The sequence below is a fragment of the Aotus nancymaae genome, unplaced genomic scaffold, assembly GCF_030222135.1.
Source record: "Aotus nancymaae isolate 86718 unplaced genomic scaffold, 86718_ANA_hifiasm-v0.15.2.pri h1tg000008l, whole genome shotgun sequence".
Lineage (NCBI taxonomy): Eukaryota > Metazoa > Chordata > Mammalia > Primates > Aotidae > Aotus > Aotus nancymaae.
The window spans coordinates 25,557,250-26,614,962 of NW_026988419.1; the positions used below are offsets into that span (position 1 = coordinate 25,557,250).

At 39.9% G+C, this 1,057,713-nt stretch overlaps 8 protein-coding genes, 2 long non-coding RNA genes, 1 other non-coding gene and 2 pseudogenes across 39 annotated transcripts; 6 read left to right on the forward strand and 7 right to left on the reverse strand.

Annotated features, from left to right (window-relative positions):
• Positions 1-3,876: 3,876 nt before the first annotated feature.
• Positions 3,877-21,635, forward strand: LOC135273647 (uncharacterized). The gene is made up of 3 exons (XR_010341418.1): positions 3,877-4,166; positions 7,735-7,823; positions 21,048-21,635. It is a non-coding gene; the product is annotated as an uncharacterized LOC135273647 (long non-coding RNA).
• Positions 5,637-7,242, reverse strand: LOC105717537 (Y-box-binding protein 2-like). Its single transcript, XM_064372823.1, has one exon. The coding sequence runs from the start codon at positions 7,131-7,133 to the stop codon at positions 6,045-6,047; it is 1,089 nt and encodes a 362-aa protein (XP_064228893.1). The 5' UTR covers positions 7,134-7,242; the 3' UTR covers positions 5,637-6,044.
• On the forward strand, positions 21,276-21,379 carry LOC135273699 (U6 spliceosomal RNA). Its single transcript, XR_010341515.1, has one exon. It is a non-coding gene; the product is annotated as a U6 spliceosomal RNA (small nuclear RNA).
• Positions 21,636-45,363: 23,728 nt separating the features above from the next.
• Positions 45,364-46,161, reverse strand: LOC110567505 (small ribosomal subunit protein uS14-like; annotated as a pseudogene).
• A 44,728-nt stretch (positions 46,162-90,889) lies between these two features.
• LOC105712806 (POTE ankyrin domain family member A) lies at positions 90,890-131,885 on the reverse strand. 3 transcript variants are annotated; one of them, XM_021667164.2, is made up of 6 exons: positions 131,801-131,885; positions 131,731-131,756; positions 118,095-118,125; positions 117,373-117,514; positions 108,491-108,704; positions 90,890-91,271 (listed from the first exon to the last, which is right to left on the reverse strand). In XM_021667164.2, exons 2-6 carry the CDS (start codon positions 131,745-131,747, stop codon positions 91,265-91,267), a joined length of 411 nt encoding a protein of 136 aa, XP_021522839.1. In that variant the 5' UTR covers positions 131,748-131,756; positions 131,801-131,885; the 3' UTR covers positions 90,890-91,264. The 3 variants fall into 3 exon arrangements, with proteins under 3 accessions (XP_021522839.1, XP_021522828.1, XP_021522837.1); XM_021667153.2 differs by lacking the exon at positions 90,890-91,271 and adding an exon at positions 103,548-103,807; XM_021667162.2 differs by lacking the exon at positions 90,890-91,271 and adding an exon at positions 103,814-105,579.
• Positions 131,439-182,608, forward strand: METTL21A (methyltransferase 21A, HSPA lysine). Of its 8 annotated transcripts, none has more exons than XM_021667151.2 (4): positions 131,439-131,670; positions 132,955-133,130; positions 135,730-135,841; positions 180,795-182,608. In XM_021667151.2, exons 2-4 carry the CDS (start codon positions 132,984-132,986, stop codon positions 180,806-180,808), a joined length of 273 nt encoding a protein of 90 aa, XP_021522826.2. In that variant the 5' UTR covers positions 131,439-131,670; positions 132,955-132,983; the 3' UTR covers positions 180,809-182,608. The 8 variants fall into 8 exon arrangements, with proteins under 8 accessions (XP_021522826.2, XP_064229172.1, XP_012301476.2 ...); XM_064373102.1 differs by having other exon boundaries at positions 135,730-135,891; positions 180,795-180,814; XM_012446053.3 differs by lacking the exon at positions 180,795-182,608 and adding an exon at positions 150,150-152,882.
• Positions 157,061-234,414, reverse strand: CREB1 (cAMP responsive element binding protein 1). 4 transcript variants are annotated; one of them, XR_001106407.3, is made up of 10 exons: positions 234,241-234,413; positions 207,931-208,052; positions 203,839-203,985; positions 203,041-203,082; positions 196,518-196,618; positions 193,656-193,798; positions 188,539-188,721; positions 186,348-186,498; positions 162,986-163,554; positions 157,061-161,396 (listed from the first exon to the last, which is right to left on the reverse strand). XR_001106407.3 is itself a non-coding variant. In XM_012446049.2 (9 exons), the coding sequence occupies exons 2-9, from the start codon at positions 208,042-208,044 to the stop codon at positions 163,410-163,412; spliced, it is 1,026 nt and encodes a 341-aa protein (XP_012301472.1). In that variant the 5' UTR covers positions 208,045-208,052; positions 234,241-234,413; the 3' UTR covers positions 157,061-163,409. The 4 variants fall into 4 exon arrangements, 3 of the variants coding, with proteins under 3 accessions (XP_012301472.1, XP_012301473.1, XP_012301474.1); XM_012446049.2 differs by having other exon boundaries at positions 157,061-163,554; XM_012446050.2 differs by lacking the exon at positions 203,041-203,082 and having other exon boundaries at positions 157,061-163,554; positions 234,241-234,414.
• Positions 234,415-234,593: 179 nt separating this feature from the next.
• Positions 234,594-717,420, forward strand: KLF7 (KLF transcription factor 7). 9 transcript variants are annotated; one of them, XM_064373105.1, is made up of 12 exons: positions 234,594-234,781; positions 243,729-243,931; positions 245,503-245,555; positions 248,065-248,143; positions 307,752-307,793; positions 459,931-459,985; positions 511,625-511,762; positions 624,879-624,949; positions 626,391-626,630; positions 667,875-668,508; positions 703,912-704,035; positions 711,228-717,420. In XM_064373105.1, exons 9-12 carry the CDS (start codon positions 626,529-626,531, stop codon positions 711,277-711,279), a joined length of 912 nt encoding a protein of 303 aa, XP_064229175.1. In that variant the 5' UTR covers positions 234,594-234,781; positions 243,729-243,931; positions 245,503-245,555; positions 248,065-248,143; positions 307,752-307,793; positions 459,931-459,985; positions 511,625-511,762; positions 624,879-624,949; positions 626,391-626,528; the 3' UTR covers positions 711,280-717,420. The 9 variants fall into 9 exon arrangements, with proteins under 9 accessions (XP_064229175.1, XP_012301465.1, XP_012301466.1 ...); XM_012446042.2 differs by lacking the exon at positions 307,752-307,793; XM_012446043.2 differs by lacking the exon at positions 307,752-307,793 and having other exon boundaries at positions 234,594-234,699.
• On the reverse strand, positions 370,823-371,695 carry LOC105712801 (glyceraldehyde-3-phosphate dehydrogenase-like; annotated as a pseudogene).
• Positions 717,421-811,295: 93,875 nt separating the features above from the next.
• CPO (carboxypeptidase O) lies at positions 811,296-838,445 on the reverse strand. The gene is made up of 9 exons (XM_021667668.2): positions 838,369-838,445; positions 828,660-828,756; positions 824,227-824,328; positions 821,721-821,825; positions 820,708-820,818; positions 819,515-819,605; positions 818,166-818,368; positions 812,467-812,551; positions 811,296-811,629 (listed from the first exon to the last, which is right to left on the reverse strand). Exons 1-9 carry the CDS (start codon positions 838,434-838,436, stop codon positions 811,367-811,369), a joined length of 1,125 nt encoding a protein of 374 aa, XP_021523343.1. The 5' UTR covers positions 838,437-838,445; the 3' UTR covers positions 811,296-811,366.
• A 17,040-nt stretch (positions 838,446-855,485) lies between these two features.
• LOC135273648 (uncharacterized) lies at positions 855,486-939,043 on the forward strand. The gene is made up of 3 exons (XR_010341419.1): positions 855,486-855,554; positions 926,067-926,202; positions 938,966-939,043. It is a non-coding gene; the product is annotated as an uncharacterized LOC135273648 (long non-coding RNA).
• A 37,637-nt stretch (positions 939,044-976,680) lies between these two features.
• FASTKD2 (FAST kinase domains 2) lies at positions 976,681-1,007,365 on the reverse strand. 2 transcript variants are annotated; one of them, XM_012446252.3, is made up of 13 exons: positions 1,007,258-1,007,365; positions 1,005,757-1,006,583; positions 1,002,998-1,003,101; positions 1,002,196-1,002,304; positions 1,001,507-1,001,630; positions 1,001,196-1,001,335; positions 999,445-999,617; positions 998,299-998,340; positions 981,927-982,093; positions 980,389-980,607; positions 979,655-979,739; positions 977,868-977,982; positions 976,681-976,879 (listed from the first exon to the last, which is right to left on the reverse strand). In XM_012446252.3, exons 2-13 carry the CDS (start codon positions 1,006,483-1,006,485, stop codon positions 976,763-976,765), a joined length of 2,124 nt encoding a protein of 707 aa, XP_012301675.2. In that variant the 5' UTR covers positions 1,006,486-1,006,583; positions 1,007,258-1,007,365; the 3' UTR covers positions 976,681-976,762. The 2 variants fall into 2 exon arrangements, with proteins under 2 accessions (XP_012301675.2, XP_012301677.2); XM_012446254.3 differs by lacking the exon at positions 998,299-998,340.
• Positions 1,007,366-1,007,537: 172 nt separating this feature from the next.
• Positions 1,007,538-1,040,104, forward strand: MDH1B (malate dehydrogenase 1B). 8 transcript variants are annotated; one of them, XM_012446255.3, is made up of 12 exons: positions 1,007,538-1,007,661; positions 1,011,860-1,011,972; positions 1,014,323-1,014,457; positions 1,014,659-1,014,801; positions 1,016,112-1,016,608; positions 1,020,467-1,020,608; positions 1,022,261-1,022,424; positions 1,024,712-1,024,851; positions 1,025,152-1,025,203; positions 1,031,082-1,031,159; positions 1,036,617-1,036,667; positions 1,039,843-1,040,104. In XM_012446255.3, the coding sequence occupies exons 1-12, from the start codon at positions 1,007,640-1,007,642 to the stop codon at positions 1,039,869-1,039,871; spliced, it is 1,566 nt and encodes a 521-aa protein (XP_012301678.2). In that variant the 5' UTR covers positions 1,007,538-1,007,639; the 3' UTR covers positions 1,039,872-1,040,104. The 8 variants fall into 8 exon arrangements, with proteins under 8 accessions (XP_012301678.2, XP_012301679.2, XP_012301680.2 ...); XM_012446256.3 differs by lacking the exon at positions 1,036,617-1,036,667; XM_012446257.3 differs by lacking the exon at positions 1,031,082-1,031,159 and having other exon boundaries at positions 1,007,539-1,007,661.
• The last annotated feature ends 17,609 nt before the right edge of the window (positions 1,040,105-1,057,713 follow it).

A 1,057,713-nucleotide genomic window follows, 5' to 3' on the forward strand; every position in this document is an offset into this window, starting at 1 on the left:
CGGCACTGGGCCTGCCTATCACTGCTACTTTTAAATAGCAATTATCATATGAATGTGTGCTGGGTATTGCTTTACATGCATAAACTAATACCCATAAAAATTGCAGGATAGGGACGGGCGCGGTGGCTCACACCTGTAATCCCAGTGACTCAGGAGGCTGAGGCAGGAGAATTGCTTGAACCAGGGAGTCAGAGATTACAGTGGGCTGAGATCAGGCCACTGTACTCCAGCCTGGGCAACAAAGTGAGACTCTGTTTCAAAAAAAAAAATAATAATAATCCCAAGATATGGTAATATGAAAGTCCCTCAGGAAACCCTCCACCAAGACTAAAGACCTGCCTAGCTACATCACATAAGAATTTCCTTCTCCCAGGAAGTGGAATGGAATGAGCAGACTGTTTGCTATGGCCTGCTTTCGAAGCAAGGTATGCCCAGGTCTGGGTGCCCGTCCCCATTGGTATTGGGGAGGAGTCTGCAACATCTGTAAACTCTGCTTAGTGCTCTTTTGGGTAGAAATCATGTGTTGCTGGCATTTTATGTTTCTATAAAAGCATAGGGAGAAACCTGCCCTCTGAGTTCTCAGTGAGGTACGAGAGCCACAGTTAGGTAGCAATTGTGATTAGGTATCTATACAGAAGAAAGGAATAAACAGGGTCTGAAAAATAAATATTCCCTGCTGATATCCTAACAGGGCCTTGACTGAAAGCAAAACAAAACAGAGTGAGCAATGCAGCTTCTGAGGCTCAAGACAATTTGGATAATTAATTATAATTAAGAAGTCATTAATAATGATTTGGATAATTGATGGTCTGCTCCCATCAGGCTGTGGGCTGGAAGCAGTGCTTAACTCATCCAGAACGGAGCCTGAGGCAAAGGAAAAATTAGTAATACTTAACCGTGTCTTTATCGAAATTACTGCTATCTTGTTTATTATAGTTTTCATATAATTTTATGTTTTAAAATATTGCATTAACATATTATTTATGATGATTACCAAGTGGTTTTGGTGCCCTTAGGTTTGGTGCCTGTCGCAAACACTTTACTACCTCACCCTAGTTCAGGTCCTGTGCCCAGAAACCATGTGAGCAGTATCTGGATATTGCCTGGCTTGCCCTTGAAGGGGAATAAAAGGAGAACCAAACCCTTGGACTAGTTTCTGATCCTTGGTGTCCCGATATTTCCAAATTGCTGAGATCAAAAGAATAAAATTCTATCCTGGGCCAGAGACTAGAGGTAGCTCTATTCCTGTAAGTACAGTATTACCCCATTTTACAGATGAAGAACCAGGACAGTGTGAGTGACAGACAAGCCTGAGATGACAGATCTAGAAAGTGGCAAGTGAGGACCTGAAACCAGATGGGATGGATTGCACATGCTATGTCCCCAGCTTCTGGGCTCTGAGACATCACTCACTTGCTGTGCTTCCCACCATTCCCCACTGAAAAGAAAAACAGCATCTTTTTTCTTTCTTTTATTTTTATTTTTATTTTTAGACGGAGTTTCACTCTTGTTGCCCAGGCTGAAGTGCAATAGTGTGATCTCAGCTCACCACAACCTCCATCTCCCAGGTTCAAGCGATTCTCCTGCCTCAGCCTCCCGAGTAGCAGGGATTACAGGCACAAACTACCATACCTGGCTAAGTTTGTATTTTTAGTAGAGACAGCGTTTCTCCTGTTGGTCAGGCTGGTCTCGAACTTCCAACCTCAGGTGATCCACCAGCCTCAACCTCCCAAAGTGCTAGGATTACAGGTGTGAGCCACCGCATCCGGCTCTTTTTTCTTTCTTAACCGCACAGCCAGTTAAAAGCATGACAACATATCTTCTGTTAACCATTCATAACTTCTATTGTTTTTCCATCTTGCAGAATTTATATTCACTACAGAGAAATTAGAAGACACACATAAATGGGTCGGGCGTGGTGGATCATGCCTGTAAGCCCAGCACTTTGGAAGGCCAAGGCAGGTGGATCACCTGAGGTCGGGATTTCGAGGCCAGCCTGGTCAACATGAAGAAACCCCATCTCTACTAAAAATACAAAGATTAGCCAGGCGTGGTGGCATATGCCTATGATCCCAGCTACTCAGGAGGCTGAGGCAGGAGAAACACTTGATCCCAGGAGGTGAAGGTTGTGGTGAGCTGAGATCATGCCATTGTGCTCCAGCCTGGGCCACAAGAGCAAAACTCTGTCTCAAAAAAAAAAAAAAAAAGAAAGAAAGAAAAAGAAAATACACATAAATTAGAGAAAAATAAATCAAAATCTAAAGAGCCAGCCAGGCAATGTGGTTCACACCTGTCATCCCAGCACTTTGGGAGGCCGAGGTGGACAGATCACCTGAAGTCAGGAGTTCGAGACCAGCCTGGCCAATGTGATGAAACCCGGTCTCTACTAAAAATACAAAAATTAACCGGGCATGGCAGTGAGTACTTGTAATCCCAGCTACTTGGAAGGCTGAGGCAGAAGAACTGCTTGAACCCAGGAGGCAGAGGTTGCAATGAGCTGAGATTGTGCTACTGCACTCCAGCCTGGGTGACAGAGCAGGACTCTGTGTCAAAAAAAAAAAATGCCATCTGCTATTAGTAATTTGTTGCATATTGATATATGTAGTCTGGGCTTCATGCAGAAGCGAAGGAGCCCCTATAAATACGTCAGTTTCAGTGGCTCTCCAATAGCTTCCCATTTCCCCCAGAATATACTTTAAAGTAACCCTCATATTATTTAGTAGCGCAGCTTGAAGGTCTGGAGCAAGAGACAGAATGAGGCACTTCTAAGGCACTGACCCCAAGTCCAAATCCTTCTTTGTACCCCTGCCACTCCACTTGGCCGTCCTACTCCTCAATCTGATAAAGTGGATAATCCGTCATCTTAAACCAGCCTGATTTTTTCATGCGTCCTCTCTGCAGGGTCATTCAGTGGGACCTCTCTCCCTCCTCTTTAAGGCCAACCGGTTGCTCTGCCTTTTCCCCCCTACATCTGTTCCCTGTCCTGTGTTGCACACCCAGACTCCTCATCCTCAGGCCTTTCTGGCTCATTGGTAGCAACTGCCATCTGCCAGGATTCCAGCCCTTATTCACTCTCCCGACCCCGACCCCTAATCTTACATTCCGGGCTTCCCCTTAGGGAATGCAGAAATGTAACCCTCCTCTGAAATCTGCAAACAAAACTTCAGGGAAGTGAACTGTCTTTGCCACTCAGGTTTTAGAGAAAAGTCATGGTGCACTGCCCAGTTTGGAAACTGCCATCAAGTCAGCAGTAATGGCTTTGTGGGAAATAACACAGCTCTGAGTTGGACCAAACTTTGACAGGCAGGATCCTCTTGGGAGACTTTTTTTTTTTTTTTTTTAAGATGGAGTTTCGCTCTTGTTGCCCAGGCTGGAGTGCAATAATGTGATCTCGGCTCTCCACAACCTGCGCCTCCCAGGTTCAAGTGATTCTCCTGCCTCAGCCTTCCGAGTAGCTGGGATTACAGGCATGAGCCACCACGCCTGGCTAATTTTGTATTTTTAGTAGAAATGAGGTTTCTCCATGTTGGTCAGGGTAGTCTCGAACTCCCGACCTCAGGTGATCCGCCCACCTCGGCCTACCGGAGTGCTGGGACTACAGGCGTGTGCCACAGTGTCCAGCCTGGGAGACTTTGAGATAAGTCTCAAGATCCCTTTTATGCTACTCAGTGGTCTACTTTTATGGAAAGAGCCTGCATCTATAGCTACCTTTAAGGATGTGTGATGGTTAATATCGAGTGTCAACTTGATTGGATTGAAGGATGCAGAGTATTGTTCCTAGGTGTGTCTGTGAGGGTGCTGCCAAAGGAGATTAACATTTGAGTCAGCGGACTGGGAGAGGCAGACACACCCTCAGTTTGGGTGGACACCATCTAATCAGCTGCCAGCATAAAAGCAGGCATGGAAAGAGCAGACTGGCTGAGTCTTCCAGCTTCCATCTTTCTCCCATGCTAGATGCTTCTTGCCTTTCAACATCAGACTCCGAGTCCTTCGGCTTTTGAACTCTTGGACTTACACCAGTGATTTGCCAGGGGCTCTTAGGCTTTTCGTCACAGACTGAAGGCTTTATCATCAGCTTCCCTACTTCTGAGGTTTTGGGACTCGGACTGACCTCTCAGCTCCTCAGCTTGCAGATGGCCTATTATGGGACTTCGCCTTGTGATCATGTGAGTCAATTCTCCTAATAAACTACCCTTCATATATTCATTTATCCTATTAGTTGTGACGCTTTAGAGAACCCTGACTAATACAGGGTGTACATACTTGTTTTTGCTTCCTTCTGGTCAAAGTCTCCCCACATTCTCCCCTAAACTGCTCACCACAAGGCCAATCGACTTGTCCTTCCACTCTAGGCTGCTTTTGACAGTTATTCAACAAAAACAAGGGATCAAACTCAGGGCATGTGAATTAGAAAAAGATAATATAAAACAAAGAATGCCGTGAGTAAGAGCCCCAGTTCTTGGGCCCGTCTGCTCACTTGACCACAGAAGAAAGTTGACATTAAAAAGATAGGTAGGGCTGGGCATAGTGGCCCACACCTGTAATGCCAGCACTTGGAGAGGCTGAGGTGGGAGGATCGTTTGAGCCCTGGAGGTCGAAGCTGCAGTAAGTGATGATCGTGCCATTGCACTCTAGCCTGGGCAATGGAGTAAGATCCTGCCTTAAAAAAGAAAAGATAAAAGGCCAGGCACGGTGGCTCACACCTGTAATCCCAGCACTTTGGGAGGCCGAGGAGGGCGGATCGAGGTCAGGAGATTGAGACCAGCCTGGCCAACATGGTGAAACCCCGTTTCTACTAAAAATACAAAAAAAAAAAAAAAAAAATTAGCTGGGAGTGGTGGCTCATGCCTGTAATCCCAGCTACTTGGGAGGCTGAGGCAGGAGAATCCCCTGAACCAGGGAGTGGGAGGTTACAGTGAGCCGAGATTATACCACTGCACTCCAGCCTGGCAACAGAGCGAGACTCTGTCTCAAAAAAAAAAAAAAAAAAGAAAAGAAAAGAGAGATCAGCCTGGCAACAGAGTGAGACTCTGTCTCAAAAAAAAAAAAGAAAAGAAAAGAGAGATCAGCCTGGCCAACATCATGAAACCCTGTCTCTACTAAAAATACAAAAATTAGCCAGATGTGGTGGCACACATCTGTAGTCCCAGCTACTTGGGAGGCTGAGGTGGAAGAATTGCTTGAACCTGGGAGGTGGAGGTTGCAGTGAGCCAAGACCAGGCCATTGTACTCCAGCCTGGGTGACAGAGTGAGACTCCATCAAAAAAAAAAAAAAAAAAAAAAAAGAAGAAGAAAGAGAGAAAGGAAGGAAGGAAATGGAAAGGAAAGATAGGCAGAGGTGCCTATCTATATAAGCTGAACATTTTCAAGAGCAAACCCCCTGAAGACTGAAAAGGGGACATTGGGAGGCCACTAGCCCCGGGCCTCACTACTACCAAGGGCTTCAGGGCCACCAGGTCACACCCATAGTCACAGAGAAGCACTGGCAGGTTTGAAGAAAGAAGGCAGCATCAACCAACTTTAGCTCTCGGTCTCCTTACTGAGCAGCTTTAGCTGTCTCATTACTGTCTCACCACTCGTGTGAACCATAAACCAGTATTTTATTTATTTTTTTAATTTAATTTTTTTTTTTTTTTGCCTGTTTTTGTTTTTACTGGAGACTCAGGTGGCACATGACAGATCATAAAATGGCTTCATAGGTAGGGAGCCTCGGGAAAAACAAAAATAAACTGGTGGGGGGAAGAAAACCAGGAGGAGGTAAGAGCTGGCTGGTTCCTTCTCAGCCCGAGTTAGGGGAGGGAGTTGGTATCTCTGAATAGTAAAGATGGATCCCTTCCTTCGACCCTTGATAAGGGGAGGGAAGAGAAAAAAAAGCAAAAGGCTGTTGCTTTGGCCCTCCTGAGACTCAAGGAAAGGGTGAAAAGCTGGTGTTTTGATGCCATGAATCATGGGAAGGGGGGAAGTGGGGTACTGGGTAGGGTACAGGTCAGTTGGAAAAACTGGCAGATACCAGATGGCAGCTCTGGTTGTCCTTTGAGTTGGAATCACTCCAGGATGGTAGTGGTGGGGTCCCCACTGTTGATAGGGCCTGAGGTCTCAGGGGCTGCGGGCTGCCGGGGGCCAGGAGGCTGCTGCCGTCTCCGCTGGAAATACGGGCGGTTTCGTGGGCGCTGAGGCTCAGGTCGGGAACCATCCGCGGAACCTTGACTGGGCTTGGTCTCACCATCCCCACCTTCCGTGGTAGGCTGCTGGGGTGGTCTGGGGCGGAAAGGCCTTCGGTACCTGGGCCGGAACCGGGGCGGGGGGACACGCTCATCTCCCTGGTGTTGGTGCCCCTCCAATGGGGCTGTCTCTTTGGGTTCTACCCCATCAGTGCCCTCTATAGGCTGCTGCTGGTTGAGGGGCCGAGGGCCTCGCACGAACCGCCTTCGGTAGAAGAAGGGTGGCGGGCGCCGTCGTCTGGGCCGCTGCCCCGAGTCTTCAGCCCGCTCCCCTTCGCTGCCAGGTTCTGTCCCCGCCGAAGGAACCTCTGCAACCATGGGTCGTGGGGCAGCTGGGTGAGGCCGGGGGATGAATCGGCGGAACCTACGTCGGTTGGGGGCATAACGGCTGCCCTTCACGGGCACTCCCCCAGGCCCAGTTACATTCGCGGCTTCTGCACCCTTCTCTCCTTCCACGACATCAAATTCCACAGTCTCCCCATCTCCAACGCTGCGCAGAAACTTCCTGGGGTTGTTTCTTTTAATAGCTGTCTGGTGAACAAAGACATCTTCCTTGGTGTCATTCCTGTTGATGAATCCGTAACCATTCCAGACGTTGAACCATTTGACAGTGCCCAGGACTCGGATTGCCAGCACCGGCTTGTCCGCCTCACTCCAGGCCGGGGGCGCGGGGGTTCCCGAGGCCGCCGTCGCCTGGTTGCCAGGGGTGTGGGGGCCCGGCGCCGAGGGGGTCCCAGCAGCGGGGCCCGAGGCGGCTCCGCCCCCGCCGCCGCCGCCGCCCGCCCCGCCGCCTGCTTTCTGTGGCTCCCCCGAGGGCACCGGTACCACCACCGCTACCACCCCTGCCGCCGTCGCGGGCACCGTCGCCGCGGGGGCCGCTGTCGCCACCGCTGCCGCCTCCACTTCGCTCATCCCGCCGGGTCCAGTACCGGTCCCTGCCGCCACCGCCCCAGCCCCTCCCCGCGGCTCGCGAACCCGTCGCCCCGCTCGGTCCTCGCGCCCCGAGCCTCGCCCGCACACCCCATAAACCACTATTTTAATAAATCCCCTAATAACTCTCCAATCACTCTGGGAATAGAATAATTATATTGAATTGAACATATGTGTGTATGTGGGTGTTGGAATTGCTTACTTGTTAAATATTGATGTTTAAAATATACCACAAATCTTGTAACCCTATTTTGGCATATCTTTTTCTTCTTTTTGGTTTTTGTTTAACATGGAAGTGACCAATGCCTCTCTTGACCTCTGAAAGGCCCTATGAAAACCTGAAACCAAGGCAAGGTGACAAAGTCTGGTCATTCAGCACTGAGGGCCTCCTCAGATTACTTCTTTACTTAGAAAAACAAAACGTTCTTGCGGAAGATTCAGAGCCACAGATATTCTTTCTGGGCCTGTCAGTTTCCAAATTCTTAGATTTTTTTGTTTAATTTAGCCATCAGGGAATTTCCCAGACTAGAAATATCTAAGCAGAACCCAAACAAAATATCCAGCATGAGCTCTTATCTTCCAGGCTGGTGAGAATGGGATGTGCCTCTGCTCTGAAGTGAGCAAGGGAACTGGTTTTCACCCCATGCAGTCAACCTCAGGATCAGAGAGAAGGTGAGTGAAGGGTTGCACGTGTCTCGCTGTGTATCTTGCCAGATTCCCATGCTTACTTTCTTGAGCAATCCTAATATACCTTGTGAAGAATGTTTGCAAAACTATAGTTTAGCCTTTCTAACTGCCACTGCTAACCAAAAACTAGAATGCCCATATGATCAGTATAGACATGACAACATAAAGCTTTTTAGAACACTTGTCCTCTGTAATAGTACTGTCACCTTAAGTTTGAAGGATCATGACGCTGTCTGTATGTAGTTTTAAATTCCCCAGTGATGCCAAATATATTTGTGTCAACAGATACTGTTCCAAAATGCCGGAGTTCAATTTAGCTGAATACCAAGGGACTGACTCAACTTACTTTGAAGGAAATAAATGTATCTTTAACGAACTTATGACAAAATGCAGAAAACTCAGAAAATACATATTATAAAGAGAAAGTAGTAAAGAAGGAAAAAGGCTAATAAATTTTGTGCTTTCTTTAATTATATTAGCATAGCTCTTTTCAATTCACATTTTTTTATCAGCCATATGTGAAAATGCTGACTTTATAACCAGTGATAGTATCTAATTAATTACTAATACAATATAATTATTGTTAGAAATAGAGAAACCTGTCTTATACTACAGAACTTTTCAATATAGTGAAAAACTAATAATCATAGAATAATAATCAACAAGTTAATACCTAATTTTGAGGACTTAATATGAGCTGAGAGCTCTGCTAAGCACTTTTAAAACTTTTTTTAATGTTTATTTTTTGTGGAGATAGGGTCTCACTTTGTTGGCCAGGCTGGCCTCAAATTCCTGGATTCAAGCAATCTGCCCCCTCTTCATCTCCCAGGGTTCTGGAATTACAGGCGTGAGCCACCCAGCTTGGCCGTAAGTACTTTTATAGGTTGTCTCATACAAACCTCCCAACAAGCTTATGAGACAGGGGAAATAATTTTTTCCTTCATAGCCTAGGGATCATAATAGCTAAGATTTTTATTGAGAATTTACCATGTGCCAGGCACTGTTCTTGGTGCTGTTTGTGTATTATCTCATTCATTCCTCACAACTCCCCACAAAGCAGTGCTCTCATTATTCTCATCTTAGGGAATAAGGAAACAGAGTCGAAGTGACCCACCCAAGGTCACATAGCTGTAAGTGACAGAGCCAACATACTCAAGCTCTGGCAGTCTGGCTCCAAGTCTGGCTCCTCTCTAAATGGCTATTCAACACTAATTACATTTGCTTTGAGACTTTCGCATGCCAAGCACTGTCTCAAAGGATCTTTAGCTGTTAAATTATTTCTCCATAAGGAGCTCATGGTTTTCCCCATTTCTCAGATGAAGAAAGTAAGGTAAGGGTCACTTGCCCAGAGTTTAGAGCCAGGATTTAAAATCTGGTTTTGCCTGATTCCCAGGCTCTTACTGTTCCCACCTTACTGAACAGGAAAAGTTGGTATGGCTTCTAAAGATGCACTGTGACTCCAAAGGAAAAGCATATACACAGTGAGAATTTAATTAATCAGGTCATGAAACAGAAGAAATGCCCGCAAACACAGTGTGCCACACGTTAGACACAGACACGGGAGTGGAGAGCTGGATGATCCTCTTCCTTTGTCTCTTGGAATCTTCCAGGGTTCTGGCCCTAGAAAAAGATTAAAGATGAGTAGGGGAAGCTGCCATCTTCAGCAAAGCAGCCTTGGAAGATATCCATCAGTCCTGGTCGAATCCGACCCAACTCTTTATTGGGCTTGCCCAGGCTGGAAGACACAGGGTCAGGATCTATCCTCATGGTTTCTCATATTTTTTAATTATTTCCTGGGAGCAGTGGCCCACACCTACAGGGCCAGCTGCTTAGGAGGCTGAGGCAGAAGGATCCCTGGAGTCCAGGAGTTAGGAGTTAGAATCCAGCCTAAGCAACATAACAAAACCTTGTCTCTAAATAACAAATTAGAAACATTGTTTTAGTTATATATTTAGGCCAATGGTGTGAAAAGGCTTGAGTGGTAGCCGAGGAGTGGAAGCACAAGAGAAACTATTCTTGCAAAGTGAAGACCAGCTTGTAGTTTTTCCTGTTATTCATTTTGTGTTTCCTCTTCCTCACCATTGAACATTGTTTAAGGGATTATTTAGACACTAAGTTGCAGTAATTTCTATTTTCTTAAATTTCGTAGATTTCTATTTCCCCAAGTTACTTTTTGACGGACACTCACAGCCTCAGCTTTTTGCAGTGTACTTTCAAAAATTTGGAGATGGTGCCAGCCTAGCCTGGTGCACAAGGCAAAAGACACTTCCCCTGCAAAAAAGATGTTTCATTTTTATGAACTGTCTACACAGTTGTCACTTTTCTTTGTTTCTTCAGAAATCTATCTCTTCACACAATAAACTATTGTCATTTCTTCTTTCTGAAGTCATCTCAGCCTGTTGCATCACTGAATTGCAATGCTTGAGTCCTCCTCCAGGCCTTGCTGTGAATGGCGCCCCCTGGGATTATTCAGCGAACAAACAACTATAAACAGTGGCCCTGTGGTCAGAGCTGTATGCTAGGAGAACTGAGCACTGGAGCAGAGAATTTAATAACAGGAACTATTGTCCTTTGATTTATCATCCCTGCTCTATTTATAACCTTCTGCCTTATTTCTAGGTTTTAGCATTATGACATTTATTTATTTATTTATTATTTTTGGTTTTGAGATGAAGTTTGCTCTCGTTGCCCAGGATGGAGTGCAATGGCGCGATCTTGGCTCACTGCAATCTCCGCCTCCCGGATTCAAGTGATTCCTGCCTCGGCCTCCCGAGTAGCTAGGATTACAGGCATGCACCACCATGCCTGGCTAATTTTGTATTTTTAGTAGAGATGGGGTTTCACCATGTTGGCTGGGCTGGTCTCGAACTCCTGACCTCAGGTGATCCACCCATCTCGGCCTCGGCCTCCCAAAGTGCTGGGATTACAGGCATGAGCTGCCACGCCCAGCCAGCACTATGACTTTTAAATCATTTTCTCTGCGATGGCAGAATCTGAACAGACATAAAATAGTCTACCTACCTCTGTGTTTAAGAATAGAAATCAATTGACCTATTTGAAATAAGTTCAACTTAATTGTTTTTAAATTTAGGTTTTAAATTTGCTGTGAGTAAATTTGGTTTGTATGAGCAGAGTTAGTGTTGTTTCTTTTAGTTGAAGTAAGTAACAAAGAGTTGGAGTTTGTAAACACAGCTCTGAAATGTGTATGTTTTGGTTATTAGACATTTTGGTAAACCAACATAGTTTTTGAATGTTGTTACAAAAATTGCCACCAAATGTAGAATTATAACAGGAAACAAGTCTGGGAAGGTGGTAATTTGACTCACCTTACCGATTTGGAACAGATACATTCTAAAGATCAAGTGAAATAAACCAACACTCCCTCACCTTTGTCCCATCCAGCAAACTTGCTTTGCAAATTATTACTTCTACTTTTTTTTTTTTTTTTTGAGATGGAGTTTTGTTCTTGTTGCCCAGGCTGGAGTGCAATGGCATGATCTTAGCTCACCGCAACCTCCGACTGCTGGGTTCAAGCAATTCTTCTGCCTCAGCCTCCCAAATAGCTGAGATTATAGGTGCCCACCACCACACCCAGCTAATTTGTTGTATTTTTAGTAGAGACAAGGTTTCACTATGTTGGCCAGGATGGTCTTGAACTCCCAACCTCGGGTGATCCACCCAACTCCGCCTCCCGAAGTTCTGGGATTACAGAAATGAGTCACTGTGCCAGGCCTACTTTTTAAAATTTTGTAATTTATTTGTTTTTCTGAGACAGAGTCAGTCTCATTCTGTTACCCATGCTGGAGTGCAATGGTGCAATCTCAGCTTACTGCAACCTCTGCCTCCTTGGTTCAAGCGATTCTCATGCCTCAGCCTCCAGACAGGCACGTGCCACCACGCTCAGCTAGCTAATTTTTGTATTTTTAGTAGAGACAGGATTTCATCCTGTTTGCCAGGCTGGTCTCAAACTCCTGATCTCAAGTGATACGCCTGCCGTGGCCTCTCAATGTGCTGGGATTATAGGTGTGAGCCACCATGGTCAGCATGGTGCAAATTTGTGTGTGTGTGTGTGTGTGTGTGTGACTTTCCTTGCATAGTGTCTCTTGCCTAAGCAAGGTCCAAATTGTTAAATGCCCAGCAAAAGTTCTTCGATTTGGAGTTTTCTTTTTCTGGCTTAGATCCTACAAACTGAACATAGAAAATAGCTGAATTCACTGATGCTTCATTTTTACTGCCTTTTCCCTTTTGAAACACACACATATATATTCCAAATTTTCTATGTGATGACTTTAACAATCAGAAAAACAAAACAAAGACAAATAATAAGTGTCTAGAGAAAAGGTACGTGGTACTTAGTGAATACTCAGTGAATTTTATTGAATTGAAATAACAGGCGTTTGAAAACATGAATTGTAAAGATCAAGGCTTGTCCCTTGATTTAAAAAATTGTGATTATAGCCTAAGGACGTAGTTAAACCCATAAACAAAGATTAATGCACAATTATTTATTGAAAAGTTACAACAATGACAAAATGGAAGCAATTTAAATATGCAATAATGAGAATTATTAAATAAATGGCGTGTCCATGAAGAAATACTATACAACCATTTAAACTATATTTACAGCAGATTTTAAAGACGTGGGAAAATGCGTATGATGTATGTTAAATTTATAAAATAAAGGGTATACTAAAAAGTATTTCAGTGTAAGTTCATCTTCATAAGAAAACATTGTACAGAAAAAGAACCAGAAGAGACTGTGCTAGAATATCAATAGTGTTTCTGGGAAGTGAGACTATTGGGTTTTTTGTTTTTTGGGTTTATTAGTTTTTTTTGGGGGGTCTCTTCTATATTTTAGAATTTATCTCAAATAAAAAGGTTGTGCTATTTTGATAATTTAAAGAAGTTCAAAATTAGAAAACTATTCCTATGAAAAAAATTTACTTGTATAGCCACTCAAAATCAATAAAAAAAGTATGCATTTGTAATCTAAGCTAAACCTGTCAATGAAAAATGTATGCATTTATCATCTAAGCTAAACCTGTCACATGGCTTTTAATATAATCCAACGAGAGTGACATAATCCAATGAGATTTATCCAATGAGGTAATAAAATCCAGTGAGTCACATAATTCATAAATCTTGCAGGTAATTTATTCTAAAGTATAACCAAACACTTTAAAGCTTACTTTCAATTCTCTGGTTTCAATTTGAATCCATTATGAATCAGTGAGTTTGTAGGAATACATACACTTAAGTCATATTCTAACATCTCTTTCTTTTACTAAATAGTATATTACTTTTCATCTTTTCCTTTTTGTGTTTTTTATTTGATGGTCTCTTTGCTCTTGTTGTTTCTTATCATTTACTATCTCAGTTTCTTGGAGTGCTAATTCTCCCATTTACTGGTTCCTGACTCCCCTGGTAGATCGCCTCCTCACATGCTCTGTAATTTTTCATTGTGAACACATTTTTAACAAAATGCAATTGTTTGTTAGACATTCCATGTGCCTTGAATTATAAAAGTGTCTCTAAAGAGAGATTTTGTGTTTGCTTCTGTCAGGGCTTTCTCGGATATCATCCTATTCACCGGCCTCTCTTATACAAATTTCTGGGGTTGGGCCGGGTGCGATGGCTCACGCTTGTAATCCCAGCACTTTGGGAGGCCGAGGCAGGTGGATCACCTGAGGTCAGGAGTTCCAGACCAGCCTAGTCAACATGATGAAACTTGTCTCTACTAAAAATACAAAAACTTAGGCAGGCGTGGTGGCAGGCACCTGTAATCCCAGCTACTTGAGAGGCTGAGGCAGGAGAATTGCTTGAACCTGGGAGGCAGAAGTTGCAGTGAGCCAAGATCACGCCATTGCACTCCATCTTGGGCGACAAGAGCAAGATGCCATCTCAAGAAAAAAAAATTCTGGGTTTGGAATTTTCATACCATGTGGGCAGTATAAATTCAGATCTTACACTTTTGCATAGAGTTTTATTTTTTTTCTTCTATTTTTAATCCCACTTCAGTGGGACACTTTTGCATAGAGTTTTAATTTCTCAAAGGTGATTCCTTTTTACCCACAAAGTACCCAGGGCTCAGGCTTCCTTTAGGCCATGGGTGTGATGTGTCTAGTGCTCTCTCTCAAATCAGCCGTCTCTCAAATCAGTCCTCTCGGGCTTCCGCTCTTAAGCAGAGCTTTGCTTCCAGTCTCCCTCCTCAGTAGTGTGCTCTCAGCCCTGGCTTTTATCATTTTATGGATACTAAGATGCCAGTCCAGGCTGGGCTTGGTATCTCACACCTGTAATCCCAGCACTTTGGGAGGCCAAGGTGGGCAGATCACTTGAGGTCAGAAGCTCAGGACAAGCCTGACCAACTGGGTGAAACCCCGTCTCTACTAAAAATACAAAGAAGTTAGCTGGGCATGGTGGTGGGTGCCTGTAGTCCTAGCTACTCAGGAGGTTGAGGCACAAGAATCGCTCGAGTCCGGGAGGCAGAGGTTACAGTGAGCTGAGATCGGGCCACTGCACTCCAGCCTGGGCAACAGAGCAAGACTCTTTCTCAAAAAAAAAAAAATAAAATGCCAGTCCATGGCCATTAGAACTTGTATCTGGGTACAGTGCCCCTACAGGCTTCTTCGACTTCATGTCATACTCTAATTTTGAGTTCTATCTGTTGTTCTGGTGCCTAGGTGTTTCCGTTGGAAGGATTAGGCCAGTCAAGTGAAGCAGTGGGAGCGAAGAAGGAACAAAGAAATCTGTAACTCATGATCTTAGTTGTAAACACCAGGGCACACAGACCAGCCTGTACTGTATTGTGTTGTATTGTATTGATTTATTTTGAGATGGAGTCTCGCTCTATGGCCAGGCTGGAGTGCAGTGGCCTGATCTTGGCTCACTGCAACCTCTGCCTCCTGGGTTCAAGAGATTCTCTTGCCTCAGCCTCCCAAGTAACTGGGATTACAGGCACCCGCCACCATGCCCAGCTAATTTTTTGTATTTTTGGTAGAGGTGGGGTTTCACCATGTTGGCCTGGCAGGTATTGAACTCCTGACCTCGTGATCTATCTGCCTTGGCCTCCCAAAGTGCTGGGATTACAGGTGTGAGCCACCACGCCCAGCCCAACCAGCCTATATTTTAAAATGTTATTGCATTTGATACAGGAATTTTATTATTTGGAGTGGGAGGAGTTCTGTGGAACTCTCGTAAGTTTGGAGAAGAAAGAGTTACCTCAGCTGTATTTCAAGTCCTCAAGAAGGTTTCTAGCTAAAAGCGTCTCCGGGCAGCAGCACACCTGTGTGTGATAGCAACCTGGGTGCTGCTATCCATCTGAGGAGAGCCACAAGAATTAACAATAGTTAGAACATCTAAATTCTCCAATTTTTCACCTTTTAAAATAAATTCAAGGCTCTTCCTGTATGATAACGTGATCCTCATTTCCTTGAATTAATTTCTTTCTGTCTCTTTCTTTCTTTCTTTCTCTTTCTCTCTCTCTTTCTTGCACCTGATCATAGCTCCCTACTGCCTTGAATTCCTGGGCTCGAGGGATCCTCCTGCCTCAGCCTTTCTAAGTAGCTATGACTATAGGCCCACGCCACCACACTCACCTTGTTTTTAAAAGTTTTGTAGAGACAGAATCTTGCTGTGTTGCCTAGGCTGATCTCAAACTCCTAAGCTCAAGCGATTCTCCCACCTCAGTCTCCCCAAGTGCTGGGATTACAGATGTGACCCACCCAGCCCAGCCTGCCTGCCTGACTGCCTTTCTTCCTTCCTCCCTCCTTCCTTCCTTTTTTTCTCGCTCTCCCCCTTTCTCTCTCTCTCTCTCCCCCTTTCTCTCTCGCTCTCCGCTCTCTTTCCCTTTCTCTATCTCTATTTGTCCCTTTCTTTCTTCCTCCTTTCCCTTCCCTCCCCTCCCCTCTCCTCCCTTCCCTTCCCCTCCCCCTTCTCCCCTCCCCTCCCCTTCCCTCCCCTCTTTTTCTTTTCTTTTCTTTTTTTGAGACACAGTCTCACTCTGTTACCGAGGCTGCAGTGTGGTGGCTCAATTTTGGCTTACTGTAAGCTTTCCCTTCTGAGGCTCAAGTGATCCTCCCACCTTTGCCTCCCAAAGTGCTGGGATTATAGGCTTGAGCCACCACACCTGGCTCTTGAATTCTTTATTGGGTAGACATTACCTAAGAATGTTATCTTTCATGTTGAGGTGGACAAGAAAGCTAAGAGGTTACTCTGGACTGTATTCATGACCCCGGTAATGCCATCTGAAGACACTGTCAATCCCAAACCATTATGAAATTAATTCTTAAAAAGTAAACACCATGCTTCATAATGACAAGCAGAAAAATAGATTTACTTTCTGCCTCTTTCTCAAGAGTCTTACGACTAATTCCAAAGTGCATTTTCACCAAAATGAAATATAATTTGTAAAGTGTGTGCTGTAATTGGCCAGTTACCATTTTAGGAAAATGAACTGAACTTCTTTGTTCACCGTGTCCTATCCCAAGCCTATAAAAAATCAAACCTACCTTGACGGGACATCCCTTGTGCCTCTACTCCATGCCAGGGGCCACTCTTGCTACTGAGATCTCTGGCATTTATAGCCGTTTTGTCCTTACTGGTGGTGAAAAAATTTAAGAAGGGGCTGGATGCAAATAAGAACAACTCAGGAGCAGTTGTTTGATAGGTTCTGATGTTTATGTACATCACTAAAATAAGTTTTCTTCAATTACATGACACCTCAAAGAGAGTAATGGGGCCGGGTGCAGTGGCTCATGCCTGAAATTCTAGCACTTTGAGAGGCCAAAGAGAATGGATCACCTGAGGTCAGGAGTTCGAGACCAGCTTGGCCAGCATGGCGAAACCTATGTCTACTAAAAATACAAAAATTAGCTTGGTGTGGTGGTGCATGCCTATAATCCCAGCTACTAGAGAGACTGAGGCAGGAGAATTGCTTGAACCCAGGAGGCAGAGATTGCAGTGAGCTAAGATCTTGCCACTACACTCCAGCCTGGGTGACAGAGCGAGAATCTGTCTCAAAAAAAAAAGTCATGGTAAGAATTTTTACCATTCTTACTAACAATAATTGTATTTTTTAAAAAAACATGAAATATGTTCTTCACTGTGTAGGACACCATCAAGATTTTTATAAACTCTTGTTGTCACCTGTCACCTCACTGACTTTAAGAGAGTCCTCTAAGGAAACGAGATAAAATTACAACTCCACTCATTTAACAGCAGAGCTGCCCAGTGCTGAAACCAGGACCAGGGACCCTCATGTGCCGTAGAACCCACAGCATGTCCACTGGGTGACTCTGGGGATCTAGGTTAGCATCAATCTGAAACCTTTTTTGACTCCATAACTTTTTTCCTTAACTTTTTTTTTAACTATTACTTTTAGAGATGGGGTCTTTCTGTGTTACCCAGGGTAATCACAAACTCCTGGCTTCAAGAAATCCTCATGCCTCAGCTTCCCAAGATCCTGGAATTACAGGTGCGAGCCACTGCACCTGGCTTGCCACCATGAGCTTGACTCAGTTCTCTCTCAACTTGATGGGTCTAACCTCTCATTCCAATTCCTCCATGTCTCAGCTCCACCACTATGGAAATTCTCACACATGCCACTGCTTTGCCACCATAAATCTTCCTCCCGTTGTTCCAGAAATGGTCTACATGGGCTTTCGCATGAGCTAACTGCACATTTATCACTTTGGCTTGTGTTGACCATTGGCCGTAATCTTCTAAGTCACAGCAGATGAACCAGTGTGATTCATGCAAGAATGGTAGGAATGACTGTGACAAATGTTTGCCTTCGGAAAGACAAACATTATTTGTAGCTCACTTGTGGTGGGAAAGTAATCTAACATGCAAAAGCATCTGAATTTATTAGGTTGGTAGAGCTAAAACATAACTACTAATATATGGGATTTTTCTCACAGACTGATAACAGCTTTATTGAGTGTAGTCCTTATCATTTATTGCTTCCTCGCACTATAAAAACTGAAAAGAGCATATTATTCCTTGACCAGCTGACATGAGTTTGTGATTCATTTGACATGTGCCCTCTAACGACGGCACTTCAGTTTACGGTCATAGTTGCTTTGACATAAATTTAAAAACATAATTAGAAAGCACTTAGGAAACTGGGCTACTTACCTAGATTAGCATTTCTAATGTGGTTATTTATTGTGGGCCAAAACTCTACTTAAGTTTTGTAACTTTACAAAAGTTGTACAGATAAGTCAAAAGATCTAACTAGGTAATTAAAAGGCCATGAAGTCTCTTCATATTGCTTCAGCTCTGAACAGAAAGAGCTGCCCAGGGTCACACTCATATGTGTAGCCTTAGGAGGCAGCAGGCACACGAGAGGAAAAACACTGTGAGCAATTAGCCTGTGGCACAAAGATGGAAATAACCATGTTGGCAACAGATGATGGACAGCAAAGAGGGATGACTGTTCCTTAGCTCGGCCCCTGTGCCTATGCACAGAAACAGTGGTCCAGAGCCCTCCAAAGAGACCACAAGAGAAATAGATCTTCCTATTTTGAAGCCAGGAGTTTGAGACCAGGGCAACATAGCAAGACCCCATCTCTAAAATAAGTTCTTTTTTTTTTTTTAAAGAAAGATTATGACTGTAAAAGGAAAACTTGAGTCAAGGAAGGTTGGCATATAATGTTGGTAGGGATGGTCTGGGTTAGACTAAAGAGGAGAGCAAATGAACTTGGGAGAAAAAATAACTGAGTGGGATTATTGACTTAGTACCTAGTAGTACTGTACCTCCTAGCAGTGCTTTTAATACCTAGCAGATGGATTATAACTGGTTTTAAATCCTGACACTGTTGTTTGATTTTTGGCTTTTTTAAAAAAGAAATCAAAAGGATTGGGGGAGGCTAGGACAACTGCTGTTGTGAGAAAAGGGGAAAATTTTGGAGTTTGGCACTTATAGGTTCTTATTTAAGAATCCCATAAAAAAAATCCTGAGTATACATAATGTTCAGAGATGAGAGGCATCAACAAAAACGAAAGCTGAAAACTGATGAAGAGATCAAAACATAAAACACTGAACACCCCTCAAACTTCCCTTAGCATTTGAACCCCTTAAAATCTCACTATCCCCAAAAAAATAAATAAATAAAAATAAAATACAAAGACAAACAAAAAATAAATAAATAAAATCTCACTATCCCAAGGCAATCCTCAAAAAAACATTTATTGGCTGGGCACAGTGGCTCATGCCTATAATCTCATCACTTTGTGAGGCCGAGGTGGGTGAATTACTTGAGGTCAGGAGTTTGAGACAAGCCTGGCCAACATGATGAAATCCTGTCTCCTTTTTTTGTTCTTATATTTTTATACTTGTGTCCCATGTGAGAAACCCTGTCTCTACTAAAAATACAAAAATTAGCCGGGTGTGGTGGCACATGCCTGTAGTTCCAGTTACTCCAGAGGCTGAGGCAAGAGAATCAGTTGAACCTGGAAGGCAGAGGTTGCAGTGAGCCGAGATCATACCACTGCACTACAGCTTGGGTGACAGAGCCAGACTCTGTCTCAAAAAAAAAAAAACAAAACCAAAAACATAGTTTATTTTCCTTTTAATGACTAATAGCCATCAGGCCGGGTGTGGTGGCTCTTGCCTGTAATCCCAGCACTTTGGGAGTCATAGGCAGGTGGATCACAAGGTCAGGAGTTCAAGACTAGCCTGGCCGACATAGTGAAACCCCATCTCTACTAAAAAATACAAAAAAAATTAGCTGGGCATGGTGGCACATTCTGTAGTCCCAATTACTCAGGAGGCTGAGGCAGGAGAATCACCTGAACCCAGGAAGTGGAGGTTGCAGTGAGCCGCGATTGTGCCGCTGCACTGCAGCTTAGGCAACAGAGACTTTGTCTCAAAAAAAAAAAAGCTATCGGTTTCCAACATAGACCATTTCTTCACATTAAAACCATTCTATAGGCTGGACACGATGGCTCAGGTCTGTAATCCTAGCACTTTGGGAGGCCAAGGCAGGAGGATCACCTGAGGTCGGGAGTTCAAAACTAGCCTGACCAACATGGTGAAACCCCATTTCTATGAAAAATACAAAATCAGCCTGGTGTGGTGGTGCATGCCTGTAATCCCAGCTACTCTGGAGGCTGAGGCAGGAGAATTGCTTGAACCCAGGAGGCAGAGCTTGCAGTGAGCTGAGATGGAGCCATTGCACTTCAGCCTGGGTGACGAGAATGAAACTTCATCTCAAAAAAAAAAAAAAAAACAAATGTACAGTCAGGCTGGCATGTGGCTCATGCCTGTAGTCCCAGCACTTTGGGACTTTGGGAGGCTGAGGTGGGAGAATCGCTTTAGCCCAGGGATGTCAAGGCTGCAGTGAGTTGCGCCATTGTATTCCAGCCTGAGGGACAGACTGAGATCCCATCACTAACAAACAAACAAACATTTTAAAACATGGAAAAGTACAGAGGGCTAAGATTTATGTTCATATGTGCCCATTGCAACATTATTTACAGTATCAGAAAACTAAAAACAATAAAAATGTGTAACCATTTGTATGGCTAAATATCTTCACTTGATGAAAGGTATGGTTTTTAAAAAGGTGAAGCAAGATACTATTAAATTGTATGTACAGAATGATCTCAACTGTGTTTAAAAATAAAGAAAAAAGATTAAAAAAATAAAAATATTAAGATTCTACTTGGAGAAGACTATGTTTTTTCAGGAGAATGTATTACATATAGAAAGAATGTTAAGGTTCACTAGGACTAGATAGGATAACTTAATCATAAGATAAATACAAGTGAGGAAAGGGATTAGATAAAATCATATGAAGTAAATAGAATTTAAGAATTCAAGGCCGGGTGCAGTGGCTCACGCCGGTAATCCCAGCACTTTGGGAGGCTGAAGCGGGTGGATCATTTGAGGTCAGGAGTTTGAGACCAGCCTGATTAACATGGTGAAACCCCGTCTCTCTAAAAATACAAAAAAAATTAGCCAGGTGTAGTGGTGCATGCCTGTAGTCCCAGCTCCTTGGGAGACTGAGGCAGGCAGGAGAGTCTCTTGAACCAGGAGGTGGAGGTTGCAATGAGCTGACATGGTGCCACTGCATTCCAGCCTGGGCAACAGAGCAAGACTCAGTCTCAGAAAAAAAAAAATTATAATTCAGGGAAATTGCATAATCTAAGTCTTTAATTTCTGATAAGTCAACTATGTTCACACGACCTGTATTTTTCATACAATAGAGGCCTGAAATGGAAACCAATGACTTCGTTTGTTGCTGATCCACAGCAACGGTGATGGATTCCAACACTGGAGGAAAATCTGGCTGCACTGGACTTACGAAGAGATGGTAAAGAATGTATTAATCCTGACTACTACTATACACCAGACAACTCAAGGGATTTTTCCAGAGTAATATTCATAGATCAGATGCAATTTTCATTTGACATAACTGTAAAATATAACTTTTGATGCTAGTTTCAGCAGTACATACACTAAAATTGGGATGAGACAGAGATTAGCATGTCCCCTGCATAAGGATGACATGCAGATTCATGAAGCATTTCATATTTTAAAATACCTATCAGGTACTATGCTTAGTACCTGGATAATGAAATATTCTGTACACCAAATTCTCATGACACAAGTTTACCTATATAACAAAACTGCACATATGCTCCTGAACCTAAAATAAAAGTTAAAAAAGAAAAAAAAAGGAATATAATCTTTGGTTAAAAAATGACTCCTACCTTCATTTTAAGAAAATTTTAATCATTTACTTTAATTCCATTCAGGGATCATAATTAAATAATAATTAAATCTTTCTCAATTTTTTTTAAAAATTAGATTTTTTTAAAAAAATTGAGAAAATTCACATAGCAGCACTCACCCTTTTAAAGTATAAATTTGCTTTGTTGTTGTTGTCTATTTGTTTGTATGTTTGTTTGTTTGTTTGTTTGATGCAGATTTTGCTCTGTCACCCTGGTGTGTAGTGGCATGATCTTGGCTCACTGCAACCGCCACCTCCCCAGTTCAAGTGATTCTCCTGCCTCAGCCTCCTGAGTAGCTGGGATTACAGGCACCTGCCACCATGCCCAGCTAAGTTTTGTATTTTTAGTAGAGACAGTTTTTCACCGTGTTGGCCAGGTGGTCTCGAACTCCTGACCTCAAGTGATTTGCCCACCTCAGCTTCCCAAAGTGCTGGGATTATAGGCGTGAGCCACTGTGCCCAGCCCGGAACCTCCCTTTCCAGTTTGAATTCCCTCAGGTCCTCTACTCATACCTCTGCTCTTCCAGCATTACCTTCTCCTTCTCCTCCAGTCTAAATCCCACCCATTTTACAAGTCCCACTTCAAATCATGAGTTCTTTGATAAAGCCTTCCCAGGCTCTCCGACCCGCAGAGACAGCTTCCCAAATCTCATTGCATACAGTAGCTGCACCATTTATTTGGCAAATATTCTGCCTTTCTGGCATATATTCATGGCACATTGTAGATGTTGCATGTATGTTGAATGAATGAATGAATCTCTACACCAGATTATAAGAAAATTGAAAGTCGTGTCTTATGCTATGTTCTAATCCAGGGCTGTAGAGTTGTTGAGGAGAGATATATGGCAATGATGAAAAGATTTTAAAAGTCTAGGAGCCCCAGGAAGGGAGGAGCATTTCCCAGAGTCCTCTCTGCTCCCTTAGTTTAGAGCAACACCAATTTACCTTCTGGCTATGATGGAAATGTTTGTGTTCCCCAAAATTCATATATTAAAAACCAAATCTTCAAGGTGATGGATGGTATTAGCAGGTGGATCCACCGGAGGTGATTAGGTCATGAGAGGAAGCCCTCATGAATGGAATTAGTGCCCTTAAGAAAGAGGTCTCAGAGGGCTGCCTCTCCCCTTCCACCACGTGTGGACAAGGAGAGAAGGTGCTGCTCACCAAACAGAAGGCAGGCCCTCCGCAGACACCACATCGGCTGGCATCTTGATCAAAGACTTCCCAGCCTCCAGAACCATGAAGAAACACATCGTTGTTGTTTGTTTATTTATTTATTTATTTTTGAGACAGAGTTTCACTCTTGTCACCCAGGCTGGAGTGCAATGTCGCGATCTCCGCTCACTGCAACCTCTGCTTTCTAGGTTCAAGCGATTCTCCTGCCTCAGCCTCTGGAACAGCTGGCACTACAGGCATGCACCACCACGCCCAACTAATTTTTGTATTTTTAGTAGAGACGGGATTTCACTGGTCACGGGCCAGGCTGGTTTTGAACTCCTGACCTCAAAAGATCCACCTGCCTCAGCCTCCCAAAGTGTTGGGATTATAGGCGTGAACCACTGCACCTGGCCGATCATTGTTGTTTATAAGCCACTCAGTCAATGTTATAGCAGCCCGAACAGACTGAGACACTCCTGCAAAAGCATGTCAAGAGCAAAGGGTCTTTTCTTCTTTTGGGGTCAGGGTCAGTGATGGCCTTTAGTAACCATTTTGCCTTGGACCTTTCCTGTCCAACTTCTTATGCTGTCTTGATTTGATACTCAGGTATATGGCCAACAGCCTCCGACAGGGCCACCAACAGCACGTCTGGAAAGTGCTCTGGTAGCACAGAGGTGTCTGCCCTTTCTCTCAGCCACCACTGTCTATGGAGAGAGGGACAGAAGTAATAAGTGCGAAGACCCCTCATACCTCTCTCGCTCTACCTCATGATGATATTCTTCAAAATCTCTGGGCTCCTTTGTTTGAGCACCATTAGTATATTACAATATGGTATGTTATAATACAGTATAATATAATGTAGTGTAGTATAATATATTATATTAGCCAATCTATTTTTTGTTCATTTTTTCAGGTTTCTGGAGGGGTCTAGTTTCTGTTACTCTGTTGTCCCATAAGTTGGATACCACTATTTTATGTGTAATTCAATTTTTCTTTTTCTTTTGTTTTCTTTTCCACTGCAACCTCTGCCTCCCAGGTTCAAGTGATTCTCCCGCCTCAGCCTCCTGAGTAGCTGGGACTACAGGTACACGCTACCACGCCTGGCTAATTTTTGTACTTTTAGTAGAGACGCGATTTCACCATGTTGGCCAGGCTGGTCTTGAACTCCTGATCTTATGATCCACGCATCTTGGCCTCCCAAAGTGCTGAGATTACAGGTGTGAGCCACCGCACCAGCCTTGTAATTCAATTTTTCTAGCTAATGACAATCACTTTCTGAAAATAAATGCTTTTACTTTTATCTTAATATTTTGAAAAAATATCTTTAGCAGAACTTTTTCCTCATCAGTGAATAGCGTTCATTGGACAATTCTTCCTGGTCAAGGAAAAGGGAAAAGGAAACTTTGGGTTACTTTTGGCCTTACGATTCTAACTACCCATCAGCAGACACATCACAAAACGCTATTTGTTGTCTCACATATTTGACAGATGAGTTGAAATCCTTATATATAATTCAGCAAACCTTTAACATGGGAACAGTGTGCTAGGCTTTTGTGAAATATGTAGATGAATGAGAAAGTCTTGGCCATCCGTGGATGATAAGACACGAACATAGATAACTTCACAAGAACTATTTCAGGCATCCCTTCTGACTCACCACTGGCAATAGATTGGGCCTTAGACCAAGAAAAACGAAACGCAAGATTAAAAAAAAAACAATCCTTTCAGTTTACTGGGCAACCAACCAAAACTACAGACTTTTCAGATTTTAGATAACATTACAAAGAATCTTTCTTGATTATACGTTTGTTCTTGTAGCAATACAAAACGTTTTCTGTGTTTATAGTTAAAAGTACTGGTTCTGGGACTGTTTTACCGTTGGGGATATATGTGAATTTTTACTTGTGCTTAATTTCAGAGAATGAATACGTAATTCCGGTCCTCCCCAGCCCCCGCCTACCTTCGGGCAGTGGCGGGGCGGGGGGGGGGGGAATCAGGAAGGAACTAAAATACAAGGCTTTTCCTCCCATTTTACATTCCAACTTGTCTCACAGGAAATGAACAAAATAGTGATTCTCAAATGTAACATTGTACTTTTCTGTGCTGTGCTACAAAAAGATCTTTACAGGAATTTTTTTGTGTGTTCCGGAAGTTGAATTTTTAAAGGACAAATGTGGAATTTGGATTTTCTTTTCTTTTTTTTTTTTTTCCGAGACAGAGTCTCACTCTGTCCCTGAGGCTGGAGTGTAGTGAAGGGGTCTCAGCTCACTGCAACCTGCACCTCCAGGGTTCCTGCAATTCTCCTGTCTCAGCCTTCCAAGTAGCTGGTATTACAGGCACCAGCCACTACACCCGGCTTGTTTTTGTATTTTTCGTAGAGATAGGGTTTCACCGTCTATCTTGAACCATCTATAAGCTGGTCTTGAACTCCTGGCCACAGGTGATCCACACACTTCGGCCTCCCAAAGTGTTGGAATTATAGGTGTGAACCACCGAGCCTGGCCAAGAACTTGGATTTTCATTTCCTGAAGAATAAATGCCAAACTCTTTTACACTGAAGCTCTGCAAAATCTCATCCCAAATCATTTCCAGCTTTATCTATATATCCATCCTTACTCCATGTACCCAGCAATATCCTGTGAAGCATGTCTAATATTTTTATTTCTGAAACTGGATTCCACCCCCCGCTTTAAAATACCCTTTTCTTTCCTCTCAATCCTACTGCTAAAATCCTCATCTTTCAAGGCACATCTTCAAAGAGGAGGCATCCATAAAGCATCCCACTCACCATTCTCCAAACTAGTATTTCTCCTTTCCTGAATTTTAATAATTTTTCTATAATTAAGAGTTATTATGGTGGGGCACAGTGGCTCACAGTCAATCCCAGCACTTTGGGAGGTTGAGGTGGGTGGAAAACAAGGTCAGGAGTTCGAGACCAGCTTGGCCAATATGGTGAAGCCCTGTCTCTACTAAAAATACAACAATTAGCCAGGCATGGTGATGCGCCTGTAGTCCCAGCTACACAGGAGGCTGAGGCAGGAGAATTGCTTAAGCCCAGAAGTCACAGATTGCAGTGACCTGATGAGATCGGCCACTGTACTCCAGTCTGGGCGACAGAGCAAGACGCCGTCTCAATAAAAAAAGACAAACAACAAAAAAAGTTATTGCTTTTCTAATTAGAAATAAAAACTAAATGGCTTGCCTTTGCTTTATTGGTAAATAAATTAAAAAAAAAACAAACTAAAAAGTATGAACTAGCTTGTCAAATAAAACATGCACATAACTTTTTTTTTTTTTTTTGAGACTGAATCAATCTTGGCTCACTGCAACCTCCATCTCCCAGGTTCAAGTGATTCTCTTGCCTCAGCCTCCCTAGCAGCTGGAGTTACAGGTGCACGCCACCATGCCTGGCTAATTTTTGTATTCTTAGTAGAGACAAGTTTTACCATCTCTGGATGGCCAGACGGGTTTTGGCCAGGCTGGTCTTGAACTCCTGACTTAAGGTGATTCACTGACCTTGGCCTCCAAAAGTGCTGGGATTACAGGCGTGAACCACTGCACCCAGCCTAAACTTTTACACCTTGAATATGAGCAGGACGTAACTGATATCCGCCCAAAGGTGCATCAGCCTCATTCTCTGATCAATCTCTTCCCCCTCTCCCACTTTCAGCCCCTACCCTCATTCCAAATATGTAGCAATAAAAAGTTTATAAAAAGGGGAAATAAAAATGATGTAGTTGGTTCCGAATGCAAAAACTTAAATACCTCCATGGCACAGAAACAAACAAAAATTACACAGTGAAGAGCTGAATCGGAGCTATATACCCACTTGCCTTCTATTCTCAGGTCCAGGGCTTTAGCTCCCACAGAGTAGTCAAGACTAACAGCAGACAACATCACGCAGAGAGCTTTAAGGATGGGGACTAGGGATGGGGCTCCCTCTTGTGATGGAGCCTGAAAAAAAGTTGGATACCCTATGCCTTAAAGCTACGGAAGCACAGAAGTTGGGAAAAGAGGAATTCAAGGACAGAGCCTGATGTAGTGAATGCATCAGAAGAAAAAAATAACAACATTTTAATGGAAGATTTTTTTAATGACAAATTAATGCATGTCATAGTCCTATACATTTTTCTCAAATTGACATGTGGGTTTAAGTTTTTGGTATTCCTGCCTTACTTTGATATTGTCAATACTGTGATAAATATTGTGGAAATATTGTGATATTTACAATATCAACGTAAGGAAATAAGGCAGGAATACCAAAAAGACTTCTGTGTTTCTGCTTCTGAACTGAGGTCCCAGCTGCTTTGTGGAGGTAAAGGCAATACTGTCAGGTAGGAAAAAGTGAGCATGGAGGAAACAGGAAAGATACAATAAATAAAAGACTACAGCTCTTTCCGCTCAGAATAGCCTCGTGCAAAGTAAAATTCAAAACCACATTAAAATATTTTACATAAGAAAGAGTATGAATTCCACCTCCCCAGTTAAGAGTATGAATTCACTCTAGATAAAATTAGGCTTGGCCACCTGTAATCCCAGTACTTTAGGAGGCCGAAGCAGGTGAATCACCTGAGGTCAGCAGTTCGAGACCAGCCTGGCCAACATGGTGAAACCCTGTCTCTACTAAAAATACCAAAAAGTAGTCAGGCGGGCACCTGTAATCCCAGCTACTCAGGAGTCTGAGACAAGAGAATCGCTTGAACCCAGGAGGCTGAGGTTGCGGTGAGTCAAGATCGTGCCATTACACTCTTGCCTGGGTGACAAGAGCAAAACTCCGTCTCAAAAAAAGAAAAAGAAAGTAGGCCTGGCATGGTGGCTCTTCCCTGTAATTTCAGCATTTTGGGAAGTCATGGGTTTGAGACCAGCCTGGGCAACATAGCATGACCTTGACTTTAACCTAAAAATAAAAAAAAATTAGCTAGTGTGGTGGCTCACTTCTGCAGTCCCAGCTACTCAGGAGGCTGAAGTGGGAGGATGGTTTGAGCCCAGGAGATTGAGGCTGCAGTAAGCTATGATCACGCCACTGCACTCCAGCCTGGGCTGCAAAACAAGACTCTGTATCAGAAAAATAAAATTAAATAAATAATTAATTTCATAGAACTGCTTGATAAGGAATTGAAAATAAATGTGCTTATGATACTTAAAAAGATAAAGATATTCCCTTTTTAAAAAAAGAACAAGAAAGTAGGAAGCAAAAAAATCTATTATAGAACAAGAAATAGGTAGCTCTGAAAGAGAAATAGAAATTTAAAATTTGACATTAAAATTAAAAAATCAGTTGAAAAAATGAACTCTAGACTGGATAACTTCTCCAAAAGGAGAAAGAAGTCGAGGAGAAATATATGGTTTTGAAGTTCTGTGATAAATGGAAGATTAGTAATTGCAGTTTTCTCCATTAAACGTAATGGCAGGTGGGGCACAGTGGCTCACATCTGTAATCCCAGCACTTTGGGAGGCTGAGGCAGGTGGATCACAAGATCAGGAGTTCAAGACCAGCCTGGACAACATGGTAAAACCCAGTATCTACTAAAAAAACAAAAAAAAAAACAACAAAACAGCCGGGTGTGATGGTTCGCACCTGTAATCCCAGCTACTTGGGAGGCGGAGACAGGAGAATTGCTTGAACCTGGGAGATGGAGGTTGCAGTGAGTTGAGATCAGGCCACTGCACTCCAGCTTGGGTAACAGAAAAGAAAAAAAAAAAGTAATAATATAAAATTGATTTAATGACCAAAATTTCTTATTGAATCTCTGATTGTCATTTTTGGCAGGTTAGCTCCACGTGTCAGAAGGTAGTGCGCTATGCTGTCAGAAACTCTCCTGTCTCCTCAGAGCTATGCCAAATGCAGTGAGAACCCTGACTGAAAGTTAGGGAAGTTGATGCTAGCAACTTTGAGTGCTGCATACACCTTCCCCATAGAGGCTAAATCCTTATGCTTATATGTATCCCTGAAAGATTTAAAGGCTTGTCACCCTTTCATACCAAAAAATATCTTCTCCATGCTTTAAAAGGGTTCCTTACTTTGCAGAGGGAGACAACCACATATATCATATACCGAAATTTATCACGATAAGGTTCCAAATCCTATTTTATATTTTAAACTACACCATCGTAATATTTAAACCATCCCATTCCAGACAATATTCCATGCTAGAAGAGTAGATATCTTAAAAAAAAAAAAAAATACTGGTCCAGAACAGTGGCTCATGCCTGTAATCCCAGCACTTTGGGAGGCTGAGGTGGGCAGATCATGAGGTCAGGAGTTCCAAACCAGCTTGGCCAACATGGTGAAACCCCATCTCTACTAAAAATACAAAAATTAGCTGAGCATGGTGGTGCATGCCTGTAGTCCCAGCTATTCAGGAGGCTGAGGCAAGAGAATTGCTTGAATTCTACCCCCTACAGGAAGAGAGCATGCTGATTGGTCAGCTCAGTTTGATTATAGGGTCCTGATTGTTATATATTTTGAATAATACTTTGTAGCAGGTCTTCTTGAAAGTGGCAAGAGGAAAAGTGACTCAGACACATTTGTACACAGAAAACAGATTTTAGCACACAAATTGATAAATTATGTCAGAAAATGTATTTAACGATTGTGAAAACAATTATGGGGTGAGAGTGCTTAAAAGCATGTTAAAGTAAACCTCCTGAGAACACTGTTATGATGGGGTGGGGGGTAAAGTTATACAACAAATTATTCAACATACTTTAATATGTCACCATGTGTTTAAGAAAAGATAAAAACACTAAAAAGCTTTCTATTTTGTTAGAAAAAAAGTATTTTATCTATGTAATAGATAAAAGTAGTTTATCTATCTACGGTGGCTCATGCATGTAATCCCAGCACCTTGGGAGGCCAAGGCAGGCAGATCACCTCAGGTCAGGAATTCGAGACCAGCCTGGCCAACATGGTGAAACCCCATCTCTACTAAAACACAAAAAATTGCCAGGCGTGTGGCGTGCCCCTGTAATCCCAGCTACTTGGGAGGTTGAGGCATGAGAACCCCTTGAACCCAGGAGGCAGAGGTCGCAGTGAGCCAAGATCATACCACTGCACTCCAGCCTGGGTGACAGAGAGACACTGTTTCCAGGAAAAAAAAAAAAGAAAAAAGAAAAAAGTAGTTTATTAAATAATATACATATAAAAAATTTTAAAGTCTATTGTAAAAGAATCAAATTGTATAGCCTCCAGTAGGATAAAGAAAGAAAATATAGGAAACTTTATCAAACCAATTGGTGAGTCCAGGCAAACAAGACAGGTTGGGTTAAAGCAATGATGGAGAAGAAAAAAGGAAAGCAAAAGGGTAATGAACAGAAAGCCTCTACTGAACGAGCTTTTAAAAATACCCATGCTCTTTGGAACACTTGTGCACAGTTCGTGGGAATGTAAAATGGTGCAGCTGCTATGGAAAACAGAATGGAGGTTCCTCAAAAAATTAAAAATATACTTACCATATGATCCAGCAATTCCACTTCTAGCTACATATCCAAAAGAATTGAAAGCAGGATTTCAAAGAGATACAGTATTTGCATACCCGTGTTCACAGCGGCATTATTCACAATAGCCAAGACGTGGAGACAACCTAAATGCCCATCGATAGATAAATGGAGAAAGAAAATGTGTTATGTATATACCATGAGATATTATTCAGCCTTAAAAAGAAGGAAATGCTCACACAAGCTACAACATAGATGAGCCTTGAGGACATTACGCTAGACATAAGCCACAAAAGACAAATACTGTATGATTCTACTTATATGAGGCATCTAAAGTAGTCAAACTCATAGAAACAAAAAGTAGAATGGTGGTTACTGGGAGCTGATGAGAAGGAGAAGTGAGTTTTTTAATGGATGTAGAGTTTCAGCTTTGCATTATGAAAAAGTTCTGGAAATCTGTTGCACCACAATGAACACTTACTTAACACTACTGAGCTGTACACTTAAAAATGGTTAAGATGGTAAAGTTTACGTTGTGGGGTTTTCTTTTGTTGTTGTTGTTCGTTTGTTTTACCACAGTTAAAAAAAATGCCCATTCTGGCCGGGCGTGGTGGCTCATGCCTGTAATTTTGAGGGACTATGTAACTTCTCTTCTCAGGTCCATAAGGGACGTGGTTTCAAAGGCAAGAACTTCCCAGCGCCATACCTCCATCCACCTCCCCATCGGGGAGCCTAGAGAGTTATTTGTCTAACTTTCCCGTGCGTGCGGGAAGGGTAGACAGCCCAGGTGAGCTTCCTTTGTTTAGAAAACCTACCAAACGCCTTGGAAGGAGGGGCTCTATTGCGAGCCAGGCAGCCAATCCAGCATCAGAGTGAAAGATCAATCACTCCAGAGGAAGTTTGGAAACGCTCCCCTCCCTGGACGAAAACTTGAATGGGGTGGGAGTAACTCCGGGGTTAAATTCCCTCTACTCCCTTACCTCTTTACCTATACGGATTTCTCTCTCTGGGATCCCCTCCCACGGCAGCGTGGGAGCCTTGTCACTGTCTCTCTCTTTACCTGTGTGGACTCCATCTCTGGGTTCCCTCGAACGACAGCGTGGGAGCTTGCACTCTCTCTCTCTCTCTCTCTCTCTCTCTCCTCTCTTCTCTCTTCTCTCTTCTCTCTTCTCTCTTCTCTCTTCTTCTCTCTTCTCTCTTCTCTCTTCTTCTCTCTTCTCTCTTCTCTCTTCTCTCTTCTCTCTCTCTCTCTCTCTCTCTCTCTCTCTCTCTCTCTCCCCTAATAAATCGCTTTTCTACAAAGCTCTTTGGGCCCGATATTTACTTGAACGAGCTCACCACGCTGCCAGGGTCCTCCTCCCCATTCTTGGGTGAGTGAGGCCCAAGGACTTGGGAAAATACATCCAATTGGGGAACAGTGAGCGATTCTGAAACACCCCCGCAGCCCTGCTCCTGTCACCCGGTTACAATCCCAGTAGTTTGGGAGGCCATGGCGGGTGGATCATCCGAGATCAGGAGTTCCAGACCAGTCTGGCCAACATGGTAAAACCCCGTCTCTACTAAAAATACAAAAATTAGCCAGGTATGATGGTGCAAGTCTGAAATCCCAGCTACTCGGGAGGCTGAGGCAGGAGAATTGCTTGAACCTAGGAGATGGAGGTTGCAGTGAGCCAAGATAGCACCATTGCACTCCAGCCTGGGCAACAGAGTGAGACTCCGTTTCAAAAAAAAAATTATACAGCAGGTAGAGGCCCAGAGTTTGAAGGAAGCTCAGCTTCTTCGCTCACTGTATGTGGCAGCTGGGGCCTCACCTCTCAACTTACAATGGACAGAGCGCAGTGGAGTTTCTTAAACCGGATGGGAGAAGCAAATAGAGAAATAAAGGAACTACTCAAAGAAAGGCCGATGTAGCAGTTATTGACACTAGACAAAACGGAATGTGAAGCAAAAAAGTTTAGCTAACAAAGGATGCTACATAATTATCAAGGAAGAAAAATCATGTATGACCATGAATTTGCATGTATCTAACAACATGGTTAGAAGACATATAACACAAAAAGTACAGACGGACAAGGAGATACAAATCATGATGGAGATTTTTTCTTTTTCTTTTTTTTTTTTTTGAGATAAAGTCTCGCTCTGTCGCCAGGCACCAGGGGGGGAGTGCAGTGGCATGATCTCGGCTCACTGCAACCTCCACCTCCCAGGTTCAAGCAGTTCTCCTGCCTCAGCCTCCCAAGTAGCTGGGACTACAGACACACACCACCATGTCCAGCTAATTTTTATATTTTAGTAGAGACGGGGTTTCACTGTGTTGGCCAGGATGGTCTCCATCTCTTGATCTCGTGATCTGCCCCCCTTGGCCTCCCAAAGTGCTGATATTACAGGCATGAGCCACCCCACCCAGCCTTTTTTTTTTTTTTTTTTTGAATGGAGTCTCAGTCTATCTCCCAGGCTGGAGTGCAGTAGTTCGATCTCAGTTCACTGCAACCTCTGCCTCCCAGGTTTAAGTGATTCTTCTGCCTCAGCCTCCCAAGTACCTGGGATTACAGGCATGCATCACCACATCTAGCTAATTTTTGTATTTTTAGAAGAGATGGGGTTTTGCTGTGTTGGCCAGGCTCGTCTCAAACTCCTGACTCATGATCTGCCCACTTCGGCCTCCCAAAGTGCTGGGATTACAAGCATGAGCCACTGAGCCCGGCTGATGGGGAATTTTTAACACCAGTATCAGAAGCTATGGAACCCAAAGGACATAAAAACCTTAGGAAAGGCTGGACATAAAAGGAAACGAGAACCTTCTGAGAGACAAGAAGTGGAAGCTGCGTCTATCAAGGCCTAGGCACGAAAACTATCACGGTCACAATCTTTTCCATTGTATTCTATGGATCAGGGCAGTTACAGAACCTGGCTAAATTGAAGGGGATGAGCATGGACTTTGCTTCTTGATGGGAGAGACAAAGAATGAATAGCCATCCTTAATCTGCAAAAGGATGGCAGACCAAATGAATGATCTCCAACCCAGTGAATAGGCTACCACTGGAATGAGTCACTAGCAATGTCTGCTCTTGTGCCTGAGTTCCATCTCCATGAAGTATGATTACTTAGGCCGGGGAGGGCAGGACACCCTGATGACAGTCCTACCAAGGACATGTAATAAGGAGATGGTGGTTTCCCAAAAGAAAATCAAGGCATTTTCACAACGAAAAGGGTAAATGTGTGCTGCAGAGATAAAAACAATGACATTTATTGTTTGTTTGAAATCTACTTTTGGTCAGGTGCAGTGGCTCATGCCTGTAATCCCAGCACTTTGGGAGGTGGAAGTGAGAGGATCACTTGAGCCCAAAAGTTCGAGACCAGTCTGGGCAACATGGCAAAGACCCTGTCTCTACAAAAAACACAAATATTACACAAGCATACTGGCATGCCTTGTAGTCCCAGCTACTTGGGAATCTGAGGTGGGAGGGTTTCTTGAGCCCAGGAAGTTAAGGCTGCAGTGAGTTGCCCTCTGCAGTCCAGCCTGGGCAACAGAGAGACCTCATCTCTTACAATACACACACACGCACCCCCCCACACACACACCCACACACAGAGGCTGGGCTCGGTGGCTTAGGCCTGTAATCCTAGGACTTTGGGAGGCCAAGATGGGTGGATTGCTTGAGCTCAGGGGTTTGAGACCAGCCTGGACAACATGGTGAGACTTCATCTCTATAAAAAATACACACACACACACACACACACACACACAAAATTAGCTGGTCATGATGGTGTGTCCCAGCTACTTGGGAGAGGCTGGGCGACAGAGTGAGACCCTATTTAAAAAAAAAAAAATTTAGTTTTGTCCAAAGTAAGAATCTTCACAGCAAGCAACACCCTTCCCCTCATCCTCTTCACACCCAAAACTTATCCCCTATGTCCCCTCATTTTATTGAAATAAATATTTTCCGGCAGCAGTGCTAGGCAGGCGTAGGCTAGGCTAGGTAATCAAGGACAAATCAGACATGGAATTGCCCTGGAGTAGTTCACTGTCATCGGGAGAAAAAGGTAAGAAATAACAGTAGCAATAGAGAGAAAGAGGAAAGTGTTACAAGGGGCACAGCTAAAGCATCCTGGAAATTTAGAGGAGAGAGATTACTTCCAGCTGCACCCTAATCACATACTGCCTCACAGCTCTTGTATGATTGTCTTGTCTGGTTATTAACTCCTGTATTGTTAAACAACAGCAAGCCAGTCACACTGAATAATTCAGGATGTTGCTTCTTCCTCCACATCCAGACCATCAGCTCCCCTATATCAGGACTGGAGACTCTGAAGGGGCTAATATCTATATCCCTTTTTTTTGAGATGGAGTTTTGCTCTTGTCGCCCAGGCTGGAGTGCAATGGCACAGTCTTGGCTCACTGCAACCTCTGCCTCCCGGGTTCAAGCGATTCTCCTGCCTCAGCCTCCCAAGTATCTGGGATTATAAACGTGCACCACCACGCCCGACTAATTTTGTATTTTCAGTAGAGATGGGGGTTTCACCATGTTGGTCAGGCTGGTCTCGAACTCTCGATCTCAGGTGATCCACCTGCCGCATTCTCCCAAAATGCTGGGATTACAGGCATGAGCCACCGAGCCCAGTCTTTTTTTTTTTTTTTTTTGAGATGGAGTCTTTCTCTGTCGCCCAGGCTGGAATGCAGTGGTGTTATCTCGGCTCACTGCAACCTCCATCTGCTGGGTTCAAGGGATTCTCCTGCCTCAGCCTCCCAAGTAGCTGGGATTACAGGCATGCACCACCACACCCAGTTAATTTTTTATTTTTAGTAGCGATGAGGTGTCACCATGTTGGCCAGGCTGGTCTTGAACTCCTGACCTCAAGTGATTCACCTGCCTATGTCTAGAGCCTATCTAAGGTCTATCTATAGTCTTAAGAATACCTGCTTTAGCAGGAGAGATCACCAATAAAATTTTGTGGGAATAAAGTCTTTAATAATATAGTCCTTTATTAGCTTACTAATATTCCTTCCATGCATTCAACAAAATAGTAAATTCAAAGTGATAAACAGAAGACTACTTTTCAGCCAGGCACAGTGGCTCACGCCTAGAATCCCAGCACTTTGGGTAGTCAAGATGGGCAGAGCACTTGAGGTGGGGAGTTTGAGACCAGCCTCTAATAAAATACAAAATTAGCTGGGTGTGGTGGCACATACTGTAATCCCAGCTACTGGGGTGGCTGAGGCAGGAGAATCACTTAAACCCAGGAGGCGGAGGTTGCGGTTAGCCAAGATCACACCATTGCACTCCAGCCTGGGCAACAAGAGCGAAACTCTGTCTCAAAAAAAAAAAAAAGAAGACTGCTTTTCCCTATAGTCACCTTCTTTTTCTTCTAGCGGGAGAAAATGTCTTCCTATTGGTGTTTACTGTTTCCAGTGATGGACATCTCAGTTGGGTTTGTCTTCTCCTCTTGGCAACGTAGAAATGTCAAAATAAAGGTAACTAGCTGTAATAGTAAATACATTGTGGGTGCTAGACTGTTTCTATATAGTAATCTCAGACTCTTCTGAAAGCTCTTTTGTGTGTGTGCCACCAGAGTATTGCCTTTTGGCATCACTTCCAAGTCTTTGTGAAAAACATGCCATGTTTTCTTTTTTTGTTTCTGATTTTTAAATGACAGATGGTTAGGAAATGGCTTCTTTACTCTTATAATTTTCCCCAGCTTTTCTTCATTAAACAGCAATTACTGTCATGCATAATCTTCCTAAGTAGTTATTTTCTAGCTCCTGAAGAGCATAATCACCGTGAATGCATTCATCTTATGCACTTCATGGTTTTTCTCAGCGTGAACCTTCTACTGAATATAATTTGTACCACAGTAACTAACATAGGCACTTAAACATGTGTGGTAGTTAACTTTTTATAAGCAGACCAAATTTTTAGATGAAACATTCATCTGTTTTACAAAGGGTCATTTTCCTGGAATCTATCCAAAAGCACCTTCAAAGGGAAATTAGAAATATGACTACCCTATTTTAAATATTTTCCAAGGGAGTGGTGGAGTGAGAAAAATCTTTTTCTTCTGGCTTAAATTATCTCATATTTATACCATGCTAAGCAGTTTACAAAACATGCAAATTATTTGCTTTGTGGAGAAGTAAAATCCCTTGTAAATTTATTTCTTCATGCTAGCAATACAAAAAACAATTTAACTTACATTATGCCAAACAAACTCAATTTATTTATTTATTTATTTATTTATTTATTTATTTATTTATTTGAGGCAGAGTTTTGCTCTGTTGCCCAGGCTGGAGCGCAGTGGCTGGATCTTGGCTCACTGCAAACTCTGCCTTCTGGATTCAAGTGATTCTCCTCCCTCAGCCTCCCAAGTAGGTGGGATTACAGGCATTCGCCACCACACCTAGCTAATCTTTGTATTTTTAATAGAGATAGGGTTTCACCATGTTGGCCAGGCTGGTCTCAAACTCCTGACCTCAGGTGATCCAACTGCCTTCCCTCCCAAAGTGTTGGGATTACCGGCATAAGCCACCGCACCCAGCCCAAAAAAACTTTAGATTTAACAGGTAAACGTATAAATCAAGTCATAACAAAGTAGTGAAAATAGAAGCAGTTATGATATCTTCAGAAGAATTATAACTTATCTAAAAGTTTGAAGCAGTAAATGAAATATTAAAAGACAAAAACAAGAGATTTGATCACTTGTGAATTGTAATATTAGAGGTGATTTTGACAGGCCATAATCTTTTACCAGAAGCCACTCATGATGAATTTAGAAGAAATTTTATTCTTGACATTTGGCATTCAGTAATGTCTAAATTTTACAAATAATCTCAAAAGCCAATGACACACAGAAGTTTTTGCTTTTGTTGTTGAGTCAAAGTTTGAATTCTATGGAAGGCATAGTATCCCTGAAGGAGTCCCTCACTAAAAAGTAGGCCGAGTGAGGTGACTCATGCCTGTAATCCCAGCACTTTGGGAGGCCGAGTCGGATAGATCACCTGAGGTCAGGAGTTTGAGACCAGCCTGGCCAAGATGATGAAACCCCAACTCTACTAAAAATACAAAAATTAGCAGGACGTGGTTGTCTACATCTGTAATCTCAGTCACACGGGAGGCTGAGGCAGGAGAATCGCTTGAACCCGGGAGGTGGAAGTTGCAGTGACAAGACTCCATCTCAAAAAAAAGAAAAAGTATCCTATCTGACCCCCGTCTTTGTTTGTGCTGCTGTAACAAAATACCACAGACTGAATAATTTATTTAAAAAAAGAAAAACCCAGAAATCTATTTCCTACAGTTCTGAAGGCTGGGAAGTGCACGATGTTGCCTGGTGAGGGCCCAGTCTGCTTTCATGAACGCTGCATCCTCAGGAGGGAGGTACGCTGTGACCTCACACAGCAGAGGGGAGAAGGGCAAAAGCGCTGAACGCAGCTGGTCAAGCTCTTTTGTCAGTCAGTCAAGCCTAATGCCACTCACGAGGGTTCCACTCTCATGACTTAATCACCTCTGGAAAGCCCCACTTCTTTTTTTTTTTTTTTTTTTTTTCAGTTTGCAGACAGTCTTCATGAACTTGCCCCAGTTTAAAAATTGAGTTATACTTGATGGAAAAATGCACAGATCTAAGTTGTTTCTTTGATGAAGATGTAACCCCACCCAAAGCAGCATACAGAACATTTCCATCACCTGCAGTTTCTTCATGCACCTTTATAGTCAATCAGCCCCCATCCCCCCGTCCCCCCCAAACAACCACTTGTATCATTCTTACCACCTTTGCACAGTAGACTTAAGTTTTGAACGTAATGCCTAAAGGGGCATCCCCACAGGCCCCATCATTCCCTATTGTCTGACCTGCCTGGCCCCTATCTGCAGGCATTTGGATGTGTGATGCCCACTAGATGTTCCCCAAGGCCATCCTAGATCTCCCATTTTATGACTAGCTCATCACCACCCTGGCACCCTTCCCTTAACCTCCTCTGGGGTTCCCAAGCCCAGGCAGCACCCTGTTGTTGCTCACTGTCCAGAGATGCCCATCTGAATTCCGTGCACTTCTCTCATGGCTCAGGACCTCCTGCAGAACATCTCAGGCCAAGCCTTAGCAGAGGGCCCTAGATCTGGGTCCATCAGTGGGAGGAGCTGGGACTGAGAGCCCAAGGCCAGAGTATGAAGTGGACATTTTATATATATATATATTTGTCTATTTCTGATACATGTTCTAATGCTTGGAAATTTTTCCACTTTTGGAACCCTGTTTTCTTTTTTCTTTTTCCTTTCCTTTCTTTTTCTCTCTTTCTCTCTTCCTCTTTCTTTCCTTCTTCCCCTTCCTTCCCTCCTTCCTTCCTCTTTCTTTCTTTTCTTTCTTTCTCTCTTTGTTTCTTTCTTTCCTTTCTTTCTTTCGATGGGGTCTTGCTATGTTGCCCAGGCTGATCTTGAACTCCTAGCCACAAGTGATCCTCCCATCTTGGCCTCCCAAAGTATTGGGATTACAGGTATCCTGCTTTTCTAAGATGGAAGCTAGAAAACTTGTGTTAGGAGCCTGTGGTCTGGAGTTCACCAGTCGGGGAAAGCCCCACTTCTTAACACTGTGACATCAGTGATTACATTTCAAAACATGAGATTTGGAGGGAACACAGACCTTCAAACCATAGCAGACTCCCAGCACCTGAATTTCAGTGTGGCCTGCTCACTGTGACACACTCCCTCTCCAGAAGTCACACGTTAGTGTATTTGTATAAAGGAGAGCATTTATTACTGTGTTTTTTCTGGAATGTGGAGACTAAAAAAGGTCTCACTGAGGCTTGGCGTGGTGGCTTAAGCCTGTAATCCCAGCACTTTGGTATGCCGAGGTGGGTGGCTCGTAGGAGGCCAGGAGTTCGAGACCAGAGATATGGCAAAACCCTGTTTCTACTAAAAATACAAAAATTAGCCCCACTGCACTCCAGCCTGGGTGACAGAGCGAGACTCCGTCTCAAAAAAAAAAAAAAGGGGGTCTCACCTTGAATGCATTTTGGGAGAATAGTATTATTCCTGGAAAATTCCATAGAATAGAGATAAAAGAAAGATCAATGGGAAGTTAGTGAAGTTCTGGAGATAGTCTCCAAATCAGGACTCTCTCTAATTGGTTCGGGAGAATTGCAACTTTGAATACAAATGGCAGTATTGGAGGAATAGAAGGAAGGAAGAAAGAAAGAGGCATAAGACCCTTTTCCAGAGTCACACAAAACAATGACCAACAAGCTAGTGACCGTGAATTCCTGACAGTGAGTCCTTTCTATCAAATGATCTCTCCAGGCAGTATCAGCAACAGACTAAGCTAAATAATGCCCAGAGTTACTCAGCCAGGCAATGTCCACGGCTACACATCTCAGGAATGGCGACAGCAGCTCCGGACCTCCCCTGCGTTTCTGCATGTGGTTGCTTCTCCTTCCTGCTTCTCCCTGAGCCTGACCCACCTCATCAACCCATGCTGAGCTCCCTGGCCCTGCAGCTGGCCTCCCAGGCTCCAGTCTGCCCGACTGCCAAACTGTGAAGCGCCTTCCTCGGAGTTTGCTCCGTAAAATACAGGTGTGGTTGTGTCCCTCCAAACTTTAAACTACTTCAGGGAATGGACCATTGCTTTCACGAGACTGTTCCCACTTCATAATCGTGGTTCACACCCTTGTTGATCTGGTCTTAAGCCCCCTTTCATCACACTCTTCTCTCTGGTGAGAGAAGTTCCCCGAGGTTCCATCATGGAGGAGGCGGACTACTCACATCTCCACTGGGAGTTCCTGTTGGGGTGTTCCCCTCCCTACCCCAAGCACATCTTGATCGCTGGGGCAAACCCACTTCTGTCAGAAAGAAAAATGACCTCGAGGGAAATTGCCTTTGGGAAGCTTTCTCTTACCACATCCTGTAGCCCACCAGCCCCTCCAACAGAACTGAATCCTCTTTCCTCTGGACCTCACTGGTATGCAGGGCTGATCAGGTGGGTGGGTTTATGATATTTATTTATTTATTTTAATTAAAAAAAATTTTTTGAGACAGAGTTTCACTCTTGTTGCCCAGGCTAGAGTGCAATGTCGTGATCTCAGCTCGTTGCACCTTCTGCCTCTCGGGTTCAAGCAATTCTCTGCCTTAGGCTCCTGAGTAGCTGGGATTACAGGCGCTCACCACCGTGCCCAACTAACTTTTTTTTGTATTTTTAGTAGAGATGGGGTTTCACCATTTTGGCCAGGCTGATCTTGAACTCCTGACAGGTGATCCGCCCACCTCGGCCTCCAGAAGTGCTGGGATTACAGGCGTGAGCCACCACACCAGGTGTGATGTTTATTTATTATCTGCCTCCCCTAGAAGACCAGAGATCCTTAAGGGCAAAGCCAAAATTTTTTTTTTTTTTTTAGGCTGGAATGCAGTGAGGTTCCCTTCAGCCTTGACCTCTTAGGCTCAGGTGATCCTCCCATCTCAGCTTTCTAAGTAGCTGGGATCACAGGCGTCCTCCACCACACCCAGCTAATCACTTTGATTTTTTTAGTAGAAAGGAGTTCTTGATATGTTGCCCAGGTTGGTCTTGAACTCCTGAGCTCAAGCGATCCTCCTGACTCAGCCTCCCAAAGTGCTGGAATTACAGATATGTGCCACCATGCCCCACCCAGAGCCAATATCATATTCAGTTTTCAAACTCTGATACCTAGCACAGGGACTGCCTAGGTAATATGCATCTTTGATGTCTTCTGAAGGAAGGGAGGGGAGGAGGAAGAAATTTGGTGGGTGGGTAGACAAGCAGGGGTGAAGGAAGACACAGGACGAAGCTTCTCCTCTGCCCCTATGCTGGCTTTCCCTGCTGCTTGGTTCTCTGGGCTCGGGACCAGAAGGCTTGCCCTAGCTGCTCCGGCTGCTGCACGCACGTCTCTCTGGAACCCCTGTCTCAACTTCCCAAAGCTAAACATCACTTAGTCCCCACAAATGGGACCCTTCCACTTCCCGTTGTGGAGGCCCAAAAAGGGAGCTTAGATTCAAGGATTGCAAACTGATTGTCCAGAACAATCTGGCAAATCAAGCCTTGGATTATTGAGGAGAAAACTATCATATATGAAGCATCTACTCCATGCAAGCCAACACACATGGCCTTCAATTGATCACATTTCAGTTCCTTTTCAGTCTTTTAAGAGAGGTGTTATTATCCCCACTGTTCAAATGAGGACAGTGAGACCCAGCCAGGATTCCAGACATTTCTTTCTTTTTTTTTTTTTTTTTTGAGATGGAGTCTCACTCTCACTCAGGCTGGAGTGCAATGGCATGATCTGGGCTCACTGCAACCTCTGCCTGCTGGTTTCAAGCGATTCTCCTGCTTTGGCCTCCCGAGTAGCTGGGATTACAGGACCCCACCACTACTCCCAGCTAATTTTTGTATTTTTAGTAGAGACAGGGTTTCACTATATTGATCAGGCTGGTCTCAAACTCCCAACCTTAAGTGATCCGCCCGCTGCGGCCTCCGAAAGTGCAGGGATTGTAAGCATGAGCCACCACACCTGGCCCCAGCTGTTTCTTTAATGGCAAGGCCATCCTCTGATCAACACACCATGACACCTCAAGGTTGGAGTCTTTTGAGACTTACAATAGAACGGTCCTTTTTTTTTTGAGATGGAGTTTCGCTCTTGTTGCCTAGCCTGGAGAGCAATGGTGCCATCTCAGCTCACTGCGACCTTTGCCTCCTGGGTTCAAATGATTCTCCTGTCTCAGTCTCCCAAGTAGCTCTGATTACAGGCATGCACCACCATGCCCAGCTACTTTGTATTTTTAGTAGAGACGAAGTTTCACCATATTGGTCAGGCTAGTTTCAAACTCCTGACCTCAAGTGATCCACCTGTCTTGGCCTCCCAAAATGCTGGGATTACAGGTGTGAGCCACCACACCCAATGGCCTGGTCCATTGTTTTATTTTATTTTATTTTATTTTATTTTGAGACCGAGTTTTGCTCTTGTTACCCAGGCTGGAGTGCAATGGCACGATCTCGGCTCACCGCAACCTCTGCCTCCTGGGTTCAGGCAATTCTCCTGCCTCAGCCTCCTGAGTAGCTGGGATTACAGGCAGGCGCCACCATGCCCAGCTAATTTTTTGTATTTTTAGTAGAGATGGGGTTTCACCATGTTGACCATGATGGTCTCGATCTCTTGACCTCGTGATCCACCCGCCTTGGCCTCCCAAAGTGCTGGGATTACAGGCGTGAGCCACCGTGCCCGGCCCATTGTTTTAATAACTATTTACTAGATGTCTGCTGTATGGTTCATGGACTTAGAGGATTTTAGAGCTAGAAGATGTCTTAGCATAATCCTCTTATTATATAATATATTAATTTTTAAATTTTGTATGAGACAGAGTCTCATAAAGTCTCACTCTGTCTCCCAGGCTGGAGTACAATGACACGATCTCTGCTCACTGCAACCTCTGCCTCCTGGTTCAAGTGATTCTCATGCCTCAGCCTCCTGAGTAGCAGAGACTAGACAGAGTATCATTCTTGTCGCCCAGGCTGGAGTGCAACGATGCGATCTCGGCTCACTGCAACCTCCGCCTCTGGGGTTCAAGCAATTCTCCTGCCTCAGCCTTCTGAGTAGCTGGTATTACAGGCACCTGCCACTACACCAAGCTAATTTTTGTACTTTTAGTAGAGACGGGGTGATGGGCGGGGGCAGGGTTCCCTATTTTGGCCAGGCTAGTCTCGAACTCCTGACCTCAGGTGATCCACCTGCCTCAGGCTCCCAAAGTGTTGAGATTACAGGCGTGAGCCACTGCATCTGGCCCAATCCCCTTACTTTATAATGAGGAAGCTGACAACTTGATAGGATCCATAACTGTGCAGTGAACACATGCGTGATATAATTTCTCCTGGCAGAGATTTTTTTCTAATTAATTTTTAATAGTTTTTTAAAAAATTAAAGCAATAGAAGTTCAATGTTGAAAAAATTAAAAAACTAAATAAAACTAGAAATTAAAAATAATCCATAATACGTATTCCAAAAGTGCTAACATAGTTTTAGATTTGATTTGCTTGTTCCTTGTTTTAGGCCCTGCTAAGCAGATGTATTTATTAGGTGAAGGGCTATATATTTATACATGTACACACTTATATACATACAGAATTAGTTGCTGTTATATTTGCTATAAAATATAGTGTCTTGTCATTAAATATTGTGAATATTTTGTTTTATTAAAATTCTCTGTACATATTCCTTTTTTTTTTTTTTTTTTTGAGATGGAGCCTTACTCTGTTGCCCAGGCTGGAATGCAGTGGTGCAATCTCGGCTCACTACAACCGCAGCCTCCTGGGTTCAAGCGATTGTCCTGCCTCAGCCTCCTGAGTAGCTGGGATACAGGCACCTGCCATCACACCTGACTAAGTTTTGTATTTTTAGTAGTGATGGGGTTTCGCCATATTGGCTAGGTTCGTCTCGAACTCCTGACCTCAAGTGATTCCGCCACCTTGGCTTCCCAAAGTGTTGGGATTACGGGCATGAGCCACTGCACCCGACCTCTATAAATATTCTTCAGTAATGAAAATAACCATGATCAGTGAGTAATATTTTCTCACTGGGTACAAAAAAAATTTTTTTTTTTTTTGAGACAGTGTTTCACTCTTGTTACCCAGGCTGGAGTGCAATGGCGCGATCTCGGCTCACCACAACCTCCGTCTCCTGGGTTCAAGCAATTCTGCCTCAGCCTCCCGAGTAGCTGGGACTACAGGGGTGCACCACCATGCCCAGCTAATTTTTGTATTTTTAGTAGAGATGGGGTTTCACCATGTTGACCAGGATGGTCTCGATCTCTTGACCTTGTGATCCACCCGTCTTGGCCTCCCAAAGTGCTGGGATTATAGGCGTGAGCCACGGTGCCCGGCCCAAAAAATTTTTAATATAATTCCAAAATAAAAACTACCTATTATCCCATCACCAAGAAATAACTATCATTAGCACCTTGACTTGGCAAGGGGTGGGGCTTTTCTTTTAGCTCTCTTGTGTGTATGTATATATTGAGACAGATGGAATAGATGTTTTAAATTCTTGATACATTTTTGCCAAATCACTTTTGAGAAAGTCTGTTCTGATTTAAATTCCCCACATCAGTGAAAGAAAATGTTTATCTCATGATATTCTCACCAACAATGTTTTTAAATTTTTGCTAATTCGATAGTGGGAAAATGGTTGTGAATGTGAACTTTAAAGAAATAACTATTGGTTATTAAGAAAATTATTGCTTCCTTATAGTTATTTTATGGAGCAAATAAAATTAAGTATATAATATTAAGAGATCTAGATATCTAAGTTCTAGTTTATATCATTCATGGCTTAAAAACAGTTTTGTAAAACTGAATTATATTAAATGGAATCAAAAGAATAAGAAAATACCTGGTAAGGCAGGTCGTAGAGCCTTAAGTAAGACTTCTGTGGAAGATATGAAGGCAGCATCTCTTTTGTAAGCTATTTGGTAATTTGAGATGGAGTCTTGCTTTGTTGCACAGGCTAGAGTGCAGTGGCACAATCTCGGCTCACTGCAACCTCTGCCTCCCAGGTTCGAGCAATTCTCCTGCCTCAGCCTCCCGAATAGCTGGGACTACAGGCGCCCGCCACCATGCCCAGCTAATTTTTTGTATTTTTAGTAGAGATAGGGTTTCACTGTTTTGGTCAGCATGGTCTCGATCTCCTGACCTCATGATCCACCCGCCTCCACCTCCCAAAGTGCTAGGGTTACAGGCGTGAGCCACTCCGCCCGGCCTGGAATTTTTGAAATACTCTACTTGAGTATATTTTGAAACCACAGCTGATTTGGAGGGATACACATGAAAGACGTAATTCCCAGAACACTAGAATTACAGAGCTAAGCAACTTCAGAAAAAGTTTAATTACTACCTTCCTAAGGCTCCCCAGTGCTGCTGTATGTACTCCTCCTGTTACTTTGCACCTAAAATTTAAAAAATAAACATTTATGCCTGTAAAAGTTCTAGTGTGGATTATACACCACTGTTGAACTTAATACTGTGACAGCACTGTCTGCTGAAGGAAAGGGAAATCATATTTGTGGAATACACAGTGTTTGGAGTTGGTGTTTAGAGCTCTCAGCCCTGATAAGATTCCTTTTCCCTACCTGAGAGGAGGCACGGCTGGTTTGTGAAGCCAGTGTGTAAGGCTACCGCTGAGACCTCTAGATAAATAGATGAGACAGTCTGGGGAGAAGCCTAGAGCAAGAGGGTAGTGGAAATGCTTGGACTGGATTTTGTAAACATCAGGATGCATGGGAACAAATGCAAAGTTCTGGACTCTATTGCAGCCCATGAATGCAATTTGATGCTGTCATTATTATTGCCCTCCACAAAATGAAGTCTTTTCTCAATGAATGTATTTTCTGGTCTGGGGCCATTACTTGTCAACAATTAATGCTATCATTGTTCTTGGGCCTTTGTGTTAAAAATGTAGATAACCATGATAATGGAGAAATGAAATTCAAACTCTTTCTCCTGACATTCAAGGCCTTAGATAGCAGGGCCCTAATCCATGTTTAATCTCTCCCCTATGCAAAAGTTCGTTGAGGAAAACTAGTTACTCAACATTCTCTCCCCACTATTACTTTATTAGTGCTGATCCCTCTTTCTGGCATGCTGCTCTTACTAAGGCTGTCTGGCAGTTCTATCAAGGAGCGTTTCAAATGCTACTTCTTCCATGATATACCTCTTCTATGAACTCTTTTCTACTCTGATGAAGTTTCTTTCCTCTCTTTTTTTTTTTTAAATTAAATTTTTTTTATGTTTACTTTATGTACAAAGAACTATCATGGTTTTTCATTGAGTAGATGCCTTGGCAATCCTTTGAAGAAAGACCATTTAGTCCAATTTAATGAAACCGATGTCATTCGCATACTGACAGAAACACTAGCGACACATATTGAAGCCATATTTCCGAGTCAGATGAGACAAGAGCAAGAACCTTGGCCGAATTTTTGCACATGGCTCCAGTACAGCTACTGGTGACCCATCTTGCTCTTTGCTCTCAGGAGTATAACAAGGTAAAAATAAAGTTGGTTTTCTTTTTTTTCAGATCAGTTTCAGGTTCGCAGCAACATTGAGAGGAAGATAGAAAGATATCTCATATACTTGTCCCCACAGATGCATAACCTTTCTCATTATCAACATTCTGCACCAGAGGGGTAAATTCATTACCACTGATGAAGCCATACTGACACATCATAATCCCCCAAAGCCCTTAATTTACATTTGTGCTCTCAGTGTTGTTTATCCTATGGGTTTGCACAAATGTATAGTGAAATGTATCCCCCATGAGAGTATCACACAGACTATTTTCACTGCACTAACCCCTGCCTTCAACCCTTAGCGACCACTGGTATTTTTACTGTCTCCGTAGTTTTGCCTTTTCCAAAATGTCAGATAGTTGGAGTCATACAGTATGCAGCCTTTTTTTGGATTGGATTCTTTCACTTAGTCATATGCATTTAAGTTTTCTGCATAACTTTTGTTTTTTGAGACAGTCTCGCTTTGTAACCCAGGCTGCAGTGCCATGATATGATCTCGGCTCACTGTAACCTCTCCCATCCATTTTCCAGTGATTCTTTGCCTCAGCCTCCCAAGTAGCTCGGATTGCAGACATTTGCCATCAACCTGGTCAATTTTTGTATTTTTAGTAGAGATAGAGTTTCACCATGTTGCCCAGGCTGGTCTCCAATTCCTGGCCTCAAGTGATCCACCAGTCGCAGCCTCCCAAAGTGTTGAGATTACAGGCATGAGCCACTGTGCCTGGCCTCTTCATAACTTTTTTTTTTCCCACTGTCTCCAGTAATGGCTATAAGCAAACTCTTCATAACTTTTTATGGCTTGAGAGCTCTTTTTTTTCCCTTCCTTCCTCTCCCTTCCCCTCCCCTCTGTGCCTCCCCTCCTCTCTTCCCTCCTTCCCCTCCCCACCTCTTTCATTCCTCCCCTCCTCTCCTCTCCCCTCCCTCCCTCTCTCCTTCCCTCCTTCCTTCCTTCCTTCCTTCCTTCCTTCCTTCCTTCGTTTTCTTGAGACAGGGTCTTGCCTGTCACCCAGGCTGGAGGGTAGTGGTGTGATCATGGCTCACCACAGCCTCAACTTCCTGCAGTCAAGTGATCCTCCCAACTCAGCCTCCCAAGTAGCTGAGACTCCAGGTGTGCAACACCATGCCTGTCTAATTTTTTAATTTTTTGTAGAGATGCGGTGTCACTATGTTGCCCAGGCTAGTCTGAAACTCCTGAGCTCAAGTGATTCTCCCACCTTGGCCTCCCAAAGTGCCGGGATTACAGGTGTGAACCACCATGTTCCACCCTGGACATAAGTTTTTAACGTCTTTGGGTAGACACCAAGGAGCATGATTGCTGGATCATATAATAAAAGTATGTTTAGTTTTGTAAGAAACTCCCAAACGGTCTTCCAAACTAGTCGCACCATTTTGCATTCCCACCAGCAAGAGTTCCTGTTGCTCTGTGTCCTCACCAGCATTTGGTGTTGTCAGTGTTCTGGATTCTGGCCACTCTAATATGTGTGAGGTGGTATCTCACTGTTTTAATTTGCTTTCCCTTGATGACATATGATGTGGAGTATTTCTTCATATGCTTATTTGCCATCTATATCCTGTTTGGTGAGGTGTCTGTTAAGGTGTTTGGCCCATTTTTTAATCAAGTTGTTTGTTTTCTTATTGTTAAGTTTTAAGAATTCTTTGGGTCTGGGTGCAGTGGCTCTTGCCTGTAATCCTAGCACTTTGGGAGGCCGAGGTGGGTGGATCACCTGACATCAAGAGTTCAAGACCAGCCTGGCCAATGTGGTGAAAACCCGTCTCTACTAAAAATACAAAAATTAGCCGGGCGCGGTGGCTCACGCCTGTAATCCCAGCACTTTGGGAGGCCGAGATGGGTGGATCACAAGGTCAAGAGATTGAGACCATCCTGGTCAACATGGTGAAACCCCGTCTCTACTAAAAATACAAAAAATTAGCTGGGCAGGGTGGCGCGTGCCTGTAATCCCAGCTACTCGGGAGGGTGAGGCAGGAGAATTGCCTGAACCCAGGAGGCGGAGGTTGCAGTGAGCCGAGATCGCGCCATTGCACTCCAGCCTGGGTAACAAGAGTGAAACTCCGTCTCAAAAAAAAAAAAAAATACAAAAATACAAAAATTAGCCAGGTGTGGCGGCGTGTATCTGTAATCCCAGTTACTTGGGAGGCTGAAGCAGGAGAATTGTTTGAACCCGGGAGGCAGAGGTTGCAGTGAGCCAAGTTCCTGCCACTACACTCCAACCTGGGCGACAGACCAAGACTCCATCTCAAAACAACAACAACAAAAAATATTTGTATTTTAGGTAGTAATTTTTTTTTTTTGAGATGGAGTCTCTCTCTGTTGCCCAAGCTGGAGTGCAGTGGCATGATCTTGGCCTCTGCATTCTGGGTTTAAGCAATTCTCCTGCCTCACCTCCTGAGTAGCTGGGACTACAGGCCTGCACCACCATGCTTGGCTAATTTTTTTTATTTTTAGTAGAGATGGGGTTTCACCTTGCTGGCCAGGTTGGTCTTGAACTCCTGACCTTGTGATCCACCCGCCTCGGCCTCCCAAAGTGCTGGAATTACAGGCGTGCACCACCATGCTGTGCTAAATTTGTTTGTATTTTTAGTAGAGACAAGGTTTCACCATGTTTGCCAGGCTGGTCTCCAACTTCTGACCTCAGGTGATCCACCTGCCTCGGCCTCCCAAAGTGTAGGGATGACAGATATGAGTCACCTTGCCCAGTCTAGGAGTTTTATAGTTTGTGTTTTACATTGAAGTATATAATCCATTTCGAGTTAATTTTTGTGAAGGGTGTAAGGGCTGCATCTAGATTCATTGTTTTGTATGTGGATGTCCAGTTGTTCCAGCCACCATTTGTTGAAGAGTCTGCCTTCGCTCCAAGGTATTGTCTTTGCTCCTTTGCCAAAGATCAGTTGACTATATTTATATGGGTCTATTTCTGGGTTCTTTATTCAATTTATCTATTCATCTGTCCTTTTGCCAATGCCACATTGTCTTGATTACTGTAGCTTTATAGTAAGTCTTGAAGTCACAGAGACAGTCCTCCAATTTTCTTTTTTCTCTTTTTTGAGACAGAGTCTCGCTCTGTCACCGAGGCTGGAGTGCCATAGCTTGATTTCAGCTCACTGCAACCTCTACCTCCTGGGTTCAAGCGATTCACTTGCCTCAGCCCCCTGAGTAGCTGAGATTACAGGCATGTGCCACCATGCCCAGCTAATTTTTGTATTTTTAGTAGAGATGGGATTTTGCCATGTTGGCCAGGCTGGTCTTGAATTCCTGACCTCAAGTGATCCACTCACCTCGGCCTCCCAAATCACTGGGATTACAGGTGTGAGCCACCATGGCTGATCTTTTTTTTTTCTTTTTTGAAGACAGAGTCTCTCTCTGTTGCCAAGGCTGGAGTGCAGTGGTGCAATCTTGGCTCACTGCAGCCTCCGTCTCTTGGGCTCAAGGATTTCACCTGACTCAACCTCCTAAGTAACTGAGACTACAGGTACAAGGCACCACATATGGCTAATTTTTGTATTTTCTTTTGAGATGGGGTTTAGCCATGTTGCCCAGGTTGGTCTTGGACTCCTGAGCTCAAGCAATCTGCCCACCCTGGCCTCACAAAATGCTGGGATTACGGGCGTGAGCCACTGTACCTGGCCAGTCTTCCAACTTTGTTCTTCAACACTATGTTAGCTATTCTGGGTCTTTTGTCTCTTCACGTCCTTTAGAATCATTTTGTTGATAGCCACAAAATAACTTCCTGGGACTTTGGGAATGCATTAAATCTGTAGACCAAGTTTGGAAGAACTGACATCATGACAATATTAAGTCTTCCTACCCAGGAAATTGAAATGTCTCTCCGTTTATTTACTTCTTCTGATGAAAGTTTTTTGAAGGTAGAAGCTACGTCTTACACAACATAAATGAAGAGGTCTCCAGCTTGTTCCCAGCCTTCCCTACTGTGTCACAGGGATGTGATTACCCAGCCAGGGACTACATTGGCCAATACCTTGCAGCCAGGTGTGGCCACATGACTGTTCTTACCAGTAGAATGAAAGTGGAAGTGATGGATGTTGCTTCTGGGCAGGGTGTTTTTAGGTGTGTGAGCCTTCTCTACTCTTTCATCTCTTCACCAGCTTGAAGCAGAAGATTCTGATGCCCTAGGGTCTGGCAGGAACTCAAGGTAGAAGGGAAAAGGGACTGAGTCCCTGGATCACTACATGGAAGAAATTTGTCCTGTGATCTAGAATAGCATCATTGAGCTGTTGAGTGTAAAATAAACTTTCACTGGGTTAAGCTGCTGAAATCTGATGTTTTATTTCTACAGAGCTAGAGCCATTTCCCTGATTTACTGCTACTTGGTATCCTTTTAATGCTTGGCTCATTTCATTTCATATGGCAGGTGCTTAAAAAGTTATTTATTAACATGAACTGAAAATTCAGAGACAAACACAGAGAAAATATAAATTAGGTTATACTGTTAGAACTTAGTTTGAGATATCTGATAACATGAAAATACTCTCAACCGTATTTTCAATCCTATTTTTCATTGAGAAAATGCTTCTTCCCCAAGTCATTCGTTTTACAGGTTAAGTGCTGACACTTTGAGATCGGTTGTCACTTGGTTCTTGGCAAAGAGAAAATAAGATGTTTTAAGAATTGGCGGTCATTCTGGTTGACTATGGATGCCAAGTTTTCTTCTGGGTATAAGAGCCAGATGGCATAACTGTGAACCGATAATGGCAGGATGAAAGCTATCCCTGTCTGATTGTCAGATACTTGGGTCAGATTTTCAGATGATACATAATTAGTGGACAGGGGTCGTTGGCCAATAGCATACCCATTCACATTTCAATTAGACGTGCATGGTAAAGTGATGATATTATTATTGCTGGTATTATTTCTGTAGTTGAGCTAAGTATCAAAAAAAGGGAGATAGCCCCAAGCCCAAAATGTCATCAGGCCAAAATGAGACTGGCTCACCAGCCCTCAAAATCAAACTTCAGGCTAATTCAATATGATTGGATGTGGTATTAGAAAGTCAGAATCTAAAGCTTGAAGCATAAGAGAGGGGAGCTAAGCAGAAGTGTGGAATACAGCTTTTGTTTTATGTATTAAAGTTACACTTCAGTTTCTTCTCAGAGTGCTTCTTTTTTTTTTTTTTAACCTCTTTCACCCACTTTATTTCTCCTGCATCCCAATAAGCAAGTCTCCTGTGGAGCCGTGTTCCTCTCCGCATTCAGAGACATGCTCCCATGATTTCTTTCTGCTTGGATTGTATGATTTACCTGGTTGGCCTCCTGTTCCATCAGATTGTTTTCCATAAAAATGCTGATGAACATTTATTTTTCAGAATTTTTTCCAATTTTTTTTTGTTTTTTTCCTTAAACAAAAAGCCAAACCTGTTCTTTCTCATAGCGAGTAGACTGTGACTTAGACCTGTTTTGGGGGACTCATTAGTAGTCTTAAAAACCAATTTACTGAGGTCGGGTGTGGTGGCTCATGCCTGTAATCCCAGTACTTTGGGAGGCTGAGGAGGGTGGATCACTTGAGGTCAGGAGTTTAAGACCAGCCTGCCCAACACAGTGAAATCCTGTCTCTACTAAAAACACAAGATTAACCGGGCATGGTGGTGCATGCCTATAATCCCAGCTACTTGGGAGGCTGAGGCAGGAGAATTATTTGAACCCAGGAGGCAGAGGTTGCAGTGAGACAAGATGGCGCCACTGCACTCCAGCCTGGGTGACAAGAGTAAAACTCTGTCTCCAAGAAAAAAGAAAATAAAATATCAAAATATGTTATAGTAATAGGTAAGTATCAATTCATGAAACACCTATTCATGTTACTTATATGTCGTTACACACTGTGAGGCAAAATATATATTTTTTGAGACCAATATGGTGAAACTCTGTCTCTACTAAAAATACAAAAATTAGCAGGGCATAATGGCTGGTGCCTGTAATCCCAGCTACTAGGAAGGCTGTGGCAGGAGACTCTGAGAACTGCTTGAGCCTGGAAGGTGGAGTTTGCAGTGAGCCGAGATGGTACCACTGCATTCCGGCCTGGGTGACAGGGCCAGACTCCATCTCAAAAATAAACAAACAAATAAACCAAAAACAGCTTTAAAGAGATATAATTCACATATTGTAGCATTCACCAAGTTAAAGTGTCCAAAAGAGTAGTTATAGTATGCTTACAATTGTGCAACATTGTCATCCAAGAAAGAAATCCTGTAAGCATTAGCAATGAATCCCTTCTTCACCCCCACAACTCTAATCAACCACTATTATTTTTTCTGTCTCTATAGATTTGCTTCTTCTCAATATTTCACATAAATAGCATCATACCATACGTGTAGCCACACATACACGCATACACACACATGATCTTTTGTGACTGACTTCTTTCACTGAGAATAATGTTTTCAAGGTTTATCCATGTTGCAACATATACAGTACTTCATTACTTTTTATGGCTGAATAATATTTCATTATATGGATATACCATATTTTGTTTCTCCATTCATCATTTGATGGACATTTGGGTTGTTTCCACCTTTTACTAGTATGGATAAAGGTTCTACAAAATTTGTGTATGTGGTTTTGTGTGGACATACATTTTCATTTCTCTTGGTACTATATCTAGGCATAGAATAGTGGGTCATATAGTAACTCTATGTATAAAATTTTGAGGAATTGCCAAACTGTTTTCCAAAGTGGCTGCACCATTTTATAATCCCACTGGCAACTTACTAGGATTCCAGTTTCTCTACATCCTCTCCAACACTTATTATTATCTGTCTTTTTGATTATAGCCATCCTAACAGGTATGAAGTGACATCATATTATGTGTTTGATTTGCAATCTCTGTGAACCAATAATATTGAGCAGTGTTTCATGTGCTTATTGGTTATTTGTATATCCTTGGAGAAATGTCTATTTAAATCCTTGTCCCATTTTTTTAAATTGTTGAGCTGTAAGTGTTCTTTATGTGTTCTGGGTGCAATTCCCTTATTAGACAAATGACTTGTAAATATTTTTTCTGCTGATTGTCTTTTAACTTGCTTGATACTATTCTTTGACACATAAATATTTTAATTTTGATGATGTCCAATTTTCCAATTTTTTTTTTTGTTACTTGTGCTTTGGGTGTTGTATCTTAAAAGATATTGCCTAATTCAAGGCCACAAAGATTTACTCCTCTGTTTTCTTTTAAGAATTTTATAATTTAACACCAAAAGCATTGGCAACAAAAGCCAAAATAGACAAATGGGACCTAATCAAACTCCACAGCTTCTGCACGGCAAAAGAAACAGTCATTAGAGTGAATCAGCAACCAACAGAATGGGAAAAATTTTTGCAGCTTACCCATCTGACAAAGGGCTGATATCCAGAATTTACAATGAGCTAAAAAAGATTTACAAGAAAAAAACAAACAAGCCCATTCAAAAGTGGGCGAAGGATATGAACAGATACTTTACAAAAGAAGATATACATGAGGCCAACAAACATATGAAAAAATGCTCATCATCACTGGTCATTAGAGAAATGTAAATCAAAACTACATTGAGATACCACCTCACGCCAGTTAGAACGGTGATCATTAAAAAATCGGGAGACAACAGATGCTGGAGAGGATGTGGAGAAATAGGAACACTTTTACACTTTGGTGGGAGTGTAAATTAGTTCAACCATTGTGGAAGACAGTGTGGTGATTCCTCAAGGACCTAGAAATAGAAATTCCATTTGACCCAGTAATCCCATTACTGGGTATATATCCAAAGGATTATAAATCATTCTACTATAAGGACACATGCACACAAATGTTCATTGCAGCACTGTTTACAATAGCAAAGACCTGGAACCAACCCAAATGCCCATCAATGATAGACTGGACAGGGAAAATGTGGCACATATACACCATGGAATATTATGCAGCCATCAAAAATGATGAGTTTGCGTCCTTTGTAGGGACATGGATGAACCTGGAAACCATCATTCTCAGCAAACTGACACAAGAACACAAAATCAAACACTGCATGTTCTCACTCATAGGCAGGTGTTGTACAATGAGAACACATGGACTCAGGGAGGGGAGCACTACACACTGGGGTCTGTTGTGGGGAAATAGGGGAGGGACAGGGGGTGGGGAGTTGGGGAGAGATAGCATGGGGAGAAATGCCACATATAGGTGAAGGGGAGGAAGGCAGCAAATCACACTGCCACATATGCACCTATGCAACAATCTTGCATGTTCTTCACATGTACCCCAAAACCTAAAATGCAATAATAAAAAAAACAACAAAAAAAAAGAATTTTATAATTTTAACTCTTATGTTTTGGTCTTTATCCATTTTGATTCAATCTTTGTGTATGGTGTGAGGTAAGGGTCTGACTTCATTCTTCTGCATGTGGATATCTAGTTGTCCCATCCGCATTTTCTAAAGACTGTTATTTCCCCCACTGAATTGTCTTGGCACCTGTGTTAGGCCCTTTCTGAGTTGCTATAAAGAAATGCTTGAGACGAGGTAATTTGTAAAGAAAAGAGTTTCGTTGGCACACAGTTCTGCAGGCTGTACAAGCAGGGCACCAGACCAGCATTGCTCAACTTCTGGCGAGAGTTTCAGGAACCTTACAATTATGGCAAGGTGAAGGGGGAGCAGGCACATCACATGGTGAGGGCAGGAGCAAGAGAGAGAATGGGAAATGCCACACTTTTAAACAACAGGATCTCACAGGAACTCATTCATCACCAAGGGAATGGCACTAAACCATTCATGAAAAATCTGCTCCCAGGATCCTATCATCTCCCACCAGGCCCCACTTCCAACACTGGGGATTCCAGTTCAACATGAGATTCGGTGGGGACACAGATAGAAACTGTATCAGCACCCTTGCTGGTGCTCAGTTTATCATAAATGTAAAGGTTTATTTCTGGATTTCCAATTCTATTCTGTTGGTCATGTCTCTCTTTATGTCAGTTCCACACAGCTTCGATTACTACAGCTTTGTAGTAAGTTTTGACATTGAGAAGTGTGAATCCTCCAACTTTCTTTTTCAAGATTGGTTTGGATATTCTAGGTCTCTTCCATTTTCTTCTGAATTTTAGAATTAACTTGCCAATTTATCCAAAAAGTCTAGCTGTAATTTTTCATAGGTATTATACTGAATCTGTAGATCAGTTTGAGGAGTGTTACCATCTTAATATTAGTGTATTGTGATACACAAAAATGGGATAGCTTTTGATTTATTTTTTTCTTTTTTTTTGAGACAGAGTCTCTCTCTGTTGCACAGGTTGGAGTGCAGTGGTGCAATCTCAGCTCACTGCAACCTTCACCTCCTGGGTTCAAGTGATTCTCCTGCCTCAGCCTCCTGAGTAGCTGGGACTACAAATGCGTGCCACCATGCCTGGCTAATTTTTTTGTATTTTTATTAGAGATGGGGTTTCACTGTGTTAGCCAGGATGGTCTCGATCTCCTGACCTGGGGATCCTCCCACCTTGGCCTCCCCAAGTGCTGGAATTACAAGTGAGGGCCATTGCACCTGCCCCATTTATTAAGTTTTTAATCTCTTTCAACAATATTTGGTAGTTGCAAATTTTGCACTTTTTTTTTTCTTTTTTTGAGTTGGAGTCTCACTCAGTCACCCAGGCTGCAGTGCAGTGGCATGATCTTGGCTCACTGCAATCTCCACTTCTTAGGTTCAAGTGATTCTCCTGCCTCAGCCTCCCAAGTAGCTGGGACTACTGGTGCGCACCACCATGCCTGGCTAATTTTTTTTGTATTTTTCATAGAGATGGAGTTTCACCATGTTGGCCAGACTGGTCTTGAACTCCTGACCTCAAGTGATCCACCTGCCTCAGCCTCCCAAAGGGCTGGGATTACAGGTGTGAGTCACCATGCCTGGCCCAAAGTTTGCCTCTTTTTTCTTTCAGCATTGATAATGTAGAACATTTCTCCTAGCGTTACTTTAGTTAAAAAAAAATCTTAAACCTGAAACTTCTATTAGAAAAATCTATGCTCTATTTGATCATCTCCATGCCTGTAATTCAACCAACAGGCTTACTGCTGATGAAAGTTGGTGGATAGCAGCTGGACACAGTGGCTCATGTCTATAATCCTAACACTTTGAGACACCAAGGTGGGCGGATTACCTGAGCTCAGGAGTTCGAGACCAGCCTGGACAACACGGTGAAACCCCGTCTCTACTAAAATACAAAAAATTAGCCAGGTGTGGCAGTGGGTGCCTGTAGTCCCAGCTACTTGGGAGGCTAGAGCAGGAGAATCATTTGAACCTGGGAGGCTGAAGTTGCAGTGAGATGAGATCCCACCACTGTGCCAGCCTGGGTGACAGGGCAAGACTCCATCACCAAAAAAAAAAAAAAAAAGAGGCAGGGCACGGTGGCTCACGCCTGTAATCCCAGCAGTTTGGGAGGCTGACGTGGGTGGATCATGAGGTCAGGAGTTTGAGACCAGCCTGACCAGTATGGTGAAACCTCATCTCTACTAAAAATACAAAAAATTAGGTGGGCATGGTGGTGCACACCTGTAATCCCAATTACTCAGGAGGCTGAGTCAGGAGAATCACTTGAACCCAGGAGGTGGAAGTTGCAGTAAGCCAAGATTGTGTCACTGCACTCCAGCCTGGGCGATAGAGCAAGACTCTGTCTCAAAAAAAAGAAAGTTAGTGGATAGAGCCTTGGGTACTTCTGTAATGTGACTGGCATTAAAATTATTTTTGGCATCAGATTTTTTCTTTTCTTTTTTTAACTGTAGGTAACACTGGTGCTCTAGAAATTCACATACACTGAACCACCCCCCACCCCCGACACACACACACGGAAAACCTGTCTTGAAAGAAAACTTATCCATCCAGCTCTTTCTGTTCAAATTTTCTTTGCTCCTGATTCAGTTCTGTAAATATAGATTTATATTTAGCCACTTTTTTGACTCTCCATATGTTCCTTCTAAAAACATTTCCTATTAAGGAAATTTACACAGTTGTTCTCTTAGAGAATTGCTGAGTGAACGTGACCCTATACAGGTATGTGTTAGATTTGTCTGCTGGTGGCATCGTGACTGATCCAGGAGTCAAGGGAGTCCCTGGAAGAAAGTTCTCCTGCCACATAGCTCCCCAGCTCTTCTGAAAACCTTGTTCATGATGACTGGAGGGGTCAAAAGCGGTGTCTGCGGAGGCAGATTCCATATCCCTGGGTGTTCAGCCTTTTCCCACCTTCCTTCTTTGGTTAGGTGTTGCTCTGTGGTGTGGAGTGGGGACTGGACTGCCAGGGGAGGGGTCGGTCAGGTCACAGCACCACAGGGAAGAGGAGGAGCAGGAAGACAAAAATGAGCGCTTGTTAGCAGAGAGACGCGCCAATGGTTGGGTTCTGTGGGGCAGGGCGAGCCTTGAGTTTCCAGCCCCAGCTGAGGGCCTTGGCTCCAGACCTACCCTTCTTCTTATTTAATTTAATTTAATTTAATTAATTTTTTTGAAACAAGGTCTTGCTCTGTTGCCCAGGCTGAAATGCAGTGGCATGATCATAGCTCACTGCAGCCTTGACTTCCCAGGCTCAAGTGATCCTCCTACCTCACCTCCTGAGTAGCTGGAACTACAGGCATGTTTCACAATGCCTGGCCAATTTTGTTTATATTTTGTAGAGACAATGTCTTGCTGTGTTGCCCAGGCTGGTCTCAAACTCCTGAGCTCAAACAATCCTCCCACCTCTGCCTACCAAAGTGCTGGGATTACAGGCATGAGCCACTGCACCAGCCTTGCCCTTCTTTAAAGGAGCCCATTCTGGCCACCTCAGAGGCCTCAGGCTGCTCCTGCTCTCTGAGGCCCCATTTATTTGGCTGAAACAGTAGGCAAGGAAGGGGAAAGGTTCCTTTCCAAGTCAGTGGGGCTGCCTGTGGAATCTCTCCACTGGCCTTTTGGAATCACCCTCTGTCTCAATTTCCTCATCTCTAAAGTAGGTTTCATATTACCTACCAATATGCATGTCACAAATGTGCATGGAACCAGCTAGTGCTCAGTGAATGTGGTGATTATACCTCAGTCGCTGGCTCCTGGACCCACTTGGCCACTTGTCTGTGCCTGGGCCCTTTTCTTGTTTTCTTCAATTTAGCATCTATCTTAACAGCACATCTTGGATTCTCTTTTGATTCATCTTCCTTTTATTCTCTTGCCTTTGTTTTTTATTCTAGTTGATTTGCCCCAGTAGATGGTGAGTTCTGCTTCTTTATTCCTAGAAACTTTGTGTTTCCATGGTAGCTGAATGTTACCATATTTACTTGAGCTAAAAACCCTTTGAAAAAAAATATCAGCATGACCATGGGGAGGGCATCAGGTATCCTTTGCTTCAGATGTTAAAGAAATCTTCCTGTAGCCTTCATCAGCTCCAGACCTGTGAGGCCCCAGTGAGTTGAGGAGGGCTACTTCCCCTCACTGGGAGCTCTGTGAATGCCACCCCAGGCCTCTCTGCCCTGCAGCATGCATTGGCAATACATTTCCTACGTGTGGCTCAGTCCAGATCTTTCTCCCTCTAGGATCAGGCCTGTGGGCAGAACCTGCACACTCCTCTGCTCCTCCATGCTATAAGAATGACACGGAGGCCTGCCCCGATCCAGTGCTGGGTGAGTCACCTTAGCGTTTGTAGGTCCATCTGCCTGCAGATATAAGCCTCACCCTCCAACCTCTTCTCTCTTGGTAAATAGAGGGGATGTGTTTGCCTTTAGCTTTAGTTGTTGTCTTATTTCTCAGCTTGTTTAGAACCCAGAGAAGAAAAAGTGAGAGGCTGGTTGTTGGTGATCCGTTATAGATCCTGACAGTACCGTAAACGAATGAAGCTTGCGGGGACAAGACAACAAGGAGTGGAGGGGACCTCAGGACACGGAGGGGAGAGCAGAATGTCCAAAGCGGGAGGAGCCAACCTGGCTCTAGCTTGTTGCCATCCTGTGGGCATTTGGACCCATGTTTGTCAGATATTTCAAAAATTTCGAAGAAAGCCATTTCAAAGAAACGATTTCAAATAGTGATCTCAATTTTATTATCCTGATCTTTATCTGACATCTTGCTAGAGTTTGAATGTCTCCCACCAAAAGGCATGTATTGGAAACTTAAACAGTGTTGAGAGGTGGGGCCCAATGGAGGTGTTTAGGTCATGAGGCTCCACCCTCATGAATGGATTAATAATGATTATAAAAGGGCTTGAAGCCAGGCGTGGTAGCTCACGCCTGTAATCCCAGCACTTTGGGAGGCTGAGGTGGGTGGATCCCTGAGGTCAAGAGTTTGAGACCAGGCTGGCCAACACGGTGAGACCCCGTCTCTACTAAAAATACCAAAAATTAGCCAGCATGGTGGCACACACCTGTAATCCCAGCTACTTGGTAGGCTGAGGCAGGAGAATTGCTTGAACCCAGGAGGTGGAGGTTGTGGTGAGCCGAGATCATGCCATTGCACTCCAGCCTGGGCAATAGAGTGAGAATCTGTGTAAAGAAAAAAAAAGAAAAAAAGAGCAGGGAGGGGGGCTTGAGGGTGCAAGTTTGAACTCTTGCTCTCTTGCTCTCTCACTCTTTGTCTTTGCACCATGGAATGACGAGCAAGGAGGCTCTCCCCAGATTCCAGTCCCTCGATCTTGGACATTCCAGTGTCCAGAACTAGAAGTCAGTAAGTTTCTGCTCATTTTAAGTTACTCAGTCTTAATTCTGCTTTTATAGGAGCACAAAATGGACTAAAATACATGTCCCTACTTTCTAATGTTGACACTAAACTAGAAAACACCACCATGAGAGCAAGTCTGCATGGGACACATAAAGCACACCTGTGGGTCAAGGCTTTCTGGAGGCTGCTAGTTCCTGCCCTGGATCCTCAGCACTGCATCCTCCCTGGTCACATTAGCATGTAACTCCACTCCCACTCCTGTACATCCCATCAGGAAAACGAACTCCAAATGCCCTGTGTCACCTGGAAAGAGGCACTGCTATAAATATATGAGCTTTTGGAATTACAAACTCGCATTTTCATTGATTATTTACTATTCTCCCCTTGCTGTTGTCTTTTGGTTTGACTTACTTAAAATGTACCCACTTTTCTAATTACACACAAATTAACCTATAAAGTATGGAAAGGCAAATGGCTCCATACCTTTTCTTGGAATCATCAAAAGATAAGTCAATAGCTTCTTGCCCAAAAGTGTACTATACCTGTGAATGTTGTCGAACTCTAGGTTAATGAAACACAAATAATGAAAGTAACTACAAATTCTTCAGCATCATTAACTCAAAGGTATCTAACAAGTAGAATTTGCATTGAAACACTCTTGGAGTGAGGTGGCAATAATCTGATGTGATGTATTGTAACATTCATTAATTCATTCAACAAATGTGGTTGTCCGGCCGTTTCCAGCTGAAAGTCACAGATGTGACTCTAAAACCCAACAGAACACAAGTTTGGAAACTTCTCCCCTAGCTGCTCCTTCTATTGTGTTGTAGAACGAGAACATTGGGCATGACTGCTGTTGTCCAGGAGCTGTGAACAAAAATGTTATTTCATCAGCAAAATGAAAAATCCAAGTGTAGCTATTTATGCCGCATGTTCCCTCAAGGTGGTGCTGAGCAGTTGTCTTGTTTTTTCTCTCTGCAGTCAGGTCTTATGGAAACACTGAGAAGCTAGAGAAGAACTTAAAAAAGATGGTGGTGAACACAGTTATACCAAGACTCTGTCTATGGTTGTCTTTCTTTGGCACCCACTGGAGTTTTATTCCTTAAGGCTTTTTGAATATCCTTAAGCCAACTCCTTAGCTGCATGGTAGTGTCATCAGGGAGCCAGCCTCACCCTTGAGGGCACCCAGGGTCTGTGACTCACACAGATGAGTTGAGTAGTGATGAAGCAGAAATGCCTCTCCTGCAGGGTGTGACCCATTAGTGGAGTTGGGGTAGTTCAAAGCTTTCAGTCTTCTGTTTGACTGAATCTTAAGAGTTATCTTGTGCCACTTCCCCCTTGCTCCTGGCTGGTCAGTTGACAGTTTCTTCTGTCAGGGGTGTTTGGCAGTTTCTGTTCCCTTGCTTGAAATGCCTTTTTCTTGGCTCTTTAAGTGGCTGTTTTCTTCTACTCTTTTAAATTTCCATTTAAATGTCACCTTTTCAGAGCCCTCCCCTTTCCCCAACTCAAATGGCTGCCCTTGTGTATTAACGGAGATAGGCTATATGCTGTAATAGTGAATCAACTCCAAATCTCAGTGGCTTAACACAACCAAGATTGATTTCTTGCTCATGTCACAATCTAGTGTGAGTTGAGTAACTCTCCTCTAAGCAATGACTCAGGGATAGAGCTCCTCCAGTTTGCCCACCCCTGAAGGTATGCAGATGGGGAAGAAAGGGCTTTAAGGCAGGGGCATTACAGCCCACATCCTACTGGTCAGAATCCAGGCATATGGGCAAATGGCCTCAAGCTATTTTGAAGGAGAGGTGGAAAACTAGTTTCTTTTTACAACTATTTATTTATTTATAGATAGGGCCTGGCTCTGTCACCCAGGCTAGAGTACAGTGGTGTGATCATAGCTCACTGCAGCCTCAAATTCCTGGGCTCAAGTGATCTGGCTACCTTGGCCTTCCAAATTGCTGGGATTAAAGGCATGAACCACTGTGTCCAGCCAGTTTTAGGTTTTTTTCCTAATAAAATTTTTACTTTATTTTCTTTTTTCTTTCTCCACTTTTGAAGAAGAGATTAATTCACTTAATTTTCACAGCAAAGATAAATAATAATATAATGATCATTTACAGATAGGACATAGAGACTCAGAAAGGCTAGGTGACTCACCCATGGTCACCTAGCTAAGAACTGGGACTAGAACCCAGGATGCCAGCCTCCAAAGTCCACTGTCAACATACTGTCTATATTGCTTTCATGTTAAAGATAATAAGAAAATTGATAACATATTAATTGTATACTTACAGTGTTTGGAAGTCAGTATTATAAGTATTCTTAGCTGGGCATGGTGGCTCATGCCGGTAATCCCAGCATTTTGGGAGGCTGAGGTGGGCGGATCACCTGAGGCCAGGAGTTTGAGATCAGCCTGGCCAACATGATGAAACCCCATCTCTACTAAAAATATAAAAATTAGTCGGGCGTGGTGGCAGGCACCTGTAATCCCAGATACTTGGGAGATTGAGACAGGAGAATTGCTTGAACCCAGGAGGCAGAGGTGGCAGTGAGCTGAGATGGCACCACTGCGCTCCAGCCTGGGCAACAAATTGGGAAAGTCTGTCTCAAAAAAATTAAAAAAAAAGGTATTATTTAGTCCCTGAACAACAGTATCTTAGACAAAAGATAGTTTTGCTAAGAAGGCAAAGAAGCAGTGTAGACCAGTGGTTCTCAAAATATGGTCTGAGGCTTCTGGGGAACCCCAAAACCTTTCTAGAGCATCTATGAGATTGCAACTATTTTCATAATAATACTAAGATATTATTTGCCCTTTTCATTCTGGTTCTCCTATGAGTATACTGTGGGGTTTCCCAGGGGCTCCCTAATATGTGATGATGTCACTGCGGTGATGTGAATCCATAATGGAGGTATGGTTGCTGCCTTTAAATAAAATAACAAATAGTTTATTATTTTATGTTTTAACTTCTTAAAACTTAACATTTCTAACGCAATAAATATGAATGTTTCTTAGGAGTCCTTAATCATTTTAAGGAGTGTAATAGAGCCTAAGACCAAAAAATGTGAGAACTGCTGCTAGGTTGGCCAATGCAAGAAAATGTGTTTTCTGATGTCAGCTTAATCTCTAGTGTATAGCAATTAAGGGTCACCATTAACAAAAAATATTTTAGGCCAGGCACGGTGGCTCATTCTTGTGTTTTGGGAGGCTGAGGAGGGTGGATCTCTTGAGTACAGGCATTCAAGACCAGCCTGGGCAACAAAGTGAGACCCCATCTCTAAAAAGAAAGAAAAATCTTTAAAAATGTCTTTGTCTCAATTTTTTTTTCTTTTTTTTTGAGATGGAGTCTTGCTCTGTTGCCCAGGCTGGAATGCAAGGGCATGATCTCAGCTCACTGCATTCTCCGCCTCCTGGGTTCAAGCAATTCTCCCATTTCAGCATCCAGAGTAGCTAGGATATAGGGGTGCGCCACCATGCCCAGCTATTTTTTTGTATTTTTAGTAGAGATGGGGTTTCACTGTGTTCACCAGGCTGGTCTCAAATTCCTGACCTCAAGTGATCCACCCGCCTTGGCCTCCCAAAATGTTGGGATTACAGGCATGAGCCACTGTGCCTGGCCTTCAATTTCTTTAAAGTGAGATTATAGCACACTTTTAATACTACCTATATTATAACATTGAAGAAAAGATTAATTTAAAATATCTTGTAGAAATCTGGATAAGAATCAAGAACTCTAAAAAGCCAGCAGAGGAACATGAATAATAAATTCACAGAAATTTCCTCAATTTTCTGTCTCTTTTCCCTAATTGTATTCTTTCTCAAGAGTACTATGAAAATGGGCCAGGTGTGGTGACTCACACCTATAATCCCAGCACTTTGGGAGGCCGTGGCAGGTGGATCACGAGGTCAGGAGTTCGAGACCAGCCTGACCAACATGGTGAAACCCCATCTAGAGTACTAGGAAAATGGGTCCAATTTGTTATCAGCACAACATTCTATCACTGAAGTCTTCTGTTTATTGGAGATTAGTAGTCTAATCAATTTACCGCCATGGATTTACTCAATTAATGAAAACTGAGTATAGGTAAAATTCCATGGCAATGAAACTAATTTTAACTGCATACTGTGTAAATAAAAAGTTCTCAAACTTGGCTGCTGGTTGGATGTGTTGTCCTATGCTGTTGTCATTATGGTAAACTTCAGTTTAAATAAAATCAAGTGGCCACTTTTTTCCAGTTCATTGCAATAGCTATATGTCATAATAACTTGATATTAATTCATGTTACCTTACATAAAAAATTGCTGTGTGGCACAAAGTAGGTCATTATCATGCATAGTTAAAGGCTTGATAACAATGAATTCATGTAAATTATTCCAGCTTTTTGAAAACTTAAGATTCTAGATCCAAGATGGCTGATTACTAGCAGCTCGGGATTGCAGCTCTCAGAGAAAGCGCATAGAACGAGAGGACGCCACACTTTCAGACGAATTTTTGTTACCCACGTACCAGAAGAGTCCCAGCGGAGGAGCCCCACAGGTCGCCAGGGTGACTCTTGTGGCCGGCATGGCAGTTTTGCCAGCGCCCCAGCGTGGCAGTTCTTGGTGCAGAGTAAACGGGACTGGGTCCCCTTTTGGTCGACGTTTGGAGCTCCGGGAAGGCAGAGTCGCCCGTTTACCTGATTGAAAGAGGGACTCAAGAGGGAAGCCAGACCAGAGATTCCCAGGCAGAAAAGCACCACGAATCTTAATGCCACTGTTTTGGCCGGCACAGTGGGTTGCTCAGATTTCGGCACTGGGAATCAACAAGTTGGATGTCCACTCAGAGACCTAATTTGAAAGTAGGCAATTACAAAGACGACAGGTGGACGAACTCACAATGATGGGAAGAAACCAGCATAAAAAAGCTGAGAATAGCCAAGATCAGCATGCCTCTCCTTCTACAGGGGATCACAGTTCCTCATCAACAAGAGAACAAAGCCTGATGGAGAATGAGTGTGTTCCATTAACAGATTTAGGCTTCAGAAAGTGAATAATAAGGAACTTTAGTGAGCTAAAAGAACATGTTCTAGCCCAATGTAAAGAAACTAAGAACCTTGAAAAAAGGTTTGACGAAATGCTAACGAGAATAGACAACTTAGAGAGGAATATAAGTGAATTAATGGAACTGAAGAACACAATACGAGAACTTTGCAAAGTATGCACAGGTTTTAACAGTCGAATTGATCAAGCAGAAGAAAGGCTATCAGAGGTCGAAGACCAACTTAATGAAATGAAACGAGAAGATAAGATTGGAGAAGAAAGAGTAAAAAGGAATGAGCAAAGTCTCCAAGAAATATGGGACTATGTGAAAAGACCTAATTTACGATTGATAGGTATACCTGAATGTCATGAAGAGAATGAATCCAAGTTGGAAAATATTCTTCAGGATATTATTCAGGAAAACTTTCCTAATCTAGTAAGGCAAGACAATACTCAACTCCAGCTAATCCAGAGAACACCACAAAGATATTCCTCAAGTAGAGCAACTCCAAGACACATAATCGCTAGATTCACTAGGGTTGAAATAAAGGAGAAAATTCTAAGGGCAGCTAGAGAGAAAGGTCACGTTATCCATAAAGGGAAGCCTATCAGACTCACAGCAGACCTCTCACCAGAAACCCTACAAACTAGAAGAGAGTGGGGGTCAATATTCAATATCCTCAAAGAAAAGAATTTTCAACCCAGAATCTCATATCCCGCCAAACTAAGCTTCATAAGCAAAGGAAAAATAAAATTTTTTGCGAACAAGCAAGCACTCAGAGATTTCATCACCACCAGGCCTGCTTTACAAGAGCTTCTGAAAGAAGCACTATACATAGAAAGGAACAACCAGTATCAGTCATCTCAAAAACTTACCAAAACACAGAGTATCTCAATAATGAAGAATCTACATCAACTAATGGGCAAAATAGCCAGCTAGCATTAAATGACAATATTAAACTCACAAATATTAATATTAATTCTAAATTTAAATGAATTAAATGCCTCAATCAAAGACACAGACAGGTAAATTGAATAAAAAGTCAAAACCCATCGGTACGCTGTATCCAGATCTATTTCACAAGCAACGACATACAAAGACTCAAAACAAAGGGATGGAGGAAGATTCACCAATTAAATGGAGAGCAAAAAAACAAAAAAAACAGGAGTTGTAACTTTCGTCTCTCACAAAATAGACTTTAACAGTAACAAAGACTAAAAGAAACAAAGAAGGACATTACATAATGGTAAAAGGATCAATGCAACAACAGGAGTTAATGATTATAAATATACATGCACCCAATACAGGAGCACCCAGATACATAAGACAAGTTCTTAATGACTTACAAAGAAACCTGGACTCCCTCACAATAATAGCGGGAGATTTTGACACCACATTGTTAATATTCGACGGATCAACGACATAGAAAATTAATAGGGACATCAATGATTTGAACTTAGACCTGGAATAAGTAAACTTACTGAATATATATAGAATTCTCCACCCCAGGTCCACAGAACATACATTTTTCTCAGTATCACATTACACCTATTTTGAAAGTGACCACATAATTGGAAATAAATCACTCTTCAGCATTTGCATAGCATTTCACAGACTTAAATGAAATATTGGTTGGCTGTTTGTCATTTTCTTCCCTTATTCCTTCCTGTCCCCGTTGTTATGCACAATTATTGGCATAAAAGAGGTTTTTAATACCTATTTTTAGATTGCATTCCAGCCCGGGCAATAGAGCAAGAATCCTGTTCTCTCTCCCCAATTTTCTCATTTAAAAAAAAAAAAAAAAAAGGCAGGAATGATTCCTAATATAAAAGGAGACTTAAAATATACTTAAATATGATGAATTCAAAAATTAAATACAGATGCTTCCTGACTTACATGGCTTAAAGTGTGATTTTGCCTTTATAATGGTGTGAAAGCATACACGTTTGGTAGAAACTGTAGCCTCATTGTAAGTAGAGGAGTATCTGTACAGAATCTAAGATGGCATCAAAAAATAGAATAAAATCTACGCATATGTGGTCCACAATGAAAACAGATAGGTTGGAAATAAATATATGGGCAAATATACACCAGGTAAATATAAATAAAAATAGAACTAGAGTTTTAATTTTAATATATATTATTGTGTTCTTAGACAGGAAAATAGAAGCCTTTCCAGATTTTCAAAGGAAAAATAATAAGGCTGGAAAATGTTGGTAGGGTTAGAGGAGAAACAATAATAAAAAAAAAAGAAAAAAAGAGATTCTAAATAGTAAATTAAAAAAACAGAGCAGGCACAGTGGCTCATGCTTGTAAACCCAGCACTTTGGGAGACCAAGGCAGGCAGATCACTTGAGGTCAGGAGTTCAAGACCAGCCTGACCAAGATAGAGAAACCCTGTCTCTACTAAAAATACAAAATTGGCTGCGCGTGGTGGCCCATGCCTGTAATCCCAGCTACTTGTGAGGCTAAGTCAGGAGAATTGCTTGAATCCAGGAGGCAGAGGTTGCAGTGAGCCTAGATTGCACCATTGCACTCCAGCCTGGGCAACAAGAGCAAAACTCTGTCTCAAAAAAAAATAATAATAAAAAAAAATAAAAACCGTAAACCAGATGAAATTATCCCATACTCCATGGATTAATAATGGCTAAGTGCTATTGAGTAGGTAATAACTCTTTGCAGGTGTTATACATGGTGATTGGTATGTTTCAGTGAATTCACCACCACTTCCCAATACTCCAAAGATGTAGGCATTATTATGATTCAATTTTTTACAAAAGTGAAGAAATCGATATTTGCAGGATTTAAACTCAAACAGTATGAGTCAATAACCCAAGCTCTCAACCACTATCCTATGCTTTTTTTTAAGACCGTGTCTCACTTTGTCACCCAGGCTGGAGATCTCGGCTCATTGAAGCCTCCTCGACCTCCCAAGTTCAAGCGATCCTCCTGCCTCAGCCCCTCAAATAGCTGGGACTACAGGTGCATGCCATCACACCCGGCTCATTTTTGTACTTTTCTGTAGAGACAGGGTTTTGCCATGTTGCCCAGGTTGGTCTCAAACTCCTGGGCTCAAGCAATCCACTCCTCTTGGCCTCCCAAAGTGCTAGGATTATAGGCAAGAGCAACTGTGCCCAACTCATCCTATGCTTTTAAAACGAATCCCTAACAGTTTTTTGTTTGTTTGTTTGTTTTAAGAGATGGGGCCTTGCTATGTTGCCAGGCTGGACTCAAACTCTTTAGGCTCAAATGATCCTCCCACCACAGCCTCCTGAGTAGCTGGGACTACAAGTGTTGCCATCACATCAGGATCAAATTCAAAGTTTTGAAAGAAATGTTTTCACTCCAATTTTATCCTCATTTGCTTGTCTTCGCTGTTTTGGTTTCTGACTATTGTGGATTGAATTATTCCTCCCTCTGCCCTGCTCCCCAAAAAGATACATTGAAGTCCCTTGAGGCTGCAATGAGCTCTGATCACAACACTGCACTCTAACCTGGGTGACAGAGCAAGACCCTGTCTCTAAAAAAAAAAAAGTTCGGACATAACTTGAAAGATGGCAAATGATGCAAGTCCTTCACTGGGTCCTCAGATCTGGGGCAGACCCCACAGCTTGGTGGAGGAAGAGAGGGAAACCCTGGGCTTCTTCCCAGGGCACATGCCCCAGGGCCACTCTGAAGATTCCCATGAGGACAGAGGCACTTTGGTCACCTGGGATTACATAAGCATCAACAACCCAGATGAAAAATATGGGCACTGGGCCGGGTGTGGTAGCTCATGCCTGTAATCCCAGCACTTTAGGAGGCTGAGGTGGGTGGATCACCTGAGGTCAGGAGTTTGAGACCAGCCTGGCCAACATGGTGAAACCCCATCTCTACTAAAAATACAAAAAATTAGCTGGGCGTGGAGGTGGACGCCTGTAATCCCAGCTACTTGAGAGGCTGAGGCAGGAGAATTGCTTGAACCTGGGAGGTGGAGGTTGCAGTGAGCTGAGATCATGCCACTGCACTCCAGCCTGAGCAACAAGAGTGAAACTCCGTCCCCACTCCAAAAAAAAAAAAAAAAAAGACAACTATGGCACCGAACGAGAGGATGGAGCTATGTATGTGTGGTTCTCAGCTTACAAATCCTGTTTACTAGGAAAAAGCTAGTGCAACACATAAGAATGAAGAAGTAACAGCAAGTATTTGGAAAATGCTTAGAGCCCACTAGGCACTGCTCTAAGCACTGAGTATGTGTTAACTACCTTTCTCGCTTACAAGAAGCCTGGGGGGCATGGTAATATTTCCATTTTGCAGATGAGGAAGTTAAGGCACAGAAATGCTAATTCATTGGTCAAGATGGTACAGCTAGGAAAAGACACGGCCAGGAGTTACATCCAGCCCTTTGACTCCAGGCTGGTTTTCTTCATTCTTGTGCTATACTGCGTTACTCAGTGGTATGTGGTGCAATGTTCAAGGAGTGTTTGCATGCATCATGAGTTTGGTATAATTACCAATTGCATTTTACAGATGAGGAAATGGAGGCTCAAGGAGTTTTAGTGCCTTGCCCAAGGTTGAATGGTTAGAGAATAGCAAACGTGGGACTCAAGTTCAAGTCCTGCAATCTCAACTTCCTGGCTCCTTCCACTACACTGCTGTGGCTGCTGAGCAGAGGACTGGGCTCGTGTGGAGGTGGTACTCTTGAACGTGTTGAATCTGAAATCACAGTGAAATGGCTAAGTAGGCAAAAGTGCAGGAAAAGAAGAAAAGTGAGCTTTCTGAGATGCATTAGCCTAGGAAAAACCTAGAGGTTGAGTGGAAGTGGTAGGAGAGGGGGAGGAGGATGAGACTGGAAACTCGTGGCTCATTGTCATGGGAAGGAACCCCGAAGACAGAAGGGCCTCTTGGGTCCAGTGCCAGAGAAGTCTGGGAGGTCCAAGGTAGTGGCAAGACCTGGTGTTGGCCAGGAGTAGCTCATCTCAGTAGGAGGCAGAGAACAGAGACAGATTCCAGGCAGCAGATGGAGCAGTGCCAACTCAGAGGCAGTAAGCTTGGATCACTCCTCAAATCCTGATCGTGGCCTGGTGTGGTGGCTTACACCAGTAATCCCAGCACTTTGGACGGCCAAGGCGGGTGGATCACGAGGTGAGGAGTTTGAGACCAGCTTGGCCAAAATGGTGAAACCCCATCTCTATTAAAATACAAAAATTACTGGTGGGCACCTGTAGTCCCAGCTTCTCGGGAGGCTGAGGCAGAAGAATCACTTGAACCCGGGAGGTGGAGGTTGCAGTGAGCCGAGATCACACCACTGCACTCCAGCCTGGGTGACAGGGCAAGACTCCATTTAAAAAAAAAAAAAAAATCCTGATTGTGATGGAAGGAACAAGACAGTATGGTGGAGAGAACCAAAAGAGTTCGAGCCTTCAGATAACAGGGGATTCCTGTGCATGTGTGAAGGCAAAAAGAAGATGCTGGTGGGAACAAGTTGAGGGGCAAACCTCCTCAGGCCTGGGGAGGAGACAGAACACCCAGGGCCATTGGTGGTGGTGGTGGTGATGGCGGCAGGAGCGGGCAGGGTCTGCCTCTTCATCCTGGAATGGACAGCAAGATGGTGCCAGAGATCATGCTTCCATTTCACAAACATATATCAATGTTTGTGGTAACTCAAGTTACTTGCAGAGAGCAAGTGTGGTGAGGGGACTGACGTCTTTCAAATACAAGCCATCTGTTAGGATCAGGTTGTTTGGCAAATATGATAGAAGTTAGCCATTATCAAATCAGGTCTGAGGAGCTTACAGAATGTTTATATTCTGTTTACTTCCTAAAAATAAAAATCATCCTTCTCACTGGGACTCTGGTTGTACATTACAGGCACTTGAGCCAGCTTAAGCAGGAACAAAAAATGTCTTACTGGGTTACGCTGGGATCCCATGGGACCTAAGAGCCCAGGTGCAGCCAGGAAGGGCTCAGGACAAGAGAGGAATCAGTAAGCCTGGCAACTGGCAGCTCAGCCCCAAGCTTCTGCTGGTGTCTGCTCTCTGTAGAATGATTTCTCCACCTACATTGCACAGTGAAGATGGCCCCATAAAGGCATGGCTTGATTATCTCCTTTGTTCAAGGGACCAGCCCAGACTGAATGTATTAGGATTGTTTTTCTTTTTTTTGAGATAGAGTATTGCTCTGTCATAGACTGGAATGCAGTGGCACAATCTCGGCTTACTGTATTCTCCACCTTGCGGGTTTGAGCGATTCTCCTGCCTCAGCCTCCTGAGTAGCTGGGATTACAGGCACCTGCCACCATGCCTGGCTCATTTTTGTATTATTAGTAGAGATGGGGATTTACCATGTTGGTCAGGCTGGTCTTGAACTCCTGACCTCATGGTCTGCCTGCTTCGGCCTCCCAAAGTGCTCAGATTAAGGGCATGAGCCACTGCGCCCAGCCAGGATTGTTTTTCTTCTTCAGGAGACTAAAAAAAAAAAAAAAAAAGCTGCTCAAATGACAGCTTAAGCTAATTAGGGAATTTAATGCCTCAAACAACAGAAAATTCCAGGCCAGCTGGCTCCAGGTGGCCAAACATCATCAGGAGGCAGACTCTCTCCACCAGCGCTTTTGCTGGCCACATTTTCTGCCAGTTTTGTTCTCTTGGGACCAGATGACCAATAGGACCTCTAAATTTCTATCTTTCCCCAACAGACTGGTTCTCTGAGAGTCCCAAGTCTCAGAATGGGCTCTGGTTAAGCCCAGCTTTGGTTACATGTTCACGTTTCACCTACGTGTGGCCAGGTGGAAGGAATGTGTTCATATTGGCCGGGCTTGGGACATGTGCCTGATCATGTAGTGAGGGCTAAGGAGAGACCTAGTCCAACACATAACCGTATAAGCAAATGCTCTACAAAATGTGTTTGTTGGGCGCAGTTCTAAGTAGATAAGTAAACTCATTTTAATCTCGGGTTACCTTTGTTGTGTACTAATAAAAGCATCACATGATCCCTATTTTATAGATGGGGACGTTGAGAAATAGGTTGATGCATTTCACCCAAGCCCTCACAGCTAATAAATGGCACAGCTGAGAGCTGACGCAGAACTTACACTCCAGAAGCTGGGCTCCTGACCATCAGCAGAAGAGAACTGCTGCTACCAGGAAAATGAGAAACAGATGCTGGGCAGGCAGTAACAAGAGATGTCTGACAGCCACTCTGCATTCTCCTTCTGCACAGAGAATTATGTACCCATCGCGGGATTGGGTGTCCACTCTGGCCTAAAAAGAGAACATGCCTGGGGGGGCACAGGGATCAGACTGTGCCAAGGTAGTAGCAAGGTGGCTGCTTCTACTGTGACCTTAGACATGGACTAGTTCCCGAAGATAGCAACGACAAAGGCCTAAGTGTCCTTCTACCATTATTTTGCAATCAGGAGTCATAGGATTGGGGAAAGGTCATTTTAGTAATTCAGATAAAAGTAAAAGCTGTCAAGAAAAAGAGAAAAAAAGAAGAGAGAAAGAAAAAAAGATTAATGAAGAAAAAATGAAACAAAAAAAGTAAAAGCTGTCAACCAGAAGCCTCTGGGGTACTCATTTATACTCTACTCCGCCCTAAATTCTGTGCCCCAGAGAAGTCGAGTGGGGATGAGAGTCCAGCAGTGTCAGGCAGCACAGGGAGCCTGCTGAGCTGCAGGAGGTGCCCAGGCATGCTCCCTTTTTAGTAGTAAGGGTCCAGGAGAGGGCTGGAGAAAGAGCCTAGTCCACCTTTTTATAAGAAAATATTATATACTGTTTTGTTATGATACATTTTATACACTGTTATGTTACAATTAAACTACACTTCGGAATTACAAATAATGCAGAAAGTAAATATATCTTTCTGCATATTCCCAACAAGACTGTCAGGAGAGGCCAGGCTCAGTGGCTCATGCCTGTAATCCCAGCACTTTGGGAGACGGAGGCGGGGGATGAGGGGATTGCTTGAGGCTAGGAATTCAAGACCAGCCTGGGGATAATGTCATAACCCTCTCTACACAAAAAAATAAAATTAGCCAGGTGTGGTGGTGTGTGCCTATAATTCCAGCTACTTAGGAGGCTGAGGTGGGAGGATCGCCTGAACCCAGGAGGTCCAGGCTGCAGTGAGCTTGTACCACTGCACTCCAGCCTGGGTGACAGAGTGAGAAGATCCTGTGTCAAAAAAAAAGAAAAAAAGAAAAAAAAGGCCTGCAATCCCGGCACTTTGGGAGGCTGAGGCAGACAGGAGTTCGAGACCAGCCTGGTCAACATGGTGAAACCCCATCTTTACTAAAAATACAAAAAAAAAAAAAAAATTAGCCAGGCATGGTGGCGGGTGCACCTGTAATCCCAGCTACTCGAGAGGCTGAGGCAGGAGAATCACTTGAACCCACGAGGTGGAGATTGCAGTGAGCCGAAATCACACTATTACCCTCCAGCCTGAGTGACAAGTGCCAAGACTCTGCTTTAACAACAACAACAAAAAGACTGTCAGTAGTTCTTTGAGATAGGGTCTTGCTGCGTCACCCAGGATAGAGTGCCATGGTATGACTTCAGGACTCACTGAAGGCTCCACCTCTGGGCTCACATGATCCTCCCACCTCAACCTTCCATGTAGTTGGGACTACAGGCATTCACCCCCAACCTCAGCTATTTTATTTTATAGATATGGGGTCTCACTATGTTGGCCAGGCTGATCTTGAACTCCTGGGCTCAAGTGATCCTCCCACCCTAGCCTCCCAAAGTGTTAGGATTACAGGCGTGAGCTACCACACTGGCCCAACTATTCTAAACAATACACAATCTGCCACACACCAACATATTTTTAGGATTAAAAATTTATTTTCAAATATTCACAGTGGACCACTGGCTTATTTTTATTTACTTATTTTTTTTGAGACAGAGTTTTGCTCTGTCACCCAGGCTGGAGGGAAATGGTACCATCTTGGCTTACTGCAACCTCCCCCTCCTGGGTTCAAATGATTGTCCTGCCTCAGCCTCCTGAGTAGCTGAGATTACAGGCACCTGCCACCATGCTCGGCTAATTTTTGTATATTTAGTAGAGACAGGGTTTCACCATGTTGACCAGGCTGGTCTTGAACTCCTGACCTTAGGTGATCCACCTGCCTTGGCCTCCCAAAGTGTTGGGATTACAGGCGTGAGCCACTGCACCCCGCTACTGGCTTATTTTGATAAAAACAGAGCTCTGTTTAACGGCTACGCTACAATGAAAGTTGCACATGTTCCTATTCCTCAATATTCCTTTCGGTGCTTCCTGAGCCATCTACCTGATACAACTTAGAACACTGGGAGGACAAGATGGTTGAGAAAAAGTAAGTGACATCTTCCTAGATAACCTGTAGGTAAATATAATGAGGCACATGTTCTATGTTAAGAGTGCTGGACCTGTTAAATGTTGCCATAGGCTTACCTGTGATACTCTTCATTCTCTGTGCTAGAAAATTGCTGATTTTCAGGTTTCCTGCTCCTTCTTCATTGAATTAAGCCATAATCACCATAGCCAGGAGCAACACCATGAGTCAGGTTTTCTGATAATCCCACATTTTTGCTTCCATGCTTTTGTATTTCTTCTTCAGCCTTGAGTGGAAGTTTGATATTAAAAATGGTTATTGCTTTATTGAATAAAAAGAACCTTTTTGTATTAATTATTTTATCACTTGACTCAGTTTGTCATTATTTTAATCATTAAAAATATTTCACACTTAAAGTTGATCATATATACACAACTGTTACCATATAATTTTAAGATGTAATTATTATATCATTAGTATATCATCGAAATTTTTGTAAAATTTGCTATATTTCTGTTTGAATGAATAAAACAATTTTCTGAAATTTCAAAAAGGGTCCTCCTTCATTTTGTGCTTTTATTCCCAACCACTCTTCAGAATCTAATATAAACATTCACCCCATTTGACTTGTGGAAACACAAATAAAAAGACAAAAATGCAAAATGTGTCTTCTTCTGTCTTTACCATCTGGATTTTCCATTAAACAGTCAGATTTAGAGGATGAGACATTGACCTCAGGGTCAGGAATAGAAAAGATTTCCTTTTTCTGCACTATTCCTGTGGGGCTTCAGGAATATAAACGATTTCCCTTTTCTGCACGAAGCTATACTTCTCCCCGACTGCCTTTGATCATTCTTTTTTCATTTGGTTCCTGGGATATCAAAAACATGAAGGTGCTCACTGAAACATGGGAACCAAAGTTTGCCACAACACAAGGATCAGAGTGAAACTGCTGAGGTGCTAGCGAGGAATTCCAGAAAATGAGATGCTTCCTAAATTTCCCATTCAATAGCCATAAAATTTTCTAGCTGTAGGATATACAGAATAAGAAATTATCTCTTTTAGCCACATTATCTATTGATAATCAGACTAAAACCAAGAAAGATAACATGACTGAGCCCAAGCTCCTCAGGTGGCATTACCTAGCATTTTACAGCACCATTCAGGATTATTCCACAATGATGAAGAAGATCTCTAGGGTTTGTCTCTCTTTAAAACTCAATGTACAGAACTCAGCTTTCTGAGTTAAATACTAAATTTTTCCCTGATGATTTATGCTGCTACATGAGAGAATCATACATGCCTAAACTTACTACACTTTGTTAAACAATATAATGTAAAAATCTAATTCAACAGAAACATTTAAATATAAAGCTGTACCTCTCTATCACAATCCTTATTTATATCTAGTTCTTGAGACATTTTCTGCAGATGCAAAAATAGAAGATTAATTTGCTTGTTGTATTTCTCAGACATCTGCTCTTTTGGAGTGCATGTTTTTAAAATAATTTTATTCTTAAGTAATCAAGTATGGACAATGAAAAATTAGAAAATAATTAAAATTTACCTATTAGAATAATTAAATAAAAATTAAATAATTAAAATTAAAAATTAACTTTTTAATCTATGTTTAGCTACTGCCACATCACTGGCTTCTGACTAACTCATGAAAAATAACACACCTTAGCCAAAGGGAGAAGAAAAACATGAACGAGCAAACTTAACTTTGTCACCGTTTGTTTGATTAAACTTAATTCTTTATGTGTTATATCTCCCAAACATGAATTAGCAAATGATTTGTAGTGTTACAAAGGCTTCCTCACTTGAAAAGATTTTACTTCACCATACTCTAACTAGTGAGCCCCTACTGTGCATTTAAGTGCTTTTTTAAAAGATTACAAACTGGAGTGTAGGCACATTTTAAATTATTAGGAGCTGAAATTAACACCAAACAGAAAGAAATGAAAATTTTTCAATTTTAATTGAAATTATACACTGTAATATGATAGTGTTATGTATCTAGACTGCCTGCTTAAATCCAGTTCTAATATATTCTGACGGGTACTAATGAGAGTGGATACAAATGTTTAAATAATATGTACTGATTTTCTGAAACTTAAGTAAGTTAGAATGTTATTCTGTTTGTACATTAACACAAAAGGTCCCATTCTGCAAGATATAATCCTTGGTTTTTTTTTTTTTTTTTTTTGAGACAGAGTTTCACTCGTTACCCAGGCTGGAGTGCAATGGCATGATCTCGGCTCACCGCAACCTCCGTCTCCTGGGTTCAGGCAATTCTCCTGCCTCAGCCTCCTGAGTAGCTGGGACTACAGGTGTGCACCACCATGCCCAGCTAATTTTTGTATTTTTAGTAGAGACGGGGTTTCACCATGTTGACCAGGATGGTCTCGATCTCTTGACCTTGTGATCCACTCATCTTGGCCTCCCAAAGTGCTGGGATTCTAGGCATGAGCCACCGTGCCTGGCCCAATATAATCCTTGTTAATAGGCAGTTGGGTTGCTTTTATGACCTGGTTCTCTCTTTGAACAGACACCCTGAGGTGTCTGTTCAATATAAAACTGCAGATTTTCAATCACTGGCCATGATTACTCCTTTACCATGAATCCAGCTCAGGGACCATCACCGTTACACTGTTCATAATTTCAATTGCTTAATAATATTATCCAATAATTGATGATACTTTCTATATCATGTTAGAGTGTTGTAAAAATAAAATAAAAGGCTGGGCGCGGTGGCTCACGCCTGTAATTCCAGCACTTTGGGAGGCCGAGGCGGGTGGATCACAAGGTCAAGAGATCGAGACCATCCTGGACAACATGGTGAAACCCCGTCTCTACTAAAAATACAAAAATTAGCTGGGCATGGTGGCACATGCCTGTAGTCCCAGCTACTCAGAAGGCTGAGGCAGGAGAATTGCCTAAACCCAGGAGGCGGAGCTGGCGGTGAGCCGAGATCGCGCCATTGCACTCCAGCCTGGGTAACAAGAGTGCAACTCCGTCTCAAAAAAAAAAATAAATAAATAAAATAACAAAGTTCTGGATTTTTTTGGTCTCTATTCCAAAGAGAAAGATTAACTATATACTAATCAAGAAGGCAAATATGAATTTATTTATTTATTTTTTTGAGATGGAGTTTCACTCTTGTTGCCCGGGCTGGAGTGCAATGGTGCAATCTTGGCTCACCGCAACCTCTGCCTCCCAGGCTCAAGCCATTCTCCTGCCTCAGCCTCCCGAGTAGCTGGGATTACAGGTGCCCACCACCACACCTGGCTAATTTTTGTAGTTTTAGTAAAGATGGGGTTTCACCATGTTAGTCAGGCTGGTCTCAAACTCCTGACCTCGTGATCCGCCCACCTCGGCCTTCCAAAGTGCTGGGATTACAGAGGTGAGCCACCGCACCCAGCCCAAGAATATCTTAAATAAGAATATTCTAAATTTTATAGTGGGTTATAATGTTTAAGTTAAATATCAAATATTAGAATATGTTGATTCTTCTGTTAATAAGGTTGCTAAATTTATTAAAATAAATTTTAAGAATATACTAAAAGATTCTTTAAAAAAAGAATCTATTGATTCTCGAAGCCTAGTCTGAAAGGTAATTTCATTTGGACTATCTAATATTATTAAAGCAAAGAAAACAATATTAAACGCAAAATTTAAATTGAAAATTTGACATGCCTCTGGCTGGCTATTTTCACTTCCTTTAAGCCTTTGAGGCTCTTCCTCTGATGTCATATTTAAGTCTTGTTCTGAAGAGAAATCCATATATTGTTAAAATGAACTGCTTAGAACAGTGAAAAATTACTGCCTTTATAAAAACAGATTTAAGACATTTCATTTTGTTTCATAAATTGAGCATTTAAATGAAACTTAATCTTTCATGAAGTAGTTACTTAAGAAATAATTCTCCAAAACTCCAACAAACCACTTGGGGAGATATCAGATGTCACTAGATTGAAGACATACAAATATGTCAAACATTCACTCACAAATTCATCCACCCAACATAAATGAACAAAACCACCAGAAACACAACTTTAAAATACAGAACATAAAAGGTAACACAGTATATTGTTCTCCACTTCCTAATAGTACCTTATAAATGATTTCTAAAATCACTGACACATTTATTAGTGTAGAATATCTTCCTAATACCTAAAATGTTTCCCTCCACTATTCTGACAAGTTTTTTTCATCTTTTAAAACAATGCTATGTGAAGTCTTCCTTGATTCTGCATGTCTTTCCCCTGATAAACAGGTACCTCCTTCCTTGAGTCTGCCTTAGTACTTTACTGATTTTTCTACTGCATTTTTACCACCTGAACTGTACATTATTGTTCCATGTCTGTCCCCTCTCCTCCAAGACTGAAGGGGACAATCTTGCAAGTCACCTTTGTATAAACAGTCTTTCTTTTACTCAGCAATTTTTTATTGAGTCCTGCTATACATACATACGAGGTGTTAGGGTTGAAAAAGAATGAAAATAAAGCATGTCAGGGATGGCTTCTGTAGAAATCATGCACAAGCAGAGGCTTAAGCATTGAGGCTAGCCAGATTAAAAGGGGTAGAGGGCAGGAAAGGATGACAGCATGCCAGGAGGCAGCAAGATAGGGAGTAAGGCCTAAAAGAGTCAATGTATTTGCCTAGAATAGAAAGATGAGTGAGTAGGGTATTACCAGCCATTCAGTAATGCCAGAGAAAGGGCACACAGGGAAAATGGCTAAAGATGGAGAGTAGGGCAGAAGTCAGATTATGAAAGCCTTATTGTAATTTTAAGATGCCTGGACATTAATGTTTAAGAGTGGCCCCTGGTCCTATCTGCATTAAATATTGATCACTATAAATGCAAAATACAAATATTCCTAGTGAACCATTATTCATTAACACAAAGTGATGGATAGCTCATGTGGACATGGCTGAGATTATACTATGTAGAAAATTCTCAATAATTCTTATAAAGACTTGGAAAGTCAATTCTATAATAAAGTCATAGAAATTATAAGAAATCACTTAATATTTGGTTTGGAAAGGTGCTTTTTAAAGCTATAGTGTATATGTATATATACATGTGTGTATATGTATATATACATATGTGTGTATATATGTATGTTTTATATATATACATATAAAAAAACTAATAGTTGTGAATTCAGAGCAGTGAAAATAAAGCAAAGAAACCACACTGTGTTTGAGTTCACAGTCTTTAAATTCCTATCTAGTTTTCCCATCTAGTTCCCAATTTCTAAATATAATCCTGGTACTCACTCTCAAGTTGATATTAAATACTAGCCTATACAAATACCATTCAGGACATAGGCATAGGCAAGGACTTCATGAGTAAAACACCAAAAGCAATAGTAACAAAAGCCAAAATAGACAAATGAGGTCTAATTAAATTTAAGAGCTTCTGCACAGCAAAATAAACTATCATTAGAGTAAACCAGCAACCAACAGAATGGGAAAAAAATTCTGCAATCTACCCAACTGACAAAAGGCTAATATCCAGAATCTACAAAGAACTTAAACAAATTTGCAAGAAAAAATCAAACAATCCCATCAAAAACTGGGCAAAGGATATGAACAGACACTTTTCAAAAGAAGACATTTATGCAGTCAATAAATATATGAAAAAGAGCTCATCATCAGTGGTCATTACAGAAATGCAAATCAAAACCACATTGAGATACCATCTCATGCCAGTTAGAATGGGAATCATTAAAAAATCTGGAGACAACAGATGCTGGAGAGGATGTGGAGAAATAGGAATGCTTTTACACTGTTGGTGGGAGTGTAAATTATTTCCACCATTGTGGTAGACAGTGTGGAGATTCCTCAAGGATCTAGAACTAGAAATACCATTTGACCCAGCAATCCCATTATGGAGTATATACCCAAAGGATTATAAAACATTCAGTTATAAATACACATGCACATGTATGTTTTTTGTGGCACTGTTTACAATAGCAAAGACTTGGAACCAACCCAAATGCCTGTCAATGATAGACCGGAAAAAGAAAATGTGGCACATATACACCATGGAATACTATGCAGCCATGAAAAAGGATGAGTTCATATCCTCTGCAGTGGCATGGATGAAGCTGGAAACCATCATTCTCAGCAAACTGACACAGGAACAGAAAACCAAACACTGCATGTTCTCACTCATAAGTGGGTGTTGAACAGTGAGAACACATGGACACAGGGAGAGGAACATCACACACCGGGGCCTTTCAGTGGTGGAGGGCAAGGGGTGGGATAGCAGGGAGTGGGGGGCTTGAGGAGGGCTAACATTAAGAGAAATACCTAATGTATATGACAGGGGGGATGGATGCAGCAAACCACCATGGCATGTATATACCTATGTAACAAACCTGCACATTCTGCACATTACCCCAGAAATTGAAGTATGTATATCTATATCTATATCTATATCTATATCTATAACTAGCCTATACAAAAAATGCTCTTTCTCTTCCTTCGTTTTGTGATTTATATGTCACTTTGGTTAAAGAAGAACACAAAAATCCTCTGCTAAAATGGGTTCTGTTTGGTTGCAGGCTGCAAGAGGGGAAGAAACACAGAGCATGTTTTGCAAAAATAATTTTTTAGAAGTCAGAACTATGACATGAAGCCAAGCAGGGCACTCCAGGACTGAATTTGCTGTACTTCTTTAATATGTTTCTTGCTCTCTTTGTTTTGTGGCAGCTGTGACTCACACAGGTCATGGAAAGTATCATTCCCTATGAGAAATACATCTCCAATATTCGTCTTTATCTGTTAAGATGATCTGTCCCAATTCTATGGATGCTGATTGACTTTCAGTCATTGATGGTGATACACATGGACATTTATCATCAACTTTCAGATGATTGGATCTTAGACAAGTCTTATTACTGAGAGTCAAACTAGTAGGATACCAGCTATAAATGCTGATTATCCAATTGCCTACTCAAAATTTCCCATATAAATATCCCATTAAACATGCACAGAAAAAATAAATCAGTCATTCCTGCTGATCTGCTGCTCTTTGCTCTTCTGTATTCACCAGAAAATTTCCTACTCCTTCCTCGTGTCCAGGTTAAATGCTAGTATACAACCTGGAAACCTGTGAATCATCTGAGATTTCTCTCTGTCCCCCAAATTTGTCTCATTCAGGCATCACCAAATCATGTTGACTATACTTCTCTTCTGCCTCTGCTTTATATTCCCACTGCTACTGGGAACATAAACATTTACAAAATGGCTTTTATTTAAAAAAAAAAAACAAAACCCCGCCAACTATCAATGTTATTTCTTACATGACAAAAAAATTTAAGCAAAACAAATGAAAAAGGCAAAACACCAAAAAAGGCCAACATTTCAAAATGAATAACTGAGATTCCTAACTTTATTTTTTTCACTATGGATGGGTGAAAATCTTATAATAGATTGATGCCAGTCCAAGGATGTGTAACAAGAAAACATTAGCTGATTATTGCAAAAGCTTCCTTTGTCTCCTGCTTTCTTTACCTGGTTACCTTCCATCAATCCTCTATGAGGGGTCAACAAACTATAGGCCACAGGCCAAATCCAGTCTGTCTTATGGCTTTGTAAATAAAGTTTTATTGGCACTCAGTCATGCCTATTTGCTTACGTATTATTCACGGTGACTTTCACACTGCAACAGCAGTGTTACATAGATTTGACAGAGACCCCATAGTCTAAAATATTTCTGCATGTTCCTTTACAGAAAAAGCTCGCCAACCCCTGTTTTACAGCATAACCTGAATGGCTTACTGCTCCAATTTAATCTTGTGACTCTCCTGCTCAAATTTCTCCCATGAGTCCCTGTAGCAAACACTGCTGGCTCCCTACCAATACCCATTCCTTATTCTTTCTTGCAGAAGAAACACAAGTCTATTGGGATATTTATTATCCCAATATCCCTCCCCAGCTTCAGAAAGAGAAATGATTGTTCTAAGCTAATCACATAATTACATTTGCTTTCCCAGTGCCTGGTTTGGGATGAGCATGCGGTGTGATCCAGCCAATGAAATGTTACAGGAAGTCCACTGCATGCTTCTGAGTTTTCTCCCTATTTAAAAGATACATTTAAAGAAAAGCAGCCCTGGTGAGGTTGTGTTGTGAGAACAAGATGTTTGAAGTTGTTGCGAATTAGCCAACCATGAAAGGAGATATGAACAAGACACTGCCAACAGCACAGATGAAAGAGGGACGAAGGGATCCTAAAATATCACTGAACAACCAAAACAACTTTGGTTCCTACTGTTTTAGCCACTGCTCATTAGTCTTTGCAGCCCAAAGCATTCTACCTGGTAAATTTCCCATGGCCCACAGGATGAGAGCTACTCATTTCTTCAGTATTAAAAAGTCTACCGTAAACTTACCTTAGCTAAGTATTCACCTCATTCCCAACCTCTCATATCTCACACTTTTCGAACTAGCAAAGTGAACTGCTCAAAAACCCTCCAAAGTTCAGTCAAGCATCTTGTCTTTTGCACTTGCTGCTCTTCCTCCCAAATGGGCAGTCTCATTAGATGTTTCTTCTGCCAAACCTGCAATCTTGTTACATGTTCCTTCTGCCAAACATCATTCTTCTGCTTCTTTAACCTAGAAAAATTCTACTCACTCTGTATCCTTATCTTAAATCCTACCTACTATTTTTTAAAGCTTTCATTTCTCATCACATATGTTTGGCACATAATCAGTATAATGTATAATAAATCATAATTATAAGCTTCCAATGGGCATCTAACACACAGTGAGCACTGAATAAAGTAGCAAAATAATAAAAATGACAATGATAATAACTTGGACACCTTCCACTGCTAACACTATGGCTTTGTTATTGCATTTATTGGGAAGTTAAGTATGGTTTAAGATGTGTATGGGTGCCAAGTTGACAAAGGGTGGACTTGTGATGGTTAATTCTATATGTCAACTTGTCTGGGCCACTGGATGCACACATATCTGATTACACATTATTTCTGGGTGTGTCAGTGAGGGTGTTTTCAGAAGAAATTAGCATTTAAACTGGTGTTGCAAGCAGCCATGCATGCATTTCTCGAGTAGCTTCCCTATAGCTTGCCAGAACCAGAGTGGGCAATTAAGAGCCTTTCCTCCAAATACTGGGGACCTGTTCTCTGATCCTTGATGGCTGCTTCTGATTGTGAAGTGCAGACAAAGAGGCAGGCAGCCACCACTGCGATCTCCACTGCCATGTTTGCAACCTTGCTCCTCAGCCCTCACCCCCTCCCTGGGGACACACCTTCCAGGAGGTTTTTATGGATCAGCACCTCCTTCTGCCTTCATTTCTCTCTATTCTTGGGAGCCAGATATTTAGGACTAGGAAATTCAAAAGCAACCATATGCCAGGCACAAAGCTCATATCTATAATTTCAACACTTTGGGAGGCTGAGGCAGAAGGATTGCTTGAGCCCAGGAGTTTGAGACTAGCCTGGGCAACATAGCAAGACAAAAAAAAAAAAAAAAAAATTAGCCAGGCATGGTGGTGTGTGCCTGCAATCCCAGTTACTAGGGAAGCTGGGGCAGGAAGATGGCTTGAGCCCAACAGTTCCAGGCTGCAAGTGAGCTATAATCTTGCCACTGCACTCCAGCCTGGGTGACTCTCTCTACTCTTAGGAGATCCTCCCTCTCTGCAATAACATTGCTGCTGTTCATTCCAGCTAACAATCTGTCATCTGTTAAAAGTAAGAACAATACAAGATTATATTTTATCTTAATTTATTCCTTCTCTAATGCACTTCCCTTTTTTTAGATCGAAATTTCCTAATCATTTTCCTTGTTTTTTTTTTGAGACAGGGTCTCTCTCTGTTACCCAGGCTGGAGTGCAGTGGTACAATCAAGGCTCACTGCAGTCTCAGCCTCCTGAGTAACTACAAGTGTGCACCACCATGCTGGCAACTTTAGTTTTTTGTAGAGACAGGGTCTCCCTATATTGCCCAGGCTGGTCTCCAACTCTTGAGCTCAAGCAGTCCTCCTGCTTTGGCCTCTCAAAGTGCTGGGATTACAGGTATGAGCCATGCATCTGACTTTTCATTTCGGTTGTGTTTTTGACTTCTTACATTTTCTTTTTACTTAGTTTTTTTCTTTTTTTTTTTGAGATGGAGTCTCACTCTGTTGCTCGAGATGGAGTGCAGTGGTAAGATCTCAGCTCACTGCAACCATCACCTCCTGGGTTGAAATGATTCTTCAGCCTCAGCCCCCTGAGTAGCTGGGATTACAAGCATCCACCACCACACCTGGCTAAGTTTTGTATTTTTAGTAGAGATGGGTTTTTACCATGTTACCTAGGCTGGTCTCGAACTCCTGACCTCAAGTGATTTGCCCACCTTGGCCTCCTAAAGTGTTGGGATTAGAGGTGTGAGCCACTGTGCCCAGGCAACTTCTCACATTTTCTTTTTCTTTTCTTTCTTTTTAAGATGGAGTCTTGCTCTGTCACCCCGGCTTGAGGGCAGTGGTATGATCTTGGTTCACTGCAACCTCCGCCTCCTGGGTTCAAGAGATCCTCCCACCTCAGCCTCCCAAGTAACTGGAATTACATGTACGTGCCACTACACTAGCGAATTTTTGTATTTTTTAGTAGAGATGGGGTTTCACCATGTTGGCCAGGCTGGTCTCCAGCTCCTGACCTCAAGTGATCCTCCCACCTCAGCCACCCGAGTAGTTGGGACTACTACAGGCGCTAGCCACCCATGTCTGGCTTTTCTTTTAATTTTTATAGAGACGGGGTCTCACCATGTTGCCTCGGCTGGAGAGGATGCCTGGATGCCTTTTATTATTACTATTATTTTTAGTCTCGCTCTGTCGTCCAGGCTGGAGTGCAGCAGTGCGATCTCGGCTCCCTGCAACCTCTGCCTCCCAGTTCAAGCTATTCTTCTGCCTCAGCCTCCCGAGTAGCTGAGATCACAGGCACGTGCCAACACACCCGGCTAACTTTTGTATTTTTAGTAGAGACAGCGTTTTGCCAAGTTGGTCAGGCTGGTCACGAACTCCTGACCTCAAGTGATCCCCGCTTCGGCCTCCCAAAGTTCTGGGATGACAGGCCTGAGCCACCGCTCCGGGCCCTGGATGCCTTTAAATCACTACTCACTCCGGAAGAGCCAGCCACAGGCCCCGCTCCCGCCGCCCACCCCGCCCCCTCAGTGGCGCTGGTTTCCATGGTGACGGGGCGCCAGGCCTGGCAGTTGAGCCCGGGGTGCAGTGGCAGCGGCAGGGTACTTGGGGATGGCAATATGACCAGTGCGGGGGTGGCGGCCGGGTCGCGGCCCCCCAGCTCGCAGACCCCAGGCTCCCAATGTGATGGTGCATGCTAAGGGGACAGTAAGTAGTTAAAGGACAGAAGGCTGGCTGTGAGCACCTGTGCCTCTCCAGGCCAGCTGAGCACCTGTAGAAGCTCAAGTGTGGTGTAGATGGCAGCCCAGGAAGGGCTGGGGCAGTGGCTGGAATTGCATTAAGTTGGCAGGCTCCATTTAGGAAGAATTGGACATTCCTACAGATCTTCCCTTTCAGAACGTGTCTGTCTCTGCAGAATCCATCCTCTCATAAAACAGTACACAGAAATGAACTCAATGCAAGTTACAGACCTGAATGTAAGAGCTAAAATTATAAAACATCTGGAAGAGGCTGGGTACGGTGGCTCATGCCTGTAATCTCAGCACCTTAGGAGGACAAGATGGGCGGATCACAAAGTCAGGAGATCAAGACCATCCTGACTAACATTGTGAAACCCCATCTCTACTAAAATTACAAAAAATAGCTGGGCATGGTGGAACGCACCTCTAATCCCAGCTACATGGGAGGCTGATGCAGGAGAATCACTTGAACCCCAGAGATGGAGATTGCAGTGAGCCAAGATCGTGCCATTGCACTCTGGCCTGGGCAACAAGAGTGAAATGCCTTAAAAAATGTCTGGAAGAAAATATTAGAGAAAAATCTTTCTGACCTTGGGTTAGGCAAAGCTTTCTCAGATAGGACGGAAAATGTAACCAACACTTACACAAAATAATGGGAATTGGGCCGCTTGAAAATGTTTAATTTGTGACTGGACATGGTGGCTCATGCCTGTAATTCCAGCACTTTGGGAGGCCAAGACAGGTGGATCATGAGGTCAGAAGATCAAAACCATCCTGGCCAACATGGTGAAACCCAGTCTCTACTAAAAATATAAACAATTAGCTGGGCATGGTCGAGTATGACTCTAGTCCCAGCTACTCAGGAGGCTGAGGCAGGAACATTGCTTGAACTCAGGATGCAGAAGTTGCAGTGAGCCAAGATCATCCCACTGCACTCCATTCTGGTGACAGAGCCAGACTTTGTCACACACATACACATATACACACACACACAAGTTTAATTTGCTTTCTAAAAGCAAATGTGCAGGAAACAAGAAGTTAAGCAGCAACACAGAGAAAATATTTGTGAAATGTATATATGCAGTTGTCCCTCAATACCTACAGGAGATTGCAAGATCCCTGCAGATATCAAAGTCAGGGGATGCTCAAGTCCCTGATGTAAAATGGTGCAGTAACTGGGCATGGTGGCTCACGCCTAGAGTCCCAGTTCTTCGGGAGGCTGAGGGTGGGAGAATTGCTTGAGCTCAGGAGTTTGAGGCTAGCTTGGCCAACATAGTGAGACCTCATCTCTACAAAAAATACAAATATTAACTGGGTGTGGTGGCTGGGGCTTGTGGTCCCAGCTACTCAGGAGGCTGAGATGAGAGGATCACTTAAGCCCAGGAGGCTGAGGCTGCAGTGAGCTGAGAGCACACCATTGCCTCTTACTCTGGGCAACAGAGTGAGATCCTGTCTCAAAAAAATAAAATAAATAAAATGGCACAGTATTTGTATATAACATCCACACACCCTCCCAGAGGCTGTCCATGAGCTCTAGGTCACTGAGAATAACTAACGCAACATCAGCGCTATGTAAATAGCTATTACACTGACTTTTAAACTTTGCATTCTTTTTCTCGTTGTAGTGTTATTTTTATTGCTTTTAAAAAATGCTTTTTCTCCCCTTTTTAAAATTTTTATTTATTTATTTATTGAGACAGAGTCTCACTCTGTTACTAGGCTGGAGTGTAGGTGTGAACTGGGCTCACAGCTATCTCCACGGCCCCGGTTCAAGCGATTCTCTTCTCCCAGCTTGCCGAGTAGCTGGGATTACAGGTGCATGCCACCACACCCAGCTAATTTTTGTATTTTTAGTAGAGATGGGGTTTCACCATATTGGCCTCAATCTCCTGACCTCATGATCTGCCTGCCTCGGCCTCCAAAAGTGCTGGGATTACAGGCATGAGCCACCACGTTGGGCCCTAAATTGTTTTTTGAGACAAGGTCTTGCCCTGTCATCCAGACTGGAGTGCAGTGGTAGGATTGTAGTTCACTGCAGCCTCAACCTCCTAGGCTCAAGCAGTCCTCCTGCCTCAGCCTCCCACATATCTGAGACCACAGGTGCAGCCACCACACTGGTTTCAGATATATATATATATATGCATTTGAGATGAAGTCTCGCTCTGTTGCCAGGCTGGAGTGTAGTGGTGCAATCTCAGCTCACTGCAACTTCTGTCTCCTAGATTCAAGCAATCCTCCTGCCTCAGCCTCCCCAGTACCTGGGACTACAGGCACATGCCACTATGCCCAGCTAATTTTTTTGTATTTTTAGTAGAGACTGGGTTTCTCCACGTTGGTCAGTCTGGTCTTGAACTCCTGACCTCAGATTCTCCTGCCATGGCCTCCCAAGATGCTGGGATTACAGGCATGAGACACTGTGCCCGGCCCAAATATTTTCAATTCTGTGGAATCCACTGGTATGGAGCCAGTAAATACAGAACCTGAATGAAACTGCAGATTCTGAAAAATAATTATACTAATTGTATCCAGAATAGTTAATTACTTCAACGGAAAAATAGCATGATCACTAGAGGGTGCCCTTTTACTCCCGAAATATCCCACTGTGCTGTTCTTTGGAAATATTCACAGAAAGCAAAGAATGATATTTGCTCTGAGAGGATCATAATAATTATTTTATTTTGCTATTCAATAAAAGGCAAACATAATATCAGATAAATCTTATGAGCTAGGAGTGAGAATCAAGTAAAAACATCAGAGTGAATCACAAAGAAGTAAAAGAAATACAGCCTCTAACAGGAAATGATTCAATTTAATCTTAAAAATGTATTCTATGCTTTCTTCTTAATTAGAAAATCAGAAACAAAAAGTCAATACTGTTCATTAACTACCCACCTAATAATAGAAGATAATTTTCAAGATCAAATAGATATCAGGATAAATACTATTAAAAACTTGATAATATGTAATGTTATGGATACGTGATTCATCCCTTTGATGAAAACTTAGAATGACCATCAAATAAGTATGATAACACATGATAAAACAATGGTAAGAAGAAAATGGCACAGCACTTATGCACAATATGAGCTGTAATATACTCTTAAAATGAATTGTGTACATTTTAAATTATTGTGAATAGACTTGAAGCATGACAGAATGTAATTAACTCCATATGGTATGTCAAGTGCACTTTTCTTTTCTTTTCTTTTCTTTTTTGAGACAGAGTTTCGCTCTTGTTACCCAGGCTGGAGTGCAATGGCACGATCTCGGCTCACCGCAACCTCCCCATCCTGGGTTCAGGCAATTCTCCTGCCTCAGCCTCCCGAGTAGCTGGGATTACAGGCACGCGCCACCATGCCCAGCTAATTTTTTTTGTATTAGTAGAGACGGGGTTTCACCGTGTTGACCAGGATGGTCTCGATCTCTTGACCTCGTGATCCACCCGCCTCAGCCTCCCAAAGTGCTGGGATTACAGGCGTGAGCCACCGCGCCCGGCCCGAGTGCACTTTTCTTAATAGCTAGTTTCATAAAATTTTATGAGATGTGTGAATTGACCTTACTATATCCATTAGTCATGTCCAATATTATTGTCACTTGATCATACATGTTCACATATACACATATATGTCTTAATATTGCTGTCATATTAGTGCATTTCTTTTTTGTGTTCATCATTGATTTGCATTTACTAAGTATATTAAGAAAAATATTTGACAATTTTAGACCAGACTTTGATTTAAACATACAAATTATTGTATGTCCAATATGATTGAAAACATTCCAGTTTTTAAAAATAGTATAGATTCTGGCAAATCTTGTAATAACTCTTTTTCTTCTGAAAAGCAGGAGACAATACTCCATTACAGATATCATTGTGAAGTTTTTTCAAACTCTAAAATTGTGTAATCTTTTCTTAATATATTAGTAAATGCAAATCAATGATAATCATGAAAAATGAAATTCACTAATATGACAGCAACATTGAGATATACATGTAAATGGAGTATTCTCAGGACATATTTATTTGATTCACCAGCAAGATGGTGAAATAGGCATTTGTATTTTTATCCCTTCTCACTCAACAGATCTTATTAATATGAAAATAAAGTGATACGAAAGGAAACAAACCCACCAAAGCTGAGATTATAAAAAAAGAGATGTCAGAAGATGAAAGAGTTTAGCATTGATCCAATACAGGTTCAGTATCAGACTGAGTTGATAGTGGGAGTCAATTTTTCAGCCAGATTGCTGGGGTTTTTCCAAGCATGGTGTCAGCATGAAAAGCCTGTGAAATTCAGGCTGAAAACAAACTCATTAATTAAAGGGATAGTTGAGAAAGCACTCTACCATTCAGTGCTTGAATTCTTTCCTCTCAATACAGGGAGTATTATAAAGATTAACCCCGGTAAAAATCTGAGGGCTAACTGACAGAGAATCTGAATGCATTGCCTGGACTCAATCAGGTATTCAGCCATGAATCCTGGTGTTCCAGGGTTGGGTTGTTCTTGTTTATTTCCAAAAATAAATTTTTCCTTAGCATTAAGCAAAGACAGACTAATGGCAATATTTACACAATTCATTTTTTTTTCTTTTTAGAGAAATACCTATGAGTGAAAGAGATTGTCAAATAGATATGTAAACACACACACAATCTATGTGATTATACACACACACACACACACCCCTCAAGAGAGGAATACCATAACTTCTTTCTAGAAAATCAATCTATTATAAATTTTAATAGGAATAATAACCAAGGATACCAGCATATAAAAAAATTAGCATAAATGAGAATAACAGTTCACCAATGGAGGAACAGTTAGCAGAAAATGTATAAAAATATATAATCGTTAGTGTCATCACTATGCATTCCTAAAGAAGAACATAAAGAATATGCCCCAAACAAAATACACAACTTCAAAATAAATGTATAAATATAGGCAGCAACCTTTTCAGTCATTAATAAAATCAATTATTTTAATCACAATATTGATCAAAAAATGGGTCTCCTGATTAAGCAATCAACAAATGACATTTAATCTTTTGGAGACTTAGATCAACTATAACACTTCAGTTATGGTGAATTGCAAATAGATAAAAGTGTATCAATCCAAACGGTTCAATATTTGATATTCTGAGGGAAGAGAGAAAATGTAGAACATAAAATGTCCAGACTTATCATATATTAAAAGTATTCATAGTGTCACAGGTTCCTTCAGGTGTTGCTTCACCAGCCAGAAACCTTTGTTGCCAGCGGCACCTCCGCTTGAGTTTTGCTAGTGCCCGCTGGGCTCATTCGGCTCACTTGGCCCGGCAGGCTGCATCCTCCCACCCTACCAGCCTGGATCCCATGCCCGCCAAGGGCGAGCCAAGTGTGGAGCAGTGAAAGATGTGTGAGCAAGCAAGCGCGGGGTCCAGCCACTGCGCACAGCCAGGTGTGCTGGCTGCTGTGGTGGGGTGGGCATGTGTTTCCAGATTTTGACACAGGCACTGGTTCCTTGCAAAGCTGTGGCTGGACCAGGTGTACTTCACTAGGCTTCTGCTGCATGCACCAGCATCTGGACAGGGGGATGTGGTGGTGGCTGAAAGCTTGGAGACACCAGGAGCTGCAGAGCCCCGAAGAGAGTGTTACCGCATGTCGCAGCCCTGGCTCAGGAAACCTTGAGGTCTGGGATTCCAGAAGGGCCACAGCTCTTCTCCTCTTCTCACTGCCTGCATCACAGTGGGCAGGGTGGGGGAGAGAAAGGATGTGGGGCATATTTGAGGGGGCTGTGTTTCAGCCCATTTGTGTCATAGCTCTTTCAGCCATGACACTCTGCTCTGGTCCAGGTTAATGGATGATATTACATAATATTTACAAAATATAGAAGAGTTCCTTTTTTTGTTGTTTTATTATTTTGGAGACGGGGTCTTACATCTCACTCTGTCACCAGGCCATAGTCTAGTGGCATGATCCTGGCTTACTGCAGCCTGTATCTCCCAGAATCAAGCAATACTCCCACCTCAGCCTCCAGAGTAGCTGGGAGCATGGGTGTGCACCACCACACCTGGCTAATTTTTCTATATTTGTAGAGATGAGGTTTCACCATGTCACTTAGGCTGGTCTCGACCTTCTAGCCTCAAGTGATCACTTTCCTTGGCCTGCAAAAGTGCTTGGATTACAGGCATGAGCTGCCGCACCCAACCGAAAGGTAATGAGCTCTAAATTTTAGCAAGCAGTCCTTTTGGATGGTCAATCACTGAAATTCAAGATATCTATTTGATGTTGTACTAATATACTAATATAGCTAATAAACTAATAACCAATATACTAATCAGGGGATAAGATAAAGTTAAAATTCAAAAGAGAGAGTAGTTTATTTGCAGAGGTATTTTAATGTCACACTGTTTTAATTTCAAGCATATCATATTTCATGTAACTGAACTGTGCTGATTATAAATGTATTGAATTAGAACTCCACATTCATATTTCATTGCTTGTAGTGCAATAATATAGCTTGGCTCTCTAAACATTTTTTCCTGTGATACCTCACACAACCTTAAAATTTACAGGTAGAAGGTTATTGGGGGTTCCTTGAAGGAGAAAGTGGCTTCTCTCCTTGATTCCATTATACTTGTGTTTTCTTTTCTCATTTGCCATGACTTCCATGTGGAGAATGTCCATAATCACTCACCTCCATCAGATTTCAACATCTTCTCGGAAATGGCTTCCCAGTGAGTTTCCCAGAGTTCATGGCAAGTTGCACTGGTACATCAGAAGGCAGAATTGCAAGAATGTCCTTTAGCTTTCCTAAGCATCTCTGCACAAGGTTTTCAGTTCATTTAATCAGCACAATAGAGGATTCTTCATTGCTTGGCTTTCATAACTTAAGGTACCTCAACAGACTTCCCTATCCAGTAACTCAGGGCCATAAACTCTTCAACAAATTCTTCAACCTGAAATTCAGGATCTGATTGGAACTGAAGAAGCTTTTTCATTTGTTTTTCTTTGCTTCTTCTGTTTCAGCCCTCAAGGGAATGATTCTTCCCTATATTTGATATTTGTTTGTTCATTAGTGTTCTTTTAACTAATTCACATTTAATTTGTAGTTATTTTTAATTATTTACATGTTAACTTTTCTCTGTTCAAGTTGTCATATGGCTTTTATCTCTTGACTTTCCCTGAATGATACATGTATTAGCACAGAAAAACAATTAAATTTGACACTAAACTCTTTTCAAAGACAGACAATAATCAGATCATTAAGGGTAGTCAAAACTATTCTTTTACACTATTTTCTTTTTGCTATCTGCTTTATGCAATATCAGCATCATTCAAAGCAATTTTTAAGGCACAAATATGGAATGAGAAGGAAAAACCTTCAAATAAACATATTTTTTTAAACACTGGGATCAAATATAGGATTAGGGATCAGAGTACTTTGTAGCTCTGAGGATGTGGCTGTCCTGTTTTTAAATGTTGGCCAACTCATTTCTCAATGTATTTCTTGAATTCATAGGTTTAAAAATACATCTGCATCTATTTTTAAATGTATACATATATTTTATTAACTTTTAACAAAAGTAATTAGTCTCAATAAACTGATCATTTCAATCATATTGATTTTTTCCATTGCTTTATCAGTTCTGGTCTTTTAACTTTTTTTATTGCAGTTTAGGTTTTGGGGTACATGTGAAGAACATGCAAGATTGTTGCATAGGTACACACATGGCAGTGTGATTTGCTGCCTTCCTCCCCATCACCTATATCTGGCATTTCTTCCCATGCTATCTCTCCCCAACTCCCCACCCCCCACTGTCCATCCCCTATTTCCCCCCAACAGACCCCAGTGTGTGATACTCCCCTCCCTGTGTCCATGTGTTCTCATTGTTCAACATCCACCTATGAGTGAGAACATGTGGTGTTTGATTTTCTGTTCTTGTGTCAGTTTGCTGAGAATGATAGTTTCCAGGTTCATCCATGTCCCTACAAAGGACTCAAATTCATCGTTTTTTATACCTTTTAAACACTGAGCCTTTCTCACTTTTTTTCCCTGAAAGCTGATTCAAAGAGGAAGAGTCTTTAAGAAACAAGTAATACTTTAAGAGACTAATTTGGGAAATTGGATATGGCATTGATGCTTTTAAATGCAGTAATCAGACTTTTTTTGAAAGCTTAATGATGGATTCAATAAATGCTATGCAAACTGTGTTATAATACATACAAAACCACAAGAATATACAATAATATATGTTTGATGAAAGTTGTAAATTTGGGAAGAGTAGTTAAACTTTTGATTAGAAAATGAGGTTTCATATCCCATAAATTTTTACCAATCAAGAATGTTGAGAATGGTATGACATTGAAATAGTTACAACTACAACTTTTTTGTATGAAGTATATATGTATATAAAAGGTCTCTATATTGGATCTAGCTCAATAGTCACAGCAATACCTTAAGGGAAGGTAACTATCTTACTACTTTTACAGGTAAAGAAACGTAGATTTAGAGTTTATGCAGTATGCCAAAAGTCACACAATTGACACGTGACAGAGATATGGTTTAAAATCAAGTTATTTGAAATTACAGTTTATATTATTTATATTTAATTTAAATTGGTTTAAAAATCAAGTTAATCCATCTTTCTAAATTTTATTAAAAACTATTCACAATATATTTGCTTCATGTTTATAAAAATGATAAATATGATTCCAGGTAAAGAAAAATTAAGTCCTTTAAATTACTCAGGTTTATTAGAAAATTAGATATATTAAAATTACTATCAATATTCCATTAGGTATTCAATGGACAGCAGTATAAGAACAGATATAGAGATATAAGAATGGGAATTTTCACTGAACATTTCCAATATCCACCCCGAACCCTACATTATGTAAGCGGGAAACGTTAATCTTTGAAATACTTTAAAACAATCCATTAAATGATTATTAACTTTTTCAGATGAGGTTTTCTTGTGACTAATATAACTTTATAATAAAAGATGTAAGCAAGATACATTTTATCTTTCTTCCAGGACTGCTACAACATTTTTACCACATAAAGTTCTTAGGAACTTAGGTGCCATTTTTTGAGCTTGGTGTGTGACATCATTCTGACAGTTAACCTCTTGCCAGTTGGGTTTTCCCAGAATCAACTTAGAGATAAAGATTGGTGTGAAAAAAATGTATTAGCAATTACTCTTAGGATATACATCTTAGTAGGAAGGAGAAGAAGCAGCATGGAACAGAGGATAAATTTGACTGCAATGCTGTTACAACAAGGTCTCTTCTCACAGTACAGACAGCTCTGTAGCTATAATAGCTTTTCAGAGTTGTCCGGTGTTGGATCAAGAGGCTGGGGCTTTATATCCACATTAGTCACTCACTAAATGTAGAGTGCTATGAAAACATGGTGGGATCTTGGTCAAGGTGACTTAAGTCCTCCCAACAGAGCAATACTATAAGGTAGAAGGATAGCGCCTTCTTCCTTGACAACTGGCTCTGAAAGCACAACTCTGAATCTACTATAGACCCTGTGGTCTAGTTTCAAATTTCAGATAAAAGTAAGGAAAAAGTATGAATGAGAAAATGTGTGTACCAAAATTTTTATAAAGTTTAAACTGCAACAAAATACCTCTACTTATATATTATTGGCCTGAATATACTATTATAATGACCTCTCCTAAAATGAGAGGGTATAAATACGTATTTATTTATAATACATTAAATTTGTCCAGCTGAAAATTGAAGATGGAGGCTATTAAAATAGATGAAAGGTATGTACATAATAATATCTAGCTTTATTTGGTACATCATAGAAAGAAGAATGCTGAATCAGAGTTGACATAACTTGCCAGGGTCAAATGTCCATGTATTAACCTCATAAACACACTAGCCTATGTTTATTTTCTTTCCACTACACACAGTTACCTTTCTATGGCGAGTAAGATGAATGTATGAACAACCCAGTTTATCATCAATTACCATAAATTACATATTCAAAGTGAAGTTACTGGGAATACCAAATAAATGCTTTCAAAATCATGCAGTTATATCATACTTCTCTTATTTAATTTACTGGCAACATCAATATTTTGGTATAAGTAGGGAATTTCATTTCCACCAACCTGGGGCTACACAGCCAAACCCCGGGGTGCGTGCCTGTAGTCTCGGCTACTTGAAGGCACTTCACCCTGGGCGACAGAAAGAGACCCTGTCACAAACAGACAGATGGACGGACGGACAGACAGACAACAAGTATATTATGTCCTTCTCAGGGTAGAAAGCAAAACTAACAGAATACAGCATTTAATTTTTTTATGTTAAATTTTAATCTTTTTTTTTATTATTATTAATTTGGAGCCCAGGTTATGAAACCAGCTAATGTTTGTATTTTTGTGGAGACAAGGTTTCCCCATGTTGCCAAGGCTGGTCTCAATCACCTGGGATCAAGGGACCCACCCGCCCTTGGCCTCCCAAAGTGCGGGGATGACAGACACCAATTATTACTATTATTGTTTGTTCCTTGTTTTTAATCGCGTGTCTTCCCGAGAGTTTCACAGCAGAGTGTTTGACTGGCTTGTTTAAATTCATTCTAGCCTGGGCGGGGGCGGTGGCTCATGCATGTAATCAATTCCAGCACTTTGGGAGATGGGCGGATCACGAGGTCAGGAGATAGAGACCATTCTGGCTAACACAGTGAAACCCCGTCTCTACTAAAAATACAAAAATCATCTGGGCATGGTGGCACATGCCTCTATTCCCAGCTACTCGGGAGGCTGAGGCAAAAAGAATCGCTTGAACCCGGGACGGAAAGGTTGCAGTGAGCCTAGATCATGCCATTGCCCTCCACCCTAGGCAACAGAGCGAGACTCCGTCTCAAAATAAATAAATAAATTCATTCATTCGTTCATTCATTCATTTGTTCTAAATAGATATGCAGGATGTCAGCTTCTGGCCTCATGGACTCTGAGCTGAGGAGTCTCGTGGTCTGTCTATTGCAGGACTGTACACGTAAGGAGTTAAAAAAAATTAAATCGTCATGTTTAAAACAACTACTTTTGTTATACGGAAATACACAGATGTACCCAAAACACAAAAACAGCTCTTCTATTTTGAAACAACTCTTTTAAAAATTGCGTTAGGCCTGGTGGGTGTGCCAGTGATCCTTTTAGGTTTCCACCTTGACCAACAGAATTTCCAGTTGGTCTCTCCTCTCTGGAAGGAAGTTTCAGATAATCTGACGGTTGGGGATTTAGACTGTGTCTCCCTGGGGCCCTGGTCGATTGCTTGTGGGAAATGCCTGGGAAGGCCCGGTGGCCCCACTGTGCTGTGGTGGAGGGAGGGCTCCATTCTTCCCCTACCCCACTCCCGCTCTGGGTGATCCCAATTCATTCCGGGTTGACACTCTCTGTTGGTAAACTTAGGGCATCACCTAGCGGCCACTGTTACTCTGAAAACCGAGGCCTCATGGAGGAAGAACGCTCAGGCCGCCTGCGCACAGCCCGGGGCAACTGTGTCTTGTCCACTGCCCGCCCCCGCCCCTCACCCCCATCTCCACCTTCCTCCCTCCCTTGCGGCCTAGGGAATCACCATTCTGACCACTGGATCTCATTGTTCTTTGATCAGATAAAAAGAATAAATAGGCCTGGTGCGGTGGCTCATGCCTGCCTGGGAGGTCGTGGCGGGTGGATCAGATGTCAGGAGTTCAAGACCAGCCTGGTCAACATAGTGAAACCCCTGCCTCTACTGAAAATACAAAAAAGTTAGCGGACCGTGGTGGCGCATGCCTGTAGTGTAGTCCCAGCTGTTCACTCACTCAGGAGGCTGAGGTAAGAGAATCACTTGAACCCAGGGGGCGGAGGTTGCACTGAGCCTGGGAGACAGAGCAAGACTGCTTCTCAAAAACATTAGAATAAGGCCGGGCGCGGTGGCTCACGCCTGTAATCCTAGCACTTTGGGAGGCCGAGGTGGGTGGATCACCTGAGGTCAGGAGTTCGAGACCAGCCTGGCCATTATGGAGAAACCCCATCTTAAAAAAAAAAACTCGCCTTTCGAGGCAGCAATGACGCTACAAATTATGTGTAATTTCTTGTTTTTCTACATTAAATTTAACGTTATTATTATTGTTGTTGTTGCTATTGTTATTATTTGAGACGGAGTCTTCCTCTGTCGCCCAGGCTGCAGTGCAGTGGCGCGATAGCGGCTCCCTCTCCTGTGATACTTTTCTTCCAAGTCCGCGCGCCCGCGATCGGTGGCTCCGGTGTCGACCAGACGTCGGAAGTGGCTGCGGGACTTCCGCCGGCTGTATCTGAGATCGACCAGCAGTCCCTCTCATCCTGGCCAACTGAGATTGCACCACACTGCACTCCAGCCTGGGCTCACTGCAACCTCCGCCTCCCAGGTTCAAGTGATTCTCCTGCCTCAGCCTCCTGAGTTGCTGGGATTATAGGTGTTCTCCAGAAAAGAAAAGAAAACAGGATGCATTTACCAAATCCTACACACCTACGCATGTGTTTTTGTTTTTTTTCCTTGTTTGGGTTTGTGTACTTTTAGTCATCAAACAAATACGCCTCCCCACACCTGTTCTCTCTCTCTCTCTCTCTTTTTTTTTTCACCTGGCCTAAAGAGACACCCATTGAAAGTAAGAAAGAGAGAGCTCCTTCCAATGATTTTAGATTTAGAGACAACATCTCACTCTGTCACCCTGGCTGGAGTACAGTGGTGCCATTATAGCTCGCTCACTGCAGTCCAGACACTCCTTGGCTCAAGAGATTCTTCTGCCTCAGCCTCCAGAGTACCTGGGACCACAGGCATGTGCCACTGTGTCCAGATCATTTATTCATTCATGCATTCATTTATCTGAGACAGGGTTTCACTAAGTTGGTCAGGCTGGTCTTGAACTCCTGACCTCAGGTGATCCGTCCACCTCAGCCTCCCAAAGTGCTGGGATGACAGGCATAAGCCACCAGACCCGGCCCCTCAGATCAGTTTTTAAATGTTTTCCACAGACAGGGTCTCATCACTTTGTTGCAATCCTCCTGACCCGGCATCTCAAAGTTTTGGGATGATGGATGGGCTCGAGCCACACTGTGCCTGGCCTCCGGGGACTGATTCGCCACCACAACTGACGTGCTAATATTTTTTTCTTTTTTTCATTCTTCTCTTTTTGAGATGGGGTCTCGCTCTGTGCCAGGCGAAGTGAGGTGCATCCCTTTGGAAGCAGCAGCAGCACCACCTTCTAGAGTCCCATTCTAATGCAGAAAGCCCTGTTTCCCTTCTAGAGTCAGAGGTGATGGCTCCCATAGCCTCAGGCTCCTCTCCATTCATTCGGAAGCATTTGCAGGCACTGCCCCATGAGAAGGCTGGCTGTGGCTGGGTGTTGGAGGATGCAGTGGGGCTGGAAGAGTCTCCTTTTCTCCTGCTTCAGCCTTCAGTAGCTGGAATGACAGGCGCGCACCACCACGCCTGGCTACTTTTCCTATTTTCAGTAGGGATGGGGTTTCACCATGTTGGTCAGGCTGGCCTCGAACTTCTGACCTCAAGTGATCCACCCTCCTGGGTCTCCCAAAGTGCTGGGATGATGGGCATGAGCCGCCAGGATTTCACCCTTGAAGAGCAAGCGCGGGGGCCAGGCACGGTGGGGTGGGTCATGCTCGTCATCCTAGCACTTTGGGAGGCCCAGGAGGGAGGGTCATGAGGTCAGAAGTTCGAGACCAGCCTGGCCAACGTGATGAAACCCCGTCTCTACTGAACATACAAACAATTTGCCGGGCATGGTGACGGACACCTGTGATCCCAGCAACTCGGGAGGCTGAGGCACGCAGGAGAATCACTTGAACCTGGGAGGTGGAGGTTGCACTGAGCTGAGATCACGCCGTTGCACTCCAGCCTGGGCGACAGGAGTGAGACTCTGTCTCAGGGGAGAGAAAGAAAAAAGAGCAAGCTCGCACCCTGCCACCTTTCACTGTGGCCAGCCCTTCCTTAGGCTCTGAATGACATGTCATTTCTGCCATAGGTTGATTCCATCGATCCCCTCTCCTCATTAGTGACTCAGTTAAGTAACTTGGACTTTGTGTCACCCCATCCTAAAGACAGATGTGTGGAATTCCACTGGGAGGGAGGGGAGAAACAGATCGGGGTATCTGGTGACCTGGGCCTGGGGGGACTGTCGTCCTTTGCTGCTTACAAAAAGGTCACGTCAGGGCAGAAGGAGAGCTTTGCCTTTGGCCCTTCGAAGGTTCGCCTGAAACGTCAACTCATCAGAGACAGATGAATCAGAAAATAGGCCAGACACGTTTCATTTCTGGGACCCGTCTTCACAGGAGTCTGCAGAATGAAGGTCCCCGGGATGATTTGGGTTCCACAGGGTGTGTCTTCTCTGACTGTAGGTCCTGAGACCTTCAGTTCTGGGGAGGGCGAGGGCCCTGCCTCTTCCATGAAAGGAAAGAGCCTGTGCTTAGAGAGGCCAAGAGAAATCTAGACAGACAGACGGGCCGTGCTGGGCTTCCCCACTTAGTGTATGATTTGGGGAGGTCGAGGCCAGGAACCCACTCGGATGGAAGGGGCATGTTTCAGACTTTTCTCTCTGTCACTTGTGGCATCTAGACTTCTTGTATTTCCCTGATAAACTCCTCAACTTAAAAATAAATGGTTAAGGAAAATCTTACCTAGCAAAACCAATCGTGGAGGTGCTAAGGAAGAAAGCTCATTACCGTGGCATACATTTCTAGACATAGGACCTATCATAGTGTGTTCGTGTGAGTGATTTCTAAGACATGGCCACTGTATCGCTACTGGACTGGGATGGCAGTGATGTTCTCGTGGTGAGACGCTGCGTGGAGCGATGTGTAGCATGCGGACTCCGATCTTAGAGGTCAGATGTGGGTGCTCTGGGATTCACCGAACTAGACTCCTGGCTGATTCACCAGAGGGTGGACTCTGGGGAACATGATTCAGAAATGCATACTAGGCCACCGGGCGTGGTGGCTCACGCCCATCATCCCAGCACTTTGGGAGACCGAGGCAGGCAGATCATCTGAAGTCGGGAGTTTGAGACCAGCTGGGGCAACATGGAGAAACCCCATCTCTACTAAAAATACAAAATTAACCGGACACGGTAGTACATGCCTGTCATCTCAAGCTACTAGGGAGGCTGAGACAGGAGAATCGCTGGAACCCAGGAGGCAGAGGTTTTGGTGAGCCAGGATCGTGCCACTGCACTCCAGCCTGGGAAACAAGAGCAGAACTTTGTGGGGGTGGGGGGAAGAAATGTGAAGTTTGGGAGTGAAAACTTGACCCCGGGACAGGAGGGAACATGCTGCAAGCTGTCTTCTCCCTGTGAAATCCACGCTGTCTCCGGGAGCATGGATTTCATGGACCTTCATTTCCCTGTAACAGGTATTGCCAGGGGCCATGATCACACCTAAGCCCAGGGGGGAAGGCAGGACACCAAGGTGGACAGCCGGTGGTGGAAACTGTGGGGCGGTGGCGTTGGGGGTGATTCCTCATGACCACCCCTGGTGGCATCCAGGGAGGCACTGCAGCCACGGGGCATCACCCACCCACCATGGATCTCTCTCCTCCAGGGCCTGAGAACATGTGGCATGATGCCCACTTCTTCCAAGGTCATAGGATGGATCCGATGTGAGGGAGAGGGAGCTTGGGCACAGGTGTGAGCTACAAATTCACAGAATGTCCACAGCCTGCCCATGTACTGACCTCTGCTGAGTCTATGCCCTGAGTCTCCCCTGCCCAGGGTCTCAAGGGCAACATGTTTGATTGGAGTGAGCAGTCACCTTTCCTAGACCCCACCTGTCTGCCTCCAAGGAGCTGATGGAATACAGAGTGCAACCACAGTTTGTCTTGACCAAAAAAAAAAAAAAAAAAAGAAACAAAGAATCAAAGCAGCAAGGTGGGTCTCCGGCTGTTCTGGAGACAGATTAGAGCTTGCAAGTCCCTCTCTGCTGCTCCCAAAGGTGTGCCAATAAAGAAGGAACAAGAAAACTGGCTGAAGCAGGCTAGTCCTTCCTTGCAGCATCCTCCTTTCCTGGGTCCCCAGTTTTTTGTCCCCTCTTGGTGGCAGAAAGACCTGAGAACACCTGAGTCAGGTCCCAGCAGAAGAGTACGCAAAATTGCTGCCTGTAACAATATGACCAATGGTGGGTTGGGCTTGGTGGCTCATTCCTTGAATTCCAGCTCTTTGAGAGGCCAATGTGAGCAGATCACTTGAGTTCAGGAGTTTGACTAGCCTGGGCAACATGGCAAAACCATGTCTCTACTAACATTACAAAACCTTACCTGGGCTTGGTGGCAGGTGCTAATAATCTCAGCTACTCAGGAGGCTGAGGCAGGAGAATCACTTGAACCCAGGAGACCAGGGTTGCAGTGAGCCAGGATCACACCACTGCACTCCAGCATGGGTGACAGAGTGAGATTCCATTTCAAACAACAACAGCAAATATGACCAATGGTAAGGATGCCTAATCACCTTATGGATCTGAGTAGGGCGATTTCCGAGTGGGAAATAGAAAAGGCCAGCTGGATTTTTCAAGATGCCTATCAGCAAAGATAAGCAGAGAGAGATTAATTAAAGAAGAAGCTATTTCAGTTTTTTAGTAGAATTGAGGTGGAATAGCAAGGAACCAGAATTTGCTGGGTGAGAAAGGACTACTGTTTCTCACTGTGGTGTCTCCAGGGAAAACCTTTCAATTCTAGGGCAGTAAAATCTGGTCTCTGGGAAAGATGAACTCAAGAATGGGGCCGTACAATCCTTTGTTAATGCCTCAGACATATTTAAGGACATACCCAAGGGAACTTCTATATATCTTATTTTTTTGAGATGAAGTTTCACTCTTTTTGCCCAAGATGGACTGCAGTTGCACGATCTTGGCTCACTGCAACCTCCGCCTCCCAGGTTCAAGGGATTCTCCTGTCTCAGCCTCCCAAGTAGCTGGGATTACTGGTATTTGCCACCATACCTGGCTAAATTTTTGTACTTTTAGTAGGAATGGGGTTTCACCATGTTAGCCACGCTGGTCTCAAATTCCTGACCTCAGGTGATCTGCCTGCCTTGGCCTCCCAAAGTTCTGGGATTACAGGTGTGAGCCACCATGCCTGGCCAGCTTCTACATATTTAAAGACACTGTGCCTCACTGAGCAGCTTCTCAGGAGCCTAAAGATAAAGAAATATCTATTCTTAAAATGTTAAAATTTCATTTATTTAGAGAAAGAGTCCCACACTATTGTCCAGGATGGAGTGCAGTGGTGTGATTTCAAAGAGAAAAAGAGAGACAGGAAGAGAAAGATAGGCTTTGAGGGACCTGTCCACAGCTATTCCAGCTCCTGCTGTGAGAGTCTTCCCAGAGGAGGCCACAGATTCTGTGGGGCAGACCAGCCACCCACACCATGCACTATCTGAATTCCCAGTCCACAGAACTACAAGAGGCAGTCATCAATTATTGTGTTAACTAACTTCATTTTGGGATGAACTTTTGTTATGCAGCAATAAATATCCAGAAAAATTTAATTTACTGACTTAGAAAATATCAAAAAATATGTTGTAAAGTGCAAAAATTTAGTGGCGAAATAACATGTATGGTGCCGGTTTTGAGAAAGAAACCTTTGTATATGGAATGCATGTACACATAGCATGTTTACACAGACTATAATTTCAATGCTTTCTGTTAACTAACTCTGGAGAATCAGTATTGAGGTGATAAATATATATATATGTATATATATTTCTTTAACTATATATTGTATTTATATATAAATGTATATTTTATATTTATGTATTTTATGAATAAGTATATATTATATATAAATGTATATACTTATATATTTATATTTTACGAATATTTTCATATAAATATTGTATATAAACTTACATACTTAAGTATTTATATTTTGTATAAATACTTATATATTTTTATTTATATATATAAATATGTATGGTTTAATTTATGTATATAAACATTTATATATTTTTATTTATGTATGCAAATATTTATATAAATGTCTTTTTATAAATGGCTTTCATAAATGAAGTATAAATGGCTTTTTATTTATTTTTTATTTTTTTTATTGCATTTTAGGTTTTGGGGTGCATGTGTTTTCCATGGCTCGTGTTTGCAGAGTCTGTTTGTGTTGTTGGTTCATTTCAACTTCTTTTCCATATTCCTTTTGTTTTCTTTTTAACTCCTCTCTACCTTTTTTGTACAACATATCTGCATTCCTTCTCTTCTCTTCTTCTTGTTTTAAGATCAATCTACAGTTAAATACAATTATATTAAAAGTTGTTTTCCTAGAAAATAAAAAAGTTTATTTTGTGATCTAGCTATTCCTGTATAGGTTTATTATTCAAATAAAATTTCTGTGTTTTTGACTGCTTTTTCTTTCTAGTTTTCATGCTTTTAATTTATTCCTTCAATCTCTCCCAAGGGATAAATACTTGAAAGGTAGAGAGGAAAGAACATCTTGCTAATTGGTGAGTTTTTGTTACTAGTAACTCCGATAAACGTTATGGAAAAGGATATTAGAAATTATTCAGTAAAGTTACAAGTTGAAAATTACCTCTTTTTCACACAGTCATAGGAACTTCTTAATTAGGACAGAATATTTCAAATTAACCAATTAGAAAGAACATACTATTTGCAAATAAACAAGTTTGTAAATTCACTAGAAGAAATTTTAATTTTCATGAAATACTGCAAGTATACCTAAAATGATTTACAGGGCAAGATGTCACCATCAGATGTCTTTAACACAATGTATATCTGCAGATTAATCCAAGACAAAGCAAAAGGGTCTCACATCTGTTAACCTAGCTGTCCCCAACCATGTTGGCACCAGGCATTGGTTCTGTGGAGGATAATTTTTCCATGGATCTGAGGTGAGGGGATGTTTCCAAAATGATTCAAGAACATTGCATTTATTGTGTACTTTACTTCTATTATTATTAATTATAATATACAATGAAATAATTATATAATTCACCATAATGTAGAATCAGTGGGAGCCATGAGCTTGTTCTCCTGCAACTACATGGTCCCATCTAGGGGTGATGGGAGACAGTGACAGATCTTCAGGCATTAGATTCTCATAAGGACTGCACAACCTAGATCCCCTGCATGAGCAGCTTACAACAGGGTAGGGTGACACTCCTAGGACAATCTAATGCCACCACTGATCTGACAGGAGGAAGAGCTCAGGCAGTAATGCAAGTGAAGGGAAGTGGCTGTAAACACTTGAACCTTTATTTCTCACCTGCCACTAATCTTCTGCTGTGTGGTCCAGTTCCTAACAGGCCAGGGATTGGTACTGGTCCGTGGCCTGGGGATTGGGAGCCCCTGTGTTAACCCATACTTTTTATATTTATTTTCTGGAAACACTTTCCACTTATATTCTTGATACCTATCTATTTTATAAACAACTCAGAAATTCCTTTTGGAACAAGACATGCTCTAATATTTAAACAATGAAGAACAACATGTATTTTAATGTAGAACAGAATTAATGTTAACTGGTATGAGAGATGTAAAATATACTAATCATTAATCACTTTCCATTTTACTTTTTATTTCATGAATACTAAGAATAAAACTGGGAATTCCTAGGCAAAGCAACTGCACAAGAGAAATGAAGAGCATCCAAACTGGAAAAGAGGAAGTAAAACTATCTCTTCCCCAGTGATGTTGTCTTATACCTAGAAAACCATAAAAACTCCTACTAAACACTCCTAGATATTTTTTTTTAGACGGAGTTTCCCTGTTGTTGCCCAGCCTAGATTGTGATGGTGTGATCTCGGCTCACTGCAACCTCCTCCTCCTGGGTTCAAGCAATTCTCCTGCCTCAGCCTCACTAGTAGCTGGAATTACAGGGACACACCACCACACGCAGCTAATTTTGTATTTTTAGTAGAGATGAGGTTTCCATGTTGGTCAGGATGGTCTTGAACTCCTGACATCAGGTGATCCGCCTGCCTCAGCCTCCCAAAGTTCTGGGATTACAGGCATGTGCCATCATGCCTGGCAGACACTCCTAGGTGTGATAAATGAATTCAGTAAAGTCTCAGAGGTTACAAAATAAATGAATACCAATCAGTGTCACCATTATACACCAACTACAACACAGCTGAGAGTAATTTCAAGAACCCAATCCCTTTTACAATGACTGCAAAAGGGTAAAATGCCTAGGAATATACTTAATGAGGGAGGTGAGTGATCTACATAAGGATAACTGGAAAACACCACTGAAGAAATAATAGATGACACAAATGAAAATACATCCTATTCATGGACTGAAAGAACTGATATTGTAAAAATGACTAGAGTGCCCAAAGCAGTCTACAGATTCCGTACAATTCCTATCAAAATACCAATGTTATTCTTCATAGAATCATTTAAATATGCTGACATTTATGTAGAGCCACCAAAAGAGCCTGAATAAAAACAGACATACCAAGCAAGAGGAACAAATATGTTGGCATCACATTACCTGACTTCAAATCATACTCTAAGCCTACAGTAACAAAAACGGCATGATACTGGTATAATAGTAGTACACAGATCAATGGAATAGAATAGACAAGTCAGAAATAAAGCCACTTACAGGCAAATGGTCTTTGAGAAAGGATACACAAAAATATGCTAGAGAAAGTACATGTTATTCAATAAATGGTGCTGGAAAAAAAAGATAGCCACATGTAAAAGAATGAAACTGGATCTCTATCTCTAACCATATACAAAAATCAATTCAAGACAGATTAAAGGCCTAAACCTAAGACCTGAAAACACTGGCCTAGGCAAAGAATTTAGCGGGAAGACCCTAAAGGCAAATGCAACAAAAATGAAAGTAAATAAATAAATAAGACCTAATTAAACTGAAAAGCTTCAGCACAGCAAAAGAAATGATCATCAGAGTAAACCAACAACCTATGGAATGAGAAAACATATTTGCAAACTATGAATCTAACAGAGGACTAATATCCATAATCTACAAGAAACTCAAACCAATCAGCAGGAAAAATACAAATAATTCCATTAAAAAGTGGGCACATGACATGAATAGACATTTCTCGAAAGAAGATGTACGAATGGTGAACGAGTATATAAAGACATGCTAAACATTTACGAGGGAAATGTAAAATGAAACAACAGTGACACATCACCTCATTGTAGCCAAACTGGCCATTATTAAAAATCAAAAAACAATAGATATTGGTGTGGATGTGGCAAAAAGAGAACAGTTATACACTGCTGGTAGGAATCCAAATTAGTACAAAATCTATGGAAAACAGTGCAGAGATTTCTCAAAGAACTAATAAAGGTACATCCTAGCATTCTCATTTCTGGGTATCTACCCAAAATAAAATAAATTATTATATCAAAAAAACACCTGCATACATATGTTTACTGCAGCACAATTCATAATATACAAAGACATGTAATCAACCAGTATCCATCAACTGGTGTCTAGAATAAAGAAAATGTGATATCTATACATATATGTATTTGTGTGTGTGTATACACACCAATACCACAGAATATTACTCAGCCATAAAGAATAATAATATAATGTTTTTTGCAGACACCTGGATAGTTAGAGGCCATTATTCTAAGTAAAGTAATCCTGGAATGAAACAACAAATACCACATGCTCTCTTTTATAAGTGGGAGCTGTGATATGGGAATGTAAAGGCAAACAGAGTGGTGCAATAACATCAGAAGCTCAGAAGAAGGAAGAATAGAAGAAAGATAAGCAATAAAAACTACCTATTGGGTGATGGGTACACTAAAATCCCAGACTTCACCACTATACAATTCATCCACATAAACATCCAGATTTCACCACTATACAATTCACCCATGTAACTTGTACCCCTAAAGCTGCTGAAATAAAAATAAATAAATTTAAACACTGAGTAAAACGAAGAACAAAATTGTATAAAGTTTTTTAAAAGTATTCTGAATTGAGACAAGTGGCCATTTCATGCTCTGTTGATTGAAGTGTAAATTAATACAAATAATATTTTTTAATTTTAATTTTTAATTTCCAGAGTACATGTGCAGAATGTGCAGGTTTGTTTCATAGGTAAACGTGTGCCATGGTGCTTTGCTGCATCTATCAATCCATCACCTAGATATTAACCCCAGCATGCATTAAATACAAATATTCCTGAGGACAATTTAGAAATATTGATCCAAGGCCTTTTTTAAAAAGTTTCCATATTTTAACTAAAAAATTCTATATTGAAGTCTTTATTTAAAGTAAGTAATTCAAAATGTAGAAAATAATTTATAGAAAAGATGTTCTGGCTGGGTGCAATGGCTCATGCCTTTAATCCCAATGCTTTGGAAGGCTCAGGCAGGAGGATTGTTGGAGGTCATCCTGGGCAACATAGTGAGACCTTGTCTTGATGAAAAGTTAAAAAAATTAGCCAGGCCTGTAAGTGTGTACCTATAGTTCTAGCTACTTAAAAAACTGAGGCGAGAGCATCCCTTGAGCCCAAAAGTTCAAAGCTGTAGTGAGCTATGATTGCACCACTGCACTCTAGCCTCAGTGAGGAGCAAAACCCTGTCTAATAATAATGTCTAATAATAGTGTCTAATAATGATAATGGTAATAATGATAATAATAATAAAAGATGTTCCTTGCAGCATTAATTCTAACACAAAACAATTTAAAACTCCACATTCAATTTGTTAAATTATGAGATTTCTGTATGGCGGACTTCTATATAGCCATTAAAATCATAATACAAAAGAATATGCAATTATTAGAAGAATCACAATGAAGAATTTGTTATATTATTCCAAGATTTTCATACTCCATGAGACCAAGACATTTTCTCCCATTAAGCCCCAGAAAGTCACGAATCACAACAATTCTCACATATATCTTTAGTATAAAATAAAAAGTTAAAATATTTTTTTAAACGAGAACATCATACCTCAAAGTGGAGTGTTCTTGCTCAAATTCACCTTTTTGATGCTGTAACTGTAATGTTGTTTCCTTTGTTTCAGATAGCTCCTTCTCTAGTACATGAATCATATTTTCTATTTGTTCAATTTCTACTGTAAGTTGTTCCTGGTGATTATTTTGAAGTTCTAGTAAGTATTCATCGGAAAGAACTGCATCCTGGATTTTTGACAGGCTAGCAGAATCTGCATCGGGGAAAACAAGGTAGAAATAAAATATATGAGTACTTTTTGGATATAAAGTCCTGTGCATTTTAACATTCACCCATCCATACACCAAACAAATATGCACTATTTCCTACCATGTGGAAGACGTTCTACTGAGCTCTGCAGATAAAACAAATGATTACTCTGCTCTTGTTTAATTTTAAGTGTACTGAAGAACAAGGACAATAAAAGTGAAATTACAAATTCAGATAGATGCTGCAAGAAAACAGTTCTACTGTCACATTGAATTTGATATATACTGGGCTCAGGAAGATCTCCCTGGAAAAGAGATGGCTACACTGAGTAATGAAGGACGAGAAGGAAGCAGGTAAGTAAAAGATGCAGAAAAACATTCCAGCCAGTCTATGGAATGTGCTGAAGCTCTGCTGCAGTCTGCTTCTGGCCACAATGGAGCAGCAGATACTGATTTACCTTCTTGTCTGAAACAGAGACAAAAAAGACAAAATACATACTACAATGATTTTCAAGAACATGGACTTTAGGTAATGAAGACAATGATCCCTGTAAGACAGGAAACAAATGAAGTAAGCCTTACAAACACCTCAGCTCCCTAACTTGACAAAGTTTCCAGGCCATGATACCAGGAGAAAAAAAACTGAGGTAGAGTCCACCAGATTCCTTTAGTTGGCACAATGAAGCCGAGAGTCTCAAAAAACCAAGGTAGACAGAAATCACAAAACAGAACACTGGAAAGATGACAGCAGTACTGGAAAAGAACATTGAAGACCTGCAAAAATACCCCCTTGGGTATTTATTTAACAGAGTAATGCACACTACATGTGTGCTAGGAAACTACTTGAGACCAGAGGAATATTTCCTTAAAAAATTAGAAGAAATAGTGCCTGTTGCTCACAATATACCAGGAAGAGTGTTCATTCCTATGACTGATACTGGAAAAATTTCACAAAGCAAAGAGTAGTGTTATCAGAAACACCTTACCTCAGAAGAGGAAAGTTAGACCAAATCATAATGCAAGACCAGAAAGATCAGGTTGTTTATAAGTAAGTCAACTGTGTCCACAAATAAATATCAAGTAGAGGCATGGAAGGTATTTTTTGAAAGCAAATTGCACTAGTAGGAATTCGATTTAAAATGTTAGGACTAGGTCAGTTACGGTGGTTCATACCTGTAATCCCAGCACTTTGGAAGGCTGAGGCAGGCAAATCACTTGAGGTCAGGAGTCCAAGACCAGCCTGACCAACACGATGAAACCCCCCCTCTAATAAAAATACAAATAAATTAGCTGGGCATCGTGGCAGACGCCTGTAACCCCAGCTTTTCAGGAGGCTGAGACAGGAGCATTGCTTGAATCCGGGAGGCAGAGGTTGTAGTGAGTGATGATCGATCTACTGCACTCCAACCTCGGCAACAGAGTGAAACTGGTCTCAAAAAAAAAAGTCAGGACTGAAAACAACACTGAGTGGAAGTAAATACAGACTAGATATCATAAAAAAGAAGATGCAAAAATTTGAGACACCAGAGAACTATGAGAAAACTTTAAGCAATAATATATATGAGAAATAATAATAATAACTATGAGAAAAGCAATAATAACTATGAGAAAACTTTAAGCAATAATGAATCCCCAAAGAGAAAGGTAGAAAGACAAAACATAAAGACAAAATGGCCAGAAACTTTCTAAACTTAATGAAAACTATAATCCCACGAATCTGGCTGGGAGAGAGGAAATGAAAGTATACTACTCTAATTTTCTTACGCCATATATGATATGATATAATATTGCCTGAACATGAGCTGTGATAAGTTAAAATCATACAGTACAAATTGTAATGCAACCACTAAGATAGCAAAAGAAGAGTTATAGCCAATAAGCCAATAAAAGAGAGATAAAATGAAATCATAAAAGTTGTATAACTAATTGAAAAGAAAGAAAAAGAAGGGAACAAAGAACAGCTGGAACTAATGAAAATCAAACAGCATGATGACAGATAAACTTAACTATTAATATATCAATAATCACATTATAAATAAAACTGGCCTTAAAACCTAAATTAAAAGACAGATTACCAAACTCTATAAAAAGCAAGATCCTACTTCATGCTACCTATAAGAAACATATTTTACATGTAAAAGTGCAAATTGGTTAAAAGAATGAAAAATATACACCACAAAAACAATTGACAAAAGAAAGCTAAGCAGGAATGGTTATGGTAATACCAGTGTAGATTTCACAGAAAACAATATTACTAGCTATAAACAACATCATTTCATAATGAAAAAATGTTCAATTAATCAAGAACACATAATCCTAAATGTTTATGTACCTAGTAACATAACAGCATCAAAAACATAGACAAAAAAAAAAACTGATAAAAGAAATAGAAAAATTCACAGGTAGAGTCTGATATTTCAATATTGCTTCCTCAATACATGATAGAAAAAAGAGGCGGAAAATCAGCAAGATGACAGTATACCTGAAGAACACTATGTTTCTCAAGTACCCTTTGAACACTTAGTAAAACAGACCATATTCTAGGCCTTTATGAAGATAAAATATATCTTCATAAGGAATTAAGTCAATGGATTTAAGTCATACAAAGTATGACCTCTGACCACAAATGAATCAAATTAGAAATCAACAACAAGATATCTCATGAAAATACTCAAAAATTTGGAAGCAAAGTAAAACACATCTAAATAACCCTAGGTCAAAGAGGTGATGCAAAGAGAAATTAGAAACTATTTTGAACTGAATAAAAATGAAAATACTGGCTGGGTGCAGTGGCTCATGCCCATAATCCCAGCACTTGGGAGGCCGAGTCAGGTGGATCATGAGGTCAGGAGTTTGAGACCAGCCTGACCAACATGCTGAAACCCCATCTAAAAATACAAAAATTAGCTGGGCATGGTGGCACACACCTGTAATCCTAGCTACTCAGGAGGCTGAGGCAGGAGAATTGCTTGAACCCAGGAGGTAGAGGTTGCAGTGAGCCAAGATTGTGCCACTGCACTCCAGCCTGGGTAACAGAGCAAGACTCTGTCTCAAAAAAAAAAAAAGAAAGAAAATACTACATGTCAGTATTTGTAGAATATAGCTACAACAGTACTTAAATAAAAAGTTAGCACTGAATGTCTATACTGGAAGACCCTCAAATCAATGGCCTTCACTTCTATCTTAAGAAAGTATAAAAGAACACATTTCAAAAGAGAGAGAGAGAGTAAATTAAACCCAAAAGAAGCAGAGGAAATGATGTAACAAACATCTGCTATGGTCTGAACATTTGTGTCCTCCCAAAACTCCTATGTTGAAACATAATCACAGAGGTGATGTTATTAGAAACTGCAGCTTTGTGGAGGCAATTACCTCACAGAACCCAAGCCCTTATGAATGGGATTAGTGCCCTTATCTAAGAGACCCCAGAGAGCTCATTCACCCCTTTTGCCATATGTAGCACACAGGGGAAAAAAGGAAACCTAGAAACCAAGAATTGGTCCCTCACCAGACACTAAATATCCCGGCACCTGGATCTTGGACTTTTCAGCCTCCAAGAATGTAAGAAATCAGTTTCTGTTGTTTGTAAGCTACCCAGTTTATGGCGTTTTGTGATAGCAGGCCAAATAGATGATGATATCAAAGATGAAACCAGTAAAACAGAGAAACAATAGGGAAAATCAGTAAAACCAAACATTTTGAGGAGGTCAATGAAAGTGACAAACCTCAATCTAACCAGGCTGATCATACCAAAAAAAAAAAAAAAAAAAAAAGAACAAATTACTAATTTCAGAAATATGTGGTTTTTTTTTTTTTTTGAAACAGAGTCTCACTCTGTTGCCCAGGTTGGAGTGCAATGGTACCATCTCCGCTCACTGCAACCTCTACCTCCCGGGTTCAAGCAATTCTCCTGCTTCAGCCTCCTCAGTAGCTGGGATTACAGGTGCCCACCACCATGCCCAGCTAATTTTTGCATTTCTACAAGAGATGGGGTCTCACCATGTTGGCCAGGCTGGTCTCAAAGTCCTCACCTCAGGTGATCCACCCGCCTTGGCCTCCTTACAGGCATGAACCACCGTGCCCGGCCCAATGTGACATTTTTCTAAATTCTACAGATATTAAAATAATAGCAAGATGATAGTTTGAGCTTTATGTAACTAACCATGACAACTTAGGTTAACTGACATATTCCTTGAAAAATAAAAATCACCAAAGCTCAATTAAGAAGAAATAGATAACCCAAATTGCCCTGTATCTACAAAAGAAAATATAGTTGAGAAAACTCCAAGCCCAGACAGCTATGCTGGTGAATTCTATCAAACATTTTAGGAAGACATAATATAATTTTACACAAACTCTCCTCACAAATATAAAGAGGAAAAATACAACACAACTTATTCTACAATGCTAGTATTACCCTGAGCCAAACGATATTACAAAAAAGAAAACTCCCTCATGAACGTTGACAAAAAATTTAACCAGTTGTTGAAGCAACCAAGATATCCTGCAATAGGTGAATGAACAACCTCTGGTACAGTCAAACAATGAACTACTATTCAATGTGAAACAGAAATGAGGTATCAGGTCATGAGAAGATGTGATGGAAACATAAATGCATATTACTAAGTGAAAGATGCCAATCTGAAAGCGATGCATTGTATGATTTCAACTATATGACATTCTCAAAAATGCAACACTGTGGATACTGTAAAAAGATCAGTGGTTGCCTGGGGTTAAGGAGGGCAGGAAAGGGCAGATAGGTGAAACACAAAGGAGTTTTAGAGCCATACAAATACTTTGTACAATACTATAATGATGAATATATGTTCTTTCCAAACCTACAGAATGTACAACACCAAGAGTGCACGCTAATATAAACTATGAACTTTGGATGATTATGACATGCCATTTTCGTTCATCAATCATATACTGTACCATCCTAGTGAGTGATACTGATAATGGGGGAGGCTATCCATTTCTGGGGACAGAAAGTACATCGACAGTCTCTGTTCCTTACTCTCAATGCTGCTGTGAACCTACAACTACATTAAAATAGTCTTTGAAAAATATCTAAACAAAATTTTGGCAAACTGAATACAAATAAATATAGGGTCATTGTTGCCCAGGTTGGTCTCAAACTCCGGCTTCAAGCAATCCTCCTGCCTTGACCTCCCAAAGTGCTGAAACTACCAGCATGAGCCACCATGTCTGGCCCCAATGATATACTTTTTAAAAGCCTACATCCTAAGTGAATGGGATTAATTCTAAAATGCAAGATTTGTTTAACATTAAAATATCAGTTATTCCCCTCATTAAAAAACTAAAAGAGAAGAGCCATATGATTATCTCAGTAGATAAAGGGCATTTGATAAAATTCAACTTCATTCTTGATCTAAAAAAAAAAAAAAACTCTCAGCAATCTAAGAATACAAACGAACTTCATCAGTGTGACACAATGCATCTATGATAAACCTACAACTAACATCTATCACCATGACAAACTGAATGCTTTCCCCATATCAGCAACAACATAGGAATGTCTGCAATTCAAACTTTAGAAAGCATTGTGCTAAAGATTCTAGCCAGTGCTGTCAGAGAAGAAAAAGAAATTAAAGTTATCCAGGTTGGAAAGAAGAGGTAAAACTGTCTTTGTTCACAACCATGATCACATAATAGGGGCAGATAAACTACAATCTGTGGGCCAGCTTCTTTCTGTAAATAATGTTTTATTGGAACACAACTGTGTTCATTAATCTATGTATCCTCCCTGGCTGCTCTCAGACTACAATGGCAGAGTTAACTAACTGCAACAGACACTATTTTGTCACAAGTCTAAAGATTTCCTATCTTTAGTAAAACAGTAGTTTGAGAATAAAAAGGTTTGATAATCTTTCTTGTGTGTATAAAATCTGATCAAATCTTCCAAAGAAGGTACTAGAACTAATAAGTAAGTTTGGCAAGGCTAGAGGATACAAAAGTCAACATACAAAAATCAGCTGTATTTTTATATACTAGCTACAAACAACCTGAAATATTTAAAAATATCATTTATAACTTCATTAAAAAATGAGATACTGATGAATCAGATAAAATATGGAAACATCAAGGCTGGGAGCAGTGGCTTACTCCTGTAATCCCAGCACCTTGAGAATCCAAGCTGGGAGGGTCACTTGAGGTCAGGAGTTCAAGACCAGTCCGGCCAACACGGTGAAACCCCAACTCTGCTAAAAATACAAAAATTAGCTGGGTACAGTGGCTCATGACTATAATCCCAGCTACTCAGGAGGTTGAGGTAGGAGAATCACTTGAACCCCAGGAGCAGAGGTTGCAGTGAGCCGAGATCACATCACTGTACTCCAGCCTGGGTGACAGAGTGAGACTTTGTCTCAAAAAAAAAAAAAAGAAAGAAAGAAAGAAAGAAAACACATATTTTTAAAACTACAAAATATTACTGAGAAAATTAAATTTGACCTATATAAATAGACAGAAACAATTTCACAGGAGTGGAAAAATGCATTATCATTAGAATGTCAATCCTCTCCCAATTAATGTACACATTCAACACAAACTCAGTCTAATTCCCAGAAGGACAGCAGGCTTTTACAAATACTAACAATCTGATTCTAAAACTCATATGGAAATACGAAAGATTTGGCATAGTCAAAATAACCCTTAAAAAAGAAGAAAGCTGAAGGGCTGATGTCAAAATTTAGTATAAATTTGCAGTAATCAAAACAGTGTGATACTGTTACAGGGAAGTATCTCTCAAAGTGTATGGTATCAAAAGTGTTTTTGGTTTTGGAATATTTGCACATATATGATGAGATATCTCAAGGATGGAACCCAAGTCTAAACCAAAATAACTTATGTTATGTACACCTTATATGCAGAGCTTACAGGTAAATTTGTGGAATACTTTTAGTAAATTTGCAAATAAAAATTTGTGTACCTGAGGTTTAGTGTAAAATTTTCTACTTGTGGTATCATGTTGGCACACAAAAAGTTTTGGATTTTGGAGAATTTCTGATTTTGGATTAGTGATGCTAGACCTACATGAAGAAAGCCAGGTAGAGGCAGTCCCCAATTTAAGATGATTCTATGTAGAATGTTTCAAATGTATGATGGCTTTATTGGGGTATTAAGTGGATTTTCAACTTATTGGTTTATCAGCTAAACTCTGGAAGAATATGTAGATCGATGGAACACACAAACAGTCCAGAAATAGACCCACAAACATAAGCCAACTTATTTTTCATAAAGGCGCAATGGCAGTGTCATGGAGAAAGGACAGCCTTTTCAATATATGCTGCTGGAACGATTAGATATCCACATCCAGAAAATGAACTTGCATCCACACCTCACTCCACATGCAAAAGTGTACACAAAGTGGATTGCAGATCTAAATGTAAAACCTAAAACTATAACAATTCTTCAAGAAAGCAGAGAAGAAAGTCTTTGAAGCCTTGTGCTGGACAAAGATTTTTTAGATACGAGACACAAAGCAAAATCCATAATTAAACAAACAGATGTATCAGACTTCATCAAAATGAAAAAACTAATATATTATTAACAAAAAGTCAAGCCACAAACTGGGAAAAATCATTCCAAAGAGCATATTTAATAAAGAAATAATATCCCAAATCTATTTTTAAAAACCTCTTAAAACTCAACAAATAAGAATAAAATCTAATTTTAAAATCTTTATAAGCTATCCAGATTAGAAAAGATGAGTCACTGAAGAAGATATACAGGAGGCAAATAAGCACATGCGAAGATGTTCAGCAGTCTTAGTCCTTAGGGTAATGCATATTCACACCATAATGACACACACAATACATACCCATTAGAATGGCTAAACCCAAAAACTAACAGCAGTATGAACAGCTCATGGTGATATGGAACAATGAGAACTGCCAAATACTGCTGATAGGAATGGAAAATAGTACAAATACTGAAACATTTAGTGGTTTCTTAGTAAGCAAATACAAAGGGACAGGAAGAAACTTTTATGGATGATGGGTTTGTTACTGCTCTTGATTATGGTAATGGTTTCACATGTGCATACATATGCCAAAACTTAAATTGTACATTTTACATACATGCAGTCTATCACATACCAGTTATACCTCACTAAAGCTATCAATTGCAAGAATAAACATTTAAGACAATGGCTAGGACATAGAGAAAAAAAGGTATCACAAGATGCAGGAGAGAGCTAGAGGATTCAAATCTTAACCTTATAGCAATGGGATGTGGTAAGCTGAGTTATGAGCAAGAGACAACATCAGATCTGAATTTTTAAAAATGAATAATTATAGTTTCAGAGTAGACCATGGTCTCCAGAAGTAGGGTAGCAGGAAAAACAGTTCTAAGGTTATTGCAGTATTCCGAGTGGGAGAGAATGGTAACCTGATCCGAAAGGAAGGCATAGGAGAGAAGCAGAGTCAACAAAAAGGCTGAGACTGCCCTTCACACTGAGAAAGGTACAAGAGAGTTATCGTAGCTCTTTGGTAGACAATATACATTATTTCTCAGTCTATTTTAACATTAAACATATATTCTGAGATGATCAACATTATCACACATCAGTGCTCTACTATGCAATGCTAAGCAATGTGTGTGAATATTACTGTAGCATACATACAAGGCCTTCTACTTATGTAATACTCATACCATTAAAATACATGTCGAGTTGTTTATTGAGCAACATATATGCCTCATAATTAGAGTAAAGAAAATCATAATCCTCTGAGGCTACTTCCGATAGCCAACTTATGTCATCAAGATCATCCACTGAATATATTTGGCTTTTGACCTGTAAGATAAATAATACTGCTTCAAATGTCCTTGAAATATTTATAGAATATACTAGATGTAAGGAAGTGGTATTTATTCATCTTTTTATATGAGCAAAACCACAGGCATTTCTTTTTGTTTTTTTCTTTAAGACACAGTCTCACTCTGTCGCCAGGCTGGAGTCCAGTGGTGCAGTCTCAGCTCACTGCAACATCCGCCTCCTGGATTCAAGTGATTCTCCTGCCTCAGCCTCCTGAGTAGCTGGGATTATGGACATGCACCACGACACCCAGCTAATTCTTGTATTTTTAGTAAAGACGGGGGTTCACCATGTTGGCCAGGATGGTCTCAATCTCCTGACCTTGTGCCCCACCTGCCTCGGACTCCCAAAGTGCTGGGTTACAGGTGTGAGCCACTGCACCAAGCCCAAGGCACTTTTAAAACAACAGATTTTTCTTAAAAGGCCATTATCAATGGCCACTGTTCCTTAAGCCCTTTTTCTTCTAACTAAATGTCTTTATAACAAAAGATTCTCACTTTACCTTTTGTAATGTGTTTTTTTGACAATAATGTTTTAGATAATTTACTTTTAACAGTACCTTGTTGTTTTCATTAGATTTCTTTGCAGGCCTGAAAAAAGAAACAATTCCTTTTAGACAAATAGCAAATACATAAAATAAAAAGAATGTCCAAAACTAGTGTTACTATATAAAATCTCTGCATTTATAAGTTATTCCTTCTATTCAATAAGTTTTCAGGTCATTTTTTAAAAGGTAATGTAAATATAATTATTTTCACAAGGAGAAATAAACTACAAACAGAAAGAGTAACATTAAGTGAGAAAGAAAATATGGTAATAATAATATCATTACAAAGAATTAAATTTAGATCAAGCTTTCTGACAGTAAAGGCAAAAGAAAAATTATGTTACTTGTATTATGTGATAGAAAGAAATATACCAGGACTTCTCATTGTTGTCCTTTTCAATAAAAACAAGCTTTTACTGGCACTAAATTCTATCTGGAAAGCATTACTTTTGTTCTTACATGAGGGGAACCCTTTTTTAATGATAATATTATCTTTCTCAGGACTTATGCAGGCACTATGTGTCATTCTAAGTACTGTGCATGTGTCAAGCACATTTAAGTCATCATAACAACTCTGTGAGGTAGGTAATATGTTAGGGATTCTATAAAAGGAGAAACTAGGCACGGAAAGACCATATAAATGTCCCCAGCCCATTGAGCTAGTCAGTAGTTGACAGAGCATTGAAATCCAAGAATTCTGCCTCCAAAACTTGTGTTTTCCAATATCTGTGAAAGTAATATTTATTTTTAAGTGTTTTTAAGAGATATGATAGCAGATTGAATCCATATTATCATTCCATTTTTGGCTATAATTATAACTAATAATTTCTGAATCTTGCATTTTGTTAAAAAAAGACTTTATACAGAGGCAAGTTTGGAAACCTACTACTTTCAAAAAATTAAAAACTTATTTTTTAAAAGAAATTCGTCAATGGTATTCATTCATCTCTTCAACTGTTTATTCTTGCATTCAACAAATACTCATTGAGCATACAATACATGCTGATGACACTACTGGCACAGGGAAACATGGTTTTAATAGTTTAGAACTTTATAATCTGGGAGTAATAACCTGTGATAGTGTCAATAGTTTGCTTTTCTCAAATTCATGAACAAAATTCTTCCCTACTCCCCAGAATCTAAACAACTATAAAGTTCATACTCCTGGCCAGGCATTTGTGTTGCTTCCAAGTCTTTGCTATTGCAAATAGCACTTTAGGAGGCCGCAGTAGATAGACTGCCTAAGCTCAGGAGTTCACAACCAGCCTGGGAAACATGGTGAAACCTCCACTCTACTAAAATACAAAAAGTAGTCAGGTGCGTGCTGGTAGTCTTGGCTACTTGGGAGGCTAAGGTGGGAAAATTTCTTGAACCCGGAAGGCAGAGGTTGCAGTGAGCCAAGATCATGCTATTGCACTCCAGACTGGGTGACAGAGTGAGATTTCATCTCCAACAACAACAAAAAGTTCATACACCTGATATTTTGGAGTAAGTACCTCAGCAAATCACAGCTATTCATGATGCTACTCTCAAAGGTACTGCAATATGTACAATTATGAGGGAACAATTAAATTCTATTCAACATGGCCTAAGTACGTGGATGTGTATTAGAATTATTTAAAAAATCCGTGTGTGATAGTTTAGTTTTAGGTCATCATCTGCATATTCAATTACACTAATATGTTACATTTCTGAAGCAATTCCGAAAAAACAACTCTAACCATAAAACTATACATGAATAGAAGTTCTAAGGACAATTAGTTTGCTAAACATCCATAAAAGATAATAAATCAAGCTGTCTAATGCTTAAACATGCAACCAAGCAAACAAAATTACATTTCATAAACATTTTCTTCTTGTACAGATCATTCCTCACAGTAAAGAAACATACTCTAAAATTTGTTTTGAAATACAAAAAGAGAGAAAACGCCCTAAAATCCCACATTCTTCTTCAATTATTGCCCATTTCTCTATTGTTTTTCCCAGTAAAGTTTCTCTCAAGAGTTGTCTATGTTCACCCACTACAGAGTTCCATAGCTACCATTTACTGAAACTGCTCCTAGTCAAAGTCATTAATCCTTACTCTAAGCAGTCTTTCAACAGCATTGATATAGTTGAGTATTTCCAGCTTTAGGAGACTACATCATTCTATTTCCAGGAAAAGTAATCAGTGTTAACATTCCTTCCTGGAGGTTTCTTTTCTTTTCTAACTTCGGGGACACATGTGCAGAACATGCAGGTTTGTTACATAGGTATACATGTGCCATGGTGGTTTGCTGCACCTATCAACCCATCATCTAGGTTTTAAGTCTTGCATGCTGAATGCATTATGTATTTGGCCTAATGCTCTCCCTCTCTGTACCCCCCGACCCCCAACAGGCCCCAGTGTGTGATTGGCATGTGCTACATCCCACACTGCACAAGGGTTCAAAGACCTAAGAGGGAGCAGCAGGAGATAAAGAAAGACATACAGACAGACATATATAAAGCTGGGCCAGGTGGTCCAAAAAGCTGATGATGTCAGTCTCTTTGGCCCCGACCTGCCTCAGAGTACTTTATTTTATATATTCACAAAGCACATAGCAGAGGGATGGTGCAGTTACTTAGAACAGACTGTGGTTATAATTCATACTTTAGTTAACATACTTTAGCTAACAACTACTTTGCAGCAAGGTCAGTGAGAGCTGGTTATCTTTTTCTAGGCCTCTCTGCTCTTCTCCGAGACATACAAATTCCTCTATTCTGGTTTCACTTCTCTGGAGTTCACTGAAAGTTTATAGCAGCCTTGCACACGTTTATTGCAGAGAGGGTGGGCTACTCTGGCTGTCTACATGTGATGTTCCCCTCCCTGTGTCCACGTGTTCTTATTGTTCAACTCCCACTTATGAGTTAGAACATGCAATGTTTGGTTTTCTGTTCCTGTGTTAGTTTGCCAAGAATGATGGTTTCCAGCCTCATCCATGTCCCTGCAAAGGACATGAACTCATTCTTTTTTATGGCTGCACAGTATTCCATGGTGCATATGTGCCACATTTTCTTTACCCAGTCTATCATTGATGGGTATTTGGGTTGGTTCCAAGTCTTTGCTATTGTAAATAGTGCTGCAATAAACATATGTGTGCGTGTCTTTATAGTATAATGATTTATAATCCTTTGGGTATATACCCAGTAATGGGATTGCTGGGTCAAATGATATTTCTGGTTTTAGATCCTTGAGGAATCACCACACTGTCTTCCACAATGGTTGAACTAATTCACAATCCCAACAACAGTATAAAAGCATTCCTATTTCTCCACAGTCTTGAGCCAGCATCTGTTGTTTCCTGACTTTTTAATGATTGCTATTTTAACTGACATGAGATGGTATCTCATTTTGGCTTTGATTTGCATTTCTCTAATGATCAGTGATGATGAGCTTTTTTAATAGGTTTTTTGGCCATGTAAATGCCTTCATTTGAGATGTGCCTGTTCTTATCCTTTGCCCACTTTTGATGGGGTATTGCCAGAGATTCTTATAAAGGACTTACGTATTTTACCTTCTTTGATCCTCATCTATTTCACTTAAACTGCTGTCATCATTTACTTGAGCAGACCACGAGTTAGTAAACTGGCCTTCTCAAACATGGGTGTAATCACAGATTATTTTGAGGTCCATTTTTTTTATTTTGATGTTTCTTTACTTTCTTCATATGCAAGGCAAAGCCACTACTTTAAAAACTATAGAAAGCCAATGTTTTCTAATAACTCTATTGACAATGAACAGAAAAACCCACAATTTTTGTAAACCTCCAACTCTTTCCCATCTCAATTCACTGATTAATTTTAAAAATGTTTATGAAGTACAAACAACATAAAAAGAAATATGCATTCCCTGACTCAAAAAAAAGGTAATTCACAATAATGATACAATGTGTTATCTAAGACTTCATACATAAAAAGTTGTATTTTAGCACACAGGCTAAAGCCTTCCTTTAAAGGAGGCAAAATATAAGAGAAGCCCACTAGTAAAAACAGTCAGAGAAAACCATTGCAGTTAGAGAGCAGAATGAGAGCACAGAAATTAAGCACATGAAGTCTAGAAGTGTACTAGGAACTTGAAAAAAAAAGTATAAAATACTTGAAAGATAAGAGAAGAAGGTGAATGCTACATGACACTTGAATGCTATATTAAAAAGCTGGAGTCCACCAAATACAAGCAATGACTGTTAAACATGAAAGTCATGATTAGATTGGGGCTATATTTCTGTTTCTATTACTCAATATAATAAAGTTTACCTCTAAATGAAGTTTTGAAAATAGCTGTGGCACACATAACATGAAAGCTGAAATCAGGAAAATGTATTGAGGGAGAGTGTATTAGTCCATTTTCACACTACTATTAAGAAATACTGAAGACTGGGTAATTCATAAAGGCTAAGCTGTACTTTGGCCCCTTTTAGCCACAGCTGGACCTGTAGCAGCCAAACAGAGGGCACCAAGTCCCGATGCTACACACAGTAGCAAGGACCTTGTCCTGGCCCATGAAACCATTCTTTCCTTCCAGGCCTCCAGGCCTGTGATGGGAGTGGCTGCCAAAAACTCTGACATGCCCTGGAGACACTTTTCTCATTGCCATGGTGATTAACATTCCACCACTCATTACTTATGCAAATTTCTATAGCCAGCCTGCATTCCTTCCCAGAAAATGAACTATTTTTCTGTTCCACCCCAAAGTCAGGCTATAAATTTTCCAAATTTATGCTCTGCTTCCTTTTTAAAAGTAAGTTCCAACTTAAAACCATCTCTTTGTGAATTCACAAAACCGAATGCTTTCAGAATCAACCAGTTCATCTCTTGGAATGCTTTGCTGCTTAGAAATTTCCACCAAATACCCTGAATCATCTCTGTCAAGTTCAAAATTTAACAGATTTCTAGGGCAGGGGCAAAATGCTGGGAGTCTCTTTGCTAAAACATGCAAGAGTCACCTTTGTTCCAGTTCCCAAAAAGTTCCTAATCTCCCTCTAAGACCACCTCAGCCTGGACTTCATTTTCCATGTCACTATCAGCATTTTGGTAAAAAACCATTCAGCAAGTCCGTAGGAAGTTCCAAACTTTCCCACATCTTCCTGTCTTCCTTTGAGTCCTCCAAACTGTTACAACCTCTGTCTGTTACTTGGTTCCAAAGTTGCTTCCACATTTTTCAGGTTATCTTTATAGCAGTACCCCACTATCCCTGGTACCAATTCTCTGTATTAGTCCATTTTCACACTGCTATAAAAACATACCTGAGACTGGGTAATTCACATAGGAAAGAGGCTTAATTGATTCACAGTTACACCTGGCTAGGGAGGCCTCAGGAAACATAATCATGATGGAAGGGGAAGGGGAAGCAAGCACCTTCTTCAAAAGGTGGCAGGAGAGAGAGAGAACGTGAAGGGGAAAGAGTCCCTTATGAAACTATCAGCTCTTGTGAGCACTCACTATCATGAGAACAGCATGGGGGAAATTGACACCATGACCCAATCACCTCCCGCCAGGTCTTTCTCTCAACACCTGGGAATTACAATTTTACATGAGATTTGGGTGGGGATACAAAGCCAAACTACATCAGGGAGTCTCCTTACTTTTAAAATATCTGAATGTCATTATTTATATTTTAAAAATAGAATTTTTTGATTACTTATGATTTTGTTGGAAAATAAAATGATCTGGTAAATTTTTTTCAATTTTAGCCTAGTACTTAGTCAAAATATAAAAAGTTGCATTTGGCCAGGAGCGGTGGCTCACGCCTGTAATCCTAGCACTTTGGAAGGCCAAGGCAGGTGGATCACAAGGTCAGGAGTTCAAGACCAGCCTGGCCAATATGGTGAAACCCCGTATCTATTAAATATATAAAAATCAGCTGGGCATGGTGGCATGCACCTGTAGTCCGAGCTACTCAGAGGCTGAGGAAAGAGAACTGCTTGAACCTGGGAGCTAGAGGTTGCAGAGAGCAAAGATCACACCACTGCACTACAGCCTGGGCAACAGAGCAAAACTCTCTCTAAAATAAAAACAAAAAAGCTGGATTTGCCAGTAGAAAATTGTAATTACTTTTTAATGAGGTAAACGTGCATAAGAATGTTATTACTATTGTACAGAGAAGAAAGTGAACAAGAAAAGGAATTTAAAAAGAGAGAATATCACTACCATATACATACATGAACTGACAAAGAGACTAAAATTTCCCACTGGATATTATGTTAGGACTTGAGCAAAAGCTTCTAAAAATACCAAAAATAGAAACAAAACAATTATTTTTAAGAGATAAATTATACAGAGAACTCCTCTGGTTAAGATTATATATATTTATATAATATATATATATATATATATATAAAAGATCTTCCTGAGACCTATTATTAACCAGTTCATCCTGATCAAAAAAAATAAGTCTACAATTCTACGATATAAAATAGTTTCATTTTGAACATAGTTAATGGAAGGCAACTTTTAAATACAAAATTTCCAGTTAAAGTTGACTCAAACTTTGGAAAGAACTGACCTGTAGCCATGATAACAAGAAGACACCCAGAGCCAGTTCTAAATCTAATCAATTGATCAATGACCACTGGCCTTGCTCACCAACCAATATCAATGTAAGCAGCTTCCTTCTGAAAGACAGTTAAGCAGCAGCTGCTGCTCCATCAGAATAGACAGTGCCTGACCAGTATATGTCTTCCTATAGGAAGCAAAAAATTCCAACTCTGTTCTTTTTATTTCAAATACTGAAGGTTCATAATCCCTTGGAAAGAATTGGTAAGTGCATTAAATTTACCACCCTAATTTTTTTTGATAAAATATCAGTCAAGTTTGCAATTCTTCTGAATCATTTTACCATAGTTACAATGATCATAATCGCCAGTAAAAGTATAGTGAATAACCACAAAGTTGGGCTTTTCTCCCTAAATAAAAAAAAAATTAATATGAAGAATGTAGCTTATTATAAAGAGCTAAAAGAATTTAAAAATGCACATAACTACCAGGCAAAATTGTTACAATGAACCATGTCAAACATTTTTTAAGTAATAATCAATCAGTCAATCAATATACCCAGGATAAACTCTGTTCACTCATTTAATAAGTATTTATTAGGTAGCTACATCTGATATGCTAGACCTTTTTCTCTTTTTCTGAGACAGAGCCTCACTGTGTTGCCCAGGCTGGAGTGCAGTAGTACGATCTCGGCTCACTGCAACCTCCGCCACCCAGGTTCGAGTGATTCTCCTGCCTCAGCCTCCCGAGTAGCTGAGACTACAAGTGCTTGTCACCACGCCCAGCTAATTTTTTGTATTTTTAGTAGAGAGGGTTTCACCGTGTTAGCCAGGATGGTCTCGACCTCCTGACCTCACGATCCACCTAACTCAGCCTCCTAAAGTGCTGGGATTATAGGCGTGAGCCACCATATCTGGCCACTAGGCCTTTTTCTAGGCAGTGAGGATATGGTAGTGAACAATAAAGATCCTATTCATGAGAATGTGATAAACACACAATAACAATAGACAGATAAGGCAAAATATACAGAACGTCAGAGGAGAAAAACCAAAGCAGAAAAATAAAATGTTTATGTGTTTGAGGGGAAGGGTGGTGGGAAAGTTGGGGTGGCCAGAAAAGTCCCTGCTGAGAAACGAGATTTTAAGTAAAGGACTGAAAGAATGGAAAGAATAAGCTGGGAGGATAGCTGAATAAAAAAGCCTTCCAGACACAGGTAACAGCCAAATGCAGAGGTGTGCCTGGAGTCTTTAAGCAATAGAGATGGATAAGAAATAGCAAGAAGTTCAGTGTGGCTGAAGCAGAGCAAAGCAAGTAAGAAATAGAAGTTTAAGCAGGAGAGATAATGTGCCAGATGGTGTACCACCTTTTAGTTATTAGGAGGAGTTTTGACACATACTCCGAGTGAAATGGGAGATAATCAGAAGGGTTGGGGCAGAGAAATGGCACAATTTGACTTATGTATTAAATACGTCCACTGAATTAAGAATTGATTTAAAGGAAATTTTTTTTTTAAACCAGGACAATCAATTACCAGTCTATGGCACTCATCTAGACTACAGACGATGGTAGCTCAGATGTACAAGATATGACCAGCTTCTGGACATAATCTTCAGGGAGACCTGACATGATTTACTGAAAGATTAGATGAGAGGTGTCAGAGACAGAGAAAGATGAGTCAAAAATGACACCGAGGTTTTTGGCAGAGCAACCAGAAGAGTTGCCATTAACCAACGTGGGAAAGACTACATGAGGTGTAGATTTCAGGAAGGACATCAGCAGCCCAATTTGGATCTGACAAGTGTGTGATACCCAATAACTAACTAAAGAGAGATCTGGAATGAAGGAGAGAGATCTGAGCTGAAGACATACATTTGGAAATCACTAGCATATATACAGTAGAAAAAGTCATGAGGGGCTGTGGGTGGTGGCCCACACCTGTAATCCCAACACTGGGAGGCTGAGGCAGGCAGATTACCAGAGATCAGAAGATTGAGACCAACATGGGGAAACCCTGTCCCTACTAAAAATACAAAAATTAGCCAGGTGTGGTGGCAACCATCAGTAATTCTAGCTACTCAGGAGGCTAAAGCAGGAGAATTGCTTGAACCCAGGAGGCAAAGGTTGCAGTGAGCCGAGATCACACCACTGGACTGAAGCCTGGATGACAGAATGAGACTCCATCTCAAAGGAAAAAAAGAAAAGAAAAACAAAAACATCATGAGAAAGAAGATTGAGAACTGAGCCCTGGGAAACAACAATGTGCAAAAGGTGAAAGATGAGGAGGAGTAAGCAAAACAGACCATGATGAATGGACCAGAACAGCAGGAGGAAACACCTGAGGGAGTGAGGTCCTGAAAGCCAAGTGAAGATGCTGTTATGGAGGAGATGTCCTCCAATGGGTCAAATATTGCTGACAGATTAAATAAAATGAGGTGTAAGAAAAAAATCCCTAGATTTATTACAAAAAAAAAAAGTGGTGATAACCGTGAGAAAAACAATTTTGGAGGAGTGCTGAAACTGAAGACTTCTGGCATGAAACCAAGAGTGAATGGAAAGAAAACTTGAGTTTGTGAGTTTAGACAGTTCTTTTAAGGACATCATACTTAGGAGACATGACTATGAATGATGTAATTTTCTTCTACAGTCATGGAATAGTAATAGATAAGAAATAGAAGTTTTCAAATTTTACATAAATGGTGTTGTTTTCAAATTTTATATAACAATTATGTATTTTAAAGGTTTTAAAAATTATATAATATGGCATTTTAAAATGCCAGACCAAGGTATTAAATTCTTAAAATTATAAAACTAAAAGACTCCTTGAACATTTCTAGATTACATAAGCTGATTATCATTTTGCTCATCCTTATAAAGACTAAGGAATACTAAAAGTTACAAGGGGATTATTTCTTGCTTGATAAAAATCAGCCAATTCTAAGATGGTTGATATTCATCAAATATACAAAGTAACTGATCACAGTAAAATACTGAGTTCTATTAACAGAGGTAAAATAGAAAACATGCAGAAAATAATCTTATTTTATAAGTGAAATTTTAAAAATTATATGAGGCATAATTATATGAATTATATAAATGAAAAAATTATATGAAGTCACTGTTGAAAAATATGCAACAATCCTGCAAGATCTGCACATGTACCCCAGAACTTTATGTACAATTTAAAAATAAAACATAAATAAAAGTTAAAATATATATATGGTGAGAATACTGTAATATATTTTTTTTCAAAGGAAGGATAATGTCACACATCTAGGGCACTTTTATAAATAAGAATCACTGCATTAGCAGCAGCTTCCTTTTAGCACAGGGGTCAGCAAATTAGCACTTGTGAGCCAAATCCAGCCCACTGCTTATTTTTGTAAGTAAAGAATCTTGAAACAAAGCCATGCTTATTCACTTGATAATCCATAGAGTCAATTAGCTGGGTGTGATGTTACACACCTGTGGTCCCAGCTAGTAGAGAGGCTGAGGTGGGAGGATCACTAGAGCCCAGGAAGTCAAGGCTGCAATGAGTCATGATCATGCAACTGCATTCCAGCCTGGGTAAGAGTGAGACCCCATCTCCAGAAAATAAATACATACAGTCCACAAAGCCTAAAATATTTACTAACTGGCTATTTGCAGAAAGAGCTGACCAACTCCTCATTTAGTAGATCAAAGATCCTTTTATGTATTTTAACAAGTTTTATCCAATATATTAAAGTGTTTCTATGAAATATAGATCCCCATGTGCAATCCCTTGGCAATATTCAAATTGAGGGTCCACTATTTCAGCACTCAGGCACTGACAGCAAAAATTTAATAACTAGCAATATTGTGGCTAACAAGGTACAGTGTCAATGTGGCATGTAGCTTCCACTTGCAACACAGCAGATATTACAAGAATTCTAACAAAATTATCTTAAGATGTGTCATCAAACTAAATGCTTTAATTACATGTTAATTGTGAAATAATCCATACACTCTAGATCTAACCACAGTTTTAAAAAAATGGTTGCATACTATATTCTTTTCTCAGTATGAAAATTGAGGTATTTCCTATTGTTAAGGATTTAAACTAGCTCCAAGTTTTTGATATAATAATGCTACAATAAATGTTCTTATACATATGTAACATATCTATACAAATATCCTTAACATACATATATATCCTTACTATATATGTGTGTGTAAATATGCTACTAAATTAACATTCAAAATGTATTTACCAACAGTGTAAGAAAATGCTTTTCAATGAGACCATTTCCTTTGCAGCAACACAGATGGAGCTGGAGGCCATTATCCTAAGCAAACTAAGGCAGGAACACAAAATCAAATGCCACATGTTCTTACTCACTAGTGGGAGCTAAACAATGAGAACTCATGGATGCAAAGAGAACAACAGACACTGGGGCCTATTTGAGAGTGGAGGGTGGCAGGAGGGAGAGAACCAAAAAACTACCTATTAAGTATTTTGCTTATTACATGGCTGATAAAATAATCTGTAGCCCAAATCTCCATAAGACATATTACCTATGTAACAAACCTGCACATGTACCTATGAAGCTAAAATAAAAGTTCACTAAAAGGAAAGAAAATGACTTTTCCCTCACATTTGCCAATGCTGGTTATTTTTCAAATAAATTAATGAGTGGAAAAAAATGATAACTCATTGTTTGCTGACTTTCATTCTTCTGATTACCAGACAAATCTTAATATCCTAGTAAAAGTATAAAATTTGTTCATCATGAATATTATCCCAAATTAGGATTAGTTTGATAGCACATAGTTAAGGTTGGGAAGGTTTTGCTTTATTTTTTTGAGGTCACATGCATGATTTCAGCAGAAAGGATAGAGAACAGGGAGAAGCAACAGAAGGGGCCCAAGGCTCCAGGCTAGGCTTCAGGGATGAGCAGCCTGGGATCTAGGGAGGTTTAGTAATTTCCCAAGGTCATCCCACTTAAAAGAGTCAGAGGAAGAATGTAAATTTTCCGTATTTGTCTGGTATCAAAGCCCATACATATTCTTTCTTGTGCCCAATGCTGGTTCCCTCCGCAAAAAGGGACAGAGAGGGCCGGGCGCGGTGGCTCAAGCCTGTAATCCCAGCACTTTGGGAGGCCGAGGCGGGTGGATCACGAGGTTAAGAGATCGAGACCATCCTGGTCAACATGGTGAAACACCGTCTCTACTAATACAAAAAAATTAGCTGGGCATGGTGGCGCGTGCCTGTAATCCCAGCTACTCAGGAGGCTGAGGCAGGAGAATTGCCTGAACCCAGGAGGCGGAGGTTGCGGTGAGCCGAGATCGCGCCATTGCACTCCAGCCTGGGTAACAAGAGCGAAACTCCGTCTCAAAAAAAAAAAAAAAAAAAGGGACAGAGAGAAAATAAGGACAAGAAAGGGAGGTCTTAAAAAAGATAAAGGGTGGCCAGGTGTGGTGGCTCATGCCTGTAATCCTACCACTTTGGGAGGCCAAGGTGGGCAGACCACGAGGTCAGGAGCTGGAGATCAGCCTGGGCAACACAGTGAAACCCTGCCTATACTAAAAATACAAAAATTAGCTGGGCGTGGTGGTGCGCGTGCCTGTAGTCCCAGCTACTCAGGAGGCTGAGGTAGGAGAATGGCTTGAACCCAGGAGGCGGAGGTTGTAGTGAGCCGAGATTGCACCACTGCACTCCAGCCTGGGCAACAAGAGCAAAACTCCATTTAAAAAAAGAAAGAAAGAAAAAGAAAAGAAAAAAAAATAAAAAAGATAAAGGGAAAGCTGAGAGGCAGAAACATCAAGTGCAGGAGGTAAGAGAGAAAGGAAATATTGAGAGGGAAAGGTAGAGGACCAAAAAAGAAAACAGAAAAGGAGGTAAAAGACCCTCACTGGTGGTCTTCCAAGTTCACTTGGGTTATCCTCGGAGCCACAGGCCCCAGCCTTCCGATGGAAGATTAATCTGGAGATCGGGGACGCCGCCTACCGGACGGGAGAGGCCAGGAAAGGGAGGTTCAGGCTCCTGCCAAGTTCCCACCAAGGGCAGCAGGCGCGGCCCCCCGGGTAGCTCTTAGAAATAGCAGAGCTCGGAGTTGGGGGCGGTGGCAGTGGCTCACGCCTGTAATCCCAGCACTGTGGGAGGCCGAGGTGGCGGATATCAGAGGTCAAGAGTTTGAGACCAACCTGGCCAACATGGTGAAACTACGTCTCTACTAAAAATACAAAACTTAGCCGGCGTGGTGGCACATGCCTGTAGTCCCAGCAACTCGGGATCTGAAGCAGGAGAATCGCTTGAACCCGGAAGGCGGAGAATACAGTGAGCCGAGATGGCGCCCTTACAATCCGGCCTGGGCGACAGAGCGAGACTCCGTCTCAAAAACAAAAATCAGCTCTCGGGCCCCCTCCCACAGCCGGCTCTTGGGCCCGCGTGCAGGTGAGGGAGTTTACCCCAGCTTGTTCTAACGTGCAACCGCGCTGAGTTACCTGAGAGCGCGGTGGCGTGGGGCGAGGGCCCCGGGAAGAGGATGCCGGCCCCTGCGCGGTCCCACTCAAGGGGATCCACTCCAGCCTCGCGCACTTCCAGGGCCTGCGGCCAGGATGCCACGCCCTCGGCACCTTCCACGCCCAGCGTGGGCCCCCACGGGCAGGTGGGCGTCGGCATCCGGAGGAAGGAAACTGGGGAACTGGGGTCTGCAGCGCGGCTCAGGGCCGGGGCTGGGACCAAGCGCGCGCCCGGAGCTCCGCGCTCCCGACTGCAGCCGAGCCCGCTGCGTCCCCGACCCCATTTTAAAAACTTAGGTCCGGGAGCCACGTGCTCACTTCCCCACCGCGCCTTAGTTGATTAGGGCTTTCTGACTTTGACTTTTCCACTCGATTGCCGCTAAGCGGGCTATTACTCCGCTTCGGACCCCACCGTGGAGACGCGGGAGGAGAGTGACCACGCATTCTTCGGAGCGAGCTGTCTCCATCACCCGCTAGCCCGCCACCTTTAAAACTAAGAAACAGGCACAACGCGCAAGTGAGAAAGTCCGAGGCTGAGAGCGGCCGAGCACAGGACAGAAAAGTGGAGCCGGCCCAGGAGCACATTCAGCGCCAGGTGTGTGGCTTTTTCCTACCGCCCGGAGAGCCCGGGGCACCCCATGCCCTCCCTGCGCACCCGCGGCTGCTCGGCATCCGGGTCTGGCTCTCGCTCCCGCCCCACAGCGCTTCCCTCGGCGGGCGGAGAAACGGATTTGGTAGTCCGTGTGCCTTGGGAACGCACGCAGGAAAGCCCCTGTCCCGGCTCCCCGCAACGTCCCTCCTCCGCGCCACAGCCCAGCCCCGCTGTGGGCTCCGCGGGCACCTGCAGAGGGTGGGGTGCCAGGAGACCGGAAACGCGTGGCTGGGGCCGTCCGCCTGCGCCTCGCGGGCTCTTTAAGGCTGGCCAGCCCGGGGCGGGGAAAGCGGAGCGCATGCCCCACGCGGGGCAGCCTCCCGAGCCGTAAGTACCGGCGTGGCGGCGCCTAGGCCGGGGCTGGGCGAGCCCTGGGTGCTCCGCCGGGCAGCTCACGGCGCCCCGCATGGCCTAGGGGTCCTGAGAGGCCCTGTGGCCCCCCTTGTCCGGTCTCTCTCTCGCCCCTGGAGGGTCGCCGCAGCTTCCGGGCCCGGGGGCAGGAAGGGCGCGCCGGTCGGCCCGAGAGGGGTGGGTGGGGGGCATCTCTAGGGGGACTTCGGGGAGGCCTCCGAGCCCCCGCTGTCCCCGCGAGCGACTCGGAGGCCCCCAGTGCCGCTTGCTTCCAGTCCCGGGGGAGACGGAACTGCGGCGACCGTGTATTTCTGTCTTATCAAACCGCTAACACCCAGTCTAAGGTTAGATTCGGTCCCATTGTTGTCACCATTGAAGCAGCCGATGGAGGAGGGGAGGTGGGTGGCGAAACCGCAACAGAAGAACCCGGCTTGCCCGGCGGGCTGCAGCTGCATTCCGGGCGCCCGGGCTGGGTAGGAAGCGCTGCTTTCCCCGCTGCCCTGGGTCCCTGGGCGGTCGTGCAGCTCTGAATTCACGGAGTGATAGCAGTGCAGTGTATAAGGCATTCTGCAGAAGTTGGAATGTTCTGGGCTTTTTTTTTTTTTTTTTTTCCCTCTCCCAAAGACATCCGTTGACACAAATTCCGAGCGAAATCTCACTCAGATTAGGAAGAGCTATGCAAAAAAAAATTGGACAAAGTCTTCTTCCACCTGTTTCTTTTTTTCTTTTGAACTTGTAAAACAGCCGTAAAAATGCATTTGGAGTTACTTAAGAAATGTATCTTCCAATGCAAGACACACACACCCCTCCAAAAAAAAAAAAAAAGATAATGTGCCTTCCAGCCGGAGCGTCACCCAGGGTTCTTTTGCACGACAGGTGTGAGCAGAGGGCGGGTTGCAGGCGGAATGGCCCTGGTGCCCTATGAGGAGACCACGGAATTGGGGTTGCAGAAATTCCACAAGCCTCTTGCAACCTTTTCCTTTGCAAACCACACGATCCAGATCCGGCAGGACTGGAGACACCTGGGAGTCGCAGCGGTGGTTTGGGATGCGGTAAGTAAGCCCTGGGGGACCTCTGAAAATGGCCACACTTGCTTGTAAGACTGGTTTTTATTTTTTAAACAACTTTATTGAGATATAATTCACATACCATACACTTCACCTATTTAAAGTGGACAATTCAGTGCGGTTTTAAACATACAGTATATTCACAGAGTAGTTCAACTATCACCACTTCAATTTTTTTTCTTTTTTTCCCTTTCTCCACCTAACCAACATTTTTGCTGTTACTGCCACTCCCAACCCGTATTCCTTACGTCATTTCTCTACTCCCTCTACATAGATTACATTTTAAAGGTGAGTAAATGAAAGCTGAGGAAAGTTAATGACTTGCCAGTAATTACACACTGGGTAAGAGAGGACCAGAAGGAAAGCCACCAACTGCTTTGGACATGAGTTAGTTTCTCTCTCTCTTTTTTTTTCTTTGAGAAGGAGTCTCACTCTGTTGCACCAGTGCAGTGGTAGGATCTCAGCTTACTGCAACCTCTGCAGCCCAGGTTCAAGTGATTCTCCTGCCTTAGCCTCCCAGGTAGCTGGGACTACAGGTGCATACCATCAGACCTTGGCCAGGCTAGTCTCAAACTCCTGACCTCAAGTGATCCACCCATCTGGGCCTCCCAAAGTGCTGGGATTATAGGTGTGACTTTTTTTTTTTTTTTTTTTTTTTTTGAGACATAGTCTCGTTCTGTTGCCCAGTCTGGAGTGCCGTGGTATGATCCTGGCTCACTGCAACCTCCGCTTTCGGGGTTCAAGTGATTCTCTCACGTCAGCCTCTGGAGTAGCTGGGACTACAGATGTGCACCACCACACCCAACTAATTTTGTATTTTTTGGTAGAGATGGGGTTTCGTGATGTTGGCCAGGCTAGTCTGGAACTCCTGACCTCAAGTGATCTGCCCACTTCAGCCTCCCAAAGTGCTGGGATTACAGGCGTGAGCCACCGCGTCCTGCTAAATTAGTCTCTTTATTGCATAGAGAATTGTAAAGTGCCAGTCCAAAATGAAGATTATGTGTTTGAAGTTTTCCATAGTTGTAATCATTAAAAAAGTTGCAACTGCTGTTTCATTTCTTCCTCTCCCAGCACTGTTCTGTCTGACTTGTGCTGCCAGCATCTAGCACCACACCTAGGACTCAGTGGGAGCTCAATGTTGAATGCATACTTGGCATAAATGCAGTTTGACAGTTTTAACATTGTTAGGGATGTTAAACATGTAGAAATAAAAATCTCAATATATTCTAACCTAGTAATACCACTTCTAGGAACCCAGTCCAGGTAACCTCATGAAAATTACTCTAGTAATAATAAAGCTATAGACCCGTGAGGTGGCTCACACCTGTAATCCCAGCACTTTGAGAGGCTGAGGTGGGCGGATCATTTGAGGTCAGGAGTTCGAAACCAGCCTAGCCAACATGGTGAAAGCCTGTTGCTACTAAAAATACAAAAATTAGCTGAGCGAGTTGGTGCACACCTGTAGTCCTAGCTACTGGGGAGGCTGAGGCAGGAGAATCACTTGAACCGGGAAACGGAGGTTACAGGGAGCTGGGATTGCGTCAGTGCACTCCATCCTGGGTAACAGAATGAGACTCCAACTCAAAAAAAAAAAAAAAAAGATATAATGAGGAATGGGAAGCCTCCTAAATGCTCACCAAGAAGAGGAATTGCCAGTTATACTCAGAGTATATGGCTGTGAGAAATATAGTAAAAATTATGTTAACATGATACACTTCTTTCTGTAGGATCATAAGCAAATGCTAAACCACACATCAGGTATCTAAACCTTTGGCCAAAACTTACCTTCTGATGCCCAGAATGTACGATGAGGGCCCCTGTGGGGTGATGACCGTCAGTGATGCAGCTCAGAGAGCCTTGGGCAATGTGTTGCTTTTTCCCTATGGGTGAAGTTGTGGCTTTGCTGACCTGAGTTTGGTTTAAGAACTTAAACGAAATCATAGAAATTGTTCATGTCAGTTCTTGCAGAATAGTTGTGTAAACTTCAAGTGTAAAAGTGCCGTGACACAGTAAAAAATTAAGCTTTCCAGGCTGGTTGCAGTAACTCATGTCTGTAATCCTAGCACTTTGGGAGGCCAAGGCAGGCGGATCAGTTGAGCTGAGGAGTTCAAGACCAGCCTGGCCAACATGGCGAAACCCCTCCTCTACCATAGGAAAAAAAAATACAAAAATTAGCTGGATGTGGTGGTGCACACCTGTGGTCCCAGCTACTGGGGGCTGAGGTGGGAGAATTGCTTGAGCTTGGGAGGCAGAAGTTGGTTGCAGTGAGCCGAGATTGTACCACTGCACTCCAGCCTGGGTGACAGATGGACTGAGACTCCATCTCAGAAAAAAAAAAAATTAAGCTTTCCAGACCCAGCAGGACCCCATTTTGTGTGGGCAGTGTCTCTGGGCACTGCTGTGGAGCCCTGTGCTTGCTCTAAGGGGGAGGTTACCTTGTTGTACCAGCTAAGTTCCTATGTGTGTTGTTAAGCTGGGAATTGAACCTCGAAGTGGGAGAGGGTTGTGTGTAGCTGACCTGAAACCCTGCAGCTCCTAAAGCGCATGTTGACCTTAATCATCATCACACTGTGTTTTCACTCAGGCCATCGTTCTTTCCACGTATCTGGAGATGGGAGCTGTGGAGCTCAGGGGCCGCTCTGCCGTGGAGCTGGGTGCTGGCACGGGGCTGGTGGGCATAGTGGCTGCCCTGCTGGGTGAGTGTCATGCATTGACCCACTCCTTAGTGAGCAGAACTCATTGAGAGGTGTGTTTGCTGTTTTCTTAGCACAAAACTCATTGTGGGTTTCCCCTTACTGGGTTATGATCTTCTGCATATACTTATGAGTTGTGGGCCAACTGTTGGGGCTCTTAACTCCAGTTTGGCTTGGCTAACAGGCTAATTTCTCTCTCTCTCTCTCTCTCTGTCTCTCTCTCACACACACACACACACACACACCTATATACACGCACACACCCTGTTATTTATACTTCTCATGGGAAATTGCTCTGCTCCCTTCAATTCTGTGATGCCAGTAATATGTTCTTAAAGTGACTTGATTCAAGGAGAATAATCCTACCCATGTATAGAGTTTTTTTCACCTAAAGGGGCTTTCTTTCCCATACACTATCAGATTTAACCCTGTAAGGGATAGAGAGCAGATAGTCTTTCCTTCATTGCTCAGGAAACTTGGCCGGTTTTTCTCCTCTAGGGAGGGTTAGCCCCCATTGTAGTTTTTACTGACTTCTTATTTTTAAAATTGTATGAACAGTATACAGTTCTGACTTGATATCAAGGTTTGTCATTTTAAAATTTGGTATACAGACATTAATTGAGGCTTGGAGCTGGAGCATCTTTAGGCTTCATTGTTATTTTTCTCATTTCTATCACTTCTGACATGTACAGTTCAAGCTATCCAATCATAAGGATAGACCAGCTTTCAAGATACCATGTATAATAGTTATCACTTCCATATTGTCAGCTGGTGCTCTTGTTAGAATGCAGATTCTGATTGGCAGGGCTGGACTGGGGCCTGGGAACCTGCATTTCTAACAAGCAATAGAAATGTCAGTAGTGATGCCGACACTGCTGGTTCTCAGACCAGACTTGGGTAGGAAGGATCCAGGATTCCAGAGTCTTCTAAATCCATCACATTGTCTACAGAAATTTGACGACCAGCTAAAGCCTCTCTTTTGTTCTGCCTGTTTTCCAGAAACCCAATTCTTTATTTACTATTCCTTTATCTGCTTTCCAAAATTCGATAGGGAGCATGGGCAGGGGTGGTGGTGAAGAGTCTGTATAAATTGATGGAGGTTTCCATCCATCTACAATCACAGCACTTAAGTCATTGATGAAGCCCTTGCTGGTACACTGCTTTCTCTTCTCTTCAGGTGAGCCTTATAACATCCCCATGTATGTTAGGTATTACCTTTAATTTTCATTTTTCAAATGAAGCTGGAATTCTGGGAGATGAAGCTATGAAGTTCTGATCAGTGGAGATCTGGGACTCAAAACCAGGCTTGTTAGACACAGCAGCCCAAGTTAGTGATTTTATTTTTTTTTCTGTAATACCAACTTCCCTCTCTGCTGATATGTGAAGAGTTAACTAGAAGGGGAGATGAGGTTTCTTCTGTTTCTTCCTGAGAACCAGGGCTTCATGCAAAACTTTATTGACTGGTGTATAGACATAGTGTAGCTAAGTGCATAGGCTTAGTTATACTGGTTTTGACATCTCTTAATTCTTACTAGTTGTGTGACCTTGGGCAAGTTGCTTAACCTCTAAACATTGATTATCCCATCTGTACAATAGGCATAATAATATTTACTCCACAGTGAGAATCCGATGAGAGACTCTGTATAACATCTATTAGCTCATTGAGCGACACAAAGGACATGCTCCATAAGTGTTGATTACTCTCTGAGTGCTTCTTTTTCTGATCTAGAAATCTGGAGCTCTGGAGTTGGGCAAGTCAGAGTAAGGTATTTCAGATACCAGCACAGAGCAAAGCCTGCTTCGTGGCCAGGCCACACTGTGGCCTTGTAGAGTCCTTTTCTGCCCCATAGCACTTGGAATACTCCCACCTCTGTCCCAGCTTTGTCACATTTCACTGTAGGCAGGTATTTCATGTGTCTGTCTATCCTGGCAGGCCCAGGCTCCTGAGGAAAGGGACCAGGTTTCATTGTGTGGCCTTGGCCCTTGGACAGCACCTACCACTCAGTATACACTCAAGTAATTCTGGAATAAGAGATGAACAGTCTAGATTGAAGGCTCTTTGAAAATCATAGAAATTTATTCTGATTCAAGCAGCAGAGACAAAGAATTTTTAAAATTATGAAAATTAATATTTTTGTTATAAAACTGATATAACTATTACAAAAACAAGCATAAACAAGAGGAACAAAACCCCACCAATTATTATAATTATTCATGACTCTGCCTCATAATTACCGTTAGCATTTTGGTGTGTTTTGTTTCATTGTTTTCTCTCCATCTGTATTTTTTTTTTTTTTTGAGATGGAGTCTCCCTTTGTTACCAGGCTGGAGTGCAGTGGTGTGATCTCAGCACACTGCAACCTCCGACTTCCTGGTTCAAGCGATTCTCCTACTTCAGTCTCTCAAGTAGCTGGGATTACAGGTACACGCCACCACACCTAGCTAATTTTTGTATTTTTAGTAGAGATGGGATTTCACCATGTTGGCCAGGATGGTCTCGATCTCATGACCTCATGATCCGCCTGCCTCAGCCTCCCAAAGTGTTGGGATTCTGGGTATGAGCCACCATGCCCGACCTCCAACTGTATTTTTTTTTTTTTTTTGAGACAGAGTTTCATTCTGTCGCCAGGTGCCAGGCTGGAGTGCAGTGGCGCGATCTCGGTTCACTGCAACCTCTGCCTCCTGGGTTCAGTTTTCCTGCCTCAGCCTCCCGAATAGCTGGGACTACCTGTGCACGCCACCACGCCCAGCTAATTTATGTATTTTTAGTAGAGACAGGGTTTCACCATGTTGGCCAGGATGATCTCGATCTATTGACCTCGTGATCCGCCCGCCTTGGCCTCCCAAAGTGCTGAGATTATAGGCGTGAGCCACCGCGCCGGCCTCCAGCTGTATTTTTAATCATAGTTGTAATTATGGTTTTATATATATATGTGAATATATATGTCTGTGTGTGTGTTTTGTGTATCTGTATACAGTATACATACACCCATACAAATGATGTTTTTCTTTTTTTTTTTTTTTTGAGATGGAGTCTTACTCTGTTGCCAGGCTGGAGTGCAGTAGTGCATTTTTGGCTCACTGCAACCTCTGCTTCCAAGGTTCAAGCGATTTTCCTGCCTCAGCCTTCTGAGTAGCTGGGACTGCAGGTGTGCACCACCACACCTAGCTAATTTTTGTATTTTTTAGTAGAGACAGGATTTCACCATGTTGGCCAGAATGGTCTCGATCTCTTGATCTTGTGATCCGTCCACCTTGGTCTCCCAAAGTGCTGGGATTACAGGTGTGAGCCACTGGGCCCGGCCTCAAATGATGTTTTAACATTATGTCATAAGCATTTCTCTGCTACTCTATGATTTTCATACTCACTATTTGTAGTTGCTCACTATTCGTAGTATTGATCTAGAGAAGTTTTGCTGTTGGAGCCTGAAGGTAAGAAAATGTTAATCTCTTCAAAATAGAATGAGTGAGTCCTAAAACAGGTAGTGATTTTGAAATGTCAGGAAGAGATTAAACATTACCCTTTTTAAAAGTATTTTCTCTTTTTGTAACCTTAGTCATTTATTCCTGAATTTGGGGAGAACCTACCACAAGCCTGGTGGTTCACTGCGGATAGAGCAATGAACAGGCTGGCAGGTGTCTCAGGAAGCTTCCATTCTGAGTTTAATGGGTAGGGGTAAAGAAAGAAGACGGAAAAAAAAGTGGTGCTATGTAGATATTAATATAGCGTGATGAGACTTTCTTGTTAAAAGAGGAAGCAGCTGCTAATTCCTGAGCAGTTCCTGTGTTCTGAGGACGGTGCATTACAGCCTTTCCTTCTCACAGTGAGCCTGTGTGGTAAGTAGGCCTTACCTACTTATAGCGCCCTTCCAGTGGTGAAAGGAAGGCTTCTTGGAGGATAGGTACTTGCCTGAGGTCACAGAGCTAATGGATTGTGGTTAGAATTTGAATCCAATCTGACTCTCAAACCTGGTTCTTGGTTTGAAAATCTCCCTGGCCTTTATGCTGCTTGGAACTACGGTAGTCCCTCCTCATCTGTGATCACTTTCCCCGGCTTCAGTTACCCACTGTCAGCCTTGGTCTGAAAACAGGTCAGTAGAGTACGATAAGATATTTGAGAGGGAGAGAAAGAGAGAGACCACATTCGTATAACTTTTATTATGGTATATTGTTATAATTATCCTGTTTTATTATTTATTGTTTATCTCTTACTGTGCCTAATATAGAAATTAAACTTTACCATAGGTACATACATATTGGAAAAAGCATCGTATATACAGGGTTTGGTACTGTCTGTGGTTTCAGGCATCCACTGGGGGTCTTGGAACGAATCCCTTGCAGATAAGAGGGAACTGCTGTATCCATAGAATAAAAACATCCAGTCTTGAAGATAGGAGGATTCTGTAAATTGGGATAGGGTCAGGGAATCTGAATTTTAAAAGCTTCCCATGTGATTTGATGCCCAGCCAAGCCTGGAACCACTGTCTTGAAATATAATGCTCAGGAAGATACTATCTGACTTTTCTATAATTTGAGTGCAAGTCTCAGCTGAACTTTTGGCTTGTATGTTTAGCTGAAAGCTGGGTATCTGTACCTGTCTGTTTCCCAGCACCTCAAATAGTATCTGTTTGAACCCAAACTCTTCTCTTTCTAAACTCGTTCTTCCTCCTTTATTCTGAGTTGGCGTCACCTTCCAAATAGTCACCACACCCTCCTTGACTCCCCTCTACCTTCCCCACCTGCTGGAGTCCTGATTCTATTTCCTGAATCTGTCTGTCTACTCCCACTGCCTGGCTTGAGTTCTCATCATCTGTCACCTGCCTGCATGATCACATCACTCTTCCACTTGGCCTATCTGCCTCTGTTCCGTCTTTTTAAACCTATTTTCTCAATAGCTATGAGAGTGGCCCATCTAAAATGCAAAGTTGACGGCATGACCTGTGCTTGAACACTTCTTTGCTGTCCCATTGCCTGCCTGCAGGTTAAATCCCAGGCATCTTAGCAAGGTTTTGTTATCTCATTCTGCCTGACTGTTCAGCCTCATTCTTTTTCAGCAAGATTGCACTGCGTGTTCCTGGGACACACATACTGCTCTGACCTGTCCCGTCTGCCTTGGATGCCCTTTCACACCTTTCCCTTGGTTTGTGCCTCTTTGTTATTTATTTATTTATTTTTGAGATGGAGTTTCACTCTTGTTGCCCAGGATCAAGGATTGGAGTGTAATGGCACAATCTCGGCTCACTGCAACCTCCACCTCCTGGGTTCAAGCTATTCTCCTGCCTCAGCCTCCCAAGTAGCTGGGATTATAGGCATGAACCACCATGCCCAGCTAATATTGTATTTTTAGTAGAGACGGGGTTTCTCCACATTGGTCAGGCTGGTCTTGAACTCTCAACCTCAGTTGATCCTCCCACCTCGGCCTCCCAGAGTGCTGGGATTACAGGCATGAGCCACCATGCCCGACCACTCCTGCCACATCTTTTAAGTGTAAGCTCAGATTTCTCTTCCTTTGGGAATTTTTCTTTGACCTCTGCTCTTCTTGAAGAATTTCTCCTTTGTGACCACGTGATTTCCTGTGCACACCCATGTTTCTATTATTTTCCTTCCCACACTGCATCACGACTATGTTTATGTGTCCCTCCCCCATGAGACTTTGAGATCTGGGTAAGGACTTTCTTGCTCATCTTTGTATCTCTAGCACATAGTATGTGCTCGAATGTTTGCATAAATAAGGTGTTATAAAACAAAAATGAAAAGTGATGACACATGGTTATATATTCTCTTTTCATGACTCATTGACAGCATGCAATATTGTCTTATTGGGTCAGTTTCCATTAGTCTTATAGTATTATCTTAACCTCCCTCCTTACCCAGCATAAATGTCATGGGCAGTCATTTTATCACCATCTTCATGTACGGTTGACACTGACACCCTGCCTTTCCTTGCTTCAAAACAACCAGGTTAAGTGCAGCCTTCCACTGTCCCAGGTCTGTGCCTCTGTGGCTGAGTGGGGCTCAAGGAAATGCTGCTGCTGGGTTTCACTGTATTTTTTTTTTTTTTTTTTTTTGAGACGGAATTTTGCTCTTGTCCTCCAGGCTGGAGTGCTGTGGGGTTATCTCAGCTCATTGCAACCTCTGCCTCCCAGGTTCAAGCGATTCTCCTGTCTCAGCCTCCCGAGTAGCTGGGATTACAGGCATGCGCCACCACACCCGGCTAATTTTTTGTATTTTTAATACAGAAAGGGTTTCATCATGTTGGTCAGTCAGGCTGGTCTTGAACTCCTGACCTGAGGTGATCCACCCGGCTCAGCCTCCCAAAGTGTTGGGATTACAGGTATGAGCCACTGTGTCTGGCCTTTTTTTTTTTTTTTTTAAAGACAGAGTCTTCCTCTGTCACCCAGGCTGGAGTGCAGGGGTGCAGTCTCAACTCACTGTAACTGCTGCCTCCCAGGTTCAAGTGATTCTCCTGCCTCAGCTTCCTGAGTAGCTAGGATTACAGGTATGCACCACCACGACCAGCTGGTGTATTTTTGTATTTTGTATTTTTATTTTTAAAAACAAATTTTCAATTATTTTTGCGAGACAAAGTCTCACTCTGTCACCCAGGTTGGAGTGCAGTGGCACAATCTTGGCTCACTGCCACCTCTGCCTCCTGGGTTCAAGCAATTCTGCCTCAGCCTCCCAAGTAGCTGGTATTACAGGCACAGGCCACCACTCTCGACTAATTTTTTTCTTTTCTTTTTCTTTTTTAAAAATGCATAGAGCAAAGCAGCCAACTAATTTTTGTATTTTTTTTGAGACGGAGTTTTCCCTCTGTCACCCAGGATGGAGTGCAATGGTATGATCTTGGCTCACTGCATTCTCTGCCTCCTGGGTTCAAGTGATTCTCCTGCCTCAGCCTCCCAGGTAGCTGGGATTACAGGCACTTGCCACTATGCCCGACTACTTTTTGTATTTTTAGTAGAGATGGCGTTTCACCATGTTGGTCAGGCTGGTCTCGAACTCCTGACCTCAGGTGATCCACTCACCTCGGCCTCCCAAAGTGCTAGGATTACAGGCATGAGCCACCACTCCCGGCCTGATTTTTGTATTTTTAGTAGAGGCGGTGTTTCACCATATTGGCCAGGCTGGTCTCAAACTCCTGACCTCATCTGATCTGCCTGCCTCGGTCTCTCAAAGTGTTGGAATTACAGGTGTGAGCTACCGTGCCCACCCTGGTTTCACTGTAATTTCATGATCAGAAACCTCAAGAGGGCTGTTGATGTTGCCGTGCAGTCCCACTCTACTTCCTCTCTTACTTGGCTAAGTGACTTTCATATGTTTGCTCTCAAACCTCCAATCTTTCTCCATTTTCATTGTCAGCCAATGACATTTCTTACTGCACTGAGAAGGCTGAATCAATCCAAAGAGAGCTTCCACAACCTCCTACCACTACCTTTACCTCCATCTGAATCTAGACCTATAGACTTTGCCTTTGCACCTGGTGCTAGACATGGAATGTCTGGCCTTTCCAGGGCCACCCCTCATCTCTTAAATCTGTCCCCTCTCACTATTCAAGGGCATTGCCTGTGCCTTGCCACTTTCCCCCTTTCTACTTGATCATTTCCATTGGCATACAAACTTGCTCTTTCTTTTCCCATCTTAAAAAAATAAAAGCCTCAGCAGGATGGTGGCCATGGAAGTCAGAATCCGCTAAGGAGTGTGTAACAACTCACCTGCCGAATAAAAAAATAAAATAAAATAGATTAAAAGCCTCTTAAGTGGCTGTTTCCAGGTTTGTGGCAGGAAATATGTAAGATGACCCTGGAATATCTTGTTTTGAAAACTCTTTGGCTTTTACTGAGATACTTTTTTTTGTTGTTGTTGAGATAGAGTCTTGCTCTGTTGCCCAGGCTGGAGTGCAGTGGCGCAGTCTTGGCTCACTGCAATGTTCGCCTCCCAGGTTCAAACGATTCTCCTGCCTCAGCCTCCCAAGTAGCTGGGACTATAGGCACCTGCCACCATGCCTGACTAAGTTTTTTGTATTTTTAGGAGAGACAGGGTTTCGCCATGTTAGCCAGGATGGTTTTGATCTACTGACCTCGTGATCTGCCCACCTCAGCCTCCCAAAGTGATGGCATTACAAGTGTGAGCCACCTCTCCCAACCACTTTTTTTTTTTTGAGACAGGGTCTTGCTCTGTCACCCAGGATGGAGTGTAGTGGCACAGTCTCACCTCACTTCACCCTCTGCTTCCTGGGATTCAAGCAGTTCTGCCTCAGCCTCCCGGGTAGCTGGGAAATTACAGGTGCATACTACCATACGTGACTAATTTTTTTATTTTTAGTAGAGAGTGGTTTTTACCATGTTGGCCAGGCTGTGGCCAGGCTGGTCACGAACTCCTGGCCTCAGGTGATCTGCCCACCTTGGCTTCCCTAAGTACCAAAAAATAATAACATCATGCCTAGCAGGTAAAAATAATAAATTATTTCCTTGGACTTTATATCAGGCAATATCATGATTTGTGAAATCTGGCTGTGAGTTACTAGATAAGCTGAAATCATACAAACAATAGATCAAAACTGTTATGGAAAACTCTGCAATAAAAGTCAGTCAATTTCAGCAGAGCACGGACTCTTTAAAAAAAAGTCAACCAAGGCCAGGTGAGGTGGCTCACACCTGTAATTCCAGCAATTTGGGACGCCAAGGCAGGTGAATCATGAGGTCAGGAATTTGAGACCAGCCTGACCAACATAGTGAAACCCAGTCTCTACTAAAAATACAAAAATTAGCCAGGCATGGTGGCATGTGCCTCTAATCCCAGCTACTTGGGAGGCTGAGGCAGGAGAATCGCTTGAACCTGGGAGATGGAGGTTGTAGTGAGCCGAGATCATGCCACTGCCCTCCAGCCTGGGGAACAGAGGGCCCTTACAGAGTTACTTTTTAAATCCAGATAGCAAGGAAGCTATCAAAGATGACTGGGTTATGTCAGAGGCCACTGGCAAAACATTGGACAATCTGAACATAGATAATGATAACTACAATGGATCAAAGTACATCAGTAACAGTAACCTAATTAGTTATCTTTGGAGGACGCTGGGAAGCCAACTCTTTAAAATTTGTCCTACCTTTCTTATTCACATAATTACTATACAAAATGAGTAACCAAACGGTAATTGAGAGAAGCTTTTCTTTATAGAAGTTTCTCAGCAAATGCAAAAGGAATAGAGTGAACTGAGGATCTGGACATTGAGTAGTAGTGAATGCTCATGTCACAAAAATAGAGCCTACCAGACATTATGTACCTCTTGATGAAGAACACACCACTGCCTCTGAAATAGTCCCATTCAAAAAATCAAGTTCAAATCAAACAGATTTATAGGAGATACAGAAGGCAGAGGCACATGCTAAATGGGGCAGTCAGCAAAATCTAGACTGGGAAACCACAGGACACATGTTCTGCTTCTTTCCTAAATTGCAAGGAGAAAAGGATGGAAAGGAAACTGACAGAATAAAAGATAGACTTAAGGAATCCTGTATAGCCCCCATCCCAAACAAGCAAAACAAAAACAAAACCTTAGGTAAAACTACAGTGTTCAGGGATGGACGTTTGGGTGATAAAACTGGAGTGATTCCTGTGAAGGCCAGGAGAGGGGTTATTTGTGGGCAGGCTATTTGGGAGCTGGTTGGTGGAGGGTGTCTGGGGATGTGGCAGCAAGGTGCAAGCCACTAGCAACCTTCACCTGGATCATTGTGGTGCCTTCTCACTGCTTTCCCTGCCTCTGCCCTTGTCCCACAAGTCAGCCCATTTGTACTTCTGCTCAGACTTTGCAGTGGCTTCCCATCTCACTCAGCAAAAGCCAGAGCATTTTCAAAATGTGACCCGCATGACCTGTGAGGCCCTAGATGATCTGCCTTTCTTTCCACAACTTCTCTGACCTCATCTTCTATGACTTGATTCCTCGTTCACACTGTCCAGCCACTCCAGCTTCCTTGCATGGCTTCTCTAGGCCTTTGCACTTGTTCTTCTCCCTACCTGGAAAGTTCCCCCCACTGGTATGTTATTCCCTTACTCCCTTCCTGCCTTTACCCAAGTTACCTTCTCATTGAGGCCTTCCCTGTCTACCTAATCTAATATTTCATACCCACCTCCCTTCTTGACATCTCATGTCTCTCCTGCTTTTCTGTTTTTTTCCTTAGCATCATCATCATCATCATCATCCATATCAATGAACACACTGGATATTCTATTTTTTTTTTTTCTTTTTTTTGAGACAAAGTCTTACTCGTGTTACCCAGGCTGGAGTGCAGTGGTGCGATCTCGACTCATTGCAGTCTCTGCCTCTTGGATTCCCATGTTTCTCTTGCCTCAGCCTACGGAGTAGCTGGGATTACAGGTGCCAACGATCACACTTGACTAATTTTTGTATTTTTAGTAGAGACAGGGTTTCACCATGTTGGCCAGGCTGGTCTCAAACTCCTGACCTCAGGTGATCCACCTGCCTTAGCCTCCCAAAGTGCTGGGATTACAGGTGTGAGCCACCACGACCAGCCGGATATTCTGTTTTTTAAAAAGACATCTTACTGCCTGTCTCTCACTTGAATGTAAGCTGTATGAGGGGAGAGGTTTCTGTCCCATGGCTGACGGTAGTCATTCAGATATATGGAATTACAGGGAGTGGTCAGCTGACATTAAGACCCTATTCAGAATTCTGGAATACCTACCAGATTAGAAGTAGCCTTTGAAATGCCTGGGACAGGCATTAGAGAAGGCCTTTATGAGCTGGTAAAATGAATACTGAGGTGAGGTGCAAATGACTCAGTCACTCCAATATTGCCTGCAGAGTGCTCTGTGTACTGTTAAGAAATTCAGAGAGATACAGTTCTAGCTCAACCCCTGGAAAAGGCTATCTGCAGTGTTTTTTTAAAGAGATAGGGTCTCACTCTGTTGCACAGGCTGGAGTGCAGTGGCATGACCATGGCTCACTGCTCACATGACAAAATGCCAAAAATAGGGAAAGGCTGTTTTGTGAGGTTAAAATTTTAGAAAGAATGATAGGGCTGCCTACAGTGGCTCATACCTGTAATTTTGGCACTTAAGGAGGCCAAGGTGGATGGATTGCTTGAGCCCAGGGGTTGGAGGCCAGCCTGGACAACATGGCAAAACCCTCTCTGTACATTAAAAAAAAACCAAAAAACTGGGTTCATTGGCTCACACCTGTAATCCCAGCACTTTGGGAGGCTGAGGTGGGCGGATTGCCTGAGATCAGGAGTTCAAGACCAGCCTAACCAACATGGAGAAACCCCGTCTCTACTAAAATATACAAAATTAGCCAGGCGTGGTGCATGCCTGTAATCCCAGGTACCTGGTAGGCTGAGGCAGGAGACTCGCTTGAACTCAGGAGGCAGAGGTTGCAGTGAGCCAAGATCGCGCCATTGCACTCCAGCCTGGGCAACAAGAGCAAAACCCTGTCTTTAAAAAAAAAATCATAGAAGAGAGAAATTGGCTAAGAAATTCCAGTCCACCTCTCCTTAGGCTGTTATGAAACAGCCAATCTATATGTGTTTAGGCAATACATATGTAATCACTGGAAAATTAAAAGCTTAACAATTACTGAATTGTATGACAGGAATGTAGGTGAAAATACTTGTTCTTTAAGTGCTGAGTAAGTTGTTCTTTAAGTTCAGCCTTGACCTCCTGGGCTCTAGCAATCCTCCCAACTCAGCCTCCTGAATAGTGCCACCACACCTGGCTAATTTTAAAATTTTTTTGTGGAGATGGGATCTCTCTATGTTGTCAGGGCAGGTCTTGAACTCCTGGGCTTAAATGATGCTCCTGCCTTGGCCTTCCAAAGTGCTGGGATTACAGGTGTGAGCCACTTGGCCTGGCTGTCTGCAATTTTTACTGTTAGAAGACATGAAAACTATCATTGAAATCTGCCCATTGGGTAACACACTGTCTAGCAACGAATGGTCAAAGTGGTAGGTCCAGGCTTGTAAAATCTAACAATTTGAGCATTTTCTTTTTCTTTTTCTTTTCTTTTTTCTCTTTCTTTTTATTTTTTTTTTTTGAGACAAAGTCTCATTCTGTTGCCCAGGCTGGAGTGCAGTGGCATGATCTTGGCTCACTGTAACCTCCACCTCCCGGGTTCAAGCGATTCTCCTGCTGCAGCCTCCTGAGTAGCTGGGACTTCAGGCATGCGCCACCATGCCTGGCTAATTTTTGTATTTTTGTATTTTTTTTTTTAAGTAGAAATGGGATTTCACTATATTGGACAGGCTGGCCTCGAACTCCTGACCTTGTGATCCACCCGCCTTGGCCTCCCAAAGTGTGGGAATTACAAGCATGAGTCACTGCACTTGGCCAACTTGAACATTTTCATCAGTATCTCATACTAGGACTGTAAATTTCAAATTGAATTACTGCCTAATTTATGTGTCAAGAAACACTGAATATAAGCTGCCACTGAAATAGTGCTTACTGCAATTAGTCTGGAATCCTGTGGGGGATTACCTATGAAGATTACAAACTGAAGGAGGATGGAAATGAGAAAGAATTTTACGAAAGATGGAAACATAATTTTAAATATCAGAATTTCTGGGACCAGAAAGAAAGAGGATTACACATATTATATCTTTCCTACGACGTAGATGAAGCGGATCAGACCTGACCTTATGTGTTTGCTTCACCTTAAGGGTTTGATCTTCTTTTACGTTGGTTCAAAAAAATCGATCTTTTTGTCAACAATCCGTAAGAAACAGTTTAATTTTCTACACTGTGTATAGAGACTTAGCATTAAGAACAAGCATTTTAACCTATATGACTGTAATACAGTTAAGTAATTTTTAAGCTTATAATTTTTTAGTAATTATAAACGAAAAACACATATGTTGGCTGCTTCATAACAACCTGAGAAGTGGACTGGGATTTCTTAGTAGCCAGTTTATCTCTTCCATGATTCTTTTTTAAACTTTAACCTCACAAAACAGCCTTTACCTGTTTTTGGTATCTTGCCATCTTTGCAATAATAGTCTGCTCCCAGATTTTTTTTTTTTTTTTTTTTTGAGACCAGGTCTTGCTCTGTTGCCCAGGCTGGAGTGTATTGGCGCAGTAACAGTTCACTGCAGCCTCGACCTCCCAGGCTCACATGATCTCCCACCTCTGCCTCCTGAGTAGCTAGGACCACAGGTGTGCACTGTGCTTAATTAAAAAAAAAATTATTTGTAGAGATGGAGTCTCCCTGTGTTGCCCAGGCTGGTCTTGAACTCCTGGGCTCAAGGACTTCCCACTTCACCCTCCCTCAGTGCTGGGATTATAGGCATGAGTCACCACACCTGGCCTGCTCCCAGATTTTCCATTCTTGGATTCCATTTTACCCTGTGGCCAACTGGCTTAAAGATAGTGACCTAATGAATACAGTATGGGCCAGCTTTGTTGGCAGAATTCAGAAGCATCAGCCTGTGTCACTGGTTAATTCTGCAATTTTTTTTTTTGAGGTGAATTATTGCTCTTGTCGCCTAGACTGGAGTGTGGTGGCAAGATCTCCGCTCACTGCAGCCTCTGCCTCCCAGGTTCAAGCTATTCTCCTGCCTCAGCCTCCGAGTAGCTGGGATTATAGGCACATGCCACCACGTCCGGCTAATTTTGTATTTTTAATTGGACACATTGGCCAGGCTGGTCTTCCAACTCCTGACCTCAGGTGATCCACCCACCTTGGCCTCCCAAAGTGCTGGGATTATAGGCATGAGCCAACGTGCCCAGCCAATTCTGCAATTTTTTTTTTTTTGAGATGGAGTTTCACTCTTTTTGCCCAGCCTGGAGTGCAATGGTGTGATCTTGGCTCACTGCAACCTCTGCCTCCCAGGTTCAAGCGAGTCTTCTGCCTCAGCCTCCCGAGTAGCTGGCTGGGATTACAGGCATGCACCACCACGCCTGGCTAATTTTGTATTTTTAGTAGTGATGGGGTTTCTCCATATTTGTCCAGCTGGTCTCGAACTCCCGACCTCAGGTGATCTGCCTGCCTTGGCCTCCCAGAGTGCTGGGATTACAGGTGTGAGCCACCTCGCCTGGCCCCAGTTCTGCAATTTATAGGCACAATTTTAGCAAATAGCAGGTATGTCATAGAGCCAAATCAAGATTCATTTTTACCAGTAGTTAGTGCAAAAGGAGCTATGAGTCATTGTTTTATTGCAGCTGTCCATGAAAGGCATGATTGATACTCTGCATATCAGATGCAATATTTAGAGACACTCTTACATTTAAATTCACCCCCTCTCTACCTAACAGAGTTGTACTGATGTGCACATCACTTTTTCTTTGTCCTGCATTTTAGGTGCTCATATGACTATCACAGATCGAAAAGTAGCATTAGAATTTCTTAAATCAAACGTTCAAGCCAACTTACCTCCTCATATCCAGTCCAAAACTGTTGTTAAGGAGCTGACTTGGGGACAGAATCTGGAGAGTTTTTCTCCTGGAGAATTTGACCTGATACTTGGAGCTGATATCATATATTTAGAAGAAACATTCACAGATCTTCTTCAAACACTGGAACATCTCTGTAGCAATCACTCTGTGATTCTTTTAGCATGCCGAATTCGCTATGAACGGGATAACAACTTCTTAGCAATGCTGGAGAGGCAATTTACTGTGAGAAAGGTTCATTATGATCCTGAAAAAGATGTACATATTTACGAAGCACAGAAGAGAAACCAGAAGGAGGACTTATAATTGGCTGTAATTTATAAGAATATTGTCATTGAGTGTGTCACTTAAGGTCTTAGACTATGAATCTAACCATATTTAATGAAATGGCTTACTGTACAAAAAGTCTGACCCCAAGGTTCTCAGGCAACAAAGCACATGTGCGGTTTTAAAACAAAGCAGTGCCTCCTCCCACTGCGGTGATTTTTAGTCATACTTTACTTACTCTGAAATCCAATTAACATTAAAGGATTAAGTGTGAGATTTTGGTTTATGCTGTTTCTGTATTCCATACTACTCTTAAACAGTTTCCACTGATGATATGAAAGTCTGGTATAAAGATGTCTTTAAATGAGTAAGTTTTCTTTAGTAAGATTAAATCATACAAATTGTTTTTAAAACCTTCTGATATATACAGTGTTTAGCCGAGTTTTCTAATTTTCTGGATGTAAAATAAAAGGTTTAACATACATTCCTTGAGCTGCTAGTGCTGTTGAAATGTTTTGCCCCATTTAGGTCCTAAAAACTTTTAGTTGGTTGAGTAGGATATGAGTTTTTGGGGTCTCATTTCATGCATTTTGCCTTAATTTCAGGTTTTTATATATAAATAAAGGAATTGAGTACAAATAAGATTTCAGTTACTTTTTGAAAGCACTTGAAATCTTGGACTTGAATAGGTTGTCTATTTCAAGTCAAAAGCTATAGTTTTCCTTTTCTGCTTTTCCTTCCTCAAATGTTGTTTCAATGTAATTCTTTCCTGAGCTTTCCCTGTTTCTTAGTAATGCATAGGATGTCATTAAAGTACTTTAAAATCTCATCCCTCCATGAGAGGTAAGCTCCTTTTGTATCGTATTTGTAGCTGCTCATTCAATGTTGGTATTTCCCCATAGACTGTAAGCTGCTTGAGGGCCAAGAATGCTTCTGCCTCTTCGAGTTTTGCTTCCCCTATACCTTCTGTATATTTCATAACCAAATAATGAAAAAGATATATTCCATTTAAAGGGCATTGACTTTGGGTTAAATTATATATTGTTTTAGGATTATCTCTGATACACTTTGACGTCTCACATACACATGGACTTTTCTTTTTACAATGCAAAAATTGAAACAATAGCTTAAACAAATTTAGACTGCAAGAATATTATAATCTCAACACAGTATTTGGTAACTAATAGATTTCTTTTAAAAAATCTTAAAAACAGGACCTTTTCTTCCTTTTGAACCTTTATCTCAGAGGTGAAAACACCCAGTATGTTGTTTTCTACATATATTGAAATAGCAATTTTACTTTAATAAAGATGGATTAAATGTTGTGAGCATTCTGTGATATACCAGTTCAACACAACTCTAATACACATGGAATGGAAATATCCATAGCTTACTGAATCCATAAAATGTCAGTACTGTACCATGAACATGGAAGATTGTTTAAAACAAAATAAAGCCTGGCAGTATCACCAACACCATAATGGCAAGCCAGTCCCACTTAGGTATGTTATTAGAAATGCATATATGAATTAGAGTTTAGTTTCTTTAAGATCCCTAACTTTAAAGATAGGTATTAAAATGGATGGGGCAGGGTGGGATAGAGGTGGGGAGCTTCAACAATATGCCTGGATGTTCTACCAAATGAGGTAAGCTGTTCTTGGGTTATGTTTTCCGTTTTCATAAAACATTAAGAATTAGAATAGGTCGAAGGTAGTTTTTTCCCTTGCCCTATAGAATAGGTCGAAGGTAGTTTTTTCCCTTGCCCTAATTAGAAGCACAAGAAAAAAACAATCAGCAGAAATAGTTGGGTTGTCCAAGTAATTTTCCTGGCTTTGGGTTTAGAATGTTGTTGCAGGTCTGGTTCCTTGGGGAAGTAGACTTAGGAGATTGAGATTATGGTGTGAAAGGTTTAAATGGGAAAACTTTTTCCAAGATTAATATTCTGATCTTGGAAAGCAGAGAGACTGGGAAAGAGGAAGAAATTGGGCTAGGATGTAGCTGGGGAAAGTCCTCAGCTAATGCTTTAGAGTCGAGATGGTCCTGCGCTTAGGCCATATTGAGGTAGGGTGATGGGCCTTTATGACCTTGTGTGGACTAGTGGATACAAGGGTCTAAGGCTGAAGACAATATTAAGAGGGACTCAACTGGGAGCATCAGCCACCAACATTCCCAGAAGCTGGAGAAATGAGTGTTTCAGGTGTGTGGGGTGTGTGTGTGTGTGTGTGTGTGTGTGTGTGTGTGTGCGAGAGAGAGAGAGAGGAGAAAGAGCACCTGCATATCTGGGCAGTACACCACAGTGTCCACTACCATTGTCAGTGAAGTTGGGCCGTATTTTTTTACTTATTTTATTCCATAAATGTACATTTTAAGTGTCCTTGTTTTGTCCTCAAGTTAATAGAAACCTAATCCAAACCTATTTTACTAAGTCTTGATTCTCACTCACATTGCCCAATTTCTTTAAACAGTTATGCAGTTAAGAAATCCCATGGGTATCCCTAACTTTTCCCCCAATTAATATCAAATACTGCTGCCAAGATGCTATGTTAAAATATGTGTATGACACCAGGTTCTTGGAATTCCACTATAAATGCTGTTTCCAAGTAGATTATCACTTAAGTGTAGCTTGCTTTAGTTCACAGTAGATGGCCTGGATACCATCTTCAAATAGTAGTTGATCAAAATGCTTTTATCTGTTAACTGAACACTAGATTGCAAACTCAGGGCAGAATAACAACATTATTTGGAATGTTTTAGCAAATACAATTATGCTCCTAAAAGGCAAGGATGATAGCTTATATTCTTTCTCGCTCTCTCCCTCTGTGTGTATATATACATATATATTTTTTTAAAGATGGAGTTTTGCTCTTGTTGCCCAGGCTAGAGTGGAGTGCAGTGGCGTGATTTCGGCTCACTACAATCTCCACCTCCTGGGTTCAAGTGATCCTCCTGCCTCAGCCTCCTGAGTAGCTGGGATTACAGGTGCCCACCACCATGCCCGGCTAATTTTCTATATTTTTAGTAGAGATGGGGTTTTATCATGTTGGCCAGGCTGGTCTCGAACTCCTGACCTGAAGTGATCCACCTGCCTCGGCCTTACATTCTATATTTCAAGTGGTAACATGGTGCCCTGTTCATAAAGGGAGCTCACACTGACTTATGAAAAATACATATTTCTTTACAGATGAGTTACCATATACCTAATTTATGTGCTTCATTTCTCCTTGCCCAAAGTATGGGAGAAATAAATTCTCAGGGATATTAAAGTATCCAGACATACTCTGAATAACAAAATTACCATAAATTAATGTAAAAGATTCACCTCCAATAATCAATACCATTTAATTGCTGTTTATGGGAAGCATTTACTGCCAATTCTTTAACACAAATAAAATTTTAAAGTACTTAAAAAAATCACGGTATAATGTACCCAGTACCGTTAAGTGGCCCTACATATAGGGCTTCACTTAATAGTTGGTAAAACAGACTTACAATTTTTTTTAGTGTTAGAGGAACAGTCATAACCTCCCTGCTCCCCAGAAGCTCTACCTAGAGAAAAGCAGCCTTCTCAAGGTCTTTAACACAAACGTGGTCAGTAAGTGTAGTTTGTGTCGAGAACCCTGCTCTGGGAAGCTGGAGACTTGTGTTGTCTTAGCACTGACATGAACAGCACAACACCGGACAGTCCTTAGCTCTGTTTTACCTTAAAACTTAAGGATTTTTTTGTTGTTGTTTTTTGAGCTGGAGTCTTGCTTTGTTGCCTAGGCTCTGGAGTGCAATGGGGCAATCTCGGCTCACTGCAACCTCCGCCTCTTGGGTTCAAGCGATTCTCCTGCCTCAGCCTTGATGGGGTTTCACCAGGTTGGTCAGGCTGGTCTCAAACTCGACCTCAGGTGATCCAACTGCCTCGGCCTCCCAAAATGCTCGCCCGGCCCAACTTGAGGATTTGTTAGCTCTTTCTGCTTTAAAAGCATGTTACACCTTTACTTCTACAACCAGAGAAGGGTTAAAAATTTAATAATGCTAGACAAGATGGCATATTGAAAACTTGTTTCGTTGCTGAGAACAGTTGCTTCTGAGGATGAGATTAGAAGAGAAAACAGTGTTAACAGATGATAAAAGAAAAACCTACCTACTTCACAACCTTATGTAAGTCTGTTTGTGCCACTTCTAATTTTCCTTCCCGAAAAAATTGCATAGACTGTAAAGTTTGACATAAAAATACTAATCAACATTAAGTTGATAAAAATTGTTTAGCAGATACCTAATAATAATTAGGAAACAATCTCTAAATATGAAGAAAACCATAATTCAGAAACAACTTTTACTTCTCAGTATCCTGGAGATACAAGGTGTGCAGACCTAGTTACCAACCTGTTTATATCTGTAACAGTCAAAAGTTTCAAACAACCAAAATATCCCCCAACAAGGGTACTGGTTAAACTGTATCTGTACAATGGCAGCAGTTTATAAACCACTGTTTGTAGCTAAAAAAGAGAGAGGGAGAACATACATTATATTTGTATATATATGCACAGATTGTCACTAAAAACACAGAAAACTGATTTTTAACAGTTTGCCCTTTTGCATGATTTTTGTTTTTACAAGTGTACATATTACATAAAGTAAGTTTGAAAATGAGGACGTTATCAAGAAAACAAAAACTTATAGGAGAAAATATATAAGGACCTAGTAGCCAGAATTTACAAGGAACTCAGAATCCAACAACAAAAATTCAGTGAGTAAAGGACTTGAACAGACATTTCTCCAAAGATATGCAGGTGACCAAACACAAGAAAAGATGCTCCATATCAGTAATCAGGGAAATGCAAATGAAAACCTCAAAGAGAGGCCACACCCATGAGGATGGCTGTAATTTTTTAAATGGCAAAATAAGTGTTGGTGAAGGTGTGGGGAAACTAGAACCCTCATATATCAATGGTGGAAGGCAAAATGGTACAGCTGCTGAGGGAAAGTTGGACAGTCCTCAAAAAGTTAAATGTAAAATTTCAGTATGACCCAGCAACTCCACTCTCAGGCTTATAACCCAAATATCAAAACAGGGACTCAAATACTTGTACAGGAATGTTCATAACAGCACTATGAACATTAGCCAAACTAGAAACAACTCAACTGGATGAATGGATAAACTTGAGGTATATACTTACAAGGGAGTATTATTACTTAGCTATAAAAAGGAATGAAGTACTGATAACAAGCTACAATGGATGAACCTCAACAAGATGTTAAAGAAGCTAGACCAAAAAAGTAATACACATATTGTATGATTCTCACAGAAATATCCAGATGTCAATCCACAGAAACAGGAAGCAGATTGATGGTTGCCAGGGGACACGGGGGAGGAGAAAATGGAGAGTAACTGCCTAATGAGTATGGGGCTTTATGTTGGAGTGATGAGAATGTTTTGGAACTAGGTAGAAGTGGTGGTTGTTCACCATTGTGGATGTACTGCTACTTAACTGTTCACTTAAAAAGTTAATTTTTTAATGTGAATTGCATCTTAATTAAGGTACTGCTTTTCTGGGTTTGCCCTAAACAATTTAACGGATGGATAGCGGCACCACTTATGAGATGCAAAAACTAGCTGAAGGAAGAGTTTTGTCTTGGGCCTGTGTTTTGCAACCTGAGTGTAAATGACGTATGTATGTCTAGAATTCACTGGAGAAGTGAGCACTAAAACTAAAAATGCGTCAGAATTTTATCTTTGGATGTGACTTCTCGAGGATGGTCTTGTCACTTCAGTGTCTGGTCAAGTGACAAGAGAAGATGGGCAATCTTTACCGGAAGGTCCAAGCATGTGAATGTGACAGGGTGACTTCAGATTCTTATTTGCTCAGAACAATCCTACTGACACCCCCCCCCCGGCTTGTAATTAATGTCACTCTCAAAAATGTCTCATTTTGTACAGTGAATTATGTAATCATCTTTGTAGAAATGAAATTCATTATTCTAATACAATGGTACGGGCATAGCAGGCTTGAACATATCTTGGCAGTAAAGAAAAAACATACAAATAATGCAGCTGCTTATTTTCAGATGTCTCAGAACTTATTTCAGAAGTTAATAGTAATTTTTATTCTTCTATCTTAAGCAAAGATTCACCACATCCCCTCCCCATTCCTTCCAATTTTTATGATCATAGAGTTTTAGAACTGCAAGGGGACCTGAGAAGGTATACATATTCTTATTGTCCTTTCAGTGAACATGTGTGTTTTATGACATCAGAGACAGCTGGTCATATGATGTCTCCATTTGTCATCTGGACAGTAACATCTACAAATCCACAAACAGGCACTCGTTCAATCTTACTGAAAAATAGGTCTTGTCCTGAAAATTAGGGACGCAGTAACTGAAGATATGTTCTTTTTGTCTGAATTACAGTTTTTTGACTTCAAACACAAGCTTGTGATATATTTTAACTTTCGCTTATTTAACAAAATTAATAAACCCAAGTCCAATAAAACATGGCTTGACACTACTAGCAAGAAACCCCAACAAAATAGAGATCCCATCCCCAAAAAAGAGACTTGCAGAGTTTTGAAAAGCATGTTTATGTGGCTGCACATAAATGTTTGTGTAAAAAGAGCATTATGACAGTTGATACCACAAAGATTACAGTAAGAAAAAGCACTTTATGACAATATTTCACAAATTCACAAGGATCACTTTAATATACAAAGCAACTGCTACCATTCTGAACACAAAGCAGCTATTATGTACATAGTGTTAATAAAATGAATTGTAACTCAGTACATTTTTTTCTTTACACATAAAGCACAAAAAGATTTAGGTAAAAAAATTAAAACAGGGATGTTTCTAGAATGTAGAGAATTTTATTAGAAATGTATTTCCCTCATTATAGTTATTTATTTAGTATTCAACTCCAATAGAAACATCAGAGTTAAAAATCAATACCCTGTTTTGTGCTGACGGTTTTGGGGGAAATATTCTTTACCCCAATCCTTAAGGAAAAACCAAAAAGCCAAACACCTTTCTCTCTAGGAACTTCCCTGATTATTTTGTTTCCAAAAAGTTTTAAGTGATACATCTGGGTTAGAAATAATTCCTTTTTCGGGGAGTGGGGGAGTTAACAACTGACAAGTGGACAAATCAGTCTAGGACAATTTTACATGGAAAACTGCTAACTAGCACTCTTCTTTGCCACCCCTAATAAATCTATACTCAAACAAAGTTGACAAATTATTTCCCACTTTTAATATAAATAATTTTATTACATACACAAATTGGAGTGGCACTTGGATAAAAATACATCTATAAAGCATTTACCAATTCAATTTAAAAAACATAAGAAAATAAAACCTCCCAAACACAATGATAGACCATTTCACTTGGCCAACAAACATAAGATCATTATTTGCAGGGATTTTCTTCCTTCCCTACTAATTTTTAAACTATCTCAGAATTGCTCTCATATCTCCGAGATGCTCCTCAGACAAAAGCTTGGAAATGCCATACCTCTATAGGCAAGTAATGTTAGGTCAAATGTGAATATCCTACTCTTTGATCCTTTTCACAGACATTTCCAGAAGATTGTTCATTTTTTCTTTTACTTGCTGGTGAGAATAATTAAAAATGTATTATGTCATACCCAGCTGGGACCTGTACCCACCGTACCAGAATGCAGACAGGTCAGTATTTTCTTTATGTGCTAAAACTGCCCGTTTATAATATCAACTTGCATCACCGGCTTTGTTCTATTTTATTTATATATTTTTAAAGTTTTTCTTTTTTTAAAAAATAAATTTCAAGCTAAAACACCTGAAATATAATCCCTCCATTCAAACGTTATCTGGTCCCTCTTAAAGTCAGTCTGCCCCCTGAGGACACATACAAAGGCTTAAGCTACATTCACTAATCAGTAAGAACTTATCATAAGCAGATGAGACAGATGGAACTTCAGCACCCTGTTTATATGACAATTTTCCATACTGACTCAGCTTCATGATATGTTCAGCCCCTCAAAGATTAATGCCTCTCCTAGCCATTGATTCTAGAATGTCAAGGAAACCAGTTCCTAGTATATATAGTGACTGTGTAGTCAACTTTAAAGTCAACATTATTACATTTAAAATATTCAAGATGTGTGTAAGCCACCCAACAAAAAGTTCTAGTTGTGCTTTGTACAACTGAGTGAACAAATTTATCTCACAACTCTTCACCTACAGGCTTAATTTATCCACACATTCTCCTTCCTCATCTGAAATCAGTCAAATTTAGGCATTTCCTTGATGTTAACAAAGCCATTAAAAATGAAAATAATTTATGGTTATTACATGTGGTCTCTGAAGACAATGGCTTTAAAGTATTTTACTATTCTAGACAAATTAATGGATATTTTGGCATACTCTATACAGTATTAATGTTGTGATGAGGATAAAGTTTCATTAAAAATTGAAAATAAGTATTATTCACTTATTTTTCCTTCAATCTTTATCCAAGATGAAAAAGAATAAAACAAGGTTTGAGCCTGTCTTTTAATTAACTGGGCTAGTCATATCTAATTTCCTTATGTTTTTCTTTTACAGCTGTTTTTAAGGCTAGCTTTTAGGTGCTAAAATATTTTAATCAATAAAAAACTTCCATTTAAAAAGTCACATGATTTGAAGACAGGAGAAGACTAAAAAGTTGAGAATTACTTGATGAGGGAATTTCTTAAGTTGCTAATACCCAAACTGGGTCATTTTTAAAAGTGCAAGTTACGCCAAACATTTACAAAGGACAGAATGTAAATATAATCCAAATAAATATACAACTTTTCTATCAGGTCCATGGGGGGAAAATATACCAACAGCTTTCAGTGCTACAAAGGCAACAAAAAGCCTCTCGAAAATAACTAAAAAGGTATATAACACTATTTCTAAAACCCACTTTAATTCAAGATCTTAACTTTAAGATATATTAGCCCTATTTAATCCTGCAAAATGAAGCAGCCGTGATCTTCAAAATAAACAGAGACCAATTTATGCTAATAGCTGACTGTCGCTGATCCTAGAATTAAAAACTTGTTAAATATGAAGAGAAATCCAGATTGAAGTCACTTCAAGTAAGTAAAAGCATCCTGGCTTAAACAAACTTGTTTCTTCCTAAGCCTTTGTATGATTCCACTTGTCATCCCAAAAGGTCAAAAAGGTATTAGGGATTTGTCCTGAGAGACAGAGATAAACTTCAGCCAGATGACATCTGATGGGATGGGTGCCTGACTGGTATTGTGCTTTCAGACACTAGCACTGCTGCTGACCTACCGTCAAAACACATTTTCTGACAAAATCCCTGCTCAAATGAAATGCCAAAATTCCTCCCCCAGGATGATTTTTGAAAAAATCAGTGGTTCCTTTAAAAAGCTATCTTCAAAATGTTCTTACCACTGTTATAGCTGCCACAGACAAAGCATAAAAACCAAATACTTTTTGGGGGAGAAGCTTTCAAGTGACTAGTAACATTTAAAAGTATCAAGCCAAAGAAAACTAATTAAAATAAAATACTTGGAAGAAAATTAGAAGATAAAATCAATCGTGAGTGCTGAAGTAATGCAGTCATAGAAACTACCAGAAGGGATGCAACAGAACACACAAAAATGTAAAATTTCATCTGACCTCAATATACTATAATACTCAGCATTCCTGACTTAAGAGCTCTCAGAGCTTTAGATTATATACTGTATGTATATATATATATATGTACACACATATTATACAAATGCTACCCCCCCGCCAAGAATATCTAAACAAAGAGAGCACCTATGACAATATTATGGTTGCCAATATGGTACTTGAGTTTGAAAAACAATGAACTTAAAATTGTATCTGATAGCAATTGTTTAATAATGAACACATTGGATCTAGCCCTTTCTAAGCCACTTTTCAGTTAAACACTATCAAAGCTTGAAAACTCATAAGAGTAATATATCAAAAATAAACCCCTCCCCACTTCATTTTTATTAGAGTTAATCTGTTCTATAGATAAAAGTGCCACATGGCCCTATATTTGCAAAGTGAGCAATACCAAACTTGCTATTTTCTAGGCAAATCAGTAGCATATGTACAAATTCCTATGATGACATTTTTATTCCCTTTTGGCCAATATGAAGAGAAAAACATTTATTACTGCTAATGTGGCCACATATGTTCTTGGCCTCAAGATTTTTAAAAATTATGTCATTTTCTTAATAAAGATTCTCAAAATTTCATGCTTACAAACACCTCCCCACCATTCTTGCATTAAAAAAAGAAAAAAACTTGCACAAAAGATGCTTGATTTTTATCTTTATAAACTGAAATCTTCAAGTCTCACCAAGTGTCTAAAACAGATGTAGCAATGGATACAATTCTCACCTCACCTTAATTACTCATAATTAAGTAACTGACTTCAAACCAGTGCAATCATCCTCAAGGTATGAAAGACAAGGTCTTTATAACTTATAAATCCATCCAGCTCATATGAATGTGATTGCCTTCATTGATCAGGGACTAAGAGGACCACCAACTTCCCAATAAGTAGAAAGCCTCAACTTTTGAAAAACAGCTTTAGAGAATACAAACTGCTAAACACCAGGCAATTTTTCATTTATGACACTTACAACATTCAAAATGTTCAATCAGACATTTTGACTCAATAAGAAATAATTCCAATTTGTGAACATAATTGTGACTTTGATTTCTGTTAAATCAGTTTTAAAAAATGACATATCTATGCTGTTACACAAACAATTTTTATGAAATTTTTAGCTCAGCAGGACAAACATCAAACTTTATAGTTGTTTGAAAGCCTTCTTGAGAATTTGGTGAATTGTCCAAACATAAGACTACATCACTCAATTCTTAGAATGATGCTCCTTCATAAACTGTTCATCCTTGAAAAAAGACAATGCTTTGTTACAAACAAAAATATACCATTTACAAATATTAAAATTTTTCTTTTTAAAATGGACCCAGCAATTAACACTTAAATCTTCGTATTTTGTTGTTAAACAAGCTTAACTTTTTAAAATAACCCATGACTAAATATAAAACATTAGCTCTCTAAGTGTCTTCACTCTTTTTCAAAAGTAAGAATTTCCTTCCCAAATGAGAACTTTTTAAAAAAAAAATTTTATTTTTCTGGTGACTCTCGTCATCCAGGCAGGAGTGCAGTGGCGCTATCTCTACTGACTGCAACCTCCGCCTCCCGGGTTAAAGCAATTCTCCTGCCTCAGCCTCCCAAGTAGCTGGGATTACAGGTGCCCGCCACCACACCCAGCTATTTTCCTTATTTTTAGTAGAGACGGGGTTTCACCATGTTGGTAAGGCTGGTCTTGAACTCCTGACCTCAGGAGATCCGCCCACCTTGGTCTCCCAAAGTGCTGGGATTACAGGGGTAAGTCACTGCGCCCGGCCCCAAATGACAAATTATAATCTAACATTATGTCAGTATCCAATTTTAAAAATCCACCTTAGTCTTATTTTTCTTTTAAAGAGTGTTAGATTTATCAAGCTTAGTGAATAAAATTAGCAATAATTAAAAGTGGTATTGAAAACAATGTATGATATACACAAAAACAGACTGTTTTAATCAAGAATTAAAATGACAAAGGCTATACAGCATATTGGAAAGCTAAAGCAGAATTAATAACTCCTCTTTTTACAAGAGAACAAAAAAATGTTTTGTAAGAATGACAATCCAAATATTGCAGTACAGCAGTCATTCAAATGTCTGAAAATAACTTTCCTTGTGCACATCTAATACTGTACTTTTTATATCCTTACAACTTTTCATTTAAAAAATTCACTAGAGATTCTGTTAAATTATGTTAATATGGAAAAGATTTAAAATCAGTATTTTTCTACAACATGTAACACTTCATAAACAAATATATATCACTTTGCTTTATTTGACATCTTGAAGGCTTTCTTGGTGGTGGTATAATGTAAGTGCAAAGGGCAACAGTAAATTAGAAATACCTTTTTATGTAAATGAGTGACAATATAAATATTTTTGAAGTTGAGGACAAAAACATTTATTTAAACATCTTGTATAACTCAAGGGATTGGTTTACTGATCAGCATTTTACTAAGAATTTAGTACTAACTAAAATATGCTTTGTACTTTTATTTATTTTGATTTAATTTAAAATTCAAATACCATGATTTTTCATTCAGTTGGTTACTTCTTTTAATGTATTCAAAAATGTTGAACACATACAAAACTGAATTAAGAAGCAACAACTGCCCTATGGAAGAGCTGTATTAGTACAGAATGCTTTTAAGAACCAAGGACAAATTTTCAGTATTGAAGAAGAGAACATACATAGAAAGCACTCCGAATTCATTTCTAATTCCTTCAATACCCTACTGAAGTTCTTTTCTAGAGGGTATGACTCTTAACAATTTTACATAATTCACAATGAGAATGTGAAAACATGTCAATTTGGCAATCAATAATTCTTCATTGCACCTTACTTACTTTCTGCATGTGGCCCACACATTACTTCAGCTCAAGAGGCTGGGGTAATTCTGTCCCTAAGGCAATCAAGGAGCTCAGCGCAAGCCTTGAAATCATTTTTAGAAAGATTTTCTTTTCCTCATTTCTCCCATCAATTTACAAGTAAACACATTATTACTTCTTGAGGAGGGTAGGGGTTGAAAAGCAGAAGTCTCTTCATGATTCCTGGTGCTGAAAATTTCTTGAGGGGAGAAGTGGAGGCAGGTGTTGAACATTCACAGTTTAATGCAAAAGCACAAATGAATGAAATTCTGTAGTTGCTTTCAGGCAGTTTTGCGCATAGAAAAAAAGAAATGTTTAGAAAATAAAATGTTTATTTTGTCTTTCAGGTTGTGGCCCAGCCAGTCCATTTTCCACCTAAACAGGTGAAAATTTAAATCCCAAATTAATCTGATTTGTGGCAGTAAAGGTCCTTAAGTGCTTTTAGCTCCTCAATCAATGTCTTGTTTTGATTTTCAAGCACTGCCACTCTGTTTTCTAAACATTTCACGTATTCTTTCTTCTTTCTACGACACTCTCGAGCTGCTTCCCTACAAGCAAAAGAAGGGAAAAATTATGCACATGATTTCCACATATTTGTTTTGGATTAGAGTACTTTTTTTTTTTCTTAAAGAAAAAGAAATAGCTCATAGCAACAAACATTTTAGTATACATTAGGCTTTGGAAAAGATACACAGAATGACTTGGAAATTACCTTATATTAAATTTTAATCTGACCAGGAGCGGTGGCTCACGCCTGTAATCCCAGCACTTTCAGAGGCCGAGGAGGGAGGATCACCTGAGGTCAGGACTTTGAGACCAGCCTGGCCAACTTGGTGAAACCCTGTCTCTACTAAGACACAAAAATTAGCTGGTTGTGGTGGTGCACGCCTGTAGTCCCAGCTACTCAGAAGGCTGAGCCATGGGAATCGCTTGAACCTGAGAGGCAGAGGCTGCAGCGAGCTGAGATTGCGCCACTGCACTCCAGCCTGAGTGACAAGAGTGAGACTCCATCTCAAAAAAACAAAACAATAGCCGGGTTTGGTGGCTCACGCCTGTAATCCCAGCACTTTGGGAGTCTGAGGCGGGCAGATCACAAGGTCAAGATAACAAGACCATCCTGGCCAACATAGTGAAACCCTGTCTTTACTGAAAAATACAAAAATTAGCTGGGCGTTGTGGTGTGAACCTGTAGTCCCAGCTACTTGGGAGGCTGAGGCAGGAGAATTGCTTGAACCCAGGAGGTGGAGGTTGCAGTAAGCTAAGATTGTGCCACTGCACTCCAGCCTGGCACCTGGTGACAGAACGAGACTGTCTCAAAAACAACAACAACAACAACAACAACAAGAAAACTAAACAAAAATAAAAAACCCCAAACAACTTAACATATCATAGGTTGATTTGAGAAAAAAAAAAAAAAAAAAAAAAACTCCATAAAGACCTAACTGACCACTTAAAAATTACCTCTCGCTGTTAAAATATTCTGCATAATTCCGGCAAAACTTGAAATTCTATCCATATCAATAAGAAAATATTAAAGCTAAATTTCAATGTGTAACAATCCTTTAAATAGAAAATCTCACAAACTAATCATTTTAGGGCATTTAAAAACATCTAACACAACAGTCTCCTCAACAAATGGTGCTGGGAAACCTGGATATCTACCATGCAAAAGAATGAGGTTGGACCTCACCTTATACCATACACAAATATTAACTCAAAGTAGATCAAAGACCTAAATGTAAGACTTAAAACTATAAAACTTCTAGAAGAAAACACTTTCTGATATTGGGTTTGGTAGTGATGTCTTAAATACACCACCAAAAGCAAAGGTAACAAAAGCAAAATAGACAAGCAGGACTATATCAAACTAAAAAACTTCTGCACATCAAAAGACACAATAAATAGTGAAAACACAACCTACAGAACGTGAGGAAATATTTGCAAATCATATATCTGCTATATGGGGTTAAGATCTAGAATAGGCAAGGTGTATGGCTCACGCCTATAATCCCCGCACTTTGGAAGGCTGAGGAGGGAGGATCTCTTGAACCCGTGTGTTCAAGACCAGCCTGGGAAATATAGTGAGACCCTGTCTCTACCAAAAATATTTTGAAATTTAGCCAGGTGTGGTGGCACATGCCTGTCGTCTCAGCTACTCAGGAAGCTGAGGCGGGAGGACTGCTTGAGCCCAGGAGGTCAAAGTTGCAGTAAGCCATGATCCTGCTACCTGCATTCCAGCCTGGGTGACAAACCAAGACCCTGTCTCAATTAAAAATTAGTTGCGTAGTGCATGACTGTAGTCTCAGCTACTCAGGAAGCTGAGGCTGGAGACCAGGAGGTCGAGGCTGAAGTGAGCCATGATCATGCCATTACCCTACAGCCTGGGAGACAGCAAGATGCTGTCTCAAAAGAAAGGGTAAAAAAAAAAAAAAAAGAAAAAAAAAAGACCTAGAATATATAAAGAACTTTTGAACTCAACAACAAAATAACCCAATTTAAAAAATGGGCATAGGGACTTGAACAGACATTTCTCCAGAGATACATAAATGGCCTATAAAAAGATACTCAACATGATTCATCATTAATCATTACGGAAATGCAAATCAAAACCATAGATAACACCTCATAATCATTAGGATGGCCACTATCAAAAACCACCACAACCACCAGAAAACGCTAGTTGTTGATGAGGATGTGAGGAAACGAACTCTTGTATACTGTTGGTGGGAATGTAAAATGGTGCAGCTGCCATGGAAATGGGATGGAGGTTTCTCAAAAAATTAAAAACAAAATTTACCATATGATTCAGCAATCCCACTTTTTGCTACAACAAAAGAATTGAAAACAGGGTCTCAAAGAGATACCTGTACACCCATGTTCATTGCAGCATTATTCACAATAGCCAAGAGGTGGAAGCAGCCCAAATGTCCATCAGCAGATGAATGGATAAGCAAAATGTGGTATATATACATACAATGCAACATTAGTATTATTCAGCCTTAGGAAGGCCCACTGCATGCTCAAACAGAGATGAACCTTGAGGGCATGATGCTGACACAAGCTAGTCCCAAAAAGACAAATACTGTGTAATTTCTCTTAAGAGGCATCTAAAGTCAATCAAATTCATAGAAATAGGACTTGGATTGGTCACTGCCAGGGACTCGGGGAATGAGGAAATGGGGAGTTGTTGTTAAATGGGTATAGAGTTTCAGTTTTGCAAGATAAACAAGTTCTGGAAATCTGCTGTACCACAATGTGAATATACTTAACACTACTGAACTGTATATTTAAAACTGATTAAGATGGTAAATTTTAATTTTTACAATTAAAAGGATAAAAAAAGACATTACATAATAAAGAGGTCTATCGTCTAAAAAGACATAATTCTAAATGGAAAACATAATTCTCAATGTGTCTATCTTCTAAGACATAATTCTAAATAGAAAACTTAATTCTCATGTATGAGGCAAAAGCTAATAGAACTGAAAGGAGAAATGGACAAAGAGCTTAATATCTTAACACAATCTCCTATCAGTGATGATAGACTGAGTGGACTCTCAGACATGATAGATTAAGTAGAATATAAAAAATAATATAGTACACCTGAATGACATAATCAAGTATACCTATTTGACATTGATATGATATTTGCTAATTTAACAGAGAGAGAAAAGACAGCAATGGTCAATATTAAGAATGAAAGAGGGGACATCCCCACTGACATCCCATAGAGTAAAATTTAGTAAAATAAAAATAATATAAAGTATGTTCTTGGGCCATAAAACACCTGGGAAGATCCTCAATTATTTGGAAATTCAATATTAAACATTTCTAAATCTGTAGGTCAAAAAGGAAGTCTCAAAGGAAATAAAAAATATTTTAAACTGAATGCAAATAAAAATATGACAAACCAAAATTTGTGGGACACAACTAAACCAATGCTAAAATGGAAATCTACAGCCTTAAATACTTACGTTAGAAAAAAAAGTTCTTAAATCAATTATCCCTGCTTGTTTTGTAAATAAAGTTTTACTGGAACACAGCCATGCTCATTTGTTTATGTATCATCCATGGCTGTTTTGGTACTACAATGGCAGAGTTAAGTTGTGACAGAGATCATTTGGTCTGCAAAACCTAAAATAATTACTATTTGGCCCTTTACAGAAGGTTTGCAAAACTCTCATCCAACTATCGTCTTAAGAAACTAGATATGTGCTATCGTCTTAAGAAACTAGATATGTGCAGATGTTGTTTTAGAACATGAAATAAGACAAAGGTACATTTTAATAGTAAAAAATTGGCCGGGCGCGGTGGCTCACGCCTGTAATCCCAGCACTTTGGAAGGCCGAGGCGGGTGGATCATGAGGTCAAGAGATCGAGACCATCCTGGTCAAAATGGTGAAACCCCGTCTCTACTAAAGATACAAAAAAATTAGCTGGGCATGGTGGCGTGTGCCTGTAATCCCAGCTACTCAGGAGGCTGAGGCAGGAGAATTGCCTGAACCCAGGAGGTGGAGGTTGCGGTGAACCGAGATCGCGCCATTGCACTCCAGCCTGGGTAACAAGAGCGAAACTCCATCTCAAAGAAAAAAAAAATAGTAAAAAATTTACAGTTAATAAAAAAAGAAAGTAGAAAAAAATAATTAAAAACCAAAGCAAGCAGAAGAAAATAATAAAGATCAGAGTAGAAATCAATATAATCGTAAGGAGAAAACCAATAAAACTTAAGAATTTTGGTTGCTCAAAAACAATCAACAAAGTTGATAAGCCTTTAGTCAGACTAAAAAGGAGGGTGGGTGGTCGTGGTGAATAGACAGAGAAAAAAGACAACAATTGTCAATATTAGGAATGAAGGAGAGGACATCCCTAATGACATCCCATACAGTAAAATAATAATAAACTAACACTACAAATAACTCTATGGCCATGAATTTGATAACTTCGAAGAAATGGACCAATTTTTTTTTTTTTTTGAGACGGAGTTTCGCTCTTGTTACCCAGGCTGGAGTGCAATGGCGCGATCTCGGCTCACCGCAACCTCCGCCTCCTGGGTTCAGGCAATTCTCCTGTCTCAGCCTCCTGAGTAGCTGGGATTACAGGCACGCGCCACCATGCCCAGCTAATTTTTTGTATTAGTAGAGACGGGGTGAATTTCACCATGTTGACCAGGATGGTCTTGATCTCTTGACCTCGTGATCCACCCGCCTCAGCCTCCCAAAGTGCTGGGATTACAGGCTTGAGCCACTGCGCCCAGCCGGACCAATGCCTTAAAAACACAAACTTCCAAAACTCACTGAAAAAAAAAATAAGTCTGAATGATCCCATAGCCATTAAAAAAACTTCCCAAAATAGAAAACTCCAGGCCTATGTGGTTTCACTGGCAAATTCTACCAACCATGTAAGGCTTAAGTAATATAAATATTACCATCTCTTCCAGAAAAAGAGAAGGGAACAGTTCCACCTCATTTATGAGGTCAGCATTACCCTAATAACAAACTCATGACAAAGAAACTAAAATCCCGGCCGGGCGCGGTGGCTCACGCCTGTAATCCCAGCACTTTGGGAGGCTGAGGCCGGTGGATCACGAGGTCAAGAGATCGAGACCATCCTGGTCAACATGGTGAAACCCCGTCTCTACTAAAAATACAAAAAATTAGCTGGGCATGGTGGCGCGTGCCTGTAATCCCAGCTACTCAGGAGGCTGAGACAGGAGAATTGCCTGAACCCAGGAGGCGGAGGTTGCGGTGAGCTGAGATCGCACCATTGCCCTCCAGCCTGGGTAACAAGAGCGAAACTCCGTCTCAAAAAAAAAAAAAAACCACAAAAAAAACCTAAAATCCCATATTAGCCAGAAATGTAGATGTGAAAATCCTCAAGAAAATATTAACAAATTGAATCCAGCAATGTAGGATGTATAAATGATACTTCATGACCAGTTAGGGGCAACCCAGGAATACATGCATATCTCAAAATTGGAGTATGAATGTAATTCACTCTAATAACAGACTAAATAATAGAAATGACATAATCACCTCAGTAGATTCTGGAAAAGCATTTAACAAGATTAAACAACAATTTATGGTGAAAACTCTTAGATAGTAGAAATCAAAGAGAGCTCTTTTTAAAATGTAATAAAGAGCTGTTGCAGAGACCCTACAGAAATTACATTATTTAAGGTCCCCCAAAGGTGTCCATGTACTAATCTCTGCAGTCTGAATATGTTACCTTATAAGGCAAAGGGGAATTAGGTTGTAGATGGAATTAAGGTTGTTAATCAGCTGACTTTAAAATAGGAAAATTATCCTGGGTTACCTGGGTGGGCCTATTAAACCACAAGCATTCTTAAAAGTAGAAGAGGAAAGCAGAAGAACATGTGACTACAGAAGGAAGACAGAAAGAGATACACTATGTTGAAGATGGAGAAAGGAGGCCATGAGGCAAAAAATGTGGGTGGCCTCTAGAGGCCAGAATCGGCAAAGAAACACATTTTCCAGGAAGGGATACAGTCCTGCTGACACCTTCATTTTAGCCCAGTGAGACCCAATGAAGGCCTTTGATCTTAGAGAAATGGAAGATAATAAATTTGTGGTGTTTAAGTTAAAGTCTGTGGTAATTTATGACATGCAGCAATAGAAAACTAATACACTCTCTAAGATCAACTATGTCCTCTCTCACCACTCCTATTCAACATCATAGCACAAGTCCTAGACATTACAATAAGGAAAAAAAAAATTAAGGCACGCAGATTAGAAAGAAATAATTAAAACTGTCCATATTTGTAGGTGACATGTTATTCATGCAGAGAATCCCAAAGAATCTACCCCCTAACAAAGCTCCTAGAACTAATAAGTAAATTTAGAATAGTCATAAGATAAAGGTAAATATACAGAAGCCAATTTTATTTTCATATACCAGCAATGAACTACTGAATATACCATTTCAAATAGCACATGTCCCAAAACAAAAACAAAAAACAATTTATACTTGAGTATAAATCCAGTATGTACAGGATCTATATGCTGAAAAATGCATTAAGATTATATTGTGTTCATGGAATCAAAAACTAAGTATTGTTAAGATGTGACTTCTTCACAATTTGATCTATAGACACAACACAATCCTAACCAAAATTCTAGCAAGCTTTCTGTAAACATCAACAGGTTATAAAATATATATTAAAATGCAAAGGAACCAGAATAGCTAAAACAATACTAAGAAGAACAAAGTTGGAGGACTCACACTATCAAATTCAAAACTTATTATAAAATTATAGAACTCAAGGCAACATGGTATTGGCTAAAGGACAGACAAAGATTAATGGAAGTTAGATATCCCAGAAACAGATGCACACAAATATGGTCAATTAATTTTTGAAAAGAAGAGCAAGGGCAATTCGATAGAGAAAGAAGTCTTTTAAACAAATTTTCTGAAACAAATAGATGTTCATATATAAAAAAATGGATCTTGGCTGGGTTCGGTGGCTCACACCTGTAATCCCAGCACTTTGGGAGGCCAAGGCAGGCAAATCACAAGGTCAGGAGATGGAGACTACTATCCTGGCCAACATGGTGAAACTCCATCTCTACTAAAAATACAAAAATTAGCTGGGCATGGTGGTGTGTGCTTGTAATCCCAGCTGTTTGGGAGGCTGAGGTAGGAGAATCACTTGAACCTGGGAGGTGAAGGTTGTACTGAAATCATGCCACTACACTCCAGCCTGGGCGACAAAGCAAGACTATCTCAAAAAAAAAAGGATCTTGACATATCCTTACACCTTATACAAAGGTAAACTATGGAGGGATTAATTATAGACCTAAATATAAAACTGTAATATAAAACATAACACTTTTGGAGGAAAATGAGTAAGTCAGTGTAAGTCTTAAAACGAGTAAGTCTTGATTTAAGCAAAGAATTTTTTTCCCCTTTTAGTTGATGTAAAATAATTGTACATATTTATGAAATACAATGATATTTTGATATGAGTATACAGTATGTAATGATCAAATTGTGGTAACTAGCATATCCATCACCTCAAACTTATCCTTTTCTTGGGTTGTGAACATTCAAAATCTTTACTTCTAGCTTTTTGAAAACACACAAGTTGTATTTAACCATATTCACCCTATGGTGCTACAGAACACCAGAACTCATTCTACCAACCTAGATGTAAGTTTGTATCCATTAACCAACCTCTCCTGATGCTCTCTATTTCACCTTCCCTTCCCAGGGGAGGGGATTTTACTCTGTACTTTCATGAGCTCAAAAAATTTTTAGCTCCCACATGAGTGAGAACATGTGGTATTTATTTATTTATCTTTTCCATGTTTGACTTATTTTGCATAACCCATAATGTCCCCCAAGTTCATCCATATGGCTACAAATGATGGACTTTCCTTCTTTTTAGTGGCTTGATAGTATGCCACTGTGTAAATATACTGCATTTTCTTTATCCATTCATATGTTGATGGATATTTAGGTTGATTCCCTATATTAGCTATTGTGAAGTGATGCAATAAACATAGTATAGGTATTCATTTGAATATACTGGTTTCCTTTCTTTTGAATAAATACCCAGTAGTAGAATTGCTGGATCATATGGTAGTTCTTTTAGTTTTTTTGAGAAACCTATGCACTGTTTTCCATAATGGCTACATTAATGTACATTCTCACCAATAGTGAGAAAATGCTAATATGAAGAGTTAGGAAGAGTTCACCTTTCCCTGCATCTTCATCAATGTTTGTTACTTTTTGATAATAGCCATTCTAATTAATGACACTTCATTGCGGTTTTAATCTGACAATCAGCAATGTTAAGGTTTTCTCATGTATTTCTTGGTCATTTGTATGTCTTCTCTTGAGAAACGTCTAATTCAGACCTTTTGCCCACTTTTTAATGGGACTGTTTTTGTTTTCCTGTTCCGTTGAGTTCCTTGTATATCCTGGTTATAAGTCCTTTGTCAGATGAACAGTTTGCAGATATTCCTCACATTCTGCAGGTTGTCTCTTCATTCTGTTGTTTCCTTTGCTGTTCAGAAGCTTTTTAGTTCAATATTTCCAGTTACCTATTTTTCTTTTTGTTGCTTGTGCTTTTGGAGTCTTAGCCGTGAAGTTTTTGCCTAGTCTAATGTCAGGAAGCATTTCCCTCATGTTCTTTTCTAGTAGTCTTTAGAGTTTAGGGTCTTATGTTTAAGTCTTTAATCCACTTGAGTGGATTTTTGTGTATGGCGATAGATAAGGATCTAGTTTCATTCTTCTGCACACAGATACCCAGGTTCCCCAATACCACTGATTGAAGAGAGTGTCCTTTCCCCAGTGTATGTTCTTGGCACATTTGCTGTAAATAAGTAGATTTATTCTGGGTTCTTTATTCTGTTTCACTGGTCTATGTGTCTGTTTTTAAATCAATACTGTGTTTTGTTTACTACAGCTTTGTAGTATATTTTGAAGTTAGGTAGTGTGATGTGATGCCTCCCATCTTGTTCTTTTAGTTCAGGAATGCTTTGGCTATTTGGGCTCTTTTTGGTTCCCTAAGAATTTTAGGATTGTTTTTTCTATTTCTGTTACAAATGTCATTTTATTTTGATATGAACTGCATTGAATCTGTAGATTGTTTTCAGTGGTATGGTCATCCTAACTATAGTAATTCTCCCAATCCACGAGCATGGGATGTCTTTCCATTTCCTTATGGCTTCCTTGATTTCTTTCATCAATGTTTTGCAGTTTTCAATGTAGAGATCTTTCACCCAGTAGTTAAATTTATTCATGGGGTTTTTTTTTTTTGGCCATTGCAAATGGAATTGCTTTCTTGATTTGTTTTTCATTTGTTTTACATTATTGTAGAACAATTCGATACAAGGGTGTATAGAATTGCTACTGACTTTTATATGTTGATTTTGTATTCTGCAACTTCACTGAGTTTATCAGTTCTAATAGTTTTTTTGTGTGGAATCTTTAGTTTTTTTTCCATATATAAGATCATTTCATCTGCAAACAGGGACAATTTGATTTCTCTTTTTCCAATTGAGATGCCCTTTATTTCTTCCTCTTGACTAACTGCTTTGGCTAGGAGGACATGCAGTGCTATACTGAGTAAGAATGGTAGAAGTGGGCATCTTTCTCTCATTCCAGTTCTCAGAGGAAAGCCTTTCAGCTTTTCTGAATTCAATATGATGTTGGCTGTGGGTTTATCATAAATAGCCTGTGTTGAGGCACTGAGATGCCCTTTATTTTTTTTCTCTTGACTGCTTTGGCTAGGACATCTAGCACTATACTGAATAAGTATGGTAGAAGTGGGCATCTTTCTCTCATTCCAGTTCTCAGAGGAAAGCCTTTCAGCTTTTCTCCATTCAATATGATGTAAGCTGTGGGTTTATCAATGGCCTTTACTGTGTTGAGGTATGTTCCTTTTTATGCTCATTTGTTGAGAATTTTTATCAAGAAAGGCTGAATTTAATCAAACACTTTTCCTGTGTCTACAGATGTGATCATATGGCTTTTGCCCTTCATGCTGTTGATGTGATGTATCATGTATCATGTGATAACACACTATGATCATATCCAAGTATGGTCTAACAACCATACTTGCATCCCTGAGATAAATCCCATATGATCATGGTGTGTTATCTTTCTGATGTGTTGTTGGATTAGGTTTGCTGGTATTTTGTTGAGAATTTTTGTATCTATGTTCAACAAGTACAGTGGTTTGTAGTTTTCTTTTGTTGTGTCCTTGTCTGGTTTCGGTATTAGACCAAGGATTGCTTTGTAGAATGAATTAGGAAAAATTCCCTCATCTTTAATTTTTTGGAATAGTTTGAGGAAAACTGGTGTTCTTTATAAGTTTGGTAGAATTAGGCAGGAAAGCCATCTGGTCCTGGACATTTCTTTACTGGTAGACTATTACTAATTCAGTATCATTACTCATTATCAGTCTGTTTAGGTTTTCTATTTCCTGATTCAATTTTGGTAGGTTCTATATGTCAAGAAATGTATCTATTTCCTCTAGGTTTTCAAATTAGTTGGCATATCATTGGTCATAATGGTCTCTAATGATCCCCTATACTTCTGTGGTATTAACTGTAGTGTCTTCTTTTAGTTGTAATTTCATTTATTTGGACCTTCTCCCTCATTTTTTACTTGGCTTATCAATTTTGTTTACCTCTTCTAAGACCAACTTTTCATTGATTCTCTTTTTCTGAGAAAGGGTCTTACTCTGTTGACCAGGCTAGAGTGCAGTGGCACAATCATGGCTCACTACAGTCTCAGCCTCCTAGGGCTCAAGCAATCTTCCACCTCACCCTCCTGAGTAGCTGGGTCTACAGGCTTGCACCCACCACGCCATACTAATTTGTGTGTGTGCGTGTGTGTATATGTGCGGGTATGTGTGTTTTAAGAAATGAGGTTTTGCCACGTTGGCCAGGCAGGTCTTGAAATCCTGAGCTCAAGGAATCCACCCATCTTGGCCTCCCAAAGTGCTGAGATTACAGGTGTGCACCACCATGCCCAGTTCTGTATTGATTCTTTTAGACTTGCTTTCATTTAGTTCTCCTCTGATTTTTACTATTCTTTCTTTCTACTAATTTTGGGTTTGGTTTCTTCTTTTCTAGTTCCTTGAGGTGTATTGTTATGTTCTTTATTTGAAATATTGCTATACGTTCCTGATATAGGCATTTATTGCTACAAACTTCCCTCTCAGCACTGCTTTTGCTGTATCCCATAAGTTTTCATGTTTTGTTTCCATTTTCATTTGTTTCAAGAAATTTATTTCTCTCTTAATTTTTTCATTGAACCAGTAGTGATTCAGGAGCATGCTGAATTTCCATCTATTTGTACAGTTTCTGAAGTTCCTCTTATTATTGATACTGTTTTATTCCATTGTGGTCTGGGAAGATACTTGATATAATTTTGATTTTAAAATCTTTGTCAAGACTTGTTTTGTGGCCTAACATATGGTCTATACTGGAGAAAGTTCTATGTGCTGATGAGAAGAATGGTATTCTGCAGCTTTTGGATGAAATGTTCTGAAACTGTTAGGTTCAGTTGGTCTAGTTCATCTTAAGTCCAATATTTGTTGATTTTCTCTCTAGATGATCTGTCAAATGCTGGAAGTGGAGTTTTGAAGTCACCAACTATTATTATATTGAGGTCTATCTCTCCCTTTGGCTCTAATGTTTTCTTTATATATCTCATGCTCTGGCATTGGATGTTATATATTTATCATTTTATGTCCTCTAGCTGCATTGATCCCTTTATCATATAATGACCTTCTTGCTCTTTTTATGTTTTTCAACTTAAAGCCTATTTTCTCTGGTATTAAGTATAGCTATTCCTGCATACTTCTGGTTCCCACTTGTGTGGAATTTCCCACCCCCATTCTTTTATGTTCAGGCTACATATGTCTTTACAGGCGATGTGAGTTTTTTGGAGGAAGCATACAGGTGGGCTTTGTTTTTTTAATCCACTCATCCAGTTTATATCTTAATTGGGGAATTTAAACTGTTTATATTCAAAACTTTTTTAGTGATATGTGAAGGCTTATTCCTGTCTTTTTTGTTTGCTATTTTGTATATTCTTTGTTCTTTTCTTCCTTTATCTTTATAATTTCATTTTCTGTAGTGACAATATTTGATTCCTTAATTTTTTCCCCAATTGCATATTTGCTTTACCAGTGAGATTTATAATTTACATGTTTTAATGACAGTAGATATCATCCTGTCACTTCAAGATAAAGGATCTTCTTACACATTTCTTCTAAGGCTGGTGTAGTGGTAATGGATTTCCTCACTTTTTGATTGTTTGAGAATGACTTTATTTTTCTTTCATTTCTGAAGGATATTGCTGGGTACCGTATTCTTGGCAGGCAGGTTTCTTTTTTTTTTTTTTCTCTCTGTTGCCCAGGCTGGAGTGCAGTGGCACAATCTCAGCTGACTGCAACCTCTGCTTCCGGGTTCAAGAGATTCTCCTGCCTCAGCCTCCCGAGTAGAGGGGATTACAGGTGTGCACTACCATGCCTGGGTAATTTTTGTATTTTGTAGTGAAAGGGTTTCACCGTTCTGGCCAGGCTGGTCTGGAACTCCTGACCTTAGGTGATTCACCGGCCTCAGCCTCCCAAAGTGCTGGGATTACAGGTGTGAACCACCGTACCTGGCCTTCTCCCTGCCCGCCCCTGCTTTTTACACTCTGAATATATTATCCAACTCTCTCCTGAACTGTAAAATTTCTGCTGAGAAATCTGCCTTTAGCCTGATGTACATTCCCTCATGTGACTTGGTATTTTCCTTTTGCTGTTTTTAGAATTATTCTTCCTTTGTCTTTGACTTTTGAGTTTGAGTATAATGTAGCTTGGAGAAGGCCTTTTTGGATAGAACTGTTTTAGTACATATGAGCTTCCTGTATCTGGATGTATATCTCTCATAAGACATGGGAGGTCTTCAGTGATTATTCTGTTAAATAGGATTTCTATGCCTTTTCCCATCTTTTCTCCTGTGGCACTCCCAAAATAGAAATATTTTTTTGCTTTGTGATGTCTATGTAGGCTTTCTTCATCCTTTTTAGTGTGTGTTTGACTGGGTTATTTTAAAAGCCCTGTCTTAAAGTTCAGAAGTTCTTTCTTCTGCTTAATCTAGTCTATAGCTGAAGCTCTTGCCTGTTTATTTATTAAATTCTTCAGTTCCAGAATTTGTTTTTTCTTAAAATATTTACCTCTTTAATTTCTCATTCAAATCATGAATTGTTTTCCTGATTTATTTGTATTATCTATCTGTGTTCTATTGTTTCTTGCTGAGTTTTCTTAAGATCATTATTCTGAATTCCTTTTCAGGCATTTTACTGATTTTCTGTTCTTTGAGCTCTGTTAGTGGATAATTGTTGTGTTCCTTCGGATGTATCATGTTTCATTAGTATTTTGCATTTCTTCTATCCTTATCTTGATGTCTGTGCAACTGGTGTAACTGCTGCTTTATCCAATTTTATGGACTGGCTTTTGTAGGGAAAGACTTTTACTGTAGATATAGCTATAGTGTTAGCAGGTAGGGTGTTCTGGATTTGATTTTAGGTATGTTCAGATGTTTTGTCTCTGTATGATTTCTTTTACTGTGATCAATGGTGGTATATGTAATTTCTTCAGTGGCATCTATGATTTCTTCAGTGGCTTAGGCTTTGGTTGTCACTAGAGGCTGTGATAAAGCTTTGCTGAGGATGGGGACATCAGGTGGGCTGGTATGTGGACACAAAGGTGTTGATGGTGGCAGCAGATTGGGAAAACCTGTCTGCAGGCCCCTGGGTGGCAGATGTGGTAATGAAAGCAGGCTGGTCCTCATGACTCCAGACAGTGGCTGCTGGTGGGCAGGACCAGACAATCCTCAGGCATCCCAGATAATACATGTGGGCACCAATGGGCCTGTCTACAGGCTCCTAGACGTGTGCACATGGGCTGGGCCTATCCAGGCAGAAAATTCATAGATACAGTAGCACAAGCATGATGTATGAAAGGACAAAACTAATAAAATGGGCCTCATCAAAATTGCAACCTTTTGCTCTGCAAAAGATAGTGTTAAGAGAATTAAAGAAAACTGGCAGACTGAAAGAAAATACTTGCTCTGACAAAGGATTTGGAAAAAAGGTCTCTGAAAACAAAAGAAAACAAACAATAAAAATGGGCAAAGGATCTGAATAGATGCTTCATCAAAGAAAACATAGATAGCAAATCACATAAAAGCCATTAGTTAGGTGCAGGTTGAAACCACAAGATACCTGTCATACAACTTCTAGAGCTGGGGGACAAATGATAAACCTAACAATGTCGAGTTCTGGCAAGAATACAGAGCAACTGAACTCTCATACATTCCTCGTAGGAATACAAAATGGTACAGCCATTTTGGAAAACAACCGGACAGTTTATTAAAAAGTTAAATATACAGTTACATTCCACGCAACCAGCCTACTCCTCAATATTTACTCACATTAATGGAAAGTGCACATAAAAACCTTTATGTGTTTATAGTAATTTTATTTCTCTAAAACTGGAAATAGCTGGGATGAAATTCAAAGTGAATAAACAAAGCACAGTACATCTATAAAATGGAATTATCTGGGATAAGACCCAACCAGTGATTCATGCAACAATATTAATAAATCTTAAATGCATTTTTCTAGATGAAGGAACCAGATCGAAAAGGCTACATATTGTAAGATTCCATTTATAAGAGATTATGGAACAGGCAAAACTATAAGGGTAGAAAACAGTTCAATGGTTTTCAGCGTGTGGGGGAAGCTGACTACAAAGGGATATAAGAGAATATTTAGTATTACAGAACGGTTAGTTAACTAGTATAATTGTTCCATATGGCATTATGGCGACAGATATATGACACTGCATCTATCAAAACCCATAAAACTATACAGCACAAAGAGTGAACTTATGTATATGCAAATTTAAGGATAAAAACGTAGGGATGGGCCGGGCGCGGTGGCTCATGCCTGTAATCCCAGCTACTCAGGAGCCTGAGGCAGGAGAATTGCCTAAACCCAGGAGGCGGAGGTTGCGGTGAGCCGAGATCGCGCCATTGCACTCCAGTCTGGGTAACAAGAGCGAAACTCCGTCTCAAAAAAAGAAAAAAAAAAAAAAAAAAAACTTAGGGATGTCAGAGAATCCCAGAACTGAATCAAGATGGTGACGAATCTAAATGTACTACAATCGTATGATATAACCTCATTGAAGGGGTGGAGGAAAAAGGAGCAGAGTGAAGTAACTCTAGAAAACTGCGCTTTCGCTAAATACTATTAGGATAAAAACAAAAAAGAGTATATAAATACTGCACTGTAATTGGTAAACTTGTTTCTCACAAGGGTACATATTATCAATTCTTAAAGTTTTCTGTATGTATAGATTTAAACAAACATGTAAGCCAAGTTTCTCTCAGAGAAAGAAGTTACAAATAGGCAAAGAGGAGAAGTCTAAAATGAGCCATGTGTTTAAAGCTTAGAGTCAGATATGTTAATGTGTATTCATATTTATTTTAAGTGTATAGTTGTCCTTCAGTATCTGTGGGGGATTGGTCCCAGGAACTCTCATGAATACCAAAATCCACAGATACTCAAATCCCTTATATAAGATGTCATTACTCTTTCCCTAAGCGGCCTGAGGTAATCTGTGAAAATGGCTCTATTCACTTGACCTGGAGAACCCCACAAAAATCATGAAAATTAAGAGGTTCCAATCTTCGTGTTCACGTTAAGAACATTCGTGAAACTGCCAGGCCATCAAGGGTATGCATATATGAAATGCCATGAAGTATCTGAAAGATGTTACTTTATAGAAAGAGTGCGTACCATTCTGATGTTACAATGGTGGAGTTGGCAGGTGTGCACAGGCCAAGCAGTGGGGCTGGACACAAGGTTGGTGGCCCAAAAAGAGTGCTGAATTTTTGCTGCACATGCTTAAAAATGCAGACAGTAATGCTGAACTTAACGGTTTAGATGTAGATTCTCTGGCCATTGAGCACATCCAAGTGAACAAAGCACCTACCATGAGCTGCTGGACCTACAGAGCTCATGGTCAGATTAACCCATACATGAGCTCTCCTGCCACATTTCTTATTAAAAAGGAACATACTTGTTCCTAAACCAGAAGAAGAGGTTGCCCAGAAGAAAAAGATATTCCAGAAGAAACTGAAGAAACAAAAACCTAGGGCACAGGAGCAAGTTCAACATTAAAATAAATGCAATTAAAAGGAAAAGAAAATGGCCTAATATTTGCATATAACCTATATGCATCCTCCTGTATACTTAAAATCATCTCTAGATTACTTAAAATATCTAATACAATATCTAAATTACTTTTTTATTTATATTATTTTTTTAATTGTTATATTGTTACTTTTTTTCTTGAATGTTTTAAATCTATGGGTGGTTGAATCCACAGATATGGAACCTATGGAAAACAGAGCCAACTATATATAAAGATACAGAAATAAGAATGTGTGCATATATGAAGGTTGGTCGGTTGGCCTGTCTGTCCATCTATCCATCCATCCATCTATCTATTTTTTTGAGACAGAGTTTCACTCATTTCCCAGGCTGGAGTGCAGTGGCGCCATCTTAGCTCACTGTAACCTCCACCTCCCAGGTTCAAGCAATCCTCCTGCCTCAGGCTCCTACGTAGCTGGAATTATAGATGCACACAACCACACCCGGCTAAATTTTCCATTTTTAGTAGAGATGTGGTTTCACCATATTGGCCACCAATTTCTAATAAAGGAACTAGGGAATCATTGAAAAATGGCTGATTCTAAGACTAGGGAAGGGAAAACACAAGATGAGAATTTGAACCTGGACAATTTTGTAGTGTCAGCAAGTAAAGACATGCTTAAAAAAAAAATGGGGCATGTCAAAAGGACACAGAAGACAACTTATAAAAGATTCCAGTGGCCAAAGCGAGAATAAAATGAACAACATAATAAATAATAATGGTATTGGGTTACAACTCCCAAAATAAAATATTTATGTGTCTGTATTGATATAAATAAATAATGTGGAGAAGAAACAAATCTTATTTATAGAATTCAGTTGTTAAATGCAGAAGGGACAGGGATACAGAACATTCCCATTAGAAAAGCAAATACTAGTAATTACTGTAGACAGGATTCACTGATGAATTCTAAAATTGGTGGGCAAAACTTTAAAAAGAAAAAAATATATCTGCATAGCCTCCAAGTATCTCTTCTAAAATACACCTAATTACTGTGGTAGTTTTAATATATGACCACAAACTCTTTCATATTCTCCCTTTCAGGAGGTGAAATTTAATTCTCTTCCCCTTGAATATGGGCTGGACAAAGAGAAAATGGTAGCTCAACAGTGGAGACACCTGGATAGCACTTTAACCAAGCGATTAAAGTTAACATCGCCAGTTATGTCTGTGCTCCCTTTATGATACTAGAGGGGCACATTATACCTCTGTGGAATTCTTCCCCCAAACTCACTAACCGTAAGAAAACACTGTATAAATGCAAATTGAGGGATATTCTAAAAGAAAACAGATCACTACTCTTCAAAAGTGACAAGGCCATCAAAGACAAGGAAACAGAAACTTTCACAGACTGAAGGAGATGATAAATGCAATATGGCACCCAAATTGGATTATATAAGTAAAAAAACTGGGGAAAGAAAATGTATAATTCAGTTAACGGTATTATACCAATGTACTTCTTACTTTTGATAAATGTACCCTGGTTATGTAATATATTAAGATTAGAGGAAGCTGGATGAAGGGTATCTGGAACTCTGTAGTACTATTTTTACAACTCTTTTGTAAGTTTATAATTACTTAAAAATGTATTAAAAATATATATTTACCTTTCTTTGTACTGGTTTGAGTAAAAAACTTGACTCTACAATGTTAACATTTTAGATGGTGAAATTAGAAGTAATTAAATTTTTAGATGTTTCCTAATTTACTTATAATGAACGTGTTTTACTTGCTAATTTTAAAAATTGATTGTAATGTACATACTCTTTAGTAACTTGCTTTTTGTCCACTGAGAACATCTTCCTATCTTAATAAAAATACATCTTTCTTTTTCTTTTTTTTTTTTGAAACAGTCTCGCACTGTCACACAGCCTGGAGTGCAGTGGCGTGATCTCGGCTCACTGTAATCTCTGCCTCCTGAGTTTGAGCAATTCTCCTACCTCAGCCTCCCAAGCAGCTGGGACCACAGGCATGTGCCACCATGTCCAGCTAATTTTTTTGTATTTTTAGTAGAGATGGGGTTTCACAGTTGGCCAGGATGGTCTCCATCTCCTGACCTTGTGAGCCGCCCGCCTCGGCCTCCCAAAGTGTTGGGATTACAGGCATAAGCCACCATGCCTAGCCTCTTTTTTTATTCTTAATGGCTAGTTGTATATAGTTGAATGGATATATTTTAATTCATATCAAATACATTTTAATTTTTTTTTTAGAATTTCTCAAATTTTTTACCCTATCAATTTTCTAGGAATCTATTTATCCCTCGACTCTTTAGTTTTCTAATATTATTTGTTAAAATGTTTGCTACTTTATCTTTTACTTTGCTAAATAGGTGTTTTATAGTTTTATATGGTCAAATCCATTTAACTTTTCCTTTGTTACTTCTGCCTTTAGGGAATCTACTATTAAAATCCTCCTACAGTGTAAAGTTACATAAAGGCAAAGGTGATAGATTGTATTACTTTCATAATTTTTCACTGCCTACTTCCTGTAGGAAGAGTTCATTCCCACTCCACTGACTTTGGGCTAGTCCTTGACTGTGCTGTGGCCAAGAAGGCACAAGAAGATGTAATGTTCACCACAATCAAGTGAATGCTTTCAAAAGCATTGCCCTCTTCTCAAAGAGGTGCTGCTCTAGGCCAGGATCCTAGAACCAGATGGGTATGTGTAGGAGAGCAACAGCAACTGACCTGCAGCTGCCAACATGTAACATAAGTGAGGAAGAAATTTTGTTTTAAGACACTGAGATTTGTGGTTATTATTGTAGTAACACAAATTAATAAAACAACTGTCTACATTTTCTTTTAGAATGTTTACCACATCTTCATCTTAAAATAAATGGAAATTTGGATAGTGATGAATTTTTTGGATCACAATCTTTTCTTATCAAAGTTTAGTTTAAGATAGGCTGTGTTTGATATGCCTAATGAATATTCATCCTAGTGAGCATGCTCAGGAGGAGGGTGCTTCTCTTAACTTTTCCACTGAAATAGCCACAATAGAAGAGGAAACCGCTGGGTGCAGTGGCTCAAGCCTGTAATCCCAGCACTTTGGGAGGCCGAGGTGGGCAGATCACAAGGTCAAGAGATCGAGACCATCCTGGCCAACATGGTGAAACCCCGTCTCTACTAAAAATACAAAAATTAGCTGGGCGTGGTGGTGTGCGCCTGTAGTCCCAACTACTCAGGAGGCTGAGGCAGGAGAATTGCTTGAACCCAGGAGGTGGAGGTTGCAGTGAGCCGAGATTGTGCCACTGCACTACAGCCTGGCGCCTGGCAACAGAGTGAGACTCTGTCTCAAAAAAATAAATAAATAAAAAAAGAAGAGGAAACCAAATATGGAGATTCTGGGGGTGCAGCAAAAACCAACCACTACTGGTATAAATTTCTTTTAAATCTCTTATTTTGCCTTAAAAATAAAGTATATTTCTCTCAAATATTTTAGCAAAATGAACATTCAAGGAAAGCATTCCACATTCACCTCCTAATGCTAAATATTCCCTAGCACACTGCCATGTGCTCTGGTTTGAGAGGCAGAGCAGAAGATGGCTGCATACTGGAATCAGTGAAGTAGCATGTTTATAGGCCTTGGTGCCAGATATGGGTTCAAATTTCAGTTCTCCTAATCTCATAAGTGTGTGACTTTTGGCAAAAATATTTAAATTTTCTCTGTTATTTACCTTCTCCTCCTCTAGAGTGGGTATAAGCTTCTACCTCACTGTAGGAAGAATTAATAAAATAATATATACTGGGGCTTAATAAATAGTACTCAGCAGAAAGGTCAAAGCCAGAAAGAATACATAGAATTAAGAGGTATCAGCATATAAAGTAATGCCTGAAATACATGGCTATGGATGAAGGTTCAAGGGAGAAATCCGAAAGGCAGTCAGAAAACCAGGTGAAGTAAGCCAAGGAAGAGTTTACGGTAATGATAAGTCAAAAGTGTCAAATACTTCCTAGAGTTAAATTATTATTATTATTTTTTAGATGAAGTTTTGCTCGTTGCCCAGGCTGCAGTGCAGTGGTGGTAATCTAGGCTTACTGCAACCTCCACCTTCCAGTTTCAAGTGATTCTCCTGCCTCAGCTTCCCGAGTAGCTGTGATTACAGGTGCCTGCCACCATGCTTGGCTAATTTTTCTATTTTTAGTAGAGACGGGGTTTCACCATGTTGGCCAGGCTGGTCTTGAACTCCTAACCTCCTGATCCACCCGCCTCGACCTCCCAAAGTGCTGGGATTACAAGCGTGAGCCACTGCGCCCAGCCTGCACCCAGCCTGAGTTAAATGAAAGAAAATACTAGATTTGCCAAGTAGGAGGGAATTTGTACCTATTTATAGACATATGAGTGGTATGATAGTCAAAGACACCAGATTCCAGTGAATGGAGGCTGAAAAGGTAGAAGCAGTAGTAATCTGGTAATGAAGAGGAAAAGGAACTATAGCAAAATCAATGGGAAGTTTCCTTTTTAAAGAATAAGTTAACTAAATCCAAGCAAAGTAATGTTATAAAAGAGTCCATGGTAGGTCGGGTGTGGTGGCTCACGCCTGTAATCCCAGCACTTTGGGAGGCCGAGGTGGGCGGATCACCAGAGGTCAAGAGATCAAGACCATCCTGGCCAATGTGGTGAAACCCCATCTCTACTAAAAATACAAAAAAATTAGCCAGGCATCGTGGTACGCGCTTGTAGTCCCAGCTACTCAAGAGGCTGAAGCGGAAGAATCACTTGAACCGGGAGGCGGAGGTTGCAGTGAGCTGAGACTGCACTCCAGCCTGGTGACAGAGAGAGACTTCACCTCAAAAAAAAAAAAAAAAGTCCATGGTAAGTCAGGCAGCTTCCCTGAAGATCTCAGGCAAGCAAAGGTTGGTAGTAACTGTAGTTATGTGTGCCCTGTTCCTAACTTGGTGGTGGCAGTGGTCATAAATCTGAAGGAAAAATGAATAGAGGAAAAAGGAAATTTGGTCTGCCAGTCAACAGGGGGGAAACATTTTGTTCCACAGAGCCAAACTACACAGACATAAACAGAAGTCCTTCTGTTGATTTTTTATAATCAAAAAGATTTATTTTCTGATTCCTTTCCTATGTTTGCTTAGAACTGTTTTCTTTAATAAGCAGTGTTGTCTTAAATATTACTACTCAGCCTTTGCTTGAGACTTCTTAATCAGACTTGCTTCTAATTTTAAGGGTTTCCTTATAAACATTTTTAAAAACTAAAAATATTTTAATTTATATTTAAAAATATATTTAAATTATGAATGCAGCTTTCATCCTTCTGTTTAGTAAAACTTAAATACTCAAAATCACAGATGGATGGAGCACAAATAAGTCACTTGGGGGCCAGGTGCGGTGGCTCACACCTGTAATCCCAGCACTTTGGGAGGCTGAGGAGGGCAGATCACGAGATCAAGAGTTCAAGACCAGCCTGGCCAACATGGTGAAACCCTGTGTCTACTAAGAATACAAAAAATTAGCTGGGCGTGGTGGCAGGTGCCTGTAATCCCAGCTACTAGGGAGGCTGAGGCAGGAGAATTGCTTGAACCTGGGAGGCAGAGGTTGCAGTGATGCAGTGAGCTGAGATCTGCCATTGCACTCCAGCCTGGGCGACAGAGCAAGACTCTGTCTCGGGAGCGGGGAGCAAAAAGTCACTTGGCTTGTTTCCAATTCTTTTTCTAATATCCTGGGAAAATCTCGCCATTTCTCACAGCTTAGACATAATTTACTAACATTGTGACAGCTAAGAATATTTTAGGAACAAAGAAGTTGATCTGAGCTGTAAGTGAAATTGCACATTTAAAAAACTCATTTCAACAGAGCACTACAGTTACAAAGTGCTTTCAAAGGAATTATCTTACTTGACTCTTAAAACAATACTCAAACTTTTAAAATCTTTACATACCCTTATTTTCATTTTCTTCTGTCTCAGTCACTTCTGTATGAAAATTCTAAACTAAATATTTAGTAACATTTTTATTGTTTTTGATGGCAAAATCATTTATAGCAATGAAGTTACTTTCTGAGAATTGCTTTACCAACATTTCATAGATTTTGAATGTAGTATTTTTTGAAGACTATAGTTTAAGATTTTTGTCTGTAATGTGGTATTCTTAGAATTAATGTATTTTTGAAGAATCTTTAGATATTAAAATGTTATTATTTTGAGTAAAGATAATATTCATTAAAGCAGGAACTGGCCACCATACATTTACTTTATATCAAGTAAATTTAATATAGATAAAACTTAACACACAGTTAATACACATATATGAAACTCTTGATCTTCTTGAACAATACTACATATGAAATGAAACCATTTTAAAGTAACCTGGCTAGCTGGTTGGAGGGCAAACATAAGAAAGTTGTGCATTAAATCTCCTGTGGGGAAACTGCATGAAAGAAAACTACTCCATAATCAAAGATTGACCCATAATCCTATAGCCATATAAGTGCAGCTTATTAAATAAGGAAAATTTAGCAAGATCCATTACTTCTGCCAGGAAAAAAAAATGCAAAGATCCTATTACCAGTACATGTAAAGACACACATCCAGCAGAATGTGAAGACATACATGACCCACAACAGTCTAAGTCAATGCAGTCTATGTACCTGTTCTTCATTAGACGGACCTCTCTCTTTCGTGCTGCTTCTTCAGCAGGCTGTGTAGGAAGTGCTGGGGAGGATGCCATAACAACTCCAGGAGCAATAGTGCTAGTGGGTGCTGTGCGAATCTGGTATGTTTGTACATCTCCAGAGGCAGCTGAAAAAAATAGTGAGCATGGTGTAAGACAGAAACATTGCAACTTGATTCAATTATATATATCAATCATCAATCTAAGCATGTATTTTGAACTAAAAGGGAAACAAAAAAGAAAAGATGATTCTGGCTAAAGTATGGAAAGAATCAGCACTCTTTGCACCACTACTAACAAATAATTCCCAATGTAATGTATTTATTACAGTAACCTATATCTGCTGGATCTTATGCTGTATTTTTCATTTGAATGCAGTTCTATTCTGTCGTTAACATGCTTACCAACCTTAAGTCTAAAAGGTAAGTGGGGCACAGCTTGGATGATCTTCCTAGATAGAGTATAGTCCTCAATGTCTTCCTTTGATATTGGTAAATTCATATTAAAAAATTTCAAGTAGACTCTTGCCACGACATAAAAACCACCATGATTTTTCATAAAATAGCAAAATGAAAAAGAAAATAAAGCATTATGGTCAACTATTATAAATTTCTAATTAAAACAAAACTGAAAGTATGAAAAAGTGTATCACTTGATACCAATTATATTATTTGAAAACATATTGTTTTAATGTAAATGATAATGACTAAATAAACTGAAGTTTTATTTTTCTAACTGATGCACCATTTGTAAAAACAAACAGAATCACTATTTGTCAAACTGCTTCTAAAAACAGCATAATAATATGTTCTCCTAAGAATAAGCAACCTAATGTTACTTAAAAGAATTTGAAGGTCTTCATAAAATTATTCATATTAATTTTAATATCAATTAAAATGTATGGTTTGAGTGGAAAAGATTTATATACTAAACATGTTACCATCTTCAAACTGACGTTCAGAATTCAAATTCACTGACATCCTGCTTTACAATTTTTGAGTACCTGCATGTAAAGTGAAAAGGTGTTTTACTCTCATCAATAAGCAAAATATTATCTTTTTCAAATACTCGTTTAATAACAGAATATATTCTGTAAACATTAGGGTTCTTTAAATAAGTTATGACTCTCTCCAGTTGGTGTTTCAGGATTATTCAATTATCCATGGTAAAAGAATACAACTATCATTACCTAACACAGGCAAAATGCATTATTATTTATAAAAATATTTTCAGAAACAAATTTATTATTATTTCCTCAGTCAGCAATTTCTAAGCTGGCATTAACTATGTTCTTCAAATATTCAAACAAATCCAAAGAAAAATGGTTAACTGCTATCCATAAAGAGTCCTGAAATACACAGGAAAAAAAAAAAAAAGCAAAAACAAACAAACCACCACCAAAAAAGCAACTTCTATAATTTGTCAAAAATTTAACGACTACTTTTTCTCTAAAGAGCAGCAGATTTGCATACTGGTCTAAGTTCTTGTGGAATATACTGTTTTCATATGAAATAAAAACTGGGTCAAGTGGAGAGGCATCTCAGCACTTTGGGAGGCCAAGAAAGGAGGATTCCTTGAGGCCAGGAGTTCAAGACTAACCTAGGCAACATGGCGAGACCCTGTCTCTAGAAAAAGAATAAAAATAATAATAAAAACTGATGATTTTAGCAAAGAAGATTTAAATTTCTCTTGAATAAAAGGCAGAGAAACAGAATCCTGAACTTCTGAAGATTCTTTTCAGAGATTTAGTGCAACTCTTATTTGACACATGAAACAAACAAACAAAATACTTTTCTGAGGCCCAGAGAAGCTGGGTTTTACTCAAGGTGTCATAGCAGATCCATGCAGTTAGTTATAGAAGCCATCTTTCTTAACTCCGGATTTCCTGGTCTTTCCTTCTAACCTACCCTGTTTCTTCTACTCCAAATAATAAAGATGTTAAATGCAGATGTAATATTTTTAAAACTGAAAATAGTTGTTTTTATGCCATGACATTTTGGTCCAATTGGAATAATGGAAAAGTTCATCGAAAAATACTATCTATATTGAAGAAATGTTAACTACATTTGAACAGTGCTTTGCAAATGATACTTACTTTTTCTGTGAGTTTATAAAATTTTAGTTATTTTGAAGAATTTACCACACCTGTGAATTCTGAATTCCCTTACCTTGAACAACAACTTGGTTGCTGGGCACTAAGATCTGCTGTCCATCAGTGGTCTGTGCATACTGTAGAATGGTAGTACCCGGCTGAGTGGCGGCTGCATTGGTCATGGTTAATGTTTGCAGGCCCTGTACCCCATCGGTACCATTGTTAGCCAGCTGTATTGCTCCTCCCTGGGTAATGGCAACTAAAATCCAATGGATTTTATAGTTACAAGTTTAATAATACCATATAAGACTTTTAAAACACTAAATCCAATGTAGAATAATTTGTAAAATATCTAGGAGAAATTATAGCAAATAACATCACCAAGAAAGGTCTGATATATTCAAGTAACCTGCTTCTCAGGAAACCCATATTCAATTTCTATAATAGAAATGCACTCTATGAACTGCATCATTTATAATAATAATAGCTGTTAATAATTTTTTAAAAAACAGGTAAGTGGGAAAATATTAAATTCCTTCTAAAGTTATTTGGTTCTGAGGAGGTTCTGACAAGTATTAATACATTGAGCATTAACTACACAATGTATTAATACTTGTCCCATTAGTAAATAATTTCTGGAAAGTAGGATTTTTCTTATCCACTTTAATGCACTTAGCACAGTGGCAGGCATGAAACAGGCTCCCAATAAATGGTTGTTTTAACATATAATTAATAAAGCAGTTCATCAGTGCATCCTATTCCCTGTTGTAGAAATTCATTAACAATATCGAATCCACTGAATGAAACAACTGAAATATCCTATCGAACTTAATTATTAACAGTCTCCTATGAAATTTTAAAATCAGCTCAAGATCATCATTTAGAAAAAAATGTTTTACTGTCATTTCTAATTTAATACATATCCAAGCATTCTCATATAGAATCCTTTGTTGTTTATACCCTAATTAACCACACATGCCATTCATTTGTTAAACAATAAATCAGTCAACGTTTGCTCATACTAGTAGATATTTCACTTTATGAAAAACTAAATCACCTTTATGCTACAGTACATAGAAAAATTTAATTTAAGAATTAGATTATTTATTTGGAAGAAGCATTCTTTAGATAGGTGGTAATATCCTCCCTAGATAATTCTCCCTGTAGGGGTTGAGCTTTTCAGAAAGAGAAGGACCAGAAATCACAGTATCACATATAAAACTGCATAACTGATTTTACCTGAGTAAGAAAAAAGTAAACAATGCAGGAAAGTCAACATGTCTGACTTAAGCATGTTACTGTCCACTAGAAGGGAATTAGTTTGGTATCAGTTGTCCACCAGCTATGGGAAATGGTAACAGCCTGAGTCATCTGTACATGGAAAATGGATTATATACTGCCCGATTAAGAAATAAGAAGGGTTAATAGCTACAGTGTGGTTAGTTTAGCAAAATGATACTTGTGAAAATTAAGACATTGGCATATGCACTGATCTAGTTTAGCTAATCCCAGAAGTTTTACTTATCTTAGGCAAGGGGAAAAAAAAGAATAAGAACTAAGATTAATTTTGCATGATTACTTGTAAGAATCAGAAGGTTAACAGAATCAAACCACAATTTCTCATTTAGAGTTAATGAGTAAATTCTACCGTATTTAACATACCAATTTCTTCTTGACTACAGAGCAGTGAGTGACCTCAAGGTGGGAAGAAAGAAGCAGAAACAGTAAACTCATGTATGACAAGACTGGGTTGTAGTGTGAGTTCCATCACTATCAGTTTTTTGTTTTAATTTTTTTCTTTTGAGACAGGGTCTTGTCCTGTCTTCCAGGCTGGAGTGCATTGGCAAGACCATAGCTCACTGTAGCCTCCAACTGCTGGACTCATGTGATTCTCCTGCCTCAGTCACCCAAGTAGCTAGCACAGGCTATCAGGCCCCACTAATTTTCTAAAAACATTTTTTTTTTTTGTAGAGATAGGGTTTTGCTATGTTGCCCGGGCTGATCTTGAACTCCTGGCCTTAAGCAGTCCTCCCGCCTTGGCCTCCCCAAGTGTTGGGATCTCAGGTCTGAGCCACTGTGCCCTGCCATCACAAAACTGTTATTTGATTCTGTTATCTCTTCTATAAAAATAAAAGCATCTGGGTTCTAGCCACTAAGTACAATTAATGCAAGTATCAAATGAGGTCACGTATATGAAAATACTTTGGAAACTGAAGTCTGATCCTATTGAACATGGTTCTTCTCTATAGTATTTATGTATACACTTCATATTTCAAAAGGATTTGAGATACCTTTCAGTAAAACACAACTCATTAAAACAATAAAAAGAAGTTAAGTAATGGATGTATCCTTAGTTATATAAAACAATTCTAGAAGAAAATCTAGACTAAGAAAAGAATACAATTAAAAGTTAGCTAAGAATCTGAGTAGCTGGAATAAAGAGGGAAACATCATGAGTCATAGTTTTATTTAGTGAAACAAAAAAATTCAAGTTCAAAATGACAGACATATGTTTTCTACCTAAGAGCAGAATCACTAACAAGACTTTACTATCTGGGACACTGAACAGATAAATCTAGAAACAGCATGAATTTAGAAAAATAACCAAATTTAAGGAAGGAGTGGAAATTCATGCATCCACCTGGAAGGGGACTTGGGGAAGGATATGCTCTAATTTGATAATTCCACTCTTAGGATATTTAAATAGCATTGTTTGAAACAGTAGAAATGTCCTAAATGTTCATCAGCCAGAGAATGTTTAAATAAATGCTATATTTACACAGTGAAACACAATGCAACTATTAAAGAAACAATATACATAACTATGTGTTTATATATCTATGGTGAATTCTGACAAACATGTTGACTGTATAAGTTAAGAAATATATAAATGTTGCTGTATATGTATTTATTACATTGCTCTTAATGAAAAGAAGAACACGTTAAATCAGTTCCATCAAAGCCATGTGTGTATACACAGAGAGGACATAGGATAAAAATAATGAACAAAGCTTTAAAAATTTCAATGTATTAATCTCTCTCTCTCTCTTTTTTTTTTGAGATGGAGTCTTGTTCTGTCACTCAGGCTGGATGCAGTGGTGCGATCTCAGCTCACTGCAACCTTCCCTTCCCAGGATTCAAGCAATTCTCCTGTATCAGCCTCCTGAGTAGCTGGGATTACAGGTGCCCAACACTGTTTTTAGTAGAGACAGGTTTCACCACGTTGGCCAGGCTGGTCTTGAACTCTTGACCTCGTGATCCATGGCCTGGGCCTCCCAAAGTGCTAGGATTACAGGTGAGAGCCACCATGCCTGGCTTAATCTCTTAAAACTAGCAATTTCAGCTACTGGAGGAGAGGAATGTACCAAATTAAACATCTATGGGGGCAGTGATACTTCTCTACCCTTCCCTTCTCCTTTTTAGATTCTGATAGGCCTCTTAAGAGCATGTTTCCTAATTCAAGTGAGAATCTCTGTAATAGTTAATCTGCTACTGACAGGAGTATGTTGTATCCCTCAGATATGCTGAAGTAGGGGAAAAATAAAGATCATGTATCAATGTCTTACAATACATATCTTGAATAACTAAAGTATCTGGTATAAGGCTTCAACTAAAAATACACACATGCACAGAGTTGTAGGTATAGAGTTGTACTTTATATCTGCCACAAAGATCTTAAGAAGAAAAAAGGTGACTAAGCTAATTGAGCATACTCAATATAAAAAGCTTAGTCAAAAATGCCTTCCTTCAACTTCCTTCAAACTTCCTTAGTCTCAAAAGTTTCAGTGTTGGCAGAGTTAAAAAGTTTGCTACTTGAGAACTTGTCTTTAATACAATTGGGAATGCAAATTAGTTATGCAAACCAAGGTTGAACTGGAACTGAAAAATAACATGGGGGTCAAACTTTTATGCATATTTCTTAATTGTTAAATTATTTTTATAAATAGAGATGGAGTCTTGAATTCCTGGAGGGCTAAGTGATCCTTCCACTTTGGCTTCCCAAAGTGCTGGGAATACAAGCGTGAGCCACTGTGCTGGGTCTCAGACTTTTATGCATATTTCTGATACAGATTTCCTCAGGGCATTAGGAAACTAACTCAATAAAGAAGTTTCAATGTGTGCATTTAATTTGTAACTAAGGTGGGTGGGGGAAAGGATATAAATGGGCTGCACTGGTTTTAATGAACAGATACAAGTGAAAACATCACTGAGTGAATAAAGCACTTTCAGAGGCAATTAAAAAAAAAAAATAAAAAGTACCACTCACACAAATGCTTTTTGATCAAACAAAATAAAATTCAAGGCCAGGTGCAGTGGCTTATTTTGTTATCCCAGCACTTTGGGAGGCTGAGGTATGCAGACCACAAGGTTAACAGATAGAGACCATCCTGGCCAACAGGGTGAAACTCTGTCTCTACTAAAAATACAAAAATTAGCTGGGCAGGGTGGCGCATGCCTGTAGTCCCAGCTACTCAGGAGGCTGAGGCAGGAGAATTGCTTGAATCTAGGAAGTGGAGGTTGCAGTGAGCTGATGTCGCACCACTGCACTCCAGAAAAAGAAAATTCAACAGTGCCTTGTAACAGATTTTGGTTAAAGAAAAGAAGACAGACCTAAGTTTCAGACATTATAGAAATGAAAACATTTTAATAATTTTGTAAGAGAAATATTTGCTTTTTGTGGGCCAAAAAGTAAAGTATCTTACTATCTTTCATATGAAAAGGAATAACTGAATGTGCTGACTAAAACCAAGCCACCCTTATCGCCACCTGAAACATTAAATACTAAGGTATTAAAATGCTACTTTCAGAAGGCAAGACAAACTATTAAAATGAATACCGAGATATATTCAAGGAATGTTTTTTGTTTTTTTTTTAATCTAAAAAACTCATGTTCTCTCAACACATGAGGAATAAAACCTAGGGTCTCAATTAGTGGTTCAAAAACTTCAGGCTTTTCATGCATCTGTAAAAAAAACAAAAGGACATCTAAAAGGCTTATATACTTGACTAATCCTAAGATTCTCTGAAGAAAAGAAAATACTACCATTAAAGACCTCTGCATATTGAAGAGTAAAAGAAATATAATGGCAGCAAAATTGAGAAAAGACTTGGCACTTATATGGTTTCTTGGAAGAGAATGCAACCATTAGCTTTTCTCCTCACTTTTTCAAACAGATATTATCTATTACTCACTGTACTGTCCACTGCTAGTCTGGTAAATTGGAGTTGGCACCGTTACAGTGGTGATGGCAGGTGCTGAAGTCTCCTCTTCAGATTTCTCTTCTTCAATCCTTGGCACTCCTGGTGCATCAGAAGATAAGTCATTCAAAATTTTCCTAGAAAATTAGAAAACTAGAATAATTAAAAATATAAGTAAAATTTATTGGCTAAATACAAATAATAAAGATGAGAAAACTGACAGAAAGCTGCTAGTGATTAGGACAGAAGTTTATTTTTTCTGAGATGGAGTCTTGCTCTGTCACCCAGGCTGGAGTACAGTGGGGTGATCTTGGCTTACTGTAACCTCCGCCTCCTGTGTTCAAGCAATTCTCCTGCATCAGCCTTCTGAGTAGCTGGGATTACAGGCACCCACCACCATGCCCAGCTAAGTTTTTTTTGTATTTTTAGTAGAGATGGGGTTTCACTATGTTGTCCAGGCTGGTCTCGAACTCCTGACCTCAAGTGATCTGCCCACCTCAGCCTCCCAGAATGCTGGGATTACAGGCGTGAGCCACCGTGCCTGGCCAGCAGAAGTTTAAAATATATAAATTACAAGAATAAACTCTTAATGGGTCAGAGATTGATCTAGATGTCAAAATGAACCCAAATAAGTACTAAAAAAAAAAGGCTGAATTACCTTTAACCTGAATGTAACAAAGGGTGCAATTAAGGGGAGTAAAAAGACTGACTATATGAAAAACATCTTTTACATTTCAAAGAACACACACACACACACACACACACACACACACACACACACAAAGTTGGAAAGTAAACAAGTCAACAATTAACAAAGGGGAAAAAGATCAAAACCTGATTTTTAAATTCTCAGTTCTCAGATTGGGAAACATAAAAAAGTGTAACAATACCTGTTAGCGAAGCTACAAAAAAAAACATACTCTCATACATTGCTACTGGGAGTATAAAATTGGCACAACCCTGATGTAAGGAATTTGGTGACATTTAAGGAAACCTAAGTGTTCATGCCTCAATCCCACTTCCAGGAATTCACCCCACTTCCAACAATATGAAAATAAACTCGCTTAAGATTATTACCATTAGCACTGTTTGTAACTGCAAAATATTGGAAACATATATCCAAGGTCTAAAATACAAAAAAAAAAAAAAAAAAGGAAAAAATATACCAGAAACAATCTATATGCCCATATGTAGGCGAGTGGTACAATAAACTACGGTACATCCAAATAATGGATACAGCATATCTTTTGTGTCAGGAAAAAAGAGAAATAAGAAAATATACATGTATCTGCTCATTTGTTCAAGACAAAAAATCAGAATGGATAAACCAGAGCTTAATGATTTAGCTATTTACTGGGGATGGGTGGGAAAGAAATGAAAACAACAACAACAAAAAAAATGGGCGGCACTACTGAGCATACTTTTTTTGTGCAATTCTGACTTTTAGTACAGTGTTAAATGTTTCCCTTACTAGAAAAAAAAATAAAGATCAACAAGGATAGGGGGAGAAACTCTAAAATGGAACACAAAAAACAAAGGAACCATACCATATTTCAAAGGAATAACATAATCACACTGAAAGGGGGGGGGGAAACTCTAAAAACCCTATGCCAAGTAATTTTTGGTATCTTAAATTTGTAATAAACTAGTTATAAACTCTGCTCCTTTATGCTGTTATCAAAAATGACATCTTCATATATGTGCTTCTTCACAGAAAAAGCTTATTCACAGAAATTTATAGTTATTGTTTTATGTGTTTTATGTTTTATGTGCTTATTCACAGAAATTTATAGTTATTGTTTTATGTGTTTTATATGTTTTATGTGCTTATTCAGAGAAATTTATAGTTATTGTTTTATATCTTTGTCTTTTAAATCACACAGAAAAAAAGAGGAGTTACGAACCAAAAGTATAATAATCCTGGCTTTCATATTTACCTATGTAATTACTAGTAGTATTTGGTTGGATTTGCTTCAGGATCAAATGTGTTATATACTAACATGAGATATACTTCAAAGTTAAAATCTAACATTAGCTATATTTAAAATAAATTATAAATATAAATACATATAACATATACTGGTAATAGAAGATTTCGTAAGACCTCAAAATCAATTTATTGTTAGTCACTTAGGATTCTTAATTGTGAGGACAGAGAAAAGGGTTAGTTTAGTAGCCAACTGGGGGGAAAAAGACCACCGCTTTGAAAAATAGGAATATATAAAAATAAAAATAATTTATACTAACAAGAAAGATAATTATGAGTCTGAAGTTTATTAAAGCTGAAGTAAACTTGCCCTTCCTGAAGATATTTAATGTGGAGTTAATTTTTACACATTATATAATGGTTTTGGTTCACCTTGGAGGCAAGGCATGGACTAGGTAACATCTATAGCTGAACATAAAAATTACAGTAAACTACCCCTAAAATTAGGGGATGTTGGTAAAGCATCACCCCAAGACAATTATTAAATTAATAAATAGCTATCTGTTAAGTACCATGGCACAAAAAATGGTTTGAAATGTGCTACTAAGTAGATAAATAACAGAGCCTCAGAGTTGGCTTATAACTTTTAAATGTTATAACCTTATCAAATGTATTCCAAACTTTTTAAACAGAAAGGCAGCCAGCACAGTCTACAGAACCAGAAACAGAAAGAGAATATCAGGACTGGTGAGAGTAACAAGTGCTCTTATTATGTAGCATAAGCTTCACTTTATTTGAGACAAGTAACTCAAGATGAAGAGAAGTAATCTATAAGGAACTGACTTCAGCAACTAATGGTCTTCTGATATCTCTTTATCTGCAACTACCTAAGACTTCCTCCACATCTTTGATTCTATTAAACTCCATACCTGTAGGAAGGCCTCCTTGAAAGAATTTCCCTTCGCTTTTGGGAATCAGTTACACTATCCACTGATTCTTGTGAATCTTCACTTTCTGCAATAGTTGAAATCTGAAAATAAAGAAAAACTTTATCTTGATAATCAAATTTAGTTCCCATAAAATTTTCATTTAGAAGTCAAACAGAAAAAGTCATATATAAACCATATATATGCTTTAGTAGAAAAAAAAGTCAGTTCTTATGGCAGATAACCACATCAATCACTCTCCCCTTCCCTTTACTTACCCTATAAACTAAGATGAAGTTAGAGAACCTAAAATAGCTGCAGTTTAATTTTTTGTTCAGGACTCCATGTAATAAATCCTGAATGCATCAGTATTACTTATCAGTTTTTTCTTACATCTATTGGAAAAAACTACCAACTAAAATAAGGTTTCTGATACAAGGCATAAAATGGATGGCTAAATATTTGGCCCTAAGTCTATATATTGACTATACATATATTCTTTAACCGTATAAACACTTATGAATATATTTACAGCTGTACAGTAAGACCGGCGATCCATTATCACATCCCTGACAGTTGTTCCTAACAAGTTAGGAAAAACTCCTAACATGTTTCAAAGTTAGCATTCTACAATCACTCTTAAGTAAAAATTCAAGGTAAAGAACTATGCATTTCTGTTAAGAATCCCTGGACTGAAAAGTAATGAAGATAAGTGAATAAAGATTTTACATGGGATATTAATGACAGAAACTGGAATTTACAGATAACTATGTGCCAGGTGTTATGCTAATGCACTTACATATACTACATTACTTAATACTCACAGTAATGTAGGTGCCAAATGGGTACTATACTATTATATCCATTCTACAGATGGAAGAACTAAGGCACAAAGAGTAACTCACCCAAGTCACAAAGCTAGGAAGTAGTGGAGCCACTGTCAATATTTAGTACCTGCATTTTAGACATCCTTACCAGCATCAAAATCCTCGTGGTTCCAGTCTCAAACCAGACCACTCTAGTCTCAAACCAGCTTTGTTAGAAGCAGCAACCAGTGGCATTTTCACACCTTTTTAGACTAGAAGAGTTCACTTACCTAAGTATGCTTGATTGTCAAATTTACACTGTCAAAGTTTCTCTAATCAGCAGAAACCTTTCCTGAACTAGGTGCACATTATGCTGTCAGAGTAAGAATTATACTTAACCAAGACAAAAGGGTCTATGTAGGTTAGCTCCACATCAAAATATATGGCAATGGCAGTAAGAAAACATATTCAGAAGTACTTGAGAAATTCTAAGCATAGTCTATGTATGGTCTGAGCCTAATGGTTCTGCAAAGTGGGCATTCATTTTGACAGGGCTTTGTGATATGCATGCTCATTTAAAAATGAAACCAGGTAAATCTAGTAACTTTTAGTTAAATATAATGAAGTAATTTGCCCCATCCAAACACTTTAAAGTCTAAGTACAGTCTGAAAGACCTAAAAATCAACAGGCAACATACAATAAATTCACAAATGACAGATAAAAAGATGGGTAATGCTGAATTTAGTCTGTGATTTTCAGCAGAGTAATAATGCTATAATTACTGCCAAAGGAGCACACACAAAGTTTTACATTAATCAGTAGCTGCTGTAAGTAGCCCATACAAAAGAGTTTCTGCACAAACTTTCTCATATACAGAAGATCAGGAACTATGAAAAAGCCTGAGCAAAGGATCAGAAATTCAAAGAATAACAAGACTGAACTCAAAGCCAACAGTACTGTGACAACTGTTATTTCCCTTCATTAATAATCCACTCAGAATCCACTTAGTTCCTCTGTGGCTCTTTCTGTGCCCACTGCTTGACTCTCATATGCCCCAACCTTCTCTTAAGAACATACAGTGATTAAGGAACACCCCTGCCTCCAAGTTGGAACTCATTGAAACAATGTTAAAACATGCCATGTCAACTACCCACATGATAGTTTTGAAATGAAACAAATGTTTTTTTTTTTGAGGCTGAATCACACTGTCACGCAGGCTTATGTGCAGTGCAGTGGCATGATCTCCGCTCACTGCAACCTCCAACTCCTGGGTTCAAGCGATTCTCCTGCCTCTGCTTCCTAAGTAGCTGAGACTGCAGTTGCGCATCACCATGCCCGGCTAAATTTTTGTATTTTTAGTAAAGACGGGGTTTCACCATGTTAGCCAGGATGGTCTTGATCTCCTGACCTCGTGATCTGCCCACCTCGGCCTCCCAAAGTGCTAAGATTACAGGCATGAGCCACCGTGCTAGGCATTAATGTTGTTTTTTAATCTGTGTCCTTTGATTTTCTTTTTCCTAACTCTGGATCTATGGCCCTTAGTGAAAAAATAAAAGGTTGCCCTTTTCCGACCTATAAGATTTTGTCAATTCACACAGAAGGAATTAACTTATTACTATTTACTGCTTACAACTTTTTAAATGTAAAGAGAATTCAAAGCATTGAAATGAATGTAACACTTCCTCTTTGGGAATACTATCTGAAGAGAAGTAAGCCATGAAGCCAATTCCTATGGAGTCCCTAATCTATCAATTAATCAATAATAAAAATATTGCCACAGAATATACCATTCCAAGAATGAAGCCTAATGTAAACTATGGATTTGGGTGATTATGATATGTTAATGTAGGTTCATCAAATTGTAACACAAATGTACCAGTCTTGGGGGGATGTTAAGAATAGTGGAAGCTATCCACGGAGCTGGGGAGGAAGTATATAGGCCATCTCTGTACCTTCCTCTCATCTCCTGTTCTTTGTTCTCATCTCCTGTTACTTATTAACTTCTTTCTGAATTCCTTAAATAGGTCTTTAATTTTGGCTACTTGTACATAAACAAATTTTCAAAAGGCTAAACTACCACTTGTAGATATAAAGTTTTAGATCTGTATTTCTCAACTTTGGTTTGTTTAAAACCCATATTACCTGTTTATATTGAAAAGGTGGAGGACTCCCTGTTTTGATTATTGGAAATTTTAAAATAAACTGTAATGTAACTAGAATCAATCACAGCAATGGTAATATTCGAGGTTTCCTAAAACTATACATGGTCCCCTGGAAACTTAAGTACTCTCCCTCAGTAGGGTTGAGATTTATGGTTTGGATACAGTTTTTTTTTTAATTAAGAAACTTTTTTTTAAGAGACAGGATCTCAGTCACCCAGATGAAATGCAGTGGTGTGACCACAACTCACTGCAGCCTCAAACTCCTGGGCTCAAGTGATCCTCCAGACTCGACCTCCTGAGTAGCTAGGATTGCAGGCATGCACTACCACTCCTAGATAATTTTTAATTTTTTTTGTAGAGACAGGGTCTTTCTATGTTGCCCAAGCTGGTCTTGAACTCCTGGGTTCAAGATTATAGACCACTGGCCATTGCTCCTGGTCTTACAGTGTTTTACTCATTGGATCAAGAAGCTTACTGAAAGTCTAGATCAATGATCTTCAAACTCTTTTGTATCTTTTATAAATAAGAAAAATTTACGTAGGCATACATTTTCTTGTTTCTAAATTTTATGTATTCATATTATAAAACAAGAGTTCTTAAAGAGATAGGATAAACATCAATATTAAAAATTTCTACATTTCTTAAAGAGAAATCATGTAATTTTTCAGGACAGTGAGAATTATATGATTTAATATGCTTCATTAAAAAATCATTTAACAGTTTTCCTTTTTTTTTTTTTTTTTTGAGACAGAGTCTCACTCTGTCACTCAGGCTGGAGTACAGTGGTGTGATCTTGGTTTACTGGAACCTCCATCCCCCAGGTTCTAGCGATTCTTGTGCCTCAGCCTCCTGAGTAGCTGGGACTACAGGTGCCCACCACCATGACTGGTTAAATTTTTGCATTTTTAGTAGAGATAGGGTTTTGCCATATTGGCCAGGCTAGTCTCGAACTCCTGAGCTCAAGTGATCCACCCGCCTCGGCCTCCCAAAGTGCCGGGATTACAGGCATGAGCCACGGGAGCCTGGCCACATTTAATACGTTATAACAGTCATTTAGAAATCAGATTCTAAGCTTAGGTTTTCTGAAATGTGATTTAACAACTGCTGGCACTGAAAAAGAAAACTCATGATATGTAAATAACAAAACTAGGCGCATTTTAGGTGTGCTTACTAAATGATCATTTTTATTTTCATCTACCAATTATGCAGGCGTTCGATGAGATTTATCTAGTTTATTTTCATCTGCCTGGCTCTAAGTCAGTTTATTGCATGTTAATAGGAAGGTGTTACAATTTTGTATTTTTAACAAATAAGTCCAACACCTGCTGAAACTCCAGAAGACTTCTGAACAGTTTAGAAAGTTCTACTTAAAGGGTTTTTAAAGTATACAGATTTGAGATTTTGAAGGAGACAAACTTACATTGTAAATTGCATCTCCAATCACTTCCCTCCTCACTTACTCTATTCCAGCCATACCTTTCTGTTATTCCTTGATATCGCAAGTATACCCTCACTTCCAAACCTTCGGATCTGCATGCCTTAGCCTCCTTCATTGCCTTCTGGTCTCTGCTGTGTTCCCTGACCACATTACATAAAGTAGAACACCCTTTCCTCCACATCATTCTCCATCCTGTTCCCCTGGCTTTATTCATCTCTCTCGCACTTCTTCTCACCTGACACACTTTATTTCTTCATAGTCAGTCTCTTTTCATTAAAATATGATCTTCTTGAGAATAGAGAAGTATTATTTGCTCACTGCTGTCTTTTATAGCAACTAGAACAGTGACTGGCACATAGCATGTGACCAATAAACATTTGTTGCAGGAATGAATGACAACCTAACATAATAATCTATTCTCACATCAAGAGAAATGTACCTTGTATATTTTGGAAACTTTATTCTGGAATACTGAGATCTTCCATCTAGAAGTTTGACAGACCATTCCTCTCCTTGTTTGATCATCTCTTCTGATATAAACTACTTTCTAGTTATTAACACCAATCACTATTAACTGGCTAAGATAACCATTAAAATAGACACCCACAGTTTAGGCCCTTTAAATAAAAAAAAAATTTGTATCTCTATTTGTAGAATCCAGGATTCAAAAAGTCCAACATTTCTTTTATAAATACACACTCTTTAAATTAGAAGTGCAGCTCACGTTAACAGACCTTAAAGGAAAAGTGTGTTCCTTAAAGATGAATACAAACAAATAAAAAAAAATACGTAATTCTATAGTTAATGGCCATAAAATCTCCATGTCCAAATTATGTTGTCCCAGATTAAAATCAAGAACACAATCAACAATATCACATATTATAATTAAAAACAGTAATCTTAGCAAATTTTGTAGCTGTAACTTAATTTTTGTGTTCTTTATAGAAAGATCTTCTACAAGTGAAAGACAGAAAGGTAGATGTGCCCAAGGTCAAAAAGAGAAAGGTAGATGTGTCCAAGGTCATTTGACTTACTAATGTCCAAACTGAGTCTGGAATCTAGGTCTCCTCACTAGCAGATCAACTTTTTAAACTATTATCAAGAGGAGAATATGGGTAGGGAATTAGTAGTGGCACAGTATGAAGAATGGTAAGGTAGCACTCAATGGAATAAAAACTAAGGCAAAGGACTATTGCTCAGTCATTGTGATTTCATAGAAATACCAAGTTCTTAGATCTTTACATGCACAACACTATCTTTCACTTGTTAACAAATTCCATTCCCAGTGTCTTATGGAAACTCATACAACTTGATGATTTCACACAAAAACATTACTTCTCCTCCCCCACACTCCCACTTAAGTGTCAAAGCGAACCAAAAGCACAAAGACAGAATGAAGTAGAGGTGGGTAATAGCAGTTTGATGACTCAATAGTATAAAATGGCTGACAAAATCTACTGAGGACATTAATAGAATGTTTCCAGGACAAAGAGCACTTCTCCCCTCTACAAATATTAATAAGTTCTAGTTACCATATGTAAAGAAAACATAACAGCTCTCACCCAGAAGAAAACAACCAGGATGGTGAAGAGGAATCAAAGTTATACCATCTAATCAATGGCAAAAGAAAAATAGTTTGTTTAGTCTGGAAATTTTCTTAAAAATAGGAAGGGTGCGGGGGATGGGGAAGAGGAAGCAGTCCAATAGAACAGGAATTAGACTTGCTAATCTAGTTTCCGAGAATAGAACCTGTGTTTACCCGGGATCACTAGGTAAAGTTTCAGAAAGATATATTTTGGATCACTACAGAGAAGAATATTTTAGCAATCACTCCTAATTGTAAATAGGTTACCTCAGGAGATGGAGCTTCCTTTCTCTGAAAGTGTTCAAGTAATGCTGGATTACCATTAGGAAGAGGGGAGAAATGTTATACAGAATTAAGCAACAGACTAAGGGCTGGGTAGGTAACAAGTATGGCCTAGACCCAGAAGATCTCTGAAGTTTTTGTTCAAGTCTTGAAATTCCATGTTTATAGAGGTAAAGGACAAAGACATAAAGAATATTTTCTCACCTTCCTTTCTAATAATAGTTCTCTCCAAATCTAGGACCTAGGACTCACCTGTGTTCCGGAGAAAAGTCTTTTTAAGTCCTTACAGGAAGACTGTGAAGCAAAAAATATGAAATGGGAGGCTGGGGTTATGGCCTACTTGAATGAACGTTCAAGTCTTTTTTTTTTTCAATAAGCTCAATTGCAAATATCTATACTGTTCTTGTTTCCCTACAGTTAAATAGAGTAGTCACCTTCAAAGGTCTACAGTGCCTTTATTACCTGTGGATCAAACCCAAAGGAAAGATCTCTTCTCTCCAAGTAATAAGATAACATGCATAGAATAATTCCTGACCCTTAAGATGTACCCTCAGAATATATTATTATTTCAAAGTACATACTGTAACTGAAAACCCTAAGCACAGCTGATTTTACAAATGCTTTATGTAATTTCTAAGTTCAAATAATATCTTAGGTAAAGTTATTAAATTTTTATCAAGGGTTTATTTTTCTCCAGTTGTAGATTTAGAAAATTAGTTGTTATTTTTGCATCTCAATTTTCCTTAACTGAGGTACTTCAGTCCTACAGTTTCTCCCAAACACTTCCATGTTATCTCATGTACTTCATTATTTTTCTCAATCAATTATTTTTCTTCTGCAGCTTAAGAAATCAGTCATTTTCTTATGTTTGCTCTTTTGTACATATGTTCCTACATATAAGGTGACTATATAGATGCAGCATATTCCTTTACTGTGAATAAAATAAACTCTGAACTAGATGTGTCCTTATTTCCATAACTAGTGAAAGGAGAGAGATATAGCTATAAACAATAGTTATTAAAATAGATGCAGAACTTTTTATACACATACCTGAACTGTCTGGACTTGTGGAGACTGAATAACTGATGGCTGGGCCGTCTGAATAACTCCATGGACTTGAACTGTCTGCCCATTAGGCAGCTGTACTAGAGTTACGGTAGGAGCAGATGATGTTGCATGAGCTGCTGGCATAGATACCTATGGTGTTGAACATAGAAAAGAATTATCATCACAGATACTCTTTGGCAGTACTCGTGCTCAATATGAAATAACTGATTAGAAGCAAAAATGTGACCTTTTTGCTAGATATGTATTTCACCTATATGAAAGTAATGACTAAATTTAATATTCTTTAAGGAAAACACTATTAAAAAGGCCAAAAACTGTACCCCTACAGTTTTCAGCTCTTCCCAAGTGACAAAATACAAAAACTATTTCAATGTTATATCAAATATGTAATATAGACTCTCTGAACACAAATTATCACTTTATTTGTATGGTGCTTTACATTTTCCCACCTGCTTTCATTTCCAATTTCTGATTTTGCTCTTTGAAGAAACTGAAGACTGGGTGATAAGGATATCCATTTTAAAAACAGAAATAACTGCTTAAAGAGATTAAGTGTTCACCCAAGGTCAAGATATACTATCCTTGAAGAAACATAAAATTCTTCAGAATATCATGTTAAATAAGTCATGTTCTAAAATCTAACTGCTCTCAAGCATGAGCAAACATGACCTACTAACTCTAGAACTAAGGCAGTTTTAATGAGTCAGTATCCAGGTTAAAAGGGTCCTTAAATCATACATGTCTATCACATGGTATTTATTGCTTCTATGCTTGAACACATTCAGGGATAGGAATTTTATTTACTCATTCAGGAAACAGTTATTGGGAACCTATGATCCAAGAATAATGTTAGAACTGAAACTACAAAACTGAGAAAGATAGGGGCCTCTTGATTTCAAATAAATTATTGGGGGTATGTATGTGAAGGGGGAAGAGACACAAGTAAACACAATTCAGTGCAGTAAATGAGGTTTGCAGTAAATGGGGAAGAGAGACACAAGTAAACACAATTCAGTGCAGTATAAGAAAAACAGACACACTGAGAATTACTCTACCGGACCTAAGAGAAGGGGAGGCTACCAGGGAAGAATGTGAATTTAAAACAAAAGAAAAAAAGTTAAAACTTGCTATTACTTACAGGAAAGAGGCATAGAATTTTAAGTAGAGAGTGGAGCAGTGGCAAAAACAAAAAGAAATAGCATACGTGGCAGAGAGAGATAACCAGCAGCTCAGCACCACTAGAGCACATAAGTGTGTTACTGTATGATGTATGAAGTTGGGAGAAGGAAAATAACAGAGGCAGGTGGGGCTAGATGTGCTAGTCATAAAAAGCCTGTATTATGTCACATCAAAGAAATTGCATTTTATCTTGAAGGTATTGGAGAAGCCACTGAAAGGATTTTGAACTCTTGAATACCAATCATGATGTTTCCATTTAGATACATCACTTTAGTGGCAGTGTGAAAGATATATATTTCAGGGGGAAAAACTGGTGGTGGGGAGACCAAGAAAGAAAGTCTATGCAGTAGTTAAGATGATGAAGGCCAAAAGTAGGGCAGTTAGTAGTAGAAGAAATGAGAATGAAGAAAGTGATTTTATAAAAATTTGGAAGCAGTCCAGAAAGGGCTTTATGAATGGTTAAATGGTGAGAGAGGAATTGCAGATGACCCACATTTCATGTCTGAGAGAGAACTGGTAGACTATGTCCTTAATTGAAAAAGAGAATGCAAGAAGGTAAGGACAAGCTTTTGGGTGACTGGGGTTGTAATGGAAGATGATGAAACTAATCTGACATCTGAATTTATAGAGATGTTTATTTTAGCAGGGAGTGAAATATTTGACTGTGAAGCCTAGGGGAAAGATCTCTATAAAGACAGAGTTTTTGGCATATAGGTTACAACTAGGAGCTTCCAACTTTGGATAGTAAGACAGTCCCTCCTTATTAATCACTTTCTCTCTGGCCACTATGAGTCTTGCTTAGTTTTATTTGATTCTCAAAATGTAGTCCAGGGAATAGCTTCATTAGAGTCACAAAGGATACTCTATAAAGTCAAATCGAACAGGAACCCAATGATACTTTCCCCTACACTAAAGTTTGAGAACCATAACCTTATTCAAAGTATCTCATCTCAATTCCATATAAATGCTCTTTTAATATTTGAAGCAATTACTATGTTCTCTATTTTGAGTCTTCTCTACAGAAAATATACCATGCTAACTCGATGAATAATCCCTTTTCTACACTAATAATTGTATATAATGCCTCTTCTCATTATAAATTTATAAAATACAGATATAGAAAAATAAAACAAAACCCTTTATATCACTAGCAGCCATAGCTAATCACTTTTAATATTTCTGTTATAGATCTTCTAGATATTTTTTAAGGCACATATGTACATTCAATTTTTATAACATGCTGTCTTTACTTAGCCAGCCCTTCTTTCTCATGAAACCATTGAAAAATATGCTTTACCATATTAAGAACCCAAACTGTGGGAAAAAGGAAGTAGGATGAAAGGAATTCCCAGGTTAAGACAATACAACCGACTCTGGGGACAATCAGACCGGACAAAATACTGTGACTCCAGAGATAGATATATTAAGGACTATTATCATAAAGACGCCTGCTGGCATTGTATCATCATCTTTTTTTTTTTTTTTTTTTGAGATGGAGTCTTGCTTTGTCACCCAGGCTGGAATGCAGTGGCACACTATTGGCTCACTGCAACCTCTGCCTCTCAGGCTCAAGTGATTCTCCTGCCTCGGACTCCCAAGGTAGCTGGATTTACAGGTGTATGCTTCCACGCCTGGTTAATTTTTGTATTTTTAGTAGAGATGGGGTTTCACTATGTTGGCCAGGCTGGTCTTGAACTCCTGACCTAAAGTGATCCACCTGTATCAGCCTCCCAAAGTGTTGGGATTACAGGCGTGAGCCATGCCATGGTGCCCGGCCTAGCATTGTATCTTCTTCTTACTAGAGGGCAAAATGCACAGATGAGCCCAGATTCTTATCTGTGCTCTCTTACCTTGACCCTGTATTGACGGAAGTTCTGGCTCTCTCCCCTTCATTCCTGCAGCCTGCCTCATATGAGTACATTAAATGTATTTGGCTTTGTCTTATTCCTGAGGGCTGAAGGTAAACCCTAGTGGCCTTAGGAGAAAACACAGAGTAGCCCACTCCTTCTGACTATATTCTTGCTGGAAATCCAGTATCTGGCTCACACTTTATCTCAGCCAGACACTCCAAGTGTGGTGAGCCCTCTATTTCCCATGATTCATTTTTGCTAGGTGACTTCTCTAGGAACTTTTAAACTCTTGGAGAAACTGAAGCTACATATATCAGAGCTTCTGCAAGGATTATATTCTCTTGGGAACATTCATCTGAAAGAGGTGGTATCACACAATTACCTGGCAGGTTTGTATTTGCAATTTGTTTTTTGTAATTAATCACTTTCTCATTCATATCTATGTAAACAGCTGTTAATAAAATATTTGATGAAAATACATGCGAACAAAATCATAAGAATGAGAGAAAATATTCTTAAAGATAGGATGTTAAGAACAAAGATGAAATGAAAGAATCAGGAATTATATTTAAAATATACAGGAAACCAAAAACTACTCTCATCCTTAAAATTTCCTTACATGTCAACTTATTTGCTTATCCTAATTTTTAGTTTAGGCATATAAACTTAGGCTTTCATATTATCTGCATCTACATTGCTGAAAAATAAATGTGTCATTTAAAAAAAAAAGCAGTTGTCATACATAGCCAAGGTTTTCTTCCCTTATTTGAAAGCGTCAACTAATTTACCCATAAGTTTAAAATGTAACTATTTTTGGATCATTTCACTAAAAGTACTGTATTATTTTTTAACAATACATTTTACTGTTGTTATTGAATTCATATTATCATTTCTAAACATATGCTAATAAGTAAATAGGAATTTTGATATTGTACGAATATTTCTGCTTGTTCTATGTACATCTCTGTAATAACAACTAAATTCTCTTGGAAACATTTTCCTCTAGGAAGAGACACAACCTGGTTTCCCTCCATGTATTTTATACCTGGGCTAATGTGGCAATCTGTGGCTGGGCTTGAACTGTCATTTGTTGGTTTTCAGCTTCTGTTACAGCTGCATCTCCACTCTGCTGGTTCTCGGCTCCAGATTCCATGGTCATTTAGTTACCTATAATAATATGGAAGAGTGTTACAAGCACCACAGTGCTTTGTGCTTTTGTGACTTTAAAGGCAAATTTCAAGTTATAAATAGGTGTATGTGGTGGTTAGATTAGCAAACGTACTCAGAATCCTAGTTAAAATATAATGTAGCTGAATTAGTGTCAAACTTGTTCAAATTTGCTGAGCTATAAAAGTTCTAGTCCCTTCAAAAAAGAAAAAAACCTTTTTTCTCCTTGGTTGTTTCTTCCCAATGGGATATTACCTTGTCTAGAAATAAGAAGGATTCTTCTCTTACGTGAATCTTCCCTACTAAGAAGGAGAGGTGGAGTGGTAGCAAAATTATAATTTTTCCAAACTATACTGAGGTACAGAGAGATGGCAGTGTGTAGAAGTCAGCTAATGATGACAGAGTCTATTAGATACTGGCCTCATGGTACCTCCTATAAGGGTATTTCCTACCATAAGAGGGAAGAAACTGAGGAATTGCAAGCTACTTTCAAAAGCAATTACTTGTGGTAGGGCAAAATCAGCCTGTTTCAAGCCCAAGAATTTTTAGAAATGAGGTTTTGCTCTGTCGTCCAGACTGGAGTGCAGCAGTGTGGTCACAGTTCATCTCAATCTCAAACTCCTGGGCTCAAGCAATCCTCCCACCTCAGCCTCTGGAGCAGCTGAGAATACAGGTGCATGGCATCATGCCAGGTAATTTCAAGGGCCCAATTTGTGGAATTTCAAGGTAGAAAGGTGGAATAAATGGTCACAGAGCCAAATCAGAGGTGCCAAACACTGAAAAAGTTAAGGCACTCTGATGCCTCATCCCATGTACGGCATGCAACACTATACTGTACACATACATACATACATACATACACAGAGAAATAATTAAAAAAATTTTAATTGTAAAATTCTGGGTAAGATAAAAACTGCTCTTACTTTTTGGACTCTGCTTTGCTAAACACTTAGTATATCTGTTGGGTAATCTAACCGTGGATGGCAGCAAAAGTAGAGTGGAGAGCAATTCCTACCAGCAGTAGCTATTGTAAATAGAGGGTAGAGAAATCTCTGATAACTGGGGAAGCAATCCTGTCTAAAGGATTAAGGAAAATAGGCAATGTTTCTAATGCCTGTTATAATTCAGGGCCTTACATATTATCTGTCAAAACAAATTTGTTAATAGTGAGGGACTACCTTTAGTGATTCCACAAATAACACAAAAAGCCCACAACTTTTCCAGAATATATTTCATTTATTTTATAACTGCAATTGATCATTAAAACTGTCACTGATCCTTGTGATCATTACACTCCATCACAATGTATTACATACTTACACATCTTGCTTTCTCTCATAAGGTTCTATAAAAAGAAAGTGTTTTACAAGTGACAGTTTAAAAAATGGAAACAAAAATATCTCTGTAGAAATGAATATAAATCGTTTGAAAACAATTATCCATCATTAACAGAACTATTACAAAATTGTAACAATGAAAAGAATATTAATACATTGTAAAATAGAGCCCCATTTATATTTTTAAAAAAGTAAAACAAATTATAAAGGTTTATGCATGCAAAGGGTATGCAAGATTAAACACTAAACTATAAGCAGTAGCTATGAAGAGAGAAATAGAATTTTGTAGAACTGTACAGAAGGACTTTCACCTTTAACTCTTTACATATTTTAGTATTTCAATATTGACTAAGTTTCTTTCTTCCCATGAGCATGGATTCAGGACTACTTGTACAATTAAAACAAACTTTAACATCAGAAGACATCTATAACATTTTAAAATAATGAACCAAAACTATACTTTAATCATGATTTTGAAGTATATACAAAGTTTTTAAAATCTCAGATCCTTTTTATACGAAGTTTCCATTTTTGTTTAAATTTTGTCTAAATTGTTTACCCTGTATATTTAAATTATAAAAAATAACTTAAAAAAAGTTATCAAATAACTGTGGTTATCACTGGTGATTAACTCACTGAGTTACATATTTGCAAACTGTGGTCTTTTAAACTAAAAATTTAAGGAAGACATCAGGCCAGGCGTAGTGGCTAACGCTCATAATCCCAGCACTTTGGGAGGTAAGGCAGGAGGATCACTTGAAGTCAGAAGTTTGAGACCAGCGTAGCCAACACAGTGAAACGCTGTCTCTACTAAAAATACAAAAATTAGCTGGGCATGGTGGCAGGCACCTGTAATCCCAGCTACTGGGGAGGTTAAGGCAAGTTGCAGTGAGCTAAGATCGCACATCAGCCTGGGCGACAGAGCTAGACTCCATCTCAAAAAAAAAAAAAAGGACATCAAATGTAACAAACAACAATAACAATAAAATTTTACCTATAAGTTATCCATACTTTTGGTCTTGAAGAAAATGGCATATAAAAACAAAAAACTAATTTCAATAACAATAAAATAAACAAATGAATATACTCAATGACAGTACTGAGGTCAAAGTAATGAGTAGACGTTCACAGCCAGGCACGGTGGCTCACGCCTATAATCCCAACACTTTGGGACGCTGAGCCAGGTGGATCACCTTAAGTCAGGAGTTCGAGACCAATCTGGTCAACATGGTGAAACCCTGTGTCTATTAAAAATATAAAAAATTAGCTGAGCATGGTGACAGGCACCTGTAATCCCAGCTACTTGGGAAGCTGAGGTAGGAGAATTGCTTGAACTTGGGAGGTGGAGGTTGTAGTGAGCCAAGATCGCACCACTACACTCCAGCCTGGGTGACAGAGCAAGATTCTGTTTCACCAAAAAAAAAAAAAAAAAAAAAAAAAAAAACAACAGACATTCACAGTTTCTTCTCCCTTTTCTCCCCAAACCATCATTTTATCTAGAATGAAGATAAATACAAATGTATCATAATACCTCCTTTGTAGACAGAGTATACACAACCATTTCTGAAAGACTTTATTCCAAGCCTCATTTTTAAATCTATGCTGTCATCTGATGTGTGTAGTTTTACTTGACCATTTGATTAAACACAATCTAATGCAGAGATCAATCATTTCTTTTATTTTTATCTACAACACATTGAGACTACTTATTTATTTATTTTTTTGACATTTAAGGTATACAACACCACTACAACTTTTTGTTTTGGAAAATAAAGTATTACTGCATTACAATAAAGGAACAAAACCATTAGCAAATACAAGTAAATTTTAGTTAGAAAGATATACTCAAAGTGCTTTTCATCCTCTTCCCTACATACCTGGATAATATTACTTCTTTTTAAAACAAAGTGTGATATTTTCAATGTATAGGAGCCCCACTTAAATAACTAGTGTTTTATGATCATTTCATTCGAGTAGTCTATCAATTTTTTTTAGGGTAGAGGACAGCCTTCTTAATTTTTATAACTTTTAACTTAAGTAGATACTAACCATTTGGGCAACCATACAAATATAGTCTTTCATCAGAAAAAGTAGGCCTTTTCTCAAAGTGCTGGTGAGATTTTGGACTTTGAAAGTTTTTGCTCTTTTTGTTTATACCCTCAGGTGTAGAGAGAAGAGATGGTATAGTATCATGTGTAAAATTTTTAATTTTCCTATTAACCCATTCTCAGTCTAGTCGACAGTGCCATATCCAGACACATACGCGGGTTCCCAAGTTGTATGAAGAGATTCTTAACTCACTCAACAAATGCAAAAAATAACTAATAAAAGACTGAATGATGCTATAAAATAAGACCAGATACATATGAACTCAGAATGTTACATGAACATCAGGCCTGGAACATTAGAAACAGAATGTATTGTAAAATCACTTAAAATATACTACTGGCTTGATAATTTTGTAATTCTTGTTCTTTCAATGATTCTGTTTTCAAAATTTATTTGGCATTAAGGTTTAAGATTTGGGGGGTTTTATGATTTATCTTAAAATTAACATAATAACATTAGAAACTATGAGCTTACATAACAAATTCTGAAATAGTGCTATGTCTAAAAGAAACAATTTTTTAAGCAATTCACAGACACACATCATTTTGCTATAATGGTCTCCAGAATTCTACCTCTTAGTATATAAAGTAAAAACCCAAGTGATTCTGTAGTACTACTCATTAAGATTTGTTCTAAGTAGGTGGGAAACACAGCCTAACACTTGATGACAAGCTGGATTTGTCACCAACTGGCATTGTCTCCAGTGGTTGTTGGACAAACTAAACTTTCTGTGTTTCAGTTTCTCATCTGGAAAACAAGAGGGATAAATTTAAAAAAAAAGGTTTTCCAAATTTAAGTCCTCTGATCCTAGGAACTGAGACCATAAAAACTATGCATAGGCCATGCACGGTGGCTCATACCTGTAATCCCAGCACTTTGAAAGGCTGAGGCAGGTGGATCACCTGAGGTCGGAAGTTCAAGACCAGCCTGACCAAACTGGAGAAACCCCGTCTCTACTAAAAATACAAAATTAGGCAGGCGTGGTGGCACATGCCTGTAATCCCAGCTACCCGGGAGGCTGAGGCAGGAGAACTGATTGAACCCGGGAGGTGGAGGTTGCAATGAGGCGAGATTGCGCCATTGCACTTCAGCCTGGGCACCAAGAGCAAAACTTCATCTCAACAAAAGAACAAAAAAAGAAAAAAGAAAAAAAAGCATATACATATAATTACACGGGCCACATAATAAAATAATAAAATGACATTTATGGTAAATAAAGTATTTCCTTTTACTATATACTAATACACATAGCAAAGAACGACACATTGAATAAGAGGTCTCCTAGTCTCTTGATCCTGGGCACATACAGAGATATTCCCATCCATTTGTACAATCATGAGACTGTAATACAACCTGAGATTATTAGCAGTATTTTTTAAAAAGCTACAAGACCAGACTATTACGCAATGAAGATTCTCTCTTTCACATAGTGAACACTGTCTCTTATCTATTATGTTGCTCTGGTCATAACTGTTGTTATGGTTATTAAACAGTTAATTATAGTCCCTTTGCTTAACCTCTAAAGAAGTTTTTCCTTTCCATCTTACCTCAAGAAATTTATCTGATCAGGTTTCCCAACAGTAAAGGGCTGTAACACTTTCATTCCCTTTTCCGCAGTAAAAACAGAAGTAGTTATTAAAAGTCTCAGCAAAGTGTCAAATGTGTGCTTCCATGACATTTAAAAGAAGAGACTACCTTCAGCAATAATCAGGAGAATGGGAGAATTCCAAAGAGGCATCAAAGATGAATACAGTATTGGTAAGTTTGGGAAGAACTTTTTTTGATAAAAATGGTATGAGCAAAAAGGCTTGAATCATAACCCTGAACAGAAATGAGTGAGTTAGTGGCTGATATAATACTGTGTAGAGAAAGTAAGGAAAAAAGATAAATGATAATAACTACTGGGAAAAAAGCAATGAACAAAATAAAAATTTAAAAAACTCTGCTTTTATGTAGCTTACATTCCAGTGTAAGGAGGCAAGGGAGAGCAAGTAAACAAGTAAAACATGTAAGTCAGATAGTGGGAAGTGTGTAGAAAAATAAAGCTGTAAAGAAAGTTGGAGGTTCTCAGTATAATAAAGAACCTTTACTGATAAAGTAGCATTTAAATTCATATACTCAAGACCTGCACAGATCTATATTTAATCAGGGACAAATTCTGGCACCACTGTTTCCTTACCTATCTATCTATAGCAAGTTAACACAAATCTTCATAAAATTACAAATGAAAGCTCATAATAGAAAGCAAGCCCGTATCACCCCCTTTTTTTTTCTCAATCATTAAGCAAAAGGAAAGAACTTTCACCTTAAAATATTTTGGCTTTTAGGAAGTGCCCCAGTCCTTATTATTTTCAACATTCTAGTTCAAGTTTATAAAAAGTAAACCCATCTTCCCCACAACCTAGTAAACTTTTTAAACTCCTAAATCTAGGATAATTTTGACTCTAGAGAAGAAATAATACATTCAGTACTTCTACATGTGATACATAATTGTTAGCCAGGATGGTATCCATCTCCTGACCTCATGATCTGTCCGCCTTGGCTTCCCAAAGTGCTGGTATTACAGGTGTAAGCCACCATGCCTGGCCAAAGCCTTGCTAATACATTCTTATACCCTTGAAATGTTTTAATTTTCTAAAGTGTTACAATGTTTAGGTGCTACACAATAGACTTTAGCTTTCCAAGAATCAATAACTATGTTGCACTGTCTACTGTTTTCCTCTACTTTTTTTCCTGCACTTTTTTTTTTGGGAGGTGGGGGGAGGGTTGTTAACCTTAAAATACTTGTCATTTATCTTTACCACATGTCCAACCTGTCAGAGCCAGGATGTATGTAATCAATACTGGAAACTTAGCAAAGGTCCAGGTTTCTGACGCTAACAAGAGTCTACTGATGTTACATACAGCACACCTTCACTGAAACCATACAGGGAAAAAAAGCATATTCAAATGTTGTATGCATATACAAATATGTACATACGTACACACACCCCTCAACATATATCAACCTCAACTGAATAAACTTTAGACTAGATTAGACTGATCACACTGTAACGAAGGTTATAAATATTTTAAGGGAACAAGCAGGCAATGTGATAAATGAAAATAAAATTGGTATCTTTATCAAGCTGAATTTTCTCTATGCTCCTACTAAGGTCTTTCTGCTTTAAACAGCAGACAAATCCTTATTTCAGCCTCCAATCTAGGTATTAGAAAGTAAGAAAAGTTGTACATGAAGTTAACTCTGTGATCTGAATTTGATAAGATTTAAATTAACTATAAGATAAAAATAAAACTTGAAAATTTGTTTACTTTTATAAACTCTGTATTAATAGTAAACACCAAAATAACCTGACCACCATCACAGCCACCAAAAAGAGGGCGATATATAGCAAAAGGGAATCTGTTTTTTTGCGGGGGTGGGGAAGATGGTGTTTTGCTCTTGTTGCCCAGGCTGCAATGCAATGGAGCAATCTCAGCTCACTGCAACCTCAGCCTCCCGGGTTCAAGTCATTCTCCTGCCTCAGCCTCCCAAGTAGCTGGGATTATGACGTGCACCACCACGCCCGGCTAATTTTTGTATTTTTAGTAGAGACAGGGTTTCACCATGTTGGCCATGCTGGTCTCGAACTCCTAACCTCCAGTATCTGCCCACCTTAGCCTCCCAAAATGCTGGGATTACAGGTGTGAGCCACCGAGTCTGGCCTGGAATCTTTTTAATACTATTTAAGAAAATAAATTCTCTGATTTTATTATATTTAACTCAGAGAAACCATTTAAGTTCAATATTTTGTATTTTATTATTGCTGTTTTGTAATTACCAGTATATTTGAATGCCATCCTTGGTAAGTAAACTTGTTTTCAAAAAATGTAGCATACCCTATGACAAACATACTGTTCTTGAAGGAAGTATTTAACAGAAGTGTGTTAGAAAAATGCTGACCAAGCACAGTGGCTCAAGCCTGTGATAATCCTAGCACTTTGGGAGGCTGAAGCGGGCAGATTACTTGAGGCCAGGAGTTTGCAACCTGCCTGGCCAACATGGTGAAACCCTGTGTCTACTAAAAATACAAAAATTGGCTGGGTGTAGTGGTGTGTACCTGTAATTCCAGCTACTCACGAGGCTGAAGCAGAAGAATGCCTGAACCCAGGAGATGGGTTATAGGGAGCCGAGATTGCACCACTGCATTCCTGTCTGGGTGACAGTGAGTGAGATTCCATCTTAAAAAAAAAAAAAAAGTCATCTGATTTATAGCAATACATTGCATGGTTTATGACAGCCATCCCAGAATATGTGACTAAATCTATAGCACCTCTCAACAAGAAAGCTGTAGTGCTTTCTTAAATCAGTTATTTTGTTTTTTAATTATTTGCAAAGTTTACTTGCCTTGTCTTGTTTTCCTTCAGGTAAGACTATATTCATGAATCTGAAACAAGTCTTCATGTATCTGGCCACCAAGAGACAGTGTTGCTTAGCAAAGCAGCAGCCATGACTATGCATTATTTTAGACAACATTTATATCTCATCTCTTTCCATTCCCCTTTCATTCCAAACACCCACTTAATACTATGTTCACAGATTTTTACACTTTGAGTATCTTGAAGAAGTGATCTCACAGAAACCTCTATATATGAAGTGTTATTAAATGGATATTTGGAACTGATTTTTTTTTTAAGAAAAAAAAAGGATTATATTCTTCCTACAGTTACTTTTATAAAAGCAATTTTTATGTTGACTAAAGAATGAAACTGTCTTCAAATTTTAGTTCTGCTTTGTAAACTAGCTCAACGCTGAAACTGTAAGGACTCAAAAGTTATTATGCCCTGAAGTTAAATATTTATAGCCTACTTACATTTACTTAAGAAAACCAAAGTGATTATGTCAAAACCACTACATCCAAATGGGAGATGAATGTCCCAAATTTTTTTTTTTAAATAAGTTTATGAAGTAACATTTGTTATTTTGACAGTTGTTTTAGACTAAATTTTGAAATGTTCTTTTTGGTGAATTATTTACAAATTAGACATGGAAGAGTAAAAATTCAGTTTTCCAGAGGTGAGACAGCACATGTTATGGCAGGAGTCATAAGACAGGAATTCTGGTATTAGCTGACTTCACAGATGGAGAACAAAACAAGAGATTTGTAAGGAATTTTCAAGACTTCAGGGTTATACCAGAGAGCCTCCAATATTATAAAAAGTGAGGTGTTCTCTGTATATTTGGCAGTGGAACTATGTGGACTATTATGCAATATGCTAATTACTTTGATTATATTTTGCTTACTAGTCAAATAGCAAAAGAAAAAGCCCAAGAACTCAAAGGTACCAAGGATATACTGGAATATATTTAAAAACCGACCATGGTTAATCTATAAAACTGATCAATGGCATGTGGACAACAGTATATACTTTATGTACAGGTTTTGATGTGGTTTTCTTGTTGTTTGTTTGTTTTGGTTTGGTTTTTTTGAGACAGGGTCTCACTCTGTCCCCCAAACTGGAATGCAGTGGCGTGATCTCGGCTCACTGCAACCTCTGCCTCCTGGATTCAAGTAATTCTCCTTCCTCAGCCTCCCAAATAGCTGGGATTACAGGCATGTACCACCACACCTGGCTAATTTTTGTATTCTTAATAGAGATGGGGGTTTCACAATGTTGGCCAGGCTGGTCTCAAACTCCTGACCTCAGGTGATCCATCCACTTCAGCCTCCCAAAGTGCTGGGATTACAGCTGTGAGCCACTGCGCCCAGCCTATTGCTTTTGTTTCTATTTTAATCTTAGGGTTCACTCTTGGTGTTGTACGTTCTATGGACAAATGCATAATGAGATGTATCCACCATTACAGTATCATACAGTGTATTTTCCTTTATGTACAGTTTTGATAAAAGACTTGCTTCGAATTTAGACAGCTTCATTTTTAATATTGAAAGAATCAATATCAAGTTCAACCTTCCACATAGATCTACTGTTTTTTTACCATTCTGGTGGTGATTTCTGGTATGGTCATTTTGATTACCACAATCTCATGCTATTTCTCATGTCTCAGAGGCTGGAAGTATCAGATGTAATAAAAACTCAAATTAGAAAACCTTCCTTTTAAGCTTTGGACAATGAATCTGATTTCCTCAGTTAAAAAAATGTGTTCACTTCCTTTAATCTGTAAAACTCTAAAAGGGAATTGTTCTTAACCTTGACCTTTCAGATTTATGACCCTTTAATAGGGAATCACTCATTAAACAAATATTCTGTGCCTACATAATAGTAATGACTACAGAGTTTACAGCAGAACTGGACACTACTACATAGTAGTAGTCCCATACTATGGGACTATAGCATAATACACATTATAAACTTTCTCTGGAATTAGGCTAGGCACAGTGACTCATGCCTATAATCCAAGCACTTTGGGAAGCCAAGGCGGATGATCACTTGAGGTCAGTAGTTCGTGACCAGCCTGGCCAACGTAGTGAAACCTCATCTCCACTAAAAACACAAATTAGCTGAGCAAGCCTGGAGTCCCAGCCACTCAGGAGGCTGGCGCAGGAGAATCACTTGAACCCAGGAGACAGAGGTTTCAGTGACCCGAGATCATGCCACTGCACTCCAGCCTGGGCAACAGAGTGAGACTCTGTCTCAAAAAAAAAAAAAAAGAACCTTTCTCTAGAATGCTTCTACATTGTTGGTGGGAGTGTAAATTAGTTCAACCATTGTGGAAGACAGTGGGGTAATATCTCAAAAACCTAGTGGCAGAAATACCATTCGACCCAGCAATCTCCTTACTGGATATAAACCCAAAGGAATAGATATTGTTCTATTCTAACAATACATACACATGTATGTTCACTGCAGCACTACTCACAATAGCAAAGACATGCAATCAACCTAAATGCCCATCAATGATAGACTGGATAAAGAAAATGCGGCACATGTACACACCATGGAATAACACTATGTAGCCATAAAAAGGAACGAGATCATGTCCTTTGTAGGGACATGGATGGAGCTGGAGGCCATTATCCTTAGCAAACTAATGCAAGAACAGAAAACCAAATACCACATGTTCTCACTTGTAAGTGGGAGCTATATGATGAGAACACATGGACATATGATGGAGGGGACAACACACACTGGGGTCTGTCAGAGGGTCGGGGGTGGGAGAAGGAAGAGCATCAGGAAGAATAGCTAGTAGATGCTGGGCTTAATACTTGGGTGATGGGATGATGTGTGCAGCAAACCACCATGGCACACAATTACCTATGTAACAAGCCTGCCCATCCTGCACATGTACCCCTGAACTTAAATAAAAGTTGGAAATAAAAAAGAACCTCTCTCAAGAGCTTACAAAAACTAATGACATAAAATACATATTACATATGAAAAAGCTTGACAGGTATAAATTATTATAACCAGTTTAACTATAAATGAATACTTAACACCAGTAATTTTAAACCATAAACTTCTATTTGGAAACAGTAGAAATACAATGAATGGTGGAAAAAAGAAGCATAACTGCCTATTTATGGTAATTTGATGCAGATCTGATTAAGAACATAATGAAATCAATGTATTTTTTTCATGATCTTGGCTAGAATATTTGCTCTAAGTGAGCTGTTTACAAACCTAAACTAATATTGCTTAAAGACAAAAATTTTAATAACCATTAATAAAACAAAAACCCTGAAAACTTCACAAAGAGATAATACTAAAAGAGTGATTAAAACTAGGCCTTACTTAGTGTGAGGCTCTACACAGTAAGTACATCACTTAAGTTCTCCAGGACTTAGCTTAATTATTTGTAAAAAAAAAAAGAAGGAATGACTACTCGCTCCCTCTTCATGGGTAGATGTTTTTAACTGTGAATCTCCCAAATATGGTAAAATTTATGAGTTATACACTATAATCACAGTCATTATAATCAATTCTCTCGTAATAAATAGTAAATTATTGAAACATAGTTACAGTTGAGCCTCAGTTTCCAAAGATTCAGCATCTGTGGATTCAACCAACTATGGATCGAAGATATTTGGGGGAGAAAAATCCCCAAAGTCCCAAAAACAAAGCTTGAATTTGCTGCATGCTGAGTCCTATGTTGAACCCATGAGAGTGAAGTGATGAGCAGGCAGTGTATAAGGTATTATAAGTAATCTAGAGATGATTTAAAGTATATGGAAGAATGCACGTTGGTTATATGCAAATACTATGCTACTTTATATAAGGGACTCCAGCATCCATGGATTTGGTACATGAGGGGGTCCTGGAACCAGTTCCCCATTGATACCAATGGACAACTGTCCTTCAAATTAAAATGTTTCACTCAAAATTATTTCATGATTTTTATCTTTGTTTCTTTCATCTGTCACTCCAAAATAAGTGATAAGGACACAGAATAAAGGAAAAACCTGAGGTAGATGGATTTTAACTCCAAATATGCATTAGTAGCTTCAGTTATTTTTCATTCAGTAATGGTATCATGTTTACCTGGGCCTTCACAGAGATTTTTTTTAATGTTTATAATAATTAAACAAGAATTTGTGATGTACAAACTATAACACCAAAACACAAACAATAAAAGAAAAATTAGATGAACTGGAAATCATCAAAATTAACAACTTTTGTGCTTCAAGACACACCATCAAGAAAGTGAAAAGACAACCCACAGGAGAAAATTTTTGTGAATCATGTATCTGACAAGAGACTTGTATCTAAAATAAACAACTATTACAACAAAAAGCCAACACAGTTTAAAAATGTGCAAAGGATCTAAACAGAAAATTTCCCAAAGATATACAAATGGCCAAATCAGCACATAAATAGAAGCTTGGTATCATTAGTCATGAGGGAAATACATATCAAAACCAAAATGAGCTACCTCTTTGCACTCAGTAGCATGGCTATAATAAAAACAACAACAACAAAAACCATAACAAGTGTTAGTGAGAATTAGGGAAAATTCGAACTCTCATATACTGCTGGTGGTGCAGTAGATTGGAAAACAGTCTGGCAGTTCCTTAAATGGTTAAACACAGTTACCATAAAATTCCATTCCTAAGTAAATACTCCGAAAAATCAAAGCAAGTCAACATAAATGAATGTTCATGGCAGCATTACTCATAATAGTCAGCAAGTTCAAATGTCCATGAACTCACAAATAAAATGTTGTATATCCATAAAATGGACTATAATTTGGCAATTACAAATGAATACTGATACATACCACAACATGAATGGTATGTTTTATTTGGCATAATATTTTCAAGGTATGAATGAACCTTGAAAATATTATGCTAAATAAAAGCAGCTCACCACAATGGACACTGTGCTATATGATTCCACTTATACACAATGTCCAAAATAGTCAGACCTATACAGACAGAAAGGAGATTAGTGGTTCCTCAGGGCTGCAGGTATGGGGAGATTAAGAGGTGATGAGTAAAAGATGTGAAGGTTTCTTTTTGGGGGAATCAAATGTCTTAAAACTGACTGTGGTGATAGATGCATAACATGATGAATATACTGAAATCCAATGAATTGTAAATACCAAATGGGTGTATTGTACAGTTTGTAAATTGTATTTCAACAAAGCTTCTTAAAAAAGAATCTATGATATCCAGTTTTTAACTGTAATACATATACGGTCATGTAATACATAAACAGTCATGTGTCACGTGATGGTAATATGTTTTGAGAAATTAATTTCATTGTGAAAACAAAACTTAATGGTATAGCCTACTATGTACCAAGGCTACATAGTATAGGCTACAAACCCATACAGCCTGTTATTGTAATCAACACTATGGAAACTGTAACACAATGGTAAGTATATGTTATCGAAACATACCCAAACAGAAAAGGTAAAAATAAAAGATATAAAATATAAAAGATAAAAAATGGTACATCTGTACAAGACGCTTATCAAAAATGGAGCTTGAAGTACTAGAAGTTGGTCTGGGCGAATCAGTTAGAGAATGTGAAGCCCTAGGACATTACTACACACTATTGTAGACTTCATAAGCACCATATACTTAGGCTACACTAAATATTAGTGTAGTCTTGCTCTCATTGCCCAGGCTGGAGTGCAGCAGCGTGATCTTGGCTCACTGTAACCTCTGCCTACTGGGTTCATCTGCTTCAGTCTCCTGAGTAAGGGATTACAGGCACCCGCCACCATGCCCGGCTAATTTTTTACGTTTAGTAGAGACAGAGTTTCTTTCGCCATGTTGGCCAGGCTGGTCTCAAACTCCTGACCTCAGGTGATCTGCCCGCCTCAGCCTCCCAAAGTGCTGGGATTATAGGCGTGAGCCACCGCACCTGGCCAGGCTACACTAAATTTATATAAACAAAATTTTCTTTCATCAGTAATACATTAACCTTAGCTTACTGTAACTTCATACGTATTTTAACTTTTTGACTCTTTTGTAATAACGCATAGCTTAAAACGGAAATACAATGTACTGCTGTACAAAAATATTTTTTCTCTACAGGGTTTTTTTTTACTGAAAGCAAGTTGATTAATAATGTAAAGCAATAAAAGAATCTAAGGGTTTTCTCCTATTTAACTTTTTTTTAACTTTTTTGTTAAACTTTATTTTATTGAGACAGGGTCTCACTGTCACCTAGGCTGGAGTGCAGTGGCACAGTGTCAGCTCACTGTAACCTCTGCTTCCCATGTTCAAGCAATTCTCCTGCCTCAGCCTCCGGAGTAGCTGGGATTACAGGCATGTCCCACCACACCCAGCTAATTATTTTTGTATTCTTTGTAGAGATGGGATTTTGCCATGTTGCCCAGGCTGGTTAAAACTCCTGGGATCAAACAATCCGCCCGCCTCAGCCTCCCAAAGTGCTGGGATTACAGGCATGAGCCACCACACCTGGCCACTTTATAAAATTTTTTGTCAAAAAGACGTTCACACACACATTAGCCTAGGCCTACAAAGGATCAAGATCATCAATATCACAGCCTTCCACCTCCACATCCTGTCCCACTGGAAGGTCTTCAAGGAGCAATCAATCATATGCATGGAGCTGTCATCTCCTATGGAAACAATGCATTCTTCTGAAATATCTCCTGAAGGACCTATCTGAGGTTCTTAATAGGTTTGTTTACACTAGCATGTGACCACTGTTGTATATGCAACTTGTCATTCACCAAAACGTCTTTGTATAATGCATGACCATATATCTGTATCTACTAAGAAGGACTGGGAGTCAGAAAATCTACATTTCAGCCCAATTCATCATTTTATTTCTCTGTTTATATCTTACCTCCTCTTATGTGAAACTCAAAGCTCCCTGCCTCATACTTAGCATTCCTTATAATGTGGATCTATAATCTAATAGTTTCTTCACCAATTTGTGATTATATGAAGTTAATTATATGTCCATGTCTTCATTTTTCTTGTCCATTCCACTGCCTAGAATACACTCCATTTTATCTCTACTTATCTAAGTTCTTCAGTACTCAATTTAAATTCTACTTTTCCCACAAAACTTTTCCTCACTAAGCCCCTTCTCTTCTGAACCCTAAAGCACTTCAAGACAGTGAAAATTCTGTCACATATTCTGGCACATATAAATCATTCTTTCTTATACTATTTTATCCCACTATACCATAAGTTTCTGGAGGGTAGGAACCATATAGTCAGGCTTTATTGTTTATAGCAAGTATAACAATTTTCATTTAATACCTAGGTATTGTTTTTATAAATATCTAACTGAATACATTTTCTTGTGATTATTTCACCAACTATAATAAGTCAATGGTCAATAAGTCTTCACTGAATAAGGGATTGATAAATGGCAATACATAAAGTCAAGGTGTTAGTTACTATTGATCACAGCAAACAACAGAGCTACTACTGATACTCAGAAGAAAATGATTCCCCTTTAAGAATACAAACAGGGCCAGGTGCAGTGGCTCATGCCTGTAATCCCAGCACTTTGGGAGGCTGAGGCAGGCAGATCACTTGAGGTCAGGAGTTTGAGACCAGCCTGGCCAACATGGTGAAATCCTGTCTCTACTGAAAAAAAAAACAAAAAAAAAATAAGCCTGGTGTGGTGGCACGTGTTTGTAATCGCAGCTACTTGGGAGGCTGAGGTGGCAGAATCATTGGAACCCAGGAGGTGGAGATCACATCACTGCATTCCAGGCTGAGAGAGCAAGAGTCCTCTCAAAAAAAAAAAAAAAAAAAAAAAAAAGTACAAATAATTCAGAATAAGCAGTAATTTTCATTTCAGTGATGATAAACAAGATACTTGTGTCCCCTACTGCCAACTACATATACTAACAGGGATAAAAGCCCTCAAAAATAATGGTTCGTCTTGGGTAAATTACAAACATTTTGTTACATCTATACTGTCATACAATTACAACCAAAACTCACAAACAGATAACCAGATCCTTAATCCTTAGAAATTCACTTATATTTGATGAAAGAAACATCTTCGTTTCAGACAAGATTTACTAACCTTTGGGGAAAAGATACACTTTTTCGTCATTGTTATAAGTCAACTTTCAGATCCACTCTACTTCTAAACTACTTTATTAATACTTTCCATTTAACCTTTTCTTATCTAACCAAATGTCACTTCTCTTCTTTCAGAAAAAACTTACCATCAATCCTCAGACCTCATCCTCTCAAAACCTTGCCCTTTTTAAGATTACTTTTAGAGATCCTAGAATCATCCAAGAAGAGGAAAATGGAAAGGGTGTTTTTCATCTTTGTTCACACAGCTAGTCTCATGGTAAACTCCTTTATCACCTTATTTTAACCCTGAGAAAAGGCAACTTAGGCATTTATAAGTTTATCAAGGAGAACTACTGTTTCTTTTTTAGAAGCTGAGATTTGTGTACCTAGCTTCAAAAACTTTTTAATATATAGCAATTTTTCATCACTGGAGATGTATAATGTATGTATTAACTTACACGTGATTATTCATCACTGGAGAAACGTCACTACCTTCTCATCTGTTGGAATAAACGCCAGAATATGGTGTTTTTCTAAGCTACCTTTTTTTCTGGTAGCCTAGAAGAAAATAAGCAAAAATCTGGGCAAAATATAATACAGGGCGAGCATCCCTAATACAAGTACCCAAAATCTGAAACATTTTGAGCACTGACATGATGCCACAAAATGAAAAATTCTACACCTGACCTCATGTAACAGATCATAGTCAAAACTGATTCATGCGCAAAATTATTAAAAATTTTATATAAAATTACCTTCAGGCTATGTGTATAATGTATATATGAAACAAATAAATTTCATGTTTAGACTTGGGTCGTATCCCCAAGATAGCTCATCATGTATGTATATGCAAATTTTCTAAAATCTGAATAAACCTGAAATCAGAAATACTTCTGGTCCCAAGCATTTCAGATAAATGATTCTCAACCTGTAAAACCTATCTGCTTAGTGCCTTGTCTGGCAGAGCTTAAAAGAAGAGAGAGAGAGAGAGAGAGAGAGAGAGAGAGAGAGAGAGAGAGAGAGAGAAGGCAAAACAAACAACAAAAAAAGAAAAAAACCCAGTAGACGAGACAAGAGTGTGTATATATTAAGGGGAGTCAGACATTCTGGATGTGAACAAAAACTAATGCCTATTCTTAGCTAAGTTTTGTCTCAAAAACCTATATTTACAGATGTAACTAAACCACACCTTCTACTTACACCTTCAGCAAGCTGACCAGCATCTGGCTCTTTTATAATGACTGAACTAGTATATATTTTATTGGGAGAGAAAGAACAACTAGGTTCACATTATCAGTTTGTTGCTTTAACTTAATGATTTTTGCCTCCACCCCAAGAGGCAATTCACTGACGATTCCATGACACTGTGGAAAATCACTTAACTCTGGTAGTCCAGACAGATATGCTCCAGAAAAAAAAGTTCCGCCTTTACAGATTTCAATTGTCTACCCTATCTCCATACCCAAGTATGTAAAGAAAAGCACTTTGTAAACATTTTAATCATTTAGCGGGTACAAACTGCACAGAGCATTATTTTATTTATTTATGAAACGGCATCTCGCTCTGGGTGGAGTGCAGTGGCATGATACTGGCTCACTGCAACCTCCGCTTCCACGACTCAAGCAATTCTCCTGCCTCAGCCTCCCTAGCAGCTGGGACTACAAGTGTGTACAACTATGCCCAAATAATCTCTGTATTTTTTGTAGAGACGGGGTTTCACCATCTTGGCCAGGCTCGTCTTGAACTCCTGATGGCAAGTGATCTGTCTGCCTTGACCTCCCAAAGTAGCGGGATTACAGACATGAGCCACCACGCCTGGCCAAATAGCACACAGTAATATTTTAAATCAAATAATAGTAAAACCTCAAAACAATAGTATAACAATATTCTTACATTAAAAACTTTGGCGTATGTGATCAACACATAAACATCAACCTGGGCATACACAAATGAAATATACCATGACAGCTTTTTGTTTTTTTGAGACAGAGTTTTGCTCTTGTTGCCTAGCCTGTAGTGCAACGGTGCGATCTCAGCTCATTGCAACCTCTGCTTCCTGGGTTCAAGCGATTCTCCTGCCTCAGCCTCCTAGGTAGCTGGGATTACAGGCAGCCATCACCATGCCTGACTAATTTTTCTATTTTTAGTAGAGACGGGGTTTCACCATGTTAGCCAGGCTGACCTCAAACTCCTGACCTCAGATGATCCACCTGCCTCAGCCTCCCAAAATACTGGGATTACAGGCATGAGGCACCGCACCCAGCCCCTGACAGCTTTACTTAGTGATGTTTTTTGGAAAGAGACATTGTGTCCCTGCTGCTATATTATCATCACTTTCCAAGTGTAATCAACTTAAAAAACCTATAGTGTATATATTTTAAGGATAAATACAAATAGTATGTATATTTAAAATGTGCTATAGCATTTGGGCGTGGTGGCTTATGCTTATAATCCCAGCACTTTGGGAGGCCGAGGCAGGCAGACTGCTTGAGCTCATGAGTTCAAGCCTGGGCAACATGGCAAAACCCTGTCTCTACAAAAAAATACAAGAAAGTTAGCTGTGCCTGTTGCCATGTGCCTGTCGTCCCAGCCACTCAGGAAGCTGAGGTGAGAGGATGGCTTGAGCCAGGAAAGAGAGGTTGCTGCGAGCAGAGTTTGCACCACCGCACTCTAGCCTGGGTGACAGAGTCAAATCTTGCCTCAAAAAAAAAAAAAAAAGGTACTATAGCTCAATGCTGTTTTGAAAAGCTAGAGAGAAAGAAAATGGTAGAGAAACTTAATTTGTGCTTTAGCTGAAATACATATTACTTGGTCCAACTGGCTGACCAAAGATTTCCACAGGGGGAAAAAAATCATCTATGCAGTAAAGTTTATCATCTCAGCAATCATATAGGTGAATCTCACTATTTTCAAATTAAGGTACAAAATATAAAACTCATTCATAATTACATTAAGAAATACTAGAAAATCATCAAGGTAAGTTAATAAGTATGTAAAAAATAAATGAATGCAAGGAAAAATCTAGTAATCAGCCTTACTGGGTAATAATATCCCATGAGTTGTCTGTTGAAAAAACTCAAAAAACACTGGACTATATGAAATCTTCTTTCTCATTAAGAAAGCAAGCTACAAAAACCTTTTTTGGCCAAAATAGTAATTGAAAGAAGCAGTCTGTTCAGAACTGTAAGAACCTCAACAAAAGAGTTAAATTCACCTTGTGAGTTAATTCTTAACCTGGCTTGCTTGTCTCCTCATATATGTCTTGATCATTTTACTAAAACTTTTAAAAACTGGAGTTAAACAGGAAACGAGGCACTTCAAATAACTATTTCCTGTCACGAACTATTAGTTTTCATTCAAATAAAAAGTTTTTCATTTAAAGAAATAAAGGCGAAAATGGCAGTTTACCTTAGTTTAAAAGGTCATATAACCTAAAAATAGAATCAGCTCACTAACTACTTAATAAAGTCTCCTTACATAATAAAATGCCTCAAACTGTTAAAAAAAAGAGGCTCTTTATGTGTTGATACAGAATTGCTAAGCCATATTAAGTGGTGAGGGAAAAGCATGATATAGGAGAAGAGTGTACATATAGTATGCTACCATTTGTACAAAAACATTTGTACAAAAAGAGGGAGACAGTACATGAATAATTGCTTGTGTTTACATTAAATACCTCTGAAAGGACAAATAAAAAATTGCTAACATTTAGGTAATAGGGCAAGAGAATGTAGGGCATTTTGCTGCATTATATTTTATGTTTTGAATTACACACCACCTGAATGAATTACTTACTCAAAAAACCAAATTGGAAATATAAAAAATATCTTCCTCTTTACTTCACCAAAGGTGATCACTTTTTCCTTTGACTGCTTTCTTATGACACATACTTTGCCTTAGTCACTATGTCCCCAACAGTTCCTCGAGGGTAGAGATAAGACAGTGTAATTCATCTTTGGATTTGTTGTAGCTTCTGACCCACTGTATTACATAATGTAATAATAAATAATTAAAAAAATAACAGACCGCCTAGGTGTGGTGGCTGACACCTATAATCCCAGGCATTCAGGACCAGCCTGACCAACATGGTGAAACCCTACCTCTACTAAAAATACAAAAATTAGCCAGGCATGGTGGTGTGTGCCTGTAGTTCCAGCTACTAGGGAGGTTGAGGCAGGAGAATCACTTGAACCCAGGAAGCAGAGGTTGCAGTGAGCTGAGATCATGTCACTGCATACCAGCCTGGGCAACAGAGCAAGATTCCACCTCAGAAAAAAAAATTAAAACAAAACAAAAAAACCTGGCCAACACTTGAGCACTTGTACAATGCCTGGAATTTAATATGTATTACTTTATAGTTAACCCCACAATTCTGAGGTAGTTATTCTACATTGATCAGCAAAGAAAGTGAGGTAACGAGAAGTTAAGATTATGCCCAAGAGCCCACAGGCAGGAAGTTAAAATAAAGCTTAAGGGACTAGCTATCATTAGTTATAGCCCTAAGGTACTTTCTGTATCTCTCACAATCTTATGAAGTAAGTATTATTATAACATATTATTACATATGAGGAAACTGAGGCTGAGAAAGATTAAGAAACTTCCTTTGGGACACAAAATTCCTTTAGGGTTGGCACATGATAGTAGTGGGAATGCTTGGATTCAGACCTAGGCCTGTGATTCCAAACCTCATGTTCTTTCAACTACATTCTCTGTCACAGTGAGTGCTAAATAAATATTTGAATTACCATAAACTGTTGTCTCAAGTGATACTGTAGTAAAGATGAGTTCACAGGTGGGTAAGAAAAAAAATCCTGCATTTTCCATCCTTACATCTTGCTGCGTTCCTAAATTTAGATTTGAGTTCTATTCAATAAAGAAGCCATCAAAGTTACACCATTTATCAAGATATTTGCAAAACTATGTCACAAACTGGCTGTAAACAAGTTTATGTAACTCATATTTGATAAGCTATTTATGGAATAAATAGAATTATAAATGTCAGTAATATACTGTAAGCATTAGGTTAAAAATAATTTTCTCTACTGTTATAAGGAGAAAGAATTTAAAAATAGGTGAAGGAGAACACATACTTGGTTTTACCATAACCATACTGTACCCAAACAAACAAAACCAGATGTCTTAAGAATGAGAGACAAATAAAGCTACTTTTCTATGAAGAAACCAAAATTTCTAATGAGACCTAATCAAGAATATGAGTTTCAGAAAGTATAAAAAGAAAGGCGCCATTTTTATAAATCAGTTTTCTAAGTTTTTTCAGGCTTCTTATGGAAAAAAAAATTCAAAACAGGGAACAAGTTTTAAATTCCCAAAGAGGTGTTCTTTTAACATTCTTCAGGCAAATTCTGTCAAATAATTTATTAGCTTTCTAAATGCAGGTGTTCATGAAAAAAAAAAATTTTCAAGCAGATCCAGCTGTAATTTTTACCGTTGGCTGGGACAGTACAGAAGTACAACTTAGTAACATGTTCCAGATGAATGTTCAAATATTAATGAATATAAAAGTTTGAAGTTTCACCTGGAATTACTAAGAATCACAAATTATGAATGTATAAATAATAAAGTAGATCAGGCGTGGCGGCTCACATCTGTAATCCGAGCACTTTGGAAGGTGTAGGCGGGCAGATCACCTGAGGTCAGGACTTCAAGAACAACCTGGCCAATATAGTGAAACTCCGTCTCCACTAAAATACAAAAATTAGCCTGGCGTGGTGGTCTGTGCCTGTAATTCCAGCGACTTCGCAGGCTGAGGCCGGAGATTCACTTGAACCTGGGAGGCGGAGCTTGCAGTGAGCTGCGACTGCGCCACTGCACTCCATCCTGGGCAACAAGAACGACACTCCGTCATTCATAAATAAATAAATAAATAAATAAATAAATAAATAAATAAATAACTCTTGGGGAAAACTAATGAAAGAACCTATCAGTAAATTTTTTTTTAATTTTTTTGAGACAGAGTCTCACTCTGTCGCCAGGCTGGAGTGCAGTGACGCGATCTCGGCTCAACGTCTCCTGGGTTCAAGCGATTCTCCTGCCTTGGCCTCCTGAGTAGCTGGAATTATAGGCACGTGCCACCAGATCTGATAATTTTTGTATTTTTAATAGAGATGGGGTTTCACCATGTTGGCCAGGATGGTCTCGATCGATTGACCTCATGATCGTCCCGCCTCGGTTTCCCAACGTACTGTAATTACAGGCGGGAGCCACCATGTCCGGCCATCAGTAAACAATTAAAAAAAAATCTAACAAATGAAGAGTCATATATATAAATGTATTTATTTATTTTAATTTTGAGACGGAGTCTGTAATTCCAGCTACTTGGAGGCTGAAGCCGGAGATTCGCCTAAACCCCGGAAGCGGAGCTTGCAGTGAGTCGCCACCTCGCCACTGAACTCCATCCTGGGCAACAAGAGCCAAACTCCATCTCAAATAAATAAATAAATAAAATATTTCTTGGGCATGACTAAAGAAAGAACCTATCAGTAAACAATTTTTGATTTTTGTTTTGTTTTATTTTTTGAGACGGAGTCTCGCTATGTCACCAGGCTGGAGTGCAGTGGCGAGATGTCGGCTCACTGCAACCTCCACCTCCCGGGTTCAAGCGATTCTCCTGCCTCAGTCCCCCGAGTAGCTGCGATTATAGGCACGCACCACCAGACCCAATAATTTTTATATTTTTGGTAGAGAAGGGGTTTTAACATGTTGGCCAGGATGGTCTCGATCTACTGACCTCGTGATCGGTCCGCCTTGACTTACCAAAGTACTGGGATTATAGGGATGAGCCGCAGCGCCCGGCCATCAGTAAACAATTAAAAAAAACTCATAAATGAAGAGGGGTGTGTGTGTGTGTGTGTGTGTGTGTGTGTATACGTATATACACACACATATGTATATATAAAATTTTGAGACAGAGGCTGTAATCCCAGTTACTCGGGAGGCTGAAGCCGGAGATTCGCTTAAACCCGGGAGGCAGAGCTTACAGTGAGCTGCGACAGCACCACTGCACTGCATCCTGGGCAACGAGAGCGAAACTCCGTCTCAAATAAATAAACTATCTCTTGGGCAAGACTAAAGAAAGAACATATCAGTAAACAATTTTTTGTTCTGTGTGTTTTGAGACGGAGTCTCGCTCTTGTTGCTGAGGCTGGAGTGCAATGGCACGATCTCGGTTCACTGCAACCTCTGCCTCCCGGGGTTCAACCGATTCTTCTGCCTCAGCCTCCAGAGCAGTTGGGAGTATAGGCAAGTGCGACCAGACCTGCTAAATTTTGTATTTTTAGTAGAGACGGGGTTTCACCATGTTGGCCAGGATGGTCTCCATCTATTGACCTCGTGATCCGCCTGCCTCGGCTTCCCAAAGTACTGGGAATTACAGGGATGAGCCGCCGTGCCCAGTCATCAGTAAGCAATTTAAAAAAAAAAAATCTCACAAATGAAGAGTCCTGTATATGTATGTTTTAATTTGGAGATGGAGTCTGTAATCCCAACTACTCCGGAGGCGGAGGCCGGATATTCGCTTAAACCTGGGAGGCGGAGCTTGCAGTGAGTCGCGACAGCGCCACTGCACTCCATCCTGGGCAACAAGAGCAAAACTCCATCTCAAATAAATAAATAAATAAATAAACAAATGAAAATATCTCTTGGGCAAGACTAAAGAAAGAACATATCAGTAAACAATTTTTCGTGGGTGTGTTTTTTTTTTTTTTTTAGATGGAGTCTCGCTAGGTCTCGCAGGTTGAAGTGCAGTGGAACGATCTTTGCTCACTACAACCTCTGCCTCCCGGGTTCAAGCAATTCTCCTGCCTCAGCTTCCCGAGTAGCTGGGATTATAGGCGCGAGCCACCACACCCGGCTAATTTTTTTTTTTAGTAGAGACTAGGTTCACCATGTTGGCCAGGCTGGTCTTGAACGCCTGACCTCAAGTGATCCGCCCGCCTCGGCTCCACAAAGTGCTGGGATTACAGGCGTTGAGTCGCCGCGCCCGGCGCATATTATTTTTGAGACGTAGCTTCGCTCTTGTTGCCTAGGCTGTAGTGCAATGGTGTGATTTTGGCTCATCCCCACCTTTGCCTCCCGGGTTCAAGCGATTGTCCGGCCCCAGTCTCACGAGTAGCTGGGATTACAGGTATGCGCCACCACGCCCGGCTAATTTTGTATTTTTGGTAGAGACGGGGTTTGTCCATGTTGGTCAGGCTGGTCTCGAACTCCTGACCTTAGGTGATCCGCCCGCCTTGGCCTCCCAAAGTGCTGGGACTACAGACAGGCATGAGCCACCGCGCCTGGCCTCCGGTGTATATTCTTAACAAGAAAACAAATTCTACTCAACTAATGGTGGCTTGCGGAACATCATTAAGGAAAAATAGTAATCTACCATTATCAATACTGTAATAATCTTCTCAGCGATTGGAAGTAAAATCATTTTTCCAATCTTTATAGAGAACCTCTCTTTATTGTATCTTCTTAATTTTCTTGGCAATGACAAATTGATAATGTGGTCTTTTTTAAGGAGAAGCAATACAGCAAAGCAGGTTTTAGAAAAGTGACTTGCATACAGAAAAATAAGACACTGCTTCTACTGTCAATCAATATTTGTTCCTAACCAGAAGCCTTGTATGTATCAATCACAATGCAATCATACAGTGACAGACAAATACTTTTAAAACAAACTTGTTCGTCTTTTGCACCACCTAAAATAACTGCTCGGGGCTTTACTTTTAAATCAGGAAATGAGCCATAAATATAAAAGATTTCAATAGGCAGCAATCAAAAGTATCTTCCACTAAACCTTCAGAAAGCAGACGTAAGCCGAGGTTAGAATTAAGTAACTTGAGATGGCATTACAAACTTAAATAGGTCATACCATATGTCCTTTAAAAATTGCCTTTTAATTTTTAATGTGTCAATGACTTTTCTGCTGTCCTCTTTTCCCAACAGGGGAAGAAAAAAAATACAGCTTGTGGCTTAAATTCTCAATCTCAAGACCGGGGTTACCTACTGCATGAGAAACAAATAATGGATACTTTAAAGTCTATTTTTAGAATTAGTATTATATCAGTCTCTCATTAAAGTTGACACAGAAATTCGTGGGAAATATGGTAGGGGGGTAGGACGGAGGGTGCAGGGAGAGCCAGATGACCCAAAACGCGGCTGAGAAGGTTGCACCCCGCGAAATGATGTAAAACAAGAGTACGTCCGCTGATACTCGTTTCAACGAAGTGTTTCAGAAGTGTTAATTACCTTATTGAAAAGGGTTAAAACCGAAACTGTTTTCAAACACTAGCTTCCCTTTTATAAGATCCCAACAGTTTTTTAAAGTTATTACAAATATGTTTTTTTTAGCACCCTTTCTCCCAAAAAGCATGCATTTCCATGACTACCGGATTAAAAAAAAAAAAAAAAAGGCAAGGGGGTGAGGGAGTCAAAAATTCCCCCCAGGCACAAGCCCTCATCTCTCAACTAAGCAATACAGGGCAGAAAGCAGCATTTCCTCAACGGTGTGGGAGCAGGAGGGAAAGGGCATGAATAAAAAATACAGCACGAGAGGAAACCTTGGGTTTCGAACTTTATTGCACAAAGAGTGGAGAGAAGAGTAGGTCAGACGTTGCAGCTCTTCCCCTTGCGAAGCGAGCATGGCAGACAGCGAGGCCACCGGGAAGGCAGCAGGCACCTTCACCTCCTCTGCCCTCAACTGTCGCCTTCTTCCTCCTCCACCCCCCACCGGCACCCAGGCGGCGGTTGCCCCGGAGGCCGGGCCAGGTCGGGTCGGGGGCGAGGCGGGCGGCGGGGGCCGGACAAGCGAGCTGCGCGGGGGGCAATGCAGGGCCGAGCGGGCGGCCTCCCCCGGGGCGGCTCCCGGCTCCCGGCTCCCAGCTCCCGGCTCCGCGCCCGGCCCGGCGGCGGCAGCGGCGGCGGCGGGAACGCGGGCGCCAGCTCGCCGCGGCCGGCCGCCCGCACACACCCCCGGCCGCCGGCTCCCACCCCGCCCGCCGCCCGCCGCCCGCCGCCCCCCGCCATGAGCGCCGCCGCTGGCTGCAGGCAGAGTCGCTGCCGCCCCGGCCGCCGCTGGCTCCAGTCCGCCGCCATTATTCTTTGTTCGCTGCGAGCGGCGGCGATGTTGTGGGGCTCGGGCGGAGGCTCCATCTTTACCGCGGCCCCTCCTGCGAGGGGAAGGCCCCAAGCGCGGGTGTCCGGCGCCTCCCCGTCCCCCCTCCGTCCCCCCGGCTCTCTCTGGCTCCTGCCTCCTCCTCCTGCTCCTCTTACCGGTGGTACAAGCTCCTCCGTCACTGCTTTCGTTCACGGCCCGGATCTCGCTGGAGTTTTATTCTCTCCCCCACGTAACACACCGCGTCAAACTACACCTCCGCCGCGTCACTCACCAACACTCCGCTTCTCCCAGCCGCCCGGGCCACAGGCAGCAGCAGCCGCCGCCGACTGAGGAGCCGCAGCCAGGGAGCCAGCCAGCGCCGCCCAGTGCCGAGTGCGCAGCGGCCGCGCACGGAAACAGCCGAGCTCGGCCCGGAGGAGCTCGAGAGGCCCCGCCCCCGCTCTGGGGACGGAACTTGCCGAAGGCCTTCGGTTTTTTTCGGGCGAGGCGAAGAGGTTGCGCCGGTAGAGGAAGGCGAAGGCGGGCTGAGCCCAGCGCCGGGAGGGGTGATCTAAACCCCTCTGCCGCGTTCGGATCGATAAAGCCGGCGGCGGAAATTTGAAGGAGGAAACGGGGTTTGTGTGTGGCCCAGTGGGGAATTCCCGAGGGGTGTCAGCGACTTGGTGGAAACCCCCGCGCAGACCTGCCCCTACGGCGGTGAGCGGCGGGCTCGAGGGCGGTTGTGGCTGCCGGGCTGTGCCCTTCAGCGCCTCCAGCCCCTCCAGCCCCGGGAACTTTCCGACGCCGCCAGCACGCGGCCTCAGCGCCGCTCGGGCTGGAACGCGGCCGGACCGCGGGAGCCGTGCAGGCTGGGGAGGAAGGGCTGCTGTGCCTCTGCCAACGTCCTGGGGCCTGGGGCTCGGGGACGTCGTGGGACCCAGTGGGGACGGGTTTTCCTTTCCGAGACTCCGCGGAGAAACCTGGCGGCCGCCGGCGGGGTATACTTTCCCGGACGTTGGCTCGGATACTGTGGCACCTCGCGGGGTCTGCCCGGGCCGTGGGTGACGTCGACGGCTCTCGGAGGCCTCCGAGCCACGACCTGCCCGGACCACTGGAAATATGCCCCATCCCACCCCCCCACCTTTCTCCAGACAACATCCTGTGTCGCTTTCTTTCCTCAGCCTGTTTTCTACAGCAGGGATTCGCACCCTCTGCACTGTGAACCCAGCAGGGGGACTACTTCCGTGGCTGGAAACTACTGAACTGCTCTCTTAGAGGTTGCCCAGGCCACACCACTAGGTCCCCATTCTCCTTGGTAGTAAACTCTGCAGCCCTCTCTCTGTCCCTGGGCTTTGAAGTCCTTTTTTTTTTTTTTTTTTTTTTTTTTTTGAGACGGAGTCTCAATCTTGTCGCCTAGGTTGGAGTGTAGTGTTACTATCTCGGCTCACTGCAACCTCCGCCTCCCGGGTTCAAGCGATTCTCCTGCCTCAGTCTCCCAAGTAGCTGGGATTACAGGCACCCGCCACCACGCCCGGCTAATTTTTGTATTTTTAGTGGAGACAGGGTTTCACCATGTTGGCCAGGCTGGTCTGGAACTTCTGACCTCAGGGGATCTGCCTGATTCGGCCTCCCACAGTGCTGAAATTACAGGCGTGAGCCACCCCTCCCTGCCTCAGGTCTTAATCATTCTTTTTCTAAAGGAGATATGTCTTTAGGAAGCAGAGAGGGTTCAAATCCGGACTCCGCCCCTGACTCACTTCTTTGGTAATGAAAGAGTTGTTCTTCTTGTTACTCTAGGTCCCCTACTGTTTTCTCATGGACTTTGCCTTTAACGAGTCTCCTTTCCTTCTGTTACTCTCAACCTTTCCTTCTCTACCGGCTCTTTCTTACTAGTATTTACACATGCGTAAGTCTCTCAATTCTTTAAAAAGATTTCTCCCTAAATCGCTCTCCAAAAACTCCAGGTGTTTCTTATCCCATGGACAGTCTCTCACATCCCATTCCCCAGCCCACTTCAGTGTCCCCACCGCTCACCTGAAGTGGCTCTGAATTGTCACAGACAAGCTTCATGTCTGTAAATGAAGCGGATCGTTTTCAGTTCTCATTTTACAAGCCCTCATCCCAGTATTTGACACGATTGACCATACTCTCCTCCAAATATACTCTTCCCTCTGGTCTTTGTCACAGATTTCCTCCCTACCTGTGTTTGCTCTTTAACAACCAGTTCCTCCTGTATCTACCCTCTTATATGTTGGAATCATGCTGAGCTAAACCCTGGCCCTCTTTCTGAGTCTCCCCATGTACACTTTCCTAGGTAGTCTTATGCTCTTCCAGTAGCATCAACTACCCTCTGTCAAAGACTCTTCAATCCATGACTCAAGCTTAGATCTTGCTCTGGAACCCTACATTTATATTTCCAACAGATTGCGTTTGGTATACTTTTCATTTGGATAACTTAAGGCATTTCAGACTCAACTAGTATATCATAATCTCTTCAAAATGCTCCTCCCATAGTCCCTGGTTCAGTTAAGGGTATCTTAACATCTACTCAGTTCATGCCAGACACCTAGCACACCTCCAACACACAGCAGAATCACCTACATCTGTCTGCTCCCTGGAAAATTGGATTTGTGACCTCTCTCTGTTCCCATGACTGTATTTTTCATTCCCATTCTGGTCTAAACCACTGTCACCTCTTGCTTGAAGTCCTACAATAACCCATTCAGGTCCTCCAAAACTGCTCTTGCCTCATTCCAATTTTGCTGCCAGAGTAATATTTTCAATATAAATCTGATCAAATCATTAACCTGCTTAAATTCCTCGGTGGCCTCCCCTTGCTTACCACACATTGTCTAAGCTCCATTATCTGGGCTTGTCTTTCTCTCCATCTGTCCCTCTAGTTGCCTGCACTCCTGCCGTAGTATTTAATAATATTTCCAGGCTCTCCTCTTTTTATTCCCTACCGTAGGCTCTCACTTCAGGGCATTCACACATGCCCTTCCTTCCCATAGAATTCGTTTATCTCACCCATTTCTCCTACCTAACTGTAATTTATCACTTTCTTTTCCAATTCATCATACTTCTCATTATTTGTTTAGTGTCCATGTAATTGTGCAGGTAGGGACCACATCTGTCTTGTTCACTACCAGCTTTTCCTCTCCTTTCCCATCCCTAGCAACAGCACAATGTCTGATAGAGTGGTACGTGTTAAATATTTATCGAATACATAGTGAATTTCTGAGTCATCCCAGGCAGTTTCTTAACATTTGAGTTCAAATCCTGCCTCTCAGTGAGTTACAGGTTGCTGTAATAAAGTCCTATATAGACTTGATGGCTTATAAACAATGGAAATTTATTTCTCATAGCTCTGGAGGCTGGATGTCTGAAATCAGACTGCCAACATGGTCAGGTTCTGGTGAAGGCCCTCTTCAGGGTTGTAGATGGCTGTCTTTTATCTTTGTCTTACAATGCAGAAAGAGAGCAAGAGCACTCAGGGTTTCCTTTTATAAGGCACTAATCCCATTCACAAGGGGTTTGCCTCCCAAAGGCCTCACCTCCTAATACCATCACATTTAGGGTGAAGATTTCAAAATATGAATTTGCAGGAGGCGGGGGCAGTGGTGAATTCATTGCACTGGCTCAGCCACTTACTAGCTAATGACTTTGGGCAAATCTTTCACCGTTGTGCCTCAGTTTTCCCATTTGTAAAATAAAGGTGATAATAGCACCTACCTCGTAGTGTTATTGTAATGATTATATGACATAATACATGTGAAGTATACTTGGAAGAATGTTTGTACTTGGAACAATGTTAAGAAAAATGTTATCTATTACTAGCTTTTACTTGGATCATCTTAGCCTGTATCAAATACGTTTTCAAAATTGAGTTCATATTTCTGCTCTTTTATCATGGCAATATACATGATACCAAAACTTTGGAATTATATACTCATAACCTATAATTATCACCCACAAATATGGTGAGTTTTTATTTAATTTTACTTATTTATTTATTTAGAGATGGAGTTTTGCTCTGTCGCCCAGGCTGGAGTGCAGTGGCGTGATCTCAGCTCACTGCAACCTCTGCTCCCAGGTACAAGCAGTTCTCCTGCCTTGGCCTCCCAAGTAACTGGGATTGCAGGCGCATGCCACCACGCCCAACTTTTTTGTATTTTTAATAGAGACGGGGTTTCACCGTATTGGCCAGGCTGATCTCGAACTCCTGACCTTGTGATCCACCCGCCTCAGCCTCCCAAAGAGCTGGGATTACAGCCATGAGCCAATACGCCCAGCTAGTGAGTTTTTATTTTAAAATGTCCTCATATTCATTCTTCCTTTTTATACACACTAACCTTCATTCAGACCCTATTATTTTGCTAACTTCCTAAGTGGAAGGCCAGCTTCCAATATTCACCTGGGCCTTAACTGTCAGACCAGTGGGCCTCAAACAGTTATTAAAACATGAATTCTTCTTGACTTCTGCTCTAATGGCCTCTCTTTCCGCCTAACTTTATTCATTCATTCCAATGCAAGTTATGTTACTACTAACATTTTGGATATACTCCAGATTTTCAACCTCTCTACTTTGACATATCTCTCTTGGGTATACTCTAGCATTTTCAGCCTCTCTACTTTCTGACATTTGTACTTTCAGCATCCAAGTTTTGTCTCTGGGATTTGGAAGCCACCTCCATTGTAAAAGAAATTTATTTTGGGAATTAGGCTTTCACTGTGTTGCTCAGGCTGAAGTACAGTGGCTGTGCACAGCGGCGGACATTGTGCGTGACAGCCTTGCATTCCTGGGCTCAAGCAACTCTCTTGCCCTCAGCCTCTTGAGTAGCTGAGACTACAGGTGACCCCCATTTTTGACTCAGTTTTCCAATTGCAAAATATGGTCAACATCAGGGAGATGAAAGTAGAGGAGCGCACATGGATGTAACTAGGTAGAGTGTAAGAAAAGTATCTTGAAAGAGGTCCAGAATAGGGAAAAGTTCCCATAAGACGACTATAAAAGGCTTCAAAGATAAAGTGGTATTTGAGAGCTTTTCTATAATCACAACTTCCTTTTCCTGTTATTTTTTACTCTTGTTTCTGAATATAATTTTTACTCTCACTATGAACTCAAGTTCCATGAACTCTGCCTACTCTAGTTCATTACCTCCTGTGATTTGCTTTCCTACCTAACCCGAAGACCATGGTGACTATTTCATTTATTCTAAAAATATCTGTAGAGCACCTACTTTGTGCCAGGCATTCTTCTACAGACTGGGGAAATTATGAACAAAACATTGTCTTTCCTCACAAATGTTCTAACATTTTCAACCTCTCTACTTTCTGACATTTCTGTTTGATCACTCTTTTGTGCTGTCATGCATTCTTCTGGTCATAACTACTATGTCTAGGTTGACAACTCTCAAAATTATATCTTCTTCCCAAATCACTTTCCCAAACTCCATACTCATTTAAAATCCTGTGTATTCTTATCTCCACTTGGATAATGCCTTAGCCTCTGTTCTCCCAGAAAGCACAACCTGAGGCAAAAGCTTCTGTGCTATTATTTTATTAGGAAGTATAATTCCAAGGAAATGAGGGTAGGGAAAAACAGTGAATTGGGGCAGGAGGTCAGGATTCAGTCAAAGGGTTTCTAACACTACTGTCTCCTCCTGCCCCCCGCAACACAAACTTTAATTTTATGGGGGCACCAAGCAGACACTTGTGTGATGCATGACCTAAGCAGGAGGCAAAATGCTGTCAGGTAGTTTCTGCCTAAGTTTGGTTGGCCAGTGGCAATGGGGGCAGAATAAAAGGCCAAAGGCCCCACAGGTGAGTGAGACCAAGAGGATCTGAGGTGTCATAGATGTCTACTAGACATCTCAAACTCAGTGTGTCCACAGGGACCTGATTGTCTCCCTCATGTCTGCACCTACAGCCCTTTGCATCTTAATTGCCGAGGTTAAAAATCTTGGCGTGATATTAATGTCTTCCTTTCTCCACATCTATCAGGAAATTTTATTGACTGTACCTTTAAAATATTAATATACCCCCAAACTGACTACATACTACCATTACAAGTGAGCCTAATAACTTCAGCTCTTGCCTGAATTACTGCAATCGCTTCTTAAGACGTTTCCCTACTTATTTCCTTGCTGGGCACCAGCCACACTTCCTTGGCACCTTGGGGCTTTTCCAGTGCTTAAAATGCTTTTTCCAAATATGCAGAGAGGTAACCCCCTCACCTCCTTCAAATCTTTGCCAAAATGTTACCTCACTGAGACCTTAAACACACTACTTAAACTTGCAACTTGCACCTCAGCCACCCCCCTACACAACCCAGTTTTCTGAAATCCCCTTACCCTGTTAATTCTTTTTTCTCTATGGGACCTATTACCTTCAAACATACAATCTATTTTACTACTTTTTATGTTTATTGTTGACTGTTTCCCCTGCTAAAATACAGGTTCTGAAAAGCAGTATTCTTGTTTTTGCTCACTGATGTATCTCAAACACTTGGAATCTTGTCCTGACATAATAAGTGCTATATCTATCTATCTATCTATCTATCTATGAATTTATAACATTCCTGTCTTCAGTCTCAGGTGTTTTACACTGTTAAGATTTATTTTCTTGGCTCAGTGTTGTGGCTCACGCCTGTAATCCCAGCACTTTGGGAGGCTGAGGTGGGTGGATCACCTGAGGTCAGGAGTTCAAGACCAGCCTGACCAACATGGAGAAATCCCATCTCTACTAAAAAAAAAAAAAAAAAAAAGATTTATTTTCTTGATTATTCTTTCAGTTAAAACAAGGAGGGAGATATATTATGGGTTTCCTTCTTATTTGGTAAGATTTCCTACAGTCTTAATATAATAGATATCAATAAATACTTCTGGGCGAGGAATTTGTTGAAATCCTCAGTAGCTGTCTAGTTATAATGGCCAAAAAAATGTGAATGACCCAAATGTTCCCATTACTGAATAGTTAACCACTTAATTCATTTTTGTCTCTTTTATATTCATGTACCTCTCTTAACTCTTATAACAATACTTATTCATTTCAGGTATACTTACACATATTCTTTATTGAACTCTGAACTCTCTAAAGGCTAAGTTTTGTTTTGTTGCACTTGTATCCTAGTAACTGTCATCTAATAGTAGGTGCTCAGTAGTGTCTGTTGAATGAAAGAGTGATTGAATGGTAGCAGTTTCTTCAGCACTGGTCAAGGGAGTGTACCCCACCCTGCTGATTCAAGCATCAGATCTACTCAGAAATTCTTCCCCTGCTGAGAAGGTAGGGAAGCTGAGACTTTTCACAGTTGAAATCAATGTGAAAGGAGCTGTTATCAGTACTCCCTAAGTAATCTTGTGGTTTTATTATTTATTTGTTTATTATTTTTTAGACAAAATCTCACTCTGTTTCATAGGCTGGAGTGCACTGGTGTGATCAACACAGCAGCCAGAGTGATACCAGTAGCTGGGATGACAGGCACACACCATCATGGTAGCTAATATTTTTAAATGTATTTTTTGTAGAGACAGAGTCTCCCTGTGTTACCCAGGCTGGTCTTAAACACCTGGGCTCAAGCAGTCCTCCCACCTTTGCCTCCCAAGTGTTATGATTACAGGCATGAGCCTACCACACCCAGCTGTTATTTTAATTTGACTTTCCAGATAGAAAGAAAAGAAAGCACTAATCTATTCACAACTATTCCTGATCCGCTTACCAGTTACATTTCCCCCATGCAAATTAATATACTGTATCTTAAAATTGATTTAAAAGACCAGAAAAACAAAACGAAGAAAGTTTTGGCTTTTACTTCCCCTTCCAGCTATTGTCCCATTTTTTTGTTCTCCTTTACAGTAAAATCCTAGAAAGAATTCTATATTCACCTCCCTAATTCCTTTTCTCCTGTTTTCTGTTAAAACTATTTCAACTACCTCTTGCCCCCAGCATTCCACTGAAATTGCTCTCCAATTACTTTGTTACTTTGTTAGTTAATCCAATGGCCGGTTCTCTGTCTCCATCCTTGACCTATTAGCATTTGGCATAGTTGATTACTTCCTCCTCCCTGTAACACTTTCTCCACTTAGTTTATAGGACACTTCAGTCTCCTGGTTTTAGTCCTACATTACTGGTCACTGTTCTCAAACTCTTGCTCACTGACCTTTTATATAGGAATATCCCAGGCCCTTGGCTTGGACTTTTTTTCTTCTGTTCCTACCTGCTTTCCTAAAGTGCTCTCATTCAATCTTATGTCTTTAAATATAAATGTGCTCACAACTCCCAAGTCTTAAATCCAAACTTGTATTCCAAGTACCTCAGCATCTTTACTTGTACATTTAGTAGACCTCTTCATTTCATCATATCCAAAACAAATCTCGGGGTTTTCAGCATACCCCTTCCCCTCAAAAAATTTATCTACCTACAACCTTCTTTATCTCAGTTACTGGCAACTCCATTGTTCGATTGCTGAGGCCAACTCACCAATTCTTTTCTGTCCCACATTCAGTTTGTCATCAAAGCCTGTTGCTGGCTCTACAAAACATATGACCACTCTCCCCACCTCCACTGATAGCAGCTCGGTTCAAAGTACTGTCATCATTGACTAGAATTTTGTATTAGCTACCCTTCACATTCATTCTAGTCTCAACACAGCAGCCAGAGTGATACCTTTAAGATATAGAGCAGATCATATCAAGACTGTTTAAAACTTTCTACAAGTTCCCTATCTCACTCAGAGTAAAAGCCAAGATTTTTACAGTTAGTCTCTGCACACCTCCCTTACCTCTCTGGTCTTACTTCCTGCTGTAATTCCCCTACCATTCTCTGTTTAGTCACATTGGCAGCCTCCTTGCTGTTTTTCAAATGCTTTGAACACACTCTCTCCTAAGAAACGTTGCCCTTGCTGTTGCCTCTGCTCTGAATGCTCCTTCCAGATATCCATGTCTTCCTTGACTCCTCAGGTCTTTGCTCAAATGTGCCCATTTCTGTGAGGCTTTTCTTTTTCTTTCTTTCATTTTTTCTTTTTGAGATGGTGTCTCGCTCTGTTGCCCAGGCTGGAACGCAGTGGCGCGATCTCGGCCCACTGCAACTCTGCCTCCTGGGTTCAGGAGATTCTTCTGCCTCAGCCTCCCGAGTAGCAGAGACTATAGTCATGCGCCACCACGCCCAGCTAATTTTTGTATTTTTAGTAGAGATTGGGTTTCGCCATATTGGCTGGGCTGGTCTCGAATTCCTGACCTCGTGATCCACCCGCCTTGGCCTCCCAAAGTGCTGGGATTACAGGCGTGAACCATGGTGCCTGGCTGAGGCCTTTCTTTACTACTCCAATGGACATCAATCATGCAACAACTCATCTCTTTGCTCTTTTGGCTCTCCCTATTTTCCTTTACTACTTTATTTTTCTCCATAGCACTTATCACTTTCTCTGAGCTATATATTAACTTATTTATTGTGTTTATTGTCCGCACCCTCTAGGGCAGGGACTTTTGTTCCTTTTTTTTTTTCATTGCGGTATCCTTAACATCTAGAAGAGTGCATGGTACACAGCTGGCACTCAAATATTTGTTGAATGAATGCAATTGAAATTTTGTATGATTATCATAAGCAGGTCTTTCTTAGACCGATCACCTGTAGGTGCATCTATAAATATTGAGCTTCTGTATTGCAGCCTGAATCATGGTGGCTCCACTAAGTTATCATCTTCTTGTGGTGCCTGCTTTCTACGTGGCTACACTCTGTCTGGATTCCTTGTAACTGAAAGAGACGAAGACCTCTTTGAAGCTTTCTGGTCTCCCGTGTCACAGAGTCAGAACTGGAGAACTGATCAGCAAGATTCTGGTGGCTTGTAATTAGCATTTCAAGGGCCAAATGGTAAGTTACTAGCACTGCTGCATGTTCCATCTTCCCTGCAGCTGAAAGCAATGCCATGTAAACAAAGTCAAGTAGTCTCTTATTATCTTAGAAATTGCAAAAAGCCCTGTGGCTGGCGACTAAAACCGGTAACAGTAACAAGCAAAGATTTATTGAGTGCTTACTTTGTGCCGGCACTGTTCTAAACACCTTTGGATGTATTACGTAATTTAATACTCACAACAACCCAGTGGGGAAATATTAATATTAGGAACATTTTACAGATGAGTAAACTAAAGCCAGAGAAGACATGTGTCTGTGGTTCTTACAGCTAGTGAGTGTCAAGAGTCAGAATGTGAACCCAGGCACATTTTGACAGGTTTTAGAGCCTTAACTCAACCATTGTGTTACGCTGCATCCTTATAGAATGAAAAGGGGAGAGGAATTTTACCTTGAAAAGAAAACAAAATAGGCCTGGCGTACTGGCTCATGCCTGTAATTCCAGGACTTTGGGAGGCCGAGGCTGGCAGATCACGAGGTCAGGCTAAAAATGCAAAAATACTCCACTAAAAATATGAAAATTAGCTGAGTGTGGTGGTGCGTGCCTGTAATCCTAGCTACTTGGGAGGCTGAGACAGGAGAATCACTTTACCTGGGAGGCAGAGGTTGCAGTGAGCCTAGATCACGCCACTGCACTCCAGTCTGGGCGACAGAGCAAGACTTCGTCTCAAAAAAACAAAAAAAAGGAAGAAAGCAAAATACTTAATAATTATGATTTTATCACTCTAATTCTGTCATTCTAAAAGCGCCTTCCTAACCAAGCACTTTCTTCTGGTATCAGCCCTGTTGCCATTTCATGCATAATACAAGATTTAGGCTGACTGGCCTCCAAAGTACCTTGTCACTCTTCCTAGTCAAAGGAGTGGACTCCTCGGAACACTCTGCCTTCCCCTGTATTTTTGCTTCAGTAGCTCTTGCTCTTTAGCTGAGCTCTGAAGAGTGCGTCTTCAACTCTTGAGAGCCACACATAACCCCCCAATACCAGTACCCTAGTCTGGTTTAGGTCCCTGGATTACATGTTTTTATTTCCATCAAAGCACCTGTCATACTTGTCATTATTTGGTTAATTGTCTATTTCCCTGCTAGATTAATCTCTGTGAAGACAGAGATTGTGTCTGCCTCATTCATTGCTATATCTTTAATACCTAGCATGGTGTTTGGCATGTTGGAGGAGTTTGGTAAAATTTTTTTGGATGTTCCATCAGGACTTGGTAAAAAAAAATTTGAATGAATATAAGTGATATTTCTATAGCCTATCTGCAATTATATTTAGGTATTAAGGTGAATTTTCTTGTGGCTAGGCTAGCCTACCTTTTTAGACATGGAAAAGATGATTTTCTTTCAGTCTGCCTTCTAGCTGTTGGGTTTTCATGGTATGGTATCACTGCTAATGCCAAAATGCTAAGTTTTTAATTAGTGCCACTGTCTGCTTTAGCTACAACTGACATTCAACTGGTGTATGATGGATGTCTTCCTAGGATCTTTTACATATACGTACTAATTTAAATTTAGATAACTTCTTTGGGTTTCAGGTTCCTCAGCTATAGAACCAAGTTACCTAACTGACTTCCACAAGATCAAACTGGTAAGTTTGGGAATTGGGGTCTGAATTTAGAACTTCCAGTTCTAAGTTTAGCCTTTTTGTTCATATATAATGTTGCCTTCCTATTCCCATCTGTGATCCTTCTCTACTAGTCCACAGGTAGCACCAGATTACTAAGTAACCTGCACATTTCATATTCTTGTCATATTCATTTCCTTTGAAAAAAACTTTCTCACACCTGTAATCCCAGCACTTTGGGAGGCCGAGGCGGGTGGATCACCTGAGGTCAGGAGTTTGAGACCAGGCTGGCCAACATGCTGAAACCCCATCTCTACTAAAAATACAAAAATTAGCCGGACGTGGTGGCGTGCATCTGTAATCCCAGGTACTTGGGAAGCTAAGGCAGGAGAATCACTTGAACCCCAGAGGCAAAGGTTGCAGTGAACCAAGATTGCGCCACTGCACTCCAGCCTGGGAGACAGAGTGAGACTCTGTTTCAAAAAAAAGAAAAGAAAAGTATAAAACCTTATGTAGAATAATGCCCTCTCCCCCAGGATGCCCATGTCCTGATTCTTGGAACCTATGAATAGATTTTCTCTCATGGCAGAAGGGACTTTGCAGATTTGATTAAGTGAAGGAGTTTGAGATGAGGAGATTAATCTGGAGTATTTGGGTGGGCCCAATGTGATTACAAAGATCCTTATAAGGAAAGAGGAAGGAAGAAGAGTTGGGATATGCTTCACTGCTGGCTTTGAAGAAGGAAGATGAGGCCATCAGCCAAAGGATGCAGACAACCTCTAGGAGCTGGAAAAGTCAAAGAAACAGATTCTTCCCTAGAATTTTCAGGAGGAATGCAGCCTTGCTGACACCTTGATTTTAACTCACCGAGACCTTTGAACTTCAGCCATCCATAACTGTAAGATAATAAATTGTGTTGTTTTAAGCCATTAAGTTTGTGGTAATTTGTTACAGCAGCAATAAAAAACTAATATAACCTTCTAAGGACAAAAAGGGCAGGAAAGGAGATAATAGAAATTGAGAGAACTCAACATATGTTTGGAAGGTGAAAAGTAGATGGAAGAAAGGTAACTGACTTGGTAGAGTAGAGGAAGCTGATACCTAAGTGCCTGCAGAAGGAATTAGAGGCTGTATTTTTCCATTCCATTTGTAGAAACTAGGAAAAATGTACAAAGGGGAGCCTATAGAACATTTAGCTAAACATTTAAAAGATATACGCTGCTAAAAAATTGCTCACTAAAATATATCCAAGTTCTGTGATGTACACAGAGCTTTCCTCTGTCATTTTAGTGCTTTCTTAAATATGACTGGAAAATCCTAGCTACTTGGGAGGCTGAGGCAGGAGAATCGCTTGAACCTAAGAGGTGGAAATTGCAGTGAGCTGAGATGGCGCCACTGCACTCCAGCTTATGTGACAGAGGGAGACTCTGTCTAAAAAGAAAGAAAAAAGAAAAGTATAAAACCTCTTACACTTACAAGAAAGTGTGTTGCATGAAAGAGATAAATCAGCAAACCATCTGACCAACCAAACAGAAAATCTGATGTGTTTGAATGTATTGAGATCAGATTTGAACAACTGGTAGAGAGTTTTGCATTAGTGATATAGTCTTAGAAAACTAAGTAAATGAAAAGAACAATACACGTATTAACTCCAAGGAAAACAGAGTTGTGTAGAAGAAAAGTAGTCATAGTTTATATTTGACTCAAATCTGACTAAAATACAAGGTTCTAATAATATAAATACTGATTATTAATCTAACTAAAATAATGATATGCAGTGAAAGGTATATGTATGTGGTGGGCATGCAGAGAGGGAGGAGACCCCTTATTTCCATAGTGAAGTCAATAAATAATGTCTAAAGCAGTGATATCACATTGCCACAATTAAAACATTTTATTTAGATATATGGTAGTCAATTCCAAAGAATCAGCTAAAAGAATTTACAGCGGCTATCTCTGGGGAAGGGTAAATATTCAGTGAGAGGGCTGTTGACTCTTCAAACTATGAACATATATAACTTTGAAAAAGCTAAATTATCTTTTTAAAAAAGGACTAGAAGATGATCTTAAGGAGAAAAATGCTAGGAGATACTTTCCTAGATTAGAAACACATGAACATTAAGGTTGAAAGAGATATTTACATCTCTTGAAAAGGCCCCATGACCATGAAATTCTGGAATCTGGAATAACAGTTATTTTTTTTAAAAAACACAAAACACATAAAACCTTGTAGGTATGGATTGAGGGTTACATACAAAGGACTAAGAGTGAGATTGGTCCTGGACTTCTCAACATTGAAGCTAGAAAATAATGTGTCAGTGCTTTCTAATTCTGAAAGAAAATTATACCAAAGCCAGTACTCTGTTGTTTTCAGACAACTAGGTCTTTGCCTGTCGTGAATACTTTCTCAGGAAGCTACTAGAATACCAAATGAGGCAGTAATCCAAAAAAGCCAGGAGCAAGGATATATCTGTTGGCTTAGGCTATGATGCAGTAACAAATGACACCAAACTCTCCATGCTTTACATCATAGGTTTATGGGATGCAGGCTAATGGAGCATGCTCTTTCTGGGACATAGCTAGTCTTACGACAGAGGGAGAAGACAGCCATGGTAAGTCTGTCTTTTAAGCTTTCACCTGGAATTGATAATTGATGTATCGCTAGCTAATGCAAATCACTTGGTCACTTCTGAGTGACCTTAGAGATAAGGTGGACATGGCAAGTCACGGCCAAGACTCATAACAATGGGATGGATAAGTAGAATCCACTCCAATGCAGGAATAGCAAATATTTTGAACAAAAATACAACCTATTTCAAAAGGAGTCCTTGTATAGAAGGGAACAAAAAGAATGCTGAGGACATCTGTGCAACAGTCTCAGAAACAACAATTTGGGATTGAGAAGGAGGTAAGAGAGCTCCGAGAGGAAAGTCAGGTTAGAAGGTGGGTGAGTGACATCTATTGCTTTTCTGACAGGTTTGGTTATTAGATAGCTGCCTGTCTGGGTGGGCACTAGAAGATAGGGAGAGATGGGGGAGGAGACTGCTGTTTTCTCATCAGCTTTTTTTGTATGAAGGGTTTTTAAAAACTATGCAATGTAATAATGTAAATTTAAACTATTTTTTAAGTAGATAGAAATTTAGCTCGACTTTATTTGATATGTCTGTGTGTGTGTGCATCTGTGATGTGTACGTGTTCTTTGTGTATATATGTGTGACCAATTGTCAAACCGTAGTTAGGGATAGTTTGTTACTGTCTGCAGCAAGATAAGTACAGGCATTGAGAGTAAGCATTTATAAACTTGAATAGTAATTTGATAGAATATTTTATATCTACTGAAATCAAGAATATAAACTTTTTTGGCTTATATTTTGTATTCTTGGCTTTAAACATTTTACTTTTCTAGTAATTCATTTTTACTGTATTTTACAAAGGTATTGGTCTGCAATGGATTGGAAATTTTAAAAAATTGGTCCTTCTTTACACAATTTAGAAACAGTGGTTTAGGGTATAAAGGTAAGATTATAGGATAAAAATATTTGAGAATTGTTATGCTAGAACAATTAGCAAATCACCAATGCTACATTTTCTGACCATCCTTCCTCCTTCACAATTATATTCATGAGAACTTATGTAGACGAAACAAAAGCATATCGAAGTCAGCACTCCCGGTCTTTCCATAATTAAGTGATTTACAACAACAGTCTTCTCTTCTTCTATCTTGCCCTCTCAATAAAGCACCTGGAAAGAACCCAAAGAAAATAGTGGTATTTTCCAACAGGCCATGGGAAAACAGCATTAGCAACCCTGAGAAGGTGGAGACATTTAACTTTGCGAGAATAACAAGATTACTTTTTTGTACTTCTGTCCAAGTTCTGCATTTTTGACTGTACTACTTTCATACTAGTGAGTGTTAATAGTCAAATATCTAAAGCATTAGTAGTAATAATGCAAAATAATAGGGATTCTCATGCCTTTCAGACTGATTTATTGGGTTCTTGCTTCTTTCCCTTCGGATTTTATGGCCATGCTACCTATGCTTAAAGAAAGCAAAGAAGATGTCTACAGCAAATGTCTTTTGGGGCTTAAAAACTGGTGCTTTACTGGGATAAAGTAAAATACAGTTTATCATAGGAGGTATTTTTAGAAGCACAAGCAAACAGTTCTTCTTAAGAATAGTGACATTTCTTTCAATATGTAAGCAAAAAAAAGATATCAGTAATTCTACCAATTCTAAAGCTGAAGTTTATATGCATCTTGATAAAGCGCTTCTGTTCTCTGTGTTAGCTGTGGTTCAGTCATGAGGGTTGTCTTGGTAATACTGGAAAACAGAACACAGAAGACTCATGCCCTAACAGGAATCGTTACTACCTAAACTCAGGTACAGGATACAGTGGTTCAAATCATGCCCCAAGGAGTGTCCCATCTCTGCATAGTAAAAGGTTGTCATAACATGGTTAGTAGTTACTGTGTTTCTAAAACTAACCTTATCAGAGTATCTGACTTGTATGTTCAGATACTTAATCAGTGGTTCTTAAGTTTTCTTTTTCACCACAGCACATTTACGTGAGTAACATCCAGAGAAGGGCTCTATTTTCAAAATCTCCTCCCATCAAGACTTTTATTCTCTCCCCACCCTTCCCACTTCTGCAAGGATTTAGAAACAGGTTTCTTGTCTGGGTTTGTACATACAATGGGGAAGGGGAGAATTCATCTTTTTTTGTTTGTTGTTTTTATTTATTTGCAACTTTAAGTTTGTTTCCTTAGACAATAAGGCTGTGAAGAATTATGTCTCTTCATATGTCTCTTTTCAGGATTTTCCCCCAATTTATTAAAGTATAGTTGACAAATAAAAATAGTACATATATCAGAGCATGGTGGCTCATGCCTGTAATCCCAGCACTTTGGGAACTCGAAGCAGGAGGATCACTTGACACTAGGAGTTCGAGACCAGCCTGGGCAACATAAGACCCTGTCTCTACAAAAAATAAAATAACGTTAACTAGGCATGGTGGCACGCCCCTATAGTCCCAACTACTCTGGAGGCTGAGGTGGAAGGATCCTTTTAGCCCAGGAGTTAGAGGCTGGCTGCAGTGAACTATGATCATGCCACTGTACTCCAGCCTGAATGACAGGTCGAGGCCTTGTCTCTGAAAAGAAAAAAAATTAATAAAAAATTGTATATATTTATAGTACATTCAATGTGATGTTTTAATATATGTAAACATTATGGAATGATTAAATCAAGCTAATTAACATATCCATCACCTCATATACTTATCCTTTTTTTTTGGTGAGAACATTTAAGATATACTCTCTTAGCAATTTTCAAGTACGTAATACATTATTCTTAACTATAGTCACCATGCTGTACCATAGACGAGAATAAATCTTTTTATCTGTGTACATCCCTGGGCAGCAAATGAGAATAAGAACACTTAAAAAATTCAGTGTCATGATTGCTAGTGTCTTTTTCTGTTTAAACTTTTCTTAGCAAGGAATCTCTTCCTATTAACTAAATTCTTAACTATTTGACATACTTTTTAAAGAAAGTCCTGTCAAAAATGACAATGATTATTGTACATGTTTGTTTTTTCTTCCAGGAATATCTTCTTGCCAACAGAACTTACAGGAAGACACATATGCCTATGCCTCCTCTGCACAAGCAGATTTTCATATCATTAGGGTTTTACATTTATAGATCAGGAAAAATGTCTATTCCATCCTAATCCATGAGTTGGAGCAGATACATTTATAGTTCTGTGATCCTTTTAAGATAAGAGGCCCCTTAGTACCTATATTCTCAAACTATGAATGAGTGTCATAAAGAATGAAATGGAATTGAATTTGTTAGAATTTGTTGTGCTTGCAGTCCTGGCTCTTGACGGTATAATTTCTTAATCAAAGTCTATAATCTCCTTAACTGGGCTTGTTCCAGGATGAACTACATTCTTTTTGTCTTTCTCTTCCTCCAGTACAATCACCCGGTGCAAATTCATGGACTGAATCTACAGATGTTATTGTCTAATATGTTACTGCCTGATACTCTGTGTTACTAATATCTTTCCATGGCACAGTCCTAAATATTTTTCATAACTGTGGTTTTGAGCCTATGCTTTTGTCATTATGTGTCAGAGTTTCTTGTACATTTTCCAGGAAGCTGCAACTGAATCATTTTCAGGACTTTTATATAACCTAGTCTATCAGTGGTAGTCCAAGATTAAACAAATACTGCATGCTCTTGTGGCCTAAATGATACAAGATGTGAAAGCGTTATAACCAAACACTCCCTAAGTAGCTTGCTGCAGCCCAGGAATGCTTACTTGAATTTCCATGGTATATAATAAAACTAAAGGAGTTTAAAAAACACCCTCTCTTTTCCTTCGGGCTTGTCCTAAGTTGTCCTTTCCTTGTCAGAGCTTGCTGCACACAGAGGCCAAGCACCTGGCATGTATTATGAATTATATGACGCATTCAGGTATTGGTCTAACCCATTAGACTTTAAGTGTCCCAATCCTCTTAGCCCCGATTCCTCCTTCTATGTCTGACTTTTGACCTTAACAGAGAGAACCAAACTTAGCATTCTAAACAAAAGACACAGGAAACTAGAATTCGAGGTCTACATGGAATAGAGATATAGGCCACCCTTGGGATAACATATGGAGCAGGTATGAAAGCCCTGTGCTAAAGATTTTGTTCTTAAAATTCCTAAAGGTGAGAAGTTATTAAATAAGAGGCTGATGACCTTTTTCCAAGAAAAAAATTGCAAAGTATGAAAATCGTATGGGACATACGGAAGGTATAAATTTTCCTTGCTATTTTGAGCTTTTGCTAAAAAAGGAAAATAATGGCAACGATTTCATAGGATTGTTGAGGATGAAATGAAAAGATCTAAACATATCACTTTGCACTGTCCCTGGCACATTGTAAATGATTAGTATTGAATATTACTATCATATTTCATTGCATCTGATTAAAATGTCGTTTTTTATATCACCGATAAAAATTTCCAATTAAACTGACACAATGTTTTATCACTAAATTATTTTATATTTATTGAAAAAAATATTAGACTTATTTAGACAGATTTTAAAAATCATATTTCATTATTGTGCCATAGATACAAAGTCAAATGTAAACAAATCTGTAAACATATTATTTCAGGTATTTCTAGGACTTTTTTATGACAAGAGTCTAATTCTTCAGAATCACTTTTCGACTCAGAGACATTGATTTCTGTGTTTTTTCTCAAAATACTGTCTGTGATATCAAGTATTGAAAGTGAGAAATGCAACATTTCTAAAATGTTCCTTTCTGCTGAATCCCAGATTTTCTTTCAAGCTACTATGCCCATTCGCCTTGTGTTTGCTCTGTCTGACTAGAACATGTCAATGGGAAGTTTTCAGAAAATAACTAGGTTTATATTCTTTTCTGAATTCCTGCTCTTTGCATCTTAACTTGTTTCTTTCATGGTCTCCTTGCTTAGTTCATGATAACTCCATTGTAGTAATTGCTTATATCAAAATCCCAGGAGTCATCCTTGGCTTCTCTCTGTCTCTTACACCCCACATCTAATCTACCAAGTTTCTATATAGAGAATCTGCTTTCCTTTACTGCTACTATTCTGGCCTGAGGCATCATCATCTCTCACCTATAATTACCTCAACAGGTTTTTCTCCTTCTGTCTTGGCCCCACTACAATTCTATTCTCAACATAGTGGCCAGAGCAAATCTTACAAAACTAAGTCAGATCATGTCTCTCCTCTACTCAAAACTCAGCTCTCCTAGCTCTCCATTTTGCTCAGAGTAGAAGCCAAAGTCTTTGTAATGGCTGCAGGCCCAAGAAAATTAATGCTTCCTGCTTCACTTCTGTCCCTCTCTTCCTCGCTTCTGGTGCACTTTGCTCCAGACTCACTGGTCTCCTGGCAGTTTCTCAGTCTCATCATCATGCTCCTGCTGGAGGGATCTTTGTTTTGCTCTTCCCTCTGCCTGGAATCCTCCTCCTTCAGGATCTACAGAGTTAACTTCCTCACCTCCATAAAGATTTTGATGAAATCTCATGTTCTCACTGAAGTCTACCATGGCCACCCTATTTTAGACTGCAGCCTGAATCTCATCTGTGCTTCAGTCCATCCCATTCCCTGTAATCCACTCCATGTTTTCTTTTTCCATAACACTTATCAGTATAACATACTACAACATTTATTTATGTATTATAGTTTATGATCTGTCTTTCCTTAGAAGGGTAGGCATCTTTGCTTTGTTCGCTAATGATTCCTAAGTGCCTAGGACCATATCTCATTGGCATTCATTCAATACTTGTTGAGTTGTACTGAATTGCGATAAATCCTGTGAGCAAGGTCAGCCAGCACAAGGTGCTACGGGAGTGTATCGAAATGACCCCACACAGATCAGGTTAAGAAAGACTGTGAAGGAGTTGAGGCCTCCTCTACACCTTTTTTTTTTTTTTTCGGAGACAGAGTTTCGCTCTTGTTACCCAGGCTGGAGTGCAATGGCACGATCTCGGCTCACCGCAACTTCCACCTCCTGGGTTCAGGCAATTCTCCTGCCTCAGCCTCCTGAGTAGCTGGGATTACAGGCAGGCGCCACCGTGCCCAGCTAATTTTTTGTATTTTTAGTAGAGACGGGGTTTCACCATGTTGACCAGGATGGTCTCGATCTCTTGACCTCGTGATCCACCCGCCTCGACCTCCCAAAGTGCTGGGATTACAGGCGTGAGCCACTGCGCCTGGTGCTACACTTTTTTTTTTTAAGAGATGAGGTCTTGCTGTGTTGCCTAGGCTAGGGTACAGTGGCTATTTACAGGTGTGAAGCATACGACAGCCTTGAACTCCTGGCCTCAAGCAGTCCTCCCCACCTTAGTCTCCAAAATGAGACCACAGGCACACCCCAGCTCTCAGCAGAACTTTTAAGGATAAATAGAGTGAGGCAAATGAAGGAACCATGAGAAGCAATGAAATCATAGATGTAAAGTACTCCATTGGTGTGTTAGTCAGCTTGAACTGCTGTGACTAAATACCATAGACTAGGTGGCTTAAACAACAAACATTTATTTCTCATAGTTCTGGAGTCTGGGAAGTCCAAATCAAGGCACCTCTATCTGCGGGTGAACAACCACTTCCTGGCTTGCAGATGGCCATCTTCTCATCTTCTCGTCATATCCTCACATGGTGGAGAGAGATCTAGAGATGTCTCTGGGATATCTTATAAAAGCACTAATCCAGTTCATGAAAGCTCTACCCTCATGATTTAATCACCTCCCAGAGCCCCACCTCCTAATATCACCAAATTGTGGGTTAGGATTTCAATATATGAATTTTGTGAGATCACAGACATTTGGTCCATTGTACTTGGGTATTGTTTCAGGTGGATATTTAGATTACATACTACCAATTGATTCTAGTTCAGGTTATAGAAATCAAACATCATGGGTAATACACTTTGTGGAATCTTTCTTCAGCAAAGCTTATTTCTGCCTGAATTGTACCATGTTATAATAGTGAGCAGTCATAACATTTCATGGTCAAATTGCATTGGCCGGGAGTTTCAGTCTGACTAGCCAAGGTGCCAGATCTTTGTTTTGGTCAACAGGGTAGCCAATAATAAAAACACTAAGCCAAAATCATAGTTAAAGTTTACAATGAATATCTTTGGAAGGTAATACAATGACTTAGAGATATTTCTCACTTGAGATGTTCTTTTACCAGGGATGTACTCAGAGATAGAGCCTTTACCATATTAGCACAAGGCATAAACCCACTCTTGAATCAGCTTTGTAACATATGATGTATGACTTATGTGTTCTTAACACTGTGCCACTGTGTACCTGTTAGATGAATATATGTGTTGTCGATACATAAATATAACACATTTTAAAATAGAAAATTCTTGAAAATGTTTGCTTGTGCCCTTTAAATTTCAGTGGGCTGATACAAAGCCCCCTTGCTCTCTTAAACTGCTAATAGAACCACCTAAACTTGTGCAGCAGACTGTCATAGCACATGTATACCTATGTAACAAACCTGCACGTTCTGCACATGTATCCCAGAACTTAAAAGTATTAAAAAAAAAAAAAAAAAAAAAGAACCACCTAAACTTGGTCCCTTACTGGTACACAATAACCAATACACATTATCTAAATAATTATTTAGATTTTGATCCAGAAGAAACATATAGTGTAAGCCTTAAGGACTTAAGGGAACAGAACTTAATGTACATTCTGGATTTGTAAAATAAGACTCATTGTAGTTATCTCAGTCTTTATGAGATTTAATACATGCAATGTGAGTTGATATATGTAACAATCTTTGGCACACATCTTTTTTTTTTTTGGAAGAAAGAGAGAAAGAAAAAAAAGAATGAAGGAGAGGAAGAAAAAGGAAGAGAAAGAGGGAGAGAGAATGGGAGTATTGCTTTATTGCCCAGGCTAGAATTCAGTCTAGAAATGGGTATTGGAAACCTCTTTTATGCCAATAATTATGCTTAACGATGGAGACAGGAAGGAATAAGGGAAGAAAATAAAAAACAAGCAGCCAACCAATATTTCATTTAAACCTATGAAATGCTATGCAATTACTGAGGAGTGATTTACTTCCAATTATGTAGTCACTTTTGGAATAGGTGTGATGTGGTACTGATAAGAATGTATGTTTTGTGTATTTGAAGTGGAGAGTTCTATAAATGTTTATTAAGTTTACTTGTTCCAGGTCTGAGTTCAAGTCCTGGATGTCCTTGTTAATTTTCTGTCTCGTTGATCTGTCTAATATTGACAATGTGATGTTACAGTCTCCCACTATTATTGTGTGGGAGTCTAAGTCTCTTTATAAGTAACTTGTCTTATGTATCTGGGTGCTCCTGTATTGGGTGCGTGTATATTTAGAATCGTTAGCTCTTCTTGTTGCATTGATCCTTTTACCATTATGTAATGTCCTTCTTTGCCTCTTTTGATCTTTGTTGCTTTAAAGTCTATTTTATCAGAGGTGAGAATTGCAACTCCTGCTTTTTATTTATTTATTTTTGCTCTCTGGTTGGTTGGTAAATCTTCCTCCATCCCTTTGTTTTGAGTCTTTGTGTATCGTTGCATGTGAGATGGGTCTGGATGCGGCATACCGATGGGTTTTGGCTTTTTATCCAATTTGAATAATAATATGTATGAGTTTAATACTGCCATTTGATGCTAGCTGGCTGTTCTGCCCATTAGTTGGTGTAAATTTTTCATTATATTGATGCTCTTTACTTTTTGATATATTTTTTGAAAGGCTGATATTGGTTGTTCCTTTATATGTGTAGTGCTTCTTTCAGAAGCTCTTGTAAAGCAGGCCTGGTGGTGGTGAAATCTCTAAGTACTTGCTTGTTCGCAAAAGATTTTATTTTTCCTTTGCTTGTAAAGCTTAGTTTGGCTGGATATGAAATTCTGGGTTGAAAGTTCTTTTCTTTAAGGATGTTGAATATTGGTCCCCACTCTTTTGTGGGGACCTTGTAGGGTTTCTGCTGAGAGATCTGCTGTAAGTCTGATAGGCTTCCCTTTATGGGTAACCTGACCTTTCTCTCTGGCTGCCCTTAGTATTTTCTCCTTCATTTCAACCCTAATGAATCTGACGATTATGTGCCTTGGGGTTGGTCTTCTTGAAGAATATCTTTGTGGTGTTCTCTGTATTACCTGGAGTTGAATATTACCCTGCCTTACTATGTTGGGAAAGTTTTCCTGAATGATATCCTGAAGAGTATTTTCCAACTTGGATTCATTCTCTTCGTCACATTCAAGTACACCTATCAAACGTAGATTAGGTCTTTTCACATAGTCCCATATTTCTTGGAGACTTTGCTCATTCCTTTTTATCCTTTTTTCTCTAATTTTGTCTTCTTGTTTCATTTCATTAAGTTCATCTTTGACCTCTGATATCCTTTCTTCTGCTTGATCAATTCGACTGTTAAAACTTGTGCATACTTCACGAAGTTCTCGTGTTGTGTTTTTCAGCTCCATTAATTCACTTATATTCCTCTCTAAATTGTCTATTCTTGTTAGCATTTCACCAAACCTTTTTTCAAAGTTCTTAGTTTCTTTGCATTGGGTTAGAACAAGTTCTTTTAATTCACAGAAGTTTCTTATCATCCACCTTTTGAAACCTACTTCTGTTAATGGAACACACTCGTTCTCCATCAGGCCTTGTTCCATTGCTGATGAGGAACTGTGATCCCCTGTAGAGGGAGAGGCATTCTGATTTTGAGTATTCTCTGCCTTTTTAGGCTGCTTTCTTCCCTTCATTATATATTTATCCATCTGCCGTCTTTGTAATTACCGACTTTCTAATTAGGTCTCTGATTGGACGTCCAACTTGTTGATTCCCAGTGCTGAAATCTGAGCAATCCACTGTGCCAGCCAAAACAGCGGTGTTAAGATTGATGGTGCTTTTCTGCCCAGGAATCTCTGGTCCAGCTCCTTTCTTGAGTCCGTCCTTCAATCAGCTGAATAGGCGACTCTGCCTTCCCAGAGCTCCAAACAACATTGGCCAAAAGGGAATCCAGTCCTGCTCACTCTGCACCAAAAACTGCCACGCCGAGACGCCAGCAAAATCGCTGCGCTGGCCACAAGAGTCGCCCTGGCGACCCGTGGGGCTCCTCCGCTAGGAATCTCTTAGTCCGTGAGCAACAAAAATTCGTCTGAAAGTGTGGCATCCTCTCGTTCTCTGTGCTTTCACTGGGAGCTACAATCCCAAGCTGCTAGTGATCAGCCATCTTGGATCTCTCTCCTGGCACACATCTTTTATTAATAGACTTTATTTTTACAGAAAGTTTTCTTTTCATTTTTTTTGAGATGAAGCCTCACTCTGTCATCCAGACTGGAGTGCAGTGGCAAGATCTCAGCTCACTGCAACCTCCGCCTCCCAAGTTCAAGTGATTCTCCTGCCTTAACCTCCTGAGTAGCTGGGATTATAGGCACCTGCCACCATGCCTGGCTAATTTTTTATTTTCTATTTTTATTTTTTGAGATGGAGTCTTGCTCTGTTGCCAGGCTGGAGTGCAGTGGCACTATTGGCTTACTGTAACCTCCGCCTCCTGGTTCAAGTGATTCTCCTGCCTCAGCCTCCTGAGTAGCTGGGACTACAGGCATGCACCACCATGCCCAGCTAATTTTTGTATTTTTAGTACAGACAAGGATTCACCATGTTGGCCAGGATGGTCTCTATATCTTTACCTGGTGATCCACCCACCTCAGCCTCCCAAAGTGCTGGGATTATAGGTATGAGCCACCGCACCCAGCCCTAAGGAAAGTTTTGGACTTGCGGAAAAAGCAAGCAGATAATATAGAGAGTTCCCGTGTACTCTACACCTACCCAAAGTTTTCTCTATTGCTGACATCTGACATTAGTATGGTACAGTTCTTATAATTAATGAACCAATATTGATACAGTATTGTTTTGAACTAAAGTCCATAGTTTCTTGAGAGTTTCTTAGTTTTTGCTTAGTGTCCTTTTGTGTTTCAGAATCAATCCTAGGATATATTTATTTATGTGTTATATATATATGATATATATATATGTGTGTGTTATATTTACTTTTCATGTCTCCTTTGGCTCCCTTGGCTATGTCAGTGTCTCAGACTTTTCTGGTTTCTGATGACCTTGACAGTTTGAGGAGGACTGGTCAGGTATATTTAGGTTGCCCCTGTATTGAAGTCTGTCTTTGACACATTTTAAAGCTTCTAAAAGTGTTTGTTATGATATTATTGCTTCATATTCACATTAAATGTGGAACAGAGCCGGGATATGGGCAGGGGATAGTATTGTTGAAAATTCAGTATTTAAAAGAGATTTATTTTGAAGCATATTCAATTTATCAGTGCTGAAAAACTGGACAAAATTTGGTTTGCCTACATCCATCCTTCTATCTTCTATTCAGTAAATATTGTGAGGATAGTGTGTATTAGATGCTGGGGATTCAATAATAAACAAAATGTAACTGCTTTCATGGAGCTTCCAGACAAATAGCAAGAGAGTCAAACAGTTAAAGAAGTAATCTACGGGATAACTGGTAACAATAAAGAAAAGAAAGTATTCTTATGTTAAAGAATATCTTAGTAGGTAAGGGCAAGGGAGACTAACTTTATTAAGATCATGCATTAGTTAGGACATTATAGAGACAGAAAACAGAATAACAGACTTAAACAAGGTAGAAATTTCTCTCTGTGTTCAGGAAATCAGGGAGTCAATTCAGAGCTAAGATGGTAGCTCCATAGTGCCAGGATCCCATACCCCTTCCACTTTGTTGCTCTGCTGTGCATGGATTAATTTCTCAGCATCATCTCATCTAAGACAGTTTCTGGGGCTCCAGCCATCACATCTGAATTCCAGCCATCATGAAGCAGAAGGGGTCAGAGAAGAGAACTCCCCTTTTTCCATTTCTGTTTACTTTTTAAAGTTTTGACAGAACTTTTAATTTTATTTTTTATTGTTTCTGTTTTGAGAGAACTCAGTCAAGTGGCCTTATGCAGCCACCTTACCTAGTCTCTGTCCAGGTGGCCTTGTATAAACATCAGAGATTTCATTGCTATGGTGGTTCTCAAACTACAGCATGCATCAGAATCACTGGCAAGGCTTGTTGAAATACAGATTACTGGGCTTCACCCTGGAGTTTCCCTTTCAGTAGGAGAACAAGAATTTGCATTTCTAACAAGTGTCTATGTGTTGCTGATAATGCTGGTTCACGACCACATTTTGAGACCCATTGCCATAAAAAGGGAGTGTGGCCAGGTACAGTGGCTCACACCTGTAATCCCAGCACTTTGGGAGGCTGAGGTGGGAGGATTACTTGAGCCTGGGAGGTTGAGATCAGCCTAGGCAACATAGCGAGACCTCATCTCTACAAATAGTAATTTAAAAAATTATCATGCACCTGTGGTCCCAGCTACTCAGGAGGCTTAGGCAGGAGGATCACCTGAGCTCAGGAGGCTGAGGCTGCAGTGAGCCTCAATTGCACTACAGCACTCTAGCTTGGGTGACAAAGTGAGACCCTGTTTAAAAAAAATGAAAGAAAAGAAGAAAAAGAAAAAGCAAGCATAGATATTAGGGAAACAGTCTCTGACTTGGACCATGATGTGGTCTTTGATCATTTACATTTTTGTACTGAGACAGATTAAGCTTTCTTAGATCAGGTATCTCATTTTTGAAATGTCTGTTCTGGGTAGCTTTACATAATTTAGTCATTTTTGTGTAAGATCTGTGTTTTGGTTATTTTACTGCTATGTAACAAACCACCTCAAAGCACAGTAACTTAAAGCGGTCATATGCTTATGATTCTGTGGATCTGCAATTTGAACAGGACTCAATGAAGAAGGCTGGCCTCTGCTCTTCATATGCTGGCTGGCCTTGACTGGGCAGAAGAACCCAATATGGCCTTCCTTACCTGTTGGAACTGGCTGTCAGCTGAGGCACCCAGTGTTCCTCTAGGTGACTCTCCAGCAATATAGCAGTATAGTCTGGACTTTCTTACATGGAGGCTTGGGACTCCAAGGGGGCAAGATAGAGGTTCCAAAGCTTCTTTAGGCCTAAGCCTAGCAATTACACTGAGTCCTTTCTGCTAGAATCTCTGGGTCAGAACAAATAATGAAACCAGCCCAGATTCAAGAAGAGAGGAAGCAGACTTCATCTATTGATGGGAGGAGTGGTAAAGTCATAGCAAAAAAGAGGATGCAGCAGGAGGGATTATTACTATAGCTGTCTCTGCAATAGACCACCACAGTCAGAAATGAGAATACCAGTATTACAGTAGATATCTCATTTAATTGTCATGTGGACATAGACCTATCATTTATTGGATTTTATCCCTATCAGGACCAAAGTGTGATTTGGATAAAACACTTCGAAAACATTTTGGGTTACTAATAGAAGTGTGGCAAGATCAAATGGGGTTTTAGAAAGGTTTGTTGGTTATTGAAAAAATGTTTACATTTCTTCATTGATAAAAAAGTTCAAAAATGAGGACAAGTTGAAAATAAATTCATATATATTTTTCTGCTGGTCTTGTTTAAATACATGAGTATTTTGATTGAAAGCTGATCTCAACTTTTGAAAGTCAGCATTTAAAAAAATAATGTTCTACCTATGCAATGAGAATTTCCACATAAAAGAGGTCATGTTTGTTGTCTGTTTTTTTTTGTTGTTCGTTTGTTTTTTCCGAGACGGAGTTTCGCTCTTGTTACCCAGGCTGGAGTGCAATGGCGCGATCTCGGCTCACCGCAACCTCCGCCTCCTGGGTTCAGGCAATTCTCCTGCCTCTGCCTCCTGAGTAGCTGGGATTACAGGCATGCACCACCATGTCCAGCTAATCTTTTGTATTTTTAGTAGAGACGGTGTTTCACCATGTTGACCAGGATGGTCTCGAGCTCTTGACCTCGTGATCCACCCGCCTTGGCCTCCCAAAGTGCTGGGATTACAGGCGTGAGCCACCGCACCTGGCCCTGTTGTCTGTTTTTATATGTGGTATAATTTAGGGTATGAGAAAGAGACTCCTCTTTTCCTCCCCCATCCAGTGAAATTTTTACCAATGCCTGAAATATTACCAGGAGTGATTCACTATTTGTTGCAAGCATTGCTCACTTTCACTGGATTTTAACATAGCAAATATTTCTTGGAAGGGAAGGACAGGAAGTAGCACTGTGGCATGAATAATTTAGAGAAGTATTCTTTCGGAGGTTCCTGGGTGTCTCTGGAGGAAGGCGGTTCTGAAAGGCAGGAGATGGGTGTGGTGGAGCAGGGGAGGATGAAGAACGGTGGGAGAGGGGTACTGAGCTCACATTGCCCTACCTCACACAGCCTGCTGCTTAGGAGGCATGATTAGGCTGATGTGATTCTCTACCTACTTTTATTTTGAATAGAACATTTTGTACCTATAATATGATATTCATACTCTTTGTGTTTTTTCCTAAACACTTTTCCACAAAGAGTATTTGTTTACCCTTAAAATTTTATCTCCAGTGTTGTGCTTTAGGGCCTTTCTCCTATAATAACTTTTAGCTTTTGTGATTTTCCCTTGGAACTAAATGTCTTGTTGAGCCTGTTCTTTTCATCCTATTTTCCAAAGTCTAAGACACAGTCCTGGCATTCTAGGGGCCTCTGAAGTTACTGGTCCACTGTGGGAAAATCCCAGCTTGGGCAGAGTCGGTGTTGTTTGTTCGCCAGGTGTCAAATAGACTGCAGAGTGAAGCTGCCTCACAGCCTGTGTTTTCCTGATTTGAATAGCGAGCTTAGTTACTTCATTGACTTTCTTAAGGGTACCCGGTTCCTCCTTTTAATTTATGCCTTTACCCAGTGAAAGCTAAATCCAACTCAGAAACCCCAAATAGTTTCATTCTAGGGAGTTGCTTTTGTTTGAGGAGCTAATATAGTACAAGACTGTGATTTTATTATTCCCACAGAAAGCAAGAGCCTGTTCTGTGGTTCAGATGAAAAGCTCTGTAACTAACAGGATTCTTTCTTCCTTTCTTTCTTTTTTCGGGTTCCATTTCTCTCATTAGCTGCCAGGTCATTTCATGACAGTTCTCCCAGCTGAAGTGATTTATCACAGAGTGAAGGAGAAGTGGGAACTGTCTGGTTTCTTTTTGCCCCGTGACAGGGGGGCTTCTCCGCCTGCTGTCAGGGCAGGCCAACAGCCCATTGCTTTGGTGGTGTGGGCTGAGGAAAGGAAGCTTGACTCTTAACTATTGCAGTTCTGCAGAAGGCCGTGGCATGTAAGGAGATGAGCCAGTGGCTGCAGTCTGCCTCCTGGTGCTCCCTCCTTCCAAAGGCTCTTGGAAGACAAGACTTAGTTTGCAGCCAAACTAGAGGTGGAGGTCTGTCTGTGGTAGTCATGGTAATCTACTCAGTATGGATTTTATAGTTAAGCAGAGGCTACCATAAGGAAAACTGGAGCCAGAGCTGCACGGGTGTTTTGCCTCTTGTAAGGCTCTGCCTATGGCTCCTCCTCCACCCCCAGCTGGTTGATAGGCTCCCCAGGAACATCAACAGGCTGTTGAAGGCTCCTTGGTATTAGTGTCTGTCCTCCTTAGTCACTCTTTTCTCCCCAAGCATTTTATTTCAACATTTCTTTTTAACTTTTAAGTTCAGGGGTAATAGGTTACATAGGTAACCTGCAGGTTTGTTACACAGATAAACTTGTCTCATGGGGGTTTGTTGTACAAATTATTTCATCACCCAGGTATTAATCTCATTAGGTATTTGTCCTGATCCTCTCCCTCCTCCCACCCTCCACCCTCCGATAGGCCCCAGTGTGTGTTGTTCCCCTCTGTGTGTCCATGTGTTCTCACTATTTAGCTTCCACTTATAAATAAGAACATGAGGTATTTGCGGTGTGACTAATCCAATAGTAGCTTACAGTTATGACAATAGCTGAAGAAGCTGGTGATAAAGGCAGCCCTTGTCTTGATGTCATTCAGAGATCCACCTGAAAAAATAGGTGAGCCATAGACAGTGAATAAATCAAAGAAGTGCAAATTTGATAACAAGGTGGACCAATAAGATGTCAACAAGCGGAGAACAAATGTCATACAATTCCTGGTATTCTCTTGGAGAAACCTCTGCTTATGAGTCCTCTAGCTTTCAGCCTCTGTGCATGGGCTCCATCTATATACCTAGACTCATCCCAGTTACTGAGCCAGTCATGACAAATAGGGACTATGACAGTATACCAGAAAGGTATAATCAGGAAAAGAGAAACTATGCTGAGCATTTGAAACAGAGGGAATATGCAGAAAACTGGTTATACAGGAGAGAGAAGAGCTGAGAAGCCAAACAACGGAAGGCAAGATAATCCAAAGAATAGCAATAGCAGAAAGCCACTACCACTTCTAAACTGGAGGTCAACAGGGAGGAGATAGTATTTTTTTTTTTTTTAAACCAAAGAAGAGGCACTAGGGTCATCTGTTGGGTCTGTCTGTTGGGAGCTGGAGTCACAGAAGAGATGCTGAGATACTCCCCAAGCCAGAGAGGGAGGAGGAGAAATATCCTGGGAAGTACAGCTTGCGATGGTCAATCTCCTGGGATCTAGAGCACAGCAGCAGAGTATGAGGACTGGCCCAGGCAGGGAGCCCCATGCAGTGTGTGTGGGAGGGAGGGAACTCAGAATTAAGTCTTGCTGCAGGTGGCAGGTGGACCTTGTGTTGGGATAAGCACTGCCTGCTGTGAAATCTACCAGTGGCAGCACCTTCGGTCATCACAAGGTCTGGTAGGGTGTGGTGGTTAAAAGAACTGTATAGTTCTTGATAGAAATGTGGATCCCATGGATATAAGGATTTATTCAAAACTAAATGAGCTATAATATTTAAATTATACCTTGATAAAATGTGTATTAAAATAAACACACACAAAAACATCAGGCTCTGGAGTCACACTATCTGTATTTGCTCTGTATGAGCTATTTATTGACTGAACTGTGTCTTCCTCAAATTCATATGTTGTTGAAGCCCCAACCCATAACATGACTATTTTCAGAGATAGGGCTTTTAAGGAGGTAATTATGGTTAAATGGGGTCCTAAGGGTGGTACCATAATCTGACAGGACTGGTGTTTTTATAAGAAGAGGAAGAGAAACCAGTGATCTCTTTCCATGAGTGCTCAGAGAAGAGGCCATGTGAGGACACAAAATAAGGTGGCCATCTGCAAGCCGAGAATAGAGGCCTCGCCAGGAACTAACCCTGCCAACACCTCAATCTTAGATTTTGAACCTCCAGAATGTCAAGAAAATCTATTTCTGTTGTTTAAGCCACCCAGTCTGTGTATTCTGTTATGGCATCTGGAGCTGACTGATACATGAGCTGCATGACTTTGAGCAAAACACATATATTCTGTCTACCTTAGTTTCTTTATCTGAAAAATGAAGATGATAAAAGTTTCCTCCTCATGGGGTTTTTGGCAGAATTCAGTGAAATCTAGTTTAAAGCACTTGGCATGTAGGCATGTAGTAAGTATGCCATGTAGCTCTTATATTTATAAGCCTGAACTTTTGCCTCAGTGTCCCTGCCCAGAGTCTGGGTCTTCCCTGTAAGTGGATGCTGCCTCTCAATTCTCTAGCCCCACACAGGATCTTGCTAGTCCCTTCTCTTGGATTCTGTTCCTGGCACACACCACCTATCATTTCGGGTCCTGCTAGCACCACTCAGAACTGTCACCTGCTTTCCTTTTAGCTGCTTACACTCCACTTGCCAACATTATCTCCACCCTGAGAATGTCATGTCCTTCTGATTACATGCTTTGACCTATCTTCCAAGTGGCTCATGACTGAGCCAGCCTCTGTATCCATTTCCCGTAACCCCATTCTCTCTGGTCCTGGTTCCATCCTATCAGCTTGTGTACATGGAATGGCCCCCATACTTCCTGCCTCCTTTAGCATTTAGGCTTTTTATGCAGACTTATTGACCTGTGGTCTCTAGATTTTTCTCTCTAGAAATATATTAGGCTGGAAAGGGGCGAGTGGATAAGCTTGTTTTGAAGCTGCAGTTGCAGAGCAAGATTGCTGTTTTAGGTTTTGTTTTTAAACTTAGGTCATAGGCTTACTAGGGTTGGATTTTAGGGGAAATTATCTGTGCACGTGGGGCTACGGTCACAGGCCAGTTGGATACAACTTCCCAGCATCAGTTCTTCGCTCAGCAAATTGTTACTGGTTTTATGTGGGTATTGGGATCTGTGGTTGTCTATCTGAGGTTTGTTGGGTGGTTTGCAAGCAGTGGTTCTCAAGTTTGCAGTGATTCTCTGTGTGTTTTCCATTGCTGTATACCTCAAACTTAACAGCATCAAATAACACACATTTATTATCTCAGAGTTTCTGTAGTTTTTAGACTTTTAAAATTGCAAAATGATACAAGCTCATTATAACAAGTTTAAACATTGAGAAGTTTACAAAGTACAAGTGATACATATGTCCTTCTTACTCCCCTCCATTCTGACTCTCCTCAGAAATAACTACTGTTGACTGTTAAGTGTATCCATTCCGATTTTTTTCTATGCTTAGATGAAGACACATTCACACTCATGCACCTACTTTTTTCCCCACTTAAAAAAAAAACACAAGAATGGCTCATACTTAAATTAGGCAGGACTCTTGTTTGCAAGTGATAGAAATGCTGTGTGAAATATCTCAGGCAAAAAGAGGAATTCACTGCCAGAAGAATTTAAATCACAGGACTCACTCTCTTTTTTTCTCTGCTTCTGTCGGATCAGCATTGTCCACGAGCTAGAACTGTGGTCATCAGGAGCTGCCTGGCTCACACCCTCAGGCTTCCCCATACAGAGGGCTTGTCCCTTCGCCTTCTTTTCTGCATAAAATATTCCCAAGGAGGTCTTCAATTGGCCTCATGTATCATTTAAAGTACCTTTGGCTGCAAGTAACAGAAAACCCAATTAAGAGTGACTTAAACAATAGGGGCTTATTCTTTTCACAGAACCAGGTATCTAGAGGTAGGTGGTTATTTTAGGTTCAGCTGTGCCTGCATTGTGGGCCAGCTTCTCTGAAGCTTTCTAGGTCTTGCCCCCTGGTTGCCATATGGATAAGGCAACTCTAAACATCATGGCCTCACCTGGCAATGTCTTTCTTTTTTTCTTTTTCTTTTTGTTCTGTTTTTTGAGACAGGGTCTCCCTCTGTTGCCTAGGCTGGAGTACAATGATGCAATCATGGCTCACTACAGCCTCAATTTCCCAGATCAAGTGATCCTCCTGCCTTGGCCTCCCTAGTTATTGGGATTACAAGTGCACACCACCATGCCCAGCTAATTTAAACATTTTTTTTTTTTCAGTAGAGACAAGGTCTCGCTATGTTGCCCAGACTGGTCTTGACCTTCTGGGTTCAAGTGATCCTCCCAAAGTGTGGGATTAGAGGCATAAGCCACCAAGCCTGGCCAGCAATGCCTTTCTTATTGTGGCTTCCCTCAAAAGCAAATTCTGAGACAAAAGCTTGTATGCACTGACTTGGGGAGGTGACTGCAGGGTGCAGGAGCAGGGATCAGGGCGGGAATTGGGGAAAACAGGGAAAGAGAGGTGGCTAATAGAAAGGTTCATTACTGAGCTAGACAGTGCCATGAGTAACTGGTGCTAGGTTTTGCTAGGACCTCCTGGGGGCCTTGTGCAACACACACTGTCAACCTGGGGCATAAAAGGGAAGCATTTTTCTGTCAATACCCACCCCTTCAATTAAATAATATAAGCAGGAACGCAATTTCCACTTACTGTTTATAAATATACAGTATACATAGTTCATAGCTGCATAGTATTTTGTTATACAAATGAGCCTTTTCTTTTGTTAATGGACATTCAATTCACAGCCCTGGTTTTTATCAAGTCGCTATAAACATCAAAAGGGGAATGACTTTGGTGAGGTGGTCGATACCAGGACTGAGGACTCCTATTTTATCCCATTTCAAGACTTTGGCTTGGTGCAGTGGCTAATTCCTATAATCTCAGCATTTTGAGAAGCTGAGGTGGAAGGATCACTTGAGTCCAGGAGTTCAAGACCAGCCTAGGCAACATAGCAAGATCTTGTCTCTAGAAATTATTTAAAAATTTGCTAGGCATGGTGGTGTGCACCCGTGATCTCAGCTACTTGGGAAGCTGAACTGGGAGGTTGCTTGAGCCTGAGAAGTTCAGGCTGCAATGAGCTGCAATTGTGCCACTACGCTCCAGACTGGGCAACATAGTAAGACCACCATCTCAAAAAAAAAATAATAAAAGACTTTGGCACATTAAAAAATATAGCAATATTTCATCTTGCTAAAACAATGATCTCACACTAACCTATTCAGGACAAAAATAGTGAAGAGGTAAAAATAGCTTCTAAGTAGTCAAATAGATGATAGGCAGTCATGCATTCCAGATGGAATGGGCTGGCCTGTGTGCAGTGTCACTCTGGTTTCATCTTAAATCTCATACACTTCACTTGTAAGTATCTTGCATCTTTATTAGGTTCTCATTTAACCTCATTTTACTTACAATTTTAACTAGATTGCTGTCTTAGTTACTATTTCCACAGCAAAGGCGAAGAGGAAGGAAGCTGTTAAAGGAAGTCACACTGACAAAACCAAAATTTAAAAAGTGACCACTGACAGCAACAGAGGAGGCAAAAACAAAACAAAACAAAGCAACAACAAAAACGTTTTAAAAGTGACGTAAATATACAAAAGAAGATTGGTGTTCTATCTATTCTACAGAACAGCAAAAAACTCTGAGGTTCACAGCCAGAAAGAATGGTTAAAATTGCACTCAGAGTTCTCTTTAAAAGGCAAGGAAATGAATAATTTATTCCATGCTATTATATCTTTTCATGTACTATTGACTTGATATGATTATTCTTTTTCTGTAATATATTTTAGAGCGATTTCCCAATAAGTAGGTTTAAAACGATGAAAAAGTTGATTCTTGCTTGAAACCAGGAGGCGGAGGTTGCAGTGAGCCAAGATCGCGCCACAGCACTCCAGTCTGGGTAACAAGAGCAACACTCAGTCTCCAACAACAAAAAAAAAAAGTGGATTCTGAAAGCTCGTGGGAACTTCACTTTCCAAGCAACCATTTTCCATGGAGTTTAGCCAAGAAATTTCCTCCAGAAAGACAGATGGGGAGTCATGAGGAATGGTTTTTCTGCCCCTCCACACAAGGGGGCTATGTCTACCAGCCTCTTCCTCTAATTTAGGCCAGTGGTGCCCAGTCTCAGGAGTGCACTTCGATAATCACCATCAGTCCTTGCATGGTGATGGCTTTAATTGGGGAGGCAAATGTGGAGTCTTTCATCCCCCTTCCTAGAAATTTTTGGACATGTTGCAGGTGAGCTAGAACACAAAGGGTGAGAAAATAATCCTTTTTCAGGAAGAAAGGAATTTGGGAACTTTTTCTGCAAAAACTATAAATAACACACTTGCCATTCGTGTCTTGTTTAGTTTGTTTTATTATTAGTAAATGATAATATCCCAGCAGTGGCATCAGCTAACCAGAATATTACTTTGTGTGTGTATGTGTATGAGCACTCGTGTATGTGCAAGTGCTTGCATTTAGCTAATAGTGTGGAATAGATCCTTTCTTTGGCCTTGTTCTAGAATCTTGTAGTCCATGCACCAATCCTTATATCTCTAGTGCTGTTACTGTTACTAACTCTGTCACTCCATTATGTTCACTCATTGTCTTTTTATCTTCTATTTGTCCGTTTTCTTTGTCTTACATGCTGTGATAGACATAATAATGACCTCCAAAAGGTGTCCATGTCCTCATCCCCAGAACCTGTAACTGTTATGTTACACAGCAAGGGGAATTAAGGTTGCAGATGGAATTAAAATTGTTTATCAGCTGGCCTTAAAATAAGAAGATTATCCTGAGTCTTTAAGTGGATAAGGTAGAGGCAAAAGAGTTCGAAACAGAGAAATAGCATTGTGAGAAAGAGCTGCTACCAATAACTTTGAAGATGAAACAAGGTCCCAAGCCAAGGAATGTGGCAGCTGCTAGACCTGGAAAAGGGAGGAAAACAGATTCTCCCCTAGAAGCTCTAGGAAATAACATAGCTCTGCTGACACCTTGAGTTTAGCTCAGTGAGACCTATTTAGAAATAACCTCTAGAACTGTAAGACAACACATTTGTATTGTTTTAAGCCACTAAGTTTGTGGCAATTTGTTATACCAGTAATAGGAAACTAATACACATGCTCATAAATTGCATTTAAGTATTTGCTGGCTGGGCATGGTGGCTTATGCCCGTAATCCCAGCACTTTGGGAGGCTGAGGTGGGTGGATCACCTGAGGTCAAGAGTTCGAGACCAGCCTGGTCAACATGGTGAAACCCCATCTCTACTAAAAATACAAAAATAAGCTGGGCATGGTGGTGGGCACCTGTAATTCCAGCTACTTGGGAGGATGAGGCAGGAGAATCGCTTGAACCTGGGAGGCAGAGGTTGCAGTGAGCTGAGATCATGCCACTGCACTCCAACCTGGGTGACAGAGTCAGCCTCCATCTAAAAAAAAAAAAAAAAGGAAGTATTTGCCACCAGGCGCAAATGTCTGTAATCCTAGCACTTTGGGAGACCGAGGCTGGTGGACCACTTGAGGTCAGGAGTTTGAGACCAGCCTGACCAACATGGTGAAACCCTGTCTTTACTAAAATTTACACAATAATTAGCTGGGCATGATGGCACATGCCGGTAATCCCAGCTACTCAGGAGGCTGAGACATGAGAATCAGTTTGAACTCAGGAGGTTGCAGTGAGCCGAGATCGTGCCCGCACTCTAGCCTGGTCGACAGAGTGAGTCTCCATCTCAAAAAAAAATATTTACTTTGTGCTTAACATTGTGCATGGGGGAAAATACAAAAGTAACTTAAATATTGTGACACCTTCTCACAAGCCGTTGATATTTCAGAAGGTGAAATAGGATTTTATTTCTGTTACGCCATTAGCTGTCATGTGATGCTCATAGTTGCCCAGGTAAATACTAATTCATCTAGTAATCTATGTTTATTGATTGCCTTCTCTGTGCCAGGCACAGTGCATACAAAGATAAGCAAGATATAATGATGAACAAGATATAGTTACTTAATATAAACCAAGAAAATTATTCATGTCCACTACCACCCTGTCAGCTTTTCCTGCAGTCTTTTCCCAATCACCCAATTCCTCAAACTCCAAATCTACAAAACAGAGCTGAGGTTTTCAACCAGTGGTATATGTGTGCGTCATTGCTGTGGTGGGCATTATATGGCAGATAAAAATACAGTGCCTGGATCTGTCAAAGTAAAATTGTGAAATGTTTAGAATGAAAACACAATGAAAGTAGTATACATTAAAACTGTGGAAAGCAACCAAAGTGGTATCCGTATGAATATGGAGCTACTCTCTTTTGTCGTTAGTTTATTATTGTATTACATCATAATCAAACAACATGATATCACCCATATGAAATCAAACGTTTTTTGACTTGTTGAGATATCTTTTGTGGCTTTTTCTTTTTTCTACTTTTTTTTTACTCTCTAAAGCAAGGTAAAGAGTTACCTAAAGAGCTTTTACTAAAAGATCTATAGCAGTGGTCTGCCACAAAAGAAATCTTAACAAGTTCAAAAATGTTTGATTTCATATAGGGGATATCATGTTGTTTGATTATGATGTAATACAATAATAAATTAACAACAAAAAAGAGTGGTTCCATATCTATATATTTGAAAACTAACAAACCACATCCCTATATAATTCTCTGGATAAAGAGATGGTCAATATAAAATTGTGAAATGTTCAGAATGAAACTACAATGAAAATAGTTTATATCAAAACTGTGGAGCCGGGCGCGGTGGCTCACGCCTGTAATCCCAGCACTTTGGGAGGCCAAGGCGGGTGGATCACGAGGTCATGAGATCGAGACCATCCTGGTCAACATGGTGAAACCCCGTCTCTACTAAAAATACAAAAAAAAAATTAGCTGGGCACGGTGGCGCGTGCCTGTAATCCCAGCTACTCAGGAGGCTGAGGCAGGAGAATTGCCTGAACCCAGGAGGCGGAGGTTGCGGTGAGCCGAGATCGCGCCATTGCACTCCAGCCTGGGTAACAAGAGCAAAACTCTGTCTCAAAAAAACAAAAAACAAAAAAAAAAAAACTGTGGAAAGCAGCCAAGGAGGTATTCAGAAGGAAATTTATAGGCTTGATCTTTTATTAGAAAATGAGAAAGATTCAAAATAAAGTACTCAATTCAAGATAAAAAAGGAACAACAAAAATAAATCCCACAGAGTAAATGAATTTACAGCAGATTAAAGATAAAAGCAAAAGTAATGAAGCAAAACAACCTTCATAGAATTGATTAATAAAACCAAAAGTTTGTTTCTTGAAAAAGATGAAAAAAGCAAATTTTGATTGTGATAAATATACAGTATTAGCATTAGCATTAGAAGTAGTAGTAGTAGTAAGGAAGTATGTCTATAATGCTCTATGTCAGAGACATCCTTTGCCCACCAGAGATGTGTGTGCTTCCATACTTCCCAGTCACTCTTGGTTAAGTTTGATGCTGGCCATTGACCTTCAAGAGGAGTGACATGTGCCATATCTGAACCGAGCCATTTATAGGTCTGGTGTGTAATCCTTCAGCTCCTCTCTTTCTCCGCAGTTATGATCTGGAAAGCCATGTGCTGAGACAATGAAACCATTGGATAAATGCACCCTGATTTACTGAGTTCCCTAAGAGAGAACAGATGCTAGGGAGTTGCTCACTTGCCATAGCACTCTGTGTGAACAAGAAGTTAAACTTTGTTAAGTCACTGGCTTGTTTGTGTGTGTGCATGTGTGTGTGTATGTGTGATGGAGTCTTGCTCTGTTGCCCAGGCTGGAGTGCAGTGGCGTGATCTCAGCTCAGTGCAACCTCTGCCTCCCAGGTTCAAGCAATTCTCCTGCCTCAGCCTCCCAGGAAGCTGGGACTACAGGCATACGCCACCATGCCTGGCTAATTTTTATATTTTTAGTGGAGATGGGGTTTCACCATGTTGCCAGGCTGGTCTCAAACTCTTGGCCTCAAGTGATCCACCCATCTTGGCCTCCAAAAGTTCTGGGATTACAGGCATGAGCCATGGCACTGGGCCTCACTAGCTCATGTTTTAATGTAGCATAGCCTCTCTTATCCTGACTAATTCATGTTTTGTAGAATGTGTTCTTTTGAGAGTACCTCTCAGTTATTAGAAAAATACCTATAACTTACCAATTTAATTTTAAAGTTAAAATGTAGAAATAGAGTGGAAAAGGAAAGATGAGCTGAGCTCTTTAAAGTTCACTGTTTTTCCTGTTTGTTGCCCGACTATAATATACTTGAAGTTCCAATCAGTTACAAAGACCTAATAGGCCAGGTTATGCGCATCCACAAATACACATATACCTCCAAGTCTGTAGAAAAAAAAAGTTTCCAGCCACCTCCTGTTTTGTTTTCTGTTTAAAACATTTTTCTTAATTTGTTAATTCACTGTCACTTTAGAAAGATAGTAGTAAGATGAAGCATCAGCTCTTTTTGATCTCTTACTTCAATAAACTGATTGTGCTTTATCACAATTCACTCATTACAGCATATTTTCATCAAAATGAGAAAATGAAAATAAAACAAAACCACTATCTATGCATTACATTACATGTAACTGAATTTGACCTGATTCTGATGCTAATTCTTACATTAAGAATGCCATAGAGCAAGCCATTTATTAACATTTATTGAAATGCTAGTTCTATGATATTCACACAGGAGAGTTTTAAAGTGTTAGTCATATTTCTAAATTTTACAAAATATTGAAGAATGCAGTGGTTAAGTGCATGGAGTCAACTTGTCTGAGTTCATATCCCAACTCTATCACCTTATTTGCTGGGTGACCCTGGGCATTATTTAACCTACTTGAGCCTCAGTTTTCTCTTATGTAATATTGGAATAACAATAGTAATTACCTCAAGAGGTTATGATGGGGATTACAAGTGTTAGTGTATGTAAACTGCTCAGTTAACATTGTTGTGGCTGTTGTTGGTGGTGATGATGATGTTCAAGATTAAACAGGTTTGAGCGTTGGTCCCAGAGCTGTCACTGGTGAGCAGCTTTGCCTTTTACTATCTATGTGTCTTTGAGCAACTTACCCTTGCTCATCTTGAGTTTTCTTGTGCACAGATGCAGATAATTATAGTTATCTGATAGACTTCCAAAAAGATTAAATTAAATGGAGTATTACAATTAGTGGTAGCACAAAAATGAGTATACAAAGCATTCAATAAATAATAGCAATTATTATGAAAACCAAACACTGGAAAACTACTATTTAGTTTACCTATATAGCGCAAGTATCATCCAAAACAATATTCTCTGTTACCATGCTCTTCCACTTCTTCCTGTGCCTTCAACATTGCTATTATTATCTCCTGAACTACAGGTTGAATTTTAATACCAATAATTCTAATATATTACCCAATATTATTTTGTGTGTGTATTTTTAATACCTAGATATCATAAGATTTCATATCTAGAAACTTGAAAATCTTTTTGTTGTACAGATTTTACTTGCCCATGTTGGATTTAACTCAGAGTCTACATGTTTGCTTTTTCTTTTTCCTCTTTTCTTCTTCCTCCCCTCATGTCTTCCTTCCTTTGCTTCCTTTGTCTCTTCCTTCTTTATAATTAGGTATACCTCCAAACTGTGCTCCAGAAAGCTCTCTATGGCATAAAGGACTAGGTCTGTTTTGTGGAAGAGCAGCTTTGAGAATGTAGCACCTTTTTTTTGGCTTCCAAATGTCCATCTAAGTGATTATCTATCCACTCTGCCACACAGAGGTTAGTTATCATTGTTCCAATTATTCCTTTCACTCTCATTTTTACCTAAACTTCACATTCTCCAAATACACTGAATATTAATTTTTGTCAGGTTGCAATCATTTGATCATTTTAAACTCATGCTTCTTTCTTAAATGCTACTGTAAACTTATTAGCTCTGGATTTTCTATTGCTTACTAATTTGAAGTCCTTAAAGAGAATGCCAAACAATTAAAATTTGATGTAGCCTGGCCAAAATACCACAAGAATATAAAATTATTCCAGGGAAAGGAAACTATTTCTTCTTTGAATTCTAGAGCTATATCCATTTGTTTGTTTGGCACCAAGCTGCAGGGGAAATGGAATTATCTAGATTGTCTCCAATAAAGAGGATTCTTACTTTCCAAAAATTTTAAAGCACATGTACTCTTTTAGGACCTGAGTATATTATTAATATTTTATTTCTAAAGAAGAAAAAGTACCAATGAATATTAACAGCGATTGTGTGGAACTTATTATCTCTTCTCTGAAGAGAGGAGGGTGATTGTGAGGTTTGGGGAGGTTAGGAAGAGAATCACCTCTCCAGGCATGCTTGACAAGGCTCTGAGATGAGGAAGTGTGGGAGAAGGGAGTACCATGAATTTGTAGCTAGGATGGATTTGTGGTCAGCCTCCTTGGCTCTTCTGGGGAGTAGTGGCAGAGTTTTGCATATCCATTTTGAGGGGCATGAAGACATAATGGTTAAGAGAACAGGCCCTGGAGGCAGACATCACTGGCTTAAAAAGCCAGCTCTAACATTTGCTAGTCTGAGCTTGTATAAATTGCTTAACTTTGCCACACTGGTTCCTTCATCTGTTAAATAGGGATAGTAATGATACCCTTCCTCTTGTAGGGCTGTTGTAAGGACTGAGCACAGTTTCAGGCACGTGCTAAGCTCAGTAAATTGTTTAGTATTGTTATGGCTGTTTTAACATTATTCTTATTTTACTATTACTGAATTCTAGAATTTAGTAATTCAGTTTAGTGAGTTTCTGAAACTCACTTTAGTGAGTTTCAGAATGAGAGTTTCTTTCCCTCCTCTAATCCATCATGTGATCCTTGACTTCAACATACGGCTTTAAAATTAGAAGTACTTATTTATTCTCATGGACTTTTAAAAGTCCATGCTAAAATATATTAAGGATAAATAAACCTTCCTCTTCTCTTCTCTTCCTCCCTACTCTTTTCTTTCTTTTTTTTTTTTTTTGTCCATTTAAATGCATTAAAACTGCTTCTCTAATGTGAGTCTCACTATATGCCATATAGACATCAGAGCAAAGTAGTCACTTGCTCTTGCCATTGGAGATATGGATTTGGACACGGTGGAGCCCTGTTGGATGAGACAGTGTTCTGGGACTCTCAGGGACTTAGCTGCTTGGGTTTGAAGGACTTAGTGCTCTCATTCTCACTAGGGGTGATTTCCTTTTTGGAGCTTGGGGGTTATTATTGGGCTGTTTTGGTCTGGTTTCTGGGGACATCTCTAGACATCTGTGTTGGCTTCTGGGCAGCTTTTCCTGCTTGGTTAATGAGGCTGCCGTATGTGAGAGGAGCATATTTCAATCCCTCCTGGCCTTTGCCAGCTGCATAGATGCTGGGAGAAGTGAATGTCAGCCTCTGGCTGAAACTGAGAGGTGACAAGGGAACAGCAGCCTGCCAACAGACAGGGGCAAGGTCAGTACTGAGACTGCAGAGCTGAAATCAGAATGTGTGCCTGCGATCCTGTTGGCTTAAATGATCTGTGAGTGCTTCTGCACTTCAGTGATTTTTTTGAATATAGCTTTTACCTACAAAGTGCTTTCATATACATTGACTTGCATAATCTTTACAACAGTCCAGTCACAGGGGCAGGGGAGGTCTCACCCCATTTTACAGAGAAGAAAATGGAGGCTTTTCTCAATAAATTTTCCTACAAAGTGTCAACACATTTTCTAACTCTCAGTCCCACTGTTTAGAGTGTTTTCTTGGCTGGGCTGATCTTATTTCTAGGTAAAGACCATGGCTTGAGGCCCAGTGGGACAATCTGCAGGCACCAGATTACGTTTGCTTTTCTGCATGATTTTCTGAAACTCCATCATTTTTACTAATCATTCCTCTGCTTTAGCCAGTGCCTCTCTAAGTTCTCTCTTAAAAATGCAAAGGATCCATAGGAAGCGTAGGTAAATCATCAGTGTTAAGTCAGTTTGTCACATTAAATACTCTCTTGATAGCCTGCTGAGATCAGGGCTGGTAGGGATGGAATTAATGATGGTAAATGGGGAGAGGAACCTCTGGAGTTTGATGCACTGTCTGAGAAGAGCAAGCTGAGCAGGGTGCATTGGTTTCCTTTTGCTGTGTAACAAATTATCACAATCTTAGTGGCTTAAAACAACACCCAATTATTATCTTATAGCATCTGTGGGCGTGGCTTATCTGGGTCCTCTGCTCAGGGTCTCATAAGGCTGAGATAAAAATGCTGGCTGGGGCTGGCACGGTGGCTCACGCCTATAATCCCAGCACTTTGGGAGGCTGAGGCGGGCAAATCACAAGGTCAAGAGATTGAGGCCATCCTGGTCAAGATGGTGAAGCCTCGTCTCAACTAAAAATACAAAAATTAGTTGGACGGGTGGTGGATGCCTGTAATCCCAGCTACTGGGGAGGCTGAGGCAGGAGAATTGCTTGAACCTGGGAGGCGGAGGTTGCAGTGAGCCAAGATCGCGCTACTACACTCTAGCCTGGCAACAGAGCGAGATTTCGTCTCAAAAAAAAAATTGCTCGCTGGGCTGGACTCGGGATCCTCTTCTGGGCTCACATGGTTGTCGGCAGAATTCAGTTCCTTTGGGTTGTGGGACTGAGGCCACATCTCCTAGAGACCACCTGTAATTCCCTGCCATGCAGCCTTCCTCATAGGCAGTTCACACCACAGCCACTTGCTTTTTCAAGGCCAGCTGTAGATTCTCTCTCTCCAGTCTCTAAGATGGAGTGTTACATGGTATGATGTAATCACAGGAGTGGCATTTTGAGATTTCACCTGAAAATCTCAATATTTAGGCAAAGCTGGGTGCACATTCTCATGGGAAACAGCTGGTAGGAGCTAAGTAGTGGCTGCCCCCTTGGGAAGGGAAGGATTCTTGGTTTTCCAGAGTCTCTGCCTTCTGCTGATGTGTGTGCCTGCTACCCAGCCTGCTTCAATCATTGGCTGTGCCTATTTGTCTACTGGTGGCATCTGAGTTTATGATAGAGGGATTACATTATTGAAGGAATCTACAGAAGTGTATGACTCTAGGAAATGGAATAAAAATGCTCTGATTGAGGCACGGGAGTAGGCAGAGGCAAATACGTCTCCACACCCTCCCATTTGTCTCATTTTAACATACAAGAAGGTGGGACTGAACAGATCCGGGTTCAATTCCTGGTTCTTCACTCACATGTGTGGACTTGAGCCTGTACTTTAATCTCTCTGAACCTCAGTTTTCTCATCTGGGAAGCTGTCCCTTCCCCAGAATTTCTGATTCAAATAGTCTTGGATTGGGTTCTAGGAATCTGTAATTTTGACAAAGGCCCATGGTGACATTTAATGTTGCCCAGGCTAGTCTTGAATTTCTGGCTTCAAGCAATCCTCCTGCCTTGGGCTCCCAAAATGTTGGGATTACAGGTATGAGCCACTGTGCCTATCATTTTTCATTGAAAAGAAAAATCCTTTTGGTTTCTGAATTTCAAATTCTGGAACACATTTTCCCAGCCAAAGGAAATTTTTAGTGACTTATAGGTATGGAAGCCTTATTGTAGGCAAACTCGGATTTTAATATTACACTCTCATGTTTGAAAATAGAAGATAATTTTAAGTAGTCTAATATAAATGCTGGTTGTTATAAAGCTTTGTGGTTAAAAGGACATGAGATTTATCAAATTGTGCAGTTTAATATTGCATAGTCTATTGTGTGTCATCCATGCCTCAACAAATCTGTAAAAATGAAAGGACAAGAGGCAAACAAGGACATGCATGCTTCGTGAAGTCCTGCTTGGGGTAGGACTTCACTTCTCCTGTAAGGACAACTGCTAAAATATATTTTGGTCAATTAATTCACATATTTTTGGTCCTATCTCTTTGTAATACACAACATTGGTTTGGTTTAATAACCCAAGAAAGCCTCTAAATATTTCACAGCTGACAGTCCTGACAAAAACTTAACTCGTAGCAAAGTTGTGTTTTATTTGTGGGCTTCTGGGGGCATCCATGGTGCTCCACAAAGCATGGGAAAGACAAGTTTATGCTCTGGGCCTTCTGTGAGTGCTTAGCATTTAGATAGCAGTGACAGTTATGAGCGTGAGTGGCTTTGTGAGTTATTTGGAATGATAGCCTCCTGGTAGGAATGACAGGCAGTGCTCCTTGGGGGAAGATGATTATACTGGGTATGGTCATATGGTCACCAGTCACTGCATTGGGAGTCACTTTTCTAGAAGTAATGATAAGCATTTAAGGGACAGAAGGATTGGGGAGGGTAGCAGGGAAAAATAAAGGCATTCAAAATGAGGAAAGCAGCACGACCCAGGCATAAAGGTGCAGTATCTGGTGTGTTTGTATGACATATTTTGGGGACAGAAATACAATGAGGCTGAGTAGCAGGGTGGACCCAAAAGGTGAGGATCTGGACAAGCAGACCTTGGCATTCCGGCAAATGTAAAACAGCAGGTTTTATGTTGAAAATGTTTGAATAATGAATTTTTTTGGAATGATTGCCATACACAGGTAATTATAGAAGTGCTCCTACAATGACTCAAAGCAACCCTGTGATGTAAACACTATTTTTAGTATCACATGTTATGGATGAAGAAATGGGGCACAGTAAAGTGGCTGAGGTAGGATTTGAATCCAGGCTGTTTGGTCCAAGAGCAAATACACTTAATTACTAGTGTGCCTAGTACTCCTTAATACAATAAGTGGTATTTAAGGATGAGTAAATCTGGTGGTGATGCGCAGAGTTGATCAGAAGGAAAAAAGCGTGGGGTTGGGAAATCCAGTTAGGAGGCTGTGGCAATAATTCTAGGCATTCCAGAAACCATTCCTATCTTTGCTTCCTGCCTCTCTGTGACTTGACTTCATCCATTCCCACTAGATCTATGCTAAATCCAGTCTCCATCATCTTCTGGTTTCTCCCTTGCCCTCCTCCACTCTCTTCACACTGTGCAGTAAGAGGGTCTTTGTAGAGAACAAACCTGATCATGTTGCCCCTTTGATTAAACCCTTTGGGTAAGATCCATACTCTTGGGTTACAAGATTTTTCATGAGCTGGCTCTTGCTTTTCTCTCCAGCCCCATATCTAGGCACCGGTGTCCTTGAGATAGAGTCTCACTCTGTTGCCTAGGCTGGAGTGCAGTGGAGCAATCTTGGCTAACTGCAACCTTCGCCACCTAAGGTTCAAGTGATTCTCGTGCCTCAACCTCCTGAGTAGCTGGGACTGCAGGTGTGGGCCACCATGCATGGCTAATTTTTGTATTTTTAGAAGAGGCGGGTTTTCGCCATGTTGCCGAGGCTGGTCTTGAACTACTGACCTGAAGTGATCTGCCCTCCTTGGCCTCCCAAAGTGCTGGGATTACAAGTGTGAGCCACCACGCCTGGCCTTAGGCTCCTGTGTCCTTTCAAGCCACTCTGATGATCAGTGATTTTCTCCTGGCTCCACGTTAGAATACCAGATAGCTGTCCAGATCCCATCTCTGATGTCAAAACTTCGGAGCAGGGACAGGGGCAGAAGAGGCATTGGTAAAGAATCTCCACAGCGGATCCTAATATGCAGCCAGGGCTAGCCACTGCTTTATAGACAGGCTGAACCCCATACTCTGGAGGGACCTGCTGGGTCTATGCTGCTCTTTCTGCCCAGAGCACATTTTCCCTCATCCTGTTTCACTTGGTTGACTCCTCTGCAGTCTTCAGATCTTATTTATCACTACCTCTCTAGTGCCTAGAAGGGTGTACATGGTAGACTTTCAATAAATATCAGCCAGGATTAGTTAAATGACTGAATAATGCTCTCTCCGCCACCAACCCAGGATGTCCACATCCTAATCCCCAGAACCGGTGAATATATTACCTAACATGGCAAAAGACACTTTGCAAATGTGTTCAAGTTAAGGATCTTGAGATGAGCAAATTGCTTGGGTTGTCCAGGTGGGACACATGTAATCACAAGGGTTCTTATAAGACGGAGGCATTGTATTGAAGGAGAGAGGAGATTTAAGGACAGACACAGGTGTCAGAGAGGGAATGCTGGCTGGGTGCAGTGGCTCACGCCTATAATCTCAGCACTTTGGGAGGCTGAGGTGGGAGGATCACTGGAGCCCAGCAGTTCAAGACCAGCTTGGGCAACATGGCGAAACCCCATCTCTATAAAAAAATACAAAAATTATCTGGGTGTAGTGGTGCCTGTTGTTCCAGCCTCTTGGGAGGCTGAGGTGGGAGAATTGCTTGAACTTGTGAGGTGGAGATTGCAGTGAGTCAAGATTGTGCCACTGCATTCCAGCCTAAGTGACAGAGTGAGACCCTGTCTCAAAAACAAAAAGAAAAACAAAAAACAATGAGAGAAGCAATGCTGTGTTACTGGCTTCGAAGCTAGAGGAAGGAGCCACGAATCAAAAGAGTGTAGGTAATCTCTAGAAACCAGAAAAGCAAGGATACAGATTGTCCTCTAGAGTTTCCAAAGAAAGCACGGCCCTGCCAACAACCCTTGATTTTGGCCCAGTGAAGTCTACTTCAGACTTCTGACCTCCAGTTCCCCATGTGTAAGACAAGTACTCACTGGGTTCAGATGAGGATTAAATAAGTTGATCCCACAAAGTATTTAAAATAGTGCCTTTCCCATAGTAAGTGCCCAATAAATGTTACTGTTATTATTACCCCATCACTGCAGTTTTGGAGGGTCTGTTTCCTGAGTTTCCTCTTGCACATCCCCTTGACTCCTGAGTCTGTTGCCTGGAAGCCTGGGACCTCGCCATGCTTATTGGCTGCTGCAGCTCCAGGAACCCAGTGTCCAAGCCTTGAGTCCCTCTGCTGCTTTCAGAAGGAAATAGAGATTATTTCAAGAAAAAAGGAGAAGAAGGAGTCAAAGAAGCATAGATGGCTTCAAGTTGGCTGACTCAGAGAATGACTAAGATGAAAACTGGAGAGGATGGGAGGACAGTAGCTGGGATGGCTTCCCTTGCTGGATGTGTGTCCCTGATCCTCTACCTAGCTGCCCCAAGCCTCAGCTTACTCTACTGCATGTGGAGCTGATCATACCTGCTTACAAGAGTATCATAAAGGTTAAAGGAAAAGTGACCCTAGGGCACTTAGCACAGTGCCCCATCCGCACACAGCACTCTCTAAATGTCAGTTGCCATTCATTTGAGCAGGAATGATGATAAAAGAATATGACCTGTAACAGCAATTTTCCAACTTTTTGGTCTCAGAAGGGCTCCTTTATACTCTTAAAATATTATTAAGGACCCCAAAGTGCTCTTGTTTGTATGTATATCTAGTAATATTTACCACATTAGAAATTAAAACTGAAATATTTAGAAGTATTTATTAATTCATATAAGAACAATAAAAGACTCATTATATGTTAACATATGATTTAAAAATAAAACATAGTTAATCCTTCCAAAACAAAAATAATTCTAGTGGCATTGCTTTACATTTTTTCAAATCCCCTTAGTGTCTGGCTTAATAAAAGATAGCCAGATCCTCATATCTGCTTCTGCACTCAGTCTGTTGCAATATCACATGGTCAGATAGCCTCTGGGAAACTCCACTGTACACTTGTGAAAGAATGAGAGTTAAAAAGGCTAATGACATCTTAGTATTACTATGAAATAGTTTTGACCTCAGTTACTACCTGAACAGATTTCAGAGGTCCCCAGAACACACTTGGAGAACCACTGACTTATAAGGTCTTTTTGAAAAAATGTTTTTAATCTGTGATATAGATCATGACAAAAATGAGATTAAATATTACCTCCATCACATGGGCAAAAATTGAAAACTTTGACAGTAACAAGTGTTTCCAAGAATATGAAACATTAGGGGCTCTCAACCTCTGTTTGTAGGAGTATAAATTGTATAAATTGGCTTGATTACTTTATTAAATATTACTACATTTCTCTTTAAAGTTAAAAATGCTCATATTCTATCATCCACTTATTCTTTTCCTTAGGAGAATTTAAAAAGAAATTATGATATAGTTATATAATTGATGACCACAGTTGAAGACTGAAATGAATAGTAATGGCAATAGAATACCAATGAATAGAAACATATAATTCACATAATAGAATGCTACAACTAAAAATGAATTAACTAGAGCCATGTAAACATGAATATCTCAAAAACAATGGTGAGCAAACAGTAAGAGATTCAAGTTCTGTGTACCATTTATTTTATTAAAAAAATATTATTATCATTTTTGAGACAGAGTCTCGCTCTGTCACCCAGGCTGGAGTGCAGTGACATGATCTCGGCTCACTGCAACTTCCTCCTCCCAGGTTCAGGCAATTCTCCTGCCTCAGCCTCCCGAGTAGCAGGGACGTCAGGTGTGCACTACCAGGCCTGGCTAATTTTTATATTTTTAGCAGAGATGGAGTTTCGCCATGTTGGCCAGGCTGGCCTTGAACTCCTGGCTTCAAGTGATCCTCTCACCTCGACCTCCCAAAGTGCTGGGATTATAGGCATGAACCACTGTGCCTGGCCAGTGTACCACTTGTGTAAAGTTTGAAAACATGGAAAGCAAAAATACATGTTGTTAATGAGCGCATACATATGTAGTGAAAGTATACAGTCTTGCATGGAATGAGAAACACCACATTGAGGACAATGGTTACACACGAAGAATGAGATAATAAAATTAGGGAAGGGTCTTGGAAGGCTTTAACTATATTTGTAATATTTATCTACTTTAAAAATTTGAATTAAAAAAAAACTAGTTAAGTTCTGCTTAAGCTGGGCAAAAGAATATGGCAAGAAAAGAAGTCCAGTAAAAATGACAGTGACAAAAGAAATTCAAACTCTCTGCATGAATAGTAATAGTAATAAATACCAATGAATAGAAACATTAATTCACATAATAGAATGCCACAACTGAAAAATGAATTAAGCCTTTGGACAATGACCCCTAACCCTTTGCTCACATTGGCTATATGGACAGTGCCTGGTTATGAGGAGCTGGGTTCCAATTGTTTACTGGTGATTGATGGCTAGGTGCTTACCATGGATTTTCTCACCGCAACAGTTAAGCACATTGCCTAAATGCCTAGACTAGGCCCATCTGCGCAGCTCACAGAAATCTATTAACTTTACAACGTGCCTAACCAATGGTAAGACATCAGCAAGGTTGAGAGCTAGTTCATTGGGAAAGTTTGTTCTGAATTAGAGAGCCAGGAACATACCCTCTCTCTGGCAGACCTGGCCTGATCCTTCCTCTACTTTCCTTTCCAGCCTCTTATTAGGATAGGAGTTTCTCATATTCCTGAACCAATTGAGATTGGCTAGGGTAGAATCCCTCTCCGATAGGATAGCCTGGTGTAGGTGGATGGTTGGGGAATTTGGGGTCAGGAGATATAGAGATACGGGAGGGCCAAACCTGCCAGCCCAAATCCCTGAGTTGGAATAATTCTTTTTTTTTTTTTCCAAACAGTCTCGCTCTGTCACCCAGTTGATCTTAGCTCACTGCAACCTTCGACTCCAAGGTTCAAGGATTCTTGTGACTCAGCCTCCTGTGTAGCTGGGATTATAGGCACATGCCACAGTGCCTGGATAATTTTTGTATTTTTTATAGAGATGGGATTTCACTGTGTTGCTCAGGCTGGTCTTGAACTCCTGATCTCAAGTGTTCTGCCTGCCTCGGCATCCCAAAGTGCTGGGATTACAGGTGTGAGCCACCGCACCTGGGCAAGTTGGAATAACTCTTGCTTCTCAATCAGCTTTGGAGTCATCTCTCACTGATTTTCTGCTAAGACTTCTTTTATCTCCTTGTTTACTGCTATGTGGTTTCTAACCTGACTTATCTCCTCTGTTCCACTGTGGAAAAAGCCATCGTGCCACGGAGCCTCCTGGAGCCTGCAACACAGTAGACGCTCAGTTGCTAGTGACTCTGTAATTTCCTTCTAGATGGGGCTGAGGGTTTGGTTGGAAAGAAAGATTTGAAAATGTGTTTATATACATTTTACACAGGATGAAAGCTACATTAGCTGTCCTTCCCTATCCGTCTCAACAAGTGCTAGTTCTCCTTCCCCCACCTCCATGCTTCTCAGCGTCTGAAGTGAGCACTCAGCTTGGGGATTTGGCAAAGAAGACAAAGACTAAAAATAAAAAGCAAAGGAGAATTAAGAATTTCAAGCATTCTATAAGAGCCTCCACTAACTGTTGGTTCTGATATTCATTGAAACATACATCCAGCTCATTAAAAGCACATTTGAATTGTAAGTTTTTTAAAACAATAATAACATATTTAAAAAGACTTCTCATCATTCCAACCCAAGTGCTCTTGTTTTTTGGGCATTCTTTTTCAGTTCTTGTTACATTGATATGTTTCAACAGCTATAGAGTATAGGCACATATACTTTTTCTCTTCATATTCTCTATGTTCCTACCTATTGTCACACTTATTATTTTTTTTTCATATCTGGTTCTTTTATTGAAAACTAACACCTCAACAGTCACATATCTTCGTGTCACACAGTCATCCATGTGAATGGTACAAATACCAGTAGTCTGAAGGACAATACAATTATTGCAAAAATATAAGGTCCTCACTTATCCATGGGTTGGTCCTTTTTTAGCTTTGTACTGGTTTCCTGTAGTCTTCCATTGCATTTAGGCACCAGCTCATTTGTCTACATTTCAGAATGCCAGTGTAAAGGCAAAATAAAGGTAAAACAACAACAATAACAAAAAGGACAGGAAAGAACAACAACAAATAAAAGTTGTGGCATTTTTAGCTGTTCAGCATCTGACTCCCCTTTTGGTGTTTGGGGAATCCCTCACCTGGTGAGTCTCAGTGGGAGACTCAGGCTCTGCTCATTATTAAAGTTGAAAATGTCGGGAACTTGCTTTCCCTACCTTCTTTGCAGTTAAGCACAACACACTCCACCCCAGAGCCACAGAGACATGGAGGATGCACTCTCTGGCAACAGTGGAGGATGCACTCTCTAGCAGTAGTGGTGGGAATGCCAGTGGTCACACTTATTTTTTAATTCCTGGCAATATTCTGTCAGTGGCTATTAATGGAGTAGAGAACATATGTTCTGGAGTTCTAACTCAGGAAGAACACCAAGACTTCAGAGGGTTGATTCAAGAATTAAAGGTCACAATAGATGTAGCATATTTATGATAGTATCTAGACAGCATAAAGGCTGACTAAATGTTGGCTATTATCTACAACCATATCAACTCAATTAACTTCGTCTTCCTTCTTTACAATGTAAGAGTAACTTTTGGTAGGGAGCGTGTAGGGTGAGGGCTAAAGTAGGGTCTCTGGGATGAGGCACTTGGAGAGGTGCCAGGGCCATATACTAATGCTATAGCAGATATTTTTTAAGCACTCCCTATTTTCTTTCTTTCTTTTTCTTTTTTTTTGAGCCAGTTTAGCACCAGACACTGAGCAAGCCTCCTGGTCCCTGAAGATACAAAAAATGAATGACATTTTCTGCTCTCAAGTTTGCTCACTGTGTAGTCAGGAAGATGTAAAGTGAGGAAACACCACGTGGGAAGAGTGTTCATCCCAGGAGGTCAGGGAGGAGCAAGACCCACACTGGGCTGATGCTCACACTGATCTGGGTAGGGTTCCTTCTAGGAATTGGTCAACTTTTTAGGCAATGACACTAGAAAAAAATGCCTAGAAATCAGATAATGAAGCAGGTTGTATGCAGTCATAAGGAGGACCCCTCCCTCTGCCCTCAACAGGTGATTTGAGAAGTTAGAAGGGACAGAAGAAATGAGTAATGAAGGTTGACTCTTTATTCCTCTCTCACATTTGTTTCCTTCTCTGCTGTCTCGGCAGATTGGGCCCTCAGTAGCACAAGAGTTATAGTTGGGGAAGAGGAGGAGAGAGGAAAGACAGGAGAAAGAAATTCTAGATAATGACATTGAAGAGGAAAGGGGAGTTTTTGGAGCCCACTGGCTGGGGCAGTCATTCGTATTTAAGAGATGTATGTAATTTAGGCTTCTAAAAGGCAGAGACTGCCCTAGAAAATAAATTTCCCATGCTATGCAGCAATTCATCAGTACCAAACTTCATCTCCTAGTTATTTATGAGTTTGCATAACTTGAGTAAGTGCCAGGCAAGTTTTTCTGAGTTTAGTTCTTCATCTGATACGTTTATTTTGGAATATTTTCTAAAGTAACTTTTAACCAAGTTAAAAGTTAGAGCCTCACACTGAAAGGTGAAGAGTATTAATGTTTGGGAGTAAATAAAACAGGTCATTCCAATAACCCCCAATCCGAAAGAAACTTTTCTCTCAATTATGAGGCAATTAAGCAAAGTGAGGTGGTGTTTTGACGTGAGATATATGAATAACTGAGACTGTAAAGCTAGCAGATGGCATATCAACATACCAAGTTTGTGAGGTACTTCTGTGAAGTGAAAAAATATGTACAGTTCCAAAAAATATTGAGGTTGACCTAAATACGTTTGCTTATGCTATATGAGTACAAGGCTAACTATGCAACGTTGTTTAAGTGATGACTAGGATACTATTTAAACATCTGAGAGAACAAGTTGATTCCTTTAGCAATTTTTTTTGAACAGTCATTTCAATAAGTACCTTAGAAGTTATATGAAGACTTGATTTCAGCTCTAAGAATAAACTACATAATGTTTCAAATCTAACATTATCTAGAAGATCCTAGATGTCATGGTACAGTTTAGTTTTGGAACGAGAAATGTGATTAAAATCAACTGGAAACATCTAGTGGGAGATCATTCAAAAACTTCATATGAGAGAAACTTTAAGAGGCAAATAACATGAACAGTGAGTTCATCAAAATGAGGGGTAAAAAATAAACAGATGGGGACCTTGAAGAAAAAAGTGGCATAAAATATCTAATGTTTTTCTTCCAAATAATTTCCCAAAATAATCAAACCTGTAAAAGTTATATAATGTGCAGTTAGTAATGTTTTATTGTATCTCCTTGAGTTTCTCTTTCCCTTTTAAAAATATCTTTGCCTGTGGCCGTATATACAGAATTAGAAGAAGACCTGTACTTCTCAAAGCCAGCAAGAGGCGAGGGAGGATAGACTAGGTAAGCAGTCGTCAGCAATTATGGTTGTGTTCAGCAGCATGGAAGAGAAACCTGGCTTCCTAGGCTAATACGAGGAAGGTGGATATTTTCCTCATGTGACATGAACCCAGAGTGGCATAGTCCAGGGCAGGTGCTGGTATCTGAGGTCACTGAAGACCTGGGGTCCTTTCTGCCTCTCCACAGTCATCCTGGCTGGAAACTCAGCTATGTGTTTATGCTCCAGGCAAGAAGAAGTAGAAGGATGAGAGGCAGAGACCTGCAGAGCTGGTGCCTTTTTCAAAAGATTTCCTGGAAGCTCCACCCTGTGATTTTTTTGCTTACATTTAATCAGCCAGCACTGATTCCATGGCCTCCTCTAACCATAAGGGAATCCAGGTTAGGGTAGGGTTTTTAAACCGAGTACTTTGCCACCCTAAATGGATCTGAGTTCTCTTGTTAAGAAAGAAGGGGAGAATGCTTTTATTTTTTATTTTAAAAGTATTTATGTTATCCTGTTTGCCATCAAAAGAAAGTTAGGATTAATCTATTTCTGTTATGATCTTTCATTTCCTGCTCTATATTATAGTACATGGTAGACATTGAACAAATGTGGTCGATTGATGAGTGGATTCACTTAACCAGTAATTATCAAGCATGCTACATGTTAATGTTCTGTGATATTTAAAAAGAAATATATATTCCTGTTCTTGGGGGATTTATAGTTGCAATTTCAGACATTCACATATATGGAATAATTAGAGAACAAGCCAATTAATAAGAGGAGCATAATTCTTCACGTGTGTTTTGCTTTCTATTTTTTGTGCTATTAATGTACCTGCTACACTGGATTTTGTTCCAGGGCTATTTTCATCAAAGTATTTGGTTAAATATTCCCTGTGCAGAAAAACAATGGAGGCATTAGATACTTGGGTTTTCGTAGCATCAGAGTTGTGGATGATCATAGCTTTTTTGCTTCTCATTTTCTCTCTATAAAACATGTGCCAAAGCAATGGCTATCCAGCATAGGCATTGGAGAGACAAGGGACACAGAAGACAGTGAGGAGCATGCGTGGGCTCTGAAGTCAGGCTTCCTGGGTTCCTCTTCCAGGTCTGCCACTTACTAGCTGTGTAACCAAGGGTGTGTGTCCCACTTTCCCCATCTGACAAGTGGGGCAATGACTGTCCAAACTATAGGGGCTAATGTGAAGATTGTGCTAACATATAAAAAGTATTTAGAAAGAGCTTGGCACATAGTAAGCACTCATTATTAGCTACTATTTTATAATATTCTCCAATGGTTTATTTAGAAGCAAAACAGTATCAGTCTAGAAGTCCAGGCTTGTTTTTCTCCCAGGCATGTTTTCACAAGTGCTTCCATTGTCTCCTCCTTTTTCTCCTTCTCTTCCTCTAAAAACATATTTTGCTGTGTCTGCTTGGTCATCTTTCACGGGGCCAGAGAAAGAATCGCTGAGGGACAAGGGGAGCAACTGAGTTGGTGGGAGAAGGAGCCCAGTGGTTGAATACCTCGAACCACTGTGATGAGCTGTTGAGCTGGGTGCCAATCAAAGTGAATCAATGGGGCTTGCCAGGAGAGATGTTAATTTCACTGGTCACACATGTCCCTGTCTGGACTCTCCCTAGGACTCTTGACCCTACCCTACAGTGGTTTGAAATGGATTTTTTTTAGGCTTTCATTACGTTCTCATATCTTTTTTTCCATTTGGTATCTAAGCTATATGAGAGCCAGTGTAGTGCTTTGTCCTTGGCTAATATTCCATCCAGACCTTTCCTGAATGTCCAGCTCCGTCTCTCTGCTGCACCAAGTCTAAAGAGTGAGGTCAGGGGCTCAGACTCAACTCAGCTTGTTAATCAATGAAGCAATGAGGCCGTTTTGTCCCCTTTCTAACTTTCTTTCTAAAGCAGAATCATAAATAGGATACTCTGTGACCTATGAGTCAAAAAGGGAACAATCAGGCAAATGATTTCTGATTATAATATCTACTGTGAACATAATATATTAATAATGAATGTCAAGGATTTGGCTCAAAGACAATAAAAGTAAAGGCACCACATGTCTGCTCTCTTTCTCCCTTTCTACAGTACTGATTTCATAACTTATCTTGAGGTAAAGTGGAAATTGCATTTTAAAAAGCGAGTAAAAATTTTCACCGAAAAAGTAACTTGTAAATTTCTATCTTGAATAACTCGATTGATGAAACTGCGTTTTGTCTTACACTGTTTGCAAACAAAAAAGGAACAATAATCCACACTAATAAGCACATCTGAGAATGTGCTTTAAAACCCCTTTATTTGCCTAATTGGAGGAATTTTCTGGAATCATTGTCAACGGAAAACAGTTATAGCATTTGTGTCTAAATGTATCTTCTTGCTTTTGTTCTACCTCCACCTGAGTGTTTTTAAAATTCTTATGTAGAATTGATCTTCCTTTGTTAAGGATACTATTTTTCAGGATAAGTTTTTTTTTTTTATTTTAAATAAAATCATTTAAAACATTTATACTACCCTAAGCTTCCACAGTTCCTTTTTCTTCTTCTTCTTTTTTCAGTTTTGTTGCTTCCACAGTTCTTGTTGAGAGTGTTTTTCTCTCTGGATTTCAAGGTAGTGATGTCTTGTTGGCATGTTTGATGTTGTGGATGTGGGTTTCACTTTATTCAAGCAAAGCATTTAGAAAGCTCAAAGAATTTTTCTCATCTTCCTGGATAGAGGGAAATGTAAACAGTGACAAACAGTTCTTCAGACTCTCCCTGATTTTTTTTTCTCGTGCTGTTACTTTCCAGAGTTCAAACACATGGGATTTTAAGAAGAGATAATAATCTCACTTGACAGTAAGCCATAGCTATTATGACAAAGAGTAGTCAATATTTTGTGAAATACCAAATTATCAAGTAGTTTGGATCTGTCTGACCCCTCCCATTTCAATCATTATGCATGAAGCTGATGATCTTCATCCTTGTGACCCCACAAAGATCTTTATGACACTTATGTGTGAACTTAGAGCATTTTTCTACTCAACTCCAGCACTGCTAACTCTTTGTTTGAGATGGGGGAGCTGCCTGTGCATTATAGGATATTTAACAGCATCTGTGGCCTCTCCTTACTAGATGCTAGGAGGGCCCTTTCGTCTAGTGTGACAACAAACGATGTATTCTGACATGGCCAGATGTTCCAGGGGGCAATATTGTCTCCCATTGAGAACCACTGTTTGACAGCAATCTTCAGTCCGGGAGTATAGTGACAGTTTTTCTCTCCAATGAACAAAATTACTAGAGGATGTTAGGGGTTAGAAACCCCACATTGCTGATGGGGCCACATAGGCACAGGAGTTTATACATGTCCAGTCTGTAATAAGAGAGGGAGACCAAATCCCACTTCCCCTAGTGCTTGGATCAGTCTGCCTGATAGTGCTTGCTTGATAATTACTGGTTGAATGAATCCATCCATCCATCAACCACATTTGTTGAATGTCTACTGTGTACTATAATATGTAGCAGGAAATGAAAGGTCATAATAGGAATAGATTAATCCTGACTTCCTTTTGATGGCAAGCCTCACTTTGACTAGTCAGGATACTTGCTGGTGATATAAAAATATTTCCCAGGGATTTTCTAATTTTTATGTTTTTAACTATAGGAGAAGAAAAAATATCTTTTCCTCTACCTATCCTAGGTTGATGGCTGAGGTCCCCACAGCAAAAGACAGATTAACAAGAGAAAAGTATACAAGTGTATTTAATATAAGTTTTATGTGACATGGGAGCCTTCATAAAGAAATGAAGACGCCCAAGAAATGGGTAAACTTGAGTATTTTCATGCTAGGTTTGTTGAATAGTGAAGAGTCGTGGAGAAATACAACAGGGCGAAAAGCGTGTGAGCTAATGGTAAGGCACTGGGGGAGTTTAGCAAGGCCTGATGGTTCAGATTCTTTTCTGTGACTCTGGGTCTTCAGAGATAAGGGTGTTTCTTTCCTCCAGAAATAGGGAGGACGCCTCTCACAGGAAGCTGTTATCATCTGCTTCAGAGAAGGGTAGCAGTATGATGAGAATGGCCTTTCTGCTTCTGCCATTTTTCTCAAATTCTTTCAGCTGAAAATATTCCAGGATAGTCTGTCCTGAACCCCATATCATAACTTAGACATATATTAAGTATAAAAAAAGGAAATTTTAAGTAATGGTTGCAGTAGCAATCAGTAATCAGTCAAGTCCATTAAAAATGAAAATTGTAGCCAGCTTCAGTGGCTCACACCTGTAATCCCAGCACTTTGGGAGGCTGAGGCAGGTGGATTGCTCGAGGTCAGGAGTTGGAGACCATCCTGGCCAACATGGCAAAACCCCATCTCTACTAAAAATACAAAAATTAGCTGGGAGTAATGGCTCACACCTGTAATCCCAGTTACTTGGGAGGCTGAGGCAGGAGAATTGCTTTAATTGGGTAGGTGGAGGTTGCAGTGAACTGAGATTGCACCATTGCACTCCAGCCTGGGTGACATAGCCAGACTTCAATTCAAAAAATAAAAAAAAAAAAAAAGAAAATTGTAAGGAGTTTTATTTCCTTTCTCCCAACCTGTCTTTTACAAAATTATTATTTGTTATATGATTATATAGCAACAGCTTCCTTGTTCATAAGGTCCCCTTTGAAAACCTCTATAATATTTACTGTATATCAAATGTTGCATCATCCAATACTATCTTAGTCTTCCTAGGATACATTTCTTTTGTAGACTCTGAATACTTAACACGTCTTCTGATTTATGGTTATTTTTAAAAATCTTGGTGAGGTAGGAGGAACAAGTATCATTGTCTCTTATTTATGGAGTATCAAAAGGTAAAGAGGGTTTAAGTGGATTACTTAATGCCACAGACTTTATCCAGGAAAAAGGTTTGAGTAAGATCCCAGGTTTTCTGCTTCCTAATTCAATGTGCTTTCCATTAGCCTGTTTTAATCATTTTAAGTGTAGATTTATATAAAAACTTTCTTTACAAAAACTTTAGGTGCTTTAGAGATAACCCGTAATTCAAAGAACACCTAATACCCTTGCGGGATGTGTGACGACGACAGGAGGAAGTGGAAGGAAAGTGTATGGGAAATGAGAAGGAATACATCAGAATTAGTGCTCATAACATCGCCCCTGCCCAAGTGCTATTTAAATTTGCTGAACTTTGTGGATGTTAAAGGATAAATAAGTGCCTCACAATTCTCAGAGACTGAGCAAAAATGGATGTAACTTAAAGGTCTACAGGATGCAGACAACTAGTGAAAACTGGTGAAATAAGCTGGGTACATGCCAGGGAGGGGTAGGGATTACGGCAAACAATAGCGATGTGTTCTCTCTAAAGGGAAGGTCGCTCCTCATTTCCAGTGGAAAGATGGTCCCAGTCATGACAAGTCCTCTGACTTTACTGAGAAACCAAAAATTGGATTTTTCTGTAAAATATTTTGATTAAAAGAACAAACAATGCAGTCCACATTAGTATGTTTACAAGTGACGTATACCCCACAGGGCTGTCTACTCTTGGCATCTTCGATTTTTGACTTTTAACTATTTTCAGATTTATACTACCACTAGGAGTTGATTTGTTGGGTGGAATGTTTCCTTTCACTTGCACATATTCCTGAAGATGGGCCTTGAAGGTAGCTTGAGTCTTCTCGATCTCTCTCTCTCTTTTTTTTTTCCTGAGACAGAGTCTTGCTCTGTTATCCAGGCTGGAGTGCAATGGCCAGATCTCGACTCACTGCAATCTCCACCCCCCAGGTTCAAGTGATTCTCATGCCTCAGCCTCCTCAGTAGCTGGGATTACAGGCTTGCGCCACCACATCCAGCCAATTTTTGTATTTTTGGTAGAGACGGGGTTTTACCATGTTGGCCAGGCTGGTCTCGAACTCCTGACCTTGAGGGATCTGCCTACCTTGGCCTCCCAAAGTGCTAGGATTATAGGCATGAGCCAGCGTGCCAGGCCGATTCCTCTTTTTACAAACTTACTCCCCAACCTTGTTTCTGTAAAAGGCATTTCCTCTGCTTAGGACTGCTGTCTCCCTACTGTTCACAGCTCCTGTGTAGGTGTGTCCTCTCACAGCATGGGGACTCGTGACACAGGCATGCCGGCAGCAGGCTTCTGTTCAGTGGTTCTGGGAGTTGTCACTCAGGTCCAAGAAAACTGCTTTGCAGCGTCTACCCTTGGCATGGTAACTCTTATTGACAGCCTCCTCTTGGTCTGTCATTTCTCTGTAATTCCTGCCATGCAGGAAACCAGAAAGTGATTTTCTATGCACAACTATGAACCATGTTTTTACCTAAAAATATATTTATGAACTGATCTCTTGCTTCCTCCAAATATAACCTTTTTCCTTAGAATTGAAGTGGACAGTCTATCTCTAAGATCATGTTCAGATTAGAGATGCAAACATTTTCTGTCCTAGAGTTCTTCTAAGTTTTATGTCATGAGAAAAACATTTCTTCCCTGAGGAACTGAATTCTGAAAGTTCAGGAGCCCAGTAGCACCATGACTTAATTTTCCACTTATTTCTTCCAATGACCTATAAAACAGTTGTGGAAATAATACAAACTTGATACCAAATTAGATATAAAATATGCAAAGTGTTGTGCTATGTAAACAATGTGCTTATTATATGCATATATGCGATGCTAAGTGGATCCAATATTCTGCAGAATACTTCGGTAAAATAGAGAACATAAAAAATATCCTGATTTTAAAAACAAAATCATTCTATTAAGAAGTTGGCCACGAGAGGGCAGCATTGTCTACACAAATACAGAATGGCGACTAAATTTAAACTTGACATTTTCGTGAGGCTCTTTCACCACTTGGTTTCAAACACGAGAAATGATTATAGAAACAGCATCATTGATGCTTAAATTCACAGTTTTAAAAATAAAAACTCTAATCTTTTGGTCTACGCAGCCATTAGGACAAGGCTAATTATCGTGGAACAATGGCACATATTTCTTTCTTATATTTCTCTCTTTTCCAGCATGTCTCTTTCATGTCGTACACTCCGCTTCTGTAGTTTATTTATTTTGAAAAAAAAAAATCACCCGACTCTTACTATGATTTTGGCCAAGTGAATCCCAGTGAGCATCAGTTTCTTTATCTACAGAACTGTTTTTTTTTTTTTTTTTTGGAGGAGTCTTGCTCTGTCGCCCAGGCTGAAAGGCTGGAGTGCAGTGGTGCGATCTCGTTTCACTGCAACCTCTGCCTCCTGGGTTCAAGTGATTCTCCTGCCTCACCTCCCTAGTAGCTGGAACTATGGGTGTGTACCATCACACCCAGCTAATTTTTGTATTTTTAGTAGAGATAGGTTTTCACCATGTTGGCCAGGATGGTCTCGATCTCTTGACCTCGTGATCTGCCCGCCTGAGCCTCCCAAAGTGCTGGGATTACAGGCATGAGCCACGGTGCCTGGCCATCTACAGAACTCTTAAGCAGTCTAAGATAGTGAATAAAAATGGGGCCCTGGCTGTGGGCAGGGGCTGCTTCTGCCGCTTTGAGATTTGCTTTTCCCCATCGATGAACTGAAGGTAATAGCAGCATCTGCCTCTCAATGTGCTGTTGTGAGGATGCACTTTATAATGGATTTATAAGGTGCCTGGCACATAGAAAGTGCTCAGTAAACATTGCAGTAACAGTGGTGGACTCTTTTTTTATTATTATTTTTAATTGAATGAGTGGTCAACATTTAAAAATCTGGAGAGCTCACATAAAAATCCTCACTGATCAGTTTTGTCCATGTATGTTACTTGCCCAGCTTCTGTGGCACTGGGGTTGTGGTCCCTTGTGAGCCCTTCTATCTCCCACCATCTGTTTATTGCCTTCAAATGATGATAAAAAATTGCACCATGGCCAGCAAGAACAGCTGTAGGAAAGACGACTTCAGATTTGTTCTCCAAGTTGCAGAAGATGATTTTGCTCAGTCCTAACAACTCTCTGTAGATTATTTTATCTGAGCAATCCAAAGCCCTTAGCGCTGCAGTTTAATCTAATTTGTTTCTTTTGTCAGATTTCATTTTGAGGCTGAAGCCTTTGAGAGACTAGCAGAGACCATTTCCTATGGGAAATTTGGTTTCATTCATTCCTAGGTGGCAGGTTGCGGGGGTCAGGATTGTCAAACTGGGGAGGACATCTGATGCCTGATGGTAGAACAAAAAGCCACCAGGGACAGACTTAGGACAGTTCCACTGTGGCATCCTTTTTCCTTTTTCCTTCACTTCCTCAGTCCCCCTACCCCTATGTGTTAAATGAGTTTTCTTATTTTTAATCTTAAAGAAAAAGAATTTGTGTTTATAAAGTAAGATTTAAAAGGTTATTTCCTCCTCACAGCGGGAATCCAGGGAGATAGCTTGGCAGCCCCAGGAGCTCAGGGAGGAACTCAGCAATCCTCTCATCTGTCTTACAGAACCGTGCTAAGTTACCAAAGGAAGCCACCACTCATTTATTTAAACCCTTTGCAGTTAAATGCTCAGAGACGAATGCACTTGTTGCAACTGCTCTCAGGGTGGCAGCAGACACTCAGAATGGTGTTTCAATTTAACACTGCATTTCAGCTAATTGAAAAGCAGAGCACATCGAAGGGCCTCTGTGAGAACACTTTTCAGACTATAAATCGGGGCTGGAGGAGATGTTTAATTAAATCAGTCCTGAGGTCACAGGAAGGAAAAGCAACCCTCTCCCTCCCAGACTTGACCTGGTTCACGTAACATGGCAGCTGGAAAACTTGGAAATGTGTTAGTAGGACTAATGTAAATATACCAGAATAAAGCACTTCCCCGCCAGACTATGAAGCAAGAAATGAGATCCAGAGACAGACAATGGCACTGACCTTCCAGTTTAATTCTGTGTGCAAGAAACACACATATGAAGATGGCTGGAGAGGCCGAATTGCTGCATTTCACATTGCAGTGCAAAGGATAGACTTTCTTAAAATAACTTATTTCCAAAGAATTCTGTTATTTGATGGCAGGGGGCATGGGAAGCCTTGAGTCAGTCCTGGACCAGAACTGAGTATTTGAAGGGGTGAATCATTAACTAAAACCTACCAGTTCATGAAGGAGGAAACCTAGTTAGAATTTAAGATCCTACCCAGGACACTAGCCTGGTGTTGTCTGCAGCAAAGGCAAATGTGGCCACACAGAAGATGGGAAAATCGGTACAGCCCGGGCCAACCCAGCATGCCCCATACAAACCCACTGGTCTCACTTTTCTTGCTGAATTCTCTCTCAGGTTCATGGGCTTGTATGATGAGTGTTCATGCAACATCTCTCAAGAGCCTTCTCTCCCCATCCTTCCCAAATTTAAAGCTATGATCACGTGACAGAAAGAAAAAGAGCAGAATGTAAATGTGAACTCATGGCATTTGAACGTGTGATCTTGGTTTTTATCTGGAAGACAAGGAAGCTGAAGAAGTAACTAATTCAGGCTGGGCAGGGTGGCTCACCCCTGTAATCTCAGCACTTTGGGAGGCTTAAGTGGGCAGATCGCTTGAGCCCATGAGTTTGAGACCAGCCTAGGCAACATGGTGAAACACTGTCTCTACAAAAAATATAAAAATTAGCTGCGCGTGGTGGTGCATGCACAGGAGGTTGGCTTGAACCTGGCAGGTGGAGGTTGCAGTGAGCTGAGATCACATCACTGCATTCCTGGGCAATAGAGCCAGACCTTGTCTCCTTAAAATAATAATAACAATAAAAATAATAAAAGGAACTAATTCAGTCCAGACAGTCAGCATAGGGAGCTAGCACCTTGGACATCATTGCATGGCCTAGTCTAGAGCACACAGGTTCCTGTGAAGAGCCTCGTGATGTGAAACAAAGGAGTCTGTGTCTTGGAGTCATTACCCACTCCTCTTACATCTCTAATCATATATTGATTATGCTTATTTTTCATTCATAATTTTCTATGACTCCTTATTTCCCATGATACATCCATATCAGTCCTATTACTCCTTTGGATCTATTTGTTTGCTGGATCAATTCTCATTAGGACTTTAGGTTAATAGTCGTGGGAGGGGGGCAGGAGAGCTTGGGGGAGGCAGTTATTCACTTCTCCTGGTATCTGAACAGGTAGACACACAAACCTCTCCCCTCACCCTTTTGTCCTTATCTCTTCCTCTTGGGTACTTTCTTGGTTTCCACTTTGTCCTCCTGTTTTCCTCTCCAAGGATGAGATCAGGGTTGGTGATAGAGGTCAAGCATCTGCCTTACCTTAGGCAGCTGCCCCTTATCCCTCTTCCCATTCTAATGATCAGCAAAGAAAGAAATGAGCAGATGAGGGATCAGAAGAAGAGAAATAAGGGCAGTAAAGCCAAAAGGTGTCTGGAAGGCCAAGATGGATGAGATGCTTGACTGGGGCAGTCATTCACGTCTCTGGGCCTCAGTTATCACAGCTGTAAAATCAGAGGAACACACTGGATGTGCTCGAAGCCTGGCTCTGGGGTCCTACGGGTCTATGAATTAGGAAATGGCAGTTTACAATTTGAAAACACTGCAGGATGTTTGTAAAGTTAATTTACTCAAAACAAAACAAAACAACAAAAAACACCACAACAAAACCCTTCCTGCAATCTGTGTATTTATACCCCATCACCGATGCCATTATGTATGAATAACTTATTAGAACCAATCAAAAAAAGAAAAAGCACCAAAGGGCAAAATGATGAAGTCGGCAATGATGCCACCAGGCTCATTCTGGTAAGTGAGTGATTTGTTTATTCCCTCTGTACTTACGGTTCCCACTAAATCTGGGCTGGAGAAACCAGTAAATATTTTTAATGTGACAAGAAAATCAAAGCATTCTGTGCCTTGCACACTGTTGTTACTACAAGTTTTATTTCTTTTTTTATTATTGGCCATAACCTTTTGAGCCTGATCTGGTACAAGAGCCCTGTGCAATCCCAAAAAAGGTGAGAGGCCAGGTGGAGCCATCTCTGTGTGCTGGACCATCTGCTAATAATTCATGAGACAATGGCCAGGGCCCTTCTGATACAGTGCATGGAACCGATTTGTCATACAATTAAAGAATTTTTTTTATTATGGTCTTACCATATATATCTTAGGCTGATTATCTAGAGGGATTTAAAATCTCTTTAGACCAATACACATTTGCACCGTTTATTGTGTGCATCTTGGTCTACCCACTAGCAAGTTTATTCTCTTCTCTCCAGTGCATCAAGTAAAGGAAACACACACACACACACACACACACACACACATACACACACACACCCCAAACCATCTGCTCATCCTTGTGAAAACCTAATAAAAGTATCGGCAGAGAGAGGCAGGGTTTATTCAATTTTGTTTAGACCTGGGCAACATTAATTTCCTTGTCTCAAGACAGCCTATATCAGAGAAGGATTTGATAAAACTCAGGAAAGGCAGAAGCAGGACTGGTGAGGTTCACTTAATGACTCCTTGTGGCACAGAGACAGTTAAACTTAAAAAAAAAATTGAAATGCAATCCTGGCTCATGTTACCCATTAGCTGGGTATATTGACCAAACTTATAGTCAGATAATGCAAACAATAACAAAGTTATTGATTGAGGAGATGTCAGGCAAATAGGTACTTATCATGATGCTGCTGATAAGCTCTGGATTTCCCTCCTGTGGCAGCAACAGAGGCCTATTGATTTTGCAGTTGGTCATCTGTGGCTTCCAGCTGACATGGGATCTGCAGGCTGATTCTATATGCAGGGGCTGCACTCATAGCAGGAGGACGCTGCAGTCACCTAAGAGAATGCCGTCCAACTCTGGCTGTGGGGAAAGGAAGGGTTGACTCCACATCAAAAAGAGGCACCTGCAAGCAAAACCTGGCAGTGCCACTAGGTCACCGAATGCTTTGGGGCTATCTCCTCCTGAGGGTACATTTCTTTCCCCCATGACTGGAAGATACACACAAGATCAGGTCCTTAAGCAGCTGGCATTAGCGCTGAGCTTTGAGTTGACCAGTAGGGGTGCGGAAGACAGATGAGACTTGCAGCCCTCCCCACTGAACACCAAATGTATCACCTCCACGGCACATCTGCTCCCCAAACCTGGGCCTTCCAGTTGGCAGGGAAATCTGGCCAGACATATTATTATTGCTTCTCCCAGCATGTGATCAGCCTGAGGCATTCATGGTTGATCGTCTAAATTTTAGATGTGAACAAGCAAAATGCCATCTCTCTTAGCACTTCTAGTATTAGCCAATTACATGGCCATGGAGGAGATATAATAATACTCATTATTTTTTGGATGGCCTTGCAAGAAAAGGATGCTTGATGTCTGCCAAACAGACCCGGGTGATTGTTTGACATTCAAGAGTGTAAGGGAGAGGGAAGCTGGTGTGGCGTGGAGGATGAGAGCAGTAGGGGGTTATTTATTTCTTACTTTCCCATGGATAATTCTAGTGATAACTTGCTGGCCTCATAGGTGAAGGGGCAAAACATTTTGTGTTCATTGTTGACAGTTCTTCTTCATGCAAAATGATGTCAAAGGGTATGTGATATTTAACCAAAGATTATTCTCTAGGTAGGAAGAAGAATTCCATCTAGTCATTTGTACCAGCCATCATTCATTCAGTGGACATCTTTGGAGGACCTGCTGTGTGCTGGCATGGTGCATGCACAGAGCTGGCTAGAGCAGGTAGACAAGGTAGCGCTATCCTGTCCCTCTGTTGGTTTCCATCTGATGAGGGGAGAACAGGGTGGATGGAGGCAGTTCGTTCACAAACACACATATCTACTCGTTGCTCTATTTTTGGAGATTTTCCTGCTTTTATAGATAAGGAGTAGACTTCTTTTGGAGGCCTGGGATTACTCTGTGGGAAAACCACTGTTGGTCCTTGTGGTGTTATGGTATCTATACAGTTCCGGACTCATAGCTCTCATAGCCCTTGTTCCAGTCTGTTGTTAGGATGCTCAGTGTGTTAGGCCTCAGGAACAGGCATCTGACTTTCTCCTGCCCTCCTTTCACCTGCCCCAAGGCAGGACTCAACCCTCTTCTGCCTTCCTGACTGTGGGTCTTAAGACCCCCCATGAGAGGGTCTTACCCTATACTCTGGGGAAAGAAACGCTGACATCACAAAGCTTCCATAAAAACCCAGGAAGAGAGGCTTCAGGGAGCTTCTAGGTGGCTGAACATGTGGAGGTTCCTGGAGGGTGGTGCCCAGGGAGGGCATGGAAGCTCCACACCCCTTCCCTCATACCTCACCCTATGCTTCTCTTCATCTGTACCCTTTACAATATCCTTTATGATAAACCAGTCAACATAAGTGTTTCCATGAGTTCTGTGAGCTGTTCCAGCAGATTAATTGAACCCAAGGAGGGATCACAGTAACCTCAACTTGAAATCAATGAGTCAGAAGTTCTGGAGACTCAGACTTGCAACTGGTGTGTGTGTGTGTGTGTGTGTGTGTGTCTTGGTGGGGGACAGTTTTTGGGGACTGAGCACCCAACCTGTGGGATCTAACATGAATATATATAATAGTGTTGGAACAGAATTAGAGGACACCCAGCTGGTGTCCACTGCTTGGTGACAGGGAGAAACCCTTACACATTCGGTCCCAGAAATCTTCGTCTGTGTTGATTGCTGTGGTGTGAGAGCAGAGGAAAACAAGGTTAGAAAGAGTGCTTCCTGCATAGTCCTGAAGCTGTCACTTTCTCATCTGGAGTGTCCAGCAATACAGATGCTGTTTTTGAGACAATATCTTGTTGTTTTGTTTTCTTTTTTGAGTTGTCTTTCAGAACTTATTTTAATATCCTCAGTCCTTTGAGGGTGAGTTGATTTTGACTTTCAGAAACAGTGAAATGTCATGTGGCCTTACATCTGGTGAACATGGTGGGAATGAATCATCACCATCCTTCTTCAGTTGTTAAAAATGTGTGACTATAAAGTAACGTGACTGATTTTTTTTTGGTGGGGGGCGGTGGTGGTGGGGTAAGGCTCCAGAAGGCATTCTAAAAGTGATCACAGAGGAGGGGTTCTGAAGCATTTTAAACAATGGCAGCATCTTTGTTACAGAAAAGCAGGACAGAGGAGAGAACGCAGGCTCAGAGGTCAGAGAGCTTGGGCTTCTCACCTTGAAAGCTTCACATCCTTACGTTAGACCAGTTACTTAGCCCACTCTAAGCCTCAAGCTGATCATTTGCACAATGAAGCTAAATTGACCCACTACACAGAGTTATTGTGAGGATTCAATAACATAAAATAACTAATGGCAAAGCATCAGGTTCCGTGCCTGACACATGGTAGTTGCTATTATCAATAATACATGAAGAGCTTCCCAAAAGAAATGATTTTTTTTTTTTTTGAGACGGAGGCTCTCTTTATTGTCCAGGCTGGAGTGCAGTGACACGATCTTGCCTCACTGCAACCTTAACCTCCTGAGTTCAAGTGATTCTTCTGCCTTAGTCTCACAAGTAGTTGGGATTACAGGTGTCTGCCACCATGCCCAGCTAATTCCAAAAGGAATAATTTGAAGGGAACGAATAGTTCTTTTAGAATTATAATTTCCGACTGGTTTACAAAGTATATCCATGCCATGTTTTGTATCACTGACTTCTGTGCTGGATATAATCCATTGGCAGCCCCAGATCTGTTCTCTATTCTTCTGCCCCTGCTCTATGCTCTGTGTGGACTCTGTGGGGCAGACCCTGGTTTCCTAGAATTCACACTAGGGTGGCTCTGCCGGGTGATCGAAGAGTAGTTGGTTGGAATGTTTCCTTACCCAGCTGGCTTTGCCGGAGGGTGAAGTTCTCTCCTGGGGCCACAGCTCTCAAGTTCTAGCCTCTCTCTGGAAGCCATGGCTCCACTTCCTTTCTGCCTTCTCCCCTAGACCTGGCAGCAGCTCTGCTGTTGCTAGCCCCAGGGTGCTTCAATATCCTTATTGCTTTATTTTAGCTCTACCCATATCTGCAAACAGACTTCCTCGCTGGTTTCCTCAATTGCCACGTCTGGATCCCCGAGTGATAGACGCAGTTACTGTATAGTTAGTCTTCTAGTTTTGATCTATTTCTCTGTAAGATAAAAATGGTTTGATTGGCCAGGCACATTGTCTTATGCCTGTAATCCCAGCACTTTGAGGGCCTGAATCTGGAGAATCGCTTGAGCTTGGGAATTTGAGACCAGTCTGGGCAACACAGCGAGACGTTGTCTCCAATAAAAGTCAAAAATATTAGTGGGGTGTGGGGGCATGCTTTTGTAGTCCCAGCTACTCAGGAAGCTGAGGTGGGGGTATCTGGGAGATTGAGGCTGCAGGGAGCTATGATCGCACCACTGCACTCCTTCCTGAGTGACTGGAGTCAGACCCTGTCTCAAAAATAAATAAATAAAAATAAAGGATTTTACTGTATTGATTGTGTCTGGAAAGAGAATAGGATCTTAGAAATTTGGAGTCATGCAGAAAACAGAACTTAACAGAGAAACTGAGAACAGGCTTCAGAATGCATACTCTGGCACTTAGAGTTTGCTTTCCAGGCAAATTGTGGGGTTTTACTCTTTCCTTTTTCCTTCTGTAACATTACACATGTCTTCATGTTGAGTGCCTGCATTGTCAGAGGAGCACTCAGAATAAGTAATGCTACTCAATGAGTCACAAATGGAATCCATGTCAGCTAGTGTCATGAAATGGATCTATAACTGGCTTTTTGTCCCTCAATTTGAGATGATCTAATTCAATTTCTATGATTTATAGCTTGAGAGAAGACACTTTCTGTCCTCCTCCCAAACTTTGGTTCTGTTTCTCTCTTACTCTCCAATTTCCTGGGCTCTGAAGGAAATTAATTTCATTTTTTTTTTTTTTTTGAGACAGAGTCTCGCTCTGTTGCCAGACTGGAATGCAGTGGCACTATCTTGGCTCACTACAACCTCTGCCTCCTGGGTTTAAGTGATTCTCCTGCCTCAGCCTCCTGTATAGTTGGTTCTACAGGCGTTGCCACCATGCCTAGCTATTTTTTTTTGTATTTTTAGTAGAGATGGGGTTTCACCATGTTGGCCAGGATGGTTTTGATCTCCCGACCTTGTGATCTGCCTGCTTCAGCTTCCTTAAGTGCTGGGATTACAGATGTGAACCACAGTGTTCGGCTGGAAATTCATTTCTAAAGGCAAATCTGAGCCCATCTCCATGGCCCAGTGATAATTATAATTACTTTGTTTTATCATTGCTTCAAACACAGGAGATATGAAGTATCACAGAAGCCAATCTGTGTCTGGTATTAAGATGAAATTTCTTTTGCAGGAAAATCAAATGATTTTTTGAGACATTGGGTATGCATAGCATGAGGACTGTGTTAAAGTAACTGACTGGTCTAATTGCCAACATGAGCTGCTATTTTAAAAATGATTGTAGTGCTTTGGGCATGGTGGCTCATGCCTGTAATCCCAGCACTTTGGGAGGGTGAGGTGGCAGATCATCTCAGGTCGGGAGTCCGAGACTAGCCCGACCAACATAGAGAAACCCCAACTCTACTGAAAATACAAAGTTAGCCAGGTGTGGTGACACATGCCTGTAATCCCAGCTACTCGGGGGGCTGAGGCAGGAGAATTGGTTGAACCCAGGAGGCAGAGGTTACAGTGAAGCTGAGATCGTGGCATTGCACTCCAGCCTAGACAACAAGAGCAAAACTCCATCTCAAAAAAAAAAAAAATTGGGTGTAGTGCTCAAGTAGCTGCTGTCATGGATACTGTCCAACCCAGTTCCTTCTACCAGGCTGGTGCAATATCTTCAGTAGCATCTCCAGCTGCTGGGAGTGTTGGCTGCTAACATCACACCCTTTCCCTTTATCCAAAGAATTGCCTCCAGTCAACAGGAGGCTCTTTGCAGGAAGTTATTGCCCTCTCTGCTCAACCTGTAGTGACTGACATGAGGAGAACTAAAGGCAAAACTCAAGTTGTGCACCTCTGCAGAGACCTCCCTTCCTCCACCCTGTTCCCACCTCTTCCGCTGCTTCTTTCACCTCCTTACAGTGGTTTTGTCTCTATTTTCTGATGAGTATGTCCTCAATAAATCATGTACTCCTGAATTCCTGTCAGGAGTTCTACTTCTAGGGAACCCAGACCTTCTCTCTGTTTTGTGTTTGAAGAAATATTAAGTATGAAAGGTGGAGAGAGAAAAAGGCGGCTCCTCTGTCTGCCTGTGGCAGATCCGCCCATGACTGTGTCTCTGAATGCTCTCAGAATAAATAGATGGCATTTTGATGACTGCATCTGAGGCGTCTGTGGACATCATCAGTTGTTGGAGGGTCTAAGTTTCACAAATTGTGAGAAGACTTTAAATATTCTGACCCGAAACTGTCTCAGGCTAGCAAATGTCACCCAAATTCTTGAGTCCCAGAATATGTTTGCCATTTGTTCTGCTGAGAGCCAGGTCGTTTGGCTTTGAGTCTTTAGTGTTCGTTGTAGTTATTTTTCATAGCTTGGAAATACAGTCTTTGTCTGTCTAGAAACCTCTTGGTATTCCTCGTGGGCAGTATCTTTTTTGCCAAGTCAAGTCCCTCATCATGCAGAAACCACATTTCTAAATAATTTCTGAGGGACCGTCCTCCTCCTTGGCCACCCCAGGCAGCCCTGAATCCCTCTGACTGTTAGTCTGTTCTTATGTTGCTATAAAGAGATATCCAAGACTAGGTAATTTATAAAGAAAAGTGCTTTGTTTTGGCTCATGGTTCTGCAGGCGGTACAGGAAGCATGGTGCTGGCATCTGCTTCTGCTGAGGGCCTGAGGAAGCTTCCAATCATGGCAGAAGATGAAGGAGGAGCAGGAGTGTCACATGGCGAGAGTGGGAATAAGAGAGAGTTCCAGACTCTCTTAAACAACCAGATTTCACGTGAACTAACTGAGTGAGAACTCACTGATCACCAAGGGGATGGTGCCAAGCCATTCATCAGGAATTCACCCCCATGATCCAGATAACTTCCCAGCAGGCTACTGCTAACACTGGAGATCACATTTCAACATGAGATTTGGTGAGGACAAACATCCAAACCATGTCACTGGCCTTCATTCATTATAATTCCACACAGCTACATTCAATCACATTTAAGGCATCTAAAGACTTTCTTCATTTAAAAAAATTATTTTGTGGTATAACATACACAAATCTCTTTTTTTTTTTTGAGATGGAGTCTTGCTCTGTCACTCAGGCTGGAGTACAGTGACACCATCTCGGGTCACTGTAACCTGCACCTCCCAGTTTTAAGTGATCCTTCTGCCTCAACCTCCCGAGTAGTTGGGACTACAGGTGTGTGCCACCATGCCCGGCCAATTTTTTGTAATTTTTAATAGAGACAGGATTTCACCATGTTGGTCAGGCTGGTCTTGAACTCCTGACCTCAAGTGATCTGCCTGCCTCAGCCTCCCAAAGTGTTAGGATTACAGGCGTGAGCCACAGTGCCTGACCTAGTTGCACCTGTTCTTGAACTTCATATAAATGGAACCACACAGCGTGTATTCCTCTGTATCTTGCCTCTTTAGCTCATTGTTATGCCTGTGAGATTCATTCATTGTTTATCTCTTTATACAATAGCATTTCTTACTATATGTTTTTGTCTTATTATTGTGTGTTTTTGACCACTTCCTTTTTACCTTGAATACTTGTTAACGTACAGGCTGTGTCTTTTGTATATTTTATATTTTAGCCTATTATGGACATTAAAAATATGACACAAGTGACCACTGACTAGATTCCAGTTCATACAGTTACTTAGGGAAAGTGAGCTTTTGTCTTCTCTCCCTGGTTGTGTTGCCTATGTAGTTGAAATAGTTGTATCTGGGGCTGAAGCATGTTTTCATATAATAACAGCTATAGATGTTTATAGGACCTTTATAACAGGGATTCGGAGTGACCTTCATTTTCTCTTAGAGTTTGGCAGGAAAGGCATTGAGGTCCTTTTGCTGATGGGTAAGTTAAGATGCTCTGAGGAGAAGCCACTGACCAAGTCCTAGAGAATATTGGTGGCAAAACTGAAGATATAATTTAGTTTTAGCTCATTCTCTCTCTTCATCTCAATCCCAGGGTGCTCTCATCTCTGGGAAGTGCTTTGGGGTTATACTCATGGGAGAAGAACTACAAATATTAGCAGAAGTTTAAAGTTTTGGAATACTGTTACTATATGAGCTTATAGTATGCTGTTGTTTCATTCTATATGTGTGAGGGTTAATGTCCTGTCTTTAAATTTATTTTATTCTCTACCTTTTGTGACTTTTTATAGGTATTACTTTTAAATAAACTAGATGTGGAAAGTTACAAATACTCACATGATAAGGAGAAGTACACATTGATACCTTCCCACAGTAAAAATGCAAATGTTTTGAGTTTCTAGGGAGCTCAATATGCTAGGGTCAACAGTTCCAAAAGGCCACAGAACTCTCCTGTTCTTACTATTATTACTTTTTTGTGGGGGAGCGAGACTTTCTTTTTTGTTTTCTATAGGAACGCATTTCTGATTTATAATAGAAATGAGTGGGAAAACAGGATTGATTTGATAAAAAATAGAAGTAATTCCCAACTTGGCCAGCTCATATTTGAAGTCTTTTATAACATGCAAATACTTTGTATATTATTCACAAATACATGCAATCATAAATATTCCATCTAATTAATGTACAATGGGTACTTTTTAATTTTCATTTTTATTTATATATATATTTTATTGCATTTTAGGTTCTGGGGTACATGTGAAGAACATGAAGGATTTTTGCATAGGTATATATATGGCAATGTGGTTTGCTGCCTCCATCCCCATCACCTATATCTGGCATTTCTCCCCATGTTATCCCTCTCCAATTCCCTACCCCATGCTGCCCCTCCCTGAGTCCCCTGCCAACAGACTCCAGTATGTGGTGCTCGCCTCCCTGTGTCCATGTGTTCTCATTGTTCAACACCCGCCCAATAGGCACTCTTCACATGAAGAGTTTAAAGACATGGCTTCTAGAGTATGAGCATATTTTGAGAGAATTTGCAAAACAGTTTAAAGTCTAATTTGTCTTTACCTTACTTGTCTCAAGTTTGAATTTTGTTTTTATTCTCGTTTGATTTGTGGTTTGTTGATATATTGAGAGCTCTTGATGTTATAGGCATTTCATTGCTTCTGTATACATTGATTAAAATAGAAATTTCCCCAAATTTGTAGCCCTTTACGTGTTTTGTTTGTTTGCTTTTTTTTGTTTATTTTTTAAATAAATTCAAATTAATGTTTGGAATAATTGTAAATTTTTTCTTCTAGGGTAATTTAACAAGAAACTCTAGGAATAAAAATATATATTAATGGCAATTAATCTGTCAATTTTAAGATCTGCTTAGCTGCTTTTGATTCCTCAAGCTTGTAGGGGTGAAATGTATAATGAATGCCCTTCTTCAGCCCTCATGACCTTTAGGTCATGGCCTGCACTCCTACAACAAAAGTCAGGTTAACAAGAGAAAAGCATAACAAATTCATTTAATTAAAGTTTTACATTATGTAGGAGCCTCAGAAATGAAGACCCAAAGACCTAGGAAAAACTATCTATTTTTATGCTTATGTTTGATGAAGAATGGCCAGCCATATAGAAATGTGTTGGACAAAAAGGGGAAAACCCAGCAAGGCCTGTTTGTTCAGAGTCTTCTTGGTCTCTCTGTGTAGCATTCTTTCCTCCTGGGTATGGGACATCCTCCCTCTGGAATGAGAGTCTTCAAGGAGGAGGGGAAAAGGGAGAGAATGACCTTTCTAGGTTTTATGGCTTGCTTTTGGGGATAGGGGTTCTAGTTTCTATGGCCCGCCTTGGGGAAGAGAAATTTTGGTTTCTATGCCTCACTTCAGGGGAGTGAAAGGAGTGAGAGATAGGAGGGCGGGGAAAAGGTCATAGAGATCATGCTTCTGAGGCTTTCCACTCTTTTTTAGTTCAAAGTACTCAGCACACCAAAGTGCCATACTTTGAGATTTCATTTTCTGAGCCCCAATATTCCCCTGTCTGAAATTTCCTCAAGAAGTTTCACATCTAGAAATTGGGTTGGTGGATTGTCTCATAGCCATTGAACGAGACCTCTCAGTCCTAGCTCAGTCGAGTTAAAAAGCAGTTGTCTCACTTTAGGCCAGAGGTGCTGCAAGTGGCTTCCACTAAAGTTAGGCACTAATGCAGTGGAAACAATCAGATATGTAGCAAGAGGCATTTCTATGGAAACGATAACAACAAAAAAAGTTTAATGGTTAGAACAAACTATAAACTCAGTTTTTAATTCAGGAGGGCAGCCAGTCAAGATTTCTAGATGCTGGACTTAAGCATCTCTGGCTGGAGCAGGGGCAGGCAGTGATGATCTGGCAGATTTTCCTTGTTTGCAGTTTGCATCAGGTGTTCCACTGGGCTTTCTGAGTAGTCCACATAGCAGCAGGCCCAAAGGTTGTCTCTACATAGCTCTTGTAGTAATTTCTCTGAAGTCTGTATCAAGCCATCTAATTTTATCTTGCAGTGCTTCAAAAAAAGGGGTGCTTTTATTTTTAGTGATTCCAAGCCAAAAGACTGGGAGGAAAACTGGAAATATTAGTTTGGAGAGTCATAGCTAGATATTGGAGGAAACTAGAGAAATTCAAGATCCAGCCCAGATTTCAGGTGGATAACAAACTTTCAAACACAATGAGCTAGGATCTAATACTGGGTGTGCTATAGTTTTCTTCTGAAACAAAATTTTTCTCTCTATATTCACCTCCATTTCTATCAAAGATAATCAGAGTAAACTAATTTGTTTGCAAAATAAATTTAGTCTCATTAAACTTGACCTGATTATTTACACAAGTTCATAAAGAATAGTAATTGGCCACATAGGCTGTCTTTTTTTTTTGAGACAGAGTCTTGCTCTGTCGCCCAGGCTGGAGTGCAGTGGCGCAATCTCTGCTCACTGCAACCTCCGCCTCCTGGGTTCAAGCGATTCTTCTGCCTCAGCCTCCCAAGTAGCTGGGACCACAGGCGTGTGCCACCACGCCCGGCTAATTTTTGTATTTTTAGTAGAGACGGAGTTTCACCATGGCCAGGATGGTCTCAATCTCTTGACCTCGTGATCCACCCACCTCGGCCTCCCAAAGTGCTGGGATTACAGGCGTGGGCCACCGCACCCGGCTAGGCTGTCTTTAAATTTGCTTTGCTGGAATGTTTTATAAGGAGTCTCAGATTAGACACTGAAAAGCCTCTTGAGGCCAGGAGGCCAAGCCAAAGATTCACCATTAAAATTCACCTGAAGTATTTCTAGATTGTGCTGAATTCCACTCTGCTTTAGGTCCCCAAAATATCCTGAGGTTCCTGGTCCTGCCAAGAGGTGACATTCTTTAGTAGGCAACCATGTGAACCATGCTTTCAAAGTACCAGTCCAGTTTATCCAAGCGAGGACTATATTGGCTCCAAAAAGTCAACCTTAGTTCTTTAAAGTTTTCTGGTCATATTCGAAAATATAGCATTCCAGTCAAAGCCTTGGTAATATAACCAGTATTTCTAATTATGTCCTGTTACAAGGAGAACATATTTTTATTAAACTTATGTAAATAAGTATGTTGCCATAAAAATAAGAATACTCACAAATAGTTTCTGAATTCTAGCAGGATCAGGTTGGGAGAAAACATAATTGTTCCAATGTTGTTCACAAAAGTCTATGCTACCAAATCTCTGTAAGCTCTAGAAAGCTTAAGAGAAATAGTTTTTTTAAATCTGTAAAAGAAAACATTTACAATAAGAACCAAATTTCAAATTTAAAAATTTCAAATTAAAAGTCATAAAAATATTGCCTTCATCAGTTCAGTATCATGTAATTAATTCTTGTTCTGCTTGATCTTGCTTGGCAGTTTCATGAAGCCATTCATTTCTTAGAGTTCTGAAAATTCTCACACAGTCCAATAGTATGATCTTATGGTTATTAAAAACCTGTATTCAAGAGTATTTGTCAAATTCTTTTCTATGAATCTTTTAGAAGAAAAGCAGTTTTAGATTATCACTGATGGAAAAAAATCAAAACAATAATCGCCTGTACATGACAAAGACTTAATATGGCCATAGTTAAAAATCTGATGAGAGTTCATTATGATCAGCAATTGACAAGGAAATTTAGTTATTTCTGTGGATATAACATTTTAACGTAATTACCAGAATTATTGCTGATACCATTAGGCTTTTAAATATCTCATACATTTTCATATCAATAATATGCTTCTAAGTATAATTCTAGGTTTAGCATTACTCATTGTTTGACCACACTTACTATATAATTTAATGCATCAAATAGATGTAAGCCAATGATTTTAATCTTTCTTTTACAAGGTGAGAAACACATATTTTGTAGCTTTCAAGAGGCCTAACTGGTAAATCCCAAAGTAAGTTCAAGGTCAAAAAGACTTAATTTAGAATTTGATTTTGGGAAGTATGTCAAAAATGTCAAATTTTGTCAAATAAAACAAATATGATCTTGGCTATCTAATTAAAGTGGCAATTTTAAATAGAAAAAAATATTTTCTATTTTTTTTAACATTTTTTTAGAGATAGGGTCTTGCTCTGTCAACCAGGATGGAGTGTAGTGGCACAAGAATAGCTCACTGCAGCCTCAAATTCCTGGATTGTTTTTAAAGGCTATAACTCGGTCAAGACAGTTGAAGGTGAGCAAGAAAAAAAAAAAAAGATTTTAAAGGCTAATACAAAGCTTGCATAGTTGTGAATAAAAAGTAATTGAAGACCTAATAAAATACAACATAAAAAAAATGATCTTGATAAAACACAAAATCTTTTTTTCTAGGTCAATTACGGAAAAGGTGAAAAAAAAAAACTCTTCATATTCTTAGACTGATACTTCTAGAAAACTTTGTTATTTTAACAGAGAAGACCAGATTCCACTTTTGCATTAGTGTACTATTAATGCTGAAGCTAATTTTAAATAAAATCCTTTAATAAATCCATCCAATCTTAGTTTCGATCACAAAAGATAACCTTTCCATAAATCATTTAACACCTTTTTTAAAAAAATTCATTCAGCCTATTTAAAAAACAAAAATGTGTCATTTATATAACTTTCCTTATCAAATGCATCTTATTGCCAAGCAAAGAGAGTTTTTCCTTATATTTTCTGGCAGTTAATTACATACATTAATTATAATGTTTAACTCTTAGTAGCCTTAATTTCTAGTGAAAGCTAGCAAACATTATGAACTCTCTTATATCAGCATTCATCATTTCATAATTTCTAGAAGAAATTTTTCACGTTTTCAAACAAATTTCAATCTATTTAGCTTCTCTGTACTATATAAGTATATGGGAAGATGTGCATAGGTTATATGCAAATACTATCTTATTTTATAACAGGGACTTGAGCATCCATGGATTTTGGTATTTGTGGGAGGTACTAGAACCAATCATCTGTGGATATCAAAGGACAACAGTATTTCCAAAAGGTAATGACCAAATTCTAGAGAAGAAATGGTAGAAAATTTATATCTCAAAGGCAGAGAGAAAGAATGCAAGTTTTTCCAAGAAAGAGTTTAAGGTGTGTCAATTAGACAGAGGAGGACTCAAAAGGATGCTGAGGCAACATAAAATCATAGGAATTCATTACAGGATTTTACAAAGATGTACACAGATAGTCCAGGAGAAGGTCTAGAAGCCTATCTAAAGTTTGTCTACAGACACTGAATGTTTTCTTACCTTTGGTGTTTCCTGTTAGTAAGCTCCCATTCACTGACCACCAAAAGGAGGAGGAGGTAAGGATTTGAAGGAGAGTAAATCAAGGATTCAAGGGAACTGGATGGCAGATTGTAAGTGGCAAAAGGAGGAAGGAGGAGCACAGAAGCAAATGGAAAGAAGTCCTAGAGGAGCTAGTTTGGGGAGGTCTCAAGTTTCCCAAAAAGGTACACGAATTTCCAAGTTATCTTCAGCAAAAATTATGCCAAGAAAAAAAAAAATGTGGACAGAGGTGCTAACTAGTTAGCAGGGGTTCAGTAAGAGAGGTTTCAATAGACTGAGACATTCCCATGATAATGTAAGGTTTTTTAAGCTGACTGACTGTACCATGGACAGTGTGGTAACCTCTGTGACCTGCCCGTACACTCCAGATGAGTTCCTAGAACTAGAAAGTCTGAAGTAACTGGAAAACCACAAAAAGGGAAAAAATGACCAACCCCTGCAGTGCCTAATTAACTTTGAGGCATTCTTCTATTGTTCCTTATTCACACCTCAGCTGATAAGGCAACCGGACTTTGTAAGTGACCTTGGTCAACCTTGTGACTCCAGATCCTATGACTCCCTTCCAGCTTGCAAAAACTGCCCTGAACTGTAACTTCTGTAACTTTCCACTGCCTACCCCAAACCTATAAAACCAACTCCTATCTCACTGCCCTCCACTGACAATCTTTTCAGATTTAGCCCGCCTGTACCCAGGTGAATAAACAGCCTTGTTGCTCACACAAAGCCTGTTTAGGGGGTCTCCTCATTCAGAATGTGTGTTTAACAGATAGAAGCAGGATCCAATAGAGAGGACAACAGAGAGGACTTAACAAAAATTGTAGCCTGAATGTCATCTTTTTATTAAGCTAACTTCTGACCATAGAGCTCTTAAAAAAAATCATTTCAAATGTCTTATTATTTCAGCAAGGGCAAAGCAAATATGCCTGGCCTTTTTTCTTCTTATTTTTCTTTCTTTTAAACTGAAAGTACCTACCAAGAGATTCAGAACCAAAGCCAGTAAGTCTTTTTGGACTTATTGGACAGGACACACTATGAGAAATCAGAATGAACAGGCCTTGCTACGTTTCTTTCAGTTTACTACCTTAGTTCATAACCTTTTGTCCTATCATGTTTTTGCATGACTTTGTACTCTTTATCAAATCTGGTATAAAAATACTTGAGCTTAATCATTTCTTTGGGTCTTTATTTTCTGATGAAGGCTCCCATGTCATGTAAAACTTACATTAAATAAATGTGTACACTTTTCTCTTGTTACTCTGTCTTTTGTTAGCCTAATTTGTAGAGTCCCACGTGGAGAACCTAAGATGGATAAAGAGAAAAAGAGATTTTTTTCCCTATCCTACAGTACATATTAAAATTCAGGTAATTATGTTCTTTTTTGTTTTTGAAAAAAGCTCAAAATGCCATGTAAGTGCTTAGTCCAGGAAGGAAAAATGTTTATAATCTACTTTGTTCGTGAGAAGCTGTAACAATAAGCAGGCGTCTGTTCTGGAAGCATCTGTTATATTAATTACATGGCAAATTTTCAAGTTCTAGAATGAGTGAATTTGTAAGTGGTAAGAATTTTTGATAACCAAGAGAAGACAGGATCTAGAGAAGAGAGCAGGTAATGAGCTGAGAATATGTGAGCATGATCTTGATGGTGTCTGTGTTTTATTGCAACCTAGAAATTAGACGCTTTTACATGCAATATTTTTTTTTCCCCAGAAAATGGTTCCCAAATAAACAGTTAAAGTGGTTTTAGGTGATTAAACCAATATAGAAGATTAGTTTTGTTATGTATAATCACCTTTGCTTCTCCTTTATTGATGAAAAGAGCTTTTCTCAGTAGGTTGTGTTATCTATTTTAGATATTGCCTGATCTTGTTTTTTAAATGTAAATCAGCTTTTTAATCTTTTTTTATGTAAATTTGATAGCCAGTCCCAGCAATTATTCTGCTTTGTTGTAGCTCCCTCTTTAGAGCTGTCTCTATTTTATATTTAATTGTCCTAATTGTCTAAATTTGAATAAACCTGGAGAACAGCAATGGAGATCATTACTTGTTTTTAAATTTACAAAAAGGTTTAAGCACTCCTTCCTGAACTTCTCTTTAATTCTTTACACGGTTAATTATGATCTGGGAGATTGGAAAACCTCGTTATTGTCCCCGGAGCTGCTACTCCAGATTATAGGTTTGTTTATTCTTGTGTTGCTACTTTATATCAGACTTCTGTGTCTGTGAACATGATAAAAAGCTCATCAGAGAAAATTTGTTAAGTTCATTTTTTAATCAGTACAGGATTTCAGCAAGTGGGTATTTAGGTGAAGAGGTATATTATGTAGTTTTAGAGGTTGGAGGAAATAACTGCAGTCCTGTCAGGGGAATTCATCCATTTCATCTCTCCATCCCTCCACTTACCTATCTATTCATTTATCAATTTTTGGAGGGCTTGAACTGGATGACATATCAATTCGATGGGATTATATTCTGACTTAATAATTTTTAGAAAATAGTAGATTAGATTCTAGGTCAAAACGGTCTGAATTTTAAAGTTGCTTTAGCTCGTAACTTAATTTGAAAAACCAAAAACAGGAGAAAACCAAGAAGGTCTTATCTCAGTTTATTGAGATTCTTTATAGTTTGGGTTTTATGCTTTGGTTCAAATCAAGGCCTCGGTCAAGAGGCAGAGCAGTTGATTTAGCAGTTGAGCATAAGGCTTAATTATATCTAGTACGTCTATGTCCAACACATCTATGTCTGGTACAATGTCTCTAGCCAGGAAATTTTTTTTGTATCATCATGCTGAGAAGCAATCTTTAATTCATTCACAGGTTCACTAAGCAGCTAGGGATATTTGGAATGAATAGAATGTGTGTTAGTTTCTGGTCAATCTGACATGCTAGATTGGATGTGCTTAGTTATCAGTGAGAGAAATACTTTATATAATATAGGAAGTCATATATAGATACACAGATAACTAACTTCACTGATTTTTGTGGCCACACCCGTTCAGGACTGTCTAAAGAGATTGAGCCTGGCAATGACCTTGGACAAGTCTCTAAAATTCTCTGAGGTTAATTTCCCCATCTATGAGGTCAGGAATAGGAATCATTCTCATGGGTATAATATAAGGAGAACAGACAAGCATCAGTGTTTTAAAGAAGCTCCATTATCATACACAAGGTCAGATCAAATGAAAATGAAATGTTCTCTTATAGCATCTCTGAGTTTCAGCAAGTGAATTCTAGTCATGCTTTGTATTCACAGACAGGAAATGTCTATTCAGAAGGAATGAATAATAGATAACTACTTTCTTTGCTTTACACCTAGTTATAATTCTACAACTAACATAATATTAAATGAGTTCCCTTCCTCCCAGTGATGTTTCATATTCTGGTTACATACTGTAACTTTAAAACTCAACAGCATGAAAAATCAAACAGCCGGGGAAAATGTATCTTTAATTTTCCCACTAATTTACCACCCCCTGCCCTCTTGCTACAGATTATCTGCCCAGTTCTTAGATAAATGGTGTATTCTAAGTCCCTCTACTCTCATAAAGATGATGGACCCCAGCCAATCTTAGCTCCAGTTTCTCAGATCCAGTTTTTATTTACTGGGTTTTAAAACTAAGATTTGCTTTCATATGGTGTGTTAAATACCTCATTTGCTGAATCATACCTCAAATAAATCTAACAAAACTTTTTTTTGTAATTGCACATAAGTTTTCATTTTTGGTGTTATGTAATTTATGAGTAGTAATTTATGTTTAGTAGGAAGTAGTAATAAATCTTAACCTGGACCATAAGAATTGTAAACTATGTTATTATATATTATATACTACCAGTAAAAAGAAAGAGAATTAGGGTCAAAGAATGACATAATTTTGACCTGGAAGAAATCATGGACAAACTCTTATCAACTGTTCATTGAAGAAGTGAGGGGACAACGGGTCTGAGAGGTGAAACGACTTGTTCAAGGTCACACAGCTGGTTAGCTTCAGAGTTGGCCCTAAACCTCACAGTTTTTGGCATCTGGTCCAACGCACTTTCCATCACAACATGCAGCCTCTTAGTTTGTTGGTTTTGGGTCAGAAATATAATTAACACAGGGCAGGAAGCCTAGATTATGAAAGAGTTGGAGGAGAATCTAATGAAAACCAAGCTTTTCTGAAAGTCCTGGGCAGTTGAGCTGTTCTGTGATATATTCATGGTGTCCACCTGAAACTGGAATTTGGCAAGTGGCTCCTCTTTCCTCTTTGACCTACTTGTTCTCTTCCTAGACTAGTGATTTAAGAGCTTACTGAGAGTGCACAAATTCTAGCAGAGTGAGAAAAGTAACAGAATAATAAATAATAGTAAACACAAAAGTACAGAGAAAGTTAAAAGAAGAAAATAGTATAGTAATAAAAGTAAAATTCCAGCAATTCTGATGTATGGTGATGAAGCAGTGGACCAAGAATACTCATTCCAGAAGTTGAGTTGTGATAAAGAAAGAAAAATAGGATGTGGTATCTAATGATAATAAAAGAATATGGCAGCTTGAAAACCAAGATGGTGTAACTACAAAAGGAGCAGGGTTTAGGGTTCTGATGCAGACCCAATATCCACACAGACAATATGAGCTGCAGCCAAGTCACAGGGGGTTGTAAATCAACCCCACACCCACATGGATCCTATTTAAATGCACACACACATGTGGTGTATACATGCATGTATATATGTGTTATAGGACTTTCTTCTTGGTTCAGCTAAAAGCTGGGTTCTTGTCACACACCATGAAAGATTAGGCTTGCAGATGCTTTGAAGGGTGAGAAGGGCAGGGTTTATTGGATGAAAAGGAAAAAAAGGGAAACAGGGACTCTGAGCAAAGCGAGAGTCTTGCTAGTAGGCTTCCTACCTCACAGATTGATTTCCAGGTACCACCCAAGACAGGAGAGGCCAGGCTCCTTCCAGCTGGAAACAGCATGAACTTCCTGAGGCTCCACCCCAGTGTGCATTTCTCCCTGTGAGCAGGCCAGTTGGAAGTTCTCCAGGGACCCCTTTATACTTGGCTGTCTCATACATACATAAATGTACCTAAATTTGGTTCCCATACCATAGTGTGGGATTCTTTAGTTATCTGTATAATATCCATTGATAAAAAACATCTCCAGGAATTGTTTGAGATGCCAAATGGAACCCATTAACAATTATAATCAAGATTCCAAGAGAGGTAGCTAGGTAAGTGGCACGTCTTACAGATGGCTTGTTCCTCATTATCCTTTGTTTAGACATACTTAGTAATCACCAGTGTGCTCTCACAAGGTCCTGGGCTACTGGCTCTTATGCCTTGATAGACACTCTTGGAAAGCTTATATGCTTATGTTGTATCAGTTAGCATCTGTAAAAATTATCTTCTAATATTCTTCTTTGATACTGATTTTCTGGGGAGGGGGACCATAATGAGAATGTTGTATGGATCTGCTGACTCAGTCATTCAGAGGATCACCTCATTTAAGCTACCATATGAAAGTCAGAACACTGGATGTTTTAAGTACTCTGAAACATGATCGTTCTTTTGGTTATTGGGTTATATTACCAAATCCAGTTGACGCCAATGTATAAATCAGAATACCATCATTTAAATATGTGTTTATCTCAATATATTTATACGTTTATAGTTTAAAATAATAACATATAGTTTACAGTTTAAAATATAAATATATATTTATACTTTAATTTGTATATTAACATGTTTAGTATATACTTAGATTTCTATTGGCTCAATCATATGCATTCTCCATCCTAGGAAGTATCTTTCTGATATCAAGTTACCTGAGAAGTGAATTTTAATCGGAATGCTACTTGGTGAGCATAGAGTAAAAATTGCTCTGGGAGGGTGTTTTATAGAAACTCTAGAAAAGCCTAGTGAAATATGCCTACTCCATAACTGTATATACTATTTTAATGACCAGATAATGAAATCCTCAAACACAATAGTTTTTTTTTTTTAACCATTAAAAGCATGAGTTGTTTTGAAACAGAGAGAATGATAAGGAGCAGAATTGATAAGCTATATGGGATAGGCAGAGTTGCTCTCCAAAGATGTCCAAGCCCTCATCCTTGGAACCTGTGAGTATGTTACTTTGTATATCACGGTGAACTTTGCAGATGTAATTAAGGTCTTGGACATGTAGTATCCAGGTGGGCCCAATCTACTCACACAAGCCCTTCAAAGCAGAGTTTTCTCTGCTTTGAAGTCATAGAGATGCAGTGGAATAGGAAGCAGGAGAGGGAATCAGAGAGATTCCAAGTGTGAGAAGGGTTTGAAGTGCTGTTGCTTGCTCTGAGATGTGGGGGGCCACCTGCAAGGACTGAAAAGGTCTTTGGGAGCTAAGGGCAATCCCCCACTGACAGCCACAAAAGAAAGCTGTATTGTTGCATCTAGATCCAGCTGAGTCTCTGGATTTTATTCTGGGCTTCTTCAGTGCCTTGGTTTCAGTGCCTCATTCCTACAACTGCAAGAACAAAATGTTGTCAACAACCTGAATTTGGAAGCAGGTTCCTCCCCATAGCCTCCAAAAAAGAATGTGGCTCCGCCAACACCCTGATTTGGCCTTATGGAATCTGGAGCAGAGAAACCAATTGAGCTAAAATCTGCCCAGACTTCTGACCCATAGATCTGGTGAGATAATAAATGAGTGTTGTAGTAAGCCTTTATTTGTGGAAACTTGTTTTTATAGTAATAGAAAATCAAAATGCTATATTAATATGTTCAAGTTCAGGCTAAGAAAATAGTCTCAAGAGAGATCCAAGATGGCTGATCATTAGCAGCTCGGGCTCGTAGTTCCCAGTGAAAGCACAGAGAACGAGAGGACGCCACACTTTCAGACGAACATTTGTTGCTCACGGACCAGGAGATTCCCAGCAGAAGAGCCCCACGTGTCGCCAGGGCGACTTTTGTGGCCAGTGTGGCAGTTTTGCTGGTGCCTTAGCGTGCCAGTTTTTGGGGCAGAGTCGGGAGATTCCCGGGCAGCTGTTTTGGCCGGCGCAGTGGATTGCTCAGATTTCGGAGCTGGGAATCAACAAGTTGGACGTCTGCTCAGAGATCTAGTTAGAAAGTCGGTAATTACAAAGACAACAGACGGATAAATATATAATGAAGGGAAGAAATCAGCGTAAAAAGGCAGAGAATACTCAAAATCAGAATGCCTCTCCCTCTACAGGGGATTGCAATTCCTCATCAGTAACGGAACAAGGCTTAATAGATTACGAGTGTGTTCCAATAACAGAAGCAGGTTTCAAAACGTGGGTGATAAGAAACTTCTGTGAATTAAAAGAACTTGTTCTAACCCGATGCAAAGAAACTAAGAACCTTGAAAAAAGGTTTGACGAAATGTTAATGAGAATGGACAATTTAGAGAGGAATATAAGTGAATTGATGGAGCTGAAAAACACAACATGAGAACTTCGCGAAGCATGCACAAGTTTAAACAGTCGAATTGATCAAGTAGAAGAAAGGATATCAGAAGTCGAGAACCAGCTCAGTGAAATGAAACGAGAAGACAAGATTGGAGAAAAAAGGATGAAAAGGAATGAGCAAAGTCTCCAGGAAATATGGGACTATGTGAAAAGACCTAATTTACGTTTGATAGGTGTACCTGAATGTGATGAAGAGAATGAATCCAAGTTGGAAAATACTCTTCAGGATATCATTCAGGAAAACTTTCCCAACCTGGCAAGGCAGGGTAATATTCAACTCCAGGTAATACAGAGAACACCACAAAGATATTCTTCAAGAAGACCAACCCCAAGACACATAATTGCCAGATTTATTAGGGTTGAAATGAAGGAGAAAGTACTAAGGGCAGCCAGAGAGAAAGGTCAGGTTACCCATAAAGGGAAACCTATCAGACTTACAGCAGATCTCTCAGCAGAAACCCTGCAAGCCAGGAAAGAGTGGGGACCAATATTTAACATCCTTAAAGAAAAGAACTTTCAACCCAGAATTTCATATCCAGCCAAACTAAGCTTTATAATCGAAGGAAAAATTAAATCCCTTGTGAACAAACAAGTACTTAGAGAGTTCACCACCACCAGGCCTGCTTTACAAGAGCTTCTGAAAGAAGCACTATACATATAAAGGAACAACCAATATCAGCCTTTCCAAAAATATATCAAAAAGAAAAGAACATTAACACAACGAAAAATTTACACTAACTAATGGGCAAAACAGCCAGCTAGCATTAAATGCCAATATTAAAGTTATATATATTCTAATTGGATAAAAAGCCAAAACCCACTGGTATGCTGCATCCAGACCCATCTCACATGCAACGATACACAAAGACTCAAAACAAAGAGAAGGAGGAAGATTTATCAACCAATCAGAGAGTAAAAATAAACAAATAAATAAAAAGCAGGAGATGCAATTCTCACCTCTGATAAATAGACTTTAAAGCAACAAAGAGCAAAAGAGGCAAAGAAGGACATTACATAATGGCAAAAGGATCAATGTAACAAGAAGAGCTAATGATAGATTAACGAGACAGAAAATTAACAAGGACATCCAGGACTTGAACTCAGACCCGGAACAAGTAAACTTAATAAACATTTATAGAACTCTCCACTTCAAATACATAAAACATACATTACCACCTCACACCTATTCCATAAGTGACTACATAATTGGAAGTAAATCACTCCTCCGTAATCGCATAGCATTTCATAGGTTTAAATGAAATATTGGTTGACTGCTCGTTTGTTATTTTCTTCCCTTATTCCTTCCTGTTTACATCAAGTACAAGCATAATTATTGGTAAAAAGAGGTTTTCAATACCCATTACTAAACTGCATTCTAGCCTGGGCAAGAAAGCAATACTCCCATTCTCTCTCTCTCTTTCTCTTCCTTTTTCCTTCTTTTCTTTATTCTTTTCCTTTCTTTCTTTCTCTAAACAAAAAAGAAAATAGTTTCGGGAAAACAAACAAACCAACCACAGTTGTACATGTGCACACCTCCCCTTCCTCCAAACAGAATTCAAGAGACAAGGACAGTGAAACACCAGATAGGTCATTCAAGCACCAACTGTTATCTGTAAGATATAATGAAAAGTAAACATCAGGTTCTTTGCATAATTTTGATCAAAGGAGCATAATATGTGTTGTACACATTTGGAGGAAAACCAACTGCATTAGGATTTTCATCAGGGAACAACTGTACAGGGTTCAAACAGGGGTCCGGGACACCGAGCCACTACTCCATGCTTCATGTTTTTGTGATCGAGGAGAGAGACTGCACATCTAACTGGGGTGAGGGGGTGAGCAGTCATCAAGTGCCCAATAAAAGGTCCAGGCTTCCTCAGTAGGGTGGAAAATGTGAAGGAATGAAAAGAAAGCGGAAAGACAGGAGAGCTTTATATGGGACCTCTTTATATGCTCATTGCTCACCTGCAGTCGACACACATCTGGCTGCTGCTCAGGCCAGTGTTCCTGCCATGCTCTTTTCATGCGTTAGTTTTATTTATACTTTATTTATTTTTTGAGATGGAGTCTTTTGCTGTTGCTGTTGCTCAGGCTGGAGTGCAGTGGTGTGATCTCAGCTCACTACAGCCTCTGCCTCATGAGTTCAAGCAATTCTCCTGCCTCAGCTTACCAAGTAGCTGGGATTACAGGCGTGTGCCACCATGCCCAGCTAATTTTTGTATTTCTAGTAAAGACCATCTTGGCCCTAGTGGTCTTGAACTCGTAATCTCATGTGGTTTGCTTGCCTCGACCTCCCAAAGTGCTGGCATTACAGGTGTGAGCCACTGTGCCCAGGCTATTTATACTTTATAAGAACTCCTTTCAGAGGCTAGGGAACTTGAGAATAACATCCATATAGCTTTATAATGTGTGCTGTTTCTGCTGACTTAGTATCTTTTCTTCTGGTAATAACTGTTTGGTAGAGGAGTTATTCCCGCATCTCCCCTCATAGTTTTGTTCCCCTGACTGTTTGGCAGAGGAGTCATTCCCCCATCTCCCCTTTTGTTCGAATCACTCCTGACCCCTCCTTGTGGATCTGTGGTTGGGCATACATGATCCAGGGCTGGCTCATCCATATGTATTTTTTTCTCTTGCCATAGGAATTTTTTTGCAGATGTGGCAAAACAAAAACAAACACAAAGAGCACCAGGACTTTTTCTGGGACTGTTGCAATGGCATACCCTCTTTCCAATGGCATTGCTTAACTGGTAGGATGTACACACAGATCACTGGTAATCCTCTTGCCATTTATGTGACAAGGGCCTCTCTGGGAGTGAAGTCAGCACAGACAAAGCAGAGCTGAGAAAATGAGATGAAACAGCTACTTGACACCATTGTCTGAGCATCTAGATTCAGCTGAGTCTCTGCATTTTACCCTGGACTTTTTCAGTGCCTTGGTTTAAACTGACTTGAAATGGGTTTTTCTCCCTAGACATAGAAAGAATCCTGACAAACCTACTTCAGTTAGCATGTCAATGCTGATGACTCTCAAGTCTGTAATCATCTGTAATAATCCATTTGCAGTTACCTTTAGAGTATTGACACTGGAGACAACTTCTGACACAAGACTTGAATGTATTTAAACTTTAGCTGGGTCGGGTGCCATGGCTCACACCTATAATCCCAGCACTCTGAGAAGCTGAGGTGTGTGGATAACCTGAGGTCAGGAGTTTGAGACCAACATGGCCAACATAGTGAAACCCCATCTCTAATAAAAATACAAAAATTAGCCGGGCATGGTGGCAGGTGCCTGTAATCCCAGCTACTTGGGAAGCTGAGGCAGGAGAATCACTTGAACCTAGGAGGCAGAGGTTGCAGAGAGCTGAGATCGTGCCATTGCACTCCAGCCTGGGCAACAATTTATGACTCTGTCTCATAAATAAATAACAAAACAGAGCTCATCATGGTCTTTACTCTTCTTCCTATCATTGGTGGTGCCCCCTGCTCTCATGCCCCTTGACTATGCCTCTGTTTCTGTTAGGTTTGGAGGTACTATAGCGGAGCCCTTTTGGTGAGTAAGCATTTCTTCACCCCCTTTCTGTTAACAGCCCTCACTTTCCTTGGGCATCTTCTCTCACACTCTAATCGGTTGGGTGGCTCCTCCACCCACAATTGGTGCATCACTCTGCTGCTGACTATAATTGGGCAGGGATGGACACACGATCCAGGCTGGTTTCTTTTGCTTGTAATCTAAATAGTCCTGACAAGTAAAGTTTCTGCCATCTCTTCCTCTGCCCACCTCCAAGCAGCCTGCTCTATTCTCAGGTCCTATAGTCTTGGGAGTTATTTTCTATTTTGTTTTTTTTTTTTGCTTTTCATCTAAATTAAGAACAGTTGTCCTAATTATGTGACTATATATAAGAAATAAATATTCAATGTTGAAATGTAGAGAATACAAACAAGTGTAGGGGAGATTTCTTTTCTCACTCACTGCTAGGTTCACAGCTAGGGCTCTTATAACAAAGGCAGATTAATAAGGGAAAAGCATAGACATTTATTTAATATAAATTTTACATGACATATGAGCATTCAGAAATAAAGATGCAAAGAGACAAGGAAACCCATGTATTTTTATGTTAAGTTTGAGGAAGAAAAGGATAGTCATGGAAAAGTGTGATTGGACAAAGAGGCTGTGAGCTAATGTTATAAACTGGGGACACTTATATTTTGTTCAGATTCTTCCCTGTGTCTTCAGTGATGAAGATGTTCCTTTTCTCCAGGTATAGGGTGGGCACCTCTGGAATGAAGGTTTTGTGATCTATTTCAGGGGAAGTTCAGCTAGGTTTTTTTTTTAGGCAGAGTTTTGCTCTGGTTGTCCAGGCTGGAGTGCAATGGTGCAATCTTGGATCACTGCAACCTCTGCCTCCCAGGTTCAAGTGATTCTCCTGCCTCAGCCTCCCAAGTAGCTGGGATTACAGGTGTGCGCCACCATGCCCCTGCTAATTTTTTTGTATTTTTAGTAGAGACAAAGTTTCACTATGTTGGCCAGGCTGATTTTGAACTCCTGACCTTAGGTGATCCACCTACCTTGGCCTCCCAAAGTGCTGGGATTACAGTCGTGAGCCACCGTGCTCAGCCTTAGCTAGGTTTTATAGCCTACTTTAGAGGAGAAGAGGCAATGGCAAGGTGCAAATGACCTTCTTGCTTCTGTTGTTTTCTCAAATGCCAAGGTACCATATTTTGGGGTAGCATGTACTGAACTTCATCACAGGTATACAACAGAAATATGGTTCACTGCTCCTAAGGGTTCATGTAATTAGATTAGGGCCACCTGGATAACCATGTCTGTAACCTTAATTATATCTGCAAAGTCCACTGTGATATGCAAAGTGACATATTTCACAGATTCCAGGGATGAGGGCTTGGACATCTTTGGAGGGCAATTCTGCCTATCCCACATAACTTAGTAATTTTGCTTCTCATCACTTTTTCTGTTCCAAAACAACTTATACTTTTAATGGCAAAAGGCTACTTACTGTATTTGAGGATTCCATTATCTGGTCATTAGAACAGCATATATAATTGTGGAGTAGGCATATTTCACTGGGTTTTTCTAGAGTTTCTATAAAACACTCTCCCAGAGCAATTTTTACTCTATGATTCTGATTAAAATTCGGGTATCATTCTGGTTAAAATTCACATCTCAGGGAACTTGATGTCAGGAAGATACTTCCTAGGACAGAGAATGCAAACAATTGAGTTGATAGATATTAAAAAATAGATATCAAATACAAGTGTAAGTTAATATACTAATCACAGTATAAATATAAAATCTAAATTATAATTATATAAGTTGGTCAAGCATGGCGGCTCATGCCTGTAATCCCAGCATTTTCAGAGGCCAAGTCGGGAGGATCCCTTGAAGCCAGGAGTTTGAGACCAGCCTGGGCAACAAGGTGAAATCCTGTCTATACAAAAAAATTTTAAAAATTAGCCAAGGATGATGATGTGTGCCTGTAGTCCCAGCTACTAAGGAGACTGAGGTGGGAAAATCACTTGAGCCTGGAGGTCAAGGTTGCAGTGAGCCATGATTGTGCCACTGCACTCCAGCCTGAGCAACAGAGCAGGACCCTGTCTAAAAAAAAAATATATCTATCTATCTAAAATCCATTATCTATAATCTATAACTATATAATGCATAATTATTATCTAGAATTAGGCCATTGGCCTAATATGCTGACATTTTTGTTTATTTCCTTTAAGTTAGTTTATGTATTCATTTATTTATTCAATGTTATTTCAATTTATTCTTATCTGATACATTCAGGTCTAGTGGTTGATCAGTTCATTAGAATATTCAATTGAAACAGAAATTATAAAAAATGATAAATGCCATCAGATGATATATAAATTACAGTCCTTCAATTATCTTTTGACATAGGGCTGAGGTCTTTTTTTTGAACATGGGTCTACTGTGTAAAGTCTACATTGTCTTCGTTGCATTAAATACACACATAACATTCTAGTTTTCAATTTTAATCTATTTAAAGTGGAGTGAATTTACAATAGCAAAGACATGGAATCAACCCAAATGCCCATCAATGATAGACTGGATAAAGAAAATACGGTACATATACACCATTAAATGTATAACAAACTTGAGGTCATTTGAAACCCTCTTTCTCCTTTATGCCTTATGTCTTATCGATTGTCAACTTCGAGATTCTTTTCTGCAATATCTCTTGGCGAATTACAGCAAGAGTTAACTTTCTGGATCTCTATCTCAACTATTAATAGTTTCGTTTTCCAATGCATCTCATGAGTAGATGCTTAAAGTCACAATCCTTGGAAAGCATTTTCCCCATTAGGCTCCCAAAGACAGGGTTGGTTTCATGGTCATGTGACCTGTGCGTTGCCACAGGGCCCTGTGCACAGAGGAGAACTATGCTTGGTTTAATGCTGTCTTGTCATTGTCTTGAAATTTTTAATAATTTTTGGACAAGGGGCCCCACATTTTTGTTTTGCTTTGGGTCTTACAAACTATGTAGCTGGCCTCTCGAACCTACACAGGATCTTTATTTTCTGACTCTATTGAATGTAAACTCTTCTGCCAAGCCTCAAAAATGAATGTCCACCATCCTACCTAGATAAACTTTTATTTTAACCTTTCCTTGATGGAGTCTTTGTTCAGGACAGACCAGATCTGCTGCCCTTGCATAAAATCTGCCCACTTCTGTCATTATGTTGTGGCTTAAGCAGCTGTCTCTGATGGAAATGGATCCTGTCTTTTCTTGGCTCCAACTTAACTCTCTAAAACCCAGAACTTAATTCTTTCTAACCTGTCTTTATTTCCTGCCAGCAATTGTGTAATTACGAATTTAAGTTTCTAATAAAATAATAATAGTTACTCCTCACTTTGTGTTTACTGTGGGAGACGTCTCCTTGGCATGGAACTAAATGCTTGGTATTCATTATCTCATGTAGATAAATATTTTTAGAGGTGGGGCCTCATTCTCTTGTCCAGGATGTAGTGCAGTGGCATAATCATAGCCCTCTGCAGGCTGTAAGCCCGGGTTCAAGTGATCCTCCCTCCTCAGCCTCTTGAGTATTTGGGACTAGGGGTGCATGCCACCAAGCCTGGCTAATATTTTAATTTTTTGTAGAAGCAGGGTCTCTTTATGTTGCTTAGGCTGGTCTTGAACTCCTGGCTCAAGAGATCCTCCGGCCTTGGCCTCCCAAAGTGCTGGGATTACAGGGATGAGCCACTGTGGCTGGCCCCTTATCTCATCTTTATACGGAGTTCTGTATTTTCTCTTCAGTTTTAGGCATGCTTATTCAGTATAGCCTGAGTCTCTCTGTAGATGTCAGTGTTCCGAGCCTGTGGGTCATGTCCTCCTCATTCATTTGTGGTCTCTCGGCACTGTACACATGGTGTTTGGAGTAGTGCCAGGCCTCTGTGCCTGTTGCCAATGGACGGACAAAATATTAATAAAAGCTGAAAGTATAAAGTATTGCACTTCTTTCATCTACTGATTTTTGCAGCTAGCATCACCCCAGGAAGACTTTGCTGGCCTGAGGACTTTGAAAACTGGTCTGTACCATAACTTGAAGTAATTGTTCTTGTGATTGAAACTAACAACTATATAATGCCTGCAAGGCATAATGCCAAGACGTGATTTGATTTCTGGTTAAATCTGCAGCTAAGTTGATTTTGCAAAATGTACCACATGTGCTCAGGCAGTACGAATGCCCACCCACCCTCCATTCACTCTCAAAAGTACACTTGTCCAGAGAGTTGGATATCCCTCACTTGTTGGAATATTTGACCCTATGCATTTAAGTCTGAAGCTTCCAAGGCTTATTTGAAAAAATTGTTGTTGATGAGCTTCTGCCAAATGTAAAATGCCATGTTCAGATGCCTTTAGGACATCCATTAAAACAGCCAGAAATGGGGCCATGGTATTTATCAAGTCAAGGGAGACTCATGCTTAATAACAGTGACTTGTTTTATGCCATTAAGAAATGAGCAGACCTGTCAGGAGAATGTTCAACATAAGGTAATGTCAAACTTGCTGGAATAACTTATTCACTGCAGGGCTCCCATCTGTGAATTCACCGGGGAGGTGGCTGCCTCCATGTGATTCCTCAGATTTGTCAGTTAAATTAGATGCCCAAAGGCAAAACCAACTGACAGGGGCATTATGGGACACTCCTGGAGGATTCAGAATCTATAATCCCACGAGTAGGTCCCATTCACAATTTTGTTCACGCTGTTACTAGGGGTCATGTCAGATTTCCAAGAAAGTAAGTGGTAAGAAAGAAAGCCAGCAGGCCAGCCCCCTCAAGGCTGTCAGTAGCAATATGGCTAATGTATAGTTTGTGTGTGGAGAGAAGGAAATGGCTTTATTTATTTTTTTGTTTTTTTTTTTAGTAAGCAAGTTTCAAAATATTGTCTTGAGAGAAGAATTCACAGGTTTTTTTTTTTTTTTTTTTGAAATGGAATGTTTTGGCTACATCAAGTCAGGCTACTATCAGGGGAATTATATTTATGGGATGCTGAACAAAGAGTTTTTAGTGTTTCTCTATGACATATCAACCTGAGGGTAAAAATAGGGTACAATAGCAAAAACACAGCAAGTCTCTGTTTTGACCTCCTTCAGCAACTGTAAGAAAGGCAACCATTTTATTGATTCTAGTTTATTTTACTCCCTCTTTTTCCTTGCCCTCCTTTCCCTCGCTCCTACCATTCCCTACTAGAGACCCTTCAGAAGACCATGGGTGTAGGGTAAGGATATTTTGAGTAAGAGAATGTAAAAGGTATATAAAGGCACTACTCAAACCCACTTCCTCTCCTTCCAGCACTACTGATCTAAAGTCCTTGGACCAAGTTGGTAGATCTCAATTTTTTTCTTCTCTTAGGGTAAGTTATTTTCCAGGAAGTTATTTGAACCTTAATGAAAACAGCCTCCTGGCAAATCTACTTCCTTAGCCCCAGATTTGGCTCATAGAGTGAACACAGAATCAACTGAGAAAGCTCAGCTCCCTTTATGTCAGGGTAACTGTTGTCTCAATGACCTCAAGATTTAAGTGTCAGGTGGTGAGAGCCAAAGATTAACTAGATCATGATGACTATTTTGCTTTAGGTGCCTCAGAAGCAGACCCTGGTGCAATTAAATGGCAGTAGTATATTTGGGAGGTGACTCCAAGACACACTGGTAGTGGAGCATGGAAACAGGGAACGAAAAGAAGCTGTTGAAATTGGCATTAGTGAGCCAGTCATCACTTTAGGCAACTTGATCTTGTTCTTCCCAGGAACTCTGGGAGAGAGTGTAAAACATGTCTCAGAGTTATTCTGACTGGGAGGTGAGAAATCTGGGGTATTTATCAACCAAAACCCATCTGTCATTGATGGGCGGTTGTTTCCAGGGCCATAGACAACCTAGCACTTCCAGCTTGCCCTGTAGGAGGGCTGACCTGTCTCTTGTAGCCAGAAAACATAAGCAGAGAATGGTAAGTATTTACAGTTAGCACTTTTTGATGTATAGAGAGAAGGGATATGGACAGGGCGCTGACCAAGCCTGCTATAGCGAGAGTGGGAGATGGAGTAATTAATGATCAGGTTCAGCAGAAAAACCATCTTTTGGTGGTTTCCTATCAGTGCATTAACAAAGTTCATCTCAGTCAAAGGAAAATGGGGAGACAGGCAAGTAAAAACTTTAGAATGCTTAGGCTATTTAATTTCTGCAAGGTAACTAATAATCACTTGCTATTGGGTAGATGTGCAAGAAGTTATAGCAAGAAAAGAAAAATTTGACCAGCAGATAGGCTCAAAGAAATCTGATTGTACAATACACTTTGAAATTATTCATTGTGAACTTAATCTCTTGGTACAAGCCCAGGAGTCTTTTAGCTAATTCCTTTCCCAATGAAGGAACCAATCAATGTTCTTTTAGGGGAGAAAATTACTAGAGAGCCTAGTATGTGTTTTGATGCCCTAATGAGGCACTATGAATTACCCAACCCAAACCAATTAAGTCTCAGCCTGGATAGAGGGCTACTGAGGAGATGAAGACACAGCATGCATTTAGGGCAGAATTAACTGCTTCCATAGCCTGGAAATATGCTTGGGGAGAAGCCAAACCTTGTAGGCGCACTGCTGTCCTTAAAGCTGGCAGCTGAAATGTGATCCAGCCCAACATTAGCTTTTGACGCTTTTGCTTCTTTGGTTTTAAATTTAAAAAATGTCTATAAAACATAAAATATGTTTTGAACATTACATAAGGCTATTAAGAGGGGGTGAATCATGAAAACATGGTATGTCAGAGACAATAAAGTAAGTGAAATGAACTGCTGTTGACAAGCTGCTTGACCTTGGGCCAGTTGCTCAGTCCTTTCTTGTCAATCAAATAGAAAATTATAGCCCAATAATGTGGTTTTGGATTGCAGCTCAGTAAGCAAGCTCTAATCTCTTGGTTATGCCTTACTGTACCATGGGAAACGAAGCACTTATTTTCATTTTAATGTGATCTCTTTCAGTGGACTGTGACTTTCTTAAGCACCCAGCACAATGCCCCACTTGGCTTAGAAACTCAGGAGCTATGTGTTGAATAAATGTGGAATGAATAGTGGAGGAAGTTATTTCACATATTATGGAGCACCTAGAAATATGCAAATAACATGCCATCGATGCAAATAACTGTTTCACCAGAGAATAAAATGATGAATATTGAATTTTTATACTACCAGTGTGCATTAGTGGGGTAGAGGAAGCGTGGCAGGAGAGTTGTCACTGGTGAGAAGGTATGTGGGGTGGTGACTAACACATAGGCTTTGGAGGTAAGCTACCTGGCACTGGAATCTTGGCTCTGCTTCTTACTAGCTGAGTGTTCTTATGCAAATTACCTGACTTCTCTGGGCTTTCAGTTTCTTCTTCTGGACCTCGTAGGTTGCAACAAGGATCTTATAGCCATGCAACATCTAGAAAGGCTTGAGAAAGTCTATTGCTTAGAAGAGCTCAGTATAAGCCAATCATGGATAAACACAAAATCCAGAGTGAGGTATAAAACTTCTTTACTGGGTTGCCTTTCAGGCCTACTGTGTCAGCCTCTGGTAGGTTTCCAAGCAGACTTCTTTTTTTCCTGATTTCTTTTTTTTTTTTCCTGCCTCTATGATTTCCTCACTATGTCTTAGCTCCATTTTCCTGGCACTAGACTTGGCCAAGGCTGGTGAAACTCTTCCACCTTTCTCTCCTTACCCCCACTTCCTTCACCTCTTTAAGCTTATGTTTTGAACATTCACACCATCCAGAGTTGTGAGAAGGTCTCCAAATCTGGTTAGGACAGCAAGGAGGATGGATAAAAATTCCATCATTTGGGTCAGCACCAACCCATGGATGGATCCATCTCCATCAGCCTCCAAGTGGAGTTTGAGATGTTGTTTGCCTTTTTGACATGGAGGTCTGTTACATGGACACTGGCTGTGAGCACCTTCCTCTGGAAGAAGTTCTTCTTTTTCCCCACGACAACCAAGGAAATAATCGATAACCCTTGTCCCAGAAATCCTGGGAACCTCTCTGCTCTCAGGTCACTTTGAATAAAGGCTATCTGTGGAAAGCCTTTTGAAAAAAAATATATATTTTATCTTCTATTATGGAATAATTAACTGTTCAGTGTGCTCTTTATGTATTTCAAAAATTTAAGCAGTACAAGATCCTAAAGTAAATCTAGTCCAACTCCTTTTTACTTTAAAGAGGAGAAACTGTAAGCTACAAATCTCCCTATCTTTCTTTTTTCTCCCTCTAGTATTTCTAGTTGCCAAGAGCTTTGTGTATGTTTGTGGGGAAATCTAAAAATTATATGCCTGTAGACTATTTTGTACAGACTGATGTTTAAAAAGATTCCTTAAGATAAAACAAAATTCACACTTGAAGTTATTTAGCTGCTTGGTGAGGTGGTGACATGGCATAATGCTTCATATAGCTTATTTTTATTTTTATTTTTTACACCCATGTAATAGCAAAAAGACACAATGACATGGAGAGCCATAAAGCCAAACAACTCTCCCATTTCATTTTACAGCACAAGGCGGAGAAAGGCACAATTTGGTATCCTGACCATTTTTATAGGGGTTTGGAGACAGGTTAGACACGTCTGAAATATGTCCTTCAATTCTTAGAACTCTTTCAGGCATTCCTGCTGAAGGATGTTCCTTGGAGAAATACTCCTATAAATACAGGATGTTTTCATTACTGCATGTGGTTGATTCAGCCTGTTGGCTACATGACATTGAGGAGAAGTGCCTGAGAAACGACTTCATATAGACCGCGTGCAAACAGTCCCTAGAGCTGTCCGGATTAGAATGACTCTAGTGGGAGCGTTTGGAAATGAATGTTCATATATTACTGAGGTCTTTAAAAAAAGGTTTAAGGTTCTGTAGGCTGTCTCCCTTAGTGCTGCAAAATGATGGAATGATAGCCTGTATGGAGATTAATTTCTGCCTATGAAAATTTTCACTTGTCCTCATTGAGGAAAGCTGTAAAATCAATACTTCAGATAGCAAAACCAAAACCAAAACAAACAATGACAACAAAACACCCACAAGACACACGGATATGGCAGAAGGATTTACTAGGGAACAAATAGTAACTATAGGAGTACATATTGTAGGTTCAATTTCAGTGTTTCCTTCAGAAATGTATAGCCACAGACCCATGGAGTGAAAGCTGGGCCTTTTAACATTTATGCTATTTTAGATAATAACATTTCTGTGTTTATGTAGCTCTTTACAATTTACAAGTATTTTTACTTCATTTGAGCCTCAAAAGAACCTTGGAAAATGGGTGATATTTTTATACACGGTGAACCTGAAGATCAGGAAAATGAAGAGACTTACCCAAGGTTGCACAGCTAACAGGCCTCTTGATCTTCCAGCTCCCAATCTGATGCTCTTGCCGCCATTCTGCACTGACAAATAAAATATTGCTTCTCTGTTTCTGTAATATTGCCAGTGTTATAAAAATATTACAACCCCAACTTCCCTGATAAAAAATTAACTACTCGTTATTGAATAGAGATTTTTATGGTGTGAAAGACTGAAGAATATAGCACTTTTGATGCAGGGTAGGTAAGGAATTGACTTAGAGATGCATCATTCAGAGGGATGTTGAACTGGTAATGAAACATGCAATTTTGTAGTGCTTATTGCAAAAATAGAGAAAATAATGAGCAGGTTGGAAAAAACAGAATTGTGAATTGAGAAAATTATTTACTATAGTTACATTAGTCTGTGGGCAGGATTAAATTTATGAACAAGGGCAATCTTTGCCTGCCAAGACAAGGGTAATACAATCTCGTGTGCAGAATAAAGCTAATTACCATCAGGAAGGACTATTTTTCTCTCTCTCTCATCTTGTTGTTTGCCCTGGGTATTATAGAAATATCTATGTCTTTTTCTCCAATACCCTAAACAATTTTGGGAACGATTGTGTCAGAGAAGTCTAAGAAGACACAAATAAAAATAGGTTTATGGAAGATTTGGATTCTAGCTTGATATAGATAGTTCATTATCTATGAACACGTCTGTCCTTTTAAAGAGAATATATGTAAAACTGTAGATTGAAAGGTTATTTATGAGTATTTCACAGACACAGAAACCAACCAACTGTGAAAAACAAACTGATAACCAAGTGAAAAACACCACTAACTCATTATAATAAGTAGTTACAAGAGGCTAATGATGGACTTCCAGGCACTCTACCTTTCATCCATATCTTCACTGACCTTCCTTCTGTATGTTTGATCTACCTGTCCTTGGTTTTCTTGCCTACTACCTGATCATCCTAATTCTAGGGTCCAGAACCAGAACAGCTTCTCACTGAATACCCTTCAAGGCAGCTTCCTAATGTTTCTTTTGAATTTTTTTTTGAGATGGAGTCTCACTCTGTTGCCCAGGCTGGAGTACAGTGGCGCAATCTTGGCTCACTGCAACCTCTGCCTCTTGGGTTCAAGTAATTCTCCTGCCCCAGCCTCCCAAGTGGCTGGGACTACAGGCATGCACCACCACGCCTGGCTAATCTTTGTATTTTTAAAGTAGAGACAGGGTTTCACTATGTTGGCCAGGCTGGTTTCAAACTTCTGACTGCAGGTGATCCATCTGCCTCACCTCCCAAAGTGCTGGGATTACAGGCATGAGTCACTGTGCTTGGCCTCTTTTTAAGTTTTTTGAAAAATTTAAAAATGTACAGGAAATACAAAAGATATTCTAACAAACACCTGTGTTTCTTCCACCTAAAATACATGCTAACATTAGTTATAAAGCAAATGTAACCAATAATTTATTTAAATTTACTTCCAACTCATAAACTTTCTTAAATCATGATAACCAAAAAAAGTGGCGAATTTATCAGGTATGAGAAGACTGGATATAAGAATATGCATATTTAAGACCAAAATTGAAAACACAAATACTGGTTTAGCCCAATAAAGTTTTACTAGTTCAAATTAATTTGGGGAAAGGATTGAATTAGTGAAAATCTAAATCATACCACATTTTGTATAGAATTGCCAATGTGAAGTTTAATAACTTACAGAAACATACAACTAGAAGAAAGTCAGCATAAATTCCCTAATACCCAATTTTTGATGTGCATTCTAGCTGGTCTTAAGTAAATGAATTTGTAAGTATTCCGAGTACAGTACTTTGAAACAGCAAGTCTTTGGTTAATATTTATTGAATGAATGTATATTGTATGCCAGGTTCTGCACTTGGCACTAAATACGTAAAAACATGTAAGTTCCCAGCTTTTAATGGATAAGAGTTCAGTCTAGGAAAAAAGATACATGGATAGGCATTTATAAGTAACTGGTTCATAAAACTATAGAGATGGAGACAAGTTCCATTTTTTAAAAGATGCACAAGTAGTTTTCTTTTTTCTCTCGCTCTCTTTTTTTTTTTTTTTTTTTTTGAGACAGAGTTTCCTTCTTGTTGCTCAGGCTGGAGTGCAATGGTGAGTTCTTGGCTCACCGCAACCTCAGCCTCCTTGAGTTCAAGTGATTCTCCTGCCTCAGCCTCCCTAGTAGCTGGGATTACAGGTGCCTGCCACCATGCCCAGCTAATTTTTTGTGTTTTTAGTAGAGGCAGGGTTTCACTATGTTGGCCAGGCTGGCTTCAAACTCCTGACCTCAGGTGATCCACCCGCCTCAGCCTCCCAAAGTGTGGGGATTATAGGCGTGAGCCACCATGCCCGGCTGCACAATGAGTTTTCTTTCTTTCTTTTTTTGTCTTTTTTTTGTGACAGAGTCCCGGTCTGATGCCCAGGCTGGAGTGCAGTGGTGCGATCTTGGCTCACTGCAACTCTGCCTTCCGAGTTCAAGTGATTCTCCTGCCTCAGCCTCTCAAGCAGCTGGACTACAGATGTGTGCACCATGCCCGGCTAATTTTTGTATTTTTAGTGGAGATGGGGTTTTGCCATGTTGGCCGGGCTGGTCTCGAAATCCTGACCTCAGGTGATCTGCCTGCCTTGGCCTTCCAAAGTGCTGGGATTACAGGTGTGAGCCACCATGCCTGGCCACACAATGAGTTTTCTTAAACGCCTTTCATAAAATTATGTTTACATTACTCGTTTGCATGATAAATCTTTTACGTCTCATATTATCCTGACAAAATTATAAATTTCAGATCAGTAGAATGTAAATTAACAATCGTTTACTGTAGAACAATAAAAAAGAATGTGTTCATCCATCTTCCCATATTAAAGTGTTTAAGGGGACTCATATGCCCATATAGCCAGCATTTAATAAATATTAGATAATACTAAGGGATAGTAAAAGAGACAGGGTATTTGCATTTTAAAATAGATATATTAGAAACTGATTTTTTTCTACTATATGCACTTTAAATCAGAAAATTACATTCCCTCCCCACTGCCTGTAGCCCATCCCTCCACACCAGATTGAGTATCCTGTACCTTCCTTTTCTCCTAATGGTAGTGGAATTGGCTGTTTTAAACAGATGGGATATTTTTACATTAGTATTTCAGAGTAGCAATAAATCTTACATTTCTACAGTATTTTACCATTATTAATGCTGCGAGTAATAATTGCTTCCTACCACAAGCCAGGAGCTATACTGGCTTGAAAGACATGTTCTTTATAAAAGTCCCCAACTTCAACTAAAATCATTCCGATTTTATCAATAAGGAAAATAAGATTCAGAGAGGGTAAGTAAGTTATTCAAAGTCACAGAGCCAGTAAGAAAGTGACAGTGCTAAAAGTAAAATTCAGGTCTCCTCAATATCCAAACTCTATCTGCAATTCACAGAACACATTAATGTGGCAAGCACTTTCATATAATTACCTTAGCTAATTCTTAACAACTCTGTTAGGTACTTCAACTCTTTATTATTATTTTTTTAAATGAAGTCTCAGAGAAGTTAAATGACTTGCTCAAAGTACCTTGTTATTAAATATTAAAGCCGTCAAGTCCAGGATTTTTCCTACCAGACCACAGGCTATTTCTTATGATAACATTAATATTATCTGAAATATATCAAATGCCCAGAGTAATGTCCTCAGTATTTTTCAAATGTAGAAAATGCTTTCGGCTTATCAAAAGATAATAACATGGGCTAGAATTAGTGAGAATATTCCTAACAAACAGAGTTAGTTAGATTAAAAATGTAAGATATTAAAACTGTAAAAATATTCAGTTAGATTAAAAATGTAAAAAGTTTTTTCGACATAACAGCATTCTTGAGATATAATTCACATACCGTATAATTCACCTATTTAAAACATACAGTTCCATGGCTTTTAGTGTATTTGCAGAGTTGTACAATTATCACCACCATCAATTTAAGAACATCTGTATCAGCCCAACAAGAAACCTCATACTCATTAGCAGTTACTTCTTATTACTCCTGCACAACCTCTCCAGCCTTAGCAACTATTAATCTACTTCCTGTCTATATGGATCTATATATTCTGGATATTTTATACACATGGAATCTTACAATGTGTGGTCTTTTGTGACTGACTTTTTCATTTAGCATAATATTCTCCCTCCTTCCTTCCTTTCCTTCCTTTCTTGCTTGCTTGCTTCCTTCCTTCCTTCCTTCCTTCCTTCCTTCCTTCCTTCTTTTTTTCCACAGACTCTTGCTCTGTCATCCAGGCTCTAGTGCTGTGGCGCTATCTCAGCTCACTGCAGCCTTTGCCTCTTGGGGTCAAACAATCCTCCCACCTCAGCCTTCCAAATAGCCTGGCTAATTTTTTGTATTTTTAAAAAATAGAGAAGGGTTTTAACATGTTGCCCAGGCTGGTCTTGAACTCCTGAGCTCAAGCAATTCACTTGCCTCAGCCTCCCCAAATTTTGGGATTACAGGTGTGAACCACTGTATCTGACCAGCATAATATTTTTAAGGTTCATTTATGTTATGTCATATATCAGTACTTCATTTCATTTTATGAAGGAGTGATTCCATGGTGTGTATATACTACATTTTATATATCTATTTACCATAGTTGGTGGACATTTGGGTTGTTCTACTTTTTGGCCATTATGAATAATGCAGTTATGAACATTCACATCCAAGTTTTGTGTGTGGGTATAGATTTCATTCCTCTTGGTGTATACTTAGGAGTAAAATTGCTGGGTCGTGTGGTAACCCTAATATTTTAGATTAGACTCTTCTAATCTAATCTGGACTCTTCTTTCAAAGCAGCTGCACAATTTCATATTTCCATCATTGTATGAGGGTTCCAATTTCTCCGTAACCTGGCCGTCACTTGATATTATCTATCTTTTTGACTCTAGCCATCTGAGTGGGTATGAAGTGGTATCTTATTGTAATTTTGATTTGCACTTCCCTGATTGTGTTGCGTACTTTTTCATGTGTTTCTTGTATATCTTCTTTGGAGAAATGTCTATTCAAATCCTTCACCCCTTTTTAAATTGGACTATATACCTCTATTATTATTAATTATTTTCCACATCTTACCTGGATCTTTTTATTATTGAGTTGTATGAATTCTTTATACATTCTAGATATAAGTTCCTTGTCAGATACATGGTTTGCTAACATTTTCTCCCATTCTGTGGGCTGTCTTTTCTCTTTCTTGGTAGTGTTCTTTGCAGCAAAACATCTTGATGAAGTCCAATTTATCTGTTTTTTTCTTTTAGCGCCTTTGCTTTTTGTGTAGTATCTAAGAAACTAAGGCCTGATCTAAGATCATGAAGGTTTATGTTTACATTTTCTTCCAAGAGTTTTATAGTTTTAGACCTTACATTTAGGTCTTTAATCCCCTTTGAATTAATATTTGTATATGATGTGAGGTAGGGGGTCCAACTATCTTTTGCTTGTAGTTGTCCAGTTGTCTTAGTACTATTTGTCGAAAATACTACTGAATGGCGTAGGCATCCTTATTGAAAATCAATTGATCAAGTACACAGGTTTATTTCTGGACTCTAAATTCTATTGCATTGACCTATCCTCATGCCAGTACCACATTGTCTTGTTTATTGTAGCTTTATAGTAAGTTTTGACATTGAAAAGTGTGAAGCCTCCTACTTTGTTTTTCTTTTTCAAGATTGTTCTGGCTGTTCTGGATCTCTTGAATTTCAATATAAATTTTTGGATCAACTTGTCAATTGCTGCAATAAAGCCAGCTGGAATTTTAAGAAACCAAATTTGAAAAGTTTGTTTAATTAAAAAATTTTACTACTATATTATTTTAATTTTTTTTTAAATAAGAGCTATAAATGCTAAAGAAAACATTTAAATACCCAGTAGTTTTACAGCACTGCAAAAACCCATTTAAGAACAGCCAAAGCTTTGGTAACACGGACAGAAGGTTGATTGCTCCCTTTGAATTAGATATGCCTCCTGAAGAAGTCGCTGGGCTTCTCTTCTTTATTAATCTACTAAAAAGTGAGATAAATTGGACTACATTAAGAACTAGATACAATTAGAAGAGTGAAAAGGCAAGCCACAGAATTTGTAATACTTGTATTTGTTAAAGGACTTATATTGAGAATAAGATATTCTAACACATCAATAAGAAAAACAGACCACCCAATAGAAAAATGGGCAAAAGACTTAAGCAGGCAATTGGCAAAAGACAACATATACATTTGCCCACCTATAGGCTGAAAAATGTCCCTCCACCTAAGGATCTATTTTTTAATCCCTGGGACCTATGAATATTATATGCAAAAGAATAAATATTATATGACAAAATATGTGATTAAAGTAAAGGATCTTGAAGTGAGAAACTTATCCTAGATTATCTGGATGAGCCTTATATGCAGTATAATTGTTCTTATGTAGCCAGAGACAGGGACTTTTGACACAGATACACACAGGAAAGGGAACATGAAGACAGAGGCAGAGACTGGAATGATGTAGGCACAAGCCATGGGATCCCAACAGTCGCCAGGAGCTGGAAGAATCAAGGAATTGATTCTGCTCTAGGTATCCAGAGGGAATATATCTTTACTGACACCTTGATTTTGGATTTCTGGCCTCCAGAACTGTTAGAAAATGCATTTATGTTGTCTTAAGCCACCAAGCTTATGGTAATTTGTTAGGCAGCCATAGCAAACTAATAAATCATCATTTATTAATTATCAGGGATAAGCAAATTAAAAGCACAATGTGACATTGCTACCCACCCCCTAGAAAGCTGAAAGGAAAAAGGCAGATGATTTTAAATGTTGATGAGGCTATGAAATTACTGGAACACCTAAATGTTCCTGGTGGAGTATATGTTACAACCACTTTGCTAAACTCTTTGGGTATCTTCTAAAGCTGAGTATATGCTTATCTTCATTCACTCATTCCATTTATACCTAAGAGAGATGTATACTTTCACCAGAAATCACAAATATAAATGTTTCTAACAACACTGTTCATAATAGCTCCAACTTGGAAACAACTCAAATATTCATCAATAGTAGGAGAAATAAATACACAATAGTGTATTCATGTTATGGAATGCTATAAATAATGGGAATGAAAAACCACAGCTTCACACAACAACATGGATTAACCTCACAAACATAATGGTGATGAAAGAAGCTAGACACAAAGAATGTATGAGGTATGTTTCCATTTAGATAGAATTTCAGAAATAGGCAGAACTAATCCATCATATCAGAGGTTAGGATAGTACCCCTTTAAGAGGGGTAATGGCTAGGAATGGGTATAGGGACTAGATTTTAATTAAAGTTTATTTTATTGAAAGATAATGAAGTTAATAAAATCTTTCCTAATTCATAGGGTTGTGCCTCATTCAGTTATTTATTTATTTAGCAGATATTTATTGAGCTTTTATTATTTCCCAGGAACTCTTCTGGTGTTAGGGTTACAGCAGTAAACAAAGTTTGCATTGTCATAGAGTTGACATCGTAGTGGTTCCCTTTCCAAATACTGGGATATACTGTCACATTGTTAGCCCCTAATGACTTATGATACATGACATTTACATGCTTGATTCTGGATTGACTATGTGACCTACTCTAACCAATAAGATGTTAGCAAGGATGATGTAAACAGAAGCTTGAAAAGTGCTTGCACATTGGGGCTTTAGCTCTTAGAATGCTCCTGTTTGGAAGCCAGCTGCTGTTCTGCAAAAAAGCTTGAACTTGATAGCTGAATGTTGAAAGACCACATGGAGGAAACACCTGGAGGGTGAGAGTCCATCTTGAATGTTTCAGCCTCAACCAAGTTCCCAGCTCAATGCAACCACATGGGTGACCTCAGCTACACCATGTGTGTCAGGAAAATCACTAGGCTGAGCCCAGTCAACCCACAGACTTGTAAGAAGTAGTAAAGTGTAGTTTTTTTTTTAAACCACTGAGTTTTGGGGTGATTTGTTACATAGCATTACATAACTGAAACAAAAAAATGGATGAGTAAATAAATAAGGAATATAATTTCAGAGTATGATTTGGGCTATAAAATATTAAATGGGGTAAAGGTATAAAGAATGACTGAGGCTGTGCATGGTAGCTCATGCCTGTAATACCAACACTTTGGGAAGCTAAGGTGGGATGATCACTTGAGCTCAGGAGTTTGAAACTAGCCTAGGGAACATAAGGAGACACACACACTCTCTCTCTCTTTCTCTCTCTCTCTCTCTGTCTCTCTCTCTCTCTCTGTCTCTCTCTCTCTCACACACACACACACAGACACACTAGCCCAGCTTGGTGGCATGCACCTGTGGTTCTAGCTACTTGAGAGGCTGAAATGGGAGGATCACTTGAACTTGGCAGGTTGAGGCTGCAGTGAGCCGTGATTGTGAAACTGCACTCCAGCCTGAACAGGATAAGATCCTGTCTCAACAAAAACAAACACAACAAAAAAGAATGACTGAGGGGAGATTTCAGAGAGTGAAGTAGCTACATTTTGAAGACTTTAAAGTCACATGTACTTGTAAGGTATTGGTAGGGTGCTCTATACAGTAACTGGGGAATTAAGTTTTTTGTTGACACTGTCAGGTACTGTGGGGGATGAATAATAGAGGAAAAACACTAGAGTTGGCGTTAGAAGAGCTGACACAAGAACACAAAAACACGGCATGTTCTCACTCATAGGCGGGTGTTGAACAATGAGAACACATGGACACAGGGAGGGGAGCACTACATACTGGGGTCTGGAGGGACAGTGGGGGGTGGGGAGTTGGGAAGAGATAGCATGGAGAGAAATGCCAGATATAGGTGAAGGGGAGGAAGGCAGCAAATCACACTGGCACGTATGCACCTATACAACAATCTTGCATGTTCGTCACATGTACCCCAAAACCTAAAATGCAATAAAAATAAAAAAAAAATAAAAAAATAAAAAGAACAGCTGGATTGGAATTACGACTCTGCTTTTGATGTTGGGCAAAGTGCTGGTCCTTTATAAGCCTGAGTTTCCTCATCTCTAATATAGTCATCTTGTTTACTCTTAAGTATTGCTGGGGATGTTATACTTTGTAGTGTATGAGAAAATACTCCAAAGTTTTAAAATATTATTTAAGTGAAAAGCATTTCTGGCCAGGTGTGGTGGCTCATACCAGTAATCCTAGTACTTTGGGAGGTTGAAGGTGGAGGATCACTTGAGCCCAGGAATTTGAAACCAGCCTGGGCAACATGGTGAAACCTCATCTCTACAAAAAATACAAAAATTAGCCAGCTGTGGTAGCATGTGCCTGTAATCCCAGCTACTTGGGAGGCTGAGGTGGGAGGATTGCTTGAGCCTGGGAAGTCGAGGCTGCAGTGAGCCGTGTTCATGCCACTGCACTCCAGCTTGGGTGACAGAGCAAGACCCTGTTTCAAAAAAACAAAAACAAAAACTAAGAAAAGAAAAGCATTTTCATGAAAACAAAGATATTTTGCCCACCCATTCGCTTTCTGTCTGAGGTGTCTGCTCCGTCCACAAGATGATACATTTAAAACCAATGAAATAGATGTTATCTGCCATAACCATCAACTGTCTGGACATTCTACTGGTCTGGTCTGTGTTACATATGAGGCTTTGAAATGTATTTAGCATCTACTGGTGCCATAATTGGTCAGTTTTGAATCATCCTTGAAGTTGTCACTGAAAGCTGATATTCTCTATTTTGATAATGAAGAAAAACACCAATGAACAGCCTTATTAGTGTAAAAAGTCACACAGCCCAGAGCCTCTATCCCATTAGGAAAAAACTCAGCATCTGTCACGCCACATCGATAAATACTGCATGTGCAAAGGGTGCCTGACTTTAACAGTAAATTCCTCTATGCAAAAATTGATTTGCTTTTAAATTTTAATTTACCCTTTTTACTTCTATAGATCCTGGCTAGGCACCCCCCTCCACTTCCCTTCTCTATTACAAAGAATGTAAATTTGTGTGAGAAATGCATCATTCTCTAAACCAAACAGCAAAAAGAGAAACAAAATGCAGAAAATACATGGTAAGGAGAAATAAAAGGGGGAAAAAATAAATTGGTCATTAAAAGGATGCACGGGATAAAAGGGAGGGAGGCAAGACGAGCATCTACTCTATTGGGCTTCGGTGCAGATGTAAGTATAAAATGCTCCACAACTCCTGTAATTGAGAAAATCTATCAAATGTCCTGACAGCTGCTCGGGCATTTCCAGAAGCGATAAAACTTGAATTTATTTCACTCCTAGAAAAGGGGCAGTATCACCTTCTGGCGGCTTTAATGAAATGCCATAAAATTCGAGGAAAAACTGTGTTGTAAAGTCATAAAAAGGTAGTCGGAAGTGGATTGTTGAAAATGCCGTGAGGGGCCGGGGATTGGTGTGTCTGAAGAGTGCTGAAGAGGACCAGAGGCCTCTTGTCGTGGTCAGGAGTGTGGCGTGTGGGCTTCACGTGGGGTTCTGACCCCTGCAACGCTGGGTGCCAGGTTCTGACCCTGCAACGCTGGGGAATGTGATGAGCCAAGAAGCTAACCCTCTCGCACACCTTGGCAAATGGCTTCATCGCTCTCTGACTTTTCACATGCAAAACCGGGACTAATAATCCCTTTTCGGGGCTCATCAACCCCATTTGTGCTTTGAGGAGGTTGCCAGCAGGAATACCCTCACCTGCACCTTTTCGGATAGAAACAATGTAGTAAGTTGTGATGGATAGTCCCCAAGCATCAGGTCATCCTTCCCAGCTGCAGACCTGGATAGGCAAATCCATCGCTATGGGTTCTCAGGGCAGGATTTAGAACAAACACACACAGACACCCCTATTCTGCTTTGGAATCTGATTGTTCAGATTGTGGCTCACACTTAACCTCCCAGTTCCCTCTGGCCTTGCTTCTAGGATCTGACATTGTGTCCAGGGGTCTGCATTTTCTCCTGGATGATTAGCAACTGCAAGGACCAGAGTTGTCTGTAAGTTCTTTTTCACCACTTTGGCACTTTGTCTCACACTTTGCATATGGTAGGAGCTCGTTAGATGTTTCCAAGGGGAATAAAATGTCTTGGGAGCTTGAGGTGGTCGGGTAATATCTTCATTTTTTTCAGCCACTTCTGTGGTTGAATAACTACCCTTGGTATCATCTATGGAAGAACAAGCTAAATTCATTTATTTAAGATTATTATACAGGGAGAAGTTACATGGTATTTTACTTTATATTTTCAAAGTTTGATATTTTAATAAAGTAATATTACATCCATATAAATAATTCAATTTCAAAGACAAGTAAACAGAGGCCTTGAGTCTTACAGTGAATTTTCTTGGCCAATCAAGCTTTCTGCAAATATTATGAAGTTAAATTATAAACATTGAGAACAAGGGGCCTAAAATGAGGAAATTTATAGATGATTCTAAGTGGTAATAGCTGTAAGGAAAATTTTAGCAAGGATTTCTTGAGGATGTCCTATTCAAAAAAAAAAAAAAAAAAACAACAACACCACCTAAATAAATACAATTAAAAATGCTCTTGGGATAGTGCAAAGATGTGAGAGGATCAATAAGGTTAATGCAGGCAAAGAAGATAAAAATGGATTGGGAAGTTTGAGGAATGGGTATTTTTTTCCTTGATGAACTAATGATCTTGAATCTGTGGCATAAAGGGAAAGTTTCCACAGTCTAGATTTGACTCGAACCATAGGCTAAGGGAATATCAGTAAGAATGTCAATCTTTGGAAAGTATTCTGAGCAGTTATTGAGTTATGACTGTCACTTGAGCAGTGTCTTCAGTGGAATAGGATATAAATTTCCTGGAGGCAAGAGCAAGTGCTCGGAAGCCCACAAAGTTTAGTGATCATCCTTTCATTTTCTGATGCTCAAGTCCTTTGTCAGCTTCAGAACTGGGAAGTCAGCTATTAAATTAGAGATGAAATGATGCCAGACTCCAGATGTGGCTGCCTCACACTCCTGACTTTAGCCAGATGTGCTGAAGCCACAGCATTCATCATGATTAGAGTGAAGGTAGAGGGAAATCGTCAAGACATGCCCAGAGGAATCCTGATTCCTGGCTCCTTTACGCAGGGAGACTCTCTTCCCAGTACAGCATCACTGCTCAAGGGGCAGGGGATAAGAGTAAAGCCTCTTCAAAAGTCCTGTAAAGGAGATTTACTTTTGTTTTATTGATAATTGATCTTATGTCTAGCTTCCAGTGGTCTCCATTAGGTTATTTAAAAAGTTCTTTGTGCCAGGCGTGGTGGCTGACACCTGTAATCCTAGCACTTTGGGAGGCTGAGGGGCATGATGAAACCCCATTTCTACTAAAAATACACAAATTAGCTGGGCGTGGTGGTACGAGCCTGTAGTCCCAGCTACTCAGGAGGATGAGGCAGGAGAATCGCTTGAACCTGGGAGGTGGAGATTGCAGTGAGCCGGGATTATGCCACTGCATTCCAGCCTGGTGACAGAGTAAAACTCCATCTCAAAAAAAAAAAGCTCTTTGTACAGATACATTTAAACAGCCACCCCTTGTCCTTCAGTATCCTGACTCCCTGATGTAGCATTTATCCTTGCCAAATGACTTGCTATTTTGGGGAAATGCCTTCCACTTTCCTCCCAGCTCCCTTCACTCACTTTTGGGCACCAATTGATGTGGGAACCATGCTGAGGGCACCATTGAAGTATCTTGGATCTCAGCTAGTTTCTAATGGACATTGAGGGGCTAATGGAAGCTCATGGTGGTAGTGGTGGGGCCTGGGCATGCTGGACTAAAGTCTTATTGCAGCTTAAGGCCACTTGGTTATCCTGGTCCAAGCATGAGTTGGTTTCCAGCGTGATCCAAAGAGGTCACAGATAATCACTGTTCCACCTATTAGACTCTATAACTCACCCACCTTTCACAATTGGAGATAAGACTGCAGATAACTGAATGGGCCTAAGAGCCTGGTAGCTGGTGATTGGACCTGTGTAAAAAGAGTGTGTGCTTTCCATCATTTCCTTTGCAGCCTGCAGTCCAGGTAACTGTAACTGGTTCTGTCAGGTGTGAGTTGAGCCATTGTCAGGACATGATTGGGAAGGAGTGAGCTGTGTCCTGTGTGTAGTTTAAGGGTCATATTTATCAGGAATGATTTTACTTAGAGCTATAAACTATCCTCTGAGAATTCTTGGCTCAGACAGTGACTTCTTTGTTGGATGAAATGATAACAGCTACCTGGATTGAATGGTCCCTTCTCATATGAACTAAAACAAAATGGACAATGACAGCAAAGAAGGTCACCTATAGGTTCTAGGTGTTTTATGCTGACCAAACATGAGGGGTCATCCAGACAACATGGTGCTTTTTATTAGGGTAAGAATATTAGGATTATTTGGAAAGAATCTTTGGGACATTCTAATATTTTAATTGATATTCTATTACTGATGCAGATGACATATTGTTCTCTAAAATAGTTTCTACCAATATTCTTTACCTTGACAGTGTGAAAAAACATCAACCTTATCTCATTCTTTCTAAAAGGCTGAGAGGGAGTGAGAGGGGAAGAGAGAGAGAGAGAGAGAGAGAGAGAGAGAGAGGGAGAGAGGAATGGCAGTAAGAATCATGAACAATTTTAGTTCATTCGGAAGTTGAGGAGACTTATTTTTCAAATGTATTCTCTCAAATACAGATTCATATAACAGATGCTCTCAACTCCGAAGCTCCTTCCATCTGTAATTCAATTTTCTTCTAAACGTGATGCTGACATCTGTTGCAATGCAGATACATACTCAAGTACCTGCAATTTCTCTGTCAAGCTCAGTGTCATGTTAAAGACTGTGAACTTGGCAGGAATGGGGAGCAGACACCACTGCCACAGGACTGCAGGCAGAAAGAAATTTAATGTCTCTTTCATGGTTCTGATGCCTCAGCATCTTTTCCTCTCTGATACTGAGGCTCTCATTAAAGGTTTTCAAGGGAACATAAAGTGTTTGTTTAATAGTGCAATTAATTGTTTAGCTTCACTTCTGGAGCCACCTCAAATCAGCACACGCTAAGACTTAGCAGGGAGGCAGAGATTGCATCTTCAGATTCTTCCTGACAGGGTGGATTAGATAAATTACCATGCAATTCTCTGAAGTATCTTTAGAAAAAAAAAGCACTGCATGCTGCATTTTAAAATGCTGATCTTTGTCCTCCTTTCTTTTTGATGCCCTTTCTCCAGTATGATTATAAATCAAGACCATTTGAGGCATGGATTGATCTCAATCATTCTGTCATTAATTTAATCATTAAACAAATATTTATTGAGTCTCTGTTCTGTGATAGTATTGTGCCAGGTGCTTGGGATAGAAATGTTGATATGGCATGGAATTCATCTTTAGGGGATGTCAGTAGTGTTTTGTTTTAGAAAAAGTACTAAGCCTTACCTAGACTCCAAGACTTGAATGAAGATAGAGTTTTAAGCCAAAAAAAAAAAAGCTCTGATAAGAATGCAAACCTATTATTATTAGTTAAATAGCCTTCCTTTACCAGGAACATGTTTTTGCTGCTTCATAGGAAGGTGGTAATCTTTGCTATGTACCAGCTAATATGGAGTTGTTGGGAATGGGGAAAATGAAATATTCCTTCTCACCCTGACTGTCTCTCCCACTGCAGAAAATCAGCTAATATCTAAAACATGACACTTGATTATGTTACTTCTTTAGGTAGCTTTGCTGGGACGATAATAGAATCATGAAATCATCCAGGCCTTTAAAAAGGTTCATCACAACATTTACCCTGGACATTATTTCTACCAATAGCCATCCTTTCAGTTTTATACAACACTGTGAAACGGCTCAGCTGGCAGTGTGAATTTGTGTTTTTTGTCATTCTGTACTGACTCAGGGATGAGTTTTGCTCTGAGAGCCAGCCCAGCTATGGCTGGCAGTAGAGGAGCGGAGCACAGGCTGTGGTCATCAAGCTGCTTGAAGGTGGGTCTGGTGTGAAAGATAGATAAAGGAGAGTTTGAATTACTCATCACAAATTCTCGTAAAGTTTTCTTTAAGATATTGCAAACTGTTGGTCCTGGGATGAACCTGGTTCACGGATGTGTTACATTGGGCCTGCACTATATTAAAATTTTTATTTTTTTTGATTGATTGCCAGCACATAAAAGCTGGGAGATTTCACATTAAAGTTATTTTCTCTATCTAAAAATGGGAACATCTAGTAATACAGGACCTATATTGCCACATGGCAGAGGTGAGCCAGAGCTGAATTCCAATTACCCCCATATGGGACATGCATTTTCCATGTATCTGCAGTCGCCACTGCTCTATATTGTCTTATACCCCAGTCTCCATTATTCAGTTACTTTCCTGGTCCCCTGGTCTGTCTGAATCTATTAAACCAAAAGTATTTTCAGTCAATCAATTACTCAAATAAGTTTTTATTGGGACACTGCTCTACTTTTGTGAGCATGTTAGGTACTGTGGGAGGGGCAAAAATATTTTTGCCTACACGAGGAAGAGGAGAGTGACATGTGCAACAATTAAAGACTAGGCCTGGAAGAGAATACAAGTCCACGTAAGAGTTCAGAGAAGAGTTAGCCAGGTGTGGTGGCACATGCCTGTAATTCCGGCTACTTAGGAGGCTGAGGCAGGAGAATTGCTTGAACCCGGGAGGCAGAGGTTGCAAAGAACCGAGATTGTGTCATTGTACTCCAGCCCGGGCAACAAGAGCAAAACTCTATCTCAAAAAAAAAAAAAAAAAAAGAATTCAGAGAAAAGAATGTCATTGATGTTCTTAGTCATTAGGCTTCTGAATTTTACTACTTTTATTTCCTAGAAAAAGAGAAAAAACATTTCTTTCACAAAAAGGAAGTTCTTAGGGAGTTAAGAATGTAGATATTTAACACATCCAAGTGCATAAGGCATTTGTACTCTAATCACATTTTCAAGAAAATCTTTTTGTTATGCAGAATAAGAACCCATGCCCAGGCAACAAGTGTCACACCTGGGTTAATATAAAAAGAAATGATGCTGAATAGACTACAGAGATTTGGAAGAAGGATTAACAATACTAGTTCTGTTCTGCAACTCTTTGGGGGCCCATGAAGGAAGCCTAATGTTTAAAAGAAATTGTAATTGTTGAGAAATACCTGGACAATGTTGTAAAATTCTAGGCTTAATTTCATATCGACTGTCTGGCTAGACTTGTGGCCTGGGTTTGCTTTATGAGAGAAAGGCTGGCATAGAAAGCAGGAAAGGTCAAGGTCTTATTGACATTAAATAAGAGTTGGCTACTTTCCCTTTGAGAAAACTCATAGTCCATTATGTCACCAATTTGCTTATATTTGAAAACAAAGCTAGTCACCATGGTTGGACAATTGAAAGCCATTGCCGGCCGGGCATAGTGGCTCACGCCTGTAATCCAAGCACTTTGGAGGCCAAGGTGGGTGGATCACCTGAGGTCGGGAGTTCAAGACCAGCCTGACCAACATGGTGAAACCTCGTCTTAAAAAAAAAAAAAGAAAAATTCCTTTGGCCGGGCGCGGTGGCTCAAGCCTGTAATCCCAGCACTTTGGGAGGCCGAGGCGGGTGGATCACGAGGTCAAGAGATCGAGACCATCCTGGTCAACATAGTGAAACCCCGTCTCTACTAATACAAAAAATTAGCTGGGCACGGTGGCACGTGCCTGTAATCCCAGCTACTCAGGAGGCTAAGGCAGGAGAATTGCCTGAACCCAGGAGGTGGAGGTTGCGGTGAGCCGAGATCGCGCCATTGCACTCCAGCCTGGGTAACGAGCGAAACTCCGTCTCAAAAAAAAAAAAAAGAAAGCCATTGCCAGTGGCTAGGAGATTGTAGTATCTCACATGATTTAGTACATTCATGTCTATGCCCGAAATGCCATACTTCTAGTAGTAAATGTTGAGCAGTGAAGACAGAGCAACTAGAAATACAAGGGGGGCCTTTTTTGAGCCTCAATAAAAGTTAACATAATTGACCACTTACTATGTCTCAGACACAGTGCTACCTGCCTTATATGATTTATTTAATTCTTTTTTTTTTTTTTAGATGAAATTTCTCTCTTGTTGCCCAGGCTGGAGTGCAATGGTGCAATCTCTGCTTGCTGCAGCCTCCGCCTCCTGGGTTCGAGCAATTCTCCTGCCTCAGCCTCCTGAGTAGCTGAGATTACAGGTGCTCGCTACCATGCCTGGCTAATTTTTGTAAATTTAGTAGAGACAGGGTTTCACCATGTTGAGCAGGCTGTTCTTGAACTCCTGACCTCAGGTGATTCACCTGCCTTGGCCTCCCAAAGTGCTGGGATTACAGGTGTGAGCCAATGCGCCTGGCCCTATTTATTTCTTATAAGAATAATAGGAGGGTAAGTTTAAGTAATATTCTTTTTTACAGATAAAAAACTGGGGCATAGAGAGGTTAAGTAATTTGTCAAGGTCACCAGCTCTCAAGAGGCACCAATGTGAGCTGAACCCAATCAGTGTGATGCCAGCGTCCCTGACTCCTGTTCCCTGTGCCTTGATCTTTCACTGTATGGATTATCAGCTCTCAAACTTTTCCTTTTTAGAAGAAACTGGATAATTTAAACACTCTGGCAAACCCATGAGTTTACAAGAAACCTCTAATACTGAGCAAAGAACCCCAGTCATTTTCCTTGTTCCTACTTGTGTACTTCTAGCCATTGCTAGATAAAATCACAAAATCAAGGACATTTGGTTTTGTGTCATAAAATCAGGGCAAATGGTTTCATGCTAAAGACCACATAAGCTCAGGAAGGGCCCCCAGAGCTGCTGAGCAATACTTGCATTCAAAGAGTCCAAGACAACAGCTATTTCAGACATGCCATTGTCTTAAACTCTAGCTCCAACCCAACCCATCTAGGGTTAGAGACCTTGGCAGATGAACTTTGTTTTAATTAACTGAGAAAATGAGACCCATCTAACAGAGCCAGCCCCTCCTTCCTTGCTAGAATGTCCTTGTACGTGCACTTCATCTTTACATTTTCCCTCTGATCTCAGGGGAAAAAAAAAAACTCTCATCTTTCTTTTTAAAGACAAACCCTACACTTGTGCCTACCAACCTCTTCCCTCTGCTGCTTTCAGGCCCAGCTTCCCCAGTTACTTCTGGTGTTTCTTGTACCTCTCCACTGACCCTTTCAGGGAGGCATGAAAGTAGAGTTGCCTAGACTAGGAGCTTAGCCTCTGGGTCAGCCTACCTGACCACATGCCCATTTATTAAATGCTACCGCTTACCTGCTGTGTGACCTTGGACAATTTACTTAACTTCCCTAGGACTCCAATGAAAATGATTATGAAGCCTCATATGGTTGGGAAGATTAAAGGAGATAATCTCTGTTGAGAAACACCCAGACCCTCAGTCTATTTTCTCTTGGTGCCAACTTCCCTCACTTCCTCTCCTAAGCAGCTTACGTTTATGATCATCATTTCAACCACTCTCTAGTCAATGACGTGCCTCCCTGCCCAGTGTCCTTTGGTTTTAACCAGGTATTCTCCCCACACTGTGAAGTGGGCTGCTGGACCAGAGCTAGTGAATATTTACCATCTCCATCCCTCACTGAATCATCCTCACAGCCCTATGTTCTTTCTAGCCTTCCAGGAAGAGCCAATGGCTTTTTCTCCCATTTCAGAGATTATCATTATTATCACCTTTAAAAAATTATTTTCTTGTCAGCTCTTGGTTCTCAATTTCCTTTTTTTTTTTTTTTTTTTAATAAAATAACTTTTGTTTGACAAGGTCTTACACTGGTGCCTAGGCTTGAGTACAGTGTTGCAGTCATAACTCACTGTCACCTAGAACTCTTGGGCTCAAGCAACTCTCCTATCTCAGCCTCCTTAGTAGCTGGGACTACAAGTGTGTGCCACAATGCCTTGCTGATTTCTTAATTTTTTTGTAGAGAGATGGGTCTCACTATGTTGCCCAGGCTGATCTCTAACTCCTGGCTACAAGTGATTCCCCCGCCTCTACCTCCCAAAATGCTGGGATTATAGGGGTGGACCACCATGCCCAGCTTCTCAATTTTATTTGAGACAGAAACCTCAGTAATACTAAAGAATCTTGGTAGAACAATAGAGTGGCTATGAAATCTAACTACCTGGGTTCAAATCTCAGCATTGCCTCTTGCTATCTGACCTTGGGCACGTTTTTTAATCTCTCTGCCTTAGTTTCTCATCTACCTTGTAGGGTTTTCATGAGGTTTAAAATAAGTTTCTATGAGTGAAGTGCTTGGCAGAGTGTGTTATGATAAGCAGTCAGGAAGTGTTGTTAATACTTATTTTTTGGGCCTGGCGCAGTGGCTCTTGCCAGTAATCCCATTACTTTGGGGGACTGAAGCAGGTGGATCACTTGAGGTTAGGAGTTTGAGATCAGCCTAGTCAAAATGGTGAAACCCCATCTCTACTAAAAATACAAAAGTTAGCCAGGCATGGTGGCTTACATCTGTAATCCCAGCTACTCAAGAGGCTGAGACAGGAAATTGCTTGAACCTGGAAGGCAGAGTTTGCAGTCAGCCGAGATGGCAACACTACACTTCAGGCTGGGTGACAGAGCAAGACTCGGTGTCAAAAACAAAAACAAAACAAAACATAACATAACAAAATGAAACCACCAACTTATTTTTTGGTTGGTGTAAAAGTCATTGTCTTTTGCACCAACCTAATATGAGAAAGAGTGCTTGGGTTCGTCTCTCTTGTTTTGTATCTGTAGATAAAACAAACTTACAGAATTACATCACATCATCATCATCATCAGAGTCACAGGAATCAGGAACCAGAAATACGATTTTTAGGAGTCAGAGTGAAAGGAAGCACAGATCATCATCAAGAGTCCCCATTTAATAGACAGGAAAGTACAGGGTTGTCGTAGTTTAAAATTCAGAATAATAAAGGGCTAGAGCATTGCCTTATTCCCAGTCGCCATGGCTCGGGAATCTTGATGAAGTCCAAGAATTCTCCCTGGTTTGATTTAAAGTCCTCCTGCCATCCCAATTTGATTAGTTCTGTTATAACTCTGATTAGGGCATTCTGCCTCTTAAAGGAAATTGGGAGCACAAGCACAGAGCATACTAAAGCTTAAAGGGCCCTTGGGGTTCCCTAGTCTAATCCTCAGTTTCTGCAGGTGAGGAGCACACACCATGATCTTGTGAGCTGGTCCCCCCATTCAGAACACAGCAGGGTTCTGGACCCCCTGGAGTGCTAGGTTCAGAGAGACATGTGCTGTGCATGGACTCATTTTGTGCATTTCCCGTCTGGTGGTTGTGCTTTCCGTCGAAGTTACTGACTTGGCTTAACCATGCTTAGTTTGTAAGACCTTTCAGGTGAATCAGAGCACAGGATGCAGTCACTGCAAGTTGTCACACATGATTAAGGAGCTGGAGGGAGTGATTTATGTTGAAAGATTAAAATCCCTAAATATGTATGGCTGGGTGCTGGCCTGATTGAGTGGGGCTTCAGGTATTTGAAAACTGCCCAGTGGGAAGGCTGCAGTCTGTAATAGGAGTAAGACAGCTGTAAAAGACTAGAAGAGTGATATGGGTGGCAGAAATGGGATGATATTAAAACAGGGTACTGCTTCCCAGTGGAGCTAAAAAGACCAGATTCAGACAGGAAATTCTCCAATAACATTTATTTTTGACACTAGCTTTCTCTGGAATTTTCTACATCCAAAACTTGGTGTTAGGTGCAATCAGAGTCTCAGTAGCTCTTTGGAGTTCCCCACTTCTGGGGGTCCCTTTGCTTTCTCTCATTATCCCTTCACTAAGATCCCCCACTCTTTCTCCAGCTGCCCTTTGCTCCCCAAGCCCTCACTGTCCACCTCCCACCACTCCCAATCAAATGGAGCCCGGATTTTAAGTAAGGACTATGAAGCTAGAGGTAACTGAATAGATAAACTATTTCCTATTAAACTACCTGCCAGACAATTAATGAATCTCCAAGTAACACTGACCAAGCCCTTAGTGACTGTTGAGACATTTCAACATTGTGTGTGTTTGTATTTTTGTGTATAAAGAGCGGAGGGCGTGGATGTGGGATCATTGACCAATCATAGTGGTTCAAGGAAGACTTCTTAAGGAAGTGACGTTTAAGGCAAAAACTGAAGGATGAGCCTGAGTTAGCAGGTCAGGAGGATGGGAGGGAAGGGGTGTATCTTAGTTCAGATTGCTATAGCCATATACCATAGACTGGGTAGTTTAAACAATAGAAATTGATGGCTTATAGTTCTGGAGTCTGAGAAGTCCAAGATCAAGGTGTTGGCTGATTTAATTCCTCTGGATGGCCCTCTTCCTGGTTTGCAAATGGCAGCCTTCTCACTGTATTCTGACATGGTTGGGGGGAGACATAGAGAGAGAGAGGGGAGCTGGAGAGAGAGAGAGAGAGAGAGAGAGCGCTAGTATTTTTTCCACTTCCTATAAAGGCACTCATCCCATTATGGGAGCTACACCTTCATGACTTTATCTAAATAAATTACCTCCCAAAGACCCAGCCTCCTAACCTTGGCCTATCTGGGCTTTTTCTGCATGACTTCTTCACTAAGCATAATCATTTCTAGCTTTTGATTTAAAGTGAGAGACAGGGGATTCTTCCTTTCATGTGAACACTTAGAGGCCATTGTAGGGTTATTATTTGGTCTAATTTCAATATTTATTTGTGTCAGGGAATAGGGAGGCCTGAGGAGAGGGAAAGAGATAGGGGCATGGCTGGTCGGTGGAGCAGTCAGAACTCACACAGTATTTATTGATTAAGTTTGCCATCTTACATGGCATGGTTCATGGTGCCCCAAAACAATTACAACAGTAACAACAAAGGTCACTGATCACAGATCTCATAACAGATATAAAAATCATGAAAAAGTTTGAAATATTGTGAAAATTACCAAAATGTGACACAGAGACAAGAAGTGAGCACATGCTATTGGAAAAATGGTACTAATAGATTTGCTCGATTGTAGGGCTGCCACAAACTTTCAATCTATATAAAACAATATCTGCGAAGCATAATTCTCTTTTCTGAAGAGCAAGTCAAAGATAATGTATCTGTGCTTCTTGCCTGCTTCAATGACTTTGACATGGCACACTAAGCCCTTCATAGTCTTCTCCTCACCCTATCCTGATTAACCCTGTGTACATTCCTGCAGCTCCCAGATCCTACCATATCCTTGAATAGCCTTTTCTTCATTTCCTGGCTTATCCCCCAACTGTTTGGGTTTCTCTGTCATACTCTTGACTTTTCTGCTAAGACCCACCTTAACAATCACCTTCTCTAGGAAGCCCTCTATGTTGGAGTTAAAGGCATTTTTCTTTATAGCACTATAGTTTCTTGTACTTATCTCTATTGAGCACATATTTCAGTATTATGCTTATTGAAATTATGTTGCGCCTTCTAGTTGCTCAGGAGTGTATATGCTTAGTTAATATTTGTTGAGTGAATGAACAAATGGTGGCATATATGTATATATATGCATATAGCATTTATGTATAAACACTCATGGATTAACAATAAACTAGAGCTCAGATAGTGTAATATTTTTCAATTTCTATTTTGTTGAGCAATTGAAAAAGCATGCATACGTTAAATCACACAGCTCCATGTAGTATAACTGATTTTTTAATGTGTAAATTGCAGGTGTATCGCCTTAAAAATAATTTCCTTAAATGTGATAAAATTTATTTTTTGGCTCGTATCTGTTAGGTTATTTTAGTGTTTTAAAATACCTGGCTTAGATCACTTGAAATTCTTAAATTATACTTTAGGCAGCTATTAGCATAATAATATTATCTATTAATAGCAAATTCTAGAGGAGTAAAGGTACCTGCAATTTACATGAATCAGAAAACTTGGTGTGATTAGTGGCATCACAACAAACCCAGCATGACTATTGTAATGACTATGCTTCCCATCACTGTAATTATCTCCTAAAACTTTTATTGGGAACATTGATTACCATTTGCTCAGTCATTCACTTTGAGAAAATGGAATGATGAACAAGTGCCAGGAGTGAAATGGTAGCTGTGCAGGGCCTGTGGAAAATACACATGGGATGGTTTCAAAGCAAACCATTTGTATTGGCCAAGAGAACTGCGTGATTTTCTGGGTTCAAAATAAATGATGGATTCCATATTTCTTTCAATTACCAAGAATTGCAGGGAAGATGAATAAGACACGGTGATTTTCTAAGGGAAAATGTGGAATGGTAATTTGTATTTGAAGAATATTAGGCAAAAAATTTCTCACTCCTCACATAGAAATGTGCATCATTTCTATTCTCATGGTTGAAGGAAGGCAGGGATTCTGTTTCCTCGTCACTATTTGAATGTGTTCACTTCTCTCCATTGCCATGCCAAGTCTGTAAGCCACGCCACCTCCATCTCTCCCCTGGGCTACTTCAACTGCCTTAAAACTGGTCTCTCCACTATTAACTGTACTTCTCCTAAATTCATTCTCTCTGCTGTAGCCTAAGTGCCTTTTCTAAACAGCAGATCTGATCATGTCATGCCTCTGCTTAAAGAACTTCTCTAACTCCCCAAATCTTTATCATGGCTAAGCATGGGTCAGATAGCAAAAGGACTTGTAGGCCATGATCACACTGTGCTGAAATTGCCTCTTGACTTGTCTGTTTCTGCCAGTGGTCTGTAAATTAGATGAAAGCAGAGACACTGCATCTGTCCTGCCCATCTTGTATCCTTAGCACTTAACATGGAGAGCTGACAGCAAGAGAGGGCTAAGAGAGGGAGCCATTCTATTTTCCAATTCTGCTTTTTGCTGCCTTTAATTCAGATCAAAGGCAAAAAGTGTTCATTTGGCCTCAGTATCTATTTCTAGCCCTTATTCTAAACTTTCCCTATACAGGTATATTTTCTTTCTGGAAGATGTCTCAAAGAACAGAATGAAAAGTGAGACGGGTTCTAATCAGGTTGTTCTGAGTATAGAAAATGTTAAGGGTGGGTTAAGATGTTTAGTCTGTTTCTCCCGGAGCCAAGTGAGAAGAACTAGAGGCTGATAGAGCAGAATTGCTGGGCACATGTGAGTGTGTGTGTGGGTGTCTGGGAGTATTGTGCTGCCAAACACTAGGATGGGTTAGCTTTGTTAGAAATTTAATGCCTGTGAGTTCTTCTGATAAAGCAGTTGCTGAGCTCTGCCTTTTCTCTCTCTCTGTCTTTTTTTTTTCTGCCAGAGAATGACCTATGTATGTCAAAATGCTTTGCTTCAGAAAGGGAAAAGTAGCAAATCACATAAGGTTACTCTTAGATGTCTGATCACTACCGTGGCCCAGATTTTAGGATTAAAAAACTGGTCTCTCCAGTTTTTAGTCTTTTTGAATGTGGTTGTATATGTGTGTGTATGTGATTGGCATTGGACCGAACCAATTTAGAAGAATGTAGCTTATATCAAATACATGAAATTGCAGAGTATGACAAAGGTAACCTAGAATATGCAGTTACAGGTAGGGTGTAGACATCTTGAGTCTTTTTCCATTTTTTAAAATTATATATATTCTTTTATTTTTTCAGTCCCCTCACATCTCCCATTGAGACTTCTTGGAAGGGTTGCTAAACAAACTTTGCTGGCTCCATTAGTTCTATCATAGACTAAAAGATAATTGTGGAAATGTTCTCCTGCCATTGCTGAACACTGTACAATGCCACAGGCACCTGGCACAGCTTAGCTCCCTTTGTCTAACAAATGGGTAATGCATTTAAACAAGCCTGGTGGATCCCTGCCAGGATGCAGACAGACTAAGAAGCAAAATAAATCTAAAAGATGCCTCTTTCACTTCCTCCCTGCACTTCCCAATGCTGGGTTCATATAGTCAAATGCAGAGGGTTAGCAAACACCAAGCAAGTTGGCTTACTGATAAACCACAAAACAAACGCGTGTCATTTGTGTTTCTTCTTGAAAATAATCAGGTGGTGAGAGCCCGCCTTGAGTTGCTGGAAAGAGCTTCAATGATTGCTTGTCACCCAAACAATTGCTTTCTTCTCTAGTTTTCCATTTGGGGCTTTGGTTTTATCTTGCTCCTTTAAGTAAAGCAGCTGACTTGACTTGTCTATGACTTTTGGGAATAATTTAATTCTTACACAGGGGCTAAGTAACTGGAGAGCAGCATGTGAGAATCCACTCTGATGCACCAGCACTCACTCACACACAGATATTCAGGCTCATCTTCCCTGCTGTCTGTGGCTTGGAGAGAGAGATGTTGGGAATCTGTGAACGTTATTTGCCTTTTTGATATTCCAACCCATCTTAGAGGGCACAGTTACAAATCTCAGCAAGAGGTGTGGAAAAGTAAAGTTTTGTATGATCAAGAGAGCATGTGGATTTTTAAACTTGAGAAATAGTGTGTTAGAGAGAAGTGGGGTCTTTTAGTGATCTAGTAAGCCTGTGCTTGGTTGAGGAGGAAACACTATGTCTTGGTTAAGGAAGAAGACAGAAAGGGAAAGAAACTAACATAAATGAGTACCCAATTAATGTCAGTGCACATTAAGTGAATTAGCATATTTGATTCTCACAACAAAGATGCTATCTATTTTACAGATGAGGAAGAGGAACATTAGAGAGATTTAATAGTTTACTCAAGTTCACCTACATGATAAGAGACAGGACTTCAAACTAGATTTCTCCAATGTCAGATAGCACTCCAATTACATTGTTTTAAATAATTGGGGAAAAAAGCCTAGCATCCTACACTTTTCCTGTGAATCGTGGAGCTGTTATTCCAAACCTTATCACAGCAGTCTTTTTCTCTTGCTATCTGGCCTGCTTTCGAATGCCTTATCCCTGCTTGGTAGCTTTGGGGAATACTCTTTGCATGCTGCAGGCCTTGCTTCCCTTTGGAGATGTGTGTGTGACAACACCATCCATGCCTTTATACAGAATTAGGAAGGAGCTCTATTTTTGTTTCTGTTTTTTTATTTTATTTTTTGTTTATTTATTTATTGAGATGGAGTCTTGCTCTTTTGCCAGGCTGGAGTACAGTGGCACAATCTTGGCTCACCGCCACCTCCATCTCCAGGTATCACCTGATTCCCTTGCCTCAGCCTCCTGAGTAGCTGGGACTACAGGTGCGTGCCACCACGCCTGGCTAAATTTTTATATTTTAGTAGAGATGGGGTTTCACCATGGCCAGGATGGTCTCGATATCCTGACCTCGTGATCCGCCTGCCTCAGCCTCCCAAAGTGCTGGGATTACAGGCGTGAGCCACTACGCCTGGCCTGTTTTTGTTTTTTTAAATTACAATAGAAAGAGTAAGGATGTGGGATGATTTTTCAAGCTCAACATTACTCTTCCGTCCATTCAGAATTAGCTTGTATATTTATTTACATAAGGTCATTAACCAACATGCATTTATGGAAGCCTCTCTATGGGCAAACCATAAGTACTTGGGAGATGCAGTCTGATGAGCTGATTTGTGTTGCCTGTGACTGTATATGTTGCAGTCTTAACCACCATACCTCAGAATGTGACTCTATTGGAGCTAGGGCCTTTAAAGAAGTAATTAAGGTAAAATGAAGTCATATGAGTAGACCCTAATCCAGTGTGACTGGTGTTTTATTAAAAGAGAAGATCAGGACACAGATACATGTACACAGAGGGAAGAAAGCTCATGTGAGGACACAGAGAGAAGGTAGCCATCTACAAGCCAAGGAGAGAAGCCCCAGAAGAAACCAAATGTGCTGGCACTTTGGTCTTGGACTTCTAACCTCTAAAACTGTGAGAAAATAAATTTCTGTTGTTTAAGCCACTCAGTCTGTGGTGTTCTATAATGGCAGCCTGAGCAAATGAATACATTGAGGAAGACTCTAGCTATAGTGAGGATTCATGAGCAGTTTAACAATCTAGTTGGAGAGATAGATGAGATATATGTATATCCGTGTATCTCTTTACATATCTCTATCTATATCTACGTGTGTAGTCAATATATCATTGACTATAAAATTAAGGCAGTAAGAAAGTTTTTCAGGATTTCAAACACTTGCTAATTGAGAAAGTGGGTAAATACCACGAAAAGGTTTTTTAGAAGCCTTGAAATTGAGCATGTTTGTTTTGGAACCTGACAATATTTGCTTTTTAGCTTTCATGAGGACAGATAAGAGTTATTCTTTTAAAAACTCCTCTAGTATACACCAGTAGGCTCAACAGGAAGGAGTTGGCAAGGCCTTTTCTGATGTTTATTGGAGCAGCCTTAGAAATAATTTTGTACCTTGGATTCTGTGATTTATTTCCATTATGAATAAATTTGGAATTTATTTTAAGGCTTTCAAAACTGGGAGTGCTGTGGTCTCAGGACTATTTTTTTAATTAAATCATTGTCTCCGTCACTGCTGGCTGCATTTCAGGTGCTGGCTGAATTCTGCACAGTGGGCTGTGTCAGCATCAGAAATGCCACTGAATGATAATAATTACAATAATTACATATATATGTATATAAAGGATAGAATTGGGTTCCAGTTCTATTTGGCTGAACTTGATATTTGACTTTACTGACTCAATTTTTTCATCCTTAAAATGAAGAAGATTGATAAGCACCCTGTTATCTCTGAAGACTGGGCACAATCATGCTTGAAAAGGAATTTGAACCCTTGAATAAAAGTGCTTTGAACACAAATTGTTATTTATTTATATTAATATATTTTATAGGTTGACATTGTAGACAGGATGAAGATCTTCCATATACTTTTGGCTCAAGACTGACTTCCAAAGAACCAAATAAACATGGTAGACAAGAAGGTCAGGAAGATCTAGTGCTTTAGAAGCACATGGACACCTCTCAGTCTCTGTGAATTAGAATTGTCACCTTTTTCTCACAGAATCTTATTCTTGAAAGACAAATTGCATTTTTGCTCCTACTCCATAGCCAAATATCCTCTTTCCGGCTCCCTTCCCACTGTCTCCTTCCTCCAAACTTGTTAATTTGGTTTCAAGAGAAATGGAGTGAATCATTCAGCAAGGAGAAAACACTGACCATCTAGAGTCTTCAGTATTGATTTAGAATTCACTTTAATATGGTCTAAATTATGGCTAAATAACAAACAAGGAAAAGATGGTGGAGAGGAGAAGAGTGGCTAATACAGTAAAGCCCATGGAAACAAAACAGAACCTAAGTGCACGCTGAGCTCAGGGCCAGGGCCTGAGGGACACATATAATACCCAGAACTAGTTCTTGGCCTCTAGGAGTTAAGAGTCTGTTGGGGAGAAAAGGCATGCTAACAGTTTGAGACACAATGAGATGATTTATGGCTGTCACCAGAGCATCACCTCCCTTTCATCTCCAGATTATGGAGTGCTTATTTTTCTTACTCCCAAGGGGACCTGAAAATTCATATGCAATCTCTCATGTTTAGGAAAGCATGCTGGTAGCAGAGGGACACCTCATCCAGGTGAGGGGAGCCACAGTTGTGTTCACCTCCTACGGATGTTACCTCTAACAGCATGACCTATTGCAGTGGATTCTTCTCCTGTTCAATTTACAACCATCTCCAGCTCCAGAAAGGAGCCCTCCAGTGCTTGGCCATGATGGATTCAGATTCTTGATCTGAGCCCTGACCTCTTTTCTGTCCCTGCACCTCCAAAAGGAAATCTCATAGATCTTTAGAGCACATAAGTTATGACATCCCTGTTCCCAGAAAGGGATGATGATGATTACCCTTTTGAGAACTATTTTAAGGTGACTTTCTCTCACATATTTTGTTAAAAGGGGAAGAAAAAACAACTAAAGAAAGTGAACTAAAACACAGGAGTGGTCAATTATCAGATAAGACAAGAAATATGTGCTGAGCAGCAACAAAATGATAAACATTTTAATAATCCTGATTTTATTTAACTTCCACAATAAAGCCCACACAGTAACTATTCTTCTTCCCATTTTTTTGAACAGAAAGCTGAGGCTCACAGGAGTTAAATACCTTGCTCAAAGTTACACATTTAATATAGCCAATATAGCATCTACTTTCTGTTTCAGGATAGTGCTCCTTCTAATGTACCACAGCTGCTCCTGTATCAAAAGAGGACACACTTCCATTGGGATTGGAATGTTCTGGATGCAGGTTTATGAGGAAGAGTTATTTGAACTGGTTCTTGATTAAATTTTAGGGTTTGGCTAGATGGTGGAAGAAGGCACGGTTATTCCTGGACTGGACGGATTAGTGTGACTGAAACCACAGGTTGAAAAAGTGTAAGATGTACTTTGAAGACTGTGTATAGACTGTTATGGCTGGAGAGGAGGGTTCATTCATATTACAAAATGGCACCCAGCCAAAGAGAGGAGAACAACGAAGATTGCTTCTGCCATTATTGTGATTTGGGATTTTCAGGCACCTCTGTTAAATGAGGACAAACAGTGCTGACCTTCTCTCCTGGGCAGGCTGTGATTCTGAATAATCAGTGACTGAGAAGTGGTGTGCTCCATTATCTGAGGCATGATATTATATCCACCAGCTATTTTGTGCATGCAGTTGGATTTTTGCTCAGTTGAAATGATTCTCTCAGTGTGAGCTCAATAACAAGGGGCATGATGGTAGTATTTTTCTATGTTGCCAGAAACTAGGTCTGAATTTCTTCCAGCGCCTCCTGCTCTAAAGCACCTCTTATGATTAATTAACCTTTTGTGGAGTAACTAGGACATCTGTGTGGGATGAGATGTACTTTGGTCAGACTTCAGTTTTTAGTTGTTCAGCAAGAGGATAATTAATTATAAGAGCTGAATCTGAACAGAGGATTGTTGGAGGAAGTCCAAATGAAGCAAAACATCTAATTATCAATGAACAGGAAGTTTTTTTTAAATTGTCGTTATTGTGGGAGTGAATAAAATACTTAATGCAATATAAATAAGAGGTAGTAACAACTTAAGATGCCTGCTTTGGGTGTACACTTCTTGTAAAAAATTTGGGATATTTGTTTTTTTGGAGATAAAGTACAATGAACTAATCATAACTAGACAAATTGGAAACAGAGGCCAAGTTAGTATCTAAAATAAATATTGCCTTTTGAGATAATTGTTGTGTTACCTTTAACAAAGGTATATCTAGAACATCTGGCTATTACCATTGACAAATACAATAAACATCTCTCACCTAGAGAACAAGGTTGGATTAAGATGCAAAGTGAGAAATAAAATACAGGAGGCTAAAAACAGTGCAAAATCAATTTCTTTAACATAAATGGTTACTGTGATAGAGATGGTCTCCCAATGCTTAGCTTTCCAAAGTGAATCGCCTCCCGTATTTAGCCCACATCTCCATGATACAGATCTTCTACAAAACCCCAAAAGCTGTCACAGTCAGAGATTCCAGCTTCACTTCCTTGACTATGGTGACAGGGTAGGTTAGTGGATAGTGTGAGAAATTTCCACTCTCAAACAAAAGGATCCCACATTCACTGATAACTTCTTCAGAAGTACTGCACTATCTATTTAATGAGAGAATATGATTGTAGCTCATGTTTATAAATATCAACACACTTCCATTGGCATGACGATGGTATGTCCTTTCTTGTTTATTTCTCCTGCTGCTTAATAGCTTTCATTCCTACTTTCTTTCTCTCTGCCTCATGGCTTCTGCTGCTTCATGTCAGTACTTACAGCCTATTCTTTGTGTTATCTCAGTTTCTACAGCTTTCTATTGTCTGCTGCTGTTGGGAGACAATTCTCCTTGGGTCTCTTGCATTTCTGCACATCTTGTGATCAGGGGCATTGACAACTTTTGTTTTGGACCGTCTTTTCATGGATGTTTGCATAGCAAATGGCTTGGAATATGGTGATAGGGTCACTCTCCAGAGTGAAGGAGCTTTACTTTCTGTTTAGTATAATAAAGATAATGTCTCCTTTGGGGCAAAGATAGGGCAAGTTTGCTAGCAATTCATTATAAAAGATTTAGGTTTCCTAGGTTCAAGATTTCTTGAGTGTGATGCAAATCTACTATTAGACTATTCTGGTATTGCTATAAAGAAATACCTGATAATTGTGGTTCTTGCCATTACTTTTAATGAAAAAAAAAAAAAAAACCTGAGACTGGGTAACTTATAAAGAAAAGAAGTTTAATGGGCTCACAGTGCTGCAGGTTGTATAGAAAGCATGGCCCTGGCATCTACTTGGCTTCCAGTGAGGTGAGGCCTTGGGAAGCTTACAATCATGGTAGAAGGCAAAGGGGAGCCTATGTACCACATGGCAAGAGTGGGAGCAAGAGAGAGAGTGCGGGGAAGTGTCACATGCTGTTAAATAGCAAGATCTCATGAGAACTCACTCACTGTCATGAGGACAGTACCAAACCATGAGGGATCTACCCCACATGACTCAAATACTTCCCATCCAGGCCCCATATCTAACAAGGGCAATTACATCTCAACATGAGATTTGGAGGGGGCATTCAAACTTTATCACCTACTACATTGCATGGCTGTTCCGTGTCACACCTTTGGAAGTTAGAGGGCTGGGGGACAAGAGAAATTGAGGCAAATATGAAGCTTATGCTTGCTGAACTGTGAGTAATAAGTGCTTTGTCTCTTACATAGGTGTCTTGTGTTTTCTGCCAGCATCCATTAAAGGATGACCAGCTAAGTTGTTAGCTTGCAAGGAAGGTTAGATCACTATTTTTGACTTGTGTGTCTTATATTCCAACACCCTAGAGGACCTGACAAAATCAGGTAGTCACCATCCAGAATAGATAATCCTGGTAGCAATAAGCTCTTATGCTAGGCCATCTTTTTTTTTTTTCATTGCATTTTAGGTTTTGGGGTACATGTGAAGAACATGCAAGATTGTTGCCTAGGTACACACGTGGCAGTGTGATTTGCTGCCTTCCTCCCCTTCACCTATATGTGGCATGTCTCCCAATGTTCTCTCTCCCCCACTTCCTACCCCCCGCTGTCCCCTCCTCTATTTCCCCCCAACAGACCCCAGTGTATAGTGCTCCCCTCCCTGTGTCCATGTGTTCTCATTGTTCAACACCCGTTTATGAGTGAGAACATGCGGTGTTTGATTTTGTGTTCTTGTGTCTGTTTGCTGAGAATGATGGTTTCCAGGTTCATCCATGTCCCTACAAAGGACATGAACTCATCGTTTTTGATGGCTGCATGATATTCCATGGTGTATATGTGCCACATTTTCCCTGTCCAGTCTATCATCGATGGGCATTTGGGTTGGTTCCAGGTCTTTGCTATTGTAAACTGTGCTACAATGAACATTCGTATGCATGTGTCCTTATAGTAGAACGATTTATAATCCTCTGGATATATACCCAGTAAAGGGATTGCTGGGTCTAGGTCCTTGAGGAATCGCCACACTGTCTTCCACAATGGTTGAACTAATTTACACTCCCACCAACAGTGTAAAAGTGTTCCTATTTCTCCACATCCTCTCCAGCATCTGTTGTCTCCAGATTTTTTAATGATCGCCATTCTAACTGCCATGAGATGGTATCTCAATGTAGTTTTGATTTGCATTTCTCTAATGATCAGTGATGATGAGCATTTTTTCATATGTTTGTAGGCCTCATGTATGTCTTCTTTTGTAAAGTGTCTGTTCATATCCTTCGCCCAATTTTGAATGGACTTGTTTGTTTTCTTCTTGTAAATCTGCTTTAGTTCATGGTAAATTCTGGATATCAGCCCTTTGTCAGATGGGTAAACTGCAAAAATTTTTTCCCATTCTGTTGGTTGCCGATTCACTCTAATGACTGTTTCTTTAGCCATGCAGAAGCTGTGGAGTTTAATCAGGTCTCATTTGTCTATGTTGGCTTTTGTTGTCAATACTTTTGGTGTTTTGGTCATGAAGTCCTTGCCTACGCCTATGTCCGGAATGGTTTTACCTAGATTTTCTTCTAGGGGTTTTATGGTGTTAGGTCTTATGTTTAAGTCTTTAATCCATCTGGAGTTAATTTTAGTGTAAGGTGTCAGGAAGGGGTCCAGTTTCTGCTTTCTGCATATGGCTAGCCCGTTTTCCCAACACCACTTATTAAACAGGGAATCCTTTCCCCATTGCTTGTTTTTGTCAGGTTTGTCAAAGATCGGATGGTTGTAGATATGTTGTGTTGCCTCTAAGGCCTCTGTTCTGTTCCATTGGTCTATATCTCTGTTTTGGTACCAGTACCATGCTGTTTTGATTACTGTAGCCTTGTAGTAGAGTTTGAAGTCCGGTAGTGTGATGCCTCCCACTTTGTTCTTTTTGCTTAGAATTGACTTGGCTATGCAGGCTCTCTTTTGGTTCCATATAAAGTTTAAGGTGGTTTTTTCCAGTTCTGTGAAGAAGGTCATTGGTAGCTTGATGGGGATAGCATTGAATCTGTAAATTACTTTGGGGAGTATGGCCATTTTCACGATATTGATTCTTCCTAACCATGAACATGGAATGTTTCTCCATCTGTGTGTGTCCTCTCTTATTTCGTTGAGCAGTGGTTTGTAGTTCTCCTTGAAGAGGTCCTTTATGTTCCTTGTTAGTTGTATTCCTAGGTATTTTATTCTCTTTGTAGCAATTGTGAATGGCAGTTCGTTCTTGATTTGGCTCTCTTTAAGTCTGTTATTGGTGTATAGGAATGCTTGTGATTTTTGCACATTGATTTTGTATCCTGAGACTTTGCTGAAGTTGCTTATCAGTTTCAGGAGATTTTGGGCTGAGACGATGGGGTCTTCTAGATATACAATCATGTCATCTGCAAATAGAGACAATTTGACTTCCTCCTTTCCTATTTGAATACCCTTTATTTCTTTTTCTTGCCTGATTGCTCTGGCTAGAACTTCCAGTACTACATTGAATAGGAGTGGCGAGAGAGGGCATTCTTGTCTAGTGCCAGGTTTCAAAGGGAATGCTTCCAGTTTTTGCCCATTCAGTATGATATTGGCTGTTGGTTTGTCATAAATAGCTTTCATTATTTTGAGATACGTTCCATCAATACCTAGTTTATTGAGGGTTTTTAGCATAAAGGGCTGTTGAATTTTGTCGAAGGCCTTCTCTTCGTCGATTGAGATAATCATGTGATTTTTGTCTTTGGTTCTGTTTATGTGGTGAATTACATTTATAGACTTGTGTATGTTGAACCAGCCTTGCATTCTCAGGATGAATCCTACTTGATCATGGTGGATAAGCTTTTTGATGTGCTGTTGCAATCGGCTTGCCAGTATTTATTGAAGATTTTTGCATCTATGTTCATCATTGATATTGGCCTGAAGTTTTCTTTTCTTGTTGAGTCTCTGCTGGGTTTTGGTATCAGGATGATGTTGGTCTCATAAAATGATTTGGGAAGGACTCCCTCTTTTTGGATTATCTGGAATTGTTTCAGAAGGAATGGTACCAGCTCTTCTTTGTATGTCTGGTAGAATTCGGCTGTGAACCCATCTGGACCTGGGCTTTTTTTGGATGGTAGGCTCTTAATTGCTGCCTCAACTTCAGACCTTGTTATTGGTCTATTCAGGGTTTCAGCTTCTTCCTGGTTTAGGGTTGGGAGGGTGCAAGTGTCCAGGAATTTATCCATTTCTTCCAGGTTTCCTAGTTTATGCGCATAGAGTTGTTTGTAATAATCTCTGATGATGGTTTGAATTTCTGTGGAATCTGTGGAGATATCCCCTTTATCGTTTTTTATTGCATCTATTTGATTATTCTCTCTTTTCTTTTTTATTAATCTGGCTAGTGGTCTGTCTATTTTGTTGACCTTTTCAAAAAACCAGCTCCTGGATTTATTGATTTTTTGAAGGGTTTTTTGTGTCTCTATCTCCTTCAGTTCTGCTCTGATCTTAGTTATTTCTTGTCTTCTGCTAGGTTTTGAGTTTTTTTGATCTTGCTCCTCTAGCTCTTTCAATTTTGATTATAGGGTGTCAATTTTAGATCTCTCCTTGCTTCTCATGTGGGCATTTATTGCTATATATTTTCCTCTAGAGACCACTTTAAATATGTCCCAGAGATTCTGGTATGTTGTGTCTTTGTTCTCGTTGGTTTCGAAGAACATCTTTATTTCTGCCTTCATTTCATTGTTTATCCAGTCAACATTCAAGAGCCAGTTTTTCAGTTTCCATGAAGCTGTGCGGTTCTGAGTTAGCTTCTGAATTCTGAATTCTAACTTAATTGCATTGCTAGGCCATCTTATAGGCCAGTCCATAGATTGCTGCCTTTGGATCATGTCCTCCTTCTTGGACCAGTCATCTGTGATCAAGTTTTTAAGGTCATTGTGTTCAAATATTTGGGCTTATGAAAGAGGAACTCATTTAAAGGGGGCAGTGGGAAAATGCTTTGAGGTTATCAGAAGCAGACATTGAAACTTGTGCTTTCACAGACTTTCCTGTGCTTTCTGAGATTTTTGCCAACAGCAATGAGTGTATGTCTTCTGCAACTCACCAGTTTTCTGCCTAAACAGGAAGCATTTGATAAATCTTCTGTTTCTAATACTGGATATCTGAATGAATGCTTGGGTTTGCTGTCATGGTTGTCTTAGCATTTATTTCTCCATGGAAGAGCAGCCATGAGGTTGACTGGGACTACCCCCACTGCCAGGTTCACATATGTACCCTCACTGGCTTAAATCGGTCAGCAAATTCCTTCCCTTTTGTCGTGGTGATTGATGCAGAGGTAAATGTCAATGGCTTATGACTTTAGGCCATTGCTTGGGAAGCTCGATTTTTCTGAATAATCTGGTATGGGAATGTGAATCCTAAACTATAGCTTCCATTTGTCCCCAAAGAGGGAAGCTAGACTGAAGTTAAAGGTTGCACTTAAAGGAAGGAAGATCCAAGAGAATATAAAAAATTGGAGCTAGAGCCCTAATCAAACTGTCTGCAAAGTCTACATAATTTCTGGGCTTTCAGTTGTATGAGCCAATAAATTAACCTTATTGTTAATGCCAGTTCGAGTTGGGTTTTCTAATACTTACCACCAATATCATCCCAAGTGATACATTTACCAATTTTTGTAACATCTGAGCTCATTCATGGGTTAGTGTTCTGAGATTATAGAGGTGATGCAGACATCTTTCTAAAATTAGGTCAGTGCACTTTGGGCCTGGAGCATCAGATACAGCAGTTTCATTGGTGTAAATCAGGTGTAAGTGACTGCTCTTTTTCCAGCAACTGGCACATAGTATGTGCTCCTATACATTTGTGGGATGAATCAATAAATGCTGCCTGTTGCTCCCCAGAATTTATCTGTTACGTTCCTGCCTATGGTCACTCTTTGATTGCCTTGAATGGGCCTTGGCTGCAGGATTTGGAGAATGAAGTTAATTATTAAAGAGTTAAATAAAAAGATAAAAATTTCTGCTCTTTCCACAAACAGTGGCTACCCATATCATCTTGGGCTCCACATTCTCCAGGGATGGGTTTTCACACTGGTGATTCAGCAGCCAGGCCATACTACTTAATGAAAAGTTATAATTTTGGTTTGAACTGTTCAGTGGCTCATTATAATCTGCAGCTTACATCTTATGGTAAAAGGACTGAGTAACTAGTTTTGCTTAAGTACAATATTATTTTCTTTTTTTAAACTTTATTTTAAAAAAATTAATGTTAATTTTTAAGTTCCAGGATACATGTGCAAGATGTGCAGGATTGTTACATAGGTAAATGTGTGCCATGGTGGTTTGGTGCACTATCAACCCATCATCTAGGTATTAAGCCCAGCATACATTAGCTATTTTCCCCAATGCTCTCCCTTCCCCAAACCCCCCCATGACAGGCCCCAGTGTGTGTTGTTTCCCTCCCTGTGTCCATGTGTTCTCATTGTGCAGCTCTCACTTGTAAGTGAGAATATGTGAGTTGGTTTTCTGTTCCTGCTTTCGCTTGCTGAGGATAACGGCTTCCATGTCCCTGCAGAGGACATGATCTCATTCCTTTTTATGGCTGCATAGTAACCCATGGTGTATATGAGGTACAATGTTATTTTCTTCAGAAAGTAATCAGATCTAGAGTTGTGTTTTAGATCTCAGCACTGCCCCATTTAAGTACAAAATAATAATAATTATCATAATATCTTTATAACTGAAAACTTCCAGATAAAAAAAATCAAGACCCAGATGACCTTTCCCAATGTACAGGTCTCTCTTCCATCTGTTTTAGGTGAAAGGACTAACAAGAATCACACCAAAAGTGAGAGAATAATTAGAATGACAAGATTAGAACAGCCTTGCTAACCATGGCCATGGCTGTGCTAAAATGACAAAGAATCCTGGTCAGACCACAAGTTAATACTCCCAGCTCGCCAGGCCACATGCTTGCTGATACCAAGATTTTCTAGGGGATGTGGGAAACAGTTGAAATTGGAATATCTGGGTCAGCATAACTTAATGTGCACTATGACAAAAATCTGACTTGATTTGCCTTCCCCAATGTTCAGAGTGTTCTCTTCCTCTCTTTCCAATGCTGGGTACACCCCAAACACGAATTTCTCCTAATGTCCTCTATGAACAGGACATTCACAAGTTCCAGCAAGTAGGTAGCAAAGTTATTATGCAAAGCCTGACCACCTAGGAATAAGGCAGAAAGGCTTCTCTCCTCAAAGGGGCACTATTTATACCACTCAACCCACCCATGCACCTTGGAGTGCCTTTCTGGAGTCTTTTTTTTTTTTTTTTGGCTGAGCACAGGGGACTTTATGGATGGAACACAACAATGTGGGGCTCCCTAGGCCACTCCCTCTTCAAGGGTTCTGCATGGAAACTGTGAGGAGGGGAGATTCTCAGTGTGGTGGGGGACTCAGTGTCGCAGGGACTCCCCAGCAGTGAGGGCCTCTATCTTCCTCTTGTGCTGTCACTGGGGCTGGTGGTCCAGGGGTTTCACTCCTTGGAGGCCAAGTGGGCCATGAGGTCCACCACCCTGTTGCTTTAGCCAAATTTATTGTCATACCAGGAAATAAGCTTGACAAAGTGGTAATTGAGGGCAATGCCAGCCCAGCATCGAAGGTGGAAGACTGGGTGTTGCTGTTGAAGTCAGAGGACACCACCTGGTGCTCCGTGTAGCCCAGGATGCCCTTGATGGGGCCCTCTGATGCCTGCTTCACCACCTTCTTGATGTCGTAATATTTGGCGGTTTTTCCAGATGGAAAGTCAGGTCCACCACTGACATGTTGGCAGTGGGGACACGGAAGGCTATGCCAGCCACCTTCCTGTTCAGGGATGACCTTGCCCACAGCCTTGGCAGCACCAGTAGAGGCAGGGATGATGTTTTGGAGAGCCCTGTGGCCGTCACGCCAGTTTCCTGGAGGGGCCATCCACAGTCTTCTGGGTGGCAGTAATGACATGGACTGTGGTTATGAGTCCTTCTATGATACCAAAATTGTCGTGGATGACCTTGACCAGGGGTGCTAAGCAGTTGGTGGTGCAGGAGGCATTGCTGAAGATCTTGAGGCTGTTGTCATACTTCTCATGGTTCATGCCCATCACGATCATGGGGGCATCAGCAGAGGGGGCAGATATGATGACCCTTTTGGCTCCACCCTGCTAGTGAGCCCCAGCTTTCTCCATGGTGGTGAAGATGCCAGTGGACTCTACCACGTACTCAGTGCCAGCATCGCCCCACTTGCTTTTGGAGGGATCTAGCTCCTGGAAGATGGTGATGGGATTTCCACTGATGATAAGCTTCCCATTCTCAGCCTTCATGGTGCCATGGAATTTGCCATGGGTGGAATCATACTGGAACATGTAGACCATGTAGTTGAGGTCAATGCAGGGGTCATTGATGGTGACAATATCCACTTTAGCAGAGTTAAAAGCAGCCCTGATGACAAGGCACCCAATACGACCAAATCTGCTGACTCTGACCTTCACCTTCTCCATGGTGTCTCAGGGATGTGGCTGCTGATAGGAGAGAAGATGCAGCTGTCTGTCAAACAGGAGGAGCAGAGAGCCTCTTTCTGGAGTCTTAGAGGTAGTTCACAGAGAAACCCAGATTAAATGATTGACTTAAAGCTAAACTTAAAACTAAAGCCATGTGTCATTGGGGAGAATAAAGGGCCTGCTGAAGTCTCAAACAAAGGGTCTCTGTCCTGCTCAAATTTGAATTCAAAGATACCCTTTTGCCAACTACATTCTCCATAGTTTTTCTGATTGGATTGCATTTCAGTCTTTACGATTTCATTAATGTAGCTTTAGGCACACTTATTTTCCTAAAGTCCAGGCTATTTCTAATTCATTCTGTATTTAGAAGTCCAAAATATCATCGTCAGTTTCCCTGAAGCATCATGACTGGTTAACGTTATCAACAGACTCTTCTGTCTAGAAAAAAAATTTCTGTTAACCATTTCCCTATGGTATCCTTCCCAGCAGTAAAATTCTCAGCAAAGCTACTTGATTTCTTAGGCACTCATTTTTTTTTTTTCATAATGAGGCTGCCAACAGATGCCCATATAATGGAAATCTCCATTGACAACCATGGATTTTCTCTATCCAAGCTTTGTAATCTGCATCAAGAAAGCACTTTCAATATCCTCTGTCTTTCTGGATGGTCTGTGTCCCCTTTTGTCATTATACAAATCCTCTTCACCATGCTTCTACCTTCATGTGTGTGCATTTCTGTACAGCAGTATATCCTCTTACCCTTATTATAGCAGTTGATTATATGTACTTTGCTTTATTATTCTTTTCTCCAGTGTTTTTTTTCTTCTAAGCATGGATTTATTTCATCCAGCTGGTTCTAAGAATAGGAACCATATCTTCTAATTCTTCTTATGCCTCTAAATAGCACTTAGCACATTGAAGATGCCTAACAAATATACTTCACTAATAATATCAGCTTTCTGGTCTTTGCTCCATTTGCATTAATTTGCTTTCCCTTAAAAATTCCTCAAATTTATTTGTTATAATTAATATGTAAATTGTTTAGAAAACATTCTCAGGCCTCTTATAAACTCATTTCACCTAGTCACAGATATACTGTAGCTGAATTTTGACTGGAAAGGAACCTTGGGTGTATGAGCTGTGACGTGACTATATTCCTGTGTTTAACTCAGCATCTTACTGGTGGCTTTTCATTACTGCAACTCTAACTGGTTTATTAAGGGTGCTAAACTCAGTGGAGTTTAGCTAAGAAATATCTTTTATCCTTCTTTCATGACTGCCCTTAATTATTGTACTTGATCAGATTTCCCTTCTATGCTTCCTTGGTGACAACTTGGGCAAACCACACAGCCTTTCAGTCAATTTCAAAGGGTTAACAAACAGTCTCATTTTCCAGTATTAAATAAAATAGCACAACTCAATCTAATATAAAAACTTAAATCTTCCATCTAATGGAAACTTCTTCCCCAATACACACGCTTCTCCACCTCATCCCAGGGTCCTTCAGAGAAAACATGATTCCTCAGGGCTATAGACAAGCAATGAAACATGGCCTGATTCCCTTTTGGTTCTCCACTTGGCTCTTTCACTCTCAGCACTCCACTCAGCAGGCTGCTCTCAGACTCTTACAGAGTTGAGCTGTCAAAAAGGGAGGAGGGGTAGACGGTGGCAGAGTTTCTAATGTGGCTGCTATGTGTATAACGGTGTCAGAGTTCCTTGTGTGGCAAATGCCCCATTGCTGAATTTCTTTAAATTTTGTGTTTTGTAGGTAGTTGGGGGCCCTCCCCACCATACCCGCCCCCCACAGGGGAGTCTGTCTTGCACAGGGGAGTGTATTCTCTGGCTGACCTCTTGTGACACCCTCTCAGTTCTTTGCTCCAGTCATATAGCCCACTGAACTTTCCTTTGCTGGAGGGACCCTGATCCTGATTCCTGTCAAGATGGCCCTAGAATGGGCACCCCCAGTGGCATCACATGGCCCATAAATCATCCTGCCTTGGGCTGATAGAAGTGCAGCTGACTTACTCTATCATCTTCTCAGCTTGTTTATTCTCCAGGGACAGTTACTATCCTGGAGGACAGTCCAGGTTCTCTCAAGAACTCTTTCTTGCTCCACTTACTAAAATCATTCCCTAGTGGGCTAAGATGCTGGTCTCTTGAATGCAAGGGGTTGTGCTGAAGCCCCTTTTACTTGGCTGGGAGGGTTTGCAGGGGGTTAAGGGTGGCAGACCACCCTCATTTCCTTTTCCATGGAAATGGAGACTGGAAAAACCACTCCCCTGAATTTCTCTGAAGAATCTTCTCTCTTGTGTGCAGCAGACTGTGAATGATGGGCTAAGGTTCCCAGACCAGTTTGGGCCACTTCTTACTTAGCTAGTCCTGCAGGAAGGGTCTTTGAAATATGGGACATAGAACTCTTCTGGTTTTAGCCTTGGAGATGTCAGGTGAAGTCTCAGTTAACACCATGTCATGATACAAAAACAATTTGTGTCACTAAAAGTCTCATGTTTTCTTAATGAAAAATGAAGTACGAATGCACACATTCCTTTAATGTTTATTCCAGATTCTTCTACATGATTCTTTTTTTTTTTTTTTTGAGACAGAGTCTTGCTCTTTCACCAGGCGCCAGGCTGGAGTGCAGTGGCATGATCTCGGCTCACTGCCACCAGCGCCTCTCAGCTTCAAGCAATTCTCCTGCCTCAGCCTCCTGAGTAGCTAGGACTACAGGTGTGCACCACCACTCTCAGCTAATTTTTGTATTTTAGTAGAGATGGGTTTCACTATGTTGGCCAGGATGGTCTTGATCTCTTGACCTCATGATCTGCCTGCCTTGGCCTCCCAAAGTGCTGTGATTACAGGCGTGAGTCACTGCACCTGGCCCTACATGATTCTTATAGGTGAAGCAAGGCATTTCCAAAGCCCAGATGTTTATTCTCTTCTTATTCTAATAGCATACCTTTTACCACCAAATTCAAAACATATGATTACAAAATTAGATAGGTAAATATTAGAGTGTAGACTTGTTGAATAATATTTGAGTTCAGTATTCTTCATGTTGATGCCTCTTTTGGTTGAACAGTTAATATTTGCATTGAAATATTCATTAGTTAAGAAAACCTGCTATAAAGCGAAGCATATTGTGTGCAATTCTTGGCTTTAGCAATTCTGATTTCTCATATGTGTTTGAGATATCTTAATGCCAAGAATTGGATTCACTGCATAGAGTTTCACATCAGGTGAACTGCTCAGCTTTGTGACCCTGGACAAGGCATTTTTATATGGGACTTGGTTGTATTATTTTTAAATTGAGAAGATTTTACTGGGTAATCTTTAAAGTCCTTCAAGCCTCGAATAGTTTGCCACATTTGTATAATATACATTCTTGTTGGTGTGAATTGAAAAAAAGGCTTAAAAATGGTAACTGATTTTTAAAATATATCTGATTCAATATTTGCACTGACACAGTGTTGTTAGACACAGAACTTCATCATTCACAAATTTATCATATAATTCATTCAGCCTTTAATTTTATTATTTAACATTGCTACACTTTTAGTAATGAAAAGTTAATGATCAATGACTTTAATTATATGCTTGTTCTAATACTAGTATTCTCCCTTTCTTCACTGGTTGTAAAATAAGTTACTAAATGTTTCTCTTAGGCTATATGCGTGTATGTGTGTGTGCGTGTATATACATATATATATTTGTACAACCACTAGATAATGGAATAGAGCTTCTCATGAACAGTGAGCATAACACTGCCAGAACTAAACTCAGAATATCTCCCTTGGATATGCTCCTCAGGATTTCTTACCAGACGAAAAGTCACAAACCAGGAGTCTCCTATGACTTTTTTCTTTCCCTCACCTTTGACATCTAATCAGCTAGAAAATCCTTGGCTTAACCTCCAAAGTTGATCTTAAATTAGTTCATTCCTCTCCACCTCCTCTGTTTCACCAATTCTGCCATTCCTTCCCTGGATTAAGGCAGAAACTGCTTTGGTGTTCTCTCAGTTTCTTTTGCCCCTAGGCTCTGCATATCAGCCCCAGTAGTCTTTCAACACCTAAACTGGTTCACTTTCCTCCCCTCCCTAAGACCTTCCAGTAGCATTTGCTTGCACTTAGAATAAAATCCAAGTTCCTTATTATGGCATGTTAGTTAAGGCGATACTGGCTGTGGTGGTGAATACAACTCAAATTTTCAGTGCTTCACACATGAAAGCATATTCCTGGCTCAGGTAACAGTTTAGTGCACGTGTTCCTGGTTTTGAGCAATTTTCCTCCACATGGTGATTCAGGGACCCAGGTGTTTTCTTCTTGTGATCCTGTTATCTGCTATGGCCTCAGAGCCTTCTGCATCCAGCTTGCAGATGGAGGAAGACAGGATGGAAAAGGCAAACCCATTTTAAACTGCTGTGACATTAATATGACCCCATTACAGCAACTCACATTCCACAGATGAGAACTGGTCATGATAACCTACAATCCACATTTGACAGGCTTCCAAATTACCCCCACCCCACCCTGGGGGAGGTGTTATGATTCATGGAGTATATGCTGTCCCTGAGTGAAGAATCTTATTGTGAGTTCCTCAAACTGTTAACACACTGAATAATACGTATCCTACTGACACTGAAAAGGATGCTGATGTGTTTCTTAATCATGAAGTTTTACTGATTGTCTTGCATGTTGCACATTTTTAGCCTGTATGATGTAATCTGTAGCCAATGATTGTAACCTCTGTATTGTAGCCTCCACTGAACAGGACAATTCTGGTATGAGTCCTCCTCCCTTCTTCTAAACTTTCCCATAAAAGCCTTCCAGCTTGTAGCAGACTCTGGCACACATGAAACTTTGTTGGTGTATCTTCCCGGGGAGACCCTCACAAATTATTTCTGCCTCAACAGCCTTAATTTCATTAACAATCATCACATGACCTTCCATAGAAGCTAGTGCAGGGAGCAAGAAATGTAGTCTCTGTCAGGGAGACACTTTCTATGCAGTGAAAAACGCTATGGAAAGGTCACTCTGAATCCTTGGTGGCCATCAGTTAGCCATCCTGCCACACATGGTCTTCCAGGACCCCATGACGTACCCCTGCCCCCCTTTCTAACTTCCTTGCATCTACTTTGCCCTGGCTATGGTCTAGCCACACTGGCCTTCTTCCTCCTCTAACCTCATACTTGCCCTTGCCTTAGGACTTTTGTGTTCTCTCCCTTATGCCTGGAAAGTTTTGTTCCTAGACCTTAGCCTGAGTATTTCTCTTTAACACTCAAGCCTCAGTTCAAATACTGCCTTCTCAGGATCCCCTTCCTGACTACCCAGTATAGACACATCACCAGGTTTAGTTGTCTTTATAGCATGAATCAACTATCTGGAGTTATCTGTGCTTTTAATTTGGTTATTGTCTACTTTTCACCTACTCTCCATCTGTATAATGTAAACTCCATGCCTGATTATCTTGCTCTCTTCTGTCTATATGTCCAGCACATAAAACATGACTGGACATATATATCACTCAATACATATTTATTAAATGATTGGATAGAATCTTTTTGTTCTGGGTTCAAATTAATAAAGAAGAGTTGGTATAGGAATGTCGGCACCACTCTACATTTTTAATCACTAAGATTCAGTTGTGCAGATCAATCATTCAACCAGTAAAATCAACCAGTTCTGCATTAAATTCTCATTGTGCCATCCTAGAAGAACATGGTAGTATATCTTAATCCAGTCAACCAACTAACCAACCAATCTATATACTGTTAGAAATCCTTCTGTTCAAATATTTAAAAATGTACTTAAGCCTCTTGCAATTTTTAAAATAGTCTTTTTCCTGACTAAATGTGAATCTGGATTACAAGTGGTACATTTTGTTTGCAAGTAATTCTTTTTTTTTTTTTTTATTTTTTTATTTTATTGCATTTTAGGTTTTGGGGTACATGTGAAAAACATGCAAGGTTGTTGCATAGGTACATACGTGGCAGTGTGATTTGCTGCCTTCCTCCCCTTCACCCATATCTGGCATTTCTCCCCATGCTCTCCCTCCCCAATTCCCCACCCCCCCGCTGTCCCCCCCACTCCCCCACAACAGACCCCCATGTATAGTGCTCCCCTCCCTGTGTCCATATGTCCTCCTTGTTCAACACCCGCCTATGAGTGAGAACATGTGGTGTTTGATTTTGTGTTCTTGTGTCAGTTTGCTGAGAATGATGGTTTCCAGGTTCATCCATGTCCCTACAAAGGACGCGAACTCCTCGTTTTTAATGGCTGCATAATATTCCATGGTGTATATGTGCCACATTTTTCCTGTCCATTCTATCATCGATGGGCATTTGGGTTGGTTCCAGGTCTTTGCTATTGTAAACTGTGCTGCTATGAACATTCGTGTGCATGTGTCCTTATAGTAGAATGATTTATAATCCTTTGGATATATGCCCAGTAATGGGATTGCTGGGTCAAATGGAATTTCTATTTCTAGGTCCTTGAGGAATCGCCACACTGTTTTCCACAATGGTTGAACTAATTTACACTCCCACCAACAGTGTAAAAGTGTTCCTATTTCTCCACATCCTCTCCAGCATCTGTTGTCTCCAGATTTTTTAATGATTGCCATTCTAACTGGTGTGAGATGGTATCTCAATGTAGTTTTGATTTGCATTTCTCTAATGGCCAGTGATGATGAGCATTTTTTCATATGCTTGTTGGCCTCATGTATGTCTTCTTTTGTAAAGTATCTGTTCATATCCTTCGCCCACTTTTGAATGGGCTTGTTTGTTTTTTTCTTGTAAATCTTTTTTAGCTCGTTGTAAATTCTGGATATCAGCCCTTTGTCAGATGGGTAGGCTGCAAAAATTTTTTCCCATTCTGTTGGTTGCCGATTCACTCTATTGACTGTTTCTTTTGCTGTGCAGAAGCTGTGGAGTTTGATTAGGTCCCATTTGTCTATTTTGGCTTTTGTTGCCAATGCTTTTGGTGTTTTGGTCATGAAGTCCTTGCCTACGCCTATGTCCTGAATGGTTTTGCCTAGGTTTCCTTCTAGTGATTTTATGGTGTTAGGTCTTATGTTTAAGTCTTTAATCCATCTGGAGTCAATTTTAGTGTAAGGTGTCAGGAAGGGGTCCAGTTTCTGCTTTCTGCATATGGCTAGCCAGTTTTCCCAACACCACTTATTGAACAGGGAATCCTTTCCCCATTGCTTGTTTTTATCAGGTTTGTCAAAGATCGGGTGGTTGTAGATATGTTGTGTTGCCTCCGACGCCTCTGTTCTGTTCCATTGGTCTATATCTCTGTTTTGGTACCAGTACCATGCTGTTTTGATTACTGTAGCCTTGTAGTAGAGTTTGCAAGTAATTCTTATAGCCACTAATCACACTATGGGGAATACAAATAAACCAATGCAAAGCAATTCTAATGGCTGCTCCACCAGCCAGTTTTAAAGCTGTTAATGAAACTTGAGGCATTAGAGTTTTGTATGTGCTCAGAATTTTAGAATGACTTCTTAATTCCTTTTCCTTACTATTTCCAGGGTAGAAATTCAAAGCCCTTTTGAATTCTTATTGATGAAACTACTGGCAAAAATACAGAGATTTATGAGCATATATTTCACTCTACTGAGAGGCAACATTGAACAGTGAAACAAATATTTGTTTCAAGTCAAAAATCCTGAGCTTGAATTTTTTGGGTCTATCATTAGTCACCTGTGTGACCTTGGGTAGGTTGTTAATTTTTTTTCTGTGCATCAGTTTCTCAGTCCATACAAAGACAGTGAAAATCCTCACAGGGCCTTTGTGAGGACTCAATGCGAGTGTTTAGCTTAAAGCCGACACTTAGTAGGTGCCCAAAGCATGTTAGTTTTTCTCTTTTACAGTATTCTTTACTCCATTTACCCCAAAGTTCTTTAGAAGACAAAGTCTGATAAAGCAAAAGTTTAAAAAATATATAAAAAACTTTAACACAGAATTTCTCATACATGCTCGAGGCCAAATTAGAAACGTTGGAGTCATTTCTTTCTCTTTTTCTCATGCATCTAATAAGTTATAAGTCATGTTGAGTCTACTCCTGAATTATTCCTGGAGGCCATCCACTTATCTCTGGATACTATACCTCCTAACTTTCTCAGTAGGATAACTCCCAACTGGTCTCTTCAGTGCCTTCTTTTTCAACTCTATCCTCTATATTGTGTCACTGTTAGTTTTCTAAAATACTGATAAAAACATATTACTTTTCTTCTTATGGCTCAGAGCCTTCAACTGATCATAGGTTAGAGTATGTCCATGTAGATTCTTAGCACGGTCTAGCTCTAAATAACTTTACTGCCAAATTTTCTTCCTTCCTACTCTCTCACCCTATATTCTTGTTTTACTGACCTTTTCATTATTCCCCACTCTGTCTTCTGTGAGCCTTTCTGTCTTGAAAGGTAGTTTATTTTCTATCTAGAATATTCAACCTTTTCTTCTCTGCCTGGTTAACTCCTACTTATCCTTTAGGGTCCAGGTCACATATCACTTGTTCAGCTCTGTTGCACATGTGGACATTGGCAATGTCTGCGCTCTACCGCTGTGTCTGCTGCTGGAGTCCGGGCTTGTCTGGGTGAATCCTAAAAACTGGGGTGGGAATGGGTGGTCTCTTCTGCTGACAGCTTGGTAATGGCACATAAACATTCAATAAAATTTAAAGCATTATTAAATTCATTTTACATTATATTACTTAATAAAGCAATTCATGTATTTCAGATTTGGAATCTGAAATAGAATTCAAATCAAAGTACATAATATTAAGATGCCAAAAGAAACCACATTTAGCAATAAGAGATCTGCGATTTCAGTCAAGGAAAAATAACATAAACCACCTTCAAAAGCAACTTACTCAGCAATAAAATGTGATCAAGGAATACAACATTAAAATCAGATACTGCTGCGTATGCTAATTATAAAGTATATAAAATTTTAACCTGTAATGAAAACCTCTAGTGAAAGGCAGATAAAAGAATAAGGCTTAAGTCGATGATATTGCATTTCCTGATGATAAAAGTATAGCATCTATTACAAATGTGGTCTGCGAACTTAAAAAAAATTAGGTATGAATTGATTTGCATACAGAGAATGTTGCTTTTTACTGCTTTAGTCTGTCCGCCAAAAATCAGTCAACAAACAGTTTCAGGGCATTCTCTATGCTCTGGGCACCGTGCTAGGCATTGTGGAGATTATATGAAGTGTAAAAAGGTGGTTCCTGGCCCCAAAGGCTTTTCAGTCTATTTCTTGTTCAGCTTAGCTTCATCTCAGATTCCCTCTCCTAACCTTGTACTCAAGAGTTTGGTTAATGAGTGCCATGCTCTATCCACGCCCTTCTTCTAAATCCAGCATCAGCACTTGCATTCTTTCACATTTCACATCAGCTTGTTAAGTCCCACTCCAGTTAGGAGCACTCTGGCCTGCATCTGTCTCTCTTCCACAAGAGGTGCGTTTAACTGGTTAAAATCCCCCCCATCTTGCCCCAGAGCTTTCACCACGGTTTATAAGAATTAAGGCCCCTCGTTTACATGTAATTACCTTCACCTCCATCACCCTAAATCTTTCTCTACATACTCATGTTTCTGGAAAGAAATGAATCTTAATCCCATCTTCAGTTCCCGTCTAGAAAGCACTTTGTTATCTTCTCCTTTTTTTCCCCAGAAGACTGTTGAACCCCAAAATTACTCAGGGAAGGTGCTATGTTACCAGTTAAGCTCTTTGACCTCAGTTTTCACTAAGATCTTATCAGGAGAGAGGATGAATAAAACATAGAGTAGGTGGATGGAGATAATTTAAGAACTTGGAGTGGAGTGGAGACTCCTGAAGGCAGAAAGTAGCAGCTCACAGAAGAGGTGGGAGAGAGGAATAGTGATATGCTGTTTAGTTTACAGTTTTTCTCTAAAGTCTGGTCCTGAGTATTGAAATAGCTCATCTCTTTAGGGTCTAGTTTCATGAACTCTGCTGCTAGACATTTTTTTTTCCAGTGAATATTTATTACCCCAACTGTAATCTTTCATTTAACATAATGTAAAAATTGTGGAAAAAGAGAGCAATTAGTAATAAATCACCATCTCATCCATTAGCAGTAAATAATACCACTTTGTCAAAGTCAATCATCAAGCAGTCAGCTAGAGGTGATTATGTGTGCTACCCAAGTGGAATCAGTCCAAAAACAAACCACAGCTCCCGTTTATTATCCTAATTATGCCTTAATATGATGCCATCTTTTTCTCCCATAAACTTGATGACAATAAAAGGGTAACAATGAAAATTGACAGGATAAGTGAGCAAGGAAGGATAGCCTGAGATATTTCCCAGCCCTGCCACTTACCAATCTCTCTAATTTCTGATGCTGAAAAAAGCTCTAAGACTCAATGAGGGAGTTAAAAAGAACAGGGAAACCCTTGGTGTGTTGTATACACCACTGTATGGAATAATCTTTTGGCTATGGGTCTATTAATCAACTCAGAATACAGGCAGTTCTCAGTTTCCGTGGTGCCATGTCAGTTGTCTGCATAGCAGAACTGTGTCATCATTTTACACGGTTCAGTGGTAACCGAGATTGTTACCATAGAATTGTGCAAAAGAGAGGACACAGTTCTGTTACGCACACAATTCAGTTAACATAGAACTGTGCAAAGTGAGAACTACTTGTAGACTGTGTAAAATAGCCCTTCACTCTAAACCTTTATTTACTTGAATTTTATCAGACTCTTTGGAAGCAGTGGCATTGATAGTTAAATAAATGCAAAAGGTTTCTATGACATCCTAATCTGTTATCTAGGATGAAAGATGCACATCAGCTGGATTGAGTGGATCCATGATAGGAAGATGAGACTTCTGTGCTGGAGAAGGTGAGAGAAGTATAGTGTGGGGGCTCAAAGGCATAGTTTAAAGATTAGAGTTAGGTGGAGAAACCAGGTTAGAGGCTAGAGAAAGAATATTGGTATGGTGATTGATATGAAAGGTCTAGGTAAAGAAAATTAGGGCATTCTCCAGAACCAGGAGAAGGCCAGTCAAAGATTTGTTGGGTTAAAGTCTGGGGAATCCTCCTTGAATTATCTCCTCAGGTGATGATGCTATTGGGATTGCAACCTGTTGTGGATACCTCCATGAAGGATTTGCACAGCCTAAAATGAACCCCTCAACTGGCCCAGCCAGCCACAATGGTTTGCCCTATGGGGACATTTCTGACAAGGTGACTTTGCTCCCTGGCCACATGGAATTGTTCAAGGGTATTCCCCCAACCTGAGCTGGACCAGAGTCCTTTCCCTGTAGATTTAGAATTGAGAAATACCAAAAGCAGTCAGATTCCTATGTGGGGGCTGGATCATTGAAAGCTTCCTTGCTGTGTGGTGGGTGTTTTTTCTCTGACATGTACACCAAAGACGCAGAGTGTGCCTTTTAGCTTTATTCTTTGGTATCTGCTACATGCAGATGGGAGTGGAGATAAGAGAGGAAGAGATGCTCTTGAATGTTCTTCGGATTCCTGGATCCACTCTCTTTTGAGGCCAAGATGTGCTCCTGCCTTGAGTTTCTTTAAAACATTCCTGTACCCTATGTTAAACTCAGCTTTTTGATTTAAACTTGTATGAATACATTTCTGTTTCTTGCAAGTAAATAATTCCAACATTTGATAGGAGTCTGAAGGGCATAGGATAGATAGGACTAACGAGATCTTGATTGGGAGGAAAAGCAGTTTAGATGAACAAAAAAATTAGAGTGATCCCCATTCCAAGCACTGAGTCTGAGAGAGTGGCTTGTGGTCAGAAGGTTCATGAAAACCTTCAGTGATTAGCAATAGTCTTTAATGATCCAAGCTTATGCCATGTTGAGTGATGTGAGATTTATTTATGATGGGCCTCAACTGTACATAGTCGGTGCCCTGTAATTCAAAAACCCCAGCAGACCAGGTCAAGAATCTTCTGTTCCTTATTCTTGAGTTTCATGTCCAGCCATTTGCTGCCTCACATCCTTTTCACCAGCCAACCTCCAACTGAACTTCTTTCAGTTCTTTTAATAGACCACGTGGTTCACAGGCCCTGTGCCTCTCACATATATTCCTCCTGCCTGGAAGTCCTGTTTCTTCTCACATTTTGTACCTGGTGGTCTGCGAGATGTCCTTCCAGGCACCTCTTTTCTATATGCCTTCTCTGAACCCTTAAAGCAGAGTAGATCTTTTCTTTATCTCACATACCGTCTTACCTACTTGTTTATATGTTTTCCAGACAGACTCATAGTTCCTTCAGGGCAGAGAGTACGTCTTAATCATTTTTATTTCCTCTTAATCATTTTTATTTCCTCTATGTGAACACAGTTCCTCAACCATATTATATGCTCAATAAATATCTATTGACCCAACTTAATGAACCCCCTCAGGCTAGAATACAGATGAAAATTGTGCATGAATAGCATCAGTGTGCTGATGTAGACTTGCTGAGGAAGGTAGACCGCTAGCGATCTGGAGATGAGAAACAGTGGTAACCTTTCAGGCATGGTTGTTTAGAAGAGAACAGCTTCTCTCTATCTAATTTTTAAAAACCTTTTCCAGGTTATGGAAGTAAAACATCACTCAGGTAAAAGTCAGAAGAACATAGGCTGTAGGAACCTTCTTTTTGGGGGATGCTCTAAAAATAAGTCATCTAATCACACAGACACATACAGCCCAGGTTTGGAAGGAAATAGGATTTTGCTAATGCCTACTAAGCTGCAATGTCTACATCTGACTCTCTAGTCATGACTGCTGAGTGTCATTACCACATTCTCTACTGCCCAATGGACATTGCCTTCTTGAGTGTTTCCATAACTTCCAACTTAATGAGTGTAAAACTAACTCATCAGACTACCTTCTACCCCAGCTCCTTCTCTACCCTCATTAAGGTGTCATCATTCTCTCATTCACCCAGTGAATGCTGCAGTTCTTTTTCTCGTAGCATCTGATTAACCTGAATCTTCTCTTTCTCCTATTGTGATATCTTTTAATCCATTCTTCCTCTCCAGTTTCACTGTCACCATCCTCCTTTATTCTTGGACTTTTTCAAAATACTAAGGTCTCCTAGCCTGAAGACGTTTCATTCTACAATCTATCATGCCACCACAACTAAATTAACTTTCCATTCTCGTCATGCCAGTCTCCTGATAAAAATACTCGAAGCACCTAGCACAGTGTCATACAAAAAAGTTAATTAAACTTATAAACTTTATTGCCAGTGGGAATTCTGTCCATAATATCGAGCATATGAATTGCTGTCTTGCTTATATTATTATAGATAAAAACATTATTTTATAGATTGTTAATACCTTACACTATAAAAAATGTTTTCAGTATTCTATGACCTTCTGAGGTAAAAGCTGTATAAAGAAAAAAATGGTAATCATTCATATTGAATGGAGCAAGCAAGATACTTACGATGCAATTTGTTCTATTCCAATATATCTATTTATTTCATATGTATTTATTGAGTGTTTACTGTGTGCATGGTAGTAGGGTCTTGGGAGTGTTGAGGAGAGAAATATTTGGGTGAAGGGAGAAAAAAGAGAATGAGACCCAGTCCCTGTCCTCCTACAGCTTATTATCTTCTGGTCTTATCTTCTCTATTGGATCAGGAACTACAAGAAAGAAGACAATGTCAGGATGATTGACAGTTTGATAGGTAGATATGGTGGCAGCATGAATGTGGGTGGGGTAGGTAGGTTGAAGTTGGGGTAACAGAAGGATCAGCTTGCCTAGAAATGTGGCATGAGCAAAGGTTTATTTATCATTCCTTATCTCAAGAAAAAGTCAAGGCCATCAAATTTGACTTTGGGTTTTCTATTTATATTAACTGCAATAGTGATTCTACGTGAGAAGCTGTAGCTTGGCTGTGATGACACTGTTGGTTTTTTGGGAAATTTTTAAACTTCTGTAATCCCACTGCCTTAAAGGCTCCAATGACATAACATATGCCTATTAATTTAATCTGGGCTTCCCCTGAAAGCAGAGCCTAAGATGTGAGTACAAGTAATTTATTTAGGCAATGATCTCAGAAAACAGGAGTGAGGGAATAGGGGAACAAGGCAAGAATGGAGGAAAAACCTGGTAAAAGAGCCTCCCTGAGTTGTTTAACATTGGGACAATTGGGGCTCCCTCTCTCTGGGAGACCCTCTGAGGACACTTGTAGACCATCTCTCAGAATTGTGCCAGGGGAGGGGGGCACATTTATGAGCCAACTGTGTCTTCCTTTGGAAGAGAATAAAGTGCCCTGCACTTCTAGACTGTCTTGCTGCTCTGGCAGAGAGAGCATTGCTGGTCAAGGCAGAAAATTAGAGAGATGTCACTGGACCCTAATGATGTGCATAGGAACTGTTAACCCAAGCTGGAACTTGAGGCAGCTGAGGGCATGTGGCTGGATGTGAAGTTGCCTACCATGCCTATGTATCTCACCTGGAGTGTGTATACCTCTTTGGAAATGAGGCAGAGTGTCCAGGATAATTAAAGAGAGCTACTAAACATGGACTACCTTCCTGAAACCACCACTTTTATCCATAGATTTTTTTTTGGAGGTTAAAAAGCCTCCACATTATTATGTATAAGAACAAATATGGATATATTCTAGATGAAGATGCTAACTATGCAAAAATTTTTAAGCCAAAAATCAAGACTTCAACAAAATGCTGCTTCAGACTGGGCTCAAAGATGCCCATATTTTATTTTTATGTTAACTCCCTGTGATGGTTACTTTATGTCAATTTGGCTAGGAGATAGCAACCAGTTACTCAGTGAAGACTACTCTAGATGTTGCAGTGAAGGCCTTTTGTAGGTGTGGTTAATATATATAATCTGTTAACTTTAAGTAAAGGAGATTATGTTCAATAATCTGGTGGGCTTCATCCAGTCATTTGAAAGGCCTTCAGAGCAATACTGAGGTTTCCTGAGGAAGAAGAAATTCCACCTCAAGATTACAGCATCATCTTCTGCCTGAGAGTTCCAGTCTACTGGTCTGCTCTACAGACTTCTGACTCACCAGTCCCCACAACCATAGAGGCTAATTCCTTGAAATAAAACTGTGAGTGTGTGTGTTTATATATGTGTGCATATATATAGTATATATGTATGTGTGAGTATATGTGATATATATGTATATATACTTACATATTTCCATATTTGTATATATATAATCTTCATACATTGATTCTATTTCTTTTGTAGAATCCAGACTGATATACAGTCCTACCTCAGTATCCATAGGGTATCAGTTCCAGGAACACCCCCACCCCATGGGATGCTCAGGTCCCTTATATAAGATGGCACAGTATTTGTGTATACCCTATGCACGTCTTCCCATATACTTTAATCATCTCTAGATTCCTCATAATACCTAATGCAATGTAAATGCTATGTAAATAGTTGTTAATACTATGTTGTTTAGGGAATAATGAAAAGAAATACAATGTATAAGTGTTTCATATATATACATTTATATAATTACATTTATTTATATAATGTATAAATACAATGTATAAATGTTATGTAAACAGTTGTTATACCATATTGTTTAGGGAGTAATGACAAGAAAAGGAATTCTCATATTTTTCTTTTCTGCATATTTTTTGTCTATGGTTGGTTGAATCCGTAGATGCTGAACCCACAGATACAGAGGGCCAACTCTAATTCTCTTCTGTTACTAGAAGAGCTTGGTAGAAATGTTTGGAAAGTACTAAGGAATGCTCCTGCTTTATATTTCTCAGAGCACTGCCGAGGAAGGGAAATAGGATCTGCCTCTTGTTTTGTTCTGCCCAGCGTGCTTTTTCTTTCTTCCTTTTTCTAGTAATAAAATCCCTTGGTCTTGTGGAGATTCTTGGCCCTGCACTTTTTTTTTAATTGGTGTATGTGGATGTACATAGTTTTGGGATACATGTGATAATATAATATATTCATATAATTTGAAAGATCAAATCAGTGTACGTGGGATACCCATTACCTTACACATTTGTCTTTCCTGATGCTAGAAACATTTGAATTGCTCCCTTTACCTATTTTGAAATGTACAGTAAATTATTGTAAGGTATAATCACCCTGCTGATCTTTGAACACTAGATCTTAGTTTTTCTATCAAATTCTATATTTGAACCCCTTAATCAACTTTTCTTTATCCCCCTCACTCCTACTCTTCCCAGCCTCTGGTAACCACTAATCTACTCTATCTTTAAGAGATCGACTTTTTAAACTTCCTCATGAGCAAGGACATGGAATATTTGTCTTTCTGTGCTTGGCTTACTTCACTTTACACAGTGACTTCCAGTTTTATTCATGTTGCTACAAAGACAAAAGTTTGTTTTTTCTTATGTCTGAATACTATTCCGTTATGCATATATTCACCACATTTTCTTTACCATTTTATCCATTAATATTTTGGCTATTGCAAATAGTGTTGCAGATATCTCTTTGATACATTGTTTTCCTTTCTTTTGGATATATACCCAATAATGGAATTTCTGGACCATATGTAGTTCCACTTTTAGTTTTTGAGATGTTCTATACTGTTCTCCAGAGTGGCTGTACCAGTTTACATTCCCAACAGGGTACAAGAGTTTCCTTCTCTCTACATCCTTGCCAACATCTATTATGGCCTGTCTTTTTTTAAGCTATTTTAACTGGGGTGAGATGATATTTCATTGTGGTTTTGATTTGCATTTCTCTGATGATTAGTGACGTTGAGCATTTTTTCATATACTTGTTGGCCATTTGTATGTTTTCCTTTGAGAAATGCCTATTCAGATCTTTTGCCCATTTTTAAATTGGATCTTTGTTGTTGTTGTTATTGAGTTGTTCGAGCTCCTCATGTATTCTGGTTATTAATTCCTGTCAAATGGATGGTTTGCAAATATTTTCTCCCATTCTGTGGGTGGCCTCTTTACTTTTTAAATTGTTTTCTTTGCTGAGCAGCAGTTTTTTAGCTTGATATTTGTCTATTTTTTATTTGGTTGTCTGTGCTTTTAAGGTCTTACACAAAAAAAAAATTTTGTCTAGACCAATGTCTGGGAGCATTTCCCCAACGTTTTCTTTTAGTAGTTTCGTAGTTTCACATCTTAGATAAGTCTTTAGTGTATTTTGCTTGATTTTTGTATATGATGAGAGATAGGCTATCATTTCATTCATCAGTTTTCCCCAGACCATTTATTAAAGAGACTGTCTTTTCCCAAGTTTATTTTCTTGGCACTTTGGCAAAAATCAGTTGGTTGTAAACATGTGGATTTATTTTTGAGTTCCTTATTTTATTCCATTGATCAATGTGTCTGTATTTATGCCAGCACCTACTGTTTTGCTTACCATAGTTTTATAATGTATTTTGAAGTCAGGTAGCATGATACCTCCAGCTTTGTTCTTTTTGCTCAGGGTTGCTTTGGTTATTCTGTGTCTTTTGTGGTTCCACATAAATTTTAGATTTTTTTTCTATTTCTGTGACTAATGCCATTAGTGTTTTGATAAGGATTGCATATAATCTGTAAATTGTTTTGGGTAGTATGGTCATTTTAACAATACAAGTTCCTCTAATCTAGATCTTTATATTGCTTTGTGTTGTCTTCAGTTTCTTTCATCAGCGTTTTATAGCTTTCCTTGTATAGGTCTTTCACTTCTTTGGTTAAATTGATTTCTAGGTATTTTATATTATTTGTAGCTATTGTGAATGGGATTGCTTTATTTCTTTCTTTCTCAGATGTTTGCTTTTGGTATCTACAAATGCTACTGATTTTGGATGTTGATTTTGTATCCTGCAACTGTACTGAATTTCTTTATCAGTTATAACAGTTTTTTTTGTGGAGTCTTTAGATTTTTCTAAGTAGATGATCTTCTCATCTGTGAACAAGACCAATTTGACTTTTTCCTTTCCAATTTGGAAACCTATTTCTTTCTTTTGCCTAACTGCTCTGGCCAGGACTTCCAGTATGATAATAAATAAAAGTTACATTATTGTTTTGTTACAGATTGTAGAGAAAAGTCCTTCAATTTTTTTTCCCATTCAGTATGATATTAGCTGTGGGTCTGTCATATATGGTTTTTATTATTTTGAAGTATGTTCCTTCTAAACCCATTTTATGAGGGTTTTTATCATAAAGACATGTTATATTTTATCAGATGCTTTTTTGGCAACTATAGAAATAATCATATAATTTTTGTTCTTTGTTCTATTAATGCGACATATCATGGTTATTGATTTGCTTTTGTTGAACTATCCTTGCATGCCTGGGATGAATTCTACTTGATTACAGTGAATGACTTTTTTTTTTTTTCAGAGTCCTGCTGTGACACCCAGGCTGCAGTGCAGTGGCACAATCTCAGCTCACTGCAAGCTCCACCTCTGAGTTCAAGCAATCCTCCCACCTCAGCCTCCCCACGCATTTTTTGCATTTTTAGTAGAGACAGGGTTTTGCCATGTTAGCCAGGCTGCTTTTGAACTCCTGGCTTCTGGTGATCCTCCTGCCTTGGTCTCCCAAAGTGCTGGGATTATACAGGTATGAGCCACCATGCCCAGCCATGAATGATCCTTTTAATGTGTTATTGTGTTCAGTTTGCTAGTATTTCGTTGAGGATTTTTGCATCTATGTTAATCAGTTTTGTACTTTCAGATGATTTCTTATGGCTCATTAATGTCCTTTTCTTTCTGATTAAAGAAACCCCTTTAACATTTCTTATAGGATAGGTCTGGTGTTGATGAAATCCCTCAGCTTTTGTTTGTCTGGAAAAGTTTTTATTTCTCCTTCATGTTTGAAGGATATTTTTGCCAGATATGCTATTCTAGGGTAAAAATTTTTTCCTTCAGCACTTTAAATATGTCATGTCACTCTCTCCTGGCCTATAAGGTTTCCACTGGAAAGCCTGCTGCCAGATGTATTGGAGCTCCAATTTATGTTATTTATTTCTTTTCTCTTGCCACTCTTAGGATCCTTTCTTAATCCTTAACCTTTGGGAGTTTGATTATTAAATGCCTTGAGGTAGTCTTCTTTGGGTTTAATCTGCTTGGAGTTGTATAATCTTCTTGCGTTTGGTATTGATATCTTTCTCTAGGCTTGAGAAGTTCTCTTATTTTCACTTTGAATAAACTTTCTTCTCTCGTTTCCTTCTCTACCTCTTCTAAGGCCAATAACTCTTAGATTTGTCCTTTTGATCCTATTTCCTGGATCCTGTAGGCATACTTCATTGTCTCTTACTCTTTTTTCTTCGGTATGTATTTTCCTAATTTTTTTTTTTTTTTGAGTCAGAGTCTTGCTCTGTCACCCAGGCTCGAGTGCAATAGCATGATCTTCAGCTCACTGCAACCGCTGCCTCCTGGGTTCAAGCAATTATCCTGCATCAGCCTCCTGAGTAGCTGGGATTACAGGTACCTGCCACTACGCCCAGCTAATTTTTGTATTTTTGGTGGAGACAGAGTTTCACGATACTGGCCAGACTGGTCTCTTTGCCAGGCTGGTCTCAAACTCCTGACCTCGTGATTTGCCTGCCTCAGCCTCCCAAAGTGCTAAGATTACAGGCATGAGCCACTGTGCCCAGCCCTAACTGTATATTTTCAAATAGACTTTCTTCAAGCTCACTAATTTTTTCTTCTGCTTGATCAATTCTACTTTTAAAAGACTCTAATGCAGAGGGAGGGGCTAAGATGGCCAAATAGGTCTGGAGCTCCCAGTGAGACCAACACAGAAGGTGGGTTATTTCTGCCTTTCCAACTGAGGTACCCAGTTCATCTCATTGGGACTGGTTAGGCTGTGGGTGCAGCCCACAGAGGGTGAGCAGAAGCAGGGTGGGGCATTGCTTCACCCAGGAAATACAAGGAGCCAGGTACCTCTCTCCCCAAGCAAAGGGAAGCTGTGAGGGACTGTGCTACCTGGCCAGGTTACTATGCTTTTCCCATGGATTTTGCAACGTGCAGATCGGGAGATTCCCTCATGTGCCTACACCACCAGGGCCGTGGGTTTCAAGCACAAAACTGGGTGACTATTTGGACAGACATCGAGCTAGCTGCAGGAGTATTTTTTCATATCCTAGTAGTGCCTGGAACCCCAGTGAGATGGAACTGTTCACTACCCTGGAAAGGGGGCTGAAGCCAGGGAACTAAGTGGGCTCACTCAGCAGGTCCGACTCCCATGGAACCCAGCAAGCTAAGAACCACTGGTTTGAAATTCTCACTGTGAGCCCAGCAGTCTGAAGTCAACCTGGGATGATGGAGCTTGATGGGGGTAGGAGCATCGACCATAACTGAGACTTTAGTAGGAGCATCGACCATAACTGAGGCTTTAGTATGAGGTTTTTTCCCTGACAGTGCTAAGGAGGCTGGGAGATCTGGTTTGGGCACAGCAAAGTGACTGTGCCCAGACTGCTTCTTTAGATTCCTCCTTACTGGGAAGGGTATCTCTGAAGGAAAAGTAACACCCCCAGTCAGGGGCTTACAGATAAAACCCCCATCTCCCTGGGACAGAGCACCTGGGGGAAGGGGCAGCTGTGGATGCAACTTCAGGAGATTTAATTGTTCCTGCCTGCTGGCTCTGAAGAGAACATCTGAACCTGACAAGAGGGATTCTCCCAGCACAGCACACCAACTTTGCTAAGGGACAGACTGCCTCCTCAAGTGGGTCCCTGACCCCTATGCCTCCTGACTGGGAGAGACCTCCCAACAGGGGTCTACAGACACCACGTACAGGAGACCTCCAGCTGGCATCAGGCCACTGCCCCTCTGGGACAGAGCTTTCAGAGGAAGGAGCAGGCAGCAATCCATCCACTGGTGATACCCAGGCAAACTTGTTCTGGTGTGGACCCCCAGTAAGCTGCAGCAGACCTGCAGAAAAGGGGACTGACTGTTAGAAGAAAAACTAACAAACAGTAAGCAGCAACATCAACATCAACATAAAGAATCCCCAAATAAAAACCTCATCCAAAGGTCGTCACCCTCAAAGATCAAAGAAAGATAAATCCACGAAGACGAAAAAAAAAAACAGTGCAAAATGCTGAAAATTCCAAAAACCAGGATGCCTCTTCTCCTCTAAATGATTGCAACTTCTTTCCAGCAAGGGCACAAAACTGAGATTGATAAATTGACTGAAGTAGGCTTCAGAAGGTGGGTAATAAATTCCTCTGAGCTACAGGAGCAAGTTCTAACCCAATGCAAGGAAGCTAAGAACCTTGATAAAGGTTATAGGAACTGCTAACTAGAATAACCAGTTTAGAGAGGAATGTAAATGACCTGATGGAGCTGAAAAACACAGCACAAGAACTTCATGAAGCATACCCAAGTATCAATAGTCAAGCAGAAGAAAAGATATCAGAGATTGAAGATCAACTTACTGAAATAAGGCATGAAGACAAGATTAGAGACAAAAGAACGAAAAGGAATGAACAAAGTCTCCAAGAAGTATGGGACTATGTGAAAAGACAAAACCTATGATTGATTGGTGTACCTGAAAATGATGGGGAGAATGGAACCAAGTTGGAAAACACACTTCAGAATATCATCCAGGAGAACTTCCTCAACCTAGCAAGACAGTCCAACATTCAAATTCAGGAAACACAGAGAACACCACTAAGATACTTCTAGAGAAGAGCATCAGATTATCCAAGGTTGAAACAAAGGGAAAAATGGTAAAGGCAACCATAGAGAATGGTCAAGTTACCTACAAAGGGAAGCCCATCAGACTACCAGTGGATCTCTCTGCAGAAACTCTACAAGCCAGAAGAGAGTGGGGCCAATATTCAACAGTCTTAAAGAAAAGAATATTCAACCCAGAATTTCATATACAGCCAAACTGCACTTTATAAGTGAAGAAGAACTAAAATCCTTTACAGACAAGCAAATGCTGAGGGATTTTTGTCACCACCAGGCTTGCCTTACAAGACCTCCTGAAGGAAGCACTAAATATGGACAGGAAAAACTGGTACCAGCCACTACAAAAACACCCCAAAATATAAAGACCAATGACATTATGAAGAAACTGCATCAACTAATATGCAAAATAACCAGCTGGCATCATGATGACATGATCAAATTCACACCTAACAATATTAACCTTAAATGTAAATTGGCTAAATACCCCAGTTAAAAGACACAGACTAGCAAATTGGACACAGAGTCAAGACCCATCAGTGTGCTGTATTCAGGAGACCCATGTTACATGTAAAGACACACATAGACTCAAAATAAAGGGATGAAGGAATATTTACCAAGCAAATGGAAAGCAAAAAAAGGCAATGGTTACAATTCTAGTTTCTGATCAAACAGACTTTAAACAGTGACACAACAAAACAAGAACATTTCAGTCCAATATCTCTGATGAACATCAATGTGAAAACCCTCAATAAAATACAGGTAAACCAAATTCAGCAGCACATCAAAAAGCTTATTCACCATGGGCAAGTCAGCTTTATCCCTGGAATGCAAGGCTGGTTCAACATATGCAAATTGATAAATGTAATCCATCACGTAAACAGAACCAATGCCAAAAACCATATAATTATTTCAATAGATGCAGAAAAGGCCTTTGATAAAATTCAATACCCCTTCATGTTAAAAACACTCAATAAACTAGATATTGATGGAACATACCTATAAATAATAAGAGCTATTTATTTATTACAAACCCATAGCAAATATGAATAGGCAAAAGCTAGAAGCATTCCCTTTGAAAAGCAGCACAAGATAAGGATTCCCTCTCTCACCACTCCTATTCAACATAGTGCTGGAAGTTCTGGCCAGAACAATCAGGAAAGAGAAAGAAATCAAGGGTATTCAAATAGGAAGAGAGGAAGTCAGACTGTCTCTGTTGGAAGATGACATCCTTGTATATTTAGAAAACCTCATCATTTCAGCCCAAAGCTCTTTAAGGTGATAAGCAACTTCAGCCAAGTCTTAGGATACAAAATCAATGTGCAAAAATCACAAGCATTCCTGTACAACAACAGTAGACAAGCAAAGAGCCAACTCATGAGTGAACTCTCATTCACAATTGCTATAAAGAGAATAAAACACCTAGGAATACAACTTACAAAGGAAATGAAGGACCTCTTCAAGGAAAACTCCAAACCACTACTCAAAGAAATAAGAGAGGATACAAACAAATGAAAAAACATTATAGTCTCATGGATAAGAAGAATCAATATCGTGAAAATGGCCATACTGCCCAAAGCAATTTATAGATTCAATGCTATTCCCATCAAGCTACCAGTGACTTTCTTCACAGAATTAGGAAAAACTACTTTAAATTTTATATGGAACCAAAAAAGAACCCAGGTAGCCAAGACAATCCTAAGCAAAAAGAACAAAACTGGAGGCATCATGCTACCTGACTTCAAACTATACTACAAGGCTACAGTAACTAAAACAGCATGGTACTGGTACCAAAACAGATATATAGACCAGTGGAGCAGAACAGAGACCTCAGAAATAACACCACACATCTACAACCATCTGATCTTTGACAAACCTGACAAAAACAGTCAATGGGGAAAAGATTCCCTATTTAATAAATGGTGTTGGGAAAACTGGCTAGCCATATGCAGAAAACTGAGACTGAACCCCTTCCTTACACCTTATGCAAAAATTAACTCAATATGGATTAAACATTTAAATGTAAGACCTAAAACCATAAAAACCCTAGAAGAAAACCTAGGCAGTACCATTAAGGACATAGGCATGAGCAAAGACTTCATGATGAAAACAAAAGCAATGGCAACAAAAGCCAAAATGGACAAATGGGATCTAATCAAACTAAAGAGCTTCTGCACAGCAAAAGAAACTATCATCAGAGTGAAGAGGCAACCTATAGAATGGGAGAAAATTTTTGCAAGCTACCCATCTGACAAAGGGCTAATATCCAGAATCTACAAGAAACTTAAACAAATTTATAAGAGAAAAAAATCAAAACCAAACAACCCAATCAAAAAGTGGGCAAAGGATATGAACAGACACTTTTCAAAAGGAGACATTTATGTGGCCAAAAAACATACGAAAAAAACTCATCATCACTGGTCATTAGAGAAATGCAAATCAAAACCACAATGAGATACCATCTCAGGCCAGTCAGAATGGCAATCATTAAAAAGTCAGGAAACCACAGATGCTGGTGAGGCTGTGGAGAAATATGAATGCTTTTACACTATTGGTGGGAGTGTAAATTAGTTCAAACATTGTGGAAGACAGTGTGGGAATTCCTCAAGGACCTAGAACTAGAAATACTATTTGACCCAGCAATCCCATTACTGGGTGAATACCCAAAGGATTATAAATCATTCTATTATAAAAACACATGCACATGTATGTTTATTGCAGCACTATTTACAATAGCAAAGACTTGGAACCAACCCAAATGCCCATCAATGACAGACTGGATAAAGAAAATGTGGCACATTTACACCATGGAATACTATGCAGCCATAAAAAAGAATGAGTTCATGTCCTTTGCAGGGACATGGGTAAAGCTGGAAGCCGTTATACTCAGCAAACTAACACAGGAACAGAAAGCCAAACACCGCATGTTCTCACAAGTGGGAGGTGAACAATGAGAACACATGGACACAGAGAGGAGAACATCGCACACTGGGGCTTGTTGGAGGTTGGGGGAAGGGGAGGGAGAGCATTAGAAGAAATGCCTAATGCATGTGGGGCTTAAAGCCTAGATGGGTTGATAGGTGCAGCACACCACCATGGCACATGTATACCTGTGTAACAAACCTGCACATTCTGCACATGTATCCCAGAACTTAAAGTTAAAAAAAAAAAGACTCTAATACATTCTTCAATATGCCAATTGTATTTTTCAGCTCTCAATTTGTGCTGGATTCTTTTTAGTTATTTCAATCTCTCTGTTAAATTTATCTGATAAATGCTGAATTCCTTCTCTGTGTTATCTTGAATTTCTTTGAGTTTCCTCAAAACAGTCATTTTGGATTCTCTGAAAGGACACACATCTCTCCTTCTCCAGGATTGTTCTTGTTGCCTTATTTAGTTCATTTGGTGAGGTAATGTTTTCCTGGATGGTCTTGATGTGGAGAGAATGTTCATCTGTGCTTGGGCATTGGATTTTGGTATTTATTGTAGCCTTCACTGGGCTTGTTTATAATCCTTCTCAGGAAGTTCTATTCAAAAGAACTTGGGTGTTGTGGTCTAAGCTGTATCTGCTTTAGGGGGCATCCCAAGCCCAGTAACACCATGGTTTTTGCAGGTTCATAGAGACTACCTTGGTGGTCTTAGGCAAGATCTGGAAGAATTCTCTGGATTATCAGGCAGAGACTCTTGTTTTCTTCTCTTACTTTCTTCCAAACAAATGGAGTCTCTCTGTGTTGAGCCACCTGGAGTTGGGTATGGAATGACATAAACCCCTCTGGGGCCACTGCTACTTAGACTACACTGGGTCAGACCTGAAGCCAACATAGCAAAGAGTTTTTCCAAGGCCTACTGTAACTACTCCCTGGCTATGTTCACCCAAGGCCCTGGGGTTCTACAATCAGCAGGTGGCAAAACCAGTCAGGTCTATGTCCTTCCCTTCAGTGCAATGAATTCCTCCAGGTCCTGGGCAGGTCCAGAGGTGCCATCCAGGAGCCAGAGACTAGAGTAAAAAACCTTAAATGTCTACCCAGTGCTCTATTATACTGTGGCTGACCTGGCAGTCAAATCACAAGATGCAGTCCTTCTCACCCTTTCTTATGCTTTCCAAAGGCAGAGGAGTCTTACCTCATGGCCAGTGCCACCACAGGCCCATGGGAAGTACTGCCAGACTGCCACTGATGTTCCTTTAAGGCCCTTGTGGTAAGTGCTGTCTGGGCTAGGACTCACCCATCAGGCAGTGGGCTCCCCTCTGACTTCAGTCAGCTTGTGGTAAATGCTGCCTGGCCAGGGACTCACCCTTCAGGGTAATGGGCTCCCCTCTGGCTTCAGTCAGCTTGTAGTAAATGCTGCCTGGCCTGGGACTCACCCTTTAGGCAGTGGGCTCCCCAGGAACCAGGGCAGGTCCAGAAATGCCATCCAAGAGCCAAATCCTGGAATCGGGGAACCTCAAGAGCCTGCTTAGTGCTCTATCTTCTGGTGGCTGAGGTGATACCTAAGGTGCAAGACAAAGTCCCTTTTACTTTTCCCTCCACTTTTATTAAACAGTCTTGCCTTGTAGCCACCACAGCTGGCAATATGCTGAGTCTCACCCAAAGCCAGCAAATCTCAGAGTTTCATCCAAAGCCTTCAGTACATGGGTATCTCTACTGGTTATTCAGGGCCCAAGGATTCTTCAGTTAGCAGGTGAAGAATCTTGTCCTTCCCTTCAAGGCAGCAGGTTCCCTTGTGTCCCAGGATATGTCTAGAAATGTCATCTACAGCTAGGTCCTGGAAAGGGGGCCTCATCACTCTGGCTGGTACTCTATCCTGATGTGGCTGAGCTGGAATCCAAGATGCAAGACAAAGTTCTCCCCCCTCTCCCCTCTCCTCTCCTCAAGTGGAAGGAAGGGGTCTCTTTTGGAGCCATGAGCTGTGCAGCATAGGGTTAGGTGAGGGCTGATTCTAGCACTCTTTTAGCTGCCCCAGCTGGTGTCTCAGTAGGTCACATGCCCCCGAGTCCACTGACCCTGGGTCCAGTTTAGCACTAGAAATCACTTAGGAGTTGCAGTCTTTGTGACCTAGACTGCCTTTGAAGTTTATTTAGAGCTCCAAAGTACTTTAGTCCATGGTGATGAGGCTTATGAGAACTGAAGTTCCAACCACTGGGATTGGTGATTCCCCTCTGGCTAGGTCTAGTTTAAATGCTCCCTCCGTGGGCAGGTATCAGGTGCATTTGGTCTTCTTATTTTACTTTCTGCTATAACAGGGCAGCACTAAGTTCAGTGCTTCACAATGTTTCTGGGCATTCCCTCTCCCCAGTGCACAGAAATGTTTTCTGCACCATGCTTCCACTGCTGGGGGTTGTGGGAAATGGGTGGTGTTGGCATTTCAAGACTGATTTTCCTATCTCTTTAGTGCCTCTTTTAGCAATATAAATTTAAAACCAGGTACTGTGAGTACTCACCTGAATTTTGGTTCTTATGAAAGTGCTTTTTTTTGTGTGTGTAGATAGTTGTTAAATTAGTGTCCTTGTGGAGGAGACAGTCAGTGGAGCCTTCTATTCTTCCATCTTATTCCACCTCCCTCATGTATGTTCATTAGTGATATTGGCCTGTAGTTTTATTTTTTGTTGTTGTCTTTGTCCTGTTTTAGTACTAAGGTAATGCTGGATTCGTAAAATGAATTTGGATGTTCCTCTTCAATTTTTTTGAAAGGATTTGAGTAGAATTGGTATTAGTTCTTTGACTGTTTGGTAGAATTCATCAGTGAAGCTATTAGGTCCTGGGAGACTTTTTTTTTTATTATGGCTTCAATCTCATTACTCATTATTGGTTTGTTGAGGTTTTCCATTTCTTCATGGCTCAATCATGGGAGGTAGTATGTGTCCAGAAATTTATCCATTTCTTCTAGGTTTTTCAATTTGTTGGTGTACAGTTGTTCGTTATAGTCTCTAATGATTCTATGTGTTTCTGTGTTCTCAGTTATATCTCCTTTTTATTTTTGATTTTATTTATTTGAGCTTTGTCTCATTTTTAGTCTAAGTAAGGGTTTGTTGATTTTAATAATTTTTTCAAAAAATAAAATTTCCATTTCATTGATCTTTTGTATTTTTTAAAATCTCAATTTCATTTATTTCTGCTCTGATCTCTATTCTTTCTTTTGTTTCTGCTAATTTTGGGTTTCGTTTGTTCTTGCTTTTCTAGTTTCTTGAGATGAATCATTAGGTTTTTAATATGAAGTCTTTTTACTTTTTTGATATAGGCATTTATTGTTATAAACTTTCCTGTTAATATGGCTTTTGCCATGTATGCCATAGATTTTGGCATGTTGTATTTCTATTTTCATTTGTTTCAAAACAATTTTAAATAACCTTTTAAATTTCTTCATTGACCCTTTGCTTGTTTTGGAGTTTTTGTTTTTTTTTTTAATTTTCATGTGTTTATATGTTTTCTGAGGTTCTTCTTGTTATTAATTTCTGGTTTTATTTCCTTGTAGTAGGAAGAGATACTTGATATGATTTCTACTTTTTTGAATTTGTTCAGACTTGTTCTGTGGCCTAATATATGGTCTATTCTGGAGAATATTCTACATGCTGATGAAAAAAATGGATATTCTATAGCAGTTGAGTGAAATGTTTTATAAATGTCAGTTATGCCTATTAGGTCTAGTGTGAAGTTTAACTCTGATATTTCTTTGTTGATTTTCTGTCTGAATGATCTGTCCATTACTGAGAGTGGGTGTCAAAGTCCCCTACTATTATTATATTGCAGTATATCTCTTCCTTTAGATCTATTAATGTTTGCTTTATATACTTGGGACCTCTGGTTTTGGGTGCATACATATTTAGAATTGTTATATCCTCTTGTTGAATTGACCTCTTTATCATTATATACTGAACTTTTGTGTCTTTTTACAGTCTTTGATTCACAGTCTATTTTATCTAAGTGTAGCCACTCCTGCCTTTTTTGGTTTATGGTTTCATGGAATATCCTTTCTACCTCTTTTCTTTTAGTCTATTTGTATCTTTGTAGGTGAAGTAAGTTTCTTGTAGGCAACATACAATTGGATCCTGTTTCTTTATTCATTCAACCACACTATGCCTTTTAATTGTTGGAAAATTGAAAGCCATTTACATTCAGTGTTATTATTGATGAGTAAAGACTTAGTATTGCAATTTTTTTGTTTGTTTTCTGTTTGTTTTATAACTCCTCTCTCTTCCTTCCTTCCTTCTTTCCGTCCTTCCTTCCCTCCCTCATTTCTTTCTTTCTTTCTTTCTTTTTTTCTTCCTTTGTGGTTATATGACTATCTCTGGCAGTATGTTTTCATTTGTTGCTTTTTATTTTTAGTGATTCTATTATAGATTTTGGCATTGTAGTTACCATGATGGCTGTGTACTTTGAATGAGATTGACTGACTCTCACTTCAGGAGTAGGCACCTGACCCACTCTAGCCAATCAAAAGAATGCATTTTCTAGGCCACAGTGATTGGTTTAGGAATGGGAATGTGACTTAAGCTGGGCCAATAAGATTCCCCTTGGCATTTTTGCTTCAACTCTCAGGAAAGTGGCAGTTTATTATATGGAATTTGCCAGCTGAAAGGGCAATGTAAAGCTGGAGCCATGGACAAGACCATCTCTTCTCCTTGTTACATATCCTGCCTGAGAAGAAAACCAGCAAGGAGGAAAAGAGGCAGATTCCTGATGACATCATTTCAACCTTAGAATCTAGCTTTGCTATAAATTTTTATTACATGTCCCAGGAAAATCACTCCTGCCTCTTTTTTAGTTAGTTTAAGATGGTTTGAGCTGTGTTTTCTGACACTTGTAACCAAGTTTTGTTTAACAGGGAAATTGAGCAGGAAAGCTGTGCAGTGGTAGAAGAGGTTAACGTTATAGAGGGGGCTGAAAACAAGGCAAAAACTGTTGTGTCAGAAGACATAAGAATGATATCATAGTATGAAACAGGACATTGGACAGTGAAATAATTCCTCAATAGGGAAGTGTTTTGCTCCTGGCGAGGCAGTCAAATCATAAGACAGCTGCTTAAGGCAGCTTCTTAGGGATTCAATTGCAATTTGAAGATTGCAGGTAGAAGTTTTTTTCCCTAAAATATAAACAGATATTAAAATAGCTTTTACATATAAATAATTTAATTGAATAATGTGAGATGTTTTTAGGACCATATGAGGAAATCCCTTAATTTTTGAAAATCCTGTTATTGGCTTTGGTTCAAAGATGGCCGGTTAGATCCAGCTCAGGATTGCAGCTCTGAATGAAAGTGCAGAGGGTGAGTGGACGCCGCATTTCCAGATGGATTTTTATTGCCCACAGACCAGGAGATTCGCAGGCAGAGGAGCCCACGGGTCGCCAGGGTGTCTGGTGTGGCTGGCGCAGCTGTTTTGCCTGCACCCCAGAGCAGTGGCTCTGGGTGCAGAGTAAACAGGATTGTGTTCCCACTTAGCCAGCAAGGGGAGCTGAAACAGGGAGTCAGACCAGGAGATTCCCGGGCAAAAAAAGTGCCATGAATCTCAGAGCCGCAGTTTCAGCCAGTGCGGCCACTCCCGGAGCAGAGTAAACGGGATTGTGTTCCCACTTAGCCAGTAAGGGGAGCTGAAGCAGGGAGCCAGGCCAGGAGATTCCCGGGCAAAAAAAAAAAGCACTGCGAATCTCAGAGCCGTGGTTTCAGTGGTGCAGTGGGTCGCTGCACGGGAAAACACACAGATCCCGGCACCTATTCAACAGGTGACCAGGTCACCTGGTAGAGAGCCGACCTTCAATGAAAAAATAAAAGGCTCTGAGGCAGGGAGCCAGGAGATCAGGTCCAGCTGGTCCCACCCCCACAAAAACAAAAGCAAAATCAAAAAAACAGCAATTGGAAACGCTCTCTTTTGAGAGTGTCACAGCAAACACAGCTGAACCCAGGATAGTCCAGCTCTGTGGGGGAGGGGCGTCTGCCATTACTGAGGCAGCCTGCTGTTGCTATGGCAACACGCCATTACAGAGAAAGTCCGTGATTACAGAGGCGGGCCAACATTGCGGAAGCAGCTCTAACTACACCCATATAAACAGGACTGCAGGGAAGTTCACATGGCAGCTGGGCGGAGCCCACAGCAGCTCAGCGAAGCCTCTGCAGGCTGAGAGTGACTAGGCTGCCTCCTTGTGGACAGGGCAGCCCTGAAGGAAAAAAAAAAGGGCAGCAGTACAGCTGAGACTCATAAAGCCCTAACTCCCGGGGACAGAACACCTTGGAAAAAAAAAAAAAAAAAAGGGGAAGGGTTTATGAGTTCTGCTGCTGCAGACTTAAATTTACCAGCCCAGCAGCTCTGAATGAACAATGGGGCTCACAGCTCATCACCTGAGCTAATATAAAGGACTGTTTCCTCAAGCAGCTCCCAACCCCCGTATATCCAAAGAGTCACCTCATAAAGGAGAGCTCATACAGACATTTGGCAGGTATCCTTCTGGGACAAAGCCGAAGAAGAAACTGGTAGCAACCTTTACTGTTTGGCAGCTGCTGCAAGTGATCCCCAGGCAAGCAGGACCTGAAGAGGACCTCAGCAGTCCTACAGCAGAGAGGCCAGACAGTTAAAAGGAAAACTAAAAAACAGAAATAACTTCATCAACAACAAACAGAACATCCACTCAGAGACCCAATCAGAAAGTCAACAACTACAAAGCCGACAGGTGGATAAATCCACAAAGATGGGAAGAAACCAGCATAAAAAGGATGAAAACACCCAAAACCAGAACACCTCTCCTCCTACAAGGGATCACAACTCCTCACCAGCAAGGGAACAAGACTGGATGAAGAATGAGTGTGATGAAACGACAGAATCAGCCTTCAGAAAGTGGGTAATAAGATACTTCCGTGAGCTAAAAGAACATGGTCTAACCCAATGCAAAGAAACTAAGAACGTTGAAAAAAGATTTGACGAAATGCTAACGAGAATGGACAACTTAGAGAGGAATATAAGTGAATTGATGGAGCTGAAAAACGCAACACGAGAATTTCACGAAGCATGCACAAGTTTCAACAGCTGAATTGACCAAGCAGAAGAAAGGATATCAGAGGTCGAAGATCAACTCAATGAAACAAAACGAGAAGGCAAGATTAGAGAAAACAAGGTAAAAAGGAATGAACAAAGTCAACAAGAAATATGGGACTACATGAAAAGACCTAATCTTCATTTGATAGGTGTACCTGAATGTGACGAAGAGAATGAATCCAAGCTTGAAAATACACTTCAGGATATTATCCAGGAAAACTTCCCCAACCTAGCAAGGCAGGCCAATATTCAAGTCCAGGAAATACAGAGAACACCACAAAGATATTCCTCAAGAAGAGCAACACCAAGGCACATAATCGTCAGATTCACCAGGGTTGAAATGAAGGAAAAATGCTAGGGGCAGCCAGAGAGAAAGGGCGGGTTACCCACAAAGGGAAGCCCATCAGACTTACAGCAGATCTCTCAGCAGAAACCCTACAAGTCAGAAGAGAGTGGGGGCGGATATTCAACATCCTTAAAGAAAACAACTTTCAACCCAGAATTTCATATCCAGCCAAACTAAGCTTCATAAGTGAAGGAAAAATAAAATGCTTTGTGAACAAGCAAGTACTCAGAGATTTCATCACCACCAGACCTGCTTTACAAGAGTTCCTGAAAGAGGCACTACACAGAGAAAAGAACAACCAGTACCAGCCATTCCAAAAACACACGAAATGGTAAAGAGCATCAACACAATGAAGCATCTGCATCAACCAACGGACAAAACATCCGGCTAGCATCAAAATGGCAGGATCAAATTCACACATAACAATATTAACCCTAAACGTAAATGAACTAAATGCCCCAATCAAAAGACACAGACTGGCAAATTGGATAAAAAGCCAAAACCCATCAGTGTGCTGTATCCAGGAAACCCATCTCACATGCAAGGATGCACAAAGGCTCAAAATAAAGGGATGGAGGAAGATTTACCAAGCAAACGGAGAGCAAAAAAAAGCAGGAGTTGCAATTCTCATCTCTGATAAAATAGACTTTAAAGCAACAAAGTTCAAAAGAGACAAAGAAGGACATTACATAATGGTAAAAGGATCAATGCAACAAGAAGATCTAACGATCCTAAATATATGTGCACCTAATACATGAGCACCCAGATACATAAGGCAAGTTCTTAAAGACTTACAAAGAGACTTAGACTCCCACACAATAATAGTGGGATACTTCAACACACCATTGTCAATAGTAGACAGATCAACGAGACAGAAAATTAACAAGGATATCCAGGACTTGAACTCAGACTTGGACCAAGAAAACCTAATAGACATTTACAGAACTCTCCACCCCAAATCCACAGAATATACATTCTTCTCAGCACCACATCACACCTACACTAAAATTGACCACATAATTGGAAGTAAATCACTCCTCAGCAAACGCAAAAGAACGGAAACCAAAACAAACAGTCTCTCAGACCACAGTGCAATCAAGTTAGAACTCAGAATTCAGAAACCAACCCAGAACTGCACAACTTCATGGAAACTGAACAACTTTCTCTTGAATGTTGACTGGATAAACAATGAAATGAAAGCAGAAATAAAGATGTTCTTCGAAACTAACGAGAATGAAGACATCACATACCAGAATCTCTGGGACACATTTAAAGCAGTCTGTAGAGGAATATATATAGCAATAAGTGCCCACATGAGAAGAAAGGAGAGATCCAAAATTGACACCCTATCATCAAAATTGAAAGAGCTAGAGGAGCAAGATCAAAAAAACTCAAAACCTAGCAGAAGACAAGAAATAGCTAAGATCAAAGCAGAATTGAAGGAGGCAGAGACACGAAAAATCCTTCAAAAAATCAATAAATCCAGGAGCTGGTTTTTTGGAAAGATCAACAAAATAGACAGACCACTAGCCAGATTAACAAAAAAGAAAAGAGAGAACAACCAAATAGATACAATAAAAAATGATAAAGGGGATATCACCACAGATTCCACAGAAATTCAAACCATCATCAGAGATTATTACAAACAACTCTATGCACATAAACTAGAAAACCTGGAAGAAATGGATACATTCCTGGACAGTTGCCTCCTCCCAAGCCTAAACCAGGAAGAAGTCAAAACCCTGAACAGACCAGTAACAAGGTCTGAAGTCAAGGCAGCAATTAAGAGCCTACCACCCAAAAAAAGCCCAGGTCCAGATGGGTTCACAGCCGAATTTTACCAGATGTACAAAGAGGAGCTGGTACCATTCCTTCTGAAACTATTCCAAATAATCCAAAAAGAGGAATTCCTTCCCAAATCATGTTATGAGAGCAACATCATCCTGATACCAAAACCCGGCAGAGACTCAACAAGAAAAGAAAACTACAGGCCAATATCCATGATGAACATAGATGCAAAAATCTTCAATAAAATACTGGCAAGCCGATTACAACAGCACATTAAAAAGCTTATCCACCATGGTCAAGTAGGATTCATCCTGGGAATGCAAGACTGGTTCAATATACGCAAGTCTATAAATGTAATTCACCACATAAACAGAACCAAAGACAAAAACCACATGATTATCTCAATTGATGCAGAGAAGGCCTTTGACAAAATTCAACAGCCCTTTATGCTAAAAACCCTCAATAAACTAAGTATTGACGGAACGTATCTCAAAATAATAAAAGCTATTTATGACAAACCAACAACCAATGTCATACTGAATGGGCAAAAACTGGAAACATTCCCTTTGAAATCTGGCACTAGACAAGGATGCCCTCTCTCACCACTCCTATTCAATATAGTACTGGAAGTTCTAGCCAGAGCAATCAGGCAAGAAAAAGAAATAAAGGGTATTCAAATAGGAAAGGAGGAAGTCAAATTGTCTCTATTTGCAGACGACATGATTGTATATCTAGAAGACCCCATCGTCTCAGTCCAAAATCTCCTGAAACTGATAAGCAACTTCAGCAAAGTCTCAGGATACAAAATCAATGTGCAAAAATCACAAGCATTCCTATACACCAATAACAGACTTAAAGAGAGCCAAATCAAGAATGAACTGCCATTCACAATTGCTACAAAGAGAATAAAATACCTAGGAATACAACTAACAAGGAATGTAAAGGACCTCTTCAAGGAGAACTACAAACCACTGCTCAACGAAATAAGAGAGGACACAAACAGATGGAGAAACATTCCATGTTCATGGTTAGGAAGAATCAATATCGTGAAAATGGCCATACTGCCCAAAGTAATTTACAGATTCAACGCTATCCCCATCAAGCTACCAATGACCTTCTTCACAGAACTGGAAAAAACCACCTTAAACTTCATATGGAACCGAAAGAGAGCCCGCATAGCCAAGTCAATTCTAAGCAAAAAGAACAAAGCGGGAGGCATCACACTACCGGACATCAAACTCTACTACAAGGCTACAGTAATCAAAACAGCATGGTACTGGTACCAAAACAGAGATATAGACCAATGGAACAGAACAGAGGCTTCAGAGGCAACACAACACAACACATCTACAACCATCCGATCTTTGACAAACCTGATAAAAAGAAGCAATGGGGAAAGGATTCCCTGTTTAATAAGTGGTGTTGGGAAAACTGGCTAGCCATATGCAGAAAGCAGAAACTGGACCCCTTCCTGACACCTTACACTAAAATTAAGTCCAGATGGATTAAAGACTTGAACATAAGACGTAACATCATAAAAACCCTAGAAGAAAACCTAGGCAAAACCATTCATGACATAGGTGTAGGCAAGTACTTCATGACCAAAACACCAAAAGCATTGGCGACAAAAGCCAAAATAGACAAATGGGACCTAATCAAACTCCACAGCTTCTGCATGGTAAAAGAAACAGTCAATAGAGTGAATCAGCCACCAACAGAATGGGAAAAAGTTTTTGCAGCTTACCCATCTGACAAAGGACTGATATCCAGAATTTACAATGAACTGAAACAGATTTACAAGAAAAAAACAAGCCCATTCAAAAATGGGCGAAGGATATGAACAGATACTTTACAAAAGAAGACATACATGAGGCCAACAAGCATATGAAAAAATGTTTATCAGCACTGGTCATCAGAGAAATGCAAATCAAAACTACATTGAGATACCATTTCATGCCAGTTAGAATGGCGATCATTAAAAAATCTAGAGACAACAGATGCTGGAGAGGATGTGGAGAAATAGGAACACTTTTACACTGTTGGTGGGAGTGTAAATTAGTTCAACCATTGTGGAAGACAGTGTGGCGATTCCTCAAGGACCTAGGAATAGAAATTCCATTTGACTCAGCAATCCCATTACTGGGTATTTATCCAAAGGATTATAAATTGTTCTACTATAAGGACACATGCACACGAATGTTCATTGCAGCACTGTTTACAATAGCAAAGACCTGGAACCAACCCAAATGCCCATCGATGATAGACTGGACAGGAAAAATGTGGCACATATACACCATGGAATATTATGCAGCTGTCAAAAACGATGAGTTCACGTCCTTTGTAGGGACATGGATGAACCTGGAAACCATCATTCTCAGCAAACTGATACAAGAACACAAAATCAAACATCACATGTTCTCACTCATAAATGGGTGTTGAACAATGAGAACACATGGACACAGGGAGGGAAGCACTATACACTGGAGTCTGTAGCAGGGGAGTGGGGGGGACAGTGGGGGATGGGGAGTTGGGGAGAGATAGCATGGGGAGAAATGCCAGATATAGGTGAAGGGGAGGAAGGCAGCAAATCACACTGCCACATATGCACCTATGCAACAATCTTGCATGTTTTTCACATGTACCCCAAAACCTAAAATGCAATAAAAAAAAAGAAAAATAAAAAAGTAAACATTTTTGAAACATCAAAAAAAAAAATAAAAAAAGAAAATCCTGTTATTGAGAATATATGATAAAAGCAACATCAATTCTTGGTCAGGTTGATCCATCCCTATTTTAGATACTAGGTGGACCCAATGACCAGTTCTTTAACATTTAGATTCTGATTAGCGAAAAGTTATGCTTTCATTGACAAGTGAAAGGAGCATCCCTGAACTAGCATGGTCAACAGGTAAGTGAACTAGCATTTACTGCACCATAGCACAATAAGCACTATCTTAGAGGTAGGTACAAGAACATCAAGAACAAAGAACAGAAATATCTAGATCAGAGTGTGAGTTTTGGAAAGGTTCCTGGGAGATAAGCTTTGAACTGCTGTTGTGGGATGAGAAAAAGTTAGCTAGAAATGGGGTGGGGGGTGAGGACATCCCAGACATCAAAAGTACAGAAACATGAAAAATGTTAAGTAGCTCAGGATGGTAGAAATAAAATGTACATGTGGAAGAGGTGGGAAATGATGGTAAGAAGATAGGCAGAGGGCAACCAATAGGGAATTTGTATGTTAAGCTTCAGAATTTGAACTCTGAACTGAAATTTATGGGGTACCACTGAAGAATTTTTCAACAGGATATTGACCATTTATTTAAATTCTCTAAAACATAGACATATATTTTAAAAGCCATAATCACAGTTGAGGTTAATCATAATTGCATGGCAAATAAGGAAATGAGCAATTGCTCTGATCTGTAGGGTGTTATAGGGAAAGCCTTGACTATCTATGAGGATCTGATCAACAGGGCTTCCAAAGAGTGATTGGGTCATTGTTCTCATGGGGCTTCACCAAATGCCTTGAGCAGAAAGACAGCACTTTGAGAGAAGGAGGCTTTGTACCAGAGGGTGGTTACTGATTCAAATTCATGTATGTTGAGTCCCAGCTGGGGCCTTGACATTGATCTTCTGTACTCCTGGATCTGACATAAATTCAAAAATACAATTCTTTGGAATGAAAGCAAAAATAAGGGTGGGAAAGAAAGGCGAAATACAGAAAAGAATTAGCCTTACTTTAGCGAGAAATTCCCAGCAGGGTATTCTTTTAAGTAGCATGTACTCTGTTCTATTCCATTAATTTTAAAAGGAGGACCACTAGAAATGACTTATCTGAGTAATCCAAAAGATTCAGATCAGCTAGTCAACTAATGGGACCCAGATCACCTTTTACATGAATGATGCATGAGTGGATGATAGATACAAAGAGCTTTTCTAAGTCTGCTAATGTTTAGTATCTAAGAAATTGAAGGGTTTCGTCAAATGAATAAAGATTCTTTCAATATAGTGATTTCCTGTGTTTTGGGAGATTAACTAGTGTATGCTTCTGCTAGCAGTTTATTTTTCTGCTCTGACAAAGAGAAAAAATTAAAGAAAAAGAAAGGTTGTTATGTACACATATTAGAAAGATAGAGGATTTATAGAACTACACTATTTTACTGTTTCTGAATGACCCTTTTTTAATGGAAAAGAGACCTGTGACCTCATTTGCATTTCAAATATTCCTGGAGTGGAATGGTGAAGATCAATGAATTGATTGTCAGAGAAAAGCATGAGTGACAAATTTCTTAGTAAAGAAAAAAGAGACACAAAGAAGAAGGATAGTAAGGTCTTCTTGAGTTAGGAGTAATGGAACAAAAAGGTCTCAGTTCTATTCTTATTTTTCTAAAATTTGAATAACCTTAGGAGGATAAAATAAAAATGCTGACCTGAAAGTGTGGTTAAATATTTTCTCAGTGTATAATTATGTGGCACTTGAATATGTCTCAACATATATTTTGTTGGTGGGCTCTAGTTTCCCTTGTCTGGGGATATTTTGAGAGGCAATGCAATATAATAGAAAGTGGATTATATTTGGAAGCAGAAAGCCAGGCCTCAAATATTGAAGGCCAGAGAATTCACTTCTTTTCAGAAGAGTTAATAGTACAAACATTTATTATATTCAGAGGATACTGCACTCCATTGTCTCCAACAAACTAATCACTTTAGCTTGTAATTGTCCCAAATCTAATTGTTAGCAGTCATCAACTGGGTTAGGGTATTTTGAATAGCATTGCATGTGGAATGCCAGTTGTCCTGAGTATGTGGAGGTGCAGCAAGTTAAGCACAGCTCCTTTTTATGACCCTTCTCCAATTCAAGATGAAGGTCTGGTCTGTGCATTTTCCCTTCAGTTTACTACATCTCATTAACCAGTTTGGACAAAAAGAGACTTAGACAAGGGGATAAAGATCTACCCTGATTCATGGGCATGTCTGATGGTTCGGCAGGTTGCACAGTGACTTGGTGAGAACAAAGGTGGAAAATTGTCTACTGAGAGGTTTGGGAACTAGGCATATGGTTAGAAATCTCAGAATGGGTCCAGTGTTACAGAATTTGTGTATCCTATGTGGATGCTCATTGTAGTGGGTTGAATGTGTCTTCCTCCCAAAAAATACATCTAAGTCCTAACCCCGGGTATCTGTGAATGTGATCTTATTTGGTAAAAGGATTTAATAGATGTAATTAAGTTAAGGATTTCAAGACAAGGTTATCCTGGGATTAGGGCAGATCCTTAATCCAATGGCTGGTGTCCTTATAAGAGAAAAGAGAAGGAGATTTTCGACACAGAGCTGCATGGGGAGAGGCCATGTGAAGACAGAGGCAGACATTGGAGTCATGCTGCCATAAGCCAGGCAGCAGCTGGAGCCACTAGAAGCCAGGAGAGTGAAGGAAGAATCTTCCCCTGGAACTTTTGGAGAAAGTATGGCCAACACCTTGATTTCAGACTTTTCCTCCACAGTGTCCAGAACTGTAAGAGAATAATTTCTGTTATTTTAAGCCACCAAATTTGAGATAAGGTTATAACAGCCCTGGGGAAAATACCTACTCATGAAAACATCCCCTCTCTGGAGACTACAATTACTACCTCATGCCAAAAGGGGTGAAAAGGCCAAAGAGGGGGCGGTGGTGTTGCTGGGTTGAATATGACAGACATGGAAAAGAACCACATATTCCAGAAAATGCCTCAGACTTTTTTTCATGAACAGTGAGGGAAGAACAGGGGCATGGAACTACTAAGTCCCCAGGTGTTCTAGAGGGGCTGTCTCTTGACAGAGAATGGGAACAATGGAGATGGCACTGTATCAGCAGGGGAGCACGAGACAAGCCACATGTTTCAGGCTGGGCGTGTGTGTGTGTGTGTCTATGTGTGGCTGCGTGCATATGTAGGTGTAGAGATTTGAGAAAGTAAGAGGCCCTGGAGAAGTTATCAATACCTAGTGAGAAGAAGATATGGGGATTTTTAGAGTGTTTTTGTGGTTGGGCATGGTGGCTCACACCTCTAATCCTAGCAGTTTGGGAAGCCAAGGTGGGCAGATCACTTAAGGTCAGGAGTTCAAGACTAGCCTGGCCAAAATGGCAAAAACCTGTCTCTACAAAAAATACAAAAATTAGCCAGGTGTGGTGGCAGGCACCTCTAGTCCCAGCTACTTGGGAGGCTGAGGCAGAAAACTGCTTGAACCCAGTAGGCAGAGTCTGCAGTGAGCTGAGATTGTACCACTGCACTCCAGCCTGGGTGACAGAGCTAGACTCTGTCTAAATAAATAAATAAACAAAATTTTTAAAAGGTGTTTTTATGAGTCATACATTTAATTTTTTCTAATACTCTTAAAAAGATAAAAGCAAAATTTGGTTTCCATATATATATATATATATATTTTTTTTATTGCACTTTAGGTTCTGGGGTACATGTGCAGAACATGCAGGATTGTTGTGGCAATGTGGTTTGCTGCCTCCATCCCCCCATCACCTATATCTGGCATTTCTCCCCATATTATCCCTCCCCAACCCCCTAACCCCAATTGTCCCTCCCCTATTCCCCCCCAACAGACCCCAGTGTGTAATGCTCCCCTCCCTGTGTCCATGTGTTCTCATTGTTCAACACCCGCCTTTGAGTGACAACATGTGGTGTTTGATTTTCTGTTCTTGTGTCAGTTTGCTGAGAATGATGGTTTCCAGGTTCATCCATGTCCCTATAAAGGACACAAACTCATCATTTTTTATAGCTGCATAGTATTCCATGGTGTATATGTGCCACATTTTCCTTGTCTAGTCTATCATTGATGGGCATTTGGGTTGGTTCCAGGTCTTTGCTATTGTAAACAGTGCCACTATGAACATACGTGTGCATGTGTCTTTATAATAGAATGATTTATAATCCTTTGGATTTATACCCAGTAATGGGATTGCTGGGGCAAAAGGAATTTCTATTTCTAGATCATTGAGGAAGTGCCACACTGTCTTCCACAATGGTTGAACTAATTTACACTCCCACCAACAGTGTAAGAGTGTTCCTATTTCTCCACATCCTCTCTAGCATCTGTTGTCTCTAGATTTTTTAATGATTGCCATTCTAACTGGCTTGAGGTGGTATTTCAATGTAGCTTTGATTTGCATTTCTCTAATGACCAGTGATGATGAGCATTTTTTCATATGTTTGTTGGCCTCATAAATGTCTTCTTCTGAAAAGTATCTGTTCATTTCCTTCACCCACTTTTGAATGGGTTTGTTTGTTTGTTTCTTATAAATCTGTTTTAATGCTTTGTAGTTTCTGGATATTAGCCCTTTGTCAGAGGGGTAGATTGCAAAAATTTTTTTCCATTCTGCCGGTTGCTGATTCACTCTAATGATTGTTTCTTTTGCTGTACAGAAGCTCTGGAGTTTAATTAGATCCCATTTGTCTATTTTGGCTTTTGTTGCCAATGCTTTTGGTGTTTTAGTCATGAAGTCCTTACCTATGCCTATGTCCTGAATGGTTTTGCCTAGGTTTTCTTCTAAGGTTTTTATGGTGTTAGGTCTTATGTTTAAGTCTTTAATCCATCTAGATTAATTTTAATGTAAGGTATCAGGAAGGGGTCCAGTTTCTGCTTTCTGCACATGGCTAGCAGGTTTTCCCAACACCATTTATTAAACAGGGAATCATTTCCCTATTGCTTGTTTTTGTCAGGTTTGTCAAAGGTCAATGGTTGTAGATGTGTGGCATTGCTCCAAGGCCTCTGTTCTGTACCATTGGTCTATATATCTGTTTTGGTACCAGTACCATGCTGTTTTGATTACTGTAGCCTTGTAGTATAGTTTGAAGTCAGGTAGCATGGTGCCTCCAGCTTTGTTCTTTTTGCTTAGAATTGTCTTGGCTATGTGGGCTCTCTTTTGGTACCATATAAAGTTTAAGGTGGTTTTCTCCAGTTCTGTAAAGAGGGTCATAGGTAGCTTGATGGGATAGCATTGAACATATAAATTACTTTGGGCAGGATGGCCATTTTCACAATATTCATTCTTCCTAACCATGAGCGTGGAATGTTTTTCCATCTGTTTGCGTCCTCTCTTATTTCCTTGAGCAGTGGTTTTTAATTCTCCTTGAAGAGGTCCTTTACATCCTTTGTTAGTTGTATTCTTAGGTATTTTATTCTCTTTGTAGCAATTGTGAATGGCAGTTCATTCTTGATTTGACTCTTTTTAAGTCTGTCATTGGTGTATAGGAATGCTTGTGGTTTCTGCACATTGATTTTGTATCCTGAGACTGCTGAAGTTTCTTATCAGTTTAAGGAGATTTTGGCTGAGACCATAGGGTCTCCTAAATATACAATCATGTCATCTGCCAATAGAGATAATTTGACTTCCTCCTTTCCTAATTGAATACCCTTTATTTCTTTTTCTTGCCTGATTGCTCTGGCTAGAACTGCCCATACTATATTGAATAGGAATGGTGAGAGAGGGCATCCTTGTCTAGTGCCAGATTTCAAAGGGAATGCTTCCAGTTTTTGCCCATTCAGTATGATATTTGCTGTGGGTTTGTCATAAATAGCTTTTATTATTTTGAGATACGTTCCGTCCATACCTAATTTATTGAGAGTTTTTAGCATAAGGGGCCATTGAATTTTGTCGAAGGCCTTCTCTGCATCTCTTGAGATAATCGTGGTTTTTGTCTTTGGTTCTGTTTATGTGGTGGATTACATTTATAGACTTGCATATGTTGAACCAGCCTTGCATCCCCTGGGATGAAGGCTACTTGATCATGATGGATAAGCTTTTTGATGTACTGTTGCAATCAGTTTGCTAGTATTTTATTGAAGATTTTTGCATCTATGTTCATCATGGATATTGGACTGACGTTTTCTTTTTTTGTTGAGTCTCTGCCGGGTTTTGGTATCAGGATAATGTTGGTCTCATAAAATGATTTGGGAAGGATTCCCTCTTTTTAGATTGTTTGGAATCATTTCAGAAGGAATGGTACCAGCTCCTCTTTGTATGTCTGGTAGAATTCAGCTTGAACCCATCTGGACCTGGGCTTTTTTTGGTTGGTAGGCTATTAATTGCTGCCTCAACTTCAGCCCTTGTTATTGGTCTATTCAGGGTTTTGACTTCTTCCTGGTTTAAGCTTGCGAGGGTGCAAGTGTCCAGGAATTTATCCATTTCTTCCAGGTTTACTGGTTTATGTGCATAGAGTTGTTTGTAGTAATCTCTGATGGTAGTTTGTATTTCTGTGGAATCTGTGGTGATATCCCCTTTATTGTTTTTTATTGCATCTATTTGATCCTTCTCTCTTTGCTTTTTTTATTAATCTGGCTAGCAGTCTGTCTATTTTGTTGATCTTTTCAAAAAATCAGCTCCTGGATTTATTGATTTTTTAAAGTGTTTTTTGTGTCTCTGTCTCCTTTAGTTCTGCTCTGATCTTAGTTATTTCTTGTTTTCTGCTAGGTTTTGAGTTTTTTTGATCTTGCTCCTCTAGCTCTTTCAATTTTGATGATAGGGTGTCAATTTTAGATCTTCCTTGGCTCTCCTGTGGGCATTTATTGCTAAAAATTTTCCTCTAGACACTGCTTTAAATGTGTCCCAGAGATTCTGGTACGTTGTGTCTTCATTTTTGTTGGTTTTGAAGAACATCTTTAATTCTGCCTTCAATTCATTGTTTATCCAGTCAACATTCAAGAGCAGTTGTTTGGTTTCCATAAAGTTGTGCAATTTTGAGTTAGTTTCTTAATCCTGAGTTCTAATATGATTGCACTGTGGTCTGAGAGATGGTTTGTTATGATTGTCATTCTTTTGCATTTGCTGAGGAGTGATTTACTTCCAAATATGTGGTCAATTTTAGAATAGGTGTGATGCGGTGCTGAGAAGAATGTATATCTGTGGATTTGGGGTGGAGAGTTCTGTAGATTCCTATTAGGTTTGCTTGGTCCAGATCTGAGTTCAAGTCTTGGATATCCTTGTTAATTTTCTGTCTTGTTGATCTGTCTAATATTGACAGTGGAGTATTAAAGTCTCCCACTATTATTGTGTGGGAGTCTAAGTCTCTTTGTAGGTCATTAAAAACTTGCCTTATGTATCTGGGTGCTCCTGTATTGGGTGCATATATATTTAGGATCATTAGCTCTTCTTGTTGCATTGATCCTTTTACCATTGTGTAATGTCCTTCTTTGTCTCTTTTGATGTTTGTTGGTTTAAAGTCTATTTTATCAGAGACTAGGATTGCAACTCCTGCATTTTTTTTTTCTCTCTATTTGCTTGGTAAATCTTCCCCCATCCCTTTATTTTGAGCTTATGCATGTCCTTGCATGTGAGATGGCTTTCCTGGATACAGCACACTGGTAGGTTTTGACTTTTTATCCAATTTGCCAGTCTGTGTCTTTTGATTGGGTCATTTAGCCCATTTACATTTAAGGTTAATATTGTTATGTGTGAATTTGATCTTGCCATTTTGACGCTAGCTGATTGTTTTGCCCATTAGTTGACACAGTTTCTTCACTGTGTCGATGGTCTTTATCATTTGGTACGTTTTTGAAGTGGCTGGTACTGGTTGTTCCTTTCTATGTTTAGTGCTTCTTACAGGAGCTCTTGTAAGGCAAGCCTGGTGGTGATGAAATCTCTCAGTAATTGTTTGTTCATAAAGGATTTTATTTCTCCTTCACCTATGAAGCTTAGTTTGCCTGGATAAGAAATTCTAGGTTGAAAGTTCTTTTCTTTAAGGATGTTGAATATTGGCCTCCAATCTCTTCTAGCTTGTAGGGTTTCTGCCAAGAGATCTGCTGTGAGTTTGATGGACTTCCCTTTTTGGGTAACCCGACCTTTCTTTCTGGCTGCCCTTAGCATTTTTTCCTTCATGTGAATCTGATGATTATGTGCCTTGGGGTTGCTCTTCTTGAGGAATATCTTTGTGGAGTTCTCTATATTTCCCGGACTTGAATATTGCCCTGCCTTGTTAGGTTGGGGAAGTTCTCCTGGATAATATCCTGAAGAGTGTTTTCCAGCTTCGATTCATTCTCTTTGTCACATTCAGGTACACCTATCAAATGTAGATTAGGTCTTTTCACATAATCCCATATTTCTTGTAGGCTTTTTTCATTTCTTTTCACTCTTTTTTCTCTAATTTTGCCTTCTCATTTCATTTCATTGGGTTGATCTTCAATCTCTGATATCCTTTCTTCCAATAGCTTGGTCAATTCAGCTATTGAAACTTGTGTATGCTTCATGAAGTTCTTGTGTTGTGTTTTTCAGCTCCATCAGGTCGTTTATATTCTTCTTTAAGCTGTTTATTCTCGTTAGCATCTTGTCAAACCTTTTTTCAATGTTCTTAGTTTCTTTGCATTGGGTTACAACATGTTCTTTTAGCTCAGAGAACTTTGTTATTACCCACCTTCTGAAGCCTGTTTCTGTCAATTCATCACACTCATTCTCCATGCAGCCTTGTTCTCTTGCTTGTGAGGAGTTGTAATCCCTTGGAGGAGGAGAGGCATTCTGGTTTTGTGTGTTTTCATCTTTTTGCACTGGTTTCTTCGCATCTTCGTGGCTTTATCTGCCTGTGGTCTTTGTAGTTGGTGACTTTCGGATGAAGTCTCTGAGTGAACGTCCTTTTTGTTGATGATAAAGTTATTTCTTTCTGTTTTTTAGTTTTCCTTCTAACAGTCAGGCCCCTCTGCTGTGGGACTGCTGAGGTCCACTCCAGACCCTGCTTGCCTGGAGATCACCTGTGGCAGCTGCAGAACAGTAAGGGTTGCTGCCAGTTTCTTCTTCTGTTATCTTTGTCCCAGAAGGATACACTCCAGATGTCAGCCTGAGCTCTCCTTTATGAGGTGTCTCTTTGGATATACGAAGGTCAGGGAGCTGCTTGAGGAGACAGTCTGTCCCGTATAGGATCTCAAGTGCTGAGCTGTGAGCTCCATTGTTCTGTTCAGAGCTGCTGGGCAGGTATGTTTACGTCAGCTGAAGCTGAACTCATAACTGCCTTTTTCCCCAGGTGCTCTGTCCTGGGAAGGTGGGGCTTTATTTATAAGTTCCTGACATGCTGCTGCCTTTTTTTCAGAGATGCCCTGCCCAGCTAGGAGGTAGCCTAGTCACAGTCTGCCAGAAGAGGCATTGCTGAGCCACCATGGGCTCTGCCCTGCTGCTGTGTGAACTTCCTTGTGGTTTTGTTTATAGAGGTATAGTTAGAACTGCCTTGGTAATTGTGGTCTGCCTCAGTAACGGTGGACTGCCTCAGTAATGGCGGATTGCCTTGGTAATGGTGGACTGCCTCAGTAATGGCGGATTGCCTTGGTAATGGTGGACTGCCTCTGTAACGGTGGACTGCCTCAGTAATGGCAGATTGCCTCTGTAACAGTGGACTGCCTCGGTAATGGCAGGTACCCTTCCCCCCACAGAGCTGGACCATCATGGGTCCAACTGTGCTTGCTGTGAAAGTTTCAATCCAGAGCCTTTCAGATTGCTGTTCTTTGTGGGGGTGGGACCTGCTGAGCCAGATCACCTGGCTCCCTGTTTCAGCCCCCTTTTTTTGAGTTCAATGGGCAGCTCTGTCTCCTGGTGTTCCAGGGCCAGTTGAAATGGCCACCCAGATTTGTGTGAGTTTTTGTGCAAAGACCTGCTGTGCCGGCTGAAACAGCCATGCTGGAAACTCGTGGTGCTTTTCAGCCCAGGAATCTCCTGGTCTATGGGCAGTAATAACTCGTTTGGAAATGCGGTGTTCATTCACTGTCTGCATTGTTCTCGCTGGGGCTACACTCCAGAGCTGTTCCTATTTGACTATCCTGGTTTGCTTTTTTTTTAAATGAACTTTAGTTTTTAGAACAGTTTTAGATTTACAGAATAATTGAGAAGATGATACAGAGAGTTTCCATATACCTGTGGCTGTTTTCCCCTTTTATTAACATCTTACATTACTATGATACATTTGTTATAATTAATGAACCAATGTTTACATTATTATTAATGAAATCCCATAGTTTATTCAGATTTTCTTATTTTTTACATAACGTCTTTTTCCTTTTTAAGGCTCCTGTGTTAGCCTGTTTTGTGTTGTTATAAAGAAATACCTAAGACTGGGCAATTTATAAAGAAGACAGGTTTATTTGGCTGACAGTCTTTCAGGCTGTTCACGGATGGCACCAGCATCTGCTTGGCTTCTGGTGAGGCCTTGGGGAGCTTTCACTCATAAGGGAAGGCAAAAGGGGGAGCCAGTGTGTCACTGGGCAAGAGAGGGGGCAAGAGAGAAGGGAGAAGGTTCCAAACTCTTTTAACAATTAGATTCAGGAGGATCCACCCCCATGACCCAAACACCACCCATAGGCCCCACCTCCAACACTAGGGATCACATTTTAACCTGAGATTTGGAGAGGCAAACATCCAAACAATATCAGATCCCATCCAGGATACTCCATAACATTTAGTTGTTATCTTTCTTTAGAATCCTTTTGGCTGTGGTGGTTTTTTAAGCTTTCCTTTGATGACCTTAATAGTTTCTTTCTTTTTTTTTTTTTTTGAGACAACTTTACTCTCATTGCCCAGGCTGGAGTGCAATGGTGCAATCTCAGCTCACTGCAACCTCCACCTTCTGGGTGTAGCAATTGTCCTGCCTCAGCCTCCCAAGTAGCACCTGGCTAATGTTGTAACTTTAGTAGAGATGGGGTTACTCCATGTTGGTCAGGCTGGTCTTGAAATCCCAACCTCAAGTGATCTGCCCGCCTCGGTCTCCCAAAGTGCTGGGGTTACAGACGTGAGCCACTGCACCCACCTGACCTTGATAATTTTGAGGAGTACTGGTCAGGTATTTGGTAGGATGCTCCTTTACTGGAATTTGCCTTATGTTTTTCTTATGATTAAACAGGATTCTAGGTTTTAAGGAGGAAGACCACAGAGGTAAAGTGGTATTTTCACTACATCATATCAAGGCTACAGATGACTGCCCTTTAAACTCATTTGTTTCTTGAACTTTCCTTTAATGCAGCTCTATGCAACAACTGGACCTGAGGAACCATGGGATTTATTCTGGTTATAATGAACATAGAAGAAACATCTGCTCATTAAAAAAAAAATCAAAAAGCATTACAGAAATATTATATATTGCTTTTAATGAAGACTGTTACAGTATAAAGGCTGCTATGAGCATCTGTACTACATTTCCTAGCTTGAGCTCTCTCTCCTTCACGGGGCTCTGTTAGAGTTTGGAAAATGCTTTTGTGTATATAAAGTTTTGATCCAAATAATAAATTTGTGAGACAGATAAACCATGTATCGTTGTCCTGGTTTTATAGAAAATAGAGGGTCAAGGATTCTTAGTAATTTGCCCAAGATGACACAAGTAAATGATGAGGATAGAATTCTGTGCAAGGTCTGCTGGCTGCAAGTTATTACCCCAGTGTATTTGTTTGCCAGGGCTGGTGTAACAATGTACTGTATTGCACAGAGTGGTTTAAACTATAAAAAGTTATTGTCTCACCAGTCTGGAGGCTAAAAATCCAAGATCCAGGTATCAGCAGGGCCATGCTCCCCATAAGGTGCTGTGGAAAGGATGTGTTCCAGGCCTCACATGTAGCTTCTGGGAGTTCCTTAGCTTCTGGCAGCACAACAGCAATTGTCACGTGGTGCTCTCCCTGTGTGTATGTCTATTTCCTGCGTTTCTGATGTTAACTGTTAAGCTGCACTGCCTCTCTGAGTATCCCTTATTCCTTTTATTAGCACCTTGCTGTTTGGTTTCCAGCAGAGGTCTAGCACAGTTTGGAGGCACCCTGATTTCAGAATCCCAAGATTGCATCTCCTGTGAATGGGAAGAGTTTCTCCCCTGCATCTAGTGTTCTGCAAAGGTGCAGATGTTCCAAACAGCCCTGCTGACCAACTTCCTTTTAAAATGCCAGAGCCATTAAGTAGAGTAAATTTGCTCTACTCGAGAAGGGTGGGTTCCAGTCAGTGGCAGTAAAAGCCTGCCACTTATTGGTCTAAAAACGTGTTTAGCAGCTACAAATAACCCCTTGGATTAATGGAATCAACAGTCTTTAGGTCTCCAGATGTAAAGAGGCCTTTTATTAGACATGCATTCATTTATTCAACAAGCCCTGGTGGCAGTTTGAGTTGAGCTAATGCTGATTTGAGGCTTCTGTCCTTCCTCTTAAGGCTATCTTCAATAATTATTCTGTTATTGACACATCACTGACCCAGGCATGACTAATGCTTTAGTATTACTGAGAGTTGCAGCTAAAGGTCATCTAAGAGGGGATGTGGGGGGAGTTGCGCTGACATTTCTACTGTACAGTGGTGGAGCAAACGGAGATTTTAAGGGGGTAGACCCCACTCAGTCTTTACAGCAGACTTGAGTGCCATTACGGTGCTGTGTAATCAAATTTCTTCCTTTTCTGAAATCTTTGTTCTGCTTATTAATTAGGTGAAATGACACAACAGGGGGAGCACTGGAGGTCTGTGGCACACTTAGGTGCATTGTTAGGATGGCGGCACGGGCTTGATTACAGTCAGCATGCACAGTAGCAGGTTACTTATTGGGTAATAACACAGACCCAAGAGTGTCTTTGTAAGAGTTGAGAGAGGCATTTTCAGATACAGAAAAAAAAAATGTTTTTAATGAAATTTAGAAAATGGGGTCAGAGTATAATTTATCGACTCTATCTTGCCTTCTAGCTTCTGCAAAGATAAAAAGGAGTCAGGGAGGAGGAAAGCATTTAGAGCTCTAGGGTATTTCTCATTAGCTACATCCCTGCTTTTCATGCCCACCTGTAACCCTATGTCAATGAATTGACTATTTTTCTAGGCAAGGTTTACTATCATCTCCTCAAGATGCCTTTTTATTTTAATTACTGAGGGGCTTGCGTGTCAAAGACTGGTCAATTGCTTTTTGCGGTTGTCAGTTTTCCAATGTGTAAAATGGGCAGGCAAGTACTGCCTCACAGAGAACTTGGGTGAAGCAATGGACTCAAAACTCTTCGTATTGTGTGCTTGAAGACTTGCTCGAAAACATTAACGTAATCTATAATCACAGATCTGTACCACGTCCATTAAAATGATGCAACAAATGTTTCCTGAATGAATACAGGATCTTGAGTGAATTTTTCTATGTAGTCTCTGTGGTAGACACGGAGATGTGTTGTTTAATCCTCTTTCAGGACTTAGGTCTGACTTTCCAGCCACTGGGATGCAGGCAGATGGTTCACAGTCTTCAGTTCCTTTCAGGGATGTCTTAGTTGAGGAGAGCAGCCTCAAACAAGGTCACATCCCCTTCCTGGGCAGCTGCATCCAATGACTGGGTGATGAAGGAGTAGAGAGGCCTGGCTTTCTCCCCAACTGGAACAGCATTGAGAGGTCAGTCCATCTTCAGAATTCCCCAGTGGGTCAGCAAGATGTCCCCTGAAGCTTCATTGTAGCCCATCTTTCTCCCTCTGCCCAGTCTTACTCCCTTCCCTTCTCTTCCCTTACATTCCCTCCCCTCCCCTCCTCTCTTGTCCCCTCTTCTTCCCTTTTCCCAAGTGTTGAATCCTAACAGCACCCCTAAAAATGTTCTGCATACTAGTCTCTGTCTCAGATTCAGCTTCCTGGGAACCCAAATTGCAACTTTACAAAATTATGTATGTATCATGTACTGTGCTCCAAATACAGAAGAGATTTGAGGACCCACTGGATGGGGTGGCAAAGACAATTTGCTCCTCATTGATGAGAGAACTCTGGTTTGTGATTAGAGCTGTTATGTGGAATTTGCAGGCTGGAACACAGCTGCTCACAGCCCCCTGCTTTAATCTGGGATCTCATGGCCACAGCCCCCTCAGAGCAAAACTCCTTTCAATTCTCTCCCCTTTAAGGCTGAACCATGCTGGGCCTGGTTTCCTGGAACCATGACTGTATTCCACAGCAGATGTTAATGAAGAATGGGCACATGAGGTGGAGAGTACTTTCTGATTGGCTAGTGCATTTTGAAGAGAGCATTGAAGCTATTAAAATGTGCAATTGGGAAACAGAGCCTATGATGCCATCTACATATTTTTTGTGACCTTTGTTTAAAGGGTTTCATTCAGTTCTCTAGTAAGTGAAGAGAACAATTCCAACAGTGCCATCTATTTATTTTCTTCACCAGGTTTTCCTTTTTCAGAGCAGATGACATGATACAGACCTTTCCCACGTCCCAGATCTGTGTTTATTTGCTCCTGCCATTTGCTTGCTCTATTGTTAAGAGAATATGGGAAAAAGAAAAGTTATGCTCCTTAGAGGCTTTTCTAATTAACTGTTTGCAAGAGACTTTTAAAAAAAATGCCTAAGTGTGAGGTTATTTGTATGTCTAATTTTGTTTTTATGTTACACTTACTTTTAAGCGTAATTTATCAAGGCTTAACACTTGTATTCTTTGAGGGGCATTACAGAGAGCATTGCACATTTATTACAACCCTTTAAATGGCTGTGTTTTATTTCCATATGCTTTTAAATGGTTATTGAGTGGATTTGGTGCTCTTCCTGTAGTTAAAGTGCATTTTTTTTATTGTACATAAATGGTAAATAATTGATACCTGCCATATGCTTCTCTCCCTTTGTGAGCTCCCCTTTCCTTTTCTCCTCTTCATTCTCTTCCCTTCTCTGTTCCTATTGGTTTATGCTCTTGTCGTCCTCGCCATCCTTTCCTCTCCTCTCTGCAGGTTTCCAGTGCCATTTTCCTTGCCTGTCAATGTGCTCATTTGAGAGAGAATTTTCACATGGGTTCTGGAGACCATTGCATTATACTGTGGGGTGAAGTGGGGAGGGCAAGGGAAAACAGCTTTATTAGGTGATCCCTGACTCAGGAATTTTAAATAAGAGCGTGGTTTCAGAGAATGTTTTTTTAAAAATTATTCTTTTCTTCAGATTGCCAAATTGATGTTTGACTAATTCTTGTTGGCTGTCTTTGCTTCTCTGAGCAGTGAGAGCCTCTAGAAGCCTGAAATTAAGGACGATGTGGCCAAGTGTCTGAGAGCATTCTTAGCAGGCAGCTTCTCTAGCCCAATGGTTTTAAAAGATCTCTCATTAGGGAAATGAAAGGAATTGTGCAACAGAAAATTTAAAGAATGCTCAGTCTTTGATAAAATTGTTTTCAGGAAACTCCTACTATATTAAGGACACAGAACTATAGAAATTTTAGATTTCTTTGCTTTTAAGTCTAAAGAAGGCAACAATTAAAAGCCATTTATAGATGTTGCAACCCACTAACACTAGAATAGTTTTCCTTTTTGAGACAAGAAGGAGTTGAAAATTCATATGGAAATGCAAGGGACCCAGAATAACCCAAACAATCTTGAAAAAGAACAAAGTTAGAGGACTCACACTTTCCAATTCAAAACTTACTACAAAGTAACAGTAATCAGGACAGTGTGGTACTGGAGCAAAGATAGGCATATTGATCAATGGAATAGAAATGAGAATCCAGAAATAAACCCACAAGCCTATGGTAAATTGGTTTTCAACAAAGGTACCAAGTTCATTAAAAGGAGAAAGAATGGTCTTTGCAACAAATCGTGCTGGTGTAACTGGATAGCCATGTGCACAAGAATAAAGTTGGATTCCCACTTTGAATGATATACAAAAATTAGCTCAAAATGAATTAAAGACCTAATGGCAAGAGCTAAAACTATAAAACTCTCAGGTGAACACATTAGGGTGAATCTTTGTGACCTTAGATTTGGCAATGAGTTTTCAGATATGACACCAAAAGCACAAACAAAAGGAAAAAAAATAGATAAATTGGACTTCTCTAACATTAAAAACTTCTTCAAAGAATACAAGAAAGTAAAAAAGACTGAAAGAATAGAAGAAGAAAATGTCCAAATCATATATTTGATAAGGGACTTATATCTAGAGTATTAATCCCTACAGCTCAATACTAGATAACCAGACATTAAAATGGGCAAAGGATTTGAATAGAAAGCTCTCTAAAAATGATATATAAAAATCCATCAAGCACAAGAAATGACACATAACACGTTATTAGCCATTGGGGAAATACAAATGAAAACCAAAGTGAGATACACTTCATACCCACTATAATTAAAAAAAAACAACAACAGGAAAAGAATAACAAGTGTTGGCAAAGATGGAGAAACTGGAATCCTTAGGCACTGCTGGTGGAAGTGTAAAATGATGCAGCCATATTGGCAAACAGTCTGTTTGTTCCTTAAAAGGCTAAACACAGAGTTACCATACAATTCAGTAATTCCACCTCCCAGGTATCTACTCAAGAGAAATGAAAACATCTGTTTGCACAAATACTTGTACATAAAATGTTCCTAGCAGAATTATCCATAATAACTAAAAGGTAGAAACAAACCAAATGTCCATCAACTGATGAATTAATAAATGGTATATCTATACACTGGAATATTATTTGTCTGTAAAAGATGTAGAGTACTGATATATGCTACAGCATAAATAAACTTTGAAAAAAATCATGCTAAGTGAGAGAAGCCAGCCACAAATGTTCATATATTGTATGATTCCATTTATATGAAATATCCAGAATTGGCAGAAAGTAGAGACATAGAATTTGGGAGGCTAAGGCGGGTGTATTACATGAGGTCAGGAGTTTGAGACAAGCCTGGCCAACATGGCAAACTCCATCTCTACTAAAAACACAAAAATTAGCCGGGCATGGTGGTAGGCACCTGTAATCCCAGCTACGCAGGAAGCTGATGTGGGAGAGTCACTTGAACCCAGGAGGTAGAGGTTGCAGTGAGCTGAGATCAGCTCTTGTGACAGAGTGAGATTCGGTCCTCTCCCCCCACCAAAAGAAAGTAGAGACATAGAGACAGAAAGTAAATTAGTGATTGCTTAATGCTTAGGGAGAATGGGGATATTAGAGAGTGATAGCAAAAGGATATAGGGTTTCTTTCTGGGGTGATAAAATGTTCTAAAATTGCTTATGGTGATGGCTTCACAACTCTATGAATATACTAAAAGCTGTTGAGCAGTGTACTTTAAATGGCTGAATTGAATGGTGTGTGAATTATATTTCAATAAAGTTGTTACCAAAAGAAATCTCCAATGATTAAAAAAGAAAAAAAAAGGAGTTGGAATATTTTGAAGCCATGGAAGTATATCTCTACCCAAAAGCAAAGCTACAACTTCTTTGAATAATAACTTCCAAAGTTCAAGAAACACTTGGTGCAAGTAAACAATTATTCCTGCTTTACATATGCAGCACTTGAGACTCAGAGGGTCAAGTGACTTGCCCAAAATTAAATTGGTAGTAGCTATGGGGAACCTAGGTTTCAACCTCAGTCTCTTAGTACAGGGCACTCTTGTTACACCAGCTTGTCTCCATGTTTCCTTCTCAGAGTCCTCTGGAGGCAGCAGAAATAGGAAACAATGCTGCCTTTGCTTATTTTCTTATTTTTTTTATTTTTATTTTTTATTATACTCTAAGTTCTGGAGTACATGCAGAGATTGTGTAGGTTTGCTACCTAGGTATACACGTGCCATAGTGGTGGTTTGCTGCATCCATTGCCCTGTCATCTACATTAGGTATTTCTCCTAATGCGATCCCTCCCCAATCCCTCCACCCCCTGCTATTCCTCCCCTAGCGCCCCACCCCACAGGCCTCATGATGTTCCCCTCCTTGTGTCCATGTGTTCTCATTGTTCAACACCTGCCTATGAGTGAGAACATGTGATGTTTGTTTTTCTGTTCTTGTGTCAGTTTGCTGAGAATGATGGTTTCCAGTTTCATCCATGTTCCTGCAAAGGACATGAACTCATCATTTTTTATGGCTGCATAGTATTCCATGGTATATATGTGCCACATTTTATTTATCCAGTCTATCATTGATGGGCATTTGGGTTGGTTCCAAGTCTTTGCTATTGTGAACAGTGCCACAATAAACATATGTGTGCATGTGTCTTTGCTATTGTGAACAGTGCCACAATAAACATATGTGTGCATGTGTCTTTGCTATTGTGAACAGTGCCACAATAAACATATGTGTGCATGTGTCTTTGTAATAGAATGATTTATAATCCTTTGGGTATATACCCAGTAATGGGATTGCTGGGTCAAATGATATTTCTATTTCTAGATCCTTGAGGAATTGCCACACTGTCTTCCACAATGGTTGAACTAATTTACACTCCTATCAACAGTGTAAAAGTGTTCCTATTTCTCCACATCCTCTCCAGCATCTGTTGTCTCCTGATTTTTAAAGATCACCATTCTAATTGGTATGAGGTTATATCTCAGTGTGGTTTTGATTTACATTTCTCTAATGACCAGTGATGATGAGCTTTTTTTTCATATGTTTGTTGGCTGCATAAATGTCTTCTTTTGAAAAGTGTCTGTTCATATCCTTTGCCCACTTTTTGATGGGGTTGTTTGATTTTTTCTTGTAAATTTGTTTAAGGGTTAGGGTTATACCCTCCCAAGACTAAACCAGGAAGAAGTTGAATTCCTGAATAGACCAATAAGAAGGTCTGAAGTTGAGGCAGCAATTAATAGACTACCAACCAAAAAAAGTCCAGGACCAGATGGGTTCACAGCTGAATTCTACCAGAGGTACAAAGAGGAGCTGGTACCATTCTTTCTGAAACTATTCCAAACAGTACAAAAAGAGAAAATCCTTCCTAACTCATTTTATGAGACCAACATCATCCTGATACCAAAACCTGGCAGAGACACAACTAAAAAAGAAAATTTCAGGCCAATATCCATGATGAATATTGATGCAAAAATCTTCAAAAAATACTGGCAAACCAAATCCAACAGCACATCAAAAAGCTTATCCATCATGATCAAGTCAGCTTCATCCCAGGGATGCAAGGATGGTTCAACATCTGCAAATCTATAAACATAATCCATCACATAAACAGAACCAAAGACAAAAACCACATGATTATCTCAATAGATGCAGAGAAGGCCTTCGACAAAATTCAACAGCCCTTAATGCTAAAATCTCTCAATAAACTAGGTATCAATGGATCTTATCTCAAAATAGTAAGAGCTATTTATGACAGACCCACAGCCAATATCATACTGAATGTGCAAAAACTGGAAGCATTCCCTTTGAAAACTGGCACAAGACAAGGATGTCCTCTTTCACCACTCCTATTCAACATAGTTTTCTTATATTTTTGTTATGAACTAATATAACACACAATTCTCAAGTCCTTTTTGGTAGATAACAAGAACATTTGATGAAATTTGAGGTGGGTGTGGGTTAGCTATTCCCTCACAACCTTCCTACCAGCTTATGAAAACAGATCTCAGGCCAAATTCTGCCACACACGTGAACATTCACTAAGTAGTCATATAAGTAGGCACAAAACAGCTCTGATAATCTGCTCTGCAAACACAATAACACCCTAGGTTTCTGTCCTTTTGGATGCATGCATTCCCACTTCCATGAAAAGTCCATTTGAAGTGGACATGAAGATATTCCAGAGACAGGATTCTGTTCCAACTACAGTTTAGGTAAGCAGAGATCCTTCTGGCTAATGACTGGACATGAGATCATTCAGAAAACAAGCCCTGGGCATCATCTCAAAAGAGATCTTCCCTGGGCCTGGCTAGATTCTGCTACATTGTTTAAGCACAGGTTGGGAGACACTCTTATATATTTTAGTATATATATCTTGAACACAGTTTCACCAACAAAGCCCATTTCTAACATTCTTGAACCTCAGAATCCACTGCTATAAAATAAGGTATTTAAGGAGTAGAATAAATATGTGAAAAATCCTGTGATATGCCAATTAAAAAGCCATTAATATATTGAATTATTAGAATAAGTAGCCCCTTCTAATATTTCTAAAATTCACTATGATAATTAACAAAATATTGGATGCTGACTGAGATACAGAAAGGAGAAGCATTTTTTTTTTTATTGCATTTTAGGTTTTGGGGTACATGTGAAAAACATGCAACGTTGTTGCATAGGTGCATACGTGGCAGTATGATTTGCTGCCTCCCTCCCCTTCACCTATATCTGGCATTTCTCCCCATGCTATCCCTCCCCAACTCCCCACACCCCCCCCGCCGTCCCCCCTCCCCCCAACAGACCCCCGTGTATAGTGCTCCCCTCCCTGTGTCCATGTGTTCTCCTTGTTCAACACCCACCTATGAGTGAGAACATGTGGTGTTTGATTTTGTGTTCTTGTGTCAGTTTGCTGAGAATGATGTTTTCCAGGTTCATCCATGTCCCTACGAAGGATGTGAACTCCTCGTTTTTAATGGCTGCATAATATTCCATGGTGTATATGTGCCACATTTTTCCTGTCCAGTCTATCATCGATGGGCATTTGGGCTGGTTCCAGGTCTTTGCTATTGTAAACTGTGCTACAATGAACATTCGTGTGCATGTGTCCTTATAGTAGAACGATTTATAATCCTTTGGATATATGCCCAGTAATGGGATTTCTGGGTCAAATGGAATTTCTATTTCTAGGTCCTTGAGGAATCGCCACACTGTTTTCCACAGTGGTTGAACTAATTTACACTCCCACCAACAGTGTAAAAGTGTTCCTATTTCTCCACATCCTCTCCAGCATCTGTTTTCTCCAGATTTTTTAATGATCGCCATTCTAACTGGCGTGAGATGGTATCTCAATGTAGTTTTGATTTGCATTTCTCTAATGACCAGTGATGATGAGCATTTTTTCATATGTTTGTTGGCCTCATGCATGTCTTCTTTTGTAAAGTATTTGTTCATATCCTTCGCCCACTTTTGAATGGGCTTGTTTGTTTTTTTCTTGTAAATCTTTTTTAGCTCATTGTAAATTCTGGATATCAGCCCTTTGTCAGACGGGTAGGCTGCAAAAATTTTTTCCCATTCTGTTGGTTGCCGATTCACTCTATTGACTATTTCTTCTGCCGTGCAGAAGCTGTGGAGTTTGATTAGGTCCCATTTGTCTATTTTGGCTTTTGTTGCCGATGCTTTTGGTGTTTTGGTCATAAAGTCCTTGCCTACGCCTATGTCCTGAATGGTTTTGCCTAGGTTTCCTTCTAGTGTTTTTATGGTGTTACGTCTTATGTTTAAGTCTTTAATCCATCTGGAGTCAATTTTAGTGTAAGGTGTCAGGAAGAGGTCCAGTTTCTGCTTTCTGCATATGGCTAGCCAGTTTTCCCAACACCACTTATTGAACAGGGAATCCTTTCCCCATTGCTTGTTTTTTTCAGGTTTGTCAAAGATTGGGTGGTTGTAGATATGCTGTGTTGCCTCCGACGCCTCTGTTCTGTTCCATTGGTCTATATCTCTGTTTTGGTACCAGTACCATGCTGTTTTGATTACTGTAGCCTTGTAGTAGAGTTTGATGTCCGGTAGTGTGATGCCTCCCGCTTTGTTCTTTTTGCTTAGAATTGACTTGGCTATGCGGGCTCTCTTTTGGTTCCATATGAAGTTTAAGGTGGTTTTTTCCAATTCTGTGAGGAAGGTCATTGGTAGCTTGATGGGGATAGCGTTGAATCTGTAAATTACTTTGGGCAGTATGGCCATTTTCACGATATTAATTCTTCCTAACCATGAACATGGAATGTTTCTCCATCTGTTTGTGTCCTCTCTTATTTCGTTGAGCAGTGATTTGTAGTTCTCCTTGAAGAGGTCCTTTACGTTCCTTGTTAGTTGTATTCCTAGGTATTTTATTCTCTTTGTAGCAATTGTGAATGGCAGTTCATTCTTGATTTGACTTTCTTTAAGTCTGTTATTGGTGTATAGGAATGCTTGTGATTTTTGCACATTGATTTTGTATCCTGAGACTTTGGTGAAGTTGCTTATCAGTTTCAGGAGATTTTGGGCTGAGGTGATAGGGTCTTCTAGATATACAATCATGTCGTCTGCAAATAGAGACAATTTGACTTCCTCCTTTCCTAATCGAATACCCTTTATTTCTTTTTCTTGCCTGATTGCTCTGGCTAGAACTTCCAGTACTATATTGAATAGGAGTGGTGAGAGAGGGCATCCTTGTCTAGTGCCAGATTTCAAAGGGAATGCTTCCAGTTTTTGCCCATTCAGTATGATATTGGCTGTCGGTTTGTCATAAATAGCTTTTATTATTTTGAGATACATTCCGTCGATACCTAGTTTATTGAGAGTTTTTAGCATAAAGGGCTGTTGAATTTTGTCGAAGGCCTTCTCTGCATCAATTGAGATAATCATGTGGTTTTTGTTTTTGGTTCTGTTTATGTGGTGAATTACATTTATAGACTTGTGTATATTGAACCAGCCTTGCATCCCCGGGATGAATCCTACTTGATCATGGTGGGTAAGCTTTTTGATGTGCTGTTGCAATCGGCTTGCCAGTATTTTATTGAAGATTTTTGCATCTATGTTCATCATGGATATTGGCCTGAAGTTTTCTTTTCTTGTTGAGTCTCTGCCGGGTTTTGGTATTAGGATGATGTTGGTCTCATAAAATGATTTGGGAAGGATTCCCTCTTTTTGGATTATTTGGAATAGTTTCAGAAAGAATGGTACCAGCTCCTCTTTGTATGTCTGGTAGAATTCGGCTGTGAAACCATCTGGACCTGGGCTTTTTTTGGGTAGTAGGCTCTTAATTGCTGCCTCGACTTCAGACCTTGTTATTGGTCTATTCAGGGTTTCAACTTCTTCCTGGTTTAGGCATGGGAGGAGACTACTGTGCAGGAATTTATCCATTTCTTCCAGGTTTTCTAATTTATGTGCATAGAGTTGTTTGTAATATTCTCTGATGATGGTTTGAATTTCTGTGGCATCTGTGGTGATATCCCCTTGATCATTTTTTATTGCATCTACTTGGTTATTCTCTCTTTTCTTTTTTATTAGTCTGGCTAGTGGTCTGTCTATTTTGTTGATCTTTTCAAAAAAACAGCTCCTGGATTTATTGATTTTTTGTAAGGTTTTTCGTGCCTCTATCTCCTTCAATTCTGCTTTGATCTTAGTTTTGAGTTTTTTTGATCTTGCTCCTCTAGCTCTTTCAATTTTGATGATAGGGTGTCAATTTTAGTTCTCTCCTTTCTTCTCATGTGGGCACTTATTGCTATATATTTTCCTCTAGAGACTGCTTTAAATGTGTCCCAGAGATTCTGATATGTGGTGTCTTCGTTCTCGTTGGTTTCAAAGAACATCTTTATTTCTGCCTTCATTTCAGTGTTTATCCAGTCTACATTCAGGAGAAAGTTGTTCAATTTCCATGAGGCTGTGCGGTTCTGGATTGGCTTCTGAATTCTGAGTTCTAACTTGATTGCACTGTGGTCTGAGAGACTGTTTGTTATGGTTTCCGTTCTTTTGCATTTGCTGAGGAGTGATTTACTTCCAATTATGTGGTCAATTTTAGAGTAAGGAGAAGCATTTTTTAGTAGCTACTTCTAGAGCGTTCATTCTGATATCTTGCCAACAGAGCACCCCAGAAGTATGAGTTTTCCATTAAGGTGGCCGACTGCTCTTGGAGTGGAAGCTTAGACTAGCGTATGAGTGTATCTGACAGATGAGATTGAAATCTTTCCAATTAAATTACGGACATACTAATAAATATGCAACAAAACTCCAAGCAATGTACTAAAACTGTCACTTGCTTTACGTATTTTAATTATGTATTGTGATGCTTATAGCCTCAGGCTTGTTACAAATGATATATTTTTTCAAATCAAATAAAGAGAAAATAAATAGAAAAAGAAGAGGGGGGAAAAGAGAGTAGAAAAAAAACAGAGGCAGAAGGAAACAAAATGAGGAAGAAATCGAGATAGAGTGGTAGATTTGGGAATCAGGCTCCAAGTGAGACACACAGAGGGAACACGAGATTGAGGACCAAAATAGTCATGTGTCCTCAGGTTGCTCATTTTTCTAATTTCTGTGCAGTCCCTTCAAGGACCTCCTTTCTACTAGCCAAGAGTAACAAGTCTGTCTCGACAAAACTATCCCCAGCCAGGCTGGAGGGATCACTGAAGTTTAACAGAGATATATGCTGAGAGAATAAACCTAAGCTTACTCTCCCTTCCTGGGTCTGGGAGACCCCTGTTGTGCTATTAGTGGGTGGGAAGCAACCTCCACAGGACAGGCTTGGAAAGCTGCAGCGACACAGCATCTGGGGGCAGGTGTGGTGGCCCTTTCACGGGGTGGAGTGGATGGCTGTCTGAGAGCAATGATGTGAGGGGTCCAGCCAAGACCCTTCTTCCTTCACTGTTTCTGCTCATTACCTGTCCTGGCTTTGCCACCTAAGGTTATGTGATATTGGACAAATTACCAAACCTTTCTGGACTGCAGATTCTACTTTTACATAAAATGAGGTGTACTGAGGATTATTGTCATAGTTGTAGGTTCCAGGACCCCCACAGATACCAAAATCCATGGATGCCCAAGTCCCTTATATAAAATGGTGTAGTATTTGCATTTAACCTACATGCATCCCCCATGTCTACTTTAAATCATCCTCAGATTGTTTATCATACTGAATACAATGTAAATGCTGTGCAAATAGTTGTCATACAGTATTGTTTTAAATTTGTATTTTTTATTATTTTATTATTTTTTATTTTCTTTAATTTTTTGGAATATTTTCAATCCATGGTTGATTGAGTCTGAAGGTGCAAACCTGTAGTTTTGAGGGGCTAATCGTAATGCCGTAAGTATATGAAGACTCCTGTAAACATTTACTTTTTACTTTTTCTTTAATTCTTTTCTTTTTTTAATAACAGATTTTTTTTCAATACAAGTACCTTGTTAAAATGTCCATAGCCCCGGGAGCAGTACATATGGACAGTTTTTCTCAAATACCCATCAAAGCACGCCTAATGGAGGAGGAAAACAAACATTTGGACCCCCTGAGATCTAGGCAAGGAGTGGGAAGCTCTTGCCTCAAGCTCAAAATGTATTTGCAGTTTTCAGTTTTGTTTTAAAAGTCCATGAATTTTGCATTTTACTCCAAGTTTGTATTTTACTCTAGTTTGTAATGCTCCAAAAATAGTGACATTTCCTCTTCTATTGGCACTCCAGGAAAATGTACCATGGTTAGCCTGTGCTTCTTGTCCTTCTGCATGTCACCTTATACTCCTCAGAGTGTATAATCCCTGCTTGAGTAGAGTGGACTTACCTTATCAGCTAATGTGTTGTGTTGACAAATAAAACAGTGTGGGAAATGGGACACCCAAAGGTGACTCCAGTTTTATCTTGGGCCCATTGGGCCTGGTATTATTCCCAGACTACTCTGAATCTCTGGATGGAAACCATGCTGATTTCATTTCCAGACAGAGGCAGAAAGATGATAAGAGGAGAAGTCGGTTAGAGAACTAATGGTTTTCTGATGTTCTCAGTCTCCTGAAAATTTGATTTTAGATTTCAGCTCTTCTTGGCAATGTGAAGAAGGCCGAGGGATTCCAGTCCTTTCAACAAGCCTCTTTACTAAACTCAATTATCCTGAGCCTATCAGAGAGGGCCAGAACTTGGGAATGGTACTTGAACCTGAAGTATCCTTTCAGGTAATATTTATAGTTTGGGGGTCCCTGAAGTTCTCAAGGACCTCTTGTTCCAAGGTATAAGCATTACTTTAAGATGGTCTTGCCAAGTGAGAAGACATCATCTCATCTTCTGGGGACATTAAATTCATGATTCTGCTGTCATGAAAAGGTACTAAGAGGTTAAACATTTATTGGAAGAGGATCTTTTTAGAGTCATCTCTCAACAAGTTGTCTTATGCTGCACAGATTGTCTCAATCATTACTAACAGATGCATCTGCAGCAAAAGACAATTTTGCAAGCCCAGGCAGAAAAGAAGTCATGCTTTTCTGAAATCTTTCCCCTGGCTCATACTAAAACTAGCTGGGAGAAGAGACATAGCAAAGTTTATTAGGGATGGTTCCCTGGAGGGGAAAATAATGGGGATCATGAGACAAATATTCTTAAGGCATCCAGGGGCTTCTGAAATAAGCAGACTCTGGTCCACTGAAATCGCTGTTGGAGAAATGGCTTTGCTATGCATAGTTTTACACAATGCGTTCTGTTAGGTTATATTCCAAATATGTTAAAAATTATCTAAAGGAGAGCTAGTCACGTTTAAAAGCATCATTGCCGGAAGTAGCCAACCTGAATAAAAACATAGATAGCCCTTACTGATGTCAATGGGGTAACATAATTGTTTCCTTTGTGGGTAAAATTCACCTGGGCCTCAGAAATGGCCAGAGTGAGCACTGCTCCTGTTTGGAGCCAGAATAGACTGCAAGGATAGGGATTTAGGGGAGTCAAGAAAGGGGAGCTCCCATTTCTGCCTCAAGCTTGGTTCTCTTTAAGAAGTAAGAATGTGGGCTTGGGGAAAATGTGCTGAGGCAGCAATTCTGTTTGGGAAGTTTGGAAACTGACCCATTGTAAGGTCCAGAGTTGAATAAAAGAACTTTCATTTATTCCAAGTGACACTGCAGAGTCTTGTGTAGCTTATCTTTCCTAGGGCACTGTTGCTAGCCATGACCATACATCATATAATGGGAAGGTGTGGGAGAATATTCTGTGTACTAACCAGGGAGATGCCCCCATGCATTAATTCTAAATATGCTGGCCATCTTCCTACATGCCAGGCCCTATGGGAATATAAAGTTGAGTAAATTTGCACACAAATTACATGTCAGGCACTCCCAGTTTTTGTAAAAGATGTATGTAGTGGCATATATAGTGGTTAGAAGCACATATGGGGCATGATAGGGTAGTGTTTAAGCCCATAGGTGTCGAAAGTTAGACTGCCTCAGTTTATGCCCTAGAGCCTCCACTAATTATTATCTCAAGCTCACTGAGTCTCAATTTTGCCATTTGTAAAATGGGAATAGTAGTTGGACTGGCTACAGGATTTTTTTGACCATAAATGATCTGATAAATGTGTAGTGCCTGATCCATAATTAGCATTCAATAAGTAAGGCTATTATTGTTATTTATAGAAAAACTATAGTAGATTATTGACATTCCTGAAGGAGATATATATAGGGAGACCTTTGATAATCCCTTGAGAATAACTCCATAACATAGCCATGGAAGCAAAATTTTGGAAGAGGCAACTAAGCCTCAATAAGAAATTTTGATTTTACAAGCCAACCAACCTTCTTCCCTGGAAAATGCAACATTAGAATGAGTTCTCAGCAAATGGCAAATTGCTTCTTGCCATGGACTTTTGGAATTAGATGGGTCTAGTGCAAATTAAGGCCATTAAATTCCTGAGAATGTAGAAGGTCCATAAGACGGCAAAGTCATCACAGAGAAATTCAGTTTGCTAGGGGAGCAAGGGGGTGGGATGCACCTAACAAACTGTCTTGTGACAAACTTGGAAATTCCAGCTCTGCCTAAGCTCCTAGGTGATGTGGTAGTTGTCTGGGGCTTCAGGAGCTGCGCTGGGGTTGGGAGTTGTTGGCTGACCCAAACCTAAGGTGTATGTGGGAGAGAGACCGCGAGGATGGAAAAATGGGAGGGAGAGAGGCAAAGAGAGTGAGCATTTTGATGGTGGGCCTATGGACTTCTTGGTCAACAGGGAGAGAACTCTTAAGGAGGTTAACCAATTCAGACAAACTGTACTACAGATTCCATCATAGACTGTGTGGAATAACTTCCTTAGTTCTGAAAAGTTCAACTGAAAAGTTCAGATAGCTGCCTAGAGTAGGACACTGAGGCCACATTTTTGTGAGGCTGAATTAGACCATTAGACTGTCTGGCATTCTACGATGCTCTGTAGACAATTCCCATTTTTCTGAGAGAGGTGTTTATGCTCTGTCTGATTCTGAAAGACTGTTACTGGACACTTTTACATAACCCTGACATTGAAGGGTAGAGCAAGTTCAAAGCAAAGTGGAACTCCATACCCAGTTGGCCTTCAGTGCACTAGCCTACTTTTTCTGCACAATTTTCTGCCATCTGCTGAGAGCTCTCTTCCTTTTAAAGGGCTTGACACCCTTTTCTATCTTCATCCTTTTCTTCATCAATCTCTGCTTCAGCAAAACATTTGATATTAGTCATTTATATTTCATGTAAATTTAAGCCAACACATTACTTTCCCCAGAAGTAATTTTCCCTTAGCCTCAAATATGTGTGGCAATTGAACTCATCTTGTGTCTGGCTTTGACTTGGCTCTTATGTTCGTTGAGCCATGAAACAACTTCAGAGAAGACATTGTAGGTTTCAGTATGGTACAACATGGAACTTTAGTAGCAGGAGTTTTGATTCACAGGTCATACTTTGATCAAAGAAAGTTATCTGTACCAGGAGAAGAAACATGCTTCTAAGTAAATCAAGAAAGAACCTCTATACCAAACTGCATTTAAAAGCAAAGGAAGGAGAATAGTGGAAAATAGGAGAAGGAAGAGAAGAAGAAGAAAACAAAAAACAAAAAAAGGAAGAGAAATAGAGAAACAATCACTACTTTCTCCTGGCAACTAAGAACAAAGAGCCCAAGTGACAATACCCAGACAAGGGCCCTGCAGAGGCTAGAGCTGGCTGGTGCAGGCAGGGCCCAGGGAATGGCACTGATTGCACGACCCTTTCTTTCCTTTGCTTTACAAATCTTTGCCTTATGAAATGACTTCAAAAGCAACTACCAGTTTCCCCAATTTCTTACATTTTTTTACTCAAATGTTGCTCAAATCACACACATATGAACAAGAACATGCACACACACACACACACACACACACACACCCCTCATTTTTAGGAAGTTTCTATGACTTTCCAGCCTTGTTTGTTTTCCATCCTTCTCTTTACCTAGTTATTTCTCTTGCTGATTGATTTATTTGAAGATTTTAAAGGTCAAAGTTTAGTTTATTATTACCTTTAAAAATGTATGTTAAAAAATAGAACAAAGAATATCCTGAAGAACTAGCTAGGTGCTGTGCAAAGCCCAGAAGTTGTTCCAATTTCTACTTACAGAATTTAAAATCTTGCTTTTGAACAGAGATAAAACTAGAGGGAGAAAAGGAGAAAAGAACACCATCAAAGCAAAGAAAAAGGAGGCTGAAGTGTCCAAAAGTATCGTGTTAGCTTTTTTTTTTCAATAGATTAAAATAATCCAAATAACCTCTGAAACATGGCAACTTTATATATAGGGTGTGTTGAAAATGATATATCAGCTTATAACTGTTTTTCTTAAAAAATGGCTCTTTTTGTACTTACAATGTCAAATCAATGATATTGTTGATGGGTGGGAATGTGTAGCTTGAGGAAACTTGGTACCTGAGTTACAGGTTAAAATTTAAAACCGTATGAAATAATGGCTTGTGTGAAATAGTGTCCTGATTTAGATTAGGCTATTGTGGCAAAAAGAGCCCAGCAATATAAATCACGGTTTCCAATCAAGCTGTCCAATGAATGTTTTCACTTTCTGCTATGTGACACTTCTTGAAGGGCAGGAAGAATTGGGGTTGCCCCCTAAAAAATTGTGGGTCCCCAGAGATCTCTCTGTCTGCCACTCTCTCATACTACATTAGTGGTAGCTTCTCCTCTTCTCAGCCCTAGAATCCAACACAGATTTTTAAAAAAGACGTATGACTGTATTTTGTTACCAAGAGTGTGGGAATGAAAACTGTATAACAACGGTAGTCATGTGTTGTATGTTTCATATGCTCCAAGCACAGTACCTGGTGCGGTACATTCATACTTCATTATCCCTGAACCTCATAAGTCGGCCAGCTTCTTTAGCGGTGCTTCCAATCTGTGGAAGAGAAAGGCATCCTGTTTAGGCTCCAGGCTCATCTCTTTTTCCTATTAGCAGACTCCTTTCTATACATTGGTGAAGGCATTCACTCATGGTCAAGCTGACAGTGGGGTTGGTAGTGCAGGAGACAGGAACTCTAACACCCTCAGAGCCTCAGAGTGTTAGAATCCTACAGGCAGAGGCAGGAAGCAGATCTGGGTCATGTGATTGCCTCCCCACACAATGCAGTCCACCTGCAGATGGTGCAGGGCAATTTCTGTCTTAGAGTTAAGCAACTCTCTTATGTTTGAGCTTTCTGTCTGAAGAACAAATGGAGAATATCAAAGTTTTACTGTTTTTGCCATGTTGTGATGTGACTTGTGTTTGAATATCCTCACTTACTTTTTCGTCCTGGGTTGTGAGTCACTCACTGGCCCCTTGTAAGTAGAACTTTAAGGTGGTGCCTGGAATGATCGTGGGTTTGTAGTTCGAAGTTAAATGACCTGTATTTGAACCTCAGCTTGACTACTTATCAATCATGTGACTTTGTGCAGCTCACTTCCATAGTCTCAGGAGGCTTCTTCCAAAAATGAGGATTAAACAAGGGACATAATTTATGCAAAACACTTAGTGTGAGGTCAGGCACAGTGGCTCAGGCCTGTCATCCCAGCACTTTGGGAGGCTGAGGCAGGTGGATCACCTGAGTCAGGAGTTCGAGACCAGCCTGGCCAACATGGTAAAACCCCATCTCTACTAAAAACACAAAAATTAGCTGGATGTGATAGCAGGCATCTGTAATCCCAGCTACTTGGGTGGCTGAGGCAGGAGAATCGCTTGAACCTGGAAGGCAGAGGTTGCAATCTCGGTGACACAGTAAGACTCTGTCTTAAAACAAACAAACAAACAAACAAACAAACAAACCCACAACACTTAATGCAGTGCCTGGCACTTAGTAAGCATTCAGAGAAAGTTACTGATAATTATTATTCTGATCATCAGCCTGAGAGCCTGTATGTAGCCCGTATTACATGGGCAACATGCTTTTGAATGCAGATTATTAGCTTTGTCAATCATGTTGGAAATATACTGTATAAGGAATATTTTCCTTTTGTAGCCACACAGATGTGACAGTCTTGCCCTTTGTTTATCTTTTCTTTCTTATACTATTTAAGGCTCTCTTAAGGTATAATCTGTTAGGTAATTTATATATATATAAAAAATATGTATATTATACATATATTTATATATAAATATATATGTACATGTATATATAAATGTGTACATGTATATATAAATGTATATATAAACGTGTACATGTATATATAAATGTATATATAAATGTGTACATGTATATATAAATGTATATATATGTGTGTGTATATATATATACACACATACACATATAGACACACACATACACAGATAAATAAGGCTGGGTGTGGTGGTTCACACCTGTAATCCTAGTGCTTTGGGAGGCTGAGGCAGGCAGATCACTTGAGGCCAGGAGTTCAAGACCAGCCTGGCCAACATGGCAAAGCCCCATCTGTACTACAAATACAAAAATTACCCCTGCATGGTAGAGCATAGCTGTAATCCCAGCTACTTGGGAGGCTGAGGCATTAGAATTGCTTGAACCAGGGAGGTGGAGGTTCCAGTGAGCCAAGATCATGCCACTGCACTCCAACCTGGATATGAATGAGACACCATCTCAAATAAACAACAACAACAACAACAACAAAAAACAATCCAAATAAATAAGTAAAATAAAGATAAATAGACAATAAAATGTTTTATATTTATAGTAAATATATAAAACTGCTATCATACTTTGGGAACAAAAGTGGTAAACAATGTGACATTGGGGCCCCCACGTTGTTACCCTGTGGCATTGTTACCCCAAAGTACTTTGAACTGCAGGAGATTGGGAGGGCCTCAGAAGTAAGAAAATCACTGTGACCTTACCCTGCCTTTCTGTGTGAAGCATGGTCACAAAAGAATTCTCCAACCTACCTTGCCTGAAAGTAGGACACAAGACCCGCATTCCAGGGGGACCTGCCCCATACGCAGGGAGAAAGTATGCTACATAGAGTTCAAGAAGAATCTGAACAAACAGGCCTTCCTGGGTTCCCTTCTCAGCTGATTACCAATAGGTCAAGTTTTTCTAATCATGTTTCTATGTAACTATCTACTTCTTTCATCAGACTTAGCATAAAAATACAATTTTTTCTGGGTCTTCAGGTCTTCATTTCTGAAGGCTCCTGTGTCAAGTAAAACTTTGCTAAATAAATGTGTTGTGCTTTTTTCTTGCTAACCTGTCTTCTGTTATAGTACTCCTGAGATGAGTGAGGAAAAGGTGTTACCCTTTCTTCCTTACAGTGGTAAAGCGAGTAATTTGCATTCAGAAGCATGCCATATACCATGCTACATATGTATATATACATATGTAGCATGTGTGTGTATATATATATGTGTGTATATGTATATATACATATGTGTGTGTGTGTTTGGTCACTTTAAATCAAGAAACTTAAAAAGTAATTTAGTCTAAACTTTCTTAGACAAAAATAAGTTGACTATCCATTTTTGGTGTCATGCACATTGCAGAAAACCTAGTTTACGAGTTAATGTGGTGAATACAATTATTTCTGAGATTCTCCCCATGTCTAGAGGAGTGGCTTCCTCCTAAAAATTTGGCATTTTGTCATTTGAGTGCTTTGATTCAGTGAACGGTGAGAATTTTGTCTTTTGATAAAGCGATTTAAACATGGATTTGTTATATGGAAGGAGGAACTTTCTCTACATTCTCTTCATGAGGAAGTTGATTCCTTGAATGTGGTATTATTTTTCTCTTAAAGGATTATTTCCTGATTAAGGAAACTTAGTTTTTCATGAAGAGCCTCCAAATTTGTTGAAAACTGTTTTTTTTAAAACTATTATTATTATACTTTAAGTTCTGGGATACATGTGCAGAACGTGCAGGTTCGTTACATAGGTATACATGCGCCATGGTGGTTTGTTGCACCCATCAACCTGTCGTCTATTAGGTATTTCTCCTAATGTTATCCCTCCCCTTGTCCTTCACCCCCTGACAGACCCCAGTGTGTGTTGTTCCCCTCCCTGTGCTCATATGTTCTCAGTGTTCAACTCCCACTTATGAGTGAGAACATGCAGTGTTGGGTTTCTGTTCCTGTGTTAGTTTGCTGAGAATGATGGTTTCCAGCTTCATCCTCATCAATGTCCCTGCAAACATGAACTCCTTTTTATGGCTGCATAGTATTCCATTATATATATATATGCCACATTTTCTTTATCCAGTCTATCATTGATGGGCATTTGTGTTGGTTCCAAGTCTTTGCTATTGTGAACAGTGCTGCAATAAACATACATGTGCATGTGTCTTTATAGTAGAATGATTTATAATGCTTTGGACATATACCCAGTAATGGGATTGCTGGGTCACATAGCATTTCTATTTCTAGAGCCTTGAGGAATCTCCACACTGTCTTCCACAATGGTTGAACTAATTTACACTCCCACTAACAGTGTAAAAGTGTTCCTATTCCTTCACATCCTCTTCAGCATCTATTATTTCCTGACTTTTTAATGATCGCCATTCTGACTGACGTGAGATGGTATCCAACTGTGGTTTTGATTTGCATATCTCTAATGACCAGTGATGATGAGCTTTTTTTTATATGTTTGTTGGCCGTATAAATGTCTTCTTTTGAAAAGAGTATGTCGATATCCTTGGCCCACTTATTGATGGTTTTTTTTTCTTGTAAATTTGTTTAAGTTCCTTGTAGAGTCTAGATATTAGCCCTTTGTCAGATGGATAGATTGCAAAAATATTCTTTCATTCTGTAGGTTGTCTCTTCACTCTGATGAAAGTTTCTATTGCTGTGCAGAAGCTCTTTAGTTTGATTAGATCCCATTTGTCAATTTTGGCTTTTGTTGCCATTGCTTTTGGTGTTTTAGTCATGAACTCTTCGCCCATGTCTGTGTCCTAAATGGTATTGCCTAGGTTTTCTTCCAGGGTTCATGGTTTTAGGTCTTATGTTTAGATCTTTAATCCATCTTGAGTTAATTTTTGTATAATGTATAAGAAAGAGGTCCAGTTTCAGTTTTCTGCATACGGCTAGCAAGTTTTCCCAACACCATTTATTAAATAGGAAATCCTTTCCTCATTGCTTGTTTTTGTTAGGTTTGTCAAAGATCAGATGGTTGTAGATGTGCGGTGTTATTTCTGAGGCCTCTGTTCTGTTCTATTGGTCTATATATCTGTTTTGGTACCAGTACCAAGCTGTTTTGGTTACTGTAGACTTGTAGTATAGCTTGAGGTCAGGTAGTGTGATGCCTCCAGCTTTGTTATTTTTGCTTAGGATTGTCTTGACTATATGGGCTCTTTTTTGGTTCTATATGAAATTTAAAGTAGTTTTTCCTAATTCTGTGAAGAAAGTCAATGGTAGCTTGATGGAATAGCATTGAGTCTATAAATTACTTTGGGCAGTATGGCCATTTTCATGATATTGATTCTTCCTATCCATGAGCATGGAATGTTTTCCCATTAGTTTGTGTCCTCTCTTATTTCCTTGAGGAGTGGTTTGTAGTTCTCCTTGAAGAGGTCCTTCACATCCCTTGTAAGTTATATTCCTAGGTATTTTATTCTTTTTGTAGCAGTTGTGAATTGGAGTTCACTCATAATTTGGTCCTCTGTTTGTCTATTATTGGTGTATAGGAATACTTGTGATTTTTGCACATTGATTTTGTATCCTGAGATTTTGTTGAAGTTGCTTATTAGCTTAAGGAGTTTTTGGGCTGAGATGATGGTATTTTCTAAATATACAATCATGTCATCTGCAAACAGAGAAAATTTGACTTCCTCTCTTCCTATTTGAATACTCTTTATTTCTTTCTCTTGCCTGATTGCCAGAACTTCCAATACTATGTTGAATAGAACTGGTGAGAGAGGGCATCCTTGTCTTGTGCTGCTTTTCAAAGGGAGTGCTTCCAGCTTTTGCCCATTCAGTATGATATTGGCTGTGGGTTTGTCATAAATAGTGCTTATTATTTTGAGATATACTCCATCCATACTTAGCTTATTGAATGTTTTTAGCATAAAGGGGTGTTTAATTTTATTGAGGGCCTTTTCTGCATCTATTGAGATAATCATGTGGTTTTTGTCATTGGTTCTGTTAATGCAATGGATTACATTTATGGATTTACATTTGTTGAACCAGCCTTGTATTCCAGGGATGAAGCCAACTTGCTCATGGTGGATAAGCTTTTTAATGTGCTGCTGGATTTAGTTTGCCAGTATTTTATTGAGGATTTTCACATCAATGTTCGTCAGGGATATTGACCTGAAATTTTTTTTTGTTGTTGTGTCTTTGCCAGGTTTTGATATCAGGATGATGCTGGCATCATAAAATGAGTTAGGGAGGAATCCTTTTTCTATTGCTTGGAATAGTTTTAGAAGGAATGGTACCAGCTCCTCTTTGTACATCTGGTAGAATCTGGCTTTTAATTCATCTAGTTGTGTGCTTTTTTTTGGTTGGTAGACTACTACTTACTGCCTCAGCTTCAGAACTTGTTATTGGTCTATTCAGGGCTTTGACTTCTTCCTGGTTTAGTCTTGGGAGGGTATTTGTGTCCAGAAATTTATCAGCTTCTTCTAGATTTTCTAGTTCATTTGCATAGAGGAGTTTATAGCATTCTCTGATGGTAGTTTGTATTTCTATGGGATCAGTGGTGATATCCCCTTTATCATTTTTTGTTGTGTCTATTTGATTCTTCTCTCTTTTCTTATTTACTACAAACTACCATCAGATAGTTTGTATTTCTGTGGGATCATCAGATAGTTTGTATTTCTGTGGGACCATCAGATAGTTTGTATTTCTGTGGGATCAGTGGTGACATCCCCCTATCATTTTTTATTGTGTCTATTTGATTCTTCTCTCTTTTCTTCTTTGTTAGTCTGGTTAGCGGTCTATCTATTTTGTTAATCTCTTCAAAGAACCAGCTCCTGGATTCATTGGTTTTTTGAAGGGTTTTTTGTGTCTCTATCTCTTTCTGTTCTGCTCTGATCTTAGTTATTTCTTGTTTTCTGCTAGCTTTTGAATTTGTTTGCTCTTGCTTCTCTAGTTCTTTTAATTGCGATGTTAGGGTGTCAATTTTAGATCTTTCCCACTTCCTTCTGTGGGCATCTAGTGCTATAAATTTCCCTCTAAACACTGCTTTAGTTGTGTCCCAGAGATTCTAGCACATTGTGTCTTTTTTCTCATTGGTTCAAATAACTTATTTATTTTTGCCTTCATTTTGTTATTTACCCAGTTGTCATTCAGGAGCAGGTTGTTCAGTTTCCATGCAGTTGTATGGTTTTGACTGAGTTTCTTAATCCTGAGTTCTAATTTGATTACACTGTGATCTGAGAGACTGTTTGTTATGATTTCCATTCTTTTGCATTTTCTGAGGAGTGTTTTATTTCCAATTATGTGGTCAATTTTAGAATAAGTGAGATGTGGTGTTGAGAAGAATGTATATTCTGTTGATTTGCGGTGGTGTTGAGTTCTGTTGTCTATTAGGTCCACTTGGTCCAGAGCTGAGTTCGAGTCCTGAATATCTTTGTTAATTTTTTGTCTTGTTGATCTGTCCAATATTTCAGTGGGGTGTTAAAGTCTCCTGCTATTATTGTGTGGAGTCTAAGCCTCTTTGTAGGTCTCTAAGAACTTGCTTCATCAATCTGGGTGCTCCAATATTGGGTGCATAAATATTTAGGATAGTTAGCTCTTCTTGTTGCATTGATCCCTTTACCATTATGTAATGCTCTTCTTTGTCTTTTTAAATCTTTGTTGGTTTAAAGTCTGTTTTATCAGAGACTAGGATTGCAACCCCTGCTGGGTTTTTTTTTTTTCTTTCCATTTGCTTGGTAAATCTTCCTCCATCCCTTTATTTAGAGCCTATACGTGTCTTTGCATGTGAGATGGGTCTCCTGAATATAGCACACCAATGGGTCTTGACTCTCTATTCAATTTGCCAGTCTGTGTCTTTTAATTGGGGCATTTAACCCATTTACATTTATGGTTAATATTGTTATGTATGAATTTGATCTGTCATTATGATGCTAGCTGGTTATTTTGCCCATTAGTGGATGCAGTTTCTTCATAGTGTCGATAGTCTTTACAGTTTGGTATGTTTTTGCAGTGGTTGGTACCAGTTTTTCCTCTCCATATTTAGTGTTTCCTTCAGGAGCTCTTGTAAGGCAGGCCTGGTGGTGACAAAATCCCTCAGCATTTGTTTGTCTATAAAGGATTTTATTTCTTCTTCACTTATGAAGCTTAGTTTGGCTGGATGTGAAATTCTAGGTTGAAAGTTCTTTTCTTTAAGAAGGTTGAATGTTGGCCTCTACTCTCTTCTGACTTCTAGGGTTTCTGCAGAGAGATCCACTGTGAGTCTGATGTGCTTCCCTTTGTTGGTAACCCGACCTTTCTCTCTGGCTGCCCTTAGCATTTTTTCCTTCATTTCAACCTTAGTGAATCTGATTATTATGTGTCTTGGCATTCTCTTCTTGAGGAGTACCTTTGTGGTGTTCTCTGTATTTCCTGAATTTGAATGTTGGCCTGTCTTGCTAGTTTAGGGAAGTTCTCCTGGATAATATCCTGAAGTGTGTTTTCCAACTTAGTTCCATTTTCCCTGTTACTTTCAGGAACACAATCAAACATAGGTTTGGTCTCTTCACATAGTCCTATATTTCTTGGAGGCTTTGTTCCTTCCTTTTCATTCTTTTTTCTCTAATCTTGTCTTCACACTTTATTTCATTAAGTTTATCTTCAATCTCTGATATCCTTTCTTCTGCTTGATTGATTCAGCTATTGATACTTGGGTATGCTTCATGAAGTTCTCATGCTGTTTTCCAACTTCATCAGGTCATTTATGTTATTCTCTAAACTGGTTATTCTAGTTAGCAGTTCCTGTAACATTTTATCAAGGTTTTAAGCTTCCTTGCATTGGATTGGAACATACTCCTTTAGCTTGGAGGAGTTTGTTAGTACCCACCTTCTGAACCTACTTCTGTCAATTCATCAATCTCATTCTCCATCAAGTTTTGTTCCCTTGCTGGTGTGGAGTTGTAATCCTTTGGAGGAGAAGAGGCATTCTGGCTTTTGGAATTTTCAGCCTTTTTGCACTGGTTCTTCTCATCTTCATGGATTTATCTAGCTTTGGTCTTTGATGTTGGTGACCTTCATATGGGGTTTTTGGGTAGTCGTCCTTTTTGTTGATGTTGATGCTGTTGCTCTCTGTTTGTTAGTTTTCTTTCTAACAGTCAGGCCCCTCTTCTGCAGGCCTGCTGCAGTTTGCTGGAGGTTCACTCCAGACCCTGTTTGCCTGGGTATCACCAGCAGAGGCTGCAGAACAGCAAAGATTGCTGCCTGTACCTTCCTCTGGAAGCTTCATCCCAGAGGCCACCTGCCAGATGCCAGCTGGAGCTCTCCTGTATGAAGTGTCTGTCTACCCCTGCTGAGAGTTGTCTCTCCATCAGGAGGCATGGGTGTCAGGGATCCCCTTGAGGAGGCAGTCTATCCCCTAGCGGAGCTTGAGCACTGTGCTGGGAGAGCCACTGCTCTCTTCAGAGCAGGCAGGCAGGAACATTTAAGTCTGCAGAAGCTTGCCCACAGTCACTCCTTCTCCCAGGTGCTCTGTCCCAGGGAGATGGGAGTTTTATTTGTAAGCCTCTGACTGGGGCTGCTGCCTTTCTTTCAGAGATGCTCTGCCCAGAGAGGAGGAATCTAGAAAGGCTGTCTGGCTAAAGCAGCTTTTGTGGTGCTGCAGTGGGCTCTGACCAGTCTCAACTTCCAGGCAGCTTTGTTTACACAGTGAGGGGAAAACTGCCTACTTAAGCCTCAGTAATTGCAGATGCCCCTCCTGCATCAAGCTCGAGCATCCCAGATCGACTTCAGACTGCTGTGCTGGCAGCAAGAATTTCGACCCAGTGGATCTTAGCTTGTTGGGCTCCATGGACGTGGGATCCGCTGAGCAAGACCACTTGGTTCCCTGGTTTCAGCCCCCTTTCCAGGGGAGTGTCTCGTTGATGTTGCAGGTGCCACTGGGGTACAAAAGAAAACTCCTACAGCTAGCTTGGTGTCTGCTCAAATGGCCGCCCACCTTTGTGCTTGAAACCCAGGTCCCTGGTAGCGTAGGCACCTGAGGGAATCTCCTGGTCTATGGGTTGCAAAGACAGTGGGAAAAGCGTAGTATCTGGGCCAGAGTGCACCATTCCTCAAGACACATTCCCTCACGGCTTCCCTTGGCTAAGGGAGGGAGTTCCCTGACCCCTTGCACTTCCTGGGTGAGACAACATCCCACTCTGCTTCTGCTTGCCCTCCATGGGCTGCACCCACTGTCTAACTGGTCCCAATGAGATGAACTGGGTATCTCAGTTGGAAACACAGAAATCACCTGCCTTCTGCGTTGGTCTTGCTGGGAGCTGCAGACCAGAGCTGCTCCTATTCCGCCATCTTGTCTGGGAAAATCTGAAAACTGTGTTTAATAGTCTGTTTTATTTCCTGTGTTAACTATCAGTGTAGAAACGTATTTTTTGAGTATCATAGTTAATCCCTGGGCTGAAATGCCTGAAATGCAAAACATTGAGTACTGAGTCAGCAAGAGTGTGTTCTTACTCACTGGCAGAGGTGTGTTTTTACTTGTTTGAATAAACGTTTGAAAAGTAACAAATAGCATACAAAATTTTAAAATTAAAAAATGGGAAGTTTTTTTTGAGATGGACACTCTGTTACCCAGGCTGGAGTGCAGTGGTGTGATCTCAGCTCACCGTAACCTTCATCTCCCAGGTTTAAGCGATTTTCCTGCCTCAGCTTCCTGGATAGCTGCGACCACAGGCATGCACCACTGTGACCATGCTGGGCTAATCTTTGTATTTGTAGTCAAGATGGGTTTTCACCATGTTGGCCTGGCTGGTCTCGAACTCCTGGACTCAAGCAATCCACCTGCTTCAGCCTCCCAAAGTGTTGAAATTATAGGCATAAGCCACTGTGCCAGGCCGAAAGTTTGTAAATGACATTCTATATGACCCTGCACTCTACATTACAATCTGGAATTTTTCTTGAGCATGTCTATTTGTTTTGTTTAAACCATCAGACAGACCTCTTTGCAGCAATTACAAGCTGGTTAGCATTTTGCTTTGGGCACAAAAGTGAAAGCTGTTGCTCTGTGGGACCAAATGAAGAACAGGTTCTGAGGCTTGGACATGAAAGTGCAAGTTGTACCTAGACAATGCTTTATGATGTATCTTGCTTCAAGCTGAAATCTTACAAAGCCTTAGAAATGTGAGCTTCTTGGTCCTCATGGCTTTCTATCATTCTATCAACTTTTTATTTTGAAAAATGTTGAACCTATAAAAAATTGAAATAGAGCCGGGCGCTGTGGCTCACGCCTGTAATCCCAGCACTTTGGGAGGCCGAGGCGGGTGGATCACGAGGTCAAGAGCTCGAGACCATCCTGGTCAACATGGTGAAACCCCGTCTCTACTAAAAATACAAAAAATTAGCTGGGCATGGTGGTGCGTGCCTGTAATCCCAGCTACTCAGGAGGCTGAGGCAGGAGAATTGCTTGAACCCAGTAGGCGGAGGTTGCGGTGAGCCGAGATCGCGCCATTGCACTCCAGACTGCGTAACGAGTGAAACTCCATCTCCATAAAAAAAAAAAAAAAAAAAAAAGAATTGAAATAGTTATAGAATCCTGCTATGCTTTACTAGATTCAATGATTGTTTTAACATTTTGCCACTTTGTGTTCCCCTCACCCTTATCACGCACACACACTTCCATGTCCCACACTCTGGATTTGTGTGGATTTTCCCTACGTGATAAGATTCAGGCTAAACGTTTTTGGCAAGATGGCAACACAGCAGAGATGGAAAAGCATTTAGAGTAGAAAGGAATGTGGACAATTGCCCTCTCCTGTGTAAGTGAAGAACTTGGGCGGGGTACTTCCTCAGGCCAGGGGACAAAGGTGACAGTTGCACATTTGGGGAGGGACTTAGGAAGTTAGTGACTTAAGGAGCTAGTGGGTGTGCAGGGTGATATAGAAGGATGGTGGCTTCTGTCAAGTTGCACATTTAAATATTCAAATATTCTCGAGGCTGATACACTTATGTACCTTGGGTCTCAAAACTCTCCCCCACCATCTGCATTTCCAAGGCAAAATCTCTGACGATGTTCCTTTCATATCTGCTCAAAATTCATTCCAAAAGTTTGTTGACCTTCCAAAAGTTTGTTTTTCTCTTCAATGATATTTTTGATCATCATTTACATCAGGTTTGACTTAATAACAAGGTTTGTGGTTTAGGGTAAGGACAGGGAGGGAATCACTATATGATTTGCCCCATGTCTTGTACTTATTAAAGTCAGCTCAAAGCTTGTTTTTATTTTTTATTTGAAAACCATGATTCTCTGTGGTGAAAGGGGCAGAGGAATACTTAGGATGGAAAGAGTTGAGAAGGATTCCCCAAACTAGCATTCGAAGAAACCATGATGGAAATCCTGCAAGAGGAGATGAAGCAGCTAAAAGGATGAGGTCAAATGCTTAAAGTCCTAGAGTCTCCAGGAAAGGTTGTAAATAATAGATTGTTTGTCTTAAAATATGACTAAAAAAGTAAATGACCAAAAAATGGTAAACTTCAGAACACTTCCTAGAATTATCTAGTAGTTACTAATTTTTTTAAGTAAATATTTTCAAATAAATAAATATTTATTTATTTATTTTGCTGTGTCCTGGGGCACATTACCTCTGTGGCAAAGATGTCAGAAAACTGATTTTAAAATATATTGGCCAAGACTTGTAAACAACAACAGCAAACATCTATCCAGAAGTCCTGGGAGAATGGGGGTCCTGGGGCCCACCCAGTCTCTAGCTGGAATCCTCAAGCCAGATCATGGAAAGCAGTGGTAGCTATCGGGCTTTCTCCCTCTAAGTGGTTCTCCAGGCCTTAGAATCTCCTCTCTCTGATAGGTAGTCGAGGCTGCAGAGAAGGAGAGCAACACAGTAGTGAATTCTGGGCAAAGACTGAGTTTCCTAACTATCTGTTGTTAGTGGCTTCTTGAAGGTCAGGGCTGAGTTCACAGAAAAGGTGGCACAATGGCTGTGCTGTGAATTAATTACTGCTATAATTTCCATTCCTATCTTTCTTTACCTTCCATTGGCTGGTGGCTTATGCTTAAGTGCTCAAAAAGTTCAGCTCCAAGATGCCCAGGCAGAGGTTGGCATGGTGTGAAATGAGCTACGCTCCTTGGAACACCATCATTATCAGTAGCCGTGATAAAGAAACATCTGCCCCCACAAAAAGTCAAGGGCAAAGGTCATCTGGCATTCCAAGAGAACTCTCCGCAGCAGGGAGCCTTCTAATTGGCTGGTATTGATCGGTAAATTGTGTCCCTGCTGTGATTAATTCCAGTCCCCCACCCAAACTCCCACAGCATGAGCGTGATAGGTCAAGGTTTGAGGCCTCTAAGTATTTTTTACAAATGGACCTCAGGTTCTTAAAGGTACCAGTGAAGGACTGCAGCTTGTTAACTCTCCCTGGCTGCTAGTGCTAACCCAGGAAGCCGGTTTCATTCAGTTTCCTTGCTATCGCTAATAGCAGCTTAATGGGATGCTAATGTGAGGAACAGACGTTATCTGATGGCTTCTGCGATTTATGATGGATTTATTGCCACTCTGTGTTCCCTTGGTGTTCAGTGCATCTTTTCCCCACCCATCCCTGTTATTGGCCTTAGCGAATGGTTTCATAATTAATTAATTTTTTTTCCTGAAGGGGGTTAAATTATTTTTGTCCTGCTGCTTTTCCTCCATATTTAATTCCCAATGGGCAACTCTTCTCTGTGTGCCTACCGAAGAGGGAATATACTAACTCACAGCTGTTCTCTCCATGGCCTCCTCTGTGCCCCACCTTTCCTGCCACCTAATGCCTACTCATCTTTCTAGAATAGTGGTTCTCAGCCTTTACTCCTCACTGGAGTTGCCTGGGTGAGCTTTTAAAATACTTAGACCTGGGTCCTATTCCCAGAGACTCTGATTTAATTCTGGAGTGCTGCCTGAGTATTGGGAGTTAGAAAAGCTATTCTAATGTGCATTGTTGAGAACCACTGAAATGTAAGATTCTAGACCATGTTGAATGCTACCTACCCCATGATGCTTGCTTTTTCCATGTCTCCCGGTGGGCAGGATCTCCCATTCCTTGTAATCCAAATAACACTGTATACATCCTTGAAATCCACATAATACTTTGCACATTTCCATTGGCAGCTACCTTACAGTTCACCTATTTGTGCACTTGTCTCATGGCCACTATCAGGCTGTGAGTTACGTTGGTCAGGGACAGTGCCTGAGCCATCTTGGTGCCATTGCAGTGCCTTGCACCTAGCAGGAATTCAGTAAGTATTTATTGAATTTATTGAGTTTTCTACCAGTGACAACACTTCTTGGGAAGTGTGCTGCCAGCCCCCAATCCTGAATCCGTATCAGACAATAGGAATGGATTCTATTTCAGGTTCCCAAAGACAGATTTTTCCTGCCAGTGTGTCCCTGCTACCTTCTACCATCCCATCTCACCAGGGTGACCACATGTCCTTGTTTGCTGGGACAGTCACTGCTTATGCCTTTTATCCACTGTTATTATGAATAGCACCTCCTTTGACTCTCAAAGGTGTCCCAGTTTGGATGACAAATTATAGGGTTCCTCTACTTACCTCCTCCTCCAGGTCTCTTTCCTCAAGTCAGCCTAGAATAGAAAGACTGCTTCAGGACCCATATCTTCTTTATAAACTAAGCTTAAATAAGCTGCACTGATACTACATACCTGCGCTGATACTACATAATTTTATAATTCTGATACATATCTGATACATATATATATACTGATATATATCATATATACTGATACATACCTGCACTGATACTACGTAATTTTATAATTCCATGTATAAAAAATTATGAAAACTGGCAAAACTAATCTATATTGTTAGAAGTCAGGAAAGGAGTTTTCTTTGGAGGAAGAATGCCTGGGGTAGTTCTGGGATGCTGGAGATATTCTGTTTCTTCATCTGAGTGTTGGTTACACAGGTGTGTTCATTTCATGAAACTTCATCACACTGTAACATTTATCCACTTTTATGTATATATATTATACTTTCATAGTTTTTTTTTAAAAGAGGCTAAATTATAATCAGTACAGAACTGTAAAAGTTAATGTTTATTCTTATTAATGAATATAACTGTTCTGATTGGCAAATTCTTCTCAACACCAGCAAAGTGCTACAACACACAGAACACGCAAGAAGTCTAGTGTTCATCTTCTTGGCGACATGTATTATTATTCCTTTATTAATAATGTTTTTTATTTATTAAGAAAATGTATGTTGTCAATTACAAAATAAAGTACAGTCTTGTTTATGATATAATTCTTCTAACAATTCTGTGAACTAGGTGAGTGTTTTCTCATATTACAGATAAGACAGCTGTCACAGACGTGTTGGAAATGGGTTGAGTTTATATGGACTGAACTTTCCCAGAGTAGATTGTAGAATTGCCAGGGTGTTCAGCTGTCTCAAAGACAGAATCAGATTAAATATATGGCTGATCTTATTGATTGGGCAGAAATCAACTCAGAGAGCTTAAAACAAAACAAATTACATTACAACTAGAAAACAAAATTAAACTACAACTAGAAAATAAACAGTCGATTTTGTGGCTTTAAATAGAAAAGACCAGAATGTCAATAGCTGAACTGAGATTAGGACCAACAGTTTCTGAGTTTCCAGAAAGCATTATCAAATTCTAAGCACCATGAGAGACTCAGTCCTAAATGGAGAGAATTTGCCAAGGGTTTGAGATGAAGCCTGCCTTGTCTGAGCCCAGTTCTCCAAGCCCAGAGCAGAGGTTCTCCAGGGTGGAATCCTTTCTGAGACACCTCAGTGACTGTACCCATCTCCTTCCATTCTACTCCTTTCTGTATGACCAAAAGAGAATTATCTTCCCTTTTAGGCACAGCTAACTTGGGCACATGAAACAAATTAGTTTTCATTACTGCAGTCATAAATAATTCTTGTGGTGAAATAAATAATATAATATGTAATAATTGACTGAAAAATACAGCTCAGAACAGACAAAGCTGGGTAAAAACAGAAACCATCAAAAGGAGAGAAAGTCAGAGAACTATCTAGTCAAGCAATAAAGCAACGACATCTGAGAGTCCTCATGTACTGTCCTGAAGTGACTTTTAGCTACTTACGCTGTGTTAACTGTTGATGAAATGCCACTGACCTTAAAATAAAATAAGTTTGTAGTCCTAGATAACACTCTACAAGAGCAAATAATATTAGGCCACTATACACCGATATATGAAGAAATAACTCATAGCAATGTACCAATATGTCAAGATTTTTCACAGGAGGGAGTATGAAAGCTACCTGGATGGTGTCAGGCTCGTTTAAAAGCTCATTTGCTCCCTTTAGTCACTGTCCTTTCACCTTTACATGGCATCTCTCCTGGTCTCTTGTCGATGTGGTTGTCAAAGCACCAGCTTAATGGTGCTGGTCCATCAGCAGAGATGTGTTAAATGTAAAGATGACAAAGTTCTCCATGGAAAGCGACATGCAGACTCTGGAGCCAGCTGAAGTCATGGGGCATTGGGTGACAATAAGACTATGTCATCAAATGACATGTATCCCTGAGGTGCCCAGTGAACTTTATGCAGAGGATTTTTTTCCTATTGTATTATTCTGACATCTTGCTAAAAAAAAAGAAAAAAGAAAAAGAAAGAAAGGAAGAGGAAAGGCATTTCTATTCCACAAAGAGGAAAGCTTGGACTCAAGGAAGTTACCCGAATTGCTCTAGATGACTTTATTTTTGGGGATTTCCTGGTTTCTGTAAGCAGCCACCCATCTGCCTACTCTCCCTCTCCCACTCACTTCTGACCACAACTGCACCCTGCTCTGTGTTAGGGGAGCAGATTTGATGTCTCGGAGGCGAGGGGTGTGCCTGAAGTGAGTGGGAATGTCCATACCTCCCTGCTTTGTGAGTCAATAGTAACAGAGATCACCCACATACTCCCAGCCTGGTTCAGTGCAAACACATGTCTAGTTCATTATATGCAGCCTGTTCAGGGTTCTTCTCTTCTACCTGCTGAGATTTCATACCCACAAAATCAGTTAATACCCCTGAGTCTCAGGAGGCTACCCTATCAGAAGACTACACACTTCTCAGCTCAGGAGTCACAAGACCTGAGTTCAGATTTCAACTCTGCCACTTACTGAGGTGAATACCTGTATCCATCTTAATGTCAGGTGGTCGTGTTGAGTAACCTCTGATTTCTTATCTAAGGGTTTTTTTGTTTTTTGTTTTTTAAATAACTGAATGGAAAAACTATCTTAAACTCCTTAGCACAGGAGTCATCAATGTACAGTCTGCCTGCTACCTGTTCATGGAAATAAAATTTTATTGGAACACAGCTATGTCCATTCATCTAAGGGCATCATTTATGTTTATTGTTTACAGCTGCTTTTCTGCTACAATCAGCGATGAGTGATTGTCCCACATAGTAGGTCTGCACTATGCATGAGTTACCTACTCCTTTTCTTCTTGATGTTTGTCCTTACTCTTAACTGTATGCTCCTAATTGGTTGCTCTCTAATTATCCTACCCCTCCCCAGAAACAGACTGACTACACTTTCTTTTAACAGTGATTTGCTGGAGAGTTTCAATTTCACTTTGGGCACTGCTATGTCTTACTGACAATAAGGAATTCATCTGGGGTGGATGGGGGTGGCAGGGTGGGGGTGGGGGTGAGAGGAGGTGAATAGGAAGCATTATAGCTTCACACTTTGTGAGTGGGCTCAGTGAGGGACAACCACAGACATAGACCCTAGTTCAGTGTCAAATCTCTATGTTTCATCGAACAACTACAGGATTTTGTTTGTTTATTGTTAGCAGGAGTACATGGTGTAAGGGCAAGTTGAAACATTTTTTCCCTAATTTCAGCATCGTTAAAAAAAAGTATATTCTTCAATGTATTGTGAGATCAATATAGTGAAAAGAGGCCTGGTCAGAGAAGACAGAAAATCTAGGTTAAACTCTGGATTGTATTAGTTTTATTATGTTGGTCAAGCCACTTTTGAGTGTCAGTTTCTTCAGAACCAAGACTGAGGATAATAATACAACTTGATTCCTAGCATGATTCTGAAGCATAAAAGATAATGCAGGTGGAAAACTCTGTAAATGATGAGGCCATCTATAAAGTTTGACACATATGTATAACAGGGTCTGTTCCAGGGTATTTGATTATTTTATTTTTCTTTATACTTTTATATTTACAACAAACTCACAGTTTCAGTTTTTACCCAATAGGTTCTGATATCTAACAAGCCTGGTCCCTAAGAATATTTTTATTTTGCTAGTTTCCCTGTTTATGGTTTTGAGCGTTTTTACTAAGATAAGCACTAAGCTTAGCAATTAGTCAATATTCATTCTAATGACCTCCAAAAAACACTCTGCTGGATTTCAGACAGAATTATTTTAGTAAGTTTGAGAAGCCTTGACATCTTTATGTTGAATTTTTCCATCTAATAAAAATATCTCTTTCTCTTAATTATTAAAAATATATCTCCCAATCAAGATTTTAAAACTTTTAATACATTTCTCATTGAGTTTATAAGTATTTTATATTTGTCGCTATTTGAATAGCTTGTCTTTTTCTTATATTATCTATCTGGTTATTGCCAGCATATAGAAATACTGTTGCTTTTTAGGTATTTATCTTATTCCAAGCCACTTTATGACTCTTTTTTTAATTAAGAAAGCTTTTAGTTAATTCTTTTGACTTTTTCAGATTTATACTTGTGTGATTTTCGTATACTTTAGCATCTTAGTTCACAAAATTTTATTCCTTGTGTTTTTATAACTTATTGCATTAACCAGAGAATCTAAAGTGATAATGATACTGGCTGATAGTCCCAGCTACTTGGGAGGCTGAGGCATGAGTATTGCTTGAGCCTGGGAGGCAGCAGTTGCAGTGAGCTGAGATGGTACCACTGCACTACAGCCTGGGCAACAGAGTGAGACTCTGTCTCAAAAAAAAAACAAAAAAAAACCCACAAAACAACAACAACAACAACAACAACAACAAACAGTGATAATCATACTGAAGAACATTCTTTGTGTTTGTTTTTGATTTTCAATGTTTACCCATTAAGTATAATCTTTATTTACTTCAAGCCAAGAACATCTTTACCACATTGAAGGAACATCCTTTTATTCCTATTAAAATGTTTACACTCTAATTAGGAAAAGGTGTTGATTTTATCAGATGTGGTATCTACAAAATTATCACATTGGCTAATTATTGTTGAATCAGTGAATACTCAGTGGATTATTTTCTCCTTGGAAATCCATTTCTGTGGTCAGCTGACCGGCTCTGCTAACAGTGACACATGTGTAAACCATGCCTTTATGAGTTCAAACATTTCAGGACCAAACTTTATGCAGAGGAAAGTGGCCCAATGCAGAAGCAAGGGTCGCAAAAGTAGGAATCCCCCTGAGCTTCTCTCCTTGGACACATCTTCCAAAGTTGGTCGCTTCGAACAATCCTTTATGGTAAGGACAATGGACATGGCAGTTGTTAACACTACGAAGAAGAGACACTACAGGAAGGAGCATGGGATATGGGAACAAAAATCAGCCGGCTGCTCAAGAAACATGAAGTTAGAAATGTGCTCCTCCCTTCCCTCAGCCAGGCCTAACAATCAGTCAACTGCATCCCTCCACCCCACTGGCTTCCCTCGGAGCCTGCCTATGCCTTTGGGCTTAAGACTGAGAGTGGAATTTCAATGCCGTGGAACTTGCAGTTTAAAATGCCAGGCTCAAAAATATCACCTGCAATGCAGGCAAATGAACTGCTAACATCAGTGTCTATACCAGGCTCTTGCTGGCACTCTGGCCGCGTGTATGACCTTTCAACACGGTATTTTAAAAAATGAGCAGTGCTTTCCTCTTCCCCTGGCAGCTCAGAATAGCCCTGTTTCCTTTCCTATAAACAAGTCATCTCTCTGGGAATTTCTAAAGCCGAATATTGTCTGCTAAGAAGCCATGACTCACGCCATTTCCTGGCAGTTCTCACAAATTCAAGAACACCTCTTGAAGAAAGAATCCCAGACAAGAGTGGTCACAGAAAGCCTCGGATGCCTTCATTTCAAACACAGGAAGCTGAGAGACAAAGGAAAACACTAGCAATCGTCCCTGGCCTCGGCATTCCCCTCTTCTGGACTGAGTTACTATTGTGGCTATCAGAGCAGCCAGGGGACACCCACTGGGAAACTCGCCTGGGCTGGTCTTCAGGCCTTTAGTCACTCACCCACCCGCTCCATTTGGAAACTCACCTAGCTCAGCTTCCTCCTAATTCTGGGGTTAGAGGTTCTCTGAGGCGGGATTCCCCAAGGAAATTACCAGGAGTTCACGCACACTGGAGCCGTGGGGCTTCCTAGCTGCTTTTAGCAGAAACTCTGTGGCCAAAAAAAAAAATCTCCTTTCTGCCCATTCTCTTCCCAACACTTCCTCTCCTCCTCCACCCACTGGCCCTGTCTCTCTGAGTCCCCTCTTGAGTGCCACGTTGTCATTTTCCTCATATTTGCTAAACAGTCAAGAAACAAAGGAAAAATGTTTTACTTGGCTTCTTCCAACTCAGCAGTATAAAAACCTCTGTGTGTATGTGTGTGTCTGTGTGTTGATGTGATGTGTATGGCTTTATGTGTTTGTATGTCAAGCATATGGGAACAATAATGCAAGGACGTTGGTTGAAGAAATGGATGAGAAAGTTGGAAAAGTGCTGGGTAAGCGGGATGTTGCTTGAGTTATACCTACTTCTTACCTTCAGTTATACCTACTCTTTGCCTTCACATTAATGAGAGGTCAAAGGATTGATTTGCATATGGCTCTGCAAATGTGCTGTGGTGGGAAGGTTTAATTCCTGTTGATCTAAAGCATGTCCCGATACTGGTCTGATTAGAACCAGAACATTGGAAGCTCTAAGTATCCATAAGGGCATGATCCAGAGACAATAGTGACTAACATGTATAAAGCATGATGTATGTGTCAGGCATGATAGTATGTACTTCATATACATTTTCTCATTCACAACCGAATAATTTTCAGCATTTCACTAATAAGGAAGCAGGACTGGAGAAGTTAAGTCGGTTGTACAAGATTTTTAAAAAGTCACAGCAAACTGGAACTTGGACCCATATGTTCTTTTTTTTTTTTTTTTGAGATGGAGTCTTACTCTGTCACCCAGGCTGGAGGGGAATGGCACGATCCTGGCTTACTGCAACCTCTGCCTCCCAGGTTCAAGCGATTCTCCTGCCTCAGCCTCCCGAGTAGCTGGGATTATAGGCACCCACCACCATGCCTGGCTAAGTTTTGTATTTTTAGTAGAGGTAGGGTTTCAATGTGTTGTCCAGGCTGGTCCTGAACTCCTGACCTTAGGTGATCCACCCATCTCAACATCTCAAAGTGCTGGGATTACAGGCATGAGTCACTGTGCCCGGCCACTTAGACCCATATCGATTTGGAAACCACAATCTGGTTCTTAGTCACTGTGCCATAGAGCTACCCTAAGAGAGTAAGGTGGAATAGGAAGGGAAGGAAAGAAAGACAAGGAAGGAACAGAGGACAAGAATGAGTTTACTATACTGATATATAATCAGATGATGTCATTTCTCCCTCAACTCTCTAGGATGACCAACTTATCCAGGTTTGCCTGTTATCTTTTTGGTTTTAGTATTCAAAGTCTCACATCCAAGGAACTCCCTCAGTCTTGGGAAAACCTAGACGGTTAATCATTCCATTGCTTACCATCTAGAAAATCTGCTGCAGATTGTGTGGCTTGTTAGAAGATAAAGCCCATCCATTTATGACTTTAAGAGCCTGGGTTATTGGAGATACAGTTGAAATCCATGGATAGCTGTGCATTATGCTTATGTTGTTTGTATGCCTCTCCCAGAGCTCTTGAAATTTTGAGTACATAAAAGGCATGTAATAGTTGTTGACTTGATTTATAAAGAGCAAGATAGATTATGTGTCAACATCTGTGGGATGAGTACAATTGCAAATAATAGGACTTTAGGTAAAACCTAATCCATGAACAGTAAAGATTTTTTTTTTAATGTAAAGTTGTTTTCTACATGTATGTGCAATTTCTTTCAACAACACTGTAGGATACATTTTGACTAGATTTGTTTTTTTATATTTAAGTCCAGGAACATTCACTTTGTATCACAGCTGTGCTCCTCAATGGTTCTATGAAAAAAACTAGATTTTTATAAATCATATTTTCTGTGTATTAGGGAGGTGAATTCTTTTGCAGAGCCAATATGGCCCCTCACCTGTTTGGTTCTGCAAATGTCAATTTTAGATATACAGTTAATATGCTAGCTTCAAGTGGAAAATACCTATGCTAAACACTTGAGGAGCCATAAAAAGTACTACTTTATTGGTGGATCTGGTTCTGCCCTGATATAGGCTTAATCTTCAACAAAACAATTTCTCATTTTCTCTGGAAATAGAAAGAACTGACTTTATTTTCTCCTATGTCTGTCTCTTTCACCGAAATCTAAAAACTCCCCTACTCAAGCATCTACTTCCTCTTAAACTTACAAAATTTCTTAATGCCTCATCTTTCTGATGTGATGTGTCTGGGTTTTGTTTTCTTTTAGAGTTTTCAAAGAACTCCAGGAAGTGACTGCAGAGCAAAGTAGGATCCTGATACTGGTAAGGAGACTTCTGCAGTAACTGTCTAGGGGTGACAAAAGTAGTATTGATTCAAGCACACCTTGAAATGTGATCAACCTACAGCTCAGGTCAGCTCAGCTCTCTCCAATTCCTCCATGGGAGCTTTGCTCTTCCATCTGAAGGGAGTAACTAAGACTGCAGACACCCTCCACAATAGAAAAAACTTGGTTTCCAGTCACATCAATTAAAAAGAAAAATTTGAGACAATCCCTCCCCTCCTCCCACTTTGTCAAAGGCAAAGGAGGAACCTTGGGATATTTGTGTGTAATAGACACTGCTGGAGGCTGAGCAGTCACTGGTCTCTCAAGGGTCCTTCCTTTCCTCCCTTTCCCCAAATGTTCATATATTTGCTTTAAAGACCTCTTCGATTTAAGTCTGGCTGACCCGAGCTGGGGAAGGTTATTGTTCGTTTTTTTTTTTTAACCTCTCCTTCAGGTGAGAAACAAGGCTGACAAATATATGGATTTTGGTTATTTCTTTAATAAATGACTCCCTGGGATGTGATTCCAGGAAAAAGGTGCTTTAGGGGATAAATGTCTTAGAGAAAGTGGTGACTAGGTAGAATTATGCATTGTGGTGAGGGATACTCCCCACTCCATGCTAGGCACTTCTAGGAGACTAGACATTGTCAGAGAAATACCCACAGAAGTGTACATGTGTGGGTAAAATGCCTTTCATGGACATTATAGTCATACATCACCTAAAGATGAGAATACATTCTGAGAAATGTATCATTAGGCGATTTCATCGTTGTGCGAACATTAGAGTGCATTTACACAAACCTACATGGTAAAGCCACAACACACCTAGGCTGTGTGGTCTAGTCGATTGCTTCTAGCCTGGGTTACAAACCTGTGCAGCATGTTATTGTACTGAACACTGTAGGCAGTTGTAACACAATGGTAAGTATTTGTGTATCCAAACAGAAAAGGTACAGTAAAATATGGTATTATAATCATATGCAGTATATCATTGACCTAAACAACGTTATGCAGTGCATGACTATACTTTAGGATAAAGAGAGAAATAAACAGTTTTTTTCTTCACCATTCCTGCTTGTTTATTGTTTCAAACAGAACAAGTAGTCCGAGACAACTCGGAGAACTTGGCAGTCATTTTTGAGAATCTAAAATATTTTTTAGGAGAACAATTCCCACCACTTCTTTTTATGACATTCTTTATGTCTCTTGAGGGAACAGGAAAAAATGACTTTGAGTATTTCATAGGGTGTGGAAGGAGAAAGGAGTCTTTCTGATGTGTAACACAATTTCCTCATTTTTCGAGATGGGAAAACTGAGGCCCAGAGAAGTAAAGGAAGTCACCGTAGATCCTACAGTGAGTTTGCACACATCACCCAGGCCAAAGCTCAGTTTCCCATTCTGGCACTCTATAATTACATGGGAATTACCTTCAGATGCTGTGTTCCAAGCCCTGGAACCACATGCATCAGCCCCTCCCACCCCCCACACTGTGCTATAGAGCTTATTGCTCACCTGCGCTTTGTTCTGTGCTGGCCCCAATGTAGTTGGTTTGCCAAGCTGCCCCGGGCTCCTCAGAGAGCATTAGTCATGAGCTCTCGTCTCAAGGGCCCTGATTCATTTCTAGCCATGATTGCATCAGTATGCATACCTGTCTCTTTGTGAGAGATGTGAGTCCATGTTGCATGTGTGGGAGTTTGCCAGAATTACAACCTTCTGCCCCTTCCCAGCTATGGCTGAAGAATAAAGCAAAGAAGAAAGAAGACATCCACTTGGGGGTTTTGACAGACTAGAGGTCCTGTTCTCTTAAAGGTTACAAATGCTGCTGTAGGAAATATTAAGAATTAAAATCATGATTAGATTAGACATCTGCTTTGCTTTCCAGTGATCCTAACTAGCATTTGAAGTCAGTAAATAAGGAGAAGGTGGTATTTTAACTGTCTCCTTGCAAAAGTCGTTGGGCAAGGATACTCAGGCTTGTTGGGAAAGTGCATTGAGATCTTAAGATAAAAGGTTTTACTTGAGGGAAAGGTTACTGTTATTATTTTGAACTTTCAGAGTGGTTTCCTTTTTGCATATTTATGACATTAATATAATCTTAATAGAAGCCTTAATGTACAAGTTGCTAAGCACATTACCCAATGGAAAAAAATTATACAACTACTGCAATGATAAGGCAGTTTTACACTACATTTAATTATCTCTTTCTTAAATGGAGAGACTTGCAGAAATCTTAAAAGTATACCGGAAAAGTTTCAATAATGAAATAGTTTAATTTTAAGATTTATGTTTCAGGTAAATACCAAATGATTTAGGCCTAATTATAAAATATAAAATAAAATAAAGTGAGATTAAAAATTTTCATGATTGTTTGATGTCTGTTACTACCAGAGAAATGGATGTTGAAATGGACAAGACTGAAAACTGAAATAGATATATTCTTCAAAATAGTGTATGAGAGAGGCAAAGGATTTGGAGCTCTTTGGTGAAATAAATCAGAATTTGGCCTAAACTCATTTTAGCCCTAGGCTTTGATGTAGTTTTGCACTATACATGACTTAAATGGAAAAGTGTGGGCGCCATTCTTCCTAAATAGTTGAAACTGTGGCTTTGGCCCTGTAGATCATGTTTTATCAATTCATAAGAAACAGGGATGAGGCCCACTGGTTTATTGGATTGAAGTACATTGTATAAGCAGATTCCTGCTATGTCAGTCAGTTTCTTAACAACCATGTGAATTGATTCAGCTGCATATTTACAATCTCCAGCTTTTGCAAAGTCCTTATGGCAGTCCATATCCTGTGCTTTTTTATTCCAAGAGAATGTTAAAAATTTTCACCGTTCTTACTCTGAACAACTTTACACTTGGCTCATGATATTACCTTCTAATTCATAGAAAAAGTATAGCCTGTCAGGGAGGAACTCCCTCAATTTCTCCCTTCCCACCCCAGAAACAGTGACAGCCATGTCTCTCCTTTCTTCCTTCTTTCCCTTCAAAATCCTCCTGTCCAGATCTGGGCCCTCTACATGTGCTTTGGGCTACATCACTCCCACTCTCATCTCTTCAGGAGGTTTGCTCTTTGTACTCAGTGCTTTCAATCACTCTTTTTCTATTACTTTCTTGTTCTCAGCACATAAATGTACTTAATTCTCTCCCATCTTGAGAATATTTCTATGCATTTTCCTTATCCTAGGGTATCCTAGCTACTATCAAGTCTCCTCTCCACATACACACAGCAAAGTTTATACTTATTACTTCTACTTCCTTATCTTTCATTTATTACTCAATTTAGTTCCATTTTACTTCCACCCTTACCACTCCCCAGGAAATGCTCTCGCCGAGGCCATCCAGCATCTTTTAAACTCTAAGTTCAACAGCCTTTCATTAGGCTTCAGATGGCTTGACTTTAAGGTAAATGCTTCCGTCATCTTTGACTCCTCCCTTTCTCTCACTTTCAACATCTGGTCCCACAGCAAATTGTGTCAGCTTTACTTTGAAACTCTATCTGGAGTTTAACTACTTCTCACCATCCCACTGTCACCTGGTCCAAGTTACTATCACTCTTGCCTGAATTACTTCAATGGTTTCTTAACTTGTCTCCCTCCTTCTGCCCTCACCCTCCTCCACCCTGTTATCAACCCACAATCCAAGTTGAAGGCTTAAATTAGATAATGCTTTTTCTCTCCTAACACCCTCCAGTGACATCCTATCTCACAGTAAAAGCTAAAGTTCTGAGTATAACCCACAGGGTTCTACATGATCCTCCCCTTCTGTCTGTTTTCATCTTCCATTATTCCTCTACTTCCCCAGAGCAGGACTAACTCAAGGCAAGAGAGACGCCTAGGGTGCAAGATGAAAGAAGTAAGAAGGCTCTCACTCTCAGGGACCAGCTACACTATCGACAACTTCTTGAAATCCCTCTTCTTGACATTTTCCTTTGCCTCCTTCTGTTGCCTGGCTTTCCTTCAACAACTTTGACTTTCTCCTTAATTCCACACCTCCCACCCTCATCTAAGCAGCATGGTATAGTCATGGTATTGTTAGATTTTTGCAGTGTGGATACAGAGCTAGATTGCTTGTGTTCACCTTTTGCTTCTAGAACCATGTGGCCACAGATAAGTTACTTAAATTTTCTAAGCCTCAGTTTCCCCATTTGCAAAATTTTAATCATATTGCCTACCCCATAGTGTTGTTATGAAATTTAAATAAGTCATGTAAGCGTTTAGTGCAATACTAAGCACATGGTAAATGTATAATAAATGTTAGTAACTAGGAATTGTTTTTAGTAGTATTAATATTGCTTTTGTAAGTGTCCCCTTAAAGCCCAACATCCTCTCTGTTAAGCCATTTGAGTTTTTCCAGAACAACTGCAAAATAAGAATTCCTGGTACATAAGTGAGTAATTTTGTCTCTAAAGGTAGAGAATAGCATATTTTACGTTTCCTTTTTTTGTAGGAAAAATGTTACAGATCACACTTTTTCTAAAAAGCCAATGAACAAAGTTGATTAAAACATTATTCCTGGAAATAAAGGGGAACAGGACCTTAGCAAAATTCTTTTTATCAGTTCACACGTTGAAGACACATGAGATCAATGACACACAAAATGGAAGAGAAATCCTAATCACATGTGTGAAAACTAGCAGGTATTTTTTTCCTGTGCACATCAGTGGGCTGTATTGTGGCCTATGTGTGGCATATACATAAAAGGGTGAAGTACTTGATGTCTTTAGGTTATATTTTCCTAAAACTGCATGCTACTAGGAGAGAGGATTTCGTTTAATTAACAATTATTTCAGGAGTCATACTGTGAGATGCAGTGTTGTGATGGATGCTGGGGGAGCACTAGCTGTGGGTTCAGCAAGGAACTAGAAGATCCTTCTGCCTGGAATACTCTCTCCCCAGATTTTATCATGATCATCTCCTTCTTGCCACTAGGGTGCCAGTTCCCTAATCAGAGTCACAACTCTCCATCTCATTTCTCTGTTTCATTTTTTCTCAGACCTTACTGACCTGAAATTATTTTGTTTACTTTTTGCTTTCTTGTTTACCATCTGTCCCCTTTCTCCATGAATATAAGTTCCATGAGAACATGAGACTTCTTTGTCCCTAGAATCTGTAATAGTGACTGGCTCTTGAAAACGTACAGTCAATGTGTGCTGAATAAAATAGGTTGTACCTGGCTACCAAAGCACTCATAACTTTATTCCCAGAGAATAACTGGTGATTAACAATATGCTTCCTTAACCTGATTTTGTTGAAAGAAATAGTTAAAATTTGTGAATATGACAAAACCACAGTCAGAATGTTGGAATTTCAAGATACTGTGGAAAAAAAAAAAAGATTTTTTTACCCTATAAAGGTCCACAAGATACCAAGTAGAAGGTCTCATACATGTGTTGAAATGAGGGAAGAAATGGAATCAGTTTTTAAAAAATTAGTGAAATAATACAAACAGGCACCCAGAGAGAACAACGCAATGAACATCGGTAGATGCAACTTCATGAAGCGTCCATGTAGCTTCATCAAGAGTTTATGTGCCACAGTACCCTCAGGTTTTTAAAAAGTGTTACAATATTTCAGAATCAGTTAAAGGACCCTATAGATTCCTCCTAGATCCCATTCTCTTGAACTCCTGACCTCAGGTGATCCGCCCGTCTTGGCCTCCAAAGTGCTTGGATTACAGAGTGAGCCACCACGCCCGGCCTTATAGATCCCATTCTCTTTCCTCCTCTTGATAATTTACCACCATACCAGAGAGTTAGAGCTCACTAAAAAATCTAAGTTGGGGTCATATGAAGTTTCGGCCAATGAAATATGAATTGAAATCACTTTTGGATCAAGTCATTCAGAGCAAGTGTGGTCACCCCCTACCTTCTCTGATGTGGTGCATCTTGGAGGCCATGTGTCCCAAGTTTCCAGACACAGGTGCCACTTGACTGATACCAGACTCACATCAGATGAGGAGTAAGTCTTTACAAGCCACTGGGATTTTCTGATGTGCTTATTGACACGCCATAGCCTAGTCTATCCTGAGTACCATAGATATAACTGCTCATTTGAGTGTTTATTATTTACTGTTTTAATAAAATTGCTGCATATATATGATGGACAGATAATATGCAGGTTATTGTAATGTTTTAAAATATGCTATATGTGGTATGATACTCTAATATAGTTGTGTAACTTTCCCCCTCAACATGAATTTTTGGGGATTTATCCATGTTGATACTTGTAGGCTTAAGTTTGTTTAGTAAATATTTATTACAGTTTATTCATCCATTCTCCTATTGATGGACATTTAGGGTCTTTGTTTTTTTCCGTAATAAACAACACTGAAATGAATAGTTCATGTCTCCTCCTGCCCGTGCTAGGAGTTCTTGCAGAGTTTGTATCTAGAAGAGAAATTGCTGAATTCAAGAGTAGGTGCAACTTCAATTTTACCAGGTACTGTAAAGTGGCTTCCTAAAGTTGTTTATTTAATGTCATAATTCCAGCAAACACCATTTCTGTGATTTCAAGTAGCTTATTCAAATTATGCATCTTCAGTGATAGATATTCAGTGTCTTAAATAGATTGAACCAAGTCTATCAAGGTAAAGAAAACTCTACGTGCATTTTAATATTGAAGATGAGCTCCCAGATATTCTTTAGCAAACTAAACTGTGGTGCAACCGGCTTAATTATTGAGATTTTTACTCTTTTCCAACAGGTAATTTTCTTGGCTTGTTGGAAAAATAACTTAATGATATATCATTACACATATTTCAAAACTACATGCAAAAGAGTACAAGAGAATAATAACAAATGCTTTCAAGAAGTAAATGCAACCAAAAAGAGACTTAAGAATCTATTTGCCATTAACTCTAGTTCAAACATTCAAACGTTCCACTTTTGAGAGTGATATGCTTGTCAATCTAGCATCTGGAGGAACACTGATGGTATCTCTCAGCAAGATAACTCCTCAAAGTTATCTTGAACCTATGATTGTTTGGACTCTACCGAACTATCTGAAAGAGCCATCAATCAATAGCTACTCTTCCCAACAACCTATAATTATGAGTTAGTTAGGATTTTCTTTTTTCTTTTCTTTCTTCTTTTTTTCTCCCTCCCCCTCCTTCCCCCTCCCCCTCCCCTTCCCTCCCCTCCCTTCCCTTTCTTTCCCTTCCCTTCTCTTCCCCTTTCTCTTCTTCCTTTTCTTTCCCTCTTTTTTTCTTCTTCTTACCCAGATCTTGCTCTATCGCCCAGGCTGGAGTGTAGTGGTGCGATCTCGGCTCACTGCAACCTCTGCCTCATAGGTTCAACTGGTTTTCTGGCCTCAGTCTTCCTGGGACCACAGGTGTACACCACCATGCCTGGCTAATTTATATATTTTTATTAGAAATGGGGTTTTGGCATGTTAGCCAGGCTAATCTCGAACTCATGGCCTCAAGTGATCTGCCCACTTGGCCTCCCAAAATGCTGGGATTACAGGTGTGAGCCACTGTGCCTTGACAGGATTTTCTTAATTGAACAAAAGAGTAGATGCAAAACTAGACCTCTTCTAAAGATGCAAACAGTATCATCTTTTCCATGGATGTGAAACAATTATTATTGCTGTAAATTTAAGATAATATGTTTAATTTTAGTATTTTGAAAATTTCTGATGAATTCTCTAAGCCTAAATTGGTTGTCTACATGTATGCAGGACACATCTTTAAGAATTTAAGAAATTCAACCCAAATGACAGGATCTGTCACAGGGATCATTAATGGCTATGCTTCAACTGCTCCTCTTGCGGTCATGCCAACTGAATCAAATCTCTGGACAACTCCAGACCAGATCTCTGTTCTGATCAAACATGGTACTTGACAGCTTTACCCAGCCACAGCCGACTCTTCAAATGCAGGAAGTCCAACGTTGATCTCAGCATTTTTCACTCCATTTCATCTTTCTTCTTCAGGCGATGCTTAGATAACAGTATCACCATCTATCTAGTCACTGAACTCAGACATTTTAGGTCACCTTTCTCCTCATATGTGACTTCCTTTTGAAACTATCCCCCTCACTCCATTTACTATCATTGCTGGCTCTGATTCAGGCCTTCATTGTCTTCTGCCTGGACTATTACAGCAGTCTCTTATTTGTTATCCCTGTCTCCATTCTGGTCCCTGCCAGTCATCCATACTTCTTCCAAAAAGAAATTTTAATAAATGCAAATGCCATTTACTAATACTGCTTGCTATTCTTTGCAGGTAGAGGCTTTTTTTTTTTTTTAACCAGGTCTTGCATAATCTGGTATTTGCAGACATCTCATTTTCTAACAGTTTTTGGCTGGACAAGAACACAGGAAGCATGTGAAATGTCTTATAATTCCCTAAGTCCATCTTGCCTTCTCAGCTACCTTGCCTTTGCACATGCCCTTCCTTCCATCCAGAAGATGGTCTGTTCATCAAGGGTCTGTGCAAATGTCATCTTGTTGATTGCTCCCTTAGTGCTCTCTGCACATTTCAATCATCACACATTCACTCCTTCTGCTGGGCTGGGAGAGTTCCTAGAAAGAAGGATTGAAATTGTATTAGTGTCAGTCATGCAGTGTATGCAGATCAGACTTGCTACAGATGATGGGCCGGGAGTCAATGAAGGGGGTGTGGTCAGCTTCTTCCTTTCTACTCTCACTCTTCCACACTGCTAACCTGACTTTCTGACCCTTCAAGCATTGAAGCTCAAAGAAGGGCTTAGAAAATGTTTAATGTATTCTCTTTCTCTTCTGGACTTTTTTTTTTTTTTTTGAGATGGAGTCTTACTCTGTTTGCCCAGGCTGGAGTGCAGTGGTGTGATCTTGTCTTACTGCAACCTCTGCCTTCTGGGTTTAAACAATTCTCCTGCCTCAGCCTCCTGAGTAGCTGGGACTACAGGTGCCCATCACCACATCTGGCTAAGTTTTGTATTTTTAGTAGAGATGGGATTTTTCCATAATGGCCAGGCTGGTCTCGAACTCCTGACCTCAAGTGATCCACCCGCCTCGGTCTCCCAAAGTGCTGGGATTACAGACATGAGCCACAATGCGGGACCTCTCTTCTGGATGCTTTTGTGGCTTCTTTGAAGACATTGCTGATACTCTTGCCTGGAGTTCCCTCAACCCAAGTGAATAGATCTCTATTGTGGTGGCACACAGGAGCTCTCACCCTGGCCCCAATTGCCTGGCCACAATAGAAACCCCAAACCAGTCTTTTTCCCGGACTCACTCAACCCAGTTTTGGACAAGCTTGGGAAGCCTGCCCTGCTGCCCTCATAAAGCCTCACTACAGAAGTAATGAAGCTTTTTATACCTCGTTGGTGTAGGCCTGTGTCTTGACATCTGAACCAGATTTTCAAGGAAGGTCCATTCTGCAGAAGAAGGGGTTTGTAATAATTGGTGCAGCAAACAGGATAACCACAATATTTATTGTGTCCAGTATTAGTATAGCTCCTCCATTTCTCTTGTGGTTGCTGTTTGTTTATCTATTTTGTATATCTTTTTTCATCCTTTCACCTTCAACCTATTTGTATCTTTCAATCCAAAATATGTCTCCTGTAAACAGCATATAGTTGTATCTTGTCATTTAAAAGAATCCAATCTGATATCTTTCTTTTGATTGGATTGTTTAATCTAGTCACACTTAATGTAATCAATGACATGGTTGGATTTACATCTGACATTTGTAATTTTTATTTTCTGTGTGTTTCATGTCCATATCTTTTTTTTCCTATTTCTCCTTTATGTTTCCTTTTAAAATATAGACTTCATTTCTAGGACTTCTTGGATTTACAGAAAAATTGAGAAGATAGCAGGGGTCCTATATATCTTGTCCCCCTTTCCTCCTATTATTAACATTTTGCATTGGTACTGACAATTGCCACAATTAAAGAACCAGTAGAGAAACATTATTATTCACTAAATTCCACAGTTTGTTCAGATTTCCTTAGTTTTTTTTTTAAGTGGCAAAATGTATATAACATAAAATTTACGATTTTGTCCATTTTACATGTAAAGTTAGGTGACATTAGTACATTCACATTGTTGTTCAGCCGTCACCACCATTCATCTCCAGCACATTTTCATCTTCCCATTCAATACTGTGCCTATTAAACACTAAGTCCTCATTCTCTCCTCCTTCAGCTCCTGGCAATCACTGTTCTATTTTCTGTCTCCGAATTTGACTGCTTAGGTACCTCATGTAAGTGGAATCATACAACATTTGTGTTTTTGTGTATGTCTTATTTCACTTTGTGTCATATCATCCAGGTTCATGCATGTTATTACATGTGTCAGATTTTCCTTCCTTTCAAAGACAGAATAATATTCTATTGTATATATGTACCACATTTTGTTTATCTATTCATCTGTCAATGGACATTTGGGTTGTTTCCACACTTTGACTGTTATGAAGAATGATGCTACGAATGTAGACATGCAAATATCTGTTTGAGTTCCTTATTTCAGTTCTTTTGAGTATACACCCCATATTTCCTTGGTTTTTATTTAATATCTTTTTTTGTTTCGAGATCTGATTTATGATGCATTACATTTAGTTTGCATGACTCCTTAGGCTTCTCTTGGCTGTGACAGTTTCTGATTTTCTTGTTTTTGATAACCTTGATGGTTTCAAGATCAAGGAGTACCAGTCAGGTATTTTATAGGATGCTCTTCTATTGGAATTTGGAATTTGCCTAATGTTTTTCTCACACTTAGAGTGGTGTTATAGGGGTTTAAAGGAAAACCATAGATGTCAAGTGTCATTTTCATCACATTGTATGAAGGGTAGATAGTATCAACATGATTTGTCACTGTTGATATTTACCTTGATCACTCGGCTGAGATAGTGTTTGTCAGGTTTTTCCCACTATTAAGTTACCCCTCTTCTGTAGTACTCTTTAGAAGAAAGTCATTATGAACAGTTTATATTTAAGGACTGGGGTTTTATGGTCCTTTCATAAAGGAAGAACATCTACATAAATTATCTAAAATTCTCCTGTCATGGGGATTTGGCTCTTCTCCCCCACTTATTTATTTATTCAATCATTGTTTTAGATTAGTATGGATCTGTGAATATTTATTTTATACTGTGAGTTATAATCTAATACTATTTTGTTCATTTCTTTGCTCAAATTGCTCCAGCTTTGGCCACTGAGAGTGCTTTCAGTTGGATTCTGTGTCCCTTCGACATACCCCTATCAATGTAGGGGTTTTGTTTGCTTTTAGCACTTCCTTATTTTCTGACCCTATAAGATGCTCCAGGTTCTGCCGAAGTGCTGATCTCAGTTATTTCTTCAAGAGACACTTTTCCTTTTACTGGAGGATGGTATTTGAAACCAAGATCTGGGAAATGTGTGCTCACAATTGCTGTTTCTTTGCATGTCTCATAATTTTAGGTTGAAACTGGACAGTGTCATTATATTTTACAGCAACCCTGGACACTGACTCCCTCCCCTCCCAACCCCCAGGAATGGTGGTGTTCGTTGTATGCTTTGTCATTTGTTTATTTGTTTAATGATTTGACTGAACAAATCCTGTGATGTCTGTTTATCTCACAGTGTTTAACCTCTGACGTCCATGCTTAGATATTTTCCCCCTTTTTTTTATCTTTCAGCCTGGCTACCTAGGGGTTTCTCCTGGGTCTGGGTCCATATAAGCCACTTATTGGCCAAAGGTGGTACTCAAGCCCCCTTAGCCAGTTAGAGTTTTACTCTTTACCTTTGGATGTGTGTGTTACAGGCTGCCATAATAGTTGGGAAAATTTATGTTTACTGCCCCCCTGTTCAGCCATGGACTAGTAGTTTGGAGTTTCTTTCTCTGATTGCTCCAAAGAGGGCTCAGTCTTGGCCATGCCATAGTCTTCCAGTTTGCCCAGGGTGAGTATGATTTTATTTATAAGCCTGGCTTCCTAGGAGTCACCTGTGGGTCATAATAGCTTATTATTCAAGCCAGTGTTTGGTCAGAGGTTGTGTTTTAGCTCCTTGTGCTGGGAAGGATTCTACCTTGTGTTGATTGTGATCCCAGGAGGGATTTTCCTGGCTGTTCTTTGTCAGATTCTTTCTATTAAACTTCTGAATGCTCTGCTGTTTTGCTTGTATCCTGGAGCTACTGGCTTCTTCCTAATTACTCTCCACCAAGATTTCCCTTGTTTTCAACAACATCCTTAGGCATGGAGTTCTCCATTCTCTGTTCCAAATAGTCAGTCCCTTCAGGCAAAGGTTGCAGAGCTGCGCATCCTTGGGGTCACCACATCCCCTGGGCGGTACCCGGTGTCACTGCCAGAGCGAGGGGTTATACTCCAGCTTGGTGGGCGGGCTGGGAAGCCAGTAGGAGGGAATGTCAGCCCCTGGTCTTCTCAGCCCGTCCTTTCTACATGGAACTTCTCCTATGAGTGAGTTGGGGCAAGGGTGATCAGAGTCCGAGGATTCTCAGTGAGCTACAATTGTATAGGACTGGGGAAAGGAGTCCTGTCCTCTAGGGTCAAGCCTGCCTGGAATAGAGCTTCTGCAACACCAGGCTGGAAGGAAGAGAATGAGTAATGCCATTGGCCACATGCCCCCAACCCCCGGGGTGAAACCATAGCCCTAGACTGTGTTCTGTGGGGAGAGGAAGTCCCTATCTTGGCTGTTCATGGTCAGGGTACAGTTTCTGCGACATGAAACTGAGTGGGTAGGGGGAAAGGGTTAAAGAAGTAGGTCATGGCGAAAATGCCTCACACTTGCCATTTTCATAAAACTTGGTAGATTATGTTAAATGAATATTTTTCCATTTGTCCTATGTTCTTGGAACAATTTCCAGAAACTTTAAATAGTGTATTTTTTAAAAAATAATTATCACCTGTGAAGCTGTCTTTCTGGGGAGAGGATTCACCAGAAGTCCTACCCATCCTATCTTAATACCCTTTTACATCACCATTATGATTCCTACCACGAATACTGGAGACAGTCTTCTGGGAGATTAAGGTTGCTGTTGCTGCAGATTGCATGGTGGGGAGTTGAAGTTTGTGAACCAATGAGAATGTAAGGTCATTTTTGAGGATAAAGGAAAGAACTGGCATGGCCATTCGTGGGGAAGAGGTGCTGGAAATGGGTTTCATTTTCATCTGTGGCCTCTGATTGTAATTCAGGTAGATAATTATTACTCTGCTCTTCTTACTACATTCATTCCAGTGTTCTGGCAATCTTGATATTAGCCGTCTGACGTTTCCTTAGGCATGTGAAATGATATCAGCCTCAAGTAACTTCTGTTCACTGTGAGGAGAGAGAATGCACTTTAATTGTAGCAGGAGGAATTTGGGCTAAATGTCAGTAGATAGTATCTGATCATAAATGTCAACCCAAGAGGTCTTTTTTACATGTAAATCAGATCATGCCACTCTCCTGATTCCAGCCCCCCAATTACTGCCCAATGCAATTAGAGTCAAGTCCACTCTTCTAGCCAAGACCTACATTTCATTTCACTCGTTCTGTCACTGACCATGCTCCAGTCACTTGGGTTTGCTTTCTACCCTTCAAGCGCAACAGGTTTGTGCCTGCCCTAGGACCTTTGCATTCGCTGTTTCTTCTATCTGGAATACCCTTGCCCAGATCTCTGTGTGGTTGCCTCTGATGAATGGTCTCAACTCCAAGATCACTCATTGGAGAGGCCTTTCTGGACCACAATATCTAAGGTAGGGCCTTCACACCCCCAGGCTTCAGTGTTTTGTGTTTATTATTGACCTGCCTCTATTCCCCACTAGAGGGTAACATCTATGAAACAGGAACTTTTTTAAAAATTATTTTTATTTGAGATGGAGTCTCACTCTGTCACCCAGGCTGGAGTGCAGTGGCGCAATCTCAGCTCACTGCAACTTCTGCCTCCTGGGTTCAAGCAGTTCTCCTGTCTCAACCTCCAGAGTAGACGGGACTACAGGCACATGCCACTACGCCCAGCTAATTTTCATATTTTTAGTAGAGACGGGGTTTCACCATGTTGGTCAGACTGATCCTGAACTCCTGACCTTAGGTGATCTACCCTCCTTGGCCTCCCAAAGTGCTGAGATTACAGGCGTGAGCCACCGTGCCCAGCAAAACAGGAATCTTGATTTTCAACGTTGTCTGCTCTGTTCTAGGTACTTAAAACACTGCTTGTCATCCAGTGAGAGTGTAATAAATCCAAAGCACAAAAGAGTGAAAACATGACATGGAAGGAATGTATACAGTTTTCTTTTTGGTTTTAAAGGAAAGAATAAAATACCATCTTTGTGAGATGTCTCAGAAGCAGAGGTCTAGATGAGATTATTTGATAATGTCTTGAAATGTGGTAATTCATTTTGCTAGTAGAAGAATTCTTTGTAGAAGTTGGCAGACTAAAGTGTTTTTCAGGGGAGTAAATCCTCCAAAAGAAAACAATCCAAAATACAGTCAGTTCAGGTCCTGTTTTTAGTTCTACATTGACCCTGATGATGAACAATTTCATGTATGTTTTTACTGTCTTCTGGTTATGACACCCAGAGAGAGGCGCAATATGAATAACACAATGGTCAACCTCATATATTTGTGATTGCAACAATAACTTTGAAGGTTATGACTCGTAGAAGACACAGAAGCTCTAAACAACACTGGCTTTGCCAATTTAAACAAATCCTGGTTTCTCTCTATTTCGTAATCAAATAAATGTCCCTTCTTCCACCACAATGATTAAACTATGTATTTGGTTCCAAGAGGTATTTTCTTTGCCAATTATTGTGCTGAGCAATTTTATTATCTTGAATTTAGAAACTAATCTTCATATGAGAAACACAGGAAGATGACCCCAGTTTTAACAGGTCTAGGACTCGGAAGTCTGCATTATGGAAGGATATGGAAACGTGACATTTGATCATGGCAGGTGAGAGAGAATGTTAGAAGTTCAGTCTAGTATATAATGGACCAGATACACTGTATGCATAAAATATTGTGTACCTTATTTGTTTGCTCATCAAACACTGAGCAAAAACTACATGTGTGAAAGTTGTCAGAGTGAAAATGGAGTCACTAATGTTAAGAAAACCCTGACAAACAGAGCCAAGGAATGCCATGAAGAAACGGGAGTCGCACGCTTGTATGTTTTATAACAAAAAAGACTCTACAAAACCCACGACCTTGCACAAAGGCCATCACAACCTTACTCAAAAGATATTTCTCCAAGGACATCTGCTCAGCCACTGCCTGATCAACTTCAGACTGGCATCACCCTGTTATTGGTCTTTGTAGCTGAGGATAATTATTTCAAAACAATTATGTACTACTCCTCATTTTTACCTTTAAAAACCTTAATTTTTCTTTACTTCCTTGAATGCACACATAATTTACTGTGGTATGTGTAATTCCTATTACAATGCTTTATTCCCAAATAAAGATCTTTCCTTGTAGAGAGTCTTTCTCTGTTTGTTATTTACGTTGACACATGTAAGGAGTAATTATCACATATTTCCTTTGACATGATGACCAAGCGTGCTGCAGAGAAAGCACATAGTGCACTGAATAGGGCACAGAAGCCAGGTTTTAAGACGTGTTTTTCCTTCACCCAGCAACCCTCAATTCACAAAGTAGAAAAGTGAGGTCCAAATGCCCAAACTGTTAATAATTTCAGAACTTCACATAAAAAGACTCACATTTCAAAAGTTCTTTATTATAAAAAATTTCAAACATGCACAATAGCTGAAATGATAGTACAATTATTTACTCATATACTAAGCACTTAGATCCAGGAATAGCTAATATTTTACTGATCATTTGGATGTAATACTTCAGATTTAAATACTTTAGTATGCATCTTCTAAAAATAAGAACCTTTTAGTGACCTGCAGTTTGGAGAGTCAGGGGAGCATCATCCCAGCCACGGCCCTGTTGCCATGGAGCTGCAGACCCAGACGGCCTCAGACTGGGGCCAGGGATGCTGGGGCACTGATGCTGGTACATGGTTCATGTATTTTCTCCTTCATCTTGGGCATTTTGTTTCTTTTTCTGAGAACATAACTTGAAACACTACGGAAGCAGTAATTATATAAAAGTATGTCTGTGAATACTCTACAGTTTTATATACATTCCCAATGTATTTCTGCTGCCTTCTAGATAATTTATTTCACAACACCTTACTGCACAGTTGTAAATAACTTAGGTACTGTAATAGCACTTTCAGTTATGTGTAAAGACATATATGAATTTAAAAAATAAAGAGAATGTTCTTTAGTATAGTCACTTCTAGGATCATTAACAGTAATTTTCTAATATCATCTAATAAACTCAAATTTCCTCAATTGTCCCCAAAGTATCTTTCATATCTGTTGTTTTTCAAACCAAGATTCATCAAGGTCATGCATTCCATTCTGTGTTTCTAGGCACTTTTAATCTGTAACAGACTCCACCCTCTTTTTTTTTTCCTCACATCATAGTTTTTGAGCGACTAAGCCAGCTATTTTGTAGAACATCCCACATTCTACATGTTTCTTGTTCTTTGAGTGGGTCATAGCATTTTACTTAGCATTTTTCTTTATCTCTTAGGCTTGGTCCAATTTAGGTTAAACATTCTTCTAAAGTGATACTGTAGACTCATATTGCATCACATTAGGAGGTATATAATGTTAGAATCCTCTACTGCTAATGCTGCTGATTTTTAATTTGTTTGATTTCAGTGTTTCCATAAGAAAAAAGTTAGTATTTTGGATAGTAGAGAGCTATCTTGTACTAAAATTAAGGTGATTTGCAGTGCGCAAAATAATTACAGGCAACAGTTTGCAGGAATAGTCTAAAATGATGACTCGTGGTTCATCATTCTACCACTGAGGGGAGAGACACAGCTGAATATTAAAGGGACTTAAGAAATAGTTAAGGTCAGATTACCTCTCCACAGGAGGATGAGAAGATTCCCATATGGCCCAGATCCTTGTAGGTACCTTGGGAACATAGGTTTCAGGCCTGGGTGACAGTATGTAAAAGGCTTAGGATTGTGGCAGTAAAGTTCAGCCATCACCCCCTACTGCTTCTTCCCTAAATTTTAGGAAAACCTCCAGGCTATTAGGCAAATAGTTATACAGCTCAAGTGGAAATTCTAGCCCTACTGCTTGTGCTGCTTTTATTTCAAGTGCAACCACTACACATTTATCTATTTGATTTAAAAAATTGGTCACTGCCTTAAAAAGCCTCTGGGCACAGGAACAGTAAAATTATTCAATAAAATACTTAAATCAGTTGACACCACCCTGTTTAAAAACACAGTCTATCACTGAGGGACAGAAAATGCCATGTCTAGTGTGAGATTCCTTTTGGCTACACAAATTTTAAAAGGCAAGTTTTACACTGGATTTTAAACATATGTAAGCTGGATCTGGTTGAACCAGTGAAAGCAGATGGCACAATTAAAAAGACACCTTTCTCCTGATTTGAATGGGCAGGTGGGTGGCTGGCAGCACAGTTGAAATGATCGTCCAGGCTAACCTGTATCCCTTGTTCATGGTGCACTAGGCACTCTTATGAGGCTAAAAGACTTGTAATTCATGCATCATTTAACTATCACAACAAACCTGTGAAATAGGTATGACTATTATCCCCATTTTACAGGAGAAAAAAACCAAGGCACAAACAGAGGCACAAAAAGGTCAAACCAACTGTCTAATGTCACGCTAGCTGGTTTATGATAAACCTGGGATTTGAACCCAGGCACTTTGGTTCCAGAGTCTGTGCTTTTGCTTTTAAGTTTTGTGTTTCTACTCTAAACTGACTATAGTTGTTCATTTGGTAACCTATTTGATGAATTATATACACGATATGTTTATATTTGTATATGTATCTTACTATGTGCCTGGCATTTCATTCAGCTGGGCTCTGGAATGCAATCAAAATCCATAACACATGTGGCTCCTCAGTTCAGGCTGACCCCAATTCAAGTTGACCCCAATTCAGGCTGACCCCTAATTGTATGGGTCTTGGATTTGTAGATAGAACCTGATGAAGGGACCACATGTCAACAAGTTATGTGATTGCTGATGGAGGCATTTCAGGCTGGGAAATCTTTTCATTCTGACCATTACATGGACTCCATGCTATTAATACTTAATGGCATGTTGGAGGTGTGTTAAAATTTATCACTGTATAGACGATGTAAGAATGGGCCCAAGGAAGCTGATGTTAAAAAAGCAGACTGATGAAGGGAGAATCAAAAGATAAGGATTGGTAACTTGAAAAGTATCTCCCATATGGATTGCTCATATTAGCTGCATTCTCTTAAGGATAGAAACTAAACACAGCAAGCAAAAAACTCCACTTTAACAGAATGCATTTAGAGATCCTACTTTGAATATAAGGATTTTTATGAGAAGATGAAGTGGCTTGTTTCAGAGAGGTGCTGTTTCAACAACAGCGGAAACAAGGAAGGCTTCATTTGTGCAGTCTAGTTGAAAGCTCATCAAACTTATACAAGTGCAGAGACGATGAGGTGGAAAGACAGTTGCATTTTAAAGAAGACCAATGAAACAACATCGCTTTTCATTATTTGCAGCTTTACAGTTTCTAAACCACTGTCTCATACTGTATCAAATCTATCTTGTGTGTATCCTCTCTACCTCATGGGATTCTCTTATCTGCATGAGATTCTCTCATCCTTCCCTGCCCCCTGCTTGCTCTGAAGTTGCTTGCTCTGAAGTAGCTGTCACTTTTGAAGCCAAAGGGTTTTGGGTGGGATTGCAGGGTTTCACCACTCGTAGTCAGTCTGGAGAGTCCGGTTATTTTGGGTGAAATGTCATACTAAAAAACAGAGGAGTTGATGGGGAGAGGTGGTAAGATGAGGCAATATGGAAGTGTGGGGTGGTAAGAGCTCCAGTGGGTGAATATTGACCAATGTTCTGTTCTCTGTTGATACATTGCTTCAGGGTAGAGTTTCTCCGTGTAAGACGTCCTGTGTGGTCCAGCTAATGCTCCTGTCAAGTGACCAGTGTGTCCCTTTGTGGCTTCACATGAAGCAGTAGTCAGTGTAGGAACTCACCTACATTTTATTTATTCTCATTCTTTCTAGTTTTTTTTGTTCCCTTTTCTCTATTCCCAATGCCCAGGGATTGCACCTTCTACTTAAAGCACCAGCACTTGATCTCTGCTTCCTGCTCTGTTTTCTAGGAAATTGAGTATAAACATATTTTATTTCAAACTCTTGCCAACATTTTGAATCAGGCAGGTATGTTTTTTGTTGTTGTTGTTGGTCATACTTTAGCAGTGAAAAAGCTAAGGCTCAGAGAGTTTAAGTGACTAGCCCAAGATGGCATCCATTCATTTGTTCTTTACTTCATTTATTTAGCAGACATATTTCAAACACCTTCTGTGTGCCAGGCACTGTTCTATGTGCTGGTGGTGACTAAGACAGACAAGGTTATGCCTTCATGGAACTTAAATATGAATTGGTGGAGACAGATGGTACATAAGTAAATACATCAAGCCACAAATGAGGGAAGTGGTAAATTATATTATTCCATTCTATACAACAGAGTTTTGTGTTAGAAAGTGGAGGGAAGGCAAGGAGAGCTAATTTATAAATTGATCAGGAAAAGCATCTCTGAAGAGGTGACACATGAGCTGACTCCAGGGCTAGGTTAGAACTTCTAGAGGCTCAAAAAACTCATAGTTCCCCATCCCTGCTTCTACACTGTAATTCAAATAGAAACAGTACCACGTACATGTAATGAACTCCAACATAGAAGGCACTTGGTAAATATCTGCTAAATGAATGAATTAATGAACGAATGAAAGATTCTTATTTTCCCTATGATGACTGTAAGGCCAATTGCCTCACCGGGAGTTCAGATGCACACACCCTCCCTCCCTTTTTCCCGAAAGCTCGGACAAGCTCAGGCATGTTCCCTTCTCCCTTTCTCGCACAGCCTGGCTTTCCCTTAAAGAACCCAGTATGCGGCCGGGTGCAGTGGCTCAAGCCTGTAATCCCAGCACTTTGGGAGGCCGAGGCGGGTGGATCATGAGGTCAAGAGATCGAGACCATCCTGGTCAACATGGTGAAACCCCGTCTCTACTAAAAATACAAAAAATTAGCTGGGCATGGTGGCGTGTGCCTGTAATCCCAGCTACTCAGGAGGCTGAGGCAGGAGAATTGCCTGAACCTAGGAGGCGGAGGTTGCGGTGAGCCAAGATAGCGCCATTGCACTCCAGCCTGGGTAACAAGAGCGAAACTCCGTCTCAAAAAAAAAAAAAAAAAAGAACCCAGTATGCAAGCAGAGTCTTGTGATTCTAGCCAATAGCAGCCAAGTCTTTCTAACCAATAGCAGCCGACTCTTTCTAGCCAATAGCAGCCAAGTCCTGTATGCAAACAAAGGCTTGTAACCTCACCCAATAGTAGTCCTGCTCTCCCACAACCAATCGAGCCCCTTCACTCCCTGTAAAAACCCCTGTCTGAGAGAAGACCGTGCGACTTCTCCAGCCTCTCCTGTCGGATCGCAGAACCTAGCCCGGGAGCCTGAATAAATTTCGTTATATTGGAACTTCTTGTGTTGGCCTCAGTTTCTTCCTTTTAAACTCGGCAAGAACCCAAGAACAAACCTTACAATGACTACTTGGATTTTAAAAATATATATCAAATTTCAAATTCTCCTCCCAACCCCCCAAAAACCTTTTCGTGGAAGAGGGTTGTTGCTTTATTTTGCTGCTATAGTTGTGTTTATCTACCTATTGAGTAATGCAGTATTTGTTAAGGGTCGAATGATTAGCAGACTACAGACACTTTTTGGACACTGTAGGCAGAGGGAACAACATGCACAAAGAAACTAAATATGAACCAGCCCAAGTGGCTTAAGGAACAGAAAGAAAGGCTGATATGTCTGGGGAGTGGCAAGTGAGAGGGAGAGAGGTGTGAAATGGGGTCAGAGAGATGGCAAAAGCCAGATGATACAGTCTTGAATTCCATGATAACGGACTCTGAGTTTATTTTAAGGACAATAGGGAGCCATAGGAAGATTTTTAACCATAGGCAGTTTAGTGACATGATTAAAGCCATTGTAATTATAAGTCTAGAACTTAGACCTCTGACTCCCGGACCTAAGTACCTCTTCTGTACTAAGCAGGACCAGACAGTCCTTGAGGCCTTTAGTAGTTCATGCATCTTGTGCTTTTGCACCATGAGTGCACCAGTTCCCAACACAGACACAGCCAGCCAACTCTTGACTCCCTAGCCCGTTCCTCAGAATGGCTGTGCTTTCTTCTGGCTCTGCAGACATCAGTTCCTAAATAGGATGCCTTGAGGACATCAGAGAGACTGCCCCCTCCAGCTGATCACTGTGTGACATTTTGATGTTATTAATGTGTGTTCATCTGCTGCCTTCCTTCTCCCAAAAGTAGAGAGGGAGAGAAACATTATTGAATAGAAATATGGGGACCTACGGAGTGAGCATGCAGGAAGGGGGAAGGGAGAGAGGAAATTTAAACCGGGGAGGGGTTGATGGAGCTGGGGGGATATGGAGAGGACTCCAAGGGGAGTAGGTAAACGACAATGTTTGTGCATCACAAAATCACACCTTCTCTAGAGTCCAACTGTTTCACCATCCCGCCCCCACCAGCCCGGGGCCTCTTAGCAATTCCCTGGCTGTCAGCTCTCTACCTGCCTGGCTCTGGCTGCTCTGCTCAGAGCTGCTCCCCTGGGCCTCCCTGGCTTGTCAGTGGGCTGCGTCAGCATCACGCCACACTGTCTCCCGTTGGCCCGGTGATCAACGCCTGACGGGCCGGCTCTCTCTCCCCCCTCAGCTGGGGCCAATGGGAGTCAGGGGAAGGTTTTGGTTACAAACGAAAATAAAATAAATAAGTCATACTCTTGCACTCAGGAGTCTGGGAAGAACGTCTTCATGGCCTCGTAAATCTTTCCTTTTAAATCTTTCTCCTTCTAGATGCCCCTCCCACCCGCCCCTGGTCCCCTTGGGCTGCCCCTTACAGTGCAGGGAATACAAAATCAGAGGCTTAGATTTAGACGTGGTAACAGCACCTCCCACAAAGGCATCCGTACTCTGTGTGTGTGTGTGTGTGTGTGTGTGTGTGTGTGTGTGTGTGTGCACATGCACAGAAGCCAGCAAGATAGAATTCATGGCAGTGTTATACTTTCCCCACCCTGACTCATGGTCTTCTGACTTTTGCGACACATCACCCCGCCCCCTCCCAGGTCATCCCTTGACCCTGGCTTCTTACTCCAAAGCTCTCAGTTTGTTTATTTATTTCTTCCCATTACAGGGAAGCTGAAATGTGGGGATTAAATGCACTACCCTATTTTAAGATGCCCAGAAGTTTTTCTTAAAATCCATATCTATATCTCTCCCTATTAGACATTTAATTAAAGCTTATTGACTTTGAATCTTCTGCTTAAGGCATTGTCCTCTTTTTCAAAACATATACCTTAAGGTAGGGGGTGTTATTCATCTCATACCTTGAATGTGAATAAAAGTGCCTGAAAATTGGACCTCAGAGGGTCAGGAGAGATGGCCAGAGCTCCTGAATCCACCGTGGGTGTGAGGAGCAGGGGTGCATGGTGGAGAAAGTCTAGGGGCGCTTTGCTGGATTGCCTAGGGTTGCCCAGGAGCTTTCTTAAGCAAGATTCATCTTGGTCATCAGGCGGGTGTCCTCTGAGCAGATGCAGCGGTGGCATGAGGAGACGACCATGGGCGCAGGAGCCGAAGAATTAGAGGGGAGCTGGGGAGGAGAAGCATTGAGAAATCAATGCTCAGTGCATGGAAGACCCCCAAAATGGTCAGTTTTGTCTTGAAAAGTGTTCGTTTTAGACTAGGGGGGCAACCTTCCTTGGCCACTCTTCCCACACTCCCTTCCTCGCCTTACTTCAATGCACAATGCATGAAGAGAGAGGGATTTTGCCTTCCATTGACCATGTCCAGAGGGAGTCACCTGGCCAGTGTCCTGGGCTGTTGAGGGGTCCAGGTGCCTGGTGTGCTCCCTGAGGTTAAGAAGAAGGAAGAGAGTGTGAAAGGATTAGGTTTCTGGAAATGTTGCCAACTTCTGCTAGATGGGAACACTGAAGGCGCCGCATGGCCGTGGGGCTTCCCTCTGAGCAATGTCAAGATGGAGCCATGTTGGTTCAGAAGGACAGACAGGCAAGATGTCTGCTGCCATTTAATCATTATCTAGGAAGATTTCACTGTGTTCAGAGCCACGCACATTTCTATCTCTTAGAGCTCTTTCTAACTGCTTCCTCTGCATGGTTGCCTGCTGAGGCAGTGGTGAGGTTTTCATAGACTGTACTTTTGGTGGGTGGAGTAGATTCCAGATTGGGTTGCAGTACAAGATGCAAAAGACTTCATCGCAGAGCCTCTGCATAGAGGAGGATTTGCAATGAAGTTAGTGCATTTTAAGCTTCAGGGCCCCTCAGCTGCATGGGCTCTGTCCATGGCTCTGAAGCTGGCCAAGGAATTTTCATACTAAGATACATTTTGCCCTTCAGAGGACAGACTCCAGGAAGAGGTCTATGTAGGCTCTGACCAAGAAATGCCAGGGTCCTGTGTACTTGGAGTGAGATCAAGAAGTAGGGGGCATGGACTTTGAGCAGTCATGTCTCCTAGCTCTACAGATTTCTTGCCCTGGGCAGAGAAACACCAAGGGAAGAGGAGCAGAATATATCCCTGTCAAGTGCAGGTTCCCTCTGCCTGGATGGTTCTGATGGTATCCCAATACGATGTCTGGGATTAGGAGTATGTGTGTATACAGGGAATAACAGTATTTCAAATAGAGCCAGAAGTTAGCTTTTGGGAAATTATTCCACATCTTATACTTCATATATATAAAAGAAATTTGGTAAGTTCCCCCAGATTTGACAACTATCCTAATAGTTTACATGAGAATGACTTCTGGAACAACAACAAAAAAATGTTTTCTAAACTACCAATAATAAAAGGCAAATTTTGGTAAATGATACTAGAGGAAAGACTGAATTGCTTTTCAGTTTTTCCTATAGGGAAGAATTTACAAAATCCTTGTCATGTGAAGAAGTTACCAAAGAGCATGCAGCAAAAATTGTAGAGGAACAAGTATTATAGGCAATGTGAGGAAGTTGATTAATAAAAACATTATGTTTTTAATATTTGTGATGTATATGATATTTGCCCACTTTATTATTTTTCCCAGGTTGGAGTGCAGTGGTGCCATTATAGCTCACTGCAGCCTCAAACTCCTGGGCTCAAGTGATCCTCATGCCTCGGCCTCTGGAGTAGCTGGGACTACTAGGTGCAAGCCACCATTCCCAACTCATGTCCACTTAAAAAAATTAATTGCATTTTATTTCGCATTCTAAATAAATATTCTCTTCTTGTACCCAATTATATATTTTTAGCTAAGCATTGTTCTTCCTCAGAAAAGCTTCTAAGTTTTATAAACTTCAGGTCCTACAAAATCTGTGCCTGCCCTGACACCCTAATCCTTTTTGGGTAACAGTATTCAATGGCCTTCATTTCATAGCCTAGGAATGAGGGAAATTTTTGTAATGACTTCACACCATCAGCAGATTGGGTCACATAGACTGAGCCCATGTTTATGAGACTTGGGATGTTTAACAAACTTGTGAAGCTCCATGATCTTGAATAAGCCACTCAACATTGTAGATTTTCTCACCATTCTTCATATGTAAAATAAGAGGGTCAACAAAATGTACTCTAGTTTGCTCTCCGCCACTAATATCCTTTGCCTTTCCACTGAAACAGAATCTGGCATTGGTAATTAGTGGTGGAGGAACACCCCAACAAAAGTTGAGAACTGTAGGTATCAGTTATCCATATTGATAACTAGATCTCCAGATTATGTCTTTCCTAAATAGCATCCAGTCCCACAACTTCTCCCCATATTTTACTTCAATATAGGTGTAGCTTATAATTTACGCAACATACGTGCTTCTGAGAGTCATATTTTTCTGACTCAGAATACATAATGAAGGTACTAGGGAGGCATTTAAGAAAAAAAATCTATCATGAATTTCTTATTGGCAAATGTAAGAAAATGTGACCTTAAAAAGGGTTCTTCAAGTGGGTTCCATCTACACAAAGATATTCACATCACTCATGTAATTTCTTAAAATTCATATATTCAGACTCATGGAATGTGAAGTCATATTAGCAACAGGCAACAGTGACAACTAGGAGAGCCAGTTCAGATCTTAGAATGGGGACTGTGAGTAAAGATGGAGAGATTTGAGGTCTGGAAGTTGAGTGTATGGGTTGAAAAGGGCTTGTTTGTACCAACATGACTGGGTGACACCAAACTGAATGGGGGCTCCTGGGATGTGTCTCAGGTGCCACACTTACTTCCACTTTGGCTACAAGACCTTCTGGCATCAGAAATATGGCCAAGACATTTCCACACATTATTATAAATGGATCTGCTTCTACATATTGCGTATAATATGTTCAAGAACCCATAAACATTCGTTTATGCCTCTAACTGGAAAAACCTGGCAGCGATGAGGCTAAAAGGCTCTGCCCAAGGGAGTCGAGATCTCCCAGCTCTAACAAACAAATCAACTTCTCTGACTCTGCCATTGTTTCAAGAGATATTTCTCCCCTTTTTTTTCTTACTGTCTCTTAGGCACTCCCCTCCCTCATCTTAAAATGGCCACTAGCTGAGTTCATATGTAATTCTGAAGCAGTAGAGGCTCCGAGTACATATTTATTAATTCTCTCTGCTGTCTCTGTGTCACTGTCTCACTGGATCAATAGTCCTGGCATGGGAAGTGCTAACCGGAAGCTGAGGCCATCTCCTCCTTCCCCTTGCAAACAGCAGAGACTCCCTGGAGTGTGGCTAACACCTGTGCATTTACCGTTTCTCTTTTGTTCCTATTTCTTTCTTTCTTCATCAGGCTGAGGCAGACCCTGCTTGTAAGGTTGGACTTAAGGATAGAAGACTTAGATCTTGATTTTTTTTTCTTGCATCCCTGTGCAAAGTTTCAGTTTAATATGAGTAAAGAATCTGTTTCTTTTAGCTTGGATTCTTTTGCCGAGACAAAGTCATTTAGACATTAAGCCCATAGATCTAGAGAAAGACTGTTTTCCTCAGTTTCAATATTTCCTATCTGTGTGTCCTTGGGCAACTCATGGAACCTTGCTGAACTAATTTCTCAGTCTAGAAAATGGGGATTAAAAATGTGCCTTCCCGTAGAGTTGTGTCATTAGACGGTGTAAGGCTCATCAAGTTCTTAGCATTGCTCACACAGGTACACAGTGAATGTTCAATGAGGGTCACCCAGGATTGCTGCGTCTCATGTCTCCTCTACACTTTATACCCCCTGGGTGGGTTTCCTTCTGACTCCAGTTTTTGCAGGAGGGGCAAGAGCTTGGCTTAGATCTCTATTTTTAGTGCTTTGGCTTTGTATTGAGATTTTTTTTCTTTTTCTTTCTTTCTTTTTAAGTTCTCTCCCTTCTGGACCACTGCCTTCCTCATCTCCCCGCACTTACCTACAGACTCACCTTGATTGTGAGTTTCTCGGTGGCCAGGAGAGATGATTTTTATCTCCTACCCCCTACCCCAGCCTCCGACTTAGGACAGAATTTGTAGTAAACGCCCAATAAAATGCCTAAGTGATTTCTCTTCTATATTCTGATCAGATTCTTGTCTTGCTATTTTTATTAGAGTCCTACATCCTGAACATTTGCTTGTTTTGGCAATGAAATCTATGTTTATAAGATATTCCTGTAAGGCTGTGTCCTCAAAAAACATTTCACAAAGTACGTATGCCTTTCAGGATACTAGTCCAGTGGGAAGTACCAGGAGAAAATGTGTGTATGGTCATTTCTATCCGCTCTTGTGCTTTGTGAGAAATGGACACTTGTAAATAATTAACTGGTGAGGAGAAAATGGCAATCTACATGACCTGGAGTGGCTGCTGAGGCTCCTGTGCCTTCTTTGCTCCTTTTCTGCACTGACAACTTACAGGGAACCCACTTGACACCCAACATCCTGGCCTAGCCCCCTCCATCAGTCAGCCAGGCCCCTTCCTCCTTTCCAGCTGCTCTTCTCTAACCTCTTGAATGTTTGCAGCCAAGGCTCAACTTTGGCCACCAGGATTAGGTGACAACCTCTGCCATGTTCTTTTTTTTTTTCTACTTCCTCTCTCTTTTAAATGCTGTCCAGCAGGCAGTGTGATCCCTCCCCTCCCTGCCCTTTCAGCAGGATTCACCCCTAATAACCTTTCATTGGCCTCTCCACAAAGGAGGCTCATGGTCATCTACAGCCAACTCCTAAAAATAAGAGGAGTTGGGAAACACTGAGCTAGGGTAGTGATTCCTTTTCTTGAAATTTAAATAAACATTTTATCTTATACGTAGCGTTGGATTTATAGAAAAGTTGCAATAATAATATGGAAAGTTCTTGTATACCCCTCTCCCAGTTTCCATGTTGTTACCATCTTACCTTACTGGGGACGCATTTGTCACAAGTAAAGATGCCTCACTGGTACACTATTATTGACTAAACTCCACCTTTTATTTATTTTTATTGTTGATGATAAATTTTTTAATTTATACTTTAAGTTCTGGGATACATGTGCAGTTCGTGCAGGATTGTTACATAGGTGTATACGTGCCATGGTGGTTTGCTGCATCCATTCTCCCATCATCTACATTAGGTATTTATCCTAATGTTATCCCTCCCCTAGGCCCCCCACACCCCCAACAGGAAACTCCACTTTTATACAGGAGTCACTAATTTTTCCCAAATGCCTCTTTCCTGTTACAGGAAAAATACCATCCAAGATACCACATGACATTTGGGCATGACGTCTTCTTATCCTCCTCTGGTTTGTGACAGTTTCTATGACTTTCTTGTTTTGGATGATTTTGAGTTTTGAAGAATACCAATCAGACATTTTGTAGAATGTTGTTGAATTTTCAACAATAATTTCATTGATACATAATTCATGCATTTAAAGTGTACAATTCAATGGTTTTTGGTACATTCACAGATGTGTTCACCATCACCACAGTCAACTTTAGGATGTTTTTTCACCTCACAAACAAACCGTCTACCCTGTAGCTATCACCCTCCCCTTCTACTCATTTCTCCCAGCCCTAAGCAACCACCAATTTACTTTCTATCTTTGTAGATTTGCCTACTTTGGACATTTCATACAAATGGACTCATATAATATGTAGACTCATATAATATGTGGTGGTTTTGTGACTAGCTTCTTGCATTTAGCATGATGTTTTCAAAGTTCATTGATATTGTAGTATGTATCAGCAGGCCACCACACCCAGCTAATTTTTGTATTTTTAGTAGAGACGGGGTTTCACCATGTTAGAGATGATATCGAACTCCTGACCTTGTGATCCACCCACCTCAGCATCCCAAAGTGCTGGGATTACTGGCATGGGCCACTGTGCCTAGCAGATACTTCCTTTCTTTTTATGACCTAAATTATTCAGAATTTCCTATTTTGAATAGTTTTGGCTACTATGAATAGCCAAACATAGAAACGCTGCTATAAACATTCATGTACAGGTTTTTGTATGGACACATATGTTCATTTTTCTTGGGTACATACCTAAGAATAAAATTTCCGAGTTATATGACAAATCTATGTTTAACAATTTTAGGAAGAATCAGACTATTTTTTAAAGCAGCGGTACCATTTTACGTTCCCACCAGCAGTGTACGAGGGTTCTGTTTTCTTTATCTCCTCACCAATACTTGTTATTACGTAACTTTTTGATTCTAGTCATCTTAGTATGTGGTGACATCTGGTAGCTTTGCTTTGCATCTACCTGATGACTAACAGATGGGCATCTTTTCACGTGTTTATTGGCCATTTGTATATCTTCTTCGGAGAAACATTTACTCAAATTCTTTGCACATTTTAAAACCAAGTTGCCTTTTTATTAATGAGTTGGAAGACTTCTTATGTATTTTGCATACAGGTTCCTTATGAGATAGATGATTTGTAAATATTTTCTTCCATACTGTGGGTTGTCTTTTCATTTTGTTGACAGTGTTCTTTAAAGCAAAGAAGTTTTAAATTTTGACTAAGTCCAGCTTACCTATTTTTTCTTTTGTTGATCACACTTTTGCTGTGGTATTTAAGAATACATCAAATCTGAGGTCAGGTGGATTTACCCATGTATTTTCTTCTATAAGTCTTATAAATTTAGCTTTTATAGTTAGGTTTTCGATCCATTTTGAGCTAACTTTTATATATGGTGTAAGGTAAGGGTCCTATTTGATCCTTTTTTCTGAAGCTATGCATTTGTTCCGGCACCATTTGTTAAAAATAGTATTTTTTTTCCAGTTGAATTGTCCTGGCATTGTAGAAAGACAGTTGAGACACATGGATTTACTTCCAGACTGTCAGTGCTATTCCATTGGTCTACATGTTTATTTGTAACTATATGTCAGCATCACACTGTCTTGATTACCGTTGTTTTGTAGTAAGTTTTGAAATTGGTGAGTGTGTATCCTCCAACTTTACTCTTTATCAGATGAATTTAATGATTCTGACTCTTTCCAATTCCATATGAATTTTAGGATTGCTTTGCAAGTTTCTGTAAGAAAGCCAATCGGGATTCTGATAGGGATTTTGTTGAATCTGTAGCTTAGTTTAGGGGATATTAATTCATCAAAGTGGAATGTTTTTCTATTTTATGTAGATCTTCTTAAATTTGTTACAACAATGTTTTATAGTTTTCATTGTATAAGCTTTGTACTCCTTTCATTAAATTTATCCCTACATATTTTATTATTTTTGATGCTATTATAAGTGGATTTTTTTTTATTTCACTTTTGGATGCTTTATTGCAAATGTATAGAAATACAGTTGATTTTTGAATATTGACTTTGTCTTACAACGTGACAGAACTTGTTTGTCCTAGTGGTTTTTTCATGAATTCCTTAGGATTTTCTGTAATATGATTTCATGTCATCTGTGGATAGATATAGTCTTATTTATTTTTTTCCAGTCTGGATGCATTTTATTTATTTTTCTTGCCTAGTTGCTTTGATTAGAATCTCTAGTTCAATAATGAATAGAGGTGGCAAGAGCAGACAACATTGCCTTTTTCCTTATCTTAGGAGAAAGCACATAGACATTCACTATTAATTATGAATGCGATGTTAGCTGTGGGTTTTTGTAGGTTCCCTTTATCAGGTAGAGGAAATTTCTTTTCATTCCTGGTCTGTTAAATATTTTTTTAATCATGAAAAGGTGCTGAATTTTGTCAAATGGTTTTTTGACAAAAAAAAAGACCATATATATATATTTTTTCAATAAGTTATATTGTATTTGTTGATTTTTGGATGCTAAACCAATCTTGTATTCCTAGGATAAATGCTACTTAGTCATGCTATACTTTTGTTTGTTTTGTTTTGTTTTTGAGATGGAGTCTTGCTCTGTTACCGAGGCTGGAGTGCAGTGGCATGATCTCAGCTCACTGCAACCTCTGCCTCACAGATTGAAGTGATTCTCCTGCCTCAGCCTCCCAAGTAGCTGGGATTATAGGTGTGCACCACTGCACCGGGCTAATTTTTGTATTTTTGGTAGAGACAGGGTTTTGCCATGTTGTCTATGTTGGTCTTGAACTCCTAGACTCAAGCAATCCACCCATCTCGGCCTCCCAAAGTGCTGGGATTGCAGGCATACAATTCTTTTTGTATATTGCTGGATTCAGTTTGCTAGCATTTGGTTGAAATTTTAAATCCATATTCATAAGAGATATTGGTCTGTAGTTTGTGTGTGTGTGTGTGTGTGATACCTTTGTCTGGTTTTGGCATCAGGGTAATACTGGCCTTACAGAATGAATTGGGAAGTGTTCCTCTTCAATTGTTTGGAACAGTTGTGAAGAAATGCTATTAATCTTTAAATGTGTCATAGAAATCACTGGTGAAGCCCTGTGAGCCTGGGTTTTTTTTTTTTTGTGGGTAGTTTTTTGATCACTGAGTCAATCTTTTAACTTGTTATTGGTCTATTAAGATTGTTTGTTTGTTGTTCAGTCAGTTTCCTTTATAGGAATTTGTCTATTTCATCCAAGTTGTCCAGTTTATTGGCATAATTTGTTTATAGTATTATTTGATAATTCTTTTTATTTCTGTATGGTTGGTAGTAATGTCCCCTCTTTTATTTCTGATTGTAATAATTTGAGTGTTCTCTCCTGTTTTCTTGACAAGACTAAAGGTTTGTGCATTTTGTTGTGTTTGAAGAAGCAGATTTTGGTTTTATTGAGTTTTCTCTATTATTTTTCTCATTCTCTCTCATTAATTTTTCCTCTGATCTTTATTATTTCCTTTCTTCTGCTCTCTTTGGGCATGAAAAGTTTGCTTTTCTTTTCAGTGCCATAAGGTGGAAAGTTAGGTTATTGATTTGAGATCCTTCTTCTTTTTTAATTATCTAAAGCTATAAATTTCCCTGTAAGCACTGCTTTAGCTGTATTTCAGGATTTTGCTATGTTGTGTCTTTGTTTTCATTCATCTCAGTCTTTCTTAATTTACCTTTTGATTTTATCTTTGATCCACTGGTTTTTTAGGAGCATGTTACTTAATTTCCACATATTTCAGAGTCTCCAAAATTTTTTCTGTTATTAATTTCTAAACTTCATTCCATCATGTTTGGAGGACATAGTTTGGATTGTACTTATTCCTCTAACTCTGTTGAGGTTTGTTTTATGGGCTAGCTTATGTTCTATCCTGGACAATGTTCCTTAAGCACTTGAGAATCATCTATATTCTGCTGTTTTGGGATGGAGTTATTCATCGATGTCTGTTAGGTCTATTTGGTTTATAGGGTTGTTGAAATGTTGATCTTCTGCCTAGTTTTTTAAAATCCATTGTTTAAAGTGGGATACTTAAGTCTCTTATTATTATCATTGAATTTCTCCTTTTATTATTGTCTCTTTATTATTGTTCATTTTCCCTTTCATTTCTGTCAGTTTTTGCTCCATTTTTTTGCTGCTCTCTTGTTAAGTGTATTTATGCTCCTAATTGTTACATCATCCTCACAGATTGCTCCTCTTATCATTATAAAATGTCTTCTCTATCTCTAGTAACTTTTTTCCTTTTAAAGTCTGTCTTGCCTGATATTAGTATAGCCACTCCAGCTTTCTTGTGGTTGCTATTTCATAATATTTTTTCATACTTTTATTTTCAATATATTTTAATATTTGAATCTTAATTCTGTCTCCTATGGATAGCATACAGTTGGACTTTTAAAATCTAGTGTGACAATTTCTAACATTTAATTGGAATGTTTAATCCATTCATGTTTAATATTTATATTAGTATAGTTGGGCTTACATCTGCCATTTTTTTGTTTTCTGTGTTTCATGTCTTTTTCATTCTTCTATCCCTTTTTTAGTGTTTTTATTAGCATTAAGTAAAGATTTTCTAATGTACCACTTAAATTTCTTCAATAATTCTAAAAAATCATTGGTCAGAGACTTGGAGATTTTTTTCTCATGGATTTTTATTTTTTAAGGTAGTTTTAAGTCTACAGAAAAATTGTGCCAAAGTAAAAGAGTTCCCATTTAACCTGTCTTTCACCACCATAATTTCCACTATTATTAATATCTTACATTTCTAGTGTACATTTATTACAATTTATGAATCAATATTGATAATAATTATTAATTAAAGTCTATGGTTTATATTAGCATTTGCTCTGTGTTGTATAGTTCTGTGTGTTTTAATAAATGCATAATGTCATGTATCTAGCTTTCCTGATTTTTGTATTTTCATTTTTTTCGTTATTTCCTTACTATTTGCTCTAGGGACCATATACATATTATCAGAAATAGCTTTAGATTTATATTAAGTTAATCCACATGAAATATAGAAACATTACTCCTTTATAATTGTATTCCTTTCCCCCTTTATTATTACCATATATTATGTTTATAAATATTACAAACCCAATAATACATTGTTATATTTACTTTAAGTCTTTTAAAAAAGCTAACAGAAGAAAGAAGAACAAGTATGTATCTGTAACTTTTGTTGTATTCATCTTCTTCTTCATCATTTCTCCCTCTCTTAATTTGTTCCTGTGGATTCCAGTTACCATTTGGAGTCATTTCCTTTGCCCAATAAGCTTTTTTTCCATCTACCTTCTTTGTGCTATTGTGGGTAAATATATTACTTTTCTGCATGTTATAGGCCCAACAATACATTATGTGCATATTGTTTTAGACAATTATGTTTTAAATCAGTTAAAGAAGAAAGAACCAGAACTATGCATCTCTAATGTCTTTTATAATTACATAATTACTTTTCCCAGTGCTCTTTATTTTCTAGTGTGGATTTGAGTTACTGTCTGCGGTCACTTGCTTTGAGCCTAAAGAATTCCTTTAATACTCCTTACGATGTAGACTGGCTAGCAACAGATTCTCTCAGGTTTTGTTTATCTTTATTTTGCCTTCATTTTTGAAAGGCAGCCTGGTGGGATGTAGGATTCCTGGTTATTTGAATACTTTGAATGTTATCCCACTGCTTTCAGGCCTCCATTGTTTCTGATAAGAACTCACCTGTTAACCTAATATGGGTTTCCTTTTAAGTAATCTGTCTTTTTTTTTTCCCTTTACTGCTTTCAAGATTCTCTCCATGTCTTCAGCTTTCAATATTTTTACCATCTATTTGTAGATCTGTGTTTATCTGACATGGAGATTATTGAGCTTTCTGGATGTGTAGATTAATAATTTTCAGACATTATTATTATTATGTTGAGGCAGGGTCTCACTCTATTACCGAGGCTATTGTACAGTGGTGCAATCACAGCTCGCTGCAGCCTTGACCTCTAGGGCTCAAGCAGTCCTCCTACCTCAGCCTCCCAAGCGGCTGGGACTACGGGCACGTGCCACCATACCCAGCTTATTTTTTTGTATTTTGTAGAGATGGGTCTCACTATGTTGCTGAGGCTGGTCTTGAACTCCTGGCCTCAAGTGATCCTCCTACTTTGACCTTCCAAAGTGCTGGGATTACAGGCATGAGCCATAGCACCTGGCTTTTATTTTTTCAAATATCTTTTCTGCTTTTTCTCCCCTCTCCTTCTTGTAGTCTCATTATACACATTTAGCATGATTAACGGCATTCTATATTTCTCTGATACTTAGTTCATTTTTCTTTATTTTTCCCTGCTGTTCTTCAGATTGCATAAACTCCATCAATATAGCTTTGAGCTTGCTATTTCTTTCTTCTGCCAGTTCACATCTGTGGCTGAGTCCCTCTAGTGAAATGTTCATTTTAGTTATTGTGTTTATAAACTCCAGAATTTCCATTTAGTTCTTTAAAAACTATCTTTTAATTGATATTCACCATTTGATGCAAAATTGTCATCATACATACCTTTCTTTCTCTTCTTTTTGAGACAGAGTCTAACTCTGTCACCCAGGCTGGAGTGTACTGGCACAGTCATACAATCATAGCTCACAGTAACCTTGAACTCCTATGCTAAAGCAGCTTTCCTACCTCAGCCTCCTTAGTAGCTAGGACTCCAAGTGCATTAAACCCAGAAAATCTTTAATTTTAAATTTTTTCTTTTGAGACAGGGTCTTGCCGTGTTGCCTAGGCTAGTCTCTAATTCTTTGCCTCAAGCAGTCCTTCATCTCCAGCCTCCCAAAGTGTTACGATTCTAGGCATGAGCCACTGAACCAAGCACCTACTTTTATTTCTTTAACAACGGTTTCCTTTAGTTTTTATGAGTGTATTTATAATTGCTACTTTGAAACCTATTTCTGTTAAACCGACATTTGATTATGTTCCTAGTCAATTTTTGTTGCCTCCTTTCTGCCCCCACACAGTATATGGGTCATATTTTATTATTTCTTTGCATGTATCTTTTTTGTTGTTGTTAGAAACTGTGTATTTTGGATAATATACTGTAGCAACTGTGAGTGCCAGCCTCTCTAGGTACTGATATTATTATTTGCTTGTTTACTTCTTTATGGTTGATTGAATTACTTTAGTAAAATCTACTTCTCCTCCCCATCCCTCCCTTCTGGCATGTGAAGTCTCTGATGTGTCTCTTCAGGGGTGTAATATTAGATATGCCCACAGTCACCTGCAATGATAGTGTTTTTAACTGGGCTTATTGGCTTACTTTGACTGTTTTTCTCTTTACTTGACCAGAAGCAACTTTAAACTTAATGAATTTCCAGCTTGATTTCTCTGTTTTCAACAATGCCCCCGGCATAAATTGTTTCACAGCCGAATCCAATCAGATTTAGGTTCCTTTGAAGGAAAAGTTCTGAGGCCAGATATTTGCAATTTGTTCTTAACTCAGGAAGGTAAGATGTCTCTTTTCCATGTCTTTACAACAAGCTAGGTGTCCTACAGCTTCGTCTGTATGTCCAGCGACTCCCAATCACCTTCAAATTGCCTTACATCACAACTTCCATTGCTTTTGAGAGCACCTTTAGGCTTTTACTTGAAAATGAAGTCAGTTCCTTTGGGGAGAGATCTGGAGCTCTGTGTTCTACGACCTGGTTGTTCTGTCAGACAAAATCTGTGATCCAGGTTCTGGTGTTGGGGGCAGCGGACCATGGTGTATTTCCCTCTGAGTGACATTCTTGCTTTAGAAGCTGAATGCTTAGTGGATGAGGAGGGTGCAGCACCAGGCTGCCACTTTTGGCATGGAATCCCAGTGTTACAAGCCAAGATAAGCACACCTGGGGCCCCAGTATTCTCATAGCAGCATCCTCAAGATAGGGCTTCTGTCACATCAGCAGGGGCTGCTGGGCAGCAGGGAACCCTCATCTTTTGGCCACACTCACCCAAAACTTAGCCTCAGCAACAAAAAGCTGGAGTAAAGATGATAAATGGCAATGCCCTACTCCTCCCAGGAAAATAGCCCTCAGACTGGTAGCAGGAGGGAGACAATCCCTGTGTTTCAGCTGTAGCAGTTTGGAGCAAAGTCTCTAACTTCCTGAGCTGGGAGAGGGGAGGAAATATGTAGGTCTTGGTTCAAATATTGCCAAGACTTGTATTTTTAGTTTTAGTAGTTTTTCAAGAATAAATGTTTCTTCATTTGCTATATGTTGGTAAGGCTATTTCCAGAGATATTAAATTATTGTTTTCAAAAATAATTTTACCAGTTTCACTGAGAAGTGGGTCTGCAGAGTTTCTCATGCTCAGGGAAACTTCTCAATCATAGGGTAGGGATTCTTAATAGAAAGTGGGTTGATGGAGAGCATATCAAAATCCCATGTTCAGAAACATGGAGAGTCATTGGACTGGTGCATGAACTTTGTATATCAGTGGTAGTATGACATCTCCCATGAGTGCATTGGGATGAAAAAAAGGCAAAAAGTGAATGGGGCTCTTTCCTACAGTTAGGAAGTTACTTGTAGGGATAAATGGATATTCTGTCTACAGAGAAAACTCCCATAGATCCCAAGTAGATAAAAAATAGTTTTATAGTTAAAGTAATGTAAGCCAGGCATGGTGGCTAATGCCTGTAATCCCAGCACTTTGAGAGATCGAGGTGGGTGGATCACTTGAGGCCAGGAGTTTGAGACCAGCCTGGCAACATGGTGAAACCATATCTGTATTAAAAATACAAAAATTAGCGAGGCATAGTGGCAGGTGCATGTAATCACAACTACTCGGGGGGCTGAGGTGGAGAATTTCTTAAACCCGGGAACAAGGCTTCAGTGAGCTGAGATCGTGCCACTGCACTCCAGCCTGGGTGACAGAGTGAAACTCCATCTTAAAAACAAACAAACAAAAAAAAAGAGGAATGTAAATAAATTTACAAGAAAAAAACTGAACAACCCCATTAAAAAATGGGTAAAGGACATGAACAGACACTTCTCAAAAGAAGATATTCACATGGCCAAGAAACATGAAAAAAAGCTCTACATTACTGCTCATTAGAGAAATGCAAGTCAAAACCACAATGAGATATCATCTCATGCCAATCAGAATGGTGATTATTAAAAAGTCAAGAAACAACATATGCTGATGAGGCTGCAGAGAAAAAGGAACACTTTTACATTGTTCTCATTTTGTGTTTTTGGCAATAGCTTCCCTACTATAGTGGAAAATTATCCCCTTTCCATTCCCCCAGCTACACAATTTACAAAGCACAAAGAAGAAAGGTAGAAATCCATTCAGGAGTAGCTGGAAATGATGAATTTATAATGATCGCAGAAGAAATAAGAGTAAACTTTTGTTGTTGTTGACGGGAATATAATTAGTTCAAGGACTGTAGAAGACAGTGTGGCAATTCCTCAAAGATCTAGAAGCAGAAATACCATTTGACTCAGCAATCCCACTACCGAGTGTGTACACAAAGGGATATAAATCATTCTATTATAAAGATTCATGCATGCACATGTTCACTGCAGCACTGTTTGCAATAGCAAAGACATGGAATCAACCCAATGCCCATCAGTGATAGACTGGATAAAGAAAATGTGGTACATATACACCATGAAATACTATGCAGTCATAAAAAGGAATGAGATCATGTCCTTTGCAGGGACATGGATGGAGCTGGAAGCCATTATCCTCAGCAAACTAATACAAGAACAGAAAACCAAAGGCCACATGTTCTCATTTATAAGTGGGAACTGAACGATGAGAACACATGGACACATTGTGGGGAATAAACATACTGGGGATTGTTAGGGGGCAGGGGAAGAGGGGAGAGGGAGCATCAAGAAGAATGGTTAATGGATGCTGGGCTTAATACCCAGATGATGGGTTGATCTATGCAGCAAACCACCGTAGCACACGTTTACCTGTGTAACAAACCTGCACATTCTGCACATGTATGCCAGAACTTAAAAGCTGAATAAAAACAAAGACTTAAAAGCAAAAATAAATAAATAAATAAATAAATAAAGTAACATAGGGAATTAAGAAAACAGTAGTCAAATTGCCTGGGTTTGCTTCTTGGCTTCACCTTGTATTAGTCGTTTAACCTTATGTAAGTACTTAGCCGTTCTGTGCCTCTGTAAAACGGGAAAAAATGTCAACCACTAGGCAGGTTATGCAGGCTTTTGAGTTTTGCTGGATGGATAAATGAAATTGCCTAATGACGTACAAGAAATACCAGTTTCAAAGAAAGAATTAATAATGCATTCAATTATGATCAGTGTAGTTAAGTGTTTCTGGGGTGATTCAGAAAGCACGTAAGCATTTTACAGTAACCAAACATCATGCTTCTGAGAGGAAGAGGTGAGGGAGATTTACTGAATCCAGCCTGGCCTGATGACATCCCCTGCAAGTGAATTTTGTAATGAACTCTTAAAATTTGTTTAACTTGCTTGCCATTTTTCTCTTTTCCAAAACAAAAGTGCCAAACATATGAAGAAAAAAAATCTATTGTTTAGATACTTTGTGTGTATAGTTTTATTGTGTTACAAACACAACAGGTGTCACAGCATTTCCTGAGGGGTTGGATTAGATGAGCCATAAGGTTTCTTCCTATCCTTAGAATGTGTGGTACTTTGTATCAGCATCATCAATACATTTTCCTCCAAAGTCTCACTTATTGTGCTGCCAAGAAGCAGCCCCATGGAGCCACTTTAGTGAAGTAAAGCTTACTCTTACTCCTTCTGTGATCATTATAAATTCATCATTTCCAGCTGCTCCTGAATGCATTTGTACCTTTCTTCTTTGTGCTTTACAAATTTGTGTAGCTTGGGGGGTGGAAAGGCGATAACTTTGGTTGGGAGGCTATTGCTGAAAACACAAAATGAAAGAACCACTCTTCTTTCTTTCAAATCTGCCATCCCAGAGGATTTTATTTTATTTTATTTTTTCTGTTAAATTGTATCTCCTAATTAGGTCATGCCACTGGAGGTGACCTACATTTCAGAAGCCAAGAAGCAACACCAGAGAGGCAGGGAAATGGCTGGGAGAGAAAGAAGGATGGTTTCAAAATGGCTACAAGTGCAGCTTTTCTCAAATATTTCATTGTGAGAGAAGTTTTCATAAGCTGAATTTTGAAATATGAGATGCATTTGTTGGTTGAATGCAATATTCTGAAAGGTTATCTAATGGGATATACTGTGCTTATTCATTCATTCACACATGTTCATCAAGCACATGGTGTATGTATGTAAACACACACATATATATGTGTATGTGTGTATGTATATATATACATGCACATAACAAATTATTATGCATGGTTGAGGATGCAAAGAGACACAAGAAATGACCCCTGTCCTCGAGGAGTTTCCAATCCGGTTGAGAAGTCAAGATCTTCCCAAGAAGAGTTAAGAAGTAGGAGATAGTATGTTATAATAGAGGTCGTATTATTTATCTACTGTTGCAGAAAAAATACTCCACAACCTAAATAGACATTTATTATCTTCCATAGTTTTTGTGGGTCTGGAATTCCGCAGTGGCTTAGGTGGTGGTTCTGGTTCAAGATCTCTTACAAAGTTGCAGTGTGAAGATCTCAGCTAGCCTTGAGTCATCTTAGCTAAGCTTAAGTCATCTGAAGGCTTGAGTAGGATTGGAGAAGCCACTTCCAAGTTGGTTTACTCATATAAATGGTGAGTTGATGATGGTTGTTGGCAGGAGTTCTCCATTCCTTACCTGGTGGACGTCTCCACAGGGTGTCCTGAAAGTTCTAAGTATATGGCTTCTCCAAGAGTGAACGGTCCAAGCGAGCAAGGCAGAATCTGCAATGCCCTTTATGACTCACCCTTAGAAATTATTGCATCATTTTCATAATATACTATCGGTGACAAAGGTGAGTGCTAGCAATGTGAAAGGGTGTATATAAAAGCACAATACCATGAGGTAGTAATAACTGGAGGCCACGTGGGAGGATGTCTAGCATAGGTGCCAAGTGAAATATTTAGAATTTAGGAGCTATGGAAGTCAAGAAATATGAGAGTGACTTTGGGTAGGAGTATTGTATTAGTTTCCTCAGGCTGTCATAAGAAATTACCCCATACAAGATGGATTAAAACAAATAACATTTATTCTTTCACAGGTCTGGAGGATAGAAGTCCAAAATCAAGGTGTTGCAGGGTTCCTTCTGAATTCTGTAGCAGGGATTGTCTCTTTCCTGGCTTCTGGCGGTTGCTGGCTACTCTTGGCATTCCTTGGCTTGTAGACATATTACTGCCATCTCTGTGTCCATCTTCACATGTTTCTGTCTTTGTGTCTTCATGTGGCCTTCTTATAAGGACACCAGTCATTGGATTTAGTGTCCACCCTAATCCAGTATCACTTCATGTTAATTTAACTAATTACATTTGCAAAGACCCTGATTTCCAAATGAGGTACCAGGAATTTTAACTCAACATATCTTTTTGGGGAGCACCATTCAACCCACAAGTGAAAAGTGAAAGAGGGCATGAGGAAACAGAATTGGAGCTTCAAGTAAGGTAAGATGTGGATGGAGAAACAATAATACTCTAGTTGGTGAGATGTGATTGCAAAGGAAGGAGGAAAAGAAGCAAAGGAAGTTGAGAAACCATGAGTTATATTCAGTAAAATTAGACACAAGAAGGTAAGTCTGATTGGAGAAAAGAAATAGTAGCACTTCAGTTTGAAGTTAGATTATGAATATATTGTGAAAGATCTTAAAAGACATGCTAAGGAGTTTGGATTTCACTCTTCAGTCAATGGTGAAATCACTTGTTTCTCTCTCTCTCTTGCTCCTTCCTTTCAGAAGCCCGTAACTACATTTATTTATTTTTATTACATTAATTGAAGTATAAATCACATACAGCAAAGTACACAATTCTCAGTCATTTTTTCTTACACACACATATGCATACTACACACACATGTAAATACCTATGGATTAAACAATTCTGACACTTCAGAAAGTATACTTTGTGTCTCTACCCTGTCAATATCACCCCTCAGAAATCACTGTTCTCACATTTATCACCATAGACTAGCCTGCTGTTAAACTCCATATAAATGAACCATATTGTATGTATTCTTACACGTTTAGTTCCTTTTGCTTGTCATTGTCCATGAGTTATCCATGATGTTGTGTGTAGCGGTAACTGGTGCTTTTTAGTGCTGTATAGTAACCCATTGTATGAAGACATCACATTTTATTTATCCTTTCTACTACTGATAAACACACTTAAGACTTTTTGATGTATGAAACAGCTTGATGAAAAGAGGAACTGTTACTGGCATGCATTGTTAGATAAATGAAAGAATAATCTCCAGGTGGATTGAACTGGTAAAAAAGAGTTTCTAAAACTTTAAGGTATACAAATATTACATGGGGAGAGCTTGTTAAAAATTCAGATTCTTGAATGCCAGCCTTAGTGATGGCTTCTCCAGGGGTGAATGGTCTGGGGCCTGGGAATTCTGTACTTCTAACAAGCTCTCATGATGATTTTGTTAGAGGTGATCTTTGGCCACCCTTTGAGAAACATTGAGAAAGAACTTGAATTTAGGAGATAGGAATTAAATAATGTGTTAATGATTGCCTGAACTGGGATTTTGCCCTGAGAAAGGAAAGAAGGTGATGGACATGAGATGAAAAAGACAAAAGAAAGACTCAAAGGCATTGTTGACAGACTGTCAGTGAGGAGTGAGGGAGACAGATGAGTCTAAAATGACGCTGAGGTGTCACACTTGGATGACTACATGTTGATGACATCATTTGGGTTCAGCACAGCTCTGTTGTTTGGGAAAATGAGGTAGGCCTGTGCCACTATTTGGATGATAATTGAGGAAGAGGCACTGAGGTCACTATTATTTCTGATCAGACTGCTGCCACCTTGTTGAGCTTAATAGTTGTCCAGGTCATAAAACTACAATTCTGGGAGGTACCCCCAAAGTTCCTCTGGCTTGTTTTCTGCTGCTCATCAAACCAGCATAGGAACCACGTTAAGGGCAACTCAGCTCCAATGTATTTGGGCAGACCCCAATAACTCTTTTGATACTAGAAGTGGTTCCAAGGATTTCTGTAGCTTAAAAACTCAAGGATTTAAAAATCTTGTTCAAATGCAAGTAAAACATATCTGGTTGTTCTTTAATGATCTTACTTTTCCCTTCAGTTATTTCTCAAAGTCACTGGTTACATGAATTCCTTCACACAAAGGGAAATGGAGAGCCCTCTATCCTTACTAGTCTTACTAGGATATAGGAAGCCAGTCCATTAGTATTTCTATATAGATCCAATTTCCCAAACCTTTAATCATTTTTTGTGCCTCTCATCTGAAAATACGTGATTACATGCTTGACTAAGAGAAGCATTTGTTTTCTCGATACTGTGTTGGCATTGCTGAAAGTGCTCAAAGGGGTTCAATCTACAGGTGTAGTTGCTCACTTTCACCACAGATGTGTGCCCTAAAAATGTGAATATAAATTACTCTTTTGGGGTGAAATCAAATTGCACGTTCCCCTTTGAATTTCAACCTCAGCAACGCTTTCACTTTATTTCTCATTGGCCTTCTGGGAGCTCTAACTTCTAACCTTTTACTGTGAAGTATGTTCTTCTTTCTAAACTGTCAGTGGCCATAACTGTCCTTCCAATCCTCATAAGAAAATTTATCTTTATCATGATTTGGCATTGATCACTCTTTTAAAAACTGGATTTATCTAATGGGAATTTTAAAAGTTGCTTTTTAAATCATGGAAAGGGAAAATACCAGAGGGTCAATAATCCTGGGAAGATCCTGGGTAGCAGCTAGAGGCCCCTAGTTCACAATGAAAGGATAGTAAGACAGTTCATCTCTCTTTGACTCAGGAGATTTACATGCTCCACCCCACCTCTTGCAGAAAGCAGGACTCAGTCACCGTGGCTGAGCTGGATAGGGCTTATCCATGGAGATGGAAAGCAGGGGCTCAGCAAGCAAGACTGGTCTTCCTGTTCAGTCACTTAAGCTTGTGAACACTCAAAGCAATAGACAGCAATTCCTTATTCTGCTCCTCTCAGTATTTGATGAATGATGAGGGCAATTGCAGTTGGCAAAGTATTTGCAGCCCAGAGAGGTTAAATGATTAGCTGAAGATGATGTTGCAAGTAAGTGATAGGATTAGAAGAAGAACCAAAAATTATATAGATCCAGGCTGTTTTTCCCAAGAGACCAGAGGGTCATAATTATGGTGAATGATGTCAGGCTTGAGAAAGATGTTTATCTTTGGGGCAGTATGAATCCATGCCCGGAGAAGCAGGAGAATCCTGTTTTCCTTAGAACCATCAACCTTCTTTGCATCCATTTGGAGACAGCATTACGTATCAATTTTTCAGGAAGGTAAGGTAATTTACATAAAGTTATAAAGGGACAGTAGAGCCAGTGTCGAGAATGATGTTCTGTTCTCCCTCTTGATCTTGCTGAATGACAGGGTATTTATCTATTGTCTTTCTTTGGTTGTCAGTATTTATTTTGGTGTTTGCTCCCCAGTCTCAGTTGCAGCATTGAGCTTTGCTTCTCCATTTGTAAACTTCCCTGTCTTGTTTACTGAGAAGGTTCTGGGCTTCGAGTAGAGCAATGGTCTGGATAAGGAAGGCAGAGCCCCATATTCCCCAAATGGAATAATCCATGAGCTTTGGTGTATTTCTTGAAGAAAGTTCAAACCAAATGAAAGCCTCCCTTTCTTAATTCTGGCAGGATAACTGTAATATTACTTTTACAATATCCTCTCAAATCTGAGTGATGCTCAGAGGAAGTTTGGAGAATTCACTCTTTCCCCACCAGGTTATTTTGCCAAAAGCTAACATGGTCTCTTCTAGGGAGTGAGGCTGTCTATACCTTTGGCAAATAGTTCATCTAATTAGAATCATGAGAAACCCCTCCAGGTAATCCATGGCTCTGTCTGACTAGGCTATGGCTAATCTGAATAAACACACACTAGGGGATATTTGTCTTGTAGAGGCCACAGGCTTCCCCCCGCCCCCTCTTTTTTTTTGAATGAGAAGTTTTTGTTTACTGCAATGGTCTGAGAAGATGAGAGTTTTTCTTACAATCTTGAGTGCCTATTCCTTTGACTGTCTGAAAACTCCTAGGAGGTCTGCTCCCTTGCATAGGGCATGAGGTAGAGTTCAAACCCCGTATAGCACTTTAGGCTAACCCTGCTTGGACGGGAGCTATCTTAGTGATCCTTTTATGTTTTTATCTTTTTAAATTTTATTTTAGAGTGGCACAATCATAGTCAACTGCAGTCTCAAACTCCTGGGCTCAAGCAATCCTCCCGTCTCAGCCTCCTTAGTAGCTGGGATTCTAGACATGAGCCACCACAGCCAGCTTATTTTTATTTTTTAAGTAAGCTTTTTATTGAAGTATAGTTTACATATAGAAAGTTCATATATTTTAAGCGTATAGCTAGTAGTTTTCAGAAAGTGAGAGTAGACTATGTAAGCAGTCTATAGATGAAGAAATAAAAGACATCAGGACCACAGAAGACCCCTCAGGCTCCCTACTGTTCACTACCTCTCTCTCCAGAAGGTTACAACTATCCTGACTTCCAACATCATAGATTAATTTTTCTTCTTTTGAAAATTTTTAGAAATGAAACAATGCATCATGTTTTTTGCATGTCTGGCTTCTTTTGTTTGACATTATGGTCTTGACATTCATCCATGTTGCAAGGATAGTTCATGCCCTGCCATTGCTGCTTAGTATTCCATCGTATGTATGTAGCACAACTTATTTACCAATTTCACTGCTGATGGACATTTGAATGGCTTTTCTCTTTGGATTTTAGCTCTCTTTGGATGTATCTCTGCCCTGTGTACACAGAGTGTACACAAGTTGTCACATAAATGTGTATGCCTCCCTCTGTGTGATCTTACTCTCTGCAGAGATATAGCTGCCAGAGATTATCCATTTTGGTGCTTAGGGCTGATTTCAAATATACTTATTGTTCCATGAGTATACTTCAGCTTATCAAATGAGTTATGCCAAGTTTGAGTTTGGAGAAAATGGTTTCTGCAGATATAAGACATGTAAATATATATGTTTCTTACAAAACCCTGCTCTTCATATAGAAATATTTTGATTCCTTGTGACTTTCAGCTATGCATTAAGTATGTATATTTAGAAAAAACTTAAATTACATATAAAACCAATTCAGGTTATTCATATACAATTTAAGTATAGCATATTTGTACATGGATAACATAGGGAATATTTTTACCCAAATTGCACTTCTTACCCATGTTAGTGGGAACCATCTTACCAAAGTATATTCTCTTTATTACACATTATTTTTATAAGACTAACCTTTTATTTAAAAAATAAAAGCAAAATGTTTTTGGAACAAGCTTGGCTAGATATAATGTATGTGACTTTTGTTGTATATTTATCTATCATGGGATTTTTACCTTTCATGTTTTCAGCTCTTAGAGATGAAAAAATGGTTAGTCTTTCTTCTTGGTATATCTACAAACCGCCATATTAAAGTCATTTTTACTAGATTAATAACCAATTTTTCCTGACCTGGTTCAACTTCTAAAAAGTTCTCAGTTATATTATCCAGAACTACATAAGCAACTGTGATAAATTACCCTATATGCCCATGGGAGTTGAATATAACTCTTTCCAAGATAAAATGAGGCAGTCAACAAAATTACTGAAAATACTCTCCCCTCGAATGTTACAAGTACTTTTTAGTGCATTCAAAACATGTGAACAAATATTTGGAACATAGTTCTGTATTTTTTTTTAGTACAAACATTGTTTGCAATAGTCACCAATGAACTACTTATGCAGTAATTAATTTACTATGCAGCTCTAGTTGGGAAAATGGCTTGAAATTGTAAAAATGTCTTGTAAAGAATGATTTAATTTAACGATTTAACATCAAGTATTATCCCCTTTAAACTCAAATTTATGGAAAACCCTTCTGTATTGTTACCACATGACTCACATAATAATTTAGTGAGGAGAGGAGCCACATCAGGGGAGACAAATGCTTTCACTCCAGCAGGGGAAGGTAAAGGGAAACCACCATGCTTTGTTGCTGGTCTCCCCTGATTTTCTTCAAGTAGCCCTTTTAGAGACTCTCACCAACCTGTCCTCCCCCTACACCTAGGAGAAACTGAGGATGTGAAGGGAGAAATGCAGGCACATGTGACATGTAATTTCCTTCCCAGGGATAGGGCCCAGATGGCATCAAATGTAAAGGTTACTTTTGAGTGTGTGTTTTTATTTGTGTCCATGACCAGCTCTTGTGCTAAATATTCAGGCAGAAAAATCCCAATGACTTCCATTTTCTTGAATTAGCTAAATAACTGGCCACATGTAGCCTGGTTTCCCTCCACCGCTGATCATGACCTTGGACAAGTCACGTAGCTGACCTAAATCTGGAAAGGGGGAATGACCATACCTCACTCATTGCCTTGTGAAGCTCAAACAAAATAATAGCATTGGAAAGCTCTTTATAAGAGTAAAGCACTCTCATGTTTATTATGGTTGAGAGAAAAGTAGACTTTTCTTTCCCTAGTCTGAATTGTGCCAACTCTTCTGGCTCACTCACTGCAGGTCCTGTATCCAGTGTGTAGAGTGTGGATTTTGTCTGTTTGTATTCTGATATTCTGCCTGGTTTGGAATGGAAGCTTCTTTTGTGCAATGATTGTGGTTTTCTATGGATTATACAGAGTTCTGATCCAAGCATAGTAGAAAAGCTTCATGTATTTTAAAAAATAAACAATAACAAAAAATTACTATTTTAATGAGCCAACACATGGTTTTTATGTGCCAACTATGGACTAAGCTTTGTAAGATTTCTTTTTTTTTTTTTCTTAGAAGCAACAGCAACATAAGAGAAATGCTTAATGACTTTGCTCCTATAAAGTGTAACAGGAAATTCACCTGGCCTCCAGCCAAAGAATGTACCTAGGTGCAAATTAAGATTAAAATGGTTAGTCTGTGTCTGATCCCATTCGTATTCTTCCCTCTGGCTGCAAATAGGTACAAGGAGAAGGATTTGTCACAGTGTTTTCTCCCCAAGGTCTCCATGTGATCTATGTGATTCCAGTGGATTCTCCCTGGATGACTTGGTCAGCAATGCAGCAATGCTCAGGGATTTCTCACAGGGCCAGAAGAATCTACGTGTACCTGGAAACACATGCTTTCAGCTTGGGCATAAATGATTGGCTCCAGAATGTGTCCAAGGTTTACTGGTCACCTTCAAGTCCCAGCAAGAGCAGCATGCCTCATACATCATACAAGGCTACATCATGCATCCTCCCTGTACAGGAGGGTGGGCAAACTGCTTAAGTACTCAATTTTCTCATTTTAAAAATGGGGTTATAAGATTACCCATCTTGACGGGTTGTTTGGAGCATTCAGTGAGATAATGCTTACAAAGCAATTAGTGCAGGGCCTGGTTAAGATTAGTTTTTAAAACTGTGTGTCTCCCATCTCTATCTGTGAAGGAGGCTGTACCTCAAAGTTTCAATGCCTGATCAAGTAGCACAAGCCTCTTTCCCAAAGCTGCAGAGAATGGATCCCATTGGGAAGCTACAGTAGAGAGACAAGCACCCCACAAAGATTACAGGATTCCTGCCCTTCTCTTATTTCTGCTCTTCCAGCTTTATCTCTCGTCTCCATTAGCAAATTTACTTTCTAAAACCAGTAGCTGTATCCTTTGAAGGGATTGCTTGGTTAATAGTTTAAGAACAAACAATAACAGTATAATCATTATAGCAATAACCCTTGGTTGGCTGGATTGGTTTCTTCCTTGCACACATGACAAGGGAGGGAGAGTGAAAGAGGAAGGGCAAATTTTTGCATTAGCTTTCCCTGTGTTGGGAATTGGGGACCCTTTCCCAGTTGAAAAGAGCAATGCTACTTGGTCCTGGGTGAGACACAATGTGACAGTAACATGCCCCCAAATTCATAAACGCTGGAGGGAGTTGACAGCTGGTATTTTTAAAGGAGCTGATTTGGTGGCTAATTTTATTTATTTTGCTTCCTTTGCCAAGATCAGCTGCTTCTTTGCCCTGTGCCATTAAGTCCCAGGAGGTCCATAGGCAGCAATTTACAAATCTATTCCTTTCCGTGGTGAAGGTTCTTTCTACCGCCATGGGTTTTTCATAGAGAAAATAGAAAATCTAGAAGCCATATAACCAGAGTGATCTTTAATGTTTCATCAAAAGCTGTCCTATATGGGTATTTATTTATATTTAGCCCAGAGTGAAAGGTCCCAGGAGGCTGCAGCCTGAGCAGATTTGGTTCAATATCTGCAAAGGAATTTAAATAAGCTTACCAATAAAGAAATCTTCCTACAAGAGGAAAAAAAAAGTGGAACTTAAGTCTGATTGACCTTGGGACAAAGACAGGCTGGAAACCATTCAGTAGTCAATAACAGAGCCACGCAGCCTGTAGACATGTCTTTGTGAGTGTGCTTATGTGTAAATTGGGCCAGGGGTGGAGGGGGGGAAGCAACATCTTCATGAAGTCTCCATGGTTGCATTAGATTGAAAAAAGGAATTGATATTTCATTATAAAGCTGAATGTTAAAAATTAGCATTCCTAAAATTTCTGACAATCTGGCTTAAGTAAAATCATAACAGATGTATATGAAAGTGATATTGCTAGAGATTAACGGTTGTATGATGGATATCCTGCTGCACAACATCTATGAATAATGCATCATTATCTATTATCTTTAAATCTATCCAGGATTAACAGCTTTGCAGATTATTTAGCATCCAAGATTTAAGGGATAAAATCAATACATACATGTTTTGATAATCAATGACAATCAATTCATTAATAATAAACATGTAGCCAACCTCAGTTAAATGCTCAGGGGGGTGTCCATATTCTCTAATTGTGTTGGTTTATTTGCTATGCTGGCAATTTGGGATGATGTCTTTATAATCTACGTCAATGTGGAAAAAAAAAAGAGAGAGAGAATGTTCTCCAGATCTAAGCAAGAAAAAAATAAAATAATAATAGTAAAAAAAAGGCATCTTCTCCAGGAGTTTCAGCTTAAAATACAGAGCTTTCTATTGCCCTTGGGGTTACGCTGCTGCATCTCCTAGCACTGGGGGTTGGACAATGATTGGTTTCCTTTGATAAAAAGTTCTTCAGGAAAGTACCAGCCTAGTCAGAGAAGGCCACCAGGCTGTGCACCCCAGCAGTGCAGCCTTGGGCAGGATTGAAGAGGGGAGAGAGGAGAAAAGCCACTGTCTCTGTAGCACCCACAGGAAGAAACCAGTGGACCTGGAAAAGGTGACTAATTGCTCATGTTACATTTAGAATGATCACTGTTTTTCCCCATTTTGACATGATGTCACTGTGGAAAGGGGTTTTAGCTTAGATTAATGATAGTTGTGGGAGTGAGGAGAGAATCCCCCACCCCTAAATTCCGTAGTAGGATTCTTTATTCTTGAGTTCATCTTCTCAAGGTGACACTAGACCCTAATATTAGACAATTGCTATATCTTTCCTCTCCCTCCACCTTTCCCTCCCTTTCACTTTCTTTTTCTCTGTAATGCTGAGCTTTTGGCAAAGATACCAAACAGACAATCCATTTGCAGCCAAAAGTTTATGTGTATGTTGATTGTTTCTGATGAGTGGATGGAAACCTCAGCTTCTCAGTGCCCTTGAGCAAAAAGAACTGAACAAGTTGTGTGTTTCCACATCACATATTGTTGCAATAGCTAATTCTTAAGTTGCAGAATATTATTATAATATGAAATTCTGAGGTTGTAGCTCAATTCACTTTCCTTACTAAGTTACTGCACATACAGTTCTGACTATGTCACAGCTTTTTGTTTAAACCAATAGCTGGTTTCACAGAGGTTAGAAGCCGTGTTTGAGAAATGTGATTTGCATCGATTAAAATTTCTTAAAGGACACACTGCAATCGAATGACAGGCTATTTTTAAATTATTTACAACTCGGCATTTAACTCAAAGCAAATTGTCAACTAAATCTAGTTATCATTTTATCTGCTGGACCCATTCCCCCTGAGCATACCAACCATGAAAAAGATTATCTCCTCAATTTATTGCTTTAGCAATTCAGTAGACATCTTCTTGGCACCTCTCTCCTAGTACTAAATGATGATAGAAAGGCATTGATGAATTTTGGGGGCATTTGTTTCCAGAATTTCCCCAAACACCTTTTTTCTGGATCTAATTTCCACTATAATCACTCTACTATGGAAAAATCAGAGATTATTTTTCCACTTACATTTTCCCCATGCTACTAATAATAGAAATTGACAAATTTCCTTTGGTACCTCTCTAACCATGTACCTATTGCTATGGTATTGTCATGAATGCAGTTCCAAGCTCTTCTCCATCTCACTGCTTGTACATGTCAATTCCCTCTGTCATAGGGACATTCTTCCCATTGACCTTTGCTTGGCTCTGTCCTCATTATCACTCAGATCTTAGTCCAAGTGACAACGCCTCTGGGGGCTTCCTGGACCACCTTATTCTATGTTACTTTCTTCTCCCAATACCATTCCAGTAGTTATCTACTACCATGTTACCTACTTTACGTCACTTACTACCATCTAAAATACTCTTACTTATTAACCATACGTGATTTTGCTTTGTTTTTCTCAGCAAAAGGTAAGCTCCATGAAAGAAAGGATCTCAGTTTTTTGGTTTACTACTCTTTCCCAGTGCCTATCACAGTGCCTTGGGTATAGCAGACAATAAATATTTGCCACACAAGTGAATGAACAGGTACAAAATTGCAATCAGGGAACCTAGCTACATTTCTGTCTGTAGTTTTGATTTTCTGCATGACGCTGGACTTTCTATTTAGCCCAGTTCTAGATTACAGGACCAAAAGATATCTCTAAGATTAGATGGTCATTCTGCTGATGAGGAACTAGAACACAGAGCTGTCAAATCACCCAGTGAGTGGTAAACATGAGTTTTAATTCCAGGCCTTCAGTTTTCTTAGAGCAGCGGTTTTCAGCTGGGCAGTTTGTCTCCCTCCTCCTACCCCCACCACCAGAGACATTTGACAATGTTTAGAGACATTTTTGGATGTCATAACTTGGGGAGAGGGAGTGGTGTGTGTTACTGGCTTCTAGTGAGTAAGGGCCAGGGATGCTGCAAAACACATTATAGTGCATGGGACAGTGCTCCACAACAAAGAAATATCCAGCCAGAAATGCCAGTAGTGCCAAGGCTTAGAAAGCCTGACTTCGAGCAATCAACAGCAGTAATAAGGCTTCTCCCTTCTGTTTGAAAATCAATGGGAAATCTCCATAAAAATTTGAGTTTTTAGGATTTTGTAGTACAGAATTATTGGTTGGCATTTTTTGCAACAAAAAATTTAAATTCTTAAAGTAAAAGTGCTTTATTATTTGTAGATTATAGAAGTAATATATTCTTGTTGTGAAAGAATTCAGATCAAAAGAAATATATTAAAAAGGAAGAGAAAATCATCCATAATCCTACCCCTTGGACATAAACATATGAGCATGTTGGTGTGTACTTTTCGAGACTCTTTAAAATACATACATACATATATCTATATGCCTTTTGACAAAACTGGAATTTCAAATTTATATGTACTCTTGTAATCTGCTTTGTTCACTTAATAATATTTTATTGACACATTATAACTCTATAAATAAAAAGCTAAATTATAATTTCTATTGGTTTTATAATATTCTGACATATGGTTGATGCAAAATATGTTTTACCAATCTCCTATTGATGAGTATTTATGTTGTTTCTGATATTTTAATATTATAAACAATGTGTCAGTGAATATCCTTGTTTATTCATTCTTGTTCATTCTCAATTTTTTCCTTAGGGATTGCTGGGGCAAAGGAAATGTGATATATGTTGTCAAGTGTCTGCCCAATTACTAATTGGAACCAAATAATTAGAAATCTCAGTATTCTGGAATCCTCTGTCACCCTACTTTCAGATGAGAGATGCAATTTGCAAGGTAAAGTATAGTTAGGCATGATTCTTTTTCCTTTATTCCCTAGTATTAGAACAAATTTATTCTCACCTCCTCCACTCATTTAAATTTGATTCAAGAAAAAGTTATTAAGGAGGAAGGAAAGGAACATTTGCCAAGTCCTACTGTGCATTATTCACTATATGCTAGGAATTTGTATTCTTCCAGCAACCTGAGGGGTAGGCTGTCTCTTCCTGTTCATAGATGGGAAAACGGAGAATTAGACACTCTCACTGAATATCACAAACATGACACCTGGCAGAATCGGAATTTGAATGTGGTTCTTGCCTTTAAGAAGTTTATAGCCTACTGTAAGGCAAAATGTGCCAGGGACACTTCCCATATTCATGTCAGGTATGATGAGATTGATGTTCAAATTATGACCCTGAGGGTTTTAAGATTTTAAACCTGTAAAGAAATAGTTGGCTAGGTTCAGGATATTGTACTTACCAAAGAAGGAAAGTAGATTAATGTGTATTTGAAAGTACTTTCAATAACTAAGATTGAAAAATGCAGAGATGTCTGATCTCTCTCTAGTAATCAAAAAAATTTAATCAGTTAATTGAAGTTTGTACTTGATACATTTGTTTTTTCAAAAGACCCCTGGATATTTGCCTATCATCAACATGCAAGATACATGGCTCCAGTCAATAACTATGCCATAAATACAATTTCTTTTAGAAAGCTGAGAAGCCAAGAATATTAGAGAGCTCTCTTGTCTACTCCTTTTCTTATGTCCTTTTATTCCCCCTCATTAGAATTCTTAAGTCTTCTCAAGCCTGTGTACTCTGGTTAAGCTATGCTAGGGTCTCCAAAAGGAGTAAAAATGGACAGGTCCCAGGCAAAGAGAGATCAGACAGCTAGTTTCAGAGTGAGATTTGCAAGATGGGAGAAACCCCACGGGGTGGAAATATCTTACCATTGGCCTTTGTGGTTTGAAATGCTCTGCTTCATCGCATGACTCAGCACTCCACTTCTGAGTAATTCATTAAGAAAACACTCAAAGAGGTACAAGTGTATTTATTGCTGCACTGTTGTAGATAGTGAACAATCAGAAACAGAGTAAGTGATTGTCACTAAGAGATAAACTGTGATACATACATACTGTGGAATAATATGCAGCAGTTAAAAGAATCTATTGTGGATAGGTGTTTTGTGTTATGTATACGTATTGTGAACATCTTTTGTGGCCTGCCTTTTCACTCTATTAATAGTGCTTTTTGACAAAATGAAATTCTTAAAGTACCACATTTTATCATTTGCTTTACTTTGTGTGTAGTGCTTTTTGTACCCTGTTTATGAAATCTTTTCCCTCCCTATGGTCATTAAGATATCCTGTTTTCTTCAAAAAACTTTATTGTTTTGCTTTTCACAATGAGATCCACAGTTCATCTAGAATTTGCTTTTGAGTATGGTCTGAAGTAGGGGTTAAAATGTATTTTTTTCATATAAATATCCATTTGACCCAGCATGATTAACTGTAAAGACATCCTCCCCCACCCACACACACACTGTTCCTCACTTTTAGTTTTATTACAAATCAAGTGACCATATAACTGTGGGATTTTAACTTTTTTCCACTGATCTGTTTGTCTGCCCTCATGCCAATGCCACATTGTCTCAATTTGCTAAAGCTTTAAAATAGGCAGAAGACTAGAATGAGACTTTGCAAAAGAGATATCTAAATGTCCAATAAACTTATTAAAAAGTGTTCAACTTTATTAATAGGAAAACTCTATATTAAAACCATAACAAAATATCACTACTTATCTACCAGAATGGTTAGAATGAAAAAAGTAAGACTAACAAAAAGTGCAAGGTGTTGGTGAGGAAGCAGAATAATGGGAGCTCTCATACACTCCTGAATATAAATTGGTGCAATCATCTTGGAAAGGTACTTGGCAGTAGCTGCCAAGCTGATTATATATATATGTACATCTTATTAGCTAGCAATACTACGCTTAGACATATACTCAAACAGAAGGGTTTGTGATACGTATACCAAAACATATATACAAGAGTGTGCATAGCTGATTCATTCATAATAGCACAGATGTTCATCAGTAGTAGAATGAATAAATAATTTGTGTTGTATTTAATCAATGAAAAAAAATGAAACTATCACTACATATAAAACATGAGTGACTCTTCCAAGGACAAAGTTGAAAGAGATAAAGTAGTCACAAAAGAGTACTTTATAATTCCATTTACCTAAAGTATACAAACAGGCAAAATCAATATATAATGATAGAAGTGAGGTTAGTGATTGGGGTCTAGGAACATGGAAGGGACATGAGGGGAATCTTTTTGTGCTGGTAATGTTCTATTTCTTGATTGTGGTGGGGGTTACTGGTGGAATGTTCACTTTGTGAAAATTCTTAGAGCTGTACATTTGTGATTTGTGCCCTTCTTTTAATGGATATGTCTAAAATATTTATTTTAAAAATGAATCAGATAGTTATATATTGTGAGTGCACAGTACCCACGAAATAATTCCACATGTCTTTTTTTTCTTTTTCTTTTTCTTTTTTTTTTTTTTGAGATGGAGTCATGCTCTGTCACCCAGGCTGGAGTGCAGTGGCACAATCTCGGCTCACTGCAACCTCTGCCCCCCAGGTTCAAGCAATTTTCCTGCCTCAGCCTCTCGAGTAGCTAGGATTAAAGGCGTGCACCACCACATCTGGCTAATTTTGTATTTTTAGTAGAGATGGAGGTTTGCCTTGTTGACCAGGCTGGTCTCAAACTCCCAACCTCAGGTGATCCACCCACCTCAGCCTCCCAAAGTGCTGGGATTACAGGAGTGAGCAACCACGCCAAGCCCAATACCACTTATCTGTATGAACGTATATGCGAATGCATGTGTATCTCTGGAAAGGATATCAGGTGTTAGCATTTGTTGGCTTTCTAGAATTGAAGCCATTTAACTTGACTGTATTATCACAATTGTGTTGGCATCAGTTTGGCAATCAAATTGGAGATCAGATCATTAGGTGGATTCAAGTTTACTTAGAGGGTCTCAGCAAAAGGGGCGATCAGGAGCTCCTGTTTTTCTAACACTAAATAGAGCTGTTGACCAAGAGCTGAAAGGTCTTCAAGTACGAGTTGACCATGAATAATCCCAAACCCTGTGCAAACTGCTTTAATCTTGGCTGTCAACTTTAAGAAAAAATACCATTCAAAAGCAAGTTTTCAAAAGGACACCTATTAAGAGAACCGACCACATTCCAAAAAATTTTCCAAATAAGTAGAGAAAAGTTGGCTGGGCACAGTGGCTCACACCTGTAATCCCAGCACTTTGGGAGGGCGAGGTGGGCGGATCACATGAGGCCAGGAGTTCGAGACCAGCCTGGCCAACATGGTGAAAACCCATCTCTACTAAAAATACAAAAATTAACCTGCTATGGTGTCACACATCTGTAGTCCCAAATACTCAGGAGGCTGAGGCAGGAGAAGTGCTTGAACCTGGGAAGCAGAGGTTGCAGTGGGCCGAGATTACACCACTGCGCTCCAGCCTGGGCAACAGAGTGAGACTCTGCTTATAAATAAATAAATAAGAGAAAAGTTAATCATTTTATTTATTAGGTAGTTTGAGACAGACAACAAATATGTGGGCCAACATTATGTTTGAGAACTGCATAAATCTCTGCTGTTTCCTCTATCCATAAGATATAGGGAATGAAGCCACAAAAGTCAGAACAACCGATTGTCCTACTGAAATCTGAGAAGCACAGGGAATGCCATTGTGGGATCGCCTCACAGTTATATGCGCTCTATAATTAAGAGGAAGTTTAGCAGTAAAGGAGAGAAGGGATCCAGGAACATTAGGAGGAGTCCTTTAATATTGCAGTGGAGGGAAATCGAAGGGACTTTAGCACGTCTGTAATTTCATTTGTTTGATTTCTGGAAGAGAATATAGCTAGTGGTACTACATGTATAATAAAAAAATAGATCCTGCCATTAGTGTAAAGGCCAGAGTTGATTCTCTAACCTTGGATGGTAGAGGCTCTCTTTTTAAATGTTTGCATTGTTCTGGAGTAAGGGTAATCTTGTGTTATTATGGAACCAGAGAACTGTGAAAGGTAGAAGGGCCCTAGAGCTCATGATTTTATCTGCTCTGAACTCAAGATGTCTATAAGATTCACCTGAAGGACTTTTATAATGTTGAAACTGAATCAATGGGGTGAGGCTCAGACATTTGTGTTTTTCAGATGCCCCCAGTGGATTCTGATGCCTGGTGTGGGGTGAGAACCATAGATCTACTCAGTCCATTGATTTTCATCTCTCTCAGACTCCATGGCCTGCCTCAGATGCTTCAATAGAATTGTGCCACTTTATTCTGCTGTACAGCCTTACTTGAAGAAATAGTTCTACTTCTAAAGGCTAAACTATGGTGAACCCCTGATTTAGTCTAATGAGCATCCAGGCATTCCTTTCTTCACCTAGATGTATTTGTCAGATTGGTCATTTGGCAGTAATCCCACGAAGAGATTGAAATGTGAAACAGCTGTCTCAGATTGTCTCTTCAGAGCAGATACTAAGCCCAAGGTTCCAGAGCAAGAAACTCATCAGATCAACACCTGAGAAGGGAAGAAAACAGAACCAGGATTGGGCAAGGTGGAAAGAAAGCTGACCTGTGATATGAGCCTTACAAAGTCTTGGCCAAACTGGTTGGGAGTGCCAGAGTGAATATTGCCCATCCACATGGTTTCCCTGTGGGCATCTCCCTCACTCAAAGGTTGTGGGCTATCTGGGGAAGAGTGTGACCTCAGGTGGAGATTGTCTCTGCAGCCAGGGTAGGGCCTGAAATAACTGAAGACTGAAGGAGGTCTACTGCCTACCCTCCCACATCAAGTTGTTCCTTGAAAAGGAAGCTGGGCACAGCTCTGGGTCTACATTGCAGGTATGCCAATTTGGGAAGGGGGAGTGTAGGGAATGCTTGTGAACTGGTAATCCATGATTCAAAAAGAGAAAGGGGTTCATGGAGGGAGCAGGGAGGGAATTTTAAACATCAGGTGGGGTTAGATAACTTCCCAGAGGATACTCTTACGTCTTGACTTTTGCCTGTTACCTCTGTCTCAAGCCATGGACTAACTTTAGTATACAGGAATTTTAATTGTTGCAAATCAGATTCAGCATGAATTTATTGAGCACCTAGTATATGCGATCTTCTGTGCTAGATATTTTTGTGTATAGTCCCACATACCTATACTCTCATCTTAATTAGTTTGTCATTACCCTTTGTGTGATTTTCTTTTGGTTTTTCCACTTATTTAAAAACTAAATGTAGAGGACATCATTTTCTGAACTGAAAACAGTGGAATCCCTAGAGTCTTATTACTAATGTGGCAAATAAGTTCTCATTGTGTTTAAAGGATTCATTGTTATCACTTTAAGTGTACTTGTAAAATAAATCTTTATGAGCAGGAATGCCTTTAGCTATGTTCTTAATTTTAAGAGGCAGTGCACAGCCCTTTTATGGTGGTTGAGTAGCTTAGATCTAGAGCAGTGAACTAATACTGAGTTCACTATCACAAGATTGGTTGTTTATATCAACGTTCTGTGACAAACAGAACAAGCCAACAGTCTGTTTTCTACTAAAACTCACAAGGTTCAGTAACAAGTTCCTATAATGCACTTTAACGTATTTCATTTTCCATAAAGGACACTTATAGTTTCAAAGTTATAAGACAACAGTTCTTAAAACAATTAAAATATATTTTTTAATGTTATAAGAAATCCCTTTGCCATAAGAAGCAGGCTTAGAAACTCAGCTTTAGGATAAGATATAAACAAGGGATTGATTCAACTTAAATTGTGGTGACTGGTATGTAAATATTCAATAATAATTTTCTTAACTGTCTATTAAGGAAGTTTCTAACAGAAAGATTTGTCAACTCAAGCTACCAGTGTTTACTGTCTCCCAGGAGTTCAAAGTTTCCATTAATCTGTTCACTGAAGCTTGTAACTCCTGGCTTCAGTTATAATTTCAAGCCAGAGGTATGTTAAAAGAATATGGAGCCTATTAAATTCTGTCATTACATTAACTAGACTTTAGGTTTGAACAAGTTATCTGTATTCTCATTTTGGCACAAACATGGACACCTAGAACTGGCCCTGTGGCAGTTATCCTAGGTGGGGGCAGATCCTAGCAAAAGATTGCGTGTGGGCTGGCACCCCCAAAGCCGACCTGCCCCATTTGTTTCTGATCAGCCCATGTAAAGTGAGGGTCAGGAACAGAGCTGTACAGAGGGTGGCTCCCTCTCTTTGAAGGAGCTACACTGGGCCACTCTACTCCTATATCTTCTGACTTATACACAGTGGAAGGAAGGGAGACTTGGGCTTCAGGGTTACTATCTTTTGCTCGTAAATGAAGGCCAGTGATAGGAGGCAGGTGGAGACAAGACCACAGTGTGACTTTTGTGGGCCTTACACACTGTGCCTGCTGTTGCCAGTGGCTATGTTGGCCATGAATGGAGATGCTTTTCAGATACAGTCTTAAAAGTTCTGAGTTCCAAATCCCCAGTTGTACAAGTTCAAAATAACAAGGGCAATGCCATCAACTCTAGTTGACAGTGAATCTGGCCACTTCAGTCTCCGCTGGGAAACAAACAAAAACAGCAGAGATCATCATTAGGGACATAGGTGAAGACTTTGTCTGGTGGAATAGTCCATCATCAGAGTAGCTGTTTGAAAAGATTATTTTTATAATTAACAGGGAAGGGGAATGGATGGGTTCAAGGGATCTAGCATTTTGGAGAACCTTCTTCTTTGCACAACTGGAAGACCCCAGAGGGAGACACAGTTGCTAAGCAGGGGCTGAAATTGGTGCTCACCCACCACTCACTTCCCTCTACCCAAACCTCTTCAGGGTAAAGCCCGCAGGTTCTCCACCTCCCATTCCCATCCAGTCACTAAAATACTCTGCGGCTGGCCCTTTAACATCTGTTGCGACACTATGGCTGAATATACAAAAAACAGCACAAGAAGCCTCCTTAGGACCATGTGGAATCTATTTAATTTGAGATGATTTGTTTGTGGGAGGAATGAAAACACAAGTCCTAGAAAATAACGACTTCATCACATCTTATAATTTACTCCACCAGGAGGTTGGACGTATGCCTCCAAATTGCCCTAGTGCAATTTTTGTGGATTTGGTGGCTCATACTAGTAAAACTAAAGTCAGTGGAAAATTTCCACATGTGAGAATTATAAATCCTTTAAAACAACAACATGTGCACACACAGCCCCCAGCATTTCTAAGTGTCTGGATATCCTGATCATGACTCTGAAAAGCAGGAAGTCAGGATCTATGGCCTCAATTGTGTTGGAAAACACTTACACGGTGTGTTTTTTTAACACTAAAAAATTGTTTGGTTAGACTTAACATGCTCAGTCTCATTTCCTGAGAGCATTTCTTCTTGATTGCTACTTTGAAAAAGTTCCGTTTTACACTATTCACAATAGTAAAGACATAGAATCAACCCAGGTACATATGCAGGGTGAATTGGATAAAGAAAATCTTGTACATATACCATGGAATACTATGCAGCCATGAAAAAGAATGGAATCACGTTTTCTGCAGCAACATGGATGCTGCTGGAGGCTGTTGTCCTAAGGCAATTAAATGAGAAACAGAAAGCCAAATACTGCATGTTCTCACTTATAAGTGGGAGATAAACATTGGGTACACAGGGACACAAAGAAGGGAAAAACAGACACTGGAGATTCCAAAAGGAGGAAGGGAGGCAGGAGGGAAAGGGCTGAAAAACTGCCCACTGGGTACCATGTTTGCTACTTGGGCAGTGGGATCATCAGAAGCCCAAACCTCACCATCATGCAATATGTAACAAACCTGCACATGTGCCCTGGGTCTAAAGTAAAAAAATAAATAAAGTTAAAGTCCTACTTTAAATCATAAACTAATATATAGGGGTTGATGGGTTAGTTTTTTTGTAGGGTAAACAGTGTAGATAAAATGTGGTAGTAACCTATTGTTAGTTTTTGTAAAACAGCTAAATGGGAAAGAATCAATCAATCTTTCTTCTCTCTCTCTTGTTCCTTCTCTCTCACTTATTTCTTTCTTTGTTGCTTAAACAATCATAGCTAAGACTACAAGTTTGCAAGAGCCAGTGTCTTTAGATTTCCTATTTATTCTTGCTCTCAGATGGCAACTGTATAAATCTTGTTCTGAACTAAAATATCTGGAAATCTGGGAACAGAGACTGGGTTGAAAACTAGAAAGGTACTAATAGTCACTGTCTGACCCTGATGTTCTGATCATCTCAGTGCTACCACACATGGGCTAATGCCTTCCCTTTACAGTTCCCCTGGCTTGGAATTGCCTTCCTCACTCAGACCTGTTCTTATCAAGTAAGCCATTTTCTTCCTTCAAAATCTACAGTTTCTACTCTGTGGGAACCCAAGTGCAGATAGAAAGAGGTAGACATGGAGAGTTATAGGATACAGCCTAGGCTGGGCTTTGGGAAAGGGGCGACTAGGCAGTGGAGGGCTTAGGAAAAGAGTTACCATCAATCCAAACCACAGTTGTATGGGGAGGTTGGGGAGAGACTGGTGGTACTGGAAGGATCCCAGTTCAAGCTGGGCTGGCCAGTTCATGGGGATCCCTTAGCAGAAGATGCCATGCAGCGGTGTCAGTGGATACCAGGGGTGCTTGACAGGAGTCTCCTCATGTGAACCCTACATCCAAACCATCTGCGAATCCTATTGGCTCTACTGCCCAAATGTATTTAAAACCTGATATCCCCACCACCTCTGCCACAAACACTTGGGCCAAGCTACCATCCTCTATTACTTGGATTATTACCTACCTGGATTCTTCACTTCTGCCTGGGCCTCCCCCACTTCTCAGCATCTCAGTCCAGCAGCCAGAGCAATCCTATCAAAACTTCATGGCTTAAGGTAAAAGCTCAAATCCTTCCTAGGGCCTCTGGGGTCCTACAAGGGTCTGTCCTTCCCCTCTTCTCTCTTTATGATGTCTTCCTTCTCCCTCACTCCCTTGGTCCTGATGCAGTGGTCCACCTACTGCTTTCCCCTTCATCCCAGGCACACTCCCATCTCAGAGCTTTGCTCCTCCCTCTGGCTGGAGCACTTTCCCTCCAAGTAGCTGCATGGGCCTCTCTGCCAATTCCTTCAAATCTCTGCTCAAAGGTCTCCTTCCTGTGGAATCTTCCCCAACCATATCTTTAAACCTTGCACTCTCAGCTTTGCCCTGCTCTGTCCCTCTCCCCTGCCTTTTTTCCATAGCACTTACTACTGATGTATTTACTTTGTTTATTGGTTTATTTTCTGTCTCTACTCAGCAGAAGCTGAAGCACATTTGCTTTCTAATGTATTCTCAGAGTATAGAACAGTGCCTGGCATGTAGTAAGCACTTAATAAATACTTCTTGACTAAATAAGTGAATAAATTGGTAAATTAAACCAGCCCCTAGTAATGACAAGGGGAATAGAATGGAGCTCGGAATGTTCACCAAGAGTCAATGGGACAGTCAGGGTCCTGGTTTGTGGAGCTGAGGCTGTGCTGAGAGGAAAGCAAAAGCAGATACAATATTGTCTGTATTTCTCTCATGTTCATAGTGGAGCCATCAGGCACAGGTTGCTATCAGTTTGTCAGAGAATGGTCAATGCCTATGGTCAAATAGCTTCCACCTGAGCAGAGGCTGGCACTTTAGGATCCAAGTCTTCTGTGAACCTCTGTAACAACCACTGTCTCATTCATTCATCCATCCATCTGTCCGTCCATCAATACATCCACCCATTCATTCAATCTTACAACAGTTATTTATCCAATGTCTTTTCAAACCCAGGTTTTCACTATTTGGATTTTCTGAACATCAATCCTACCAAGTTTTATGTCCTTGTGAGCAGGCACTCCTGCGTCTTCAAATTCTCTCATACCTCAGTATGTCTTGAATGAATGAACCTTGGACAAGAGGTTTCACTTGATTGTGCCTTATTTTGTTTCTTTATAATTCAAGCAAAAGAACAAGGAGGATGGATAAATTAATAGATCAAAAGTCTCAGAAATTTTCATTTAGAAACCAAATCTTAAACTAGTACTGAATACTCTCACAGTGGTACCCATATATCTCTGCTAACCTCTCATGATCCATTCCTTTTGTGTAGAACCTTGATAAATTCCAGGCTGACCCTAACATTGGAAAATGGGCTTCATTCCTGGCTATTTATTCCATTCGTTGCTAGGTTATTTTAGTCCATTCATCTCACTGACTTTATTTCTCTTTCTTGTTCCACATTCTTCTTGAGTTTAAATAACTGTAGTCTTTTCACATACGAAGATTTTTAAAATGGGTATGTTGGTGCTCCTCCAAGCAGATTTTAATTCTTTACTGCCTGTCTTCGTCAGCTTGGACTGCCATAAGAAAATATCATAGACGGGTGGCTTAAACAACAGAAATTAATTTTCCCACAGTTCTGCGTGTTGGAAGCCCAAGTTCGAGGTGCCAGCATGGTAATTTCTTGATGATGGTTGTCTTCCTGACTTGCAGATGGCAGTCTTGTGCTCATATGGCCTTTCCTCAGTGTGTAGGCAGAGAAAAGAAGAGAAATGGGGGAGCCAGAGAAAGAGAGATTTCTTCATCCTCTTATAAGGCCACTAATCCTATTGGATTAGACTCCACCTTTACAACTTCATTTAACCTTAATTACCTTCTAAATACTGTATCTCCAAATACCGTCACATAGGTCTTCAACATATGAATTTTGGTAGGCACTATTCATTCCGTAACACTGCCCTATTTTAAGATGCCCGTTATACACAGTAGCAAGTATTGATGGGGTTAATTTCATTGCAACTTTAATTTGATCATAACTCCATGCTGTGTTTACGCCCGTTCTTTATATTTTCTTCCTCACTTAGCATGTGTTTCAAGTCACCACTTCACCAAACCCACTCCAGGAAAAGTGATTTATAGATTAGTCCTACTTTTGCCCCAGTTGTCAAGGTTTTACTTTACTCAAAATCTGGTTTCTTTTATTTTTGTTAAAAAACAGGTCAGTATAGAATCTGCCATCCCTGTAAAACATTTTGTACACATTGTCTGGCTCTGTCTCCTTGATCTTATCTACAGTTACATGGATACAAGCGCAAGATTGCTCTCTCTCTCTCTTTCTCTCTGTCTCTCTCTCTCTCTCTCTCCCCTCACATGACTGCTTTCTTCTAATAATTTGGGTTTCTGTTTAGAAGCTTCAGAGAAGTGTGGACCAAACACTATCTATGGAAGTCAGTCATATCACATCACCTGTTTTCTTTCTAACACGTAAGACTGCTGCTGTTTGGCAGATGGAGAAATCGAGGCTAGAGAATGCAAGCAATTTGTTCATGGTTATTCAGTTTATGAGTAAAAAAGAGAAGGTCCGAGAGGTGGGATGGGGCTCAAAGGAGTCTAGAGGTAAACCAGCCATCCCTCATAAAGAGCAAGATAGCCTATTATTAGGCTTTTCTCTTTGCAAGGTATTTTCAAACTTGCCCTCTCTCCCTTCTTCTGTCTTGACCTCCTTGACAAATCTGTCTGGCTGAGTGACAGGACAAGTGTGTGAAGGGTGGTGAGGCACTTGGCCAGGTGTAGGGTTGCCAGATTTATCAAATAAAAATGCAGAAGCACAGCTAAAATTTGAGTTTCAGATAAACAAATTTTTCTTAGAATAAGTATATCTCCATGCAACATTTGGGATATACTTATGCTAAAACATTATTTATGTTTCATCTGAAATTCAAATTCAACTGGATATCCTATATTTTATCAGGTACCTTTAGCCAGATGGCTATACTACAACATGTGTCCTCTGGGTAAAGGTTACAAGCTTCCATGATGGTGAGTATGCTTAAAAAAGAAAACTAACAATAGAGTTACATTGAACTTCATTGTTTTATTTACTTTAGTGACGTTTGACATTCTTTGACAATAAAAACAGCACCATAAATATTCCAAATTAAATGTGTATTTTACTTTGGGAACTCTGCCTTACACTAATCTTTATCAGCTCAGTTCTTCTGAATTTTTATGAATTCACAGCGTTTAATATCTGGTCCAAAGTAACTAGAAAACAGCATGGCTTCCTCATTCACCCTAAAATCATCTGAGGGTCAACCTGGACAAGCTATTTAATCTCTCTTTTTACCACAGTTCCTTCATCTACAAAATGGAGATGCTAGCACCTATCTCATAAGGGTGTTGTGAGGAGTGACTGAGAAAATGCATACGCAAGCAACTGGTTCAGTACTGGCTATTTAGTGGACACTCGAAATATCAGCTTCCTTTCTCTTGCTTTACTGCTCCATTTCTGGAAATGGACAGCATCACTTTTTAGACCATTGCAAAATATTAGGTTAAATAAGTAACACAGATATGTCTCAAAGAATCGTTAATTCTTACTACTTACTGATACACAGGTACCAACTGAGCCACATCCTTTTTATAACCCCTAATGATGATTAATCAATTGAAATTGATTGAATGACATTCAACAAGTGTTTATTGAGCACCTAATGTGCTAGGCATACGGAGTTCTGGGGGTTGGAGATTCATGGTCAACAGAGCAAACTTGCCATTTTCCCTTGAGAAATGCTTATATAATAGTGAGGGCAGGGGCAATAATGAACAAATTATCACAAGCAAAGATATTATATTATATGGAACAACCAATTAGGGCAAATGTTGTGAAACCAAGTATTGAATTTGGTTATGTAGTGATTATTGGTGACCTTAATAATAACTTTTTATTCCCTGAAGATTGTTCAAGAGAATTCCTGGCCTCAAGAGATTCTTTGGCCTTGACTTCTCAAAGTGCTGGGATAACAGGCATGAGCCACTGTATCCCGCTGTTTTTTTATTTTTTAATAGGAGCTGTTACAACATGCTTGTAGGCTGAAAGGAATGGCCAAGTAGAGGGAAACTGATAACCTAGAGGGCAGAGGACAACTCTAGGAGTGAGTGCTTGACAAGGCAGTGAAGGAAGAGGTTCCACTGGACGAGAGGAGGGCTTGCCCTGGACTGCAGCGGGGAGAGTTTGCTTTCTATATTAAGAGGAGAGGATGAGTATGTGAGCCTGCAGGTGCATTGGGAGATTGTTCAATTTTGCAATGGGAAAATGTAGAAATTCTTTCCTTTCTCAGTGAAATAAGACATAAAGTATTACCTTTCACTTCTCTTATCAATAATTACTGATTATTGATAAGCTGAAAATAGTGAAAATAATTATTGATAAGAAATTGTAGCTTGTCATTTATATCAGGCTCTCACTGAGCACCCCCAAATATTCTTGGCTATATACCATTGTCTCCCCACTCCTGCTTTGGGGAGTGAGAGTCTGATTTAATTTATTCACAGACAGCTCTTCTCAGCTCACCAGGCTGACGTGATGGTGTTCTGCTGTTTCTACCCATCACGTGTTTCTCTCCATTGAGATAAACTTCTTCCAGAAGAAGCTGCCCGTCTTGACAAGTCTGTTTTGAGTCTGTGCTCCACTGCACAGCCAGACCTGAAAGTGACGGGAACTGACAAACTCTCTGAACTTGTCCCATTGGATTTGTCTAATGGGCCTTTCCCTGACATAGATGAAAAAGTCATTGACAGAAGCAGACCATTTACTGTGAACCTGAGTAGAGGTATAAGCCACGACAGATAAAATAGGGCTCGAAAGAAAGCTGGGAAATTCAGGACACATACGTTGGGCCCAAGGAGATCTTCACTTTGAAATGTGAAGATGAAATGGATGGGTATCAGGCTTTGCAGCCCCAAGTCACCCGGCTGACCAGTAAGAATGCCAAACTCTTGTTCCCTATCACTCTCCCTGCATTGCACTGCAGAGAAGCTGCTAAGTGGTGATTTGGGGATCAGGGGTAGCTTCCAGCATCCTCTCTAGGCCTGAGGGCTGCATTCCCTTTCCAAAGAGAAAAAAAATGCTATTTAAAATTTTGTGGCCATTTAGAAATTCTAGTTTGTTGGCGGAATTAACATTGAAGAAAGTTTTCCAAACAGAAGAGTCAAATCTTAGGAGTGGTATTTTTAGGTTCTGTAATCAACACCTAACGTGAACATCATAGCAACTCAGAATTACCCTTGAAAAGCCCTTACATCACCCTTAAAACATACATCCCTGTGTTCTACTTTTCATTCACAGTGAAATTTGAAAATCACTGTGCTAGATTAAAGGAAGAAAAACAGGAAGGAAATGTATGTGCAGATGTCTGGCCTCAGACCATTCTGCCTTTAAGGCAGATATCAAATCCCCCGCTTTGAGAAAGCACTGAGGGGAGAACACAGAGCATTCCTGTTGAACCACAGGGTTTACTTTATTCCCTTTTCATCTTAAGCCTTGACAAGTTTTACAGATGGTAGAGGATGTGTTTGTCCTCGTGATGACTACACAAAATAGCGGCATTGCATCAGGTCCAGGTTAGGGCTAAAGTGAAATAATACCACTTCACTCTATTTTCTGTAAGAAGCATCTGTAGATAAGTCAGTGGATATGTAAAGGTCTCCTTTGCAAGCGGTAAGTTGGCTGAATGAAGAGTTAAAGTTACTTGATTAAAGTAGTAAAGCAAATACTTAAATACTTAGGGAAAATTTAAAACACAGCCCAGTGTAGGAGGATCCAATGCGGAAAGATAGCTGATAGTTCATTTTGAAAAGGGAACAGAAGGACCTCTCCAGTGTCAGCCAACACTGGAGTCTGAAAACTAGCACTTTGAGGAGCAAGAGATGGTAGAAGAGAAAAGGCTTTGAGGAGGAATGGAGCCTGAGCAACATGGCGGGCCACAGACGAGAGAGAGGACCAGCTCTAGGCTCTTGGGGATAGGGTAGTGCTGATGTTCCTGCAGAACAGAGATATCAGGCCTCGACTTTTGTTTTTTTTTTTTACTGGCTTTGGAAACTCCCTTATGATCTTCTTGAGACTTGGGGAGAGTCAGTTACCCGAACCATCCCTAGGGAGTAGAAAACTATGTAATGGGTCAGAATCCAAGCTGGAATGGGAAAATGAGGAGAGTTGGCTCAACCGTCCCAGGACCGCTCTTCCCTCAAAGAGTAGAAACAACAGTGTATTAAATGGTTGTTGCAGGTCCAAGGACGTGATCAACAGCAAAACCATCAGAGAAGTTCAAGGTAGACAGAGACAGGGAATTAGGACCTAGGCAATGTGGAGGACACGGCTGCAGGAACCGATGGAAGAGTAGATTGAAGAGTAGATTGAAATGAAAGTCCTTTCTCCTAAATATACTGGAGTTGGAGTTGCTGACTCAGATGGCTACTAGTGTCAGCCAACAGCACCAATGGTTGAAAAGGCTTAGTATAAATTTTGTGCTAGGCTCCTTCGACTGCAATTAAACATCACACCCACTAAGTTATTTTGGCTTTTAAAACATTGTGGGGATGAGTTGAACAGTAAAACAAAATACCTTTTGGGGTTTCATATTACCCAGGTTCCCAGGCTGCAGCCTCTGAAGTGGGGAAGGTAACCCTCTAAAGGAGAAGTGTGATTCTGCAATGATGTGGATGGGGCTCATGGCTGTTTGTGTTTTCAACACCAAGTCCTTGGAACAAGCACTGCATGTTCACCCTGCCAAGGGAAATTTACAACTGAGGGCCTTTGGATAGGATCCAGAGTAGCATCTTCATCTGCCCCACTGGACTCAGCTCAGTCGTTGGTCATTGCAGAGATCTTTTCTATTTACTTAGTGTTCTGGGACTTTAAAGGGAACATGGACTCATGCTTCTGCCAGCATTTCTTGGTTTGCTACCACTGAGGCTAGCTCATCTCTGTCTTGGTCCAGGTTCTCCTGAAAACACAGCCTCGGTCAAGGACTGAATGCAGGTGGTTTATTTAGAAGGTGATCCCAGGAAGCAAAAGTGAGGGCATGGGAAACTGAGGCAAGGGACAAGGAAAAACTAACACACAGGGCATACAGAGAGGGGCTGGGGTATCTATCCATTGACTCTCAGTAGCTGGAGATTGGAGGAAAGCCATTTAACTTCTTTGGCTATCTGGATTTTCCCTGTGTGAAGCTCCCAGAACTTCAGAGAAACCCTGAGGCAGCAAAGCAGAGAACTTTAGTAGCAAGCTTGGGATAGGTATTGGCAGTGTGGATCTGACTTCAGGAAAGTGGCACCATGCAGGGCATCCACAGTATCTGCTACAGATACTATTTTGGCCTTCCTGGGAGGGCCACAGTCTGGGTGCTACTGCCCTGACCTGAGCTTGGCTTCTTTACCCCTCTTTTGCCCATTCCTTGGACAATGGGGAAATTGCTCCATGAAATGGAGCCCAAGGATGCCTCTTCTACACTGCTCTTTTCCTCCCTGGCTTTCCTAACACTCAGCCTCAAAGGTTTCCATGTGTGAGCAGTAATTCCGCAAAACTTACTTCCCTTCTCTTTCCTCCTTTACCTTCTAATGGCCTTTCCTCTACCTTTTTTCTTCTTTACAAAACATGGTTGTCTCTCAAGTTCAAGCCCTGAAGGCTCCAATCTTCTTCCTCCCTACCACCCCAGGGATATAATTCGGTCCCCAGTTTTGGGTCTCACTGCTATGTCACTGCCTCCATCTGAATATCTCCAGGTAGGGTTTCTCTCTCAATTTCTGGCTCTATGTTTATCCTTACCCACCTCAAAATTACCTGGCTATTTTTATGCTAATTCAAGTTTGAGAACCTCCTCTGAGTGTGAAATCTCCCACAGTGAGTGGACTTTCCTTTTTGGCTATCTTTTATTCAGCCCAGATCAATGTGACCCCAGCCCATGACTTTCTCATGCTTGTCAGTGTCCTCTCTGCCCTAATAAAAGGAAAGAAAACACTCTGACTACTTTCCAACTGTGTGCAGGCTACTGTCCATTCATGTCTACATGTGTTCAAATCTGGTATCACATTTAATTCCTCAGTGTCTTTGATGGTGGCAGTCCACCTGGTATTCATAGGCCATGGTGTGGAGTCAGACCGAGGTGGATCATGAGGTGCATGGCCAAGCTCACTAGAGTCTCAATACACAGCAGGGTTGTGAGTCAGAATGCCAAGGCTAGAAGGATCACTAACCATTGGCTTGAACAACTCATCACATTAAGATGAAGAAACTGAAGCCCAGAGAGATGCAGAGCTTTGACAAAGGCCGCAGGGCCAGTTGATACCAGAGTAGGGCCTGGAGTGACCATGTTCTGTCTTCCTTCCCAGAGTCCTTTCTACAATAACATAATTTAACAAGGAGCCTGTGTCATAGACTTTTTGAGATGAAGTTTCATTCTTTTTGCCCAGGCTGGAGTGCAATGGCGCTATCTTGTCTCATCACAATCTCTGCCTCCTGGGTTTGAGTGATTCTCCTGCCTCAGCCTCCCAAGTAACTGGGATTAGAGTGTGCACCACCATGCCCAGCTAATTTTGTATTTTTATTAGAAACGGGGTTTCACCATGTTGGCCAGGCTGTTCTTGAACTCCTGAGCTCAGATGATCTGCCTGCCTCAGCTTCCCAAAGTGCTGAAATTACAAGCATAAGCCACCGTGCCAGGCGGCGTCAGGGACTTTTTAAGTACAAGCAGCAAGGTACCAATCTCAAAATAGCTCAAACAATAAAGGGAAGTTATTTCATATAAATGAAAAGTTTAGAGGTATCTGGCTTCAGGTGACGTTTGAACTAGAAGCTTAAATATGTCAACAAGGACAGGTGGGTGGAATGCTTGGCTAACCTCACCTAGACGATGTGAGCCCCAGGATCACATGAGAAACTCAAACAGAAATAAGGGCTGTTGGAAAAGGGGAATGAAGACAGTAGATGCTTAACAAGGGCCAACAAAAAAAATCACGACAAATCCAAAAAGGGGGCAAAGGTATGTGATCTGAAGTCCACATGATCCCAGTCATAGCTGGACTATGTCCACTTGAGTACAGTTGAAATGGAGATCTGGTTTTGGGGTTGAAGCTGAAGGAATTGCAAAAGTCAGAGGGAGCTCTGTGACTTTTTGTTTGACGACTGCCCTTGGGTAATTCATATCTGTGCCCTGAACATTCCTTCTGTCTGTTCTGAGGGCAGGGCTACATTCTTGGGATGGCCTGAAACTCCTACCAGAAAGCCCAGTGTGCTGGACAGTTCTGCTATTTTAAGGGTATGTGAGAAGGACAGGGAGCTGGGACAGCTGCCCAGCTAGGAGCTAGACCTTCCCTGGGGGCAGCTGTCTTCCTTTGATAGCTGGTCAGTGGTCAGGACCCTGGTCCCTGTCCTCTGTTCCTCACAGTCAGTAGACTCAAAGTTCTGCTTATTCTTCTTCACAGATGCTGTCTCTTCCTCTGCTCACCTGTCTCTGCCTCTACTCACCACTGCCATACCTCAGCTCCTGTGTGAATTGCCTTGTGCCTGGATCGTGGCCAGGGTCTATAAGCTTGCCTCCCAAGCTTGCTCCCCACCTGCCCTGGCTCATCCTGTGCTCCGTGCCGGGGAACTCGCTTCTGACAACACTTTTGGCATAATATCATTCTCCCACTCCAAGCCCCTAATCCAAGTTGAAATGTCACCTCCTCTGAGACCCCTTCACTGCAGTGATCATTCCCACTCTGAACCCCAGTGGCACAGAGTGTCCATCTTGCTCAGTTGGAAGTGATCAGGTTTTCCTGCTTTCCATTGTAAATTATAGTTTTGTGCATCTTTGGTCTCTTTACTCTGATTATGTGACCCTGGAGGATAGAGACTTAAATGTCTAACTATGACTCAGTATACAGCTCTATACCCCATACATAGTAGATAAACAAATAATATTAATTCCTCAAGGTTAGCCTCTTTGGCTCCAAATCTTGGCCAATTAAGACTTCCTTAATGTCATATCTTTAAATCTCTAGAAATGTAGGTTTGAATTTTGAAATAGGAAGAAGATAAATGGAAGATATTTTCCCACCCAATTCTTGCAATTAATTTTCCTTGTCTGCTTGAGTATACACCAGTATTGACATCTACCTCTGACTTAATTTACCAGAAGGTGTTCTAAAAACCTCACCAGTGTGCATCCCTAAAATTCAAACGGGCATATGGTTTGAAACACCAAATTTGTCATGTCTCCAGCATGCTGGGCTCAGAGGAGTATTTCAAAAAACAATACACACACACTCAACGTGGGTTTAGGGCCAGAAAATTTTAAATGAGAGTTTTTAAAGCATAAAAATGTCACAGGTGTGTTCTTTCTTGATACTCATTTAACTTTTCTGTAGTTATGAGACCAAAATCACCTCATGAGAGGTCTCAGCATTCCTGTTCTTGAAAAGGGCTGGATGGGGCTGGATGGATGGTTAGGACTTACCTGAGCAGATATAAGTTTTCAATGGTACAGGCAGATGCTTTGGGAATTAGGAAGCCACCTGCTCCTCCTTAAAATGACTCTTGGCTGGGGCAATGATAACACTGCCACCTCATGGGATCTGGGGTTACCTGGTAGAGGGAAGATGCAGGATGAAGAGAACCAGGTATAGCCCTGCCACTTGGAGTTTTTCCTACAATTTGGGTTGGTCAAATGCTGAATCTTAGTTTATGTTAAAAATAAATAAAACCTCATTTTGTTACCAAAATAAACTGCTCAGATGCAGTGTTGATAGTGAGCCAGAGAGAAGCTGCCTTCATACCAAAACAAGGGAATCAGGTGGTAGGAAGAAATGAACAAAGGGCAAGGCATTGTCACTGCCCCTTTCCTTCAGCAGTAGAAAGATTGACTAGAAAATTTGTACTTAAAGAAAAAGACTTTTGTTTTGCTGTTGCAACCCGAAACACCATGGAATTATTTGGTTTAGCCTTTTTTAGGGAGAGGGTGTGGGCAGACACAGTAGGGGCAGATCCCGTGTCTGTCTGTGTCAGGGGCAGTATTCATGTTTGCCAAAATGTTTATGCAGACACAGAGACTAAGTTATTTGGCCTTGTGACACACAAAAAAATTGTAATTGTTGTTATGGAATGAACTGTGTCTTCCCCAAATGTATGTGTTAAAGTCCCAACCCCCTACACCTCAGGATGTGGTCACATTTAGAAATAGGGCCTTTAAAGAGGAAAAATGAAATGAGGTCATATGGGTGGGCCCTAATCCATGATGTCTGCTGTCCTTGTCAGAAGAAGTTAGGACATAGCCAGACACAGAGGAAAGACCTGAGAAGACCTCACAGGAAGGTAATCATCTAGAAGCCAAAGAGAGACACCTTTAGAAGAAACCGACCTGCTGACATCTTCATCTTGGGCTTCTAACCTCCAGAACTGTGAGATAATACATTTCTGTTGTTTAAGCCACCCAATCTGTGGACTTTGCAGTCCTAGAAAACCACAGTTGTTAAACAGGAGCAGAGGGAGGCAGACTTACTATGGAGAAACAGAGTATTGGGGCAGCACTGAGTTTTATTGTAAATGAATAAAGGAAATAATCCATTCACTTCTTCAGCACATACTGTATTTTAGATCCTTAGAGGGTGGCATGTGGCAGCTGGGAGAGGCTCTCCCTTTTACTGTCCCCAGCAGAGAATAGGAAACATGCTGTGTGGGGTTAATAACTTCTGGCTACCAGCCACTGGCACCCTGTCTCTGGAAAGCAAGGATAAATCTGGTGATCCACTGATTACCACACACTTAACAATGATCACTGGAATGAAAGAACTATTATCTTTTCTTATTTCTACCAGTCTTAACCTTGCAGTGTCAATATCCCTGAGCTTTAAGTTCTCAGCTTGTATAACCTTGGATGAAAGTGTGAATGTTCAATCTGAATAAAATATTTAATGTCTTTTTATTGCCCCTTTCAGAAATACACAAGGCCCTTGTTGGCCTCATGCATGCAGTATGGACAAGTAGCTCTTTACTTAGCTGGTCTTACAAGCTGCTTTGCAAATGTCTCTGGCAGGTGGTGCAGTATATCGGGGAGGGCCCACAGTCTGTCCCTGGAGGCTCAGCTGAGTATCTCTGGTTAAAGCATCATCTCAAAGGCTTGAGAAGCCTAAGCTCCAGCCCCACCCACTTCTTGAGCTGATTTCTCCCTCCTGACTCATGTCTGCTGCCTCATTTGAGTTACTGTGCAAATGTTTAGCCAAGAAGCCATACCAGGCCGCGTGCCTATTTACGACAGCCTCAGGAGTTTACAGCCCAGGCACTGAGGCAGTATTCCATGCCTAACCTCTGGTCAAATAAGGACAAAGTGAACCACACCTTCCCTTCTTGGCAGTGAAGCATGGGCAGTTAGAATGCTGTGTGCTGGGTGCAAAAGCCTCTCCCATACAGGGCCAATTATTTCCTAGCTTCCCAATGACCTTGAAGTTGTAGGACCATAAATTAGAAGAAAGGAGTGCAGAATATTTGTGTCATGACTCAGGATGCTGGGGGAGAAGAGGGCTGCTTGGTTGTTTCACTTTCTGGGCTTCCATGGGAAGTAGATTATGTATTCTCATTGGTCTAAGAGAAAAAGCACATTTGCCATTGTGCATGTCCTGTTTTGTCAGAGAGAGTCTCGTAGAGAAAAAACCTTGAAGAGGGGCATGCAACAATGCAGTCAGAGACACACACATGTGTGCACACATATATGCACACATGCCCAAAATACAACCTGAAGGAATGCAGACACAGCTACCATCCTGGGAGAATGACCATGGCAGAAATCAGTCTCAGTGGGAAGATTTGGAAATAAAGGAGGCTGGAATAGGGTCTCTCATCTTACAAGACTAAAAGTGTGCTTGCAATCAACCAGAAAATTTGAATTTGTTCTCTCCAAGCCTTCGCTCTTAGCCTTGTCAGGGAACACAAAAGCTCCCCAGACTCAGTTCCTGGCCAGGAGGAGTTGCAATCCAATGTGTTGGTGGTGGGCTGGGGAGGTATACAATTACACATAAAAGCGTTCATTGACAATTCAAGACCAGAAGAATAGCAGGGATAGTCACGCTGTGGCCAGGGTCTGGTGACCAGATGGGTCAGACCCTTCCAGAAATTCTGAAGTTTTGCAGCTCTGTTTGCTTAATAAGTGATAACCTAATGTCTGAGCAGCTAGACCTCCTGTGTGCAAGCCCCCAGGGAGCAGGGAGTCTGGTGGAAATAGTGTCAGCCATGACTGTGCCATCCACCAGCCCCTTCCCAGAACTCCAGCTCTCTGTTGAATGGGCCTCATGCTACAAGCTCTGTGTCCCTGAAGGGGTGGTTAAAAGGAGAAGGCTAACAAAATAAGGGGCAGGATGGTGCTTGGCACACTGTAAGGGCTTTACAAGGCATCGGAAGGTGAGAAGGTAAACCTGTGAGGACATCTTCTATGTGCTCACAGAGGACCCAATACAGTAGCACTCAGCAAATATTTGCATGATCGTGATGGTGAGGGCTTTAAATAAATCCCTCTGGGGTGGGGAGGGAGGATGCTTCTTCATAAGATAAATATTTATAGCTACAGTGAAAGAGCAGAAGGAAAAGGAAATAGGCCAAGGGGCTCCCTAGGCTTCCCAGAAATATCTCCTTATCTCTTGGTTCTTTCTTTTTGGAGGCGTTTCTTTATGTTCTATACTCTCCACCCACTGCTCTTCTACCTGCTACACCCACTGCCTTGTCTTTGGGAAAGTTCTTTCTCCCACTCTCCTTTCACAGCTGTCCCCAGGGGTCTGAGAGTCCCCACCCAGCTTGGTAAGGTGAAAAAGGCTTCTCCTGGGGGAGCTGCTCCTCTACAATTTTTAATTAGCTTCCATCCAGGGCTGTCGGTTTCAGAACATACATGCTTTCTCACTGACATGTGCACTTTCACAGCTTGGATAACAAGGCTCTGTCTTCCGCCCTCCCCACCCTCTGCACCGCCTGCTCTCCTCTGCCCCTGCCACATGCACAGGGTCTTTCTAGAGAATGGCTTTCAGGACCACTAGGGAAGTCCCGTGTGTCCTTAGGGGCAGTTGAGAGGACACATAAATTGCACATAGCTCAGCTCCTTGCAGGCAGCGTGGCTGCCATGTGAATTGCTTACATGTATATCAGGGGATACATTTGTAAAGAATCCTTTTTAGGGGAGGAGGGTAGAAAAAGGAGGAAACAAAGGACAAATGCAGGAAGGTGGTCAGCTCAGGACCACACTTCTTCATTGTTCATTTCCAAATGAGATGGCATAGCTCTGTTAGTCCATAGGGCTTGTGTCTGGCATGAGTCAGCAACCAGTACAATCTACTGCCAGTTGATTAAATTAGCATTTGTTATAAGCCAGAATGGGAGGGGGGATGTTATGTGCAGGGATAGATGGAGAATGAAGAAAATCTTCTTCATGCCTTTTGAATTATTTATGGTCTGGAACTTTACATGCTACAGCCTAACCGGACTTGATAGAGAGAGGCTGGGAAGAACTCTCCCTTCCCTTAAAGTCACAGAGCACATGCTGTGGGTCCCTGGGAGGACAGGAGCGTGCTAACAATGATGGACTACAGTGGAAAAAGTGGAACTGTCTTCATTTTATTGTGACCTTGAAAACAGGACTGCTGCATAGAAATCCTGCTGCCATTAGGCACAGGAAGACTTAGATTTCTTATCAACCTTTTGAGGGATGGACGTGAATGTGTGAGTGCATTTCACTTTGATTGTGCGGAGTGGTAACACGGGATGACTGTCAGATCAGTGGACAAAGGATAGGTCTCTTCGATCTTTGCCTCTGGCTTTCAGCCAGATGGGAGAGAAACAAAGACTCCAAAGCTGCTGCTCTCCTTCCCCCACCCTCTTCCTCCTCCCTCCTTTTCTCTCCTCCTGCCTTCACTGCCTTGGATGGAGTCTACTAACTGCTCTTACATTTTGGGAAATCCTGTCTAATTGTTTAGGGTGTAAAAATGCAGTGATTTTATCTCAGAAAGGGGCCCTTCCTTTTGGGAGATGTGTGAATCCAGAAGAGAGCAATCTCCATGCTGGGGTGTCTGCCGCAGGCAGCCGGGCAGTGTGTGGATGTGAGTGTGCAAGACACCCGGTGCACTCCGGCTGGGTACCAGGGCGGCCTGGCAGGCATCTTTTGTTCTTGGCTCTTCTAACTGCAGGGAGCAGCAGGACAGCCCACATGCCCGCCCAAAGGAGCTGCCACTGTTCATCATGAAGATCTGAGGCTTTTGTCTGTTTGTCTGTAAGCCCCAGTGAAGAGGCAAACTGTTGGTGTCCTGCTATCGACTCATAGTCTGCCTCCAAAATAGCTTCAGGATAGGGCTGCTGCTTTTCCGCTGAACCACTGCCTGTGGACCACCCTGTTATCCAAGGTTCTCACTGAATGGAAACCATCCAGAGGCATGTGGCTCTATCCCAAGAGATACAAGAAGAAAGAAGTAAGGGAAGAGTGGCCGAATGAGGGAGAGACAAAAGCAGCCTGGCAGATGACAGGGACTAGAGTCAGACAAAGAACTGGGACGTGTGCTTTGGCAAAAACGCAGGCAGCGCAGTCATTTCTTTGCTTCCTCACTGCTAGCTCAATTTACCCATTTTATATACATATAAAATAAACTGTGTCCAAGACTGACCCTGTAGCAAGAACTTGAAATGAGTCATTTCTTCCGATCATTAGTATAAGTCCTACATTTTTACTAGTGCATAAATGAAACAAAGCAGGTGCTGTCTGTTGCAGTCCTGGGAGACACAAAATGAGTAAAGGATGAAGACTCACAGATTTATGATGGAAAACAGAAAGGATCACAATGCTGAATTTGAGCGTGGGGTTTCCCCAACACCAAGAGGGGATCTGTGTACCCCAGGCCACAGGGAAGGGTCCGATTCCTACAGCTCAGACACCATGCTGTGCCCACTTCTCTCTTAGCTACGCAAAGAAGTAAATTGAGGTCATTTTCATAATTTAGGCAAGACTTCCCTTTCCACTTGAATTACTGAGATATTTCGGGAAAATGCAGATTTCAAAAAAAAATTAAATCGCAAAATTTGAGTTTGGGAACTCATTAACAAGCAGTGAGACTTCCTGTATTGCATCAATTATAAACAATTTGAAGGAAAGAGAGGTTGCTTTTTTTTTCCTTTAAAGAAATTATCTGGAAAATTACCCAGGTCTTTGCTTCCTCTTTTTAGATGAGATCTGGACAGGTTGAGTTAAAGACAGTAACCTCATTAGGATGAGCTTAGATGATAAAACCAGGAGAAGAAACCAAGAAGCTCAAACTGCCCTCTGGCTTTCCTTCAACTAGCCTTGCCTCTGACAAGTCAGTTCATCTCCCTACACTATCTTCCCTCCTACCCCCACTGAAATGGAGCCAACTCGCTTTGCCACTTTTCTACTTCATAGGAATGCTCTAAAAATTAATATTCACTGTGAAACTAGGAAAGCCACAGAGGAATGATCCCATCTCAATATGAAGCATTATCAGTTTTGTTTTGCCTGCCACTCTCAGTTGGCATTGATATATTGTTTAGAATCTCTCTAAAAATCTCCATTCTTTTTCTGACCCCAGTGACCACTAATTATGGAAAACAATGTACTGGGCTACATTCAAGAAAGAAATATTTTGCCTGTTCGTCAACTCAACCGATAGGGTTTAAAGTGACTATGATAATTTTAAGTGGCTCAATGAATGTACTGTATAAGCTTTGTACTATATTGAAAGAGCTTTAGCTGCTGCAAATCTTATCCTTCCTCCCTCCAGGTTTTCTTTGGTGTTGAAATTGGTACAGAGACCTGGATGGAGATTTGAGTCTTAGGGATTTGGGAAGGTGAGTCATGCTGAGGAGCTATGTGACTTCGCTCACTAAATATTTCTAGAATGTCTCCTCACCCTTCCATCCCTAGTCCTCCATCTCAGTCAGAATCTTTTTGTCTCTTGCCTGGGTGTTTGAAGGAATCTTGGGACTGGTCCTCTGGACTCCAACCTTATCTGTTAAGAATTCTCCCCAGTGCTGAGTCTATCCAGAAAGCAGGCTTTGTCCATCGGTGCCACCATTGCCTGGAAAATATAGTCCAAGGTCTCCAGATGGAGGGATTTACATGTCCTGTTAACATCTCAACTCCCTGTGTCTCTACCTTTAGCTCTCTCCAGTCTCTGCCTTACAGATTTTTATTCAACACCAGCAAACTGCATATGCTTCCCCCACATAGACTGGGCTACTTTTGGCCTTCGGGTCTTTGCTTGTGCTGTTTCCTTCTCCAACAATCTCAAAGCAAGCAGAGGAAGCAAACAATGGAGCACCAATAGCTCCTCATTCATCCTGGGGGACATGTGACACATACATTGCCTCCTTTCTCCCCTCCTGTGTATTTCTCCAGGGTGATATGCTCCTCTCCTGAATTCTCACCCCTGTGATATCCTGGGCAAACCTATCATTAAGCTGATATGTAAGGTTCTATGGATCTTTATACGTGCTTGTCCACCCACTAAACAGTGACCTCTCTGGAAAGAGAGAACCTGTCATTTTCTCCTCTGGATCTTGAGCAATACCTGGCTCAGGAAGGGGTCCAATATATCGTGAAATGCACACTTCTTAAACAGCTTCCATATGTGAGGCAACTATGTGCTTGGTGTTTGGAGAATGTTTCTAATACGAGGTTGTTCAGAGAGAAAAACTGTCTAATAAGTATGTCAATGTATACTTGAGTGAATTCTTTATTTTTCTTTGAATGAATGATCCAGATTTATGCAAATAATTAGTTGGGGGGAACCCTATGTCAACAGCAGGCCATCTGGCAGTGTGATGTCATGGCAGGTTGCTTCTCTTTGCTGCCACCATCCTGGAGCCTGGGGCTTTCTTGCAGCTATGGCCTTGAGTGTAGAGATGCACCCGCCCCCCCTTCTCTGGAGTTCTCTGCCTTGTATTCTGTTGCCATGGCAACAACCCACTTTCATTCTGGACTTGCTGCATGGGAGAGGGGAACCCTTTACTACAATGGCATAAACGATGAGGATTATTTAAAAAATAAGTTGACAAGGTTAATCATTGCCATGATACTAGCACCACAGATTCTGATTTTGTGAGACTCTAGTTCTGTAGGTGTTTCTGTCAGCACTGAAAATAGATTACCTAGAAGAATAGAAGATTTGATATGCCCTTTGTTTAAATGTCTAACTGTCTGTGTGCCTGTGGTGATTCTATTTTTAAGGCAAAAAATATTTTTATTCTCTTGAAGTATATGCAAAACCTGTTTTCAGTCAATCCACTGTATCAAAGAAGGGAATAAAATTTCTAGAAGGAAGGCTGAATGATCTTGCAAGGTGTGGAAGGCTGGGATAAACAAAGATACTAACACCTGTCTAGCACTATGACAAATCTGCTCAAATCTGTTAAGAGATTATGTGGAAACATAGTAATGTATCATTTAGTTACTTTTTTTGAAGAGAGTCAATTAAAAAAAAGAGAGATAAATGACTTGCAGACTTGCTTTTTAAACCTTTATATATTCAGGTGAGCAAGTGCAGATATATATTGCAGGAGCCTAGTTTATTGTTAGGTGACTGCAGAAGTCTAATAGAGAGATTCCACGTGCTCGAAGCAGGATGTTTTAATCTGGCTCTGTGAGCCTTGCCTCTTTGTAGCTCAGTATCTCTCCCTTTATTCCAGAGAGATCAGGCTTCTCTTTTGAGGTAGAATGAGCTTCCGCCTGGACCTAGGCTGAGTTCCTTTTGTCTCTTTACCCAGGCAGCTTCTCTATTCTAGTTTCCAGCTTTTACCCTCAACATAGATTGAGGACTCTGGTTTATTTGAGAGGTGGCAGATATCTGCTGAGCATCACCATGCAATGGCGTGGTCCCCTGTCCCTAGCCTCCTCCTGATGCCTGGGTTCCCCTTTGATCAGATGCACCTTGCAACACAGGTCCGTTTGTCTTCTCTTGGAGGAACCAGACAAGATTCTCATTTATTCACTCACTATCAGCTATCACCATCTCACAGAGGCACACAGCATGCAAGAGTATTGTTACACCAGGGATGTCATGTGTGGGGGCACAGGCCACAGAGGGGTAGGAATTTGATTGACAGGTTTATATGTGACAGAATTAATCAGTAGATAGTGTTTCTGACAAAAACAAAGATGATCCTATGCTTACCAGGCATCACTCTCAGCAGCTGTCCTGGGCCTGACCCCCCATTTTTCGTTCCTCTGACTCAACATGTAGTCATGCCCGATTGGACTGGAGTGGGGGGCACCTCATAGGCTGATCCAGTAGGATTTTGTCCATTGGGATTCTGTCCTAAGAAATCTCAATGAGCTAATGAGCGATGAGAGGTTAGAACAGTCACAATGGGCCACATCCACGCTAAGAAGCTACAAGTAAGTGGAAGCTACACAGAGCATAAAGAGAGAAAAAGTGAGTCAGTGGCCAAACAGAACAGAGCCAACATACACAAAAGGGGAAACAGAAATGCTGAGAGGGACAGAGGGAGGTGGAGGAAAGGGAGAGATGCGGAAGGAGCAGGAGAGGAAGAGGAAGAAGGGTAGAAAGACGGAGGGCAACAGGGAGAGTCCCTAATCTACTTCGGCTCCATTCAGGTTCCCCTGGGGTAGCTGACTCATACTTTAAGGAGCGTCCCTTGTCACCAGCCATCGATTCAAATCCCGGCTCATCACTTACTAACTGTGTAACCTTGGGCAAGGCACTTAACTTCTCTGTACCTTAGTTTTCTCATCTGTAAAATGGAGATCAGTACAGTATCTGCCTCTTAGGGATATTGTGAGGGACAAACAAGTTAACACACATAAAACGCCTTACAAAAACATCTGGCTCAGCTGGGTGTGCTGTGGCTCACACCTGCAATCCCAGCAGTCTGGGAGGCTGAGGCAGGAGGGTCGCTTGAGCCCAGGTGTTCAAGACCAGCCTGGACAACATAGTGAGACTCCATCTCTACAAAGGAATTTTTAAAAATTAGCTGAGCATAGTGGTATGTAGTTATGGTCCTAGCTACTGGGAAAGCTGAGTCAGGATTGCTCGAGCCCAGGAGGTCGAGGCTGCAGTGAGTCATGATCATGTCACTGCACTCCAGCCTGGGTAGTAGAGTGTGACCCGACACACACACACCCCCCCCCAACAAAAAAACTCCTGGCACACTATGTAAGCATGGTCTATTTTCACTACTGAAGTTCTTGGTTTCAATAGAATCTTTTTCTTACTACCTCATATAAATCCTGATAATAACCCCCACTCCCCACCACCAGTCTAAACTGAGTACACTTGTGGGTATCTGTTCCTTATGGTCAAAACCAGCTTAACTAGAATACTTCAAGCGTACTTCCCAAATTTTCGAACATTAAAAAAAGTCATATTTTCTTTGGAATTTTATAAATATGGGATAAAAAGAGAAACCAAGCGTGTGCCTTGTGGGAACAGAAATGAGTAGAGTAAAAGAGGAGACTTTCCAAGTGTGTACATTGTCAAAACAAGTTATCACTAATTTGGGCAACTAGGGTGAGGTAGCTTCACCTTGCCTTTCCCCAGGGCTGCCTCCTGAGGCTGAATGCTGCATGGGCAATGTTTTCTGTTATGGAAGGTTCCTCTCACTGCCTCTGAATTGAAGGCATGTACTCAGGTTTTGCTTTCCTCAGATGTGTTCTGTTTCATTTATTCCCTGAGGCTTGAGGTCTTCTCTCCATTTCTTGGCAAATGTGGGATTTCTGCATCATCCACCACTCCCCAGCAGTGCTCACCCCATGTAATTTTGTTGCAAGTGTTTACAAGTGTTGGCAAGAAAGTTCCATGTTGAAATACCAAGAACATAGCCCATGGAGATGGCCACAGTGGCTAACATTGTCCCAGAAAGCAATTTTGTCTTTTGGAAGACCTGCGGCTGCCCTCCTGACACAATGACTGTATGAGCTGGGTAGGGCTGTCTAGCAGAAGTTCTACAGACTGGGCAGCTTAAACAATAGGAATGTGTCATCTCACAGTTCTGGAGGCTAGAAGTCTGAGATCAAGGTGTCAGCAGGATTGGTTCCTTCTGAGGGCTGTGAGGATGAGACAGTTCTGTGCCTCCCTCCTGGCTTCTAGTCGTTTGCAGGCAGTCTTCGCCTTCCTTGGCTATTGCTACACCACTCCAATCACTGTCTTCATTTTCACACCATGTTCTCCCTGTATATGTGTCTCTGCCCAAATTTCCTCTTTTCTTAAGGACATCAGTCATATAAGATTAGGACATATCCTGATGACCTCATCTTAATTTGGTCACATCTGTAACGAATTTATCTCCAAAAAGCGTGCAATCTAAGGTATTGGGATTTAGAACTTCAATGTATCTTATCTGAGGGGAGAGGAGGACACAGTTTAACCCAATAACACCGACCTATTTGAGAAGTGAACACCAAAATGACTTTTGGGGTTGCCAGTTTGGTGATGGGGCTTAAAGCTATTTGCTGATAGTGGAATGTTTGCAAAGTCAGTCCAGTGGCTATAAAAATTGTGAATCATACCTTCATTGCTTACCATTCCCTTGGCTTTTGTATTTTCACACTTTCTTGTTTTATTCTGTACTGGTCTCTGTTAGAATTCTCTGCTGGACCTCTAATGGGCACCTTCCCCAGTGTTCTCTATCCTAGTGTATAATGGCAACTCCATCGTTCCATGGCTCAAGTCAAGTTCTATGAATCCTTCTTTATCCCTTGCTTTTCCTCAGCTCCCTCCTATGTTCAGTCTAGTTTCAAAACCTGCTGGCTCTTACTCTAAGATATACAGTCATGTATTAGTGCTGGAGACACGTTCTGAGAAATGCATTGTTAGGCAATTTAGTTGTGCGAACATCATAGAGTGTACTAATGCAAACCTAGATGGTGTAGCCTACTACACGCCAAGGCTACATGGCATACAGCCTATTGCTCCTAGGCTACAACCTGTATGGCATGTCACTATACTTAGTGAATACTGTAGGGAATTGTAACACAAGGGTAAGTATTTGAGTATCTAAACACAGAAGAGGTACAGTAAAAAGACGGCATAAAAGTTAAAAAGTGGTATACCTTTATAGGACACTTTCCATGAATGAAGCTTGCAGGACTGAAAGTTGCCTTGGGTGAGTCAGTGAGTGAGTGATGAGTGAAGGTGAGGGCCTAGAACATTACTATAGACTACTGCAGACTTTATAAATACTGTACCCCTAGGTACTCTTAGGCTACACTCAATGTATTTTAAAAATTTATTTCTCCAAAAATAAATTAACCTTAGCTTGCAACAGTGAATTTTAACATTTATTAACTTTTTAATTTGTAAAAACTCTATTATTCCTTTGTAATAACACTTAACTTAAAACACAAACACTTATACAGCTGTACAAAAATATTTTCTTTCTTTATATCCTTACACTATGACCTTTTTTATTCTTTTGTATTATTATTTTTAAACATTTTTTGTAAAAAACTAAGACACAAGAACACATTAGCATAGGCCTACACAGGGTCAGGATCATCAATATCACTGGCTTCTACCTCCACACCATATCCCACAGAAAGGTCTTCAGGGGCAATAACACGCATGGAGTTGTCTTCTCCTATGACAGCAATGCCTTCTTTAGAACACCTCCTGAACGACCTGCCTGAGGCTGTTTTACAGTTAACCATTTTTATTAAATAAGTAGAGAGAGTACTCTCTAAAATAACGATAAAAGTATAGTGTGGTAAATGCATAAACCAGTAACATAGTCATTCGTTATCATTGTCAAGTGTTATGTACTGTACATAATCCTATGTGCTACACTTTTACAGGACTGGCAGCAAAATAGGTTTGTGTACACCAGCATCATCACATACATGTGTGTATGCATCGCCCTATGATGTTCCAGCAGCTACGAGGTCACTAGGTGATAGGAATTTTTCATCTCCACTATAATCTCATGGTGTCTCCGTCATAAATGTAGTTCAGCATTGACTGAATGTCATTATGTCCCATCACTGTACCTGGCACCTCCTCACCTCTCACCATCTCTGTGGCTGCCCTGGCAGTTCAGGCCACCCTGGACAACTGCTATAACCTCCTAAGTGGTCTCCTTTACCACTCTTATTATCCAATACTATCCCTCCTGGTGCTGTTCAGAATAATGTAAATCAGCTCGTTTCCCCTTCTTACTTTGCTTTAAATTCTCCAAAGGCTCTTCATTGCCCCAAGAATCAAACACAAGCTCTTCACTCTAGCCAACTTGACATCCAGTGACCAGGCCTCTGCCTACATCCCTCTACTGCTCATATAAAGCTCTCTAAGCCCATTTTCTACCTACTTTAGGGCTCACACTAGCTGGGCTCTCCTTCTAGAAAACTATTCTTTTGGATGTTCCATTGGCTCCGTTCACTCTTCCTGCCATTTAGGTCTCGGCTCAAATTTTGCCTGCCCAGAGCCATCCTCTGACTATGCAACATAAAGCAGACTCTCCCGTTCTCCTTGTATTTTCTATCATATCTTCCTGATTACTTGTCATTCTGTCACTCCTCACTGGCCACAGTCACTGTCTTCTCCTCCCACTAGACCAGACCCTGCATAACACTGGGTACATTGTCCTGCTTGTGCAGTTTGTATCCTCAAGGCCTAAAGCAGTGTCTTGCACAATTGAAGAATCAATGAATGCATGGTTGTTGAATGAATGAATGAAGAATTACTGGGCAAAAAAGTGAAAAGAACTTACAGATAGAATGCATGCTATAAGTCAGACATGGTTCAAGGCTTTGTTACCAGGATTTCTTTTGATCCTCAAGAAAATTCCTTAGGGTAGGTAGTATCCCCATTTTTAAACAAGGAAATTGAGGCTCTGAGAGATTAATAAGGAGACTGATCCAATAGCTCATAAGTTGTTGAACTAACGTTGTACCTGATCTCCGTATACTTTCTGCTATGACACAAGCTAGGGGTGACAAGCACATAAGATAATACATTCAATGCTTTAGAAATAAGAGTGTAAGCAAGTTACTGAGACATATTGAGAACAATGTTGCTTAGTTCTGGATCAACTAGGGAAGATATCCTTTTAGACATAATCTTCCTATAACAGGAAACATTAATTAAAAATTGAAGATTTCCAGAGTAGATGGCATGCTCAGAGCAGGTGATCTGAAATCAAAGAAAATTTGAATTTTAATGAAAGAAGAAAAGTTATCAAAAGGAGAAAAACATTGGAATATTTTTATTACACTTTTATGGGATTCAGTACCAAGAGGCACATTGCAAGTCAGAGTTGGAGTACGTGAATGATTTTCCGCGATGCTCTGTACCTCGGATGGTGCCACCTAGGCATGGTACTATGGAAGAACTCAAAATTATTTGCTGAATGAGTGAATGGAGAGAATTAAAATCTAAGTCCATGTAGACACCCCTTCTCTCATCCCATGTGGTCTTTGCTATTGGCAGAGGTAGGGACTGGTGACTTCATAGGGCTAGATGGCTGGAAACCAGGCAGGAGACTTCCCACCAGATGCATGGGCAAGCCCCAGTGCTCAGAGTGTATAGAAATGCTCCCACCCCTTCCTGGTTCTCACTCACTCATCTACATGCACATTCATTCCCCTTATGCCTGTGAGGGAGTGAAGATTCAACATGTTACTTTGAAAAGATTGCCAACTCTTTCCTATTATCCTCTAATGGCCCTGTATCAATCTTTTGTTGGTTGTAGTTACGTTTGGGGAGAGCATGATTTAATCCATGATATATTGCATTCTTGGTGATAATGAACTATAAAGAATGGGGTCCTATCGTAATTTATTTCAATAAATTTCAAATTACTATCTAGAAGTACAAGGAATAATCTCATGAATAAAAGAAATAAAAATGGAATTTATAGGATCTTTACATTCCCTAAGGAAATAATTCAAGTACCAAAAGAAGAAACTAAATTTAGGTAATAGAAAATCAAGGTGTTTAAAGGAGAGCTGTTGTTTTACAAGATCTGACATAACTACTTGGGATGCAATAAAAAGTGGTAAGGGTGCCTGCTTACAGAGACCCGGTGTCATGAACCAACACAATGGAGAAAATTATCCAGGTCAAAACAAAAAAGGTGATTCCATTTACAAAGGACATAAAAGACAATGGAAAAGATCCTTTATATACCCAGCAGAAACACAGGGGAAGCTCTACCTCTTGATTAGAAGTAAAGATGGCAGGACATATAACACCCAAAGACACATTTCAATGGGAAGCCGTGTTCACTTTGAGATGGTAGACCAGGATCCCCAGGCCACACACTGCAGTGGAGATTTGCTCACAGGTGACTGGGGGCAGGGAGTTCTCTGGGGAACAGTATCTGTTGGGGAGTGGAGGCAGCAGGACTAGGTGGAGGGGAAATTAAACTGCGACACAGCTGCAGCAGAGGCCTCAGCATCCCACCAGGAGCTGCAGAGCTGGGGGTAGCTTTTCCAAGAGATCCTGAATTCAGGCAAGAAGGGTGCAGCCTTTGTATCACTCTATGGACTAATCACTTGGAATGTGTGCTGCCCCCAGGATGGGGGCACATCCTAGAGCAAGGTGGCTCTTTTCAGCAATGCCCGGGAAGGTACTCAGCTGTGAGCTGCCAACAGCTAACATTTCTGCCAGATGGTGGGGCGGGGGGCGCTGCATGGCTCAGTCCTGAAGAGGGGTGGGGCTTAGGCCATGCATCTCTGTGTCTATTCTGCTGGAACCAGCACCAGGAGCCTGAAAGGAAAGAAGATGGTAGCATGTGGCTTAGCATAATCTATTTTTAAATGCGATGCTCAGTTGACCTTCAGCTCTTCCCTGAGCCACTACAATAGCCTTCCCATAGCTCTCTCCACTTCCACACCTGGCTCCCTTCAGACTGACAGTGAAGCCATCTGAAAACATAAATCTAGTCCTGTCATACCCCTGCCTGGTACCCTGCAATGATTTCCCATCTCACATGGGATAAAAACCCAGCTCTTTGACATGCTTTTAAAGCAGGGTGACCAGATAATTTATTGTGCAAACCAGGACACTTTTGAGAGTGAAAGGAGGCCCTATTCATAATTGCACAAGGACAAAGATCTAAACCAGGACTCTTCTTGGCAAATTGGGATGTATGTTCACCCTACATACAATGTATCTGATAATATGGCCACCTTTCACCCGTGTTTCAGCCTCTTCCCAAGGTCTACTCCCCTTTGCCTTCCATTAGGTCCTGGAACAAATTAAGCTCTTTCTCACCCCAGGGCCTTTGCTTTTGTCACTTCCTTCCACCTCTCCCTCTCCCTCTTTTATTCTTCAGGTCTTCACTTAAAATGTTTCTATTCTGAGCTGTCTCCCCATCTGTTCTCCATTGTGGTGCCGATTTATTCTATCCATAGTGCTAACTACAATCTGAAATTACAATCACTAGATTTTAAGCCCCAAAAAGACAAGAATCTGCTCTGTCTGTTCGGTGTATTCTCAGGACTAGCCCAACATCTTTCCATATGTTTGGTATCAATACATACAAAATGAATGAATGCAGCGCTTAGGAATTTTTGTGAAACAAAAATTTGTGTGTGTGTGTGTGTGTATGTGTGTGTGTATGTGTGTAAATGAAATGCCCGAGACCACCACCAAAAGACAAACACATGATCTATATCAGAAATCATACAGGTGACTGCTCACCCTCTAAAAGGTGGGCATAAAGAAATGCAAAACGTTAAGCAGTCAATTTGCAAACACCTAGAGGATCACAGGCTGCTGGATAACAACCAGCAGTTTAGTGATGAGGAGATATTGTCAGAACAATCTGATTTCCTTTTAAGACAGAGAGACCTTTGTCAAAAGTGTTTATTAAGTGTCTGTCTGCACACAGTCAGGAGGAATCCATTGGAGGTGGAGGTGCTTGTGTTCAGCTGCAAAGCATCAGATTTAATATGTGTCTTGACTTCAACCAAAATCTGATTTTGCTTCTGTGATAATTTCCTTTCACAGGTCTAGCAAATATGAGATCCTTACAGTAGAAGGTAGTAGCAGAATTGTTACCAAGTTAAGCTCAGAATAATTACCAAAGCCTTTAATTGAAAAAAAAAAAAAAAAAACCCACTCTTACAATTAAAGGATGATATTTGCTCAGGTTAAATGAGGTTACATTTTCAGGGCTCTGCCTCATAACATCTGACCATGTCCCAGAAAACAGAATTGTACTCAGATGAGCAAGTGAGTGTTTTAGGTTCATGTGGAATGGTTACCAAACACCCTCTTTTGAGAGAGGGTTCAAATGAAATCCTGAAAGTGAAACGTTCGATACTGATCCACACACAAACATCCTGGCGAAAATTGCAGACTAACTAAAATGCCTTATTAGGGGTCAAAAAGTCACATGTACCTTCCCTGATACCACTGCCAGGTATTATAAACTTGACTTTTACAGAGATGATATTTCAGGTCAAGTTGACACAAACCCCTCCTATCTACCAGTCATACAGACCCTGCAGATGTGTGAATTGAATACAAAGCAGCTGGAAGATTCCACAACAATTAACACAAAAATCTAAAGGTGAAATCCAGGGAGATGAGCCTGTTGGATGTAGTGAAGGATAACCTCTGTCCCAACTGTAGGGATGCCACAGGCTACCAAGGAGCAGTCTCTCAAACCCACAGGTGAGAAGTCTCCATCTAAGAAGTCAGCTGCAGTCCAGGGACCTGGCCCTAGCAGTAGCACACTGCACTATAAAGACCCTGAAGAGCAAGATAGAACCCAACCCAGAGAAACTGGAGTTTGGGGAATGTTGAAAAAAATGCCTCATATCTGTCCATAGGGGATAAGGCAGTGGCGGCCTAGACACGGGGTGGAGCACTGATGGTAGAGAGGCAAATGGGATTAAACATTGCTCCATGTATCCAGTGTTTGTTAAGAATGTATTTGTGGCTACGTAATATCTTAGGTGATGGGATACAGCATGAACAAGATAGACACCAGCTTTGCCCTTAGGGAGCTTATGGTTTCCAGAGAATTAGATATTGATGAACCTGATGGGTCATTATATTTCTGGGCCTGCAGAGAAAGTCACAGAGTTTGGGGAATAACTGAACCAAAAGGAACAAGGATTAAGTAGGGGCAGGGATTGTACTGACGAATCCCAGCTATCTGGAGTAGAGACCTGTAGGACAGAGAGTCCAGAAAATAACTTTACAATACATTTTAGTTCTGTGATTCATTATCACCTTAAGGAGGGCAAAATGTATTTGAATGTTTGCCAGATTCAGTGATTTCAGGAAAGTCCTTGTCCTCCATATCTATTGGGAGCATTTAGCACAATGGACCACAGCCTCCTTCTTGCCCATTCTCCTCTCTTGGTCTTGGAGACACCTCCATATCTGTCTGTCACTTTACTGGCTCCTTCTTCTTCATCTCCTTTGCTGGATCCCTCTCAATTGCCCAACGCATAAACGTTGGAATGGCCAGGTCTTTGTCCTGGGCATTTGTCCCTCCAAATTGCTGTCCTCCAGGAACCTCATCCAGTCTAAGACTTGTGTCACCTTTGGCCAGTGACATCCAACCTGTTCCTCCAGTGCTGACCCTTCCCAAAATACCAGGCCTCCCCCTTGTCCTAACAGGCACCACAGACTTGAATGTCCAGCCCCCACATCTGTTCCTCTGTGAGTTTCTTGCATTTTAGTTCCTTCAGTTACTGGACCAAGATCTAGGGGTTACCCTGATTCCTCCCTCTCCTTTGACTTCCACATCCAGTTCATCCCAAGTCCTGTCACTTCTTTCTCTAAAACATATTTGATCTCTTAATCTCCATTGCTATTAACCTGGCTCAGTCTGCATTATCACAGGAGCTTCCTCACTGATTCAGTTCCTCCACATCTTCCCCTTAATACCCACTCTGTGCCAATCAGCCAGAGGAATCCATTTAAACATTAATCAGATTATGTTACTCTCTGATTTTAAAAGTGATAATAGCTTGCTGGGTGCATTTAGCATAAAGTCCAAATTCTTTACATTGGCTTAAGCACCCTACCTGTTCTCTCCATTCCCCCACCCCCTTTCTCACTAGGCACAGTCTTCTTTCTGTTTTTCAGACACCTTAGTCCAGACTTGAGGCCTTGGCATTTGCAATTCCCTCTGCTTGGAGTGCTCTTCTCCATTTTTTATTTTTATTTTTTTGAGATGGAGTTTTGCTCTTATTGCCCAGGCTGGAGTGCAAGGGCACAATCTCAGCTCACAGCAACCTCTGCCTACCAGGTTTGAGTGATTCTCCTGCCTCAGCCTCCCAAGTAGCTGGAATTACAGGTACCTACCACCATGCCCAGCTCATTTTGGTATTTTTAGTAGGGACAAAGTTTTACCGTGTTGACCAGGCTGGTCTTGAACTCCTGACCTCAGGTGATCCACCCACCTCGACCTCCCAAAGTGCTGAGATTACAGGCGTGAGCCACATGCCCAGACTCTTCTCCAACTTTTACATGACCCACTCTACATTAACATTCAGATCTGTCTAAATGTTACTCCAGCCTTGCTTCCCTGGCTACTAGACCAGTAATGCAGTTACTCTTTATCATATAATCTTTTAAATGATCTGTATGTTGCTTACTAATGCTGATATTGTTATTACTATTATTTACATACTCATTTATTTATTTTCGGTATGTCTTCATCCTTTACAATATAAACTCTAAGAGAGCAGAGATATTCTATCCACAGAGCCTGGAACAATCCCAGTTCTATATATTGTAGGAGTCCAGTCAGTCTGTGAAATAGAATATCTGAATGCCCGAAGGCTAATATTACACCAACCTGTCATGAGTAAGTATATCAGTCGGGTACTGCTGTGTAGCAAGTGACCCCAAAACTCGGTAACTTAAAACAACAGGCATTTATTATTGCTCACCAGCCTTTGGGTCAGTTCCACTGACTTGGGCCAGATTTGGCTGATTTTGGCTTGGCTAGCTTGTGCATCTGTGGTCAGCTGGCAGGGTGGCTGAGTGCTGCTTGGTCTAGGAAGACTTCACTCATGTCAGGCAGCTGTTTGACAAACAGTGATGGTGACAGGGTGACTGGGCCATGGTCTGTCATCCAGTAGTGTGAGTTTGTTTGCATGGTAATCATGGGGTCTGAGAGAGAAGGCAGAGGTGCCCAAAACCTGTTGAGGCTGAGGCTCAGAGCTGGCACATCATTGCTTATACCATATTCTGTTGGTCAAAGTGAGTCCCAAGGCAGGCTCAGATGTAAGGGATGGGGAAATAGACTCCACTTATTGATGGGAGCGAATGCAAAGTCACATTGCAAAGATGTGGCCTCAGGAAGGGGCAAAGGGCTGAGGGTATTTTTGTAATTAATCAACCATATTAAGGACGGCAACAAAAGTGGTCACTTTTCATTGCCACATTCTTCTTCCCTGACGAAGCCATAAAGGACACGTACAGGCTCAGAAGTGCCTTTTCCTCATAGGAAAAGGGCTGACCACAAGATACAGTATGTTCTTGGTTGCACAGCTGTGGTGACTAGGGAGTCGGGGGACTTGGTCCCTATGCACCACTGCCAGAGAAATGTGTGGACTCCTCTGTGGCCAATGAAAGTCACAGAATCCCCAGTCTGTCCTGATTCTCAGCCACTCGCTAGGAGCCTGCACATAACTGAACGTACGTATGTGTGTGTGTAGGGTGGGGCCTAACACAGGTGCTAATGCCTCCATTAAGCAACCCCCTGAGAAGGCAGCAAACACGAGGCCTTCCTTTAGCACCAGATGGCTCCCATTTTGCAAGCATCTGGTAGAAAACAAGGAGAAGCCAAACTCCCAAACTTCTCTCCCTTCCTCCCTCCCTCCTCCCAACCTCCCTCTCTCTCTCCCTCTCTTTCTCTCTGTCTCTCTCTCTGTCTCTGTCTCTTAGAATTGGAGTCTCACTCTATTGCCCAGGCTGGAGTGCAGTGGCACTATCATGGCTCACTGCAGTCTCAACCTTTCCTGGGCTCAAGTGATCCTTCCACCTCAGCATCCGACTAGCTGAGACTACAGGTGTGCACCACTACACCCAGTTAATTTTTTATCTGTCTCTTCTTTGAATAGAACTCAAGTGACTCAGAATGCAAAGACCTTGACACAGACCTTTTAAGGGAACTCCTTAAAAATGAAGAAAACAACATGCTCAGCCTTGTCCTTGCCTTCTGTGCATAGCAGTGCATTCACTGCCTGAGAATTCAAGGCCGAAACAAAAAGAGGAGCTTTTGTTCCAACAGATAAGTTCTTACCTTTTTCAAAAAAGGCATAAGTTGTCCTGGGTGTTTAAAGTTATTCACACAGCTTTCCAAAGACTCACAGCATTTAAAAGCTAACCCTACTACAGAGATTCAACAACTTCTTCCAGGTCCGAACAACAGTGGAATATAACTCCAGGGTCCTGGCTCCTTATCCAGCTCTTCTCTCTCTCCCTTTTCCAGCTGCCAGTTCAGCTTTAAGAATATCATTCTCCATACTCAGATGCAGGCAAATGCGTTCGACTTGACCATATTGATTTCAGGCAGGTGAGAGTGGATGTAGCGATTCAGCTTGACAAATATTTAGATCAGTTAAGTGTCCTTTAGAATCACTTGAACTCAATGTTTCCTTTCCCTGACCATCTCACTCAGCAACCTACCTCCCCAGCATAAAATATTCAAATTCTTTCTAAATTTCATCTACTGAAAAAATACTTCTAGGCCCTGGCTACATGATATCTCCACTGGGAGCCCTGTCCTTTCCATGCCCTGAGAAAACCAGATCTAAAGCAGATTTCAATGACTCAGCACTAGGACTCAGGTCTCTGTCTCTGCCTGCTTACTTAGGCAGTGCTCCAGGCTTTGGGGCTCTCTTACACTCCAACATAGGAAGGAAATCATCGATGGCTCCATTCCCTAGCGTTTGAGACTTTTCTTCCCACAGACACATTCCTGAGGACACCAGTCATGGGTAAAGAACTCCACTGGGGTCAGAGTTAGATCCCACTAGGCAGTTTAGGACTTGTAAGTGGAGTAGTACAGACTTGGTGTTCCCAGAGCCTCTCACTCATGATTCACGGCTCTCCACCCCAAGCATTGGGACTTGCTCAACTTTACCACAGAAGGAAACAGACTGTAAGCTTGGAGGGCCAGGGAGGAAACTGGAGGCACATGTGGGAGGAAAAGATACTGACGGTAAGTTTCGCCTGTCATCCTCTTGAGCTGGGGATGCATAGAGTACAATAAGACCCCATGTGAGTATGTCAGATGACAAAGCTCAGGTTGGATGGGTGTGTCGAGTAAAGGCTTTGCATCACCTTTACCAGGGTGAGGGAAGGCCATTATGGATAGCACAGGGTACCTTGATGATAGGGTGAGGGAGCCTATGTGGACGTAGTAGTCACCAACTGCTTCCTACTTCTCTACATGGGAGAAAGTCCTTCTCTGTAATCATGGAAGCTCATGTTCTTGATAGTGGCCAGGTTAGGAACCTCTGATTACTAGGACAGAGCAGAGTAGCAGGACTGGTAGATCAAGTATCTCATGACACCCTTAAAAAGGGACTAGAATATCTGGGACTCCTCTGGTGTAACTAAATGACCAGCAGGTGAGCAAGGTCCCATTGTATTTGGTACTCACATCTCCACCAATTCTGTAAAACTTTGCCAAGTTTCCCTTACATCCCCTGCACCTCTTCAAAAGATATTCCTAAGAGTTCCCAAGAGGCATCTAACATAGGCCTGCACACCAGCCCAGTCTTCTGGGCTGAGCTGCTGCACTGTTGCTGGCCTTGATGGCTGAACTTGATCTCCGTTGCGGCACCCACCACTCTTTCTTTGGCAAAAAGAGGAGAGCTGTTCTTCCTTGGCATTATGTTCACTTAGTGGGGGTCCCACAGCAAGGTTGCTTGGACCCCAGGGTATCATAGGGCTTAATAGGACCAGCTCTTTCATCTCACACATTCTATCCTTTCTCTCACTGGTACACACATGTTTGGCATCTGAGTGGGGAGTGCTCAAATATCTGCCACCAGCTTGAGTCAGAACCATTGACTTCCCTCAGCTTTTCAGGGCCTATTACCGAGTCTGGTCCACACACTCCAGGGTCTTTTCCTCATGGTCTGGTCTTTCTCAGGTGCCTGCCTTTCCTCCACATGCAAACTGCCTGGAGTTGCCTCACCTTCTCCCTTCCTTCCTGCTCTGTCAGAGGCATCATGTCTGGGTGCATATTTGAACCCCATCAGTACACAGAAATCATGTATTTCCTTGAGGGCCCCTCAGACCTCAGGTACAAACGTTGAAATAACAGCAGGGATGGGAGTTCTGTCTCGCTTCATCTGCCAGCCATGTGCAGACCTTGCTTCAGTCCAACTGAGACTTTAGCAAGTGCTTCATTCTGGTTTGTGAATGGCTTCCCAGTGTCTGTCACTGTGTTCACAGGACCACCGAGGTTGGCTCAGTTGGAATACCAGCCATGTGGCATGTCTCATGGGGCAAGAGCTGTGACGCCCATGGGAGCCCAGAGGAGCACACTGAGGACCAACACCAGGGAGACCTTGCCCAAATATGAGTCTAAAGAAGATGGCCAAAAAAGGGGTGCAGATCTAGTAGTTTACAAGCGGTGCCAAGATAAGGTCAGATTCTGAGCATGTTTAAATCAAGTAAATGATGTTTGAAGGTGGTTGTCCTAACTACCTGCGGTTGTCCACTTCTCACCTGTATAGGCCAGATCGTGTGTGCCAGGCAGATGGACCAGGCTGGCTTGAAGGACCAGGGCAGGTATTACATGCCCCAGACAGGTGTTATACAGTGGTTAAAGCTCCTCCTTGTGTTTAAAGGATTATTTACGAAACATATAAAGACCCAAAGACTTTAATTCCTTTGTGATGTTGGGATTAAAATCTCAACTAACAATAGTCTAACTGGATTGGAAATGGGGAATTTTCTATGGAATTTGGTTCTTTTGAATTCCAGCTGCATACACAGTAGATTTTTTCCCCCCTATAAGTGAAGGTATATGGCAATCTGGGCATTCTCTTATTAAAGTAAAGATAATAGTAAACTCAAGTTTTTTTAGTGAGAGGATTGTTTTATATTCTGCCTTTCCTGGTGTTCACTGGGGCTTCTAATACAAATGTAGTATCACCCTCAGCTCTTCTCCTAATACCTGTTGTATGCGATGATGTGGGTGCTTAGGGGAACAGGATGGGGAATCTCTTGTATTTCAGGGGATGCAGGCATGAGTGGATGGCCCAAGGTAAAATAAGGAGCTCAAGTTCATTATCTCTGTTTCCATCTCTGCCAATGAGCAGTATCATCACAACTAACCAATCAATCAATTATTCATTCAGTCATTTAATGAGAAGCTACTGCATACCCATCCTTTTCCTTGGCCTTCAGGACAATGAGACATGGTGCCTGTCTTCAAATTGCTCACACGCCAGTTGGAGATACAAAATTTACAGCAATAAAGCAACAATCCCTAAGTGCTCAACAGTTCACCAAGCCTGAATGGAGAGGAGGAGACCTTGGTGTGGCCTGGAATGAAAGAGCAGCTTTAGGAAGGAGTGGCATAAAAGAGAGAACTTAATCCAGCAGTTTTTCTTCCTCCATGCACAAATGGTATTACATGTGTTACCGGCCAGTGTTGGGTACCAGTGGCACTGATGTGGTCACTAAGGGGCCCTTGGTGCCAGAGCTGGGACAAGGGTGGGGAAAGCAAGATGTCTAGGGCTTTTCATGACTTCAGGAATGAGCACCTCCTTAAATGATGTGCCTAGGTCGTCCTTCCTGGCCTCCACCTGGTCCCAGTGTGCTTTCTCTGCCTCTCTCTACTTCATTCTCTAGCTCCATCTTCTTTTTATTGGTACTATTTTTTCCTCCCTCCTGGTTGTTTTTCTTCATTCTTTTCTTCTTTTTTTCTTTCCCTTTTTACCAGTCTACTTCTAATATTCTTCCAGTGCCCCTCAGTGATCCATTTCAGATATTGCTGGATTCTTTTTTTTTTTTTTTTCTTTTTTTGAGACGGAGTTTCGCTCTTGTTACCCAGGCTGGAGTGTAATGGTGCGATCTCGGCTCACCGCAACCTCCGCCTCCTGGGTTCAGGCAATTCTCCTGCCTCAGCCTCCTGAGTAGCTGGGATTACAGGCACGCGCCACCATGCCCAGCTAATTTTTTGTATTTTTAGTAGAGACGGGGTTTCACCATGTTGACCAGGATGGTCTCGATCTCTTGACCTTGTGATCCACCTGCCTCGGCCTCCCAAAGTGCTGGGATTACAGGTGTGAGCCACCGCACCCAGCCATACTGCTGGTTTCTTATGTAGACTGGTGCTAGAGGTCATAAGGTGGATGTAAACAATGTCTGCGACCTGCCTTAGCATTGCTATTTTTAATCCTGTGATAACAATAATACTGATACATATTACAAGTCGCGTCTTTGGATCTAGTTTCTGAGAAAACCCAAGTTCTTTTTATGTAACAACACCTATGTAAAAGAATGAGACGATTTAAGTTACATAGAAATTAACTTCAACAAGACAAGATTAATACATTTGATATTCTTGGCCAACTAATGCTTCTAAGCATCTTCCCTTCAGAGCATAAGCTCCTTGCTCATCGTACTCTCCATGGACCCCTCTCCACTGGATCTCCAGCACCTAGAATAGAGCTGGGTATACATGAGGTGCTTAATACATAATTGTCAAACTGAATATAGAGCTTTAGGAGTTTAAAGAGTGTTTTTAAGTGGGGAGAAGTGGAGACACAATCTCAGGAATGAGATGAAATTATTTAACCAATTGGAGATGAAGTTCGAAATGGAAACTACAACATGACTCAACATCTTCAAGTTCTGAAGTAATAATTAGCACATAAAGTTGATCTATTATGGACTTCTTGTTGTGTTCCCCCTAAAACTGATATGTTGAAATCCTAACCCCCAGTGTGTTGGCATTGGGAGGTGGAGACTTTGGGAGGTCATTAGGTCACAAGAATGGGGCCCTCATGAATGGGATTAGTGCCCATGTAGTAAGAGTCAGAAGAGCGTTTGCTTCCTTTTTCTGTTCTCTACTTTATGAGGATACAGAGAGAAGACTGCAAACCAGAAAGACGGTCCTCACCACACTTCATATCTGCCAATGGATCCTTGATCTTGAACCTCCCGATCTGCAGAATCATGAGAAATAAACATTGTGTAAGCCACCCAGTCTATAGTAATTTGTTCTAGCAGCCCGAGCTGACAAGATACGGTCTCATTACATAACCACTTTTAACCTTAGTCTTTCTATCTGTGAAGTAAGTGGGTTAGAGAAGTCATTCCAGAAGATGTTTCTGCTTAAAAAAAAATTCTTCTATTTCCTTTCCAATGTGAAGTTTGGGTGGCCCCATTGTAAATGACTCCATTTGATTTTGATTTTGAATTTATTGTCTTTCTTCCCACTTTCATCTCAGGTACTTAGTTCCTGTATGTGCTTTTGATCACAGCCTCAGACAATAGAACAGTGTGTGGCATTGCAAGGTGGTGCCTTTGCTTAGGAGCTTTGAAAACAGAAGTAATTTTCTTGTACACATGTTCACAGTTTAAGCCCAAGTTCTTTAAGTTTTAGTCTGTATTACTATTGGTTTCAAACATTTAATGTATGGATTATTCCTTTGGTTCCTGCATCCCTGCTTTCATAGGCATATTGACTTGTTAAATAATGAAAATTAGCTGAGCAGTGGCCTTAGAATCAGTCTTCAAGGGCTAAAATGTGTAGAGTTTGGTCACATCCCCACCCCGCTTTCTTGTGGGACCCTCGGCGTAAGGTAGCTGGCATTTGGTTGACATGGTCCACGTATTGAATAGATGTCCATGCTTTCCTTTTCTTCAAGAATGAGGAAGCCACCTTCAGATGCTAAAGTCAGATTCTATATAAATATCTGAGATATTACATCTGAGCAACCTTGGAGGAATAGTATTCATCCTACCTTTAGTTTTCTGCTAATGTTATTCAACATTCTTTTCCCACTTTTGTCTCTTTCTTCTTCTCCATTTTGGCAGTTGCATTGGCTTTCTTTTCCAATCTAGAAATGATGATAGGGATGGTGGCAGCAAACACCAGAGAGGAGTCAGCGGCAGTGGGAGGAGGGGAGGGGAAAGCTATTCTTTGACAAGGAATAAAACAGAAGCCTAACTGTGAGGCCATCAATTCACCCCGAGTGTGAGCAGTAGATGATTGCTTGAGATTATCTGGGAAGACATTCACCTTTTACAGTGGTGTTGCAAACTGGCAGACCAGCAGTGAAAGTTAGCCACAAACATAATCATTTAGCTGGCAAAGTGTTTGGAATATATTTTACAAAGATCCACAGGTCTTACCACTCCTAGTGTCTTGTTCTGGATACTACACACACTCATACATATTTCCTGTCCCTTTATGGGGAGTTTTCTTTTACAGTCTAGAGTCTGATCTCAGATAAAACATCTTCCCCCACCAAAAGAAGATCCACACCAACTCATCATCAGCTCACTTTTTCTCCAACTTTAGTTTAGGTCATATCAAAAAATTTGATAACCGGCTGGGCGTGGTGGCTCACACCTGTAATCTCAGCACTTTGGGAGGCCGAGGCAGGTGGATCACCTGAGGTCAGGAGTTCAAGACCAACCTGGCCAACATGGTGAAACCCTGTCTTTATTAAAATAACAACAACAACAACTAAAATCCCAAAAATTTGATAACCATGTCTGTAGACAGTAACTGCAAAAATTAATATCCAGATTCACTATTAGAAATCAGCTGACTCCATGTTTTAGAGCCTCTCCTTCAACTTTTCTCTGTCGTGCTAGACACGTGACGAGCCAAACTCTCTCTGTGTTGGTTTTCACTGTGCTGAGCTCTGTTGGAAACCTCTGGGAGCTCAGTGTGCAAAGGAGATAAGCCAGGAGCATGATGCTTGTTTAATGGTTCTCTCTGCAGTGTCCTTGTATTCTCAGCTCCTTTTTTCTTACCCATTTCCTTGGCCTTTTATCATAAATTCCCTGTGTTGTTTCTATACCACTCTTGGCAGAATTGCCCACTGTATTCCTTCATTAGCTTGGCTTTATAAGGGAAAGGATGCTAGGTGTCTTAGTCTCTTTGGGCTACTATAAAAATACCTTAGGCTTTGTCATTTATAAACAGAAATTTCTTGTTCACAGTTCTGCAGGCTGGGAAGCCCCAAGATCAAAGCACCAGCAGATTTGGTGTCTAGTGAGGGCTCATTCTCTACTTCACAGATGGCATCTTCTCGCTGTGTCTTCACATGGCAAAAGGGGCAAACAAGCTCCCTCAGCCTTCTTTTACAAAGTTACTTAATATCACTCATGAAGGCAGACTCCTTGTGACCTAACCATCTCCTAAAAGTCTCTACCTCTTAACACTACTATATGGAGGATTAGTTTTTGTTTTTTTGTTTTTTTTGTGTTTTTTTTTTTGAGACAGAGTTTCGCTCTTGTTACCCAGGCTGGAGTGCAATGGCGCGATCTCGGCTCACCGCAACCTCCGCCTCCTGGGTTCAGGCAATTCTCCTGCCTCAGCCTCCTGAGTAGCTGGGATTACAGGCACGCGCCACCATGCCCAGATAATTTTTTGTATTTTTAGTAGAGACAGGGTTTCACCATGTTGACCGGGATGGTCTCGATCTCTTGACCTCGTGATCCACCCACCTCGGCCTCCCAAAGTGCTAGGATTACAGGCGTGAGCCACCGCGCCTGGCCCAGGATTAGTTTTTAACATATGAATTTTGGAGGGACACAAACATTCAGCCCACAGTACCAGGGTACTATTTGATGTTTTCTCTTTGCCAGCATTTTGATACTCGCATATACTGAACCATCACTTTTCTTTCTTTTCTTTTCTTTTTTTTTTTTTGAGACAGTCTCGCTCTGTCACCCAGTCTGAAATGCAGTGGTGCAATCTCGACTCACTGCAACCTCTGCCTCCCAGGTTCAAGTTATTCTCATGCCTCAGCCTCCTGAGTAGCTAGGATTACAGGTGTGTACCACCACACTGTCCCCAGCTAGTTTTTTGTATTTTTAGTAAAGATGAGGTTTCATTATGTTAGCCAGGCTGGTCTTGAGCTCCTAGCCTCATGTGATCTGCCCAACTCAGCCTCCCAAAGTGCTGGAATTACAGGCATGAGCCATCTCACCTGGCTGACTATCACATTTTAATAATTTTATGTAGCACCCTTTGGTCAAGAAGCTGTTCTTTCTTTCTGGCCCATAGTTCATCATCTTATAGAATTCCATGGTGTCAGACATCTCTGATATCAGAGTTTTGCCTACCCCAAGGAGCATTTTCTCTTCTTCACTTCTTCGTGAGAATGTGGGAACCTCAAACACTTGGAAGGTTAAAGGGAAGTCCATCTGATTATCTCTAGGATAGCACAGAAGTGAGTCCTACTGGGTGGGCTGGGTAGGGGGTTGGGTTTTAAGACCTCTTCAGTCTTTTCTAGCTTTTTTTAAAAAATTAATGCAATAAGTTTGTTGGGTCAACATTGCTGAGGGAGTAAGTAAAGCAGTACTGAGCGGAGGGAGATGTTGGACTGCAACACAGCATGGCATTTTTTGTTTGTTTTGTTTTTTTCCCCATGTCTTACAGGGGGCACTCTGGAGCTGGAATGGATTTTCAGAGATGTCCTGAATCAGGGCAAGGGGACTAAGTCTTTATAACCCACACGAAACAGTAAGTCAGTGCAGGATTCCCTCAGGAAAGGGGTGTGATTTCACATTTCAGTTCTTAGATTCTGCACACACGTTAAAGGATGTGTTTGGCTATTTCTACAAAGCAATCTGCATATATATCCAAAGTCCTCAGAATCTCATGCCTCAGTTAGATATTCTGTGATTATTGCCTTGAAAATATTGTCTGTTAATGACATGGGTAACCACGATTATTAGTAACAGAGTATTTGCTTCAGCTAGAAGGAAGGGGACAAAGAAAAACATAGCATGCCAGGAGGAAGACTGGATACCAGAGAGGATGACAGAGGGGGTGCGAATGGAGAAGGAGACTTCACCCTCCAATGAAACTCTCAGAATGGAACCTGCTCAATCTTTAACTTCCTGCCTTGGGCATGAAACAAGCCTTGTTTTAACTTTAGCTTTTGCTAAAGGAATCTGAGTATTTTCTCAGCTTACCTTTTCCAATCTCTCAGGCTGTTCACTCTGGGTGCCTCACTTGGGGATTTAACCTTTTCTCCTTCTTTGTGATGGTTGTTTTGAGTTTACAAGGAATCAAATATTCCGGGGGCACCCTGGGGTTTGACTGCTCAGGGAGGAGCCAGAGAGAGAGAGTACAAAGCCGTTTCCCACTTTTCAGGCTCACTGAGTGATTTGCAGAACAGAGGGGGCTTCTAGCACATGGAGTGTGAATTGTGTGCATAAGCAACTCGAAACCCAGGCAACCTTCAGCTCAGGGTTTCCTGTGAATCAGCTGGGTTTTCTGGCATAGCAGTGAGCAAATCGCATTAATGAGGTGGGCATAGATGATGCCAAAGGGGCTTGTCCATTGAGTAGGAGTTGGGCCTAGCAGTGGTGGAGAAACAATAAATGAGGGGGCTGTTTTATCCCCTCTCCCTCCTTTTTTTTTTAACGGTAGCAACGTTTTGGCTGATTAAAGTACTTTTCATGGTTCCGGAAGGGAAGTGTCTTTTGTACTACACACTAGAATGTCAGTTCTTATTACTAAACCCTGGCTGTTCAAATGCTATCTGAATCTCCCCAAGGCCTCCTTGGGGAAGCTGTAGGCAGACATTTCAAGGAGCTTATGCCAATTATTTTCTTTCTATCTACATATTGATGGCTCACCCACAGTAATCATGTGAGTCAGGTGCTATGAACATGGTTTCCTTTATTTCATTCACGACTTTTAAGACAGATAAGATTTTTTTTTAACGCCCTTTTCCCCTTAGCCTCTGCAACTGCCATTTGTGTTGTCTGCTTGAGAATTATATGGCAGATCAGAGGGAGAAATGACTCAGATTCTTTTGGGGTGGGGAGGAGAGATAATTATTTGGGCATTATTTACGCTAATACCAGAGTTAGTCAAGGACATATAACATAAACATATACTGAGGCCTCAGTGGTGGGAGCAGGTGTCAAACTCTGGACTGCATTGCTAAAAAGTCTATAATTTAGGATCCTTTTATTGAAAGTTACATATTTTACTCTGGCAGCTCACAAGGGAAAAGAGGAATTAATTGAAGGATATGTAGTAACCAGTTAGCAAAAGCCAATGCTGAAAATCAAGTATCAGAAAGTACTGGAACCAGAGAATTTAAGCAGCAGGAAGTAAAGGACAGTTTTTTTAGGGAAGTACCAGTGTTTCATGTCATCTTCAATTTCTCTCCTTTTCTTGTTCAAGGTTAAAATTCCTATGCAAATCTGATTGACCCAGCTTGGACCTCATTCCAACCTCTTGGCTAGATAAGAGTGAGGAGCCTTAACTGATGGTCCCTTTGACTGCTCGCCATAAAGGAAGATTCAAAGTGTGGCAGGGAGTGATGGGGTTCCAGACAGGCAAAATCAGCAGATGTCTATTCTCAAGTTGAAAGAGCTCCAGGTGCCCTAGAAAGGGACATAAGATGTCCCAACCTTACACTGTTCCTTGTTGTTAGTACAGAGTAGCAGGACAGCCTCTTTGTCCCTTTCCCCAAAGCTCCTGGATGGACTCCATGTTGCCTCCTTTGGAAGAAAGATGAATCACAGTTATCCTTCTTCTTGGTAAACTGATAATGAAAAACAATCCAGTTTAGCAGATTCAATTCCAATTTGAGAGGAGAAGCTAGGGCACAGGGTTGGCAAAGACTCTATCTTCCTAGGGTTCAGAGATTTGTCTTGAGTGGCTGTGAATGCTGGAAGGAAAGGCAATGATTCTCTAAAACCCTCATTCTCAGGCTCTCTGATGGCGGTCATTCCTTCAACTGCTCAGATAGCCTCCTATCAAGTCCTAGCAGACCTCATGTGTATTATTTATTTGATTTTTTAGAAATTGTGCCATTTTCTTTTAAGGAGCTTCTGGGAATGAGCATAATTAAGCATAGATTAAAATGTCTGAAAGACTAAAAACCACCATAGCAATATAGTGAAACAAACACAAGAAGCTTAGAAACAGACTCACATTATCATTCCATCACAGCATCGCGATTTACAATGATATCTAAACATCAAGCCTTACTAGAGATGATCAAACTGAGATTTCAGCTTTTGCATTTGCACTGTGATTCTAACAATTTAGAAAGATTAATGTGAGACATAGGTCATCTACAGCATCAATGGAGGCACAAAGGGAGCTGGTCAGATTTGAAGGAGGAGTGGACGAAGGAAGAAATGAAGAAGGAAAGGAAGAAGAGAAGAAGAGGAGGAGAAAAGGAAGAGAAGAAGTAGCAGGTAGAAAAAGTGGGGGAGAAGGACCAACTGAAACTCATAAAATAACACTGCAGGGGATTCTGGTGCCCACCAATGTCTAGACATTTGCTATGAGCCAAGTATTGTTCTAGGTAAGACAAACAAACTGTCAAATGTGGAGACATTAAACAAAGAATTAAGATATTTATATAGAGTGATAATTTCTATAAAGGAAATTGTGTCTAAGACAGAGTTGCTGGGTGGTTACTCAAAGCTGGGTGCTGAGGGGACTTCTCTCTGACAAGATGAAGCCAGTGGAGAGAAGAAAGCAGCCATGGGAAGCCTGGGGAGGAGTTTTCCAGCAGAAGAAGTGACTGCAGGGGCCTGAAGATGAGGCAAGATAACATCCAGGTTGGTCTTTCCTGGAGTATCTGGGGAGAGGAGCAGGAGATAAGTAAGTCAGATGCATAGGGGTGGGGTAGGCAGGGCAACACTGAGAAGAAGAAGTCATTTTACACCCTTTCTGGGGACCTGCTTTTAGGGTAACTATCAGGTGCTTTGGGCTGCTAGTAACAGAAAATCCTAACTGGTAGTAGACTGCTCATATGAATTAATTTTTTAAAAATCTAACAGTAAGTCTGGAAGTTAGCCATTGGTGGAGCAGCTCAATGACATCAAGTTTCTGGGACTTTTCACATTTTTATCCTTAATATCTCAGAGGTGATTTCCTTCATAATTTCGAGATAGATGCTTCAACTCTGTGTCTTCATGTGGCAGTGGGCAAGCAGGAAAGAGGATGCAAAAAACATATTCCTTGTAATGTTCTTTCCTTTTATCCAAGAGGAAAATCATCCGCTGTTGTCCCCCAGCAAATTTCCTCTTAACACCTCCCTGCACAGACTATGTGCGCACCCCAGACTAGGAAGGTCTAGGAGGGGGTGATCTCAGGGAAGGCCCTATCTCTTCCCAGCATGGGCAGCTGTCCATGGGGGTTATTTCAGAAATGTTTGCTCACATTAGTTTAGGAAACTAATGGAGTAACTGAAGTAGGGAGGAGGTTCTGGAGGAGGCTGTTGTTTCAGGTTCATGTGGAGGAATAGGGCTAGAGTGATCTTGGCTGGGGTTTGCTGGAGAGGGAGGAGGGGGCTGCTGGCGTGCTGTGGAGGACACAGCCCGCCAAGCTGTTCTTGGAGTGTAAGATGGAGCAGAGGAGAGAGCGAGCTGAGGGTAACAGGTGCAGGCTTTGGAGAGACTCTGTGGGTTCAGGGCCACTCATTAGCCTTGCACTGTCCTGGGCTTCATCATCTATAAAATGGGAGTGACAGTAGTGCCTGTCTTAAAGGGTCATATGACAAATACACATTTTGTACATGTAAAAGCACACAGAGAAGTAATGGCATAAAGCAATCAGTCAATAAAGGCTGGCTATTATTTTATTGTTCTTCTGTACCATCCACCTCTTCCTGTGTCAGATTATCCTACAGTTTGTTGGAGATTTTACACTTTCTTTACAGATCACAAAGAATCTTCGTGTGTGCCGATTCACTGGCTACTTGGTCCTTCAACACTCTTGGTAATGTCTGTGGTCACAGCATGAGAAATCCCTTGGTGCTACCAGACCCATAGAGGGTAGAAGTCTCCCAGGAGCCTTTGTGAAGGGCCAGCCCCGTTCCTTTCAAGGAACAGCTCACCCAAGGGAAGTGTTTTGAGAGTTTGGATGAGAGTGGTCTTCGAGGTGCCTCAGTTAGAACTGGGAACTGTGGCAGCAGTTTCTTTGAAGCTCATAGGGTCGGGGTGTTCTTGGCATTGCCTTAGTTTCTTCTGACTGTGCCTGGGGGGCTGGGGAGAGGAGAGAGGTAATGAGTGAAAAAGCACAACCTTTTGATTTCCTTCCTTACTTCTGAGAAGTTTTCACTCCCTCCGGAGTCTGGGCATCTGTGGGAGAGCTGGACTGTTTTATGCAAGGATTTTTTTCCCTTTCTCTTTTTTTTCTTTTCCCATCAACACTTGTCAGGGATTCAAGGCAAAAAGCCTGGCAAAGGCCTGGGCTTCTGCACCAGCGCAGGCAAAGATGGGTCTAAACAGGGAACAGAGCGAGGCATTGTTCCAACACTGCAGAGTGGAGAAAGTAGGTCAGGGAAGAAAATGCAGGTTTGACAGAGCTGGGAATTGAACTTGTCACCTCAGAGCTCATTGGTGTAGAAAGTGAACAGCCAGCAAGGGACCAGGGAGGAACTGAAGTCTGATGCCTGGGCAGGGGCAGACACACGCTGTGAAAAGCTGCCTGCGTGACGGTCACTGTCCTCTTCCGTGTCATGGCTGAACTGCCATCTTCCCCCTCCCCCCCACCCCATACCCTGGGAAACTACACCAAGTGATCATTCTCGACAGCAAGAGCAGCTGAGACTCTCTCTGGAGAGAATGCCAGGCGGCAGCTTCCCAGCCACCAGCTGCATTTGCGGGACTGGGATTTGAGACAAACCCCCCCTCTCAGATAGGAGGCTCTAATTACAATCAACATCACCTTCTAGGAAACTTCTTGCGCAAATGGCTACCAGCAGAGAAAAGCTTTCTCCTCATCACCCTCCTGGTTAGTACCGTGGCTAGAGGTGCCAGACGTACCAGAGCCCTGGTAACTCTCCCACTTTCTCTGAGTCCAGACACTGAGTGATTTTGAATGAAGCGTGCTTTTTTCAACACTAAGGAAGTTTCACTTTGGAAGCAGCTCCAGATTCTTTGCTCTGGACAATGCTTTTGCCTAATAGAGGCGTCTTCCTCCTCACAGGTCTTAAACATTCTTCAGTAGCAACAAGAGAGACTTTGAATTGGTCATTTCAGACCTGCCTGCCACATCTTGGACACCAAGAAGTGAAAGTTGGTTAGACATTCCTTCACTGAGTACTTTCAACATACACTTGAATCCGAAAGATATGCATAGCCACAAAGACCACACACTTCTGTGCCTACACTTCTCCCTGGACTTTATTCTGTAATTAGTAACTTGTTTTCCCTCTCTGTGAAATGGGGATAGCATTGGGAATAACACCACTTCTTTGTAATGGAAAGATTATATGACTGGAGACAAAGACTCAAATTCCATTTCTGCTTAAGCTACTTACCAAAATTTGTCACCTCCAGATTCCTCAGCTATAAAATGAGGACAGAGTGTCATATAGAACAGAGTTGTAAGGATTCAACCACAGATACATGAGTTTGAAATGTGGAAGCACTTTTTCCGGGCCTAACACCTATAGGAAGCTGAATCCAATCCAGGAAGCTGTCCCCTTCCTTCTTCCTTGTTGATAATGCTGAAAGAATTTCTGGTGGGAGTATTTGGGAATAGACATAATTAGGGCTGGCTCTAAACAAACAAGCAAACAAGCACACAAACAAAGGGAGCAGAGAATAGGATCTGTCTGGTCATCTTGTCTTGCACATGTGATCATTAAAATTTAAATTTAAATTTAACATGCAGATTCTCAGTCATGTAGTTAAAAGTCAAGCATTCAATGGCCACATGTGACTAGTGACTATCATATTGGACAACACAGGGACAGACCATTTCCATCATTGCAGAAAGTTCTATTGGACAGTGCTGACAGCATTCTTACAGAAATGAGCCTTGCCCTACCGATGAGAACAAGCTTCTTAAGGCAAAACCCAGACTTCCTTTCACCTCCAAGTGAATCTTCCTCTTTTAAAGACATTGCCTTTAAGACACACAGTATTTATTTCGTAGCTAAACAAGGAAACCACACTATGTACTCAGGCGTGTTCATATCTCCCTTTCAGCTGATCCTGTACATGTGTCTCCTGACCAGCTTCTACTCTCCCTGCCAAGTAGGTCGGGGGAAGACCCTATGAATACACTGTGGGTGCAAATTGGGCTTTCCTATTTCATAGACCTTGCATCCCTAGATGGCTTTGTGCCTAACATAAAGGGAGAACGATACCGCCACATTCTGTAATTGTATTGTGGAATATGAGGCAACTTTAAAACAGATAAGAGTGCCCACTCTGCCTGCCTTCCAAGAGCTGGGTCCGAAAAGAGTTTTTATTTTCTTGGTGCACAGGAGGTAGTTTTTGTCATTGGGGGTCATATAAGGAAATGGGAAAAAGACTTTTTAAAGAAAAATGAGTGTCGTGAAAAGAAAAAGAGGGACATGTCCTAAATCCCAAGTTGCCTTAGCCTCTGGCTGGCAATATTAGTGGAAGGACATCTGTGGTCATTTTACATGGGTGTGGCTAAAGCCCCAGGCTCCGGTCACTGTGGGCTTCCACGAAAGCCCCTCCTGCAAGGCAGTGAGCTCACACTTACTCAATCGCTCTCACTTTCTGTGATTCAAATAGAGCAGAAGAAGTCTCCAGGAGGGATTAAAATGCACACCTGAATGACTCCAGCCCACTCCAGCCCAGAGAGAAGCAAAGTTGGTGTGATGGGGGTGGGGAGGCATGAAATAAGTCAAGGTTAATTCAGCATGTGAGGAAAGTTTGAATTATTCATTCTCTGACCCTGTACCAGGTACTTTTTACTGCGGTCTGTTATAGTCTCTTTGTGGGGAGAGTAGTCACACATGTTTCTCAGCCATCTTTTAAACACATGCTTTGTCTTTTAGTTTTAAGCAAAGGGGCTGTGGACATAGGGCTCTGGTGCCAAAAGCAACCTGGGAGATGCCTTTTAGGAGCACCCAAATGTGGCACAGCTGAGAGGAGGGAGGGAGCAGCCACTTAGCACTTCCATCCCATTTGGGTTAAGTGATTGGGCAGGAGGAAAGGAGAGATTAAAAGCAAGAAGTGAGAAAAGCATCTAAGGGCTTGGAGGAGGGCAGGAAGGAGGAGGCAGTTTCATAGAAGAGGCGTGATTTGGTTTCCTTAAGTCATCAGAGCTCTTTCTTTGTCTTTAAATGACATTTCCTATTGGAAATTCATCTGAACAGGAAAAAAAAAAGAGACAAAGCTCTATTGATTTAGATAGGCAGGGAACATCATAGAAAGATTCTAGTGCCTATTAAGAGAAATCAGAACTGTGGACCTTGGCTAGGTTGTTCTTGTATATTAGAGGCTATTTCTCACATCTCATCCCACTGTGAAGTGAGTATCACAAAATATGCCAAGCAGTTTCTGGATCTCAGGCTGCTTTGGCTGGCATTTTATTTAGCTTGTGACATTCTTGGCTGTTCCTATTCTGGTGGGCATCAACACTGCCCAAATCTACTGGATTGAAATTCATGTTCAGAATACCCCTTTGTTCTAATGACTATTCCATGGCCATCATCCCCTGACCAGGTTGAAATAGTGGAGTGTATACATACCAGTCCTGCATCTCTGCATTTGTGAGGGTGGAAGGCTCACAAAGAGTTGTGGCCATGTTTGCAGCAGGCCCCCATGCAAGGCCAAGGGTAAACCTTTCAGATGCAGGAACTGAGACATATCCATGCACAAAATGTGCTTGGCGGTTCTACAGGGTAGCCTTATATTTCTGGTTGAAGCTAACTCAGAAGCCATTTAAAGCAGAGGTCACAAACTCAGGTGCCTACAGAAGCCTAGCTAGATGTAAATGAGTCAAGTAAATGAGTTAAGTGGGATGGGAGTAAGGTAATGGGATGGGAACGAACTGGAGAGCATATGGCCAGTTCAAGAGAAAAAGTAGGACTCAGCTCCAGCAGATCGGTGTCACACAGGACTGGATTTTTAAGATAATCTAGAAATTCATATATTTGTGAAGCCTCTTAATTTTTTAAATATTGGCCTAATGTTTATGGTCTGACCAAGCAAAAAGCAGCCATGAGCCAGACTCAATCAGTGGGACACTAGTCTACATACCATGATTTGGAAACCTCTCTGACAAGGCTGGTTCTAATACAGCTATTTGCAAAAGTAATCAGTTTCATGGCTCCCATGATCCTGAAATGCCCCCTTAATGGCACTAGTATCAAACAAGGCCAAGGGGCTAAGACTGTAAGCTCCTTTCATGTGCAGCCATTTTGCTAAGTGGCTCTTACCAGCTGTAGGCTGTAGAGTTCCTCACCCTGTTCCAAGCATGGTCTGGTCCTTCTTGGGGATTGGAAATTGTGCTCTCACTCCTCTTCCAGCTAATTGCTTTAATGCATCCTGAATGTATCTAGGCTGCCGCCCCTAACCACTGGGTCATCATTTATTCACAGGCCTGAAGTCCCTTAAGCAGCCTCCTGCTGGCCCTCACGCTGCAGGGGATTAATGTAGTCTGGTTGGTGAGTCAAAAAGAAAGATGACATCATTTTCATGTCAGGAATGAGGATGTGTGTTTGTGTATGTATGGGTTATAGAGTGCAAAGACAGGAAAACCAAGTCTTCTTCTCTTATAAGGTAGCAAAATAGCCCCCTCCCTCTTTGTCTTTTGCTTTCAATCCAATCTGGCTTTTCCCAAGTGAGTTATTAATATGGGACACAGCCTGACTTCTTCCCTTCTGTCTCCTCATATAAATCCAACTAATTAATTTACTTTAACAAGAGGAATCTTTTTCTATCTCTTTCCATCTTTGTCGTTCAAGCTCTGTTTCTCTGAATCCAAATCCAAGATACACAGCTACTTCAATAATTACACTTTGAACCTTATCTCTAAGGCTCAGTGTGCAAAGATCTCTAATTTTGCATCATCAGATCCACTCTCATAAACTAGGGGAAAAGGAAGTCTTAAGTAAAAGGGCTATTAAATGAGAAGAAGAAGGACAAGGCAGGTAAAGATCAGAACTCATATTCTGTCTGGTTCAATTAATGAAGGGAAAATGGAAAGAACACTGCATGTGCTGGAAACCGGACAATCTAAAGAGATTTACACATTTTTTTTTTTCAAGCTTCACTACACTGAGTTCATTCAGTACCACAGAATGGTGGCATCAGGGTGCCTACTCCTGAACAATTACTTGGTTAAATCTTGTGTCTTCTTTTAATGTATGAATGGAAAACACCACCAAAATATGCCATTTGTTGCCAGCTAGCCCAATTAGAAACCTCCCCACCCTTCAGAAAAGAAAGCTGCAGCAAACAGAGCTGTGTGCTGGTTTCAGGGATGCTCGCTCATAAAACAATGTCAGCATGCTGCAAGCTGAAGGAAAGGTTGATCCTACAGAGGAAATTCAGGTCAAAACTGACAAAGGTGAGATATGGGAAAAGCAAGAATAAATTAGAGATCTCCTTATGTTCTTCCCAGCTGCAGGAAGGCATGGGAATGATTTCCCATGTGAGTGAGCACTGGTGGAACTTCCCAGGTCATTCCTTAGGGCTCCTTTAATTCTTTCTTTGGTGCTGCAAGGGTTTTCTTTCTTTGTGGAAAGTGTCAATGCTTGTCTTTCAAAAGGCCCCCTGCCATCCCCCAAGAAAAAGTAAAAAGAGGATTTGCAAAACAAGTGCCATGCTGCCCATTTTGCACACGTGTGTAGAGAGGAGTCAGGAACTGCTAATGAACGTACCAACTGTGTATGGAAAATCAGCCAAGCTCAGGCTTTGGGCTTTCATTTCTCTGCTGAGATCCTGATTCTAGACTGCCTGTGAGAAACATGAGCATGGCTTCAACCATAATGTGAACAAAAAGCAAGGCTAACAAAGGTGAGGTTCTTCCTGGAATATTAGTTAAAAAAGAGCTCTGTCTTGGAGCAAGCCAGTTACATCCCACTATGATTTCCTGACTTGGTCTGGTAACATCTTAAAATACAAGCAAAAACACTTTCTTATTAGGACCTGAGACCTTTTAAATCTTGCTTTCCAAGATTTAAGAACTGGCAAGTATGGTTACTTTTTAGAATATGTTTCCTATTCTTTCCTTACTTCCTCCCTCCCCATTCCCTTCTTTCCCTGTTTCCTCCCTTCTTTTTAATACAATAGACTACCTAGCTATTTTTGACTGAAATGGATCAAAATCCCACTGTGGATGAATTTAGGTATGAGTGCAATCTTGAGTATATCTAGAGACATGTACATGTGGGAAGTAAAAAAGCTGCACCCTTTGTGTAGCTTTCCTGTGCATTTACGTCTATCATAATAATAATAGCTACTATTTATTGTGCATTCAGTATGCATGAGCATTGTGCTATGAGCTCTGCATATATTACCTCATTTAATGCAAATATTAAAACTGAAGAAATGTGGAACATCTCTTTTCTGTATTCCAGTAATTCTTCATTAATAGATTCCTTCATAGATACGCCACTATACCTAGCCTAAACCCAAATGATGACTACTGCCAAGGCTAAGGTTGTTTCAATATGTAAATATTATTCATATTCTAGAGGCAAGTGGGAGATGTATTCTTCAAAACAGTAAATCTATGCTTGCTTTCTGGAAGTTTGCTCTCAAGGGACCTGAATGTCTGAAAGTGAATTAAATTATTTGCTTCCAAAGCTTGGTCTTGGGCAAGCTATTCAATCTCTTGCGTGTGAATTTCTTCAACTGTAAAATGAGACTTAATGGGTACATATGATGGGCTTAGAACAGCACATGGCATATTAAATGCTCAGTGAATGTTAGCTATTATCATAGTCATCATTGTTAAATTATCACAATTTTCTGAAGAAGGCATGGTCATCCCCATTTTACAGATGAGGCAACTGAGACAAAAAGAATTCAATAACTTGCCCAAGGTCACATAGCAGTCAGTGAGGGAGGTGATGATTCTCACCCTAGGTTATTCTCAGTTCAGAATTTACAACTGGAATATGATTTTACCTCTCGTTATATAAAGTGGTAAGTGGTCATGGCTGTATAGAATACCACTTCTTTCTCCTATAGGAAACCTGAGCTATAAAGCAGACATAAAATGTCCTAAAGACTGGAAACATGTCACATGAGAAGCATTTCCAATCCCTATGGTAGAGAAGGAGTGCTTAATTACCATGTGCCACTGCTGTTAACCTTTGCAAATAAGTCTAATTATCACAGATTAATGAACAGAGCTTAGGCACATCTAAAGGGGCTTTGCTGAGGGGTTTTCATTTCTGCATTTCATTATCTCCATAAACGCTGTTGTTCCCCATGCACACGGTTATGGGACTTTTATTATTTTTTTAGCTGTGCTCTGTGAAATATCAACAACAGAGCCTGCGAAATAGCTCAGGGCAGGGATCACTTTCCAGGAAATCTTTAGGAAGCCTGTAAGTTGGGTGGCTGCTGCTTCACTGTTTACTGATGAATCATGCCACATTGGTTTATAGGGAATAAAGCCTTATACAGTCGCCAAGGAAACAGCCTGAGATTTTGGAAATATCTGAAACCACAGGGAAATTTCCAGAAAAAATCAATGTCTTAGTCAAGAGTCAGGTTAACCTTATCTGCATCAGAGTGAGTAAGAACAATGCAAATACAGCTTAAAAGATTCATTTCTGTCTGTACCGTGACTTAAAACCACATACACCATGTTGTGATTCTCAGAAAATGTTCTCTGTGAATAGAAACCATGTTTGCTATACTCATCCTGGAAAGTGGCCATCATGCTGGTCCTTAGAGCAGGCTGTGCCTGGGAGCCATCTTTGAATATCCTTTGAGCTCAGAGGGAGAGACATACCTCTAGTAAGAATCCTGGAAACCTCCATGTGACATTGTGGCAAGAGAGCAAGCTGGTAGTTAGCAAAGGATTTCTGCCATACAGAGGCTGGGACCTGAGAAAGATCTTTGGCACAATCTACCAGACACGTTTCATTAATAAATGATTAGATTTGCAAATCTTGTCAGTAGAGATTGCTATCACAGAACTAATGAAATAAATAATGAAACATTTCCAGTGTTTCTGGCTGGCTTTCAGAGCAGAGTAGATCTCTGCCTTTGTTGCAATTTATGGCTGTCTCTTTGATCAACTCCTGGGGAGTTCAAGGAATGATTTTCCTGCTTCCAACACACGCCTTTGGCTTTTAGGTTTGCCTTTTTTTTTTTTTTAAACTTGACTTTTCATATCATTTTGAGCTTCAAACACAAAGGTTCCCCAGGATAATTTCAGATAAAGAAACCAAACAGAGTAAATAATCTGCAGTAAAGAAAATCTGAATTGTACTTTGAGAAACAACCCATTTGACACTGGGTTTGGAAAGGGGTACAGGAGGGATTTTGCTCACAAATGAACACAAAAAATGTTCATGATTTTATTTGAATGTCTCCATTCTGCACAGCCTAAAGCTGAGAGCATTTCCTGATCCAGAAGCAAACCAGGATGCCACCCAGTGTGGATTACCCAGCAGGCAGACAAAGCATATGTTCAGGACATTAGCAGTGCCGGGTGGCTGACATTTCTTTTGTTCAAAAAGAAGAAACAAGATTTTTCATATCTCAGTAAAGAAGTGTCAGAATAGTCGTGGAAAAATCAGAATGTTGTTGGAGAAATAAAAGCTCATTTTCTGACTTTGTATTATTTTAATTTGATTTACTATCAGGCATGAGAGGGAATGGAGCCCTAACATCTGTTTACTATATGGGTCTTCTAAAACTCCTCATCTGCCTGGTAAGACAGGAAATTTCTTCTTTGACCCATTCTAGTCATGAGGCAATGTGGCCATTATCTGTAGGCCTGATATTTTTGGTAACCTTTCAGAGGAAAGCATAATATTAACAATATAAATGGATTTTCGATTCTCTCTCTCCACTTCCCCATGCTGTATGTGAATAGGCACACATACAGACACACATTCACCATTCTTGGAAATCAGTGAGTCCAAAAGTCAAAAGTCCTGATTGCTCCTGACTTGACTTCTTGGGAGCTACCATTATGCTTATTGGACAAGTTACAATGGAGCCAAGTTCAAATCCATCCAATTAAAAAAATCCAATTAAAAATGTACCTTTGAGCATCCTTATCTTTTGTAATTTCATCCCGTGGTACAGCAATTCTACAGGCAAAACACTTCAGGCTTTGTCTCTTTACATGGTTTAGATTATTTCTTTGGGAACAAGATACTTTCCCAGTAGAAAAAGACTTAAAAAAGTACTTAATTGTTAAGTCAAGGAAATAAAATTAATGCTACAATTATAAGGATCAGAACAAAACAAACAATAAAAACTCCCCTTTAGGTTTAGAGAGGGGTTGTCAGGATCTGTCTACAGGGGATAAATATTGTTGCACTGTGCTGTTATGATCCTTTTTTTAAAAAACTTATCTCCCAGATTGACTACTTCTCTAATTGGAGTTTAAACATATGATTGGTTCTCTCTGAGACAAGAATTATACTTTATTGTTACCAAATTATTACTCTATTTTATTGATTCTAAGTTACACACTTTTTTTCACATTCTGCCAATTCTGAAATCAGGAGGCATATCAAAATCACTGTCATCCAAGCAGCAGTCATGATGTACTTGTCAATACTATACATGGACATTGAAACTTTCAAAATGGGAGCCAGCTACTGCAAAGGAAAACTGTAGACAATGGAAACACGGCATCACCGATACTCTTAATGGCGCAGAGCATGATGTTGGGTGGAAAAATCTGGACATTGATGACAATGGGTCAGATAAACTAGACAAACCATGACATGCATAGCAAACTAAATATAAGGGGTTTGACACCAGCCTGTTCAGACTAATACATTCCAAGATAAGACCACTGACTTCTCATTACAAATTTCGACCTTGCCCTGCCCAGCCCTCACCTACTATTACATTGGTGCAAAAGTAATCTTGTTTTTTGCAATTATTGCAAAACCATGATTACTTTTACACTGACTTAATAATTTCTGCCCCAAATCACCTTGTGATGACCCCCACACCTCATGGAACATGACTAGTACCTTTCCCTGACTCGCCTTTTGAGAATACTGAAACTCTGGTAAGGTGGTGCTTTCTTTAGCTCAGCAAGTTTGTTTAATAAACCTAGTTTTTCTGTGATCAGCACTTTTCCCTGGTGGTTTTGGTACAGAGATTTGATACTTAGAAAAAAAAATCAGCAGAATCAGGCTCTAATTCCAAAAAGTTTTAGAAATAAATTATTTAGCTGATACTTTTTTTTAAATGTATACACAAGAATAATATATAATTTAAAAAATATATATCTAGTAAGTTTAAAAGAACTTTCACCAAAGCATAAAATAAGAAACTGCAAGTAAGAAAGCATTATTTTAGAGTTTACTGGCATGAATTTTTCTTAGTGATACATAAAATAATGATGTATCATCTAATCAATAGGATTTTATATTTACTAAAACATAGTAATAATGGCTAGCTAACTTTTTTCTCAACATTAATGATGAGCTATGCACTGTGCTAAATGCTTTACCTGAGCTGACTAATTTAGTTCTCATAGCATTTCGAGGAGGTAAGTCCTATTGTCGTTACCCTCATTTTATAGATGTATAAACTAAATGTAAAGTGTTGCCTTAAACTCCACAGCTAATGAATGATGGAAGAGTTAGGGTTCAGATCCAGGTATTCTGACTCTGATAGGATAGGAGGGAAGAAATTGCATTTGCAGCACTATTTTCTTAAAACCAGCAGAAAGCATTAATTAGAATGACAGTATTTGTACAAGGCATGCATTAAATTTTGGAATTGGGCTTTTAAGGGTAATATATTTACCAGTTCTTTGGTGTTCATGGCAGTGAAGTTGTTTCCCTTGGGTATTTAAGAAAAGATGCATTCTGAACCTAAAATATTTGCCAGCTTCTTTCTTCCAAAAAAGAGAGTCCCTAGGTGTTCAAAGCCATACATCAGGGTTAAAAAACAAGCAACCAAATAAAAACAAACCCAGCACTTGGGTCATCCATTTAAGTCACTGCTTGACAGCTGTTCTGGGAATGGCTGTTGCCACGGGTTACTGCAGGGCACTCAGCATCTCAGCCCTACCCATCATATCCAGCCTGGGCTCCCATCTCTCTGAAGAGATGACCCTTCCTTCCTTCCTTCCTTTTCCCACATTTGTGGTTCATACTAAATTCTTTTTTTCCTTTTCAAGAGAAACAAAGTAATAAATATGCTAAAAAATTCCCTAGATGTTGTAGAAGATATTCTCTGCCTTTGATGCCTTTGTTGCCTCCTGTTTTTCCTTATAGATCACAGCATCGGCACCACTTTTTCTATAAACATCAACATACGGTTCCAACCTGTGGCCTTCCACAGGTGGGGTCACAACTGGGCATTCTCAAACAATGAGTGCAGCAATATAAACATCAAGCAATCAACATGTTCTTAATTGGATTTTTCAGATAGTAGCCATCACAGTGTATTTTCAGGACTTTATTATCTTTGTTCTTGTTTTTCTTTTAAAAATCTTTTCCTCTTATCTAATCAACGTATTTGCATATTCTTTTTTGCCAATAAGTTTGACTAAGGTGCACTGATTTTCCTTCTACCATCTGCTTCCCTTTCTGCACACACTGAGAGGTTCAGAAATCTATTAAGACCTTACTCACCCCCACCTTCATGTTTTAGGAAAGGGTGTGATTAAGGGGTAGCATCTCAGTTAGGTGGTGTTATTTATTAGAAACATACATGCAAAATACAAGTATTATATGTCATCTATAATGCTAGTTGTATTTAGCATTTCTGATTCTCAAAATCTTCAAAATCATGAAATGTATTTGTCGCTTATTATACTTTTCAAAAAAGATTATCTGTGGAAAGCACTTTGAGATGCTTGTAAGAAATGTAGCATGTTATTGTTTCTTTGTTTCAGGTGTTGGATAATATTTAAGAATTATAGCTTCTGCTGATGCTCTGAGTCAAATCAAATCTTGTCAAATCCACTGTTGGATTTCTGACGTTTTATAAAAGGAATTTCTTCCCCATTACACTTTTTCTCCTTTGCCTTTTCTTTCCATCACCTGCTCCCAACCATTACTTTCTAGTCAGCACATGCCCCTTTTCTATGGTTTGCTTGTAGATTATTAAGAAAAAAGATGTAAACTCACAGGGAGGATTAAGGTAGGCACAGCTGGTGTCAACAAAAACAGAGAGAGAGATGAAAGACTATTGAGCGTGTGTGAATGGACAGCCCGTGGGGCTCTCTTGTGACCCATCCTTGACCTTTACCCTCCCAAATCATGCCCAAGGCAAGTAAACAGCTTTTCAAAAGAGACTACCTTCTGGGACTCTTCATACATTTTCATTTTAATTTCTTTGCAAAATGGTCAAAAATAAATGTGCTTATGAAGAGAAATGCTACTGACAAAAGTTGAATTTCAAATGACATAGAATCACTGTGTTACCTATCACATCAAGGGTTCTAAATTGCTAATCAGTTTATCCCAAATGAAAATAAAAGGAAATGTCTCCAATGAGTATTTTAAACCCCTAGGCATCATTGAAAATGGTTACACGAGCCTTTGAAAATATTGCCTTGAGGCATTATGGTTGACTTAATTTCCTCTTTGTATTTTATGGATTATCTGTTATGAGCATGTATTACTTCTATAGTAAAAAAAAAAAAAGAGAGACTGTTTTAACAAAAATGAAATTATGGTATAAATTTTTTTAATATGAAAATACCACCCAGTGAGTTATTTTTATAAATGACTGGGATAAAGAAAGCAGATTCTTAAAGTTGAACTAGATAAGAATGTAGATAAACTGTCATATGCCCAAGAAATATTTTTTGGTATAAGACGGATTAAAGATAGACTTAAATTTTTCTTCACTACAAGGTTAGTATTATATCCCAAACTGAACACCTCTCCCTTTGTATATCTCTCAGCCGAAACAGAGAAAGGAAAATTTTCTACCTGTACCTGTGGTTTGCAAGTTGGAAGCAGTTTTTTTGTAATTAGTCATATTCAGCTGCATGAGAAGAAACAGAAGCCCCCAAATAATTTGACCTGTAAAATCTCAGTCTCTACTTAATAACAACTGGGACTTCTGGAACAGCTCAGAACAGAATGATGTGTGGGCAGAAAGCTGTCATCAGCGCTCCATCTCATTTTCAGTGGGTTTTTTTTTTTTTTTTTTTGGTCTGACAGTACCACTTCCTTTATTTAAGATACCAGTTTATCTTTAATTAAGGTAAATATTGGAAATATGGGTAAGATAGTTAAAAATAGTTTTCAAAGTCAACACAGAGATGAGGAACACAGTCCTGCTCTCTGATTGCATGAAAATGACTTCAATCATTTTATTCAGTAAATACACATTGAAAGGGAAGATCTACCCAAACAAAACAGTGTATCTTATTCCAGTTAAAGCAAACTGTTGAGAAATCTAATACAGAAATGTGTTCTAAGTGCTAGTTACACGAAATCCCAAATATCCAGCTTTTCACAGACTTGCAAATCAAATTGCTTTATGGTTAGAGGAGCATTTAATACAGTGTGACCAGTTTAAAGTTAACATTTTGTATTCAGGATGATTAATGACACCATATTGTATTTCAATTACTACAAGATACTTCTCTGTAATAAATGATGGCAATAATATTCACATTAAGTCAATAAAAAGCATCTTCAAAGTGTGATGTATAAGTGCCATTATTATAGTGTAAGTTGATCACATCATACCATGAATTATCAACAGTGTAACAGGAAATCTCTACACCAAAGCATATATTTTCATCTCTGTGCATAGGGATTTTGGCAGATCCCTGTCCATTAGTATTAATAGGAGTCAAGTAAAAATCCTCACATGCATTAGCTAAAGAACTGATCCTTCTTCTCCTGGCCTAACAACAATTGACTTGCTCCAAACTGCATTTTAGCAGGTTCAGTATGAAATACCACCTTATTTCCCAGGGCACTGAACTCCAGAGGGAAATAAATGTGGCAAGTGGCTTAACTATTTATGTTCTGGAAAACCAACACTTGAGGAAAACAAATGCCAAAGAATCATTATTTATTTCCCAAAAGTGTCTGTCTATTTGAGAGAGGGAGTTTGGGCACCTGGAACTTGGAGAAGCTTCTGGATGATAAATCCCCAGGGAATCACTGCTTTTTAAATGGTTCTGAATGGTTTCTGGTTACAGTGGTGAGGATTACAGAAGCGAGGGTGTCAAGGAGATGGTTCAAGGAGGTCAGAAAAGGGGCACGAGGGAAAAGGTAGGGAAGGTGGGTAGTTTCTGCTTCCCTGCTGTCTGCTCTGTTGTCCCTCTCACATGGTTCCAGCTCACTTGGTCTTCATGACAGAATGACTAGATGAGAGGCACAACATAGGATGTGCTGGGAGTGGGAGCCAAGGCTGCTGACCTAACAACTCCAAAGAGCAGAGCTTCTAATTTGGAACTGCACCCTTCCTAGAGGGTGACTGCAGGTGGGAGTATCAGATGAAAGATGAGGGCCAATGTCTAGGGACACTGGTGTTTGTTGTGAAGGCTGTCCCCCACATCACTGAGTAGTCATGTTGTCTGACTGTACTTCTGCAGTTATGCATAAATATGATCTACAGACCAAAGGGAGGACAACACAATCTCTTTTTCTTCTTTACTTGTACATATATATATATAAACTAGTTTTTAAAGATATTAATATCTCTTACAGCTCTCATGATACCATAGGTCCAGGTAATCGCTAGTGATATGTGGAGTCAAAATCACTTTTTAAATAACCTTAGATATACTCTCTAAATTGGTCATTAGAAGAAAAACGAGTCATTGGTGTGAATGATCAGTATCAGAAGAGGCCCAGTTTACTCCAGTACAATCCAAAGTCATCAAGGAAGTATTCAATAAAGCAGCGATATGAGATGAATACAGACTCCAGAATATAAATTAGATCCATGTCAAATCAAAATTTTCTTAAAAATCTAGGTTCCCTGACAACTGTCCATGGCTTTGCATATGACATTCTCTGTCTCTCTTTTTCTTTTTTGACAGGGCCTCATTCTGTCACCAGGCCAGAGTGCAGTTGTGCAGTCATAGCTCACTGAAACCTCCTGGGCTCAAGGGCTCCTCCCACTTTAGCCTCCTGAGTAGTTGGGACTATAGGGATGTGCCACCATGCCCTGCTAATTTTTATTTTGTTTTTTATATGTTTAAAATAATTTCAACTTTTATTTTAGATTTGGGGGTACATACGGAGGTTTGTTTCCTGGATATATTGTGTAAAGCTGAGGTTTAGGGTACCATTGATCCCAATACCCAGGTACTGAGCATAGTATCCAATAGCTCATTTTTCAACACTTTCTCCCTTTCCTCTCTCCTCTAGTAGTCCCCAGTGTTTATTGTTGCCATCTTTATATCTGTGAGTACTCACTGTTTAGTTCCCACTAATAAGTGAGAACCCGTGGTATTTGATTTTCTGTTCCTGTGTTAACTTGCTTAGGATAATAGCCTCCAGCTGCATTCATTTTGCTGCATGATTTCATTCTTTTTGTGGCTGCATAGTATTCCATGACATATATGTACAACATTTTCTTTATCCACTCCACCATTGATAGACACCCAGGTTGATCCCACATCTTTGCTATTGTGAATAGTGCTGCAATAAATATATTAGTACATGTATAGAATGATTTATTTTCTTTTGGATATATACTCGGTAATAAGATTGCTGGGCCAACTGGTAGTTCTGTTTTAAGTTCTTTGAGAAATCTCCAAACTGCTTTCTACAGTGGCTGAACTAATTTACATTCCCATCAATACTATATAAGAATTCCCTTTTTTCTGCATCCTCCCAGCATCTGTTTTTATTTTTATTATTTTATTTTTGTACAGACAGGTTCTTACTATGTTGCCCAGACTGATCTCAAACTCCTGGTTTCAAGCCATCCTCCCACCTCACCGTGCCAAAGTGGTAGGATTACAGGCGTAAGCCCTGCACCCAGCCTGGTGTTTTTTGACATGTTTAGAATAGCCATTCTGATTGGTGTGAAATGATATCTCATTGTGGTTTTGATTTACATTTCTCTGATGATTAGCAATGTTGAGCATTTTTTCATGTTTCTTGGACACTTGTATGTCTTCTTCTGAGAAATATCTGTTCATGACTTTTGCCCATTTTTTAAATGGGGTTGTTGAGTTTGTCAATGCATAGTTTGCAAATATTTTCTCCCATTCTTTAAGTTGTCTGTTTACTCTGTTAAGAGTTTCTTTTGAAGTACAGCTCTTTAGTTTAATTAGGTCCCACTTGTCAAATTTTATTTTTGTTGCAATTACTTTTAAGGACTTTGTCATTTATTATTTCCCAAGGCCAATGTCCAGAATGGTGTCTCCTAGGTTTTCTTCTAGGATTCACATAGTTTAAGGTCTTAGATTTAAATCTTTAGTCCGTCTTCAGTTCATTTTTTGTATATGGTGAAAGGTAGGGGTAGAAAAACTTCATTCTTCTGCATGTAGCTAGCCAGCTATCCCAGCACATTTTATTGAATAGGGGATCTTTTCCTCATTTCTTATTTTTTGTCAATTTTGTCAAAGATCAGATGGTTACAGGTATGCAGCTTTATTTCTGGGATCTCTATTCCATGCCATTGGTCTATGTGTCTGTTTTTGTACCTGTACCATGCTGTTTTGGTTACTGTAGCCTTACAGTGTAGTTTGAAGTCAGGTAATGTGATGTCTCTGGCTTTGTTCTTTTTGCTTAGGATTGTTTTGGCTATTTGGGCTATTTTTTGGTTCCATATATATTTTAGAATAGTTTTTTTCTAATTCTGTGAAAAATGATGTTGGTAGCTTGATAGGAATAGCACTGAATCTGTAGATTGCTTTGGGAAGTATGGCCATTTTAATGATATTGATTCTTCTAATCCATGAGCATGGAATGTTTTCCCATTTGTTTGTATCACCTATGGTGTCACCTATAATTTCTTCCAGCAGTGTTTTGCAGTTATCCTAGTAGAGATCTTTCACCTCTTGAGTTAGGTATACAGCTAGGTATTGAAACTTTACTGAAGTCATTGATTAGTTCCAGGAGTCTTTTGGTGGAGTCTTTAGGGTTTTCTAGGTATAGAATCATATTGTCAGTGAAGAGAGTTCCTTTTTCTTTACCAATTTTGATGTCTTTTGTTTCTTTCTCTTGCCTGATTGTTCTGGCAAGAACTTTCAGTGCTATGTAAAATAGGAGTAGTGAGACTGGGCATCCTTGTTTTGTTCCAATTCTCAAAGAGAATCCTTCCAGTTTTTGCCTGTTCAGTATGATGTTGGCTGTGGGATTTTCATAGTGGCTGTTATTATTCAAGGTATGTTACTTCACTGCCTAGTTTCTTGAGGGTTTTTATCATGAAAGGACATTGGATTTCATTAAAAAAAAAAACTTTTCCCACATCTATTGAGATGATCATATGATTTTTGTTTTGAATTCTGTTTAAGTGGTAAATCACATTTATTGATTTGAGTATGTTGAACCAAGCTTGTATCCTAGAAATAAAGCCTACTTGATCAAGGTGAATTGACTTTTTGATGTGCTGCTGGATTCAGTTTGCTAGTATTTTGTTGAGGATTTTTGCATATGTTCATCTGGAATATTGGCTTGTAGTTTTCTTTTTTCATTGTATCTTTGCCAGGTTTTAGTATCAGGGTGGTGCTGGCTTCATAGAATGAGTTAGGGAGGAGTCTCTCCTCCTTGATTTTTTGGAATAGTTACAGTAGAATTAGTACCAGCTTTTCTTTGTATGACTGGTAGAATTTGGCTGTGGCTCCATCTGGTCTGGGGCTTTTTTTTTTTTTTTTGGTTGGTTGGTTTATAATTACTTGTTCAATTATGTAACTCAATATTGGTCCGTTCAGGGTTTCGATTTCTTCTTAATTCAATCGGGAAACTGTGTTTCTAGGAATTTATCCATTTTCTCTAGATGTTCTAGCTTGTGTGCATAGAAGAGTTCATAATTCTCTTTAGAATCTTTTGTATTTCTGTGGGATTGGTTGTAATGTCACTGTTGTCTTTTGTTACAGTACTTATTTGGATCTTCTGCCTTTTTTTTTTTTTGTAATCTAGCTAGTGGTCTATCAATCTTGTTTCTCCTTTCAAAGTACAAATTTTTGGTTTCATTGATTCTTTGTATGGTCAAATCCTATACCTTCCTATAGTTGTAGTTTTCAGGTTATAATCAAGTTATCAGATGACTGTGAGAAAGCTATTAATCTCCAGGGGTCTTAGTTTCCTTATTTCACAGTAGAGATAATGCCTGTTGTCCAAGGTTTAATCAAACAGGTATGTGGAGGCCCTCACACGGTTCCTGGCACTTCATAGGTCTTTTCTTAGTCCATAGCCCCTCATTTGTAATTCTAAAATTCCCCAAATTTGAAATAGCAAAAATTTTTTATTTGTTTGTAAATTGGTGTCAAAACTCATTCAGTGGCAAAGCCTGACTTGAACCATTGAGAACCTATTTAGTGGCTCTAATTCCACTTAGCATAATTTGCTGCAGAAATATTAATGCACTAAGATAAATTTAATTAACATACTTAAAATCCAAAAATTCTGAATTCTGAAACATATCTAGGGTGAAGGGGTCCAGAGAGGGGACTGTAGACTAATGATAATGATGATAAGCGTGAAGATGGTAATGAAGATGGTGATAATCCCAAAACCTTTGCCTGTCATTAGCTTTCTTCTTTCTTCGGTTATGGTACTTAGTTCTTGATATTTGGCATCTGTATCTCCCAGTGATCCCCCTGTATCATCTCTTTGCTGCCACTGTGAAACAGTTTCTGAGAACCACCTGATACTTTCTCCCAGTTTCTGGTACTGAGCTGCCTATATACCCATGGTTTTGATTTCGTTCACCCTCTGGTACTCTGGTTTCAACCATTAATGGCTTCTGGGAATGAGGAACTTGACTTTATACTTGTTAAATGAATCAGGACCAACACTTTGTGGTTCAATTTGGCTGGGAGAAATAGTTGGCTGGCTTAGTAAGGATGGAAGGACACCAAGGGTGAAGACAATTCATCTTATGAAATAGAATCCATTCACACACTGGCGCCTTATTTATTCCTTATTCATAATGATTCTTTGTATATAAAACAATTCCATTCAAACGGCAGGCTTTGTGGTATGAATTCTGTGGTCAGAAACAAGAATGCTCTGGGAGACCTATGGATGTTATCTGGGATAGATCCCTTCCTCTGAATCCCTCCACAGGTAAGTGGTCTATGATTCCTTGGTCTCTGCCCCATAAGATGAGGATTCTGTCTCCATCTGTTGACATATGGCCATAGCCCAAGGAACCCTTTACCTCTTTCGAGGCACCTGCCTCAGGCATCTAAGGGAAGAACCCTCCTCTGCACTGAATAAGAGCCTCTATCTAAGGTACCATTGGCTTAGCTTCAGCTACTACCAAGCCAGCATCAAGGACGCTGTTTCCTCATTTCTTTCTGGATCCAAGCTCACATAGTTTAAAAGTCACTATCTTCTAAAATTTATCAATCTGGATGTTATTTAAGATTTGTACATTTTGGACAGCATCCAAAAGAAAGTAGTTACTGAAGAATGAAAAGGCTTTGTTCTGAAGCAGTTTCACCCATAAGGTGGTCCCTTGGCTTGTAACCAAAGAACATCCTCATTTAATTACAAAAATAGAACATATATGCATGAAAGAAGGAGTTTAAGCTTGGTAGTATGTGATATGTAACATAAATGACATAGGAAATAGGTATCAACTACCTATTTGGTGGAGAAAGGAGTCTAGTTCAGGTTGGTGGAGAAGGGAGTCTAGTTCAGGTTGAAATGTCAAGAAGACATTTCTAAAGGGTGTTAGGTTTGACATAGGCCTTAAAATATGTGTATGTCTAGATGATGGAGACAAAGGGGAAAATATAACATGACCTGTGAACAGTGATGAAATGGTGAATTTCATTGCTATCACTCTAACAGAGTTCTTTAAATCTAAAAATGGAATTATTGCAATCATCAGTTTATTGGAAAGTATATAAAGAGAGAGGACAAATCCTTACATACTTCCATAAGCCTTTTGTTGGTAGTGCAGGGAGAATTCCTATCAAGGAGCAGTGGAGGTAGGTTGGGATGGTAACTTAGGGTCCGATAGTAAAAGGCCTTTAATAAGAGACCAGGGTTTTTGGTATTTGTCTTATACACTGGAGACCTAGTTTACATTGGGGGACAGAAGGTACTCTCATAGTTGCTTTACTTTAGTAAGAGAAACTTGAAAGAGGTGTATAGAGTGAAGTAAAGAGGGAAGAAATTGACTATGTAACACAGTTAAAGAATTATGTTGGCACTTGACGTGCATTATCTTGATTGTTATAACACCCTAGAGGTAGTTACTTATTGTTATCTTTATTTTTCAGATAAGCCTTGGAAATATGAAGTAATTTGTCTAAGGTCACACAGCTAGCACATATCTAGTCCAGAACTTAAACCCAGATTTGTTTGCATCTACAGTTGAATTTTTATCTACTTTCTGGGCTGGACATGATGGCTTATGCCTGTAATTTCAGCACTTTGGGAGGCCAATGCAGGAGGATTTCTTGAGGCCAGGAGTTCGAGACCAGTCTAGGCAACATGGCAAGACCCTATCTCTATAAAAATAATTCTCCATACATACGTTCTGATAAACTAATGATTGCAGTAATTCCACTTTTAGATTTAAAGAACTCTGTTAGAGTGATAGCAGTGGGAATGGAAATGAAGGTTGGAGGTGAGAGATATTGTCAGGAAGTATCTACAGACCTGGTGACTGAGTGTGAGCAACAAAGCAAGGACAAGTCAAAGATCTGGTTTTGTAACTTCAAGGCTGGATGTCAAAGGATGATTGTGGCAACATCAGTCGAGGATAAAATTTAGGAGAAAACCCTGGTTTGGAGAGGAGATTATGAATTATTAATGAAGCTACAATCAACACTGGCCTTCAACTCTTTATCCTTCTATCTTTCCTCTCTATCTTATCCCCGCTATCTGTCCCCTTCATTACCAGCATCTATGAAAGGCAATAAAATGCTTGTTTTAGCCCTATTCTAAGTCCTGTAAGATAAAATTTATATAATGTACAAGAGGCTGGGGTAAGTGCAGGGCTGAAAAGGGAGAATTAGTATTTACTGACAATCCTCCACTGCATTTCTACTCAGTCCTTGGGATTTATTGCCATCAGATTTCACTGTAAAAATACTATTATGCTTACTTTGCACCACTATCCTGGTAGTGGCATTGGGCCCATGGTGCAGTTGCAAGACCAAACCACAGTAGACATTTAAAATTCATGATCTTACCACTGTACGGTAACAATATCAATTGTAAGGCACAGCCTGAATACCATCTTGTGGTTTTTATAAGGGGAAAATTAGTGACACTTGGATTCATGAAAGGCTTATGGCAGGCCTGGGCCCTGTGGTGGCACTAATATAGCCACCATTGGAATGCCATGAGGTGGCCTGCTGTGTTAACAGCTGTTATTTTGTGCCAAACTCATACAACTGAAAGTTTATGGGCCAATTAAAAAAAAGATGCTGCTCTTCTCCTTTGGTTATGAGATGCAAGTGCTAGCACTTTGGAAAGCAAGCTACCTTGTTTCCTGCTAACATATACCTGTCAAAGTGTCCAGTTTCTATGGTGAAAGCATATAGTAAACATGTTCTTGTTGGCATTTCTTTGTCTAGTTAGTGAGCCTTGCTGGAATATTGTGCTTGGATTTGAGTACTGGGCCAGCCAGGGAAACGGACTTAGGATGGAGTGGCTTTAACATTTCAGCCAGAATGGTGGTTTGTACAAGGACAAAGGTAACTCTGAAGGGCACAATGGGGTAGATCAAAATGCCTGAGCTTTGGATCAGAAAGATCAGGTTCTGCCACTTAGGAGTTAAATTTAATTTGTTGCAAGTCACATAGCTTGTCTGAGCCTGCACTGCCCTATCTGTACAATGGAGTTAATACCATTTTATTTTGAAGGATTGTTTAAAAGATCAGAAGCAATGTGTACAAGGTGCCTTGAAATTGCAGTAAGAACACATTTATTGAGTTCTTATCTGCCAGACCACATGTTAAGCAGTTTACATACATTATATAATTTGATTCTCATAATTGCCCAATGAGGTAAGTAGTATTTTTATTTCGTATTTCACAGATTAAAACGCTGAGTGTTGGAAAAGAAATTTGCTAGTTATTTCTCCAGTTAGTAAGTGAAGAAATATGGACTTGAACCGTAATCTGCTGACTCTGAATCCTGTATTACTAAAAAACTAAGTTGTAGGTGTTTGTCATGTTTGTGACTTAGTTTCTGCCTTGCACTGTATAATTCTAGTATGATGAGGTTTCAGTACATGTCATGTATAACCTTTTCTCATGTATGGTTAGTTGCATTTTTGTCATACTCTAAAATTACAGGTTCATGAGCTCAAATATTTATGATTTATGTAGGCACAGTTATTCAGAAGAGAAAGGAGTTTAGTACTTAGAGAACTGGGAATGGGTATTGTGATCCCTCTTCCTTTTTACTTTTCACAGCCACAAACTCATTGTGTATCTTATGCCAACAACTAGAAGCTCTACATTTGGATTAGCTATCTGGAAAATGCAAATAATGGCCTCATCTAGGAAATGTATCAAGGAATCAATTAAATACAAACAGTCCCACTAATCTCCCTTGCACAGCTATTCTGGTGCTAACACAATGATCCCAAGGTGTTGAATATCATTATGCCACCAATGGTACACAAACACAAGGCATCTTTAATATTCAGCATATCCCGATCAGAGAGGAAATGTACCCTCTTTTCAGTATGAGTAGTCCTAGAATGCTCCATGGTTTTGCACAGTGATAGTCCACTGTTGATCCTAGTGATTATAGGAAACATGGGTAACCCTAAGAATTTAGTTTTCTATGAAAATGCCCTCTCATGGTTAAGTGTCTGCAGTTTTGAATTAGCATATCTTAGACTCTAGTGGCTTCTTCAAAGTACATGATCAGGTAGCTGCAGTAAAGATGGGTTCTATATTTATATGCCTTCCAATATCCAAAGTGCTAGAACATTTTCTTAAAGGAATTCAGGTGCTTTTTCTGACTCCTTTTGTGGCACTAGACATTGTCTTTATGCTTCATGGCAACTCTATGGCATAGGCACATTTTTTTTTCAAGACAGAGTCTCACTCTGTCACCCAGGCTGGAGTGCAATGGTGATGATCTTGGCTCACTGCAACCTCTGCCTCCTGGGTTCAAGCATTTCTCCTGCCTTAGCCTCCAGAGTAGCTGGGATTCCAGGCACCTGCCACCATGCCCAGCTAATTTTTGGCACTATTTTTATCCCCATGTTATAGATGAGAAAATGTTCAGAAAAATTAAGATCACTCAGCATGCACTAAAACTAGAATTCAAACTTCGTCTTGGAATTTCAAAGCATAAGCCATAGAGTTCTACAACCTCTCTTAAAGGACTTCATTTTTTCATCCTCAGCCAACTACTAACCTCAGGCAATGGGATGCTTCTTGGGAGACAGAGTGCAATGATTATTGAGCAAAGCATTAAAATTGAGTTGGGGCCCTGGACCCTGTCTGGGTTTAAATCCTAATTCTGCTATAGAGCTGTGTAATCTTGGGCAAATGACTTAATCTGTGTATCATTCTTACCAGAAAATATTACATATAGTTGGTGTAGAGATTAATTGGGTTAAAACTTAAATCACACAAAGGAATGTAGGACATCCTCCAAAAAAGTAGGTACAGAGTAGGTACTCAAGAAATATTTATAAATGATTGAATTAACTAATGCTTATGAAAATTATAAGAGATTATAATCTAGTTCTTGGAACCAAGTAAGGTTTAGATTTTGTTAACTAAGCCCTCCTTTGATCAGCATAATTTGGCAGCATAATGCAAATAATAAGAGCATCATGCAATTTAGGAGCTAGAAGGCATCTGTAATATCCTCTCCTCTCACTTTGAGTGAAGAGAGGTTCGTAGAGGTTAGGTGACATTGTGAGAAGTAACTCAGAGAGTTGACAAAGAATATTAGGGTTTAGCTCACTTTACTTCTCAAGGACCTTATAAACTTAGGTGGAACTAACCCAGGGGTGATTTGAACTCAGTAATTTTTTATGGAAACTATAAAAAGTTTTCCACGGAAGGAGGGAAACAGTGGAAAAGGAAGGAATATCTTCTTTTTGAAGCTGTGAGTTCATATGAAATGGAATCTCCATAATGTTTGAGATATAAATCTGCATTTCAGCTCTGGTTCCTGGCTTTGGACATGGGTTGGGATCCCAGCACTGTCATTGGTAAGCTATGTGAACTTGGAAATCCACTTAACCTCTCTGAGCCTAAGCATATCTCAGTCATGAGATTAATAATCATACAGATTCAAAGAGTAGTCATGAGAAGGATTAACTGAGATGGTGTAATCCAAGCACTTAACACAGGACCTGTCACAGAGTAAACTCTAGGTAGGTAGTAGCTGTTATTGTGGACCATGTTAATCTTTTCTATGGAATATTTCACTTAATTCTCTATTTTTATTTGTGTGGTTGCCCTACTTTACATAGTTGTCAGCTTTGTTAAATATTCTCTCACATTGCTCACTGGTGCATATGTAGACTTTCTGATCTGTTTTTCAAAACTCTCATTATAAAGCTTCAGTTTATGCCTCCTACTTTTTCCTTCAGGTCTCCTCTCAATGTGCACTTTTCCATCCAGCCTACCTCTGCTCTGTCCATGGTCCTGACTTCTCTGGTTCACATTTCCAGGTCCCTGTCTTTTAGCCTATCCAAATCTTCCTTATGCCTTAATGCCTTTCAAGGTATAGCTGAAGTTCTAGCTCTTCCAAGAAATCTCTGATTACCCCGGTCCTCACTGAGTTACTATTCTGAGTTCTGACAATGCTTTGAAATCTGTTGGGATGGTGCCTGATTTGCACTGCAATGGGGGCTTATCAACTGTGACTGAAAGTGAATTGCTATGAAAGTATCAATGCAATATTATATTTGGGGAGTGCATCTAATCAAGAATGCGTGAAATATATAATTCTAATACCAACATATTATATTGGTACAATGACACATCAGTAAATATATAGAGTAATTATAAATATATGCATTAATGTCTACAAAATAGACACAGATGTATATTTAACATCAATTTACTAAAAAAAAGACCAATGTGTTTAAAAGCATATTTTTTTCTTACCAATATATTTATGCAAGTGTGCAAAAATGTACAAAGATGTTATGGTAGCATATTTAAGATATCAAAATACTGAAAATACTCTAAGTATATATCAATAGGTCTTGAGTTATGCTATAGCCATACACAGAATACCAGGTAGTTATTGAAAAGAACAAAACGGATCTATATAGGAAAGATGCCTTTGATGTAGTATGTATAAAAAGTAAGCTGCAGAGTAGTTTATATGACTTAGTTTTATGAAATAAGGATATATTTCAAATATATTTCATGTTCCTCTATGGATAGAAAACAGCTGGATACCTACTAAATTGTTGGAAGTGCTTATCTCTGAGGAGTTGGATATTGAACATGGATTGACTAATTAGGATAATCATTATTATGTGTTTGAGAATCTACACAATAAATAAAATCTATCTCTTCTATATCATAATTTTAGGCCAAAGCAAGCGATTATAATATATATTTTAAACTTTAAACAAAACTTACTGCTTGCTTTCTCACAATCTTAAGATCTGAAAAAAAAACATAAAATGTGTAACTGAAATAATTGATTTTTTTCTCAGTGTAAATTTTCTCTCAGCAATAAAATTAATTCATAGGACTTCCTTAGGCCTTAGAGCTGCATTTGACGTTATTCCTCTCAAAACTGAATTTTGAGTCAGTGTCCCCAAATTTCAGAGACCCAGTAAGGACATTATGAGAGATGATATTTTAAAAATATGTCACATCTTACATGGCTTTTGCACTGACTGCTCCGGATGGATGCTGGTTCATATGCTGGACTGGGACACCCTGGCAGAATATCAGCCCTTGCCTTGGCTTTGTGAATTGGCAGAAGGCAGACTCTTAAATCTGTTCTTCACTTTTGTTGTCTTTTGCTTGATTTCTGTCTTTTCCTACCCAACCCTAAAGGGGCCATTATGATGACAATTCACATGGCAGGACAGAAGAGATAGTCATTATCCATGTGCTTTGGTCAAGATGATAGAAGGTGTGATAGGGAGTTAGGATGATGTAGTAGAAAAAGGGTGGGCTTTGGAGCAGACAGATCTGGGTTTGAGATCTGGCTGGGTCATTTCCTGGTTGTATGATTTAGGCAGGACAGGTAAATCTCTGTGAGCTTCTATTTCTTAAGGTATAAAATGATGCTAATCTCTATCTCTTTTGGCTGTTGTTAAGATAAAATGAGGTTACTTGTCAAGTTTCTGGGGAATAATAAGTATTTGCAAATGTTAATAATCTCCATTTCTCTCCTACTTACCAATATTTCTTTCCAGATGCCATTGACTTATTCTAAGAATGTAAGATTCAAGGCTTTTCAGCATCTGCTGATGAATGGACTCTTTCCTCTTTGTACTACCTGAGTTATTGCCCATTGCCAAGTCATATACCCATTGTGTCACTGAGTTAAAACAATGATATGTAAAGTATAGGTGTTTATTAGACATCTTTAAATTCACAATCATCAAATAACATAGAGCACAGAGTACACCAACCTAGCAGTTTAGCCCATAATTACATGGGAGTTCATATGGGTCATTATCACCTTTTTTAACTCTATTAGAAACTCCGTAAGTATAGAAGCCTACATATACAACAATCCTTTGCACAATTATGAGTACATTCACCAGATACTTATTGACTGATTGACTGGTTTAGGGGTGGCAGGGCCTCTTTATTGTGGACAAAGCAGCTTTCAAACTGGTCAACAGGGCTGGATAAGGAATAAAGTCAAATCTGACTGTTGGAGCTGAATTACACTTAATAAACAAGTGCATCTACACCAACATCATTGCAGATTGAATAAAATCTTTTATCTGTAGGTATTCTTCATTTTCTCACTGGCTTTTTAGTAGCTCATTAGTGTAATGGAGATGCTGTGAGGCAAGCGTCTATAGCCTGAGAGCTCAGGCAGACATTCCTGAGCTCAGAAAAGTACCTGGACAGGCCAGAAAGCAGGAGGGAAAGCCTTGGTGAAGGCAATTGAGAAACCTCCCGGCGAGACATTGTCTGCGGATCACTGGCCTAATATCACATAAAGGCCCCATCTGAGCCATTACAGCCTATTGTGTCAATGTGTTTTCTGGGAGGCTGTCATCCATAGATCACAGTCGGCAGTGAAGGTAATGCCTCCACAGGAACTGTTACTATTTCCCATCAGTGAATTCTATTAGAGGTCCATGGGTTACTGCCATTGGAGTTCATATTAACTCGGTCAAAGGGATGGTGATTGATTCTGTGGAATTTTGTGAATACACACAAAATACATTTCATACTGTCATTTGGGTTTCGTATTGTGCTTCCATGATCCCTGCTACATGGTAAATCCAATATCATCTACTCATATTGCTACAGAGAAAAAAAACACATTTTCCATGCCATTTTAAGGCTAAAATACCTGCCCATTTCCTTTCTTCTCCAGTCACAAAAGATTTAGACCTAACTATAAAACATTGACTTCTCTTGTGACTTAACAACTCAGTCTGATGGGAAGGACATTTATTGAATTTCCACTGTGTATAAAGAAATAGCAGTGGGAACTACAGGATGATACCAAAAACTTAATACATTAGGTTTGCATCTCCAGGTTTATAACGTAGTTAGACAGAAGACATTCACAGAAAAATTAAGGAATATAATTATAAAACACATAACAGGAAGTACAAATTAATACACAGGTGTGCCACTTAGTGCAATAGCTGTGTTCTTGAAAAGATGAGTGAGTGCTGAATCTTGTGAAGTATTGAAAAAATTAGCTATTTATAGAGTAAATAGTGATTCATTGTATAGTCCAATTTATTGATATTAAAGATTGTAAATTTTGTGAACATTATTTCCCTTTAAGTGGGTTATACACTTTGGGATACTGGAAAAATGCCAAGTTTAGTGGTAACTATAGAACGTTTTCTAGATTAATTGAATTTTGGATAAGATGCTAAAAGTGAAAGGAATTGGTAGTGATTTCAGTGAGGACCAATCTTCCCACATGCTCACAGCAGAAATAAATAGCATCAGGTCTCCATTTTCTTCCTGAATGGGTGCTGCTCAACATGGGCAGAGCTGATGCTAAGACATTTATGTGGTTTGCAGGTGGAGTTTTATCACTGGTATATGAGTCCTTTATTTTACATGCCTTTCTGAATTGCATTCTGACATAGCCTGCATGCTACGATCTATAGCCTGAGACTTTTTGTGTACATATAGATGCCTGGTGGTCCTCTGACACTGTGCCTGAACTCCTGGAGGAGAAGCAGGTACTCTCAGGGCATTCTGGGTTACTGTGGCCAATGGCACACTGAGTGGAAGAGCCCAAGGGTCTTTTTCATTGTGGAAATTCCTTTGTTCATGTGACTTCTCTCTGAATGTCTTTAAAATAGCAGATAATGCTGAGAAGTTTACTATATTGAGTTCTCCATTCTGAAGACGGTGTGATAATCTGGATGGACAAAGTTCTGCCTAATTCCTTCCTAAAATCTCTGAAGATGTCCCTTGAACTTATAGCCCCCTTTAGTTCCCATAGTTCCCTGCTTGTTGAGTTCTCTTTGTCAGATAGATTGATTGTTAGATGATAGATGGATGGATGGATAGCTAGCTAGCTAGAGATAGCAGCAGCTTCTTAGATAATTGTTCTAATTTTCATCTTTCTTTGGTCCAATCTATTATAAAACCAGCAGGTAATTAAACTGTGCACAAGTATGGAAACTGTCATGTTACTTCTCTGATCAAGAATTACCTATTGCTTAAACAGGTAATTCAGGTAAAAAATTTTCACTCTAAGACAAGGTCCCTCACGAACTCCCTCTCACCATAACTGAACCCCTCTTTCAATCTCTCTCTTTTATCACCAGGATTTTTCCTTCCTTTGTACTCTCTGCTATCTCCTAAGAAAAAGCCATTCATTCTGCTTCCGTGGCTTTTCATGAGATACCCTAAAACTCAAAAGGCCCACTCAACGAAGAGCTCCCAGGGACTCATCCAAGCCACATCCTGCAAAGCACAGCTTCAAATTCATCTTTTCTAGGATATTTTTCTTAACGCACCAGACTTCCCTTCACATTTTTAACATGACCCCCACAGCTTATTCTTTTGTCAGCATAGAACTTGTTCATCTAATCATACATAAGGCGTTTTATATCTGGGTTTTGTTCTTCAATTAAATTGCAAGGTCTTAGTAACTGGGGCCACTTTTCTATCTCTTTTACCTGTTCCTGGCTCCATTTCACCCCTGACAGCAATCAGAATATGGCATTGTTATTGAACCTAAAAGTAGTTACAGGCAGCCACCAATTAATCATGGATATTTTCTAAAATATTTTAAGTTGACATTTTAGGTTTGGAACTGTTCCCTCAGCAACAAAATTTAAAATGGTGCTTAAGCTCCTTGTCAAGCCTTTAAATGTTTATTTGCTTATACTACAGCATTAGTTCCATTAAGTTAATATTAGTGTTGTATTATTCCTAATAATGTTGTAAGTAGCTTATTCATTCAAATTTTATGTATTATGGACTTTTCCTGAGGCAACACAGGGTGTATGGTGGTGAAATATGAACTCTCTTTAGGAAACACATGCTGTAGAGGTAAATTATAGCAAACGGGGATAGAAAGTAAAAGGATGATCACAGAAGGTTTCCCTGAAGAGGTAACATTTACACTGACTTTTAAAATATGGGAAAGAATCATTCAGGCAGAGTGGAAGAGCATCAAACAGAAGTAACCAAGTGTGAAAAAGCCGTAAGATAGAAAATAACTTACCATGCTCAAGAGCCTGGAAGGCTAGTGTAGCTTAAACATGGAGGTAAACAGAGATGGTGGCAAGGAATAATATTTGAGAAGAGGCAAGTACCAGGTCATACAGGGCTTTGGCCTCTGAGAGGAGTCCAGATTTAATTTAAAGGTGATGGGAAGCCATTGAGACTTTTAAGTAAGGTTGTAGTTTTTTAGATCATAAATTTAATATGATTGAAAGAACTAGCTAGACATGTAGACAAATAGTTTCCATGGGACAATGGTTTCCACAGAGTGGCAAGGAGAGATTATGGAGGATTAAAGAATGCTTGTGCAAAAGTCCCAGACATGGCAAGAATGGTGCCCAATAGCCAAACCCCCGTTGTGGGAAGCCAGGCTGGCTAAATCATTAGATATTCATTCTGCAGGGCTGAGGGGGAATAGAGAATACATATATCAGGCAAGATTGAAAGCTGAGAGCCTGAGTAGAGAAACAATTTCAGCTAGAACGTTACAGGGAAAGCTGAGGTTCAAGCCCCAGAAAGACTAACTCTCAACAAGGTCTGAAGTCAGAGGGTAAGGGTCACGTGACTAAGAGTTGAGAGTGGGGCAAGAATAGGTCAGCAATGAAGAGCCCCTGGGAGCTTCTGGCTTCCTTTGGTGGTGGTGGGGTGGGGGTGAGTTGGCAGGTATGTGGAATGGGAGAACCCATCTGCTGCCTCCTGAAAGCAGTGGCAGGGAACCCAGTGACAAGAGGCTTCCTCACTTTCTCAGCCTCAAGACGCTAGAATTGGCATAGGCAACCCTGAAGTCCAGGGCAAGTGATAATTTATAGTAAAGATTATTATATGTATCTACCTGATAAAGGAGCTTAGCTCTGTGAGGGTAAGGGTGAGATCTGTTTGGTCCACCACCATATTTCCAGAGTCTAGCAGCCTGCCTGGCACCCAGCTTCTAATTAATATGTAGCTGCTAACTGCTTATGGTTGTTGAGAAATTTAAATGAAATAATATACGGGAAGGTCTTAGCTAAAATTGAATCACATATATTGAAAGGCTGGCTTAAGGATACTAACCAATTAGTGAACAGATCTAATTTGAAACGCTACATACATATCTCGATAAGTGGCAACATTTTGGCGATAGTGTGATATATGTATTCCTGGGGAAAAAAACAAAACAAAACATCCTGTTCTGCAAAAGCCGATGCCAAAAATTACAGTACTTTTGGGAAAAATAAGATTGAGACAGACTAATTAACACTGAGGTAACATTGCAAATGCGGCATCAATAAAAACAATATTTTAATTAAATTCTAGTAGTTTAGAAATCAAAGTCATATTAATTTCTTACCAAATATATGCTATAATACATGTAAAACTTAAAATGAAAGTAGCTTGATTAAAGGGATATTTTGAAAATTAGCAGATTATGTCTGCAGATTATTGAGACAAGGCCAAAATGCACAAAGATTGGGGGCAAACTGTAAATAATCACTTCTAAGACAGAACAGAATGAATAGGACAATACTGTATTCCCCTGTGGTTTGCTGCATTGAGCTGGGCTAATGTACTTTGCATCCAACAGCCATTACTACAAGACACAAAACACTAATGTGCGGGCAAAAAACTGTGCAAACCAATGCGTGATTTATGTTCTATTAACATCTTTCTCTGTTTACCAATCATAGATGAGCTATTTTACATTCTAGAAACATGATCAGAAGGCTGGGCTCGATAGCTCAACACCTGTAATCCCAGTACTTCGGGAGGCCAAGGCAGGTGGATCACCTAAGGTCAGGAGTTCGAGATCAGTCTGACCAAAATGGCGAAACTCTGTCTCTATTAAAAATACAAACGCTAGCTGGGTATGGTGGCACATTCCTGTAATCCCAGCTACTCAGGAGGCTGAGGCAAGAGAATTGCTTGAACCTGGGAGTGGGGGTCAGGGGTGGAGGTTGCAGTGAGCCAAGATGGTGCCACTGCACTCCAGCCTGGGCAACGAGAATGAGACTCTATCTCAAAAAATAAAAATAAAAAATAAAGAAGGTCAGGAGATCAGATTTACAAATTTTGAATAAAGAAGGTCTACAAAATTCAGGGAGTTTACACTGAAGCAGGTCCGTGATGGCTTGCCACATCTTTTATATGATCTCTGAAGTATTTTTTAAAATGTTGAGTTGGTGCCCAAACAAGATGTTTAAGTGTCCAAACATTTAAACATTCAGAAATGTTATTTGTGCTGCTCCTTATTCCTATGTGGCAGTAATTCAGTGACCTGGTCGTGGTTGGTTGCCTCCCATGCACATGGTGACTCTATTCATTTATGTTACTTGCCTGGTCCTGAAGGTATCAGGATTGGCAAGACTGGTTATATTTTTCATTCTCCAGGGCTGGGTTCACACGTATGTGTATTTATAAGTTGGATGTTTGTAACTTAGGGAATGCCTGCATTTTATTTATATCCAGTATCCTTTCATGGCCTTCTTATTACCCCAAAATGCATACTCTTTAATTTAAAAGTGACCCAGATCCATACTAAACAGGTCACAGGTAAGTGAGATAAATGAATTCCAGGAATAGAAAAAGAATAATGAGTTTTATGGGCAAATCAAACATTACCTTCCTAATTATCACAGTTAGATGCTTAAGGAAGATCTGTTGACCACCTTTGGGTAGTGAGTATTTTAAAGCATTCTTCTACATTTAATTTTATGTGATTGCTGTGGTTCTTGTGGAAGAACAAGTGTATATAACATCGATGTAATTTTATTAGCTACCTCCTACATAATTGCTTTAAAATAAGTTAATTCTTTATTGCTATACCTTGAGTTCTATTATTATTAACATAAACAGGATATAAAACTTTTAATTTTTTATGTCACAGCTACCTAATTATTATTTGTATTATCGATCTTGTTATCAACATAAAATCAATATACATATACATATTTGGCTTTTATTTCTCAAACAAGATGATAGATACCTCTATGAATTAACCAAGAAAATAAAACTGGTACTAGGCTACTTCCTGATGCAATCTTATGTCTAAAAAGTTTTGTTTTGAAATTTGGCATTTCTTCACATCTGATTTCCATAGTATATAACCCCCTCTCAACCCATCCCCAGGAGAGTGAATAATTAAGAGCCCTGCTTCCGTGTTTGATTATAGAGGAGTCTGTATAATGTTTAAGAACAGAATATAAACTCTCAGAGAGTATATATTCTTTAACTTGCATTTGATGGATGTGTGTTCACTGCATCAAACTCACCCTGTCTTGTTCCAACAATGATTGACGGTCTTGATTGAAGAGCAGTAAGTTAAAGGCAGATTGTTCTAAGAATGGCCACCATTCTCTATGAGGATGATAATGTTCTATAGAAGATAGAAAATCCACAATCTTAGTTGTGAATTTGTCAAAGAGTGGAAATGGATAAATTATAAAAATATAAATGAATGAAATAGTAATGTAATAGGTGATTTTCTCATGATTTGATTTTGTTAAAAGGTTATTGACAAGAATCTTGAGCAATCATCTAGCATGAGGTATTGAATTACAACTGAGTTTTAAAAGTCATTCTTAATTTAATTTCCTACTGGACCTGTAAGCTCAACTTACTGTTCCTTTCAGCATTATTGCTAATTAGCTATGTTTTCAGAGTCGGAAAAATTCAATGCATTTTTCCCTATTCTCTCTATCACTCAAATGTTATGTAGATACTTTATTTAAAAAAAAAAAAAAAGATTTTAGTTGTCGATTCTCTAGTCAGTCAAAGACCTTACCATTTTCCACATCATTGTCTTTCTGACATCATAGTGTATTTCTATGGAAAATTAAGTGTAATAGAAGATCAACTGTATTTCCCAGACAAGAATCTCGCTCACCTTCTAAGCATCATCTACTGCTACATCTATGGCTGTTGCTGTCTCAAACTATTCTTTACAAATGTTTCTTTTCTTAGCTTTTATCTCTTGGTTCGTTAAGTCAATACAAAACTACTTTACACAAATTTCCCTTCTCCCAAATAGACACTTATTTTACTTTTTAAAACTCTACATTGTAATGATTTCTAATAAGGATTTCTATTTTCACCTTTGGAAAAGATGGAATGTTCATGATTGTGAGAAAAGTTATTGAATAGAAACATAAATTGTCTCTATTACCTGCAAAAGTATTTTCAAATCACTTTTTAGGAATTTCCACTTAGGAAGGAAGTCTATGAGTGTACATGATACGCTACTTGCTACTTTGAGCCTTCGTGGCCCCACAGACACAGCAGATATTGTCAGAGACAGTGAACGGACAATGAGTCCACAGTCCTCCTTTCCCTCTTAGGAAAGAGCACTCAATTGGGAGTTAGGAGAGTTCTACAGACCTTTACAATATAAATATTTAATCTTCCATCTCTATGAAAATAGTGTGAGACCACTTAAGAATACTGAAACAATAATAAAGCCATAAAAAGAAGTCATAAAAACAGCACAAATGAAATGAGAACTAGAAATGTGCCAAGCCTGGGATCAACACAGTGAGTGGTGTTGAGCTTCAAGTAAGAATGACAAGGCTTATATTCCTTTGGGTATAAACCCAGTAATGGGATTGCTGGGTGGAATAGTATTTCTGTCTTTAGGTCTTTGAGGAATCATCACATTGTCTTCTACAATATCTGAACTAATTTACACTCCCACAAACAATGTATAAGCGTTCCTTTTTCTCCACAACCTTGCCAGCATCTGTTATTTTTTAACTTTTTTATCATAGCCATTCTGACTGGTGTGAGATGATACCTCATTGTGGTTTTGATTTTCATTTATTTAATGATCAATGATAAGCTTTTCTTTATATGCATGTTGGCTGCATATGTCTTCTTTTGAGAAGTGTCTGTTCATGTCCTTTTCCCACTTAGACACATGCATGCATATGTTCACTGCAACACTATTCACAATAGCAAAGACATGGAATCAATCCAAATGCCCATCAATGATAGACTGGATAAAGAAAATGTGGTATTTATACACCATGGAATACTATGCAGCCATAAAAAATGAGATTATGTCCTTTGCAGGAACATAGATGGAGCTGGAGGCCATTATCCTTAGCAAACTAAAGCAGAAACAGAAGACTAAATACCACATGTTCTCACTTATAAGTGGGAGCTAAATGAAGAGAACACATAGACATATAGAGGGGAACAACACACAGTGGGGCCTGTTGGAGGGTGGAGGATTGGATGAGAGAGACGATCAGGAAAGTAACTAATGAATACTAGGCTTAATACCTGGGTGATGAAATAATCTGTTCAACAAATCCCCATGACACACATCCACCTATTTGACAAACCTGCACATCCTGCATATGTACCCCTGAACTTAAAATAAAAGTTAAAAAAAGAAGGACAAAGCCAAGTCCAGTCTCTGTCACATGTTGGTGACCTTGAGTAAGACACTTCATTTCTCTGGGCTGTGATGTCTTCAGCTGGAAAGTTCAGGGACTGAATCACTAGATGATTTCTGAAATATCATCCAGCTTTAAAATCCCAAGTTCCTGTGACTTGGGACATTTATAATTTATTCAGCTAAATATAAACATCGGTTTTAGGGCCGAGGCAGTGTCTTAAAAGTGTAGCCAGTTACCTTGCAGACGAGGGTACTGTTGATCATGAAATAGACAGTGCAGGAGAGTTGGGGATGTGTAACCTGTCTCTACTTGGTGGGCATGTGGGAGGGACATCAAAGCTGGCCACACTTTCATTTCCATGGGGACAACATATGCAGTTAACCCCCAGAGAACTATATCTTCTGCTTTGCTCTGATCTACAAAGTCTTTCAACATTGGAAGCAACCAACTTTTCAGATTTATTTATTCATTCACTTAGATGTAAATATGTGACTTTTTTTAAAAGGAAAATTATTTTATAGTTTTTGTACTCTCAACTCTTTCTCTCTATATATTTATATGGCAAAGATACTTTAAATACAGAAGAGTAACAGCAGGAAGTAAAAACAAAGCAAGCAAACAAAAACCATACTGTATCCCACAACCCAGATATCATAATCGTTGACTGCCCAGAAAAAGCTGCTTTAAGAGATATTAGATAACTAGAAATATTTTTATTATACTAGGTAATATCACACTGCTTTAAACAATATGAATTGATTTTAATTTAACTCAAACTTAATACAAAAAAAAATAAGTTGCAATAAAGCAAAATAAATTGCTCAGCTTAAAGTAAGTGCTTGCTTCCAATTATCTGTTGCTGGGAGAAGAGGCTTGCCTTAATTTATCCTGAATTTTTATCTTCACTTACAATGAGAAAGAGACTAAAATCTTTGATGTATTCAACTAATTCTCATCACTCTATTATTTTATTCTATTGTGATCTTTAAGTGTAACATATGACCATATCTTAGACTATAATTCCAGGTAAACTTGAGTATTTGGACCAATGATACCATGGGCATAGGGATTGCCTAGTCAACAGAAAAGAAAAAAAGTCCATATGTTTCTGCTTAATGTGTGATCCACAGGGAGTTTCTAAAGAGATGATATTGTGGCCCTGAGTATAAGCAGTGCATGGCACATGCTCCTTTGCACACACAAGCTTACTTACTTTTTAAAACTATAGAGGCAGAATGATCAAACAGATGTGTTTGAGGAAGCCCAAGGATCTGCCTCCATTCCCATGCCCTGTTTAATAATTCAGTGATTTCCAAAGCAGAATAACACAAGATAATCCAGGAGAGGAAAATGAATTTTAAACTCATCCTTACAAAGTTGCTATTTTTGGTGTATGCTTTATAACGTACATGCTGTGGTAATACAGTAGTACAAGTGTACCACTTACGAAGAAATGAATAAAGATGTACTTTGAGGGTGCATGCTTGTAATTTTCTTAGAGGTAGGAGTGCCCAGGCAAGACCAAGCACTCCTGCATTAAATGGTGATGCAGAGTCTGACGGGGTTTTTCTCTGTGCCTTTGCCTTTCCATTTGTAAACTGAAGCTCCTCTCCCTTCTCTTTCTGTCACCTCCCTTCCAGAGAAGTTGGGAGGTCCAGAGAAAACAGTGTTGCCCTAAAGAGCAAAAATTCCATAAACATTATGTATTAACTGGGATAATGTAATTCAGATTTTAAAAAATCATTTTCCAGCACTTATTTTACTTCCTATGTTAGTGGTCTCCATCTCCTCTGTTTAATTCATGTTTGTGGGCATACTCCCAAATACATATTCTGAATTAAATCAAGAAGCCAAAAAAAAATGTCTAGGAGGGGGCTTTTCACTACACTTGACAAATTCATTTTAAATCCTCGTGTCTTAATATATGGCTGAAGGGACATAACATAAATGGGCTCTGAATTTCTCCCATGTAGCTCATTTACAAGAGTACCTTGGCTTGCTAAGAATTCGCCTCTTGTGGCCATTAGAATACTTATTAGAATATTTATTAGTTATTAACACAGAAAGTGTGTTTGCATGTATGTGCATGCACTGAAAGGAATGAAGCTCTCTTAGCTACTTACTGTTGGGGCTAATTTATACTAGAATATGTTACACTTGGATTAAAAAATAATTAAATCCAAGAACAGATTTAGAGGTGACTCAGGGGTGGAGGGCTGATCAGCTGACAGGGGCAGAAGTGGAGGGGGTCACAGTGACCGACGTACTGTGGGTTCCTGAGACTCAGAGACCCAATCGTGTCGTAAATCCAGGCAGCAGAGCTCTTTCTGCCCAACATCGCAGCTGCATTACTCTGCTTGGGCTGCCATAAGAAAGTACCACAGACTGGGTGGTTTAAACAACTGAAATGTCTTAGTCTGAGTTCCAGGTGTTGGCGGGGTTGGTTTTTTCTGAGCCTTCTTTCATGTAGATGGTCAACTTCTCCCTGTTTCTTCACATGATCTCTTCTCTCTGTATGTGTATCTTAATCTCTTATTAGGACACCAGTCACATTGGATTAGGGCCCATCTTAATAAGCTCATTTTAACTTAGTTACCTCTTTTAAAACCCTATCCCCAAATATAGTCACATTCTAAGTCATTAGGGGGTTAGGATTTTGACATACAAATTTTGTTGGGGGAGACATGAACAGAATTCAACCCATAAACAGGAGCATTCCCCAAGGTGATGGCTGCACAGATACCTCAACAACATTCCAGCTAAGCGTCAGATACATTCACATGGGACAGTAGCTTCCTTTGGACTGGACTACCTTTATACACTATTGTGAAATGCTTTATTGTGTAGTTCTTAAATAACATTTGTTGCTTTCCATTACAGAGGTGGCTATATTCCAGCAATGAATGAACTGTTTCCTGTGAGTTTTCAGTAATGAAGGAAGGAGAGGGAAGAAATTGGTGATATCAGTACTGTCAATTACCATTGTAAGATATTCAGGAGTGCAAGTTTCAATCTCATTTCTAGGTCTCATTTACATGGAAAAAATTTGATTTATAAATTAACATAAATTTAGTTTATTTTCCTCCTGATTCAATCCCACCTGAAGGAACTTGAACTTGAACCCTTCAGCATACAGTGAAGAGGGTCAAAATACAATTGGTTTGCTAAGCTGTCACACAAGATTCTCTTGCTAACATTTGCAGTATTTTTCTTGGCTGATCAAGCACTTTTCTCCCTGGAAAGTAAATAGAAAACAGCTGTCTATGAAATGGGTCAGAGCAAATATATTTGGTCAGGTGCAGGATAAATAGCTCATAGACTGACTAAAATAGTCCTAAACAAAACAAAACAAATCTCTAAGCCACACAGACCCAACCTGAAGGCTTTCAAAGGAAAAAAACACAAAACAAAAAATCTAACATATTTGTGACTCATTCATATTTCTATTAAATGTGTGTTTCCTAAAGCTTTATTTTCACAACTAAAGCGTACTGAAGCACCAATCAACTAACCCAAAACTCTAAACCTGGCAGAATTCTTATAAACTATGCTATTCCATGGTGCTATAGACCCCATGGTGGTATAGAGACTCTGGTACCCTCAAAATCTCAGAGGACATAATTGAATGATTACTGCCTCAACAGACAGGATGAAAGTATGATAGGCTGATAACCAAGTCTGATATTTCAGATAATAATCAGTATTCTTTTAGTGACCAGAAAAGAATTGGAGGAAATATATGAACAGAATGTGTAGAGAAAGAAAACATTCAACTTGCAAAAAAAAAAAAAAGAAAAAAGAAGAAAAACATTCAACTTGCAAAAGAAAAAAACAAAAACCAAAAATCTATCACCTCCACCAAAAATGAAATAAAATAATTCTCCATTTGTGTTTTTAAGACAATGAGAAATTTAACTAATCCAGTAGATATCAACTTCTAAGGACCTTTGTTTTTTTCCCCCATTCTATTTTAATTGTGTCAGTCCCTTAGCAAAACCCACTATCATTATAGATGTCAACTGGTATCATAGAATTCTCAAGTTAATGGGAACTTGGAAGATTTCCTTCCTTCCATGATATTGCCGTGTCTTCGCTTTCCCTCCACCCCTATATTGTTCTCAGTCTTCTGTGCAGTCTCTTCTTTCTCTGTCCATCTTTAGGTATTGATGATTCAGTCCTTCATGTTCTCACTCTTCCCAGGTGATCTTAGTCACTCCCATGACTTCAGTTGCCATCTTTGTGCTGATGAATCCCAATGTTACCAAGCACAAGGGGCTCACTGCACAATATGCTAGAAGCCAAAATTATGGCACCAGGTTTTTGAGAAAAGAAAAGTTTTACTGGAGGTCGACCAATAAGGAGCTAGGAGTCCAGCCTCAAATCTGACTTCTTGTGCTGGTTTTAAGGCAGTGTGTTTAGTAGAAAAGGTCTAGGGGATAGATTCTAGGATTTGTGAGTGATTGTGGGGAGGTTTGGAAAGTCCTTGGGCATGTGCAGTTACCTCTTTATGCTACCTCATGGGTTGCATGTGTGAATTTGGGGGGAGTTAGTTTGAAACATGCAGGGAAATTCGGGCTGCAGCATCACCAAGCTTGTCCTGTGCAGACTACATTTGGCCATATTAGTTTTAACCAAATTTCAGCCAGTTTTTAAAATTTCATAAGTGGAAGAAGTTTCAGCATTTCAACAAGTTGTTTCTTTTCTTATCTGCCATCCCTCAAACTCAAGAATTTCTGTTAGTTATTGATTTCTTTAACTCTTTCGGGTATGGTTTCACCAATGCATTATCTTTCTTCTCAACTACAAACCATTGATCTAGCTCTTTACTGTCCATCTCTACCTTGACACTATTGAACTACTTTATATCTGAAACTAAACACCCCAAACTGACATTTTCATTCTTCCTAACTGTGGTAGTCAGTCCCCAAGATGACACTTCACAATCCCTGTCTCTTGGTATTTATGCCCTTGTGTACCCCTTCCCATATTAGATGGGGCCCATCAGTGTAACCAAAAGAACATTGTGGAAATGATGAAGCATGTCTTCTGAGTCTTGGTCATAAAGACACTGTGGCTTCTTTCTTGCTCTTTCTTGCAGCATTTGCTCTAGGGGAAGCCTGTAGCTATGTCATGAGGACCCTTAACAGCCCTATGCAGAGGACCCTGTTGCATGAAAGATGCCTTCTGCCAACAACCAGCCCCAATTTGCCAGGCAGGTGAACTAGCTAAACTGAAAGCAGATCTCCAGCCCCAATCAAGTCTTCAGATGACAGTAACCTCAGCCAATATACTGACTATTACCTCATAAGATACCCTGAACCAGAACCATCTAACTAAACCACTCTCAAACTCTACCCAACAGAAACTGCAAAATAATAAATGTTTATTGTTATTTTGGGCCACTAAATTTGGGGGTAATTTGTTATGCAGCAATTATATAACCAATATTCCAACTAAAGCTGAAATGCCTCCTGCGTTTCCTCCCTCAGTGGCCTACAGTACAATCCAAGTTCAGCCAAAAATAATGAGAACCTTGTTTAAGTTAGTGTCAAGAAATGAATGGATTAAATAGACATTTAAAAATATGGCTGGGCACAGTAGCTCATGCCTGTAATCCCAGGACTCTGGGAAGCCAAGGCGGGTGGATCACAAGGTCAGGAGTTCAAGACCAGCCTGACCAGCATGGTGAAACCCCGTCTCTACTAAAAAAAGAAAAAAAAAAGACATTTAAAAAGTATTTGATAGAACTTGGTGATAGGAGGTGGGGTAGTTAGGGACTAGCAGGAATTTAGAATGAGAGGCTCATTCGGTTGGGCTTATGTTTTACTGAGCTCAATTCCAAAAGGAAGGAAAGAAGAATCCAGCCAAATAACCTTTAATGGACTAAGTCTTCTTTCATAAACCAGTTTGCACAACTTCTTCACAGGAATCAGATTTTAAATATCATGATTGAAGAAAAAAAATAGGAAGAGGAGGTTACCTTTATGATGGAATGACACTAATCTTTCATGCTTTCATATTTCTTGAAATTTCCTTCATATGCATTATCTTATTTGAGGTTCACAAAAAAACTGTGTATTGGCTAAGCCAGTTTTTATGAAAATATAAGCAATGAGAAAAAGTAAGATAGTGTATCAGTTAGTAGATTTTTTATTGACATTGTGACAGAGGACACAACTTAAACTGGCTTAAGCTAAAAAAACAAAAGGGCGGGGGAGGTTTTGTGGCCGGGTGCAGTGGCTCACGCCTCTAATCCCAGCACTTTGGGAGGCCGAGGTGGGCAGATCACAAGGTCAGGAGCTCCAGACCAGTCTGCCCAACATGGTGAAACCCTGTCTCTACTAAAGATACAAAAATTAGCCAGTCATGGTGGCATGCACCTGTAATCCCAGCTACTCGGGAGGCTGAGGCAGGAGAATCACTTGTGAACCTGGGAGGTGGAGGTTGCAGTGAGCAGAGATTTTGCCACTGCACTTCAGCCTGGGTGATAGAGCGAGAAAAAGGGGTGGAGTGGGGTTTGTCTCTAAAGGTAGAAGAACAGGTACAGCTTTGGGTCAGTGTGATTCAGTCCTCAACAAAGCCACCGGGATCCATTTCTTGGCTTTGCTTCAATGCTTCTTGTAGGCTGGCTCATTCTCAGGCTGTATGTGGTATGGTCAGTGGATTTAGGCTCCAAGCATGACAACATCCAACACTCAGATTGATGGAGCAAGTCTCTTCAGGCAGCTTCTAGGAAAGTCCTGAGATTCACTCTGATTGGCTGCCCATCTCTGAATCAACCACATAATCCAGGGAAATAGGAACTGCTGATAGGTCAGGGTCAGTTCACATGCTTCACACCTGGAGATGAGAAGCCATCAACTCCATCCCAAAGCTCACCGGCTGTGACTAGAAGAGACATAGTTCTTAGAGTAAAATCAGGGTAGGGTTACCAAAGCAAGCAGTTCCAGATGCTAGATGATGAAAATCCAATAACTGCCCAGTAAAAATATTATATGTAAAATTTGGGAACATGTGCCTGATGGACAGTCATGACTAAGAAAAAAAGTTGTTAGGTCTAAATTTAAAAATTGAGACAAAGAAAGTACCCGAGCTAGAATTAGAACCCTGACTACCTTAGTATTATATCAGTTAGTACCACTTCTACCCTGCTGCTGCTGAGGGGGGAGGTTAACAGTCTCTCAGCTTGTAGACAGTGGACAGTTTCCCACCCTCAACCTTCTATTTCATGGCTGAGCTAAATCATCCTATGTTCTACATCCTGACAGTGGAAGGTTATGATGCCCATATACTGTTGTCTCTGAGTCTTCTATGACTACAGAGATCCCTGAGACTTGTAGAACAGAACGTGAGTGGAAACGGGGAGGACTGAGGGTGGTTCCCATGAATCAAGCAGCAACCAGGAGCCAAGTAACACCTCCAACCTTAGCAGTGGATCAGAATGCCTAACCGAGTAATGGACATACTGTGCATTTTTCATTAGTGCTGAGACCAACTTCTAGCCTGGAGTCCCATGAAAGGGAAACTTAGCCCTATCACCACAGCAGGGAGCAGAATGTCAAGTGGGGACATTGCAGCAGAGTTGTGGCAAAGACTCTGAAGTGCTATGGGTAGGGTTATTTCCTAGGAGGGGTTAAAGGGATTCTCCTTAAGAAGAGGGTTGGGAGAATCTCAGTAAGAGGTGGGGGAAAGCAGCCAAAGAATGATACTTAGTCACAGTATCATAAGAATTCGACTCAGAGTTTTTAAAAGTTTGTCCTAAAATGCCCTGGCTCAGGTGGGTCAGCTTTGAAAGCACCGAAAATACCCCATTTTCTGTCCTATGTTTAAAGGCAATTTGAAAGAAAGAACCCTAATTTGGAAACATGTTCTAAGACTAAATCACTTTTTCAACTGAAAGTTATTTTTTTTTTTTATGTATTGTTACACTCCATTTTCTGTCTTGTTTTTTCTTTTTTTTTGAGATAGTCTCACTCTGTCACCAGGCTAGAGTGTTGTGGCATGATCTGGGCTCACTGCAACCTCCGCCTCCTGGGTTCAAGCAATTCTCATGCCTCAGTCTTCTGAGTAGCTGGGATTACAGGCGCCCACCTCCACGGCCAGTGAATTTTTGTATTTTTAGTAGAGATGAGGTTTCGCCATGTTGGCCAGGCTGCTCTCGAACTCCTGACTTCAGGTGATCTGCCTGCCTTGGCCTCCCAAAGTGCTGGGATTACAGGCATGAGCCACCATGCCCCAGCCCATTTTCTGAATTTAAGGGGAGCGAATTAATTCTAACACAGAGAGTGGGTAAAAGGAACAATTTTTTCATGACTATTTGACTTAACATCATCTTGCTTTACAATGCCCTGGTTTTTATATCTATAAATCAGAAATGATAAGCAACCTGCTTTAAAGGAATACAATGAAGATAAGGAGATACAATATAAAAATACATATTGAGTCAGAAAGACAGGTAACACTATTTAAACCAGTGTATTCTTATAATCCTCATTATCACTAATAATGATAGTTATGGTAAAAAGTCTATGTGCAGAAAGAAGAGAAAACAGTAATTTCTAGTTTGGGCCAAGATGTATACTGTAGACATGAATTTTTAAAAGATGAGTGGTTAAGACTTAGCATTTGATTCTGCGCTTGTTATGAGAGAGCAACTGAGAATTTCTGTCTTTTGGAGTGTGTGTGTGTGTGTGTGTGTGTGTGTGTGTGTGTGTGTGTAGTATACAGGGAACAAGCAATATTTTGCATTTGAGGTCAAAACTGGAAACTCGAGGAGACGTCAAGTTTTGTTCATTAGCTTTCATACCTTTCTAACAGTAGCCCCCAGATTAAACCAATCCTCTACTGTCAAATTTGGGGACATTTTCTTTAGTGGATGGTCATAAATCTTGAGAGGAAAACTGCTCACTTCTTTTAAGAATTAATGGTGATTCCTAGGTGGGAGTATGGAGTCATGTATCATACCCTGAAGCATTATGTTTTTCCCAGCAGAGATGCTCAATAGAAGTCTGGAAGCTTTTGTGGCTGCAGCAATTTCATGGTTACTGTCCGAAGTACAAAGGGCACATCATCAAATTCTTCCTTCTAATGCAATTTTGTCATCCTGGAATTTGTAATATTTTTCTTATATGGAAAGGGAATTTTTTTTTGAGAGTGCACAGTCATGTTAAAGTAAATACCCTGGAGAAATACTTTCAATTAAAATTCAGAAGGTTTAAAAATCCAGGCTAGAAAGGATTTCCCTGACCTACAAAACCTAATAAGATTTTTTCCCTTTCCATTTTCTCCCTCCACATTCCCCCTAAGTGTGTGGAGCCGTCCTGCTTTCTTACCTGGTGGCCCCATTTAGCTCTGCCCTCTAGACATTTAAGTCAGAAAATGGCTTTAAGAATGTTTTGAGAAAATTTGACATACTGATCTACTGCCAACTCATTGATTTTTTTTTTGGAGTGAAAAAGAGAAAGAAACCACAAAAGCAAAGCAATAATAAAATATTTTAGTCAAGTAAGAAAAATTTGACCAGGAGATATAGAGATAGTGTTTGTGGTAACTGAGGGAGTTAACACCAGAAAAGTTTAGAAAGCAGAGATTTTGAGGCCTGAAGGGAGGGGAGTGAAACAGGCAGAAAGCCAACCTGGAGCAAGATAGTCTTCTGTTAGAGAGTGGCCCTCTCCTCTGTGGCTCCTGGGGCCCAGCATGCCATCTCTCATGGTTGGATTATGAATGCCTAGGTTGCAGAATCTTTTAGTGAGTTTTGCACATTATATATGTAACACATCTATGCAATTTGAGTACAGGGCCTCAAACCTAGGTACTCAGTTATTTAGAGCTACCATTAGAAAATATTAAATGCCTAGGTATGAAAGACTGAAAATTCCTTTCTCTGTCAATGTATTCTTAGGATTACGGTTTAAAAAAATAGCTGTTCAACTAAAACTAATGAAAACTTCCAGGTTAGAACCTAGAAGCAGACATATAATAACTAAAATGAATGCAAGAAGATAATAGTGTCCATTAGAGATTATTCTTACTCCAAGGCAGGGCTAGGGCTAGGGAGAGGCAAGAGATGTGTCCAGCTTCAGGTCCTGCAGGCACTAAGCCTGTGCTTGCACAACACTGAGAGTGTGTGGCTCCCTGCCCTACCCTAGGCTCTGTCCTGTTCAGAGGACATCCTGCCTGGCTCATTGGCAGGGTACCTTGCCCTGTTCCCAATGCTTTCTTTCACACTTGCAAAATCTGGAGACAAAATAGCCACTGTTGTCAGATGACTTTGACTTTCCAAACAAACTCCAGAAAGATCATTACAGGACCCAGCATGGGAAGGAAAACAGAGGTGCATTTACGGTAATAAAATTTAACGGCAGAGATGATTTCATGTTCAATCATCAAAGTACACAGAGGGACTTGCTAAAGTGTCCACTGCTGAGGGTAACAAGTCATGACCTCATTCTCTCACACACCAGTCTTAGTATATATAAATGCTAAGAATAGCAAACAGGATCTTTTTTATTGGCTTTTCAAGAACAACACTGGGGCCTGGAGGATATCAGTAACCTTCAAGAACTAACAACAATAGGAAGCTTAATGCTGTTGGTGCATAGCTTTCAACATGCATATTTTTAAAATATTTCCAACTTGAAACTTTAGATTTAAGAGGTACCTTGGCAGGTTTGCTACATGGGTATGTGGAATGATGCTGAGGTCTGGGGTATGATTGATCCCACCTCCCAGATACTAAGCATGGTTGCCAATTGGTAGTTTTTTAACCCTTGTTCTGTCCCCTCCCTCTCCATTCTAATAGTCCCTAGTGGCTATTGTTGCCATCTTTAGTCTATCAATAGCCAATGTTTAACTTCCCCTTATAGGTGAGAAGATGCAGTATTTGGTTAATCTGTTCCTGCATTAACTTGTTTGGGATAATGGCCTCCATGTATCCATGTTGTTGCAAAAGACAGAATCTCATTCTTTTTATGGCTGTATAGTACTCCACAGTGAACATATTTTTCTTAGACACTGTTTTCAAAACATCTGGAAAGGTACAGCACTTTCATTGTTTGATTCGCTCAATCCCATTCTCCATCTAAATCATTTGTAAATATAGCCTGATAATAACTGACACTTTTACTTGGGATTAATCGATATTATTTGATAAAATCATACAAAGCCAGATTTTTGAAAATGGTACTATGTTTGGAATCTGTTTGGCTGAGTAACAGAAAACCCAACTAAATGACTTTCAGCATAGGGGTTTATTTTTCTCATGTAACAACATATCCAGACTTGAGCAGTTCCTGGTATAGATTCAGTTCCTTAGTTTTCTTTTCCATTTTCTCATGATTGGGTCACAGCTGGGTAGCTCCAATTACTAAGGCAGTATATAAGGCGGAGGGGCAGTGGAAGGAAGGCAAACCATGGTTGTACCCTTTTACAAAGAAAGCGAAAGCTTCCCCAGCAATCCAAACCTGCCCACCCTCGTTAAGGGTTGAATTTTGTCCCCACCAAAAACAGGTATGTTTTTCCCAACCCCCAGTACCTTTGAATCTGAATTTATTAGGAGATAGGTCTTTACAGAGGTAATCAAATTAAAAGGGGGTCATTAGGGTGGGCCCTAACCCAATATAAAAAAAGGGAAATGTGGACCCAGAGACATGCATACTAGCAGAGAGCCATGTGAATAGGAAGCATGCATCCACAAGCCAGAAGGAGAGGCCTGGAATAGCTCTTTCTCCCATATCCCTCAGAAAACACACATCTTATAAACATCTTGATTTCAGACTTCTAGCCTCCAGAACCATGGGACAGTACATTGCCTTTCCGGAAGCCACCCAGGTTGTAGTACTTTGTAATGGCAGCCCTAGAAAACCAATGCATACCAGAAGACCTGTTTTCATATGTTATTATGAGAACTGCGCCCCTGGCATCCCTAAATACAAGGGAGGCCAAGCAAATATTTATTTAGCTGAACATACTTCAGTCAGAGCATTAGGATTCTGGTAGCAAAGAAAAAAAGGGAAGAGCATAAATAATCAAGAGGATTTTCCACCAGGAAGAAAATGGGAGAAAATGCTTGCATTTAATGAGTAGCCATAGGATGGGTAGCTCTCCCTCTAACACTAATTAGATTTGAAGTAACAGCACGTTGGAGATAAAGTTACTCAGTGGAAAGAGTGCAAGGGGTGTGGGAACTAGCACTCACATAGCCACAGCTTGCTATGTGGTTTCATCTCCAAGCCTCAGCTTTTTTATCTGATAAATGGGAATAACAAACTATGCTCTTAGCATTTTAATGCTAGCCACATTGTAGAGGTGCTGTGAGAACCAAATAAAATAGCCAATAGGAAAGTAGCTTTGAACAGATAATAGTCCATTCAGATGCAAAAGAATAATTAAGGAGATGTTTCTGTTTCTATGTCTCGGGAATGAAGGAAAGTTGGAACAAAGGAGACTTCTCTTGGAAGTTAGAGTAAATGAAAAGTGGAATGGCAGTTTCTCTAAACCTGACTCTTATCCATAAGAAAGAACCATTTGATAGTGGAAGTGAAACCAAAGGAAACGACTCCAATACTTCAGAGTAAATAGCAGTCAGGTGGTGGGTGTGGCCTGTTGGAAATGGCCCTAGGCTTCTGAAGATCATTTACAACCACAGTCCTTGGGGCATATCAATGCTTCTCTAACTTTAAAGTGCACATAAATCACCTGAGGATTTGTTAAAATGCATATTGCAGTTTAGTAGGCCTGGGTGGGCCCTCCAATATGCGTCTCTAGCAAACTCTCAGGTGTTGTCAATGCTACTGGTCTGAGGCCCACACTTAGGATAGCAAGGTCTACAAAGGGAAGATGACCTCGGAGGGATAGAAAGTTTTCAAAACTGAAATACTGACAACATATTGGAGAAGGACCCTGTTGAGGGCACATCATACACCAAAATCCCCTCCTGGGTCAGGTTGTGTTTTAATTTTTGACATCATTTCTTAGCAAAATTCTAGGGCTAATTATTAAATCAATAGCATATATGGACTTAGAAAGGGAAGCCACAATCCCCAGGAACCAGGACCTATGGCCCAAGTTGAAGTCAGGCCAAATAGCACAATGTCCTTGCTTGAGAGATGACCGAGGCAGAGGCAAAAGGATTGTGGACTTCATGTATCTAAGCAAAGTAGCCAATGAAACTTTCAAGATATCTTCATGGATAAAATGATGAGATGTGGAATGTATGATACATTATTCCATTGGCTTTATAGGTCCCCCTAAAGAGATTTTGATGGAGCTCAACCTGAGGGCAGTTTTTAAAAGGGTTCATCATTCTAGTGTTGTCTGTCTGTATCGCCCTCTGAGATCTGATGGGGTAAAGCGAAGGATATCAACTAAGCTTGCAGGATTTGGAGTCACCTCACCTGGCCCCATCACTTAAATGTTGTGTGGCCCAGGACCAGTTACTTAATATCTCTGTGCTGCAGTTTTCTTGTACAATAGGCATCTGATTAGTAGTGATACTCAGTGTAAGCTTGAAATAATGTATGTAAAGGATTCAGAACAGTGCCTGGCACATAGCAAACTATATATGTTAGCTGTTATTATCAGGCCTATCCAATTTATAGGTGATCTGGAATCAAGAAAGATAGCAAATGTTTTAGACCATAAAATCAAGAATCTAAAAAAGATTTTGACAGAAAGGAAATGATTTTGTGTACTTTAATAAGTACACATGAAGGTCCTATCTTAAGGTAAAATAGCAAGAAAGAGAAAGGCCTGTTTTTTATAGTAGCACATGTAAAATGATGACCTATAGGTTTTTAGTTTATTATAAATTTAATATGTTAACCATGAGAATGCACTTATAAAACAAAATGAGGTTTAGTTGACTTGATAGAAAGTTAGTATTGGAAACAAAGGAAAATATAACCTAACTCTGCCTCTGCACTAGTTGGATGACACTTGAAATAATAGATTTCCTTCTAGTATTCCTCATAGCAGCCACTGAAAATTGATAATTGCTTTCATGTTCTTTAAGGGTTGGTATCTGAAAAAGGAAAGAAATAAGACAAAACATGTCCAATATGAAGAAATTAGAGGTCTGCTGGCCTACAACTCAGTCTTAGAAAGAAATGACTATGAGCCACCTGGAAATGGAATGGTGCATGGGGGCTCCTGCTTGCCTGAATGCTTTAGCTGGCAGGATAATTCCTGGTGAAGGATGTTACCAAGCAGACCAAAAAGCAGTCATCCCTACTGCTTTGAGGAAGGGGTAGGTACTCACGCAGAAGTCACATGTTGGTGGCCCATTGGCCAAATTTGGTCTGCTATTGTGTAGTTTTTTTGTTCTTTGTGCCGTGTGTGTGTGTGTGTGTGTGTGTGTGTGTGTGTGTGTATTTTTGGTATATCTGGATACCTTGTCAAAATTTAAAAATCAGGAGATTCACATAAAGATTCTTTTTTTTTCTTTTTTTCTTTGAAAGATAAGCTGATCTATTAGAACATGGCAGATCTGTATTGTCACAGATGGCTGGAGTTGAGCAGTAGCCATCTTCTTTAAATGGCATGTGCCTTCTCCATTATCCACTATCCTCACCTGGCTCACCTTACTCATTGTGGTTACCTGTCTGGTCCATATGCATTTGAGTTTGTGATTCACATGCTAGTCTCTAGGGACTTCCCTTATCCTGAGGATCTAGACATTTCCTTAGTTTTGTCCTGTAAACATTATGAAAAATTAGTTAAATCTATGGAAGGGTGGGTAAAATTCAGATACGTATAGAGACTGGGGATGTGTCACAAAATAACGGCAAGTTTTAGCAAACACTGACGTAGCAAATGTTTAAAGATAGGTTTATGTTAAGAAGCAAAAATGATTAAAATTTTTATTTGAAGTTTGGTTGCAATATACATGTTTTAAATATATATTCTTGCCTATATATATGTTTTAAATATATATGTTCTTGCTGATATCTCCCTAATCTTTGAACCCATTCCATTCTTCATAAGTCATCACAGACCCCTGTATTGTACTAATGGATGGATGGACAAATAGATAGAAGTCATGCAGGAAGGATGGAGAACATAGAGAAAAATGTAACCAAATGAGTACTATTGCTTCTTTCTATGGCATATAATCATGTGGTAAGTGTTTATTAAGTATTTATTCTGTGTCAAGCATGGTGTCGGGTTTTAGGGGATGCCAAAAAGGAGTAAAAAACACAGACATGTTCTGAGGACCTTACTACTTTTTGCCCTTATTGTTAGTTTTAGCTTAGAAGTTAGGACTCTAAAATTTGAAATCCAGGCTCATTGGGTTCAAATCCAGGATCTACTCCAGTGCTCTCTAATTTTGAGCAATTTACTTAACCGCTTAGTAAAATAAGGATGATGCCAATATCTATTTCCTGATGTTGTTTGGAGGATTAAATGAGAGAATCATGTAAGAGCATTTAGTACAGCACTCAGTGTTTAGTGAGAATTCAATAAATTATTCTAAATTAGCTTCTTTGAAATACCTGTAGTAGGAACATCAAAATGAGAAAAGAAGTTTCACTTGTGTGGACACATACACCTACACACACACACCCCATCACTCAAAACTGGTATTAACTTTTCATTCTTCTCCTCCCGTTCCTCCTTCTCTTCCCCTTTATTTAGTGCCTCCTTGTCCTCTTTTCCCTACGACTTTACAGTTAATTTTTAAACAATTTATCATAAACTTTTTAAACATATAGAAATGTTGAAACATTTTCCCAGTAAATAACCATCAATAGGTGAGATTCTGTGCTCTAGGGGCATTGATTCACACTAAGCAAATTTGCAAGGAACTAATGGATAAATAACAACATTGCTTGATCAGTGTTTAATGGGAGACACAGCTAGAATAACAATGAATACCTATTATATTTGTTTCTACCTTATCCTCTGGTACTTGACTTCTGTCTTTTATTTAATACTATGTTTTTTGTATTATAGTTTCTGTATTTTATTGTATTTGTTCATACTTCCTCTCTGGAATAGAAGAAATAAGAAACAAGTATGTAAATAAATAAAAATAGATACTAGTGTTTATAAAGGGAAATCCAGTTCATTCAAAAGAGGAAATCACAGATCAGAAGGTTGCTATGGTAAAGACAAATCAAAAGGGAAATCGAAGGTTGCCAAACACTTAGTAAAGCTACTAAAGTAGATCTGTTTTCATTCTAAATTATCTTTAAAGGTCAATTAGGACAACAGTTACCCCAGGGCAGTGTGGAAGAAAGTTATATTTAACCAGTCCTTACTCTCTAGCTTTCTTTTGACTAATACTGTTACTGGTTCACAAAAAAGTCTGTTACTGTATCGCCGTTTGAAATGTTATCATATTCAAGGTTATAGTTTCTCTTAAAATGTAATGAATGTAACAGTAACTGTTTCCTAATAGATTGAGAAGTGTCTTAAATTCTGAAAAATATATTATCTCTAAATCCTTCTGTAAAGTGGGTTCTTTGGGAATGCCTCATATACTTTGGGTAGATTTTGGCAATTTTAATTATGAAAACTTTTCTAGGAGCCTTAGAACTTCTAAGCATGTTTCAAGTATTTTTTATATAATTTGAGCTAATACCATCTCCTCCTGTTCAGGCCAACCTGACAGAATACAGCACAACAATATGGTGCCCAAACAATACTACAGAAAGTAATATTATTTTTAAATTTTAAAGATACTTTGTATGTTCTTTAATAAACTGTTTTTTAAAATAATAGTTTTGAACATGTAGAAAGGACAAAACAATAGGGATTTATTTAACGTGAATATTCTTCAAAGACTGAAAATTGGTATCACAGAAAAGCAAAGGACTGGTTTATGCGTGGCACAAGGAGAGCTGGGTGGAATTTCACATTTGTACAAACTGGGTAAGAGGAGTAATCCTATGAGTTATACTACTTTTTCGTCTTCATCAAATGAGGTTGCACTGGCTTCCAGAATAATGACCAAACAGAGCAGCTAAGGGCATGCCTTCCACGAAGCCCAGTTTGGGAAAAGCCAAAAGAAATGACCCAGTATAAAGCATGACCACATTTCCTTCAAACAATCTTTGAGCATTGCAAAGTGGGAGGAGGAGATGAGAGTTAGGAGAGAATTGTGAAGCATGCTGAGGTGGGTATTGAAGCATTATTTCTCCCACTCAGATGGCACAAATGGAGGGTTTTAAAGCATGTGGTAACTTACTCCTGAGAAAAGCAGGGACCAGTATTAAAAAATATGACTCAGCTGACTTTTCAAAGCATTCAAATAAGCTAGTCAGAAAAACAACAACGACAACAACAAAACCTGCTTCTGACATTATTAATTTTCCAGACTACCCAGATCTATCATATACATAAAAACTCATCACTGATAACTTGTGGAATAGATATCTCTCACTTCAAGAAATGATCATTGTCAGCAAAGTTTGCAGTACAGAGACTTTCTATCAAATCAATCTTATTCTCTCATTGATTTCCATTACAAAATCCAAGATGCATTCTGCTGTTAAATCCCATTAACTGCATACCAAGCCCTTTGGAAATGGCACTTTTAAAAGAAAAATGATAATATTCTGATAAAACATTGACAGTGATATTTAACATATTAATAATTACACTGTGTTGTATTCAACATGTCACAACAAAAAATGCTCAGGATCAAACACGACACCATCTTACAAATTGTGCCTCACATGCCACAAAAGCTAAGAATCCCTAAAACATTAGCAACTTGATTTCTCACTGGCTTCACAACTATCTGGGCATTTGTGTCATTGTACAGCAAAATTCTTTTTATTATTTTTAAATTTTTATTTCTCATTTCCTACTGGCTTCTTTTCTAAAATCTTTGTTCAGAGACTCCTGAATAGCTTGTGATGCTATTCTCAGATGGGGAAAATCAGCCAATTAGGTTCAATCATAGCAGCTTATCCTAGTGCTTGCTGGAATCTCCCCATCATTGGAGAAACTGGGCATCTCCTGAAAGCAATGTTGCAAAGGGAAGCAGTAGATGTGATGAAGGTTGGACCAGACACTTCAAATGCCTTTTCTAACTGCTGAGACACAGTACTACTCTCTCAGACATTGATATCGGTAATATGTCTGTGTTTACCATTTTATTTTCAACCCAAGTGCTTTACATAATATATGCTAAATGACTGAATGCTTTACGTAATATATGTTGAATGACTGATTGAATTCAAATGATGATTTTGTTCTTCATAGAGGATACTGACACTTTTAGGTGCCAATAGCTCAAGCTAGAAAAGTTACTACTGATATTTATCTCCACAGGAATAATGTAACACAGGTGATGACATTCAAAGTCCAACATTCTAAGGTTTGGGCAGGGCATTCTTGACAGTGACCTTTCACTGGATTTGTAAATACCTTATTTTATCATGATAGTAAATGAATTTTTGTTACAATAGATCACTTGAGTTGGAAGAAGCAAATTGTCTCCTAGGCCACATGCCCATAACTCACCATTTACCAGGCCCTTCTTTTACCCATTTTGTATGACCCACTGCAATGTAAAATGCAACATTCAGGGTTGGCTTTGGCATTTTATTTAAAAATAAATGTTTTGTTAAACTGTAATATACCCACAGAATTCTGAAAAGCTAGTAGCAAGATTGGGATGTCTTCTAAAGAAGATAATAAGAGTTCTCGGTTAATTCACTGAGACCATTTTTTAAAGCTCATCATGTCTAGAAATCTCAATATGTTAGTGTCTCAAAATTGAACAAACCAACTCACAAAAAACACACATATTAACTAAAATGTCTTTGGAGAAATTGACAATAGCAACTAGTACTCTCACAGTGACCAGGCTCCTGTGGTTGTAACCAGTACATTTTTTCCCTGTAGGCAGAACAAGTGGGAAGTCAAATTATGAGCAGAAAGTGAGCAAAGAATGAAAACAGAGAGACATATTTTCAAGAAATATTTTTATCAAGGACACTAAAGGCCTGATGAGTCTACCATTTCTTTTTCCTCAATCATGAAACAACTCTCACAAGTGGCCACATACATGTTCTCGTGTTCTTCCAAATTCAAATCATGTTTCTAAGGCAGTCTTGTTTACCAACCTCCACCCCTCTGACACTCATGTTTTCTACGACACAACCCAAGTTCTCACTTTCCTCCACTGTAGTAAGATTGTGAAGGGAAGAAAAAGTCAGTACCTTAAAATACTTATTAATGATAGGACCACTTATAAGTTAGTCCCCCACTCAAACATCCCTTAACACAAATCTTCTCTCCTGCTCCCACAGTGGAAAACATTTACAATACAATGCAATATATTCAATTATATTGCAAAGTGAAATTGCAAATTGTGCCATGATGTCAATGTCCAAATGATGTCAATGAAACTGAAGTTGGTAAGGCCACCGGCAAATAGAGATTTGTAGAGTTAAACTAACAAATGAAGGTAAAATCAACAGGGAGGGTGACTATATTGCTGCTTCAGAAGAGAATACTTGGAATACAAAAAATTAATTGAGACCCTTGGGGAAACTGATGAAACCCTCTAACATTTTTACAAAATAACTCTCCTTTTGATTATCTTGTAAAAGTCAAATATGAAATAAAGCATGCTGTAAGATGTGTTGGGGAGAAAATGTAATAACTTTTCCTCCCTTATCACAAGGTTTATGGCTGACACTCCCATAACAAAAGGCAGATTAACAAGAGAAAAGTTATTATTTAATCAAAGTTTTACATGACATGCGAGCCTTAAAAACTGAAGACACAATGACTGAGGGAAAACTGTATTTTAATGCTTAGGTGTGATGAAGGATGAACAGTCATGTTAAAGTAGGATTGAATAAAAAGGAGGTATGGCCCAATGGTAATAAACAGGAAACTTAGCAAGGCCTGTTTGTTCAGATTCTCTTTGGCCTCTAGGGAGGGGAAGAACACCTGTCACATGAAGGTCTTCAGGGCAAGAAGGTCAGAGAGTGACCTTCTTAGGTTTTTATGGCTTGCTTTGAGGGAGATAAATTTTAGTTTCTATGATCTGTTTCAGGAGAGAAAATAGGAGTAGGGGAAGGTCAAAGAGAACTTCCTGCTTTAGTGGCTCTCCCAATCTCTTTTGGCTCAAAATACTCAGCATGTCAAGGTGCCATACATATTGGGGTATTGTGTTCTGAGCCCCAACAGGTGCTTTACATTTTGTAAAAAAATTAAACGAATGATAACTTTCTTGATTTATTCATTGTATAGCACATAGTTGTACTTACAACATAAATATTGTTAAATACAGGCATTCTTTGAAAATATTGCTGAGTTTGGTTCCAGCCCACTGCAATAAAGCAAATATCACAATAAAGTGGGTCATGCAAGTTTGTTTCCCAGTGCATCTAAGAGTTATGTTTACCCTATACTCTAGTAAGTGTGCAATAGCATTGTGTCTAAAAAGAACAATGTACATACCTTAAAGTATTTTGCTACTAAAAAGTGGTAACTATCATCTGAGCCTTCAGCAAGTCGTAATCTTTTTCCTGATGGAAGGTCTTTCCTCAATGCCGATGGCTGATGACTGATCAGAGTGGGTTGCTGAAGGCTGGAGTGGCTGTGGCAATTTCTTAGAAAAAGACAACAATAAATTTTGTCACATTGATGCTTCCTTTCATGAAAGGTTTCTCTAGCATGCGGTGCTGTTTGATAGCATGTTACCAAAAGCACGGCTTCTTTCAAAATTAAGTGTCAATCCTCTCAAACCCTGGGACTACCTTATCAACTCATTTTATGTATAATAATGTTCTAAATAGTTTGTTGGCATTTCATATGTCATAGCATCTTCACCAGGAGTAGATTCCACCTCAGAAAAAAACTTTCTTTGCTAATCCGTAAGAAGCAACTCCTCATCCATTTAAGTTTTATCGTAAGATTGCAGCAATTTTGTCACCTCTTTAGGCTCTACTTCTAGTTCTCTTGCTATTCCCAGCATTTCTGCAGTTACTTTCTCCACTGAAGTCCTGAATCCCTCAAAGTCATCCAGAAGGGTTGGAATCAACTTCTTCTAAACTTCTGTTAATGTTGATATTCTAACCTCTTCCACAAATGAATCACACAGATACATCAGAAAATCACTATCTATGGCAATTATAGTTTTATGAAATGTATTTCTTCAACAATGGGATTTAAAAGCTGAAATTACTCAATCCACAGGCTGCACAATGGATGCTGTGTTAGCAGGCATGACAACAACATGTATAACTCCTTATTCATCTCCATTAGAGCTCTTGGATGACCAGGTGCATTGTCAATGAGCAGTAACATTTTGAAAGGAATCTTTTTTCCTAAACAGTAGGTCTCAACAGTGAGCTTAAAATATTCGGTAAACCATCATATAAACAGATGTGCTGTCATCTAGGCTTTGTTCTTCTATTTATAGAACACAGGCAGAGTAGATTTAGTATAATTCTTAAGGGCCCGACAACTTTCAAAATGGTAAATGAGCATTGTCTTCAACTTAAAGGAATCAGGTGCATTAGACCCTAACAAGAGAATCAGCCTGTTCTTTGAAGTTTTGAAGCCAGGCACTGCTTTCTTCCTCTAGCTATGAAAGTCCTGGAGAGCATCTTCTTTCACTAGAAGCCTGCTTCATCTACCCTTATGAACGATCTTAGCTCAGTCTCTTTGGGATAACTTGCTGCAGCTTCTACATTAGCACTTACTCCTTCCCTTGTACTTTGTTATGGAGACGACTTTTCCCCTTAAACCTTATAAACCAACCTCTGCTGTCTTCCAACTTTTCTTCTGCAACTTCCTCACCTCTCTCATCCTTCATAACATTGAAGAGAGTCAGGGTTTTTCTCTGGACTAGGTTTTAGCTTAAAAGAATGTTGTTGCTAGTTTGATCTTCTATCCACATAACTAAAACTTTCTCCATATCAGCAATAAAGCTGTTTTGCTTTCTTACCATCTGTGTGTTTATTGGAGTAGCATTTTTAATTTCCTTCAATAACTTTTTCTTTGCATTTACAGAGTGGCCAACTGTTTGGTACAAAGGTCTAACTTTTGGTCTATCTTGTTTTTTTATATACCTTCTTCACTAAGCTTAATTATGTCTAGATTTTGATTTAAAAAGATATGTCACTCTTCCTTTCACTTGCAGACTTAGAAGCCATTGTGGGGTTATTAATTGGCCTAATTTAATATTGTTGTGTCTCAAGGAATAGGGATGCCAGAGTAGAGGGAGAGAGGGGAAGAGCCAACTGGTGGAGTAATCAACACACACACGTTATTAAGTTCTATGTCTTATTTGGGCACAGTTCATGATGCCTCAAAACAATGACAACAGTAAAACTAAAGATAACTGATCACAGATCACCATATCAGATATAATAACAAAAAAGTCTGAACTATTTTGAGAATTACCAAAATGTTACAGAGAAACAAAGTGGGTAATGCTGTTGGGAAAACGGTGCTAACAGACTTGTCCCAAGCAGAGTTGCCACAAACCTTCAATTTATATAAAAAAAAGCAGTATCTGCAAGGCACAATAAAGCTATGTGCATTAGAATGAAGTGTGTCCATATAGGACAGAATAAATGTATTTTAATAAAATTGAGTTTTATTTTCAAATAAAGTCTCAAGCAAACCTTTCTTCACTAATTGCTCTGAAATTTGGTCCCTGTTTAAAGTAGATTTACTTTGAGGAGTACTAATCACAATGGGATAATAAGAACTTCCTACACTAACGAAGCGGAACTTTACTGGTGGAAACAGCCTGGTGCCTTGATTGTGTCTATTTACATATTAAATTTTTACTATTTTATTCTTAAAATATCTTCATTTATTTCTAAGCTCTCCTGGGCAGGGTGATAATTTATTATTTACTCTTGCCTGTTTCCTATAGGATTACTTCTAAAGGGTGACATTATCAAAAGTAAAATGAGTACCTCCAAAGATGACACTTGTGGAGAAGACAGATTTTGGAGTCAATTTGGAGGCAGACCTGTATTCCAATCTGCTTTTACCACTTACTAGACACATAGTAATGAGCAAATTACATGTACTCTCTCAACTTTGGTATCTTCACCTATAAAAATGGAGCACTAATAGCTCCCTCACAGGACTGTGGAGATCAGAGGCAAGTATATGTAAAATGCCGGGTACAAAGAAGGTAATCAATAAGTGGTAGTTACAACAGTGTAGTTTATTTTGGTTTGTTCAACTGTCAAAATTTTCTCGTGATCTTAATTTGTTGATTACTTTGTACATTTGGATACCTTGCATGTGTTTTGCAATGTGAACCTTGGGTCACTAGGCTATAAAAAGTAGCTAAATATAACTATATTGAAAATGTGCCTTTCAGAATGTCTTGCTACATAAATCTCTTAGAATAAATCTAAAATATTCTACAAAGCTTGGAGAAAAGATCATGAGGTTTGCAGGATTTGCTTTGTAAAATTTTGGTTGAGTCATTTTGTTAGTCACATGGCTGATAGTTACACAAGAAAAGTCTTAGTGGAAGCCCCCTCCTCTGGCCCCACCCAAGCAATTTTTATAAACATATATTGACTTAAAGCTGAGGACCCCATTTTTCACCATAACAAAGCTTGGTGCAGAACAGTGTTGGGAGTCAGATGCTCTTGGATTTGAACCCCTGCTTGACCACTTCCAGGTTGGGAGACCTTGACCAACTCACTTAGTCAAGGTATTGACTAAGCTTGGAAATAGTAAGTTGGTAAGTCTAGTATCTTCATCCATAAAGTTGGGGATTATAAAAGTACATACCTTGGGGCTGTCCTTAAGATTAAATGAGACATTGCATATGTTTATATACATACAGCACAAAGTGCTTAATAAATGATGTTATTTGTAAAATCTTCAAACTCACGTTAACCGATATGTCCTATTTTATTCAAAAAATGGTTACAATATAACACACAAAAAATAAATTCACTTGTCTCAAGTACCAAATTCTTTGGTTGGTCTTGCCTCACCTTTTGCCTCTAGTTTTCTATACCCAAGTTCCTTTCCTTCTCCTATTATTCATGAACATGTTTTTTGCCCTAGTGTTTCTCAATGGCTCCTGCCCATCCCCCCAATTGAAACAGCATGGGGGTCAGGGGAGAGCATGGAGAAGCGGAGACCGTGTAACAAACTAGAAAAGGGTTTCTACCTTTGCTCCATTTTCAAGATTCTATTAATAGTATATTCTCCTAAGGGTCCTATTAGTTTACGTAGCTGAAGTCGGGAGACAATGATAGCTGATATTTAGTATTCATCTAATAGTGTCAGATACCATGCTAGGTGAGTTACCAAAGATATTTTCACTCTTCATAACAATCAGACAAGGCGGATACCACTATTTCTGTTTCTGAGATGGGTAGGTAGAAGTTCTGACCCAGTAATTCGCTCAAAGTCATGCAGCTAGTTAGCTGGCAGCATCCTTGCACATCTAATTGCAGATGCATCTGCATCTACATTAGAGTAAATGTACCAATTATACTCATACAATGAATGCTATGAATCTGGCCAACAGAATTCCAGACACTGACAAGTAAATAAATCAGGCTTTCCTCAATCCCAGTAATTCCTGTTTTAATATTCCCTGGCAAATACTGAATTTCAATTTGTGCTTGTTTCATAGAGTAGAATCTTTCAAATATTGTGATATCGAGTCCCACATAGTCGAAAGGAGGGAAAGGCGAGGGTGATTAAGGTGAAGTGTTTCTTCCATTACTGGTGGAACGAAGTTTCTCATCTCTTAAGCACTGAATTCTGCAATCATTCCAAAAGTGGAAGCTCAGCTCACAGTGCATTTTGGAGAAGCTTAAACCACACTAACCATTTAAGGTCAAGCAAACAGTTGGTCAACCCTAACATGTGTTGTTCAGGGTTTTCATCTCAGATATAACAGATCTCTATATGTCTACATTCCAGCTCCAGAAAACAATCGAGTTCCTCCTCTCACCATCGCAGCTCTGCAGAGACACCTCGTTGGAGACCCCATGGTGAGCTTCACGTAAAGGCCCCCTCGCAAGCTGCGGGCTACAGCCTGCGCCCCAAGTCTACCTGGGCTCCTTCTAGCCTCTTTAACGCACACTGGAGCGACAGGCCCCTTGCAGTCAATTCTAGCAGCCGGACTCCGGCCAGGTCTCCAGCTCGGGGTCAGGAGGAGGCGCGGGAGGGCGACTGCGGCGCCCGCCGGGCGGGGCGGGGACTGCGCGCAGGCGGGGGCGGGCGCAGGCCGCGGTCTCGCGCTGCTCCCCTTTGTTCTCTCCCATTGTGTGGCACTTCCTCCTCAGGCGCTTCTTCTCTGCACCCTGGCAGCCTGTGGGGAGTTCGGGAAGGGGCCCTGGGTGCCTTTTCTGCTTGCTTTTGAGTACGTGAGGACCTGCCCGGCGCCGCCTCCTGCGGGTCCCTGCCCCGTGCCCAAGCGGAGGCGGGGTGGCCAGTGTCCTTCCTTCCCGCCTCGCGCCCTCGGCAGTTTCCCCGCGGCCCCCTGCGCCGTGCCCCCTCCAGGAGGCGTTCCGACCCCGCACTCCGGACTTTCACCTCCCGACCGCCCGCCTCAACGCCGCCGCGGCAACGCGCGACCCCTTCCCTCTTGAGGGGCGCGGACTCCGGATGCGCCGGGCTCCGCCAGGCACCTAGGCGAGGGTCGAAGGCCGGCGACCAGCCGGAGCCCAGCAGCCTCGGCGTCCCGGGAGCTGGCCCGAGTGTCGCCGCAACCCCCCCCCCCGCCAAGTCCCCTGCGTTCGCGTTTCCCGGCCGCCGAGCGGCCGCCTCAGCCCCCTTATATAGCCCTCTAAAAATAGCTCGCCTCGCACCGCCTTGTAAGGCAGCAGGGAGATCCGTAGCGCACCAATCCGCGCCCGCCATCAGGGCCAAGCCCCGCCCCGGGCCCCGCTCCGGGCTCCCCATTGGTCCTCAGTGACTTCATGAGCCCCCTGTTTACCTTACATGGTCACACGCGGCCTTATGGACGCCCTCCTCCGAGATCCCACGGCTGCGCGGAGAATGGGGCGGAGGGAGGGAGTTTGGGGAGGGGGAAGAGCAGGAGGAGGAGAAAAGGGAGGGGGAGACTACAAACTAGCAAGGATGGGGTGGGGGGGTGGGGAGGGGAAGGGAAGAGGGGGGAGAGAAGCGATCGCGAGAGAAAAAAATGCAACCTCCCAAAATAAAGAGCAAAGATTGCATTAGGAGCGAACAGCGCTGCAGAAATAGATGGCAGCTTCGTGTCAGTGAGTTTGCATCCCCCTTCCTGATCCACGAGCTGGAGTGATTAGAGCCCTGGAAGGGAATTGTTACTCCCGTGGAGAAGTCCCCTTTTCCTGGCAGTCGTCTGCACTGTACACGCTGGATGCCTCTCTCCATCCACCCCACTCACTCGCTCCTCTCTCACCTCCTCTCTCCCTCTCCTGCATTGATTTTTTTTTTTTTCCTTTTTAGTTGACTGAAACAAAACAAAACAAAAGGGCCACTGGATGTCTGCCTTCTTGGGGGGTGAGCCAGACAGACTGACAAACAAACAGCCCCAACTGTGTTCGGGGGAGGGTTTCGCCTCCCGTTTTGCCCGGCAGCAGCAGCATGGACGTGTTGGCTAGTTATAGTATATTCCAGGAGCTACAACTTGTCCACGATACCGGCTACTTCTCAGCTTTGCCATCCCTGGAGGAGACCTGGCAGCAGGTGAATGATTTAAATTACTTGTGTAAATCGTGTGGTGGCGGCGGAGACGTAGGGGCTGCGTTGGTGTGGGCTCTGGGTTGAAATTTTTGTTTGTTTGATTTTTTTTTCTTCCTTTTTGGCTGTCTGTTGTTGAAAATGTTTTCTGAAACAGTCATCTGCGCTTACCTCTCCACTCGCCCCTAACCTCGTAGTGTGCCGAGCTGAGCAGCCGGTCCGAGCTGCCTGCGTTTCAGTCGCCAACACACATCCTTGCGCACACGTTGTCGGGCTCGCTGTCCCCTGTTAGAAACCTGCTGAACTTCTGGGGTTCGGAGGAGCCGGGTGGGAAGGTGGCTTGGGGTGTTAGGAGCGATCGCTGACAGGGACCACGTTCCCGCATGCATGAGCTCTTCCCACTTGGTACCTGAAATCAGGTTCATCTGTTTCAACTGGTGCTTATGACCGTCTGATGGGGGGTGGGCAGGAGCAAAGCGGAGTGTTTTCTCAGTAATTAGCGAGTGTCAATAAAGAATGGGATCTTGATTTTGAGATTAGCAGGTAGGCAAAAGAGAGAAGAGCCCAGTGACAAAAGATACTCAGGGAGGACGGGAAGATGTAGCTGTCTGAGGCTGACAATGCATTGTAGGTTTTCCCAGTGTGATGCCTCCAGAAAGAGAACACACTCTATGTGTGTCCTTGTATCTCTTTTTTTAGTTTGAGGTTCTTCTCTAGTTAGGCAGCACAGCCTCGGACAAAGGCTGGTGTATGCTTCCATGCCTCTGACTTTGTCTTAGAGGACTAGTTAACAAACTCCTAGGATGCTGAAGGGCACCGATGCCAAGTTGGCTAGCCGTCCCAGGGAGGATGAAGCGGGGGCTGGTGACAAGTTCACCGGGCTTTGTGAAGTGGAATAAAGAAAGTGCTGGTCAGTGGAAAGTGCTGGCTCTGCTGCGGAAACGGTGGTTTTTTTCAGCAGCGATTAGGAGCTGCTGAGGGGACATTCTGCAGGAAAGATGGTGGGTGGGGGCAGGGGCACACGGGTATTTAAAAATTCTACAGTGTGCACCATGGAAAGTCCAAGAAGACAGTCCGGATTTGCACATAGGAAGTGTGAACTTGTACAGTCCGTCCTGGAGACACCCGCTTGCCCTTGGGGGGAGGGCTGTGAGAAGCTCGGCGTGTGGCTGCTCCGGTAACTTCTAGGCTTAGTGACAGCAGCTTGTTAAGGCTAATGAACGGCTGAATTTCCTCTGCCGGGATCCAAAGCAGGATTTGCCAGCTTGAGGCTGAGATGTAACAGTCGCTGCTTTAGCAAAAGAGGCTTGGCTTTTGGTATAAGGAGCTGAATGGCAAAGCGGATCCTCTAACTGTACCATTGTTACTAGTTGTTCTCTTCTGGTCAGAGGCTGAGTTTTCCTCCAGGTATTGGCCTCTGGTGTCTCTGTGTCCACACATGCATTCCTGTCCAAGGACGCTGGCAGATGCTTGACTCTGTCTCTCTGTAAACACATACACAGTTCACATATTTTTAGCATAAAGCATTTTTTAAATGCATCCCTTTCCTTATCCTTAACGAGAGTATCTCATGAAGGGTCTCACTGGATCGTTTTCTTCCTTGTAGTCCCAGTGCTAATTAAACCAAAATGTTGCCTGAATTTCATTTTCTGAAATAGACTTCATTTCACACTGTCAGCCCACTGGTATGGAATCAGTTGCATATTAACAACTGTCTAGACAGGTTAGAGAAGGGAATCTGTTGATTTAGTCAGCCTGCCCAAGGCAGCCCTTGTTTGTGACTAACTGTGAAGCAGTGTTAGAAGGAAGAAAGTTGGCTTTATTTGTTAGAACGTTCCCTCCTGATGAATCATGCAACTTTGTTTTGGTTCAAGTTTTCAGAGTAGTAAAGCCAGATTTGGAGGAAGGTCTCGACACAGGAAACCTGCTTTTCTAGATCTGGCTAGACCATCCAGGACTAGATCTGCAAAGAAACATCATTGGTTTGACAATTAGAGGATGCATTAGATCTATTGTTTCCTAAGAAGCCATCAATGCTTTTACTTCTCCCTCCTCCCCCTGCTCCTCTGCCTCCTCCCCCTTCAGGGAAGCTCTAGTTTAGTTTCTACAGGCAAAGGATTTTTCACCCTTCCGAACCCCCTCGTTTCTTGCCTTAACCCTCTCCAACTGCCAGCCACTCTCACTTAAAAACCCTTAGCCAACTTATTCAGCGTCATGCTTATAGCCAGTGTTGATGCGTAACTTGTGGGGAAGCACTAATAAACAATATATCACTCCAGGGAGCTTTATACTCTGGACTCCGTAGTCACAACTGCTCTATATAAAGGTGACTAGGACCATAGGTTCACACTGATGACAAAACCTTTAACCTCTATCCCTTCTTCTCCCTCCCCAAGCCCTCTTGCTGCATCTGAGTATAAGGGTGGTGATGGTTATATGCAACTGTTAGTTCCAAATCAATTATGAGATGATGACATTTTGAGACTCTTTTGCTCAAAACAGCTCAACAAGGTTGCTACTATAGAACCCCAGACAGGAAGAAGTTTCCTTATGCTCTGGGGTAATCAGATTTTAGAGGTCAAATGAGGAGTAATTATTAGATGTTCTTCTATAAGTGAACAGTACCTGGGCTTGTGGAGATGAGTGAAATGTGGAGATTCTGATAATCTGACTTGGTTTCTAGAGAAAGAGTGGCTTGGAAGATAAACTCAAGAACATTTTTTACATTTGAAAATTGAAGGTAGACGATTTGAGGATTTTATTTTAAACTTACGACATGGGATAATTGTCCTACCTAATAGAGAGCCTGTGACAGGGCCACCTCCTGTCATGGAGATCCTCGTTTTGACATTGGATTTTCTGGCAATGATGCCTTAGCCACATAGCTCCAACTCTGAAAATAATTGTTGCTGGTATAATTCTAAAATCCAAATGGACGGCCCACATTAACAGCTCTCCATTCCTGGGCTCTGACTGCATACTTAAGCACTTGGCCTGAGTAACATCATCTTTCTTCCTGTCATATAACTGTAAATTACACTGTGCTTATGTGGTCTATTATTTTATAGAATTCAGCTGACGCACAATTCTTAAGACTACCAGCCTTAAGCGCTTTGAAAACTTGTAGGACATTTTCCAAGAGCTGTCTGAGCAAAAGTAGGAAAAGGTCAAGGGTAGGACAGAAACCAGAATTTCTTATGGGTTGCCACTTGATTATGGGTAAAGGCAAACTCATTCATGACTGTTTTTGCCGATAGAAATCATGATTTTTTTTTTTTAGACACAATGCTGACTTGGAAAATGAAAAGGATTTTATACAATAGTTTTATTTTCTTCTAGAATATATGAAGCCTTTTGGAACTTTTACATATTTTATCTCTAGTCTGCTATTTCATGAGTGCAGGTCAAGCAATGATGATCTAAGTCTTGTTTGGACTTAGCTTTGCATCATGTCATTGAGGGGCATCGCATGTTTCCTTGAAAAGTCTTATGGAATTATGTTTGTTGTTAATGCTGATTCATAATTGGCAGATGGGGTCAGTTTCAGGCCTCTCCTTGCTCGGAGAAAATTTTCCACTGCTACTGGAAACAAATAAATAAATCATAGAACATTCCTCCCTCCTCCCCCGTTCCCCTATTGTTTTAAACTAATGGCATACTTGGCTACTGTAAGGACTAAAGTGTCCCCATACACTGCAATTTCATCTTGGTTTCAGACACCCTGAAACACTTTTTATGAGGGCCTTTGGTATAAGGAATCTCTAGGGGAAAACCTATAGAAATGGTTGCATTCCAAGAACAGCCTCATGGTACCAGGGATGGGATTTGGTCTGTGAACCACATTGCTTCTCATTTTATGTGAAGATCTTGCCTTTTCACTTCCTTCTGCAGGCCTGGGCCGCCAGGTGCTGTCTCAGCCAGGAAGACAAAGCAAAGTGTAGGGTCTGTCCATCTGCAGGTTTGCCTCTGTCCCCAATTCGCAGAAAACCTTGTCATGAATTAGAATTTCTTGGCAACAGCACCACCCAGGGAAATTTGTAGACACAAAGGAGCCTTGCTAGCCACACTGAAAGGATAAAATAACTGGCTTTTTTTTTTTTTGTATGTGATTTGTGTGTTCTTCACTTACTATAAATCTGTTTCTTTATTTGAAACAGCAACTTGGTAGATGAAATAAAAATACATCTGCCCCTATTATCCAGAATTTATCTTTATGAAAGATGCAATCACTAAATAGATGTAGCTCTAAAAATGAAAGCACATGTGAATGCAATCAGTCACACACTTAGCCTTTCTTTAATAGATTCATTTCCATGTTCCTTTAATAGACACATCTTTGTGTAGATTTAGGGGCTCTCAAACATTATCATTCAGTCTACCTGTTTGCAGTTTGGTATTTTAAAGTGGGCAAACATTATAATGCAGTTTTTTTTTTTTACTACATCTGTCCTTAGTAGGGGGAAAAGGAAGTCATTATTCTTTGTTCTCCATGAACTTCCCACCCCCACTCCTTCCCCTGAGGAGAATGGGATGTTGGGGTCCCATCCATTTAAAAGGCAGAGAGAAGATGCAGGATGACAGCCTTGCCCTGAAATGATTTATGTATGGGTATGTCAGAGACCTTAAGCATCCAAATGTGGGCTGCTTCTTTCTGCCAGCTCGTTCTAAACATAAATGCCGGTGGGGGCTAATTTGCCTCTCCACTTAAATGGAGATAGTTCAGAGAGGGTCCTAATGGGGCTTTTAATAGCCATTCTCTTATGAATCTTCACATTCTGCTCCCTTCAGAGAATTCTTATGGTTTCACTTTTTGAGTACAAGAAGACATTGCAATCTTCTTTAATCACTCTTTGTGCCTGTTGAGGAAAGAAGAATACAATTTCCTCTGGCCTGTCCCAGCTGGCTCAAGTTGATAGGACTCTGATTCTAGACGGGTTGGTGAATGCCCCTTATCTTTTCATTTTATGGTATCGTGCAGTGGGCTTTTAATTACCTCTTTGCTGGACCCCATGACTAGCAAATGCAGAAAATGGCTCTGTGATTCTAGTTCACTTGATATATCAGTTAGCGTATGTGTTAGAATTGAGATTTGCTGAAAGTTTAGGACAGCTCCCCAACTTAACTTGAATGGTGCCAGAGGGTGAGGGGCAGAATTTTCCTCTCCAGAAGTCCCTTTGTTCTCCCAAATCAACTGACTGCTTGCTTAGCACAAATGGGAGAGAGAGGGACGGGAAATGTTTTAACTCCAAACTGCCAAATCTTACCAGGTACAGTGATTAGAAAACTCAACTACTAATGGTGTTAAAGTTGATGAAACAAGTTATAATGTCTACTCATTCATGTTACATGTAGCATCGACAAGTTAAAAAGCGCTCCTCAGTTACATTGTATGCTGATTTTAGAATATACATATCCTTATTCTATCTAAAATTCCCCAAATAAACAACATATTGCCATTACTGGGACATGCTTTTACCTAAGATTGTTCATGATTTTGCACCGCCCCCGCCTTGCCCTGATTTGTTCCTGCTAATTGGTGGAATTATTTCTACCGCCCTACATCCCTTTAGTTTTCCTCACGGGGTATTTGGTGTGACCCTAAGAACTTAGTCCCCTTTAAATGTATCAGTCCATCCCCACTCCATTCGACCAGTACCACATGCTTGATATATAAGTTATTGCTGAGCGTTTGCAGTAGCCTTGAGATCTGAGTCTAGTATCACCGCAATTGAGATGGGAGTGACTTCTAATTTCAGTGGGATACCATTCCTCATTGAGCTGGTAGATGGACCTTGTCACACCTTGTGGGATTTTGTTGTTTATATTCAAGTATAGAAAATATTCCACAGTAAATATTTCATTCCTTAAGCCCTTGTTGTGTGCATAATACTGTATTTGGGCAATGCAAAGTTGAATTGGATGTAGATTCTGCCCTCTAGGAGCTTAACTCAAGTAGGACAGAGAAAGCATGTTCAAAATTAAGTCAAACAAGGTAGAGAATGAGTGCCAGAGAGAAGGAAGGAAAGAAAGAAACATTTAATTCTGTGTTTGAACACTGACCTGTGCCTATCCATACTACCCACATTCTTCCAACCTTGTTTATAAAACATGCTTGAGATTTACTAGGTTCTTTTGTGAAAAAGCTTTCATCTAATGGCATGTTGGGGGCTGGATACTTTTAGGGCAGATGAGTGTATAACGTGAATACACATGTCCATAATGGCCAGGAAACAGCGCCCATGTCTGTGTCATTGGGAAATGATTAGAGGTAATTAAAATAATTAATGTAGAGCCATATGCGATATCTATTTCTGAATATGGGTATATTGACATTTCCTGAGGGTCATTTTGAAAGTCACATCCTCAGACTTGTACCAAAATGAGGAACATAGAAGAATTCCAGAATTTTGAATCTTGAAAGGGTCTTGGTTTTCTCAACTCTAAAAACTAGGGTTGAACTCAGTGATTCTTAAAGCCAAATGAGGCATTGCACTCTCCAGGGTCACACAACTCGTTATTAACATTGATGGTTTCAGGGCCCAGGACTCTCAGATGCCCAGAGCAGTTTACTTGCTTTCTATCACCTGAATATACCTTGACTCACTTCTGATTCTTTTCTTTTTTTCCCCTTCAAAGCAGGCAAGAAAATTTCCTTTTTACTTTTAAGAGTACTGGTACATGGAATTTGGGGATTGGCTAGGTTCTAGACCAAGCTATTGAAGACTGGAGAAGGCTTAATTTGATTCTTTTTCCACTTTTAATGTGTGGTAAATTGGAAAATATACACTGTACTGAAAAGAAAGCCCCAATTATAACTCTAGTCTTATAAAAATTATTGTTGCTTCAGTAATAACAAATGGAGTGGGAGTATGAAGGGTGCAATAGAGCAAATGTGGTGGGGGGGTGGGATGGAATATAGAACTAGTTGGAAGTAGAAAGCAACAAATGTGAAATTGCTTTGTTTTTGACACCTCAGCAACCAAGAGAGTGCCCAAAACTTTACCAGCAACCCATGTGCCAGTTTATGAAAATCTTTTGAAATGTTTTAAGATTCTTGAGAGGGTCGTAATAAGCAGTAGTGAAGAAACTCAACCTGAGAGGTTTTTTCAAAAAGTCTTTTGAGGTCTGTTGGATGAAGTAGGTCTAATTTTCACCATTGTTCCTAACGAAGAAAGGAAAATGGAAGGGCTCACTTAACTTTTTTGCCCCAATTTTTCCCCAGTTACTTTTTACCCTTCCCTACCTCCTTGAATCTCTGGTAGTTATGATGGTGCAAGTTCTCTCCTGGAATATGTGTCTCACAGATCTCTTTTACCTTTAACATCTTGGAGGTTAAAATATCCTTCCCAGATGGGGGCTTCTTCATCTCCTCACAGCCGGTATAACCTACATCTCCACCTCCAGATATTTTCCTGGGTTTCAGGCCCTCACTTTTTTTTCTAACCTGAAATAAGCAACTAGCAAGACAGGCTATGGGGTTGTTCCACCGTCACTTCAGCTGAATATGTCCTAAACCCCTAACTCATCAACTTCTTCCATGGACTGCTTCCTTTTTCCTGGCTTCCCTATTTCTTTTAACAATGTGATTATTCATCTCATGATCTAGGTTTGACATTCTAGTCATTGTAACTCCTTTCTTTTTCTTGAATCTAATAAAAAATTAGATTAAAAGATCTAATTAGCTGAAGTCTAAAATTAGTTGAAAAATCCTACTGACTTGGCTTCTGGAGTGCTTCAGCATCAGCCTTTCATGGATGGCATGCTCGGCCATTGCCTTGCCACAATCCCTGTCACCTCCCTGGACTTGCCTTTCTGCCGCCATCACCCCAGGTGGCTTTCAAACTGTTCATGGCTCCCTCTTATACATAGCATGAGGCCAAACTTCTAAGAGTCTGGGTGTTCCAAAACTGGGTCTACATAATATTTGCAAGTTTTTCCCCTTTTCAGGTGTAGTAAATGCCATCCAAATTAGGTAACTATGCTTTTCCTGCTTCTGTCTTTATTTTTGTTGTTTCCTTTAGCCTTTTTCCTCTTCCACCCTCTCCCCTTCCTGATTTTCTTTGTCCAAGTTCCACCCATCCCTTAACTTTCAAATGGTTGCCAAACTCCCTCCTTTGCCTCCAGCCAACTGTAACTGCTATGATTTCTATACACTTGTGCAAAACTTTTTTCTTCTTCATGATGTTTATACTTTTTAGTTATAATAAAGCTTTTCTTTTCTTTTCTGTTGTCTCATTTTTCCTGTTAGGTTTATGATTTAAAGAGGAATTGATGCCTTTGGTATAGTTTTGGTAGTCAGCTTTTAATGTATCACCTGCTTCTTAGAAAGCTTTGCACACCATGGGCATTTGATAGTTATTTGAGGAGCATGTTATGACTGTGACTTAAGATTTGACTATGTCTTTTTCAGTGGTTCTCAGTTGTGGCTGTACCCTAGACCAATAAAATCAGTATCTCTTTGAGAGGGACCCAAGCATCAGTGTTTGTAAAGCTTTCGGGCAATTCCAATATGCAGCCAAGGCATTGAGCCATTGATGTATAGAGAGTTTAATGGCGTATCAGAGTTGGGGTTACCTACTTCTTATATTGAAATATTTAATGTCTTGTGTAATTTGAAATCCACATGGACCAGAGGTTTATAGTAAAACAGGATCATGTTGCTGGATGTGCTTTATGTGGCACTTTTATTAATAGTAGCTGCCCAAGTGTTGTTTCATTCTTCTTGCTTTGCTTTCCCTTACCCTAAAGTATCTAAGGCAGTATGTTTGGCTAACATTTCCTATGATCCATCAGGAGTTTGCTTAATCTGGTCAGATTCCATTTCTGGAAACTTTTTGGTGTTGAGCTTTAAACTCCAGCCTTGCTGGTTTTCAAATAATTCATTCTCAATAGGCCCTTGGCCATGATTTTCCACTCACCTCAGCCTGCTCCATGGTTTGAAAGGGCTGGATGCATGCATGTACACCTGTTGGGTGATGCTGGAGAGGCATTAGGTAGCAGCTCTCCATTTTCTTACTGACCAACCACAGTGTTTGGAAGTAGACTCTGTTTATAAAGAATTTCAAAGGAGCCATCTTTCTAGTAAGAGGAGCAAAAATAAACTGTGGAAGAATTGCTGCCGAGGACATTCAGGCAAGGAGGCTGCCTTCATACCCATAGAAGGCTTAGCTCCCGTGGTAATGACTGTGAGCGTGTGGTGATCTTCACAAAGAAGCCTTAGAAACACCTCTTTTTCAAACTGTGATGTTTGCAAAATTGTATGTCCTGTAGCTACCTCTTTTCATCTGTAAACTGTCTTTGATGGGGGTATGGTTGGCAAGAGAGAACATCAGGAGAGGAGCTCAGAGCTCAGGGTTGAAGGATGCCTTTTGGAAAGCTCAACCCAGCTGTGAAAATGGCAATTAGCCGTGGAGCAATTGCCCTGCAAGGGAGTGCCCACCTGCTCTTGACCCCGTTCTCACATTCACCTTCCAGAGCCGAGTTAGCAGGAATTCAATGGAGTGGTCATAACATTGGTGCTTATTTTTGGAGAGGCGGCAAATTTGCTCAGCATACAAAGGAGTGGAAATAGATTCTTTCCACCCCAACACCCCCTACCTTTTGAGCTTTTAGCATTTGTTCATATGGTCACTACAGACCGTGTTAGTGTAGTGCAGCTCCTGACTATGGTGTTGAAGGATGTCTTCTGTGAGGCCCTATGCAGAACTGATTCTGCTGAGAGTGATGAGATGCTGCTCAAGGTCAGACCTGAGTCGACTTCATTTCTGAATTCCAAGATTGTTCAGCCTTAGTTTGTACATTCTCTTCTCCTTCTCAAGGTTCTTGCTTTTCTTTAATATGGACCAAGAGACTATTTCCTCTGTGATGGGAATTTTCATGTTTGCATATGAGAATCTAACAAACATCTGTGTTGAGCTTTTGTTCTGAAAGGCTTAGGGTGTTTTGCTCCTGGTCTCGTGTCATTGGCACATTCTTTCTGTAACTAGGGAGCTGACAGATATTACAGAATTTCCCATTCAGAGATGAGAAAATTGGGGCACAGGAAGCTTAAGCAAGTTGTCTTACTGTGGCTGCAAAGCAAATGAGTTGCAAAAAACCAGTGGTGGAATACACTTTTCTCTTCCCTCTTTCCACTTAGCTAATCTTCCTGTCATAAAAATAAGCATCATACTGGCCGGGTGTGGTGACTCACGCCTGTAATCCCAGCACTTGGGAGGCTGAGGCGGGTGGATCATGAGGTTAAGAGATCGAGACCATCCTGGCCAACATGGTGAAACCCTGTCTCTACTAAAAGTACAAAAAATTAGCTAGGCATGGTGGTACGTGCCTGTAGTCCCAGATAGTTGGGAGGCTGAGGCAGGAGAATTGCTTGAAACTGGAAAATGGAAGTTATAGTGAGCTGGGATCACGCCACTGCACTCCAGCCTGGCGATAGAGTGAGACTCTGTCTCAAAAAAAAAAAAAAAAAAAAAAAATCATAGTACTGTCTCATATGTCTCATATGTTTCAAACACTTCCTAAAGATGATCTCATTTGAGCACCTATATGCATCATTTCAATGATGCTCACAACAACCCTGTGAAATGCATATTCTGTTTATCCCCATTTTACAGATAGGGAAGCTGAGATTTGAGATATTGAATGGCTTGCTAAAAATCATAGAACTTGGAAGTATTTGAGCTGGGATCCAAGCCTCAGCAGGGCTCAGCACTCTTACTTGTTACATCTATACTGACTGCTGTTTAGGTAGGAGACACTAGGGCAGAAACCAAAGGTTGTGACCTGGCAATCAGTGGCCCCATATAGATTCCAGTAGTTCATTGGTCTGTCTTAGTTCTGGGCTGTTTTTCTCATCTGTAAAAGGACTGGACTGTGCGAGGCACTTTTTAAGATCACAGTGTTTCGTAGTAGACAAATTACATGGAGGCTTTGAAATCAAGCAGCGGTGGAACCTTGAGAAAGTCACTTAACATCTTTGAGTCTGGTTTGTCATTTGTGGAATGGAGTTCTTAATTCCTGATAAGAATCAGCTCTCTGACCTAGTGTCTGGCAAATAACATCCACCCAACAAATGCTTTTTCCTTCCCCATTTTCCTCTCAATAATGGTACACAGAGGCACAGTGCTCTTTCTCTAAGTGGTATCTTTGGTCTCTTAAAGATCCCAGTGAGCTTGGAGAGCCCAAGAGACAATAAATGATGGAAGGCCGGGGAAAGCAGAATGCTGGGCATTGGATATGGTACTCCTTTGTCCATCCACAAGAGAAACTCTCATTAAGTAATTTGTGCTTGGAACTGGGGGAGGACTAGCAATTCCTATTGCGCCCCCCCAAAACTGGGCCTAGTTTGACATCCTTGGAATTTGCTTGGCTTGCGCATGCAAATGTCCAACCTGTTTCCCTTTCTCTCCAGTCTGACTTATGACTTAGGTATCTTAAGTTTTCCTAGCATGCGGTTATTTTTTTTAAGAGCCAGAATTAGGCATATATAACATAATACAGTGCTGGTTACTACACCTGCCATTTCTGCCTTACCTGATGACTGAGCTTACTGCAGCTTATGAGAGTGAATCAGGTTTTATGAGATCTATAAATATCTCAGATAGGATTTTTATTTCATTTTCCCCCTTCAAATAAGACATAATGGAAGCACTCACATACATAAGGAATATTCTTTCTGTGATAAAGTAGGGTGTTTTGAATTGGCCCCTGCAAAGCAGTAATTTGATGTGGTTGTTCATGTTGGGAGTTTTATGGGGGAGGGGAAGAATCATGCATATGCTGCTATAAAACTTGACGATTATATCTTCATATTTAAGGTTTAGCCTAGCACCTATGGAGAGATTTATTTCAGAGATGCCAGCCTGTGTGAAGGCTGCATTCTCTCCTTCTGTGGATTATGTATTTGTGTTTTCTTAGCTGCAGAGAAACCAGGGAAGAAAAGTCCCATTGGCTAGCAGGAGGTGGGCTCCCTGAAGGAACTTTTCAGTTCTTTGTCTAGTCTCTTTCTGGCTGCCCCAAGGGAGAATGTTCTCATCCTTCTCTCTACTTCATGAATTTTCCTGTGAAGATTTTTCCACTACTTGATATATCTCAATTAGGTGTTTTATTCCCTGGAATTATGCTTTTAAAAAAAGATTCTTAATAACCAATACCAGGAATGAAAATTATTTTTCTCACTTTTCTCTTTGAGAAGCATCTAGAAGGAAACTTGAACACCTAACTTTAAAAAACATATTAAAAAATAAACTGTGACACAATCATTGTAAATGCCTCACTTTACCTGTCTATAAAATGGGCTCTATTTGCCATGTCTTACTTAGGGCCATTGTAGCAAATGTAACTACAGATTTAACTATTGTTTTTGAAAAAATCTGACTCTGAACCCTTCGTTGTTTGTTTGTTTGTTTGTTTTTTAGCACCACGTCCCTCTGTTTCTTCCTCCAGTTCTCAGTAGCTTTGTGTTTAACTAGATGGCAATTTAATTTGTTCTTAAAAGAATAAACCATGTGAACTGAGTATACCTGAACCAAAGGTATGCAGAGGACTTTGGCTTAATGTCATTTATTTTTTTGCTATTGTTTAACATCATTTCAGTGTGCAATATAATCCTAGCACTTGGGCTTTGCTGTATACACTAACTGTTCTGTGGTTATCAAATGATGTGATTTCTCTGGTCCTCAGTTTCTTCATGTGAACAGTGTAGGTAGATTTAGGAACAGTGAGATTATCAGACATACAGACAGTAAACTCCTAGACTGAACTGGCTTGAGGATGTTTTATTTGGCCCGCATGCATATTTCAATTCTTTTTAATTTGAATGCTTTTAGACAGATCGTGCACTTTTCAATTAACCCTGTCCCCACTATTTCCACCTCACTTCATTTCTGATCTCTGGCCCAGTGAACATGCATTTGGGCTTGTGACTAGCATCTCTCTAAGGCATCTTCCTATCCAAAATGTTCTGATGTGGGGACAGCCTTTATTTATCAATCATAGTTTCAAACTAGCTTGCTTTCTGCTCTCACCCAGAATCCATTTTTATTTCCTTTTAGATTTCTCTGCTTTGTTGAGTGTCTTTGTTTGGGATTCTATTTTATAAAGCAATTTCCAAATCACATCTCACTTTTTCCTAGTCATTCAGGTTCTGTTGTAGATTATCGAAATCTGGGATGGAAAAGACCATCTGGTTCACCCCTCCCCCTGCCTGGGCTTAGCAGTTGCTCTAGAGCATGTTCATTCCTTATTGGTATTTGTAACATTTTCCAATTTGGAAACTGACTCTGATTTTCCTAAGCATGCAGCCTCTTGGTCTAAGTGGGAGTAAAATGAGACAATACCAAACAATTTTTTTTTCCCATCAGACATCCCTCATTAACAAAAAAGCCTGCTATTGTCACAGTTTCTTTTGCCACTCCTAGAGACCCAGCTGGTCAGTTGTAGTAAAAACTCTGTGAGAGAGTGTGTGTGTGTGAGTGTATGTGCACGCACGTGTGTATGTGTGCATGTGTGCGAGTGCGTGTGTGTGTGAGAAAGACACATAACCACTTCTTAGTTTTCTTAGTCTGACATAGAAGCATGTTGTAGAGAATTCCATTAACCACCATAACTGCTTATTTTTTTGTGGAAGTGGATTTTATATGACTTGTTTCACCAAGGAAGTGATGCTTTTTGTGTGAAAAAGTCCATGATATTATAATAAAGTACTTTCCTTAGAATCAAGTAATGTGTTTTCTTCCTACCCTTGGCACTCAAATACTGCCAGCAAGGCACTTGGCCTTCCTTTTCTAATGCTTTCAGGATACTATTCTACATTAGGGGTGCTTTTAAAAAATGTATTCTTTTATATTGACTTCCTTATATTACTAAGAATATCATTTAGGTTGACCAGATGGTGACTTTTAGGGTTACTATTTTCCTGATTTAAAAAAGTCATTAAAAAAATTACTTGCTGCTGGGTGTTCTCCTTTTTTCCAATCTCTGATTACCTTTTTATTCTTTTAAAAAATTTTTGAGTGCCAAATAAAGGCCCAAGGTTATTTTGTGTGTGTGTGTGTGTGTGTGTAAAAATTTTCAAAACCAATGACTATTTAACTGTGTGAATTAGCTACTTGTAAAATATTTCTGAAAAATATTTCTAAAAAGGAAGAGAGAGAAAAAGAAAGGGAAAGGCAGACATTACATGGTCATAGAACGTCCTTGCACAGTTTTCTCTGCAAAAGAGAAGCAGAATGCAAACCAGTTGTCCTCCTACCCAAGATGTGGCTGCCTTTTTCCTCCAGCGTTTGCGTTGAGGAGCTTTTTTTTATGCCTCATATTTATAGAGACTAAGACTTTACAAATATCAGAACTTCAGGAGCACTAGACATCCCTTTCCAATTCCCCCTACTCCTCCTCATTTTAAAGATGACCGGCCTGAGCTTTAAAGATCATTATTTAAGTCCAAGCCAGTATTGGGCCCTCAAGAACTGTGAGCTTCCTTTCAATGTTTTAAACATATTCATGTTAACAAAATGCATGGTGCAGCCTGGCTGAGGGAACTGCTTCTCGAAGGGTGGGCTGCACTCCACAGGGCTTCATGAGCACAGTGTTGATAACACAGAATTACCCTGGGAGGCAGTTTTGTTCCCATTGCTATTTTCTTTCAGTCCTTCTAACTCAAGTAGACAAGAGTCAGCTTTGAGGTGCCATGTCTTTAACACCTCTCTAGGGCTTGGTAAACTCTCCTCACCCCTCTCTTTCACTCTCCCTTCCTCCCTTCCATTTTCTTTTTTTTAAGTAAAGGGAACAAGTCTCATACTCAGAGCTTGTGACAGGCAAACATCTAGTTAAAAGTTTGTAATATTGTTTTGGTTTTGTTTTTAATTTTATGATTATCTTCTATTAATGAACAGTTGCAGGAAAAGAATTTAAAACACATGCATGCAGCCTTAATATGTAATGTCTTAGTGAGGCAATTAAAAAATAAAAATAATAGGGGAATGATTGTACAGATGGAATGCTGATTTGGTAAAAATCTGTGAAGGTGAAATGAAATTGAAGTTTGAAAAATACTGAGGTCATGGGAAATTCAAGGGATTTGGCATCAGAAAACCTAGAATTTAGTCCTGACTTTATAGGTATAAAACAAGGCAAGTTATTAAATTATATTTTCCCATATGAAATGCAGGGCTTATAATAATAGGATTGCTGTAATCAAATGACATATGGATGTGAAAGTGCTTTGTAAACTATCACATGCTGTACAGTGTTATTGTTTTCTATTCTGCAGTGGGGGAGGCTTTTGTTTCAATCCTTAAACTATTACTTCTTGTTGGCTTTCTTCCTCTTTGTGATTTCTATTCAGTTTTCTGAGCAGTAACTTGGTAACTTCTTATTTGTTCCAATGGGGCTGTTACTTGTGCCTTAATTGTGGTACTTTGAAAAATTTCCCACTGGTTGTCTAAAAGGGGACGTAAAGCTTTGTAATTTATTTCGTGTGTATTCATGTGTGTTTGGTTTAAACTAAATTTTGGAAAGTAAACTTCGTCTGTGGACTGTAGTATTGTACAACTATTGAATAGATATGCTTCTCTTTATTTTATTTTTTTTTTGAGACGGAGTTTTGCTCTTGATACCCAGGCTGGAGTGCAATGGCGCGATCTCGGCTCACCGCAACCTCCGCCTCCTGGGTTCAGGCAATTCTCCTGCCTCAGCCTCCTGAGTAGCTGGGATTACAGGCACGCGCCACCGTGCCCAGCTAATTTTTTGTATTAGTAGAGACGGGGTTTCACCATGTTGACCAGGATGGTCTCGATCTCTTGACCTCGTGATCCACCCGCCTCGGCCTCCCAAAGTGCTCTCTTTATTTTTTAAAATACTTTTTTTTTTTTAACAATTATGATATCTTACTACACTCAGACAATCATGTGCATCTCTATATGTGTGTATGTGTGGTGGGGGAGGGTGGTGGTGGTATTCAGGGAAGAGGGAAGTCTGGGTTTTGGGTAAAAGTGAGAATTCTGGGGACTACTTCTGAAAGTAGACATCTGTGTGGCTACAGTGACTCATTAACAACATGCTGTCACATGTTGTTAGATGATAAGAAAATGGGGACTTACCTGGATAGGAAATCTGGTACTTACCTGGATAGGAAGTCCTGGACTTACCTATATGTCTACTTCCATGGAAACCTGCTAGTTTATGGCACACTGGGGTCAGAGTGACAGAGGAGTATGTTGCTCTCTGAGCTGCAGACTCTTGTCCCAGCCCAGGATAAAGTTGGTAGAAGGTAACTGCAGCTCAGAAGGAAGGTTGAACTCAAACCCGAGGACCACATTGACTGTGTTGGCCAAGCCCCTGTGAACTCTTCAAATGAATATGCTGAGATTTACATACTGCTTAAGACAGGTTCCATACTGACAAGGATTGGAGAGCTCAGATGTCAGGTAAAAAGCTGCACTATTATACTGCCTTACCTAGAGTACTGGTTGAAATGGAGGCATATCTGCAGCTCTGTTTGTGGGAGGCTCTCCAGATGTCTTCCTGTTGCCGGTAACTATGGCAGGAGTGCCTTATCAACAGTGGACAGCACCACCGCTGAGCCGAGTGTGAGCACAGGAGTCAGCCAGGATGGATCATCAGAGATTTCTTAGACCACTAACAGTGCTGACAGTAGAGCAGATATGGGCAAGCCTGAGGTATGGGCCCAGGAGGCCCCTTTCTCTATGTTAGTCTGGCACCCCTGCTGAACCTCAGCAGTGATAAGTGCTAGAAAAATGTATGGCTAGTCTAGAAGACAAAGTCAGAGCCTCTGGGAGAGAGCGTGACAGCTCTGAGTGGGGATGTTGCTTTTAACAGATTTTTAATTTTTTCTCCTCAGAAAATTATTGAAGACTCATCGCCAAAAACAAAACACACCAGTTTCTTATTACTGGCTATGAAATCAACATGACTGGGTGGGACTGGGGAAAAGAATCATTCCCTAAGAGCTGATGGAAACTGCTTCCTTTAGGTAGAACAAAGAATTGGGTGTAAGGAGACATTCCTTTGTTTTTGTTGTCTTGAACAAAGAAGGACAATAGAGGACACAGGTAATGACTGGGTATATCATACATTAAGGGCACCAAGAATTTAGAGAATGGGGAATCAGGTGAGGGTGGAGGGGTGATAGGAGATCCCTGCCCCCAAAGCAGACATTGGCAAAGGAAAAGTCAGAGAGCAGGAGTGATGAAGATGGCCCCTGGGAGTTAGGCTGGTAATGCCAGTGAAGGAGGCAGGCACAGTCTATAAGACACTAGAGAGTGGTGGGAACCGTGGTGTTTAGAAAGTATAGACCCTATCTAAAGGGGCAGCTGCCATTCAGCTCTAGTCAAATGCTGCTCAAAAGAGATGCAGAACCTGTTGTCAGATCTTTTGGTTTTTTAAGAGAAGCTAGAAATCTGAATTTTTATTTCAAGTCCCCTGATTTTTTTAAAAAAAAATACGGGCAAAATAAATATATTATATATGACAAAAAACCATGGTGGGCTGGATCTGTCCACTAGGCTACCAGGATTTTAGCTCATCTATCTTTTTGGGTTGAGTAGCTCTGTCTCTTATACATCTACTCAAAGCAAAAGCTTCGGTGGGTTGGGAGGAGCCTCTCTTGCTGTACCTGACTGAGTAGACCCTAGGTCAAGTTGAGTGGGTCCCTGAAGCTCACAGCTTCCATTTGCCCTGGCTCCAGACTTCCATGGGTAAGTGAAGATGAAGAGGGACAGGAATGTCAGCCTCTCGACGAACTTATGTAGGGATTTGTTGGCACATACCTTTGGCTCAAACTTTCACATGAGAAATTCAGTTCTGGGGTCAGGAATGTGACAAAACACTTGAGTATGCAGCTGGATTTTTGCCACCAATATGATTTGCAGGGAAGTGTTGCCATAAAATGCTTGAGATCATGAATTGGACAGACTCCCCATCTGGAGAGCCATACCTTTCTCTGTGAAATTAAATATTTATATACTTTTAAGGTTTAGTTTTGATTTTTAAAAAGCAGATAGAAGCTTACTCAACTATTTTAAAAAATGCTTCAGATCAAGGGGTAACATTCCAAGTTCACTACAGTTAGCTTTATTGGAAAACATGGTTTTGTCCTTTAAAGAAAATAAAACACATCCTAAAACATTTCAAGAACTGGCTGATGTTACAGCTTTGGCCAGCCGAACCCATTGAAGCTGCTGAGCCCAGGGACTCGTGTTAGTATCCAGCATATCGTGTTATACGGGAGCTTTTCCAGCTTCTCCCAATGGCGCCATCTCATGTAGCTATCCTAAGATGTATTTTATTCTGAGGCACTTTCTCTGAGGGAACTGGGTGGGTGTGGTAGTAAGAACACTTAGAAAAGAGGGGTGAAACCTTTAAGAGGGAAGGGGAGCCATGGCAGAGGGTGGAGTCGGGGATAGAAGCCTCTACACTCCCCCACCCCAGCCACTCTGCACCTGGGGCCTTTCAGCTGTTAAAGTGAAAAGTCAATTATCTTCTGTAAATGAGGAAAAAAAGAAGGAATGAAAGTGTCTATTATATATGCTGATATGCATAACATTTCAAATAAAAGGATATATAAGCACTTGACAAATTGAGGGAGAAGGAGGGGAGAGTATTAGGGGACAAAGAAAGGGAGATTTTTACTTTTTATACCTTTTCTGTTCTGTTTAAATGTTTTTGACCTTCATATATGATCATTGCTTTTAATTTTTTTAAGAGCTATTTGGGTGATGGAATGGTAGACCACATATGTTATCATGTGTTTCTGTTTTTTGAAATTTTATTTGTTAACTTAAAAAATAGCAAGCATCTTAAGAGGACCAATAATTTGGACCATTAACCACTGTCTAGAATTATAGTACAATTGCCGTTCTTTTAGTGGGGGCAACAAATTTGCCACACTTCACCCCTCTCTTAACCTATTTGAGAAGATAGTATAGGGATCAGACAGAGGTCAAATATCAGCTTTATTATTAATGAAACTGGATTTATACCCAATTGCCAAGTGCAGTCCCAATCTAGCTTCCTCATACTTACCCTGGGGCCAACCCCTTCTAGCTAATGGGCCAGTTCATACCATGGGAAAGTATATGTTGCAATGAACCAGCCGTTTGCAAGGAATCTCTACACCCTACCTGTCCTATCTGGGCATCAGTGGGGCATTCATGTTCTGGCCCCAAGCTGCTGCCCCTATTGAAGAGAGCAGAGTAGAGCCTTCCAGAAAAGACGTCGGATGAGAGACGAATGAGCCATGCACTGTTTTCTCCTTTTTCTGGGTTTTTTTCTTCTTTTCTTCCCATGGTACCAACACTTTCTCTCTTGAGCAGGAATAAGTTAAAGGAAGAAAGGAAGTCCAGAAGGCTTACTTCCAGGATATCCTGAAAGATACTTACTTGTGGGAGTGGAGATCCCCGAGGGAAACACAGGACAAGAGAAAGGGTCCCCTAAAGAGAATGGAGACTGAGAGAAGAGGGAATATTCCAGTGGAGGTAAAGTGGAGGATCCAGTGAAGCAAGGGGAAGGGTCAGGTGCAGAAAGAAAGACAGGAAGCAGCAGTGACAGCTTTACATTGGTCTGACTTAGGGGAAAGGGGCAAGGGCATATTGTCCGAGGCCTTGGTACTTGAAAAGCACAGGCCAGAAAGTGGCTGGGAGTGGTCAGGGGAGAGGAGTGATCCAGGATATGCTTACTTCTAGTGTGTCTTGAATTCCCTCAAAGTCACCTGCAAGAGAAAATGGAGAGAATTTGAGGAATATAGATGGTAGCCTCAATGGAAGGAAGAGTAGTATATATGAAGAAATGAGAACAGGAGAATCTCAAAAACACCCTGGCTGCATAGAGTGTTTTGTCCTTGATGTATTCACCTGTCTACTTGCCTGTTGGCCGCTTTACATCAGAATGTTATTTACTTGTAGTCCCGCAGTTGACTGGCCTTTGCTGGATCAGGGTCCATCACCCATCAGCAAGGGATGAAGACATTAGAATGGTCACACTCATTCATAATAAACCATTGCAATTCTTGAGAAGGAAGTAGCGAATGCTGAATTTCATCACTGTAACTTATTTCTCTTTGGTGATTTTTTTGGTTCTCTTTCTCTAATTCATTTCTCCACCCTTCTCCTTCCCTTCCTCATTCCTTATCTCTTTCTTTCTTTCCTGGGGTCATTCCATGTGCCATGCACTGTGCTGGGTGCTGAGGATCAGTGGTGAACCAGACGTTGTTGCTGCTCTTGTGGAGCTTAAAGTTTAGGGGTGGACCTGGAAGATAAATAAAAACAGACATTTAAATTGTGATTGGGATATAAGGGAAAGATTAGAGTGCCAGGAAAGAATATTTTAATGACATTCACACTCACATCTGACATAATCTAGAATATTTCTACTCATCTTCCCAAAAATGTTCTTCTCAAAACTTTTTCCTGGAAGTTTACAGTTACCATTCAAAAGGAATCTAAAATGGAACAGACATTTGAGAACACTTACAACTTTCAGGCACCTGTATTTCATTTATAATTAGTCTCTTTTTAGGTTTTATAACTTCCCATCCATGTATCTACCTGTAGTTTTCATCTTGCTAAGCAAAAAAGTTGTCATACTTTATACAGTAAGTATATATTTGCTAGTGCTGAATAAACGTATTATTGTTTAAAGTTTCTTTAAAAAAAAAAACCCTCAACTTCCTTCTTAGTATATTTATAGTATTTCTTACATCGGAAAAAAATGGGGGAAGTAAAGAATAGGAAAAGTTATTGGGTCTTTCCATGTTACATATTAAATCATGTCAAATAAGATTTTGACTGAGCCTGCCAGTAAGGCCTTAATGATATGTTACTGCACAATATTTTCTAACAAAGTCAGTGTATAAGCAGTAGGTAGTTATGGTCATCAGTGGTGGCACTTTGTTTTTCCAATATAGATGTGATGAGAGTTCCATTTCTTAAGTTCTGCCCCAGAACTGACTGGTGGGTATCATTGTCTCTGTTGACAGATGTGAATAATGTCAATGCATACATCAGGCTGCATTTGTCTGATTCTGGCTTGGTATGTGGCTAAAGGGGAGAAAAAACCTTTCTGAGAAGCATGATGCTTCTTTAACAGCAAATGGATTGAATTGATGCAAGTCTGATTTGCAACGGGGGTGCCTAACCTTCCATCTAGAATCAAATGCCAGAATTGGAGAAGCCGAAGCCAACTACGACTTCATAAAGATAAGACATTTACTTGATCTGCATGACTGGAGGAAAGATTTGGGGATTAAGATGTGTTTGAAAACTTTGTTGGTTTACCTTTAATGTCAGCAGATTTGCTGCCCTGCAGTGACAGATACCGAATCTCCTTGGGGATGGTGGCAGGATGACAGAACCAGCGCAGATCTTCAAAGAAAGGGGAAGACTGAGCCAACCTGTGTTCATTTGGGTTTCATGGGAGTTGGTGATACTGACTTCGTGATAGAGACAGCTGTCTTGGGTCGTATGACCTATGAGAGGGAAACAGTGACCCAGCTCGTTGGGAGTCCTAGGCAAATCAGAAGGAACGCAAGGATAGGGTTGGTGGTGTCATTTCCATGAAGTAGAGCTGTTATTTCGTTTTGTTGAAAAAATTTGTAAGTGTTCATTCGGGTACTTGTTGGTAACCCAAGAAAACAGTGAAAAATGATTGACAGTGGATGCTTTAAAATTTGTGACTGCAGATGAAGGAGCATCCCATTTGTATGGCACATTTAAAACTTCTGCCTTAGGTTAGCCCCTTGACATGACTTTTCACTCGCTGGCATTTTGGAAGTCTACGCCGAACGACAGCTGTCTGCCACCCAGCCTTTGCTCAATCTAGCTATCCTTTTTTCTTCCCCCACTGTGACAACTCCTAGAACAGGGCCAGGATTTTTATGGGAGCCTCTCTACATTGGGTTCATCTGTTGCACTTACACAGTAGTTGCCTCCCTTGAGTTAAGACTCTAATGAAGCATCCTTTCCCCTGGAGCCAGCCTGCTCCTTCCCTGGCCTGTCTGTCTCCACCAAGGCACAGAGCGAAGCCCTCTCTTATGATATTGCAGAATTAATAATGCTGCTCTCTTGGTTTTGTGAGCCTCTCAGTCACAGGGGGAATGTGTGGGGGATGGGTCCCAAGCTGGAAATGTGCCTCCTCCAACTCTCTTTTCAGCCCCGAAGCTTTTGTTTTGAATCTGGAAGCTTCAAACTAGGGCTGGATTTCCAAAGGTCAAATGTGCCTGCACATTTTGTCCTTAATGAGTAAGCCTTGCCCTAGAGCCCTCGCTGAAGGTGCCTGCGTTGAATCTGAGTAGTAGCCACAGAAGCAGTAGCTCCACAGCCAAATCCATTTGGCTGACACGCCACCCTTGAGAGAGCCTCCACGAACTACTGAGGGTTACTGGCCAGGAGAATGTGGTCATAAATGCATGTCTACAGGAATGGGTGAGGTTTCCTCTTTGCTTAGAAAGCCAGAAAAACATCAACAGAGAGAGGCTGCAAAGCAGAAAAACATACCCAGGACCTGAACCTTCAGTTCCCTCAACTGACAAAATATTTGAGAGTTTTAAATAAAAACATTGCAACTTTTTTTTTTTTGGTAAGTGGAGATATTTTTTTTTCATGTCATTTCTTCCTTTTGTTCTTCTCTTCCTCGTTTTCTTGTCCTCCTCTTTCTTCTTTTACATTAAACCTTACATGTGAAGATCGACTGATCTCTGAGGAACTGACATTCCTTTTATTTGTTGATGAGAATTTCTTAACCCATTGTTGATCTTTTTGCTTCAGCTACCAGGCAACTCAGAGATGAATTTAATTCTGTGCTTGATCCAGTAGCATTGTATTTTAGCTATTTTTTTAAATTTTCATCTTTTTGGGTTTTGTCCTCATTTTGTTATGTTTTTGTTGTGGTGTTTTTTTAATTGGGAGTATAAATCTGAAAAAGAGAATGCCTCAAATAATTTCTTTGACATTTAGGTTCAGGAATATCACTTGGTGACATTAATACGGCTTCTGGGCTTTACTAGTATCTTTTGAGCTCTTTAATCTTTTCCTGAGTTATCACTGAGGCTCTAGAGAAACAACTACTTCCTTTTAGAAGTGCATTGGCAAAGCTGAGCCCAGAGCAAACCAGCAATGTAATTGTCAGCCAAAAGTAGAAGACATTTTTTAGGCCCTGGGGGTGCATTTTTTGCTGCTCCGTAACATGTACCCCATGGATCAGAACCCCAGACTGTTCATCCTTTTCCAGACACAGTGGGGCTTTCACCTCTTTATACCCTTGCTCACATTGTGTGTGCTTTTAAGAATGTCATTGCTCCCTCTCTCCACTTAGCAAAAGTTCACTCATTTGCCAAAGTCTATTTCAAATGTGACTTTTTCACAAGGCCTTCACTGACCTCTGCAAGGAGAGTGAGTGGGTTCCTTTTCTGTGTTGCCATAGCACTTTATTCAGCATAGTTTTTAGTCGCATGTGCTATGTTATCTTTAATTGCATGTATTTCTACCCCTCTCTTCCTACAATACCATGAGCACCTTGTAGGCAGGTGTTGAGCTCTAGAATCTCTTGAAGTCTCCAGCATGGAGTCCCATATAAAGTGGAAGCTCAGTAAATAATTGTTGAATTAATTTGAAAGAAGGTAACAGACCCTGCCCCTGAAAGGCCGTCAGAGTTCAAACAGGTGTCACCTGTTTATCTTAGAGTTTTTCCTCCCTAGGCATTAACTGATTGGGCAAAATCTACCAATCTCCCAGTCATCTGAGAGAAGAGCATGCCGTGAGAAATAATAGTAGCCCCTAATCAAGATTTTTAAAAAATTCATTGAAGAAGTATTTCTTTAGCAGCTATTGATTATGCCCAAAAGAAGTTTAAAGCTAGGTGCCAGACCTCAAGGCTCATTGGATTTGTCAGAGCTCTTGCCTCTTCCTGTTTGACATTTCATGGTGCCTTCTCTACAGATCTCTCATTCTTGTGACAAGATTCTTATTGAGAGCAGGGATTCCAGCCGAGTACTGTGGGGCAGGAGAAGCCGAGCAGAGGCCGAATGAAAGTGCAGCTCATCATTATTTCCTCCAGCTGGGTCTCTCCTCAAATAAGGGATTTCTTAGGGAAACTCTGTGGGATGTGAGGCTTAAGGTTCTCCAGCTGGTAACTACCCTAAGAGACAGTTATGTCATACCATAATTTGGATCCAAAGGGAAGAAACAATTGCCCAAATATGCCTCTGTTTTTTTCTTTTGCCTCTTCTTTCATTTGGAACAGAAGGCTCAGATTGGCAGCTGTGGGCCCTTTGCTTGCCTCATGCACTCTAGCTTTTTAAAATTAGTTACCAACATTTAAAAATTGGGGAGATTTCATATAAACCCCAAAAGATTTTGGCTTCCTTTAAAAACACTTGCCAGCTCTGGACCTCTGTTTTCCACATGATATGGATGAGCTGGTGCTATGTAGCAACTTCCCCTTTTAGATTGTATGTGCTATCCAGTTTACCACAGTCCCCACCCCTCCCTATTGTCATATTCCTTGACTGTTTCACTAATGTATATTCTGCTCCTGGCCCCTGAATGTGTTTGAGTTTGACTCCTAACCTAGATTTATCAGATTGTGTGTTACCTTTTAGAGGAAAGCATCCTCAGAAAGAACATCTATCTACTGCAGCACCTTAAGGACAGGTATGTGGTCTTGTATCATGGGACCTCATCTAGGAAACTGAGCGGAAACTGCAGTCCAGAGTCTGAAGTTAAGATATCTGGAGCCTGGCACTCCTATAAGTAGAGGGATCAGAGTAGAGCATTCCATTTTCTTCATACCCTGCTTTTCTAAACAAGATTTGGTCATGAGAAATTTTTTATATTCACAGAGGATTTTATGACATTGGGAAGGATGTATAGAGAGTCCATTTTGTATATCTAATATGTAGTCTATTTTACTAATACTTTTGGTTTCTTCATAAAGAAACCAGAGACCAAGATGAAATGACTTGAGGAAATGCATAGAGCTAATTATGTAGAAGGAGCTGGTAGAAGTCATCCTGACTTTTGTCTGTGTTCTCTCCATGACTCCACATTGTCTTTTATTTTACATATTTATAAGAAGTCTCAAAGTTCAAGGATTTGGTGTCCAAGACTGATCAGGTACCCCTTACAATGAGATACTTAGTTACATGATTTTTAACAAAGATGGTCTTCTACCACAATACATTTCTGAATCACAATAGTCTTCCTCACCCACTGTCCCACCCTTCTTTTTAGTCCGTTACTAACAGGTGATTATAGACACAACCACTTGAATGTTTAGGCTCCACGTAGGGAGCAGGGCCAAGTGTAAATTTTGCCCTTGAGGTGATCTGCTTCCCAGAGTTTGATGGATTCTCTTGGTTGGAGGTGTGTTACTGAAGGGAGCAGCTGCTGGCGTCTTAAGATTTTTATACAGGAATGAGATGCTTGCTGTTCATCTGTTTTCCACTGCTCCTATTTTTCCTCCTCTTTCTGTTACTTCTGTTTTTCACATGCTTTTTTTCTCTTTCTCTTGCTGCATTTTCTGTTTTGAACAGAAGGGATGGGTGATTGATAATACTGGTTTTGGAAAATGCACTGGTCTCTAAGGACTTGGAGAAAAATGTTGACTTATTTAGTCCAATTTGTATTTTCATATTTATTAAAATTAGAAAATGTTTTTAAAAATGTTGGATAGCAGGTTCAAATCCCCCGTTTAAAAAAATCATATAAATTCGAGTTTCTATGTATTTGGTATTAATCAAATAAACAAAATATGGTCTTCAATAAACTGTATTTATAAGTTTTCTCAATTCAAATCTTAAAAAATGATTCTCTTTCTTTTCCTCTCAATGACTACACTTGATGTTGACAGGTTGAAATGTCTGAAATCCGATTTGCTTTTAACAATTCAACCAAGACATGGAATGACCAGAGAAAACCCGGAAATTGTATGATTAAGGGTGTTGTCAAAACTGAGACCATTCACCCCAGTCTCGCTAGGAGAGATTACATAAAGAAATGTAGTTGAAAAGCTTATGAAATGAGGTTTGGGATCTGGTAGTGTTTCTAACTTGAGAAGATCCAAAATCTTCATCAGGAATCCTTATTTTTTTCAAGGTACTAAGAGATGATGGTTTGTTGGATTCTTAGAGTGTTTTGAGATCCTTCGTGGAAAGTTCAGGGTTGGACTAGAAAAAACCTGATAGTTGGTAGCTAAGAAACTTTTCATTCTGTTTCTGGTCTTTTTGGTAGTATGATTACAGAACAGTGAAAAACTCAGTTTTCTTTACTAAGTTAGGTTCCCCATAAATAGGATGGGGATTTTAATCTTTGCTACCTATTAGAGTCTCACAGGTGGACTCCAAGGTTACAAGATTGCAAGATAAGTATTGATAAGCATTTCAGATGCTTTTCACAAAAGAATTCTCTGTAAAAGAAAAAAGAAGTGTATGTCATTTCATATGGAATGGATTGGAAAAGTCCCATTTTCACTTGGATGTTATAGTTGTTGTAACTTTGTTCCTCTTTCTCTCAGCCTGTTTTCTAGAGAAAATGGAAGGTTTCTGCAGGTCTCTGATTCAGTGAATCGTGGGCTGAAAGCTCAAGATGTGCTTTTAAAACTGTGAGGATGAAGCATCCCCTACCTTAGCAGAAATGATCCTTTCATTCACATAGTTGTTTGCAAATCCTGATAGTGTAGATGTCATTTTCATTTTCTTTTCCAAAAAAGCACACGCAAGGAAGAACTCAGGTTATTGAAGATCAAGCCAAATAAATGACTAAATTTTGTGGCAGTCGCAGACACAGACACAAACATCAGAATATCTCCTTAATTAAAGCAGTGGCTCTGCTGGGGCCTACGTTCCAGGATTCTCAGCAGAGAAAACATGTTTTCTTTATAGAGGAGTTTTATTAGTAGCAATGTTCCGGTATGTGGTTCAGGTTAATTAATGATGTAGTCAGACTGGTGTCTTGCCATGAGTTTTATTCAAGTAAGTAGGGCACTAGGAAATTGTATTGGCATATCTTGTCATGCCAAAAAAGAATTCTTAATTTGGACCCTTAAAATACATTGCCATGGGATCTGTCAACAAGGTAGTTTAAGAATTCTTAATGTGGATACTGCCTTAGACTATAAGTAGCAGATACAATGGTTTCAGTGAATATATGCTGTTCTGAAATATTTTTTTGGCTGAGATGATTGAGATCTCAAAAACCCAGACCACCCACAAGCTCTGGTGGAGTTGACCTTCATTGTATGAGAAGATTTGTACCAAGGACCACCTTTTTCCCATGGGAGTTTTTATTAATTTTAAATCATGATGGTGTTTTAAAACTTAATTTGTGTTGTGCATATGTAGCAACCTTCCTTGGAGGTTGAAACAACAAAGCAACTGGATTGGAAATTAGATTTTCCTCCTTATGCTGCTAATGTAGTTCTTGCTCCATTGGGATTTCCCCTTTGCATGGGCTGATGATTTCTTTGAAACTGTATGGAAATTGGTTCAGACAGGAACAAAGGGGAGAGGGGATGGCAGTGATGATTCAAATTAGTGTCTCTTCTTCAGTGAGAGTCTGGTGCGCCTCAAAGTGCATGTCATTCGGTATCAGTCAAGCCACATAAGGTTAAGTGAGGTGCCAGAGCTACTGGAATCCAAACTTCAGGGTCTCAGAACTTGATTTTTCCCTGTCATGTTGGGTTGAATTGTTAATTTGAAATCTGCAACATTGTAATGGGGTTCAGAATTGGGCTAAGCACAATTTTACTTTTCTTTACATGATGGAACATCAACTCTTCCTCTCTCCCTCATCTTTTCCCAGCCAGCATGGGAAAGATTCCTATTGCCTGACATAATGAATAAGAAAAAGAACAGCTTTGTGACTCTGGGAACAACGAAAGATTTAGAGAGAAAGGCATCCAAAATACATTAAAGAGAATCTACACTTCATTAACAGTGGCACACATGCACACGTGCATGCACACACACTCACACTCACAGGAACCCTGTACTGCTTATGTTCCATATTTCTACCCTCCGCTCTTGCCTAGTTCAAACTCTATACCCCTTTAATTGGATTTTGGCTCACTTCCAGGTTCAGTGTTTGAGGGTTCTGTATCTGTGAAATAATGATCCTGAAATAAATAGCACTTCTCAGTAGAGGTATCTTTTCATGTAAAATTCTTAAAGGGAGTGGAAGAGAAGGAAATACTTCCATGTTTAGGAATTTATGGCAAAGACGCCAGGATGGGCCCACATAGGAATTTTGAAGGACCTCACTTGTGTAAGTGGCGTGTGGGGCTTACAGAAAACACGAGTCCTCACCAACTGATAGGTTTGAATGGACCTCTTCTTTTAAGGACCTTTCATGTAAGGACTGATAGAAGTGGGGCTGCTAATGTCAGGGAACGAATTGCTGTGACCCTCAAGTGCTTTGGAGACCAGTGGCTGGAGTTGCCTTTCTCAGGGAGATCCTGTTAGGTGATAGAAATGAGAATAAAGTGGGTTGAGCCTCTCTCTTTGATCTGTTCCCCCAGGATACCAGTTAATAAGCAGCCATCATGCAGGTGAGGAGAGGGGAGGGGTGGGTTTTGTTCATGTGAGTGAATGCATGATGCAATATAGACTGCTGAGGAGAAAAGCTCTCTTTGTGTCTCTTTGAAATGGGCAGCCACAAGCACCCACAACTGACCTCTCCACCCTGAAAAGAGGATCCCTTTGGCTTCTGTCTGATGAATATGAATCAGCAAGTACCTTCTCTGGGCAAAAACTCGAACTGAAGTGAAATGATGAGGGAGCCTTTTGACCTAATAAGGTGGGCATTTTAGGATACATTTTCTGGGTGGAGACACCAGTTGAAGTGTTCCTTGGAGTTTCAGGATTGATGAGTGACTTCATTGGTTCATTGATTCATTCAACTAGTATGTTTTGGGTGTCTTTTCTAGGCACTGTGCTGGGTGCTGGGGATTCACTACTGCATAGACTAAGTCCCTGTTCTCCTGGAACTTCCATTCTAGTAGGGGAAGATAAACGATCAGCATGCAAACAAATAATTTAGACCTTTTCAGGACTTGTTAAGTACTAAAAAGCAAATAAAATGAGGTAGTATGATGAAGAATGAATGGGCCCTTTGGGCTAGTTTCTCTAAGCAGGTCAAAGAAGGACTCTTTGAATAGGTGACAATGAAGCTGAGACATAATCCATTAAAAGGAAACAGGTGTGCAGTGACTTGGGGAGTCTGTGTTCTGGGAGGCAGCCAGAGTGACTAGGGCTCTGAGAGAGAGAGATATGAACTGGGTGCATTTGTGCAGAGTGTGGTGTCTGATGGGGAGAAGGGAGGAGTAGGGGAGAGTAAGGTCAATCATGTAGGGTCTGGTTTGCCATGGTAAGGAGCTGAGAGTGATGACAGGCCACTGAAGGATTATCAGCGAGAAGTTTGAGCCAGAAGAAGTCTTTGAGAGTGTGGGTCATCCATTTTCAGGGAAGAAAGTGAAGTCTCTACTCAGATTCAGTAGTTTGCTGGAAAGGGGAGGGGTGGTGTAGGAAAGGGAGGCACCAAACCTGATTCCGAGGCCAGAGTTTGTTTCACCAATAAAAAATGACAGTTGAAAATAGTGTTTTGTTCACTTGTCTTAATTGCTTTTCTTCCTGGTGGTTTCTGGAGGCCAGAGGAGAAAAGAGGAAGTGGCAGAGGGAGAGGGGCAAGGAGACAGCTTTTACTTCCCACACAGATGCATACTCTCAGGGCTACCCTGTGAACCTAAATTGGCCTCTCTCTTTAGAAATCCGGATCTATCCCAGACAGTAAGCATTAAAAAAATTTTTTTTTTCAGATGAAAAATGTTAGAGACAAGCAAACAACACCTATAGTTACATCTGAAAATAGTGATGTGTTCTACCAGAAATTGTTGATAATAAACACATGCACACTGTTTCTGATGTTCCTTTGGTGACAAAGGAAGAATTTCTGGCTTTCATGATACTCTTGAATCTCTTTCTACCCAGGATTGTGATCACTGTTGACTTTCAATTCAATTGTTTGTTTCAGAGTTGATTCAATCACTCATTCATTCATTTGTTCTACAAATGCTCCAGGCGGGTTACAAGTCAGGCACAGATTTGGTATATTTGAGGAGTCACATTCTCATGAAGTGTACATTTTAGATGCTATGAGGCTTGTATGGTGAAGCAGGAAATTAAACCTTGATAGCATCCTGTAAACGTGGATTATTGAGTGTCTTAGGGTTTTTAATAAAGGCCATGAGGTCCCTGTCAGAGGAGGGTTCAAAGACCACTTTCTTCCAGGTTCTCCAAACCCATTTTTTTTTTTAACACCCAATTGACAGCAGAGCTATGTATCAGTTTTTCTGAACTTGTTCTGAGTGAGCCTTTCTCACTGATCAGTCTTCACTCTTCTATTACTGTTCACCAGCCACATCATAGCATTCCAGTTGAGTGGGCTTCTAGAAGTTAAGCTGGTAGATGAGAAAACTGAGCCCAGTGAAGTTAAAGTCACCCAGCTAGTAAGGGCTGATCTTCCCAACTCAGAATTCCCTGCTTACTTAAACTTTTATATCTAACAGGTTTACTTTACTTGGATACTTATTTGATATTTTTAATTTTCCATCTCCATGTCCTTGATAGGTTTCTTTATGTGTGTTTGGAAGTGTAATGAAAAATAACGCTAGTTATATAAGCTAGCATTTATATATATAAAACCATGTATAAAGCTAGCATTTAGTTTATATAGCTAAAGTGTGCATGTCAGGCCCTGCCAAGTACTTGGCATATATTAATTGATTAAACTCTCAATGCTCCTGCCTGGTGGGTACTACCATTACTCCATTTTAAAGTGAGGAAACTGAGGCACAAAGGGGTTAATTAACTTCTCCCAAGGGGATTGAGCTAGTAAGTAGTGTAACCTGATGTTGGACCCAGGCAGTCTGGTTCCAGAGCCAGTGCTTGGCACTCTGTTCTTCTGCTTCTCACTATATGTACGAATGGCCAGTTTGTTTCTTTAGCTGGGGTGAGCGTCACTTGGCACACCCATACAGCCACCTTAAATATTGTGGGAAGTCAAGTCCAAGTATTTCAAATTAAGCAAAAGTACAACCATCCCTGTCAGGAAAAACAGCTTAGGGAGTGACTTCATTATGTTTTTGGCTGCCATTTTATGCATTCCGAGTAGAACAAACATTCCTCCTAGTGCCCCCACCTTGTCCTTAACATTCCACAGTGGAAGTTCCTCAAAGCTCTCCATTTTAAAAGCATCCTCTGTGACTACCAGCCACTAAATTGCATCTGCCACTGAGAGCCCCAATGGGCTTTCAACCTGTTATTCTTGGGAAATTCAAGCTGCGAGGGAGGGAGAACATTATACACGTGTGCAGCTGTGCTTTGGAATACAAGAAGTAATCGTATGTGTATGTGTGGTTTTTTTTTATGGGGGGTAGGGGAAGGGTACATTAATTAACCCAACTGAGAAGGAGATAACTGTATTCCAGGAGGGAGTCAATGAAATGAATTTGCTTTAAAAAAAAAAAAATCCCAGTAGCCTGAGTCAGCCTGTGCAAGTGATTTGGGCGAGGAAGGGGAGATGATGTAACTGGTTCGGCATGTTCCCATCTTGGCCACTGAGTGTAAAGGGGCCTGGGGAGTTTGAGGAGGGTGTGTGAGTGTGTGTACAAAGTTAACAGGAACGGGTGGGGGGTGCATAAGAGCAGGCTGTAAAACAGGATTAATAATCCCCTGTCAGACCTTTCCCTGTTACTGTGTTTTTGAGTAATTTTGGTTTGAATGAGGGCTCTCTAGCCAATTAATGTTTATTTGTTTCCTTTGGCAAGACCCACCGGGGGAAGGAATGAGATTAGTGAGTTTAAAATTTTTGTTTTGTTGTTGCATTTTGGAAGAAGAGGCGAGTAATGTGAGTTTGGGTTTTCAATGATGGCTCCCCCCATCCCCCTCTTAAGAGGCAGGAGGCAAGACATGGCCAGCTGGTGCCTTGAACTGACACAGGTGCAGAGGCTGTAGGGGGTGGGGAGCCAAGAATAATTACAGGTTTCTGAAGCATCAGGCCCTGCCTGACACAAGCGCTCGTCAAGAAAACTGCTCTTTATGGAAAATTAATGGGAAGCTGAAAAAGCGTAAGGGCCATTGTTGTTCTTGGGAAGCCATCACTCCTCTGAAAAGAGGCCTCCTCCCAAGTCCTTGGGCTCTTGAGGAACTGGATAGAGTCCTCTCCTTTCAGAGCAGGGACCGACTGACTGCCATTGTCATGGGCTATGATGGGTTTTTCCTGTTGGAGTGTCTCCTGCATTTTTTCATTCTTAAATCTTACTTTCAGTCCAGATCTAGCCCTTTGCCCTTCCCAGTAGTATGGGTAGAATTATTTTTTATTGACTCTTAAGGTGTGATTTTAATTTTGTTTTTGGAAGTGTAGTGACCGAAGCAGGGCTATCTAATGCAACTTGCTTTCAAGCTATATGTAACAAATGGGATTTCCACCAGTGTGTGCCAACCTGAATAGGGGCTTGGTTGGGAGATGAGGGCATGGGAGATGAGGCGATAGCATACAGGAGCATCTTCTAGGCCCCAGCTCTGCATGAGCAGTGGTGTCTCTTGACTACTTAGAAGCTGGAATTTAGTTATAGTCCAGTGGCCAAGTAATAGTGAGCGACTCTTCTTAAGGGCTCACTGCAACTGCGGGTAGAGGCCAGGCCAGTAGACTCGCAGTCAGTAAGTCCTGCAGAGTAAATCTGGAAAAACGATACTAAACCAAGTTAGAGAAGCCTCTCTGTTCATGGGCCATCATGTCCCTAGTGGTTGCATTGCATTTTGAGGATCATAGACATGAACAAAGAAAATGCATTTCCAAGTTGTTGGAAGTGTAAGGGAACCCAGTGCCTTCCTTCAAGGAGTGTGAGGCCTGGGCCACAGCTACCAGCTCTGCCTGGGTTATGTGACTTTAAAGCTCACTCTGATGGTTAATTTAGATTTGAGTTGTTTTGGGATTTTCTTTTATGCACTGCAACTAAGGAATCCTTGGAAGATAAAAGGGGTATTTGAGGCTGCTTTGCATCATGTGCCTGGGAAAAGTAATTTCAAAGGCATCACCCTCTCCTCAGGCCTTTAATCTTGTCTCCTTTCTCCCCCTCCAATCTCCTCACCACTCACCTCCCCAAGGAAAAATATACAAACAAATAGTTTCTTTGTTGAAAATAGTTTGGAGAAGAGAAACACGGAAGAGGTTTTGATAGAAGTTTTTCAACTTTCATGTTTGTTTAGAATTAATTTTCACAGCATTGTCTCTCAAAATTTACAAATTACCAGAGGGAAATATATAACTTGGTTTCAATTCCAGCAGCCAGTTGATGTGAGAAACAGTCCAAAGGAATGCAGTCTTACATTTGTTGTAGTCCTGTGGTTATTTCATGGAGTTCAGCAATCCTGACAGTAATGTGTAATACTATTGTACCTCTGGGGTGTGCTATTGATGTTTTTTTTTTTAACCTAACAGCTAAAAAGTGCAGTAAGATTTTCACTCATACTGTCTACTTAATAACCCACATTTTCTAGACAAAATTCATTCTCTCCTAATATTTCCTGGTCATGAAAGTCAAGAAAAAGGGACCCTGTGCTTAATATCTTCTTAGGAATCACTTTCTAGGTCTCACAGGTGGATACTTGCACTGGTTCATGCATCCTTTCTGCCACGAGGTAGATTCAGTGTTACCATCTTTTTCCTCAAGCCTGCTTTACAATGTTGAAACCCAGGAAAGCAGGCAACAAGGTTCAGGTGCTTGGTATCTGAGGTTCTCTCATGGACTTCCTGAATTTATTAAGCATAGTACTTCTTTCTCCTCCTCCTCCAAATCCTGACAAAAAAGGTACCAGATCTCCCTGGCCCTCCTTCCCACATCCTTTGTCTTTCAATTCTGACTTAATTTTGAAAGCCTAGGAATGTGTCAGAATCATTACATCGTATCATTCTTTGAAGAGGGAGAGTCACAAAGTTCCCATCAATATCCATCTTTGCAATCCAGATTTTCAAGTTAGTTTCCGGAATCAAAGGAATCTGTCTTTTTTGCTAAAAAGTGATGTGTAAACACATCTAATAAGTTAGAAAAGAATGAGTATTTTAGAAGTTGGCTTGAAGAAAGAAGCCCACATTTCCCTCCTAACAGTAGCTTGTTTTTGTCACCCTGAAGTTCCATTCCGAGATGTTTGATGATTTCAAAGCACAAAAAAGCTAATTGAACTTTGGGACCCTCCCAGGAGAAAGGCAAGGGGATTCTCTGTTTCTTTACTTCAAACTCTTTGGGGACTGTGACACCATGGTTAATAGCATGTGACAAAAACCACACAATAAATGTCAAAAAGGGGCTCCCGTGGGTCGTGGGTAGCCAAGTGCAGTTTACCTGCTTGTGCAATTACCTGGGTGAACCTTCTTTCTGGGAACCAAAGTCCATCCCTTCCTCGCCAGAAACATCATCCTCCACACCACCTCCACCATCATCATCATCATCATTCAAGTCCAGGTCTGATCTCAGAGGAAGCATGACTTTGCAAGTTTCCACACAGTGGAAAGCTGCACTTTCCCATGCTTTTGCATCTACATTCTCTCCCCAGTTTGTTTGATCCCTTTGTACTTTTAACTCTTGGCCCTTTTAGGTGAGATAGGTGGAATGATTGAGATTAAGGGCAGCTGGCTAAAGGACCACAAATGACTGAAAATTGATTAGAAACATTGAGTGTAGTAGGTGACTTTTTATTTCATTGACTCTGTACCAGAAAAAGTCATTAGAAAATTGCAATTTCTTTATTTTTTTTTTTTTTTGCTTACTAACTTGAGTATACGTGGATCCAGAGACTCCCAATAATTACCCAAAGTAGCACAGTTATTGGGTGGTAGCAGAAATATTGCACCAATAGTTTTATGTTCAAATTAAAGGACACAGAAATAAAAACTAGAACCTTTTATGTTCCAGATAATTTGTTTGAAAAGTGATGGCATTGAGGAGCCTGGACTAGAGTCTGTCCCAACTAAACATGGTTGTAGTTACAGTGGTTGCAACGGATGGGAGTTGTGCGATGATTCTAGCTCATTTTTTCAGAAAGTTGTAGCTCTTACAACTCTCCATCACTTCAAACACTTAGACATATCTGCCATGTGAGATAACAGAGGTAGAGGGTTAGCTCTAACCACTTAACTTTACTGTCTAGGAACATATGGTATAAGAAATATCGTTGTTTTAAAAATCGTGATCTTAATAAACCAGACATACCACCAATCTGTGGACTCTAAGATTTATTTTGGAAATACTGTTTAATTGTCCAGGGTGGAAGAGGGGTGTCTTTCAACACTTGACAGTAAGCATATTTTCTTTACTCCATTTTTTCCTAGATTGGGCTCCCTGAAGGTTGGGCTCCCTTAAGGAGATAGTGTTTATGTTGAACTTTGAATGAAAGAATGATGAGTGGGAGGGAAGGTGAAAGGAAGATTATTTTAAGCATATGGGCATGAGGGAAAGTAAGGAGAAGAAAAATAGGTGAAGGAAACTTTTTAGGTAAGGGTTGTAGGGGGAATGGTCAAAGTGACAGGACATGTTTGCAATCCCGACTGGCAAGTTTCACATAATTGTTGATGAGATAAAGACAGGTTGAACACAAGCCATTTGGTAACCCTGGCATCATGCCCGTATATGACCAAGTGTCTTACATTTTTCTCAAGGCTGTGAAAGTAACTACCTCTTGCCAGCAACAGAGAGATTTTGATAAACTTAATATGTGCCACAAAACTTGAATTATCCTGTTTTCTTTCAACTCCTGTCTCTAGAAACTTCTGCCTCTGAGCAACAAAAATGAATAATAATAATAGTGGATTACAATCCATAGAATAAAATAAATATGAATTCGTACTGATAACAAACAAATGATTGAATAAATAAACAGATGGAGAAGAAAAGTCAGGTCCTCCTTATAGGAAATTTATCACAGATATAGTAGGCAGTAATAGGTTTAAAATCTATTATTTTTTAACTAGGTCTTGGATTATTACTTTTAATAAGCATGTTACAACAGCAAGAAGGCTATGAAAAGCATGAAGAGAGTATTTAAAAAGGTTTCAAGATGATCATTTCAGTACCAACTTCAGGTGATATTTATTAGGAAGCTAGGAGAAGAACCCATGCATTTCAAAGTTGAGATATCAAGAGAGTCTTCACAAAGCTCATTTGTGACTCAAAAATATGGAAGAAAATCGCTTTGCACTCAGGAACATTTCCTTCCCATTGCTAACTGCAATGAGTTTTTAGGGGCTGGGGGTTGATCCAGTGACTCAAGCCTTAAGTTGTATGGTTAGGTCAAGTTGAGGGAAGCCTTGTACCTCCAAGGTGACAGGCATAATTTATGTCATTAAACTGACATCTGCTGACTCAGATTTGGAGTTTGCTGGCAAGAGAGTGTCATTCGAACAGAGTAAATCTCTGGTTCTGGTAGAAAAACATTTGAACTCTATGTCTAAATTTACTATAAATTTAGTCTACTGATGGGTCTTCTCTCTGTTTTTTGAAATTAGTTTAGACTTACAGAAAAGGTGAAAAAATAGTACATAGAGTTACCAAATATGGTTTGTCCAGCTTCCCCTAATGTTATGCAACCATAGTTCAATTATCAGAACCAGGAAATTATCATTGATACAATACCATTAGCTAATCTATACATTTCCTTTGAATTACCTTATCTTTTCCACCAGTCCTTTTACTGGTTTGGGATCTAGGCCAGGATCCATTGCATTTAGTTGTCATATCTCCTTATTCTCCTCCAGCCTGTGACAGTGTCTTATTCTTTCTTTGTTCTTTGTGGCCCAACACTTAAAGAATTAACTGGCTATTTCTTTTGTAGAATAGTCCTCAATTTAAATGTGTCTGTTTTCTCGTGATTAGATTGAGGTTATCCATTTTTGACAGGAATATCATAGAATAATATTTTATCATTGTCAGCATTATCCTATCAGGGGTACATGTGATCAGTATTACTTGTTCCTGGTGCTGCTAACTTTGATCATATGGCCAAGGTAGTTTCTTCCAGTTTTCTCCCCTGTAAAGTTATTATTTTTGTCTTTGTAATTAACAAATAAATATCTTGCTGGGTGAATACTTTGAGACTAGGCAGGTACCTTGTTTCTCATCATACATCTGTTTACTCATCCATTGGTAATTCTTACTTGTAATCATTATTACTTTGCTGTTTACCTAATGATGATTTTCTATTTTCATCATTCCTTCTGTGTTTTTGAATCATAATTTTACTATAATGAGGAGCTGACCCTTACCTTCCATCTTCTAATTTATTCAATCATTTATATCAATATGGATTTGTGGATATTTATTTTATGAATTATAACCTATTATCTATTTGGCCATTGAGAGTTCCTTTAAGTTGGCTTCTGAGTTTTTCTGACATTCCTCTATCACTTTATGAGCACTTCCTTATCTTTTGGTACCACAATGATATTCTAGGCTCAACTTTTGTTTTCATTGTTCCAGCCCTTCAAACAACTGTTTGTCTAGGGAATCCTGGTTCCCTTTATTGAATAATGATATTTAGAAATCAAGATCCCTGGGCTAAGTGTGCTCATTACTACTGGGGTTATCTTTGTCTGTTGCTGCTTTCAGTGGGTGGAGTTATGAAATATACGTATGTATGCTCACACATACATACACACATTTGTTTCTATATATTATGTATGTGTGTATGTATTAAAATCCATGAGGAAATACTAATACTTCAATTCCCATTAAACATCACAGGCATTTTTTTCCTTTTCTTTTGAGAAGGAGTCTTGCTCTGTTGCCCAGGCTGAAGTGCAGTGGCACGATCTTGACTCACTGCAACCTCCACCTCCCGGGTTCAAGCAATTCTCCTGCCTCAGCCTCCTGAGTAGCTGGGATTACAGGTACATGCCACCATGCCTGGCTAACTTTTTATATTTTTGGTAGAGACAGGATTTCATCTTGTTGACCAAGCTGGTTTCAAACTCCTGACCTCAAGTGATCTGCCTGCCTTGGCCTCCCAAAGTGCTAGGATTATAGGTGTGAGCCACTACGCCTGGCCTATCTGGGCACTTCTTGTGAGAGTTCTCATAATCATTTACAACTGAAATAAATGTTCTCATTGGCTTGGAAATCATCGAATATTAAAATTCTCCTCATCCTTAATATTTTAATCTCCATATTCCTGATGAGAAAAGCCTTTAACTCCCTCACCCTGGTTGACAAAATCTTCTCCTCTACCTAAACTTCATCTACAGTGGATATAAGAGGCATATTTCCTAAGACAGCAATCTTCATAATGATTTCATGGGGCTGTCCAGCACATCCTCGTGGGTACTTATGCTGCTTCAATTCTTAGAAGGAGGAAGAATGCCCTGTATTAGGATTGCAAATTATAGCCACTCTGAAGTAGTCCAGGTGTTTCCACATTTTAGTGATCAGATGTCTCTCCATCTTTAGATCAAAAATGTAACTCATGTGCTCCTGCAGTTCACATCAGGGCATACTGGAGAAGTTACTTCCCCCTCCCAGAAGAGTGTATAAATGTGTTTAGAATATCTCACTCCTTCAGAACTCTGAATATGAAGATATCTGAGCCTTCTAATAATCACAATTTCTTAGTGACTTTCCAGTCTTTGAGCTGGATAGTATGTAATGAAATGGCATACGAAAACTCTATTCACAGGCAGTGGTGACTGAGTATGTGAAAGACCTTGTATAGGAGGCAGGGAACTACCTCAAGGACATGTGATACCCCATGAGTCAGCTGATAGATATATATATACACATATGTGTGTGTGTGTGTATATATATATGGGCAGAAACAGGGTCTTGCTCGGGCTGGAGTGCAATGGTATGACCAAAGCTCACTACAACCTTGAACTCCTGGGCTTAAGTGATTCTCCTGCCTCAGCCATCTGAGTAGCTGGGACTATAGACACAAGTCACTGCGCCTGGCTAATTTTCTTTTAGTTTTTGTGGAGACAAGGTCTTGGTATGTTGTCTAGGCTTCTACAGGATTTTTACCTAAAACACATCTGTATCTCAAAGATCTGGTACTGCTCTTTGGGCAAAGCTCAAGAAGCATTACAGTTGTATTCCCAGAGACATGTATTAGTGGTCATTTCTGAGTTTGCCCCCTCAGCATGGTACAGGGTGGGGTTTCAAATATGGCTTTTAAAGAGTAGAAGAGGTAGAATGATCAGAGTAATAGTATAAAGTGGGCTTTGTCTTTGACAGACATTATGTACTTCTTAGGTGCCAGACACTGTGTTTGGTAGGTGATGGTTTACAAAGGGAAGAAGAAACTGAAGGGAGGTTTCAGGGTTAGAATCTTATAATTCAGAAGTGAATTGAATGGAGCCAAGACTGAGGGCTTCAACATTGGAAAGATGTAAGTTATAATTTCTATCAATGAGAAGGAATAAGGAAGGGGACATTTTTGAGAAGTAGAGTTTAGAAAAGAAGCAAATGAGGATAACTCATATTTCTAGACCTGAGAAGGTCATCATTGGTTTCTAACATAGAGTGGTGGGAAGCTACTGAGTCAGAACTTTTATTTAATCAATAAGTAAAGCAGAACCAAAACTTACTTTTCCAATAAGCTTCCCTTGATTAATACTACATTACTATAGAGTGTAGAATTAAGTGTCCACTCAGCCCCTAGAAATTATCAACACATTTTATATTATTTTTTGGTATCACATTTCTTTGTGAATTTATGTAATGTTTAGCTTGTGGTTGTTTATTGTATACCTGCGTCACATGGATCTATTGCTATATCTTCTCCTTCTCCTGCATACAAAGCCTTGTACCTTGTTGTGAGCACAGTAGTTGAATGAACACTTGTGACATGAGTGTTGAATAGAGACTGGAACCATTCACTAGTTCTTACCATTGAAAATCAGCAGTGAGACCCAAAGCCGATTCATAGTTAAAAATCTGATTTTCTTATTCAGTAATGCAGAGTTTTACCAGAAGTATGATTAAGAACCAGTCTTTTGAAATGTCACCAAAATAAAATTCTTGATGGATACAACACTACTAGGTATATCATTAAAATATATTCTTAATAGAATAAACGCCTAGAATCAGAACATTGGTTGAAAACATAGCAGCTTTACGGGGGTAGTAAATTTGGAGCTAGTCACATTTTAAATTTGCCATCAGTGGTTCTTTGTTGAATCCAGAAGATAGAGCAAATTGAGCTGATAGTGCAAGTTAGCAACATAGTTTTATACAAGATTCTGGAATTGTAGGGTTTTTAAGTGAGGAGAGCTTTAGAATACAAACTTCTTAAATGTCTACTTTTGCCATAAAATCACTCCATCATCTTACAAAGACTTATGAGTGCCATGGATGAAGATTTGTTGACAGTAAACTTGTTTGTTCTCGCTTATTTCTTTACCAGGTGAAAACTTTATGTGGAAATATATTGGGTCCTATTTTTTAGTGGTCTAAATAGCTGTATTTGAATTTATTTTTATCATGTAGTCAGAGATGCTAAACCATCGAAATGAGATTTATGCCCCTTGCCACAAAGTATACAGCATTGTATTTTCAATGACTTGCTATAAATAACAAGGGTTTTGTCTTGTGCCTCAAAAGTTTTATGGTAGACATTCTTTAGAACAATATTCTTTCCTGCTTGTTATGAAATCCATCCCCACGGCAGGACTTGCTGTTGTTTGACTGTTACTGAGGTCACCTCTTAGCTTGAGTGAACATAATTTGTTCTTCAGAGCAAGTGGGAAAACTGACTTACTTGTGTGATGTACTCAAGTCTGTTTTGAATAATGAAGTTGGACTATGGGAAGTCTTGTCTTAGTATGAAAACCTTGTCTTTCTGTTTGCTTCTTGCTTACATGAAAATTTCTAGCAGGGAGATTGGAGCATCTTACCTGCTGAACTGGATTGAGGGGCAGGAGATCATCATTTGATATTCTCTGGAATCTTGAAGGTGTGAGATTGTCCTTCTGGGGCCCTAGTTCTCCTTCAGCTAGAGTAGTTGAAATCATGTGATGTGACCCTTATGAACCTTCAGAGGTATTCAGAGAATAAGTAACAAGGTCAGATCCTGTCCTAGAGCATTTCTGATACAAGCCATGAAACCATTCTCTCTGCACCTTCCCCCTCTGCCTGTCAATGTGAGGCCTCATGGTGTTCTGTGCCTCTGATGGTTGTTTCTCTCCCTCCTTCTTCCTCTTGCAGACATGCCTTGAATTGGAACGCTACCTACAAACGGAGCCCAGGAGGATCTCAGAGACCTTTGGTGAGGACTTGGACTGTTTCCTCCACGCTTCTCCTCCCCCGTGCATTGAGGAAAGCTTCCGTCGCTTAGACCCCCTGCTGCTCCCTGTGGAAGCCGCCATCTGTGAGAAGAGCTCGGCAGTGGACATCTTGCTCTCTCGGGACAAGTTGCTATCTGAGACCTGCCTCAGCCTCCAGCCGGCCAGCTCTTCTCTAGACAGCTACACAGCCGTCAACCAGGCCCAGCTCAACGCAGTGACCTCATTAACGCCCCCATCGTCCCCTGAGCTCAGCCGCCATCTGGTCAAAACCTCACAAACTCTCTCTGCCGTGGATGGCACGGTGACGTTGAAACTGGTGGCCAAGAAGGCTGCTCTGAGCTCCGTAAAGGTGGGAGGGGTCGCAACAGCAGCAGCAGCCGTGACGGCTGCGGGGGCCGTTAAGAGTGGACAGAGCGACAGTGACCAAGGAGGGCTAGGGGCTGAAGCGTGTCCTGAAAACAAGAAGAGAGTTCACCGCTGTCAGTTTAACGGGTGCCGGAAAGTTTATACAAAAAGCTCCCACTTAAAGGCCCACCAGAGGACTCACACAGGTAGTGGTACAAGTTTGGCCGCACGTGGTTTTTTCTCTTTTCCCTTCCTATAGCCTCTTCATGTGGGAGGGCTCCTCTTTGTTTTGAGGAGTGGCACCCCTGCTGATGAGGAAGTGACAGACAGGCGGGAGGGCCCAGGTAGGGACAAAGAATGACTCACTTGTTACCTTAAGATCTCAAGATGTCCCAAGCATAGGACACAGCTTTGTCCCTACAGTGCCAACCACAGCATAGAATCACACAGTTCTGAGGATGGCTGAAGGGGGCTCTAGCAGTGACTTCTAGCTGCCTGTGACATAGACACTTGTCGCTTTCCTGACACTTTGCATTGTTTAGCAAGTGTAGCTCCACAGTTTTGATCAACACTGGGATCTGAGGATGCATTTGAAAGCATTCACAGTTAGACAAGGTAGCTAGGGTGTCCCTATTCACTGTTTTCCCAGCATCCTGATTTTTCATCAAAGTCACCAACAGCAGGAGGGTTTCAGAGTTCATTAGATGTGATCATTCTATAATTAATTGGCATCTCCTCTTTTGCATTGTTCTCTGGCGCGTGCTTTATGGAGAGATGGCAGAATTGCTTTTTAATGAGCTTGTTACTGAGAAGTTGCTAAAGTGATTACATTACTATGTGTGTGGTAAGAGCGGGTGGGGGAGGGATGAGGATTGTGTATTTTACCCCGGGCCTCCTTGTAGCCCAGGAAGAGACACCACCTCTAAGCTTCAATCATACTGATCTTTTGAGCAGTGGGATAATTCGGAAGAGTGGGGTTTACACAGAAAAGAGTGAGACTCATTTTTCTTGGAATTGGTCTTTGTTCTCTGCTTTGACATTGGAGCTTAGGGGTGGTGTCTCTTCCTGGGCTACTAGGATGCTAGTAGCAATTACTGTGATTGGTGGTTTTTAAGTGAATCTCTAACAGTATGTTACCTGTGTGGTTCTTGCATACTGTTTGCACACTGCTAGCTGAATAGGGAGCATCCCCAAAGGTGTAAGTGGAAGTATAAAAGCATTGAAAAATGGGTGATAGCGTATGAACTAGGAAAAGTGTAGTGCTCTGTGGGGCTTTGTGGGCAGTGCCACCAAAGAAGTGTGCAGGGGAGAGATTGTTGGCTAGAAAATTAGAACAAACTGGGCTTTAGTTCTAACTCTGCCACCGCTAACCAGCTGTGTGGCCTTGAGCCTGTTCCTTTACCTCACCGGGCCTCATTTTCCACATCTGTTGAACAATCTGGCTCTTAGGTTTCAACTCTAAGGTTCTGGAGGTCCATGAACTGTTTTTGTTCAGTAGAGAAGAACTTTCCTGAAGTTCAAATGTATAATATGTGATAGAGGAAATCACTGTTTTGAACCTCAGAGTTATTCCGATGGAAGGCTGAGGACTGACATTACTTCCTTGCACGCCAGGACTTAGGCCTGTATTCCTCTAATTCTGAACTCAATTTCCCGTGTGACTCTTGCTTGGTCCATAGGACAGTCTCCTAATCTAATGTGTCCTGTGGCTTAGGCATAGAGTCTTATTCATGGGTTCCCATCAGAATTTAGGTTCCAGTTCACCACCTCACATTCACCAAGGCTAATGCTTCATGCTATTATCAGTTTTTGCTTCTTTGATACTGTCCTGAAGATAGTTTTTATTTGTGTTTCTTTCTTTCTAAAGTCAATGAGTAAAGTAATGGCGAGACATTGGAAAGACATTGCAGTGCTCCCAGGCTGGAGTGCATGACTAATCTCCTGGCCCCTCCAGGAAACCAGAGAAGGCAGGAAAGGGCAAGAATGTTGTGTTGTACTGGGGCTATGGAATTCATCATTATGGACACTTTCTGAACTGTTGACACTAAAGGCACATCCTGCTTAGCATGGAACTGGACAGCTCTGGGAAAGCAGAGATTCTTTTTAGGGAGGCCAGAGCATTTTCTTCTTCTTTCTTATCCCCTTTCCAACAGAGATGTCAGAAGGGTGACTGTTACTGTTGATGCATTATTTGGTGCTTTGTTTTTTTGAGCATTATCTACTCAGAGTGATTACCAAGGTGGCGCTCATTATGTTACCTGGCATCTGCAACTGCTTGCCTTATGTTGGACTAAAGTGGGAAGACTCCTATAGGGAATTCGCTCAGCGAGGCACCATGCATTGTTAGAAAAGCAGTATTGCAGAGCAGTTAAGAGCTGAGCTTTGTGATCAGGGTGGACTTTGGTTTATGTCCTAGCAGTATCATTTCCTAGATTTATGACCTCAGTTTCCTCATTTGTAAAATAGAGACAATTATGTCCACCTCCTAGATCGTTTTGAATATTAAATGAGCAGATACCTGTAAAATACTTCTAAAAAAACAAAATACCTGATAGATAGTAAGAACTCATTACAGATAGTACTGGGGTTGATTGTAGTTATTACTATTGTTGTTGATATTAATTAGTGATGACTGAGTGAAAAAACAGCCTTGTAAACTACAAACAAGCCAGTTAGCCAAAGTTAAATACCGCAAAACAGCAAGAAGCTTTTTCCCTCTCATTCCCAGTGTTTGATTAATGGGATGTGGGGTGATGACACCTGTGAATACAGGTTGTGGAGGATAAACTAGACATGCAAGCATTAGCCCATGGAAGTTGGCAATCTGGCAGAAAAATGATGGCTTTCCTCCCACAACACCTTGCATCGCAGAAGCATTTTACCTGTGCTATAAGAAAGAGAAACAGATAAAAGGGGAGGTAGAAACAGGAATGGAGAATGGGGAGAAGGAATATGAATTAATTTGGATGAAATAGATGAGAATCAGAAGTATTTATTTGCAATTGGCGTGAATTGGAGCACATGGGAAACTGAAAACAAAGGTGTTAATTTATGTGGTGTAGGTGAACTAAGAATAATGAAAAAAGCATGAAGGATGGAATCAAATTAAGTGCAAACATATAAAGGAAATGGATGGTAAAAACTCGAAGGCAAAGGTATATGGAGATGGGAATTCAGGTTGGAAAGAGGCTACTGATGGTAAAGACTGGAGTTGGGAGAGCTGCTGACCAAATGGGGAAATGAAGATTTTTTTTAAATGGTCTCTGGTTGGATTCACGCAAGCTATTTTAACACAGGACTCACTTTAATTCAGTCAAAATATTTCTTATCTTTCAGTTTGGGAGTGTTTTGGGACAGGAAAAAAGGGAGATAAGAATACCAATCCAGAGGAAGAAGAGAAATACTTGGATTTTGTTCTCTAGAGTTGCAGATATATGCTGTATCTCTTCTATATGGTAATATGTTGCAAAGGAGATACAGTGAAGAAATGAAATAAAATAAAATGTGTTTGTCTCCCTCTTAAATGCATAAAGGAAGACAGTACATATTGGTAACATGGATTTGTTTGCATTGAGGAATTTTTAAGGTATTATTCATTTAATCTTTATATAGATAGAATTTACTGAGCTGAAAAAGATACGCATTTTTTTCCCTTCTGTGGCTGTTTTTTGAGAATGCTGAATCCTTCAAAATTTTTGCCCTGGAGGATATTAGGCAATGAGGTGATTTTTTTATTTATTATTTTTTAAGGGAGCAGATGTTCAAGTTGGTAGCTAGGGCACAAACATGGTTTGCCCAAGGAAGGAAAGTTACAGATGGGAGTACTGAGCTGGAGGTGGAGGGTGACAAGGTATGGCATGGGACAAAGGGAATATTATGAAGTAGCAAGATTTAGTAAAAGGAAGTGTATAAAAATGGACATATGGGCTGGGTGCGGTAGCTCACACCTGTAATCTTAGCACTTTGGGAGGCCGAGGCAGGTGGATCACCTGAGATCAGGAGTTCGAGACCAGGCCGGATCAGGAGTTCGAGACCAACCTGGCCAACATAGCGAATCTCCGTCTATACTAAAAATAAAAAAATCAGCTGGGCATGGTGGCACACACCATTAGTCCCAGCTACTTGGGAGGCTGAAGCAGGAGAATCTCTTGAACCCAGGACGTAGAGGTTGCAGTGAGCTAAGATTGCACCACTGTACTCCAGCCTGGGTGACAGAGTGAGACTCCATCTCAAAAGAAGTAATAAATAAAAAAATAGATATATGGTTTATTCATTAGGAAGAGTGCACTTAATGTTGGCATAAGCGTAAAAATGTTCTTAGCAGCCAAATCATTGCAGGCCTTTCTCTCCCGCTCTCTTTTCTGGTCTTCACATGTTTTTCTTTCTCAAAAATTCTACCATTATGATCATAGTTGTATTCATCTTCTTGGAGTCAGCTAAATAATCCTTATATTTTGATGAAAGTTAACCTCCACTTCCAGTGTTAAAAAAAAAAAAACTTTATGTTCATTCTCAGCAAAAATCAATTTTAAAAAATCTTAATAGTTTCTATGTAAAAAAAGAAAGATTTTCTACATTTCTTCTTATTTACTTCTGAGAAGATATTAAAAACCTTTTATTGAAATGATGCTTTGTGCTAAGTGAACAGACTTTACAAATTTAAAATCCGTATAAAAATATGTCCACATTTATGTTATTAAGAGTGAGTCATGTTGGTAAAGTCAGGACAAAGGTCAGTCATTAGATCTTTGATTGTTTGTTGCAGTGAAGGGAGATGTGAAGAAGCCATGTTCTCTTTATGTGCTGCTTGGAGGGCTGTCTCTGTAGACTGAAGTTGCTGTCACCTAAACCATGGGTGGTGATAAGCATTCTCTAGATTTTGTACTGAACAACGTAACAGGATGCTTTTCATGTGGAAAAAGCAATACTAGTGTGCAATTTGCTTAGCATTTTTTTTGCTTTGGGGCCCATCTTATTGAATCAGAAAGTGGCACAATCTCTGAGTTTAATCAGAATTTAGGACAATAGTTTATTTTTCAAATGAAAAGGTGGCTAAAAATACTACAAACAAAAAGACCAGGGTAGCATTCAAAATGCAAACAGAAGTGCTATATCCTACGTGTAATGAAAGGCCTTTAAAGTTTGAAATTTAATTTATTTTACTTATTCAACCAATACGTATAAAGCACTTGCTATTTCCCAGACAATGTTCTAAATCTTTTACAAATATTAACCCTTTTAATCCTTATACTAACCCAATGACATAGGTACTATCTTATTTTATAGATGAGGAAAATGAGACCCAGAGAAGTCAAGTAATTTGCTCAGCATCACAACAGCTCATCGTAGATGGTTGGACAAGGATTTGCATCAAAAAGTATTGTTCCAGTCGGAGCTCTCTTAACTTCTGTGCTTACTAATGAAGGGGAAACAAGTCAAATAAGTTTTTAAAAACTAACCCATTATTATGAAGAAATTAAAAATGTATAGTTTAAATACAAATGGACAATGAAAACTAAATATCCTCTAAATGGGTAAGAATTAGGAGGGTCCTTAAATGTATAACCTCATCAAGGTGACTGAGAAGCAGTACATTACAAAGAAATGGAAATTACAACGAAATGGTCTTCGATTTCCAGGCGTATTACTGTTGCTGATAAAGCTACTATTTTATGGTCATTACTATTTTCATTTTTTTAAATGTTAGTATTAAAGAGAAACATACCAGTTTCAGTTCACGTGTTAAAATGACAAATGTTAATACACTGTTCCTATGAAATAAGAAAGGTAAGTAGTATCATAACACAGGAGAAACTCAGGACCAAAAAAAAAAAAAGGTCATAGTTCAAGCTATGAACAACTTAGCTCAGGCTGTGCAACTCCCTGTTGGTAAAAATTAAATTAGACGCATGTCTCCTGACCTATGGGCTTATATCCTACTCAGTAGATTATTTTGCTTCTTATTTACTGTATTTGTTCTTCAGTGTTTCTGTGAACAGGTGTTAAGTGCCCATAGATGTCAGGCACTGTACCCTGGAGTGACCAGCAAAGCAGAACAGGGTGGGCCATTCAGGAAGGAGTGCTTAAAGGGTGATGATGGGGAGTAATGAAAGCAGGAGCTTGCATCAGCAATCAAAGGCAGCATGGAAGATTCGGAGATAACAAGTCACTTTTCTCCTTCTGGATAGAGTGTTTATTGATGCTGTTCATCTTTTTAAATGATGCCAATGTGATAATATAGTAATTTATATAAATAGAAGCTCTAATTCAAGGTCAGGCGTATCAGCAGGATAAAATTAAATACTTCAGTGTGGAACTGTAGGGGGTTCATCGACCACTTTCAACCTCCTAGTGCCATAGATAAGAATTCTTTGAATTTATACAATAGCAACTGAAATGGGGCAATTTTAAGGCATTAAAGGGCCTTTAATATGCTGAGACACATGGCTGCTAATGAAGTTTATCCATGTGTTGAGGCAGAAACTCATTAAACCCCATTATGGGATGGAAACAAGAATAAGGGTTAAATGTTCAGTTCACGAGGTGGAGAGAGCTGAATAGAAGGAGGGTTTGATAATTTGGATTTAGCATATTTAAGAGCTTAAGAGAAGTTTGTAAAGAAAGGGTATGAAATGAGGTGGTGAAAACAATCTTTGGGAGAATTTTCTGATTCAGTAAAATCTTGGAACTTTACCACATGATAATTTAGCAATGTGATAACTCCTAACATTTGTGAAGATAAATTAATGTAAACATATATTGGGGAGCATGGCTTAAACTCAGCATATACGCAGCAAGCACATTTATTTTATCATTATACTGTGATAATAAATGTAGGCTTTGTGGGACGCCTATTCCAGATGTCCTTTTAATGGATAATTGGTAGTCATAAAGCAAATAAGTGTGTTGAAATAAGAATGGAGGAGAAAGAAAAACATGAAATTAATGAGTATTTCATAATAAACAATATTTTTGAACACCCACTGTACATACACTAGTCCCTCTCTTATTGCTGAGGACCTTACTTTTTGATACAAAAGCCTGAAATATGGCTTCATAAAATCATTATATTTGGAGCCTGATCTCAGAAGAGAATATAGCCTGGATAGGAATGTGGGGGAACTGGGAGGAAGGAGAAGAGAAAAGAGGAATCTCATTTCAGAAAAGGCAGTGAAAGTAATAGAATTTTATAAATTCTGAGATTTCAAGGGTTGGCCAGTTCTGTTTGATAGAGAAGAAAAAAAGAGGGTCATGAGAAGTCTGTGTAAATGAAAGAATGACATTGAAAAGGCCAAGTGTGAACTTACAGGAAAACTGTTCCCTTTAATAAATAATGTACAGACTTTATTATAATATGAGTATGAATTACCATCATGATCATGGTTATCCTGTATATATAATAAAGGAAGGTTTGAGGAAAGTTAAGTGGAGGTTTGTAAAGAGTGAAGGCTAAGATGACGTTATAAGAATTGATGGTAGGCAGGAATTTTCTGTCTCCTAAAGTTGAAACAATAATATAGTGATTGTGTTTGAATTAGGGGGGGAAAAAACAGTTTAAGAAACTCATGTATAATTTTTTTAAACAAGTTTGTTTTGAATGATCCTCTTTTTAAAAAAATTAAAATATAAGGACAGATGAAAAATAATTGTTAAATGACCTTTCCTTGAAAAATATCCAGCTTGAATGTAGTAGAAATTACAGTTGAAACCTTGATAACAGATCATCAGGAAACAAACTTTTTATATAAGGAAATTAGTTCCGACGAGTAAATGCAGCTGTTTGGGAATCTGGTCCACCATGAGCAGAACGTATCATGTGACACTAAGCTCTGCTAGACTACTCCTGTACCAAATGGAGAACGCCTAACCCTTTCCTGGCAGATGGTTTCAATTTGTCTTTACCCTGATGGAGTTAAACTGGATGGCCCTGGGCAAACTTGTTTTCTAAAATATGGGTTTTTTCTTCTGCATTCCCCACCTGAGTACCTAATATCTGATCCCTTCCTGTACCCTGTCACTTTCTGCCTTTGCAGCCTTCCTCTGTCCTTCACAGCAGAAAGGATCTGGTAGCAATACACTGTAGACTGTTGTGGTCGGTGGATTATATATCCATCCACAGCTGTATAACACTTTAATCTTCTGTTCGTCTTTTAACCTTCAATTATGGGAGACTTAATAGAATTTCAGGAGTCTATAAACAGGTAGGGAGATATGATGGGGGAGGGTTGGGAACTGGGATGGCATTCCCCACTCCACTCCATCCCCATGCCATCTACCCCTCCTCTGCTACTGGATTTTCTACATTTTCTAAAAGGGGCATCTTTTCAACAATTTGTTAAAGTAATGTATTGACGTGACATTATTAAGCTAAGTTGGTAAAGGCAAGATCACTTAAAATAATTAAAAGTTGGTGACTTTTTAATGTACTGGTTACTCAGCCAACCACTGGTGGAATTACTCCTCATTCCTCAATGTACCCGTGTTGATATAGTTACCAATGGTTGCTTATATAATAGAGGTGAAAGCACCTAAATTATTTAAGGATGTCTGCAGTGAGAATAAGGTTAGCATGATCTGTCCCATATTTTTGTTTGCCCTATGTTCTCCTTCAACATGTATGTGTATGGACCTAGGTGAGCTGGGGACTGACCCAGGATGGGACCCCATAATCTTTTAGGGGAGGGGAGATCAGAATGCCCCATTGCTTGTTCCTTATGGAGCCTCAGTCCAGCTTTGTCCTAAACCAAGCTTCCTTGGAAGACCCCCTTCTTTTTGCACCTCACATCATTTTTTTCTTCCCTTCAGAAGTCATCTGCATTCACAGAAGACCCCTTTTATTTTGTTTGCAAAATAAAATGCATTTACAGTTTAAAACTCCTTTTATATTCTAAACTAGTCATCTGGTATTCTAAAACGTAGACTCCTTTTGTTGTTTCTGCCTTCAAAATGTATTCTGTTTCCATTACTATAACATTTAATCTATGGAATTCAGTAAAGTGGTACATATTGTTTTCAGGCAAATAATGTAAAAATATGTTTTAATCTCAACTTTGTTGGGCTATCATAGTTTGATCTGTTTCACTAGGTGAGCTAAAGATGATAAAAGCTATCAGTCATTTTGTTGCAGGCAGGAAACCAGAAGCCATCCTTAGTTGAGAAAGAACTTGACTTCTATGGTAGAGTATTGCCCAGGTAGATGTCTTGGGGTATCTAATATCTTTCTCTGGAGCACTTGCTGTTTTCCTAGCAGGGATGTTTTGTAATAAGGACCGTAGTTTGTTCTATTGTTGAATCCAGTGTTAAATGTGAGTAGTTCTAGGAGTCTAGTAGATGCCCTAAAAAATGTAGGATTCTATCATCTGTGTCCTAATGAATACAACCAAGAAAAAGCTTGACTCTGGTACATATTCGAATCTAGAAGAGCAGCAAGATATGGTAGGAAATATTTTAGAATGACTGTGCAGTAGTCCTATTTAAAAGTTTCTGTCTTCATTTTATGTGTTTGTGTAGTTTAATGTCAACACATGGAATTTGTTGCTTGGCTGTGAACTTATAACATGGCGTTTTGAATTCCCTTATTATGGGATATGCAACATCCTTCACCTGTACTCAACTTCTTTTGAAGAAAGGAAATAATGATTTCCTCATATTGAATTCTCAATTGGTCATGAGCTTGTTGAAGCTAGTATTGGTATTTTTAAAAGAGCAACAAAAGATACATCTCCCTTCCTTGATATAGGTAATAAGACATTTTACGTTCCTAGTGTTCAGGAGAGTGTGTCAGAAAATCAATATGAATAAATTCAAGTACACAGAGGATTCATCCTATTTGAAAATGTAATGTATGGCAAAATGATGGTATGTATTAAATTTTTTTGTTTCATTTGCATGTAGATATTAGCATTTAGAAAAGGTATCATAGGCTACTTTTAAATTTAGGCAGAGGGCAATTTGCTGGCTTTTTTTTTTTTTTTTTTATTCTTTGTTGTTGTTTAGTGTCTCAACGCTTACAGCTAAACTGAATTTGAAACTAAATACTGTCATTACAGAAGATTTTTCCTGAGTTCTTCCAATTTCTCTGGGGACAAAATAATGGTCGCTGGAAGCAGTGGAGAAACAGTAATTAGGGCAAATAGTAATACTGTGCATGATTGAGGAAAATGTGAGAAAGGGAGGGAGAAAATGCAACAGACAGACTTGTACAGCTTGTTACTAGGAAACCACATCAGCATTAAATACAGTGTGCTAATTGGCTATCCTGTTTCTTCCTGGGTACCAGCCTGGGCCTGCTACACAGCTGTTTCTGCTCTTTCTGGTTGCTAGGTAACTGCATCATTTGCCCCCCCCCACCTCCCCCCACCGCCTTTGTATTCTGGAGGGTAATTGGCTACTTCTGCTCCTGGTGTTGCTGCTGGGTACCAGTCTGGGCCTGCTGCTTTGCTGTTTTCCAGAGGGATTTAGTCCGGGAGAGGGGAGGAAAAGGGAGAGGAAGATATGCTGGCAATTAATGGAGCATAAGTGCAAATTCTACACAATGTCTGGCACCTGCGGCCCCTCATCCTGCCTTCTCAACTAAATCCTTTAGCTGTGGAGACACATTAAAGTCTTTAAGTCTTTCTTTCTCTGCATAACTTAAAAAATAGTTTAAAGGAACCAAGACATTTGAAGACATCACTTAAATGACAGATTTGGTCTTCTTCATGAAAAAAAAAAACCTGGCAAAATATTATATACCTATATTTTGATACGGGTAGTAATAGAATTTGTGCAGATATTAAACATACTTTACAACAAGACAGCATCTTTAACATCTTAAGGATAGTGCCATTTTATTTCTTAAATGGACCAAATTATTTTGTAGCCATTCTTCTTGATATCAGAACATAAAGTAGTAAATAGAATGGACTAAACACATTATGGGATTTTCCTGACCGTGTTATTATGAAGAGTAAAGGGAGGCTTCTAGACCCTTGACTTTCCTATTATGGGTTTTATTCCTTTGATGCGCACAGCACATGTCCTGGTGTTTTTCAGTGGGACATTGCATTTACATGGCAATAACACATTTTGCTTCATAGCTGCTTTCCTGATGGTAAATGAACAAATGTGATGCAAAATCTGAAATCAATTTTGTGATTGAGAAAACAAATAAAAAGGTAATAACTTTACATATAGTTGTCGTCTCCTGTTGAAGTAGAAGTTTCCATTTCATCATGATTGAAATTCTCACTGGAAGTGTGACAGGGAAGATTCTTCAGAAGTGAAGTGATGCTCCAAGGAGATTTTACTTTAAATGGTTGAGAAAGTGTATGGAAATTGGGGCCCCTTGAAGAGGCAGCTTTATTCCCCTGGGAAGGAGCTGTTTTACTGAGAAAACTCAGTGCATGTTGTGTGACTGTGCACAGAAATAGTTAGCAAAGGCAACTCTTATTTGACACTAATGGCTGTTACTGGTTTCCCATACTAATGAGATCACCATACCCTATCACAGTTGAAGCAGGAGGAGGCCTGGGCTGAGCTACAAGCCCTTCTACCATAAGATAAATTCAGGCTTTAGGGAATCATTTCTACTTAAAGTACCCTTAACATAGGCAGAAGGCCTTTAACTAGGCCAGGATGATCAAGAGAAGATCGCAGTGTTAACACCTATCTAAAGGAAACCAGCTAGCCATCAGTAGCATTCAGATTGCAAAAGAAAATCATCTTATCAGAGGACAACTTATAGACCAGGTATAATATTATTTCTGCTACCTCTATTAAAAGGACCAGTTGTTAATCACTCAAAAGCATTTGCCCATTAAATGATTTAGCCATTTATGAAAAACCGTCTGAAGTCAGAATGTCTTTTTGTCACTTGACAAGTTGTATATTCTGACTTTGGGAGGGGGGTGGTTTTGTTTGAGTGTTTCATCTTTGTTGACAGCAGATTGTCAGAGTAGCAACTTTGCAAGTATGTTATGGATTGTCCCTATTTGACTTAAGCAGGTTATAGATTGAAAAGTCCAAAGAAGTCTGGGGAGTTTGTCTCACCCAGCCATCTTCTTCACTGGTTGATTGGATGTGGTTACACAGCCTCATTGTGGCTCTGGCAAGACCCTGGAAACCCAAGGCAGGGGGCTTTGAAGGCTGAAGGTGGTCATGGTGGTCATGGTTAGAACATCAGTGCATACTTCTGAGCTTCCTCTCGTTGTACTCTTCTGGGAGAGCAGATCTTTTTTCTTTTGATGTCTCCATGTTTAAAGCAATAGTGAGAGTGCAGGCATACAAGCAAGCATGCTTTGGGGAATGAAAAAAGGAAGAGCTGCTTCAACCCTGGTTCTCCTCAGTCCTGAAACCTGCTTTGCTAATTCTCATGGCCACACAAAGCTTCTACCTTTGACATCAAGTAAACCGGTTGACAAAATTGGAAAAGAAGAATCTGATGGCTGCTAGTCTCCCAGCAGGGCTGCTGCTAAACCATAATATGCTTTTGTGTGAATTAGAAAAAGGTGCCCTTTGCATGGGGCAGTTACCCTGTGCTTGAGGAGCAGAGCCGGATCCAGCCCCCGTCAGACTGTAACTGGACACGTTTTGCTCAAAACCTTATGTGGCCTGTGCTCTCTGGGAGAACATTCCACACAGATGGGCCTTCCCTGAACTTTTAAGAACTTCTGAAGCCAATAAGGGCATAACAGGAATGGGAAAGTCACACAATGGTTTAAGAAGTTTACTGGGACATCCTATCAATGTCTGAAGAGGCCATTGTGTGTGAGAGCAAATCTTTTGGTCCAGCCACTCTCCCAAAATGTGTGATCATTCATTAGTTGCCTAATGTGGTGGTTCTCAACTGGGGAGATTGTGTCCCTCAGGGAATATTTAGCAATGTCTGGAGACATTTTTCATTGTCATATCTGGGGTTGGGGGTATGCTACTGGCATCTGGGAAGTAGAGGACAGGGATACTGCTAAGTATCCTACAATGCCCAGGACAAACCCTGAAGCAAAGGATCATATGGGCCTGGGGGTCAACAGTGCCAAGGTTGAGAAACCCTGGCCTAATGCAACCTTAGTTGTCCTCTTCCCCGTAGGTTGCCCTGAACCACTTGCAAAACATTTCCTTATCCTTTTAAGACTACCCACCAGGTCTTGCCTTCTTCCCTTTTATGATCTTTAGCAATATTGACTAAATGGAAATACTGCATTATTATTATTTCTGTCAGGACTTAGATGATGTGCCACTTTTCCCCTTATGATAAGAAAGAAATCTTCCTGCCTCCACTAAATGCTTAACTTCCTAGATTGAAGATTTGTGATTGTGACCCTTCATGAGCCATGCCCTCCCCTTTTGCAGAAGGCACCTGACCTGTAATAATCTGAAATTTTACTGAGGCAGTGGTTTGATCACATGAGCTGCCAGGCTGGTGTGTGAGTTGTTTTGCTAGGAAATGGGTCTAGCTGACTGGGTGCTGACGAGCCACACCATTGTCATTCTCTACCTGTTTTCTCCAGTACTGTAGCCTTGCTGAAATGTAACAGTTGTTTCCTCGTTATCAAAAAGAAGATTAACTGTTCATGAAGAAATAAGGGTGACGTGTTTTCCCTGGGAAACTTTTATTGGGAAAACCGTATATTGCGCTGGTGTTTGCTATTTCAGTGCATTTCCTACTGTTCACCATTCTGGTTCTGGTTTGCACCAGCACCATGAGGAACAGACTGGAAGCTTTTTGAGTTCTTAGGGAGAATGGTGCTATTTCAGGGGAAAAGATTTAAATGGCTTTATCTAATGGGCACATACTTTGTGTCTGCATTTTGTCAAGAGCTGTGAATTATGCATTGGCCCTTTGAGCTACATTCACGTGCATAGAAAATAACATTGTCAGACGTGTCATCCCCAGATACAATGGACAATATGCTATTATAATTGTATGGCATTGTCCTTGCTGTTTGGAGATAATACTGCTGACTTTATTCCTCTCATACATGTGAATGCGGCTGTGGGGAATACGTGACATCTGTGGCTTTTACATATATTAGCTTATCCCTTGCCACTTGGAGAGATTGCCATTAGTGAGCTGGCCTCGTGGGGTCATGCCGAGTGCCATGTTTTGGATCACGGTTGTTATCGGACCTTAGTTTTAGACCCAGTAGGGAATTAGTAATATTTATCTTGATGACTTGAAGATGCAGTGAGTTATTTAGTCAGCTTCCCAGAGCAGATGTGCTAAAGCAATTGGGTAGGCCGAGGCATTCATACTCATTGGCTTTGGGAGTGAAAAGCAATTGGGTACCAAGCCTGGGAATGGCTGCTCCATGTTAGTACATTACCCAAGTAAGCAATAATAATATCACTTGTATTGATCTTTACAGTTGCCAAGTGTTTCACATACATCCTTCCATTTAACCTTCACTTATTGGGTAAATCTTTTCATTATACCCATTGTACAAATGAGGGAACTGAGGCTCAAAGAATCATTTTTGAAAGGCTTCACTGCTGAACAATCACAGAGCCTGCCTTACTCTGTTTTTCCTTTAGGGATCAGTTATTTCTTTTGGGGGGCTAAGTTAAACAATATAAATTATTTTAGTTTTGTTTACAGTTCAGAAAAATAAATGGCTTAATATTTGTTGTTATTTTACTTGCTCAGTATGACTACAAATTCAGAATAACTAAGAAAACTGAGTGATTTTCTTATATATTCCTACATTCTATTTTGGTTGAACTTAAGAATCCTTGATCTTAGTTGGTTTTCCCCTATTTTAATGAAGAAAGTTTTGAAGGCGCAAACAAATGCAAGGTATTGATTCTTGAAGTGATGTCTAGTACTAGTGCATTTGCATATTTTAGATAATTCATGATGAGAAACAGTAAATAGAAACTTTTCTTTGAACCCCTGGAAAGAATGCACCTTAGCAATTCCTCTTTATTACTAAGCTGAAAATCCAAATGGAAATGCCTTAAAGAGGTCGAAGGAAGTTATGGATGGATGGATCTTGGTCTGTAAGTTGTATGCTTCTCTCAATTAAACCAGAGCTTTGCTAGGTGAGGCTGAAGAAATGAGTTGTTCTGTGCTTTTATTTTTGTTTGTATGGTAGGTGTGGAGCTAAGGATAATTTTATTTTATCTTTGTTTTTGCCCAGTTATTTGAAGATATGTATAGAGGGGTTAGAAGTCTTAAGAATAAAAATCCTTGGTAAATACAGGAATTGTAAGTCTACTAATGGGCAAAGATCCCAAACTCAGGTTATGATTTTGCTTGAGATATGCAGCAGTCTCTCCTCTGAATTCAGAAAAGCACACAGTGAAGAAGAATAGCTGCTGTCTAGCATTCTGTCAAAAGGATCTACAGGAACCTCAGAGTGATGGGCACTTATATTATCTTCCAGAGATCTGAAGAAAGAAAAGATATTAATACCAAAAGACAAATTCCTGAAAGGCAGAAGCAATAACACGTTACCCCTGAGGGCTCCACTCTTCTAAGGATTGTTTGTCTATAGATATTTTTGTGTGTGATCCTGTATTCCTGTACATCTTTGTATTTTCAAACTTCCCCTTTTTATTTCATTCTACCTGCCATGGAAATAACCTTAATAAATCATTAGAGTTGATGGGCCCTGGACCCGATTTGATAATAGCCTTTTCCTTGCTTATAATTGGCTACTAAGCATTTAAAATGCTTTCTAATCCACCTGTGTATCTTCCCCCCCCCCCCCCGTCAGATCTTAAACGTTTTCTTGTGGTTTTCCTGGTGTGCATCTTATACAAAAAGAATAGTCAATGAGCAAAGCCAGAAAGTGGAAAGAATCCTTTACAGCCAGGGAAAACTTTTCGTACACCTTCCCACTCCTGTCATTGTATGAGCTACAAGGACCACAGGTACAAAGCTTATAGGATCAATTACCATAGGCTCACTGTTAAGCATTTTTAAAAAGAGCTGTTGCAAGAAGAATAAAGCAATAATTAAAATTAACTGAATAGCTTTTGCTCTATTGAGGCGTTAAATCTTTGTGTAAATACAATCACATTGTGCAAACATAGGTCTTTTTAGTTGGGTGATTTAGACAGCGAACCCACTGAAGTTTTGAGGTCTCTGGGTCAAGGGCCCGTTTTGACGTGGTTTGAAAGGTCACCTGCTCATTTGTGTCTGTGTTCTGCTGCAGAGAGAACTGTAAGCTGGAATGGTTCCTTGCCCACTACAGCACAGAGAAGAGCCGTCTGGCATTTGGCAGATAGCAGTCTGTGACGAGGGGGATCTAAACTGCACACAAAGCAAGACGGCCGCACGCAGGAGCCAGTGGGGAGTGCTTGGGAACCTCTGGGGCCCAAGCAGTGAAGCGGCTTGAAGGTGGAGAAAACAGCAGTTATAAAATATAAATGTGTTTATTATTACACTGGGCCTATGCTATATAATTTTACACACACTCATATTTGTGATTTACGGCCACAGCTCCATATGGAGGAGAAGCTTGCTAATTTTCCCAAATTGATAGGCATGCCGCTGAAGATGATCAAATTGGTAGGAGCAGTAGCTGAGAAAAAGTGGTCTCCTAAAACAACCAAAAAAGCTGGAGAGGGGGAGGACTACTGTGTCAGAGGCATCCTTTGTTCATTTATTTTGATAAGCAGAGCTTGGCTTTAATTATTCATGATAATGCTTGCCCTAGAAGGAGCAGGCCTCTGATGCCACAGCAGTCATGGGGTGGTGTTTGATTCCCTGTGTAGTTAACACCAGAACAACCTGCCTAGCCTTTACTGAGATTTGTCATGCTTTCACCTGTGAGAGGTGAGATGATCTTAAGTTTTGTTTATACCCGATATCCCTTCGAAAGGGACAGGTATTGACTTGGCTGGAGTGGAAGAGAAAGCCTGAGTGATAACAGCCATTTCATGAAATCCTTACAAGGTAGGTGGTGATTTTCACATCTTAGGCATGAGAACATGGAACCCTAGAGGAGCCCAGGAGCAGATACACCCAACTCATAAGTGACCAAGCTGGCTTTTAAGTCTGGGTCTGACTCCAAAGCCTGTCCCCTGCAGCATTATGCAGGGATTTCCTAGAGAACAGGCCAAGAAAGGGACACTGGCGCTGACCCCACCCTTCTTCCACCCCAGTCCATCCCACTTGCTGTGCTTTCAGCCTGTTTCCTGGTCTTAGCATCAGTTACCATCATTTCTGACAGCTTTCCTAAGTGTTTTTTGACTTGGCAAAATCTTGAGGCACTTCTGGGAGCTCTTCAGAAGGAAAGCACTTTGGAACAGCATGCACTAGTTCCAAAATCCCCAGAGCATCTATGATTCATGCTTCTTGCAGGGGAACTTCATGGAGACAGGCTGGTATGACCCTAGGATACTTGATAGACTTTTTTGTACATGCATAAATACCAGACGATGAATGCTGAATGCCCCGTCCACTCAGCTCATAGCAAAACCCTGGGAGGCATCCCTGATACAGGCCCTTTTAATGTATGCTTTTTAAAATTTTAATCTCATGGGCCCTACTTTCTAAATATGATTTACATTTGTTTGCTTTTTCCATCTCTGCTGCTATAAGCACTGTTTCAGCCACTGTCATCTTTTTTCTTCTAGAAGTTGTAGAACTCTCCCCACATTGGCTCATTGCCTTTGTCAGCCCATTCTCCATTTTGTAGCCAAAGTAAGATTTTAAAATTCATTTCTGATCATGTTATGTCTCTGTTTAAAAGCTCACAATGGCTGCCATTGTTCTTAAAGTACAGATTATTTAACACGATCTCTAAGACCGCTTTCCAATAGAAATGTAATGTGAGCCACATATATAATTTTCTATTTTCTAGCAGGCACATTTAAAAAGTAATTAATTGTACTAATTAGTTCTAATGCTGTATTTTATTTACTCAATATATCCAAAACATTATCATTTCAGCATGTAAAAATATTAATAATAAAAATTTTTAATGAGCGATTTTACATTCCTTTATCTCTTTTTTCTATTGGAAAGCCTTCAAAATCTTGTGCATTTTTACACTTAGAGCACATTCAGTTTAGATTGGCCACATTTTGGATGTTCAGAAGCCACCTATGCTAGTATCGAGGAGACTGGACCATGCAGGTCTGTTTAAATGCTTTCACAGCCTGGCCACTGCCTGTTCTCTGTCCATGTAGAGCACACAAACTGATACTCCTCTTTGATCAGCTTCCTGGTGAGGTGTGGGAGAGAATGTAGCAGAGGGACGAGAGGACCTCATCCCTGCTGGTGAGCTGGAGGGAACAACCCAATACGGAGCCCTCTCTGTTCTACCCTTCTGCAGGGCTTTCTGGCTCAGCAAATGGGATGTACTATAATCGAAGAAGGGTGGGGTCTTTTGCTCCTGTGTCCCTTTCTTGGCTTCCTTCCTAGGAAATCCTAGCATGATGCTGCAGGAGAACAGGCTTTGGAGTCAGACCCAGACTTAAAAGTCAGCTCAGCCACTTAGTAGCTGGGTGTCTATCCCTGGGCTTCCGTGTTCTCATCCCTAAGATGGAAAAATCACCACCTACCTTGAAAGGTTTCTGTGAAGTAGCACAGGTAAAGCACCATTGGGCTGCCTAACATGTAAAGAACATGCCAAGAACAGGGATGTTATTACCTGGTGTTTCTTCACTCCAGCCCATCAGCACCCACCCCTCAGAAAGGGGCAGCAGGTAGAAATGAAGCTGAAGCTCATCTCACACTGAAGTGCAGTTTAAAAATGAAATCCGGCAGGGGACAGTGGCTCATGCCTGTATTCCCAGCACTTTGGGAGACCAAGGCAGGTGGATTGCCTGAGGTCAGGAGTTCGAGACCAGCCTGGCCAGCATGGTAAAACCCGTCTCTACTAAAAATACAAAAATTAGCCAGGCATGGTGGTGGGCGCCTGTAGTCCCAGCTACTTGAGAGGCTGAGGCAGGAGAATCACTTGAGCCCAGGAGGCGGAGGTTGCAGTTGAGCTGAAGTCATGCCATTGCACCCCAACCTGGGCAACAGGGTGAAACTCTGTCTCAAAAAAAAAAAAAGAATGAAATCTTTCCTCTGCTGTTGGCCTTGGGGGTTTCTATTTTGGGTTTATGTAGAAATGTTAGGTGACACAGATGTTTTTTGAGAAGGTGAGGGAATGAAATGAAAAAAACACTGGTAAGTTAATATGAGGTATTCTCTGAAAAAAAATTTTCTACCCACACTAAGGTCTAGTAGTCAATAGTACCATCCTGTGAGCTGAAAATGAGACCAGGGGTTCTAGGGAAGGGCAAATGAGTTGTAGTTCACACTCCTGGCTTCCCATCTCCGTAGATTCTATTCCATTGCTGATTCATTTTTAAAAAATTAGAACAGCTATCATATAGGTGCATCTAAATAGTTCTGACATTCTTTCCAGTTGAGACATTTGTTTTATCAGAAAATATTTCCAAAGGGAATATGAGTACTGATCCTACTTTAATTGTTGTTGCTTATATAAAAGGCAGAGTGAGACAGTGGTTAAGTGTGTGGATTCTGAAGGTAAGATGGCCCGAGGTTCATTCTTGACTGTACCACATGTAAATTGGGTGAACTTAAACAGCTTAGTTTCTCCAGCCCTAAAATGGGGAAGGATAATAGCAGCAGGGCTATTGAGAGAATTAGAGATCAGAATATACGTAAAGCCCTTAGGTTCTGTAGTGCCCAGCATATAGTAAGGACTCAATAATTATTAGCCAACAGCCCATTGTACTAGGATCTAAAACACCCTATCCCCCATTGAAAATGGGTGGAATTGGACCACAAGGCTTGGCTGATGATGATTATTTGAGGTGTTTTCTCTGCAGAGATGCATGTATTGTCTAGTTTGTTTATGTACCTTTCTCCTACACTTAGTTTTCTACTATATGCATATCTACATGAGGAAGTTCCATATAGCCATCTCATTAGGGAGTGATTCTGCCGTTTGTATATTCATATATCCAATAGAAAAAGCCAAATACCTTTCAGCAGATGAGATATGAGATGTGGTAAGATAAGCACCATATTTTAGTAGTATATGGGCTTGCCATGTGGTATTGGGTTTATACTGTTTGGTTGAAACCCTTTGGCTTTCTAATCAATGGCACATTGTAAGTTGAGGAGTTGGGACTTGAGGTCTTATCTTTGATGGTTGAATGAAACACCAGCCTCCAGAGGTGGTCTGCTCCTGACATCTCAAGTTGATCTCTAACCATCTTAGCTAAAACAGGTGATTGCAGGCTTTTCATTCACCAGGAAGATATATTCAGGTACTGAGTGTTAATACGAGTCACATTGCATAAAGAAGGATTTGGGGGTAAAATATTTTAATAATCACCCTGCCTGTATAGTGCTTTGCAGTATGTGAAGCACTTGCACAGAAATCATCTCTCTTCACACTTCACAATAGTCCTGTGAGGCCTGTGCCAAAGAAGGGATAAGCTCTATTTTGCAGAGATGGAAAGTGAGACTCAAAAGAGTTGGTAACTTTCCTGAGGGCACATCATAAGTGGTAATAACTAGGACTAGAGCACAGGTCTCCTGATGGTGAGTTGTGTGTGTGTCTGTTTTCCAGTAAACTGTACTTGTACACGTGGGGCACCATCTCCGGAGACTCTGACACCCTTTCTGGAGAAAAGAAGTGAGATTGCTTTTGTTCATTTATGCTATGCTTTGAATTAATTAGATCATAAATGAAGCTTTTGCGACCAAGACTCAAGCTAACAGAAGCGTAAAGATGTAAGATTTTTCTCTTTAATATAAAGTTTGCACTGAGAACTGTCAGAAGCCCAAACTCTTTTTGTTCTGTGGGTCACGCATCCCTTGGGTTTCCATTCCAAAGGAATTGCCCAGGTCCCTGCAATTCAAGATGGCTGCCACCAGGCCTACTTTCCAGGAATCTAGTTTTCATGCAGATATTTTGAAAGTCAGAAGGGGAGAGGATGTTCCTACTTTTAAAAGTACAGCTTGATTGACTGGCCATGATAGCTCACACTTGTAATCCCAGCACTTTGGGAGGCCAAGACGGGTGAGTCACCTGAGGTTAGGAGTTTGAGACCAGCCTGGCCAACGTGGTGAAACCCCATCTCTACTAAAAATACAAAAATCAACTGAGTGTGGTAGTGGACACCTGTAATCCCAGGTACTCGGGAGGCTGAGGCAGGAGAATCACTTGAACCCGGGAGGGGAGGTTGCAGTGAGCCGAGATCGTGCCACTGCACTCCAACCTGGGTGACAGAGCAGGACTCCTTCTGAAAAATAAATAAGTAAAGTACAGCTTGACATTGCATTTGTCATTTTCACTTACGTCTCATCTGCCAGAACTTGGTCATATGTGAACAAGCAATTGCAAAGGAGTTTGGAAATACAGTCTTTATTTTGGGCGTCCATAAGCTCAACAAAATCCTGGGGATACTCTTACTATAGATAAAGAGAGAATGTAGGGGGACAACTGGCAGTTGCTGCTATGCTTTTAGTCTTAATCATCCTTTTTTTAAAAGCCTGCAATGCAGATATTTTAACATAAAACTCTTGAGTTCTGAAATTCTAAATGTATGAAATGGTAAGGGTAACATCCTAGTACATTGTAGTTTGTGGCACAGTGCAAGATCAAATTAATTGCATGAAAACTAGGTTTCTGTGGAATGGCTCAAGTTCTGAATGGAAACATAATTTACATGTTGTATTTCATGAGAATTTACATTATTGGAATAATATGAAGTGGCTGGGAAATTAATAACTTGAGCAGGAAAACATAAGGGGTCAAATTAACTACATCTTAATATTTCTTGCACCTCTTTTTCCCCCTTCCAAAGTGTAAAGTCACATTACATTGACATTTTCCTCCCAGAAAGCCTTCATTCTTCAGTAGAAGAATGAAGAGAAAGTATTTCGTAGCTGTGAGTTTAGCACAGACAAAATTAAGGCTGTTCGAGGTTAGAGGTATACAGGATGACAGATTGTGTGTGGGTGTTTCTACATATGTGGGTGTCAATATGTTTGTGCTGTTTGCAGATTTGGGGGGAGGGCAGGGTGTGTGTGTGTGTGTGTGTGTGTGTGTGTGTGTGTAGATTTCATGGGTGGTTTCAGTCATTGTGTTTTCTTCCTAATGATTCCTGTTAGGGAGCAGCAGAAAGAAGATGTAGGAAGATCTAGGTAACTGCTTAAAGGAAGGTTTGGAGATGGACTAGTAGTATATGGGTATGTTCATTTAGCCGGGTTAATTGAGGGTCTTTGACATGTGTCCAGCATTCTAAGTCTTGCGAATACTAAGGTGAATAAGCCTAGCCTCTGTTCTTAAAAGGACCATTTGGTTTTGTGGAGCTACATAGAATGTAAACAATTTACTCAAGCAACATGATGAGTCTCTTCTAGAGGAAGTTAGGCGAGCAGAAAGAAGGCGTGCCCAACTCTACCAGAGTCGGTCTAGAGCCAGTTCCCAGAGGATATGCTTTAGAAAGTACTAGGACCACATACTGTGCCAGGCTCTGAGGACACAAGTATGCACAGATGCGAGGTCTGACCTCAAGGCAGTCAGTCTCTTGAGGGGATAGTTTGTCATCAAGGCCCCTTAGGATCTGGCGCTACCACCTCTCCAGTCCATTTTTAAGAGTCCTCCTCACATACTTACCCTTGACCTCAGGATGATAAACCACTGTCTCTTATCTCTGGGCCTTTGTGCATGCTGTTCCTTCTCCATGAAATGCTTATTGCCCTTGTCCTTGATGTCCTTCAAGTTTCAGGGAGGCTTATCTTCTCTACAACACCTACCATAATAGTCTTACCAAGTCTTAGGGATTTTCTGTTTCACATGTCCACATTACACACATCTATCAAACACATTGAGTCTCATGTTCTTTGTATGTGTTGCATGGTGCTTTCCTAACCGGGAGCTGCTCTAATGTGAAGAGCCTTTCTATTTAGCTTTAATCTCTAGCAATGTCATTGGTTGGCGTATATTAGAACCAACAATTAATGCTTATTGAATCTAACTTGTCACACTGAAGTGACTGTTTCTTTCACTGCCAGTGAGTTAGACCAGTAGTCTTAAGTATTTGACTTTTCCTGTTTACTGGTGGACAGAGATGAAGAGTTTCGGAGATAATGCATTTCGGGTTTGTGAATCTGGAAGGCAAGGTAGTAATACAGCTTTTCATGCTGCTGGATTTTGATGGTCTGATGTCTCAATTAGCAAACATTGTATTGAGTACATGTTACAGTGTGTCTGAGCCTGTGCTAGACTTTAAGGATGATTATAAAGAGGCCAATGAGAAAGCATCTAGCCCAGTGCTTGGACACACATTAGATACTTAATCAGTATTTATTCCATTGGGGGTATAAGGTGTCCTTGTTTTAAAAGCACTTTTCATGTAATGTGGGTGGGGAAAAGCAGGGCAAGGGATCAAGGCACAAAAAGATAAATATCTACAGGAAATAGTAAATAACTGGCCAAAGAGTGAAAACTTAGACAAGGGTATAGTTTTCCGAGGAGGAAAAATCCTTAGGGATGGGGTGACGTGGAGAATAGGCACATTCTGAGCAGAGAACATCCCAGCAAGTGAGAAGGGTTTGGGTGGGAGCCGGGTGGGGTGAGGGAGCTGTCTAGGGATGTTGGAGACTAGAGGGTTATGTAAGAAGTGATGGGTGATAAGGTAGAAAAATAAGTGGCATGGCTTTGTGTACATCTTTTCCTGAGTACATAGATAGTGGTACATGGAGAGCATCTGTCCTAGGTTATCGTGTATCCAAATAACAAACAAATGAAATTTTTCTTTTGGGGTTACTCTTTTTTTAGACTTTATATTTGAGTAAGGTACGTATTTGATTGCTTTAGCTAATGGGGAAATTTAGTCTCTAAAAAAATGTTTGATCATTTTGGAAGAGAATTATGTAGACATATTGATGTTTTAAATCTTCACTGATTTGATATTTGCCTCTCAAATGCTCTGGAGAACTGGATTCATATTTATTCAACATGAATGGTAGCTGGTCCAAGGAGGGCTCTTCTCTCCATGATCTGGATGTAAATTATCTAATTTAGCCTCATATATATATATATATATTTTTTTTATTGCATTTTAGGTTTTGGGGTACATGTGAGGAACATGCAAGATTGTTGCATAGGTACACACGTGGCAGTGTGATTTGCTGCCTTCCTCCCCTTCACCTATATCTGGCATTTCTCCCCATGCTATCTCTCCCCAACTCCCCACCCCCCGCTGTCCCTCCCCTATTTCCCCCCAGCAGACCCCAGTGCGTAGTGCTCCCCTCCCTGTGTCCATGTGTTCTCATTGTTCAATACCCGCCTATGAGTGAGAACATGCGGTGTTTGATTTTGTGTTCTTGTGTTTTTTTTTTTTGATACATGGTCTTGCTCTGTCATCCAGGCTAGAGTGCAGTGGTGCAACCACAGCTTACTGCATACTGCAGCCTCAGCCTCTCCTGCTCAAGTGATCCTGTCACCTCAGCCTCCCAAGTAGCTGGGACCACAGGTGTGCACCACCATGCCTGACTGATTTTTTAATTTTTTTGTAGAAACAGGGTCCTACCACATTACCTGGACTGGTCTCAAACTCCTGGGCTCAGGTGATCTGCCTGCTTTAGCCTCCCAAAGTGCTGGGATTACAGGTGTGAGCCACCACACCTGGCCTCATTTGGGCTTCTTGAAGATGGATAAAATTGCCTTTTTTTTTTAATTTTAGAGAAAATTACTATATGAGCTATTTATATGCTTTTCTACCATCTGCATTTATATAATCAGGGAATATCAATTTTGTTATCATTAACTTAATTAAAATAAATTTAGGTTACTGAAGCCACTTACTTTATAGCTTCCAGAAGCAGATCTAATGTGGTTTTTGGATTACCCTCTTTTATGTTTTTTTTTTAATACCATTGATCTATCTATATCTATTCATAGAGATAGATCCAAATAATCTAACTATATCTATTCATATAGATAGATCAATGATATTTAAAAAGATATATATCTATATATATCTATATATATAAAACATGTATGTAGCAGAAAGTTAACTTTTATCCAAATAATAAATTATTTAGGCTTATATTTTCTAAATTTTTGGTTAGCAAAAAAAAAGAAAACTTTAGTGTATCCAGGAAAGTAAATTAGGCATTGTCAACTAATGTGATATGTACCAATGGATGACCACCATGGGTTCCTGATCTGATAAGGCCTAGTTTAGTCTCTTCTCCCCACTTGCCCTGGCCCTCCATGTCCCTGCATTTTCTGTGGTTCACAGACATAGTCCTCTCACCTGCCCTCAGGCTTCCCAAAGATCTCCTCAGTAGGGTGTCATGCAGGTGTACCCTCCCTCAAAGCTGTGTACTTCCTGATGATCTTTTTCTTCCTACCACCCTCCCTGCAAGGAAAATTAATTCCTTGGTTATACTTACTAGGAGTTGTATACTTAAGTTGCCAACCTCTGAAATTGATCGGTTTTTAGGGGAAGTTTCCTTTTTTATGTTGATTTACTTCTATAGGGTGTTACTTCTGATTTAGTGATATCACTTTCAGAGTGATACCTTGATATTACCCATGCTTGGAACATGTTGTTTGGAGAAAAAGTGAATTTTTTCTTCATTCTTAAAATCTTTTAAGGTGATTGAAAAATTAATAGTTTGGGACCAGACACAGTGGCTCATATGTGTAATTCTAGTGCTTTGTGAGGCTGAGGTGGGAGGATCACTTCAGGCCAGGAGTTCAAGACCAGCCTGTGCAGCATCGGGAGGCATTGTCTCTTTTAAAAAAAAAAAGCCAGGTGTGGTGGTCAGAGCATGTAGTCCCAGCTACTTGGGAAGCTGATGTGGAAGGATCACTTGAACTCAGGAGTTCGAAGTTGCAGTGAGTTGTGATTGCAACCCTGTACTCCAGTCTGGGCCACAGAGTGAGATACTCTCTCTAAGGAAAATAATAATAATAACTTGGTTATTGTAGTAAGAGTCCGTTCCTGCATATATCCTCTGCAATATGGTGATCTTTATATTTGAAAGCAAAAAACAAAAGTTCACTAAAGGTGAGTTTAAAATTCACAGTTTTTAATAATCAAATTTCTATTTAATACATCAGATTGACTTGCGAGAACTTGACTTACAGAGTAATACCATTGTTGCTAAATGGAAAAAAATGTTCTACAAATGAGTTTCAAACAAATTCACTTGGTGTAGTTGTCATCTTGAAAGGGAAAGATTAATGTTCTAATAAGATTTTTCTTCAAATTTAGTATATACCTAGCTTTTAATTTTATTGTAACTGGTAATCACCAAAATATATTTAAATTTCCAAGATGACATTACGTTTTATTTGGATTTAACTCCAAAAAAGCTGATTAAAATAATTTTTAAAGTTAACCTTGAAAAACAATAACAAAAAGGATAAAAACAAAGTAAAATAATAAAAAAAAAAGCAAACAAATTAAACTTGTTGCTTAAAAAAAAATGTAGTTTCCCCAAATGATCAGGCTTGCCTATTTCAAAACTTGAGCATATATAGCTTCAGGTATAAGTGAGCTCTAAATTCTTAAGTGAGTTTACAGTCTTTTGAAAATTATAGTAATATCTAAACAGTTATGGGTTTTTGTTTTGCATTGTGTCAGGATGGTGGGGAACAGTGGTGTTTGTTGGCTAAACCTCACTCAGTCCACTGGAAACTACTAGAATACTGCATATAATAAATAAAAAATAATTTTATGGCATTCCTTGGCTTATCAGAAACACAGTAAAGTATTTGAAAACACATGTATTCGAATCACAAATTACACATTGCAAAAGCTCTTTAATTTTCAACAGCTAAATTTATTTAAGCATCTGGATTGGTAACTAATTTTCATGACCAACACAGTCTTCCTCCAACATTTCAAACAAATTCACCAAAAATCTAACTCTTTGTCTCAAAAGGAATGCTTTAGAAAAAGTTAACAGTTGTTAAAAATGGCATGTGGCCCCTAGGGATTTCTTTAATCCTGTGTATTTCCCTGACTGTGCTCCACAAGGCAGGTTGGGCTCCAGTTTAAGTCTTACAAAGAAGCCCTTGTGCCCTTGCCCTGCACATACAGGTGACAAAGTTCTCTGTTTCCACCTCTCTCACTGGCTTCCTGTATGTCTGTAAACTCCCTGTTGATATCACCACTATGAATAGCACCTTTAATATCAAACACCATAAATAACACTTTTTATTCATTGGGGACTTTCTAATTGACCGATCACTTTCATGTACTAGGTTCCATCCAATCTTCATGACTATAAGTCCCCAAAGAAGTTATTAAATACCTTTACAAGGCCACATTGGTATTATGTGGCAGAGCCAGAACTAGAATAATCTATTTTTTAATGCTGAGTTCATTTTATTTCCCCTCTATAGCAGTGGTTCTTGAGTTGTGGTCTCTGGACCAGCAGCATTAGCATCGTCTGGGAATTTGTTAGAAATGCAGATTCTTAGGCCCTCCCCTAGTGAATCAGACCTACTGAATCAAAATCTCTCAGGGTGAGGTTCGCCACCTGTGTTTTAAATAAGCCCTTTAAGGAATTCTAATAAGTTTGAGAACCACTGTGCTAGAGGACTGCTTATTTAAAGAGAAATGGTTACAGGGGATGAGAACAATTTAAAGACAGAAATTATTTCATGTTTATTACTGCACTTTTTTGGGTGCTAAATGTAAATAAGAGTATTATCTGAGCATCTACTGTGTATAAAGTTTGTGCTAGCCACTTTGGGTAAAGTGGAGAACAAGTCAAATATGGCTCCTGCCCTCACAGAGTTTACATCCTGGCCAGCGAGAGAGACTCTAAACCTTCTATTAAGTTTGGGGGTGGGATGAGGGATCAGAGAAGAAGGCTTCTTTGGGCCTTTGGTTTAATGACTGTTTCTAAAAGCACCAAGCTGCTTCTCCCAGGGCCTTTGTACATGCTGCTTTTTAAACCTGCAAAGCTTTCTTCCCCCTGCACCTGGTTAATTCCTTCTCCTTCATATCTCAGCTTAAATGTCACTTCTTCAGATTGCTGAATCCATGCACAGAGATGCTAAAAACAGTTTTTGATACAGAAGATCTCAGATGGGAACTAGGAATCTGCATTTTTAATAAGTGCCTCCGGTGATCCTGATGCAGCAACAGGGAGGCGATCCCTTGAAACAGAGAAGGGCTGCTGTTGCATGCGGCCAGGCATTCAGGGCTTTGTACACAGCAAGGCTGATAGTAATGAGAATAAACCCAGGGGTGGAGAGGAGAGATTCCACAAAGGTGGAGTACTTGGACTTGTTTGCTGAGTCTTTCCTCCCCTAGCTTTCTCACAGTGAAGAATAACTCCAAGGTTGAGCCTGGGAGAGTGCTTCTCCCATGGGTTGGAATGTAGAAATGGGAACACTGGGATTCTAGACTGTGGGCTGGGCATGGAGAAAAATGTCGGAAGGATGAGCATTTCAGCTCGAGTTGATGGGGTTTCTACATAGAAAATGTATTTTAAACTAGTGCTGTCTAAAATAGAAATACATGCAAGCCACATAATCTGATTTTAAATTTTCTAGTAACATTTTTTAAAAAGTTAAATAAAAGGTAAAATTAATTTTAATAATGTTTTACCTAAATTAATATATAAAATATAACCATTTCAACATAAAATCAATATATAAAGTTATTAGTGAGAAATATTTTACATTCTTTTTAAATACTAAGTCTTTGAGATTCAGTGTTTATTGTATGCTTCCAGGGTATCTCATGCTAAATTTTCAATGGTGAAAATTAAATGCAGTCCTAACAAAATAAGAAGGTGAAATATTTTTACACTACTTCAGTTTTTAATCTTAATGTTGATTAAAGTTAAATTAAAAGTTCAGTTTTTTTAGTCGCCTTAGCAACATTTCAAGCACTCATTGCCACATGTGGCTAGTGGGTACTGTGTTGGACACAAACACAATTGTTGTCAGCAGTTGCGGGATTCAGTCAAAATCTTTTCTCACCTCTCTCCATATTCTAAAGTAGGAGCTGTACCTCACTGAGGATATGGTTTAAATTTTGGATTACAGATTTTTGAACAAACATTTTAAGGTAGTGAGGAGTAAACCTAACCTAGGTCCAGTTATTATTATTTTTTTAATTATTTTAAGAATAAAAACAAATAGGGCAAATGCTTTTCTATATTCTGTAAAGTGATTGGTACACTGTGTAAACTCAGGTACTTGGACCCACTGTGCCTTTGGGTAAACAAGTAATGGATGGATGAAAAAGCCATATGGATCCTCAGTAAGTGTACATTTTATTTTATGTAGTAGCTATTATAAATGTTTTGGGAATTCTAGAAAAGAAAGCTCTTGTTTTATTTTCCATCAATCAGCTCCACAAAAAGACTTGAAAAAAAAAATTCAAGATCCAGCTGGAATCTTTTTTTTTCTTTGAGATGGAGTCTCACTCTGTCACCCAGGCTGTAGTGCAGTGGTGCAATTTCATTACAACCTCTGCCTCCCAGGTTCAAGTGATTTTCCTGCCTCAGCTTCCTGAGTAGCTGGGATTACAGATGCACACCACTACACCCAGCTAATTTTTGTATTTTTAGTAGAGATGGGGTTTCACCATGTTGGTTTGGCTGGTCTTGAACTCCTAACTTTGTGATCCGCCTGCCTCGGCCTCCCAAAGTGCTGGGATTACACATGTGAGCCACCATGCCTCAGCTTGCTTAAATGCTCTAGTGTAACTGAGTGTGATGTGAAAGCAATTGATGAGTCTTTGCTGAATTCTTCTAGATGTACCAGGCAGCAATGTAAACCCATTGCAAAGTATTCCTCCTTTCTGGTTTTCTTTTCCATTTCCTGATCTGCACAGTTTCCAAATTCTTAATCCAAGTCCTAAAGAGACTAGGACCTTGACATACCTAAATATCTAGAACCACATTAAAAAAATAAATAAAAGGAAACAGGTAAAATTAGTCTTAACAGAAATCTAGGCAAGTCAAAGTCCTAATCTCTTTAGAACTTGGATTAAGAATTTGAAATTTTGCAGATCAGGAAATGAACAAAGAAAATTTGTATTAGTGATGTTTATTTTCAACAGACTTTTAAACCTTGAGTGCAGGATTCTGCCACATGTTCATATTTTATGCTACACTCTTCTTATGGGCAATTTTATAGTACAGTACATTTGACATATCACTTATGCTCTCTCAAATACATCTTCATAGATAAACTCTGCAAATGAGTTTCATAAAATGACACACTTTGCTTCCCAGAGGAGATGGGCTTAGGAGGCTAGGTTCCTGTGTGTGAGATTAGGTTATAGGAAGGTTTTCAGGATCCTCCTCTTGTAGGCTATAGAAGATAGGGAAGAAGTAGAAGTGATATTTGATAGTAAAGGAAAACTTAATTTATTGTGGGATACCATATTTTAGTTCCCAGCAAAGAAGGATGTCAGATTTAAGCAACCAAGCAAACATTTCTACTCTTAAACCAGTTTAATACCTAGAAAGTAAGGGACTGGAAATCACACAGGCTGTTCTGCCCCTCTAGGTGTACTCGGGTTTTTGTTGCAAATCAGGATGCTTTGTTAAATTCATTTAATGTATTTGACAGGATTGAGCCAAGCACTGCTTTAGTGCTGTTGGTATCATAGTGAACAAAATGGATGTCTGCATGGAGCTTATACTCTGGTGGGGAAAACAGACTATAATACACACAAACAATATGCAGTCTCATTTCAAAGTAATTAAGTGCTATGGAGAAAGTGACAGAATGCTGTTTTACAGGGGATAGTGAGGGAAGTTCTCTAAGAGGAGGAGACATTCAGGCAGAGACCTGAATGAAGTAAGGCGGCAAGCGTGTTCCAGGCAGAGGGAGGAGCCAGTGCAAAGGCCTTGAGGTGGGAGTCTGCTGGCGACAGCAATGTGGGTGCATCGGGGAGGAGGAGCATAGGAGATGATATTGGAAAGGTAGCCAGGAGCCAGATCATGTAGACTCTATACTGTAGAGCCTTGCTTGCTTTTGACTTTTTTTCTGAGAATGATAGAAAGCCATTGGAACATTTCAACTTCAATTTCATCTTAACCTTTTTTGAGTGAATGTCTTTGGCAATCTGGCAAAACCTGTGGAACCCTTTGCAGAATAATGTTTTTAAATGTGTAAAATCCAGTGGATGTCAAAGAGACCATTTTTATGGAAATATATAGACTAAGGGCCCCTGTAAGAGACACTCATGCTCTGATTTACATTTTCAAAGGATTGCTTTGACTGTTATAAGGAGAATAGACTGTAGGAACCATGAATGGAAGCCGCAAGACCAGTGAGATGGTAGGGCTGAGAGCAAAGCTATTTTTATTTCTTCTACAGGGCAGTGGCCTCAGAAGTAGGGTTGTGCAACAGTCTTTTTGAAGGCAAGAAGAAATATGTATGACTTCTATTTATATTTAATTTATTCTCATTCATTTTAATTGGTCTATTGAATATATATTTTATAATATCCTAATAGGACATTAGTACATCTGTATGATTCATGAATAAGCCTACATATATCATAGATGCATGCTTAAAAAGTATTTATGGGAGTGTTTTATGATCAGTCAATTCTGATGATCATGATATAGGGAGAGTGACCCTGTAAGAAACTGACATAATGCCACACTGGTTTAGACCACATTCCATTTCAGGAATTTTGTAGGAGAAAGTGAGTTCTTGTAAATGTCAGTTCTGTTTCCCAAGCACCCTTACCTCTCCCTACGAGCCCTCATCTGGCTATAAATCTGTTTTTACCTGATCAGAGCTACTGTCACCTCTGAGGTGGCATGTACTCCCCCAGGGAAACAAGTATCCTAGGGTTGTTGCCAGACAGGGAAAGTGATTCTTAATATTCACCCTAACATTCAGGAGGTCCTGAGGGTGTTCTCTGCCTCCAGCATTGTCAGCTGTGGGGCATAACCTCACTGCTTCACCCACCCTCTGTGTGGTATCCTTGCCTTCATTCACTTGCCCCTCCTGTACTGGAATCCTGGGTTTTTAAGAATCTCTTCCATCTACTTGTCTCAGACCACTCTTGCACATTTTTGTTCACTCTAGTGGTGCAGTGAGCTGAACAGTGTGCCTCATTCCAAGTGCGATACAGCATAGTGTTGTGCAAGGCCATGACGATTTCTGTTTTATACCCAGGAGAAGTATCTGGAGTGGAGAATGGAGACAAGGGAAGGTGAAAGAACGGAGAGTGAAAGAGAAGAGCTGATTTTGCATGAAACCTGCTCTAGTACCACTGACTTGCAGTTTTCCTCCCTCTCATAAAGAAAGCCTTTCTTCTTTTCTTTTATAAAGAAAGAAATTCAGCCTTTGATGAAATGAGCAGAAATCTTCAGGTAGGCTTTTAAGGATGAAAACAAATGTATTGTGGCTACAGGTAGGTCCACCCCTCAAGATCAAGCTGTGGCTGTTGCTGTTGAGGAAGATGCAGTCTTGGCCAGGCTGAAAATACTGACAGAAGAATTTCCCCAACCTGCCTTTCCATAGGAATTGGCTTTTAGAGGTGGGTACAGAACCTGGAAATAAGGCCAGTCTAACTCCACAATTCCTGTGCCCTAAATATAAAGTCATATTCCCAATCCTTTATATATATTTTTTTCTGCTCCTCTGATTTGGGAACTCTGCCTTCAGGCACTGCTCCTTCATTGGCCTTTCTTGATTATTTTAAACGTTCTATTAGTGAGTATGTGCAGGAATGGCAACTTGTCGGTAAACTAGCCAGATGATGGGAAAATAGCTTGATAAATCACTATAATAGTAACCTGGCTAAAATATCGGGGCACAAAGAGCCTGTCCTCAGTATTATTCTGAATAGTGATTGCCGCAAGCAGGAAACAACGTCGGGTGATAAGATTCAGAGCTAAGTCAAGCTGTCTGCAGTTTCTCAATAGTGGACATAGCCATGAGGATGCTGAAATAGCTCCTGGGTTGGATAGTTGGTTGGTACCGGGAAGTAACTAAGAGTCTAATCATTTCCTAGAGAATAACTACATTCTTGATATTATTTGTCACAACTAGTTAAAGGAATTAAGCAAGAGGAAAAGCAAACAGTTTGAAATGGGGAAAAAATGCCCAAAGACATTCACTTCAGTCTTCTGCATTTCCTCTGCCCTTCCTGTGTCCTTCAGAATGTGGTTGCCTGTGATGGACAAGTCAGTTCGATTATGGGATTGATTCTGGGGACTAGATGTCTCCGCTTGCTGCTGTAGAGTTTCATGGTATTTCCTAGGTGCCTCATTGCATTTACGGCGTGTTTGGTCCCCAAGGTTCCAGGAACCTCCAGTTTTACTTTCATTTGAAGGCCTTCGTGGGTGGAGGGCATTTTGAATTTCTTAGCTGCCTCATTGTCCTTGTTTGGTTTGTACCAGATTTCCCCTGGAGATAACAGAGCCTAGTGGGTGATCAGCAGCATTAAATAAATGATGCTGGCACGTCTCTCCTACAGGGTACTAGGATCTCTTACTTCCCCTTCTGTGTCCTTCTCATTCAGAGCAGTCCTAAAGAACACTCCATATTTTGGATTCGTTCTCCATCAGTATACTGAAAAAATACTTAAAATTTAAAAAGACTCTCTGTTCCTAATATTTCAGATACCCAGAATGTGTCTAGACTTGGCTTTCTGGAGCCACAAGCTCTGAAGGTTTTTACTGACAGCTAGTTAGGTCTGTCTTCCTAGTAAAACCTCTGTGAACACAGGCGGAGGAAAGGCAGTTGAGACAGGAACTGAATACTGACTGCATGCAAGACTGAACAAACCTGTTTTACTCACAACTGATGGAAACCTCACAATAAACATGGGTTTATTAATAAGCTCACCCTCATGTAACAGACAAGTATACTGAGTTCTAGAGTCTGGAATGAACACAGAAAGATCCCAAGTATGCTGAGTCTAAAGTTTATGTGGCCTCCCCACTTGGCTACCTTCTCTTCAGCTAACACATCTTTTCTAAACTTTTGGCTTAAAGGAGCCAGAAGGTGAACTTTTAACACTGCTCAGTGATTCTTCCTCTTTTTTTCCTGGTTTCCAAAACTGAATGGGTTTCCTCCTGTGCCTCCAGCCCTCCTTCATGTCCTCTTGGTTCCCTTTAAAAGAAATGCCTGTGTTTCTCGTTCCTCTTCTCTGTGGGTCTGACAGAGCAGTGGCTCACTAGGGCACCAATTTAATGAAATAAAAATTTCAAGCATGTTTGGTTTGATTCTAGGTGATACAAATAAAGAATTGTGAGTGCTTTGTAGTCAGGTTTAAAAGGAAGGGGAAAGGTGGAAAGAAGAAAGTAGGTCAAGTATAGTACCTGGGTAATGTCTCCTTCAGCGCTGCCTAGTAAAGACTGAGCTTTTAAAATTGGGGAAATAATGGGACAGCCATCATTCTTTGGCACCTAGGTATCCTGAAATTTTGAGTTTGGTAGTTTTTAATGCTTATTATTTATGTGACCCTTATATATGCCAGGCATTGTTCTAATTAATATATAATATGCATGTGTGTTAGCTTATCTTCTCTAAACCCTTTGAAGTACCTGTTACTATTATCTCTAAGAAAACAGAGGCACAGAGAGGTTTATTAACTTGCCCAAGGTCAGACAATTAAGGACAGAACTAGAAGCTGAGCCCAGGAAGTTTGGCTTTAAAGCTCTTAACCACATACTAACCTGCCTCTCAGTGACAGGGCTCAGTAACTCAGCTTCATGATTTCACAGGTTTCCAAAGGTTATTTTTCTTTTTAATTAGAACCAGTCCACGGTACAGTTGGAAGGGTAAATATTTGTCATGTTTGGTGACAGACGTGTTGAGTTAAAAAAAGGTCTAAGGCAAAGTCATGTACTTGCTCTTACATATCCTTCCATCTGTATTTACTGTGCGAAAAGGTCACTTGAGCACAAGTGTTTGAATTTCATGCTTATAAGCAGCTTCCCTGTGGCTAAAACCTTGCTCTCCAAATTGATTTAAAAAAATATTTTACAATAATGTATATTGTTCTCTAATATGAGCACTCTGCAATTGTTAAGCTATGAGCATCGTAACTCAGACTTTTGTGATAGTATTTTCCATAAATGCCGGGAATTGTCAAGTGATTTTTGTTTTATTGTAGTCCTTTCTCCTCATTGTCCATCCATCACATTTACTGGAGGGAACAGTGGCTCTGGGAGACCTAAGCTGTTTGCTTTGTTGGTCAGCTACCTGGCTTCAGCTTGTGGTAGGAGGGAAGGGGAGGTAGAAGACTAAAAAGCCTGAAATGGCAAATGACTGTAGGTTCTGGAGAAAAATAGAATTAGAAGCATTTGTGGTTCAGATGAAAATAGCACATTTCCTTTCTGCCTGGACTGTGGGGGTGAAAGTGCTCCGGGGAATAGAAAATAAATAAAAATTGATCCTTCACCAGTCAAAGGAAATGCTCTGACTCTGGGAACTGAAATGACAGCTCCAGATTTGAGGATCTGGTGAAACCACTTTTGAAGGTTAACAAAAAAGAAAACAAAAAACAAAACACCAGGAGACTTGGGAAAAAAAAAAAAAACAGTGGTGTACTAAGTTAGGAAATCTAGTCTTTCAGGAATGATTTAAACAGCACTTTCCCAAGCCTGACCAGCAGGCAGCACAGGCTGGTCAGGTGTGAGTCCCTTTTGTTCCTGCTGCTGACCACGGTCCTTCCATCTCTTTTTGCAGGTGAGAAGCCTTACAAGTGCTCATGGGAGGGATGCGAGTGGCGTTTTGCACGAAGCGATGAGCTCACGAGGCACTATAGGAAACACACAGGTGCAAAGCCCTTCAAATGCAACCACTGCGACAGGTAAAGAGAAGTAGAAGCTGATGGGCTGGGGAGGAGAGATGGGGAAGTGGGTTGGAGGATGAGCTGCACCTGTGTGCTCGGATGATCAGCTCTGACTCACAGGCACTTGGACCTGGGAATGCCTTTGACTTCTGCATGGGAAGAAGAGGGGGTGCCCTCTTGCATGAAATCAAGAGGTAGTGTGAATTCTTGGTTCAGTTACACAAGCATTTACTGAACACTATTGAGCCAGGAGTGGTGTTAGTCATTGGGTATCAACAAGTTGTGACAGATGACTTCAGTATAATATGAAAATGGGTGAGATAGAGAATGGTCACCTGTAGGGACGTCTGATCTTTGTATCAACGTCAATACCACTTTCCCTCATCTTTAGTAATGAGAAAGAGTAGAAAGCTTGCTTAAGGGAAGGAAGGTTAGGGTTCCTATAACTCTAAGGCTTGTCTCTGAAGCATTATTGGAAATGCATTGTACTGAAGAGAGTTCCTAGTCTTTAGGGGCCCAGATCTTTCTTTCTTCCTTGAAAATAGGTAAAAGGGTGCAAAAAATGACGAGGCTTTGAGAAGTTCTCCTGTAATTCAATTTTAAGCCTTCCGCATTTGATAGAGAAAGAGCACGTAGCAACAGATACTACCCAAGTAATAGTATCTGACAGCCCTGGCATTATCAACCAATAAACCCCAAACTGGAGACTCTGCAGGCCAAGGTGAAGGCAGGATTAGGTTTAGACATAATCAAATAACGGGCTTGCATCTGAGCGTGTTATCCTTCTAATCCTATTTCTGTGTTTAAAAGGAAGCTTAAGAAAATTAACCATCTTTTTAATGCAATACTAAAGGTCTCAGTTATGATGAGAAAAATGCTTCTAATACGATAAAAGCCCCTGAAAGCCTCCGGGTTCCCCAGCTTGCAGGATGGCAGCAGCGGCCTGGCTTTTCTTGGGAGGAAATGTGATCGCTTTTGCATCCTGCCTCCCCCAGTCCCTGTACCCCACACCTCCCCCTCACCAGGCCTTCCTCTGTAGTAGTGTTTGTTTGGTGAATAGGGAAGGAGTGTCCAGACTCCTTATAAAGGAGCAGTTTTGTTTTTAAAGTGCTTATAAAGGAGCAGTTATGTTTTTCTTTCTTTTTTTTTTTTCTCTTCTTCCTGGAGAAGCTATTTTCCTCTTATCTTCATTCTCTAAATACTAAATAAAGACCCCATGCCTCCTGGAGCCCAGAGATAACCTCCCACGCCAGGGGTGAGGAAGTGTACTTCATGCAGTTATTGTCTCCCATTCCCTTGGAACTCTGTTCTGCTACCCAAGAATACAAGTCATTGTTTAATTTCCATCCATTACCTAGAAGTCCTCCTGTGTTTACATGAATCAGCAACTGTCTTCTACAGAGTGTGCTCCAGGAGAGTTTCTCCTTATTCTCCATCTTCCTTCTATTTCCATCTCAAGTTTTCCTGCTTTGTGCCTCTCTCACTCTAGCTAATAAAGAAGCGCTGCAGATGGTGACTTTCTGCCCACAGTCTTTTGAAGGAGAGGGTTCTGTTCTATCAACTGGGACCAAGATGAATTCCTTGTGAGTGGTCAGAGTGTGATGGTAGCATGCACATACAAGTTGCCCAGCTCTGAAGGGTATGGAGGCTATTACTTGGAGATTGTGAGCATTATGGGTTGCCATAATTCTTGGATGTGGACAAAGAGTTCTTATGGGGAAATTACCAAACTTAGGATTCCACTCTTCAAATTAACTGACTTATTGAGAAATGTACAACCTTCCAGCAGTTGATATATTTGGATTTAATCCAGTCTTTTATATGATTTATGTGGAGAACTATTCCAAACCCCTTGGTTATTTCACTGAAAGAGATGTCAGAGATGGGTGGTTTGGTTAGTCTTTTGCTTTGTTTCCTTCACCAAAATACACTATGGTTTCTGGAGCTAGAAACTTGCCGAGCAGATGGTACAAATTCTGCGACATGGTATTTGGGGGAGATTGAGTAGATCAACGTCCTGTGACACAGGCCAACAGTGCATTTTTGACAATGTCAGAAATGAGCTGTATTCTCATTAGTGTCTCATGACAGACAGCACCTTGGCGTTTCAATTGCAGTGATTGTGCTAAGAATAGTCAGGCCTAGGAGGCAGCATGGGGAATTGGAGTGGTCCCAAAGCAGATGAAAGGAAAGCCTGGAGTGACCGGGAGTTGGCGTTCCTTAGAAGACGTTTACCTTGAGAAACAGAGGGCATCTGTAGCCCTTGGCAGGATACTGCATCCTATTGATACCACAGTATATATGTGTGTACCACCCCTAGCCTCTTAAAATTTGAACACTCACACTGCCCTATTTAGAAGCTAAACAGGGTTTGGACTTCCTTTCCTTAAGCATGTACCAAGTCTAACGTATGCTTTTATTTTGCCTATAGGGTACTTTTAAAAAATTCATGACGTTTTTGGTTTGGTTTTTTTTTTTTTTTTTTTTTGGCCAACATTTAAAATCGTTAAATGTCACACAAAAAAGTTTGTATTTCTGGTGTTGTCTGGAAAAATCAGATTTGGCCACAGTGGGCTCACATTCCCATGTGGCTGTAATTGACTGGAGCTGAAGAGCAATCATTACCTATTTGCCATAGCCACGTGATGACTATTTTTCCACTGTTCCCACCACTCCCTATGGCTCCACAACTCAAAGGCAAGCCATTGGTTGCCAAGTATTGTCCCACTTTCTGTTGTTTCTGCTTACAAGAAGAGCTATACTTCTTTGTATCTATGCCTTATCAGAATTTGAAACAGATAGTCCAAGAGTGCTGTGTTTCTTATACTTGGCCCACAGCACTTACTTTATCTGCCTGGCCTTACAGACACTGGGCTTTGTGACTTCTGGCTTCAGGTTTGGGTTTGGAAAGACAGCACAGTAGTAGTGCCATTTCTTCACCATCTGACTGGAGAGTGCAGCCCTGATGTGACCAGTGGCTAGAGGGATAAGTGGTTTTGCAGTCCACAGAGTGGGAGGCTGCTAATAGTGGTAAATAGGGCTCAGTTTCCAGCAGTGGTAACATGCAGGCTCTCATTCTATTGACTGAATCAGCACAGTTATAATCCAGGGAGACTGCTACTAGTGTAGTACATTCCAGATCTTGGGCAGTTTAGAGGGTGCATTTTGATTTTCATGTCAGCCCACTTATAAGTGGTAAGAAATACCAGCCCAGATCGTAGCCCCTTGGTCGCCTAGATTTCTGTTGACTTAATCCCCATGTGACTTTAGTGTGCTTCCTTCCCTCCCTTCCTCCCTTCCTTCCTTTTGAGATGGAGTCTTGCTTTGTCGCCCAGGCTGGAGTGAAGTGGCATAATCTTGGCTCACTGCAACCTCCGCCTCCTGGATTCCAGCAATTCTCCTGCCTCAGCCTCCCAAGAAGCTAGGATTACAGGTGCCCCCATCACACCCAGCTAATTTTGTATTTTTAGTAGAGATGGGGTTTTGCCATGTTGGTCTGGCTGGTTGTGAACTCCTGACCTCAGGTGATCCACCCACCTCAGCCTCCCAAAGTGCTGGGATTACAGGCAGGAGCCACCATACCAGGCCTTGTGTGCCTTTTTCATGAGCAAGAGAAATGACTGTGGGGTTGACTAGATCTCCATTATGCACAAATTTCAATCATTAAGGACCTTCTTATTTAAGGTCACCTGGCTGCTGTATAGTTATAAATACCCTCTAGGGATATATTGCCCTTAAAATTATTTGATTCTGCGCTTCTAGATGCCAAGTTTATCTATTACCTTTTACTGTTCCTATGTGGAATTCAGTAAGTGTAAATTAATAAGTATACATTAATCATGACTAAGTTCCTTGCTGGGGTATTGAATTTAAATTAAAACCTCAATAGTGAGGGACCTGGTCTAATCCTAAGCATCATGTATTTTTTTTCCTTTTGGAATTTGAACAAATAATGATGCTCATTTGATTCAGTAGGGGTGCAATTACATTTCATACCATGTTAAAGATTTGGTTTACTTTTTTCCACTTTTTTTTACCCTGAATTTGAAGGATAAAGGGAGATGCTTATACTTATATCATTAAATACCCAGTAATTGGTAAAGGCAGAAACAAAGCCAAGCACATACGTTACTGAGTGGATTTTTCAAATAAAGTTCTGTATCAAGAATACTAATTTCCCGTGAGTTCTTAAGATATAGAAAGGAAAGGAAAGGGGTTTCCCACTGCCAGGCGCTCTCTTCACTCCTTGCCATCTCAAAGCCCTGCGTTCCTCTTGGACAGGCTTCTGGGCGCCTGTGTTGTTGCTTTCTCACAGGTGCTTCCTACTCAGGCCTGACCAGCTTAATCTCAGGATTAATTTTCCAGTTGCCACCTTGACCACTTGCCACAAATTTATATCATGTTTATTTACTTTTCAAGTTTATCATCTTACAGTTCTGTAGGCTAGAAGGCCAACATAGGTTTCACTGGGCTAAACTCAAGGTTTTGGCAGAGCTGCATTTTTTTCTGGAGGCTCTAGGGGAGTACCATTTCCTTGCCTTTTCCAACTTCTAGAAGCTGCCCACATTCCTCTGCTGGTGACACCATTCCTCCATCATTAAAACTATTGAATTTTTCTCATGCTGACATCTCTCTGGTTCTTTCTTTCAGTTCCCTCACCCGCTTTTAAGAACCCTTGTGATGACATTGAGCCCACCCAGATAATCCAGAATAATCTCCCTATTTAGTGTCAGCTGATTCATAAACTAATTCCATCCATAACTTTAATTATTTATTATGTAACCAAATATAGTCCCAGCATCTGGGCATGAAGTGTAGACATTTTGGAGGGAGCATTATTCTGTCTACCAGAAGATCCTTAAATTGACAGCCCAGCTCTCCCTTCTTCTTAATGTGGCTAAGCAGATATGAGTAAGAGTGTAGGTTCTGGCATCAGACTACCTGTGTTCAAATCCTGCTTTGACCTCTTTCTGATGAATATTTCATCTGGTAGTGGGAATAAGAATGGTACCTTCTTTATAGGAATCTTAATAAAGATGTTTCATTTAAAAAAGAAATACCTACAAACAGAATGTCCCAACTTGGATCTTCTTTCTCCAGGTTGTTGGGATAAAAGGAGGAGGGAAAGAGGGAAAAAGAAGGAAGAAGGAAGGCAGGGAGGAAGAGAGGGAGGGAGGGAAAGAGAACAGGCAGTGGGCAATACTGAGTTGTACCCTCAGGATAAAACAGAGTTATACCATTTAGATGCTGAATTCCCTGCAGGCTATATTGCTTTTTCTGTGTAGCAGTGACATGGAGTACTAATTTTGAAGAAAATGTAGTGGCACTGTTTTATAGCAAACCAAACCCCCTTTAGAGGCATCTCTAAGGGATTATCTAAATATCTTCCTCATACAAAGTCAAGGTGGGAAGTAAGTAAGTGGATATAACTGGAATTGTTACTATGCAGCATGTTATTGGATTAGAATGTTTTCTGTTGTACTTTTTTCATTTTTATGTGGTTTTCGTTTTACCTTTGTCCCATTTCACTTCATTTCTTTGGAGTTTTATCCTACACATGTACCTATTTAAGGAATGGACACAAACAGGAGGTATGGAGCATGTTGAGGTCAAGGGAAAGGGTGGATATTTTTTGTTTGTTTTAAGAATGAACAAACATAGGGAAATCCTGCACTAAACAGGAAACCCGACTAACCTGAACAGTGCAGCTTGCTAACATTCTGACAGGAGCTTTGGGGCTGTAGGGGTGTCTCAGGCTTCATGGAGCCTGTAAACTTTCTCACAGGTAAGAAAGCAGCTAGTTTCAGGGGAATGGTCTGGGGAGAAAGCATACACTCAGAACTAAGAATGACCGCTGTCATGTAGGCTGACTTCACTGGGATTTCATTCAGAACCTGAGATTGAAGCCTACAGGGATTTAGAAACACCCACACTATTAGTTACAGATACAGAAACCTGACTTAGACTGCAGTTAGCTTCCAAGGGTATTTATGAGCTCAGGTAACTAAGAGGATCAGAATTAGATTTGTCTTTAGGCTTGGTTGGAGCCAGCTTCTCTGTTATGATCATCAGAACTCGTTCTATTCCCCAGATCCCCTTTTTCTCTGTGGACTTCATTCTCAAGCCAACTCTTTACCACAATGGCAATATAGACACCAGTCACTCCAGGATCACACTGGAAAGAGAGCTGCTCTCTTCCAATAATATTTCAGTAGATGTCCCAGGGCTGGCTCTCATTGGCCTTTTCAGGTCACCTGACTGTTGCTTAGCAGAGTACTGTGGCCACAACTTCAGCCTCACACAGATGAGAATGCAGAAGGGTTGCTACCTAGGAGAATATCAGATAGCTGGTGTTAGAGGAAACAGGAAAGAAGATGACCACTGGATCCACTCTGACATGAGGAAGGCACTAAATTATGGGCCTTAGGCTCCAAGAAACACCTTAGCCTCAGTTTCCTTCATCTCCCTCCTCACTGCCCCCAACACACCCACACACAAAGGGTGAGAATACCCACCATGGAGGGTTGCTGAGGATGGCGTGATATTGGGAAAATCCCTAGCTCAATGCCTACATATCGTAACATAGTAACTGTAAGCACTCTTCATTTCTTTTTTTTTTTTGACTTGAATATGGAGTGTCTTATAAGCCTATAAGTATCACAAGCGGTATTTCTAGACTTTCATTGTAAAGCTTAGGATTGAAATCTGGGTGTTGAAATTTCAGAGTTCCACCCTTTGATGATAGAGACTAATTATTCTTTATTGTATTTACAGTATGCGAGCATGACACGGGTTTCAAAAGCACTTTCCCATTCTTCTTTAATTATCACAATTATGATCGTAACAGTTAACATGCACTGAGATCCTACGATGTGCCAGGCAGTAATCTGAGTACCTTACATAGATTTATCATCTCATTTAATCCTCACAACCCACCTATGAGGGAAACACTGTAATTATTCCCACTCTACTGAGGAGGAATTAAAGTACAGAGAGGTTAATGTGCTCAGAGTCACACAGCTATTGGAAGAGATGGAATTTAAACCCGAGCATTCTGCCCCTTAAACTTACCTTCCCAACGCATAGCCCTATTTCTCAATACCTGTGTACTGTCTCTGTGTGAAGTAAGGGAAATTATTTCCTAAGGAGTGATGCAAGTCAAGCTGTTTGCTGGGAGCTCTCTAATACCCTTGTTGTTTATATCTCCTAGGTGTTTTTCCAGGTCTGACCATCTGGCCCTCCATATGAAGAGACATATCTAAAAAACCGAAAGGCCAGAGTTGCTGTGGCATCGGCCAGTGTCTAAAGGAAATGCCGTGAGGCAGGGGGCTGGACTTCAGGCGGGGACTCATTACCTCGCAGAAGAAAGTTCTCACTTATAAACCTCTGTACACACACAGACACACACACATACGCACACTCACACACAGACCAACACACATATACACTGTCATGCACTCAACTATATTTAAAATATATACGTCTATTCTTTATGCCTTGCCCTAGCCAGATGGAAGAAGATAAGAAGGAAACCAGGTGAACTCAGCAAGGCAGACTGGCTGCTTACTTCAGCACTATTGGAATTATTTCCCGCTGTTGCCAATGGAAATCAAAGAAAATGGATATGACGTCTCTGCAGGTGGACAGCAGTCCGAGGGGCTTATTTAACTTGCTTCTCAGTGCAACTTGATAGGAGAATCCAGCATCTTACAGTTGCATATGTGTAGCACTAATGTTTCTTTTTAAATAGTTGGGGGAAAATGACCTAGAAAACCAAATTGCAGTTTGGTAGCCAAAATTAACTCTTGGTTTATTTGTCCTTTGTGTGTGAAAAGTCCTACTATTCCGTGCGTCAGACTTCCTCACAGAACTGTTGATTGGTTTTGGTTCTTCTTAGTACTATTGAGATCTTTCGCGTTGATCCCAACGGCCTTAGCGGCGGCAGACTCTGGAATAACACCTTACACCTTTCTGGCCTGCATTTCTGTAGACTTCACTCTCAAGGGAGGAGTTTTCTTTTCTCACTTTTTGACTCTTGCACACCATATGCACTAGGGATTCTGGAAACTTCTAGCATGACTGCAAAGTGGCCAAGAGAATAAAGTCCTTGATGATAAATCACAGTATATCCCTTGAGCCTCATCTTATTGCCAGTGCTAGATTTTTTCTTTTTAATCTCTCCGTTTTTGCTAATGAAAACTTGAAAAGCTTATTTGGAAGCTTAAATGTTTTATCTTTTCTCCATGGACTAAAGCTCTCCAGGACTCTCTCGGCACCTGGATGTCCAGCTCTCGAAGCAGCCAGTCAGATGGGACATCACAGTTCTCTCATCCTCCTTGAGGCATGATGACCTCAGCTCATAGTGATCAACCATTGTGCTGTGTGTCATTGCTACCCCATAACCAGTTACAGCATAGATGTCGCTAGTCTCAGAGGGCAGCTGCGTATTTAATTTAACTCTGGTTTATGACCTGACAAAAAGCCAAAAATATCACTCTTTCCAGGAGTGGGGAAAACTGAGGATGCCTCCCAAGTCTAGTGGCTTCACAAAACATCATCCTGTCTTCCTGTCTCATGCCCACTGAGCTCCTATCCCCCACTTGTTACAATACACAGTTTAAAATGCCATTGTGGGAGTGAAGGGTTGACACTTAAGGAAAAAGTTGAGGTGTTTCTCTCATGGGCTGTCTAAAAGGAGAGAGAGAGACACATTTGTTTGTTTCTTTCTTTTTTTTTGGCTAGGCCCCCCGTGGCTTGTGACCTAGAACCCCCAGGATTAACAGAGGCCTCACATTTACTCTGCAAGCTGACTCCAAAGGAGTCTATAGTCCTTACTTGTCATACCACACACACACATCCAATACTGGTCTCTACCCGCATTCCTAGCTAGCTGGCACTGGCCTCAACTCCAAAGACTGCCTTTAGGACCATCAAATGGCCTATGCAAGCAAGCGGGGTGGTTATTAGGACAGATTGTATATTTTGTATATTCTGGGACCATCCCTTCAAGACACGTCTATAAAACAAAAATGGCGCTTGGTCCACACACGGTTGCTGCTCCCTCCTACCAGCTGGCTCCCCTCCTGTCCTCCTTTGACTGTTTGACTCATTGACTGTTAAAATGCCACCCCATACATATTTGGGATGCAAAACTGAAGTCAAAAGGAAATAATAATATAAGAAACACAAACACATACAGACAGCAACCTTCAAGATCTGGGTATTCAGCTTTCTGGAACTTTGTTTTCAATGAAATATTGAAACTACTCGTCTGAGGGCAAAGGAACCTCCTCACAAATGCTGTAGCTGCCAATTGGACACTTGAGGCATTTCGAGGTCTGGCCCTATTTTCTTTCTCCTTTTCCTTTTTTCTATTTAGACCAAAAAAAAAAACAAAAACAAAAAAACAAAAAATACAAAACAAAACAAAAAAAAGAAAATAAAAGAAAAAAACACCCTTAACACACACACACACACACACACACACACACACGCGCGCAAAATCTGTCCATTTGCCGGAGGCAATTAAATGTATGTTAGTTGGAGGGTATTAAAAAAAAATCAGTTTTATTCCAAAGATTTAAAACTAGACATGACTTAAAAACAATTTCTGGAGCACTGCTTGCTGACAATCTCGTAGTTCTCTCTTGCATTTGAGTGCATTTTGTGGCCAGTCCATCAGGGCGTACCATGGGATTATATTTGAATGTGTGGTGCATCCTTCCTGGATGAAGGATGTATGAGGGACCTTGAACCTCAGCTGTATTAAACTGTAGCGCCTCCAGTCAGTGCACTAGATGAAACTTTAGACACCCTGAATTCTGTTGGTTCCTTTCTTTTCCTTTGTGTAGCAGCCTCCAGCATGAATGCACGCACACGCCAGGGATGGCATTAAGCTGTGGCCGCCACGATTTGCAAATGTTCTCTCCCCAGCTGGAGCTGCTCTTGCCTCTCAAAATGCTATTATTAAGGGTTTATAATACTTAATTTAATTTTCAAACTGACCAATGCAAGGCTCTATTAAAAAGAAAGTTTAAAAAATGCAAAAGAGTAATCATTGCTTGTTTGCTCCCTATTGTCATCTGTGGTCTCATTTGAATGTGGCAGACAAAGGCCCTTTGGTCCTCATCAGTGTCTGAAATGTTCAGTAATTTCTCTCTTTTGTATCAGTGAGGTCCTTTGTAATCTGCTCCTGACTTTTCTTGGAGCAGGGTGCATTGAAACTCAGTGGTGGTGCTTGCTTGCTTCAGAGTCATTTGTTGACTGTGAGAATTGGCCTAAGAATTTGGTGGGTGCTAAGTAGATGGCTTTGAAACTGTTCTTCTTTAGCCCAGTTGACACCTGTGAATGATCACCAGTCCTGATCATGTTGGAAATGGATTTGTAATAAAATGTCCATCACCTCTGAAATGGCAGAGATGGTTGCTAAGAGCCTCTAGAGCTACCAAGTTTTCCAAGAAATAACCTGAAGACATTTTGCTCCCAAGAGGACTGGTTATTTAAAACAGTGCATTAATGGACATTTGAAACACATTAAACCCCTTTCTCATTTTAGTTGTTACCTCCTAACGTTCCAGGGGATCCCAAATTTGAAAGTAAAATCCCGGCCTGGTGTTTCTGGTGGTGTCCTAACAAGCATGCTTTTATCCAGGGTTCAGAGTTGGACATGTAGAAAAAGAGTTTCTAAGCCACTGACAATTTTTTTTTTAAATTTCAAATTATACTTCTTTCTCCTTCCACCTGACTGTAAGTCATAGACATGGAAACGTGAAATTATAATGCTGCTCCTAGCTACTGGCCTCCTGCCCCTCTCGTGGTTAATGGCTTAGCTCAATGCCTGGTGGTGATGAGTATTATGTCCAGAAAAAGAGATGTTTGGATTCCATGACAAAGCTGCATTTTTGTAAAAATATTGGAGACCCCAAAATGAACTTCATGCTGACCATTTCCTCCTCTCTGTGTGCTTTCCCTTGCGAAGCCCTTCAAATACCCTCTTCTGTCGACGCCATCTCCTCTCCACCTGCACCTCTTGTGCCCTTTATACATCTTTGATTGCCTGATGATAACAGGGTAAAAGGACAGCCAACCTCATGCCTGATTAGCAGAACCGAATCCTAGTTTTAAAAAAAAATCTTCTCTGGCTTCAGAGAAGATTTTATAAGGACTTTTGTTTGGGATAAGCTTTCCAGATTATCCATGTCTATTTGCATCAAAGGGGAAAGAAATGGGCTTTCGGATGGCTCTTCCAGTGCATTCGGAACACTGCCTCTTGCCTTCGTTCCTGCATTTTACGGCAAAGCCAAAAGAAATAAACTCAAGTTGCAAGAACAAACCCCAGTGACTACTAGTTTTGATGGTTCAAAATGATTTCCTTTATGGAAGTCACTTTATAAAATGTTAAATATAGCAGGAAGTGCTTTTGTCTTCTCTTTTACATGAGTTGCTTTTAGGAGCAGGAAGAAGGTAGGCAAAGTAAGATAAAGATGCAACACATTTAACTACAAAAATCAGGTTCATTTTTTACTTCATTATAATTTTTTTGAAATCTTATGAGGGCCAGCATTTCTGGCTGCAATTTTGCATCCAGAACATTGTCAAAATGAACATTCAGTAAGTAGAACCTGATTGAAATTTACTCCTGGAAGCTTTCCTTTGCATTTTCGAGAAGTGGCCACCTGCCACGCGCAAGAGTTGGGGGGTAGGAGAGAACTCAAATTCTGGGTGTCTGGATTAAATTTCGGTAAACATGGTGATATCTCAGTTTGAAAACTTGAGGGCCTATCCTGAGTATACATTAGTGTCTCTTTGATGGCCTAATTTCCTCAATGAGGATCTTTGGGAATACTTGAGATGGAACAACAGAAATGTGTGAAAGAAAGCAAAAACTTCTTGTAAATAACGTGACATCCCATGACGAACTGCCTGAGGCTTCAGGGTTTTTTCTTGCTTTTAACACTCTTAAATCTCCTCTGTTGGTTCCTAATAGATCCCAGAAAAGGGAAAAATAAAGCTGCAATTAACTTTCTTATGTGCATCCTTCCAATATAGTACTGTATTCTTCAGGTGTTTTGCATTTAACATAAAAGTCCTCGGGAAACAGGTGTCAAAAACAGAGAGAGAAATCCTGGCCATCACGTCACAAATATCCCAAACATGATATTCTTAAACAGGGCTCCCTCTCAGTGGTCATGAGGGAAGGTTGATATGTTCTTTGTTGGGGACTGTTTATACAATTTTTTTTTCAACTGTGAGCTTTGGAATCGTAACTTGCTGTGAGTCCAGCTTCTGTCTACTGCCATAAGATGGACCCCACGTCAGCATAATGAGGGTGGTATATATGCTCGCACCTAGACATGTGCATATGTACCTGTCGTACCTTCACGGAAGGAAAACAGGCTACTGACGTTTCGGAGGAGTAGCCACCAGTGCCTAATATCTTTTGGGGGGGATGGATGCTTATAATTGCCAGTATATCGAAACCACACTGGGAGTTCCATATAGTGGGGAGGGGTTGGGGGTGGGCAGAGGGGACATTTTAAACCTAGGCCTTTGGACTGGAGGCAGAATGATTTCTGCAAACCTAGGTCCTGAAGGCTTTGGGGCTTATTGGCTGGTTCTCAACCTTTTTGATTTTCTTCCCAGCATGCATTTCCTATCTAAACCCAGACTTAGTTTAATTTCCTTATCTTTCACTTCTGCTTCATTCCAGGGAGGAAAAATACACCTGTTATGGCCAAGATCTCCTTGCTAACACAGAGGCAAAAATAAATGTCTAATGTTTTTGAAGCCTCCCCTTTCTTTCCACAACCTCCCCCTCTTCAAGCTCCTTCTCCCACTTCCTACTCCCACCCACACAACTTCCCAGCCACCGAAACTTTTCTTTCAAATCTCTATTATCCTCTTAACAGTTGCTTGAAAAAATTTATTTTTGCACTATACATTTTCTTTTTGCCAGATGTGTCTAACAAGTGTGTTTGGAGAGACCTACTCCCAGCCCCCTCCCCTTCCCCGCCTCCCCCCGTCACATTCTCTCAGGCCTTCTCTGGTATTTATAATATATCACAGAAGTACCCAGTCTTATAGCCCTCGGTTATGCCTTTTTTTGACATTTTATTTTTTTTAAGCTTTTTATATATATATATATAAATATATTACTTTGTCAAGTTTTTTTGCTGTACAAAAGTCTTAAGATTTAAAACTATTATTTGTATTATATGATGGTGGTATGTTAATGTTACAAAATTATTAATGAAGAAAAAATTTATTTTTGTTACTGGTCTGTTTCATAATTCTTTTTTAAATTGGTATATTGTAAGATATCTATGCAAAAAATGTTATGTGACGCATTTTTATTTAAGAATGTAATATGTGTAATAAACAGTAGAATGTGTTTGGCCTTGGAATGCTTTACTGTATTTCTCCTTGGCTTGTTTCACTGGGGAAAAAGGTCTTCGAAAAGACACAAGTGGGTACTTACATACTGCATGAAAGTTTTCCTTCTCTGAGAAAGGGAAAGCAAAAGATTGTATTAGATTATCTGCGTTTGGGAGGTTGTGTGTGTGCATATGTGTGTGTGTGTGTTTGTGTTTATTTTATAGTTTCAATGAGGTAGCTCAGTGCCCAAATAAGAAGGGTCACTGAGTTTATTTCTTCAAGGAGAAAGAGCCAATTGTTGAAGGTTATGAAAAACAATGTTTTGGAGTGAGATAGATTATGAGATGTTATTTGTTTAGGGGGCTGGGAGAGCCTTATTGAAAGCAGTTTATTTGGTAAAAGGAGGAGGCAGTTTGTTGTTTAATAGGAACCTATTGGGAAAGGATCTTTGAAGCAGTTTGTGGAGGAAGGAGAAAGGGGAAAGGTCAGAGGGAATAATTTAGGTGAGGGGTAGGGGCAGTAAAATGACAGGAGATGGTTGATAACAGAGTAGGGAGGAAATGGGTAACTGGAAGCCAGGAAATCCCAGTGGCTATGGAGAGTACGAAAAGGTAGATGGAAATACAAGCAGCTTCGGACCCAGAGAATAGAGGGCGATGAAAGCCCCAGGGAAAATTCTCAGAACTGAAAAGTACTAAAATCTCTGCCACATATGACTTCCAGGAAAGAGCATCACAAGTAAGGAGGAAGGTAGAGAACCCAACTGGTGGTGTCGCCTCAGCATCAGTGATTCCCCAGGAGAAGTGGTGCCATTCACAGGAAAAAACAGTAAAACACATTTGTCACATGGGACCCAGCACTAGTCAAGCTTTCTTTACATTCTTTGGACTTACAGAAGTGGATACAATGGTGAATAACCTCTTTCCCTGATCAAATGTCTCTGACAAGAAACTTTTCAATAAATGTTTACTTTAGAAACAGTGGTGATTGTGACTGAACTTGCTGCATGAGTACAGACATTTCTCATGTCTTTTAACAGGAAACAGGTGTCAGGAGTGTGACAGTGGGTTTGGAAGGGAAGCTGAGTGGTTATGTTCTTGCTCTTATAAAACTCAAGGTGAAGAGAACAGTAGGTGCTACAGGGGCTATGAAAATGGTTTGAAGTGTTAAGTATCAGCAGCCGCATCTGCTGAACAGGCAAGTGAGCTGGGCAACGCGGCAGCCCAAAGCTGACTGACAAGAAACTACATGATGTGGTGGGGAAAACACAGCCCCTGGAGTCTGAAGACCTGCCTCCTACTCCTCCGGCCTTTAGTAGCTCCGGGACCAGATGAGTAATTTAATTCGGTTGACCAAAATCATTTACCTGCAGATTTACTCTGAGTCAGGAAGGAGAAGATAGCTTGGCAAATTACCTAGAAGAAGGCTTATTATTCCAGTTCCCTGACTTACAAAAAGATATCAAATTGAACATTTTAGATGGAGGACAAATTGCACTGTACTGAAATGTTCAGATGAGAGGGTGATGAGTCTAATCTATTTGGCATAAGGAAATGAGATGGTTTACATAAGTGAATATGCTAAAAGACTTAAGCTTACTTATTTAGAAACCCAATTTTTGCTTAAGATTGGTCTAAAAATACATATATTGCCCACTTTACCACCTTTTTGAGCATCCATTTTTACAATATAATATAAATTCAGGGATGACTCCAGACTGCGGGTTTGCTTGCCCTGGCACAGAATGACTCTATACTTTATATTGGGTGATTCGACTTTCTCTTCTGTGTTCTCCCTATTTAGAAGTTGCAAGTTCTTTGTGTGTCATCTTCTAGAAATATTTATCTCCTAGTCAACTAGACGATCAAATAGGCAAGCTTGGTAACAAGAATTCTTAAGAGCAGAAACAACTATAATTTGAATCCAACAGGCAGTAATCTGAAAGTGTAACCTGGATGTCCTAGGGGGAAGAAGGTACGTGCCAGCTGTCATCTGAGGTTGTGTATACAGTTGGGAATGCTGGGCTAATGGAAAGAAGTCTCAAGAAAAGCAGAGTTCGGTGGAATTGGTAAATAATTTATTTCTAGCTCATCTCCCACTTGCAGGTTTAGAAGAGGAGGTGGTTAAAACTTTTAACTAAAATAAGTTTTTGAAGTCACTGGTAGGTGATGGTTTTCTGTTTTATTCATGAGCCAATTCCTAATTCCTTCTTCAACATTAAATATTATCTGAGATTTTAAAAACTATCAATAGTGACTGAATTGAATTTAACCTACTAACTTTTTATTTTTTTTGAGACAGAGTCTCACCCTGTCACCCAGGCTGGAGTGCAATGGCATGATCTCTGCTCATTGCAACCTCCGCCTCCCAGGTTCAAGCGATTCTCCTGCCTCAGCCTCCTGAGCAACTGGGATTACAGGTGATTGCCACCATGCCCAGTTAATTTTTTGTATCTTTAGAAGAGATGGGGTTTCATCATGTTGGCTAGGCTGGTCTCGAACTCCTGACCTCGTGATCTACCCGCCTTGGCCTCCTAAAGTGCTGGGATTACAGGCGTGAGCCATAGCACCTGGCCCCTACCTGTTAACTTTTTAAAACATTCTGCCTGATCATAATATAGCTATACATACAATAACACTATATTTAAAAATGATGAAATGATGACAAAGAAAGTTACAGGAGGGGCGAAGAACAAAATTTTTGTTTATCTTATAAACATTTACTTATGTTAAAATTTTTTATTTCACATACACTGCATTTGAGCTGTCCAATAAAACTGCATAGACTGAATAGATATTACTCTCTCACACGAATGGTAAAACTGGGGGCACAGAAAGACAAATATTACATTATCTCATTTATATGCAGAATCTTCAAAACTTGAACTCATGAAGCAGAGAGTAGAATCATGGTCACCAGGCACTTTGGAGTTAGGAGGGGTTGGGGAGATGTTGGTCAAAGGATATAAAATTTCAGTACTATAGAAAGAATACAAGGATCTATTGTACAACATGGTAACTATAATTACTAACAATGTATTGTATTTGTGCAAAAATCACTGAGAATAAATTTTAAATGTTCTCATCTCCAAAAAATGATAATTCTATGAGGTAATGCATATGTTAATTATAGCTTGACTAAGCCATTCCACAATGTATACACATTTTAAAACAGGTTGTTTACAATAAATATATATGATTTTTATTTGTCAATTAAAAACATAATTTAAAAAAAAAAAAGTAGAGAAATGGGCTCAAAGAGGGTAGGTGACTTGATTAAGGCCCAGAGGACACAGTAAGTGGCAGACTTTTCTCCATACCTCACTGCTTCAGGGTGATGAGGAGCCAACTCAATGCTTATGTATATGGTGTCTCCAGGCATGGTATCACGATTGACATCATCTCCCCATTTTCACCTCACTAGACGCAGAAGGTAACCTGTAGTATCAATGGAATCATCACATGCTCCCATTGGAGGCAATCTTTGGCAATCTCCTTCAATATCACCATTCTATTTGAGTCAACTGAGGCTCAGAGTGGTTTCAACTTGTCCAGCGTCATATAGCACGTCCTTTGCAGAACAAGAGTCAATCCAGGGCTATTGAGATGCAGTAATGCTTTCCTGGACTTGGCAGTGTTTCTTAAACTTCAGCTACTTGAGCACAACCTTCAAGATTCTTGCATTATCCTTGCGTTATTTATTACTTCTTTAATAGTTTTTTAAAATTAACAGACTTTTTAAAAACCCTAAATACCCATTTTAGCTTTGTTCTCAGCAAAAATATCCCCAAAACTACTGGTCTGATAAGCAATTTTTCCTGTAAATACAAACATAAATAAATATTTCAAAATAAAAGTACACATCTTCATGTTACATTAAAACCCTCAGTTACTGGTGGTGGTATTTGAGAGGCACTGTTCTGTGCCATTCTCTAAAATCTATGCTGTACCATTTCTCTTTAGCTAATTATTTAGTCCATATGATGCTCCTCGGAGCACATTTCAAATTGAATCGAAAACTAAGTGCATATGAAAATTTAATAAAGACTGATTTGATGACTGGGAAGTTACTTAAGGATGCAGAGATGATCCCCTAGGAGGAAAAAGATAACATGGTCTGTGAGTGGAGTGAATGCACATTCTCTGCCTCATTTTCCCCTGCTTGGAACACCCATCCCCTCAGGTACAGGCACTTTTGGTGAGTGGGCTCGTGGTCACGTCATGCCAGTATTCTGTGGATGGAGCCCTGAGCATTAGATTTTGACTGCTCCAAAGAAGTATTAGCGTTTCCCCAATTTTCCCAAGCAACAGTCAATGCCCAGAAACTAATGCATGCTGTGAGGCACAGCTTCAAAACGTGCTCACCTTCATGGCACAGTTCTGAGATGCCCAGGCCACTGCCTATACATGCACATTAACACACAACTCAGCCCCCAAAATAGTTTTCCAATCAGCTCTCAGACACTTGATATTTTACTGTTAAATATTTATTGTTTTAGCCTAAATGGTTCCTTATTTTTAAATTACAACAATCAGGTACATGTAATTCTTTATACCTTATCTATCATATGGACCTTAAAGATGTGTGTATTCCTTCCTTTCACATGAAAAGCTTTTAAGTGCAAGGAGGATGAGAGATGGGGAGATAATGAATAGGAAAAAAATAGAAGCAAGTGGCCAATTTTGGGATTCAGGATGTGGGAAGGGTAGGTAGTCAGACAGGCAGTTTTTCGCCCATCACTGCAGAACCCCCAGATAGTCATGCCATTTCACATAGGGACTGAAGCAATATTTTGTAGCAGGCAAAGTGTCCTACATGACCAAAATGAAGAGTCTACAGGAACATGGGTCTTCAGAGCTTATCACAGCAAAGAGCTACCAGCAAATGGGCAGCTTCTTGTTAGATAATAATGGCAATTACACATCCCTAGTTGATGATCTTGCTTCTGTTCTTTATGTCAACAACTTTCAGCATCCTTATTTTGCTGTGAGCAGAAAGTCAACAGTCCTTTATAAAAATAAGAATGTGTTTGAGTCACTGGGGGTATATTTAAAGGATCATCATTTGTGGACTCTAACATCAGAACCAAAGTAATGATGATACATTTTTTGCAGCTCGACAGCATTCTGTTTTTGGGGTCAAGTGCGCAAACTGTTCTGAGAAGTGCATGAGCTAGGATTATAGGATTGCTAGTCAAACCACCCAGACTATTAGAAGTTTTAAAACCCTGATCTTATTTACATGCTTTGGTGAACTCATGGAAGCAAAGACCAAAAGATTTACCACTGGAAACCTTAAATGAACTGATGTGGTCTCAAACTTGTAAAAAATTATTTTTTATCTCTCTTTAGAAATATCTAACTATACTCCAATGCACGTATAGCACATGATGACAATATTAATGAAAGACCAAAATGCAAATCTTGGCTTTGATGCTGAGAACTTGTAACACCTTTCTGTTCCCAATCTTGGTCTGTTTCCATTTTTCTTCCCATTTATTCTCTTTTCCTATTTTGCCTTTCTCTCTCCTCTCTACCTTCTGGTAGCTGTGAAAAACAACAACAACACTGTGAAGAACCACCTCCCAAGCCCACACTGAACTTCCTTCTCCACTGTCACCCCAATGATACGACCCCATCTCCTGTAGGTCATCCTTCTTCCTCCTCCCCTCTTCCTCTGTACCTTTATAAAGTCATTGTCTCCCAGTTGGAGGGTATTCAATTTTCAGCCTAATTTATTTTTTATTTTTGAGACAGGGTCTCGTTTTGTCTCCAGGCTGGAGTGCAAGGGGTGTGTGATCTTGGCTCACTGCAACCTCCAACTCCCTGGTTTAAGTGATTCTCCTGCCTCAACCTCCCGAGTAGCTGGGGCTACAGGTACGCGCCACCACGCCCAGCTAATTTTTTGTGTTTTTTGTAGAGACAGGTTTCACCATGTTGGCCAAGATGGTATCGATCTCCTGACCTCATGATCCGCCCGCCTCAACCTCCGAAAGTACTGAGATTACAGTCATGAGCCACTGTGCTCAGCTTTTCAGCCAATTAGAATGGTGCTACCATGAGAATGATCTGGGTTGTTCTGCTGATCCTTCTAGGGAGAATGAGAAACAGGACACTGCAGGCAAACATAGAGGATTCCAACACATCTCGATTTGTTAAACACTGTGATACGCCAGGCAGTAGGTCAGCACTGGAATGCATGTTGTATAAGGTGTCTCAATCACATACTTACAGATTTGAATGTTTCTTAACGAGACACGTGAGCAATAAAGAATTAAATAATAAAATAGCTATCTTCTGAATCTTAGAGATTTAGGATTGTAAAATACCAAATATAAACCTTCTCCCTTAGTTCCAGTCCTTTCCATTACAATATAGGTGGGCTTTGATTTACACAACAAAATTATTTTCCAAATGGAAATGGACTTCTGTTTAAATACATGCAGAAACTGACTGTGTGCAATGTTTCTTAAGGTGTGGGCCAAGACCACCTGCATCAGAATCATCAAGGATTTTTTTTTTTAATTCAATTTTCTGAGTTTCACCCTAACCTGAATCATACCCTCTGCAGGGTAGGGCTTGGACATCTGCGTTTTAACAGGCTCTCTTGGGGTCATTCCAGACCACCTCAGAGTCTCAGAAACACTTCTGGAGAGGGATCATTCTGTGAAGCAAAGCAAAGCAATATTTTTACGAAGAAAATAAACATTCTCTGGTTTTCTGAAAAATACGGATTTTTAAACATCTGTACTTATGATTTGCTTAAAGTATGGTGTGTCTGTTCATTGGACTGCATATGTTTGGGGTCTGTCATAAAGAAAACTGCCTTACCACCAGTCACTATGGGGTGACTTCCAAGAAGGCAGCTGTTCAGGTAAAGTTCCAGGAACTCACTCCTGAAAGTATACTGAAATTGATTATCCCTGGGTCTTTTACCAGAAAAGACATCTACGGTGGTAACTCTTTGAGGATAGAAGTCTTTATTTGGTTGGGTTTGATTCAGTCCTCTTATATGGATTTGGCAGCTCATGTCCTTTGCTGAGATAATCTCTGTCCCAGGCCCCAACCCGAGCATGGAAATACCTGTTTCTGGCCAGGCACAGTGTCTCATGTCTGTAATCCCAGTAATTTGGGAGGCTGAGGTGGGTGGATCACTTGAGACCAGGAGTTCGAGACCAGCCTGGCCAAAATGGGGAAATTCCCATCTCTACAAAAAATACACAAATTCACTGGGTATGGTGGCACGCACCTGTAATCTCAGCTACTCAGGAGGCTGAGGCAGGAGTATCGTTTGAACCTGGGAGGTGGAAGTTGCAGTGAGCCAAGATGGCACCACTGTACTCCAGCCTGGAAGACAGGGTGAGTCCCTGTCAAAGGAAAAAAAGAGAGAGAGAAAGAAAGAAAGAAAAAGAAAGAAAGAAGAAGGAAGGAAGAAAAGAAAGAAAAAAGAAGAAAGAAAGAAAGAAGGAAGGAAAGAAAGAAAGAAGAAAAAGAAAAAGAAAAAGAAAGAAAGAAAGAAGGGAGAGAAAGAAAAGAGAAATACCTGTTACCAAGATTGAAGAACTTGCCTGCTTTAAGGTGTAAGATTACATTCTGTGTCTCACCCTTGGCTTCTCAGAAGCCACTGGCATCCTCTACATTACAAGTCCTCTTTGTTTTTTAAACCTTTCCTTCTTCCTTACTGCCATTTTTATGCCACTGAAGCTCAGCTTTAAGCAGAAGCTCCCTGGGACTGAGAGCTTGAGGACCCCATAAGAGAGAGAGAGCTTGAGGACCCCATATGAGTCTGTTGTCTGTCAACAAAGCATTTTGAGCTAAGCCCAGTTTTCTGTCCAGATTTTTTTAATCAACAAAATTGGAGGAAGGAATATATGTTGCAGTTGGTGAAAATGGGCTTTTCTATATTCTGAGAAAGTTATTCTAAGAATAGGCCTGTGGAAGACCTAGCAGGGAAAAATATGAGCGAAAGAGGAATTCTCAAAATGCCTGTGAAAGCTCTTCCTGAAAATGCTCAGAGACAGATCCCTGCTTATCTCCTTCCTCTGACCTGCAGCACCCCAGAGATGATGTGGTTGGCTCCTGGAACAGGAAGGGAATTGCCATAAATCTGAGCTAATTTTGAAAGGGAAGGATGGAGCAGATATGCAGCAATCAATAGAACGACGTCTTGTTTTGTGGTAAATGTTTACTGGCTCTGTTGCTGGAATGTAATCCTGCTGCATCAGAACATGGGCCATTAGAGGTGAAATGAGTTCACGTAACATCCTCCCTGTGTAGTTGGTATGCATCATTCCTCCAAGTACTGGAGCCCACGGTCTCATGCTTCCAACTAGAGAAAAGGTTTTGGATGATTCTCTACATCATCTTTACCTTTTATTACTTCATGATTCCTAAGAAAGAGAAAAATGACCAATTTCTCTTTCCTTAGCCCATGTTTGCAGGATGGGCTGTATAAACGCCACTTAACATTTTCTTCCACTCCTGAACGTGCAAACAAGGAGAGGAAACCACAATGAGAACAGCTGAATTGTTCCTTCACTGACTAAGCTAGAGGAGGGATGCATTGCTCAGCTGCTGAGGGGAGAAGGAGGCAAAGCATGTGTTTCCTTGTCATGGAAAGGAGAGGGTATTAAAAATGCTTTGAGTGAAAAGCAAGTGCACTAATTGATTGTTAATGACTGTACAGCCCTAAATGTCTGGAATTTGGTTTAGATTCAATGTAATTTGACATTTGCCAACCATTATTAAATCCCTTTGATGCTCTCCCTGTGCTGTGCTGATGAGCAGCTGATTGGCTCTTGGGGACAGAAAATGTGAATGGCTGGGCACCAAGTCAATGGGGTATCTGGAAGACAGCCAGTTCACCCACTCCCCTCAGCCTCCCCAGGCTCACTGCTATGACATCCTCCATGCCTCCGTCTTCTTGGGTCCCCTTTCCTGTTTCTGCCGGCTCTATTCCCTTCCATCGTCATTCTCAAAATTGCATTCCTTTTCCAGCAGCAGTTCACTTACCCCTTTAAAAGCAAATTGTATCCTCTGCTCTACTGGCTGCCCCAACTCAGACATCAACATCTCATTGCAAAGAACAAAACTGTACTACATTCGTATCAAGGTAGAAAGATTAATAAAAGAGATGTAGAGTGATTATATGAAACCCTGTCGGAAAAATCATTCCTATGGGAATTTGAGAGTTATCAGGACCTCTTCCTCTCTCTAATTTTATTTCTCCTTTTCTTTGTCCATCTTCTCTGTCCTTCCTTCCACAATCAAACTTCCTTGACTCCTCACCCATTGCGTATGGTCCAATGTCACTTCTATCATAGCTACCTCTAAAATTCCTTAGTCCCAGCTCTACCGAACCTGTTACCTGGCTGCCCACTGACACAGTCTGAGTCTCAATTCCAATTTCCCATGAGAAAGAATTTAATTGGCCAAGCTCCTCAGTGGCTGAATTGGCTGTTGCCCTGGGACAAAGATGAGCACATGTGTTTATCCTTCCAGAGCCAAGGCTGAGCCATAGGTAAGAAGGATAAGATGGGTAGCTCAGGTGTGCTTCCTCAGTGCAATGCAAGAGCCTTTCTCTTTATTTTGGTATCAACTCTCTTGGAATATTCAACACAGCTCTGCAAATAGTTCTATTCTGTGTGTCCATAATTTACAGCATACCCCACCTCTTGTGATGTCCCACTCACTTTTCCAGAATTACCAATTGGTCCTCATTCACACTTTTTCTGCATCTCCTTGCAAAGGACTGAAGGGGTAAAAAAAAAAGAAAAAATCAGAGCACTTTTTAAGACAGTGAATCAAGAGAGAATTGAGAGAAGAATCAAGAGGAAAGCTGCACAATGAAGAAAAAAATTCCACATAATTCCATTACAGTAAGATGAGTTTTCTTATTGTCAGGTGTGAGGCAGCCTGGTGTAGAGGCAGAAATGATGGTGGATGAGGAGTCAGGAAGCATTATCCTAGCTCTAGCTGTGCCTCTGGGTGAGCTTTGTAACCTGAGGCAGATTGCTTAGCCTTTCTGGGCCCCATTCTTTTTTTCCTGAAAAATAAAAAGAATGGATTAAATGAATTTTAGTATTCTCTTCTATTCATAAATTCTATGATAATACAATTTCAAGAAATAGTTGATGTAAAATATTATAGAACAGCAAAATAATTTGAATGGTTCCAGATAACTACTCATCTTTCCCATCATTCTTTTCACTCATTCAACAAATATTATGATGTTTTACATGCTGGCACTTGCTGTGCTCGGCTCTGAGTACACAAATGACAACAGATACAATCTTTCACAGAACGTACAATTGAGCACATAAAGCAAAATCTTTATCATCTATATTGTAGTATCTCTGACGTAGCCTTCCTTTTACATTTAATGCTGTTTTCTCCTACAAAATGGTTGACTTTTTTCTTGCCCTAAGTGACTGCCGACTTTATTCTCCTGGGGAAACCCTTGGAAACCTTAACACCTTCACTGCTGCCAGGAAACATTGACATGGCTGGAAAGAGACATGGGCCTCTTTTCCATATCCTTCTGTGTCAGATCTTTCCAACAGGACTTCCTCTTTGGGTTTAGAATAACTTCCAAAAACATCAGAAGCCCCATATTGTAAGATAAATGTAAAAACATAGTGAAGCACAACCAGACACTAATTATGAATTATCCGCCATGTTTTCCGTCCAGGCTCTATTAGCTCCTGGATATAACTTTAAGAATTACAAGAATTAATGCATGGAGAATGAGGGGAGTCAGGCCTGGCACATGTAACATGCTTGATAAGTGCTGGCTGTCATTATCTTTACTAATAGAAATTCTCATCATTCTGGGGCAGGGTTTTCTGATCTGAAGGTAATCATGGTCCTTGGGGAAATGTGCCCACTGCTAATGCTCGGCCCAAAGCTTGGACTGTGGCCTCAGCTTTGCGGTTCAGGACAGGAAAGAAAATGAGGGGACTCTCCATTTGTGGCACATGGCCTCTCTCTTTTCCCTCCTCTTCTGCAGCCCCCCAAGTGCCATGCCCCCTACTCCACACTGAGCCAAGACATCCTTTAATAGGGGGATCGCCAACAAGCCTGGGGCACATGTTTCCCAGATTCTGTCTGCTCTTTGTCTGGAGAATGCATCCTTGAAAAATTAATCAATGCCTTCTCAGAAAACAGAACCCCGGTGGGAATGTTTGCCATTTTCTTTGCTAAGTGTTATTTTTTCCATATTAGAGGTCTGATTTCCTGCAATTCTTAGAGAGCACAGGGAGGAAGAAGGGTAAGGAAACTGGGCCAGGGGCGCAGTGATTAAGTGCCTGCTCGTTTTTGTCCCGTTTCCTTCCCAATGGCAGCAAAGAGCTTTAGGCGTCCCTGCTGCAGTTATTTTGGCATAGAGAGAACAGTGCCATTGTTCGTGTATTCTAGGTTTTCTGAGCAGAAGATTCAGCTCTTTCCCCTCGGTTCTGTCACTCACCAGCTGTGTGGCTTTCCTGGGGTCATCACCCCCCTGGGCCAGTTTCTTCAGCCGTTAAAAGGAGACAACACTTGCTTGTTCCATGACTTGGATTTCCTTCAAAATAAAATGTCAGGAATGTCTAACATACTATTATTATAATAAAGTCTTCTGTTTGGGAAGTAGCACTCAGTGCGAGGTGAAGAAACGAGAGAGAGAGCTGAGAGAAAAGGGAAAGGCAGCGAAGAGTGTTTCAGAATATTCTGAGCCACTCTTCCACCTGTCCCCCCATCTCTCTCTAAGGGGCACTTTATATTGGTTGTCACAGACCAATCATGAGGTGGTAGTACTTCTAGTACTATAATAGTAAAGCTGATTGCATTGATTTGACTTGGTTATTTAGATTTTTAATAACAGCTCTAACAGGCATAAAATAAAGAGAAAACAATTTATCAAAGTAATTACTAGGGAAGCTAGGACAATAATGGTGAACTATTATTGTACCCACTTTGGTTATAATGTTGCAGCTCTCCAAGATCTTTAACGTCTTATCTCATTTAAGAGTCATAATCAATGTGTGAGGTCAGGAGGGTAGGTTTTCTCCAAGCCCAACTCCCTATCTTATCTTTATTGTTGTTGTTTGAGACGGAGTCTCACTCTGTCACCCAGGCTGGAGGGCAATGGCATGATCTCGGCTCACTGCAACCTCCGACTCCCTGGTTCAAGCGATTCTCCTGCCTCGGCCTCCTGAGTAGCTGGGATTACAGGTATGTGCCACCATGCCCAATTAATTTTTGTATTATTATTATTTTTTTTTTGGAGGAGAGACGGGGTTTCACCATGTTGCCCGGGATGGTCTCTATCTCTTGACCTCATGATCCACCCACCTCAGCCTCCCAAAGTGCTGGGATTACAGGTGTGAGCCACCGCTCCCTGCCCTAATTTTGGTATTTTTAGTAGAGACAGGTTTTCACCTTGTTGGTCTGGCTGTCCCAGCCTTAATTTTTGTATTTTTAGTAGAGATGGGTTTTCACCTTGTTGGTCAGTCTGATCTCAAACTCCTGACCTCAGGTGATCCACCTGCCTCGGCCTCCCAAAGTGCTGGGATTATAGGTGTGAGCCACTGCATCTGGCCTGCTCTTAGTTTTTTTGAATGAGGAAACTGAAGCCCTGGGAGGTTCAGTCCTAGCAGTCCTAGGCTGTAGAGCTAAGGTGAAAACACCACTCTCCTGTCCATTCTCTTTCTCACCCACTCTGTGCTGTTATCCCACTGTAATAGGATGTCCAAATATTTGGTTCATTTAATAGATGTTTATATTTATAATTGAGTTACTATAAATATTCTGAAGGTTTTTTTCCAAAGGGTAAGTTGAAATATATGGTTTATTTAAAGTCTATTTTTAAAGCTAAAAACACAACTACATTTTCATATTTGGTCATCTATACGATCAGGAGTTTCTGTTTGTACTGTAAAAATGGTATGACCCAGGAATTGGGATTAGGATTACTTAATTCACTAATTTAATTAGTGGGTAGACAATGGGCTAAAGATTATGTTTGATGAGCTAAACACTGGGGATTCCAAAGATGCACAAGGCAATTTCTGTTCGTTAGAACTGAACATTTATGTTTACTTATTTATTTTTGGTGGTGACAAAAGCTCAACTTGAAGTGGTCTATGCACAATGGGGAATTCATGATAAGGATTCTAGGGTATAATTTATTACAGGGATACTAAGGTGTCTAGAAGTGAAACATGACTTCTAGAACAGGGAGTTCAAGAGCTCAGGACCCTCCGCCTCAGCTCTGCTCCCCTCAGTTCATTTACTTCATTCTTCTCTTTCTAAAGGCTTCCACTGATTTTGTCCTTATTGCCAGAAAACATGGCTACCAATTGCGCTGAAGTTTATTGCTTCAAAGCCAGAGAGACTAAATTTCTTTTCTCAGTTCCAATTCCAGAATTCCCGAGGAAAGCCACCGATTAGCCCTGGACCAAGAGCTCACCCTACACCAAATGACTCTGCCCTGTGGGGTGGGATCCTCTGCTTCTGTCAGGTGCCCACTTCCAATCCATCAGCAGGGGCAAGGTGTGGGGTTGCACTGGACTAGCATGGTGGATCCTATGATAACCATATGAGTGTAGGTGAACAGGAGCTGTTACTGGAAGGGGGATGTGGGGAAGACAATCCCATGAACACTGGGCAGTCCCTACCCTCCTGAAGCTCCCAATCTAGTGATCGATAAACAGATGACACTATAATCTTAACATAAGCTGGATTAGAGAAGTATATCATATTGCTCAAAAAAACACAGAAGAAGGCACAATTACTCTGCTTCGAGAGAGGAGTCAGGGAGGTTGTACAGGGAAAGTGAGGTTCAAGCTGAGTCTTGAAATATAACAAGAAAATCATCAGTGAGGAAAGGGCATTCTGAGCAGAAGGAACTGTGTATCTAGAGGCCCAGAGGCATGGAATCCCAGCATGAATGAGTGAAAGAATAAGGCTGGGAAAGAAAATGCACTCTATATCCTTTTGCACGTGTGACTCATCCACTTTTCCTATCCTTTAAGGAGCAAATGAGGTCCTAAAATAACCAAAACATGTTTCATGGGACCATTGACTTTTCGGAGCATTTTAATGAATTCATTAGTTTCACACAATTTTGTCATGATGTAGGTAGTAAACACTCTTTTTTTTTTTTTTTTTTTTCATTTTATTGATGAGAAAAGAAATTTTTGAAAGGTTGTGACTTGGCTATCATTAGTTTAGGGTTAGAACTGGAACAAGAATCCAGGTTTTTAATATACAACTCACTTCTTCAACTCCCTCCTCCAGGGTTTCCTTTAATGCCAATTTAAGGGATCACATCTGTGTCACTAATAATTCAGTGTATTATGAAAAGCCACTTGGATGGTCCCAAATAAATTGTATATATTTTATTTTGGTCAGCTATTTTAAAAATCTTCTAAAACATCCATTACAGAAAGTTATCTAAAAGAAGGGATTCTTGTCATCTGGAATGGGAGTGAAGGGGGTCAAAAATGACCTATCTTATTCCTACGATCCTTTTGTTACAACAGGTACGTGCAGGTTTAAGTGAGTCACATAAACGTGTAAAATTAGTGAGTGATCAATTTTTCACCTCACAAAAGGATTGCCTGCTTGCCTTGTAAGCCACATGAAGACAGGGAATGTATCACATTTTTGAAGAGCTAGAATTTGTCCAGTGCGGTCTGCTGTGCCTGGTACATTGTAAGTGCTCAATAAATGTTTAATGAACAAACACAAGAATTTTTTTTTAAAATAAGGTAACAATATAGATCTTTGATTAAAAGCAAGAGGCAGATAGGCTTGGAATCAATTTTTGGCTGTACCACCTACTAAATGTGAAGCAATTGGCAAATTATTATCTAGGTCTCTGTCTCCTTAGCTCAAATATGGAAATAATAATGGTACTTAGTCTCAGGGTTGTTTATTTGTTGAATAAATATTTATTAGGTAAATATTTATTGGGCATCTACTAAGCTCATATGCACTGTTTAAAGTTAAGGGGGATATGTTTCAGAGAGCAGAGGTGACAGGGTTCCTAGACAATAAATAAGGGAAAAAAATAAGGGAACAAGTTAATTAAAATTGGGATGCAGTGCTACAAAGGAAACAAACAGGATAATGCAGAGTTGACAGTGAACATAGGAGCACTTGAGAGAGAATGATGAGAAAAGCTTCCCTAAGGAGGTGACGTCTGAACCGAGATCTGAGGAGAGGATAATAAGCGTCAAGGACAGAGTTTTCTGGGCAGAGGAAGCAAGAGCAAAGCCCAGGGAGGAGACAGGAGTGCGGAGCTGGAGGACAGAGAGGAGGCCGCTGGGGACTGAGCACACAGAACAAACGGGTACTTGGTGGAAGAGAGGCTGGAGAGTGGCCAAGTCATGGAGTGCCTTGTAGGACAAGGCGAGTGACTGCTCTAAGAGCAAAGAGGAGCCACTGTGGGATTTAAACAGAGGAGCAGCCTTATCTGATTTACATTTTTAAGCAAACATTCTGTCTCAGTAAAGAACATCAGCATCCATCGAAGTGATTATATGAAAAACTTGAGTCCCTCTTGGTTCCTCAGTTTCCCTCTCCCCCTATCAGCAAACCCAGCAAACCTGTTCTCTAAAATATACCCTAAGCATCTAAATTTTTCTCCACCTCTACTAAAATCACTTCCACCTGAGCTGCCATCACTTGTCTAGGCTATCTGTGATGCTCCCTTAGACTCTGTAAGTTTGAGAACTTACTAGATTTTCAAGGAGACCAGGGGAGATGGCTTATGCCTGTAATCTCAGCACTTTGGGAGGCCAAGGAGGGTGGATCACCTGAGGTCAGGAGTTCGAGACCAGCCTGCCCAATATGGTGAAACCCCGTCTCTACTAAAAATACAAAAAATTAGCTGGGTGTGGTGGTGGGCACCTGTAATCCCAGCTACTCAGGAGGCCGAGGCAGGAGAATTGCTTGAACCCAGGAGGTGGAGGTTGCAGTGAGCTGAGACTGTGCCACTGCACTCCAGCCTGGATGACAAGAGCAAAACTCCATCTCAAAAAAAAAAAAAAAAAAGATTTTCAAGGGGTGAGGTGAAGTAGGCAGTTGGACATTTAAGACTAAAGCTCAGGCTGGGTTACAAAACATAACATACATAAAATGCCTGGTAAAGCACCTGGCTTCTAGAATGTTCTTAATACACATGGTCTGTTTTTTCATTTCTTTTTTCTTTTTCTTTTTTAAGTAACAGCTATTCTCCCAGTGTATTTTGACATGATAAAAAGATCAAGATATTTAGAGCGGGAGATTTGGGTTCATGTCTTAGTTTAAAAGAAACATGGCTTTGGACAAGTCCTAATTTTCCTGAGCCACTATTTCCTCATCTGTGAACTGAAGATGCTGAACATTTGTTCTTCCTATTATACAGGGCTCTTGTGGGCTTCAAATAGGATGATAGATGTTAAAATGCTTTGAAAGCTGAAAAGCAACTTTTCATGAGCAATCAACTGTATGAAATTATATATAATTCACTTTCCCTATGTATGTGACCTCTCAGATTCCTATACTGTAAGGAAACATTACAAAATACATTTTATTATAGGGCACTGGGGTCTTTAGCTTATGGGAGTCCCATTTTTTTTTTTTTTTTTTTTGAGACAAGGTTTCACTCAGTCACCTATGCTGGAGCACAGTGATGTGATCTCAGCTCACTGCAACCTCCGCCTCCTGGGTTCACATGATTCTCCTGCCTCAGCCTCCCAAATAGCTGGGACTACAGGTGCCCGCCACCACACCCAGTAGGGAGTCCCAGGTTCTTGAACCTCAGCCTTGTATGGCCCAAACCAGCACTATCCAAAAGACCATTCTGCTAAAATGGAAATATTGTATGTCTGCACTGTCCAATAAGGCAGCCACCAGACATTGTGGATATTGAGCACTCGAAATGTGGCTAGTGTGACTAATGAATACTAATTTTTATTTTTAAGTTTTAATTAATTTAAACTTAAATTCCCAGGTATGGCTAGTGGCTACTGTATTGAAGAGTACAGGTCCAGATGCTCTACTTTCTTGGGTCCTTATCCGTAAAACAAGAACCCACTAAAATCTTTTCTAGTTCTATCTATGCTTCTACATGCACAGTTTAGAAATAGATAAGCCAATTTGGATAGAATAAGGGTTGAGTCCTGAGTCGCTTTTTTGAAAAAGCTCTCAAGTTTAATATAACACTAGACTTCTTTTGAAAAGTTGATAGTTTATTTATTTATCAACAAAAGGGAAGACTTCAAAACAATGATAACACAGTCTTAAGTAAAAGGTAACCCTGGAAGATGAACTACTTAAGAAACACATTCTCCTGGGAGTTATATTTGGGTAGCAAGTAGATCACTTGTTCCAAAGTTAACATCCTTCATTTCTCATCAAGAGAGATCACTAGAGAAAAAATATTTGGAATTGGATAAATAAACGAATGGCTGCCATGGGGGTTGTTTATCTGATGCTGTCAGTTGTGAGGTCACCAGGGGCTTCCATGATGAAGCTGGCACTAATTTTGTCTCTTTATGTAAGAATTGTGTTCCTAAACTGAATATTTAGGACTTAAGGTGCAATCTATATTTTTAAAATAGATGGAAACGGGAGGCAACATGATTGTAACTATTTGGGGAAAAAGTGGGAACTCAGAAGAAAGGAACCCCAAGACAATTGAAAGGACTAAAGGTGAGAGATGGAGAGAAGTAAGAAAATCTTTTGAAAGGAAGAAATGAATACGGTACTGAAATCAAGAAGACAGAGAGAGAACAGATTGGGGTAGGCGGGGTGAGGATTAGAGAAGAAATTCCAGATTCATTTGTGAAAGACAACAGGAGCTAAGCTTGTCTATGGCGGGGGGAAAAAACGGAGCAAAACTGAGGAAGACCAGAAAAAAAATTGCTTTGGAAAGAATGATAGTGACAAGGTAGTAAGGACAAGGAGGGACAGCTGTCATCTCATTTAATTGAAAAATTATTAATGGAACAGACGGCACAGCCACACTGATCCTTTACAGATAAGATGCTACTATAAAATTCCAGATAATAGCAGTGGAAGGCTGAAAAGTTATTGAGAGCAAAAGTGGTAAGAATGCTAATTTAATTGATAATAACATTATACTTAGCACAAGGCTTAGGAATTTAACAATCACACATTAAATAAATTTAAATGACTACGATTATCATCTAATTAGGTTGTTTAAATAATGTAACATAATTAAATGCTTAAAAAAAAAAGCCCTAGTACTTTTAAATGATCACTTTCACGTTCTGAATTCTCCTTTTGAGCATTTAATGTTCAACACTGCAGTCCTGGGGTAGGTAGTATTAGGTGGTATTATCCTGACAGCCACATCTTTCCAAATGTAAGAAGTTGTTGGGTTAGAGGAAGATAAATGGCAAACTTAGCTTTTGAATGCCTTATTATTATTATCGATCCCTTATTCTTCCACTATCAGAGTAGGTGGCTTCTTTCCTCAAACAGTTACTTTGTCTCTTTCCTCTCTGTTCCCTCACCAAGCAGGGTTCCCTAACATGTCTCCTTGCCTTTATCTTAAGACACTATGGCATAAATCCTGCTGGGCTAAGCTTAAAATAGGTCATCCAGGAGCTCAGCTATGCAAGTATACTTGACAAAAAGCCGTCTAGATTTGGGAATTGGAAGCCAAGAACTTGTGGCTGTGACCACATTGCTGACTATGGTCAGAGGTGAGAAAGGCAACATTTTGCTCTCCTGACTCCTTTATGGAAAGTCAGTCCTGGAATTTTTCTTTTTTTTTTTAAATTAATTAATTAATTAATTAATTAATTTTTTTATTGCATTTTAGGTTTTGGGGTACATGTGAAAAACATGCAAGGTTGTTGCATAGGTGCATATGTGGCAGTATGATTTGCTGCCTCCCTCCCCTTCACCTATATCTGGCATTTCTCCCCATGCTATCCCTCCCCAACTCCCCACCCCCCCGCTGTCCCCCCTCCCCCCAACAGACCCCCGTGTATAGTGCTCCCCTCCCTGTGTCCATGTGTTCTTCTTGTTCAACACCCACCTATGAGTGAGAACATGTGGTGTTTGATTTTGTGTTCTTGTGTGAGTTTGCTGAGAATGATGGTTTCCAGGTTCATCCATGTCCCTACGAAGGATGTGAACTCCTCGTTTTTAATGGCTGCATAATATTCCATGGTGTATATGTGCCACATTTTTCCTGTCCAGTCTATCATCGATGGGCATTTGGGCTGGTTCCAGGTCTTTGCTATTGTAAACTGTGCTGCAATGAACATTCGTGTGGAATTTTTCTTACACTGAGTAATAGCCTCACAGTGGGTGGAAAGAAAAAGACAAAGCAACTGACTTATTTAAAAATACGATAATACATGAGTGTTGTAAATAGTTTAGAAAAGAATGCAGAGAAAGTTAGTGCTCTTATAACCCTACCCAGAAACAATCACAATCAAAAATTTGATGCATCTGTTTCCAGAAATCGACATATATATTAACATAAATGTGATCTTGTCTATGGACTGTTGTATAGGATTCTTTTTTAACTTCATGTGTAGTGACCATATTTCCACATCAATATGCCATACTTCATTGAATCAAAAATACCTGTAATCATAAGATTATGTGCCCATTAAGAAGGAAAAAATTGCTGCTGATTATAAGTGGCAGACTCCTTTGACTATAAGACACATCCTTATTTCAGAGATGCTAAATTAATAAAAAAGCATCTTCTAAATGATGAAAGACAGTATTAAAAACCTACCTTCACCTTTTTGACAGCTGCATAATATAGTGTTGTATGGCCATATCATAAATTACTTAAAAATCCTCCAGTATTGGACATTTGTGTTGTTTCCAATATTTTCATGAATTTCCTGAATCTTTGCACACTTGTTAGGTTTACTTCCTCAGTCTCAATTCCTAGAAGTAGAATTGATGGATTGCACATTAATTCACTCAATTTAGCCATTCTACAACGTATACATGTTTTAAAACAGCTTGTTGTACAAGGTAGATATATACAACTTTTGTCAATTTAAAATTAATTAATTAAAAGAATTGTACAGATTATTTCATCACCCAGGAATTAAGCCTAGTACCATGAGTTATTTTTTCCTGATCCTCTCCCTCCTCCCACCCTCCGCCCTCTAGCAGGCCCCGGTGTCTATTGTTTCCCTCTATATGTCCACGTGTTCTCATCATTTCGCTCCCACTTATAAGTGAGAACATGTGGCATTTGCTTTTCTGTTCCTTTGTTAGTTTGCTAAGGATAACAGCCTCTGGCTCCATCCATGTTCCTGCAAAGAACAGCCCCATAACATGAGTTTACCTATATAACAAACCAGCACATGTACCTCTGAACTTAAAAGAAAAGTTGAAAAGAGAAAAATACACAATTAATGAGTTATAATTTTCCTTAGGCTAGAAAATGTAAAAGAATTGATGAAATAAATACGTATGTAAATTCTGTTTACACCAGGTGATACGGGTTTGCATTCCAACCAGTTGTGTATCAGAGTGCACAGTTCCTAAGGCTCTCAGCAATTGTCATGCTGTTAATATCCACTTATGACTAACCTGGACCTCAAATAAGAAAACTCCAAAGCTATACACCTCATTTGTCACTCACTATTATTCTTGTCTTTTGTCTTGGCATTTCTGATATTCAAGAGACTTTAGGAATTTGACATGATGATGTCTGTAGATGATTCCCTGATAATCAACAAAGCCCAGATCTGTTTACTTGTAGAGAGCTACCTTTAACAACAGGGGTGTATGTGATGATCTACTTGATTACTCATTAAGTTTCTGACAGTTAGCAACAAAGCCTAAACAAAGATCACAAATGTTTGGATGTGACTTAATTTTAATAGTACCAGTAACTAGAAGTTAGGTTTTGGGCTACTTTCCTGAACTCTTTTGCTTATTTGATCTGAAATCGCTGAACTCACACTGTGTATTAGGTTGTAGAAACACAAAGATGGGCAGCTTAACAATTCTGTCCTGGGAACTTAAAGTCCAACAGGGGAGATGAGAATACACTCATATATAAAGTTACAGAACAATGGACAACAAGATCATCAATTTCATAAGACAGGATATTATTTAGTGTCAAATGTGCAGACATTAAGTCCAGAATTTGAATGAAATCTGGAGTTAGAATGTCCTGTCCCTCTGAGAGGCACCAAGCCCAGGGCTAATGTGCCGTGACCCGCTGGAAGCACAAAGATGACACATGGTCAATCCCTTTATAAGCAGCATCTGTGCCCTGTACCGTCCCTCAGGAGTCTGCGGCACGTCAACAAATGCTCAGCCTTTTCCTGGAGCACCAGAGGCACAGCTGTACCAGTGTCCTCTGTGTCTTGGAGGGGAGGAGCAGGACCATTTGACTCCAGCTCCTCTTTGGGAGGAGTGCCCCTAGGGCAAGACACACAGAGTGCCCCACTAAGGGGCTGCTGTGCTAAGAAAGTGGTAGTTCACCGGTCACATTTCCATGCCCAGTGGCATAGGAACTAAAGTCCCATCCATAAAGCAAGCTTCCTGGTTAATCAGCAATTTAAGTTTTGGGACATGCGCCTCCCACACCAAATTTCAAGACAGGGAGAAGGAAGGGGAGAAAAGAGGTGGGTGAGAGAATGTTGGCTTTTTAAAAAAATTGTTTCCAAAGCCAGATGCACATGATTTTTAGGAGGCACCACATCGTGGTCCTGCTTCAGGGCTCTAATTTAATAAGGATGGCAAGAAATAAATGATTCACTTGCTGATATTGAGAGAGTGCAAATGCACCTGCCCCAGGCACTCCAAGTCAGGGCATATGTTTGTAAATAACATGCAGGCTGTGAACCTGTGGGTGGAGCCCCAGGTGGGGAGGCTGGAGAGACAACTGGACTACATCAGTGGATCTTAATCAGCACTGTGGATCAGAAAACCAAGGATGTTACAGAATAGATGGAGGTCCGAGCCACACTCCAGATCTCTTGAATCAGAATCTTTGGCTGGGCAGGGCATTGTTTTTCCAGAAATTCCACCAATGAATCAGACATGCTCCTCTGGTTAAGAATCACTAGACTAGCTAACTCTAGCTGGAACTCTTACCTGTCAAGAGAGGGCAGGCAACCTCATTTCTGATATATTAGGACTTTCACATAATTGAAAAATGAAGAAAAGTCAAAATGGGGCTTAAAAATAATTGAAATAGGTAAGCATATTTTGAATCCCATAACCTGTGTTTACATTTAACCTAATAACACTGAATATAAGATTGCAATGCAATTCAATCTCCCAAGATAATTAAAAGATTTATGAAAGATGTTAATGCTTAGGAAACCATAGGCAGTGTGATCCAAAAAGGGAACACAAGTTTAAGGTTGTGTGATGAATGGCTTCTTTCAGTCCTGTCAGGGTATCTCTGAGACTGAAGGTACCACCTCGGTTGGTAAAATAATTAAAGTATAAATTTGACCTTCTTCATTTATGGAAAGCCGAGGCCCCATGGTCATCCTGCCTCCTCTTCTCATCCCCCTCCCAGGTATCCCTGCCATGGAAGTTCTGGACTTCAGCTGTAAATGATCAAAGACCCTTTTGAGCCAGGTGCAGTGGCTTATGCCTGTCATCCCAGCACTTTGGAAGGCCAGGTGTTTAACACCAGCCTGACCAAGATGATGAAACCCCATCTCTACTGAAATAAAAAAATTAGTGGTGGCAAGCACTTGTAATCCCAGCTACTTGGGAGGCTGAGGCAGAGAATTGCTTGAACCCTGGAGGCAGAGGTTGCAGTGAGCTGAGATCGTGCCATTGCACTCCAACCTGGGCAACAGAGTGAGGCTCTGTGTCAAAAAAAAAAAAGACCCCTTTGCTCTAATGTGTGCAATAACATTTCTGGACTGACTACATTACCCCCCCAGGGGAGAATTGTTAATAATAATATGAATAAGAGCTGCTAACATTTGCTGAGTTCTTACTATGTTTCAGGCTCTATGCTAGAGGAAGAAAATAGATTTTCCTTTCTATCTCAGGGGTCCGGGTCCCAGAGAGTTTACAAGAGATGCAGTCTGTTTTCCAGAACAGGCTCTGCATTAATCATGTTACAAGTATAAAACATGTTTTTTTCCTACTCTTTTATGAACATGGTTTTTTTTTCTACTCTTTCAGCCAGTGTATTGGCTTTCCCATAATTATATATCATCTCTTTTTAGGGTACCGAAGCACCATTCAGGCCCCAAGTCAATGACACTGAACACAGTCTTAAGATTTGGTGACCAGAAGTACATAGAGCTGGAGAGGTAAGACTCTAGACAAAAGTGAACAGGTGCTTCAAAACAAACTGAGAACAAAAGGGTGAGGGGAGATCTTGCAAGTATGCAGCCTGCAGGGAGAATCTGGTCCTCATAGGCCAGGTTTTTGCCGTCTGCTCCTGGGCCAGGCACCTTAACCCCTTCCCACTTTCCCTACCCTTGTTGGAGTCAAAGCAGTTATGCTCGCCTTCACTGAAGGAGAACCCGTCTATGAAAAGGGTCCCGCTGTTGACAGAGATGTATCCCTAACCCAGGCCCTTCATACTATTCCTTCTCAAATTCTCTGCCAGAGACTTTCACATTCCTTATTCCTTCTCCATCTTTCAGCTTCATTCAGTAGAGTCCTCTCTGCTTTCACATACCCTCAAGACTCAAGGTGTGAACAGCCTTTTCTTTACTCTGCAACTCTCCCTAGGCACTCATGATGTAGCTTTCAATTATCTACTGCAATATTTTTGGCTGGAGAAAAAACAGATTCTATAGTTATGGCTTCCACATACTGGTCATGCCACCAGTGTACAATTTGGTTTCTATTCCCACTGTGCTCTAATGCCACCAGTGGTTCCAGCAGTGTCACATTTCCTGAACACACCCGAGCCCCCTTCTTCCTGGGCCTTGCCCCAGGATTTGGGACACTCAGTTTCCGGTTCCTCAGTGTCCACCAGTTTGGTTTCCTCAGACCACTCCTCTGTCCCTTGTGGCATCTGCACTTCCTGATCTTTGAGTGATTTTTAAAGATTCTGCCCATGTGTTCCCTCTATCCCCTCCCTCTTATTAACCTCACTTACTCTCGTTTTAAACAAATGACCTCATCTCTATTCATCATGTCCCCAGCCTGGTTCTAAACTCTGAACTAGCTTTTCCACCTTCCTTTGAGACACCTTCAACTGAATATTTTTGAAACTTCACATTCTACTTCCTAAAACTAAATTGATCAGTGTTCTCAGTTTAATGTAGTTCTCATCTTTTTCTCATAAATTTCCTATTTCCATTCATTTCTTGATCTATAGACATCTCTTGATCTAGAAATAACACAAGGTAGTTCCAGGAGACAGGGATGAGGGGAAGGTGGGCTCTATTCTTACTGTCATTTAGGGATCATGGTGGGGGGAGGTTCTACCATCTTCAGTGCATGGCTTCTGAGGAAGTCCCAAGCCTTGACATCCAGATGGCAAGAAGACAAAGGGCACTAAGAATCCTGTGTGGAGATTCACATGGGCAAGGCCTGGGAGTGGCGCACATCATTTTGTTCACATTTCATTGGCTGGAACTTGGTAACATGGTATAATTGCAAAGGAGGCTGGGTAATATTATCTGACTGTGTGTGCCAGAGAAGATGGGTTTTAGTGAGTAGTTAGCTGTCTCCCATTCTCCTTAAAGGTGGTGTCCTTTACTCCTTCTGATCTCCTTTCCTTTTCCAGTTAGTGACCAGCTCCTGTTGCTATTTCCTCTATAATACCACTCATCATATCAGCCTCTGTTTTCTATCATGAGTGTCACGCTGTCTTAGTCCAGACCCTCATGAGCTCTAACTGGACAACTATAATGGCCTTCAAATTCCAAGTCTTTCTCCCTTCTAATCTCTGATTCATTCCACAAATATTTATCAAGCACTATATTCTGGGCACCATGTTAACAACTAGAGGAAAATGAAGAAATAGATAGACCTTGTCCCTGCATTTATAATCTTGCACAGAAAACAGGTTTAAGAAATGGCTGCTATCACATTAAGTTGCTATTACCCATTCAGGATCCAAGAGGAACATGTGGGAAGGCCCCAAATTCCCTATTATTTCATGTAAGGAAGACACATGCTCTTCACTGTTCATTGTTCCCTGGCCTGCCATTCTGTTTTATTTTTATTACGGTCCTTAACATCTGAAATTATTATGTATATTTATGTGTATTTGATGATTCTGTGTCTTGTCCCACCAGAATGGGAACTCCACCAAGATCAGAGACTGTAACTCACTCGTCAGCAGCAGGTTTGCTGGGTTGAACAGTGCTGACACCTAGTAGAAAGGGATCTAGGACTGGGCAAGGTGGCTCACGCCTGTAATCACAGCACTTTGGGAGGCCAAGGCGGGTGGATCACCTGAAGTTAGGAGTTCAAGACCAGCCTGGCCAACATGATGAAACCCCGTCTCTATTAAAAATAGAAAAATTAGTTGGGCGTGGTGGCGGGCGACTGTAACCCCAGCGACTTGAGAAGCTGAGGCAGAGGAATCACTTGAACCCAGGAGGTGGAGATTGCAGTGAGCCAACATTGTGCTACTGCAGTCCAGCCTGGGCAACAGAGAGAGACTGTCTCAAAAATAAAGAAAAAAAAAAAAGAAACAGATCTAGTCTGGGGGTTCAGATTAGGTTTCTGGAAGAAATGATCTGTAGCATGAAGATGAAAAGATGCACGCAAGCTGACTAGGTTGGTGGTGGGAGGGAGGAGTCACTGTTCAAAGCCAGGGGGAGAGAGAACATGGCTGAAATTCAGTGTTGGGGAAGGGGAGAGTTGACGCTAGACCTTGCTTGTAAACTAGGTGTGTAGGTTTAAATTTTCTCCTAAAACAAATGGGGAACCACATTGGGTTCCAATCAGAGTTTAGACCCCTCTACTGCTCTTTGTAGAATAAATGGTAGGGAACTTGTGAGAATGCAGGGAAGACGTCCTGGTAGCATGAGCCAGAAGAGGTCTGGTGTGTTCCAGATCAACTTTTCAAAACTATTAGCTCAGATTATATTATCCCCTCAAAGAAAAGTGTCCCATATTATCCCCTCAAAGAAAAGTGTCCCAATGGTGAGTGTAGCAAAATGTTGGATGATTACTACATTTTTCTATTTATATTTTATCTTTCCTAGTTCAAGTCCTACCTCCTCCTAGAGGCTTTCCATAATTGCCCCTACTCTTAACTGCTGTAGAATTTCATATTTATGTAATTCATTTGGCATGAATGCACTGTGCTATAATTTTCATAACCTTTGCAGTTATGCCCAACCTTCCCCCCAATAGATTTCTAGCATCTTCAAAAACTGACTTTTGTTTGTTATTTTATAAAAATGTGCTTGTAGAAATGTAATTTGAACAAACTAATTCATGCTAGAGTGTTTGTAACTGATTATGACAACTTCCCCCATCATACAGGAATCTTAAAAGAGGAAAAAGAGTTCTTTAGGAAAAGAGAAATGTTTAGCTCCATCTTTCTGAGAACATACCTTCTTAGGATGGTACGAAGTACAAATATGGCTGATTGCTGCACCCCAATGCTACAGATAAATCTTAATGAGATTTCTGGCACCCTTGGGGAGAGATTTTTAAGTGAAAGAAGATGATGATACCCTACATTGTCTCCGCAGAGATGCTAAAGTCAGCGCACTAGCACCTTCCTGAAGATCAGTAGCTCCTTCTTTCCTCCGAAACATTTCAATGTTGACAATCACGTACTCCAGCAGGTGGAAATGGCTTTAGAAAGCATGTGGTCCTTTGTCTGGGTCTTTGATTGACAGTCTCACAGAGCAGGGCGGCAGGGAAATGTATTTTAATTCCAGTTGATATTGGAGAGCCGCCCAATTGTGAAAAGGAGATTTTCTCTTAAATGCAGCCTTTCTCTTCCTATTTCCATCCTCTAAACTCCAGACCATCAAGGCCAGACTTGCAATTCAGAGAAAGAAGAGCACCAGAGGGCCCCGTGGGATTTTTATTTCTGAAGTGTTTCTGCTGCACGGGGTCAAAAGGGGTAGGGAATTGTGTTTGGAGGAAGCAGAGTAATTGTCACCTGGGAAGCCAGTTATTCACAAACTCTAGGAAGTAAAAATGAAAAAGCCCTTTTATATCAACCCATGTCTCCCCTTGTCAGGGCAGAATTTGCCAGTGATAATTGCTGCCGAGGTGAACATCTCAATGTTAAGACATCATTTATTCCCCTTTCCTTTGCCTTTCAGACCACACTTACATGTCTTCCATTTTCTCCATCTGCTATTTCTCATTTTCTTTTTAATAATAATTAAACTAGCAGGCACTTATCTTTTGTAGGACATATCTTTGCATTTGTTTTGCTTTTTGTGTGTCACGCCATCATTGTATTTACATGAAAATGCCCCCCTTTTCATAAAAACTGCATTTTTAATAGCTTTTATGATTGCAGTGTTAAATCATTGCATCATTTGCTGGCTTGGGGTGTAAAAAGATGTTGTGTGCACGTGGCTCCTCAAGTGCTAACACACATGGACTATTCACCAGTTTGTGCAAGAAGGTAAACAAGAATATCTTTCTTTCTTTCCTTTCACATAGTCAAATTGAAAACATGGTATCTGTTTGACACAGAGATCAAAACGTGAATTTAATTGGAAGGTTCACTGTATCTTCTGATTTTTTGATATTCAAAAATAGCTTTTCGTGCACTTAAAATAAAATAAAAAGGGAGCTAAACAAACAGTATCAGTGTTGTTTAGATGCAAGCAGTAATTGGCTAATCTGCTAGTGTTCTTAATTCTTTCCCCTTGCCGCCTCTTTGGGAAGAGTGTTGAAGGCAAGTAGCTAGGAAAAGAAAACAAGAAAATCAAAGGATTTTCATCAACCACAATGTGGGTAAGCTGCCCCTGGATCATAGAAAGTTGACCATTCTTATTTCTGAAGACACCCTTGGGCTGAAGGCCCAAATATGTTTTGAACACTTCAAAGCAAGCTGTGGGCTTGCAGGTTTTTGCTTATGTCTATTTCCTGGAGGCCAAAGTGGCATGTTAATACACTGCATGACCATTTTGGACTTCGTACTTGGCAGACTGTCGTTTCTTTTGCTCAAAACCAGATCCTGAGAGGAACATGAAGTTGATTCATGCCATAAATCAAGTTCTAATACAGGGCGAGAGTCTTAACCCCTGTCTTCCCAGCTCTGCCTCCTGTGGAGCTCCTCTGCATGCTTCCAATACTATTGAAATGATTCAGAAAGCTGAACTGGGCTGTTATTTTTATCACTCAGTCCCAAAGGTAAAATGTTTAGCTGATTTCGTTCTATTCCTGACCCCCCCATCCCCTTATTTAGACATGGAAGGAGAAAGGCTAAGAAAAGAATGTGTAGGCAAATCAGTCCAAAACAAGCTTAGGAAAAAATGGAGAGAGAAAGAGGAGATAAAGCCAGCAGAGAGGATGGAGCATGTGTCTAGACAATCTCCCTTTGTTTGCAAAAGGCTCCCCTCCTCCTCTTAAGACTGTTCCTTCCTTCACTCTTATTAATTTTTCTCTGCAGCTTATCTCTTAGCCCTTGGGTAAGAAAAGATCAGAGCCTGAGCACACCTGCTCCAGAGGCTGCAATTCTCAGCATCCCAGGCCTTCAGGGAGCTCGGAGAACAAGAGGCCTGCAGGCATCCACAGGCGCCCCAGCCTGTCCTCCCTGAGTACAATGCAGTCTTCTCGTCCCTCACAAGCACCCTGTCGGGCGTTAATAGTTGTCCTCAACTCTGGACATTTCTTTTACCCCTTGTGTCCTTAAGACATAGAAAATATCCACTTTAATGCCTCTAAGCAGAGGAAACAACCCCCGAAGGTTAAGGCAGAGAGTGGGCAATGCTATTGAAAGGCACATTGTTTGGACTCCTTAGTGATCACACTCTGGAGTTACTGTGCCTTACAATATGAAGTTGGTTGTTACCAAAATGCTCAGAGCCAGTATGACCAGTGGGTTAAAAACTAGTGGCATCTGCTGAGGGCAGTGGCTCACGCCTCTAATCCCAGCACGTTGGGAGGCTGAGGTGGGTGGATCACCTGAGGTCAGGAGTTCGAGACCAGCCTGGCCAACATGGTGAAACCCTGTCTCTACTAAAAATACAAAAACTAGCTGGGTGTGGTGGCGGGCACCTGTAATCCCACCTACTTGGGATGCTGAGGCAGGAGAATCACTTGAACCCAGGAGGCAGAGGTTGCAGTGAGCCAAGATCGTACTACTGCACTCCAGCCTGGGTGCAAAGTGACACTCTGTCGATAGCAACACAAAAAACCTAGTGGCATGAAATGAACATACTTCCTAAGCAATGTTTTGACACTAGTTATCTGTCTTACCATGTACCATGGTCAAGTTACTTAAACTCAGCCTCAGTCTCCTTATCTGTAAAATGAGCATGATGATAATAAGAATACTTACCTCAGAAAGTTATGAGAGCATTACATAAGCTAATGTGAGTGACATGCTTAGCATAACATGAGCTGTATGTAAGGACATCAAAAGCTATGGTTGAGTAGGGAGAAGTGCTATTGTTGTTGTTTTGCTCTTATTATTAGTTTTAATTATTAGTGAGATGACCTGAAATCTGAATGATGACTTAATCTGTAACAGTGTCCAGAGAAGATTCCCAAAAACAAACAGAATGGGCTGTGATCAGATGAAATGAGGAAAACAGTAACCCCTCTAAGTATTTTAGACAGAGGAAATGAAATAAACTACCTAATTATGCAGGCGACAAAAGAGATGAGAAACCGAACAGGAAATGGTGAAGCAACTCAGAGATTAACAATAGCACTTTGCATGTTTTTCACATGTACCCCAAAACCTAAAATGCAATAAAAAAAAAAAAAAAAAAAAACAATAGCAGGAAGCTGCTGCCACCCTTGGGACTGACGAATCACAGGGAAAAGGTGATGTTACAGAAGCCAGGCACCAGGGACTACCTGGTAGGAGCTGGGATCTCAGAGAAAGAGGCTGTGGGAGGGCAGCTTAAACTAAACCACAGAGGAGATGGAACCACTACTGTGAACTGTGACCTAAAGCAGAGAGAGAGAATTTAAGCTGGGTTCTCTCTTTCTCCTGCCCTTTGGTGCTTCCCATTGACTGAACCTAGCCAGAAGCCTGTTGACAAAGAAGCCCGAGGAACAAATTGCAGAGCCATCGATGTGTATAGACTCAACAGAGATGGATTTCAGCCTTGAAGGAGAATGAACTCTTCATGCCTATGAGATTGAATAAAGAACTGCTTGATATATTCAAGAGGAGCCATTTAGATTCAGGGTTTCAGCATTTAACGGGAAGATGTAAAGATCCAGAAGTTCAAAGCCAGGTGGTTATTTTGTTGCAAAGGTACTTGAGTGTAAAATGATAAGAAACAGGGAAAAGAAGTGCCGACAATCCTACACCTTTTGGGAAGCTGCTTCTGCTGCTGCTGCTGCTGCTTCTGTTTCTCCCTTTCTTCTCCTTCTCCATCTCCTTCTTCTTTTTTTGTTTCTCCCTTTCTTCTTCTGCTTCTTGCTTCTCCTCCTCCTCCTCCCCCATCCCCTCCTCCCCCCTCTCCCACCGCTTCTGCTTCTGCTGCTTCTTATTCTTATTCTCCTTCTTCTTCCTTCTTGTTCTTCTTTTTCTCCCAGAGAGTTTTTATCCACAATCACTTTAATCACTCACCCAAAAGCTTTATTATTATTTCTTGATGCCAGTTGTGTAAGTTTTTGACCAAACCACTAGTAGCCATGGTGAGAGAAAATGGTTTAGCCATCATGGAAGGCCAACAGTGATTCTTTGACACATTAAAGGGTACAAAGGGGAGAGAAAAATTGTTAGTGTCTTTGCTTTCTGCAGAGTTGCTTTTAAGTTGAGGAATGTCCCTTTGAAAATAAACCAATCATAAGTATGAGAGAGATAGAATCAATCTGATACATGCTGTAAATGCTCAACAGCACCTTGGCTTCATCTCTCTGTCCTAGACCATAACACTTGTTTCTTATGAAGTGCTGGGCTCTGGCTCTCTTGCCAGTACAGAATGGGCTCCCTAGCCATTTCATTACCAGAAATTACAATGATCATCTGCCTAACTGGGAATAGCATTATCTGAAACATAATTAGAAGTAAACAGAAAGTCTAGGTGGCCTAGTGATGACTAATCAGAAATATCACTGCCTAGCGCGTCATATCAGATTATATTTTCAGGATCATCACAGGTTTTCTTTATTCTCAGAAGCACCTCAATTGCCGTTAACATGGCTGGAAGGAGTGAAGTGGTTATCAGTATCTTCAACTTAGATATCAAGAAATTGAAACACCTCTGTTTCTGGGGTCATCAGAAATAAAGACCCTGGTCACAAAATGTCTTCTAAACCCCTATGTATGTAACAGTGATTTGGTCTATTCTGGTTCTAAGTCTGAAATTCTCGCCCAGTGGGAGTGGGAGGAAAGTAACTCTGAAAACAGGTCTGCTTGGGGCTAGAATAGCACACACTAATTTAATGAGGCAGCAGGGCACATGCTCCAAGGGAAGCTAGCTACAGGAATTTTCCCAGAAGACAGAAAGCACTGGAACATGGCTCTATTTGCAATCAGAAATGAGTGTAGGAAAAATCACCTCCTCATGAGTAATGGGAACCTAGCCTCAGGTCACTGACTCTGCCAAGGCAAAGTCCCTTCTTTCTAAGGCAAAAACGTACAAACCAAGAAAGGAACTGTACATTTGTTTGCCACAATGGAAGAGAATGTTCCAAAGTGTGTTATATGTGTTTACCTTTGAAATAATGTAACCACATGACAGTGGAAGTGTTGGTCAAAACTCAGTTCAGATTAACCCAAGATGCTGAACTCATCAGAAGAGGTGACAATATCACTGTGTAGCATTCGGCAGTAGCAGCATCCAGTGGGGGAGGTATCCAGAGCTGCCTAAGGACAGCCACGATGGCTGGTGAGTGAAGCCATCCCTGTGACCAGAGCAAGGGTAAAGAATAATAAAATGAAGATTTAGTTTGTATCGACACTCTCTGTGCATTAAATAGAAGAGACATGTCCCCAAATGAATTGCAGTCTCTTCAACAATGATGCTCTAGGAAAAAGAGCAAATATTGACACTTCAATAATGTTTGCCCAGCAATCAGTGAGCTGTATACAGCACTCAGGGTATCTATGTTACTGGAATCAATTAGGAAAAGGGAGAATTGATATCCGCCAATGAGAAATATATGGCAACTGCTGACATTACAGATAACATGGCTTCTGCAAATCATTTCTGAAGTCCTCAGCCTGCCAACACGGTCATTGGCGCTTAAGGAATCTGTCTAAGAACACAGCCCTAACTTCAGTTGCGCTGTCCACTGCGTTCACTAGACTGTCTCCTTCAATATGCAGTTTCTATCCCATACAATTAACTATTCCTATTCATTCATTTGTTCTTTGATTCAACAGATTTCTTGAGGACGTACCTTGTGTTAGCACTATTTTAGGACAGAGTTCCTGGTTGGGAGGGGAGGAGAGGGAAGGGTATAAACAATGAAAAAGTACATAGTAAGTGATAAACTGCATGAAAATGAACAAGTCCTGTGAACATTTGGGTAAAGAGGATTCCCTCCAGGGGATAAACCGCAAAGGCCCTGAGGTATATATCAACTGCCTTATCTTGACTTTCCTCGTGTGTTTGGTTGATCTTTGGTCTCTGGTTGCTTCTTAGACTGGTTGCTCTTTCCTTCCATCCTTCTTTTCTTCCTTCCCACCTTCTTCCTTCCCATCTCTCTTTTACTTCATTCTTTCTTCAGATATACTGTCAGAGGTCTTTTAATGAAGTTGATGGCCATGAAGACCCTCCACCATAAAGACTTATCTTCCCATTAGATCTGTGCTGTTGTTATTCAGATGTCTCTCTCTCTCTCTCTCTCTCTCACACACACACACCCGAAGATAAGGATACACTCAAGTATCTTAGATTTTTATGGATTTTCCAAAGTATCCAATATAATGAGGTGCAGATAGGAGAGGCTCAGTATAATGAAAGTTGGCTCTGTCTGAAATGCTATAAGCTGGAGAAGCTTATTGATATAAATGTGCCCACCAAAGAGACTTTTTAGATATTTTTGGAGTATATGTTCTTGATTGCTCTCCTTTTCTTTGTTATATATATATATATATTTGATCTATCTCTAGGGAATTAACATTATTTAAAGAACTCTGGGGAAGAAAGCTCTAGATGTCATTGATGGTTTCTTTTCACTGCCTTTGGAGTATCAATTCCCATCCTGTGAAGTAACTATTAATGTCTATTGATAAAAGCAGTCTAGTAATGAATAGTTTTTATGTGAAAGTAGGTATGTATAGTGTAATCAGGCTGGATAAAGTTGAAAGATAAAGCTTATTAGCTTCTTTTAATAGAATATGATTCCAAAGAGCCAACTAATGACTTATATGGGTTTGGGGAAAGCCCCAAACCTTAACTTTTGGAGCCACTGAAAATTTTATTTTCTCACTGTATCTCTTTTGAGAGAGGAAAGATGTCGTGCCCCTGGATGAGATGGGGTGGTGGGGAAGGTTTCACATAAATTCTCAGCCTGTGTATTTTAGGATCACAGCTTTGGCACCCAACCTACAACCAGTGTAGATGAAGAGGGTTTTTACAGCAGTGGGCTGGTGCCATAGTGATAGGATGGTTGCTAAGGATGTCATTATCACTCTGATTGCAGGAATCAGAGTGATTGAGTTAATTGGCATGACCTCATTCTGGTCCTCGGGGCCTACCTGTTCACAAATTATAAAGGAGACAAAAAGCTGATCTTTTTATAGTGTCAGGAGGCAGCACCTGTTAACATTTAACATAGCATTTGAAACCAGCTGTAATACACATTATTTATCTACCTGTTATCTTTTTCTCACATCGTGTCCTCCTTCTCTCTACTACATAGAATTAAGACATGCCCTTCTTAAATTTTTTTTCATTGCTCTATTTTTCTCCATTCCCTCTAGAGAAAGGGGAATTTTTTTTTGTCTGAAAATCAGCCATTAAACTGAAGAAGGCTCAAGGAAATGAACTGAAATGTCTCATAGGAAGAAAAATAGCACTATGAAGATGAAAAAAAAGCCCAGGATAATGGAGATTGATCGCTTGATCTATCTATGGCCTCAAATAAAACTGATTGAATTTAACATGTTAGGTTACAGTTAAAAAGCTTAGTTGTTTGAGTTGGGGTAATATAGTTTCAGATTTTCATAGGGAGCCATTTATTTATTTTTGCATTTGTGAGTCATTTAGTCATTCCCTTGTGAGTGAGAATACATTTATTTTCCTACTCCCTGCTGTTAGGCGTTCTATTAATACCACACTAGTTGAAATAAATGGAGCAGTAGAAACTGTTTGGTGGTGAATTTGTTTTTCAGATTTTTTTTGTTACTGCTATTTTGGTAAGTCGGCTTTCCAACCCCTCCAGTGGTTTAAATAGAGTATTAACTTCTCACCCTTTCTCTTCTCTTGCTTTGTATTTAATTGTTGCTTTTGTTTCAATATTGACGATTTCAACACCACCTGAAGGTGTATAATCCAATAAATCCAAGAGCGGATGTCTGGTAAAATATTCCTAATCAAGCATCAGGATTGTCAAAACTTATGGACAAAGTGACAGTTTTCTTAAACATCAGTTTTCTCTCCACCTATTTGTGCTCTACCAAGGAAAATCCAACCTAATGAAGAGGGGAATTGTTTTTCATGTTATAAAGAAGTAGCATGGGTCATGTTTTCCACAATTCTAAAAGGGGATTTTCAGATGCACTTTATTGTGCTAAAACACAATAAGGTTTGCTCATGCGCCTTTGCACTAAAGCTGAGGAAAATACAACGTCCTTGTTATTCCGGACAGCTAATTACTGTCAGTAATTGTTGTTTGTAATGAACACCACGCCGGATAAAGCAGGGTGGGGGTGGGAGCTGGGGGGAGGGTCCGCTTAGGCTTTGAACCACATTCAGCCCACTAAGGCTGATTCAACCCAGCCGCAGGAGGTCTCCTATGGGGACACGTCCAGAAAAGCCCCAAAGGGGGATTGGAGGAAAGCACGTGGATCTACACACTTTCTGGCACCGGCAAAGGTCAGGCAATAATCGAATCACTCTTCCTCGGCTTTCATTTCATCAACTGCACTGATGAGGATGGGGGAGGGGGCCTGGGGGAAGGGGGAGGTAGGAAGTGGTCCATCCCTCGTCCTAAGGGTGGGGAGCAGGCTGGACAAGGACATTCCATTCTATTTGCTACTCACAGAAGCCTTGGGAAAGAACAAAGAAAGAATGAAAAGGAGACAGACATGCTGGGCACGCGCTTTCACAAATACACGTGCGCACGCTCACACACACCCCCATTTGCAACAGGGAGTCGATAAGAGCAAAGATAATTTATGCTGAGGCTTCAAACAGCAACCTAGAAGTGTAAAGCAGGGAGGGGAAAAATCGGTAGCATTTCTAAGTGTTTGGCTGCCCTCTAAGACCTTAAATTGTACCTATGCCCGAGATAGCTAGAAACACGGTATCACCTGAAAGTCTCAAATAGGGAAAACGAGGCTCGGAAAAACTAAGTGAATCCTCTCAAAAAGACAGAACAAATATTCAGGGAAGTGGCAACTAAATCTTAAGTCTGTGTCACGAGCTGGTGTTCCTGCGACCACAGGGCCCCGCGCAGATGGCATTAGATAAAAGCGGCATGTTGGAGGAAGCACTAGAGATCCGGAGCCCACACGGTTCCCTGCAGTCTACTTCATAAAGAGACTCCACGTCTTGGCGAGGATCTTGGACTGTCTGATTTCTTTCACTTGTTTCATAAAACCAACAAAGTCAAGTCATTGAAACATTTTACTGGCAGTTCTGGGTGTATTCTAATTGGCCTGTAGTTGGAATTCCCGTTATTGCCAGGGAGAAAGCAACCGCTCCAATTCCTTGAGGATTACTTAGGGGGTAGATTTATGGAGAGGAAACAGGAATGGGGTTGAGGCGCAACTTTCTAAAGCCATTTTCTTTGATTTAGGGGCAGCGGGTCGAGGGGAGCTTTTGCCATTAATTTCCTGCCTGCACATTCTTAAAAATTTTCACCATTTCCTCCGCCACTCCCATTTTCGTCAACATATTTGAAATCCCCAAGGATCGCTTATCAGAGTCTATCTCATCTAGGGTGAACTATCACCTCTAATGCTAAGGCAAGTCCCAATCACATTCTGCTCCTGTCCAAGCTGGCTGCTGGCTGGGAGAACCAGTTCCAGTGTTTGCCCCATTCCAGCCTCTACCAAGGTTAGTTAATAAAATTGAAAAAGAACTCGCTGCCGGCCACAGTGACTTTTCATTGTGCTGGAGACAATGAGGGTAGTGTTGCTGGGCTGTGGCGCTCACAAGCAAATGTCACTGAATATGTTTAGAAGGAGCATGCTTAGTTAGACACTGCCATGCTGTGGGAGCCAAAATCAACTGGAAAAGGAAGAAAGTATAGAAGGGTTTTATGTCTTAGTGTGCAGGGTCTGGACTTTGGTCTAGGTTAGAATCTCACCTACAGTAGATTTTGAATCTCAGTCAACTTATTTAACCTCTTTTATGCTGCAGTTTCTTTATCTGTTAAAAAAAGAGAGACTAGTATCTAATTAACAGGTTTATTATGAGGATTCGGTTATATTGTGTGTATGGAGCATTTAGTGTAGTTAGGAACATAATTAGTACTTGACAAATCTTCCTTTAACAAGCCATGCTCCCTACACGTTCTGGTAGCTCAGTTGCCCTCCCAGCTGTTCATTTTGTAGAACTTAAATAGTACCTTATAGTTAGAATCATCATAGGGAAAGGAGGGGCCTAAACTTTTTTGACTTTAGTATTTTGCTATTGGTGCTTTTTCTAAATATTAATAGCACCCATTGAGGCAGTTAGAGAGAATGAATGTTGCAAAATGAGACAAAACTTACAAAGTCTTCCAAATGTTGAATTTCCCATTCTGCTTAATCTTATGGTTTAGTAAATTAAATACAATGCCTGTGAGTGATGGGTTTGTCATTATTAACTAGAGATTGTCAAGTGCCCATCTAGTCCCCACTATTTCTAATGTTTTGGAGGCTTTGTGGTCAAAATAGGCAAACTTCATTTTGGTGGGGTGTGGAAGCATCCAGTCTCACAGTTAGATATGGCTCCTTTAACTGCAGGAAGCTAGAGTACGTAGGAGGCATCGCAGGTTGCTTATCTGGGCAGATTTTTCAGGGACAGTCCAGCTGCTGAGATGTGAAGCAAGTCCATTCTGGCTGGCAGGCAGCAGGAGCATTCAGACATCCTGGCAGGTGAGTAGCATCAGGGATGTCTTATGGACACAGAAGGGTCATAGACACCACACTCCCTCGGGGGAAGAGTGTGGAGGGAGTCTGATTCAGGCCCTAGTTCTCTAGCAAGCCATTAATACAAGGCTTCAGGCCTTGGGTTTGAAAGCCAGCTGTCGGTGCTGGAGGGCAGGCAGGTACCTGATCTTAAGGCAACAGCAGAAACAATAATATGCACCCTAGGAACTTGACAGCAATCCTTAGGCTTTAGTATGTTAAGTCAATGAATCCTCACCGGAAGCTTATGAGCTGGGTATGATTATCAACATACCCATTTTTCAGAGAAGGAAAGTGAGGCTTAGAGAGAAACTTGCCCAAAGACACACAGAAAATGGCAGAGTTGGGATCAAACACAGGCAGGTGGACTGCAGAGTCCATTCTCAGCCACTGTGTCAAACGGCCTCTCAAAACAGACACTCCTTTGAGGGTTACGGAGTCCAGAACCTTGGCCAGGGACGAGCCTGTAGGTGAGTCCTGAGAGGCCCCAGCTACCAGGAAGGAGGTATGCAGGGTGGAAAATCTAGGCTAGGCCTGAGACTGTGTCACAGTGTCCTTTGGAGGAAAGCATCTCAGCTCTTCTCAATAAATGGCAGTTTGTGTTTCAGTCAGGAGTTTCTTCTGTTCTAATTCAGATCTAGGAATTTTGGCTCAGTCCTAACCCAGAGATCCCTCAGGAAACCAGATAATTTCTGGCACTACTCTGTAGAATTTAAGCAGACTCAAAGATTCATCTGCCATGTGGTCAGATCATAGTGGAGCTCAAGGGAGAAAGTGAGCAGTATTTGTCTGCATACCAATGTACAAATCCTTTTCTTTGAAAAGAGAACTTGGATTGATTGAGGTTCTACAATATGCTTTACATAAGGAACTGCTTTTAATATTTACAATGTATTCATTTCTAAGGCTACTGTCTTTAACAAAGTACCACAACCTGGGTGGTAATTGATTGTTGTACAATTCTGGAAACTGGAATTCTGGAATGAAGATGATGGCAGGGCTGTGCAATCTCTGGAAACTCCACGGAAGGGTCCTCCCATTTTCCCCTTCCTACTTTCTTGTGGTTTACCAGCAGCCTTGAACTTCTTTAGCTTATAGAGTCATTATTTCAATCTTCTGTCTTCACATGGCATTCTCTCCGTCTCTTCACACCATCTTTCTCCTGTGTATGTCTGTGTCCAAATTTCCTCTTTTGTAAGGATTCCAGTAGTATTGGATCAGGGCTCATCCTAATGACCTCATCTTCATGTACTATACTTGCAAATATCCTATTTACAACTAAGGTCACATTCTGAGGTACTGGGGTTAGGACTTTGGGGGCAGGGGGCAAAATTCAATCCATAATATACAAAAGACTTATTCAATGAGTACCCCCTCCTCACTTTTACAGACCAGACAAGGAAAAGGAGGTTCAAGTTCACTCAGATAGTAAATGGTGGAGTATAAGAATCAAACCAAGTCGAGCCATGTCCACACGATACTGCCTTCTCAGGATAGTAAGCAGTTTGTTTGGCCCTTTAGCTGACACAAGGTGTTTTTTAAGAGCCACTGTGTTTGCTTGCTGCACGGCTCAATCTTGCTGGTGACTTGTAAGGTCTGGTGCTCATTCCATGCCAGGGCTTTTAACAAGCTCCCCCTCCAAACTTGCTACTGCAGAAACATAATGTATACCCCATGTAACGAAGAGGAGTCTTAGATGAATATGTGCTGGGTACTTCCAAGGGTAGATGTTACATCCCAAGGGCTCTACACTGCTCAGGAGAGTTTCTCGTACTGTATAAACAGCAGATGCCATATGATATGTCTTACTCTAGAGAGGTTTATTTGTTGTACAAAGAGTCAGAAACTTGGAGAGATAATCCCATATTGGCACCTGATTCCTGGAAATGGAGTGTGTGGCCTGGGGCTATTCACTTAACCCCTCAACCTCACCATCTGGGACCTGGAGGTAATGATGCCCCTCTCTTTCGAGGCATTATTTGAATGGCTACAAAAATGTCCTGAAAGTCTCCGGCAAATGGAAACACTACATGGACAGCCAAACATTGAACTGAAAATAATTGGAATTTGTAGATTATTATGCTTAGGGATCCCAAATTTCTTATGGCTGATCTCCATTCCCAAGCCTCAGGGACTGGAAGAATAGACCTGGAAGGTTGCCAACAGTTAAATCCTCCCTGATCTTCTTTGCTGTTCTGTTTTCAGTTAGAATCACAATTTGAGTTCTCCCTGAAAATGGAACACTAGGTCAAGGGGGATGCTTGGGATTATTAGTTGCCATCAGTCTTCTGGGAGTGAATGTGTGTCTGCACAAAATTTTTCCTTAGAATTTCTTCTTTGATAAAATGTATGCAGCATCCAGTCTCAGAGATAGATTCCTTTAGTCTCCCTGCCTGATTCAAGTTGTTTAATTGTATTGTTTTTACTATCCCTTACTGTCTGACTTTTGGGTACCCTTGTAATTATCAGATTAGCTCCTAAGTAAAATCCTTATTTTTGGTTTTCCTTCCAGTATGCTAAATATATGTCTAGTGGCACAGAGCTGGCACTAGTACATTAAGAAACCCAGAACAGAGTAGAGCCAGATGTAAAAGGTTCACATCTCACTTTATCTTTTAAATTTTATTTTTATTTTTTCAGAGAGAGTCTGGCTCTGTCACCCACACTGGAGGCTCACTACAGCCTCAAACTCCTGGTGATCCTCCCACCTCTGCCTCCTGAGTAGCTGGAACTACAGGTACAGGCCACCATGCCTGACTTATTTTTTAAAAATTATTTGTTGTAGAAACAAATCCTTACTATGTTGCCCAGGTTGGTCTTAAATTCCTGGCCTCAAGCCATCTGCTCACCTCAGCCTCCCAAAGTTCTGGGACTATAGGTATGAGCCACTATGCCTGTGCCTTACTTTACATTAGAACTCTAGAGCACTAGGTATCTTACTTTTTATTAGAACTCCAGAGCATTAGACACTCTTGCCCATGTTGGAGCTCTGCTAGGAAGAGAATCACATCACAACACTATTTTGCAGCATGATTTCCACTTATCTTTGTTAATAAATTGAATATTTACAGGTTCCAAATAAGAGAGAAATGCACTCCTGTTACATTAATGTTTTCTGTAATGAGTAGGAAGATGGCTCATTAAAATTATTTGAGTGCCACCTTTGATGCTCAGCCTACTTTCTGGTTGATTAAGGTTCAAGTCTTTCTTGATGTCTCTATTTGCTAAAGAGAGAGAGAGAGAGAAAGAGAGAGAGAGATTTGGAGCTGGCTGATTCATGTAGGAATGTTTTCAGCCTGTTCATTTCCTGGCAATCAGCTATTTGGTCAGAAATGTGGAGTTATTTGATAAGTATTTAGTCCTTAAATGATGGTCATTGCGTGTGAACAAAGAGAAAACAATTTAATTTACACAAATGTCATTGTTTACTTACTTTTCTGCAGCAAACTGTCCCACTGCTACATGTAAATGAGTAAGCCAAGCGAATCTACAAATGGCCTGTTTGTAGATTTCTGCAGCTGGACTTCACTTTTAAAAGAAATAGAATTGTTAGAGCGACTCAGTTGCTGTTTATCTATTAGCTTAGGTATATGGCATTGAGACAATTCATTGAACACTATTACTCTTGCAAAGCCCTATTTTATTTTGTTTAGTTACCCCTTTCATGTCCATTTCCAGTCACCCCCACACTTTCATCAGTACCTTCTCAAGTGTGTTTTACAGAGCCTTCTAAACCACCTTCCATGTGTTTATTTGGTATATTAGTGTTTATTTACAAATATGGATAGTGTCATTTATGTATTTTTAAAGTTCTATAGATGATAATGTGCTATAAATCTCATTTTCTTTCTAATTTTTATCTAACCTAATATTTTTGAGATCTCTATATATTTCTTCTATATAAATCTAGTTCATTGCTTTTGAATCTGGCAGATTTTCCCAGTATATGCATATGCCATTTCTGACTCCTGCATGTAGTGCATTTTACTTATTCATTTCCCTAGTGGATGTCTATGGGTTACCCAGATTCTCTAGTGGATACTTATATTGCTTCCAACTTTATGGTACCGTAAATAATGCTGCAATAATCCTCTATGAGCATGTTTCCTTGTGGATCTGAGTGAGAGAGTCTCTAGAGTATATATCTAGGAAGGGAATTTTTGACTTGTGATATTATACCCATGCTTTATTTCACTAAGTACTTCTCAGATTGCTATACAGAATGTTTCTACCAGTTTATAATTCACCACCAGTAAGGACAAAACTTCCTGATATTCTTGCCAGCACTTTCTAAGTTTTGTCAATCTAATGAGTGCAAAATCATATCTCATTTTGTAAAAAAAAAACTGCAAAATTTGCATTTCTGGTTACTAATGAGGATGTATGTCATTCATATACACAATAGCTATTTTGATTTTCCCATCTGTCAATTGCCTGTTCATGTGCTTTGCCCATTTTTTTTTTAAATTTTGGTTTCCTGTCTTTTTCTTGCTTGTTTGCAAAGTTTCTCATATGTTCTAGATATTAATTCCACATTGTTTTGCAAAGATCTTTTTCCAATAATTTGTTGATTTGTCTATGGATAATGGAAGTTTTTAATTTAAATGTGGTCATATTCACAAACCTTAATCAACTTTCTGGTTGATTAAGGTTCAATTTTTTTTTATTAACTGATTTCTATTAATGGCCCCTATGTAAAATCCATGTGTGATTTTCCTTCTGATATTCTAAATGTACATCAAACAGCGAAGAGCTGACTTTGGTACATTAAGCAGCTCAGAATAGAGCCAAAATGGGCCTCATCTCACTTTATATTAGAACTCCAAAACTTTACATATTCTTGACGGTATTGCAGCATTGCTTACAACAGAAGCACATTACAGCTCTATTTAATGGTATGAGATCACTTATCTTTATCAAAGAACAATATGACAAACCCAACACACTTACAAGTTCCAAATAAGAGAGTAAGACATTTTCTTTGTGCTCTTGCTTCCTATAATGAGTATGGTAGTAACTAATTAAAATAATTTGCAATGCCATCTCTAACACTCAGCATGAACTTCCTACTCACTTATTCCTTTCTGTTCCTAGTGTGGTTTGGCTTTTTGGACTTTCAGTGTATGGAGTTTATTCATCATATTCCTCAGTTTATGACTTATTGTTGTTATTTGTCCACGTGAGTCTCCTCTTTACTTATTTTATGAATGTATAAATATATTTATATGCACACATATAATGACATAGATCCATTTATCTATCTATCTATCTATCTATCTATTTATCATCTATCTACCTACCTACCTATCTGTTTATGCACCATTATGGTAGATGGAATTACTGATTCCAAATATTTAGCCTACCTGTAGTATTATGATATATCTATATCCTTGCCATAACCTTCTAGTGGGTGGAACATTCTTCTTGGCACTTGACTTCGGGCCTGGCTGAATAACTTGCTTTGGTTAACAGGATATTAGTCCCATTGTATTAGCATGGTTAGGCTTATCCACTTGAGCACCTGTCCTTCACCACAAGAAAAACATAACTTGGGTAGTGACTAATCTAAGAAGGATGAGAAACATATGAAACGTGCCTGGACCCAACCTTAGCTTGTAACCAAGTTCCCAGCCTAGATAAGCCAACTCCAAACTGACCTTCAGATGTGTGTGAAATAAATGTTTATTTTGTAAACCACTGAAATTCTAATAATTATGCAGTATTACTGTAACAATAGCTAACTAATGCATCTTTCATCCTTCATTCCTTCTTCCTTTCTTCTTTTATTTGCATATCTCGTTTCATTCTCATAACACTACCATTTCCCTCCAGCTAGGTTAATGTGCTTTATGTGTATCCTTTTATTTCAAAATGTTCTTGAAATATATATATGTATTTTTTTGTGTGTAGAAATTTTTAATTTAATTTAAAATAATGTTATACATCTCCTGTTTCCAACTTTTTTCACCAAGCATGTGTGTATGTATTCATTTTGAATTGACAAATAATAATTATGGATATTGATGGGATACAATGTAATGTTTTGTAATTCTTTGCTTCCAACTGCTACATAATACTCCATGTTGTGTCTCCATCACGTTTTTCCTGTCCACTCCCACAGTGGTAAATACCCAAGTTACCTATGAATCCCTGATTCCTTAACCCATGTTGCAATGAACATCATACACATCCCTTTATAGACGCAAAGGATGATTTCCAGGATACATACCCAGAATGGAATTGCTAATTTATAGGATACATGTTTAGTTTATAAGACTAAATAGTGAAAAACTGCCCTATAGCCTGTCTTTGCTTCAGCAGTGCCTGAAAGTCCCAGTGTCCCTATACCCCCACATCCTCACTGATTCTTGGTATTATCCCACTATCTATTTTTTTTTTTGGCCAATCTAATTGTTTTAATTTGTATTTCACTGATTACCAATGAGTTTAAGCATCTCGATACTTGATTGTTAACTTTCTAGGTTTTCTCTAGAAAGAAATTGCCTTGCCGACTTTATCTATGGGAGTTATATTTCCCTTATCAATTTTTAAATCTTTATATATTAAAAAATCTCTTGTTGGTTTACATACCACAAATATCTTCATCTTGGTGTAGGTATCCATTAATGTGTGATGCCTTTTATTGGGGTAAAATTCTTAATTTTGGTGTAAATTAGTTCATTTTTTTTTGGCCTGATGATTTATGCTTTTCAAGTTTTGTTTAAGAAGTCATTTCCTACCCTGCCACAAAAATACTACCTTATATTTTGTTATTTAAACTTAATTGATTCAGCAGTCACATTTAGGTATTTTTTCAAGTTTCTAAAATTTTCTAAATTATAAATGTAAGTACTGAACTTTATCAAATAATGTTTTGCATCTAGGATGATCAGGTAATTATTATAGCTATGTTCATATGTGAAACTGACCTATAAATGTCTTCATTATACTGTAATAAATCAGTACTTAATTAAATTCATTTTTATTTTAAATTAATGCATAATAACTGTACATAGTAATGGGGTACAGGGAGATATTTCAATACACTTTTATAATGTGTAATGATAAAATCAGGATCATTAGCATATTTATCACTTTAAATATTTGCCATTTTTGTGTTAGTAACATTCAAAATCCTCTCTTCTAGCTATTTGAAAATATACCATGAATTATTGTTAACTAGTCCCCCTCTGTAGTGCTTTAGAACACTAGAACACTTTCCTCTTATCTAGCTGCAATTTTGTATTCATTAAACAACCTCTTCCTATCTCCCTCTTCCCTTTACACTGCCTAGCTTCTAATAACCACGATTCCACTCTCTACTTCTATGAGCTTAACTTTTTTGGATTCCACATGAATGAGAACACACAATATTTTTCTTTCTTTGTCTGACTTATTTCACTTAAAATTATGTCCTTCAGGCTCATCCATGTTTTCACAAATGATAGAATTTCATTCTTTTTATGGTTCAGTAGTATTTCATTGTGTATATATACCACATTTTCTTTATCCCTTCATCAGTTAATGGACATTTCAGTTGATTCTATAGCTTGGCTATTGTGACTACTGCTACAATAAACATGAGAATGCAGATACCTTTTCAATCTACTGATTTTCTTTTCTTTGAACAAATATCCAGTAGTGGGATTGTTGGATCATATGGTAGTTCTATTTTTAGTTTTCTGAGGAACATCCATACTGTTTTCTGTAATGACGGTACTAATTGACATTCCGAATAGTGCCTAAGAGATTGTTTTTTTCTGTGTCCTTGCCAGCATTTTTTTTTTTTTTGTCTTTTTGTGAATAGCCATTCTAACTGGGATGAGATGATATCTCATTGTGGTTTTAATTTGTCTCTAATGATTGGTGATGTTGAGTATTTTCTCATATTTTTGGCCATTTGTATGGTTTTCTTTGTTGTTGTTGTTGTTGTTTTTGAGACAGTCTCACTCTGTTGCCAGGCGGGAGTGCAGTGGCATAATCTTGGCTCACTGCAACCTCTGCCTCCTGGGATCAAGTGATTCTCCTGCCTCAGCCTCCCAAGTAGGTGGGACTACAGGTTTGTGACACCATGCTCAGCTAATTTTTGTATTTTTAGTAGACACCACATTTCACCATGTTGGCCAGGATAGTCTCAATCTCTTGACCTCATGATGTGCCCTCCTTAACCTCCCAAAGTGCTGGGATTACAGATGTGAGCTACACACCCAGACTGTATATCTTTTTTTTTTTTTTTTAAAGAAATGCCTATTCAGATCCTTTGGCTGCCTTAAGATTAGGTTATTCATTGTTTTGTTGTTGTTGTCATTTTATTCCTGTTGAGTTATTTGAGTTCCTTGTATATTCTAGGTATGAATCCCTTGTATGTATAGTTTGCAAATATTTTCTTCCATTCTACAGATTATCCCTTTACTCCATTGATTGTTCCCTTTGCTGTGCAAAGTTCTTAAATTTGATATAATACTATTTTATATATTTGATAGACTCCCCTATTTTTGCTTTTGCTGCCCATACTTTTGAGGTATAAAATCTTTTTCCAGACCGGTGTCCTGAAGCATTTACCTGTTTGTTTGTTTTTTTTTTTCTAGTAGTTTCTAGTTTGGGATCTTACACTTATTTAAGTCTGGTTTGAGTTGATTTTTGTATATGGTGAGATATATGAGTCTAGTTTCATTCTTCTCCATATGGATATCCAGTTTTTTTAAGCACCATTTATTAAGAGGCTGACATTTTCCCCGTATATACTGCTGGAACCTTTGTTGAAAATCAGTTGTCTGTAAATAAGTGAATTTATTTCTTTGTTTTCTATTCTGTTCCATTGGTCTATGTGTCTATCTTTATACCAGTACCATCCTGTTTTGATTACAGTAGGTTTGTAACATATTTTGAGGTCAAGTGGTATGATACCTCCAAGTTTGCTTTTTGTTTGTTTGTTTTGTTTAGAATTATCTACTTGGGATCTTTTGTATACATTTTGGGATTATTTTTTTCCATTTCAGTAAAGAATGCCGTTGGTATTTTGATAGGGATTGTATTTAATCTGTAGATTGCTTTTGGTATTATGGTCATTTTAACCATATTAATTCTTTTAATCATAAACATTAGGTGTTTTTTCTTTCCATTTTGTGTGTGTGTGTGTGTGTGTGTGTGTGTGTGTGTGTCCCTTTCCATTTCTTTCATCAGTGTTGTGTAGTTTTCATTGTAGAAATCTTTCACCTCCTTGGTTAAATGTATTCCTATGTGGGTCTTTTTTTTTTTTTTTTTGCAGCTATTGTAAATGGAATCATTTTATTGATTTTTTTCTTAGCTAGCTTGTTATTGGTGCTTAGAAATGCTAGTGATTTTTGTATGTTGATTCTGTATCCTGAAATTTTATTGAATTCATATATCAGTTCTAAGGGGTTTTTGATGGAGCCTTTAGGTTCACTGTATCATTTTATCTGCAGAAAAGGATAATTTGACTCCCTCTTTTCCAAATTGGATATTATTTTCTCTTGCTCCGGCTAGGGCTTCTAGTACTGTGTTGAATAAGAGTGGTGAAAGTGGGCATCCTTGTCTTGTTGTAAGCTTTTTTTTTTTTTTTTTTTTTGAGACAGGGTCTTGCTCTGTCACCTAGGCTGGAGTGCAGTGGCATGAGCTTGGTTTACTGCAGCCTTGACCCCTGGGCTCAAGCAATCCTCTCCCCTCATCTACCTGAGCAGCTGGGACTACAGGTATGTGCCACCATGCCCGGATAATTTGTTAATTTTTTGTAGAGATAAAGTCTCACTATGTTGCCCAGGCTGATCTCAAACTCCTGAGCTCAAGTGATCCTCCCACCACAACCTCCCAAAGTGCTAGGATTACAGGCATGAGCTGCCATACCGGGCCCTTGTTCTAGTTCCTAAAAGAAAAGCTTTCAACTTTTTTCTATTCAGTATGGTGTTAGCTGTGGGTTTGTCATATATTGCTTTTGTTGTGTTGAGGCACACTACTTTTATAACTAATTTAGAGAGCGTTTTTTTTTATCATGAAGAGATATTGAATTTTATCAAATGCTTTTTCCATATCTATTGAGGTAATCATATGACTTTTGTCCTTCATTCTATTAATATTAATTTGATAGATCATGTTTATTGATGATGTACATATGTTGAAAAATTCTTGCATTCCTGGGATAAACACTTGATCTTGATGTATATTTGAGATGTACTGTAGGATTCAGTTTGGTAGTATGCTGTTAAGAATTTTTGCATCTATGTTCATCTGGGATATTGGCCTATAGGTTTTTTGTCATTGTTGTGTCCTTGTCTTGTTTTGATGTCAGGGTAGTACTAGCCTTGTAAAATGAATTTCAAAGAATTTGCTTTTCTTCGATTTTTTGGAATAATTTGAGAAGAATTTATGTTAGTTTTTTTTTGTTGTTATTTTTTGTTTGTTTGTTTTGTTGTTGTTTTGCTAAGTTTGGTAGAATTCAACAGTGAAGCCAGCTGGTCCAGCCTTTTTTGTATGTGTGTTGAGAGGCGTTTTATTATTGATTCAATCTTGTTATCCATTGTTTCTGTTCAGCCTTTCTATCTCTTCCAGGTTCAATCTTGATAAAGATTTTATATGTCTAGTAATTTATCAATTTCCTCTAGGTTTTCCAATTTGTTGGTATATAGTTGTTCATAAAAGTCTGTAATGATCCTTTGTATTTATGTGGTATCAGTTGTAATGTCTCCTTTTTTTGCTTCTAATTTTATTTATCTGGGATTTCTTTTTTTTTTTTTTGTCTTAATCTAGCTAATGGTTTGTTGATTTTATTTTAAAAAAGTCATTTTATTGATGTTTTGTATAGCTTTTTCATTCTCTATTTCATTTAGTTCTTTTCTGATCTTTATTATTTCTTTCCTCATACTAATTTTGGGTTATATTTGCTCTTGCTTTTTACATTCCGTGAGGTGTATCATCAGGTTATTAATTTGCAATTGTCTTACATTTTTGATGTAAATATTTATTTTTATAAACTTCCTTCTCAGTACTACTTTTGCTGTATTTCATAGGTTTGGGTATGTTGTACTTTTATTTTCACTTGTTTCAATAAATTTTATACTATCTTTAATTTCTTCATTGGCTGTTCAGGAGTAGGTTGTTCAACTTCCATCTGTTGGTACAGTTTCCAAAGTTCCTTCTGTTATTCACTTCTGGTTTTATTCCATTGTGATCTGAAAAGATGCTTGATAAGATTTCAATTTCTAAAAATTTGTTGAAACTGATTTTATGGCCTAACATATGGTCTATTTTAGAGAATGTTTCATATACCAATGAGAAGAATGTGCATTCTGAAACTGTTGTATGAAATGCTCTGTAAAAGTCTGTTAGGTCCATTTGGTCTATAATGCTGTTTAAGTCCAAAGTTCTTTTGTTGATTTTCTGTGTAGCTGGTCTGTCCAATACTGGCAGTGCAATGCTGAGAGTTGAAATTCCCACCTATTTTTTTTTAAGGTTTCTCTCTTCCTTTAGCTCTAATAATATTTGTTTTATATATTTTATATATTAAAAATATTATTATATATAATATTTGTTTTATATATCTGTTTTATGTATCTGATATATAAAACAAATATTATATATCTGTTTTATATATCTGATATAAAAAACAAATATGTTATATAAATATATATATCTATATATCTGATATATATAATATATATATCAGATATATATTATAAAATATATCTATTATATCTGATATATATATTATATATTTTCTGATATATATATTATATATAATAGATATATTTTATAATATATATCTGGTAGATATATTTATAAAAAAAATCTCAGGTATGTATTTTACATATCAGATATATAGCAGATATGTAAAACAAATATTATTTGTGTTTTTTTTTTTTTTTTTTTTTGAGACGGAGTTTCGCTCTTGATACCCAGGCTGGAGCGCAATGGCGCGATCTCGGCTCACCGCAATCTCCGCCTCCTGGGTTCAGGCAATTCTCCTGCCTCAGCCTCCTGAGTAGCTGGGATTACAGGCACGCGCCACCGTGCCCAGCTAATTTTTTGTATTAGTAGAGACGGGGTTTCACCATGTTGACCAGAATGGTCTCGATCTCCTGACCTCGTGATCCACCCGCCTCGGCCTCCCAAAGTGCTGGGATTACAGGCTTGAGCCACCGCGCCCGGCCAATTTGTGTTTTATATATTTGATATGTGTGTGCTGGTGTTGGGTGCATATATATTCATAATTGTTATATCCTCTTGCTGAGTTGATTCCATTTATCATTACGTAATGACTTGCTTTGTCTCTTTGGGGGTTTTATAATTTAAAGTCTATTTTATCTGATAAAAGTATGGCTACTTTTGCTCACTTTTGGTTTTCACTTGTGTGTACTATCTTTTTCCATCCCTTTGCTTTCAGTTTGTGTGTGTTCTTTGCAGGTGAAACGAGTCTCTTGTAGGCAGCAAGTAGTTGGGTCATTTTTGAAAATTTATGCAGCCAATCTGTATCTTTTAATTTGGGAATTTAAATCATTTACATTCAAGTTGTTATTGATAAGTGAGGAATTAACTCTTGTCGATTTGTTAATTGTTTTTTAGTTGTTTTGCATACTTTGTCCCTTTCTTCCTCTCTTGTTTATCTTTTCAGTTTGGTAGTTTTCTGCCTTAACATTTGATTCCTTTCTACTTTCCATTTGTATATCTGTTCTACTTGTGGGATTTATGCTTTCATATGCTTTCATGTGGTAGATATCATACTTTCATGTCCAGATGTAGGACTTCATCAAGCATTTCTTGTAGGGCAAGTCTAGTGGTGATTAATTTTTTTACTTTTTGCTTTTCTTGGAAAGACTTTATTTGTCCTTCATTTCTGAAGGATAGGTTTGCTGGGCATAATATTCTTGACTAGCCATATTTTTTTGAACACTTTGAATATATAAACTCATTCTCTCCTGGACTATCAGGGAAATCTGCTGTTAGTATGAAGAGGTTTCCCTTCTATGTGACTTGATGCTTTTTCTCTTGCTGTTTGTAGAAATCTCTCTTTATTTTTGACCTTTGACAGTTTGATTATAATGTGCCTCTAAGAGACATTTTTGAGTTGAATTCATTTGGGGATCTTTGAACTGTTTGTATCTGGATGTCCATATCCCAAGACTTGGAAAGTTTTCAGCTGGTATTTCATTAAACAGGTTTTCTATGCTGTTTCCTGTCTCCTCTCCTTCTAGAACTCAGTGATATTCCATGTGTCCTGTAGACTTTCTTTCTTCTTTTTTATTCTGTTTTTCTCTTTTTTGTCTGACCAGGTATTTCAAAAGACCTGTTTTCAAGTGCAGAAATTCATTCTTCTGCTTGATCTAGTCTATTATTAAAGCTTTTCATTTTATTTTTTATTTCACTCATTAATTTCTTCAGTTCCAAGATTTATATTTGGTTCTATTTTATGATATCTATCTCCTTTTTGTTGAATTGTTTTTCTAATTACATTGATTTCCTTTCTGTGTTCTCTCATATTTCACTGATTTTTCTTAGTATTTTTATTGTAAATTTCTTTTCAGACGTTTTGGAGATTTTTTTTGTCTTTGGGGACTGAGACTAGAGAATTACTGTTTTACTTTGAAGGTGTCATGTTTTCTTGCTTTTTCTTATTTCTTAAATCCCTACATTGATATCTACACATCTTGTGGAACAGCCACTTCTTCCAATTTTATGGAATAGTTTTCATGGAAAAACACTTTTTCCTGTGGGTGTGACCTGTAGTGTTGGTTGGATAGTGTACTTTGGCTTTGGTTGTGGGTGGCACAGTGGTATAGTCTCCACAGGATTTCTTTGGTTTTAATCAATGTCAGCATGTCTATGAGTACCTCAGTGGCCTAGGCTGTGGTAGAGACTGTGGCATAGCTTTGCTAGAGAAGGGGATGCCAAGTGAGTTGGTCCTCTGGCCCCAGGGGACCAGAGTTATGCACTCAGGTGCATAACAGCTCTGCCACTGGAGGGGGCCACTCTTCTGGCCCCTGGAAGTCACATGTGGATGCTCAGTGGTTCTGCTGCTGAAGGGGATAAGATTGTTAGCAGCAGCACTATGTCCCAGACAGGTCAGTCCTCAGGCCCCTAGACGGCACATGAAGACCCATGGCAGCTCTGCTTTGGAGGAGGCAGGATTGCCAGCAGTGGCAGCAGGCCTTGTTCTTGCTAGTCCTTGGGTCCCTGGAGGGGGCACCAGCTCCACCACTGGAGGGGTAGGATCACTGGCAGTGGTGGTGGCATGTCCCAGGTAAGTTGCTCTTAAGTTCTAGGGAGTACATGCATTGGCTTCCTCTGCCCTAAAGGCAGCCTCTTCACTGTACCTCAGAGTGTAGTATTGTAGTATGCTACGTATGAAGTGCCAGAGTCATGGGTGCACTGCTGGGTTGAGCTGGTGTTGTGATGCATCAGTCCTTTGGATGAATGTAGTGGGATGTTGGTGGGCTCCTAAGATGTGGAGATACAGGTCCTACATGGTGCACTCTTATGTTGGCTTCACTCTCAAAATGGCAATGTGCTGCCATTTTGAGGAGAACCTATTATAAAATCCCTCTCTGGAATAATGCAATTGTGGGAACCCAAGACAGCTTTCTATACAGGTCTCAAGGGCTGCAAGGGCTGTGGGTCTCTCCTTTAGCTTGCATTGCAGGTAACTGTGGTGGAAATGTGGATGGCTGGGGATCTTCCACTTATCTTTCCCCCCACAGTGGGAGTCTCTCCTGGCTCTGAGTCGATCTCAGCTGGTGCTTTATTTCCCTCCCTATGCTGCCATCCTGAGTCTCTGTGACTCAGAGGGTCTTCATCACTTTTTTGCTGAAATCCAGTGTTCTTCCCTAGACACTCTTTTGGACATGTGATTGTCTGTTTTGTTCAATTTATTCTTTGTGGAGGAGGTGAGTGCTAAATACTTCCAGTCAGCCATCTTGGTGACATCTCTTCTCAATTAAATTATTATATGATTTTGATATTAAGGATATACTGGCCTCATGAAATAAATTGGGCAGTGTTATGGGTTGAATTGTGTCTCTCCAAAATTCATGTTACCTTCTTAACTCTCAGTACCTCAGAATGTGACCTTATTTGGAGGTAGGATCTTTACAAAAGTAATTGAGATAAAGTGAGGACCCTAATCCAGTATGACTGGTGTTCTTATAAAAAGGGGAAATTTAGACTCGAAGACAGAGAGAACACTGTGTCAACAGAAAGATGGTCGTCTACAATCAGGGAGAGAGACCTGGAACAGATCCTTCTTCACAGTCTTGAGAAGGAACCAATCCTGCCAGCACTTTGTTTTTGGACTTCTAGCCTCCGGAACTGTAAAACAATAAATTTCTCTGCTTAAGCCACCAGGTGTGTGGTACGTTGTTACAGCAGCCCTAAGAAACGTATGCAATCAGCTTTCCATTATTCTATTTTTGAGCCCAATGTATATATAATAGAGATTATTCAAAACTAAGCATTTAATATATTATCAGTATATATTTTTTCCTTGTGTAAGTTTTTGGTTTTTTTGGCATTCATAATTGTTTTTGCTTTTCTACTTGCTTAGTTTTGTAGGCACCAAACACCAATTCATCCCTAAAATTTCTGTCATGAGCATATCTCTTCACAATACATTTAAATATCAACTATTCTAAGAATTTATTGTCTTGAAAGCATTTCTCTCAGAGCCTCTGACCTTTTTCTCTAACATGGACTGGTTGCTCCCTAGGTCTGCCACATGACAATCATTCTAGGATCTCCTCCCCCCATTAACTAAAGAATTTCCTTGGCCTCTCTCCCATGATGGAATCCCCGTTTCCTGAATCACATGCCTTTTTCTTTCTTAGTTGATTGTTTTTCATGGAACACATATGGCAGTGGCACAGAACAAAGGGTACAAAGAATATATGTTTTTTTATTTAATTATGGGAAACTCATCACTATTACATTTAAGAATACTTCCTTCTCTTCATCTGGAGATTGATTTCTCTCCCTCTGTGACTCATAATTGATGGAGTCTGTAACTGCTATTTCTATCTTCCATATTAGTTAACTTTTACCTTTTTCTTCCAATTCTTACCCTTTCTAGTTCCTCTTAGGGGACCCCTTGTGTATAATTTCCTAGCTCACTAATTTTTACTTTAGCTATGTTCATTCACTCTGCAACTTAATCTACCCATTGGGTCCTTGATATTTTGAACTATAACATGTCTCTAACTTTGGATGTTTTGCTTCCCATTACCAATAATCTACTGAGCTCCAGGCCACCTCAGACTGGCACTGGCCTGCCTTGAGGCAGCAGTTGATGGACAGAAATATGCCCCCAAGACAATGTGGGGGAAAGAAAGTCATCCTTGAGTTCTTCCCTTTTCTTTGGTTTCTGACCTTCTTCCTTCCAAGACTGTTCTTACTACTTTTGGTCTCCCCAAGGGCTACTTGCAGTTAATAGTAAATTTTTAAGGCTCTGTATTCCTTCCGCCTTCTGACTCTCCTGTGGTATCTCCAAGGTTGTGTTGTAGTAGGGAGTGGGGGTAGCCAATAATCTGTGTTAACTCACTAACTTGCCCAGACTATCAAGCCCTGATGACTGCTTCTTATTTTCATTCCAGGACCCTTATTAAATAATTTAATCTCATTGAGCTCTTTTTTTTCCCTGTGTATATATTGAGAGTAATATTAATACTTGTTCTCAAGTTTAAAGGAACTGTGGGAAAACTAAAATCATAAGATTGAGAATTGTGAAATTTCTTCACTGCACTTAGAAGTGGTTCTAATTATAAAAATGCCAAGAATCTGTTGTGATGCTAAAACATTGGAGAAACAGGCTCTATTCTGGCTCTTGGTCTCACTTTCATATCAGGAGAGGAGATCTTGACCTAGGGGATGTGCCATGGGCGACATATCAGTTATGGCCTGGGCTTCACGGACAGATGGACCTTGGTTTGATTCAAGGATCTGCCATTTACTACTACAACAGTCATCTTTGTATCTCCAGGGCCTAGCACAGTTCCTGACACATGGTAAATCTCCAATAAATGTATATTGAACAAAAAAATTATTTAGCATTATCAAACCTCAGTTTTCTTCTCTTAAAAATGGTAATAATAAATTCCTACATAATGCTTAGAGAAAAGTATGTGTTCAATAAATATTAGTTCTCTTTCTTATCTTTCCCTTTGTGTGGTTTCAACCATTATGTTACTTAAGTAGCTAATTATATGAATAGTCAAGGAAACTTGTGCTAACTTGGTGTTATTACTTCAATGCTCAGAATAGAAGAGGGAGGATGATTTTCTCTAGCTGTTATACTCATATAATAATTTCCTGAAGAGTGAATTATGAATGAACCCAAATTACAAAATGCAACTCAGAGTCTGCATCAGGTTAGAAAATACATTAAAGCTAATGAAATACCTAATTTGAAAGCAGATTTTGGAATCTGCAAAGCTAAGGAATTGGCATGATCTGAACCATAATTCAAAAATTATTTCATTCATAATTTCAAAATGTTGCCTTTAGAAGGGACAGTGATTAAAAAAAATATATCAGATGGAAACTGGGTATGGTAGCTTACACCAGTAATCCCACCATTTTGAGAGGATGAGGTGTGTGGATCACCTGAGGTCAGGAGTTCGAGACCAGGCTGGCCAACATGGTGAAATCCCATCTCTACTAAAAATACAAAAATTAGCTGGGAGTGGTGGCAGGCACCTGTAGTTCCAGCTACTCAGGAGGCCGAGGCAGGAGAATCACTTGAACCCAGGAGGTGGAGGTTGCATTGAGCTGAGATCGAGCCACTGCACTCCAGCCTAGGCAACAGTGTAAGACTGTCTCAAAAAAAAAAAAAAAAAAAAAAAAGTCAGATGGAAATCTGACACAGTATTATTTTTTGGTTAACTGATTTATTTTGTTTATTTTTTATTTCAGTATTGGCTTGGATACTGAGACTTTCCATTCAGGGTACAGAATGCCAGAAGGCAAATACTAGAAAAGCTTAAGTTTTGAGTTCTTCAAGAAACTTAGTAGCTATTTGAGAGATTTCATTATAATATTCCTTTTTCCTCCCACATATGCTTTTAAAACAATACAAAGAAAATGTAAGATCAAAGCCAGAGCTGTTTAAGAGAAGTCATCCACATCCCTGGTCCAGTTAGACCTTGATTTTCACATTATTGCTTCCAGCTAATTGTAGTGTTTTCAGAAAGACAGTGTAGCAATGTACTTGGTTGCAAGCAAAAGGAATAGATTCTGGTTAACTTACATAAAATGGGAATTTACAAAGGATGGTGAGAAGTATGACTTAGGAGGACTCACAGAATTAAAGGGAAAACTGAGAAATAGGACTGACAGGAAAATGAAGGAACCAAATCGTTTTAGAATTCTAGTTTCAAGATTTACCTAACTATCTCACCAAGCTCTGCTGCCAGGATGGGCAAGTGCTACACTCAAGATGTATAGGATGGAGGCTCCTTTGACATAGAGAAGTTTATGAAACTGCCTTTGCAAAAATTATAACTGAGACAATTATGACAGTGAAAGACATCTGACCTAACTGACTCCACCTTGCTTCTAACCTCCAAGTTGTCCTTGTTCACTCCTGGGCATAGGCTGAACTAACTTTGGGAGGAACTTAAGTTTACAGTTTAACTTTGAAACAAAGACAATAACATCCCTTTCCCAAAACAAATCCACTTCCTGCCTGGGGACTGGACTGCCTCTAAAGGACTAACAAGTTAGCCACAAGATTAGAAAATATGGTTTAGGAGCCATGCAGGTGGAGACAACAAGATTCTGAACCTCCCCAAATTGCTCCTGGGGATAAATTACTATTGTAACACCTAAGATCAGTGCTTGAGATATTTTGCAGATCCTGTACTCGATGGTTCAGCTGGCACCATCCAGATCAATAAACTAGCTCTTCTGGTTTTGTGACCCCCTACCCAGGTAGGAACTGACTCAGTGCAAAAACAACTTCTACTCCCTATAATTTCATCTCTTACCTGATCAATCAGCACTCCCCATTTTCCAACCCCTTATGCACCAAATTATCCTTAAAAACCCTGATCCCTGAGTTTTGGGGGAGATTGATTTGAGCAATAATAAAACTCTGGTCTCCCATACAGCCAGCTCTGCATGAATTGTAATTCTCTATTGAAATTCCCCTGTCTTGATAAATTGGCTCTGCCTAGGCAGGGGGCAAGGAGAACTTGTTGGGTGGTTACATTTCCACCACTTATCAAGGGGATGGGGAGGAGCTTTCATTTATAGTCCTACTCAGACTACACACCTTGTGGGAGATGTATGTCCCCTAAAGGGAATTGGCTTTCTGTTACTGAAATAAGGGAGGATCATTCTGGATAATCATAAAAAAAGAACAGTTATCCACTATACATCATTCCCAAATGCATTTTAAAGCTGGGTATTTTATCTACCTACCTACCTACCTACCTATCTATCTCTCTCTCTATCTATCTATCATCTGTTTATTTTTGAGACAGAGTCTCACTCTTTTGCTCAGGCTGGAGGGCAGTGGCACTATCTTAGCTGACTGCAACCTCTACCTCCCCGGTTCAAGCAATTCTTTTGCCTCAGCCTCCTTAGTAGCTGGGATTACAGGTGTGGGCCATGACACCCAGCTAATTTTTGTATTTTTAGTAGAGACGGGGTTTCATCATATTGGCCAGGCTGGTCTCAAACACCTGATCTCAAGTGATCCACTAGCCTTGGCCTCCCAAAGTGCTGGAATTACAGACATGAGCCACTGCACCTCACCAAAGCAGAGGTATTTTAAATCAAAAAGCCTCTTAATGAGCCCATGACTAAGTTTAAAAGTCAAATGTTGACAAATCATGACTTAAAATTTCATATTTGAATTATTGGTACTAATTTGAGGAAATGCCACCATTTTTGTAGATTAGATTAAAAATAGGAGTGATTTCCCTGAAGAAAAATATCAGGTAGAGAGAAAGGATAGTAGTCGTAATGGTGAACAAGTTGACCTCTGGGCTTCCATACTAACCTACTTTATAGTCAACACTAATTAAATTTACCCAGGCTTGCAAATCATTAAAAAATAAATAAATAAAGGGGCTTGCAAAAAATCTGCCTGGCTGGCAAAATGTGTTTGGCTGTCATCCACATTTGTCAATACTCCTCTTGATCCTGATGGCTTCATGGACAATCTAAGAACGTACAAGTTTTGAGACATGTAGCAAGCGTATGCAAACATCTCTCCAACATGTCTTCCTGAGACCCAGGTCCCCTACCAACACACACAGAAAACAAGCAGAAACTTTGAGGTGTAGGGAAAAGGACGTGATTGCTTTCTCATGAGGCTTGACGTATTTTTGTTCCACCCACAGCAGGTGGCAGGAGGTGATTTTTGCAAATAAATTAACCTTTGTGCTCTTCAGGGTCAATAACACTTTCTCATTTTACTGGGGAATTTGAATTATTGACTAGCTTGTGACTTTACTCCCTAGAAGGTGAATTAGAGGAATTAATGTTTTTGGAGTTGTGTTAAAAAAAAAACACGAAAACTCACTTACATCTTTATACCAAATAGTATTTTGGTAGTATTATTTTATTAATCCTGGCATCTATTTGCAGAATGAGATAGTGACCAAAATTTCTACTAATCTCACTATCTAGTGAGGCATAGCAAAGGTAAGTGACTTTGAATGTCACAGAGCAAACTGGTTTCAGCCCATTCATAGAATCTTCTAGCACAAGCTGGCCCAGGATAGGACACATCAAGTGTCCTCTAGTTCAGCATCTATTTTCTCATGATTGCTAATTGCTAAGACTGTGGGTGCCAATCTTAGCTTCCAAACTGAGCACATGCCAACTTTTTAGGCCTGTTTTAACTAATTGTGCCTTTAAAATCAAACTTAAATATTTAGAGAACTCTGAAAAGGAGAGAATAAATGATTAGATATTTCAGTACTTTTTGAGAGCTTTGAAACCTATTTAACTCAAGAAAAATATTTTGGAAAGCCATATTTGAATTCTTCATTAAAACAAACAGCAGCAACAACAAAATACCTCTACAAGTTGAAAAAAGCCTCTTGACGCAGAATGAAAAGTGGGAGGCTTGGAATTCTCGATGAAAAATTCCAGCTCTGTCTCTTGCTAGCTGTGGACAAATTACATATTTTCTCTTAAAGCTTCACTTTATGCATCTATAAAATGAGGAAAATATATATTGCAGGTTTTGTAGTGAAAATTAAATAATGTTAATATATGCAAAGGACTTGAGAACTTCCCTGCATATACTATGAATTCAACAAACATTAGCTATTAGAAAAGAGAATACAAATCTTGCCTACAGACTAAAATGACCTGGGACTTAATATCTCTTTAGTTTTTTACAGGAAGTAGATCTCCAAGTTCTTTTTCCTTTTGTGTGAAAAGGAAATTGGTTCAAAATAAATATCTGGTTCCTCGTACACTCTAAGACAACCCTGCAGGAAAGAGGTTTTTTCCCTCCTTTCCAAGGTCAGATTATTTTCCTTTTTACCCTCAAACCCCTCCCCTGATACATACTTCTCTTTTATATATAAAAAATTTTGTTACTTTATAACTTTTCTCTATGGTATGTGTTTTATGCCTTCTTTCCTCCTGTGTAAGAAGGATGGTTTATTTGATGATACTTTTCATTCAAAGAAAATGCTAAGTCAAACAGCTAGAGGGTCTGAAGAGGTGACACTCCTCCTATCAGAATAGCCAATGGCTAATAACCATCACTCTAAGTTTAAGTATAGATTATTATTATTATTGAGCGTATTGTACCTTGGCTGTTTGCCCAGCATGTCCTTGCTAACTCAGGGTCACAAAAAAGAGTAATTCTCTGCCACAACTCAATAAGACATGAGATCTGCATGATTAAAATGACCTTAACATTTGGAATCCTGAAATAATGGCACTCCAAATTAAATTAAAAATGGGTTAGGTTGCTTTCAGTGAATAATTGCCATTACCACACACTATTCTTCTTGCTCCCTTCCAAAGTCTTTATTGATTTCATTGTTGCTCAGATGCTGAAGATATCTGTCCTATTGTTTGGAGGAATTTAAGATCCTTAGGAGGACTTACCAAATTAATGGAGAGAGGCTGAAGAAACAAAGAAAATGAGGTGTTTTACACACACACACACACACACACACACACACACACACTAAAGAGAGGTTGTTGTAGTGATAGACACTTTCTCTGATAAAGCCAGAGCAGAATTCTTTGTTCAACCGCCCCTTTCTGGGTGAATGTGCTTAGTCAAGACATCAGGCCATTGGCCCTTGGACAACTCCCAGTCATTTGCCCAGCAGTGACTGCAGTGCCCACACAGACCACTTTGATAATTAAATTCCAGAAACTCCTGTTCTGAATCATCCAATAATTGACTACATTTGTATTTGGAAGTCGTTGCTGATGAGAATAAAGCAGCATGCAATAATGCTTTCAGTTTCACCATGGTTTTATTACCCTATTGGACCACAAGGGACCTGGTGCATCCCGGGGAGGGGAGGGACACTTTTCTATTTAATTAACCTGCAGACATTTAGCCTAAACAGCAATCAATAATAGACAAATACTCCCCTTCCCCCTGTTTGTCTCTTATGGAGAATTACTACTACTAATAACAAAATAATTAAAATCCAAAATAAAACCACACAGCCGGGGAGGTGGGTAGTTGATGGAGAGGGAAGAGAAGCTTCAGATGGCTAGTTGGGGACAAGTATATACTAGATATGGTGAAATAGTGTTTTCCTTTCCTTTAAGCTACTAACTTGGAGGCACAGAAGAGAGGGTATTGGATTTTTTTGTGGGGAGGATTTCAGGAGTTCCAGGAAGGCACCCTGCCAGGCACAGCCTCCTTCTAACCAGCACACTGAGCCTTTAACCAGAAACAAAGCCATTCTTTCTATTGTTGCCTAGAAGGCCTAGAATGTGAAGTCCCCCCAGGCACAAGAAGGAGGGTATGACGTAAACTTAACAATGAGAGGCAAAGGACTGATGTCACATCCTCTCCTGAGAGCCGATTTTGATGATGAAAAAAGGAAAGAAAGGCTTGGGCTTTGAAAAGGCATGGGAAGAAAAACTGTCCGGCATTTTTTCATACTTTCGATTTTACCTAATACTGTTTTGCTTGTAAAACATCAACCTTTATCCTTTGAAAGGAAGGCTACAAATACATGGATATGTATTAAGCATTTTTTGTATGCTAAGTTCTTTCCCACACAGTATCTCCAAACACTACTGCAAGATAGGATTCCTAATCCCCTTTTGCTGAAGAAGAAATTGAGGCTAGGATACATAAATTAACTTGTCCAAAAGATCAGCTGGCTTCTAGGTGGCAGAACAAGGACGGGAATAAAGGTCAGCCTGATTACAAAACTCAGATGCTTTTTACTCCTACCATGATAGTTCATAATAGAACCTGATCTAAACTTTGAGGATGATTATTTTCAAAATGCAAACCAAGTCAAAAATGTGTCATTAGGGCCAGGCGTGGTGGCTCATGCCTGTAATTTCAACACTTTGGGAGGCCAAGGTGGGTGGATCATTTGAGGTCACGAGTTCGAGACCAGCCTGGCCAACATGGTAAAACCCTGTCTCTTAAAAAAAGTGTCATTAACCTTGGAATATTTTGGTGAAAGGAGTTAGAAGGATTAAATTCATTTTTATAGATGAGACTGAAAAAGGATATGCAGGGACCAACCCAGGTTTCTACTGCAAAGCGGAAAGTATTACTTTCAATGGCAAAAACCTCCATTACTTTTGCAACAACCTAATAAGGATTTAGTGGATCTGGATGTTATCACCAGCTGCCTATTTGACCTCTCCTTTTGGGTTTCTCTTAGGCATTTAAACTCAATCCATGCACAACTGAACTCATCGTCTTTTATCAGCACATTATCTGTTCACCTTTCCTGTTCTAATTTATTGCCTGTTGTATTTTTTTTTCTTATTTAATAGGCACTGCCATTCATCTTTAGTCACTCAAGACAGGAACCTAGAAACACTTCTACATTTCTCCCTCTACTGTACTGCCTTACTCTGCCCACCATGGCTAATCAGTCCTATTGTATATACCATCAAACTTCCTCGCATTTTTCCTCTACTCCATTACCAATGTCAAATCCTGGGTTGATGTCCTGGTCATTTCTCTTCTGTACTAGTGCTATAATAAACTAAACTGAACTGGCCACTGCATTCCAATCTCCCATGCTTCCCTATTCATATTCAAATTAGTGACAGGTTGGTTTCTCTAAAACCTAAAAAGGATGAATGAATGAATGACAAAACAAAAATGAACAATTTAGAAAGAAATCTACTCTCAAACACAAATAGTACAATAGCAAGAGTCAGCTAGAAAAAAATACAAGCCATGTGTACTCCTTTAAACTGAAGTAAAATATGTACACATATATAAATCTTAACTATAAATTTCAGTGAGTTTTGTGAAAATGTACACCAATGTAAATAACACTCTAATCAAGATATAGAACATTTCCATTATACTGGAAATTTCTTTATGCCTTTCCCTAATGACTATTGATTTTGAGCACTTTTCCCCATGCTTATTGGCTGTTTATATATCTGCTTTTGTGAATTATCTGTTCATGTTTTTCACCTATTTTTAAATTTGGTTATCTTTTATTTGTGGATTTATAGGAGTTTTGTTGTTGTTTATAAATTATGGGTGATAATTTTGAAGATACAATTAATATGGTTATATTTTCCCAGACTTGCCTTTTCACTTACTTAGTTGTGTTTTTTGAGGAGAAGAAAAATTTGAATTTTGATGGCTACTATTATTGCCAGTTATTTTCTTTTATTATCAGTGCTTTTGAGTCTTGTCTAAATTTTTGCCAACACCTGGATTCAGTGTTTCTCTTATATTTTCTTCTAGAATACTATGTAATTAAGCCCTTTTGTTTAGTTCTAGAGGCTATTTTAACTGAATTTTGTGGAGGGTGAGAGGTAAGGGTCACAGTTTATTTTTCTTTCCTATAAATAGCCACCACCATTTGTTGAAATGATTTTCTTTCCCTATTGAATTGCCTTGGTGCCTTTGTTGAAAATCAGTTGACTTTATGTGTGTCTGTTTCTAAATTCTGCTCTGCTCTAGTGACCTATTTGTCTATCCTGATACCAATTCCACACTATTGATTATTATACCTTCATAGTGAGTTTTGAAAACAGTACAGCTGTTCCAACTTTTCCAAAATTATTTTGGCTATTTTAAGTTTTAAAGAAATTCAAATAATGAAAAAAAGAAAAATCAGTTGAGATTTTGATTGATAGTGACAAGAATCTTTAAATTTGTTTGGGCAGAATTGACTTCTTAACAATAGAGATTTTTCCAATCCATGAACATGGTATATTGCTCCATTTTCAAAAGGTTTTATTAATTTTCTTATAGGTAGAAGTCTTGCAGATCTTTAATTAGACTTATTATTACATTTTAAAATGCAATTTTAAATAAATTTTAAAATAAAATTTTTACTTTTAATTGTTGCTAGTATATGGAAATACACCTAGAATATTGTACATAGTCGTGAATATGTGAATATATGAAGTTTTGCTTTTCTTTTCTTTCTAATCACTGTGCCCTTTATTTCTTTTTCTTGCCGTTAAGACTTCTAGTTCATTTGAATAGAAGTGTTGAGAATTTGCATTGCTTCCAATATTAGAGAAAAGGTCCAGTGATTCACCTTTGAGTGTGATAGTAGCTTTAGGCCTTCCGTAGATGCCATTTATCAGGTTGAACAAATTTCCCTTATATTTTTAGTTTACTGAAAGCTTTTATCATGAGTGTTGAATTCTGTCAAATATTTTACTGTCTCTATTAAGATGAGCATATAGTTACTCTCTATTTTCCTGTTAATGTGAATTATGTTGATTGATTCTTAAAATATTAAACCAGCCTTATATACCTGCACAAAACCTTACTTGACCATGATGTATTATTTGTTTTAGGTTCCACAGAATTTAATTTGCTCATATTTTACTAAGACGTTTTACTACCATATTCATTAGAGATATTAGTCTAAAATGCTCTATACTTGTATTTAATGTTCTTTGACAAGTTTTGTGTCAGGGATATGTTGGCATCATAAAATTTGCTGAGAAGTATTTACTCCTATAGACATCTTTATTACTCATTACTCTCTCTTGCCTTAGAAAGATGTCTTTTATACATTTTTCTGTTTTTTTGTTTGTTTGTTTTGTGTGTGTGTGTGTGTGTGTCTAAGGCCTAGTGTTTCCCTAACCATCTGGGAAGCTTATTAAAACAAAAATTGATGGGACCCTTACCCAGAGTTCCTAATTCAGTAAGTCCAAGTAGAGGCCAATAATTTTCACTTTGAATAAGTTCTCAGGTGTTGCTGGCACTTGCTCTGTGAGCCAAACTTTGAGAACCACTTTTCTGGGCATTAAAATATGCATTTTTAATTTATCAGTGAGCATGGAAATAGTAGTCTGAAGCAGAATAGCAGTTCCCTTCTTTAGACAGGGTGTGTATTTTCTGATCTGCCCACAGTCTTATGCCAGTTCATTTTACTCAATTATGTTGCATGTCTGATCCCTGTAGCTATTTGTATGTGTGACTCCAGCATGTGGGCAGAAAATTTTACACATACATGATGTCATAGTCCATTTTGTGTTGCCATAAAGGAAAACTTGAGGCTGCGTAATTTATAAAGAAAGAAGATTATTTGGCTCACAGTTCTGCAGATTGTAGAAGCAGCATAGCACTGGCATCTGCATCTCGTGAGGACCTCGGCCTACTTCCACTCATGGTGGAAGGTGAGCCGAACCTATGTGTGCAGAAATCACATTGTGGGAGAGGAAGCAAGACAGAGAGAGAGAGAGAGAGAGAGAGAGAAAGAGAGAGAGAAACAGAGAGACAGAGAGGTGCCAGGCTCTTTTTTAACAACCAGCTCTCAGAGGAACACATGTTCTTGAGGAATCCACCCCCAGAATTCAAACACCTCCAGTTAGGCCCCACCTCCAACTCCAACACTGGGGATCAAATTTCAACATGAATCTTAGAGGAGACAAACATTCAAACAATAGCTGGAAGAATGCTCACAATGTCCAAAATGATACACTCCATCACTACCACATTCCCCATGATAACTTTATTGCATGAAAGCACTCAGTTTTCCTAAGCTCCTTCTAGGGATGTAATATCTCAGTAAGGAAATGAAATAAAGGAACAAGGAGCAGAGATATAGCATGGAGTTAAATCTGACCAGTGTACCCTGGTCTTCATGCAGGTGGAAGTTCATTAGTAAGTCATCAGAGGCTTACCATGCTGTCTGCTTCCATTCTGATTCTGAGGTTGAGATGTGTTTATGCCTTCCAGCCAACAAATCTTGCTCTTCTTTAAAACTTTCTCAGATATTGCTTTCCTGGAAATCCACTTTGGCCCAGCTCTGAATTTTATATCCGTAGTTTTGCTTGAAAACTCAAAGAAATGAAAAACCATACTTGTTTTGCTTATTACTTACACAATAGGGAAATTGGTCTTTGTGTCTTATAATCAAAACTTTGCTTTTAAAAAATTTATTTAGTATGTGTGTTCATGTGTGTTTGAAGGGACAATGATATTAATTAACATGTTTTATTACTAGGCACTCTGCTAAGCATTTCATATGAAAGATTTTTTTATCTTTGACAACAATCCTTGTCATTATGGATGTTATTCTCTTTTTACAGAAGAATAAACATTATTCTCTTTTTACAGATCAGAAAGGGAAGTGCAGAGAGGTTAAATATCTTGCCTGAGATCAAATGGCAAATAAGTAGTGAAGTTGGAATTTCAATTATCTGCATTAAAAATACCTGAACCAAGTGCTAACCAGGTTGTGCCCTCTGACACTCCAACAGTCCTGAGCAGCAGTGTCAAAATCTGCTACAGACTGTGCACCACACCATCCCCCCTGCCCCCCACCACTACAGTAGGCCCTCAGGTTGCACAATCCAAAGGTGTCTTTCACACCTGGAGTTGTGCAGCCTGGAGGCCCTGCTCACTCAAGTATTCTCTGTGAAAAGGAACCTCTTAAAGTACATGCCTTTTTAGAGTAGATGTTAGCAAAATATGCAGAATGAACCACAAAATGTCACAATGAAATGTGCAAATCACATGGAAAGTGAATATCATCCGCTGTGCTCTTCTCTGTGTATTGACTTCACATCTGTTAGGCTCAGAAAGCAGGAAGAACTAGGGCTTGAAAGAAAACCCCATTAGTATTCTCAGGGCCAAAAATCCCTGGAAAGGATTAGCTACAGAGACCAGGTAAACCTTGATAAATATTGTCTCTTCACAAGCAAGTTGATAAAACATTCAAGCTGGAAGGGGCCTAGGAAGTATTTTTCTCTATCGCTCTCATTTTACAGATAGGGAGACTGAAAGCCAAAGATAGGATCTGATTCCCAGCCACTAGGTTGGTGATGGCAGAGTCGAGACTTCCAGTCCAGCCCAGGTCTTGCAACTCTCCAATATTGTGCTTTGTGCATAGCACTAGGGTGATTTGGCTGGAAAGAACTTGAGGGTCTGCTTGGAAGGTGACCCCACTCCACCTTCTGGCTGCAGAAGAAGGGAAGAGCAACGCATACAGAAAGGAGGAACTGGCAGTGGGAGAACAGTGATGATTCAATCACGAGCCAAAATACCAAGTTATTAAAAATAGAGCTAACTTTTTCCCTTCTATTACCACTCAAACTTTCATAGACATCTCCAAGCTGTCTTTAGGAATTGAAAGTCAAGGGAAACAGAGGATGCTATTTTATTTTATTAGTTACGTCTCATACTAATCTGATGATTAATGATAGGAAGCAGAGAGATTAACATTGTAGGGATCCTGAGGAGGACCCACTGTCTGGTTTGTATAACACTTCATTGCTTTGGTACTTTGACATGGCACCTGTCAGTGGAAGCTCTTTTATGTGTAGTTCCATTAGTGAAGAAAATGGGTTTGCAAAGGTGAACTGATTTTCCTAAGGTTGTAGAGTTACTGATTTCAGAGGTAAGACCTAGAACTTCCGTGTATTTTATTATTCTTTCTGTGGAAATGCAAATCATATATATTACATATATATATATACACACACACACACACACACACACATTTAAGGGAGACATCAGTGTGGGGAGGCAAATTTTGAGTGGTGGACAGAACTGGGTTATTGCACCCATCGACAGATATAGGCTTACTAGCTGTGTGACTATGACCAGTCACTCAGCTTTCCTGGGCTTTAGTTTTCTCATCTGCAAAATAATAACATAAATATCTGACTCATGGTACTAATGTAAGAATTAAGTGGTCATCCTTACATTAAATAAAATGATTTACATGTAGCAAATGTTCAAGAAATGTTATGATTTGTTCTCTGTATTGATAATCAAAATATTGAAGAGTAACAAAAATAAAAGATCTATAATTGGTTAAGTATAATCAAGACATCAATAGAAATACCTAACCATGACTGCAGTATGACCTCTGATCAGACTTCTCTTTGGAATAATTATTTGTTTGCCTCCTTTTATGATTTTTCAGATATTCCTATTGGCATACAATAGATAGAATATGGCTCTTTAACCTTCCCCAACCTCCTTGTTTATCTAGAATTAGAAATCCTTTGGGTAAAACTTTGCCTATACTAATTTTGATATGCTAAGTGAGTATGTGTATGGTTCTAAAGAGAATAGTTGAAAAGAATAAAGATTATAGATAGGACTTTATTCTAAGGGTACAGGCTTTGGGAAACACTTCTGTCATCCATGGTCTTAAGTTTTGGATATGGGACATAGAGATCAAACATAAATTCTACTTAAGAATAAGGATATCTCTTATGGCTTGCAACAACAGAAATGATCATAAGTGGAAGAATTTAATACATTGCCAAGAATGAATGTAATGAATTGGAACAAAGTTAGTAGTAGAAGACCTTTTGGTATGTCTTCCCAGCACCTTTTCTGGGAACTGTTCTCCTACCAAAATGGGTGGACTCTTGTAGCTATTTTTGTACCGACCAACAGTTACTTTACTGGTCATAGCTGATTGGAGCAGAGATGGACACTTGACCCAACCTGGGCCAATGAGATTCTCTGCTGGGAGTTTGGACCTAGTATGGTCATCAGTTACTTGGGGGTCTTGATGCCAGGAAGCAGTGTGATTCTAGGGCTGTGCTAGAGATGTCTCACCATGTGCAAAAGGTATGAAAAGAGAGAAAAATAATGTAGGCACATGGAGGGAAGTAGAGGCAAGGAGCCCTAGTCCATAGAAAGATTTGCAATAGCTCCGTTTCTTCTTACTGATTCTCCAGGCTCTGATTTCCTCTTTCCTAGAGACGAAGCTTGTTGGTTGTCGAGTTCTCTGTGGTACACATGGGTCCTTCCAACAAATTCTCACCTTCACACATCAGAGTCCGTTACTTGTATCAAAGATCTCTTTAATGAGATAGAGTTTATGATGATTTAGTGGTCACGGTTATTATTCACCCACTCTGTATTAGAAATGTCTTATTGGGAAGGATGGATTTCTCATGCAGCCATCTGAGGAAGCAGGGCCTCAGCCAGAATGAACTACAACAATCTCTTTATTCAAGTTCACCCACTGTGTATTTCTGTTTTTCCCTCGACGTACGTGTATTCTCTCCAACTAAACTAGAACCTTCTTCTGAAAGATGACTCTCCCCATTCATCTTGTCATCCCCTGTAGCACCTGCACTGTGATTTTATTGAATTTGATGATGGTGTTTATGTAAAAAGAAATTTTTTTTAAAAACTTTCTACTTCAATAATTTTCCATTTGGACAAAACTTCTTTTGCTTCAATTTAGGAAATAATCACATTTCTTTCTCTTGTTGTTGTAACCAATCTCTCTTCGCAGCTTTGTGTCAATGAGGAGATAGGTTTATTTAGCCAGTAATTTCCACTGCAGAAAATCTTGGGCCCAGATTGCCCTGCAAAAGCAATATGTTCTGTTTTATTTTTATATTACATTATATTTATTTTAATTGCATTCTCCATCTGGTCAAAGATGGCATTAGGCACCGTAAATGGAGAAAAGAAACAAAGAGATATCTAACTATGATAATAACTGGGACTATTATTTTAAAAAATCATCTAGGCGCATTAGAACCTCCAGGCATGAGGCAAATTCCACAGCCCTCATAGGAGAGAGCTCTAGAAGGGCTGTGGAGAGGAAGAAAGATGAAGAGAAATGGACCAGATCATGACTTGCTATGTCCCCTCTGCAGCCCTGGGTGGACTCTTGTACCCAGCCCAGGCCTGGAATCAGTTCTAGGACAACATAGGGCACGGAATGAAATGATACATGTAACTCCTAAGCTGTCTTGAGCACTTTCACGATTTCCAAAGTAGTTGCAGAAGGACATTAATGCACAGTTTCAATCAAATGTTTTATTAATAAACTTTCAAAGAGACCCCCACGGGAGAGGTCATTTTCTTCTCATTTCAGGGAGATGTTTCTGCAAAGCTCTGCTAACAATTGGAGGTCTTCCAAATGAAGCTGATGTTATTTCAATGGCTTAGTATACCAGAAACCAGATCCTAAAATCAGATGCCTGCAGTGGAAGGCTAAGCACTCAGCATTCAGGCCAGGATGCTTTATGAAGGGTTATCCGGGATGCTGAATCGTCTGTTCCGGCTTTTAAATCTGAACAAATTATGAGACTTAAGAGGAGAGTTTACACATGAAAGTTTGCCAAAAACAAGTGGGTGGTGACATTCCCCGACTGTAATCTATTCCTCCTCCCACTTGCTGCAGTCTGTCACTTAGGATAGTTTATGTTTCAAAAAACAAAAACCCATTTGAAACGAGCTTAAGCAAATAATGGAATTTGTTGATTCACATACTGATGGCTTCAAGGTATTTGGCTTCAGGTATGGTTTGAGGCGGAGATTCACCATATTCTCAGGGGCGCCATGGATTTGAGAGGCTTTCATCCACTTTGGGTGTCAGATCTTTTCTTCAGGCTGGTTCCAGTCTGAGGTTCCAGAAATGGTTGTATGGCTCCAAACATCACATCCTTTCCCATGCTGATCAGAAGACGAGAAAGCATTTTTCCTTAGTCTTTACTAAGAGCTAGGAAGCATTTTCCCCCTGAAACTTCAATGTCTTCTTGCCTTTTATTGGTTCAAATTAGATTATGTGCTCATTGTGAGGCCTGGGAAGGGGTAGATGGACTTTGCAGATCAGCTTTTGTCAATCAGAGCTCACCCCTGGAACAAAGTCAGATCACTCCTATTGGGAGTGGGGCTTTTCCCCAAGGAAATCTGGGGTGTTGTCATGATGAAAGAGGGAGAAATGGACATAGGCAATAAAATCCCAGGTATCCACCACAATATGCAGAACCGTGATGGGCACCACCACCCACCCCTGCCCTAATGGGACCCTTTCATAGAACAGCTTCTACTCTTGATTCTAATTTCAACATATTTTACAGGATAATAAAAAGATAAATGTAACAGAAATGGGTAGAAAAAGATCACTGGGATCCATCAAGTGCATTTTCTCCTGAGTGGTCTGAGAGAACCCATCTTTGAAGTGGCATGCTGGAAGAAGAAAGATGATGGAATAGTTAGAATGAAGACAGCTGTGGTAGGCATGACCGGCACCCCACCCTCATTCTTTTCATCAGGTTACAGGGCCCTTCCCCAGCCCCTGGAAGGCTGCTGGGGAGTTGCTAGTAACTGACCGCACTGCCTTGCCCACATCCCTCCCTGTCCCCTAGTCAGTTGCTGACTGACAAGGCACAAAACTCCAGCTCCCTTTCCTCGAGCTGAGGCTGATCTGTGGTGCATTTGTCTTCCCTCCTGGGCCTCAAGCCAAGTCTAGACTTCACCTGAAACCACCTCCTGGCTCAACCCTTTCCCTTCCTTTTTGTCCCTTCACTCCTGTTCAGCCATTTCCTGAAAAGCACCCCCTCAATAAATCAGATCACCTGAATCTCTACCTCAGGCTCTGGTTCTAGAGAACTCAACTTTAAACAGAGGCTCCTTGGTATAAAGAAAGAAAAAACAAAACATAAGCCAACAAATAAATGGAATAGAGGTCAGAGCCTTGGTTCAAGGTGGGTTTGATGAGTAGTGGATTATAAGAATTGGAAGGTCCTTCAATTAATTAGGACTCTGTGGTTTCCCAGTAACAGACAGCCCTCTGAAGTGACTGAATGCAAAAAGATGATGTGTTTCAAAGAATTAGGGTGCAGGCTGTGTGTGGTAGCTCACACCTATAATCCCAGCACTCTTGGAGGCCAAGGCAGGCAGATTGCCTGAGGTTGGGAGTTCAAGACCAGCCTGGCCAACATGGTGAAACCCCATCTCTACTAAAAATACAAAAATTAGCTGGATGTGTTTGTGTATGCCTGTAATCCCAGTTACTTGGGAGGCTGAGGTACAAGAATCGCTTGAACCCAGGAGGTGGAGTTTGCAGTGAGCCAAGATCATGCCACTGCACTCCAGCCTAGACAACAGAATAAGGCTGTCTCAAAAAAAAAAAAAAAAGAGGTTGCCACAGAGGACCTATGGGCTGTAGGCCAGGCCAGCCACAGTAGAAGGTCATCCACATTCTCCTCCTCTCTGTCACCTCTGCACCTACTTCACTGTTTTCTTCTCTACCTGCCAGGTCCTGTGGAGGAAAACACAGTCATGATAAAGCTCTGAATATTTCACTCTCTTCTGCTTGGGAGATTGGACTGGACTCCATTGTCCCACTTTTCGGTTCCAGTAGAAGGAATTTGTATTGGTCCCCTGTGTCAAATAAGCCCTGGACCAATCTATCTTAGCCAGTGTAGGGTAAATGCATCTGAGAGCAGTGAGTTAATCATGGCCTTAGAATGACCCTGGATAGCAGGCACATCTGAAAGTGTGCTCCAAGCTAGGGAATTAGAGACTGGCCAACCTGGAGATCATTCCCTGTCTACAAGAAACATCTGAGCCCCAGACCCATACTGGAAACACAGGCTTTATGGGGATTGTGGCCCTGAGTTTTGGGTTAAATGAAGTTTGCTAGTGGAGGTCGTTTAGGGGAGGGTGTTAAGTGAAAATGCTATATAAACTGCATGCTGTTTGCAAACAGTTGCCCAGTGGGCCATACAGATATCTTGTCCAGTACCACTGGCTGTAGGTAAGGCAGATATCCTGTCCAGCTCAACCACTGCCACTGGATTCTCTCCACTGTATGTAAGCCTCTAATAGAAACCTATGTCTTGTTTGCTGGTTCTGAGTCTCTTCTTTATCCTCTTGAACCTGGTGCCTTTCTCATTGAGCTAAATAGGAGTTTGGCACAGCAGCCAGGAGCAAAGGTTTGGGGCAGATGTGGCATTGCACAAACATACCCCAGAAGCCTACTCTTATGGCCATATGAAAGAGAAAAGACAGTTCTCCAAGAAAGGCTGTTGGCAGATAACACTGCGGGTGCCCACTATACTAGTGAAAGTAACATGCCCAGGGGAATGTCACTTTATGAATTCTACCACCCTGAAAGTGATCTCTATCTTTGCCCTAGTCAAAACAGTTATTGATGAGGGCAGCATACTGATTAGATTCAGGGGACACTTCAAACTGGGAGGAATAGCTAATATGTTAGGTGACAGAAAAAGAACGCTGAAAATTTGGTAGGCTTTCCTAGTGCCCCAAAACAATAATATTATATGTAATGAGATAGAGACTCTTTAATTAGGTTATCAATTGGCTTGGCAATAACAGCAGAGAAGAGCCCTGATTTGACAGTGATTAGTTTTTAAAAATCTAAGAATTTTAGTTTACCATGAGCTGGTTGTGGCATGACTTGGCTTTAAATAAAGGATTTGCTATCTCAAGCTGCATTTACAAGTACAGTATCCAGATCGGATCAGAGCAGGGAGCAGGGAGTGTGGGAGAAGGTGGCTCCCGCTGTGCTCTGCACTTATTAGACCAAAAGTGCATTCAGCTCTAGGCTCCATATTAAAGGCCTCAGAGATCTGAACTCAGGAGTAAAGGAATGCATATTTGTTTAGCACCTACTAATTACTAGATACTACAGAGAGATTTTAAAACACAGCCCCCAGGTTAGATGAGTTGTCTAGAAATTCAATTTTATGAAAAGTGAAACTGAGACTTTTTCTGAGAGGAGAGAAGACCTCTAGAAGGAACAGGATAGCTGTGTTCAGATATATGAAAAGTTGTCATGTGGAGGAAAGAATAAGACTGGTCCGTGCTGTTCAAGATTGTAAAAGAAGCACACCAAATGTCTAATAGAGAGAAGCTAAGGCAGATTTATGCTGAATAAGAAAGAGTTTGCTAGCAATTAGAGATGTTCTGTGTGACGAAACTGGTTTGTTACCAAGTGATGAGTCTATGCTGCCTCTGGAAGTGTCCAAGAAGAGACAGAAGGTTAACAACCATCATACTAGCTTGCTATATGCCAGGTTCCATGATACATGCTTTATATACACTATCTCAAATCCTCACAATAATCTGGCAAGGCAGAAAAAAATACTGGCAGTATTTTACAAATGAGGGACCTGAGGTCTAGAGGGGTTACATCACTTGCTTAAGAGCTCATTACTTGTAAGTGGCACAGCCTGAATTCAAACCCATGTCTGTCTAGTTTCAAAGTAGCGATATAGCCAAGTGAATTCCTGCTTTAGCAGGTGTATTAGTCTGTTCTCATGCTGCTAATAAAGATATACCTGAGACTGGGCAATTTATAAAGGAAAGAGGATTAATTGACTCACAGTTCCATGGGGCTGAGGAGGCTTCACAATCGTGGTGGAAGGCGAGGAGGAGCAAAGTCACATCTTACATGGCTGCAGGAAAGAGCATGTGCAGGGGAACTGCCCTTTATAAAACCATCAGATCTCATGAGACTTATTCACTATCATGAGAACAGCACGGGAAAGACCCGCCCCCATGATTCAATTACCTCTCACCAGGTCTCTCCCACCACACATAGGAATTATGGGAGCTACAATTCAAGATGAGATTTGGGTGGGGACACAGCCAAACCACATAAGAAGGAGGCTGGAGGATACAAATATTAAGGATTAGTATACTAAGTTTACTAGTTTACTGAGCCTCAATTTCTGCCCAGTAAAATCTCTGTATGGGCATAGTGTACGTATAATTCTAAGTATATTTTTGGAAGAACAAACAAGATATTCTCCCTCTATGAGGTCAGAGTAAAAGAAAATAGATACATCAGTAAGGATCTGCTAAATTGCAGAAATAAACAGTCCTTAACTCTCAATGGCTTAACCCAATACTTCCTGCAGGGGTTGGCAGGGGAGTCTTCCCACCATTGTCAGGGAGCCTGGCTGGTGGAGGCTTTATCTCACCAAGTACTTACCTGATCACAGCAGCTGCAGACAGAAAGCATCTCAAACTATGCATTGGCTCTTAACACTTCTGCCTGGAAGTGATGCACAACCCTTCCACTCACATTTCTTTGGACAACACCTGGTCACACCTAACTTCAAAGAAGCTGAAGAACAATCAAATCTTGAGACCAGAAATGGAAAGCCATACAGATTTGAGGCTACTTTAGTGATTTCCACAATCAAATTTCGATGTCAATATTGAGTTGATATTTAAATTATAACTATGATCATTAAGAATTTTTGAAGGAAATGTTGGCAGAAAGATAGTGTGGAATGCATGCCCTGAAAATGTGAGGGATAATAAATTAGGTCTCATGATACCAAATCTTCTGAAGACAAGTCACGTTAGTGGTTTCCATTCTGTGTTGTGAAATGTCCCAGACACTTTTATAACAGGTAAGGGGTGAGGCTTCAGTCTCCTCTTCTTTTATCTCCTCAACTTCGTTCATCTGTTTTATTTGGTGTGTGGGGTGCATGTTAGTATGTGTGGGTGTCTTTGATGAATTTTGGTTTCTCAGCACCCATTTCTCTCTTCTAACAGCTCCCAAATTTCCATTTGAAGAATTACACTCTTCATATTGTATAAAGCTTCAAGATGTCCTGACTACCAGCCACACAGGCTATTGGCTTTCATGAGAAGCCATCCAGGTACAGCCAAACATGTGACCCCAGCTTAATCAGACTCTCTCCCCTTAGATTTTTACCCTCAGACCAGCGACTACAATGGCAAAAGAAATGGTGAAAGTTCATTCATTCCCCCTTCGTAGCTCAGTATTAAATTATTTTCCAAGATATGGCTTATGTTTGAGCCCCAATCTAAGGAATCAAGCATTTGTCTGATGCTCAATTATCTGAATCCAGATAGTTCCTATTGACTATCTGGCAGGAATGTTATATCATTAGCTGTATTTAAACTCATAAATATCAGCCATGAAGATTGAGGAGGTGGTGCCAGGGTGATACAAATTACTCATGGAAAATGGTGTCACTGTTGTGCAGAAAGGGCGCAACCCTAAAAAGTACCTTATTCAAAGTCAGTGTGTGAGACAATGTTCTTTCTCTTTATCACAGAGAGAATTACCTGTATATTCAGTCTCATGCTTACATCCTCCCTTTAAACATGTGCAAGCATTAGTATCTTCCAAGTGAATTTTCTTATGCTTTAGTTAGCTCATTAATTTCTCTTGCCTACAACCAAATAACCCTAAGTGTATAAAGTTTTATCAAGGTATGTTTTTGTTTTCTTGTTTGTTTTTTTGCAAAGAGTTCCATGCTAAAATATTAAAGTTTGGACCAAATGATTTCAGATGTTGCTCCTAATCTTATGCTTTTAAGCTTAAAAAACAACAGAAGAAAATGCTTTTTGCATATCTGGCAGCTGACTCAGTGCAAATGTTACCACCAGCAGGAACCACAAAGAAACCTAGGTCAGTAATATGATCATGTAAAAAATGTCTCAATATCTTTCCCTCTAATCTTCTTGCAGTGGCTTGTGAAGTTTAACTCTTTCTTAATATCTAAACATTTAAGAGCTGCAGGCTTGCTGCACGTTCTGGAGCTGTGTGATATGGGTTTCCCTTGTAAACTTCACTGTGTACTTTTCTCTGTGATGAAGAATAGAAGCATTATGTCCTGTACTTACTGACTTTGAATGAGGTGGTTTTTAGGGTTGTGCCCTTTCTGCACAACAATGACACCATTTTCGATCAATAATTTGTATCATCCTGGTACCACCTCTACAGTCTTCCTGGCTGATATTCCTGAGTTTAAATATGGCTAATGATATAACATTCCTGCCAGATGGTCAATAGGAAATACTTGGATTTAAATATTTGGGTATCAGGCAAACACTTGATTCCTTAGATTGGGACTCAAACAAAAAGTTATCTTTGGAAAACAATTTAATACAGGAATCATAAACATCATAATGAGCTGAGAATAGACCATGCATTCTTCTCACCAGAATGGGTAGTTCGTATCTCATTAGGACTGTTGCATGTCTTAGAGTTCTAGCTGTGTGTTCTGTTTGGCATTCCTGTTATTATATAGGTTGCAGAGAGTTAACATGCATTTTCTCTGTGATCTATCCAATATCTGCTTATTTTATTTACATCACCATAATGTTTACAGGTAATCTTGAAGATTTCATTGCCTCTAGGGAAGGTACTATATCTCACCTCTTGCACATTCTTCTTCTGTGGGAATCTGAACATTCTGTATATTGCACTGCCCAGAGGGGTCTACATTCCACTCCTGCCTTCTGCTGAGTCCCCATGCTGAAAGCCCACCTGCTTCAGTAATTCTCCAGTATCTCCCTTCCTGTCCCCCTCCCTTGATTATTGATGAACTTTCTTGAGCTACCATCACCCCATTAAATAACCCAGTTCTGCACTTGGTGAATGGTTTCCCACCCTCTGCAAAATAGGCACTTCTCCCTGCTTACCCAGAAAGCAGTCTGGTCTCTGCTAGGAAGGCCTGGCCTCTTGGCAAAGGGCCATCGGAAGAACATCAACCCAGCAGTGAAAACCAATGTTTTTGTGTGTAAATGTTTTGTTTGTCTGCTTTGTTTTCTAGCTTTAAAAACATCACTTGGCCATCAAAAAAGCAGGCATATTTTGAGTGCTATCAGCAAGGCATAGAAACACTACTTCTGTGCATTCTCAACGTGGATCACTCTTAGAATTAGGTAAGAGAGTTGAGTTTTGCAGAAGAAAGGATTTTCAGAGAATATAGAACAAAGTTCCAATGGAAGAGGGTTGAGGAAATCAGAAAGCAACTAGTTTTCTAAATTAAAGGGAAACCACATACAGACTCTGGATGAGTTCAAAGGCATTTAAAGGCTGGGCTTTTGTTCTTTAAGTATCGTTTTAATTTGCACAGATTTCCTAAGCAATCCACTTGGGTGATTTCACTCTTCTGTCATCCATATGGAGGTCTCTGGCTAAGACCAAGGAGCTATAAACAAAAAAATACAAATAAGAACAGTGTAAACAGAAGTCAGCCTTCCAAGCCAGGAACGTGTCTAGTAAATGATGTGACAATACTAAGGGGTCATTGTAGCACTTCTTGCTCTGATCTTATTGGGCTCTTTCATTTCTGTAAATCTGCCTGCATAAACCAGCACCCCAGCTAACAGCCTCTTGCAGGGGAAAGACACCTGCCTAGCCTCCCTCTTATTCCTCCATCGCTTAGTCTGTCCTGAGATGTCACTGTCAGGTATTGGGAATTACAGAGTTCATCTGCCCTGCCTGTGAATGGACTCCATGTGAATACATCTGTTATGTGTGTTTCACATGCATGCTCTGGTCAACAGCCAGGTTTCTTTTTTCTCCCTGCTCCTCCCATCACCATCATCCACACGTGGCCATTCCCCTCACTACCTGGTATCTGGGGCCAGCCTTACCTCTCAGGGGAGAGACTGATTTGCTTTGCTCTTCACCCTGAACAAGGAGACCTTTCATTTCAAAAGGGAAGATGCTTTATTTCCCTGTGAATGAGAATGATGAAATATTTCTTGTAAACCTGGGAATTAAAATGCAGACAATACGAGTCCTTCAGTTTCTTTTATTGGTCTTCAGAGGTGAACCTGGGAGCAGTTGTAAATATGCATCAGGGTAGCTCCTGGTCTGATGGTATTGAAACTCCACTCACAGCAATGCTAAGTGTCGTTGCCCGATTCATCTCAAAGAGCTCCCTCTCACTTCTCCCCCCACCCTCTACCTCACTTCCAGCTCCCTACCCTGGTTACAGTGACTTTGAAACTAGTAAGAAGCATTTTGAGGTGACACTCAAGTAGCTGTGTGGTCTGGAATGCATTATAATGTTATGTCTCAATTACAATATTCTTCAGTTGATACAGAAGGCAGGCACAGCCAGGATCCAGCCTTAGGGCGCACTGCCACCTCCTGGAAAACCCTCTGTGTGCGGCGCCTGCTATCATCCTTCCTCCAATGCCATCAACCAGAAAAAAAGCACTTGCTCATGGCCTTCTATCTTTAGAACCCAAGATCTGGGCACATGTAGCCATTTTCTGCCCCTTCAAAGTGGAATGCACCAATTCCTGAAGGGCACGAAAAGGTATTGCATTGTCTTTTTTTTTTGAGATGGAATCTTGCTCTGTAGCCCAGACTGGAGTGCAGTGGCATGATCTCGGCTTATTGCATGTTAGGTGAGACGTTGTCTCACTCTGTCACAAGGCTGGAGTGCAGTGGCTGCCATCTCAGCTCACTGCAACCTCTGCCTCCCTGGTTCAAGCAATTCTACTGCCTGAGCCTCCTGAGTAGCTGGGATTACAGGCACAAGCCACCACACCTGGCTAATTTTTTATATTTTTGGTAGAGATGGGGTTTCACCATGTTGGCCAGGCTGTTCTCCAATTCCTGACCTCAGGTGATCTGCCCACCTCAGCCTCCCAAAGTGCTGGGAGTACAGGCATGAGCCACCATGCCTGGTTGCATTGTCATCTTAATTAAAAACAAGTAACTAGGTTGGGGAGGCCACTGGTGCAGAGATCTGTGATCATTACTCTCACCTTCTGCTCCTGAGGCTGGTAACAGATGCTGCTTACTGTAAATGAGTGCCTGGCACCAGTAGGATCCTGCCCTCAGGATCTCTGGAAGAAATGCCAACATTATTTACACCATTATGCCTATTGTTCGATTATTGGAACACTAAGCATATGGAAGTTATTTATATTGCACTGCTCAAGGTCATCGCCAAGGTCTGATTGCAAAAATTAAAAAAATTGCAACCTGAGGCATAAATGGGCTAAGGACTCTGCCAAGGACTTGGAGCAGAGGTCACATGTATGGTCAGAGTGGAGGAATCCCTGAGTTCTTCGGCCCTATTGCTATGTGGTGATTGTTTGAGATCCCACCGTACCAGCATGTTGGGATCACTAATGAGATATTTTCAGAAAATACCGAAGACATAGAAAAGCACCTATAGGTTTCCATCTAGACCCACAGCAAATGAAGACCAGCACACACAACTGTATCTTCGAGGCACACCCTACCCTGCTGACTAGAGGAGTCTAGCTGTCAGGTTTTGGCTAGAAAAGCAAAAATACATTTGGGGAGATATCAGGCTCATCATCATGAAAAAGAATGGGATAATAGATTTCTCTATCAACAACTTTTCTTTAAAATAACAAAAATATGATTATCAGGCAAATAAGAACATAGTCTCATTAACTGAATTGATTTCAATTAATTACCTGAATTGCTTAAGTTCAACTAGTATCCCTCTGAGTCAGTAGTTCTTACCTTTTGAAAGGGGGGTTACAGACTCTTGAAAAGTACTTAAGAGTCTGTATACTTCTACCAGAAAAACGTATACACATTTTTTTCTATTATCTAATAATGTCTGTGAAACCTCATCACCACTGCCAAAGTGATCCTAACAGCACTTAATTAAAAATGCCTTTGTAGCTAACTTTCTTTGCAAGCCTGGGTTAAAGTTTTGGGCATCCTGGTTAATTTGGGGGGAAAGGAGGGGCCACAGGAATATTTGTGATAAACCGATCCCTGGGTTGGGCACCAACAAGAAGTGGCCAAGGATATTTCCACTTCTCTTCTGTTCCCTGGCCTTATACTGAAAGTAGATTTAAATGTTCATCCTTTGAAAATCCTGGACCTTCAAAGGCACACATCTGAAAAGCTCAGATAACACCTTGCTTCAGCCCAGGCTCCAGGAAAACAAAGCTGAATTAGGGTTCTGCTGCACCTGTTTGGACATGCTCTTTGTCTTTACCCCTAGAGAGAAACCCTAATGAAAGTGATTTGGGAACATAGCTTTCCTTGTGGCAGGAGCCTCAGACACCACATTTTCCAACAGTATCATGGTTGTAGCCCCCCAGCGCTCCCAGGGGACTGTAGACTTAAAAAAATAAAAATATGAGATGGCACAAAGTGAGATGAATTGCAGTAACTGCATTAAAATAGTGGTAAAATACTGACATTCAGCATTGATTCCAGGGTTAAAGATCCTTTACCTTTGGATCCAGATTTTTAACCGAAGGCCCTTGTCTTCAGCTCCTTGTTTTCATCTTAATCAGCAGCTCCTGGAAGAAGGCTTTTGTCTTCCCTTTCTAATCTGTGGGCAAAGGCCATGAGGTCACATGGATGTTTTCTGATTTGAGTTTCCGAAAACGTGGTCACCCATCAGCTTCTCTTCTTGTCTGTCTGGGCCACTTCAGCAGGTCATTGGGAACTGTTTTTTTTCCTATCTGAAAATGATGGAAATGACAGTTTCATATGTATATGGTACTTTTTTTCTTTTGAAGTTTTGCTGAAGCACGTGTAGATTAAGAGAATGAGCATAAACTCCTGGCACACAGTGATAGTGATAACAGGTAAGTACCGATTGGTCCTTGTCCAAGCATTTTGCTTTGCACTCCATATGCATTGTCTCACTTACTCTCCCCCCAAACCCTATTACATTATGATCCTTTCTTTCCAAGTTAGGAAATTGAAAGAAGGTTCAGTTAGCTATTGATGCAATAATGCTGTGTAACAAGCAACTGCAAATTCTTAGTGGCATACAACTAACTATAAGCATTTATTTAGGTCATACATCTGTGAATTTATAGGAAGTTGGCCACACTAAGGTGGAGTCAGCTGGGGTGGCTCCATTACATGGTTCTTTCATTGTTCTTGGACCAGTGAGCTAACCGGGGCACGTTCTTCCCATGGTGACTGTAGAGATGAAAGCAGCAAAGTAGAACACATGAGGCCCACTTAAGTCTTAGGCTCAGAACTAGCACAGGGGACACTTCCACCCATACAAAGTCAGTCAAAGCAAGCCACATGGGTGAGCCCAAAGTCAAGGAATGGGGAAATACACCCTGCTTAAGATGAAGCAGTGCCAAAAGTGGATGTAAGGAAGGGAAAAGAACTTGAACCCAGAATAGCTAAGAGGCAGGGTTGGAATTGAAGCAATGCTACTTGTCTTCAAGATCCAAGTTCTTAACTGCTATGTTGTGTCACAGGGATTTAACAAAAGGCCACTATTGTTATCTGAAAAATTCAGCTGAAATAATGTAGTCAAAGGAGAGTAGCTGAAGAAAGCTGTAACAAGAAATGATGGAAGAATAAGAATTGGAACACAAGAGGGAGGATGTAACTGTGAATTAGCTCACAATTGCCCAATGTTTGCCATTTACAGAATGTTTGCTTACATTTTATTTTATTTTATTTGTTATTTATTTATTTTTTTTGAAAAAAAAGAAAGAGAGAAAGAAAAAAAAAGAATGAGAAAGAGGAAGAAAAAGGAAAAGAAAGAGGGAGAGAGAACGGGAGTATTGCTTTATTGCCCAGGCTAGGATGCAGTCTAAAAATGGGAATTAAAAACCTCTTTTATGCCAATAATTGTGCTTAACAATGGAGACAGGAAGGAATAAGGGAAGAAAATAACAAGCAGCCGACCAATATTTCATTTAAACCTATGAAATGCTATGCAATTACTGAGGAGTGATTTACTTCCAATTATGTAGTCACTTTTGGAATAGTTGTGATATGGTACTGATAAGAATGTATGTTTTGTGTATTTGAAGTGGAGAGTTCTAGAAATGTTTATTAAGTTTACTTGTTCCGGGTCTGAGTTCAAGTCCTGGATATCCTTGTTAATATTCTATCTCGTTGATCTGTCTAATATTGACAATGTGATGTTACAGTCTCCCACTATTATTGTGTGGGAGGCTAAGTCTCTTTATAAGTCATTAAGAACTTGTCTTATGTATCTGGGTGCTCCTGTATTGGGTACGTGTATATATAGGATCGTTAGCTCTTCTTGTTGCATTGATCCTTTTACCATTATGTAATGTCCTTCTTTGCCTCTTTTGATCTTTGTTGCTTTTAAGTCTATTTTATCAGAGGTGAGAATTGCAACTCCTGCTTTTTATTTATTTATTTATGTTTGCTCTCCGTTTGGTTGGTAAATCTTCCTCTGTCCCTTTGTTTTGAGTCTTTGTGTATCGTTGCATGTGAGATGGGTCTGGATACAGCGTGCCGATGGGTTTTGGCTTTTTATCCAGTTAATAATATATATGAGGTTAATACTGCCATTTGATGCTAGCTGGATATATTTTTGGAAAGGCTGATACCGGTTGCTCCTTTATATTTATAGTGCTTCTTTCAGAAGCTTCTGCAAAACAGGCCTGATGATGGTGAAATCTCTAAGTACTTGCTTGTTTGCAAAAGATTTTATTTTTCCTTCGCTTTTGAAGCTCAGTTTGGCTGGATATGAAATTCTGGGTTGAAAGTTCTTTTCTTTAAGGATGTTGAATATTGGCCCCCATTCTTTTCTGGCTTGTAGGGTTTCTGCTGAGAGATCTGCTGTAAGTCTGATAGGTTTCCCTTTGTGGGTAACCTGACCTTTCTCTGGCTGCTCTTAGTATTTTCTCCTTCATTTCAACCCTAATGAATCTGACGATTATATGCCTTGGGGTTGGTCTTCTTGAGGAATATCTTTGTGGTGTTCTCTGTATTACCTGGAGTTGAATATTGTCCTGTCTTACTAGGTTGGGAAAGTTTTCCTGAATAATCTCCTGAAGAGTATTTTCCAACTTGGATTCATTCTCTTCGTCACATTCAGGTACACCTATCAAACGTAGATTAGGTCTTTTCACATAGTCCCATATTTCTTGGAGACTTTGCTCATTCTTTTTTATGCTTTTTTCTCTAATCTTGACTTCTCATTTTATTTCATTAAGTTGGTCTTCGAACTCTGATATCCTTTCTTCTGCTTGATCAATTCGACTGTTAAAACTTGTGCATACTTCGCGAAGTTCTCGTGTTGTGTTTTTCAGCTCCATTAATTCACCTATATTCCTCTCCAAATTGTCTATTCTCATTAGCATTTCGTCAAACCTTTTTTCAAAGTTCTTAGTTTCTTTGCATTGGGTTAGAACAAGTTCTTTTATTTCACAGAAGTTTCTTATCATCCACCTTCTGAAGCCTACTTCTGTTAATGGAACGCACTCGGTCTCCATCAGGGCTTGTTCTGTTGCTGATGAGGAACTGTGATCCCCTGTAGAGGGAGAGGCATTCTGATTTTGGGTATTCTCAGCCTTTTTATGCGGTTTCTTCCCATCATTGTAAATTTATCCACCTGTCGTCTTTGTGATTTCCGACTGCTTACATTTTATTTCACTATTTCAGAGTATATGTCCCATTTCATCTTCCCAGAGTCTCTATTAGCATGTGTCAAATGTTTTGAGACTCAAACTCAATTTTAAGTAGTGATTTGGGAGACGTGTCCCATTGTAATATTGTGTCTGACTTTAGACATTCCTCTCTTGGAAAGGGCACAGGGGCTAGCTCATCAAGGTCTGACCTCAAGAGGGACAGCTATTGTGCAAAGCCAAACTTCAAGAACCAGAGGAAGACAAACTAAGGAGATAGGACAATGTCTTAAAATGACCTTTGAGGATGAATGAGATTGAAATAAAACAAAATAAGGCAATAAACAAACAATAACTGAAAATATAAGAAACCTTTGCCTACCAGGGGACAGATAATCTACCTTCTGTAACTTTGATCCTTAATCTGGAGCAAGATTGCTGGTGTCAGCCAATATAATCTCGTGGGATAATAACCAGGCATCCAAATGCCACCCTCCCCCAAGAAGCCAGTGAAAACTTAGAAAAGAAGTCATTGCAAAAGAGGGGGCTGACTCCCCAACCATCCAGTAACTTCCACTGGATTTATGACATTCCCCCCTTCTCTTTTGGAAGTGATTTATTAGGGTAATCTCAGACAATGATCCTACTCTCCATCTCCTTTTTCTCCTAACCTGAAATGCTATTTAAGGAGCTGTTGACAACCTGCTCTTTGCTCCTTACTGGACAGGTAAATGACTCTTGGCTGTGTTAAAAAAAAAGAAAAAAAAAAAGAAAAAAAAAAACCTGCCTTACACAGGGAAAAGAAGAGAGAGCTCATGGAAGACAGAAGTGACTATGGAAAGCCAAGGAAAAAGGCAATGACAGGGAGAGGGACAATAGAATGTTTTTACAAGAGGAAGGAGATAAGCCCTCTTTTCCTGGTGACATCACTGAGGCTTGGGTCTAAGTGTAAGTTCAGAGGCCCAGCAAGCAGCCAAGATGTAGGGGACTGCTGTGATGTTTTGGAAAGAGTCATTCATCCATTCCTATTCCACTCTCCTGCCTCAGACTTCCATACCAAGTGTCTTTCTTGAGGAGCAAAGTCCTCTTCAGTGATGCCACTGTGAGACATCTTTACTGATCCCAGAATAACAGACTGCTGTGAAAGTGGAGCTAAAACAGGGAATACTGGAAATATTTGGTCACTGATAATCACATCTGAGTTGTCTTCCTGTATTTGAGAATTTCCCATGAGAGCTGGGGCTGTGGTAATAAGAATAGTATTAACTTCTAATATTTACTGAGCACTTACATTGTGGTTAGACTAGGTGGTCTAGGGTGGACAAATCACTCTGTCATGGAAAACCAACATCATTCAAAGCACTTTACAAACATTAACCTACTTAATCTCCCCAGTAGCGGTGTAAGGCAGGTCTGCTTATTATCGCATTTTATCAATGAGGCAGTTGAGACACAAACATGTTCTGTGACTTGCCCCAGGTACACAGCCATGAAGTCACTGGGGGGAGCTTTACCTGGGCAATATGGCTTCAGAGTTTTGCTGTTAACACTTCCCTACGGTGTCTCTCGCTTACCTGAATCCTGGGAATGGTTCATGAAAATAGATTCCTGACGATTTTGTGTAAGGACACAGAGACATGGTTGTTACAATTAAGTAGACACTGTGAGTAGAATGGACTTTGGCTTGGTCTGGGGGATCATGAACCTAATTTTGGATGTATGCTCAGCACACAGTTAAAAAATAAATGGTTTTACTTTCTTTTTGAGAATATGACACTCAGAATCTGCTAGGGTGAACTCTGAGACTTGTAGAAAGGTCCTGTGCTTTTTCTGAGATAGGGAACAGCTGTTGCTTTTTGTCTGACCAGTGTCTACTCACTCATCTTCCAACATAAGCAGCCTGATTTTACTTCCTATCTCAATCTATGTGGTTTGGGAAGCTGGTCTTTGAGTGGACATGTAACCTGGCTGGGACAATAGTATATTCCAACTTCTTGACTCAAGGAGGCCAATTCAGTCCCTCTTTGGGAATTTTATTGGAACCATTACAAAAGAGAAACACTTTTTTCCAGGGTTGTAGAGAGGCTAGGATCCAGGACTAGAGCTGCAGGGGATGGGTGGGAGTACAACAAGGCCAAGGCTTGCATTTATGCCCCCCGCATGGAGAGCACCTGCTTCAATAAAACCATCAGAAAAAGGTCTGATGCAAAAATAAAATATGGAAACTCATTAAACTCTAATAACATCTTTGGAATCCCTGGATTCTTGTATTCTTGAACTCCCTTCAGACCTTTTATTTAGATGAACCAATACATTTGGGGACAGGAGCTAACATCAGATGCTTGACTTTCTGAGAAGTTAAGAGCCAGAGACGACCAGGTATTTCTTGACTATGATTGAATTCCAGCCTCTTCTTCTCCACTCTGAGGGAGGGTGTGTTTAGGGTTAGCCCCTTCTCCATTGCTTCTGCTGCAAACCCCCGATTCTCAACTCTCCTCCCCAACTACCCCATCCTGCCTCATGAAAGATGTTGAGATTATTTTTAATTACAAATGCATAATTAACTGGTATATCCATGGCTATTATCAGGATCTCAAATTAAAGATTGCATCTTGCACAGAGCGCGGATCATTTAAGCCATCAGACTACTTCCAAGTTCTTCTCACGTTTCTGAGACAACTAGTGAACCCTTCCCTAGTCTGCTCCCACGCCCGCCCCACTCAGGCTGAGTTAGTGGCTCTTCTCAGTTAGTTGCTTGCACATGGTCTTCATTTTAGTACTTACCATTTTGTGAGATGTTTGTTTACGTTTCTGTATTTTGGACTAGGTGCTAAGATCCTTAAGGGCAGAGACTTTTGTCTTTTTTGTATTTTACTTCCTTTTACTCAAAAACTAAATCAAGATACCTCTGCTTACCTAGTGGCAGCTTTTCCTAATTATGAGTGGAATGCTCTAGTGCGTTCCCCAGAGAAACAGCATCAACATCGCCTGGGAATTTGTTAAATATGCAGATTCTCCACATTCCCTCCTTCCACCCGACTACTGAATCAGAAACTCTGATGGGGAGATGGGGCCCAGCATTCCAGGTTTTAACAAGCCCTCCAGATGATTCTGATGCCCACTACCATTGGAGAATCTCTGCTCTAGCTTCTTGCCACTTGGTATGTGTTAGTCTGAGGACCAGCAATATCAGCATCAACTGGGAGCTTGTTAAACATGCAGACTCTCATACTCTACCACTGATCTATCGATGTGGACAAGATTCTGTGTTTTAACAAGCTTTCCAGGTGATGTCTGTACTCTAAAGCTGTGCTACCTAAATTTTCAAGAGCATCGAATGACCTAGGGATTTTGTTAAAGGCAAGCACTGATGTAAAAAAATTTGAATTTCTAACAGGCTCTCATCTAAAACTAATGCTGTTGGTCATGTGTCACAATTTGAGTAGTAAGTGCTTCAGGGCTGCAGGGAAATTGGGGGAGGGGGAGCATCTTTAGACCCATTACCCAGCCTTCTCAAATCAGGCAGAGCAGTTCTGTTTTATCTGACTTATATTTTAACCTTCAAGGTAAATTTTTATTTGAAATAAGAATTCTCCTGCAAAACAAATCTTTGAGGCAACAGCCTTTGAGAAAATAGTCAACCTTTAAAGTGATAGACTTGCAAACCTAATTATAAAGTAAATGTCATAGGGTGAATTAGCGTATGTGTAAGAAAAAAACTGATGGAGATTATAGTTTTTAATTTTTTTAAAACTTTTTCAAGTTTCCATACTGAATGAAGTTTGAAATATGAGATTGAAATGAAGGTTGCATGTGACTCAACACCTGATGATAAGATAGAAAACTCACCCTGAATTTCAACTGACACCTCAGCGTGACAATTCTGCATTTCCTACTTCCTATCTGAAACCACATGGCTCCTCATTTTTCCATTCTGCTTCCCTTCTGGCTCCCGTGGATCTATAAGTCAATTTTCAGCATTATTATGCTTTCTCAGGCAGGGATGAAACAAAGATGATTGAAGACAAGTTCTCATGATCTTAAAATACTTGAATCCTTCTGAATAGCCTCTCTGATTTCTGTCCCTTTGTGGAGAAAGAATGGAAATTTCTGTGGCCATCAACTCAACTTAGTTGTTACTTAATTCATGTGTGTATGAAACCACCTTTGCAAAAATCATAACAATGAGAAAATTATGACAGTGAAGAGGATCTCATCTAACCAACTCCATCTTGCCTTTAACCTCCGAAATGCCCTTGGTCATTTCTGAGCATAGGCCAAGCTCACTTGGGAAAAGTTTAGTTTGTAGTTTAAATGATAATAGCTCTTCCCCAAACTAAACCACCTTTGTAAAACTAATGGAAGTCCACCATATTAGGAGGAAAATAGGGGCCTGATTTATGCCAAGATGTAGGTCTGGTTAGATTACCAGACATTATTTTGAAGGTCCCAAGATGTGCAACTTCCGCAATTATCCTGTAAATAACAATTCTATTGTAAAACTTAAGACTGGCCCTTTGAGCTGTCTTTTCAGGCTTTTGCATTTCTGATGATGCCTCTGGACTAGGACTCCTCTGCGGCCCCCACCCAGAAGCAGACTCAGCACATGGGGGCCATTTTCCATACCCCTATGATTGCATATCCAACCAATCAGAATTTCCCCATCCTAGCCCCCCTGCCTCCCAAACTATCCTTGGAAAACCCTAGCCTCCAAATTTTCAGGGAGGCTGGTTTGAGTAATAATGAAACTCACATCTCCCATTTAGCTGGCTCTATGTATATTAAGCTCTTTCTCCATTGCAATTCCCCTGTCTTGGTAAATGAGCTCTGTCTAGGCACGGGGCAAAGTGAACCCACTGGGTGGTTACATGCCCAGTGTAATATTTTCTGAACTGTTTTGCCTGACTTCTTCCCTCTAATTATTTCATCCTAGTTCATCCTTCCAGAGTAATCCTTACTTTTTACTCCCTCTGCCTCTTTACTCCTTTACTACCTCTGCTAGTACTCCCCATAGCCCATAGGGAGAATGTTTAGACTCTGGTCTGGCATTCAGGCTCTTCAACCACCTGATCCTAGCCTGACCTTCCACTTCACCTTCTCAGGATCCTGTATCTAGTGAACTGGGTTTTCATGGGTTCAAACTCATAGTGTGAAGACACATTGCTCTTTGCCTCCTTTGTGTCTTTGTGGTTGCTTTTGTACCTTCTATGTAAATAAAAAGGACACTGTTCATCTTTGGTTGGAAGCATCATTTTAGAGCTGACTTTCACAAATGTATATATATTTTTAATTCTCAGAAAATACATATTAAGAGCTCTGTAAGAAAGGAACATGCTGACAGGATAAGAGTTAATACACTCACCATTAAAGCTCTTTGGAGCTTTATTTTTTAATTATTTTAAATGAATAAATCCTGAGACAGAAATAAAAGTTCTTTTTCAGAGTAGCTGAGAAAAGACTATGCAGTCTTGATTACAGTAGGGTGTGAAACTATAATAAGTGGCTATTATTTTCTCATAAAGTCTTATAACACCAAATACTTTAAAATTTACAAGTCTATGAAGACTAATTTTTTTTACTGTGCCTTCAATAAGTGGTTCAACTAAAAATGCATGTTATCCTGAAATAAAAGTCTTATCTGGAATAAGGCTCTTCATGTTCTAGAATGATAAAATATTCAAAAGAGAAATATTTCTGTTCATATAACATTTGTAATCTCCAGGCATATTCTGAATATTGAATAATAGTAATACTTGTATTAAAGGTTATTTTAGGAAATTAAAAAGTTATGATGTTTTGGTAATAATTCCAAAACTTTGACAATTACATTGGGTTCCCTAGAGACAGGTCCAGATGTGAGGATTCATGCATAAGTGATTTATTAAGGAGGTACTCCCAAGAGAAACTGGTAAGGGAGTGAGGAAGCAAGACAAAGAAAAGGAGGAAGCCAAGCAAGGATGCAACCTCAAGGCAAGTTCTTTGGAGAGTAACTTTAACCTTATCCTGCAGTATCTTTGGAAGAAATTACACTTCCCACTGCAAGAGAACTGGGCTTTCATACCCTTGGATTCATCAGTTACTCTCTAGGCAGAGACTGGGAGTTTCTGGTCCTTTTTAAATCAAATCTAATTTAGCCTAAAGCTGCCTTCTTACATATTTTAAGTTCATCCTAAAGGTTTCTCTGTACCTAGTGAACAATAATCTAAGTGGAGGTGTAAACAGACTGTAACCTACTCTTGTGCCAATCATGGGGTTTTGACCAATCAAAGGGGGCCAACTGTTTAAACTGTGTTCAAATAAGGCAAATGCCAAGCTCTACCCAATCTGACTGTTACTGTACCTCACTTCCGTTTTCTATATGTCCCTTTCCTTTTTCTGTCTATAAATCTTCTTCCACCATGTGGCTGTGCCAGAGTCTCTCTGAGCCTACTCTAGCTTGGGAGTCTGCCTGATTCATGAATCACTCCTTGCTCACTTAAAATCTGTTAAATTTAATTTGGCTAAGGATTTCCTTTGAACAGGTGTCACTGTCACACACTTCTAACTCTCTGTGGCTGCAGGCAAATCACATGCAGTAGCCCAAGAGTGGACACTGGAAAAAGCCACAGAAGTATGAGCCACTGAAGGCAAAAACTCATCAAAGATGGAGAGGGATGCAGAAGTTACCTGAAGGAGTTTTGGCAAAGCACTGGCAGTATCCATTAGAGAGTACTTCTGACATCCTAAAACTGGAAAATTCCATTTCAATAAAACTAATCAATCATTAAGAACAGTGTTACCAGCCGGGTGCAGTGGCTCACACCTGTAATCCCAGCACTTTGGGAGGCCAAGGTGGGAGGATTGCTTGAGGCCAGGAGTTCAAGACCAGCCTGGGCAGCATAGCTGTCTCTACAAAAAAATAAAAAATTAGCCAGGTGTGGTGGTATGCACCTATAGTCGCAGCTACTCAGGAGGCTGAGGAGAGAGGATCACTTGAACCCAACAGTTTGAGGCTGCAGAGGGCTATGACTGTGCTGCTGCACTCCGGCCTGGGGCAACAGAGTGAGACCCTGTCTCTAAAAACAAACAAACAGTGTGCCCATGAATGGGCATGTTTCTTAACTTCTCTTTGTCTCAGTTTCTTCATCAAATAAATAAAAATATCTAACTCAAGATTCTTATGAGCATTGTCAGTGGTGTGTGAACCAAAGCAACTCCATCTTTAATAGGGTCTGGGTAAAATAAGGTTGAGACCTACTGGGCTGCATCCCCAGACGGTTAAGGCATTCTAAATTACAGGATGAGACAGGGGTCGGCACAAGATACAGGTCATAAAGACCTTGCTGATAAAACAGGTTGCAGTAAAGAAGCTGGCCAAAACCCAGCAAAACCAAGATGGTGACGAGAGTGATTTCTGGTCCTCACTGCTACACTCTCACCAGCACCATGACAGTTTACAAATGCCATGGCAACATCAGGAAGTTACCCTATATGGTCTAAAAAGGGGAGGTATGAATAATTCACCCCTTGTTTAGCATATAATCAAGAAATAACCATAAAAATGGGCAACCAGCCCCCTTTGGGGCTGCTCTGTCTGTGGAGCAGCCATTCTTTCATTCCTTCACTTTCCTGGTAAACTTGCTTTCACTATACTCTATGGACTTGCCCTAAATTCTTTCTTGTGTGAGATCCAGAAACCCTCTCTTGGGTTCTGGATTGGGACCTCTTTCCAGTAATATCTTCGCACAAGAATACACATAAAATATTTCAATCACTACACATCAGAAAATAATAATTATTAATTTTAGGTTTTTAAAAAAACTCCTTTGTATTTAGTACTGCAATTTTATAGCCTTTGGCAGTGGGCTTTTCTTAGTGCCATAATACATTTATACTGGATTCAAACTATATACATAAGATATGAATAATACTGGGGTGATATAAAGAATGTATTTTTAATAACATATCAGGAGACTGATAAACTGCATAAGGAAGAGAAATAGGAGTTTGGTCATACATAGTGAAAACAAAAATATAACTCAATTTGACAGTGCTGTAAAAAAAACCTAAAACTCGAAGCTTGTATATCATCTGTACTTATTATTTTGCATCATTTTAAACTCTAAATTCACCTGTAAGTCAAGAAGATCTAGATCCTTTGTAGGAATAGTTATGAAAAAAGCAGTGATAGAGTTTGGTAAGAAATAGCAAAAGAAAAGGCAGAATAGTCAAACTTGCTAACAATAAAAGAGGAGGCATTAAAATACTTTGATTAGCACTGATCTTAAATTGAACCGTGTAAAATCACCAATACTTCAACTTTGTTGACCCAAGAAAGCAGCAATTTCATAGGATTCAACCTGACACATAAAACCTACTGGAAGACAGACGTTTATGAGCCACTTTTTCTTCTGCATGTCTGGCCAAGGATGCAAGTCCCTGACCACTTTACCTGGGCCATTTCTCAGTTTTATTTACAGTAAGCAAGCAACCGTGAGTGATGAGGACATGTCTTCTTCTGGGATAAAGATCAGGTCCACTTACTGCTTGCTGTAGAAGCTGTGAATTTCAAAGCTGAGTGTTTCTCTCCAGTTGCATAAGTCGCTGCATGTGCACATGGCATCTGGGCTCTTTGCATCATCCTCTTGGAGCTTGGGAGAAGGGGGTACCCCTGTAAATATGCTGATGCTCATGCTGCTTCATGTGCTGTGGGAAATAGTGTTCTTTGACTCTGACTGGGAGTTTCATGCCTTCTACTAACATACATGAAGCATTAAAAAGCTAACTTATTAGCTTTAAAGTAGGATAAAATCAAATCCGAGACCTAACCAAGCTACAAACAGGTTACTCTTAAGATTGCATTAGTAGCATCAGCTGTGAAGTTTTCCCAAAAAAATATGATTTTCCACCACAAAGCGGAAAACATTCTTAAGAAAGATCAGTGTGGTCATTCACCATCTTTCTATCCCTGTTCTTAGGATCTTTTCACAGGAAGTAAAAAACTTCCAGAAGCAGTAAAAAATGTGTTGTGTTTCCCAGTACCCTATTCCCCCAGAGACATGTGATACCCCTCAAGGAAGCTATGATCACATCCTGGAATCTGGAAAAATCCATGTGGGAGGTTTCAGGCAAGCCGATATGATTGAGTTTCTATCTGTTCACTTCTGTCTTTATTTGCGCATGAGCTTCATCTCTAGACATGAATTAAATTTTGTAGATCAGAGCTCCCGTAGTACTCAGAGGTCTGAATTATTTTAAAAATAGCCTTGGAGACTAAAACACAGGCTGGATGAACACCAATAACTGGTGTCTCTAAGCACAGCTCCCCTGCTTTCTTCTTGAATATAGCATTGGGTGGTCACACTAGTTTTCTTCCCTTCTAGGCTGAGCCTTGATGAAACCAAACCATTTCCTCCTGACAATGCCACAATTGTGGAGTTGGCATTTTTATGTAAATAGCTGTTCTCTGATTCATTAAACCCTATTGCCCCTGACATTTTCCTTTCTGACCCTTATCAGCCTCACACTAGCAAAACATGAAGAAATAAAGAGGACAAAGAAAGGCAATAAAAGGGTTACAACCAAGAAGTGTATTGTGACTGTGACCAACAAGGAAATTTGGCAATGGGTGACTGAACACCCAAGGATGCCCTGTCAGCCGGTCACAACTACATTTATTCGAAGCCTGACAACTGCTTAGCACCATTTCCAGGTGTCACGTAGAGATACATAGGAAATGACAGTCATGGCTGCTACTTTAACAGCACTTACAATTTAATAGATGAGATAGCACAATTAAATGCCCAGATATCTGTACATGTACAATGTGGGCCTTCCTCTCCTCTCTACTGACTTTTCATTTCTTTCAGAGTATGTGTCACAAACTGCAATATTTAGTTTATTTATTTGTGTTCTTGCTTATTGCACTCCCCTAGAGCTGGGATTCACCTGGGATGAAACAGCATGTCCACTCCAATGATTTATGGCTGCTACTCCTGATCTCACCCACTGGAATATAAATTTCAAATAGACAGGGACCATGTTTATCTTATTCACCATTATAACCCCAGAACCTATCAAAATGCACCTAGTAGATTCTCAAATTTTTTGAATGAATAAATAAGTAAATAAAACCAGCAACAGTCATCTAGAGAGATTGTATAAGTTATCCTCTGAATGCTGCTACTAACTTATTAACATGAAATTAAGAAAGCAAGAACCTGGTTCAAAAGCATAAGCAAAATTTTTGAATAATATAGATGAGAAAAAAGTCCCCAGATCCCAGGGCAGAAGAACTATTCCTACCATTTTCCTTACTGAATATTAAGATCATAAATCACAAAAATTAGTAGAGTACAAAAGGCCCTGTAAGAATCTCACCATGTGACTTTTAATTAGATTTCAAGAGCAGTGGGGTTCCACTGGAACTCACAGGCTTCTCCACGTTTAAAGCTGAATAGAATAATAGCCATCTAGTTGCCTCGAATTGTAGCTGAGCTACCGACTATGAAGGCAACCCAGTGAAGCTCGTGTGTGTGATATAAACACCAGATAGAGTCACTTCCCTGATGGCCCCAATTCTTCATTCACCACCTTCTGCCCTGCTCCACCCCTTGATGCAGAGCTCAGCCATGTGACTTCCTTTGGCAAATGGGATATTAGCAAATAGGATGCAAGCAGGGGTTTGAAAAGTCCCTGCACATTGAGACTTGCTCTCCTGCTGCTTTTGCTCCTTCACTACCGCCATGAGTGCATGGCGCTAATGTGCTGGAGGAGAAATACATGGAGCACAACCCCGGTTTCTCATTGCAGCTGAGGCTATCCTAGACTAGCCTACAGTACCCAACCCCCAGCGTGGGTTCATCTGAGATCTACCAGCTGCCTTGAAACTGACCATGGATGCATAAGTGAGCACAACCAAGATCACCACTTGGTTTTAGAGAGGTTTGGTTTGTAGCATTATTGTAGCAATCACTAACTAATATCTAACTGGTTCCTCATATAAGGAGTAAAGCTCAACTAACAGAAAAACAAAGATTAAAATGTGGACATGATTTTTCTTTATTGAAATAGGAAGTGTTTTCAGTTAAATTATTTGGTTTCTCTACAACCATAGCACATGGTTCCTCCAGCCATACCCATGCCACTGGGGTTGAGCAGGCCTGGGCATAAGGCACTTAGAGAAGAGACATGCAGGACATCAGCAGGCCCAGCAGGACCGTGGCAGGCATCACCCTTCCACCACTGTCCGAGGGCCAGTGTTTTGCATACACATCATCCAGGACTGACAGCACAGCCTCCATGGTCTCATCACAGGTGGGCTGGATCTGATCTTCCGGCAGAACAAACCCATATGTTCCCGTGTCCCTCAGCTCAAACGTGTATGAGAAGGGGATCCCAATGTCTCGGGCCCAGTCTCTTGAAGACCCTGATGAGGAATCTACAGGTGAAAACATGAAGGCAGAAGGTAGAGTCGTACTTTGAAAAAACAGATTTCTATATCCATTCCAAGAACTAAAGTTTCACTTAGTAAAATAAAGAAACTCTTTAGATCAGGGTCTCAGAAATAGCTGTCTTCTCTTTCTCCTTGCTTGTAAGCCCTGTAGGGTGGGAACCACATCTTATTCAGTATCTCTGTCCCCCATCATACCTGGCACTGTGTCTGGCACATAGGGAGATTTGGCTAAAGTTTCTCGGCTGAGTCAATGACTTGGCAACCTAATATTGCCTGGAAAGAGTGAAGTGAGTCATATAAAGAAAAAAAACAGAAACAAAATGACCCACAGGAAAAATATTGTACAAGTATTATTTAGAGTGGGGCTCATGAAGGGTGGAGAAGGTAGAGGTTGGGGTTGGGAGAAACAGTACACTCTCCTTTCAACTAAACTCTTGCCTTTAGATTTTTTTCTCCAGGGCTTTCTTAGCCTTATGGGTCCTCTGGGAACTGAATGGACTGACCAAAGGTCAGCGGACAATGTCCTTCCTGTTAACTCCTGTGCCTTCTAGCTTGCCAGTTCTTTTTAACTGAAGCCAGGGGAAGTTCTGGTCTTAGCCAGCACATTAATTCTTTTCCTTTTAGTTCATACCTTATCCCTAGAGAGTATAACTCTGGATTTGTACAGACTCCCTTTTATCCTTGGTCATTTTGATTTGTACAACTCCCTGTTGATCCCAGGAACTCTTGTGTGTGTTCCTCTCCTGCCTATCTCACCATCCAAAGTCTACTGACTTCTTTTGTGCCTTAGATACTATTGAAAAGGCAAAAAAAGATACTTACATAAAATATCTGCACTTGATCCAACTCTATAATTGGTTCCATACTTTGCTTTCAATGCATTTGCTGCCTTCTGTCCAACTTGAATCTGTAGGTGGGAAATGCAGAGACAGATATCTGGTGTTTAAAATAAATCCAACAATCCAAGCTTTTGCTATTTCGTCCAGATTCATCTCCAGAGTTTTCGGGCCACTTTTCCAACTTCCCATTGGACGTCTACACCTAGGTAGCCTGCTGGTACCTCAGATCTAACACACTCAAATCCAATTTCACCATCTCTCCCACTAATAAGGCTGCTTTGACTTTCATATTTCTGGGTTTGCCTGCTCTTCCAAACACACATGTAGAATTCTGCAGACATCGCTGATATTCCTTCTCTAAAACAGTTGCCAAGTTGCATTTCCAGTGCCATCATTCTATGTCACACTCATTATCTCTGAACTGGTCTGTTGCATCTTCTAACAGATTTCCCTTTCTCTCACCAATCCTTCTTCCAAGTGATCCCACCTGGCTTCCAGATGAAATTTTGCAGTGTACAGCTACATTCATGATCCCCTGGAAAAGTCTTCAATAACCCCTGGTTGCTCACTGAACTAAGTACAAACTTCTCAGCCTAGATTTTGAGATCCTCTCTAATATGACTCTAACCCACCTTCCCAACACCGTATTTTGTCATCCACTCTAGATGATAGTCAAAAACTCTTTTTTCCACCATTCCTCAGCCTTGCCCCACATTCCTCAGCCTCTATCTTTCCTCAGGATATTTAATCCACATGGGATCCTTACCTCTTATGCCTGCCTGTTGAAATTCTGCCCAGCCTCAAATGACTTTTTCAAGTGCCAACTTCTTCAAGAGGCCTTACCTGATTCCTCCAACTGAATTCTATCTCTCCCCACTTTGAATCCTTATAGCCCTTTTTTCATACCTCTCTCTGATCCCCCCTCTTCCTTTTCATTATAGTGTTTGATCCTTATCTCTCATAGAATTTCAGAGCTGGAAGTCATACCCATCCCTACACCTACCACCACTTCACTTCTGCAGCCCCTTTCCTGAGATCAGAGTCACTAACTGAGGCCCAAGTCTGGCTGGGCTTATTGACCTTCTGATGCATCTCACCTTGGTTTGCCGACAGACCCTCTAGGTGTTCCCCAGCCTAGACATGTGTATTCTACCCATCGGATGGTATATCCCACTGTTTCCCCTCACAGTCTCCTTCTCTGCCTGCACTGTGATCCACCATAGTTTTGCCCCTCAGGGCTGCCTGACTGCGCTCCAGATGCACCAGCTCCCCGGATGCCTGACTAGGGACGGGATAGGTCTTGTTTTAGATTCTGTCTCTTTCTCCCAGCTCTGTATTGTCCAGCTGAACCCTGAGATGTTGCAGAGTAGTGCTTGTGTGGAGAGGGAACTGGCCCAGTGAAATTCAAAAGGAAGAATATTTCTGTTGGTAATAAGGCAATGGCAGTAAAGAGGTTGGGGGGATCATACTGGACAGTGTGGGCAGCATTCTTAAGGCACTTGGGGCTTTCTGTGTATGACTAAGATCAAAGAAAAAACACTCAGTGAAACACTTGCAAGCTGCTTGCCTTCTCTCCACTCACTACTGAGCATTCCATCTTTGGCCATTCACCTTCTCCTCCCTCACTTCCTAAAAAGGGATTCTGTGTCTGCCTTAGTTCCTGGGTTTGTGTTATCCAGAATTGGGATAATGGGTAGGAGAGGCTAAAAAAGCTGGTTTAATCGTTTACACTGGGAAGAGTCACAAGAGTGGTCTGCTGGAGAAATTCTGGTAAGGAAACGGGAGTGAGGGGTGGGCAGGATTCAGGGTAGCAACGGTATGTGATGAAGTTGAGAGAAGGGGCCTGGGAAAAGTGTTGGGATTTACCAACTCCCTCCCTTCTGAAGTTCTTTAAGGTCTCTAGCAGAGCTATGAATTGCTTTTAATTATTTTAATTCTCGTGTGTGTCTGTGTATGTTTTAAACAGAACTCCATGCTAACTGGTCCATGTGGGGCCTTACCTTTCATTTGGAATAGGTGCATCAGACCCACACTACACTTGCTATCCAAATGGTTCCATGCGTTTTTTTTTTTCCTTTCCTGCAGCTCACGCTATACAACAATTTTTTTTTTCTCATTGTCAGTCATCATTTATTTTATCTGATATCATTCCCTTCCCTCAAATCCTGGCTGTGGGGTAGGAAACAGTCTTCCCAGTTTATCCGTCTTTGTTGATAAAAGAACTTTTGAGTTCTATTTCAATAATTCCATGAGCAATTACTATGGAGAAGCAGACAGGAGTAAGAAATAGATATGAGAGGCATTCAGTTGTGATCCTCAGCTTAGCGATTTGGGCCTTCCTGAGAAGATAAAATGGAAATTCCCTAGACTTCTGAATTCAACTTCTGTCTCTGGAGGTGGAGCTCCTGATTGAACTCTCTCCTTCTGATACTATATTGCAAGGCTATAATAGAGCCAGTTTCTCTGCTGCCCTTTTTTCTCAGCTTATGGGTACTTCTTAATAAAAATAATAAAAACTCCTTTGCCAATAGTACATAATATACATTTCTAAAAACCTCTGGCCTGCTTAACAACAACTTCTCTGGGCCCAGAGAATTTCTTGTAAGCATATCTTCACAGGCAGGCACACACAATGGTTGAATAAAGCCCTGGCCTAGTGGAGGTGGGGGCAACGGAGCTTGGGATGGAGTACAGAGGTTGATACAAAGAGAGCTCAAATGGAAAGAATGTAAGCATGTAAAACATTAGAATTCTTATAGCTATTCTAATTTCCAGAGCAGTTTAGAAAGAGGCTATATATAGTATGTTTCTTCTACATAGTGATTGCCAAGCTGTCTATCATGTAGTATAATATTTACCATGATTTCTATAAACTTTTGGTTTTGTAAATAATAGAGATTAATTACTAGTCTCTGCTGCTTGTAAATAGTACTAGAGATGGAAATCTCCTTAGAGCAGTTGGCTTGATTCTGTGTCTTTGTGTACTCTATCAAAGCTTGCCCCCAAGAACCTGAAAACACTGCTAAGTAGCTTCAATAAGGTAGACACGTGGTGGTAAAATATTCACACTGTCTTTCTACTGAGCAGGCTGGGAGATGACTGCTTATGTGAACCCTTTGGCACCTGGACTGTAAGAGATACAGAATTGAAGCCATCTTTCTCAATTTGATTTACTGGTTTCTGCATATAGTGCCATGGAGTTGCCAGTTATTCCCTTCCTAGAGTCACTGTCCAGCAGTGGCGGGGCCATTGCCTCAGGCCCTTCCTGTTGTCTTGTTCCTTCTAGCCTCTGGCCACACAGCACAGGGCTCTAACCAGACAGCCTATCCGCAGCACAAGACCCTCTAACCTTTTATTACAAACTTTGCAAAATGGTCACGTAGTATCTGTTTTCCTGAACTAATTAGAGAATGAAGTACCCAAGAAAAATACTGGAATATACTAGCCTCGTTTTTCTGTTGGTGGAAGACCTCTTTCCATCAAAGATCTCTAATTACCTGTCTTCGGAGATTCATTTGTGTTTTTCACAGATTCCTTTAAGCAGAAAGTAGGAATCTAAAACAAATATCCCCGAAACTGGGGAAAAGGAGCATTCTGAGCTTCTTGACTGAAATGTCTGTTTCTGTAGATTTCTTTATTGAAGAAATAGAACTTCCAGGGCTCACAAATGAGAAGGAAATAGTGCATAGTTGACTGGGAATCTAGCTGATGATAGCTCCTAGAAGTTGCACACCCTTTCTGAGCAGAGAGAGGCAGTATGAGATAGTGGAATGATGAATGTGGCCTCTGGAGTCCAAAGGCATGAGTTCCAACCTGGGCCCAACCACTTTCTACCCATAGAGTTCTGAAGATAAAGTTAACTCAGGTTTCCATTTCTACACTCCAAAGTGAATGTAATATATTATCATGAGGGTCAAATGAGATAACAGCTGCAAATCTCTTTGTAAATTGTAAAGATCAAGGCAGATGTTAGTTATTTCCACATGTTACAAAATGATCATGTAATACATGTGTTCCTGGACAAAGAAAAGAAAAAATAATTTCAAGAAAGATCCTTGGGTATTATTGGATATTTTTGACTGTTGGGAGACCCTCTGCTGGGGGCTCCCTCCAACAGAGATCTATAGTGGTTTTTCTTTTAGTGTTCAGGCCTTGTATCTTGTGGGTCATGCTCCAGAGGGAGATGTGCAGGAGGTGTAACCTAACCAAGAGGTCCTCAGGGCTCTGTGATATTAAGAAAAGAGCAAGCTTAGCCCACTCCTTCTCAGCATTTGCATATAAAGAGGAGCCTGTTTTTTTGTTTTGTTTTTTAAAAGATAAACAGAAAATAACAAGTGTTGGCAAGAATGTGGAGATATCCTTATGTACTGTTGGTGGGAGTATCAAGTGGTGCAGCCTCTATGGAAAACAGTATGGTGGTTCCCCAAAAAATTAAAAATAGAATTGCCATGTGACCAGCAATTACAAGCAGAGTCTTAAGAGAGATTTGCATACCCATATTCATAGCAGCATTGTCATAATAGCCAAAAGTGAAAGTAACCCAAGTGTCCATTGACAGATAAGTGGATGGGATGAACAAAATGTAGTATATACACGTGACGGAATATTATTTGGCCTTAGAAAGGAAGAAAATTCAGACACATTCTACAACATGGGGAAACTTAAGGATAATATGCTTAATGAAAGCAAGTCATAAAAAGACAAATACTGCATGATTTCCTTATATGAGGTATCTAGAGTAGTCAAATTCATAGAAACAAAAAGTAGAGTGGTGGTTGCGAGGGACTCATGTAGGAGGAAATGGAAAGTTGTTTAATGGGCATAATTTCAATTTATGCAAGATGAAGAAGTTCCGCTGATTGGCTGCATAACAATATGAATATACTTAACACTACTGAACTGTATACTTTAAAAATGGTTAAGATAGTAGATTTTGTTTGCTACAATTAAAAATGGGAAAAATTAAAAATAAACGGAAAGCAAATATTACAATTTGCAATTCTAAATTTACCCTCTCTGACTTGTGTCTGTTGTCCTCTGGTTCACAAAAGGGCAAAGAGCCCAGTCCTTCTCAGTAATTCTGCCCAACAGTGCATGTGTAAACACAGCTTCAGAGAAGGACCTGGATAAGACAGAATACAGTTTCCCTGCTCCAGTTTGCATTTCGCTGGCACTTCCCCTTGCAAATAATCCTAGGCAAATACTGAAGGAAGAGTTTAGAAGAAAATAGAGCATTGTGTTTAGCAGAGAAGAGAGCAGATATTATTTAGCTGTGTTATTTTAAATATGCCATATTCCACTAACAGCTGGCAAGTTCTTGAAAGCACGGTTCAAAAGCTGTAATTGCTGAATGAAGCTTCAAGAGAATTTACAGAAATGAAAGTGCATTCCTGCAGATTATTAACATAATCATCTCATTTATATTATAGATGAATACCTAAGATGTCTCCCAACTTGACACTTTATGAAACAGGTAGTTAATTAATGTAGGTAAAGCAGCATTTAACCTGAAGCCTTCCCAGCAGGCGTCTGGCAAGGTGCAAAAGCAGGAAAAAGAATGTAAGGATAAGCAGAGAGAACAAAAGGGCAGCTGGAGCCAAAATCTTAGAAATGAAAATCAGAAAAAAGGAAGGCAGAGGTCTTGCTGAGATTTTTCTGGAGGACTTGGTGCTGTGGACTCACCATTTCTGGGTGGTTACTTGATTTATTTTTGGTGTAGCCATAAGGTGTGAGAATTAACTGCCCATAAGAGTGGATGGTCAGGAAGCACAAAATATCATCCTTCTTGCTCTCTACAAAACTAGCGACAGCTTTAGTCTCTGGTTCAGACAATGGCCCTGTCCCACAGAATGTTTCATCTTGGCAGTTTCTAGATGCGCCAATACCTAGAATATGAAAGAAACCACAAAGAAGTCTTCATGATCTCAGTTTGGAAATGACCAAGGGCAAGGAATCATCCAGACTCAGGGCATCTGTGAGTAGAATCCGCGCTTCCCCTTGGTTGTCTGGGTTAGTCCTGGCTAAGTTACTCAACTTGGATAGGTGCTGAAGGATTACCTTTCTAGAAGGAACTCAGAATGGCAGAAGGGGTAACATTAGGATTTAGAAGCAAACTCCATGCTTCCATGGCCAGGGAAAGAGGATGAAAAATCAAATGGCATTTTAGTAGTCTTTTACTTAAACCTGTGGTGGGCCCTGAAACAAATGTCTGGAAAGCAGTTCTTGGATTCCTAGGTAAGGTTCTGACATAGTCTGTTTGATTTAAGTCTCTCCTTCATGTCTTACTAGCTTGAGTCTCATTAGAGCTATTTGGCAAGGACATAAGTAGTCTGTAATCCTCATGAAGAATAATAAGAATGATCAGTTGAGCACCTCTTACCTTCTGGGTACTGTGCCCAATACTTCCTATGTAGCATCCCATTTAATCCCCGCAACAACGTACTGATAAGGTAGGGTTACTGTGACCCACATTTTACATAAAAGAAAACTAAAGCAAAGAGATGAAGCAATTTTTCAAGACCACACAGCTGCCAAGTCTCAATTTTAACCCTTCCCATCTGGTTAATGGCAACGTTCTCAGCCATTCCTCCCTATTTGCTTCCAATTCACTGGGCATACTGAGATTTGGAAAGATGAAAATGCCATAAGGAGAGAAAAATGTTTGCTTTGTTTACTGCCTACCCCCTGCTATGAAATCATCTTCAAGGATAAGTCTCTGATATTTCTTTTCTTTATGATAATTCATATATTTAAAAACAAAGGGATGGATCTGAAATATATTCACACTGGTCTAGCTCTACTGTGTTCTTGTATAGCCAGTCTCACTTGAAGAGAGTCCTGTACTTGAATGTTGATACCTCTTACTATGTAGATAATATTATCTTGTTAGAGGGAATAAAACTCATCAGGAAGCCCAGAAAGTTGGACCAGATTAGGTGTTTATTTTTGAAAATTATATGTTAGTAAGTCACCTCTTTTCTTACTTCTAAGCTTTATTTATTTGTTCATAATTCATCTAAGCATGTACTTACTACACCAAGATGCATTGAAATTTCGATTGAGATCCGTCCCAAAACATGTGCCATTATTATGGGGTGAACGGGATTTCCTCCAAAGACGATCCTGTAGCAGAGGAAAATAGGGATGTTGCTGTTCTAAGATTTCATAAATCCCAGTGTTAGTGATGATAGGTGGTCCTTGAACATGAAAAGTGTTTCCTAGGATGATCTGGAAGAAGGTCCCTTCAACATTAGGCAGCTTGTGTGTGTAATTTTTAGTCTTGCAGATGAGATAGCAGCCCCCAATAATAGGAACATCTGAACAACCCAAAGTATGCATACATGTAAACAATTAAATTGGAGGAAGTAGTTTGGCCTTTTCTTCATGAGCAGATTAGCAGTGCCTGTGGACGTGATCTGCTTACTCAGGGAATGTTTGTTTTGGAGTCATTTTTTACATCCAAGTGATACAGGATGAAAAGGAAATAGCTTGACAGATGGAAAAAGGCTGTTCCAGGTGTGTCAGAGATGGTCTCTGCACATTTCTGGAAGCTGAAGACTGATGAATGGAGATGCGAATAAAGACAAGTGTCATCAGAGAAGCTCAGATGGAGGACTCGATTCACACACCAGGCCAGAAAGGCTGTTCCAGAGAAAGGGGCCCCTGAGTTCCTTAGGGGAGCAATGGGTAAGGAGAGGCAATGAATACTCTCTAGAAATAGGGGCTTTTATTTGAGGAGTGATAAATCTTTAGGAACATTTTAAAGAGACAGTTGTCTGGCGCATAAAAAGCCTTTATGTGATGTTTGCCCTTGTGTGAATGATTGCATTAAAAAATGTAGACTGGTTTGTATTTACACATTATTCATTCCCTTCAGGCTTCTAGAACTGATTTGACATGGATGCAAGTTGGTATGTGAATTTTTATCAATATACTCCTAATTGGGTGGCAGGCAAACATTAAGAAGATGGAAGAGGAGAGTAAAAAACAAAGAAAAAGCCTATAATGGACTTCAACTCTAAAAAGGCTTTAGGCTTCCTCAGGCCCAAATTTAATGAAGATGGTTTGATTAAAAATGTTAAGCTGATTTTTATCCCAAATAGGGCTCCTTTCTTTACGTAGGTGAAAAATATTTTTAGACCTGGAATGGCTAACATTGGAAAAATTAACCTGAATTGAGCTTTAGTTCATGAACGCATCCCAAGACCAAACCTGGTGTACTCACAGTTGTCCAAGTATAGATATAACCATCTATGTTAAGAACTGGAAGGATATAGAAGTCCAGGTTTCTAAGGAACTTGTGTATTCTTGAGTTGTCTTTGTAGTTTTGTAGAATCTGGGAATTTAAGAGAGAAACACTTATAATTATTTTGAGAAGGGATCTTTTCTCTCTTAATTTTCTACCAATTTCAACTTAATTATAAGAGGTGACTGCACATCACACCTCCACCCTCCAGCCACCAAGCCCTCCTAGTTGTCTTATTACGGTAGTTGTTCCCAAACTTTGTCATGCATCAGAATCACCTCGGACTTGTTAAGACACAGATTGCTGACCTCTACCCTCCCTTATCCCCATTCACCTCCTGCTCTCCTTGTCTTCGGGTGTTTCTAATTCACTATGTTTGAAATGGAGCCTAAGACTGTATTTCTAGTAAGTTTGCAGTTGGTATTGATGCTGTTGATCTGGGGACAACACTCTGAGAACTACTTTCTATGGGTTTCTCTGTGTTTGGGTTTCTGAAAAGACTGGCCAAGAAAGTATTCTATATTACTTTTAAAAGTTTCTTATTCTCTCAAGGGAGGAGTGTAAGTAATACACAGAAATTCACAGTGCTGGGTATTTTCCATATGCTAAATCTCTTAATCCACACTACAGACCCATGAAGTACTTATTTCATACTCTTTTTATAGGTGAAAAACTAGAAAATTTGCCAAATACTATCAGAAAGAGGCACAGCCAGGATTCAAACTCATCTCTGACTCTGTAGACGTTTCGTCTTCCACATTTAGATATGTTTACCCTCCAATAAAAATTATCGTGGATGCAAAAGAGATCAGAATATTAATTCAGTTTTCAATGAAGTTTCTCATTAATTTTATCTCACTTGAGGTTAAGGATTAGCACAATAAAGAGTTGCATCACTAACATGTGAAAGAAGTGTGGTTTGTAAGTAGCCAAGAAGTGACAGATATTTTATGGGGGTGATTTACCAGTATGAGGAAGCTAAAGACACTTACTTCTTTGACAAACCATTGGCAAAAAGCAGGGGCAATCCATTCTCTGGCATGAATTCCACAGTCCATCCAAATGATCTTTTTGGGATTACCAGATGATTGGCTGATCTGGAGAAGACATCCATGCCCCAATACCAAACAACTGCTTATTATTGTAAGCCACTGTGCAAAGTCATCAGATTTTTTATTCCCCTACAGGTCCCTTTTTTACTCCACTCAATGGTTTCAAGAGGGAGGCAAGGATGCTAATGAGACACCCATCAATATGATTCTTTCCTCCGTCACTCTTGTTCTGCTGCCAGTTACCTTGATGGTTGTTCTCAGGACCACGCACTGACTCCCCATGGTACCCACCCAAAGAATGATCTTCTTTATACCTTAAATTATTCCCTAACTGTAGATAACAGCATAACCCCTAATCCACAAGCTAAGAGGCTAAATATGTATAAACCTTATAAAACCTTTGCACTTAGGGTTCACTTAGAGTGGTGAAGTGTGTAAGAGATAATATTCAAGAATCATAGGTGTTTAAAAATGAATCCCAATCTCTACTCAGAATTTTTGAAATTTCGAATGGATTCAAATACACAAACTCCCCTTCCCCTCAGAGACTCCCTGATTCCCTGCCAGCCCGATCTTCTTTCCTTCTCCCCATTTGCTATTCTTGTATATCAGTGCAGCCTCACTGAGATTCCCCTGTTTCAGAGTGGTGGGTGGGTGGGAATTAATCTGCTAATTGTGGATTATCTTTGGTGGAGAAGAGGCTGTTAACACTCCCATGCTTGGAACAGTCACATCTGTTTTGGATTTGTAAATAGCCTAGACCAGGGCTATTTGTTGAAAACCACTGGGAGCTGGGCAGATGAAGGCTCTCTTCCTCGCTATGAGAAACTTACAAATTGAGATAAATACACGGCTGGATCTATCATATTCAAGGAATTTTCTCTTTTAGGCCTCATCAATTTTTCAGACTGTCAGGACAATTCCTAATCCACCTCTTACCTTAATGTTCTCTTATAATTAGCCTTTTTATGAGTACATGTATGCTAGTTGCATGTTTATCTTTATCGACTCTTTATTATGTGCACATTCTATTTTGTATAGTATGTCCCAGGCAGAGGATATTTAGGTATCTTTTTGGCTGCTTTAGTGTAGACTTGGATGGCCTATAGAAATTCAGGTAGGCAGGTGCCCCATGCTTAATATATCAACCAGTTGCTCACATAATCCCTGGTAAATCCTATTTCAGAGCCAATATTGTTTTTGGTGATGTAGTTAACTCTCAAATTTAGGGCTGTGCTTTGTAAATTAACATACCTACACTAAGTAATAAGAGCTAAGTAATGCTGGTTCTTAATGCCGTAGTACTTTAGTAGTGGCTCTTCAAGAGTGGTCCTGGACCAGTGGTATCAGCATCACCTAGGAACTTGTTAGAAATGCACTGTGGTATCGCTACTCAACTTTTTGGCTATGATTAAGTGTAACAATGCCCTGTGGTTCTGAAACTTGAGTGTGTATCAGAATTGCCTAGAAGAAGATTTGTTAAAACAGATTGTTGGGCTCCAGCCTCCGAGTTTCTGATTCAGTAGACCTTTGCAGGGACCTGAGAATGTGTATTTCTAACGAGCCCTCCGGTGATGCTGCTGCTGATTTAAGTACTGCCCTTTGAAAACCATAGGTTTGGTGCAGAGATTGTCAACTCTGGCTACACACTAGGATCACCTAGAGAGTGTTCAAAGTGTGTCCTGTCCCATCCTGACACAATTGGGTCAAAATGTCTAACCAAATTAGGTAGGGTCTAGGCATAAGGATTATTGGAAGCTCCCAGGTGACTTTACTGTGCAGCCAGAATTGAAAATCACTAGTCTAGAACCAGGACCCCAGAGGTACTTCCTGTCCCTGTGGAAAAATGGCGTTTTGGTCCCAAATACTTTTGGTCATGTTGTATGCAAAAGGGTAGGAGACCCTGGAGACCTGGTTATATCCCCTTGGCTACGCTGACATCTGGCTGCATGGCCTTTCACGAGTCACCTCACTTCTCTAGATCTTTGTTCCCTTAACCGTAAAAGGAAGAAACTAAAAATGAAGGTTATCTGTGATTTTTAAACATTTTTGTTTTTTTAAAAGAACACTTTAAAATTTAGAAATATAAACAAAATAACAACTTAAAATACAGATGAAAAGTGAACTGGCTCTGGTTGAACCATGAGTGGACATTGTCCACTTCTGGGCCCTGCTGTTTTTCAGCCCTACCCCCTTAGTCCCACCCAATTCTCCCAGTTTGCAGCCATCTCAATTCTCTTCACTCCTGAACTTGATTTCACCCAGATGATTAAGGCAAGAGCATCTATGAGTTTTGAACTTTAACAATCCAGGTTGGGGTGCAAAAACCAAAGTCATTTTTCATGGCCTCTTTTCCATAATTCTGATTAGAGTCCCTAAATGGTAAACACATATCCTCAGATTGGATAATTGTCCCAGTAAGGTAATTGTCAGCCTTCTCACTCACCTTCAAATAATACATGGGATAGGTCTCATAGGTTACTCCTAGGAAATGCTGTGTCACCACTTCCTTGTACTTCTCACTGATATCTCTCATCCACTGATAGATCTGAAACAGCCAGGGAGGACTGTTGCTATCAATAGGAAGATTGTTTGCATGCCTCTGATTAAGATAACTGCTTCTTTCACTGACACATTGAACTCTGTTATCTTTGCTCTAGATTGCAACAGCTGTGTGGTAAAAGAAACAGAAAACAAAACCTCCCGCCTTTCCTTTTCTTTAACAATCTACTCTGTCACCAAGTTTTAGGATCTAACATTGCACTTTACAAATAAGTTATTAAGAATTAACAGTTTGAATAAACTTCCAATAACACTTCAGAAACATTGTAAACAGTACATCCTTCAATTGACCACCAGCCTTAGCTTTCATGTGGGACACAATCATGCCAGAAATTTCAGGTTAGGCTTATTTTGTGAGGTTTTCTTTCATCTTAACGGATCCCAGTGATATCTTTTGCTGATGTCCACGTGATGTGGTTTGGCTGTGTCCCTACCCAAATCTCATCTTGAAATCTATAATTGCCACATATCATGGGAGGGACCCTGTGGGAGGTAATTGAATCATGGGGGTGGGTTTTCCCTGTGCTGTTCTCATGATAGTGAATAAGTCTCAGAAGATCTGATGGATTTAGAAGGTACTTCCACCAACCCTCTTCACTCTGTACTTCTTGCTGCTGTCATGTGAAGAAGGACTTGTTTTTTTCTCCTTCTGCCATGATTGTAAGTTTCCTGAGGCCTCCTCAGCCCTGCTGAACTGTGAATCAATGAAATCTCTTTCCTTTATCAATTACCCAGTCTTGGGTATGTCTTCAAAGCATTGTAAAAATGGACTAATACAGTAAATTGGTACCAGTAGAGTAGGGTGCTTCTATAAGGATACCTGAAAATGTGGATGTGACTTTGGAACTAGGTAACAGGCAGAGGTTGGAACAGTTTGGAGGGCTCAGTAGAAGACAGAAAAATGTGGGAAAGTTTGGAACTTCCTAGAGACTTGTTGAATGACTGACCAAAATACTGACAGTGATATGAACAATAAAGTCCAGGTTGTAGTGGTCTCAGATGAAGATCGGGAACTTGCTGGGAACTGAAGCAAAGGTGACTCTTGTTTTGCCTTAGCAACAAGACTGGAGGCATTTTGACCCTGCCCTAGAGATCTGTGGAAATTTGAACTTGAGAGAGATGATTTAGGGTATCTGGAGGAGGAAATTTCTAAGCAGCAAAGTGTTCAAGAGGTGACAGAGTATAAAAGTTTGGAAAATTTGCAGCCTGACAATGCCATAGAAAAGAAAAACCCATTTTCTAGGGAGAAATTCAAGCCTGTTGCAGAAATTTGCATAAGTAATGAGGTGCCAAATGTTAATCACCAAGTCAAGGGAGGAAATGTCTCCAGGACATGTGCCAGAGACCTTCACAGCAGCCCCTCCCATCACAGGCCTGGAGGTGTAGGAGAAAAAACTGGTTTCATGGGCCTGGTTCAGGGACCCCCTGCTCTGTGCAGCATAGGGACTTGGTGCTGTATGTCCCAGCTGCTCCAGCCATTGCTAAAAGGGGCTGAGGTACAGCTCAGGCCATGGCTTCAGAGAGTGAAAGGCCCAAGCCTTGGCAGCTTCCATATGATGTTTAGCCTACAGGTGCACAGAAGTCAAGAACTGAGGTTTGGGAACCTCCACCTAGATTTCAGAGGTTGTATGGAAATGCCTGGATGTCCAGGCAGAAGTATGCTGCAAGGGCAAAGCCCTCATGGAGAACCTCTGCTAGGGCAGTACAGAAGGGAAATGTGGGGTTGGAACCCCCACACAGAGTCCCACTGGGGCACGCCTAGTAGAACTATGAGAAGAAGGTCACCATCCTTTAGACCCCAGAATAGTAGATCCACTGACAGCTTGCACCATACACCTGGAAAAGCTGCAGACACTCAATGCCAGCCAATGAAAGCAGCCAGGAGTGGGGCTGTACCTTGCAAAGCTACAGGAGCAGAACTGTCCAAGGTTATAGGAGCCCACCTTTTGCATCAGCATGACCTGGATGTGAGACATGGAGTCAAAGGAGATTATTTTGGAGCTTTAAGATTTAATATCTGCCCTATTGGATTTCAAACTTGCATGGAGCCTATGGCCTCTTTGTTTTGGTCAATTTCTTCCATTTGGAATGGGTGTATTTACCCAATACCTCTATCCCCATTGTATCTAGGAAGTAACTAATTTGCCTTTGATTTTACAGGCTCATGGGGAAAGGGATTTGCCTTGTCTCACATGAGACTCTGGACTATGGGCTTTTGCGTTAATGCTGAAATGAATGAAGACTTTGGGGGACTGTTGGGAAGGCATGATTGATTTTGAAATGTGATGTCATGAGATTTGGGAAGGGCCAGCAGCAGAATATATGGTTTGATTGTGTCCCCCCAAAAAACTCTTCTTGAATTGTAGTTTCCATAATCACCGTATGTCATGGGAGGAACGTGGTGGGAGGTAATTAAATCATGGGGTGGGGAGCAAGTTTTCCTGTGCTGTTCTCATGATAGTGAATAAGTCTCAGGAGAGCTGATGGTTTTATAAAGGGCAGTTCTCTTGCACACAGTCTCTTGCCTGCTGCCATGTAAGACATACCTTTGCTCCTCCTTCACCTTCTACCATGATTGTGAGGCCTCCCCAGCCATGTGGAACTGTGAGTCCATTAAACCTCTTTCCTTTATAAATTACCCAGTCTTGGGTATGTCCTTTTAGCAGCGTGAGAACAGACTAATACACCATGGTTCCAATATTAGAGAACACCTGAGTATGGCCTTCTCACAACATGCCAACAGAAGTCTCTGTATCAAGTCCTAAGTTTATTGTTTTGATTCAACTGAATAGACCTGAATAGCTGCTGATTTAATTACAAGTCTTATGTTGTGCTTAGAAAAAGTCTTATACCTTGGACTAGAAGTCCATAACTTGGGGTTCTGTAACAGTGAATGCAATAAGAAAATTCACAAACATAAGACATATTCAGACAATCATCAGCGTTTCACACCTCTTACAATCAATTTCTATATAGTTGATGTCTCTAATAACAACCAAGAGTTATAGTAAATAATAGTTAATTGAGGGATAACAAATACCCTATTTGAAAATTTTTATATCTCAGTTGACATTTATTTTAGCATGGGATAGATATAGATAAAATGTATTATAACAGTAATAATACTTAAGTGAGGGTATTTTCATTTCAGTCTATTTACTGAAAAGTGTAACAGCTAACCGCATGGGTACTTGTATCTGTGAAGGGACTAGGTCAAATGCAGATGCCTTAAGTATTGAGAGAGCTACAAATAGCAGCCAGTAGCAGCAACAAATATTCTTTATGTATTGCTTGTGCAGTACATGGTAGTATTATTTATTTCATTTACTCTCACAACAATGCTACAAGATAGATACTACTATTCCTATTTCACAGATGAGGAAGCTGAAGATTAAAAAGTTTAAGTGTCTTTGTGAAAGTCAAACTGCCAGCAAGTGGTCAAGCCAGGTGTGAATGCATCTCTAATACCAGGTCATAAAGTGTCCATTGGCCATACTCGACCTTTTCAAAATTGTAGAACTTTCAGTACTTTGGAGTGATTTCTGCACAAGAAAGTGTACATCTTTTCTTGTACTTGTTGAAAAAAATTCTGGAAAATATGAATATATTCCCAAATGCTGAGAGAATAAATTGGTAAAGGCCATGTGAAGGGCAAATTGCACATTTATATAAAAATGTAGACGTGCATAATCTTTGACCCAGCAATTCTATTTTTAGAAATTTATACTGCAAAAAAGATTTGCATGATGTTACATACGTATACACATACACATATGTACACAAGTAGAAGCTAATTTTTTACTGTATCCAATTTTGGAAACCACCAAACTTATCTTAATAGCAATACAAATATTTCTTTAAAAAAAAAAGTTTTTCCCTCTTAAGAACTGCTGCATGTGTCTCATAAATCTTACAAGAAATACGTTTTCACCTACATATGATTCAATCAGAAGGCTTCTCCACCTCACACCCATATAAACAGCAATGCTGCCTGGCTTAAGCTTTCTAAGAACTTGACAAACAAAAATAAAAGTAAATTCTGGTTCATGTTCACAGCAGCAAAACTGGCTCATTGGGATGTTCTTGTCCATTTTCTTTTTGTTATTAGTTTTTCAACATTTCATATCACCAGCTTTTACAGCTTCAATGGTGGGGGTGAGGACATATTCAGGAATCCCTTGAACTCAATGTACTGGCAGATCTTAACACCACATTTTCAGCCTGTCCAATGCATGGATATTAATAGTGAACCATTCTTTGCCCATCCTAAAGTAGATTGTGACAACCACCAATCTCCCCCCACGGGTCCTTCCTCACCTCTCCCATGGGGTGATATTTGTTATAGGAATACGTCTCCAGGCTCCGTGGACTCACTGACTTGTCCACAATCTCTTGTCTGTGTTGTGCTAAGGATCTACAAAGGGAAGAAAGTAAGATGAAAAGCAGTGATGAAACTGGGATATCCTGAGGGTTGGAGGGTTGATGAAAAAGGTAGTAGAATCAGTGTGCACAGGATTTGGAGGACAAAGGCCTGTGTTGGCGTCTTTGGCTGTCTGACTTACTAACTGTGAGAACTTGGGCATCCATTGAGCCACTCTGAGATGAAGTTTCTTTATTTGTAGAGTGAGGACAATTATTCCAACCTTGCAGGGAGGCTAAGATAATTCAATAAAATATTGTAGATAATAATACTTCTAAGTTTGTAAATGAAATAACAACTAAGATTTATCGAAGTGAAATTTATGAGACATGCACTGTTCTAAGCAATTTAAATCTCATTTACTTCTCTCTAAAACTCTGAGATAGGCACTCTTATTATCTCCATTTCAGAGATAAAGAAACTGAATCACAGGGAAAGTATTATTAGGGATTTAAATCCTGACTGAAATCTGACTGAAGACCCTGGAATATCAGCTACTGTACTGCATATAATGGCGGGAACTAATTTTTTTTTTTTTTGCAATGGCTTATCTTTTTATGCAGTGGTTTATCTTTTTAAAAATAAACTTTATTATTTAGAGCACTTTTAGGTTCACATAAAAATTAAGCAGAAAATGCAGGTAATTCCCATATATCCACTATTCTCACACATGCAAAATCTTCCCCACTGTAGACATCCCACACCACAGTGGTACATGGGTTAGAATCAATGAACTTACTTTGACACATTGTTATCACCCAAAGTCCATTGTTTATATTAGGGCTCATTCTTTGCACATTCAATGGATTCTGACAAATGTTTGATGACACATATTTACCATTATAGTGAAATACTAAATAGCTTGTTTTGTTTTGTTTTTGAAACAAGGTCTCACTTTGTCGCCCAAGCTGGACTGCAATAGCATGATCATAGCTCACTGCAGCCTTGGACTCTGGGCTCAGAATACCCTCCTATCAGTCTCTCAAGTAATTGGCACTACAGCTGCAAGCCACTACACTCAGCTATTTTTAATTTTTGTAGAGACAAGGCTAATTTTTGTTGCTCAGGCTGGTCTCAAACTCCTGGCCTCAAGCAGTCCTCCTGCCTCAGGCTCCCAAAGTGCTGGGATTATAAATGTGAGTCACTGAGCCAGGCCCAAAATTATTTTAAAGTCTTAGAAATCCTCTATATTTTTCCAATTTATCCCTCCCTTTCCCTAACCCCTGGCAACTACTGCTCTGTTTACTTCTCCATAGTTTTGCCTTTTCAGAATGTAACAGTTGGAATCATAAAGTGTGCAGCCTTTTCAGATTAGCTTCTTTCACTGAGTAATATGCATTTAAGTTTCTTCCATGTTTTGTCATGGGTTAGTAAGCTAATTTATTTATTAGTGCTGTATAATATTACTTTGTTTGGATATAACACAGTTTATTTATCCATATGTATCTACTGAAGAACATCTTGGTTGCTCCCAAGATATGGCAATTATGAATAAAGCTGCTATAAACATCCTTGTACAGGTTTTTGGGTTGACATGTTTTCAATTAATTTGGATAAATACTAAAGAGTGCAATAGTTGGATCATATGGTAAGAGTTTGTTTTATAAGAAATTGCCAAATTGTCTTCCAAAGTGGCTATACCATTTTGAATTCCCACCAGCGACAAATGAGAGTTCCTGTTGCTCCACATCCTTGTCAGCATTTAGTGTTCTGAGTGTTTTGGATTTAGGCCATTCTACTAGGTGTGTAGTGTTACCTCATTGTTGTTTTAATTAGCAATTCCTTAATGACATATGATGTAGACTATCTGTTTTATGTTTACTTGCTATCTTTGTATTTTCATTGGTGCGGTGTCTGTTCAAGTCTTTTGCCATTTTTTAAATCAAGTTATTCATTTTCTTGTTGTTGAGTTTTAAGAATTATTTATATATTTTGGATAACAAGCCTTTAAGAGATGTGTGCTTTGCCAATATACTCTGTCAGTTTGTGGCTTGTCTTCTTGTTTCTTGACATCGCCTTTGGCAGAGTAGAAGTTTCCAATTTTAATGAAGTCTAGCTTATCAATTCTTACTTTCATGGGTTGTGCCATGTGTGTTGTATCTAAAAAGTCATCACCATACCCAAAGTCATTTAGGGTTCTCTTATGTTATCTTCTAGAGTTTTATAGTTTTGCATTTTATATTCAGGTCAATGACATTTTTTGAGTTAATATTTGTGAATGTGCAATGTCTCTGTCTAGATTCACTTATTTTGCATTTGGATGTCTAGTTGTTCCAGCACTATTTGCTGAAAAGACTATTTAGTTCCTTTATCAAAGATCTTTTGACTATATTTATGTAGATATATTTATGGAATCCCTGTTTTCTCCTTTTGCTTTGTTTATTTTGTTGCCAATAGCACCTGTCTTGATTACTGTAGCTTTATATTAAGTCTTGAGGTTGGGTACTGTCAGTCCTTTGACTTTGTTCTTCTCTTTCAGTATTGAGTTGAATATTTTGGGTCTTTCACTTTGCCATAAAAACTTTAGAATCAGTTTGTCAATAACCACTAAATAACTTGCTATGAAGTTGGGAAGAACTGACACCTTAACAATATTGAGTCTTCCTGTCTATGAACATAGATGTTCCATTTATTTAGTTGTTCTTTGATCTCTTTCATTCGAGTATTTTAGTTTTCCCCATGTGGATCTTGTACAAATTTTGCTAGATTTATACCTAAGTATTTTATTTTGAGGAGTGCTAATGAAAATACCAACTTGTTTTTAATTTCATATTTTACTTGTCCATTGCTGTTACATAGGAAATCAATTGACTTTCTAATATAAACTTTGTATCCTGCAACTTTGCTATAATTGCTTTTACCAGGAGATTTTTTTTTTGTTATTGATTCTTTCTGATTTCTACATTGACAATCATGTCATCTTCAAAGACAGTTTTGTTTCTTCCCAATCTGTATACCTTTATTTTCTTTTCTTGTCTTATTACATTAGCTAGAACTTTCAGTACAATATTCAAAAAGAGTGGTGAGAGGGAACATCCTTGCCTTAACCTTAGGAGGAACACTTCTAGTTTCTCATCATTAAGTGTAATGTTAACTGTAGATTTTTTGGAGAAGCTGTTTATTAAGTTGAGGAAGTTCCCTACCACCTTTTTAATAAAAAATGGGTGTTAGATTTTGTCAAATGCTTTTCCTACATCTATTTATATAATCATATTATGTTTCTTCTTTAGCCTGTGGGTAGGATGGATAGTATTAATTGATTTTTTAATGTTGAACCAGCGTTGCATATCTGGAACAAATTCCACTTGATTGTGGTGTCTAATTCTTTTTATACGTTGCTGGATTTGATTTGCTAGTATTTTATTAAGGATTTTTCTATCTGTGTTCGTGAGAGATACTGGTCTGTAACTTTCTTCTCTTTTAATTCTTTATTAAGATAATACTGATCTCATAAAATAGGAAGTATTCTCTCTGCCTCTATTTCTAGAAGAGATTACAGAGAATTGGTATAATTTCTTCCTTAAATGTTTGGCAGAATTCACCAGTGAACCTATCTTGGCTTGGTGCTTTCTGTTTTAGAAGATGATTTACTATCCATTCAACTTTTTAATAGATATGCGCTCATTCCAAATGTCTATTTATGGTTTATTTTTTAACAAACAGCTTACTAAAGCTACTCAGTGTCTCCTCTTTACCAGATATTGTGCTCACACCTAAGAGAAACATTCATGCACAGTATATAATTTTATTCTCACTACAACTCTGTAAATTGTTATTCTCCATATGATACAAATGAGGAAACTGAGACCAAGAGAAATTAAGTAATTTGCAAAGAGTCACAGAGCTAGTAAGTCACACAACTAATATTCTATCTCTAAGCTGCACAAATATTTGTTGAATGTCTTAGTTTCCTAGTTTAAATGCTGTATGTAAGCAAGAAATGGGGTTATATTTTTATTGTGAGAGCATATTAAGTGGTAATTCATTTACCCAGCAAATATGTACAGAATGACTACTATGTTAATGGCATTGGAGTATGAACTTTTGGAGCTGCTGGTGTACAAATTTTTGTATAGTGATTCTGAATTGCAATGAAATGTGTTAGAGATCTAATTAGCTAATATTTCTATGACTTTTATCTATTCTACATTTTCTTGAGTATTCAAAAGATGCTCAGAATAGTATTGTATCTTCTCTAAGTTTTTATTTCTTTATTTGTAAGATGGGAATAATAATAGTACCTTCCCAAAGAATTTTTTTGAGGATCGAATAAGCTAATCTGTGTTTAACAATGAGCACAATTTCTGTCACAGAGTCAATTCCTAGTAAGTATTAAAATACAATTCAAAACAAAACAAAAGCCCTATTTAGCTGCATAGTATTAAAAATAAAAATTGTACAAAGAATAATTTAGCCATTCAACTAGTATTATCCACAAACAATGCCAAACTACAAAATGTTTTGATAGGATTAATTAAAACTCACGTTCCAGTCATATCTATGTAAGCCCTAATTTTATTTTTTTTCTAGTTCACTTAGCATCATGTACCACATTAAGCTGCTCCAATGGAAATCAATTTCTCCACACAATTCCACTTTAAACTTAGAGTTACATTTATTATTGTTAATTGTTAGTAATATTAATAATAATTTGAACCTAACAGAAGTTCTTTGTCCTCAAAATTATAAGTGTTTTTATTACATTGTTGAATGAAATTTGCTCTGTTAGCTTGTCCAAATGAAAAGACAATCTCAATGTCTTCATGAGATAGGATTGTCTAAATAATTGGTTAAAACAATAAAAATGAATTTTAGAAGAAGATGTTATTTACATTATAATAGTTGAGGAATGATTTCCTTTTTCATGTTATTCACAAATCTATTTCTAATATTTACCATTCATTTGATTTTTTAATAAACAAAGATGCATCAAAGTGAGAAATTTTAATATAAAAATATATACTGGTACAAGCAATATGTTGAGGCAGATTGCTTTACAAAAGATGATCATTTCATAAAGAAAACACATGTATTTTCTATTGTAGTTAAAATTCATAAAAATTCATTTTTAACATACATTTCAGGAGCACATCTCATATCTCTACAAAGTAATCAGCAAATATATATATTTTATAATAACAATAGTTAACCCTTACTGAGCACTGTATGCTACACAATGGTCAAAGCACTTTATATTACTATCTTATTTAATTCACTCAACAACCCAATGTGTATACACTCTTACTACTTTATGCAAAAGTACTAATAGTAGTAATTGAAAAGCAGGTTTTTTTCTTGCAGAATTTAAAATCTACTTAAGACAATAAGACATAAACACATGGACAGCAAAATAACTTAGCCATTAAATAACAAAGCAGGAGGTGTGATAAGCTAGTGCCTGATTAACTACCAATTAAATGGCGCACAAAGTGTATTAAAGTCAGGATAGGGAGAATTCCAAATTCAAGCATAGCCAATAATAACAACCAATATTTTACTAGCAATTGTGTATGCTAGGAACTGCTCTAAAAACTTGGTATCTATATCATGTCTGTCTATCTGTTTATCATCTATCTATTCTCATTTAATTTTAACAATAATTCTTAAGGTAAATACTATTATCCCATTTTTTTTTTCTGAAGACTTTGTTACATAGGTTTAACTATTCTTTTATTACACCCTAGAAAATAAAGATGAAGTATTAAGCAGTTTATTTTTAGGGACTAAAAAATTATCCAAATTGTCTACCTCTGTTTGAGACTTTAGAGAATAAAAGTGAGTACTATAAAGTCACTAGAAAATCATTTTCATACTTCCTCAGAATGGGAAGAGGAGAGGGAATGATGCAAATGAAGAGGATATTCTTTTAACTCCCCCCAACCCCCTACTCCCTGTCTCTTATTCCTAATACTGGCTATTTGGCCCATCCTGTCCTGCCAGGAAATAAGATCATTGACGATGCTTCCCCAGCAGTGTTGAGAACAAGGATGCTGGCTGCTCTTCCTTTCTTCACATAGTTTAGCAAATGTTTGGGTTTTTCCTTATCACAGTTATCTACTCAGTGGTATAGGAAAGCAAATATACTAAAAAGCGGGGTTTGCACCTAGTGAATTCCTGTTTCAATTGGGCTGGGATTCCCTGGCAATGCCATAGCACTGAAGGGAATAAAGTAAGTAAAGATAACCTAACACCCTCTTGTTAGTGTCTTACTCTTGGCTAATGTCTACAAAATGTGAGTCTGTTACTTCCTAAAAGTGTTGACCAACTGGGTCCATTTCATATGCAAAAAAGTGAATGGTCTGGAATTTAAGTGAAAGCCCCTGATATTAAAAGTGTGCATCACTTGTAGATAAAACTAAAACACATTACTTAAACCTCAGAAACTAATACTTTGTTCAAATGAATACTTAAACCATATACTTAGAAAAGGCTATTCTCTGTTTCTAGGCAATTTCTTAGGTGATGCATAATACATGTAGAGAGGGGAGGAAAAAGCTGGCTAATCTCCCAAATTATCACCAGTCTTATCTCACTGATCAAATGAAAAGATTATTGTACTTTGTGTATTCTTTTTGAACAGGAATTCATAAAATGTTTAATAGAGAAAATGATCCTTTGGGGTACATTATTAATAAAGTCTGCAGATCAAAGATGATGGTCTGAGAGTATTTTGACTGGAATGTATAAAGAGGCAAAAAAAAAAATCCTAATGAATATTGAGTCAAATTTTGTATTTTAAATACTTGGTGAAGAAATCGTTACATGAATATTTCATGATAGTTCTGTATTTTCAAACTTTATTTTTCTGCTTACAAAATTAACATATGTCTAACATGAAAAATTTAGAAAGTATGGAGAGTCAAAAAAGGAGGAAAAAAATAGAATAGAGAAGAAAGAATTATCAATAAATCCACCTCCCTGCATTAACTACTACTGATATTTCGGCATGTCCTATTTTTCTTAAATGCAGGGCAGATTATATCTATATGTAATTTTGTATTTGTTTCTTTGTATTCTATATTCTACCAAAGACATTTCCTCTAACCAATGAAAACTCCTTAATGGTTACACACTATTTGACAGTAAGTATATGTTACATAGTATCATTTATTTAAATAGTTTCTTCTATGCTGGATATTATGTCCCTTTTTGTTTTTATACCATCGTAAATAATTCGAGAAATAATAGCTTTTTGTATAAATCTTTGTTCTCATTTTCTATCGTTTCCTTGAGCTATGTTCCAGAAAGAAGAATTAGTAGATCAAAGAGGATGAATATTTTCAAGCCATTCGAATGATATTGCTATCATTCCCACAGGATTATACAGAGTTACACTTTTTTAGGGTGTATGCAATGTATAATATGTCAGAGACCACCTTCCTAAATGCTCAAGAGAAATATTACAAAGCTTGTAATCTTTATTAATTTTAGATTCTCTAGACTATTATCATACATAGTGAATAAAGATTATCAAAAATTGCAGCTAACATATGTTTTGAGTTGGTGAGAGTTACATAAACATGAACATATTTTATATCAATAACTAGTAATTAAAATAAAAACAGCCAATAAAGACAAGCATGGTCAAGTGACATGAGGAACCATCCAATGGAAGCCGCTAGTAGAGTCCCACTGCCTGAGTCCCACTACCTGAGCCTAGTCACTTCCATTATTTAACCTGGGCTTAGAATCTAATTTTTTAAATAAAAGTTTTATATCACATTCATTGTACAATATTTGCAAAATGAATAACAGTTGAGGGAAGGGAAAAAATATCATCAACCAGAGATAACAATTAACCATTTTAGTACATATTTTAATTTTATTTTTCGAAGTACTCTATTACATTTATATATTGCCTCCTTCTTTTAGCCTAAAACATACATTTCCTACACTATTAGAACATTTTATGCTTATTTTTCTATTGTATGAATAATATTCCATTGTCTTATATCACACATCAGCATTTACATAACCAAATATAGACATTTGTTTCCAAATATTAGAATATATATAGTATAAATAAAGCTGCATCCCAGAGCTGCATAGAACTCTTTCAGACTTTAGTTTATTTTCTCAGTGTAGATGTCCAGAGGCAGGGACACTAGGCCAAAAGATTTATGTTTTAAGGCTCTTGATATTTTTAAGGAGCCTAATTTTTTTCATGTTTTCCCCGTAGAATATGTAAGAGTCTTTGTTTCCAATTTATGGGTGAAGAATTTCAGAAAGGAAAATAAATGTACTATCTATAAGAAACCAAGTAAACTAATGGAAAAAAATGAGAAAGAAATAGTCAAACAAGTTTTTGATATTACAGAGATCTTGGACTCTGCACATATCTGAAATTGAACTGTCTATAAAGATAAGGAACAAGCTGAGGTCACACAATTATTGTGGGACAAAAATTGGAGTGGGTTTCTATGTTATGTGAGAGCAAGTTCATTGCAAGATTTCTTTTAACCATGAAGCAAAAGAGGAAATACCAATTAAAACCACATATACTTCATGAGACATGCCAAATGAGCAAAATAATGAGTTACGTATGAACAAGGGAAAAACACAACTTTATATGGAAACTACACACACACACACACACACACACACAGAGAGAGAGAGAGAGAGAGAGAGATTTCAATACAATGTATTCAATGTATTTAGAGGACTTACAATTCATGAAGAATAGGGAGAGATCACAAAAATGGGCAAATTACATTAATGTGCAATTTGTAAAATAATAAAATGAGTAATAAGCAAGACAAAATATTTACTCTTATTGTACATCAACAAAATACAAAGGAAGTCAACAGTGGGTATTTTTTACTTGTCAATTTGCCAAACACTTAAAAAGTGCTTTCATACACTGTTGCTGGAAGTGTAATCTGACACAGTCTTTCTAGAGGGTAACTGGGCAATATATAGCAAGATCCTGACGTTTTTCTCAGCCACTGACCCAGTAATTCCACTTCTTAGAGAAATAATCAAAGATTTGCAAAAAAAAAAAAAAAAAAAAAAAAATATGTAGCTGGTTGCTCATCACAGCATTATTTATAAAAATGAAAGAGCAGGAATTGACTGAGTGATAGAATATTATTAGTGATTTCAACTATGTTTTAAATAAATTGTTAATGCCATAGGAAAATTTCTGTAATACAATTTGACTGAAATATTTTAGAAATAGTACTGCATACATAATTAGCTAGCTATCTGAAAATATTAATAGTATATCTAGGTGAAATTATTTGGTCATTTTAACATTTTTCTTAATAATTAGGATAATGTGATTCACCAATTGAGAAACTATGAAAATGAGGGATATATAATTTTTATTATAATTTTCTTTTTCCAATCACACAGCATGACATGTCTATTGGTATATGTCATGCATTGTGTTAGGAAATGTTTGATATATTTATTCATTTATTAAAGGATTATTAGAGGATTATTATTATTCAATGATAAATTTCAGTGGTCTTTATTATTCTCATCTCATGGTGGTATATATGAATATCAAGGAAGGAGAAGCCAGCTGCATTGATCCCGAAAAAAGCATTCAATTTAGACAATCTGAATCATAATAATCAGTCCCTCTTCCCACTTTACACTCACCTATCATATCCCAGCCCTCCAGGAACCAGCATTCCCAAAAGGTAAAGTGTTTCAAGCAGAGGCTTCATTCTTCTACAGAGTAAGTTGTTAGAAAATTCTAGGTCTCTCTGGCAGTGGATCAAGTATCCTTAAGAACGAATCATCAAGACTGTGGCTCCCACAATCAAGATGAGATAAGTCAGTTAGATGTCTCAGCAGAAAGAGACTCGAGCAACTGCTTTATTAACTCCATCATGTCCTCAAACACCTTTTTCAATGGGGGAAATGCTGTACCATTTAATATTTCATTTCTTCTCTAAAATCAAATTTTCAGGAGCTCTCAACTCCCTCAGATCCGGAAATAAATTTCCTCCTGTGTAAAATCACCTTGGAGTATTTCTAGGAATCCCCATCACTTGTACTCAAGAGCAATCATTCCTGCTCTTTCCCTCACACAGGTTGGCTGGGAATAGTAGGCTCATCATTCTGAATCATGACTCTGTTCATAAGACCAGAAAGAACACTCTGCTCTGGTCACGATGGACATGGTCATTATTCAGAATCTCCACTTCCTCCTTCAATCAAAGGCTTTGAAATGCCTTCTCTTTTTTTGATGAACCCCATTGCCAGCTTCTTAAACAAACCCAGATCTCTTCAAATCTGAGCAGTGAAAACAGTTTCAATCCTTTCTCAATTGGATTTTACCCCACACCCCTCTTACATGAAGGATAATCCGCCATGTTTTCAGACATAGCCAAGTTATGCTTGAGTCTCAATGACAAGTAAAAGTAAAGACTCATGTGAAGACCACTGCTAACAGTCTAACTGAGCAAGGCAAACTTTAGTGCAGAGCAGGTAGAGTATTTAAACAGAGTCCTTGATATTTGGGGACCCAGTGTAAATCTTTTGCCCTGTATTCATGCATTCATTCTGCAAAAATCTCATGAGCATAGTATCCTCAGGCACTATGCTAGATACCGAGGATACAAAGGTGAACAAGGCAGAGTCCCTTCCTTTGTGGAACTCACAGTAGAGTTGAGAGATCAATAAACAAACATACAAACAAATACTACAATTTCAAGGGAAGAGAATGCAGTTAAGGAACAGAGGAGATAGGTGCTTCCATGCTGTCTCCAGGCATGCCATCTGCCCAATCCTTCCATGTGTTCAGCAACACAGAGGCTCTCCAAACTCCATTCCCTTGGGTTTTTATGGAAACTTTGTTATATACACATGATTGAGCATATCATTCGTCATTGGCGATTAAATAAATCTCCAGTTCCTCTTTCCTCCCCAGAGATGGGAGGGGATTACTAAAAGTTCCAACTTTCTAATCACATGGCTGATTCTCCTGGCAACTGCCCCCAAATCCTTAGAAACTTTCCAAAAGTTACCTGTTAACTTAGACATAGTCAAAAGGGGCATCGTGAATAACAAAAATGGCCCTTTCACCTTTATTGATCTTCTCACTGAGGAAATGTCAAGGGTTTTAGGAGCTCTGTGACAGGAACCAGGGACAAAGATGAAATATGTATTTCCTATTATATCACAATAACACAAAGGTGTTTAAAGCCACTGGGCTAGAGGAGTTCATCTAGGGTGTGGATATAGACAGAGAAAGACAAAGACTAAGTCTCGGGCTGACCTAACATTTAGAGGAGTTGGTAGAATAGAGGAATCCAGTGAGGGAATTGTGAAGAACAGCCAGTGAGGTAGTTAGAAAACTGGGGGACTATTGTGTCCCAGAAGCCAAGTGAAGAAAACATAAAGAAAAAATGGGAGTTACCACTGGTTAAATGAGGACGAAGAACTAACCAATGATAACCAGCAGGATAGAGACTCCCAGAGACCTTGAAAAGAGCAATTTCAGTAGTTATGTGGTGGGGACAAACGCCTGCCTGGAGCTGGTTAAAGAAGGAAAGGGAAGTGAGAAAGTGGAGGCGGTGAGTATAGAAAACTCAGCATAGCTTGCCTACGATAATGGCACCTTAAGGAAAACTGCATTGTTAGGATTTTGCATCCTTCCCTTAGGATATAGCTAATTCAAAAATCATGAATTTGAATTTTGCTGTTCAGAATGAGGGGTAAAATGCAACACCCGTGTCACTCTCTTCCTCACCCAAGTGAGGGGACCGGCAGGCACCTTGGTAGTACTAATTTTGGAGCAAGGGTTCTAATGGAGCTGTCAGTTCCACAGAAAGAGAGTGGCACCTGGAAGTTAAGGGTGTCTTCCTTCTGTACTCTTGCTAATTGGAATGGACTGAGATGGATTCACAGGAGAGGGTAGTCTAAGTAAAACGGAAGACTACAAAAGCCTTCCCCGCCTACAAATATGTAGTTCCATACAGTTATTCTGAAGCAAAAGAATGTAAATAAAAGTTTAAAAACACATAAAAATGCAGTCAAATGACACACAAATATTGTGGTAAAAACCTGCAAATAATTTTTAAATGTGTTGTGAGGACATTTGGTATTACTACACAGGATTTTCTTAACTGTCACTGGTAATTGGATTTTCCTCCATCCCCATGTCCAATTTCACTGTAATATGTGGTCTCCTGCCAACCCCACTGGCCAAAGATTATCTTTCTGTAACCTTATGGAATGCAAGCAGTAACCCAGGAAACTCAGGGCCAATGAACTGGAACCATGGGCTCCGCACTAACAAGGGTGAATTATTATCACATCTTTCCTGGTGATTAGATTATTTCTTATCCTTGTGTTTTATAGCTTTCTAGTTAGTCATCTCAACACAATTTATTCACAATAATAGTGTTTTATTATTGCTGTTTTATAGTTCCTATAATAGTAAAATTTATCCTCAACACCATTATTACAATATTCGACTACTAATGGAATTCTTATTTTTATTTGATTGTGTTTTAAAGCCATAACAATAAAATTTACGCCCCAAAATATTACTGCAAGTTTTATGCTCTTTAAACTACTTGATAGAATGCCTGCAAACACATGTGGTTCTTTAAACCACATGAGAGAAAGCCTGCCAAAACATAAACATTGTTCTAGGGAAAAAAAGGAATTGGTTTCTATTATGGTGAAACTCGTGTTCTTTGATAGAGTAAGTAATGCGATGAAAGAAATGAAAGGACCTTAGAGACAGCTGATTTCAAAGAGAATTATATTCTAATTGGTAGAATTATTTGTTTAAAAAACCAACGTCTTTTTATTACCTGCCAAGCCCTGCACATTTCCACTGTCTTCATCCTCCAAAATAATGCGTTCTCAAAATGATGCCCATGATTTCTCTGGGCTCAAAATTGCATGGCTTGTTGCCACATTAGTTGGATAGAGGCTGCTATGAAATATTATTACCAAAAGCCAGGGTCATGTGGAAGGTGAACAGCTTCAGTGACTTAAGAACTGGAAGGCATACAGCCAAGTCAGCTCACTACCTCTGCTGCTCGTCAGTTGCTCTCATTGACCCTGAACCCAAGGACATTGCAATAAACTTCATCACTTGCTTGCTGTGCATTGTTTGTGGCTGGAACACTGAATCAAAGGGACTATAACATGAATTACGATCCATCCAGTGGAGCAAAGTACCATCGGGATTCAAATAAGTGGTATATCAGACTGGCAGCAATTAAGGTGTGGTTAAGGGCTTGGTCTCAGATGGATGATACATTGAGTTACAGTCACAAGGAGAGCTGGAGGAACATTGGGTGGAGATATAAACTGGTTGACACTCTGAACTTACAGCTTTATTAGCAGAAGAGGCAAAATCTAGATTTGATTTCTGAAGCAGCACCAAGGAGAGGTTCTTCTTCTGACAGAAGCTTCAGCAATTGCTGTCATCATCTAAAGCAAGAAATGAGCGGATGGATGGATGGATGGATGGATGGATGGATGGTTGGATGGTTGGATACATGTGTCCACAGATGCATGAATGCATGGATGAATCTGTATCTATGCTCTGGTCAGACGGGATAAATCCACTGACTAGATGTAGCCACTCACATACACAGGTAGGAACTTAGCTTGCTGTGACCATCTTCTTTCCTTTGCCCAGCTGTGGAAGTGTGCAACTCAGCTCTACCTTCAAGAGAGAAACCGCTGTCAACTTCTGGCTATGGGTAGCTTCAGAATCTGACTCTGTATTTAAGTTGGGACTATGTGCTACCTTGACAACTCCAACCAATGACTGAGCACAGAATTGGCATAAGTGCTCACCATTGAACCAATGCAATGTGCCTCCAGGAGCAATCTTCTTGTGGCTGTGCCATAGTCTGAGGCCCTTCCTGGCCAATATTCCTTTCTTCCCTCTATCTTTTCACAGGTGTCAGATCTGGGCTTAAGCCTCCCCTTGCTTTTTCTCCCCTTTATCTTTCATAAGAATTACTCCCCTAAAATCTCTTCTACTTTCAACTCCATCTTGGTATCTGCTTTTCAGATGATCCAGCCAATACACCAGCCAGATCCCAGAAAACATGAAAATAAATGAATGTAATTGATCTTGAGTCACATGGATCTTTCTGAAACTTTGTGGATAATCAAATGCAGAAAAAAAACTCAAGTTTGGAAGTAACAGGGATAATCCTACATGGCTAGGCCTTAACAGGCTTACAACACACAGCCAGAAAGCTACAGAAAATTACATGGCAGCTTAGTAGCATTCCTTACCAGTTGGCTTTCTGGAAAAAGTGTTTTCTCTCTCACTGCTTTCTCACCCTGGCTAATGTGTGGCAGGCGCAGGGTCCTCAACCTTTCGGTGAAGATGATCAACATTGCTCTTTCCCATGTGCTGATGTATTTTCTATTTGGATCATCTGGGGAAGGAAGAGGAGCAAAGATGAAATGCATGCTCTCGAGTGCTGAGAGTGGAGGTGGGAGGGTGAGGAAATGGAGGAGGTTTTAAAGAGGAGTTGGATTTCCTCCAGAGACCCTAGCCATCTGCAGGGCACGAGGTGGGGACAGAACTGAGGTGAGGTAGGGCCATCAGCTTGGGAATTAGCCACTGGATACTTTTCCATCTCTTTCTCAGTTGGACAGTATTTCATTCTGCATCAACTACCAACTAGTTTTCAAAGAGGATGCTTCCAAACCATTACCCTGAATCATCACACTGAAAAACTTGATCAAGAGGGTTACCATTCTGAGTCTCTGCTTCCATCCATTGCTCAGGTACTTAAAAGAAAGACAACCCAATTAGGACAGTTTCTTTTCCTTCTCTGCATTTTGCCCCAGGTTGTTGTCCTACATCTTCTCATTTCTGCTTAATATATTCGGCAAGAACATCACAGATCATCACCTTCGTTGTCAGAATCTCAGTGCAACGTTAGATGGACTGGGTGCAGAGTAATCAGTTAGAATGCAGAAGCCTTGGATTCTGATGCGTGTTCTTCCATTTCTCAGCCATGTGATTTTCAGCAAATCTCACTTGTCTTCCTTTGTAAAAAAAAGAAAAAAATATTATACCTGTTCTGCCTTCCTCTCGGGCTGTGGAGCACATTAACTAAAGTAATGTACGGAAAAGCCCTCTGAAGACTGTGATGCCATCAAAATGTATGGTATAATTATCATTGACACTAATAACAATGATCTGTAACTAGATTACAGTGCTATCTATGCAGGATTACTCTAACATAAGACCACACAATACAAAAGAGAAAAACCAAATTCCCCATAGAGCAAAATGTCGAGTTTTTTTTTTTCTTTTACTGTGAAATATCTTAATGTAAAGTTCATCAGAGGATTTTCCTAAAAAAGGGGGGTGGGTGAAGTTTCTCAGCTTTATATATATTGAAAAAACAGATTTCTGAAATGCATTTCTGAAATACAGCATCTGTTTAAAATAAGCTATATGTTAGCTTCTAAAACCAACTGTATATAATCTACATAATCCTAGGTCTCTGTTTATAAAATAATAACATTTTCCAGCATAATTGGCTTTTTAAATAAAATATACATAATTTAATGCAATTTGTATGTTCCTATTCCTGTGGGTTTACCCCATATCTCTAAAATAATTTCTATAAAAGGATAGACATGAGATTTCTACTTTATTTTATACATTGAGATTAATTTTACCCTCAGAAAAGTAATTGCTACTAAAATTATTATGGGGTTTAATAAACCCAAATGCTCTATATTCAAAGGTCCAATTCCCTGTGAAATCTGAGACCCCCCAGATTTCATAAGATTTCTACTTGTTATTACCATTCCTGGAAATAATTTTGTCAGTGGACGGTGGATATCCTTTATGTTAACTTTTCTGTCTCCTTCTTGCTTCTATTACCGTTTTCTTAACTCCTTAGAAGGATGCCATGCTAAGTCTGTGTCCTCCCCAATTCATTTGTGGAAACTTAATCCCCAGTGCAGTTGTGTTAAGAGGCAGGGCATCTGGAAGGTGATTAGGTTATGAGAATGGGGCCCTCATGGATGGGGATTCATCCTTTTATAAAAGAAGCCCAAGAGAGCCTGTTTGCTCCTTCGTCTATGTGAGGATGTCCATGTGAGGATGCCACAAGAAGGCACCAGCTGTAAAGCAGAGCCCTTACCAAACACCGGATCTGCCTGCACCTTTCTTGGATTTTCCAGCCTCTGGAATTGTGACCCATACATTTTTGTTGTTTATGACTTTTTATAGTAGCCTCAACAGGCTAAGGTATTTCTGTTATAGTATCCCAAACAGACTAAGACACTATCTAAAACCTAAAATCTAAAATTAAGTTAAATGTGGGCTCAGGACCAGCCACATCAGTATGACCCCAGGCACTGTTGGGAAGGTAGACTCTCAGCCTCCAGTTTAACAAGATCCCCAGGTGATTCACATTTTTAAGTCTTTGTACTCATTTGTTTATTGTGCATCCTATTTCCTTAATGCTCTGATGGAATGCCATGCTACCACTTCACTGGTTCTTCTCTCAGCCTAGAACTCTTCTTTGAGGTAGCCAAAAAGCCAACTTTGTCTCCCATCATCAGGATGAGAGTGGAGACCTCGTTCACCATCACTTTTATTCTTAGTCCTTAGAACTCAGCCTGACACTTAGTAGGCATGTAGTAAACATTTGCTACATGAATGAATTTTCTTTTCATAATTATACAGTGCAATAGCATCATTAAAAATGTAGTGACGAACAGAAAACCAAACACCACATATTCTTACTCATAAGTGGGACTTGAACAATGAGCACACATGGACACAAGAAGGGGAACATCACACATGGGGCCTGCTGGGGGGTGGTGGGCAAGGGGAGGGAGAGCATTATGATAAATACCTAATACATGCAGTGCTTAAAACCTAGATGATGGGTTGATAGGTGCAGCAAACCACCATGATGCATGTATACTTATGTAACAAACCTGTGTGTTCTATGCATGTTTGCCAGACCATAAAGTAAAAAAAAAAAAAAGAGAAAGAAATAAAAAAGGTAGCCATAAGCCACTCACCCCTAAATCAGGTTCTTTTCTCTTTTGTGTTCTCTTACCAGCAAGTCACAGAAACCCCTGTAGGCAAATCACCTAGTCTCTCAGCCTCCTTTTTTTTGTTGTTTTTTCTTCATTTGTAAAATAGGGGTTTTCATGCTGCTCTCATTGGGTTACTGGGAGGATTAAATTAAATCAAAGTATACACATAAATTGTATAGCCCAGTAGTTCACTAACTTGGTTTCATTTTAGAATCATCTGGGGAACCTTCCCTGGCACCTCCTTTCCCAAATCACTTACATTGGAATTTCTAGGAATGAGGCCCTGGAATCAGCATGTTTACACTTCCACACATGATTTTAATAGGCAGGCAGGTTTGAGAACCTCTGGCACCCATTGCCTTCTACATTGTGGATACCAAATAAAACTTAGCCTTGTTTATTATTTTTTCTATCCAGGTCTTGACAAAGAACAACTGTCTGTGAACAAATCTCTCTGATTTCTACCATCTCTTATTTCTTATCTCAGGTTCCATTTTCCCCTTGCCACAAGGCAAGTTCTTTCTCCGGCTCCTCTGGTCTTTCTGAAGTCTTAGCCATGAAGTCATACCTTCTCTTTGAAACCTATCTTGGTTAGTCCAACCCTGATCACTCAAATCCTCCAACAACCTGAAGTCTCTATTATAAAGTCTACTCACTGACTCCATTCTTTCATGTGTAGTTTACAACTGTTTCATGTGTGTTCAATTGCCATATTTCTCATGCTTCCAGCCCAGTGCTAGGGATACCCTAAACTAGATACTATTAAAGGATCATCTTAAATTTTTAAATTTTTATTTTGTTGTTATTTGCCCTTTCTTTTTCTTTTTTAAATAATAATGGGATTACTGGGTCAAATGGTATTTCCAGTTCTAAATCTTTGAGGAATTGCCACATTGTCTTTCACAATGGTTGAACTAATTTACATTCCCAGCAATGGTGTAAAAGTGTTCCTATTTCTCCGCAATCTTACCAGCATTTGTTGTTTCTTTACTTTTTAATAATTGCCATTCTGACTGGCGTGAGATGGTATCTCATTGTGATTTTGATTTTCATTTCTCTAATGATCAGCGATGTTGAGCTATTTTTCATATGTTTCTTGGCCACATGTAAGTCTTTTTATTCATTTATTTGTTTTTAGAAGTGTCTGTTCATATCCTTTGCCTACTTTTTAATGGGGTTGTTTGTTTTTTCTTGTAAATTTACTTAAGTTCCTTGTAGATTCTGGATATTAGACCTTTGTCAGATATATACATTGCAAAAAGGTTCTCCTATTCTGTAAGTTGTCTGTTCACGCTGATGATAGTTTCATTTGCTGTGCAGAAGCTCTTTAGTTTAATTAGATCCCATTTGCCAATTTTTGCTTTTATTGCAATTGCTTTTGGCAGTTTCATCATAAAATCTTTGCACATGCCTATGTCCTGAATGGTATTGCCTAGATTTTCTTCTAGGGTTTTTATAGTTTTGGGTTTTACATTTAAGTCTTTAATCCATCTTGAGTTAATTTTTGTATAAGGTGTAAGGAAGGGATTCAGTTTCAATTTTCTGCATATGGCTAACCAGTTCTCCCAGTGCCATTTATCAAGTAGGAAATCCTATCCCCAATGCTTGTTTTTGTTGAGTTTGTTGAACATCAGATGGTTGTAGATGTGCAATTTTATTTCTGAGTTCTATCTGTTCCATTTGTCTATGTGCCTGCTTTTGTACCAGTACCATGCTGTTTTGGTTACTGTGACCTTGTAGTATAATTTGAAGTTGGGTAGTGCGATGCCCACAGCTTTGTTCTTTTTGCTTAGGATTGTGTTGGCTATGTGAACTCTTTTTTGGTTTCATATAAATTTAAAAATAGATTTTGTGTAATTCTGTGAAGAATATCAATGATAGTTTAATGGGAATAGCATTGAATCTATAAATTGCTTTGGGCACTGTGACCATTTCATAATATGAATTCTTCCTATCCATGAGCATGGAATGTTTTTCCATCTGCTTGTGCCCTCCTTGATTTCCTTGAACAATGCTTTGTAGTTCTCCTTGAAGAGGTCCTTCACTTCCCTTGTTAGCTGGATCCCTAGGTATTTTATTATTTTTGTGGCAATTGCGAATGTGAGTTCATTCATGATTTGGGTTTCTGCTTGTTTGTTGTTGGAGTATCGGAATGCCTGTGATTTCTACACATTGATTTTGTATCCTGAGACTTTGCTAAAGTTACCAGCTTAAGAAGCTTTTGGGCTGAAATGATGGGGTTTTCTAGATATAGGATTATGCCATCTGCAAAAAAGATAATTTGACTTCCTCTCTTCCTATTTGAATACCCTTTATTTCTTTCTCTTGCCTAATTGCCCTGGTCAGAACTTCCAACACTATGTTGAATAAGAGTGGTGAGAGAGAGCATTCTTGTCTTGTGCCAGTTTTCAAGGGGAATGCTTCCAGGTTTTGCCCATTCAGTAGGATATTGGCTGTGGGTTTGTCATAAATGGATTTTATTATTTTGAGGTATGTTCCTTCAATATCTAGTTTATTGAGAGTTTTTAACATGAAGGGATGTTGAATTTTATCAAAGGCCTTTTCTGTGTGTACATAGATAATCATGTGGATTTTGTCTTTAGTTCTGCTTATGTGATGATTTACATTTATTGATTTGTGTATGTTGAACGAGCCTTGCATCCCAGGGATGAAGCTGACTTGATTGTGGTGGATAAATGTTTTTATGTGCTGTTGAATTTGGTTTGCCAGTATTTTATTGAGGATTTTTGCATCAACATTCATCAGGGATAGTGGCCTGAAGTTTTCTTTTTTTGTTGTATCTTTGCCAGGTTTTGGCATCAGGATGATTCTGCCCTCATAAAATGAGTTAGGGAGGAGGCCCTCCTTTTCAATTGTTTGGAATAGTTTCAGAAGAAATGGTACCAACTTCTCTTTGTACCTCTGGTGTAATTCAGCTATAAATCCATCTGGACCTGGGCTTTGTTTGGTTGGTAGGCTATTTACTACTGCCTCAATTTCAGAACTTGTTATTGGTCTAATTTAGGGATTCAACTTCTTCTTAGTTCAGTCTTGGGAGGGTGTATGTGTTCAGGAATTCATTCATTTCTTCTAGATTTTCCAGTTTATTTGCATAGATGTGTTTACAGTATTCTCTGATGGTTGTTTGTATTTCTGGGGGTCGGTGGTGTAATCTCCCTTATAATTTCTGACTGTGTTTATTTGAATCTTCTCTCTTTTCTTCCTTATTAGTCTCACTAGTAGTCTGTCTATTATATTGATTTTTTCAAAAAACCAGCTCCTGGATTTGTCGATCTTTTGATGGGTTTTTGTGTCTCTATCTTTTTCAGTTCTGCTCCGAGCTTGATTATTTCTTGTCTTCTGCTAGCTCTGGGGTTTGTTTGCTCTTGGTTCTCTAGTTCTTTTAGTTGTGATGTTAAGGTATTGTTTTGAGATCTTTCTAGATTTTTGATTTAGTGCTGTAAATTCCCCTCTTAACACTAAATTTATAGTGCTATAAATTTCCCTCTGGAATGCTTTAGCTGCATCCCAGTGATTCTGATACATTGTCTCTGTTTTCATTGGTTTCAGAGAACTTCTTAATTTCTGCCTTAATTTCATTATTTACCCAGGAGCCATTCAGGAACAGGTTGTTCAATATCCCTGTAGTTGTGTGGTTTTGAGTGGGCTTTTTAATCTTGAGTCCTAATTTGATTGCACTGTGGTCTGAGAGACTGTTATTATTTTGGTTCTTTTGCACTTGCTGAGAAGTGCTTTACTCCCAATTATGTGATCAATTTTAGAGTAGGTGTCATGTGGCACTGAAAGAAAATGTATATTATGTTGTCTGGGGGTGAAGAGTTCTGTAAATATCTATTAGATCCACTTGGTCTAGAGCTGAGTTCAAATCCTGAATAGCTTTGTTAATTTTCTGTCTTCATGATCTGTCTAATACTGACAGTGGGGTATTAAAGTATTCCACTATTATTGTGTGGGGGTCTAAGTCTCTTTGTAGGTTTCTAAGAACTTGTTTTATGAATCTGGTGCTCCTGTATTGGGTGCATACATATTTAGGCTAGTTAACTCTTCTTGATGAATTGAACCCTTTAGCAATATTTAATGCCCTTCTTTTTCTTTATTTAACCTTTGTTGGTTTAAAGTCTATTTTTTCAGAAACTAGGATTGCAACCCCTGCTTTTTTCTGCTTTCTGTTTGCTTGGTAAATTTTCCTCCACCCCTTTATTTTGAGTCTACGTGTGTCTTTGCACATGAGATGTGCTTCTTGAATACAGCACCATGATAGGTCTTGTTTTTTTTTTTAATTGTACTTTAGATTCTGGGGTACATGTGCAGATCATGCAAGATTGTTTCATAGGTACATTCATGGCAAGGTGGTTTGCTGCCTCCATCCCCCCATCTCCTATACGTGACATTTCTCCACACGTTATCCTTCCCCACCCTCCCTCCCGCAGTCCATCCCCCCAACTGTCCCTCCCCTTGTGGCCCCCAACGGACCAGAGGGAAGCCCAGCAGACTAACAGCAGACGTCTCAGCAGAAACCCTACAAGCCAGAAGACATTGGGGGCCAATATTCAACATTCTTAAAGAAAAGAAATTCCAACCCAGAATTTCATATCTGGCCAAACTAAGCTTCATAAGCAAAGGAAAAATAAAATATCTGGACATGTAAGACTTACAAAGACTTACAAATAAAAAGACTTACAAAGAAATAAAAGGTATTCAAATAGGAAGAGAGGAAGTCAAATTATCTTTTTTGCAGATGGCATAATCCTATATCTAGAAAACCCCATCATTTCAGCCCAAAAGCTTCTTAAGCTGGTAAGTAACTTTAGCAAAGTCTCAGGATACAAAATCAATGTGTAGAAATCACAGGCATTCCAATACTCCAACAACAAACAAGCAGAAACCCAAATCATGAATGAACTCACATTCGCAATTGCCACAAGAGGTGTGTGATGCTCACCTCTCTACGTCCATGTGTTCTCATTTTCAACACCCGCCTATGAGTGAGAACACGCGGTGTCTGATGTTCTGTTCTTGTGTCAGTTTGCTGAGAATGGTGGTTTCTAGATTCATCCATGTCCCCACAAAGGACACAAACTCATTATTTTTTATGGCTGCATAGTATTCTATGGTGTATATATGCCACATTTTCTTTGTCCAGTCTATCGCTGATGGGCATTTCAGTTGGTTCCAGGTCTTTGCTATTGTAAACAGTGCCATGATGAACATACATGTGCATGTCTTTATAATAGAACGATTTATGGGGTCTTGTCTTTGTATCCAGCTTGTCGTTCTGCATTTTTTAATTGGAGCATTTAGTCCATTTACATCTAAGGTTAATATTGTTATGTGTGAATTTGATCCTGTCATCATGATCTGGCTGGTTAATTTTGCAGACTTGTTAATGTAATTGCTTCATAGTGTCATTGGTCTGTGTAGTTCGATGTGTTTTTGTAGTGGTTTTCCTATCCATGTTTACTGCTTCTTTCAGGAGCTCTTGCAAGGCAGGCCTGGTGTTGACAAAATCTCTCAGCATTTGCTTGTCTCAAAGATATTTTATTTTTCCTTTGCTTATGAAGCTTAGTTTGGCCAGATATGAAATTCTGGGTTGGAATTTCTTTTCTTTAAGAATGTTGAATATTGGCCCCCAATGTCTTCTGGCTTGTAGGGTTTCTGCTGAGACGTCTGCTGTTAGTCTGCTGGGCTTCCCTTTGTAAGTAACCTGGCCTTTCTATCTGGCTGCCCTTAACATTTTTTCCTTCATTTTGACCTTGGAGAATCTGATGATTATGTGTCTCTGGGTGGATCTTTTCATGGAGTATCTTATTGGGATTCTTTGGATTTTTTAAATTTGAGTATTGGCCTATCTTGCTAGGTTGGGGAGGTTCTCCTGTATGATATCCTGCAGTGTGTTTTCCAACTTGGTTCCATTCTCCCCATCTCTTTCAGGTATTCTAATTAGTCATAGGTTTGGTCTTTTCACATAGTCCCATAGTTCCTGAAGGTTTTGCTCATTGCTTTTCATTCTTCTTTCTCTAATCTTGTCTGCTTGCCTTATTTCATGAAGACAATCTTCAAGCTCTGATAGTCTCTCTTTCACTTGGCTAATTCAGCTATGGATACTTGTCTTTGCATCACAAAGTTCTAGTGCTGTGTTTTTCAGCTCCATCGTGTCATTCTCTAAACTAGTTATTCCAGTTAACAGCTCCCATAATCTTTTATCATGGTTCTTAGCTTCTTTGCATTGGGTTAAAACATAATCCTTTAGTTCAGCAAAATTTGTTATTACCCACTTCCTGATGCCTACTTCTGTCAGGTCATCCATCTTGGCTTCAGCCCTATTCTATGCCCTTGCTGGAGAAGTGTTGTGATCATTTGGTGGAGAAGAGGCATTCTGGCTTTTGGAATTTTCAGCATTTTTGCTTTGGTCTTTGCTCATCTTCATGGATTTATCTACCTTTGATCTTTGAGGCTGATGACCTTTGGATGGGGTTTTGGTGTGGGGGTCTTTTTTGTTGATGTTTTTGTTGCTTTCTGTTTGTTAGTTTTCCTTTAAGAGTCAGATCCCTCTTCTGCAGGTCTGCTGCAGTTTGTTGGGGGTCCACTCCACACCCTGTTTAACTGGGTATCACCAGTGGAGGCTGCAGAACAGCAAATATTGCAGCCTGCTTCTTCCTCTGGAAGCTTTATCCCAGAGGGGCACTGGTCTGGTGCCAACTGGAGCTCTTGGGTGTCTGTTGACTACTGTTGGGAGGTCTCGCCCAGTCAGAAGGTGGGAGGTCTCACCCAGTCAAGAGGCACAGGATCAGTGACTCACTTGAGGAGGCAGTCTGACCCTTAGCAGAACTGGTGTGCTGTGCTGGGAGAATGCTCCTTGTCAGGATCAGCCACAGAGCTGGTGTACTGTGCTGGGAGAATCCCCCTTGTCAGGATTAGCCACTCTCAAAGGATCACTTTTTAATGTAAAATCAAGACTCTCATATAAAATGAACATGGGTCAAAGACTTTATTTAGTGCATTAATTAATGAGATCCAGTAAGATGTTACAATCAGTTCAAAGGAGAATTCAGAGAATCACATATATATTAAGTAATACAAAATGTTGAAATAAACTTACAAATACCTACAAAATTAGTCCATTGCATTCCACTGCACATTGTTCACTTGCATTTTTATGGAAAAGAATCATTTGAATTATCAGTCATTTTCTATGATGTTGAGAGTTGAAAAACAGATCAAAGACAATGAAAGACAGAGATAACCACAAACAATGCTCTAGACAATGTCTAGGTTTTCCATGGTAGATGCCCCATAATCTTGGTGGTGCCTTGCACAATTTTTCCTGACAGCACTCAGTGTGATTTTGAGGCCTAGCAACAGACTCTTGTTGGGATAGATAGAACGGCTAGATGAAAACCACATAAGAAGTCTTACTTAGGAATTTGTGCAAGATTAGTTCAGCTAATTGCATCCTCAGATACCTGCAGCCACAGTAAAGCCAAAATCCAAGCTTTATATGGGGTAGCCTGACTCCAGAGATGTCTATACACCTTTTTCTGATAAGGAAGTCAAATTTCCAATGTTACTTGGAAAGGTGTTACTTTTATTATCAAGCTGGCCAAGCTGGGAAAGAGGGAAAAAAATGCACCAAGAAACCCATTCAACTCTGTGAAAGATAAGGAAGGGCCTCTGATGTTTGAATTGAGTGTTCCTCAGCTACTTGATATACAATAGCTCATTTAAATTTCCTACGAATCCTGAAAGATAGTTACTTTTATCCCTGTTTTTCCTACAAGGAAGCTGCAATTTCAAAGAGCAATGGGATTTTCTCAACTAAGGGAAGGAATTTGAACCAGGCCCATCTTTTCAAGGTCCATATTCTTTTCTATAGTTTAATTTTGCAGATTAGGTTAGTTCATTTATCTGCCATTTTTAGGAACCTCCAAATTTTTTTTTATGGAAGCTATAGTTTTCACTCTGAAAGAGAAAACAATTACATGTCAATGCAGTCTAGGTTTATTCTAGGAGATTCAGCAGCAACTTGAAAATTCATTTTTAGGAACAAATTTCACTAATATTTAAAAAATTGCTTTCCAGATGTCTAAATGTTTCTCAGATTTACCTTTAACTTCTTACATTTTTTATTAAGCTGAGATATTTAAAATACAGTCACTTCTCACAGGCACTTTACAATAGTAGAAGAAAATGTGCTATAAAGTACCAGAAAGTTGGACTGTACAGTCATTACTGTGAAGATGCTGAAATTGAGAGTCAGGATTGAAGATCTGTGTATTTACTTATTTCTAAGAATCTGTGACTAGTGGATCAAGCTACAATTACGTGGTGTGGGGAGCATAGTCTCTCAACCTTCTTTGGGAAGCAATATGATTGAGCTCCTTCAATGATGAATAAGTAGACTCCACTCCCAACACTGCTGTTAAACTCAAGTGTTACTCTTGAGTCTTTTTAAACCAAGTACCCAAGCTGAGGAAATATTTCCGTCTGTCTTCTGAACTTTGCTCAGTTTGCTCATGAGCTTTTCATAATAATCAGTGTGCTGCTAATAATTTGTATTCAGCTTGTTTAACACTTAACAACTTCTTTACATCATCTACACTTTCTTGCTGTACTTTGTATCTCTGCAGGATCTCTTCATATTGAAATATCAAACCCACTTAATATTTCTCCCTGAAATGTGATACTAGGGTAGGGGCAACCTGGCTAAGTATGTGGATTTTTAAAATCGGTAATGATAAAATAAATATGACCCTGTTGGTTCTTAATGACCAACAGACACAGATTTTAATAATAATTTAGCTGTCTAACACCTATTTAATCAATAATTTCATACTAAAATGTACAATTTGTGGTCTAATGTTAGTCACTGACCATTTCTGATCAATGTACAAGTATTTGGGGTATATTTCCTTAGAGTGTATGCTTCCCAAAGTAGAATTAACAAGTTTATCATTACTTTATTTTTTAAAAATGGAAATGATCAATGAATTGTAATTTCAAGAATCTTCCAATAGTCTGGTAATTTAGCTGAATCCACTTCTTTCCTGCGCTTATCTGTTCTCCAACCTGATCCCAGAGAAGGCTTTCCAAATCTCAACTTTGCTCATCTCTTTCCTTCCATGACTTCCCATCGCTTTAAGGGTTAAGATAATCTCCTTGTCATTCCCTACAGAGGCTACATGGCTGGGCCCCTTCTTATAACATGACTGTAGTCTAGATGAAATAATTACTGTCCCTGTCATACCTCAACTCACTCATCCATTTATCAAGGAGACTCTACCTGGCCCCCTCCTACCCTTAATTGGGTCACATATTCCAATTATATGCTCTCCAACTAAAACTAACCAAGGGTGCCATACAGTACTAATTAATGTGATCATTTGGTTATTGTCTGTTTTTGACATTAGCTTCTAAGCTTCTTAAGGGTAGGAATCTGCCCCCTTCTGTTTGCCACTGTATTCCCAATGCCTAGCACAGTGTCAAGTCCAGCAGAGGTGCTCAATAATTGCTGGGTGAATTAACAACAGAATGAACAGTCACCAGTTAAACACAAAAATTGAAGTTTCCTCTTGGCCTCTATAGTTTTATCTATTTATTGGCTAGTTTATTTTATCTGGGCTTTTCTGATTTTGCTTTATTTTGTAGCTGGTTTCACAAAATTGCATCAAAAAGGAAAAAAGGAGGGAAGAACTGAATAGGTACCAGGACCTTCAAAGAATGTTTTCACATGATCTCACTTAGTCCTCATAATCTGTGAGGTAGGTATTATTGCTCTCATTTTACAGAGGTGAAATTGAGTCTCAGAAATGTTATACAAAGTTATGCTACTTATACTAAGACATGATAGAGCCAGAGTATGAACCGAGACTTGCCTTTGGCTGCTGAACTTGGAGCTAGGGATCTTGGTTGGTCTGCAGGCTGGGTAGGCATCTACCCATCATCTTAGCAAGGCTTTCAGCCTCCAGTTTTCTCTTCTGCAAAATGAGGACTAGAAGCCCACATCACTAGTAATAATAAAATATTTCCTGCTGTAACCTACAATGAATATGTGATGCCAGACTGTGGTGACCTTCTATCTGTTGTGTAACCAACTATCTATCTCCTTTCTCAATTAGTAAGGAGTGGTAGATTACAAAACTGGGTACAAGTCTGCCCCTTCCCTGATTCCACACACTGTAGCAGCGCTCTCTTGCACTGACTTTGAGATTGGCTCTGTAACTTGTTTGGCTAATGGAATAGTAGCCAATGTGACACAAGCAGAGGTGTGAAAAAGTACATGTGCCTTGGGGTTTGCCCTTGGGCTGTACTTATGCCACAGAGGAGCAAACATGGACTAGAGTTTCAGATAATGAGAGCAAGTATCCCCATTGCACCAACCAATAGCTCGCCACCTTTTAGAGGCAGAACCATTTAACTGACCCTAGTCACCTGAAGAAGCCAGCACAGACCAGAAGGATCACTGAGTCCAATCTATGGATTCATGTGCCAAATAAATGCTTATTGTTTTAAACCATGACATTTTGAGTACTGATTACACATGTACATTATTTATTATTTTATTTTTTAAAGACTGGAAACAACAAAAACATCTAAAACCACAGTTTCTGGGAGAAGCACTTGTTTTTGCCCATCTTGTACCTCTCTTTGGACTTGACCTTGGCCTCCCGTTGGCCTTACATTTAAGAGCAGGGACTCTGAAGACATTCTTGTTTATGACAGTTTTTGTCTGAGGGAATATCCACAGAGCATCTTGTAGGCATGAAGTGATTGTGATTATAAACTTTCACAAAAGACTTGATCCTTCACCTCTTGAAGATTTTCTTCTTACCCAAGACAGTTGTCCTTCTGTCTCCTCCACAATTCTGCTTTTTTTTGTAGTCACTTATGTCACTCTAATTCTTCTCTGATTGCAAACTACTTGACAGCAGGAACAGTATATATTTTCCATTTGTTCAGTGTATTTCACAGAGTACATGTTCAGTACCTATTTGTTTGAGTTTAGTTATCCCAGAAAAAAAGATTAGTTCTTAATGCAGTCTTCCTGAACCTGTGAGTGATCCCTACTCATGAAATTTTCAAATCCGTGCAAATCTTCTCTTGTTTCCCTGCCCGGTATTATCTAAACAGAATATCTGCAAAATGGAAAGCAGAAGTCTTTGGTAGCTCAAAAAAAGACCATAAAACAGACATGTAAATTTAATTGACTGACATGTCAGTAGAAGTAGGTTTTAGTTACCAGTAAAATAAAAAACTCAAGACTTGGAGACTGTTTTCAGATTTGTGCCAGCCAGGTGGGCCGTACCCCCATGTGCTCGGTTCAGGGTCCACAAAGATGACTTGGGTATGGTCTCTGCTTTGAAAACAAGGCTAATCATAGTGACCAAAAGCTATGACAGTTGCGAAGTTTAACCACGTTTATGCAAATTTCATTGTAACTACTTTGAAGAAAAATTATCTGTACAAATTTAATGTCAATATTGTGGTTTAGAAGTAAAGTTCTAATATCAGTTTTCTTGGCTCACTCACAAATCTATTTTCAACTAGAATCTATTTGTTGTTTAAATGCCTTTCCCTTCCTTACCCTTGATGATGGGAGGTTCCTAATGGATCGTGAGGAATTCACTGAGAAATGGAACTTAGAGACCAAGAGACATTTGGACCGCCAAGGAGATATCCCAGCCCTGCTTCAACCCTCATTTTTCTCATAAGCACTCCAGTCCTATGACCTCACCCCAAACCTTTCCTTCATCTGAACATGTGCCACCTCTCAAATCCTACCCAACCCAGCCCTCATGGTGCACTGTCAGCAAGACTCTCTCCAGCACCCTTAACATCTTCACCCTGTGCTAGGTCCACCCTGCAAACCTTCTAATTACCTTGGATCATTTACACAAACTGCCTCCTTTGCTTCTCTACCCAGGCTTCTGAGAGCAATTGGAGAAATCTCACAATGATCACATTGCTAATGCTTATTCAGGCAGCATTTATTGAGCATCCACCATGCACTGGAGACAGTAGAAGAAACTGCTAGACTCAGAACAATACACAGAAAACAAGAGGGAGGTTCTGTTTCTTCTCAGAGCATAAAGTCTGGTGGGGTGGGGTAGTGGAGTGGAGTTCAACACTTACCCCACAGTGTGATAAGCGTTATCAGGATGGAAGAACAGAGTTCCCTGGAAGCCCAAAGGAGGGCTTCTAAATCAAAGACTTAGGGGGACAGAGAAATCTTTGCCACTTCAAATTCATGCCTTCAACTTCACTGGCACCATTGGCACCATTCAGCAATCCTTTTATTGTCTAGTCAGCTCCACCTCAATTCCCCCAATGGATGGTCAAACAGTCATTGTTCTGAAGAGCCCATCCATTCCTCAGATGACACAGTCTCTGACTATACTGAGGAAGTCCAACCCATATTTAAAAATCAACCTTTACTTCAACTCCTCCCCTCCTGGCTCAGAAGAGAAGGTGCCCAGCTTTTGACCCTATCTCTGTACCATCACCCACCAATTCATCTTGAGATTAGGACCCTGACAAGTTAGTTGGTTTATTTTCTTCCTTGCTTCTATTTCCTTATATTCAAGCTCTTCCTTTTAACTACTCAACCTCCAGCTAATAAACATATATAAAATTCTCATATACAAAAAGTAAACTATAAATAAATAGAACAACCCAAATATTTTCAGGTTTCACCAGCTTCCAGATTAAATCTAAATTGTTACCAGGTAAAAAAAATTTACCAGTTTATAAATGTTCTCTAGCACCTTGCAGATACTTCTAACTTAACCTCAACCCACGCCTGCCTCCAGGTATGCCTAGGATTCCCAAAGGAAAGGGAGAGCTCACACATGTTCATGAAAAAGCTGTGTTTATTTGTTGCTGTGCTGCTTTGCTAGAGACCTGCCTCTCCCAGACCACCCTTAGCTCGCCCATGTTAAGGTTCCATCACACACCACTAGAGAGCTACTGGCACCGCTGCTTCCAGCTCAGCACCCTCTGAAGGTTCCAGCTGAGTCAGCAATATGCCTAAGCCCTGGCCTCATCCTCAGCTGAGGTAGGGTTTTAAGCTAGTGTGCAGTCTGCTGGTGGCTGTGGCTACCAATGTTCTCGATGTAATGGTGTGAGCATCCACTGATCTGTACCCTCGTGGTGCCTGACTACTGGAATTTGCAGACAGAAGGGAAGGTAATGATTCCTACCACTTTGCCTTCATCTTCATTAGGAAAACCAGTAGCAATCATGCCCTCAACAGGCCCAGTACCTTGCCACAGGGAGTTCTGTGCTGTTATTTCCTATGTGAACAATACAACTCCATAGTTCTCTCTCTCAGGAGCAGTCCTGTCTAATAATCTAGTCTCTGCTTACCCACCTCAAACTAAACCCCACCTGGCAGACATGTCTATCTATGTCTAAACCTCCATCACAGATACAGCTCAAGGTTTCCAAGGAAGATCCTCAGCATCCTGTGAATCCCAGCACTTTGGGAGGCCAAGGCATGCAGATGATTTGAGGTCTGGAGTTTGAGACTAGCCTGGCCAACATGGTGAAACCCCGTCTCCACTTAAAACACAAAAATTAACTGGGCATGGTGGTTTACACCTGTAATCCCAGCTACTTGGGAGGCTGAGGCAGGAGAATCGCTTGAACCTGAGAGATGGAGGTTACAGTGAACTGAGATCGCACCACTGCACTCCAGCCTGGGTGACAGAGCGAGACTCCATCTAAAAAAAAAATAAACAAAAAGCAAAAAAACACAACTGATTATCTGGGGGGAAGAAGGATGTCACAAGTCAGTATAATAGTCTTATGCAAATTATGCAATAGCCATGACCCTGATACAAAAAATGAGCTCTGGTCTCCTCACATTTTCCCTTCACAGCTGAGCCCCTTACTTAAAAGTCAGCTATAATCTTTATTTCCTTGCTGTACACTCATTTTTAAATTTAATATTATCTTCTTTTAAAATATAGTTGTATATTCACTTGGTTTAAAATTCACAAAGTACAAAAAGCTATTCCTGGCTACCAAATGTCCCTCCTCAGACGCAACCAGTTTCCTGTGTATCCTATCAGGGATGTCTTATTAAACACAAGCAAAACCCTTTTTAAAAATAGCAATACCATCCTGTATGTACACACCACACTCTTCCTTTTTTCCCTTAACACTATAGGGATCATTTTATATCAACAGATGAAGAGCATCCTCATCCTTTTGGGGTGAGGGGAGCTGCGGAATATTCTCTTGCATGGTTGTACCATAAGTTATTTAACTAGTCCCATATTGCTGGACTTTGTTTTTAATTTTTTGTGATTGCAAATAGAACTGGATTCTTTTCCTGAGATGGACCTATATGGTTCACAGATTTTTTTTTTTAATGTAGTTTCCATTGAGACACCAAGATGTTACATTCCAAAGTAAGGTGGAACATATAATTTTGAAAGACGAAAAACCAATTTTGTGACTCTTAAGTTTCTCGCTTACAGAGTCAAGAGACTGTGTGGTTGTTAGAGGTTAGGAAGCATTATGAAGAGTAGGTCTATAGGTTGTGACTCCTGTCTCCCTATGATGGAGCACTGGACATTCTTAACCTGCATTTCATGACAAAGGAAAAAGCTTCAAGATGATTGCCCAGGAAGTTTCATATGTGGCACTGGAATTATGGGATCATGTATAACATCTACTTAGAAAAGCTAAAGGGTAAGGGATATCTGACTATTTGCTTGGGAGGTAAAGAGAGGCAGCTGCAGGGGAGCCTATGCTCTCAGAGTTGATTGGGACAAAGGATGTATAAGTATTTCCTTGGGACTAAAGGAGGACCCCAGGCAAGGGCAGTGTGAAATGTCTTGGGTTTTGTTTAAAAGGAATACCTAGGAGAAAAAAGTCTCAGCAGAACTGAAGTTGAAGTCACTAGCCAGTGCATAAGGACTGGGGAAGTATAAAAGTCTAGTTGTCATGGAGATGGATGCATCTTCATGAAGGGAATGTCAGGTGAGACATTACCCAGCAGTGGGGGGAGAGGGATCTAGGTCTTTAAGGAACCATGAAAGATCTCAAAGAGGAGATGTGTTTAAAAAATACAAAATCGACCACAGCCAGAATAGGTGTTGGTCACTGAGGTATTTTCTGCTTCCTTGCCTCCTCTTTTTCCCAGTGTTTCCCCTAGAGGGATCTGGAAGCAGGTTAGAAAGACAGGAGGACAGAGAAAAGCGCCGGAGGGGTGAGGGGGAGCCAGTGTTGCCCTCCTTCCCCACTGCTGGTGTCCAGCCTGCAATAGGCTGGACCTGAGAAAAGAGAGAAAGTTAAATGACAAGTAAAGTATTTATGATGGCATTGGAGCGAACATTTGAACTGCTGACAATAAAAACTTTTCATTAAACTGAAAATGACGAGAAAAGCCATAGGGCTTACATTAACTTTATTGAGGGACCGAGTTTCACAAATAAATTGAGAGAGACATTGGGGTACTTCCACTTTTTAAAAAGATGTAGACAGTCACAAGAAACTTACTTTCATCTTAGCAACAAGGACACTCCAAAGAAGTTATGAAATCATAGTTGTGGATGTTTTTTATTTTGTAAATCTGTCTGAGAGCTGAGGACATAAAGAAACCTAAGTGAATTAAGTGACAAGCCCTTTCAAGGAGAAAAGAGATTCATAGTTGTGTTCATTCCTGGCAGAGTGGTGAGAGAAGGAAAATCTGATGTAGACTGGAATATGGGAAAACCAGGCAAAATCGAAACAAACTTTTAATGGTCACATGTAGACTGGCGTAATAAATTTGAAATCCAAGGGTCTCCAGTCACAGAGCAAGTCTACACCAATTTAGAAACTCTTTCCTACAGTCCTTCACTAAGTTCATGGTGTTAATACTCAGAAGACTGAGGACAGACCAGGAGAAGTGAGAAAAATTCAACTCTGAAGGTTTGCAGGGAAGAATGAGGAGCAGCTGAAATGGTAAATATATATTTACAAACACACACACACACACACACACACACACACATAGAGAGAGAGAGAGAGAGAGAGAGATTGTTTAAAGCAAAAGGTAGCAATGTGTTTTGGGCCTTATAGTGTACATAGAAGTAAAATTTATAACCACCAGAAAACAAAGTCTAAGATGGGAGATGAAAAGCCTCTTTATACACTTCTAGGGTTCTGTACACTGTGTGTAACATTAATAAATATTTTTGAAGGTAGACTATGTTAAGTTAAAGATGCATATTGTACTATCTGAAGCAAACATTCAAAAAAGTACAACTAAAAAGTAAATCGAGGAGAGGAGGAGAAAAATCTAAGTAAAAAAGCATATTCAATCACTCAACAAAAGTCATCAAAGAAGGAACAAAAAAATCCAAAGACTAGAATCAGAAACAATAGCAATGTGGTAGACTTAGACCCCACCATACTGTTAATTATATTAATTTTAAGTTAACTAAATACTCCCTTAAATGTCAGAATTACTAGATTTGATTTAAAATTTCAGATCCAACTCTATGCTGTTTGCAAGAAAACTACTTCAAATATAAAGACAGGTAAAAAGTTAGAATGTACTGTAAGATAAAACATGCAAATACTAAGCATAAGAAGGGCTGTGTGGCTACAGTAATATCAGATAAAGTAGATTTCATGATAAATAATGTTACCAGAATTAAACGGCGACATTACTTAATGATAAAAAGCATAAGTCTTCAAGAAGACATAACAATTCTCTAAATGTGCATGTGCCTGATAACAGAGTTTCAAATACATGGAACAAAAGCTAAGAGAATAAAAGGAAGACATAGAAAAATCCACAAAGCTGTAAATTTTAACACCCCCCTTTCAGTAATTGATAAAATAAATAGACCAAATCAATAAGACTATAGAAGGTGTGAAAACTGCTATTAGCCCCATTACTATTTGATATTTTAGAAAAATATCCAAGACTTCATCCAAGAAGATACTTTTTTTTTCAAATGTACAAGGAGCATTCACTAGGGTAAATGTACAGCATATGTCCTCTGTCCAAAATAATATTAAATTAGCAATTGTTCATCATAAGACATCTAAACAATCTTCAAATATTTGGAAAGTTAGCTAGACATATCTAAATAGCCCCTGGTGTAAAAGAAGAAGTCAAAAGGGCAATTAGAAAGTATTTTCAACTGAATGGTATTAAAAATTCAACATATCAAAATTTGGAGATGCATTAAAGCAGTTTTAGAGGGCAATTTATTACTTCAAATGCCTATATTAGAAAATAGAAATGGCATAATCAATAATCTAAGTTTGCCACTTAAGCTAGAACAAGAAGAGAAAATTAAACCCAAGATAGATACAAGAAAGGAAATATTAGAGCAGAAATTAATGAAATAAAAAACAGACAAAAATAGAGAGAGTTAATTCAAAAGTTGTCATGAAAAAAAAATAAAACTGATGGCCGGGCCTGGTGGCTCACACCTGTAATCTCAGCACTTTGGGAGGCCAAGATGGGCAGATTATTTGATGCCAGGAGTTCAAGACCAGCCTGGCCAACATGGAAAAACCCTGAAACCCCATGTCTACTGAAAATACAAAAATTAGCCAGGTATGGTGGCACACACCTGTAATCCCAGCTACTTGGGAGACTGAGGCAAGAGAATCCCTTGAACCCAGAAGACAGAGGTTGTAATGAGCCAAGACTGCACCACTGCACTCCAGCCTGGGCAACAGAGTGAGACTCTTGTCAAAAACAGTAATAACTTAAAAAATAAATAAAATTGATAAACCTCTAGCAGGACTGATCAAAGGACTCACATGCACACAGAGAGAAAGAGAGAGAAAAAAAACCCAATCAACAATAACAAATGAAAGCAGCAATTTCACTACAGAGCGGTAGACATCCAAAAGAGAATAAAGCATATGATAATCAACCTGTGCCAATTGTCAGGAACTGTGAAGGATCTTAAATTGTCAAAAACTGTGATATTTCCACTCTATTTGCAAGCTTGCAAGTTAGCGTGCCAGGCTTATGTATGTTGGTAGAAGATCTGAGACACCTGGGTCACAGACTAAGGCCTTTATTACTCATGGCACAGCAAGTCACATAAGCTTCATGCTTGAGTCAGTTCCTCTTCAATCCTCAAGTTCCATAGGGTGACACAAGCAGTTCAGGTGTGTTGTGTACACAGCTAGTTTGTGTCAGAGCTGAGAAATCTCAAGGTTTAGATTAGATAAGAAGCTGTAAGTAAAACTGACTGCACTTTGCCCCAGAAGGAGACATTATCTTTATTTTACTGGACAGCAAACAAACCTGCCTTCTACTCCAGAGAGAGAAACTATCTATGTCTTTATAGAGTACTCGCCATAGAAACATCTTGAAAGGCGAGTGAACCAAAAGCTATTGGTGTTTCCACTCGAGATGCGCAGAAATACAACAGACCCATAGAGAATTGTCTCCTAATATCAATTGGTGGATTGGACAGGCTCCTTGAAGAAAAGCAACTTATGCAAACTGACACAAAATACGTAAAGTTAAGTAACTAAATATCTGGTAAATTCAATTTACAATCAAAATATTCCCACAAAGAAATTTCAAATTTTCTGGGTTTATTTAATCAAAAATAGAAGAAAAATCTTTCAGAACATAGAAGGGGAGTAAAAATTGACCATTTTTTATGATGCTAGCATAACTCCAATAACAATACTTAACAAAAAGATTTTTTAAGTTACAGACCAACAACCCATATGGATGGAGATTTAAATAAACTTGAACATTTTTTAAAAAAATTTTGAGGGTACGTAGTAGGTGTATATATTTATGGGGTACATGAGATGTTTTGGTACAGGCTTGCAATGCATAAAAATCACTTCTTAGAGAATGGGGTCTCCATTCCCTCAAGCATTTATCCTTTGTGTTACAAACAATTCAATTACACTCGTTTAGTTATTTTTAAATGTACAAATAAGTTATTATTGACTACAGTCACCCTGTTGTGCTACCAAATAATAGATCTTACTCATTCTTTCTAACTATTTTTCTGTACCTATGAACCATCCCCACCTCTTCCTTACCCCTAACTACCCTTCCCAGCCTCTGGTAACTATCCTTCTACTCTCTGTGTCCATGAGTTAAATTGTTTTGATTTTTAGATCTCACAAATAAGTGAGAACATGCAATGTTTATCTTTCTGTGCCTGACTTAATTTTACTAAACATAACAATCTCCAGTTTTATCCATGTTGTTGCAAAGGGCAGAATCTCATTCTTTTTTAGTGGCTGAATAGTACTCCATTGCATATATGAACCACATTTCCTTTATCCACTCATCTGCTAATGGACATTTAGCTTGCTTCCAAATCTTGGCTATTGTGAACAGTGCTCCAACAAATATGGGAGTCCAGATATCTCTTTGATGTACTGAGTTCTTTTCTTTTGGGTATATGCCCTACAGGGGGATTGCTGGATCATATGGTAGTTCTATTTTTAATTTCTTGAGGAACCTCCAAATTGCACTCCATAATGGTTGTACTAAACAAACTTTAAAAAAGTTAGCAAGTTGAATACAGAAATACATAAAAAGCATGACCAAGTTCGTTTTATTCCCAGAATATAAAGTTAGTTTATTATTTGAAAAATCAACCAGTAATTGGCAATGACAGGATAATTTAAAAATAGGAATATTGAATAAATCCAAAAAAAGTGTTTGACAAAATTCCACATCTATTCATGATAAAAATTCTCAGCAAATGAGAATAGAAGGGTACTTTTTCAGTGTGATAAAGGTCATATACAGGAAAACCAATAGCTATTATTACAGATCACAAAATGATAGATACATTTCCTCTATGATCTGGAAAAATGTACACTTTGATCACTTCTATTAAACATTGTATTGCAATCTAGTCTAGTGCAATAAGAAAAGAAAAAGAAACAGTTTGGAGAGGAAAATGTAAAACTGTCACTATTTGCAAACTACAGAATTGCAGGCATGGTTGTGCATTTAAAACACTCATTATAATTTACCAAAAACTATTAGAACTGACAAGTAAATTTGTAAGGTAGTATGATACATGCTCAATGTGCAAATCTATTGTATTTCTATATACTATCACTAAGCAATTGGAAAATTAAATTATTTTAAAATACTATTTATAGTAGCATTTAAAAACTAAATAACTGGAAATTAAACTAAAGGAAGACATACAAGACCTATGCATTGAAAATTACAAAAATGGTTGAAAACTATTAAAGAAAACACAAATACATTGAGAGATATATGACCCACACATTAAAAATTGCAAAAGGTTGATGGAAAAATATTAAAGAAAACACAAATAAATTGGGAGATATATATGGCATTCATTAATTGAATAGTTTAATGTTAAGATGTTCATTCTCCCCGAATTTATCTACAGATTTAATATACAAACAAATTTAGCCAAGTTATTTGAAGACATTTAAGCTGATTCTAAAAATTTTCTGAAAATGCTAATGATCTACAAGAGCAAAAATGATTCTGGAAATGAACAAGTTCAATTAATTGGGAGGACTTACACTACACAATATCAACAATTATTATAAAACTATGGTCATCAAGACTGTTTGATATTGCCATAAGAATAGATAAATAAATTAATATACCATAATATAGATTAGAGGTATTGACTCACATAATTTACTTTTGACCAAGGCACCAAGTCAATTCAAGGTCTTTTCAAGAAATGATGGGAGGGAAACTAAATATCCATATGGAAAAATAAAACAAGGAATCTTGTCATGAGTTCTATAGTGCATCATCCCTACATCCCTCCAACCCCATCCCTACCCCAGTCATTTCACTCTTCCTCCTGCACTGTGACTCATTTTCTCTTTCGCTAGCATGTTGGTGGCTGCTAACAGCTCACAACTGAGTACCTGTCTCCCCCAGGAATTGTTCTGGTCAACCAATATCACAATCTTTCCCTGGTGGCAGCTCAAATCGCATAACTGGTTGATGTTCAAATGCCCAGCTCTTTCACCTCATTTGGAATGATGCTAAGGAGCTAGACAAAATATCAGGCTCCTCATAGGATTCACTGAAGCCCCTGTTGCATCACAGTTCAACTTCTTCCTCTGCCCAATTCTGCTTTCTTCAACCCTCACAAGTATTTTAGCTGTGAATACTCCTGCATGTAAGTCTGTTTCATGGAGAACTCAATCTATAACAAACTTGACCCTTACCCCACTCCCTACCCAAAGAAATAATCTGAGATGGATTATAGATCTAAATGTGAAAGCCTAACAATACAATTTCTAGAATCACTCATGGGGGAATATCTTCATGACTTTGAACTAGGAAAGATTTGCACACCCCTCCCCCAATCCCAGGTGGCACAGCTTGCAACTCCAGGAGAGACTCCCTCTTTCTGATTGAGAGGAGAAGGGAGAGTAAAGTGGACTTTGTCTTGTAACTTGGATACCAGCTCAGCCACAGTAGAATAGAGCACCAGGAAGAATCCTGAGGCCCTAGCTCGTAGTTGGCATTCTTAGACATACCCTGGGTCGGAAGGGAACCTGCTGGCTTAAAGGGAAGGACTCAGTCCTGGCAGGATCCATCACCTGCTGACTAAAGAGCCCTTGGGCCTTGAATGAACCTCAGTGATACCCAGGCATTTATCACCACGGACCTTGAGTGAGACCTAGGGCTATACTAGCTTTAGGTGAGACCCAGCACATTTCCAGCTGTGGTAGTGACAGAGAGAGACTCCTCTGCCTGAGGAAAAGATAGGGAAGAGTAAAGGGAACTTTTTATTGCAGCTTGGGCACTAGCTCAGTCACAGTGGGATAGAGCACCAAGTGGGCTCCTGTGGTCCTTGATTCCAGGCATTGATTCCTGGATAGCATTTATGGATCCATCCTGGGCCAGAGAGGAACCCACTGCCCTGAAGGAAGAGACCCAGTCCTGACAGCATTGACCACAGCTGAGTGAAAAGCTCTTGGGCCTTGAGTGAACATCAGTGGTAGCCAGGAAGTAATCACCTTGATCTTGGGGTTTGGGTGGCCATGGAGAGAGACTCGTTAATATGAAGAAAGGAGAAGGAAGAGCAGGAAGAACTTTGTCTTGGGGCTTGGGTGCCAGTTCAGCTGCAGTGGAATAGAGCACCAAGTAGGCTGGGTGAGGTGACTCGTGCCTGTAATCCCAGCACTTTGGGAGGCCGAGCTGGGCAGATCACTTGAGGTCAGGAGTTCAAGACCAGCCTGGCCAACATGGTGAAATCCTGTCTCTACTAAAAATACAAAAATCAGCTGGGTGTGGTGGTGGTGGTGGTGGTGGGTGCCTGTAATCTCAGCTACTTGGAAGGCTGAGGCAGCAGAATCACTTGAACCTGGGAGGCAGAAGTTGCAGTGAGCTGAGATCACACCACTGCACTCCATCCTGGGTGACAGAGTGAGAATCTGTCTCAAAAATATATAATAATAATAATAATAAAGCACCAAGTAGATTCCTAAGATTCCCAACTCCAGGTCCTGGTTCCCAGATATCATTCTGGGACCCACCTTGGTAAGGTGGGAGTTCACTGCCCTGAAGGATAGGACACAAGCCTGGCTGGATTCACCACTTGCCTACTGAAGAGCCCCTGGACCTTGAGTGAAAGTTGATAGTAACCAGGAAGTGGTTGCCAGGGTCCTTGGATGAGACCCATTGCTGTGCTGGCTTTGGGTCTGACTCAGCATAGTCCTATTAGTGGTGGGCACAGGGTTGCTTGTTTCACCCCTCCCCCAGCTCCAGACATCTCAGCATGGAGAGAGGGACTCTGTGTTTTGGGGCTAGAGTAAGGGAAGAGAACAAGAGCCTCTGCCTGGTAATTCAGAGAATTCTCCCATATCTTACCCAAGGCCCCTCTATGATTCTACAAGAGTCACAGCATTACTGGGCTTGGGGCATCTCCTAATGCAATACAGCTACAGTCACCAAAGATTTAGATCATAGCAGTCAATTCCCTTTGAATACTTGGAAAACCTTCCCAAGAAGGCTGGATATACAAACAAGGCCAGATTGTGAAGAGCACAATAAATACCTAATTCTTCAATATTTACACATTGGCAAGCATCCACAAACATCAAGACCATCCAGGAAAACATGACATCACCAAACAAATTAAATAAAGAACCAATGACCAATCCTGGAGAAACCTTTCAGACAGAGAATTCAAAATAGCTGTTTTGAGGAAGCTCAATAAAATTCAAGATAACACAGAGGAGGAATCCAGAATCCTATTAGATAGATTTAACAAAGAAATTAAAATAATTTTTTAAAATGAAGCAGAAATTTTAGAGCTGAAAAATTCAATTGACATACTAAAGAATGCATCAGAGTCTTTCAACAGTAGAATTGATCAAGCAGAAGAAAAAATTAGTGAGCTTGAATACAGTGTGTTTGAAAATATGCAGCCCAAGGAGACAAAAAGAATAAATAAAAAAGAATGCAGTACACCTACAAGATTTAGAAAATAGCCTAGTTATTGGCCTTATAAAGGAGATAGAGGGAGAGATCAGGATCGAAAATTTATTCAAAGGGATAGTAACAAAGAACTTTCCAAACCTAGAGAAACATGTCAATATTCAAGTAAGAGAGTTATAGAAGAACATCAATCTGATTTAACATAAAGAAGACCACCTCGAGGCATTTAATAAACTCCCAAAGATCAAGGATAAAGAATCTTAAAAGAAAGCAGTAAGAAAAAAGAAACAAATAACATACAAATGAGCTCCAACACATCTGGTAGCAGGTTTCTCAGGGAAACCTTACATGCCAGAAGAAAGTAACATGACCTATTCAAAGTAATGAAGGAGAAAACTTTCATCCTAGAATAGAATATCCAGTAAAAATAGACTTCAAACATGAAAGAGAAATAAAGATTTGCCCAGGCAAACAAAAAGCTGAGAGAGCTCATCAACACCAGACCTGTGCTATGAGAAATGCTAAAGGGAGTTCTTCATTCTGAAAGAAAAGGGAGCAATAAGAAATTATCTGAAGGTATAAAACTCACTGTAAATAGTAAGTACACAGACAAACACAGAATATTATGACACTGCAATTGTGGTGTGTAAACTACCCATATCTTGTGTAGAAAGACTAAAAGATAAACGTATTAAAAATAATAACCACAACAACTTTTCAAGACATAGACAGCACAATAATATATAAATAAAAACAATAAAAAGTTTAAATGGAAGATAAAATTAAAATGTAGTATTTTTATTATTTCTCTCTTAGCTTATTTATTAATTTGTTTGTTTTCACAATCAGTGTTAAGTTGTCATCACTTTAACATAATGGGTTATAAGATGTTATTTGCAAGCTTAATGGTAATCTCAAATCAAAAAACCTACAACAGATACACAAAAAATGAAAAAACAAGAAATTAAAACATGCCACCAGAACAAACCACCTTCACAAAAAGGAAGAGAGAAAGGAAAAAAGGAAGGAAGAGAAGACCACAAAACAACCAGAAAACAAATAGCAAAATGACAGAAGGAAGTCTACTTATTAACAATAACATTGAATGTAAATAAACTAAACTCTCCAATTAAAAAAATAAAGTGACTAAATGTATAAAAATTTTTTAAAAAAATAAACAAGACCCAACTGTCTGTTTTTACAAGAAACATACTTCACCTATGAAGACACACATAAACTGAAAATAAATGGATGGAAAAAGATATTCCATACAAATGGAAACCAAAAGAGAGCAGGAGTAGCTATACTTACATCAGACAAATTTAAAGACAAAAACTATAAAAAGAGGCCAAGAGAGTCATTATATAATGAAAAAGGGATCAATTCAGCAAGAGGATATAATAATTGTAAATATATGTGCACCCAACACTCAAGCACCTAGATATATAAAGTAAATATTATTAGAGTGAAAGAGAGAGAGAGACTCCAATACAATGATAGCTGATGACTTTGACACCTCACTTTCAGAATTGGAAAGATCATCTAGACAGAAATCAACAAAGAAACATCAGACTTAATGTGTACTACAGAACAAATGGACCTAATAGATATTTATGTTTCAATCAATGGCTGCAAAATATACATTCTTCTCCTTATCATTTGGCTTATTCTCAAGGATAGACCATCTGTCAAGCCACAAAACAAATCTTAAAGGCTTCAAAAACGCAAAAATGAAACCATATCAAGTATCTTCACTGACCACAATGGAAAAAACTAGAAATCAATAACAAGAGGAACTTTGGAAACTATACAAACACATGAAATTTAAACAATATGCTCCTAATGACCAGTGGGTCAATGAAGAAATTAAAAGGGAAGTTAAAAAATGTCTTCAAATAAATGAAAATGAAAACACAACATTCCAAAACCTATGGGGTACAGCAAAAGCAGTACTAAGAGGAAAGTTTATAGCAATAAGCACCTCGATTAAAAAAAGTAGAAAAACTTCAAATAAACAAGTTACTGAAGCATCTTAAAGAACTAAAGCAAACCATCCCAAAATTAGCTTAAGAAAAGAAGTAATAAAAGTCAGAGCAGAAATAAATGACATTGAAAGAAAAAACACAAAACATAAATGAAACAAAAAGTTGGTTTTCTGAAAAGTTAAGCATTGGAGAGAAGACTCAAATAAAATCAGAGATAAAAAAGGAGCCATTATGACTGACACCGCAGAAAATCAAAGGACCATTAGAGGCTAATATAAGCAACTATATGCCAATAAATTGGAAAACCTACATGAAACAGAGAAACTCCTAGACACATACAACCTATCAAGATTGAACCACAACAAAATACAAAGCCTGGATATACCAATAACAAGTAATGAGATTGAAGCTGTAATGAAAAATCTCCTAGCAAAGAAAAGCCCAGGACTCGATGACTTCACTGCTGAATTTTACCAAACATTTAAAGAATAACTAATACCAGTTCTATTCAAACTACTCCAAAAAAATAGAGGAGGGAACACTTTCAAACTTATTCTATAAGGACAGTGTTACCCTCCAAAACCAGACAAAGACACATCAAAAAATAAAAAGAAAACTAAAGGTCAATATCCCTGTTGAATATTGATGTAAAAATTCTCAATAAAATACAAACAAACAATTCAACAACACATTGAAAACAGTATTCATCATGATCATGTGGGATTTATCTCAAGATTGCAAATATAGTTCAATATACACAAATAAATAAATATACATCAAATCAACAGAATAAAGGCCAAAACCATATGATCATTTCAACTTGTGCTGAAAAAGCATTTGATAAAATTCAACATCCCTTGATGATAACCCCCACCAAAAAACTGGGTATAGAAGGAGCATACCTCAACACAATAAAAGCCATATACGACAGATCCACAGCTAGTATCATACTGAATGGGGAAAACTGAAAGCCTTTCCTCTAAGATCTGGACCAAGACAAGGATGCCCACTTTTACCATTGTTATTTGACATACACTGGAACTTCTAACTAGAGCAATCAGAAAAGAGAAAGAAATAAAGGGCATCCAGACTGGAAAAGAAGAAGTCAAATTTTGCCTGTTTGCAGATGATAAGATCTTATATTTGGAAAAAACTAAAGACTCCACTGAAAACCTATTAGAATGGATAAACAAATCCAGTAAAGTTGCAGGATACAAAATCAACATACAAAGTTTATTAACATTTCTATATAATAACAGTGAACAATTAGAAAAAAGAAATGAAGAAAGTAATCCTATTTATGGTAGCTACAAATAAAACAAGATACTTAGGAATAAACTTAACCAAAGAAGTGAAAAATCTCTACAATGAAAATATAAAACATGATGCAAGAAATTTAAGAGGACACACACACACACAAATGGAAAGATATTCCATGGGCATGGATTGGAAGAATCAATATTGTTAAAATGTCTATACTAACTGAAGCAATCTACAGATTCAATGCAATCCCTATCAAAATAACAATGACATTCTTCACAGAAATAGAAAAGATAATCCTAAGGTGTGGAACCACAAAAGACTCAGAATATCCAAAGCCAACCTGAGCAAAAAGAACAAAACTGAAAGAATCACATTATCTAACTTCAAATTATACAACAGAGCTGTAGCAACCAAAACAGCATAATACTGGCATAGGAACAGTCACACAGAACAATGAAACAGCATAAAGAACCCAAAAATAAATTCATACATCTACAGTGAACTCCTTTTTTACAAAGGTACCAAGAATATACACTGGTGAAAGTACAGTGTTTTCAATAAATATTGCTGGGAAAACTGGATATCCATATGCAGAGGAATGAAACTGGACTCCTATCACTCGCTATATACTAAAATCAAATAAAAATTGATTAAAGCCCTCAAACAACGAAACTACTAAAAGAAAACATTGGAGAAATTCTCTGGGACATTGGTGTGGGTAAAGGCTTTTTGAGTAATACCTCCAAAGCACAGGCAATGAAAGCAAAATGGACAAATGAGATCACATCAAATTAAAAAAATTCTGCACAGTAATGGAAGCAATCAACAAAGTGAAGAGACAACCCACAGAATGGGAGAAAAATTTTCAAGCTATCTATATGGCAAGGGTTTAAGAGCCAAAATATATAAGAAGCTCAAACAACTCTACAGGAAAAAATCTAATAATCCAATTTAAAAATGGGCAAAAGTTCTGAATAGATATGTCTCAAAAGACATACAAATGGCAAAAGTGTGTATGAAAAGGTACTCAACATCACTGATCATCAGAGAAATGCAAATCAAAACTACAATAAGATATCATCTCACCCCAATTAAAATGACATATCCAAAGACAAGCAATGACAAATGCTGGTGAAGATATGGAGAAAAGGGAACCCTCATGTACAGTTGGTGTGGATGAAGATTTGTATAGCCATTATGGAGAACAGTATGAAAGTTCCTCAGGGAAAAAAAAAAAAAAAGACAAAGATGGAACTACCATGTGATCCAGCAATTCCACTGTTGGATAGTTATCCAAAAGAAGTGAAATCAGTATGTCAAAAAGGACATCTGCACTCCCATGTTTATTGCAGCACTACTGACAATAGTCAAGATATGGAAGTAACCTAAGTGCCCATCAGCAGATGAATGGATAAAGAAAATGTGGTACATATACATAATGGAGTACTATTCAGCCATATAAAAGAATGAGATCCTGTCATTTGCAACAACATGGATGGAACTAAAGGACATTGTGTTAAATGGAATAAACCAGGCACAGAAAGACAAATATCACATGTTCTCACTCATTTGTGGGATCTAAAAATTAAAACAATTGAGCTCATGGAGATAAAGAGTTGATGATGGTTACCAGAGGCTGGGAAGAGTGGTGGGGCATGGGGAGGATGGAGATGGTTAAGAGGTACAAAAATATAGTTAGCCAGAATCTAGCATTTGATAGCATAACAGTGTGACTACAGTCAACGATATCATACATTTTTAAACAACTAAAAGAGTATACTTAGAATGTTTGTTACACAAGAAATGATAAATGCTTGAGGTGATGGGTACCTCATTTACCGTGATGTGACTTTTATGTACTACAAGCCTGTATCAAAACATTTCATGTATCCTATAAATGTATACACCTACTGTGTACCCATATATTTTTTTAATTATTTAAAAAAAAAAGAAATGAAAGACAAGCCACAAACGGGGAGTGGGGGGAGAACCTTACAAGGCAAAATATATGTGGAAAATGAACTCATATTCAGAAATATAAAATACTCTTTACAAATAAACAAGATAAAGACAAATGACTCCATTACAAATGAACAAAAGACTTAAACAAAAATAAATTTATGAAAAGCCAGTAAGAACACAAAAAGGTGCTTAACGTGATCATTATGGAAATGCAAATTAAAGGCACAAAGCAACACTGTTTCGCAATTACTTAGAATGTGTAAAATTTTAAAAGATCAACAATATAAGGCAAGGATGTGGAACACCTAGACCCCTCATATATTGTTGATGGAATGTAAAATTCTGTAAAAACTTCAAAAAACTGTTTCCAGTCTCTTATAAAGTTAGATATACATCTACCCTATGTCTCAATATAATTTCACTCCTATGTAAGAAATGAAAGTATATATCCACAAAAAAACTTGCATAATAATGTTCCCATATTAGCCAAAAACTGGAGTCAACCCACGTATCTGTCAATAGAAGAACATGTGAACAAATTGTGTTATATCCATTCATTGGAATAATCCTCAGCAATTACAAAAATGAACAAAATGAAAAGATCCCCAAAACATGTCAAACAAGAAAAGCCAGACACAGAATAATCATGGTGTTTGATTCCATGTAAATGAAATTTGAAAAGAATAAAATAGATCTGTGGTGATATAAATCAGAAAATAATTGCATCTAATAGATTATAATGGAGCATGATGAAATTTCTGTTGCAGTTGAAATGTTCTAAAGTATTTTTACTTGCAGGGTTTCAGAAAGTGTTTAGAACAGATATGGGGGGAAAGAAACCCCACAAACTTACCAAGGTTAAATGTAGTATTTTTAGGATGAGATAGATAGCAATTTCTTCACAAAGTTGTATCTTCAAGGTCATCACACACCTGCCAAATTTAGTATTGTGAAAATCAGCAATTACTTTTTCCTAAAGAGTTAGCAACTTAATAGAAAGAATTCAAGGTTTTATTTATTTTGAAGACTAGTGTTAAAGAGTGCCCCTTTATTGTTTTCCCTTTGTTTTGTTTTTATTTATCTCAGGATGCAAAATGCTCATTTTTGTTTCCCTTTTTTCACTGTGATATAGGAATACATTAGTCATTTGGTAGTAAGACAGGGTATAACCTTTGCTTTCTCAAAATAAAAGACTCTATTTCAACACCAGAGATTCTTGGGAATATCAAGGTTATCGTTGTCATTGTATTTTGCTGTTATACCATATGCCTTACTCTTAATAAGTAAAAGTCCTTCCTCTGGTAGCTAGGAGATCAGGAAGGAATATAATAAATCTTATTTTAATTGTATCAGTCTTCTCACAGGCTTCCTTTTGTGGTTTTCTGCCAGAAGCAGTAAGTACTGTTGCCCCCGAAGAAGCATTTGGAGATGTGTAGGAGCATTTTTTTTGTTGTCATAGTGACAGAGTAGCACTACTAGTATTTCATAGTTGGAGACCAGAGATACTACATATTCTATAACGTATGGGATAGTCCTGAATAATGAAGGATTGTTCCAACCAAATGCCAGTAGCACTCTGCCTGAATCCATTAGAACAGCCATAACAAAATACCACAGACTGGGTGGCATAAAAAATGGTAATTTATTTTCTCACAGTTCTGGAGCCTTCAAGTCCAAGGACAAGGTTCTGGCATAATTCAGTTTCAGGTGAGGACTCTTTTCCTAGCTTGCTAATGGCATCCTTCTCACTATGTCCTCATGTGATAGAGAGATGGATCTCTGGTGTCTCTTCTTGTAAAGACATTCATCTCATCAGATTGGGCCCCAGCCTTTTGACCACATTTAACCTTGATCTAAAATATTGTCACATTGAGGGTTAGGGTTTCAATATATGAATGCTGTGGGGGACACAATTCAGGCCAGAGGACATCCCTATTGAGAACAGTAGAGATTAGTCTGTTCCAATTTAGGATTATACCAAAAGATTAAAACTAACAGTCAACCGATATGGTTTTGTTCAGTGTCCCCACCCAAATCTCATCTTAAATTGTAATCCCCATAATCCCCACATGTCCAGGGAGGGACTTCGTGGGAGGTGATTGTATCATGGGGGTGGTTTCTCCCATGCTGTTCTCGCATTTATGTGTTTGATAGTTTCTCCCTCACACTCACACTGTCTCTTGACTGCTGCCAAGTAAAACATGCCTGCTTCCCCTTCTGCCATGATTGCAAGTTTCCTGAGGCCTTCCCAGTCATGTGGAACTGTGAGTCGATTAAACCTCTTTTCTTTATAAATTACCCAGTCTCGGCAGTTCTTTATAGCAGTGTGAGAACGGACTAATACATTGACCACTGTGGAAAGAAGTTTGGCAACTTCTCAAAGAACTCAAAGCAGAATTATCATTTGACCTACCAATCTCATTATTGGATATATACCCAAAGAAATATTAATTGTTCTACTGTAAAGACACATACACATGTATAGCAATACTATTCACAACAGCAAATACATGGAATTAATCTAATTACCTATTACGGTGAATTGGATAAAGAAAATGTGGTACACACACCCCATGGAACACTACAAAGCCATAAAAAAGAACAAGGTCACATCCTTTGCAACAACATGGATGGAGCTGGAGGCTGCTACCTAATTGAACTAACATAGAAACAGAAAACCAAATACAGCATGTTCTCACTTATAAGTGGAAGCTAAACACTGAGTATACAAAGAAGGACGACATTGGGGCCTTCTTGAGGGTAGAGGGAAGGAGGAAAATTAGTATCAAAAAACTACCTATTGGGGCCAGGCATGGTGGCTCAAACTTGTAATCTTGGCACTTTCAGAGGCTAAGGTGGGTGGATCTCCTGAGGTCAGGAGTTTGAGACCAGCCTGGTCAACATGGTGAAACCTTATCTCTACTGAAAATACAAAAATTAGCTAGGCATGTTGGTGCACACCTGTAGTCCCAGTTGCTTGGGAGGCTGAGGTGGGAGGATGGCTTAAGCCCAGGAGGCAGAGATTGCAGTGAGTTAAGATCACACCACTGTACTCCAGCCAGGTAACAGAGTGATACTCTGTCTCAAAAACAAACAAACAACATTAAAAAAAAAAAAACTACCTACCAGGTACTATGCTTATTTCCTGGGTGGTAAAGTAATCTGAATGCTTAATCCCCATGACGGGCAATTTAACTATACAACAAACCTGCACATATACTCCTGAACCTAAAATAAAAGTTTTAAAAAATAGCAAAATCTATTATTACTTCCTTAGGAAAAATGAAAATAATGCCTTTATGATAAATCTAAACTTCTGATCATCACATTCAAGACCTTTAAATCCCTCCCCACACTGTTTTTCCAGGCTTCCTTCTAACCGGTTCCCCAAATTACTCACTAGTTCCCTAACTCCATTCTCACTTTCAGGGCATTTTGCCTTCACCCATGTTATTCCCTAACCCTAGAATGCACTTCTTTTTTCAGTCTGCCTAAAAATATCTACTCATCCTTAGAAGGCATAGCTTCCAGGACCTCTTCTTTGCAATTTTTTTTCTCACCACCATCACCACTGTCAGAATCAATTCATTTCTTCTTTTGATTGTGTTGAAATTATTTACAGCCTGTCTCCTCTGACAGTTTCACCTTTGTATCTCTAGCATTTAACAGTACAAGGTATATGCTCAACAAATATTTCTTGAGTTGCATTAAAATTTAATTAATGTCCATTGTGACATCATTTGTTTTTATTTTTTATTTTTATGCTTTTAAGAGAAAGTCTCTCTCTGTCACCCATGCTGAAGTGCAGTGACACAATCGTGGCTCACTGTAGCCTTGATTACCCAGGCTCAAGGGGTCCTCCCACCTCACACTACAGGTGCATGTCACCATGTCCAGCTAATTTTTTAAAAATGTGTAATTGTTTTGTAGAGATGTGGTCTTGCTATGTTTCCCAGGTTGGGGCTTCCTGTTACAGAAATTTATGATTTAGCACCAACATCACCCTATGCCTTCTCTTCCTTCCCTATTCTGATACTATATCAAAACTTTCATAAAGTGTTCATTGTTTACTTTATAATAACTATATATGTTTAGTAAGGGATAATTATATTTTATTTCTTAGTTTTTATTTTATCATTTTTACTATAAAATATTCTCTCTAATTCATAGTGTTCTTGTCTTGGACAAGCATATCATGTTCCTCAAACATCCTCATCACCAACATTTGACAATGCTGGTAAAACCTCTCTAATACAAATTTTGACTTCTTCTAAATCTACAATGATAATTTTGTTGGAGGATGAAATTTTTAACATCCCATATACCTGCATGTGAAACAAAGAGGCTAAATTTATTGCTTCCTAAGCAATGGAGAGAGGGCTACTCTTACAAATCTCTCTCTCTGAACAGAGCAAGACTTGGCTATCATAAAGGGTTTTAGTAACAGGGAGCTCAGGGGTTGGCAGACTTTCTGAAGCAAGGGTGTTTAGGGATTGGCTGATTTTCAGATGTGGAGTTTAGGGATGAGCTGACTTTCAGAAGCAGATCCTGGAGTGATGCTGTAGCTGATTGGTTGACCTTCAAGAGCACGACACTATCAACAATTGATTAGGATGGAGTTACTACTTGTTCTATGGTTAGTTGTTCACTACTTTGGAACAACTAGGGCACTAGTTGGGCACTACTAGGTTCACTACTAGGGCAAATGACAGTCTTTTGATCCCCCTTTTCAAATTAGGAGGCAAACCTTTTCAGTTAGGGCATAAGTCAGAATCACCTAGAGTGCCTTTTAAAATATAGACTGCTGGGCATCACCCCAAACATTATTATTCAGTAGGTCTTGAGTTTCACCTAAGAATGTTCATATCTAACTAGTTTCCAGTGCTGCTGGTGCTGCTGGCGTGGGAACCACACTTTGAGAACCTCCGACTTAGAGAATGGAAACGTCACAAGGGTAAATGGTAATAGAGTTGCCCAGGCTTAAAGAGCCCTTTGGTGGTAGTAATCTACAAGATGAACTGGGCTATAGTTGGATAGAGGAATGCAAACAGGCATTACACAAGGAAGAAGGGTAACCCTGCAGTTTTTTTCAGTGGCTGATGATGGCAGGGCTGTGGAACTATTGGTGTGGAATATCTGCCAGAGAACCATAAAACAATTTTGCTCCTCTCCTTCTGCAAAATGCATGCATGCTTTTCATTTCTAAATTGTAGGCTAGACAAAAGAGGTCACTTTACCTTATGTTTTATCCTTTTGGTAAACATAAAATACATAAATGAAATAGGATTTTTAATTTCTCCTTCCTTCTCAGTGTAGCATACATAAATTTTACCATTGCTAATTAGCACATCCATTCAAGGTGGTACATCCTTTATACATCTGAGCAAGCAATTTAACGCCTTAAGAAAAGGAAAATCCCCAGGGGAGAAAATGTGCAGCATCAGTTCCTAACACATGAAAGATGCATGTTGAAAAATCAAGGTCCGTACCCAAATGTGCAATATATTTTTTGTCTTAAATCCATTCCAGCACAAGAAATATGGTTTCAACTAGATTAAAGATTTTTCTTCCCTTAAGAAATGTGATGGTTGCCAACTAGTGATGGAGTTTCCAGAATTCTTCTCCCAATGCTTAACAGATGAATTTATTGGATGGAAAAGTAAGAGCAAATCTGAGCTTCTCTGGAAGTGTGCCCAAACTCAGCAACAGTAATATCAATAAGTGTCATGTGGAGGCATGTATAAAATATAGGAAAAAAGGGAAGTAAACACAAAACTACTGAAAAGGCAGCAAAGTCGAGCGTATCTAACCTTGATGGAGCATTGAAGTCAGGATGTGAGCCTTACCAATCCATCAGCATTGCTTGGTGGCTCATCGGGCTAACTATAAGGAATAAGGGTGTCCTTGCTGAAGTAATGAATGCCCAGGAACACAGCATGTCAGCCTTCCAGTTCTCTACAAAGATTATGACAGCTCCAGCCCTCCCCAGTATAGCTCTTCCCTACAAAGTGTTACAGACTACCCATTTTTGGAAGCACCAATAACTTCAAAGAGAAGGTCCCTAAAAGTCCAAGACTGCACATATCTTCATTTTCAAATGATAGCATCTTTCTTAATGGTGGGAGAATGCAAGGAATTGAGCACAGAAATTCATTCTTCTCCATATTTTTTAAAATTTCAAGCCACCGATAGTTGGTGGCTCTTCCAAAGTAAGTTCTCTGTGCTTATTTCTGCCTGTCTCATAGAGCAAATCACTTATCAAGGGTGCAGACTTTCAGCCAGAATAGTATTCATTTTAAAAGTGTTTTATTTTCAGGGTTTTTTTTCATGGGGAGTGAGCAGATACTATCAAGGTAGGATGTGTTCTTTTTTTTTTTTTTTTTTTTTTTTTTTTTTTTTTGAGACGGAGTTTCGCTCTTGATACCCAGGCTGGAGTGCAATGGCGCGATCTTGGCTCACCGCAACCTCCGCCTCCTGGGTTCAGGCAATTCTCCTGCCTCAGCCTCCTGAGTAGCTGGGATTACAGACACGCGCCACCGTGCCCAGCTAATTTTTTGTATTAGTAGAGACGGGGTTTCACCATGTTGACCAGGATGGTCTCGATCTCTTGACCTCGTGATCCACCCGCCTCGGCCTCCCAAAGTGCTGGGATTACAGGCTTGAGCCACCGCGCCCGGCCCAGGATGTGTTCTTCTAAGTTTTTCTAACGAGTCTGATGGACAATTTCAGAAGGCTTAGGATGGCACAGAATTTCTGTGCACTTACAACTTATGAACTTTCTTCTCACTGAGGGATGTGCTAGACCAGTGTGACTTTATTGATTCAACATGCACATCTGTGCACCCATCCTGTGATGGATGCTCTCCCTGCACTGAGCTTCCTATGTGGGTCAAGTCTTCAGTCACCTATGAGTGTGGTCTCTTGCTTTGCTACTGGCTTCTTAAACTTGACATTACACAATTTGAATTCCATCCTTTGGTTCAAAACCAATAGGGGCCTTGCTCCTTGTGAAAAGTAAAAACAATCTTGAACAAGTAACACTGTCATTTACTTGTTTCTGCCATTTAAGCCAGGAATGTGAATGCTTTCCCAGAAATAGACTTTGTTTGGGGAAGGATACAAAGTCCAGGACCGAAAAGGTGGGGAGAAAAGCTCGCGGCATCAACCACGGGAACACTTAAGCTTCGTTTCACTTCTATCCTACTCAGGACCTCAGCCCTGGTGCTCCGTTATCTGCGCATTTTCCATGTCTAGCTTTGCTTCTCAAAATGTGGTCTCTTAGCAAATGCTATCAAAATCACCTGGGAGCACTGGTCTAGACACACAGGATGCAAAATACAACAGACGAGTTGAAAATCTACATGTGATTAACTCTCACCACTACCACCCCATAAAACATAGCGCCTTATTGGTACCTAAATTAAATATTTGTAGTCAAATGTCTATGTGCCAGTGACTGTGCCAGGTACAGTGGAATAAAACACTCATGTAACTCCCTCAGAGTTTACGTTTTAGTTATGGAGACAGATGTGGAAAGAAGTCATTTCAATATTTTGTAATGAGTGCAATAAAAGAATGAGAATATGCCTATATAGCAGGACATAGTTGGGGCACCTAACGTAGTTGAGGGAGGGCTGTGAGAGAAGACAAGCAGGAACGAGGCAGGAGGAAAGAGTTTAAGGTTGAAAGTGGGAATATTATTTGCAGCAGAGGCAACAACACATATGAAGTTCTGGAGTGAGAGTAGACCATGCCTCAACCCATGTGGAATGTAGCTACTGTATACACAAACATATGTTTAGAACCTGATCATCATAATGGACCCACTTTTCAAAAAGTATGCTTACCTTATAATTTTGAGGTCTCCGAGGAGAAATGGAAAGTTTTTTCTTATGTTGGAAGGAAAACTGTTACCTTTCTGTTCTCTAACCCACGATGCTTTCCAGTCTATTTGAGCATCTAAAAGGTCTTTAGCTTTTCTAATGGAAGCTAATCTGTATTTCCAGCAATAAAAACCCAGCTGACCTCTGCCAACCTGGTCCCAGTTATGACTGCACTTTCCTCCTGCATTGCCTCTCCTTTCTGGCAATGAGTATCTTTCCCAAAGATGAAGCAGAACCTTATTAGGTAAAAGTAGTCTATAAAGCAAAATTTCTCCTGGTATTTGTAAGAGTCCAGTTAGGAGACAGCAATCTCGTCGTTTGTCTCAAAAGAGGGAATTTAATATTAATTAAATATTAAATCTGTAGAAGCCCTTGCTAATGGAGGGAGATGACCACATTCACTAGCTAAAGCATCTGGACCCCAGCTCCCACCCAAACAAGTCACCCCACTTTGCTCATGGTTTGAGTTAAAGGGAATCTTATTAGATATTATCATTATTTTGAGACAGAGTCTCTCACTCTGTCACCCAGGCTGGAGTGCCGTGGTGCAATCTCGGCTCATTGTAACCTCTACCTCCCAGGTTCAAGTGATTCTCATGCCTCAGCCTCCTGAGAGTAACTGGGATTACAGGCCTGTGCTACCATGCTTGGGTAATTTTTCATTTTTTAGTAGAGACGGGGCTTCACCATGTTGACCAGGCTGGTCTCGAACTCCTGACCTCAAGTGATCCACCCGCCTCAGCCTCCCAAAGTGCTGGGATTATAAGCGTGAGCTACCATATCCAGTCTAAAGAGAATCTTAGAGGTTTCATTTAATGGTTTAATTTTAAATTTGAGAAAACTGAAATTGCAAAACATAAAATGATTTGTCCAAGGCACAAAGTTAGCTAGTGAGATGTTTAAGTAGCCCAGATAGACGCAAACTAAGGGAGAGTCCATGGCAGGCAGGAGGGGATTCATGGAATGCTGGGAGAGAACAGCTTAAAGAATAAATCAGAAGTGTGTTTGAGCAGTGGTGAAAGAGCTCCATTTTCTTCAAGAGCCATACTGTGTCTTAATTCTTCTCTTCTTGAGTTGTAGAATTACAACTCCAATTCACTAAATACAAATCTTTCCATGTATATTGAGCCAGTAATACTGACTGAGAATCCACTATGTTCAGTAGCATCTAACACAAAGTAAGAGAGACAGGCTGACCTCCTCTATCTGGAATGAGAGGGTCATCGTAGTGGCTCCTCCGCTATCTAGAGATGTGGTCTCACCTTGGGCAAGTCATCTTGCCTCCCTATGCCTGTTTTCCCATCTGTAGAACATAGCTAACTCTGTGAGCCCCATCCCCCTCATAGAATTGCCGCTAGAATCGCACTGACATGATATGGCTTTTAACTCTTGTATCTCTTAGGATTGATGTGAGAATACCTAAGGAGAAAAAAAATGACTTATGAAAATATAGATGATTATTGTTTTATATATGTTTAATTTTAATAATCAGAAAATAAAAGGAAATAACATGGTCTTATTGGAGTTTGAGATGGTAATCGCTCTCCCTCTTTTCTCTGAGCCCCAAACTAGTTAATAGATCCAGGAGTTAAAAAAAATCTGCATAGTGCTAGCAAAACTATATTGAAGAACCCTGGACTTGAGGCCAATGTAGGCATCCTAATACTTTTTCTTTATTTGTCCCCACCACACACACACAAGGACATCAGATGTGCAGAGCAGATACTCACTCCACTTGCTGCATAGAGGACCTGAGGCTGCCTCATTTGTGCAGAGACAAAGCAAATGATGCCACAGATGTACGCAGGCTTTGATACACTGACCTCCTGCCCTAACAGCAGACCACTGAATGCCTGACCATCACCACCACACCAAACAGATACATGCCACTCTTCGTTTGTGGAAAATGGTCAGAAAGAGGAAAAACACTTTTTCCTCTTACCTCAGACAGGTTGGAATTTCTACTTTGTTGGCCAAGAAGAATAAGAAGTGAGAGAGAGATTTCCCTCGCAGGTGCTCACCCTACAAGGATGTCTTGCCAGTGACTCTAGTCACAAGAAAGATATGGCTGCAGGCTGGCCGTGTGCTGCTTCTAATTGTGCCCACTGCAGAAGCCTGGACAAGACACCAGAATGAACAGTGGAGTGGAGGCAGGGGAAGTAATGTTAGTGCCTGCCTGAGCCTAGGCTGCCTAAGGAAAGTTGGGGTGTGAAAGTCAAGAGGGAAAAGACCAGTTGATCAAACAGTAGGTGTCTTGAGACTCCATGATTTCCTACATGGTTAGCTCGAAGTTAGGGTTTGGAAATAAAGTATTTCTAAAAAAACTTTTGATAGATAAAGAAGGCAGATCTTCACAATATTGAGGAGGAAGCAGCTGCATATTTTGGCAACCATTTAGAGGAAAAGAGTGAATACATGAAATATTGCTGCAAGAATATAAAGGAGGAATCTAAATAGACAGCCAAGAAAAAAGTGAAGAGTAGAGAATGGTAAATTTAGGAGATCTCCATATGATGTTGGTTTCTCAAAGATGGTGTATAAAAAAATAACAGCCAGGGAGTGAGGAGAGAGGGATAGAAGCAAAAGGCTTGGAACAGTGAGCACCAAATCAAGGGAAAACTTTCCCGAGACACTTAAAAGATAATCAGAGAAACAGACTAAAGACTCAGAAAGGACAGTTTGTCTGGAGCTAGAAATGGAAAGAATCACAGGCAGACGCCTCCTACTATGTCAAACTCTTAATGGACCGAGAAATCTGCTGCACTAATAGCTCTGAACCAATTGCTTTGCATGAGATTCTGGGCTAGTACAAATGACTTTGCCAAACTTCAATTTCTTATTTTAAACACAGAATAAATAATTTCAAAGCCTGTGTAGCATTAGAGCTATCAAGTTGACTCATTGTGAAGAAGCCAAGGAGTTTTTATCCTCAAGAGTTTTTTGATATGATGCAGAGAAAGGCTTGATCGGCCACTTCTGTAACACGCCTTTCCCTCTCTGCTCCTCTCACCTTCAGAGTATGCTTTGCCTCATCTTCTTGCTCATTCCTTTAGAGAATGCTGTGCCACCACTTCACTGTCTTCCTGGTCTGGCATATCCACCAATAGACCTGACATGGCCACAGAGAATTAATTGTTTATATAAATGTAAGAGTTTCGGTGACTTTAGATGGCTCTCTGTTCTTAAGCTAGCTACTTATCTTACTTGGATAAAAGGTGTACTATTTGTGGATAATCAAATGGTAGATTTTGCTGAAAGCAACCCTAAAAACTGTCATTGGGATCTGAAATTAAAATAAAATCAAAGCCCAGCTTATAAAAGCAGCAATTGTCAAAGGGTGTTATTAACTCTGAACTATCACTAAGTAAGGGATCATTTAGTCGAGATTTAAATATCTGAATTTCTAAATGATACCATTTGGAATAGATCCTTTTCTGCTAGTCAGCCAGGTGAAGGAATAAAGAGAAAGTTGATCAAAACACTCTTGACTATTTGTTGGAAAGAATGGAAGGAAACTGAAAGTGGGACTATTTTAAAGGCCTTAAACTTTGCTAGCTGATTTTATATACTTTAATATCATTGTGGCATCGATATCACTATCTTCATTTTAAAGGTACATAAACCTATATTCTGAGGTTAAGTCACTCATTCACATTCACACAACTGTTAAGTGACAAACCCAGAATGCCCCAAACTGAAAGCTTTTCCAAAGATTCAGCACAAAGCAAGCATGCCCACTTTACCACTTCTATTCAATAGTACTAAAAGTGCTAACAAAAACAATTAAACAAGAGAAAAAAATAATAGACATATAGATCACAAAGGAAGAAGTAAAATTATCTTTATTTGCAAATATGATCCTACATTTAAAAACCCCAAAGATTCTACACACACACACACACACACACACACACACACACACAAAAGAAAAACTGGTAGAACTAATAAATGAATTCAGTAAAGTTGCAGGATATGAAGTCAACATATAAAAATTAATAGTATTTTATGTACCAATGAAAACCCAACTAAAAAAGAAATTAAGAAAGCAATCCCATTTATGATAGCATCAAAAAATGCTTAGGAATAAGTTTAATTAAGGAAGTAAAAGATTTGTATACTGAAAACTATAAAACATTGATGAAAGAAATTGTACAAAAGAATAATAATGGAAAGATTTCCTATGCTCATGGATCAGAGAAATAATATTGTTAAAATGTTCATACTACCCAAAGCAATATATAGATTCAACTCAATCCCTATAAAAATCCCAATGGTTTTCTTCATGGAAATAGAGAAAACAATCCTGAAATTTGTATGGAAACATAAAGGACCCTGAATAGTCAAAACAATTCTGAGAAAGGAAAACAAAATTGGAAGCATCACATTTCCTGATTTAAAGTGATAGTAATTAGTACAGTAGGGGAATAAAAACAGACACATAGAGCAATGGAACAGAATACAGAGCCCAGAAATAAATCCAAACATATATGGCCAACTAATTTTTTGATAAGGGTAGTAAGAAGGCACAATGGGGAAAGGATGGTCTCTAAAAGAAATGTTAGTAGGAAAACTGGGTTTTCACAAGTAAAATAAATAAAATTGGGCTCTTATACCATATATAAAAATCACCTCAACATGGGTAAAAGACTGGAAACCAGAAAACTCCTAGAAGAGAACATGGGAGAAAGCTCCTGGGCATTGGCCTTGGCAATGATTTTTTTTTTTTTAGATATTTCATGAAAAGTTCAGTTCACAAAAGCAAAAATAAATGGGAATCTATTAAAATAAAAATCTTCTGCACAGCAAAGCAAACAATTATCAAAATGAATAAATGGCCCATGGATTGGGAAAAAATATTTGTAAATCATATATCTGATATGATGTTAATATTCAAATTTGTGAAGAACACATACAATAAATAACCTTATTTTTTAAATGGGCAAAAGACCTGAATAGACATTTCTCCAAAGAAATAAACATTGCCCACGTGTATATGAGAGGATGTTCAACATCATTAATCATCAGGGAAATGCAGAACGAAGCCACTATGAGATACCACCTCACACTCATTAGGATGGCTATTAGCAAAAAGTCAAAAGGCAGTAAGTGTCAGCGAGGGTATGGTGAAAAAGGAACACGTATTCTGTTGGTAAAAATGTAGATTCATACAGCCATTATGCAAAACAGTATGTGATTTCTAAAGAAACTGACAATAAAACTACCATATGACCTAGTAATCCTTTTTCTGGGAATATCCAAAGGAAATAAATAAAACTAGCATCTCATAAAGATATTTGCACTCTCATGATCATGGCAGCATTATTCACAATAGCCAAGATATGGAAACATCCTAAGTATCTGTCAACTGATGAATGGATAAAGAAACTGTGATTGATACACACACACACACACACACACACACACACACACACACACACACACACACACGGGAATATTATTCAGTCCTAAAAAAAAAACCAAGATCTTACCATCTGGCACAATGTGGATGAGCCTGAAGGACATTATGTTAAGTAAAATCAGCCAGACAAAAAAAAGGAAAATGTTTCATGATCTCACTTATATGCGGAATCCTAAAAACAAACAAACAAACACAAAAACAAATATACAGAAAGAACAAAACAGTGGTTTCAGGGGAGAAGGAAATGAGGACATGTAGGTCAGAGGATACAAAGTAGCAGATATGTAGGATGACTAGGTCTAGAGAGCTAATGTACAACGTGAGGACTACAGGTAATAAAATGGTGCTGTATTTTGGGTTTCATGCAAAATGAGTAGATTTTAGCAAAAAAGAAAAGAAAAAGAGATAATAACTCCATGAGATGATGAATACATCCATCTGATTCACTATTGTAACCTCATTTTACTTCTATATGTATCCCATAACAAAACATACTCAGTTAGCAGTGACCATGGTTTTAAGTATCCCTGTTGTTTACATGCTCCTCCCTAAGAAATAATAATCACTGTGCCCAGCACTGTGGCTCATGCCTGTAATCCCAGCACTTTGGGAGGTCTTGAAGTCCTGAGGTCAGGAGTTCAAGACCAGCTTGGACAACAGGGGCAAACCTCGTCTCTACTAAAAATGCAAAAATTAGCCAGGTGTGATAGCGTGGTAGCGTGGTGGCATGGACCTGTAATCCTAGCTGCTTGGTAGGCTGAGGCACAAAAATCACTCGAACCCAGGAGGCAGAGCTTGCAGTGAGCAGAGATCACACCCTTGCACCCCCACCTAGGTGACAGAGTGAGGCCCTGTCTCAAAAAAAAAAAAAGGAATAATAATGATAATGACAATATCTCTTGATGTTTATTGAATGATAACTATGTAGACATCCTACTAATCATATAACCTGGATGTTTGATTTGTGTTTTCATTTCCACCCTGTAATGCTGGCTTTCTTGATACCTCTATCTAACAAATAAAGATACTGAATGAAGCTTAGATTTAATGACTTGAACATAGTCACAAAGCTAGTAAGTGGTCAAGTAGGGTTCTACCATGGAAGGTCAGATTTTGGTCTTTAACCATAGCATCTATAAACAAAGATATGCTTTTATATTATCAACCAACACTTCTTACAGGGGCAAGTGATTTGAAGCATGTTTCCTGTGGTAAAAATATTCTTAACATGGCTGATTTTTAGCTATCAGTGCGAAATCACTGGCTTATAGTATACCTGAAAATTTAATTATCAGTGCTTGTGATCCTGTACTGACCAGCTCTACACAACATCAGACATGCACTTTGATGTATTACGGAAATTTGTATAATGATTCAATATGTCAAAAAGGCTGAAATGCTCACCTAATATGTCTCAGAACCACCTGGTTGGAGTTGGGTAACATTGGTGTGAACTAACGTGGTTAGTTTTGAAGTAAAAGTGGTACTTGAACTCAGGGTCTCGAACAATGGGAGACATTTAGGGTGGTAGAAGGGCGTCCCAAGTGCAGAGTCATGAGCAAATAGGGAATGTCTGGGAGACAGTGAGATTAGACTGACCCAGAGTAGCTTAGGAGGAAGAGTCTAGAAAGGAACTCATTTGACAGAGGAACATTTCGTTTAAGGTCTTAAATGAGTGGGGGACAGGAGCTGAGATCTTCAGCTTCCTTGGTCTGGACTGTGGGGAAGGCGGTGGTACCCATCCAGAAGGCAATGGTACCCATCCAGAAGGCAACACCTCTGGGTACTGGCATTTTATATTTTTCTGTGGATCACTCCAGGTGTTCAGATTTATAATTTCACTTTCAATCAAAATTCTCATTCCATTGAATTGTTTTATATGCAGATATGAATGATACATATTTGAAATTAACTTGAACCAAAAATTTTTAAAAGATTTTTCAGTGCCCCAAATTTGAGATAAAATAAATAAATAAACTCCTTTTCATTTCATTTTTCAACAAAAATGATTGGAAAAAAAAAAAACAGTTTGTGTTATTTCATGTTTTTGTCTGGAATTCTGTTGCATACTCAGAGATGAAAACCCCCGAAGGTGGAACCTAAGCTCAGTAGCCTTAGAAGTATTTGCAAGAAAGACTCGGAACCAACCCAAATGTCTGTCAATGATAGACTGGATAAAGAAAATGTGGCACATATATACCATGGAATACTATGCTGCCATAAAAAGGGATGAGTTTATGTCCTTTGCAGGGACATAGATGAAACTGGAAACCATTATTCTCAGCGAACTAACACAAGAACAGAAAACCAAACACTGCATGTTCTCACTCATAAGTGGGAGTTCAACAATGAAAACACATGGACACAGGGAGGGGAACATCACACACTGGGGCCTGTCAGGGGGTAGAGGGCTAGGGGAGGGATAGCATTAGGAGAAATACTTAATGTAGATGACAGGATGATACAGCCAACCACCATGGCACGTGTATACCTATGTAACAAACCTGCATGTTCTCCACATGTACCCCAGAACTTAAAGTGTAAAAAAAAAAAAGAAGTATTTTGCAAGAAAGAGGGGATTTCAAACACCATTTGAGATCTTCATTCCCAGAGAAAAAGGACCCCTCATGATAGTAGGTCGTGCTGCTCTAAGACACCCTTATGGAGTGAAGCTGCCACTCTGATATGCAATTCCAGCCCAATTCAGCTGCCTTCTGGAAAACTTATTGTCCATAGATACAGCTAGAGATGAAGATGGAGCCGAAATGAAGTCCCACTTTGTTTTTCTGGATTATTTTCTGTGTTAGAGAAGCTGGTCTTAACATATTGTGCATAGCAACATAATAGGAGACACTGAATTCACAATCATCTCGCGAGAAAACGTCCTTCCTCCCTCCCTTGCAGTTGCAAATCATTTGCCCAAATGCAGGCATGTAAATAACTAGAATAACTAGAGTCAAACTCAGAGCCTTGAGAGAGGGAATTCATAAACACTGTGCAAAGTGGTTTATAAATGTCATGTTATTTCTTAAAATGGGTTAGGCAGGTGTTTATCCATGCTTTTTTATAGAACAAAATGATTTTGTATTCTCGAGTCTTTCTCCTGTAGACTGGAAATGGTCACAGGCTGTCTCCAACACATAAGAGTGCACCGCATGTCAGAGCTAGAAGGGGCCTCAGCGTTCAGCTTGCCCAGCCGGCTCCTTGTGTTGAGGTCTGGAGAGCCAAAGTGACTTGCCTCAGGTCACATCCTGGACGAATTACTAGATGCACTCAGCCTGAAACCCAGAGACCTGCTCTCAATCCAGGGTGATTTTTGTAACACCCCAGGGAAAGGAATGTTAATTCAGGCAAGCAAGTGACAGAGTGTCATGTAGCCACTTGGAATGCTAAATACATGTTAATAATGCCACCATATTTTAAAAACATAAATATAGAGGTTACTACACAAACAATATAGATTATTGATCTTTTAAAGAAAATAAAAAATATAGATAAGAAAAATAATGAATGGAAAATGAAATAATCATCTTACCACCCAGAGAGAGTCACTAATTGAACCTTGGCATCCACATCTCTAGATGTTTCTATCCTTACCTGTACTTATAAATTGATTCTTATACACCTGAGACCACACTATACACACTATTTAATAATCAGCTTTGCAGCATATTTCAAACATCTTTCCAAGTGGATATATCTTCATCTATGTTATTTTTTGTGACTGAGCAGCATTCCATGGCATGATTGCTTCATGATTTATTAAGCCAGATCCCTAATGTGAAACCTCTATGATCTTTTGATTTTTCATCACTAGAAGGAACAGGGACATGGTGTGATCACTAAATGGGCTCAGCCTCTTTCTCATTGTGCTTCCTTAGAGCTATATCAGCATGGACGTTTCTAACCTCTTTGAGCCATTTTTTCAGCTAGCAATCATGCCTCCCTCCTAGGGCCATTTGGTGTTTTAAGGCAGGTAAATTAGGAAGTGCTCAACACAGGTTAATTTCTTTAGTTATTATTTAGTTATATATTTTGTTATTAACAACTCTTCCACAAAAATCTGTATAGCCAAATTTTGGGGTACATCCTTATTTACTGAGAATGTCTTAGAAATTGTGTTCTTAAATCAGAAAATATGTATACATTTTTCACATTAATTGCCAAGTTGCCCCCTTAAAAGACTGTACCAGGTTATTTTCCCATGAAAAGAAACAAGAGGGCTCATTTCCTCACACATTCTGCACGTTGGCATTAGAATTTTTTTTTACAATCTTTGCTAAATTTAGTTGTTAAAAAGATATGTCATTATTATTTTAATGTTATTTTTCTGTGTTTTGGATACATTAAACTGTTCTTATCTATATTGTCCATTTACATTTCTTCTTCTTCCTTTTAATTTTTCGACTTGTCTCTGGCACAGTTTGATCTCTCCAGAATTGGTCATGAAGTCCACTAAGCAGCTGCTTTAGTCCTTTGGGTCAAGGGGGATAAAAACAGTCCAAAGACTATAAGCACCCTAAGCACAGGAACCTGGACTGTTTTCCTCATTGTGATCACTCTCTATAATGCCTGCTTGCAAAATGTATCCAGTAGACATTGGTGGAATGGCTGATTGATCATATGAATAGATGGATGAATGAATGATGAATACAGGACCAAGGTGGGTGGATCACAAGGTCAGGAGTTCGAGACCAGCCTGGCCAATAAGGTGAAAACCTGTCTCTACTAAAAATATAAAAAATTAGCCAGGTGTGGTGATGGGCTCCTGTGATGCCAGCTGCTTGGGAGGCTGAGGCAGGAGAATTGCCTGAACCGGGAGGTGGAGGTTGCAGTGAGCCAAGATCACACCATTGCACTCCAGCCTGGGTGACAGAGTGAGACTTTGCCCCCCACCAAAAAAAAGAATGATTTCCTATAGTAGTCCTGCAGCAATTGCCATGATGTTAATCTCCAGGTTTGCCCAGTCTTCTCTTCTTTCTATTTAAAGAAAGATCCCTAGCCAGGGACCACAGAAATAGTGAAACTCTCTCTATTAGAAACTCCATCCCATTGCAAAGGTTTTCTCAGTATTCAAGCACACGGGCAGCTCAGCTTTATAAATAAAGGGTTAGAGGAGGAGAGTCTAAGTAAGCAATAAGTGTTCATCAAATAAATGAAATTATCTTTAATTTTAATTGATAAATCAAATCTATATTATGCACCAACCAGGCAAAGGAACCAGGCTCTAGAGGAAGCAAGTCTATTAGGAACATAGATGGAGGAACAGTGCATGGTGCTGTCCCTATCCTCAAGTTCTTTCAGGCCTTTCAAATGCTACAGGAGCCAGGCAGGTAAGTCATTGTGGTAATGCAGCCAAGTGAAGGCGCACGACCTTGATTTAAAGAGGATGGTCACTCCTCAGCTCTAAAGAAGTGCTGACTTACCAAGAACATGGGTCTAGAGTTGTCAGATTTGGCAATGTTATGTGAAGTCTCCTGACGGGATATTGGTTCAGTTTTTCAAAACATTGTGTCAGGCAAACGAAAGGTTAGATCTGGCCCGTAGGGGTAGTTTATAACCAGGAAGCTGATGACTCATAGAAAATAAAGCAGCCAACCTACACATGAGCATGAGGAGGATAGGTGGTAAAGTGCTGGGGATGCTAGGGATGAAGAAGTGATTGTGGGGTAAGACAGTTGTAGACAGAGGAAAGGCATGAGCTCAATTGTAAGGCAATGTTCAGATAGGCTGGAAGGATGATGAAAACACTGAACGAATTCCTCAATCTTTAAAAACCTGTGACCAACAAAGAAATGGTATGCAGAGCATGGAGGCAGAGTCAGGACAGAGCACATAAAGCAAGTGGTTAGATAATCCATTGTGAATACTGGGACTTGGTGAATTCAGCAAGACATTAGAGAGCTACAGTTTGGTGAAAATAGCAAACCCAAGTCTCAGGAGGACAGAGAGTCCTGTCCACCCTTCTCAGCATCATGGATGCAGCTCTTACCCTTGCTCCCCTGAAAGTTACTCACTAGACCTCCAATTTTGGACATCCACCGATAGGTATGGTGTGGTACCCTCAATTAGCCTCACGAAAATCAGAAGACTCACAAGCCTTACATTGCAGAATTTGAACTGGCAGACTCCCATGATACCATTTTCCAAGCTGCTTCTCATCCTCTTTCCCTTTAAACAGAGACTCATATATGATGTTATATTTTTCCGTTTGAAAATGCTCCAGCTGAACACTCGCACGGTTACCATGGCAACTATCAGGTAGCATCATCTTGTGCCTGAAGCTGAGACTGCCAGCAAGAAAGCCAATACAGCAGTGTATTGTTTCTTCCTGGACTAATCTTTTAAACTGTAGCCCATAGTGTTCCCATAATATATTTGATCAGAAGCTTGAGTGGTTTATTGAATTTAATGTGCCATAACTCTCCTTTGACTGAGCAATCCATTCAGTAGCAAGCCTTTATTTTGAATTTTCTCCTTTGCAATGATAAGTGCACTGCCTACTTTGGGGTATGTTTTGTGATTTCTAAAATTCTAGGAAAGAAAATAGATTGATACATACAAAGAGACTATTTTAAATCTCACATTAGTTGAAGAATTATTCATCTGATTTTGACTGGATTCAGGTGGGCTGTTTGCCAAACATCTGATTTCTAGATAGTGAATATATCATCAGAAGAGAGCTAATATATTTCTGTGCCTGGCAAACACTACAAGAAGCAGGAAGTAAAAGTCGGCTGGTTCAGCCACATAGTGGATATCAATTCCAAGTCCTGCAAAATGCTCCCCTCCACCTATGTCCTAATAGAATGTCCATGGCTCCCAGCCTCTCTGAGTGAGGGGGAAAGTGAAGAAGGCAGAGGATAGAGGTACATTTACTGCATAAATGGCATAAACACAGTGGGCTACCATGGATGGAAGAAGTGTTCTTTGGGGACAATAAAATGAGAGGCTTAATTTTTTCAGAAAATTTCAGAGAAGACTGGAGACTAGAGAACAGGCCTTTTTTTTTTTTTTTTTTGACAGAGTTTTGTTCATGTTGCCCAGGCTGGAGACAAATGGCACAATCTCAGCTAACCACAACCTCTGCCTCCTGGGTTCAAGTGATTCTCCTGCCTCAGCCTCCCTAGTAGCTGGGATTTCAGGCATGCACCACCATGCCTAGCCAATTTTGTATTTTTAGTAGAGACAGAGGAGGTTTCATTATATTGGTCAGGCTGGTCTCGAACTCCCTACCTTAGGTGATCTGCCTGTCTCAGCCTCCCAAAGTGGTAGGGTTACAGGAGTGAGCCACAGTGCCCAGCTGAGAACAGAGCATTTTATTAAGAGTTGTTGGAAAGCGAAGATGGCCAAATAGGAACAGCTCTTGAGTGCAGTTCCCAGCAAGAACAATGCAGAGGGTGAGTGATCACCGCATTTCCAAATGAGTTATTACTGCCTGCAGACCAAGAGATTCCCAGGCTGAAATGGGCCACGAGTTTCCAGAATGGCTGTTTCAGCCATTACAGCAGGTCTCCTCACAAAAAATCACACAAATCTGGGCAGCCATTTCAACTGGTGCCTGGAACGCCTGGAATACAGAGCTGCCCATTCAACTGAAAAAATGGGGGCTGAAACAGGGAGCCAGATGATCTGGCTCAGTGGGTCCCACCCCCACAAAGACCAGCAATCTGAAACACTCTGGATTGAGAGTTTTGCAGCAAGCACAGCTGGAACTGAGACAGTCCAGCTCTGTTGGGAGAAGGGCATCCGCCACTACTGAGGCAGTCCACCACTACTGAGTCAGTCCACCATTACCGAGAGAGTCTGCCAGTACAGAGGCAGTCTGCCATTACTGAGGCAGACTGCCATTACCGAGGCAGTTTCTAACTATACCTATATAAACAAAACCTCAAGAAAGTTCACACAGCAGCTGGGCAGAGCCAACAGCAGCTCAACAACACCTCTGCTGGAAGACTGTGACTAGGCTACCTCCTTGCTGGGCAGGGCATCTCTGAAAAAAGGCAGCAGCACATCAGGAGCTTATAAATAAAGTGCCACCTTCCCAGGACAGAGCACCTGGGGAAAAAGGCAGTTATGAGTTCTGCTGCAGCACACTTAAATGTACCTGCTAGCAGCTCTGAACAGAACAATAGAGCTCACAGCTTAGCACTTGAGCTCCTATAAGGGACAGACTGTCTCCTCAAGCAGCTTCCTGACCCCCATATATCCAAAGAGACACTTCATAAAGGAAAACTCAGGCTGACATCTGGCGGGTATCCTTCTGGGATGAAGATAACAGAAGAACAAACTGGCAGCCCTTAATTGTTCTGCAGCCACTGCAGGTGTCCCCCAGGCATGCAGGGTCTGGAGTGGACCTCCAGCAGTCCTACAGCAGGGGGGCCTGACTGTTAGAAGGAAAACTAAAAAACAGAAAGAAATAACTTCATTAGCAATGAAAAGGATGTCCACTCAGAGACCCCATCTGAAAGTCACCAACTACAAAGATCACAGGTAGATAAAACCACAAAGATGGAAAGAAACCAGTGCAAAAAGGATGAAAACACCCAAAACCAGAATGCCTCACCTCCTGGAAATGATCACAACTCCTCACCAGAAAAGGAACAAAGCTGGATGGAGAATGAGTCTGATGAATTGACAGAAATCAGGCTTCAGAAGGTGGGTAATAACAAACTTCTCTGAGCTAAAAGAACATGTTCTAACCCAATGAAAAGAAACTAAGAACCTTGAAAAAAGGTTTGATGAAATGCCAATGAGACTAAACAGCTTAGAGAAGAATATAAATGACTTGATGGAGCTGAAAAACACAACATGAGAACTTCACAAAGCATTCACAAGCTTCAGTGGCTGAATCGACCAAGCAGAAGAAAGGATATTAGAGACTGAAGATCAACCCAATGAAATGAAATGAGAAGGCAAGATTAGAGAAAAAAGAGTGAAAAGGAATGAACAAAGCCTCCATGAAATATGGGATTATGTGAAAAGACATAATCTACATTTGATAGGTGTTCCTGAATGTGACAGAGAGAATGAATCCAAGCTGGAAAACACTCTTAAGGATATTATCCAGGAGAACTTCCCCAACCTAGCAAGGCAGACCAATGTTCAAGTCCAGGAAATACAGAGAACACCACAAAGATATTCCTCAAGAAGAGCAACCCCAAGGTACATAATTGTCAGATTCACCAGGGTTGAAATGAAGGAAAAAATGCTAAGGGCAGCCAGAGAGAAAGGTCAGGTTACCCACAAAGGGAAGCCCATCAGACTCACAGCAGATCTATTGGCAGAAACCCTACAAGCCAGTAGAGAGTAGGGGCCAATATTCTACATCCTTAAAGAAAAGAACTTTCAATCTAAAATTTCATATCCAGCTAAACTAAGCTTCATAAGCAAAGGACAAATAAAATCCTTTATGAACAAGCAATTGCTGAGAGATTTCATCACCACCAGGCCTGCCTTACAAGAGCTCCTGAAAGAAGCACTAAACATAGAAAGAAACAACCAGTAATGGCCACTCTAAAAACATACCAAATGGTAAAGACCAATAATGCAATGAGAAACGTGTCAACTAATGGGCAAAACAACCAGCTAGCATCAAAATGGCAGGATCAAATTCAAACATAACAATATTAACCTTAAATGTAAATGGGTTAAATGCCCCAATGAAAAGACACAGACTGGCAGATTGGATAACAAGTCAAAACCCATCAGTGTGCTGTATCCAGGAAACCCATCTCACATGCAAGGACACACTTAGGCTCAAAATAAAGGTGATGGGGGAAGCAGGAATTGCAATCCTAGTCTCTGATAAAATAGACTTTAAACCAACAAAGATCAAAAGAGATGAAGAAGGACATTACATAATGGTGAAAGGATCAATGCAACAAGAAGAGCTAACGATCCTAAATATATACTCACCCAATACAGGAAAACCCAGATACATAAAGCAAGTTCTTAATGACTTACAAAGAGACTTAGACTCCCACACAATAAAAGTGGGAGACATTAACACTCCACTGTCAATATTAGGCAGATCAACAAGACAGAAAATTGACAAGGATATCCAGGACTTGAACTCAGATCTGGACCAAGCAAACCTAATAGACATTTACAGAACTCTCCACCCCAAATCCACAGAATATACATTCTTCTCAGCACCATATCATGCCTACTCTAAAAGTGACATAATTGGAAGTAGATCACACCTCAGCAAATGCAAAGGACCAGAAATCATAACAAATAGTCTCTCAGACCACAGTGTAATCAAATTAGAACTCAGGATTAAGAAACTAACTCGGAACCATACAACTTCATGGAAACTGAACAACTGGCTCTTGAATGTTGACTGTATAAACAATGAAATGAAGGCAGAAATAAAGATGTTCTTTGAAACCAATGAGAATGAAGACACAATGTACTAAAATCTCTGGGACACATTTAAAGCAGTGTCTAGAGGAAAATTTATAGCAATAAATGCCCACATGAGAAGCAAGGAAAGATCTAAAATCGACACCCTATCATCAAAATTGAAAGAGCTAGAGGAGCAAGATAAAAAAACCTCAAAAGCTAGCAGAAGACAAAAAATAACTAAGATCAGAGCAGAACTGAAGGAGATAGAAACACAAAAAAATGCTTCAAAAAAATCAATAAATCCAGGAGCTGGTTTTTTGAAAAGATCAACAAAATAGGCAGACCACTAGCCAGATTAATAAAAAAGAAAAGAGAGAAGAATCAAATAGATGCAATAAAAAACGATAAAGGGAATATCACCACTGATTACACAGAAATACAAACTACCATCAGAGCTTACTACAAATGACTCTATGCACATAAACCAGTAAACCTGGAAGAAATGAATAAATTCCTGGACACTTGCACCCTCCCAAGCCTGAACCAGGAAGAAGTCGAAACCCTGAATAGACCAATAACAAGGGCTGTAGTTGAGGCAGCAATTAGTAGCCTACCAACCAAAAAAACCCCAGGTCCAGATGGGTTCACAGCTGAATTCTACCAAACATACAAAGAGGAGCTGGTAACACTCCTTCTGAAACTATTCCAAGCAATCCAAAAAGAGGGAATCCTTCCCAAATCATTTCATGAGACCAACATCATCCTGATACCAAAACCCAGCAGAGACTCAACCAAAAAAGAAAACATCAGGCCAATATCCATGATGAACATAGATGCAAAAATCTTCAAAAAAATACTGGCAAACCAATTGCCACAGCACATCAAAAAGCTTATCCATCACAATCAAGTAGGCTTCATCTTGGGGATGCAAGGCTGGTTCAACATATGCAAGTCTATAAATGTAATCCTCCACATAAACAGAACCAAAGACAAAAACCACATGATTATCTCAATAGATGCAGAGAAGGTCTTCAACAAAATTCAATAGCCCTTTGTGCTAAAAACCCTCAATAAACTAGGTATCAATGGAATGTATCTCAAAATAATAAAAGCTATTTACGACAAACCCACAGCCAATATCATACTGAATGGGCAAAAACTGGAAGCATTCCCTTTGAATTCTGGCACTAGACAATGATGCCCTCTCTCGCTACTCCTATTCAGCATAGTATTGGAAGTTTTAGACAGAAATCCGGCAAGAAAAAGAAATAAAACATATTCAATTAGGAAAGGAGGAAGTCAAATTGTCTCTATTTGCAGACGACATGATTGTATATCTAGAAGACCCCATCATCTCAGCCCAAATCTCCTTAAACTGATAAGCAACTTCAGCAAAATCTCAGGACAGAAAATAAACAGATGTAAAGAGAGCCAAATCAAGAATGAACTGCCATTCACAATTGCTACAAAGAGAATAAAATACCTAGAAATACAACTAACAAAGGATGTAAAGGACCTCTTCAAGGAGAACTACAAACCACTGCTCAAGGAAATAAGAGAGGATACAAACAGATGGAAAAACATTCCATGCTCATGGTTAGGAAGAATCAATATCATGAAAATGGCCATACTGCCCAAAGTAATTTATAGATTCAACACTATCCCCATCAAGCTACCTGTGACCCTCTTCACAGAACTGGGAAAAACCACCTTAAACTTCATATGGAACCAAAAGAGAACCTGCATAGCCAAGACAATTCTAAGCAAAAAGAACAAAGCTGGAGGCATCAGGCTACCTGACTTCAAACTATATTACAAGGCTGCAGTAATCAAAGCAGCATGGTAATGGTACCAAAACAGAGATATACACCAGTGGAACAGAACAGAGTTCTCAGAGGCAAGGCCACACATCTACAATCATCTGATCTTTGACAAACCTGACAAAAACAAGCAATGGAGAAAGGATTCCCTGTTTAATAAATGGTGTTAAGAAAACTGGCTAGCCATGTGTGGAAAGCAGAAACTGGACGCCTTCCTGCCACCTTACACTAAAATTAACTCCAGATGGATTAAAGACTTAAATGTAAGACCTAACACCATAAAAATCCTAGAAGAAAACCTAGGCAAAACCATTCAGGACATAGGCATAGGCAAGGACTTCATGACTAAAACACCAAAAGCATTGGCAACAAAAGCCAAAATAGACAAATGGAACCTAATTAAACTCCAGAGCTTCTGTACAGCAAAAGAAACATCATTAAAGTGAACCTGCAACCAACAGAATGGGAAAAAAATTTTGCAATCTTCCCATCTGATAAAGGGCTAATATCCAGACTCTACAAAGAACTAAAACAGATTTACAAGAAAAAAAACAAACAATCCCATTCAAAAGTGGGCGAAGGACATGAACAGACACTTTTCAAAAGAAGACATATATGAGGCCAACAAACATATGAAAAAATGCTCATCATCACTGGTCATTAGAGAAATGCAAATCAAAACCACATTGAGATACCATCTCATGCCAGTTAGAATGTCGATCATTAAAAAATCTGGAGACAACAGATGTTGTAGTGGATATGGAGAAATAGGAACACTTTTACACTGTTAGTGGGAGTGTAAATTAGTTCAACCATTGTGGAAGAGAGTGTGGCAATTCCTCAAAGACCTAGAAATAGAAATTTCATTTGACCCAGCAATGCCATAACTGGGTATATATCCAATGGATTATAAATTATTCTATTATAAAGACACATGCACACATATGTTCATTGTGGCACTGTTTATAATAGCAAAGACCTGGAACCAACCCAAATGCCCATCAATGATAGATTGGACAAGGAAAATGTGGTACATATACTCCATGGAATACTATGCAGCCATACAAAACGATGAGTTTGTGTCTTTGTAGGAACATGGATGAATCTGGAAACCATCATTCTCAGCAAACTGACACAAGAACAGAAAATCAAACATCACACGTTCTCACTCATAGGTGGATGTTGAACAATGAGAACACATGGACACAGGGAGGGGAGCATCACACACTGGGGTCTGTTGGGGGGGAAATAGGGGAGGGACAGTGGGAGTTAGGGAGGTTGAGGATGGATATCATGGGAGAAATGCCAGATATAGGTGACAGAGGGATGGAGGCAGCAAACCACATTGCCATGTGTGTACCTATGCCACAATCCTGCATGTTCTACATATGTAACCCAGAACCTAAAGTGCAATAAAATATATATATTTTAAAAAAAGAGTTATTACACTTGTGCTTGGACCTTTAAATGTTTGCGAGGAAGGTAGGTAAACACTGGAATCCCTCAGGGCTATGCTTTTTTGAGTGCGAAACTATTCAGGACAAGACTGGACCCCATGGATAATAGTTTGATATACAATACAATTTTTTAAGTAGATTTTTTCTAACAATTTATTGATATATGAAACTATTAACTACTTATAAAACATTTAAGGTTATGCTTTTCATTCAATGGATGTAACCTGGACACCTCCTCTGCTTTGATTTTGTTAAGATCAGTTTTTAGCCACACGCAGTCTCATCATTGGCCCAAGAATGAACTTTTAATTTACTTAAGGCTATTATTATTAAAAATAATAATGTTATCATTACTTTTTAATAATTTAATGAACACCCAAAAACCCGTCATCTTTTAGTCACAACGGTCTTGTCGGGGGTATAAACGTGAAGGAAATGGATCATTCCTTTCAAGAATCTTGTGGTAGGCTGATAATGGCTCCTAGAACTGAGGAATTTATAAAGAAAGGGAATTTATTACATGTAGTTCTGGAGGCTGAGAAGTCCAGTGTTGAGGGATCACATCTCTGAGGGCCTCTTGCTCATGGAGACTCTCTGCAGAGTCTCAAGGCAGCACAGGGTGTCACATGACAAGGAGGCTGAGCATGATGGCTCAGGTCTCTCTCCCCCTACTTATAAAGCCACAAGTTCCACTTCCATGATGACCTACTAAACTATTAACCTATTAATTCATAAATGCAATAACCCATGGGAATTCATGGGCTCTGCCCTTGTGACATATTCACCTCTTACAGGCCCCACCTCTCAACATTGTCACATTGGGGATGAAGTTTCAACACAAGTTTCAAGGGGGACAAATATTCAAACCATAGCAGTAGAATAATGAGCAGCTGGAGTGGCAGTAGCTCTAACGAGCACTTACTCAACATGTCTGTGCTCAGCATTTTACATACAATATTTTAGTCCCTTCAACCAATACCATCAAGCAGGTATTACAATTATCTTCACTTTATAAATGAGAAAATTGAGGCTTAATGTGTTAGAAAAATTCCCCCAAATTCTGTATGTAATTAGTGGCATTCAAGAGATTCAAGTAACTAAGTACTAAAAAGATCATGGCTCACCGTCTACCTTATCTCTTATATAATTTAAGAAATACACACACGTGCTGAACTCTAAAGTACCGATCATTCATGGACGCTGAAATTAAAATACCTTCTTTCTAGATTTTCTAATAGAAAAACTCTGCATAATTTAGTTAAACTTTCAGCTTTCTGTATCCTTGTGGCCTTTGCTTTACGAGTACTCAAAGCCATACTTTGTTTGCCTAATAAGAAAACTGCTATATGTGCCTGACGCAAGAATGTGTAAAATATATTCAGGAAACAGGGAGTAGAGCAGTTTTGCGATCCACAGACATTTGCATCAGAGGGTCATGGAAGGAGGGCAGGAAACGAGAACTTTCATTCAAGCCAGATTGTGAAGACCACTGAAAATCCAATCTAAGAGGCCTGAACTTGATCCTGTAGTTAAAAATTGGTGAAGGTAACTAAGAAAAGATTACCAGACTAATAATTAAATAATTAAGCTAGTATTTAGAATTTGAGGTGCAGATAGTGGGAGATTACAGGGACCCAAGAAAAAAACTAGGCGGGTGGAAATGGAAGCAGAGGGAATGAGGCCCTCATCAGAGGTGACTGGCAGTGGAAGAAAGGAGACAAACAGATGATAGCTGGGGTGGGCAGCAGCAGGTCAACTCAAGCTCTTCCCCATAGGAGAGATCTGGCAGATGTGAGGCAAAAGAAAATGGGAAAGAAAGCTAATGTTTAACAGCCCCGGGGTGAAAGCAGAGGATCTGCCTAGATTTAAAAGCAAATGGATTAAATTGAGTTCAGTAATTCTTGAAGAGTATTCTAGGAGGTTCTGGAGTATGCACATGTCCTTTGGGGAGACTAAAGTCTAATTTCAGAGAAACAAATGCTGTGACAATGTCTGTTCTTTAGTTTCTGAATGAGTCAACACCTTCATTCACAAAATATTTCAGTAATATTTAAAGTACTGAGAATAGGAAGTATGTATTTCCTTCTCACCCTGGCCCAACTCTGGCTCCTGGGATGCCCAACATGGAGGTTGTGCTTGAGACAAGGTGAGCTAACAGAATGAATTGTGACTAATGGCCTGACTCTGCCACCTAGGAGTCCTATGATTGTGGGCAAGTCACCTAAATCTGTTCCTGGTCTGTAAAGGGTAATAATATCCAATTCACAGGATTCTTGTGGACATTACCAGATAGTGAATGTAAAGCATATAGCTGACACACAATACATAGAGGTCCAATCAAGTTGTTGAGACAGACAATGGTTTATTTTATTTTATTAAGTTTTGGGGTACATGTGCAGATTGTGCAGGTTTGTTACATAGATAAACAAGACAATGTTTTGAGAAGCCTGTAGCAGAGTGTTTAGGACAAAAACTGTGAGTCAGTCACATTTGATTTCCAATCCATTTCAGCTATTTATAATCTACATGACCATGGGCAATTTATGTAGCCTCCGTAAAACTAGTCTTCCACGTATGAATTGTGGCTAATAATGTTTATATTTTTAGGGATATTGTGAAGAGTAAATGAGATATTATATGTAGGGCTGCCTGTTCTCTCCTTTTAAATTAATATGCAAATTTAAATGAATATTCTACTTTTTAATGGAAAAATAAAATTGAAATCTCCAATTTAAATTGTTTGGGTATGTTCTCTTATTTTTTAAAATTGACATTGCTTTGATTTCTTCTGTACTTTTCCAAGTTCAGAAAACAAATAGCGGTACACTGACAAATTTACTGTCACCCCTTTTCTAGATTAAATAAAACAGAATGGGAAAAAATTTTTGCAGCCTACCCATCTGACAAAGGGCTGATATCCAGAATTTACAATGAGCTAAAAAAGATTTACAAGAAAAAAACAAACAAGCCCATTCAAAAAAGGGCGAAGGATATGAACAGATACTTTACAAAAGAAGACATACAAGAGGCCAACAAACATATGAAAAAATGCTCATCATCACTGGTCATTAGAGAAATGCAAATCAAAACTACATTGAGATACCATCTCACGCCAGTTAGAATGGCGATCATTAAAAAATCTGGAGAAAATAGATGCTGGAGAGGATGTGGAGAAATAGGAACACTTTTACACTGTTGGTGGGAGTGTAAATTAGTTCAACCACTGTGGAAAACAGTGTGGCGATTCCTCAAGGACCTAGAAATAGAAATTCCATTTGACCCAGCAATCCCATTACTGGGCATATATCCAAAGGATTATAAATCTTTCTACTATAAGGACACATGCACACGAATGTTCATTGCAGCACAGTTTACAATAGCAAAGACCTGGAACCAACCCAAATGCCCATCGATGATAGACTGGACAGGAAAAATGTGGCACATATACACCATGGAATATTATGCAGCCATTAAAAATGAGGAGATCGCGTCCTTTATAGGGACATGGATGAACCTGGAAACCATCATTCTCAGCAAACTGACACAAGAACACAAAACCAAACACCACATGTTCTCACTCATAGGAGGGTGTTGAACAAGGAGAACACATGGACACAGGGAGGGGAGCACTGTACACGGGGGTCTGTTGCGGGGGAGTGGGGGGGACAGCGGGGGGGGAGTTGGGGAGGGATAGCATGGGGAGAAATGCCAGATATGGGTGAGGGGGAGGGAGGCAGCAAATCACACTGCCATGAATGCACCTATGCAACAACTTTGCATGTTTTTCACATGTACCCCAAAACCTAAAATGCAATTAAAAAAAAAAATAAATAAATAAAATAAAATAAAATAAAAGGAGTTTCTACTTCTCAGTTCTGAGCTGGGCAGAACTTTACAAATGTATATGTAAACATAATAACATACAACTCCATAACGTTCCTTATTATAGTCACTCTCTGGTTGGTTTCAATTCTTCAAGGTATATAAAACTAAAAAGTTTCACACTTTCTATACCCCAGATGATGTGAGACAAATGGGAAGGATAGCAAAAAAGATTTGAGAAGATTTTAGAATGTAGATTCTCACAGTTCACACCGCCTCTGAGTGCCAGTCCATAATATCACTTCTAGATGATTACTGAAGACATGAACATGAAAAGATAACAATTAGATGTGACACTTCAGGGTCTAAAATCCCATGAGATGCTGCTTAAAAATGGTCCATGTGGAAACTTTTAAAACCTGAAATTAGTTTGAATATATTAGAAACTCTTCTCACACATACTAATAACAGACACATGAACTTGACGGCAGCCCATGGAGACAGTTAAAGAAAGTATTATGGTCCAATGCTCTCGGTAGCAAATTGGGAATACCTGTGTGTTCTAACCTCTACTCTATACACATATAGCGTGCAAAATGATTAAGTGTTTGTGAGACTCAGAAATTATTGAAACAAAGTTCCTGGCATATAGGGGCTCAAGGCCCAATGAAGAAGGCAGATATTTAACATAAGTGTTATAATAGAGAGAAGAATGATAGGTTTTGGTGGAGTACACTGTTTATGGGGAATGAAACTCTTAAACCAGATTGACAGATTTAGCAAAATATACAGTAATTTGGTTCTTAATTCACTAGCTATAGATTGAGAGACAGTCAGTCCAAGAAACCCAATCTTTAGCTAACTATTAATCTCTTCTAATTTCACATTCTTTCTTTTTAAGACTTCCATCTCTTCTGCCTCTGATTGGACATTGAGGTTATGATGCTATAATGCATCAAAAAGTCTATTAGAAGATAGATTTGAAAAATAAATCCATTGGAAAAAATTTCTTAAAGACAACCTATTGTTTATTTGATCTGCACTACACCAAAATATGAATTTGAGTGGTGAATTGTTGCTGTATTTGTTTCTAACTTGGTCGGTAGGTACACTAGTTACAAAGTTAGTGAATTCAGAAACAGCAAAAGGCTGCAGGAAAATAAATCTGTCAAGAATTATAAGAAGATTGATGTTATTGCCAAGAAGGAAAGAGTCAGTTAAGTGGAAATTTCAAAGATGTTAGTACCTTAATACCGTAAAATTCAAGAATTAGATGTATCCTGAAAGTCTCCGAACTGAAAAGCTCAAGAGCTGGTTCTAGTTCTGCTCTGACTTTATCAAGGTCTGGACAAGTCATCATCCTTGGTGTCGGTTTTCTAAGCCTATTAAATGAGGACTTTGTATGAATCAGAACTCTTTTGGACATAAGGGAAAGAAATCCAGTTTAAACTAGCTTACTTTTAAAAAGGGGGTTTGTTAAATTTTTTTTAATAACTGAAAAGGGTATATCAACTTCAGGCATGGCTGGATCTTGGTGCTTTAAATGACATCACCAGAACACTATTTCTCTTCATCTATTGGATTCTGCTTTTTGTTGTGTTGACTGCATCCTCAGGCACGTTCTCCCACTATGATAAGATTCTTCCTCACATTTCCAGGTTTACATCCTAAAAATTTTGAGTCCCCCAAAAAGAGTTTTTCCTTACCATAATTCCAGAAGAAGTTCCAGAATTAAGTTTTGTTGGGCTCAGCTTGACTTCAGCCCATTGTTTATTTGACCTGCACTACACCAAAATATTCAGTCACATCCCAAAACACCCACCATGTAATGGCAAACACAGTGTTTCAATTGGCGAGACCTAGGTAAGATGATCTCCTCTAGAACCAAAGGTGAAGTCAGAACAAAGAGTGAGGAGAGACTGATTTCCAAACGAAAACCAAGAGTCAGCTACAGAATGGAGGGGAAATGGATTTTGGAAGCCCAGAAGCAGCAGGTGATCACTATAGAGTGAAACACATTGTCTATAAGGCCCCTTCCAACCCCTGTATGTCTAAATTTGTCTCTTGGAATCTCTCCTTTATTACATAAGGAAATTGTTGCCAAGAAAGGTCCAGTGATTTGTCCAAGTCTCACAGCCAGTTAATGACAGAAACAGAACCTTGGTCCCTTAACTTGTAATTCTGTGTTCTTCATCTTTTCAATAGTTCTATCTCCAGGGATCATAGTAGACTCAACAGAAAATGGTTCCTAAACTGTGAATCGTACCATTTCAAACAAGTCTTATAAGACTATTTTTCTTATTTCTCCTGAAGATGACATGAGGAAACTCTGATAACCTCTGCATTGCCTAATATGGTTGGCTGACTCTTCTTTGAATATGCTATACATGGCATCTGTTTCCAGTCCAACTGAAGATGCTTTGAGTTCTAATTTTTAGTGTCTAAGACAAACACACTCATGGTTACCATAGCAACTGTCTAGAGGTGACTCCTTATGTGTGGAGATGAGGATGCCAACAACAATGTTGTTTCTTTTTCTTGATCTAGACTAGCCCTGTGGGTGGGGCCCACGGCCTGGGAGATTTTCTTTTTTAAGCTTTTCAGATGATAATGTGCAGCCCTGGGATAGCCCTGTAAATTCTTATTAAGACAGATTTGACTGACAGTTCAAATAGTTCATGCAATTCCATACCGCCTGTTTCACTTCAGAACTTCCCATAGCACATACCTGATAACTTATTTTAAATTGCATCTTTTTCTCTCTCTCTCTTCTCAAAGGATCTTGTCCATTCTGGCACATCATGTAACTGCTGGCTTTTCAAGGTGCAAACTCATGAATATTCTTAATGAGAACTGTGGTTTCTCAATCCCTTTCAAATTGGGCTATGTTGGAACTTAATTGCAGCTAGGGACCGGGAACATCTGGCAGGTCTAACAGCCATGATCTGTGCTTCTGAATAAGCCATATGAATTACCAGCAGAGTGGCGCGTCACCATGATTGCTGATATTCTGTGGAGATGTGGAGGAAGAAGGAAGCAAAGCAAATGACCTCTCAATTAAGTTTTCCAAAAGGCTCAGATGATTAACAGGCTACAGACAAAGTTTACTCTTCAATTGAAAGCATAAGCAACAACATAAAACAGGCACACCTGTCATCCAAATAATTTAGAGACGGTGAAAAGAAACATCCCATTTTTTTACATTAGCAGGCTGTCCAATGTTTGGCAGCTCTTTCCCAGATGATTTTATTTTCCTTCCTTCATTAGTGGGAAGCTCAAAATAAGTTCTATTCAATTTCATGTTATGGACTTGATTTATGTCAAAACGTTGTACTGGTTATGACCTATGCAGTGATAATCTTCAAGGGAATGTGGCTTGATATTTAAAATGTAGCCTTTGAAAACTGAGTGGAAAATATTTAATAGAGAAATCCTGTCTTATTTTTGAGACTTCAATAGAATAAATTTAAATTTGAATCATCATAATTGAAAATCATGTGACATGTTTTGGTAAACAACAATGGAGAATTTACTCAGTAAATATTTATAGAGCATATACTATTTGTCAACTCTTTAGGTAGGTGCTGTAAGAAATATAAAGATGAATGTTCCTAGGATGTTTGCAATCTGCTAGAAGAGATGAGAGAGGTGTTAATAACTAGAATGCTAGGCAATATGTGATAAAGTATGATAGGAGTCAAAGTACTTAGACTTTGAACTTGGCAGGGGCAAAGTAAAAGGACCAGTAGGAGCAAAATTTCATAAGAAACAAATGGAAAAGCAGGGGTTGAAGTGAGACTCATCAAGTGTCTACAGGGTGAGAAGCAGGTTACAGATTGTTTTACACATTATCAAATTTAATTCTTGAAAGAATCCTATGAGATTATTCCCAATTTATAGATAATAGACTGGAAATCAAAGATGCTAAATAATTTCTCCATGATCACTCAGGCACTTACTAGTGGCACTGGAATTTAATATGCACATTCAGGGGAAAGTGACCAGCACAATTTTGTTCATTTATAAGGAGGTTTGGAAAAGAAAGCGGGAATGTAATCAATCAAGGAAAGATTACACAGAGCTGCAATGGCAGGCTGATCAATTCAAAGTCAACTCCATAGGTAATAGGACTCATTGATGGTCTAACCTAAAACAGCCAGGGAACCCATTCCCCAAGAGCTCCGAGTGAAGCCTAATGCCACAACCTGTGCCTATTAGAAGCTCTCCCCACATTGTCCAGGCTTTCTTGCTTTATTTCCTCTCATTTCCCAACATCTCCATGCTCCTGCATCTTGCACATCTGTATAGATACCATGCACAACTGAATCCCAGGTGTCCACAGAAATCCACGAGCTTCAAATATGTTATGAGTTTGGGAACCTTTCTAAAGATGAATGGAAGTAAAAGGGCAAGATTACATCAATGAGTGAGATGTCTTCTGCCATCACTTGGACCTATTCCTCTATCCTTGATTTTGATTTTTCTCCTCTCTTCCCTTCTGACACAGACAAGAAGTTGTTCTTATTTGTCCCTAGCAGCGCAGTTCCACCCATGCACTTAGGTGGATCCTTGTAGTGCTTAATTTTCTCTCCCAATACCTTGAGGTATTTCTTTTAAATAAATGCATGATTTTCCTTGGAAGGACTTCTAGTAGGACAGATATAGGATTGGTAAGAGGCTGCTGGCCATTGCCTTTGTGCAGAATGAGCCAATAAGGACTTTCCCAAGATGTTGGCAGTAAGGATAGAAGAATAAAGGATGGGCATGAGATAGTGGAATGAATAAACTATTTTTGAATGATGGAAAGGAGAGTTTTTCTATTTTGCAGATTGTGAAATCTACCCAACTTTTTAAAAATAAGGTTTATGGTATTTTTTTTCTTCCTTGTCAAAAAGCTTTCATTCTATCTAAGTTTGGAGCATAAGGCAGTATTCTCTCCAGTTATAAAACAGAATGTCAGCAGGTAGTCTCAGAAAAGAATTTTCCTAACATGCTTTATACTTTTATCAAGGAAATTTTTCATGCCACTAGATTTTTTAAAGTCATGATTTAGTTTCCAGATACTTAAACCTTTGTTTCCGTTCAGTTTGCTTTGAAAAGCAGCACATTAGCTAGAGCACAAGATTGTCTATGATCAGCTGAGCGGCGGAGATCACTGACACAGCGAGAGAGCATGGAATGCGAGTCATTTGTCTTTTCAGCAGGCACACACAAATGATCCTTTCCTGCCATATGTTCCAGAGAATTCTTTTCTTTCCCTTCAGGTATTTGACCCCCTATTGGATGGAGGCATTGATCAAAGTTGAAGCTGTAGAGTGACTGATAGAATAGCTTTAGTTTTCAGTAAATCAAATCCTAAAAAAGAATTAAAAGTATAATTCTTGATATATAATTCCTACTCCCACGTCTCTGGCTTATGTGAACGTGGAGATGTTGGTTAACTCTCCTGAACTTCTGGCTTCTTTTTAATACATACAACCCAAACATTCTACAATGAGATAGAAATTTTTTTTGACTTGTACTAACCTTAGAGATGGAACCTCTTAAGTAAAAGATAGTAATTTGAAATAAAGCTCCTTGTGTCTATTTCCAAAGAATTATGACTTGGAAGGTTCATGTGAGGTGAAGGAGAACAAGAAGAAATAGACATCAATTTGAGATGCTGTGCCAAACATCTGGAAGAAGGAATGAGAGCATTATGGGAAAACAGATGGAGGGAAGCTTGGCCAGATAAAATTAAAGGCAACGCCGCTCAGCATCTGATTAGCTAAGAGAATTCTATTTAAAAGGAAAGTATCTATAAAACCTGTACTTTAAATAGTCTCTTGACAGGAGAACACTTTAAAAAATTAGGGCTCTTATCAGGCCTTGAGGTTTACTTTGAAGGTTTTAATTTACTAATTACTGAGTACATTGTTGCTTTTTTCTTTTTATTAGAAATAAGACTCTAATTGATAACCAGAAGGCTTACAGATAAAGAGCTACACTAAAAATTATTTCTATGCTATTTTAATTAGCCTACTGAAGTTCCATTTGAAAAATTAGGGTCCAAATCAAGCATTTGTCAGTGTGAGTTAATTATCTGTGTTTGTCGAGAGACACCGATAAGGACTCTTTGGGAATTGGTTTTACCTCTGCAAGAAAGAGCTTACTCTGGTGTATGAACATTTTATCCATTAGCTATATTGAGCACAGGGCTGAAGACTCACAAGCTTTGAAAAGGTACAATAAAATTTTTAAGATCTGATCTTAAAAAATTTATTGGGTCCGAAAGAAATTAAACTCTAAAATGAACATTGAAAATAATATCAAGAATATATAAGAATATCAAAAGCAAAATTACAAAGATGTTTTCACATTTTTACACCAAAATACTGTGCTGTATTTAATGTGACAAGTGTGATTTAGCCCTCTAAAATCAATATGCCCAAGTAGTAAAATAGCCTTGCCAGAGTGTGGAAAAGCATCCTGTTGAGAGAGCACACACATTCTTCTGCTATATATTCCTTTTGTAACCCAAATTTCCCCAAGTCCCCCAGCTTCCTGGGGCCACTCTTTACTATTAAAATCAAGTGATCAGTCCCCAGTCCATGAACTGGGAGGTGTAGAGCATTCGCCTAATGATTCTGCAGTATTCCCTGGAAGGAAGTCTATTGATGTTCTAATGACCTCTTGCCAAGATTTTTTGCTTCTTCTGAATTTTTGATCCTTGCTTACTTTCCCACCTCCTGTAGATGCTTGCTTTCTCCTCTCCCTGCTGTGTGCAGCCACCCTTCTCCTCCATGCTTCCGTAATACGCCACCAACTAAAAGCCATTGTGTTTATTTGAATGTTTAGGATTAATGAAGAGGAACTAGCACTGCATGAAATAATAAACAACTGAAAAGTGCATACAAGAGAATACTATACTTACAGTTCCTTCACCACCACCACTTTCCTCCCCCCCCAACCCCCAACCACCAGGGGAAACTGCTTACTAGAACTTTCTGGCCTTGGCCTCTGGCCTGCCACCATGTTGCTGGGGCACACTGTACCTATCCAGACTCCCATCCTTTTCTCCCAGCTCCCAGAACCCCCTGCCTAGCAGAGAAAAAGTGAGCTTTTCTGTTACAGACTACCTAACTCACCATATTTGGTGCTTTCTTTTGCATTCTGAATTATGCCCATTATTGGACTCTTCTAGCAAAGACATATTGGCCCCTAATTAAATTTTGCCACATCTTTAAAGTGTTGAAGCTGCCATATAATTTTCCTTTTTGTTTTTGAATAGCAATCTTTCCCTTCCTGTAATACTTCTAAAGAAGACTCACGTGGGTCAAAATGACAAATGACATGCTTCAAAAGGACTTATTTTCCTTGAATAATTTTTTTTAAGCTAAGTCTTGGGAAAAAAACAGTCCTTGGAGATGCAAATCCTTCGTTACCTGACCAAGGAGGCAGAGCACTAAGGAACACAGGACACAGCTTTTGCTTACATAGATGAACATATTTCAACTCAAAATCTTGATTGAGTCCAGAGTAGGGAAATCAGGAATGGATTATGCAGTGGAGATGATCATTATCAGAAGAACTAAATAAAGAGACAAACATGGGACTGAAAAGCCAACAACGACCCCCAGGGAAAAGGAAATATGTGAGTTGAGCCTTGAGAGAGAAGATCATTTCCCAGGAATGCTAAAGAACCATTTTCTTCCATTTCATTTGATTCTGGACATCTTGACTGAAAATGTAGCCAAAAAAGTCCATTTTGTCTCAGTGATGTAGTTTAAAGGACAAAATTGCACTGTTGATTTACTCTACCATTAATGAAGAAAATATTCAGTTACTTTCACCAAATTTGCTAAGCTATAAATGGACTCGAGGTAATTTTTTATTCTGACTTGGGCTCAGTGCATGATTTTTCCCCATTTAACAAACAATGGTCATTTATAACCTATGATACAAAAAGCACTGTGCCAAGAGAAAGACATGAGGGGACAAACACAGTGTCTTAGTCCATTTTCTGCTGCTTCCCTAGAACTGGGTAGTTTATCTTTTAAAATAACTTATTTCTTCCAGTTACGGAGGCTGAGAAATCCAAGGCTGAGGGAGCCACATTTGGTGAGGGCCTTCTTGCTGGTGGGGACACTCTGCAGAGTCCTGAGGCAGCACAGGGCATCGCACGGCAAGCAGGCTGAGTGTGCTAGTTCGGGTTTCTCTTCTTCCTCCATTTATAAATCTACCAGTCCCAAAGGTAAATTAGTTCAACCACTGTGGAAGACAGTGTAGTGATTCCTTAAGGATCTAGAACCAGAAATATCATTTGACCCAGCAATCCTGTTACTGGGTATATGCCCAAAGACATATAAATTATTATATTATAAAGATACATGCATGTGTATGTGTACTGCAGCACTATTTATAATAGCAAAGATGTGGAATCAACCCAAATGTCAATCTATGATAGATGAGATAAAGAAAATGTGGTACATATATACCATGGAATATTATGCATTCATAAAATGGAATGAGATCAAGTCATTTGCAGGGACATGGAAGGAGCTGGAAGCCATTATCCTCAGCAAACTAATGCAGGAACAGCAAACCAAATACTGCATGCTCTCACTCATAAGTGGCAGCTGAACAATGAGAACACATGGACACAGGGAGAGGAATAACATACACAGAGGCTTATGGGCAGTGGGGGGAGGAGGACATCAGGATAAATAGCTGATGCACTCAGGGCTTAATACCTAGATGATGGGTTGATAGGTGAAGCAAACCACCATGGCACACATTTACTCATATGACAAACCTGCACACCCTGCACATGTATCCCAGAACTTAAAATATGCCACCAATCATTCACTTGTGATAATCTATTAATTCATTAGTTATTGAACGGATTAATCAACTTACAAGCCAGAGCCCTCATGACCCAGTCACCTCTTAAAGGCCCCACCTCTCAATACTGCCGCATTTCAATACAAACTCATTTCAACATGAGTTTTGGAGGGGACAAATATTCAACCCATAGCACACAGTAAGACATGACCTATTTGATGGCCAAGTGAAGGATGACACTGATGCAGAAGAAGACCTGCAAAACAATCTGGTAAATGGCACAATGGGGGTGGACAGAGAAAGCCACGGACACAGAGGGTGAACAGCTCTCACCAGGGGTGTTATATATAGATTATCCTAAGAGAAAGTGACTTCTGAGCTCCTTCTCAAAGGCTGAGTGGGAAATCAGCAGGTGAGAGGAGCAGAAGAAGAGCAGTTATGAGAGAGGAGGTAGAATATGCAAACTCAAAAGGAACAATAAGAGGCCTAGAGTTCCAGCCTTGTGGGGCAGTGCTGAAGAGGAGAGTGGAGGAGCGGGCCATGGGGTTGAGGATGCTCATGTTCAAAACAGTTTCTGTAAGATCCTGTGGTTGTCACTGACAGGACAGGGACTGGTCAAAGTCAAGGGGGCAAAAGATGTGGTGAGACCCGCTGAGAGGGAAGTACTTTGCCTACACCCAACCCCACTTTCACAGAGCAGGGCTGCTTGAGGATGTCTTACCTACTGAGATTCCATATTACATTCTACTTGGGATAGAAAAGAAACTGAAGATATTTTTGTAAAGTAGATGACAATGAAAAACAGGAAATGACAACTGCAAACTTGTGGTTTAGAAAAACAACCCCAGCATCAGTTAGAAAGTAGATTGGAAGACATGAAAACCAATAAGGTTCTTACTGCAATGCTTCAGGCAAAAGAAGATTTAGCATGACATATATTAGAAACAAAATGTAGACATCACAAGATGTTCAAACATACTTTAGGGCATTTTGTAAGGTAGACAAGTGTTCAGTGATCTCAGATTTGGTTGGGTGAAGGGAGAGAAATGAATAGTACATAAAGCTACTGATTTCACTCAGACCCTGCACCCCTTACCATACATAGCAGTAGGGGTGATACAGTTAGTAACAAAAGTGGCTGTCACCTGGGTAAGCAGATCCATGTAGGACTGTCTTCGTGTCACTGTCTTCTTTATTGGTGGAATTCAGCTGACAGTTGGTAATGGTGGGTATCGGGGATGGGAGGACTTGAGTGAAAACAGCAAAAAAGTGTCAAACAAAGACTTGGAATTACAAAAGCATTTAGTCGGTTCTCTGTTCTCAGATGCAAGCAAGGGTCTCCATGGATAACCAGAAGATCAAGTGCTCTAGGGTGTGGCCCCCTGGTCTAGTTGAGACCTCCTGGAGTTCACCCAGGTAGGGGCTAGAGGCTTCCTCCTCCCTGCTCTGGTTGCACTAAGTGGCTCCCCACAGCCACACTTGTGCTTCTTCTCTCACGGTCCTTTGGCCCTGCTAAGGCTGCTTGCTTCTCCTCTTTATCCCAAGTTCCACCCCCAATCCTAGACCATGTGATCCATCCTCTCTCCACACGGTCGGTTAAAGACTCTGAGCCCAAGCTGTATTCATCTCTTTTCACACTGCTGATAAAGACATACCTGAGACTGGCTAATTTACAAAGAAAAAGAATTTTAATGGATTCACAGTTCCACATGGCTGAGAAGTCCTCACAGTCATGGCAGAAGGTAAAAGGCACATCTTATGTGGCAGCAGGCAAGAAAGAAAGAGCCAAGCGAAAAGAGGAACCTCTTATAAAACCATCAGATCTAATCAGACTTATTCACTACCATAAGAACAGTATTGGGGAAACTACCCCTGTGATTCAATTATCTCCTACTGGGTCCCTCCCACAACACGTGGAAATTATGGGAGCAATTTGAGATGAGATTTGGGTGGGGACACAGCCAAACTAGATTACAAGGGTAGACATGGAAAAGGAAGGAGAGACCCTTATTGTGGCCACATTTTCTAAGGTTAGAAAATGTAAAGTATAATCCACAAATCTTGGGAACTACAAAGATTGAATGTGTGCTAGCCAGTCTCCTGTAGCTTCTGATGCCAAGAGTGTTTGCTTCCCCAACTTCTGTTGTGTTCCAATATGGAGATGGAAAAATAATGCATACCTATATACACACCGTTTCCCTATTTCCTTAACTTTGAAAGGTCCTAATTCTCTCAAAGAGAGAAGAGCTGGTACACCCTTCCTACCACATTTACAAACATTGTTTCTAACTTAAATAAATGATTTACACAATTAAGTGCTAAAATATTAGATTTTTTTTTCTTAAATTCACATGCACATTAGCAAGTAAAACCTAAAATAAAACAAAAGAAACCACTACCCAGAGTACCACTATAGGAGATTTAGGGAGCGGCAGGAAGCATTTTTGCCCATAACCAGTGATGGGCATTTTAGCTGCTGTGTCTTTTTCATTGGAAAGGGGGAAAAAAGGAAACCTGGAGGTAGTCTTTGGGCAAAGCAGGTGGGGAGAGGCACTTTGTTAACTCTAGATCTTTCTACAATGAAGACTAGAGTCACCATTTCTTTTTCAATAAATTCTACTCCATCCTTCAAACTCTCTCACATTCTCTGTAAATCTTCCCCCTTTTTACACTAATCCAAAATGATTTACTGCTCTCTGAACAACTATTATGGTGAAGTGGTTAAGATCTGAGGGCCTTGGGATCAGTCAGATTTGAGTGTGAATTCTTGTTTGGATATAAATTTACTGAGTGAACACTGGCAAGTTATTTAACTTCTCTGAGCCTCAGGGTCATAAAACCTAATATTTATAGGTCATTGACTCTATGTCAGGCACTGTTTTAAGCACTATACTTACATTATCTCATTTAATAAACTCTATAAGGTAAGTTCCACTGTTACTATCCTTATTTTATGGACAAGGAAATGGAAACAAAGAGAGGAGCACCTGTACTCAAAGGGTCACCTGGCGGGTAGCAGAGGCTGGGCACAATGACTCAATGACTAGGAAGGAGTATTCTCTCTCTGCGTAGGGAATGCCAAGAGACATCAGGGACCAGGACCTTGCAGTGTGATTCCATAGCCTGGCACTAACTACTGCACTTCACCGCCTCCCACACCTGTCTACTGAGGCTGTGGGCTGTGGTTAGAATTCAAAAGAAGTAAGGATATGAAGTTCTTAGCATGGTGCCTAGAATTTAGCAAGCACTGCATAAATGGAAATGATTTTTATTAAGAGTGACTATTTAGATTTTATTGGTACCCACTTATCACTTAGACTCTAACTTGTATTATTAACTCTATCTCTGTCCTATCTTCTTAGCATACTGTAGTATCCCTGCAAGAAGGAGCCAGGTCTCTTCTCTAATTCCCCATAACACAATACTGGAAACCATGTGCTGATGTATATGGATTACAGATAATTCTAGACTGAGGCAGTATCTGTTGCTGTTTTTTCCCCCTAGTTTAATCCAAAGAAATCAGCATTATGGCAGAGTATGTGTTTATACACATTCTTGTCTTGTGTCTTCATAATATGCACCGGCTCGAAAACACATATGAGTCATGGACCCTGCCACAAACCAGAGATATCCAGAAAGAGAAAGAAAGAAAACAAGAAAAAAGGAGGGAGAGTGGGAGGGAAGGAGTGAAGGAGAAGAAAAGAAAGAAGAAGAAATTCTGTCTCCTTTTCAAGAATCTTGAAGCATCCTTAAGACAAGCAGTGGCATTCCTCTGTTTGGTGACATTCCTTTATTTGTCCCACACCCTAATTTCCAAGGGTGATCACAAGTTGTGTCAACCACCATGTGGGGAAAGCCTTTATCCCTTTTAAAAATCAGGCAAAATCACATATGTGACAGGTCATGAAATTCCCATCCTGCTCCAGCAGAGTCAGTGTTGCCACCTTAGGAATCGGGAATATAAGTCCTCTGCAAAGTCGTCAAGGAGGGTTTCTATTTTTGGCCCTCAGTCTGTTTCAGCAGCAATGAGAAAAAGCAGGCCAGAATAACACAAAAAATAGTTGGGGGCATCTGTAATATCTGTGAAAGGGACACGGGAGGCACTTGCATATGTCAGATGGAGGGGAAAATTGGAAACAAAAGGAAAATCTGGAGGCAGATGAGTTAACATTCATTTATGCATTCATTCAACAAATATTTGCTGAGTGCCTACTTGATGCAAACCCTAGCACAGAGTGATCTTATGGAGGGTATAAATATTAAAAATGTCCAGCTCCTGCCCTTACCTTACAGTCAAGTGGGGAAGGTAGAGCATGCACATATTTTTTGTGTAGTGGTGTCATGTAAACATTTGAGGTGGGAATCTGTGAGCTAAAAGGCTGTATTAACCATGCTCCTGAGAGCGGAGACACAAACCAACCTGGCCTGCTGCATCATTTGCCAGCACGAGGCATCACCTTCCTGCCTTACCATAAACCAACAGCACGAGGCCCTGTGCCGCAGGCATAGACTTAGCAGCACAGTTACGGGAGCCTCTCGCCTTCAGAGGTAGCAATGGCTCCATGATTTATACTGAAAAACCTGCATTCAGTGGCAGAGGCTTCCATACTCTAAGACAAGTGGCTTCAGAATTTCAGGGCAGCGGTGTTTTGTGGTGGTCAACGCACAGGCTTTGGAAGCACAGTCATGGGTTTGCTTCTCAACCTTACCTGTTGGTTCCTTGACAAATGAACCTCTGTTTCCTTCTCTGTAAAATGTCAGTTGAGATTCTCTGATTTAATATTGTAAAGTTTCCATTAGAGAGTGCTCAGTAGGCAGACATTAAAATCATCACAGTCATCTTGTGGTCAAAGAGCCCTGCACTACTGTCCCAGGTCCTAGTTTTGCAGCTGACTCCAATCTTCTTTATGTCTTGTGTGATGTTAGGTTAACTATTTCATTGTTCTATTATTCCTCTTTTTTTAACTGTTGTGGTAAAATAGATATAACATAAATTTTACCATTTTACCATTTTTAAATTCATTAAGTAGATTCACGTTGCTATACAACCATCACCACCATTCATCTTCAGAACTTTTACATTTTCCCAAACTGAAACCATACCTATTAATCAATTCCCCATTTTTCCCTCTCCCAGCCTGTGGCAACCACCATTCCACTTTCTATCTCTATGAATTTGACTACTGTGGGTTCTTACCTCAGGGGATTCATGCAATATTTGTCTCTTTATACCTGTCTTATTTCACTTGAATAATATCTCCAAGGTTCATCCATGTTGTAGCATGTATCGTAATTTCATCACTTTTCAAGGCTGAATAATATTTCATTATATGTATATATCGTATTTTGTTTACCCATTCACCTGATGGGCATTTGGGTTATTTCCACATTTTGGCTATTGAGAACAATGCTGTTGGAATATGGGTGTAGAAATATCCATTCAGCTCTAACTCGCTTAAAAAAGAAGTTTTGAAAATATGAATACTGTAACTTCTTATCCCTCTGAGTGACAATATAAGAACTGATAAAGTAATTCTTTAAAGGATCTGTAATTATGGTGGGAATATCAGGGAAGCTATTTATTATCAGGTCCTATAATTTTTCCACAAATCTTTGTTACCAAAAAATAAGCACCCTTATAACCAACATAAGTCTTATCTATACAGGTTGGTTATGTTTAAAAGTAAATTGTTAAATGTACAAACATTAGAAAATATACTATTGTTGAACTTTTTTTTTTTTGAGACAGAGTTTCGCTCTTGTTACCCAGGCTGGAGTGCAATGGCGCGATCTCGGCTCACCGCAACCTCCGCCTCCTGGGTTCAAGCAATTCTCCTGCCTCAGCCTCCCGAGTAGCTGGGACTACAGGCTTGTGCCACCAGGCCCAGCTAATTTTTGTATTTTTTAGTAGAGACGGGGTTTCACCTTATTGACCATGATGGTCTCGATCTCTTGACCTCGTGATCCACCCGCCTCGGCCTCCCAAAGTGCTGGGATTATAGGCGTGAGCCACCGCGCCCGGCCTATTGTTGAACTTTTAAAAAGCATTATATATTTCCTATAAGGAAATAGGGCACATAGAAACCTTATACTTTAATGTAACCACAGAGAACACAAATTAGCTAATCAATAGGCCAAAATCCAGCCCACCACTGCTATTTACAACCTGCCAAACTAAGAAGGTATTTTACACATTTTGAATGGTTGAAAAAAATAAGGAGAGTAATACTTCATGATGCATGAAAATTGTACTAAATTCAAATTACAGCACAGGTAAATAAACCAGCCATGTGCGTTCATTTTTATGTTATCTATGGCTGCTTTCAAGCTACAATAGCAGAGCTGAGTCGTTGTTACAGAGACCATATGGCCCGCAAACCCTATGTAGTTATGATCTGGTTCTTTGTAGGAAAAAATGTGATATAAATCATTGATCTAATCTCACTTCTTAACTTACAGTGGTCTACCAAGGCCTAGGGAACTGTCATGTCACATCAAAGATTACAAATCTAACAGTGGCCAAAAGCAATTCGGTTGTCTGGGGTCCCCACCTTGAATCCCTAAACCATGTTCCAGTGTATTCTTGCGATACAGCATAGCAGCTTATCTTACAGCTATAGATCATGGACCGAAGCCACCATTTCTTCATGTTAATAATGAAGAAAGTCTGGTACTGTTAATTTCCTCTTCTGGAAATGAAGAGATGTATGTCTAGTTTGGGAGGGCCTGTGGCAGGGTTGCATTGGTTCATATTTCTATGTGCTGACCTTTGCCTATACTTTCTTAAGAACGGCGTCGTATGATGAAACACTCTTCCGTTGCTTTCAGGATAAAGTCTAAAACAGCTGTCCCCAATCATTTTGGCACCAGGGACTAGTTTCATGGAAGATAATTTTTCCATGGACAGGGGCAGGGGGTGGTTTCAGGATGATTCAATCACATTACGTTTATTGTGCACTTTATTCCTACTATTATTACATTGTAATATATAATAAAATAATTATACAATTCACCACAATGTAGACTCGGTGGGAGCTCTGAGCTTGTTTTCCTACAACTAGGCAGTCCCATGTGGAGGTGATGGGAGACAGTGACAGATTATCAGGCATTAGAGTCTCATAAGGAGGACATAACCTAGATCCCTCACATGCGCAGTTCACAGTAGGGTTTGTGCTCCTGTGAGAATCTAATGACGCCACTGATCTGACAGGAGATGGAGCTCAGGCAGTAATGTGAGTGATGGGGAGTGACTGTATATACAGATGAAGTTTCACCCACTCACCCCCTGCTCACCTCCTGCTGTGCCACCCAGTTCCTAACAAGCCACTGACCAGTACTGGGGAGACCCCTGGTCTAAATGACTTAATATGTCATAAGGCTCTTCTTGACCTGGCCCCAACTCCCCTCCTCAGTTTTCTTTCCCCATCCTTCCCTTCTTCCCTTCTCTCTTTGTCCTCAACAGTCACAGGAATTTCACAGACTCTCAGGACCCCCTGCAGACACATCTCACCCCTCAGTCTTTGTTCATGTTATGCCTCTACTAGGAAAGCATTTAATCTCCTCATCTATCTAACAAAGTCCTCTTTATCCTCCGTGATCCAGCCTAAATACCTTTTGCTTTGTGTGGCCTCACCAGTTCTACCACAAGCAGAAGTAGTAACTCCCTACTCTGAACACTTTGGACAGAGTGTTAAGCATCTCAGTCACGAACTTGTATTAGCGTTTCCTGTTTACATTTCTATCTTTCCTGCTAGATGTTGGAGGGAAGGAAGGCTGGAAAGAAAGAAAGAAATTCAACCAAATAACTGGTCTTCAGCCACCACTATCCTTCTGATGTATAACTTCTGCATACATTTCACGGAACCATAACACTGAAGTCAAAGAGAATAGAAGACAAATGTAAAGTTGTAAACAAAGTGAGAGCAATTTCATTCCTTTATTTTTTTCTTTCTCTTCATTCAAAAACTCAAGAAACATTTACTGAATATCTACAGTGGCATCAGAAACAAAGAATAATAAAACCACTTTCTTGATCTCCAGGAGCTGAGAGTCTGGAAAAGGCAAATTTGGGCCTACACTGTTTTTAAAACTTAGGGTCACAATTCATTAACGAGTGTGAAATTCATTTAGTGGGTAATAGCTATCATTATTTACAAACAGAATAGAATACAAGAGAAGCTATGGAATGCAAGGTACACAGTGTAAATGTTGTTTCATAAAGCATTTTTAATGTTATGTGTGTGTAGTTTGTGTGTGTGTGTCCTGGATTGTAATGAAAAATGTATTTCTCACTGTGGATTATGGTCAAATCATTTGAAAAACATTGTATTATGACATTTGAATTTAATATAAGAATAGAGGAGTTATTGTTTATAAATTTTAGACCAAAAGGGATGGTCCATAGATACATCCCCAGCTCTTAATTCAGAGAAACATGACTCAAAGCTATTTTTATGGTTTTGAAAACATGTCCACAAATTATTTGACATTGTTTCCACTCAGAGATAGGATCTTTCCTTAAATCTATGTGTTTCTGTGACTGCTTTCACCTATGGAGTACCATGGAAATGACACAGTGGGACTTTCAAGGCTAGGTCATAAAAGGTCATAGAGCTTTCACTTTGGTGGATTCTTGGGCCATCATTTAAGTTCAACTACTTAGAGCTCTCTCAGCCAAGAGTAGGCACATGCAGGCTCTTCTATCAGCAGTCCACTTGAGCCAAGATTTCTAGCCATCTCTGACAACATATGAGTGAAGCCATCTGGGGCCTTTAAATCAGTCATTCTTCAGCCAAAACCCGCCAAGTGAACCCATTAATGCCATATGGAACATAAGAATCACCCAGCCAAACACTGCCCAAATTCCTGACCAATAAAATTTTGAAATGTAATAAAAACTCTTTTTGTTTTAAAATACAAAATTGCAGTTATCTGTTGCAAAGCAATATATACCCCGAACACTCGCTAAGAGAGATTTTAAGCTTATGGGCACAATCCATGAATGGGACATGAAATCAACTTACTGGGTAATGACCAGAATTTATTTTAACCAATGAAATAGGAAATAATAAAATAAAAAAATACCAGAATACATGGTACACAGCAAAGGTATTATTGTAAGACACATTTCCAGTTATATATACATATGTATGTATACATTGGGTTCCAATGTAGTTTTCACAGTGAATTGTAATCAAAATCATTTAAGAAACATTGTATTAAAACATCTAAATTTATCATGAAAATATACAGGAAATTGCTTATACAGATTAGCAGACAATACATCAAAGGGGAAGGTCTATAGACATTTCCCAAGCTTTTAATTCAGAGAGACATGAATCAATGCCATTTGCTCATCATAATTCACAGAAGCTTTTACTATCTCCATGTGTTCTTATAGCAATTTTTGCCATAATGTTTAGATATGGTAACTAGAATTTCTGAGTCATAGTGCTTTACACTAATATATATAAAACATTATGTTTTGAAAATAAAATATTTTCTAGTGTTTACTCTGACAGGGCATCCTAAAAACTAGAATAATGAACTCAGAGCTTCATTTTGATCAATTCCTGCCCAATAACAAATTCTTGACTAGATTTCGCATTTGAATTCTCTTCACTCTTGTTGGACTGATAAGACCTCAATGTCAATGCTTATCAACTTAAGTAATAAAAAGTTTCCTAAAGATGTGATAGCACACATATGAGACTACAGGGAGTTTATTTTTTGGTGTGAATTAAAGATCTGTGCCTTGTTGTTTTATAATAAGTTACTAAAACAACTTTAAGGAAAACCCAAGTAGTGTGTTCAGTAGGCTGGGTCATTTCTACAATCATTTCATTATCATCCTGTTGACTTTCTTTCTCTTCCCTAGCATGCACTGGGCAGAGGGACAACAGAATTTCTACTGGGCTGACCTTTGCAATAGCATTCTATAGATTAACACTCCTGAAATTTTCTCTAAAGATAATTGTAGAAGTAAAGAAAACTGGCTTTCTATCAGAAAATCTGAGTCCTGGCCTTTATTTGTATCATTGACTATTATTTTCATCAAGTCAATCTCTCTTTGGGCTATGTCCTTGCTGGTAAAATAGTAATAGCAATTCACACCTTTCAAGGTTGTTGTTTTTTTTTTTTTTGAGAGTGAAATTATGTGATATTTTTCAAATTTGGGCATGCCAGTTAGTAGCATGACACTTGGAGGGTATTTCATCTCAAACACAACCCAGCAGAAGCTCATCAGGTACCTTTGAGGCACCACACTGTGTTGTGCAGCAATGAATAGAACAGGCACCATCCCGGCCCTTGCGGACCTCATACCCAACTTCAAAAGAGACAGTAAAGAAATAAAGTTATCAGTAAAATTGTGCTGAGTGCTACAAAGCAGGGGTCCCCAACCCCCAGGCTGCAGACTGGTGTCAGTCTGTGGCCTGTTAGAAACTGGGCCACACAGCAGGAGGTGAGCAGCAGGGGGGCAAGCATCACCACCTGAGCTCCGCCTCCTGCCAGATCAGCAGCAGCATTAGATGCTCAGAGGAGTGCAAACCCCACTGTGAACTGCACATGTGAGGGATCTAGATTGCATTCTCCATATGAGAATCTAATGCCTAATCATCTAAGGTGGAACAGTTTCATCCCAAAACCAATCCCCCCATTCCCTCATCCATGGAAAAATTGTCTTCCACGAAATTGGTCTCTGGTGCCGAAAAGGTTGGGGACCACTGCTATAAAAGAATGAACAAGTTGTCCTGAGAGAGAAAACACCACTAAGGAGGTGGCCTGTAAGGTTTGGTTCCCACGGGCTGAAGCCAATGGTTAAAAAATAATCAAAGCCAGGCTCCAATGAGACCCAGAAAACACTCTGCTCCTGGGACAGGTATTTGATCCCCTCATCTAGGCCACATACAAAGGAAGGGTTTGTACAACACACTTGATCTTTCTAGGTGGAGCCTGGGGAAAGGAGGATGTATTTAAAACCCTGAAACTTTGTGAAGCATGCTACCCATGCACAACATTATTTTTTTAAATTGTACTTTAAGTTCTGAGGTACACATGCAGAGCATGCAGATTTGTTACATAGCTATACATGTGCCATGGTGGTTTGCTGCATCCAAAACCCCATCATCTACTTTAGACATTTCTCCTAATGCTATCCCTCCCCTAGCCCCCCAACCCCCAACAGTCCCCAGTGTCTGATGTACCACTCCCTGTGTCCATATGTTCTCATTGTTCAACACCCACTTATGAGTGAGAACATGCAGTGTTTGGTTTTCTGTTCCTGTGTTAGTTAACTGAGAATGATGGTTTTCAGCTTTATCCATGTCCCTGCAAAGGACATAAACTCATCCTTTTTATGGCTGCATAGTATTCCATGGTGTATATGTGCCACATTTTCTTTATCCAGTTTATCACTCATGGGCATTCAGATTATTTCCAAATCTTTGCTATTGTGAACAGCATGCACGACATTATTTAGGAATCATGTGTGAAAAAGGATCGTATGCATATTCTTTATAAAGATATTGAGAGTACCGAATCTGTCTTCCTGGGGCAACCCCAAGCCACACCTCTGAGCCTGTGGCACAAGACTTTGTAGCTTCATTCTTTCATTCCATAAACCTTTATTGTGGGCCACACACTATATATGTCCTGGCACAGAGCTAGTCCCTGGAGAAAGATAAAGGCACAGTCTTCTGGAGGCTGAGATCCTAGCCCTGAATGCACAAGTAAACAGAAACATACAGTGAAACACATCACAATGTAGTGGAAGAAGTCAGTTCCAAGTGTTACCAAGGAGGGGGTCACTCAAACTAATGTGGACTGAAGTTGGAGAGAGGTTTTCAGACCAGACATGCTATAACAGTACAAGGCATAAGACAGCACCCCTGGTCGGTACATTACAGGTGGTTCCGCACAGATGGAGCAGGACCTCTGCATTTTGGAAAACAAAGGAGAAGAAAAACAGGCTGGTGGAGGAGGCTGAAGAGATGGGCCTCCAATCTCCTTCTAAGGATCTGAGATTATTCCCTAAAAGTTATGAATTGCTAATAAATGAGTTTTTCATTTTTTTGTATTTTTTTTGTAGAGATGGGGGTCTTGCTTTGTGGCTCAGGCTGGTCTTGAACTCCTAGCTTCAAGTGATCCTCCTGCCTTGGTCCTCTAAAGTGTTGGGATTACAGGCATGAGCCACTGCACCCAGCCTAATAAGTGGTTTTAAACAGGTAAGTGATGCACCCATGAGAAAATGTTACCATGTTTTATACTTAATTTTTAGAATTTTTAGATACAGAAAAATGTATAAATCATAAGCTCAGTGAATTAAAAATTATATTTCAGGGGAGATTTTGCTATTCTATAGTAATTTACAGTCATATGGCTGCTTTCTCATATTTTGGTACCACAGGTGTTCATTTCTTTCTGTGAAGGCAAATTTATACTAAAGTTTCAACTAAAAATGAAGACATTATTCTGGCCTAAACAATGATAGAACAGTGTTAAATTATTTCAAATTGTACAACTGAGGTCTATAAAGCAATTCCAGTAAGCAAGTAGGAATTTCCATTCCTAAGTGGAGTGTGGGTGTCTGTTTTCATTTTGGCAAGGGGCTCGGGGTACTCTGTGTAATGAGGGTGGGTCGGGAAGGTATTTCAGGACATGTATAGAAGAGAGATCACCAAAGCAGAGAAGCCCAGAAGAGGTAGGCCTGAAACGGATTACCTGAGGACTCTGCACCCCTCTGGAAACCCAGCCCTCTGCTTCCATTCATTCTACTCCCCAACAGCAAACGTTAATGGACTCTACCATGTTGGGGACCCAGCATTGCTTTGCCTTGGCTTCTACCTCTTCTGCTATAACCAAGCAACCCATTTTGCTCTGGGTATTTTTTCATTGCCTTCTAGGTTTGCCAGTAAGTCCTGCTCACTTCTGACTCTAATTCATAACCTCAATCTCATGGCTCCTGCAGCCTCATGATGTTTCTCTGCGCATAAGCTTCTAGTCCTGCTACCATCTGCTACTGCTGCTGCTGTAAAAGACAGTGTCTGATGGGAGTGGTTTGTTCACTATCTTTAACCTTGCTAGGCAGAGCCCTGTGCTGGGCCACCTCGCTAACTGCAGGCCAGCCTGCATTCTGGCCACCCTGGTGTCTCTCCTGGTCCAACAGCTGGGCCAGAGCAACAGAGCAACAGGTGAGGCAGAATACGGAGCTCCCTGACACAGAAATGACGTGGGCCGCTCCCTAGAAAGGTACGGTGAGCTTGAAGCTTTTCCTCCAAGTTGGGAATTGAGACAGACACAATATTCATTTGTTTGCTACGATGGCAGCCACCCACTTTAACAGAGTGCTACGGCAGCTCTAGAGCCCAAAAAACAGTGCGTTCTGTGGGAAGTCAGTGTAGACTAGATGATTGCTTCAGAGGAAGGGGTAGAATGAATTTCATTACTGAGCTTTTACCCCCTTACAAGGCTTTGTCCACACAGCATCCTGAGTGATCCTTTAAAACAATGTGAATCAGATCACGTTTCTCTCCTGTGTAAAGCTTTCTCGCTGCACTCCAAACACAAACTACCCTTCCCAACAGGGCCAATAGGCACTGCCTGATCAGACCCCTGCCTCTTGTTCAAGGTCAGCCTGGAATTCTTTCCCACTCTCCCTCCAAGCTTCAGCCATACCCACCTTCCTTCTGTTACTCAAACACTATAGCTCTTTCCTCAGCTCAGCGTCTTGGCACTTGCTGTTCCTACTGCCTAGAACGCTCATCCTCCAACTCCAATGGGATTGGACTTCTTCTCATCCTTTAGAGCTCATCCTTGAATGTCACTTTCCCAGAGAGATTTGCCCTGGCCTACCAAATCAGAAACTCTGGAGACAGGCCCAGCGCACACTGAACTTGGAGAACCACCAGCCAAGAGAGCATATGGAAAGAACGGCAGTAGAAGCCAAGGAGATTCTGAGTTCTAAGGGACTTATGCACCACTGCAGCTTTATTCAGATAAATAAATATCCTGTATGTATATTTATGCATTGTTTCAGGGATACGTGCTATAAAGAAAATAGAATAAAGTAAGGACTAGTGATGGTAGTGTGCCATGAGCCTGGAGGTTCTCAAAAATTCATTCATGTATTCATTCAGCAGGGCAGTGGCAACAGCCAGGTCTAACTAGGATGGGGTAGTTGGGGAAGGCAGCCTGCGTTCCTGAATCTGCATGTGAATCAGAGGTGCCAGAGGATCTGGGGGAAGGAAGGTCCAGGCAATGTCCTTGAAGCAGAAAAGAGTTTGGTGTGTTCGAAAAACAAAAAGGAGACCAGCGTGCTTAGAGCACAGGAGCCAGGAAGGGGTGGGGAGACAAAGACGAGAGCACAGAGCTAGGCACAGTCTGGAAAACAGGTCTGGCGAGGGTGAACAGTTTGGATTTCAATCCCTAGCCATAGGCAGTCCCCAGACTATTTTGAGCAGCCAGGTGACATGAAGGGATTCTCAGTTTTGAAAGCTCACTCGGAGTGCTGGGTGGAGAATGGATCATGAGGGCAGGAGTGTAACTGAGAATCGTGTAAAGCATGCCCAGCACTGCATCAAACCCTTTGCAAGCATTAACTTACCAAATTTTATAACACCCCATGATGTAGATACTACCACTCACCCTGCTTTGTGAGTGAGACAACTGAGGCATAGAAAGGTCGGTAACATTTCTTAGGTCACACAGCTGGTAAATAGCAGAGCCAGGACTTAAATTCAGGCAGCATGAATTCAGAGGCTGAGTTCATAACCACCATGCTAAAATAGGCATACTGTTCCTGCCTCCCCAATGACAAAGGACAGCTTTGAGCTTAAAATAGTGTGCTCTAGTAAAGTGCTTTGAATATTAAGAAGGGTACTGTGTGAATTTAACAATGCCATTATATAGTATAAATGTAATTCATTAAATAATGTATAATGAATTGACTCCTAATCTTCTGTATATTGTGGTTAAAAGCAACACTAACATTTGCAGCAAGGAAAACAATTAGCACATTCATTAAGTAGAGTCCTGCTTATACTTCACTCATTAACTTTAATCATCAATGAAATGTGTGAACTAAGCTAACCTGTCACCACCAGAGTCATTAGTGCCTGTCAGCAAATGATGATGCTTTAATTATTATTATTTTTTTTGAGATGGAGTCTCACTCTGTCACCCAGGCTGGAGTGCAGTGGCACGATCTCAGCTTACTGCAACCTCCGCCTTCTGGGTTCAAGCAATTCTCCTGCTTCAGCCTCCTCAGTAGCTGGGATTACAGGCATTACCACCTGTAATTAGCCACCACGCCTAGCTAATTTTTGTATTTTTAGTAGAGATGGGGTTTCACCATCTAGGCCAGGCTGGTCTCAAACTCCTGACCTTGTGATCCATACACCTTGGCCACCCAAAGTGTTGGGATTATAGGCGTGAGTCACCGTGCCCAGCTGATACTTTAATTTTTAGGGGGTGTTTTAATTTTATAGACTAACAACAGCTTAGTCACTACTTTCCCCTAATGGTACATGTGATCAAGATATTGAAAATTATTTAAGCTAAAGAAGTATTATTCTTCACAACAGCATCATAACCAAGCTCCTAATTAATAATTGCATTTATTTTCCTTCACTTTTCCAACTTTTATAACTCCCGTTTTGCCTTTAATCAGCAATACACATTCTGAAATGGAACATATGGATATTTCTAATTTGGTATAGTTCCTCTATATGTCAACACAGAAAATTCCATGTTTCACACTGGATAACAAGGAACATTTACAAGAGTGGTTCTTAATCTTTTGAGGTATCACAGACACCTTTGAGAACCTGACTATAGTATGGACCTTCTCCCAAGAAAGAAAAAAAAAATGTATGTATGTATATACAATTTAAAGAGGTCCACCAAACTCCTAAGTGTGTCCTGTGGTCATTAGAATTCCCAGATTAGGAAACTGTGTTTTAATTTAATCTGGCTATTTAGAAGCAACTAATGTTTTTTCTCTAGTTAGTGATAAAGCCCCTTTTTAATTTAATTTTATTTTTATTGTAATTTAAGTTCTGAGATACATGTGCAGAACATGCAGGTTTGTTACACAGGTATACATGTGCCACGGTGGTTTGCAGCACCCATCAACCCATCATCTACATTAGGTATTTCTCCTAATGCTATCCCTCCCCTATCCTTCCACCCCTTGCTATCCCTCCCTTAGTCCCCAAATCCCTCGACGGGTCCTGGTGTATAATGTTCCCCTTCCTGTGTCCATGTGTTCTCATTGTTCAACTCCCATTTATGAGTGAGAACATGCTGTGTTTGGCTTTCTGTTCTTGTGTTAGTTTGCTGAGAATGATGAAAACTCCCTCTGTCAAGAGGAATGCTAGCTAATATAGAAGGAAGTGTAGAAGTAGAAAACTTACCACTTGGAAAAGTTTAATATGGACTTGATATTGGATGGTTTTTAGAATGTCATTAATACTTTCTTAGGCATATAATGGCATTGTGTTATGTAGAAGAATGTCATTTTTAGGAGATGCATGTAAAAGTATTTAAGGAGGAAGGGTTATTATAATGCAACTTATGTTGAAAAGGTTCAACAAAATAGATAATTGATAAATAATAGAATAGGAGAGAGATGAAATACATAGGGGAAAATATTAATATCTTAATTTTCTATAGGTTTCTACAGGTTGTAGTAAATGGTTTCTATTTTACTTTTCTTGAAAATTTTCTTACTGTTTGAAAACTTTTATAAGAAATATTTGGAGGGGAACATCCTTGTTTTTAATCATTTGAGGTATTGGGCAAAAAAGCATTAATGTAATTTTGAAGTCTAGCAAGGAATAGTAGGTTTCACATGGATATCCTAAAATAGAAGATGATGTTAGAAGATTCCAATGGAAAAGGAGTTTCAGAGTTGGTTCTAGAAATAAGATTAGGGAAGAGATCAATAAAAGGGAATGCTTTAAGTGAGAATCATAAATTATCCCAACTCACCTTAATTCAAGTAACTGAAAATTCTTCACAGATTTAGTTGATTTAATCTTTTCTATATGTAGCTATAACTATTAACCATTATCACTAGATTATATATTTCTTGAAGAATCTTGTTAAAAATATAGATCTGGCTAATAGTATTTGAAGATACTACCAGTCAAGGCAGATGGATTGATGTAGAATGAGGTCCTCTCACTGCAAACACAGAATCACTGCATGAAAAAAGTTTTAATGTATTGCCAGGATATATAAGAAAAATGGAATAAATGGAGAGATGTACTACATTCCTTGATGGGATAGGGTTACTAAATATTGTAAAGATACCAGTTCTCTCTAAATCTATAGATTCAATGCAATTCCTGTTAAATTGTTAACCAGATATTTTATGAATCTTGATAAGCTGATTCTAAAATATGTATTGAAGACCAAGGTTGCCAAAAATAGAAACAAAAACTTCTACATAATTAGGAGAAAAAGATTCGGGGACTCATCCTATCAGATAACTAAGCCCCATTTACAAAAATAGCATAATAGCATGATATCGGTGTGGGATAAATAAATAAACCAACAAAACAAAATAGAGTCCAGAAACCGGCCCACACTCATATATGTAAAATTAATATGTGATAGAAGGGATTTTGCATATTAGTAAGAGAAAAATGGACTTTTGAAGAAATGGTGCTTGGACAATTGGCTAGGTATATTGAAAATATAGAACTAGATCCCTTAAAATATAATCAAAAATATATTTCCATTCATGTTAAAGTTTCAAATAGAACTTTTCTTTGTAGTCTCAGGTTAGAAAATAATTTTCTTAAATATGACTTTTAAAGAACCAAAAAAGCAAGTATTGACATTACATAACAGGTGAAAACAATCCACCAATTGGTAGATGATAGTTGCAATTCATATAGTAAACAGAAGATTAGTATGCAGAATATTTAGAAGCTCCTAAAAAAAAAAAGCAACCTAATAGGCAAAAGACGTAAATACAGCTATGCAGGAGGCTGAGGCAGGAGAATCACTTGAGTCCAGGAGTTCAAGACCAGACTGAGCAACATAGCAAGATCCCATTTCTAAAATAAAAAGTTTTAAAATTATTTGGAGGTGGTGGCATTAGCCTGTAATCCTAGCTACTCAGTAGTCTGAGGGAGGAGAATTGCTTGAAGCAAGGAGTTCAAGGATGCAGTGAGTTATGATCACACCACTGCACTCCAGCCTGTGTGACAGAGGGAGACCCATCTCTAAAAAAATTTAAATCATAAATAAATAAATAAGACATAAGCAAGCATTTCACTGAAAAATAAACACAAATAGCTGATAAAAAATACGAAATGTTGCCCCTTATTATAAATTTAGGAAATGCACATTAAACTCACAAAAATAACATTTAGGCTCACCAGATTGACAAAAATTATAAAGACACAGAGTCCCGTGGATGTGGAGCATCAGGTACAGTTACATACAGCTGAAAAAAATGTATATTAGCTCCTCCGCATTTTCCAATAAACTAAAAAAATGCATATACTCTGTAGCCCAGCAGTTTCATTCCAAGCATATACAGTGAAGAAAAGCTTTTCCATGTGTACCAAAAGGTGCATGCAAGAATGTACATAATAATGTTGTTCATAATAGAAAATCAGAAACAATCTAAATAATCAACATGACACTAAATAAAGTTAAATTCACCCAATGCAATGCTATACGACAGTGAAAATGAATGAATCACACTAACTACAGCTTTCACACTTCAGCATAGATGGTTCCTGTAAACATGGTATGAAGAAGCAAAATGCAGAAGGATTCCATTTTATACAGTTTACAGACATGCAAAACTCAACCATATATTTTTTAGGGATGCATGCATATGGAGTCAAATTATAAAGAATGATAACTCAAAATTCAGTATAGCAGTAAAATGAATTTTTAATTTAATTTTTTAAGCCAGATTTTGAGATATGGTATTTATTTTATTGTTATTCTGTATCCCTTCATATCAGGATTCTCAAACTCAGATAAATATTTGCTATGGGTGGCAACTGAGGCCAGGAGTTGTAGGCTGCTGTGAACTAGGATCACACCACTGCACTCCAGCCTGTGCAACAGAAGGATACCCCATCTCCAAACAAAAATTACAACACAAAATAAATAAATAAGGCATAAGCAAGCAATTGTGCAATTGTAGGATGGTCAGCAGTACCCTGGCCTTGACTGACTGAATGACAGTAGCACCAGCCTCAAAGTTGTGACATCCAAAAATATCCACAGGCATTGCCAAATGTCCCCTAGGAGACAAAAATCACCCCCAATTGAGAACCACTGCCCTACACACATATCTTTCATATATATTCTTTTGCTATGTATGAAATTACATTTTTTAATTATAAAGAAATTTTAAAGCTTTCATGGTTTAACTCATGTAACTAGCTTATTGATTGAATTGGACTTCATAGGGCAGGCAGAAATGGTCTATGCTTTCTCCATTGTTTCTTCAACTCACTATGTGAACTTGATCTTTTCCTGTCTCTAAATGATACCTCAGACAGGTCCTGTGGCTTTTTCAATCTACAAAAAATGGTATTTTAATATGGTTAAACCTAATAAATGGAGGAGATTTATCATGCTTTTGGATAGAAGACTCAGCATAATGAAGATGTCATTTTTTCTCAACTTAAAGCACAGATTTAATAAAATTCTAATCATAGTCTCAGCAGCAATTTTGTTAACCTTGATAATTATTCAAAAATCCATTTGGAAAAATAAAAGAACAAAAAAAAAGATAAGAGAAGGAGGATAGAGACTTGCCCTATTAGAAAGCAAGACTTTACACAAAGCCAAAATAATTAAGATAATGCAGTAATGGTATTTGGATAGACAAATGAACTGGCGGAAGAAAATAGAGAGCTCACAGTCAGAACCATGGAGTATTCATCAAGATAAGCTACAGTAACACATTAGTCCTGACATCTCAGAGGTTTCACACTTGGGAGTTAACCTCTTACTCACACAGGACCTGATGTTAGTACAGATGACCACAAGGTGATGTAACAATCCAGGCAGCTCTATCTTGTGTGGGCTTTGTCATCCCAACATACATTCTTCATGCTTTCCAACACAGGAGAAGAGGGAAACTGAATGACTGAACAAGGCTGTTTCACAGTCTCATCCCAGAGTTACACACATCATTTCTGCTCACAGGCCCACTGGCCATTTCTAGGTACATGGTCCTGGTGAAGAGCTGAGAAGTAGTCTTTGGGATATCCAGAAAGACAGAATAGCCAGATATTGGTGAGCACTAGTAATGTCTACCTTATACGAGAGCTTGATATATGAAAGAGGTCACATTAGAGATCATTAAGAAAAGATGAAATATTCAAAAAGTGATAATGGTAAATTATTTTTCCCATAGAAAAAAAGCATTAAATTAAATCCTTAACTCACAGTATGGTCAAACATTCCAAACGATTAAGGATTTAAATGAGAAATACAAAATTTTAATATTTTAGTAGAAATGAGAGATTATGATCTCTACTAAATCTTAGAAGAAAATATTTCTTTAACAAGACAAAAACACCAATTACAAAGGAAATGTTTGATTAATTTGATAATAAATAAAAGAGAGCACAGTATTTAAAAATAAAGCATACACTTTAAGAAGATATTTGTGTTACGTAACAACAGCAGATTGTATTTGAAAACATAAGTGGCTCCCTCAAGTGAGTAAGAAAAAGAAAATTTAAAAATACAAAAAGTGGATTATATGAATAGGTAATTTTACTTCCAGGTACAAAGGTGTTTATTGAAACTTTGTTCGTAGTAGAGAAAAATTAGAAACAACTAAAATGTTCAAGAATAGAGAAATGGATAGATGAACACATCGCGGTATATCTCAAACAATGGAATTCCAAGCTAGAGTTAAGTAAGACTTATTTAACCAGACAAAAAGCACATGATCAAGATGCACTTGTATTGATGTGGATAGGTATTAGAAAACATAACGTTTGATAAAAAAGCAGGTTGTAGAATATGTACAGGAATGACGCCATTTACACATATTTCTATTCCATATGATGTTTATGCATACACATGTTTGAAGTCAAATATAAAATCATGGAAAGGAAGGATATACATCAACTTTGAGATAAGAGTTGCTCTTGAGGAGAGAGAAAAATGAGCTTAGGAAAGTCCTTCCTGGATTCCCTATTCAATAAATGGTGCTGGGATAACTGGCTAGCTATATGTAGAAGATTGAAACTGGACCCCATCCTTAAACCATATACAAAAACTAACTGGAGATGGATTAAAGACTTAAATGTAAAATGCAGAACTATAAAAACCCTGGAAGACAACCTAGGCAATACTATTCAGGACATAGGTACAGGCCAAGATTTCATGATGAAGACGTCAAAAGCAATCACAACAAAAGCAAAAATTGACAAATGGGATCTAATTAAACTTAAGAGCTTCTGCACAGCAAAAGAAACTATCAAAGTAAACAGACAACTTACAAAATGGGAGAAAATATTTGCAAACTATGCATCAGACAATGGTCTAATATCCAGCATCTATAAAGAACTTCAACAAAATTTACAAGAAAAAAATAACCCTATGAAAAAGTGGACAAAGGGCACAAACAGACATTTTTCAAAAGAAGACATATATGCAGCAAACAAGCATATGAAGAAAAAGCTCAACATCACTGACCATTAGAGACATGCAAATCAAAACCACAAGAGATACTATCTCACTCCATTCAGAATGGCTATTATTACAAAGTCAAAATTAACAGAGTAACAGATGCTGGCAAAGTTGCAGAGAAAAGGGAATGCTTACACACTATTGGTGGGAGTGTAAATCACTTTCCACAGCCATTGTGGAAAGCAGTGTGGTAATTTCTTAAAGAGCTAAAAACAGAACTACCATCATATGCCCAAAGGAATAGAAATCATTCTGCCATAGACACATGCATGCATATGTTCATTGCAGCACTACTCACAATAGCAAACACATGGAATCAACCTAAATGCACACAAATGGTAGACTGGATAAATAAAATGTGGTACATATACACCATGGAATACTATGCAGCCATAAAAAAGAATGAGATTATATCCTTTGTGGGAACATTGATGGAACAGGAGGCCATCATCCTACGCGAACTAACACAGGAACAGAAAACCAAATTCCACATGTTCTCACTTATAAGTGGGAGCTAAATGATAAGAACACATGGACACAAAGGGGAAAAATGAACACTGAAGCTTACTTGAGGGTAGAGGGTAGATGGAGGGAGAGAATGAGAAAAAATAACTATTGAATACTAGGCTTAATACCTGGGTGATGAAATAATCTGTACAACAAACCTCCATGTCACGTGTTTAACTAAATAACACACCTGCATTTGTACCCCTGAACCTAAAATAAAAATTCAAAAAAAAAAACAAAAAAAAAAAATAAACAGAAAAGCCTTTCCTAACTTTATCTAGAATGTTTTGTTCTTCCCATTGTCCCTAACCTCCACCCCAAGATCCGAAGCAAACACGGCAAAATATTAACATTTATTAAATCTTGGTAGTTAGTAACTATGTTTGTTTTATATCATTCTTTATACTTTTCTAATGTGAAATAAAAGGAAGCAGAAAGTACTAGAAGATCTGATTTATTAAAATATGTAAGCTTGTTTGATCAAATCAGAGATCCCAAATTCAGACTAATGTACAGCCACTATATTTATCAATAACATGATCTATCAGAGATAGATCTCCCGAACTAAATTGGGAGTTAAGAAGCTGACTTTATTTCTCTTAGAAATAAGACCAGGTCTTAGTTTTCTCATTGGCTTCTTTTTAAGGATACAGCAAACACTGCATTGTTTGTAAGCACAGATTCTGCCTGGGCACTGGAAACCTTCAGAGGTGCATTTATGTTTGCAGGTCACTGGAATACAGTTTTGTCCACAGGAGCAATAATTTAAATAAAGTATCCCGATGACCTATGCAGAGTAAGCAATCTCACAAACAGCCCTATTTTATGGTTACTAATATGCATGGGTCATGTTACTGGTAATATGATGTTTCAAATTCTGAGAGAAAAAATAATTATAAAATACTATTTGACATGCTTTTTTTCTATTTTTGGAGATCAATGGCATTTTAATAGCTGCCATCATTCTAGTGACACTATAAAGTCATCCATATATCATTTCTGTTTATGAGGCTCCCCGGACATCTGTTTCTTGCATTAGGTAATTAGTTTAGACCAAGTTATGGTGAATGACATATACCCAGTTGACCATCTGCCTCCATAATACAGCTCACTTTCAAGAGTCAGGCTCTTGTTCTGTCATACCATCAGTATTCCCTGCATAGATATATGGCTCAAAGCTCCACTTCCACTCACTGATCATTTGTATCTTAACTCTTTCCGATAAGATTTACAGGGCAGACTCACAACTAACACAAGAGAGATTTCGTTTTAGAGAGATTTAGTAGATGTGATCAAATCCCTTTAAAGACAGACTAGCCAAATGGTTACAAATGGATGTTTTTATATGTAATGTGGTTTTCCTAAATCAACAAATCTTATTTTCCATTATACATCACCATAACTATGACATCTAAGATCGCCACTCTAAAACAATTCTGAAGTGTCATGGCCAATATTTGGCATTTCTTCTTGGAAAAACAATTGGTCTCAGCATAATGCAGTGACACCAGCTTTGAAATCATCTTGAATGTCTTGTAATTCTCAAATCTGCCTCACATGTGCTACTATAGTACATGGCTCCTTGTTCTATAAACCTTGTAAAAGTGGATTTCATCTTATTCACAAGGGGTTAATTTATTGACAAAGACCAAAAAGGAGGGGAGGAAAGAAGGAATAAGGGGGCAAGGCATCTTATTACTGTTTATTACTGTTTTCTAGAAGATTGATCAATTGTTAATTGACAATAGAATGCAGTGTGTGTGTCTGTGTGTGTGAATCATAACATTAAAAAGTCACTTCATGGTGGCATTGTTCCAAATTTCAATTGCCATATTGCTCTTCCTACCTTACTGAGAAGTATACATGAATAATTCATCCCAATCTTCATTTGTCTATATTTTCTAAATTTCTTACAATGTGTTTGTATTAATTCTATAAGCAGAAGAAAAAAAAACATTTTAAATGAAAAAAATGCTTTAAGGATTCCCAAAATTTTGTGATTTCATCATCTAATGTTGTTTCTTTCTTATCTGGGTCTACTACTCACAAATATGAAATGTGGTGGTAACTGGGAATTACTGTATCTCTATCACTTTACTGTGAATTTGAGGTAAGTATGTAATACTGGCTACAAAATTATTATTTTGTCCCTGTTGTTACTAGGAGACGACAACACTCCACTGGCAAATGTTAACAAGTAGCAAAGCAAATGTAAACACCATTTGCTTTACTGATATTTTAATAGGTTTCCCTTGCTGTAAGGTCTCTTGACACCATAACGTGATATATATGCATATATCATTTAAATTGTTAAACAAAAATACAACGTAAGTGGATCAATAATTAGATCCCTACAAATTTAATACACTACGAGACTCAGCTAAAACAAAGAATGGAACAGAAAAATGTGATTTTTATCTGCCAAATTAGACCAGCCTAAATAGATAAATATAGATGCTTCAAAGGTCAACAACCACACAATCACACACATATGTACGTGGGTCATATATTTTTTTCTTCAAGGCCCTTTTCAAATCGTTACCTCTCCCCTGAGGTTTTTCCTGTTATTTCTGGAACGGTCTCTCTTTCCATGGCTGTTCCCATATTTTCTCGTTTTTTTTTCATAGCATTTACTCCTGTCTCTCATACTGTATTGTTCCCTTCCTGAGACACATCATTACATACATTTTAACATTTCTGAAATTGAGATGCATCCTATAATTTGTAAGTATATTTAATGTGGTATTGTTCTCCTTCCTTCTTTCCGTCTTTCCCTTCTGCACTCCTAACCAGCTCTCATTAAGTCAGCGGCAGGATTAACAATTGATCAAGCTGGGAATAGCCTTGCAATCTGCCTACCTGGAGGACAGGTAACACATCTGTTGATGCTTGTATTCTCTAAGAAGATGGAACAGAGTGCTTTCAGAAGAGAAACCTGGGGAAACTGAGATTAATAGCCACAGGCTTAGATTGGGAAAAGAGAAGACTTTTAAAGAGGTGACCACCATCAGGAGACACTTTTGGATTAATATAACTAAAATGTGCTCTAATGATTTCTCCTTCATCTTTCCACATTCATATTGGCATGCTAAGGTTTTTTTTTTTTTTTTTTTGAGACAGAGTTTCACTCTTGTTGCCCAGGCTGGAGTGCAATGGCATGATCTCAGCTCACTGCAACCTCAGCCTCCCAGATTCAAGCGATTCTCCTGCCTCCGCCTTCTTAGTAGCTGGGATTGCAGGCACGTGCCACCACACCTGGCTAATTTTGTATTTTCAGTAGAGATGGAGTTTCTCCATGTTTGTCAGGCTGGTCTCGAACTCCTGACCTCAGGTGATCTGCCCTCCTTGGCCTCCCAGAGTGCCTCAGAACTGAGGCACTCATTTTCCCAGCTCCTGGGAATATTGGTAGTTGACAGCTCATAAGTGAGTCCTGCTGTAGAGATTGTTCTCCTCTAAACCTAAGCTCATCACCTTCCCGGGAGCAGCCCCCAGTGAATAACTGATGAGGGATATAAAGGCTGGGCCCCCTGCCCCAATTTGTGATGATGATACAGAGTGGCCACAGCTGCAGAGCAAACAATGGGACGGGCTAAGGTCTTCATTGTGAATGCATCACAGACCAGTTTTTTCCTCTATCCACTTTTGCTTTCTTCTCTTTCCCACAAAGGTTGATCCCAGGGAACCTGATCTGCAGCAGGTAGGGTGTTAGGAGTGATCAAAACAATGACTCACAAATAAGATGTTGGAGCTGGATCACCCATGAGCCAGGGAGCAATAATGACTCCTGTCACTAATGGCAGTTAGATGCCAGCGTGAGGGAAGACATTCACTGACGGTGAGCCAGCACCATATATTTGTGAAATGAAATGTTTAGCAATTCCAATGTATGAGGCATTTGAGAAACATGGAGGAAATCAGCATCATATGGGGAATTCATCAATAATTAAGATTGAGTGCAAAAGCCAAAAACGGCTTTGCAGCATTATCAAGTGACTCTCATTTTCTGCCACTGCAAAGCAGACAAAATTGAGGATCAAGCCCAAGATTTATAAGAATAAGAATTGCATCACTCCATCGAGATTCCTGCCAGGTCTATAAACCCAGATCAGGGCCCTGATTAGAAAGGAATGGGATCTTGAGATATGAAATGGAAATGTTTGCATTGATGCATTCAAACTGGGTCCCCAGATTCTTCTGAATCTTCTGCAGAAGTAGCCAATTCTTTCCTTTTAATGACCCGCTTGATGGACTACAAGGCAGAAGGACTCTTCCCTTGCTAAACAAGATAGATTCCACTCAGGATCTGCCCTGACCACTTTGGGTTTTTTTGATATATACTTCCCATATTTCTGTAGGCAGCCTCAAATCCATGTTTTGTTACTGTGGGGAACAAGTGGGGAATCAATTAAATGAAGGAGAAAGAGGAAGAAAACCTAAATACCACGAAAACAGTAAGTAAACCTAAAGGAAGAATTACCACTAAAACTGTGAGTAAACCTAATTACCAGTAAAACAGTAATTAGGTTTAACTCATAACAAAATTTGGCCTAAGAAGTGCTGGACTTGCTAAGCAAGGGAGGACTGACAGGCCACAGGAGCTGTAGGACCCGTACAACATGGACCAACAGACGCCAGGAGAATATGTATGGGACTGAATTCTAAGGATTAAGGGAGTGGGTGGAACATAAAAGTGGATAAGGGAGACTTTATAGATATGAGAGTAAAATAGGACTCTATTAACCCTTGGCAAGAACCCAGTTTTTTGAGACAGAGTTTCACTTTTGTTGCCCAGGCTGGAGTGCAATGGCGGGATCTCAGTTCACAGCAACCTTCACCTCCCGGGTTCAAGCAATTCTCCTTCCTCAGCCTTCTGAGTAGCTGGGATTACAGGCATGTGCCACCACACTCGGCTAATTTTGTATTTAGTAGAGATGGGGTTTGGCAAGAACCCAGTTAGACAGTGATAATATGCTACTAGGAGCACCCTTAATAGCTTAGAGAAAGCAATGGCTCACACTAAGTAGTGTAGAAATAGTGTGGCCTAGGTGAAAGGAAAGGTTAAACACATCAGAGGAGTGGCAATCATGGGTGTAGCAGATAAAGCTGAAAAGGCCACCAGATGACTCTGATCCACAAGAGGGCCCAGAAAGCGTTCTATGAACAAATCCATGAGGAATGGCCCAGTGTAAGAGGCAGCAGCATCATTGGGAAGCTTAGTGTTGGGCAACTCCTGTAGTTCATGATTGACAATAGGAGATGCTATTATAGAATTGAGCTCCCTGGCAGCAATGTAGATCACTGGATCCCAACATAATACAGATGTGAGAGGAGGGCACTTACACATCAGGGACAAGGTAGATGCAATTATTGAGCAATGAGCATCAAGAACAGAGTGGCTGTCAAGAAGGACCAACCCTTAGAAAGACATGCAGATGCTTAAAAGAATAAGGCATCTCTAGGGAGGACAGACAGTCATAGGAGTTATAGCTCATCCCACTAAACTTCTACTTATAAGTCCCTCCTCCAGGAAAAGAAGGCCACAAAAATCTCAAATGGGCTGCTCCCCAAACATATATGAAGCAAGTAGATCTGAATGGCTCAAGGGGTGGACTGTAGTGGATGGTACCTTGTGCTGTCCAGATCCTACTTTCCAGCACTGAAGGTCTCATTCTCCCAGGTACTAAGAGTATCAGCAATGGGCAGTTCATGCTGAGTCCCTCTCTAGAGGCTGCCCTCCACTGAAGAAGGCCACCCTCTCCAAGATTGTGCTTCCCCTCCAATGACTAGTCAAGGAGGAAATACAAAGGCCCATCTCCCCTACCCTAATTCAGACAAATATGCAGAGCTATTCCAAAGTTTTTCCTGGAATTGACCAAAGCCCTTTTTAATGATTGCTTTACAGCCTGACTTTTTCCTCTGCCATATTTCTTCTCTTTCACTCCCTACAGGTGTTGTTCGCAAAAGCACCCCCAATCAACTTTCTTCAGGCAAATCTCTGTTTCATGGAGAATCTGACCTGCAAGATGCCACATCTCACCACATCTTACATCACCAGTTTCTAAATATATGCTGTGGACTTGCTAGAGCAGAAATGCCTGGAGAAAAAAATTCATATTTCTCATGTTCACCCTATACCTACAAAACCATAATCTCCATGAATGGGCCCCAAGAATGTGTAGTTTTTCAAAGCTGCCCCACCCAACCCCAATGAATCTAGTGTGTAGCTTGATGTAGAAACTGCTGCTACACCAAAGGCTCAGCCTCAAATCCGCCTACAACTTCTAGCTTGCTCCATCTTCCTGTTTCAGCTGACGATAGAATGGAGAAGCAATAAAAAGGTCGAAAGTAGGTAAATAAAATGTGAACCAGTATATAAAAGTTCTCCTGAGCAACTGGTATGTTTTTGGCTATTAGTGACTAATCCCACTTTCTTCTTTACTCAAGAAGCTCAAAACAGACTTTGTGGCCAACCTCTGGCTTTCAAATAGAACTTTATCATTTCTCCTGCCAAACGTTAACCTCACCCCTGGCTGCCTCTCATTTTTGCAATCCAATTTTCCTTTCACCCCAATTTCTTCATCTATTTCTTGTTTTGTTTCTTTTTTTACATTTCCTGTATTTCTGCAGGCAGCCTCAAACCCATGTTTTGTTATGGTGGGGAACAAGTGGGGAATCAATTAAATGAAGGAGAAAGAGAAAGGAAACAAAGGGAAAGAGAATAAAATGATCCTCTCAGTCCTAGGAGAAATGGAAGCAGGACTCAAATTATTCCAGAATACAGATTGTCATGAGCTGCTTGCATAACACCATTATTTTAAAATGAGAACTCACCACTGAGCATTTTTTAAAGTATTAGCTAGTTAAATTTGTAAGATGCATTCTAAGGTGAAAGGGGAGAAGGAGTAGGAGGATGAATTTGGCCATGGTTGTTTTGTGCCCTGTTGCCCTAAGTGAAGTTTCTGGTTTCAGCATTTGTCCTCTGTCATTACAGGTCCTCCTGCCTGCCATTGGTCCCTTAGACCCAGAGCACTCACAACATCTGTACACAAGGCAGCCAACAGGGAACAGAAGGTGTTGGAGGGCAGGGACAGAGTATATGTTTAGAAATCATTCTCGCCTTGTCCGTAGAGTGATCTTTATTATAATTTCAGATCTTTAAATTCCCTTCTGATTCTGTGCTTTCTCTACCCAGTAGCCCCTGTGTGTTTTATATTAAAATTCTGTGTCATGGGAGGGAAAGTGAAAAGCTTTCTCTGGAACCAATCTGGAAAGGAAACTTAATAATGTTTTTTTCAGGCTGGATAAATGTCTTAAACGAAAGTGCCAAAGAGGCTGACGTTGTATCCCTGATTACAAGCTTTTTCTCTCCTTCTGTAGTTGGTAATTACTAGGAAGAATGAAGCCATAGTTTCCAAATGTATCCGAAATTTAGAAATACAGCTTGCACACCTTGGACCTCATTTTTTCCTTTCCGGAAGATAAATGATCATGATTAATAGCAATTCCACTTGTGGGACTCCTGGGCCACTTGGCCCCCTAAGGAAAAATGAGAAAATAAAATCAAGCTAAAATGCATTTGTCTTCATTTCAAGAGTGTGTGTTATTCACCTCTATTTATTTAATGGTGTGTTCTGCCTATCAGTCTTTCCAACATTCTTATGCCTCCTAGAGAACATGCAATGGCCCTGCTCCCTTCCAGGGCTTGCCCCTGGACAAAGCTTGCCTGCAGCCTAGCTTCTAACCTTCAGGTGCCCTTTGGTGCTTTAGAGACATCTGCTTTACAGGGAGAAGCAGGTTTGAGCCAGTTGGTCCATACCAAAATATGGTGTGAACCTCAAGGGTTCTTTCTTAAGCCCACAAAGGTCCTTGACTGTACGTAAGGGCTACTGTAGTCTGGGGCTGGAGATCCATAAGTGCTTGTAAGAGCTGAGAAATCTAAATAAAGCCAGAGGGCACTTAGGACAGGGGATAAGCTCTTGTCTTGAGTGAAAATGACTTTTGAGAAAATTACCCAGAATTTGCCTGTCTTATGTGGAGCAAAGAGATGGCCTCACATGTGTATGGCACTTTATTATTTATCATGAACTTTATAATATTATTCATGCTGTCTGATGATAGAGCCACAAAGGTGGTAGAACTGGTGCTATCGTTTTGTTTACACGACCACCTCCCTTGCCCCAGCCCCAGGCATTTATGTCTCTTGGTCTATGACATGAATTTATATTTAGAATGTACAAAAGAATTCATTTCATTAGTCAGAAAGAATTCATTTCACTAGTAGAGCTGCTAAAATGTCATTATCGCATCCCTTTGCATAGGATGATCGTTTCTAGGCCTCAGCCTCCTCAGTCTTAAAAATAAGGAGTTAGTAGTTGGAACCAACCCAAACGCCCATCAATGATAGAATGGATAAAGAAAATGTGAGACATAGACACAATGGAATACTATGCAGCCATAAAAAAAGGTGAGTTCATGTCCTTTGCAGGGACATGGATGAAGCTGGAAACCATCATTCTCAGCAAACTGACACAAGAACAGAAAACCAAACACTGCATGTTCTCGCTCATAAGTGGATATTGAATAATGAGAACACATGGACACAGGGAGGGGAACATCACACACTGGGGCCTGTCGGGGGTGGGAGGGATAGCAGGGGGTGGGGGGATTGGGGAGGGATAACATTAGGAGAAATACCTAATGTAGATGATGGGGGGATAGATTCAGCAAACAACCATGACACGTGTATACCTATGTAACAAACCTGCACAATCTGCACATGTATCCCAGAACTTAAAGTACAATTTAAAAAAATGAAAATAAATAAATAAATAGATAAATAAGGAGTTGTTTCCATGTGTTGGCTATTGTGACTAATGCTGTAATGAACACAGTAGGGCAGATATCTGTTGAAGATGCTGATGCAGTGAGGTGAAAGATATGTTAGCTTGATTGTGGTCGTTATTTCACAATGTATATGTACATCAAAACATCAAATGGTACACCTTAAATACATACAATCTTAGTGTGTCATTTATACCTCAATAAAGCTGGGGGAAAAGTAAGGGTTTGGAATTGTAGGATTGCTTAGCATCCACCTAGCCCTAATACTCTATTTGCTTTTAAAAAGGCCTAACCAGAGTGCAGATCTGGAGCTGTCAACAGCAGAAAGCACATGACCATAACAGGAATTAGGTTCGAGGAATTCCCCGGTAAACACAGAAGAGCAGGATTAACTGGACAGGTGACAGCCTGTATAGGAAAATAAGCACCAAGGAGAAGAGGGACACCATGTGGTCAGACTGTGAATGAGGCCCCACATACCTTCCGGTTTGGGTGATCTATCCATAAAACTTGGAACAGTGATGGATTAAATCAGAGATATTTGGATACATAGGGAGGGCAAGAGTGAATCCAACTTCAAGACAACTAAAGCAGATTATCCATTTCAAGATTGAACAGGCATCCACACAGGAGAAGATCTGTAATTGACAATAAGTTCTAGCAGCTGCTGCTTCTTCTTTTCTTCTTCTTCTTTTAAGAGACAGTATCTCTCTCTGTCATCTGGGCTGGAGGATAGTAATGAAATCATGGCTCACTGCAGCCTCAAACCCCTAGGCTCAAGCCATCCTCCCACCTCAGCTTCCCAAATAGCTGGGATTACAGGCATGTGCCATGATGATTTTTTAAATTATTTTTTGTAGAGAAGAGGTCTCATTTTGTTGCCCAGTCTTAGGATCTGGCTTCTTAGGCAATGGTGGGAAATTCCACTTTTGTCATTTACATTGTTGGCCTCCCTTCTCAGCCTCTTTACAGACTCCTCCTCCTCTATTATAATCTCTAAGTACAGCTGTGCCCCAGGGCTCAGTCACAGGGCTTTCTTTCTTCTCTACCTTCCATCTGTCCATATGTCATATCATCATGAGTCATGAGTCATAGGCTCATGACTTTAGCATCTCTATGCTGAAGATTCCTGTATTTATATCTTTAGATCTGACTGCCGCACTGAGCTTCAGATTCATATCCAATGGCTGATTAAGCATCTCAAACGTACCATGATCAAAATAGACTCATGATCTCCTGTCTTTCCTCCAAACGCCACTAACATGAATCTCCCTCCTCATACATTCTTCCAATCTCAGTAAATGGCTCCACCTTCTACTAGTTATTTGAGTCCAAACTCTAGGCATCGCTCATGGTTCTCTTTCCTTTTTCCTTCCACCTTCACAATCACTTCATTCTATAAATCCTAGTAGTTTCTGTCCATTAACATATTCATCAACTTTTCTCTGTCTCCACTGCCACTATAATCCAAATTACCATCATTTCCTATCTAGATCATTGTAATGGTAGTTACAGTACCTCTAGTTTTCAGACCCATTAACCAACCAACCTGTAGGTGTAGATATTTGAACATATTTAAGTCAATCTGATTCTCTCTCCCAGGAGTCTGAAAGTTTTTGAGTAGATAAGAACACTTTAAAGATCCATCTTCTTAGTTACTTTTTAAGTATCTAATACAGCATAGCATTATTAGCTCTAGGCATTACACTGTACAATAGACCTCTAGAACTTATCATCTTGCATAACTGAAACTGTGTACCCTTAAAGACATTTGAATTGTCATCAAGGAAACACATTGAAATCCCCCTCCGACGTATCTTCACTTTAGGAAGCTAGTGGGAACTGAGTCATTTCAAAGCTAGCATCGGGTGGAGCTGATCCAAGGGTTACTGATCCTAAGATCCTAGAGCATTCTTGGGTATTGTTTCTCCAAGATTTTGTCATTCAGCTCTCCCTTTAAATTGGTGAGCCACCCAGCATCTCCCCCTAAAGAAGAGTGCAGTGAAAAGTTTCCCTTGGGGACTTCTGAGGAATCCACAAAATGAGCCCTAGCTGGATGTTTGCCATGACAGATGACACAAAAGCTTGATTGGAACAGCCACAGTCCTGACATTGGTAGACAGGGACTTCTCTGTTTTATTCACTATTCTGTCCTTAGTGCTCAGGATAATACCTCCCTAATACTACAATTCATTAACAACAACCGAAAAAAAGGTTGTTAAATGAATTAACAAATGTTAGCCAGGCAAAGAAGGAGAGAAAAAAGGGATTTCCAGACAGAAGTGTCATGTTGAGAAGAGAGGGAATGGTATGTTTAAGAAACAGAAAGGAGATCAATTTGGATGTGGCCTAGATTGTGGGGGTGGTGATGGGGAAGGGGGTTTCAGATAAGGCAGGAGAGATCATCAGTTGTCAGATTATAAAAAACCCTATGCCAGGTAAAAGTGTAAACTTCCTGGAGAAGGGAAAGAGGATGTCTTTTTAAAAATTTAAGCAGGAAAGAAAATGATAAAATTTGCATTTAGAAAGGTCACTGACTGCAATGCAGAGATCTGGGTTGGGAGAGGAGATGGGCTGAAAATAGGGAAACTGGTCAGAATCTGTTGAAGTGATACAGACAAGGAATTTTGGTGGCTAGCCTAGGGCAACATTAATGTGCTGCAGTATTTTGAGAAGTTTTAAAAGGGAAAATCATGATGATGGGGAACTTGCAGGTTGGGACAATGCCCTCATTTCTGGTGTGTCTGCCAGACTTCCTTCACCAAACTAGGGAAGATGGGGGAATAAGCAGGTGTCAAGGGAATAGTGATGAGTTGAGTTCTGGACATGAAGAGTTTAGGACATGCAGGTGTAGAGGTCCAGGAAGCATCTGGAAATATGGGTGTGAAGCTAAGGAGAGGAAAATGAGCTGGAGATGTGGATTTGATAGTCATCAGTATAACAACATAACTGAAAACATGGAAGAAAGAAGACCCAGGACAAAACCTTGAGGGACACCAGCACTTAAGATCAGGCAGAAGATAAGAGATAAGAGATATGGGAATAATTTGGAAGCCAAGAAAATGGAGTATTTCACAAACGAAGGAGCGGTCAAAAGCTGCTCTGAAAACAAGCGAGTAAAGGACCTCAAGTTTGCATTGTGTTTGCCAAGAGGGATATTGTGAGGACTTGTTGAAAATAATTTCAGTGAAGAGAATAGAAAGGGGTCAAGGGGCAAGGTCCAAAGGAACAGGAAAATGTCAAGAAGTGAGGACAGCAACTCTTCTTAGGAGTTTTTCTTTATAGGGGTGAGGGGGAAAGCAATTTCTGGAGAGGGATTTGGGCTTGAGGGAGATTTTTGTACATTTAATCTGCAACAATGTGAGCATCTTTAAACAGTGAAAGGAAGAAACCAAAAGGGAAAAGAGAGTAATAAATAGAAGACGGGACAGAAAGTGAAAAAGAGTCTAAATACTGCAAGGCAACCTCTATATTTTCCCATCAACTGTCTCTCATATTTCCCACAGCAACTATTTCAAAGTTTTCTGCTCTCCCAAAAGTATTGGACTCCCCACCCCTCTCACTACCCACTGAAGACAGCTCCTTCCTCCCTCTCAGAGTACACAGAAGTCATCAGTCAGGGGCATCCTGGACTTTGATATCCATGCCCAACTTTTCCTCCTTTTATTCTCATACACTGAAGGAAGTTTCCCAACTCTGGTTTAGGGAGACTGTCCCACTCTCCGTTTTCCATCCATTCCATCCAGCTCACACAGCCTCTACTTTGTGCCAGTGCGTGATAGTCCCTGGAAACACAGAGAGGGTAAAGACAGATTTCTTCCCCTCAAGTTCAGGGTCTATTGGAGGGAAAAATAGGTAACCACACTACAAAATGGATAACCAAAATAAAACATTGTTAGAGCTGCTGAGCGTGATGGCTCATGCCTATAATCCCAGCACTTTTGGAGCCCGAGGCTGGAGGATCACTTGATCCCAGGAGTTGGAGATGTGCCTGAGCAATATAGTGAGATCTGACCTTTACAAAAAAAAAAAAAAAATTAGCGGGGCATGGTGAGGCATGCCTGTAGCTCCAGATACTCAGGAGGCTGAGGTGGGGAGATCGCTTGAAACCAGAAGGTCAAGGCTAAAGTGAGCCATGATCCAGCCACTGCACTACAGTCTGGGTGACAAAGCAAGACCCTGTCTCCAAAATATATTTATATTATTTATATTTATATTGTTACTGCTGTGCTCAAAATGTGAAGAGAGTCCTGAATGACCTCACATGTTTCCTTTGGGCTCTCATATAGTAAATCTTGGGTGTCTCCTAAACATCCAAAGACTAGGCCCTTTCAATTCAGCAGCCCTAACTCATTCAGAGGCATCATGGTAGTCCTAAGAAAGATAATTGTAATATTGCAGAAGAAAACAAAACTCAGAATCTCCTGAGATGCATTTGACTTAATAGAAACAAAAATTTCTATAATATTTTGAAATACAAATGTACTCAATATATTTTCCTTCAGTGTTAAACATAGAAAGCCTCCCATTTCATTTCAAGTGTTGTCATTATTTATTTCTTGGTAGCAAATCTTAATTGCCAGGTTCCAGGGACAGAGCTATGGAATAACAAGAAAATTCTCAGGGTATACTCAAGCTTCCCTTGAATATAGTTTAGGGTAGGAAGTTAAGCATGATAGACAATGTAATTACCACCACATTGAGTCTGTTACATTAAGAGTGAAGTGTATTAACATATGAATAAATGTATGAAATATTCAAACCGTGTCAGTTCAAACATGACATTTGAAATATATAGTTTCCAATGGTTTCTTTCCTAGTAATAAATAGTCACCATTTGGGCATCATCAATAAGATACAAGGACACCTTCCCAAACACCCATGAAATGAAATTTGAGAAAGAGAGCAGTCACCAAAGCAAATCAAAAGGACTGTGTGGCAGAGACTGCTATAGGCCTTCCAATATCATTTTCCTCAGCTTTCTTTTCGTATTAGATGACTTTGAGTTTTAGCTGGAGACACGGCCATCCAGCTAGAGACTTTACTGTCCAAGATCCCCTGCAAGTAGGCCAATGGAATGAGCGGCTTCTGGGTTATACCATTAAAAGAAAGCTGGTTGCCCTTAATTTTCTCTTTCCCTCTGCCTTTGGGTTGGCAAGAGGATGTGATGCTTATGACTTGACTTTGACCCCACAGCTGAGGATAATAGACTGGGAAGGGAAAGCAACAAGTTCGAAGAAACTCGAAACCCAAGATGGCCAGTGGAGCAGAATCCTCTTCCCACCCTGGACCTCTGCTCAACCCCATCTCTGGACTGTTATGTGAAAGAAAAGTAAATTTCTAGCTTATGTGTGCCATGGTATGTTTGGGTCTCTTTGTGAAAGCAGCTTAGTCTGATCTTGAATAATAGAAACTTGTTCTAGATAACTGTCTCCAAAAGAGGAAACCCTGCTGGTATCTACCACAACCAGCTGAAGACAACCACATATCCTAGTGGAACCCAGTGATCTCCATAACCTAGAGAAGATCACCAACTCCCTGGAAATGGTCACATCTTCCTTGCTTTCCTATTCACCCTCCCCACCCAACCGGGGTCTATGGAAAGCACCTGAGACAAGGATGCAGCAGCGTGGCATACACAGAGCACAATGGTGTGTGTTTCTAATTACAGTCAATGTCATTTAAGGGAGAAAAAGAATCCGGTATTGAAGGTAAAGGTACACTTCATCTCTTGCAACTACATTCCCTCAGTCCACCAATACAGACAACAATCTAGCAGTGAGGGATTTTATAGGCAAAGCTTATACAGAACAATGACTTTTAAAAGCCCACCCCTTGTGTACACTAACTTGACAGCAATATGCGACTATTTGTTCTAAGAACTATTAGCACTGTGCTCCCACACATGGGAATTGTTCGCTATTTTCCCTAGTGATGTCCTCTATATTTTTCCTATTATCCGATGAATGTTGTACTAAATACATATTAAAATATATTTTTTTTCTGAAAAAGAAGCTCCTATATTGCTAAACTGGTACACCAAAACATTTTCATTTTTTCATTAAGAGTTAGGATTTGTTGTTGATTATAAACCCAATAAACAAGCATCCCTTTACTGCCTCATTGACAGTTGCACAATATCTCTATCCTTTTACCTACTGAGTTTTATAGGAACTATTTCAACAGAGTAGACATTTATCATCACAGGAGAAACTCCCATTTAGACATTAACTACCTTAGCTGTACTAGAAACTCATTTTCCACAGATGTCCAGCTATGATTCGCTCCTTTTTAATCAGGAAATAAATAAGATCCGGTAATAGCTTCCTGTGGCAGAGGTTACATCTTTATTTTACCCCAAGAAATAGATACCAACCAGTCAGAGAACAGCCAGAGGGCTTGCCCTTCTTACCAATAAAATTGGATTTTCACTAAGCCAATTGCTATCAAGCTAATTTTTAAACAGAAAACATAGATTGTATATTTAGTGTATTTAGGATACTTATAAGAAGCAATAAATATACAATCTATGAGATTTTTAAATTTGCATTGATGCATATTCAAGTATGAATGCCACTTCTTCTGCTATCTTCTGGCCTAAGCCAAGAATCTGGGCATCTTCCTCACCACCAAGCCAATCAATTATCAAGTCATATCGGTTCCATCTTGTATTTGGAAAGAGAGTTTATCTTCTGAATTTGTCTACCTTTTATATTCCCAATACCACATGTTAGTGTAGTCACCATTATCTTGTACTTGGTTCACTGAAACAACCAACTCCCATCCATCCTCTTTTTTCTCCACCTTGCCATCCCAATGATCTTTTGAAAATGAGAGCTTGTTCCTTTTAGGAAAGAGTGGAATGTGTAAGTGTGGTTGTAAAAGTCTGGATGATCTGTTCCCCTGCCTAGTTTTCTGGCCTCATGTAGTACGTCCATCTACTCCCCATCCTGACCTCTGACACTATGTTCTGCTTATTTATAAAGCACTTACAGTTCCCTCAAATAGAACACGTTCACTTTGCCTCTGTGTCTTTCCAAACACTGTTTCTTTTGCCCATAACACCCTTCCCCCATCCTCTCCACTCCCTTCCACCTTTCCTTTAGCTGCTTTGCTTCAGTTTTCAGCATGCATGTCACCTTCCTAATGAAGACGTCCGTGGTTTTTCAAGACTACACTAAGTCCCCTTCCTACATTCTTTCCAGGCATCTAAGTGAATGCTCAATAAACTTTATCGATAAACAATAGCATTCCTAATATTGTCTAGTTAATCTTGTGGGATCTTGCTCAAATGATTCCCAGTGGGTTGTGCTCAGGCATGGTTATTACTCTGATTTTCAATTCTGATACACACACACAACGCCAGCCCAGTGAACTTTATGATCTCACTAATACTGCTAGGGGCATCAGTTAGAAACTGCAATAAGCTGCTAATATCAGAGAACAGAACTAATAGAGGCTTAGACAAAAGAGAAGCTTATTGTTTTTTCACAGGAAGGAAAGTCTGAAGGCCAGGCGTGGTGGCTCACGCCTGTAGTCTCTGCACTTTGGAAGGCTGAGGTGGGTGGATCGCGAGGTCAGGAGATCGAGACCATCCTGGCCAACATGTGAAACCACATCTCTACTAAAAATACAAAAAATAGCTAGGTGTGGTGGCGTGCACCTGTAGTCCCATCTACTCGGTAGCTTGAGGCAGGAGAATCACTTGAATCCGGGAGGCAGAAATTGCAGTGAGCAGAGATTGCACCACTGCACTCCAGCCTGGTGACAGGGAGAGGCTGTCAAAAAAAAAAAAAGAAAGGAAAGTCTGAAGATGGGCAGTTCAGGGCTAGTGCTGCAGCACACGAAGACATCGGGGGCTGCAGCTCTGTCATCTTGAGTGTGTGACTTCCATTCTCAAAGCTGCAAATGTCTCACCTTCATTCTACATGAGAAAAGGGGATAGATAAAGGAATTCTTCCTGATGCTTACTTACTGCCTTGAGTTTATATCACATTGGTCACTGCTACACGCAAGAAACATTGTGGAATGTCGTCTCTTAGTTGAGCACTCTGGCGCCTCAAATAACAACTTCCTAAGAAAGAAGGGGAAAGTGAATACTGCATAGAAAACTATCAGTTTATTCCACAGTCACTCTAGTTTCATAATTCATTCTTTAAGAAAATAATTACTGTTTTATAAATTCAAAGTTATGTAATCTAAGAAATAATAAATTGTTTAGCAAGAAGAGTCACAGCAAGGACTTTTAAAACAACACATTTCAAATATGAAAGAGGCATTAGACAATTCAAATCACTTATGATCTTTCAGGAACATATCTCTTGTGTATAGAGAGGGACATCCTCATACAAATACCTCGCTTATTCACTCATGTTATCCACACTGAACTATTATTAATGGGGAACGTTGCGTGTCCCACCTTATTTGCTCCTTACCTTATGTAGCAGAATTACCATCCCCACTTTGTAGATGAGAATTTTTGTATTTTTAGCCGAGAGGAGGTTAAGTACCTTAGGCTGAAGAACATTGCTGGTGACAGCATCACCATTCAAAACCAGGTCTGTGTGACATGCTCTCCACTGTCATAGAACTTCCCTACATAGCCCCCCTCTCCCAATTCCTAACAAGAACTAATGATTCTGTCATTCCAAGAATAGCATTTCCAGAGTGACACCCACTAACTGAGCCCATGCTGGCCTGTCCTTAGTGGAAATTATTGGCCACTTTATTGTGCTTAAGTATATGATGGGCAACTGAATTAGGTGATTTGAGGTATTAAAGGTGGGAGGATCTGTGTAGATCATTTAGCATCACTCTACTCATTTTTGAGGTGAAAACATTAAAACTGGCCAGAGTCACACCAATAGGTTTACTGCTAAGGACTGAACCTGGGGCTCAAGGCTCTAATTATTTCTAGGGGCTCTTCCTCTGCAGCACCTCTCAGTTTTCTCTTTCCAAATTCCAGGTTAAATTCCAGTGTGTCCTTACAGCATTCCAAATTAGTCATTCTTTGCTTTCAGCTTACGTTATATTTTAAACCTCTGTTTTAGCACCTCATTCCTTCTGCTTTGTATTAATTTTGTATGTTGGTATCCCCTTCTAGACTATAAACCTGTTAAGAACTTATTTTTGGCCAGGTGCAGTGGCTCACCACTTGTAATCCCAGCACTCTGGGAGGCCGAGGTGGGTGGATCACCTGAGGTCAGGAGTTCAAAACCAGCCTGGCCAACTAGTGAAACCCCATCTCTACTAAAAATACAAAAATTAGTCAGGCATGGTGGTGGGCACCTGTAATCCCAGCTACTTGGGAGGCTGAGGCAGGAGAATCACTTGAACCTGGGAGGCAGAAGTTGGGGTGAGCTGAGATTGCATAATTGCACTTCAGCCTAGGTGACGGAGCAATATTCCATCGCAAAAAAAAGAACTTATTTCTGTATAACCTTCAAATGTCTAGTTTATTGTTTTGTCCATACTAGGTGTTCAACATGTATTTATTGAACGAATAATGATTTAATAATATTAGCAGTTCTTTAATTCAAGTGTTTCCATCAAAAGCTATCTCTCTCTAGGCCTAAAAATAAGGAAAACTGTGACTATTTGTTCTTTTTGTGTTGTACTTTTTCCATTGTTTTCCCATTTGAAGCATCCTCCAGTAGAATGCAAGGTCTGCACAAACAAACTTATTTACTTTTGCCCTCCCCTCCTCCCTAATGCTCGGCATTGTGTCTGATACAGAGCCAGCACCCAAACACCCAATACATGATAAACAAGTGAATGAATTGTCTCTTCCATTTCATAGACACTCAAAGTTTTTGCAGTTTTGATCCAAGTCTTTCAGAAGCCTGAACTCACCAGAGACAAATACTGCAAAACAGCCATTGCATTCTTCCAAAGAAGTCATTGTGGGATGTGTGAGAACATCAAGTTGGCAGTTATACAACATGTCTTAGGAAGAATGGGAGTGTGACTGTCAAGGAGAAAAGATGAGAACAAGAGTCTGAAGCTGTATCATTAACTGTTCCCACAATAATGCTTACTATCAACCAACTACAACACTTCAATGGCATACAACAATAAGCAGTCCTTACTCATCCCTCTGGGACGGTTGATTAAGCAGCTCTGCTGATCTTGGCAGGGTTGAGTGGATGGTTCTTCTGGCCTAAGTTGGACAATATCACATGTTTAAGAAGATGTATTGATGTATAGAGGTCAGCTGGTTTTCAGCCATTATAGGTTACTCTTGGCTGGAACGACTAGGCTAATTCATCTCTTTTCCAAGTGTCTCTAATCACTCAACAGACCGGCACAGATATTCTTATGGTGATGAAGAAGGTAAGAGTGACAACAACCCTGATTTTGCAAGTGCTTTCAAGCCTTTGCTTGACCAATGATTTGATTTTCAACAAGTCATTGGCCAAAGAAAGTCTTATGGCTGAGACCAGAGTCAGAAATGAAAGAGCACTATAAAGTTATGAAGCAAAGAGGGAGAGGTAAATAATTGAGACATTTTTGCCAATCTACCACAAAGGCAAAGATTGACTATTACTTGCTTAATATCTTTTGCTCCTAGTCCATACGAGTAGGCTTAATAAATAGTTGTTGAACAGATACACAGATTAATGGATGGATAGATGGCTGGATGAATTAATGAAGCTAGGTTACAGAGCTCTTCACAGAGACAAGTCATCAATAACTAAACTATTATCTTGATGATGCTAGCAGGAAAACATTTGTCCATAGATATCCACAAGATCTTACAAAAACAGAAACAAGCATGATATTACTGGGTCCATCAAGCAGCTCTGGGGATGGGATTTCCAGAATCCTTCTAGGAGAAATGCGAAGTTTTTCCAAGGTGTCCACCTTCTTTACCTATCACCAACCTTCCTGTACAACTAAGCTGAGTTTTCCATCACAGTGGTATTAAGGACATTCTAATATCTCCAATTCTTGTTCTCCTTACTAAACAAAAACAGGGCATCAGAGAAGTATTTTTTTTAATCTCAAAGACAAGCTCTTATTGCAAGGCAGCAACATTAAAAGCCTCCAGAATCATAGGTAGCCTCTGAAAAAGCCATGCAACATTTTCTGAAGCTTTCAGGTTGATCTCTGCACAGGAACTAAAAGTGGAGAAGAAAATTCTCTATTGGTGATTAGACTGCAATCGAAAATTATAAACTTAAATTCAGAACTGTGATAGCCTCCTCTGTACCCCCTTTCTCTAAACCCAAGGACAGTAAGTAGCATTCTGGTAAAATAGATTTAATAAAAAAGTGATTCATTCAGGTGGAAGGGCTGGGATAGCAAGACTTGACTATTGTACTTAAAGGAAACAGAAAAATGGCACACATGTTCCAAGAAGTAAACCCAAGAGCTTTTGGTGAGTTATATATGATAAGCAAATGGTAGCTACCAATTATCAATACTATTTTGCATTTTAGATTGCCCTGAAGGACATGAAAAGTCAGATATGTATTCACAACAATAACATTTATTGACTTACCGTATGCAGGGTTGTATACTAAGCACTCTTTATTATCTAATTTAACCCACAAACCACCCTGTAAGATGGTATTTTTCAAATTTTTTCGTACACATTTTGCAGAGGAAAGAGCTTATTCTGCTAAGAGTTGGGTGACCATGCATTCTGATTTATACAAGACAGTCCTGATTTATACATGTTATCCTGGCATAACTATTGAGAATATTACTATTCACTCTCAATAGTATCCTAGTTTGGGTGATTATTATGTTCACCCTGGTTAAGAGGTTTGTCCACATAGCTTGTAAATGGCAGAACCAGGGAGAGAAGCTGGGTCAGTCTGACACCAGAGCTAGCAACTTCACTGCACTGAAACCTTCACTGCCTTAGCAGTTCAGCCATAATGATGACTCATGCAAGACTATTCCTCTAGTATCTGCCAGCTTATGTCTGGAAACTGACTTAAGATTTGGAGATGCTTGAGTGTATTAAGACTAGAAAATAAAACTTCAGTAATTCAGGTTGTATTTCAAAAAGACTGGAAAAAACCTGAATTGCCCAAAAACCTGGGGAAAAAAACAGGGAGAGCGAGATGCTATTCAAAGCAAAGTCTCTGAAATTATTGGATAGAATTTAAAACAATCATTTTACATACTTAAATATCAATTTATTTATTTAACTCCTGTTGTATTTATTGAAGTTGCACACTGAAGAGTCCAAGACTCCCTGTTCTCAAGTAAAAGGAACAACTTTACAGTTGGAAGATCCTTGCTCTTCCATTTATTTAACTAACAGTAAATAGCAACATTTATGTCCTTTTATGCAACAGAAAGATAGCTTGTATTTCCAAAGAGGGTCAATTTGGGTAAAATGGAAGTCAACAAAAACATAAGTTCCTTCTTTCACCTTTCTCCCTTCTCCCAGTAGTAGGAAATACATACATTAGCAGCATAGAAATGTAAAGGACCTAAATATGAAAATTGTAGGGATCATGTAAATAGGATTTCTAATATTTACTCATTATGGGTAGATTTCTTGAGAAAAGAAGCAATCACCTGGGTTCTTTAGCTTATATTAGCTATTCTTTCTTATTGCTTAAGAGTAGAAACTCAAGCACATTCTCTTTAAGCAAATCAAATTGGAAAAAATAAACGAACTTAGGTTGTTGTTTGCTCTTATAAAATAATCACCATTAAATTATTTTGACAAAATACATTGAATAAATCAAAAGAGGGAGAAATAACTAGTCAAGAAAAATGCTAATAAAGTCGTACCAAATTATACAAACAAAGATTTCAAAAGATTCATGGGGTAGGGAAGCAATTTGAATAAACACATAAATGTGAAAGAAGAGAACAAGTAGAAATAAAGCCTTCTTACGGAATAATTAGAGTGTGGTGGTGACATTAAGAAATTGCTCCCCCAAACTAGAATATATGGAGTAAAGTCAGAGAACCTGTAATTCATAGGGGATGAATCCATTTTAGACAGTGAAAAACAGATGTTTTCAGTTGCTTGATTGCCCTGGAGAGAATTGTGGGAGCAATAATGTACACCCCACCTAGGAGACAGTTCTACTGAGTCCAGGGAGAATTTAAAGAAAGAGATAGGAAATTCACTGACTCATAAGTGAAAGAAGGCATTGGGTGGCCTCTCGGCCATCTGCCTAACATTACCCAGAGCCACACCTAAACCATCCTAAGCAGATGAGACCTCCAGAATGCACTCCTCTGGTCACTGTGTTCCGGGGTGTAACATTGGTCAGAATGTTTTCCTTCTTACTAATAAACAGTCATCTGCAGATTATTCTCTTTCATTCTGTTTGCTGTGGAAAGAAAGAACAGGCATGTCTCTGGTCATCTTATTTTCTTACAGGGTCTGACAGGCACTGGCATTACTCTCGATTGTCGAGATACCATTCCTGGATGAATATTATCAAGAACTGCCATTGCCATCTCTAGGTTTATTCATTTGAGTCTTTTAAGGCTTTCCTCCTGAAGGGGAATTCCTAGGCTTTACAAATTAGTGCATTTTGAGAAAATAATTTTTAAAAGTTAATATGAATGAAATAAAGCCTCTCATAATTAAAAACACATTAAGACAAGACACTTGGGAAATGAAACTTCATCCCAGTGGTGGCTCTTCAAGTATGGGGTCCAACTACAGACCCACCCAAATCTGTTAGAGTTTGATTGTCAGACAACAGAGACACAACAAAGAACTCCAGGCAGGCCAACATTTGATTAAGGTGGCTGTGGATTCTGACAGCTTTTTCTGTTGTCTCAAATCCTGTTTTGAGCTCCCCTTTTGGTAGAGTAAGGACTACTTTTACTAATTCTATAAATAATAATGATAATGATAATGATAGAAAATTACATAGTTATTTATTAGTGCTTATTTGTGTATGGTAGGCAAAATAATGACATCCTCCTTCACCCTAAAGATATCCTAATTCTCAGGAACTATAAATATGTTACATTACATGGCAAAAGGAACTGAGGTTGCAGATGGAATTTAGTTGCTAATCAACTAGAAGCTTTCCTGCTAAGATAAGGAACAAGGCAAAGATGTGCCCTCTCAGCCGTGTTTTTCAACTTTGTACATTTGTCTTATGTGATGCTCTAAGAGAAGAAAAGGAAATATGCCGATTGGGAAGGAAGAAATAAAACCATTTTCATTGGCAGATGACATGATCGCCTATGTGGAAAATCTGCAAGAATCAACATAAAAAATCCTGGTATGATAAACTACTATAGCAAGGTTGTAGGACACATGGTTAATAAAAGTCAATCATTCTCTTATATACCAGCAATGAACAAATAGAATTTGACATTAAAAACATGTTATTATTAACATTAGAACCCCAAAAATCAACTACTTAGGCATAAATCCAAAAATATTTTTATAAGATCTATACAAGGAAAATTATAAAACTTTGATAAAGATATCAAAGAAGAACTAAATCTATGGACAGATATTCTATATTCATGGATACGAAGACTAAATATTAACAAGAAGTCAATCCTTCCCAAACTGATCTATAGAGTAAGCATAATCCCAATAAAAATCCCAGCAAGTTGTTTTGTAGCTAGTGACAAACTGATTTTAAAGTGTATATGGAGAGGCAAAAGACCCATAAGATTACAGGTGGAATTAAGGCTGCTAAACTGACTTTAAAATAGGGACAGTATCCTCAATTGTAAGAGTGGGCACAATGTAACCACAAGGATCCTTAAAAGTGGAAGAGGGAGGCAGAAAAATCAGTGACAGAGTGAAGGGATATGAAAGACACTCCACTAGCCACTGCTAGCCTTGAAGACAGAGAAAGGGGCCATAAGCCAAGGAATGCAGGCAGCCTCTAGCAGCTAGAAAAGGCAAAAAACCTGATTCTTTTAGAGATTCCAGAAAGGAAGACGGCCCTGCCCACACCTTAATTTTAGCCCAGGTAGACTAATTTTTTACTGCTGACCTTCAGCACTATGAGACAATTACTGTGTTGTTGTAAGCTACTAAATTTGATACAACAAACATAGGAAACTAATACATGGTGCCAAACTTTGAGCTACACTGTTCATGTCCAATTAGCTCTAATTCTTACAAACACTGCAAGAAAGGCATTAAGCATCTGGTTTATGCAAATGAAGACACGGAGGCCTCAGATGGTAAGAGACTTGCCCAAGACCTCAGTTAGTAAAACACAAAGCTAGAGTGTAAGTCTCGGCTCGTTGGACTCCAAAGCCCATTTCTCTTCTTCTCTACTCAAAACTAACCCATGTGGTGTCAAACCCTGAACAACCTTTGCTCCATGTCCAGATATGTACTGCTCCACCTCAGCTGTTAGACTCACTCCCTAGAAGCTGAAGGAATAAAAAAGAAAAATCCAATTACCATTTAAAAATAGCTCCCTATCTAAATGGCCAAATGAAAGTTTTATTTTAGTCTAATTGGTCCAACTGGCTCTGTTTGATACTTCACTTACTCAATATACAGGATTCTTCTGAGGAAAAGTATAGAGGGGCCAAGGGGTGACTCGTGAATGCAGGCTAAAAGCTTGGCTGAAAGCACTTTGAATCAATAAGCAAGCCAACGCTTTGGTCTGGGAAATTTGCTAGACTCGAGTTTGAAATGGATTTTTGTTTTTGCTTTTATAATTAATTACTGTTGCTAATGCTTTTTGTTATTATTTTTATAATTAATTGCCAAGCGTTGAGAGTAGCCAGCAACTTTTCACACATTGCTTAAACATACTGAGATAAGAAATCAGAATCATAACTGGAGTGCATGTTTATGGATTACTAAAATGCTCACATAAGAATTACACACTAATTCAACTATAATAAAAAAAAATTACACTTGAAGAGCTTATTATATACTATTCCTTCCCCTTCTGAGAAACATTTGAGCAGAAGCCTAGCATGGTTACCATAGCAACTATAATGCAAAATTGGCAGTAACTTTATGAATTGCAAATTCCTCTAAGGGTGTTGGGGATTTTTTTTTTCTACTTCCATTTTTAACCATCTCATATGCATTATTCCAGCAATATGTTAAACAAGGTTTTTGGGAACTCATGCATCACTTCAAAACAAGCTATGTTTTAAACCTTCAAATTTCATTATTCTAACAAGAGTAGACTTACCAGGAAACACCCAATTTACTGTTTTTTAAATTTATTGTTTTTATTAATAACTGAATTCTTAACACATTGGATCACTTTTTCTGAAGAGAATCCAGGTAGTCAAATAAATGAAATCACTATCTCCCTTACCATCCTCTGCCCTTGAATCTCTCTGAGAATGGAGAAGGGGGATAGTCCTGCTTTAAAACAAACAAACAAAACAAACAACAACAAAAACCCTTGTAATTTCACAGTCTCTTTCTCCCTCTAAGTAATATCAGTTGGCATTTTGCATCAAAACTTTAATCAAACAAATGGTCAATCTTAATTGTTTTCCTTTCTCAATCCCATTTTCCCTCCTAGATGCTCATGAGCATGAAAATGACCCAGAGAAGCAACTTGAGCAACTAGGGAGTTAGTCCCAGCATGAATTGTTTGCTTGGGTAGTTGAGAGACTTGCAAAGGTAGCCAGAACTATTGTGCTATATACTACATGTGCATGTCTAAATACGTGTAATTGAGAGATGAGGTTATTCACATAATCATAAATGGTTCATGTCTTATCATTGCCAATTTCCTAGCTCTCTGACTTTGATAAAGTCATTGGTGAGCTTTAGCTTCCTCATCTATAAAACAGGAATTTAAATTTTTGCCCAGTCCATTTCACAAGCCTGTTACAAGAATCACGTGAGAAGGTATGCTTGAATATTATCATGTCCTTTAAAATATTGCTATCAGGCCGGGTGCGGTGGCTCCCGCCTATAATCCCAGCACTTTGGGAGGCCGAGGCAGGTGGATCACGAGGTCAAGAGATCGACACCATCCTGGTCACCAAGGTGAAACCCCTTCTCTACTAAAAATACAAAAATTAGCTGGGCATGGTGGTGCGCGCCTGTAATTCCAGCTACTCGGGAGGCTGAGGCAGGAGAATTGCTTGAACCCAGGAGGCGGAGGTTGTGGTGAGCCGAGATCGCGTCGTTGCACTCCAGTCTGGGTAACAACAGCGAAACTCTGCCCCAAAACAATAAAAAAATAAAAAATAAAAAATAAATTACTATCAATTCTTCTGAATTTTTATTTTAGATGTTCAATACTAAGAACCTCCAAAATACGAAGATTCTTCATTTTGACAATCTAGTTTTGAGAAGAAAGGTGCTAATTCATGGATTGGGTATCTTAGGGTTGGAAATAAAGGTTAAGTACAAAAATGTCAGAATTAAACCCTAGTATGTAAAGATCTAAATTATTGCCTCTGGTCAGGTTCCCATTTGGGAGACCAATTTGTTTGCGAAACAGTAACAGAAAATGACTGCACCCAAAGGACATCCCTCAGACAAGTGTCCATCCAGATGCTTTACGAGTTCAGGGAGCCTTCTGTGAAGACAAGCAAGTCTACCGACTTGTTCTTTTTTTGAACTTTTATTTTTGGTTAGTGGGTACATTTTCTGTCCTGCTTCATAGCAACTCCCAAAGGTCACAGGAACATTAGTTGTTTTCCTGCCCTTGAACAGTAGCCTTCAAAAAGGATGTAAGTATGGCCTAAACCTCTGATGAACATAAATTATGATACGCAACATAATCAGAGAAATATGGTGAAGAAGAATTAAAAAGACTGAAACCCTGCTTGGCTTCTGAAGTCTTTGTTTATTCATACACTCCGTCATTTGTTCACGCAACATTTACGGAGAGCCAACTATACTCTGCTTCAATAAAGAAAGGGAAGAATCAGACACATATTTACTCCTGAAGAGATTCCCAGCTTCTTCAGGGAAGATACAGCCCTTCTTTCTATCCCTCATGCATCTAAGGGTCATGGGAACACGGAAATGGCAAAGACTAACCACAAATGGGGCAAAAACAAGTGAAGAGAGAACTCAGGAAGTGTTGTTCAATCTACTCTGATATAGGAGAATCTTTCCAGGTGGAGAAAAGATAGCAGGGATTCCTCAGAGTAGATAGCATATGAAAAGGCTCCAAAAGATGAAATCTGAGTGCTGGGGAAGGCCTCCGAATAGCTGGAGCACAGGATGCCAAAGATGGAGAGTAATGACCAAGGAATCTAAAAAGTGGGTCAGGCCCGACTGGACAGTATGTGCATAAAAAAATGATGAGTCTTGAATTGTTTAAATAAGGGAGAAGAATAACATTGTCAGATCTGGGTTTTAGGCAGACCCTTTTAAGGGTAGCAGAGACAACCAAAACAAGTACAAGCAGTCAATCAAAAGTCACTGATATATCCAACAGGGGAGCCTACTCTTCCCAGGGCATAGCTAAAGCCCAGTGGCCCCATGGGCACGAGAAGTCTGGGAGCACTGCAGGAAGTAAGTCAGAATCCGCTGGACTCCACAACTTCCTGATGAGTGAGAAAAATTTTGGAAAACTGTCAGCATTATCTCAGAAGGTGAGCACACAGATTGTAGAGTATTTCTACCTTTCCAAGCTTGGCAATAATACAAAAATGTGGTCGATTTTCTTCACTCCAAGTAACTCACACCAGATGCTGATGCCCTTAGACTCTTCCATAGCTACAGTTCCCCAAATCATTTCTATCCAGAGGTCAGGCATATGGAGCTCATTAAATTCCATACAGCAACATTGTAACTGTGTGAAACTTTTGTTTGCAGTGCAATTTAATGTTGAATTTGATTTACAAAGCACTGCATAGTCTTAGTGCTACGATGACAGCATACCCTTCTGTAAGATTAAGTCATGGTTTGGGGCAAGGGCGAAGACCTTTGACCAGATGTTGGAATTGGAAATCTGGGCTTATGCTAAGCATTTGCAAAGAAGGGAGAGCATCACCTCTTAGAAAAAGTCTATCCCAACTTCATTGTTATACCACTGAGGAAACCAAGACCCAGAGAATTTACTTATTTATTATTTATTTATTTTGAGACAGGGTATATTGGAAACATTTTGGTGCACTTTTCTTCTGCAACTGCCCTCCGAGTTAGTTTTTATCTGAAGAGAAAATTAACTCTTCATGCCTACAGTGAATCAAAAAGAGTGTAACTCAGTTTTATCAACTTCATTCACCAAAGCTAGCTGGGAGGTACTTTTCATCATTTGTCTACACCAAAGCCAGATACAAAAGATGAAGATTTGCCATGATTGAGAATTTGCCAAAAAAAATTTGCTTCCTTAAGCGAAGGGGATACATATTTCACTTGCTGGACTGAGCTCAGAAACCCTGGGAAAGTCGTAAGTCACAGAACCAAACCCTGTTCCAGAGCTGAGAAAGTGGAAAACGGGTGTGTTGATGACTCAAGGTCAGCTCTTGGGAAGCTGGAATTCTCTGGAACTTCTGAGAAAGACAGCCTCTCCGAAACAATTACATGTGAATTTTCACAAGCGGGGAAGATCCTTGTAGCTCTAACCAGGATTTGTTCTCATTCTGTGGGAGGAATGGAAAGAAAAAGAAGTCTTTGAAAGCCCTAAGCTCATGAACTTGAATGCAAAGCAGGCTTTGGAAATCGGAAGAGCATTGGGCCACTCCTATCTCATCCTTGTTCAGTATAAATGTATCCCCTATAACATGCCTTTCCCCCAACACACCACACAGGCACGCACACATGCGTGTGTGCATACACACACACACACACACACACATGCCCCATTAAAGAATAGACTGTCTGCCTCAGTGCTCCACCAGAAACTTTCAGCATCTAGGGTTAGCACCTTGCCTTCCATTTGTACCTCAAACATTTCATTCTTCATATTGTTATCATTATCACCCTATCATTACACTGCTGGTTAATCATGATTAAAACCATAAACAAAGAAATAATTTTTCCCTGGTGAGCATAAATAATTGCAGAGGAATACATCTTGTTCGAGCCCCTGTAACATTGCATGCTATTACAGACAGTATTAGAGGATGTTTTATTGTAAGAGATAATTTTTTCTAATTGTAATGTTTACTCCCTTCAGATTCTAACCTCCTTCTAAAGGCCCTAAAAGGCATCTAGAGGGAGTCTGCAGCTTTTGCCTGCAGTTTAGGGGAAACATTGCTTTTCTACTTGGTGACAACTCTAAAGTGAAAACGTGAAACCAAGTGGAAGAGGCTGGGGGATATCTTTTCTACCAGACGTTAAAAGAAAAAGAACACAGAATCTAAACTCTAGAGTGAGTCTCACTGTTGGGGGTGACAGAGCAAGGAGAAGAAATCCAGGGGTTCATTCAATTAACTTGGAAGACTTGTACGAGGGGACACTAGCTTATTTAACAGGCTGGGTCATAGCTCCAGCAGGCTGGCAACAGCTCCCTCTTCTTCCATCCCCTGCCCATCACGCTGGCCCTGCCAGCTCTCCCTTCCCACTCCAGCGAGGCCATCTCTATCATATGCCAGAGTATTTTTGGTCACACATGGCTATTAGAAGAGCTTCATTTGACGGTATTAAAAAGCTCATCACCTGATCTATTCTCAAAATATTCAACTCTCACCCAATTTAAGATTCCTTCCTTGCTTAGCTCAGTAATGAGCAGCAGGGGGAGGATGCTGTGGAATCTTCTTTTGCTGTTTGCCCACCTTGTTCTGTTTTCTGCTCCTCCTGCACTGCTCACTGTGCTGCCTCTGGCATCGCCAGGGCCAGGTGGGGAGGAGGGACTGGAGGTAAATGGGTAAGGTCTATTCACCAGTGACCTGGCAGTCTGCAAGGATGCCCTTTGTGTGCTAGATGCCCAGGTGCTGGCTCCTCCTCACAGGAGCGACTTTTATGAGTTCTTAAGAGACACCCCCACTCCCACCTCTCTTTCCACGGAGTGTCTTTCTTACACCACAGTGTTCCCTGACCTGACCCCACAATGCACTCTCAGGCTAACTGTGAAGACCCCATACAACTTCTTTTTGCTGAGATTTCTGAGCTTTGGCAGGACGTCCTCTAGGACAGGTGCCTTTCAGGATGACTCAAGCCTGCTAGTTTCCTTGGCATTCGTTTAATCCACAGGAAATATTATGCATCCATGCCATCCCTTCTCCCCTGCAAAACTTGGAAGCAAAAAGCCCTCTTACGGCCACCTGTTTTTGCTCTGCCATCAGAAGCAGCTCCAGGCAGCCTTCTGCCTTTGGGCTTTTCCAGGCAAGAGTCAGGCTTCTATCTCCAGTCACCTCACCTTCCCACACCTCCTACTCTCACCCTGCACTCCCACCCCCACCAGTGTTTGAAGGATCTACATCAAGCTTTCAAAGGAACTTGGAGACCAGGCTTCTGGGTTGTGCCTCTACCTTATGGAAAGAACAAATCTAAGCCACCGGACATGCCCTCTGGGATTGGGGACATGCCCCCACCTTCCTCTCCATACACTGGGCCCCATGCATGGCAAGTGGCTCTGTTAAAGATTACAGATCATTTTTCTCTTGAGACTATTGTAGCTTATGAATCGCTAAAAATTTTAAGCATAGCCGGGCGCAGTGGCTCACGCCTGTAATCCATCCCAGCACTTTGGGCTGAGGTGGGTGGATCATGAGGTCAAGAGATCGAGACCATCCTGGCCAACACGGTGAAACCCTGTCTCTACTAAAAATACAAAAATTATCTGGGCATGGTAGCATGTGCTTATAGTCCCACCTACTGGGAAGGCTGAGGCGGAAGGATCACTTGAACCCAGGAGGCGGAGGTTGCAGTGAGCCGAGACTGCGCCACTGCACTCCAGCCTGGCAACAGAGCAAGACTCCATCTCAAAAAAAAAAAAAAAAGTAAGTATAACATCCTTTTCTACCCTCATCTTAGGCAATTTATAGACAAATTTACGATTTTGCATCTATAGCACACGAAGTATGGATTTGTAAAGATTTATTAGAATATGTAATTCTCACATAAAAACATTTATACTCATAAACAGTATTTCTGTAAAGATTATCCCATTAGATATATAGTAAAGTTTATCTCTGATGAATTAAAGTTAATCCTGAAAATCATGTCAACCACAAATAACATACGGTACCTAATGTACCTAATACATTCTGAAATGGATGAATAAGTGGATGGATGGATGAATGGATGAAATATTTTTAAAGCACCACATATAGTAAAGTAGCAGAGAATTAGAAACAGATTTTATTTCTTTTTCTTCAATATAGTAATTGGTGACCTTGAGAAATGCCATTTAACCTTTTCATGTCTAAATTTTCTCATCTATAAACAGATTGAATCATCACAAAGACCTGCTGTGAGCAATGGATGAGATAATCTTGGGAGCTCTAAAGCTCTGCATATAACAGAAAGGCATTAGTGGGATTAGGGCAGAGGATCTGCAGCTCTGCTGTTGCCTTGAACCATTTCCATGATTCTGTGACTCACTTTTACTACCTACAAAATAGACACTGGAAGACTTCTCTCCAGTTTTTCTTAGAAGACAGGCTGTATAGGAGAAAAAACTGATTTCAGGGTGCAGCAGATTTAATTAGCTGTACAACCATGGGCCAACTCTCAAGTGCTAAAGAGGATAATGATGACTACCTCATAGGGTTGTTGTGAGAATCAAATGTCTTAAAGTAGAACAGTGCTTAGTACATAGATAATAGTGCTCAGCCTGTACAATTGTTAGAATCAATATTGGGTTTCCACTGAAAACTACCATGGGGTTACCTCGCCGTTTACTGCCTAGGTCCAGTCATTTCTGAATAAGATTAGTTGCTATGGTTACCTTCCCAAAACACCACAGTTGAAAATGTGTGGGAGATGGGAATTGATGGCAGGAGGCTTTCATGGCGGACACAAAGCAACTTCAGCCACGGAGACATTTCAATACATGCAAACTCCTTCCCTTGGAAACCAAAGTCACATTTTGCCAAAATGGAAATGAACTCAGGAAGTGGAGTTTCAGAAGTTCTGCATTTGGCCAGCCTTCTTCCCCCATCACCAGGCCCTCAAGGACAGGTGTATTCTGGCCCTGAATCAGCTCCAAAGCATCTCAGTTTCTTCCCCCAGGATCTGGCAGTTGGAAAGATGTTGGTTGCCAGACAGAATTCATCAGATTCATTTCCCAGATGCTATCGCTTCTGATGCCGAAAGAAAAATAGGTTGCCCAGCAATTGAGGTTGGAAAAGACAGGTGTAGCTGAGAAATGCACAGTGTTGCACAGAAAACAATAATGGATTATTTTTGTTAAAATTCATGAGCATGTGTATCTGTATATTCCAAGGGTCCTCACATCCCGCAAACATACTTAGTCTCTGGAGGGGCTAGTACTAACACCCCCAGTTAAAGTGCTCCCACAGCAGTGTTATAAATGATATTCGATCTGTCAGAATCAGTCACGGCTCCAACAGCTCTCAGCAAATGAATGCAAGCGGGCCTGACCCTGCTTCCTGTTTCCAACTAAAGCAAACCTAAGACCCAGGGGCCTCAAAGGCAAGAGTATTGTGCATCAGCTCCAACTGAAAAGACTCTTTTCTGCCTGGTCTTTTTTCCCAGACATCCCAGGGAGCTGTCCTGCTCTTATTTGAAATTCAAACCAGAGGGAAGTCACCTCCACAAATACCAAGTGTCCGGCTTGCACTTCCATGATGAATCAGCACCACCTAGGGGCCATTGTCATTCATTTCTTGCCATATTCATTTATTGCCACAATAGAATTCCTTTTTAAGTATTGCAGCCGCACCCGCCACTGCCCCCTCGCCACTGCCCCCTCGCCACTGCCATCCACATAAGAAAAGTATAGAAGCCTCTCTACACACACTTTTCAAGACTCAGTTTCAGATCTACTTTAGCTGGAAACCCTGGTCCACTAGCTTAGCACACAAGGATCACTGCTGAGGAGTGTGGTTCACATTTACAATACACCATGGGGACTTTGCTTTATTATTAAAAGAACTGCTATAAGCATCTCCTATATGACAAGGCATAGTTATTTCTAATATATACAATCGTCCTTCAAATTGGGTATTAATGTGTCCATTTTACAGATGAAGAAACTAAGGCTCTGAAAAGAGATTTATCCAGATCCCAAACCAGGGTTGATTTACTCTTTCACTGTAAAATGCTGTCTCTCATCTTACTGTGTGCAGAGCCTACATGACAGTGAGGCTGTTCATTTTAATGATTCAAAAGCAGAACATTCAAATAAATCTTGTCATTCAGAGAAGTAACTTTGAAGCCTATTCTGTCAGGCCAATAGCTAATGCTCGTAACAACTGAGTCCCTGCTATAGGAACTGCCTTCAGAGCTATCTGTGAGCTGCACAACCTAATCTTATTACCTTAGAAGCATGTTATATGTTTAAAAATATGGTATATACCATTGGAGGAGTGAAGGATGTGCCATCCCAAAATTTGCCAAATTGGTATTGATTATTTCAAACGGAAAACATTGGAGAAATTCTAGTTTCAGAAAGGAAGAGCTAATCTGTCTCTTCCTGTATGGAGCAAGAGATAAAGAATCCTCTGGGACAGATACTCTTCTAAGGCCCTGAGATTTATCCATACCAGGGTGAGAAAGTAGCCCTTTTATCACCAGAGACTTGGGAGACTTGGAGGCTACGATGAATCTGAATAAACAAACTTACAAAAAAATAACCTTTATCTTCCACTTGCTTTACACTCCCTCATATATCTCCTAGTGATTCCCCTAGAAAATTTTACTGTCCTAGCCAGATTTTCTTTCTCCTGTTGTTTCTTCTCAAATTTCTCGGTCTTTGTCTAAAAAAGTATAAGAACATCTTACTTTGGCCACTTCTTCAGACTTCACTCTCTTGTGAAGATCCCCATGTATATGCAAAACTAGTAACATTTATATGCTTTTCTCTTGTTAATCTGTCTGCTGTCAATTTGGCTTCTAGATCCAGCTGACGAGCCCGCTAAGAGCTAACAGAAGCGCTGGAGGTGATCTCTGGTTCCCCAATATTATGCTGTCAAGCAGTGTAATCTCCCAGGTCCCTCCTCTGTAAATTTCAATTCAGTATCGCTGGGACAGACCCAGCAGTTTGTGGTTTTGTCAAGTACACGTGACTGTAATCACCAGGAAGCTTGAGAAACACTGATGCAATGATACAAGCATGAGCTCTGGGGTCAGAAGGACTTGGGTGCAGATCTGGCTCTGCCTTTTTTCTAGTTGTGCACCCCTAGGAAAGGCACTTAAATCCCTGAATATCAGTTTCTTCATCTATAAAATGAATATTAGTAATTATTAATAACCTCCAAACAGGCATGTGGTGAAGACTGAATAATGTAACGTGTGAAATGCTAGCACAGTGCTTGGCACACGGTAGGCACTTAATACATGGTCATTACTATTGTTAATCACCCACTCCACTGAATGAATCTGCCCTATGTGACTTTTTGTTATTTCTAAAAATAAAATCCACAGTGAAAGGATATGAGGATACATGAAAATACGATCATAACATATATTATACTTCATTAAAAAGTAAACAACTAAAGATCCTTAGGAGAAATGACAGATGACAGATAACTAGATAGATAAACTTCCGGATAAGAAAATGTTCTACAAATGAAAAACCAAACACTTAAAACACTTTAACACTCAGGAGAATAACAAGTGTCTAGAAATACACACACATACACATTGATACAAAAGGTGGAAACAACCCAAAAGTCCATCAGCAGATAAACAAAATGTGCTCTCTATATATATATACAATAGAATATAATTCCAACTTTAAAAGGAAGGAAATTTTTTTTTCTTTGAGACAGGGTATCACTTTGTCCCCAGGCTGGAGTGCAGTGGCATGATCGTGACTCACTGCAGCCTCATTCTCCTGGGCTCATGTCTTTTTAATTTTCTTGTAGAGATGGAGGTCTTACGATGTTACCCAGGCTGGTCTTCATCTCCCCACCTCAAGTCATCCTTCCATCTTAGCCTCCCAAAGTGCCTGGGCAAAGGAAATACTGACATATGCCACAACATGGATGAACCAGAAAACATCACGCTAAGTGAAAGAAGCCAGTCAGTAAATGATAATACTGAGCAACTCCACTCTGTAAGGTGTCTGGAGTAGTAAAATTCATAGAGACAGAAAGTAAATGGTGGTGGCCAGGCACTGGGAGAAAGGGGAAATAGGAGTTCTTGTTTCATGTGTACGGTGTTCCCGTTTTGCAAGTTGAAAAGATTCTGGAGATGGACAGTAGTGATTGTCACACAACAATGTGAATGTACTCACTGCCACTGAACTGTACACTTAAAAATGGTTAAGATGATAAAGATTATGTTGTATATTTTGTCACAATTTTTTAAAAAATTTAAGAAAATCACATTGATATCAAAATCACAGTTAAATATGAGTTTCAGAAATATCTTGTTTGGTTTGTGTTGCTACAAAGCGCCCCATGTGAGTGACATACTTCTGAGGAAGTGTACAGAGTACATCCTTTGGAAAAATGAGCGAGTAAATTCACAAGTATTTTTGCATCTGCATTCTCAAAAAATGTAACTGCACTGCCTTGGTTGTCTGTTTTTCTTTCAAGCTATTCATTTACAAGATCACTCAAGAAATGTTACTGAGCTAAATAGGACGCTATGACTGGAAAACCTGTTCTGCCTTAACCCCGGCCTGAGGGGTGCTTTGAAAAATGACTGCGGCTTATGGAGTACTCTAAGGAAAGTACTGAGGGGTGTTATCATCCTCTCTTAAAGCACTGTGGTCTGTGCAGAGCTCTGCCCTGGGGTAGCTGGGTAAAGAGCAGGTGCAGTCGAGGCTTGGCTTGTGGACTGGGTGATGTGGAACCCCCATTACAACAGCCTGCACTAGAAGAGGAGCAGTGGCCGTGGGGGGAATGTCATCTGAACCCAAGCTGGTGAAAGGGGCTTTGCCCCTCTGTTTCAATAACCTTTAATTGATTTTCTTCAACACTAGGCTTTCTTCAGGACAAAGGCTGGGCATGGTGGCTCAGGCCTGTAATTCTAGCACTTTGGGAGGCTGAGGCAGGTGGATTGCCTGAGCTCAGGAGTTCGAGACCTGCCTGAGGAACACAGTGAAACCCCATCTCTACTAAAAATACAAAAAATTAGCTGAGTGTGGCGGCGTGCGCCTATAATCCCAGCTACTCGGGAAGCTGAGACAGGAGAATCACTTGAATGTGGGAGGCAGAGGTTGTAGTGAGCCGAGATTGCCCCATTGCACTCCAGCCTGGGCGACAGAGCAAGACTCTGTTTCAAATAAAAAAAAAAAAAGGTCTTCATAGAAGGAGTATTTTTCTGATGAGTATAAGCAACATCTGAGCACTTCATAGGTTCTCAAATAGAATAGCATTGGCTCTAATTTAACTTAAAAGTCATGACAAGATGAAAACCCTATTTATATATTTAATACATTTCATATATTTCTTCTATTATGCATTTTTTAAGCAAAAAGGAAGGAAGGGAGGGAGGGAGGGAGGGAGGAAGGGAAAGGAAAGTATTGCCTGAAATAATGGGGTGAAAGTTTGATGCTATCTTCTTCAGGATTATGAGGCTCCGGGTGTAAAGAGATTGCCTGAGAGGAGCCTGGAAGAGTTGTAGTGAAAGCATGGGAAAGTGTGGTGAAAACTGGGTGCAAGGAGAACAAGTAGAAAATAAAGGCAGGTGGGTTGGCTTCTTCCTTCCTCTGCCTGGGAAGCTTTATTGCTGCCTAGAGAAACCTGCTCAGGGTGAGGCCACATGTAAAACCAGCCAGCAGTATACACAGGTATTCCTAGTGGGTCTTAGTAATGTTATATGTCTGTAACGCTGAGTGAAATTCTTTTCAAATTTTTTTTCTTTTTCTTTTTTGAGACAGGGTGTCACTCTGTTGCCCAAGTTGGAGTGCGGTGGCATAATCTTGGCTCACTGCAGCTTTGACCTCCTGGGCTCAAGCAATCTCCCCACTCCAGCTTTCTGAGTAGTTGGGACCACAGGTGCATGCCACCCCACCGAGCTAATTTTTGTATGTTTTGTAGAGGTGGGGTTTTGCCATGTTGCCAGACTGGTCTCGAACTCCTGGGCTCAAGCAATCCTCCTGTCTCAGCCTCTCAAAGTGCTGAGATTATAGGTGTGAGCCACTGTGCCCAGACCTAAGGGAAATTCTTAAAAAGCAAAATTCACAAACTTTTAAAGAAAAGTATCCAATTTTTTTTTTTACTCTATAACATATATATGTGCATATATTGTAGTATCAGGATTTACTTACCGGTAACAGAAACCACTGTAACCTAGCTTAGACACAATGTGCTTCTGTTAGTTTATGGCCATGCACAGAAGCCTCCCGCTTACAAGTGAATGGAAGGACAGAAGGAGCAGCCTTTAGTCGGACTTCCAGGAATGACTCTCAGGACGCCATCACAGAACTGGCTGTCCAGAAGAGATGCTACTATCTCTGCTTACAGCCTGGAAGCTGGGAAGTCAGAAGATGCTGCCTAGTTGCTAGCTCCAGAGCCACATTACCTTAACTACAACCCCCACCAGCAAAACGGACGCTCCTTGTACTGCCACACCACACCTGGGGGCCTCTGCTGTTGCTATTCTAGAAAAATCCAAGTTCTGTTGGCTGTTTGTTGGCAGAAACATTATCTCCATCTCATTTGGCCTTCCCAATTTCAAGTAGGTACATCTGCAAGGAGGAAACCAAGTCACATTTGGAATTCAAGCTGAGAGACTCAGCTTTTTTTGGACCCAGAGTGAGTCACAGCATACCTGTGTGCACAAATGGGTTACAAGTATCTTAAGAGATAGCCATCTTCTGTCTTCTGGGCAGCCACAGCCCTCCTGGTCAGCAAGCTCCACGCCTAGGTCTCCCTAGAAGGTAGCCCAAACAGGGTAGAGTTTGATAGTCCACTCTCAGGCCCTATGAATAGAGTATGAGAGAGAGCTGATTTGAGAAATGTCAGCTCCTTGTAGGTAGTTTCCAAGTAGATGCCCCAAATCTCTATCTTACAGAAGCTTCTATTTGCTTAGAGATGTCCAAGACAGTTGCAGGGTGACTATTCTCACAACGTATAACGTTCTATAAATTGGAATGTCATTATTATTTGGAAATACTTGATATGAAAAGTTCAATTGTATTTGAGGTCCATTTGTATTATCACAAAAAAATACCATCACATTTTGTCAATGACAAGAAGAGTTATTAGGCTATGTATATATAAAATGTTTGATTTTTCAATGTTTTTTAAAAGTTCTAAACTGTTTCATCAGCTTTGTATAAAGGAAGTTTCTATTCAATGGTAACTACTGAGAATTCAGAGAACTGAATAAAATGTCTCAATCAAGAACTGACGTGGGCACAGTGGCTTGCACCTATAGTAAGTCCTATCTACTTGGGGAGCTGAGGCAGGAGGATCCCTTGAGCCCAGGAGTTTGAGGCCAGCTTGGGTAGCATAGCAGGACCCCATCTTTAAAAAACTAAAAATTAAGATTAAAAAAATAACAAAAAAGAATTGCATGTAGCCAGTTAAAGAATACAATTTTATAACTTATATCTAGAGCAAGATCAAGCTTCTCATTAAGGATTCTGAAAAAAAAAATTTGGGGTATCTCACACAAAATTAGCATTTAATATCTTTCCTAAAGCTTTTCCTATATGTGCCATAGATCAGTGGTTTTTAGGAGACAGAGGAAAAACCAAAGACAGGAATCTTTTAGAGGTGATAGATATATTCATTACCTTGATTGTGGTTTCACAGGTGTGTGTCTATGTGTCTCAAAACTGACCTAACTGTATACTTTAAATATATGCAGTTTACTGTAGGTCGATTATACTTTAATAAAGCTATTTTTTAAATTATGGGACAAGAAAACCCCACAAAGTACATTCCAGAAAGGTATTAATTTACATTCTACCAACAGCTTATGCAAATGCTTGCCTCATTGTCAGCACTGTAATTCTTAAAAAGAAAAAAAAATACTGCTAATTTGAAAGACAAAACTATCTCATCTCTTTGAATGTGCATGTCTTTACTAGTAGACTGAACTTTTTTTCATGTTGATCAGCTGTTTGCCCACTTCTCTTCCGTTGTCACAAAGCAATGAAGAATGCTAACACTAGAATGCTAGCAAAAGAGGGGTGCCTTTTTATCTGCCAGGTTAAGTAGTACAAACTGAAAATTACTACCCTACAAGTGGTTATAAGTATTCATAAATTTGTCAAATCCTTTGAATAGGAGTCCTAATTAGTCACTAGAAACTGATGGACACTTAACATTTAAAGAAAAAAAACCTTAGTTTCTTTAACAACAGAGTATTTTCATCTTGTTCTGACGCTTATAAGGTTAAATCACTTGGCCAAGTACACAAAACTAGAGGATGTCCAATCTGGAACCTGAACCTTCAGGGATCTTCTGGGACACAAGCTGAAGAGCAGGGAAGGATGAAATGATGTGGAAATCAATGGCATAGCTGAGATTTAGGGAAAGGAAAATTCTTTCAGCCTTACCTTCCTCATCCATAAAAGGAGGGAAGTAACATTAAATAATCACTAAATTTCCTTTCAGCTCTAACCTCTTCTAAATGCAAGCTGGGTAAATTGATACAAACCGGCAGCTGTTGTCACATTGCTAGTTTTTGTATTTTCTTATCAGCCCATGTCACCTCACATTCAAATTCTAGCCCTCCCCTACTCTGTGTAGTCTTGGGCAAATAACCTATCCTGATTTTAGAGATGAGGGAATGAAGACCCAGAGAGAATCATAATAGCAGCTACACCTCAAAGGGTTAAGATCACGAAAAGACAGCACACAAATGAATACTCAGGAGTGCCCAGCACATACTAAGATGTCTAGTAATTCCAAGTCTGTGTACTTGGGGGTAGAATAACACTGACTTGCATGGAACCCCTGCTATAAGTTCCTCAAGAGACCATGCCTATTCATCACTATATCCCCAGCAAGTCAAATACCAGGTAGACAGTATACTGAACAAAATAGTTGAACTTGGACAAATATTTGAACAAAGAATGAACAAAAATAATTGAAAAAACAGTGCTCAGGTCTGATTCACAATTCAGCTATATATTTAATTTAAAAGACTTCATGAATTGTGGGAGGGGTAAGGGGGAAAAAAGGAAGAGAAAGGAAGGACCCAAAAACAGCAAGACTTTAGGGTATTACCAACTCATGGCCTGTCGGTGTTAAAAAATTTTAGACTCCTTGCCATCTACATACTACCTCATCTGTGATTCTCTTATAACCCATGAAAGATCTATACCTTCAGTGCTTATTACAAATGCAAATGCCATCCTCACCCATTTTCAACAGGCCACCTCACTAATTCTTACACACTTGACAATGTTAGAACCTGGTCCAATTATTATCTGGCCAATGCTTGAAAATGATTTAAAGGCATAACCCCAAGTCTTAGAACAGCTTATAGCAGTATAAATATTCAGATTCCAAACACAAGGACTACCCCCATCAACCTGCCTGTGACCTCTCACAACTGAGAAACCAGTTTTTAATAGATCAAAGATGAAAAGGTGAAATGCACAGCTCACAAATTTCTCAACTATCTGGGCACTAGAGGGAATAGGTGTGGTTGGAAAATTAACCCTTCTGGAATTTTCTCAGCATATTTTTAAAATGGCAGTAACATTTCTTCCATTCTTAAAATTAATTTTAATGGTGCACTAACATTTTTTTGTCTTAGCAAGCAGATAGGTTAATTCCATTGACAACTGGATTGTGGTCTTTATTAATTTTCACAAATGCATGTCTCCTAATACAAAAAGGTTGATTTTCATTTTATTATGTGCTTTGCAAATTTACAGCAGCAGCAGGAAGAGCTTCTACTGAATAGATTTTGGTCTTCAAAAATGTGACTGCATCTTCCATCTCTAGTTTGTCCATCTCCCAGTTATTGACCTTACCAAAGAAAGAGGAAAATAATCAGTTTGTGAGACGATGATAACGTAAGTGCTAGTTTAGAGATCCAAACATAGTAAAGTAACATGAGGACAATAGCTTTTTGAAAGCAAATGTTACCTTGAAACTACTCACATTTTAAAGACATAAGACTACATGTTAGGGTTGAAGAAAGTTCTGTGAAAATTATAAAAATTTTAAAGGTCCTCTAAATGGTGCAAAAAGTACTTTCTTGAGAAAAACCTTCTTTAGAATATATATAATCAGTAATATAAAAAACAAAGTCTTAAATAGTAGCCCACTATGAAAACGGGGTCATCTTAATCTCAATAGTCCACACGTAATCCATTTCTAGATACTAAAGCATAATAATAGAAGATTTGGAATGTTTACATCTCACATTTTGTGCAGGACCAAATGAGTGGCATCTAGATAGATCCCACAGCAACATATATATACATGTATTTGTAAGGTTTCTGCTACCTAGAAACATCTGAAGAGGCTGTTCAAGAGATGCTGTGGTGCACAAAGTCAAATTGAAGCACAAGAGAAAAGAGGAAGACCCATCCTCTTAAAACCATTCAGCCTTTTTGGCAACAAACATCCTATAACATCTTCACACAGGCCATGAAAACAAAGCTTTAACATCTTTTCTTTCCTCGTTCAAGATAATCTGGAAATTAAACATGGTTTTGTGCGTCTTAAATACGAAAATATATTATTTGCATTCTTCCTCTTAGCATAAAAGGATTAAAGTGGACCTAAACAACATTAGTAAAAGCTCTAGTAAGTGACAGTGATCAGCTGAGCAGAGCCCAAATCGTGTACTAGCAATGTTCTTTTTCAAAGAAAACAGTAACTAGAGCACTTATTCCAGTGATGCTGACAATTCCTCTAGGCCTAGTAACCAGTATCAACCACAAGATTCCTGGCAGCTGGCAGAATGTACATCAGTAATAAAGAATATTTCATTTGTATTTTTTCTTACCAAGATCACACGAAAACCCATTGCATTCAAATGCCGCATTTTCATAGCAAGGAATCCTCTGGGATGGCTTGAACCCAAACAATAAGCAGATTTAGGAACACACAGCACAGCTACTCTGAAAACAAAAATAAACAAAACAAGAACAGTTATTGATACTACCATTGACAGTCTCGCTGCACCCCTGTTCTCTGGAGATTTCCAAGTTGAGCTCTCCACAGACCACAGTCCTCAATATTCCTGACTGTCTTAGTCCCTCACTTTTACTCAGCCTCTGCAGATATTCCACTATACAACGCTACTTTATAAACCAAAAATATACAACATTGTACACAGTTACCTCTCAGTTCCCTTTAAGGATGGCTACATTTTTGAAGAGGAAAATTTTCAGATATGAGAGCACTAATTTTAAGGGTTTTCTGTGCAGTGCTGATTTCTGATTTGAGTGTAATTGTTTATCCTACCAGTAGAAGTAATGACATAAATAATACCAAATAGTGAGTGCTCTTCTTGCATATATTATCTCCCAGAGAAAGCACCATTTAAAACACAGAACCAGGAGTTTAAGTAGAAGGAAGAAAACACCAAGAGAAAGGCAAGGCAAGACTGTTAAAAAGATAAAACCTGTAAATATAGCAAAAATGTGGAAGGTGTAATTTGTGTTTTCATTATTTCTGGTACTTTGGAAATACTAAGTTCACTAGGAGAAAAAAAGAAAAAAAAAACACATTTATATCCTTACTTCCTTCTATACTCTGGCTAAGATAAATTTTATATTTTTAAAGGAATGCTCAGATTCTTCACATCTCATGACTTTATACTGAGAACAATTATGTTATTTTATTATGTCAGAATAGTGGAGTACCTGAAAAAGAAAAATGATCATTGAATGGGGTCAGAGAGAAAGGCTTTTCTGAAGGGAGATGGGTAACACTGATAGGAAAGACAGCAGTTGAAAAGATGGCCAAGAAATAAGCTAGATGCATTCAGAAAGAGGTGAAAGTCACAGAACTGTGTGAATGAAGAGGGATGGGCAGATAAGAGTTTGGATGCCTACAGATTTTTTTCTGTATCTTTCTATTGTATTTATGTGTGTTTGTGTGTGTGTGTGTCTAGTGGCGTAACAGGAGATATAAGTTCGTTGGGGTCAGGATCCATGTAGCAGAGCCTTTCCATAAAGGCTAACTGGCCCATGGGTATGTGCAATGATGGCATCATCTTATGCATCTGCTGAAGAGGCAGAATGTTCTCTCATGGTAAAGCATCATATTTCTCCCCAGAGACACTCTATTTGTAATGTGTGAGCCAAGGAAACAATTTATGATTAGCTTCAATGGGCTCCGACCCATACAAACAGAGTTTAATTTTAAAAACTACGGTTTCTTTACCACTGGAAAAGTCTTGGTGGTAGAGCAAAATAGTTATTGAGCATTTGATTTTTGTAGAAGCCTCAAGTCTTTATTTGTTATGATCACTATTATAGTATCTTGTCCAAAGTTTACACTGAACTGATAGTTTCAATTATATTGTTTTATTGAACTGTAGCGTCAAAACCTAATTTAAAAAAAATGTTTATGTCACTAAATGGCCCAACTGTAGTCCATTGTATTCAACCATAATGCCCACGTTTACATCTAAGGAGTACGCTGATGGATGAGAAGACTCCTGCTGCGCTGCAGGCCTCCATACAAATATCAAGTCTTAGCTTTACTATTGCTGTTTAATATGAAGTCTTTTAGAATTATAATTTAAATTCAGAAAGCCCAGCAAATGAAATATATGTAAGCAACCTTTGAATATCTGTAACAGAAGTTGCATCCACATCAGAAAGTGAAAGTGCTTGATTTCTGTTAGTGTCCATTCTGATTTCAAAATCTGAAAGGAAAGAATTCATATTAATTTTTCAAACACTGCTCCAAATGACTTTCTTTTTCTTTTCTTTTCTTTTTTTTTTTTTGAGATGGGGTATCACTCTGTCATTGAGGGTGGAGTACAGGAGTGAGATCTTGGCTCACTGTAGCAACTTCCCAGGTTCAAGCGATCCTCCCACCCCAGCCTCCTGAGTAGCTGGGACTACAAACGCACACCATCACACTCATTTAATTTTTGTATTTTTTTTGTAGAGATAGGGTTTTGCCACGTTGGCCAGGCTGGTCTCGAACTCCTGAGCTCCAGTGATCCACCTGCCTTAGCCTCCTCACACATGCTGGGATTACAGGCGTGTGCCACCATGCCCAGCTCCAAGTGATTTTCTGTTTTAAAATATTTAATAGTACTATGAATAATGATAATAGCAGTAGCTAAAATATATTGAGAGCTAACTATGTGTCAGACACTAGCCTAGAGATTCTAGACACATAAAAACGTGTAGAATTTAATTTATTGGTTATGAGGCAATATTCAGGCCAATTTCAGAGGCAATGCTGCACTACACTGAACTGCTGCCACAAATACCTAATTTTTTTGTCAGAAAAAAGGGAAATAAATACAATAAAATGAAGGGAACTCATATAATGTCCCATACCAATATGATAATTGGGTGGCAAGTACACATTTTTTGAGAAGTGTCCTTCACCTCCCAGAAGGCTGCTCAGCACCTTTGTCACCTTTGCGTTTGGAAGTGACGGTGGCTCCTGTGGAAGCTGTGGGAGTGACAAGTCTATGTCCTTGTGATAAACAATATCATCAAGTTTTAGACAAGTATCCAAAATATGCAGCTTGTGGACATTTTTCCCCATGTCATCTAAAATAGGAAGAAAATATATCATTAAGAAGAAACAAATGCAACATTAAAAAACTATATTAATATATATTTAGTAATCTATATAAAATAATAAATATATATATAAATACACTTGTATTTCTAATTATCTCTTTCTTATCACAAGGACTTTCTCTGTGTCTCCCTGCTTTCCACAGTGTCTAAATCAAAGCCTTGCACTTGACAATGTTTTGAGGCTTCAGAGGTCATTTAGTCTAAACTTCTCATTTTCCAGATAAGGAAATGCCTAGGAACGTTAAAAAGCCTCATGATTAAGGCAAAGTTGGAAATAGAATCCAGGTTTTCTGGGTTCAAGGCTGTTTCTCCAGTATTATATTTTGCCTGAAAAATCAGCATGTGGTATTGACTGATTCCTCACAACTCAACTCTGGGATTTTATAACATTGTTTTTTAAAAGAAATTTTGAACTACTCTCTTCTCAGATACATCATCAAATTTTGTACATCTACCTGGGTATTGCTTTGCATTGTTTAATATTAAAGACTAAAAGGCAACAGTTAATTTGGTTCCAAGAGTAAATGAACTAATCAATTTGGTGGCTATTTGGTTTCTTTTTTTTTTTTTTTTGAGACGGAGTTTCGCTCTTGTTACCCAGGCTGGAGTGCAATGGCGCGATCTCGGCTCACCGCAACCTCCGCCTCCTGGGTTCAGGCAATTCTCCTGCCTCAGCCTCCTGAGTAGCTGGGATTACAGGCACGCGCCACCATGCCCAGCTAATTTTTTTGTATTAGTAGAGACGGGGTTTCACAATGTTGACCAGGATGGTCTCGATCTCTTGACCTCGTGATCCACCCGCCTTGGCCTCCCAAAGTGCTGGGATTACAGGCTTGAGCCACCGCGCCCGGCCTATTTGGTTTCTTGATCTAACAGATGTGCCCTCATTACAGGCCAGGAGTGAGTGACCAAGTGTTTACAGCTGCAAAAGTTGACTTAGGTTGGCTTCAAATGTGGTAAGTAAGGATTAGGAATTACAAACAGCTCTGATTAAAGCACGAATAACAACCTGAACATTTAGCCTTCTTATGGGATGGATACAGTGTACATAAAAGGAATAATAATGATGCACTCCTTTTTTTTCAACATGTAGGCTTGTCATTAAAGGGTCCATAGGTTTGCTGCTTTGAAAGACTATCCTTTGACTTCACCATTATCAGCCTTTTCCACAGTAACACCTATTCTGCAAATTTCAACTAACGCTGCTCCAACTAAGACTCCATTCAGACTCATGTGGTAGCTAGTTAGTGCCTTATTTTGGTCACAATTGTGCAGTGACATCCTACCTGATGTCAGCAGCTCATGGATGACGTTTTTTTGGAGAAGACGATTAATAGGAGCCAGGGGAAAGTAATTCATTAAGCAAAATGAATATACTGCATCCAGTAAGTTTTTAGAAGAAATACAGTGAAGATAACCAGTCAGAGCACTAGCCATAACTTCTAGGAACTGTCTGTGGAACAAAGAAAAGTCAGTTTCCCAATATATACAGAAGGCCATTATCTTTAAGGATTCCAAAGAAAAAAGAAAATCAGGCTTGCAAATAAATGTCCACACATTATTCTGGACAGTTGGTTATCTCATAATAAGTGTATGCATTCAATAAATGTTGGCTATTGCTACATGTCTTGCATGGGACAAACATTTTATAGACTTTTTAACTCATTTAACTCATACTAAAAAACTCTATGAGGTATTACTATTATTCTCTTCATTTTTAAAAAAATGAGTAAACGGCTTAGAGAAGTTGAGTAACTTGTCTAAGAACATACAGACAAGGAAATAGCAAAGACAATATTAGAACACAAGTTGTCAGGCTCCAGACCTTTTAATAATTATGCTAAATTTTCTATAACACCTGGACCACCATGATAGTTTTATAACGAATTAAAATTATCCAGCTATCAACACTATGGGTTAAAAGAACTGCAAGCCTAATTCTACCACTCAGAGCTAATGTTACACAGTGTAACAATGTGGTTAAGTACAAATGAAGACAGAAAAGATCAAAATCAGGTGCAGTCACTTGCCCAGAGTGACACCGCTAATAAAGCATAGATATCCTTTGAACACACGTCAATCTGACTCTCAAGGCATATGATACATGTGGTTATATAAGCAAAGAAATACATGCAAAGTACTGTGATCTCACAGAGGAAAGAAAATAAACAGAAGCTTTTGGGAGAAGGAGAATTCACATGAGTAGGAAACATGGAATAGAGGAAGATCATTTGAACAGAGCCCTGAAAGTGCATGCTACTTGCCTGATAGTGAATAACTAGTCAGATGAAGGTACAGAGAAGTGATTCTTAACAGCTGAGGCAAATATGCCTGGATGCAAGCCCTTATTAACAATGAGCCTGAAATCAACTGAGACATCCATGGGTAGGAGCAGAGGATTGGGGAGGATGAGGGGCTGTGACAAGGCCAGGAAAACTATAGGAATTATGATGAAATGGGAGGAATGTAACGGATCGTACACACAACAGCAAGGCAGCACTTCTGAAACTGGTAACTGATTGTTTTTGAAACATGCAGTAGGATGTGGGGGCAGAGGGTGCTGTGGACAAGGAAGTTGGGAGCTTGGGTAGTGATCCCCTCTCTGGTCTTCTTTGGACCCACTCCTCACCCTGTAACTCATGCTCCAGCAGCCCAAATTGTGTGCTTTCCCTGCACATGCTCTGCTGTTTCTTTCTTCCAGGCGTTGCATATAGAGGGCCTTTCACTTGGAATGTTCTTTCCTGCTCATCTTTCCATGGTAAACCCCCATCTCTCCATCTTTTAAGATCAGCTCAGACACCATCTCCTCTAGCAACAGTGCCTGATATCCCCTGACCCTCCTCTTCACCAGGCTAGCATCCTGACATATCCCTCCTCTATTTCCAAATATCCTTGATGATATGGTTTGGCTGTGTCCCCATCCAAATCTCATCTTGAATCTCATTTTATTATCTTGAATTATAGCTCCCATAATTCCCTTGTGTTGTGGGAGGGACCCAGTGGGAGATAACTGAATCATGGGGGTGGTTTCCCCCATACTCTTCTTGTGGTAGTGAATAGATCTCACGAGATCTGATGGTTTTATGAGGGAAACCCTTCGCTTGGCTCTCACTCTTCTCTTGTCTGCTGCCCTGCAAGAAGTGCCTTTCACCTTCCGCCATGATTGTGGGGCCTCCCCAGCCACTTGGAACTGTGAGTCCATTAAACCTCTTTCTTTTGTAAATTGCCTAGTCTCAGGTATGTCTTTATCAGCTGTGTGAAAATGGACTAATACACTATATCACTTGAATTTTCACGCTATATTTAATGACCAATTTATGTATCTACCTTACCCATTATACAGAATCCTCGGCAAAAAGGACTGTCTTACTCATCTTTCTCCTAAGTGTCCAGGTGCTTGGTAAATGGTGACTAAATGAACAAATCAACTTAGATGAGGAAGACAGAAGGAGGAACTTGTCATTGAAAAGGGATGAGTCAAGAAAAATGAGCTGACTTCCAGAATTACTGAACTTGAGACACTGCTGGGATGTACAGTGACCATATGCAATCCACAGAGACTCTACTCTGGAGTTCTGGAGCACACTAATGACCACAGATGCAAATGTGGGATTATCCACAAGGGGTAAATATAGGTCAAGGAGAGAAGAAACCAAAGGACCAAAACGACAGAGTCCAAATGTTAAATGTTTCTTCCTTGGGTTTCAAACCCAGCAAGATACTCTGGATTTAACATACCCTCTCCCCCATGGGCCATCATAAATGAAATAATGATTAATGTATAACATGTGGATATACAATATGCTAAACCAAATTTCCTACCACTCTCCTATCTAATCCATCTCTTCTAGTCAACTCTCTTCCCAAATACTTTGAGTTATTCAGCTTCCAAAACCTTTGCCACTCCAGCCTAGGTTGTCATCTTCCTTTCTCCTTCCTCCATAAAGCACTTACTTGGTGCCTACCATGCCTTGCCTTCCTCTGGATATACAAGAGTTGTTTTCATAAATGGTCTAGGAAGAACAGGGAATACAAACCTTTTTGTAGTCCTCAAAACACCAAATTTAGGCAACTGTACATTCATGGGCACTAATCTTACTATATCTGCCATATTGCCCCTATTTCTCCTTTGGAGAAATGTTGAGGTGTGAAGCTTAGAATTAGATAAGGATTTCTCAATCTCAGCACTACTGACATCTGGGGCTGGATAATTCCTTATTGTGAGGGGCTATCTCATGCATAGTACGAGAGGATGTTAGATAGAGGATGTTAGCAGCACCCCTGGCCTCTATCCACTAGAGGCCAGTAGCACACAGCCCCCGGTAGCACACGGTTTTGTTGTGGCAACTAAAAACCGTTTCCATACATTGCCAACTGTTCCCTGGGAGGCAAAAATCATCCCTGTTTGAGAACCACTAGGCTAAATGAAAGCAGAACAGACAGACAAAAAGACAACATTCAGGATTCTCCTCCTGTACTAACTACTACTGCCATTTTATTAACTGTCTCAACCTTTGTTACCTTTGTTATCCCCCTTATATTTCCAACATAATAATTTTGTTGGAACAAGTTATCACTCAGGCTGCCTAGACTCACCTGAAAAACTCTTACCCACCCAGTGTTTATTCTCTCAATCCCACTGGGGCTGTTTCTGGTTTTAGTTGCCACTTAGCTTGATATTATTTGTCTAGAAAGTGCAGGACATTGGGAGCCAGCCTCAGAAGAAAATCAAGTCAGGGGAGTAAAAGAAGGTTGAATTTGGGGGATATTTTTCAACCTTTATTTTATTTTCTTTTTCAACCTTTATTGAATGTCTACTCTTTGCCAGGTCCTGTACTAAGTTCAGGAAAACAGGAAGCTGGGTCTGACTCTGAAGAGCTTACCAACTGAGGAGCAGAGACAGATTTATTGACACAACAAATGACACAACTTCTCAAGTCTTACCCAGTCTCTGGTGAAGCCTTGACAACAAGGTTGTAGTCAAGAACCCTGATGGGGACAATTAGGGAAGACACAGGAAATGTAGTATGAGCTGAGTCTGTCCATTCAGTGGACAGTACAGTGGAAAGCTGCTTTTTAGCTGGCCTAACACCACATCATTGATTAACTGCCCTTAAGGGATGGGCATTTGACTCAAACTCAGTCAAACAGATGTTCTTTTTTAGAAATCTAAATCTGGAGAAAAAAACTAAAAGGATAGAAAGCAGCTGGAGTCAAGCCGTTTGATGGCAAACAGATGGCCTGTGCACCTTGCCACTGAGACACTTAGAACTGCCCTAGTCTGATTCCCCAAGGCCTCTGTGACCTACACTCTAATTTTTTTTTTAATTAAAAACTTACTGTGTGCTGGGCATTGTTTTAAGAACTTAATGTAGATTAACTCATTTAATCCTAATAACCACCCAATGAGATTGGACATAGTTCATCTCCATTTTAATAAGTGAATAAACTGAGGCACAGATAAGTAACTTGCCAAAAGTCAAGTAGCTAATACATGGCAATGCCAAAACTCAAACCTAAACAAGCTAGCTCTAGAGTCCACACTTTTAATCACTCTTTTAACAAATGGCATTTTATATGCTTTTCTGGTTTTTAATGAACCTTGACTGATCCAAAGAATAAGAAAAGATGTTCTGGGTAGAAAGCAGAAGTATGAAATAAGCTGGCACATTTGAGAAATTACTGTATTTAATAGTAGAAATGCATGGCTATGGTTAAAATGCAAAGAACAGAAAGCAGTAGCTTGAGACCAAATGAATAATTAAGGTCAAAACAGAACTAGAAGGTCCAGCTCTCACACCTTCTCAGAAACACTGATTTAACGAAGACATATAGACCAAAATATCTTTATGAAATGTCCAGAAACCAGTTAAGAGATTATCATACTCCAGACAAGAACAAAACCAAAAAGAGTTGCACTGAAACAGGTAAGAACATTTTACCCAGGTCAACCCCTCCCCAAAGCTGGCACAGCTCAGCACCAAGAGAGATCACCTTGACCTAGGACTTTTCCCTTAGAGGAAGAGAGTAGAGTGTGCATCCAACATCTGGCTTTTCGGTGTGCTCCCTGAGGGGCCCATTTCTGTCTCAACTCACAAGGAATACTAACAAAACCAGCAGGGTTCCGATGCCTGAGGACAGTTAAGAATAAAGGAAAAGAAGTGGACAGCTTCCTGCACTCAGCACAACTCTGAGAGATTTGAGAGAAGATACAGAACCTGAGGATTCAGCCTCAGGAGGAAATGAGAGGAGTGGAGAATATCTTCAACATCCCAGCCTTTTGGTGAGTTGTCCGAAGAGCCGGTTTCTGTCTCACCTTACAAGGAGAGCTGATGAAACCAGCATAGTTTGAATGTTCAGGAGCAGTTAAGAAGAAAGAAAAAGGGGTCAGTGGCTTGCAGCAGACTGCACAACTCAAGGCTTCTCTAAGGCAAAGGAGGGAAAGGAGTGGAGCATGCCTCCTTTGTATCTGCCTGTAGTACAGTAGTCAGACACCAGAGGGAGCAAGATATTCCCTAAGCCTAAAAAAAAAAAAAAAAAAACAAAAACCAGTAAATCCCTCTACTTAGAAATCCATCAACGCATTCATAGGAAAAGTTTAAGAGGCCTCCAAAATCTCCAGCTAGGCTGATGAGGGTCTTTCCCTGTCAAAGCCAGTCTGTAAAAACAGGGAGAGGAAGTTGTTTCTTCAATTGTGCAGACACCAGTGCAAAGCTACAAGAAAGAAAAAGAATCAGGGAAATGTAACACAAAGTACCAAAATAAATATCCAATAACCAACATTAAAGAGATGAAGATCTATGAACTGCCCAACAAAGAATTAAAAATAATTGTCTTATAAGAACACTGAAAAGTAAATGAAATTAGGAAAAAGACGTATGAACAAAATGAGAACAGCAACAAAGAAATAATAAACTATAGAAAGAAATAAACAGCATTCTGGACCTAAAGAATATAATAACTGATCTGAAAAATTCACTAGAGGGCCATAGCAGCATACTTGAGCAAGCAAAAGAGAATGGGAGAACTTGAAGCAGGTCATGTGAAATTATCCAGTCAGAAAAGAAGAACAAAGAAAGAAGAGTAAGAAAGCCAAAGAGACTTATGGGACACCAACAAGCAAGCCAATGTGCACACTATGGGTGTCTCAGAAGAAGAGAAAAAGGAGATGAAAGCTTATTTAAGGAAATAGTGGCTGAAAAATTCACAAATCTAGAAAGAGTAATGGACATCCAGATTCATAAAGCTCAAAGGACCCCAAATAAGATGAATCCAAAGAAATATACATCAAGACACACTGTAATCAAACTGTCAAAATTCAAAAACAAAAAGAACTTTAAAAGCAACTCAATTTGCCTACAAAGGAGGATAGCAACTCTCCCTGTAGAAGGGAGAATTGTACAAGGGAGTCCCCATCAGACTAGCAGTGAACTTAGCAGAAACCTTACAGGCACTGGAATAATGTATTCAAAGTGCCAAAAGAAAAACTGCCAACCAATAATCCTGTACTGGCAAAACCGTCCTTGAAAAATGTAGGTGATCAAGACTCTCAGACAAATGAAAGCTAAGGAAAATTGTCATCATTAGCCTTTTCTTACACTAAATGCTAAAGACAGGTGAAATGAAAAAACACAAAACATCAATGTGAAAACACAGGAAAGTATATAACTCACTAGTAAAGATAAATATGTAAACAAATATAGAATACTGTAATGATGGTGTGCTTTAGTATAAATGTTAAAAAAAAACAAAACTATTAAGGATAACTGTAACTATAAAAATTTGCTAAAGGATACACAATAGAAAAAGATATATACTGTCACATCAAATAACACAGTATGGGGAGACAAGTGTAGTTTTTGTATGCAATGGAAGGTAAGTTGTTTTCAGCTTAAAATAGACTGTTATAACAATAAGATATTTTACGTAAGACCCATGGTAACCACAAATGAAATATCTTTAGAGACTACACAAAAGAGAAAGGAACTGAAACATCTCACAAAAGAATCAACAAGTCACAAAGGAAGAGAGCAAGAAAGAAAAAGATAGAAGAACTATAAGACAGAAAACAACAAAATGGCAATAACAAGTCCTTCTCTATCAATAATTACTCAAAACATTAAGTGGATTAAACTTCCTGATATGGTTTGACTCTGTGTCCCCACCCAAATCTTATCTCAAATTGTAATCTCATTGTATTGAGGGAGAGGGGAGGTGATTGGCTCATGGGGGGCAGTATCCCCCATGCTGTTCTCATAATAGTGAGAGTGCTCTCAGGAGAGCTGATGGCTTTAAGTGTGGCACTTCCTTGCCCTTTCTCTTGCTATCTCCTGTCACCTTGTGAAGGTGACTGCTTCCCCTTTGCCTTCTGCCATGATTATAAGTCTCTTGAGGCCTCCTGAGTCATGTGGAATTGTTAGTCAATTAAACTTCTTTTTTTTTTTTTTTTTCCTGAGATGGAGTTTCGTTCTTGTTGCCCCGGCTGGAGTGCAATGGTGCAACCTTGGCTCACCACAACCTCCACCTCCCAAGTTCAAGCGATTCTCCTGCCTCAGACTTCTGAACAGCTGGGATTACAGGCATGCACCATCACCCCTGGCTAACTGTGTATTTTTAGTAGAGACGGGGTTTCTCCATGTTGATCAGGCTGGTGTTGAATTCCAACCTCAGGTGATCCGGCCACCTTGGCCTCCAAAAGTGATAGGATTACAGGCGTGAGACACCACACCTGGCCAAATCTCTTTTCTTTATAAATTACCCAGGCTTAGGCAGTATAGCAGTGTGAGAATGGACTAATACATTCCCCAGTTAAAAGACACAAAATGGCTGAATGGATTTAAAAAAAGACCAAACTATAACCTGTCTACAAGATACTCACTTTAGATTTAAGGATATACACACTTAGATAGTGAAGAAATGGATAAAGATATTCCATGCAAATGGGAACCAAAAGAGAGCAGAGGTAGTCATACTTATATCAGACAAAATACACTTTCACATGAGCAGTTCATGATAGGGTTCGTGCTCCTGTGAGAATCTAATGCTGCGGCTGATCTGACAGACAGGAGGCAGAGCTCCAGCAGTAATGTTCGTTCGCCACTCATCTTCTGCTGTGCAGCCCAGTTCCTAACAGGCCACAGACCAGTACTAGTCTGTGGCTTGGGGGTTGGGGATCCTTGCTACAGATGAAATTAATATAACAGACACATACAGAACATTCCAGCCAACAGCACCAGATCACACATTTTCCTCAAGTGCACACAGATCATTCTCAAGGACAGACTATATGTTAGGTCACAAAACAAGTCATAACAGATTTAAGAAAACTGAAATCAGACCAAGTACCCTTTCAGATCACAATGGAATACAATTAGAAATCAACAGAGGAAAAACTAGAAAATTCACAAATATGTGGAAATTAAACAACACACTCTTGAACAACCAATGGGTTAAAGAAGAAATCAAAAGGGAAATTATGGGATGCAGAAAAAGCAGTACTAACAAGGAAACTTATAGCAATAAACACCCATCTTAAAAAGAAGAAAGATATCAAATAAAAAACCTAAATTTACACCTTGAATAACTGAAATAAGACAAACTAAGTCCAAAGTTAGCAGAAGGAAGGAAATAATAAAGATTAGAACAGAAATAAATAAAATAGACAATAAAAAGTGGAAACAACTAACAAACCTAAGACTTGGTTTTATGAAAAATGAACAAAATTGACAAACCTTTAGCTAGACTGACAAAGAAAAAAAGAAAGAAGACTCAAATAAGAGATGAACAAGAAAACATTATAACAAGAAATAAAAACCAATGCCATAGAAATAAAAAAGAATCATTAAGAAACATTATTAATAACTGTATGCCAACAAATTGGATAATCAAAAATGAATAAATTCCTAGAAAAATATAACCTACTCAGACTGAATCATGAAATAGAAAATCTAAACAAACCAATAAGGAGTAAGGAAATTTAATCAGTAATCAAAAACTTCCCAACAATGAAAAAGGCCAGGACCAGACAGCTTCACTGCTAAATTCTACCAAACATTGTGAGAAGAATTAATAGTACTTCTATTGTGCTTAAACTTTCCAAACACCTGAAGACAGAGAACTCATTTTATGAGGCCAGCGATACCCTAATACCAAAGCCGGACACATGCATTATGACATAAGAAAGCTATAGGCCAATATCCCTGATGAACACTGATGTAAAAATCCTCAACAAAATACTAGCATTAGAAGGATCATACACCATGAATAAAAAGGGATTTACCCCTGGAATGCAAAGATGGTTCAGTATATGCAAATCAATTAATGAGATACACCACATTAACAGAATAAAAATCACATGATCATCTAATTAGATGCAGAAAAACCATTTGATTAAATTCAACAACCTTTCATGATAAGGGCTCTCAACAAATTAGGTATAGAAGAAATGTGCCTCACCATAAGACCATATATGAAAAGCCATAGCTAACATCGTATTTGATGATGAAAACAAATATTTTCTTCTAAGACCAGGAACAAGACAAGAATGCCTACTCTCACCACTTCTATTCAACAAGGAGCTGGAAATCTTAGCCAAAGTAACTATGCAAACAAAAGAAAAAGAACGAAAAAACAACCAATCAGAAAGGAAGCAGTAAAAATATCTGCTGTGTTCCTATACACTTATAACAAACTATCCAAAAAGGAAATTGGGAAAACAATCTTATGTATAATAGTATCAAAAAGCATAAAAATACTTAGGAATAAACTTAAGGAGGTAAAAGACTTGTATACTGAAAACTACAAAAAATTAATGAAAGAAATTAAAGACACAAATAAATGGAAGGACAGTCCACACTCATGGACTGAAAAACATAATACAGTTAAAATGTCCATACTACCCCAAGTAGTCTATATATTCAGTGCAATCTCTATCAAAATCCCAATGGCATTTTTTTTATAGAAATAAAAAAAAGAAATCTTAAAATTCATATGGGACCACAAAAAAATCTGAACTGCCAAAGCAATTTCGAAAAAGAACAGAGCTAGAAGTATCACACTTCCTGATTTCAAAATATATTACAAAGCTATAGTAATTCAACAATACATTAGGAAGATTATTAATTGGCTGGGCGCAGTGACTCATGCCTGTAATCCCAGCACTTTGGGAGGCCGAGGTGGGTAGATCATGAGGTCAGGAGTTCAAGACCAGCTTGGCTAAGATGGTGAAACCCTGTCTCCACTAAAAATACAAAACAGCCAGGCATAGTGGCAGGTGCCTGTAATCCCAGCTACTCGAAGGTGGAGGCAGAGAATTGCTTGAAGCCGGGAGGTGGAGGTTTCAGTAAGCCAAGATGGCACCACTGCACTCCAGACTGGGCGACAGAGCAAGACTCCTTCTCAAAAAAAAAAAAAGAAAAGAGAGGAGAGGATCCAAGATGGCCCAATAGGAACAGCTCTGGATTGCAGTTCCCAGCGAAAACACAGAGGGTGAGTGATCACTGCACTTCCAAATTTTTACTGCCCACAGACCAGGAGATTACCGGGTGGAAAAGCACCGTGAGTCTCCAGCATGGCTGTTTCAGCTGGTGCAACGGGTCTCCACCCAAAATCTCCCACAAACCCAGGTGCCGTTTCAACTGGAGACTGGAACGCCTGAGAGACAGAGTCGTCCATTCAACTGAAAAAAAGGGGGCTGAAACAGTGAGCCAAGTGATCTGGCTCGGCAGGTCCCACCCCCACAAAGACCAACAATCTGAAATGCTCTGGATTGAGAGTTTCACAGCAAGCACAGCTGGACCCGGGATGGTCCAGCTCTGCAGGGGGAAGGGCATCTGCCATTACCGAGGCAGTCCACCACTAAAAAGGCAGTCCACCATTACTGAGGCAGTCCACCATTACTGAGGCAGTCCGCCATTACTGAAGCAGGCCATCATAACCGAGGCAGTTCTAACTATACCCCTAAAAACAAAACTGCAAGGAAGTTCACACAGCAGCTGGGCAGAGCCCATGGCAGCTCAGAAACGCCTCTGCTGGCAGACTGTGACTAGGCTATCTCCTTGCTGGGCAGGGCATCTCTGAATAAGGGTAGCAAAATGACACGAACTTATAAGTAAAGCCTCACCTTCCTGGTACACAGCACCTGGGAAAAAAAGGTGGCTATGAGTTCCGCTGCAGCAGACTTAAACGTACCTGCCCAGCAGCTCTGAACAAAACAACAGAGCTCACAGCTCAGCACTTGAGTTCTTATAAGGGACAGACTGTCTCCTCAAGCAGCTCCTTGACCCCCGTATAACCAAAGAAACACCTCATAAAGGAGAACTCAGGCTGACATCTGGCGGGTATCCTTCTGGGACAAAGACAACAGAAGAAACTGGCAGCAACCCTTAATTGTTCTGCAGTCACTGCAGGTAATCCCCAGGCAAGCAGGGTCTGGAGTGGACCTCCAGTAGTCCTACAGCAGGGGGCCTGACTGTTAGAAGGAAAACTAAAAAAACAGAAAGAAATAACGTCATCAGCAACAAAAAGGATGTCCACTCAGAGACCCCATCTGAAAGTCACCAACCACAAAGACCACAGTTAGATAAATCCACAAAGATGGGAAGAAACCAGTGCAAAAAGGATGAAAATACCCAAAACCAGAAGGTCTCTCCTCCTCCAAGGGATTACAACTCCTCACCAGCAAGGGAACAAGGCTGGATGGATTGACAGAAACCAGGCTTCAGAAGGTAGGTAATAACAAACTTCTCTGAGCTAAAAGATCATGTTCTAACCAAATGCAAAGAAACTAAGAACTTTGAAAAAAGGTTTGATGAAATGCTAATGAGAATAAACAGCTTAGAAAGGAATATAAATGAATTGATGGAGCTGAAAAACACAATATGAGAACTTCATAAAGCATACACAAGTTTCAATAGCTGAATCAACGAAGGAGAAGAAAGGATATCAAAGGCTGAAGATCAACTCAACGAAATAAAACGAGAAGGCAAGATTATAGAAAAAAGAGTAAAAAGAAATGAACAAAGCCTCCAAGAAATATGGGATTATGTGAAAAGACCTAATCTATGTTTGATAGGTATATCTGAATGTGACGGAGAGAATGAATCCAAGCTGGAAAACACGCTTCAGGATATTATCCAGGAGAACTTCCCCAACCTAGCACGGGAGGCCAACATTCAAGTCCAGGAAATACAGAGAACACCACAAAGATATTCCTCAAGAAGAGCAACTCCAAGGCACATAATCATCAGATTCACCAGGGTTGAAAGGAAGGAAAAAGTGCTAAGGGCAGCCAGAGAGAAAGGCTGGTTTACTGACAAAGGGAAGCCCATCAGCCTCATAGCAGATCTCTCAGCAAAAACCCTACAAGCGAGAAGAGAGTGGAGGCCAATATGCAACATCCTTAAAGAAAGAACTTTCAACCTAGAATTTCATGTCCAGCCAAACTAAGCTTCATAAGCAAAGGAGAAATAAAATCCTTTATGAACAAGCAATTGCTCAGAGATATCATCACCACCAGGCCTGCTTTACGAGAGCTCCTGAAAGAAGCACTAGACATCGAAAGGAACAACCAGTACCAGCCACTCCAAAAACGTGCCAAATGGTAAAGAGCGTCGACGCAATCAAGGAAATGTGTCAACTAATGGGCAAAACAACCAGCTAGCATCAAAATGGCAGGATCAAACTCAAACATAACGATATTAACCCTAAATGTAAATGTGCTAAATTACCCAATCAAAAGACACAGACTGGCAAATTGGATAAAAAGTCAAAACCCATCGATGTACTGTATCCAGGAAACCCATCTCACATGCAAGGATACACAAAGGCTCAAAATAAAGGGATGGAGGAAGACTTACCAAGCAAATGGAGAGCAAAAAAAAGCAGGAGTTGCAAATCTCATCTCTGATAAAATAGACTCTAAAGCAACAAAGATCAAAAGAGACAAAGAAGGACATTACATAATGGTAAAAGGATCAATGCAACAAGAAGAGCTAACGATCCTAAATATATATGCACCTAATACAGGAGCACCCAGATACATAAGGCAAGTTCTTAATGACTTACAAAAAGACTTAGACTCCCACACAATAATAGTGGGAGACTTTAACACTCCATTGTCAATATTAGACAGATCAACAAGACAGAAAATTAACAAGCATATCCAGGACTTGAACTCAGACCTGGACCTAGCAAACCTAATAAACATTTACAGAACTCTCCACCTCAAATCCACAGAATATACATTCTTCTCAGCACCATATCACGCCTACTCTAAAACTGACCACATAATTGGAAGTAGCATCACATCTCAGCAAATGCAAAGGAACAGTGAGAAATCATAATAAATAGTCTCTCAGACCACAGTGTAATCAAATTAGAACTCAGGATTAAGAAACTAACTCAGAATCGTACAACTTCATGGAAACTGAACAACTGGCTCTTGAATGTTGACTGGATAAAGAATGAAATGAAGGCAGAAATAAAGATGTTCTTTGAAACCAATGAGAATGAAGACACAACGTACTAAAATCTCTGGGACATATTTAAAGCAGTGTCTAGAGGAAAATTTATAGCAATAAACGCCCACACAAAAAGCAAGGAAAGATCTAAAATCCAAACCCTGTCATCAAAATTGAAAGAGCTAGAGGAGCAAGATCAAAAAAACTCAAAACCTAGCAGAAGACAAGAAATAACTAAGATCAGAGCAGAACTGAAGGAGATAGAGACCCAAAAAATCCTTTAAAAAAATCAATAAATCCAGGAGCTGGTTTTTTGAAAAGATCAACAAAATAGACCACTAGCCAGATTAGTAAAAAAGAAAAGAGAGAAGAATCAAACAGATGCAATAAAAAACGATAAAGGGGATATCACCACAGATTCCACAGAAATACAAACCACCATGAGAGATTACTACAAACAACTCTATGTATATAAACAAGTAAACCTGGAAGAAATGGATACATTCCTGGACACTTACATCCTCCCAAGCCTAAACCAGGAAGAAGTCGAAACCCTGAATAGACCAATAGCAAGGGCTGAAGTTGAGGCAGCAATTAATAGCTTACCAACCAAAAAAAGCTCAGATCCAGATGGGTTCACAGCTGAATTCTACCAGACATACTAAGAGGAGCTGGTAACACTCCTTCTGAAACTATTCCAAACAATCCAAAAGAGGGTATCCTCCCCAAATCTTTTTATGAGACCAACATCATCCTGATACCAAAACCCAGCAGACTTAACAAGAAAAGAAAACTTCAGGCCAATATCCAAGATGAACATAGACGCAAAAATCTTCAATAAAATACTGGCAAACCAACTGCAACAGCACATCAAAAAGCTTATCCATCACAGTCAGGTAGGCTTTATCCTGGGGATGCAAGGCTGGTTGAATATATGCAAGTCTATAAAGTAATTCACCACATAAACAGAACCAAAGACAAAAACCACATGATTATCTCAATAGATGCAGAGAAGGCCTTTGACAAAATTCAACAGCCCTTTATGCTAAAAACTCTCATTAAACTAGGTATCAACGGACAGTATCTCAAAATAATAAAAGCTATTGATGACAGACCCACAGCCAATGTCATACTGAATGGGCAAAACCAGGAAGCATTCCCTTTGAAATCTGGCACTAGACAAGGATGCCCTCTCTCACCACTCCTATTCAATATAGTATTGGAAGTTCTAGCCAGAGCAATCAGGCAAGAAAAAGAAATAAAGGGTATTCAATTAGGAAAGGAGGAAGTCAAATTGTATTTGCAGATGACATAATTGTACATTTAGAAGACCCTATCGTCTCAGCCCCAAATCTCCTTAAACTGATAAGCATCTTAGCAAAGTCTCAGGACACAAAATCAATGTGCAAAACTCACAAGCATTCCTATACACCAATAACAGACTTAAAGAGAGCCAAATAAAAAATGAACTGCCATTCACAATTGTCACAAAGAGAATAAAATACCTAGGAATACAACTAACAATGGATGTAAAGGACCTCTTCAAGGAGAACTACAAACCACTGCTCAAGGACATGAGAGAGGACACAAACAGATGGAGAAACATTCCATGCTCATGGTTAGGAAGAATCAATATTGTGAAAATGGCCATACTGCCCAAAGTAATTTATAGATTCAATGCTATCCCCATCAAGCTACCAATGACCTTCTTCACAGAACTTGAAAAAAACACCTTAAACTTCATACCGAACCAAAAGAGAGTCCACATAGCCAAGTTAATTCTAAGCAAAAAAGAACAAAGCTGGAGGCATCATGCTACCTGACTTCAAACTACACTACAAGTCTGCAGTAATCAAAACAGCATAGTACTGGTACCAAAACAGAGATAGAGACCAATGGAACAGAACAGAGGCCTTAGTAAAGGCAACGCCATACATCTACAACCATCTGATCTTTGACAAACCTGACAAAATCAAGCAATGGGGAAAGGATTCCCTGTTTAATAAATGGTATTGGGAAAACTGACTAGCCATGTGCACAAAGCAGAAACTGGACCCCTTCCTGACACCTTACACTAAAATTAACTCCAGATGGATTAAAGACTTAAACATAAGACCTAACACCACAAAAATCCTAGAAGAAAACCTAGGCAAACTCATTCAGGACATAAGCATAGGCAAAGACTTCATGACTAAAACACCAAAAGCATTGGCAACGAAAGCCAAAATAGACAAATAGGATCTAATTAAACTCCAGAGCTTCTGCACAGCAAAAGAAACAATCATTAGAGTGAACCGGCAACCAACAGAATGGGAAAAAATTTTTGCAATCTACCCATTTGACAAAGGACTTATATCCAAAATCTACAAATAACTAAAACAGATTTATAAGAAAAAAAGAAACAAACCCAATCAAAAGTGGGCAAAGGATATGAATACTTTTCAAAAGAAGACATATATGAGGCCAACAAACATATGAAAAAATGCTCATCATCACTGGTCATTAAGAGAAATGCATATCAAAACTACATTGAGATACCATCTCATGCCAGTTAGAATGGTGATCATTAAAAAATCTGGAGACAACAGATGCTGGAGAGGATGTGGAGAAATAGGAACACTTTTACACTCTTGGTGGGAGTGTAAATTAGTTCGACCATTGTGGAAGACAGTGTGGTGATGACTCAAGGACCTAGAAATAGAAATTCCATTTGACCCAGCAATCCCATTACTGGGTATATATCCAAAGATTATAAGTTGTTCTATTATAAGGACACATGCACACGTATATTCACTGCAGCACTGTTTACGATAGCAAAGACCTAGAACCAACCCAAATGCCCAAAAACAATAGACTAGACAAGGAAAATGTGGCACATATACACCATGGAATACTATGCAGCCATAAAAAACAATGAGTTCGTGTCCTTTGTAGATACATGGATGAAGCTAGAAACTATCATTCCCAGCAAACTGACACAGGAACAGAGAATCAAGCACCGCATGTTCTCACTCACAGGTGGGTGTTGAACAATGAGAACACATGGACACAGGAACGGGAGCATCACACACTGAGGTTTATCGTGAGGTACTAGGAGAGGGACAGTGCAGGATAGGGAGTTGGGGAGGGATAAAATGGGAGAAATGCCAGATATAGGTGATGGGGATGGAAGCAGCACACCACATTGCCATGTATGTACCTATGCAACAATCCTGCATGTCCTTTACATGTACCCCAAAACCTAAAATGCAATAAAATGTATATTAAAAAATAAAAAAACCTTGAAAGAAATATATATATTATTCGTTATGACCAAGTACAATTTATCACTGGGATGCAAGGATGGTTCAATATATGCAAATCAATCAATATGATACATCATATCAACAGAATGAAGGATAAAAAACCTTATGATCATTTCAACCAATGCTAAAAAGCATTTGGTAAAAGTAGAATCCTTTTATGATCCAGGGATCTCACTTCTGGATATATTTCAATTCATAAGAATTAAGATGAGAATCTCAGAGATATCTGCACTCCTATGTTAACCTGTAGCATTGTTTGCAACATCCAAGACAGGGAAACAACCTAAATGTCCATCAACAGATGAATGGATAAAGAAAATGCAATATATACATATAATATTATGAATAGTATTCAGCCTTAGAAGGAAATTCTGCCATATGCTACAACATGGGTTAACTTGAAGGGCATTATGCTAAGTGAAACAAGCTATTCATGGAAGGACAAATACTGCATGACTCCACTTATACGAGGTATCTAAAAAGGTCAGTCATAGAAACAGAGATTATAATGTTGGTTGTCAGGGGTGAGGAAAGGGGGAAATATGGGAGTTGTTATTCAACAGGTATAAAGTTTCAGTTATGCAAGATGATTAAGTTCTAGAGATCCACTGTACAATATTGTTAACTATATTGTTTATAATAAAGTCAGCAATATTGTACTGCACACTTTTAAATTTGCTAAATGTTCTTACCATAATAAAAAAAATCAAAATTAAAAAAAATACATTTCTCAATTTTTTAATAAAGTTAAACTGAACTATGAACTTAGGAGCTGAGAGGATAAGCTGGGAGAGCTTGAAATGAAAACTCCTATAATGAATTAATTAATGTATTATAAAGAACAGAAACAAGGGCAGCAAATATAAAATGAAATTCTGTTTAACTTCATAAATGAGTAAGGAACACTATGTTTTATTTACTAGCACGGATAATGACTATGGGTGTGTTCACCCACAGTGATTCATTAAGTTTATGATTTATAACCTTTTCTGTAAGTAAGTTATATGGCAATAAAAAAGTAAAAAACAACAAGTACATACTCTTTGTTCTGGCATTTGTAGACATGATTGAGAGTAGAATAAACATGAAGAATAGATATAATGCTTTTCATGCTTAAGGATTCAGGTTCCTCTATTATTCTTTTCATAAACAGATCCATTAAATCAACAGGTTGAAAACCAAGGTTTTCAAATGAAATGAGAAGAAAAAGAACCTTAAAAAGAGAAAATTGAAGGAAAACTCTTTAATAATTACAGTATGCTAACAGTAATTTTTTGGATCTCAAAAGATCTAACTAGTAATTCAACTGTCCTGATCAATGGGAGATATCCTGAAAAGGAACAATTATCTCTCCCTCACAAAATCTGTACCATTAATTCTTGAATTGTGCATCAAGTTAATAAGCAATCATTTTATAAGCGGAGAACCAGAGTATACAATGGTTTCTATGTTTCCATTTCATTTAAAAATAAACCCTTTCCTACATCATTTTCATACAACAGATCTGAAAATTACTTTTAAATATGCCTTTTCTGAAGGTTTTCAAAATGACCAACTCAATCTTGAACTCCTCCCATTCCCAAACTTAAAAACTTCCTAGATTCTAACACGTAAGACATAACCCCCAAATTTCTATATTTAATATTAATATCTATAAGTGAGAATGGAACTGAAACATTACAATTAAAATAGCCTCTCAATCTTTTTTACTTAGGATTATTAATTCTCTTTCCATAACCAATTTCCACAGTAAACTCAATATTCACCTTGCTCTCCAAAATAAACTGAACCTAGAGATCTAACAAAGTTATCACCTATTTCATTGCAAAAAGTTTTTGCCAGCTGCTTCATTTAGATGTTTATATTCTTAACACAGCTCCTGATTTTAAAGGCTTTTACTCTGGACAAAACAATGGACACGACCATAAGTAGTGACATTTTATTCTTCAAAAACCATAAGCCTGTCACATCATCCATCTTATTATTCAAAATCTATCAAGAAAAAAGTATAAACACAGAGATGATGCTAAATATCTAATCAAAGTACCCCATACAAACCTTTAAAACCAAATAGAAGAGCAAATTTTGGACAATATTATTTTTGTTTCAAATAGAAAGATGACCAAAAGATAAAATACTATACAGATGATCCCTGACTTATGGTGGGGTATATCCCAACAAACTCACCATAAATTGAAAATATTGTAAGTCAAAATGCATTTAATACATCCAACTTACTGAACATCATAGCTTAGCCCAGCCTACCTTAAACGTGCTTAGAGCTTACATTCACCTATAGTTGGGCAAAATCAGTTAACAAAAAGGCTACGTTATAATAAAAGTGTCGAATATCTCAGGTAATTTACTGAATACAATATGCACTGTTTACCCTCATGATGGTGCAGCTGATTGGGAGCTGCAACTTGCTGCCACTGCCAAGCATGGAAAGAGAGTATCATATACTAACATAAGAGAGTAACATATCACTAACCTGGGAAAACATCAAAAATCAAAAGAGTATGGTTTCTACTGAATGCATATTGCTTTTGAAACATCAAAAAGTCAAAAAATCATTAAGTCAAGCCATCCTAAGTTGGGGACTATTCATATTAGCAAGTAGCCCCCAGACAGGAATAATAAGGAACTAATTTCTCAAAAGTCAATTCAGCATTGGAGTATTTGGATATCTTAAGTACTATAAAGGTGAAAGAGAAATATTTAAAATGCTAAATGAATTAGTATGTGTTTTAAAAGTTTTGTGAGGCTTATTCTAAATTGTTAACATACTCACTTTTTTGAACTTCCAGATGTCAAAAGTTGTAGCCACATAATCCGCTAGTCCCTTGAAGAGATCTAAATTATAGTATCGGAGGTCTTTGCAGGACTGCAATATGTTGATCATTATTTTTAAAGGACACCCGTGGATATTACCTTTAAGAATGAATTAAATAAGCAAACAAAGATTACCAGATTGTTTTGAATGCAAGCTACAACATGCTTTATTCTTTTTTTCACATAAAACCAAAGTTTTTAAAACAAAACAAAAATAGTCTAAAACAGAAGGTCAGGTGTTACAAGTGATGAAAGAAAAATTCCCCTTACCTAGGACCATCTTACTGCATTCATTCAGGAGTATAAGAGATCGATGATTCATGGCAGCTAGTACCTCAAACATGTGCTGGCTATTCACAACAGAAAATCTGTCTAATTCCTTCAAGGCTTTCATCTAAAGAAAAACAAATTTAATTTACTATCTGTGGCAAAATAATTAAATTTTTATTTTTATTGAGAGAGAGTGTTTCTCTATCACCCAGGCTGAAGCCTCAACCTCTCAGGCTCAACTGATCCTCCTGCCTCAGCCTCCCATGTAGCTGGGATTACAGGCATGCACTACCATGCTTGGTTAATTCTTTGATTTTTTTTTGCAAAGACAGGGTCTTGCTCAATTACCCAGGCTGGTCTCAAACTCCTGAGCTCAAGAGATCCCCCTGCCTTGACATCCCAAAGTGCTGAAATTACAGGTGTGAGCCACCATGTCTGGTCTAAAATTTTATTTTTAAATAAAAAAGATGATGTTTGGGTAAAATGACCCAGACAAATAGATAAATACATATACATTTATATATACACAGATAAATAAATATAAGGGTACTTCTATTAATTCACTTTAGCAAAGCTACACCTAAAAGCCCAACAATGCCCTCTTAGAAAATTGACTTCAAGCAGTCATAGCAGCTTACAAGAAATAATTTTTCCAAATCTCATCCACTAGAGAAAATTCATGTGTTTACCTCCAGTTTCCTCTTAAGAGCATTTGGTGCATCTTTTCCAATACATTTCATCACAGCTTGTAATGTTAAGACATCTTCTATTTTCCAAACTTGCTGATCAACTAGCATTCTGTTATCAAACACAGTAAATATTACAATCACAGAATCTTCAAAGCAGAAGACAAATCTTAAAATTTCACTTGGTCCAGCTCCTTCTCACAGGAAAGGATTATGAAGCCCAGAGAAATGATCTACCTGCCCAAGAGAGTGTAAGTAGTAAAAGATCGAGAACCAATCTATTAATAGTGCTATTTTCTCTCACATTATTGTACTGCCTTTACTAAGGAACACATTAAATTACATCAAGAGATTATAGTAACATATCCTATGCATAGTCAACGTAAAAGGGAATTAAGTGTTACTCTCACTAATCTATGCTGTTAGATCAGTTGTATCGATTTTATAAATTCCTTTTCAAGCTGGGCCAGTGTCAAATAAACCTCACATAGTGCCTGAATAACTCTTCTGAATATACACACCAATTTTCTCCCACCCACATCAGTACTATGTTTTAAAATAAATTAATTTAGATGTCAATGTTACTCACATCTTTGTTATTATGGACCCTAAAAGAAACATTTCCAGCCTTACATCATCCCGAGTCAGGATTTTAAGCTTAATAAGGCATTAAAGACTGTAACTAGCAAAAAGCCTCCCCAACTCCTCCCCTCAAGAAAGCAGTTTAGTTTTCATCTCAATTTTTTATTCCAGATTTAAAAGGAACAAAGAAAACCACATGAAGAAAGCATAAGAGAGTTCTCACCTGAATCCTGCTTGTAGAACATGAACATTCCTGCATGGCTCCATTGCCTCTAAAACAGTTGACAAAACTGAAAGGCATACGTCATCACACTCATTGATACGTTCCTATTGAAATATAATTACAAAAATACTACAGGTGATGAGCCCATAGTAAACTATCTCATCCAAGCAAAACCACTGAACTGACATACTGAATAAAAGGACTAAGTATCAAACCAACAATTCCCACAGTCAGTCCACAATAAACAGCATCTTCAGGAAATACAAAGTCATACTTACCGAATTTTCCAGCTAACTGATATACATCCTTTTATGTGTCAACACTTTTTTACCTTCACCATTATCACTGAAAACATATTTGATATTCATTATATTCCACTGCTTCTGAAACAACTTCTATTAAACATTATTTTTATCTCTTTTTGGAACCCAAGGTCATTACAAAGGCAAAAACAGTTAAAGTGCAGGAATATAAGAACTACAGAGGTATAGAAGGTAACTAGCCCATCTCTAAAGATCCTTAAATGGTTGTGCCCTTACGATTTTCCTAGATCCCTTCCTGAGTATCAAGCTGAAACTCTACTTGTGAATCTTCTAATTCACATCTCCTGCCACATTTTACCACTACTATCTGGGTCTCAAGGCAAGCCTACACCCCATAGATTCTTCTTTCAGGTTCCTTTACTTAGAGTACTAAATTGGATCCCAGAAATAACAGTGGGCATAATTTGGAAAGTGAATAGTAACAATACAGCTTACCTAGTACTACTCTACAGTTTAATCACAACTAGTCTATACACCTCACAAAAGATCACATCTGAGGAAACTTAGCCTAAAAAGAGATACGTTCTTTTGCTAAAATTATATGACCAACCAATCACAAAGTTTTAAGTCAGAACCAGATAAGAAATGGATATGATTAGAAGAAAAAAACAGGTTTTTTTCCTATGAAGGGATTTCCTTAATTTTACAGCATTCCCTTCAATATCTACTATGAAAGAAAAGACCACTTGGCTATGTGTTTGAAGGGCAAATTCACTGATGGTACACTGTCCTTTCACCTCTATCTAAAATAAATGTCTTTATATTATTCCAACAGTCAGTAAGACATATCATCCCTAGAGATGTTTTGACTACAAAAATCTACTACTCAGACCTCACCAACACAGATGTCATCCCCATGTGAGACCATCTGTCCAAAATCTAGTAAGAGTATCACTGACCAGGTAAGGTGGTTTATTACAGTCACTTTTAAATAACTATATAGGGAACTAATACACAGTCTACAAATAAACATGGATATTCTGTGGTTTAAACAAATATACACACATACACTAAGTAAAAGTTATTGCTTAAGAATATATGGATCTTTGGCTAGAGTCACAGACTTAAAAAAAAAAAAAAGAACATATGGAAATCACAGAAATGTAAAAAGTTAAAAATTTCCAAATAGCTAGAACCCAATCCTTGAATTCTATAGCAAGATAGGATACATGCCGGAATTATGGCCAAGAAACTCCTGTCTTTTAAAAAATAATTATTATTTTCAGACAGGGTCTGGCTCTGTCACCCTGACTGGAGTGCAGTGGCACGATCATGGCTCATGGCAGCTTTGATCTCACAGGCTCAAGCGATATTCCCACCTCAGCCTCCCAAGTGGCTAGGACCACAGGCAAGTACATCACACCCAGCTAATTTTTGTAGAGACAGGGTCTTCCTTACGTTGCCCAGGCTGGTCTCAAACTCCTGGGCTCAAGAGATCCTCCTGCCTTGGCCTCCCAAAGTGCTGGGATTACAGGTGTGAGCTACCACACACGATTAAAAAATTACTTATCATTTTTAGAAGTCAGAAGTGTACACTCTTAAAACATACATGATTAAAAAGTTAATCTCTCTTTCCTTACATCTGGCACCATTTCAGTGACATTAAACAGGACACTGACATTCTTGCCTTAGACTAAAAATGTCTCCCTCCATCCAGTTTCAACCTTCTTCCAATTTTTCACTGAATGCAGTGATCTAAAATACAAATTTGAGCATGTCAACTCATTGCTTAAAATTTTTCAATGGATTCCCAGTGCCAGGATAAATGCATACTCCTCAGCTAGCCATAAGAGGCTCTTTATGATTTGGTTTCTGCTTTTCTAGCCTCTTGTCCAGCACTCCCACCCCCCAAGCCTCTTGCCCCTCACTCCTCTCCTTTGATCACCATGTACAAAATTTCTTCCCATCCCCTCAAACATACATCTCCATTATTCTGTACTTCAGCCACACTAAACTACTTTCATCTCTTCAAATTTGCCAAACTTTTCCTCTGGGAATGTTAGGGCATGCAATCCTCTCTACTTAAAACACCAGCCCCTTGACTATCAATGTGCTCATTAGTTTAGGTATCATCTACTGGGCCTGAATCCCAATTCTACCATGGACTAGATTATCTTTCTTCCCTTTCCCTTCTCTCCTTCAACTACCCAGCCTTTCTTTGTATATCTTGCATCTCTTCTAATTTTAGCTTCTTCACCGCTACTCAACTCTGGGGATGGTAAATGGGGAAGGTTTTCATAAATTCCCACAGCAGAAGGAAGAAAATAGCTAACTTAAGGCCTCCAAATCATATAATATATATGCAAAAATAAATAAAAGGAAACTACCATTCCATTTGACAGTCTCTTTTAAGGAGGCTACATATCTATTTCCCATCATTCTTTCAAAATATTGTAAATCAAGTAAAAGCATGTTTAAATCTCCTTTTTATTTTACCTGGGTCACCCTCAGCAAAGTCTGTACCAAAAGAGTGTTCTGAGGGATTCCAAGCTTCACTATGGCATGAAGACTGAACAGCAGGTACTTATATTGCATGATCTTGGCTTCTCTCATCATATGTTCACAGAGCTGATTAAACGCAGGGTGGTTAAACATTAGTTGTTTTTCAAAGCGCTTCTGTTCGTCAGACAGTCTTTTGGCAATTGTCCACATTGCTGTGAAATAGTTGCTACTAGGAAATGTAGGTGCTTTTGAAAATGTATCTAACACATCACTAAGGGAATTACACTCCTTAGACAGTGTGCTATTGCTGATACGATTTGGTTTTGTTTCGTTGTTAAGAACATCTTCATTGGAGACTTCATGATGAAAGTTTACTTTCTTCAAGCCATCATTAGATTCATCAACAGAGACAAGAGACTGCTTTGAGTCAAAAGACAATCTTCTAGCACAAAGTATTCTGTCAATTCTAAGGGCTGTTACAGTGCTTATGCCCTTTTTTTGAAAGCCAACATCTGATTTTAAAATGAATGCATCCTTAAAGAGATATCTAATGATACCAGATGATTGTATTCTCTTATGAAAGTCATTTAAAGTGTTCCAGTCTGAACAAACTATTTTTGGTTTGCAAAGTCCCAAAGGATATAGCCTCATAGTTCTGCTTGTTGGAACTAAAGTCCTGAATTGTTTAAGGTTCCATAACAAGGAGCCTGCTTTGTTATTCATTTTGCTCTCCACTGAAACACTTCCAAAAGGCTTTAAAGTTGTCAATATGAAACCAACGTCACTTCTACTAGTGAAAAAGAAAACGTGCTGTGGTTTTCCTGTAGGGGAAGAAGTAATGAAAAGAATAAAAATTAAAGCAAAACTTTTACTTAAAGAAATGAAATGCATTTAACAGAAGAGAAAATGGGGAACCTATGGCGCCATTAAAGATTTACATAATTTTTTTTTAAATCCATATGGGCTCCCTCCAATATACCATAATGTGTCCAGTTTCAAAGAAGCCAGGTCACTTTCGAAATAGTCATTGTATAAATGAGTTTTTTTAAAAAAGTGAATTTCTGGTGCAAAAGCGTTCCAAAAAGCTTCCTTTGTAGGAGAGATTTTTGTTGGCATTGTTATGGAACTGTCCTCAATGAAGATTAGGGAATTAACATTGATAGATCATTTTCAACATGAGGATTTAGCAACTGCCGAACCCAGACGATCAAGAATATGGATTTGGGCCGGTAGAACGGCTCAGTGGAAGCAGCAGAAAACGAACGCGATGTTTGCATGTGGCCTGCGCTTAGGAGGAAGATCTTACACAACCAGCCAGCCTCACCAGGCCCCGGAACCAACGTCAAGAGCCTGTCCTTCCGCAGCTGGGCCGCCCAGCATTAACCTACCTCCTTTAAACTTAATTACGGGACAACGCCTGAGACCTTGCTCTGTAAGGTAAAAAGTCAGGATGTGATACGTTCAACCACTCAGCCCAGGCTCGTCCTCTACTCACCTTAGGGTAGAACCCCGCGGCCACATACAGGCGCAGCCATGACAGCTTCCCCGAGAGCTGAGAGTCTCACGAGGTTTTACGGATTCCCTCAAAGGTCAAAAACTATACGTTCGCGGTTGTAGCTGAAGGACTTACTTAGAAGAAAGTCTACCGAGGAGAATGACTAATTACCCTGGATACAGGGATGGGGATCGGGGCTACTACAGCGCTTATAAGGGCAATATTTGATCGTATATCGCAACATAACCCATTCAAGTCCTAACTTTAAACATCTAAGCTCTGCTGGGCGCTAAACTTTGTAGTGCGCTTGCGCCTTGCCCTTGGCGGCGTGGTTGCTAGGAAACCGCGAAGCCGCGGAGCAGACTTCAAGTCTCTCTCGACCATGGCCAAATTCGTCATTGCGGGTGAGTGATCCCCGCGTCCGCCCGCAGATTGCTCAAAATGCCAACAACAGCTCACCTCCCACGGCTGCTTGGCAGTGATGTTCTTACTGGCTTATAGCAAGTCCAGCGTCTATACGGACGGCTCCATGCTTTGCTATGGCTTTATTCAAAGATACTTACTGGACCGTGACGGTGCGCTAAGCACTGTGGGACACTGGGGATACAATGGAGGGCAACATATCTCTGCCTTCGAGGAGCTTTCAGTCTCATGGGGCACAGAACATGTACTTTTGATACGGTGTGATTAATGCAATGAAGGAGACCTGCACAGGCCCCTGGGAGTATAGACTCCTAATCTGGATTTAGGGGGTGGGGGAGAGGTGGACACAAGGAACTGGCTGGGGAAGGTATTGCAGGAGCTGAGTTATGAAGGTGTGAGGGGAGGAGGCTATTCTAGATCAAAGCAGCGAGGCTAGAAGCCTCATGGCCTAACCAAAAATCTGGATATGTGAGGAGTGACAGGACCTGGGACTAGAACAGGAGCAGGAGCCAGGTCCTTGCATTTCATGTACGCCAAGGGAAGGTATTTGAACTGTATCCTGAAAGCAATGAGGAGTTATAGAAAAACTTTAAGCAGGAGGGTAGTCTTAATGAATTTGCATTTTAGGAAGCCTGTCTTAGCAGCAATGGAGAGAATGATTGAAAGTGCTGGTTGACAGCAAGGACCCAACTGAGAAGATTTTTATTACAACAATCCATGGTACCTGCCTTCTTTTCTCATAGTTTCTTAAAAGAGTAGACTGCTCTTCCATCTCCAGTTCCACCTTCTAATGAATCTTGGAAGAAGGCTTCTAATTCTGCTTCCTGACAGAAACTGCTGTCACCAAAGTCACCAATGACTTTCTTAGAAGCTATTTATCCTTTCACTTATTTGATCTCTTTGATGCATTGAACACAATTGACATCTACCATCCACAGAAGAATTTTTTTTGAGACAGCGTCTTACTTTGTCACTCAGGCTGGAGTGCAGTGGCACAATTATGGCTCACTGAAGCTTTGACCTCCTGGGCTCAAGCAGTCCTCCAGCCTCTGCCTCTCAAGTAGCTGGGACTAGATGGGGTTTTGTCATGTTGCCCACACTGGTCTTGAACTCCTACGCTCAAGTGATTTGCCCACCTTGGCCTCCCAAATCGCTGATATTACAGACATGCGCCACTGCACCTGGCCCAGAAGAATATTTTTGCACGCTGACTAACCGTATGCTGGGAAGTCTGTGGAAAACACACTTACAGAGAATGCTGCATGTATGACAGTGGCAGGGCAGAGTTCTATAGGAACAATAGCAGGGGACCTTACTTAATTAGGTAAGGGTCTCCCAGAGGGAGAGATTTTAAGCAGATACCTTAAAGATGATAACAAATTACCTAAGACAGAAGAGGTAGAAAGGAAGGGAGTACTTTAGGCATGGGTAACAGGGAGTGGGGTTAGAGTGAGGAGAACTAGTTTGGTGATAATTGAGAATATAAAATAAGCACAAAACTGAAATAAGTTTATTAGGACTGAAGCAAAGAGTACAAGGAAGAAAGTGTCCTAAAGTGAGTCTAGAGTTAGATAATGTGGATTCTTGTGAGCCATCTTCAGTAGTTTAGACTTTATCCAGAGTTTTGAAAGTGGAGGAGGACCTAATCAAATTTGCGTTTTATCTGAATGTTATAGCTATAGCATGAGAGAGAAAGACTGGATGCCGAGAGACCAGTTAGGAAACTAGTGCTGTAGTCCAGGAGGGAGTTGAAGGTGACCTGTCCTAGAGTGGCAAACAATGGAGATGGAGATAAGTGAATGGATTAGAGAGATATTAGGGAGGCAGAATCTATAGAACTGGATGTCTAATTGAGTGGAGGAGGGCAGATAAGGGAGAAAAAGGAGTTAAACATTATTCCCAAGCAGTGGTTTGAATAACTGCAGAGATTAGGAGTCACTGAAAAAAAAAAAAAATCAGAAGAGTAGGCTTAATACTCTGGATACTCTTACTGCTTTTAGATAATTAGGGAAATGGACATTAAAATATATGCGATTAAGCAAATTTAGTAGGGAAATGGTGACAAAATTCATCATAGACCTTCTGAGTGCCTATGAGGCATTTTGAAGGATATGGGAAAATACAGGAGGGTGTAGGCATCTAGATAAGGAGATAGATCTGAGCTGGAAATACAGATTTCTACTTGAAGCCAAGGGAATGAAGCCAATTGGCCAGAAAGAATCTGTAAGATATAAAGATAAGATGCTTCTCAGAATGATATCTTTTAATGGGTTGATAAAGGAATAGGAACCTACAAAGGATAGAAAGGAGTGACCAGAGAAGTAGGAGAAGAACCTGGAGAATGCCCCCACTATAGCAGGTGTTTTAAAAGCATGCAAGGGGGTAGTAGTGGCAAATGCTGCCAAGGGTCAACAAGAAAAGGATTGAAAAGTATCCATTGGATTTAGTGGCATGGAAGTCCCCAGTGACCTTCAAGAGAATTGTGGGGTCTACTACATTGCAGTGGATGAGAAATAAATGGAAGTGAAGAACTGAGGATGGCAAGTATAGAGAACTCTTTTAAAATATTTTAATAGAAAAGGACATATGAAAGGCAATAGCTAGACGGGGGGATGATGTTTCTTAGGACAGGAGAAACAATATGATGAGTATATTTAAATATGACAGAAAAGGACTATTAGAAACAGATATAAAACTCTAGAAAGAGAGGATAATTAACTAAGCAGCATTCCTGAGAAGGCAGTTGAGGGTGGGATTCAGAGCATAAGTGGTGGGATTAAATGTAGACAGGAGGTAGGACTCCTCTTCAATTGAAATGAAGAAGGGAGGAAAGGATGAGTCCAAATGCAGACAGGCATGTAGGTGTGATGGAGGAGTTGAAGGTTTTCCAAACTAATGCCATTTTGTTTTGTTTAGATTGGTTTTTGTAAAGTAGAAAGCAAAGTTGTCTGTTGTCTTCTGATAATGCTGAGGAATGTTGAGAAGAAGGAAAGGATTTGGAGGAAGAGGAAAAAGTTTGGAATAGTCATTGTGGAGAAAAGAAGAGAGTGCTGATAAGAGAAACAGAGGGGTCTCCACATAGGGTTGAGGGCCAATTAAAGATGGTGACCATGAATTTTAAAGGTGCCCTCCACTTGGTTCTACCATCTTTCTATAGTGGTACCCAGTAGGTAGGACCCAGCTACAGAAAAGGCAGGCAATTGGGTTCATCCAGGATGAGGGGCTTTTATCAGGCTCATTTTCCAAAAGGACAGTGGCGAAAGATAATTTAAGACATGGGCCAGAAAGTGATGAACCATAGATTTGAACTAGACAGGGAGGCTAATAGACAAGGCAAGCTTCAGACTGGTTGATAACTTAGGAGTTCCCATGAGGCCAAGGAAATGGTGACTAGTAGGAGTTACTCAGGAAGAATGCTACAGAGAGCGCTCTGCATTTTATCTCATCCCTCCTACTCTATCAGCCACCCAATCCCGTCTGGTGTGGTAGCTTTAACTTCCTGGGTGTTGATGGCTACAAACTGTGTCTGAAACACTTACATGGCACCTGCACCCCATATATATATATATATATATATATATATATATATATATATATCCAGTTGCTTGCTGATCATATCCACTTAGACATACTATAAATACCTCCAACTGCACTTGACTAAAATTAAATTTCTCATTCATGGTTTCTCTCCAGTTAAGGTCAGCATCATCTGCCCAAGCCAGAAAATAGAGGTTATCCCAGATTCTTCTTTCCCACCCCCAACAACTTCCTGACATGCATCAAATACAAAAGTGATTTTATCACCACTCCTCACTTCAAACTTTACCTTTTAGTAGCCATTAGTGAGTAGTTCATTATCAGTACTAATTCATGCTGAATTAGTAGTAGTTAGCAGCCTCCTAGGGGAAATGAGGTCTAGCATAGGACTAGATCAGAATAAATATTCAGTAGGATTTTTTTCTTTCCACATTTTATTATTTAAGATTCTGACCTTCTATGAAAATTTATTTTATTTGTATCAATCTAATAAACATCAGAAGTTTATGTCATGGCAGTTTATACTGTAACTTCATGTTATCAAACTATAACTATAATTCTGTAATTACATAGCGAATACTTAGAACTACATAATAATTTCTGCATGATGAAAGAAAACATTGCTAATTTGAACTCTTTTAGGTAGAGCAGATTGTCCATATTATGCTAAAACAGAACTTCTGGCAGACTATTTACAAAAGAATCTTCCTGATTTTCGGATACATAAAATCACACAACGTCCTGAGGTTTGGGAGGTAAGAAGCCTTTATAGTTTGTTAAACTTGCTAATGTACAGAAGGTATTTTAATTTGATTAAATATTAGCTGGTATATTAGATTGGCTTCTGGTAATAACTGTTCACGTACTAGTGATATTTGAATACTAGTAAACAAGTCCCTACTTACTAGTCTCAAAATAATATTTATGTTTTTTCCTAATACCTAGTAGAACAAATTTGAGCCTAATCAATACACAGAATAAATTTGACCTCATCCTCTGAAGAATCCAGGTAGCTAACACTGTGCTTGTTAACTTTTCATTCTCCTTGGTATTTCATTCTCCAAATAAGTCTCCAGTGACTTATTTGGGATACCTTACATTTCTTTAAGACTGTGTTTCCCCAGAAACAGACTTTGAGATGTAGAATTTGGTGAAGGGGCTTTACTAGGAAGTGGTCTTGGGAAAAGCATCCTGAGAAGGAATGAGGGCAGGAGGATTGGGTAAAGGGAGAAGCTGAACTTTGACACAGCTGCCACAGAGGGCTCAGCAGATCCCACAGTGAACTCTTGATGACATTGCAGAGGTATTCCAAACTGAGGCAAGGTAGCTGAGCTTTTGGGCTCCCTCCTTGACCAGCCATTGAATATCAGCTGCCCCTGGGAAGGAACTTAGGCAAGGCAATTTTCTTTGGCCAAGGTAAATTGCTAGAGAGAGAATTGAGTCAGACTTAAGTTATCAGCCTCTAATACACCAGGTGCCTGAGAGAGTGAGTGCCTCATTTGTGAAGGGGAATCTGGAGCATATGTGACAGCACTGGACACAGTCCACCTGTTGTGCCTTTTGGATCTACATGCTCCTTATAATCGGTTCACATCATCTTGGATACTGGTTGCCATCTTTCCCTGGGGATTCACATACTCCCTATAATCAGTTGACACCTCCTCCAGGATTTGGGTTCCCATCTTTCCCTGGGGAAACTTTATAAGAGAAAGGATAGTCAAATGAACTATAGTCTCCACTGCTCATAGTTTTAGAGCCAAACTGACACTCATCACCTGTCTTCTCTCCCTCTTTTCACTACTATCCATTATAGATTTCCCTCACTCTCTGCTGGTCTAGTCTTCAGCTAAGCTATCTCATCTGCTGGGTTGTTTAGTGCTCTGTTACTATAAATGTTCTCGGGTTGGCAGTGCCCACTGACCTCTATTATTTCAGGATTTTATCATCTCAGTTGCCATAGAGTTCAGGTCTATAGTACCACGTCCTTCAACAGCCTTGGCCACAATCATATGAAAAAATGCTCAACATCACAGATTATTAGAGAAATGCAAATCAAAACCACAATGAGATACCATCTCATACCAGTGAGAATGGCTATTATTTAAAAGTCAAAAAATAACAGATGCTGGCGAGGTTGTGGAGAAAAAGGAACACTTATACACTATTGGTGGGAGTGTATAAGATGGAAATATCCTTCAACCCAGAAATCCCGTTACTGTGTATATACCCCCCAAAATATAAATCATTCTTTTATAAAGACAAGATGCACATATATGTTCATTGCAACACTATTCACAATAGCAAATACATGGAATCAACCTAAATGCCTATCAATGTTTGACTGGTTAAAGAAAATGTGGTACATATACATTAGGAAATATCATGCAGACATGAAAAAGAATGTTTGCTTTAAGTGAGATAAAGGCAGGCAGATCTTCAATGTCAGCAAGGGAAATTAGCTTTTGGGATTTTATTTGTTAGGTAGCCTCATTACCCATGCCTCTAATGACATGGTTTTAAGACTGCTGCCATGTACTTTGCTGATAAAAATGTTGCTATCTGACTACTCAGATCTTGTCATTGGAAGGCCTAGCCTATACAAACCAGATAATGATAATTTAAACTTTTTCTGATGAATATTATCAGAAATCTCCAAATAACTTTTAGCTTATTCATTCAGTCTGAACTACATAAACCATACTCGCAGATTTAAAAAACAATATCAAATTTTATATGCCCCTAAGACTGGTAAGAATAATAAGGACAAAACTAGTTGAATTTTTTTTAAAAATCAGTTGACTTGGAAAATGTAACCTCTCTTTAAGCTAAACACTTGCATTCCAGGTCTCCTTAGGAAAAAGAGCAACTTTCGGTACCTTTATTTGGTCAATTAATTTGAAGAATACTCTTTCTTATCTCATTAATCTGTTACTAACATCATTATTTTCTATATTTACATTTTACTCTTTAAAGATATCTAAATTATATTATGTATAAGTAGTGACATTAAAACAACATAGTATTTTAATGTTTGAATTCTAAAGTGTGAAATTGAATTATCTGGCAGATTTAATACGTGACTTCACTTGGAATGTCATTCAACAGGATTGGCTAAAAGATGTGTGTGAAAAGAATAAGTGGAGTCACAAGAATTCCCCCATCATCTGGAGAGAGCTGTTGGATCGTGGAGGAAAGGGTTTGCTTTTGGGAGGATATAATGAGTTCCTGGAGCATGCCCAGGTATATAAGTTAACTTGACTTATCTGTTCTAACAATGATAATTCACTTACATTATTTTATTTTTCAAATATCTTGCTTTCTGAGTCATTATCTCATGTCTCTTTTTATTGTATTTTGACTTTAAACAAAAAGTTTCCATTATAGTCAATTTCAACTAGTTATCTATTCTCTGATACAGACTTTCTCTTTCCCAATATTTAGCTTTACTATGATGTCACCTCTAGCATGACGACTGAGCTGATGAAGGTAATTGCTCAAGAGAACCTGGGGACGCATATAGAAAAAGAGCAGGAGGAGGAAGCCCTGAAAACTTGCATCAACACCTTGCAGGTCTGGATCACCAGGTGGGACAGTCAAATCCCAGGATTCATGAGATTGACATTTTATATTTAGAAAGGACAATGAAATGGGATTAATTTCATGGAAGACTACCTGAATGTCAGGTTTGAGATATGTGTGTATGTATACTTACATGCATACACACACACACACACACAACTCTATAGCTTGGCTGCTTTGCAGAAGCTTGCCCTCTCTGACCGTTGCTCCCTCCCTCTTTCTCACTTGCTAGAGCTTTCTTTGGCTTTTCTCTATGCACCTACTCCCTCTCTACAACCCCTCTCCCCACACTTTGCTCCCTTTTGCTTTTCTTCTTCTCATGTGTGCTCCTCTTTGCTCCCAGTCTGGGCACATGCAGTCTTTGTTGTCACGCCCTCTCTCTTTCTTTCTTTACACTGTCTTTCTGTTTCTTTGGCTCTCTCTCTCCCTCCCCCGTCCTTTCCTCATCCCTCAGTTTGTCTTTCGCACTTTCCTGCTCATATGCACGTGTACCCTAATATATACACTCATTTTAAAAACTGTTATTATGAAATATTTGAAGTACAGAAAGGAATTGAGAATGATGTAATAAACATACATGATCCATCTTATCACCCAGGTTTAACGACTATCACATCTTCTTTAGATATGTTTCAAAGGATTAAATTGGTACAGATACTGTTGAAACTCCCATTGCACACCTCGCCACACCCACTGTGATTACCAGAAATGCCCAGATGCGTTTCTGAACTTCCCATGGCGGGCATTACAGTCCACAGTTGATAGTCACAGCTGTAAACACCTGCTGAATTGTGGTTAGATACACCATAAATAGCCTATGTTGATCTGAACCATCTTTGTAAGGATTTTTCTGTGTAAGAATTTGGAAAAGGCAGTCCTTTCCAAAAAAAAAAAAAGTCATTACTGTGTAGATGAGGTTATATTTTTTAAAAAAAGAGCTATGGCTAACTGAAACTTTTATCTTTATCTTTTTAGGGGAAAATATAAACATGTAATTACAGTAATATAATACAGTTTTTTTTTTTTATTTTGATTTCTGCATGGGGGAATTCTGTTTTCTTTGAAAAACCTAATAAACAGGTATATTTCTTATTTGGGGACTGATTTCAGGTGGCCAGAGCAAGGGACTGGTAGTGAGAAGTTTTTGTTCTACTTTTGACTTCTAGCCTTAAAATGTCAATGCAGCTGTGTGTGTGTGCTTATTTAAATATGAAACCACCCTGCTGATGTATATGCAAAAATATCTACTAAGAATAAAGGCTTAAAAGGGACAAAGGATGTAACTATTCACAATCCAGCTTTGCATTTTTAATAGTGCCTCTGCTCCTGCCTGCTACAACCTAATACCCATATTAACGAGTGGTGAAGTGTTTGGGATGCAGACGGAAATTAGCATAACTCTATTTGACAACAAGCAGGCTGAAGAACATCTCAAAAGCCTAGTGATGGAGACCCAGGACCTGGTGTCACCGGTCCTGCGCAGCGTCTCCATCTGTACGACGGTAGAAGAGGCCTTCCGCCAGGCCCAGGTCATTGTGGTGCTGGACGACACCACCGACAAGGAGGTGTTCACTCTGGAGGACTGCCTCCGAAGCAGGGTGCCTCTGTGCAGGCTCTACGGGTACCTGATAGAGAAAAATGCTGATGAGTCCGTCAGAGTCATCGTGGGAGGGAAAACCTTCGTGAACCTGAAGACGGTTTTACTCATGAGATACGCCCCACGCATCGCACACAACATTATTGCGGTGGCACTGGGGGTGGAAGGTGAAGCGAAAGCCGTACTGGCCAGAAAACTGAAGACAACTCCCTCATGTGAGTGAATGACTCTTTATGCTTTTGTTTTGGTTTTGAAACAACATGATTTCATAGCAGCCAGGAAGAACACTGTCCCCTCTAGGAATATTCTGAGTATCTGGGATAGAAAGTGTAAAACAGACTTAAAGAACTTGTGTTATTTGACTACTGTGCAAACTTTTTTTTTTTTTTAACTGGCTGCTGACTTTCATGTCTGACTTTTTCCATCATTATAAAAATCAACAAATATTTAGTAAGATATAATTTATATTATTCAGGTGATAATTTGATACTTGGTATTCCATTTTTCCTGTTATAGTCGATTAAGGTAACCAGTGTTTAAAAAAATCCAAGCTATGTGCAAGTGGCTCTGCCCCATCTCTCACACATACAACCTTGAGCAGTCATTTAATCTTTCGGTGCCTCAGTTTCCTCATCTGTAAAATGAGGACGTTAACAGCACCTATCTCCTAGAATGGATGTGAGGATTCAGTGAGATGTATTTCTAAAGTGCTTAGAAGAGTGTCTGGCACATGAAAAACATTTCCAAGTATGTGAAGCTTATCAATAGGATTATATCTGATCAGTTTCTGCTCCTATTAATATTTGAACTGGTAAATATCCGAATCATTGAAGGTGAGACTAGATCAGAAAATGAATTGTTGTATTTGAAAAGAGAGATAATATTGGACATATTTTAGCTAATTTTGCCTTTAGGTGGAGCAGGTGGCAACTGTGTCCATTGAGAAGGGAAGGAGATGCCAGGCATTCTCTCAAGCAGAATTGGAAAGACAATGAAATGTGAGCCTAGAATGTTCCCAGTCAGGACAAAAAAGGCTTCAGTGAACCCCTAACATTATAGCCAGAGCTGTATTATCTTTTTTGTTATAATGAAACTCTGGAAATCATAACTTCAGGTATTGCTGCATACATATATTTAGTGTTTTATCCCCAAAGTCACTACAACACTTAACCGAATTGATGCTAAAATTATTCAATAGGAAATGAAAACATTTTTCTAACTATTTTATCTCTGTCATCAACCTTCTATGTGTAGACATAGACTTATCATTGAAGGTGTGTGATACACTACTGAAAAGTATCAAGAAGAATCTAAAACAAGGTGTATGTGTGGGTGGGGTAGGGGGGTGTTGATGAGGGTTGGGGGCTTTCAACCAGAAAGCTGCTCTCTTGCGGGTCTGCTGGTGCCATGACTCTAAGCTCTACTCTACTCAAATCCAATAAGCATGTGAGAAGCAGAAAAAAGAAAAATGGAGGAAAGTTGGTAAAAGGAAAAAGGCGCTAGAGGGACAGTAGTCCAGGTAGAATTGCCAGTGAAGCAGCAAGGAGACACCCAGCAATGACAAAAGTTGAGCAAAACATCATGAAAGAGAAAAACCACCAAGGAAATTATTCAGGGATTATTCTAGATGCCAAGAGGGTGGCAAACCTCTTCAGAAAAGCACGATCCATGATAGCCCCTAAGTTCAGTTCATAAATAACACTATTTATTGGACCATGTGTATTGGCTCATCAGGACTCCTTCCGTTGCAAGAAAGTCAACTCAAAGTGACTGAAGTCACCAGGTACCATGGCTCACACCTGCAATTCCAGCTACTTGGGAGACTGAGGCAGGAGGATCCCTTGAGCCCAGGAGTTTGAGGCTGCAAGTGAGCCATGAGGCTGCAGTGAGCCTGGGCAACAGAACAAGACCTTGACTAAAAAAACAAAAAACAAAAAAACAGAAAACAAAAAGTGATTGAAGTCAAATAGAGAATATTTTCCCTGCATAACTGAAAAGCACAGAAGGTAGTTCTTATTTCAGAAATAGCTGGATGCTGGGGCTCAAACCATGGCACCAGGACATGCCTGTGTTCTCTCTGCTGGCCTACCCCTCTGCTCTGCTCTCTGTGTTGGTCTCCTTCTCAGTTGAGCCCTAAAAAGTGGCATCCCAGACTCACATGCTTATAGTTTACCTAAGCAGGAAAATTAGGGCTTTCTTTCCCAATTGGTTGTTCAAAAGAAGTACAAACTCATCGTCCAGGCTGGGACTGCATGCCTGTCTCTAAATCAATCATCATGGCCAGGAGGGTGGAATCTGCATCTAATGCCTATAGGTGGACCTAAGGCATGAGGACAGTCCCACCTGACACATAGGGACTGACATTGGAGAAGAAACAGTTATGTAAAGAAAAACCAGGATGCTCTTAATGGGAAAAAAAAAAAAAAAAAAAGGAAGAGGAATTCATACCAAGAGGGAAAAAGGCAGATGTCCACTATCATTTTCTGTTGCATAATTTAGGGTGTTTAGAGCTATCAAGGGCCTCAAAGCTAATAAGAGAAATGAAACCCAGCAAGATTAAAAGGCTTCTTTAGGCTGTAGGAAGGAAGCCTACCATATGCTTACCTGGTCGAAGAATTATTTTCCCCATATGGGATTCTATGAGCTCCAAACCCTGACTCCCACCCTCCCCTCCCTCCTACAACATGCAGCTGAGGGACCCGGGAGCACATCGCTACTCCCCTGAGAGTTGGGTGGTGGAGGGAGAACTAGCTATTCCTACTGCATGAGTCATTCTGATGAGGACGGGAATCTCACAGGACGAAGGTAGGCAGCTACCCAAAATCTGTTTCCCATCCTCTTCTCCCCTAGCCTCTCCCTTCTATAGAGGCTCAAACAATCACCCCTTTTCTTAGTTTCTTTGCAGCTAGGAGTGGTTGAGTGACCTAGTCTCTTTGGGGTCCCCTGGGAAGAATATTTCACTTTCTGAAAAGAGAAAAGGCAAAAGAGGAAGCTTCCACCCCATTCTTTTCCCTATTGCCTGCCCTTAAATGCAACTGTGTGAGAGTAAGTGATACTTGGAGCTGCTGCAGCCATCTTATGACCATGAGGGGAAGGCCAAGAGAATCACATCTGTGAACTGTTGAACCAGCACATGTCACTGCCTACCATGATTTACCTGAGAAAAGTAGTCCTTCTAGTTAGGACAAGTCAGTAGGATGTTCTGTGAGGTGAAGTCAAAAGCAATCTTATACAGGAGAACAGGGAAGAAGTTACTCTCCACAGTAGAAAGTGGTGTGTACTTATAAGTGAATAAGTTTTTAGGCAAAGAAATGTTAAATAAGTAAATAACTAAAATTATTTATTTGCAGTTTTCATACAACATTCCTAGACAGGTCACCATTATAAAATCGTATTGAATGCCAATGCCTATTTCTCTCTAACCCCTACGGTCTTATTTTACTTTTTAGCATGTATCACTTTGTATAATACCTCATCCACTACCCACCACCCCTAGAATGTTGTAAGGATTTGAGCTGATTTGTTTTCTTCTAAACCTAGTACCATTTCATAACTATTTGTTGACTAAGATGTGCCCAGGGTCCTCATTTTGCCAGAGCTGAAACCCATCAGAGAGTTAAATGAATTGCCCTAATTTCTATTCTAGTCTAGAATCAAGAACTCCTTGTCAAAAATCAAAGCATATTAAAAAGTCCTTTCTCTCTCAACCTCTCTTGACTTCTCACTCACTCTCTCTCCACCTTTCTGTCTCTTAATGGCAAGCAAAGTCAGGACAAACACCAGTAATATAATTTTCAGTAGCAGTTTCTTTCAGGGAACATTTCTTTATTTCTGTAATTTAATTATACACCATACCATTCATAGAACATTATTAGGGACGGCCAAACTATGATAATTAGGGAGGTGATCCATACATTTTGCACAATTTTAGGAATCATAAACTTAGATTCATTTTATAGAAAAAGGACCAATCCTAAAACAAACATGCACACAAACAAAAAATAGGCTTTAGGTAATTTTTTATATGAATATACATTACTGTGATTTTTAAAAAAACTTTCTATTCTTCACAGACATTAAAGATGTGATAATTTGGGGTAATATCAGTGGAAATAATTACGTCGATCTGAGAAAAACAAAGGTGTACAGATATGAGAGTGCCATTTGGGGACCTCTTCATTATTCACGCCCTCTTTTAAATTTGATTTTTGACAGGTATGGTATATTTTTAAGTGAAGTATACTGACAGTGTTAAATGTATAATGGTTGTAAATTTTTAAATCGTCTTATACATCTTTGCATAATAACTTGCATTGTTCACACTTATATTTGTTCATGCTGTCTACTGAAGAAAGTTCCACAGAATATCAACTAGGTAATTGATTTTGAAATTACAAATTTTTATATTTCAGATTCTTCAGTAGCTCATATATTCAAGTAAGGTTATCTCTAAAGCAAGCGTATGTAAGGGAATCTTACTTCATGTAAAGACAGAGCTGTCTATCCAGGTTGAAGTTAGTTGAAACATTTTCAAGAAAAGAAGATGACAAGCAGGCATAGGCCAGGCTGGGCGTTCTGTGGCAGGAGGCAGAAGCAGGAGGTGGTGAGGAACACAGTCTTAGAACCAATCCACCCAGGCTGGGATCCTCACTTAGCCACTTATTAGCTGTGTGACTTTAGAGAAGTTGCTTAGCCTCACTATGACTCAGTTTTTCATCGGCAAAGTGGAAATGGTAACATGATAAGGGCCCTATAGGGTCTTGGGGAAGATGAAATGGATTACTCCAGATAAAGGACTTAGAGATGTGTCTGGTGTCTGCACAGTAAACACTAGCAACTATGATGAGGCAGAGGAGAAGCGGGAAGGAGCACCTCTGAAGCATTTTTCTAAACTTTGCAGCATGTTCCCAGTTGTAGCATTTTCTTTCCATTGCTTCTTGCCTTCCTTTTCTTCCTCAGACTGTGGAACTTCACCCCTGCCTAGGGATGATGTGTCCTGAGTTCGCTATTTTGAAGCATGATTCCTCTGCATTTGCTGCCCGGGCAAGACCAGTGTTGCACAGAGCTGTGTTGTGCTGGGTTAGCAGAGGCTAACTGGCTGGACTATTCTCTCAGTTTAGGCTTTAGATCATAAAAACTTAAGCATTTTCCTAATTCTCAACATGAATGCAGCTTGAGCACCCCAATCCAAAAATGAGAAATCTGAAATGCACCAAAATCTGAAACTTTTTGAGCACCAACATGATACCACCGGAGGAAAATTCTACACTTTGCTTTCTGATGGTTTAATTTACACAATCTTTGTTTCATGCACAAAATTATTAAATATATTGTATAAAATTACTTTCAGGCTATGTGTATAAAGTGTATGTGAAACATAAACTTTGTGTTTAGACCTGAGTTCCATCCCCATGATATTTCATTGTGTATATGCAAATATTCCAAAATCTGAAACACTTCTGGTCCTAAGCATTTAGGATAAGGGATACTCAACTGTAATTCAGTGTTTTATGAAATTATTTTGTTTAAAGTGAAGGGTACTACTGGTTGCAAGATAGTGTCTACACAGGATAAATTCTTTGTAACAAAAGTAATGGTTCTTGCCATTTTTAGCCGCTTTTCCGTGTTCCATATTTATATTATCATATTTTCAGTTTGACATTTTGGGACTCCTTTCTGCTACATCTCATTGTTTTTCAGTTGCCTTTTTATGGGGATTGAAGACACTTGAGGAAAGACACTAGAAATAGTCATATTTCTATTTTTGACTGTGGATAAGGTTTCTGAAACTTAGTTTCACTGACCAGAGAACATCTTTTTTCACTCTCATTCCTCTCTCCATTGTAAAATTGTTTCTCTCCTTACAGTGAGTGGGTAAAAAGAGAATTTGTGGCAACTCTTAAAAACTTAACTGCCACAGGAAGACAATTTAGAGGCATTTTGGCTGCACACAGTATAGCCACTACATTGAAATACTGGTACCATGGCTCACCGCCTGGGGAGATTGTATCTTTAGGAATATTGAGTGAAGGTAAATCTGGATTTTTTCATATCTCGTAAAATCTTAATGCCTCTATCTATGCCTTGTGCTCCTAATTCTGTGTCCCCGCCTGTCTAGTTCTCCACATGGTCTATAAAGTGTATGGACTTTTACAATGTCATAATCATTCATTCATTCAATTATTCATTCAGAAGGTCAATAATATTTTGTATGAATGTATTGGAAATACACATAGGAGTTAGGACCTGGCCTCTGCCTTCAGGAAACCTATAGTGGAATAAACAAGAGCCAGATACATAAACAAAACCATCTTGTTAGGTTTTCCTAGCAAGAGATAAAGGGAAAGCAGGTTAATTCCAGGCAGGAAGCAGGTGGAACCAGGACAGGCTTCATAAAGAAGGTGACACTCCAGTAAGACTAAAGTATGAGGAATATTGACCTAGAAGACAAGTGTGGAAAGGACACTGGGCACAGGGAGCCACAGGAAGACAGATATAAAGGCAGGATAGAGAGGGGCACTACAGGACCCAGATCTTAGGGTACCAGGCAGCACTGGGGATGTGGAAAGATTGCTCTCCATCCACAAATACTGCATATAAACTTTTACAGCCCTAATGTTTTAATCTACTAAAAACTATTCAGAAGACTTCTGCCATTTTTACAAAACAGGAAAGAGAATAGCTGATGTTCTGTCATCTGTAAGGTCTATCTGAAGCATCTCTTCCCTTTGTGTTCTACTTTCTTCCTCAGCAAGCTAATTCACTCCCAGAGCTGCTGAGCTTTGGCTTGTGAAACATTGTCATCTGGATGTCATGTTGTCACTTTCATCCAACATATACCAAACTGAATCTACTATATTTCTTCCTAATCTGTTCCATCTCTTGTATTCTTTATAAGTAGAACCACCATATTCCCTATCTTTTCAGTGACTCCAGTGAAGGTTAAGAAATTTGAAATCCCTCATGTCAGAATTAATCTATTTCTCTCCTCTATACCCCCACACAGCACTTTGCTCCCCTATCACAGAGAATATTATAGTCTGCCTGCTTTTGCTGGTGTGATTAGTTGCATATGTCCCCTTCGTTGTGGCACTCTGGGGGCAAAGGCTTTTTCTGGGCCACCTCTCTGCACCTTCACAGGAGCAGCATTTTATATGGTAGACACTCAATGAATCTTGTTCAATTGAAGTTAAGGTGCATGAACATTGCCATAGTGTGAATTCAAATCAGCAAGTTATCTTCTTAGGGAAATAGGCATTTAAAGCCTTACCTTTATTTGTAGAAAGAAAGTTTAATTAATCTCTGTAGGAATTATATTCAAAAATAAATAACACAGTACTTGGGGCAGAGGGGTAAATGATCATTCTTTGTCTTTCTGAAACCATACTGAATAGGTAAACCCTCATATCTCTTCTGTCCATAAGGCTAGCTCTTCACAGATTAAACAAAATACAGCATGACTTGAGGACCTGGGTATTCCTCTAAGGAGAAGTCTTTTAGATCTTGGTTTCTTAAATGTCCTCAATTTTTTTCCCCTAGTGACATTTTTGTTGTCCAGAAGGTCAGGAATAATTTTCTTATGTGATTGAGATACCAGAAATGGGGACAATTTTGTCTGAATGGTTCTCAGTTAATAATAAATATTGTCAATCTTTTTATTTAGAGCACATCCAAATGTAAGTATTTCTGTATATCTTAAAGAAATTAAATGTATTATTAAGCGAAGGATGACTTCTGCCTAAGGTGTAGAAATATGTAAAGAAAATCATCCCACATGAAACAAACACATGACAAAATAACCAAATTTCCTGTTTCCCCTCCTTTCCCTTCCCAGTTCTTTATACTCTGGCTATATGACTGCCGTAGCAGGCGAGAAGACTAGAAGGCCAGATGGACAAACGACTTAGGCTCATGGGCTACATAGAGGGTCAGGGATAAAGCTACGCAGACAGACAAAAAGAATATAGACAGGATTCAAAAGAGAAAGACTGCATTCTTCTGTTCTATGGCTCCCACATTAGTGTTGAATTTGGAAAGCTCTTTAATAAATTTATATGATTATTAAAAAAAAAAAAAAGAGAAAGACCGCATTAGCCTCTGGATGTGAGACAAATACAAATGGCAGAATTGTTAGAACTTGGATAGTTGCTCAGTCAGTCCTTCTAGAGTGAGTGTTTCAGTCCTCCTTGGAGAAGAATTCCCAGAAATTTAATTCCATCATTATCATTAAAAATCCTGTATTTTCTACAATGCTTAACAGAAAAGGTGTATGTTTCTAAGTTCTGCTGTGTTGCTTGCTTTGTGTTTGCTCACTGTAGGCCAGTTTGGTATTCCTGAAGGGATCGTCTTTTCTATGCCTGTGAAATTTGAGAATGGAACTTGGGTGGTTCTTACAGATCTCAAAGATATTGAAATAAGTGAACAAATAATGACCAGAATGACAAGTGATCTAATTCAGGTAATATCAGAATAGATGCAAGGGGACTGACTTTGATAATGACCTTAAACTGATTCTCCTAGGCCAAGGCATACATTCGTTTTTCTATGGATTCTATTTTTTTTTAATTCCTAAAAATAATGGGATTATAAATGTTTGAAAAAAAAATCAGTGAAAGAACACTACTCAGTTGGTTATACAATTTCTGGTATGTTAAAAACATTTATTTGTTATTTAAAGAATCAAAGTGTTTTTCTATTAAAGAATAATTAAGTTAGGAATGTGGTCATTTAATTCTGTGATTATAAAATTTTTCAACAGGAGAAACTTGTTGCACTTGGAGACAAGATACATTTTCAGCCATACCAATCAGGTAACCTCTTAGATGTGATGTTTTATTGGGCTGCTATTAAAAGGGTATTAAAATATTTGTTATAACTGAATCACTGTTAGTATGAGTAACTCCTATTTATATTTTATCATTTCTAAACTAAATTAACTACAAAATAAACTGCTAAGTTCCATGTGTCCTTTGAAATAAAACATCTCATAAGAATATTAAAGAAAACACAACTTAAGAACACTATGATCTTATAAGTTTGCAGGTATCATATTTATTTCCTGGGACTACCATAGCAAATTACCACAACCTGGATGACTTAAAAACAACAGAAACTTTGGGAGGCCGAGGCGGGTGGATCCCGAGGTCAAGAGATCGAGACCATCCTGGTCAACATGGTGAAACCCCGTCTCTACTAATACAAAAAATTAGCTGGGCACGGTGGCGCGTGCCTGTAATCCCAGCTACTCAGGAGGCTGAGGCAGGAGAATTGCCTGAACCCACGAGGCGGAGGTTGCGGTGAGCCGAGATCGCGCCATTGCACTCCAGCCTGGGTAACAAGAGCGAAACTCCGTCTCAAAAAAAAAAAAAAAAAAAAAAAAAAAAAAAGAAAAAACAGAAATTTATTTGTTCACAGCTCGGGAGACTAGAGTACCTGATGTGAGGTGTCAGTGGGGCCACACTTTCTCTGAAGACTCTAGAGAAGAATTCTTTCTTGCTTTTTCTAGCTTTGGGTTGCAGGGCTTGCATTCTTGGCTTCTTGCTGCATCACTTCAATTTCTGCTTCCCTCTTCACATGTCTGTCTTTCCTGTGTGTGTTTCTGTGTTTCCAAATCTCTCCCTCCATTTCTCTCTCTCTCTCTCTTTCTTTCTTTCTCTCTCTCTCTCTCTCTTTCTCTGTGTCTCTCTCTAAGGATACCAGTCATTGCATTCAGGACCTGCCCTAAACCAGTATGACCCCATCTTAAATTGAGTATATCTGCTAAGACTCTATTTCCTATAAGATCACATTTATAGGTGCCAGGTATTAAGACTCCAACATATCTTTTTGGAAGCACAATTTAACCCACAGCACCAGATTTATTTTTAGATAACTTTATTAAAAGCCAATAAATTTCAATAAGCTTATTTTTCTTATTGGTATTTTCTCCAATCATAAAGAAATAAGGAAGGGCTGACATCTTTTCTTTGCCTTAAAGATGATCTCAAGTATGGATATATGCATGTAGAAATAAATCAATTTATTTATGCAAAGGGCTTTAGTCGAGTGTCTTTTGGAGCCCAATATTTCTTCCTCTGCTAATGTGTATGCAGTACCAACTATAAGCCAGTAGCAGGAGCTGGAAATACAGAGGTGAATTAGATGGACCTGATCTTGCCCTCTTGGAACCTGCAGTCCATCAAGGGGCTGGCCACACATTATGTAGATGACTGCAATTGTGGCACGTCAGGTCAGAGCTCATGCCTGGGGATAGAAGGGAAGAATCTGAAGCAGGAAAGTACATACTCGCTTGTTTGGAAAAACTGGAAAAAGCGTGTGTATCTGAAGCCAGAAGAGATGGAGCTGAGAGATACAGCCATGAGGAGTAGATGTGAGAGCTACAGAAGGTTTCCAGATGGAGAGAACCTGTCAGGTGTGGGGTTAGTTTGCAAAATATCCTGGAATAAGGCAAGACTGTTTGCAGAAAGTATTGGGGGATAGCTCAGTGACACAAGGAAGAGATGGTTACAGCCAAGACCAAAGGCAGTAGAAATTTGAGAGCTATTTAGGAGGTGGAATTATCAAGACTTACTGATACATTGGCTCTGGTGAATCCCAAAGTTCTTCTAGCTGAGAAACTGGGCAGATTTACTATTGATAAGGGGAAAATGGTAAAAGAATGAGAGAGAATATGAGAATGTGGGAAGTGTGTGTATGTGTGTGTGTGTGCGCACGTGTGCACGCGCTCTGCATGCACATGTGGATGGAAGAGGAAGAAGCATGGTGCCAGAGTAGAAAAAGCATGAGTTTCATTTCTTACATTTGATTCTGAAATACCTGTGTGAGATCTAAAATGGAAATGTCACATGGAGAACTGCATACTTCCTGGAGCTCAAAAAGATCTGGACTACAGTTGCCAAATGAGGAGGTGTTGCCTCATAAATAGAAATGAAGCTATCTGTATGATGCAGATTGTCCAGAGAGAAGGTGAGAGGAGAAAGCCTGGAGGAACTTAGTCCGTCATGGTTAAGTGGAACAGGAGCAACTGACAGACAACCATGATGGGTGGTCAGACAGACAGGATAAGCCCCTGAAATCTGATGACAGAGGGTGTTTGAAGAACAAGGACTGGTCTACAATGTCAGATGCTATTGGTGTATCAGATAAAATGAGACCTGAAAAGTACCCAGTGGATGTATGACAAAAGTCATTTGTGACTTTGATGACACCAATTTTGTGGAATGGAGAGGGCAGAAATGAGACCAAAGTAGAGAGGAAGGTCCCTAGCTTTAGAGGCCAGAGTGTCACTCTGGAGCTGGTGTGCTTGGTGCTGTAGGTCCAAGGAATGTGCCATACACCATGACAGCAGTGGGAAGGGCACCATCAGGACTCTAACATGATGGGAGGGCTTTCTAGAGGAGATGACATCAAAACTGAGTTATGAGAGGAAGGAAGGCCAACTGTCAGGGGCATGGTAGGAGTAAATGGGAGAGTTGTTCAATTCAGAGAAAGGAACGTATTCAAAGCTAAAGAAAAAAGAAAGAACTTTCGGAAAACTGCCAATTTGCTTTATCTGGAAAATAGAGTTTGAGGAATGTCGGGAGGCCAGAAGGTAAATAGGGGCCTTGCTAAAACCAATGAAAGATTTTAGGCAGAATAAGGACAGGAGCAGCTTCTAATTTAAAATGATCACTGTCTGCAATGGGAAGAATAAATTGGAGGGGGAGAGAGGAAGCAGGAAGACCAGCCTTGTTGCAGGCAGAGAAATGATGAGGACCTTAAGCAAGCAGTGGCTGTGGGGATGTAGAGAAAGAGCTAGATTTGCAAGAGATACAGTGGACAGAACCTGACCAATCTGAGATTGAGGATAACAGAGCACTCTAGAGAGTCAAGAATGTCCCTGATGTTTTCAACATCTCCACACATGGTCGTGGTGTTATCTGAGGGAGAACTTCCCAAACAGTGGGCCACAAATGAATTGAGTATGTGGAGCTCTTGATATCCTCAGTTCTAGGGGCAGAATCTGGGGCAGCTGGAGTCCTCGAGCTGGTTGCCTCTCTTGTCCTTGTCACTTACTATGTGTACTGAGTTATGAATATGATTGGGAAGGTGCAATTAATGTAAGGAATAAAGGAGAAGGAGCAGATTTTCAAGAGGCATCTAAGTGAAAGTGTCTGGTAGGTAACAGACACGTGTCTCTGGAGCCCAGGAGAGAGCTCTGGGCTGGACATGAGGACACAGAGTTGTCAGCAACTGGTAGTAATGAGAAGAAACTGATAACCATAGTGACCTCCTGGAGGAGGACCTGAGTGGCGGGGGAGGGAAGACTTCTGCAGTTTAGGGTTTCTCGTGCCTCTTGGATTTTGTTCTATGTGCATGATACATAAATCCAAAAATACGAGGAGACGGATTGACATCTGGATGGTTGGATGTTAAAGTCTAACTACTATTAGAGAGGAGAGGGTGAAGATAGAGGGGAGTGAGCAGAAGGGTGCTCTGCTTGAGTAGAACTTAAGTGCCAGAGCACAGGGTCACCTCCAAACTGAAAGTGTGTCTGCTGCTGAGGCTGGAGGGAACGGGAGAAGGTGATGGATGCAGATGCAAGTAAGTGTATGGGATGGAAGAGTGAGAAACAAAACAGGCAGTGGGACCAGGTCGAGAGGGCCAAAGACTCAGAGAAAGGCTGGGCTTGTAAGGAAGGACACGAAGGTTTGAAATACAGGCATATGTGAATAACAACATTTTGGTCAATGGCAGATGGCGTAATACCACAGTGGTTCCATAACATAATGGGGTTAAGCAATTCCTTCCACCTTGTGACGTTCTGATGATCCTGACCCTGTGTAGGCCTAGGCTAATAATGTATGTGTTTGTGTCTTCGTTTTTAACCAAAAAAAAATTACAAAGAAAAAAGTAATTTTTAGGCTGGGTGTGGTGTCTCATACCTGTAATCCCAGCACTTTGGGAGGCTGAGGCAGGCAGATCACGAGGTCAGGAGTTCAAGACCATCCTGGCCAACATGGCGAAACCCTGTCTCTACTAAAAATACAAAAAATTAGCTGTGCGTGGTGGTGGACGCCTAGAACATTACTGTATACTACTGTAGACTGATAAACACCATGCACTTAGGCTACACTGAATTTATTTAAAATTTTTTTTCTTTCTTCAATAACAAATTAACCTTAGCTCACTGTATTTTTTTTTACTCTATAAGTTTTATGTTTTTAATAACTCTTTTCTATTAGCACTTAGCTTAAAACACAAACATCTTGTACAGCTATACAAAAATATTTTTTTCTTTATATCCTTTTTCTTTATATCACTTATACCCTTTTATAAGCTTTTTTCTATTTTTAAAAATTACTTTTTTTTTCTGAGATGGAGTCTCACTCTGTCACCCAGGCTAGAGTGCAGTGGCACGATCTTGGCTCATTGCAACCTCTATCTCCCAGGTTCAGGCAATTCTTATGCCTCAGCCTCCCAAGTAGCTGGATTTTATTTCCATTTATTACTTCCTTCTTTATCCAATCTAGACCCCCATAGCTAAGGTGACTTTGGTTATCCACATTGAGCATAAGAGTGGAAAATGAGTCCAGTTCACTTAGCATTTGGGAAGGAAGAAGATGAGGCAAAGATGTTGAAGGTCATTGTAAGAAAGCAGATGAAGTAATAGACTTTGGGGGTCTAGGTTGGTTAAGGAAGGAAGTAATAAATAGAAATAAAATAAAATAAATTAGCTGGGCATGGTGACACATGCCTGTAATTTCAGCTACTGGGAGGCTAAGGCAAGAGAATCACTTGAACCAGGGAGGCAGAGGTTGCAGTGAGCCAAGATCGCACCACTGCACTTCAGCCTGGGTGACAGAGCAAGACTCTGTCTAAAAAAAATAAAATAGAAGAGTCCAAACAAGGGGGATATTGAAACTATTTAACAACCAGGATGGGTACAGATCCCAACCAATTAAAACAGTTGCTGCCTTTCAGAATGGACTAACTGATCAAAATAAACAGAGAGGGCCATTGGTCCAAACCAGAGAGGATTGAGTGAGGTCAAAGTAGGGGAAGTGGGGGAGGAAGTGTGGTGTTTCGGAGTTCAGAGGAGGTTCTGGCTGATGGCCAAGTCACCAGGAGTGGGCCAAACCAAAGCCCAGAGGATGCAGGAAGTGAAGGTGCAGGCACAGAAGGATATATAGAAGTCCAGTGCGCATTTGATTTAACTCAAATTCTTTTATTCTCAGAATTCAGAGGCCCTCTGTGTGCTTCCTGCACTAGGCAGAATAGAGCTTCAAATTCCTTTCATGGGAGTGGGCTACAAAGCAGTCATTCCAAAACTGACTCCATTGACTTATAGATAGTCCTAACTGTCCCAAATATACTTGTATTATAAACAGTTTTGTGAGAAAAAAAAAGACTTGATTTTATGCTGTGTATTAACAAAGAACAAAGGTCAAGGGGTGTGTGTGTGTGTGTGTGTGTGTGTGTGTGTTCGTGTGTGTATTTGATTGATCTTAACTGTATCATCTTTGGCTCTTGCCCTCATAAGGAAACACTCTTCCAGGTATTCCAAAATCAGAGAATTGAAAGTAATCAGAGGTTCCCACCCTCTCACAGTGTAGAGATCTCCGCTTACTAACATATCAATGAGATTATACTTGTGTGAGGTTTGTTTAATCTCTTCAATTAATGCAATACTGACTTTACTGATTTTAGAAACTGAACTACGTAAAAAAGATAAAAGGATCTCCTTACTCATCACAGATGACAGCCAGAAAGGACAGGTCTCAGATGGTAGGTACACTTAGACTCAATGTTTTCAAATGCCCTTTTTATTCAAGAGTTAACACTACATTTCAAAGAAAGAAATTCGATCACCCACCAACTATAAAGTGGGAGTCAGGTCATCCTATATTTAAAAATAGGATTATATTTAAAATCTCTTTAAATCTTTGGAGAAAAATACCAGATATTCACTGAGCACCATCTATCTGCTGGTCGCTGTGAGAGACACTGGGGCCACAATAAGGAAATGATGGCCCCACTCACTGGGGAAAGGGGCCATGAGAATTTGAAAAGGTAAATCCCAAGATACACCATGAATTAAATGGCTTCATAAAATGAGGCAAGATAGATGAAAAGGAAGGAAAGTACACAATAAGTAGTCTAAAAATTTACATGAGGGCCGGGTGCGGTGGCTCATGCCTCTCTAATCCCAGGACTTTGGGAGGCTGAGGCGGGTGGATCATGAGGTCAAGAGAACAAGACCATCCTAGTCAATATGGTGAAACCCCATCTCTACTAAAAACACAAAAATTAGCTGGGCATGGTGGCATGTGCCTGTAATCCCAGCTATTTGGGAGGCTAAGGCAGGAGAATTGCTTGAACCCGGGAGGCAGAGGTTGCAGTGAGCCAAGGTCACGCCACTGCACTACAGCCTGGTGACAGAGCAAGACTGTGTCAAAAACAAACAAACAAACAAACAAACAAAAAACACTCACATGAAAAGGAGAAAGCCTTGTATAAAGGAAAAAAAATTAATTGTATCTTGAAATCTATTTGGGACATAAGATAACCAAAGATCTAAAAAATGGGCATTTCTTCAGAAACTGAGTCAGTTCAGTTGTGCAATATGAAGAATGTCTAGAGATCTTATATACAACAATGTGCATGTCTTCTGAATACAGTGTCTTCTGGATGCATAGGATGGATGAGACTGGAAAGGTAGGTAGGGGCCATCTGTTGTTTGGCTGAGTGGCTAGTTAGCAGTATGACTGGTGGATGGTGGATGGCGGGACTGTTGATGAAAAGAGTCAAACTCTGTATGATATTTTAAGAGATTTATTCTGAGCCAAATATGAGTGACCATGGCCCGTGACACAGCCCTCAGGAGGTCCTGAGAACACGTGCCCAAGGTGGTCGAGGTACAGCGTGGGTTTATATATTTTAGGAAGGCATGAGCCATCAGTCATATACATTTAAGAAATACATTGGTTTTGTTCAGGAAGGTGGGACAAGTCAAAGCTGGTGAGGGGAGCTCCAGGCTATAGGTAAATTTAAACATTTTCTCACAGACAATTGGTTGAATTTGTCTAAAGACCTGGAATTGATAGGAATGTTCGGGGTGAGATAAAGGATTGTGGAAACCAAGTTTTATCGTACAGAGGAAGCACTCAGCAGACTTCAGAGAGAGCAGGTTGTAAATTGTTTCGTATCAGACTTAAAAGGGTCCCTGGCTCTTAATTGATTATCTCCTGGATCTTCCAAGGAAGGAAGGAAAACAAAGGAGAGAGGGGATTCTCTATTGAATGTGGATTTTTCCCACAAGAGATTTTGCAGGGCAATTTCAAGGTACTGCAAGGAAATATATTTTGGAGTAAAACATTTTGATTTGATTCCTTGTTATGGCAGAGTCAGATTGGAAGGTAAGTTACGATATAAAGGATTAAATAAAACACATCTGATGAGAATTTATGGTTTGTAGGGCATGACTTCTCTTTAGAAAGGAATTTGAGCAAGATAAAAAATCAGAACTTAGTCTTCAGGACAAAGCACAAAATAGATGGTGTCAGGCTTAGAGAATTAATCCAGCTGTAACATGAGCCCTATAGGGGACTATCAACAGCCCAAATCACTGTCCTTACAAGTATGGTGAACTCAGTCCCACCTAGACAGTGTCTCTGTAGATATCTGAGTGGCAGCACTGTTATTGCATTTGGCCTAGTTGGCATTAAGCAACACTTCAAATCTGAGGGCACCAAGGCCCTTGTGAGAAGTGAGAAAAACTGTAAGATCTGTCATGAAGAAGGAGATGGCAGCTTTCCAGGGTAGAGGAAGAGAAGCCAAATTGTAGAATGTGTATTCCGGAGACTACTCACATCAGAACAGTTTCAGTTGCTAATTACAGTTTAGGTTCTTAGACCCTTACCCAGATAAATAATAAGCTTATGCAAACGAAAGAACTTTAGTCATGATAAAAAGAGAGAAAATGGGTTGATGTAAGGAGATCGTTTGTTGAATAAGCATAGAATCAAATATATCCAATTATAGTGTTTTCCATATTTTGGGAAACATTTCCATAACCTTAGGTGGATTGTAAAAAAAATACAGTGATTAATGAAATCAATTTAATCACTAGCATTTTTCTCATTGAAATAGAATGAAATTGATAAGAGTAAGGAGACAAGATTTCCCCCCTCCCCCCGACGAACTAGAATAGTATAGAAAGAACAAACAGCAAGTAAGAAAAACAATAAAAGGGAAAGTAGGACTAGATTAGTGTATTAGTCAGGGTTCCCTTAAGGGACAGAACTAATATGATATATAGATCCATATATATAAAAAGGAGTTTAAGTATTAACTTACATGTGGTAGGAATCACCACCCCTTCGTCTTTCAAGTCCTTGATAGTGGCACTAATCTCTGCAATCCCTCCAGAGATACGATATTAGTTTTGATTTACTATTTTTCTAGTAGAGAAAGCTCTTTTGGCTTCCATTTGGCCCTTCCTACCATAATAGCCCTCACCCTACCAGTCAGGGAGCCATTGTGGGGATTCTGCCAGCTACTAAGTATGTCTATGCCAATTATGCATTCTGGCACTGGGGAAATGACCACAGGATGAGTCCGGTGACCTACTGGACCCACTGTAAGTCAGATCTGAGGTAAAACTCCATTAATTACCTGACCTCTATAGGCCCCTGCTTTAACTGGAAGACTTCAATGATATTTTGGGTCCCCTGGAATCAATGTCAGCTCAGAGCCAGTGTGCAGTAGTCCCTGAAATGTCCAATTATTTCCCTTTCCCCAATGCACATTACCCTGGTAAAAGGCCAGAGGTCTCTTTGGGGAAGGATGGGAGAAAGATTCACTGCCTAAATTGTTGGTAATGTAGTGGGGTCCTTCCTCAAGGAGGTCCGGTCTCCCCTTCATTCAAGGGGTTCAGGGTCTGTAAACGGGCTCAAATCTGGAAATTGATTGAGGGCCATGATTCTCTGTTTTATAATTCAAATGGGTCTTTTGTTCATTAGACCCAGACGATTTATGCTTTATAAATTAAGTAGAAATGCAGTAGGCTTCCTATCAGTTTCACATCTAGGAACATCGTGGTCAATCAGACAATGCTAGAGCTCTACACGAGTCAGACTATTCTGATTGCTGTTTTGTCTCTGCTGCCCATAACGTTAGCTACACCCATCTTGCCTTTGAAAGTTGGTTAATTGCCACCAGTTGGCCCCTGCCACCTCGGGATCCAATTATTCCCAATGTATTTAAGTTTTGTAGTTGAGTGGCTGTGGTTCCAACTGTTAGATCTGACATACAGAGAAGAGCAACTACAGGGCTCTTCCAAGATTCAGGTGCTACCCTCACAAATCTATTTCACAAGGCATTTGTCAAGGGTATATCTTCTGAACCCTCCCAGCTGGGATGAATAGGTCTAAAGCGACTAATCCACTCCACCATCCTAATCTCCCTAAGCCTTTGGATCCCTTCCATTAAACCAGGGGAGATCAGGCATTTCCAGCTCGCTCACAGTGGGCCATCTTCTAATCCATATTTCAGCTAACCAAGCAAATAAACTATTAGAACCTTTTTTAACTCCCTGAGCTGCAACATTAAATACAGAGTCCCTACTTAGTGGGCCCAAGTCAATAAATTCATCCTAATCCAACTTCCACCATTATCCCATACCCTTAACATCCATTCCCATGCCTGTTCTCCAGATTTCTGTTTAAATAAATTAGAGAACTCAAGCAGTTCTTTTTGAGTGTAGCTCACTTCCTCATGGGTCATATCTGAACCTCACCTCTAGGGGCCTGCTGGGACTTTAGTTATAGGTCTAGAAGCAAACAGAGGTGTTGGGGGCGACTCCTGAGGAGAATCAACATTATTTTGCCTGGCAACTGCCTCAGAAAGGCCATCAATGTTGCCTCAGGCAGTACAGGGTTTACCTCCTCAGACAAAGGTGGAAAGGCTAATGGCAGCATGGGCAGGGATGCCACTACTGGGTATGGGGAAACTGTTCCTTCTGGCAAAAATGGTTCATCAGAGTTTACAAACTCAGTGTCCCCAGCTTCATCAGGGTCCTCCCACACATCCCCATTCCAAGTTGCAGGGTCCCATTCTCTTCCAATCAAGGCCCTCACTTTAACAGTAGACACCTGGTAAGGCTGTGCATGCACCTTTTGTTGCAGGTCAGCCACTCACATAAGAGCTTGTGTCTGTTTTTCTATAATTTCAGCTCTTTCTCTACAGGAGATAAGAGTGTCACTCAGGGCAATCTTCAGAGATTTGAGGCTCAGTATCTGCTTCTGAAGTCAGGAGACAGAATCCCTGAGTTCATCATTTTCTTTTGCCACTTTGTCCACTGAACTTAGGAGCAACTAAGCAGCTTCATTATGTTTCTTTGTTCACCACATATAGTCAAAGGTATTATGTATAGAGTCACTAAACTCCCTGCCTGTCATGAATCAGGAATGTCAGATGCATTTATTTTGCATAACTCTAAACGGTTCATACCAAGGACTATCAGTTTTCTCCATACTATTAGAGTACTTAGTAGTTTGGGGTCTAATCATACTAAGCAGCCAACTCCAGATACCCTAAAACCAATGAAAGAAACTCCATCCTTAATATTCTGTTTCTCTAGAACCATTCCTAGTACCAAAATCTGCATTAGTCAAGGTTCCCTAGAGGGACAGAACTAACAGGATACATATGTGTATATAAAGGGGAGTTTATTAACTTACATGATCAGAAGGTCCCACAATAGGCTGTCTGCAAGCATCTAGCACAGGAGAAGATGTAGGCTAGGAGGCTAGGCAAGTCTCACCTCTTCACATTTTTCTGCCCACTTTATATTTGCTGGCAGCTGATTAGATTGTGCCCACCAGATTAAGGGTGGGTGTGTCTTCCCCAGCCCACTGACTCAAATGTTAATCTCCTTTGGCAACACCCTCACAGACACACCCAGGATCAATACTTTGCATCCTTCAATCCAATCAAGTTGGCACTCAGTATTAACCATCACAATTAGAAAAGGATAAGTATTATTTCAAGTAATTTTTGTTCCATTAATATGTACACAAAGGCACACACTAGACTATAATGTAAAATGTGCCTTTTACTGTGGCACATGGTGCCTTCGTAGTCACTGAAGCTTGAAAAACATTGACTTAGAACATCTTATGACCTAGTCAGGTTGTTGGTTATAGTCTAAATCCAGCATGTTTTATTTAATTTTGATTTCAGAACATAAAGATCTGGTCCCTGATGAAGAAAAAGATCTAATTACATCAGACAGTAAGTCAGTGGGGTTATAAACAATGTCTATACTGCTAATAGTTATGACTCATATTGTCCAGTTGTTAGAGAATAATGTATGGTCTAGCAACCAAAGCAAGTTTTAAGTAACTGCTTCTTTTCATATGCTTCACAAACACTTTGAAATGGGCACACAAAATGTCAACTTTTTTTTAAATACTAAAACTGCTTCTTTGTCATATTCACCTCAAACTCTCCCAAAATACTCTTAACTTCGGCTCCAGTCTCTTGTGTCTCCTCCTTCTCACCTTTCCCTTTTCTTCTCAATTCTTTATTACAAAGCCCAAAATAACCAATATGGCAAGACAGCATCTTCCTCAGAAGACAGGTGAGAGGAAGAAACTGAGAAAGCCAAGTTAGAATTCTCCTTAACAGGGAAAATCTGGGAATTTTTTGTCTCGTTATGTGTATATATAGCTCATCATATATATAATATATAATATATTACACATATACACACACATATATATGTATATGCTGTTGACCCTTGAACAGCATGGTTTGAACTGTGCAGGTCCACTTATTATGTAGATTTTCTTCCACCTCTACCATTCCTAAGACAGCAAAACCAATGCCTCCTCTTCCTGGTGCTCCTCCCCAGCCTAGTCAACATAAAGAAAATGAGGATAGGCCGGGCGCGGTGGCTCACACCTATAATCCCTGCACTTTGGGAGGCCAAGGCGGGTGGATCACGAGGTCAAGAGATCGAGACCATCCTGGTCAACATGGTGAAACCCCGTCTCTACTAGAAATACAAAAAATTAACTGGGCATGGTGGCGCGTGCTTGTAATCCCAGCTACTCAGGAGGCTGAGGCAGGAGAATTGCCTGAACCCAGGAGGCAGAGGTTGCGGTGAGCCGAGATTGCGCCATTGCACTCCAGCCTGGGTAACAAGAGCGAAACTCTGTCTCAAAAAAAAAAAAAAGAAAAGAAAAGAAAATGAGGATAAAGAGCTTTATCATGACCCATTTCCATTTAATGAATAGTAAATATATTTTCTTTTCCCTATGACTTTCGTAATAACATTTTCTTTTTTCTAGCTTACTTTATCGTTAGAATACAGTATATGATACATATAACATACAAAATATATGTTAATCAACTGTTATTGGCAAGACTTGTGGTCAACAGTAGGCTATTAGTTAAGCTTTGGGAGAGTCAAAAGTTATGTGTAGATTATTGATTACACAGGGGAATGGTGCCCCTAACATCCACATCATTCAAGGGTCAACTGTATACATATAATGTGAGTGCTTGCAAATATTTATATAGAGGATTGTCTTTTTTCTAAAGCTGCCTATACAAACCATATATCAACAAAATAATAATTTAGTGCCGGGCACAGTGGCTCACGCCTGTAATCCTAGCACTATGGGAGGCTGAGGTGGGCAGATCACAAGGTCAGGAGTTTGAGAACAGCCTGGCCAACATGGTGAAACCCCGTTTCAACTAAAAATACAAAAAAAAAAAAAAAAATTAGCCAGGCATAGAGGTGTGCGCCTATAGTCCCAGCTACTTGGGAGGCTGGGGCAGGAGATTTGCCTGAACCCAGGAGGTGGAGGTTACAGTGAGCTGAGATCACACCACTGCACTCCAGCCTGGGTGACAGGGCGAGACTCTGTCTCAAAAAAATAAAATAATAATAATAATTTAGTGTGTTTCCATTTTTATGACTTCACCTGAAACTATATAGAAGGAAGCTTACAAGCATTGCGAAGCTGCCCAGTGGTTTATAGGGGCCAGGGAAGGAGGCTTCATAGGGAGGTTGGTAGAAAGATGCCACACTGAGCAGTTGACTGAACATCTGCTTGTTTATATTGTCCACTCAGGACACGGATAAGCCATCATCATTGGTTGTGACTTTATATAATAGTGGTCTAGCATCTTGTAACTCCTAGGAAAGCAGTGCATTCAGAGAAACTTCAGAGGAAGGAACAAGATAGAAGAAAATGAAAATAACTGCAAAAATTATTGCACTTTACATACTAAAAACTATTCTTTCAACTATATTTGCATCAGCAGATTTTCAAAATCTGAGTCCTCAAACCACCTTTGAAAAGCCACAGAGTCTTGAGTTCCTAAATGGTAGGTGGTAGACAAAACATTAGCTAGTATTTTCTTATTCTGCAAATGGAACTGGGTAGTAGAGGATGACGTTTACCTGCAATACTATTCTTGCCATACTGCTTCCCTTTCCCACATTCCTCAGGGACCCAGCCTTGGTTGCTTACTCTCTCGGATCCTAGCTTCCCACTTTTTTTTTTTTTTTTTTTTTTTTTTTTGTTTAAGACAGGCTCTGTTCTGTTGCCCAGGCTCTAGTGCAGTGGCACAGTCACAGCTCACTGCAACCTCAACCTCCTAGACTTGTGATCCTCCCAACTCAGCCTCCACACCCAACTAATTTTTAAAATTTTTGTAGAGCTAGGGTCTCATAGTATTGCCCAGGCTGGTCTCAATCTCCTGAGATTGAGTGACCACCCACTTTGGTCTCCCAAAGTGCTAGAATTTCAGGTGTGAGCCACTGCATCTGGCCTGCTTCCCACTTTTGCAACCAAAGCTATGAGAACCTAATCCTTCCCTCAAAATGAATAAGTAAGGAAATTGACACAAGTAATCTGCATGTCCAGATTTCCCATATATATAACTGAGTTGAAAACAAAGCTGATGTAGGTTTCTTTGTGGTTGATCAGTCAGGATAGTCCCCCAAGTCCCCACCCTTTTATTTAAATGTCCAATAAAATGAAAAAAATCCCGTGCACCTTTCATTCTGAAATGTATGGTATGACAGACTTAGGAATGGGGCTAATCAAGGGGAATTAGAATTGGTGCATAGAGGAGCAGCAAAGCCAAGAGCAGGAATGGAGCTGACAGCATAGCTGCATACACGATTTGGAATGAAAAGCAAGGTACCAGGAGAGAGCACATAAAAATAGCTTACGGCCAGGGAAGAGGCCACAATTAGTTTTGCTATATGAAAATATCTAACTATGCTCTCATGGCTTTATTTCCCCATAGAATCCCTCTCACACATGTACTTTCTCAGCTATTGAATCATGAATACAGGAATCCAGTAAACAAAAAAGCTAATAAAAACATATGCTACTAACATATTTTTGGAAATAGTTATATCTTTTCATTTCTTTTTCTTTTACAGACTTTGAAAACAAAACTGTGGAACCCTAACAGATCAAATTGGATGAAATACATAATTACTTGGTAGCATAATAAATATAGAAAGAATTTATATGAATGTTTATATTTAAGAAAGAATAATTTGAAAGATTTACATCAGTCTTAGATAATACTATGCAAGGCAATTAAATCACTGTGACAGCACAAAGGTCAAAGTTCAGTTATTTTGCATTGCTGTATCCACTCATGTTCATTTAATAATAATTGGATTTTTCTCAGAAATATTTTGGTGTCAAATGCATTTTTTTATACTACATTAAAATAGAGTTGTCAGTCATTGCATCTGCCCGTACATCTTCTGAAAGAACTTCCTTCTACCAGCCATACCTAACACCTGCACCTAAGTGGCCATGTTTGCTCAACTGTCCTCACCACCTTGGCCTCAACTAATTAGGCCAAACAGATGCACCTCACTCAAGGAAAGCAATCATATTTTCTCTCTCTCAAAAAATTTGAACTGAGACCAATGAGTAAGTTGGTATCTGGGTCAGGTTAATCATAGTGAACGATGTGCCTGTGAACTCTTCAGAGCTGGTTGGGTTCACCACCTTCATAAGGACCTGCCTCTGTACCATTTTTCCTTGGATGTGCTTTGTATAAGGGTCTAAACAATAAATCACACTTTTTTAAAGCTTATGTTGAATAAGTTTCTGCTTGACAACAGATATGGCCTGAATAAAATGAATTTTGAAAGAAAAGCACAATATTTTTACTATATAATTGCATGGTTTAAGTAACAATTACAGGCTTTTATTAAAGCGGTAATAGCCAAACCAGTATGCTCAGATATTTTCCAGCTAATAAGACCCTTTACAAATGCCAATTAGGAACTTTTGAAAGCCCAGGAGTCATGTGAAAAACTGCTGATGCCTCTGCTTTCTTTGTATGTTTAATAGCTCTTAGGATACAAATCACTTTCTGAAAATTCAGGAGAATTGCAGGTGCATCTTCTGCATTGCTTCTGCACCATCATAATGAAATGGGTAATTTCAAACCCATGACTGTCTTTTGCTTGTGTCCAAAGTCAGCACTTCATTTGATGTTATTGTAAAGAAAGCTTAGTATCTGTGTTAAGGACACTGATTTTGCGCCCTAATCCTACCAATACCATTGCCTCACCTTGTGGGGCCCTCAACCCAAGGAATGTGACCACAGAGAACAATACCTGGATAAGAAATCAAATCTTTTTTAAATTGCCCAGCCTTGGGTATGTCTTTATCAGCAGCATGAAAATGGACAAATACACAGGGAGGTTTGTTCTGTTTTGTTTTGTTTTCCAGCTGATGCACTAGTTTTCACAGTAGCCTGTTATATGTAATAGACCAACGTGGGAAATCTCAAGTCTCATTTTCCCAGTAGAGGTAATTTTAATTTGAGGTTATTACAAATAGTTTCTCTATGTTGTTAAAACTACAAAATTCAACAGCCCTTTATGCTAAAAACTCTCAATAAATTAGGTATCGAAGGAACATATCTCAAAATAATAAAAGCTATTTATGACAAACCTACAGCCAATATCATACTGAATGGGCAAAAACTGGAAGCATTCCCTTTGAAATCGGCACTAGACAAGGATGCCCTCTGTCACCACTCCTATTCAATATAGTATTGGAAGTTCTAGCCAGAATAATTTGGCAAGAAAAAAAATAAAGGATAATCAATTAGGAAAAGAAGAAGTCAAATTGTCTCTATTTGCAGACGACATGATTGTATATTTAGAAGTCTATCATCTCAGCCAAAAATCTCCTTAAACGGATAAGCAACTTCAGTAAAGACTCAAGATACAAAATCAATGTGCAGATATTACAAGCATTCCTATACACCAATAACAGACTAACAGAGAGACAAATCATGAGCAAACTCCCATTCACAATTGCTACAAAGAGAATAAAATACCTAGGAATACAAGTAACAAAAGATGTAAAGGACCTCTTCAAGGAGAACTACAAACCACTGCTCAAGGAAATAAGAGAGGACATGAATGGAGAAACATTCCATGATCATGGTTAGGAAGAATCAATATCGTGAAAATGGCCATACTGCCCAAAGCAATTTATAGATTCAATGCTATCTCCATCAAGCTACCAATGACCTTCTTCACAGAACTGGAAAAAAACACCATAAACTTCATATGGAACTAAAAGAGAGCCCACATAGCCAAGACAATCCTAAGCAAAAAGAACAAAGCTGGAGGCATCACGCTACCTGATTTCAAAGTATAATACAAGGCTACAGTAATCAAAACAGCATAGTACTGGTACCAAAACAGAGATATAGACTAATGGAACAGAAAAGAGGCCTTAGAGGCAATGCCATACATATACAACCATCTGATCTTTGACACACCTGACAAAAGCAAGCAATGGGGAAAGGATTCCCTGTTTAATACATGGTGTTGGGAAACCTGGCTAGCAGTGTGCAGAAAGCAGAAACTGGACCCCTTCCTGACACCTTACACTAAAATTAACTCCAGACGGATTAAAAACTTAAACATAAGATCTAACATCATAAAAACCCTAGAAGAAAACCTAGTCAAAACCATTCAGGACATAGGCATAGGCAAGGACTTCATGACTAAAACACCAAAAGCATTGGCAACAAAAGCCAAAATAGACAAATGGGATCTCATTAAACTCCAGAGCTTCTGTACAGCAAAAGAAACAATCATTAGAGTGAACCAGCAACCAACAGAATGGGAAAACAATTTTGCAATCTACCCATCTGACAAAGGGCTAATATCCAGAATCTATAGAAAACTAAAACAGATTTACAAGAAAAAAACAAACAAACCCATCCAAAAGTGGGAGAAGGACATGGACACTTTACAAAAGAAGACATATATGAGGCCAAGAAACATGTGAAAAAATGCTCATCATCACTGATTATTACACATTGAGATGCCACCTCATGCCAGTTAGAATGGCAATCATTAAAAAATCTGGAGACAATGGATGCTGGAGAGGATGTGGAGAAACAGAAACACTTTTACACTGTTGGTGGGAGTGTAAACTAGTTCAACCATTGTGGAAGACAGTATGGTGCTTCCTCAAGGACCCAGAAAAATAAAATTCCATTTGACCCAGCAATCCCATAAAGCAATCCCAATATACTTTGAGTATATATCCCATTGGGTATATACTCAAAGGATTATAAATCATTCTATTATAAAGACACATGCACACGTATGTTCATAGAGGCACTGTTCACAATAGCAAAGACCTAGAACCAACCCAAATGCCCATCAGTGATAGACTAGACAAGGAAAATGTGGCACATATACACCATGGAATACTATGCAACCATAAAAAATGATGAGTTCGTGTCCTTTGTAGGGACATGGATGAATCCGGAAATCGTCATTCTCAGCAAACTGACACAAGAACAGAAAATCAAACACCGCATGTTCTCACTCATAGGTGGGTGTTGAACAACGAGAACACATGGACACAGGGAGGGGAGCATCACACACTGGGGTCTGTTTAGGGGTTGCCCAAGGGAGGGACAGCAGGGGTTGGAGAGGTCGAGGAGGGATAACGTGGGAGAAAAGCCAGATGTAGGTGACCAGGGAATGGAGGCAGCAAACCACATTGCCATGTGTGTACCTATTCAACAATCCTGCATGATCTGCACATGTACCCCAGAACCTAAAGTACAATTAGAAAAAAAAAATCTATCATGTAAAGACTTGAGGGAGGAATATTCTGTAGAAAAATTAGAGTATTGTTTGTAGAGAGGCATTACATGTATAAAGTAATTACTTTAATTGGTCACTGAAATATGAGTTAAGCGTCTATAAATCTTTGCAACTATAGCAAGCACTATTATGGTTGCCCTCCTTACAGTCCTGCCCCATTCTCTTGACCAACAGAACTCTGATATTGTTGGGATGGCTGATGGGCCCAATAAATAGTGAGATATCTGATTTAGTCCCATTTGCCAGTGATTGGCCTAGGGGTAGGTATATGGCCCCATTTTGAACACTGATACATAAGCCTTCTGGAGGCTTGCATGAGAGAGAAAGAATAAATGGTATGCAAGGAGAAAGCACTTTGGCTCTCACCTACTTCCTTCCTGCTTAAAATGCTGCCCTACTGGGATGCAATGCTCACAGCTTCAGCAATCATTCTGAAGCCACGAGAAGAGACATCACCAGCATAGGAGGGTGGCAGTAAAGAAAGACAGAAAAAGTCTGGTGCCTAAGCCTGAGGCTTTGATGGCTTCAAAGAGCCTCTGAACCAACCCTGGATCAACTCCAGAATTTCTGTCTAATAAACAATAAATAACTCTATGTTTTAAATCCGTGTTAGTGGTGGGTTCTATTACTTATAGACAATGGCTGCATACTTATATATGTGGCTATATATACTTATAGCTAACAGCTATTTAACTTAGTAGAGAAATCTCTTTCAATTATTCATTTTAAGGAAATGAATAAGAAATATATTTAAATCATTTATTTTTTAGAGACAAATTCTTGCTCTGCACCCAGTCTGGAGTGAAGTGGCACAATTATGGCTCAATACAACCTGGAATTCCTGGGCTCAAGCGTTCCTCCCACCTCAGCCTCTCAAGTAGCTGGGACTACAGGAACATGGCACCACACTCACTAATTTTTTATTTTGTTTTTATTTTTGTAGAGATGGGGTCTTGCTATGTTACCCAGACTGATCTTGAACTTCTAGACTCAAGTGATCCTCCCACTTCAGCCTCCTCAGTAGCTGGGACTATAAGCATGAACAACCACACTCAGCCCCTAGACAAACTGACTTCTCCAACTCAGTCAGGCTCAAAATCTATATTGACTATTATATTTGTTATATCTTCCCTAATTTCATCAGTATATGCCATCAAATTACTTTAATTCTATACCATGATTTTCGACATTAGCATGAATCAGAATCACTTGTTAAAACAGATTGCTGGTGCTGAGCATGGCGGCTCATGCCTGTAATCCCAGCACCTTGGGAGGCTGAGGTAGGCGGATCACTTGAGATCAGGAGTTTGAGACCAGCCTGGCCAACATGGTGAAACCCTATCTCTGCTAAAAATACAAAAAATTAGCCAGGCATGGTGGCACCTGCCTGTGGTCCCAGCTGCTTCGGAGGCTGAGGCAGGAGAATCGCTTGAACCTGGGAGGCAGGGGCTGCAGTGCCACTGCACTGTAGCCTGGATGCCAGAGCAAGACTCTGTCTCAAAACAAACAAACAAAAGATTGCTGGGGACCATCTCCAGAGTTTATGACTCAGTAAGTCTTAGGTAGGGCCTGGGAATGTGCATTTCTAACAAGTTCCTAGGTGATGCTGAAGCTGCTGATCTGGGGACCATACTTTGACAACCACTGCCCTACACTGTGTCCTCAAACTTCATCTCACTGAAGCCTTGTTAAATCTTACACAGTGATATGGCCTTCCCTCTCTTGGCCAAAGCATTACTTATTTCTTTTTATTTCAGGGAGATGAACATTATGAGACTCTAAGAGATAGAAATAGGATAAAGACCTGTTCCTCCCTCTACATCCTACCAGATGCAACTGTGAAATAATGTATAACTTCTATTTGCTCCAATGCTGGCCTTAAAAAAACACCTTTAACTCTAAAACGGTCCTGGCCCGGAGCTGAATGCTTACTTGGTCTGCAGAGGACACAGAAAGGTTACCCAAGCTTGCAGCTGAGTTTCTGGAAGCAAACTAGTGACTCTCCCAACAGTGAGCAGCTGTTCTGCCCCTCATATTAATTTCTTCTGGGCAGAAAAAGCAAGCCCACGGAGATATCTAATCAGAAGTCTTTTGGTTTATTGGTACAAAGAAGCATGATTTCCATACAGAGAGGCCATAGCAAAGGTTTTACAGAGTCCTGGCAGTCTCCTCCTTTGGAGGTATGCTACCCATCTCAGGCAAAGCAGCCACAAACCCTGGTGTGTCTTGCTCAAGAGCAACACACATAAGTCAAACTTGAGTGATGCCATTAAATTAAGTTTTCATCTGTAGCCCCTAAAATTACCACTATGTTTGCAAAAATCCCATGATGAGTCCTCAGTCCCCATGCTGACTTGACCTATCAGTAGCATTTGACATATGTCTTGGTCCATTCATGCTGCTATAACAAAGTACCATTGACCAGTAGCTTAGAAACAACAGAGATTTATTTCTCACCATTCTGGAGAATGCAAAGTCCAAGATCAAGGTGGCAGCAGATTTAGTATTAGGTAAGAATATGTTTCTTGGTTCATAGCATCTTCCCGCTGTGTATTCACATGGTGGAAGGGGCAAGGCAGCTCTCAGATGCTTCTTTTTTTTAGAAGGACACTAATCCTATTCATGAGGCCTCTACCCTCATAACCTAACCACCTCCCAAAGGCCCCACCTCCTAAAACCTGCTATGGTTTGGACATTCATCCCAACTAAACCTTATGTTAAAATTTTGTCCTAATGTTGGATGCAGAGCCTAGTAAGAGTTTGGGTCATGGGGGTGGATCCCTCATGAAGAGATTAATGCACTCCCTTGGGATGAGTGAGTTCTCCTGCTATTAGTTCCTGCAAGAGGTGACTGTTGAAAAGTGCCTGGCACCTCCCCACTTCTCTTGCTTCCTCTCTCGCCATGTGATCTCTGCATTTGCCAGCCAGCCTTTTGCCTTCCACCATGAGTAGAAGCAGCCTGGGGCCCTCACCAGATGTCCAATCTTGAACCTTCCAGCTAGCAGAATTGTGAGCCAAATAAACCTCTCTTCTTTATAAACTACCTAGCCTCAGGTATTCCTTTATAGCAACACGAAGCTAAGACAGCATCACATTGGGGATTAGTTTTCAACATTTGAATTTTGGTAGTGGGGAGCAAACATTCAGCCCATAATAGCATAGTCAATCATTTCCTTGTCTCTGATACACTTACTTCACCTGCCTTTTAGGGCATGAGACTTTCGTGGGTTTCTTCCTACTTCATCCCCATGAAGTGCTTTACTGATTTCTCAGTCTCCTTTCCTGAACTCTCCTTTTATACCCTTATAATATTGGAGTACACCAGGGATCCGTCCTTGATTGCCATCTTAGCTACTCATGACCCCATCCAGTCCTATGACTTTATATTCCATCTATATGCAAGTAATCTACTAATTTATATCTCCAGGCCAGTCATCTCTTCCAAACCTAAGATTCCCCTGTGAATTAACATGTTTCAATCTTAATTCCAATATCTCCCACCTTCTCCTCCAACAAAATCTCAATAAAGAGGAATTTCATGTTTCCATTCACTCAAACCAAAATTCTTGGAGTCATCCTTACCTTCTTTTTCTTTTACATTCTATGTTCAATCACAGCTCTACCTTCAAAATAGTCTTTTGGATTTATCAGAAGCCAGATTTCACCATTACTCCATGGGTCCAAGTCTCTATTGTCTTCTGGATTATTGTAGAGCCTCCTAAGTAGTCTCCCTTCTTTATCCTTGGCATCTTACAGGCTATTCTTAGGATAGTAGCTACTGTGGTTTATATATTGGAACTTTCTAAATATCATGTTGAAATTTTGTCCCTAATATAAGTTCTAGCAGGAGGTATTGGGCCATGAGAGTAAATCCCTCATGAATGGCTTTGTGCCATCCTCACAATGAATGAGTCTCACTCTGTTAGTTCCCATGAGAGCTGATTGTTGATAAGTGTCTTGGACTTCCCTCTTCACTCTCTTGCTTCCTTTCCCACTGTGTGATCTGCATAGGCCAGCTTCCCTTCACCTTCTGCCAAGAATAGAAGTTTCCTGAGGCCCTCGTCAGAAGCAGATGTTGGCACCATGCTTCTTGTACAGCCAGCAGAACTATGAGCCAAATAAACTTCTTTTCTTTATAAATTATCCAGCCTTGGCTATTCCTTTATGGCAATACAAATGGACTGAAACAGTAGTCAAAGTGATGCTTTCTTTTAAAATGTAAATCAAGTGTAAGGAAGGGGTATAGTTTCAGTTTTCTGCATATGGCTAGCCAATTTTCCCAGCACCATTTATTAAATAGGGGATCCTTTCCCCATTGCTTGGTTTTGTCAAGTTTATCAAAGATCAGATGGTTGTAGACATGCGGCATGATTTCTGAGGTCTCTGTTATGTTACATTGGTCTATATGTCTATTTTGGTACCAGTACCATGCTGTTTTGGTTACAGTAGCCTTATAGTATAATTTGAAGTCAGGTAGCATGATATCTCCAACTTTGTTCTTTTTGCTTAGTATTATCTTGGCTATACAGGCTCTTCTTTGGTTCCATATGAAATTTAAAGTAATTTTTTTCTAATTCTGTGAAGAAAGTCAATGGTAGTTTAATGGGAATAGTGTTGAATCTATAAATTACTTTGGGCAGTATGGCCATTTTCACATTGATTCTTCCTAACGATGAGCATGGAATTTTTTCCATTTGTTTGTGTCTTCTCTTATTTCTTTGAACAGTGGTTTGTAGTTTCCCTGAAGAGTGCTTCATATTCCTTGTTAGCTCTATTCCTATATTTTATTCATTTTGTAGCAATTTTGAATGGGAGTTCCTTCATGGTTTGGCTCTCTGTTTGTTTATTGTTGGTATATAGAAATGCTTGTGATTTTTGCTCATTGATTTTGTAACCTGAGACTTTGCTTAAGTTGCTTATCAGCTTCAGGAGGTTTTGGACTGAGACAATGGGGTTTTCTAGATACAGAATCATGTCATCTGCAAACAGAGACAGTTTGACTTCCTTTCTTCTATTTGAATACTTTTTATTTTTTTCTGTTACCTGATTGCCCTGGCAAGAACTTCCAATACTATGTTGAACAGGAGTGGTGAGAGGGGCATCCTTGTCTTGTTCTGGTTTTAAAAGGGAATGTTTCCAGCTTTTGCCCATTCAGCATGATATTGGCTATGGGTTTGTCATAAATAGCTCTTATTATTTTGAGATATGTTCCATCAATACCTAGTTTATTGAGAGTTTTTAACATGAAGGGATGTTGAATTTTATTGAATGTCTGCATCTATTGAGATATTCATGTGGTTTTTATCATTGGTTCTGTTTATGTGGTGAATTACATTTACTGATTTGCATATGTTGAACCATCCTTGCTTCCCAGGGAATGCATGCGGGGCCTAAAACCTAGATGACAGGTTGATAGGTACAGCAAATCACCATGGTGCATGTATACCTATGTAACAAACCTGCACATTCTGCACATGTATCCCAGAACTTAAAGTAAAATAAAAAATATATTTTGGGGAAAGAAAATTATCCTCTGGTAATTAAACTGTAGTTATAACATACAAAATGGATTGGAAGAGAGATATACAAAAGGAAAAAAGAATTTTCTTCTTACATCCAAGAATAGGATAGTAATGAATTATATTTTGAGGGCCAAATGACCAGTCATCTTAAAGTAGCAGAAAGGATCCCAGGCTTCAGTCAATAGCTAACCTTGACTATAAATTAATTTAAAGTTTTGGTATATCTAAAAAAAGGAGCTATCAAAAAGGCATTGTGTCAACCATGGGAAAAACAATCACAAAAGTTGGTGATATTCATCCAAATAGTTTCCAACAGCGAAGAGATTTATATAATGTACTATACATAGTATAACCCTTTTGGTAAGATTATCTCTACAGAAAGGATAGATGAATCTGATGATTTTTAACTTTTACCATTAAACATTCAATTTATAAAGAAAAGAAAATGTGAATCAGATTATAGCTCAACTATGTTTAAGAGCTCATAGAGGTTCTCCACTACAGAATAAAAACCAAAGCTCTTACAGTGGCCTAAAAGGCCACATGATCTGTTCCCACCCCCACCTTTTCACCTCTCTGATCTCCTCTCCTACTATTGTTTTTCTTGCTTATACCACTCTGCTCTCATCACATAGGCCTCTTGGCTGTACCTTATATCTGCCAGGCACACTTCCACCTCAGAGCTTTGCACTAGCCATTTCCTCTACATGGAACACTCTTTCGTTAAATGATATGTGACCAGCTCTTCACTTCCTACATGTCTTTGCTCAAATTTCACCTTTTTAATAACACCTATATGTCCTATGCTGTTTAATACTGCTATCTGCCACTCTCAGCCCTCTCAACTCCCTTTATCCTGCTCTACTTTTTGTTGTATTCCACAGTGTTTACAATCACACGTTATCATTGCTAGTTGATGTATTATACTTTTTACATATTGTCCTTCTAACACACTGGAAGGAAAGCTGTACAGTAGTAGTAGGGATACGCGTCTGCTCTGTGGTGTTTTTTAAGCACCTAGAATAATGCCTAGCACACAGTTTTGATCAATACATACTTTGGATCCCTCTCTTCTAAATTTCAACAATACTCTTTTTTTTTTTTTCCTTTTTTTCTTAATCCCCTGGGCATCCACCCCTGAGTGCCATTCACTGGCTGACTCCTGGAGTTGCACCCTGCACCATTCCTGGGTGCCATCAGTGTGTGCCACCCCCCACCATGTCCTCTGTAGGGCCCCAGGCACCCATCTCACCAACTGAGTGCCAGTCCTTAGACCACCCTTTTGGAAGTCTATCCCTCCTACTCTGGGTAACGACAGCCTGGTGCACTTCCCTGCCAGCGTGAATGGGCTATCAGGCTGTATCACCTTGGTAAAATTCACCACCATTAATGTTCCTCAGACAGCCAATCCAACAACACTAATGATAGAACAAGAATGCCAGCTTAACAATCTCAGACTTAAAATAGAAGTTACAAGATGTCCACAGCCCTAACAGTGCATTAACTTCCTGCACAAGCTACGTGGAAACACAAATTATAATCAGAAGGCTCAGAGTCAGAACAAGAAGTATTTAGATGATTTGGATATCTGATGGTCTCAGATACTAATTAACTTGCCTCTTCACAATGGAGCCATATCCAGTGTCGATTGGTAGAGATCACAGGCAAGGCACTCTCCATGCACAATGCTAACCAGGCTCTCCTGATTCATTTATTTAACACATTTCCTGGGTGCTTATGATGAGTCATGCAGCGTGGGAAGCAGGCACTGAGCATACAGGGACAAATAAGACTAAATAGCTCTTATTCCTGCTTTTGAGGAGTTTGCTTTCTAGTGAAGAAGACAAATAATAAGCCAATAAACATATAATGAAGCAAAATGACCACAGGCTGTGCTAAGAGCTGTGACTAAAACAGAGTCATAGGATAAAGCTATTTCAGACAGGGTGGTCATGAAAGAGCTCAGTGAAGCCTCAGGATGAATGTGAGGTGGTGGTGAGATGAGCAGGAGGAAGCTCTCCAAGCAGGGACAGGAGCAAGTCCAAAGGCCCGGTGTAAGGGGTAAGAGAGGAGATGGGTTAGTTTTTCAAAAAACAGAAGGAAGCTAGCCAGTATGAGTGGAAGAGAGGTATGGAACACATTTGTAGAAAAATGCAGGTCATGGAAGTTTTCACAAAATCTTGGTAGGGAATTTGATTTTCAAGGCACTAGCAAGTACACTCAGAAGAAAAGTTTAGAGGAACATAAGAATAGATGGTAGGATACCATTTATGAGGCTATTATGAGAGTTCATGTAAGAGATGCTAGTGGCTTAGACTAGGAAGGTGGTAATAAGGATGAGAAGTGGAAAAATTGAGATATATTCTGGAGAGATACATCTCACTCGGGAATTGTTGTTGTTGTTTGTTTGTTTGTTTTGAGACAGAATGTTGCCTCTGTTGCTGAGGCTGGAGTGCAGTGGCATGGTCTAGGCTCACTGCAACCTCTGCTTCTCAGGCTCAAGCCATCCTACCACCTCAGCCTCCCGAGAGGGAGTAGTGGGGACTACAAGTGCACACCATCACGCCTGCCTAATTTTTGTATTTTTAGTAAAAACTGGCTCTCATAATATTGCCCAGGCTGGTCTCAAACTCCTGATCTCAAGTGATCCACCCACCTCAGCCTCCCAAAGTGCTGGGATTACAGGTGTGAGTGACTGTGCCCCACCACATTCATCGGATTTTAAGTTGGAATAAATGTAGTGAGGAGAGTAAATAAAAAGGAGAAAACAAAGATTAACTGATTTCAGTTTGAACAACCAGCTGGATGATGGTGCTGTTTCCTAATATGTGGATAGACAGGGGAGCAGGTTTGTGGATAAAATAGAAAATCAGGGGCATGTCAAGCTTAATATCTAAGTGGAAGTACTAACTTATCGATGAGTCTGCAGTTTAGAGAAGAGGGCAGGGCTAGAGTCATCAATTTGTGAATCACTAGCTTAAAGGTAGTAAGGGACCTAGGCACTGTGCAACATGTGTAGGAAGGGAAGGATAAGGAAGGGAGCCCAAGACCCATTTTGAAGACACTGCCATATTTAAGGGCCAGATCTACAAGGAGAAGCTAACAAAGAAGCCTCAAGACATAGCCTTCAGTTGGAAGAGAACCTGTAGAGTGATATAACAGAGGCCAAGAGACAGTGTTTGGCAAAGGAACATTTTAAAAGGTAAGCTAAGGATTGAGCAAATGAACAAATATAACAATGTTTTTGGAAGCCAGGATAATCAAGATTAGAGAAGGGTAAAACAGGTATGGGATGAGGGAAGGAAAGGAAGAACCTTGTGGTTTTAGATGGCTAGATTGGAATTGAAGGTATCATGATAAATTTATGAAAAGGCCTAGAAAACAGTGGCATCCCCATAGCAGTGAACACATTTAGCACCTAAATTTTGAGTTCTAAAACCATTCTCTACTAAAAGAAACCAACCTTCCTTGAATAAATGATTGGTTCTAGCATTGGGGCAGGGAACACATATGATAAATCTGCAGTATCTTATTGACCCAGAAAATGAGAAAATGCAAAAAAAAAAAAAAAAAAATCGGATAGGACATGTTTAAAGGAAGGACACAGACATCAGCTTTAAGGGACACCACCTTAATTAAGTATACATAGGTAACATCACATGATAAACATTGGCATCCCCATAGCAATGAACCTCCTCATGTGATACACTAAGAAGGACAAAGAATTTCTTCTAGTATCCTTGCTCCCCGGAAATGTATACATTGAAAAATCATCTTGGGGAAACAACATACAAACTGAATTTGAGAAACTTCCTACAAAATAATTGACCTATACTATTCAAAAATATCAATGTCACGATAAATAAGAACAGGCTGAGGAAGTGTTCCAAATTACAGGGTACTAAAGAAATATGACAACTAAAGGCAATGTGTGATGCTGAATTAGATCTTGGATCAAGAAATAAAATCCTATAAAGGACACTATTTGCAAAATTTAAATACTATCTGTTAGATAATAGCATTTTATTAATGTAAATTTATTTATTTAAAATATTATATAGTAGCTATGTAAGGGAATAATCTTTTAAAAAATACAGGCTGAAGTATTTAAGAGTAACAAGGCGAAACGTCAATAAGTTACTCTTAAATGGTTCAGAATAAAATCATAATATGTATGTATTTGTATGAATATTTTTACAGTAACAATTAGTGATTCTGGAGGAAGAGTATATGAGAGGCTTTTTTTTAATATACTATTCTTCCACCTTTTATGTATTTTGAAATTGCAAAATAAAGTTTAGTAAGAAAAAGCTAAGATAAAGGTAGAAAGATGTACTTTGGACTTAGCAATATGGAAGTCATTGATGAATTTGATGTACAGTTTTAGAAGCCTCAGCCATGAAATCATAGCATTCTACCTAATATTGGTAGCTTTCTACCTAAATATTTAAAAATTTCTCTCAAATTATGAGTTAAATCTTTTTTAATATTTTCCGACTGGATTGTTTTTATAATTTTTATGTGTTCAACCTGTTCTGCAAACTGTGGCAAAAGTCATGAAATAAGAAATAGAAGATGTAAAACAATGGGGAAAAGGTAAAGTGAAATCTCCATGACATCAGTCTAGGCAATGACTTTTTGGATCGGACCCCAAAAGCACAGGAAACAAAAGCAGGGATAGGCAAATGAGATTACCTCAACTAAAATGCTTCTGCATAGCAAAGGAAACAATCAAGAGAATGAAGAGATAATCTATGGAATGGGAGAAAACATTTGCAAACCATGCAAATAAGGGGTGAATATTCAAAACATATAAGACATGCACACAACTAAATAGCAAGAAAACAAATAATCTGATTTTAAAATGGGCAAAAGACCTGAATCAACATTTCTCAAAAGAAGACAACAAATAGCCATCAGGTTTATGAAAAAAATGTTCACTATCACCAATCCCCAGGGATATGGAAATTAATACCACAATGAGATATCACCTCAGACCTGTTAGAATCGCTGTTACCAAAAAGACAAAAGATAACAAGTGTTGGTGAGGTGCTGGAGTAAAGGGAATCCTTTTGTGCTATTGGTGAGAATGTAAATTAATTCAGCCATTATGAAAAACAATATGGAGTTTCCTCAAAAAATTAAAAATAGAATTATCATGAACCAGCAATCCCACTACTGGTTATATATCCAAAGGAAATAAATCATTGTATCAGAGATATCTGTCCTTCATGTTACTGCAGCACTATTCACAATAGCCAAGATTGGAGTAAACCTCAGTGCCCATCAAAAGATGAATGGGTAAAGGAAATATGGTGTATATACACAATGGAATACTAGTAGGTGTTTAAAAAAAAATTCTGTCATTTGCAACAACATGGATGAACCTAGAGGACATTACATTAAGTAAAATAAGCCATATACAAAAAGACAAATATTTGCATGATCTCACTTATATGTGGAATCTTAAAAAAGTTGAACTCGTAAAAGTAGACACTAGATTGATGGTTACCAGGGGCTGAGAGAGGAGGGTGGTTAGGAAGATATTGGTCAAAGGATACAAAAATTTCTGTAGGACATGAGGAATAACTTGGAGAGATCTATTGTATAAAATGGCAACTATAGTTTATGACAATGTATATATTCTTGGAAATTGCTAAGAGAGTAAATTTTAAGTGTTCTCATCCCAAAAATGAGTATGTGAGGTAATACATGCTAATTAGATGAATTTAGTCATCCCATAATGTATATATATTTCAGAATATCCCATTGGGCACAGTGGCTCACACTTGTAATCCCAGCAACTTGGGAGGATGAGGACTGAGGATTGCTTGAGGCCAGGAGTTCAAGACCAGCCTGGACAACATAGGAAGACTGTGCCTCCACAAAAATAAAAAATAAAAAAATAGCCAGACATGTGGCAGGCACCTGTAGTCCTAGCTACTTGGGAGGCTGAGGCAAGAAGACCCCTTAAGCCCAAGAGTTTGAGGCTGCAATGAGCTATAATCACGCCACTATACTCCAGTCTGGGCGAGAGAACAAGACCCTCTCTAAATAAATAAATAAATAAATCATCATACACACAATAAGCATATACCATTTTTGTTAATTTAAATAGTTAATAATAATATTAAATGTCTTTGTAACACCTACTGAAATTATCACTTGATTTCACTTACTGGATCTATTAATAGTTATATTATCAATTCCAAATACCAAGCATCTTTGTAGCTCTAGAATAAAACCTACTCAATTATGGTAAATTATTCTTTTAATATGTGGTTTCTAGATTCTTTCTTTAGGATTTTCTCACTGATATTTACAGATTATACCAGCTCATATATTTTTATGTGAGAGTATGTGTGGGATACAGAGAAAGATACTATTATTGCTTTGTCATTTTTGGCATTCAGTGTTTTGCTGGCTTCATAAAATAAATTTGGTAACCTTCTAGGTCTTCTAACCATTTTCAAAGTATAAAAATCTTTTGTGTTTTTAAAGCTTCAAAGCCTTGACCCATAACATGATCTGAGCTCAGAATGTAATATTTTAAGTTCATTTGTTCTATCTTCCTTGATACAGGTTTTCTATTTTTTTCTTGAGTCAACTTTAGTAACTTAATTTTTTCTCTGAGATTATTCATCATATATGTAAATACATGTAAATCCTCTTTCTTTCTTGGGAGTTATAGTCTTCAAATGTATGTGTAAGGAGCCATCAGAGAGAGAGAGTGAACAGAAACAGTGCCTATACACAAGAAGGAGTGGACACCCAGCTTCTGGCTGGTGTGAAACATTTATGTCCCAACCAGGGCAAATTGTGATTTTGCGGAAAGATTGTACCCTCTTCCTACTGCTTGCTCAAGATAAAGACAGAGTCAATTACCAATTATGATATACAGAAACTACGGCCTTGCTAGCAAAGAATGCCACTTCATCAGTTACTTATGATCGTGTAAGATCATAAATTTGATTTATAACCTAAAACATTTATAGGAAGAAAAAAACTGGTTTTGATTTATAACCCAAAAAAATTTTACGGGAAGAAAAGGAAAAGTCTTAATATGACCAGGTCTATGTGAACTTGAGCCAGGGGACTGCAATGGTAACTACAAAGTTCCAGTTGACAGAAGTAAGTGAAACCAAAACCGTTCTCAGATCTTTTCTCTAAGCCTGTCTGAAATCCAGCCATGCTAAGAGCTCAGGACTATCAATTGCCCGTTTGCTTAGATTACTTTCCAACATACCCTGGTTCATTCTTAGGTACTTAACCATTTGTCTATTTAGTTATGTTACTTTGACTGAAACTTCAGGCAATTTTTTTTTTTTTGGCACCACGATCCTTGTTCCACAGAATTAGTCAATGCCAGAGATGTCTGCTGAAATCTAAAAATGTCAGCACTCAGAAAAATGTTCAAACCTCCTTTGATACCTCAGACACTGTGATGTGTCATGATGCAGATATAATGTAATATAAAACTTCTAAATGCAATTTCAGCTTTGAGTCTGCAGCACTCAAACAGATATAGATTTCATGTGAGATAGACTTACTTTATTCCTAGATTTTTGTCTTATCTGTTCACAGAAAATCAGTCATTTGTCTAGACAAAGACACATGATAGATTATTTTCTCCTTTACTTGATTTCATTCTTGCCCCATTACTTATCAATTTTTATTTTTTTAAATGTCTCAAGTTTCCATTTTTAAGAAACCAATAGTATGATACTAATATGTTTCAAAAAAAAGAATAAATTAGCGATTATTGGATATCATACTCACTTTTCAAAGCTGATTTTATTATGGGACATTCTAGAGTGAATCTGTGATCACTTATCAGGGTTGTTTTAATTATAACTTTTGGGACCTGAACACTCAGACATTTCAGCTCTCCAGGTGCTGCTCACAAAGTAATACACCTATGCTTGCAGTTCAAATGTTTTTGAAAGATATATTAACATTGACTCCTATATTAGTTTGTTCTCAGACCCCAGACTGGGTAATTCATAAAGGAAAGAAGTTTAATGAACTCACAGCTCCACTTGGCCGGAGAGGCCTCACAATCATGGTGGAAGGCAAAGAAAGAGGAAAGTCACGTCTTACAGCATGGCAGGCAAGAGAGCTTCTGCAGGGAAACTCCCATTTATAAAACTATCAGATCTCGTGAGACTTATTCACTACTATGAGAACAGTATGGGGAAAATAGCGCCCATGATTCAATTATCTCCACCTGGCCCACCCTTGACATGTGGGGATTATTACAATTCAAGGTGAGATTTGGGTGGGAACACAGCCAAACGATATCAACGCCCTACCTTGTCAACAGCTTGAAGTCATTAATGGTAAAGTTGTAATACATTTGGTTAATGGGACATCATCTTTTAAAAATCCTATTTGGATTAGAATAAGTTCATTTTTAGTCTAAACTTTAGAAATAAGACATTTTCAGATTATACTTAAACTGTAAGAGGAAATGTACATTCATAACAAATTATTATTATCCTTTCCAAGACCTGCATTATATTTAACACCTTTAAAAAATGTGTAACCACATCTCTGTGTTTATAAAACAATTAATAAAATGATTTCAGTTCCACTCTTAGGTAACTCCTGAGTTAGT

Excerpts from the sequence above, each read along its gene's own strand:
- LOC105717537 (XM_064372823.1), bottom strand. The coding sequence starts at position 7,133 with ATGAGCGAAGTGGAGGCGGCAGCGGTGGCGACAGCGGCCCCCGCGGCG.
- LOC105712806 (XM_021667153.2), bottom strand. Across the intron at positions 117,515-118,094 it reads AATCTAATGAAAACAACAAG|GTCAAAAGCCAAATATATTC; the intron begins GTACTGTTAAAA and ends TTTATCTTACAG. Across the intron at positions 103,808-108,490 it reads CAAGAACACTCCACTTTGAG|ATTGATCTTAAAACAAGAAG; the intron begins GTATGATGTTCT and ends ATTTAACTGTAG.
- METTL21A (XM_012446053.3), top strand. The coding sequence starts at position 132,984 with ATGGCCCTGGTGCCCTATGAGGAGACCACGGAATTGGGGTTGCAGAAA. Across the intron at positions 133,131-135,729 it reads CAGCGGTGGTTTGGGATGCG|GCCATCGTTCTTTCCACGTA; the intron begins GTAAGTAAGCCC and ends GTTTTCACTCAG. Across the intron at positions 135,842-150,149 it reads CATAGTGGCTGCCCTGCTGG|GTGCTCATATGACTATCACA; the intron begins GTGAGTGTCATG and ends CCTGCATTTTAG.
- CREB1 (XM_012446049.2), bottom strand. The coding sequence starts at position 208,044 with ATGACCATGGAATCTGGAGCCGAGAACCAGCAGAGTGGAGATGCAGCT. Across the intron at positions 193,799-196,517 it reads TCAAGGAGGCCTTCCTACAG|GAAAATTTTGAATGACTTAT; the intron begins GTATGGAGTTTA and ends CTAATTTTCTAG. Across the intron at positions 163,555-186,347 it reads GTCCGTCTAATGAAGAACAG|GGAAGCAGCTCGAGAGTGTC; the intron begins GTACATAGACTG and ends TTTTGCTTGTAG.
- KLF7 (XM_064373105.1), top strand. The coding sequence starts at position 626,529 with ATGGACGTGTTGGCTAGTTATAGTATATTCCAGGAGCTACAACTTGTC. Across the intron at positions 668,509-703,911 it reads CCAGAGGACTCACACAGGTA|GTGAGAAGCCTTACAAGTGC; the intron begins GTGGTACAAGTT and ends CTCTTTTTGCAG. Across the intron at positions 704,036-711,227 it reads AAATGCAACCACTGCGACAG|GTGTTTTTCCAGGTCTGACC; the intron begins GTAAAGAGAAGT and ends TATATCTCCTAG.
- CPO (XM_021667668.2), bottom strand. The coding sequence starts at position 838,436 with ATGAAGCCTCTGCTTGAAACACTTTACCTTTTGGGAATGCTGGTTCCT. Across the intron at positions 821,826-824,226 it reads ATCCCATGTATTATTTGAAG|ATCAGCCAATCATCTGGTAA; the intron begins GTGAGTGAGAAG and ends TGTCTTCTCCAG. Across the intron at positions 820,819-821,720 it reads GCCAATGGTTTGTCAAAGAA|ATTCTACAAAACTACAAAGA; the intron begins GTAAGTGTCTTT and ends TTAAATTCCCAG.
- FASTKD2 (XM_012446252.3), bottom strand. The coding sequence starts at position 1,006,485 with ATGAATAACAAAGCAGGCTCCTTGTTATGGAACCTTAAACAATTCAGG. Across the intron at positions 1,003,102-1,005,756 it reads CTTTGCTGAGGGTGACCCAG|GAACGTATCAATGAGTGTGA; the intron begins GTAAAATAAAAA and ends ATATTTCAATAG. Across the intron at positions 1,001,336-1,001,506 it reads ATGCAGTAAGATGGTCCTAG|GTAATATCCACGGGTGTCCT; the intron begins GTAAGGGGAATT and ends TCATTCTTAAAG.
- MDH1B (XM_012446255.3), top strand. The coding sequence starts at position 1,007,640 with ATGGCCAAATTCGTCATTGCGG. Across the intron at positions 1,014,802-1,016,111 it reads TTGCAGGTCTGGATCACCAG|TGCCTCTGCTCCTGCCTGCT; the intron begins GTGGGACAGTCA and ends CATTTTTAATAG. Across the intron at positions 1,025,204-1,031,081 it reads TTTTCAGCCATACCAATCAG|AAACTGAACTACGTAAAAAA; the intron begins GTAACCTCTTAG and ends TACTGATTTTAG.